At 39.5% G+C, this 1,153,433-nt stretch overlaps 18 protein-coding genes, 9 long non-coding RNA genes, 228 other non-coding genes and 2 pseudogenes across 268 annotated transcripts; 75 read left to right on the top strand and 182 right to left on the bottom strand.

Annotated features, from left to right (window-relative positions):
• Positions 1-79,822: 79,822 nt before the first annotated feature.
• LOC141369546 (uncharacterized) lies at positions 79,823-82,114 on the bottom strand. The gene is made up of 3 exons (XR_012373343.1): positions 80,771-82,114; positions 80,494-80,657; positions 79,823-80,099 (listed from the first exon to the last, which is right to left on the bottom strand). It is a non-coding gene; the product is annotated as an uncharacterized lncRNA (long non-coding RNA).
• Positions 82,115-189,976: 107,862 nt separating this feature from the next.
• Positions 189,977-191,362, top strand: LOC141369545 (uncharacterized). Its single transcript, XR_012373342.1, has 3 exons — positions 189,977-190,059; positions 190,772-190,878; positions 190,957-191,362. It is a non-coding gene; the product is annotated as an uncharacterized lncRNA (long non-coding RNA).
• Positions 191,363-209,253: 17,891 nt separating this feature from the next.
• On the bottom strand, positions 209,254-324,828 carry ttll7 (tubulin tyrosine ligase-like family, member 7). The gene is made up of 21 exons (XM_055183322.2): positions 324,275-324,828; positions 308,973-309,201; positions 307,988-308,122; positions 302,494-302,615; positions 299,986-300,053; positions 299,719-299,877; positions 294,135-294,351; positions 290,458-290,622; positions 289,054-289,212; positions 272,746-272,840; positions 261,735-261,882; positions 258,027-258,100; positions 253,554-253,689; positions 247,535-247,621; positions 240,860-241,022; positions 232,770-233,092; positions 228,871-228,996; positions 224,981-225,061; positions 220,815-220,975; positions 216,733-216,909; positions 209,254-209,805 (listed from the first exon to the last, which is right to left on the bottom strand). The coding sequence occupies exons 2-21, from the start codon at positions 308,995-308,997 to the stop codon at positions 209,688-209,690; spliced, it is 2,739 nt and encodes a 912-aa protein (XP_055039297.1). The 5' UTR covers positions 308,998-309,201; positions 324,275-324,828; the 3' UTR covers positions 209,254-209,687.
• A 1,333-nt stretch (positions 324,829-326,161) lies between these two features.
• On the top strand, positions 326,162-332,631 carry prkacba (protein kinase, cAMP-dependent, catalytic, beta a). Its single transcript, XM_055183323.2, has 10 exons — positions 326,162-326,477; positions 327,164-327,225; positions 327,306-327,434; positions 329,905-330,003; positions 330,100-330,182; positions 330,288-330,414; positions 330,496-330,591; positions 331,111-331,233; positions 331,651-331,815; positions 331,913-332,631. The coding sequence occupies exons 1-10, from the start codon at positions 326,300-326,302 to the stop codon at positions 332,036-332,038; spliced, it is 1,188 nt and encodes a 395-aa protein (XP_055039298.2). The 5' UTR covers positions 326,162-326,299; the 3' UTR covers positions 332,039-332,631.
• Positions 332,632-333,219: 588 nt separating this feature from the next.
• On the top strand, positions 333,220-339,492 carry samd13 (sterile alpha motif domain containing 13). Of its 3 annotated transcripts, none has more exons than XM_055183330.2 (5): positions 333,220-333,374; positions 334,187-334,342; positions 334,596-334,635; positions 338,238-338,349; positions 338,627-339,492. In XM_055183330.2, the coding sequence occupies exons 3-5, from the start codon at positions 334,598-334,600 to the stop codon at positions 338,768-338,770; spliced, it is 294 nt and encodes a 97-aa protein (XP_055039305.1). In that variant the 5' UTR covers positions 333,220-333,374; positions 334,187-334,342; positions 334,596-334,597; the 3' UTR covers positions 338,771-339,492. The 3 variants fall into 3 exon arrangements, with proteins under 3 accessions (XP_055039305.1, XP_055039303.1, XP_055039304.1); XM_055183328.2 differs by having other exon boundaries at positions 334,593-334,635; XM_055183329.2 differs by having other exon boundaries at positions 333,243-333,392; positions 334,593-334,635.
• A 4,268-nt stretch (positions 339,493-343,760) lies between these two features.
• On the bottom strand, positions 343,761-350,004 carry uox (urate oxidase). The gene is made up of 8 exons (XM_055183327.2): positions 349,843-350,004; positions 349,557-349,769; positions 348,162-348,278; positions 347,992-348,070; positions 346,576-346,759; positions 346,364-346,487; positions 346,141-346,224; positions 343,761-344,017 (listed from the first exon to the last, which is right to left on the bottom strand). The coding sequence occupies exons 1-8, from the start codon at positions 349,861-349,863 to the stop codon at positions 343,943-343,945; spliced, it is 897 nt and encodes a 298-aa protein (XP_055039302.2). The 5' UTR covers positions 349,864-350,004; the 3' UTR covers positions 343,761-343,942.
• Positions 350,005-350,614: 610 nt separating this feature from the next.
• Positions 350,615-358,709, top strand: dnase2b (deoxyribonuclease II beta). Of its 2 annotated transcripts, XM_055183325.2 has the most exons (7): positions 350,636-350,661; positions 350,765-350,851; positions 350,963-351,131; positions 351,256-351,334; positions 353,684-353,845; positions 353,997-354,194; positions 357,501-358,709. In XM_055183325.2, the coding sequence occupies exons 1-7, from the start codon at positions 350,651-350,653 to the stop codon at positions 357,833-357,835; spliced, it is 1,041 nt and encodes a 346-aa protein (XP_055039300.1). In that variant the 5' UTR covers positions 350,636-350,650; the 3' UTR covers positions 357,836-358,709. The 2 variants fall into 2 exon arrangements, with proteins under 2 accessions (XP_055039299.2, XP_055039300.1); XM_055183324.2 differs by having other exon boundaries at positions 350,615-350,851.
• Positions 358,710-359,448: 739 nt separating this feature from the next.
• rpf1 (ribosome production factor 1 homolog) lies at positions 359,449-365,991 on the bottom strand. Its single transcript, XM_055184647.2, has 9 exons — positions 365,684-365,991; positions 363,652-363,708; positions 363,464-363,544; positions 363,269-363,364; positions 363,008-363,161; positions 362,802-362,884; positions 362,541-362,722; positions 359,714-359,840; positions 359,449-359,588 (listed from the first exon to the last, which is right to left on the bottom strand). Exons 1-9 carry the CDS (start codon positions 365,924-365,926, stop codon positions 359,547-359,549), a joined length of 1,065 nt encoding a protein of 354 aa, XP_055040622.2. The 5' UTR covers positions 365,927-365,991; the 3' UTR covers positions 359,449-359,546.
• Positions 365,992-367,947: 1,956 nt separating this feature from the next.
• On the bottom strand, positions 367,948-391,953 carry serinc3 (serine incorporator 3). Of its 2 annotated transcripts, none has more exons than XM_073875808.1 (10): positions 391,699-391,953; positions 386,703-386,864; positions 385,632-385,825; positions 379,478-379,557; positions 375,533-375,670; positions 375,270-375,439; positions 374,689-374,775; positions 373,703-373,908; positions 370,973-371,200; positions 367,948-369,886 (listed from the first exon to the last, which is right to left on the bottom strand). In XM_073875808.1, exons 1-10 carry the CDS (start codon positions 391,720-391,722, stop codon positions 369,748-369,750), a joined length of 1,428 nt encoding a protein of 475 aa, XP_073731909.1. In that variant the 5' UTR covers positions 391,723-391,953; the 3' UTR covers positions 367,948-369,747. The 2 variants fall into 2 exon arrangements, with proteins under 2 accessions (XP_073731909.1, XP_073731910.1); XM_073875809.1 differs by having other exon boundaries at positions 385,746-385,825.
• Positions 391,954-411,303: 19,350 nt separating this feature from the next.
• On the bottom strand, positions 411,304-411,374 carry trnac-gca (transfer RNA cysteine (anticodon GCA)). The gene has a single exon. It is a non-coding gene; the product is annotated as a tRNA-Cys (tRNA).
• Positions 411,375-412,699: 1,325 nt separating this feature from the next.
• On the top strand, positions 412,700-412,781 carry trnas-uga (transfer RNA serine (anticodon UGA)). The gene has a single exon. It is a non-coding gene; the product is annotated as a tRNA-Ser (tRNA).
• Positions 412,782-413,650: 869 nt separating this feature from the next.
• Positions 413,651-413,791, top strand: LOC141369648 (U4 spliceosomal RNA). The gene has a single exon (XR_012373443.1). It is a non-coding gene; the product is annotated as a U4 spliceosomal RNA (small nuclear RNA).
• Positions 413,792-414,397: 606 nt separating this feature from the next.
• trnak-uuu (transfer RNA lysine (anticodon UUU)) lies at positions 414,398-414,470 on the top strand. The gene has a single exon. It is a non-coding gene; the product is annotated as a tRNA-Lys (tRNA).
• Positions 414,471-417,625: 3,155 nt separating this feature from the next.
• Positions 417,626-417,766, top strand: LOC141369638 (U4 spliceosomal RNA). Its single transcript, XR_012373433.1, has one exon. It is a non-coding gene; the product is annotated as a U4 spliceosomal RNA (small nuclear RNA).
• Positions 417,767-418,387: 621 nt separating this feature from the next.
• On the top strand, positions 418,388-418,460 carry trnak-uuu (transfer RNA lysine (anticodon UUU)). Its single transcript has one exon. It is a non-coding gene; the product is annotated as a tRNA-Lys (tRNA).
• Positions 418,461-419,098: 638 nt separating this feature from the next.
• trnas-uga (transfer RNA serine (anticodon UGA)) lies at positions 419,099-419,180 on the top strand. The gene has a single exon. It is a non-coding gene; the product is annotated as a tRNA-Ser (tRNA).
• Positions 419,181-420,049: 869 nt separating this feature from the next.
• LOC141369660 (U4 spliceosomal RNA) lies at positions 420,050-420,187 on the top strand. Its single transcript, XR_012373455.1, has one exon. It is a non-coding gene; the product is annotated as a U4 spliceosomal RNA (small nuclear RNA).
• Positions 420,188-430,902: 10,715 nt separating this feature from the next.
• Positions 430,903-430,978, top strand: trnak-uuu (transfer RNA lysine (anticodon UUU)). Its single transcript has one exon. It is a non-coding gene; the product is annotated as a tRNA-Lys (tRNA).
• Positions 430,979-431,429: 451 nt separating this feature from the next.
• Positions 431,430-431,501, top strand: trnah-gug (transfer RNA histidin (anticodon GUG)). Its single transcript has one exon. It is a non-coding gene; the product is annotated as a tRNA-His (tRNA).
• Positions 431,502-431,614: 113 nt separating this feature from the next.
• On the top strand, positions 431,615-431,696 carry trnas-uga (transfer RNA serine (anticodon UGA)). The gene has a single exon. It is a non-coding gene; the product is annotated as a tRNA-Ser (tRNA).
• An 870-nt stretch (positions 431,697-432,566) lies between these two features.
• On the top strand, positions 432,567-432,707 carry LOC129428281 (U4 spliceosomal RNA). The gene has a single exon (XR_008638922.2). It is a non-coding gene; the product is annotated as a U4 spliceosomal RNA (small nuclear RNA).
• A 607-nt stretch (positions 432,708-433,314) lies between these two features.
• On the top strand, positions 433,315-433,387 carry trnak-uuu (transfer RNA lysine (anticodon UUU)). The gene has a single exon. It is a non-coding gene; the product is annotated as a tRNA-Lys (tRNA).
• A 454-nt stretch (positions 433,388-433,841) lies between these two features.
• On the top strand, positions 433,842-433,913 carry trnah-gug (transfer RNA histidin (anticodon GUG)). The gene has a single exon. It is a non-coding gene; the product is annotated as a tRNA-His (tRNA).
• An 11,031-nt stretch (positions 433,914-444,944) lies between these two features.
• Positions 444,945-804,282, bottom strand: prr13 (proline rich 13). Of its 2 annotated transcripts, none has more exons than XM_073875806.1 (4): positions 804,277-804,282; positions 452,045-452,081; positions 451,432-451,805; positions 444,945-445,802 (listed from the first exon to the last, which is right to left on the bottom strand). In XM_073875806.1, the coding sequence occupies exons 2-4, from the start codon at positions 452,058-452,060 to the stop codon at positions 445,761-445,763; spliced, it is 432 nt and encodes a 143-aa protein (XP_073731907.1). In that variant the 5' UTR covers positions 452,061-452,081; positions 804,277-804,282; the 3' UTR covers positions 444,945-445,760. The 2 variants fall into 2 exon arrangements, with proteins under 2 accessions (XP_073731907.1, XP_055039568.2); XM_055183593.2 differs by lacking the exon at positions 804,277-804,282 and adding an exon at positions 456,644-456,763 and having other exon boundaries at positions 452,045-452,080.
• On the bottom strand, positions 473,737-477,963 carry LOC129447678 (uncharacterized). Its single transcript, XR_012373137.1, has 4 exons — positions 477,900-477,963; positions 477,554-477,623; positions 475,302-475,472; positions 473,737-474,825 (listed from the first exon to the last, which is right to left on the bottom strand). It is a non-coding gene; the product is annotated as an uncharacterized lncRNA (long non-coding RNA).
• sp1 (sp1 transcription factor) lies at positions 484,003-515,535 on the top strand. 3 transcript variants are annotated; one of them, XM_055183595.2, is made up of 6 exons: positions 484,003-484,152; positions 484,707-484,789; positions 499,789-501,025; positions 507,215-507,350; positions 510,284-510,474; positions 514,373-515,535. In XM_055183595.2, the coding sequence occupies exons 1-6, from the start codon at positions 484,101-484,103 to the stop codon at positions 514,675-514,677; spliced, it is 2,004 nt and encodes a 667-aa protein (XP_055039570.2). In that variant the 5' UTR covers positions 484,003-484,100; the 3' UTR covers positions 514,678-515,535. The 3 variants fall into 3 exon arrangements, with proteins under 3 accessions (XP_055039570.2, XP_055039569.2, XP_055039571.2); XM_055183594.2 differs by having other exon boundaries at positions 484,004-484,152; positions 510,281-510,474; XM_055183596.2 differs by lacking the exon at positions 484,003-484,152 and adding an exon at positions 484,334-484,544 and having other exon boundaries at positions 510,281-510,474.
• Positions 518,258-584,993, bottom strand: LOC129428031 (mannose-binding protein A-like). Of its 3 annotated transcripts, none has more exons than XM_055184892.2 (4): positions 584,814-584,993; positions 520,025-520,220; positions 519,846-519,914; positions 518,258-519,486 (listed from the first exon to the last, which is right to left on the bottom strand). In XM_055184892.2, the coding sequence occupies exons 1-4, from the start codon at positions 584,814-584,816 to the stop codon at positions 519,014-519,016; spliced, it is 741 nt and encodes a 246-aa protein (XP_055040867.2). In that variant the 5' UTR covers positions 584,817-584,993; the 3' UTR covers positions 518,258-519,013. The 3 variants fall into 3 exon arrangements, with proteins under 3 accessions (XP_055040867.2, XP_055040865.2, XP_055040866.2); XM_055184890.2 differs by having other exon boundaries at positions 519,837-519,914; positions 584,814-584,989; XM_055184891.2 differs by having other exon boundaries at positions 519,837-519,914; positions 520,025-520,217; positions 584,814-584,989.
• Positions 543,314-546,517, top strand: LOC141369544 (uncharacterized). The gene is made up of 2 exons (XR_012373341.1): positions 543,314-543,930; positions 546,337-546,517. It is a non-coding gene; the product is annotated as an uncharacterized lncRNA (long non-coding RNA).
• Positions 589,913-589,984, bottom strand: trnah-gug (transfer RNA histidin (anticodon GUG)). The gene has a single exon. It is a non-coding gene; the product is annotated as a tRNA-His (tRNA).
• On the bottom strand, positions 590,441-590,513 carry trnak-uuu (transfer RNA lysine (anticodon UUU)). The gene has a single exon. It is a non-coding gene; the product is annotated as a tRNA-Lys (tRNA).
• LOC141369647 (U4 spliceosomal RNA) lies at positions 591,121-591,261 on the bottom strand. Its single transcript, XR_012373442.1, has one exon. It is a non-coding gene; the product is annotated as a U4 spliceosomal RNA (small nuclear RNA).
• On the bottom strand, positions 592,121-592,202 carry trnas-uga (transfer RNA serine (anticodon UGA)). Its single transcript has one exon. It is a non-coding gene; the product is annotated as a tRNA-Ser (tRNA).
• On the bottom strand, positions 592,842-592,914 carry trnak-uuu (transfer RNA lysine (anticodon UUU)). Its single transcript has one exon. It is a non-coding gene; the product is annotated as a tRNA-Lys (tRNA).
• LOC141369658 (U4 spliceosomal RNA) lies at positions 593,522-593,662 on the bottom strand. Its single transcript, XR_012373453.1, has one exon. It is a non-coding gene; the product is annotated as a U4 spliceosomal RNA (small nuclear RNA).
• On the bottom strand, positions 594,528-594,609 carry trnas-uga (transfer RNA serine (anticodon UGA)). Its single transcript has one exon. It is a non-coding gene; the product is annotated as a tRNA-Ser (tRNA).
• On the bottom strand, positions 595,204-595,276 carry trnak-uuu (transfer RNA lysine (anticodon UUU)). Its single transcript has one exon. It is a non-coding gene; the product is annotated as a tRNA-Lys (tRNA).
• LOC129428289 (U4 spliceosomal RNA) lies at positions 595,884-596,024 on the bottom strand. The gene has a single exon (XR_008638930.2). It is a non-coding gene; the product is annotated as a U4 spliceosomal RNA (small nuclear RNA).
• trnah-gug (transfer RNA histidin (anticodon GUG)) lies at positions 606,668-606,739 on the bottom strand. The gene has a single exon. It is a non-coding gene; the product is annotated as a tRNA-His (tRNA).
• On the bottom strand, positions 607,193-607,265 carry trnak-uuu (transfer RNA lysine (anticodon UUU)). Its single transcript has one exon. It is a non-coding gene; the product is annotated as a tRNA-Lys (tRNA).
• On the bottom strand, positions 607,874-608,014 carry LOC129428267 (U4 spliceosomal RNA). The gene has a single exon (XR_008638909.2). It is a non-coding gene; the product is annotated as a U4 spliceosomal RNA (small nuclear RNA).
• trnak-uuu (transfer RNA lysine (anticodon UUU)) lies at positions 610,351-610,423 on the bottom strand. Its single transcript has one exon. It is a non-coding gene; the product is annotated as a tRNA-Lys (tRNA).
• LOC141369649 (U4 spliceosomal RNA) lies at positions 611,031-611,171 on the bottom strand. Its single transcript, XR_012373444.1, has one exon. It is a non-coding gene; the product is annotated as a U4 spliceosomal RNA (small nuclear RNA).
• trnas-uga (transfer RNA serine (anticodon UGA)) lies at positions 612,031-612,112 on the bottom strand. The gene has a single exon. It is a non-coding gene; the product is annotated as a tRNA-Ser (tRNA).
• Positions 612,227-612,298, bottom strand: trnah-gug (transfer RNA histidin (anticodon GUG)). The gene has a single exon. It is a non-coding gene; the product is annotated as a tRNA-His (tRNA).
• On the bottom strand, positions 612,752-612,824 carry trnak-uuu (transfer RNA lysine (anticodon UUU)). The gene has a single exon. It is a non-coding gene; the product is annotated as a tRNA-Lys (tRNA).
• Positions 613,432-613,572, bottom strand: LOC141369635 (U4 spliceosomal RNA). Its single transcript, XR_012373430.1, has one exon. It is a non-coding gene; the product is annotated as a U4 spliceosomal RNA (small nuclear RNA).
• trnas-uga (transfer RNA serine (anticodon UGA)) lies at positions 614,432-614,513 on the bottom strand. The gene has a single exon. It is a non-coding gene; the product is annotated as a tRNA-Ser (tRNA).
• Positions 614,628-614,699, bottom strand: trnah-gug (transfer RNA histidin (anticodon GUG)). The gene has a single exon. It is a non-coding gene; the product is annotated as a tRNA-His (tRNA).
• Positions 615,153-615,225, bottom strand: trnak-uuu (transfer RNA lysine (anticodon UUU)). Its single transcript has one exon. It is a non-coding gene; the product is annotated as a tRNA-Lys (tRNA).
• Positions 615,833-615,973, bottom strand: LOC141369634 (U4 spliceosomal RNA). The gene has a single exon (XR_012373429.1). It is a non-coding gene; the product is annotated as a U4 spliceosomal RNA (small nuclear RNA).
• trnas-uga (transfer RNA serine (anticodon UGA)) lies at positions 616,833-616,914 on the bottom strand. Its single transcript has one exon. It is a non-coding gene; the product is annotated as a tRNA-Ser (tRNA).
• Positions 617,026-617,097, bottom strand: trnah-gug (transfer RNA histidin (anticodon GUG)). The gene has a single exon. It is a non-coding gene; the product is annotated as a tRNA-His (tRNA).
• trnak-uuu (transfer RNA lysine (anticodon UUU)) lies at positions 617,551-617,623 on the bottom strand. Its single transcript has one exon. It is a non-coding gene; the product is annotated as a tRNA-Lys (tRNA).
• Positions 618,231-618,371, bottom strand: LOC129428279 (U4 spliceosomal RNA). The gene has a single exon (XR_008638920.1). It is a non-coding gene; the product is annotated as a U4 spliceosomal RNA (small nuclear RNA).
• On the bottom strand, positions 619,231-619,312 carry trnas-uga (transfer RNA serine (anticodon UGA)). Its single transcript has one exon. It is a non-coding gene; the product is annotated as a tRNA-Ser (tRNA).
• trnak-uuu (transfer RNA lysine (anticodon UUU)) lies at positions 619,952-620,024 on the bottom strand. The gene has a single exon. It is a non-coding gene; the product is annotated as a tRNA-Lys (tRNA).
• LOC141369633 (U4 spliceosomal RNA) lies at positions 620,632-620,772 on the bottom strand. The gene has a single exon (XR_012373428.1). It is a non-coding gene; the product is annotated as a U4 spliceosomal RNA (small nuclear RNA).
• Positions 621,261-621,401, bottom strand: LOC141369632 (U4 spliceosomal RNA). Its single transcript, XR_012373427.1, has one exon. It is a non-coding gene; the product is annotated as a U4 spliceosomal RNA (small nuclear RNA).
• Positions 622,261-622,342, bottom strand: trnas-uga (transfer RNA serine (anticodon UGA)). The gene has a single exon. It is a non-coding gene; the product is annotated as a tRNA-Ser (tRNA).
• On the bottom strand, positions 622,982-623,054 carry trnak-uuu (transfer RNA lysine (anticodon UUU)). Its single transcript has one exon. It is a non-coding gene; the product is annotated as a tRNA-Lys (tRNA).
• LOC141369631 (U4 spliceosomal RNA) lies at positions 623,662-623,802 on the bottom strand. The gene has a single exon (XR_012373426.1). It is a non-coding gene; the product is annotated as a U4 spliceosomal RNA (small nuclear RNA).
• On the bottom strand, positions 624,291-624,431 carry LOC141369653 (U4 spliceosomal RNA). Its single transcript, XR_012373448.1, has one exon. It is a non-coding gene; the product is annotated as a U4 spliceosomal RNA (small nuclear RNA).
• Positions 625,291-625,372, bottom strand: trnas-uga (transfer RNA serine (anticodon UGA)). The gene has a single exon. It is a non-coding gene; the product is annotated as a tRNA-Ser (tRNA).
• trnah-gug (transfer RNA histidin (anticodon GUG)) lies at positions 625,487-625,558 on the bottom strand. The gene has a single exon. It is a non-coding gene; the product is annotated as a tRNA-His (tRNA).
• Positions 626,012-626,084, bottom strand: trnak-uuu (transfer RNA lysine (anticodon UUU)). Its single transcript has one exon. It is a non-coding gene; the product is annotated as a tRNA-Lys (tRNA).
• LOC141369630 (U4 spliceosomal RNA) lies at positions 626,692-626,832 on the bottom strand. The gene has a single exon (XR_012373425.1). It is a non-coding gene; the product is annotated as a U4 spliceosomal RNA (small nuclear RNA).
• Positions 627,692-627,773, bottom strand: trnas-uga (transfer RNA serine (anticodon UGA)). Its single transcript has one exon. It is a non-coding gene; the product is annotated as a tRNA-Ser (tRNA).
• Positions 628,413-628,485, bottom strand: trnak-uuu (transfer RNA lysine (anticodon UUU)). The gene has a single exon. It is a non-coding gene; the product is annotated as a tRNA-Lys (tRNA).
• LOC141369629 (U4 spliceosomal RNA) lies at positions 629,093-629,233 on the bottom strand. Its single transcript, XR_012373424.1, has one exon. It is a non-coding gene; the product is annotated as a U4 spliceosomal RNA (small nuclear RNA).
• Positions 630,093-630,174, bottom strand: trnas-uga (transfer RNA serine (anticodon UGA)). The gene has a single exon. It is a non-coding gene; the product is annotated as a tRNA-Ser (tRNA).
• Positions 630,289-630,360, bottom strand: trnah-gug (transfer RNA histidin (anticodon GUG)). The gene has a single exon. It is a non-coding gene; the product is annotated as a tRNA-His (tRNA).
• On the bottom strand, positions 630,814-630,886 carry trnak-uuu (transfer RNA lysine (anticodon UUU)). The gene has a single exon. It is a non-coding gene; the product is annotated as a tRNA-Lys (tRNA).
• LOC141369646 (U4 spliceosomal RNA) lies at positions 631,494-631,634 on the bottom strand. Its single transcript, XR_012373441.1, has one exon. It is a non-coding gene; the product is annotated as a U4 spliceosomal RNA (small nuclear RNA).
• On the bottom strand, positions 632,494-632,575 carry trnas-uga (transfer RNA serine (anticodon UGA)). Its single transcript has one exon. It is a non-coding gene; the product is annotated as a tRNA-Ser (tRNA).
• On the bottom strand, positions 632,690-632,761 carry trnah-gug (transfer RNA histidin (anticodon GUG)). Its single transcript has one exon. It is a non-coding gene; the product is annotated as a tRNA-His (tRNA).
• Positions 633,215-633,287, bottom strand: trnak-uuu (transfer RNA lysine (anticodon UUU)). Its single transcript has one exon. It is a non-coding gene; the product is annotated as a tRNA-Lys (tRNA).
• trnak-uuu (transfer RNA lysine (anticodon UUU)) lies at positions 634,575-634,647 on the bottom strand. The gene has a single exon. It is a non-coding gene; the product is annotated as a tRNA-Lys (tRNA).
• LOC141369652 (U4 spliceosomal RNA) lies at positions 635,244-635,384 on the bottom strand. Its single transcript, XR_012373447.1, has one exon. It is a non-coding gene; the product is annotated as a U4 spliceosomal RNA (small nuclear RNA).
• Positions 636,244-636,325, bottom strand: trnas-uga (transfer RNA serine (anticodon UGA)). The gene has a single exon. It is a non-coding gene; the product is annotated as a tRNA-Ser (tRNA).
• trnak-uuu (transfer RNA lysine (anticodon UUU)) lies at positions 636,965-637,037 on the bottom strand. Its single transcript has one exon. It is a non-coding gene; the product is annotated as a tRNA-Lys (tRNA).
• On the bottom strand, positions 637,645-637,785 carry LOC141369628 (U4 spliceosomal RNA). Its single transcript, XR_012373423.1, has one exon. It is a non-coding gene; the product is annotated as a U4 spliceosomal RNA (small nuclear RNA).
• On the bottom strand, positions 638,645-638,726 carry trnas-uga (transfer RNA serine (anticodon UGA)). Its single transcript has one exon. It is a non-coding gene; the product is annotated as a tRNA-Ser (tRNA).
• trnah-gug (transfer RNA histidin (anticodon GUG)) lies at positions 638,841-638,912 on the bottom strand. Its single transcript has one exon. It is a non-coding gene; the product is annotated as a tRNA-His (tRNA).
• trnak-uuu (transfer RNA lysine (anticodon UUU)) lies at positions 639,366-639,438 on the bottom strand. The gene has a single exon. It is a non-coding gene; the product is annotated as a tRNA-Lys (tRNA).
• On the bottom strand, positions 640,046-640,186 carry LOC141369651 (U4 spliceosomal RNA). Its single transcript, XR_012373446.1, has one exon. It is a non-coding gene; the product is annotated as a U4 spliceosomal RNA (small nuclear RNA).
• trnas-uga (transfer RNA serine (anticodon UGA)) lies at positions 641,046-641,127 on the bottom strand. Its single transcript has one exon. It is a non-coding gene; the product is annotated as a tRNA-Ser (tRNA).
• trnah-gug (transfer RNA histidin (anticodon GUG)) lies at positions 641,242-641,313 on the bottom strand. Its single transcript has one exon. It is a non-coding gene; the product is annotated as a tRNA-His (tRNA).
• trnak-uuu (transfer RNA lysine (anticodon UUU)) lies at positions 641,767-641,839 on the bottom strand. Its single transcript has one exon. It is a non-coding gene; the product is annotated as a tRNA-Lys (tRNA).
• On the bottom strand, positions 642,238-642,378 carry LOC141369644 (U4 spliceosomal RNA). The gene has a single exon (XR_012373439.1). It is a non-coding gene; the product is annotated as a U4 spliceosomal RNA (small nuclear RNA).
• Positions 643,238-643,319, bottom strand: trnas-uga (transfer RNA serine (anticodon UGA)). The gene has a single exon. It is a non-coding gene; the product is annotated as a tRNA-Ser (tRNA).
• Positions 643,957-644,029, bottom strand: trnak-uuu (transfer RNA lysine (anticodon UUU)). Its single transcript has one exon. It is a non-coding gene; the product is annotated as a tRNA-Lys (tRNA).
• On the bottom strand, positions 644,637-644,777 carry LOC129428286 (U4 spliceosomal RNA). Its single transcript, XR_008638927.2, has one exon. It is a non-coding gene; the product is annotated as a U4 spliceosomal RNA (small nuclear RNA).
• Positions 645,637-645,718, bottom strand: trnas-uga (transfer RNA serine (anticodon UGA)). Its single transcript has one exon. It is a non-coding gene; the product is annotated as a tRNA-Ser (tRNA).
• Positions 645,833-645,904, bottom strand: trnah-gug (transfer RNA histidin (anticodon GUG)). Its single transcript has one exon. It is a non-coding gene; the product is annotated as a tRNA-His (tRNA).
• Positions 646,358-646,430, bottom strand: trnak-uuu (transfer RNA lysine (anticodon UUU)). The gene has a single exon. It is a non-coding gene; the product is annotated as a tRNA-Lys (tRNA).
• On the bottom strand, positions 647,038-647,178 carry LOC141369627 (U4 spliceosomal RNA). The gene has a single exon (XR_012373422.1). It is a non-coding gene; the product is annotated as a U4 spliceosomal RNA (small nuclear RNA).
• Positions 648,038-648,119, bottom strand: trnas-uga (transfer RNA serine (anticodon UGA)). Its single transcript has one exon. It is a non-coding gene; the product is annotated as a tRNA-Ser (tRNA).
• On the bottom strand, positions 648,759-648,831 carry trnak-uuu (transfer RNA lysine (anticodon UUU)). The gene has a single exon. It is a non-coding gene; the product is annotated as a tRNA-Lys (tRNA).
• LOC141369626 (U4 spliceosomal RNA) lies at positions 649,439-649,579 on the bottom strand. The gene has a single exon (XR_012373421.1). It is a non-coding gene; the product is annotated as a U4 spliceosomal RNA (small nuclear RNA).
• trnas-uga (transfer RNA serine (anticodon UGA)) lies at positions 650,439-650,520 on the bottom strand. Its single transcript has one exon. It is a non-coding gene; the product is annotated as a tRNA-Ser (tRNA).
• Positions 651,160-651,232, bottom strand: trnak-uuu (transfer RNA lysine (anticodon UUU)). Its single transcript has one exon. It is a non-coding gene; the product is annotated as a tRNA-Lys (tRNA).
• Positions 651,631-651,771, bottom strand: LOC141369643 (U4 spliceosomal RNA). The gene has a single exon (XR_012373438.1). It is a non-coding gene; the product is annotated as a U4 spliceosomal RNA (small nuclear RNA).
• On the bottom strand, positions 652,631-652,712 carry trnas-uga (transfer RNA serine (anticodon UGA)). Its single transcript has one exon. It is a non-coding gene; the product is annotated as a tRNA-Ser (tRNA).
• Positions 653,352-653,424, bottom strand: trnak-uuu (transfer RNA lysine (anticodon UUU)). The gene has a single exon. It is a non-coding gene; the product is annotated as a tRNA-Lys (tRNA).
• Positions 654,032-654,172, bottom strand: LOC141369639 (U4 spliceosomal RNA). Its single transcript, XR_012373434.1, has one exon. It is a non-coding gene; the product is annotated as a U4 spliceosomal RNA (small nuclear RNA).
• On the bottom strand, positions 655,032-655,113 carry trnas-uga (transfer RNA serine (anticodon UGA)). Its single transcript has one exon. It is a non-coding gene; the product is annotated as a tRNA-Ser (tRNA).
• On the bottom strand, positions 655,228-655,299 carry trnah-gug (transfer RNA histidin (anticodon GUG)). Its single transcript has one exon. It is a non-coding gene; the product is annotated as a tRNA-His (tRNA).
• On the bottom strand, positions 655,753-655,825 carry trnak-uuu (transfer RNA lysine (anticodon UUU)). The gene has a single exon. It is a non-coding gene; the product is annotated as a tRNA-Lys (tRNA).
• On the bottom strand, positions 657,113-657,185 carry trnak-uuu (transfer RNA lysine (anticodon UUU)). Its single transcript has one exon. It is a non-coding gene; the product is annotated as a tRNA-Lys (tRNA).
• Positions 657,782-657,922, bottom strand: LOC141369625 (U4 spliceosomal RNA). The gene has a single exon (XR_012373420.1). It is a non-coding gene; the product is annotated as a U4 spliceosomal RNA (small nuclear RNA).
• Positions 658,994-659,066, bottom strand: trnak-uuu (transfer RNA lysine (anticodon UUU)). Its single transcript has one exon. It is a non-coding gene; the product is annotated as a tRNA-Lys (tRNA).
• On the bottom strand, positions 659,663-659,803 carry LOC141369650 (U4 spliceosomal RNA). Its single transcript, XR_012373445.1, has one exon. It is a non-coding gene; the product is annotated as a U4 spliceosomal RNA (small nuclear RNA).
• On the bottom strand, positions 660,663-660,744 carry trnas-uga (transfer RNA serine (anticodon UGA)). Its single transcript has one exon. It is a non-coding gene; the product is annotated as a tRNA-Ser (tRNA).
• Positions 660,859-660,930, bottom strand: trnah-gug (transfer RNA histidin (anticodon GUG)). The gene has a single exon. It is a non-coding gene; the product is annotated as a tRNA-His (tRNA).
• Positions 663,752-667,719, bottom strand: LOC129435900 (uncharacterized). The gene is made up of 6 exons (XM_073875804.1): positions 666,085-667,719; positions 665,763-665,966; positions 665,232-665,618; positions 665,036-665,100; positions 664,647-664,900; positions 663,752-663,876 (listed from the first exon to the last, which is right to left on the bottom strand). Exons 1-6 carry the CDS (start codon positions 667,457-667,459, stop codon positions 663,762-663,764), a joined length of 2,400 nt encoding a protein of 799 aa, XP_073731905.1. The 5' UTR covers positions 667,460-667,719; the 3' UTR covers positions 663,752-663,761.
• On the bottom strand, positions 672,857-676,479 carry LOC141369573 (uncharacterized). Its single transcript, XM_073876470.1, has 5 exons — positions 675,965-676,479; positions 674,444-675,110; positions 674,127-674,348; positions 673,202-673,450; positions 672,857-673,050 (listed from the first exon to the last, which is right to left on the bottom strand). The coding sequence occupies exons 2-5, from the start codon at positions 675,108-675,110 to the stop codon at positions 672,857-672,859; spliced, it is 1,332 nt and encodes a 443-aa protein (XP_073732571.1). The 5' UTR covers positions 675,965-676,479.
• trnas-uga (transfer RNA serine (anticodon UGA)) lies at positions 677,791-677,872 on the bottom strand. Its single transcript has one exon. It is a non-coding gene; the product is annotated as a tRNA-Ser (tRNA).
• Positions 678,512-678,584, bottom strand: trnak-uuu (transfer RNA lysine (anticodon UUU)). Its single transcript has one exon. It is a non-coding gene; the product is annotated as a tRNA-Lys (tRNA).
• Positions 679,192-679,332, bottom strand: LOC129428292 (U4 spliceosomal RNA). The gene has a single exon (XR_008638933.2). It is a non-coding gene; the product is annotated as a U4 spliceosomal RNA (small nuclear RNA).
• trnak-uuu (transfer RNA lysine (anticodon UUU)) lies at positions 680,676-680,748 on the bottom strand. Its single transcript has one exon. It is a non-coding gene; the product is annotated as a tRNA-Lys (tRNA).
• Positions 681,345-681,485, bottom strand: LOC129428297 (U4 spliceosomal RNA). Its single transcript, XR_008638937.2, has one exon. It is a non-coding gene; the product is annotated as a U4 spliceosomal RNA (small nuclear RNA).
• trnas-uga (transfer RNA serine (anticodon UGA)) lies at positions 682,345-682,426 on the bottom strand. The gene has a single exon. It is a non-coding gene; the product is annotated as a tRNA-Ser (tRNA).
• LOC141369543 (uncharacterized) lies at positions 688,963-690,366 on the bottom strand. The gene is made up of 2 exons (XM_073876449.1): positions 689,444-690,366; positions 688,963-689,324 (listed from the first exon to the last, which is right to left on the bottom strand). Exons 1-2 carry the CDS (start codon positions 690,006-690,008, stop codon positions 689,113-689,115), a joined length of 777 nt encoding a protein of 258 aa, XP_073732550.1. The 5' UTR covers positions 690,009-690,366; the 3' UTR covers positions 688,963-689,112.
• trnas-uga (transfer RNA serine (anticodon UGA)) lies at positions 697,422-697,503 on the bottom strand. The gene has a single exon. It is a non-coding gene; the product is annotated as a tRNA-Ser (tRNA).
• trnak-uuu (transfer RNA lysine (anticodon UUU)) lies at positions 698,142-698,214 on the bottom strand. The gene has a single exon. It is a non-coding gene; the product is annotated as a tRNA-Lys (tRNA).
• On the bottom strand, positions 698,822-698,962 carry LOC129428291 (U4 spliceosomal RNA). Its single transcript, XR_008638932.2, has one exon. It is a non-coding gene; the product is annotated as a U4 spliceosomal RNA (small nuclear RNA).
• trnas-uga (transfer RNA serine (anticodon UGA)) lies at positions 699,819-699,900 on the bottom strand. Its single transcript has one exon. It is a non-coding gene; the product is annotated as a tRNA-Ser (tRNA).
• trnah-gug (transfer RNA histidin (anticodon GUG)) lies at positions 700,015-700,086 on the bottom strand. The gene has a single exon. It is a non-coding gene; the product is annotated as a tRNA-His (tRNA).
• trnak-uuu (transfer RNA lysine (anticodon UUU)) lies at positions 700,539-700,611 on the bottom strand. Its single transcript has one exon. It is a non-coding gene; the product is annotated as a tRNA-Lys (tRNA).
• On the bottom strand, positions 701,219-701,359 carry LOC141369624 (U4 spliceosomal RNA). Its single transcript, XR_012373419.1, has one exon. It is a non-coding gene; the product is annotated as a U4 spliceosomal RNA (small nuclear RNA).
• trnas-uga (transfer RNA serine (anticodon UGA)) lies at positions 702,216-702,297 on the bottom strand. Its single transcript has one exon. It is a non-coding gene; the product is annotated as a tRNA-Ser (tRNA).
• Positions 702,412-702,483, bottom strand: trnah-gug (transfer RNA histidin (anticodon GUG)). The gene has a single exon. It is a non-coding gene; the product is annotated as a tRNA-His (tRNA).
• Positions 702,924-702,996, bottom strand: trnak-uuu (transfer RNA lysine (anticodon UUU)). The gene has a single exon. It is a non-coding gene; the product is annotated as a tRNA-Lys (tRNA).
• Positions 703,604-703,744, bottom strand: LOC141369623 (U4 spliceosomal RNA). Its single transcript, XR_012373418.1, has one exon. It is a non-coding gene; the product is annotated as a U4 spliceosomal RNA (small nuclear RNA).
• On the bottom strand, positions 712,927-713,011 carry trnas-gcu (transfer RNA serine (anticodon GCU)). The gene has a single exon. It is a non-coding gene; the product is annotated as a tRNA-Ser (tRNA).
• On the bottom strand, positions 715,201-735,124 carry LOC141369443 (uncharacterized). The gene is made up of 9 exons (XM_073875803.1): positions 733,970-735,124; positions 733,661-733,874; positions 732,580-733,164; positions 732,261-732,473; positions 732,008-732,171; positions 719,237-719,608; positions 718,885-719,147; positions 716,789-717,046; positions 715,201-716,672 (listed from the first exon to the last, which is right to left on the bottom strand). Exons 1-9 carry the CDS (start codon positions 735,062-735,064, stop codon positions 715,301-715,303), a joined length of 4,536 nt encoding a protein of 1,511 aa, XP_073731904.1. The 5' UTR covers positions 735,065-735,124; the 3' UTR covers positions 715,201-715,300.
• Positions 735,152-738,534, bottom strand: LOC141369442 (uncharacterized). The gene is made up of 3 exons (XR_012373136.1): positions 738,273-738,534; positions 735,537-735,758; positions 735,152-735,466 (listed from the first exon to the last, which is right to left on the bottom strand). It is a non-coding gene; the product is annotated as an uncharacterized lncRNA (long non-coding RNA).
• Positions 739,644-739,715, bottom strand: trnah-gug (transfer RNA histidin (anticodon GUG)). The gene has a single exon. It is a non-coding gene; the product is annotated as a tRNA-His (tRNA).
• On the bottom strand, positions 740,169-740,241 carry trnak-uuu (transfer RNA lysine (anticodon UUU)). The gene has a single exon. It is a non-coding gene; the product is annotated as a tRNA-Lys (tRNA).
• On the bottom strand, positions 740,849-740,989 carry LOC129428293 (U4 spliceosomal RNA). Its single transcript, XR_008638934.2, has one exon. It is a non-coding gene; the product is annotated as a U4 spliceosomal RNA (small nuclear RNA).
• trnas-uga (transfer RNA serine (anticodon UGA)) lies at positions 741,849-741,930 on the bottom strand. The gene has a single exon. It is a non-coding gene; the product is annotated as a tRNA-Ser (tRNA).
• On the bottom strand, positions 742,045-742,116 carry trnah-gug (transfer RNA histidin (anticodon GUG)). The gene has a single exon. It is a non-coding gene; the product is annotated as a tRNA-His (tRNA).
• On the bottom strand, positions 742,570-742,642 carry trnak-uuu (transfer RNA lysine (anticodon UUU)). The gene has a single exon. It is a non-coding gene; the product is annotated as a tRNA-Lys (tRNA).
• LOC141369657 (U4 spliceosomal RNA) lies at positions 743,250-743,390 on the bottom strand. Its single transcript, XR_012373452.1, has one exon. It is a non-coding gene; the product is annotated as a U4 spliceosomal RNA (small nuclear RNA).
• On the bottom strand, positions 744,250-744,331 carry trnas-uga (transfer RNA serine (anticodon UGA)). Its single transcript has one exon. It is a non-coding gene; the product is annotated as a tRNA-Ser (tRNA).
• Positions 744,446-744,517, bottom strand: trnah-gug (transfer RNA histidin (anticodon GUG)). Its single transcript has one exon. It is a non-coding gene; the product is annotated as a tRNA-His (tRNA).
• trnak-uuu (transfer RNA lysine (anticodon UUU)) lies at positions 744,964-745,036 on the bottom strand. The gene has a single exon. It is a non-coding gene; the product is annotated as a tRNA-Lys (tRNA).
• On the bottom strand, positions 745,644-745,784 carry LOC141369656 (U4 spliceosomal RNA). The gene has a single exon (XR_012373451.1). It is a non-coding gene; the product is annotated as a U4 spliceosomal RNA (small nuclear RNA).
• trnas-uga (transfer RNA serine (anticodon UGA)) lies at positions 746,638-746,719 on the bottom strand. The gene has a single exon. It is a non-coding gene; the product is annotated as a tRNA-Ser (tRNA).
• trnah-gug (transfer RNA histidin (anticodon GUG)) lies at positions 746,834-746,905 on the bottom strand. The gene has a single exon. It is a non-coding gene; the product is annotated as a tRNA-His (tRNA).
• Positions 747,359-747,431, bottom strand: trnak-uuu (transfer RNA lysine (anticodon UUU)). Its single transcript has one exon. It is a non-coding gene; the product is annotated as a tRNA-Lys (tRNA).
• LOC141369637 (U4 spliceosomal RNA) lies at positions 748,039-748,179 on the bottom strand. Its single transcript, XR_012373432.1, has one exon. It is a non-coding gene; the product is annotated as a U4 spliceosomal RNA (small nuclear RNA).
• Positions 749,039-749,120, bottom strand: trnas-uga (transfer RNA serine (anticodon UGA)). Its single transcript has one exon. It is a non-coding gene; the product is annotated as a tRNA-Ser (tRNA).
• Positions 749,235-749,306, bottom strand: trnah-gug (transfer RNA histidin (anticodon GUG)). The gene has a single exon. It is a non-coding gene; the product is annotated as a tRNA-His (tRNA).
• Positions 749,760-749,832, bottom strand: trnak-uuu (transfer RNA lysine (anticodon UUU)). The gene has a single exon. It is a non-coding gene; the product is annotated as a tRNA-Lys (tRNA).
• Positions 750,440-750,580, bottom strand: LOC141369655 (U4 spliceosomal RNA). Its single transcript, XR_012373450.1, has one exon. It is a non-coding gene; the product is annotated as a U4 spliceosomal RNA (small nuclear RNA).
• trnas-uga (transfer RNA serine (anticodon UGA)) lies at positions 751,440-751,521 on the bottom strand. The gene has a single exon. It is a non-coding gene; the product is annotated as a tRNA-Ser (tRNA).
• trnah-gug (transfer RNA histidin (anticodon GUG)) lies at positions 751,636-751,707 on the bottom strand. The gene has a single exon. It is a non-coding gene; the product is annotated as a tRNA-His (tRNA).
• Positions 752,161-752,233, bottom strand: trnak-uuu (transfer RNA lysine (anticodon UUU)). The gene has a single exon. It is a non-coding gene; the product is annotated as a tRNA-Lys (tRNA).
• Positions 752,841-752,981, bottom strand: LOC141369654 (U4 spliceosomal RNA). The gene has a single exon (XR_012373449.1). It is a non-coding gene; the product is annotated as a U4 spliceosomal RNA (small nuclear RNA).
• Positions 753,841-753,922, bottom strand: trnas-uga (transfer RNA serine (anticodon UGA)). The gene has a single exon. It is a non-coding gene; the product is annotated as a tRNA-Ser (tRNA).
• Positions 754,037-754,108, bottom strand: trnah-gug (transfer RNA histidin (anticodon GUG)). The gene has a single exon. It is a non-coding gene; the product is annotated as a tRNA-His (tRNA).
• On the bottom strand, positions 754,555-754,627 carry trnak-uuu (transfer RNA lysine (anticodon UUU)). Its single transcript has one exon. It is a non-coding gene; the product is annotated as a tRNA-Lys (tRNA).
• Positions 755,235-755,374, bottom strand: LOC141369659 (U4 spliceosomal RNA). Its single transcript, XR_012373454.1, has one exon. It is a non-coding gene; the product is annotated as a U4 spliceosomal RNA (small nuclear RNA).
• On the bottom strand, positions 756,234-756,315 carry trnas-uga (transfer RNA serine (anticodon UGA)). Its single transcript has one exon. It is a non-coding gene; the product is annotated as a tRNA-Ser (tRNA).
• On the bottom strand, positions 756,430-756,501 carry trnah-gug (transfer RNA histidin (anticodon GUG)). The gene has a single exon. It is a non-coding gene; the product is annotated as a tRNA-His (tRNA).
• trnak-uuu (transfer RNA lysine (anticodon UUU)) lies at positions 756,950-757,022 on the bottom strand. The gene has a single exon. It is a non-coding gene; the product is annotated as a tRNA-Lys (tRNA).
• On the bottom strand, positions 757,630-757,770 carry LOC141369642 (U4 spliceosomal RNA). The gene has a single exon (XR_012373437.1). It is a non-coding gene; the product is annotated as a U4 spliceosomal RNA (small nuclear RNA).
• Positions 758,624-758,705, bottom strand: trnas-uga (transfer RNA serine (anticodon UGA)). The gene has a single exon. It is a non-coding gene; the product is annotated as a tRNA-Ser (tRNA).
• trnah-gug (transfer RNA histidin (anticodon GUG)) lies at positions 758,820-758,891 on the bottom strand. Its single transcript has one exon. It is a non-coding gene; the product is annotated as a tRNA-His (tRNA).
• On the bottom strand, positions 759,345-759,417 carry trnak-uuu (transfer RNA lysine (anticodon UUU)). Its single transcript has one exon. It is a non-coding gene; the product is annotated as a tRNA-Lys (tRNA).
• Positions 760,025-760,165, bottom strand: LOC141369636 (U4 spliceosomal RNA). Its single transcript, XR_012373431.1, has one exon. It is a non-coding gene; the product is annotated as a U4 spliceosomal RNA (small nuclear RNA).
• trnas-uga (transfer RNA serine (anticodon UGA)) lies at positions 761,025-761,109 on the bottom strand. The gene has a single exon. It is a non-coding gene; the product is annotated as a tRNA-Ser (tRNA).
• LOC129455859 (uncharacterized) lies at positions 763,360-786,874 on the bottom strand. The gene is made up of 11 exons (XM_055220648.2): positions 786,649-786,874; positions 783,894-784,115; positions 782,327-783,694; positions 782,018-782,231; positions 780,937-781,521; positions 780,618-780,830; positions 780,365-780,528; positions 767,248-767,619; positions 766,896-767,158; positions 764,806-765,063; positions 763,360-764,689 (listed from the first exon to the last, which is right to left on the bottom strand). The coding sequence occupies exons 2-11, from the start codon at positions 784,113-784,115 to the stop codon at positions 763,360-763,362; spliced, it is 4,989 nt and encodes a 1,662-aa protein (XP_055076623.2). The 5' UTR covers positions 786,649-786,874.
• trnah-gug (transfer RNA histidin (anticodon GUG)) lies at positions 788,050-788,121 on the bottom strand. The gene has a single exon. It is a non-coding gene; the product is annotated as a tRNA-His (tRNA).
• trnak-uuu (transfer RNA lysine (anticodon UUU)) lies at positions 788,570-788,642 on the bottom strand. The gene has a single exon. It is a non-coding gene; the product is annotated as a tRNA-Lys (tRNA).
• On the bottom strand, positions 789,250-789,390 carry LOC141369645 (U4 spliceosomal RNA). The gene has a single exon (XR_012373440.1). It is a non-coding gene; the product is annotated as a U4 spliceosomal RNA (small nuclear RNA).
• Positions 790,244-790,325, bottom strand: trnas-uga (transfer RNA serine (anticodon UGA)). Its single transcript has one exon. It is a non-coding gene; the product is annotated as a tRNA-Ser (tRNA).
• trnah-gug (transfer RNA histidin (anticodon GUG)) lies at positions 790,440-790,511 on the bottom strand. The gene has a single exon. It is a non-coding gene; the product is annotated as a tRNA-His (tRNA).
• Positions 790,965-791,037, bottom strand: trnak-uuu (transfer RNA lysine (anticodon UUU)). Its single transcript has one exon. It is a non-coding gene; the product is annotated as a tRNA-Lys (tRNA).
• On the bottom strand, positions 791,645-791,785 carry LOC141369641 (U4 spliceosomal RNA). Its single transcript, XR_012373436.1, has one exon. It is a non-coding gene; the product is annotated as a U4 spliceosomal RNA (small nuclear RNA).
• Positions 792,645-792,726, bottom strand: trnas-uga (transfer RNA serine (anticodon UGA)). Its single transcript has one exon. It is a non-coding gene; the product is annotated as a tRNA-Ser (tRNA).
• Positions 792,841-792,912, bottom strand: trnah-gug (transfer RNA histidin (anticodon GUG)). Its single transcript has one exon. It is a non-coding gene; the product is annotated as a tRNA-His (tRNA).
• trnak-uuu (transfer RNA lysine (anticodon UUU)) lies at positions 793,366-793,438 on the bottom strand. The gene has a single exon. It is a non-coding gene; the product is annotated as a tRNA-Lys (tRNA).
• On the bottom strand, positions 794,046-794,186 carry LOC141369640 (U4 spliceosomal RNA). The gene has a single exon (XR_012373435.1). It is a non-coding gene; the product is annotated as a U4 spliceosomal RNA (small nuclear RNA).
• On the bottom strand, positions 795,046-795,127 carry trnas-uga (transfer RNA serine (anticodon UGA)). The gene has a single exon. It is a non-coding gene; the product is annotated as a tRNA-Ser (tRNA).
• Positions 795,242-795,313, bottom strand: trnah-gug (transfer RNA histidin (anticodon GUG)). The gene has a single exon. It is a non-coding gene; the product is annotated as a tRNA-His (tRNA).
• Positions 795,767-795,839, bottom strand: trnak-uuu (transfer RNA lysine (anticodon UUU)). Its single transcript has one exon. It is a non-coding gene; the product is annotated as a tRNA-Lys (tRNA).
• On the bottom strand, positions 796,447-796,587 carry LOC129428285 (U4 spliceosomal RNA). Its single transcript, XR_008638926.2, has one exon. It is a non-coding gene; the product is annotated as a U4 spliceosomal RNA (small nuclear RNA).
• Positions 797,447-797,528, bottom strand: trnas-uga (transfer RNA serine (anticodon UGA)). Its single transcript has one exon. It is a non-coding gene; the product is annotated as a tRNA-Ser (tRNA).
• On the bottom strand, positions 797,643-797,714 carry trnah-gug (transfer RNA histidin (anticodon GUG)). Its single transcript has one exon. It is a non-coding gene; the product is annotated as a tRNA-His (tRNA).
• On the bottom strand, positions 798,168-798,240 carry trnak-uuu (transfer RNA lysine (anticodon UUU)). Its single transcript has one exon. It is a non-coding gene; the product is annotated as a tRNA-Lys (tRNA).
• LOC129428282 (U4 spliceosomal RNA) lies at positions 798,848-798,988 on the bottom strand. The gene has a single exon (XR_008638923.1). It is a non-coding gene; the product is annotated as a U4 spliceosomal RNA (small nuclear RNA).
• On the bottom strand, positions 799,848-799,929 carry trnas-uga (transfer RNA serine (anticodon UGA)). Its single transcript has one exon. It is a non-coding gene; the product is annotated as a tRNA-Ser (tRNA).
• trnah-gug (transfer RNA histidin (anticodon GUG)) lies at positions 800,044-800,115 on the bottom strand. The gene has a single exon. It is a non-coding gene; the product is annotated as a tRNA-His (tRNA).
• Positions 800,569-800,641, bottom strand: trnak-uuu (transfer RNA lysine (anticodon UUU)). Its single transcript has one exon. It is a non-coding gene; the product is annotated as a tRNA-Lys (tRNA).
• LOC129428283 (U4 spliceosomal RNA) lies at positions 800,936-801,076 on the bottom strand. Its single transcript, XR_008638924.1, has one exon. It is a non-coding gene; the product is annotated as a U4 spliceosomal RNA (small nuclear RNA).
• trnah-gug (transfer RNA histidin (anticodon GUG)) lies at positions 801,330-801,401 on the top strand. The gene has a single exon. It is a non-coding gene; the product is annotated as a tRNA-His (tRNA).
• Positions 804,283-808,193: 3,911 nt separating the features above from the next.
• Positions 808,194-824,468, bottom strand: myg1 (myg1 exonuclease). Of its 3 annotated transcripts, none has more exons than XM_055184732.2 (8): positions 824,380-824,468; positions 824,121-824,310; positions 822,294-822,406; positions 820,819-820,978; positions 820,531-820,680; positions 811,297-811,419; positions 810,149-810,330; positions 808,194-808,495 (listed from the first exon to the last, which is right to left on the bottom strand). In XM_055184732.2, the coding sequence occupies exons 2-8, from the start codon at positions 824,301-824,303 to the stop codon at positions 808,321-808,323; spliced, it is 1,086 nt and encodes a 361-aa protein (XP_055040707.1). In that variant the 5' UTR covers positions 824,304-824,310; positions 824,380-824,468; the 3' UTR covers positions 808,194-808,320. The 3 variants fall into 3 exon arrangements, with proteins under 3 accessions (XP_055040707.1, XP_055040708.1, XP_055040706.1); XM_055184733.2 differs by having other exon boundaries at positions 824,121-824,286; positions 824,380-824,465; XM_055184731.2 differs by lacking the exon at positions 824,380-824,468 and having other exon boundaries at positions 824,121-824,373.
• A 5,036-nt stretch (positions 824,469-829,504) lies between these two features.
• Positions 829,505-888,385, bottom strand: col2a1b (collagen, type II, alpha 1b). Its single transcript, XM_073875802.1, has 54 exons — positions 888,129-888,385; positions 885,663-885,865; positions 884,519-884,536; positions 884,217-884,249; positions 883,935-883,967; positions 883,783-883,836; positions 883,420-883,521; positions 879,454-879,528; positions 878,571-878,615; positions 878,136-878,189; positions 874,274-874,327; positions 873,799-873,852; positions 873,570-873,618; positions 870,697-870,755; positions 870,539-870,583; positions 866,275-866,328; positions 865,725-865,769; positions 865,544-865,624; positions 865,308-865,406; positions 863,382-863,426; positions 863,146-863,244; positions 859,769-859,822; positions 856,996-857,103; positions 856,846-856,899; positions 856,529-856,627; positions 856,386-856,439; positions 855,509-855,602; positions 855,267-855,325; positions 850,980-851,033; positions 850,846-850,899; positions 850,602-850,655; positions 850,475-850,519; positions 850,284-850,382; positions 848,265-848,372; positions 847,702-847,755; positions 847,481-847,534; positions 847,317-847,370; positions 847,156-847,209; positions 845,329-845,436; positions 844,700-844,753; positions 844,572-844,625; positions 843,363-843,524; positions 842,761-842,868; positions 842,382-842,489; positions 840,503-840,556; positions 839,838-839,945; positions 836,636-836,689; positions 836,373-836,480; positions 836,234-836,287; positions 836,039-836,146; positions 835,664-835,952; positions 835,254-835,441; positions 834,931-835,173; positions 829,505-830,711 (listed from the first exon to the last, which is right to left on the bottom strand). The coding sequence occupies exons 1-54, from the start codon at positions 888,223-888,225 to the stop codon at positions 830,565-830,567; spliced, it is 4,497 nt and encodes a 1,498-aa protein (XP_073731903.1). The 5' UTR covers positions 888,226-888,385; the 3' UTR covers positions 829,505-830,564.
• On the top strand, positions 871,106-872,576 carry LOC141369441 (uncharacterized). Its single transcript, XR_012373135.1, has 2 exons — positions 871,106-871,374; positions 871,834-872,576. It is a non-coding gene; the product is annotated as an uncharacterized lncRNA (long non-coding RNA).
• Positions 888,386-900,411: 12,026 nt separating the features above from the next.
• Positions 900,412-902,236, bottom strand: LOC141369440 (uncharacterized). The gene is made up of 3 exons (XR_012373134.1): positions 901,567-902,236; positions 901,365-901,471; positions 900,412-900,561 (listed from the first exon to the last, which is right to left on the bottom strand). It is a non-coding gene; the product is annotated as an uncharacterized lncRNA (long non-coding RNA).
• Positions 902,237-913,664: 11,428 nt separating this feature from the next.
• Positions 913,665-913,878, top strand: LOC141369618 (small nucleolar RNA U3). The gene has a single exon (XR_012373414.1). It is a non-coding gene; the product is annotated as a small nucleolar RNA U3 (small nucleolar RNA).
• Positions 913,879-920,926: 7,048 nt separating this feature from the next.
• Positions 920,927-921,140, top strand: LOC141369612 (small nucleolar RNA U3). Its single transcript, XR_012373408.1, has one exon. It is a non-coding gene; the product is annotated as a small nucleolar RNA U3 (small nucleolar RNA).
• Positions 921,141-922,487: 1,347 nt separating this feature from the next.
• On the top strand, positions 922,488-922,698 carry LOC129428256 (small nucleolar RNA U3). Its single transcript, XR_008638899.2, has one exon. It is a non-coding gene; the product is annotated as a small nucleolar RNA U3 (small nucleolar RNA).
• A 507-nt stretch (positions 922,699-923,205) lies between these two features.
• LOC129445083 (uncharacterized) lies at positions 923,206-925,263 on the top strand. The gene is made up of 4 exons (XR_012373133.1): positions 923,206-923,791; positions 924,328-924,421; positions 924,519-924,650; positions 924,733-925,263. It is a non-coding gene; the product is annotated as an uncharacterized lncRNA (long non-coding RNA).
• Positions 925,264-939,906: 14,643 nt separating this feature from the next.
• On the top strand, positions 939,907-940,120 carry LOC141369583 (small nucleolar RNA U3). The gene has a single exon (XR_012373380.1). It is a non-coding gene; the product is annotated as a small nucleolar RNA U3 (small nucleolar RNA).
• A 1,693-nt stretch (positions 940,121-941,813) lies between these two features.
• On the top strand, positions 941,814-942,027 carry LOC141369603 (small nucleolar RNA U3). Its single transcript, XR_012373400.1, has one exon. It is a non-coding gene; the product is annotated as a small nucleolar RNA U3 (small nucleolar RNA).
• A 2,831-nt stretch (positions 942,028-944,858) lies between these two features.
• LOC141369619 (small nucleolar RNA U3) lies at positions 944,859-945,059 on the top strand (annotated as a pseudogene).
• A 2,882-nt stretch (positions 945,060-947,941) lies between these two features.
• LOC141369589 (small nucleolar RNA U3) lies at positions 947,942-948,155 on the top strand. The gene has a single exon (XR_012373386.1). It is a non-coding gene; the product is annotated as a small nucleolar RNA U3 (small nucleolar RNA).
• A 1,702-nt stretch (positions 948,156-949,857) lies between these two features.
• On the top strand, positions 949,858-950,071 carry LOC141369602 (small nucleolar RNA U3). The gene has a single exon (XR_012373399.1). It is a non-coding gene; the product is annotated as a small nucleolar RNA U3 (small nucleolar RNA).
• An 871-nt stretch (positions 950,072-950,942) lies between these two features.
• On the top strand, positions 950,943-951,156 carry LOC141369599 (small nucleolar RNA U3). Its single transcript, XR_012373396.1, has one exon. It is a non-coding gene; the product is annotated as a small nucleolar RNA U3 (small nucleolar RNA).
• A 12,338-nt stretch (positions 951,157-963,494) lies between these two features.
• LOC141369592 (small nucleolar RNA U3) lies at positions 963,495-963,708 on the top strand. The gene has a single exon (XR_012373389.1). It is a non-coding gene; the product is annotated as a small nucleolar RNA U3 (small nucleolar RNA).
• An 881-nt stretch (positions 963,709-964,589) lies between these two features.
• On the top strand, positions 964,590-964,803 carry LOC141369595 (small nucleolar RNA U3). Its single transcript, XR_012373392.1, has one exon. It is a non-coding gene; the product is annotated as a small nucleolar RNA U3 (small nucleolar RNA).
• Positions 964,804-972,254: 7,451 nt separating this feature from the next.
• Positions 972,255-972,468, top strand: LOC141369614 (small nucleolar RNA U3). The gene has a single exon (XR_012373410.1). It is a non-coding gene; the product is annotated as a small nucleolar RNA U3 (small nucleolar RNA).
• A 1,312-nt stretch (positions 972,469-973,780) lies between these two features.
• LOC141369620 (small nucleolar RNA U3) lies at positions 973,781-973,991 on the top strand. The gene has a single exon (XR_012373415.1). It is a non-coding gene; the product is annotated as a small nucleolar RNA U3 (small nucleolar RNA).
• Positions 973,992-979,845: 5,854 nt separating this feature from the next.
• Positions 979,846-980,059, top strand: LOC129428262 (small nucleolar RNA U3). Its single transcript, XR_008638904.2, has one exon. It is a non-coding gene; the product is annotated as a small nucleolar RNA U3 (small nucleolar RNA).
• An 842-nt stretch (positions 980,060-980,901) lies between these two features.
• Positions 980,902-981,115, top strand: LOC141369591 (small nucleolar RNA U3). The gene has a single exon (XR_012373388.1). It is a non-coding gene; the product is annotated as a small nucleolar RNA U3 (small nucleolar RNA).
• Positions 981,116-982,816: 1,701 nt separating this feature from the next.
• On the top strand, positions 982,817-983,029 carry LOC141369606 (small nucleolar RNA U3). Its single transcript, XR_012373402.1, has one exon. It is a non-coding gene; the product is annotated as a small nucleolar RNA U3 (small nucleolar RNA).
• Positions 983,030-984,729: 1,700 nt separating this feature from the next.
• LOC141369608 (small nucleolar RNA U3) lies at positions 984,730-984,943 on the top strand. Its single transcript, XR_012373404.1, has one exon. It is a non-coding gene; the product is annotated as a small nucleolar RNA U3 (small nucleolar RNA).
• Positions 984,944-985,816: 873 nt separating this feature from the next.
• On the top strand, positions 985,817-986,030 carry LOC129428257 (small nucleolar RNA U3). The gene has a single exon (XR_008638900.2). It is a non-coding gene; the product is annotated as a small nucleolar RNA U3 (small nucleolar RNA).
• Positions 986,031-988,606: 2,576 nt separating this feature from the next.
• Positions 988,607-988,820, top strand: LOC141369585 (small nucleolar RNA U3). The gene has a single exon (XR_012373382.1). It is a non-coding gene; the product is annotated as a small nucleolar RNA U3 (small nucleolar RNA).
• Positions 988,821-990,520: 1,700 nt separating this feature from the next.
• Positions 990,521-990,734, top strand: LOC129428258 (small nucleolar RNA U3). The gene has a single exon (XR_008638901.2). It is a non-coding gene; the product is annotated as a small nucleolar RNA U3 (small nucleolar RNA).
• Positions 990,735-991,576: 842 nt separating this feature from the next.
• Positions 991,577-991,790, top strand: LOC129428263 (small nucleolar RNA U3). The gene has a single exon (XR_008638905.2). It is a non-coding gene; the product is annotated as a small nucleolar RNA U3 (small nucleolar RNA).
• Positions 991,791-992,632: 842 nt separating this feature from the next.
• LOC129428252 (small nucleolar RNA U3) lies at positions 992,633-992,846 on the top strand. Its single transcript, XR_008638895.2, has one exon. It is a non-coding gene; the product is annotated as a small nucleolar RNA U3 (small nucleolar RNA).
• An 877-nt stretch (positions 992,847-993,723) lies between these two features.
• Positions 993,724-993,937, top strand: LOC141369613 (small nucleolar RNA U3). The gene has a single exon (XR_012373409.1). It is a non-coding gene; the product is annotated as a small nucleolar RNA U3 (small nucleolar RNA).
• A 1,353-nt stretch (positions 993,938-995,290) lies between these two features.
• Positions 995,291-995,501, top strand: LOC141369622 (small nucleolar RNA U3). Its single transcript, XR_012373417.1, has one exon. It is a non-coding gene; the product is annotated as a small nucleolar RNA U3 (small nucleolar RNA).
• A 5,759-nt stretch (positions 995,502-1,001,260) lies between these two features.
• LOC141369617 (small nucleolar RNA U3) lies at positions 1,001,261-1,001,474 on the top strand. The gene has a single exon (XR_012373413.1). It is a non-coding gene; the product is annotated as a small nucleolar RNA U3 (small nucleolar RNA).
• An 842-nt stretch (positions 1,001,475-1,002,316) lies between these two features.
• Positions 1,002,317-1,002,530, top strand: LOC141369580 (small nucleolar RNA U3). The gene has a single exon (XR_012373377.1). It is a non-coding gene; the product is annotated as a small nucleolar RNA U3 (small nucleolar RNA).
• Positions 1,002,531-1,004,230: 1,700 nt separating this feature from the next.
• On the top strand, positions 1,004,231-1,004,444 carry LOC141369607 (small nucleolar RNA U3). Its single transcript, XR_012373403.1, has one exon. It is a non-coding gene; the product is annotated as a small nucleolar RNA U3 (small nucleolar RNA).
• A 1,666-nt stretch (positions 1,004,445-1,006,110) lies between these two features.
• LOC141369588 (small nucleolar RNA U3) lies at positions 1,006,111-1,006,324 on the top strand. Its single transcript, XR_012373385.1, has one exon. It is a non-coding gene; the product is annotated as a small nucleolar RNA U3 (small nucleolar RNA).
• Positions 1,006,325-1,009,872: 3,548 nt separating this feature from the next.
• On the top strand, positions 1,009,873-1,010,086 carry LOC141369587 (small nucleolar RNA U3). The gene has a single exon (XR_012373384.1). It is a non-coding gene; the product is annotated as a small nucleolar RNA U3 (small nucleolar RNA).
• An 877-nt stretch (positions 1,010,087-1,010,963) lies between these two features.
• Positions 1,010,964-1,011,177, top strand: LOC141369610 (small nucleolar RNA U3). Its single transcript, XR_012373406.1, has one exon. It is a non-coding gene; the product is annotated as a small nucleolar RNA U3 (small nucleolar RNA).
• An 813-nt stretch (positions 1,011,178-1,011,990) lies between these two features.
• LOC141369615 (small nucleolar RNA U3) lies at positions 1,011,991-1,012,204 on the top strand. The gene has a single exon (XR_012373411.1). It is a non-coding gene; the product is annotated as a small nucleolar RNA U3 (small nucleolar RNA).
• An 873-nt stretch (positions 1,012,205-1,013,077) lies between these two features.
• LOC141369581 (small nucleolar RNA U3) lies at positions 1,013,078-1,013,291 on the top strand. The gene has a single exon (XR_012373378.1). It is a non-coding gene; the product is annotated as a small nucleolar RNA U3 (small nucleolar RNA).
• Positions 1,013,292-1,025,682: 12,391 nt separating this feature from the next.
• Positions 1,025,683-1,025,896, top strand: LOC141369579 (small nucleolar RNA U3). Its single transcript, XR_012373376.1, has one exon. It is a non-coding gene; the product is annotated as a small nucleolar RNA U3 (small nucleolar RNA).
• Positions 1,025,897-1,027,595: 1,699 nt separating this feature from the next.
• Positions 1,027,596-1,027,809, top strand: LOC141369601 (small nucleolar RNA U3). Its single transcript, XR_012373398.1, has one exon. It is a non-coding gene; the product is annotated as a small nucleolar RNA U3 (small nucleolar RNA).
• Positions 1,027,810-1,029,745: 1,936 nt separating this feature from the next.
• Positions 1,029,746-1,029,959, top strand: LOC141369597 (small nucleolar RNA U3). The gene has a single exon (XR_012373394.1). It is a non-coding gene; the product is annotated as a small nucleolar RNA U3 (small nucleolar RNA).
• Positions 1,029,960-1,032,539: 2,580 nt separating this feature from the next.
• LOC141369590 (small nucleolar RNA U3) lies at positions 1,032,540-1,032,753 on the top strand. Its single transcript, XR_012373387.1, has one exon. It is a non-coding gene; the product is annotated as a small nucleolar RNA U3 (small nucleolar RNA).
• A 1,701-nt stretch (positions 1,032,754-1,034,454) lies between these two features.
• LOC129428385 (small nucleolar RNA U3) lies at positions 1,034,455-1,034,668 on the top strand. The gene has a single exon (XR_008639023.2). It is a non-coding gene; the product is annotated as a small nucleolar RNA U3 (small nucleolar RNA).
• An 872-nt stretch (positions 1,034,669-1,035,540) lies between these two features.
• Positions 1,035,541-1,035,754, top strand: LOC141369598 (small nucleolar RNA U3). The gene has a single exon (XR_012373395.1). It is a non-coding gene; the product is annotated as a small nucleolar RNA U3 (small nucleolar RNA).
• A 12,319-nt stretch (positions 1,035,755-1,048,073) lies between these two features.
• Positions 1,048,074-1,048,287, top strand: LOC141369594 (small nucleolar RNA U3). The gene has a single exon (XR_012373391.1). It is a non-coding gene; the product is annotated as a small nucleolar RNA U3 (small nucleolar RNA).
• An 875-nt stretch (positions 1,048,288-1,049,162) lies between these two features.
• On the top strand, positions 1,049,163-1,049,376 carry LOC141369611 (small nucleolar RNA U3). Its single transcript, XR_012373407.1, has one exon. It is a non-coding gene; the product is annotated as a small nucleolar RNA U3 (small nucleolar RNA).
• Positions 1,049,377-1,050,728: 1,352 nt separating this feature from the next.
• LOC141369621 (small nucleolar RNA U3) lies at positions 1,050,729-1,050,939 on the top strand. Its single transcript, XR_012373416.1, has one exon. It is a non-coding gene; the product is annotated as a small nucleolar RNA U3 (small nucleolar RNA).
• A 6,698-nt stretch (positions 1,050,940-1,057,637) lies between these two features.
• Positions 1,057,638-1,057,851, top strand: LOC141369593 (small nucleolar RNA U3). Its single transcript, XR_012373390.1, has one exon. It is a non-coding gene; the product is annotated as a small nucleolar RNA U3 (small nucleolar RNA).
• Positions 1,057,852-1,060,570: 2,719 nt separating this feature from the next.
• On the top strand, positions 1,060,571-1,060,784 carry LOC141369582 (small nucleolar RNA U3). Its single transcript, XR_012373379.1, has one exon. It is a non-coding gene; the product is annotated as a small nucleolar RNA U3 (small nucleolar RNA).
• A 1,700-nt stretch (positions 1,060,785-1,062,484) lies between these two features.
• On the top strand, positions 1,062,485-1,062,698 carry LOC141369605 (small nucleolar RNA U3). Its single transcript, XR_012373401.1, has one exon. It is a non-coding gene; the product is annotated as a small nucleolar RNA U3 (small nucleolar RNA).
• Positions 1,062,699-1,063,570: 872 nt separating this feature from the next.
• Positions 1,063,571-1,063,784, top strand: LOC141369596 (small nucleolar RNA U3). The gene has a single exon (XR_012373393.1). It is a non-coding gene; the product is annotated as a small nucleolar RNA U3 (small nucleolar RNA).
• A 2,730-nt stretch (positions 1,063,785-1,066,514) lies between these two features.
• On the top strand, positions 1,066,515-1,066,728 carry LOC141369586 (small nucleolar RNA U3). The gene has a single exon (XR_012373383.1). It is a non-coding gene; the product is annotated as a small nucleolar RNA U3 (small nucleolar RNA).
• An 877-nt stretch (positions 1,066,729-1,067,605) lies between these two features.
• On the top strand, positions 1,067,606-1,067,819 carry LOC141369609 (small nucleolar RNA U3). Its single transcript, XR_012373405.1, has one exon. It is a non-coding gene; the product is annotated as a small nucleolar RNA U3 (small nucleolar RNA).
• An 847-nt stretch (positions 1,067,820-1,068,666) lies between these two features.
• On the top strand, positions 1,068,667-1,068,880 carry LOC141369616 (small nucleolar RNA U3). Its single transcript, XR_012373412.1, has one exon. It is a non-coding gene; the product is annotated as a small nucleolar RNA U3 (small nucleolar RNA).
• An 871-nt stretch (positions 1,068,881-1,069,751) lies between these two features.
• On the top strand, positions 1,069,752-1,069,956 carry LOC141369604 (small nucleolar RNA U3; annotated as a pseudogene).
• A 13,130-nt stretch (positions 1,069,957-1,083,086) lies between these two features.
• LOC141369578 (small nucleolar RNA U3) lies at positions 1,083,087-1,083,300 on the top strand. The gene has a single exon (XR_012373375.1). It is a non-coding gene; the product is annotated as a small nucleolar RNA U3 (small nucleolar RNA).
• A 1,651-nt stretch (positions 1,083,301-1,084,951) lies between these two features.
• Positions 1,084,952-1,085,165, top strand: LOC141369600 (small nucleolar RNA U3). Its single transcript, XR_012373397.1, has one exon. It is a non-coding gene; the product is annotated as a small nucleolar RNA U3 (small nucleolar RNA).
• Positions 1,085,166-1,087,008: 1,843 nt separating this feature from the next.
• LOC141369584 (small nucleolar RNA U3) lies at positions 1,087,009-1,087,222 on the top strand. The gene has a single exon (XR_012373381.1). It is a non-coding gene; the product is annotated as a small nucleolar RNA U3 (small nucleolar RNA).
• A 2,569-nt stretch (positions 1,087,223-1,089,791) lies between these two features.
• Positions 1,089,792-1,152,286, bottom strand: itga7 (integrin, alpha 7). 3 transcript variants are annotated; one of them, XM_073875797.1, is made up of 25 exons: positions 1,151,916-1,152,286; positions 1,129,955-1,130,075; positions 1,129,627-1,129,707; positions 1,124,717-1,124,972; positions 1,122,978-1,123,079; positions 1,119,552-1,119,759; positions 1,119,272-1,119,465; positions 1,119,017-1,119,105; positions 1,115,961-1,116,088; positions 1,115,679-1,115,774; positions 1,114,756-1,114,817; positions 1,114,503-1,114,672; positions 1,110,559-1,110,708; positions 1,108,407-1,108,522; positions 1,108,134-1,108,311; positions 1,107,980-1,108,054; positions 1,107,818-1,107,897; positions 1,107,075-1,107,152; positions 1,103,524-1,103,626; positions 1,097,730-1,098,050; positions 1,097,482-1,097,595; positions 1,097,100-1,097,198; positions 1,095,012-1,095,137; positions 1,094,496-1,094,641; positions 1,090,014-1,090,155 (listed from the first exon to the last, which is right to left on the bottom strand). In XM_073875797.1, exons 1-24 carry the CDS (start codon positions 1,152,095-1,152,097, stop codon positions 1,094,525-1,094,527), a joined length of 3,246 nt encoding a protein of 1,081 aa, XP_073731898.1. In that variant the 5' UTR covers positions 1,152,098-1,152,286; the 3' UTR covers positions 1,090,014-1,090,155; positions 1,094,496-1,094,524. The 3 variants fall into 3 exon arrangements, with proteins under 3 accessions (XP_073731897.1, XP_073731898.1, XP_073731899.1); XM_073875798.1 differs by having other exon boundaries at positions 1,090,020-1,090,155; positions 1,094,480-1,094,641; XM_073875796.1 differs by lacking the exon at positions 1,094,496-1,094,641 and having other exon boundaries at positions 1,089,792-1,090,155.
• LOC129440519 (uncharacterized) lies at positions 1,140,052-1,142,159 on the top strand. Its single transcript, XR_012373132.1, has 3 exons — positions 1,140,052-1,140,364; positions 1,140,962-1,141,039; positions 1,141,449-1,142,159. It is a non-coding gene; the product is annotated as an uncharacterized lncRNA (long non-coding RNA).
• Positions 1,152,287-1,153,433: the final 1,147 nt, after the last annotated feature.

The raw sequence follows: 1,153,433 nt of genomic DNA, 5'->3' as shown, positions 1-1,153,433 counted from the left end.
CTCATTGGATAGTTCATACTATCGCCCTAGCTTACAATTTGCAGGGCATTCCTTGCCCTTTAATTTGAGAGCGCATTCCACACGGAGTGTTGCCTCATCTTGGGCATTAGCTCGTGGTTCCTCGCTGACAGACATTTGTAGAGCTGCGGGTTGGGCGACACCTAATACGTTCATTAGATTCTACAATGTTCGTATCGAGCCTGTATCCTCTCGTGTTCTTTCCTCACCAGGGAGGGCACGGAGAGCAGACTCGCAGGTCGGCTTGCAGCCTCCGACTGAGGCTCCAAATTGAGTTTTCAGTATGGAAGGCTAACAGAGCAAAAATGCGTAATGGTTTGATTTGCTCTCTCCACTGCCTTGACAACCTTTGTTGCGGAGCATTGGTTGTCAGCCTTTCACTAGCTGTATTCTTACGAACTACGTGTTTGGCCAGGGCCCCACATTGTGTCCCAACGGGTTCCTTTGTGAGTATTATTCCGTGGGGTTAATTCTACTAGCCAACGTTTCCCTCAGCAGAGCACTGCTTTGCTTACACAGCCACGGCTGTCTTTTTACCTCAACTACGGTTGACTTTCGCCCACCAATAGCCCTTAACGGGGCGGTGGTTTCCGCAGCGTTCCTATACCGCTCTGGTAGGGCGCTTCCCAGTCACTGGCACAACTGTGGGGTTAAAGGAACATCTAGTGCCCGGCCTTCTGCCTTAAAACCTAATTCTCCTTCTCCTTAAGTGGAACCGGAGGGCTTTACGCAGACACTGGAAGAGGTCAGCCCCTAGTGGCATTTTGGTAGGGATTCTCAATTTATTGGTCACGACGTGACGTCGTAGTGACCGACTGAAAGGGAACGTCTCGGTTACGGATGTAACCCTCGTTCCCTGAAGGAGGGAACGGAGACGTCACGTCCCGTCGCCACAGGTGCTGCCACCTGCTGTTTAGGCCGGTCACCTTCCGGCTTTCTCAGCGAACAGAAGCTGATTTCCTTATTTGCACGTGCGCCTTATATACGCACCTGGCGGGGCGGCGCCAGCATTATGCAAATATCTCAATGCCAAGTTCATTGGCGTTTTTTGTAGTATTCGAAGCAGATTGGTCTCTCTAAGCGAGTTCCCAATTCGTCGGTCACGACGTGACGTCTCCGTTCCCTCCTTCAGGGAACGAGGGTTACATCCGTAACCGAGACGTTACTTTTCCTGAAAAAAAAAATGCACAAAGATGACAATATATAGTATCACACAAACAAAATAAACACACATGTAAGACAATTTGCAATAGTGTGTATTATATTTTAAGTGTTTTGTAGGTAAACGTAATTCCCCAACAGGCTATCTCCCCGGCGAGGCACAAACAAACCCCGGAAGTGACAGTGCAAACAAGACTGGCCCTGGCACACACTGGCACACTCGTTTGTGGCCTGGTAGTGCAAACACGGCTAATGTATACATATTTCAACCTTTTTAAAGGGTACTGCCCAAGTGATAGCTTGGGACCATTTTTTCTGACAGTGTGAGCTGCAAGCTGTGCCAGGGTGTTACCAGTGACATCACATTTAAATATGTTCATTAACTCAAATATTTTTAAAGATTACAAAATCAACAACTAAAATGTCATAGTTAAAAGTAAAAAAACTGTAGCAGCAATGGCCTACCCAGTCTCACAAAGTTTCGTGATATAGTCACGTATTTTTTATTCTTTTTTCGTGCTATTATCACGAAATTTCGTGTTTTTTCGTGATCGTATAACGAATTCCTGTTTTCGTGTGATTATCACGTATTGGTTACTCGACTGCTTTTTCATATTTTTAAACCATTGTCGCTTCGGTTTAGGGTTAGATTTGGTGCTTGCATTAGAATGCCACTTTATATATTGATCTATACAATTTTTTCTGATTTATTTTTTTATATGTCGCCTGGCGTTAGGGTTTGAGTTGGGTTTGGTTAGGGATGTCATTTTATGTAAATCTAACCCTAAACCGAAGCGACAATGGTAAAAAAATAGGACAAAACAGTCGAGTAACCAATAAGTGATAATCACACGAAAACAGGAATTCGTTATACGATCACGAAAAAACACGAAATTTTGTGATAATAGCACAAAAAAAGAATAAAAAAAATACGTGACTATATATCGAAATTTCGTGAGACTGGGCTGCAATGGCACATTTACAGCAGTACACGTATAGCTGGCCTAACCTCAAAGGAATTTGTGACTATTTTTTAAAGAAAAAAATAAACAAAATTGAAAGATTATTAGGAAAAAGCAATAATTAAGCCCAACATCACTAGAGCAAAAGCAGATCTTACCTCAAAAAATAGTTAAAAATTGATTTTGTTGACATTGTCTGAAGTATTAAAGTTTGACCCTTTGATGATTAAGCATCATTTTGTCATGTTTTATGAACATACAGAATTTGTGGTGTTTAATCTGAAAAAATTAATTAAATAAAAATATTTATGCACTATACCAATAACAAAAACGAAATAAATAAATAAATAAATAAACAAAAGGAAAGGAAAGAATTTCATTTCTTTTAAGTCTTATTTGTATCCTCACTTTTGTAAGTCGCTTTGGATTAAATTTTTTCCTAAATTCCTAAGGGGTGGTTTCCCGGACAGGGATTAGCATAAAACAGGACTAGCCCTTAGTTTAATTAGGAAAATAACTAGTTTAACAAACATACCTTATTAAAAACATTACTTCTGTGCATGTTCAGGCAAAACAAAGGCAACTGATGTTTGATGTATAGATATGTCAGTGCAAAATATTTTCAATTTGGACACCTCTTTCACTTGTTTTAGTCTAGAACTACCCTTACGAAAATGAACCATGGTTTTATTGTGGTAAAAGTGTAGTAACCATGTTTTTTTGTGTGTGTGTATTGATTACTTTCAGCAAATCCATGGTTTTACTACATTGGTTTAACTATGGTTTTTGAAAACCATGGTTGTCAAAACCATGGTTATTTTGTGGTTACCATGGTTTTTGCTACATTTTTTTGTTCGTTTTAGCCGTAGTAAAACCATGGTTCATTTTCGTCAGGGTAGTCTAATTCCTGTCCGGAAAACCACCTTTAAATGACTAAAACTAAAGACTAAAATGAAAGAAAAACGAAAACTTGTGAAATGCTTTGTTCACAACCAGCAGAGGAAGCCACATGTGAGTTTTGTTGAGAAGTAAGAAGTCAAGTGTCTGATCTGCTGTGTTTTAGTGCCAGGGCCCAACAGTATTGGCTTATTAACACTTCCTGCCTGTGAGCCCACTGAGTTATGGAACAGCTACTATGGGAAGCATTTGTGTCCAAATATCTGCAGACAGAGGAAGTCAGACGGCTGTATGGACAGAGATTGCAAGTCCTCGGGTGAGGATTAAAGTGTTTGCAGTGTGAACTGGATTTGGAAAATGCCACAAGTATTTTTGTTGGTAAATGAAGAGAGTCAGAGAGACACTGGTAATGTTTTCCCAAGATATGCTGGAGAAATGTCAACATAAGCAGCCTTTCCATCACCCCTAACCCTCTTCGCTAATAGTAATAAAATGCAACTGACTGAAGAACAACATTACAGAAAATGATCTGACAAGGATTAAAATGCTGTTGGTGTTTAATTATATAATAGTTAATTGAATCTAAGGGTATAATTTATTATAATATGCTTTTATTTTGTTTTTTTAAGATATTGTCTACAATATCCTACACTTTCAGAAAAAGGTACAAATGCTTTGTTTGTACCTACAGGGTGCATAATAGTGCCTCAAAGATATACGTATATTGGTGCCTCAAAAGTACATGTCGGGGGTACACAGACCGGATTTAGATGGAGAAAAAACAACAGTGAGTTCCCTTTCTGTCGTTCACTTTGCTCTTAAAAGCCAATTTACTGTGAAATGTATGTAAAACGGCAATGAAATTGTGCGAATGGAACTTGCATGCCATTCTCTGCCCCTATACGGGTATCCCAGCTAACAGAAAAAAGTTCTAAGAACGTTCCCTGAAAGTTCTTTACGTTCCCAAAAACGTTCTGCCAACGTTAAAAGTGTCCAGTTTTCTTGACGTTCTAAGAACGTTTTTGTGTTGTCTGAACGTTAGAGGAATGTTACATTTTACCATTTTTAAACGTTATGACAATGTCATGTTTTAATGTTCACACAATTTAAAACACAGTTTAAAACAACAACTGTTTATTATATTGACTTGTTTAATTGTTATGTAAATGATAGAGAAACATTGCATTTTATTTAGGGCTGTCAAAATTAACGCGTTAATAACGCGTTAACGCAAATTCATTTTAACGCCACTAATTTTTTTAACGGAGATTAACGCAACGCGCAATTTCTGTTTGACCCTTGGTCCAGCCCATAGTTGAATGAACAGAAACGCAGACAACTGTGACTCTCTCTAAATGAGTAAAAGGTTTTCATAGAAATAAGAACATTAAGCAAATCGCCTACCAAATCCAATGCTCTAAATGCTCGTTGGACATCTGATATGATCTTTATTTATACGTCTGAGAGGTCTAACGTTACCGTCCTCCTAATGCTTAATCTAATACAAAAATGCGTCTCAATTCATTTTTGGTTTCGCTTTTATGCATGGCTTAGAAAATAGACTGCAGGACTTGCTTGATGTTAAAAGAGTCATTAAGAGAGATAAAGTTCGGTACCTGATTAATGTTAAGAGTTATTAAGAGCGAAAAGACTCAAAAGCGATCTTTCACGCTGACTGACGCGCGTGCACACAGACGCGCGAGTGCGCGACCCGGATATATAGACATCTACACAAAATTACAGTTTTACAAATATCTGTTTTGATAAGAATTCACGCAGGTAGGCTCTATAATCTGTTATGTTTTAAGTAAATGTTTGGTTAACTGTTGGGTAAAACTATCTGATGTGTAACATTATATTAGATCACTTAGATTTTAAGCAGTCTGTCTCAATGTCAATCAAACAAAAGGAAAAAAAGTTGAACATACATTGATGATGTTTTTGCTTTGTGTGTGCTAAATCTATTAGTTTTACCAGTGATTTTAAGGTATTGATGTGGTAATATAATGTATGGATGTGGAAATTTTTGTGGTAATTTGACTCTTTCAACTTCAAACACGTGTAGTTCTGTCATATTTTGTTATATTTCAACAAATCATGCATTGTTCTATGTTTTAATAGAGAATGTCAAAATATGAACAACTATTTTTTAAAAATTTGCTAATTCCGACTCAACTTGCCTGCACAGGTCACAAATGATGCAGCAGCAAACAAAAATGGAGAAAGAAAAATCTTCCGAAAGGAAAATTTATATACAAAACAATGGCTGGTGATTCTGTTAAATTGTAAACAGGCTGTTGTTAACATACATTTGCATAACGCATCTATATATGTATATATGATTAGAATATTAAAAACCTGAAAAGTGTTAAATTAGGGTAAATTTAGAATGGATAAAAATGTGCGATTAATTTGCGATTAATCGCAGTTAACTCATGAAATCATGCGATTAATCTAGATTAATTTTTTTAATCTATTGACAGCCCTAATTTTATTATATTTATTTTTTATATTTATATTATTTTATTATATTTATTATATATTATATATTTATTATATATTATATATCTATTATATATAAGTTTAGATGTTGATGTTTTGTTTCATTTTAAGTCACCATTATTGTGATTAGTGTTCGTTTTAGTTGGGCTCTTGAGCCTTGTCTTTTGCTTGCTAGTTTTTTCCCTGGTTGTACCAACCTTTTGTTAATACACCACATTTGTTCTGGTTGTATTAACTTTTTGCCAATACACCACACTTGTTCTGGTTGTATTAACTTTTTGTTAATACACCACATTTCTTATGAACATGTTAAGTCATTAGTGTAATTCTGTGGTGTGGTGGTTGGTACATAAAGGAAAAAAATCATCCCCAACTAATTAAAGTTTATTTTCTGTCAACAATGCAAATGAGATCCAGCACTTTCACAGCAGTTTGTCATTAAGGAGTTTAAGAAACTTTGGACAAAAAATATCTGCTGTATAATTGGGATGCACAAACATCAAGAATCAGACCACGAATCTCAACCATGGTGACAAAGAAAATTGGAAAAAAATAATTATTTATCCATGCTGCAGGGCATGCTGGGAGTCCTGAATGAGATTTGTAATTTGTTAATACCCAGCATGCATTGCAGCATGAAGTTTTTCATTTGGTTGTCGCCATGGTTGAGATTCGTGGTCTGGTTCTTGGTGTTTGTGCATCCCAGTTATACGGCAGATGTTTTTTGTCCAAAGTTTCTGGAGCTCCTCAATGACAAACTGCTGTGAAAGCACTGGATCTCATTTACACCATTGACAGAAAACAAACTTTTGATTACTAAATTAATTAGGGATGATTTTTTACCACCATGTACCAACCACCACACCACAGAACCACACTACCAACTCAACATGTTCATAACAAATGCGGTGTATTAACAAAAAGTCAATACAACCAGAACAAATGTGGTGCATTAACAAAAAGTTAATACAACCAGGGAAAAAACTAGCAAGCCAAAGACAAGGCTCAAGAGCCCAACCAAAACGAACACCAACCACAACAATGGTGACCCAAAATGAAACAAAACATCAACATCTAAACTTATATATAATAGATATATAATATATAATAAATATATAATATATAATAAATATAATAAAATAATATAAATATAAAAAATATATATAATAAAATGCAATGTTTCTCTATCATTTACATAACAATTAAACAAGTCAATATAATAAACAGTTGTTGTTTTAAACATTGTGTGAACATTAAAACATGACATTGTCATAACGTTTAAAAATGGTAAAATGTAACATTCCTCTAACGTTGAGACAACACAAAAACGTTCTTAGAACGTCAAGAAAACTGGACACTTTTAACGTTGGCAGAACGTTTTTGGGAACGTAAAGAACTTTCAGGGAACGTTCTTAGAACTTGTTTCTGTTAGCTGGGATTAACCCTCTGAGGTCCTTGGGTGAATTTTGACCTGCACTGAAATTTGTGCTTTTTTTAGTTGCTTAAAAATATAATAAATGGCAAAAGTTTTTTAACACTGTGTTCAGCAAAAACTGGGCTACAATATGATGTGAGCAACATTGGTTTTTGAAAAAGCAACATTAAGTCACTGATTTAAGTCCACAAAACCCATATTGAACATGTTTTCACAAGACTTTACAAAACAGGATCTAGTAGTTTAGTGTTTTGTCTTTAAAATGATATGAAAATCATTCTGCCCACTCATTTACATAAAATAAATACATTGATTTATAATTTCTAAGACACTTCTTACAAAGTCCATATGAGATGAGGTCTGAAAGCTCCTAAATAATCTATGATTGACCCCTGAGAAAACAAAGACTTGAGCCACATAATGAGCCTTTTAAGCAGGAATGTGAGAGGAAACTACTTTTTTTGTAGTAAAACCATGGTTTCAATAAGGTATACTTGTGAGATTATAACAAAATATTTCAATAGAATATTTAAGCAATATCGCTCGAGTAGGAGTGTGATATAGCTCTATATCATCACGGCTGTGATTAGGCCAGAGGCACGAGGCCGTAGGCCGAGTGCCGGACAGTTATACAACAGTTCGACGGCACACGTTTGAAAAACGAAAACTAGAAAACAACTACGGAGTAATTTTAAAAGCCTCTTTGTTTGAGAACTACTTCTTCTGCCACGGATTTGAGGGCGGCCAGAATGACAGGTAACACTTTCGGCTGCTTTGAATCTCATATTAACTCAATGGACGGATTCGCCGTTTTTTAAATATTACAATTTCTTGGTCACAAAGTGTAGTTTTAAGATTAGTTCAGTCGAGAATATATATGTATTATATTTAAATCTACAGTCGATTAGTAAAGATAGCGCCTGTTTGAACGTTTGCTTAGTGAGATTCGGTACGTATGAGAACCAAAGCATGAGCGGACGTCAGTGTTCACTCGCCCCGCTGACCACCGCCCTCTCTGGGCTACATCTCTGACAGGGATTCCCTGGCTCTCATGTTGGCCTGATGGTCAAAAATTAAATCAAATCAGCAGTATTTGGTGTCATGATGAAACTATTACTTGTTTTCTTATTCATATTTAGTGTCTTTTTTGTTGTTATTGTTGTGGCGTGAGGTAAAAGTTAATAAAACTATACTTCTATAATGTTCCTATTGGTTTACCATTTCATCTTAACGCGATACGAACACTCGGTTATTATTAGACTTCGTTCTTGTCAGTACAAACAGGTAAAACTGTTTTTTTATAAGTATCAGAGAGATGTTTTTGCATTCTGCTTATAAATATACCAGTGGCGATATCTCATAACATGTTTTAATAGTCATGTCGCGATTAAATAAATGATCAATGTCCACATTTAAAAGCTGCGGTGCTTACCTGCAGTTCCACGGTGTTTTCGCGTTCTGATAAGAGATATAGCTCCAGAAAAAATTATTTTACATTGTTTACATTCCTCTTTCCAAGTGTTAATCGTCCACACGATGTGACAAGACATTTCTCCCATTAACTTTAACGTAACATCCAAGAGCGCTAATCTTTGACGGAATAATAACTTCCGATTGGGGATTCACAGACTGATTTATGAGCTAGTGAACTAATGATTCAAAACAGCGCGGTTGTGTGTGTCTGCAGTTTTTCCATTCAGAGATGAGCCTGTTTAGAGGACCTCCATTCACTAGGTGGCGGAATGATACGAAAGGTGAAGCGGTTACTGTGCCGTTATCAGTAGAATATTGCACGCCTCTTAGCCAATCAGATTCGAGAACCAGAAAGAACTGTTGTATAAAAATAAATATATACAGTGGTGTCAAAAAGTGTTGGCCCCCTTCAGATTTCTTATGTTTTTGCATATTTGTCACACTTTATATTTAAATTTGTTTGGTGATCTAAATTATTAGTCAAAGATATACCACAATTGAACACACCACGCGTTTTTAAATAAAGGTTTTTAATATTAAGGGAAAACAAAATCCAAACTACATGGCCCTGTGTGAAAAAGTGTTTGCCCCCTAAACCTAATAAATGGTTGGGCCAAACCATGGCAGTACAATTGCAATCAAACATTTGTGATAACTTGCAGTGATTCTCTTACAATTTTGGTCCATTAATCTTTGCAAAATTGTTCCATTTCAGCCACATTGGAAGGTTTTCGAGCATGAACCGCCTTTTAAGGTCATGCCACAGTATCTCAATAGAACTGCATTCAGGAATTGGGACTAGGCCACTCCAAAGTCTACATTTTGATTTTCTTCAGCCATTCAGAGGTGGACTTGTGGTGTGCTTTGGATCATTGTCCTGCTGCAAAACCCATGTTTGCTTTAGTTTGAGGTCACGAACAGATGGCCGGACATTGTCCTTCAGGATTTTTTGGTAGATAGCAGAATTCATGGTTCCATTAACCCTCTGGGGTCCGACCATTTTGGGACACTGTCAGAGGTTCTGACATGCTCTTACATTTGGTCTTTTTTCAGTTGCTTTAAAACATAATAATGGCAAGTGTCTCATACCACTGTGTTCAGCACAAACTGGGCTAAAATATTATATGAGCTACATGTATGTACATGTATTTTTGAGAGAAAAAGGTTTATGCGTGGTTTTTAAAAAAGCAAAATTTTAAGTCACTGATATAAGTCCACAAAACCCATACTAAACATGTTTTAACAAGACTTTCCTGAACAGAATCTAGTAGTCTAGAGTTTTTTCTTTAAAATGATGTGAAAATCATCCTGCCTACTCATTCACATAAACCAGTTTATTGATTTAGAAATTGTAAGACACTTTTTGTTTAGAGGGGCCGTATGCGAGAAGGATTGATTGACAGCTAGCAAACAAAGGCTCGCATAATGAGCTGCATAATGATCTGCATAATGAGGGAGGAGGGAACTACAGTAAAGAATGTGAGGACAAATGAACATGTTTGTTTGAGGTTTATTAAGAAGTTAACAATATAATCAAAATAGAAATGAAGGTCAGTAGGACCCTATTCAAAAACTTAACTTTTAGAAACTGATAAACAACAGAGCAGTAAACTTCATGTGGCTCATGTTACAATACAACTTTATGTCCAAAGAGTGTGAATATGTTTTTCCACTTCATAGTTTACTGATGACAGGGATGCAGACCTGTAAGAGAGTTATGAACAGCTGTTAGCATAAATTGTCCACAGAAATACCCTTACATACATAACTGATGGGTAAATGATAGCACTTGTAACGGTGGTCGCCTAAACACAATATACTCAATATATTTGATAAAAAAAAAACTTGAACTAGGCGGGTTTCGACCCCGGGTCTACCACGTGGCGGCCTAACGCACTACCACTGCGCCACCCTGTGGTCCCGTGATTGATGTCTTTCACACACCTAGGTAGACTGGCCAAGGTAAATTTATAATTAAAAAAAAAGGCGAGTCTCCGTGTAAACAACGCGGAGCTCATAATAAAACGGTGTCGCGTGTAAAGCGCAATGTATGGAATGCATTGCATGTAAACAATATCATATTACAGCAGACCCCCCCAGTGCATCATTACTCAAAGTTGCCTTGAAGGATACGAAAGTGTCTACTGTACAGAATGTAACAATGAAATCTGCCATTACGTGATCACGCGTACTCGTTTGTAAATAAGCATGTAAATGGAATCTTACAGCACACACTTAAAAGACACAGCAGTGCAGCATTACTCAAAGTTGCCATGAAGGATACGAAAGTGAATAACTGTGTCTAACACTGTACAGCAAACAATGAAATCCGCCATTACGTGATCACGCGTAAGTTACTCGTTTGTAAACAATGCGAACGTTTTTCAATCCGAAGCGTGCAGTCTGTTAAGGTTGCTTATGTAGGCTGAACTGCACAAGCCATAACATATTACATGATAGCAAATATAAATGAAGACAAATGACTTACAGTTTCTTCAGGAATATATCCGTCTCCATTGCGCCTTCCATTGTTCTTCTTCTTAGGTAACGTTAAAGATAAACGCTTCTCTTCCTCAATGTCCAGACATAAATGAAGATATTCCTCACGTGTGTGTATAAAGTTTATAATCCAAACATGCGCTAAAGTCTTTAAATCTTATCAAACATTACGCTTTGCTGGTTTGAACAGCTCGTCTCTTCATTACCATGTCAACAGCGTGTGGGCGTGACCGCATTATAGATAATGAGCTCAGCCAGGAAAAACGGTACTCTCTTTACTTCAATGCAGATTATATAAACAGGAAATATTTGTTTTTGATAATAATTAGCTTGTTTAAAAGTAGACATTTCAGGCTTTCTTTGGATATGTGTATTATGTTTGTGTGACGAGTATTCGCGGAGTTTCAACTAATTTTTGTAACGTGATTTGAGAGACAGCTGGCGGAGACAGAAATGTTTGAATGAGCACCCTGTTTATATTCTTTATTTGACAAAAACACAAAGATCTCTTGTTATTGTAAATGTACACTAATTAAAGAGGAACCTTCAGAGTTTCAAATGATGTCAAACACGTAAGTGTTTGATTATTAATGATGGAGTATTTTAAGTTGATTCTGCTATGATAAGGAGAAAACACGTCAAAACGCGTCCCCGCGTTTTTGGACCCCTGGGGGTTAATTACAGCAAGTCTTCCAAGTCCTGAAGTAACAAAACAGCCCCAGACCATTACACTACCACCTCCATATTTTATTGTTTTCACTTACATCATTTAAAAGTAGACATTCCAAGCATTATGTAGACATTTATCTTTTGTTTGTCTGAGAAGTATTCGTTAAGTTACAGTACATTTTTCTGACGCGTTTCTGAAATGACTTCATTGAGGTAGAGAGAATAGAACACACATGTTTATTTTCTTAATTTTGCAAAAAGCACAACATTCTGTTTTTACTGGGAGTGTACACAAAAAAACTAGACACTTTACCGTTTTAAATTATGTATAAATCATATCGAGTTAACTCATCAATTGCAGGGAAAGAGTTAAAGGAGATGATGTGACCATTTAGTAGCTTATGAGAGATGTCGCAGATGAGAGATGTCAAGAAAGTTTGTTTTCTTGATGCGTCCATCTTGCAAGGAGGAATGTTTGGCAACACTGTTCTCCATGGTAAAGAAGCAGGTGGAGGTCATAAAGCACATCTTTGATACTAGGGCTATGGGTTGGTTGATGTCCAAAATGTTTGTACAATTCTACAATCTTCGTGTGGACACAGTGTCGGCTCGTCTCCTCCAAGGTAACAACTTAAAACTCCGGGTGACTGGCTGGGCATCTCGCTTGCTTTGCCTCTTTTTAGGTGAGTTTAGGGCTATTAGACAAACTTTCCCCCCTTATGGGGTGAGCGGATTCATACCCCTCCCATTATTAAGCACCTACTGGTGAAAAGCTGAACGGAGCAGCTTCCACCAGGCTGGATTAGAGGGTCTCATAGGTGAGCCCCTATCTGTGCTGTGCTTCATCACAGTGACTTCTTCATGAAGTTCCGGATTGTTTACAATCACTTGTCGGTAACTGTGTTTCCCTCACCGGGTCTCCGCTTCCTCAGTGAGATTTCAGACAAACCTATAGCTATGTGTACTTCCCAGTGAGGCCAAAAGGCACTTTCCAGTGTTCCCTCAGTACACTGCAATGTCGAGGGAATGATAGAAAAGGAACGTCTCGGTTTTGACTTTCACCATGGTTCCATGATGGAAGGAATGAGACGTTGTGTCCTTCATGCCACAGCACTGCTCCGCCGCGCTGACGCGAGTTAATTATTGTTTCTCGAGCTCCTCATTACAAGCTACTGAATGGTGCAAATTCCAATTCACAATTTCATTGGCATTTTACATACATACTGTATCAGTAGATTGATTTAAAGAGTAGATTGGTTCTCAAGAGCAAACCCCTACTGTCGCCATCGACACAACATCTTTTTCCCTCCATCATGAAACCACGGTTGCAGTCATAACCGAGACCGTTACACAGGTGAGTAAAACAATGGTTAAGTTCATAGAGACATAAATGAAGTGTGGCTACTCACCTGTTCATCAACCTGGTAGTCTTCATTCATGTCTCCATGAACTTATCCAATGCTTTACTAACTATTGCTTTACTTTTTTTATAAGGAGAGATTCCTTTTATAGGGTGAGCTGAGTCAGCTGGTGGTGATCAGAATTCAGGTTAACATTGCGGGTGAGGAGGGGTGGAACCTGGCAATTTCGAGACAATATCGGTATCTAAATAGAACAGTTTTAAAGGGCACCATTCTAGTGAAAGTTTTTGTGCCTTTATCTGATTCAAAGCTATTACACCCCTCTATTTTGCTAACTGTGACTTTACAACAGTATACTGTATAGTAGCCTATATTGCAAAAATAACGCATTTAAAAAGCTTTGTTTAATATAAATTATTTAATTATACATTAATAATAAAAACTCTTAAGATTTCTCTACTGAATCTTTTGGAGATTCAGTCCTGCAGGTTAATTTCAAGATGCAATTCAGCCAGACAATAAAACCCTTCTCAACCCCAGCAAAAATCTGTGTGTCAAAGAAAGGACGATTTCATGGTCAAACCGTCGGAAAATGTATCTATGTAGCAACATCATCTACATAGAGATGCTGATGGCCTGTTGAAAGTGAAAACCACAGTCGTCAGCAGTGCACAATTATACATCTCAGATCGTCACAGGATACACACACACACACACACACACACACACACACACACACACACACACACACACACACACACACACACACACACACACACACACACACACACACACACACACACACACACACACATGCTAGATGGAAAGGTAAAATGCTCAATTAAGCATGCTATGGTAATGGTTGCTCTTCCAGGCTGTCAGGATGCTGGAGGTGTACATGTTTTCTGAGCAGACAGCTTGATACGTGAGCATGTGTTATTCTGCTGAGACTGGGTTCTGTCATCTCACAAATGTGATGTCCGACTATGAAACTTGAGAGGAAATATGCTGTGTTCTTAAGAGAAAGCTGTCATATATTTTTTTTAATGCAAACCTTTGCTTATAATTAATTCGCTGACTGAATGGGTAATACTGAGAGAGTGACTGAATAGTAAAATTTATAAGAATTGAAAATAAATATGCAATTTATTTGGGACAATGGTTCTGTAATTAAAACTTCAAAATGTATTTCACCAATCCACTGGTAAAGATTTATTAAGTAGAATCATCTAATAAAAATATCTAAATAAAACTATTTAGTATATAATGATTTGAAAAAAAAAAATTCTTACCCAAATTTAGTAAAGCTACAATTTTGTTTGTTCATTAGTAAATTTTGCATTATTTTAATGCCTATTAGTATAAGTAACAATCGTAAAAATTATCCTTCTGCCTTATATTTTTAAGTACAAATAAGTCATTTCAATTGCAGCCATTTCAGAATTTAAAAGAGTTTAAAAAAAGTTAAAATTTCTTGTAAATAGAATTTGATTTTAACTTAAAATTTTAAAACAGCAAAAAAATCTAGTTATGGCTGTCAAAAAAATCAAAGGTTCAAAACATTGTCCCAACTTTCTTTGTATGAGTTTTCTCACCCAGTTCTTAAATAAGAAAGAGTCATTTTTGCTCTAAAGGGTCATCTTGGTGAACCGGCCGGGTCTGACAGGTATAACGTTTCTTTGCGCTCTTCAGAAGAGATTCATCATAATGTCTGTGGATTATTCCCGCCAACTAATCACTAGCTTCACGGCCAGATGTAACCGAACTCAGTCCAGATCAGATTACAGCCACGCCTGACAGCCTTTCTCTCACAACTCATTACGATCTACTATTGAATGTGTTCAAAACAAGTGAGAGCATTATTTTAATTCACACTGATACAGTTTCACAGGGGTCTGTCGCCGTGGTAACGTTCGGTGTTCAGGGCTGCGCGCCTGTCATCCCACTGTTCACACTCTTTGACTGACAGCTCAGGCAGCCGGCACGAGCAGGAAATCGATAAAGCCGGACCCCCAACACCCCGCTGCTGGACACTCTGCCAATCACCAACCACGGCATGGGACTGTAAAGGATTATGTACAAAAAGAGCTCTAAAGCACAAACCAAACTTAAAAATAGTTAAATAATCATGTCTCTCTCTTGTCTGTATTTGGTAACATTATAGTTAATGCATTAACTTGTGCAATACTGGCACTTAATCTATTTGTCTTGCCTGCTTTTCATGCACTGTCCAGTTTGACTTTCTATACAAAAACATTTCCCAGACAGGCCCGGATTGGCCATAAGGAGGACCGGGAGAATTCTTTTTTTTTTTTTTTTTGGCCACAAGGGCCGGTGTTGTCATGCCACGGGATGGGTTGAAGATTGCTGCTGTCCCACAGCAGCCCCACTCACGTAATTTGCGGGTAAAAGATGTCCCCACCGCTTTATGCCAAAGTTGATTGTGTCCCAAGTCCCGACCACTTATTGGAAGAATTATAGCATTAGGCTTCATTAACATCTGCATGGAAAACGCACAACGAGCTGCGTCTAAGCGCTCACCTGTGAACACGAGTTTTATTTCAGACGCGTTTTATTTTTTGAGTGCGCTTGTCTAGATTTAAAATGAACTTGAGCGCGACTTCATACAAATGGCCTCTTAAAGGAAAATTATCTACAAATCATGAATTGTCTATTAATCTATTCATCCTCTATTGCAAGAATCAAAAATCTATTTTATGCTAAACTCATCTCAGTTTATTGGATAAAAGTAAGTTTTATACAAATATGATGTTTTTTCAAGTAAAACAAAATGTTGAAAATCCATATAGACGGTTTCATCGGACGCACGCGATACACGTCCCGATCCGAACTTTACTTCCGGTTTTCGTTTTTTTAATGGTCTGACTAGTTGCTAAACTGATCTCTTGAAGAAATGCCTCGTCGAAAATAACAAATTTGGTTTCCTAGATAATGTGTTGTTTTTTTGCTTGTTATATAAATAAACTACGTTTAAAGAACTTTGTTGTTATTTATTCTTAGCGGAGTTTACCGGAAGTTACGTGCGGACCGCAACAGCCGCTTGTTTATGTTGTTACTGCTGAAACGGCCTATATATTTTTTGACACAAGTTAGGCCTACCTTATACATTATTTGACAATGTACATTATCTAAGTACTAAAAAATTATGACAAAGAGAACAGTGCACTATTGCATACTTATATACTACTGAGGATTTAACTATATTACTTTAATATAGTCTGTCAACTAAAGTGGGCCGGCCTAAGGGATCAAACTCCAAGGTTGAAAATGAGTCTCACTCCGGCCCTGTTCCCAGACAGCAGCTGCTTTTATTCAGTGCAACTTACAAAGTGTGCATTCTTGGTATAAATTGTTTATCAGTATGTGTTTTCATGGGATTTGAACCCACAATCTTTGCACTTCTAACACAACCAGCTGAACGCTATTATCATTTAAAAATTAGGACTGATCATGTAAATTGGATTTTGGTGTTTATTTAGATCTGATCTAATATTTACATGGACATAACTAAATAAAAACTGAATTTATTTAAAAGTTTACACCCCCTTGTATTTTATAATGATCTGTAGGTTTTCCATGAGCAATGACTGTTGTGCGTTTTGTGATACAGTAGTTGTGCATCTATTTGTCCTGTGAAGTGAAGCTTTTCCAGCATCTTCTGCACATTTCAACTCCTCCCAACAGTGACTATATGATGTTGAGATTCAGCTTTTCATGGTGAGGACAACATTGAGACTCATACTCTGTGTTCGAAATGAGGGGGGGATGGGGTGGTCCCGGACCTCCTTTAAGCATTGAGGGACCCCTATAAAACACAAAAATATAAATTTTGGGGACCCTGGTTTTTATTCAATTTAAAATAAAACATTCATTTAAAATGATCATGCTGTGCCACAAAGTGATACTATCCATTATTTGTCCCAATTTTGCAATAAATTCATCCAAAAGATTGCACCTCACTTGGCATTGACAGACTGTTAAGCCGCCTTTCCACTGCACACGACAAAAGACGGCCGATAAACCGGAAGTCATTAATTTCCTATGGAGAGTCGCAAAGAGGCTGCATGAAGTGCCGACCCTCAGCGGATGCGTAATATTCGGATCCGTTTTGAGTGTTGGATCCGTTAAAAAAATTTGACTTGTGCGACTACATCACATACAATGTGCCGACCGGAAGTGGTGTCTTTTTTTAGTGTATTTCAATCAAAAACTGTGTGTGAGGTGAAAATTATTCATCCTTTTTGTTTACCTTTAGTAGCATTTGAATCCTTAAAAAAACTATTGATTACTGATAAGTAATATATTACTTATTTAATATGTATACGTTATTTTAATCTTGTCTCCATATTAAAAATATTGGCGGTCTTTGTTCATATATGCAGAGCTGTTTATTGTTTCATTGTATTTGAGGTCATCGCACTGGAATGAGCTTCTCTCCCATGTCTCTCCCATGTTAAACTGAAACGTTATTACGACTGCCACAAGGGGGAGAAGTCCAATAATCGTGTCGTCTTGTCGTGTGCGGTGGAAAAGCGGCTTTAGATTTAGGATTGGGTTAGGGGCTTTAAAAAAATCCTTAAATTATTATATCACACTAATTGGATGGGGTACAAATGGTTAGGGTTTGAGTTCAGGGTCATTTTTTATTAAAACGTTGATCCAGGATCACATCTTACTTTCTGAAATCACGGTGACCCTATAATAATGGGGGGGGGGGCTTGACCAGGAGGAGGGGCTTAGCTGGGGGACCCGCATAATCTTTGACATAATTCGAACACTGCTCATACTGTATGCAACTATTACCAAACCTGCAAACATTCACTGATTTTCCAAATCGCAACACATTACTTTGAACAATGAGATGCAAATATTTAATCTGAATGATCTGTGTTAATGGTTGAATATGGTAAAATATAACATTTTTGAAGTACAATAACTTTTAAGTAAAGTACAGTACAGAAATATATTTACCCTAGCTTGACTTTCACTGTTCACTATTTTGACCCCACAAGCCTTTGCTATTCCAGCACACACAGCACACACACACGTAAACACTTCTAAACACATCAACCCAACACATGCCTTGCATCAGGAAAAGTAATAAAGAAATGGTTTCAGGCAGATTTAAATCCAAGTGAACTTTAAGATGGTGGCAGAAATGAGAAGGTAGACGTCTATGTGAGATTTTTAAAAGCAGCTGCCGATAAATAGAGAGAACAAATCAGCGTCACTCTCGCACACGAACAAATGCACAACGCTCCTGCATCAATTTACAGTCAGCGACAGGCATCTCCTCTCGTTCTCTCTGTTCTCCTTTTCCTCGGAATTTCGAGCTTTCTCCTCTATCTCCAGATGAATATGTTATTCTGCCCTTTTGCTGCCAATTTTGTTTTTTTGGGGGTGTATCTTTGCGAAATGGAACGGTAAAGTGTCTTATAGTCTCGTTTCCTGTACTGTGCATCCCCCCTGCAGATTAGGACAGCCCAAAGAGGATATGAAATACTGCTGGAGACTTCTCCCAGAGGTCATTGCCTCCTGCGTTATAATATCTTCTGCCTGTGGGCCAATCACCTGGGTCTTAGGTGAGCTGTGCACATCAAGTAGAGGTGGAACATGGCAAGGGCATCGAGCGGAGATCACAAGGTGCTGATTCGCAATTTTCACAGCACCGAACAGCGGGCCGCCCTCATTGTGTTTCAATCAAAGGTGATTCGCTGGGGCTTTTTCTTTCCCTGTATAGAGATGTGATCGCTGTATCGCTATTTGAGCTCTATCAGGTGTGCTGTACACCTGTTTGGAACATCATTCACATACAGTACAGCCTGAAGACTGGATGTTCATCAAACCCATCTGCAGTCAGATCGCTTCTCTTCTCCAAATCTGGGGCATTTAGTTTTCTTTTTTTGGTTTTGTTATTTTAAATTCAGTTTCTTTTCAACTGGTAAAAAATGCTGGGTTGCTTCAACTCATGGGTCAAATGTGGACCTCTTATAAACCATTGGTTAGGTTGTCCACACTCTTAAAAATGGCTGGGTTATTTTTGACCTATAATGGGTAAATATTAGACAGAACCCTGCTGGGTTAAAATTGACCCAATGCTGGGCTGTTTTAACCCAACTGTTGGGTTATTATAATTCATGGTTGCATAACAACAACCCAACATTGGTTCTGTCCAATATTTACCCATTATGGGTCAAAAATAACCCAACCATTTTAGAGTACAACCCAACATTTTTTAAAGTGTAGAAATAATGATTTTACCAAGCATGGAGCGCTGGAGAGAAATGGGACATAAGTTAATTATAATTGTGATAATAATAAGGATCGTAATATAATTATGGTAGTGTTGTGTTGACTACTAGTAATTACTGTAGTAGCTGTAATCATACTATTACTGAATATACAATAATAACACTTTTACTGAATTAGTTTGTGTGTTTAACTAATTTGTCGATTACATGATGGAGGGAGAAAAACACTCTATTTACTTTCTGGTTTTATTGTGCATGATGTATTTGAACATCGTTCTTAAAAGTGTGTCTTCAAAATGTTTTATTAGATTAATCATTTTGCTTCACCCTGTAATACTCGAACAAGGTCAAAATGACACTATGACAATGCTGATTGGTTTTTAAACAAATGCCATCTAAAACCTCTATACTGAATATTCTGAGCTGTGACATCATGAAGGCAGCAGACGGAGGAAAGTATGTCTATTTCATGCTTTTAAGAGCCATTGAAAACAAATCACTCATTGGCAAAACATGCAGTGTTTTATAATGAAGCATATGTTGCTCATAAAAAAGGGCTAATTTTAAATAGCTGTTAATGGGGAAAGATGCATTTTGGCTGCAGAATGGTGTAGTTACGGCAAATCTGCCAACTTAACCCTGACCATTTGTGTAATGACTTTAATTTTAGTATGATGTTACCAAGCCTGATTATTTTTAAACTTCCCTTCCAACAAAATGTCACATACACGCTCTAATAAATTGACAAAAATGGACCCAAGCTGTCACTGGAACAGTGCCCTTAATTTAAAGGCTCCTATAGGGGAGAGTGGGGCAAAGTGAGCCAGTGGGTAAGTTGACCCACCCCCTGTATCTAGGCTACCATACAGATTTGTAGCCGTCTAACCACAAATCCAGGTAGCAACCATCATTTCTATTTGACTATGGTAAAGAGAAGCACAAGTTAAAGAGATAAGTATGATTTTTTTACAAAAAACTGTTTTTATCCCGTCAAAGTTAAATTTATACATGTCAAGTATAATGGCTGTTATGTTAAAGCAAATTTATCCAGGTCTAAATATTTCTACCATACATATTGGTGATAGGCTAATGTATAAAACCAGGTCAATGATTTAGCTAAAGATTAGCCTGAATTACTAAACTAGGCAGTTTTTCCCAAAATGGTGGGCGTGGGGCAAAGTGAACCAAATGCTGTGGGGTAAATTGAACCAGCGGTTCAATGTACCCCACCATGATGTTTAGTTAAAAAATTTTTAAATAGAGCAATCAAAATTATTATTATTATTACCCTTCCAAATAGGGCAAAAATAGACAATTTCATTAAAATGACAAATCCTAGGGTTGTAAATGGACATTTAAAAACGTTTCTGGATAATGTTTGCACTTAATAAAGTTACATGCCTTCTATGTAAATATCAAATAACAATTTAACACATTATTTCAATGCATTCTTTGGCACCCTTAAAATTAAATTTAAGAATGGTGTGAATTTTTTAACTATGTTCGGGTTTATACAAAAAAAGTCAGTGGGTCAGTTTACCCCTTCACATGGATCAACTTACCCCTCAGCTGGGGCAAGTTGAGCCACAAGAGCACTTTTTTTTGAGAAGCCACCTTTTCAAAGCCCTTTGTTATAACGGCATTCTTATCATTTCATTTGACAGGAGACATCCTTAAATAAAGGTTGATGGTTTTGTTTGACTTCTGTCTCATTTTTTCAGGCAGATATGGCAACATATGTAAAAATTGGCTCATCTTACCCCGCTCTCCCCTACATATAATTTAGGTACAGATATGTACTGTATACATTTGGTACCAATATGCGCCTCTAAAAAGCACTCTTTAGGTGCAAATGTGTATTTTTGAAAGGGTACGGCTTCAGTGACAGCTAGGAATTTTTAAAAATAAAAATAAATAATACGACAGTGTAAAGGTAGGGTTGCACCAGTGATTCGTAAGTTCTTACTTAAACTGGGACGTAAAGAGGCTAGTTTATAACTAACTCTGTACCTTATTCGGTTGCACCATTTGTTCTTAAGGCGTAGCTGGTTGTAAGCTCTCCATAAAGTAATGGGTTGTCACATAGAATGACGTCTTTTTTTCTTAACCCAATCACAAGCCTTCTAATAACAGGAAATTGTCTGAACAGCGCATAATTTCAAACTCATTATTGACTGACCTAAACTGAAAGACGTTAAAGCAAACATTATCGAACTCAAAACATTACACTTTTAATTGAAAATATCTATCCCACACATGGAGGAGAAAAAAAACAGGAAGAAAAATTTCAGTCATGAAGAAATTCTTATTTTAATTGATGGATAAAAAGAAAATAAAACAGTTCTTGATAACTTGTTGACAAACTTGCGTCCCTTCATAATCAATTATGAGCTCATTGATGTTATCTAATCTGGCTGACATCTTATTCCGATCGGTATTCATGGACAGAGGCTTCTGTAAATATTTAGTTACAACGTATTGTTATGTTTAAACTAAGTTTAATGGTCAATGCAAAAACATTTAAGGGGCCCTATCTTGCACCCAGCGCAATTAACTTTGTCAGTGACGCATGTATCATTCGTATTTTGCACTGGCGCACAGCGGGTTTTTCCCTCCACAGACGCATGTCGGCAAACTAGGGAATGAACTTGCGCTCCCTGGGCGGTTCAGCCCAAAAAAGGAGGCGTGTTCTGGCGCAAACCATCCCTGATGATATTTTGCAGTTTCAAAAAACAATTGCGCCACTGACCAGAAAAAACTAGTGTAAAGTCAGTGGCGCGTTGCGCGTGGTTCATTACGCTATTTTAAGGGCGCATGCTTGATAATGCACAACGCGCACACAGTTTGCTTATCTAATCTACACAGATGCAACAGTTATTTTTGCAAATTATAAATTGTTACAATAAAAAATATTAACACATGAGATAAGGGAAATCATTGTCGTGAGCATTGTTAATTGTGTGGCTGCGTTAAAAAATTATCATGCAAATAACGATTAAAATATTTCCATAAGTTTGTTGTGTGGCTGTATTACGTTTATTTTATGTAAATAATAATTAAAATGTTTTCATGAGAAACCTTAATGTATGTGAACTTGATTTGTAAGTGTACTTTGGGGTTGGATTGCTTGCGTTTCTTGGCTTTCAGGGGTGAGGGTGGACGCAGGGATGTCCTCTGCTGGCATCAGGTCATGTGTAGAGGCAGATCCACCTCCCGTTACACGGCGTGCCCGATTTATGCTGGCAAGCTTGGGATTCCCCCGTCTCCTAACATCATTGTAGCGCTTGCGGCGCAACGTCCTGGGGATGCCAGCTGATGAGACAATTGTGGCTATTTCCTCCCACGCCTTTTCAACCGACGTTGATTTGGGCGGGTTTCTCCCATCCCCATACAAAACAACTTCTCTGTCTTTAATGGCTCTTACAAGAACGTTGGTCTCCTCGGCTGTGAACCGCTCCTGGCGTGCGCCTGGTAAATACGTCATAATAATAGCAACCCGCCATGGAACTTGCGCACTGTTGGATGACGTTCTAATTGGTTTATTTGACGTTACGCCCAAACCACACCTATGAATAATGAACCTACTTCAGACCAACCCCTTATTGATTTGCGCCTGGCGCAAGACTTATTTCTCCCGCCGGGAAAATAGCAACAGAGCCAAGATCCGCCAACAAAGTCACTTGCGCTTTGCGCTTCGCACTTGCGTTTCAGATCGTTAAAATAGGGCCCATAGTGTGTAAGTTGTAACTAAGTGCCCATTTACGTAAACTAGGCTACATTGTAACTTACCCTGCACAATCCAGTCAATTTCAGAATATATTTTATGTTTTATTATTATTATTATTATTTTAAATATGTTTTATTGATTTTTCACATTTTCTTTTATACAAACACACAAAAAAGGAAACAAAAGCTTCAGCTCACATAAAAGGAAAAAGAAAATAAAAAATACATATTAGATTTCAATGTATATGTTTATATATACAAGTCAGTGAAAAATGATAATACATGTACAGACATTAAATAATACTGATAATACAATATATTTTATTGTTCAAGATCTGTCTCACACATACGGGAACGTAAAAAAAGATTGAGAAAACAATTTTGTGTTGAAATTACACTCAACTCAACAGCAAAGACGATGGATACAATCACTTTAGCTATGTTTAGTTACTAAATACAAGTTTGATCGTACTTGATAACAAAGATCATAAACTTTTTGTCTGTGTGCTTTTGTCTGACTTGTCACAGCGACAAACAGCAGTCCCCTCTTATTGTATTTCAATCAAATGTGATTCACCAGGGCTTTTTCCTTCCCTGTAAAGCCATCTGTCAGAGATATGGCCGCTATTTTAGATCTATCAGGTGTGCTGTACAACTGTTTGGAACATCATGTAGACCCTGAAGCTTGGATGTGCATCAAACTGATCTGGAGTCAGACCGCTTCTCTGTCGCACATCCTGGGCATTTAGTTCACTGTTGTGTTCTGTTCATTCAAATTCAGTTCAGTTTTCTGTGGTACCATATAAAAATCCCTTCACACAGTCACTTTTTCTGGTCTCCCTTATGAATACAGACCAAGGGCAACCATCTGATCTCTCTGATGAAGCCAATACGGAAATAATTTAAACTGCAATTCATCGACTGGCTCCAAAAGGGAGTCAATTCCCATAGACCCACATGTTAAAATGTCCAACTTTACAGTAGAAAATAATATGTTTACAGCCTGGTACAAAAAGTGTTTTTGGTTTGTATAGCTAATTTTGTCATTATAACTGTGAGGGGGGTGAATTTTTTTGTATCTCATCCATTTGAATTACAGTATTGTTCAAAATAATAGCAGTACAATGTGACTAACCAGAATAATCAAGGTTTTTAGTATATTTTTTATTGCTAAGTGGCAAACAAGTTACCAGTAGGTTCAGTAGATTCTCAGAAAACAAACAAGACCCAGCATTCATGATATGCACGCTCTTAAGGCTGTGCAATTGGGCAATTAGTTGAAAGGGGTGTGTTCAAAAAAAAGCAGTGTCTACCTTTGACTGTACAAACTCAAAACTATTTTGTACAAACATTTTTTTTTCTGGGATTTAGCAATCCTGTGAATCACTAAACTAATATTTAGTTGTATGACCACAGTTTTTTAAAACTGCTTGACATCTGTGTGGCATGGAGTCAACCAACTTGTGGCACCTCTCAGCTGTTATTCCACTCCATGATTCTTTAACAACATTCCACAATTCATTCACATTTCTTGGTTTTGCTTCAGAAACAGCATTTTCGATATCACCCCACAAGTTCTCAATTGGATTAAGGTCTGGAGATTGGGCTGGCCACTCCATAACATGAATTTTGTTGGTTTGGTACCAAGACTTTGCCCGTTTACTAGTGTGTTTTGGGTCAGTGTCTTGTTGAAACAACCATTTCAAGGGCATGTCCTCTTCAGCATAGGGCAACATGAACTCTTCAAGTATTTTAACATATGCAAACTGATCCATGATCCCTGGTATGCGATAAATAGGCCCAACACCATAGTAGGAGAAACATGCCCATATCATGATGCTTGCACCTCCATGCTTCACTGTCTTCACTGTGTACTGTGGTTTGAATTCAGAGTTTGGGGGTCGTCTCACAAACTGCCTGTGGCCCTTGGACCCAAAAAGAACAATTTTACTCTCATCAGTCCACAAAATGTTCCTCCATTTCTCTTTAGGCCAGTTGATGTGTTCTTTGGCCAATTGTAACCTCTTCTGCACATGCCTTTTTTTTAAGAGAGGGACTTTGCGGGGGATTCTTGAAAATAGATTAGCTTCACACAGACGTCTTCTAACTGTCACAGTACTTACAGGTAACTCCAGACTGTCTTTGATCATCCTGGAGGTGATCATTGGCTGAGCCTTTGCCATTCTGGTTATTCTTCTATCCATTTTGATGGTTGTCTTCCGTTTTCTTCCACGTCTCTCTGGTTTCGCTCTCCATTTTAAGGCATTGGAGATCATTTTAGCTGAACAGCCTATCATTTTTTGCACCTCTTTATAGGCTTTCCCCTCTCCAATCAACTTTTTAATCAAAGTACGCTGTTCTTCTGAACAATGTCTTGAACGACCCATTTTCCTCAGCTTTCAAATGCATGTTCAACAAGTGTTGGCTTCATCCTTAAATAGGGGCCACCTGATTCACACCTGTTTCTTCACAAAATTGATGACCTCAGTGATTGAATGCCACACTGCTATTTTTTTGAACACACCCCTTTCAACTAATTCAACTAGTTGCCCAATTGCACAGCCTTAAGAGCGTGCATATCATGAATGCTGGGTCTCATTTGTTTTCTGAGAATCTACTGAACCTACTGGTAACTTGTTTGCCACATAGCAATAAAAAATATACTAAAAACCTTGATTATTCTGGTTAGTCAAATTGTACTGCTATTATTTTGAACAATACTGTATATTAAGCCTTAAAGTTCTGTATGATTAAGGGCGTGGCCGCTTGAGTGACGGGTGAACTGCCACTGCTGCCAATAGAGTCGAGCTAGGCGGGCGTGGTTTCAGCAACCAGCCACCTCGGCTTCACCAACGTCCTGCCTCTTTACCCATTTTCGGATATCTGCGAGTATGCGGGGTGACGCGCGGCCAAGATGGCAACGGCATGCAGGCCTACTTTAAGCTTTAAAAACGATCTTCAGAAACCTATGGGTGACGTCACGGACACTACGTCCATCTTTTTTACAGTATATGATACAGACTTACCCAGATCTCCAAGAGTTACCTCCACCATCCCCATCTCCATACAAATTACCAGCTCTTTATACTCCCCTTACAAACTCTCCCCAAGTACCTGGTAAAAGGAGACCAATATTTTTACTGTCCACCATATTATTAAAGACTTCACGTTACAGTATAACAAAAACAAAAGACTAGATTTTAATTGGAGCCGGTGTTGTTCTAAAGTACATTTGTCTGTTTCTTCGCTTCCTGACGCATTAAGTATAGGATATGAGGATGCTGTTATACTTTATACAAATTCACATTTTAACCTGTTACTTAAAAATAATAAAATAATAATAATAATATTGCAGAAAAAACTTCCAATACTGACTCATGCTCCAGCTAGTGTTGTTTATCTGCATACGCTGTATGTGTTAATGGACCATTTTAACATTCAATTCATTTAAGCAATTATGTAAATCAAGTAAAGGGCCAAAAATCTGTGCTGGACACAATCAGCACACCACAGACACAATCTGGCGGGTCAGTTTTGAGTGTTGGGCTGTGAAAGGTTCAGCAGGTTCCTGTCATCCGCTACAGAATCACTTCACTGCAGCAATCACAGCGTCTGAATCAGCTCTTTAAAATGGAGAAAGTGCACTCAGCTACACAGCACATGATATATGCTCGGTTACAGCGCACTTCTCCATCGTTTGAGTATTATTCGATGTATTACTGCTCAATGGATCAATAGAAAATCTCGACTCTTTTGTCTGCTTTAAATGTGTGATAATCCCACAACATTAATGGCAGCAGGCAAAGAGTTGTGTCAGAAATCTTTCATAAACCAAATTTACGTAGAAAGGAAGCTTGATGATTACTTTATTTATATATTTAGTGCAATATCAGCACATTTAGATTTTGCTTAAAGTGGATTACAGATGATTAGTGAAGAACATGAGGGGTTTGGTGCTGAAATCCGTGTACAAGATGCACGTACATTTACCCTTCAGGGTTTATATGACAGAAATGAAGCCTTGCATAACAACACAGACATATTAGGACACCATTTAAATTCAAACCAAAAGATATGTTGAGCTGTTTACGAGGTAAGAATAAACATCTATAGATTAAAGTGCATTGATGTTAACCGGAGTCTAGATTGATTTGGCAAGCAGGACACATCAACAGTTTTCACATGACTTTTTAGATTCCATATGAAACACAAGCATGGGGGACCATTGTTGGCAAAAAATATACAGGATATTGTTTTGTTGCATTACTGTACCTGATGGAATAAAATTGCTGATGTTTTATGTTTTAGCTGCTTTCTCATGCTTTTGAAAAGAAGATTGACTATTAATGTAAAGCCCCTGAGGCCTGTGGGTGCCAAGGGCCTCCAAAGCCTCAGGCAGCACAGACAAAAGTGCAACACGAAGGCTGTCAGGCATATACAGGACAGTGCTAGCGCATCACTACAGGGCCTTAGGACCCTCAGCTCATACAGGGCATGTTGATTATTAAGAACATCGGCCCCCAGGTCCATCACTACACATGAAAGAAAACCTTTTCCTACAAAATAAAGATTGCTCTTTAATTTCCCATTTTATCGATAATGTTACCACCCTAACCCTACCCCAAACCTTACCCTTAACCCAAACCATTTTATACAAAAATTGTAAAAATGCGTAATGGACAGAAATATGTAGGAACATTTAAGTAACAATATAAAATATCTCATTAATGCTTTATTGTTAATAGTCTTACCCTTAAACCTACCAAAAACAGTTTATTAAAACCATGTACTAGTAGAAATAAAAAGCAATTGTAAGCACAATAATTTATTTTTTGTGAAATTTCAAAAGCAGTACCAAAAGTAGTTAAAATGATGATGTGCTGCAGCCGCAGTTCTCACTGGAGTTTATGAAGTATAGAAGTATTAAAGTTATTAATCCACAGGAACATTAATCCAGCTTCTCTCTGTCAAGGCACACATTTTGCAAATCTGTGAAGTAGCATGCAAGGACCAATGAGCGTTTGATATCAGTGCCGTAAGCAGTGTTGGGCAAGTTACTGAAAATTAGTAATTAGTTACAGTTACTAGTTACTTCTTTTAAAAGTAACTGAATTACTCTACCAGTTACTGTATAGCAAAAGTAATTAGTTACTTAGAAAAGTAACTTTTAAGTTACTTTTATGTAGGGATGCACCGAATCCAGATTTTTTAGGTTCGGCCGAATCCCGAATCCACCGTTTAAGATTCGGCCGAATCCGAAACCGAATACCGAATCCTACTCGCATCCTTATTCCAACACAGTAAAACACATTAATGAGTAAAAAACGTCAACAGCAGTGTATTTTTCATTTTATTTAATTTTAACTGTACATTATGCCAGGATGACAAGTTGGAAAAACTATTTTGACAATTACCATAAGCCTATGCATAATGAAAGCGAAGCGTTGCGACACTATATTTAACTTTGAGTGAGAAGCTCCGCTCGTCAATGTCAGTCTTCACACGGCCGTCCAATTACAGTGGAGGAGGGGCGGGACATTACCACAGCAACCAACCAGCTCACAGCTGAAGCATCACAGCTACCAAGCGCTCGGCTGAAAAACAGCTGGCATTTGGGGTCCTCAAGGCGTTTTCAGCTGTGTTTAAAAGTTTTGGTGTGTCCAGCTGACCGAAAGAAAAAGCTCATCTCCACGTCAGCACCCGATGTGTGTAATCAACGGCTGCGTGACGTCGACCAGCGTAGCGCAAGCCTAGGGTTCGGTTCGGTGAAAAAAAAATGTAGGATTCGGCCGAACCCGAACCCCGCCAAAAAGCCCAGTATTCGGCCGAATCCGAAACCGAATCCTGGATTCGGTGCATCCCTACTTTTATGTCTGCTTTTTAAATGTAAATATGAACACTGAACAGTCAAACAGTAAAATTATATGGATGGGCTATTTTACACGTAAGACTCTAATATATCACATACTGTAGGAGCCTATTTTGCTTTAGATTCAACCTTTGAATATTTTTGTTAGAAATTATCTTAATATGTAAACTTAGTTTATTTATGTATATCATTTAGACCATTTAGACAAATATTCTGCATGTTTACAAAAATATATAATGTGTTAAAATTGTGTAGTGTCTCTTTAAAAATTTGGAGACAATTGTGTCAACATGTCATATTTTCTAAAATAAATTATAATTTTTCTGATTTCATATTTATTTTAATAAGTTAGAAACGTCTCCGCTGTGTCCTGCTGACAGCCGCGATGCGCATGCAGCAGATGAGGCAAATTATGGGTCCTCCGAAGGTTAGACCGTCTCATTTCAGTTCTCTTCGCGAACTTCTGAGCGCCTTGAAAGGCCGAGTGCTCACCTTTTATCGCATGTTTAGTAGGGTGCAGCCCTTGAATTGGAACACAGCTTGTGAAGCTTGCCGCAGGGACTGCGCTCTTTGGTCATATATTGTTTGTTATCTGTTGGATTTAAATGATACACAGGATTAAAGGAAGATAGTTAATCAGAAAACGGAGTAGGCAACGTGGATTGTTTTGTCGGACGGACAGAGAGCGAGTGGATTGTTTTGTCAGACGGAAGCAGAGCGAGTGGATTGTTTGTTCAGATACGGAGAGACTGAAACTAAAACTAAAAGCGAGCTCACACATACGATGGAGTTTTAACACGGGTGTACAGCGCAGTGTGAAAATTTTAGTGGAAACAACAATTGCGGATCGTTCTCTTCCATGAAGCCGATGTAAACATCTAAGAATATATGAACATTTCTCAGATGTATTACCTTTGTGGACTACAAATGCAAGTTGATGTCATACTGCGATTGCTTGGTGAAGATAATTTACAAACATGAGAACGGATGGATTATGACTTGCGCACAATTTTTAAACAAAGGTATGTTGTCCCGTTCAGATTTTTCATGTTCATTCTATATGCACTGTCCGCTATGATGAAGTGTAATGAATCATTGCGCCGCCAACTACGGTCCTGCGACGTCAGATATGTCTTGTCTATTTTTTACAAAATAGAGTAACGTGAGTAACGAACTCATTTTAATTTCAGTAATTGTAATTGCGTTACTTGATTTAAAAAAATACTTCATGACATGCTCGTTACTGCTAAAAGTAGTGGAGTTACAGTAACGCGTTACTTTGTAACATGTTACTCCCATCACTGGCCGTAAGGCTGTCGCAAAACTCCTTGAGACGCAATATTTGAATTCAAATTCATTACGAATTTCGACATTTGTCGTTTACGGTCACTGCTGAGAACTGGGATCAAGATCGCAGGATAAAGGGCTGAATTTTTACAGTTTCTTGCAATCGTATGAATTTTAAAGAAGTGGATTACAGAGAATGAATAAAATAAAAAAAAATTTTAAATTTATGTTGTGGCCTCATTTATAAAATGCCGCGTAGAAACCATCCTACATTTGATCTTACGATCATTTATCAAAAATGCGACAAAAAATGAAATACCTGCCTTTGACTACACTGTAAAAAATGTCTGTAGAAATTACAGTATTAATGGGTATTACTGGCAACTAGCTGCCAGTAACTTACTGTAGATTTTACATTTATGTTATTTACTGGCAACATTTTGGTCAAAGTTAAATGAATATGAAACATTTTTTGACTTTATCTTCTACAGTAAGTTACTGGCAACCAGCTGCAAAATTACTGCAAATTTTTTAGAGTGTATCATAATGTTAAATTTGGGGTCTTTTTGGACAACCAAGACATTTAATTTTTGTGTAACAATGTGTTGATTGTAGCCAAATTTAATCTACACAAATGTAAATTTGTTAAAGTTTCACCTTGTTTTGAGGCATTTAAAAATGACTTTATAATTTTGTTTAATTCCATAAAACAACTAAAAATGAGGAGTGCCTTAAAACTCTCTAAATTACTGGCAAAATATATGGATTAACCCCCCCTGGAACTTAACTTTCTCAGTTATAATTAGCTTTTCATGTTTTATTTATTTATCTTATTTTGTATGTATATATATATATATATATATATATATATATATATATATATATATATATATATATATATCGTCGCTGCCCGATGAAACTCACGTATGTCCAAAACGGTTACTTTTCAGAAAGTGAAAAAAACACCGTATATCAAAAGCAGTTGAATGTAGCGTTGTCATACTTGGTACGGCATATTAACATGTAACCATATTCTTGCCAGTGTCATGATATAATCCACATTTCACCAAAATTGAGTTTAAATGGACATGCGTGCATATTTTACAGTAACTTTGATCGATACGCGTTCTTCCGATCATTAATTAGAATGGCCAAGTCGCGTTTCGTTTTGACAGATGAATACGTTCAGTTCATTAAAGTCTACGTCTTAGTTAAATACGCTTACTTTATTTAATATTAATTATACATTTATTAAATGTCTCTTGCAAACTAAGAAGGGACAATGAATCAATACACTGACATGGTAATGCTACACAGCAGGGGCGTCAGTTTGTGTTGAAAAGTGGTGGGGACAAAAGATCAGATAGGAAAAATATTGAATAACGGTGCATCAAAAATGGGCATAGCGTAGGCTAGTCAACAACAAGAAAATACTCAGCATAAAACCCTCAACAATGTCGACTGCACACATGTAACAGTCCCTGCAACACCAGCTCAACCGAACAGTGCCAAAGCACCATAGCGTAGAAAACAGCAGCGCGTTTAATAAATGATTACAATGAATTTCATTACATATGTACAAGAAAACACACCATAAGCATACAACACAACATATGTGACACTAGACCACAAAACCAGTCTCAAGCATCGCTTGATTTTTCAGAACATTTTAACCAATTGCTTTCAAAAAGTGGTGGGGACATCCCCAGCGTAAATAACACCAATGCTAGACAGATACTTTGTTTGCACAGTCCTACCGTAATTAAGCCACTCCTAGATGTTAGTCTGGCGTCCGGGGAAAACGTTTACCTCGATGAAGGAAAGTCATTGTCATGTTTATTCGGCTATATCCAGTGCTGAGCTTCGATGAAACCGAGACCGGCGAGATGCTTCACAGGCGGAAGATATGCGGCGTGATTGACAGCTTTGACACCAAATGGGTAGATGACATGATTTCACAAGTTTTCATTGGCCATTTAGGTATGTGACGCATACTGTATACGGAAATGAACCTGGACATTCAATCTGTCGAAAAATCTCAAAATCGGCAAAATGAACATACGTGATTTTCATCGGACAGCGATATATATGTAGTAATATTATTTACAATATGCTGCTTGGTATTTTGTTAAGGTCTATTATCGATAGTATGTTAATTCCTTTTTGTTATTCAAAATGATTAGGGGTGCACGATATATCGGCAGACATATCGTTATCGGCCGATAACTGCTTATTTTTAATATTATCGGTTATCGGTCTGATAGCAAAATTAGGCAGATAAATGAAAGCCGATAAATGATGGATTACTTTGGTTTGTTGAACCACTTCACTTGCTCATTGCTGGCCATGTGGAGTTTTGATTGGTGCTTTCTGTGACATAGCATGAAGATGACACATGTTGCGGGCTTAAGAAGAGTATGCTAGTCTAGCGCAAAGACAAGATGTCCGCGGTCTGGGAGTTTTTCATTGTGAAATTAATATGAATATTTATCAGCCTATATATATTGGTTATCGCCCCGAAATATAAAGAGTTATCTGTATCGGCCAAAATATCCATATCGGTGCATCCCTAAAAATGATTCAAGAAAAAAAAAAACTGCTGCTTATCCAGACGAAAAAAAATATCAAAAATGCGTAGATGTAATTTACAAACCGAACGTACGCACAGAAAACGCGAGTACCATTTCTGTCAGATGTGAAATCTATAAATCATAAATGATCTTACATTTGTGCGCGGCAGAGCAGTTTCAGATCTCTGCCTTTAAACGATGCCTAATTAATGTCATTGACATATAAAATAGCGCTTGTCAATGTTTAAATCATTTTCGAGCAGCAAGAATGGCTTATATTTCCAAAAACCTGCAGCAATCAGACAAGCAAAAGTGCGCACGTACACTGGCGTGGCGCTAAGCACTTTTCCACATCAAAGACAGTTTTTATAAATATGGACTTTTTTTGCGCACGCACACTTTATGATCAAATTTCTGCGTACGCATGCTTTATAAATGAGGCCCCTGGTTGTGTATAAATATTATTTATTATTGTAGCATAGGAGTCTTAAATAAGAAAATACGACTGAAAACATGTCATTAATATGAGTAAGAAACACCAATGGCCGCGATTTAATATTTATGAATTGGAATCCGTACAAATCTGTTCGTCTGTAAAGCTGCTGATACGTAAAAATGAACGTAGCCTATTAGTCTTGTCAAAACGTCATATTATAGGTTTCAGTGTGTATGATAACGTAAGTAAATGTATGTGTGGTACAGTACATCCACAATTTACGTAAAAATATACACATATTCTCATGGGATTACGTTGTGAGATCGTACAAATTAACTAAAAATTGTCACCTTGTAAAATAGTATACGCATTTGCATGAGATTTTGAAGGATATAGATTATTTAAACTCAGCCGACTTGCTGAACCTTCCTGATCCAATCTTGGCTCTAGACGGTTTCTCGGACGCACATAAGGTGACGCCATAAGCGTCTGGTCTGAACTTTACATCCGGTTTCATTTTTTTTAATGGTCTGACTAGTGGCTAAACTGAACTCTTGAACAAATACCTCTTCGAAAATAACAAATGTTTTGGTTTCCTGGGTAATCTACATGTTGTTCATTTTGCTTGTTATATAATTAATGTTTAAAGTATTTTGTTGTTATTTATTCTTAGAAGAGTTTACCGGAAATTACGTGTTGACCACGAAAGCCACTTGTTTGTGTTGTTACTAATGAAACCGTCTATGTACAGAGTCATGGTTTGGTTTGTAAACTCGTTTAGTGATTTGATTAAGCAGATACAGTGTCAGTTTATCTAAAATGTATTGTTATGGCATATTGTTAATGTCTGACGGCAGTGTTGTCTAAAACAAATGCAATGTTGTGATGAATGAGTTGAGAATTACATACTGTAGGTGGTCCAAAAAAAATAATTAATCATGACTGAACTATTATCCAAAACATTAAAGTAAGAAAAATGGTGTATGTTCTGAAGATACCTGATGAAGTAATTTTGTGCAAATGTGCAGAACTGAGGCTGTTTAAAGAGACAAAAACCTGAATCATTTAGATGTGACTAAAGGAGTCCAAATTATGTTATGTGGCATGAATGTTAAGTTAACCTGACAGATAGTAATAGATAAGAACACAAAAGGGACCAGTTGCTGATTTTTATCATGATGAATACAGCAGATTGACGCAGGAAGCCAAAAAGCACAATGATAGCTGAATGCATATATTGTAGCTTCAGAAATATTCATGTGCACAGATGTAAAGACTTTAAAGACTCTAACAGAGGTAAATGGCAATAAATATCAAACTTTACCATAACCTGCTTCAATGTTAAAATTGTATACATTGGGGTAATACTTTACAGGCTAGTATTTATGATGATTTCAGCAGCAATACAGGTGTGAATTATTTATAATTTAGTGTTAAGTGTCATTTACGGTATAGCTGATAGTTCAGCCCAGTATAAATAGCTATAAATAGCACGAAGTGTAAAACTCGTGCAATACATACGTCAAATTCCACTTTGGCGTGCATATGATACGCAAGTCCTTCCCATTCACTTAAACGGGGCATCTTTTTTTTGTCGTTTTACTTATTGGTTTCTCAATTTTTTTGCTATTTTTTACCATTTTCGCTTGGGTTTAGGGTTAGAACAGCTTTTTGTTATATAAAAATGACACCCTAACCCAAACCCCAACTCTAACCCCAACTCCAAGCGACCATGGCTTAAATATGGACAAAAACATTGATAAACCTGTATATTAAATAACCTCATTAAGCAAATCTAAAATCTAACCCTAAACCCAAGCGAAAATTGTTTAAAAAACAGAAAAAAATTGAGAAACCAATAAATAAAACGACAAAAAAAGATGCCCCGTTTGAGTGAATGGGAAGGACTTGCGTCTCATATGCGCGCCGGGGTGGAATTTGGCGTGTGTATTGCACGAGTTTTGCACTTCGTGCTATTTATACGCGACCTCAGGAGACTGGGTTAGATAGTTAGAGTGTTTTCACACTAGAGAGTTTGATGTGATACAGTTTCTTTCATTTGGTGTGAAAATTTTAAAACTCATTTGTGGACCAAAATAGATGTGTTTTACAGTTCAAAGATAGCAGACAGGGCCGGAGTGGGACTCATTTTCAGCCCTGGAGTTTCATGCCTTAGACCGGCCCACTTTAGTTCACGACTGACTATTAAAATAATATCTTTAAACCCTCAGTAGTATAAGTCTGCAGTAATGCACTGTTCTCTGCAGCCTTGCAATTCACTGTATTTTTCAAATATATAATTTCATATTCCGTGCAAATGCAGTAAACAATTATAATTTTTGCCATAATCATGCAGCCCTACCATAAGACCATAATATTACTAAAGTAAACTTATTCAAAAACTAAAGGAAACAAATGTGTTTGTGTTTTCCACTATATTTCTATTTCTTAAAAATGGTGAGTCTTGAGATTAACTGTTGGGTTGAAAAACCCCTGATATACAATACACAAGCAAGATTTATCAAGTATGCATTGGAAACAAATGGAAAAAATCTGTATTTTTTTTAGTACTTAGATCAAGTCTATTGCTAAATAACGTAGGCCTACATTGTGTTAAAAAAAAGAAAACATCATGGATACACTTTTGAAACTACTTTTTTCAAATAAACTAATGAGTTTTGCATCAAATAGATTTTTTGTTCCTCTTGCAATAAACGATGAATAATGACTATTCATAGAGACTTCATCTATGACTTGGATAAAAAAAATACGTTTTGTAAATTCTTTTCCTTTTAGAGGCAAGCCCGTTTGTATTAAGACGCGCTCAAGTTTATTTAAAATATAATAGACGCGCGGCCGGCAAGCGCACGCAAAGACGCGCTCAAGTTTATTGAAAATATAGACGCGCGGCCGGCAAGCGCACTCAAAAGACGCGCTCAAGTTTATTTAAAATATAATAGACGCGCGGCCGGCAAGCGCACTCAAAATACGCCCTCAAGTTTATTTAAAATATAATAGACGCGCGGCCGGCAAGCGCACGCAAAAGACGCGCTCAAGTTTATTAAAAATATAGACGCGCGGCCGGCAAGCGCACTCAAAAGACGCGCTCAAGTTTATTTAAAATATAATAGACGCGCGGCCGGCAAGCGCACTCAAAAGACGCGCTCAAGTTTATTTAAAATATAATAGACGCGCGGCCGGCAAGCGCACTCAAAATACGCCCTCAAGTTTATTTAAAATATAGACGCGCGGCCGGCAAGCGCACGCAAAGACGCGCTCAAGTTTATTGAAAATATAGACGCGCGGCCGGCAAGCGCACTCAAAAGACGCGCTCAAGTTTATTGAAAATATAGACGCGCGGCCGGCAAGCGCACTCAATATAGACGCGTCTGAAACAAAACTCGTGTTCAAGTAAGCGCTTTGAAAACCAGAAGACAGCGACACGTCCTGCGTTTCCCATGCGTTTTAGATGTCAATGAACCCTAATGCAAGAATTCTTCCAATAAGTGGTTGGGACTCGGGACACAATCAACTTGTGCATAAAGCTGCGGGGACATCTCACCCGCAAATACGCGTCATCCTGGTGGCATGACAACACCGGCCCTCGTGGCCAAAAAAAACAGACCGGCCCACCGGGAATCCTCCCGGTTCTCCCTATGGCCAATCCGGGCCTGATAGCAGATAAAGATCCTGTACAGACACAACATCAGAGTGACGTATAATGTCCACTTATGTGATCATTTGACTGATCCTGGCATTGTTACTAGGTCCTCATGCAAGGATTGATTCTAGGCAGGCAGTGGGGTACGGTGACTTCTTTTTCGAGTGTGCATGATGCAAAGCTCATGATGTTTGTAGTCCGTTATGTGTGTGGTTCGCCATTCAAAATATGTGTTCAGTGCGTCAAGTGAACATATGTGCATCACGTGTCTTAAATAGTCAAAATAAGTGACTGTTGCAGATGCATCTAAAGGGTTTATGATAAAAGAGACGCTTACGTTTGCCAGATACTCGCATAATCTCATGCGTAATCAAAGTTTACTGTTAAGGGAGTGTCTTGTGTGTATTTTGTGAATGTGACAGTCATCAAATGGTTGTGACGCGTGTGCAGCAGGCACTTATTTTGACAAGACACGTGATGCACATGGTTCACATGACGCAACAAACACATATTTTGAATTCATGCCCCTTAGAAGAGCTGTCACCAGCCGCCACTTATCCTAGGATCAATTAGGGATGTGTTTCAGTTCACACAGAGTAAAAAACGTTGAAGGAGCGAGGACACTTTCAGTGAAAGCTGAATTTTTCAGCGAGGACAAATTGTTGGATTTATTTTAAGAAACAAGGTTTGTATCAATGTTTTTAATCTATCATCCATTGTTGGTTACATAAACATTTGCTGTATAGGAAAGCCCGCATTACAATCCGTACAATAATATAACATTATTGTGTCAGTTATTATACTGCTATTTATAATTATTACATTATAAGTTGATAAACAGCTTATTAATAGACAAGTGTCGCATGTGAAAATGAACTTTGTTTTTAGTTATGTTTCAAGTTTTTTCCTCTGTTTTTTATAGGACTGAACATGTGCTTGTTAAGCCCCGTGATCACTGTAAGATTTCAGCCGCGATTTAGCTGTCTGAGACCAATTTTGAAATACTAAAAGATTCCTGGAATCCTAGGCTAAAATCTGCTGTCTTTGATCGCTAGTTTGACATGTTCACAGACAGCCGATTGATGACCGTTGCGATCAAAATAATCCTCGCATACAAATGTCGAAAAGAGCCAGGTGGACATAGGCGCTAGAAATACAAATGCTTCGTTTTTTCTTTTTTTATGCTTAAGACAATTCATGATTAAAATGAACGCTAGATGTTTAGGTTTCTAAGCCTTCGCTTCAGCGTGTGTTCGCCCAACCATCGCTGATTGATGACGTAAAACTACGTACGTGTTTGTTTGCGTGCATCCGATTTTAAAAAGTCTTTAAACTCGTACAGTCTGACATTGATGGAAACTGAGATCATTCAGTGTGACATGGACTTAACTACGATCTTGATGGCACAGTGTGGCAAGCAACAATCCTAAAGGACTATTAAAAAACACATAGTGTATACAGCAGTGTTGCTGGGGACCTCGGCTTGGCTCCATGCATGTGAACGCATAAAGTGTCCTGTAATGTTGTCGTACTGGGATGTTATCTTATTTTTCTGTACTAACAAATCTATTCATGTTATTGTAAAAGATTGCATTGAATTGCGTGTGTTGCTTGCGTTTCCAAATATAAGTTTGTTGCATCATGTGAACCCTGTGCATCACGTGTTTTGTCAAAATAAGTGCCTGCTGCGCACGCGTCAAAACCGTTTATGATAAAAGAGACGCTCACGTTCACAAAATACACACAAGACACTCACTTAACAGTAAACTCTGATTACACATGAGATTATGTGAGAATCTGCAAGCCTGTCTTTTATCATAAACCCTTTAGACGCGTCTGCAGCAGACACTTATTTTGACAAGACACGTGATGCACACAGGATCTCTCGATGCGCAGAATTTATAAAAAAACACTACAATTTTCCATAAAAAAAATTAGTTTTTAATTCCAATTTCATGGTGACTTTAAGTATGAAATCTCAATTTTTATGCTGCTTGTCAATGTAGTGCTAATAATATGAATAACTATGGTTCTATTCAAATGTAAGCAGCCTTGAAATTACACAAATGGCATTTTTATTGATCTAAAACATTACAATAAACATTTTAAATCAATGAATTTAAATATAACATACTGTATGAAGCCACTATTTAAATATTAAAGCCAACATTAGATATTTCTGCAGAATTTAAATTTAACAGAACAAAACAAATATTGCTGTGAATGTGGCATGTGCACAGGTTTAGGCTTTTTTCCAGTAGATTCCCCTGTGATATTCTAGGTTGATAATAGCAATCCAGAGACTTAATAAACTCCCAGAGATGCTGCAGCCTCATGGGTCTTGTGCTTAAACTCAACAACCATGTGCTCCACTGAGAAACTGTCTGAGGATTACAATCTTAAGATAACTGACTTTCACAAAACGCAGAGTCGTAAAACACACACATCTAAATGTTTCCTGTTCGCAATTTTCCTGCTCGGAAAAGAGCGAAATGTCAAAACGTTTAGAGAACAGTTGATGTCCAGATGGCCAGATCTACAGGGCTAAAAGCAATCTTTAATAGGACTGTTTATAGACTTTCCAGGAACAGCAAAAGGCGTGCGAGAAGTTTTATCTGGTGTCCTGTGGTCCACTGCACAGCGGTGCTCAAACAAACATGATCCGAATGCAAAGGCCATCAAAAGCAAATCTTACTCGCAATTTCCCTCACAAACCCAGCATCTGAAGTATACATCACAACAAGTGGATAATCCGGAAGCATATAGACCTTGTGCTTTGGTCTGATGAAGTCAAAATAGATGTCTTTGGCTCCAAACATCATATCACAAAAGGTATTTTATTAAAATAATGTCTTGGTTAAGCATATTGAGAAATACAGTTTGGCTCAGAATGCTCTGCGTGGACAGAAGGAAGAACAGATTTCACTTGTGCATGGCCAGATTTTGCATTCTCCACGGCATAATACAAGCATTTTAATGGTTTAAATGAGAAAATCTTTCATAAGAAGAAACAGTTTGAGGAAACCCAGTTGTGCACAGCTGTCGTCTAGCTAAAAAAAAGCAACGGTCTGACATTCTGTTTAACATCAGTCATTGACATTAATGAAAAGACACATGTCTGTTATCATACAGATGGTCACTGGGCTGCTGTAAGTAACACAGATGCGAGGTTAAACACATAAACTGTGAAAGCTTTTTTATTAAGACCTATACATCCTCATAATATGTTTTTATAGTGTGTAAGAATTCCCATTTATCTCAAAGGCAGTCGCTTGGCTGGTGCAAGACCACCCTAGAAATTTACAGCTTATGCTTTGCTATCAGTGCATGGGTTTTTTTGAGTCGATCACATGAGCTGTAAATGTTGTGTGACTCATCCCTCTGGAGATGATTGCCTGATTTTGCCACATGAATGCATACAGTTGTGTTTTGGCTTTTTAACTTTATTACAAATGATGAAGGCAGAAATAAAGTATGATGCAATCAGTTTTAAACCTGTACACTTATGATCGCTATCTTTATATGTTTGAAGCATATGTTGTATACCACTTTATAGCCACTGCTCTGAAGTGTCTGCTATTTTTCTTCAAAAATATATTTATTTTTAGCAAAAAGCTGAAATAATTACATTTCTGTAAAGGAACTTTGTTAGAGATTAGATTCATGATGATTATCAAAACATATACGTAGTTTAAAATTAAATATATACATTTTTATAAATTGGGGCATCTAGAGCAATGTTTCCCAACCTTTGTTCTGCCACGGCACAGTTTTGATAAGTAAAAAAAATCATACGGCACACCACTTTCACAATAAGCCTGTATTGCAATGCTTAAATGACTTGTTAAACTACAATATTATACTGTATTAAACATAGTTTTCACATTTAATGTGAATCTTGATCATGTTTTGATGAACACAAATGATATCCTGGCTGGAATTGATGACAGTGACACATGCAGCTGTGACCAACTCAGCAACCTGGTAGCTAGCTGTGAGTGCTTTTTTAACCACTGTGGCAGTGTTATTTTTCCACGGCACATTAGTGTGCCACTGGCCACGGCACAGTGGTTGGGAAACACTGATCTAGTGGATAATCGCGGTATTATAGATAACCATAAAAACTGTTCAGGCAAATGTTTTTTCCATGCAAATGTATTCTCTTATTTGACGAGATAACTTGTCAATTGCGGGGAAAGAGTTAAAGTCAAAACTGGGCTTTTTATATTTCTAGTAAACACATTTAGGGCCCTATTTTAACGATCTAAGCGCATTGTCTAAAGCGCACAGCGCAATGTTTAAATGGGCGTGTCCGAATCCACTTTTGCTAATTTAACGACGGGAAAAATGGTTTGTGCGCCGAACGCATGGTCGAAAAAGGTTGGTCCTATTGTAATGGGAGTATTTTGGGCGTAACGTGCAATAAACCAATGAGAGTCTCAGCTCTCATCCCCTTTAAAAGCCTGTTGCGCTGGCACTATGTGTAATCCCTATTTAGATGACGGACTTTGTAAGAAAGAAGAAAGAAAGATCCCCCAGTTTAAGATTAATGTTAAATAATTGTGTTGTTTTTCACTTGTATTGAAATTGTTATTTTTTTATTAAAACCTTTAAAAATCGTTTTCTTTTAGTCATGGAAGTAAAAAAGCAGTCTTTTAGTTGCTTTAAATGTATGGCTATCCAATATCATCAAAATATAATTTACAAGTATGTAAGAAAAGGTTTGTACTCTAAAAATACTTTATTTGTAACAAACAGGAGATAAAGAATTTACAAACGGCTCTCCTTTCAGCACATGGACAGCGTCACAAGATTTTTTAAGCATTACTTAAAAATGTTTCTCATCTCACCATATCCACAGGTACAGTTGTCATCATATACAATAAATCCGTGAGGTATCATTTTAAAAAACATTTAAAAAGAGATGCATTTGTTTAAAGCAAAGCATTTATTTACTTACAGCTACAGGTGAAAGCAGCTCTTTGCGCCTTCTAACGTCTCATAATTAGTCCTCATTTATGTCCAAGAGACTCAATAATAATCTTTTACATTCAATCATTTAATCTTTCATATTTAAAAGCATTTTTGTGCTGCTGCACATTCATGTACTATGTGATAAGCAAACCCGCGTTGTCCTCCCGTTTATAGGCGCATATTACTAATGCACTCTTTAAATAACAAAAAACATATTGCGCCATTGACTTTAGACCAGGTTTTTGTTGGTCAATGGCGTAGTCTATTTTAGTTGCCCCAAAATAGCAACGCGCCAACAATGCGCCTGAACACACCTCGTTTTCAGACCAGGACGCCCATGGACGCAGAAGGGGGCGCAAATGCATTTGCTATTTAAACAACGTGGCGCTAAATGTGAAAATTATAATTGCGCAGGGTGGAAACTATAGCGAAAGACACTTGCGTCGCGCATTGCGTTGCATTGCGCCGGGTGTAAGATAAAGCCCTTAGACTTTAAAATCTAAAAGTTGAGTAATCTGTGAAGATTAACTGCACCAGTTAAGGGGTTAATGATTTTTGGCATAAAATAAAAATGTATCATTTTGACCCATAAAATATATTTCTGGCTATTGCTACAAATATACCTATCTGCCTTAAGTTTGATTTTCTTGTTCCAGGGTCACATATAGACCCCTTCAATGTTTGTAAACATTAAATGACTCGGGTGTGCGCGCAGCACGGGGTCAAACTGTTCATACCATCCAGGATTATAGTTTAATCTAACAGGGCTGAAAAATGATGACTTACCTGAAATGAAGTGAGCACTACAAACACAAGCCTCTTTGATATTTGCATTGTTCCAGTCTGCACGTTTAATTGCTTGCAGGCACATATGTTGTATTTTTTGAGATTCTGCAGGAATCCCGAAAAACTTGTGAAGGGGTCTATAGGGACAGATTTATATTGCCAGTGCAAACAATCTTTTGAGATAAAACGATTTACTAAAAATGTTGGCTTTGAAAAGGCTGACCTCTATTGATTTAAACTGAACTTATTGCATATGCATTTGTAGGAGTTTCCCTTTCAGATGCAAAATTTATTGAAGGAGTGTTTTATGCAGCACAATTTATTAAGGTTTTTTTTGTCAGACAGTTTACTTATATTTGTGCCATTATTGAACGCCCAAAAAATAATTTCTTATTGTGTTGATCATTAAGAAAATTAAATGTTGCATCTGTGTTATTTAAAGTGCACCCTGTCAGTAAATCACCCACAGAAACCATCAGCACTTTTTTTGGAATTGCAATCTCACGCTAATCTTTTTGTAAATTTGGTCCATTGGGTTACAATTATTTGAATTGTGATATCAGTCATGATTAAATCTCAAGGTGGGTTATAGTTAGACACTCAAATATGAATACTGTAGATTTTTAAAAGCCCAGTGTGTCCTTTTCAATGTACACTGACTTATCATCGTCAGGACATTATTTTCTTGGTTTTCCAGAGGTTTCAATGGTAACTCTGGTTGTACCCGTATGATATGGCAATCAAAGTTAGAAACAATGATTGTTTAAAAATATCTGCTGTAAGTAAGCGGTGCTTGATTCCATTGAATATGTTTAATCACACAAATGTACATGAAGATTTTAATCACTTAACTGCACAGGCATCTGCGCCAGAGTTTTGCGATGGATACATGGATTAGCTTTCCTGATTCAACAAACTTGAAGAATTTTACTGTTCATTGATGCGCTCTTGAGCCATCTGTTACAGCGTGTATAAACACTTATTATCAAACACACACATACATACTGTATTGTTAACAACTGCACAACTATCAGCTTTGCCATTCAAATTTTTATAATGAGTTGTTCAATCATGTTTTACTAGAATAAATTTCACGCTGGTTAACACATCACAGATTAACAGCAGTAACTTCCTAAGCATCATGAACAAAAGTTCATACGGATTTGGATCGGTGTTCAATTGAACCACCTTCCCTCTGATTGGTTACAGCTTTTTAATAATGTATGACTTGTATGCTGATTGCCACAATACTATCTATACTTCAGCTTCCTGTGTGGATGACTGTAAAGTAACCTATACTGGGTTGCTTTAAATGAATGGATAGGTATGGTCCCTAAAATGACTCAGACGGTCCATTTTGCACCCTTGTGAAATCCAGTGGCGAACCGTGAGAATTACAGCTGGGCCTTCAAAATATGCAATGAAGTGCAAATGCCTCTCCATGCGCAATTACGCATGGCGCAATAAATGAAAGTCACAAATTTAATGGATAGGTTCTACTTACTACACCGCCTTAATTCTTAAAAACAGGAAAATGGAGACAAGTGAGCATGGGGGAAAAAACACCAAAATAAATTGAGAGTAGTTTGTTTTTCATAAATTTTTAAATTCAGAATATAATACTAGGCTATTCGTATTTCGTTAAATCATACAGTGAACGTGTAAAAATTCTGAGCACGCAAAGTTAAATTACAGAATAGGCATCGTTTGCCTTTAAATGCAGTTTTAAAGTTTAAAATTACTTTAATCTAACTGATAAACACAAATACAGACTCTGCTGCTCTGTAAATTTGCATTTAATTTTTGTTTTTTGTAAATATATATTTAGCTGTAGGATAGCTTGTTAGTCTTTTTTCATAAGGGGAAATATAGCACCCTGCGTTCTCAGTGCACCTCCTTGTGGCTTATAACTGTTATATTTTGCGGGCTCGCAAAATCCCTAGCCCGAGCCCCGGTGAATGTTTTTGCATTCTCTGAGATTTAGTTAGGTAATTATATTGTATGTAATTCGGCGTCGCCTGCAGTCATTACTATCCTCAAGTAAAACTGTCAGGAAGTGAAAGTATAATTAAACCCATTATTTTTCTCGTGTTCACGTCTGATATGCGCAGCGCAGCTGCACGCGCATCTCTCGGCTGTGCTCTTCACGAGTACCCGCTTAAGTAATTTCGTTTTTACCTCAGCCCTATCAAACTAGCCACAACGTCAATCACGTTTTCTGCCATTTACCTCAACCACTCTCACCGCAGAGATTCGGGCCATTAGACGGTCTATGATTAGGACTTCTTCTTCTTTGGTGTTTTACGGCAGCTCGCATCCAGCTTGTTGCATGATTAGGACTTCATGAAGGCTTACAATGCTTTGTTTTTTCCCCGCCCACTTGAAATCAAAGCGTGATTGGTCGATTTGCCCGTCACTCTCCACACCAAAACACATAGCTTGGCCTTCCTTGGGATTCTTGAAGTCCTAACCAATGAATGAGCCAGTTTACCGGGCCTTAATAGAGACAGACGATTCTGATTGGATATGAACCTGACAGTAAGCTTAACGTTAGAACATAGATGAGAGAAAATATATTACATGTATTAAATTAAATTAAATATAAATTTAAACATGTAAAAACATATTTTTATTGAATACTTTATTATTTATTAGTATTATTATAAAAAATATTTTTATTAATTTTTTTAGGCCTTCTCTGAAGGCGTAGAAGGCCCTGAAGGTTCCCCACTGGTGAAATCTCCTATGGCATTTAGTTTATACTATGCTCTACAATAACACGGCTCTTGATTTTTAAGTCTGAATCTGACACTTGTAAAGATATACATGTTGTAAACTGTAGTTACATTTACCAGCTTGGCTTTTAATAGACGCGTGCACTACTTTAATGGATGTGACAACCCCAAATCCATGAAAAATGTGTCTGTCTAATCAGGGATGTTGTCATGAGGGCCCCAAAAAGGGCTAATCAGCGGACCCTAAGGCGGACGTGTTTTTTGGGGGTGATGTCATTGTGGAATCAATGTACAATGTCTGTTTTCTTGAAACATGAGTGTTTGCAATAAGATCTTGTTCCATAGCTCCTAATGCCAACTAAACATGTTTCTCCTGATATAACAGCCATATGTCTCACACAACTCATTCATTTTAATACTTTGTTTAAAAATGTGCTTCTCTTTTTGGGATTTCAAAAGGATCATGCTGGTGTACGTGGGCTATAACTATACCATTCTGGGGGCAAAAAGTATCTTTGTCCATTTATAAAGTAGCCGTGCATTCTGACAAAATAACATTTTCTATAAGTAACCTATAAATTCACCATGTAGTGTTTCTGTAGCTCAGTGTGTTAGCAGTGCAAAGGTTGTGTGTGTAGGTTTGATTCTTATGAAACATGCATACATAAAATGTGTACTTTAAATGTAAACGTATCATTTCCTTTGGGTAAAATCGTCTGCCAAATGCATAAAAAGTACAAATAAATTATTATTTAGTGTAGTTTTTTATAATAATTATTTTCCCCCTAAAATCAAACTGTAAAATGTTCTTTCTACTACATTTTGCTGCAATCTGATGTCATTATTGAAAAGCTAGAGTATTTACAAATTCTGGTTGTGCTACATTTCAATTAACATGGTTTATCTTAATATTACATCTAATGCACGTCATAAATGTTAAAGGGATCAAATTCGGACTTTTCCATGATTAAGTGCTATAATTGGGTCCCCATTAGTGATGAGTCGTTCGCGAACGACAGCTCCGGTCAGCGAGGGAGACGAATCTGCAGCCGCTGGCAGGGGCGGGAGCTATTTGTATGTGGCACACAATGTGTCCAATCAAATGGAAAGACAGACTAGGATTATACCATTATGTGAAAGAAGAAAGCTTGATAGACGCTCCAAAAAGCCAGTGTAGTGGTACAGGACAGGCACACAAAGCAATAGAGAGAGGAGAGGGAGCTGGATTTAAATGTAAGCACGTTGGGAGAAAGTTGAGGCATTTACCAAAAAAACAAGAAAGTTAAGTTGTGAGTGAAAACCGAAAAAGACAAGTTTTGCCTTTATTTAATAGGTTTGTTCGCTGTGGTTTTGTGTTAATTGTTCAATTGTTTAATTAAAGTTTTATTATAATGTTAAATAATAGATTAACTGTGTATTTTTTCTAACAAAAACATAAAAAATAAGGCTTTTATAAAAACAATTGATACAAAAATTGCATACCAACACACAAACTATTCACTATTGCAAATTTGGGCTAAAAAAGTCTCCCAGTGATACTAAATGAAGAGCCAGAGCTGTAAGAGCCGAATCTTTGAAAAGAGCTGGACTGCCATCATTAGTCCTCATTGCTCTATCAACCTAGAAAACATAAACAAGAACCACTCAGTAACTTTGTTTTGGTAAACCATTTTCTGCAAGCATGTAAAAATTAGGTCATTCGTTATTTTTTTCATTCAGAAAGTGAATCTTATTATAATAATGCCGCCCCTTAATCTGCACTATCCAACCACAGTACTGCCATTTAGTGCAGAGATAAAGAGAGAGAAAAAAATTGACAGCACAGTCGAGTTTCGGCCCAACAAACCACCATCATGGTGATCAGTGTTTGCATTTCATCAGCTCATTTGCATTTAAAAGGACACACCCAAAAACTACAAATTTTTGCTCGCACCTACAAAGTGGCAATTTCAACATGCTAAAATAAATTATCTGTGGGGTATTTTGAGCAAAACTTCACATACGTATTCTGGGGACACAAAAGACTTAAAGGGATCGCACACCGGCCGCGCAGCTCAGCGCCGCGCCGCACCGTTCTAAAAAAATCTAAGACATTGTTTTCTATGAGCACACTGTCCGCGCTGCCCAGCTGTGACTCAGGAAGTTGCTCAAATCCCTATCGCGCCACACAGCGCCACTCACATAGTTTAACATTAAATAACATCATATTTGTCCCACATCATTAATGATTAACATTGGCTGCTAACGTATATTTTACATTTTGAAGTAGACGCTATCTGACGAAGCTTGCGCTATTTAATGTGCACTTCCGGTTTACAATACCTCCGAGTTCTCCTAGGTGTGACGCGACGTGGCGCTGCGCGGCCGGTGTGCGATCCCCTTTATTTTACATTTTAACTCTTTCCCAGCCATTGATGAGTTATCTGGTCAATTAAGAGAAAACATTTATTTGCCAATGACGCTTTCCAGACGGGTTCTGTAATTCTGCTATTATCCACTAGATTACCCATTTTATAAAAAACTGAAGCAAAAACTAATTTGACAAGTTTTAAACTCCATGTAAGTTTTGATAATCATTCGGAATCTGATTTCTAACAAATGTCCTTTACAAAAAAGCTAATTTTTCAGCTTTTTGCTCAAAATTTTGTATTTTTGAAGAAACCTGCCCATATTTAATGGCACTTTTCCATTGCATAGTACCCCATGGTTTAGTTTAGTTTGGGTCGGGTCAGCTCACCTCACCTCACCCTGGCGTGGTTAGCTTTTCCATCGAGTTTGGTATCACTTCGTAGTGGGAGGGATTATGTGCGTCGTTATATTTGCACTGCCTACTGCTGTGACATCATACAAGTGAGAGTGTTGTTGTATATTCCCATTTATTTCTCAGTCCGCCACAAAATTAAAATTGGCCACCACAAATAAATGTTTGCTGATCACGTTTATCACTAACATTACCTCTGTCTCACATGACAGTTTCTGTTCAAACACCCGTGGCGTCAGTAGTTGACGCACTCTGCTGAGCCTCATTAAAGTTGAGTTTAAGCATATATAATGCTGACGTGCTCGTCGCGAATGTTCCACAACAAACTCCAAGTTTGGAAAAAAATGGTATGTTGTCCCTGCTCCTCAACCTGTGGATGTTTTTCATCGCTAAAATGGAGTTTGGGAACTTATAGCAGAGCACAGATGACAAAACTTTTCCTCGAGACAGCGCAAGCTAGCACTAAATGTAAAGCTAATCTTTACATTATAGCAATGACGTGTAGTGACGATTCTCTCAGACCACTCAGTGATCTACATTGTTTTCGGGTCACGTTTGGTATCAGCTCGGGTCGCTTGGAACTCCAACCGAGTTGGTACTAAAAAAGTATCGGGTAATGGAAAAGGTCCCAAAAGTAAGCTGACCCGACCCAAACTAAACCAAACCGAGGGGTACTATGCAATGGAAAAGCGCCATAAGAGGTTATAAAAAGAAAACAAATGAAGGAAGGATAAAACGTCTGTTCTTGCCTTGATATATATTTGTATGTTTATATATTTATGGATTTTTTTTCCTGGAAGGCATTTTGTGAAACTTTTGTGAAAATCAAAAAAAAAAAATGCTGGCGGGGAATGAGTTAAAATGTCTCACAATATATCTCATATCTAAAAACGAAAACACTGCATCACTACTTGGATGACATTTTTCTGTGGCTCTGAAGTAATTGATGACTTTATATTCGTGTCTCAGGTGATGAGTATAGAACTGAGTACCAATGAGCAAAGATTGCAATAAGCAGGTCACGTTCCTTCGAAGAGTCTGGCAGTCGCCTAACAACTGGCACTGAGATAATAAGAATGCTAATATCTTTCTCCAGGTATCATAGAGCTCATTTTCCATTAAAGCCAATTTAACCGAATGTTACACTTATTGGGTTATAATTTGCACGTACGCCTAAATTCTGGTTCTTGTTAGTATTTGTTACGTGTCCAACAAACGTAATTGCAAAGAAAATGTTATACGATAAAGGGAATTCCCTATTTCCCAGTTTCACAGACAATAACAATTCATTTGTTTACAATTCCTGTCACTCCCTGTAACCGATGTGTCCCAGTTACAGTTCTTTTATCCTAGAAACGCCGCACACTCCGAAATGTCAATTGTGTATGTATATCTGTCTACCTCAGGCAATGATATGCAGGCCCTGAAGGTTCGGCCCTATATGTAACTTTATGCACTGTATCCGTATCAAGCCTTCTCATCCGATTCAACCGCAGAGGGTTCAGTTACTATATTCTCTGCCCTGCCAGGCTGTACGGCTTTTTGCTAAACCCGGGAAAACAAACGTAGGGGAATGTCTGCAAAGATGTGTGGAGAGGTGGGCTGGTGCTGACAGCCTCGCTCGCAGATGAAGGCCTTTAATGCATGGCTCAGGGGACATGCCATATACCAGGGAAGGAAAGAGAGTCGACGCTGATGTCGTTTCATGCGTTTTTGACCCGCTGAAGTTTTTACTCGCTGCTGGCCAATCTGATACTTGTGACAGAAGGCTGCTGTTGACTGTCGTTTCATTTGCCATGCGAACGACTCGTTTGCGCTTGTGAAACATTCGGGCGTGCATGTAAATGACACAGTGAGCAGATTATCCTTGCCGTCTTGACGTCATTGTAGAGAAAGGTAAAACTAACAGGTATTTGACAGGATACGCTTTTTACCTGCTGTGGACACGTCGCATAACAAAATCACCGAAAGGCTCGGGATGTCTTTCTAGAATACTGTATTTCTACAATCCTGTCTTGCACCATAAACTCTCTTCGGGAGCTCATGGGTGATCAAGATGTTGATAGCAGATGCCAAAATATTGACATTATTAAAGTTTAAAGTGATGTGTGTATTTCAATAAAGTTTCTTTGATCAAAGTTTGACAAAGTAAGCCATAGGTTTACTTCTTGAAAGGTAGAGTTATGTCGCTCTCAAAATGCTGATATGTTTGCATAAGTGACTCAACATTTACACTTTTTTTTGTGCTACGGGCTGGTTGCACCAGCTGGACGTTATAAAGTATACATCATTAAAAAGTGTTTTGATTTAAGATTTAGTTTTTGACCTTTATTTTAATCTGAGAATCCTAGTAACAGTAATTTCTTCATTTTTGTCAGACGTTATGAAAATGAAAAACGGTACATACCTTTAATTTGAAATATAACCCTCAGCCGCACTCATTGATAACAAGACTCCTCTGTGATCGTCATGAAAGCACTCGATAAAACAACATCCATCGGGGCTTTTAATTCAAAGTATGCATATTTGGAAAAATATTACTTCAATTTTATATGTTTACTTCAAATTTCTGCAGGGGGGGTAATATTTCACCCATTTTTATTCCAAAAATGGCGATATGAGGAAGTTTGAGTCTGCAGTCATTCACACTCAGTTTGTTTCATTCATACGTGAAGCCGGAGGGCGCTAAAGTATCAATATGAAACTTTCATAGAAAGAATAAGACGTCAGAGCTCAGCTCAGCAGCAGCTGTCAGTCAGACGTGAACTTGAACAGTGACCTGCAACGAGCGATTGCTGTTTTTATAATAACATGCAAATAAAGATGTTTTGATGTTTTAAACCATGGAGACAATAAACACGATTAAGATTATATATGGTTTGTCTGTATTTTTAACGCTATGTCTGGTATTTTCATAACAGTACTATATATTATAATGCTATGCTAAGCTAACAGCATAAATAGCATAAAACTGTTTATTTTCGGTCTTATTTTATGATCCAAAGCCACATCAGATCACGCATGATTGTTTTAGCACTCGACTTTTGATGTTATAAAGTGAGTTTTATTATAAATGCTTTTATTTGTCGTGTTTTGATGGTATGCTAAGCTAACGGACTAGCTGTTCTGTAAACATCTGCTGTCTGGAGATATGAGATATATGTTTCTAGGAATAATTTCGACTGGTAAAGCTTCTTTAAGGTAAGTTTCTTTTTGTAAGAAAGGAATTTAATAAAAAGAAAGTGAATTGAGACGAAAGGAGGAAATAAAACACTAAATAGAATGTATGAGTAATTATTAATAATAATAATAATATAAACATAAACATTTAGACAGCCATATCCAGGATTAAAAGTTGTTAATGACTCATTCGGATGCTTATTTAATGAGTCTGTTTAAAACCCGGAGCAATAGGACAATAAACTGAAAGGATGTTTTGAGATATAAATAAACAAACATTAGCTTAGCATTTTTGCTGTTTTCTCTAAATAAATTTACATGACATGGGTCTAAAAAACATTTAATAAAATACAGAGTTTTAGATGTATCATCTTCAGATTTAAAACAGAACATGGTCAGACCTGTGGCTTTATCTGCAGAGCATTTCTAGATTGCTCCAAGGCCATTTTTATTTAGTTTTTCATAACAATATTTCATAAATGTTTGGTGGAGTTAATAAACAAGTATAATTTAAGCTCTCTATAACAACTTTTTTCATTATGACAGTAACTAATGTTCACCTCTTAATAAACTTCCAAGTGTCTGCTTTCAAATGAGACCAAACTTATGCTTTTAGTGCAAAGACTTCATAAACTGTATCTATTTTAGTTTAGCTATGACATTTTTTGTGGGGGGGTTCAGAAAACAAAAAAAGGTTAACAGGTTAAAACAAAATTAAATGAAAGCTTTAAAAAAGTTCTCCACTGTGTCTTTGGTAAATATTTAGGTTTTTATGAAATAAAATATTTTATTGGTGCAATCTCTCACTCTGCCATGCATAAAAGCACAGTGCTCGCTTATCTTGTGCATTGGGGGTGGTTTCCCAGACAGAGATTAGCTTAAACCAGGACTAGGCCTTAGTTTAATTAGGAATATAGCTAATTTTAACAAACATGCCTTACTAAAAACATTACTGTGTGCATTTTGAAGCAAAACAAATGGCATTGATGTATGAAGTTGTTTTCAGTTTGGACAGCTCTTAAATAAATTTTAGTCTAGGACTTGTCTAATCCCTGTCCGGGAAACTGCCTCTAGACTCGCCAATGTCTCGTCGAATTTCGTCATTTTAAATTTTTGCCATAGAAACAAGTCAAGACTTTATACTTACACCTATCCTTGACTAGACCTAAGATTTAGTCTTATGCAGGTTTCACACCAGATGCGGTAGAGGCGGCAAGCGCAAGTGATTTACATGTTTAGTCAATGTAAAGACGCGAATAGGCATCTTGTGGCGCGATTGCCGCGGGAAACGCGCAAGCTGAAAAAATCAGAACTTTGGCGGATTTCTGCACCACGTTAACCAATCAGACCTTGCTGTAGTAGTGATGTGATTACAGTAAGCGTGCAGAGTCTCAGCGAAGTCGCAGAAGCCCCTCCCATAACGCGAATTTCCGCATGATTGTCTCGAATGACTAGAATTTCATCTGCGAGTAAACTCAAAATGTTCCAGCGTCCAACTACACGCGAAAAGCAAATTTTTGCCGCCTCTACCACGGCTGGTGCGAATGCACCATTAGACATGCGCTACGCCTAAATGGTGCAACAGGTGTAAATTCTATGTTGGACGTATAGCACATTTTACTTCCAGATTAATCTTACGACCAGGTTTATCCCTAGCTGTTGCAACCGGCCCTAGCGGGAAGGGGCAGTAGGAGTGTTAGCTGAACCTGTTTGAAAACAGTGAGTAATAGTGTTTGTTAAGGCAACCTAGGACCTAGGCCGTATCCATGGACCAGAATATCATAGAAACCTGAGGATGGGCTTTTGCTAATTAGCATGTACCTGAAGTAAACATTTACATTTTATTATTTACAAACGAGAAAAATAAGGGATGATTTTGTCAAAGAAGCCAACAATAATCATAGTCTACAAAGCTATGTTTACATGTAGGAATAGTTGTAACTAGAGAAAAACCTAGAAAACCCTTGGTACCCATCTAGCAACGCCCGAGCAACAACCCTTCAGCTTACAAGCAACCACAAGCAATGTCCTAGTAACTACCAACAATTCCCATAGTATCATGGCAGTTTTGCTATAGCAAGACATTCCTGATCTTATTGTAACAGGTTTGTCAATGTGTTATTCCCAAATAAGCTTGTTTTCTTAAACTCTTAGTCAAAATAAATAGCTCAGCCCCTAAAACAACCTTCCTGCTGATATCACTTAGGGCGCACTCACACTATCCAAACCAAACCGCGGTCGGGCGTGTTTGACCCCCAAAGCCTGGTTTGTTTGACTAGTGTGATCGCTCTGTTCCGCGCTCAGGCGCGGATTGGTTAATCGCGCCGTGGCCGGGTTGCAAACCAGGGGCCTCATTTATAAAAGTGCGACATAGGAACTGTCCTACATTTCATCTAAGACCATTTCTGAAATAATCGTAAGTGTGATTCAGAGAAAAGGAACTTACGCACAAAAAAACGTGCGTACGCCTCTTTTCCAGATGTGCGGTTTATAAATCACAAATGATCTTAAAATTGTGCGCAGCTGAATGCTTTTAGAACTCCGCCTTGTAAACGCCCCTAATTTAATTCATTAGCATATAACTATTACATTTTCAAAAGCCAAATTCTCTGACTGCTACAATGGCGCGTGGTAAGAAAACATATTTGTTGTGGTTTGCTTAAGTTTTTAATATTTCTAAATTCTAACATGGAAACTTTATTGACATCACTCAAGTTAAGGCGATTATTAGTGGATCTTTCAATTCACGGGTTTCATTTAAATATAGTTTTACACGGCTAAACATATATTATATATTCTAATTGTGTCTTTAAAGTTTTGTTTCAGTTTGCCATGCCTCCTGCACGGCGGTGTTAAAATAAGATATTTTCGACCTTAAAATTCAAAGATCGTATCTTAAACTGTCGGAATATATTCCATATGGATTCATTTGGATTTACAGATGTTTAACATTAAAGTCGATGCATGGGAATAATTTGTATACATTTTTGAAATACCCATCACTCTTAAATGTCGCATGTCCCTTGGATACATGAAGGCTTCACAATTTAGTTCCTTTCACGTCGTTTTACTCTCATTCAATAAAGCACATGTTCTGTTACATTTACATGTGCCTTAAACACTGCGAAACAATTTTGCTATATTTTTAAATATTTTTTGAAAAGATGACGAACTAGAAAATCGTTTTCTGAACCTATAGCTTGGGCGCCATCTTTTTGCATTAGAATAGGCCTACATTTTAAATTATCAAAATAGGCCAACATATTTTGTTTTAAAATATATTCTAGCCTAGTAGGCCTTCTCCACAGTTTGTTCATTTTCTGTGTGCATCATTGTTGCATGTTTTTACGTTTCTATTCTGAATAAACAAACAGCGCAGTTTACATGCTTCGTCCTTGTTGCATTAGCTCATTAAGATAATTCTAAACAGATTTCTGTAATTCAAAAAACTCTGAATTGTAGTTGAGAATGTCACGGCGCACTGTTAAAACATTGTCGGTAATGTGTCGGTCGGGCCGGGCTGGGAAACAACGTGCAGGAGCTTCGGTTATGTTTTTTTGTGCCCGATCTAAGCTCTAATACAGATGATGTTGACGCTGTAAAAGTTTCGAATATTTATTTATTTTTTATCAAACATATTCAACACTTTTTTTACATTAGCCAGGGGATGAAAGAGAAAAATAATTAAATTAAAACATGGAAATGCTGACATACATTAATACACTTAGCAGCTTTCTTGTTTATCAGATTATTAATAGATTTTAGGTAGCCTATTGCTTAACTTCTAATAGAAAAATACGGAATAATGGTTTATAATCACCATATTTACATTTATTTATAATAAACGTTGCAAACAAAAGTAACACATTAATCAAATAATATTTCTTATGTAATAAGTTATCATAAGAGAAAAAAACTAATTAAATATTTTCCAAAGTCTTCTAACAAAAGAGCACAAATCTAACCATTTTTTTTTTCTTTTTTGAATAAGGACAACTCCAAAACAAATGAAAAAATGTTTCTGCATGTTGACCACAAAAGGTACAAAACAAAAAGTTTCGAATATGCCTACCTGCAATACTGCAATATTGCCACAAGGAAACATGCGTACGTCAAGTCGGAACCTGACGTGGAGGTAAGTACTTTTCCACGTCAAAGACAAGTTTTATAAATCTGAGCGTTTGAGTGGATTTGAGCGTACGCACGATCTTAGATCAAATCTGTGCGTAAAAACGCTTTATAAATGAGGCCCCAGGCTTTGGGGGTCAAACGCGTCCGAGCAGGGTTTGGTTTGGATAGTGTGAGTGCGCCCTTAAAGATTGGATAATGTTTACCAACTAGTTCCGTCTTTACATGGTTTAACAATTTGGGTGTTTCACTAAATCATCACTCCAACGAACATTCACCAACTCGTGTGGTTGGAACTACAGCTTTGGAGTAGCTCTGTGTTATTATGACATATAAATTTAAACAGATCACTCTCTTAAGCAAAACAAGCTACGATATACAAATTCAAATATATGTCTTTTTAAGTTGTCAAGAGTATTAAAGCACTGGTTTTGAAAAGTGTACATGTGCGCATGCACTGCTACGTCGGGGAACCCTGAAGTGACGTAAGAGGGAACAGCGATTGAAAAAGCAAAGTAACAGAGAACAAAAATATAGTACATTTCTTCAGATGCCATGTTCTCTATTTACGTCAATAATCTGACATTAATTTGATCACAAACAGATTAATTTGTAGACGTTATAATTTAAAATCAAATAAATTATGCTTCAGTAAGTGTGCAGTTATACACAAAAAAATCCGTAAAAAAACGGACAAAGTACTGTGTAAATATGAAGGAATTTTCCGTATTTATGTTTTACAGGCATTTATCTGTTTTTTTTAATAACATGTTGCATTATGGGTGCAACAACTCCTGCTGCAATCTTTCACTTTTGCCTCTCTATCACCATCTCTGTTTGAAACCTAAAATTACAACTTGCTTGCAGAGTTATTTTCTAACATGGATGATGTTTAACTTCTAAACAAATGCTGTCAGAACAAGATACAAGTGTTAAACTATTCCAGCATCCACACATGTGATTTAGTAGACAAATCTTCTTTCTGACGTAAGTCAAATGGATATTTACCACAACATTTATCACATTAAATCTCCAGTTTGTGTTTGTTTTAGATTCCTTTGAAGTCACCACTATGGTGATTAGTTAGGCTTTTGTCCCTTGACCTTCACAGTACTGACTCTGCTCTTCTAGCATTGCAACAGTGTTTGTGCTTGTCGCAATTACAACTTGTTTGTTGCGTGAGGAAGCAGTATTGTCTATGATGTAATCAAAGCTTGGTTGTTTTTATGTTATGCTGCCTAACATTTAAATATGAAATGATAAAATAAGCATAATGAACTGAAATGTATAAGAGTGACACACTATGCTGATCTAAAAACACACTGTATTGAATAAGATTGCTGCAAATGTGTCAGTTGTGGTTTTTGCTTCAGAGATATCAACACTTTGGATACAAATCTCAACAATGGTGAGAGTAAATGTTAAGAGAGTTTTCTACAATCCTGGTACCCAGCATGCATTGCAGCATGAAGCTTTGTTGTTGATTGTCACCATTGTTGCGTTTCATAGGCAGATTGAAGTGTCCCTAAAGGCCACGGAAAATGTTCTGTAAATCTACGGACAGTGTTCTATAAATCTACAGAATGTTCCGTTTTTGAATAAACGGAAATTCTGTAAACGTAACGGAAAGAGTGCCGGTAATTTTCTGCCAGGACATTATCCGTTTTTTTACGGATTCTTTTTTTAGAGTGTATATTTTTCTTTATTTAGTTTGTTTCTTTAACTTTGCACCCAGAAAAGGTACAAGTTTGTTTTACTTTAGATGTTATAACTTTACCATCTATGTGATGTCATTAATATTGTTGTTGAACCAACATGGTTCAAACGACAGATGTGCGATAATGTTTCTAGCCTGATCTCACAAGAATTCGTACATATTTTATGAGCTGGTTAATTCGTAAGAATTCATACGAAGTTAAATGCGCAAAAACGTACGATTCTCATGAAAAAAAAACAACAACAAAACTCCGCCCCTAATCCCGCACCTAATCCCAACGTCACACGGGTCAAGGCAAATTGTACAAAAACTTAAGAATGTGGTCGTATAAACTTATACAAATAAGCCAACTCATAAAATATGTACGAATTTCGGCAAGATAGCGTTGAATGTTTCTATATTTTCTATAGTTTCTCCTATGATGCATTGTACTATAGTGGTTAAGCAAGTGACGTCATTGTACAGGAAATGCACCCCTGGTAGTAATGCCTACTTTTAAATTCATATTGATTCCCACTTTAAATTTGTTTAACCTGATTATGTGTCCAACTTAACTTGAAAATGTTGACTTTAATATTACAAAACGTATTGGATATTCAAGAACCTTAGAAACACAAGATCGCTCTTTTAAACATAATAAAATATTGCATGTTAACAAAAGCAGGCCTGTCTTAGAAAGCTGGCTAATGGAACACAGCAGGCGTCGCTGATGAAAGTGTGACAAGTAGGCCAATATAGTGAGATGAATTCTTCATCTGGTCAGTTTAATACCATACATACAGTATGTCAGAGCTCTCACCCTGCTGAAAAACATCTTTGCTTCTCAAGTATTCCACTTTATGTTTCCTGTTTGAGGAATTGTACGTGCGGCTGATGGGAAATGATGTGTGCTCTGCAGAGAAACAGAAACCGCTCTAGGCTGCCTGCTATCCATCATGGGTGTCACTCTGAACGCTGACTTTTTTCTATCGGCCCGTCTGTCTCCAGCGAGTTCGCTCTCCGCACCCTTGGAGCTCCTCTTTTCATTCGGTCGCTCTTGACTCAACCTTACTGTGGTAATGGAGCAAGTAGTCACAAAAATAAATAAATAAAAAAGTTCAACCGCTGTAGATGTAAGTGGTAATTTGTCATGCATTTGTAATATATAATGATTATACTGTAGCATCCCATCCCCTGCAGTTTGAAGGACTGCCAAACAGAGCTCACATACCTGTGTGGTAACTTAAATCACCTGCTTAAAATTTTTGGCCTTTAAGCTGCAATCCGTAACTTAGTTTGGTTAAAAATAAACAAAAATCTTACTAAGTACATAAAAGATTAGTGTTCAGTCTTCTTACCTTCCCTTGATTCACAACAGTAAGCTTCTAATGATATATATATATATATATACACTGTATTATAAGTTGAGCTGTTGCGTATGCATTCATGTGAAATGTCAGTTTGATGTAATTTTACTTTAAAGGCGCTCTAAGCAAATTGACGCGTTTTAGACCATAAAACATTTTTTGTTACATACAGCAAACATCTCCTCACTATCTGCTTGCTGCCTGTCCGCTGATCAAACTGTAAAAAACTGCGATCTCTGTAGACAGCTCAGGCTCGACAAACGGCAATATCAACATAGTGGCCAAACCTAGCACAACAAAACAAAACACAGTGTACCAGCCAATAAACCACAAGAAGGATTTGGGGGTGGGGGTTGGGCGCGTTCATGAAAGCACGGACGGGAGAGGGAGGGGGAGGCGTTAACTACGCTCCGTTTGTTTGAAAACAGTTCAAACATCAACAGGAAGTGACGTCGCACATTATTCGCTTAGAGAGCCTTTAACCCACGCAAGTTACAGCTTTAAAGTCAATAATATATTAAAGGGATAGCTTACCCATTAATGAAAACTTTGTCATTATTTACTCATTCTCATGCAGGACTTGACATTCACTTTTTTCCTCACCAGCCAAAGTGGCTAGTTGTTGTCCCAAGTTACATGCCACTCAGCATTTTCACTGGCCACAAACAGCAGTAAATTTTATATGCTTGATCGTGGTTTTAAAAGTGATTTAAGACTTTTAATGGCAAATGTCGAGAGGGCATTATTGTTGCACAAAGTAGCCTACATTAAAAAGATGCGCGGACCTCTCCACTGGTGGGTTTCCTTTGATTTTGGATAAAACTGAAATGTGTGCATTCAGGTATGTGCTATGAATTTCTCTGCTCTTGCCCGGAGAGTGTGCACGCACTTTAAATCTCTTCAATCACGTTCATGCAATTGTTTTATATTTTCTGAAGTGTGCGTGTATGGTACTGCGTCCCGTGCATTCGCAAATCAGCTCTCGCGCTCTCTCTGGTAAAAAGTTGCCGCTTTAGTCCGCAATGCGAGCCTCCGCTGATCGCGCGCATCTCAACAACGGTCTCAGTACATTGCGCTGGGTGCAGGGAGTGCTCATGGTAGTTTCATAGTGTAGCATTGTGCATTGTTTATAATTTCGCATAACTTTTAAGAAAACTACAATAAAAAATATATTCAACGTGCCAAAGTAGCTAGTGGGCTGCTAGTGGGCCCGCCACAGCCGAAATCTACCTGCATTTGGCGAGTGTTAATGTCAAGCCCAGTTCTCATGGCATGTAAACCCCCAAAGTCTTTCTTAGTTCTTCATAACCCAAATGCAGATTTAAAAAAATGGAGTAGAAAATGTCTTCATGACACTTCACAATATATGATACAAGTAGATTTTATTCATTTAAAACTTTTGTATCCTTTTGAAGCTTGAATGGTTTTCTGTTTACATAGGTGGTATTTGTAACAGGAAAACCCTAAACAACACTTTTAAAAAATATCTGCATTTGGATATTGAAGAACAGAGAAATAAATTAAACAGCAGCTATCGTCCGATTCACAATTTTACATTTCCTTTGGTGTGTAAATGTGTATTAGTACATGTTAACGATATGCAAAAGGTTCAAACCTCAAAGTAAACGATGACGCGAGTTATCGTTTCCAACGTAAATCTCTTTTCTTGGACTACAACAAACACACGGATTGTAGGCAACAGTTTACTTCCTGGGATTCATGATGTAGACAAGATCGACATTATCATAATTCCTCCCGCTTCGGTCTCACAGCCTGTAAGTTAACTCCTGTTAACATTGCATTGTGAGCGAATCTTTTAAACATGGTAAGGAGTGTCACATTTCCGGCTGACGTCAGAGGTATTCAGGCCAATCACAACGTACAGATTAGCTGGCCAATCAGGTACAAAGGTTGTACAGGTTGTACAAAATCAATGCGTTTGAGGAAGGCAGGATATCTGGAGCTACAAAAATGTACGCTAAATAATGTGTTTTTTTTACCATAAACCACACGAACACATTGCATTATACCAAATACACAAAATAAAGTTGTTTTTAGCAATGAAATAGGTGCTCTTTAAGCATTCAAATGACATAAGGGTTGAGTAAATGAAGAGTTTCGTTGCAAAACGAGATAAATCCATTTTTTAACATTTTTGTCAAAACATGTTTATTATTATGTTATCATGTTATTATTTTGTTTAATAAAACGGTTAGTTCCAGTCCTTGATTCTGATTGGTCAATAGGTGTGCTTTATTCACGATAAAACACTGCTATGACCGCTTCACCCAAGAGTTCTATTTAATATCACTGCGCCCTTAGCAACACCCTTAGCAACACATAAACATATAATTGAGAACAGTTTGTTGTTTTTATTTGAGCTTTCATGTTATTGTTCGCAGTCAGGGACTATTTTTTCTTGTGGAAGGAATGCTTTTATTGATTTTACTTCATGAAAGTTGCACTAATATTTTTTTTACTTTAATATTGTGTAGTAACCGTTTTATAAAAGCAATAAGGTACACGAGGCAAGTGCTGTATCGTGAATAAGTAACGGCTGAAGGGGCGTCAGCCGTTACTTATTCACGATACAGCACAGCCTCTCGTACCTTATTGCTTACTTATGGTGCTACTTAGCTGTATTTTTTAAGTTATGAAGGTTTAAATCAAAACAAACCAACTGCAGTTGAATTGAAATTAATTGGAATGCACAACCAAAAAATGAGATTTCTGAACAATTAAAAAAACGGTGGTTATCTCGTTTTGCAACGAAACTCTTCAAATAATGATAAAGTTTGAACTTTTGTTTTGTACAATTTTTGTACAATTTGTAACAGGTTTATCTAATAAAATATTAATTGAAGAATAATTAGTAATGCTTGTTTAATTCCCCAATTAGTCATTTTTTTATACATGTCATTAGCGAATAACATTATTAACATGCATTTAGTATGTAATTTTTCCTGGAGCAGTTTACACACTTTTACGGTTAGTCCAAATCTATTTATGTTAACATGCAATATGTGCAATATTGATAGTGTTGTATAAAATGCATCAAGCCAGTACTAGACATCATGTCCTGCGAGTTCTATAGAAACATCCAGAACATGGCCTGACAACTTTTACCCCAACCGCCAAGAAAAACTAAAACTCTGTCTGGATGTTTGGAATGAAGATGTGGGCCATAGATTAAGATTGATTCAGTTGTGGGGCCCTTATATCCTAAAAAAAATGATGAATTTGAACAAGGCAGCCACAGGCCATCAATGATGGGATTAATATTTATGTATTAGACCCTTGGGTGCAATAACTTGATGTACCTTTCGCATTTATAACATTCTTAAGGGAATATTTGCCTGCATCTTAATTACCCACCATTACAAATGCTGCTTTTATCAAGCTGCAGATTAAATGGAGTTGAAGATAGTTGTGCTTTTTCCCTGATGATGTAGGGCTGTTTTACTCCTATTAGGGTCTTTTTCCCATCTAACTGTGCGATTGATTGTTCACATGGAAAGTTCAGGCTCTCTGGCCGTGCTGGGATGCACTAGATCCCGCAGGAAAGGAGAAAAGATGGTCCTTTGTGCCATTGTTGAGAGCGAAGGGTTCAGGCTAATTTGCTCTGTGCTGCTTATGAGGTTGTTTCCCAGGAATTTCTAGGCAGCTTAAAGCCACTTGGAATTTGATGTATGAACCCGTACTGAAGTAGTCTTTCTGTAATGGATACTTTAGACTTCAAGTACAATAGAGAGAGCAGCATTGATACAACACAAAGAGCTATACACCAATACAGTAGCATAATGTAAAATGTACTGTACACACACAATGTGTGTATGTGCGTGCGTGTACAGGCTTTTATAATGTCCCCACAATGATGTACTTTCTACATTCTGGGATATGCTGAGCAGTCAACCGCAATTTAAATTGATTGTTAAACATACTTGTTGTTTATTTGAAAATGTAAAAGCAGAAAGTTTTCTGTGAGGGTTAGGTTTAAGGCTTAAGTTAGGGGAAAGAAAATACAGTATACAGTACAGTATAAAAGTCATTATGTCTACAAGGTATAGAAATAAATGCATGTATCTGAAGGTGTGTCTGCCACAACCATTTGAATACAGTTAAAGAAATATCAAAAACATCAGTATCAATATTGTTCTGCTTAAAGGAATAGTCTACCCTTTTGCCATATTAAACTATGTTATTACCTCAACTTAGACGAATTAATACATACCTATTTTTTTCAATGCATGCACTGTACAGCGCGTCGTGAATGTGTTAGCATTTAGCCTAGACCCATTCATTCCTATGGTACCAAACAGGGAAGCCACCAAACAGTTTCATGTTTTCCCTATTTAAAGACTGACTACATGAGGAGTTATTCCAGTAAGTATGGTGCCACAAAATAAAACTTTTTTTTGGTAAAAAAAAAAGATTGTGGGTGATTTAAGGGCTCGAAGGATACAGTTCATGCATCCTTCAAAAGTGGCTTAATGCAGGGCACAAAACAGGGGCTCCCTTCAAAGCATCCTTCAGATTAGGATGTCCTTTGACTATGCATATAATGACGTGGTAGCAGAGATATGTAGCCTTCCTAGGACGCATCCTCGCATTTGAAAAACACCCAACACCCTGGCCGTTTCTCAATGTCAAGGATAATTCCTTGGCAGGACTAGTCCTTACAAGTCACTTCCTTCAGAAGCTAGGCGAGGCGGCTTTTTAGCATTCGAAGAGCACGCAACAGAACAGGAACAGGCAAGCAAGTGCACGTAATTGCATCATTACGTCAATGAAAATGTGTGCTTTCGTCCTTGCGTGCATAGGATTGTGGGTGATTTCAGCGTGCGAACAGCGCGAAGGATACACATATGCATCCTTTCCTTTATATGGGATATTTCTCGAACGAAGGACTCAGACCTTGGTTGCAATTCCGAAGATCCTCGACATTGACATGACGTAGCATCCTCAAAATTCTGCCTTTCGAGGATCCTTCCTTGGCAGTTTGAAACGGCTCCTGACTGAGGGTGAGGTCTGTGCATATGTAGGAACTGTGATTATGAGGAGATGGAGTGTAGGTGTGCGTGATGTCTGACAGGTTGCAGGTGGAAGGCTGTGGAGGATTATGGGAAATGGAGTCCAGAAGGTGAACAGGCTGGGGCATAAGATAGGGGATCATGATTCAAACAGCACCATATTTGATTTAAGAACAGTTGATTTTGAACAAAAATGACTTATTTTAGTTTCAACTTTAGATTACAACATAGAATGTTATTGAATGTAACTTTGAAAGACTTTGAAAATAGACCACCAGTCATATGGTCAACTACAGTTGTGTTCAAAATTATTCAACCCCCAATGCTGTTAAGGGTTTTAGGGAATTTAGTGTACATTTGTAATTGTATTCAGAATGAAATCCTACAATGACTTCTTAAAGAACCATATGCAACTAAAATGACATCAATTGGTTTTGTAATATAGTAGTAAATGTTTCTTTTGTGAATTCTTCATTGACACAATTATTCAACCCCTTAAAGAACTACCACTCTGAAGAACAGAGGTTCATTGAAGTGTTTTCAATCAGGTATTGAAAACACCTATGGATGTCAGGGAACAGCAATAAAGCCTAATAAGCACCAATTAGGCAGCTTTAAAATGACTGTGATACTCAACTCCTTCTAAACATTTACTGGTGTGGTTACAAACATAGTGAAGTCAAAAGAATGGTCCAGGAAAACAAGAGAAGAAGTGATTAATCTTCACAGGAAGGGCAATGGCTATAAGAAGATTGCAAAGATGTTAAACATACCAAGAGACACCATAGGAAGCATCATTTGCAAATTCAAGGCAAAGGGCACTGTTGAAACGCTTCCTGGTCGTGGCAGAAAAAAGATGCTAACTGCGACTGCTGTGCGCTATCTGAAGCGTAGAGTGGAAAAAAGTCCCTGTGTGACTGCTGAGGAACTGAGAAAAGATTTGTCAGATGTGGGTACTGAAGTTTCTGCTCAGACAATACGGCGCACCCTGCGTACTGAAGGCCTCCATGCCAGAACTCCCAGGCGCACCCCCTTGCTGTCTCCAAAGAATAAGAAGAGTCGACTGCAGTATGCCAAAAGTCATGTGGACAAACCACAGAAGTTTTGGGATAGTGTTCTGTGGAAAATTAGAACTGTTTGGGCCCATGGATCAACGCTATGTTTGGAGGAGGAAAAACAAGGCCTATGAAGAAAATAACACCTTGCCTACTGTGAAGCATGGTGGGGGGTCAATCATGCTTTGGGGCTGTTTTGCTTCTGCAGGTACAGGGAAACTTCAGCGTGTGCAAGGTACCATGAATTCTCTTCAGTACCAGGAGATATTGGATGACAATGTGTTGCAGTCCGTCACAAACCTGAGGCTTGGGAGACGTTGGACCTGTCAACAGGACAATGATCCCAAGCATACCTCCAAATCCACTAGAGCATGGTTGCAGAAAAAAGGCTGGAACATTTTGAAGTGGCCATCGCAGTCACCAGACTTAAATCCGATTGAGAACCTCTGGTGGGACTTAAAGAAAGCAGTTGCAGTGCGCAAGCCTAAGAATGTGACTGAACTGGAGGCTTTTGCCCATGATAAATGGGCGAAGATACCCGTAGATCGCTGCAAGACACTTGTGTCAAGCTATGCTTCACGTTTAAAAGCTGTTTTAACTGTAAAAGGATGTTGTACTAAGTACTAAGATTGAATGTCACTTGGGGGTTGAATAAAACTGAAAATGATGTGAGCACAGAAAAGACATTTGTGGTTATTTCATTATAAATGTTATGTTATATTTGTCTGACCTACACATGCCTCCTTGATGTAATTGTAAGCAGGATGACTGAATGATCAAAATCAATGTCAAACCGGCCAAAACAATCAATTTCAGTTTGGGTTGAATAATTTTGAACACAACTGTATGTTGCTGTTATGCTGTTTTAATGTTCTAAGGTTTTTATTACTTAAACACTTGGTAAATGTAACAGTCCATTGTGGGCAAAAAGAAAAACATTCCTAAAGGAGGTTTGTGTGTTTAACAGTGCTAAAAAACACGTTAACACCTTAATCTACACTATACCATTGATGTTATGAATAGGCCGTAGGCTCCGCCCCTGAAGTTAGCAGTCTAGACGTGCACATATTTCATTCACAGCAGACACTGCCAATTAATACATAACAGCCCCAGTCCAAAAGCTTATAATTAAAATGAAGAACCCGAGGTAGACATTTGATTGAGAACCATGTCAAATTCTCTAAAAACAAAAAGTTTTCCTCAAGAATAGCCTGTTCAGATAACTCCGCAAGCAGTCACACACACAAAAAACTTCAACTCTTCAGTCACTGCTGCTTTACAATCATAACAGCAAGAATAACAATGCAACTTCACAGATACGACACGTCAACATAATGCGAATGGATCTTGTTGAGTCCAGAAACCGGGATCTCCTAAATGAGTAAAGCTGCAGATGGTTTTCAGCGTATGGTTATGTTTGTTGAATTCTTGGTTTGATGATTGATGTGCAGATGGTTCACAATAGATGGCGGGAATTTGCCATGAGAGTAATAAAACAGCTCTTTTTTGGATAAGGTCCATTATATTTAGTTGCTGCTATTGTAATATTTCTTCAGTCACAGGCATGAGTAACCATGGTGTTCTCAAAAACGTTAGTTTCTGACTGAATGCAGCCTTTCTCACAGTATTTGCTGCATGCACATTAGGCATAATCGTCTGTCTACCTCATACAGTGCGTTCCCGAGCAGATTTCCATAGATTACACACTAAATTGCATTTTGGAAAGGAGCCACCTAAGGGGATGTTGTTTTCATTGGCTCTGTCTCGCACCCTTAAAACCGGACAGCTCACCAGAGCAAACTACACACGACACTCATATGCGAAACATACGTTGAGGCTGTGGCCGTTTAGCAAAGCAAACAGGCAGACTGGATATGATCTCTGTTTTCATTCACATAGTCGAACAGGTCCAAAAACAGCTTTGATCTGAAAATAAAGGAATTAGTGAACTTTCATGAAATGTTAAAATCGTGCAGGTAATTTTCTTGGCAACTTTTAGAAGGCAGCAGTAATTTCATTTTAAGTAGGCAATTTACCTTCAAATAAGAAGTATAAAAATAAACATAAAACACTAAACTTATTCTTTTTTTTAAAACGATACGGTATAGTGGTATGTTACCAAATATGCAAATAAACAAATGGGCTTGTAAAAAGTTATAAATACGTTTACCAAGGCTGTACACCAATGGCATCATAATTTATTTGAGTTCAGCTCTTCAGACATACAGTATGTGATTATGTCGACCTTTACAATCATTTGCATAACTTTAACTAAAGGAATGTGTGTTATTATTTACATATTTACAACTTTTCACGTTTCATATTTTGATAATTTGTTCTCCTGTTTTTGTGTTTATTGTCAAAAGAAATGCGCAGTATTACAGTTGACAGTAGCCTAATGCGAGGTAAAATTAAATGCACAACCTTTTTTTAGCAATGTTAATGCTGTCTATTGAAACAATAAATCTAGTCAGGGATTAATTCTCCTCAGAGGCAAGAGTATTAGATATTAACCTGTCTATCAGGCATTATTTTATTGGTAGCATATTGGTAACACTTTGCAATAAAGATGTATTTGTTAACATTACTAAATGCATTGGCTAACATGAACTAACAATAAATAATATTGTTTGTGGGGGAATTATTACTCATGTTAAATTAATGCTGACACAATTATTCATGTTAAATCATTGTGGATTAACTAATATTTTAGGACAAGATCGGTATTTTACACTTAAAGCCCTGTTTTCAGATTGTTTATGATGAAATAGAACGGTATTGACTGAAATTTGGACATATGATGCTGGCCCGACAGTTTTTGGTTTCTGTTGTATCACCTCCCACCTCTATAATGGGTGTATAGGTGCACTGGAACAATCCTTCCTAAAATGCATTAAACTTTTGTTTACAAAGACATGAAACTCACCGAGTGGTCGGGGGTGTTCACTGATGTGCTCACACGGAGGGTCGCTGCAAGAGATGCTTTCCAACAGGTGTTTTAGCATTCGTTGTAAACTTGTGGACCCATTTTTCCAAACACCCGTATATTCTTCCGTTGAGAGCTTGAATAATAGACACTCCATCCCAGTTGGTGGCGATAATCCGCCTTTGCCAATTGCAAGAATAGAAACAACGTTCCCTGCGCGGAGTAATACCATACCTCACAGCACATCTAATACAAGTCAATGGAGTTGGACAAAAACTACGATAAAACCTGTTGAAATGCGTCTTTTGCAGCGATTTTTGTGTGAGCATATCAGTGAACACCCCTGACCACTCGGTAAGCCTCACGTCCCTGCAAACAAAAGTTCAATGCATTCCAGAAAGGATTGCTCCAGTGCACCTACGCAGCCATTGCAGAGGTGTGGGCTGATACAAGAAAACACCCGAAAATTCCCGGGCCAGCATCATATGTCCAAATTTCAGTCAAAACCATTCTATTTCATCATAAACAATCTGAAAACAGGGCTTAAAGTGTAAAATACTGAACTTGTCCTTTAACAATTACAACCTTTGATTTTAAAAATTTGTTAATAAATGCTGAAATTATCATGAACTAATATTACTAGAAGAAGTACTGTTTATTGTTAGTTCATGTTGGCTAATGCATTAACTATCGTTAACAATTAACCATATTGTAAAGTGGTACCAAAAATAGTTAAAGGTCACGTTCTTCCTGATACCATTTTTTAAACCCTAGTTAGTGTGTAATGTTGCTATAATAGCATAAATAATACCTGTAAAATGATAAAGCTCAAAGTTCACTGCAAGGTGATATATTTTCTTCAATAGAATTCCTTTTTAAAAGCCTACAACGAACGGTAGGTTTGGACTACAGCCCTCTATTTCCTGCTTTAATGACGTCAGTAAAACAGTTCGTTGACTAAACTCCGCCCACAGGAATACGTCAGTCACCAGCTTTGGCTCAAACGGCTCTGCTAAGCTAAGCTGCTATCGAATCACAGCACACTAAACAAACAACACAATCAGAACTTGTTACATATTTCTGAAGGAGGGACTTCACATAACAAGGAAGACATCAACCTGTTTTGAGGTCAGTGAAAACAGCGCTATACAGATAAGTAAATTGCGTGAAAAATACCGCGTTTTTTACACGTGAAACATGAACACATGTTATATTGCCCACTATAAACACAATCAAAGCTTCAAAATCACAGACAGAACGGGAGCTTTAACATATAGCATAACAAAATTAAGCAGCATGCTGTACTTCTAGCATGAACTACATCCAGTTTGGGTAAGATCATACTAACGGCTGGTGCAACCCAACCAAGATGGCAGCTGTTGATTTAACCATCAGTCAGAGCAGCTGTCTCCAACTTAAAGAAATTATATATGGGGAAAAACCCAGGAGAACCCTACTGCTGAAAGAGACACATAAACCCACCTGCACTTTACCAAAAACACACCTGGACCTGCCATAACCATCTGGGAGAATATCCTGTGGACAGATAAAAATAAATTGGCCATCGCTGAATATATAAGATGGTTAGTGTGTGTATAGGTCAATGTCAACCCTATGAAAACTTTTCCTACTGAAACAGAAGGTTAGGAGAGGCACAATAAAGAACCCACCCCCTTTTTAATTTATATAATGGGGTAAACCACAATATACAGACGCTAAAAGTTCATTTTGCCATTGATAAAGGACATCTGTGCTTCACTCCTGATAAACAGCAGGCTCTACTAATGTAGGTGTGTTTGTATGAGCTTCGCAATGCCATTTACATCCACTGACAACATTTAGCTCCTAAGCCTTTAAATATTGAGCTGATGGCAAATTCGCAGAGCGTTTCTGACATCCTGTCCTACACAATATTCCGTGCCCTAAAAAGCCAAGTAATTACTATTAAATGAATAAAAAACATCATATTGGATCATCTAGTTTTGTGGCAAATCATATGTACTTTTAACAGACTATGTACTTGGCTTTTAAATTATGTTTGAGTTTTATGGATTTTTTCCTGGACACACTCATTTGACACATTTATTTTCATTTTCTTTCTATCTTTATCTCTCTCTCTCTCTTGTTATCATGTGCGCCACCGAACTACTTTCCAAATGGGCTGTATTGACTGATTTTCCTAATGACGTTCCTAAGGGAGGACCCGCTTTGCTAAAGGGTGGACATGTGGCCATGAGCTCCTGGATTTTTTAGGGTCATTAAAATAACACGGGGTTTTCCTTTCATTGAAGAGAACGAAACTGCAATTTGTCAAAGTTTTAGCACCACTATGCTGTTCATTTACATATAGTCCAACTGTCCCTAATGATTAATGTGTTCCTCAAAACGCAAAGTAGAGCTTACAAATGATGTCATCCTTCAGAAAAGCTGAGGAAAAGTGTTTTCATAAAAGCTGGTATTATCACATGGATGATAAATGAAAGAAGACCTCGGGACTTAAAAGAGCATCTATAAATGATATTGTGTTTACATGCACTGATAAAATTAAGGGCATGTACTTGCGTCCTTGTACAACAATGTGTGTGCTACTTATATACACAAACAATCAACTAGTGCCTATTGAAATTCAGTGTAATTATTGCCAAAGGCAAGTACACTGCTGTAATATAAAGTGGCTTTTGAGACCACATTGGAAATTGGGATTTCTTTTCCATTTACAATTGAAATGAAACAGAACGGTTCCAGGATTTTGAAAAGTAATGAGAAGAAACATTTTGATGAAATGTTTAAGACTTCTAGGTCACTAATCAAATTTGTGCAATGGAAGCATATTTTTGAAAACCCTTCGTACAAAGGTCAGATTTTGTGGTTACCCAGGTTTTGAACAAACTTATGGAGTATAAGTGAGCTCAGATGTATGCTATCGTTTTAAACAAAAGTGAGACATAACTTCACAAAAAGATTACATTTGTTAACAATACTAAAACATTAGCCGATCTATCGAAAGTATTGTCTTGCTGCCCCCTCTTTGTTCTGTGCTTGGTTCCCTTTGCCGTTTATTGGGTGCTACGAATGTCTATCAAATGCGTCTGTACGTAGCTCATAGAAATCGGTGTGTGGCATAGACGTCATCATCGTCTTGCTGCCCCCTCTCCGTTCTGTAATTGGTTCCCTATGCCATTTATTGGGTGCTACAAATGTCTATCAAATGTGTCTGTACATAGCTCATAGCCAATCGATGTGTTGTATAGACGTCGTCATCGTCTTGCTGCCTCCTCCCCGTTCTGTGATAGGTTCCCTATGCCGTTTATTGGGTGCTACAAATGTCTATCGTCTGTACGTAGCTAATAGCCAATCGATGTGTCGCATAGACGTCGTCATTGTCTTGCTGCCCCCTCTTTGTTCTGTGCTTGGTTCCCTTTGCCATTTATTGGGTGCTATGAATGTCTATCAAATAAGTCTGTACTTAGCTCATAGCCAATCGGTGTGTTGCATAGACGTCGTCATCGTCTTGCTGCCCCCTCCCTGTTCTGTGATTGGTTCCCTTTGCCGTTTATTGGGTGCTACAAATGTCTATCGTCTGTACGTAGCTAATAGCCAATCGGTGTGTCGCATAGACATCGTCTTGCTGCCCCGTCCCCGTTCTGTGACTGGTTCCCTATGCCGTCTATTGGACGCTACGAATGTCTATCAAATGCATCTGTACGTAGCTCACAGCCAATCGGTGTGTCGCATTGACGTCGTCATTGTCTTGCTGCCTCCTCCCCGTTCTGTGGTTCCCTATGCCGTTTATTGGGTGGTACGAATGTGTATCGTCTGTACGTAGCTAATAGCCAATCGGTGTGTCGCATAGACGTCGTCATTGTCTTGCTGCCCCCTCTTTGTTCTGTGATTGGTTCCCTATGCTGTTTATTGGGTGCTACGAATGTGTATCGTCTGTACGTAGCTAATAGCCAATCGGTGTGTCGCATAGACGTTGTCATCTTCTTGCTGCCCCCTCTCCGTTCTGTAATTGGTTCCCTATGCCATTTATTGGGTGCTACAAATGTCTATCAAATGTGTCTGTACATAGCTCATAGCCAATCGATGTGTTGTATAGACGTCGTCATCGTCTTGCTGCCTCCTCCCCGTTCTGTGATAGGTTCCCTATGCCGTTTATTGGGTGCTACAAATGTGTATCGTCTGTACGTAGCTAATAGCCAATCGGTGTGTCGCATAGACGTCGTCATTGTCTTGCTGCCCCCTCTTTGTTCTGTGCTTGGTTCCCTTTGCCATTTATTGGGTGCTATGAATGTCTATCAAATAAGTCTGTACTTAGCTCATAGCCAATCGGTGTGTTGCATAGACGTCGTCATCGTCTTGCTGCCCCCTCCCTGTTCTGTGATTGGTTCCCTTTGCCGTTTATTGGGTGCTACAAATGTCTATCGTCTGTACGTAGCTAATAGCCAATCGGTGTGTCGCATAGACATCGTCTTGCTGCCCCGTCCCCGTTCTGTGATTGGTTCCCTATGCCGTTTATTGGGTTCTACGAATGTCTATCAAATGCATCTGTAAGTAGCTCATTGCCAATTGGTGTGTCGCATAGACGTCGTCATCGTCTTGCTGCCCCCTCCCCGTTCTGTGATTGGTTCCCTATGCCGTTTATTGGGCGCTACGAATGTCTATCAAATGCGTCTGTACGTAGCTCATAGCCAATCGGTGTGTCGCATAGACGTCGTCATCGTCATGCTGCCTCCTCCCCGTTCTGTGATAGGTTCCCTATGCCGTTTATTGGGTGCTACAAATGTGTATCGTCTGTACGTAGCTAATAGCCAATCGGTGTGTCGCATAGACGTCGTCATTGTCTTGCTGCCCCCTCTTTGTTCTGTGCTTGGTTCCCTTTGCCATTTATTGGCTGCTACGAATGTCTATCAAATAAGTCTGTACTTAGCTCATAGCCAATCATGTGTTGCATAGATGTTGTCATCGTCTTGCTGCCCCCTCCCTGTTCTGTGATTGGTTCCCTTTGCCGTTTATTGGGTGCTACAAATGTCTATCGTCTGTACGTAGCTAATAGCCAATCGGTGTGTTGCATAGACATCGTCTTGCTGCCCCGTCCCCGTTCTGTAATTGGTTCCCTATGCCATTTATTGGGTGCTACAAATGTCTATCAAATGTGTCTGTACATAGCTCATAGCCAATCGATTTGTTGCATAGACGTCGTCATCGTCTTGCTGCCCCCTCCCTGTTCTGTGCTTGGTTCCCTTTGCCATTTATTGGGTGCTACGAATGTCTATCAAATAAGTCTGTACTTAGCTCATAGCCAATCGGTGTGTTGCATAGACGTCGTCATCGTCTTGCTGCCCCCTCCCTGTTCTGTGATTGGTTCCCTTTGCCGTTTATTGGGTGCTACAAATGTCTATCGTCTGTACATAGCTAATAGCCAATCGGTGTGTCGCATAGACGTCGTCATTGTCTTGATGCCCCCTCTTTGTTCTGTGCTTGGTTCCCATTGCCGTTTATTGGGTGCTACCAATGTCTATGAAAAGCGTCTGTTCATACCTCATAGCCAAACGGTGTGTCGCATAGACGTTGTCATCTTCTTGCTGCCTCCTCCTCGTTCTGTGATTGGTTCCCTAAGCTGTTTATTGGGTGCTACGAATGTCTATCAAATGTGTCTGTACGTAGCTCATAGCCAATCGATGTGTTGCATAGACGTCGTCATCGTCATGCTGCCTCCTCCCCGTTCTGTGATAGGTTCCCTATGCCGTTTATTGGGTGCAACAAATGTCTATCGTCTGTACGTAGCTAATAGCCAATCGGTGTGTCGCATAGACGTCGTCATTGTCTTGCTGCCCCCTCTTTGTTCTGTGCTTGGTTCCCTTTGCCATTTATTGGGTGCTACGAATGTCTATCAAATAAGTCTGTACTTAGCTCATAGCCAATCGGTGTGTCGCATAGACATCGTCATCGTCTTGCTGCCCCCTCCCCGTTCTGTGATTGGTTCCCTATGCCGTTTATTAGGTGCTACGAATGTCTATCAAATGTGTCTGTACGTAGCTCATAACCAATTGGTGTGTTGCATAGACGTCGTCATCGTCTTGCTGCCCCCTCCCCATTCTGTGATAGGTTCCCTATCCCGTTTATTGGGTGCTACAAATGTCTATCGTCTGTACATAACTAATAGCCAATCGGTGTGTCGCATAGACGTCGTCATTGTCTTGATGCCCCCTCTTTGTTCTGTGCTTGGTTCCCATTGCCGTTTATTGGGTGCTACCAATGTCTATGAAAAGCGTCTGTTCATACCTCATAGCCAAACGGTGTGTCGCATAGACGTTGTCATCTTCTTGCTGCCTCCTCCTCGTTCTGTGATTGGTTCCCTATGCCGTTTATTGGGTGCTACGAATGTTTATCAAATGCGTCTGTACTTAGCTCATAGCCAATCGGTGTGTTGCATAAACGTCGTCATCGTCTTGCTGCCTCCTCCCCGTTTTGTGATTGGTTCCCTATTTCAGGGGCAAAATAGGTTCATAGTTTCCATGCTAGACTTGTAGCATGAATAAATTTGTGCGAAGGCAGCATGGGGAAACCCAGGCTAGGTCTCAGACCCAAATGTATATAAATATACTAATAAAAAACTATATGCTTTGTGTATGTTTTTATTAAAAAGCTGTGTGTGGCTATATAATTCTATTATTTTTTGATAAAATTCAATATGAAACATAATTTCCATAAGGCCCAACAAATAAAATAAGAGTATGGTGAGGTTACACTTCATCCCCACACATTATAAAAACACTTTCCCAGTGTATTCTCACATAAATTCTCAAGCGTAGATTGAGAAAGCACAGAGGCCTTTGTAAGAGTGATTGAAATTGAGCTGAACTCATAGAGAATTGAAGGCATGTGAGGATTGTATGTGAATTGTCAGTCTCTCATGAGTGGATGTCCACAGGTCCCTCTCATCTGCTCGCGAGTGAAGTGTGAAATATCACACAGTCCAGAAGTCTCATGAGACCTAAAGTCTGCTGTAGCACCTCCTTTAAGACCTGACATTTACAACAATACCATTCGAGATGGACAGATCTGCTGTCATCCAAAGAAACTACCGAAAGAGTGTTTTCTTACATTTTATTATCATTGTGTCAGCAGAGATTGTAACCATATGGACCTTTGGACTAAATTTTATATCATCGTGATTCAACACAAAACTTTATTTAGAGATAACACATGTGGACAGATGTGCCATAGATATGTTGAAGCATAGCTGTGCACTTGCTAAAGTGTTTTTATGTGTGTGTGTGTGGGGGGGGGGGGTCATAATACATGAATACTGTATAATGACATGGTTTATGGCTTTAAAAACATACTAAATGATACTTTTTCATAGATGAAAGACTGCCAACAGGTTTTTGTGATGTTAGGGACTGGGCAGACTGATCTCATGGAAAGTCGTGTTATAGACACGAAAAATGTGATTAATTTATTCGTGCCCATGGCACAAAATTCAGTTTTTTTCAAACCTTAAGCAGGATATCTTCTTCGTGTCACTCACACAAATTTCTAAATAGTTTTTTGTGTCTGTGGCACCACTTTTTTTTCATGCCATTTTATGTATTGTTTTCTCATCGTTTTTTTTATTTTCTTACCATTGTCGCTTGGGGTTAAAATCACTTTCTGGTACATTTTTAGACATCCTAACCCAAACCCCAACTCTAACCCCAACTCCAGGTAAGAATAGTTTTAAAAGCGGAAAAAAACATGTAGAAACCAATACTTAAAAGTACATCCTAACCCAAACCCCAAATCAAACCCCAAGCAACAATGATTTTTTTTAAAAAAAGAAGAGAAAACAAAAAATAAAATGACACAAAAACGGCGTGCCACGTACACGACAAACTATTTATTGAAATTTGTGCTGAAAAAGACAAAAGATGTCAGAGCCGATGGTGTAGTGGGCAGCACTTTGACATCTAGTGTTTTCACACTTTCGGCGACCCGAGTTCGATTCCCGGCTTGTGTGGACATCACAACGTTTCCCTTCGTTGCTGAGCAGTTCTGCTCCTGCTTTTGTTTGTAACTGAAAAAGTTCTGCAAGTGTTGGCATTAAGGCATTTTAGTGGTGCCTGTCGTTCACCTCTTTCAGAGTTTGACCATCACCACTTTCAGCCTCAACAACTAAAAAGCAAGTTTCTTCTAAAACAGCTGCACAGGGGTTTTTGCGTCATTTTAAAGACAACATTTCTCCTGTGTAGACAAGTGTGTTTGCATCTTTTTAAAGATGGCTGCCCACTGTGGGAACATGACCATCACAGTCTTAAGGTCGAGACTCACTACCTCAAGAGGGGTGGAGTTCCCATCCTGATGCCCTGGTCAAAGCTGCCCTCTAAGAGGTAAGCTGCGCTGGGCTCGGGGAGCCCTGGCCTGAGGGTAACAGTGAAGGCTTCTTGGCTAAGCAAAAACCCACCGAGAACCCTTACTCCTCAAGATCACAGCCAGTAGAGATGTTGGGGCAAGTGGCATGGCTTCACTCAGCAGGTTTTGGCCACACAAAAGCAGACTTAAGCCATTTAACACATGCTGCCCCGGCGGAAAGCTACTGCGCCCCACCAGCAGGGTCCTCCTACATCTGCTCCCATGCAGCAGCAGCCTCCATCCAAGCAGCGCCGTGAAGCCGGACGTGGAAGACCGCCCAGCCCGCAAAGCCTGGCGGTAACCTAGAGATGGAAGATACTGCTCTTCAGGAAGTGACGCACCACTCCCATCTTTAGAGGACGGCTGGGTGGAGAATCCTTTGTTGATTTTCCCTATTTCTAGGTCTAAAGAGGGCTCGAAGAGTGATAGACCATACAGACCTGTATCATCTTCATGTACACTGAACAGGGCACTCCACACAATGCCATTCAAAATGCTGACGCAGAAACGCATCATAATATGCATTCATTGCTTCGATTTGTTTGTAACTATTTACCTGAAGGATGCATTCATTCATGTCTTGAGTCTCCCCTGGCACAGGCTGTTTATGCACTCCAAGGGGCACGCATATCAGTACAAAGTTCTGTCCCGTCTCCCCACGATTTCACGAAGGTCCCATAAGAGAACACGGCATTCATATTCTAAACTTCTTTGACAACTGGCTCATTCTAGCCCCATCCCGAGAGTAGTTATGCGTTACCAGGGACCTGGTGCTCAGGCACTTTGCCCAATTGAGCCTTCGGGTCAAGTGGGAGAAGAGCAAACTTGCACCTGTGCAGCAAATCTCTTATCCTGGAATGGAACTGGACTCGGTCACACAGACAGCACGCCTTACACAGGAACATGTTTAGTGTTCAGGGCTTTTTAGCAGGTTCCCATCTCAAGAACTGGGGATGATTTTTGTAGCAGACCACACTTTCCTAGGACTAAATTAGCTCCTACTCCGGAGTAGGGTCTAACCAGCACAATGCAAACTATATGTGACATAAGTCTACGTTTATTTGCCAAAAGCATGATATCTAAGAGAAATAAATCAGATATTAAACTGGACCAGATCACAAGAGCTCATTTCCAAATGCCTATAATATTCTTCTGCTTACATATTGCATGGATCCCTCCTCCAAAGTAAATCTTTTGGTCTTTTTCACATTTATCTTCTGCTATAAATCCCATCACATAAGTCCAAAAGTAAATGGACATCTGTACTCAACAATCCACCGGGGAGCACTGGGATTTCTGATATCATTCATGCCTGTGGCACAAACACACAGGTTAAATTACGCAATTATGCTTCTTTAATGCCCAAGATTAAGCATCTTTCCTTCGAAAGTGCACCACCTGGATGCTGCCATATTTAGTTCATAAACACTGGCTTCAGAAAAACAGTTTGATTGCCAGTTGGCTCTTTATTTACAAGGTGTTGCTTCCTTTTTCATCGCCACCATGCTGAGCATGGCAACTTCTCACACTGAAATCTTCAATTAGATGCCTGCTACTCCTTATACAGGTATATATGGTTGTTCATGGTCAGAAGATCCACTGAGAGACAATCCACTTCATGTCAACCATCTTAAGATTTACCTGGAGGACAATGTAGAGTTTAAGGAGAAGTCTAAGAAGAACAAGCAATTACATTTCAAAAACGGAGAGTTAAGTGGCCCTGAAGCCTTAGGAGAATAATGACTCAGGAAGAAGCAAAGCCTTCGTTTATCACATGCAGTGGTGACGTTGGATCTCTAAACTGCGCTCTAACAGTTTCCACACAGAGGTCTTTGAACGTGGTGGTGGGCGAAAGAGGATTATCGCAGCGTTCAGATTGCCTGTTCAAAGAGAAGAACAAACAGCTACAGGGAACAAACAGATGCTGTACACTTAGAGTTAGCAAACATATCACTACAGCATCTCTCAAACACACCTGCAGAGAGACACTCAAACAGAAGAGCCCACACGCACATAACAAAACTGCTGTTAAAAATACCTATAATGATTACAGTATATTATTATTGTCACCATGACTTAGCAAACATCAGGACAGATAAATAAAATGCCAACCTCAAAGGCCAGACACATACATTTAGCATTATTAAGGTCCAAAATAAATAAGAGCAAATAAATACTCCAAATATTCTGCAATTTCTATTTCAATGACTACTCAGAGGATCCAAAAAAATTTCCTATTTAGTTTTAACAGCGATGCTTAAAGAAAAAATCACCAAGTTGCTATTGCCATGAAAACATTAGCATAAGTGTTTTTCTACCATTTTTCCCCAACATTAATTATAGTAAAGCAACAGTTTGAAGAAAGACTTATTAACTGAATTGAAGCGAGTTGAATTATTGTCTAGCAAGCACCCACTCCATATAAAAGAAAAATCATAAAGATCTATTTAATATCTAAATTATTTCTCATAGACATAAATTAGATTAAATAAAGAGCAAATCTTACAAATGACTCAGGGGCAGTTTCCCGGACAGGGTTTAGATTAATCCAGGACTTGGCCTTGGTTATATTAGGACATTGAAATAGTTTTTACAAACATACATTACAAATTAAAAACTGGTGTGGATCTTGAGGCAAAACAATGGCTGTGTCTCAATCAGCTCCCATGTTCAGTAAGGGTACTGATAAGGTAGTCAGCCATTTTAAGGGCTGTCTCAATTGCGAAATCCTTCAAGTACAAATTCCCACAACGCAACGCAAAACCATTGAGCATTGTGGTCCCTATGAAGCCTGGCGGGGCACTCCTACACTCTTAAAACAAATGTGTTAAAAACAACACAACATGTGTTATTTTTTACACATGTTTTGAGTGTGCGCAGGGACAACACATGTTGAGTTAAATTTAACACAGAATATGTGTTATAAAATGCAACACAAAAATGTGTTGCTTCAGTAAACACATTAATGTGTAACTTTCTATTAATCTAACACAACTGTGTGTTACCGAGTAATTGTTTAGTTTTAATATTAAAGAGAAAAAAAAACATATGATTTATAAACTTTAAATTATGAAATCAAGCAGACAACTATTGAATATTGTTCACAAACTATTTATTTGTAAAATAACAAATATTTGACAATTAATGCTTGCATGAAAATATGGTAGTACTCTATGTTGCTAGATGTATGCTAATTTAAATAAATGTAAGTGCAAGTATAATAACTTCAAACATACATTACATTGATACGTTTTAAAACACTATTTATAAAATAATTCATTGAATTTAAAAGCAACTGTGTTAAACATGTTGAATAGAACAATGTCTGAAATCGTTTCCAACATGCAAATTATCAAAAAATTTTAACTTGTCCTGAAACATTAACATGTTATCTTACATTTAGAAAAATACTTAAAATGAACTTGACAAGTGTATTCAAAGAAATTTCCGTCACAAAACATTTAGGGGCGGTTTCCCGGACAGTGGATTAGCTTAATCCAGGACTAGGTCTTAGTTTAATTAGGAAATATAACTGGTTTCAACAAAAAACATTACTGGTATGCATTTTGAGGCAAAACAAAGGACACTGATATATTTTAAGATATGTCAGTGCAAGTGGTTTTCAGTACCGCACAGGTCAGATTGTCAACATCAAGTGGAAAGGCAAAAGAATCGTTCATTGCAACAGTTACGTAGTGGCCTCCATGTCCTGAAGAACCGTTGGAAACCAACTGTGGCTGAGCTGATTTCAGACACCCTTTGATCATTTAGTAAGCAAAGACGTCACACTGCTACCAGCCTACACAAATGAAACAATGAACATCATTAGAAAATGTTGTTGCATGAAAATTACTTATTTTATATAAAGTTTAGAGTCACAAAGCCTACCGCCATCAACTCCCACAGGACTGACACAGCAGAATTCACACAGCAGAAGATGAACGAGTATCCTTAACATTGTATAACACAGCTCTCATATGGGTGTAGTAAACATGCAGGTCACATGCAAAATATAAATGAGAAAAAATTATTTAAAAAGGATTACTTTTATATCGTATTTTGAATGTTACATTTTAAACGTAATTTTCCAAATTAAACATTTGGAACAGAGATAGGAAATCATACCATTATGTTGACTGTCAGCTTTCTTCAATAAATGTCTGATGTCCATTTTCTTCTCTAAAGATGCTTTTTCCCTGAGTTTCTCAATAATTGTCACATTCCCATTTCTTCTTTCCCATCGGTAAGTCTGGAAAACTTGATGTCCCCCTTCAGTGAATTTAAAAAGAAATATTAATGTTGGAATTATGAAACACTTTGTGTAAAGTTATCTCCATTTAAATGCGGAGTGCACAATGTTTGAAAAACGCTTTGGAAAAGGAGACGGGCCGACTACCAAAACACATTTATAGCCAATCAGAAGTAAGGAGCGTGTCTACTAACCGACATCCTTGCCGGGTTGCTTATGTGTGGGGCGGGTCTTTTAAAAGAAGGTCCGGATTCTATTGGGGTAGGGGCGTGTTTGTTTAAGTGATTTCAAATATCAACATTGGCTTTCAAACATTGTGCACTCCGCCTTTAAGTATATTACAAACACTGGCATGTCCAGAAATTGGGGATATTCCTTAAAGATTTCACCAATAATTGGTGATTTTGTCATTACCTGTATCCATCTCCGTTGATGACTGAAGGTTTGGTCAATGGCATTCTTTATTGATGATGTCCTCTCACGTCAACTCCATTGAAGCTTCCGTCTGATGTTCTGTAGTCTCATTTTTATAAATCCACTGTGTGATGGCCCATCAAAAAAAAAAAAAAAAAATGCTCCTATCATGATCAATGCAAAAATAGCACTTAGTTAGAGTCAAGTACAGTTTTTATACACATTGTCAAGTAAGTAATTTCATACACATAAATGAAGTATGTAAAAGCATCCTTACGGTACATGTCCCTCTTTTTGACCAAATGAGACCATAATCCAAAAACACAATCTCCTTTGAGAGTGCCAGCTTTTCTTTTTCAGATGGATAGCTGAAAAAGATTACAAACAAACATTGACACAAGAATTGTGATTTACATCTAGTTAAGTATTACTGGGCAGTATTTATAACTCAATAGTGCAAAAACACTTTACAGCTAGTAGCACAAAACTACACTAATCTTATTCACGTAGCACTTTAGCCTTACTGCAGTGAAAGGTTCGTGAAGTTCGACTCTTACCATTAGACCACTACTCTCCCAGTAATTAATTGCGTCTTGTCTAACTTTATATTGAACGCGAGCGGCGCGACACGAAAATAAAAAACAGTATTATAAAATGTGGCTGTGCATCATCCAGAATGTACAGCATCACCGATTAATAATGAGTTTTACCGTCTTTTGTCTCGTCATGCCGCTCACAGGTGTACAGTACGTTAGGTACAGTGATGTGCATACTGTTCCACCGTGTGCTTAACCAAACGCGACGAGGCGTTGCGATAATCGAAAGGCATAATTTATAATGACCCGTCCTATAACGTAAGGACATAAACTGAAAAAAAAAAACCCGTTACCGCGTGTCACGTCTATTTAGGACACGGTGTTAACGATTTACTTTACAGTGCTGCAAGCAAGTGTCACACATATTACTAACACGTAGTCCAATGTGCCTTTCATTAAACAACAATGACTGTTAACATGAATCTCCAAACGTAACTTTGCAAAACGAGCGAGCATTTAACGTTACCATAATAAAGTTTAAATTAACAGTCTCCTGCACAATTAATACGAAAGTTTCTTACACTATATGAAAAATAGATATCATATTATAACTGTAATTTTTAATTTAATTTCTTACCTGATGCAGACAGGAACATTCGTCACGCCCTCTTGACTGGAAAGGCGGTTGGAAAAGAAAGTCACTGCGCAGGCGCAACACAATAAGCGTTGTGTGTTTGTTTTTTCAATAAAACAAATTCAAAACAGACTGCCAGCCAAGGCTCAATAATAATGACCATGATTTTCATAATAATTAAATAAAAATAACACACGCAAAAAATACAATTAAAAATACAATAATGCGTAGTTGTCTGTCCATGTGAAACGTCATCAGCAGATTCGTGTGAACTTATGACAGCCACCAATGGAAGAGAACGCCTGCATAATGTTTGAAATATTACTCTTATTGTGTCACAAAGTGTATGTTCAAAAGCTTTTTAGGCGAGAATGTATGAATAAAAAGTTCAAATTTGCGGTCGGTTTATAAAGAGAGCGTTTATTAAAAAATCTGCCCCGACTTTTTCGGAGTTCTGATCCAGACAACCAACAGGTACTTAGCGCTCATGTACTCCGCCCAACGCAGCTTGATCTCGGCAAGGCCCTGTGAAAATCACCGCTGGCCGCTGGGTGTTATGTGTTAGTAGTGGTTAACAGTGTTATATATATTTTATTTTCGGTACTGTCTTATGGACAATCTTTGGTCTCATAAATATATTATCTGTTCCTGGGCAAATCGTTTTGACTAAGGACAAAGTTGCATTGTAAAACTTTATATTTTTTATTTAACTTTGTGGTGAAGTGCAGACTTATTTGTGCTTTTGACCGAACTTGCTTGTATATTTCCTGTTGCACAAACATCTTATACTTGATAAAGGAATGTGTTATATATGATATTTGGTTTTTATAACAAACAAAAGTACAGGATAATCAGTGTCAGTGCACGCTGCCTAAATCACTTTTTTTATGAAAACGACAGGATATAGTGTTTTATATCACATTTTTTCGTGTTAATTCGTTTAAATATAAATCGTCATTAAACTACAATAATTATGCATTTCATTTTATTTTGTACTGGTTAACGTGTTTTACACATTCATTGTGTAAGCAGTAAAGCATAATATTTACACATTATGTGTCAGTTCCAACACAAAAATGTGTTAGAATCCTTTTACACATATTTTGTGTTAATTTTTAACACATCAATTTTAAGAGTGTACATACTTCCGCTAAATTTCATTTTCCGTCAGTACTACGTCTGGGCTTTCGGTCTATTTTTGTAGGACCAATCAGCGAACAGAGGGGAGTGGCTGAGAATGATGACGTTGAGGTCGTGCGTCAGTTTGAGTTGTAGTTCAGTAATGGCAGCGGAGAAAGACGTGAGAAAAGCTATTCGGTCTGTTGTTGCAAAACTGTCGAATATACAGAAGTTAAAGCCGGAGCAAGAACAATGTTTGCAAAGTTTTGTTGGTCTGATCATTCGGAGTTGTTGTTTCCATCCGGTTTCGGGCATGATATACATCAGGACCACACGTTAGCGATTGCCTATGGCAGATCCTGAGTGACTCTGGGCAGATTGAATAGTGTTGAACTTTAACAAAGAACCCGCTTACAAGGAAGTAAACGTTTCTCAATGGAGAGAGGCCAGACTCTCTGTACAAATGAAATGAATGAGAGTCTGGTAGAACCAGGCTAGTCCCTATATGTTCCCTTACTGGAAATCACGTGACTTTTTCTGAAGCTCTCCAACTCAATAAACATCATGAAATGCGACAGAATTTTTATAACGACAAACATTTTTTTTTAGTTTTAATATAAACACAGATTAGTCAGGAAGGGATCACAATCTACTTAATGGTAAAATGTAATATTCTTCCAAATTCATGCACGGATATGTAAGAGAATAATAAAAAGTGTTTTTATAATATACTTTATTACCTTAAGTGTTTACAAAATTAAGTCAGAGAGATGTTTATTTTGCTCGTTGTTGATGAATAACAGATGTGAAATATCAGAACGCGCTTAAGCAGCAAATGTGTCCCAATGTGAAGTGAGCTAGGGTCCTTTCCAATGCCCAAATTTGCGTACACGATATACCGATTCACCACCTTGTGAGCTAGGGAGCGGATTGAGAAACAGCCAATGGTACTGATATATTTTTAAGTGCACGATATGATCTCATGAGAATATGTGTGTATTTTAACGTAAAGTGTAGTTGTACCACACGTATATTTACTAACGTTTTTAATACACACTGAAACATATAATATCTACGTGTGGACAGGACTAATTCGCTAATTATTTACGTTTTACAGAAGTACAAATTTGTACGTATTCCTATTAAAAAACATTAAAATCGCAGGGACTGGCATTTTTTACTCATTAATGACGTTTCAGTCGTATTATCGATTTATTTATTTTTTATGACATTTATTTAATTAAATGACTTTTAGAGAATTACATCATATTAAACAAGACTACACTTTCAAACCTTAAAATAAATAAACATTTCTGTAATCATTTAACCATTTTGTAATATTCAGTTTGTTTGCCATGACACACAAAAAGGCATTTTCTCCTATGCAGTCTTCTCCTACGCAATAATAATTACACCAAAACACAACACAAATTCACAAAAGATGTTAATTTTTATTAATCCGCTGTAATCTACATTCTTAAAATACATACGATTGCATGGAACAGATCCAAATTCAGCCCTTTAGCTAGTGATCATATTCCCAGTTCTCAATAGGGCTGTAAATGTCAAATCTCACGTTTTTTTTATTTCAAATATTGAGCCTCAAGAAGCTTTACGACACTTGCTTCATGGGAGTGATATCAAACACTCATTGGCTCTTGCGTGCAACGTCACAGATTTGCGGCATTGTCGTCTTTCAGTCGATGTAACAATTTCTACACTTGTCTGTCTAACACGGTCTCAGACCCATGGCGTCAATATTTGACGACACTTGACCATGCGTCAATATGTTGACGCGGAGGGTATACCTTTCGCGTCATTTTTTGACGAACTGGGGACTTCAATACTACCAGGTACGCGAAATTAAACAGTTGTCGCCTGGCATTGGGGTTAGGGTTAGGTTTGGGTAGGGATGTCATTATGTAAATCTAACCCTAAACCGACGCGAAAATGGTAGAAAATAGTAAGAAAATAGGAAAGAGAATGCAACGGACTTAATAGTATTGAAGTCCCCAGCTCGTCAAAAAATGACGCGAAAGGTATACCCTCCGCGTCAACATATTGACGCATGGTCAAGTGTTGTCAAATATTGACGCCATGGGGTGAGACTGGGTTGGTCTGTCTGTTACGTTGCATAATAAAAAATATTACATTGCGTATTTTACTTTTTTTTTTAAAAAAGGGATTGGGTTTAGGGTAAGGTTTGGGGTAGGCTTATGGTGGTAGCATTATCAATAAAATGGTTAAAGAGAAATTAATCTTTATGGTATGAAAGATTTGTAAATGTTTTACATTTTGTAACTGTAAAAACGTAATGCAAATATGTCTACATTGTACGCTTCAGCATCTATTTATACATACAAAAAAGTAAGTTTTGTGTTTTTGAAAGTTACGTATCAAAGTTCAGTTAAAAATTATAAAAAATTTGGAAATGCTCCATAAACTGCTAGCCAGGCATTCAGGTAAAGCAGACAAGCTACCAAAACAGCACATGATGTGAGTCTCTGACCAGATGTCTCCTTTTCCAAAAACTAAAGTTTATTTCTTCACCACACAGGGCAAACACAAAAAAGCACAAAAATAATGAAAGGAAGCGGTTTTATAAACAGATTCAGCAAGCTCATCTTTTTTGGGACCAATGAGGCTCCCAGCAGGAGACATCAGTTAATCTACTCAGGCCGAACCCCAGTGCGACGCATTCCCACGTTCCTCAGGAAGCCCTTGGAGTACAGAAGCGTGGCGAGTAATGTAGTATTCTTTCCTGTGAACTGTGTTAAGTTTGACCTTTCATCCCAGTTGCTGACATATTATTAACTAGCACACATGTCTAGTACACCTCCACACTCCCTAGTCAGCATGGGTAATACATTCTCTTTGTCTTTTCCCGAGCGGGGTCTCCGGCTCCCTCCGCTGCAAACGCGACTGCATCCGTCACCTCCAAGACGCTAAGAAACCCCACGCAACCTTCAAACGGACACACCGGAAAATTACTGGTTTATTAAAGATACGGCAGGAGTTTTAATGGAGATTGCAGAAGATGGTTAGGATATCGAGAACCTGGCACGGCTCTTTTAGTTCATTTGAAGCAATTTGAAGTGCTAGAAATTGCAACACTTTGAAAATATTTGTTTTTGTGGACTTATATTTGTATTTGTGTGACGGATTAAAAATGGATTTGTTCTGTATGTGTGTGTCATACGGGATTGGGCTCTGTGAATTTGGGCTGTGAAGGACTTCAGTGTATCAGGTCTTTCAGAAAGCGAGTGTGAAGGGGAGTGTTTGCCAGTCAAAATAAACTTCGGCATTTGAAGGTTTGATGATTAAAATCGCAGCGGTTTACGGCTTAAAACTCTCACTTTCACAAACCTATTGTTGTGCAAACATTTGTATGAAGACATAAAACATGTTTGGAAATGCCAAAGCTATCTTTTAATTGTTTTGTGTGCGTGTTTGGAAATACATCTGCTGTATAAAGACTAAGGGCCAAGGGAAGGCCACAAATTAATTAAACTTGTCAGTCAAATGCAGGAAAACTTTAAGAAAGAAACAAAGACACGTTTAATGAAAATAAAAAATGGTATGGACTTCTAGGCAGAAAATCATGGCAGATAAATGGGTTCTTTGAATTTATTCATTTAAGATGCAGAAAATGTATTCTCAATTTATTATTAAAGCAAGAAGTCAGTGACACTTACAGTGATTTTATCACATCGTCGCTGTCCGATGAAAACCATGTATGTCCTTTATGCCGATTTTGAGACTTTTCGACGGATTGAATGTCCAGGTTTTTTTTCCGTATACAGTATGCTTCACATATCTAAATGGCCAATGAAAAGTTGTTAAATCATGTCATCTGATTTTCACGTATGTCCATTTGGTGTCAAAGCTGTCAATCACGCAGCGTATCTCCCACCCTGTGGAAGCATCTCGCCAGTCTCGTGAAGTTTCATCGAAGCTCAGCACTGGATAGACGAATAAACATAGCCTGGTGAGACAATGACTTTTCTTCATCGAGGTAAACGTTTCCCCCCGACGCCAGTTGTACGTCTAGGAGTTACAAAATTACGGTAGGACTGTGCAAACAAAGTATCTGTCTAGCATTACCATGTCAGTGTATTGATTCATTGTCCCATCATAGTATGCAAGAGACATTTAATTAATGTATAATTAATATTTAATAAACTAAACGTATTCATCTGTCAATATGAAACGCGACTTGGCCATTCTAATGAATGATCGGAAGAACGCGTATCGACCTCCGTTACTGTAAAATATGCACGTATGTCCATTTAAACTCAATTTTGGTAAAATGTGGATTATATCATTACAATGAAAGACACAAATAAATTATTAAATGCATTAATATTAATAATAATTATTCATCAGCCAAGTACTATAGTTAATGTGCCTAACTTTAGGTTGTTTATGGTGGCCAAGAAATTTGGCACATTAATTACAATGCTTGCAAGCCAGAACTGGTTAGGGGTTTGTACAAAAGTATTAAACTTATGCAGTTAATTCAGCCATTCACATAAAAAGTCAATTCGAACTTTAACAAATCTCAGCTTCAGGTGCAGCTATTTATACATTTTACATTTTGTAATCTTTGTTTCTCCTAATTTGGCCGAATGGTTGCTATTCACACTTTAATTCATTGAAGCATAACATTTGCATATTCAATTGTGATTCTTTTACATGTTTATGTAGCCTTAAAAACACCTTTATCCTGCAAAGCCAGTGTCTGTTGTGTTGCCAACAGAAAGCAAGTCATGTGCTGGGTGACATGCCATAGGCATAAGTGGCTCCGATGTGGCAATTTGCTCTGGCAAACCAAAGTCGAAAACATAAAACATTGACTATTTTTTTACTGTATTGCAAGCACTTCTGGCTGGAAATGCAAATCAAGTACTGATGTGGTCACGTGAGCCTATATTAGCATTCTGCAAAAGCAGCATCCAATCAGAGTTTAAACTAAAAAAACTTTATATCCTGTAAGATGTATTTGAATAATTTCAGTAACAGGGAAAATACTAAATAGAGTTAAGTCGCAAAAGTATAACAATGAAATACCGTACATATATACAGTGTGGTATACTGTATGCAGCTCAAGATAACATTTACATATGTACTTTATACACAGTGGACTACATTATCCTACATGACACATGTCAAAGTAATGAGATAAAACAAGTTGCACCAGTGACTTGGTCTGTACTCTGTGGATGTTGATCAGTAATGAAGTTTAAAAAAATGTTTTCGGTGTTCAAACTTCACCCTGCCCGTCGCAGTAATGAGAAGCGTCACAGATCATAACTGATGCCCTACTTATTATTATGACTGCCAGTCACGGTTATGATCATTAAAGTTACAGTAAACAGTTGCACACGTCTGTGTTTGTCACGCTGGCCTCCATCTCTCTCTCACTTGTTTTCTTGTGCTGTCGTTCGCTCCGGGAGCAGATGCCTGGGGTGTTCTGTAATGATTTGTGTGACTGCTGATACATGTGCTGGGAGAGAGGTTAGACAATGTAGCGCACGGCAACTTTCTCTCTCCTGCTCTCTCTCTCTCTCTCTCTCTCTCCGGCTCTCTATGTTTCGCCATTTCTCTTGTTCGCTTTCTCAAACACACGTGTCACACGGGGTCTTTACCTCACAGGCTGCTCTTTCTGTCTGTGAAAAAATTCTTTGTAAATATAGTAAAAACACAAAGTTAAGCTTTACAGAATTATTTGCCCAAAAATGTAAAATAAATATTTATTCGCACTATAGTGGTAATGTGCAATTTGGCTATGCAAGGTCATCAAAGCAGACAGTCGTGCCACTGCTAAATCATTTTTTTTTTATTTAGTTTTCAAAAAATACAGACTTTGTTCACCTTTATGTTGATTCAAACCAATATTATGCTGTGTCTGAGGAGCACAAAAGGAGAATTTTTAGGAATGATCACAAAGCTCTTATCATACATTATCAGTTTACAGTGACATTATCTGTAAAGCCTCAAAAGATATAAAAAATACGGTAGCCCATAAGACTTACAATAGCTTTTTGTAAAAAAACAGACAAAAATGTAAATAGTTATTCAAAGAACTTAATCTGCATATTCATAATTTAATTCAAGAAGAACAAAAACTATTAGACTAGACTATTTATTTTATGCAAAGCCTAAGTAAAACATAAACTTAATTTGCTCACATTAAATGTAACTCTTTCTGTAAATCCAGGCTAATGTCTCATTAACTATTGATGATATTTTAAGCATTAAAATTGATTCAACCATTGATTTCAGTCTTTGACATGACTTTACTCAATCAATATTACAGATATCACAATTATATCTTTTTTACAGAATGTTCTTTACATTACACTCTCTCAAAAGTACAAAAGTTGTCACTGGGGCAGTACCTTTTCAAAAAGTACACTTTTGTACCTAAAAGGTGCATATTGGTACCTTAACTCTTTCACTCCCATTGACGAGTTAACTTGTCAATTATGAGAAAACGCTTCCCTGCCAATGACGAGTATTTCCGTCTTTCCGCAATACCGCTATTATCCACCATGTGGCTCTCTTCTGCAACTTCTGCAACCCGGTAGTAACACCTCACGTTAAAGAGTAAGAACTCTATGGGCCCTATCTTGCACCCAGCGCAATTGACTTTGTCAGTGACGCATGTATCATTTCGTATTTTGCACTGGCGCACAGCGGGTTTTTCCCTCCACAGACGCACGTCGGCAAACTAGGGAATGAACTTGCGCTCCCTGGGCGGTTCAGCACAAAAAAAGAGGCGTGCTCCGGCGCAAACCATCTCTTATGCTATTTTGCAGTTTCAAAAAACAATTGCGCTACTAACAAAAAAAAAAACCAGTCTAAAGTCAGTGGCGCGTTGCGCGTGGTTCATTATGCTATTTTAAGGGCGCATGCTTGACCATAATGTATAGCGCGCACAACGCGCATTGCTTATCTAATCTTCACAGATGCAACAGTTATTTTTGCAAATCATAAATTGTTACAATAAAAAATATAAGATAAGGGAAATCATTAAATCATAAATTGTTACAATAAAAATATTAACAGATGAGATAAGGGAAATCATTGTGGTGAGCATTGTGGTGATAGTTTTTATTTATTTTGTGTGGCGGCGTTAAACAATTATCATGCAAATAACGATTAAAATATTTTCATAAGTTTGTTGTGTGGCTGTATTACGTTTATTTTATGTAAATAATAATTAAAATGTTTTCATAAGAAACCTTCATGTATGTGAACTTGATTTGTAAGTGTACTTTGGGGTTGAACCTTGCTTGCGTTTCTTGTGTCCGATTTCAAAGCCCCCAAACCCTTTCAGCGGTGAGCGTGGTCCTCCTGTGTGCCCGGCGTGCCCGATTTATGCTGGCAAGCTTGGGATCCCCCCGTCTCCTGACATCATTGTAGTGCTTGGCGCAGCTGATGAGACAATTGTGGCTATTTCCTCTCACGCTTGTTTAACCGACGCTGATTTGGGCGGGTTTCTCCCATCCCCATACAAAACAACTTCTCTGTCTTTGACTGCTCTTACAAGAACATGGGTCTCATCGGCTGTGAACCGCTCCTGGCGTGCGCCTGTCAAATCCGTCATAATAATAGCAACCCGCCATGGAACTTGCGCCCTTGCGTTTAAAGGGAATGTTGGATAGCGTTCTGATTGGTTTATTTGACGTTACGCCCAAACCACACCTATGAATAATGAACCTACTTCAGACCAACCCCTTATTGATTTGCGCCCGGCGCAAGACTTATTTCTCCCGCCGAGAAAATAGCAACATCGCCCAAGATCCGCCCACAAAGTCACTTGCGCTTTGCGCTTCGGACTTGCGTTTCAGATCGTTAAAATAGGGCCCTGTGTGTAAGTTTTTGAGGATCGCTGTGAATCTGATTTTGTGTGTAATGTTTAATGTTCATTTAACTTGAAACAAACCGTTGCCAATAAATAACATAAAATTAAATCTACAGTAAGTTACTGGCAAACACCTGCATAAATACAGGTGTTTGTATTTACAGTGTACAAACAGGTACCTTAAAGATACACATCTCCACTAAAATGGTACATATCAGGACATTTTTTAAAAGGTAACGTCCCAGTGACAATTATTTTCCCTTTAAGAGTGTATGAAGGATGTGTTTGTGAAGGAAATAGTTGGTAATTATTTGCACAGTTTAAATCTATATTGGCTACTACAGTACACGCAGTTGTTAACCACAAATTAGACAATCCAGCAGGCTCAGAATTTCTCTCATAGCCTTTCTTTCTTTCTCTCTCCCTTAACTCTCTCTATCACCCACATGTGTCACTCCTTGTCTTTACCTGACTGGTTGATGTTGCTAGAGAAAAGAATAGTTATATTGATCTCTGGCTGTTTTTTTTAAACGTGGTGAGAGTTTTGGGGGAGTTTGAGCCCAGGGATGGGTTAGAGGCAGGGAGAGGTTCTGCATTGTTGATCCAGAATGACGTTGATTGACAGTGGCGGTAAAAAAGCTGATAGCAATGTTTGGTGTACCGCTGGTTTAAAGGACAAACATAGCCGCTTATTTCAGGTTTGTGGAGCATGACTGCACTCTGAGGTGAGATAGTCTCTTAAAGGGCTAGTTCATCCAAAAATCTTAAAAAAACTTCTTGATTTACTCACTCCCATGGCATTTTTTTTTTATTTCTGCATGAAACAAATCTTAGGCTGAATTGTCAAGTTTGGTTTCCTACACATGAAACAGTCTGTGAGAGCCAAGCTACGCTAAAGTCTATTTTTTGTGATTTTCTTTTTTCTACATAAAATCATCCTACATAATGTAAAGGACATTCTGTAAAAATTTAACTTTGAAATGTTTATTATTGACTGAGTACGATCATTTCAAAAATTGAAATCAAACTTTGATGCTTCTCATAATTGGATTCTAAAAAGTTCAGCTGAATTTCACAGAAAGTGTAATTTATAGCAAAAGCTGTAACAAGCTAAAGTAATTCCAATAAAATAATTTTCCCGTAACAGTCATACTTGTAAAAAAAGCATTGCATCGTGTTAGTGATCATGTGACACACGAGAACCAATTGCAATTCGCATCGATGATCTCAAACCTCAAGCTGCGTGTCCAAAGACGTCACTTTTGAAACATGACACAAACATGATAATGTTTGAGAGCAACAGGCGGTAAATTGTTTTTGTAAATGATTAAATAAATCAAAGTCTATCTCTAACACACCGCTATTGGTTTTAAGACGACTAAAGTGCATGAATCATACAAATAAACACGTAAATGATTAGTTGTTATTTTTTGGAGCTCAAGCACTATCCAGTTGAACATTCTAAGATCTTTTTTTGTGTTTGTGAAGAAAGAAAAATAATACTGAGTTGAATCAACACAAGGTTGAATGAACGCCTTTTCATTGTTAGGTGAACTACTCCTGAACTCTCTTTCTGCATGTGTTTTTTCCTTCCACTTGTTTTTTACAGAGGGCTCTTATGTATTGTTTAAACCCTTTTCTCACTAATAGTCTGCTTTATCCACCGGGGCCACACTACACCACAGCACCCCGTCAATACTGATAGCAGGTGTGGAGCGCAGGTGCACGCTCCATATGGACACGAGTGACACGCTGTCAGCGATCAGCTGAAATTAGCAGCCCAGCCAGGAGCCGCTCAAGCCGGGCCCTATCTGCCCGTCCTCTGAGTTTACAACACAACAGCTGATGGACAGAACATGCAATTTAAGATTCCTCCCCTATCACCGCACTCTCCGCTGGGGGCTGTCGCTGGATTTTGCTTTCAAATGACTTTATATGCCATCCCAAGTGTGCTATGATCGGCTGATGCTGCTGCTTTTTGTTAAATGTGAAGTGCATTACATGACTGTCTCTAGTGGCAGCCAAACGAATAGCAGAAAATAACTAGATTTACATTTACTGAAGAAAATACCTGCCCGTGCAGAAGTCACTGCTGTGATGTTAAGGTGTTTTGGGTGGATGTATGCTGGCCTAATGGAAAAGCAGCACAAACTCTGATAATCTCATCCCAGAAATGTAGGTCTTTTCTTCAATTTCTTCAATCAAAATTTGTACACTTTAAAAATGCTGGGTTATAATTTATCTTATGCCTGGTTATTTAACCCAAAATGCTTTTAATCCATTGTTAAGTCAAATATTCAATTTTCTGCGTTAATTTATCCCAGTGGCTCGGTTCAACTCTTTAAGACCCAATGATGGGTTGAAAATAGTTGCAATGGAGGTTTGGTCAAATTTTGGTTAGTAATAGGGATGTTTACCTCGGTAATGACAATGCTTGATGACGTAAAGTTTTTTTGTCAGTCCTGCCCTAAAGTCAAAGCACTGGTTAACCTAATGTACCTGGATGAGTAGGGGAGGGGGGCACAAGCTGACGCTTTTTGGTTTTGGCTCAATCATTAAATTTTTTTTGAGTTTGATTAATTTTATTTTTACACAAGCAACACACACATCTCTGCTACAAATGAACATTTGAAGTTTGTTTCTAGTACTTACCATTCTTGGACAGTTACACCAAACATAACAGAAGTGCAAATGTTACAAGGCAGGGAGTAAGTTGTAACACTTGCTAAAAAATTTAGTTTGCAGACAAATATTTCAATACTATTTTGTCTATATACTTAAAGTGTGTATTGTTTGTGTTAAGTAAACATGTCTTTACCATTACATTATCGAATATATGTACACTGTAAAGACTTTCAGCTAGTTAAACGTAGAAACAAACGTTTAAGAATGTGAGTTAAATATACTTGAAGATATGCTTTGTTTCAACTCACAAATAGTTAAGACAATGTGTAACTTTACATTTAACGTTTTAGAAACTTACAAACATGAGTTTAATATATAAAACTTTCCATGATTATTTGAATTATATAGAAAGAGTAAGTACACATAACTTAATGAGGCTTTCATGTTTTACAGTGTAAAAAATAAAACTTAAATGATAAATCAGTGCGTTTAAAACATTTTGTGGTTTCACATGTAATCTAACTTATCTTGAACTTAATGAGATTTTTACTTGCAAGATGAATTATAGTCATTTATATAGTCATACGTATCTAAATTTCTGATTCATCAATTTCCCCCAGGCTTGGAATCTAAGCTTATTTTAAGTGAATGTCATATATCAAAACGTTTTAATACATTGTCAGAAATGTATAATTGTAGGATGCTTTTGTTATTTATACATAAGTTATTGGCAAAATTATGGATTGTGCTGGTAATGACTGTGCTGGTAATGACATTTTTGACAAAAAACTAGTCCTACCAGCTAAGATGATGACTTAGCAAGTGTAGCTAACCTTCTACATGTAATGTACACCATTTTAACTATTAAAGTGATAAAAATATTTCAAAAATGTTTAAAAATACAGAAATACAACACATATGGTAATGACACATAAGCCCAACACAAAGAATAAAGAGTAGATTTATTTACTTTTCTGGACATCAAGGCATCAGTCTTGCAACTTGAAAACCATGTGATCCACTATGTCATTAGGTTACCATGACTACCAAATAAACTTTTGATGAAAAAACAGTGGAAAAGTCCTTTTATGCAGAGCGTGTTGGTAATGACAGCTAAACCATGGGACAGATAGAAATTACGCAAAATAAAGTACAAAATGCATATATATATGCTTAATCTGCGCATGTAGTTTATTGGTTAAAGTAACATTTAATTCATATGCATATATTTTTTATTAATTTGTGATAAATAATGTTTGAGATATGGCACGACATGTGAAAACTCTGGTGAAGGACAACACCAAAACACTGATATTGTACCACAAAACACCAATAAAATGTGATAAAATTATTAGTAAGAGCAGCCATAAAAAGTCTAGGCTTGTTTTTGTTTATACTAATTAATGGTGCTCAAATTTATTCTATTTGATTAGTTTTTAATAGAATAACACCCTGGGGACATAAATAGGCCCGAATTCTGGGAAATCCCCTTATATATCTGTTTATAATAGACAGGTATCTACAATATTCATTGCTAATCTAACAATAGTTCAATTATAAATGGATACAAATGTCTAAATTTGTGAGAAAAAGCAGCGCAATTATGACAAAAAAAAATTATTTGTGACCCAGTCTGAAAAAAAACATACTAAAGTCTCAAAATCAAATTCTGAGATAATGAAAATCAAAGTCTGATTTTAGTCATTAATTTCATTAGGATTTTAATCCTTGACATGACCTTATTCAATCAAGATTAAAGATATGAACAAAAATACATTTTGACACGATTTTTGATAAGACAGGGACATTTATTTGCCAGCAATCATTAGTGTGTAGCCTATGTAAAACAACGACAAGAATTACGCTAACGTTAGCTGTTTGCATATCGTTAGTGCTGAGGGGTTAGTTGTAACACAACGTTACAATTAACCCTGCTAGGTGAAAATATTTTCAAGCCTACCAAAAACGTTGCTAAGAACTGCAGACATATTTCAAAATGATGCTATGTTTTAGTCAACCATGTGCAACAATGTAAACGGTCCATGTTACAACTAACCTCAAGTTAGTTTGTGCCCCGCATACCCCTACTCTACATTGTTGGACTTAACTGTAATTTCTACAGTTACTTACCACAAAATGCCCAGTAAAATACCATCATTTTCTTTACCAGTTCATTACTGTAATATGCATTGCATTATGGGTATTAACATTTAATTCACAGTGATTTACTGTATGTTTTGCATTTGCGGTAGACTGCTGTAAAAGAAAAGCAGTAGTGCTACTGTAGTTGAATAAAACAGTGTTATAAAAGCATATAAGATGGAAAAATAAAATATATCTATGAAATGAAATACATTTTATTTGTTATGCTTTTAGCAGTGAAGCAAATTTCAAAATGTGAATTGTTTTTCAGCAGTGTAAATAATTTATTAAGAATTCTAGATAGAAACAAGAAAGGGATTATGGATAAATGCTTGACCGTCAGATTTGAATTTGACCTCAAGACTTTAAAACACTAGTGACGCCAAGATTTTGCTCCTCAGAGTGTCGGGAGAGTGACAGAAGAGGCTACTTGGGGAATGTAGTGAGTAACTTTTATCAAGTGACTCTTTAGCACTGTGGTAGTGTCACGGACCTACGACACGGGCAACACGGGTTTGATTCCCCTTCAAGGTAATTTTTTTTTTAAAACTAGGTTACAGTAAGGGTATTATACTGTAAAATGGAACTGCTGTAAAGGCATCATATTGTAAAAAAACATGTACAGTTATGGTACTGTAATGGGGAAGTTGCCAGTAAGTTACCGCATATATACAATAAAAAGTCTAACAGTGTAAAAATGCTGGGTTATTTTAACAAATGAGTGGGTAAAAATAAACAAACCTAATCATTGAGTTCAGTTGTCCAAGAGTTGAATTTGTCCATATTATATCCAACCATAGGTTGAAACAACTGATGTGCTAAACTTGTTTGTCTATCTGTTTTATACCGATATTATTGAAAGTCTTAACATAACAACATACTTAAAAAGTATGGAAACTAAGTCTTTTCCGTAATGTTGATTGTGTTCATTTCTATTAGATCAAATTGGTAAGAAACAAAATCTGTACCAAAAAGCATTAGATCTCATTTCAGAATGATCCTAAATGTTTTCTATCAGCCATTTGGCTCTGTAGATTGCATCTGCTGGAATGTGTTAATAACCAAACCAAATCAGAAATGTCTCTACAGCTGTTAATGAGAGAGAGACACCGTGTTATGAAAATGGATCTCATCAAACAGAGTTTTAAACATGCAATAAGACCTCAGTCGAGCGCTCAAATCACAAATTACACGACCGGCGACGTTCTCTGCAACTTATTATCCTTTGTGCTGACAAACATTTAGTCAAGCATATTAATAAAAGTTTCTGATTTGTAACACTTTAACAGAGCGCATTTTAACTCCGTAATTGTTTCATCTTTCATTAGCAAGTGGACTAGCTTGTGCAAAACAGACGCCACAGGACGCGCAGTATCATACGCAGCCAGCACGGTCACTATTCAACCCACTTGGCTCGCGTTCATTAGCTGAATTATTCAGAGAAACTTCTCTTTGTCTGCTGAAATGATAATTGACTGTCTACCGAGGGCTTTGGGCTTTTATTGCGGCTGTTGTTGGTTTGTGTGGCAGTTTCTGAGGGACTGCATTTTCCTAGCAAATCCCATCACAATAGAGAATGATGCACTGGCCATGTAACACATTAATGAACACATGATCGTATATAGTTTAAAGGGGAACTTTCCCTACAGTAAATAAGTTTGAAGAAAAATATGCATTACACTACATGACGAACTGTGTTACGTTCAGGCGCTGAATACATGTGAAGTATTACTCTTTGTAAAATAATGATATATCTGCAGAGACCTAGTGTGGATTAATTAATTCACGAGTAATTGTCCCTGAAGGCTGCAATTAACGATAACTGTGTTAGACGTGTCAGTGCCCGAGAGCTCTGGAGTCTGTCCCACTACTGCGCCGGTTCTGTTTCAGCCCAACTGTCAGCTGAGATGTGTCAGAAACTAGAGCACCAACGTCTGGGTGCTTTTCAGTAGCGCTGACAAACAACACTGCAGAATGAACTTGTTTCATTCATTATGACTCCTATTTTCGATTCCAGTTGGAACGAAACAGCGTTTGCCTACTCTTGTCCAGCTGTGAAATATAAAATATCCGGCATCTGCGTGTAAATCAGACAGTAAATCATGCTGCGACTGCCTTTTGCTCTCCAGCTGTTATAGTAAAAGCTGTTTAACGGTTAGTTAAAATGTTCCATTGAATTTGCTGACTGTTCAGAGGAATTAGAACCAGACATGACAGTGAGAGGAGAGAGAGAAGGTGCAAAAGCTAAGTTGCCGAAAGAGAAATGCGAGCCACTCTTAAAATTAGGCACCATCCCTACATGAGTTCTTTAATTCATTTTCCATCATCCACTCTTTAATTGTTGGAAAGTAAAGCCGTTTATAGTCTAACGTGCACTTTGCACATTTTTAACAGCGTGTCAGTTCTACGCTTACCGTAAGCGCTGTGATTGGCCCACCAGAACCTCTCCCGTCAGGTAAAAAAACTGTGTTTGCAACCCAGTCTCACCCCATGGCGTCAATATGTTGACGCGGAGGGTATACCTTTCGCGTCATTTTTTGACGAACTGGGGACTTCAATACTATTACGTCCGTTGCATTCTCTTTCCTATTTTCTTACCATTTTCGCGTCGGTTTAGGGTTAGATTTACATAATGACATCCCTACCCAAACCTAACTCTAACCCCAACGCCAGGTGACAACTGTTTAATTTCGCGTACACTGTTTAATTTTGCGTAATCTAACCCTAAACCGACGCGAAAATGGTAAGAAAATAGGAAAGAGAATGCAACGGACGTAATAGTATTGAAGTCCCCAGTTCGTCAAAAAATGACGCGAAAGGTATACCCTCCGCGTCAACATATTGACGCATGGTCAAGTGTCGTCAAATATTGACGCCATGGGGTGAGACTGTGTAGGTGTTTGCGATGGTGAAAACAAAGATGAACCAAGCTGAGGAGCGATTTAACTCAAACTGCAACAAAAGTCGCTGTTTATTTACTTCCATCATTGCTCACAAATCATACACAACAAGATGCTATTTCTTTTTTCGTTTGTGCTACTGTGGTTACACTCGTGGATACTGCCTACCAACTGCGCGTGTGTTTTGCGTCGTTGTCCGCGTCGACGTGCAAATTATATATAAAAACCGACGTGGAACCTACGCTGATGCGGCTATCCCGTAGGACCTACGCACAACGAGCCCATAATGTAAGTAACAATGCTACTGACTGTTCAAAGCACACTACCACTGTTCAGAAAATGTGCTTTTACATGTTATTCTAAATCCCAGGTTTACTGAATCCTGGATTATCTGTTTCACACTGATCAAACTTAACCAGGGGTTAAGAGATAACCTTGGGTATTCATAATCTGACTTTTCACGTGCATTCCTTAACCCTGGGTTAATGTTTTTATTTGCACATTTGTAGTGTCAACAGTCATGATTGGATAAAATGATTTTTGAAAAACACTTGAAAAGGGAGTCGGGCAGACTTGTAGCCAATCAGCAGTAAGGGGCGTGTCTACTAAACAACATCGTTGCCTGGGTTGCGTATGTGTAGGGCGGGTCTATTAAAAGAAGGTCCAGATTTTATTGGGCGTGTTTGTTTAGGTGATTTCAAATATCAACATTGGCTTTTACAGATCATGCACCCCGCCTTTAAAGTAGTGTACTAGTGCACTTTAAATAACCGCTTGTCTCACACGTCCGCATCAGTGACAGAACAGGTCACAACACAAATCTTTCTTGGATGTTTTATGCCTCATGGGATGTCTTTTTACACCAATTCAGGTGTTTTCAGTACACCGAATGTGATATGAGGTTCATGGTCTTTGATTTCTGATTGGCTGTTATAAAATTCTAATCCTGCTTCGTTTCACACTGCACGCGTTTAACCCCGCAAAAGCGATGCTTAACTTGCTTGAGAGCAGGGTTTCTTAACCCTAGATTAATTTCAGGGATAGCCCTAGCTCCAATTTACAAGTGTAAAAAGCTCCAAGGTTTAAAGCGGGGTTTAGAAAGAATATAACCCTGGGATAAGTGCAGTGTGAAAAGCCTAACTTAAGTACCTACATATGTCAATTTTGTTCCGGACCAGCTCAGGCCCACACAACCAGATTTACCTCTGCCCACATACAATAAAGAATGACGGCCTAGTGGACCAGACCTGGATTACAGACAAGGGCCACAACTGGCCCAAGCCAGTTAACAGACCATAACCAGCCCAGACCTGTTATATTCGTATATTTAGGTGTCTGCATCTTAGCATTTTAACTAGATATTTCATTTCGCGGCTTCACAACAGCTAATTTTTTTGGTATAGGGAATTAGAGCGAATATGAGTTATAGAGCCGATACCAATGAATTCTTCAGATTTTGAGAAAAGTAATGAAGATGAAGTTTTTGTGACATATTAAAACCAAGAAATTTAGGTAATTTTCTTCATGCCAGGCATGCATTTCTCTGAATTGCAGCCAATAAGAGGCCTCTGCATGAAATACATAGACACATATAGTTTACATTGAGGAGTAGTTCAGGTAGTATGCAAAATTAATCAATTGTTAAATAATTTATGAAACTATTATTATCATTTTTTTTTGCAGGTGAATGAGAAAAAGCACAAATGAAGCCAATGAAGACATTCAAAAACTGCTCATTCTTAGTTAGGCCTACTTACATTTAGTTGGGTTATTTACATGTATTGTTACTAGTAAAACTGTTTAAAATGGATGAAAAAATATGTATGGCATGTTTTAGAGCAAGAGAGGAAGTCAGAATCAGATATTTTTATCTGCAAATAAAAAAAAATGATGATTTAGTCTATTTTTATACCTTAATATGGCAATGTATCCTGGGAGATACAACTCATAAAATCCTGAATATATCAAATATTTTAAAAATTCCAATGAATATCTTTTACAGAAGTCCAGATGATACAAAAAATGTCATGAAATGATTTTTTGCTCATCGTTTTGCACTCTTGACTGTTTAAGGGTTAATTAGAAACACTATGAGAACTTCATATGTGAAACAAACTCTACAGCCAGCTTTACACACAAATACAAGTTCCAGTTATAGTATTAGCATGAATCTAATTTAGGTCATTAAAAATCAATTAAATTATACAATTAATAAAAATAAAAATAAAACAAACAATTCAACACTATGAATACTGTGTGCGTGTATGAGAAAGTGTTCATATTCAGGATTGTCCCCAACAAGAAGTACTGCATCCCAGCGTCACTTTTCTTCTCAGCTACTTTTTCCAAAGACGTGAACATTACAGCAGCCCACTGTTAAATAAAAAAGAAAAGTTTATTGTTATGAAGCAGAGGCCATATAATAAAGCAATTAAAAGCATAAAGATATACTTCAAAACAGACAGCTAGACAGACAATTAGAAGATGAACCTTTTAGGGTGAACTGCTTCTTGTTTTCTTCCTCAAGTTGCTTTGGATGAAAGTGTAGACCTTGAAGACGTACTTTTCATTTAGGTAGCAGCATGCACTTAAAATATATTATATAAGGAATGTCGCCATTATTAACCAAGAAAAATAAGTCAAATCAATACAAAAGATAGAGAATGATTCAATCAATTGAATCATCAATCATCAATTTGTGAGAAGGACAATATATACCGTTTTTTCTAAGGTCTTCACAGTTGCTGTCATACTTTATCCACCTACAGAATGAGAAATTCAGCTTTGCAGATATAATTGTAAATATTTGTCAAGCATTAATTCTGGAGTTTGTCAAAATGAAATAACACACAAACACATGAAGTAAAAGCAAACAAATTAACATGTAATGATAATAAATTAAATGGTGTCCCTGATGTACTGTCCCCAACCTGAATGTCACCTCCCCCTGCCCTGTCAGCATCTTCTTGTCCCAACTTGTTACCTGAAGTAAACACAGCAAATGAGATTACCAGGAAAATTATTCCACAATATTCCATATTTGTATTTTTACCATTTTCCTTTGTATTCAATTAGAGTAACTAAAGTAATGCTAGGCTACGGTCAGTTCTCCTTATCAATGAAACCACTGTCCAACTCGCTGTATTTAATCAGCGTTGTGACTATTTAGCCATATAGAGTAGTCTTTTAATATATAAATACTAAGATGCTAATATGAGCCTCAACATTCAATTTATGTTTTGAGTTTCTATTGGAAAATACACCCCATGATTTGTCCCACTCCAGAGTCTTCATGTCTTGATGAGCATAGACCTGACATGAACATACTTTCAACAAAAAAGAAAATTAAATAAACTTTTAAACATAACAAAAAATACATTTTCAAATTATTAAAAAAAAAAAATTCTTAATTGAAAACAGCTCATTTAATGGTTTAATTGTCTCGTCACAAGGACAATAACGCATTACATAACATGAATCACATAAATGTTTGCATCCCTTTATGCTTTTGTTAGACATTTAAACTTTCAATCAAAAACATTTAAAAGTTGAAATATTTAAGTTTGGATACTTTTCCCGGTTACTTCTCGGTTCTTGTTGCACTGCAAAAGTAACGCGAAGGTATGATATTAATCTCTTTCAACACTTCAGCGTGCAAAAAAGCACAGTAAAACATACCGTTTATATCTACAGTACCTAAAATTTGATCATACACAATGATTACTTTACTTACTTGGATCAGTCGTTGAAGGGAAGTCAGAAATCTTCAGCAGGAATAAATTCCTGTTACCATGAAAACAGCACCAAAGCAGGTTTAAATAGAAACAATGCATGGTGTGTCTGAAAGCAACGTTATCAAAACTTTAAAATTCAGAAAGAAAAACGTCTGAAAGTTCAGGGTCACTACTAAATTATCTTGACAATGATCTGAAAGCATATGTTTGTTTCTGAAATTAGTTATCTAGACAAAAATATTGTCCAAATATATTAGCTTTTTTAATACAACACTAACATTTTATTTAATTAAATAAAACATTTTATTTACGATGACTTGAAATGAATTACTTTGAATAATGAAGAAACAGCAGCCACAGAGCCAAAAAAGGAAGGAACATCAAGAAGCTGCTAAATAAAATAAGTATGTATATTCACATTTAAGGCAAAGTGTGACATCACTGAATATGCTAAAATATAAGTGTCTTTAGTCACAACATAACTTATGGTCTTTCTCTTTTCTGTAAAGCTTAAAAATCCTTAAATTCTTATAATTATTTATTGTAAATCACAATATTTCAAATGTGGCTTACAATAACTAGACTGATCTGGCCCAAATGTTGTCTTCCATCATGGATCCAGTGTCATCATTGCCACACCTGGCCCATACTTGGCTGACATGTTGCATGCCAGTGCCCACCAGCAATGCCATCACAATGCCACATTTGAACCACCAGAGTAACAATGATTAACAGCATGTTCTGCAGAATTAGTGTTATAGTTTAGTCTTTGTGGTTTAGTTTTACCTCATGTTTCATTGGCTGCACCTGTCGGTTTTGGTTTCATTTTAAATTACTTTTTGTTGGTTGAGTCAAAAGTAACTGGCATTATTGTGCATAAAATGTAATTTGTTGTCTACTGAACTATTGCATGAAAGTATTATCACACTGGCAATTTCACAGTTGCGACACAGTTTGTGAAAAAAATGACCATATAAAGTTATTTTGGGGGGGATTTACTGTTTTGTACCAAAAAATCAGCCTTTACGTAAATGTGAAGATTGTTGTGTGAAAATATAACCTTGATATTGAGTCAGGTCATGTCAAAGATTGGAATTGATGTGAAATCAATGATTAAAATCAAACTTTGATGCTTCAAATCACATAATTAGACTTCAGTATGGAGTACTTTTTTAATTTCTGAGAATTATTGCTCTTGTTGTACAGTATTGCTTAACTGTAATGTGAATATGTAGATTTTAACTACTTTAAATTCAGAAGTAGATTATTTGACTGTTTTCTGAAAGATATCTTATCACTATTCTCATCTATTAATGTAGATTTCATGACATTTAACTGAATCCCACATCGTAGTAAACTCTCGTATCACCTTCCAAATGGCACGAATTGCAATCGCTGTGTGAATTGGGGCGAAACTGCTGGGGTGAGGATAAAAAGACAGCAGTGTAAGTAACTGACAGGCTTAGTTGCAGAGATGGCTGTTCCAGTTTCACGAAGATGTCCTTATTCACTCTGTCTGAAAATCCTCTCATTGCTTTCTTTGATCGACTGATTTCTGTTCTTCAGATGCAATCTCGCAGCCCTGCTGAAAAAAACAGCATAGACCAGCATCCATTCCATGCTGGTCCATGCTGGTTTGGTGCTGGTTTAGCTGGTAGTCACTATAGTATACCAGCACCAAGACACAACTGGTCTTGCTGGTATGACCAGCATGGGGGGCTGGTGCTGGTATGCTGATGACCACGAGCTAAACCAGCACCAAACCAGCATAAACCAGCATGGCAATTATGCTGGTCTATTCCGAAGATCCAACAGGTATATACACTTCTGGTTTGGTCTAATGGCAAGAAAACAAAAAGAGTTTCTTAAGTTTTTGTTTTAGACATGTGATAGTCCAGTCTAGCCATCTTCAGACTTTCAGCTCTTTATTTGGTAACTGTTGTTTGGTTATGTCTCGTTCTCTTTGTTTGTGGTAAGGTTTTCCATTAACCTGGTTTTCCAGAAATTTCCTTTTCACTGCTTTCTTTATATGCCATACAAGAAATCTGCTTTACATAACCCTACATGAACGCATGTGTCTACTAAGTTATAAATAAAAGCATTTTGGGAGTTTGGAAATTCACTTAGATGCCATAAAGCAAACTGATGGTCCTATCATAGGACACAGTGGTCTCATCTGATTCTCATATTATGTCTATTAGTACATTCCTTTCTTAACAAAGTCCTTGTATACTAGATGTAATGTTTCCTTACTGATAATTATTTTCTCACATTTTTTTTCTTAACACTACACTAAAGAAATTGTTTTATGTATTTGTCCTACTCACCCTCTAACCAACATGCACCCGGGCATACATCAGGTGGTAATGCTCAGATTGGTTAGCTGGCCCAGTGTGTTGTGATTTGTGAACCACCTACCGCACATTAAAAGGTCTTCTCAGAAAGAAAGACCCAATCTGAGACAAACCCGAGAAAATTAGACCCGAGTCTGACCCGAACCATCAGCAATTTTTTTTAACCCAATTGGACCCGAATGTAAACGGCATCGACGTGTGCGCACGCAGCAGTCAGACTGGTCTCGTAACCAATTTGGCCCGCTGCTCAATTTGTTTTACTTTGTTATTTGATGATGACACCAAAGTAACCGCTAAAATTTACATTTTAAAATTGACTGACGTATCTGTCTCAGCGAAAATGAACCTACCACCAGCCTCACAATGTCACAGGAGCTCTTGGCAAACAGAGGAGAGGTTGGAAATGGACATAGACACACACACGCGAGAGAGTTCGGGTCTTCGGGTCCGTTGGCACACCCCTACTCTTTTTCGAAGGACATCCTGGGATTTTTAATGACCACAGAGGTTCAGGACCTCGGTTTAACGCCTCATCCGCAGGACGGTGCTTTTTTGACAGTATAGTGTCCCCATCACTATACTGGGGTGTTAGGACCCACACAGACCACAGGGTGAGCACCCCCTGCTGGTCTTACTAACACCACTACCAGCAGCAACCTGGTTTTCCCAGGATGTCTCCCATCCAATTACTGACCAGGCTCAGTCCTGCTTAGCTTCAGTGGGCAAGCTGTCTTGGGCTACAGGGTGATATTATTATACCCAACCCGTGTCTGAGGCACACGTGAAACTTTTAGACCCGAACCCGATCGGGTCTCGGGTCGGACTTCGGGTTTTCAGATCTAAGTGGACCCGTGAAGACCTCTACCGCACATGTCCGGAATGCCACACCCCCTTACCATTACTGCATGTGCTCCGGTGTATTGTAAACATTGGTGTCAATATTGCCTTATCAGACCGAATCAGACCCAGGAAATATAGTGAAGAGGATCAAGCGGAAACTTTGCAAGCACGGATCTTACAGGACGTTGGTATGGTTTGTTTTTTGTTTGTAGTCTCATACTTCCTAGATACAATGTTATTTGTAATTATTATTTTATTAAAGATCACCGGATCTATAGTGATTGCCACTGACTGTATAGTACTGTTAGATTTGTCTTCATAGAACGAACAAAGTTTCTGCGGACTTTTAGTTTGTAGAGTTCCTGTTTCCTGTCTCGTGTCTGTAGTTCTTTTATAGTTCATTTGTTGATTGGTTCCTTTGTTAGTTATTGTTTAATGTCGTTCCATGTATGACTTGTCTGTCTCCACTGTGGTTGTGGTTCTTTGTTTTTATTAAACTTTTATTGCATTTAGATCCGCCGACTTCCTGTGTCTTCCTGCATCATTACATTTAACATGCCTGTAGATATGCATGTGAGTAAACACTAATTCAACAAAGTACCTATAAAAGCTCTAATCGAAGAATAATTTGCACTGATGATCACACAAAAGCCAACAAACACTAACATTCAAAGTTGGCTGGTGGGATTTAAAAAAAGTTTGCAGGTGTTTGTAGGTGTTTGTCAGAAGTATAAAGGGGCACTCACATTATCCAAACCAAACCGCGCTCAGGCTCATTTGACCCCCAAAGCCTGGTTCGTTTAAATAGTGCGATCGCTCGGCTTGCAGAGGTGGGCTGGAATGTGGTTCACTTGGGCTCAGGTGTGGAAGGCTATGGTGTGAGCTCAATCATGCCTGAGCGCGATTCAAATGGAGAGACGTCAATTGCGCAATCACTCACCTTCATGCAATATGATGGCATGTGAGAGGGCTGTGTGTCATCGCGCACCAAACGAGTCCGAATAAAAAAAAACACAGACTTAATTACGGTGGGTTCCAGTGTTAAGAGCGCTTAACTTCATGCTTTGTTCAAAACAATCGCATCCTAATGACCAAAGCGCACACGAGCTTGGATCGATAAAAGTACAGTGTGAGTAGTGCGTGCTTCTGGGGGAGTAAAAAGGGGGGACAATTGCCCTGGGGCATTTGAAAAAAGGGAGTGCGCCCTGAATTAGCATTTTGCTAACTGGCTAGTGAAGCCAAATAGCATTGTCTTTTGTTTACATCCTTGCGACAACACAAAAAGCAGCCCAACATGGCCTCACCCACTTTGTTGCATGTTTTTGGGGGCTGGGTTTGTGTACATTTTGGGGTTAGTGATGTCACTAAACCATGTGTCATGAGTCCTGTCTGTGTTTCCCCTGTTTTTAGTGTGCCTTCTTATCCTTGCTGTTCCTGTGTTGCTCCGCTCCCTTGTTCGTTAGCATGGACATTAATTATTTCCACACCCACCTATAGTTTCTAGGACAATTAATTGATTCTCCGCCTATCACCCTGTGTATTTATAGCCCTTGTGTTTCAGTCTTTTGTCAGTTGTTGGCTCATGTAATGTGGATGTTTCTGTTGTTTTGTTCGTGATTTCCTGTTTGTTGTCTTGTTCTTGTTAATAAATCTAAACTGAATGGATCCACTGCCTCATCTCTTACAACTAGGATAAAGCTGCAAATGTATCCAGTCGTTTGTAGTTTTAAATAAAAACATCAAGCTAAATCATTTTAATAAGCTAATAATTTTAGTATGAATAAATGGAAGCTAAGGTTGTCTATAATTGTTATACTTTTTAAAAGTTAGTTTTTAAATGTTAGTTTGACACTTTCAAACTATTTTCTGGATTATACTTTTAAATGCCACTATCAAATAAACAAATAATCAGAAGACAAACTTATTGGTTGTGCCACCTGATTTATTTATTTATTTTTAATTTTATTTAAAAAAAATGAAAATGGGGATATCAAAAATATCATAAAATATTAATATGTACTGAAATGTTGTTAAATAAACAATTTAATTTTAACAACAGGTGTTGGCCATAGTACCATACTACCATAGTACCAAATCTTTTAACTAGGCCATAGTTACAAGATTTAAAAAAAAATATGTTTTTAGGAGCTTTTTTTGTCATTGACCCATGTGTTATTTCATACCCTGTTTAGGTAATAAGGCATTCTTCTATTGAAGACCACTTTCATGAATTGATTCTTGCAGACACAATGTCCAGTAATGAGATTTCGACAAGTCCCATTAACCCTGATGAATAAATGACATTAACCAGGTTAAGCTGGTTTACTGGCTATTCTGCCAGCATGAACAGGGTAATCTTTTTGCTCGTTTCAATTGGATTTTGGACATATACTGTACGTCCACGGACCCCCAACAGTACCTTTATACACCCCTGATTAAGCACCTGCTTTTCATATGAATGCTATTGTCTGTTACGGTTTATATTTATTACAGCTTTCAATTCTAATGCTTTATGTCAGAGAGTATTTCTACCACAGTAGAGAGCTCATGGATAGATGAGGTTGGAAGCTCTTGGGTGAGCAGACGCAGAGTTGGTTCACCTCCAGCTCTGGGCATATATGCACTTCTGCAGTTTGAAACCAGCTGCACAGCTAGCTTCTAATGTGAACTCATTAGCGCTAGCACTAAGTGCCCTTCACAAATTAGAGCTCAATCTCATTTGCTCTTCCACAGCAACCCATTTGTGCCATTTCTGAGCAACAATGCCAAACGCTCAGTGCCGATCCTACACTTGAATTCGCTATGATGTCTGAATCAGTCTGTTACTGAGAACATGGCATGTGCATTTGTTAGAAAGATCATGATGAAAGGTTGTCTGTAGTTGGCAGTAAAATGCAAAAGCTTCTTTTGATTTTCAGATGAAATTTGTAGTCTTTTCAATGCGTACGGATGGAGTTTTGATGTGTATGAATGCATTTGTTACCGCTGTGCCTGGAAGCTCATGAGCGCATTCATTCTTTTGCTAAAAATCTGTCTTAAATTAGACAGTCGTGCATGACAGACTTCTAAAACAATAAGACTATTATTATTCACATGTTATTTGATGTTCACAGGGTTTCTAGGTTAAAGGCAAATAGAGTTAACCTTACCAACCTGCAAAATGCAGGTAGATTTCAGCATATATATTATAATTTTCAGATTTTTATGATAGTAAGAAATATGCAATGCTGAGCAGCCCAATCAGAGTATGACATCATAGTATTGCGAGAGCATTTCGAGGCCTAAACCGGTTCAAGCTCAAACCGGTGCACAATGTTTCACTACGGTTTCCTAATTGAACAACATGTTTCCTGGAAATGGTGTGCAACGGGTTTGAGATTGGTGGGTGTGTCAAAAATGTCAGCTCAATCAGCAGCAACATGTAAATAAACCACACTGTTTTAAAGAGACAGCTTGCACAAGGGGTCCAAGTTGGGACGATCTCTTTAATTCTGGACGGCAAGGGCAGTGACTGTAACATCAAGGTTATTTCGCAGTGTTAAACATTTGCCAGTGACCATAGCCCAGTGCTTACTAATCACAGCAGCACAGCATGGACTCAGACATCTATTGGCTAATCATTATGCACAATCGCCACTGGACAGTGGTTAAAATTACATTTACAAGTTACGGTTTACCTGGTGGTCACCAGCATACCAGTACCAAAACACAACATATGCTGGTCTTGCTGGTATGACCAGCATGAGATGCTGGTGCTGGTATGCTGATGACCACCAGGTAAACCAGCACCAAATTGGCATGGATAAAACACACCATATGCTGGTCTTGCTGGTATAATGGTTTTCCAGCAGGGTTTATGCCAATCATAAGTTTTTAAACAGATGACGTGTTTACCCTCGCACTGTTTACGGACGTTTTCAAAGATCAAAGTTGATCACACTTGAAGTAAACACAAATTTCTTCCCCAATTTCATCTTACCATACCGAATTGCCCATGTCCTTAGCACACCCTCTGTAAAGCCTAGAATGCATTGGCGGCACATGACTGCTCTTACGAGGGGCACAAAGTCAAAATATGTGTAAATGCACGCGCAGGCTATTTGATCACGTGGGCTGTAAAGGGTCTATAACCACCCACACACATACATTTACCGTATATTTACAGTATGCATTTTGTCTTCAAGTGTATTCTTTTGAAGTGTCATTTAGAAAACACTTTTTGATTTGTTCTGTTTTATTTCTGTTCTGTCAGTTAGTTTACCCTTCGTTTTTTCTGCCACCCCTCAGAGAAATCAGCTTTTAAATCTTTTGCCAAGAACAATCTTAACTTCCAGCTTTCAAAAACTCTTTCTAGTAACCTAAACATGGCAGTTATTAAAGACTGTAGATGATGAGCTGTCTGTACAGGACCTTTATTTGTGTGCTTTATTCCTGTCGAGGCGAATCTGCTGACCTTTTCAAATGCTTCATTTGATGCAGTCATGTACTGTATGAGGAGAGGTAAGGAAGAAAATATTCAAATATGTTCAATTCAAATCAATTTTAGACATTCTGGAATGTATTTAGGATTTCATTTACATTATAATTTCATTGTTAAAATCCCAATTTGACACTACAAAACAGAACAAGAGAGCTCTGTCAAAACCGAACCTGCAGGCGTCAGCACAAAAGTTCAAGCTTGCCTCCAACTTGTATTTAAAGTGATGTCTCTACAAATGGTTAGGTTCGCTGACAATGTCACTGGCTCATTCCCTAACTTTATTTTTCTATAATGTAATATACATTTACAGAAATATAAATTATAGAATATATAAGAAAAAAAGTATTTATTTTTAAATTCAAATAATTATATAGTTTTTATGTGTTTGTATCCCAGTAATTTATTTTAGGCACTGTTGAGTAAAAGTCTTACAGTAAACAATTGCTGTTGTTTTTTTAGGTATCAGCAGAGGATGGCAAACGAAACGTCATGCGTCACCGTCAACTTAACAACATCAGTTAAACGAATCATCCTTTCGTTTCCCTACCGCAAACACAGCCCGGCACGGCCGTCTCATAAGGCCAACGCCGGAGATCTCCGCCCACAAGACAAAGACCTGCACGCGACGGAGCTGCTTTCTAAAGACACAATAATCATGGGATGTGATTGCCTGTCCCTCAACCTCAATAATTGATGACTCCAATATTTACCCCATTACCTGCGTGTTGTAAACATTCATTACGGTAGCTTGTCTGAGAGAGGTGTGTGGCAGAGCACCAGGGAGTCTGGCCTGAGGGGAACTCCTGTCAGTTTGACTAATGACAGAAATGAAAAAATATCTCCTAATTACTTTAGAAAAAGGTACTGTACTGCGTTCCTTATCTGCGCAATATGCATTTTAAACTTTGTGCCGGTTTATTACATTTAGCTCTTTCGGCTTTAAAGACGGAGCAAGTTCTCAAATTTCAAATCAGATTGCAACCCTCTGCACACAGGGCTGTCTAATCCAATTGGCAACGTTATTGTATTTCTATTGACATTAGCGTTGTTGTTGTTTTTGGTAACGTGTAAATATCAGTCGCAGGGCAGAAAGTGCATGATTTTTGATATTCATTTTAAGTTAGGTTAAAATTTTGATGATTGATATAAATATCTCATTAATCCATTTAAGCCCGAGGGCAGCTCACGTCGCTTGAATCTCTGCCAATTTTTTCCAGCCGTGAATATTTTTGGGGTGATTACAGATTGTGAGCAGTCTGTACTGTATTTATTTTAGTTTTGACATGTTGCTGGATAATCTGTCATGTGAGTGCATTTAATTTATGCTTCATTTTCTAGATGTTTATTTAGAAATGCACCTGGTAAATTTAGTGTCTGGTGCATAGATGTCAATAGTAATTTCTATACAGAAATATAAGTTGCTAGATTTTATGTGCATGAAAAATTTGCTTATGAACTGCATAATGTTAATGTAAAAGGATTGTGAAAATAATGCAATACAAGCCATCTCTGGACATTAATGTGTTAATTAGATTTTATTTCACATGGGGGTTGAAGCCAAAATCACATTACAACTTCACTTCTGTTTCATCAGCCCGATTGAGTCAATCAGGTCAAAGTAACCAAAGGGTCTCTGTGTTACCGCGGACCCGCTTTTACAAAACCAGACCAAAAGTTACAGCATTTCTGCCATTCTCGAGCTTCACAACTATTCCACATGATTAGTGCAATCAGACCCCCGATGTCTCCTGCTCATTGAGTTTGCGGCTAGAAATATTATGGGATATTTGTGTTTTATAGAAGGAGACCGTTTATCACGGTCATTTTTCATGCTGTCAAGTTAATTACCAGAGAGCGGAATACGATTACACACACACACGCGCACGCACACACACACCGTCTCGCACACAATCGCACAAATACACCTAATCCCACCCCCACGGACACCCAAACTAAATTGTTAGCCTGAAGCGGTAAACTTGCCTCTGTCACTTTTAGAAGCAACTGAATATCTGTCCATCCTGCTTGGAATAACTATCCCAATCGCAAGGTCAGAGCAGTTTTAATGTATTTATTTCATTTCTCAGGGGTTCTTTGAAAGGCGGAAATGAATCATGGCTCTGGATGTTGATTTATCCGTTCTAAAGTTACATCACTTCACTGTCTGCTGGCGGATCAGACCGGAGCTTTGTCTCGGTTAATGGCTGCAGAAAACAACTTTTAACCGTTTAGATGAAATTAATATAGAGTGGTGATCGGATGCTGTCACTCTTAACTACGACTGGCTGCTTTTGGCTGCATTGTTATACAGTCGCTGAGGTCTTCTGAATAGGTGTTAGCACGGTTGCTGTGGTAGTGTCTGGTCGTCAGGGCCTTGCTAGGTGGTCGCTAGGGTATTTTAACATGATCTAACTATTTTAAGAGGTGCCGGATTAGTATAAATTAGTACTATCTCATTCTTATGACTGTTTCACATGGTACGTGGTAGCCGCGAGTGTTTAGTTCATTGTCAATAGAAGACATGCGGAAATTTGTCAAACGGGGGCGTTTACAGAAGTGAAGCGGAGTCGGTCCGCATGCCTTGCTTGTGCACCCAAAATCATGCCACTTCCGTGAACATGGCTCTTCATGGCAGGCGCCATTAAAGATAAACATATTTGCACTAAATGCTGCACAAAATGCTTCCACTACACGAGAAAAGCTGTAGCCGCGCTGCGATTTGGGCGCTTGCTGCGTACTGCGTGAAACGTCCATTACTTTTTTAACATTCTGCTTTCACTTCACTGGGTTTAGAGGTGGGGTTTAGGTCGGGCCTTCATTGTTGCATTTTTCTAATAATCGTAAAAAAAAATTATGATTCACATTGTACAAATTCAAATGCATCAACCAGTAAAATAGTTCCATTCATTCCACTCGATGACCAAAGAGCACAGGCCATGCATCCAGCCCAGTCTCACGACATTTTGTTACATAGTCACATAACTTTTTGAATCTTTTTTGTGATATTATCACGAATTTCCGCGTTTTTCCGTGATCGTATAATGAATTCCTCTTTTCATGCAATTATCACGTATTGGTTACTGAACTGTTTGGTCCTATTTTCTTACCATTGTCGCTTCGGTTTAGGGTTAGATTTACATAAAATGACATCCCTACCCAAACCCAACTCTAACACTAACGCCAGGCGACATATAAAAAATAAATCAGAAAAAATTTATAAACCAATATATAAAGTGACATTCTAATGAAAGCACCAAATCTAACCCTAAACCGAAGCGACAATGGTTTGAAAATACGAAAAAGCAGTTGAGTAGCCAATACGTGACAATCACACGAAAACAGGAATTTGTTATACGATCATGAAAAAACACGGAAATTTGTAATAATATCACGAAAAAAAAATAATTTACGTGAGTATATCACGAAACCTCGTGAGACTGGATAAGTGCGTCAGGGTTCAGGGGCCAAATCTGGCCTGTTTTCTAATTTTATGTGGCCCGTGAGATCTTAAAATATTATTTTATTTTGTGTAACTAGATTTTATTTCATTATTATTATAAATTAAATTTTTGCAGAGATTTTCCTGCATTGAAATTTTTTGCAAATAATTTAATGTTATTAATGAGTGATGTTCATGTTCATTAACCACCACCGAAAACCTATTTTGACCCAGAAAAAAACCTGTTTTGGTATCTTGGTACTAATTACTTTCTAAATCCTATTTAGTAAATGATACAAATATAGCCTTGAGACAGCTCGGATAAATCATATAAAAGTACATACATTATTCTAGTCACACTTTGTAAGGCCCAATTCTCACTATTCACTAACCATTAACTACTTTTGCCTCAATATAGTCTTAATTACTGCTTATTAAGACTTGGTAAAGTAGTTGTTAAGATTAAGTATTGGTAGGAATTGGGTAGGATTAACAATAAGGTTTCATACACAGTATTTAGTTCATTAGAAATAACTACACTGGAAAAAATACTTTGCTGCCTTAAAATTTTTTGTTAAATCAACTCAGATTTACAAGTCATGTCAACAGAGATGAGCTGTCACAACTTATAAAATATAGTTGAGAAAAGTCAACTTATTTCACTAAGTTATAACAACTCACCTGTAGTTTTAACAACTCATCTCTAGCCAAGATAAATAATGGTAAGTTGAAATGACTTGTAAATCCGAGTTGATTTAACAAATCATTTAAAGGCAGCAAAGTATTTTTTACAGTGTATAATTAAATTACTGGGAAACATAAAAGTCATTAAATTACAATAACTAATTACTTAGTAACTAGTTACACCCAACACTGATGCTCACATACAACATGATTTTGCTACAATTTTTGTATTATCTCTACAAAAGTTGTACACTTGAATACACTTTGACATTATTTGTCCTGGGCTTCTACTTTCAAAGCTAGATATGAATTGAGTTATTACCAAAACCAGGTAATAAGGTAATTATGCAATGTAATAAAAGAGCTGATACATTCATATAGTCTTACAAGTACACCCGGCACTTTGATGTGGCCCAGGGTGAAATTGAGTTTGACACCCCTGCCATAAATATTCGGGATGTTTTGGTTCCTATGATGTATGGTTACTGATACTTCATTTAAATCATATTTAGTTTTATTAAAAAATCAAAAGATTGATCACTTGGAAGAGCAAAAACATACCTTCTTCACAAATAACCGCACAATCTGAGATATCGATCAGGGTCAGAGGACAAATGCCGTGGGACAAATTAGATGGCAAAGTATGCAGTAATTTTGAGTCAGTTGGAAAGTAATAAAAATTAAATGGAGAGTAAAATAAATGTCTGTGATGAGAAATCACTTTTTTACTACAGTAGTCTATGTAGTGATTTTTTTTCTTTTGCATGTAAATTATGTCTTTCTAATCTATTTAAATAACATTTACAAGAGTTCAAACAGGAAGTGTTTGTCACCATAAAACAGCAACAACAGAGATATTGCCTTGTGAAAAGAACACCGGGGCGAGTTTCAGATCATGTCATGTTGCTGATAGAGATGAAGCTTCAAAACAGCTCAGTGCATGAGAGACAATCAATTTCTCTAGAGAGGACACCGAGTGTTCCTGTTGGTCTGAAAGGGTTCATCAATGTGCGCCTGTCTGGTGTGCACGCACGCGTGTGTTTTTAGACCCGGATACGGTAGAAGCAGGTTAAGACTTAACTAACACTCTCTATTCATCCACAGAGACTCAGATGGTTTTGGCAGCTTTGGGGTTTTTTCTTGGCTGTTGGTATGGAGCAGGAATATAAAAGGATGACTCTCATTTCTCCTAATTAAAAATGTACTTTGCACCTGCACTGAATTGAAACTTCTTCAGAATGATGAAGGATTGTGCTGGGTTTTCTCTCAAATGCTTAGAACCAGAAATTGAAATTTAGAAGCTCAGATGCAAAAGCCGCTAAATGCCACCTTTGTCAAAAATGAGATTATGATATTGCTGCATGTCCTCTAAAGTGCACTAAAGATGAATTGGATAAACGGCACCTTGTGGATCAAATTCAAACGTATGTCCCTTGTGATTACTTGGACCTAAATACAATCCGAATGTGGTAGTGATATGGATCACACCCCCTTATAATGGTTCAGTTTCTTTATTTTTACATTCTGACTTTCATTGTTTGCAGTGTTTCTAGTGCATCTTTAGTGATTTAGCCAAAATTGCTGGCATGCTCTAAGAGGGTTTTGCTGTGAAAAGACGGTGACATTACTAAAATCACATTTGTGTAAGGATTATTGACTAATAATGTCTCAGTTACTTGCGTAACCCTCTTTCCCTGAAGAATGGAACAGAGACTTTACGTTGGGGAACAAGCAGTGGTACAGCTACCGTGTCTTCAAGGAACGAGGGTTAAGCAAGTAATCGAGACATTATCTTTCACTCCATCAAGTTGGGGACCAACAAATTGGAAATCCCTACCAAAATGCCACATGTGCACTGGTCACTGTTGCTCCTGCACAACTCATTCATTGACACTTATATAACAATGGGAAGCGTACTCTTTCCAACAAAAAAGAAAACGCTTGCCCAATAGAGAACTTCTGGGGTAAATATGCTGACACATGAGCCGTGGCTCTCTGTGCTTCTATCCATTTAAGGTAAGAACACAGGGGGAAAACGACTCGCCACACAGGCTGTATAATCTAGCAAACATATTGGGTGTCGCCCAGCCTGCAGCTCTACAAACATCTCTCAATGAGGCGCTGCATGACAGTACCCAGGAGGATGCAATAGTCCTGTTAGAGTGAACTCGCAACCTGAGCGAGCAGGGCACGCCCTGAGCTTGGAAAGCCAAGGCGATAGCGTCCAGTGGGACATCCTCTGCTTTGAGATCTGCTTGCCGTCATAACAGGCAAAGAGCTGTTCTGAGGTTCTGAAGCTTTGAGTTTTGTCCATGTATAGCTGCAGGGTGCAGACGGGACTGAGCAAAGCCAAGGCTGGGTCTGCCTCCTCCAGGGGCGGTGCTTGCAGGTTCACCACTTGATCCCTGACACGAGTGTGGGAACCTTGGGTACATAGCCAGGCCAAGGTCTCAAAATGAGATGGGAGTCAGCCAGCCTGAACTCCAGGCATGAATCTTTGACTGCCAATGTAGCCAGGAACAACGTTTTTAGAGATCTGACTGATTGTAAAAGCTCAAACGGGGAAAGTTGTAGTGCTTTCAGCCCCGACGACAGGCCATAATTGATTTAGCCTCCGTGCCCCCCTAAGGAACCTGATGACCAGGTCATGAAAACCAACCAACTTACCTCCTATGGGGTCATGGTGGGCGGAAATTGCAGCAGTATAGACTTAAAGAGGGGAGTGAGACAGCCTTCACTCCAACCCATGCTGCAGAAAGGAGAGCACGGTGCCGATAGAGCATTTCCAGGGGTCTTCTCTATTAAAAGAACAACACTTAACAAACAGGTTCCATCTCAGTGGACACACAGGTGGAATGCATTGTTTATTTTTAGTTACACAAGAAACAGATTGGCCTCTCTGGCGAGATTCCCATTTTGACACAGGAGTGATTGACAGAAAGGTAATCTTTTTTATTGCCATTAAAGTGAAATTACTGAACCTAAACCTGAACCTAAAAGAGCCTGATAAAACAAATGCTCATTTACAAGAAAACATGTCAGACACACTTAGAAGGTTTTGCATCTGATGCATCTATGAACATGACGATCCTTCCAGTCTGTTATACTGTAGTTATTCATAGTTGTTCATAGTCATGTGGCAGGATCGTGGTGGTACCCATGTTTTGTGTGGCAGCACATGGCCTTTTGTTTGGGTAGTGTGATGCCGTGTCTTGTCTTGTCTCTGCTCCTGCCCCCTTGTCTCCTCATTAATTTATCATTGGTTAACTCCCCTCACCTGACCTTTCCTCATTATCTTGTTTAGTTTTCCCTATTAAAGGCCCCAGTGTGTTCTGTCCTGTGCTAAATCATTTTGTATGTCCTGAACCGTCGTTGTGTGCTTCATGTCACAACTCAAACAATCGAGTGAGTACTCTTGCCATGTGTATTGTCTTGTTAAACGTCTCGCCATTGTAGCCCGTTTATGTGGGTATTTTGTCCCCTCATATGTTTTTTGATTAAATCCTTTTTTGAGTTTACCAATACACTTGGGTCCCATTCTTCGTCAATCATGACACTGATCTCCTCAATTGCATTCTTAAAGAACTATGAATATTTGGTGTTAAAGATGATATGTCTGCACTCTCAGAAATAAAGGTACAAAGTCTGTCACTATGGAGTATATTTTAAAAGGTGCACCTTTGTACCCAAAGGGTGCATATTAATACCTCAAAGGTACATATTGGTACTTTAAAGATACATATTGGTGCCCGAAAGGTATGTACTGTAAATGGTACAGTTCATATTAGGACCTTTTTACAAAATATTTGCTGTAGTTATGGAGGTGTTTTAATAACTGATTGTAGATTTAAATGTGGGTTATTTACTGGCAATCGTTTGTTCAAAGTTAAATAAACAATAAAGATTAACAAATCTTTGTCTTTACATAATAAAACCATATAATAACAGCTTCATGCAAATTATTTTTTATGCACTGCGATGTTTAATGCATTTAACTTTGAAAAAACTGCTGCCAGTAAATAACATAAATTTAAATCTACAGTAAGTTACTGGCAAACAGCTAAGCCAGTAATACTGTCATTTCTACAGATATTTGTAACACTGTACAGTCCAGGTGACAGCGTTGTACCTATATTTCTAACAATGTGATAATAACACTTTACAATAAAGCTTCATTCATTATGGTAAATGCATTAGCTAACATGAACTAACATTGGCCAATATATTTTTACAGTATTTTTTATTTGTTTGCTAATTTTTAACGTTTAACGTGTTAATTATTGTATTAGTAATGGCAATGGATGTATAGGTGCACTAAAACAATCCTTCCTAAAATGCATTAAACTTTCGTTTACAGAGACGTGAAACTCACCGAGTGGTCAGGGGTGTTCGCTGATATGCTCGCACAGGGATCGCTGCAAAATACGCATTCCAACAGGTTTTATCGTAGTTTTTGTCCAACTCCATTGACTTGATGTGCTGTGAGGTACGGTATTACTCTGCCGCCGGGAACGGAAATGTTGTTTGTATTCTTGCAATTGGCAAAGGTGAATTATCGCCACCAACTGGGCTGGAGTGTCTATTATTCAAGCTCTAAGCGGAAGAATGTACGGGTGTGAGGCGTTTGGAAAAATAGGTCCACAAGTTTACAACGAATGCTAAAACAGCTGTTGGAGGGCATCTTTTGCGGCGATTTTTGTGTGGGCGTGTCGGTGGGCACCCCTGACCGCTCGCTGGGTTTCACGTCTTTGTAAACAAAAGTTTAATGCATTTTAGGAAGGATTGGTCCAGTGCACCTATGATGCCATTGTAGAGGTAGGGGCTGATATAACAGAAACCGAAAATTCTCGGGCCAGCATCATGTGTCCAAATTTCATTCAAAACCGTTCTATTTTATCATACACAATCTGAAAACAGGGCTTTAAGTGTAAAATACCGAACTTGTCCTTTAAGATTAACATTACATGTTACTTAGCATTGCTGTAGACATGATGTGTTGTTCATGGTAACACGTTTTATTTGTATTCTTAAAAGTACATAGTAATACTTAATGAGAACATTTATTAGCTTTCCTTTAATCTAGTAAAAATAGAAACATTTATTGATCTGAATTGGAATGAAATAAAATACTTGACCACAAAACAGCATGTATAGATGAAGCATTTACAATGCAGACAAAACAGTAAGCAAATACAATAATAACAACATTAACATTAATTTATTATTGTATTTCCTGTGTGATATTATGTACAGTCCCTTAAGTAACTGCACTATCCTGTCTAGTGTATAAAATCAATATGCACTGTCAGAAAAAAAATCTTGGATAACAAACAGGACATGGCAATAACAGCCAGTATGACCTGAACACAGAGGCGTTAAACATATACACAACTTAAGGTTTATTTGATTTAAGAAGGACCTTGACATTTTATCGTACATTCAAACATGAATACCAATGATATTCAGTGGCTGCGCTATACGACATCATATCACTAACGACACCAGTCATACATAATTCAAGAGTTTCTCAGTTTGTGACAACTCTAACCTTCACTTGGGTTAATTAAGTATCTCTTTCACATTCACGTTCTAACGCTGTAGGTGACATTTCCCGAATCTAAAGAAAAGGAGAAAAATTATAGTGTTGTTCATTCACTTAGCGCTAAATGTCGTCTGAAAACGAGCCACTGTTGTTGTTTTGTCACTTCACAAAAAAAATGTTGTAGCTGAAAGGTCAGAAGCGCCACGCTTTAGCTGAATCTGTGTCTCTGTAACATTTTATCCGTCAATTAAAGGCAGCTGTAACTCATTCTGTGATAGAGTCCAGAACTGGTGAAGTTTTTAAGCAAATGTCAAAGGTTTCTGTAGGTCAGAAGTAGCCTACATGAAGATTAAGGATACGAAGATTCGGTACACAACAAGTTTTTATGTGGTTTGGCAGTTTATTTACACAACGACTGCATTTTGGAGGTGTCCTGAAACTTGAAAACTGCAGAAACGTAAATCTCTGATATCGGTGATGTCATGTGCATGTGTTAATTCTATTAACACGTCTATAGGCATGCACGAGTGTAAACAAAACATCAATGGTGGTTTAAGATACTGAGTTTATTAACGCTTCTCTAACTAAGCTTCTCCAATGAAGCGTACACAATTTTGGGACTTTATAGTCTTGGGTCACTTGTAGTAATAAACCTCATGAAATTCTTTGCTTTTGGTTGCGCAAATGATGGGCCGTCTTTAAATTATTGTCCTATGTAGCTTCTGTGTGATTCTTTATATTGCTTGAGGATGTTTGTTTGTCGTTATTTGGGTACTACATTGTATAATGCTATAATGCACAAAATGCATTTGACCCTGTCAATGAATGTTCTTTCGCTGTACATTTCATTTAACATTAAGACGACAGCTGATACCACATTACATCATTGCGTGTATGTGTTGGGCTGTACATTATTATCACATCAGTTTAGCTCTGGTTGTAAAATCTTATGACAATCTCATATTTTATGAGGTGGCTAATTCATATGATTTTTCGGATAATAATACTTTTTTGAATGATCATGCCAATTCATATGAAATTGTAAAATAGGTAGCTTTTCCCATGACCATTATTTTTTAACCAATACCATTTAATTGTCAGATAATCGTTCATTTAAGGGGTTATGTCACAGTGTCTTTAAACTAATGTCTCTGACCCAACATGATCTCACGGAAAGTCTTGTTATAGACGGTTTCAGCAGTAACAACATAAACAAGCGGCTTTCGTGGTCAACGCGTAACTTCCGGTAAACTCCGCTAAGAATAAATGACCACAAAGTACTTTAAACATTGTTTATTTATATTAAAAGCAAAATAAACAACACATAGATTACATATAACTAAAACATTTGTTATTTTCGACGAGGTATTGTGCAAGAGTTCAGTTTAGCAACTAGTCAGACCATTAAAAAAACTGAAGCCGGAAGTAAAGTTCGGACCAGACGCGTATCGCGTCACCGCACGTGCGTCCAATGAAATTTATTGAAATGTATTCATTTATTTGTATCCATGAGATGAAATTCTGCTTTTTCCGTGCCTTGAGCACGAATGTCTTTTTCGTGTCACTCGCACAAATTTTTATAAATAGTTTTTCGTGGCCGTGGCACGACTTTCTTTTTTGTGTCATTTTATGTATTGTTTTCTCAGGTTTTTTTTCTATTTTTAAATCATTTTCGCTTTGGATTGAAGTTAGATTTGGGGTTTGGGTAAGGATGTACTTTTATGTAGTGATGGGAAGTCCGACTCTTTTTTGTGAATCAGTTCTTTCGGACAGTTTGTTTCAAAGAACTGGTTCAAAAAAACGATTCACCAGTTCTTTAACGTACTTTACGTAATGACGTCATTCGCATCTAATTCTATCATCCAGGAGGGTAAAATACATAAAAAAAAATCAAAAATTCCAACTAAAGCACATTCAAAAACTTTTAACAGAAATCATGATCAAGCTCATAACAACTTAAAATATAATCTGCACACCTAACAAATACATTTTAGTCAAAACGGTGTTTAATATAATTAGCTGATCCATACATATTTCCCGTAAGTTTTATGGTAAAATTAAATAAACCTACTTTATGTCTGTCAATCATCTTAGTTCATGTAGGCTATAGTATTAGCACAGCAACTCACTGATGTCCGTAACGTTTGGCTCACGCTAGCTCAGTATCCACAGTTCTTTGATTAGTTCTTTGGACGTGTCCGATAGAAACTGTTCTCAAATCAGTGAACTGGTGACTCCATAAATGCAGCAACCTGTTCCTGACTCGAGAGTCACTGTATCGTGCTTTTCAGTAACACATGCGCAGTATTAACGGCTCACCAAGTCGGACGCATCCGATAGAAACCGTTGATTCAGGTATTCATTTTATCGGTGACTCTGGAATACCAGTATGTTTCTTGCGCATGCTCAGTATCAACAAAATTCACCATGTCTCGGTTCAGTCAGTGATACTGTTGGGGAGAGCTTCTACGAGTTAAGATATGGATTACTCTCTATTAATTAGAATCGGAATGACTGTCGAGCACATCTGAAAGTGAGTAACTTGTGTATCATTGCTGTCTCGAGATACAAACTTTTTAAACGATTCAGTCCGATTAGGTGTACTGATTCGAGTCGTTCACTGAAAAGAACCAGTTCAAAAGAACGATTCATTCACGAGCTGGACATCACTACTTTTATGTATGAGTTTCTACTAGGGGTGGGACAGTACATGTATTCGTTTCGAACCGAATCGGTACGGGGGTCACGGTTCGGTGCATGAATTTAAACGGAGAACACACGGCATGAAAAAAAAACTTGCGTGCAAAATAATTAATGTAATGCGGAACTACTGTTAGATACCCGGGTTCTTTAGGGACAGCTAATCTGTAGCCCCGCTTTAGCTCTGAAGCTCTGATTGGCGCCAATGCAGCCGAGCTCCACCTATGTATGCGCTCTATCAGAGCCCGTCTACATTCTCTGGCACTCTGCAGTTTTTTGTCAGGTCGACGCCGGTCCAGTCAGTGAGTGAGCAGCGACAGCGAGTATGGCAAGTGGTGGTGTTCCACCAGAGTTAGGAGATCCGCCACCTTCTTTAAGATCGCAAGTTTGGCAAAGCTTCAGCTTTCCAGTCAGTTACAGTAGTACAGGCGAAAGAGTGGTGGAAAAGACGAAGACTGTGCGTCGGCGTTGTTCAGCAGTTGTTAGGTATGTGAGTGGAAATACATCTAATGAGGGCTCTCAAGTCTCACGCATTCACCTTGAGACACACGCATTTCAGTCAGTTTACACGCTCACACACCACACCTTGTATTTCTCACGCTGAGAAGTAGGAGATAAATTGTCCTGCTATATACAATAAATAGACGAAGCGCAGGCATGCACAGGGCAGTTCTGTTCAGCTGCTTTTTTAAAGTGTGCTCAACTTTACGCAGTGCCATCAGCAACAAAGTATCGCGAGAAATCTTGCGGAGGATGCTGATTTCAAATTGCTCTCGCGTTACTCTGATGTCATCCACTGTTGTTTCTTGCAGCGCCTCGTGAAGTTGTACACACCTATTAATTCATCCTACAAGCCTATTTTTTTGTTCTTTAGTACATTAATATGAAATAAGGCCAAAATGTAATTTTAAAATGTATTTAGGTAACACTTGTAATACATTTGAACCCATTTGTATGAAAGATGAGTACAAGATTATTTAAAGTGGTATACATTTTTGTAATACGAGATAGTATGTTAAATGAATTTCAGTTTATATTCATGACATCTCAAAATAACACTGATAATGACACCTATGTTTTTAAGATTATCTTAAGTACAAAAAAATTTGCCTTCATTTTTGTTTTGCTTTTCCCTCCATTGTACCGAAATTGGATCGAACCGTGATGCCTGAACCGAGGTACGAACCGAACCGGGACTTCTGTGTACTGTTCCACCCCTAGTTTCTACATGTTTTTCTTCTGCTTTTAAAACTATTCTCATCTGGGATTGGGGTTAGAGTTGGGGTTAGGATTTCTTAAAATGTAATAGAAAGTGATTCTAACCCCAACCCCAAGCAACAATGGTAAAATAGTAAAAAATCAATTCAATTTTATTTATATAGCGCTTTTCACAATTGGTAATTGTATCAAAGCAGCTTTACATTAATAGAAGCAGGGGAAAACACCGAAAATTCGACAGACAATATAAGTAGCAAAATACAGAGGCTATGAATAAACTTTACAAGCGAGCGTATCTCCCTTGGGTGGGTATGTGTGTGTGTGTGTGTGCGGGCGCGCGTGTGTGTGTGTGTAAATGGATGAGGAGATTAAACGGGTTCCGCCGGTGGTCGTTGGTCAGGCATTGGCTGGGCATCACGTTAAAGGACGGCCAGTAGATCAGATGCGTGTTGACCTCCACGGCAGCCGGAACTGGGTCTGTTTGTCTCAATGTCATTGGGTTCTTCGATGACAAGACAGGGAGAGAGAAATAAAATCCTATTAGCTTAGGGGCCGTTCGCATGTAAAGCAAGTGTCACACAGTGTTGTGTTTTAATATATGCTCGGTTCCAGACGGGCTAGCTATTGCGGCATTAGTAAATTACCCAGACGAGTTATGTGAATGTTTTGTTCCGTACAGGTTGACTATTACGAGATAAATATGTTTACTAGACTAATTTTATGAATGCTTTGTTAAAGAGAAAAGTCTTAAGTTTAGATTTAAAGTTATCGACTGTGTCTGACATAAAACATGGTAAAACTATTTGTAGAAATTTGTGCTTTAAATCACTTTTTGATTCTGGCAAGCTCTAATCTTGGTCGGCTTTATGCAGCTTCCAGGATTCAGTGTGCACAACGTTTTTAATGAGTCGGTGTTGTTTACAAAACCCCAGGTTGATAAAGAATTAAATAACCACTAGATTTGTTAAAGTATGCCCGGTTAGTGATTGTGGTGGTTGGCCAGATTGCCTCTTGCTCTCTGAATGAGTGGTTCCACCATAGTGGCAGGACAACACATATATAGAGGTAATTGCTTTAGAAAAAATGATTAAACCTTTCGATTTAATTCAAAACACCAAGATACAGTTTTACAAGGTGAACTGGACCAACTCTCAACAGTATGCCAGTGCATGACTAAATTATATGTTTAATAAAAAAGCCCATGAGAATTGAGTTAAACACACATAAGCAGAGCTGCAGGGCGCTGCCACGCTTGACGAACAGAGAACATGCATCATTTGAGTATACCCAGCCGTAAACCTGCTTCCAGTACACCACCATAAAAGCCCAATGACATGATGTCACTCTGCCATCCCAACATCTTTATTCTCTTTGCCATGATCTCTTGATGTTAAGACATTCTCACAGGCACATGATTAAGTCATCTGAGCTGGAAAAACACCAACGTAATTTAATCAGCCGTTTGTGTTGCTATTACACCTCACCTGCATCGCCGCACAGCCAGACACTATTAATTATCATCAATACTCGTTTTTTCTTGTTTTGTTTTTTTATTACGCAGAAGCAATTTGAGCCATTTCTACAGACCCGCATAAATCCACCTGCCACGGACATGTGGCGAGAAGTTGAGAGCGGAAGCTTTTCAATGGATCTCCAATGATACATTATTAACACGCGGTGCTTCACGGTGTCAGACGGACGCTGTCTATTTCCAGCCTTCCTCAGAGAATCAATTAGGAGATAAACAGCATTGTGTTTTAGCTTTGGGAGACTGTCCGTTCTGTTTCCTGGGGCAATGAAAATGGACAGAGAATTAGAGATGAGGACATTTATTTGTGTAGTTTAGTTGGTGGTGGAGGAAGGGAAATGAGTGCTGGTACTCTAGACGGAGGCATCACGCATGTCTATTGATAGGTTTCTATAACAGGCCGACCTCGATTAAGCTGCAGACTTTTCAGCATGCAAAATTCCTACGTAGACCCTTGCAGCAATCAGATATGATATCACAAAGTGTTGTTTTTTATTCCCACATCATGGATTGTGACATACTTGCTTTATTATTGTACCCAAAAGGGTATTGAGGTATAGTGATACTGGTAAGTTTTATTTAAAAGGTCACGCTGTGATGTATTTATGTGATGCAAATTCGCGGGTCAGAGTTCACCAAACTTGAACTTTGGGATGCAGTAAAGTGGGTTTCCAGTCTGATGCATTTGCATTCGTATGAATGGAAGTCAATGAAACGTAAAGTGTAATGTGACCACAACCTTTCAGTGATTTGTTTCTGCACTTTTCTGTAACGCAAACTAACGCTGTGTTTTTGAATAAACTGACATGCATCATGGTTGTGAATAGTGTACATGTTATAATCTACCGAGTCTCACAAAATTATGTACCTATAGTCACGTAATTTTTTTATTCTTTTACGTGATACTGGCACGAATTTCCGCGTTTTTTCGTGATCGTATCACAAATTTCTGTTTATGTGTCATTGTCGCGTTTTGGTTACTCAACTGCTTTATACTATGTTCAAACCATTTTCGCTTCGGTTTAGGGTTAGATTTGGTGTTTGCGTTAGGATGTCACTTGAAGTTTTGTTTTGTACAATTTTTTCTGATTTATTTTTTATATTTTTAAATTTTAAAACATTGTCGCCTGGCGATAGGGTTAGAGTTAGGTTTGGATGTCATTTTATGTAAATCTAACCCTAATCCGAAGTGAAAATGGTAAGAAATTAGGACAAAACAGTTGAGTAACCAATACGTGACAATGACACATAAACAGAAATTCGTGATACGATCACGAAAAAATATGGAAATGCGTGAAAGAATCAAAAATTACGACTATTGGTACGTAATTTTGTGTGACTGGGCTGGTTATAATACAGGTAAGTTTTGACTCTAAATGCTAATGGGGTGACCCATTATATAATGCATATCAATGCACACCTGTGATGTCTATATTAATGCTTCAAGTTGATGTGTTGCTTGGCAACTGTAAACAGCCTACAGGTGTATGAATTGTATATTTCGGTAAGGACTGGTGGGTGACTGAAAATATTTCTTATTTGATGAATAATTGTGGTCGCCACACAGGTCCTTTATATTTTTTATGGCAAAACCAGTTGAGATCCGCTTTATATTGCATAAAGAATGGCCTTCTATTATATCACATACGCAGCCCTTAAATAATTCAAATAAATACTCCATTACTTATTTTTTGACAAAGAAGCCGTTCGTGTTCCTGAATCATTCTTTTTGTTTTTAATGGAGAGCTTGCAATTTCATCTGAACACGAATCCTTTCATCCCCGTCCTCTCTTAATGACTCGAAGGCTGCTCGACAATCACTTTTGTTCAGCTCACTCATCGAGTCTCTGTCAAAGTTTTAATAGAGGAAAAATGAAATGGAGTCGGTGCGACTTTTAATGAGCATTGGCCTGTTATTCCCCTTGTTATCTGGTAATTAGCATATATTAACGTTCAGAGCCACGTATCCTGCTAAGTACGTATATATTTGATCAGAGCTTTATATAACTGCCAGTCAAATGTGTGGAAAAATTAGTCAAAAAAAAAGAAGAAAGACACATGAGAAACCACTTAATAACCACAGGAGAAAATCTCATTTACAATGGTAATAAGCATCTTCTCTTTAATCAAATGAATGGCTCTCTCAATAAACTGAAGTTATATGAGCAAAGGACGCAGCAGAAAGCGTCTGAACGCAGGTGGCTCTCCATAATCAGGATATCCATACAGATGTCAACTTATGAGGTCCATAAGCTCGGATGTCAATGGGATATAAAAAGAACGTCTTCTGATAATGACATTCCAATGAGATTACAAAAGAACGATACATGCTAGTCAACAGCTGTCAATACTTGGTCGGTTTCTAAAGATTTTTTATTTGTTTCATGATCATAAAAACCAATAATCTCTAACGTTTGTAGTCTTACCCCCCATTCAGACAGCCAGCGACCAGCAGAAGCAGAGCGACGCGATCTCATTCATTTCAATGGAAACCGCATCGCTGGCTGTCTGAATGCGGCGTTAGACATTTATTTGTTTTACCTTGTGCAGTTTTGTTTATGGTTTGTAAAGTAAAGTTTGTAAAGGTTTGGAAGTAATTTATACATCATTCAAAAGCTAAATAAATAAGCTTTCCATTGATGTACGGTTTATTAGGATACAACAATATTTGGCTGGGTTACAACGATTGGAAAATCTGGAACTTGAGAGTGCAAAAATATATATTTTGAAAACGTCTCAGGTTACTAGAGATGCGCTGTTGGCGGTTACAGCCGCGGACTCCGCGGATAAACCGCGGATCGGGTGGATGACGTGATGAAAAATATTTTTTTAATTAAATTCGGGCGGGTGGCGGATAGACTGCTTATTAGCTGTGTCCTTCTAAGCATGCAACCTTAAAAGGTGAGCACTCTGTCTTTCAGGGTGGCAGCCTCAGAAGTTCAAGAAGAGAACTGAAATGAGACGGTCTAGCCTTCTGAGGACCCATAATATGCGTCACCTGTTGCACGCGCCCCCAGTAGCGCCCACCGCGCCTGTCAGCAGAAAACAGCGGAGACATTTCTGACTTATTAAAATAAATATGTAATCAAAAATATTAATTTATTTTAGAAAATATGACACATTGATGTAGATTAAACTATTCAACAAATAATCAACCTTAGAAATATACGAAACATAAACAGAATAATATTAACACAAAACATAACTTGTAATACTAAAACAGTGACAAGAAAAAGTTTTCTAATACACTTTTATTTAATAAAGGTTTTAATTGTTTGGGATAGCCTCGACTGTTAAGGATTTATTCGTTCTATCATTATAACAGCACGGAGAAATGAGGACGCATTTTGACACAGCTCTTATCAACGCTGGCGAATAACTTACATGGCAAACTCAAAAAATGAGAATTAAAACAAAGGAAATAGAAGGTCAGAAAAGGGTTGCCTGGAATAAGTTTTACAAAGTGGTAAATCAGGATGACACCAGTGCAGACTATGTAATTTGTGCGTTTAATTTAGGCTATTTATTTATTTATTTTTGTCCCATGTGCGCTGATCGGAGACTGAGTTCACTGCTGATATTCTAGAGCTTTAGGCCCTGTTTATATTAGCGCATTTGCGTTTTAAAACGGCATATTAAAATGAAAACGATCCTCGTTTATACTGGCATTTTAAAAACAATCTTCATCCACACTATACACCACCATAAATGCATGAAACATGCCCAATCATGTAACTGGGCATGCGCATAAAAGTGTAAAATAACTTATTACTCTAATAATAGCTTACCTTTGCGCGTTTATGCAGCCTGGGGGTGTACGATATTGACAAAAATTCATACCTGGGTCCTTTGCTGGCAACTATAACAGACACTATTTTTGAACCTATAAAAATGTGTTTGGGAAAGTCTTATACTGTTCTAGCTCCCCCCTACAACATATTAATATGATTAATAGGTTAATTTTGATTTTATAACTAAACAGAAAGGTCTTTATGATTTAAAAAGAAAGCATTCAAGTGAACAGTACTAAACAGTAGCGAGCTTGAAGCAAAAATAAATTTCAGCAAATGCAAACTTCAATCAAGCATAGTAAGAGGTGAAGTATTGCTTTAGCCTACCAGAAATGCTTATTGCATTAATTTTTAAAAGTGTGCGAGGTCTGTGCACGTCCTCCGCTAGCAACACAGAAATAGCTAAAAGCGCAACGCCTAAACGAGCATTATATATTAATGACGATGAGTTTATTGTTTTTATTAATTTATATTCACAAAACATCGATTAAAATTAAGAGACAAATTATCTGAAACGAAATTCATTTTAAAGTAGCAAACAAAACTTACATTAAACTGGAAAATAATGTCTGACCCATTACAATTCTCCCTTCATATTGGCCTTTACAACGCCTATTTGGCGTTTAAAATTACAGTCTATCTTTCGTAAGCTAGCTAAATTTAAACAAAACATAAACACATTACAACAATATTCAAACCCAACAATACTCAAACATTAATATAAAACAGACATTATCTATAAGGATACATGTTAAAACAATCTGATATAGCGTTTATAATGGCTGTCATCAGCAGCGCCTTGCATCGCCCAGTCAGCGGATGGCGGGCGGGTGCGGTTTTGAAAACTGGTCATAAACGTTGGTGCGGATGGATGGCGGATGGATGATGAGTTTTGTGATGCGGTTGCGGATGAAATAATAGCCCATCCGCGCATCTCTACAGGTTACACATGTAACCATTGTTTCCTGAGAAGGGAACGAGACACTGCGTCACCAAAGTGACACTTTGCGAATGATTCTCTGTGATGCGTCTGATGTGCCTGGTGTAGTGGACAGTGTCCGACATATGGTGCAGACGCACTTCCAGCGACCCGAGTTTGATTTCCGGCTCGAGGTCCTTTGCTGATCCTATGCCCCTCTCTCCACCCTGTACTTTCCTGTCGTCTCTTGATTACTGTCTGTCAAATAAAGGCAAAATGACCCCCCCCCAAAAAAAAGTAATGACATTGCGATGCTGAACTGCCATCTCCTCCGACTGCTTAAATAAGCAAATCGTCCGAAAAATTGAGTATGCGTATGCCCTGGCTCGTCCAGCTTGCTCTGGGGACGGGCGGTTTTAAACCCATCGGGCCACTTAATATGCAGTTGCTCGACCGTACGAGTCACAACCTTCATAAGCTCATCATAAGAGGGAGAGGAAGGTGGCACCTCCTCCATATCAACGTTTTTAACATCCACCTCCTCAAAGCTGGACAGCTGCAGCGTTGAGCTCTTGCTCCGGGCAGGGGAAACTGCAGCACAGGCTCCCAAGGCCAGAGAGAGAGCACTGGAAGTAGTAGGTAGAGGTGGAGAAAGGACAGAATTTGTCTCCAACCCCTCCCCTAAGTCCAGAGGATGCCGCCCTGCCCCGGCAAGAGTGGAACCCAAGCCCCAGCGTTCACGAAGTCTGCTGCCCTTCTCAAAGAGTGACAGATGGGATCGGTGTGTGCGCAGCAGCAACCTCTCGCCGTCCCGACAGTCAGCTCCCTCAAGAGCCAACCTGGCTTGCTCCACACCCAAACAGCGGAAAGAGAAATCGTGAATATCCTTACCCATAGCAAAGCGAGAGTAAGGAAGGACACAGCGCTTATATTTCTCTGCCATAAGTACTTGAACTGAACTGACACACACATGCACAGAAGCTGAAGCCGGCTTGGCAAGACGCCCCTTTTATAGCTTCCTGGGTCCTACAGTACGTCATGCCACCTATGAAGTTCAGTCCTTCCACAAAAACTGCGGTTGGGGTTTGCAGCTTTTCAATGATGTTCATGTCGCGTAATTACGCCAGTTCATAACGCTCCCATAGCAACAGGGCACATTGCTGCACATGTGTGAAGTAAATGCAACATTTTTCAACTTTCTGCTAAGATATTTTTGCTTTTTGCTATGAAAATGAAATCATGCAAGCCCGGCATATTTTGCGCTCGGAAATCTGCAATTTATGCGGCACAGTGCGGGATATTTGAAAAATGCACCCCCCGCATAAATATGCAGACTTTGGCAGTTTAAGCATTGAATCATGCGATCGCATAATCACGTTTTTCTGGAGGAACTGGACGTTCGTCCGAACCATTTGACTGATTTTACGTTGTCCTGCAGACGCTTCACTAGAGCGTTACTTTGGCGACGCAGCATGAGGAAATCGCATTTAAAGTCCAAATACAGTCTTTACCACGCATATTAATAATGACAAGGTTTGTTTTAGCGCTCTCTACTGGCTTACCACTGTAATGAAGTTGTTGACTGAATGGGGAATGTGTAAACTGTTACATAAACCAAACTTGAATAGCAAATCCCCTAGGAGCGTGTAGCAAAGTTTTTATGCGAGTTCTTGCCAATTTTAATTGTAATTTTGTTGCATCCACTCACAAAAAAAGTTTCGATATATTTATGGTAGGAAATTTACAAAGTATCTACAAAACATGATATTTACATAATATACTAATGATTGCAATGTATTTGTACCTTTTTCTACAAATATATCTGTGGGACTTACAACTGGTTTTGTGGTCCAGGGTCACATATACAATTGTGAAAAGCGCTATATAGATAAAACAAAGTTGTATTGCATTTCTGGAACTCATAGATTCATATTATTTTTTTATAGAAAATTGCTTAAAGCGTAACTAAACCCCCGGTCAGAGCCTGACTCCGCCCACTGTTAATATTTGAAAAATGCAAGAAAAGTGGGCAGATCCCAACGGAGATAGAGGGGACGAACTAAGCTCGTACCAAGTGTGTGGTGAGATCGTAACAAGGGCGTGGTGAGCTTTAACCTGCTTACGTCATGAGTTATTTTTTGGACCCAACATCCAATAGGAAAATTCAACTGCAGTAGCCACCGTTCAACCTGAAGAGGGCAGCACTTAGATGTTTTTACACCATATAATGTAGTATTGAAACACTTTATATCCAAATGTCAAAAAACTTACTAAAATCAATGAACAGCACTAATAAAGCATAATTCTTACAGATCATTAACTAAAAAAAGTTGGTTTAAGGTTTAGTTACTCTTTAAAGGTTCACTGCATAGATTTTTAGTGGCATCTAAAAACTGTAAATTGTCTCAGACTGTAAATTGCAACCGCTACAGCTCATACCTTCCTTTCAAAACGCATAGTGAAGCTACAGGAAAAACATCTTATCGTCTGAGACAACATAGTGACAAAACGCGCTTTAAACAACAGTTTTGTCACGGCTAGTCCGTGTCATGTTTTGTTTGTGTCTCCGATTACGTCACCTGGACAATTCACGGACTGATTCCTCATCACACCTGTTCCTTGTTAAGTGTTGTGTATTTATACTGCTGTCTGTGTCACTCGAGTCGCCGGATGATTGTCATTGTAACCATGTCTGTTCCCAGTGTTACTCGTTCTGGATGTTACTGTGTTTTTGCTTACCTGTTCATCGTGTACTCCTCGTGTTTTTGTTCAAGTTTTATCATTAAATGTTACTTATTTTCGGAACTCAGCGTTTGCGTCCTGACTCACTTCCCGTGTCATGACAGAATCATCCGGCCATTATTGGACGCAGCGAGTTCGGGGAGGGCTGCTTCTCCAAATATTTCATTGAGGGGGAGTAGTGACATCGGGGCGTGCATGCTGCCAGCACCGATGTCTCTTGGGACTCACCTGGAGAGATCACTCGCTCCTGCAGGAAGGGGATCAGCCCAGGCGGTCTTCGCTCGGTTGAGTTTCCGTCTCTGGTCCCTCGGAGGTCCACCGCCGTGCCCGACTTGGGAGCCCGGAATGGAGACCACGCCCGATCGTTTCCCAGGGGTGGGCATCAACGTGAGGGAGCCCATTTCCCGCGTTGGTGGGACGTGACTTCCGGGGGCATCGGATCCCCGGCGATTCCCAGTTGGGGGTAATTTGTCTGCCTCGGTCCTCATGAGGGTCGCTCCAGTTCGGCCGGCTCACCGCATTGTTGGTTTCGTCCCGGCGGCTGCCGGTATCGTCAGGGTCTCCAAGCCCTCCATCCCTACCCTGGAACCACCCTACCAGACTTTTTTTTGTGTTTGTTCACGTTGTGAGTGTCTGGTAGCCACTCCTAGAGGGAGGGGTTATGTCACGGCTAGTCCGTGTCATGTTTTGTTTGTGTCTCCGATTACGTCACCTGGACAATTCACGGACTGATTCCTCATCACACCTGTTCCTTGTTAAGTGTTGTGTATTTATACTGCTGTCTGTGTCACTCGAGTCGCCGGATGATTGTCATTGCTAACCATGTCTGTTTCCTGTGTTACTTGTTCTGGATGTTACTGTGTTTTTGCTTACCTGTTCATCGTGTACTCCTCGTGTTTTTGTTCCAGTTTTATCATTAAATGTTATTTATTTTCTGAACTCAGCATTTGCGTCCTGACTCACTTCCCGTGTCATGACAAGTTTGTCCATTTAGGGCTTCTGTAGAAACATGAAGGCACGAAATGGCAACTTCCATGTAAGGGAACATACGTATATGTACATAAAAACCTCTCATTCTAATGTAAAAAACCAATACAGTTTATTTTCAAGGGTCTTTATACACCATTCATAATATAGTTATGTATAATTATATTGCATTTCTGTCAATGCACAATGCACCTTTAACACCATCACATGTATTTAATACGGTTTATACATCGACGTGAACTTACATTAAAAGGGTTTAATTCAGTTCTGTGTCATTTCTACAGAGATGTATTTTCTGAAAGTCCCTCTTTGAGATTGTGTGAGCGACAACTGAACCCATTCACCTGCAGCCTTGCCCACACAAACGTTTCGGCAATTTCAGCTGTCAGAGGATTTGTAAAGGTTTGTATAACCCATAAAAGGGTTTACATTTAGCATGCTGTCATTATGTTGATATTGTACAGTTCAATGTTTTTAACATTGCAATGTAAAAAAGCATAAATATAATCTTGAAATATCAACATTGAAATACAATAGCTACTTTGACATACATAGTCGGCATCTACCAATGCTGGCTAGCCTTCACCAACTGTGATATCAATTTTCTCCGAAATACTGTAGAATTTTATTGGATGCTCAAGCCTTTAATGCCAAAAACTAAATTTGCATTTGCATTCAGTATTGTTTTTTCTAGTTGTTTGAGAACAGACATGTAGGCATTTTTTTTTGGGGGGGGGGCAGTGATTAACTATTTTACAACCATCATGTAAGAATAACAAACATAGACACAGGATCCTCCTCCATGTGAGATATTCTTGATGCAGCTGTCTGGATGCATAGTTCGGTTACAAGCCCAAATGTTTCATGATTTGATGGGTGGTCACACCGCAGGATTTGCATGCCCTCGGCACCCTGGGCTCATTCTGTTCCCCCATCATTCTCGATTCTACGCCCAGCAGCCTCCAGCGGGGGCCCCGGGCTCGCCCTTTGTGCTGATGTCACTTACCGACGCTGTCTCTCAGCGTGGCTAAAGCTCGGCAGTGACGGAGAAATCAGACCCCATGAAGAGGGATTACTCCAGAGGCATTGTCCACGCCATAATGTTAGGAGATGGGTGTCTCTTATCTACACAATGGCTCCGTTCGGCCCTGACAGGGACGCCTGGGTTCCTTTCATTGTTTTCGGCTGTGGAACAGAACAAGGCTCCAGCTGAGAATGCAACAGCAGCGTATCCAAACAGGACGTGCCCTCTTTGAGCCGCTCTGCCTGATCTGGTGTCAGCGCTGTGACACCCACTGCTAGCTCGACACTTCTGTGTAACGGTGTAGCTAAGCTGAAGTGACTTTTTAGTGGCTGGTAAATGGAAATTCAATAGCCATTGAGTTAACCTCTACACTTGGCTCTAAATGACCAATTAAAACACTATTTAGATAAAGCAACACTGATGATAAGAGTTTATTAAACCATGAAAAGGATTTTAAGGTCATAGCGCCCTGTTCATCTGATGAAGATCATCATTGGTAGAACATTCCTCGGAATATGTGATTTTGAAAAGGTGATTTTTTTTTTGTACTTTCTGTACGATTTGTAACTTTTAATCAGACAGAACTTGTTTTAACGTTAGGAAATTGCATAGTGTCGTCTCAAGCTAAATGAATTGCTTTGAGAAGGATGACAGGATTAATGGAAACAATGTTTGGAAAACAAAGAGACTTCTACCCAGTCTCAAAGTTTATTTTGACATCATGAGACTTAATACAAAATTCTTATTTGAAAGAGAATTTGAAGTTGATGTCTCCACAAATATCCATTACATAAAAAATCATATCAGAATTACATATTGTAAGTTGTGCCCTGCTGCAAACAAAACATGAGATACTTCAATGAACATTTCGTTTCCTAAAAGCATAATGTCATAGTTTTTTTTTTGTTCATTATTCAAAATATGATAAATGCACATTATGCTTGAGGCATAACCTGAAGACACAAAACTATACATTTCTAAAAGTAAAAATGGTTCTTTGCAGCAATGCCATACACACTTATTTTTTATCTCTGTTGAGGAAATATTGGACAGAAGATGCTGATGGGTCAAAATTGACCCAATGCTGGGTTATTATAACCCATGATTGCATAACAACAACCCAAAATTAAGTCATTTTAACCCAGCATGGGGTAATTTGTATCCCAGCATGTGTTCTGTCCAATATTAACCCATTATGGATCATAAAAAACAGCCATTTTTAAAGTGTAGAATAACAGAAAGGTTCAGTGGATGTTAAAGGTACTTTATGGAACCATACAGAAAGACAAAGAACCCTTTAAAAACCTTTATAGATAAAAAAAAATCTGATACAATTTTTTTTAGGGTTTTATGAAAATGTGCGTATTTGCCAGTGTAGTACAGTATACACAATTCGGTGATGTGTTTGGAAAAGAATATTTTTTTGTCACATAGTAAAAGTTAATTTTGTTTGTCATTTTTACCAACCCAATCTCACAGAAAGTCGTGTTATAGTTATATCAAATTTTTTTTATTAATTTATTTGTGTTCAGGACACGAATTTTCACAGTTTTTTAAGCCTTGAGCATGAATGTATTTTTGTTTCACTCTTTAATAATTTTTTTTTTTATAAATAGTTTCTCGTGTCAGTGGCACGACTTTCTTTTTCGTGTCATTTTATGTATTGTTTTCTCATTGTTGTTTCCTATTTTTGTTACCATTGTCACTTGGGGTTGGGGTTAGAATCACTTTCTGTTACATTTTTAGACATCCTGACCCAAACCCCAACTCCAAGGGAGAATAGTTTTAAAAGCGGAAGAAAAGCATGTAGAAACCACCCTGCTGAAAAAACAATAAAACCATTACAGAAAATTCAAATGGTTTTGTTGGTGTTATTGGGAATTTTATTGGTTCTAATGGAATATGGCCCAAAACACTACAGTGTATTGTTTTTTTGTTGGTCTGTAATAGTATGTATTGGTTCTATGTATTGGTTCTACTGGAATTTGGCCTAAAACAATGGTAAAAGCTAATGGTTCCTATTGGTATTTTAATGGAAACCATTAGAATTTTCATGTAATGGTTTTATTGTTTTTTCAGCAGGGCAATTAGGGATGCGCAATAATTTGCATGGGATAGTCATTGAGCTTATCGTCAGTAAAGCCGGTTCTTTGATTAGTAGTAAATCGCCATCACTTAGGAGCCGCATTTACTACACAAAGCCGTAGTTCACGTACAAGCTGAGCATAGATTATCGCAGGGCCTATTATAAGTGAACTTTGACTTTGTGCAGTAAATGCAGTAAACAACGATTTAAAAATAGGAAAAAACTATGGGAAAACAATACATAAAATGACATGAAAAGAAAGATGTGCCACGGACACGAAACACTGTTTATAGAAATTTGTGCTGAGTGACACGAAAAAGACATTCATGCTCAGTAGCACGGAAAACAATCGAAGTTTGTGTCCTGAACACGAATAAATTAATAAAAATATTTAATGACGATAACACGACTTTCCGTTTTATATGTGTACTGTAATGAGGGACACCTTGACCCCGATCACACATGGTCAAGAGATTTTTCTACTGTATATCCGCAGTATGGGAATGTCTTAGTAACATCTGCAGTTCCCATCTTAATGGCGTGTCAGTGAGGTTCAGGGTGACCTTAAAGTAAAATTTGGCCACATACTATATATGTTACGTATTCTTGGTCAGTATTTAGAAGAATCACACTGACTGGTTTTGAATGATCCATGTTTACCGTATATTGTTTTATACTGAAAGCAAGCTGTGCTATTGTTGAATGGAAAGTGAGAAAGATCACAAAAAAATTTATTTATTACTAATTTATTACTAAGAAATTAAAAACACAATTGTAAAGACATAATCAATGCCTCAGCTGGGTGTTGGCTTTGTGTCTGCTACATTATGGGGACGAACCAACAGTCCCCATGAGAAAAAATACTTAATTAACATTTATATGAATGCAGAAAGCTTTGTACAAGGTTTAGGTTTAGGAGTATACTCTTAAAAATAAAGGTGATACACAATTCTGTCTGAATGGTTCTATAAAGAACCTTTAACATCTGCAGAACCTGTTTTCCCTGCATCACTGTGAAGAACCATTGGTAGCACCTTAATTTTAAAGAGTGCAAGGGAGGTCATATCTTCAGCACAATATTACTATAGTAATTTTTGATGTAAAAATCCCCATATTTAAACCCCAAAATTTTTTAGCTGTTGCCTTTGGATTGAAAGGCTGCTGCTGTTATATCTCGGCGCAATACCAACTAAACGATCGATCATCCTGCAAAAACATTAGGCATGTCAAAATAAAATGTTGGGCATATTGCCAAAACATAGGAACTATTAAACAGCGGTGAGCTGGGCGGCTGGAAAAGCACCTGGCATTTCACAGCATGCACACTATGATAGAAGAGTGCAGACTAACAAGACAAAAAAATCATACAAGCAAGAAAAATCCTTTTGCAGCTGTTGAAAGTGGTCAAGAACTTAAACAAACTCAACTCAATTACAGACAAAATACAGATGGGGTAAAAAACGGTTTAAGTTTCTCTCGTATGAGGTGTGGAATAATTAAGGAGTAATGTATTGCAGAAAAAAACACTTCACTTTCAGGTCCTGATCACACTGAAGGGGCTTACACACTATTTGGTTTAATAATTTGTAAATATAAGGCCATATATGTTATCAAAAGTCGTATTCATATTACATTTTTTGTGTAATATTAAACTGTACAAAATAATTTGCAGCATCTATGTTACCAACGCTATCTCATGGTAATTCATATGTAGTTACACAGATGTACATCCACATTCGTACATTTTTGCCTTGACCCCTGTTACGTTGCGGTTAGCGTTGGGTTTCGTTATTGTTTTTTTATAATAATCATTTGTTTTTGCATGATTAACTTCATATGAATTTATATGAATTAGCCAACTCATAAAATACGTCTGAATTCACATGAGATCAGGCTGGGGTTACCTTGTGTTATTAGTTTTCAACCCATTATCAAGAAATTACGTACCCATAGTCACGTAATTTTGTGAGTCTTTTCCGTGACACTGACACATTTTCCCGCCTTTTTGCGTGAACGTGTCACTGTCACGTATTTGTTACTCAACTGTTTTGTCCTATTTTCAAACCCATTATCGCTTCGGTTTAGGGTTAGATTTACATAAAATGACATCCTTACCCAACTCTGACCCTAATGCCAGGCGACAATGGTTTAAAAATCATAAAATATAAAAAATAAATCATGAAATAAAGGTTGAAACCAATATTTAAAGTGATATTCTAACGCAAACACCAAATCTAACCCTAAACCGAAGCTCAATAGTTTGAAAATAGGACAAAACAGTTGAGTAACAGATACGTGACAGTGACACGTAAACAGAAATACGTGACATGTTCATGCAAAAAGGCGGAAAATTACGTGACTATAGGTACATAATTTCGTGATACAGGATTGTAGTTTTTGTTGGTTGTTATCCGGCAATATTAAACCTGCAAATGTTGCGACTGGCTAATCATAATCAAGCATTACAGCGAGCTGTGAAATAAGTATAGATATTATCAAAAGAATCCCCGCCTTCCCATCAAAGAGCCAATCGTCAATCATTAGAGACTAATAATGCAGGAGTTCTTTACAGTGTGGTCTTTGCTTAGCTAGAATTACCTGAAAATTAGTTTTTAGCTAGTCAGGTTTAATTGTTGGTCTGAAATACATTTTAATATGACCTTATCAAGCGATAACAGAGATAGTCTTGCCCTTTTAAGTAGATAGGATTTGGTTTTGTATGATCTATATAGCTGCCTGGAGGCGTTGCAAACGTGCCCACCAAGTTTGTAGGCTTTCCTTAATGGGACTTTGGTTGAACAAAGAGTTGGCATGTCACATCTTTCCTTACATTAGTTGGATGTGAAAGTGGCATTTTAGCAGAAGCAAAGGGAATGATTTTTAATAAATAACAACCTAAGAAAAGCTGCCGTATGGCTTCAGAGCAGCTTTTGTAATTCTTTTTTTTTTGAGAGTCTGACAGCCAAGATCTTTGTATCTGTCATTTTTAAAGAAATCATGAAGATTCTTAAAAAAATGTCGCTCTGTGCCACAAAACATTATTCCTTATGGTTAATATAACTACTATGTGTAGTTATGCTTTAAGATTCAAAATACCTTCATTTTTTTCACGTTTATAACTTTCAAAATGACATACCTATCAGTTACTACTACTGATCAGCGCTGGACAGCTCAACAAAACTGCACTTTATCCGTAATCGGCATCAGGCCAGAGTCCATCTGATCCCTGTTAATGCCATCATTTTCCACCACCACTATAACCACACTCTCATCTCTTTTTCTCTCTTTCTCTCTCTCCTTTTCTCTCATCTAATCCCTCTCGCTCTTTCATTTCATCCCCGTCTCCTTCCCAGCGTGAGACTTTTCCCATCAATGCTTTTTCTTTGTCATTTTATCCCCACACGACCCTCGCCACTTGTGGCACTCATGCCCTTTTTTAAGTTAATGATGAAATAAGCAAGCGTAATTAAAAAACATATTGAAAACCATCCCAATGTTTCTCTAGGTGACGATGATAGAGGTTTAGTTATTATACTGTTTCCCTCCTGCAGTGCAGGGGGTAGGTATGGACACTTAAAACCAGCAAGACACGCCATATTTGTTGTTCTTCTGTTGGTTTTTTAATTCGCCTGCCTCTGATTTATTGTCCGCTGTAGGAGCTGAGCGTTTCTCTCTGTCTGAGACTGTTGGTCGGCTGCGGCAGTGCTTTATTGCATCCTCTCGTCGTGAAGTTCATGAGATTTCGTTTTGGCTTTCCAGATTGCGTGGGTCTCATGTGTTTCCACAATTCTTTTTCCGTTACTTTATTGCAGCTCTGTTTAAGTGGAATTAATGCACGCTGCTCAAATCATCTTGTCAGTGGTCTCCGCAGACCAGGCCTGTGTTATGAAAAAAGTTTTATGCCACTGGTAACGCTTAAAGGAATAGTTCATCCAAATATGAAAATTCTGTAATGCACTCACCCTCATTCCATCCCAGATGTACATAACTGTCTTTCTACAAAGAATTGAACGTTTAAAATGGCATCATATTATCTTCATATGGGATTCAACATGGCAAAGCTCCCAAAAGGTCACACCTGTACATCCATCATAAAAGTTATCCAAATGACTCCAGCGGGTAAATATGTCTTCTGAAGTAAAGCGATGAATATTTGAGATTATTTAGCGATCATGATCCATTTTCATGGACACATACAAAGCAGCATGGATATAACAAATATGGCAGCACATTAATAACATCGAGTCTCATTGATTCTTCTTGTCTAGTGACTAGTTGTCAATAGCCTCTTTCACACAGTAATTCTGGTAAATTACCATGAATTTACAAGAATGAATTTACCAGTAAAATGTGCTGTTCACACACGCAGTGGCGTTCCGTTATTTTACCAGTAAGACATCATTCACACATCAGTATCAAAATACCGGTAAATTCGTTGAGAAAGCGGAAGTACCTGTAGCACGCGGCAAGCTCAATGTTGTATTTGTAAAAAATCCACGTCGTTCATATCCACGGTCCGTATTTTGCTGTTTTCACGTCTGTGGTAAACAGTCGTGAAGTTGCTCATGACCAAACAACATTGAATGAGACGACGTCAAACCGAAAATGCGTTTTTAACAACAGTACTGTTTGCACGTTAGGCTTCACAGAGGGCGTGCTAAGGACGTCGGCAATTCGGCGTTAAGCTGTTTTAAACAACTTTGGTGAAGAAATGTTGACGTAAACTTCAGGTGTGCTCAACTTTCAAGCAGCATGTGTGTGGAAACGTCCGTAAACACTGCGGGGGTAAACGCGTCATCTGTATTAAAGCGCTATGATTGGCCCGAAGCTGTCAGCACGGTCTGACGTCGTCCATTCTAAATGCCGGTAATCCTATAATTTTCGTTCACACACAGTGCTTACCGGTAAATTACTGGTAATCTTACAACCTGTCTTACTGGTAAATTGGGAGCACTGATTCACCGGAAAGGTTCTGTTCACACATGACATGTTAACTGCAATTTACCAGTAAATTACCAGTAAAGACTGTATGTGTGAAAGGGACTAATGACATGGCATGCATATTTTTCTGTCCAGGGGCATTATGTACTATGATTCGATACATGTATGACGTGTTTAAATACATTTTCAGTTTTTCTTAATAGTAAATAAAAACAATTGTTTTATCTTAAACTTAGGCCAACTTTTAAAATGGTGTCTAAATTCTTAAAAATTAAAAAATAAGATAATTTAGCATTATTTTAAATTCAAAACCTTTTCTATAAACAACATTTCACTAATATCGGTAGTTGTTGGTATGTTATAATAATAGAAAAACTTTTGTCCAACAACTTGGATGTTCTCAAATGTCAAGGTAGTACAACTGCAGTCATGAGCCTTTTATTAAGAAGTTAGCAAGTATAAACAGTAAACAACATGATATCAAATCATCCAGTTGTAATGTAATGTAATGGGTAGGCAGGTATACTTCTTGTGTCAGGTGGAACAACCAATGTAACATTAAAAATGCTATTTAATTACACACATTTTAATTGTATTTAATCCAAGTAGAAGTCTATTAAATGTAAATTCATTGCAGAGGTCAGGTGGTGCAACAAGAAATTCAAAGGGTGCAACGGCTATGAATGCCCCTAAGAAAAAAAAAAGTTTTATTTTAATAAGCTAATAATTTAGCTAATCATTTTTAGTTAATTAATAAAAATGCAAGCTAAGGTTGTCTATAATTGTTATTATATATTTTTGTTATTCTTCTTAAAATTATTGTTCTTAAATTTAAAGTTCTCAAAGTATATAGTTCTTGTATTTATTTTAGTTTTATGGTAAAGTTAAAAAAAATATTTATATAAAAATCATTCAAATGTACTGAAATTTTGTTCAACAAACAAAACATTTTAAACACATCATTCTCTAAGCATGCATACGCACAAATTTGTGTGTGAGATGTGCGTACGGATATTTTCATGACAAATCATGATTCAACAAAAACGTTTGTATCAAAATGTCTTCTAAATGTACGCAAAAATTCAAGAAAACCTCTCGTTCGCAATAATATGCTATAATCAAATACTAGGCTATAAGTATAATGTGTATGATAATGTTGATATATAAAATTTACATGATTATATTTTATATTATAATCTTTCCTGTATTATATATTATTATACATGATCTATATTATAATTATATACATTATATTATACATTATTTTTTTCTACACATATAAAGATGAACGTATTGACAAATCTTCACGCTTTCCTTCCTCACTTTTTAAATCTCTACATGAAAGCGTCTACTTAATGCTTAATGTAAACATCATGTAAATGTAATAAGTAGTCCAAACGTCAATCACTTGATCTCCTGTCTGTTTTATTTTAGATACAGATGCGCGTCTCTGTCATATTCATTGATTGTTATATTTGTTAACACATCCAATACTTATTTAATGTCATTCTGGTCGGTTGACAGCACTGACTTCCTCCAGCGACAGCAAACCTCCCAAATAAAAACGTTTTCATGCGTAAGTGTGCGAATTAAAACGTACGCAATTATTAGTGAATGAGATCCTAAAGATTTTTTAAAAAGGTCTATTGTCATTGACCCTCAATGTGTGTTTTAATACGAGACAAGCAAGAACCAATGACACTATCGACATACATCACTACACAAGTGCTCTTTTTCAACCAAAATCTGCTTTGATTTGTAAAAAAAGGTTTATTTTATCTGAGACGAGAGATGATTGACGTTGTCTTACCTCAATGCTTTGGTTGACATTGTGTAGATATTTCTACACAAGAACACAGGATTTATATACTGTATATTTAATAATTCTGATTATTATTCCCCCCATGCACCAGTCTTGTACTTCCCAACACAACAGTGCCTGACCACATTATACCTTAAAAACTCAGACAGGTTACGCATGTCGGCCCGTCCTTAACCGCTCGTAAGATCTTTACAGGCGCCGTGAGCTCGCACACAAACACTCCAGCAGTGGATATCAACTCTAAGCAATTAGCCACAATCTATCTGATTAAGGAACGCGTGCTGTGAATAGGAGGAGTGTTGTATTTTAGATCTTGTCGTTCTAATTAGGTTTCTCAGCCCGTAATGGTCGTTTTGATAGAGGAGAAGTGAAATGTCCTACACCTCGATGTCAGAGTGGCAGCTGAAGTCAGGCTTTTATCTGAATTAGTGTAACAGTAGAGGCTATTGGCTCATCTAGACCTTCATTAGTGAGCCGACATGCAAATGCTCTCAATTAGCCTGGAAACGGGACGAAACGTGTCGCGCCAACAAAGCCGTCGGAGGAAGTTTGCGCCGTAGCCTCTGGGCTGATATTACTCTGGCGTAATTACGATCATTAGCCGCGTGTTTACTTTTTTCTGTTAATTTAGTTCCTTTTTGGTCATCAAACTTGTTTGTGCCGTTGCAGGCTGTACCGTTGCGAAAATTTGTTTGTATTTCTGGCAATGTTTTGCATTTCGAGCCACTCCTAATCTTTGGCCCTTGAAACAGTTGGAACGATTTCTAGTGCAAATGAAGCAACACTTATTTAAGCACTTTATTTAATTAAACAGTCATTTAGTGTGGTCGATTGTTCACATTATGCAGCAGTCATTCACCATAAAGGCTTTTAACAGTCTTTGTTTATTGTCTCTTTTATTGCCAAACATTACAAGGTGTAAGACTATATTGCAGCATAATCGAGCTGTAACTGCACAACTAAAGAGTAGCTACTGAGATACGCTGATGTAAAAGCACATATTAAAGTTTACAAGCTCATAACACGAGGCTGCGTATTTTAAATATCATAATAGCAAAATTAAAGCAGTCGTCTGTGTTCCGTTAATAACTGGATTTCATTTGGTCATCGTAAGTTGGGTTTGTAACATAAATTTTAGCTACAGCTTTGACATTCAGCAGAACTGATTCGTAATTTGTGACATTAAAGTAGCTATTAAAGTTGAAATGTAGGGATTATTTGTCCCACAAGGAATCTGTGGCTTTCTCATATTTTCTGTCCAAATCTGTGGAAAACTGTTGAGTGGATTTATCGTACAAAAACAGAGTTACTGTAAGACTATTTTGTAGCTGTATGCTCTTATAAATAATGGCCTTCCTAAAAGGAAAGGGTCTCTCAAAGCTATGCCATAAATGAACCATGTTTGGTTCCCCAAAGATCTAGGAAGTTAAGAGTCATTTCTTTCTTACCGTTGTATAGTATAGTTAAAAGGTGTTAAAAGATTCTTTCTGGAACCATATAGTACAACAAAGAACCTTTAAGAAATTTTTACTTTTAAGTGTGTCAAATTAACCAAATAACCAATTAAAGAAGGATTTCCACATACAGTGGCGTGTTTACCCACGGCGCAAACCACCCAATTGCGTTGGGGGGCCCCCTACTGGCCACAAGGTGTGCGAAAGTATGTTACATTTATTCAGACCCAAATCTAAGGTACCGATAAAGCACGCACAAGCGAAAGATGTGCGAGTATGCACTCAGAATAATATTTGCGTGCATCTTCGCGAGGGCACATATAGGCTACTTCATAAACGAAACTCTACGGGAAAGCGCACCTCTGCTCAGCGCACACAAGTGCAGCCACACAAGTGCTGAAATGAGCGCTAGCTGGACTCTCTCTGTGCTCTCGTAACTGCACAACATTCACTCGATGATCAAGTTTACTTTAAAGACTTTGGGCTTCACACCTGTGATTGGTGGTTTGGTTTTATCAGTGACACGCATCTTTTGTTTCACACTCGTACAGTTATAAACATGATAAAGACACCACGCAGGGGTTTAAATCATGTCGAAAATACATAAATCATATTCTGTGTCTCATCATTGTCATTAAAATCTCGTCTTTAGTGTATGTCTAGTCTGTATGCTTGTTGTATCTCACAGAGTTAGTAAGTTTGTTTTTGCAATATGAGAGTTATGTGATTCCCATCCATAAATTCAAGCAATAACCAACTTACAATGTTGTTTGTGGTGTTTGTTTAACACGGTCTCACACCCATGGCGTCAATATTTGACGACACTTGACCATGCGTCAATATGTTGACGCGGAGGGTATACCTTTCGCATCATTTTTTGACGAACTGGGGACTTCAATACTATTAGGTACGCGAAATTAAACAGTTGTCGCCTGGCATTGGGGTTAGGGAAAGGTTTGGGTAGGGATGTCATTCTGTAATTCTAACCCTAAACCGACGCGAAAATGGTAGAAAATGGTAAGAAAATAGGAAAGAGAATGCAACGGACTTAATGGTATTGCAGTCCCCAGTTCGTCGAGGAGTGGCGCGAGGGGTGTGCCCTCCGCGTCGGCGTGTTGGCGCGTGGTCAAGTGTCGTCAAGTATTGACGCCATGGGGTGAGACTGGGTTGATTTGTTGGTTCAGTTTGTTAGATCAGTCTGAATTATAATCGAATGCTTCCTCTTTTTCCTCATTTAGTTTTTTTAATAAGATGTCAGACACTGAAGTTGCAGTATTAATTACATTGTTTTAAATACATCCTATAAGACATTTGCAAGCAAAAGATATATCTAAGAGGGGCGTGATTTTTTTTTTAAACCAATAATTTTTGTCATACCAAACTGTAACAATTTAGTGTTATTTTAAGCAGTGTAAAACAAAATAAACCCGGTTTATATATATCTCACTTAATTCTATACACCGTAAAAAATAAAGGTACGAAGCTGTCACTGGGGCAGTACCCTTTAAAAAAGGTCGTAATATGTACCATTTAGGTACAAATATGTACCTTTAAAGGTACATTTTGGCAGTTCAAAGTACTAGTATGCACTCGTTGGGTACAAAGGTGTAGCTTTTTGAAAGGGTACTGTCCCAGTGACAACTTTTGTACCTTTATTTCTGAGAGTGTATACTGAATATTATTGTTGTGCAATTCAAATGAAAAACCTTAGGCAATGCTGGGGCATGGGGGGCCTCGGTTCTTGGACTTTGCTTAGGGCCCCCAAAATAGTAAACACGCCACTGTCCTCATAGAAATAAATAAAAAATGAAAATATCAAGTTTTATTTTTAGGCCAGGAAAACGTGGAAATTTAACATTTTTAAAAAGTCTTGACAATTTGCATATATCATTTTCAATAGGCTCAGGATAACAGCTACTTTGTTATTTTCATCTTTATAAACTAATCTTTAAAGAGCATTATCCTATTTATTATAATCCATAAAAGTCAATAAAAATCCATTGGTCAATAACTTTGGGAACCCTGGTGCAAAAGGCGGAGTTTAATGATTGACAGGCACATTCCTGAAGGTTTCTGTGGAATTCTTTGTTCACCTATAGATTTTCAAAGAATTTGTTGCATTAAACAGTAATATGACTTACAAATGAAATAAAAAATGGTTATTTATTGTGTTTGCTTTTACTATTGTTATTTTTAATTTGTATTTATCAAACTAAATTATTAACTAAATTAGCAAGCACTGGATGTAGGGCTAAGGTTAGCAAGCCCTTCTGGTGTTCTGGTGGCAGTTTTTTACTGTCTGTAATGACCATTTATGCAGTATTACCAGACCATTTACCTTAAAGTATTTTATTTTTATTTTTAAGATGTAAAATAAGACGTTGGTGTCCCCAGAGTGCGTATGTGAAGTATTAGCTCAAAATACCCCACACATAATTTATTATAGCATGTTAAAATTGCCACTTTGTAGGTGCGAGTAAAAATGTGCTGTTTTGGGGTGTGTCCTTAAAAATGCAAATGAGCTGATGAAATTCAAACACTGATTGCAATGTTGATTGTTTGTTGCAATTGAAACTCAATTGTGCTGTGAATTATTGCTAGGTTTTCTAGGTTGATAGAAGCACGGGGGTGCCAAATTGAAGCACTTAGACATGAAAAAAGTCAAATGTCCCCCATTTAAGTACAAGACAATGTGATAAATAGGTTAAATATTTATAAGCAGGATAAATATAGAAGCTTAGAGATTTTCTGGGTTTGTGGTTACATTGTTTACATTGCATTAGTTGATACAATATTAAACAATTATAAAATAAGAATAAGTCATTTTAGCAAATCAATAAATATCTCATGCTTTCCTAATGCCTTCTCCAATTTAAAAAATGAGTTTGGGGAATTTCTGGAGTTAATAATCAGAAAATAATTAAAATAATCACTTAGCAGGCTCTGAGCAGCTTGTGATTTGTTTATGTTGCTCTAAAAACCTCCTGCTTAGCTCTTTTGTTTTTACACATTTCTACATCACACTGAGTAAAAAATAAGGGTTTGACTCTAAAAGGGCCCAAATTTCTGTAACATTGGTACAGAATAGTGAAGTCATATCACAACAACAATATGTATCGCCCCCGTAGTGTAACTCTCGGGTGCAGTTTTACTGTTGACGTAGGTATTTCTGGCAACCTGACCCCCTTTACATCTCACAAATGAGAAAGAGATGTAGTCCCTCCCCAACTGTGAGTGAGTGGCTGTTGAAATGAGAAATGCTTCCGACCGCCTCTCGCAGACGGACACAGCGGGGCCACATGACATCACTTAACCAAAATGCATTGCCTGCCACAGCACAGAACAATTCAGTCACTGTTAGTTCCCCTGGCAAAACTGAAGAGATTTGCTTTGACATTTGTAATAGTATTTTCAATCACAGCAATGCTTGAGGTTTTAACGCGTGCTTTTCTTGTTGTTTTGCTAATATTGTTAGTGCCAGTTTTCAAATATATTTTCATTAGAAGAAACAGCAGCTTGTGTCATGTTCCAAAAAAGCTTTTTAATGCGTGCGTTACGTTTCAATAATTTGTTAAATTATACGATTTTAGATTCGTGTTTCATCAAAGAAATTGGATGGTAAATCATCTTAATAATGAAAGAACTCAAATAAAGTAATATTACATTATTATAAAACGGCAGTAAAAGCAATAATATGAACATCACAATTTTTTTTTTAATAAAAAGTGACATTTATTAAAACATGTAATTGTTTCGACAGGAATACATTTTTTATTCCAGTTTAATATACAGAGACGAGTAAACCATGTGACTCTCTGAAAACGTTTAAAATCCCAACCAGCCCAACATAGCAACAATGACTGACTTAACCAATAGCATGAGTTTGGGGCAGGACTAGTTTTTTTGGGGCGACCAATAGCAGACGAGGGAATATTTTGGAATTCTGTTTGGTAAACAGTCATTCATTCGGTGAAGTTAGTGCTGCATAAATGGCATACTTCAGCATTGATAATAATAATACAATTAAATATGTCTGCCAGTTGACTTTCTGACAATCCTCATACTGACATTTAAACGTTATAACATAAACCGTCCAGCGCTGTGGTTTCTGTAATTTTCAGATTTTTGTGAAAGGTGACCATTGAGAATGTGATCTCATTACCATTCTCATTTTCTCTTTATTTTGACGGAGGCCCGGTTAAGCGGGTTATAAATGGCGTGTCAGGGGTCGTGTTTGTGTGTGACCCAGAGATGTGTGTGTGTGCGCTCCTCGGGTTGAATATTCAGACTCCCACAGGTCTGTACGTATTGGAACGCCTCCACTATTTCTTCAAAGCACTTTCTCATTATTATCCTTCGTCTGTTTGATGTTACAGTGTCACGTCTATCACAGCAGCAGCAGCAGCAGCAGCTTTATATAAACATAAGTACCAGCCGTACCAGTGTATGTGTGTCATGAGCTGACAGGGGTGTAACCTGATCGGTGAGGTGCTCTTTCCGTGCATAAATGAAAGCAGGGAAGGTTTTTCTCCTAGGATTCGAGCTCGAACCCTCATCCTGTTTGGTATGTGCCAGGTTGTTTCCTCTCATAAGAACTACAAGGTCACTGCAATTTCCCATAGTCGGAGCTGAGGTCAACAATGCTCTGCCCTCTTATATCATTTTCAGATGGCAAGAAAAATAGACATGGGCTGTTGGGAAATTGTAGGGAGAGAAATATATGATAAACTACTTAATGGGTTCAGTAGTATTTATAGAAATGCGAAAGGTCTGCAAGGATTCAGTGCTGATCACACTATTAGCATTAAAATAGTCAAAAGCTATGCTATAGAACTAAATTGTTATTTACTGTCTAAAAAATTTATGTTTTTGGTTAATTTGTGGTGTTATTTCTGATTGGATGAACTACGTTTGAAGCCACTGTAAAATAGTTTACTATACAGTATGCACATCTGTATCTACATTCATTTAATCGCATGAAACATAATTTTATTGCAAATTTGAATAATTTTTATTAATAAAAATAATTGTCTGCCAATTACCACAGCCTTTATCACTATATCACTTAGTAATAATAATAATAATAATAATAATAATAGTAATACTACTACTAATAATAATAATAACAGTGATTAATAATAATAATAATAATAGTAGTAATAATAATAATAATAATAATAATATCAACAGTAATGATAATAATAATAATAATAATAACAATAATAATAATAATAATAATAATGATAGTAATAGTAATAATAATAATAATAATAATAATAATAGTAATAATAATACAACTACTACTACTAATAATAATAATAGTAATAGTAATAGTAATAATAATAGTAATAGTAATAGTAATAGTAATAGTAATAATAGTAATAGTAATAGTAATAATGATAAAGTAATAGTAATAGTGATAATGATGATAATGATAATAATAATAATAATAATAATAATAATAATAATAATAATAATAATAATAATAATAATAATAATAAATAATAATAATAATAATAATAATAATAATAATAATAATAAATAATAATAAAAGTAATAGTAATAATAGTAGTAATAATAATAGTAATAATAATATAATAATAATAATAATAATAATAATAATAATAATAATAATAATAATAGTCATATAATAATAGTAGTAATATAATAGTAATAGTAATAATAGTAATAATAGTAATAGTAATAATGATAAAGTAATAGTAATAGTGATAATGGTATAGTAATAGTAATAGTAATAGTGATAGTGATAGTGATAGTGATAGTGATAGTGATAGTAATAGTAATAATGGTAATGGTAATGGTAATAGTAATAATGGTAATAGTAATAGTAATAATAGTTATAGTAATAGTAGTAATAGTAGTAATAGTAATAATAATAGTAATAGTAATAGTAATAGTAATAGTAATAATAATAATAATTATAGTAGTAGTAGTAGTAGTAGTAGTAAAATTAGTAAAAATAATCATAATAATTGTTGTTGTTGTTGTCATTGTCATTGTCATTATAATAATAATAATAATAATAATAATAATAATCATAGTAATTATAATAATTGTTGTTGTGGTTGTCATTGTCATTATTATTATTGTTATTATTATTAATAATAATTTAGTAATGCATATACATTTATATTAAAACTATGTACAAATATTTATTGAAGATTAGTTTTATAGATAAGACCACAAGATTTCCTTGGTTAGAGGGGCCACAGCCTAACACAAATCTAAGCCATATTATAATTATTATACTATGCATTTTAAAACAATGCAGTCCAATACGACATGTACAATGATTCATTCCTGAAAGACATCACAGGTACCCTCCTGCTCTCTTGAATGGCACATCAGTGTTTGGCCATCATTTTAACTCAGAGTTTTCTGCTAAATCTCTGGCCTTAAAATCAGAATTGCGCTCGTGTGGAGAGATCGCTTAGATTTATGAACTGGGGATGTTGGTGTAAAGCTGCAGCCTGAAATGTCAGGAGGCTTCATTTAAAGGATTACGGCACTAATAAGGCGCCTGATCCTTGGGTTCTTATCTCAGCTCTGGAATGCAGAGTCCAGCTGGATCTCATGCGCTTGTGAAGAGCGGTAGATAATTAACCCGTTATGATGGCTGAGAAAACTCTTGCATCCTCTGTGTGAACCTGGAACGTGAAGACCATCAGGTGTTCAAACTTTGTGGTGAGATATGCTGGTCGCTTAAGGGAGATATTGTGAGATGTGCTGGTTTTTAGAGATACGGTTACCTGCGTATAGACTACAATTACAGCTAGATTTGTTTATTTCTTAAGTAAACCAATTGGGTCTTGTTTGTGGTATCATTGCATTGTGGTTGTTCTGGGTGGTTGCTTACTAGCCCGAGTCAAAAAACCCATCCCTAGGTCTCAACACAATATTTTGCTCAGGATGTGGCTTTTTTATCTTTCAATGCAATTCTGTGGGATTTTGTTTTCACATTTCGTTGCCTCTTAAAAATAGTAAATGTGATTGTTTAAAAAGTAGCCTCACTTTAACATGCCACAAATAGATACATAATTCATGCAAAATGCAGATAATTTATTTTAACATGTTAAAATTGCCACTTTGTGTGTCCTTTTAAATGCAAATGAGCTGATCTCTGCACTAAATGTCAGTGGTGTGGTTGGGTAGTGCAGATTAAGGGGCGATATTATCCCCTTCTGACATCACAGTGGGAGTCAAATCTCAATGATCTATTTTTTTACATTCTTGCAGAGAATGGATTACCAAAACTAAGTTACTGGGTTGTTCTTTTTTATGATTTCAAGGTTGATACAAGCACTGGGGACCCAATTATAGCACTTAAACATGGAAAAGGTATATTTTCATGATATGTCCCCTTTAAAGATGAACTAACTCACCGGCTGAAGTTTAATAAGGAGGGCACTTTAGTCACTTGTGGTAAGAAAACGTCTTCTAAGAGCATAATTGTCTGTATAAATTTCATTAATTTGAAGACAACCGTGAGGGGAATATGCATTAAACAGATATGTGACATAAGTCTATATTCAGATATTTTATAACTTTCAGAACGATAACTGTGATTCTGGGTGAGAAAGGTTTGGTCAGTTTTTCCAATAATATATGGTCAGATTAACATTTCAGCTTGAGGTAAATATATAGTTCAATGGTTTTAACATTTGAAACACCCTTTATATTGTAACAATGTTTAAGATGAACTTTCTTAATGTGGAAAAGATTGTTTTCAATGCCTTTGAGGTAATACAGTAGGTTTATTTTAGTGCAGTGCGAGACTTGAAATACAGTTCAAACAATAGCAATTTAAGGGAAGTAAATGTATTCTTTAAAGGTTCACCAATTATTTTTTGTCTACTACTAAGCAATAACACAATGGTGTTGGACTGCACGCTGAATGGAGCATGCCACATGATTTTATTATGACAGCACAGTTTTTTTAGTGTAATTCAGAAAATAAATTAACAAAAATGATTAATATTTGTCTGCTTATTTGATCACCACCCATGATTTTACTACAGATAAAATAAACAAAAAATCATGTTTACTACAGACGGTTTCATCGGATGCATGTGCGGTGACACGATTACACGTCTGGTCGGAACTTTACTTCCGGTTTCATTTTTTTTTAATGTTCAGGGCTGGGTTTCCCGAGAACGTTTAAACTTAGCACTTAAGAGCGCTTTCTACAAGCTACATACCAAACATTCGTTGTTCATTTACATGCGTTTCCCAAAGATGCACGTAAAACGATCGCTCGCAGCTGGGTTTTAAGTGCTACTTACAAATCGTTTGTCAAGTGCTGAAATGTCACCAATATATTGACTCGAATTTGTAGCAGAAGCTTGTTTAGGCTAATGATCTTCAGATGATGTCCACTAATATTTTGTATAATATTTTTCATTATTGTTCAATGACTTTTTAAATGGTTTAATAAATGAAATATTATTATCCGTATTTAGTTAGGACTCGTCCCACTCCGAAATGCCTTCTGCATTTTATATAGTTTAGATTATTACTATTATTATGTGTTGTTTATATCTGTTTATTTATTATTATAGCCTTGTACCGTAAATATTTATTTGGTTTCTTTAATCAGATGCCATTTCCCTTCAATAAATTTTTTACCGTAGATGAATTGTAGCAGCAATTGGTAAATTTATCAATTTGCTAGTACCAACTTTTACAAAAAATTGTACCAAATACGTTTTGCTTCTTTATTAATGATTCAAATTGATTTCTCATTTGAATTTTAAATATATTATATTAAAGTAATTTAAACAAATAAACAAAGAAGAACCCAATAAATAAATATAGATTTAAAACATTAAATTATCGTCATTGCAGAAGTGCAATTTGCTGATTGTCCTGCAGGTGACCTTGTAACTTTGTTGTATGATGCACTTATGAATGAACAATTACTCCAGAGCACTCGTAGATCTACGATGATTTTCAAGTGCTACTTAAGTTACGAAGTTTTTGGTAAACGGCCCATAAATCTAAGATGATTCGTACAATCGTTTTTACGATCTATTTAGGCTTACGATGCTTTTGGGGAAACCCGGCCCTGACTAGTTGCTTAACTGAACCCTTGAACAAATACTTAGTTGAACATAACAAATGTTTTGGTTTCCTATGTAATCTACGTGTTGTTTATTTTGCTTGTTATATAAATAAACTACTTTAAAATGACTTTGTTGTTATTTACTCTTAGCGGAGTTTACCGGAAGTTACGTGTTGACCATGAAAACCGCTTGTTTATGCTGTTACTGCTGAAACCATGTATAGTTAAACCATTGTTCTTACAAAATAACCATATTTTTGTTTAAAAACAAACATGGTAAAACCATGTTAAACCAGGTTACTGGTGTAAAATCATGGTTTTGCCAATGTTAATCAATGCACACACACACACACAAAAAAAAAAACATTCTATATTCTATGATCTACAGTAAAAAAATATGGTTAACATGGCTAACACGTCATCATAGGAAATATGGTGTTGTACATTTAAGTGGCTGTCATATAAAAATATTTCCTGTAGAATCACCAAAATTGACCAGAGGTACCAAAGAGACATGCACAATAATATTAAAACATATATTGTGTACTACAGCTTTGTTTATATTGGATGTATCTGTATGTATTTGCATATGTGTTTACTGTAAGGTGAAATGCGTCACAGTCTTACTCTCAACGATGGAGGTGGCAGATGGTTACGGTTCGGGCCAAGGTCATCTGGAGGTGTTACTGTTTGACCACTGGATTTCAAACCCAGCAGCTCTCTCTGTCTGTCTGTCTCTCTCTTTCTTTTTCTCTGTATCCCCCCCACACATTTCCAAACTTCTAAACTAGGTCAGATAAAACCAGGAACATGGACCTCCTATCTTCATTTTAATGCATACACTCACTCCCCAACCATTATTTTATTTCTGGCTGCTGCATTCCTCTCTCATTCAAACGCGCGCACACGCTCAACAAGCCTAAACGCTTTTGTTTTTTTGGAAATTGCCCTGGCAGAATCCAAGAGAGAGTGGGACCTGGTGTTAATGATCTTCCTCGGGCACGGAAATCCCAGGCAACACAGATGCCGCACACCGCCGGCTCATTGTTTTTACCTCTTCTGTTTCGCTCGTACTCAGAAAAGAAAAATATGATGTTTCATATCCGCTTCACAAACCTTCATCTTTGTAGTAAAACATCTGTGGTTTACGCTATCTCACCTAATCCTATCAAGTTGATTATTACTGAGACAAAAACGTCAGTATTGCTTTCCGCTGAGCCTCAATACGCATTTGCTTTTCTTAGAAACGTACCAGGAATATCTAATGACAGCACATCTCTGGAGACAAAACCTGACACTTTATTGCAGAAGATGCAGTGCTCTGTTCCTATAGGTTGTTGGAGGTGGATTTTTATGAAGAGTTCTCATACTATAAAACGTGATCTCTCCTCCTTAAAACATACCGAGAAACGATTTAACATCTGCATTTGAGTGAGACTGACGACCAAAATGTTTGAATCTGGCATCCAGAGGTCTTTAAATCATCCCACACACACACCGTTCAACTATCGTTCATACAAAAAATGCTTTTTTGGAGTTTCGCAACCTTGGCCGCACGGCTGCGATCTCCTGCTGCTTTCCTGATGTGCGCAGCAGAAGCACAAGCGCACCAGATAGTGACGTGAAGCTGCGTGTTTGGGTGCTGATGTTATCTCGCTTTAGTCTGAGGCTGTAAAGTCATGCGTGGAAAAATGTTCTTTTAAATCGAGCCATCTACAAATATCTTTTCTGAAAAGAAGCCATTCAAACAAAACCGCATTCATTTCCTGCAGCCGAAATATGCATGTGTCCAGAACACAGCGCATCTGGAAGTGGTTAAGAACGTACATACACATACACAGTGTTCGAAACGCTTCGTTCAGGTCATCGGGTGCTTTTTCCTTGTCTTGTGCTTTCCTTTGTTATCCTTGTACGAATAAATCATAGCTATGCTTCGGCAGAGTTTTAATTTTAAACGTTCATAGCTCGATCTATAGGCTCACCAATATGGCCGTTGTTACGCTCTTTCACAATTGGGGTATTTTATATGCAAACAAAAATCCCCTAACAGCCGTGAGCACCCAAAGCCTGTTGGCCAATACAGATAGAAAGTTCAGGCGTGTTGTAAAAAAACTGCATACATTTAGTTTAAGCGTGTCTTCATTTTCGAAAGCAGAGTGACATCTAAAGGCTGCGGCATTCCTCTTCTGCGCATTCTAGACTTTTGCAGGTCTTTTACCATTGACGTGTTGAAGGACACGCTGATTTTGGAGGGTGAAATAGTGATGAGTTTTAACTTTTCTGTATCTGAGAGCTCCGAGCACCGGTACGGGGCACCAAATTCCTCCCCCCTAATGACTCGCCTCGGGCGGGCTCGAGGTAAAGCGCTGGTTTCATCTCTTGGTTGCCACATCTGATTGGCCAGCGGGAATAGATTGCCTTGTGCGTGTTCCCCAGCCAGCGAGTTTGCCGCTGCGCAGACTATTGTGTCTGGATAGCAACACTTTTGGCAGTTTGTGTTAATTTGTGCTAATTCAGACTGACAGGGTAAATGCCTGTTTGAAACACTGTGCTATACTTTATAAACATACATAGACTGGGAATGAAGTGCCACATTTACTCATAGTGGCCGAAGGTTCGATGGTCAACGACAATGAGGTTCGTGTGAACTGTCAGCGGGTTTTAATTAGCTGGATTACAACCACACAGCATGCGAGATGGTGATTATTAGAACCAACATGTAGATACACATCGGCAGCCCCTGCTTTGAACATCTCCAGACCTTTGTGCTCCCGGCGGCATTTCATCACCTGCGAATATTCATCGGCGGACCAAAGAAAAGCTACTGTTAATTCTAACGGGAATGATGGCCTTTTATCATGACAGAGGTTAAACGTACCTCCACATTTCCGTCATTCCAGGGCATTCATTTGATAGGGATGCGGTTACCAGCAGGTGCTGATTTAGATTGGCAATGATTGCGCTGTTTAATGTCTGTTTGCAAAAAATATATATTTTTGGGGGGAAGTTGTTTTAATTTTTTCTGTTTTGTGAATTATTTAGTGTTTTGTAATTTTTTTTCTTCTTTGAAGGCCAAAATAGGCAACTTAAAATAAGGTCCAACTTTATTTTATCCAAAGTATACAACAACAAAAGAAGAAGAATCTTTTTGCACTTAAATTTTTAAGTTTAATCAACTTGGATTTAGTTATTTCTGTAACTCATAAATTAAATTAAATGAAACAAATTCAACTTTATTTAATAAGTTAAAACGACTCATAACTTGTTAAAATAGTTTAAATGACTTGTAAATCCTAGTTGATTAAAATGTAAGTGCAAAAATACAGTATACACTGTAAAAAAATCCTTGCTGCCTTAATTGTTTTGTTGAATCAACTCAGATTTACAAGTCATGTCAACTTATTATTATTTATCTTGACAAGAGTTGAGTTGCTACAACTTAAAAAATAAAGTTGACTTTTTTCAACTACATTTTATAAGGTATAACAACTCATTTATAGTCAAGATAAATAATAATAAGTTTAAATGACTTGTAAATCTGAGTTAATTCCACAAAATAATTTAAGGCAGTAAAATTTGTTTTACAGTGTAGATAGATAGATAGACTCAAAAAAATTACTCTTTGAATGAACATAAAAAAAATCATGGATAGGATTTCCACATGATTAACTTACATTGGGTCAACTTAATTTATTAAGGTTGATTCAACTTATTTACTATGGTTGGGCACAGCTTAATTTAATAGTGTCAGCCCAACTAAGTTGCAATGTTTTGGACCGACTAATTTACTTAATTTGCATTCAATATGCAATTTAAGTTAACCTAACAAAGGCCCTTAATGCTGAAAGAAAACCATTTAACCACGTGAAAATCCTTTCCATGATTTAATTACACTAATTCAAAGAATACAGTAGCTTTCGAGTGTTAATAAATTAAAACCTTTTAAACAAACTCATGGTCTGTTCAACAAGGAGAAAACAAGTTAATTCAAACAAAAAACAATTAGTTAAACCAACTGTCAGTTTCTATATCATACTAATTAGCATAAGCACATGTTAGCATGCTGCTGCTTATAATAATAATAACATATGATAGATTGGATGAGCATCTGAGAAAAGACTGATCTCCAGACAGTCATTAACACAGTAAGTGCGTCACATCCACAACTTAAAGCAACACTAAAGAGTTTTTGCTCTTTGCTCCCCCTACAGGTTGGAAGCGGAATTGTACATTACCACTCTCGTAAATACTGCAGCAAAGCTGGCTCTGATTGGATTGTAGGTCTGCCGTAAAGCAAGTTTTCTGAGTTTTCACTCGAACTACCGGAGTGCGACCCGACGGTTGGAAACGTCTTTAGTGCGGTTTTGGCCGATAGAGGGCTGCAAAGCTGATGTGAAAGTGCCGTTCCCCCTGTTTCAAGTGGATGAACGACTGAGACTTTTTGGAAACGTTATTTTAAGTTAAAAAAAACTCTTAAGTGTTGCTTTAACCACAACCACTCTTCTGCACGATGGTAACCAAACTCTTCTAAATCAATAAGGTAAAAAAAATCATTAAACACTATAAAGTCTTTCTCTTTACCTAAAAATGCATAAAATAACACTTACTTTTAAAAATAACTCTCCAAAGGCAGTTGTACGCAAAGCATGCTGGGAAATACAGATCCACGGCCCAGTTAGTAATATCAACAAAAATCATTCATGTGGTCCCAACATAAAATGTATAAAGTTAATGTATTTTTTATTAAGTGGATTGAACATGATAAAATTAAGTTGAGACAAAAATTGTACAAATTGTGTTGTATTAACTTAATTTCAGTAAATTGGACAAAATGCAAAAATATTTCTTTGAGATAGATAGATAGATAGATAGATAGATAGATAGATAGATAGATAGATAGATAGATAGATAGATAGATAGATAGATAGATAGATAGATAGATAGATAGATAGATAGATAGATAGATAGATAGATAGATAGGCATGCAGGCAGGCAGACAGACAGACAGACAATATATTATGGATGATGAGGACCATAAAAATGAATGGTTGTATCAGTTTTATTACTGTAAGTCTGTACAGTGTGATTTTAATATGAATATTATCCTTTGTCGAGTTCTCACATAGATTAATTTCAGCGGAAATGATCAGTGAAACACTACATTAATATCTCAGCTTGAATCCTGCAATCTGAGAAATTTACTGTCCTCTTTTTATCAGTGGAACTAATGGCTTCATATGGCGTCTTTGTGCCATTGTAATTGTTGCCATGAATATTTTGAGTTTTTCATCTAAAATATGACATGCTCTCAAAATGTGCAGATTACAAGCGTGAAAACAAATGGAGGCGTTTAACAAAGTTATAGCATTCCTTCAAAACTGTTAAATAAACATGTGACGGTCAGTTATCACAATGATGGCATTTTACTGTTTGATTTGCACATTGTTTGTCAGCTTTAATTTTGTGTTTTATTCATCCGTTGGTAGTCAAGATTTAGACGTGATGGAGGAGAAAGATAATGAAGTATCTCATCAGTGCCAGACTGAAGGGCTTTACACACAAAGCACAAAGTATTTGTGCACTGCAGTGCGTGTGTGTGCGTGCATAAAAACAAATATAAAGATTAAGATTTATAAGTAATAATCAAATTAATTTTTTAAATATTTTTTTCATACTTTTTTATGAATGCATTGCCAGTTTTATTTTACATGATCTTTATTGATGTTATAAAGAATTGTTATAAAATAAAAAATAAGATTTACACAAATGCCCACACACATGCTTACATGTGTGTGCTGGTGTGCAGTAGGTTATACTGGTGATGTTGATAGTGGATTATTATGTGTATCGGGCTTCCAGCTGAGCCAATTTATGACATAAAATCTACCAGCACATAATTGTGCATCTGCATATGGAGCTTATGATGCAAAATTCATTTCATTATTAGAAACATGTTTTGCCAGGTGTGCTCTGAGCCACACAAATAGACACACACACACACATACATTGGCTTTTCTTTTGTCTGTAAAGGCTCACACAATCCAAATTTTCCTCCATGACAGTCTGTCTATGACAAAATGCCCCATTTTACCCTGTCTCTGCTCTTGAAGTATTTTAGTGAAAAAAAATGACCTACTATTTAGTAAGTTTAATTAATATTACTCATGTTTATACATATTACACACAGGGAATAACTTGATTTTATCTACAAATTAAAAGCATAGATTATATAAGTACGTCATTGGGTTGCTTTACCTCCCAAAAGTGTGAATTATCAAAACATTATTCTCTTTAAGCCTCCTGACCTGCCCGACACAGCAACAATGGCTCAACCAATAGCATGAGTTTAGGGTGGGGCTTTCTTTTATCCAACCAATAAGGACAGGGGAGCGTTTGGGGATAGATGCTAATGGTGCAGAAATCACTCCACTTCAACATCAAAGACCTAAACAGCATTTTACACAACATTTACTGCAAAAAATATCTATTGAAAAATTGTCAATGGATAATAAAAAAAGTATGACTTGAGCTGGTGCAGTTTATTATTTGATAATCTCAAAATGGCCAAATACAGACAAACATATGGACAAAATATGGACAAACTGCATAATCAGACTAACAAGAAAACTGATCTTTTTTATCTAATCAGACAAAATCAAAAACAAGCAAGCTGCTTATGATAAATATGACAAAACATTTCTCTCTGCTGTTTTGTTTCTTTACTCAAGCGTTCAGTAAGCAGGTTTCATATGAATAAAAGCTCATCTGGTATGATTTTTGTTGTTTTTTTGTACAATCCTCTCCAACACATCAGTCAAATACAGTCACCATATGCCTCTAATTTATCCGAGACAAAGCTTCATGCAAGCCTTACAATCCTTACCAAACTTTCCCGGGGTAAAATGGATGTATTGATTCACATTCATGGCATCAGGCGTCATATTTTAAGGCACATTAAACATTTAAATGCATGTTTATTTCAGTTATCACGAGCGTGAGTATGTTTGGGGGAAGCAAAGGGAACAGAGTCTTTCAAGAACCCTCACTAGTCACCACTATGTCAGTGCTGGAGAAATGTGGAGGGGTGGAAGTATACATTATTAAATATGGCTTCATCGCATGCTCCTTCTTTCTCTGGGACTTATTACTCGCAGATTTTTTAATAAATTAGGAAGGATAGGATGCAGATTGCAAGGATGAAGTTTATATAATCCATTGTGAAGCACACCACCATCTGGTTAAAACTAGTAGTACATCATAACACTCTCTATGTGCCACCATACTGGTCACACATTGCTCAGTGGTTCAATGCACATTCAGGTCTGGGTGTACAGCTTAAGTCTGAATCATCATCAGCTATGTTTGGGCTTTAGGCATCCTGCAGCCATGCATTCACGTCATTTAGATCTATTTAAAACAGATTGCCATCAGACATCAGTGTGCAACTTATCAGTAAGATAAGGAATTCAGTGTTTGAAATTGGCCTAAGTGTAGTTTAGTCACATCATCTTATTTTCTTTAATCCGTTTCCTTCTGTAAGACCATCCAATTTTTTTTACACTAACTCTAGAGGCTGTTTTTAGATTTGAAATCAATCAAACACTCTTTTATGCTGTTTATGTTTCATCCTTATTTGGTTTCTTATTTATTATGGTTGTTATTTTGCTAGGATTAACGTTAAATTAAACATTGCTATTCCTTATGGATTTAAAAAATCTCCTAACACAAATTACTGAAATTATTCGCTTCACACTTTTTGAATTAATGATCCCTCAAACAGTACAATTCTTTTTGTTTTATTTTGCTTTAATTTGTTGATGACAAAATAAAATTAAAAAGGTTACAGAAACTCAGGCATTCTTTGAATAAGTTGGTGTGCTTTTTTGACCTGTGCCAGTGAGCAACCACTAAGCAACCACCCAAAAAACCTAAGCAACCCCAATGCAATACCCTGGCAAGCACCCAAAACCATAGCAACCCGACAGCAATACCCTGGCAACCACCCAGAACACCACAGCAACCCTGCAGCAATACGATTGCAACCACCCAGAACGCCATAGCAACCCCACATCAATACACTGGCAACCTCCCAAAACTCCATAGCAACCCTATAGCAATACCCTGGCAATCACGCAAAACACCATAGCAAAACCATGGCAACTAACCAAAACACCATTGCAACCACACTTCAATACACTGGCAACCACCCAGAATACCATAGCAACCGTACATCAATACAATGGCAACCACCAAAAACACTGTAGAAACCCCACATCAATACCCAGGCAAACACCCAAAACCGAGCAACCCGACAGCAATACCCTGGCAACCACCCAGAACACCACAGCAACCCCACAGCAACACGATGGCAACCACCCAGAACGCCATAGCAACCACACATTATTAGCCTGGCAACCTCCTGAAACTCCATAGCAACCATATAGCAATACCATGGCAACCACCCAGAACACCACAGCAACCCTGCAGCAACGATGGCAACTACCCAGAACGCCATAGCAACCACACATCAGTATCCTGGCAACCTCCCAAAACTCCATAGCAACCCTATAGCAATACCCTGGCAACCACCCAAAACTCCATAGCAACCCTATAGCAATTCCATGGCAACTAATCAAAACACCATTGCAACCACACATCAATACCCTGGCAACAACCCAGAACACGATAGCAACCCCACAGCATCACCCTGGCAACCACCTAAAACACGATAGCAATACCATGGCAACCACCTAAAACACCATATCAATCCCACATCAACACCCTGGCAACCACCCAAAACTCCATAGCAACCCTATAGCAATTCCATGGCAACCACCCAAAACTCCATAGCAACCCTATAGCCACCTAAAACATGCAACCACCCAATTGTATTGATGTGTGGTTGCAATGGTGTTTTGATTGGTTGCCATGGTTACCATTGATTGGTTGCAACCACACATCAATACCCTGGCAACAACCCAGAACACGATAGCAACCCTACAGCAATACCTTGGTAACCACCAAAAACACTGTAGCAACCCCACAGCATCACCCTGGCAACCACCTAAAACATGATAGCAATACCATGGCAACCACCTAAAACACCATATCAATCCCACATCAACACCCTGGTAACAACCCAGAACACCATAGCAACCCCACAGCAATACAATGAAAGCCACCAGAAACACTGTAGCGACCCCATAGCATTACCCTGGCAACCACCTAAAACACCATAGCAATACCATGGCAACCACCTAAAACACCAAAGCAACCACACCTTAATACCCTGGCAACCACCCAAAACACCGTAGCAACCCTACAGCAATACCATGGCAACCACCAAAAACACTGTAGCAGTACCCTGATAACCACCCAGAAAACCATAGCAACCCCACGGCAACCACCCAGAACAACATAGCAACCTTGGAGCAATACCATGGCAACCACCTAAAAACACCATATCAACCCCACATCAATACACTGGTAACTACCTAGAACACCATAGTAACCCCACAGTAATACAATGAAATCCACCAGAAACACTGTAGCAACACCACAGCATTACCCTGGCAACCAACCAAAATACCCTAGCAATACCATGGCAACAACTTAAAACACCACGGCAAACCCACAGCAATACACTTGGCAAACGCCTAGCATCTGTAAATACCTCACTGGCAAGCAACTCTCCTGTTTTAACAGAATTGTAGTTGTTAGTGAACATGTTGAAATTTTCTATCATTTTGTGATTTTGTACCAACTGACCAAAACAGCAAGAAACATCCAATGAGATTTTCAGTTAGATTTTGATGGGTGGAGTGGGGTGTACTGGGTGGTTATGGGTGGAGTTTGTTTTGGGGTTTTCATTAAATGGGGTGGGTGGATTGTGGGCTTTACTGTTACCTCATAGTCATTGAGCGTAATAACTGTCCACACCTGTTTCCTGTTATGTTCTGACATTGGAGATGAAATCAAACCGAATATTATCGCAGTGATTTTTAACCATCAGCCCAATAAAATTGTTCTGGGTGGGAAGTGGCATAAAATATGGTTTGGGTGGGTGTATAGCTCAGTGGTTTAAAATCTCAGGGAGGTTGTAGGTTGAAACCTCGTAAGGATTGATTTATCACCATTGTGCTCTTGAATAGAACATTTAACCTCAGGTTACTTCAGGTGGACTGTTAACACAGTGTATACTAAGTCATTTAAACTAAAAAAAATTTATATTGTACTCTGGGATATATATCGACCCATACTGCAGCTCATAGTGGAGAGCAGAGCTGTTACTTTTCTCTGTCCTGCTGTTTGCTTCGGGCCCAAAGTGAATACTCATTTACCTTTCAAAGTGTTTTTCACTGTTCTTCATTATTTGGCTCAGGTTCTGGGGTTTTGAAACCTTGCCGTTGCTCTTTATGGCCAGATGGCTCAAGACTGATCAGAGCATCTCAGCGCAGGTGAAGTTATGGCACAGACAGGAGACCACAGTGGAATGCCAGTGGCTTGAAATGTTTCCCTGCCGGCGGTCTGATGGTACAGGAACGCGACCGCTTACACAAAGGTTGCCTGTTCTATTGTAAGTGATCCATGAACCGGAGAGTTACTGAGATTACAGTCCTGCTCTATCACCAGTGTGCCCTTGAGCAAGACACACAGAGCCCTCGGGAACACACTGCCCCTGCGGATAATGGACTTTACATCTTACTGGACACAAAGCATATAGACATGACAACCTTGGTTTTATTTTGGGGTGGGTACTTCAACCACTGTTGTTTTCTTTTAAATGAATTTAAACTTTTTTGTTTTTGTTATGCATTTGAATTTTACTTTGCTAAAGTACAAATTTACACTCAAATTCAATTGGTTCATGTTCATTTCAACATTTACTAATACAGTTTTAAAATCAAAAGTTGTATCTGTTAACAATAGAACACATAAACAAACAATGAGCATTTATATTGCTATTAACTTACATCAACAATGAATAATAAATGTTGTAAAATTATATTTCTTGTTGTTAGTATAGGTTACCTAATCTATTCATAACTGATGTAACTAAAGTTTTACAAAAATATTAATATATTTATACTGTAAACTTATGATAACATAAACTAGGAATGAAATAAACAGTTTGTATATTTGTGTCTAAATTATTTATTTTTCTAACAAAAATAAGGACTATCCCACAGTTGTTCCAGTTCTTCTCACCCATCTGGTGGGCCGCGTAGGCAGTGGTAGACTACTGACAAATTATTTTTTATGAATCTTGTTATATTCGCGGTATATATATAGTGTGTGATACAGTGGCGGAGCCAGAGGGGTGTCCAGGGTTGACATGTCACTGGCCACCCCGTGTGCCACCCCAAATTTAATGCGCTACTTTCACTTAATCGCTATGTTTATTTTCGACGTGCGGCAGCGCAGCACATTGTTAAAAACAAACATTATGAATATTAACCCTCCCTGCGGTCGTGGCACAAACTATTTATTTTTCAATCACTGCGCAAAGAGACTTGGATTACTCTGCTGATTTTTAACATACGATTTATACATCATTTAAAACGTTCAAATGTCATTTTTGTGTGTCTATAAAACTGAATGTTGTGCTTTTCACAAAATTAAGAATGCGCGTTCTGTTATCTCTCCATCAGTGACGTCTTTTCAAAAACGCGTCAGAAAAATTACTGTAACTTAACGAATACTTTTCATACCATCAGAAGATAAATGTCATGTCTACATAATGCTTGGAATCTTTAAAATTATGTAAGTGAAGTCGTACATTTTGCTAATACTACATGATTTATTTTCACCGTATATGCTGGAAGTGTGGTAATTGTCTTGTGGACTGAATAAAGTCTAAGATTGCCATTTCTTTTTACAACAAAACCCAGCACCATGTTTTCATTCTTGATGTGATCTTTGTATGATTGTTAATTCGACTGCATTGTCACATTGAACTTGAAAGCGCGACGCGCATATCCGATAGTGCGCGTGCCCAGCCAGAGCTTAAACGACTTCATATTCGCGTCTTTTTGGCTTAAACGGACAAATGCTCATATGTCAAAATGGCTGTCTTGGTGATTTTCATACTAAACATTTGGTTACTGTACGTCTTAAACGAATAAACATTTTATTGCATTCGGTCTTAGCCTAACCTGTTGAAGTCTCTCTGTCATTAAAGTTAATTAAAAAAAAGAAAACTTTTGCATCTTCTGTATCTTCGTAAATAAAGATCAATCGAAACAGCCTTTGTGTTGAGCTCTGCTATATTTGAAGTAAGTTTAAGGATTATCATGGAGTTTAGATTTCCTGATCTTTTGCTTCATTAAAGGGATAGTTCACAAAATGAAAATTCTGTCATCATTTTTACATCCTTATGTTGTTCTAAACCTGTACGAATTTCTTTTTTCTTATGAACACAAAATAAGATATTTTGATAAATGATGGTATGCACACAGCTGTTAACCATTGACTTCCATAGTAGGAATAAAAACAACATAATGGAATTCAATGGATATACCATTAATTGTGTGCTTACCATCATTTATCAAAATATCTTTTGTGTTTATTAAAATAAAATACAGGTTTAGAACAACATAAGGGCGAGTAAATGATAACAGAATTTTCAATTTGGGTGAATCCATTTAACAGACAGTAAATCAGATGTAAGAAATACAGTAGAAAGATTTAAAATTCACCCTTATTATGTTTACATAATGCGATCAAAAGTTTCATTTGTGCTTTCTTGATACATGGTTACATGACATTTTCTTTTATGGACTATGGACCCCCTAAAGTAGCTTTGGCCACCCCCTGGCCACCCCATTAAAATAATTCTAGTTCCGCCACTGGTGTGATACCCTGAAAGAAAGCATAATCCTCCACCAGTTTTAAAAGAAAGTTTAAATTTTTTCTGCGGCTGTATATTTCACCTTTAAAGATGAAACTTCTCAAATGTGCTATAACTTTGAGTACTAATAAAGATAAAGTCTAAAGTCTAACCCTAAAAGTTCACCTTTACATCATCCACTTTGACCTCCTAAGACCTGGTCCACATACTTACTATACGTGGATATCATAATGAATACATCACTTCAGTTTTGCCTTTTATAATCATGTCTACATGTCGCCTATTGTTATCATTTCAGTTCAATGTCTGTTGACTTCCAACAGCGAACTTCAGGAGTGATATAAAGTCCCCCCAACACAACAGCAATGTACATGACTGAGAGCATGAAAGGACACTTAAAAGGTGGGATTAAAAATCAGGGTTATTCCATTAAATATTCACTTTCAATTGTTTCTAAAATAAATTCTGAAACATTAACATTTTGTTGTTTAAAATTTATTTGAACTTAAATCTGAGCCTTTTTTGTTATTTTGACAATTTATTTCCTATTTAAATTTTCAGTAAATAAATGCAAATAAAAACTTTATTTTTATTAGGAATATGTCAGAAATGTTTTTTTGGTAGTCAATAGAATGAATTTTTTTTTACTTAAACAAATACTATAAATAGTGCATTTAGAACTACTAAAAACAGTCTTGAAAGTGTTAAAAAGTTTTAAAAGAAAGTTTAAATTTTTTCTGCAGCTGTATATTTTACCTTTAAAGGCTCTCTAAGCGAATAATGTGCGAGTCACTTCCTGTTGATGTTTGAACTATTTTCAAACAAACGGAGCGTAGCTAACGCCTCCCCCTCCCTCTCCCGTCCGTGCTTTCATGAATGCGCCCAACCCCCACCCCCAAATCCTTCTTGTCGTTTATTGGCTGGAACACTTTGTTATGTTTTGTTGTGCTAGGTTTGGCCATTATGTTGATATTGCCGTTTGTCGAGCCTGAGCTGTCTACAGAGATCGCGTTTTTTTACAGTTTGATCAGCGGACAGGCAGCAAGCAGATAGTGAGGAGATGTTTGCTGTATGTAACAAAAAATGTTTTATGGTCTAAAACGCGTCAATTCGCTTAGAGCGCCTTTAAAGATGTAACTTCTCAAATGTGCTATAACCTTGAGTACTAATAAAGATAAAGTCTAAAGTCTAATCCTAAAAGTTCACCTTTACATCTTCAACTTTGACCTCCTAAGACCTGGTCCACATACTTACTATACATGGATATCATATTTTTTGTGTGCACCATAATACTTAATTCTTTGTAACTGGAACCTGTTGTACACAAATGTGGACTGCTTTATGTTCAAAGAAAAATATTTGGTTATTATAATTTTTGGGGTGGTCTTCCTAACCCCAAATAGCTGCTCTACAAAAAATTATTTTCAAGAAAAAAATTCTTAGTATTTTACTGTTTTTGTCTGTTTTCAGTAAAAATATCTAAAAATTCTTACATTAAGATGATTTTCTTAATGAGCAAAATGACCCAACAAAATAAGTCTAGTTTTTAGACCAAAAATATCAAATTTAAGTGATTTTGTGCATAAAACAAGCAAACAAAAATTTGCCAATAGGGTAAGCAAATTTTTCTTGATTTTTTCTTGAATTTAGTGTTTAAGAAAAAAATTTGAGATTTTTTGTTTACCCCATTGGCAGATTTTTTGCTTGTTTTATGCACAAAATCACTTACATTTGATATTTTTTGGTCTAAAAAATAGACTTGTTTTCTTGGGTCGTTTTGCTCATAAGGAAAAAGTATCTTAATTTAAGAAATTTTGGATGTTTTTGCTGAAAAAAAGACTTTTTTTGCAGTGTGGAAGAAATCTAAAATCTATCTAAAAATTTTTAAATGAGATGCATTGTCTTGATAAGGAGAATGACCTAAGAAAATAAGTCTAGTTTTAGACAAAAATATCAAATTTAAGTGAATTTGTGCTTAAAACAAGAAAAATAATCTGAATATGGGATAAGAAAAAAATCTTGAAATAAGTTTGCTTTTTTCTTAAACACTAAATTAAAAAAAAAATTCCCTCAATATTACCTCATTGGCAGATTTTTTTGCTTGTTTTAAGCACAAATTCACTTATATTTTTGTCTAAAAACTAGACTTATTTTCCTAGGTCACTTTGCTCATCAAGAAAATACATCTTCATTAAAAAAAATGTTGGATATTTTTACTAAAACAAGACAAAAATACTAAGTAAGAAAGTCATTTTTTTGCAGTGTGTTTCTAAGGACGTCTTACGAACTGTTACGGCAATGTTACTAGGTCCCCCGTGATCCCAGGTTCACACAGAAACCACATTTAATCGCAATTTTCTGGTAACAACACATGTCACTTTAGAGCAAAATATTTTTCTTCTGCATCATTTACATTATTCAAAAAGATTAACATTGTTTTGGACATAAAATGCTAGCTATGAAATCATCCTCACCAAAACAATATTCATATTTCAAAAGTCATTTCTACCAGATTGTTCTCAAACAGAATACATAATTTTAGATGAGGCAAAAATGACATTTTTAAAAAGGAGAGAATTCTCCTGTGATCTTTATCAGATGTAAGACACTGTTAGTCAACTAAATAAATAAATGCGAATGAAAAGTTTGAGTTTATTTCCTTGAGTTAATCACCTTTCATTAGTAACCAAACAAATCCAGGGACAAATAAAGAGGTAAGTATCAAGAAACCTGAGGAGTTTAAACTACTGACATGTTCTGTCATCTCACGGACGTTCCTGACACATGAATCCCGATTCCAGTTGCCTGCCGTCCCTTTGATTTCTTTGTTTTGTGGATCCCGCCAACTGCTCTCCAAACGTCTGGTGGGCTGCTGTGTCTGATCGCTGGATGACAGCTTAACTGTTTGCTCAGTTCGGGTGCTCCATTGGGAACGCTAAGGACCGTGAATGCTCCGTGATTTGGACGTGAACAAAAACTTTCCTTGTGTGCCTGGAAAATGTTTATCATCACAGTCAAAAGGTTTTGGCTCCCGCTCATGGCGTCCGGCCTCTGATGGAGAAAGCTGTTTGGTACGAGCGGACAGCTGTTAGGTCTCTGTTAAGAGAAGGCTGTTGCGGGTTACCTTACACCTGTAACATGTCACTCAAGGACTGTCTGCACAAATAACGCTCATTAATCATGTTTATAAAACCATTAATCTTACGGCTGGGTGGATAAAATGTGTGCTTTTTCTCTGGTAAGTCGAGTAGCTTGATCTGTGTTAATGCGTCTCCTAATGATTTTTTAAATTTGTCTCGGAAGCCCCGGATAATGGGATATTTCATTAATGTCAAATATGCGTGTGACATTTTATGCTTTATTTGGACCGAAATCTACGTCTTGATGTCCTGAAATGGAACACTGGAGTTTTCAAGCATTTTATCATCATATGTCATCGGTCGCTGACAGCTAAGTGGTAAACTTTACAGCTTATCAAGTGATTCCCCCAAAAGATTATTATTCAATATACAAGAACTGCATGCTTTACGATCTATAAGTGAAAAAAGGCATAACTCTGGAGTCGGAATAAAATAATAGCATCCAATCCTACGCCACGATAATGTTTTTTTTAACTGACTGAAGTCCGTGCTGCAATGTCCCTGCAGTGATTATATAATGCAATTTATGAAATATACACAGTTATATACGCGGTAGGCGGACAGAGGTGCGTGTATATCTGACTGCTTGATCTTAGGTTGGTTTTATCACCCGTGGCAACAAATGAGGTTAACTCCCACACTTCCACCAGATATTGTATCCCGCCTGTGCGAATGTGTGGCCGAATGACAGGGAAGAGTAATATTGCTGCGCTCGGATAAATATTTCCCTTCATAATTCAAACCTTATCTCCCAGAGACTTCTGTAAAACATCTGCTCGAAAAAGCGTCTTGTTTCTGGGCGAGTAAAAGCTCTGGGTGGTTTCCAACGTTTGTTGTTTATCCGTCAGGAACAAATTAACAATGCAATCCCTTAAACATCAACCGAAATGTTTAATTCCTTAATCGCTCATAAACATCTCCGCTTTTATCAGTTGCTAGGAATCGCCTGCCTCGTATTCGCAAGCTTTGGTGGCCCTGTCGAGCCAATTATGTAACTTTAAACTCCTATTGGACTTTGTAAATGTACATTTATCATTCACAACAAGATCTCGGTGGCCTATTCTCCACCAGAGGACTTTGCTGGAATAACAAATACGGCAGTACGACTCCATTCACATGCTGGCTCACGTTGACCCTTCCCAGGACCCAGGCATGCAGGCAGGAAGCCAGCTCAAAGCGAGCTGCCTTCGCTGCTCAGGTGACCAGGAAATAGCTGGTCAGTATTTTTGACCATCTGTCCACCGCAGTGGTAGTGAGAATCAGCAGGCAGCGGGGATATATAATGAGCGCAGTGTTCACATCATTTGGGTTGATGGTACTTGGCAGAAGAGACCTGGATACTATGGGAAAAGCTTTGTAATGGAACGTTTCAATCTAACAGAAGAGTAACAATGGACAGAAATGTAAAAAGGCATACAAAAAGGCAGTATGTATTGACTAATTTAATTATTAATATAACAAAAGTTGGTATTAGATCCATTCTTACTCCTTTGGTGTGCAGTAGCTTAAAACATACACGCACATATTAAATACAGACACATTGGCTCTGTTGTGTTACAGTTATTCAAGGTACACATCCTCAGGGACCTCCAGCAACTTACTATGCATTCGCGCTATGCATTCTCTCAGTATGAGCTATCCCTTGAATTGAACCCCTGTTTTTTTGCGCTGGTAACGTAATGCTCTACCAGTTGGAACAGGGGCGGACTGGGACAAAAAATCGGCCCTGGCATTTTTGACCAGACCGGCCCCTCATTTGATAACGCACATTTTCTGTCTTTTTGGTCTCTTAAATGTGTAAACAAACCATGATATAAAACAAGGTTAAACCTGAGGCTAAGACTCTCTGTTCTGTTGGTCAGATCTGAGGGTGAAGATTTATAAATCATTATTAATTTACTGAAAGCTACAAGAACAGCCAAAAAGTGTAACCAAAGGTGTGGACAGACTTTGTTAAAGGAAAAGTTGGGTATTTTACACTTAAAGCCCTGTTTTCGGATTGTTTGTGGTGAGGTGGAGCGGTTTTGACTGAAATTTCGACGTGTGCGGCTGCCCCGAGAATTTTTGGGTGATCGTTGTTTCACCTCCCACCTCTACAATGGGTGTATAGATGCACTGGAACAATCCTTCCTAAAATGCATTGGGCTTTCGTTTGCGGAGACGTGAGGCTCGCCGAGTGGTCAGGGGTGTTCACTGATGTGCTCACACAAAAATCGCTGCAAAAGATGTTTTCCAACAGCTGTTTTACCATCTGTTGTAAACTTGTGGACCTATTTTTCCAAACCCCTCACACCCGACATTCTTCCGCTGAGAGCTTGAATAATAGACACTCCAGCCCAGTTGGTGGCGATAATCTGCCTTTGCCAATTGCAAGAATACAAACAACGTTCCCGCCGGCTCACACAAAAATCCCTGCAAAAGACACTTTCCAACAGGTTTTATCGTAGTTTTTGTCCAACTCCATTGACTTGTATTAGATGTGCTGTGAGGTACGGTATTAATCCGCCGGTGGGAACGTTGTTTGCATTCTTGCAATTGGCAAAGGCAGATTATCGCCACCAACTGGGCTGGAGTGTCTATTATTCAAGCTCTCAACAGAAGAATATACGGGTGTGAGGCGTTTGGAAAAATAGGTCCACAAGTTTACAACGAATGCTAAAACACCTGTTGGAGTGCGTCTTTTGCTGCGATTTTTGTGTGGGCGTATCGGTGAAAACAGGGCTTTAAGTGTAAAATACCAAACTTATCCTTTAACATGAGAAGGAAACGCGGGTCAATTTATGGATACACTGTTTTTGGATATATGGTCCAAAATCAAAGCTAATTTTGTCTAAACAAAAGGGAACAAATAAAAAACATACTCACAAAATATCTTTAAAAAAAACCCGGTAGTAGCTTTAATAAGATTTTTAATTTTTAAAGATTTTTATCTCTAAAGTTAGCTTGCATCTCTGGATTTGCTAAGCCTCTGTATTTTTTAATATAAGGATGCATTTTCTGTAATGCAGCTTTGAAACAATATGCATTCATGTGTTAAGCACTATACAATGCTGAAACTTTGCTTAGCTCTGTAATGTGATTGGCTGGAGTTCACGTTCGTATTAACAAAAACTCAATTTCTTTCATTTGATTGGTTAAAAATCTTGTTCGGCCGTGTAATTCGAATGGTTGGGAGTCTTTTACGACAGCTTCTGTGAACAGAAACTCCCGCCTTCTTTCATTTTGATTTGTCAAAATTTGGACGCTGTAACTACGTCAGTGAATAAAATAGCCTTTGGGCCGCAGAGGGTGTGTCAAGGGCTGTTGGTTATTCTTGCGCAATTTTTTTTAAATGCATTACGCCGACAGGACCAAAGTGAAAGGGGTTGGTGCTTAATGTCAATCTGGGCACTGATCAAATATCTGGATTTATGGGCCGGTCAGAAACGTCTCGGTTACGTATGTAACCCTCGTTCCCTGAAGGAAGGGAACGGAGACGTCACGTCGTGACCGACGAATTGGGAACCGCTTCGGGGGTGACCTATCTACTTCGAGAACTATCAGAAACGCCAATGAACTTGGCATGCAGGTATTTGCATAATGCCGGCGCCGCCCCGCCAGGTGCGTATATAAGGCGCAGGTGCATAATACCAAATCAGCTATATTTTTGCTGAGAAGCCGAGCAACAGTGCCCGGCCTGAAAACAGCAATGGAACAGCAAACTGTGGCGACGGGACGTGACGTCTCCGTTCCCTTCCTTCAGGGAACGAGGGTTACATACGTAACCGAGACGTTGCCTTTCAGTCGGTCACTACGACGTCACGTCGTGACCGACGAATTGGGAATCCCTACCAAAACGCCACTGGAGCTGAACCCTTCCAGTGCCTGCAAAAGCCCTCCGCCCTCCACATAAAGGGGCGGAACCTAAGGCGAAATGCAGAAGGCCGGTCACTACCTGTTCCTTAACCCACGATAGTGAAGCAGCGAACTGGGGAAGCGTCTAAACTGAGCGGAGCTAGAACACTGCGGAAGCCATCCCCTAAGAAGGTTAATGGATGACATCAAATATATGAAACAACCGAAAGGTTGCTAAAAAGTCTCTGAACAATACATGGTATGCCGAGAATGCAGAGCAGGCTCTGCTAAGGAAAAACGTGGAGGATTAGAACCCCACGGACTATACACACAAATGAACCCCACATAGGGGACAAATGTGGACGCCTAGCCTACACAGGTTTACAGAAAATACATCAGTGATAGGTAGACAGCGGATGCTCCGCAACACCAGCTATCAGGGCGATGGAGGAGAGGCAAAAACAGTTTTTGAGACGTTTTGCCCCGATGGCCTTCCATATTGGTGCAAATGTACAGCACCAAAATAGAGGCTCCAAGCCGACACACGAGCCGACCCTCGGCATTCTTAACTAATTAGTAGAAAGAACCCGAGTGGAAACCGGTTCGACACGAACACTATAGAATCTTGTGAACGTATTAGGTGTCGCCCAGCCTGCAGCTCTACAAATATCTGATAGCGAGGAACCGCGAGCCAGTGCCCAAGATGATGCCACACTGCGTGTAGAGTGAGCACGTAAATTAAATGGACAAGGCACATTCTGCTTTTGATATGCAAGGGCTATAGTATCCACAATCCAATGGGACATCCTCTGCTTGGTGACAGCTTTTCCTTTCTGCTGACCACCGTAACAAACAAAGAGCTGGTCTGAGGTCCTAAAACTTTGCGTCCTGTCTATATACACACGTAGTGCACGAACAGGGCATAACAAAGCCATGGCTGGGTCTGCCTCCTCCAAAGGCAGGGCTTGTAGGTTCACCACTTGATCTCTGAAAGGAGTGGTGGAAACTTTGGGCACAAAGCCGGGCCGGGGTCTCTGTGTTACGCTGGATGCAGCCGGCCCGAACTGAAGGCACGATTCATCGACCGAAAATGCATGAATATCCCCTATCCTCTTAACAGAAGCCAAAGCAAGGAGAGTTAAAGTTTTCATAGTAAGAAATTTAACACTCACACTATGCAGAGGCTCAAATGGGGCTTCCTGGAGTGATTTCAGCACCAAGGACAGGTCCCAAGGAGGAATAGAGGGAGGACGCGAAGGATTCAGTCTTCGAGCGCCTCTGAGAAATCTAATGACCAGGTCGTGCTGACCCACTGTTCTACCGTTTACGGGTGAATGGTGAGCTGATATCGCAGCGATATCGACCTTAATAGTGGATGGTGACAGCCTATTCTCCAAACGACGCTGGAGATATAAAAGCACAACACTAATCGGGCATTCTCGGGGGTTTTCACTTTGGGAAGAACACCAGTCCACAAACAGGTTCCATTTAAGCCCGTAAGCCTGTCTCGTAGACGGCGCTCGCGCAGCAGCAATAGTGTTAGATACCTCTTGCGGTAAATCACTCATATCCTCCATGCCCCGTCCAGAGACCACACATGGAGGTTCCAAAGGTCGGGGCGCGGGTGCCATAATGTGCCCTCTTGTTGAGAAAGAAGGTCCTTCCTCAGGGGAATCTTCCACGGAGGGGCTGTCGCGAGGAGAGAGAGTTCTGGAAACCAACTCCTGGTTGTCCAATACGGTGCCACCAACAGCACGCTCTCCTCGTCCTCCCGGATTTTGCATAAGGTTTGCGCAATGAGGCTCACCGGAGGGAACGCGTATTTGCGCATGTTTCGCGGCCAGCTGTGTGCCAATGCATCCACGCCGAGCGAGTTGTCGGCTAGTGAATAGAACAGGCGACAATGGGTCGTCTCTGGGGAAGCAAACAGATCTATCTGCGCTTTGCCGAGACGTCTCCAAATCTGCTGAACCGCAATGGGGTGGAGCCGCCATTCGCCGGGACGCACAGCCCGAGAGAGCGCATCCGCCTCTACATTGAGCGTGCCCGGAATGTAAATGGCACGAAGAGACCTCAAATTCTTCTGACTCCAAGTGAGGAGGTGACGGGCGAGATGTGACAGGTGACGCGAGCGTAAACCGCCTTGACGATTGATGTACGCCACGGTCGCAGTGTTGTCTGTTCGAACTAATACATCTTTGCCCCGTAACTCGTTGCTGAAACGGACGAGCGCAAGATATACAGCCCACATTTCCCGGCAGTTTATGTGCCAATGCAGCTGGGGTGTCGTCCAGACCCCCGAAGCCGCAAGCCCATCGTACGTGGCCCCCCACCCCGTGTCTGAAGCATCTGTGCATACTATCGCATGCCTGGAGACCTGTCTCAGAGGCACACCGGCTCGGAGAAACGCACGGTCTAACCACGGAGTGAAAGTGCGACGACACGCAGGTGTAATGATAACACGGTGAATGCCGCGCAGCCACGCTCTCCTCGGGACTCGATCGTGAAGCCAATGCTGAAGCGGTCGCATATGAAGCAGTCCGAGCTGAGTTACAGCTGCGGCTGCTGCCATATGCCCCAAAAGCTTCTGAAATTGTTTCAGCGGGACCGCGCTCTTGCTCTTGAATGTATTCAGGCAAGTCAGAATCGACTGTACACGCGCTTCTGTTAGACGAGCTGTCAAATCGATCGAGTCCAGTCCCATCCCGAGAAAAGAGATTCTCTGCACGGGGCAAAGCTTGCTCTTCTCCCAGTTGACCCGAAGACCCAAACGAGCGAGGTGTTTTAAAGTTAAATCTCTGTGATCGCACAGCGTCTGATGTGTTTGAGCTATTATTAGCCAATCGTCCAGATACGCGAGAATGCGCACACCTTTCTCTCTCAGGGGTTTTAAAGCCCCCTCCACTACTTTGGTGAATACACGGGGCGACAGAGAGAGCCCGAATGGGAGGACTTTGTACTGGTATGCTCGCCCCTCTAACGCAAAGCGGAGAAACGGCCTGTGTCGGGGGAGAATCGATAAGTGGAAGTACGCGTCCTTCAGGTCGATAGATGCGAACCAATCGTTTGGACAAATGCATGGAAATATGTTTTTGGGCGTCAGCATTCTTAACGGCATTTTGTAAAGTGCACGGTTCAGCGTACACAGGTCCAGGATCGGTTGCAACCAGCTGCTTTTCTTGGGTACAATAAAGTAAGGGCTGTAAAACCCCGACCTCATCTCGGCTGGAGGGACCGGCTGGATCGCGTCTTTCGCCAATAAGACAGCGATCTCCGCACGGAGGACGTGCGCATCGGCAGCTCTCACCGCAGTGAAACGAACGCCGGAGAATTTTGGGGGCCCCCGGGCAAATTGGATCGCATAGCCGAGACGAATCGTGCGTAAAAGCCAACGCGACGGGCTGGGAAGCTGTTCCCACGCCCCCAGATACCGTGCGAGGGGGACTAAAGGCACGATCGGTGTACCCGGGCGGGCGCAACGGAGGTGATCGCCGGTGTGTGCGTAATGGCCGCACCGACAGCAGTGTTGTGTGTGATAACACTCACCTGAGTCTGTTGCTGGGTGGGTGAGTAAGGGAGGCTCTGAAGACACCTCACACCACTCGATGCACCCTCTGGCGAAGGAGGAGGAAGACGATGGGTTATGAGCCCATAGCTGTCTCCTACCGCCTGAGAAGTTGGAGAGCGCGGTGGGGTTATGAGCCCGTGCGTCGCTCTCGTTCTCCTCTGATGAGTCGGAGAACGAGGGGGGGTTATGAGCCCGCTCGTGTCTCCGGCGCTCATCTGAAGACCTAGAGATGGAAGTGGAATTCGCTCTTGTTGTGAAATTGTGGGTGCCGACTGAAAAGTCGACGGAACAGAAAAATGAAACAAAAGATTCCCCAACCGGCCCTCCTCCGGTGGGGGGAGTGGTGCCTTCACCATCTCCCGAAGAGCGATCCCCTCCATCTCTAGGTCGCCCGTCTCAGGGCCGCTTCGATCTTCTTTTTCCACCCTTTGAAGCGGGCTGAGCGGGCGGGGCGGGCTGCTGACGACCGGTTCCTCGCTTCTTAGAAGAGCCCCGGGAAGGAACGGAGGTGGCCGCCGCAGGACGCCCTCGGCGAGGAGCAGGCTGAGGCGCCGACGTGGACGGGGCAGGCGCAGGACGCTTCCGACGTGGCATGATCTGAGCGATGGCCTCAGTCTGCTTCTTGGCCGCGGAGAATTGCTGGGCAAACTCTTCGACCGTCTCGCCGAACAGGCCGGTCTGGGAAACCGGAGCATTCAGGAGCCGGGTTTTATCGGCATCCTTCATGTCCGCCAGACACAGCCAGAGATGGCGTTCCTGGACTACCAGGGTAGACATCGCACGCCCGACGGCGCGTGCGGTGACCTTGGTCGCACGAAGCGCCAGATCCGTAGCAGCACGCAGTTCGGAGAACTCCGCCGAGTCGTGACCTCCCGCGTGCAGGTCCCTCAGAGCCTTAGCCTGGTGAACCTGCAGCAATGCCATGGCATGCAGGGCAGAGGCTGCCTCCCCACAAGCCTTGTAAGCAGCACCGGTCAGCGCCGATGAATGCTTACATGCCTTTGAGGGGAGAGTAGGCTGGTCCCACCAGGAGGAAGCGACACCGGCCGGACACAACTGCATCGCGACCGGGCGCTCCACTGACGGGATACCAGTGTACCTCGAGAGAGGTGAGAGGTGAAGGCTGATACGGCCGGTTCCGGGCGGAAAACGGGGTTTTCCAAGACCGCGTCAGCTCTTCATGCACCTCAGGAAAGAAAGGCACCGGGGGCGAGGACTGAGAAGCCCTGGCACCCCCGAAGAACCAATCATCGAGGCGGGACGGTTCAGGTGGGGGAGGTTTAGTCCACTCCAAGCCGACCGCCTCCGCACTCGAGCGAGCATGGCTGCCATCTCGGGGTCGAACGCAGAACCCGCAACCTGGCCCGAAGGCGGGAGCGGATCCGGATCGACGTCCAAGGCTGACAACCCCCCCTCTGACGTTACGGTGGACATCGCGTCAGGTGGAGGCTCGACAGAGCATGAGGACACCGTAGAACACGGGCCACTCGTCTCCATAGGGACCTCCGCTGGCAACGGATCAGGGCGCTGAGAGCTACTGGACGAACCAGCAGACCGACTTAGCACCGTTATACGGAGGTCATCCTTCGCAAGCCTGGTGGCTGCGCCCTTAGGCGGGGGCCGTTGCCGGAGGAACCCGTCTCCGCAAAACCACCATAGACATGCCCTCGCAGACGGAGCATGAACTATCATGAAACGCTGCCTCTGCGTGCTGGAGCCCCAGACACAAAAGACAACGCTTGTGGCCATCCTGGGGGGCGATGAACACACCGCATCCAGAAACCGAGCACGGACAGAAATCCATCTTTAAAAAGACGACCCCGACCGTGACACGAATGAGTGGCTGTCTTTAAAAAGACACAAAGCTCAAACGTGCTGCTCTTTTAGGAAATCACTCTTTGTGCAAGCTGGTGAAACACACAGGGAGAGGCAACGCACTCACTCAAACTCAAGTCCTAAATTAAAGAGACAGAGAGAGAGAGAGAAAGGGTGGAGAAAAACACTGCGAGCCTCCGCTGAGGTGTCTTCGCCCAACCAACTTTGGCAAGCTGAGATCTCTTTTCCCACTAGAGACAGGATCTACGAAGATCAGTTTTCAAAAATAGCTTCTCGTGAGCAGATGTCTGCCGGCTTCGAAGCAATAAAGCTGATTTGGTATTATGCACCTGCGCCTTATATACGCACCTGGCGGGGCGGCGCCGGCATTATGCAAATATACCTGCATGCCAAGTTCATTGGCGTTTCTGATAGTTCTCGAAGTAGATAGGTCACCAGCGAAGCGGTTCCCAATTCGTCGGTCACGACGTGAGGTCGTAGTGACCGACTGAAAGGGAACAGCAATATATAGATTAAAAAAGTGTCGGACTCGGGACTGTCGGCCCAAATAGCTCCGTGGCCCACCGGGAAAGTGCCCGATGGCACAGCGAGTCAGCGATCATGTGTGTTTTGAAGGAGGCCAATCCAGCCATGAGTTGGGATACATGAACACGTTCAAAATTGTTGTCACATGGAATTGGAACTGAAGTACATGTATTTGTGGCAAAGTATGTAAAAACCCAACTAAAGTATTTTTTTGTGATTTAATGTAAAATGATTTACTGTAAGATAGAAATCAATTTGAAATCAAACTTTAATGTTCCTAAATACAAAATTATATTATGAGATTTTAGTCTGGATTTTACAGACAGGATCACAAATGCCAAACTAAATTTAATATTTTTCTGGACTAATCCACAAATTGTCACACTGTAAGTAAATATCAGCCGCACACCAGTACAAACAAATGTCCGCAGAATTCATGCGGCAAGTCTTGCGATGATTTATTGTGTTTGCCTTCAGTAATGCAGGGTCAGTTGCAGTACACTGATAGATCCTTAGCCTCCAATTTTCCCAACCCTCGTCCCAAACAATTCACTAAACCCTAAAAAAACAATCCCGTGTCCGTGGAGGTCAGATAGTGGACGTGAGGGCGAGTTGGGGGATTGTTTTTCATTTCACTTTAGCAAAGCATGAACTGGAGTGTTGAAATCGCACTTTCTCTCTCTCATGACCTATCAGCATCCCTTGTTCCCCCATCATCCCCAGGACATCTTGTGTTCAGCTTAGCTGACCGTATCTTCAAACAGGCTGTTTACAGGACAGTTTGTTTTCAAAGCTTGTAGGAGGCACAAATCAGTGATGGTCAAAGAACCCAGAGTGGGTTCAGCACTGAATATCAGTAAAGTTACTGTATACCGCTGGGTTATTATGAGGCTTTTCATAGATGCCTCTGTGGAGTATCAATTTCTTCTAACGTTTGCACTTGACAAGCGCTTATTTGAATGTGTGAAAACCAAGTCTTTTTTTGTGATTTACTATTTCATCCAAACAACATTTTGTGTTGATATCTTTAATACTGACTGAGATTGATGATTGAAATCAAATGATTGAAATCAAACTGTGATGCTCCTGATCTCATAATTATATCATGAGGCTTTGGTCTGGCCTGGATTTCATGGCACAAATCTTTGAAGTTTTATTCTAGCAGTTCTGCCTTCAGGACTCTTAAATAATAGTTTGTTCTCTCCACACAAACACCCTGTGGAATAAATACTGTAGACACCATTTCACCTCGCTCAACGCAATGGATACACACTGTACACAATCCGTAATATGTGTCTGGTAAAGAAATACACTATTATTTCTTACTCCTGGGGGTTGTGTTGGGTTCAAAACATATTTAATTAGTGTTACTCATTTTCAAGGCAGGAGTTTTACATTTCTTATGAGATGTTACTAGCCATCGTGGGGTGTTTAGAAAACAATGCACTTTCTCATGTACCGTATGAACAGCATGCTTACATTTCAAGGTTATGGGAAAACAGGCCCCGTTGTCAAAATGCTGACAAATCAGCTCAGGCAGAAAAATGGTTGTTTTGAAAAGTTATTTGTGCATGTACAAAAATAAAACACTCCAACTGAGCAATTCACAAGGCTTTTTTACTATTGTTTAGCTAGCGAACGTACACAAGATTGTGTGCACTGTGCATATAAAATATAATATATCAGTTGAAGTTGTTAAAAACTGGGAAAATTTCATTACAGAATGAAGCCCAGCAAAAAGTGAGTTGTGCTTGAATAGCTATTTAGCGATTGGTTAATATTATACAATATCCCGTGTAACATTAATGAAAAACTGGTTCTTTCAAAAGTTATTACATTTTGATTGCAAGTTATGAAGGCAAACTTTTTTTTCTTTGGACTTTGTCGTGTAATGGGTAGGAATACAAAATATCGTCGCTGCCCGATGAAACTCACGTATGTCCAAAACGGTTACTTTTCAGGAAGTGAAAAAAACACCGTATTTCAAAAGCAGTTGAATGTAGCGTTGTCATACTTGGTACGGCATCTTTACATGTAACCATATTCTTGCCAGTGTAATGAAATAATCCACATTTGACCAAAATTGTGTTCAAATTGACATACGTGCATATTTTACAGTAACTGTGGTCGATAAGCGTTCTTCCGATCATTAATTAGAATGGCCAAGTCGCGTTTCATATTGACAGATGAATACGCTCAGTTTATTAAATAGCCTACATCTTAGTTTATTAAATACGCTTAGTTTATTTAATATTAATTATACATTTATTAACTGTGTCTTGCAAACTATGAAGGGACAATGAATCAATACACTGACATGGTAATGCTAGACGGATACTTTGTTTGCACAATCCTACCGTAATGTTGTCACTCCTAGACGTATGTCTGGCGTCAGGGGGGTAACGTTTACCTCGATGAAGGAAAGTCAGTAGGTACGTTTACATGCAACCAAATAATCAGTTTGTAATCATATTGATGGGGGTGGTGTACTCCGATCTGTGATCCGATCTGCAGGGGAAAAGTACGCATGTAAACGCGTGAATCGTCTCACCAGGCTGTGTGTATTCGGCTGTATCCAGTGCTGAGCTTCGATGAAACTTCACGAGACCAGCGAAATGCTTCCACGGGGTGGGAGATACGCAGCGTGATTGACAGCTTTGACACCAAATGGATATATGTTAAAATCAGATGACGTGATTTCACAACTTTTCATTGGCCATTTAGATATGTGAAGCAACTGTATACGGAAATGAACCTGGACATTCAATCCGTTGAAAAATCTCAAAATCGGCAAAATGGACATACGTGGTTTTCATCGGACAGCGACGAAATGTAACAAATCATTGTTATTCTCTCTTGTATGAGGTCATTGTTAGATCTTAGGTGTATTTACACTACCGTACAAAAGTTTAGAAACACCTAACTAAAATGCTTCTTTGAATCTTTTTTATCCTGAGGTGTGTGTTTATATAGACTGTAAAAAAGATGGATGTAGTGTCCGTGACGTCACCCGTAGGTTTCTGAAGATTGTTTTTGAAGCCAATTGTAGGTGGTGTCTGTCGTCTCCATCTTGGCCGCTCCACCGCGCATCACTTGCAGATAACCGATAAAGAGACGGGATGTGGGTGAAGCTGAGGTGGCTGGTTGCTGAAACCATGCCCGCCTAGCTCGATTCTAGTGACAGCAGTGGCTGTTCACCTGTGGCCTCGCTCTTAATTATGCAGAACTTTAAAGCTTAATATAATTTATATGGATGAGTAACAAAAATATTCATTCCCTCACAGTTGTCATGAAGGGCAAAATTAGCTATATAGACCAAAAACACTTTTTTACCTGTAAACATATTATTTTCTGCTCTAAAGTTGGGCATTTTAACATGAGGGTCTATGGTAATTGATTCCCTTTTGGAGCCTCTAGTAGCCAGTCAATGAATTGCACTTCCATTTTGGCTTCATCAGAGAGGTTGGAAGGTTGCCCCTCAGTTTATATGTTTGAAATAACGTTTGTAGACCAAAAAATTTTTTATTTTGTCAACATAACTTGGACTGAATATTGAAGTAAAACCAATACAACAGAAGTCCAGAATAGCGTGATGTGAACTCCTTCAGCACCATTAACCTGCTAAGACCTGGATCACAATTTTGTTGTTGTTTGCACCATAATACTAAATTCTGTGTAACCGGAACCTGTTGTACACAAACGTGGAAAATTGCACTGCTTCATGTTCAAAGAAAAATATTTGGTTATTATATTTATTGGTTCCTCCTAACAACAAATAGCTGGAAGAAATCTTAAAAAAGACAAACCAAAGCTCGGGTCTTAGGAGGTTAAAAAGCATCTCAGGGTGAAACCTGAAGAAGTGTTTGTATAAAATGACACTACTATACTACACTACACTACATAACACTCTAAAAATGCTGGGGGGGGGGTAACAGCGTTGAGTACAAAAGAGACAAACCCAGCATTTGGATTGCAGTAAATTAACCAAGAAAAATTTATAATGGCTCAACAATGGGTTAAAACAACTCAAATGGTTAGATGAGTCCCTTTTTGACCCAGCGTTGGGTTGAAAATAACCCATTTGCTTTTACTTTTTTTTTAATCTTACAAATTTTGTACAAATTCTAGACAAAGGGTGACTACAATGAAGAGGATCAAATATAATATAATTTCGATTTATTTTGCATGTTTTTAGTCAAAACACAATGCCTATAGTTACGTTTGTTCAAAATGTGTACAAAATATAAATGAAGAGAAAGTTAAACTTTTTAAACTTGATGACCAAACATTATCTTGGACGCCTTCAAGGGATGTATGGCAGAAGCTGGTAGTCCAAGGAGTGAGATCCAGCTGAGAAATGACTAAAGCCTGAAGCTTTGTACAGTAGTTGAAAGAGGGTCTTATTTTCCTTATATTGTGGTTTACTTCTCAATATATGGTGAAATATAGTTTTATAAGTAGTGTAACATACTGGATTCATTTCCATAATATAACAATGTAACATAACTGTTACTTTAGGAATGGAACCAATATTTAACGCATTACTGCACTAAGCTCTGGTTTTGGTGCTTCATTTGAATTCCAGCTTCCCACCATTAAAGAGAAGAAATGGAGAAGTTTCTTCACACGGAGAGATCTGAAGGTAGCGGTGGGCTTCTGGCAGCTGCGTGCGTCAGAAACTGTCTATTCGAATTGAATTCTAGTAGATACTGGCAGCCAGGGAAGAGACCTGAGAAGAAGTGTAATGTGAGAACATTTCTGGAGGTTGAAAACAAGTATTTGGCAGCGGTATTTTGGACGCCCTCAAGGGGACGCATGGCAGATGCCGGTAGTCCGGTTCCAGTAGTCAAGCTGAGAAATGGCTGGAGCCTGAAGCTTGGTTGTAGCCGTTGAGGAAGGGTCTTATTTTCCTTATGCTGTGGGAAATTAAGTGGCAAGATCTGGCGGTTTCTGTAATGCGCTGGAAAAAAGAAATCTGGCTATTAAAAGATTGAGCTTGAAGCAGTGAAAGCATTTTACTCGATACCTGAGGTACTGAAACTAAAGACGGAGTCATTTAAACAGCACGATATGGTACCATATACAGTATACAGATGGTCAAAGTATTTCGGACACCTTTAGACACCTACGTCGCATTTAAAGTGTTAAAATATCAAATCAAGAGTCTACCAGGTGCAAACAAAATATGCTTTTGGGTCATTTTTCAATTGGGGTGGCAAATGAGAGGCAGAAATTGTAAAAAGCTTATTTGTTTTCATTTAATATGTATTGTTATGCATTTAAAATGACTTTAACATGCTATATCCATTAAAATTGATGCTTAATAACATTTTTAATTTTAAATAATTTTTAAAAATAAAAACATCCACTTATGTCTGTGGTGTTACCAATAATTAAATTAAAAAGACATTAACACCACAGAAAAATGATCCTTAATCCAGTCTTTTCTAAAACGGAGGCTGCCATCATGACGATTTACATTTAGGAAATATTAATAAGTATGTATTTATCAAAAATTTGATGTAAAATCTGCAAGTTATAAATATAACACCACAGACACTAATAAAGTGTGACACATGAAATTGTCAGAAACTTAGCTAACTTTAAGAAAATTAAGTGTTTTGAAATAAATGTTGTCTCAAAATAGAATAGTTGGATACACTTAGATGTTCTTAAGTTTATTTTAAAACTACTAATTACATTTAATTAAAAAATATATATATTTAATGTAATTACAGAGGTAATTTTAGTGGTTGTCATTTGATAGGTGTAGTTTATCACATTAACAACTGACATATTACACTAATATTTGACAACCAAAAAGTGCCCAAATATAATTTTCCTATCATTTATCATAATTGTAATCTTTAAAAATCTATATATTTTTAAATGTTTTGTTTAAAATATGTGCTGATAATATTGGGTCATTCTTTGCAGGGGCGATTCCAGGATTTTATAAATGGGGGGGCACAGGGGGGACCAAGAACCAGTCAGGGGGGGCCAATCAAAAAATTCAAATGAAAATAAATACTGGTTTAGAAAATATTAAGCATGGTTCCCAAAATCTTGTGCAATGCCACATGTTCTAGATGGTATTCATTTTTTTTTCATTAAACAACAGTTCTGTTCCAGAATAGTTAACTTTAAATAAATTGTCATAATTTACTCATCCTGGAGTTGTTTCAAACCTGTGTGGGTTTTTCTTCGGCTGAACACAAAATAAAATATTTTGAAGAATCTTAGTAGCCAGAAAGTTGATGAACCCCATTGACTGCATGTTATTTTGTACCTACATATGAAGTCAATGTGATCCATCAACTGATTTTGGTTACTGACATTCTTAACTCTTTTCTTTTTTGTGTTCAGCAGAAGAAAGAAACTCATACAGGTTTGAAACAAGTTTAGGTATATGACCATTTAAATTAAGTGAACTGTTCCTTTAAGTAGGCTATCTACATTGCGTGTAGCTGGTATTAGTTAACATTCTGACATATCAGGATTTTGGGAAAATATTAGCCTACTTAAAAATTTGTTTTTCTACTCTGTCTGATCTGACTTTCATTGTTTATTAGCCCATATTGTATTTTAACAGAATGCTATTTTTTACATATTATCTGATATGTTGTCAGACAACAAAAAAGAGTTTAAGCTAGTGACTAAACACGACCCAATAACACCTCGTGTTTAATCCAACCAGCTGTTACTTTATACTGCTAAAATCCTAATTTAAATGCGACATTGTCTGATACAATTTACATTGAAGAGCTGATACGAGGTGATTTCGGATTACCTGTGTGTCTCATGCAGGGTTGCTCTTCTCATCTGATTGTGTTTATGAGCGCTTTTAATTTTAAATGCGAGTGATAGTTTTATTGTAGATCGCGTATAGGGCAGACAATTCAGAGCAAATTCAAAAATATCAGATAATACTGTTAAGCGTGCGCGCGCATACCGCACCATAGGGAGGGAGAGAGAGAGCTCGTGCACAGAGAACTGGTGTGTGTGTGTGGGGAAACACTAACCTTTCGTTAAGTCATAATCCTCGATCAACCGTCAGTAACATCTGTTGACTGTTAACTTTAACGTGGAAAGACAACGGAGGAACCCAGGTGAAAAACACCGCCACCTTTTAACTCCTTCACTCAGTGTCAGAGAGGCACTGTCGAGGTTCCGCACGCAGCAGTGAGAAAGCGTGCACGCGAGAGAGAGAGAGAGAGAGAGAGAGAGAGAGAGAGAGAGAGAGAGGCGCTGCTGAGCGCTTGCAAAAGCACATGAAGCCGTTTTAAATAGTAAAATAAAATGTAAATGGTAATCATGGAAAATCTATTTGATTTGTGCCAGTGTTGAGTCTGTGGCGGGGCGCCCTCCTTCTTCTCGTTTGCACGAGTCTCAAATCAAACAGTGATTGACAACTGGTCCAGTTGTGCGGTGGGTGTCGTGGTGTCTCTTTCCTCCTGTTTTAAAAACGCGCAACTACTGTGCTCGCTTCGTCTTCGCGTTCGTGCGAGTCTCAAATCAAACAGTGATTGACAACTGGTCCAATGGTGTGGTGGGTGTCTGACAACTGGTCCAATGGTGTGGTGGGTGTCATGGTATCTCTTTCCTCCTGTTTTAAAGATGCGCAACTACTGTGCTCGCTTCGTCTTCGCGTTCGCGCGAGTCTCAAATCAAACAGTGATTGACAGCTCTCTGGTTCAATGGTGCGGTGGGAATTTTCAGGTTGACAGTAAATCTAGCTGGTCCAATGAGATTGGAGGGGGGGCACCAGGGGGGGCCAATCATATTCCAAGGGGGGCCGGTGCCACCCCATGCCCCCCCTCTAGACACGCCCCTGATTCTTTGTAGTGGCAAGTGGTGTCTTTCTACTTTAATAGCAGTTGAAATAAACTTTAAATACCAATAAATTATAAAATGTGTAAAATATTAAAATACATATTTAATTTAAAAGATTGTATTGGTAACAAAATATGCATGTGTGTGTGTGTGTGTGTGTGTGTGTGTGTGTGTGTGTGTACCTGGTAATTATCACGTTGTGGGGACCAATTGTCCCCACAAAGATAGGAATGCAGTGTTTTTTGTGACCTTGTGGGGACATTTTGATGGAAACAAGCTTATAAATCAAACAAAATGATGTTTCTTGAAAATGTGAAGTAGTAGAAGGGTTTCTGTGATGGTTGGGGTTAGGGAATGGGGTAGGTAAGGGGAATAGAATATACAGTTTGTACAGTATAAAATGCATTACGTCTATGAAATGTCCCCACAAAACATGGAAACCAGAATGCGTGTGTGTGTGTGTGTGTGTTTTCTAACTTTAATTCATTTTCCTAAAGTTAGCTAAATTTCTGACAATTTTCTTGTTAGTGTCAGTGGTGTTATGTTTATTACTTCCAGATTTTTTATATTTTAATCAAAGTTTTGATAGATACATACATATTAATATTTCCTAAATGTCACCTGATCATGAAATCATCATGATGGCTGCCTCAATTTTAGAAAAGACTGGATTTAGGCTAATTTGTCTGTTGTGTTACTGTTTTTATCATTCAAACATTGGCAACACCACAGACACAAGTGGACGCTTCACTAGTTTTTTTAAAAATGTAAAAAAATTAAACCAAAAATGTTATTAAGCTTCAATTTTAAAGGACATAGCATATTAAACTAATTTTAAATGCATATACATTTTATTAAAAGAAAACAAACAAGCATTTTTACAATTTCTGCCTCTCATTTGACACCCCAATTGAAAAATAACCCATTGATATGATTTGATATTTTGCCATTTAATCCAATGTCATTCATAATAGTTGTTTGGTATCATAAATAATTATTTGTTATACCACGGGTCTGTTGAATGCTGCATTCTGATTGGCTGAGAAATGTTCTATGGGTGTTGATTATTTTTCTGTAAACCGCACACCTAACTTGTCAAATGTCTTAATGGCACCAGAGCAATGTTTGTGGTAACTGTGGTATAAGCAGAATAATTGACTCTGGTCCTTTGAATTATTTGAAAATAATGCACACCTGCGGTTCGCGTCGTGCCGGATTACCACCTTGGTGTGCATTATTTTCTTATAATTCAATGGCTCGTCGTCAATTATTCCTTGTGTATTTGATTTCCATCAGTGATAAATATTTATTAGGTTGCAGAGAGAGGAAAATGTGTCTGTTAGTGCCATGAAAACATTCTGTCTTAAAATGCCTAAAGATGTACAGCAAGGATTTGAACTCTTGACATAAATCTGTTTAGTGCCACAGGAAATGCTTTTGTTTTGTTTTTCAATGCAGTCTATGTGTAGTAGTATAATAGAGTTCCCACTGTCATGAAAAACCTAAGCATTTTTAAAACTGTGACATTCAGGTTTAAAAAGTTGTTGAAATGAATTAAATGTGATAAATATATTAAAAACTCATATATTATTAAATATATATTTGATACAGATTAATTTACAATCTATAAAATATAACTTATAAAGCTATAAAATATTTAATTGGCTACAAATGAATCTTTTTTAAGCAGTAATGACAAGTATTTGGAAAGATTGTGAAAATTCGTTGGTCAACCAAATGCATGACCTTCTAAAAAGTTTTTAGATTTAAAATGAAACAAACAGATCCACAAAATCGAAAATCAATTATTTGTGGCAAGAAGTGACACATTCAAACCAATGTTTTGCTATGCTTCAACAATGAAATCTGTTTCAACAATGTAATGCAAAGTAAATCACTTATCTCCACAGTTGCTCGGTGAGGAATAAAGACCGGGGTGAGAAAGCAGAGAGAGATGAAGCCTGAAGTCTGACAGTTTTTGACAGGGAGCTGTTTGCATTCTCCTGCGGGCATCAACTCCCTCTTGAGTAAGTCCTATTAAATCCTTTGGCTTCCGACTCATCACATGCTAGAGAGATAACAGACAGCTTTATTTACTCTGCTGATTTCATGCTACATTACTAACACATCTCAACCTTGTCATCGAAAAAAATCTGGATCGTTTGGCTCACCACATCCAATTTTGGTGGGGGAAAATTGTTAGAATGTATCTATGCAAATTTTCAGCATTTTACGAGAGACAGGAACAGAATGTCATCATACCATCTTATATATATATATATATATATATATATATATATATATATATATATATATGCTTTTATTGCATCACCTAAGTAAGGCATTTACAAGCAAGACACATGAAATGATGCCAGAAGATTTTGGTTTGTTATTACACTCAGATTAGGCAAAAGTTCAAAACAAAAGTCTCCATCAGTCTGTGAGCTCAGATTAACCTGTATTTCTGCCTCCATGTGTAAAAGGAACAGATTAAATGTTTGGCATGAACTTTAAAGGAACCCTGCAGCTCAGATGAGCACACATTGAAGAACTAATTTCCTACAATCACAGATCAACATTAAAGGTACACTCTAAAAACCGTTGGGTTATTTGTTTTACCCAACAGGTGGGTTAAACATATTGGGTTGTTGTGTTGGGTTATTCGTAGCTTTTATTGGGTTATTTCTATAACAACCCAGACAGATGGGTTAAAATCGGGCTCACATCACGCATTTCGAATTTCAATGGTCAACAGGTGCCACTGCTGAGTGCGGACAGACACGAGAGGTACGTTTTAAAATATCTCTGTGTAATGTTTTATTTGCTACAAAGTGTCTTTAAGCTCTAACACACAGTAAACTATCAGCCACGTTTTCTACAAATACTTGTACAAAAACGCTGTTGTCTAGTTTTTGTCCTTTACACCTGTTCCATTAATTAACTGTTAGTGTTACCGATGCCAACACGCGTTTTTAAGCCATTATAAAGGTAGAAAAACATCGCAAATTATTTTAATACTAAACAGCACCAACAGCATGATCCCTTACGAAAATGAATAATGTCTTTTTTTAGTAGTATAACATTAGTTTCATGACGTATTGATTGCCATATTGCTTTAACCATGGCTTCTAACAGACAATGCTTTTTTGTTTAAAGTGTAGTAAAAACCGTTTTTAACTTTTGTAAAGGGATGCAACCGGCTGTTTTTTGCTCCAAATATTTTTTTAGCCGGTCTGTTATAGAAACAGAGCTGTAATATAAATGTGCTTCTGAATGGAAATGTATTAAGAAATGACTCGATGGCATTTTATTGTAGTTTTACCTCAGTATAATCCCCTGATAAAGCGCTGTTTAATCCTGCACGTCTATTACTGTTTACGGTTACCCCGGTAACGGTTGAATTTGCAATTTAGCGCCATCTACTGTCAAAGTAGAGTATTTATTCAGCGTGTCAGATGTGTTTGCTTTGAGATGTAATTATTATTTTCTTTAAATGTAGACATTCTTGGAGATGTTGCATTAAAAACCCTACAAAATGGCCAGCAAGATGGTTCAGCCTTCCTACAGTACCAAGAGCCAAAGCAAACATTTATTAATTTTCAACCTGTAAGTATCATTTATGACACTTGGTTTTTTAAACCTGTTTATGTGTGCATATTTACATTGTGAAAATTCTGTCTTAAGGTCAGAAAACAAACATAATTCAGTATTTGGAGGAGGAGGTATGACAAAGACCCCATGTCCTGCTATGGGATGAATTCGACTAATCACAAGTCTTTGTTATCGTGGGAGGCTTGGCCCAGGAGCAAGACCAGCAGTTGACACATGCTTTAATATTCCCAAGCCTTTCATTACTGTTAGGTAGTTTCTGTAACACACAATACATTTTGTACCAGGTAATGTTTCCTTAACACACTGTCACCTGCTTAAAGGGATAGTTCCCCCCAAAATAAAAATTATGTCATCATTTTCTTCCTCTCCTGTTGTTACAAACCTGTATACATTTCTTTGTTCTGATGACCACAAAGGAATGTTTGAAACCAAGCAGATCATGAGCCCCATTGACTGTCATAGTAGGAAAAAAGAATACTATGAAAGTGAATGGGGCTCATGATCAGTTTGATTTCAAACATTCTTTGAAATATCTTCCTTTGTAGTCATCAAATAAAGACTTTTATACAGGTAAGAGGATGAAAATGATGACAAATGTGTGAACTATCCTTTTAAGCAGTTTTTAGTTGGATAAGATGGAGTACATTTGTTCTGTTCTTATGTTTTTGTATATTTATGTATGTATATATGTATGTGTGTATGTATGTAATTATGCTTCTATACATGTATGTATTTATACATTTAAGTGCAGGTGCAAATGACTAAATGGAAATAAAGCATTATAAATGTATTTGTAAGTTTTGTATTATTTATTTATAAAGCAAATAATAGTCATAAATATTAAATAATAATAATAATAATAATGGGGTTAAAACAGCATTGCAAAAAATAACCCAACAAATTGGTTATTTCATAACCCAACTAATTGGGTAAAACTTTCTACCCAATGCATTGGGTTAAAATAACCCAACAATGGGTCGGTGCTATAGTAACCCACCATTGGGTTATTTATTGGGTTATTTTTAACCCAACTGTTTTTAGTGAGTATACAACGTATCAGCACAGCAGTCATTGGCCATAGGCGTGAGGTCATAGGTGATATTTGGTACAGCATGCTAACCTGTTGCCATTACTTTTATACTTTTGTTAAATCCAGAAATCTATCGCTTTATACATGCATAATGGTCTCTGCAGATCTAAGATGGATGCATTTACATCTATTTATTTATCAGACATTTTTATCTAAAGTGAGAGAGCATTTAACATTGTTACAGCGTTAACATAAAGTGCAGTTTACATAGCCATGTAGTAATAAGGGCTGTTGCTGTAGCGTGAACAATTTAGGGAAGTTAGGGGTTAGTCAGGTAAAAAGTTGGGTTTTTAGTTGTTTCCTGGTGTTGTGGACTCCACGGCTTGGGTGGAAACTAGCAGGTTTTTCCACCAGAGAGGAACGAAATGGGTACATGTTTTTGTGAGTGCCTCGTTTTAATGGAACAACTAGGCGACGCTCATTAACCGAGCGTAAATTGCGGAATGGCACGGGATGCAGATAAAGGAACGGCAGGCCCATGGCACAAACTGGGAAGTGAGCTAAGATGGCAGGCAACAAAAAAAACTGTCACTCCTCCAATCACAGACAAAGGGCCTCATTTAAAGCATCCCTGTGCACAAATTTGATCGTAGAGAGAGTGTGCGTACGCAAAAATCCACGGCAACGTTCATAATTACAGAATGGTCTTTGACATGATAAAGTGCTTAGCGCCTTGTCAGGGTCTGAGCAGACATACGCACTTTTGCTTGAGTGCTGCAATTTTTTTGGAAATATAAGCTATTCTTGCAGATAGTAATGGATTTGGATATTGATGGGTGCTCTTTTATGGCAATGACTTTAATTAGGCTTTGTTTTATCAAGGCGGAGATCTGTAAGATCTGAGACTGTTCACCTGTGCACTAATTTAAGATCTAATTTAATTTGAGATCTGCGATTTATAGATTGCGCTGAAAGTGAGGCATACACGCATTTTCTGTGCATACATTCGTTCTATGAATGACACAAACACACACTGAGAAATGATCGTAAAATCAAATTTAGGACGGTTTCTATGCAGAATTTTATAAATGAGTCCCTAGGGGAGAAATTTATGCAGCTGCCAGGACCCATACTCACCAAGACCAAAAACCTTGTTACAACCCTGTTTATTGTTCATTATTTTTAACTATATACATTAACACTGTCTGAACCTGACACTTTAGGTTTTAAAAAAATATATTTGTTTATATGTTGCTTAGGTTGAATATATATTATATACAGTGGTGTAATAAAGTGTTGGCCCCCCTCCAGATTTCTTATGTTTTTGCACATTTGCTTTAATGTTTCAGATAACCAAACAAATTTAATATTAGTCAAAGATAACAAAAGTGAACACAACATGCAGATTTTAAATATTTTTATTATTAAGGGAAAACAAAATCTAAAATACATGGCCCTGTGTGAAAAATGTTTGTCCCCTAAACCTAATAACTGGTTGGGTAACCATTAGCAGCTACAATCGAGTATTTGTGATAACTTGCAATGAGTCTGTTACAGCGCTGTGGAGGAATTTTGGCCAACTCATCTTTGCAGAATTATTGTAATTCAGCCACATTGGATGGTTTTTGAGCATCATGAGTCGCCTTTTAAAGGTCCAGTAACAGCATCTCAATAGGATTGGGGTCAGGACTTTGACTAGGCCACTCCAAAGTCTGCATTTTGTTTTTCTTTAGCCATTCAGCAGTGGACTTGCGGGTGTGTTTTGATTTAATATATTGAGAACATGTGTTCACTTAATGAACATACAGTGCAATAAATTATTTATTTGGTCAGTTTGTGTATGTTTTTTTACAGAATGAGTTTTGAATATTAAAGCATTTGTGGAAACAGGTGAATTGTCTTAACCATTATGGGAAATGTGTGTGTTTGGGAATGACATATAAGGGTATCATTTAAGCTACAGAAACCAGTTTTTGTGTTTAAGCAATTGAGTAAAACGCTATGGGTGGTTTCCCGGACAGGGTTTAGATTAATCCAGGGGCCTTATTTATAAAGCGTGCGTACGCACAGATTTGATCATAAAGTGTGCGTACGCAAAAATCCACTGCAAAGTCCATATTTATAAAAACTGTCTTTGACACGTAAAAGTGCTTAGCGTAATCTCAATGTCTGAGCAGACGTGTGCACTTTTGCTTGTCTGATTGCTGCAGTTTTTTAAATATAAGCCATTTGTGTTGTTTGAAATTAGGTTTAAACATTGACAAGCACTCTTTTATATGTCTATGACATTAATTAGGCATCATTTAAAGACGGAGATCTGAAACTGCTCGGCTGGGCGCACAAGTTCAAGTTAATTTGCGATTTATAGATTTGAAAGGGGTATCCAAGTTTTCTGTGCGTACCAGTCGCGTAGCTATGGGTGGGCCTGGGTGGGCCTTGGCCCACCCACCTGTCAGCTAGGCCCACCCCCCTGCCTATCCAGTAAAGCCTATTAGTTATCCTAATGAGTAAATTATGTTGCAATTATCACAATACTTGACCTATAAAATAAAAAAAATTAAACTCTTGTTTGCTATTATAATAAGGAATAAGTTAATTTTGTAAATAGTAGTGCAATAAGTAGCGCATTTCGAACAGCCTCCTCGCCCATCCTACACCCCAGATCATAGAAATGAACACCCGGTTTAAGGCTGACACGTATGGAATAATGAGAGCTGCGCTGCTTCATTGTCTTAGAATGAAGGTCACGAAGACCTTCGGTGAGAAGACTTTATTACAGCTTGATGGTGCACCCTTTAACATTACCGTTGAGGATTCTGAACATGAGGTGTTGATTCAGCAGCTAAAAAAAGAAAACTCTTTGCCGATAACATTTGCGCCCACTTTTGCGCCCATGAGCCTTCTGGTCTGAAAACGAGTTGTGTTCAGGCGCATTGTTGGTGAGTTGCTATTTTTAAGCAAATAAAATAGACTATGTCACTGACCAACTAAAACCTGCTCTTAAGTCAATGGAGCAATATTGCTTTTGTTATTTAATGAGCGCTTTAGTAATATGCGCCTACGGGACGAAAACGCGCATTTGCTTTTCACATGGATCATGCGCAGCAGCACACAAACGTTTAAAATATGAAAAAATCAAAGGATTAAAATGTTAAAATGTTTAAAAACATTATTATTGAGTGTCTTGACTTAATGAGGACCGAGTATGAGACGTTAGAAGGCGTATAAAGCTGCTTGTAGCCTGGTAAGTAATTAAATGTTTTGCTTTAAACAAATGCAAATATTGCATTTATTTAAAAAAAAATTAATGCTACCCCACATATTTATTATATATGATGACTTTGTACCTGTGAATATGATGAGATGAGAACCGTTTTTATGTAATGCTTAAATTTCAAAACACCCGGCGCTGTTCTAGTGCTGAAACGGCACGTTTGTAAATTATTGATCTCCTGTTCGTTACAAATAAACTATTTTTAAAGTACAAACCTTTTCTTGCATATTTGTAAATTATTCTTTGAGATTACACCGATCATGCTCTCCATACATTTACAACAATTAAAAGCCTGCTATTTTTACTTCCATGACTGAAAGAAAACGACTTTAAAAAGTTTAAATGAAGAAATTCGTAGCAAAACAATATAACTACGTTTTTAACATTTTTGTCAAATTATTATTATGTTATCAGGTTATTATTTTGTTTTATAGTGCTACTTAGCTGTAGTTTTTAAGTTATGAAGGTTTAAATCAAAATAAGCCAACTGCAGTTGAATTGATATTTATTGGAATGCACAACCAAAAAACGATTGCTGGAAAAAAAGCGGAATTATGTATTTTTGCAACGAAACTCTAAAAATACTTTAAATATAAGCCTAATTTGTTAGTATTTGAAAAGTACAAAGCTTTTCTTGCATATTTGTAAAATATTCTTTGAGATAAGACTGATCATCTGGGCTATCAATACATTTACAGCAATGAAAAGCCTGCTATTTTTACTTCCATGACTGAAAGAAAACGACTTTTAAAGGTTTTAATACCAAAAATTAACAATTTCATTACAAATACAAACAACTAAATTTTTTTATATCAATCTTAAACTGGTGGTCTTCTTCCTCCGCTTAGTTTTTTAGTTTACAAATTCTGCCAAAATATGGAATCGGGATGGCGCCACCAACTGGCTTTTAAAGGAGATGAGACTCTTATTGGTTTATTGCACATTGCGATTAGATTGTTAAAATAGGGCCCATACAGGCTTTTGTTCTTAATAAACGGTGATATATTGAAGCTGGTGTAGTTGTGTGTTTGTATATTTTGATAACAGATGCATTTTGGGTTAAGGCCCACCTGATTTTCTCTGGGCCCACCCACATTGTGAATCCTGGCTACGCTAGTGGTGCGTACGTTCGGTTTATGAATCACACGTATGCATTTTTGTTAAACGATCGTTAGATCAAATGTAGGATGGTTTTTACGCAGCATTTTATAAATGAGGCCACAGGATTAGGACTTAATCTGTTAAGATAAGTCAGTGCAAGATGTTTTCAAATTAAGAAACCTCAAACAAACATTTTATTCTGGGACTAGAATAAGCCTTTCTGGGAAACCACCCCTATACAATATATGTTACTGGTAGATGCCTATTTTTTATTGATTAGAAATCTTTGGATACCCTTGTGTCGATTTCAAATTAAGTCAATCAATGATGCATACGCAATTTACATTTCTGAGTGAATGTAGTACTTTTGCTTTAGTTGCAAGTTTGTGAAATGTATAATTATGAAATTTGTTAGCCACACTGTAAAAAAGAATATGCTGGATTTACTTAAAAAAATAGTTGCAAAAATGATGCACTATATTTTAAGTATTACATACAACCCCAAAACAGAAAAAGTTGGGACACTGTAGAAATTGTGAGTAAAAAAGGAATGGAATAATTTACAAATCTTATAAACTTATATTTTATTCACAGTAGAATATAGATAACATATCAAATGTTGAAAGTAAGATATTTTGAAATGTCATGCCAAATATTGGCTCATTTTGGATTTCATGAGAGCTACACATTCCAAAAAAAGTTGGGACAGGTAGCAATAAGGCTAAACATTGGTCCTCCTCCAGCTGTTCCTTATATGTACATTTAATTTTTCTGGCCTCTTATTGCTACCTGTCCCAACTTTTTTTGAAATGTGTAGCTCTCATGAAATCCAAAATGAGCCAATATTTGGCATGACATTTCAAAATGTATCACTTTCAACATTTGATTTGTTATCTATATTCTACTGTGAATAAAATATAAGTTTATGAGATTTGTAAATGATTCCATTTCTTTTTTACTCACAATTTCTACTGTGTCCCAACTTTTTCTGTTTTGGGGTTGTAGAATTTTAAGCAATTTATGCAATTGCTTATAATTTTAAGAAAACTTACTTAAAAAAGTGGTTGCAAAAATGATGCACTATATTTAAATTAGGGCTGTCAAAATTAACGCGTTAATAATGCGTTAACGCAAATTCATTTTAACGGCACTAATTTTATAAACGCGCGATTAACGCAACACGCAATTTCTGTTTGACCCACAGCTGGATGAATTGAGATGCAGCAAGTGACCCGCGCTGTTTAGATGAGTCGAAAGTTTTCATAAAAATAAGAACATTAAGCTCTCGTCTAGCGAATCCAATGCTGTAAATGGTCATTAAACATCTACAATTATCTTTATCTGCACGTACCGTCCCATATCCATAGAAGCGTCTTCTTTCGCTTTTTGTTTTTGTTTTTAAAGCATTCCGAACTTATAGAAAATAGACTGCAGGCCTTGCTTGATGTTAAAATAATTATTAAGAGAGATAAAGTTTGGGTTCTGATTAATGTTAAAAGAGTTATTAAGAGTGACAAGACTCAAAAGCGATGTCTGACGCAGACGTCTGAAGCGCATGCACACAAACGCGCGAGTGCGCGACCCAGATATATATATATATATATATATATAGACATCTTACACAAAATTACAGTTTTAAAAAAATATCTGTTTTGACAAGAATTCACGCAGGTATGACCTATAATCTGTTATATCTGAAGTGAATGTTTGGTTAACTGTTGAGGAAAAGTATCTGTTGTGTAACATTATATTAAACCCTTCCATATAAAGCAGTCTGTCTCGATGTCAAAATTAAACAATAAAAGAAAAACATATATTGGTATTGTTTTTGCTTTGCGTAAACAGGTGTAGTTCTGTCATGCTTTGTCAGATTCCAACAATTGTTCCAATTGTTTTGAAGTTTTTTAATAGAGAATGTTAAAATATAAATAACACATTTTTGAAAATGTGCTCATCCCAACTCAATTTGCCAGCACAGGTCACAAATGATGCAGCAGCAAACAGAAATTGAGAAAGAACAAGGTCTTCTAAAGGGAAAATCATACATAAAACTATGGTTGATGGTTCTGTTGAAATGTAAACAGGCTGTTGTAAACATATATTTGCATATATCATATATATATTGACCAAATCCATGCTGATTAGAGCATTAACAACTTGAAAAGTGTTACATTTAGGTAAATTTAGAACAGATAAAAATGTGCGATTAATTTGCGATTAATCACGAGTTAACTCATGAAATCATGCGATTAATCTATATTAGATATTTTAATCTATTGACAGCCCTAATTTAAATATATAAGTAAATCCAGCTTTTATTTTTTTCAGTGCATGAACGCAATGCATAATACATTATACATTTTATCAGTAGATGTGTTACCTGTATCAGTTAAAAAACAAGGTTTGAAGGGAACAAAATTACAGTTTATTTTGGGAGAACATCATTGATTGAAAAAGAGAAGAGTCTGTAATCCATGGAGTGTCTTTGTGGAAGTGTCACAGTTTGGGCAAAGTCCATGACTACAAGCATCTCTTCTCTCCCTGTGTGAGGCTGATAACATGTGAGCTTTATAAGACACTAAATAGCTAAGAGACCGATAAGTGTTAAATCAGTCAGTTTAAGCTTCAGTAGTCAATTCTGATCTTCTAAAAGACTTGATATAAAATCTGGTAAACTATTTTTTTTAATACCAAAAACAACTCCACTCATCTAAGTACTGTAGAAAATATGCATTTGTTTTTAAATTGCTTCTCACAAAAAATAATAATCGTTGCTCTCTCCTAAGAATTACAAAAATTCTTATAACCATTATAATTATAACCATTACTGTCAATCCGCACATGTTCAGAAGTGGAGAGTATATCATAAATCATGTTAAGCTGAAACATGAGAAGTCGATTGTTCAAAGCAAATCTTGTCTCATTTGGGACCATGCGGAGTGCATAAATATTCCAAGGATTGTTCAGGTCTTGGCATTCCAGTTCATGGAAACCTTAGAAGACATGCATAATAAGTCAAGGGCGCAGGGTGAATGTGAATGTTAGGTCACAAATAAACAACATTTGCTATGTTTACTAGAATTCAATTCAATTTTATTTATATAGCACAGCGACTAAGATTAAACCATACTAGTGAGCGGAGTAATAATGTAATGTGATGTACACAACAATCCAACAGGCTAAAAAGAACATCCTCAGTAATTGAGCATTGGAGCTCACACTAGCAGCTTGGCTTTAAGTTACTTGTTAGTGAGAACTGAGCCACCAGGGTGGCTGTTTATAATCTAAAATCAATACCTGCAAGTGAATGAAGAAACGGACAGGAGCTAGACTAAGAGAATAGGCCAATGAAGTGAAAAAATCCATTTTCATTTACCAAACTGTCCTTCATGATGACTCAGTGAGCCAGAGGTAATAGTATGAATCACTAGATAAACACACAAGAGTTCTCATTAGTCGAGTGATTTGAATAAAACTAATGCACTAGACATGAAAAAATAGCTGGCAACAAGACTATCAGACAGCTGTTGAATCCCTGAGCTTGAAAACTCAGGGCATGGGTCCTGTCTGTGAAACTGGCTGAAGTTGATGCATTCATAATCTCCTGGAGGATCACGGACGAACCCCCAGATAGCAGATGGGCTTTTCTTCCAGCACTCCATCACAGCTAAACAGTAGAAATGTCTATGCTGTGGTCAGAGTCAGTTTAGTGGTGGTCAGATGGAGGAAAGCAAACTTTACTATAAGTACTTTTAAATCCCAAAGTAGAGGCATTCAGAATCACAGTTTTCTTGTTGGCTATTCAAAGGTAATCTGAGGCTTTAAACTGGCACTTTACAGCACGCAAAGGTGTCTATGGCTATGATCCATTAAATAGGCACACAGAGGGCTCGAGAGACAGTATTTCAAACATGACTCTACAGTCGTTACTCTTGCACTGAAGTGAGGCACATTCATTGCACAAACCTACGCAGACCTTCACAAAATCCAGCGTTTAATGAAGAAAATAACTGTTTATTGAACATGAGTGTCTCCTGTTAAAGCAAATACAGAAAATAAAGAATGTGAACAGAAGATGTGGCCCTGAGAGCTATATTTGTGTTTAAATAAATGGTAAATGGCCATTACACGGTTTATTCTGGATGAGTGTGGTGTGTCATAATGCATCAATACTAGATCACTCAATTTTATTCAAAGTTATCTACACAAGTGGCTAAATACTAGTTATAACATGACTTTTTCGAATTGGTAAATGAGACATGGATACCTGAAAGTTGGTTTACAAAACTTATTTATATGAGTGGATTGCGCATAAATTTTTAGCATACTGTAGCGAGAGGTGAAGCCACCAGAAGTTTTCGAGTTGCCATATAGACCCCTTCACGGTTCACGTCACAGGCGGTTCCCACTGCGCATGTCGGGGTCAGAAAAGTCTTACAGCAGATTGAGTTGCGTATTATTCGGTATCGTGAAAAATGCCTACTTACGTCGCCGTGAAAATCGCACCAGGTCTTCCCGTTAAGTTTTTCGGGGATTCCTGCAGAATCTCAAAAACAAAAAATACAACATCTGTGGCTGCAAGCAATTAAACGTGCAGACTGGGACAATGCAAAGATCAAAGAGGCTTGTGTTTGTAATGCTCACTTCATTTCAGGGAAGTCATAATTTTTAATTAATCATAATTTTGGTATGCATAACCGACAGAGGCCATCTTAGATTTACATTCAGAATCATGATCTAAATTCACCCGATTTCACACAAAATTGGTTCCTTTTTAAGGGAACTTGCACTGCTTTGCTGATGCTATGCTACAGGAATGTTCTTTGCGTGATCATGTCTGAAGCACATATATAAAATCACTCCAATGGCATCCAGCATAGCCAGCCTCAGCAAGCGTGTGTGTTGTCATTGTCAAAAGGTTTGAGCGGATATATTGTCTAACAGAGCTTTAGAAAGTGTGCTCTTCTGTGTCCTTGTTTCATCTCAAGTGAGGACATTCATCATTTGTGTGTTGTGTGTCTCGGGGCACAGCATACACAGTCAGCTTTTGAGGGGGCTGACTGTGTGCAATGTGAACTATTACTGCTATTACCCTCACTCTTGAAGGAGGGGGACAAGCCATGTGTTCCTCACAGTTTCAGGCCCGTTACTTCCGAGGCACAGCAGAAGCTGGATACATGGGAATCAAAGATGGATCTCAAGGAGAGGTTTGAGATTGGTCTTCCCCTTTCTCAACCTTATGGAGGTGGTTATTAATGCCGTGGTACAACTAAAGCTTGACTGGCCGGCAGAGAAACAGAATGCTTGTCCCCAGAGTATGCTCCCCAGTCTTATCTTCGCAGCCTCTCTCACCACCATGTATTCAAACATTGTGGGGATGAGTGAGCATAGATATCTGGCGATGCCCAGGGTGCAACTATCTACGCTGCAAGCTCTCTTTCCCCCACCACGGCATCTTCCCTAAAGAGCTCATCTGGATATGGTTTGACCAGGCGGAGGTGGATCTGTTTTGCACATTGTCGGCTGTGGTTTTCCCTGGTTGGGGCTGGACGCTATGGTACAGCCATGGCCAAGGTTACGCCTGTATGCCTTTCCCCCAACCGCTCTGTTCTTGGGACTTCAGGAGAGGGTTTGTCACAACGGGGTTCACCTTTTGCTGGTGGCCACATTCTGGCCGAACCGGACATGGTTGGTGGACCTTCTCTCTCTAGTGAGTGGTGCAATTTTTCACCTCTGCCCAGAGTTATGGAGACTGACGCTGTGGAGACCAGCCTTTACTCAAGAGTTCCCTTCATGAGGAAGCTTTATGCCTTAAAGTGGAGTGTCTTCACTTCTTGGTGCAGTGTGCACCTGTATGACCCAGTTAACTGCTTAATTGGTAGACTTTTGGAGAAAAATCAACCGCAGGGTTATCTCCTTCTACACTAAAGGTTTATGTGGCACCTATATCTGCTTACCACACTCCTTTACCTGAGCAGTCACTGGGGGAGACCCACGGTAACTCGCTTTCTTCATGGGACTCAAGAGGTTGTTCAGGACGGTCTAACTATGGCCCCGTTTGAGCCCATAGAGACTGTTCCAGTCAAGTTTTTGGCACTTACTGTAAGACAATTTTTCTGTTGGTGATCACTTCTCTGAGGAGAGTGGGCGACCTTCAGGCCGTGTTGGTTTTCCCAAGGTGCCTGGAATTTGCACCTGGGATAGTTAAGGCCTGTATCCGAGGCCTGGTTATATGTCAGGCCTGGTTATATGTCAGCCTGGTTATAGGGCCTTGTGGCTAGGAACTTCAGTTTAGTATGTCTGTGATGCAGTAGGATAGTCCTTTCCATTGGTTCTATGAGTTAGATGTGGGCACTACACCTGGTGCTCAACTGAAACATGTTTCCCTGATGAGGAAATGAGACGCTGCCTCTCCCTAACATACTCCCTGCATCCCTGTCACCCCTTGCTTCAGCACATTTAAGCTGAACTTGACTTTGCCAGACTCACCTTATAGCTTCCTGATTCCTATGTCACCTGCCTATGACGTATCATCTTACCATTGGACTAATTCCACATACATGCTTTAGACGGGATCACAGAAGGGCGTTCCCATAGCATAGCTTTGGCGACGCAGGGCCTTATTCCCTTCTCAGGAAACCATGGTTACATGTGTAACCTGAGGCATTTTTAGGATATGTATATGCAAATTAATTCTTACTTCTGATGTTATTTGCATTCATGTTTATGTTTTACTTGAGCAGGATAAGGAATTTATAGAAAACGTTAAGTTGAGCGAGTCTGCTGCAGTCTGTTCTAATGACACAGGTGTAAATGCAAAGAAATAAAGTTTTATGATCTTATAAACATACACGGTCAGTGTTATTTCTCTAAATAAGTAGTAAAGAAGACTATACAAGACATATTTAATGGCTTTTTACAAGCATGACAGTTTTGGTTCAAAATTGAAGGTTGTTTTTATATTGTTGAATCAAGTGTTAGTTTAACCACTGTATAAAATATTATCTTAACTGTATCAGAATACATGCTATTAACATAGTTGAAGCATTTCTAGTGACTATATGAAAAAAAAAAACAATATTGTATAACATAAGATTTCATATGTAACAATTGCCAGTGAATTACTGAACAAGATAAAATGAGATGGATGCACATACAGTACTTAAAGCATACATCTTATAAATTATTTCAGAATGAGCACGCATGTCATTAACAATAATACATATGATGAGGTGTGTCATTTTTTCATTAATATTAAATTTAATGTACAGAACTCACTCACTTTTTAATATGCAGGAAGTAACTATGTATATGCTTTGGATGTTTGCATTGTTTAAATATCTGAAGTCTCCCTGCAGATTCTTACAAAACATACTTTCCAGTTTCTATCAACAAAATCTGATAACATCCTATTCATTTAATAGTATGGCGGCGCGGTGGCTTCAATATTGTAATGTCAAGTGCAATCCAACCATAGATCAGTGGTTTATACACAAGAAGGTTGTTTTTTGCATACTTTCTGTTGTCTATGAAACTTTTTCATTAAATCAGTATATAAACGCCTTTGCAACCATTCTGTTATGGTCATATTTGTTCAGAACATTGTGATTACCTGCAGCATAACCCCACCTGTCCTGTAGTGTTTCTGTAGTTCAATTAGTAAATTATTGAATTAGCAAAGGTTTTTGGTTTAATCCCCAGGGAACACATGTTGTGATAAAAAAATGCATAGATTTCTCTACCGTATTCATCATAGTTAAACCAAGTTGGCTAAAATTAGCCAAATACAGATGAAACATGTGCCTTTTGCAATATATCAAAAGCAAATCTAACCATATGGTTGATTCCTATGAAATGCAAGCTTAAGAGGTGTCTAGCATCAGATTTTTTTAAAAGCCATTGAAGACATTTTTTTGCACATATAAGACTAAGCTCTGAACTTACTATAACCATTATTTTTTAGAGGTTTTAAAAAATATTTCTTATAGAATTATTTACATTTTTTAGATTATCATTATAAAAAATTATCATTACCGCAACATGATATTACATTAAATATATGCATTTACCAACTCATGTTTCGGTAATGAGAACTAAAAAGTTGTCTAGGTACTATGACAAACTAAATTTCAACTTTTATCTGGAGAGAAAAAATAAGAACTGCTTACCTGGTAGCCATCTTGAGTGTCACAGTCAATTATGTCCCTTCCAACAATTGTTTTTGAAAATGTTAGTTCATTTTAACAATGATTGAGGGCTTAAAAAATAATTGAAAATTGTTGCGGAGGATGAGAAAATTGTTCTTGGAGACATTTATATTCCTTATTATTGTCTCTACATTTACCATTTTCGCTTCGGTTTAGGGTTAGATTTGGTGTTTGCGTTAGTATGTCACTTTAAATATTGGTTTATACTATTTTTCCTGATTTATTATTTTATATTTTCTAAACTTTAAACAATTGTTGCCTGGCATTGGGGTTAGAGTTGGGTTTGGGTAGGGATGTCATTTCATGTAAATCTAACCCTAAACCAAAGCGAAAATGGTAAGAAAATAGGACAAAACAGTTGAGTAACCAATCCGTCAGAATGCCACGGAAAAAGACAGTCCGTAGCAGGGCCACGGAAAAATGCGGAGATCCGTGAGAATGCCACGGAAAAATGAGCACAAAATTCTGTGACTATGCCACGGAAATTCGTGAGATCATGTTGGTTTGTATGATGTCATTTGAAATCATGTGCAAAATAGTACGTGAAGAGATAACTGTATGCTTCTTATTTTGATACTCTTACTTTGCATTTACTTTTTTTATCAAAATGTTTCATGACACCTCATAAGTCTAATTTCGTGAGAATCACCCAGATGTTTTGGTCAGGCTCTATACTAAGACAATTTTGCTTTCAAATTTCGAGATCTTAAATTCATCATTTAAATTAAGAATTCATGCTGACCCAATAATGGCTCTGTTTGTGTCCTAGGAGACAATTTTGCTTTCAATTTTCAAATAATAAAGATAAAGAACAAAAAAAATTAAGATAAAGAGAATGCCTTGGCTTTTGCAACATTGATAGCTAGAATCCAAATCACCCAATCCACCCAAAATTGTCATTATGGCTTAGTGATCTAATGATGTTTCTGAAAACTGAAAAGATTAAATATTTTCTTAGGGAATCAACCAGGGCCGGGTTTCCCAAAAGCATCGTAAGGCTAAGTTGATCGTAAAAACGATCGTACGAATCATCTTAAAATTACGGGCCATTTCCCAAAAGCTTCGAAGCTTAAGTAGCACTTGAAAATCATCGTAGATCTACGAGTGCTCTGGAGTAATCGTTCATTCATAAGTGCATCGTAAGACAACAAAGTTACAAGGTCACCTGCAGGACAACCAGCAAATTGCACTCCTGCAATGACGATAATGTAATGTTTTAAATGTATATTTATTTATTGGGTTCTTCTTTGTTTATTTGTTTAAATTACTTTAATATAATATATTTAAAATTAAAATAAGAAATTTAAAATATTAAACATAAATTAATAAAGAAGTAAAACATATTCGGTAAATTTTGGTAAAAGTTGGTACTAGCAAATTGATAAATGGTTCCTACAAATTGCTTCTATAATTAATTTACAGTAAAAATAATTGTTTTGAAGTGAAATGGCATCTGATTAAGGAAACCAAATAAATATGTACGGTACAATGCAATAATCCCTAATAATAAATAAACATAGATAATAAAAACAAATAATAATAATAATCTAAACTATTGCATAAAATCCAGAAGGCATTTCGCAGTGGGACAAGTCCTAACTACATACGGAAAATAATATTTCATTATGCACAAATTATTAAAACCTTTAAATAATTTTAAACAAATAATTGTTTAATGACTAAATTTTATAATATTTAGTCATTAAACAATAATGAAAAATATTATAAAAAAAACATTAGTGCACATCAGCTGAAGATAATTAGCCTAAACAAGCTTCTGCTACAAATTCGAGTCATTCTATTGGTGACATTTCAACACTTGACAAACGGATAGCGACTCGTAAGTAGCACTTAAAACCCAGCTGCGAGCGATGGTTTAACGTGCATCTTTGGGAAACGCACGTAAATGAACAACGAATGTTTGTTAAGTAGCTCGTAGAAAGCGCTCTTAAGATCTAAGTTCAATCGTTATCGGGAAACCCGGCCCAGAACATTTTACAAAACATGGGACCCTTTAATAAGCTATTTTGAGAAGAATCCTACCATTAAAGGAACCCCCCAGTTTTTTTTATATGTGTTATGTTATTTATAATTTATTTTTTCTAACATTTGGGTTTGTTGTTGTGAAATTTGTGGGTAGAAAACGTAAAAAAAGTGAGATTTTCACTGAACACTTTCTATGTACCTTGTTCTGATAAAAATGCATAGATTGAAATGCATTGCAAGTTGCTTTAGACACAATGTTAAATGCATAAATGTAAATGTCCCGATATACAGTATGCCCATAAGACACTTTTGCTATGTGATATTGCTGAAATATAACAAATACATTGCTATTAATTATTCACAAATAAATCTTCTAAATGTTATCAAACTTAATTTGTGATATAATATTTGTGTGCAAAAACAATACAGTAACTCATTTACACTCTTCAGAAATAACTTATATGTTGTCCATGTGAAAACTGCTATTTAGTTGGTTTAACATGTTAAAATCTGGCCTTGTCAATACAATGATTTTAAAATGGGAATTTTGATGATTTGCTATAAGTGTACCATAACACATCATAGCTGCATAGAGGTTATGACTACTGTAAAAATGTCTCAGACCTGAATATTGAAAGCCAGATTTGAAATGCATTGACTCGATCAATAATATGTACTAGCAGTGTCTTAACACTTTTGATTCAGAAATCATTTTAGTGTAAATGTTTGTGCTATTGCTTCAGCTGTTGCTTAGGAACGTCATCACATTCTTTCTCTGTTGTAAGAGACAAGGAAGGAACAAGAGTTTTTAAAGTGTAGATTTTAGTTCTAAGGAATGACCTCAGGTTAGATCAAAACATGACAAGGTTGCGCTCTGGAAACTCACAAAGGACCATGTGGAATGCATGTAGTGTCAGTTATATACAGGCTGTGGTTTATATCGGTACCTTATGTTAGGACGCCCTCAGGAGAAAAAAATATATGGAAGTCAAAAAGGTCAGACACTATCTCAGATACAAGTCTTGAGCCTATAAGGATGTTGTAAGCCATTTATTGCTATTAAACCCATTATCCTGAATGAAAATCTAGGCAAAAATGATATTTGGCATTGTGGCATAATGGTAACTTGGATGTAATGGCCCATTTAATGATCATTATAAGACGGACTTGAAAAGTTGGCTTTCAGAACACTGAATGTAATTTCCTTACTAACCAAAAGACAACCCAGCAGCCAAGAAATACCCATTTTAAAAAGGGATTTCCACGAACGTACTGAATCATAAATATTGCGGACCATCCTTCTCAATTGCCCTCCTAGTTAACACAAACTGCTGGTTGTGTGAGTAGTGTTGGCACAGCATGGTTTGAGCTGGCACATCCAAGTCACTTTTACTCAAACACTACATAAACATTTATCCTAATTACGTCCAAAGCAAAGCTCTGCAATTAGCGCCTATTACAGTACTTTCATAAAAGGTTATCTCATTCATAAAATCACTGATACAACGGTAATGCCATAGTTAAATCAGTTAACAAAACTTAAAACTTAAAAAAATTGTAAACGCAGACATTTTTAATAAAATAAATAGCATAAATTAATTCAAGTATTTTCAAGATGCAGCCATCCAAGTTTTCGAGCTCACGGACAGTTTGTTGTACACACTACCGAAAGCAGTACTGAAGGTCCCGTTCATAGTCTCCACAAGGACACACATCAGACAGGTCCGACGTTGAGGTTCATATTTGCATCTACACAATATGGCTCACATAGTTATGCAAAGGAGATTTACGTCCTTTAAGTTGAAAGGTGATCTCGGCTGTAAGTTAAAAACAGGCAACTAGTCTAGTTTAACAAAGCATTCATAAAGCATTCAAATAGTACGCATTTTTTTTTCTAACTCTATACTACCCACAACCCCCTAGGTTTAACCAAAACTTGGCTTATAGCATGAAACTTCTAACCTTGACCATTTCTGCACCATTCTTCGGCTTTCACACAGGAGGCGTTAAGGCGTCTGCTTGCGCCATTTTTTTATTGTTGGTCTCTGGACTCATTTGCTAACTAGTCCAGTAGAAGCACTGGTTTGTAATATTCATGAAACAAACTTAGGGGGCGTGCACAACAACGCTTTTACGCCCGCGGCCGGCGCATGTTTTTAATTGTTTCCAATGGAAGCGCGGCATTTTTCAAATAAGCCAGCAGCTAGCGGTTTTCTTCTGCGCTGAGCGCCGAGAGTTGAAAAATATTCAACTTTGGATGAAAGTTCGCTCGTCAATGTCAGTTCTCACACGGCCGTCCAATCACAGTGGAAGAAAGCAGGCACACACATTCGGCGTTGTCCAGGCGTTTTCAAAACGTGTTTAAAAGTTTTGGTGTGCACAACCCCTTACTGTATCGTTCATATGTGTACAATACAGTTTCACACTTTTATTGTAATATTACTTTTATTATTTAAATGTAATAAATTACTATTACACTGAAAAAAAAATTATTCATTGAATTTACTAAATTTTTTAAGGCAAATTGTGGCAATCAATTTATTTAAGCTAGATTAGTAAAGATTAGTAAAGTAAAATAAAATATAAAACTTGTTTAAATGTAGCTTAAATAAATTGATTGCAACCACCCACCCTAAAAAAATTATTTAATTCAATGAATCATTTTTTTCAGTGTACAATATATTTTTTTAGAGTTTATTTTTGCTGTTGGGGTGAAAAATATAATCTTTTGGAAACACTGTTTTAAGAACAATTAATAATAATAAAAAAAATTTAAACGCCAGAACGCGTCCTGTGTGAACTTTTGTGATTTTGACTTTGGGAAGAACTAAATTAAAATATCAAGCGAATATTAAAAAAGTGACATGTTGTGCATTAAATGATAAAATAATTTAGTAAAACAGCATTAATATAACATGATGGACTGAAAACATAAACATGACCTTTGTCAAATCGATAAGGCCGTAACATTCACTGTAATGCATAACTGTACAGTATCGAAATTAAATCCATAATGTTCATCATCTTTAAAAGCATCCGAAGGGAGACAGCAGTGCAGCAGATATTTTACAGCGAATGAGATCATCTGCATCCGACGCATAAACAACGCAGGCGAGGAGTTTGAAGAGGTCCCAGGCGTAATGCCTTTCTAAGAGAGGTCTAGATGTCTTCTACCCAGCATACTGTATGTGGAGTCCAGTTGGCATCAAAAATGTCCCATTCGCGTGGTAAAGACGCCTCGTGCACGTGACGAGGACGATGAGCGGCCAAAACTCGAAGACGGGCACTTGATGATAAACTGGGAGGTGACTGGCAGCAGGTACCTGCACAGACGGAGAGAAACAAAAGAGAAATGGAGGTTGCACAGCAGATTCAAAGGCAGGATCAGAGGCACAAAGATCACTTAAAGAGTTCACAGCTTCAAACCGACACTGTACATGTTGTTCCCTTTGCTGACCCGTGTGTCTAAACGGTTCCATTTGAACACAATGACTGACACAAGTGGCCGAATGTGATTTGTTTTAACTTGTTTAATATGCAGGATGTCCGAGATAGGATAACAGGTAAGATAATTACTCTCTGAAACAAGACAGGGAGGGTAACCATCGGAGACAGCTGACTACTCGCATTGTATGAAAAGAGAATGAACTAATTAGAATTTAGTTTGAAACAAGGCAATTTTAAGTTAATTAAATACATCACGTGACAATAGCAAACATGTTCCACTGAACATGCCGCACATTTGTTGATTTAAATTGCCAAATAATGTCTGAAATGCTGAATAGGAGCTTTAAAATTGTACTTTAAAATATGCTATATTGTAAGAAATTTAACTTTTATTTTCACATCATCATCATATGTTTGCTATTATCCCATTTTCAACATCAGTTAGATTAAATGAATCTAGAGGCTAATTCACATTGATCCGACATGTCAATGAACACTGCCAAACAGCAACACAATGGAATGTTAGTGTTTGCTGGTAACGCACAACAAAATCCAGGATAAAATGTATCATTTTGGTACAAATATTTAGTTAATTATAAAAATTTTATTATAAAGAGATATAAAAAAAATTGTTTAAAATTACTAAAACTTTTATTTTCAAGAAGGTCTTTTCATAATTACCTCCTTAAACCTCATTTCTTCCTATACCCCTCAGAAAATGTGCACAATAATTTTAATTCAGAAATTAAAAAAAAAAGTCAATATATTTATACAGTATATAGAGGGTATGCACATGACGTCACCGTCGGCGAGAGGGACTGCGTTACGCCCACTGAGTGGCAAAAGACAGAGCAGCAGCATTTGAGTACAGCGTGACATGGGCAAAAACAAGGTGAAAACGCGTCGAAATGGGAAAAAGATGTTGTGCGATAGACTGTACTAACAGATTATTAAGAATTCGGAGCTATCGTTTTACAGACTGCCAAAAAACACTGTGCTATTCATGTATTTGAAATTTATTATATAAATTATTATAAAGCATACATTCCAAAGCATATTATCATAATTTTTACTCTACACTCTAAAAAACAAACGGTGCCATACAGCACCAAAACAGCTGCCCCGGATCGCAACGACAGAAGAACCACCCCTAGTGCCACACAGCACCGGTGAAGAACCAGTGAAGCACCAGCGAAGCACCAGCAAAGCACCAGTGCAGAACCACATAGTGCCACGCAGAACCATATGTGGTGCTATATGGCCCCTATATGGTTCTACACTGGTGCTTCACGGGTGCCCCACTGGTGCTTCACTGGTTCTTCACCGGTGCTATATGGCACTAAAATGGTTCTTCTATCGTTACGATCCAAAGCAATTGTTTTGGTGCTATATAGCACCGTTTGTTTTTTTAGAGTGTATTACATTTCATAAATAATACGTTTTTGTTTTACATTAAATATTTTAAAACATTAACATACTTTTACTCAAGTAAAAGTACACAATTTAATGTAAAAAGGCATTAAATACATTTTAATATGCAATATAAAAGTATACACAGTATAATTCTATCCTTCAGAATGTAGTGAAGTAAAAATTTTCCCAATACAAACATCATAATAAAGCACAGATGCTTGGAAAATGTAACTAAGTATTGTCCACCTCTGCTATCAAGTCCGACTAAATTCTATTTAAGCTGATAATAGTCAATTTTACTGGCATTTTCGCAGCACTCGCTATGAAAACCAGCCATTTTGTTGCACGTTTTGCCACTCAACAGGGCAAGCTCTCGGGTGGTCACGTGGAAAAGTGACGTTAAAGCATACCCTCTATATAAGGGTGTCACGATTTCGATTTTAAATCGAAATCGATCGAAATTAAGTCACGACCTCGAACTTCGAATTAAAAAATGGGATCGTCGATGCCCCCATATCACGTCCGGTCGGCTTGCCAAGTGGGGGAAAACTCTCTGAGGTGCCTTTAAAAACATTGGTTCAGGGGAACGCGATTTATATTTTAAACACCAGGGATGTATTGCTACAACTCCTTGAAATGCATATCATAAACAGGATTACTACCTAGTGATCTGACTTCGGACAGAGCTCAGCTCTCTGCACATGCACGAGAGTGAGAGAGGCGCCAAGATGCAGCGGGTTATATTTTAAACAAAAGAAATAGTTTGCTTCAGCTTGCATGAAACGCATAAAACTGAACAAATACATAAGGATTACTACTTTAGTTTATGTTAAGACTTTGGACAGATGTGAGAGCGCGTGCACGTGAGACAGAGAGAAGCACAGCTGCCTATGACGAACTGGATTTATTTCAGATACTAGTCCAAGACGCGCGCATTAAGTCCATGTGGGTGCAAGGAGTCCTCTCTCTACAAGCTCTATCGCGTAGTGAATCCCACAAACCCCCATGCGAGAAAAATCATGCAATGTGCTGTTAACATGAAACTATAAAATAGTAATAAAAAATAATGGCATAGCATTTTTTGTCTTTAAAAAAAAAAATTAATCGAGAATCGAATTGAATCGTGACCTTAGGATCGAAAATGCAATCGAATCGAGGATTTTGAGAATCGTTACACCCCTATAAAGAGTTTGGTTCCAAAACACGATAAACGCCATTAAAAAAAATAAGTTACCACCAAAATCAGTATTGAATCTGGTCAGTATTAAAAAATAAATTCTTCATTTTACGCAAAATCCGATATCCGCCCTGTTATAACGTCATCTTTTCTATCTTTTTCCCAAAACGGCATAAACGCCAGTCCTCCTTTTCTGCAGAATACAATCACAACCAATCACAGCGCACCATTCCACGCATTGTAAGTGCAAAAATTGATCAACAATCAAGCTAAAACAAAATAGTAATTTTAATGGCATTGATAAACCTGTGATGGTTTTCTGTGAAGGGGAAGAAACGTAAGCCATCAACATCTAATAATTTACGTGAAAGGCACTCGGGCGAAAAAAAAATGTCGGCTGTTGTTTGTTCTCACACGACAGCATCAAGCTTCTGTCATGCTAACACACTGACCCCAGGGGATCTTATTAAAAAATTTACATTATTTTACACGAAGGCAACGTAAATCGAGCAGGACCAAAACATTTTACAGCTGATCGCTGTCAAAAAAGTTCAGCGACGACGTCCCAAGTATGACAGCAGCAATGACAGTGTTCATAATATGTACAAAAATAAGTGTTTTGGTTAAAGCCATTAATGTTTATTTTTTTAATCAGTGTATACCACTAGTCAACTTAATGAATATAACATGACAAAGATGAATGCACATTTATATATTAATTCAATAAATTTATAGCATTTTGAAAAAAAACCTTGTCATGGATTTATTGCATTTTGCAGAAATAATAATCAGTTTTTATAATAAATCTTTGAAAATCAAATTATGGATTTGAATTTTTTTATGTTTTTTAACCTAAAGATGCTATGTGAATGTTTGTGGTTTTCATCTTGTCACTTTCTTGGTATAGAAAACACGTTTTTACTCAAATTAGTCAAAATGGATTTATTGCATTTTGGAACCAAACTCTTCCTATGCATGTAAGTATATATATGAAAAGCTCAGATGCAAAACCCTCTAAACTCCACCTCCATCAAAAATAAGATAATGCTATCGGCACGCATGTCATCAAAAACTTTTCACATCAATTCACTTAATCCCGGCCACAGGTCATTCCGAAATACTCATTTGTTGGTTAATAATGCTTATGTTATTTACAAGAAAACATGTCAGTGTGTTTTGCATTTGAGTTCTTTATACCTATAGGACTGATGCTAATCTAACTAAAAAGATTTTTTTAAAGCCCTTCTGCAGAAAAGCAGACCCAAGATAAATGGGAAGAATCAAATTAAGTCTAAAGAAGAACGTCCTTGAATCTTCTTGAGTACACACTACAATACCACATAACGCCAGGCATGTTTCTGCAGTGCATTCACTACACTCGCCCGCATGATATAATTAAAGAGGACAGCTTGCTTCCTTTATTACCTAAGTGTTATGGATAATAAAAATCCCTGCATTCATGCAATGATGCATATCTTCGATCCATGATCCGGACAAACGTACCTTTCACATCATGCACGTGTGATCTTTTCTTGCATTCCTTTCATTAAAGCTTTAAAAACAAGGCCTGATTCTCAAATTCAATCCTCCAGACATGCAGGTGAGATCTCACGAATTGGTTTTGGGTTGGGGTTGTGCCTCATTACCATATTTTTCACTACAGACTGCTGAGTTTGGTCAACAAAAGGAAATGTCAAAGGAATATGAAATTCAAATATGAACGTATAAGAAGATGGGTCTTTCCGGCTCTAAAGAATTCCCAGTAAGGAAGTTTCATCCGTGAGAGAGAGCTCCATCACTCAGGGTCCAATCAGGCTGCAGGCAGTGTTTAATTGGACCTCTGTGAGGATTCCACCAGGTCTTTGGCTTTTGATCATTGAGCGGTTCTTGGAAAAACCTGCCAGTGCAAAGCCCCCGGAGAACCGCCAGCTGTCTAACCTTCGAAACTGTGTGTGCTTTACTAATTACACACAATCACTCTGAGATCTGCACATATCTCTTCTGTTTGCTTGTTTAAAGCCTTCACTTTATCATCCAACTGCCACGTCACACTTAAAACTTTGTGAGACGGAAAAGGAAACCAAATCCGTTCGCCAAATCTCGTATTACGTTTCTCAAGGGTCAGGTATTAGTTTTACGAAGTTTTCACAAGACAGAATAATTATGTTGGCAAAAACATTGTCCTCAACACATAACGTAACTTTATAATAAATAACAAAATATGTGTAGCATTATCATTCTGCAAAACGTTTTGCTCAAAAAAAATGTATTGTGTTTTTTAAGAGTAGCTTTTTATATTTCCTGTAAATATTTCCCAACACTATTCATGATGCAAGTCATATTTTTTCATAATCTGACATTTCCAGGCAAAACAGGATGTCTAATATCTATCCGGAAATGATTGGATTGCCAACTCTCATGACAGGTGGTTAGGGGGAGGAGTTTTAATGCAAGAGGGATTTGTGACATGAGCCGTAAAGAAAAGTCATTTCTGAGGTGAAGGAAATTGCTATAGTTGCAGGGATGCATTGTGACCATGTGTGTTAGGAAAGTAAATAAGGCCAAATCTGATTTCAGAATGACTAACATCTTTTCTAAAGTCATAAAGAAGTACGTCTGGGCTATTGTACAGAAGACAGTCACCTGACGGATCCAGACAAGGAGGATAGGAGGGGAAAGAGAAAGAAAGCCATATTGAGACATGCTCAGACATCATTTTCCTAACGAGGCGACGCAGATGCGGGCTCATTGAAAAATAACACATCCCCGAGGGCCGTTCCAGCATTGAGTCGGCAATGAGGCGTGTCCTTAGAGAACCCGAGCGATGGGAGAGAGCGGATGTTGGCGGGGACGGTGAGCGGAGAAGAGGCGGAAAAAACGACTGGCCGGTTTCTCTAAGGCCACACCCCCTCCAGGACACCGTGATCGGAAATGTGAATGAAAGCAGGTGCGCAAAGGTTGGTGGTCTCAGACTGGACATACTGCAGACGTGGGGGGCAAGAGTTTGATCCAAAATTTAGGGCAGTCTGAATGGTTCTGCATGATTCATAAACAATATAAGTGTTTAAATAAATGTAGAAATCTGTCATGTCTTTGATTATTTGGGTGATTCTCACGAAACCATTGAAACACCACGGCACTAATGATTTTAGCTTTAAAATGTGTAATATAGTAACATTAAAAAGCATCAGAATTAACACAATACTGTGTTGTACCTTGCACAATGTGTGATTTCATTATAAGAATTTATAATTGGAAATTTTATCTCATTTTCTGCTGAAATTCTCATTACCGCAATGTGTCCGGCTGTGTTTGAACATGCGGTATGTTGTAATTTAATCAAATGAACACAAAAATATTAAGAAAAAAAATAAATGGATGTTTTGCTAGACTACTTTAGATGACAGAATTTTTTTTACTGAATATTCATGTATAATAATACTGAAGAAAAATTAGGAAAATTATGTGTCCATGCCTGATGTTCTCATCCTCCGCAACACTTTTTGAGAACAGTTTAAGCACACATACAGAATTTTAATAAAGTTTGATTTTGAGTGACCAAGCACATGGACCAGTTACTTCAAGATGGCTACCAGGTAAGATCATTTTTTTACAGTTAATTTGAAATATTGTCTTGTCAGAATGCTTACACGACATTTTGATTATCATTACCGCAACAGATGCTTATTAAATGTTAATTTAATTAATAGAAGCATAATACTTTGATTTTAAATGCATGTGCAGAATCTCCAAATTATGTTCTTTCAGGTTTGTCATGTCATTTTGAAAATATGTCAGTGTTGATGTTTTCTGACTGTTGCGGTAATGAGAATTTTTTTAAATTATGCTACAAAAAGTGTTAAATGATAAGTAAAAGTTTTTAAATTAATGTTCCCATTTACTCCAGACTTTGTTTTTCAATGTCTGGTGGGAAAAAAAGTAAATTTAAGCAATTTTTACATTTTCATGCTTGACATTTTTAAAACCAAGTTTTCGTGAGAATCACCCATTTAGTTGCATTTACGTAATTTAGGAATTACCATAGCATTTAGTTCAAAGACTATAGGTGTTTAAAAACATCCACTCTTTAAAAACAATACACCTCTTTATTTTCTTTATTCTCTTTCAATGCATTACTAATATACATTTCTTTTAGCAACATCCTCCTTGACTGAAGCAATCAAGATGGAAAGTGGGATACTCAAAAGCGTACCTTGTGTCATCCCAGTCTGGACCGAGTCCGCTGAGAGAACTGCGGGAGTCGGCCACAAACTTGTAGACCACAAGCAGACAGTCTCTGCACAGCTGTACGACGCGCTGGCAGCACCTGAGCTCCAGAGTGGTCAGCACCTCACTGCTCTTATTGAACACGCTCTCCCACGATGACCTGCTGGGGGAACATACACACACCATAAATATTACAGCGTATTGTGTGGGCGACATAACCAAAATCAACAACAAACATTGATGTAATGCTGCTTTACACCAGCCGCGGTAGAGGCGTGAAGCGCAAGTGATTTTAATGTTAAGTCAATGTGAAGACGCGTTGACGCGCGTCTGGAGGTCTCACAGTGCGAATGAGGCGTTTGGGGCGCGCAGAAGAGGCCATTCCGCCTCATTCGTGTGTTTAGTTCGCGCGAATTGAGCGCCTGCCGCGGTACGCGCGAAATTGTGCTTTTTGTGCATTTTGCGTTTGACGGAATTTGCGGCTGACGCCAAAATAAAAAATTTGAACTTTGGCAGAATTTCCCGCAGCGTTAAGCAATCAGGAGCCTGCTTGCTGCTGTGTAATACACATTTCACTTTTGAGTCACGTGACGTTTACCGACCTGCGCCGTTTATTTTCCCCTTATAGTAAGGTTACCAAATACAAACCGGTAACTCTCTCGATAAATGCACCATCAACATCAGTCATCTTGCAAACAGACAACCGCATAGCACTTTCCCCTCCCACAAGAAGTCGATTTTGCCTCTGACGCACGTCAAATGCTTGCTTTTTCCGCACGTCTACTTCACTCTAGACGCGCAAATGCATTCAAACTGTTAAAGCGGCAAACTAGGCGCGGTTGGTGTAAACGTACCATTAGAGTAACTGCATGACCAAATATTTCAGAGTTGCGGTATATGTCATGGTTGTTTTTGCAAGAAATTTGCGGTAACAAGCTACAATATGTGACTTTTCCCTCTCTATCGCCAACTTTGTTTGAAACATTAAATCTTAGGTTGCTTATCTATACACAGGTTGACGTCAAACTGACAATTCTTGTGTAATCCTACCCTTATTATTATAAGCTTACCATTGCGAACTTGGGTATAGTAAGGAGACAGTTTTAACACATATTCCTGATTTTTTACATACTTGCTCACCCTACTGAAAAATCCAGCTAAGACCAGCATAAGATGGTAGCTGGTTTTAGTTGGTTTCCCGAGCCTGACAAAGCTGTTCAAGCTGATGGGTCAGCTGGTCGTCCAGCCTGAAAAGCCAAGTCCAGCTAGACAAGCTTAAAAAGTGACCAAAACACAGCTAGACCAGCTTGCTACGACAGGAAAACCAGCTAAAACCAAGCTGGGAGACCAGCTAAAACCAGCTCACCAACTTATGCTGGGCTTAGCTGGATTGTTCAGTAGGGCAAGAACTGATTTATGCTTATTTTCAACCAAACGTTACAGATTGCAGCTTTAAATAAGCATTTGCTATCCAGTAACTTTTTTACGTTACAGAGTTTCAACCATTTGAGATGACATATGTACAGTATGTACCAAAAGAGCAAAAATAAAGAAAAATCAGTAGGCAAACAGATAACCAGGACCCATCCAAAATAAAGGGAACAATTATTGACCCTAAGTGATAAAGTAAATAACTGTAAAAATATTTTAAAGAAAAATGTAAATATTAGGGCTGTTAATCGATTAAAATATTTAATCTATTTTAATCACAAGATTGTCATGAGTTAAAAAACTTTTATCAGTTTTAAATTTACCTTAATTTAACACTTTCAAGTTTTTAATACTCTAATCAACATGGGTGTGGACAAATATAGATGCTTTATACAAATGTATGTTTATTTTTAGTGAAAACATACTCATCACAGAGCATAAGGAACATAGACATGTTTCAAAGATAGTATATATGGTTTTTAAAGAACTTATTGTCTATTAAACACATGGAAAAAAGAAGATAAAAGTAATGGGAACTTGTATTTTATTTTTGTACAGAGCATTTAACTTATACCAGCCTGTTTACATTTTTGACAGAACCATCAGCCATTGTTTTGTTTTTTATATGAATTTTTCTTTCAGAACACCCTTTTCTTTCTCCATTTCTGTTTGCTGATGCATCATTTGTGACCTGTGCTGGCAAATTGAGTCGGAATGAGAACATTTTCAAAAATGAGTTATTTATAATTCGATATTCTCTATTAAAAACCCTCAAGACAATGCATGATTTGTTTGAATCTGACAAAACATGACAGAGTTAAACCTGTTTGAAGTTGATAGAGTCAGCAAAGTTAATTTTGAGAAAAATCCCAGATTTTTTAATGGTTCAAAAACAAAATTACCACATCCATTCCTTAAAATTACTGGTAAAACCAACAGATTTAGCACACACAGTCAAAAACAATATCAATATATGTTAAACTTTCTTTCTTTTATTTTTTGAGATTGACATTGAGACAGACAGCTTGAAGATCTACTGTAATACAAGGATCTAATATAATGTTAAACATCAGATATTTTTTCCCCAACAGTTTGTCAAAACCATAGACTGTAAAAAAATATGGACGTAGTGTCCGTGACATCACCTATTCGTTTGTGAAGATCGTTTTTGAAGCTTAAAGTAGGCGTTGCCTGCCGTCACCATCTTGGCCGCGTGTCACCGCGAATCACTCGCGGAAAAGCGAAAATGGGTAAAGAGGCGGGACGTGGGTGAAGCTGAGGTGTCTGTTTGCTGAAACCACGCCCGAAGAGGACTTAATGTCCTTTTTTTATGAAACCCTTTACTGGCTACGTCTCAATTTATCTAGATCAACAAAATTAGTGGCATTCAATTTTTTTTCGCGTAATGTGTTACGTACGCATTAATCTTGACAACCCTAAATATATTTAAAGCACAAGTTCATTTACTATAAATGTTGGGCCACACATTGGGGAGAATACAAAAATGAACTGTTTCCAATATGCAGAGAGTGTTGGTTTAGATATATGCAAGTAGGAAGCCCCAAGTTTTATAAAAAAAAATCTTTGATGAATCCCTCAATCTATTTTTCTCCAGTTTGGGGAAGTAAAAATGGAGTAAATAGGCGGTGCGGTTGATTACCAATGTGGTAAAATCCGGCGTCTGGCCAAGAGGGTCACAAAATAAAAGCTAAAAGTTTCAATGAAAGTTTTTCTGTACGTTTTAATCCAAACGTAGATGCAATTAAATTAGTCAGTGTACATATAACTGTTACACACATCAATCGAGTTAAACACTAACTCTAAACACCCCTTAATCGCAAGTTGACCTGTTTGGCATGTGCCCAGTTCTTTGCATTTATATGTAAATAACCTAAAACTGCACAGCATACAGTATACCATCAAACCACCTATCTCCGCTACAGCATAAAATGAAAATGTTCTACAAGCTTCTATTGTAATACATGCCGCCGCAACAAATCATCTGGAAAAGTAAAGGGGTTTGACTTTCGTTCATTTGACTGGCGTAGTGAGTCTCGTTTCTTCAAAGTCCTGGCGCAGCGAGGAGATTTGTTTGATTGTTGAGATGATGAAATGTAACGTCTGAGGATGTGAATTGTACATTACAGGCGGGGAGGCTCTGCAATGGTCTCCCCGCCGAGATCTCCTTCCCGTGCTAACGGCTCACGGGCCACCTTCACACATCAGACCCTGATTAAACAGAAGCAGCATGGGCCGCCGGCGCTGCCTCTAATCCCCCAGAGCTGCGTTCGTTCTCATCAACTCCAAATGGCCTGAACCTGGCTATATAACATCATTCACTCTCTGGCAATTACAAGAGTGAGTGGGCCATACAAAGTCCCTGAGAAGCCCCCGCGATGAGCAGAGGGAGAGGGGCGGTCGATAAAAAGGGGTCCCTGCTGTTTGCTCTCAGAGCTGATAAAATCACAGCATGTGCAAGTATACGTGTACAGTATCATAGCAGCGAGCTTGTTCATTTCTAAACGTGACTCTCAAAAGGAATGAAAGTCTATATCAAAGCTTCAAGTGAGCACAAAACTGAGGCCGTTTGTTCACGATCAAACTTCTGCTTTAGGGGCCAAACACGAACAAACTTACCCAGAGCTGGAGAGGCAGTTCCACAGACCCTGACCATGGCTCCAGAGTAGACGGCTGAAGACGCGGTTGAGAAGGCGATTAAGTCGAAGGCTGTCCACGTCCGGTTCGCTCCAGATCCTCTGCAGAACCTGCCGGATGTTGGTACGAACGATGTCCAAAACCTTCGTGTGAAAATCAAATGAACGTGGAACGATGTGAGTGATACTAAGCTTAGATTTTAATGTCAACACAAAATGACATTCAGAAATCATTTTACTGCAGTACTGTAAAAGATTCATATTAAAACAAAATGCTCCACAACAGATTTTTGTTTATCTTTAACAAAGAAAAAATGGATTGCAGCTTTAATGAGAACAAATTGTAGGGTGAGACTTCATTCTGTTCATCAGAAATGTATTGGATCCCAGTTATTGCAGTCGGGAATAGAGGTGAATGAATGGGAGTTTGCAGTGGATTATGGAGGACTGCTTCCCTCGTGAAACACTGCCAGCAGCCTCTTTTGAGAAGGTTTTTTACCTGAAACATGGAGGCTGAAGGTCAACCTCACCCATGAGAACATCCTTACTGGCAATACAGACTTGTAAGATATTTTGAGTGATTACACAGAAGCCAATGTTTTTGAAGCACCCAGAGGCTTTAAATGAAAAGGACACATTTTTTTGCAGTTTATGACAATGCAGGCAGCAAGAATTCGGTAATGGAGACATTTGTCTCTCATTTCCATCAATTCTTAGACATTTTCTCTTCTCACATACTCTTTATTAACATAATGATACACAATGCTAACATGCACAATGAGCTAAATAAGATCAGAAACGTATTAAACTAAACAGGGTTAATCTGAAGTTTACTTCAAATTATGTTGACCTTAAAGTAACTGTTTAACTTCAATGCTGATATATAACCTAATACACCAGTACACTTTAAAATAAGGTTTGTGTTTGTATTTGCAAATGCATTAGCTAACATGAACAATGATTGTCTGAATTGTCTTTGTTATGACAACTTGACATAAACCAATAAATCATAACTTGTCATAAATCTGTCATAAACATAACATAGCAGAATAATTATCAAACTTAAGAAACTATCTAGCTTTATGTCTTAACATTACATTAAATACCTTAACAAAATGCAACAGACAGGTCAAAACCAGGTTGCCCGCACAGAGTCTGTGAGTTGCCCATCAAAGCACTTAATTGTAAAAGTCTTAATTGTAATATTTATTTGTTGCATCTTTTTTATTTTAGCTTGGCTTCTTTTATGTATGTTAATATTTTAAACAATGATAAAACATATCAACATGTAAAATAAAATAAACAAGTAAAACAAAAACGTTTTGAGTAGATAAATATCAAAAAGTAGCCCTCCAGATTGTTTTTTTTCCATTGTGGTAGCCCTTGCTCACAAAAAGGTTGGAGACCTCTGGCTTAAACCATTATTGTTCTATTTTCATTTAATCTAAGGTAAATCGGTCTTCCAAAAACTATTTGACAGAGTATTAATAAGTAATGACATTTTAATGACAAATTATATTTGTAGCACTATAGTTGAGGTCAAGAAAAATATTAATGACGCTGTTTTAAAACTATTTGACAGAGTATTAACACTTAATGACATTTTAATGACAAATTATATTTGTAGCACTGTAGTTGAGGTCAAGAAAAATATTAATGATGCTGTTATAAAACTATTTGACAGAGTATTAACACTTAATAACATTTTAATGACAAATTATATTTGTATCACTGTAGTTGAGGTCAAGAAAAATATTCATGACGCTGTTTTAAAACTATTTGACAGAGAATTAACACTTAATGACATTTTAATGACAAATTATATTAGTATCACTGTAGTTGAGGTCAAGAAAAATATTCATGACGCTGTTTTAAAACTATTTGACAGAAAATTAACACTTAATGACATTTTAATGACAAATTATATTTGTAGCACTGTAGTTGAGGTCAAGAAAAATATTCATGACGCTGTTATAAAACTATTTGACAGAGTATTAACACTTAATGACATTTTAATGACAAATTATATTTGTACCACTGTAGTTGAGGTCAAGAAAAATATTTATAACGCTGTTACAAAACTATTTGACAGAGTATTAACACTTAATTACATTTTAATGACAAATTATATTTGTATCACTGTAGTTAAGGTCAAGAAAAATATTTATAACGCTGTTATAAAACTATTTGACAGAGTATTAACACTTAATGCAATTTTAATGACAAATTATATTTGTAGCACTGTAGTTGAGGTCAAGAAAAATATTCATGACGCTGTTATAAAACTATTTGACAGAGTATTAACACTTAATGACATTTTAATGACAAATTATATTTGTAGCACTGTAGTTGAGGTCAAGAAAAATATTCATAATGCTGTTATAAAACTATATGACAGAGTATTAACACTTAATGACATTTTAATAACAAATTATAGTTGTACCACTGTAGTTGAGGTCAAGAAAAATATTCATGATGCTGTTATAAAACTATTTGACAGAGTATTAACACTTAATGACATTTTAATGACAAATTATATTTGCACTGTAGTTGAGGTCAAGAAAAATATTCATGACGCTGTTATAAAACTATTTGACAGAGTATTAACACTTAATGACATTTTAATGACAAATTATATTTGTATCACTGTAGTTGAGGTCAAGAAAAATATTCATGACGCTGTTATAAAACTATTTGACGGAGTATTAACACTAAATGACATTTTAATGACAAATTATATTTGTATCACTGTAGTTGAGGTCAAGAAAAATATTCATGACGCTGTTATAAAACTATTTGACAGAGTATTAACACTTAATGACATTTTAATGACAAATTATATTTGTACCACTGTAGTTGAGGTCAAGAAAAATATTCATGACGCTGTTATAAAACTAGTTGACAGAGTATTAACACTTAATGACATTTTAATGACAAATTATATTTGTAGCACTGTAGTTGAGGTCAAGAAAAATATTCATGACGCTGTTATAAAACTATTTGACAGAATATTAACACTTAATGACATTTTAATGACAAATTATATTTGTAGCACTGTAGTTGAGGTCAAGAAAAATGTAGTTGAGGTCAACTAGTTATAAAACTATTTGACCGAGTATTAACACTTAATGACATTATAATGACAAATTAAATTTGTATCACTGGTAAAAAGTGGTCAGTTATGTTGTCTTGGTTATGTCAAGTTGTCATAACAAAGACATCTCAAACAATGTCATCTTTGCATTAAAAATGACATAATTGAATGACTGACACTTAATGACATAAAGTGACATAAACGTGCATAAAATCTCATCCATGTTCAAGGCACGTGTCATGTCATGATTATGAATGTGTCATGTCAGTCTTATGAACACCCCTTCAAGTAAAGTGTTACTAACACATCTAGTGGAGTTGCTGCTTTCTGTCTATTACTTACAGTACAGTGTAGGCAAATAAAGTAAATGTACACCTAATAAAACAGTGAGTGATCCTAATTTGTATAACCTCTTGTAAAATTTATTTTGCTACAAAAGAGCAAAATGTTATGGAGACAGCATTCGGTGATCCATTAACTAAACTAAACGCCCAACTGAACTGATTTACTAAAATAAATCAGACTTTCCAATGCAACTTGAAGGGTAAAGACTGCGAAGAGCGAAACTGCAAAGTAAGAACACCACAAGAGTAACGACATGAGCTCCCCTCCACCCTCCTTCTGCTGGTCGACATCTGTGATGTGACTTTCAACAATATGGCTGAATTAATGGGCGTCTGTGTGAGAGACGTTAACTCTATTCTGACTGATCCCTCGACTTCAGCTGATAATCAGCTTGAGGAACGAAACAATTCCTCATTATATCAGTCTGTCAAGCCCACCCTACCACACCCACCCTACTGTTATAAATCAAAATACCTGAAGCCTGCCGACATCACCTGTCGTTCACTACTGTAACAGTGCTGAAATTGAGTGGGTTAGTACGGTTTCAACTTCTTGCATCATGCGTTTTGTTAAAAGCCGAAACAAACGTCACTTACTTTTCTTATACTCTTTAAGATCAATAAGCATTTAAATATCCAACATACGCCTTTGTCACTCAAGACATGATCAAATGATAATTTGGCATTAAGGAACTTCATTTGTTAACTCACCTTTCTCTGTTTGGTGGCGTCTAACTTCACCAGCCAGTAAGACGCCACTTTTGGTTTATGGAACTTCCAGTTGTTCAGTATCTAAGGAAACAGATGTATTCATTTTGTCATTGTTAGGACAGTGTCAGACAAGGTAAATGAATATTGAGTAACATTTAATTTCTAATTGTTGACATGATATAATTCATGTTTATCTGTCCAACATTTGAAGGTCCCTTACTCACTATGTCTACTGGATGTGTACCCATTTGTTTATAAGATACTGGGGCAACCAGAATTAGGAACGCTTTCCAACAACCTCACCAAAAGAGACGGGGAACACACAGCGACAAAGTCAATGGCATTGTGTTTGCAACATAAGAAATATATGAAGAGTTTGGTTCCAAAACGCGATAAATCCATTTTGACTAATTTCGGTAAAAATGTGTTTTCTATACCAAGAAAGTGACAAGATGAAAACCATTATTTTCTGTTACAAACTTTCACATAGCATCTTTAGGTTATAATAACATTAAAAATTCAAATACATAATTTGATTTTCAAAGATTTATTATAAAAACATTTTTTTTTCACAAAATGCAGTAAATCTATTGAATCAATATATAAATGTGCATTCATCTTATATTCATTTAGTTGACTAGTGGTATACACTGATTAAAAAAATAAATATTAATGGCATTAACCAAAACACTTACTTTGTCATATTAAGAACACTGTCATTGCTGCGGTTATACATGGGATGTAGTCGCTTAACATTTTTCACAGCGATCAGCTGTAAAATGTTTTGGTCCTGCTCGATTTTCGTTGACTTTGCGTAAAATAATGGGACGTTTTTCATAAGATCCTCTGGGGCCAATGTGTTAGCATGACAGAAGCTAACAGGGAACAAGCAACCGGCATTTTTCTGTCTCCCGAGTGCCTCTCGCATAAATTATTATATGTTGATGGCTTACGTTTCTTTCCCGTCACAGAAAACCATCACGGGTTTATTAATGTTATTAAAGTATTATTTTGTTTTTGTTGACCACGAAGTACAAGATGAGGTAAACTAGGATTCTGTGTACTCAACGGGCTGCCATTGTTTGTTTACATTGTGTGAATGGTGCTCTGTAATTTGTGGAGCGGATTTATTGCATTCTGTGAAAAAAAGGAGGAGTGGCGTTTATTGTGTTTTGGGAAAAAAGGGAGAAAAGATGACAGAATAACATGGCGGATATTGGATTTTGCATAAAATTAAGAATTTACTTTTAAATACTGACCTGAAATAATACTGATTTTGGCAGTAACTCATTTTTTTAATGGCATTTATCACGCTTTGGAACCAAACTCTTCATATAGACATTTTTAGTTGTTTAGCCCAGTGGTTCCCAACTCCAGTCCTCAGGCCCCCCTTCCAGAACTTTTAGATGTCTCCATATATAAAACACCTGATTCAGTTTATCAGCTCGTTATTGTGTATATTAAAGGATTACACCACTTTAAAAAAATTCCCCCATGACATCCAAAATGTTGATGTCTTCCTTTGTTCAGTCAAGAAGAAAGTTTTTTTGAGGAAAACATTCCAGGATTTTTCTCACTTTAATGGACTTTATTGGACCCCAACAGTTTACAGTTTAACTGCAGTTTAAAGTTGCAGTTTCAACGCAGCTTCAAAGTGCTCTAAACAATCCCAAATAAGGCATAGGGGTCTTATCTAGCAAAACAATTGTCATCTTCGACAAGAAAAATAAAAAATATGCACTTTTAAACCCCAATTTCTTGTCTTGCACTAGCAGTGTGAAGTGCTAGCACGACCTCACATCGTACGTCATGACGTTGAAAGGTCACATGTTACATATGTGAAACAATAAACAATATATTAAACAATAAACCAGGATTCTCACACTTTAGTTAATTTCAAATTCAAGAACCTTTCAAGGACTAATACCCTCAAATTCAAGGACTAAATGTGGGGACACATTTCAAGTGAGAGCAAGGTTACATCGTGTTACCTTTTAAGATACATTGTTACAGTTCCCTTTGGAGGGAACTCGCGCTGCGTCACTGCATTGACACTTTGTGGACGCCTCCAGGGGTAAGTGCGTCTGAATGTGTATATTAAATTCAACCAATGGTGAGGCTTAACGACAAAGACAGGAAGTATATCAAGGGAGACGCAGTGTCTCATTCCCTTCTCAGGGAACAACAGTTACATAAGTAACCTGAGACGTTTTCATGTGTCAAACACAACTATGCAAAAAAGCATTTTGGTATGAATCAACATTCGCATACAGAAGATAAACATTTAAAGACAACAGTTTAGCAAGTGTGCTTAAAAAGTCTAGATTTTTTATGATATTATCCTACACTACACAGGGAATAATATGGATTTTTTTCCAAAAATCTTCTTGCATAAAATAGATTCAAGCACTTTCAATGACCTGTAACTATGTATGTATATTTTACCAAACTTCCCAGGACCTTGAATTTTCCCTCTCAGATTCACAAACATTCAAGGATTTCAAGGACCCGTGGAAACCCTGATAAACTAACACAAGGATATTAATTAATATCATTCCACATACAACAATTTCGGAACGCTCCTCTTTCTCCACATTTGTAAACACTGGGGTGACGCCGATATGATATATGACGTGAGGTCGCACTAGTTTAATTTCTTCTCGACTGAACAAAGAAAGACATCAACATTTTGGATGACATGGGGTGAGTAAATTATCTGGATTTCATTTTTAAGAAAGTGGAGTAATCCTTTAAGGAAACATTTCAAACATTTTGGAAGAAGCCTGATGAGTGGAATCAGGTGTTTAATATAAGGAGACATTCTGGGAGGGAGGGGGGCCTTGAGCACCGAGTTGGGAACCGCTGGTTTAGCCTATTTTAATGCTTGTTTGGTCTTGTATTAAATAATTTTAAGTCATCTTGAGGCCCCTTGGAAATTTGTTAAGGTCACCGGTTTAGAAACACTTTAATTAGACAATAATTTATCTGTCAAAAAATTGGCCTTAAGCAAAATCCACCCACCCAATTATGAATCTAAATTCAATCTGAAAGAAAACCTTTTAGAATAAAAAAACTATTCTGTGCTAGAATTTCTAGATACATTTAGAAAGCATCCGTCTGTCTGTCTATCCAGCTAATCTGTCTTCTTCATGCCTCTCTCCTTCATTCACATTCTGATGACAAAGACCTTGAATGATAACACAGCATTCACACATGCTGTCTCCCCACATTATACATTTTTAACACATTAAACAAGGATTTGAATCTTTGAACATCATTTTACATTATCAATAATATATTCTCACTCTTATTGTTGAGTCCTGTTGGTACCCGTGAATGCTGGTTCTGTTGAATACCTTCTGATACATGTCACTAAAATGTAAGTGGATGAACTATGGCCGTGTGAGTGTGTGATGATGGTCAATATGGTCATAAGCATTCATCTTTCTTGTATATATCATCATTAAATCATTTAGACTGTAAATGAGACGATGCATAATATTACAAGCTTTCACGGGCAACCGTGCCAAAATACAGTATTTCTCTCTATTTAAATTTCACCTGCACATGTTTATTTATGCTTCCCCCATTAAAAGTTGTGTTTATGTGTAAATGTATGCCAGATCCATTGGGCTGATCATGCTGGAGTAAATGAATACTGAGAAGTGTCTTAAACAGGTGCCGTCGGCCAGCTGTGTTTCTGCGCGGACAGCTAATGGCTCTCATTAACCATACAGGTGGACGGCTAATGAGTCTACATACAACAAGAGACTCTGAGAACGGCTCTGGATTCGATCGACTTCAAATGAGTTTAGGGAACGAGAGTAACAGAGCATTCGGTTTGCCCGCCCTGACCGAACGCTTTGCTTTGTCTCAGCGGCGCTTCTCACCTCGTCCAGCACGGCCTCTGCCTCCTCTTCGCTCTTCCCCGGGTAACGAATCCTCATCTCTCCGAGCGCCGCCAGGGTCTGCTGCATCAGCTCCGCTTCCCGCTCTTTACTCAGCGGGGTCTCCCCCTGCTCACGTACAGGGTACAATAAAGATGAATTAGAGAGCGGCGACTTTCTCCACAGTCATCAGCTTTGTTTCATCTCTGTGAGTCTTGCTGTGAGACTTTGCTCCCAGCAAGATGTCTCGTTTCTGAAATGAAGCTTCATTAAAGGAGCAAAATCTTTATAAATGCAGAATATATACGATTTAATCAGACTCCAACCATAACCATATTACCAAGTCTGTTCTCATTAAAATTTGTAAGAACATGTGTTGGTCAAATTTCACACCAAAAATGCAAAAAATGTCATAAAGACACCTTTATCTAAAGCAACTTACAGTGCATTACAAAGCATACAGTTTTATGTGTGTATGACCTTTTGTGCTGCTAATGCAATGCCCTACCAACTAAGCTAGAGGAACATCTTTGTGTCTTTTAATCTGTTTTACAACCAATAATGCAAAAAATATTAAATAACAAACAAATAAAAAAACTACTTATTATTCATATAAAATAAAAAATATCTTCATTCAAAGCAGAATTTCATTTTGGGGTGAGGTGATACGTGGACATTATGAGATTCACTTCATAAAGCGATGCCTAAACCAAGCACAAGGTTTATAAGACGAATAATGCCTATGCTTATTGGACCCCGAAATAAACACTTAGTCCTATTAATAGAACATTTTTGTTAAAAAAAGAGCACTGCGCCTTATTAAACAAAGCATCAGGTTTTTATTATAACTGGACTTTAAAGCAGGAAATTAGCACATAAATGTGATGATCACACCACCCTATTCAATCCAACTGAACGGAGCACGTATAGCTTTAGTAGTCTGTCTTGCTAAACTCGATCTAAAGTCTCATTAAAAAGCATAAAACATTGCAGTAGTTTGTATTGTTTTTTTTTCTGATTAATAATCCTTAATGAGAGTTTGAACAAAGAGGAACACCGGTATTTATAAGATGAATGTGCTCATAAATACAGGCCTAATTTTGCCTCATATTCTGAATTTTTTCAGCGCTATGACTGATTTCCCTCTCTGAGGTGTGCCGAAAGAGACTCAGACTACAAGAGCAGATATTATGGTGTTGAAAAGGAAAAGATTGCAATTGTGATAGCGTGTGTGTGCTAACTTTATTGTTTGATGGATTGAATTGACTGGGAAGAACGATGGGAAAATAAAAATGATATTTGTCATTTTTACAGGAGAAAGCTTTCCCAGATCTTCAGCATATCAGCCAATGTTGCTAAACATCTGTTCGGTCCTCTCTAGAGGACATCTTAAGTATAAAAAAGTAGATATGGATTTGTGAGGAAGACTATGGTAAGATTCGGATACTACTGTATGCCGTGTTGTGTATAATGCATACTACTGCATGATGTTTTAAAAAAAAATCTGATTGCTACCTGATCAAACCACATCTAATTAAAATGAGATGTTTGCAATTATGTTGCAGTTAAAGTGAAATCCTATAAAAAACCTATTAAAATATACGTGCTCTTTAACTCTTTCCCCGCCACTGATGAGTTATCTCGTCAAATAAGAGAAAACACTTCCCTGCCAATGACGAGTTTTTCCGGCAATCCATATTTCCACTATTATTCACTAAATTATCCACTTGATCAACACACTGACATGACTGGTTACACGCTTGTGACATAGGAAACAGGAGAGGTTTCAAATCATGTTTTTGAGACTTGATAGTCTTTGGTAAACAGCAGTTTTAAAGAAAAAAATTATGAATTTGCATATTAGAAAACACCACATGAACATATAAACAACATTAAGAACTTGATGTTCACCATAGGGGGACTTTAAGGGAAACGTCTCAGTTACGTATGTAACCCTCGTTCCCTGAAGGAAGGGAACGGAGACGTCACATCGTGACCGACAAATTGGGAACTCGCTTACTGCTTCGAGTACTACTAAAACGCCAATGAACTTGGCGTTGAGGTATTTGCATAATGCCGGCGCCGGCCCGCCAGGTGCGTATATAAGCCCCACGTGCAGAATACGAAATTAGCTTATTTTCGCTAAGAAAGCCGAGAATCAGTGTTCGGCCATAATCAGCGGGGAGCAGCACCTGTGGCGACGGGACGTGACGTCTCCGTTTCCTTCCTTCAGGGAACAGGGTTACATATGATAAGTTAACTCGTCAAATAAGAGAAAACGTTTCCCTGCCAATGACGAGATTTTCCGGCAATCCATATTTCCGCTATTATCCACTAGGGCTTAGTATCGATTCATATGTTCCAGATCGATTCGATTTAGATTCACAAGCTATCAAATCGATTCGATTTAGATTAAATTTTCGTTTCTGGTTATCGGGACGGTTTTTAAACTCGATTCTCGATTCAACTCAATGAATATAGAATTTATACAAATACTATATTGATAAAAAAAGAACAGTAAACAGCAGTTTACAAGTGGGTAATTAATAAAAATAAGTTAAAAGCCACAACACTATCGTTGTCGTCTTGCTTTCGAAATCTAAAATGCTTCCATACCTCTGACTTTTTATGTGAAGGTGGCATCAACGTCAATGAAGCACCTGAAACCACCATTTTAAGCACTGAATGAATGAATGACAGGCTGGCCTCTCGCTCCTTGGTAACATCGCACAAGGCAAAAAACGGGGTGACATCTAGTGAGAAGACTAGTAATTACATTAACGTTAATCTTACGTTTAATGTTTGCGGAAATAAATATGAAATTCTCTTTGAGAATCGATTTTGAATCGACCACGTAAAAAAACGATTAATCGGAAAATCTATTTTTTGCCCAGCCCTATTATCCACCAGGTGGCGCTCTTACCCAACTTATAAAACCCAGAAGTAAGCCCTTAAGGTAAACAGTTCAAACTCCATGTATGTTTTGTGGATAGCTCTGAATCTCTATCAAAAGTCCTTTACATAAATGCAATTATCTCCGATTTTTTTTATTACGCATATTGAGAGGTGATTAAAAGAGAATAAATAAAGATAGGATAAAACGTTTATTTTATTTTATTTTATTTTTTAAAGCGGATGGTGTGTACTTTAATTTTATATATTGTATGTTTATATATTTAAATAAGAACATTTTCTGGACTGCCTTGAAAATAATTAAAAAAAAAATGCTGGATGCTGGCAACTTTTTTTAAAACACTGGCAGGGAAAGAGTTAAAGTGCCCCTGTGGTTGATAATTTTATCCCTTAAAACTCATCATTTTAATAATCAAAATGAAATTTATACATGCTTCATGCAACTTAAAATACTTAAAATATCTGGAATGTAATTCTACACCCTTGTTTCATTCTGTATACGCAGATTCGTGAATATGCCAATTAGTCCCCGCCTCCACTCAGTCAAACCAGTTTGGACTAAATGATCCACTTGATCAACACACTGACATGATTGGTTACACGCTTGTGACATAGGAAACAGGAGAGGTTTCAAATCATGTTTTTGAGACTTGATAGTCTTTGGTAAAAAATAATTTGCATATTAAAAAACACCACATGAACATATAAACAACATTAAGAACTTGATGTTCACCATAGAGGGACTTTAAGGGAAACTGATTTTCTTATTTCTTTTGGGTCAAATATGACACAATAAGTTTTGAGTTTTACTCTGATATATCGTTTTGGTGTATTCTGCACACTGGAAATAAAATATTACATTAACCACACTACATTGTGTGCATAAGTCAATCTGTGTATGCCAAGCATGTAGACAGCTGCACAGTGCACATAGTACACATACTGCAAAAAAGTAGCATGCTAGTATGCCATATTAAAGAGACACTTGCCGTGTTGGGGTGAATGGCACCCAAACTGCTGCTATGTGGAACTCTGTTTGCAGAACTGTTGCGACTGAGCGACTGGGAACGAGACGCTGTGTGTGCTCTCAATGGGGTCATCGTCATAGTGGGTGCTGTTTGAGAGGCTGCAGTTGGGGCATTAGCCATCTGAGTAGCTGTTTTTGGCCGTCTGGTCTCGTTGGTGGGTGATTGCGCAGTAAGAGAGGATATGGAGCGCGGACAGGACATGGAACGGCGGATGAGTCCGGAAAGGTTGGGTGAGGAGGAAGGACCCCGCAGCGGTTTAGGGACGGGTTTCCAATGCACACGACCTGAAAACAGAAAACCAAGAGTTTAGCAAAACATTTGACCTAAAGATTTAAGACGCACGCTCACTTTATCCTGGGTCAGAACAGAAATTAAGTCTAGCGAGAGAAATGGCCAACATCAAACATCAACTGTGGCTGAAAGGCTTTGAATAATCACCAAATCACATAGTCATCTTGCAGGTCATGCTGCTGTCAGGTTTCCAACTCAGGATCAGGCCGGACAGCCCGTCCGAACACACATACATATGATTCAGTGATTTTGAATGACCTCCAGTTTGTGAGCTAGCCAGCAGCATTGCTGCTCCATTGGTGAATCTTAAGGGAGGGCGCTTGCCAAATGTGGTATTACAGAAGCTTAGCTCAGACTGCAGATGGCCTCTGGGCAGTGTGTGGCCGAGGGGGCAAAACAAAGTCACCCCAGAATGCCCTAACGCCCCCTCTCATGGTAACCCAATCACCGGCGACCCCTCGCATACCAAATAAACCTGTCAGCCTGCTTCTTTGTCCCTTTTTCAGTGGCTAATGGGAAAGTCATGGGTTCAATTGCGTCAGCTACAAAAAAATCGATGGGCTCCATTTTCTGTGGCAATTTCTGTGAATAGGGCAAAATGTATGCTCTAGAGTAGGAACAGCTAGTTATGTTAAGCAAACTATTATCTAACATAGTAATAAAATGCTTTCTATAAAGATTTATATACACCCCCTGTCTAAATTGTGATTTGGTTTACAGATATACAGTTTACTGTAGGAAAATGTTTTTTGACAACCTTAAAGGCGTTTGAAAAACGTTTTGGAAAAGGGAGTCAGGCCGACTACCAAAACACACTTATAGCCAATCAGCAGTAAGGGGCGTGTCTACTAACCGACATCCTTGCCGGGGTTGCGTGTGTGTGGGGCGGGTCTATCAAAAGAAAGTCCAGATTCTATTGGGGTAGGGGCGTATATGTTAAGGTGATTTCAAATATCAACATTGGCTTTCAAAAATTGTGCACTCTGCCTTTAAATCTTTTACCCCGTTAAAAGGTTTGCAAATCATTTTTTTTATTAATGTAAAATATACTTTTGTCAAAAGCTACTGAAGCTACACAAAATAAAGACATTTGGTCCCAAACTACACCCCACTGACAGACAGGGTTAAGGCATAATCTTTTGCTTTGCCATATTAGAAATGCTTTACCATTATTTCAAGATGACAACATGTGACGCTCAACTCGAAGCTGTTCCTGCCATCAGACTAGGAATTGTGGGTTTCTAAAGCAGCAGAGGGCCCTATTTTAATGATCTAAGCGCATGGTCTAATGTGCACAGTGCAAGTGCATTTAAGGCATGTCAAAATCCACTTTTGCTAGTTTAACGGCGGGGAAAATGGTCTATGCGCCTGGCACACAGTCTAAAAGGTCTCTTAAAGAGTGTGTTTTGGGCGTAACATGCAATAAACCAATGAGGGTCTCATCTCTCATACCCTTTAAAAGCCAGTTGCGCTTGCGCAAAGGCACAAAAATATTTACATGGCAGAGTTTGTAAGCGGAAAAATTTTAAGCAGAGAAAGAAGACCACCATTTTAAGATTGGTGTTAAAAAATTGCATTGTGTTTTGTTCATTATAATGGTTATTTGTGTAATTAAGGCTTTGGTTCGCTTTAAAAGCCATTATTTCAATCATGGAGTATTAAAGGAATAGTCTACTCATTTTCAATATTAAAATATGTTATTACCTTAACTTGCGATACAAGCCTATGATACAATACATTAACTCTTTCCCCGCCAGCGTTTTTTTTTTAAAGTTGCCAGCCAGCGCCAGCATTTTTTATGATTTTTACAAAAGTTTAATGCCTTCCAGAAAATGTTTTTCTTTAAATATACAAAGAAACAATATATCAAATGAAAGAACAGACCCTCTCCTTTCAAACAAAAAACACGTTTCATCCTACTTTCATCTGTTCTCTTTTATCACCTCTCAAATATGGGTAGGTTTCTTCAAAAACACCCAATGTTGAGCAAAAAGCTGAGATAATTGCATTTTTTTGAAGGACTTTTAATAGAGATCAGATGCAGAGGGATCTCTTTCACGTGAGGCGCTACTTCCAGGTTGTATAAGTTGCGGATGTTCACCTGGTGGATAATAGTGGTATTGCGGAAAGCCGGAAATTCTCGTCATTGGCAGGGAAGCGTTTTCTATTAATTGACGCGTTATCTCGTCAATGGCGGTGAAAGAGTTAAAAGATACATATGAAGCGACTACTGTTGCGATACAATGTGATTCACCCCATTACGATGCACTGCTATACAATTTAATATATAACTCCATTTTGTGTATTTACTACGTTCGCCAACTGTACTTCCACGACACAACAAGGTATGCAAAGGCTTTAGGCTATAAAAGCAATTGTTTAACTAAAAGGCACCACAATACAAGAAAATGGCATCTACTTCCAAGTAAATGCTTTGGACCCACCCACATTTTTTTGGATTTGTAATTACTTGAAGGAGGAAAGGTCTACCTCTGCCATGTTATGTGACTTTCATGACACGCCTCAGTTTCCGTAGTGTTGTGATACGCCAGCAGGTGATAAGTCCACAGGACATAGCAACAGTTTAGAGAGGCTAAAGCAATCTTAAAATATTGGTCACTTTCTAAATAATAAAAGTATAGCGCGTCTACCAATAATTATACATAAATAAATCTGTTTTTACCAGTGCAAAATATGTAAGAAACGATCCATCACAATGCAAATGCTAATTTATCCGATGCAGTTTTTAAACCGATGCATCACATTGTTAACTTTTTATGTCGATGTACTGAGTAAATCGGGGAATCTTCCCATCCCTAGCGCCCAGGGTGTTTTGAAAAGTATAACTTAAAAATCTTCTCATCTCACCACTTCCAGATGTACAAAGTCATCATATACAATAAATCTGTGTGGTAGAATTAAAAAGATCTAAATAAATGCAATATATAATTCAGTATAATCCCTGTGAACTGTCCTCATTTATGTCCAAGAGACTCATTAATAATATTTTACATTTTAATCCTTTAATTATTCATTTAAAAAAAAAGTTTGTATGCTGCTGCGCATCCATTGTGTGTAATAAGCAAACGCGCACAGTCATTCTTTATAGACGACTGCATCGGCCGCACGTGCGTTATCGCCGTTACACGTCTGTTCTGAACTTTATTTCCGGTTTCTGTTTGTTTAATGGTCTGACTAGTGGCAACATGAACTCTGGAACAAATACCTTGTCAAAAATAACAAATGTTTTGGTTTCCTAAAGACAAGGGGAGACGGTGATCATGAATCACCAAGGGAGGTTTGGCAGCCGGTTTGTAGTAAACATTGTATACATTATAGTACACATTTTACACTGCAACGCTAGCTCAATGTCGTTTTTATACACTTTAGCTATGAAATATGAACTAAGGTAATCTACTTGTTGTTTATTTTGCTTGTAATCAGAAATAAACTACTCTAAAAGGACTTTATTGTTATTGATTCTTATCGGAGTTTACCAGAAGTTACGTGTGTTCCACGCAAGCCTTTGTTTATGTTGTTACTGCTGAAACAGTCTATATAACAAAACAATATTGCGCCATTGACATTACACCGGGTTTTAGTTGGTCAATGGTGTTGTCTATTTTAGTTGCCTCCGAATAGCAACGCGCCAACAATGTGCCTAAACAAACCTAATTTTCAAGCCAGCAAATCCATGGGCGCACAAATATGTTACGTTGGACGTGAAAATGATAACTCCGCTGGGCTAAAACTGGCAAAAAACTTGCGCTGCACTGCCCGGGTGTATGATAGAGCCCAGAAAGTGCTTCTTGTGTGAGTTTGCAACAGTCACATGGTCCAAGTCATCTCAGAAAACTCTCGGCTTACAAGCTGTAATTACAAGCTCTATCAGGATGTGAACTTTTTTACATGTTGAAATCGTGTAATTATGATAATAAAGATATTGTGTGAAACATCTTTTAACCCTGTTACTCATTCTTGTGTATTTTTATGCTTTTTTTTTCATTTTTATTGCTAGAAAATCATAAAATTACACGAATCAGGGTTCAGACAGTCCCAAACTTTTGTAACAGTACCAAAAATCCCATAACCTCATATAAAAGAAATAAAACGAATAAAATTTAATTTGACCACCTGAGGTGAATGAACAACATTTACTGAAGGTTAAGAACCCACTTTTGCTGACTCATTATTTTTAAAGAGTTTCAAGGCCATATTATGTGCTCTATCTGTGGAAAGTGTCCTTCTTGAGCGATGCTAATAAAATGTCAAATGGCAAACTACCCTGGTCAATAAAATGAATCTTACTAAAATGTTTCAGCTCATAGACCCCAAGGAACACTATGCTTCTTAAACAACTCAAACCCTATCCGAGGCTTGTTTGGGCAATTTTCGCGAAACACCAAAACTGCTTCTCTGAACTTCTCCCCAACCTGTGTTTTCCCGGGTTCCCTTTAAACCGCTGGACAGAAAAGTTCAGAAAAGCTCATTAACGCTACGGTGCATGAGAGCCGAGGGAGCTCTCACCACATCACCTACTACAGCCAGCCACTCACATTAAAGGCAACCGCACCGGGCCAGCAAATACTGTGACCCTAATTAAAAAAGATGGATTTTCTCTGTTTCATGTATTAATTAGGTAAACAAATGCATTATTGTAGATTTACATCTGTAATTTAGCTCGGGCTCAGCAAACAGCCCTGTAGATTTAATATGTTTGGCCAGACAATAGGCTAGGAAAAGTAAAAAACAGGAAATGGCAGGAAGGATATCACATACTCTATAGAAGCAGTGCAGATGGAGAAAAGTTCAAGATCTACTCTGTGGTTTTGAGAATTAACTAAGTAGTGATGCTACTAACTTAACTAGGCCTACATTTTTAGAGGCATGACACTGGCTTGGATTTTTAAAACATAGTATTTTTTTTCCAACATTAAGCTACTCGTTTAAATGAGTGTGACAAAATGCTGTTTTCGTGTCATTGTTTTATAGGCAAATAAACCAAAGCATTAGTCAAAAGCACTCAGTCAGGATGTTCACTCTCACTTCTAAATAAAATTTTGGTAAATATGATTTGTTTTATGAATTTTATGAATGAATTCTACTGGTTAACAAACCTATTCACTGATTAAAGTCTTTGTGCAGATGGTAGTTTGGCATTTGTTGGCATATAAAAATATCAACAAATTACTGCAACAATTGTACAAAATAATGCAATTTGGTGAAATACATCTTAGAAATGCTTCAGTATGATTTGGGTATACAAATTATTTGGGGTGTAACGGATCACAAAACTCACGGTTCGGATCACATTACGGTTTTTGAGGCACGGATCGAATCATTTTTCGGATCAACAAAAAAGGGGTGGGCAAATCTAATAACAAATAAGGAAATTACAAACATTTATAAAAAAGAACAAAGTTGCACAATAAGTAAGGTCTAAAATTAGCATTAGCTACAGAAATTGATAAAATCAATCAAATTAGGATCACGATCAAATGAATAATAGCACGTCTTTATTGTATAAATTAAATATAATTATTATTTTTAGAGCTACAGAAGTGATTTTCTCTTTGTCTTGGGTTGTTTGATTAACATTAATGACACAGACTTAAGTAGGTTAATTGAGGTTACTGTCTCTTTAAGACTAAATAACCCAAGAGTGGTTTTTGACTCTAATCTATACATACACTTAAGACATAAAAAAAGTTTTTATTAGAAAAAGAATACTGTGGAGATCATTTTGTTTGTATGTGCCCTGTCAAGAACAGAAATATGTTATGTTCCCTTGCTTTTTGAAACGCGTCTCTCTGTGTGTGCACTTTTGAGTGCACTTAAACGCAGGCGTATGCAGAAACGGAGGGCAAATTCCAAATGGCGCAGCATAAACAGTCGCTCCACATAAAAACGTTACGTTGTTTTTCATTGCTCTATTTTCCAAATGTATGTTAATGGACTACAGTTTGAGACAGAGTAGCGCAACTCTCTCTAAAGTTTACACATCAAGAGTTCTGATCTTTAAAGGGCATAGGATGATCACGTCTGACTGAAGCTGGACCGGACACATTAAACCACATGTGTGTCTGTGCGTACAGAAACCTGCTCACTTTAGCGCCTTTTTTCGTTAAATTGTTTAAAATCACTTGAATATTAACATTCGCAAGCCTTTACCATATTCAAATTTGCATATTAATCAATGAATCGCATGTGAGCCGAAACGTGGGTCAAACGGATCGCGGATCAACTGCGATTCGTCACAGCACTACAAATTATGATGTTTAATTGGTTGCATCATCTGTAAATTATTTGCTGAATTTATGTTCAAATGCGTTTTAAAGCTGTCAATTTTTCAACAAGATTCTGTACTGGTGCCATAAATAGGTAAGAAATTATTGATGATGGGCCGTTGAATTATAAGAAAATAATGCACACCTGCGGTGTAACGTCACAACGCGTAGTGGAGTGTGCATTATTTTCTTATAATTCAAAGGACCGGAGTCAATTATTCCGCTTGTACCACGGTTACTAGGGCTGTAACGATAAATCGTGTTCCTATTAAAAATACCTGTCTAAAATGGATTATGCATCGCAAGGCTGCGATTCTGTGTTTCATGCGTGTACTATGGCGTTTTGGTCAGTAGGAAGTCCTTATCAATCTAAAATCATTATGAGTCGGAGTCGTTTATAACGTGCATTTAAAAAAGCAACACTCGTTAAATTAAATCACTCAAAATATTCTTTATTATCATGAAAATACCTGAAACTATTTGAAGAACGGCAATATAAATATCCTTCTAGACATTTCCTGGAATAGCGTCCGTAATGCTACTTCTTCTGTGGCACAATTGGAGTTTCTGCACGAGAGCGCCCTCTGGCTGTTGGATGTGGCGGCATTTCACCTTAATTCATTCTAATTCATTAACTGAGAAAACGCGCATTTGCACGATAAATCGTTACAGCCCTAACGGTTACCAAAAATATTGCTCTGGTGTCTATTTTAAAGACATTTTAAAGGTTAGGTGTGCGGTTATTGAAAAATAATCAACACCCATGGAACATTTCTAAACCAATCAGAATAAAGCATTCAACAGCCACGTGGTATAATGCAAGGTATATGTGATGGTTAAAATGTGTATTTAGAACAAATCGAATCCACTCAGTTGTTTTAACTACTATGTATTATTTGTAAGACAACAAATGTATATAATACAACTACTGTGTACACTCCAGTTGATAGAAAAGAAAGAAAAGGTTTTAGTGCACCTACTCAATAAATGATTTTTTTATTTTAACTAAAATATACAAACTGCAGCTTTACCTATAGTACCTTATTCTTTTCAATTACATGTAGCTTGTAGTTTCACAGTAGCTTTCCCAACACAGTTGGCCCATCCACCTTAGTCTCATTCCCAAACGGCACATCCACAGTCCATTCCATTCATTGACTTTAAAACTTACGTCACACAAAACTGGAAAATACTTTCTCAATTCTAGGAATGTGTTTTTATACAATCACAAAATTAAACAGCATTTTACACTGGTCTATTAATGTGTAAACTAATTCAGAGATACACTCGTCCCTAAACTGTGGTCACTGTATACTCTCTTTACATTCAGGCGGGCGGTTCATTGACCAGAACAGGCTGTATTGTGGACCACATCTTACACCATCCAAGTTTCGGCTACCCAAATCCACATCCACACTAACAGGCTTGGCCTACAAGTTACTAAAAGTTTCACGGACCACCAGAGGAACTTACTGGAGCGTTCGGAGCTGTTGAGTTTCTCCTGCGTAATGCTGCTGCTTTCATCTTCACCATCAGCATCAGAGCCAGAGCTGCTGTCGCTGCCGCTGCCCGTGGTATCCTCAGGGTCTCTGTGCCCTCTGGGTGACGGGCTGCTTTCAGGCATGGATGACAGGACCTACAGACAGACAATCAGACACCCACAGGAAAAGATAATGTGAGAAGACCGGAGAAAAATGTCAGTGTTGCAGCCTTCACCCTGAGTCCAATTAACGTTTGTCACCGGTGGCAGGGTGCACTGATGTACGCCCGACGTGCCGAGTCTTGATTAATGTCACTACAGGAACATGTTTATTCGCTCCGAAACACATGCATGCACGTCAAGGGAATAAATCTATTAAGTCCTTCAAGAAGTTATCGAACAATGAATTGAATAACAGCCCAACACTTCAGAAGCCTTGGGAACTCACTAATTTCACCGTTTCAACCACAAATTAGCCCAAACCTAAAGGAATGAAAAATCTATGATGAGGTCTTCTGAGATTAAATGAGAGGTAAATAAAGTTTATGAGTTCACACAAATATGAAAAGTCTCTTATACTTTAATTACCCTCAAGTACCCAAATGTACTGTACGTTTGGGCTTTTCCATCGGTGTACTCGGCACGGCACAGTGCGGCACGACTTGCTTTCTTTCGCTTTTCCACTACAGTTTAGTATTGCTTCAGAGTGGGTGGGATTATAGGACAAACATGTAAGCAGCAAGAGCATTGGAATGCAGTGTTTCCCATACATTCATTTATTTGTGTCAGTCTGCCACAAAATCAAAATTGACCGCCACAAATAGATTTTTGCACATCACGTTTTTTACTAGCTCTTTCACATGACAGTTTCTGTACAAACACCCGAGGCATCAGTCGCCGCACTCGCTGAACTCTCATTTAAGCCTTGACGCTCATACCTTTGGTCAGTCTTGCATGCGGAAGCGGGCATCCGAACCCCATTATTCACCCATACACCTGGTTGGATGTGCCACCATAAATAAACTGCAAGTCTGTGGAAAACACTGGAATGGTGTTCTTGATTCTTAGCCTGTGGGTGTTTTTCACCACTAAAAGGAAGTTGTTCAACCAGGCACAGATGACAACAACACTCGTTTTCTCGACAGCGTAAGGGTAAGCTAATCTTGTATTTAGCAACAACGCTAGTAGGTATGATTCTCTCTGACCAATCAGTGATCTACAGTGTCAAGAAAGGTGCATACCGGTCGCACAGCTCAGCATCGCGCCGAGTCGCGTCTAGGACAACTCGGAGGGATCGTAAACCAGAAATGCACCTTAAATAGTGCGAGCTTCGTCCGTTATCGTCTACTTCAAAATGCAAAATATGCGTTAGAAGCCAATGTTAATTGTTAATGATTTGGGACAAATATGATGTTATTTAATGTTAAACTATGTGAGTGGCGCTCTGTGGCGTGACAGGGATTTGAGTAACTTCCTGTGTCGTAGCTGGGCGGCGCGGACAGGCGTGTGTACACTCATAGAATACAATGTATGCAATGTCGTTCTGTGTGCGACCCCCTTTAAACATCACATTTTAGTAATGGTATGACTGGCTTGGAACCTCAACCGAGGTGGTACTAAAAAAAGCATCAGGTTCTACGTACTATACCCAGTGGACCCCCCTCAAAAGTGAGCTGCACCGTGCCGGACTATGCAATGGAAAAGTGCCGTATGACTTCCTTTTTTCAGTTCAACACAAACAAAGATTTTTACTTTATACTGTATACATATGCAAGTGCAAGCTTGTTAAAACTCCAAAGTCATATACGTCCACCATTAAAGTAACCCAAATGACTCCATTGGGTGAGTAGTAATTTAATGAAATTATGAAAGAATGAACTAAATGAACTATTTCTTTGAATGTCCTTGCTGAAGTGGAAAGTAAGTGATTCCAATAAAACTCAAACATTTACCTTGCAAGACCCAACTATCTGAACTATTTATTGTATATTTATCCTGTTACTGTGCATTGATTAAAGGACGCCTTTGTCTCTATTTTTATTTCTCCTAAGAAATTTAAGAAGCATCTATGATGAAGTTGATACTTAAATGAACCATAACTAAGTTCTCCATTAGATCTCCTGAGCCCCAGAAGAGCAATCTCCTAAAAATAAAATGGTCCTCTGGGACGATCTGCTTTTGATTACACCCACAGTGTTAATTTGGACAAAGCTTTAAATGAAATCACCCAGAACTGTGGAGACACAGGAATTCACTAAGAATGACTTGCTTTTAATAAAGGCATTGCACTAGAAATGTGCAGAACTACATATTTTTTAAATCTATTAGTTGCCGGGTTGTTTAAATGAGTAGTTGACTAGTCTGACTTAAGGAAGCTCTGTATAATTGTGGTCTATTAGACGTGTTCTCTGGTGTTTCTTATAAAACTACAAGGTCTACTTCAATGACCTGTAAAATCAATTTCATTCTTCCTACTGTTATTTCATTTTATCAATTTTTTATTTTTCAGTATTCTGTTTTTCCAATGTAATTTTTCAGGATTTTGTTAAATCCATTTTGATCAATTTACATAGAGAGGTCAATAACACCGTTATCATCACCATTTAGCACAGTTTTAGTTTGGCTGCTCAGGACTCTCTATGCATTCACTGCATGAACAGCTCATTGTCCCATCAAATAGATAACGTACTGTAGAGTATCCATTCCATGCATTTAATTTATAAACTAGTACCAAGTATGTAAAAAGTATGTATGAGTTAATAATTTTACAGTTGTAACATAATGGAAGTCTATGGCAGCCCACAGAACCATACTGTATATAGTGTTGGGGAAGCTACTTTGAAACTGTAGTTAGATAAGCAAGCTACTTATCAGTAAAAGTAGTTAAACTACAGCCAAGCTACCATCTGAAAAAGTTACTGTTGAAAAGTAGCTAGCTACACCGTAAAAAAATCCGTAGAAATGACAATGTTATTGCAGCTGGGTTGCCGGTAAATTACCGCAGATCCAAATGTACGCCACTCACTGGCAAGAGTTTGTTCAAAGTTGAATAAATTTTAAACATTAACAAGTCTTTACCTTTACAGAATAAAACCATACAATAACAGGCTCATGCAAAGCATTCTGGGAACCAGAAATCATCATCAAACTATTTTTGTTTTTTTGCTTCAGATTTTGTTTCCCAGAATGTTTAGCTTGATGCTGCTTTTTTTAGTTTTACTCTGTAAAGACAAAGACTTGTAAATGTTTAATGTTCATTTAACTTTGAACAAAATGTTGCCAGTAATAACGTAAATTTAAATCTACGGTAAGTTACCGGCAACCTAGCTGCAAATTTCTACGGAAAACTACTTTTTATATTGCAAGCAACTGAATAAATATTAGAATTGTATAAGAATGTTTTAAAATATGATTTGGGGTTCAAAACAACGTAATGTAATACAATTATGATTTCAGTGTTGTTTTAGTTTGTGAACTACACAATACAAAAATATTTATTTCAAACGGACAGTCTGCCAAATTGCCAATGAATAGGCATGAAAAAGAAACAACTTAAGTGACTTAGAAACAACAGCTTTTTATAATAATAATTATGAATAGTTATTAAGGGGGCGTGCACACCAAAGCTTTTACGCCCTTTTTACGCCCAATTGATTCCAATGGAAACTCAGTGTTTTTCAAATAAGCCAGCAGCTAGCGTTTTTCCGTGCTGAAAACCGACGCTGAGTGTCGAGAGTTGTGATGGAGCACGATCGCCAACCACGCTGAGCAGGCAACACTGGCGCACACACACACACATACATGCACATACACCACATACACCGCATACACTTACCTTAACTATACTCCGATTCGGGGGCGGGTGCACACGAAGCCGATTCACATGGACATTACAGTCATCAACATTTCCCCCAGTTAATCCTGTTATTTCATACACATGCACACACTTTGTTTTGTTTGTTTGTTTGGTTTGTTTGTTTAGCCAGCCTTCCGGGATGGGATGCTGCGCCGGCGAACCTGAGCGATTGAGCGGCACACGCTTATGACGTCACAGAGTGTGCCGCGCCGGCGCAGTATTCGCGAAGGTTGGCAGAGTCCATTATGTTTGTATATAGGGGGGTGTTGTTTTGTATGTCATTGTTAAAGGGGCTATGTGTTAAATTATGGTTTTAATATGTGTCAAATAGATGTTTTGTTATGTATATATAATGTCATGTTTATGTGTTTAAACTCACTGGATCTGAGTTTAATGGCAATTTAAAATACTTACCTGGATACTTACCTGGTTATGGGAACTCCCATTGAAGGGGAGGAGTCTGGCTCTATAAAGAGGGAGGCCAGACTCACAATCAGGACTTGTTTACCAAGTCGACCGGAGTGAGTGGTTTTGGAGAAGTTGCTATTTGATATATTGTGAATATTTACTTGTATATATTTTTCGTCATTGTTTTGTTTTATTTATTTTTGGTATTTTGGGTTTTGTTTTTTGCACTTGTAAATATAAATATATCACCTTAGTTTTTCTCCTGATTCACTGTAAAAAAACTTCACTTTGTACAAGAGTACAGTGGCGGTCTGAGCCATCATTTTTGTTTTGGGGATTTTTTCTTTATTTTTGGGACTTACCCACGTCAAAGGTGAACCGCTGGTGTTCACTTTGTCACATTTGGTGTCAGAAGTGGGATGGCTCCCCGCAAGAAGAAAGGCCAAGCCCGGCCTGAAGTGAAGGCAGTGAGGGAGGATGTAACCTGGGATGCTACTGAGCTGGCCGGCGAGGGGCTGGCTACCGGGCATTCAGGTGCATCACCAAAGAGCAGCTCTCCACTAGGCAAGGCCGCTACACCAGGTCTAGTGGCTGAAGAAGGGATGGTTGCCCTAAAGAGATTCAACTTTGAGTGAAAAGCCCCGCTCGTCAATGTCAGTTCTCACGCATCCACCAATCACAATGGAGGAGTGGCGGGACATTAACACAGCAACCAACCGGTCCAGCTCAAGTATCACAGCTACAAAAGTGCTCGGCTGAAAAACAGCTGGTATTCGGCGTCCTCAAGGCGTTTTTAGCCGCGTTTAAAAGTTTTGGTGTGTCCAGCCCCTAATAATCATTATCAGCAAACTAAGATGTGTAATTAAATAATTGCCTTTGTGCTTGAACTTCCAGTTATATCTGGATTTCGTTTTCTGTTTGATTGGCAGATGTTTCGCTAAAGCAGTGGAACAAACACACTGTCAGTGTTCATTTGTTACAAAACTGTGGCAGGACAGATTGGATTTTGGTGAACCACAATAGTCTAAGTCACTGGTCTCCAAAATGCAAAAGTCTGTGCATCGCTACTTATAATGAATTTCTCCACACAAATGTAATTTAGCACACAGATAGAGGTCAGTCTCAAGATTTACAACTTGCAACTTTTAGGTCTCTAACTCAAACCTTTTAGCGCCACCAACAGTTCAAAATCCCACTTATGTTCATGCTCATAACTCTTGATCCATAAGTCCTAGAAACAAAATCCTTGGCTCACGACGATTCAAATGCACTATGACGTCATTTTCCATCATGAAAATAAGTTTTTATTTGATTGGTATGAAATTTGGTATGTATCATCTGGAGACACTCTAGACAAAAATGTATTTAAAGCTTTATATAAATATACCCGTCCATTCCCGTATATCGTGGCAGTGATTTTGACAGCGAGCTCGCCAAAATGTATATGAGGCTGTATCTTTGCAAAACTTTTGTGTTTTGACATGAAACTGGTCAATGAAAATTGGTTCTTTTGTATTATATCTTATTAAAATAATGAGGTTTTTCCTTTGTTTTAAACTGCTTTCCCAAACCCTTTTATCCATTTGTGCCCATGTTTGGCTTGACCCCGTTATCACTGTTTGCAGTTATATTTACTTTGTTATTATACTTATTGTGTTTAAAACACGGCCATCTCAAATCTCAGTTGTTTCATTAACTACAACACAAACAGTTTCTTGTACAATACTTCTTCCATGTATTGTTTAGAAACACAAGCTTAGTGCCTTTGATGAAGCGTGCTTGCTTTTTGAGCCAACGCCTCTCATTCTTTGCAATGCGACACAGACGTAACTTTTCTAACATTACACCTGAAATGTTCCTTAACATTTCGGATGGTTTATTTGCTGATTAATGTAACCACAACCAAAAACTGGCATTTATAAATTAGTTATAATGGGTTTTAACAAATATTTGTCCCAAAATTCAGATTTAGAATTTCTGCCCTATAAACACTACATTACGATTTAATGCCTGGATTCTGCAATTTCAATTTCAGTGTTAAGTATTATAGCAATTAATCAATAAATATAATTTAAAGCATTACAATTATATTCATTTAAAACAATTTTGTCTATGAAACCTGATCTCTTATTTGTAAGTTTTAAGAGGTGGCCAATTTGTATAAATTCTTACGGAGTGAATCATACAAAAAAAGTGCAATTATTCAGAAAAAATATTAAGATACCCGACCCCTGAACCCTCCCCAACACAATGTCACTGGGACAAATGCAGAGTGTGCCAAAATGTGTGAATTTGTTAATACAAATTCATACAAATAAGCCACCTATTTAAATACCTATAAATTGCCATGTGTTGGTCTATGAGAGGTCCTAAAACAAAGGTGTGTGCGTGTATGTGTGTGTACCTTTGGTCCTTTCTGTTTGGAGGTTTTTCCCATCAGTTTCTCATCATCCAATTCACACTGTTCCAACAGGTCTAGGATATCTTCCTCCTGCAGAACAGAATAGAGTAAAAACCAAACCCGCAAACACAGATTTTCAATGCTCTCATAATACACAGTTAGCTGCATGTAGTGTTTGGTCTGTATTTTTACCAATTTTTTCCATATGAAATATTTGTGAGACCTACTTCAGTGATTTTGGGGAAATTGCTCAACTATAACAGCACAGGTTGCATGTCACCCAAATAATTTCTTGACATAAATCAAAGCCATTCATTTGGAATCCAAGGGAACCAATTTACTTTCTTTTTAAAAAACAATGCTAATACCCACCGGCAACATATTTTACAGTGTTTGCCTTCTCTTCTGCTCATCAGTGTCTGTCTAACCGTTTATGATGTCTGATTTCCTCCACATTGTTTTTGGCGTAGATTTACGCATGATCCTCTATGTGCTATGGCACTAAACCGGAGCACCTTGTATGTGTGTGCGTAGTAGCGGCTTGCTCGACACTTATGCAATACACTGAAAAAAATATTAATTCAATTTACTCAATTTTTTAAGGTAAGTGGTTGCAATCAATTTATTTAAGCTACATTTAAACAAAAGTTTTTTTTTGTTTAAATGTAGCTTAAATAAAGTGAATACGACCTCTTACCTTTAAAAAATTGAGTAAATTGAATGCATCATTTTTTTTCAGTGTAACAGACTATATATATATTAAGGAAAATGTATAATTTTAATGATACTTGGGGACTTTAAATACATATGTTTGGCATCAGGCAAAGTTAAAAATAGATTACACTATTGTATTAAAGGTTACAAAGACAAATATTTTGTTTTGTTATTTATTTTAATCTGTTTTATTTCAAAATGATAAACATTTTATTTTATGAAATATTATTTAAAAAATGTACCCTTTAAACATGCCGGAGGTCAGAAAGGGATAAACCCAACCATTGTGTTAAATTGACAAAAAAAAGTATATTTGGGTAACAATGGGTAAAACAACACAGCTTTTTTCATTTAAACAACCCAGCATAGGTTAAACTACAATCCAACGGGTTGGGTTCGTCCCTTTTTGACCTAACACTGGGTTATAAATGACACAGCATTTTTAAAAGTGTACCGTAATTAATTTAATTTCATATTAATTTAGAAGTAACAAATATTAATAGATTTACCTCCTGCTCCTCATGAATTTCCACCTGCATAAAATATTTCAGTAATTTAACAATATTCCAATGTTTATTAGACTTCTAATCCAAATCTAAATTCTGATCCAAAAAGGAATTAAGGTCCACTGGTTCATAAAAAATCAGCAGAAGTTCCATAAGCCGAAACAACACTGAAAGTTGACAAAGATATAAAGAAAAGAGCAGGCATTACAATGACAGCATCAAAAGGTTGTTTGGTTAAGATTGAGTCATCACATTCAACAGCCTGATCAATATCATTTTGAATCTGTGCTCCAACACGTTTTTTTTGTGCCTCACAGACTCTGATGTTTCTCGATTACAAATGTTGCATGCTTTTCAAGCAGAAACATTATCCTGGTTCTAACTCAATAAGCTGGCCATTGATCTGTTGTTCTGACTCAGATGGAGAGAGAGTTTAAGTGCATTAAAGCCAGGTTTTTTGCTCATCGCCGCCTTTCATTGTTCCTCAGACCCAGACTCTTTGTTCAAGCAGGCAGCTGAGGGAAATTGGGCCGCAATAAGCCCACATTCTGACTGCAGGTGATGAGTCAATATTTGCCAGTATTTGCTACTGTGAGATTGATGCAAAATTTGGTTTGTTTGCCCTTGGTCTGGGTGCAGTTTAACAAAGCCGACTTTTCATGATATTGCTTATGTTATTGAACAAGGTTTGAGGGTTTGTGGACACATTCATGCAGTCAACGACTTTCTATGATTCCTTTTTTCTTATTTTATATTGCTTCTCCTTGTGTCTCTTTAGCCTGTAGTACTAATATGTATTTACGGTACAGCTGCTTTGCAACAAAGCCAAATTATAAAAGATATGCAATTAATTTGAACTGAAAAATTAGCATTCTAAATTTGTGAAGGAAAATTATTCGTATTTTAAGCATATGTCACGTTTGAATGTAAGCATGTACTGTAGAGCAAAAATGATGGCACGCCGGCTCCAAGTTGGTACGTAAGACGTTCATGGTTCTCATGTGTCTCGTTACTGTGTGTTTCGTCACGACGCATACTGTATGACGACTAGTCAGATCATGACTCGTGAGAACCAATGATCGTCTTACGTACCAATAGATGAGCTTCATAAAACAGCTACTATTTAATACCGTCACAAAACTCAGAAGAGCCAGAATATTATTTAACATAACTCTTAAAGGTGCAGTGTGTTATTTTTAGACAAATCTTTTGACAGCAATGCAATATCATTTTGAAAACTATGTGGTGTATAAAAACCTTACAAAATTAACTGTATTGTTTTTAAAGGGGTCATAGCGTGAAAATTAGACTTTTTTCATGTTTAAATGCTATAATTGGGTCCCCAGTGCTTCTATCAACCTAGAAAATGTGATAAAGATCAACCAAATAACTTAATTTGAGTAATTTTCCATTTTCTGCGAGCATGTGAAAAATTAGGTCGTTCAGATTTCACCTGCTTTGTGAGGTGGCGAGCAAGGCGAATTACAATAATACCGCCCCCTTTATTTGCACTATTCAACCACAGCACTGCCATTTAGTTCAGAGAGAAAGAGGGAGAAAATAAGGACTTGACACAATTGAGTTTCAATTACAACAAACCACCATCATTGTGATCAGTGTTTGCATTTTATCCGCTCATTTGCATTTTAAATGACACCCAAAAACGGCCCACTTTTGCTCAGGCCTACAAATTTGCGATTTTAACATGCTATAATAAATTATCTATATGGTATTTTGAGCTAAAACTTCACATGCACACTCTGGGGACAGCAAAGATTTATTTTAAATCTTAAAAATATCTCATAATATGACCCCTTTAATACCTTATAATAATAAATTTGTATCTACATACACCCCGGGTCCCCTTACATGGAAGCTGCCATCATGTTTCTACGGTAGCCCTAAATGGACAAACTGCTCTACAAAGCGCATTTGTCACTATGTTGTCTCAGACAATGACATGTTTGTCCTGTGATGGCTACCGTAGCTTTTTATGTGCTTCGAAAGGGAGGGGTGCAATTCGCAATTTCACCACTAGATGCCGCTAAAATCTACACACTGCACCTTTAAGACTGTTCGGCTGAAGAAAAGAAGTCATATACACCTAGGATGGAATACATTTTTTTTAAAAATAAAAATTACCCCATGATTTACTCACCCTTTAGCCATCCGAGTTACATATGTCCACCTTTTTATATACAAACACATATTCAGATACGATACGATTTTGTAAGAGAAAAATCCATATTAAAAACTTTACAAATGAAAATAACTAGCTCAGTAACACAGCCATCTTAGACTCCTCTGCATTCAGGGAAAAGTATCAGTGTAGTGTACGCACTTTTTGTAGCGATGTATGACAAATGCAGAGGGGTGTTTTGCTCCCCGCTCTGTATCTCCGCCACACGTCACTACGAAAAGTGCGCATGGATCCCTTTAAGGTGTGTAAATTATTGAAGAATTTATATTACTCTGTGAACTATTCCTTTAAAAGTTGTGCCCCGAGCTTCTGACATCAGGAATTGAGCCGTTTTGGTTATTTTGCAGATAACTGGCACTAAATCAGTGGACAGGGTGGATATTTTAAGTTCTGAAGCTTACAATGGCTGGGTCCAAAATTTCTCAAATGCTGCCGAATGTTTACTTCCTGTTTCCGAGACACCTTAATCGTCTTGTCCCAAAATTCAGTTTGTGTGTGTGCGAAATGAATGTCATTGGTCGAGCCTGGTCGAGTTTGAAAAAATAAAATGGTGTCTGAAGTGGCTGGATCAAATTTAGTGTAAATAAAAGTTATATTTTCACTTTTTTCACATTTTGATTGCATTTCTAGGGAGAAATTAATATTGCAGTTTTTAAATATTTAATAAGTTATTACAAAGACGCTCTCTGTTTATTAGGGCTGAACGATAAATCGAATTTTGACCTATCACGTTTAGTCCTGAAGACATGTGCTGCGTCCGAAATCGCCTACTACCATACTATATAGTATGCAAAAAGCACTACATTGCCTACTATATAGTATGGAAGTAGGCGGTTTCGGACGCAGCGATGGTTCAGGGGAACCCCCAAGTCAGCTAGGCTACGCTCAGATTGATATGTGAGGTGTCAGTTGCGACGCTGTGCCTGTTAGCAAAAACTATGGCAGAGGAAGGAGAGAAGAGTGAGGAAAATGTGTTGTCAGACAAAGACCTTGTGGTGAAAATGAACAGCACTTCAGCTATATCATGGAATTATTTTGGATTTAGGAGAGATGACGCCGCAAACACAGGTACTGTGGAAGCGGTGATTCTCATATTGCGTCTATTGCGCGCTCAAGTTCATTATTTCAAATGTATGTGTGCTCTGGAAGCGCTGCGGTCGCGACACGCTTGTTTTTTCCAGGTATTTCAAAAAGATTTTAACTTTTCAGAATGCCACAAGCGCAGTGTGCAGGTCATGTGACAATAACCTACGTGTCTAGTGTTTTCCTCGTGTTTGTGAATGGCCCCTAAAACATGAAAAAAATATATTTATCGCAACTCACATCGTCATCGCAACATTAAACAATGTCATCGCACATCGCAACTTTTCCTCACATCGTTCAGCCCTACTGTTTATATTTCAAACTGAATTCCATTATGCCGCCTATGAAGTCTGTCCGAATGCGTTTCTCGGAACTGCCATCATGCCGTCAAAGCCATTGCCTCACGAGCAGCGAGGCAACAAGTCCGCTGGCTTAGGTTTTGGACACAGCCAATATGTTTTTAATGTACAACAAAAAAGTGAATTTCCCAGTGACTGCACAAAATGACAAATTAACATTTTTTTAGATTGCACACTACATGGCAATAGTAAAAACTCTCCAATAGTGCTCTTGGTCCAATCCCAAACAAGCTCCACAACTCACATGGTCCCCTGCCACATCAACAGACAATACAACCTGACTAATGACCATCTCGCCTAAACCAGAGAGATGTCACTCAGCAATTCAAACTTGTGTGAAGTCACATTTCAGATTCCGTCAATGCGTGCTATAAAGATGAAACACCTCCAACAATATGCCACATTCATATGCATGGATACACAGATCCGGCCTTGAATATCGCTGTAAAATGAACATTCAGAGGTTTCAGGAGAGGACGAACGGCACAATAATAAACTCCGGCTGAATACAGAATATCAGAACAGAGACCTTCATAACAAAATAAGCAAGAAGGAGCAGAAGCAGCAGGTCATTTTCTAAATAAGGCACATAAAGCAAAATATTGCCAGTATTGCAGTGATGCAGCTATACACTGTAAAAAATCATTTTTATGAAAAATATTGACTACACTTTAACATGTCAAATTAAATTAAGCAATTTCAACAATTTATAAACTTAATCTGAGGAGTTAAAATGTAGTCAACTTTAAAATAGCAAGATAAGAAATCATTTTAATGTCTAAAGCAAACTGGATAACACAAAAAATGAAGTTCCTACAGTATGTAGTTGCCACAAAATTAATTACTCGCCACATACAAAATAATGGTACACCCGTCCTCAACAGGCAGCAGGATTTTAACATTTTTGTCCACAAAGGGTGAGGGACATTACATCCTCGGGTTAAAACTTAGGAGCTAAGGATTTGGGCAAACTCTAACTACAAGCAACATTTGCAAACACCACTGATGAGAATCAGATGGTGAAAACACAATGAAATGCAAGGAGCACCACCATTCCCCAGTCATCCTGAATGTGTCTTCTTTTCTCAGCAGAGAAACAGTGGCAGGGGGAGGGATCTGAGGGAAAAAAGAGGTTGTTGAGTTTCGGCTCAGGTACGTGCCTTCATTCGTTTCAGCGGATTATTCATTTCCTTTTGAAGTGAAGCTGCTCGCCCGGCGAGAAATGTCTGAAAGGCAACCGAAAGAAGACTCTCATATTTCTCCAGGAGCAGCTTGTCATCAGGGGGGTAAATACGTCTGGAGAAAGAGAGAGAGAGAAAGAAAGAGAGATTTATCTGATTTAGCAGTCTGGTCTGCCTGCTTTTCCAATCAGCTAAACAAACTTGAATCATTCTTTTCACACATGCAAATGTCCATTAATACTGCATACTAATGATTAATGTGCTTGGCCATATTAGACGTTCAGACTAAACAATAGCCAGACGTAAACCACCCACTGTATCTAACAACGGATCTTGGAATCTGTGCCGTAGAGGGTCGTGTGCTGTATATAATTAAAGCCGGTGGTTTCGCTTCAGGGGCCAGAATTTACATTTGATTTCAGTTAGGGAACCAATACAAGACCACATTTATTTAATTAAAATCAAACATTTAGTAAAACTTGAATTGTACAGACCTAAATGACATAGGGGTGGCAATCGAAAATGTTGTCTCTGACCCTGGCAAAGCTTTCTCATTAGGCCTAAGGGGGCATAAATTTTAACTCAGACACCATGAAGCCCCGCTGGTTAAGAACCACCAATCAAAACAATTGTGGCGTGTTAATCAAAATAAACAATGAACGAGGAGTGACTGATATGTCCTGTTTCGGTCTAATAAACTGAAACATGACTGGGACATTTAAAGAGGCTCTTTCGGACTCTAGAGTAATGAAAAGCTCAAGTAATGTAAATGTTCAGATCAGAAGATAAATCCTCCCAAATCCATTAAGAGCTACAAGCATGATGGACAAACTTGTGTGGTTGCAGTAATCTAGTAAAAGGAAGTGGGCTTTAGTCTTGCGCGTATGGCGTATTTTAAAATCTGGATCTGACACACAAACCTCAAACCCTTTACTCCATGCTTCAGCATCTTTTGGGGTGTTTTTATTTAGAAAAACATAAAAGCACATGGGCGTAAAATGACCTATTTAGAAAGCGTCTTCTTTTTAAATTCTTCCTCTGAGGCTCTTGAAGTAGAAGCTGAGTGATTCTTCGGAGTGATTCATTACGATTACGAGTGATTTGATGTGTAATAAAAATGCTGTAGATGCTAAATGGCATTGCTTCGCTTTGAAGTAGATGCTCAAGTTTAACTCCACTACAAATAATCCAGAGTTAGTCGTGTAATGAGGTCAAGTTGATCAAGTGACTGGCATTTAAATACTGGTCCAATAAAATGCAGAACGCATTTGGCTTCTTTGCAAACCATCATTAAAGGGTGATTTGACATCAATTCACATTCTGAAGCATTCGTCTGCTTATCCGACAGGAATATATGAAATATTGATGACTTTTCTGCTAGAATTTTGTGTGTTTTAATCCCTAGTGAGCTATTCAGGGTCTACTACTGTATGTATATACAATAGACCGCTGCCCTTTAAGGCAACATCCTAAATGTCATGGACCCTCATAAGTGACCAATTTGGACGGCATGGCAAAGGCAATAGCTTAAAGGAATATTTGAAAACCACAACTTTTTGTCTTGCGCTAGCCGCGTGACGCGCTAGCGTGACCTTACGTATTACGTAATCATGTTGAAAGGTAACGCATGACGTATGTGAAACTACAGCTCCAGTGTTTACACGTGTGGAGAAAGAGGACCGTTCTGATGTTGTTGTATGTGTAATTAGGGGTGGGCGGTATGACCAAAAATCCATTTCACGGAAAGAGTAATTTTATTTTATGGTAGCGGTATATTTCCCAGTATACGTTTTTCGGTTTATTTTGTTTTTGGACTGTAAAAATGTGCAGATATTTGCCACTCTCTAGCTTTTCAAGGTGTAGCGGAGGATTTTATCAAATTTTAGAAAATAGGTGCCTTCTCCACTTTTTTAAAAAATGCAATTGCGCAACACTCCTGATTGACAACTAGCAGGACCAATAGTCTTGATGATCCACCCGGAAAAAGAAAATCCTCCACAATACCTTTAACTAAATGTTCACAGTTTTAATATATGGGCAAGTTAAAGTTAGTGTTAAAATGAAAATGCTCAGAAGATAACAACAGATTGATAGATCTGTCTTGATAGACAGAAAATTGTTATTAAAGTTCTTAATTTTATAGACTATTGAAGCTATAGTATGCCTTCATTGTATTTTGTATTTATGCATACTGTACATTAAAAATAGGCTATATGTAAAATTCACAGGTGTGAATATATACACAAACCTATATGCAGGATAAATACCTCTATATGAGAGTTCTAGATATAGATGTTATAAATATGACAGTTGTGATGACCATGGAGTCTTTTTTAAGGTCTTGAAGCCCTTTACTTTCTATTAGACTAAGCCTTTGCGTCTCCTTTTCATATTTCTGATCAAAAATGTTTGTACTATAAGCAAATGGCGCATCAAACTACATGGCTCCAGCAGCACAGGTGTCACCGATATACATGCGAGATTTGTCTTAACTATTAGCATTGAGAAGTGCTTTATTTGGCCAGACCTCACGCGAGAGACCTGCTGCTTAACATGGGGGAGTAACATGCAGGAGTGCAGAGTTAGCCACGCCCCCTTATTTACATTCCGCAGTATAGACGGAATAAAAAAATTACGTCTGACATTTTGTTTCACAGTAACGGAATTTACCGTCATACCGCCCAGCCCTATATGGAATGATACTAATTAATGTCTTTGTGTCACTTTATTGTTTAAAATGGTATGCAAGTGTGTGTTTCACATATGTAATGCGTCACACGGCCAGTGCAAGACGAGAAGTTGTGGTTTAAAAGTATTTTTTTTGCAAAAACGACGATCATTTTGCTAGATTAGACCCTTATGTCTTGGTTGGGATTGTTAAGAGCCCTGTGAAGCTGCATTGAAACTGTAAACTGTGGAGGTCCACAATATGGGGAAAAATCCTGGAATGTTTTCTTCAAAAAACTTAAAGGGAGAATGTGTAGTTTTTTAAAGTATTTTATTAGTCAAAATCAATGTCTTTATTCATAAATATGTCCTCATTGGTGTAAAATTACCTCTGCTGATGATCTGAATTTTCATTAGAATTTCTTCTCTTTATTTACATTGAACAGGTAAGTCCTAGAAGGCTTCCATGTCATTCCGCCATATTGAAAAACTATAACAGCAGATAGGGACAAAAAGCCCTAGCCTACCGCAACTCGTTTTCGTTCAGGACATGTGAACCAGCTGAAATGAACAGTAGTAGGAGATCAGTGAGTACATAACGGCTACCGTAGTTGCAACACGCATTTGGAAAAGCGAGGCGCTAGAGAGCACTATTCGTTTGAATGCAAAATACAATTTCACCACTAGATGGGGAAAAATCCTACTTACTGTCCCTTTAATTTCTTCTTGAATGAACAAAGAAAGACATAAACATCTTGGATGACATGGGATAAAATAATCAGGATTTTTTATGACAATGTAATATTCCTTTAAGGAAGGTTGACCCTTAAATGATTTCAATAGATGGACAAGCCATCCTGTAGTCCATACACTGTTGCAGTCCATTTTCCACTCCAAGTCAGATATTCAATTGAGGGCAAGATGTTCAAAGAATCACAGCTTTGATCTGATCTAACACTATATGGACAAAAGTTTTGGGACGCCCATTTGTAATGAACAGGTTTGACAACTTTAGTCATTTCAGTAAGCACAAATCTTAATGCTATAGCATATAACGACAATCAAGAGAATTGTGTGTTTCTATTTTATAGCAACAGTTTGGGCAGGAAGATCAGGTGTATATAGATTTTAGCCTACGGAAGAAAGCCATATACTGTAGTACCCAGAGTAAACCCATGCTGACACAAGGAGAACATGTAAACAACACAGAACGGCCTTATGAAAAAGCCATGGCTTGAACCAGGACCTTCTTGCTGTGAGGCATTAGTGCTCTGTTTGGGGCGGCCACTGTGCTGCCCCAAACATCTTTATTAGAAGATGCATCACAATACTTTTTGTCTATATAGTGTAGCAAATGATTGGACTTAGTGGCCTTTGAATTATTAATAGTGCTGAGTCACATAAACTACTGTCTTTGTCTGTTTTTCTAGCTTTGAATTATAAATCACCATCTACAAACTCTGACATTCAGCGTCACATCTTCTTTTGTGTTCAATAAAAGAAGGGAGATAAAGCGAGTTTGGATTGACACGGTGGCAAGTAGGCGACACATCAATACATTCTCAATTTTAGGTGATAAACAGCTCAAAAAGAGCATCTGCCACATGTGGGATGCAACAATATCAGGCCTGGACAATCGGTTCCGACTCCCTTATGTTCCCAACATATTGTACTCATCCCATCCTTGTTTAAGAGCCCGAAAAAGATAGTCGGGTGTCGCAAACTGATTTAAAAGAAACCTGCGAGCAGTCTTACAGGACAACAACACAGCAAGAGACCCCATACCTGTAGTTCCCCAGGTGTCGCTTTTCGTGCTCGTCCCTGGAGACCTGCTTGCGGACTTGAGCCAGTCTTTCTTTCTGAAAGCACAGTACAGGTGAATAAGTGTTAAAAACTGAGAAGAAAAGCAAAGAAATGAGGAAACAAAGTCGTGTTTCTGCTAGAGCTATCCCGGGGTGCAATTTAGACACCCAAAACGGATAACAATGTCGCCGAATGACTCCTTTCCCATATTACGAGGCACCTTAATGAAGTCTGTAAGTTAGCGGGTGAGAATAACAGCCTCCTCTCTACACTTGTTAATACAGGAGGCCCATTCATAATTCATATAGATTTAACTCCCACTGTACCATTTTAATACATCAAAAACTATAATTGTGGAAAGGTCAGCTGGTCATTTTGCAGCGGCGCAGCAGGGTGTCTCCTATTATAGTCACTGATCTCTGTTAAATGCTTGTACAGGCATATTCGCTCAGCCCCCGATCACCCATCCCACGGCTCTTCTTCAGGCAGCTTCGCCCTTTGAAAATACCACCTACCTGCAGTCATCTCACACTCATTCATCTCTTCATATAATAAAAGTTGATTGAAAGACCAATCAAAGACCGGACAAAAGCACATTCTACTGAACTGCCTTTCAAAATGTGCTTCATCCGGATGCCTTCATTTCGAAACATCATTAGGGATGAGCAAGACAACAAAAAGCTATAATATGAAAATACCTTATATCATCTCAGATGTGACTTCCTTTCTTTAGTTAAACACAAACGAGTCATTTAATATTAAAATGCCATCATGTTATCTTGTTATATGGGGTCAACATGACAAAGCTTCAAATAGCACATACATCCGTCTTTAAAGTAATCCAGATGACTCCACTGAGAGCGTAATATTTGGGTGAACTATTCCTTTAAGTGGCTAGTCTAAATGAGTTGTCGGCTAATAGGCGTTTGCGTGTTTAAAAATAGCAGTCTGTAACAAAACTCAAAAAAAGTTTGTAGATTTGTTTGAAGTCTTTTCGTTGATGGTTTCTAAAGCTAAAGCACAGCACTGGCTACAAATATTTTAATGAAAAATATAGCATTATATAAGAAAATTTTGATCTCATTAATCAACTAACTGATTGTTGGGTAATTTTTTATATTTATTTTATAGAGGAAATGATACTTCTCAGAGGTTGCTCTGTCATTGCTGATCAGATTTAATGGAGTTCTCAGTTGTGTTTCGTTCAAAGGTATAGTTTACCCCGAAATGATCATTAAACAATTTTTTAATTACCCTTTAAGTGATTGTGTATGACCTTCTTCTTTAAGCCTAACACAGTCACACTGAGTTTATATTAAACTACACATTAGCTCTTCTTAGCTTTAAAATGGCATTAAATAGGGCCTCATTGTTAAACAGGGTATATGCAGGAATCATAGAGATGAAATTACTACCTTTTTTACCACCTCCAAAATATTTTTTACTACCAACACGTTATATACATATACATACATACACAAATATATCACAGTTTATATATCAATTATAATTTGTATTTTATTTATTTATTTATTGTAAATCTTATTAATTTTAGCATTTTAATTTTTAAATCATATTCAAAACTTAACATAAGTTAATGCACCTCAATTCAACTAACATCAATTACTGTAATGACATACCGGTAAACAAGAATTAAATAACTGCTTCTATACTATATATATATATATATATTTATTTTTTTTCATAATGCATTTACTAATGTCAACTACTTCTTCTTTTTGTTTGTTCTGTTTACAGTCATAGCTCGAATACAGTATGAATATGAACCCTGAATAAGCAACGCGAATCAAACTCGTGTACAATTCGACGTACAAATCTTATTAAAGATAATAAAGTGATTTAGTTAAGACTCTTTAATTAACATGAGTGACAGACAGGAGCAAAATTAGGTAACTTCCCCTTTAAGACCAAAGTCTAGATCTAATAGACCTTTTGCGTGTTTGCAAACAGAGATGACGTGTTTTGTGGGCGGAGCCCAACTGGTGGCAGAAAGTGAATGCTTCTCAATAGAGGTGTGAGTTTTTTATCGTTAAACTGTGATTTTTATGGATCCGGTGTTCTGTACAAGTCTGTTTCCTCTATATTTCTCTTAAGTGTAATGTTTCTTATAACGTTTTCACCAAGTTACGTTTATTTTTTAAATAAATTAAAAGTTTAAATGGCTTGGCTACTGATATGTGTGCATGTATGTAATGTATATGTATTGTTCTTTATTGGTAAATCAATTATTTTTATGTATGAATCGCTAAAGTACTTAAGAGCAATACTATCATGTATTCTGTATAATATCATTTATTAAATATTTCATAATTTTCTGTTTTCAATTTCTTCCTTATATTTATAGCCTACGTGTTTGTTCAAAAACTATTATGTTTACATACAAATTAATATGTGTAGGCCTGTTTATATATTATTAACACTTTACATCATGTGTGTGTGTGTGTGTGTGTGTGTGTGTGTGTGTGTGTGTGTGTGTGTGTGTGTGTGTGTGTGTGTGTGTGCTATGTTTATATATTTATTAGTTAATTTTTTAGAACAAACAGGAAGAAGACATAGGCTAAGATAGAAGGTAAAAAGAAGTAATAGAAAACGAAAAAAATATGAAAACTTTAATAAATGGTAATATTATTGATATTATGAACTCATTCAAATCTTTAATCTTTCTAAATAAATTATAAACATAACGTGATGAAAACGCTATAAGAAACACATAGAGGGAACAGACTTCGACAGAACACCGGATATCTTCTCTAATTATTTTCTATTCTAATTATTAAAAGATTTTCAGATGATTTTATCACTCCAGTCTGTCCGGTTGAGGGCTTATTGCAACCATGAACACCTACGTTTATCTACAAATGGTGTCTTTGACGACGGTATACTATAAAAATGAAGGTAATCTATTTTGGCATTCATATTCTGACACTCAACAGCACAACAAGACATTTTCTAGTGAGTTATATTGTTCGTTTCACTCGTGTCTCATTCATTTCCACTGTTTATCTGCCATATTTGCCATACATTTTATGCATATAGGAAATAAAAATAGAATAATAGAAATAGAAACAAAATATTTTTTTTTTTGATGAAAAATGTGAGTTAAAAACTTTAATAATATTGACTTTTGATTGCGCAGTTTGTGATAATGCTGGGATCTCATCTGAAACAAATGAAGACATTTGTGAGATTTCTGTGACAAGGCGTGATCTTATCTGTGAAGTTTTCTTCCTTATGGGCAATTAAACAAAAAGTAGACAAAACACAGGCCAGATTTAAACTCCAATTTCTAAATTTGTGCCTTGGCTTAGTGTGTCATTAAAGGGATAGTTCACCCAAAAATGAAAATTCTGCCATCATTTACTCACCCTTATGGTGTTTCAAACCTGTACTAAGGTCTTTGCTTTGCTAAACACAAATGAAGATATGTTGAAAAATGTTTGTAACCAAGCAGATCAGGGGCACTATTGACTTCCATAGTGCTATGGAAGTCAATGGTGCCCAAGATCTGTTGCTTACAATATCTTTATTTGTGTTCAGCAGAACAAAGAAATGTATACAGGTTTGGAACCACTTGAGGGTGAGTAAATGATGACAAAATCCATTTGCAAAGTCATTTGTTAAATATGACCTATTAAGATTTCACATGATAAATGCTTAAATGGGTCGCACCAGTTCCTCTCTCCTGCGCTCCAGTATGTGACGTTGTTTCTCCCATTCAGATGATTCGGCCGTCAGTTTACGCATAGATCCCTGACCGTACAGCCGCCGTTGGGCTTCTGCCTTCTGCTGGGCCAGATTTCTGCGTTTATCACTCGCTCTGGGAGGAAAGAAAGAAATGCTCAAGTAATAGCACTGAAAATAGCCCAAACTCCCTGCCTGGATCCTGACAGACTCCAACACTCCATACATCACTTGACTTGACAGCTCTCAGCACTTCATGATTTCATTGGTCACTGGCCCTTTAAATTTGCTGTTGTAAATGGCAACTCAGGGTCAACGGGCTCCTGAATCGCTGGGGAACCCTCTTGTTTCTTCAATACGACTTTCAGACTTTGGGGTGCTTGGTGGTGACAAAAACACACCAAGTCATTGGTTTCTTGAAAATACGAAACACGAGTTGTCTTTTATATGTTGCTGGTTCAGTGGGGTACTATGTTGACAAATCTGAACTCTGACAACTTTAAAGTCTTGGATCAGCTGAGTCACAGTAAATGTCTGTAGAGACCAACAAATTCACTAAAAGAAAATACAGTAAGAGTCCAGAATAAAACCTCAAGAAGCTTTTTGATAAAATACCAAGAGTAGGGGAGAGCAGGGGCAAAAGTACAATTTTTCAGAAAAACTTATAGAAGAAGATAATGTTTTAGACGGAGATATATTTTTGCTGTCACTTTGAACATAAGTAGCGCATTGTTACTTTCAGCTCTGTCAGCTGGAACGAAAGTAACATAGAGGTGGGTCAAAAGTAAAACAACAAAACAAGATAAATGTTTGTGTTACACTTGTTTTTTAGTAAATATACATGACTATGACCTTGTAAATATGTAACTGCAAACATATGTGACCCGCTCTGGCGAAATGAGTCGGAAGTCGCAACGTTCTATTTTAAGATATGAGCCGATAATGTGGAAAAACACTGAAATTATCAAAAAATATATTTTTAGCTAATATCAAAGAACAGACATTAAAAAATAATCTCCCAAAGTTTCGTAGTCCAAATAATTGAGTAAAGGTTTTTAAATGACTATTAAAGTTGAAACAGTTTTACTAAATACGCTGGAAATTGCTTTTCTCAAATCCTCTCGTCACCTCCGAGCATCTCCCGGGGAATCCCCTGAAACGTCACTATCTCTCCAAATATGGTGTTACACGTTGTTTTAGAGCCAATCAGAAATCTTCATAAACGCTGATCATTTGTCAATGGGAAACCCCGGGGCACGCGATTGGTCCAGCCATCCTCCTGTCAGTATCGCAGCACTCTCCTCTCCTATTTAACTCCTTTTTGAATTGTTTACACTGTTATTGTCAACTAACCTACACAAAGATATGATTGCATAGGCAAGCAATATTTGTTTCCTTTTGCTTGTCTGTCTGCCTCTCTCAATTTCTCTCACACGCGCGGGCGCGTGCACACACACACATGCGAAAACGTACACGCGAACACGCGCGCGCACGCACAAACACACACACACACACACACACACACACACACATTCTGGTTTCCATGTTTTGTGGGGACATTCCATAGACGTCATGTTCTATTCCCTCCCCCTAACTCAAATCCCAACCATCACAGAAACCTTTCTGTTACTTTACATTTTCAATAAACATCATTCTGTTTGATTTATAAGCTTGTTTCTTGGTTTACTGTAATAGCATTTATATTAATGTCTTTGGTCAAATTAAGCTGTAAAATAAATCGTTTATCCCTTTAAAAATGCAATGGATTTCTACAAATATCTACAAAAAACGGGCAAAAAACTTTAAAGGCGTTTTTCTCAGGTTTTCAGTTGGAAAAAGAGGACAGACAACCTTAATTCAAATGTCTATATCTTTAAAACCATTCAAGGTATGACTTTGACTAGGATATCATTTGAAAGCTTATGATCTCCTCTTTCCATTGATATCAAAATCTCAATTTTGAAATTTGGGTCACTGTGACTCATTTTGCTGGATCAGGTCACATATGTTGTGTTTTATCTTTGCAAAAAAATAATGAAATTTAGTGCTGGGCATAGATTAATCTACATTAATCTCATACATACTCTATAAAAGTAATGTTTTGCATAATATATGAGTGTATATGGGTGATTCTCACGAAACCATTGAAACACCACGGCACTAATGATTTTAGCTTTAAAATGTGTAATATAGTAACATTAAAAAGCATCAGAATTAACACAATACTGTTTTCTACCTTGCACAATGTGTGATTTCAACATAAGAATTTATAATTGGAAATTTTATCTCATTTTCTGCTGAAATTCTCATTACCGCAATGTGTCCAGCTGTGTTTGAACATGCGTTATGTTGTAATTTAATCAAATTAACACAAAAATATTAAGAAAAAAATAAATGGATGTTTTGCTAGACTACTTTAGATGACAGAAAAAATATTTACTGAATATTCATCTATAATAATAATGTGGAAAATGATGTGTCCATGCCTGATGTTCTCATCCTCCGCAACACTTTTTGAGAACAGTTTAAGCACACATACAGAATTTTAATAAAGTTTGATTTTTTGAGTGACCAAGCACATGGACCAGTTACTTCAAGATGGCTACCAGGTAAGATCATTTTTTTACAGTTAATTTGAAATATTGTCTTGTCAGAATGCTTACACGACATTTTGATTATCATTACCGCAACAGATGCTTATTAAATGTTAATTTAATTAATAGAAGCATAATACTTTGATTTTAAATGCATGTGCAGAATCTCCAAATTATTTTCTTTCAGGTTTGTCATGTCATTTTAAAAATATGTCAGTGTTGATGTTTTCTGACTGTTGCGGTAATGAGATTTTTTTAGGACTAATTTTTTAAATTATGTTACAAAAAGTGTTAAATGATAAGTACACGTTTTTAAATTAATGTTCCCATTTACTCCAGACTTTATTTTTCAATGTCTGGTGGGAAAAAAAGTAAATTTAAGCAATTTTTAAATTTTCATGCTTGACATTTTTAAAACCAAGTTTTCGTGAGAATCACCCATATATAAACACACACACACACACACACATTCATGTATTTATTTAAGAAACATTTACATGTGTATATATATTTATTTATATTTTTTATATATTCTACATTCTATATATATATTTTTTAATGTATACATATGTGTTACTTGTCAGGAGTTCCTATCGGTAGAAATTTAAACCCGATATGCTTTTATTTTGAAAAACTCTAATGCATGGTTCACACCAGACGCGGTAAAGGCAGCAAGCGCGAATGATTTACATGTTAAGACAACGCAAAGACGCAAATTGGCATCCTGCGGCGTGATACGCGGGGGGCGTTCCGCGCAAATTGAACGTTGCTGCTTTGTTGACCAATCAGGACCTTGCTGTAGTAGTGACGTGATTACAGGAAGCGAGTGGAATCTCAGCGGAGTCGCAGAAGCCATTCCCATAACGTGAATTTCGCTTTGTTACTTTCGTCCCGGTTCTCCCCTACATTTTTATAAATTCTAGATAAACGGTGAATACACTGAAGATGATAACATTTTTATTTATTTAGGATGCTTTTAACTTAATAGGAACATATCATGAAAATCTGACTGTAATGCTATAATTTGGTCCCCAGTGCTTTTATCAACCTAGAAAATGTGTAAAAGATCAACCCAGTAACTTAGTGTTGGTAAACCATTCTCTGCAAGCATGTGAAAAAATAGGTAATTGAAATTTGGCTCCCCTTGTGATGTCAGATGGGGATAAATCGGTCCATTAGTCTGCACTATCCAACCACGGCACTGCCATTTAGTGCAGAGATCAACTCATTTGCCTTTTAAAGGACACACCCAAAAACGGCACATTTTTGCTCACACCTACAAAGTGGCAATTTTATCATGTTATAATAAATTATCTATATGGTATTTTGAGCTAAAATTTCACATATGTACTCTGGGGACACCAAAGATTTATTTGACATCTTAAAAAAATGTGAAATGTCCCCTTAAATTATAATTATGTTATGTCGTAGTTTTAATGAGTTTTATTTTTCTAAAATGTGGAACAAAATAAAAAAAGACTGAGCTAGACTTTGGTAGATTATATACCACATACAATATATGATCATACCGCACAGGCCTAGCAGCAATGCATCCTTGAAACCTGATCTGCTGCTGGACAAAGTTTGTCTTCTAGTAGCACTATTGTAAGACCACTTTGATATATTTAGTACAAAAGGTGAACCTGAGCTCTGAAGAGCAGGGCAACAATAATCAATCAGTGCTGACCCTGTGTGCTGACAAACACAAACACAAATGTACACAAGCAACACTCTCAATAAATACAAACTTGGAAAGGCCCAAGTGAAACAATAGAGGAGAGCGGTGTTGGCGATCACTAACGATTGATTTATATGTTCTCATTAGTGGTGAAAACATTTGTTATAGATTGTTTGCACTTGTTCTGGGTGTCTTTGACATGAATAAACACATAATGTGCTTAGAAAAAAGGGCATTTGAGCGGATGAAAGTTTGATCGAAATATACACAGCAGCCACCGCTTGTTCTTTGATCACCAGTTCACGTGCTTGCACATAACAAAACGCCTGCGGTCCTTTTCAATATTGTTCATTCATTTCAAAAAGCACATTTACAATGCGTTTTGGTCGATCAGATCACAAGTGGACAAGACAGACACAGTGTTTTAAATCTGTCTCTTTTGTCCACTTTTGAGCACTTCTGTCCTATTACTTCAAAGGGATGGTCTATGGGCGAGTCATTATAACCCGAGTGGAAGAAATGACAGGTTCAAATTGATGCGCACTAATATTAAGTCAGAGTACCACTGGTTGTGTTGTTAGTAAACATGCTGCACATACGTTTGTACATGCAAATCTAAGAGCTTTCTCATATATATAAAAGCAATTAAAAAAATAAGCTTTCATACCCTGCAAAATGAAACAAAAATGAAATGCGAAGAGCAGCAGCTTTAGTTTTATTAAAGCTCACGTAACACACACTGTTTCTGCATTTCTGATGTTAATCTGGAGTACCTACAGAGTAGTATGACATCCTTTATATCTCCGAAGAGTCTTTAGTTTTATAAAAGACTTTATTTAGATTTTATAGATTTTATTTATAGATTTTATTTAGATTTATAAAAAAAAGATTACAGGGTTTCTGCATCTTTCACCAAGTCTAATTTAAGACTTTTTAAGACCTTTTTAAGACCATAATGAATTAAATTTAAGACCTATATCACGACAATGAAGTCCAATTTTATAGTCCAGTGTGAATGCATCCATTTGTTTTTTAGAACCTTTTATTTATATTCACAAAAAACACTATTTTCTAGGGGTGTGACAAGACACTTGTTCTGCAAGATGAAACGAGACTGGTTCACAAGAATAAGATCAGACAAGAATTTTACACTTTGCTGATATTACAAGTTTTTCACCTAAAAAGTCATACGAAGTTTTAAGAAATCCCCAATGATAAAATATATGAAGAAAAATAGCATTATAATTAACTAAAATCACATAATTTTAAAATGTTTTAACCAATCTAGGGGTTTCACTAACAATTATTTTGGTAAGGATGTTGATCAAGTAATCTGATATTTTTTGGTAATAAAAATAGAGCTAAATGGGCCAAAGCATTTACGATGACAATAGTGATGAGACAATAATAATTGGTTCAAATAATGTATAATGTGCATAAAATAAACACATGGTTTTATGTAACAACAATGTTAAAATATTAGGTGTGGTTACCCAGATTAAACCTGGACTAGGTCTTATTTATATTAGTACATTTAAGGAGTTTTTTTTTTTAAATATAACTTACAAAATACATTACTGGTGTGCATCTTGAGACAAAACAATGGCAGTGAAATATTTTATGGCAAAAATAGAAATAATTAAATTGATGAGACCAGGAGTAAGGGAAAGAATGTAATAGATCCACCCTCCGGAGCAGAGGGGGCGCTAATGCACCTATAAGCTAGATGCCAACCGCCATTAAAAGAGAAAAAGAAGACAGGCTTCGTTTCGTTTTTGGACTTGGCAGTGGAGCCAAACGTTTATCGGATGTCTGATGGAGCACAAGCCGTGGTGCTTAAAACTGCTGATGCAGATGTTTAACATGCCGTGATGCTCTTTAGGGCTACTGCTGTAGGCACAACAGAACGGAGAAATGCCGGATGTTTTTATCAGGTCTCTGAACCGGCTTTATGTTTCTTACATTGCATGTGTGACACTAAAGCTTTGATGCCAATTGTTCTGAGTTTTAAAACTTTCTTGCAAAATGAACAATGGACCCCGTACGCTAACTTGTCTTTACCACGGAGCAAAATCAGGGTTAAGTAACCAGTTTTCATTAAATGTGCACTTCCCCATAGCTAAAACTCACACTTTTCTCCATTTGCTTATACCCGGTCCACGCACTTTAGAGAATTCCCCGCAAACTTGTGCTTTAGTAGATTCCACCTAATCAGTTTTTCCTGACACATGAGACGAACATGTATAAAACAGTTACAATTTTCTTGGCAGTGTTGGTTGGGCAACATTTTAAGACCTTTGATACCCGGATTTAAGACATTTTAATGCTTATTAAGGCCTTATTTTCATACTATGGAATTTAAGACTTTTTAAGGATCCGCGGACACCCTGGATTAGCTTTACCAAATCTTTCCGATAATGTACGAAAAAATGAAAAGGAGGAGTTACTACCGCGGGAGGAGCGAGTACGAGTCATGCAACACTATACAACACTGTTTAACTTATGATTCACTACATGTTTGTGTCATTTATATAATATGCACGCGCATTTTTACAACATAAGACAGAAGTCTTACCGCATGCAACTCGTTACCCGGTTGGGAAAATCCACCGCATCTAACACACACGCAAAACGCTGCTACCCCGGATAATACACTATATCTTTTCATAAGGCTGGATTTCTTCTCCTTACATCCAAAAACACACTTCTTCATTCGTGCCATTGTGGAGTTTTGAAATTAAACAAAGCTGTGCCGCGTGATAAGATGTTTGCAAGTGCTAGCATCTCCAGCTGATTGACGGGTGGGCGGGGTTTAAAGCGGGAAGTGCCCATATAAAGAAGTGATACGTATAGAAAACCCCTGAAACGTCAGTTGGACCTGTAATCGAAAAAACTTTCCGAAACTTGTACGAACCCTGGCGAAGTGCATTCGGCACAGAAATACTCTGTAACACGTCCAACTGCTTTTTTGACACTTTACCTACGTTTAACATGAGGAAACAACTCTATAACTGTGTTAATAAGTCAGAATGCTTGAAATACCATTGAACCCCCCCTTTAAAGGGCACCTATTACGCAAAATCCACTTTTTCAAGGTGTTTGGACATAATAGGCCCCATTTAAACAATCTAAGCGCATTGTCTAAAGTGCATTGCGCACGGTCTGAATGGGCGTGTCCGATGCCACTTTTGCTAATTTAACGACAGGAAAAATAGTTTATGCGCCAAGCGCACGGCTTAAAAGGGCTGTTCCTATTCTCGTAATGAGTAATGAGTGTGTTTCAGGCGTAATGTGCAATAAACCAATCAGAGTCACAGCTCTCATTCCCTTTAAAAGCCAGTTGCGCTTTTAAAGTGCCCATATTATGAAAAACTCACTTTTTCTGGGTTTTGGGGTGTTATTTTGTGTCTCTGATGCTCCCACACGCATACAAACTTGGAAAAAATCCATCCATGCTGTTTTGAGTGAGATACACGTTTCTGAATGTCCTCTGCCTTGAGTCTCAGATTGCGCGAGTTCAAACTCAGCTCCGTTGTGACGTCACAAACCGTTTCGTCACATTCAGTTTGAATTTTCCCGCCCACCACCCCACTCGCTGGTCCCCACCCACCAGGGAGCTAGAGAGAGCACAGAGCAGTCAGTCACTTCGCTCGCTGATACCCTGCTGTTATCATGTCTCACTGAAATAACAGCGCTATTTGAATATTATGGATTATACTCCCGCCTACTTTTAAAAACAAAGTTGTAACGCGTGGTTATTGGAACCCGGAGTATTCTTATATACAGTGTGTTACGACGCAAATAGTCATCAGATTGTAGGCGATAAGACCTTCATGCGAAATCTGATGTAAACAACAGACTATGTAGCTCCCACGGATTATACGCATTTGTGGACAAAAATGGATGTATTTTTTATTTGTATTGTATTTTACTGGACTTTCATGGATCATTCACACATCTGAAACAGACTGGATTCGATTTGCGATCTTTGTATCAAACACAAAAGGTAAGAAGTCACGTTATATTTTGCATGTTGTCATCTTCTATCACAAAATACTACATTTATGATGATAGAGCTAATTTTTTTTTGCCAAACTAACCGAGACCGGGCCTTACGCACCGGCTTTTCTGACGAGGCTAAGTTAACCCCCGAGCCTCTAATAACTGTACGGTCCGGAGCTCCCGCTAGCTTCTAGCAATTAGCACGCGGTCCACAAGCAGTATACATCCCCTACCGGGTCTTAATTTCTGTAATTTGCAAAAATAATGCGTTTGAAAATGTTTATAACAGGAATATGTTAGTATTGTCCAGAGAAAACGAGTGTATTGTTGAGACTGCTCATCACAATTTACGCTGGAATCTTTGTGTCATGATTAGTTTGACACACCGAGACCGGGCCTTACCGCCCCGGCTTTTCTGACGAGGCTAAGTTAACCCCCGAGCCTCTTATAACTTTACGGTCCGGACCTCCCGCTAGCTTCTAGCAATTAGCACGCGGTCCACAAGCAGTATACATCCCCCGCCGGGTCTTAATTTCTGTAATTTGCTAAAATAATGCGTTTGAAAATGTTTTATAACGGGAATATGTTAGTATTGTCCAGGGAAAACGAGTTTATTGTTGAGACTGCTAACGTTACATCACAATTTACTCTGGAATCATTTTGTGTCATGAGTTTCTTCTCCTGTAGTGTACTTATTAGTGATACTTTTCTGCATGATTTGTCTGTTGGCAACATAAACCGTTAATAATAATATATAAAATAATAACACAGTATGGTCTGTACTGCTCACGATACCACTGAGCATGCGCACGGGCACATGACGTTAGTAGTGGGGCGTGATCAAAGGAGCAGCAACTCATAAATATGTAATGACTGGCTCAAAACGGCACAATCTGAACTGCCTTGAAACAGAGGCTCCTAGAGATGGGTAACAATCTTTTCCTACAAGCTATTTCGAGCAAAAAATTTTTGAAACATGCTTTATGGAACTCATACACCTATATAACTTGTGGAAAAGCAGTCATAAGATGGGCACTTTAAGATTGACATTTAAAAATTGCGTCGTTTCTTTTTGTATTGAAATTGTACTTTTTTTGGTATTAAAACCTTCAAAAGTCGTTTTCTTTCAGTCATGAAGTAAAATTATCAGGCTTTAATTGCTGTTAATTTATGGATAGCCTAAATGATCTGTGTGATCTCAATAAATAATTTACAAATATGCAAGAAAAGGTTTGTACTCTAAAAATACTTTAGCACTCGGACAGCTCAATGATTTAAAAAGCATTCATTAAAATAGGTTCTCATCTCATCATATCCACAGTTACAAAGTCATCATATACAATAAATCCATAGGGTAGCATTTCAAAAAAAAAAAAAACATTTAAAAATATATGCAATATTTGCATTTGTTTAAAGCAAAACATTTAATAACTTACTAGGCTACAGGTGAAGCAGCTTTTGATGCCTTCTACCGCCTCATAATCGATCCTCATTTATGTCCAAGAGACTCAATAATATTAATGTTTTATATTTTAATCCTTTGATTTTTCATATTTTAAATTGTTTATGTGCTACTGCGCATCCATGTGATAAGCAAACGTGCATTGTCGTCCCGTTTATAGGAGCATAACATACCCATTAAATAACAAAAACAATATTGCGCAATTTAGTCTATTTTAGTTGCCACAAATAGCAACACGCCAACAATGCGCCTGAACACATCTCATTTTGAAACCAGAACGCCCATGGGCGCAAAATTGGGTGCAAATGCATATGCTATTTAAACAACGTGCCACTAGATATGAAAATGATCATTGCACCGGGTTGAAACTAGCAAAAGACACTTGCGCCGGGTATATGATAGAGCCCCATGTGTGTTGGCAGTGTGTGAATACAACCACCCTACAATGAAACAAATCCACCCGCTCCCTGTTTTATATTCCACATTAAACCAAAGCAGTCTCATTAGATATGTTGTTTTGATTCTCTTATCAATGTGAGGTCACACTGATCAAGCCCCGCCCACTTACAGTGCTGCATTACCATTGTTGCCACCCTCAGCGAGTTGTACTCTGTCCACTAAATATTATTGTCTCAGACCGTTTTAATCCGATATATTTGAACTGAAAGCGCTCACTGTCTGTTGGTAAGGAAGTGAGGAGCTGTAGCTCATTTGCATTTAAAGGTACAGACATTAAAACAGCGCGTTTTTGCTCCCACCCAAATAGGGTCATTTTGGACATGCTATAACAAATGATATGTGGGTTTTTTTGGGCTGAAACTTCACAGATACATTCTGGGCACACATGAGACTTATATTACATTTTGTAAAAAGGCCATAATAGGTGACCTTTAATGATGGCTTTGTGGCTGCTTAAGTCACATGAGCATCTACACCACAAAAGCAATCCAGTCGAATGCATTTTCGACTACCTCTGAATGTGATCGAAAGTGGACAAGCTCAAAATGTTTTACACCCCGTTTACTGTATGTAGTGTCGTCCACCTGTGATCCGATCGTTTTGTATTATATCAGTATTAATATATTAATTGAAATCTGTGACAACAATAAGAGTAGGTCTCAATAAGAGTTTCAGATGACTCTGGAGTTGAGATAAAGGAATCAATACTTTTTAAAACACCGAAGACAGTGAAGAGTGAGGTTTCTGATTAACCCTTTCACTTCTGTTGCTAATGAGACTCTGGAGAAAAGTGTTGGTTTATACCTGATGTTGAGCAGTTTCAGGGCGTTCTGCAAAACCCCCTTCTTCACATCGTAATCGATCTTTTGATCGGTCCCAAAACTTGGAGCACGGTTGATCTGTAAAGAGAAAAACAGAGAGAGATGTTTTTGCTCACATATTGTTTTCTTTTTCAAATTCTAAATTAAAACCCGAAGAAATCTGCCGTATTAAAGGGGCGCTGAGAACAGACATTGGAAACAGTTTCTGCATCACATTACTCCGCTTGGCATCAACTAGTTCTGGTTCAGTCTCAAAAACCACAGTTGCCGTTGATGTTGAAAACAGTGGGATGCGTGCAAATATTTAAGAGGAAAGACGCGTCCAGCTGACTTCATGAGAGATGCGATTCTTCCCACTCCCAAACAATCCTGTTTACAATTAAACCCCAGCAGTTTTCTGGCTTGCCATTGGTCAGCGCTATGCATGATCTCCTATATGACAAAAACATCTGCCGTGGTCTTTTAATTATGTCTGAATGGAACAAAGAAATCTCACAGCAATCAATCAGGCAACAAACCAAGCAGTCCATTACTGTATATTGAACTGCCAGTAGTGATGCTGATAGACGTCATAACTTGATGGGCGAGATTCTTTCTTATCTTGCGCAGGGAATCTATTAAACTCTGGAGGCATGACAGCAGGGTATGATAAGAATCACCAGTAACTTCACTAATACAGTGAGAGTACTTTCAAAAAGCAGCGCTTGTGCTTCGTATGCCTGCACTGTGACGTATCAGATCAGCATCTTTGATTGGTTGAGGCTGGTATAATAGCACAGCCTCAACACATGAAAACCAAATCTTTTGCATTGTGGTTTACATTGTTTGAATTCTATCATTTATAACCATTCAGAGTCATTTAAGCAGTTAATTAGATATAATTGAGCAATAGTACATCTTGCTGTGCATTAGTATAATCTGTCGCATTGCTGCCAACACCAGCTAATTCATCAGATGCCAGAGTCATTTTCTCAGTGGATCTAAAAAAAAACAGAGGAAATGAGTCCAGCCTGTTATATCTGCACAACCACTGTGATTTATGGTGATGTTCAGTCATATGGATATATGGTAAACTTCACTACTTAATGCTGCAAGATTTCTGAAGTTGACCAAAACTTTTGCATAGATTTTGCAGTTTATATGGGGTGGTATTATACTGTACCCTCTAAAAATGCTGGGTTGTGTCAATCTATAGGTCAAATATGGACAAACCCAACAGTTGGGTCAAATATGGACAAACCCAACAGTTGGGTCAAATATGGACAAACCCAACAGTTGGGTCAAATATGGACAAACCCAACAGTTGGGTCAAATATGGACAAACCCAACAGTTGGGTCAAATATGGACAAACCCAACAGTTGAGTCAAATATGGACAAACCCTACAGTTTGGTCAAATATGGACAAACCCAACAGTTGGGTCAAATATGGACAAACCCTACAGTTTGGTCAAATATGGACAAACCCAACAGTTGGGTCAAATATGGACAAACCCAACAGTTGGGTCAAATATGGACAAACCCAACAGTTGGGTCAAATATGGACAAACCCAACAGTTTGGTCAAATATGGACAAATCCAACAGTTGGGTCAAATATGGACAAACCCAACAGTTGAGTCAAATATGGACAAACCCTACAGTTTGGTCAAATATGGACAAACCCAAAAGTTGGGTCAAATATGGACAAACCCTACAGTTTGGTCAAATATGGACAAACCCAACAGTTGGGTCAAATATGGACAAACCCAACAGTTGGGTCAAATATGGACAAACCCAACAGTTGGGTCAAATATGGACAAACCCAACAGTTGGGTCAAATATGGACAAATCCAACAGTTGGGTCAAATATGGACAAACCCAACAGTTGAGTCAAATATGGACAAACCCTACAGTTTGGTCAAATATGGACAAACCCAACAGTTGGGTCAAATATGGACAAACCCTACAGTTTGGTCAAATATGGACAAACCCAACAGTTGGGTCAAATATGGACAAACCCAACAGTTGGGTCAAATATGGACAAACCCAACAGTTGGGTCAAATATGGACAAACCCAACAGTTGAGTCAAATATGGACAAACCCAACAGTTGGGTCAAATATGGACAAACCCAACAGTTGGGTCAAATATGGACAAACCCAACAGTTGGGTCAAATATGGACAAACCCAACAGTTGGGTCAAACATGGACAAACCCAACAGTTGGGTCAAACATGGACAAACCCAACAGTTGGGTCAAACATGGACAAACCCAACAGTTGGGTCAAATATGGACAAACCCAACAGTTGGGTCAAACATGGACAAACCCAACAGTTGAGTCAAATATGGACAAACCCAACTGTTGGGTCAAATATGGACAAACCCAACAGTTGGGTGTTTTAACCCATAGTTGGGTAACAGCTTATCTCGCGTAGCTAAATAAGTCATATTGAATGTCTAGGAACCAAGAGGCAATATGACCGACATGTTAAGCAACCAATCACGTTTCGCTTTGTGCCACGTCATGTTTAAGGGCAGTTTACGGAGGTTTCTCTGCTGCTGGTCTGTGCCCCCACCCTCCACATTTGTCAGACGTCACTAAGACAAGTGCGTGTGCACTACGCTGATACTCTCTCCTGAATACAGAGGAGTCTAAGATGGCGGCGTTATCAGAAGCTAGTAATTTTCGTTTATAAAGTTTTAAATATGGATATTTTTACAACAACACCGCGCAGATTACCCTCAGGAGACATTTGTTTATCATCCTGGAGCCGTTTGAATTTCTTTGGGGAAGGATATATGCACATTTTTTTGGACTTGAAGGAGCTGGACCCCATAACTTTATAGTTTAGCAGCAGGAAGATCTAAGACATTTTCTAAAATAACTGAAAATGTGTTCGTCTGAAAAATGACGGACATATGCATCACCCATCACCTGAGGGTAATGGATGATGTGGATGCTCATGCCAGACATGAGAACTGAAATAATACCTGCATAAGATATCCAAACCTGAAATATCAATTTCTAATGAATACGTCACACGAACTACATACATTACACAAACACTAACAGATAACTGCAGATTGCTGTCCAAAATCCGCTCCGCTGCAAACTTCCTGATAAGGGAGCTGTCAATCCAAATCTCACTAGCCAATGAGAGCAAAGCATGGTTAAGTCCTGCCCACACGAGAGGTTTGTGCCAGAATGGCGAGCGTAAACTTGTAAAGGGTAAACGAAACTCTGGCAGGGAATAAATAAAACAAAAAATGCTTTAAAACAGTTAAAAAAGAATGCAGTTAATTTGAAATCCATGTAAAATTTTTGCCATTGAGTTTATTATTTTCATTATCAGAGTGTTTTTCTTTATTTTCATTTCACATCTTCATTCGTTTCTTGAAAGTTTCCATAAAATTTTATTGGCACAAAAATAATCCCATAAAAAAGAAAGTTTCGAGCAGTGTAGAGTAACGCTTGTTGTTTTGACGATCACAAATGCAGACGTGGGTTGTGTTTTGGTATCCTTACCTTTCCAATCTGTTACATTCTGCTCAAGCCGCGATGGCAAAATTAATTGATCAGTTTGGTCATCAGCATTTTTCGGACAATATTATCTCCTGTTGGAAGCTGATCTGCAAATATGGTAGCATTTCCGAAACATGCTTGAGGTATTCGGCCAATCACAGCGCACTGGATAGCTAGTCAATCGGAGCACACCGCGTTTCGCCAGAACAATGAGATTTGTAGAAATCAACGTGTTTCAGGAAGCATAGAGGAGTCACAATAATGTACAGTTTGTGGAAAATGTGTTTTTTAACATTAACTCTTTCCCCGCCATTGACATTTTTTTCTGTCAATCCGTATTTCTGCCATTATCCACCAGGTGGCGCTCTTAAACAACTTATAAAGCCTGGAAGTATTCCCTTAGGGCAAACTGTTTAAACTCTGTGTATGTTTTAAAGATCGCTCTGAGTCTGATGTCTATCAAAAGTCCACAAAAAACGCAATCATCTCAGCTTTTTGCTAAAAATTTGGTATTTTTGAAGAAACCTAACCATATTTGAGAGTTGATAAAAAGAAAACGAATAAAGGTAGAATGAAACTTTTTTTTGTTCTGTTCTTTCATTTGATATATTGTATGTTTTTATATTTAAAGAAGAAAATTTTCTGGAAGGCATTAAACTTTTGTGAAAATCATAAAAAATGCTGGCTGGCAACTTTTTTTAAAAAACGCTGGCGGGGAAAGAGTTAAACCACGCAAACACATTAAATTACTGTTAGCGTTCTTTTTAGCAACATAATAGGGGCTCTTCAATATCCTCGTTGGAGCTTGTCGGCCCCTGGTCACGTCTACATTCTGCTAAATACATATCTAGTGGTATACCGAAAAAGCTAACCATTCCTTTAACACACTGACAACATTTATCAGCAAGTAAATATCCTGCTTATGTCTGCGCACTGAGAGATTTCACCTCAGACAATAATATGCTTTTTTGTATTCCAACCGTGACACTCAACAAATAAACACCAGAGGCATTCGCTCACTGCTGCCAGCTCCGATATGGCAAAAATTGGTTTCGGGTCTAGGTTTGCACATTACTGCGGGTAAGACACACAACATTAGTGTTTCTGTGTCAGCACGGCAAAACGGTTTGAGAAAGATGGCAACCGCGGAGAGAAATGACAGCAGCCGTAGCAGCCCCTCGCTGGGCTCTTAATAGAGCTGCCCCGCTCGGATGTTAATCTCTCTAAGAAAGGTGATCGCTTAGGAGAGGACCGTAAGATAATATTTACATCACAACTGAGCGTCGGAGGGAGGTGCGACAGGAGGGGTGACTGACGGTGAACTAAATCAATGAATTTACTGTACCAGTCGTAACCTTAGCAGCAGTAACCGTAGCAGCGGTAGCTGATCCGGCTCACGCTTTCTCAGCTCTCCGGGCCGGGCCACGTCACCCCTCGCTGGGCAGATGCCCCGCAGATGGCCCGTTGCACAAAGCAACAAAGACGCCTCATAAGAGATCTACCATGCAGGAGTCCTGCAGATTTAGGATATTAGATGTGTTTTGGATTTTATTCTTAATAATTCAGCCTCTTTTGAAAATAATCACTCTGACACAAGTGGATTTTACAAAAGCTCCTCACAGCTATCAAAAGTTGGTACACATTTTTTTACACACCTCCATTGTGTTTTTAGACTAGGGGTGCAGATGTGGTTGGGTCAAGCTACAGGAAGTCTAGTTGTGCAGAGATAAATGAATCTGCAGTCTGTTGGTTTTTCCAGTCCAGATCAGTTGGAATCAAAACCATCTACAAAATAATGTTTTTTTTTTATTAAAAGTAGTAAACTTTTGGTAAATGTACACATTTTGAATTTTATCAGATTTTAACATTGATGATTCATCTTATTCATGTGTGTCCTATAAAATGCTCCCTGGAGTAAGATAGTTCACTTCTCTTTTAGCGTGTTTTAAATAACGCAAAAAGGTTATTCACAGTAATGCCATAGAAGAACCATTTTTGGTTCCCCCAAAAAAACATTCAGCCCAAGACCATTTCTTTCATACCCTTTTATAATCTAAAGAAACTTTATTTACTACAAGAACATTTTTTTTAACCAAAAGTTTTTTTCGGATGTTAACCCCTTAGCATTCCTGCGACAAAAAAAGATACTAATTTTACCTGCTGTGTTGATTGTATCTTAACTCTTTCCTCGCCATTGACGAGTTATCTTGTCAATTAAGAGAAAACATTTGCATTTAATAAAAAAATTGTTCCTGATGAATTTTTATGTTAATCTGCAATACCGCGATTATCCACTAGATACTCAATTCATGAAAAAACTGAAGCCAAAACGTTATTTACTAATTTTAAACTCTGTGTATGTTTTGATAATCGTTCTGAATCTAATCTCTAACAAAATTCCTTCACAAAAATGCAATTATTTCAGCTTTTTGTAAACATTTTTTTTTTAAAGAAAAAAACCTTGTTTGTTTGAAAGCAGAGAGTCTGTTCTTTCATTTGATATATTTGTATGTTTATATTTATAGAAGAACATTTTCCTGGAAGGTATTTGGTGAAAATCACAAAAAAAAATGCCGGGGGGGGGGGGGGGTTTACTGTCGAGAAGAATTTATGTTTTTTGAGGAAAACATTTCAGGATTTTTCTCATTTTAATGGACTTTAATGGACCCCAACATGTAACAGTTTTAATGCAGTTTAAAATTGCAGTTTCAACGCAGCTTCAAAGGACTCTAAATGATCCCAAAAGAGGCATAAGGGTCTTATCTAGCGAAACGATTGTCATTTTTGAAAATAAAAATAAAAAATATGCACTTTTAACCACAACTTCTCGTCTATCTCTGGTCCTGAGACGCGCCAGCGTGACCTCACGTAATTGCATAATGCCGTGGAAAGGTCATGTGTTACATATATGAAACGCACATTTGCGGACCATTTCAAACAATAAACTGACACAAAGACATTAATTAGTATCATTCCACATACAACAACGTCTGAACGATCCTCTTGCTCCACACTTGTAAACACTGGGGCGTAGTTTTGCATTCGTCATCCGTGACCTCATGACGTCATGACATACTGCGTGAGGTCGCGCTGGCGCATCACAGGATCGGAGATAGACGAGAAGTTGTGGTTTAAAAGTGCATTTTTTTATTTTTCTTGTCAAAAATGACAATCGTTTCGCTAGAAAGACCCTTATGCCTCGTTTGGGATCATTTAGAGTCCTTTGAAACAACTGTTAAGTGTTGAGTAAAGTGTTGGTGTCTATTAAAGTCCATTAAAATGAGAAAAATCCTGGAATGTTTTCCATAAAAAAAAAACATAATTTTTTCTTGACTGAACAAAGAAGACATCAACATTTTGGATGACATGGTGGTGAGTAAATTATCTGAATTTTTTTTTTTAAAGAAAATTGAATAAATAAAACGGCTCTTTGATGGCATTGTGAAGCACCTTTACTTTTTAAAAAATATATCCCTGTCTGCAACTGGTCAAGCAGAGAGATAACCCCACGCAAAACCCATGTAATTGGCTGAGCCTATATAGCTGTATCAGGTTTTTAGGGACTCTATTACTATAAATGTCTCTGAATATAAAGATATGATTAGAAAAGTAACTTTTACCTCAAAGTTGTATTAATGGCAGAAATCCAAGACACGGTGAGAGAATTAAAATTTCCCTAAGCAATGCATATTATATATTTACTTTTACATTCATTTCAAACTGTTTGCCTTATTATAAATATTAAAATGTATAATCTTTATACTGTAGTTGCAAAGCTTTATCCTACAATACTGAATGTATCATCCCATGCATGCAGTACATCAACATCAGTATAAACAAAACAACACTTGGACAAATTCAATGGCCTGAACACTCAGGAACACTGATACGGGCTCTGCTAATGGGGCAGCTGCGGAAAGAGACATGCGGATCACATTTCACATCCTTATCAATCACTGTTTTGTTCTTTTGTCGCATTTGGAGAGGCCAAATCCAGCAGCGAAACCCAATCAGCGTTTCTGTGCCTGTTAAGGGCCGGTCGGCGACCTGACCCCCCTTAGCAGAGACTCCCGAAGCCACACACTGACTGACACAGTGCCGAAAATAAACAACCAGATGATTCAAAGATTTATTTCAGAGCATGCTGCAGCATTTTCTAAGAGATTCGACTTGGCTTTTTTACTGCAGTCTCATGGAAAAAAGCAACATAATTTAGTTTTGTTCAGATATAGACAGACAGATGAATACATCACGTTAATCATTTTTTAATAAACCTGAAAAAGGAGCTCACAGGGCAACACTGCCATCTAGAGTTTCTACAAACTGAAACGCAGCTTTTATGACTTCATTAAGGGCAGAAAAATCTAATTGAGAAGTGTGACGGCAAATGCACGCTGGGAAAATCAAATTAACCCAACAGAGAATGCGCTAGACATGTCTGAGACCAGTAGCGAAAATGCTTTCGCATATTTCTAATTTAATACAACTTTTCAGTGCAAATTATATTATCAGCATAACAATTTGTGTAAAGAGTTGAATTGAAAAATTAACATGAATTAACTCAAGCTGGCATGGATGCCACAGGTTTGTGCAATACCTGATGTCCAAAAGATCAGCTTGTGTGCGCCAATGGACTTAAGAAATCAGACTTTTTGTACAAATGAGCAACACACAGTAACATAAGTTAGTTAGTGTTAAATTAATTAGTAACATTAACTTAATTCTTTGGTTTCTTTGGTCCTTTCCAGGTTAAAACTAGCTATTGAATATCAGATTTTCAAGGTTGGCTCAGACTTTTGAAGCCCACGGAAAATATAAAGACACATATATGGTAAAGCAAACATCTGATATTATGATGCATGTGTTGCATAATTTATGATCATCCTATGAGAAATCTTAATGAAGTTGGGGGTTTAGAAAATTCTGTTTCATGCATAAATTCTTAATGTGCAAAACCAATTTCACATCGCTTAAAAAATTGAAGCCTTTAGTAAGTAAATGTAAAAATTTCAAAAAGGTGTTTATAGGGTTTTTAGTTTTTGATGACAAGAAAGTTTTTGACACGTATCTTTCTTAAGGTTTAATATTACCTTGTATAACTTAAATAGTTCTGCAGTCGTTGCAACAAAAAACCACATGGTGGTACAAATACCCAAACTAAACACCAGTCAGTGTATCGCAAACCGAATTCTCTTGCAATTTGATTTGTTTGAAGTGCACCTATTTCATTGCCAAAAACAATGTTATTTTGTGTATTTGGTATAATGTGTTTACATTGTTTATGGTTAAAAACTCATCGATTTGAAAAACTCTGTGTCCCTGATTGGCCAGCTAATCTGTACGTTGTGATTGGCCTGATTGGACGTCATCCAGAAATGTGACACTCTTTACCATATTTGAAAGATTCGCTTACAATGCAATGCTAACAGAAGTTAACTTACAGGCTGTGAGTCTGTGATAATGTTCACGTCATCTGACCCAGGAAGTAAACTGTTGCCTACAATACGTGCGTTTGTTCCAGTCCAAGAAAAGAGATTTACGTTGGAGACGATAACTTGCATCATTGTTTATTTTGGGGTATTTACCTCCTCATATTGTTAATGTGTACTAATACACTCTTACACAGGAAATGTAACATCGTGACTCGGACAATAGTTGCTCTTTAATAAATGTAAAGCAGTAATTCTCAAAGTGTGGTCCGCGGACCACTAGTGGTCCACCAAACCCCCCCAGTGGTCCGCCAAAAGATGACCTTAACTAGGCAAGTGTTTATACAATCGTCACTTATTTAAGTAGATTTTTAATGCACTTGCGAAACTGTGATATCAGTTCTTGCCATTCTGTTTTAATAACGTAAAAATTTATCGGTTGGCTAAACCAAAGAGGAGTCAAAAGAAAAGATCAAGCGTCAACTGAAAGCAGCTAAAATCCACAGATCTATTAGTTTTGTAATGTACTATTTTTTGTTTCATGTGTAAAATCCCTGTAATTTCAGTGATTTTGGACATTAAGGGGAACATTTTTTTCAGTATTATATTGTTACAATAGTTACAACCATAGACTTCATATACCCACCACCTCAGTTTTAAACTAATGGCTCTTTGTAATGACATTAAGTTGGACCTAGGCTGTTATAGTATGTTTAATTGCATTTTTTTCACATGTGCAGTTTGTTGTTCATATTAAGCTGTAACTCATTTCACATTTACTTGTTCAAATGAAATAAAATTCATATAATAACATAGCATTGCATTTGAGTTTAAAAAATTAGTTTTTGACTTGAAAGTTGCATATTAAACTTAAACTTAGCTTATCCTTCCTATTTTGTTGTTTTTTGGGGGAGTGTTAAAGTGAGATTCTGTTAGGTGGTCCTCAGAACAAAATTGGAAGATAAAGTGGTCCTTGGGCTGAAAAAGTTTGAGAAACACTGATGTAAAGTGTAACTATTAACAATCGCTGTTTTCAAACCCCTTGTTGTCATTGGCCAAGCAAACAGGTAGTCCCGATCCAAACTCCAATTTGGATCAACAAAATGTTCTGTTTCGAGCTGGTCATCGTGCTCAAAACAAACAAATCCAATTTTAAATTGCGCCAGAAAGCGCTCACACTTTTTGAGCCTATATGACTTGTAGTTGTCTAACATCCATATAGCTGCACATTTCATCTCAAAACTCAGGCCTGGCAGTAAAATGATGGACAGCTGCTAAAAGAAAAGACGTTTCCTAAAAATTGTGAATTAAAGAAAGACAGACGGATAGAAAATGAAGCAAGTGAATAGATGAGCAGATGAGCTCTTAAAGCTCTGCTTAACCTGTGCTTGACACACACGTGACAACTACAGTACTTCTTGTCTCTGGATGCTCGCTGCTTCCCAAACCAACAGTGTCAAGGACAAAACCTCCATTAGAGCTAAACGCAAAATAAAGTCAATTTGTTTTTTTCTTAAGTTGCCCTTATTGCAGGCGCAGTCCTGGCAATGAGCTTAAACCCACGAGACATTGGTTCAGATTACTTCTGGTCCATCTGTGTAAAAACAGATTTAGAATATAACCAGCTTCACTTCATTACAGCGTTTTACTGTACATTTACACCATTTTGTGTAAAAACCAGTCGTAAAGGGTCGATTTTTAAATCAATTAGAATCTGAGAGTGTAAAGAACAGTGCTTGAAGTGTGGGAAAAGTTTCTGTACTCTCTTGTGCAGTGCTGTAGTTTACGATGTCAACATTTGCTCTAAACTTTCTTTGAAGCCTAATGTCACCAAACACCTTCTTTCCAATGACTTGTCATATAGACAGATATAAAAACAAACAGTGACTTTGTTTATCTCAATAAAAATTCTGACCCTGTATAGTGTCCAAATCTTCCCAGCAGCACCCAGATGAACATGTTAATGATGCTCTCCGGTGAAGACGTGGACAATGGTGCCTCTACGCGTACGGCGGGAGAAGTGAGGCGAGCTAAAGAAAGTGAGGTTTCTCCGATTTCCATGTTTGTGTCCCTGCCTGTATCAATGGCTCGAATGTTTTGAATGCCAATGGAAGGGAAATAAAAACCCACAGAAGAGATAAGATCAGAACAAAAGCACCAGAACATTAGCTGTCCGACCAGAACTAAAGTGCTGCTATAGCCCTGTGTGTGTGTGTGTGTGTGTGTGTGTGTGTCTGTGTGTGTGTGTCTGTGTGTGTGTGTGTGTGTGTTCGACTGCATGCGTTAAGTGTTTATTTAGCCAAAGTGTGTTTTTAAATGTGCGTGTTAATGTGTTGGTGTTTCAATAATGAGCATCTGAGTGCGTGCCTGTGTGTTTTTATAGCAATGCACGTTTAAGCGCGTTTTAACAGTGGGCTTTTGTGTATTCAAATGTGTGCGTTAAGTGTTCATTTAGCCAGCATGTTGCCGTTTCAATATTGCACATTTGAGCGCGTGTTTGTTTAGGCTAAATGATTTCTTTAAGCATTCAGCAGGGTTCAAGTGTGTGCGTTAGTCATTTTAATGATGTGTGTATCAGGCATTGTTTTAACAACATGTAATGAGTCATTTTTGCTGCGTGTGTTTAAATGTGTTTGTTTGTGAATGTTTATATAGCTGATGTGTTTTTGCTGTGTGTTTGAATTTTAGAGTCAATTTAAATGTTGTGTTTTAGGTCTTACATAGATTTTTACATATCAGTGCTAAATTAAAAAATATAAAATATAATATAATATAAAAAAAAAACATTGACTTTTTGAAACATTGAACATTGAAACATTTAAAGTGGCCCTCAATATTGGAAAGGCCAGTGCTTTTCGTAAAATCTTTTAACATGAAACGAAGAAAAATTTGTGAATGAAATTGAATTTGTGAAATCAACGATTGGAATCAAACTTTGATGCTTTAGATTATGAGACTTTAGACTTGGATTTTACAAATAGGGTAACAAAAGATATCAAAATAGAAATGAAGCAGAGGATAAAGTGGAAGAAATACCGGGTGATTTTTAATATTTATCCACTAAAGAGCAGAACAGTCGGCTCTGAAACTTTCATGAGAGAACAGACAGCCGAAACTCACACCTCCTGCCTCTCTGTCAAACGCTGCAGTGTAGATATGTGTCTTGACTAATCACTTGAAATCGGAAATAAATGTTCGCTTCGTAAATGTAGCGTGAAAAAGAAACAGCTTTTTTCCCCCTCAGCGAGGAGCTTGTGCTATGTTAATTGATGGGAGCTTGTGGCGGGCTGCTAGTAGCACCGAGGGATCATTATCACCGAAGCCGAACGACTGCGTCTACCGCCACAGTTTGTGTTCTCCTCCTAAACCTGCAGAGAGACGTACATACAGCCCAGAACTGCCGTCACTCGATATCAGACGGTCATGAAACCCGACGTCAAACACCATAGTGCCTTGGTTTGAAACAATAAATAAACATATACAAAAATTTTGCCATATGCAGGTTCGAATCTGGCTTGCAACATTATCCCATTCCCAACATTATCTCCTCTCTATTGTCTGTACAAATAAAAGTGGCAAAAAGCCCGAAATAAAATTACATCTTGAGGTTTTAAAAAAAATATTCTGGGGATTTAACCAAGCAGCAAGAAAAATAATCATCCCGGAGTATTTTACATCCCAGAATCAGATGGTAAGTGGGAAGCGGCAGCCAGAAGTTTGGGTTAAAAGATTTAGGTCATGCTTTAACTGCTGCACAGACGTGCTGGTGATCTGGAAAACCTGACATGGAGATTTGTGGAAGGGCAAACGGGACTTTACTCAGAGTCCTCACGTACAAACGACTGCATCCAAACCATCTTAACCCTCGGTTGTGACCTACATTTCTGCAGCTTGTCTGTCAGATGACAGTGAGGAGAATGTCTGTTTTTACTCGGGCGAGTGGTGTAGGCGCACTTAGCCCATGTGTTGTGATTTACGTCTTTATATATGCTGTCGTACAGGAACCTTAAAATTCACAAGGTGGCCGTAATCTGTGAGCCAAAAACAACTATAAATTTGACATATTTAAGCCTAAAGAATGTTTTAAAAAGGGTATTCAGTTCAGAGAGGCTTAAATTCTACATTTCCAGTATGACTGTAGCCAAAATTGCTTTGGTGAGCACACAACCTATACTCTTAAAAATAAATATTTTCCTTAAAATGTTCTTTGTCGGGCCGTTTAGTTCCATGAAGAACAGTTAACATCCACCGCACCTTTCTGTTGCACAAAACCTTTTTTGTAGTTGAAAAATGGTCTGCAGATTATAAAAGATAAGCAAGAAATGGTCCTTTTTGTCTGAAAGGTTCTCTGAGAACCAAAAAGGGGTTCCTCTATGGTATCACAGCTGTAAAATATTAATATTTATTCCACATGCCTGTTGAATGTTTTTTTTTTTCTAATTGGTTGAGAAATGTTCTATGGGTGTCGATTATTTTTCTGTAAACCAAACACCTAACTTGTCAAATGTCTTAAAAATAGGCACCAGAGCAATGATTGTGGTAACAGTGGTATAAGAGGAATAATTGACTTTGGTCCTTTGAATTATTTGAAAAGAATGCTCAGCTTCGCGTCGTGCCGCATTACCAGCTTGGTTGTGCATTATTTTCTTATAATTCAACGGCCGGTCGTCAATTATTCCTTACATAATTTTTTTTCTGGATCGCCTAAGTCTGCCCAGCGACAACCAACCTCTTCTTGTAACTTTTAATTTAAATTTGTAAATTGTTTAATTCCCATAAAAATGTAATAGTATTTAAAGCTCCCGTTCTGTCTGTGATTTTGAAGCTTTGATTGTGTTTATAGTGGGCAATATAACATGTGTTCATGTTTCACGTGTAAAAAAGCGGTTTTTTTCACACAATTTACTTATCTATATACCGCTGTTTTTACTGTCCTCAAAACAGGCTGATGTCTTCCTTGTTATGTGAAGTCCCTGCTTTAGAAATACGTAACAAGTTCTGATTGTGTAGTTTGTTTAGTGTGCTGTGATTCGATAGCAGCTTAGCTTAGCAGAGCCGTTTGAGCCAAAGCTGGTGACTGACGTATTCATGTGGGCGGAGTTTAGTCAATGAACTGTTTTACTGACGTCATTAAAGCAGGAAATAGAGAGCTGTAGTCCAAAGGGTTTAAAAAATGGTATCAGGAAGAACGTGACCTTTAATATATAGTATATCTGCTATAGTATCAGCTAAGTCTGGCTCTCTCTCCAGGTTTTTTTTTCTTGGGAGTCAGCTGACATTAGCTTAACTTTTATTGGAACTTTTATCTATAGGTTACATTATTACTCCGCTCACTAGTAGGGTTTAATCTTAGCCGCTGTACTTTGCAACTTTTGTTGTTCTCTTATTTTTCTGTGTTCCGTGCTTTGGAACAATTAAACAAAGCGCTATATAAATAAAATTGAATTGAATAATTTAAAAAAAGACTGCACGAATGCTTAACTATTTCCCTGCAATTGACAAGTTTTTACGGCAATCCATATTTCTGCTATTATCCACTAGGTTAGCTCTCTTACACAACTTATAAAACCCGGAAGCATCCACTAATGCTGGATTCACACCCAATGCAGCAGAGGCGGCAAAAACGCGCTCGTAGCTGGACACTTCAACATTTTGATTTTATTCGCTTCATTCTCACGTGAAAGTCGCACGTTAAATTCTAGTCATTAGAGACATTCACACGGATATTTGCGTAATGAGAAGGGCTTCTGTGACTAGGCTCGCTTCTTGTAATCATGTCACTACTAGCGCAAGCTCCTGATTGGTTAACGCGGCGCGATTTTCTGCCAAAGTTCAGATTTTTCAACTTGCGTGTTTCCCACGGCAATGCTCAATTTACGTAATTCGGGAAAACTAGACACACGAATTAGGCGGATTCGCATCTACCGCGCTAAATGCCTCACTTGCGCTTGACGCCTCTACCGCGGCTGGTGTGAACGCAGCATAAGGCCAAACTGTAAAAAATCTGTATATGTTTTGATTATCACTCTAAATCGCTATTAAAGCATTTAAAAAAAGCAATTATCTCAGCTTTTTTACACAAAATGTGGTATTTTTTAAAAACCTACGTATATTTAAGAGGTGATAAAAGAGAACAAATGAAGGTAGGATGAAACGCTTTTTTTAAAGCGAAGGTTCTGTTTTTTCATTTGATATATTGTGTGTTTATATATTTAAAAAAAGAACATTTTCTGGAAGGCATTAAACTTTTGTGAAAACCATAAAAAATTCTGGTGCTGGCTGGCAACTTTTTTTTTAAATGCTGGCGGGGAAAGAGCTAAGAGTGTAGGAATGGCCTGACTGACCTATGAACTCAATAAAACAACCAGGTCCGATTCTAAATTCTGAATGGAAGGACCTCTTCTTCGAGGATTTAAAAAATATGCACCAAAATTATTTATGTTTTACATTTAATAAAAAATATACACTGCGGTCAATGAAATTTTCATGTTCGTTTAAAAAAAATTATTTTAGTTTAGTTTAGATCATTTTAAATGATATTGTTTTTATTTCAGTTAACGTAAAGAAGTTTCCATGAATAGTAACAAAACAGGCCCCGACCGGCTCACTTGGAAAAAAATCTTCAATATTGAGTCCTAGTTTAATTTCTGTATCATTTACCAACAATTGTGGTTTCCATAAGAGATGTTTTCAATTAAGTAATGACCATGAAAAACACACTTTTATGTTTGTCAAGTTAAAGGAACGACTTTGGGAACCACTGGAAAATGTTTAGATGACTGTCATCCAAAACTGCAAAACAGCACCGCAGAAGCAAATGAAAATGAGAAACAGAACAAAAGAAAAGCCAAATCCCAGTTTCTCAAGAACCAAGCGGTTTCAGACACACAAACAACTGCCTATTTAGATCAGCTTTCAGGGAGGCGCTCTTGATTAGCTGCTTTAAAAGAAACGTTATGGTGAAACTCAAATCACAAGACATCTTTAACGAAACCAAGTTGAATGTTTTCCATTCACCAAAAAATGACATTGTGCAACAAGTAAAGTTTCCACTAAACAACTCATGTATTTTATGCTTAAAAAGCAAATGTGTTGCATCATTAGCATAGCAACATGCTCACATCAATGCACTATTTGTGTGATGTTGTAAGTTTAACTCAACCATGCTAAAATGCATTACGTTCTGACCTGCTTATGAGCCTTAGAAAGTAGTTGTCTATGTCTGAGCAAGCCTCACTAGGTTTTGTAACAGAGCTGACATCCCATCCAGAATCAGCCATTTAAGATGGACCTTGTTTTCATAGTTTAACTTGAGTAATGAGATGAAATGTGTTTTTGAAAGGTTGATTGAGTAGAACAGACCTCCAGCAGCCACGGTTTCAGCTTGCGGTCAAGGATGATGTCAAAACCCAGCAACTCAAAGCAGACACTGGCGCTCCCTGGTGGCTGGCCGGGGCGGCACATGCGGTAGGCGTGGAGCACATGTGGCTCGGCCACTATCAGGGTCTTTACCACCAGTTCCTGCAAACAAATAAACACATTTTGGTTATATACTGTAGGAAAAGTACATAAGAAACACATTTTGTGGTTTGGGTATTCTTTGGTCTTTTGAACAAAATGTTCAGTATTTTTGTTATGTCAAAGTCATTGGAAGTTTAGTCCATTTTACCCTAAAATGGCTAAAATACATACAATTTTCTAAGATCCTGTAACATTAAATACTTTACTCTTTTGAAGTTACTAGGTTTTCTGTGAATTAGTTAAATTTTTTGCATCACATGTTTAATATTATGTTATTATGGCAATGCCACATTCCCATTGTGAGTTATATATTCTAATGTATCTTTAGTTCAGGATCACATGTACATTTGCTTTATTATCTATGCATGTATGTTGTGTATACACCACCTCATAAAGACCATCATTTTCTTGTCAAACATTTTTGCCTGCAATTTTGTTAACAAGAATAATGTCGCCCGAATGCTTCATTGAGTGAACTGCTAAACATCCCGCTAGGGTGTTAACATGCAAACAGCCCATATGAAGGACTCATTAACATCCCAACTCCCTAAAGAGACATGATAGGTCAAAGACTGACAGTCTGCCACGAAAAGTCAGGAACCCATCACAGGTCGACAGGAACAGACGGACTATATTAGCTGCCGTACTCTTATCACGGCTCTGGCAGGCCGCCGGTCTCCGTGCATGATTAAACAGAGACAGTGATGAAGTATAATAGGCAGATAACCGGCAGTCCCCTAATGTACAGTTAAGGAGAAAGAGGTTAGAAGAACCCAGCACGCGGCCTCCGGCGAGAACAGAAGGTATATGTGCGCCTGATCCGACACTTGAATAAGAATTTATAATACGTTATCAGGAGATGTGACCTGCTTTAATATCAGAGAAACGACTTGGGTAATAAGGAAAGTGTAATATCAACACCTGTAAGCCAATAAAGGGGCGACTGGATTACAAGGAAAGGCATGCTGGGTAAATTGCGACTCTTGTGCACGCATTTGGCAAAAACGTCAGCAAACACAGACATGAGGAGAGCGGATGAACTCTCAATTTACAAAGATGAAAAGTCAGGAGTGGGTGGTTGGCAGCGAGAATAAAGAGGTACCGCAAACAGAAAAAGGAGAAAGATAAGGGCATAGGTGTCACACTGACAAAAAAAAACGTTCGCTTCCAAAGAGAAAATATAATAAAATTGGTTAAACTGAAGTCAGTGAGTCTTACGAAAGGAAAGGCAATGATTCAACTCACCGATACGTCTCCCCAGAATTTGGCCACGTCATAATCGTTGGTTCGGAGGAATTCGGTGAACCAGCCGATGGACCTCTTACTGCCTTTGTCCACCGTTTCGTCCCGCTCAAAGTTTTCGTTGTGTTTGTTGACCGAGTAGTTGGTCAAGTGCATGTAGAGCTGGCTCTGAAAGAAAAACAACACAATCATCATATTTAGACGGTGAAACAGTAAGTTGCAATATTTTATTTGATGCAAAGGTAACACTAAAGGTAACACAATAAGGTTGTATTTGTTAATATTTGTAAATACATTAGCTAACATGAACTAATAATAAGCAATATAGTTTTTCAGCCTTTTATTAATTTTAATTTTATTAGTGCTGCACAATTAATCGCATCGCAATCGCGATGTCAGCCTGTGCGATTATATGACAGCAAAATGTTGCAATTATATTAAATAAATAAATGTGTGGACTTGTTAACACAAACTTTCTGATAACACTTTGATGATTTTCCTTGCTGTTTAAAAAAAAAGAAAAACGAACAAAAAAGGCAGTGCACGTGTGGCATGCACGTGTGTGGCGTGTGTCGTCACTTGTGTGTGCGCAACACGGAAATACCAGAGCAAAGATGGATGCAGAGGAGGTATACAGTGATCTGATAGATAAAAAAAACCTCTACGTCTGTTGTATGGCAGTATTTTGGATTTAGGATTACTGACACTGAGCAGTTGCTACATCACGTGGCAATACGAAAACATTTCTAGTTTTACAAATACACATTTTAGCATTATCACTAAACCGCACATCGCAATATTAGCATCAATAACCGCAATGGGAAAAATTACCCAAATCGTGCAGCCCTAAATTTTATTTATTTATTTATTTTTAATGGTAGTTAATGGCAATATAGTTGTTCATGTTCACGGTGCATACTAAATGTTAACAGTTACAGTTTTTCAATGTAATAATATATTAGTAAATGCTGAAAATAACATGAACTAAAATTAATAAATGCTGTAGAAGTATTGTTGTTTCTTGGTTTATGCTAAAGCATTTACTAATGTTAACAAATACAACCTTATTGTAAAGTGTTACAGATACAAACAAACAAACCCAAAAGTCTTTTTTGAACAAAATGTGTAAAATACATAAAAAATAAATTTTTGTCCACTTTAAATATCGTAAAAAGGCAAAGTGTTATAGCACTATGCCGTAATGGGTGTCATTCTTTAGGCACAAGTAGAACTAAGTTTACATTTTTCATTTAGCAATTTATTCAAAAATGTTTTTGTGAACAATACACATTACATTACATTTATATGAGTTTGACAAACACATTTATATGCGACTTTGGGTCGAACCCATGATTTTACGTTGCTAATTCAATGCTCTACCAAGTAAGCTATACACTGCAAGAAATGAATTTCTTAGTTATTTTGTCCTGTTTTCCGTACAAATATCTAAAAAAAATAATCTTAAAGGGACACTCCACTTTTTTTGAAAATAGGCTAACTTTCTAGCTACCCTAGAGTCCCCTAGCTCCCCTCTCATTGCGGCGTAATAATTAGGGACTTTGCTGCCGTAATATGGCTGCAGCAGGTATAGTGATATTACGCAGTTCCGGTAAATAATCCCTGCTATTGAAAGTTACCAAGGGGATTATTTTCGTGCGCTACGTAACATCATTTATATCGGTCTTAGTACACGATGTAAATACAGAAGAGTCAAGTTTTAAATAAGAAATATATAGAAACTCTTTGGTTATTTTTGAGCGCGATGGTAAAGGTCTAATCAGAGTCAATGGATTATGCTAAGCTATGCTACAATTGGTACCAACAGACCCAGAGATCAGCTGAATGGATTCCAAAACGGTAAAAATCAAATGTTTACCTCTAGGGTGTCCCTTTAAATTAAGATGCATTTTTTATGAGCAAAATGACCTAAGAATGAGTGGTGTTTTTAGACAAATATTCGATTGAAGTGAATTTGCGCTTAACTATTTCTCTGCTATTGACGAGTTATCTCGTCAATTAAGGGGCTGTTTACACTTGGTATTAAGACGTGTTTTCATTGATCGGTTCACAAGTGGACGAGAGAGACACATCACGTTTACACCTGGTATTTAAATCGATCTCTTTTGTCCACTTTCGACCGCTTCTGTCCTGAATACTGTGAGGGGGTGGTCTGTTAGACGGTGGGCGAGTCTCTCTGCTGTCATTCAAAGACGAGCGGGAGTAATTATGAGTTTATATGGACGCAAACTAAATATTATGTCGGAGTGCACTGCTTGTTTAGCAACTAAACATGCTGCACAGTGTTTTGTACATGAGTATGTAAGAGCTTTCTTTGAATTTTCAGCGCAATTGATGAAATAGGATCGCGCAACTTTCACACGCTTTCAAAACGAAACTACGGAGATCAGCCGCTTAGTTTTATCAATGAAAGGCTAAAAATAGCGCTGTTCACTGAATGTTCACGCCAGAAGTCAAAAAAGACGTAAAACTTGTGTTTATTACCTCAGATTAGATAAATGGGCGGAGAGAAGGCGGTCGCGTGATGCTGTTCGAACGCATTCAACCACATGTGCGTTCCGCAACTCCAAAGCGATCCGATCGAAAGTGGTTTCGACCACCTCTGAATGTGGTTGAAAGTGGTCGAAAGTGGACGAGCTCAAAACGTTTTGAACACCGTTTACACCTGGCATTAACGTCGTCCACTTGTGATCCGATCGACGAGGGCACATGTTTGTGCCAAGTGTAAACAGCCTCTATGAGAAAACGCGTCCCTGCCAATGACGAGTATTATCCACCTTTCCGCAATACCGCTATTATCCACCACTTCCGCAACTTAAAACCCAGAAGTATCGCCCTAGGGCAAGCAGCTGCATGTCCGTGTACGTTTTGATCATCGCTCTGAATCTGATCTCTAACAAAAGTCCTTCACAAATTTTTTGCTCAAGTTTTTGTGTGTTTTTGAAGAAACCTACCCATATTTGAGAGGTGATAAAAAGAGAACTAATGAAGCTAGGATGAAACTTTTAGGGTCTGTTCTTTCATTTGATATATTGCATGTTTATATATTTTAAGAAGAACATTTTCTGAAAAGCATTAAACTTTTGTGAAATTCATAAAAAATACTAGCGCTGGCTGGCAACTTTTAAAAAAAACGCTGGCGCAGTGTTACTTTTAGAAGGATCTAATAACAGAAATGCAATATTATATACATATCTATATTATCAGTGGTGTCTAAAGACCTTACATAATGAACTGTTATGTGTTTTTTCCTTAAGAATGATCAGTTTTTATCTCCATACACCTCGGGTCCCCCTATATGGAAGTCGCCATTTTGTGCCGCCATGTTTCTACAGTAACCCTTAAGGCATAAACGGCTATACAGGGCGCATTTTGACACTACTGTATTTTGTCTTAGACGACAACATGTTTGTCCTGTGGAGTTTACCGTAGCTTCTCTATGCGTTTCGATGAACTGTGGACTGAGCTGTTGGTTGCAATTCACAATCTCACTGCTAGATGCCGCTAAAATCTACACACTGCACCTTTAAATTGTATATTTTTATCTAAAAACAAGACAAAAATACTAAGTATGAAAGTCATTTTTTTGCAGTGTAGACAGTTAGGTAAGAATGGTTTCACACACAAATCAGCCTGAATTGATCCCAGCTCATCTGACTCACCAGGTTCGACTCATTGGGCGTGTGATACTTCTCCGTACCCATCCGTACCAGGCCGTCATTGTAAAGGAAGACACGCAGAGGGTCACAGGAAGTGACGAGAATGTAGAATCTCAAGTCAAACTTGTAGCCCTCCATGAGAAAGGGCTTGTCTAAATATTCCTGCACAATGAAGTGATCCTGCATCGGAAGCTTCTCGTAGTTCCGAATCAGAGATATCCTAGGACAGAAATTCATAAGGTTTTGTTAGTGAGCCAATCAAAACTGTGCTGCATACATATATTTTAGAATGTGTTACTGTGCAAGGCTTTGAAGCATAACAGCGGCTTTATTACAGTGCTGTCTATATCACTGGTTCCCAGAGCCTGACTAGGGCCAGGTTAATAGGACCAGACGTCTTGGTCTGTTTCAAGTCCTGCCACCATTTATTTCCTTTCATTTTGAGCTTGAGCAGGTCACCGGCACTTTGCTGTTATAGCATAGAGACGACGACGACATGCCAGCAAATGCCAAACATGTGAAAAAGTGAAGTTTGGATGTTTTACAAACAAAGGGGCCTTAGAAAAACCTGTTTGGAGAGTAAAATATACGGCCTTAGGTCTGCATTGACTTAATTAGTTACATGTTTCTCTTCCTCCTCTTTGCATGTGGCCTCAACGTTTACCTGAGACGCCAACTTTCCAAAGACCCCTGAGCTGCCGAAAGAGGGCACGGTCATCACAGCTCATTTGTTAGCCGTGTCAGCTGATAAATATTGCAATTGAATTTGTCGGTTTGTTCTTGGTGCAATTAGACGTGGAGGGTCGGCGCTAACCGAAACACAGCTGAATGCTTTTAGCAATCGTGTGGTTGGCTGTTTTTCAAATATTTGCACTTTTGGCCCTGATGACATTTGATTTTTTGTTTACTTAAAGTTTCCAAAAGTGGGTATAGATATTTTACAGGAGAAATGGCTATAAAATGCATAACACCATACATAATTATAGATGGAAAAAACTTTTTTCAGTTCAGAAGGATCTATCCTTGTTATTTCCATCTATAATATGTATTGTATTATTTTTTTTCTAGTTTTAACGAACTATAATGCTTGCATCAATCCTTTTGCCCCTCTACTTTTGTTATTATTTTGCGAGTATGTGCAAATGAATGTGCTGTCATTTCCTATCATTTTTTTAATGCATTTGCTATCTTTGACCTAGTGTTGCGTGATACCCCATAGTAAGATCGTCCTACCATCTGCCTGTGAGATTGCCAATGGCATCCAGGGGTGGGCCAATAGTTATTTATTTGTTTATTTTTTATAAAAAGCCACAGGATTGGTGGACCAAAAGAAGCTGATTTACTCTAAGGGCAGCTGGCAACACTGTCGCACCGCAACCTTCTTAAACCTGATGCCATTAATGGGCGTCATTGATGCGCGTATTACAAGCTCAGGTGCGAAGAAGAGTTCGAGTCGTGCGCATTACAAGTTCAGAAACTTTGATGATAGCATAATAATAATTTAAAACTATAAATGGACAAACATGCCAACAATTTTCATAAAGGACCACTATCGTGCATATGTCTGAGTATCGTCAATAGTATCGTCTATCGGCACAACCCTACTACCTGCACCTCTATGGTGTGATTTTTAATGCTTTAATTTTGTATTAGAACTACAAATGCAGCTTGACATCATCCAGTTGGACTGTTTTGTGCACAATTTTGCCTACAGGCAGAATTAACACTTTACTTTGCACCATAAGCTGTAAAAAAAGAAGGACGACGCGGCGTCGTTTCCTTCCATTGTAATGAATTGAAGGCAAAACTGTCCGACCATGGGCGCTGCTGTGTTATGTAAAAATGTCAGTTTGGAGTCAGGACATGCGCAGAAGGAGTCGTCCGTGGAGCCAGAGGAGGAGCCGCGATATTAAACATCTGCATAAACGCTTGTGCGCCCAATTCAAACACGCCCCTTGAACGTCTCGTTTGATGTTACAGTTATATACAACTCATTTTGTTGGTTTGAAATAACACAGAAATCAAAAATGAATAGTTAGTCTATTTTCAATATTCCCTCAAAGCTCCAAGAGTCCACTCAGAGAAACTGTCAATCACAAATGTTAATCATAAAGACACGCCCTGTTTCTATAACATCAAATTACTAGCTAAAATGAAACTTATCACAAAAATGAACAATTGAACATAAATCAACATAATAACAACTACCTAAAAAGACCAAAACCATCTTTCGGAAAATTTTATTGGAAGTGTAATTTTTTTATTTAGAGCCGGGTCCCCTTTGTTTGCATGGAAAGGGCGGGTTTATGACTTGTACTGCAGCTAGCCTCACTTTTCAAGATGTATGATTACATACAAATTACATACAAATACATATGAAGAGTTTGGTTCCAAAACGCGATAAATGCAATTAAAAAAAAAATGAGTTACCACCAAAATCAGTATTACATCATCAACATTTTTAATGTTATTAAAACTCAAGATGATATGTGAAAGTTTGTAACAGAAAATAATGGTTTTCATCTGGTCACTTTCTTGGTATAGAAAACACGTTTTAACTGAAATTAGTCAAAATGGATCCAAACTCTTCATATAATCTAAGGGGGTGTGGACACCAAAGCTATTAAACGCTGCTAAAATTGCTATGATACTTCTGCTTTGTTTATTAGTCGCTGAACGATGTGCCGGTTGGTTGTTGTGATGTCTATCCCGCCCCTCCTCCACTGTAATTGGACGGCCGAGTGAGAGTGACATTGACGAGCTGAGCTTTTCACCCAAAGTTGAATATTTTTCAACTCTCTACACTCAGTGTAGGAAAAAAACCCGAGCTGCTGGCTTTTTTAAAAAAGCACCGTGCTGCCATTGGAAACAATTGGAAACATGTCGGCATAAACGCTTTGGTGTGCAAGCCCGCTAATATACAAATTCCATCAGGTGCAATGACCCTGCACGTTAAGGGCACATGCTAATATATTTGTATATACTAACGTAAACATTGTTAGCAGATAAATAAACAAACAAATAACCCAACTTAAAATGTAAAATATTCTGAAGCAAAAAAATTTAATAATAAAAATTACTGGATTAAAATGTTAGACTCCTTTGTCTTACTGAGGTTTATTTCATAGCTAAATAAACAAAAAATATTTTCACAGGTTTTGCACATTTTCACAATATTGCGACTGGAACTGACACAAAAATATTTAGCTTATGCGAGTGATATTTATAAAAGTAACAGTAATTAATAAGAGTGCCCATAGTTGTAGAAAACACAGGAAATATTTTTTTATGGCCTCTGATTTTGTTTAAAACAAGAGCAAAATTGCAAAATAATGAACAAAACCAAGAACCAAATAAAGACCAGCGTAAAGTCAAGTCATTCAGTTTTCCCAATTAAAATGGTTAAAAATGATTTACTGTGAATGGCTCTCATTTCGGCTGGTGTAATAAGTGACTCCTAAGGGTTCTGCAGAATTTATTGCACTTCAACTGCATTCTGTTTTCAATAAGAAATGCCACATTTATCACCGCTTATCATTAAAAGCTGTTTTGTTTTATAAGTTATTCTATAATTAAAAATTAAATATTAATTGCTATTTGAATTTGGGTCTTAGTCAAGCGCAGGGTCTCTAGTCACCCTTTCTTATCTCGTCGGTAATGACGGCAGTCTCTGCTCCCACGCTTGGCTTAGGTGTATGTTTAGCATCCGGTAGCTTGTGTTGCGTTGCGTTATGTTGTACGGGATAATGGGGTTGTTTGAATTGCGTGACATGATTGATGAGGGCTTATGGCAGGTAATCAAAACCCACTTTGGCCGACTGTTTAATTTGGCAGTGCTGGGAATCTCGTCTTTGAGGCCTCCACACTTTTTAACAAGGCTCTGCTTAGACACAAACAATATTCATTTAGTTTTGGGCCTGAAAAATAAATTACGTAGGAAGATATAACTTAATTTCCTGCGTCACGCTACGCTTTTCAAATTTAATCTCCAATCTCGGCTCTGCCATACAGACGATCTTCTTTCGCTACTCAAATGTGCCACAATAACTCAATCTTTTGATGACTTCTCATTTTAATAAGTACCGGCTTTCTATAGCGTATAAACATAGGTACGTTTATACAGTACAGTACCTACAGGATAATAAAAAGCCATGAACACATCCACTGTGTTATACATTTACCGTAGCTTCAGTGTATGTTTGAATACGGCTTGGGTTATGAGTAATATTAAAGTGATTATAAGGACTGGGGTTGGGACCATGCACTTTAAGGGGGCGTGCACAGTGCACACCATGGCATTTACGCCAGCGGCCGGCATATGTTTTCAATTGTTTCCAATGTAAGCGCCGCTCTTTTCAAAAACGCCAGCAGCTGGTGGGGTTTTTCCGAGTTCAACCCTGAGCACCGATAGTTGAAAATTTTTATACTTTGTGCTCATCAATGTCACTTCTCACTCGTCCGTCCAATCACAGTGGAGGAGGGACAAATATTACAACAACCAACCAGCGCATCGTTCAACGACAACAAATCAGAAGTATCATAGCAATCAAAGCACTTTTAGTGTACTGAAAAAAGCAGCCAAGCGCCTATAGTTGGCCACGGGGGGCCCCAAGCAGCCGCTTAGTTCGCTTATGCCACGGGTCGGCCCTGCTGGCTGGTTAGTATGATCCAGGTAACTTCTGCCAGAAGATGAATAAACAGACAATTTGGGGCCAAAAGCATCTCTCCACTGACAAACCTTTCAAATGTAAGGTTTGTACTTCCAGATGACATTACAGAAGGGGTTAAACTAAAAGGGGTTTTCCCATTCTCCTACTGAGTAATGGGTGTGTTTTGGACGTAACATGCAATAAACCAAAGAGAGTCTTAGCTTTCATCCCCTTTATAAGTCAATAGCGCTGGCGTCATGTCAACGTTTGTGTGCTGCTGCGCATCCATGTGTGTGATAAGCAAACGTGCATTGTTGTCCTGTTTATAGGCACATATTACTAATGTGCTCATTAAATAACAAAAACAATATTGCGTCAATGACTTTAGACTTAGATCAGGTTTTAGTTAGTCTATGGCGTAGCAATGCGCCTGAACACACCTCGTTTTTAGACCAGAACGCCCATGCATTTGTGAGCAAATGCATTTGCTATTTAAACAACATGGTGCTAAACATGAAAATGCTAATTGCGCCGGGTTGAAACTAGCAAAAGACACTTGCATCGCGCATTGTGCTGTATGATAGGGCCCTTCATGTTACAGCTCATGATGGCCATTGGTGAAGGTGAATTTTGTGGTGTCTTCTTCAGCCAATCAGCATTTTTATTGGTTAGTCACGTGATTGGCTCAATAAAGCTCCAAAAAAGTTGCCCCTCCCCAACCTGTGTGTGGTTTAAATTTTGTGGATCAACTTGTGTATGGATTAACCAGATGCTTGAATGGTGGAAAGACTAAATGAAGAAGAAGAATATTTTGATGTTTTGCGAATACATTTCGTCAATTTAAAAAAAAAAATTGCCCTTCGATATTGTGAAACACTAATCCACCGATTTAACACTCAGTCATATAGAAATCAAAACGTTTGCTCTACTGAACCTACCCATGACCCATGGCTCCATTCGCAGGCTTTACGATAAATGTTTTCTGCTTTCGTTTCCGTTTCAACTCCTTGACGTAGTTTTGGAACTGAGTGCACTCAGCTGGGAAGATCCAGGTTTTGGGGATGAAGCTGTATTCCTGAGGCTGACTTTTAATCATTCTTAAAAACAGAACAGGACATTAAAATGAGTACAGGCAACATTCCCTGGCTTGGGGGGCAGCTGCGATCAGTCATGCATCTGGTACTGTATCATGTTTGCAAACTTACTTGGCCATGTTCCTCGCCAAACAGTCTTTCCGACAGATCTCACCCATTCCCGGGAAATGGTTTATCCTCTGAGGAAAATAATCATACTGTTAGAGGGCACTTGGTTATTCACCTCTGAGCGAAAAAAGCACAACATTACAGCCAAAGTCTTGAACTGAGACTATAATATTTTGACATTTATGTCCAATTACAGACTCAAAACAAAAGGTGGTTGTCAGACCTTTCTTAACCCCTATTTAGTTTCCCACATTGTTTTTAATTTAAAACTAAAAAAGACGATCAATTTCGACTCTAAGGGCCAAGGTAATTGGTTCTGCATCAGAGCTTGTGTAGTTGTATGTACTGACAGATGAATGAATTGCTTTGAATGCAAAGACGAAGGCAGAGGGAGGCGGGGGGTTGTTTTTCTGTATTCTTTCAGCAAATGAGGCTGAACGGGCCATTAATTTGACTCGTATGACCTGTAACTCGGCTGCCGAGCCAATCAAAGACAAGCAAGAGAGAAAATTTACAAACAACAAGCGTTTTAAGTGTGTAAGGTTTGACCAAAGAAAAACATAATAAGCATAATAGAAAACGTTTCATAAAGCGGAGCGTCAAAGCCAATTGTTTGGGGTATTTTTCTTTGGGGCTGTAATCCTGTGATATGTGACAGTGAATGCTCAACAGACGTACTGAACAGAGCCGCTTTATGAAAACAAGCTCTTAGCCACACTAAACAAAACACAATACAATAATGTTTAATATGGAGCTTTAATGGCATCACATACATTGAGTGTAAAAGACATTTGCTTGAAATTGGAAGATGGATTTGTGCAATACTTTCTAAAAAAGTGTTACGTTTATAGCCAAACCTTATTCTCACAAGTCGTTTTATTCGTGAAGAATTACATTATTAAAGAATGTATCATCCCCCTCCCCAAAAAATTGCCATCATTTTCTTATCCTCAGACATTTTTCTCAACAACACTATGCTTTAAAACACACTCTAATGCCAAGTCACAAAAAAATTTTTAAGATGCAAAAAAAAATCTTTGGTGTCACCAGAGTACATATGTGAAGTTTTAGCTCAAAATACCCCACATATAATTTGTTATGGTATGTTAAAACTTCCACTTTGTAGGTGCGAGTAAAAATGTACTGTTTTGGGTGTGTCCTTTAAAATGCAAATGAGCTGATGAAATGCTAACACTGATCACAATGATGGTGGTTTGTTGTAATTGAAATTCAATTGTGCTGTCAATTATTTTCTATCTTTCTCTCTGCACTAAATGGCAGTGTCGTGGTTGGATAGTGCAGATTAAGGGGCGGTATTATTATAATAAGATCCCCTTATGACATCACAAATGGAGCCACATTTCAATGAGCTACTTTTTCACATGCTTGCAGAAAATCGTTTACCAAAACTAAGTTACTGGGTTGATCTTTTTCACATTTCTAAGTGAATACAAGCACTCGGGACCCAATTATAGCGCTTAAACATTAAAAAAGTCAGATTTTCATGTATTTTTCAGATTTTAAAGCTGTACAATAGCTTTAATTGACTGATATTTAGGTCGCTATTTACTTCAAATCTCACAGCTTGGTGTCCTTTCCCAGTCCTGTTTTCCTCTCTCCACCCTGTACTTTCCTGTCATCTCTGTACTAAATGTGCAAAACTAAAAAGGATTTAAGAGCGACTTTGAAAGGAAAACTTTTTAGCAAATTGCACATTGTGGTCTGTTTAAAGCTTTTGTACGACAAATAACATTAATTTAGATTAACCTGACAAGTAGGAGACAAAAGTATTTGCTTATCATCTCTTTGCTGTCCATGAGAACCAATTGAAATGTATTGAAGAGATTTTTTCCTATGGGAGCACTGAATGCTCTACTACAGTAATTCCCTTGTAACCAATGGGATTTGAACATCAGGGGGTCTTTTAAAAGACTTTGATTTTGCTTTGTTACATCTACTTATGTAAACTTGTCAAAAGGTTAAAATAATTTTTTGCGTCCAATCTCATTATTTTTCTTCTGGTGGGCCATCTTCATGTAGGCTACATACCAATTTTACTCTGCAGGATTGAAGACCCCTGGCTTAAAACATTAAAATCTCCTTTATAAGAGGGAAATAACATTAAAATATTAGTTTCATATTTCAGTTAATGAGGGGTGCTTTATAGCCCTAATAAAGGAGAAGGGAACATTGTCAAAAAAATTGTCCCGAGCTGTCTTACGGGTATTACTCTTGAAAAAGGCTTAGAACGCGTTTCAACCAATTAGAATGAAGAACCAGAACTGTCCGTTTTATAATATACTGTAGACCATGATGGTTAGGCAAAGTAGATGAATATTGCTGATCAATCTGCAAATGTCTGGATTTTTGGAAAGTTCCTATAAGTTGTGCTGAAGGTCACCGTCTTAAGCAAACCAGGGAAAATAAAGGCAAACATCAGCAGCATATTGCATTATCAGTTCCATCAGATGTTATCATTATTAGCAGAAAAATTAAATTCAGTGGCGGTACCTGGTAGTTCCTGAGCTCAGCTATTTTCTCGTGCTGCACGGAGGAGTCGTTCCAGATTAGATTGGCCGTCTCATCATCGTCTCTGACTTTATGAAAAGTCACCTCGTCTATTACAATACGAACTGCAAACAAATCACATTAGATTCATTTGATATGCACTGACTTTGACAATCTCTTTCAAGTGCGCTCAGGTGCACAAATCTCATTTCCATAATGACCAACACAAGAGCAGCACAAATTAGCGTAGGGTTTAAGACATGGTTTATAATGCGTTAAATATTGCCACAAATATCAGTTTACTGATAAGCTCAAAACCTTAGTCACATTGGGTGCTGCATAAAAATACTCTCCTCCCATAAATTTTGCATCTGAAAAGGAAACTTCAAATTCATATGCAATAAGGTCAGTCGCAAAAACAACTGCGCCCATGTCTTTCCAGCGATATTTTTAGTAAATCCTGACAGTTTTTTTATAATGGCGAAAGAAGTGTTTGCGCTGGCGCAAGCTGTTAGTAAATCTGGCCCTTGACTGTTAAGTGGCAACAGTCATAATTACTGTAAAAGCATTTCAGTATAATAAAAAGCACACAGACAGTCCCACTGCGCAAAGTGACGTCGGAATGACGTCTTTTTCATGTAATTATTGGATGTCTGAATCTGGTCCATAAAAGGGGTTGTTTTGTAACGCCAGGCAACGTCTTTTTATCAACGTCTTCTGCACGTCTAAAAGTTGACATCCGTAGGACCTCCGTGTAAGAAAAAGCGAAAATAGAGGATTGTCTTTGCACTACACCCATCCATTGCAACACCGAAACACTTCAGCCATTTCCTGCCGGCTGTGGGATTCGCGCTACCGATCTCTGGGTTACAAGCAAGTCTCACTAACCACTCAGCCACACGTTGTATATAAGGCACACTTATTGCATTCATACCATGAACTCAACGTTATGAGAATATGTGTGAATATTTTCATGTTAAATTGTTAGTATGGTCATATACTTTAAATATAACGAACTACACATTTAATTACAGATTTTTAAGTGTACATTTAGATTAATTTGTTTAAAATTCAAGAAAGCAGAAAAAACAGTATTGTATAAATAATAAAGACTATTCGTAAGTATTAATCATGTTGGTACAATAATGCTGATATTTGTAAATAAACACATTTTTATAGGCCTAATCATGTAATATAGACATAGGCCTGTCATAGACGTCCAAATGACGTCCAAAGAATTACCCAGTTCAAACGTCAAATGTTGCCCATAAAAATGGCGTCCAAATGACGTCCAAAGAATTACCAAGTTCAAACGTCAAATGTTGCCCGTAAAAATGACGTCCAAAAAATTACCCAGTTCAAACGTCAAATGTTGCCCATAAAAATGACGTCCAAATGAAGTCCAAAGATTTACCCAGTTCAAACGTCAAATGTTGCCCGTAAAAATGACGTCCAAATGACGTCCAAAGAATTACCAAGTTCAAACGTCAAATGTTGCCCGTAAAAATGACGTCCAAATGACGTCCAAAGAATTACCAAGTTCAAACGTCAAATGTTGCCCGTAAAAATGACGTCCAAATGACGTCCAAAAAATGACCCAGTTCAAACGTCAAATGTTGCCATAAAAATGACGTCCAAAGAATTACCCAGTTCAAACGTCAAATGTTGCCCATAAAAATGGCGTCCAAATGACGTCCAAAGAATTACCAAGTTCAAACGTCAAATGTTGCCCGTAAAAATGACTTCCAAATGACGTCCAAAGAATTACCAAGTTCAAACGTCAAATGTTGCCCGTAAAAATGACGTCCAAATGACGTCCAAAAAATGACCCAGTTCAAACGTCAAATGTTGCCCATAAAAATGACGTCTAAAGAATTACCAAGTTCAAACGTCAAATGTTACCCGTAAAAATGACGTCCAAATGACGTCCAAAAAATTACCCAGTTCAAACGTCAAATGTTGCCCGTAAAAATGACGTCCAAAAAATTACCCAGTTCAAACGTCAAATGTTGCCCATAAAAATGACGTCTAAATGACGTCCAAAGAATTACCAAGTTCAAACGTCAAATGTTGCCCGTAAAAATGACGTCCAAATGACGTCCAAAAAATTACCCAGTTCAAACGTCAAATGTTGCCCGTAAAAATTACGTTCAAATGACGTCCAAAAAATTACCCAGCTCAAACGTCAAATGTTGCCCATATAAATGACGTCCAAATGACATCCAAAGAATTACCCAGTTCAAACGTCAAATGTTGCCCGTAAAAATGACGTCCAAATGACGTCCAAAAAATTACCCAGTTCAAACGTCAAATGTTGCCCGTAAATATGACGTCCAAGTAGGGTCATGGTTGGACGTCCAAGTAGTCGACCTAGTTTGGACGTCGAAAAGATGTCCAGAATTGGTCATGGAGCGACGGACCCAATATAGACATGATCTGCACGTCTATCCGACGTCCTGTGTTTAGTGGAGTGTAGTGTGCCAAAATTTCAAATTTAAGTAAAAAAACTACGAGTATAAAATAAAACTTGTCCCATTTAAGTAATTGTACTGTGAAATGTTTTAGTTTATGTAATCAATTATCTAGAATAGATTTTCACATCATGTAACTTTGATCCACTTATACTTGTTTAATCACAATATTCTCATTGTCATAATTCTATAAGCTGATAGACACACTAGATGTTAAAGGGACACTCCACTTTTTTGAAAAAGGCTTATTTTCAAGCTTCCGTAGAGTTACACAATTGAGTTTTACTGTTTTTGAATACATTCAGTTGATCTCAGAGTCTGGCAGTACCACTTTTAGCATAGCTTGAATCTGATTAGACCATTAGCATGGCGCTTAAAAATGATCAAAGAGTTTTGAAATTTTTCCTATTTAAAACTTGACTCTTCTGTAGGTACATCATGTACTAAGAGCGACAGAAAAGAGTCCCCTTGGTAACTTTCAATAGCAGGGGACTATTTTCGGGCACTGCGTAATATTATTGTGCCTGCTGCAGCCATGTTACGGCAGCAAATTCCTTGATTATTACTCCAGAATAAGAGTATAGTTCTTAGCCATATCTGCCTAGAAAATCCCAACTTTTTATTTCCGTTGGACTTAGTACATGATTTAAATACAGAAGAGTCAAGTTTTAAATAGGAAAAATATCAAAACTCTTTGGTTATTTATTTAGCGCGATGCTAATGGTCTAATCAGATTTAATAGATTATGCTAAGCTATGCTAAAAGTGGTACCGCCAGACCCGGAGATCGGCTGAAAGGATTCCAAAACAGTAAAAATCAAATGTTTAACTCTAGGGGAGCTGGAAAATAAGCATATTTTCAAATAAAGTGGAGAGTTCCTATTAAGCTCAATCCTCATACATGAGTTTATTGTATGACACAACAAAATTGATAACAAAATTTGAAACCATATACTTTAAAAATGTCTGGGTTATTTTTGATCCATAATGGGTAAATATTGGACAGAACACGCCGCTGGGTTTAAATTGACTCAATGCTTGGTTGTATTAACCCAACTGCTGGGTTATTATACCCCATGGTTGCATAACAACAACCCAACATTGGGTTTATTTGGGTCTGTTCTGTCCAATATTTCCCAGCCATTTTAGCGTGTAATGAATTGCTTTACTGGCTTTAGGTCTCTGGCTCTGTGTTGTGGTGAGTATAACAACATCCCTTTACATGAATGAATGAGCATAGCTGTGGCCAATTACATTTTACACTGTAATAGTTTTCATTAGCGGTTTTAAATAAAAGTTAAGTAAAATCCCCATGGCTTATATCTCAGTAAAGCCGGGTTCACACCACAAGATAATCGTGCTGAATTTGGGCCAATTTTCCCCCTTAAGACAATCCTAGGTAAAGTCCCGATCGTACATTCGTGGTTGCGGCGATTATCTTAATAGATTCTCCTGTGGTGCACGGTGTGTTAAGAGCGTCTGAATCTGCTAAGAAGCACGTTGGGGCAGATCCCATCGCAAATCGTAAATATTCAACATGTTCAACATTCAACATTGTTTGCGTTGTATGCGGCCGGTGACTTCTTTTTTCGAGGGCGCTGGTGCGAAGTTCGTCACAACATGTATGTAGCCCGTCAAGTATATGGTTCCTTATTTTAAATTATGTGTTCTGCGCATCGAGGGATCCTGTGTGCATCACGTGTCTTGTCAAAATAAGTGTCTGCTGCAGACGCATCTAAAGGATTTATGATAAAAGAGACGCTTGCGTTTGCCAGATACTCACATAATCTCATGCCTAATCCAAGTTTACTGTTAAGTGAGTGTATTTTGTGAACGTGAGCGTCTCTTTTATCATAACTGGTTTTGACACGTGTGCAGCAGGCACTTATTTGACAAAACACGTGATGCACATGGTTCACACATGACACAACAAACAAATGCAAGTAACACACATGACACTCTGATCACTTATTTTGAATTAACACCCCTCGGATGAGCAGTCACGAGCCGCCACTGGTTGTTTATGAAGTTAATCTGAAGGTGCGTGATGTGCTGTTATGACTACATAGCGGCAGTCTTCATACTATAGGAACAAACATGTTAAATCATCAATTTTTTTCATCATGTTTGTGGTCTCTCTCATTTTGAAAATCTGATAAAATTTTAACAAATATTTTGATGTGTACCCAGCATAAGTCAGACAAAAACACGCTTTTCAACAAGAGAAGAAAACATTTTAGAAATAATCTGAGTTAAAGTATCAAAGTAAAAAAAATCCTGAAATAAGAATATTAATAAAGTGCAAATATTTTAATACTCTATACCTCTGTTATCTATCTTGTGTAGTACTTCACAAAATGAGAATCCATTATTGTGTTTTAAAATAATGACATTATGTCTGTTCTGTTGTAGTTAAAAAAGCCTTTAAGGCAGTGCTTCTCAATTATTTTCTGTCACGCCTCCCCCAGGAAGAAGTAAACATTTTGCGCCCCCCCCCCAACTCTCCGCCGGGACTGTAAATAGTATAATTTGTTTATAAAATTACACATCTGCAAAACATTGTATCCTTATTAACATTAAAGAAAACACAAAAAAAGATATAAATCAACTACAACAAAGAATAACTTTATTAACATTGTTTTTTAGTCTGTAACTGAAAAGACTTAAAATGCATCAATTTGCCTGAAATAAAAAAATAAATCCTTATTTACAGCATATTTTTTGACCATTTGATACTGAAAAATTAAATTAAATATAATCAATAAATAATAATAAAAAACTCAAGCAGCTTATCAGCGTGTTTGGGGTGTAATGTCTTTAAGTGACGGTGCAAAAAAAAATCACTTCCTGAAAAGTTATTTTCCCCGGGGTCTCGCGCGCCCCCCCCTGGTGTCGCTTCGAGCCCCCCCTGGGGGTCCCGCCCCACTATTTGAGAAGCACTGCTTTAAGGAAAAAATTCATACACCAGAAAAACATTTCTTACATCCAGTTTGACATGCTGAATACTTGTGAAGTGGTTTGCTTTACCGATTTCATATTTAGTTCCCGCGACGTTAGCCGTGATAAAGCCCTTCTTCTTTTTCTTGGTGTGGACTTTCCTCTTCACGCCATTCTGATTGGACAGCACAGGTGCCATGTTCACGGGGGACGTTCCTTGGTCGTCTTTGGGAAATAACAGGTCATAAAAATGAAAAAAAGGACATCCGACATTAAACAATCAAATTATGACATTTTTCTATGGATATTTTTGTTCAACGTCAAGACTTTAAATTGAAAAGTATGTACACAGAAAATTATAATCCTGTTACTGCGGAACAATTCTTCACAAATGTTATATCTTTTGTAATTCACTTTAACAGTCCTGCTGTGTGACATATGGATCTTTGTAAGTACACATATTTCATGTGGTTTCTCAGTTAATATGAGACATTGCTGTGCAGTTGTTAATGTGATCTGAGTGGCTGCTAACTGCTGTGCAGTCGCCAGGTTGTTATGGGTGGCTGCTAACAGGTTCAGGCAGTCCCCCCTCTTTAATTTCAAATCAAGTTTTGGCATCTTAAACTGTTAGCCAGGCGAATATCATAAGCGCAAATACTAAGAGACACGTTACCGTACATGCCAAAGTTTAATACGTAAGATGGGGGTTTCTTACAGTAAATCAGTTTGGCAACTTTCTTAAATGTCCTCTTCTGAGGAAAAGGCTTTTGTTATTCCAGAGTCCTCAAAGTGAGCTCAAACATTTATCTAATTTTTCCCAAAATCTAGCTCATTTTATAGCTCTGTACTCCTACTGTTCGTTACAAATGGTTTCCATTGTCTATATCTATTTTGCTTTTTCAATTTTCGAAGAAACGTCAGGGACGAAATTGATAGTTGAACGAAAGTCAGATAAATTGCCTGGGCCATGAACCTTTGAGAAATAAAATGTTCTTCAGGGAGTCCCGTCAAACACCCTTTATAAGTTGGGTCGAGGCTCTGATGTACAGTTTCTGTACAGTTTCATCAAGCTTACCTCCATCATTGGGGGGTGAGGGCATATCTAACTAAAGATTTCTGAGGCACAGTTTGGCACCAATCTACTTCTTCCTCGCTGTCTTTGTGAAAACAGTCTCAGGAGGTGGCAAGATCATCTGTCCACCAAGATCACGAGGCAGAATATGGTACAAAGGGCGTCTGTAGACCGTAAATCTTGAAGGAAAGAGGTCAAGACTTCTCCGCAGAGCCACGGATGGACAAGGTGTCTGAAAAACATTAAGATTGGGATTGTCAGACACAGAGAAACACAGGAGGAAACTGCACAGCCTGGCCAAACGTTTGCAGTGTCACTCAAACATATATCAGCGGGCCTGACAGCGGGTTTCACCTCACTGATCAGCTCTCACAGCCTGACAAAGGCTACGGCGGACGAAATTCTGTCTGCTGTCTGTCAAAGGAAAGCAACATTAGCGTCGCTGGCTTATCAGCCCGTGAGATTTCTGCATGTTTAACATTCTAATGCTCGCCGTACATGCCTGCAATCTGTTATGCAGCCGAGCAAATGCAAAACACGCTTAGGAGAATTTTCTGTGCGTAATATCAGAAATGTATGTGTAAATAACAGCAAAGATGGAGGCCCATGCAAATCGTTTAACCAGTATGCAGGGGAGGCAGCATTCCTTGTGTAACTGGTGTAAATGGATGAACGAGTAAGCAAAGCACTGACCCACTCTCAGTCTATACACCACTTTCGGTCTCATGTAAACCTGAATGAACTTAATATGAGGATCTGTGAGTGAGTTTTTAGCAGTTAAATTGATGTTGCACCTTTGCGCAGGCGACCTTCATTACACCTACAGTGTTTACTGAGCATTGTTGACTAACAGACAGATAAAGCCTAATAATATTAATAGCCAAACAACAGCCTGAACCAACAAATAAAAGTAACCAATTACTGTTCATCACTGGCTTGTTGATTTTTGTAAGCACTGTTTAAAAGTCTACTTGATAAGATCAAGTTTTAATAAATGTCACAAGCATGCTATCATAATATTAATTATTACTAATATAACGGTTTTATTTTGTTGAATTATTGCACACATTTATGGACATTTATTTATAGCATCTATTTCTATATTCATGGCGAGAACCAATTAATCTACACACAACAAGTTAATCCACACAAGTTGGGGAGGGAAAATTCACCTAACCTGCATGTTTTTGGCCTGTGGAAGGAAACCGGAGTACCCGGAGTAAACCCACACTGAGAAACCTACACAATATGCAAACTCCACACAGAAAAATCTCTCGGCCCAGTCGCGGCTCAAAACTGGGAACCTTCTTGCAGTGAGGCAATTTAAACCTATTGTCTCACAATTGAAATCTTAAAGTATCCAAATAAAGATAGTTTAAACAGGTTTTCATGGTCGTAGAAATGGTTTGCAAATTAACTCTTATAAGCCCCGATTTTCCTGTTTACACTAAGGGACCTTGGGGGTCAAAATAACCCCAGAAATTGATAGTGATTACATAAAAATATATAGATTTCTAATGATACAATTATATATATTTTTGTTTACTTCCTATTTATACATTAATGCTGTGTTTTGTGAGATATAACATATTTTTGTACATGTTTACAATTAAATTCCTCAACTACACCATTAGTTTGCGTGTAAAATATAAAAAAAATAAAAATTCACATAAATTATTATCTAAATTTGATTTAAATTGTTTTTAGATACTGATCTAAATGTTATGTGTTGAATTCGGCCATCTGCTGGTTAGAAATAAAAGAATTACAATAGGAATAAATCATTTTGACCAACAGAAGTCCATAGAGACCTATTCATTTCACTGGATGTTGCCAACTGCTCAACCTCACTACTTTAATGATATATTTTGTGAATGTATGTGTACATAAACATTAGAAAGGACATTAAAAATACATATTATTTCAAATAGTAGATTTTTTTGTAGTTTTTAATCCATTTTGAAATGTCTGTTTTTACAAAATGCCACAGAAATTTGACTGAATGTAAGTGTGCGTGTCTCTCTCTCTCTCTCTCTCTCTGTGTGTGTATGTATGTGTGTGTGTGTGTGTGTGTGTGTGTGTGTGTGTGTGTGTGTGTGTGTGTGTGTGTGTGTGCGTGCGTGCGTGCGTGCGTGCGTGCGTGCGTGCGTGCGCGTGGGTGAAATTGAGCATGTCTTGTCTATATTGCATTTGTGGAAATTTTCAGAATTATTCTGAATGCATTGATTTTTCTGACAAATAAAAACAAAGGATTTTTTTTTTTTTTTTGCATTTCCCCTTTTTCAATCGGGGTCATTTTGACCCCCAAGGACCTCTTTTGTAAAAAAAATACACATCTTCAGAACGACCAAATCAAACCCATTTTTTTTATATGAATATTGACAAATAATGTAGAAAAGTGACAAACTCTAATTTTTTTATCTAAAGAAAAGTGGCTTGGGGATCATTTTGACCCCAAGGGATTTATATGGGTTAAATTAATGTCTTTGTTATTACAAATTATATACAAATGATATACTCCATGAAATTAAGAAAGTGTATTTAATTATTTCTATTTGAACATGGACCACAAAATCAGTCATAAGCGTAAATTATTGTTAAAATAGTTGAGATTAATACATCCTCTGAAAGCTAAATAAATAAGTTTTTAATTTATGTATTTTGTTAGGGCAGGGCAATATTTGGCCAAGATATGACAGTTTAAAAATCTGGTATATGAGAAAAAATAAAATTGATTAGAAAAGTTGTAAAGTTCTTAATAGCTACACATCTTAGTTATTTATTTACGGTAGGAAATTTTCAAAATATTTTCATGGAATATGATCTTTATTAATATCCTAATGATTTTTGACCCATATAATTTTTTTACTTATATCAAATGTCATGAATGTCACACTATGGCAACCCAGGATGCAAAACACAAAACAACACTGACCTCTAGTGGTGTGTTTATGAAAAGCATTTCCACACATGTAAAAGACAAGCAAACATTAATATTATACATTAAAATTATAATTATAATTACACATTTTTACCAATTTCAAACTATAAATTATAAGTTTATACAAATGAATATTTTTAACTTACATGAGAATAGAAGAACCACTTCATCTCATTCTCACAAAGGCTCTGTTTACAGCTGGTATTCACATCTGTTTCTGGTGATCCACTCACAAGTGGTCAACCGAGACAAATCGCTATTTACACCTGGCAGTAAAATTCATCCCAGCATTTAAGACCACCTGTTACAGGATTTCCCAGCTTCTTAAATACATTTCCAAATTTTCACCTTTAGCAATTTTGGATCGAATAAAAATAACTACACTGTGTTATAAACCAGCACCAAACATGTATTGGGATTTTAGAAGGATAAAAAGTTTTCAAATGTTTGATATAGCATCTCTATCAATTCACATTAACAAGTCATTATGAGATGATTTAGGGTGTTGGGGGCAGACCTTTTTAGGATCCATAAATCTAAAGCATTGCTTTATCTTTCATACATTCCTATAAACCTCCACATCAGACTTTGCTTCAGTTCTTCATCAAAGTCAAAGTAGGTTTATCCAGAAAGTTGGCACCCCACTGGTTTCTGAGCTCTAATTCAGACATCAAAGATTTGATCCCACTTAAGTTTCCATAAATCTGAGAGGACCCTGTTGACATTGCAATTATTGAAAGTCTCCTGTTTTAGTAACTATCACTTATTTTTCCAAATTGTAGAGTACTAATGCAATTAAAAGAGTCACTAAAAGAGACATTCAGACAATTTATGGAGCTGGAGTCAATCTGTTATAGCAGTACGCAGTAACACGCTGACAGGTGGCTGACAGTATATGATGAATGACTGCTTGAGTAATCAGTCGGTCTCATGTATCACCCTGACAGCTGTACCACAATCCTCTCTCTTTATTTCCTCTGAGACGTCGCATCACTTCCTGTTGACTTTCACAGCTATAGAGGGAGCCAGAGAGCAAAACACAATGACACACTGCTGCTTAAAAGGTTTTATAATACTTTTTGTTAGAAACCTCATGATAGTTACTTGGCTGGAAGTTACTGTTCTCATAAGTATTAAAAGGAAGGGTTTTAAACAAATTTTTTAACCAATAACCTAAGCCGCGTAAATGCTATGTGACTAATCCCTCCGAAGCTGATCGGCTGATTGTATCACAAGACTGCAAAAAAGCCCTTAATGGCCAATCACACTAGACTTTTCGTTCCATTGACTTCCATTCATAAGAATAGGTCAGACTGAAAACGCAAACTCGTGCAACGATATTTCACAGATTGCTGTGAAGCAAAGTTCAAGTTTGGGTGAACTCTGACCTGTGAATTCGTATCACATGGAGCGTTGTGCCCAAGCGTGCCGCCCAAGTCCTGAAAAGTGAATCCAAAACGTCTCGACCAGTGACTGGTCCCAGTATAGGTCATAAACCCCGCCTCCCCATGTTATTCAATAAGACTTGAGACCAACTAAACTATTTAATTACACTTCAATTATCTTTTTTTTCGAAGCTGGTTTCTGTCATTTACTGTAGTTTTTATCACGCTGATGTAAATTCAAGTGTTTGTTTTTAAAATAAGTTTGTTTGTAGTTTGTCATGATTGACAGCTGCGATATGCGCATTCTGCAAGAGCGAGGGCGGGGCCTTGATTTCACGGCTTTACTTCCTGCTCAGGACTGGTCCTGAAATCGCTACCCTGCCGACTCAAGACCCAAGATGTCAGCGCCGTATCAGGACACTGGCGGCTTCACTTTTCACCAATGGAAGAGAGCGAACAGGCGTCGTCCATCTTTTTTTACAGTCTATGGTTGTGACCAGTACAAAACCGATATGTCACAAATGGATGAAGCCAAAGATCATATTGATCAGCTGCTCCCCGCCCACTATACCCGCAGCAAAGTTCGACAAATACTTGGATGCTCAAAGTCTAGTGTGACCGGGCTTTAGGCTTGTTCGAGTTGAACTATACTAGCATGCCACTGACTGGCAAGACCTGCCGATTGCAGGCAGGGGAGGAGTAAAGACACAGCTGGACTTAAGACCTGTGGATCCTCAAGTCAAAATATGGGTTCTGTGCGTCATGTGAATTGTGAACCTATCTGCATTGCCAGTCATCAAAATAAGTGCCTGCTACAGACACTCCGGGAGGGTTTATGATAAAAGAGACGCTCTCGTTTGATAGATACTCGCTTAATCTCATGTGTAATCAGAGTTTAGTGTAAAGTGAGTGTCTTGCGAGGCGTCAGCATCTCTTTTATCATGAACCCTTTAGATGCATATGCAGCAGGCACGTATTTTGACATGACACGCGATGCACACGGTTCCCATGACGCACCAAACACATATTTTGCTTTTAACCGTGGTGGAGTCGGTCACTACTGGTTAAATGTAGTATTTGTTTGTCGGCTACTGATTAATATTGTATAAAGTAAAAAAAATGGTCTCATTACGATACTTTAATGTTAAACGTGATCGTGAGGCGGCTGCAGCGCCGATGAAAGTCAGACAAACTTTATAACCAAAATGCATTGCATTCATCAGTCAGCTTTTGTATAGCGGCACTGCATGAAGTCCAACACACCTCTTTAGACGATTTCATCAGATGCACGCACGCTGCTGCGGTTACGCATCTGGAATGACATTAACTTCCGGTCTGAAAGTTTAATTTTGTTTAATGGTCTGGTTAGTGGCTAAACTGACCTCGAAATAAAAATAAATGTTGGTTTCCTAAAGACGAGGGGGTATGGCGAATATGGATCACCGCTGAGCCGATCTATTTTTAATATTATATACATTAATTTAACACAGTAACATTAGCTCAGTCAGTGTAAAGCCTTAAATGCTTTAGCTATCATTTGAATTAAGGTACAGTTGAAAACAAAAAAATAGAGCAAAGAAAGTTGCATTGTTTCTCCTTTTTATATTTTATTTTAAAAATTCACAAAAATCCAATGTTTCATTGATGAAAAATATTTGAAAGTGAGGGGGAAATCAAATCATATTTTTTCCTCAAATACACATTGGTACATGTTGGCCTTGTATTTGGAGTCTTGTATTATAATGGGTTGAAGAATTCATGGCAGGTGATCTTAGATTATTCCTCCATACAGAATTTCTCCAGACCCTTCAAATGTTCATCTTCAGTTCACTCCCGTCATTTCCTGTATGGTTCAGGTCAGGGAACTGGGATGGCTGTGGCAGAACTTTAATTTAGTGACACATTTTTTGTTGATTTATGATGTTTGTTTTGAACCAATATCCTGATGAAAGATTTAACCACAACCTATTATAAGATTTCTAGCAGAGCAAGTCAGGTTTTGACTTCTTCCATCTGTTGGTATTTGATATTATCAATGAAGCCATCTATCCGAATAAGACATCCCTACTAAAAGTCTACGTATGCACAAAAGCCAAAAATGGCGTACATTCTCCCATCAAGTTTTTTATAGATCACAACCTTTGCGTGGGAAGTGGCGTGCGCATGTTTCAGTCCCGTTTTGTGCGTATGCACGCTTTATCAATGAAGCCCCAGGATATAATAATAATATAAAATATAAAAGAAGGTTTAAAACAATGAAGGTCCGGCGGTATATTTAACTGTAGACATGAAACACGTTTTAATTCCTGTGTGCACCAAAGCCATCTTGTGTCCTGGCTGCAGAACCCAGTCCTGTTTAAAGTTCCAGTACAGCAAATGAATATGCTGGATATTGTTGAACACATATTTTGAATTTGCGCTCCTCAGAAGAGAAGTCACCAGATTTCTTAAACTGTTTCCTGAACAACTTGTGGTGATAAAGGTGCTGTTTTCCTTTGTTTATTTATTTTTTAAAGCTTTTTGACCCCAAGATTCAACTGATTTCTGAAGTTCTCCATCTGTGATCCTTGCAGAGTCTCAACTCAAATGATTTTGCTTGCTGAGCATTAAGACAATATAGACACATGTCCTATTTCAGGCAGATTTGCAACATCTCCAATAAATGAAAACGTCTTCATTAGTTTAACTATTTTCTTAAAGCCACTTTCTATTTTATAGCTCAACAATCTCTTGCTGCACACCAGAACTATAGTCTTTGGTTTTACTCATTGTGATGAATGATTAAGGCGACTTGGGGTTTGTGTTACTTCATATTTATTTTCCTGTGAAACTGGAAGTTATGACTGGACAACATCATGTTTCTAGTCATCTTGGTGTGCTAAGAAAATTAAAATATCAATGGGAATATACTTCAGAGATATTTTACTCATAAAAATGTCTAGGGGGGCTAATAATTAATGTGTATTTCAGAAAAAAAGTATTTCCCCCCACATTCAATTGTTTTATTTCAATAAAACATCATATTTATGTTTTTAAATTAAAGCTCAAAATGAGAAGCATTGTGGATTTATTTTCACAGCTTTCTTTCCTCATTTTTACCAAGGGGGCTAATATTTTTGTCCACAACTGTAATTTACTTGTTACTTGTTTTGCTTGTTATCAGAAATAATCTACTCTAGAAGGATTCTGTTGTTATTGATTCTTTCAAGAAGTCTACCGGCAGTTAAGTTTGAGCCACACAAAAACAAGTTTATGTTGTTGGTTTTAAAAACCGTATAGCCAATATCCTGAGCTGTGATAATGAAGGCGACAGACAGTGTAAAATATAAGGGAATGTTTTTAAGACATTTTCAGATTGAATGCACCAAATATAGGGATGCTACGACTGATCGGCTGCAGATCGGTATCGGTCGATCATCGCATTAAATGACACGATCACTATACTCACTAAATTTGCAATGAACCGATCTTTCAATTTACTTTTGTCCTCATACCCTGTGTAAAAAAATGCATTTTTGTCAAATCAACATATATTTTTATGTTACTTTAACTTAAAAAATTAAGTTTACAAGTCGTTGCTCATGTGAGACTTGCGAATTTAGATTTCTCTCTCTGGACGCTTCAGTCCAAACATGCATCGCGACCTGTCTTCACATCCCCACATCACATCTTAAAGCTACAGTAACCTTATTCATCTCTCAATAATATTAAAGAGAAAATCCCTCTCTGCTTTTAAAGGAGGTGTGTGTAAATTTTAGCGGCATCTAGTGGTGAGATTGTGATATCGCAACCATCTGAGATAATGTAGGGACAAACTCGCGACTTCCATGTTAGGTGAATAAAAAAATACATTTGAAATATATCCTAAATTAGGGGTGTAACGTTACATGTATTCGTACTGGACTGTTTCGGTACAAGGCTTTCGGCACAGTGCACATGTGCACTGAATGGCCGAATGCAATCTTTTGTGTGGGGAACATAGGTCAATTTTCGTGTTTCCACACGAACATAAGTGCCGGAAGTCTCCGCGTTCAGGACATATAACATTCGGCCCGCAGAAAGATTTGTATTTACTTAGTTGTATATTTGTTTGATTATTGATGTAAACATTTACGGGGCCGCTTACGTGTCGCGTCTAAAAACGCGTGTCAACGGGCTGTTTTGTTCTTTCAAAAGTGCGTGAGAGGTTGCGCGTCTTTCGTTTCTACGCAATCATGAGACGCGCTTTCTGTGACAGCGAGAATAAGGAATGCGTGATCAGATTTTTCCTCTGCACCTCACGTCAATCATATCATTGTCACAATGCAATCAGCTGGTCGGGACAGAGAAGAGCTGTAACCCGGTTTTACTCAGCTGTTACTCAGCTGCGAAGGGGGTTCGTTAGTTTAAGTCACAGTTTACATTGACGACACAAGCAAAGATTAGGAGAAACGTGCAAAAGATAAAAGATGGCTATGTATGCAACTCACTCATCTCAATATGAGTAAGTATATCATCATGTTGCTTGCTATGCAGTTACACATAGAGCAGTAATATTATTTTTATACAGAGATGGTACATAACCAATATAATACTGTGACTTAAACAAATCCAAAATAAATCAAAACAGAAACATTTTTTGTGGCAAAAATGTAGGCTAATAGTTCATAAATGTATTCAGGAATTAAATTTGTTAGTTTAGTGCAAGGTTTTAGTAGAAAGCGTTTAAGAGAAGATTAAGAAAAATAATGTTAAAAGTATGTTATTTAGTGGAGAACTTTGCAGCAGTATTTTATGTATTATTCTTTTTTATTTTATAAAATTTTTTATTTATTATATTTTAATAAAAAGTGTTTAAAAAAACTGTAAACAAATGGTTAAAAAAGTTTATAGTAATAAACAACCTGCAGTTTAATGTTTGCATTTTCCCCCTTATTGTACCGAAAATGAACCGAACCGTGAACTCAAAACCGAGGTACGCACCAAACCGTACTGTTACACCACTATCCTAAATACATTTTGTAGAATGTTATGCTTAATTGAATATATTTTTGAATTTGGAAATATATTTAGTTTTACAACGTATATTTCAAAATGTATTTCAAGGGCAAGCAAATGTATTTCTAATGTTACATACATAATAAAAATATTTTAAATATATGCTAAATACAAGTACATTGTATAAAGTATATTTTTGAAGTTGAAAATATATTTAATTTTGTAACCTTTTTTGTATATTTTGAAATATATTTAAAAAAATATATATATATTTGCCATATGGGATTAGATAAAAACGGCTTATTCTGACTTAATAAAAACAGTCTATTATGTAAGGTATGTACACCACTGATAATATAGTTATGTATTGTACTTTATAAGAATCAGTGTATATTTAACTCAAACACTGAAGACTATGAAGTGTTTTACTTTCATTACTTTTAACAGGCATAATCCTTTATAAAAAGGCATATTCAATTGCTCTTTGTAGAAAAGATATTTCTTATTTATTTGATTTTCTATTAAAACAATATACCTAATTTCTGCAAATGATATTAAGGCGACATCTGTGGTATTACTTAAAAAAAAGGTTAACAGTTACAGTCATCAAAGAGCGCACATATCTTGAAGAATCAGTGTTGGGCATTGGTATCGGCTGATCATGATGACAAGATCAGTACTCAGTATTGCCTGCAAAAATCCCTAACCAAAAAGTCAGCCACATGCATAAATGTAAATGGGTTGTTATTGTAATTGCATAAGCAACAACATGCTGACGAAAATACCTTATAACTCTTTAACTCCAATCTTCAGATCTGTGTCAAAACAAAAGTTGTCCAGTTCAGATTTTTGAAGTTTTGTCTCACTGTCTAACCTGATTTCTGCCATATTTCATGACGTAAGAGCAGTGGCGGCCGGGGACTTCTCTTCTGTGGGGCGCAAATTCAAAATATGTGTTCGGACTCGGAGTGTCATGTGTGTTGCCCATAATTTCAAAATATGTCTTCGTTGTGTCATGTGAAGCATGTGCATCAAGCGTCTTGTCAAAATACGTGCCTGTATATTTTGACATAACGACGAGCCACACATATTAAGGGCTAAATGTTGTGACGTGCTTTGCATCGTACACCCTCAAAAAAGAAGTCACCGGCCGCCACTGCGTATCATCATTTACTCATCCTCATGTTGTCCTTATAGCAACACTATGTAGTTTTTTTTACCTTTAAATAATGTCTTTAAAATTATTTCAGTGATAGAACAACTATAAAACTGGACAAATTGTACTGTTGCTGCAACCTGAGCAGCCTCCTAGCTGCTACAAGCACACTCTGAAAGTGGCGGTGGAGGGTAGGAAACACAGCCCTGACCCTCCCCTCCCCCTGCCTGCAGAAGAGTGTCTGATACCAGGCAATGTTGCGCTTTTCAACCACATGGGGAAGCTGTAAGTCATTTTTACATGGAAACTACATAGTGTTGCTTTAATGTATGAGTTTCTTTATTCTGTTGAACACAAAAGAAGATATTTTAGATGATAAGCACAATCAACTCTATGGTTACCATCATTTAGCAAAATATCTTCTTTTGTGTTCAACAGAATAAAACACATACAACATGAGGGTGAGTAAATGATGACAGAGGTTTTATTTTTGGGTGAACTATTCCTTTAAATGTGTAATGAACAGCATATACAGTATGCCATAAGTCAGTAAGGAGAAAGACTTTCTGCATTGTAATTATTTACACAGCGCACATCAACCAAACTTTCTCTTAAAAGTTGTTTTTTTCTGTATCTTGAATGAGCATTGCACTAGCAATCGGTCTTAGAGAACACACATAAAATACCATGAATATAATACAAGTTGCTTGATAAAACCAACGGCCAAATTTAAAAAAAGTTATAAAATGCTGTTGTTACTCCCTTTCACAACTGAACTGTGTGAACAGAACCATATTCAACACTGACAACTAATCATACACTGCTGTATTCACATGACAGGTAAAGTGTTTTTGCTTTAAAAGTAAACCTTCAATTACAAATAAAAGTTTGGGAGTAAAACAATCAAATTTTGGTTTTAACTTTTCAGCAGCTGATAAATGTGCAAAAAGTTATTTTGAAAGAAAGAATATGAGTCTATTGATATGAGTATTGATTTGCTACTGTAAATACATTCATTATTTTAACACTTTTTTACCAAAAGCACTAAAGGTTAATGGAAGTGCTAATGCAAGTGGCACATATGGGATATACTGCAAGCAGGAGCATATGGACTGCATATTTTGACAATAATAATAATAGAATTTAAATACATTTTTCAAAAATGTATAGATATTTTTTACTTTCAACACTTTTTAAATTTAGATATTAATTATTTTTATTAACTTTAAACATTACATTTAAAACCTAAAAAGAAACTCAATAGCATTAATCCACTAATCACTTATAATAAGGACCTCACAAACTAAGATTTAAAGCACATTTGATGCAACATTAAAGTAATTGCAATGTTATTCTTAAACAGAATTGTGATAACTGTATGAAATTATCCACAGACTCTTGCCTTAACCTCCTAAGCCCCAGCTGTTTTGGGGTTAGGAAGAACCAATAAATATAATAACCAAATATTTTTCTTTCAAAGTAAGTTGCAGTGTAATTGTCCACGTTTGTGTACAACAGGTTAAAGTTACACAGAATTAAGTATTATGGTGCAAACAACAAAAAAATGTGATGTCCAAGTGTGTGGACATCGAGAACTTAGGAGATTAAATGCTAATTTAATGTCGTAATTTAATTTTTTTATCCTTTATATCTCCGAATTACAGTCTATCTATCTATCTATCTATCTATCTATCTATCTATCTATCTATCTATCTATCTATCTATCTATCTATCTATCTATCTATCTTAAACAGAATAGCAACTTGCCAACACCGGAAAGTATTAAGTCACATTAAGTATTAAGAAAAATAAATCACACTCAATGTCACTGCTTTTAGACTTTCTAAGACCTACACTGTAAAACATTTTTGTAGAAATTACAGTATTACTGACAGCTGGTTGCCAGTAACTTACTGTAGATTTTACATTTTTTTAGTATTTTATTAGTCCAAATCAATGTCTTTATTCATAAATATGTCCTCATTGGTGTCAAATGACCTCTGCCAATGATATGACTTTTCTTTGTAAGCTTAGAATTTTTTCTTTTTATTAACATTGAACGGGTAAGTCCAAAAAGGCTTTCATGTCTTTTCGCCATATTAAAATACTATAATAGCACAGAGAGACAAAAAGCACTAGCCTTCCGCAACACGTTTTCACAATTCGTTTTCGTTCAGTACACGTGATCCAGCTGAAACGGACAAGGAGATCAGTGATTACATAACGGCTACCGTAGTTGCAACACGCATTTGGAAAACCGAGGCGCTAGAGAGCACTATTCCTTTAAATGCAAAATACAATTTCACCACTAGAATGGGGAAAATCATACTAAGTGTCCCTTTAAATTACCTACAAATTCCCACCAAGATGCGTACAAATGACACGCAGTGTGATTATCGTGCAATAGATACGCCAAATTCCGATTTTGCGTGCATATGATACGCCAGTCCTTCCCATTCACTTATATGGCGAATCGTTTCGTGACGTTTTATTTATTGTTTTCTCATTCGTTTTTAAACCATTTTCGCTTGGGTTTTAGCAGGTTATTTAATATACAGGTTTCTCCATGTTTTTGTCTATATTTAAGCCATGGTCGCTTGGAGTTGGGGTTAGAGATGGTGTTTGCGTTAGGATGTCATTTTTATATAACAAAAAGTTGTTCTAACCGTAAACCCAAGCGAAAATGGTAAAAAAAACAGAAAACAAATGAGAAAACAATAAATAAAATGACACAAAACAATTCGCCATATAAGTGAATGGGAAGTTACTGGCAACCAGCTGCATAATTACAGCTAATTTTTACATTGTAGCCATTAGTCATTGTGGTAATGACATTTTCTAGGTGACAAGATGGTTTTTAGTGAACACAGGTGTCATAGCAGAGTTACCAGGTTAAATAAATGTCACTTATTTAAAAATGTGGTGATCTAATGATACATTATGTACTACCTACATATCCATTTTTATGTTATTCGGGTATCCAGACCACTGTATGTTTTACAAAATAATGATTGCAATATATATTAATAAAGTAAACGTATACTTCTGATGAATAAATCAATGAATTTAGATATTGTGTTGAAAACTGTTTTAGTAATTCTCATTGTTTTTATTTTATTTTACATTTGATGCATTGCAAAACATCAAAAAAAAAAAAAATTCAAACCTCTCTGATGCATCCATATGTGTGAAGTCACACAAAGCGTGGGGTGTTAAGTTTCGTGTGCTCTAAAATTAGGAACAGCTTTAAGCCATGTACAGTACGGTACAGTATGTTTCCTTGGTTACATTATAGTAACCACCAGTATTACTTTTACAACCAAACCTAAACCCACAGATAAATAACAACCACCAGAAAACTCAAAAGCTCCAACTTTTGAGGACAAAAACTGTTAAATGAAACGGCAACATTTGATCTCATCCTATAAACCATTATCTTTCATGAACAGAAGAATTCAGTGATGTAATTCGCAACTGGTCTTAAAGGGGCAGTGTGTAATTTTTAGAAGGATCTCTTGACAAAAATGCAAAATAATATACAAAACTAAATTATCAGCGGGTGTATAAAGACCTTTCATAATGAACCGTTATGTGTTTATTACCTTAGAATGAGATGTTTTTATCTACATACACAGAGGGTCCCCTTACATAGAAGTCGGCATTTTGTGCAGCCATTTTTCTACAGAAGCCCTTAACGGACAAACATTTTTACTAAGTTGTCTCCAACGATGACATGTTTGTCCGGTGGCGGCTACCGTAGCTTCTCTATGCGTTTTAAAAGCAAGAGGTGAGCAGTGGACTGAGCCGTTGGTTGCAATTCGCAACCTCACCACTAGATGCCGCTAAAATTTACACACTGCACCTTTAATTCACTGGTTTGTTATGGTTCAGATCTCATGGCACAGTCTGGGCAAAAATGCTATGTAAGGGCTACACAAATAAAAGCCACAGTAAAAGAGTTATCAAACTGTCTCTAAAGCACAAAATCATTTTAAGGCTTTGGTTTGGCTGATCTTTGCTTATGTAAGTAAGTAGAAAATAACTTAATAACAATTCATAGCTTAGCTTAATTCAAGGACATTGAACCTCTCATAATAAATCTGAATGTGTCAAGTTTACTTTGAAACAAATACATGGGAATTGATTTGTTGCATTGGGTAAAGTTAAAGAAGAGGGTTAGTACCTTACAGTAAAATTACACAAAGACAGAAAAACAGGCCGATACTAAATTGCTGTTTATGAAGCCACATTGTTTAGTATTTGCCCTGGTTTGCACTGATCTGGCTCATATGCCCTGTTTAATTCGTGATCTATGGTCTGCATGTAGGCCGCATGCAAAGATGCTCACGAGCAGATCTGCATCCATAGGCTACACTTGCTTTACCTATGTAACACGTTTACGGTACGATATTTTTAACATCCCACAGTTAATACTGCATGAACAACGTTATCGTGTCATTCTGATTTATTTGCAACTCAATTTAATACATGGTACACTGATGCACGAGGCCCAAAAAGTAATACATCTGCATTGGCAGGATTTTTGCTGGAGATCTGCACACGGGAGTGAAGCAAAATAAAACAACGTGCAAGGTAAAATGAAGGTTATCAATACACAGCAAATAAATGATCAGTAAAACACAAACAGCACATACAAGAAGAACGAGGGATGCAGGGATGCGCTCCGTTCATTCGCAGAATGCTGACATAGACGAGACATTTAGGGCGGATCAAACCTTTTGACTGGTTATATGCCAATCACTGTAAATGATGATTTAATATAAACAGTGTGACAGATGTAATAAGATGAATGAGTGATAAAAACGATAAGGTTTTGAGTGATTACCTAAACACAAGCTCCAATCTCTGTCGCGTGCTGGTCGCTGCCCTCGCTTTTTGGTGAATAAGCCTTATTGTTGACAATCGTGTGTTTTCCTTTAATTTTCACAAAGTAGATAAAGATTTGACTATGAATGAAGCACTGTATCTGTCCTGTATGTTGCACTGTTAATGCAAGTGTACGATGAAGTTGGACCGAACCATTCCTCGAATGGGGAATATATACTGTACATCTGACAATACTAATATTATAGTACAATTTAGCAACATCTCTTAAATGTCATATAGGTAACAGATGTTTCTACATTATTATTTATTTATAGTGTAGTCATGGCAACATGTTTTAGTCTTTTAGTTTTACTGGACGGATAATATATCCACCCCATTCTTAAATAAATAGACTCTTCCGGAGCGCACGGACTCTTAGCAACAAACCAATGTTTCCATCCGGGTTCCAATTCATATTATAATCATTATAATAATCTAAAAAATAAAAATAATTATTTAATTATCTAGAAAATAAATAATCTTATCTCCGTTTATGCCTGTTTTAGGACGTTTAATGTTTTTAAGCTAACATGCTAACATAATAATCTTTTTAAAGCAGTTTAAAGCCGAAAACTTAAAGTTAAAGTACACTACATGTACAGTTCATACTAATATATTGTGTATACAGTACATTTAGGCGTTTGTTTTTTCTTTAATTTATTTCTGTAAATAACATTTATAAAGTTTCATCAGCTGAGGTTAAGGGTAATTGTTGTATCTATTACATATTTCAAAAGTGTTTAATATCCGTTAAGATAAATTATTTTAATTAGGTATTTATTTTTAATGTAAAAACACTAATAATTAATGCATGTTAATACAGTACAGTGTTTCATCAGTGTTGTTTCGTTTGTTTTCCGCTTGATGGCGCCACCGGTCATGAATTATAACAGTGTCAATAATAAAACAATAAGGGCCAACTTTATATTAAGCCTGCAGTGTAACTACATTTAATAATGACTAAAACTAAATAGGAACAAGTATATAAGAATAATAGTTCAGCCTTCATCTGTGTACGCTTAATGCTATTTACTTTATTATTCTGTGACACTAAAATTAATTTAAATGTGACCATTTATTTATAGAAATGTGTTTTTCATAAATATACACTACATATATTCATAAATATACACTATAAATACTAGAAATAAATTGTTGTTGTGCTAGTTTATAACATAAATGGCAAAATGGTCACATCTATGTATGATGTAATTTCTACGCTCCTAAAAATAAAGATGCAATAAAAGATGTAAAGATGTCATTAAAGAACCAATTTTGGCTTAATGGTTCCAATAAAGAACCTTTAACACTCTCTTTACTTAAAAAAAGCTCTTTAGATTGTAAAAAAGCGATGAAAATTTTTTCTAGTTTGAGGAACCAAAATGTAAAAGACGTGTGGTAACTCTTTACAATAACAGTTTATTTGTTAACATCAGTTTACTTCAGTGGTTAAGTAATATACACTAGTTTGCATGACATTAATGATCAATACTTCTATCATTTATTCATTTTACTAAATGTTAATTTTAATATTTAAAAGTACATTTTCAAAACAAAATGATGTATTTGTTAACATAAGTTAATGCACAATGAACCAATATGAACAAACAGTGAAAGATTAATGACTATATTGCTCAATGCAAGTTCATGTTAGCTAATGCATGAACTAATATTAACAAATACAAGCTTGTTGTAAAGTTTAGTTTTTGCATTTTATCACTCAATGCAAATCAATGCATACCTGCTGACACATCATATTGCTTTATATGTTGAGCAAAGGTGACCCTTATTTACTCCTTCATTAACACAGAAAGCTCTATACAGGAAGTATACCAGGCTCTGCTGGTGGTAAGAGACAGAGTCGCTATATTAATCTAGCATGCATCTTAAACAGGAAATGACTATGACTCTGAGCTCGAGAGAAGTTAGTTGCAGAGCGTTTGTGGTTGGTTAAACAATTTGAAGTGTGTGAACGGTTTGTGTTATGGCCCAGGGAAAAGATCCAAACTTTGGGCAGGCAGCAGGCACTAACTCTGCCCTTCAAAGGCTAGACACTTTAGCCAGCCGATTTTTTTACAAATATCGCAAAGGGAACCAAGAGAGAGTGCCAGAAAATGAGGGGCCGCATGTGTCAGACTACACAGTCCTTTGGGACACAACAAGTAAGTCAAACTTTTTTGCACAATATATTTCATATACATTCGATTCTAGTGGTATTGTACTGAATTATTGTACTCTACACTGATGGACACATATGGATCCAACCCAATAAATGTTCATTGTCAAACTTTTTTGCATCCCCTACTATCCTAACCTCTTTACAATAAAGAATAATGTTTAAGACTGATTGTTAAGTGAAATTCTTAGGCGTTATGTACAATTTTTTGTTTTTGATTTCATTGTTGTCTAACTTTCTGTGGTTTTAGACAGGAAGAGACCGGTTTCCATCTCACAGCCTACAGACACTAAACCTACAGTTTTTGAGTTTCACATTAGCCTTTCATTGTTACATAATCTGAGTTGCTTAACTACGTAACAGAAAGCATGAGATGAGAAATGTTGCCAAAATAACTTCAGAGATGTACTGTATGATATTTCATCATGTAAGCAAAGTCAGCAGTAATTCCATGGTGTTTGGTTTCATTTATTTATTTATTGTTGTGGTATGGTTATACATCTGTTAAATTTTCACTGACAGCCCAAATTTTGTTTTGTTTAAGCCTAGATGGCTGGACTGCCCGTGTTTGGACAACTATTAGATGTCTTTTAAATCAAAATTGCTTGCTTTGATATAACTGCATTAAAAGTCCTTTGTTGATGTTAGTTTTGTTGTATATGTTCTGTACAGTGAAAGAAATCTTGGAAAAAGCCAAAGAGGATTTTATGAGGAAATGGGAGAGTCAACAACAGGTGACAGAGTGTCTTTATTGTAAATGTAGCAGTCAAATTGTCAGAAGCTTTATACAGACATTGATCTTTTTGTGTTGCAGAGCACATCACATCTGGATGAGTTTGACAGACTCAAAACTCTCGGCACCGGCTCTTTTGGAAGAGTGATGCTGGTCAAGCACAGACCGACAGGACAATTTTATGCTATGAAAATCCTGAACAAACAAAAAGTGAGCTCAATCATACATTTAATTATTTCTTTCTTTCATTAAGTTATTAAAAAAAATGTTGACAGGATAGAAAAAATTACAAATACACATATTTACTCTTGTTCTACGTTACAATGTTATGTGGTGTAAGTATCTGCGTGTTTTATGGTTCAAAAACACATTATTTTCTGAACCCAGTCTCACGGAGTTGCGTATAAATAGCACGAAGTGTAAAAACCGTGCAATACATATGCCAAATTCTACTTTGGCGTGCATATGATACGCCAGTCCTTCCCATTCACTTAAATGGTGCATCTTTGTTTGTCGTTTTATTTCGCTTAAAGGTATTGCGGAGGATTTTCTTTTTTCCGGGTGGATCATCAAGACTATTGGTCCTCCTAGTTGTCAATCAGCAGTGTTGCGCAATTGCATTTTTTAAAATGTGAAGAAGGCGGTTCTTTTCTAAAATTTGAGAAAATCCTCCGCTACACCTTTAAGTTTAGGGTTAATGTTAATGTAATTTACAGAGCATAGATAGAGGAAACAAACGTAGGCCTACTGTGGTAACTCTTAACAGTTTCAAACAGAGCACCATAATGTTTCCTCTGATAAGTTTCACATACTGTAAACCACATTCACACAGCACATGTCAGACTTAAAATTGTCAGAGAGGCTTCTGTGTGAACACAAACGCGTCCCGCAAAAACTGTTCTGGGATCGCTCCGGTAAAGAGGACCTAGTAACATTGCCGTAACATTCACGGAAAGCATTGGGTGAACTCTTTCCCCACCATTGACGAGTTATCTCGTCAATTAAGAGAAAACATTTGCATTAAAAAACCCCGTGTTTCTGAAGAATTTTTATGTTAATCTGCAATATCGCGATTATGGTGCACTTACACAATTTATAAAAAAAAGAAGCCATAACGTTATTTACTAATTTTAAACTCCATGTATGTTTTGATAATCATTCTAAATCTGATCTCTAACAAAATTCCTTAAAAAAAAAGCCTCATTGGAGTATAAGCCGTATCATTCAAAAATGCGTCATTAAGACGAAATAACATATATATGTTTATTTAGAAAATTATTTCACGAAATCCAAGCCGAAGAACAGACATTTAATCTGGAAAGGCAAGTTATTCAACTAAACAATAGCAGACAGAACAGCAGGCTGAATAGATGTCTGTACGTTAAAGTAATATTATCAGTTATTTAAACGATAAACCATAGCATACAGAACTTATCTGGAAGGCTGAATAGGCTAAATTAAAGGTGCAGTGTGTACATTTTAGTACATCTAGTGGTGAGGTTACAAATTGTAACAAACGTTTCAGTCCACCGTTCACCGAAATGCATAGAGAAGCTAGGGTAGCTGCCACCAGACAACCATGTCATCGTTGGAGACAACTTAGTAAAAAAAGTTTGTCCGTTAAGGGCTTTTGTAGAAACTAAATGGCGACTTCCATGTAAGGGGACCCTCTGTGTATGTAGATAAAAACGTCTCATTCTACGGTAATAAAAACATAACACTTCATTACGAAAGGTCTTTATACACCACTAGTTTTGTATTTTATATTGCATTTCTGTCAAGAGATTCTTATAAAAGTTACACACTACACCTTTAACCGAACAAGCCAAGTAGCGTGAAGTTCGCAGACTCGTTATTCTGCATCACTGAATCCATTGAATTACATAAATACAGGAGCAGCATATGGTGGACTCCTGTGGTCATAGATGGCAATTATGTCTCTTGCCTTATAAATGTCAAAATTAATTCATACTGACTTACAAGATGCACCTGCTATAAGACACAGCACCAGCCAAGTTATGAAAAAACGCGGCTTATGGTCCGAAAAATGCGGTATTTTTGCTAAAAAATATATTTTTAAAGAAAAAATATCCATAAGAGTTTATAAGCAGAGAAAAATATGTAGATAGGATGAAATGTTTTCTCGTTTTGTTTGTTTGTTGTTCTTTTGAAAGCAGAGAGTCTGTTCTTTCATTTGATATATGTGTATGTTTATATATTTTTGGAAGAAAATTTTCCTGGAAGGCATTTTGTGAAACTTTTGTGAAAATCACGTAAAAAATGCTGGCGGGCAACTTCTCAAAAAATGTCTGGTAGGGAATAAGTTAAGGGGCATGTCTTATGGAGGACGCGCGTGTCATCACAACCAGAAGTTATGGTTCAGCTCTTTGACACAGAGATTTAAATACAGATCAACATTCACGTACAGAAATGTTGGCAAACTGGACTGAAAGTCAAGCTGTTGTACAGTGCTGTGTAACTCATTTAACCTCTGAAACATTTTAAAGCCTTTGGATTCATGACTGTTTACAAGAAGTTGCAATGTTAAATGTTGAAATTAAATTAGTTCATGTTAGCTAATGCATTAACAAATGGTAACAAATACATCCTTATTGTACTGTTACCAAAAATGTAGTTGTTATCAATCATATTATCTATCGTTATGACTTCTATTTTTCAGGTTGTGAAGCTCAAACAGATAGAGCACACATTAAATGAGAAGAAAATATTACAGGCATTGTCTTTTCCTTTTCTAGTGAAACTGGAGTACACTTTTAAGGTAACATGAGAATTTATGCAAAATCTGTGCAAAAGTTACTTAAAAAAACTGTCCGTAACATAATGATTTTTAATTTTCACTTGTTTATCTTTACAGGATAATTCAAATTTATACATGGTCATGCAATATGTCCAAGGTGGTGAGATGTTCTCACATCTGAGACGAATTGGAAGATTCAGGTAAACGACTTCAATACTTCACCAAACTTCAGATTTATTCCTGCTCTTGTAAGTACCTTTGACACATCACTTTCGCACCTTTGACCGTGTTTTCTTTCCCCAAAGTGAGCCAAATGCTCGGTTTTATGCGGCTCAGATTATCCTCACATTCGAGTATCTTCATGCCCTGGACCTCATCTACAGGGACCTGAAACCTGAAAACCTGCTCATTGATCAGCAAGGATACATCCAGGTGTGGAACAGTGTTTTCTTAGGATATATTTTTATAATTTCCTAAAATTGGTTAAATCTGTAGCTAGTGTGTGGGATTTAGGTGACAGACTTTGGCTTTGCCAAAAGAGTTAAAGGCAGAACCTGGACGTTGTGTGGTACACCAGAGTACTTGGCACCGGAGATCATCCTCAGCAAGGTGAGAATACAGTCCAGTACACTCAAAAATCATTAAAGGAAGCCCTTTATTTTATAATACAACAAATTATTTAGTGTAAATAGTGTAAGTTAAATAAAATACAACTAGCCATGAATATTAATACTTATAAATGGATGTACAAAACTGTATACAAAACCAAGAGCTGTATACAAAATTATTTTACATTAAAAAATACAAAGAATGAACACTGAAGTCAAGCTAGTTAAAGTGACGCAGCAATAGCAACAGAATAATGAATCAGCAAGCAAAAAATGCCAATCCATAAATAATTCATGCTGCAGTCCATGCTGAGATCCTACTCTAGTCAATGCATTATTACAGTTAATGCATAAAAGTGATTTCTGTAATAATATAATATGCGTGGTGTGATATTGCAATAATTCTTGACCCTGAAGTCACAGTATACAATCATGCAATATCATTGTCGATCAACAACTGTAAAATAACTCTGAAAATAATGCAACTAGTAGCATAAAATGTTCTCTTTTGTTTCTTTAGGGCTACAATAAAGCCGTCGACTGGTGGGCATTGGGTGTTTTGATTTATGAAATGGCTGCTGGATATCCACCTTTCTTTGCCGATCAGCCTATTCAGATTTATGAGAAAATTGTGTCTGGAAAGGTCAGAAGAAGCATTTAAACGCTTTAAACACATCCCATCTATTAATTAAGCCTCCAAGATGTTTCCAACATTAGGCAACAACACAAATCAAATTTGCATATTTCCCCCCAAAACTATATAGGCTAAATAGCACCTACATATATTCAGTAAACTTATTCATGTTTAAATGCTAACAAATACTAACATGTTCTAATGCATTTCTCATCTATTTTATTGCAATGCATTCTGGGATTGTGTTCTCCATGAAAGATACATGCAATGCTGCTTTAAAATTTGTTGAGATCATTGTTAAGGTTAAAAATTGGTTTCCAGGTGGAATTAATAAAATAATGTAAAAAAATGTCTGAGTATGCTAAAGAGTGTTTGATGATCAATCATTATATGACCTTTATAAATGGGAATCTGATCAATTCACAGGTACGATTCCCATCCCATTTCAGCTCAGACCTGAAAGACCTTCTGCGTAATCTGCTACAGGTGGACCTCACAAAGCGCTTTGGCAATCTAAAGAACGGAGTCAATGACATCAAAAACCACAGATGGTTTGCTACAACAGACTGGATTGCAATCTATGAGAAGAAGGTGTGGCCTGTTTGCTCTAACACATTGTCTATATTTTAATTCTTTATTTAGCTATAATTTGGTTTATTTACTTATTTAATTTGTATTTATTTTACAGATTGATGCCCCAATTTTACCAAAGTGCAAAGGTCCTGGAGACACAAGTAACTTTGATGACTATGAAGAGGAAGATATCAGGGTGTCTGTCACAGAACAATGTTCAGAAGTATTCTTGGAGTTTTAGTTGCTTATGAAAGTCCTTTAAAGTTGAATATGAGAGCAACTCTTTTACATCCATTTAAAAAGATTAAGTACTGCGCTGCATACAAATTTTAGTTTCTGCATTAAAAGCACATGCTCATTTTTGTTTTCTGTTTGATACCGTATATTGTTACATGACTTTTTAAAGAAAATTTTGTTGTACATTTTTGTTGATTAAATTATACAAAAAAATATTTTATTTAACTTAGGATGCTACTGTGGCATTCCTGATTATTAGTTTTTATCTGTTAAATATTAAAGTACCAGTATTATACTAAAAGTGAAAAAAGTGAAGTGTGTGTCTGTTTGTGTGAGTGTGCGGCGTGCATGCATGTGTGTGTGTGTGTGTGCGTGCGTGTGTGTGGTGGATAGGGCTTGTGATTGCTCAATATCAAACAGATGCTATTGATCCTGATTAATCTGAAGTCAAATGTATTTTGAATTGCACAAAGAAATATTTCACATTTTCTAGTTGAGTTTATTTTTTTTACTCTAATACAGCATCTAATTATACTTTTATTACATTGATTTGTTTAGCAGAATTTTACTGTATCATTCAGAAGAAATAATACTGAATAAAGAATATAATTTGTATTTAATTGTAATGTTGTGATTAGAGTATAGTGCTCTCGTTCATTTTTTTTTACTTTTACAAAGTTTTGGCTTGTGGCTGATTTACTTTTGCACTTTTAATAAAACATCTTAAAAACACTTTGATATAAAACTAAAAGCATATTTATTAGAATACATGTGCAATGTAAACACTATGATCAAGGTTGCTATTTTTTCAGACACTTTCATTCAATGTGAGGTACAAATAGTACAGTAGGCCAATATAATAAAATTATTATTTTTATTTCTTAGATTCTTCCCTGCAAAATTATGTAAAATACTATTATCATACAGTACAAAAATCACCTTTCTGACATGTGCATGTAGTAAAGCGATGTGCTTTTGCATTTTTGTGTCCTGGGTACTGAAATAATAAGCTACCAGGCTTAATTTGTGGTCACAAGGTTTTACTACAAATAAAACAAAAATAATAGTCTACTGTAGTTAAACCATGGTTAATGTTTGTAACAATGTCAAAATCACAAATGAACAGAATGATTATAATGTCTAATTAGTGACCGAAATATTTTTAAACTACTGTACCTTGCTTATGATTGTAAACTACGTTTCCCGTCATTCTGAACTACATTACCCATGATGCAACGCGCCTGCATTTGTCGGATTGTGCTGGAAATAAAGCGTAATATTGTTCCAGTGATCAGGAATCAATAACCTTAAAACATCCACATAAAACGTCTGTATAATTGGTAAGATAAGGGCTACGCGTAAGTTTTTTTGTTAATTGTCTATTTATTTTCTTTGAAAAAACGATTAATGTCATAAATGTGAAGTTAATGTAGCTAGCTGGCTAATGAGTTCATATGTGTTATATTTAACGTTATCTTTAGACTGTTGAGTTTCCTTAAAACGTTCTTGCAAATGTGATCAAATGGTAAATACGTGTATTTCCCCCACAGATTCAGTTATACTGACACACATTCATTTCTTTTTGATAATCATATACTATATTGTTTTAACTAATAAAATCATAGATGCTTTAATTGCAGTAAATTTCCGCGTTCTTTATTTATAATTACACTTAAATTAAATATATTTCAAAGTAATGGTTGTATGTTTTTGATCATGTTTCTGTTCGTTGAAACGAAACCAAACCAGTTAAGATGCGAAGGTAGATAAACATTGTTTTAGTATAGTTTTGACTGTAATATTGGATCTAACTTACCGCACTAATGTGTTTTCGCATGTTTTTTTTTTTTTATAAGAATGTTTAACCGTGTTTGCAAACCAAAGTGCTAATTTAATAAAATATTTACACAAAACGTAGTGAGCAGTTTTGCACTGCCAAAAAATACGAGCTTTATTTTCAGTCACATTGCCGTAAGTTACCGTGTTGAAAATGTTTTTTTGCACTGTTTTTTTTTCTAGACATTGTGCCATTTCTTTACTCAATTTAAATATCATTGTGCTTTGAAATTGTTCTTAAACATTATATTCAACGAATGTTAAATGGTTTCTTTATAGCTAGTGACTGTATGTTTATTGTGTGGTTATTTTGCAGCATAAATTTCCTGAATAAGTGAAGATCTATTCAGAAACTTGAAGGTTTATGTAAGTTTATAGAAAATGTGGCAGCTTGGAAAAACTGGAGAGTAACACAATCCAATAAGCAGGTCATGAGGATCTAATAGAGCAGTTTTGTCTCTATGATAAGCAGGTAAGTAATAAATCAATTAATAAGAAATGTTTACTGTAGAAGAATATGTACATGATGATCCATATTAAAGGAGGGATCATCTCAATAGATGAATTAGAAGTTTTTATATTTGAAATGATTGTATTGATCTCTGATTGGAGCTGGTTATGATATGCTGTGAGTTTTATGTCCATTGAGAGTCTGTTGCTGTATCTCACTCTATACTAACAAATGCAAGATATATGCTAATGTATTATTTGCGTCTATTCAGCAGTTATGGAAACCAAGGAAAATGGTTCAGTTGATACCAAAAGGTAAGTATTTAAAGTGTTCAAATTACTTTGAATACACTTAATGCTAGTGATGGCCATGCATAGGGTGGCCACATTTATTTTTGTCACAATGCAGTTAGAGATCCAAGATATTACTGTAATAAATATCAAGCACAAGCAGCCAAAAATTATCTGAAAAACAAATCCTATGAGTTTATGCTTTATGTCTATCCAAGTTATTATTATGAGAATAGAATAGAATAGAATAGAATAGATGTTCATTGCTATGCAGATACATTTGACAGTGTTTGAAAGTGCACAGGTAATATATCTACGATATGTGAAACAATAGAAAATATAAATGAATATAGATGTTTCAGCAGTAACAACATAAACAAGCGTCTTTCGTGGTCAACACGTAACTTCCGGTAAACTCCGCTAAGAATAATAAACAACAAAGGTAAAGGTAAACGTAGTTTATTTATATAACAAGCAAAATAAACAATACGTAGATTACCTAGGAAACCAAAACTTTTGTTATTTTCAACGAGGTATTTGTTCAATAGAGGGTATGCATTGACGTCACTTTTCCACGTGACTACGCCGGAACTCGCCCCTGTTGAATGTCAAACATACAACAAAATGGCTGGTTTTCATAGCGGCTGCCTGCAAAAATGCCAGTAAAACTGACTATTATTAGCTTATATTAAATTTAGTTGGACTTGATACAGAGTTGGACAATACTTAGTTACATTAGTTACATTTCCCAAGCATCTGTGCTTTATTAGGATGTTTGTATTTGGAAAAATTTGACCTCACTACATTCTAAAGCATATAATCATACTGTGTATTCTTTAATATTGTATAATAAAATTTATTTAATACCTAATAACATTAAAATTGTGTACTTTTACTTGAGTAAAAGTATGTTAATGTACTTAAATATTAAATGTAAAACAAACATATATTGTATTTATGGAATGCATTTATGGAGTAAAAATTATGATAATATGCTTTGGAATGTATGTTTTCCAAAGAAAAACACGTATAAAATACAATAGCAAGTAAAACCTCTGCTTGATAGTGACCCTAGCAATTTATCAACCCACCTGTGGTCTGTGGACGTTGGCATGAACGATCAATTTACTTTTCCTTTCTGTGTTTTTTTGGCAGTCTGTAAAACGATAGCTCCGAATTCTTGTTAATCTGTTAGTACAGTCTATCGCACAACGGCGCTCACTGAGTGGGCGTAACCGCAGGCACTTTTCCGAAGGTGACGTCACGTGCATACCCTCTATAGTTCAGTTTAGCAACTAGTCAGACCATAGATATGTATAAAGGCTAGATGTGTTACGGTGGAGTCTCTAACGTCATCCCCTGGCGGCCATCTTACCACAGGCAGCTCGCTCACTCGTAGCATTGAGTTTTAATGGTGCAGGTACTTTTAAATGACCATAACTTGCTCAATTTTCTACCAATTTTCAAACCATTAAAACTCAATGCTACGAGTGAGCGAGCTGCCTGTGGTAAAGATGGTCGCCAAATGTGGACGTTCCACTCAATCGGCCAGCAGCGCAGGCGAGACATCTAGCCTTTATACATATCTATGAGTCAGACCATTAAAAAAAACTGAAACCGAAAGTAAATTATGGACCAGACGCGTATCGCGCCACCGCACGTGTGTCCTATGAAACCGTCTATACACTAAAAACAGTGTGCACTGATATACAGTGTTTAGCAAATTTATTAGACCGGCATCCATGGTAAGGTTTGTATCACAGCTGCCCTGAACTAACAGTATTGGTGATTTTTTTCTGTAATGGTTAATTCAGCAGGATGTGTAAACTCTTTAGTCAAAGTATTTCTAATGTTTGCTAAAATATAATTGTTGGTATCCATGAATTTTCAAATTTACTGTTTTACAAGTAGGGCAGTAAAAATAGTATAGCATTTAATCAATATTTTTATTCAGATGCCCAATTACATTTATTTACATTAATAGACAAATATTTTTTAATAGTTAAATGTTACCCTTGATATATTTCTGACTTCTGAGACAAGTTCAATTTTAGAAATCCACAAATTTGGGTATAAAAACACAACTCAATTTGACATTCATCACTCCTGTTCAAAATGGTGAAAATGTTAAGAACTTTTGAGATTGGTGGTCTAATCAATTTGTTAAGCACTGTACATATAATAAATATATTATGATGCTGTACAGATCACTCATTACTTTTTAACATTAGTTCTCTTACAGGTTCAATAAGAGACCATGTATATTTGAACAAAAGATCTTTTATAACCAGCTCACACACCAACAGAAACATCCAATGTTATTTCATTTTGGCAGCATGCAGTCAACTCACAGCACTCTGATAGATTAAACCACCATTGACTAAATAAAACAGTAAATCCTAAAGATAAAAGCATATGACAAATATATAAATGTAAATCTGATATCTTTGTGTGGCTTCTCCCTGAAGACTTTACTGATTCTGATTCTTCTAACTGTTTACTTACTGTGCGTTCACACCAGACGCGGAAGAGGCGGCAAAAAATGCGCTATTCGTGCATATTTGTACGCTTGAACATTTTGAGTTTACTCGCATCATTCACGTGTGAAATTCTAGTCATTCAAGACATTCACACGCAAGTTTGCGTCATGGGAGGGGCTTATATAGCTCAAATTGAGTAAACTTACCAGACTGTTCAACCTCCTTACTCACTTTCTTCCAAACAAGAACCGTTTAATTCCTGTAAAAGTACAAAGATGTCTCGTGTAGCAATGATGATTGTCCCACATTTTATAAGTTAAGATAATTAATATACTGTAAAAAATACTTTGCTGCCTTAAATTTTTTTGTTGAATGAGCTCGGATTTGCGAGTCATTTCAACTTACTATTATTTATCTTGACTAGAGATGAGTTGTTATAACTTATAAAATTAAGTTGCCTTTTCTCAACTATATTTTATAAGTTGTGACAACTCATCTCTGTTGATATGACTTGTATGTCTGAGTTGATTTAGCAGAAAATTTTAAGGCAGCAAAGTATTTTTTACAGTGTAGGAAGTTAAAATGGGTTGTACATTTGTCTTAAAAGTTGAAGGCAGCAAAGAATTTTGGTGTTTCTTTTCTTCCTGAATTAATCTGACTTTTGAACAAATTGGCTGAATGAATGATTTAAAGGTGCAGTGTGTCATTTTTAGAAGGATCTCTTGACAGAAATGCAAAATAATAAATAAAACTATATTATCAGGGGTGTTTCATAATGAACCGTTTTGTGTTTATTACCTTAGAATGAGACGTTTTTATCTACATACACGGGGGGTCCCCTTACATGGAAGCCGCCATTTTGTGCCGCCATGTTCATACAGAAGCCCTTAATGGACAAACTTTTTTACTAAGTTGTCTCCAATGATGACATGTTTGTGAGGTGGCGGCTACCGTAGCTTCTCTATGTGTTTCAAAAGCGAGAGGTGAGCAGTGGACTTAGCTGTTGGTTGCAGTTCCCAACCTCACCACTAGATGCCACTAAAATTTACACACTGCACCTTTAAATGACTCACTCTCTCACATACCTGTTTTTATATTGAACATAATTTATTTTGTTTTGTTAAAACATCTTTCTCTCCCTGTCAGTTCTGTGGAGAATGGGCAGCTGCCAGATCCAGCCCACTGGGCCGTAGTAGATGTGGTCAATTATTTTAAAGCTACAGGGTTTGAGGAGCAAGCAAACGCTTTCCAGGATCAGGTATGGGTCTCCTACACCACCGCCACCACCAATTCTCTTGTGTCCAGAACCACAGTCTTAGGATATACAAGAAATTCAGACTGCAAACTGAAAATAAACCGTTTAGACATCTTTCTTCGTTTTCAAATGACCCAATACTAGGGCTGTGATGAGACACTTTTTCCCACAAGATGAGACATAAATTAGAATTAATCATCATTTTGAATTATAATAATTTTATGTTTCATGTTCAACTTCCTACTTTTTTCTAAATATACTCAACATCTGCCCCCTACAGGAAATCGATGGCAAGTCTCTTTTATTGATGACTCGCAATGATGTTCTGACCGGACTGTCTATTAAACTGGGTCCTGCACTTAAGATATACGAGTATCACGTGAAGCCTCTCCAAACCCAACACTTAAAAAGCAACGTGTCATAGCTGCTGCAACATGCTGAATGGACACATGCAAGACAATCACAGCAGGAGAATGTGAGGTTTACTACTGGCAGAACTAATACATCTTATGCATATTAACAAATAAACGAAAAAATATGAATTCATGGTAAATTTACTGCTTTTAGAGTCTCATTCTGCTGTACATGCAGGCACATATTTACGTTTTGTCTTATCAATGTTTACCGACGTTTAACGGGGTGTTCGTTTAAAAATAATTTGGTCATGGTTGTACATAAATCATTATTGCTTTTAACATGAAATGCTTGGTTTACAAAATGTGATTTGTAATGTAAAATGAAAAATGGCTTGAACTAAATTTTCTGGAAGATGTTTCTGTTTCGCATGAAGTGTGTTTGAACTGAGACAGAAACAAAGTGGTGCTTTTATTGGTTTGTTGTACTTTTTTTCCTATGTTTTTCCAGTTCCTTAAAGATAAAAATTGTGTGAAACAGTAACAGCACAAATGATGGCTCAGCGCATGAGAGGTTTGTTTGCAGGAGTCCTGTCTGAATGACTGCTCCATGCTGCTATAAATTCTGTTTATTTATTGTGATTTCTGTAACTAACAATGTGATTTTCACGGACAGACAGCACAACACTGTAATTCTGTGATGAGCTTGTGAAACAGGGTGCTTTTAAAAGGCTGAAGTGTGTAACACGGACGTGTAGCTTGCAATAAATGGTGCTTTACCGATTGCTGATAATGTCTACTGACTGTCTCATTACAGTAAAGTTTCACTTTTATGTGAATGTCTGATAGTTAAATAGAAATAAATAGCCTTAGAATAAATTTTGTTCAGTTTTATATGTTTATAGTGGTCAATATCAAAATATAGGAAGTGTTGGGGCTGCTTTTAGGGTGCTGTTATGGCTGAGCTAATTCATTTGACATTACCCCTTTTTACAAACTTTTTAGAAAGTAATATACCCTTAAACATAAAGCTAATAATAAAAAGAATTACCCTTATAGTCTGAAAAACTTTTAAACACTATCTTGTGAAGCAGAAGGGTTCAGTGGATGTTAAAGATTCATTATCAGACAGTCAACAAATCTTTTAGAAACTTTTATTTCATGTGTAATTAACATTTAACTGTTGTCTTTTTGTGTTTGATGACAAATGCACCTTGCAAGGGGTTAATTTTTAAATGAACCACTTTTTCTGCTCTTTACATGGCTGTTGTGGTCGTAGTCTGGTTTCCTCCATAATACAAAGACATGCAGGTCAGTGTTCGAATGGAGGGGGGCTAAGTGGTCAGACCCCCTACAGTATAAGCATTGAGGGTTATTAAAATACTAATTGAATTTAACATTTTTGTGCTGTGTTGGGCTGCCACAAAGCGATACTGTCCATTGTTTGTCCTAATTTCACAGTAAACTAATCCAAAAGATTTCTGTCTGAAAAAAATGTGAACTCTCAAGTGCGCCTCACGCTGTTTTCTGGAGGAATTGACAGATTGATCTGTATCGTGAATTAAAAAAGTGTTGTGGTTTACATCCTTGTTCCTGGAGGTCCTGAACACATTTTACATGTCTACCTTGTCTGATTTACAACACAATCATCACAATGCATAATTCCTTATGTGAGGTAAATAAAACAAAAAGGACATCATTATGCTAGATTTATAATATTAATAATAATTTGTTACATTTATATAGCGCTTTTCTGCAATTTTCTGGGGTGTATAGGCAAAAAAAGAGAATAGGAAAAATTTATTTCTATTGCATATATTAGTTATGGTGATATCATAGGGCTCTATCTTACACCCGGCGCAATGCAGCGCAATGCGCGACGCAAGAGTCTTTCGCTAGTTTCCACCCTAATTTTCACGTTTAGCGCTGCGTTGTTTAAATAGCAAATGCATTTGCGCCCCCTTTTGCGCCCATGGGCGTTCTGGTCTGAAAACGAGGCGTGTTCAGGCGCATTGTTGGCGCGTTGCTATTTTGAGGCAACTAAAATAGACTACGCCATTGACCAACAAAAACCTGGTCTAAAGTCTAAAGTCAATGGCGCAATATGTTTTATGTTATTTAAAGAGCGCATTAATATGCGCCTATAAACGGGAGGACAACGCGGGTTTGCTTATGACAAAGTACATGAATGCCCAGCAGCACAAAAATGCTTTTAAATATGAAAGATTAAAGGATTGAATGTAAAAGATTATTATTGAGTCTCTTGGACATAATTGAGGACTTATTATGAGACGTTAGAAGGCGCAAAGAGCAGCTTCACCTGCAGCCTGGTAAGTAAATAAAAGCTTTGCTTTAAACAAATGCATCTGTTTTTAAATGTTTTTTTTTAATGCTACCTCACGGATTTATTGTATATGATGACTCTGTACCAGAGATGGGGACTCGAGTTTGAGAATCGGACTCAAGTGCGACTAAAGTCGCACACACAGTGACTTGAGACTCGACTTCAGACTCGACTCGGACTCGAGCCGCGCGACTCGTGAACAATGTTTATTTTTAGGAAACGTCTGATGAGCTCGCTTCATAGCTCCCTCCGTTACCTACAACCTGCCCACGACGTAACACGTGACGTATTTGCTCCGCGCGCGCGGCCGCGAACATACATGTCAACTGTACCTGCAGGCAGCTGCTGCTGTGGCATTCATCTGAAGCTATGGGTAGTGCTGTGACGGATCCGCGGTTGAGCTCGCATGCGATTTGCGGATTAATATGCAATTTAAATAGGGTAAGTTTATCATTAACGTGTTTCTAAGGCTTGCAATTGTTTAAATGGTTAAACAATTTAACCGCAAAAAGGGGCTCAAGTGAGCAGATTTCTGTACGCACATGCGGTTAAGTGTATCCGGTCCGGCTCCAGTCAGGTCCAGAGTTGCGCTACTTTGTGTCATACTGTACCTGCCGAACTGCGCGATCCGATCGGCGTATGAAATCAAATTAATACTATAGCGGATCTAGAGTGACTGGGGAGCAGACTGCTGTGGCGCTACAAGAACCCACAGGCGAGTGACAACAAAGTACCGCGAGAGCGATTTCAGTTATTACATGGAGAAATCTGCTTTGAATCGCTCTCGCGGTACTTTGACATCACCAAGAGGTTTGCTTAGCGCCAAATGAACTCGAACCTGCAGTGTAGCTGCTCACGCGACACTGTAAACAAACAGGAATTGTCCATATGGAGAAGTGAACGAGTGGAGCAGTGCTTCAACATGAAATCCGAGAGTTAACAACGCACATGTGAGTAAACAACATTTAATTCATCAGTCCAGTTTAATAGATAAGGTTTCAAGTCCAATAAAATAAGCCCGTGATTATATCCTGATGGTTTTTAGCTGCCTTCAGCATGTTTGCTTGTGCTTTACAGTGTTAAACTTCCCTTCTCTGTGTTCATTTATATATCTACGTTCAAGATGTATGTGATCTTAAACTTCTGTGAGGAAATTCATGTCTGCGTTGATGTTCAGTTCAGACTTGCAAATTAAAGATAATTTTCTTCACTTTGGTTTTGGTGTCTAATATTAGGCTACATGATGGTCTTGTAATAATAAAAGTAAAAGCCTATTTTCATTTTTAGACAATGCTTGTATTATATGCAAAAAATACGCTTTTTATATCAATGACTATGCAAATTAGAGTTAATTCATGGTCATCTTAAATGTGTATTAATTAAAAACATTTACACCATTAAATTACACATGGTAATGTTATCAATAGTTGTCAGATTAGTTATTGAAAGAGTGGATATTTTTCTTCTTCAATGCATGTGTTAGCCACGGATTGAAGATTGTAAACAGTTTATTTAATTTTAATTAACAGTTGAGTAAGTTTTGGCCCCGAGTTAGATGTTGATTAACACTAAACCAGTCTAAAAATCAGTCCAGTTTCCCCAGCTGTAAACCCATTGGCTGTTAAACTCTTTTTTCTTATAATAAACTGACATGTTGATAACACATTCAGTTTATGTGTTTATGAGTACACTTTCAGAATGCTCTGTTACATGAAGATCCATACTGTATGCATCTGTGAGTGTGGTGGTGCGTTGCGCTGGGACGAGTGAGCATAAGGGTGAGAGGGAAAAATCACAGTATACTCACTACAAAAATCTAGACTACACCACTGACCTTACTTAATGTGCAACTTTGTTTTTTTATAAATGTTTATAATTTCTTTTTGTTATTAGAGTTTTATTTGTTACAACGAGACTTGAGACTTGACTTGGACTCGAGCCCAGAGACTTCAGACTTGACTTGGACTCAAGCTCAAAGACTTCAGACTTGACTTGGACTCGAGGTCAAAGACTTCAGACTTGACTCGGACTCGAGCTCAGAGACTTGTGAACATCTCTGCTCTGTACCTGTGTATATGGTGAGATGAAAAACATTTTAAGTAATGCTTAAAAAAAACTCTTTGCTAAAAAAAACGCTGTCCAACGTGCTGAAACGTGCGGAGAGCCGTTTGTAAATTCTTTATCTCCTGTTTGTTACAAATAAAGTATTTTTAGAGTACAAACCTTATCTTAGATACTTGTAAATTATGTTTTGATGATATTGGATAGCCATACATTTAAAGCAATTAAAAGCCTGCTTTTTACTTCCATGACTAAAAGAAAACGGGTTTTAAAGGTTTTAATAAAAAAATAACAATTTCAATACAAGTGGAAAAACAACACAATTATTTAACATTAATCTTCAACTGGGGATCTCTACCTCCGCTTAGTTTTTCAGTTTACAAAGTCCGTCGTCTAAATAGGGATTAGACATAGCGCCAGCGCAACTTGCTTTTAAAGGGGATGAGAGCTGAGTCTCTCATTGGTTTACTGCACGTTACGCCCAAAATACTCCCATTACAATAGGACCTACCCTTTTCGACCATGCGTTCAGCGCAAAAACCATTTTTCCCGTCGTTAAATTAGCAAAAGTGGATTCGGACACGCCCATTTAGACGTTGCGTTGTGCGCTTTAGACAATGCGCTTAGATCGTTAAAATAGGGCCCATAAAGTTTGTTGTCACAGTCATCGCCAACACTTGCAACACCAAGTTTCTTTAGTTTTATACATTTAAAATTTATTCAGTAACTTTTCAGTTTATTTCATTATTTTCATTTTAAAGGACAGCTAATTCCATTATACTTTTAGTAAACTTCCTTGTTTTGAGGTCTTTAGTATGAAAATGTTTTTCGTCTGTCTTCAGAGTTTGGCTCGTGGCTTTCTGCGCACCGTTCCCGTGATGTTTCCTGACGGATTATCAAGAGGAAGATAAACCTAAAATAAAAGCACAACAGCGACATGTAAAGTTATATACAATTACATACAAAGCAACCCTCTATAACTCCATCATACTTTTATGATTTATAAATTGGAAAAAAAGAACTAAAATGGTTTTAAAATGTAAATTTATGAAGATTAGGAGTGAATAACGACCTCATGCCAGACTGTTTATCAGACAAGTCTATTCTATTGTAACATTAATGCACATGGATCTTATTGAGTACTTTTATCATATTTAAATGTATTATTGTTTATTTATAATATATAAAATTAGAGGTTCAGTCTCTGTTTATTTAAAGTGCATGAAGACAAGCATATTATTAACCCTTATGGGTTGTTCAAATTCACTACCCTTTCAGGGCCGGCCCGAGACATAAGCGAACTAAGCAGCCGCTTGGGGCCCCATGGCCACCAAGGGGGCCCCCAATCGTTTTTTTTACAATTAAATAACTTAAACAAGTAATATAAATGAATGAATATGTATGAATGAATGAATACAAATGAATAAATGAAAAACTCAAGACAAAAAAAATCTGATTTGCAGACAACTAGCTAGCGTTTGAGACTCATGTGCAATATAGACACCTCGCGTGCATTGACAATTCGCGCCGGTGTGCAAGTGCGCGTAACTGTAATAAATGATAAGCCATGTCACAGAAAAATATGTATCCCTCTGGTGCCGAAAAGAGAAAGAAGAAAAGGACATTGCGGATTAATATGCAAATTTAAATAGGGAAAGTTTATCATTTCACGTGTTTAAAGGGCTTGCAAATGTTAACATTTCAAGTGATTTTAAACCATTTAACCCGCAAAAAGGCACTAAAGTAAGAAGCTTTCTGGACACACATGCGTTTGTATGTTATGATTAATTTAATTTGATTTCTGTACTTAATGCTAATTTTAGCCCTTACTTAATGTGCAACTTTGTTCTTTTAATAAATGTTTGTAATTTCTTTATTTTTTAATAAAGAAATTGGTGATGGGGCCCCCAAACAAATTCTGCTTAGGGCCCCTAAGATGCTCGGACCGGCACTGCCTTTCGGGTTGTTCGTGTACAAAAAAAAGCCACGGGCAACTAATAGGGAGAAAAAAAATTCAAACTAAGCTGCACAAAATGCATCAAAGCCAATGTTTTACCAATCTTTGACAAGCCTGAAAAAGGTAAAAAAAATCCAGTCCACAATCACCTTTTATATTGAAAATCTTTAATTTTGTGTGGTTTTGTCATCAAATCAGTGACACCACTTATAAACCTGGCAATTAAAGAGTTAAAATCATGGACATTTTGTAAGCATTTGGTAGTTTTGATCAGTACTGAGACTGATTAACAGATTTATGAAAAAAATAGGAAAAAAATTAATCTGATACATTTTTACAACCGTTTAATTTAGTGGCATTTTTGTACACAAAACCCGAAAGGGTAAATTTGCCCACGGTGTAGTTGAGTTTTTGAAAAATTTCAAAGAATTTTCTGAAAAATATCTGTCAAAATAAGATTTGTCACCAAAAATCATTCAATTTAGAGAAAGTTGTGGCCAAATTAAAGGTGCAGTGTGTAATTTTTAGAAGGATCTCTTGACAAAAATGCAAAATAATATACAAAACTATATTATCAGTGGTGTATAAAGACCTTTTTATAATGAATCGTTATGTTTTTATTACCTTAGAATGACACATTTATATCTACATACACTGAGGGTCCCCTTACGTGGAAGTCGCCATTTTGTGACACCATGTTACTACAGAAGCCCTTAACGGACAAACTTTTTTACTAAGTTGTCTCCGACGATGACATGTTTTTTCCGGTGGCGGCTACCGTAGCTTCTCTATGTGTTTCAAAAGCAAGGGGTGAGCAGTGGACTGAACCGTCGGTTGCAATTCGCAACCTCACCACTAGATGCTGCTAAAATTTACACACTGCACCTTTAAGGCATAAAAATGGCCTCAACAACCCATAAGGGTTAAGCATATTATTTGAAGAGATCCTGACTTTTTTAAATGCTTTGAACTACTTTGTACTTTGTGTCAACAAAGTCAATTCAGAGCTACAGTATTTGAACAGATAACCGGTGTTTGAAAACTATTTGCAAAATTCCTGATAGATATCTGTCACTCACCTCATCCCTATTCGAGAGTCCCAATTTTGTCATGTCAATAATGAAATAATGCTGGTTGGGCATAATTATCTCAATTTCCTCCACCTCAGGATGAGATTCAAAAAATGACAATACATAACTGAGAGAACATTGTGAAAGAGTTCTTCTGTACCTATATGTACTGAGTAACCAATAATAAAACAGTAAAAAGTAAATGAAAATCACACAAATGGATTTGACATACCTCAGGAACTCTGTCAAGCACCAGGACTTGTGTATCATACAGTGTCTTCTGCACAGAAGGAGAATATTCTCCACGATCATAGGGTCCAGCAAACTTCTGAATAATGGTGTCCTTTACAGCTTTCCTACAAGAAAATTATCATTGCTGGTCTTTATGTTGCATTATGTAGTTTAAATGACACATAATGGATACAAGTTTTGGATTTCCAGTACCATGCAGCATCAAATGCCACATTGACGGTGTTGTAACGCCATTTCGAATAAACGGAGGTGCAGAAGAATCTGTCCCTTGCTTCTGTGAGAGTGGTGAACCGGTCCCGCAGGAAACCTTCGAAACCAGATTGAGTGGTCTTTAGTACCTTCATGTCTTTCAGACCACTGTGAACCACTGGAGTCACTGGGATAGAGACATAAACAGTTAAAAAATTGTATGCAAACGTATTTGTGGTTTATCCTCGTGTTTCCATGCAGGGTAGTTTATGCTCACCAAATTAACAATGGCGATATATATACATATATGAAAAATTTGGTTCCAAAACGAGATTTTTGAAAAATTAAAAATCATTTTTTTACAGTATAATACAAAAAATTAGGCAATATTTATGGCAATAAGTGTTTTTTACATTTCCTCAGTTCACTACCATTGACAAGTGTGCCAGTTACAATTAAAGAGTTCGGTTCCAAAACTTTTTGTCAAAACATGTTTATTATCATGTTTTTATTGTGTTTTATTGTGCTACTTAGCTGTATTTTATTAGTTATGAGGACTTAAACAAAAACAAATCGGTTGCACTTTATTTTACAGTACGTGTACTTACCTTGTACATATATGGTAAATAAGTTGTACTTACCGACAAATGTGTGGTACTTACATTTAGATATCCACATGGCAATCAATTGGCATCATTACTGTACTTACCAGTAGTACATACTAGTTATTATGTAACTCTAGGTAAGTACTGGGTAATAACATATACATACTTATAGTGTAGGTACACTGTAACCAAAGAGAAACACCACTGCACTTACAAATAAATGTACAATACAAGTATCCAGCATTTACAGGCAATTTAGGGCAAATGACAGGTATTTATAGTGTACATATATGACAACCAACATCAAACACCACTGCACTTACAAATTGTATATACATGATAAGTGTGTGCTACCTGTAGGCCAGTGTAAGTTAAAGGAATAGTCTACTCATTTTCAATATTAAAATATGTTATTACCTTAACTAAGAATTGTTGATACATCCCTCTATCATCTGTGTGCGTGCACGTAAGCGCTGGAGCGCGCTGCGACGCTTCGATAGCATTTAGCTTAGCCCCATTCATTCAATGGTACCAATCAGAGATAAAGTTAGAAGTGACCAAACACATCAACGTTTTTCCTATTTAAGACGAGTAGTTATACGAGCAAGTTTGGTGGTACAAAATAAAACGTAGCGCTTTTCTAAGCGGATTTAAAAGAGGAACTATATTTTATGGCGTAATAGCACTTTGTGAGTACTTCGACTCGGCGCAGTAACACCCTCCCTCTCCCATTATGAGAGGGAGAAGGGGAGGGGACTTTTCAGGCGAGTCGAAGTACTCACAAAAGTGCTATTAAGTCTTGTGTAGTACTTACTATTGAGGTATTGTTCAGCCTCACAGAAGTGTTGGGCTTCAGGGCAGTGGATAAAAGCATGTTCATGCTCGATTCCATTCTGTTAAACACACATAAATATTCTTGCTTTTAAAAACTACAACGATTTGACATGCTTTTCTACCCGTGTAGTATAAGTTCTCTTTTGGCACCTTTTCCAGTCGTTTCCAGGGAACTTCCTCAATGATCACCTTCACTCGTGTGACATGTTTGAACGATGTGAGGAAATGTTCGCAAATATCCAAGGCAAAGTCCTCAATGGTCTTAATCTGCAAGAAAACAATTGAAACTGATCTGCATTTTTTTTAACTCACTTTGCATCTGAACTTGGATTCGCACATGGTTTGGACAAACAAGTACATAGACTTAATTTACTAGAGGTCATAAAGTTTTATGAACTTTAACTTTTTTATAAAAGGCACAATTCATTTGGTCCAAATACAAACGCACTTCTCATCTCACTCACTACACATTTGTGTAGGACTTGCTATAAACTTCATTAAACATGAATGAAGCCAACTTAAATGCAAAAAAATTATATTTCTAAGAACTTGGTACATGTTTCTTCTTTAAAGAGGACATATTATGAAAATCTGTTCCATGTTTAAGAGCTATAATTTGGTCCCCAATAATAGTTTTTTTGTGATTTACTATTTTCTACATAAATCATAATGCACTGAAAAAATTATTCATTCAATTTACTCAATTTTTTAAGTCAAGTGGTTGCAATCAATTTATTTAAGCTACATTTAAACAAAAAAGATTAGTAAAGTAAAATAAAATAAAAAACATTTGTTTAAATGTAGCTTAAATATATTGATTGCAACAACTTTCCTTAAAAAAAATGTAAATTGAATGAATAATTTTTTTCAGTGTGTAAAGAGCATTCTGTGAAAATATAAAGTTGATATCTTCAATACTTACTGAATTAGATCATGTCAACGATTAAAATTAACGTGATATTATCATATGTTGATGCTCCTACAGTAATTTTCCGTGTTATAGTCACGGAATATTTTGCCCATCTATCCATGCATTGCCACAGATCTCCGCATTTCTCCGCGTCCGCACCACGGACTCTCATTCCCGTGTCAGCTCCACGCACTGGCCACTCATCTGTTTTTCCCACTTTTAAACCATTGTCACTTGGGTTTAGGGTTAGATTTGGGGTTTGGGTTAGGATGTCACTTTAACTATTGGTTTATACTATTTTTTTCCGGATTTTTAAACAGTTGTCGCCTGACGTTAGGGTTAGAGTTGGGTTTGGGTTAGGATGTCATTTTATGTAACGGAAAGTCGTTCTAACCCCAAACCCAAGCGACAATGGTAAGAAAATAGGAACAACAACTGAGCAACCAATACTTCAAACTGACACGGAAAAGAAAGTCTGTGGTACGGACACGGAAAAATGCAGAGATCCGTGACAATGACACGGATAAATGAGCAAAATATTCTGTGACTATAACACAGAAATTCGTGAGATCAGGCTGGTAATCTCATAAGGGGACTTTAGCCTTGATGTCACACACTGGATCACGAATACTTACTCCCTTCAGTTTGGCGAGAGCGTGGACAGTGTTTTTGATAGTGTCGGTGGGGATGATGTCAGAGTTGTCTCCTGTCAGGTAATCTTTGACGGTCTTCAGCGTTAACTGAACATCTGCGACCAGCTCAATGATGTGATGATGAGTCCCTTCACGTCGAATGTGAAAAACCTTCACTGTGTTTTTCCCATATCCGGTCCTCACAAACTCAACACTCTACAGGAGAAACATTATTAAAAGATAAAGCTGGGATGACACCTCTATGTACGCACAAAGTCAAAGTTGTTACCTGATTTGAGGTATTGGCCATGATTGTAACTGCTGCACCAGGACTTCAGATGGTTTTGTCAGGGTGCAGAGGGTTTTGTTAGGTAGGTTGGGTCATCTATCAGTTTTTGTTTTGCAATACGTCCAAGTGGTCAATGATCTTCCCCACCTCCATGATAGAGAGATTGTGATTTGCTAATGGCCAGCTAAAACAAGCCACCTCTCGCCCGTACCTCTGTCCTGCCGGGTTCACATGATGACCACAGTCACGTCCTTTAACGCTCACACACTACTTACTTCATTTGGCCCACTGTCCTCCTCAACACACCACACTTCTCTGTCCATGAACGGTGGTTTGCGGAACATGACATTGTATCTAAACTGGTGTTTTCTGTCACATCGCAGTGTCAACAGAAAGTTTTAGGAACTGTACATTTGCACATTTGGTTAATCAAATGAAATAGACAGACGGAGACAAGTAGACACACAGATATATAGGCAGGCAGACAGATTTTTTCACTAAACTAACATTTATTTTTAATTGCATGTTTATAGTAAACGCCAGCATACTTTATTATGTGTAAAAAAGCAATGAAAGATGCATCTTTTAGAGATGGCCCAGAGTATGCAGAGCTGTAAGAAAATAAAATCTAAGATAGTATTGATTTGTTAAACTTATTTTGTTTGCTGGCTCGGTTTTGTGATGATTCCAATTTTTTTTTTTTTTTGCAGCTCTGTGTTAAAGACATAAAGCATGTTTAGATCACAGCTGTCATAATGTCTGTCATAAGACTCACTTCCTCTTTCTCACAGAGTAGTTGCATCGAAACATGATTTTACAGTTCAGTGTATCACACAACACCACTTTCTCGGTTTTATCCGAACGCCAAACTCGAGCATTTCATTTGTGGTGAATAACAGACTGACATGCTTTTCTTCTTCAGGCTCTTCGTGAGTGTCTTGTTGTTTTTGGTTTGTTTATCGGAGGCGGTCATATCGTGTTTAAATGAGGATGGTCGGCCTGTGGACTGGTAGGCTATAATCTTTGCTCTTTGGTTTAACCTAAATTCATGACTGCATGTTTTATGTTAGACATAAAAGTCATACAATGTTACTGCATTCTGATTCAATTCTTTTCAAAGGTTCATTATTTACAAACTACCCATTTACAAGATGGAGGTTAAGGGAAGTGGACTGGAATACATGTATCTGGATTCAACAGTCATGAACTGGCAGATGAGTAAACAAACAGTGAACAGCAGTCAAGGAGCATTAGGCCGAACATTAACACAACTCTACCGTAGATATACAGTAAGAAACTTTAAATAGTCCTTGGCTGTTTTAACATGTATTTGTAAAACTGGAAATATTAATGTTACTAAATGAGTTTAACTTTGTTATTCAATTTCATACACAAATAACTCCAAATGTCCAGTCGAACAGTTCAGTGTATATGGTTTACAATGACGCTCCACCAGAACTGAAGTACCCAAGCAATAATGGACATACAAAAGGTAAATTTGCGTATTTATCTATAATTTACTCAATAGAAAAAATATTTTCTTTCTGTTCAAGGGCTGATAAGTTTCCAAAACCAGCAAGTAAAGTAAACTCTGTTTGTTACAATGAACCCCACCTATGGGATAATTTGTAAGTTCGCACTCCTGTCACAAGTGTAATTGTACGATAACAGTAGGTCCCACAAACAAACTTTAAGTGTTCATTTGTAGAAAAGATTTGTGTGTTAATTGTGTAAAACAATATTAATCTAACTTAAATATTTTTGAATGATAGAGCCAAAGCAAAAAGGCGTTAGTTTGTGCCCTACACAGTAAAAAAACTTTTTTTTTTATCATTTTAGTATTACTTTCTCCAGAAAACGAAAATAAAAACTTAGAGACAGGAACAATTCTAAAATTAAGTTGATTTGACACGGAATGAACAGCAGGTCATTATGTCTTAATCATCACTTCATTATCTCATTAAATTTAACACTGCTTTAGTGTTAAAGGAATAGTCTACTCATTTTCAATATTAAAATATGTTATTACCTTAACTAAGAATTGTTGATATATCCCTCTATCATCTGTGTGCGTGCACGTAAGCGCTGGAGCGCGCTGCGACGCTTCGATAGCATTTAGCTTAGCCCCATTCATTCAATGCTACCATTTAGAGATAAAGTTAGAAGTGACCAAACACATCAACATTTTTCCTATTTAAGACGAGTAGTTATACGAGCAAGTTTGGTGGTACAAAATAAAATGTAGTGCTTTTCTAAGCGGATTTAAAAGAGGAGCTACATTTTATGGCGTAATAGCACTTATGGGAGTACTTCGACTCGCCTGAAAAGTCGCTCCCCTTCTCACTAAAAGAGGGAGGGTGTTACTGCGCCGAGTCGAAGTACTCCCAAAAGTGCTATTACGCCATAAAATATAGTTCCTCTTTTAAATCCGCTTAGAAAAGCACTACATTTTATTTTGTACCACCAAACTTGCTCGTATAACTACTCGTTTTAAATAGGAAAAACGTTGATGTGTTTGGTCACTTCTAACTTTATCTCTAAATGGTACCATTGAATGAATGGGGCTAAGCTAAATGCTATCGAAGCGTCGCAGCGCGCTCCAGCGCTTACGTGCACGCACACAGATGATAGAGGGATGTATCAACAATTCTTAGTTAAGGTAATAACATATTTTAATATTGAAAATGAGTAGACTATTCCTTTAATTTAACCGTTGGGACCATATAAACTCCCAGCAGTGTTAATTTACCACTGGGAGTTTTACTGTGTACTCTCCCCTACCCCCTAAAAAGGCAATAGGCTACCTGTACTATGCACCAGGTACATAAATGTTACATTAGGTACTAATATGTACCTCTGAGGTACTAATTTAAAAGATACTGCAGGGCTCAACGCAAATAATTTTTTATACTGGCCCGGGCAGGCCAGTGGTTCAGGTTTTCATTTGCTCTGCCAAAATTTTCACTGGCCCCAGTAAAACTGAGTCACAAAAAATTTCACATATTTAAAAATAATAATTTAAAAAATCAAATATAATTGTATACATATACAACAGACATGTTTCAAGGAAAAAAGGCTCCCAACTTTTCTGCTTTACTTGTAAACTGACAGCAAACTGTGCAAAATATTGCATCATTTCTTTCGTCGTGTTTTACATAAGTAAACGTCTGCTTCCAAGATGTTAAATAATATACATTGATAAAATATATATTTTAGTGACTGTGACTGAGGGTGAAGCACTGGCCCGATCGGGCAAGTGACAATACTTTTTACTGGCCCGGACGTCTCTCACGCTTGCCCTGGACCACTGGGCAGTCCTTTATGTTGAGCCCTGTACCGAATATAACAAGATGAGCACTGCTATGCAACGCTAAGTTTGGCCTTTAGTTAAAAGAACCAATCATCAATCAATAAAGATGAAAGATTCTCTAGGGATGGGCTCTACAATGTCACATGAGATTAATCTGTGCACGTGTTCAGTAGCTGAAACGACCTAGAAAAGGTATTTATTTGTGCAATTTGAGCTTGAGAAACAAAAGTTATGGTACGATTGCCGTTAGGCTTAATTGTTGGTCAGAAATGTGTTTAATTGTGATTTTAGAGATGTATTTAAATAGGTGATAACAAATATAAGCATTGCGTGCACTGGACTCTCAGACCACTGAAAGCATCATCAAGCTGAAAAAAAGTCCAATCAGATTCACATATGCAGAATTAAATCCAGATTTATCCTCACTTTAATGATTTTGGTTATTCTGTTGTCTGTGAAGGTGGATTTAAGATTAAATTGTACATTTGTTGTAGGAGTAATTGTATTGTGTATGTATTATGTATATTGCAGGAGTAATATTGTTTGATCAGTCTCAGGGATTCTGGCTCACACACAGCGTTCCTCACTTTCCTCCATTTCCAGAGAGAGGATACGATTATCCATCTTCAGGAAAATACTACGGCCAGACTCTGCACTGTGTTACATACAACTATACACAGATTCATAAAATATGTGAGCACAATTTTCATTCTACATACTAAATGTGCTTATTATCATATAGGCATGATTAGTTTCAATCTAGGCCTAGTACAATATATATACATATTATAAAACTATAACATTTTTTGCACATCCACCTGATGATGTTCTTGTCTTTTAACAGCACATCAGTTAGGATATCTTAATCCACGTGTTTACAACTGCTCCGTCCCTCTGGCATTTCACCCAGATATCACAGTCATGGCACAAATCTGTGATGCAAAGACACCGTTCATAAAAACCACAAGGAGTTTGGAGATGCTGGTCTCGGGACAAGGACAAACTTTTTTCAGTTTTGCTAAATCACCCAACTATGTGGATGGTGAGAGCTTTGACATTTAAAACATCTGCAATGTCCTTTAGGTTGATACAACTATTTGTTGACATTACATTATGTCAAAGTACAACATGGTGCTTGGGCAACTATTTGCATTGATTATGTAACCAAGTTCAACGTTTCATGTTTTTCACATATGAATTGGGTCATATGTAAAACAATACATGCTGAAATATTAGATACATTTGCGATAGCCTTTTGATCAATTATAGACCATTTCAAAAGATGTAAACAACACTGGTCCAAAAGCACTTCCTGTTTCAGTTTTTTAACACTAGATAAACATTGGGATGAAATACATCCAACAGAACATATAGAACTGAATCAAAAAGTTAAACATCTTAAAGATAATGATATATGTGAAAAGAATTAAAAACAGTTACAAACTGAAACAGGAAGTGTTTCTGGACCAGTGTTGTTTACATCTTTTGAAATGGTCTATACCTACTCAAAACACTTGCATTATATTTATTCAGTAAGCACAATTTTTGCATATGCACAAAGCTGTCAAAATAATTTTTATAACCTAAAGAAACCCAACACAAACGTTTTAAATATTTTTTGTCTTAAAAGTAATCTGTAATTGGCTAAACCATAAAAAAAACTAACTTTGACGTTAAACAAGAAACTACGCCCCTGCTATCGTAAATATAACTATAGACCCCTTCAAGGTTTGTAAACATTGAATGACTATCGGGTGTGCGCGCAGCATGGGGTCAAACTGTTTATACCATTTAGGCTTTCTGGTTTAAAGGCGGAGTCCACGATGTTTGAAAAACGCTTTGGAAAAGGAGACGGGCCGACTACCAAAACACACTTATAGCCAATCAGCAGTAAGGAGCGTGTCTACTAACCGACATCCTTGCCGGGTTGCGTATGTGTGGGGCGGGTCTATCAACAGAAGGTCCAGATTCTATTGGGGTAGGGGCGTGTTTGTTTAGGTGATTTCAAATATCAACATTGGCTTTCAAACATCGTGGACTCCGCCTTCAATCTAACAGGGCTGAAAAATGATGACTTACCTGAAATGAAGTGAGCACTACAAACACAAGCCTCTTTGATCTTTACATTGTCCCAGTCTGCACATTTAATTGCTTGCAGCCACAGATGCTGGGTTGTTTGTTTTTGAGATTCTGCAGGAATCCCGAAAAACTTAACGGCAGACCTGGTGTGATTCTCAAAGCCCACGACACAAGTAGGCATTTTTGACGATACCAAATAACACGCAACTCAATCTGCTGTAATGACTTTTCTGACCCCGACATGCGCAGTGGGAACCGCCTGTGACGTGAACCGTGAAGGGGTCTATAGAATATTTCAATATATTACACATTCTTAAAAATAAAGGTAAAAGAACCATTTTGGCTAAACAATATGGTTATCTATAACTAACCTTTAACATCCAAATAACCTTTCTGGTTGACAAAATGTTTTTTTTTCTTTATAAACAGTTAAGGTAAGAAAAAATGTTATTTTAAGAACCTTTGATTGATGTTAATTGGGGAACCAAAAATGGTTATGGCATTTTGTATCACCTTTATTTGTAAGGGTGCATACTGTATAATTAGTTTCAATATATATTGCCAAAAGTTTAGGGACAGCTGCCTATATTACACATGACCTGAATGATATCCCATTCTTAATCCATAGGGCTTAATATGGAGTTGGCCCACCCTTTGCATCTATTACAGCTTCACCTCTTCTTTGAAGTCTATCTACAAGGTTTAGGAGTGTGTTAATGGGAATTTTTGACCATTCTTCTAAAAGCTCATTTGTAAGGTCTGATACTGATGTTGGATGAGAAGGCCTCGCTCGGAAGGGGTCATCCCCAAACTGTTTCCACAAAGTTGGGAGCATGAAATTGTCCAAAATGTATTGGTATGATGAAGTATTTAGAGTACCTTTTACTGGAAGTGATTGGAACACCTGAATTCAATGATTTGGAGGGGTGTCCCAAAACTTTTGGCAATATACTGTAGTGCAGTAGTCTCCAACATGGTGCCCGCAGAGGGTCTGTGAGGTGCCCGCCAAAGCACATTCTATTAAAAGTCTCAATTGCAATATTTATTTATTACATAGATTTTATATTAGCTTGGCTTCTTTTATGTATGTTAAAGGGACACTCCACTTTTTATGGGAAAAAAAGCTAATTTTCCAGATCCCCTAAAGTTAAACATTTCGATTTTTACAGTTTTGGAATCCATTTAGCTGATCTCCGGGTCTGGCGCTAACACTTTTAGCATAACTTAGCATAATCCATTGAATCTGATTAGACCATTAGCATCGCGCTAAAAAATAACCAAGTTTGGATATTTTTCCTATTTAAAACTTGAGTCCTCTGTATTACATCGTGTACTAAGACGAAAATTAAAAGTTGCGATTTTCTAGGCCGATATGACTAGGAACTATACTCTCATTCTGGCGTAATAATCAAGGACTTTGCTGCTGTAACATGGCTGCAGGAGGCGCAATGATATTACGCAGCAGCCAGTAGGGTGGGCAACTCCTGGTCCTGAGGGCCAGTGTCCCTGCAGAGTTTAGCTCCAACCCTAATCAAACACAGCTGAAAAATCTAATTGAAGTCTTCAGGACTGTTTGGAAGTGACATTCAGGTGTGTTCGATTAAGGTTGAAGCTAAACTCTGCAGGACTGTGGCCCTCGATGCCCATCCCGCTTAGTAACTTTCAATGGCAGGGGACTATTTTCGGGCAGTGCGTAAGTATCACTATGTCTGCTGCAGCCAAATCGCAACTTTTAATTTTCCGTCAGTCTTAGTACACGATGTATAAGAGAAACGTTTTAAATAAGAAATATATCGAAACTCTTTGGTTATTTTGTAGCGTGATGCTGGTGGTCTGGTCAGATTCGGTGGATTGTGCTGAGCTGTGCTGGGGGTGGTTGCGCCGGACTCGGAGATCGGCTGAATGGATCCCAGGACAGTAGAGATCAAATGTTTAACTATGGGGGAAAATAAGTATATTTTCAAAAAAGTGGAGTGTCCCTTTAACATTTTAAACAATGATAAAAAATATCAACAAGAAAAAAATAAAATCAAACAAAAACGCTTTGAGTAGATAAATATCAAAAAGTAGCCCTTTATCCATTGTGGTAGCCCTTGCTCACAAAAAGGTTGGAGACTCTTGCTGTAGTGTATTTGTACCACACTTTAAAATCAGTTATGGTAGTTCTTTGTAGGCTATTGCACTATGCCTACAGTCCTGTAAAAGTATGCTATGGTTTGATTTAAGAAAACACTATATTATAGGATAATAAGATGTATTTTCCCTACAGACATCTACATGGGTTGGGTGGCTCAAACATTAGGGACAGATCTGCTGGTGGAATCATGGATGCACCAGAAACATCAGCTTCCCTCCAACTGCTCTCTTCCTCACCACGTGATGAACATTGAAAGAGTTTGCCTGCCAGGACCTCAGATGTTCAGCTCATATGAAGATCATTCTAAGTGGTGTGTGTCATATGCATATAAAGACCAGTGGACGTGTTTGGGGGACTTGAACAGAGACAGCGGTCAGTTTGGCAGAGGCGGTGGGCTGATATGTTCACAAAATCCAATCATTTATAAAGCCTTTCGTAATGCAATGGCTGGTTTTAAACCCTGCTGAAACATCTTTATCAGACTGAACCACCTCTTGACCAGACAAAACCTCGACACACATGCTGTACATTAAAGAGGTTTTAATTTTATTCACAATTCAAATTTTAGAGTTGATACATTGTCAGTAAACTACGAACAAGCACCAATACTACAAGCTAGTACAAACAAAACAATGTTGATGTACCCAAAATCAAAGATATCATAAAATGTATTTAATGTACAGATGATGTCATCATGATTTGGAATGAAAAGCTCCGAGTCATAATTTTTTTCATGATTTTCATCATACTGATTCTGGTATAACCCCTGTTTAAAATACCTTTATGCAATATAGTAGTAACTACATGAAATTATTATTATGATCCCATTAAGTCTACACATATTTCTACTATCATTTTTTTATTGGTTAACCCCATTAAAACAAACTGTAAACGCATTTAAAATGTTGTCCCAGGGTCAACATAATCAACCACTTGGAGAGCTCATAAAATTTGTAACACATCAAGCAAGAACATTTTATTTACATATATACACCGTGAGCTACAATGGATTCTATACCGAAACATTTCACACAACACCAGCCATATTTTATGACTGCAATGGTATAGTTTACTGTATATTTTATACACTGTATTATCCCTGCAGTTACTATTGTTGCCATCAACATGTTTATTTATTCATTCCATGACCACACTTAACAAAACTGAATAATTATGAATTCATATAGAAATACTAGACACCTTAAAGATAATGTGTATACAAATCTTATCTTGGTTAACATGCTGTAATAACATTTTGTTTTTGTGTTTTAATGCAGCCATCTTACTGCACTGATCAAGTGACACTTTTCACTAACCACGTGACACTGCACGTATTTAATAGGCTTTATGCCCAGCTGCACCACCTCCTGAACTCCAGCCAGCTCCCCGTTCCCTGTCCGCCACCACTGGACAAACTGATTAATCCAGGTGTGCCTGACCTCAGTAGTCACAACAACAATAATCAGACACACCTGGATTAATCAGTCCGTCCAACAATGGCAGACAGGAAACAAGGAGCTGGCCGAAGCCCAGGAAGCAGTGCAGCTGGGCATGAAGCCCATTGAGAACCTTTATTATTTCCATATTTGCAGGAAACTGACTTTCAGTAACATTTTTAGAGCTTTATAAATGTGACCAGGTTGCGTTCAAAGCACTGTTAGCTGTCATTTTGTGTATTATCATAATAAAGAGCCCGCCCAAAAATTTGATAATCATTGAACCTTGTTGTGCAGGTTGGTGGTGACGTAAGACTTTTGCACATTACTGTACATAATAACAAATTTACAATAATACCATAAAACATAGATAACGTGTACATTTAACGTCAATGATTAAGAAAAAAATGTAAAGTGACTACAAGGTTGTAGCCGCTGTAGCCCCCCAATTATATTTAAAAGCCCAGTTTAGACAAATTTCATTCAATTCAATTGTTTTTGTATAGCAATTTTCACAATTGGTCATCATTCGTATACATTATATTTTAGTAGAAAAACATTGAAATTGAACTCATGAGAACCAAATGCTTTACCACAGAGCTTATAATATTCTTATGCATGAAGTAAAAGAAAACATAACACACTTTACTGACAGACTTCGCATTTTATTAAAACGTTCCATAAACAAGTTATATTTATGAAACAATATTTCTCATTTGTGTTTTTTTTTTCAGTCCGTTCCTTAAAGATGGAATTTTCTTCGACTGGAGTCCATCTCATGTCGCTAAAACGGATCAAGAAACATTTAATGAATAACTTACAGACAAAATAAACCACTGAGACTTAATATAGTCTTTACATATAATAGCGCATTTACATATAGCCAACATATTTAAAATAGAAACCAACCTTATGAACCCATTCATATTCCCCAAACTTGGAGTCAAAAGTTCCTTTCTGTAAAGAACGTAGTTTAAGAGTGAAGCGGGGTCCTAGTTCCTGGATTCCTACTCGCTTTTCATTCTTGAAGATATACCTGTCACACATAATCAGTTTGTTTAGCTCATATACAATGTGTCTTATTCATAACAAAATCCATAATACAAATGTAACTGTCAAAAAAAAAAAAAAAAAACTTTAATGGCTCACTCTTTTACTTTTACTTGAGTATATTTTTTTATAGAAAATTTCAAATTTTACTTTGTTACACGGTGCTGCGTTTCTTCGTTACTGTATTTTAATTTATTACGAAATGTGTTAATTATTTTAAAAGTGTCGTCTCGTATTTCTGGCGCATTTGCGAATTAATGACAGGTTTGAGTCAATTCTTTACAAAGTATTGCAAAATAATGAGTCTTTTGAGTTGATTCTTTACAAAGCAAACGAGCCAAACGTTTTTAATTGGTTCGCAAATCAGTTTGAATGAATTATTAAATTTGCTGCAAGAAACACGCAGAACATAAAGATGATGTGATTATGAATCTACCATATCGATTTACTAAAACCAAAAAAACTTCACACATGTACCCACGACCTGATCGTCATCAGACACAGTTAAACGTATGCAACCTCCACAAACACTATAGGGGTGAGCGGGGCACAAACTAACGCGGGGTTAATTGTAACGCAGTTACTTTACATATTTATACAGGGCCAAGCAATCTGTGCTTTTGGTCTTTTTCGCTTACTGTCAAAAAATGATCTGTGAATTTGTGAAAAGTTTTGATGCGTTTTCATTAAGATATTGAACAAAAAGTGTTTTGGAGGCATGGACATAATTTTCTTCATCTTGTGTTTTTTTCCCGATTTCTGAGTTGGGTGTGTAAGTCACCAAATCGAACCTTATTTTAATCACTGTCTTGTTACCCAAAACATATCAACATTTTGAAACATGTCAGCAACTCCTAGTAACTTATAGCTGGGATTGAAAAAAATGTTACACAGCGGGGTTAGTTGTAAAACAATAGACAATGTGTGTCTATTCACTTGCATTTTGGTTTAAAGAACGACAAGATTTGAAAATTATCTTCCTTCTGACTGACAAATCCGAAACACGCAAGTCAAACCAAGTGCGCGACCCCAATTTATAAACAAACACAGAATTTAGAACAGAATTAAGTTATGTCCTAACTGAATTTCTGGTTAACTGTTGGGGAATATATCTGACATGTAACATTATATTAGACCCTTGCATTATACAGTATATTTTAAAGCGGTCTGTGTCAATGTCAATCAAACAATAAAAGAAAGAAAAACATTTAACATATATTTTTCCTATGGATATTGTTTTTGACTTTGTGTGTGCCAAAGCTATTAGTTTTACAGTGATTTTAACATATGAAGAGTTTCGTTTTGGAAACTTCAAAAATCTTCAAATTGATTTCTTAAAACGGACTCGGAACTGACTTGGTAAATTTAAACAGGTGTAGCTCTGTCATTTTTGTGTCAAAAACTGGTTGCAAGATTAAACAAACTGTACAAATTGCTGGCACAAGTGCCAACCCCTATAATTTAGTTTGGAGCCCTGTAATATTGGATCTGTGCTTTACATGTAGGTCTCAGGATTCCCACACCTTATTTAACTTCAAATTCAAAGACTTTCCAGGTCCAATACCCTCAAATTCAAAGACCAAATGTGGGGACACATTTCAAGTGAGAGCAAGGTTACATTGTGTTACCTTTTAAGATACATTGTTACAGATACATTGTTATCAAATTCAACCAATAGCGAGGCTTAACGACAAAGTCAGGGTGACACGGGAGCCAGGAAGTATATCGCTTTCTGAAATATTGCCAAAAACGCCGTCACAGGGATGCAGGAAGTATATCAAGGGAGACGCAGCGTCTCGTTCTTTTCTCAGGGAACAACAGTTACATACGTAACCCGAGATGTAACTACCGTATGCAAAAAAGCATTTTGGTATGAATCAACAATTACATACAGACAATATAAGCATTTAAAACGAACAGTTTAGCACGTGTGCTTAAAAAAATCTAGAATCTTTATGATATTATCCTACACTATACAGGGAATATGGATTTTTTTTCCAGAAAACTTCTTGCATAAAATAGATTTAAGCACATTCACTGAACTGTATCTATGTATGTATATTTTTAAAAACTTCTCAGGGCCTTGCATTTTTCCCCCAGATTCACAAACGTTCAAGGATTTCAAGGACCCGTGGGAACCCTGAGGTCTTAAAGTAACAGCAACCCAAATAAATTTCATGTCTGCTAAATTAAATTTTATGAAATACTGATGACTAATCAAAATTGGACTGAATTAGGGCTGTGGCAAAAAAAAAAAAAACGCCTGCGATTCTTATGTGTGTTTCATCAGTAAAGCCATTTCCTTGATTAGTAGTAAATCGCCATCAGCTGCTTTCAGATGGAGCAGCATTTACTACGCAGAGCCGTAGTTTACCGAGAAGCTAGACAAAATCGCATAGATTATTGGAGTTGATTTTCCTCGATTATGAACGCTACCTAGCCCTATGTTTTACTGTTTACAAAAATTCTAAAAGAGAATGCTGAAAGATGCTGAATAGAGATGTTTGTCCTGTTACAACCCTATCATCAAGTCATAAACAAGAAATTATATTTATTCATTTGTAATACATTTATGCATTAAACACATTTGGATGTAGTTTCAGTGTTTCTTTCTTTCTTTCTAGTCCCATTGCTACCACTCTGAAATTTTAGTCTGAGACAATAATTCAAAAGAGAAAACGGTTACCTGTGAAATCTGAAAAAGATGAAGTCTCTCTGATTGTGAAATGTGGCAACCTGACGGCCAACAAACTGTGGATCATGGGGAAACAGAGCAGCGAACAGCCGGCCGATACTGTGACCCAGTCTAGTAGTGAAGTTATTGAGAATGACTTCTGGAGTGTGTTCGGTTGGGGCCTTTCCTTTTCTCTGGTAAAGATAATCATGACAGAATAAGGACAGTGAAAAAAATACCACTTTTCATTACTGGAAAAAAACCTTTACAAACCTTCATCTCCTTGCGAAGCCGAACACTACTGAGCTTGAAATGTGCAGTCGGCCCATCAGGAAGGTGACACACAACCAAGCCATCTGTGATGTGTTAAGTGAAGGAAAGTCTTTTGTGTAGTTAGTAGGATACTGTAAACTTATCATACTTAGCAGATAACAAAAGACAGAGACACTATTAAAAAGTAAAAACATACTAAAGGATACTTGGCACTTTTCTGTCCTCATTGACCACTAACAAGTAAGTGAAACCCCGTGATACACACTGAGGAATGACTCTCTTCAAAGCCAGACCTCTTCTGTAGTACACATGAGCATGCGGGACCACCGTCGCCAACTGCTCACAAAACCTTACAGTTCTCTGAAAACAGTAAGAGGTGAATACATTACATACATACCATACATTAAAAAAAATCTGTATACATATATTGTTTGCTTTTATATACTGCAAAATGACGGCAAACATACCCCTCTTGGTCTGTCTGATGTGGTGATAAGGACTTTGGGATTTGTCAATCGATTAAAATAAGCAGAAAATTCATCGGTTCCTTCATCAAACGCTACCTGGATTCAAACAAATTAGCTCAAGGTTAGTACAGTAGGTAGTAAGTCTGACATAAAAACAGCCTGGAGACAAAGCAGGATTCACAAATCACACATTACCTCCTCATCCTCTGGGTTAACTGTAGTTTCGTCATATATTCTCTGGTTTTCTATGGTCTTGGGAACTTCTTTAGGTGGTGCCTAAAAATTAAAAATTATTTGGAAAGACGCTTGATTTTAAAAACAAAGTCACTTGTGTTGAATGCGAGTCTAAATGATATCTCAGAAACGCAGTTCACCAAACATACCTTGTCACCAAGAGCTGCTCTCTCTTTTTTCCTTTTCTTTTTCAGTTCTAGCTTTTGCTGAAAGAGACATAAATGAAACATTTAACACAAAACCTATAACATTTAAAGAATTGCATTTCTAAAAAGTCTTCTGGGCAGTGCACAACAATGAAACATTGAAGTTTGTGTGTCAAACACTCTAAAAATGCTGTAGTTTTAATATACTGTACTAGGGCTGCACGATAAATCGCATGTGTTTGTCACGCGCATCACGTCAGTAATGCCGGTTCCTTGATTAGTATTAAATTGCCATAAGCTGCTTTCAGATGGCGCGACATTAACTGCACAGAGCCCTAGTTCCCTGAGAAGCGGGGCCATATCGCATACATATCACAGGCGATACGTCCGCGATAATTCATGCGAAATTGCCCCGATTGTCAGTGAACTACGGCTCTGTGTAGTTAAAGCTGCTCCATCTGAAAACAGCTGATGGCGATTTAATACTAATCAAGGAACCGGCAATACTGACGTGATGCGCTTGACAAACACATGCGATTTATCGTGCCGTGCAGCCCTAAAACATATAACATATGAGAAATATAGATTTTTCTCCATTGTTTCCGTTGGATTTTGTATAAAAAAAAATCCTCGGTCAATATTGTTTTTCAATGCGCACATAGCACGATGTCTTCTTTACTCCACAGTAGTGTCTTTCTGATCCACATTCGCTATTTGCAAACATTGTTGATGTACCTACATTATTGCATAAGTATTCTGAATGTATATTTTGAGGACAAAAGCTTATTATTAGTATCAGATTGCTTTCTGGATGCTTTCCGCTTTTGTTTTCTTGTAACAAATAGTTTAATCTAATTTAGGAGGTCTAGTTCGTTGTCATTTTTGTTCTTTTTTCTCTCTCTTGGATGACTGTTTATAATTTTGTGAAATTAGACTTTATTTCTCTCAATGTCAGAGGTTTTAAGGAATATTTATTAATGGAAAATGCACTTTTTCTTTTCATTAAAAACAGAGAAGCTTAAATTATTTTATTCCAAGAAACACATTCCTCAACATTTTTCAAATTAAAAATGTTCTTTGTGACCTTAATTATTTAATTATGACACTAACAAAGACTAACAATCAAAAAATTGTCAAATTTGTGAATTTGTATAAAAATTTGATAAACGTTACATTACTACCTCTGTATTTTTTTCTCCATTGCTTTTTTGTTTTAAATGGTTGCCTTTCTTCCCTACTCTACTTATTGTATTTATGCATCCATGAGTGCTTGAAACGGTTTTAATATTCTTGTTTATAAGTGCAAATAAATAAATAAACTGGTCAAAGCGCTTAATCCTTTCAAAGTGCGCTCCCATGATGTCTTTCGTAGCTAAGCAACCATGAATCGCACTCTCAGGGACAGCGAGGAATAAGGAACGCCTGATCGGATTTAAATCGCTCATCTGTACCTCAAGTAAAACCACCTCCATCTTATGTCATTAAATACTAGTTTTATGGTCACTTTCACTTAGACTGTTTATTGTTTTTTTTTCCACATATTAATACTAATAGCAAATTGATCAAAACTATGCAATTCAATAGTGGTGACTAAAAGAAATTAGTTTGAGAGCCCTGCATTACAGCATTTATCCGTTGAGGTGGCAACTTATTCATATTACAGGTTAAATTCTTATGTTTATTTGACAGTGAGTTTACATTTAATTTTATATGATTTTTCGTATTATATTGTTTTATAAGAGGAGACTTCATAGACTTGGCAAATTCATTTGATTAAATGTTTGTAGGTAACTTACAAGACATTCGTTGTGGCCATTTATCCCAATGCTTTTTATTTATACCGTTTCGACAGAAATTTAAGAAGTTTAACGTTAACGGCAACAGAAATTTTGGACACATCGTCCGGCCCTAACTTACAATTCACATTTATAACTTTGCAATCCACTAGAATTCCTGTGACGCTTCTATAATTTGTTTACGACAGATGACAAAAAAAAAAAAGAGTAAACTTGTGTGCATGTGTGAGAGATTTCACCTTTCTTTTCTCCTGCTTTAGTTTGAGGAACATCACATGTCTGCGCTGTTTGTTTTTGATCTCAGACACGCTGAATGTGGGAGGAAAACTCGCTCCTGACGATGAGTTATTTTCATTCACTTCACTTTCCGTTCGATCCATCTCTTCTGATGGCTCATTGTCTGATTTAATTTTTCTCTTAGGTTGCTTCGTCTTCTTCTTCTTAGAAACACTTTCTGAAGTCGATAACTCTGTAGAATCCATTTCTGTCGCTGCTGTCTACATTCACGTGTGTGAAAGTATCTACTTCCGGTTCATATGGCACTGGCAGTTCCTGTCTGCTGTCACGTGTGTTTGTCGCCCTCTAGCGAATAGATCTGTGGAAATCTAGATAAGAATAAATATAGTTTTTTATTTGCAATACAACAACAGTACAACGAGAAACATGCAATTAAACAAAAGTATACAAGTATTATACAATCAACAAGCCAGAGTTAAAATAAACAAATTAACAAACAGAGAAAGAGAGAGAGGAAAAAAGAAATAAAAGGTTTCATTTAACTTGCAGAGTCATATTTGCTTGTAATCTTGTGAGCTCTATCTGATTTTTTTACTGTTACAGTTCTTTAGCATAGTACAGAAATTATTGAGCTCATTTTTTAAGTGAGCAAAGTTTGGTTTGGAGTCAGACCATTTTACTCTATGAATATGAAATTTCCCCAGTAAAATCAGCATTTGAATAAGATATTCCTTTTCTTCATCAAGTGTTTGATCATTGAAGTATATTAATATGTCCAGTCCAGTTAGCTGTAAAACAATGTTCAGTTTTTTCATAATAAATCTTTCCAATTCAACCCAAAACATCTTTGGAAAAAAAAAATGGTTTCCTTTTCACCTTGACAAAAACAACATAAGTAATCAATATTCAATTTAAACCTTTCCAACAAATATTTAACCGTGTATATCCTATGCATGATTTTAAAGGAGACTTATTTTATTTTATTATTATTAATACATTTGTCCACCGTTCGCCAAGCTTTCCTCCAAATCACTTTCCCAAAAACAGAAAAAAAAACGAGCTGGAGGGAGGATAAACCATTCTATTGAATTTGTTTCTAATATTGTGACTCTGTTTTGCAATATATTTATATCTCCAATAAATATTTTGCTCTTTATGTCAATAAGGTTTGGATCTCCATCCTGCGATGTATTTCTAAAAAGAGTCAATACCTTTTTGGGAACCGCATCACAACAGCAAATTCCTTGGGTTTAATTGTTATTTTAAATCTATCAAAAAATTCCTTATACATTATTAAATTACCATCTTTATTTAGAAACTGACTAACTAGTACAATATTATTTTCGTATAAAAAAGTGTTTTATTTTTATACAGCATATCTTTGTTGTTCCAAATGCAAAATCTCATAGGGGAAAAGTTGAAGTTGTATTCAAAGGCCAGAGTCCAAGCTAAGAGAGCTTGTTTATGAAAATTAGCATGTTTTACTGGTATTTTTTCAAATGAATAATTACATTTGAACAAAAATGCAAGGTCACCCATTTGCTTAAACAAATAGTTTGGAAATAAAGGCCATATACTATCTTTATTCTTTAGATATTGAATAATCCAATTAATTTTAAATACCTTGTTTAATATGTCATAACTCAGTACTTCTAAGCCACCATGATCTTTGGAATTACTTAAGATTTATTTTTTCAGAGGAACATGCTGTATACACTGACCTAGAAACCCCTTCAGCTTTTGACAATAATACCCTTCCCTGAATTGACAAGTCGCATCCAAATATTAAACCTCTTACTAATTTTATCAATAATTGGGTTAAGATTTAAATTTTTTCGAAAATATTTACAAATCACCACTCCAAGATACACTACTTGATTGTCAATTGGAATATAAAACTGATTTATTCACATTCATTCTTAGCCCAGATACAGTGGAGAATTATTTTATACAATTCACTGCCTTAAAGATTTCATTTTTGTCTTTTAAAAACAAAGTGGTGTCATCTGCAAACTGGCACAACCGAAATTCTTTCCCTAAAGTTGTTTCCCCCAAAAACTGCTCTATAGTGTCAAATGCCATCTAGATAAGAATAACGGAAGTAACTTTTTTTTTACACTTTTGGCACTTACCAGCAGTGTTGCCAGATGTATGATAACTATCGTTTTTGTAACATAATTTTTACCTCTGTACGATCAATAATGAAGAAAAAATCCTACAATGTACGATTATTTCCACATTTTGTGACACTTTAATTGGTTGGTGCAATAGGGCTTCTATACTTGTTGATATAGCGTTATCTGTTGATTCTGGGTCTACCATCATAATTGTGAGGAGAAGGCATGCGTATAACGCATGTATTCTATCTCTTGGTTTTGGGATACATCTATGGCCTAAATCGCATGATGTAGGGTTTAAAGTTAGGTTTGGGGGTATAGGATTAGGATGGTCCTGATGAAATACAGCTATGGCATAAATCTACAGCCAGTCATCGTTGAGAATGACTCTAACCGTCAATTTCTTTTTCCAAGGTACACTTAATAATTTATCTACTGGGAAAATCTACAGGCTATCAAAAGTTGTTTACCTAACGTTAGATAAAATAGCTGTATGTGCCCATTTGACTTGTGTACGATACTTTTCTTCCAAATACCATTATTTTGAGGTTATGGTACGATACTTGGACATTTCCAATCTGGCAACACTGCTTACCAGTTTTTTTTGCTCCTCAGAGTTTCCATTCAGACGTCTTTTCGAACTGGATTGTGGCTAGAATGTATACAGCTACGGCCAAAATCTCGCCTGATGAGTGTGTTTTGTATCCTAATCCTACCCCCAAACCTTACCCTAAACCACACATTTCACAGGATTTGGCCGTAGCTGTATCCCAGCCAGAACCATCGAACTGTTTAAGGGTTTTAAATAGGCCATTGCGTTACATGTTGCAGAAGAAGAAGGCCAGATCGTAAGTGCTCGGATCATATGCAGCACACTACAACAATTCGGCTTAAATGGCCGTTGTCCATAAGGAATTCTCTTCTGAAGCTGGCTAACAAAGCAAAAAAAAAAAAAAACAGTTTGCTGAAGACAACCTGTCCAAGAGCATGAATTACTGGAACCATGTCCTGTGGTCTGATGAGACAAAGCTTAAACAAAATTGTTTGGCTCACATGGTGTCCAGCATGTGTGGTGACGGCCATGCAATCCGAATTGTTGCAGTGTGCGGTGTATGGTGTGAGCACTGACAATCTGGTGAATCCCTTCGTGCCCTCCCCCCCAAAGAAATTGTATGACATAAAACATTCTAAAACGTATTTTTTTCACAACATATTAAATGATACAACAGACAGATATAATGCATTGCTAGCATTGAAAGATAAGTTTTTCCACTATATTGTTAGATCAGGTCTCCATGCCAGACAATATTTAGGATTCACCCCCGGATGCCAGATCCTGCCAGAAAATATCAGTTAGCCTACTCAGCAGAGCTGTTAATACCAAAATTAGCATTTAACAGTCTTCTGTCAGTCAAGAGGTTGATCCATTAAAGCTAGAGAAGAGCAGAAGCAAGAGACGAAGTTTAGGATGGTAAAAAGAACAGAGTTTATTGAACAATCTCTCAGTTGCATATGTCTCAATGTTCAAACTTCTTCTCCCAGCATAAATTTAACATGCATTGTTATACCCCATAAACCTTGGGCTTACTGTATATAAACATTCCCCTTATCTAAATCTATTTATACAGACAAAACAGCTCATGAAACCCCACAAACATGAAATTGAATGACAATGAAAATGCATAAGCAAGGAAAAATTTATAAGAAATACAAAATATATAAATATGATAAATGAATGAATAAACAATAATAGAATTATAAAAATAATCAAATAATGAAATTGATAATAATAATAATAAATAATCAATCATATGGATAACTAATGAATGATTATAAAATGATTATGTAAATAAATGATTAGAAATAAGCTGAAGAACACAAAAATAAAAACATTTTACACATGAGGATCTAAGGAAGGATCAATCAATATAAACAAATAAAATAAACAACTAGGTGAAGTCTCTGTTGGTGAGTATCATAGGAGCAACTAGAGACCAGGTGTACAACATGAGACAGACCCAACTGGATGAGATTTTTACCCAAACCACCGGCCACTTGCTTGTTACTGCATTGGAGTCTGCATCAGGGCTGAGTGAACAATAAATAAACATAGTAAATCCAAACGCAGAAAAGGATAAAACTGTAAAATATATAGAATGTTTAATTAAAAAATGAAATGGTGAAAATTGAAATTTCAGTTACATTATTTACATTTGCCATTTCCTTAACTTGATTTAATATGTAACTTCAATACATGCTTAAATGCTTAAAAAGTAAAAATAAATACTCCAATTGATTATAGTACTGGCCAACACATCCATGTTAACTTTTGGTCTCTACTAACAGAAAAACTGTAAAAAAAATTCAATCCTGAGGGATGTTCCATAAAACATGCTTGGAAAAACTAGGATTAAAATTCAAAACCTGACTTGAATTAAGAAAATATACCAGTCACACTTAAACCAGTTTCATAACTGTTAGTTGAGGTTTATGCAGATGTGGTCAAGATAGCACGAACATGATATTCTTGAGAAGCCCTATAGAAAATCGAGCGTGGATCTAATCAATCAAAGTTAAATTTGTGATAGAAATGTATGAACAATTTACTACTGACTAAAAATGATACTAAACTTCCCAACTTCACACTGTTGTTCACAATGACATCTGAACAATTGCATATTTGGACATCAATTAGTTCCACCTTAGCCATCTGTTCTAAACATTTCACAAGTGACTGCTTTATCAATGGCACAGTTCAATGCTGATTTCTCAAAGAATATATTAATCAAAACCATAAGTAAATGCATTTTAAGTAGGGCTGCACGATAAACTGCACGCAATTGTCACACGCATCTACATCTGTGATACTCGCATAATCTCATGCGTAATCAGAGTTTACTGTTAAGGGAGTGTTTTGCATGTATTTTGTGACTGTGAGCGTCTCTTTTATCATAAACGGTTTTAACGCCTGTGCAGCAGGCACTTATTTTGACAAACACGTGATGCACATGGTTCACATAAAGCAACAAACACATATTTTGAAAACACGAGCAACACACGACACTCCGAACACATATTTTGAATTTGCGCCCCTCGGATAAGCAGTCACGAGCCGCCACTGGAAAATACTCTTTATAATTACAAATAATTACAATGCTGCAGCCAGCCACTGACCTGTACCAGTTTGTTAGAGTCATCATGATGTAGAGTGACGCCAGGAACAGCATGAAGTGAAAGAAGGCGTAACTGTATTGATGTTTGTCTCTTTTATTGTCCTCCACATGCTTTTCTGTCAAGACTACTTCTGCTCTCTCAGGACTTGTGGAGCTTTCTTCTAGGATGGTGGTGTCTTTAGCAGCTAAGGTTAGTTTATTAACTTGACTGGTGTTGGAAGAGCGTATACTGTGAAGATAAAGAATACAAACACAACCAGACAAAAGTTTATTGAAATGTTAACTATGATCTTAAAATCATTAAATCTGAAGGTGTATGGTTAAATGCCTGAAATTACTTTTGTAGACAAAATATAGCTGTGCCAAAGAAGATTAATTTTGGTTATTAGATTCAAGAAGCTTCTGGATAAAATGATGGTTAAGTATGGTTTTGCAATTTCTAAGCAAAGGGTGACTGCAATTCAGATGATAAGATATTACAGAGTTTAAATTTATTTCGGATGCTTTTAGTCACCAACATAATTCCCAACGTTACACTTGTGCTATGCCATATCGTTTGGACAAGTTTATTATTATTTTGTAATGTGGAAAAATATAAATAAAGAACGAGTAAGTGTTTCTAAACCTTTGGCCAGTAGTGTGTGTGTATAAAGAAAATACAGTGGCAAGAAAAAGTATGTGAACCCCTAATGAACTGGTTTTCTACAGTGATTTGCCATAAAATGTTATCTGATCTTCATCTAGGTCACAACAATAAACAAACACGATGTGCATAAGCTCAAAAGACATAAATAATTCCAGTTTCTTGTGTCTTTTTTGGAAACACCCATTAAACATTCACAGTGCTGGAGGAAAATGTAAGTGAGCCCATGGACTAATTACTTTATTGAAAGCTTTTTTTGTCAGAAGTTGGCAAACTGTAGTCCAATTAATAAAATGAGTTTAAATGTGTGGTTTAGTGCAACTTTGATTGATATTAAGACACTCACACATTTTAAGATTGCTGTCCTTAAGAAGCATCAGCTCTTCTGAACCATGCTCTTATAAAGATATCTGATCAAGAGATGTTGCAGTCCACAAGGCTGAAAAGGGATACAAAACAATCTCAGAAAGTTTAGACCTCCATCAGTCTACACTTAGACAAACTGTCTATAAATGGAGACAGTTTAATACTGTAGCTACCCTTCCCAGAAGTGGGCGCACAGTCAAGATGACTCCTAAGACACCATGCAGAATACTCAATGAAGTAAAGAAGAACCCACAAGTAACAGCTAAAGGCTTGAAGACATCATTGGAACGGGCACACAGCTCTGTTCCTGAGTCTACCATATGCAAGTCTTTGGACAGGCACGGTGTCTCTGACAGTACACAACGGAGGAAGCCGCTGCTCTCCCGAAAAAACATTGCTGTGAGCCTGAAGTTTGCAAAAGAGCACCTTGGCAACTCCTGTGCTACTGGGAAAATATTTTATTGATTGATGAAACAAAAGTTGAATTTTTTGGGAAAAATGTTATGGCGCAAAATGGGCACAGCTTACCAACATCAAAACATCATCCCAACAGTGAAGTATGGTGGAGGGAACATCATGATTTGGATTTGTTTTGCTGCCTCATGGCCTGGACCACTTGCCATCATCGAGGGTAAAATGAATTATTAAGTTTAAAAAAATCCTACAAGATAATGTCAGGGTGGCTGTCCACCAGTTGAAGCTCAGTAGAAGTTAGTTGATGCAATAGGACAATGACCTTAAGCATTGTAGTAAATCCACTACAGACTGGCTTAAGAAAAACAAAATGCACCATTTGGATTGGCCTAGTCAAAGCCCAGACCTTAACCTGTGGAATGACCTCAAGAGAGCGGTTCACACCAGACATCCTACAAATGTGTCTGAGTTAAAGCGGTTTTGTAAAGGGGAATGAGCAAAAATTGCTTTTGAACGATGCGCAGGTCTGATTCAGAACTACTGAAAGTGCTTGCTTGAAGTATTTGCTGCCAAATGAGGCTCAACAAGCTGTTAAATCCAAGGGTTCACTTAAACTAAAGTTTTCCCAAACTTGCGATCTTAAAGAGGCCGGCAGATCCTCACCACCATTTGCCATACTCGCTGTCGCTGCTTTCTGACTGACTCACTCACTCACTCGACCGTCAACCTGACAAAAAACTGCAGAGTGCCAGAGAATGTAGGCAGGCTCTGATAGAGCGCATACACAGGCGGGGCTCGGCTGCATCGGCGCCAATCATTGCTTTAGCCCTCAGAGCTAAAGCGGGGCTACAGATAAGCTATCCCTAAAGAACCCGCATATCTAACATTAGTTCCGCATTACATTAATTATTTTGCACGCAAGTTTTTTTTTCATACCGTGTATTCTCCGTTTAAATTCGTGCACCGAACCGTGACCCCCGTACCGAATCGGTTCGAAACGAATACATGTACCGTTCCAACCCTACCGTCCACCCAGCGGAAAACACTCGGGCTGCTCCATATGAGACTGCTTTAGCACTGCTTCATACTTGTCACTATTTAATATTTCAGATCACCAAACAAATTAAAATATTAGTCAAAGATAGCACAAGTGAACACAACATGCAGTCTTAAAATCTGCAGGGTGGCCAACACTTTTTCACACCACTGTATGTCTTTTAAAACTTAAAGGCGATCAGTTTCCTTAATAATTTCAGTTAATTTATCAGTTTTTCCAGTGTAGAATATTAATTGGAGTTTATATCATACCTGGAATACAAAATGCAGAGAATAAAAATAGCCAGTCCTACGATGCTTTGAGCATCCCACCACTTCAGGTAAGGGGCTGACTGCACAGTTTCCTCTGTGTCTACAATGATTACAACAGTCTGGTTCTCAATCTCTGCTGAGGAAACCGTAAAGGAGGTGCTCTGCTTGAAGATGCTGAACAGATTTGGGTTGCATGCATGTTCAGGGAGATAAAATATTGGCACAAATAAACTTACAATACATGACAAATCTTTGATTTTAAGTATAATCACCATTGTAAAAGATCAAAAATATATGCAAGCGAAAGGGGTTCTATTATGCATTCTCTCTTTTTTGGCTGTAGTTAGTGTAAAATGTTAAGCAATAAAAGGTCTACTACAACATTAAAAGCTGCAAAGTTCACTAAAATGAGTGGTCTTTTTCAGCCCTCATTGTGTAGAGCCTATGCTTCGGTGGAGGATAAACATTGCATTAAGTTATGAAGAGCTAGACGTTGTTAGTTTGGAGGTTCAAAGTGAAGATCAACTTTGAAGATCAAAATTTATAAAATAGGCCCAATAAACCTTCAAGATTTAAAGACCATTTGTGTGGAAGAATGAGCCAGAATAACAAATGATTAGTCTCTCCATACAAGTGGCGTCTAGAAGCTGTAATCACCAAAAAAGGCTTTTCTACAAAGTATTAAATAAAGTGTGTTCAATACTTATTCCCTGTGTCATTTATTATGACTCAACTTGTATACTTAAATGTTCTCATTTCTTTGTATGAATTCAATATTTGGCTTGATGGCTGCATCTGGTGGAAATTTTGTGTCAATAGCCCACTTAGAAATCCCCTCACTGATAAAAATGCTGATGTGTCAAATACTTATTTTCCCCCCTGTATCAAATGATCGAAAACGAAAGAAGTAAAACAAGAGAAATTAGACTACTCATATAACGAAATGTAATTAATTTATTAGTTAAAAACCTCAGCTGCTTACCAGGCTCACTGGTCATGGCTGACCAGGTAAGGTACATGGTGTACAAAGTCATGATGGATGACTGAAGAAGACCAGATCTAGGCTGGTATTCCTACAAAATCAAACAAAAATAAACATTCTATTTTATTGGACAAAAATGCTCATTTCAGGTATTTTGAAAAATATATTAAATAAAGAGAAACAAATATGACTCACTGTCTAAAATAAAGAGCTTGATACTCAGCCTGAGCTTTAGTTACCCCCTGGGCTTTGTTAAAATCAACTTTAGTAACTAGATATAGTGGTTAGGTCGAAGATGCTAAAACAACTATTGCAAGAGTGAGATAAGCAGCAGTTTATACATGCTTTGTGATTAAATGAGCTTGCACATAAAATATTTAAAACTCCATTAAAACTGTGAATAGAAAAATTAAGGGAAAAGTAATTACACTTATTGATTACATCGGCATTCTCAAGCAGTAGGTAAAAAATGCCAAATGTTTAAATCTGATGTCGCAATGGATATACGTCTTAGACAGCAGATTCATATGCTCACTTGATCTGTATACCATTTCCACTAAAATTCAGACACTACATTTAAATTACCTGCACTTTGGGCAGTACTGACAGAGCAGAAGCCATAACACATAATAACAAGTTGAAGGTAATGATGAATTTGTTGAGAACACATCCCTCAGCCTGCGTGTAGATGCAATAGAAAAGAACAGCAGCCGTACATGACAGTGTGTAGTTGAGGACCATAACTGATAACAAAGCTAGAAAAGCAAGAAAACATAGTCAACACAATAAGAACAATAAAAATACAGATTTAATTTAGATATAGTTAATTGTAGTTTAACATAACCTACCTATATACCAATATTTTGTATTTTCTTTTTCCATTTTATCAACCCAGGACTCATTCCATGAGTGGGCAAAGTCAATGAGAAGAACCAGCTGGATTAGAATAAAGCAAAAGGCCCCGCAAGTTCCAACAATAAACCACACTTAGAAAAGAGACAGAAATGTATGTTGTCATATGTGCGCTAAAACATATACAGTGGATGTCATAAATTTACATACACCTTGCAGAATCTGAATTACTGAAATTGATTTAATATCCATTTAGCCAAGACTCATTTATGCGACCGAATGTACATGAAACAGTTTTAACAAATCAGATAGCTATACGATCAAAGAAGTGACCCGATGTAAAAAGGCCCTATAATGTATGTTGGAATGTTAAAAAAAATGTCATTGTTAAATAATGTGAAATAAATATAGTAAAAAGGACATTCTGAAAGTGACCCGATGTAAAAAGGCCCTATAATGTCTGTTGGAATGTAAAAAAAAAATTCATTGTTAAATAATGTGAAATAAATATAGTAAAAAGGACATTCTGAAAATGTAACTAATGCAATAGTGAGAAAATTGTCAAAATAATTAGGAAAATAAAAAAAACATGTTCCGTTGTTCTATATTCGACCTTCAGCTGAGTGTTTAATTTTTTTTCTGCTTTTTAGCAATTACACTATTCATTATTCTGTCTTTACTTTTAATGATTAAGCCGGGAGTGTAGTCTATTTTTTAAGTATATGCAAATGTACGCGCACGGTAGAACGCACAGCCTATACGCCCTACAAAGCTTTAGATATGCCATTGTGTCTGTAGATTTTTCACTGGTGTTATTGTCACTGGTGTTACTGTTGCTATATTTAAAACAATTCCACTGGCCGTATTTGATGTTTGCTACATTCACCTCCGGTAAAGCAGGCGGCAGTATATACGTAACATATCACTCAAAGACACTCGCCAATGAAATAAGAAGAAAAGCTTCCAGAGGATGGAAGGAGGATGATGAGCCACGCGCATTTAGTGCACACGTCCGCCTGCCAGCATACACAAACTCACACGTTTGGAAGTGCCGACTAATGCGTGTAGTCGGGTATGCGACCCCAAAAAAACTAGCGTTTAACGACACAAAAGTGGAAATAGGCAACTTTTCATAGTACTATAATTAGTAGTACTGCACCCACTAGAGGGAAACGTAGAGGGAATTGGCGATCCACTTTTTCTCCTTAAAGGCTGGGTTTTATGGCTCGACAGCTTATAAAAACTTATTTCTGTGTTTTTGCTTGTTAGCTGTGCACCTTGTCACAAAGCAGCTCTTAGGCATTATTCTGTTTTTTTTTTGTTATAAGCCAGAAATGACAAGGAGGCGGCCACTTGCAATAATACTTGGATTTATACTGACACGTAAGATTAGCTTTGTCACATTAGATTAAGCTAAAGTCCATTAAGTACACAGGTACAGATGCAGAAATATAGACTATAAGGGTCATTCACAGTCACACAGACAACTTTTTAAAAATGTAATTCTTTTTTTATACCAAAACTTGTAGTCAGATAGTAGTTTACCTCTTAACATTATAAATCAACTTAAATGACAGCTTAATGTATTTTTATATTTTTACTATATTACATAAAAAAATGCTTGTACTGCTTTTTTTGTCACTGATGTTACCTATATTTTAGATGACAATTCAGGCTTCCCAGAGTGTATTTTGACTATTTAATTTGCATACATAATCAAAGAAAGAAAAAGTTAATATTAAGAAATTGTCTTGATTAGTAATAATTTACTTTAAACAGGCATGCGTAAAGTTCTATAGTGTGACCTTTTTCTATTTCTACCATTGTGTTTTTTGTTGTAACATTAGAAATAATTGAGGCTGAGTGATCAAAATTGAATGATGATATCCTTAAAATGCTTACTTATGAAAGCAGCAACAGTAACACCAGCGACGATAAAACCAGTGACAAATCTGCAGACACAATGGCATATCTAAGATTGCGACCACAGTAGCTCAAACCACACTTCTTAAATTGTAAATAAATCACTTAGTCATGCAATTTGAAAAATTATATTAATACAATTTCCTTTCCCCTTACTATAAACTGAACACCAGTGACACATCTTAAGTCCTCGCATGAAATTATCAAATTATTTATCAAATTGCTAAAAGATGAGGAGAGCGTGCACATTCACTATGTGCTTTTCAAAACAGCCATGCCTTCAATGAATGTTTGACGCAGGAAGAAGTTGGCAAGGATGTTGATTTTTTTCAAAGTGGTGTTTTTTATAAATTGTAACACCAGTGACATGAAATTGAGGGACAGGTATTCCCTGTAAATTATGTATAATATTTAGTTGAAATTTTAGTTTTTTAAGTAGTCCACTAAATAACTGTACTACTTCCCTTTGTATTATGACATTTAAAGGGGGAGAATAATATATTTTTTAACTCAAAATATGTCACTAAACCACGACTGCTGACCCGAGGGACAAGCCAATTTCATGGTACTGACCGTGTTCTACAATATATAGAAAAAAATGGTTTGCAATATAACTGTCTTACATATGTCTTATTAATAATAAAACACTTCAATAAAAAAAAAAACATATATTTTGTGTCATTATCTGACAATTTCAAGTCTTTTTCCCGGTGGTTGGGCCCGGGACAGGAAAGCCACCATTTTCATAGAATGACCCATAATATATAATTGCATATTTGTATAATTTGTTTCTGTTAAAATACAATTATAAATGATAACAATAGTTTTTTAAATAAACTTTTATTTTCACACATACTGTTTGGGGTATTTTTTTAACTGAAGAGGACACCTTGGGGCACCTATTTGGCCAGCAACGGCCCTGCTCTGAAGTTTGACTTTTTACACCATTACAATACTTATAGGCAACTAGTCATTATATCTTCTGCTCCATGAAACACATGTTAATGCTCAGTAGTACACATATGGTTCTATAATATATTTGCATTGTACTAATGTGTTAATTTTTAATGGACATATATGTAGCTGAAACAGGTAGCCTAGTGCATCCCAAATTTTTTAACATTAACATTTTAATATAACTCTATACCAGTAGTCATGATTTAAAACTTTTTTTTTTTTTTTGAGAAGGTAGGGTAGTGCACAATAGACCCCTGTGGTGCGGCCTAAGCTTTTGTCCTTAATGGCTTTTTTCCTTGCATTACTTTTATACTTTAAGTAGTTCCCTGCTGAAAGAAACAGCATCAAACCAGCATGGGAATTATGCTGGTCTATGCTGGTTTAGCTGGTGGTCATATGCTGGTCTTGCTGGTATGACCAGCATGGGATACTGGTGCTAGTACTGGTTTAGCTGGTGCTGATGCTGGTTTGGTGCTGGTTTAGCTGGTGTTCACTAGCAAATCAGCCCCAAAACACAACATATGCTGGTCTTGCTGGTAAGCTGGTTTTTCCAGCAAGGTTTTAAAACAAGTAGTTTTACATTTTTACTCGAGTAAAAAGTTGATACTTCAACTTCCACAGAAGTCTTTTAAACCTTAGTATCTAAACTTCTACTTGAGTAATGAATATGAATACTTTTGACACCACTGTACACACGAAATGGTAGTTCCACCCCAAACTCAAGTCATTTGCACAGACACCTCACAGTTTTATGATTGGCTAACAGATTCTGTTTTGCCTGTTTATAATAAAACCTTTGTGTGATTCCTATTATGCTGCAATTCTGTTTCAGGGATCTACACAGCAAAATCACCAGTGTTAAATTTACAGTACTCATCTACACACCAGCAGTGAACATGTAACACTGGTGGTTTTGCTGTTTAGGGACAAATTTGTGTGTTGTAAAAAAAAGAGCCTACAGTGTTAATGTATAGTATGGATTTACATATATTGTCTATTTTGCAATGTGGCTCATCAAATTAGAATTATTAGCAAGAACATTCAATTTATAAAATTCCTACTTCGGGTGAAAGGCTCCTCTGGAATGTAGAAGGCACCAACAATTACTGCAACCATGGTTCCAATTTTAAAACACCAAAAGCTGATGAAAAGATAGAGATGAGATAAATTAAAATATTTCTGAAGAAAGACAGATAAAACAAGTTTCATAACCTGTGAAATAATTGGAGCACAGATGGCAACAGGTTTGCTCGAAACAGCGCAAGCTAGCACTAAAGGTAAAGCTAATCTTTTACATTATAGCGATGACGCAAGTAGTGACGATTCTCTCAGACCAATCAGTGATCTACTGTGTTTTCGCGTCACGTTTGGTATCAGCTCAGGTTGCTTGGAACTCAAACCAGGGTGGTACGAAAAAAAGTATCGGGTACTACGCACTGCACCCAATGGAAAAGTTCCCAAAAGTAAGCTGACCCGACCCAAACTAAACCAAACCAAACCGTGGGGTACTATGCAATGGAAAAGCGCTAATAATACATTCAACTGGCACTTTATAGGTACACCTTGCTGTTTAACGCAAAAATATATTCAGCATGTCATCCGGCAGGAACAAGTAAGGAAATGGTCCAAAACAAATGTCCAGCTAGCATTAGTGGGCACCAATTCAACTTTGTCCATGTCCTATCACTTCACTAGGGTTGGGCATTGTTCAAAAATCTTTGATACAGATTCCGATACCGATACCTTTAATTCGATACCAGTTCCTGAACGATACTTTATTTGATACCAATTAAATGATATACGTTATAACAAAAGTACATTACTCATGACCTCAAACTTTTTAGGTTTATTTTGTTTACTTTTTTACATAGGGGAGAACTCGGGCAAAAGTAACAAATCTATTTCCTCAGAGCCCAGCATTTGACAGCATTTTTTAGCATGCAACTCTTTACAGAGCTAACAAATATTGCGTTAAATAATCATCATTTCCCATGTGTAGGTCTGGAAAGCTGTTTTCGACCACGGCAAGTACATTCCTAAAGTGGCAATTATTTTCTTATATATAATGCATTGTGTTTCTCATTTCATGTAGTGATCAATCTACAGATCCTTTAGTGCTCTAACACATCCCGAAGTTTGCCTTCTCAGAGTTTTTCAGAATTAAAGTAAATCGGGTTTAGATGTCAGGAGTTCCTGTTGGGACGAAACTGAAATTTAAAATGAAAATCTTTTTTTACAAAGATACATGACAAACTTTGTTTGCAGTTACATATTAACAAGGTCATAGTCATGTTTATTTACTAAAGACAAGTGTAGCACAAAAATCTATCTTGTTCTGTTGTGTTACCTTTGTGTCACTTTTGTCCTAACTGTAGGGGTCCAAAGTAAAAATGCGCTACTTATGTTCAAAATGAAATTATACCAAAGTCGTTTTACATTTGTTCAAAATTCTACCTGGTATTGATAGACCACACTTGTGCTATGGGTTATTGACCACAGCAAAAATATGTCCTGTCTAAAAAATTATACGTTTGTAGGTTGTTGAATGATGTGCCGGTTGGTTGTTGTGATATTTGTACCACCCCTCCTCCATTGTGATAGGACCGCCAAGTAAGAAGTGACATTGATGAGCATTTCACCCAAAGTTGAACATATTTCAACTCTGGGAGCTCAGCACTGAATGTGAAAAGCACTCAGTCAGCTTGTTATGACAACTGTCACAGCTCCCAAACCCACTTATGTTAACCTGTTAAGGTGAACGAGGCCGTGAATGGTCCTGATGCATAATTGTTTACAAACTATTAAGTTTACAAAGTATTATATTGATGAAGAAGGGTATTAAACTTGTCGTGCCATATATCATTACAAAGGTTGAAGGGTTTAGATGTCATTTCTAAGTACTGTTTCATTAAATAAATATTAATATACATTGTATGCAACAAGGTCATATCTTAATGTGTTTATTCACAAAAGGACGTCATACGCAAATTATGAAATAGCGTGTTCGTCATAACTCCAGACGAGCTCTGGCTGCTAATTCTTCATGCTAAGTGTTCATAATATAACATCCATTTGCAGTATTAGTCCACAAACGTATTACATGTGAGACACATTGATACATTCTCCATTGCTTTCACCGGATTTTGTATAAAATAATCCTCCGTCAATATTGTATTTTAATAATTGCACACGCACACGATTCTACTATAAAAATGGCATATGCGATCAGGTCAGTTAGAGTTTCATGTGTAAAATAAGATGATTAAAATTATGATTAAAATTTCACAAACGCCTAATAAGTTTAGTTGTTTACAGCCTTGGGCTGTTGTTTTCATGTCATGTTCTCCTGCTCCTGTCGGCCCCTTACAGTTCTTGTATATTTTTGCATCTATTTGATTAGATATAAAATTTCAAAATATAACAAAATATGTTTTTGTTTCATTTTGTAATTGTTAATAAAATATTAGGACATTTCTATAGTATTGGGCCAGTTTAGGGATTCAGCCATGTTTGATATACAGGTTCTGGGTCGCTAAACACCAAAACATGTTGGCCTATACACTGTAAAAAAAAATCCGTAGTTTTTACGGTGAAATACTGGCAGCTGTGGTTACCAGAACAATTCTGTAAAAAATACAACTTAAAACCGTAAAAACAACAACACCACCGTTGTATGCATTACAGCGAACTTTTGTAAATTTTACAAATCTTACCTGTATATAGAATTTCTTTATTAACTGTTTAGATCTCTTATTTTTTAATGGTAAAATGCAGATGAGATTGCCAGACAACCACCTTAAAAATTATGAACATGTAAACAACTTTTTGTATTTCATTAACTAATATAATTTTATTCATTTTAATCCAGGTGATGGAAAAGACTAGTGATGGTCGTTTTCGAAGCACTGCTTCATGAGGCTTCGAAACATTTACGAATCTTTTGTTTCGAATCAGTGGTTCGGAGCTTGTTTCAAACTGGCCCAAGTCACGTGATTTTAGCAAACGTGGCTTCATTACGTCATAACTGTTTCGAAACGTTTCGAAAATCCGATGGTTCACCACTAGGGGGAGTTGATCACATGACCAGTGTTTAATATGTTTCGGTGAACTCGGGTCAGTTTTATTATAAAAGTTCATAAAACATTTGTCCTTCTGACTAATAACACTGCCATTTTGTCTACTTTTTGTTTATAGACAGATTTAATGACAAAAATGTGCATAATTAAAAGGGTAGTTAGTTTTAATAATTTGTTTGCCCTTAATAAAACTAAAAACACATAATACACTTTTAACTATGTCTTAATTAATTTAAATAATTTTTTTAACATATTTTAATAAAAATCTTGCTATTATTTTGTAAACAAAAAAGTGTAAAATGTTTGGACACATCTGCTTTTACACTTTTGACCAGCAGTGGTCGCCAGCGTGTGTGGGTTTCGAACTGCTTCGAAAAACTGAATCAATTTTCAAAGCAATTGGTTCAATTGATTCGAAGCTTCGAAAAGCTTCGTTTCTCCCATCACTAGAAAAGACAGCTGCACAAAGAAACAAGTTTGTTGTGAAATTATTACAAATTGTTTTCTAATTATCTGCCAACAACTTGAAAAGAGACAGTACACAAAGATTGTATCATACAAACAAATACAAAACAACATCAGGGTAAGTTTTCAATGGCTCAGTGTCTACATGAGTCCATTTTACAGAGTTAAAAAGTGACACTTAAAGGGGACATATTATGAGATTTTTTTTAAGATGTAAACTAAGTCTAAAATAGGTCTGAGCAAAAGTGTGCCGTTTTGGGTGTGTCATTTAAAATGCAAATGAGCGGATGAAGTGCAACCACTGATCCCAATGATGGTGGTTTGTTGCAATTGAAACTCTATTGTGCTGTCAAATATTTTATCTCTCTCTCTTTCTCTCCATACTACATGGTTGTGCTGTGGTTGGATAGCGCAGATAAAGGGGGCGGTATTACCTTATTCTGACATCACAATAAGGGCCAAATTACAATGACCTATTTTTTCACATGCTTGCAGAAAATGGTTTACCAAAACTAAGTTATTGGGTCGATCTTTTTAACATTTTCTAGGTTGATAGAAGCACTGGGGACACAATTATAGCACTTAAACATGGAAAAAGTCAGATTTTCATAATATGTCCCCTTTAAATAATGACATGATGAATGAACATTAATGATGAAATAGAGAGCATTCAAAACACAACTACAACTGAACTACAGACAAAATCTTAGATGAACATTAACTGTATAAATATAACATATAAACACATGCAATCGCTCAAGATCTCACCAGATGAGAATTAAACACAAACACCATTAACATCCTCACTCACTACAAACCAGCTTGACTTTATTTGGTTTGTTTGAAGTCACCATTATGGTGATCATTGTTTCCTTAAATGGGGCACTTGGCTCGTAGGTCTTTGGGTTAAGCTTTCTCTGACTGTTAGAGTAATGTGTCAATACACATAAGCTATGGTCTAAGAAGCTGAAATAAGTAAAATCAAGTGATGTTGGTAGATTTTTAATGATGGTCTAGTCATCTTAAAGTTTACCAAGCAAGTGTTCTAAAAAAAACTTTAAACGTGAACATTAATTTTTTTCTGTTCCCCATACAAATGTTCTTGTGGGACGATGTTACAGAGTGGCAATGAATTTAGACAATTAGACTTAAAACCAGTAAAAAATAATGTCAGGCGATTCTGTGACTAAACAAAATCAGTCTAGACATCAAGAATCAGCATACAAATCACAACAACGGTGACCCAAAACATGAAAGCTGCATGCCGCAATGCATGCTGGGTATTACCATAGTACAAACTTATCTGGCATGCATTGCACTTAATCTGAATGAGTTTTTTGATGGTCACCACTATTGAGGTGGGTAGGTTGAATCTTGATATGAATATGAAGTGTCAAAAAACCTTTTTAAACAGTCCCAAAACCATTACTTTACAAAACTCTTTCTAGCCCAACAGCTATATTTGCAGAAGACCGCACAAACACCAGACATTAAACCAATTTCTCTCTTACTATAACTATCAGTCAATCACAACTTTCATGTGGATAAATCAAACCACTTAACAGTAAAGAAATGTTGGAGACTTGTTTTTACAACCCCTTTCATCATCAACAAGTGCTCTGTGTAACCCACTAACACAATTGACAAAAAGAAAAAGGAATTAAGTAACCACTGAGGCTCAAGACCCCAACTAAAACAACCACTGATCACCATAATGGTGACTTAAAACACAACATTTTTGATAAATCATCATCTAACTCTCTGTTAATTCTCAATAAGAGATTATGTAAATGTATGACAGAAATAAGTCAAACTGGTTTGTAATAAGTTAATGATGTTTGTGTTTAATTCTCCTATGGGGAGATCTTGTCTCATTTTGCCTGTAGTTCAGTTGTACTTGTGTTTTGACTGCTTTCTATTTCATCATTAATGTTCATTCATCATGTCATTATTTAAGTGTCACTTTTTAACTCTGTAAAATGGACTCATGTAGACACTGAGCCATTGAAAACTTACCCTGATGTTGTTTTGTATTTGTTTGTATGATACAATCTTTGTGTATGTCCACTGTCTCTTTTCAAGTTGTTGGCAAATAATTAGAAAACAATTTGTAATAATTTCACAACAAACTTTGTTTCTTTGTGCAGCTGTCTTTTCCATAACCTGGATTATAGTGGTTTTCTGTATATATTAAAATATGAATAAAAGTATATTAATTAATGAAATACAAAAAGTTGTTTACATGTTCATATATTTTTAAGGCGGTTTTCTGGCAATCACATCTGCATTTTACCATTAATAAAGAAGAGTTTCTAAACAGTAAATAAATCAAAGAAATTCTGTATACAGGTAAGATTTGTAAAATTTACAAAAGTTCGCTGTTATGCATACAACGGTGGTGTTGTTGTTTTTACGGTTTTAAGTTGTATTTTTTACAGAATTGTTCTGGTAACCACAGCTGCCGGTATTTCACTGTAAAAACTACGGATTTTTTTACAGTGTAATAATGATTTGCAAAACATTTATGCATTTAGGGGTTGCATATAAAAAAATAAACTAATTAGAAAATAAATAGATCAAACCATGAAAGGAAAATGTAGTATATTTCAAATAAGCAACAGTTGCACTTTCTCATTTTTAAAAATATAAGTCAATGCTTTAATATTTGTCTAACCCATTGTGTATTGTAGCTCTGAAATCTTCGTCGTTTCTCACGTTGAACATTAGCAGAGAGAAAGTGAAGAAAAACAAGCTCATGCCACAACAAATGCGATACACAGCCTTATACCCAATGAAAATCTCACACTGGACAGTAGCCTCCATTCCGGGGATAATGGACCCTGATCCTCCATTACAAAATCCAGGTATCTGAGGAAAAATATATTTTTTATACTTTTTTTAGCATATGCTATTTCACATAATAACCCATTTCAAAATTGTACAACATCAAAATACAGTATATTATTGTTATTATTTTGTCTTTTGTACTACTGTATATGTAAACATCTGTTATGTTAAATAACTTATTTTGGAGAGGACTAGATAACAAGATGCCCTTTTAATGATTTTTACTTTTAAGTAAAATCCAGCATATTTTGCAAGGGGGTGTGGGTAGGGTTGCACCAGCAATGCATAAGTTCTCGCTTAAACTGGAATGTAAAGTCCACACTAGTGGCTTAGTAATTAAAAGCTAGTTTTTAACTTATTCTGTACTTAATTTGTGTACACCACTTATTAAAAGGAATATTCCACTTTCTTAAAAAAAAATCATCCAATGTCATCCAAAATGTTAACGTCTTCATTTTGTTCAATCGAGAAGAAATTAAGTCTATTTCCTCAATTGAATAGACTTTAGTGGACCTTAACAGTTCAACGCAGCTTCAAAGGGCTCTAAACGATTCCAAACAAGGTATAGGGGTCTTATCTAGCAAAACGATTGTCAGTTTTCGGCAAGAAAAATAAAAAAATATGTACGTACGGATTACGTAAAGTCGTGCTGGCACATCAAACGACTGGTGCAAGATGAGAAGTTGTAGTTTAAAAGTACATATTTTTTATTTTTCTTGCAGAAAATGACAATCGTTTGGCTAGATAAGATCCTTATTCCTCATTTGGGATTGGTTAGACCGTGTAGGGATTGTTTATAGGTTGTAACTTGGTGTCCCTTTCATTGCAACTACGCTAAGTTGTAACTTACGCCAGAGCTGGTGCAACTGGCCTCTGATTATGCTAAAAATTCACTTACTCTTTTAAGTTGCTGCTCAAACCCAGGTGACAACATAACACAAGCAATGATGGTGCCAAGCAGTAAGAGGAAGGCATACATAATTCGGGTTACAATGGAGTTCCTGATCTGCGGGGAGCATCTGCACATAAGACATGTTGCGGTCTTGCAAAGGCAAGAAACCTTTCAATAGAATCAATAAATAAGGTCAAGTCAGCCATGTTCACAAGTACAAGCTTAGTGTATAATATACATTGGCCCAGTTTCACAGACAGGGCTTGAATTAACTTGTGACGTGACAACATTTTTCTAGTATATCGATGACATGTCTGTGTCTCATAATTATTCATGAGGCTGCATATTCTAATCCATTGAGAAGAAATTTTGCTTAATTATTCATAACAGCACATGGTGTGTGGTCCCTGCAGGCCAGCGGGAAAGTCAGGGGGTCGAAGCAATCACACTCGGATATGGTTCTGTATAGTAAAGTAAAATGTAAGTGCGACCTGACACTACACACTTTAAGAACACATAGTAGTTAAGAGAGGCATTCATGGGTTGCAAGTGTGGTGGAACAGTGTAAATATGTGGACGATTTTAGTACATACTTTTAGGGCATAGCATCATAGGCAAAGTGTGATGCACGCTCGGTTTGGCTGTGTGAGTCTGGTTTTCCATCAACTACTATTTGTCTTGGGAAAGCTTTGAGAGGCAGGTGAACTTTGACCTTGCTCATCAAGACAGTTTGCATCTAGGCAAAGATGGAGTACCATGTCCTGAGGACCTTTCCTTATCTTCAAATATGGTATTATCATATTTCACTTTACTGAAATATTAAATATTTATTATATTTAGTTTAATTATTTCTGTAATACCACTATTCTTAGTAAATATTACTATTTGTTAACTAGATCAGAGGTAAGCAATGTCAGTCCTCAAGTGCCACAGTCCTGCAGAGTTAGCTCCAGCTCTAACCAAGCACACCTGATCAGGCTAGTCACTGGGTCACCAGAAAAATACAGGTGGATAAGGTCTAATCAGGGTTGGAAATAGAGTCTGTTTCTCAATATGCATTCTTATTCTTATTCTTAGATCTGGCCAATGCCTATGGCTCTATGTCCCACAAACTGGTCCTTGAAACTTTTGAAAAGCACCATATCCCGGCCTTAGTAAGAGAACTCATCCTGGACTACTACAGCAACTTCAGCCTGAGAGCCTCCTCAGGATCAATAACATCAGACTGGCACATATTTTGGAGGGGGATTTATCACAGGCTTTACCACCTCAGTGATCCTGTTTGCGATTGCAATGAAAATGTTGGTAAAAGTGGCTGAACCAAAATGTTGGGATCCGCCAGCGACCAATTTGTGCCTACATGGACGATCTGACAGTGACCACTGGAGTGCCTGGAGGCAGGTGGGTTCTGGCGAGGCTAGAGAGGGTGATGGGATGGGCTAGAGTGAAGGGCAGAGTGGTGGACAAGTCTGCGAGAAGCCCATCAAGAGCTTGGGGAAGTTCTTTGACAGCAGCCTCAGGGACATAACCTCCATTAATAATATTTGTGAGGAGATGGAAGGACGGCTTAAGGATGTTGACAAGTCAGGCCTTCCAGATAAATTAAAGGTGTGGAGCAACAGGGGATTCTGCCTAGGATACTGTGGCCATTGCCCCTTTATAAGTTTCTAATCATGACAATTGCAGAGCTGGAAAGAAGAGTTAGTGGCTAGCTTAAGAGATGGTTAGGACTGCCAAAAAGCTTAAGCAGTTTCGCCTCATATGGGAACTCTGGCAAGCTTACACTCCACTTAAAATCCATTCAGGAGGAGCTTAAAGTCTTATATGTAAGAGAGGTGCTACAACTCCGTGAGTCATCAGACCTCAAGGTCGCTGGAGCAGGGGTAGCACTCAGGATCGGCAGGAAGTGGAGAGCAGAAGATGCAGTGGATCAAGTAGAATCACTGCTACATCATAGTTTCCTGGTTGAATCATTGGCTAGAGGAAGGGCTGGACTAGGAATTTAGCTATCCCCCTGTTTACACAAGGCTCGGGGGAAAGAGTGGAAGCAACTGGTCCAGCACGAGGTGAGAGCATCCATGGAGAAGGAGAGGACAAACAGATAAGTGCAAATGAGACAGCAAGGTCCCTGGACAAGATGGGAGCAAGTTGTAGAGAGTAAAATCACGTGGACTGAGCTCTGGCGGGCAGAGCCACATCGTATTAAGGTCCTAGTCCAGGCAGTCTATGATTTTCTTCCTAGCCCATCTTATCTACACTGCTGGGGCTTGGTCGACGTTACTGTTTATGTGTCACAAAATGTAGTCGTGTCTGATGGTCAGTTGTGTCTGATGATGTAAAATTCTTTTACAGTAAATCTAATAAGCACTCTTTGGTCTCATGAATGTATTATTTGTGTTGATTATTCACATTTAATATGTTATTTGTACACCACAAATAATCTTACAGCATTTGCAACAGGCCTTGGCAAGGCAAGGCAAGGCAAGAAAATAATGGATGAATTTAATTAAAATATGTTGAGAAGGTCAGGTAACCAAGAGCAAGATCACAGCAGTTCTCTGTCCTCGTGTCCTTCCGAGTTCGCTCTTCCAAGGTTGCCTGGCAAGACCATTCCCCCAGAAAACACAAGTCTGTTCTTTGCGTTCTTGGAATTGAGAAAAAGCCAAAATCTGGACTGCAGGACTCCAGGACCAACATTGCCTACCCCTGCACTAGTAAATATCCTGTGCCCCCCACCTCGTCGTTCCTCTCACAGCATCCATGGCCATTTAATTAGCTTTTTTTTAAAGAAAGCGACGTAGTCTGGAGCCGAAAGAAGGGGGATTTCATAACCCTTTTCAGGCTATTGAATTATTTATATTGTATATGAAATGTATAAATTTTCATTTATACTTTGGAATACTATTAATTAACATATTCACAAATATCAATACTGTAAAATAATAGCATGTAGTACTTTCATCAGTCAGTATAATCAGTATGAAGTGATGATGTTGTAGTTTATGAACATATATTATGAAACATTTCAAATTTTCAAGCCACAGCCTCCAAACTTTGCACAAATCTGCAAACTGGTTTGCTGTTTGTTGCTAGAATTTTTTCAAGGGATCGGACTTATTGTTCTCCTTAACCAGCCGATCAAACATCCCAAAAATACAATTGACTTACATTCATAAAATGTTTAGGCTGAATGTTTGTTAGATTCCATAAACCCCTCTCTTTCTTTCTCTCTTTCTCTCTCTCTATTTCTCTCTCTCTCTCTCTCTCTCTCTCTCTCTCTCTCTCTCTCACATACACACACATGCACAAACTGTATATTCTATTCCCCTTACCTACCCCATTCCCTAACCCGAACCACCACAGAAAACTTTCTGCTACTTCACATTTTCAAGAAACATCATTTTGTTTTATTTATAACCTCGTTTCCTCATGGGGACATCAAATTGTCCCCACAAGGTCAACAAAATACTGGTATTCCTATCTTTGTGGGGACAATTGGTCCCCACAATGTGATAATTACCAGGTACACACACACACACACACACACACACACACACACACACACACACAATAGGTTTCTACACGTTAGTGGACTTTCCATAGACCTTTATACTGCACAAACTGTATTCTATCCCCCAGCCCTCTCCATACCCATAAACCTAACCCTCACACAAACCTTTCTGCATTTCATCGAACTTTATACTGTTTTTGGACTTTTAGACTAGGCTTTCTTAAGTCAATATAAAGTTTGTTACCAAACATTTACTTTATCTAGTTGGTATTAGTCAGGGCTGTTACCACAATAGACATTGTGGGGGACATGCCCCCTCCCAATAATCAGAAATGCCCATTGTTTAAGCTGTGGTTATGGCCTTGATATTAGTGTTAGTCATACTTCTAACCTCAACATTAGTTAATGTGATTTACTCATTTTGTGTTTATGCACACTTGTGTAAAAAGGAAAAAAGCATAATTTATGTTAACTGTGTGACCATATTGCTCAACAACAGAAGGTGGCATGTTAATGAATCACTAAGAACTAAAGCTGCTGACACATAAGGCAAGTCTTCTGTTGTAAACAACTTAATGCTGTTGTCTTGTTATAATGTCATGTGCACAACATAGCGCCTGACATGGATGTGCTTGATGTTTTGGGTACACCAGTGCTTGAAAATATTGAAACTATTCTCTACAATACAAAAAAGTATTAAAAATACACTGTAAACAAATTTGGCTTAAATTAAATGTACAAATCATTTTAACTTTTAATTATTTAAAATCTCGACTAGAGAAGAGTTGCTTAAATGTTGAAATTGCTTAACTTGTTAGATAAAAATTAATTACACAAAAACATGTTGCCATGGCATATTGATCACATTATTTTTACAGTGTACTTGTGTTTTGAAACATTTATATTTGTGTTGTTTATTATTAGTCTACAGAAACCACGCTTGTTAATAATAATGTTTCTTCAATATATAACATTGTTGTATCAAGGAAATGCTTTAGGAAATAAACCATTATTAAAGTAGTTGGCGGATTGATTACCATATCAACAGTTTATAATTAATTATCATGGTTAAAATGACCACTACTGTAGCAAAACCGTGGTTTTCGTGGTTTAACTACACATTACATAAAACAGTTAACTTACTAGTTAATCTCAGCTCAGACTTCCCAACAGATTAAATGGATAAAACCACATGACCTTACAAAATAATCATCACAAATTCCCAATAAGAAAACACATAGGCCTATGCAAACACACACAAAACCTTTTCGATATATGCCTTGTACACACATAGTTTTGGCCTGTCACGTGGCTAAATGTTCCATAAGAATATTAAACACAAGCGTTAAATAACCATAACCCATTTACACCTGTCCAGTGTAGAGATTTAAGAATAAATTCCTTTCGATTAATGCACAGGTTTTCAAAATTCTTGCACTCTGCCGAAACAGCACATTGTCTCTTTACGTCTTTGAAAACAAATGAACTTACCCAACTAGTCAGCCGAGCTCCCATCGTATGCAATAAAATGACAAAACTCCTACAAAGACGTATGCTGATCGCTTCTTGAACTCTTAAATTTTGTGAAGGGTCAAACTAATTCCTAAACAAAATACAAAACAAGAAAGATTCTTCATAAAATAACATTCCTAAAAAACTCTGTATGTGTCATTATCCTGCCCCATATAGATTTATGGGCTCAATTCTATTTCCCCTTCTGGTCTGTCTGGAGCACACAAGGTCATGTGATCCAACATCAAATGCGCTTAGCTACTGAATGTTAATCAGGCTTTGGTGTCAGCAATTATTTTCCCAGAGTCATGTTTTTGAAATAACCATTTAAACAAGGTGGAACAGATTAATTTAAAATAATTGGTTTGCATAGCAAATGTAAATTAGCATTTCATAATTGTTATTTGTTGAGCCAAAATAATTATTATTTCATGTGTGTGCTATCAAAATTAATTATAAAAATAAACAAACAGGTAAAATCGGTTAAGATGCCCAACTGTATTTAAGCGGCAATATTTACGGTTAATAATTACTTAATTTTGTCTGCTTAATAAAAGGAACACGCCGACTTTTTGGGACTTTAGCATATTTACCGTATGCCCCAGAGTTAAGTCCATACATACCCTTTTCATATCCGTGCATCCCGTAACTCTGTCTGACGCACCCACCGCTAGCCTGGCTTCGCACAAAAACTGGAAGTAAATGGCTACAGCTAGCATACTGCTCCCAATAAGTGACAAAATAACGTCAACATTTTCATATTTATATGTTTTGATTTTATATAGTCACAGCGTGTTTTATTTTTTATTTGACCTTTATTTAACCAGGAAAATCTCTCTGAGATTAAAAATCTCTTTCACAGGAGAGTCCTAACCAAGAGTGGACAGCAGTTACAGTCACAGTGTACAAATAACAAGGTCATACGAGACACAGCCATCTTTTAACCATATACAAACTGGGAACTATATTCTCAGCACTGCTACCAGGGCCGGATTATCCATAGGGGAGAAAGGACGAGATGTTTTCAACACATGGATCCTAACAGATGACGACGCAAAGAAACTGCAAACATATTATGATAAGTACACTGCATATCTCACACCAAAGTCTAACCCAATTTACGCAAGATATTGTTTCCATGAGAAATTGCAAGGAAATGGGTAAACTTTTGAACATTTTGTCATGGAGCTAAAGCTGCTAGTTAAGGAGTGTGGGTACCCCAAAAGCGACGAGATGGTGCAAGACCACATCGTGTTTGCTACAAACTCACTGCGGGTGCGGGAGAAGTTACTTAGCTACGGCACGGAGCTAACGCTAGACCAAGCCATCAACATCACGTGCTCTTATGAGCTAGCTCAAGCCCAGCTCAAAATGTTTGAAGGGAGAGACTACAACACTGATGCTGTACACGCCATAAGTTGAAAACTGGAACACAGACAAACACATATGAGCTACACTTTGTGAAAGTCTGCAAATCAAAGCAACACACAAACACCCATACAAGAAAGGTGATACAGGTAGATGATGAGCAGGTAGAACTTTTTAGTGATGGACTTACAACTGAAAACACAGGTAAATGATTGCATTTACCTGTGTTTTCAGTTGTAAGTCTGAAAACGTAAGTCTGTTTAAGCGGAACTCAGAAAGTTCAATTTAAAATTGACACTGGGGCACAGACCAATGCAATTCCTGTAAACATATTTTTAAGACTGTTTAGACACTGTCATAAAACAAGCCACTCAAAAGATCTCCGGCTATGGTGGTAAGTTCCTGAAAGTGATTGGCACCTGTCGTCTGAAGTGCAAATACAAGAACACCTCCACTGTGCTTGAATTTTACATGGTAGACACCAAAGCACCGCCCATTCTAGGAATGAGAGCTAGTCTAGACCTTAAGCTAAACAAGCTGATACTGGCCGAGAAAGAAGAGAAGCCAGTACAGCCTTCTTAGAGAATACAAAGGTGTCTTTCATGGCATAGGAAAGTTCCCAGGAAAGTGCAAGCTCCATGTCGACCCGTACGCCACACCGGTAGTATACAGCCATGATGGGTACCAATCACTTTGTGAGACAGACTGAAAAAGGAGCTCGACAAGATGGAAGAGAGTAACGTGATCTGCAAAGTGACAGAGCCATCTGGCCATAAAACTGAGTACAGAGGCATCCCTGTTAACAACATTTAACAACCCCTTTGGCAAATACAGGTTCCTGAGGCTCCTGAAGTGAGTTCCTATATTGGAAAAAAAACCACGACAAAGCATTTGCGCAGACGAAAAAATTATAACACATCATCCAGTGCTTGAGTACTTCAACCCCCAGAAAGAACTAAGACTCCAAATAGAATCCTCAAAATGTGGCCTTGGTGCTGTCATGCTCCAGGATGAAAAACCCATTGCCTATGTGTCCAAGTCACTCAACAGCACCGAAGTGAATTATGCTCAGATAGAAATGGAACTGTATGCAGTTTTATTCAGATGTAAGTGCTTCCACGAATACATGTATGGCTGGAAAGTGATTGTAGAATCAGACTACAAACCTCTAGAAGCAATCCTTCAAAAAATGCTGGCTGTGGCACCACCGCGGCTATAGAGGATGATATTACAGCAACACAAGTACAACATCCACATCATCCACTTCCTCGGAAAGGACATACCAGTGGCAGACACCTTGTCCCGAAAGCCCATCGAGCACAAAGACAGCAGCCTTATGGATAGCATGGAAGCACAGGTACACACACTCATTAGTACTGTTCCAGAGAGTGACAGCAAGCTACTGGAGATCAAAGACATGACGGCACAAGATATACAGCCCACTAATCTTAGAAGAGCCAAACAGAACAGATGGCCTGACAAAAGGAGAAAATGCCCACCCAGCATGCAGGAATATTGGAATCACCCAGACGAGATTTCCGAAATAGAAGAAATACTATTCAAAGGCGATAAAATCATAGTCCCCCAGAGCCTTCAAGGAGACATGATTCAACGCATACACACAGGCCACATGGACGTGGAGAAGGCAAGCATAGAGCGCAAGACCTCGTGTTCTGGCACTCGTTGGTGTTTTAAGCCCTCAACGGGGCCTTCAAGGCAGCATTGGTCAGGTGAGTAGCGCAGGTATGGTAAGATAGAAATGTGACTGTATTTGAATTCAGCTCGAAATGTTTTGAGCGTGTAAGTGACGTGTTTCCGTGTTTTCACGTTTTCGTGCCAGTTTCATGTATTGGTTACTCAATTGTTTTTCCTATTTTCTTACAATTGTCGCTTGGGATTTGGGTTAGAACGACTTTCTGTTACATAAAATGACATTCTAATTAAACTCTAACCCTAACCCCAAGCGAAAACAGTTTAAAAATCTGAAGAAAAAACGTATAAACCGATGCTTAAAATAACATCTTAACCCAAACCAAACTTAATCCTCGCGCAAAAAGGGTTTAAAAATCAGACGAAAAAAACGTATAAACCAATGACATCCTAACCCAAACCACAAATCTAACCCCAATCCCAAGCGACAATGGTTTGAAAATAGTAAAAACAATTGAGTAACCAATACACGAAAATGAAAGTCGTGACACGGACACATGAAAACGAGGAAACACATAACTTAAACACTCGAAACATTTCAAGCTAAATTCAAATACAATCACATTCCTATCTTACCATATCTGCACTACTCACCTGACCAACGGTGAGCTCAAACTGCTTCACTGCAGACGCTGGCGAAAGGCTCGATATCTAGTGCCAGTGCTGTGATTGGATGAAACACTTGGGGGTGGGAAGTGCCTTCCAGGCAGTGCTGCCTTGAAGACCCTGTTGAGGGCTTAAAACACCAACAACCACAACAGACCATGCTACAGCTCTGAGGAGTTCCGCCGCTACGTAAATGTGTGGCACTTCACCCACACCACCACAAGTCCATGTTACCACAAAGCAACGGCCTCAATGAAAAGACTGTCCAGACAGTGAAGCATATCCTGGACAAGGCAAAAGCTGGAAACACAGATGCCTACCTCGCTTTTCTGGAATACAGAAACACTCCAGTGGACAACCACCAGTCACCTGCCCAACTTCTGATGAGCCGACGACTACCCTCCATACTTCCAGCGACCAGCAGGCATCTGCAGCCACAGTAGTACCCCAGAAAAATTTTCAGGATAGGCAAAAGGCATGCCAACACCCCAACAAACCTACTTCAACAGAGGCACAAAGGCACTGCCTCACCTACCTGTGGGCACACATATTCGGTTCCATCAGGAGGATAGCTAATGGAGACCTGCAAAGGGTAACACAACACACACACACACACACACACACACACACACACACACACACACACACACACACACACACACAGGAGTTACCACATCCAAGCAGGAGATGGACAGACTCTCCGACACAACCGCTGGCACCTCCATGAAAGCAGTGACGCCCAAGGCACCAAAGATCGAAAACACCGTGAAATCATTTTGACTGCCTGTCATGTCATTTAACTAATGCTTGTTCCCTCTTACATTACAGCGATGACACTAATAACTGCAGAATGTATTTTTCAGACTCTCTATCGTGCATCAAGCACAAGTGTTCTGTTCAAGAAGTTTATGTTATGTGTTTAGCTAATGCCATTTTTCTTTTAAGAAAGGAGATGTAACATCCTGACTGTATGTCTTCAAAGGGACACTGCATCCCTCGGGCAAGATCCCTGGTACTCTTGCGAGACTGGGATGGCAAGATTGCGGAATAAACAACCAGTTCAGAATGTCTTATGTGCACTCCAGTTATTGAATATTAGTTAGATTAGCCAGTGTGCAAATGAGTAAGCATTACAGTTTTAACATCCAAACGTGAGTGCCACCATATGAGCAATATTAAATGAAGAAGTAAACCTAAAAACATAAATTCTGTTATATTTTGTATACCATCATTTACCAAAATTAGTCAAAATGCATTTATTGTCACGGTCAGTTTACACACCGAATAAGGAAACTAAAGAAGAACCCAAACGCAGACACGAACTACAAAAATAAACTATGATTTTATTAGAACAGAACATAAAAACCCACGAGGGGGTAAAACAGAATATAAACTAAACACAGGTAAGACACGTAGCAATAACTGGAACAAACTGGAACTTGTAACAGAGCACACGAAGGACATGAAACTCTGACATACAACAACGCACGCACACCACACAGACAAACACGAGGGCATTATATAGACAGCACATCAATGGGGAACAGGTGAACATAATTAATCACTTAAGACACGAGTACATAAGGGAGTAGGGTAAAAGTGACAAGACACTGGGAACACGTGTCACACATACATGATGTGAAAACACACGTGTTCCCACATAAACACAATGCTGCTATGGTCTTGCCCTCTAACATCCAACCTGGATCATAACCAAGGTCAGGCAAGACCATGACAGACACAACACACTGGGAACATGTGGAAGCCACACAACTATATGCCTCCACATGCTCCCACACAGAACATAGTACTGTCATGGTCTTGCCAGATACACTCAGACCTGAGTCTATTACAAAAGCTCTGGCAAGCCCATGACATTTATTGCATTTTGGAATTTTGGAACCAAACTCTTCATAAATATATAAAATATTAATTTAATAATTATAAGCTAGTACATATCAGATACTATAGCAATAAACAAACATACGTCTGTAGCATAGTAAAGTGTACTACTCACCATTAAATAGACGGCAGGTCGTAGAGTAAAATCACCTAAGAACTTAATATTTCCACTCTTAATATTATAGAACTTAAAGGAATTCTTCAGCCAATTTAAATTTGAATATATTATTAAATTGGGTCACCTATGTAGTAGAAGTGTAAAGTTATTTTAAAAATTTTAGTTTAGTTTAGTTTATTGGTTTTGTTTGACAGGGACCATGCATAAAATAGCTTCTATACCAGGGTTAGCTAAATAGCTAATTTGCACCTGTAGTCCCTGGGCAAGATGTTCATGCAAAATTGGTGCCTTCTAGGCCGAGAAAAGCCAGAAAATGTGTTTTTTGGCTCATGTGGATGAAAAACACCAAATCCCAGAATGCACCGCTTCGCTGCTCTACGAGGCCACTCCCTAGTTACGCCTACCGGTTCGAGAGGGCAGGAGGGAGGGAGATTCAACTAGGCTAAATACAACTTTTACAGATACCAGTAAACGTCTCTGTGATGATTTAGTTGATATATTATTATAAATGCTACCTTTTCCACATCGAAATGGTGATAAGTTGTGTCGTATGTTCGGGATGTTCCAAAACTGGGAAAGGACAAGCATTAAGTTTTCATCATTTGCCGCGGTGTAAACAATGGCTGCGGGCTATCAACCACCCAAAGTTTCGAGAAGACACCGATGCGGTAAAATTGAAAAACCTGAGGGTTTGCAGTCTCCATTTCAAGCATTAAGACATCGAACCCAATGTACTCGGAATGAAGCGAAACACGCGAAAGGACAATGCAATTCCATACCTCCCCAGATGACGAACAGCCGGGGCCATCTGGTATCAAACGCATTCATCTACGTTAGAGGTAAGAGTCTTGCAAATATTCGTTTCTGATCACATAGTAGCCTAGTGATACAGTTGTAAGCAGTAAAGTTAGCAAAGTAACATTAGATAGACAATGACATATAAGTTGACTGTTCTCAAAATAAAACAACTGTTAGCTACCGAGCTACTTCTGAAGTTACGTAAGCACGAAAGCCTGTTGCTGTAAAGTTATTTGATGGTTGACCCTGCAAGTAAGCCTACAATGGCCCTGCATGGGCATAGTCTAAGGGCCCCACGCAGGTTTGCTCACTGGCGAAACGTTGGCCCCTTAGCGCTGGGTGTATATATTGTCCCATCTTACAGAGCTAAAAAGTAACAATGAAGCAGAATTAAAAACTCTGTTATCCTCTCTCTCACCATCTCTGTCTGAAATCTAAAATTGCATTTTACATCTTACATGTAGAGTCATTTTTTTACTTTATGTTTAGAATTAGTTTTATTTGAAGTTACCATTATTGTGATCAGTGTTTGATTTAGTCGAACTTGCCTCTTGACTCTTACCTTGTTCATTCTTTTGATTGCTATAACTTTGTGTGTTTAAGACATGTTTGTTATGGCAGAGTGTGATCCTTTGGTGGTGGTCAATACAGTAAACAAAGTTTAACACTCTGGGGTCGCTGCAAACTCTTTATTTTTCGATCACTCCGCAAAGAGACTTAGATAACTCTGCTGATTTTGGACATACAGATATGATTTATACATCATTTAAAACGTTAAAGTGTCTAGTTTTTTTCTGTCCACTCCCAATAAAAACAGAATGTTGTGCTTTTCGCAAAATTAAGAAAATAAACATGATGCGTTTTGTTCTCTCTCCCTCAGTGAAGTCATTTTAGAAACCCGTCAGAAAATTAACTGTAACTTCACGAATACATGTCATAGAAACAAAAGATACATGTCTACATAATGCTTGGAATGTCAGCTTTTAAATGATGTAAGTGAGATCGAAAACAGATATTGTCATTCGGTGTAAACTGTATGAGAAGTAGGAGAGGGACCGTCTCTCTAATGCAGGGGTGGGCAACTCCTGGTCCTGAGGGCCAGTGTCCCTGCAGAGTTTAGCTCCAACCTTAATCAAACACAGCTGAAAAATCTAATTGAAGTCTTCAGGACTGTTTGGAAATGACATTCAGGTGTGTTTGATTAAGGTTGAAGCTAAACTCTGCAGGACTGTGGCCCTCGATGCCCACCCCTGCTCTAATGTTACCTGATTATCTGGAATGAGATGAGATCGCCACACCCCCGCGCCTTTGAAGTGAATGAGCAGAAACATCCATATGCATAACTCGTGCCTCCTGCAGTCAATGGATATGCAACCCACAACCCAGTCTCTCCATTCCTTCTTGTTTCTTGTCCGATTGCACCAAAACATGACATCTAAATCCTTATTTACTTGCGTATGTGTGTCAGTATCTCCAGACGCGAGTGTTTTCTTTGTCTTCCGTCAAACAGTTCACGCGAAGGGAAACACACATACACAAACACATGTTTCAGGAAATCGACGCGGTTTTTGGTATTCTTATAAAATACGCGATTGCAAACAGTACAATCCTTATTTAGTTGCGTCTAAGCGTATATCTCCGCACAGCGCGTTTATTAAACACAGGATCACTCGCATGAGCACACATTCACTGCTTTCATGATCAACACGTGAGGTAATGGTGGCGGCTGTAAATAAACATTGATAAGTTTATCACGCTTGTCCCTTGTTGTGTTTCTACTATAATGATTACAAAAACACAAATAAGAGTACAAACAACGATAGGCAGCCGTTCTTTTGAGCTTTTTACTGCACAAAAGTAAACCTCTCACTGGCCAACCAAACACAAACCCTGTGTTCACTTTACGATGGCCAAACAGTACCTTTACCATGATTAGGCTACTATGGTTTTTAAAAGGTAACTTATACTTGTAACTTATATATATATATATAATGTGTGTGTGTGTGTGTGTGTATTAACATTATATTGAAAAGTAAACCTTATCATGGTTTTACTACAGAGAAAGTTACATTCCTGTTGAACATTCCTACAAGGCTCATTATGTGGCTCATTATGTGGCTCATTATTCAACTCTTTTGTTCCTCAGCTGTCACTGATTATTCAGGAGCTTTCCCGCCTCCACGCATACAGCCTTTCCCAAGCAAAAGTGTCTTAGAAATTGTAAATCAATATCTTGCTTTATGTGAATGAGTAGGCCAAATGATTTTCACATCATTTTGAAGAAAAAAACTCTAGACTACTAGATCCTGTTTTGAAAAGTCTTGGGAAAACATGTTAAGAATTAGTTTTGTGGACTTAGATCAGTGACTTAAAAATGTTGCTTTTTCAAAAACCACGCATAAACATTTTTCTTTCAAAAATACAAACATGTACATGTTGTCGATTATATGATATTGTAGCCCAGTTTGTGATTAACACAGTGTTATGAGACTTTTGCCATTAATATGTTTTTAAGCAACTGAAAAAAGCACAAATGTCAGTGCATGTCAAAACTTCCCCAGGGCCCTAAAACCCCCTTAGATCCAAGAGGGTTAAACATCATCATATCAAAACTTACGTATTAACTTAATGTTTGAACACTTATCAGAAGCATCTTTCTCTAACAATGTGATACTATAGTATGAGATCCAGCTCTCTCATAGCCGTTTGTCTTTCAGAAGAATTTTAAAACACTGACACTCAAAATTAACCACTGTATAATGTAGACACACAAATATCAAGAATCAGAGTATGAATCACAACAATGGTGACAATAAAATGAAAAGCTTCATGCTGTAATGCATGCTGGGTATCAACAAATTACAAATCTCATCCAGAACTCCCAGAATGCACTGTGGCATGAATAAATAATGAACTTTTTTACCATTTTCTTTGTCACCATTGTTGAGATTCATACTCTGATTCTTGATGTCTGTGCATCAACGTTGTGCAGTGGTTAATGTTTATGTGCACACTATCAAAATCCTTCAGAATGATTAACTGCTATGAGAGTTCTGGACCTTACACTGTAGTATTTCATTATTAACGGAAAAGGATGCTTCTGATGAGGGGGAAAACTATATTAATAAATCAGTTCACTAAATGATTATGTTTGACATTATGTATCAACCATCAATATTCAATTAGAGAGTTGACTTTTCCTTTGTTATAACATGTGTTTTAAACACACTTAGATATAGTAGCTAGAAAACACTAACAAGCTAACACTCAAGGGTCAAAGTCTAACTAAAACAACCACTGATCACAATAATGGTGACTTTAAATGAAACAGCCAACATCTAAACCTAACCCTGCAATTAAGCCTATGATGGCCCTTTATGGGCCCACTTAGGGCTAGTCTAAGGGCCCCGCGCAGATTTGGTCATTGGCAAAACGTTGGCCCTTTAGCGCTAGCCCTGCGCGGGCAGCCCTCACTTAGCCCCCAGGAAGCCCTCATACAGAAAAATCGCCAGAGTTAAATTAGGTGATGATTTTTTACCATTATGTACCAACAACCACAGAATTACACTATTAACTTTACATGTTCATAACAAATGTGGTGCATTAACACAAAGTTAACACAACCAGGGAAATAATGTGCAAGCAAAAAGTCAAGTGTCAAGAGTCCAACTAATCACAATAATGGTGACTTAAAATGAAACAAAACATCAACATCTAAACCTAATAAGTGAATTGTGTTTTCTACAGCAATATATTAACTGAACATTCAGAAATAATGTTTTATAAAATAATAAAATGCAATGTTTCTCTATCATTTACATAACAATTAAACAAGTCAATATAATAAACAGTTGTTGTTTTAAACATTGTGTGAACATTAAAACATGACATTGTCATAACGTTTAAAAATGGTAAAATGTAACATATCTCTAACGTTAAGACAACCCAGAAACGTTCTTAGAACTTAAAGAAAACTGGACACTTTTAACGTTGGCAGAATGTTTTTGGGAACCTTGGAAACTTTCAGGAAACGTTCTTAGAACTTTTTTTCTGCTAGCTGGGATGTAACATGTAAGGGATCTCAGGTTTCGGAAGGAGAACAAAACTGCAATCGTTCCCGGGTTTCGGACACAATATGTCTGAGAGCGTTGCTAGAGTATGAATATATTGTATTGCAATATGGAGCGTTTAAGTATTAACCTTAAATCAAAACTAAACAACAGATTTTTAAATGAAAAGGTTTAATTTCAGTACTGACTTAAAGTTACAGTTGAAATTGTTACACTATAAATGCATGAAATGGTAAATAATACAAACAATTGACTGTTTCCATTGTATGTAAGATATTACCTGATAAGATAGAGAACAGAGAAAGAAGGTTTAGAAGAAAGAGATTCACACTTGAAAACTGAAATCTAGGCCTAATGGCCCGAACCCCAGAACTTAGGTGAAGAAAGAAAGGAAAGGGGAAAAGGCAAATGCAAAGGCAAAAGCTAAAATGCAAAGGCCCAGAGCTCATAAAAACATTGACCTTTATCTCTTGACCATGTGACTAAGCCTAACTTGATACATTCAAATTGACCAATCAGAAGATCACCTTTAACCCCCACTGTACTTGACCAAACCCAACATAATACATTCAAACTGACCAATCAGAAGACCACCTTTAACCCCCACTGTAACGGCTGTGACAATAGTCTTTGATCACTATCAGCACAGGGGGTTTTGACAAGTTGTGACCAAGTAATACATTCCTATATTTTTAATCTTACAAACATTAATCAGCAATATATAGATGTGTGCTTTTAATGGTAACTTGACTGACCTGCTCCCTTCTTGGCGAATATTTCTGTGATTTTGCAACATCTCGCTGCGTCTGTCTCTCTCTGCTTCTCCTTTGCACTGTGTATTTGTTAGATAAAGCCAAAAAGGCAGTGGGTTACCGCCGTAGGTCATGTGGTGGCATTTTCGCACCGCGATTGACTGACTCGTGGATTTTAAGAGGTCCGTCATTCATTCATGTCATATTATTTCACATGTCAACCTGAGCTGACTGCAGGCACGTGCACAGATAGGGCTCAACCTCTGCAGAACACATGCCCTTTTTGTCCTTACACTCCGAAGTGCCCTTTTTTGGAGGTGTTTTATTTTATTTTATTAAATATAAAAATTAATGCTATTGGTAACCATTTACGTATGTCTGTCTGTTTTACAAGTATATTTATCAAATAAAATGTATAAAAAAACTGTCAGTCAAACCTCTTAACTCCACCCGCTGAGTGCAGCGAGCTGAAGTTCTACAGCAGTCAGAGCAGCTACGTCTTGCAACGGTAAATAAATATCTTGTTGTTTGAGTACAATGCTGTCTCATTACCAAAGTAACGCTAGTATGTCTATAATGGCGCATGTTTTATTAATTTGAGCAGAGCCGAATTATCCATAGACGGGATTGGGCGAGTGGGCAATCAGGGGGCACCAAGGGCTCCAAACTCCAAGTATATATCGCTGCAGCCCGGAGACTGCAGGTGGGAGGACCTTATGCCGCAAGTGGGAGGAGCTTATGCCGCAAGTAGGAGGGATTTCAGAAATGTGAAGTAGGAGGAGTTTACGCTTCAAATGGGACGGTGGTGAATCCTCTGGAAGTTTGTACAGCCCATTTGCGGCTAAAGCTCCACCCACTTGCTGCTAACCCACCCATTTGCAGGTGGCTGCATCCTCCGTTTATACCATTTTCCCAAACTGTGACCAAATAGAGTTTTTGACACAGCGTGTGCAGTTTTTTAACAAGTGTTCACGCATGTGAAGGGCACCCGTGACAACAATACTGAATGCAGGGTCGGGTTTTTACCGCTTTTTTTGCATGACTCGTCTCAATCGTTTAAGACGTTAAACTACGCAGCCCGGGTAGTCAACACATCTCATTCAGTCTCAAACCCGTGGGTTTAAATTTAGACATTGCAGAGATGAGAGATAGAGAAAACTTCTAGCCTACATTAACACCAAAACATTACAGATTAGAAAGGTCTTATATCAGATGCCCATAAGGAAAACTGAATAGAATACGAGAAACGTGTAAAGGATACAAGTATGCATATTGCCCTGTCACTCATCTCATTACAATATGCTATCTGGATATAACTTATTGTATATGTATGTATCTTATGCCTTGAATTAGTCAAGGAGGTTGTATGATTATTTGGTTCATAACTTTTTATTCTGAAATCAACTGCATAGAGTTAAGTCTATTTAGTATTTAGTATATTTTTTAGTTATGCATTTATTTGCACCTTCTAAAGACCAAGGTTTTGCCAGGTAGGCAGATACATGTTGGATATGCTAATGGTATGGCTAGTGTAATCTCCTATTTTGATCTTAATCTCCTATTTTCCCCTCTTCTCAATAGCATACATAAACATGTTAACGAAATAATAAATATTAGCTTATAAAACCAAACAGAATAGCTTTTTTTTCTTCAAACATATTTTTATTAAACTTTATCTATGTAAACAGAGGAAAAAATTAAAATTAATATATTCTACAATTAAATAAGAGTGAGTACACGAGCGGTTCACAAACACATGACTACAAATAGGCCTAATACAGACAACCACCCAGGAGGTAAATTGTTAAAGCCAACTTACAAGGCCAGACATCCTTTGTTTGCACTGTATAATGCAAAGATATGATAAAATGTAATTTTTCATTAATTAATAGTGATTTTTTTCAATCATTAATAGGGAATAAATATAAAGCTTTTAAGACGATTATTATGTGATATTTATTTGGAGGGGGTGCCCTTTTTCAGTTTCAGCACACGCCCCTCTAAAGGTCTGTGCACGGCCCTGGCTGACTGCACGGCGGGTCAGAACAGCGCCAGGCCAAAATGGCCAGTCTGCCCTGCACACACCTTGTACTACTGATGTTCGCTCTGCTCGGCCCCCCTGCGGATTTAAAAACGCGCTAAATCAGGGGAGGAGCCGAAACTTCACTGGGCACCAATTAGGTAGTATGCCATACATGCCATAAAAATTAAGTCCAACAATTTCAACTTGATTTTATTCTATTCTAGAATAATTGTAAACCTGTCAAAACCATGAAATAACACAATTGAGAAAGTGAAGCTATATGTCTATGGAACTCCAAAGCTGACAAAATTATAAATAAATAAATGCATAAATAAATGTGGAAATGGAAAAATTTTTAATAAATTTGTATTTATACCGTTATTTCCTTAATTATAATATAACTATAATTGTATTTTTTTCCAAATGTATTTATTTATGTTTTTATTCATTTATACTTTTATTTATTTCCTTTTTTATTTATTTTCACATTTATTTATGTATATATGTATTTATTTCTACATTTATATTTTTTCACATTTATTTATGTCTATATTTATTTTCACATTTATTTATTTATTTATTCATTTCTTCATCTGTAGGCTATAATGAGGGGGGCGTGTTTTACCTCAGACATAGCAATCAATCTCTGAGTGCCAGTGCTGAAGCATTGATGCCACAGTGACACCATGTGGTGTGACCAAGTGAACAAAGTTGCACAGGGATTGAATAACTTAGAGATGTGCAATATCCAAATCTTATTTCACATTTTAAGTCATTTTATATCACCCTAACTGTATATATGTGGTCACTACACATAGCATACATACTGTACTCAGTCAGTACACTGCCATAAACCGCCATCCGGTCGTGATTTCTAAAATGTCTTGGCACACATCAATGTAAAATGTGTGTCATCAACAGATCTGATAATAGACCATTGAAAGCGCATGATATTATGCACAATTAATTACATTTAACATAAATGCGGCGGAAAGGGGCTGATGAGAGCTTGAGGCTCACCCACGCATTTTACTAAAGTGTACGCAAGTGTAGGGGAGAGCGGGGTAAGTTGTCACACGGGTAAGTTGTCACACTGTTCATAACTGCAACACTAGAGGCTCTATGTCAAAAATCAAATAGCCACTTTATGTGACTTCTTCTTCTATAGTCAACTTCCTGTTCACATGTGGTCAAGATCACTGTAATCTGAGGTTAGCACAATTTTCTTATTTTTCTGCTTAAAAAGTAAAAAAAAATCACTTTACATTTTATGCAATACAACTTTGTTAGGTGTGAATGTTTAAAATGATTATTTTGCACAAAATAGAGGAGACCGTAAAGTGTCTTTTGATACTTTAGCTAAAGTGATATGATGAGCTAAACTTGAGATTTAGACAACATTAGCACACAAGTAAGTATGGGGCAAGTTGTCTCAATGACTTTGGGGCAAGTCGTCACATCTGACAACTTGCCCCTGTACAAACAAACACATCGAACATGCTCAGAAAACATGATATAGAAAAGAATAAGCCTCAATCTAGCAAAAAGCTGTTTCAAAAGAAAGGGAAGCAGAAATCTGGACCTATGAAAAACAAGGCAGCTAAAAGAAGAAAAATCATGCAAGAGTCATCATCAGATGATGAAGAGTGCTTCTGCCTCGTCTGTGTAGAGCCATTTTCAAAGAGTCGTCCAAAGGAGACCTGGGTAAAATGTGTAAAATGCAACAATTGGGCCCATGATGCTTGCACCTCAGGCCAGGCAATTTATGTGTGTCAGAATTGTGATTCTGGAGATGAGTCCTATTAGTCATACAGGGCATCTGTTTTGTTCAGAGGTTAAACATGTTAAGTTAAGCAAGTTATCTGCAGCGTTCCATTCAGTTATCTGGTTTTATGTGAAAGCCATAGAACATTTGAACCAAAGTTCAAAGTAAAGTGGTCTTGCCACTTAATTGAAATGTGCATTATTTGGATTGAAATAATTGTTTTTCCAGATTCTCCAGGCACGGATGTTTATATTTCCAGTTTGGTTTGAGTTTAAAAATTAAAATCAATATTCACAATTAAGTAGTTGTGTTCTTATTTTTAGATAATCTAGTGTGACAACTTACCCGCCCTAGTGTGACAACTTACCCTCCGATGGGGCAAATTGTCACAAGTGCACAGTCACTATTCAACAGTCTACAACTCTGTAATGAGATAAGATATAAAGATGTTATGAATACAACATATGTGCCCAAGACTTCCTTCTTTCATTTGGTATGAGATTTATACCATTTTGATGTATGGTGCTCAGTAAATGTTAGACAGTGTGAAAAGTGTGACAACATACCCCGCTCTCCCCTACCCATTGAAAACGCGGCTGCAAAACACTTAATATTCGCGTTTCCTAATTTTGTAATACCATAACATGACAATTCCAATGCTTAATGCTCTTCTTAATCAAAAGGCATTAAGTGGAATCAGCTGATCAGGATTAAATCTAACAAAAGGTGATCATGCAAATGCAGCGAGACACGCATCTTACACCATGTCGGTGATCCGAATCATGGCAGGGTGACACGACGCGTGAATTGAGCTCCTTACCCAGCCAACATTCCTTTGTGGGGCCAATGTAGGCCCCATATGGGCTTGCAATATGGGCCCCAAGTTGGTTTGTCCGCGGGTTCCATGCTGGCCCCATCTGACTTAGCCCACATGAACCTTCTGTAGAAACTAAAGCCAATGTGGACTAAACCAACCCCAATTATGGGTGTGGTTGGGTTGAAGAAGTGATGAAGTTAATTAGATAATTAAGAGATGAATAAAGTGATGATGGACCATTAATGATAAACACCTGCTGTTAATAAACAGAATCACTAAAGAAAGATGAACAAGAAGAGAATAAAGAGAAAAGACCAGCAGAACCACAACTACAAATATTCTATAAAAATTATTGGTGGAGCCAATGTAGACAACAAAATCCCCAGAGTTAAAGGAACACGCCCACATTTTGGGAATTTAGCTTATTCACCGTATCCCCCAGAGTTAGATAAGTCCATACATACCTCTCTCATCTCCGTGCGTGCTGTAACTCTGTCTGACGCAGCCCCCGCTAGCTTAGCTTAGCACAAAGACTGGAAGTGGGTGGCTTTAGCTAGCATACTGCTCCCAATAAGTGACAAAATAACGCGATCATTTTCCTATTTATGTGTTGTGATTTGTATAGTCAAACCGTGTACAAATAACAAGGTGATATGAGACACAGCGATCTTTTAACAGTATACATACTGAGAACTATATTCTCTGAAGACGAAGCACTGCCGCATGGGCGGAGTGATCTGCTCGCAGCACACGAGAAGCCCCTGGTGAGGAGCAGAGAGTTCGGTCAGAATTGTGCAAATCACTCCGCCCATGCGGCAGTGCTTCGTCTTCAGAGAATATAGTTCTCAGTATGTATACTGTTAAAAGATCGCTGTGTCTCATATCATATCACACTGATGTTTGTGTGTAAAAAATTACACCATGGTTAATTTTTAAGTACACATTGTTTCAAAATCTTCTGAAAGACAAACCGTTTTGAGAGTGCCAGATATCATACTGTAGTATCACATTACTGAGACAGAGAAAACGATACATCTGCTAAATGAGCAAACACTAAATTAATAAAAAACATTTTCTAGATGATAATGTTCAATATTACGTATCAACCACCATAACAGAATTACAACATGGTCTTTTCATGAGTTTTTTATGCTGCAGTGCATGATGGGAGTTCTGGATAAGATTTGTAATTTGTTGATACCCAGAATGCATTGCAGCATAAAGGTTTTCATTTTGTCGTCACCATTATTGAGATCCATACTCTGGTTCTTTATGTTTGGGTGTCTAAATTAAACAACAGTTAATTTTGAACTGTACAGTGTTTCAACTTTCTTTAAAATGATAAACTGATATGAGAGTGCCAGATTTCATACTTCAGTATCACATTATTGACATAAAAAATATTTTTAGTAAACAAACACTGTTTTTTCCATGATAATATTTGACACTATATCCTAACCACCACCATAGACTCACACTTGACATTTTCATCTCTTTCGTTGCTATAACAAACATGTTTTAAACACAAAAAGTTATAGCAACCAGAAAATAACAAATACTTTAAAAAACAGAGTGGGGAGTCCAACTAAAACAAACACTGATCACAATAATGGTGACTTTAAATGAAACAGCCAACATCTAAACCTAAGTTAATAATTAACTCTACCAGTAAGATGTAAAATGCTTCAATGTTACTTTTTTAACACTCTGTAGTGTGGATCTATATAAACACTGAGCAGCATTCATTTAACTCTGGGGATTTTGCTGTCTACACTGGCTCCACCAAGAAATATATATATTTTTTTTTTATAGTTGTTGTGGTTCTGCTGGTATTTTCTCTTTATTCTCTTCTTGTTCATCTTTCTTTAGTGATTCTGTTTATTAACAGCAGGTGTTTATCATTAATGGTCAATCATCACTTTATTCATCTCTGTATTATCTAATTAACTTCATCACTTCTTCAACAGCACCACACCCATAATTGGGGTTGGTTCAGTCCACATTGACTTTGGTTTCTACAGAAGGTTCATGTGGGCTAAGTCAGATGGGGCCAGCATGGAAAGAGCAAACCAACTTGGGGCCCATATTGCAAGCCCATATGGGGCCTACATTGGCACCACCAAGCAATGTTGGCTGGGTAGGCCTAGTCCACACGGACAAGGGTACATTTATAACCAGAGTTTTCCCTAAAAAAAAATCCCGTCCACACATGCTCGGTTTAAATTAAATATCCATCCACACGATAAAGCAAAAGCACGCTATCAAGCGCTGTTAAGAGCATGCCACACCAGCAGGCGGGGATATAACCCAAATCGTGTTCCGCAATATAGTGAGATAACTGAGCATCTATCTGTATACATGTTAGAACCCCTGTTGGCACAGTTATTATTAGCAAGATATGTCCGCCATTGCACAGAATCATCAACAAAGCAGTCACGACGCACAATCTTGACGTCAAACACAGTGGATAACGGCGCACACTCTGACGTCGCAAGGCAAAACCCCCAGTTTTACTCTCTACACAACACCACTGTAACCGGGGTTTCTTAAACAGCTCACCCTGGCCGGGGTTTTCAAATATGCTCGGTTTCAGTGTCCTGATACTGCGGTTTCGTGTGGACGAACGGCCGAACCACGTGAAAAAACTCACGGTTATAAAAATACCCGTGTCCGTGTGGACTAGGACTTAGAGAGGCAGATGATAGACTTAAAGAAATGCGTAAGATAGTAGGTGAAGACTACAGGACATTTTTCTGACCCGTTTCTGAAAGGAGTTCAATGAGGGAGAGAGAACTGAACGTGCATCATGTTTATTTTCTTAATTTTGTGAGTGGAAAACAAAAAAACGAGACACTTTAACATTTTATATGATGAATCATATCTGTATGCCAAAAATTTGCAGTAATCTAAGTCTCTTTGTGGAGAGATTGAAAAATAAAGGGTTTGCGGCGCCTGTGCCGACCGCGACCCCAGAGAGTTAAGGAGATGGACTTGAAATCCATTGTGGTCTCCTCGTGCAGGTTCAAACCCTGCCAACTAAAGCGTCTAGTCCCTAGCTTCAGAGCTTCACTTATTGGTCGTTCCAGCTCATGAAGTGCTGTATTTCTTCTGCTCACGTTGTTACCATTGGATTTGCTGAGGGAAAACTTATCACCCTTTAAAGGAACCGCACATACTGTATGAGAAAGGCGACGCATTTGCTGGGAATGCATATGTTTTTTCTGAAACAGGCAAACAGCCACGCACTTCTGTGTTTGGGTGTCTTGCGTGTTTATTTCAGACGTGAAGTGTGAGCAGTCAAGTTGCTTGCCGATCTGACCCTTTAGTGAACATACAATTTGTGAACTTTTGGTGGACATGGCATGGGATTTACTCATTCAGTGTACGTTGGCAACGTCGGTCCTGTAATGCTGCAGTCCTGCAGGTTTTATTTTCAACCCTGATAAAACCCAGTTTTATAGTTTTCAGCCGACCCTTTAGACCTTAATTAGCCACAGAGCTACAATAAGGGCTGGAAATAAATTCTGCAGGAATGCGGCACTCCAGGAATGATGCTGCCTACACCTGCGTTAGAAGGTTCCAGGACGAACTTTGCGTCAGAAATATTTGCACTCCGAACTACCGCAAGAAGCTGCAAACATGTGGGTTTTTTCTAAGGGGGCACCTGGATTTGAACCGGGACCTCTTGATCTGCAGTCAAATGCTCTACCACTGAGCTATACCCCCGCGAAACCGACACCACGCTGAAGAATTAAAAAAGCATCACGTGTTATACGTCACAGCAATTAAAGCCATCGTGAGAATGTCCAAGTGAACGTGGGGCGACTCTATCTGCTGTTAAATGCTCTATCACTGACCTATACAAATTGTGGTAGAGACAACGTATGCTTTCAACCATTCCGCTTATGTTTCCAGTTGTTATGATTCCTGTACTGTACTGTTCCACTTACACTGAACATCAACAAAGGCAACCCCTCAACCCAGTCTTTACCACTTTCTAGACAGTAGGCACGTACGACTTTAGAGTCTGAAAACACTCATGTGCCCCTCTGAGAATCTGGATTCATAATGCACAGTGCTAACAGTAACATCCTTGAAGTTATTAGTATCTTGCCACTGCTTGCCGTATTATGTCATGCAGTAAACTGGAGGAGTTATTTGAGAAAGTCTGATGCTCTTGCTTTCTAGTGAGCCCTTTACTGTTGCCACATCTCAGAAGCAACATCACATTTGAACTCAGATTGTTACATTCAAAGGCCAAAGCGCTTACAATTACACCATGAAAACCACTACAAGACGTTTTGCCATAAAGTTCATAGTTCTAACAGAAACACCATGGAAACAAAGCATTTTATGTGAACAAAGCATTCACATAAAATGTCCAGTAAATGGACTTTTCCCGCAGTAGTTATTTTGTCTAGAACAAAGCACTCACATACCTCATATGGGTAATATACTATTGCCACAATAGTTAGCCTGTCTGGAACCAAGCTGACTTAAACCACTATAATGTATGACACTTGCATTACATGCGAACGGCCACTCGTTAATAGAACTCTGTTTTTGTCTCCCTGTCTCATCCTCGACCCCGAGAACAATGAGACAAACAGACCCAGTTCCTGTTGCTGTAAAGGCCATCGCACCACTGATCTACTGGCTGTCCTTCAACGGGTTGCCCAGCCGATGCCAGACCAACGACCACCGGCTGAACCAGTTTAATCCGCTTACCCGCCTCCTATCCCTACCGTATCTATCTATATATATAAATATATATTAATTTCTCCCAAGGGTTTTTGTCCTTCTAGGAGTTTTTCCCAATGGGTTTTCTCCTAGGGTTTTTTTTTCGTCCCAGGGAGAGTCAGCCAACTTTGGCTTAACTTAGCACTTTACTGTATACGTTACATTATTAATACACTCGCTTGTACAGTTTAACCTTAGCTGTTATATTCTACTTCTTATATTATCTATTGATTTTCTGTGTTCTCCTCTACATCTACTCATGTTCTTTTCAGCACACACCAAGCCCAGAGAGTTCGCAACGTAGACTTGTTGTAGTCGTGGCCGAGTGGTTAAGGCGATGGACTTGATATCCATTGGGGTCTCCCCGTGCAGGTTCAAACCCTGCCGACTACGTGCGTCTGCTCCCTGGCTTCAAAGCTTCACTTGTTGGTCGTTCCAGCTCACAAAGTGCTGTATTTCTGCTGCTCAAGTTGTTACCATTGGATTTGCGGATAGAAAACTAAGCAGCCTTTTGTAGTTTCTCCTGTGTGTGTTCAACAAGCAGCCCTGTTGTCAAGTGACGCAGCTTCCGTTGTCATATTGTCCATATACAGCACGCACAACATGACACCAAAAAAGAGCTGGAACAGGTTTTTGTTTAGAAATGATGTGCATTGTGGCTAATCGAGTTGATCCTAACCTGAGCCATGTTCTAAGAAGTTAAGGATTAAGGCCCCACCCTTTTGTTTTCACAATTACCATAATTCCCTGCCCCGGATTGTTGTCCTTAATTCATTTTAAAATGTTTTGCACTCATGTTTTCCTAATAGACAGCGAATAATGAGTAAACCTCTGGTGAAGATCTCTTACACGCCGAAAAGGCAAAACATACAGCAAAGCCATACCTTCTTCTTCTTCTTCGTTTAATGGCAAGTAGCACTGACTTTAAGGTGCATTATCGCCACCTTCTGTGTTGGAGTGTGAACCAGAGTTTGTCCCCACAAAAAAGAACCTAGATTCTCTTAATCAATCCTGTTATCTTTAAATAATGAAATGATCTCTTCAAGCCGTAACCGATTGTATTCTAAGGGTTCAAGTCAACAATTCCCACTTCCCTATTTTCCCTCTGCAATGTTTACCCTTTCCTCAATATACTTTCGTCAAAAACAAACAACATGCTCTAAAAGCAGCATCTGAAGTCTAATCTCAGTTTAAAGCTTGATTACCACCATGTCGTCCAGCGTCCAGGTATGTGCACAGGAAAGGTGGTGACCTTTGCCGTCATTCTTTCGCAGAGGCAATATCGTAGCCTATGAGGTTTATCCGAGGCGTGATCATTACTGGTTGAAAACTTTACCCAATACCCCGCCAGGATGACTTGAAATACAGTCAGCTTTGGCAATTTTTGCCAGTCTCCTAAGAGACTTAGAAGGTCGTTGTAAATGAAAGATGTCTGCTGGTGTTGTTCGTAGTGAGATTAGGGGAATCAAAGTTCCAACCCAATCGTTGGTGTCACATTCATTTCAATCTTTAATGTGGGAGTCAACGTTAAAGATATCAAGGTTGTGTTTTACAGAGTGTTCTCTGCGTCATATGTGATGATTTTGCGGAGGAAAGAGCAAACCATGAAAATGATTTAGCTGGCTTTTTACAGGCAGGGTCATGTTTTTGTCACACGTGCTTTATGTCGTGCACCTCAATAGTCAGTTCATCGTGTTACCCAGACACACCTACACTTCCTTCAGCTTAGTAACGCTGCCTCTCTGGTGACGTTTTGGAGGACGACTGCTTTTTCCTCAAGAGAAGAGTGTCTCAAGCTGAAGCAAGACTTCTCCCCTTAAAGGGCTCTTACGTACTCTGTTAGAAGACTGAAGCAGGTGCCGGCTCATTCTGTCATTCTAGTAACATTTACTCTGTCCACAGACCAATGAGTAATGAACAGGTCATGATAAAGAAATCCCAATCCTTGTCTGCCAACATTATCAGACCATAGAAGGCATGAGAGGTCATGCCCTGGTACTGAGGCGTGAGCCCGGATAGCTCAGTCGGTAGAGCATCAGACTTTTAATCTGAGGGTCCAGGGTTCAAGTACCTGTTCGGGCGATGATTGCAGGCTTGTATCCTGCCGACTACGTCTGCGAGCATCTCCCCTTGGCGTTTGGGTCGGCATCGAGGACGTGTTGGATTTTGAGGGGCGGTTTCCCGGACTGGGATTAGACTTGTCCTCGACTAAAAAAAATGTAAGAGCTGTCCAAACTGAAAAGAACTTGCACTGACACCATTGCCCTCTGCTTTGCTGTGAAATGCACACAAGTAATGTTTTTAATAAGGCATGATTGTTAAAACTAGTTGTATTTCCTAATTAAACTGAGGCCTAGTCCTGTTTTAAACTAATCCCTGTGCGGGAAACCACCCCTGAGAGGCATTTTGCTTAAGGTTTGCCGATGAAAGTAAACAAAAAATTGATTGAGACCTCAAAAAATGAATGCCAAGCGCCTTCCGGCCGACGCACTCAGGCAAACCTGCAGGCCAGCTCTGCCGGAGCCTGGTGGCACGCCGTTATCGTATAGTGGTTAGTACTCTGCGTTGTGGCCGCAGCAAGCCCGGTTCGAATCCGGGTCACGGCAGTCCACCCAGGGATGTGGCTGGATCATCCCACTGCTGCCCCATTTGCACCTACCTGACCGACAAGTTATTTTCAGCACACACGAAGGCCAGAGGGTTCGCAAGGTAGACTCGTTGTAGTCGTGGCCGAGGCAATGGACTTGAAATCCATTGGGGTCTCCCCGCGCAGATTCAAACCCTGCCGACTACGTGCGTCTGCTCCCTGGCTTTAAAGCTTCACTTGTTGGTCGTTCCAGCTCACGAAGTGCTGTATTTCTGCTGCTCAAGTTGTTACCATTGGATTTGCGGATGGAAAACTAAGCAGCCTTTCGTAGTTTCTCCTGTGTGTGTTCAACAAGCAGCCCTGTTGTCAAGTGACGCAGCTTCCGTTGTCATATTGTCCATATACAGCACGCACAACATGAAATCAAAAAAGAGCTGGAACAGGTTTTTGTTTAGAAATTATGTGCATTGTGGCTAATCGAGTTGATCCTAACCTGAGCCATGTTCTAAGATGTTAAGGATTAAGGCCCCACCCTTTTGTTTTCACAATTACCATAATTCCCTGCCCTGGATTGTTGTCCTTAATTCATTTTAAAATGTTTTGCACTCATGTTTTCCTAATACAGTGATTCCCAACCGGGGGTACGCGTACCCCAGGGGGTACGTGAAGAGTTTCCAGGGGGTACGCGAAAAGATTTACATTTTGCTTTGATCATTTACTTTTAATAAAAATGTCTTTCGTTTGTCCAGTCATTTACCTAAGATTGATTTTTGTGAGGAAAGCATTGTAAAAAGGACAACTTTGTAGTTTTAATCTTATCATTAATATAATTTGTTGTCAAGACTCAAGAGTAAATGCGCTGCATGATCCCAAACGCAATAGCGATGTCCAGCTCAAGAACGATCTGACTATTTTCAGTGAACTTGAATAGTTTCTAAAGACACAAAGTTTATTAACTATAAATAATGTTCAAATAATGTTATAATATTCATTCCCGCTGCCATTGCATTTTCAAATTATGCAAAATAACTTTTGCATTGTTTTTGGCTAACATATTTTGTCCCGTATGATGTCTTTTGTATTAATAGAGAATGTCTTAACACATTTTGTTTCTCTTTATATTTTAACAGAATAATTTAAATTATTTGCACACTTTAATTATCAGTAACTTAAATTGAGATTTTAGTAAATTTAGGGCATTTACTAAAAAGGACGTGAGAGCTCAATTCCAAATAAGCGCCGGAGTGGAAAATTTGCGTGTGATTTACTACAAAGGCGCAAATAAAATACACAGGCACAATAATGAAATAAGCACATTTCTCTAATGACCACTGCAATCTATAAGAGCAGCGCAAATTAGTACAGGGTCGCAAATAAGAGACCTCGGCAGGACATCGCAATGAAAATGCGGACTGCGGAGTGTGAAATTCCAGCTAAGTAAAAGTAAGAACCGGAGGACGAAAGATGACGGGTAAAAGAGGTTTTGAAATACCTGATTTGACTTCTCCTCGTGACTTCTCCTCTTTTCTCCAGCAAATTAAACATAGCAGGGCTTGGCAAACTATATATATATATTTTTTTAAAGTATGTAATGTTCCTCTGGCAAAATTTAATACTCTCCTCGCATTAATGTTAATGTAGGAAAACTTCCACAAGTGCATATGCAATAAGGTCGCAAAAATAACACATTTTCAGAGCTAAATATCTATTGCGTGTCTTTAGTAAGTTCAGTCGTTATTTAACGCCAAAATGATGGCTTGCGCAAGCTGTTAGTATCTGGCCCTTAAAGGGGTCATATGATGAAATTTTTTAATTTGTAAAATAAGTCTTTGGCGTTCCCACAGTCCATATGTGAAGTTTTACCTCAAAACACCCTACAGATAATTAATTATAGCATGTCAAAATTCATTTTGTAGGCTTGAGCAAAATGTGCCATTTTTTGGGTGTGTCTTTTAAAATGCAAATGAGCTGATAAAATGCAAACACTGATCGCAATGATAGTGGTTTGTTGAAATAAACATGCTTCATCAGTCAGTGCTTTTTACTTTAATGTTTAAAATCAATTAATTAATATTACTAATTATTTGTCTTTAAAAAACAACTTTGGTTTAGTTTCGATGAAGGGGTACTTGAGCCTTACTGATAGGGCTGTGGGGGTACTTGGGGCTAAAAAGGTTGGGAACCACTGTCCTAATAGACAGCGAATAATGAGTAAACCTCTGGTGAAGATCTCTTACCTGTCGAAAAGGCAAAACATACAGCAAAGCCATACCTTCTTCTTCTTCTTCGTTTAATGGCAAGTAGCACCGACTTTAAGGTGCATTATCGCCACCTTCTGTGTTGGAGTGTGAACCAGAGTTTGTCCCCACAAAAAAGAACCTAGATTCTCTTAATCAATCCTGTTATCTTTAAATAATGAAATGATCTCTTCAAGCCGTAACCGATTGTATTCTAAGGGTTCAAGTCAACAATTCCCACTTGCCTATTTTCCCTCTGCAATGTTTACCCTTTCCTCAATATACTTTCGTCAAAAACAAACAACATGCTCTAAAAGCAGCATCTGAAGTCTAATCTCAGTTTAAAGCTTGATTACCACCATGTCGTCCAGCGTCCAGGTATGTGCACAGGAAAGGTGGTGACCTTTGCCGTCATTCTTTCGCAGAGGCAATATCGTAGCCTATGAGGTTTATCCGAGGCGTGATCATTGCTGGTTGAAAACTTTACCCAATACCCCGCCAGGATGACTTGAAATACAGTCAGCTTTGGCAATTTTTGCCAGTCTCCTAAGAGACTTAGAAGGTCGTTGTAAATGAAAGATGTCTGCTGGTGTTGTTCGTAGTGAGATTAGGGGAATCAAAGTTCCAACCCAATCTTTGGTGTCACATTCATTTCAATCTTTAATGTGGGAGTCAACGTTAAAGATATCAAGGTTGTGTTTTTACAGAGTGTTCTCTGCGTCATATGTGATGATTTTGCGGAGGAAAGAGCAAACCATGAAAATGATTTAGCTGGCTTTTCACAGGCAGGGTCACGTTTTTGTCACACGTGCTTTATGTCGTGCACCTCAATAGTCAGTTCATCGTGTTACCCAGACACACCTACACTTCCTTCAGCTTAGTAACGCCGCCTCTCTGGTGACGTTTTGGAGGACGACTGCTTTTTCCTCAAGAGAAGAGTGTCTCAAGCTGAAGCAAGACTTCTCCCCTTAAAGGGCTCTTACGTACTCTGTTAGAAGACTGAAGCAGGTGCCGGCTCATTCTGGCATTCTAGTAACATTTACTCTGTCCACAGACCAATGTCCACAGACCAATGAGTAATGAACAGGTCATGATAAAGAAATCCCAATCCTTGTCTGCCAACATTGTCAGACCATAGGAGGCATGAGAGGTCATGCCCTGGTACTGAGGCGTGAGCCCGGATAGCTCAGTCGGTAGAGCATCAGACTTTTAATCTGAGGGTCCAGGGTTCAAGTCCCTGTTCGAGCGATGAGTGCAGGCTTGTATCCTGCCGACTACGTCTGCGAGCGTCTCCCCTTGGCATTTGGGTCGGCATTGAGGACGTGTTCGATTTTGAGGGGCGGTTTCCCGGACTGGGATTAGACTTGTCCTCGACTAAAAAAAATGTAAGAGCTGTCCAAACTGAAAAGAACTTGCACTGACACCATTGCCCTTTGCTTTGCTGTGAAATGCACACAAGTAATGTTTTTAATAAGGCATGATTGTTAAAACTAGTTGTATTTCCTAATTAAACTGAGGCCTAGTCCTGTTTTAAACTAATCCCTGTGCGGGAAACCAACCCTGAGAGGCATTTTGCTTAAGGTTTGCCGATGAAAGTAAACAAAAAATTGATTGAGACCTCAAAAAATGAATGCCAAGCGCCTTCCGGCCGACGCACTCAGGCAAACCTGCAGGCCAGCTCTGCCGGAGCCTGGTGGCACGCCGTTATCGTATAGTGGTTAGTACTCTGCGTTGTGGCCGCAGCAAGTCCGGTTCGAATCCGGGTCACGGCAGTCCACCCAGGGATGTGGCTGGATCATCCCACTGCTGCCCCATTTGCACCTACCTGACCGACAAGTTATTTTCAGCACACACGAAGGCCAGAGGGTTCGCAAGGTAGACTCGTTGTAGTCGTGGCCGAGTGGTTAAGGCGATGGACTTGAAATCCATTGGGGTCTCCCCGCGCAGGTTCAAACCCTGCCGACTACGTGCGTCTGCTCCCTGTCTTCAAAGCTTCACTTGTTGGTCGTTCCAGCTCACGAAGTGCAGTTTTTCTGCTGCTCAAGTTGTTACCATTGGATTTGCGGATGGAAAACTAAGCAGCCTTTCGTAGTTTCTCCTGTGTGTTCTCAACAAGCAGCCCTGTTGTCAAGTGACGCAGCTTCCGTTGTCATATTGTCCATATACAGCACGCACGACATGAAATCAAAAAAGAGCTGGAACAGGTTTTTGTTTAAAAATGATGTGCATTGTGGCTAATCGAGTTGATCCCAACCTGAGCCATGTTCTAAGATGTTAAAGATTAAGGCCCCACCCTTTTGTTTTCACAATTACCATAATTCCCTGCCCCGGATTGTTGTCCTTAATTCATTTTAAAATGTTTTGCACTCATGTTTTCCTAATAGACAGCGAATAATGAGTAAACCTCTGGTGAAGATCTCTTACCTGTCGAAAAGGCAAAACATACAGCAAAGCCATACCTTCTTCTTCTTCTTCGTTTAATGGCAAGTAGCACCGACTTTAAGGTGCATTATCGCCACCTTCTGTGTTGGAGTGTGAACCAGAGTTTGTCCCCACAAAAAAGAACCTAGATTCTCTTAATCAATCCTGTTATCTTTAAATAATGAAATGATCTCTTCAAGCCGTAACCGATTGTATTCTAAGGGTTCAAGTCAACAATTCCCACTTGCCTATTTTCCCTCTGCAATGTTTACCCTTTCCTCAATATACTTTCGTCAAAAACAAACAACATGCTCTAAAAGCAGCATCTGAAGTCTAATCTCAGTTTAAAGCTTGATTACCACCATGTCGTCCAGCGTCCAGGTATGTGCACAGGAAAGGTGGTGACCTTTGCCGTCATTCTTTCGCAGAGGCAATATCGTAGCCTGTGAGGTTTATCCGAGGCGTGATCATTGCTGGTTGAAAACTTTACCCACATTCATTTCGATCTTTAACGTGGGAGTCAACGTTAAAGATATCAAGGTTGTGTTTTTACAGAGTGTTCTCTGCGTCATATGTGATGATTTTGCGGAGGAAAGAGCAAACCATGAAAATGATTTAGCTGGCTTTTCACAGGCAGGGTCACGTTTTTGTCACACCTCAATAGTCAGTTCATCGTGTTACCCAGACACACCTACACTTCCTTCAGTTTAGTAACGCTGCCTCTCTGGTGACGTTTTGGAGGACGACTGCTTTTTCCTCAAGAGAAGAGTGTCTCAAGCTGAAGCAAGTCTTCTCCCCTTAAAGGGCTCTTACGTACTCTGTTAGAAGACTGAAGCAGGTGCCGGCTCATTCTGGCATTCTAGTAACATTTACTCTGTCCACAGACCAATGAGTAATGAACAGGTCATGATAAAGAAATCCCAATCCTTGTCTGCCAACATTATCAGACCATAGGAGGCATGAGAGGTCATGCCCTGGTACTGAGGCGTGAGCCCGGATAGCGGTACGTACCGGGAGAACGAGAGACTGTCTATTGCCATCCAATCACATATCACTGTTAGCATCTTTTCAACTTTGTCACAGCCAATCAATAAAGCCTAATCCCATCATTGCCTCTGTTGACAGCCAGTCACCATCATCCATTTTCAACTTTTTTATTCGTATATGCATCAATCACGTATCAGTATGTGTATCTTTACCTCACAGTTTACAGCCAATCAATAAAGTCAATTTCCGAAATCGTCGTCTCCTTGCCTTTGTTGACAACCAATCACTACATTGTTTCCATCTACCTGGCGGAGCATCGCCAGCGGTTTCCAGCGGTTTAGAAAGAAAGTTGTCCCGGATTTACTTTGAATTTCACGTTTCTACCTAGAGGTAAGAAGCCAATAATGGTGTTATATTTAGTTTTTTTGTGTGTTATATTTAGTTAATTGGCTAATTAGCTAATGTATTACGTGTAAGTTACACAGAAAAAAGTCTTATTTATGTAACTTATAGATCAAATAGCGGCCAGTTTCATTACTTTTACAGTTTTACATGTTTATATCGATATAATTACTATCGTGCATAATTCACGTTATTACGTTGATATGCGTACATTAAGTTGGCTAAAAATAGCTGACGTTTTATAACGTAATATTATGGGGCTTGTTTACTGGGCTAATCGATAGTAAACATTATGTAAGTTAGGCTAATTGTTCCTTATGAAAATTAACCTAACGTTAGGTTTTATTGTGGTAAAAGTGTAGTAACCATGTTTACTTTTGTGTGTATTGATTACTATCAGCAAAACCATGGTTTTGGAAAACCATGATTGTGAAAACCATGGTTATTTGTGGTTACCATGGTTTTACTACAGTAACAATGGCTTCTTGGTTTTAGCTGTAGTAAAACCATGGATAATTTTCGTAAGGGGTGTGAAAATTAACCATGGTTTTATTGTGGTGAAAGTGTAGTAATCATGTTTTTTTTTGGTGTATTTATTACAATCAGCAAAACCATGGTTTTATTACACTAACCATGGTTTAAGTATGGTTTTGGAAAACCATGATTGTCAAAACCATGGTTATTTTGTGGTTACCATGGTTTTAACTGTAGTTAAACCATGGTTAATTTTCATAAGGGTAAGCCTATGTAATTGAAATGGTATGCAATAATCAGGATTTTTTGAGTTATGGCATATTTTACCCACACACCACCACATTATCCCTTCCTCCCAAATATATCAAACTATAACCTTGTAATAAAACACTGAGATTTAATATGCTATTTGAAAAAAAAATTATGAAATTGATTAACTACTCAGTTTTATTGAATAGTCATAAACTTTGTATTTTGCCACACGCTATCTTTTATTGGAAGATGGCTTCCAAGCACAAGAAGCACAGGGCTATGAGTGAGGGTGAATGGATGGCCCGCCTGCGCAGATTTGCCACCCAGGGGGTCTGGCCTTCTGAGGCGGGAAACAGACCGGCACCACGGCAGAAGAAATGGCATGACCTGTATCAAAAGGTAAAGTTGGACATGTATAAACACAAGAAAGAATGTCATATTTAGAGGGAAGAGGTAGTTATGATTCATTGTTATATGTTACAGATTGAGAAGTGTCCACTGCAACACAGGGGGCAAATGTCTCTGTTTGGGGGGACACAGACATGTGACTGTGGTTTCCATACAAAAAAGGTATAAGAAGTGTTTCATAAAACTGTGATGTGTTGATGGTGTTTTGTTTATTTTTGAATTTAATTTCCTTTTCTGTGAAACTGTAGCCTTCCAGTTTGGCCCCTGTGTCATCCACACCATCCACGTCACAACCTGTAACACCAGGGCAGTCAGAAACAACATCTGTTAAGGCACCTTTAAAGCCTACTTTAACTTTGGCATCGGTAAATGCATGCCTTTGCAGATATTTATGTTATCATATGTTAAAGCATTTTATCACTGTGTATGCTTCACATAATGTTACTAATTTCTTTTTGTCAGTTTACAAAGCCACGGTTTGGTGGTGTCCATGGTGCAGCTTTAAAGCCAAATCTAGGTGTTGCAAGGACGCATGCAACCAAGGTATAGTAAAAAAAAGACATTTCATTCCATAAAGATATGCAGAGTTTATCTAATCATCGTTTCTGCAATACCTGATAATGATAGATTATTTCATTCAAAATTGTAAACTGCCATCTCTTAATCTTGCAGCCTATTAGCACTTCTGCATTGCCCAGCCCTGCACCTAGGACACCATCTCCTGCTCGCAGTCCCAGGCTGTATATTCAGACCGTCTCCCCCCTGTCTCTTCCTCCTTCTTCTGTGTGTGAAGCAACCTCTTCTTCCAGTGGTCCAGGAGCTGCTTCCAGAGTTGTGAGAAACTCTTTAATTTAATCGTTTTCTTCACACTAAAATTATTGGATCACATAAATATGCTACATTCCTCATAAGTGGCTTGTAATCATGTCTATGTGTTTGTCTTTTTTTATTACAATAGGAAGTGTCAGCCGCTTCCTCTTCTGGGACGTCCTCTGATCCTCTCACCCCTGTGATCAGCTCCACCTGTGTTTCCTCTGCTGCTCCATCTGTGGCTGGATCCTCTGTCCAACCTGCCGAGGATAGGGTGACCGCTCCAGGTTCAGAGTCTGGATGGCTTCCCACAAAGTTGATGAAAACCATACCACTACAGGATCAGAAGTGGATTTCAGCAGCTTTGTGGAAGCAACATCGGCTTCGTACCGACCTGAAGCTGTGGTATGATCCACCAGAGCCAGCTCCAGAGCGTTTCTTTACACACAATCTTCTACTCTGGATGCCATACAACCTCTGGAAGGTCAGGATGTCCTGTCCTGTGTGTGGGAGACAGCTCGCAGGCTATGGGGCACACAAGAGAGCCCGCCAGGTTCTGGATGTGGACCGCTTTTATCTACACTCTAAAAAAATAATCCGTAAAAAAACGGATAAATTCCTGGCAGAAAATTACCGGCACTTTTTCCGTTATGTTTACAGACACTTCCGTTTATTCAAAAACTGAACATTCTGTAGATTTATAGAACACTGTCCGTAGATTTACAGAACATTTTCCGTAACCTTTAGGGAGACTTCAATCTGCCTATGAAACGCAACAATGGTGACAATCAACAACAAAGCTTCATGCCGCAATGCATGCTGGGTACCAGGATTGTAGAAAACTCTCCTAACATTTACTCTCACCATTGTTGAGATTTGTATCCAAAGTATTGATGTCTCTGAAGCAAAAACCACAGCTGACACATTTTCAGCCATCTTATTCAATACATTGTGTTTTTAGATCAGCATACAGTCTCACTCTTATACATTTCAGTTCATTATTCTTATTTTATCATTTCATAGTTAAATGTTAGACAGCATAACATAAAAACAACTAAGCTTACATGACATCATAGAAAATTCTCCTTCCTCAAGCAACAAACAAGTTGTAATTGCTACAAGCAAAACCACTGTTGCAATGCCAAAAGAGCAGAGTCAGTTCTGGATGGTTAAGAGACAAAAGCCTAACTAAAGGGAACACTAATCACCATAGTGGTGACTTCAAATGAATCTAAAACAAACACAAACTGGAGATTTAATGTGATACATTTTGTGGTAAATATCCATTTGACTTACACGTCACGTCAGAAAGAAGATTTGTCTACTAAATCACATGTGTCGATGCTGGAATAGTTTAACACTTGTATCTTGTTCTGACAGCATTTGTTTAGAGGTTGGACATCATCCATGTTAGAGGATAGCTCTGCAAGCAAGTTGTAATTTTGGGTTTCGGACAGAGATGGTGATAGAGAGGCAAAAGTGAAAGATTGCAGCAGGAGTTATTGTACCCATAATGCAACATGTTATTAAAAAAACGGATAAATGCCTGTAAAACATAAATACGGAAAATTTCTTCATATTTACACAGTACTTTGTCCGTTTTTCTACAGATTTTTTTTAGAGTGTAATGATCACAGAGACTCTTGGACCAGCTGGACTTAGCTCACAGATTGGAATTTAGGCTGATCCTAACTCGAAAGTGAGTATACTGAGATTATTTAGCTTGTGTAAAAAATGTTTGTCATTTAAAACACAATTGAGATGAGCTGGTTTTAATGTTTGTGTCTTTCTGTCTCTCTTTCACTTTGTTTCATTCAGGTATGCCTGTAACATGCGGGTCATAAGGTTCCTCAGGGAGAGGGCCCTGGGCAACAGCCCTTCTCACTTAGTGAGGCAGCTGCGGGAGAACCACAGCGAAGAGTGGCTGAAGCGTCTTTGCCGATACCTTGGCGCCTGCTCAGACTTCACCTCCCAGCCAAGCCTGCTCCCTGTGAGATTTCAGGAGCCACCTGAGCCTGAAACTATCCCCTCCCACAGGTGGATGCTGGCTGTCTATGGGCGAGATATCTTGTGCAGGATTGACCACATTAAAGCCAGCATAACGTCCACATATGGATGCATCCTGAAAATGGACTCCACCAAAAAGGTAACTACTTTTTACATTTCAATAAAAAGAATTGCAAATACACCATTAGTAGTAGCACTGACCTAAAATACGTAAGTAATGTTCCATAAAATATTATGTACAAAAAAATAGCAGTGCAACATCAGTAACCTGATAAACCACTGTTATTCGTTATTCGTAGTACTATTTCTGCATTGGAAATTATTTTGTTCCCGCAAATGTTTCACCCATTGTTATAAAATACATCTGCTGCTGAATTTCGAAGTAAACTTGACCATTCCATCCTTGCGTAATGCGTATAATGAAATGCATCAAAGTTATGATGCAAAGTTTGCAATAAGCTCTTGTAAAATATCAGTGTTAAAATAAAGACATCTGCAGAATCACATCAGCCCTGGCCCAAAGAAAAATAGCGTAACATTTTGTGGCCTGATGACAGTACAATTGTTATTTTGGGGTCTAGTGGTAATTGACAGAACCTCAGGGGTCCCCCGTGTACTGAATTCAAGCAACAGTACACAGTAAAGGCAGTATTGGTTATTTTGACACAGATGTGCAGCAGTTATCAACAACAGTGGTTATGCAACTAAATATTTGTAATTCATTAGCTTAAAGTGAAGTTTAATCTTAAGAAATTTCTTCAGTTTATAAATGTTGACACTTCTATTTTTTTGAACAGCTTAATATTCATTTTCTTTGCTTCCCTTTAAAAGAACAAGACAGACTTGTACATTTTGTTAATATTTTGATTTGGAATTTAATGTGTAATGTTTTCAATACATTTGAAATAAGGAAATAAAATCTATTTATAACATTTCTGCACTTTATTTACTTATATTTCACATTATTTTTGCTATTATTTTCCGCATAACTGTATAAATAATTGAGAGCGAGTGAATAAAGAATCCCTCACTGTCTTTTCTGTTTGATTACAGATCACAAAGAAGCTGTCAGGGTTTGCAAAGGGGACAGCATTGTGGCTAACATCTGTCAGCAATGAGGTGGGCCAAATCCTCATTAGTGTTCTGACAGCTCAGGAGGGTCCAGCCCTGGACCGAATGGCAGCTGACCTCATCCGGAGGTACACTGATGCAGGTGTGGCTCCGCCTCAGCTCCTTTATGTGGACTGCGACTGCTGTCGGGAGGGCACTGGGCAGACCAAGCTCAAGCAGCGATTTGGTGGGTGGCCAGACTTGGTGGTGAAGCTGGACATCTACCACTTCATGCGGCGACTGGCAGCTGGGTGCACTAAGGATGCACATCCTCTTTACCCCATTTTAATGGCACGCATGTCTTCCTGTATTTTTGAATGGGACAGTGGGGATGTGTCTCTGCTGAGGCAGGCCAAGAGGGAGCAGCTGAGACATAAAGGTATCCCTAACATCACCGACAATATGGTGGATCAACGGATCACCAAGGAGGAATTGGCCCTGCACTGCCGAAGGCGGACAAGAGGAGAGAAGCAGACCATCTTGATGATTGAGCACCTCCTCAGTGAGCTGATGGGGGTAAAGGGTCGAGACCTTCTTGGTGTCCCTCTTTTGGACCAGCAGAGGATGCAGAACATCTGGCAACTCCAGAAGAAGCACGTAAAGTGCATTCAGGACGAACCAGGTGTGCTGCTCTACACACAGACCGGCACCACCACCAAAAATGGTATTGTGCTGCCAAATTACAGATGTGCAAGGGGCTCCACATCACGGGAGTCCTTTCATCTCCATCTGAACAGGTTCATTCCAGGTCAGTATAAATCATTATTCATCAGAAATATTAAGGGTGACACAATGAATGGCTTTCAATAGCATAGCACAAAAAAGTAATGTAAAGTTATTGATCTTGTCTAAAGGAACAAGTGCCAACAGCTTGAATTTCCAGCTGTACCTCCTGGAAGGCCTGAACAGATGGAATCAAGACCGTAAAATGGCATCTCTGGCAGGCAAACCTCCATCCATGTTAAGCTACTCCGGGGACCTGATGCACTGTGTCAACACCCAAAGTGTTAAGGTACTTGGAAGAGAGCTTGCACCATCTTTTCAGCCACCATCTGTCTATACTGGTGAGTTTCAACTTTAAATTGCTTTTTATATTGCATAAAAATATATAATATCTATATATATATATTTTTTTATTTCCTTCTAACTGTGTTCTCCTGTCTGTCCCAGGTGAACTCATAGGTATAGATTACCTGTACCGTCAAACAGGGCAGGCCTTACAGGATTTGGATCCTGACTCTGAGGTGACAGATCAGATGTTGGAGGATGTGGGCACAGAGGAGGAGTTGGAGGATGAGGGCTTCGGAGATATCAGTTTGGACCTCAACCTGGATCCCACTATTGAGGCGCTGGACCTGTCCTCTGGCTCATCACCCGCCACGACCAGCGTTGCCAGCACTCCTGCCTCTGTCCAGACTGGGTCTGCTAACACCACTACAGCAGCACCTAATCAACAACTGGTAACTATTCTTAATAATAACAGTTCAAGTAGTATTATTTGTATAGCACTATTAAAGGAATAGTTCACTTTAAAACGAAAATTCTGTCATCATTTACTCATCCTCATGTTGTTCTTAACCTGTATGAATTTATTTTTTCTAATGAACACAAAAGAAGATATTTTGAGAAATGATATTAACCACACAGCAGTAAGCGACCATAGACTTCCATATTAGGAATAAAAAAATGATGGTATGTAATGGGTATCGTCAACCGTGTGCTTACCATCATTTATCAAAATATTTTCTTAGTCATTTATCACAATACTTCCAAAATATTTTTTTCCTACTATGGAAGTCTATGGTCACTTACTTCTGTGTGTTTACCATAATTTATCAAAATATCTTCTTTTGTGTTTAGAACAACATGAGGATGAGTAAATGATGACAAAATTTTCATTTTAAAGTGAACTATCCCTTTAACTTTATTTGTATAGCCTAATAAAAAGAAAAATAGAAACAAACAAAATACCATTAATACAATCTAAAGAGTAAATAGATTCATAAAAAGCAAAGTAAACAAGATAGATTAAATTCCATAAACATGTTTTTCCCCTTTTTTCAGTTTTACGCCGCCTCTGGTTCATCCTCCACGACCACCTACACCACCTCTGGGCCATCGTCCATGACCACCTATGCCACGTCTGGTCCATCCGCCATGATGACCTACACCACCTCTGCGCCATCCTCCACAACCACCTACACCACCTTTGGTGCATCCTCCACGACCACCTACACCACCTCTGGTCCATCCTCCACGACCACCTACACCACCTCTGCGCCATCCTCCACAACCACCTACACCACCTCTGGTCCATCCTCCACGACCACCTACACCACCTCTGCGCCATCCTCCACAACCACCTACACCACCTCTGGTGCATCCTCCACGACCACCTCTGGTCCATCCTCCATGACCACCTATGCCACGTCTGGTCCATCCGCCATAATGGCCTACGCCACCTCTGCGCCATCCTTCACAAGCACCTACGCCGCCTCTGATCCATCCTCCACGACCACCTACACCACCTATGGTCCATCCTCCATGACCACCTACGCCACGTCTGGTCCATCCGACATAATGACCTACGCCACCTCTGCGCCATCCTCCACAAGCACCTACGCCACCTTTGGTCTATCCTCCACGACCACCTACACCACCTCTGGTCCATCCTTCACGACCACCTACATCACGTCTGGTCCATCCGCCATGATGACCTACGCCACCTCTGCTCCATCCACCACAACCACCTACGCCTCCGTCCTTCCTCTCCCGACCACCCTCACTGTCTCTGTAGCCACTGCTCCCCCAGCAGTGCAATCAGTCCCTGAGAAACCACTGGTAAGAATTTTTGTGACAAGTACATTGTGCTAGCTGTGCTGTTGTTCTGCCTGTGATATTGTATCTTTTTAACATTGATTCACTCTTATATTTTACCAGGCTGTGGATGAACGCAGTGTACCAGGGATAGATAGAGTGGACAACCTTGCAAGCTACTTGGTGGGGCTTAGGATGGAATCTGGTCAAACTCTGAGCCACCAGCAGGCCAGTACCATCATTGCCCTATGGCAAAGCCTGCTTCCATATGACCAGCAGAGAGTGGCGTATGCTGCCCGGCACCAGGTGAATCTTACAACAGGACGCTTCAGGTGCTCAAAAACCAAGCCTGAATTCACACCTGGTGTGGATAGCATGACCCGTTGCGTCCTTGGGTCAACAGGATCCCCTGCCCAGTGGCCAGACTGTTGCCGCCTGGTAGAGTCTATCTTTGTTAAACTGTGTGATATTCACAGGAGCCCCAAAAAAATAGGAAATCATGCTGTAACAAGATGGACTCTAATTCTGAGGGACTACAGCAAGATCCGGCAGCTGGTCCTGGGCAATGGGACTGTGATGGAGAATACCACCCTGCAATTGTTTCAGGTGAATCAAACCACTTTAAATCAATGGCACAAGAAGCGGCTAAAGAGGCAAGAACGTGCCATCCTGCTTCAGGGTGTGAACTTGCCAGCCCCCATTCCTATTGCTGCTAGGCCTCTCCCGCCTGGACAGACTCGCCCCACTACAGCCCCCCCACAGCCTGGTCCCCAACACCGCTACCACCTGCCTGCAAGCACAGTGGGAAAGGCAGTGGACAAGCGAAAGTCTGCAGTTCCAGCCCCGCACCCCCCTCCTCCAAAGGTTTTCCGACCAAGGCGGTTGTTCCCTGCTGATTCTGCTCCATTACCTGTTGTTCCCAACCCCAGTCCTGCATTTGCCCCGTTTGTGTTTTTATGTTCAGTTCCTGTCATCCGGCAGATTGCTCCAGCTGGCCCCATTCCCTCCCCACCACCTGCTCGGAGGCCCTACGTCCGCACTGTGGACAAAAACAAGTGCAGTCTGTGCCACCAGCCCCGGAACAAAGATAATGGCCACAGCCAGTATTATGGCCACATTTACTGTCCCCTGACTGCTGTTATGCCACTTGACCAATGGAGGGAGGAGATGAAGAAGAAGAGGGCAGATAAAAAATAATAATTTGTTCATTTAAAATGCTATGTGTGTGTGCTTGCTTGCGTACACCCCTGTTAGGGTCATTTGTTCACCCTCTGAAAAGCTAATTTGTTCATTTGCTTTTCACATTTGATCATTTAACCCATATAAATAAGCTTAAAGCTTTTTTGATAAAGTTGTGTTTATGTGAGAGAGAAGGTGTTTGTTATAAAAATAAAAAAAGAACTTTATTTCTACAACAGTATCCTTTGGCTTTTTTCTATCATACCTATCTGGAAAACCTTTTACAAACTCACACAGATATTAAAATTACAAGAAAGGGACATGATCATATTCCAGACAGATTCACAGGGTGTGTCAAAAACATTTCTTTGATATAAAGGTTTATTATTATTATAAGCAGTAGTAGTATCAAATTTTTATTATTTTTATTGCAACAAAGCATTAAAATTACAAGAAAAAGGGACAGATTTGTATAGCAGACATGTCCACAGGGTGGGAGAAGTGATTGTCAGAAACATTTCTTAGATATAAAGGTTTATTATTATTATTATTATTATTATTATAAGCAGTAGAAGTAGTAGTATCATATTCTTATTTTTATTACTGTTAAGCAAACAAAGCATTCTTATTCTTACCAATTATATTTGTATCCGTTTTTAAACTATATTTGATTCATAGCCATTGAAATAGTTTGCATTAATTCATGTATGCTTTGCATGTTCCAGTCGGGGATCGAACCGGCGATTTTCTCATTTTTCTTCCCCCCTTCTTCCCCTTCTTCCCCTTCTTTTCTCCATCTCCCCCCCTCCCTCCAGACTATTGTTCCCCAGCTTTAGCTCAGTCGGTAGAGCATCAGACTTTTAATCTGAGGGTCCAGGGTTCAAGTCCCTGTTCGGGCGATGAGTGCAGGCTTGTATCCTGCCGACTACGTCTGCGAGCGTCTCCCCTTGGCGTTTGGGTCGGCATCGAGGACGTGTTGGATTTTGAGGGGCGGTTTCCCAGACTGGGATTAGACTTGTCCTTGACTAAAAAAATGTAAGAGCTGTCCAAACTGAAAAGAAATTGCACTGACACCATTGCCCTTTGCTTTGCTGTGAAATGCACACAAGTAATGTTTTTAATAAGGCATGATTGTTAAAACTAGTTGTATTTCCTAATTAAACTGAGGCCTAGTCCTGTTTTAAACTAATCCCTGTGCGGGAAACCAACCCTGTGAGGCATTTTGCTTAAGGTTTGCCGATGAAAGTAAACAAAAAATTGATTGAGACCTCAAAAAATGAATGCCAAGCGCCTTCCGGCCGACGCACTCAGGCAAACCTGCAGGCCAGCTCTGCCGGAGCCTGGTGGCACGCCGTGATCGTATAGTGGTTAGTACTCTGCGTTGTGGCCGCAGCAACCCTGGTTCGAATCCGGGTCACGGCAGTCCACCCAGGGATGTGGCTGTATCATCCCACTGCTGCCCCTTTTGTACCTACCTGACCGACAAGTTCTTTTCAGCACACACCAAGCCCAGAGGTTCGCGAAGTAGACTCGTTGTAGTCGTGGCCGAGTGGTTAAGGCGATGGACTTGAAATCCATTGGGGTCTCCCCGCGCAGGTTCAAACCCTGCCGACTACGTGCGTCTGCTCCCTGGCTTCAAAGCTTCACTTGTTGGTCGTTCCAGCTCACGAAGTGCTGTATATCTGCTGCTCAAGTTGTTACCATTGGATTTGCGGATGGAAAACTTAGCAGCCTTTCGTAGTTTCTCCTGTGTGTGTTCAACAAGCAGCCCTGTTGTCAAGTGACGCAGCTTCCGTTGTCATATTGTCCATATACAGCACGCACAACATGAAACCAAAAAAGAGCTAGAACAGGTTTTTGTTTAGAAATTATGTGCATTGTGGCTAATCGAGTTTATCCTAACCTGAGCCATGTTCTAAGATGTTAAGGATTAAGGCCCCACCCTTTTGTTTTCACAATTACCATAATTCCCTGCCCCGGATTGTTGTCCTTAATTCATTTTAAAATATTTTGCACTCATGCTTTTCCTAATAGACAGCGAATAATGAGTAAACCTCTGGTGAAGATCTCTTACCTGTCGAAAAGGCAAAACATACAGCAAAGCCATACCTTCTTCTTCTTCTTCGTTTAATGGCAAGTAGCACCGACTTTAAGGTGCATTATCGCCACCTTCTGTGTTGGAGTGTGAACCAGAGTTTGTCCCCACAAAAAAGAACCTAGATTCTCTTAATCAATCCTGTTATCTTTAAATAATGAAATGATCTCTTCAAGCCGTAACCGATTGTATTCTAAGGGTTCAAGTCAACAATTCCCACTTGCCTATTTTCCCTCTGCAATGTTTACCCTTTCCTCAATATACTTTCGTCAAAAACAAACAACATGCTCTAAAAGCAGCATCTGAAGTCTAATCTCAGTTTAAAGCTTGATTACCACCATGTCGTCCAGCGTCCAGGTATGTGCACAGGAAAGGTGGTGACCTTGGCCGTCATTCTTTCGCAGAGGCAATATTGTAGCCTATGAGGTTTGTCCGAGGCGTGATCATTGCTGGTTGAAAACTTTACCCAATACCCCGCCAGGATGACTTGAAATACAGTCAGCTTTGGCAATTTTTGCCAGTCTCCTAAGAGACTTAGAAGGTCGTTGTAAATGAAAGATGTCTGCTGGTGTTGTTCGTAGTGAGATTAGGGAAATCAAAGTTCCAACCCAATCGTTGGTGTCACATTCATTTCAATCTTTAATGTGAGAGTCAATGTTTAAGATATCAAGGTTGTGTTTTTACAGAGTGTTCTCTGCGTGATATGTGATGATTTTGCGGAGGAAAGAGCAAACCATGAAAATGATTTAGCTGGCTTTTCACAGGCAGGGTCACGTTTTTGTCACACGTGCTTTATGTCGTGCACCTCAATAGTCAGTTCATCGTGTTACCCAGACACACCTACACTTCCTTCAGCTTAGTAACGCTGCCTCTCTGGTGACGTTTTGGAGGACGACTGCTTTTTCCTCAAGAGAAGAGTGTCTCAAGCTGAAGCAAGACTTCTCCCCTTAAAGGGCTCTTACGTACTCTGTTAGAAGACTGAAGCAGGTGCCGGCTCATTCTGGCATTCTAGTAACATTTACTCTGTCCACAGACCAATGAGTAATGAACAGGTCATGATAAAGAAATCCCAATCCTTGTCTGCCAACATTATCAGACCATAGGAGGCATGAGAGGTCATACCCTGGTACTGAGGTGTGAGCCCGGATAGCTCAGTCGGTAGAGCATCAGACTTTTAATCTGAGGGTCCAGGGTTCAAGTCCCTGTTCGGGCGATGAGTGCAGGCTTGTATCTTGCCGACTACGTCTGCGAGCGTCTCCCCTTGGCGTTTGGGTCGGCATCGAGGACGTGTTGGATTTTGAGGGGCGGTTTCCCGGACTGGGATTAGACTTGTCCTCGACTAAAAAAAATGTAAGAGCTGTCCAAACTGAAAAGAACTTGCACTGACACCATTGCCCTTTGCTTTGCTGTGAAATGCACACAAGTAATGTTTTTAATAAGGCATGATTGTTAAAACTAGTTGTATTTCCTAATTAAACTGAGGCCTAGTCCTGTTTTAAACTAATCCCTGTGCGGGAAACCACCCCTGAGAGGCATTTTGCTTAAGGTTTGCCGATGAAAGTAAACAAAAAATTGATTGAGCCCTCAAAAAATGAATGCCAAAGCGCCTTCCGGCCGACGCACTCAGGCAAACCTGCAGGCGCAGTTCTGCCGGAGACTGGTGGCACGCCGTGATCGTATAGTGGTTAGTACTCTGCGTTGTGGCCGCAGCAACCCCGGTTCGAATCCGGGTCACGGCAGTCAACCCAGGGATGTGGCTGGATCATCCCACTGCTGCCCCTTTTGTACCTACCTGACCGACAAGTTCTTTTCAGCACACACCAAGCCCAGAGGGTTCGCTAGGTAGACTCTTTGTAGTCGTGGCCGTACCCGCCAGTGTCTGGACTGCCTCCGAGGTCCTAACATCCGAACGAGGTCTGATTCCAGCTCCTAACCAGGTCCGAACAGTGACAGGGGGAGGCGTGGTTATCGCTTTAGCGTGGTGGCCATTTTATTTCACCTCATTCAATACAATTCATTTCAATTTAATTTATATAGCACTTTTCACAATTTATATGTGTTTAAGCAGCTTTACATATATATTAGTGATGCAACAATACACTTAGCTCACGGTTCAATACATATTTCGGTTCTTGTCCGCGGTTTTTGGTTCGGTTTCGGTTCTGATGTCTTGGCCCATTAAAGTGTTTTTAATTATTCTATGCTTAGATAACAGGAACAGTGAGATGTTAAGAAGAATTTTAAGAGTTTAGGGTTTTAATTGTAGTTGTCTTTATTTTATGTAAATGCAAAAATCATCTTACATATTTCTAGTGTATTGATACAATAATATAAGATATAATTAAATAAAGACATATAAAAATGATATCTTATTCAAACTGGCGAACATGTGAATTCATTACATTACATAAATTGGCCATTTTATATACCTGTACTTAGTAAATTAAACTTTACATTGTAAATGAAGGCTATACCTTACTGTACTACTGTTAAGTCCAACATCATGCTGTCTGTGTAGAAACCAAAAATGCATCAGGCGCATTCTCTTCTTGAGTTGAACCTTTTCAACTTGCGTGGAAGACGTGTTTGAGGCAAATAACGCTCATTTGCATCAATAACAAGCCCAATTTGCATAATTCGCATTGATGTTGTATGTAATCTACACGCGCAAATAATTAATCCACACCTCCGATTTAAAAGACAGTCGTGCTGCTTCTTTTTGTTGTCGTACTTCTGTGTGTGCACGCGAATGAAATCTGACACCAGTATTGCAAGCAGAGTTCAAGCAGAGTTAACGCAGCTAGCGCACAGTGACTGGATATCTACTCGCTGTGGCGTTTAAGCGTGTAAATCACGTGGGCGTGCACATTAACAAAAGTGCAGGGAATATAAAACTGACAGATTGGATAAACTGAAAAACCGCAATTCACATGCGCGTATTGGACCATGGGGGTCGAACCGAACAGTTCAATAATGTATTGAGAATTGTGGCATCCCTAATATTTATATATATATACAGTCTTGTTCAAAATAATAGCAGTACAATGTGACTAACCAGAATAATCAAGGTTTTTAGTATATTTTTATTGCTACGTGGCAAACAAGTTACCAGTAGGTTCAGTAGATTCTCAGAAAACAAACAAGACCCAGCATTCATGATATGCACGCTCTTAAGGCTGTGCAATTGGGCAATTAGTTGAAAGGGGTGTGTTAGTAGTGTCTACCTTTGACTGTACAAACTCAAAACTATTTTGTACAAACATTTTTTTTTCTGGGATTTAGCAATCCTGTGAATCACTAAACTAATATTTAGTTGTATGACCACAGTTTTTTAAAACTGCTTGACATCTGTGTGGCATGGAGTCAACCAACTTGTGGCACCTCTCAGCTGTTATTCCACTCCATGATTCTTTAACAACACTCCACAATTCATTCACATTTCTTGGTTTTGCTTCAGAAACAGCATTTTTGATATCACCCCACAAGTTCTCAATTGGATTAAGGTCTGGAGATTGGGCTGGCCACTCCATAACATTAATTTTGTTGGTTTGGAACCAAGACTTTGACGGTTTACTAGTGTGTTTTGGGTCATTGTCTTGTTGAAACAACCATTTCAAGGGCATGTCCTCTTCAGCATATGGCAACATGACCTCTTCAAGTATTTTAACATATGCAAACTGATCCATGATCCCTGGTATGCGATAAATAGGCCCAACACCATAGTAGGAGAAACATGCCCATATCATGATGCTTGTACCTCCATGCTTCACTGTCTTCACTGTGTACTGTGGCTTGAATTCAGAGTTTGGGGGTCGTCTCACAAACTGCCTGTGGCCCTTGGACCCAAAAAGAACAATTTTACTCTCATCAGTCCACAAAATGTTCCTCCATTTATCTTTAGGCCAGTTGATGTGTTCTTTGGCAAATTGTAACCTCTTCTGCACATGCCTTTTTTTTAACAGAGGGACTTTGCGGGGGATTCTTGAAAATAGATTAGCTTCACACAGACGTCTTCTAACTGTCACAGTACTTACAGGTAACTCCAGACTGTCTTTGATCATCCTGGAGGTGATCATTGGCTGAGCCTTTGCCATTCTGGTTATTCTTGTATCCATTTTGATGGTTCTCTTCCGTTTTCTTCCACGTCTCTCTGGTTTTGCTCTCCATTTTAAGGCATTGGAGATCATTTTAGCTGAACAGCCTATCATTTTTTGCACCTCTTTATAGGTTTTCCCCTCTCCAATCAACTTTTTAATCAAAGTACGCTGTTCTTCTGAACAATGTTTTGAACGACCCATTTTCCTCAGCTTTCAAATGCATGTTCAACAAGTGTTGGCTTCATCCTTAAATAGGGGTCACCTGATTCACACCTGTTTCTTTACAAAATTGATGACCTCAGTGATTGAATGCCACACTGCTATTTTTTTGAACACACCCCTTTCAACTAATTCAACTAATTGCCCAATTGCACAGCCTTAAGAGTGTGCATATCATGAATGCTGGGTCTCATTTGTTTTCTGAGAATCTACTGAACCTACTGGTAACTTGTTTGCCACATAGCAATAAAAAATATACTAAAAACCTTGATTATTCTGGTTAGTCAAATTGTACTGCTATTATTTTGAACAAGACTGTATATATATATATATATATATATATATATATATATATATATATATATATATATATATATATATATATATATATATATGAAGAGTTTGGTTCCAAAATGCAATAAATCCATTTTGACAAATTTCGGTAAAAACGTGTTTTCAATACCAAGAAAGTGATGAGATGAAAACCACTATTTTCTGTTACAAACTTTCACATAGCATCGTTAGGTTATAAAAACATAAAAAATTCAAATCCATAACTTGATTTTCAAAGATTTATTATAAAAACGAATTCTTTTTTCCACAAAATGCAATAACTCCATGACAGTTTTTTATTTCAAAATGCTATAAATCTATTAGATCAATGTATAAATGTGCATTCATCTTTACCATTTTATATTTATTTAGTTGACTAGTGGTATACAATGATTAAAAAATAAACATTAATGGCATTAACCAAAACACTTACTTTGTAAGAACACAATGTTTTAGCATGAGAAGCTTGATGCTGTCTGGAGAACAAGCAACCGAGTGCCTCTCGTGGAAATTATTAGCCGTTGATGGCTTACGTTTCTTTCCCGTCACAGAAAACCATCACAGGTTTGGAAATGCTATTAAAGTATTATTTTGTTTTGTTTGTTGATCACGAAGTACAAAGTAGATGAGGAAAACTAGGACTCCGTGTACTCAGCGTGCCGCCATGTTTGTTTACATTGCGTGAATGGTCCGCTGTAATATCAGAAATGGATTTATTGCATTCTGTAAAAAAGCAGGAGTGGCGTTTGTCGCAATTTGGGAAAAAAGGGAGAAAAGATGACAGAATATCACGCGGGTATTGGATTTTGCGTAAAATTAATTATTTACTTTTAACTACTGACCTGATATAATACTGATTTTGGCAGTAACTAATTTTTTTCAAAAATGGCGTTTATCGCGTTTTGGAACCAAACTCTTCATATATATATATATATATATATATATATATATATATATATATATATATATATATATATATATATATATATATATATATATACATACACACACACATGTAAATGGATAAGGAGATTAAGCGTGTTCTGCCGGGGATCATTGGTCAGGCATCAGCTGGGTATCACATTGAAGAACGGCCAGTAGATCAGGGGTGTGCCGACCTTCACATTTACCGGAACTGGGTTTGTTTGTCTCATTGTCCTCGGGGTCGAGGACAAGACAGGGAGAGAGAAACAAAATCCTATTAGGGGCCGTTGGCATGTAAGGCAAGTGTCACACAGTGATGTGGTTTAAATCAGCTTGGGTCCAGACAGGCTAACTATTGCGGCATAAGTATGTTACCCACAGTTGAGGATTTAGCATATTGGGGGCCCAAGGCGAAGGTATCTATGGTATCTATGGGTCCCCATCCAATCTTTAAAAGAAAATTAAACCTGCCAACCCGTTTGACTAAGACCAGAAGCCCCACTGTCGTCGTTAATGCAGGTTCAGTGGCAAACGGGTCTGTATGGCATACGATTCACAAGACCACAAGAAAACGCCAAAATTGCAACCCGACCATACGTGCCAACCCATTTGACTAAGGCCAGAGGCCCCACTGTTGTTGTTAATGCAGGTTCAGTGGCAAACGGTGGCAAACTATTTACCGCAATTCATTTTGAAGCGTTCATGCTGATAAGGTTTTTTATTTATTTATTTATTAGGTTGGTCTAATAAATAAGTGCTTTGTTCCATAAAAAATAACTATTGCGTGATAAGTACCTTTACTAGAAACTTGAATGCGTTATTTAACACTTGTATGCATTATTTAACTGGTAGCCAGTGTAAAGATGCCAGAATTGGGCTTATGTGGTCATACTTCTTGGATCGAGTAAGCACCCTTGCAGAAGCGTTTTGAACTAGCTGAAGCTTGTTTACCTGATTTGCATGGCATCCCCCAAGTAACGAGTTACAATAGTCTATTCTAGAGGTCATAAAAGCGTGAATAAGCTTCGCTGCATTTGATGCAGACAGCATATGGCGTATTTTTGAGATATTTCTAAGATGGAAAAATGCTGTGCGGCAGACATTGGTGATATGACTATCGAAGGATAAATTGCTGTCGAACATCACACCTAAGTTCTTAACCATGGAAGATGGCACCACAGTGCAGCCATCTATGTGCAACTTGTAATCTGACATATTATGTTTGTAGCGATTCGGTTCAATAATAAGTATCTCTGTCTTATTGCAGTTGAGCTTAAGAAAGTTATGTGCCAGTCACTAACATCGTTAATGCAGTCTGTTAGCTTAGAAAACGGGTGTGTTTCGCTGGGATGTGAGGAGATGTAAAGCTGGGTATCATCCGCATATCAGTGAAAACTTATGTTATGTTTCCTAGAGGCTTATGATAATGTCTCCTAGAGGTAACATGTATAACGAGAACAGGATAGGACCTAAAACTGATCCCTGCGGTACACCATATTTAACCAGGGAGTGATATGACTCTTCCTCATTTACATAAACAAAGTGATAGTGATTGGTTAGATACAACCTAAACCAGGCTAACGCCTGACCACTGATACCAAGATAGTTTTCTAGTCTATTGAGTAAGATTGTGTGATCTATCGTGTCAAAGGCTGCACTAAGGTCTAGTAATATAAGGATTGAGATTCCACCACAATCGGATTTTAAAAGGAGGTAATTTGTAACTCTAAGCAGCGCTATCTCTGTGCTATGGTGGGGCCTGAATCCTGATTGGAACTTTTCATATGTACTATTATTTGTTAAGAATGTGCGTAGCTGGCTTGCCACTACTTTTTCTAATATTTTAGAAAGAAATGGGAGATTAGAGATTGGTCTAAAGTTATTAAGCTCTCCCTGATCAAGGTGTGGTTTTTTAATGAGCGGTTTAATAACTGCTAGTTTGAAAGCTGTTGGAACGTATCCTATTTCTAGCGATGAGTTAAAGATATTTAGAACCGGGGTTGACACTACAGGGAATACCTTTTTAAGTAAATTTGTGGGAACGGGGTCTAATATACAGGACGATGATTTGGATGATATTACTAATTTAGAGAGCTCATCTATTGTAGTAGCTTTAAATGAATCAAGATGTTTGTATGGTAATCTAGTGTTAAATGAACTAATGGGTAGAGTGGTGGCTGCTTGCATAGCTACAATGTTTTCCCTAATAGCCGTAATTTTGTTAGTAAAGAATTTCATGAAATCATTACTATTGTGTTGGAGTTTAGTATTGGTTTCTGTTTGTTCTTTGTTTCTAGTCAGTTTCGCAACTGGTTAAAGAGGAAACAAGGGTTATTATGATTCTCTTTTATAAGCTTGCTGAGGTAGGTAGATCTGGTGGTTTTTATAGCCTGTCTGTAGTGTTGAACACTCTCTTTCCATGCTGCATACCATAACTCTAACTTTATGCTTCTATAATTTCTTTCCATTTTCTAGCTACCTTTTTAAGGGCTGCGGTGTGATGGTCATACATGGAGCTGGCAGTTTTTCTTTGATTCTATTTTTTCGAATGGGAGCAACGGCATCCAATGTGTTAGGACAGACATTGTTCAGGTTTTCTATTACAATATCTAGATCTTCACGGTTATCTGCTACATGTTTCATTTGGGACAGGTCTGGAAGAGTGCTAATAAAGCTATCTTTAGTGGTGGAAATTATTTTTCTTGCTAGTTGGTAGCATGTTGTGGTCAGTTTACCGTGTATGAGACAAGGCAATGGTCAGAAACTGCATCGCTCTGAGGTGATATTTCAATGTCATTAATGTTGAGCCAGAGTGACAGAATTAAGTCTAATGTGTCTTTACGGGTACGCTTGGGCTCTGACACATTTTGTCTAATACCGAGAGAATTTAAAACATCCATAAACGCTAATCCTTATGTATCTTTTGGGTTATCAACGTGGATATTAAAGTCACCAACGATAAGAGCTTTATCTACAGTGACTACAAGCTCAGACAGGAAATCTGCTATTTCTTTTAGAAAATCTGCATGGTGACCCGGAGGTCTATTTGTTGTTACGATCAGTTATTTCCATATTTAACAACATTATTTCAAATGATTTAAATTTTAGTTCAGATTTATGGTTTACTTTAAATATCTTGTTGTATATTGTAGCTACACCACCCCCTCTCCCCTTTAATCGAGGTTCGTGTTTATAATAGTAGTCTTGTCGTCAGCTTTAAGTCAGGTTTCTGTTAAACAGAGTGCATCTAAGTTTTGGTCAGTAATTAAACACAACAACACAAAACATGGGATATAGGTTCATCAACAGAAAAAATGGGATATAGATTTGGAAATTAATTCATACTCATAAAAGCAATACCATAAAAAACAAATCAATAAACGATTTCATTTCCTGTCCCGTTAGCATGATATTTAAACTTGTATTTCAACGTTCTTGTTACATGGCCACTTGCTTACACTTTTTAATAACCATCATTAATAAACAATGTTGAGAAAATAAGAGAGTAGATAAAAATGTATATAGTCAGGGCCGCATTAATGCATGGGCTTACCTGGGCTTAAGCCCAGGGCCTCGGGCTGGGAAGGGCCCCGAGATGCCGGAAAAAAATAACAACCGCATTTTATAAAAAGTTGATACTCCCTTTAAAATTATGCTTAATCGCTTTGCTTTGAATGTCCGTGCGTGAATGCAGTTCCTGCGCAAGAAAATCTCTCACTTACTGTAGGCTACCCTGCAATCATTAGTGAGCTTTTTAAAATTTCTGTCTGAAATATCCATTATTGCATTTCTGAAGGCAACACAAAGACAGCTTTCTGATAAAGTGACCACAAGTGCCTTTCAAGTGATGAACAAAGACGACACTGAGGACCCGTTTTTATCTTAATATGAAAGACAACGTGTATATAAACATTCATTAAATGACTCCTCATAACATTTTAAAGCCAATATGTACAGAACAGCACACAAAGATATTACACAAAACATTTTTGATAACTAAATCTAATAAATAACAAATTAGATTCTGTCTCGGAAGCCTATAAGTTCAGCGATCTTATTTCATTTTGAGATTTAGCGGGCAGGGAAATAAAAGACGAGAAATTACATATAATTTGTTACTGTAAATTATAAAAAAACAAGCTTTATATACAATTCCTTAAACGGTTCATTTATAACCAAAAAACACTGAAATTAATGATTTTATAGACACTATATATGCTTTATTATTTTGCACAGAAATATCAGATTGCTTTGATCATCTCTGTATTCACTTGAAACACCTGACGACTCTTATAACATTTGTTTCAGGAATCTCTTTTCTATCATTTGAAAGTTAACACCGACCATAATATTAAATCACAAGAGAGACCAACCCGGAGAGACAATTGTGTCAGATTCAGTAGAGATGTTTTTGGTGTCATCACCAAAACAAAAAAAACTGCTTACCTGTTTTGTAGCTCAACCTTTGACAAGTTAAGCAACCTTTTTAAAAACATTTTAAAACTTATACTTGCCGAAAAAATCCGTTTGTTGATGTTTAGTTTGATAAACCCCTAAATACGATCACGCAGAGCACCTAGCACGTTCGGCTAAATTTAATGTGACAGCATGCAACAGCGCAACATCGACACAACGGAAAGCAATCCATAACTTACAGAACTTAAATTAGATCAGAATTTACCTTTACATTTAATAAAAAATAAAAACAAAATGAAGTCAGAATCAATAAGGTACAGAACATGGGTGCAAAATGCCTAAATGCGCAGGGGAATAAAACACAAGCCACAAATAGTTTAATCAGATAACACTAAATAATCTATCAATTAAATAAAAACAAGGAAATATTAAAATTAATTTTAAAATAACGAAAGTATAGAATTGCCTGTTGAGTGACATTTTCTATGCGTCCCTTATTTAGAGACGCAAGCTGTTTTGGAATTAATTTAAAATCTTAAAAACGCTGCTAATATCAAACTTCTTTAAACCCAGATGTAAAAAATACCCTTTTAGTTTTTTTTTTATTTAATTACACAAGACCAAAAAAAACTTGATAAAATGTTGCACTCTGATAATAAAATATTCATGAATATCTCCGTGTGACTCCGGTAGATGATCTTTTAATTACTTCTAGTCGAAGCAAGCTTTATGGTCAATCTAGGTGAATATAAAATAAATAAGTAAATAGATAAAAATATGAAAATGTAACATTTTAAAAGCTAAATTTAAACTGAAGATTACTATGAAATGAATTGAAATTAAAATAAAGTAAGCAAATAACAACTGAAACATTGGATTAAATCTTTCTAATTACCTTATTGTTTAAAATCATGTTGCTTGTTTTGAAGTAAGTCAAAACTGATTTTTAAATAATAGAGAATACTGTAATTTTAAACGAATATCTGATTATTTATTTATTTAGGTGAAGATATTGTAAACGAATATCTGATTATTTATTTATTTAGGTGAAGATTAATGAGAGAGTTTTTTTATTAAACAATTCGATATGTTGGCACAAACGCTGTATGGACATAGATAATAATGAGCTCAGCAAGTTTGTTGTAATGCTTAATATGCTTTTGTAAATTCTTGTCAAAACAGGTGTTTTTGCGTTTCGGATCTATAAGTCAGCGTGAGTCTTGTTGATCTTAATAACTTTTTTTACATAAATCAGTTCCCGAACTTTATCTCCCTTAATATCTCTGTAAACATCAAGCAAGTCCTGCATTTTATTTTCAAATTCCTGCATGTTTTAAACCGAAACCAAGATGTCAGACATGTGGATGTATGAGTAGTATTAGGTTATATTTCACTCTCAGACAACTTACAAATAACGATCATTTTAGATGTTTAATTAGTATATTTATATCGCTAGACGAGGGATTAATGTAGGCTACTTATTTTTTTCTGAAAACATCCCACTCATTAAGACAGAATGGGTCTCATGATGGAACTGTGCTGACAGACACAATAAACGTTTAAAGGTGATGTAGCCTACAGTTTTGTCAATGTGCTTTCAAGTTTGTTATTTTAATGCTACAATAGAATGATGCATAGGCACAAGCTGTATGAGGCTTTAAAAATGAGATGTTTGCTTTCCATGCATAATAGTAACGAGAATCAAGTTTTTGTCTATTTGATTAAAATTTTGTATTATTATTTTTATTAAATGTTTACAGTTATTTAAGTTATAATTATAATAAAAAGCTAAAATGCATTTAAAATGACATTTTCATGTAATATGACAAACTTCCGGGTTAAGACCCGCCCACTTCCGGTTCCATCAGAATACAAATTCAGATACAAATAATTTTAAGACTGTTACAGATACAAATACTGACTCCGCTGCACACCCCTAGAATGTAGGCTGCAATTCTGGCGGACGAAGGGCCACACAAAATGGTAAAGCCCAGGGGCCCCTTATAGTGTTAATGCGGCCCTGTATATAGTGTATGTTTTCCTCCTCTTTTCTCCATTTCTTTTTATCTCTTTCCACCTCATTCCCCACATTTTTTTTTGTCAGAGTGGTTAAGGCAATCATCGTCCGTTGTTGTGATGTGGAACTTTCTTTAAAACGCAACATTGCTGAACGTTGGGTTGTTTTTCACAGCTTCAGGGGTATCCAGTAAAGCAATGTTTTATTTGCAACAGTTTTTAAATGCAATCCAGAGTCCTGGTGGGATAATGTTCAGACTCTAAAGTAGAAATGGGTTTTATAAATACTGCTTTGAATGAAAAGTTTTATTTATGATTGTGCCTGACTAGTGGTGGGCGTCTTATCATACATTAGTAGTGAAACATGCTTGTATTACTGCTGCTTAAAATCCTATTTTATTGATATAGGATTTTAATGTTAAGTCATGTTTGTTGTGCCTTGTTTAATGTAGAGCACTGCAAATAACACATAAATAAATCTCTATAAATAAATTGAACATTCAAAACAATAAATAGGTCACCGAGCACAAAATGAAAGTTCTGCCACATCCCAGTTCCCTGACCTGAACCAAACAGCAAATAACTGAAGATGAGAGATCAGCAACATATAAGTGTCTGAAGAAAAATCCAAGATCACTTGACATGAATTCTTCAACCTCATCAGACAATATAATAATATATAATACAATATTTAATACAAGACTCTGAGATGTTATTCTTGTAATTGAAGGAAACAAAGAAGATAAAATGAAGAGGGGCCAATAATTGTGTTCAACGTTTATTTGAGAAAAAAATTATGTGATCTCCCCCCAATTTTCCAATATTTTTCATCAATGAAAAATCTGATTTTTTTTTTCATTTTTAAAATAAAAGATATGAAGGACAAACAATGCAGATTTATTTTCACAGCTTTCTTTGCTTATATTTACCAAGGGTGCCAATATGTTGTCCATGACTGTAGATACTGTAGCACATTTAACTTAAGCTGAAATGTTTTAGGCCTAACAGATCTTTCAAATAACTACAGTCTCAACTAATTCATAATGATACATTTTACCTTCAAAAAGAAACAAAAAAAAGAGCTTCTCCATAAATTTGAGAACATTTGATCAGCGGTTTTTAACATTAGTGTCATTTCTTAGTATATTTCATACCCACAATCAACAAAAGGGAGTTTAAATTCAAACACATTCCGGCAAAATATACTTTTGGCTAAAGTATTACCAAAAAAAACCCTAACTTTAGAAAATAAAACACAATTTTCCAAAAAAAAGCAAATGCTTAGGATTGTTCCTCATAAATATTTTCAGTAATGGCTATTATTAAACACACTGCTTCAGATCATACTGCAGTTTATTAGTTTCACATTGCTGTAGCTGGTAATGCATTGTGCTAGTGACTATGAGTGATTTCAACAGTACAGTAGTCAATGCTTACATGACAGTAAAAAGCACAAATAATCCTCTGGATTTGATTCTTAGTTTTATTGCTGTTATTTGCCCTGACATGTAGAAATTAGGAAAATGTATAATTGCAGGAAAGCAGGAGCTGCTGAGTTATGTAGGGCAGATCATGTGATGGTCAGTCAGAATCACTGCTGCTGCTGCTGGAGGAGGACGAATGCTGCAACACAACACAACAAATAGAGATGTAATATCACCACAACTTAATGTTAGCAAGTTTCAGAAAGCTGGTAATAATCACACTACATCATTGTCAGCTATTTCCTCAGGGACTACACTTTACACAGAAGGGCCAAGAATATGTCCACATTTCTTTATTCAGTTAGCTTTGTATACTTTGCAGAAGTCATAGCATATTCAACGTTGCCTCTACAGGTGAGAACAAGAAGATCATCCAAATGATTTGAATATGTTCTGTAAATTGTTAAGCCACTTAACTTTATTTGGCTGTGTTTTATTAATGGCAATTGTAGGTAACAGTTAGGCTACATAAAAACTTCCAACCCTAATGCACAGATTCAATGTATTTTAATACATACAGACTATGACTACTTGGAAAGATGGGCATTTACATTTTTAAAGGGGACATTTCACAAAATGTTTTTAAGATGTATGATTTATGGTGTCCCCAGAGTATGTATTTAAAGTTCTGGCTCAAATTATCATACAGATAATTTATTATAGCATGTTAGGATTGTGCCATTTTTGGGTGTGTCCTTAAAATGCAAATGAGCTGATCTCTGCACAAAATGGCAGTGCCGTGGTTGGATAGGTTGGCAGATTAAGGGGTGGTATTAGCCCCTTCTGACATCACAAGGGGAGCAAAATTTCAATGACCTTTCCTTTTTACATGTTTGCATAGAATGGTTTACCAAAACTAATTTACTGGGTTGATCTTTTTCACATTTTCTAGGTTGATAGAAGCACTGTGGACCCAATTATAGCACTTAGACATGAAAAAAGTCAGATTTTCATGATATGTCCCCTTTAACACAGAAATCACACAGCCGCCTGTCAGTCAGACCGTACGCACCAGTACTAAACTGAGGTATTGGAAAATGCTAACTTACCTGCCAAAGTGGCTGGTAAGAGTGACAAAGACGTAAGTCAGGGGTTCTCCGGTCCAGATCCACTTAATATTTCAAGTGCATTAAGTTCTGTGATAGATTAAACGTGTGCACTTGCTACTTTAAAATGCATATTCAACTTGTAAACCATTTGTTTAGGGTTTTTTTTCAGATTTAATTAAGAGTATTCCCGGTCCGATAATAAAACAAGTTATTAAAAAATTGCCTGTGTGATGCTGTAGCCATGACACAGTAAGTCTGTGATGTACTGACGTTTGACGCAAGCAGAATGCCAGCGTCACTTCACCGTGGTGTGAGCGCTCGGATGGTTGAGGATGCTAGTTTCTTAAAAAGTTGACGAAGAAAATAAAGATGATTGGACAGAGAAGTATGCATTTATTTTGCCACAGTTCAGCACAAAGCCGTTCTGTTTGATTTGCAGCGAGACAGCGACCTATCAGTGTGAAGCTGCATTCTCAGCAATGAATGTTGTAAAAAACTCATACCACAGTATACTTGACTAATGAACATTTAGGACAGTGTCTCCGTCTAGCAAACACATCTTTTTTTGCCGTGGTATAGTTATCTGATGGAAGACAAACAGTGCAATTTCTCTCATTAGGCTGCTTTGTATTTTGCACCTTGTTACTTTTGGCATACTTCTCGTGTTTCATGTTTATAAAAAAAATGCTGTTTTGCACTTGTTGTTTTGAATGTACTTTAAATGCAAAATACACTTGTTTTGAATTTACTTGATTTGTGATTTACATAAATGATTTACATAAAGTTATTCCCAAGCTTAACAGTTTTTGTAACAACCAGTTGTTTTGGACTCATGAAAATGATGAGAATTCAGAATTGGACCTTTGAATGTTAACTTTGAGAACCCCTGATGTAAGCCATTAGTCACATTTAGTATAAGTATGAGTGTTTATAATTGAGAACCACCGCTCTGGTTTCAGTGGCAGGCTCTTTACTTTCAGAGACTCATCACAGGTCAACAGCCAAGGTGAGAAACTCATCATCGAGTTCAACACAGAGTTTCATTACTGGAATCTTGTGTTTCATGTATCATGCTCTCGGTTTGGTCAAAGCTAGAACTGTAACCAGATGCCACAACAACTGAAGATTTAAATCTCTAAATGCAAACTTGTATGATTTCGTCTAGCGGGTCATCGCTTCACAACATTTTCATTCAGTTTTCCATAGCGGGTTCAGATAGCAACACAGAAGGTCTTCCATAAACAGCTTTCAAACACTTCAGTGTTTATGATGTTTCCTTAAATGACTACCACAACAGAGTAAAAAAGATAAATGCTGGCAAATGATAGCGATGGCGTTTAGCAATTTTAAAACATCCCCAGACCTCAGTGTCAGTACTCAGGCATCAGAAAAAACGGCATAGCGCCTCAGACTTAAAGGAATCAGTTCTCAAAAAGCATGGTCAAGAATAAAGTCTTGCACATCGGACATCAGGCAAAACAGCTTCAGACTAAAAGACACCAGGTGAAACAGCTTCAGACTAAAAGACACCAGGTGAAACAGACAGGATTAGTTTTACAGGGGTAGATGGAGTAATGGAATTTTACAACAGGACGTCTGTAATATTGATGGTCAATTTGGACAGGATTCGAAATCTTAGTAAAACATTCAGAAGTGGAAGGAGTAACTCGATTACGCAGCGTGTCACCTCCCTCGCCGTCATGTGCACATTACCTTGCTTCCTGATATCACATGTGCAAACACGCAACATGACGCGAACAGGAAAAACTCGAAATCGGACCAAGGAGGAAACACTGTATTTAATTTCGGTTTGGGCAGAAGTGCCTCTGAGAAGTGCTTTGACCTTTGTTTTTAAAGTCTGTGTAGTTGTATCCAGAAACTGACTTTCCACTGACTTGTTCCACCATCTAAACCGCAAGTAGATGCTTGTTTAAGCACTTCTTTATTTGGGAAAAACAATTAAAATGATTAAATTTTCGTGTACATTTACAGGTTGTCTATTCGCACGGGATAAGTACCTGAGGTAATTCCTCCGGACCTTTTTTACAGAAGGAAAAGTCGTAGTAATTTACTGACATTGTACGTAATGATTACTGACATAGAGCATTCGGACGGGACTAAACCTACTGAAACCCTATTCACGCAGACCTTTGGTCCCAAGCTTCTTTGTGAACGCAAACACGTCCCGTAAATCTTCTGGGATCGTTGCCGGAAAGAGGACCTTGTAAGATACACGGAAAACCCTCTGTGTGAACAAGAACAAAGTTATGGTTCAGCTCTTTAAAACGAGAGATTTACATGCAGATCACCATTCACGACGATAAATGTCGCAAACTATATTAAAGCAGTTATCAGGAAATGAGAAATGAGACGCATAAAAAATGCTGTAAGGTGCGTGCCTTAATTAGGACGCGTGTGTCATGGCAACATGAAGTTGGTTCAACTCTTTAAAACGAGAGATTTACATGCAGATCAACATTCACAGCCATATTACCCTGTAGCCCAAGACAGCTTGCCCATTTAAGCTAAGTAGGGTTGAGCCTGGTCAGTAATTGGATGGGAGACATCCTGGGAAAACCAGGTTGCTGCTGGTAGTGGTGTTAGTGAGACCAGCAGGGGGTGCTCACCCTGTGGTCTGTGTGGGCCCTAACACCCCAGTCTAGTGATGGGGACACTATACTGTCAAAAAAGCACCGTCTTTCGGATAAGACGTTAAACCAAGGTCCTGACTCTCTGAGGTTGTTAAAAATCCCAGGATGTCATTTGAAAAAGAGTAGGGGCGTACCCTGGCATCCTGGCCAAACTTGCCCATTGGCCTACTAATCATCTCTATATATACTAATTGGCTATACCACTCGGTCTCCTCTCCACTAATAAGCTGGTGTGTGATGGGTTTTCTGGCACAATATGGCTGCCGTCGCATCATCCAGGTGGATGCTGCACATTGGTGGTGGTTGAGGAGATTCCCCCATTTATATGTAAAGCCCTTTGAGGTCTGCAGAAAAAGCGCTATATAAATGTAACAAATTATTATTATTATTTTATTATTATTGTTCACGATGAGAACTGTCAACAAACTGGACTGAAGCAGATATCAGGTAAGTTAGCTCGTCACTTACTGCGCTCATTCAGCAGCATAAAAGAATATCGTGTCACATGCTCATTTGAGCTTATAATAAACAAAAATCATCCCAACAAGATATATCGTTCGGCTCCTCAAAACGGGGGTTTAAAAAGCATATTAACAATCACGATGAGAAATGTCTGAAAACTGTATTAAAGCAGAGATCAGGGAGCTCGTCAAATATCCACTCTGAAGCTGAAATCATTCACCAGCGTAGAACAGCGCGTCACGCACTCCTTTATTGTCTTATCATAAACAAAAAATGCACGCCAGTGGTTTTTGGAGAGAAAAATAATAAATAATAAGCAAACTTCACACACTGCGCAGAAGATAGTGCAGGACTTTAAACATGTCACGTGTCTTTCTGGGACCTTGCAGATGTTGGCAAATCATTGGCAGTGTGAATGAACAAAAAAAAACATATCGGAATGTCTGTGTGAAAATGGCTTGAGAAGCTCTGATAAAAATTGCTTTACCCCACTTCCATAATGTAAAACTAATCAAATAGTACTTAAAAGGAATCAGGTCTCACTCAATCAGACATTGGGTATAAAGGCCTCGGACTAAACAGTATCATATGAAACGGCATCAGGTCTCGCACAACAAGGCATCGGACAAAATGGCCTCAGACAAAAAAGCATCAGGTGATTTCTTTTACACATGACCCCACCCCTTCGCATGACGTCACTATTGCAAACTTAAAGAAGATCAATAAAGACTTATGAGGGCACTTTTGTTTCTTTAACTGTGTATTTAATTGTAGCCCTGACATAAATTGCTGTCGTTTCTTTTCTCACTCATATACCTCTGTATAATATGATGTAAGCTGTAATTTTGAGAACGAGGGAGGAAGAGAAAGAGAAAAAAATGAAAATAAATAATTTACGTATGCTAACTGCATTTAATTCAGCGTTATAAATGAATCATCATGCGACATGTTATACAGTTAAGGAACTGTAGAGATTAATAAAGAAACAGTTTGTGATCGTGACCTCATGCTAATGAGCGTGATCATGTGTAAAATCGCCTGAGGCCGTTTTGTCCAATGCTTTGTTTTGCGAGGGCTGATGGCTGATGCCTTTCAGTGTGATGCCATTTTGTTCCGATGTCTGATTAAGTGAGACATGATGTGTTTTAGTCTGAGGCTGTTTTGCCCGATGTCTGATGTGCGAGACTTTAGTCCTGACCATGTTTTTCTGAGAACTGATGCTTTTAAGTCTGAGGTGCCATGCCGTTTTATCTGATGCTTGAGTACAGACGCTGAGGTCTGAGGATGTCTTTCTGCATTTCACCCATCCAGTGAGTCATGAACACATTTACTGCAGCGCCTGTGGACTCTCTAACCATTACTGTATACCACAACTAACCCTATTGACCAGGTCAATATATTTACAATGTTTTTTTAAATACTGATCAATAATTAAGACAAAATCTGGACAATGCGGGGTTTTTTTTCATTATTAAGAGAAGTAAACAAACACCTGAACATGAGAATGAAGATTTTTGCACATTTTAAGCAAGTGTGTTTGATTAGGGTTGAAACTTAAATCTGCAGAACAGTTGAATAGCCATTTAACATACACTAAACAACTTACCTTGCCATGTTTCATATGCTTATGTTCCTTGGAAACTTTATGAGCTTTCTTTCCCTTCTTCATCTTTTTCATCTTCTTGTGCTTCTTATGACCAGTTACCGGGTCCATTCCTGGCTGGTGGCATCCATGCTGCGGGACGGGGCATGGATGCCCTGCTCCAGGGAAGGGTGCACATGGGCCAGGCGCAACCGGAGGAAAAGGATGTTGATTTGGTGTCATGTATGGGATGGTTGTGGGATGATCCATGCCAGGTGGATAGACAGGATTTTGACCAGGTGGGCACTGTGGGATGGGCATGGCTGGATAGGCAGGGTTGGGCATGGCTGGATAGGCAGGGTTTGCATATGGAGGACAGGTGGGATTAGGCGGAGGTCCTGCAAGCGGAAAAAGAAATCTTATGAATTTATGAAACAAATGGTGGGTTTTCAGAAAGAATGGATCATATTAAATGTACTGCCATCTATAATGTTGTTACATTACATGGATTATCAAGAAACACTAAGCCAAATGTATTTTGTAGCTTAAAATATATGTACTATTTAATTATAAAGTTTATTTTATACTTTTTATACTTTTATATTTAATGAAGAATAGGTAAGTAACCAAGAATCACCTTGATTTGGCCACATTTTTGTCTCTCCCAACAAATCTGGAAAAAAAAGAATTATATCACTTACAGTATAAAAAGTGAGTAAAAACTATCCGCTTATTAAGTCTGAAGTCACACACTGCTTTCGGGACCAACCGCTCACAGATCCCAGGGAAAAAAAAAAAAAAAAAAGATAATATACACACATATAGTATTGTATCATAATTTAAAACTAGCAAAAACGCAAGAACCTAATGTGTAACTCCATAAAAAAATATGAGTTGACCACACATGGAAATTCATTTTTTATGAATTATAAATATATTGCTGTCAGTGACTCTGTGATCCTGGAGACCGCAGTGTACACTGAGAGTTTATAACATTTCTGCTTAAATGTTTGATATGAATTTTTTCTTCTATATATTTGATAGGACAGTACATACTACAGTATATTATACTACAGTTTAGACAAACGTTTGGACACAAATGGGAAGTGTGTCTAAGCCTTTGACTGGTACTGAATATATAATACAGTACATGCATAAACAGCATATGAAGAGTTTGGTTCCAAAACGCGATAAACGCCATTTTTGAAAAAAAAAATGAGTTACTGCCAAAATCAGTATTATATCAGGTCAGAGTTCAAAAGTCAATTCTTAATTTTATGCAAAATCCAATATCCGCAGTGTTATTCTGCACTGTAAAAAATACTTTGCTGCCTTTTTTTCGACTAGAGATGAGTTGTTAGAACTACAGGTGAGTTGTTATAACTTATAAAATTAAGTTGACTTTTTTAAGTTGTCATTCTGTCATCTTTTCTCCCTTTTTCCCAAAACGCGATAAACACCTCCTTTTCTGCAGAATGCAATAAATCTGCTCCACAAATTACAGCGCACCATTTAACGCAATGTAAACAATGGCGGCGCATTGAGCACACAGAATCTTAAGTTTTCATCATCTACTTTGTACTTCGTGATCACCAAACAAACACAAACAAAATAATAGCTTGATGGCATTAATAAACCTGTGATTGTTTTCTGTGACGGGAAAGAAACGTAAGCCATCAAAATCTAATAATTTACGCGAGAGGCACTCGGGAGACGGTCGCTTGTTCCCCCGAAAGCATGAAGATTCTGTCATGCTAACACATTGACCCCAGAGGATCTTATTAAAACTTTACATTATTTTACTCAAAGTCAACAAAAATTGAGCAGGACCAAAACATTTTACAGCTGATCGCTGTGAAAAACGTTAAGCGATGACGTCAAGTATAACCGCACAGCAATGACAGTGTTCTTAATATGACAAAGTAACGTTAAGTGTTTTGATTAATGGCATTAATTTTTATTTTTTTAATCAGTGTGTACAACTGTTCAACTAAATGAATATAACATGGCAAAGATGAATGCACATTAATACACTGATTGAATAGATTTAAAATTTTGAAAAAAAAAACTTGTCATGGTTTATTGCATTTTGTGGAAAAAATAATTTTATTATATTATATTTATTATAATTTTTTATAATACATTTTTGAAAATCAAGTTTTCAAAATCAAGGATTTTAATTTTTTTATGTTTTTATAACCTAAAGATGCTATGTGAAAGTTTGTAACAGAAAATTGTGTTTTTCATCTTGTCACTTTCTTGGTATAGAAAACACGTTTTTACCAAAATTTGTCAAAATGGATTTATTGCGTTTTGGAACCAAACTCTTCATATACTGTAAATGTGGTCATTACATGTGGACATAACTTCACTTATTAAAAATACCTTTAAATGCCAATAGAACAAAATATATTTCATTTGCATTATTGGCAGTTTTAAGGAACTGGGAATACATTATATTGGACTTGTAGGCCTGTTAAAAGGGATTTTTTTTGTTGTTGTTTATTAACTTTACAGTAGGTTATGTATTTCAAAAAAATTGTTACCGTTAAGAAAATGCTTGACTGTGACAACATATCTAATGTGTAATGTACGAGCACAACGTTTTTATAGTCCTGACTTCTGAGGCGAACCCACTCTGGTGTATTGTTTGGACTTTAGACTTTCATTGATAAAACTAAAGTTTCTGCTCTCTATCATTCTTGTTTTATTTTTCAAGGGTGTGAAAGTTGTTTGTGCTTATTACATCAATTGCTCTGAAATTTCTGAGAAAAACCCTTTTGCATGTACAAACATAAGAGCATGTTTAGTAATAACAGAAGCAGCATAATATTAGTGCGTATCTGTATAAACATGCCATTTCTCCTGCTAGGGATTTAGCAACTCACCCATGACAGGGGCAGAAGCGGTTAAAACAAGTGGACAAAAGAGATGAATTAAAGCGAGAACGTGTCTCTCTCGTCCACTTATGATCCGATCGACCAAAACGTGTCTAAATAACAGATGTAAACATTTTGTAAAGACATCAAGACCCAGTGACCTGGGTCGCTCTCTGCAGGACAAACAAGTACTTACATAATTTACAAGCATTTTATCTCTGTTATATGTTCTGAAAAACAATCATATTGGCGCTTATACACCGACAGAGATATATCTGCGTCAGGCTTATATCGGCCGATAAAGTTGGCAAAACGATAAATCGTGTTTTATTACATTTTATACAATATTGCAAAACACACTAGATGAGGTCTATTCTATACTCTGTAAAATACACAGACAAAAAAATTAAGAAAAACACCAAAATCACATTTTCTCTTATCCTTTTTAAACAAAATTCTTCATCTGTGGTTACATTTTATTCAAATCAGATTTTTTTTAAACATGCTTTACAAGTTCAAAGTTACTGCTGAATAAGTGTTTATTTGGCCCTTAGATCCTCTTTTACAGGGGTGGGCATTCTTGGGCTGCGTTCCACTCCAGTTTTAGACACGCACTCGCAAACTTCCCTAAACACTTCCACTCGGGGGAATCCCTGTCGCCATTTTGAAGTGCGTTCCACTTCGTCAAGTGAATGAGGGAAGTTTATATGAACAGACCCTCGCTCCCTTGATTGATACTTCATATGTACACTTCAGCCAGCTTCATATACCACAATGCAACACGATTGTGACATCACTTTAGCAGCTTGCACTTTGCACAGTTCAAATGATGGAGGGGGCGATCTCCACTTTCCATGTGATCAAGGGCTTAGGGCAATCCATTTGGACCCACTTCAAGTGTTCCACTAGTAGTGGGTACTCGTACAACGTTAACAATGACGTACATCCGAGTGAACGAGACTGAGGGAAGTTAGCAAGGGAAGGTCATAAAAAACGAACTGGAATGCAGGGCTGGTCCTGGAGGGCAACTGTCCTGCAAAGTTTAGCTAACCTTATCAAACACACCTGAAAATCCTAATCAAATGCTGCAGGATTAGTTGGAAATGATGTTCAGGTGTGTTTGATTAGGGTTGAAGCTAAACTTTGCAGGACAGTATGGCCCTTCAGGACCATGAATGCCCACCCCTGCTCTTTCAGATGGATGTTAAATACATCTTGTTAATAGGATCCCCCTTTGCTGTACTTTAAAGACCAAGATTTTAGGCTTCCAGACCAAAACATGCCAAAGTTTTATGCACTTGAAGGTGCACATTAACTTTTTACCCACACTAAAATGGGTGGGGATGACAGTTAAGGTTAAAAAAAATTGTGGGCAAATGAGAATCTTAATTATTCATCATTTATATTTTACTGTTATTTTGTGTTGTACTTAATGTATAATGAATATGAGTAAATATGCTTTTTGTGTACTTTTTAGGGTTTGAAAACTTATTTTGCTTACATTAGATATTAATATGATTGGTTTCGAAACTTTTTGACATGTTTTCAAATAACTTTTTTTAAATGTAGTTCTTCATTATGCAATCACATTGACTACACACAGACACACAATGCTCATGGTTTGTGTGAATCAATTTAAAATGTAACAGCATGATGCTTAAACTTTTTTATTCAATTATTATATTGTCTGTTTGTTTAAAAATGAGTCATTAATTAAAATGAATTAATTCCAAAATTGTTTTACTAAATACTATTTTACATAAAATAATGGTTTAACGCAAGGTAAATTGTCATTGTATTCTTTATTGTAATCTGCATTCAAAGTTCCTCATATTGAGACTGGATGTGCTCAAAATAGGAAAACGCCCTGGATAAACACTAGCCTTCTACATACTGTTTTATCTGTCAATATATAACTCAACAGCTATCTATACTGATTTATATGTCAGTCAATATATAACTTAACAGCTATTCATACTGACAAAAACCTAAACACGACAAGTGAACACACACATTTTAATGTGATCACCTGTAGAAAACAGGTAACTTTTATTATAAGTTAAGAGGGAAAGAGCTGAAAAACGCATTTAAACCATATAAACGCGTTTACTATTAAAATAAAAATAGCTTATAAATAAAAGCTTAAATATTTGCTATTAAAATATTAATATGCTTAGGACGTGCAAATGACATTAAACAAGCAAGCAAACAAAGCAACACACAAACAGTTCACTAAATAAACACGATAACAATATAACAAATCATACTTAAAACACTAAATGTCTTCAAGAAACAAATACACAAATAAATAAATTAACATCAAAAGTGGCGATAATATGAATTAGGTTGAGACATACCGTGTCTACCCGTGAGAGATCCTCAAGACACTGACTGGCGCGCGCTTCCGCATCGCGCAAAGACAGCGGACACCACGGTGACGTCATCTCACCCGGTTTGCCGGAGCCCCTCCTGTTTCCACTTTTTGCTGATAAGCCAAGCACATAACATTAAGCATCAAAAAACATCGCCAGATTGGAATCCTGCATTTAGACATTACCTTAACCCAAGAATTTTTTTTTGTAAATTACCTATATAGATTACACTGTTCTATTACTAACAAAATTGAATCCATCTCATAATATAGCTTAGATGGAGTATTACATTATGTAATACTATGTATAAGAAATAACTCCATATAACTTCAAATACTACTCCATCCTAAACTACATTTAGGCTAAACCCAGCAAACATACAGAACGTTTCCCTAACGTTAGTTTTTCCAATTTTGGTTATTTTTTGAGAACCAAATAAAAATGTTCTGCGAACGGTTTTTTATAACATTTAGCATCAAAAAAACATCGCCAGATTGGAATCCTGCATTTAGACATTACCTTAACCCAATAACTTTTTTAAGCAAATTACCTATATAGATTACAGTGTTCTATTACAAAAAAATTGAATCCATCTCATAATATAGCTTAGATACATTATGTAATACTATGTATAAGAAATAATTCCATATAACTTCAAATACTACTCTATCCTAAACTACATTTAGGCTAAACCCAGCAAACACACAGAACGTTTCCCTAACGTTAGTTTTTTCCTTTTTGGTTATTTTTTGAGAACCAAATAAAAATGTTCTGCGAACGGTTTTTTTATGGGTTTTATTTTTTGTAACCATGAAGTTTTCTTGATGTTTCGGGGTGGTAATTTAAAAAGAATCTACATTATGTTCTCTAATAGTACTTACTTGGTTATTTTTGGGACCAAAACGTTGCAGGATATAACAAATAAAACTGAAAATTAATGAACCGCATTATTCTTTTAGTGCGCACGCTCCTCTGCGCTTCAGGTTCGCTTTTAACCAGTAGACGCTTTCAACTGAGCTTAGAAAAAAAAGCCGCGAACTCACCTCATTTAAAAATTAGCTGTCATTTCGTTAAACCAGAGACAGACTTTAGGCTATTTACGTGATTAATGGCATTTGTCGCATGCTTTGAGAATAGGCCTACGTGCTAATTATCCCTGCTAAAAAAAACAATAGACACCATTACAGAAATTCTACTGGATTTATTGGTTTTAATGGGAATTTTATTTGTTGTATTGGAACTATAATGGTCTTTATAGGTCTTTGTTGGTCTCTACTGGTGTTGGGTTCTACTGGTGGGGCCATTAAATCCTAATGGAATATGTCCCAAAACAAACTACAAAAAGGAATTTTGTAGTGGTTTTAATGGTAAAAGCTAATTGTTCCTATTGGTATTTTAATGGAAACCATAAGGAATTTCTGTAATGATTTTATTGTTTTTTTTCAGCAGGGCTATGTCCAATATGTATGTATGTACTATACAGTAGGTGTGATCATAACTTACATGCTTAACATTTGACCGTTATGTGAGCAATATTTCTGATTATGTTCAGCTCATTTAAAGCGACAGCATGTAATTTTTCAACCTTCATAATAAATTTTCAAGACCCTTGTGATAGTACATCGACTTTAAATAGGTTGAATGACATGTCTACCATAGCCTCACAGGGTCTGTATCGCTTTTACTCATACTTTAAAACTTAGGGTTTCTGGTAGTAACCAGGGGCCTCATTTATAAAACTTTGCGTAGGATTTGCGTCAGAAGTGGCGTACGGATGAAACATAGGACGGGCGTACGCACAGAAATATTCGGATTTATAAAACCGTGCGCACGCACATCCTACGCATTTTTCCCTTAATAAATCACAATCAATTCTAAATTTAGCGCATCTTTTGCGGCTTCATGACACGCCCATAGTTGCCCATAAATAGTCCGTGAAACGCCCACAAGTTAATATGCATTGATTCCGAAATCATGGCAAACACATAGAGGAAATAAAAAAAACGTAAATTCACTCAATGTGAAGTATAGAAGTTATCGTTTGGCGAGGGGGAAAAGAGGAGAAAAACGTTGTTTGGAGGGCACAGTGTGGGAATTACGCATTGTGATGGGGCATTTTATTTCCATTCATTTAATTGCATCTGACAAGCTACAGATGTCGGTAATAATCGACGTGGAAATGGGACATTGTTCAGCGCAAATGTAATTTCTTGTTGCTTCCTGAATGGTTGAGACATACGCCATACATTGTTTTATCAAAAATAAAACACACTAAAGGCATATGCATGAATACCATAATTCCGTAGATTATGAAGATATGGTTTACTATGAAAACAACTTTCCCCAGTGGACAATTAATACATCTATCTATTTATTTATCTATCTATCTAACTATATATCTCCTTAATTATCTATCTGTCTATGTAATTGCATCTGCTCCGCCAGACGGACACATTGACGAGAATATCAGTTTTGTACATTATTTCGTTCTGTTAACTATATTCTTTATGAGGATGAATTGCACAACATGCCAATATTATAGAACATATTTCACTTTTCTTTTAGCAAATATGTGTTCATTTGAATTTTTGTTGTAATTTTCGATTTATTTATTTATTTATTTTGTTTCACTGCTGATCGATCAAACGGGTGTTCGTGTAGGCTGTTAATTGTAAGACTTGCTTTGTGAAGTCTTCATGTTATTTATGAGAGTTAGTGTTGTCATTTTTACTTTCACGTGTTTCTTCCATCTGCCGTCGGTGTCGCCATTTCTCATTTCACCCGTTTTTGTGCGTACGCCTGGGTCAGAGCTTGCGTGACGGACAGCACATTTTCCCGTCAAGTTTGCTTTTTATAAATAACAACTATTGCGTAGAGTGTGGCGTACGCCTTCTTTTGTGCGTACGCAACGTTTATAAATGAGGCCCCAGAGCACAAAAAAAAAACTACAAAATTCGTCTGCTTTACGGCATACGTCACTTCCTCCACACAATTTGTTTTTAACGTGAATTTTGCCGGAGGTTACTTAAGGAGTGTAGAGAGCAACTTCTATTATGTGATTTTGTGGCACCGTGTTAGTGTCACAGACCCATGACACAGGCGATCCGGGTTTGATTCCCCTTTAAGGCAATTTTTTATATAAACTCACGATCTTGATTCATACATAAATGACGGCGATTATCTTGCATATAGTTCCCTGTATTCAGATGCTGCATTCACGTGTTCACGTTTTTACCTTTCTTTTATTGTCTGTATTTACATTACAATCCAGGATGCTATAGCAGTCAAACTTGCTCAAACTCACACAGTGTAAAACCAAACCCTATTCATTCACCAATCAGATCCGAGCGTTTCTCTCTTCTCTCTTCCTCATTTGCTGCGTTCCGCTGTCACTCGCGTGACGTATTACAAAGCGGCAGACCTAAACACATCGGTTTACTTGGATTTGGAGCGACAATTTTCACACAAAAGAGAGGAAAAACGAGCGCCATTGCGAAAAATCCTGGTGGCGAGGGAGAGAGAGAGACGATGCAACAATATTTGTTTTGAAAAAGGCAAGGAAATACTTCTGGTCGTTTCTCAATTGGAAGCCTGCAGCCTCCGGAGGTCAAATATGCAGGCTGCATACGTCATCAAGCCTGGTTTATTAAGGTAAACTGAGCATTACATTTGCAAGTCATAAGCATACTGCAACAATTTACGATTAACTAAGTATAATAGCCAACTTTATAATTGTTAATATTCTGAAATCTTGATGACGTATGCAGCTTAGAAAGAATACATCCTGAGGCTGCAACCTTCAGATTGAGAAATGGCTTCTTCCACGAGTTCCTCATCAGATAGTTGTAACATGACTGCGTTTCTCCCTGATGCCTCAAAATGTTGATCGTTTATCGTTTTAAAGGTTAAGTTTTTAGTTTAGTTTTAAGGTTGGCCAGTTCTTTTCCTTTGCGACAGTGCTGCGGCGTTTGTGGCCTCTAGGGGCGCTAGGCATGAAAAATACATGTCTAGCACCCCTTAGTGGCCAAAAAGTTCTGCGGTGTGCCTTTAAATTACTTTAGAAATAAGTTTTGGTTTTCAATGTTTTACCGTTTCCGACCAATAGGTGGTAGTATTGCATAATAATGTATGCTAATTCCTTTAGTATTCTTATTTAGACTAGAGAACTTCTTTCTGGAGATTTACAACTGTTATGGAAATAATGTTTGTGCAATAATCATAGACTGTAAAAAAAGATGGACGACGCAATGTCGCCTCCCACCATTGTAATGCATTTTTTTTAATATGATTCAAAAATAGAATATACAGCAATAATTATCTGTACATCAATACAGTCTATAAATAATTCACAAATAAGACAGGGAGGTTAGGGGTTATAAATAATAAAAAAACAGAAAAGATTAAATATCTTGTAAAGCTTACAGAGGTCATATGATCTAACAGCTTTTTTGTTTTTACACTCAGAAATTGATAGAACATAGTGCCTAATATAAGCAGCAAGCTCCAGAAAGCTTGGTTTCTTTTTTTAGGAATTTTGACTTGTGCAAATAAAATTTGGTTAATATATGCAAATTTATCACATAATACTCTGAACTTAAATTATCATCAAATTGAGTGAAACCAAACAAAACATTTTCCCACCGCAAAAGCAAATTGAGGGTAAATATGGATAACAATAAATTGAGCCACTTTGCCCCAAAGTTTCTTGGTATGTGGGCAAGACCAAAATAAATGCACCAATGTTTCATTTTGCTCTTCACAGAAAGTACAGCTGATATCCAAGTCTTTTTTCAGGTAATAGTTAGTGGGGTAAGACCTATAAAGCATTTTGAATGATATCTCTTTGACTTTGTTTGTTAAAAAAACTTGTGTGGCAAAAGCCAAACTTTTTCCCAGCAAATCTCTCCAACAAATGAAGACCAATAAAACACAACAGCGGGTGTACTCCTAATGTCCTCTTGAAAAAATTCACGAACTGCCTTGTTCTTACTTTTAGGTTGCAGAGCAAAACAGATACTCCCAACAGTTGTTTCCTTTACATCCACCAAAGTATGTGTGAGGTTTCTCCAAAAGGAGAGAGGGAGAGAACCCAGGCGCAGGCGTAGATGAACTCAAAGACTTTATTTTAGACAAGACACACAAAACAAAAGACCCACGAGGGGGTAAAACAAGACAATGACTAAAATAAACAAGACTTTACTAAACAAAAACTGGAACTAGACTTGGATATTACAATAGAAATAGAACCACAAACTTGACAAATACTCTTGACTTCAAATCACATAGGTGAGTACAGGTTTGAACGAAATGAATCAGCACAAGACAGCAAACACAAGGGCATTAAATAGGGGAGCAAATCAAGAGGGGAACAGGTGACATGAATCAAACAATAATGTGATAATAAACGAGGAAACAAGGGGGAGGGGGTCAGGAGACGAGACAGAAAGCACATGGCTTGAATAAACAAAGCCAGTGCTTTCACACAAAACATGGGCCTGTCATGATCCTGCATCAAGACTAATAATAATATAAAGACAAGAGGGCAGAATCATGACAGAACCCCCCCCCCCTTAAGGAACGCATCCAGGCGTTCCTCAGGGGAACACTAGATACGCGACACGACAGACTGACAAACAGACACAAATTAACAAAACATGACAAATAACAATAACGGCAAACAAGAACTGACAATGACAGGGTTGGGATGACAACAAAAACAACAAACAAGGGAGGGGTGGCGAGGGAACAAAAAAGTTCATGGGAGGAGGTCCAGGTAGGGTGGAGCTGGGTAGGTCAGGAGACTTTGAGCGGGACGGTGCAGGACATGATTGAGGGCGAGGAGTCCGGGCAGGTTTAATAGGGGATGTGGGACTGACAGGCTTTGCAGCAGACACACGAGGAGCAGTTCCAGGGGGGCAAACTGAGGTAGGACAGGTCCGGGCACAACAGGGGAAACAAACCAGGGCTACTAAGGGAGGAGACAGAGTCCAGGGATGACAAGGAGACAGAGGCAGAGGACCGGGCAGATGAACAGGGTGACGAGGGTACATAGGAGGCAGCGACAGACAAAACTGGCGAGACAGGTAACACTGCGGCAGGCAGCGGTGGCAAGACAAGAGCTGGGACAGGGGGCGCTGCTGCTGGCTGAGGCGTAGAGGCAAGAGGCGCTGCAGCAGACTGTGGTGCAGAAGCAGGGGGTTCAGCAGCGGGCTGAGGTGCAAAGGCAGGGGGTTCAGCAGTGGGCTGAGGTGCAAAGGCAGGTGGTTCAACAGCGGGCTGGGGGTCTGACGCGTACCAGGAAGAGACTGAGGAGTACAGGAAGTTTTCTTCTTCCTCTTTCTCTTTGGGCGAGGAGCTGAGGCCGTGGCAGGTGAGGTGGGCACCACGGTGGTAGCGGCGGCTATGTGGAGGACCCCTCAGGTGTAGACTCCCAAGATGCCCTTCGCCCTCGCTTCTGAGGAAGGCAGACAGGTGGGATAGGGCTCTCGGAAGCGGATTTGGAGAGAGCTGGGTCCTTCAGGGCCACCATAGCCACAACACGGTGCTCCGGGATGGGAGGAAGCCAAGCGGGCTGGTCAGCTTTGGTTGGGCCTCTGGGATCGCGGTTCATCAAATAATTAACCATGTCAGGAAAACCCAGGGGCCTCAGCATCCTCTGCTCAGAGGAGTCGAGGGGCTCATCGAGGCAGCTGTTGAATATCAGCTTAAGCTCAGGCTTGCCAAAGCCGGAGCCCTTAGCTGACCTCAAAAGGTCCATGGCAAAGTCTTTGATGTCAGCCCCCTTCTGGTGGAGGCCGAACAATACATGAGCCTGGTGGGCTCTGCGGGCAGTCAGGGCTGTGTCCATCCTGGCCTGCTGGATTCTTAGTTGGCTGATTCGTTCTGTGAGGATTCTCCAAAAGGTGAGAGGGAGAGAACCCAGGCGCAGGCGTAGATGAACTCAAAGACTTTATTTTAGACAAGACACACCAAACAAAAGACCCACGAGGGGGTAAAACAAGACTATACTAAAATAAACAAGACTTTACTAAACAAAAACTGGAACTAGACTTGGATATTACAATAGAAATAGAACCATAAACTTGACAAATACTCTTGACTTCAAATCACACAGGTAAGTACAGGTTTGAACAAAACGAATCAGCACAAGATAGCAAACACAAGGGCATTAAATAGGGGAGCAAATCAAGAGAGAAACAGGTGACATGAATCAAACAAAAATGGCATAATAAAAGAGGAAACAAGGGGGCGGGGTCAGGAGACGAGACAGAAAGCACTTGAATAAACAAAGCCAGTGCTTTCACACAAAACATGGGCCTGTCATGATCCATTCCTGCCTCATGACTAATACTAAAACAAGGACAAGAGGGCAGAATCATGACAGTAGGGGGATCAGCAAGTCTATTAACACCTTTAAAAATTAGATGACAGCTGGAGGTATTGCATCAAAGACGATAGAGAAGTCCTTTGGTGAAATAGGAATACCAAAGTGATGAAGAAATTCACTGTAGTTAAAGAGTTGACCATGTTGATTGAATAATTGATTTACAAGTAAAATATTATTGTCATACCACTTTTAAAAGAACAAGGATTTGTTTTTGTACAAAATATACCTGTTGTTTCAAATGTAAAATCTATGAGGAGTGAAGTTGTGCTTGTAAATTAGCATTTGTTTATGGAACAGAGATAGTTTAAGAGGAATTTTTTCAATATTATAAGTGCAAACCAACAAAAACTGGAGCCCACCAACTGAAGAAAAGATATAATGGGGAATAAAATTCCATAGATCGGTTGGGCACTCTAAATACCGCTTAATCCACTTAATCTTGAAAGTGTAATTCAAAGTAAAGTCAAGAAAACTAAGGCCACCTTTACTGTACTCATTCATTAAAACAGACTTTTTTAGATAACGATTACAATTTTTCCATACAAAGTCATAAAGGATTTTATCTATGTTTTTACACATTGGTTGATCTATGTCCAAAGACAGAGCAGCGTAAGTTACCCTTGATATACCTTCTGCCTTCGATAGCAAAGTCCTGCCTTTCAGAGATAAATCACGTAATAGCCACATGTTAAATTTCTTCTTTATTTTTTCGACAATGGGAGTGAGATTATTCTCGCTTCTTTGGGGTTCATTTTTATCAATCACAATACCCAAGTAATTAATTGAGCTTTTCACAGAAATATTAGCAATAAACTCAGCATCACAGTCTTTAAGAGCCAATAATTCACATTTTTTAAGGTTTAAGCGGAGACCAGAGGCTTTACTGAAGGCTTCTATTATATCAATAGCAATAGGAACCTGGGAGCTGTCTTTTAAAAAAAAGTGTTGTATCCTATGCCAGCTGACTGTTTTATCAGCAATAGAGATGCCCAGCAAATTACTATTTTTAATATGATCGCACAAAAGTTGGGCTGCAAGTAAAAAAAGATAGGGAGAAATGGGACATCCCTGACGAATTCCACGTCTTATTTCAAATCTGGGTGAGGACCCATTTTTAAGCTTAATTGAGGCATTAGCATTACTATATAAAGTTTTGATCGCATCACAAAAGAAATGCCCAAAGCCAAACTTCTCGAGTGAATGAAAAAGAAAATTATGTTCAACAGTATCAAAAGCTTTAAAAAGTCTAAGAAAAATATAAAGCTGTCATCTGAAATTAAATATGAATAGTCAATTAAGTCTAAGACTAATCTAATGTTGTTGGAGATATGCCTCTTGGGCATAAAACCAGATTGTGTTACATCAATTATAGAATCTAATACTTTTTTAATATAACGGCTAAAACTTTGTAATCATTATTTAAAAGGCTAATTGGGCGCCAATTATCAATATACAGCAGATCTTTGCGTGGTTTAGGGAGTAAAGTAATCAGACCTTGAGTCATACTCCATGGTAAGGTTTTGGTTATTATACTTTCATTAAAAACCTGCAGTAAGAAGGGCGCCATCTGCTGGGAAAACATTTTATAGAACTCAGAGGATAGGCCGTCTGTCCCAGGTGATTTGTTGTCTTTTAACAGTTCTATACACTGAGTGACTTCTACGAGAGATAACGGGAGGTCACAAAAATCTCTTTCAGCGTTGTCGAGCTTAGGGGTATTATGCAGGGAATTAAGGAATATCGAAGAATCATCGTCAGCATATTCTGAAGTACATAACTTTTTATAAAATGAGGAACAAAACTCAGAGATTATATGTTGATCATCACTTATAACGTCGCCAATTTTCAACTCATTAATAGTATTCATTTTTGTGCGATACTTTTCCAGTTTAAAAAAGTATGCAGAATTTTGTTCCCCTTCTTCTAACCACCGTTTACGAGATCGTATAAAAGCTCCTTCTGCCTTCTTTTTATATATATTATCCAGGCTCTCTTGTAAATTAAGCATTTCTATTTTTTCATCCTCTGTTAAGACGTCTGGTGAAATTTGAGACATTACCGAAATACCTGTGATAACTTTCTGTTCCTCCAGTTTTCTAATTTTAGCAAGATTACTACCAAGCTTCCTAAAATATTTTGCTGATTCATATTTAAATAACTCCCAGTTAAGACAAAAAGAATTTTCCGCCACAGCTTTGTTGAAAAAATGTTTAACCAACTCCGGGATTTTCTCTTTTACCTCCTCCACATTAAGCAGAGAATTATTAAGTTTCCAATAATTGGCTTTGCAATCATTATCTGAAAAAAATTTAATAGAAATGAATACTGCTTTATGATCACTTAAGGGACAGGGAAGAATGTTAACACAGACATCCTGCTCTTTAATACTTTTTGAAACTAACCAGAAGTCTATGCGAGAAAGTCTAGTGTTGTCTTTGTTGCTCCAGGTGAATGAAACATCATCTGGGAATTTAACTCTCCATATGTCAACTAAATCATACCTGTCCATAAAAAGCTGAAGATATGCATTTTTATTATTATTACGTGTAGGTGGCCATCTGCCAATCTCAGAATTTAGAGTAACATTAAAGTCTCCTCCAAGTAAAATGTGTGAGTTTGGAAATTTTGTAAGCCAGTACTTGAGTCTATTTTCTATGTTAGCAAATAATTGGATGTTTTCTAAATTAGAATTGTACCCATAAATATGTGTACAAAAACAATCTTGTTATAGCCAACCACTTGGCAGATAAAATGCCCTTTTGGGTCTGTTTCTGTGTGTAAAATGTCACCATTATATTTGTGCTTCAATGTTAAGACTGCCGCTGACCTTTCTGAACAGTGAGAAAACCATAATTCGTTCCCCCATTGAGATCTCCAAAAATTTTCGTCATTTGAGTTAGAGTGAGATTCCTGACAAAATGAAATGTCTGTGTTCAGCTGTTTAACAAATAAAAATAAAGCTTTACGTTTAGTTACATTTCTTAACCCCCTGGCATTTAAAGAAACTATAGACAATGAAATGTCTGAAAAAGAAAAGGCTTATAAAGTGACTTAAGTACAATAGAACAGTTTACAAACGTTATACTGAGCACCACTTGCACCTTAACATAAAAAGAAGAGCTTTATGGTGGAAACTTTATACCATACTTTTGTGTCCCGGAAAAAAGACCAACGAGTTTATAAAAAAATAAAAAAAGAGTCTTTAAAGTTGCTGGTCAGTAAGTATGATCTTTCGGGGCACCTTTTAAGCTGCATCCCATATTAAACAAACCTTAGAAATTAAAACTATGGGTCAGGCTTCAGAACAAGATATTAAACAAAACAAGAACATTATTACGTAGATATCGAGCCAACGTCAGCTCAGGTCTTCAAGTGATTTCCTTCCCATCGACAAAAGCCTGTGCTACAACAAAATACGCCGATTTACCTTCACTACGTGCCTTATTCACCGATGGCCACAACTTTAGCCTGGCCTCCTTTACAGGTTGCGGGAGATCTTCAACAAAGCGGAGTTTGTTATCATGCATGATCGGCCATAGATCTTCAAGTTTCACCTTCTAGAGTAAGTCTCCAGTTCACACACGCGAGTTAAAAGCGCAAACACTTTATTTCTTCCTCTTTAAGGCGGCCATCAACATTTTTAACTCTCTGCTGGGTTTCTTTAACTTCACTGCATATAAAGTCCACAGTTTTCTTAAGCCCTTCAATTTTCAGTGCATTGCCATCAATTTTTTTGGAGTTTTCACTCACCAGAATTTTTATGGAATCAGGCTGCTCCTTAATGAGCTGGGAAAGGGTAGTAATGACGACGTTGTCTTGGGATGCGGGCTCGTGTTTTGCATTATAAAGAGCCTTCTTTGCCGCTGGGGAATCACATGGAGTCACAGGTAGCGCGGGAAAGTTACCCTCCGACATAGAGACCTCAATTGTCGACATAGAGTTAGAATAATCGTGACACGAGGCTATCAGAGCGTTATTTGGCTGAGTATCGGGTATAACGTTCTTCTTGTTCTTGTGCATTCTTTTCCTCTCAGGTGGTGACATCAGGTTGTTCTCAAAGTCATAAGAAAAGGTCCGATAACAAAGGAATGCAGTTTTTCTTAACCAAACCACCAACTTAAAACTTTTGTGCGGGAGCTCAGCAGTAACAGACTTACTCGGTCGCCATCTTGGCACGCCCCCCCCAAATTGAAGCCAAAAATGTCCGACCACGGTCGCCGCCATGTTACGTAAAAACGTCAGTTTGGAGCCAAGGCATGCGCAGAAGGAATCGTCCGTGGAGCCAGAGGCGGAGCCGCGGTATCAAACTTCCGCCCAAACGTTCGCCCGACCAATTCAACCACGCCAATCATAACGACACGCTCCGTTTCTATAGCATCAAATTACAAGCTAAAATGAAACTTACCACAATAATGAACACTTGAACATATATCAGTGTGATAACAACTACTTGAAAGGACCAAAACCATCTTTCGGAAACTTTTAATGGAAGTGTAAATAATTTTTTTATTTAGAGCAGAGTCCCATTCATTTGAATGGAGAGGGCGGGGTTTATGACTTGTACTGCAGCCAGCCACCAGGGGGCGATCAAAGAGCCAGAGGCTTCACTTTTCAAGGCTTATGAGGCACACCCGGCAATAATACTCAACGCAAATTTGTTCATATATCTTTATTTATTTTCTTTGTAGACCACATAAACGCATGGAAACTCCTCTATACACAATTGTAACATCTAACTCTGTGCACTGCTGTGTTTCTGTAAAGAGTGTGCCAAAGGGTGTCAAATTAAACCCTATTGCATAAAACTAATGGAATTCAGTGTGTTGTTTTTTTATGGAAACAGACAATTACAATATTTACAGATGAGAAGTTAAATATTCCAAAAAAACAATTACTTCCAATGCCGTATTTCATATTAAAAAAGATGTGATGAAGTTGTGTAATGCCCTTATTTACTCATGTGCGTAAGTTAAGTGGCTTCTTGTTATCTATAAAATCTGTGTTTTTCCAGATTGGGGTGTATTTAGATGCAAGGGGGTGTTTGTTTGATTTGAATACATTTCCACCAGGCTGTCAGAGCTGCGGCTATTGTTGGTGTTTTAAAACATTGATGCTTTTTGATTGTCTGATTATAGAGGTCATTCCAGTGGCGGAGTGGCCATCGGGAGAGTCGGGACATTTCCCGGTGGGCCGGTAGTGTTTTGAGGCTGCAAGGGTCGGTCTGATAATAGTTATACATTACGAGTTATAGCAACCCCGTCTGGGGGCTTGATGTGCGGCCGCTTCCCACTGGTCAAACTGTGCAGCCTCTCTGCTCAACATAAAAGTGCTCAACCTGTTCGACAGGTCCCACCATGTTTAGGATTTTTTAAAAATATAGGGGGATCATTGAACGGCGCTCCCCAAATGGCATAGCCTGTCGGCCTTTGATGTAAAAAGCCGCGCCACCGAATGCCTGTTTATTGGAGTACATATGCGGTCGGATTGATCCATCAAGCAGAGACTATTTGATAGTAAGTGTGGATTAAGGATGTTTAAAATCTCTATCTTGTTGGTCAGTACATGAATGGATCAAATCAGCACATTTGCAAATGTTTGTCTCCATATGGCTATATTATAAATAAAAATAAGAAGGGTAACTTTGCAGTATCACATTATATATTTCCTACTATATGATTTTCATATTACATATAACAGCATAATGAAATGAATAATAAGACAAGGAAGTAGGATTGGCATGTAAATTGTATCATTATTACCGGAAAAACAGCAAAATAACTGAAATAAACTCTGAGGTAAATGCGCCAAACACGTTAAAATAAATGAGCAATAGCAGTGGAAAAACACATTATTATCTCTCAAAACTTTATATGACAAAAATGATATTTAAAGGAAAAATTCTTACAGTTTTTCAAAGATGTAAAGAAAGTATTCCACATTACTCGCGTTTATGAGCACGTTCATCTCTGGTCTCGCTCTGTTATGTAATAGCTGATTGACAGGTGCGCATCTCCGTCTTTCAAACAGGTATCATTTTGTATAGTTACTCATTTAGGAAAATTATCCATGATTTGATTATTTTATTATTATTATGAAAATGTTTTTTTTTTTGCAGATTGATTACGATTTGTATTACAGTAGTTTTACTACAAATACAAGACCTTTTTTTACCACGGATGGCCGGTGGTATACGAAATTTCCCGGTAGATTTTTTGGTCCCACTCCGCCCCTGGGTCATTCTGAAATGTTAATGTCCTTACAAATTGACTGACATCTAGCCATGTGCTTTCCGACGGGTTAGGATGAATCCATGTGTATAGAGGGTATGCATTGACTTTATTTTACCATGTGACCACGCCGGAGCACGCCCCGCTGAGTGGCAAACATTCAACAAAATGGCTGGTTTTCATAACGGCTGCTGCTACAAACACCAGTACAACTGACTATTATCAGCTTAAATAGAATTTAGTTGGCCTTAACAGTGACCCTAACAACTTGTCAAACAACTCAATTCCCAAACCATCCACTTTAATTATCCCCTTCCTCTGGTCTCAGCTGCGCTGGAGCAGCTACTAGGACCTGCATCTTCTCCGAACTGGACCTATGTAGTGCGTACAACCTAATCCGTATCCGCCAAGGCGATGAGTGGAAGACAGCATTTGTGACACTCTCAGGTCACTATGAATACCAGGTCATGACCTTCGGACTCTCAAACTCGCCAGTGGTGTTTCAGGGGGGCATGAACAAAGTGGTAATTTACAATGACATAATTTTCATCTACTCTTCCTCGCTCTCTGAACATCATCACCATGTCACTCTGTCCTTGGAAAAACTACGGGAACATTGGTTGTACCTAAAACTGGAGAAGTGCGAGTTCCATACCACAGAAGTACAATTTCTGGGCTATGTAATCAATCAGCATGGAGTACAGATAGACCAGAGGAAGGTGAAAACGATTCACAGCTGGTCCATACGCTCTACTGTGAAGGAACTCCAACGCTTCCTAGGATTTGCCAACTTTTACAGGAAGTTCATCCACAATTATAGTCAGTACACCCCTTACCTCTTCTCTGAAGGGTCGCCCAAAGTCCTTATCTTTATCCCCTAAAGCCATCACAGCCAAATTGTCAATTTGAAGTGATCACCAATCATCGTAACCTGGAATACCTGACAGAGGCCAAAAGATTGAACCCTCGCCAGGCCCATTGGGCCCCCTTCTTCACCCGCTTCATTTTTGTTGTAACCTACAGACCTGGTAGTAAGAATCTTAAGGCTGATACCCACTCTCGCCTACATAGTTCTTCGTCAGAGGATCACCTACCCAAATCCATCCTCCCTCCAGTCATGTTTGTCAGCCCTGTCATCTGGGACTTAGATGAACAGATTAATTAAGAGAATCTGCTACATCCCACTCTGCCGGAAACCCCGGAAGGCCATATGTTCGCACCTAAACAGTTTCACACCAAACTCCTGAACTCCGCTCAAGACTCTGGACATCCAGGTAGCAGATGCACCCTCTCGCTCCTCAGTCATTGGTACTGGTAGTCCTCTCTCACACAGGATGTCTCTTGCTTCATTCAGGGATGCTCAGTCTGTGCCATAACCAACACCCCCAGGAAGCTACCTATGGGTAAATTGGTACCACTTCCTATACCTCAGCGTCCGTGGTCCCACCTGGGTGTCAGTTTCATGACGGATCTATCCAAGTCCAATAACCATACTTGCATCCTCGTGGTTGTGGACCATTTCACTAAGGTCTGTAAATTCATCCCTCTGCCTAAACTCCCCACTGCCTTTGAAACCGCAGAAGCCCTGTTCAACAACATGTTCCGCAAATTTGGCATTCCAGAGGACATCATGTCGGACCGTGGACGCAATTCATCTCCAAGGTATGCCGACCCTTTTTCAAACTCCTTAGAGTAACAGTCAGTTTATAATTGGTTACCATCCTTAAACCAACGGCCAGACTAAGTGTAAGATCCAGGAGATCGGAAGCTACATACTGCCACCAGTACCAGGACAGCTGGAGCCGCTATCTCCCTTGGGCTGAGTACGCCCAGAATTCCCTTCCTTAATCCATTACTGGACTCACTTCTTTTCAATGTATTCTGGGTTATCAACCTCCTCTGTTCCCCTGGTCATGTGTGACTCCTTAAACCATATACTGATCCTTTCTCTCTTCTTTCCGCAGACACTGTAGAAGTCCCTCCTCCCGTTCCGGTAGAAGAAGAGCCCATCTACCAGGTCCACACTATCATGGACTCCCGGCGACGAGGTCCCCGACTGGAGAATCTGGTTGACTGGGAGGATTATGGCCCTGAGGAGCATTCCAGGGTACCTCGAGAAGACATCTTAGATCCATCCCTAATTACTCAGTTTCATACAGACCATCCAGATCGTCCAGCTGCTAGACCTCGAGGTAGACCTCGCCGCCATGTATAATTATAATAATGTATATATAATAGGTAAAAGTAAAAAATACATAAAAGGTAAAAATGGGTGTAAAAGTTAGTCCTGCATCATATTTACAATTTTAAAGAGCCACACAGATCCAAAATAGAAAATTACCTGTATTGCAGTGTGTCATGTAGCTGTCCATCAATGTAAACAATGTGCAAAAAGTGCACGATTAATAAAGTTAATGACTTCTAAAGTAGGGAGTCGACTCTGAATCGCTGAAACGAGTCGTCATATGGATTGAATCTCCTGCCTGTCTTTATTCACGTAAGACAAACACTTTGCATAATAATCTCCGCCTTCACCCTTGTCCAGGAGAAATGAAAACTGTGACCTGCCCACAGACACTTCAGAAAGTTAGTGTGTAAACATCATCACGCTGTGTTTTCAGTTTGTGTGGTTTTCACTACCAAAGGATGAAGATATGAAGAATCAGTTGTTAAAATTTCTTTTTCTAGGAGGGATTGACTTAACGTTTGGCTGTGAACAATCAGTGGTTAAAATTCCTTTTTCACGGAGGGATAAACATTTGGCAATGAAAGATGGTTGAGTGCCCACTAAGGGTGGGCAATACAGCCTCAAAATTATATCATGATATTTTAAGAATTTTTGCGGTAATTATATTTATGAGTTATGACGGTATAAAAACTTATGGAAAAGGAAGGACATTTTCCATCCAATGAGCTGTCACTGATGACAGACTACCTAATTCGAAGTTTAAATCCATTGTCATAAGGTGGCAGAAGCAGCATTAAAGTGCACTAGTACTGACCCAATCACACAGCGTGAGTTAAATGTAAACAAAGTACAAACTACACTGTAAAAAATTTCCTGTAGAATTTACAGTAACTTACTGGCAGCTGGTTGCCAGCAACTTACTGTAAATTAACTTACAGTAAAAATACTGTATACAATTTTACAGTATTATTTAAAATACTGTATACAGTTTTACAGTACTTTTTAAAATACTGTATACAAATTTACAGTACTATTTAAAAATACTGTATACATTTTACAGTATTGTTTAACATGCTGTAACTGTATTTACAGTATATTATATTTTCTACTGTAAAATATACAATAATTTTATACTACAATGTATATATTACAATGTGTATTTTACCGTAAAATTTCCTGTGATTCATTTTCCCATTTCTATTTACTACAAAACTGCACAAAATTTAAATGGAGGTGTTAAAACAGCTTTAAGTAAAAACAAAAATAAGCAATGACAACATGTTTTTAAAATTTCTTTTAGTTTTTCAAATACATGAAATCAGATTGAACTTTCAGCTTGCATCACAAACTGTTTTTCTCAAACCGGCAATAACATTTACTCATAGATATCATATTACAGAATTTTAAATCAAGTCATGCACTAACTCAGTCATAATAACAATGTTCAAATACAAAATACTTTTAGCAAATCTTTTATCCTGTAACACACAAAACATTTACACACACATATCACAGCATCAATTCATGAACAATACATTAAAATGCAGTCATAAGCAATGTCAAAAACTCATACATTCAAAATATTATTCTGAGTAAATTGTAATTTCTTGCAGCAACAGCTTTTTCAAAGCCAATGAACACATTTACTCACCGTTTCATTTCACAGTATTATCAAATAATCTTAGTACAAATTCAGTTAAAACTATAGACGGTTTCAGCAGTAACAACATAAACAAACGGCTGTCGCGGTCCGCATGAACTTCCGATAAACTCCGCTAAGAATAAAAAACAACAAAGTTCTTTAAACGCATTTTATTTATATAACAAGCAAAAAAAACAACACATAGATTAGCTCGGAAACCAAAACATTTGTTATTTTCGACGAGGCATTTGTTCAAGAGATCAGTTTAGCAACTAGTAAGACCATTAAAAAAGCAAAACCGGAAGTAAGGTTCGGATCCAGACGTGTATCACGTGCATCCGATGAAACCGTCTATAAGAATAAAAAAAATAACGTAACAAAACCTCTCCTGCGTAGACTTATTTTGCTTTTAGAAGCAACAGTAGTAACATGTATACACTGGAGTTTCATATTACAATATTATAAATCAGTGCATGGACAAATTAACTAAAAGAAACCTTTAAGATAAAAAAAGAACTTCACAAACCTCTGGTGAGTTGAGTAGAATGTATTTGCTTTAGTTGCTTAATAGTTTTGCTTAATTCATAAAGTCCTGAATAAAGGTGGATATATACATGATGGTTCAGGCCAGAGTTCTTCCTTTGCACCATCTTCCCACTTCTTTTGCTCACCTGGAACTTAGAGGAGCACTTGCTGTTGTCGGGGCTGATCCTCAAAATAAATCTTTACATAAAAAAATAATTCATTAGATCATTTGATGTGTAAGAGAGGGACACTCCACTTTTTAAAAAAATAGTGCAATTCCTAATCGTTGCTATACGATAATATCCTCATATTGCTCAGGACCACTGTAATTACCACAAAGGACCAGCAGTTGCTAATAGATGACAAAAGTTTGCCACTTCCTGAAATCTAAAATCATATATAAAAGCCCTTATGTCCTTCCTAACCTGTATGCACTTTCTTAAGGGGAAAACAAAAGAAGATATTTTGAAGAATGATTGTTACCAAACCACTTTTGTTGATGGGAGTCAACAAACCAACTAAACATGTTTGGTAAACAACATTTTTCAAAATATCTTCTTTTGTGTTCCTCTGAAGAGAGAGCATACAGGTTAGGAAGGACATAAAAGTAAGTAAATGATGAGTCTTTCTTCAATATTTACCAAATGTTATAGCATACTGAAAGATGTACTTACCTCTGAATAAACTCCAAAGTAGTGGCTGCTTCCACTTGGTACTCGATGTTGAGCACGTAGTAGCAACCAAAGTGAACAGCAAAAGCTGAAGAAATGGTGGGTCAATCGCAGGAAAGCGGACTTAGCCTTCAATCGGCAGCATCCATTTTTTGTTTTGTAGATCTGGATCCTCTGAAAATAATTAATTAATAATAGCGTTTGTTATTTGATTTTGGTGTAAGTAACAATATTTAGATGTTAGAGCTTTTCTCAATAATTTGAAATCTATCATTTTAAAGTGATAGTTCATATGTCCCCAAAATTCTTTCATCATTTACTTACCCTTGTATTGTTCTAAGCCTGTAGGAGTTGATTCTGTTGTATTTATTAGTACACAAAAGAAGATATTTTAATAATTGATGGTAAGCACGGTTGATGGTACCCACTGACTTCCATAGTAAGAAAAACAAATACTGTGGAGGTCAAGGGGTATTGTCAACTATTAGATAACCATCATTTATCAAAATATTATCTTCGCTCAAGAAATTTAACTCATGCAGGTTAAGAACAACACAAGAATAAGTAAATGAGTACAGAATACAATTTGGGGGGGGGGGTTACCTAAAAAGGCCAATCATCATTTCATTACTCTTGATATTCAAAACTCAAGAAGAATGCCAAAATTTAAGCATAATGCTTAACATTAACAAAGGATTAAAGGGATAGTTCGGCCAAAAAATGATATTAATCCCATGATTTACTTACCCCCAAGCTGTCCGAGATGCATATGTACATCGTTTTTCAGACAAACACATTTTCAGATGTTTTAGAACTTTCAGTTAATTAAATGTGAAGTTACGGGGTCCACGTTCTTCAAGTCCAAATGTGCGTCCATCCTTCACAAAATAAATCCAAGTGGCTCCAGGATGATAAACAAAGGTCTTCTGAGGGTAATTTGCACGGTGTTGTTGTAGAAATATCCATATTTAAAACTTTATTAACGAAAATAACTACCTTCCGGTAGCGCCGCCATCTTAGACTCCTCTGTATTCAGGAGAGAGTATTAGTGTAGTGTACGCACTTTTCTTAGTGACGTATGACAAATTCGGAGGGCGGGGGCACAGAGCAGCAGCAGAGTAATCTCTGTAAGTTGCGTGATCTTGAATGCGGACCCGACTAAGATGGCGGCGCTACCGGAAGGTAGAGTTGCCGCGGTGAGGTAATTTTCCCACCGGTTAATCAGCGCGTCACAAACTCGGTGATCCCGGTATCACCGAGTGGGAGGGGCTTATAAATGCGCATGCAGACGTGCACATTTTACTTTCACTTTTGAATTACGCAACTGTTTAAAGGCAGCGCTCGCGTAAGCTGCGTTAAATCGCCTATGAATTTGCGTGCAATGTGAGTGCAACAGCTGGTTTACTTAAGTGCTTGAGTCAATGTGCGCAGGTAATTCCTTACAGAACCCACCAGTCCCAAGCAGAGCAACCGGCTACTTCTCCATAAAAGCGCTGCTTGAATGATGGGTTTAATATTTTTCTTGATGAAAAACACAACAACAAAACGATCTCGCTTATATTAAACATCATATATGTATATTATAACAAAAACGAGCAAAGCACGCGGCTTCTGTCATCATCTGGTCAGTCAGCTCGCCTTGCAAACTCTGACAGAAATAAATGAAATCTGACACCTGCGGCTCTGTGACGTGACGCGCGTTCAGCCCCGCTGAATTCAGACAACAGACACATACAGTTGTAAGTGTTTGCTCTCTCTAACGAAACTAAATGATTTAATTACACGAAAATATCAAAACGACGATGAGAGACGGTGTCGAGGTGGGCAAGTGATATAACCGGTGAGAGGCTGAAGCACCGGTTATCACCGTTTCACCGACTATCGCGGCAAGCCTACCGGAAGGTAGTTATTTTCGTTAATAAAGTTTTAAATATGGATACTTCTACAACAACACCGCGCAGATTACCCTCAGAAGACCTTTGTTTATCATCCTTGAGCCGTTTGGATTATTTTGTGAAGGATGGACGCACTTTTTTTGGACTTCAAGGACGTGGACCCTGTAACTTCACATTTAATTAACTGAAAGATCTAAAACATTTTCTTAAATATCTGAAAATGTGTTTGTCTGGAAAATGATGGACATATGCATCTCGGATAGCTTGGGGGTGAGTAAATCATGGGTTTATCATCATTTTTGGCTGAACTATCCCTTTAATCTTTTTAATGTTCCCAAAGTATGTGTTAAAGAATCTTACCAAGCATGATCAGCCGTGGAGTGGAAGCAAGGGAAAGCGTGGTCTCTGCATCTGCCGTTGTTGTTGTGACCTGCACACACACACACACACACACACACACACACACACACACACACACACACACACACACAAACACACACACACAAACACACACACACACACAAACACACACACACAAACACACACACTTTTTCTTACTGGCAGTTATATCAATTTAATTCAACGACCCATCGTCAATTATTCCTTGTTAGATGTGCATGTTAGAGAGAAACTGAGAGACTGACTTCAAAATAGCGTTAAACACAAAAGCTCAGTTTGTCGCCTAGCATTTCATATGAACACTCACCTGTACCAAACGCAGTCAAACACGAAAAAGAGAACCGTTTATGTAGAAATGTCGATGGTGAAATTTGCTAAAAAGGGGAAGAAAATAAATAAATAAGATTATTTGCACAGAACGTTGCGTTTTGTTCAGTCTTAAACGAGTTTCTACCTCAAACCACTCTAACTATCTTTGTCACAACAGTCGTGTGAGGTAAATTATCGTCAACTGAGTGTTGTTAAGTGTTTAAAAAAAAGTGTTTCAAATTACTGAACTAAACCAAAAATATTAAATATGGTAAGAAATCACAAGATTACTTACCTTTGCAGATGGTGAAATGTTCTAAAAAGGAAAATAAATATATATGATAACGTGCACCGAAAGTGTTGTTGAGTCTTAAAAAGAGGTTTCACCACAAAGCGCTTTCCCTATCTAGTCACAACAGTCCTAACGTGTGAGGTAAATTACCGTTAACTGCGTGTTGTTTCAAATTATTTAACCAAATAAAAAATTAAATATGTTAAGAAATCACAGGATTACTCATTTTACTTACCAGCTGTTTAACTTGAAACCATTGTCCTGTGCTCTTTTTTTCTTCCGTGTCTTTCTGTAAAGTGTCAGGGTTTCGCGCTCATTTTTTTTTTACTGTATTTCGATTAAATGATGGCTGGTCATAGAGTGCAAAAGAGCCTGTACCGCCATATGCACACACAAATTTACAGCGTGTAAGGTCCGCGTTGAGTCATGACTCTTCTCAAAAAATAATGTGACATACAAAACTATAACATTGATTCATGATAACATTAAAAACGTTTACTATACGTGTAATAAATAACAGGATAATCTTTTGCAAGTGAGCTGCGGCGGGTTTGTGTACAGGCACATGATCAGCAAAGACGTGATTACATCCAGGGCTGTGTCTCAATTCGTTCCCTATAGCTCCCGAGGTGGGGAATCATTATATCGTGTAGTATGCGGGTTCGGCCACTGTCAAGGACCCTCACTTTATATTGGAACACTGTTTCGGCTTCCTGTGTCATGGCTGCTTACACGTGTTGAGAAAATCCACAGCTGGTATTCATCACTCATCAACAACCGGCAAAACCTATCTCTAATTTTTAAACACTTACATTTATAAATTAATTCGAATATACAAAATACTTTAATGAAGATGATTATATTGTGTTTTGATAAATAAATCAGCTCTACTTGCACTAATTTAGTTGTTTGATTGTTTTTAGGACTTTGTTTAAGTCTTCTGAATTTTACTTTACATTTTAAATCAATATATAAATACAATAATATTACATTATTTGTATAAGATAGCTTAATCAGAGAGTTAATCCCCAAAAAACAAATTAGCACCACCTGCTATTAAAATACAGTATTTTTAATTAACTGTAAATTTTACAGTAAATAGAAAATACAGTATGTTACTGGCACAAAGATTACATTTCCCACAATGCAACATCAAAATACAGCAACATACTGTATAACATGCCCTACGGTAAAATACAGTTCATATTACAGTAAAATACAGTGTAATTTACAGAAATCGTTAACAGTGTAGAGATGAAATGGTATAAAAACATTTCATCACTATACACTACCACAGATTTCAGTAATTTTCACAGATCCCAGTAACTTCGTCATTAGCTAACAATAAAAAATTTAAATGTGCACTTTTGTTCGCATAAACATCAAATAAATAACATTAACATTCATCATGGCACATTTGGGGTCGTGAGATAAATGTTAATCCAGTTCAGATAAAACACAAGTGAATAAATCAGATTTTCATATAAACACAGGAGAAATCATCTATGGTCTGTATGTGAGAAATGGGGGTACTTTAGGATCCAGGATGATGCGTTCGCGCCTCGCGGCACTCGCAGAAGAAACAAACAGGGTAGAACAGAGATTTAAACTCATCAAATCTCATAATTTAATGGAAAATGAAGAGAAAAGATGGATCTGTCAATTTAAATATTACGTAAACGTGCCTCAGTACAACTAGAATGTGAACATTTGTGAAACATTTTTGGATTTAAATTCAGTCAGTAAAGTAAGTTACTGTCATCACAGAGGTACGAGTTGGCAGTGTTTTCCCTATATAACACAACTCCTTAACACTTCAGTTTAACTAAAGTAATTTGCACAGCGATGCTCGGTTGAGTCATTAGTTTACTTTTTGGTCACCTGCTGCTCTCTCCCCCTCGCTGCTCTTGCTCTGTTGTTGCTGTATGCGTTAGGGAATGTAAATGTGACATAAGTCATTGCGTCACTATATCATTGATCATGATATGACATATTTTTATCATGTTAAAAATTATACCGGTATTATCGTGAACGATATGATATGGCACAGCCCTAGTGCCCACTTTTTTGGAACAACATGCGTCTCCTAACCACAACCTGTAAGTATGATTATTACATTGATTATTACATGCATTTAAACCTGTTGTCCGGGACTTATAAACAGTGATAGGACGCTTAAAATGTGCATCTTACTGGCTCTTTAAAATCTGTCCCTCAAGAGTAGTTGAAGATCCCTTACCTTTAATAGACTTTATAGTGACTCAAAAGGCATGTTACAATGCATCGTTTTAGGGCTGCATAATGACTAATCGTTTGCAGAATAAAAGTTTTTGTTTACTTTAAATATGTGTGAGTCCTGTGTATAATAATTATGTATATATAAATACACACACATACATGTAAATATATAAGAAATATTTACGTGTGTATATTATTTTTTATATTTATATATAATTTATTTTATATATAAATATAAATATTTAACATATAAATATATTTTCTCTTAAAATTCTACATAAATGTGTGTGTATCTATATATACATAACACATATACTGTACATATACTGTACATATACTGGACAGAAGTTGTTTATATAAAGAAAGGGGATCTTTTTTTATTTTGGAATAGAATAAGAATGATTAACCCTTTAACTGCCACACCAAGAAGAAGGCATGTGAAAAAATGTTGTTTGCGTCTCCTTATGTCACTAGTTAACACACTCAATGTATATTTTTTCAACACATCCCATCATTTTTTAAATCGTTTTTAAATGGTTGATATGTCACTTAAAGGAATTCAAACTCATACTATATAAATAAGAAAATATGAACTATAATACACTTTTTTTACAAACATAATCAAAATAAAATAGTTTTGTATATTAAATCTTCTTTATTTATTGAAGTATAAAATATTAAAATATTTCAGGTTTTTTAACACAAATGAAATGTTTTCATGTTTTTTGCAATAGAAATGACTAAAAGTATAAAAAATAAGGACTTTCTGCATTTAAAACCTAAAATAAAAGAAGGCCAAAGATAGTAATACAATGGCATTTTAGTCCTTTATGATTTAAAGCAACACTATGTAGGTTTTTTTTTACCTTTAAATAATGTCTCTAAAATTATTTCAGTGATAGAACAACTTTTAACTGTACAAATTCTACTGCTGCTGCAACCTGAGCAGCCTCCTAGCTGCTACAAGCACACTCTGAAAGTGGCGGTGGAGGGTAGGAAACACAGCCCCGCCCCGCCCCTCCCCCTGCCTGCAGAAGAGTGTCTGATACCAGGCACTGTTGCGCTTTTCAACCACATGGGGGATCTGTAAGTCATTTTTACATGGAAACTACATAGTGTTGCTTCAAGAAACACACTGTCAAGTGTGTTAGTGCAACAGATTTTTTTTGTCTTTTTTAGATAAATTAAAGGGGCCATGGCATGAAAATCTGACTTTTTCCATGTTTAAGTGCTATTATTGGTAGGGCTGTGTAAAAATATCGATTCATCAATGCATTGCAATTATTTGTTTCTCAATTCAATATCGATTCATCAAATTCTATGAATCGATTCAGCCCCCACGGCAAGTGGCGCCGTGTGGGCAACACTATAGTGAGAGCGTTCAGCGTTGTACAAGACGCGCTTTACCAAAACAGAAAGATCAAAGATGGCAAACCGCAGCACTTCTTTCAAGCCTTCACCATCAACGTGATCAAACATTAGTAATACTACACACATTATTTAAAAATATACTCAGGTACTTAATTGCTTGTGTATTTACTTATTATTGAATCGATATCGAAGCAAGTAAAGCAATATTGAATTGAATCGAATCGAAGCCTCAAGAATCGAAATTGAATCGAATTGTGAAATTCCTAACAATACCCAGCCCTAATGATTGGGCCCAAGTGCTTCTATCAACCTCGAAAATGTGAAAAATATCAACCCAGTAATTAGTTTTGGTAAACCATTTTCTGCAAGCATGTGAAAAAATAGGTAATTGAAATTTGGCTCCCCTTTTGATGTCAGAAACAGCTCTTATTATAATAATACCGCCCCTTAATCTGCACTATCCAACCACAGCACTGCCATTTATGTGCAGAGAGGGAAAGACAAAGAAAATAATTCACAGCACAACTAAGTTTCAATTTCAACAAACCACCATCATTGTGATCAGTGTTTGCACTTCATCCGCTCATTTGCATTTTAAAGGACACACCCAAAACGGCACATTTTGCTCACACCTACAAAGTGGCAATTTTAACAAGCTATAATAAATTATTTATATGGAATTTTGAGCTAAAACTTCACATATGTGCTCTGGGGACACCAAATATTTATTTGACATTTAAAAAAAGTCTTGTGACATGGCCCCTTCAACATTTCTTTGTAAACCAGCAATGCTGTGAAGAGTAAGCCAACATTACAATCTTTCAAACAATTTAAAACATCATTTAAGAAGTAATTTCTGGTAAAATAACAGTAATTATGATTTCCATACATACATTATATGAAATCATTATAGTTATTTCAAAAAATATCCAGAAGTGGCAAAAAATACATACATAAGAAATTATCTCAATATATTCAATAAGAAATAACAATAGCTGTGTCATATTCATAGCTGTGAATGATTTCATAGCAAATAGTACATTCTGACTGCAGAAATGGATGATCTGAAAACATTACCTTAGTTTTTCTACATTTACCATAAAGTAGCAAATCAACCGTTTGGTTGAGCATGTTTTTGAAAAATTATTAAAAACATACGAACGTTTTTTCATGGTACCACATAATATTGTAAAGTTAGGGCTCTTACCGTGTAATATGCCAAAAAAATATGCTTTCCTTGCAAAATTTTAACAAGAACAGTTCACATAGCAGGAGTGATTTTTTTTCTCTGACATCCATATAACAAGATGTGTTGTGACTAGTGCTGTTGATCGACACATTGACATCTAGTGGATTTTTTTGACATAACATATCTCAACCAAATAGTAGGGATGTCTCAATCAGCATGGGTTGTTAGGTACTCCTTTCAATAAAATATAGCGACTCAAAATGTGCTCAACCATTTGGTTGAGAAGGCCATTAAAGGGTTAATCCTTGGCATAAAGTTCTCTATTCTGTCTTTAAAAAAACATTAATAAGAAAGGCACAAGAATCACTTAATTGAGATTAATTTGCAAAGGGTTTAAAAAACATTAATGTGCTGTTTGGAACAATCTAGAAGTACACAAATCACCATAGAATGCAGCACATTTTAGATGACTTCAGTTGATAAATCCATCAATAAAGTAAATAATAAACTACCATTTAAAAAAATATACATCATGAACATTTAGACCGAACAATTAACAAATTTGATTAAACATTCTGGTTATGGTTAACTCAACCTGTGTTGATGTAAAAAAAAAAAAAACAAGTCTTTATAAAATCTAAAAGAGCCTTTGGGATAAAGTTCAAACAATTCTTGGTTGCAACAGGTTTTACAAGCTAATATAAATAAACTGTTGAAAACATTTCTATAATAATTAGAAACATTGAACATCCCCATTCTTCACTGTGTAATGATTACAAATGTTAAAATTGTATACATGATCAAATAAAACACCAGTAGAATTGTGTTCTACTGAACAGCTGTCCTCTGCGTCATAAAGATTAAAACATATTTCATATAATGAGAAACCAATAACAAATATTTGCAGAAATACTGCTGAGCGTCCGTCTTTCAGTTTCAGACACATGTAAACTGATAAAAAGTTTCTCTGACTCGTCATGGACGGTGTTAAACGAAAGACTCTTATTGGCTGAGGAGACAGCGAGTCATCTTCTGATTGGCCAAGCGCCGCATCCACCCCGAGTCCCTCCCTTCTGTTCGTCAAGTTTGGTTGAGTTGTGTAAGAGTTCATGCTAGACTACAGGACGCGTGAAAAACTCGCGCCTTCACACACTATGAGCGGTAAGTTCACTTCATAGTTCAGTTTTTATTCACTGTTGTCAGCTTTCAGTCACTATAAAAAGTAAGCACATTTATGCTCGCATGTATTTCATGGGTTTTATTACGTTATCTATCTAGTCAAACCATGACATCGTACACCCCCCTCCTTAGAACTCTTGCTAAGTTACTTCATGTGTGACGGTTAGTGATCATATATAACCTTCATCTTATCATCGTCCTCTGAATACTTTTATTAGAGTTGTTAAATCTCTGGATCGAGTAAATGTAATGTTGGGCTTGCTTTTTGAGTTGTGAAAGTTGAGTCAATCGATCCTCAGTACATCAAGTTATATAATGTCGATAAAGTGCGATTGAAACATCAGACAAATCAGCTGAATAATCGTACTCATGAAGTGAGTGTGAATATGAAACTTTTTTTAATGTGTGACTATGGCCACTGAACGAGTGTCAAGATCGGTGTTATTTAACTAATACGCTTAAATCCCATCATCCATTAAATGCATGCTACTGAGCTTATATTGAGTCGTGTTGTTTAGTTTGTGTTTGTGTGTCAGATCAACAGCATGATGAAATGGCCGCGCTGGTGGAAAACGACACGAGCTTCATTCAGAAGAGAAACTCCAGCAGTTCAGCATTAGTAAGTCAATTTACCTCGAAAAACATGTATTTTTCTTTATAAACTTTACCAGGATCAACTCTGTTACTAACACATTCCCTTGGTATTTTGGTCAAACTAACAACAACGTATTTGTTGTTTATGGACACATTTGATTGTGTGTCACTTCCTGCTTTGAGCAGGTTCACACAGGGACTGTGGGAGGGAAATGGGTGTGTAACATCTTCAGCTATTAAATACTCCACACAACTCGCACTTCAGTGTAAATAACTCGCACTTCTGTACTGTCACACCAGAGACGATGCATTGAACAACAATTAAACTTGATCAGGAGTACCCAAACTTTCTTAGACAGGCATAATCTATAATCTCAAACCTACCAAAATATTTATAAATGTATATTTGGGGGAAAAGCACACATTTTGTTCTCTTTTAGAAGATAGTATTTTAATTTAATTTTAAAGGGATCATATGATGGTTTGAAAGACATAGGTTATGTGTACATAATTTTCACATACTGTACATTATTGTAGCTCCTTTTTGCCCAGATTATTTCAAAGCTCATCATTCTAGAAAAGTGCAGGTTGCCCTGTTTTTCCAGATGACCCAGTGTGTTATGATTGGCTAAATACCTATAGCATCTAGCGTAAATGCCACTCCTCCTACCAAAATTCGGATAGCTATCGCAGGCATCCCAGCTTCACTAGACTGTGTAGAGCAGTGGTCACCAACCTTTTTACGCCCAAGATCCCCAACCTCAGCCTTGATGAAAGGCAAGATCTACCCATCAAAGGGCCCAGACTGAATTTGAGATGTTTTATTTGGGTAAACGTATTGCGTCTTTTCACAGTCAAAAGCACTATGCGTAAGAGATTAGTTTTCCAAACGACGTTTGAGTTTCAACGTGTCCCGCACGACGTCTGTGATTTTATGTACCGATTCAAACGGGATTAAATGCTCAGGCTATTCCAGAGATGGGAGTGTCTGTTTCATGCATTTCGCCATTGCAGAGGATCACGTGCTCTGGATACGCGTGTTTGTAATGTTTAATATTTTGCTTTAAATGTAAAATTATTACAGAACATGTTATTTATTAATTTAACTTTAACAAATCAATAAAACAAATCCTACAAAAGTAGCCCATGTACTTTAAATAACTGGTTGCTTATAATAAACCCAAAGAAATGAAGAAATAATGATTAATCACAATTTATTATCTTTTATTAATTAACATTAACATTCTGGAGTTGAACAAAATAAGGTTGAGTTTTGATATTACAGTGGCCAGTCTTAACAGTGTTTAATATTCAGCTCGTCTTGATTTAATTATTTTATTTAGCCGAATGGAAAAAACATCCATATCTGAATAAATGGGACTCAGGAAGTACAATATAAGCGCGTTAGTAAGACCTTACGGCAGATCACGTTGGCCAAAACACGACAAGAACCGCGTTTTTAAAAGATATTGCGGGCAAACGCAGACATTTGCATCTGGACGGGAATAAATTTCGCAGAGGACCTCTGAGTTCGGCGAAAAACAGTAGGTAAATTGCTCTGGAATTCTTACGGAGGTCGTCAGAGGAAAAACACATACATGGCAGATTCGGACAGGATTAAAAACACAGAGGACCTCTGAGAAGCACGATTTTCTCAGAGGTCCCTTTGTAAAACTAATCCCGTCCAAATAGGGCTAAACACATTAGGGCTATTTATTTCTATTGCTGAACAATCGATGCATCCCTAATCTTTTTCCTAGGTGTAGGCTATATACATATATACAACTTGTTGACTAGAGGGATTTATGAAATTCAGGGACTTGTCTTTGTGTCTTTAAAACAGGGGTGTCAAGCTCAATTTCATCCGGGGCCACATCAGCATATTACGGTTGGTCTCAAAGGGCCGGTTGTATTTGTAAGACTATATGAATGTATCAACTCTTTTATTACTGTACATTGCCTTATTTTCTCTGCATTTGATTACTATTGGTTTTGTTAACTCAATTAATACCTAGCTTTGAAAGTAGAAGCCCAGGCAAATAATGGAAAAGTTTATTTAAGTGTACAACTGTTCTACAGATTAAATGTGGTAACAAAAACACATGTTGTATGTGCGCTAGGGCTGGGTATTGGCAAGGACCTCCCGATACAATGTGTATCGCGATACATGGGTCATGATACGATACATGAGACATTGGCCATACCGTATATGGCAGACAACTGGACAGTGACAACTACAGTAGCGGCAGAGGAGGACATTTGATGCACACAGGGGGATCTGATGTTTTTTAAAATACCGATAGTAGAGATCGAAATATCGATACACTATGGATACTGCTTACTATCACGATAGGTAGCTGTATCAATATTTTTGCACAGCCCTAATGTGAGCACACTCAAAATTATCCTTCATTGTGCAGTTAATAAAATGAGAGGGATTTTCAGATACTAATCTGTTTTACAATCTCTACCACAATATTTATTAGACAACAGATACTCTCGCTGTCGTCATTTCTTGCCCTCTTTGCAAAAAGCATTTTTTATGATTTTTTTTACCTGGCTTTGAGTGTTTGATTGACTGATGTCTCATGAGTTCTGTGAGTATGTTTACATGCACAGAATAAGCAGATAACTATTCAAAATATGCTTATTATAAAAAACTTTTCATGCGTTTACATGCAAATCAATAAACTGGCTAAGCAGACAACTGCGTTTACATGGAACTTTGAGATTTGTCAGGTTTCTCGCAGGTAGTGACGTCATCCCCTATAGTACATAATAGTCGATCAAAAAGCCGACACCATATCTGTCTTAAGCTATATTGTTTTATCTCTTCGTGTCTCCAGAACCTGTAAATATAACATCAGTTTTTATTTCTGCAGTTTCTTTGCCAACTGCTTTAGTAGAGCAGAGACTTTTGTGCTTTACTTTGCACTTACTTCCGCGTCTGACGTTTATCTTTCACACGCAGAGACTTGCGCACATGGACAAAACCTTAAGAAAGCCGGTTAAGTTGTTTACATGCAATGCGAAATCGGCATAATGAGCAAAAACTACCTGTGCCGATCGTTTTTTGCTTACGCCGTTTATGGGCTTTCCCCGATTAAAGGAAACAGTTTTATGCGTTTAAATGACCCCACGTGTTAACCGTTTATTAAGCATAAGCGGCATAAGACTGTGCATGTAAATGCACTCACTGTTGTACAGATCAGTAGTTTCAATCGTTTATTAAAAGTAATTGGTTCAGATGAGGCATTATACGTTCAGGTATTTAGCGGAAATGGACACAATCCCAGCTTGACATCACAAAACGTTTCTGTAAATTAGACGGAAAACATTTCCTCGCTGGATAGGATTTGGTCTTCCGACCTTGTACCATTCTGTATCTGTTTTGATGAACACGCGAGAGAGGGAGAGAAAGAAAGAGCAGATGCTGGCCATTTCTCATCTAGGCTACAGCCTGCGGAGGTCGCATATACAGGGTGCATACGTCACAGTGTTTCCGCTATATACATTCTACCGTGGCGGCCCGCCACGCCTGTGGTTGTGGATAGAAGGGATACGGCAAACAAAATCTCGCCGGATGAGGACTAACAGGGCTCTAGAGTGCGACCAATTTGGTCGCACATGCGACCTAATTTCTCAATGGTGCGACTTAAAAAAATATCAGGTCGCACTGGTGCGACCAGGAGTTCGAGGGAAAAAGCCATGGTCCAGACCTACGTGTGTGTACGTTTAAAAATGCGTGTGCGCTCCAGTCAGAGAGAGAGAGAGGGGTGAGTCCGTCAGATAAACAGAGTGAATGTAGCCGCGGAAGAGAAGAGAAGAGGAAAAGAACGATTCACAACTTTTTCGTTAAGTTTAAATGTTAAGTTGCCTGATCCGTCCGAAGATCATAACCAATGCTCTGACATCAACCTCCCGTCACATCAGGTCCGAACCAGAAGACGGAATTAGGTAATGAGCCTCTTACAATCGAGTCAGAGCCAAAGCATTATTCTTTTGAATGTCAGGACCGCTGTTTTCTTCATAATCTTACTTCCAAATCTAATCCTATAAACTTTTCGGTGTTTGCTGTATCGCTATCACCGCCCTGCCAGACTGTCTTAAATAGAGAAATAAGTTAATTCCTTGATTTGCGTTGTTGATTCATTTATAAATAATTCCCCCAAGGGTTTAGTTTAAGCGCAAAAAGCATTAAAATGAATAGAACATGATGATTACATCTTTCTTTTGTGAAAAAATAATAAAATAAATAAGCCTACATGAAATGTGTTTAACTTAAATATTAGCAAATTAACAAAACGAATTCAAAAGTAGCATATAGCCTATATGAGTTTATTTATTGTGTGACACGCTCCAAATCCGATGCAGCACAAAAAACTTTTTTATGCAATCTCATTACGCGTTTCATGCCATCACCGGCGTGGGTTTACGTTAGGCAGCGAGACAAATACATTAAACTTTAAACATTTAACATTCTACTTCAGTTTTTTGGACATCTCTTTGGAATCACTGCAATCATATCATCAATTTAAAAGGTATAAATATAAGCGCAGCGCTTATGAGTGTTCAAACACTGCTGACCGCTCAGCTGTCAATCTGCCGACCCTCACAAAGTTTCACATTAAATTTTAATATATTTGTCCAGTCATGGTCCTGTGCTTATTTCTGTCAATGTTCTGCATGAAGATCTTTAAATGTTTCTACTTACTTCACGATTTGCGGAGCGGCCGGTCGCAGTCTTTATGTAAAACGGGCGGGTATGAAATAAATTGATGCTGATGTCGGATAACGGGTCAAGTGTTATTTTAATTGCGCTGATGCGGGTTATCAAACAGAACTGTGCATGACTCGTATAAGGAAAATTATAAAATAGCCTACATGTTTATATTTTGTATTAAACCACCATGGGCGCTAAACTTGCAGTGTTAAAGGGACAGTTCACCCAAAAATGACAATTCTGTCATCATTAACTCTCCCTCGTTTTGTTGCAAGCCTGTATACATTTCTTTGTTCTGATGGACACGAAGCAGGATATTTTGAGGAATGTTAATAACCAAACCAAGCATGAGCCCCATTCACTTATAGGAAAAAAAATACTATGGAAGTGAATGGGGCTCATGAATGGTTTGGTTTCAAACATTCCTCAAAATATTTTCATTCATGTCCACTAGAACAAAGACATTTATACAGGTTTGTAACAACATGAGAGTGAGTAAATTATGACAGAATTTTCATTTTTGGGTGAACTATAAATCCGATGCGGTCAAAAATTAGGGTGCACCTAACTTTTGTGCTGGTGCACCTAAGAAAAAATGTTAGGCGCACCAGTGCAACCAGTGCAAAAAGTTAGTCTAGAGCCCTGACTAATCCTTTACCCAAACCCAACTCTAAACACAAAATTTCACAGGATTGTAGGATGTATTTGTATATCATTTAGACAGAGCCCTGTTTTCATCCTAATAATCCTACCTCCAAATCTAATCCTAAACTTTTCGGCATTTGCTGTATACCTTCTAGACAAAACCCACGGCGGCAGCTCGCAAAATAAAGCTACCGAAATGTCCGGCTTGCCAGGCTGGCTGTCTTAAAGAAATAAATTCCTTTCTGGATTTGCTTTGTTCAATCATTTATAAATAAATCATCTAAAATATCATATCTTCCCCCATGGGTTTAGTTTCATGCACAAATATATTTAAATCAACAGATGATGATTAGGCTACGTCTCTGTTTAAAAAATAAATAAATAAGTAAATAAGCCTACATGAAATATGTTACACTTAAATAATTATCAGATTGACAAAACAAATAAAAGTATTTGAGTTTCTGTTCTTTTTTTTGTGACGCGCTCTAAAACCAAAGCAGCAGAAAGCACGTCATGTTTTTAATGATTTTAAATACGTTTTCTCATACGCGAGTTCACACAAATTAAAATACACAATTTACAGTTTCGAATGTTGTTTTACTTTTATCTGTATGACAATAAATGTAGGGTAATTTAATGTGCAAGGTCATCACGCGTATGCTGTTGACCTGTGCATATACACGGACGTAGCGCAGGGCTGCGAGAAATGACATGATTAAACTTTCGATTTAACATATTACGAGTTTTTGGACATTCTTTTGGAATCACTGTACTCATATTATTAAGTTATCAAGCCATTAGTTATTCAGAATATATGCTATAAGCGCAGCGCGCTGCTGACCGCTCAGCTGTCAATCTTCCGTTCTTCGGATTGACACTCACAAAGTTTCACATTAAATGATAAGATATTAGTTCAAAAACAAAAGGTTAAATACTGAATACTACTCATATGGGACTGCAAGACATTCGAATCTGTTTGGAAGGAAACTTACATTATTCCTGTGGGAAGAGAAGGACGTTGGTAATAAAAACTTGAGGCAGAAGGTGAAACTGTTTCATCTGTTTCAGACAGCAGGGTCGGGTGAACCGCATAATATTTGATGTAACGGGTATAATAATATTAACGTGTCATTTGCGTTATAGATGCAGGTCGGGACTCAATAGGCAAGAGTTAACTATAACATCCAAGACAAAATTCGACTCGATTCTGATAGGTAGCAGTTTTTAAATGGCCCTGTGCTTATTTGTGTTTAAGCTCTGTCTTGAAGACCGTTAAAGGTTTATATTTAACTGCGCGATTTGCGGTGTGACGGGGTCGGGGTCTTTATGTCAAACAGGCCGGGTGTGGAATAAAAATGCTGCTGATGTCGGATAACTGGTCGGGTGTTCTGTCAATCACAGCGGTGCGGATTATCAAACAGGACTGTGCATGACTTTTCACACTAGCACGAACTTGCACACTACATTAAAACTACAATTAAAGATCCGTACGAAGCTATAAAACTTATTTTTTAAGAAATTATGGTTTATATCAAACATAGAAAAGCAATATGCTATAAATATAAGGAAAAGTAAATGACAGCATGAAAATTATAAAAAAATACATGCTAGTTTACTGTAGCATATATTCTACATTTTAAAAAATAATGTACATTTATAATCACCATGGGCGCCCCCTGCCCCCACAGCTTGTAGAATATATGCTACAGTACTATGCTACAGTAAACTAGCATGTATTTTATAATTTTCATGCTGTCATTTACTTTTCCTTATATTTATAGCATATTGCTTTTCTATGTTTGATATAAACTGTATTTTCTTAAAAAATACGTAAGTCTTTAATTGTAGTTTTAATGTAGTGTGCAAGTTCGTGCTAGTGTTTAGCGTTACAGAGCTGTTGCAAAGTCATGCACAGTCCTGTTTGATAATCCGCACCGCTGTGATTGACAGAACACCCGACCAGTTATCCGACATCAGCAGCAATTTTATTCCACACCCGGCCCGTTTAACATAAAGACCCCGACCCTGTCACACTGCAAATCGCGCAGTTAAATATAAACCTTTAACGGACAGAGCTTAAACACAATGCTGTATGCAGGAAGATCCGGTTGCCTGCGCACACTGGCTCGGGGCTCGACATTAAGGCTTGTCCGGGACAAGTGGATTTTTTGTAGGACAAGTGTAAGAGAAAATTAGTTGTTCGACAGGACAAGTTAAATTTCAAACAGTGTTCCTAACGTTATGTGCCGTTAACGACAGAGCAGAACGCGCAGCGCAAACACCGAGCGGAATATTGAACAGAGAGCGCGGCATGCCGACACACACACACACGTTTACATGTTACTGTTATTGTTACTAAACAAGCTGCGCGCGCATTGAACCTGATCGCCGAACACGGAGGGGCGGGAGTCGCGGGACGGCGTGGAGTGGAGAGTGATGTTTCTTCAAGCTCCGGTGTGAATATAAATGACTTCACTGTGTGTCAAAAAAGCCGATTTAAGTCCGTGTTTTTTCTCTTCTAAAGTTTGGTAAAAACACATAATGGGCTTAAAAACTTGTTTAAGAATCTGTTTTATAATGAGAATCTCTCTTTTAGCACGCCTATATGTGTGTGCGCTGCGCGACAGCTGATTTGAATCTGACAGAGTTCGTCACTGTACATTCAAAATCCCACACAAACATTACAGCGTAAATGCTAGGATTAAGATTGATTTTATACATAACAGATAATCTAGATACATTTATCCTAATACGTTTTTTAAAACATGGTAATGTTTTAATATTTTGCTTTAGTGTTTTAAAGTCAGACAAGCATTGAAATGTGGGAAAAATGAAGAGAAAGGCAGCAGATATAGCATCCTTGTTCAGAAAGAGTAGCAAGAAGCAGCCAAATGAATCTTAGTAAAATACATTTCAGTGGCCTACAAAATTCACATGATTTTCTGGTCTCTCTAGTTTTTTCAGCAATGGGACATATAAATTCTGGTTTCAAAGTAAATTTCAAAAGTTTTATTTGATTAAATTGTTTAAAAAAACATTAGGTTGAATTATGACTGTAAATTGTATGTTGATCTCAATTCATTTTAATAAAAATTAAAGTATTGTAGCAATTGTACGTTTTACATTATTGTGATTAACACACCTATAATACTTAAAAGTAATTTAAGGTTGGATAATATAGATTTTATATGCCACCCCAGAGTAACTGCTGGTCCCTGCCTGGCCACCCCTATGAAAAATCCCTTGCTCCGCCACTGTAAGCAAAACACAAAAAATACATTATATTATAAATCTTTATCTGGACAAGTGACTTTTGTGCATGGACAAGTGAAACACAAATTTACCTGTCCGAAGGAAAAGTTCCTCAAAAAGTTAATGTCAAGCCCTGCTGGCTCAAGCACTTAATTAAAACAATTGTTGCCCTTGCGTTGCACGTGGACTCATAAGTGATTCAACACAGTGTACGCAAACGCTGCATTTAAACAATTGCCTCTAATTCAAAATTGAAAGTAAAATGTGGACGGCTGCATGCACATTTATTAGCCCCTCTCTCCCGGTGATACCGGTATCACCCGGTTTGTTATGCGCTGATTAACCAGTGGGATAATTCTGTAATTGCAACATCCCTACTGGCGACATCCACTGCTAAACGCTGTGTAGTAGTAAATGAAATGAGAATGATGCAGAAACTGATTTTACAAATCAATTGTTTTTACTACATATAATATTATAACAATTTTAAATAATAAAAAATAAGTTTATGTATAATTGGTAGGTTTTAGTAATATATCGTGTTTAGAGGCTTCTTAAATCATTAAGATTAGATACAGTGGCAAGAAAAAGTATATGAACCTTTTGGAATTTCATTGTTTTCTCAATAAATTTGTCATAAAATGTGATCTATTTTTCGTCTAAGTCAAGGGTATTGACAAACATTATGTGTCTAAAAATAATTACACACAACATTGATCTTTCATCTCTTTATTGAACACATTTATTCAACATTCAAAACAGCAGTGGAAAAAGTAAGCGAACCTTTAATATTAATACGTTGGTAATTAATAACTGGTTGACCACTCCCTTGGAAGCAATAACCAAGTGCTTCCTCTAGCTTTGGATCAGACCTGCACATCGTTAAGGAGGAATTTTAGCCCATTCTTCCTGGCAGAACTGCTTTAGCTCTGTCATATTCTTTGGACATCTCATGTCTATGGCTTTCTTCAAGTCAATCCATAGAATCTCTATTGGGTTTATGTCTGGGCTCTGGCTTGGCCAATCCAAAAGGCGGATTTTGTTTTTCTGAAGCCATTCTGTTGTGGACTTGCTCAGGTGTTTTGAGTCATTTTAGGGGTGTTAGGTTAAGCGGTTCAAATAATTCAGGGTTCGGTGCGTGTAACGGTTTCGGTGTATGTATGTTTATGTGGACAAAAAGGCTACTGTCAGATTAAAAAAAAATAAAATTATTTATTGGGTTACAAACACCTAACAATTTGGTCACAACAGGCTTCTTTACAAAAATAAAAACCTAAGCAGTTTTTAACCTCTACTTTTAAAATCAACATTTTCACTTAAGAGCACTTGTATTATTATACTACATGTACCAACATTACTGTGCACTTCAAATGAACATAAAATAGCTCAGAACACTGGGTTACTTTTTATATTCTATGTTTGTTTTTTGTTTTTTTTGCAAGAAGATCAGTTTGTTAACATTTAAACACAGAAGGCAATGTGTGCTGCTTTTGTCTCACCTGGTGTGTTATTAACACCACCCTGGTGATGACAGCGCAAGTGACTCGTCATATTAGATGTATTTCCTTGAGCATACGGCACTTGCAAATTTTAAAGTTTTTTTCCATGTTTTCTTGAGCTTCGCTGCTGCAGTAGACTTGAATCTGGCAGTTTTTATACATGAGGCCCCAGGGGTCTCATTTATAAAAATGTGCCTAGGATCCTTACTAAAAGTCTAAGTACGCACAAAAGCCAAAAATGGAATATGCCAAAAAATATTACGACTTATAAAACAAAGCAATGTTCCCTTAAAGGAATAGTCTACCCCATGGGTCTTCAACCGGGGTTCCGCAGGGGAACTGCAGGGGGTCCGCCAAATGATGTTTGACCACAAGCAATTTTTTGCTAAAAACGTATAATATATGTACAAAAAACGTTACATGTCCCTTTTAAGTTGTGCACGTGCGTGGCCGCGAAGGCACGCGTTCAGTTTAGCAAGCGGACCAACATAAAATATCTGAAGATTATAAATGTACACTCAGGAAGCAGCAGTAGCGACAGAAAAGGCATCATAAAACAGGTAAATCTTATAGGCATGTGTGTCTTTCTTTTAGAAAGTTATTTTAGAATCAGTGCGACATTGTCTCATCGAAGTTATATTTCTGAACTTGGACAGCTGTTTCACGCGGTTCCGATTTAAAGCGCTAACTCAACAGGCAAATGACACCACACCGCGTCTGCATTATAAACTTTGACAAAACTATCGCTCGCAATTAAAAATGTATGAAACGCGCACCGTGATGGTGCTTTGTGCAAGATTCATAGTCAGGTTGAAATACGCCTGTCAAAAAGTTGCCCCAAAGAGATGCGCGCGGACTCAATACATGTTTTCTCCTGAGTCTGATATATGAAGCTATGCAGAAAATAAACCTGCGTTACTCAAACTCGTGACAATGACGATACACAAGAAAGGCAACAAACCTCTGAATTATAAAGTAGCACAACCTCTATCCCCACCAGAATTTGGCCATGTGTAAATAATAAACACAATCATTAGCGAATAATCAGAAAATAAAAACTGCATGGAGTGAAGCGGTTACGGTAGTGTCATGTAAACATCTTACCGCTATTAAGTCCTTACTCTGATTACTGTCAATAATCGCATTATTGGTGTACATGCAGGGTCCGAAATTAACTTTTTGGCTCACCTGCCACAGGGACTGGTAGATGAAAAAATCCACCAGCCAAGCATATTTTTTACTGGCCAGAATAATAAACAGCCTTTTTTTGTCACAAGTACATTAATTTCATTTGCTGTATTCATGGCAGGGCTCGCAAAATTTCAAAATCCCTGGTAGCCCTTCGGGCAGGCACTCTTCAGTTTTTGGTAACCCGCATAAAAAATACATTACTTTTAATGTAGAATATTAAGACAAAACATCTATCAAAACATATATCAATTTTCAGTACATATCAATCATCAGTTAAAATTTTTCTTCTAACCGAAGTGAAATATCTATTTATCATATTCTGAATCTGAAATATTAACTGAAGTCACAGATAAGAAAATACCACTTGACTTTGTGGGCATAGCACAGGCTTATTTAATTAGTTTTACCACAGGCCAAATTTTGCCAATACAAAGCCAATAGGGCCTCTAATCACAATGTTTAATCTGCTATTCTTGTTGTTGTTTTGATGCTGTTGTTTTTTTTTAACAAACAAAAAGACTGGATTTCCATGTAAACCAACCTTTCCTGCTCATCCCCACACCAGATATACTCACCATTTAAAAGTGGTTTAGTGGGTCACAAAACTCACAGTTTGGATCATCCAGTTAGAGATAGGATCTTTTTTCGATCAGAAAAACAGGGGTTACTGTCGCTTTAAGAGCGATTGTGCACAGAGTCACTCTCTTCACTGCCCGTACAATCTATATCACTTTAAAGCTTGCTGCGAGAGATTTAATTTTCTTACGTGAGGATAGTAATGACTGATAGGACGAAGTTGAAGGATTTGCCCAACAAATCCATGACAAATCATGACGGATCGCTTCCTGTACTGCGTCTTTTCGCGCGATCGCGAAAGTGAAAGTAAAACTCGAGCGCGTGCTCAAACGTAATTTAAATACACAATGCTTGAATTTCATACACCATTATTACCCATCCAAATCTGTGAAAGAATGCATAAGCATTTAAATATATTTTTCCCCCCCTATAAGTCAAGATAGCCCGACGGGCAGGGCGGGGATGCATTTTGATAGCTAATATGCAGCAGATAGCATTAGCTGCAGACCGCAAGTTACCTGCAGTACTAGCTAGAAACAGACCGTCTCTAGTGCGAGACTTGGAGCGTAGAGACGTTCAGTGGCTAGCTCACCTCGTTCCCAGATTAGTTACTGGCAAACACATTATATTGCATTAATATTTTGGTATGAAAATCACCCGCCAGTGTGGCGGGGTAGCCTTTTGAATTTAGTCGCCAAACTGAAAATCTACCCGCATTTGGCGCTTGGCGGGTGTTAATTTCGGACCCTGTGTACATGTAAACGTAGTCACTGACGGAACAGCTTATCATTCAGTAGGCTGCTAAATGTGAAGAACGTGTTTCCGTTTCATGTTTTAATGTAGTTGAAGAAACATTTACATGCAGCCCACAAAGCAATGTTCTTATGTGCTTTTTTATTTTATATTTTGTGTATACAAAATACAGGATAAAGCATGTCATGGTGCTGTGCCGAAAAATTGTCAAATTATGACTCATCCATTCACCAATCCACACTATACGTGCTGCAGAGGCTAAACTAATTGATGATTTTTCGATTGAATGCCAAATTCGAAAAAATGTGACTTTGGTACATAAATGAAATAAAATAGCTGACTGACAGCAGGGCAAATTATTCACAAGGCTGCCAGGAATTGTTCCTGTGGTTCTGATGGTCCGGGTCTGAACCTACTTATTTTTTTCTCTTACTTGCGGGGACTAGAGGGGAAATCTCAAAAAATGGTGATCAACGGGTTGGTGGCCATCTCTCTGTCTGTCTGTCTGTCTCTGTCTGTCTGTCTGTCTGTGTCTGTCTCTTTCTGTCTGTGTTAACTTGCAGAACATTCATAAAAACTAAATTATGGGTGCTGTGTTTATATTATTTTACGTGTTTTTGTTAAGAAAAACAAGCTTATTTCCTTGATTGGATGAAGTAGGCTCTTTAAGCCCAAAATGTATGCGCCCCACCTGCATGACCTTATTTTCGTCATCAGGAGGCTTTGTTGTCGTCCACACGGTCTCAAAAATTGGGCTGCATGCGGACGTTCCGCGTACAACACATGCGGCAGAATACCTTAGAGAAAACCAAAAATTCATTATAACTCATTTTCAAATGCTGAGTGAATTGCTCGCACTGTTGAGCCCTGCCGATAGATCGATGAACCCTGATAGGTGGAAAGAAGATAGCTGCTTATTGACCTAAGGCCAGGTTTACTAGCAGCATGTGACAGTGCAAACGTCTCTTTTGCCCTTAAAAAATGACAGAAGACTCGCCATGAAAAAATAAGGCTCTAAGAAAGCGTTGACATTTTGTGACTGACCATATAGCATATGCATTTGTAGGAATTTTTCTCTTTAATATAATTAACACTTCTTATTGTATGAAATGTAAAATGGTCTTTAGCTTGGACTAACACTGTAACAGTATTTAAATAAGTGGGTTCATTATAGCTGCAACTTTAACAACAAGTTAAAATATTTAAATGGGTGACTGAGTTTTACTGGAAAGATTTGTATGCATGTTTGTTTTTTGTAAACAAAGAACTAATACTCAACTTCATAACTATCAAAATATTGAATAGCTACATTTGGGAATTGAATATAAAATCCAAATGCGTTCAATGTCATGTCATTTCATTCAAGTGGCTTTAGCAACCCAGTTAAATGGTATTTTAGTTTGTTTTAAATAAGGAGCCGGGCTTGTAAGCATTGTTGGGCGTGTGTGTGTAAAGTTTTAACGCATCATCCGTTTTGGGAGACGCGGACGTTAAGTCTTGCGATGCGGACTTGCGGAGACAGGCGGGAGTATTTAATAAGCATAGAGACACAGTCTGCGCATGTGCGTCAAGTTTAAACACCTTGTCTGTTGTGGAAGACGCGCGCGAAAACTCTTGTGATGCGGAACCAGGCGCGAGTATTTAACAAGCATTGAGAGAGACAGGCTGCGCGCATGCTTTAAATTGAAACCCCTCGTCAGTTTAGGAGAAGCGCTGTTTTGGTTGACGTGCCTCTCACGGAGAAAGCACACCCATACTTGCGCTCACTCAATTGGTTAGACTGTCACAAAGCCTCTCTGCATATTTCTGAAATCGCATCATATCGCATCCTTTCGCGATTTGCTAATCGCAACGTTTCACATCGCGATTGCGGTTCGATTTTGATTAATCGCCAGCCCTATCACGCAACACAATTTACTAAGGTTTGTGCCTCTATTTAGTGCCTAAAATGCTAAAATCTTAAACTCTGTTAATTTGCGCTGCTCTTTGTTGATTGCATTGGTCATTATGGAAATGAGATTTTTGCACCTGTGTCCTTTAACCTGCGCCCTGTCAGTAAATCATAGAGCAGAAATGTTCACTCCTATTGCCTTTTTCGAAATTGCGATCACACACTACTAATTGCCCTGTTTTGTAAATCTGGCCCATAGTCTCATGTATATTGGGGTTGGGAGTAAGCCCTAACACACACTACATGTAAAGGCAAACATAAATTTCACATGAAATGCCACTGTTTTGCAATAGGTGATGATCTGGTGTCTATAGAATAAGGGCTTGATTTCAGTGATAAATACATTTGTCCTACATTGTAAAGAATAGCATAGAAAAACTGTTATAGACAGAAAAACTGCTATCTGGAATCTTGAAAATGTTTTTTCTTTGTAGGACTCACAGCAGCCGTCTCCTTTAGCCCTGTTGGCAGCCACCTGCAGCCGGATTGATGAAAGCGATGCAGTAGAACAGCAGCAACAAATGGACCTCCAGCAGCCCCATCTATCTCAGACCAGTAATGGTTGGCACATCGTCCCGACCAGCACTCAGACTGTCATCAGCTCCAGTAGCACAACTCCACACACAGGAGATGATAAAGGTCGACAAACGACGTCCACAAGCACTGCAGTTCCGCAACAGCAGTATGTAATGGCATCCTCGCAAAACCTTCAAGGTCAGCAGTTGCTCACGACCCTCTCGGGGGTAATGCCAAATATTCAGTATCAGGTGATCCCACAGTTTCAGACTGTGGATGGACAACAGCTCCAGTTTACACAGACACCTCAGGATATGTCAGCCGCAACAGCGGGACAGTTTCAGCTTGTGTCCTCGCCCAATGGCAGTCAGCAGCTCATTGCTGCCTCCACCAACCGAGCCGCTGGTCCTGGTAACATATTAACTGTTCCAGGTCTGTTTCAACAAGCCATACCTCTGCAGAACATCAGTCTGGGTAATGCTGTGCTGCCCGGGCAGACGCAGTTTCTTACCAACATGCCCGTCCCGTTGAATGCTAACATCACTCTTCTCCCAGTTGGTTCTGGTACTTCTGCTGGTGCCGGAGTTGATGTGAGCTCCGGAGGAACGTTAGGAACTTCTCAGCTGTTTCAGAACGTATCGTCTTCGAGCCAGGTGGAGTACTGCCCTACTAGCAGCACACAGACAACCACATCATGTGGTGTTACGCTAACTCAGAGCAGTAAAGGTGAGATGGGGAAAAGCTTCCAGAATGATAACAGAGAAGGACAGAAGGCCAGTCAAACTCAGATTGTCATCCAACCGCAGCAGGTCCTGCAAGCTGTTCCGCAAAGTGCCGTCTCAGCCGGTGGTCAGGTGTTTGCAACGCAAACGCTGTCTCAGGATGGAGTGCAGAACGTTCAGATCCAGACCATTGCAAACGGTAGCCCCATTCTGATCCGTACCGTAGGTCCAAATGGTCAGATCAGCTGGCAGACCCTTCAGCTGCAAAGCCCTGCTAATGCACAGATCACGCTGGCGCCACTTCCGGCAGCTGGTACAGCAGGAACCATGCAGCTGTCCGGCCTTCAGACCATTAACCTGAACACTCTTGGCAACACAGGGCTGCAGATGCATCAGCTGCAGGGCGTTCCAATCACCATCACCAATAATACAGGTTTGTCTACGTTTTCTACTTTCACCTAGGGCTGCAACAACCAATCGATAAAATCAATAATGAAATTTGTTGTCAACGAATGACATTGCATGCTCCTGCACCACCCTAGGAGAATGCGCATCTGCTTTATACATCTGCTCATAGTTAAAGTCAGGCAGTTTTTCTTCATATAACGGACCTGCATGTTTATCAGTTGCTGCTTCTTCTCACAGCTCAACCAGCGTGTTTCATCCTGGGTTAGAGATGAAAAGATTTTGTTGATTAGTTGTTGGTATTTGGGCTGTGAAAGTCATTGGAATGCATTTGGACTAATTTTAAATGGTCACTGGGTAGGGATGGGCACGAGTAATTGATTGTTCAAGTACCAGAACACGAAAACGATACTTGTGTGGGTTTATTTATTTATTTTTTTATTTTTTTTGTGGTTACGATGGCAATTGAAAATCTGGTTAGCGTTACAAGTGCCTGTAGTGTTAAAGACTTGGGTGCGTGTCTGACATTGTGTTTGATGTCGAAGTAAGCTGCACAGACCGGCGTATGACATCAGTACCATTCAACTAGATAAGACAACTTCCTATGCACACTCCCGCCGCGGCAATCCCGCCGATCCATGCAACTCTGTACAGCCGAACATGCCTCATGTGCACGTTATGTAATACAGTAGAGTGGGTCATATAGAAAGCGCTGTTTAGTTTCACTTCATTACGCAGCTATTCCTGTTAAAGGTTTCTGTTAACAACCTTTAATTATTAATCTAGTATGTGTTCATTGTTCTGTCATAATTTCTTCAAAATTAAGTATTATTTGAGTGTTTTTAATAAAAATATTTTCATTTTCACCGTGACGCATATGCCCCGCCCCTTGATTTCCCCGCTCTCAGTTAATCGGGTACTCGTTTTTCAGACCAATGGATTAATCGAAATGAAAAAATGACATGCATGCACATCCCTACCACTGGGCTGGTTTTGTTATGCAGATCTAGCAACCCTGACAGGACAAAGCAAAAGTGAAAATGAACGCTGGTTAATAAAGGGTTCATTTCCTTTAATGTACGTTTGTATTTGTTTATTTGTTGTTGGGTTTTCATAGAAATAGTTATGAACCACAAGCTAAGAATCTGTTTTAAAGAAGCCTTTAATTCATAACATAAAGGCTTATTTATTTTGTTAATAACAAATAATTTTCATTCCTAAGGGTGCCACGATTTCGATTTTAAATCGATCGAAATTAAAGCAACACTAAAGAACTCTGGCTCTTTGCTCCCCCTACAGGTTAGAAGCGTAATTGTTCATTACCACTGTCATAAATACTGCAGCATGGCTGGCTCTGATTGGATTGTAGGTCTGCCGTAAAGCAAGTTTTTGTAGTTTTCACTCGAACTACAGGACCGCTACCCGACGGTTGGAAACTTCTTTAGTGCGGTTTTGGCCGATAGAGGGCTGCAAAGCGAATGTGAAAGTGCCGTTTACCCTGTTTTGAGTGGATGAACCACTGAAACTTTTTTGGAAACGTTATTTTAAGGTAAAAAAACCTCTTTGGTGTTGCTTTAAGTAACAACCTCGAACTTCAAATTAAAACATGGGATCGTCGATGCTGCCACGCCCCCATGTCACGTCTGGTTGGCTTGCCAAGCAGGCAAAAAATACCTCTCAGGCGTGCTTTTAAAATCATTGCTCCAGCGGAACCAATTTTAAACACAAGGTATTTTTTCGGTCTTTTCAGATTAAATGATTTTCGGGTTGGATTTTTTAAAATAATTTTCTAAATAAGCGCAATGTATAGTCCACTGTGACTTAAGTAATTTTTGTCTTAATGACGTTTTGAATGATGCGGCTTATGGTCCGGAAAGTACGGTACTGCTACAACTCCTTGAAATGCATATCATAAACAGGATTATTACTTGGTGATCTGACTTCAGACATGTGCGTGAGAGTAAGAGAGGCGCCAAGATGCAGCGGGTTATATTTTAAACAAAAGGGATAGTTTGCCTCAGCTCGAGGATAGTCTGAAAAAATATTTTGGAAGTATTGTGATAAATGACTAAGAAAATATTTTGATAAATGATGGCTAAGCACACTGTTGACGGTACTCAATAAATTCCATTAGGGCTGGGCGGTATGACGGTATATTCCGTAACCGCGTAATAAAATGTCAGACGTAATAGATTTTTCTATTCCGTCTATTCCGCGGAATGCAAATAAGTGGGCGTGGCTAACGCTGCCCTCACGCTTTTTAGACTTGGTGTGACGGAGAAACAAGTAAAATAATTCCCTCATAAAAAATAAACTAGTTATTTCTGTAATTTTTTGCAGCGAGACTCTCGCTCGCTCGCTCTTTTTCTCTCTCTCTCTCTCTCTCTCTCTCTCTCTCTCTCTCTCTCTCTGTCTGTGCTCATGCAGCAGCCGGCCGGTCTCTCGCGTGCAGAGGTCTGCACAAGCAAGGAGCTGCGACGCCTAATAAAAGGTTCTTCTCGAACATAATGCTAATAGTTGTAATGTTTTAACTTTAAGCAAGCTAAGACAAAACTCGCGTTTATATCAGTGACACGTGCACTGCTGGAGCGATGTAGTTTGACGCGCCATTTGATTATTCAAACATATATAGATCGGAAAGACGTGAAGGAGACGCAAATGTTAAGGTCTAATAGTAAGTAAAGGGCGTCAAGACCTTAAAACAGACTTCATGATCATCACATCAAAGCACCTGTCATATTTATAATATCTAGAGTTCGTCTATCATATAAGCTAGGTATTCATCCAGGTTTTTGCATGTTTATACCTGTTCATTATTGCCTATTTTTAATGTAATGTAGCCTATGCATAAATACAAAATACAATGAAGGCATACTATAGCTTCAATAGTCTACAAAATTAAAAACTCAATTATAAACGAGATTCTGTCTCATCAAGACTTAATCTGATGTTATCTTCTGGGTATTTTCACTTTTAACATTAAATTGCTCATAATTTAAAACTGCGGTGAGCATTTAGTTAAAAGCTAGAGTAAGTGGCAAATTTCTGTACATTTTTATAATAAAAAACAATATAAACTGAAAAACATGTATACCGTGAAATATACCGTTCCGTGAAATAAAATGATTCATTCCGTGGAATAGATTTTTGGTCATTCCGCCCACCCCTAAATTCCATCATATTTTTTATTCCTACTATGGAAGTCAATGGTCACTATCTGCTGTGTGTTTACCATCTTTTCTCAAAATATCTTCTTTTGTGTTTATCAGAAAAAAGAAATTCATACAGGTTTAAATAAACATGAGGATGAGTAAATTATGACAAAATTTTCATTTTAAAGTGAACTATCCCTTTAACTAAATCACTTATCTACCTTTAATAACAGGGTGTCCGCTGGGTTTTAAAAAGTATTAAAAAGTGATAAATCAAAATTGTCAAATTTAAGGCCATTAAAAGTGTTAAATGTGGTCTCAGAGGTATTATTTTTTTCCAAATTAGGTATTATTTTTACAGACTATCCAGTGTCCTATTCTGATTGAAATTCTATCTGCGTTCGGATTAGTTCGTTTAAATATGGGCTTTAGCATATCTGGGCACGTAATCAAAGATCTTTCGTCTCTGGTATGTGATCAAAGCCTGGAGTGGAGCCAAATCATGTTCCTCTCTCCACTGTAAGTGTTCTGTTATCCCTACGCACCGGATCCACTCTGGGTTTTCTGACTGTATCACGTTAAGCTGAGGTAAAACTTTATTTTAGCTAGCATGGTCAAACTTATAAAGCAGGAAGGCTCCGATGTTTTGAAGATTGATAAAGGTGTAAAAGACCAATGGAGATTGACTTGGCTTAGCGAAATGGTGAAGATTTGCAAGCCTTTCAGTTCGTGGGATAAGAAAACCAAACCAGGTAACGTGCCTGTCTTTGCACAGTATGACTAACGTTAGGGGTCCTGTATTTTGGGGGTAAATGATTTCTCTCGTACGTGATTACTTGTGTCCCGTTTTTGACTGCTATGCTCATCTAGCCAGTGGCTGATACAACGGGTTTGTTAAACTCGTGGGTAAGCTTCATGTGGCGCCACAAAAACCAAGAGGCAGATGACATCCAAATCCCGTGAGAGCGATTGACGAGGAATCATAAGAGGAGACTGCTTCAGAAATGCTCTTGCAGGACTTTGATGTCATCCACCTGTCGGTTCTTGCAGTTGCATTTGCATGTGGTCACAAAAAGTAACATTTGTACATATATTTAAGCACCGCAGTTTAAAAACAAGTGATTTTAAGCCATTCAAACACAAACAACAGTGCTAAATGCGTCCGCTGTTTCTGTGTCAGAGGAGCACGCAAGCCGCACATTCGTTTCTCATTGAGCTTGTGTTGTAAGTATTTTTTGCCGCTTTATTGGCCTTTTATAACACACATGCCTCAAAAATCCCGTCTTTGCAAATATTCTCATATAAACACAACCATTTAGGTCTTAGAAGAAAGTAAACAGCAGAAACATTGCGCATAAAATAGCACATCAGCGCTGCCTCTATTGTAACATAATATTTTGTTGATAAAGGTTCAGTCATTCAATTTACATCTGTCACTCACTATGGTTACAGACATCCTGTGCGAATTGTACACAAGTTTGACTCGAGTTACTCATTCAGGGTTTATATTCATACATAATGTTACTGTATTAGAGCTGTGACTGTAAGCTGTTGTGTGAACAGAACAGACCCTGGATTATTCGTTTATGTGTACTGAATAATATGATATGAAAAAGTTGTATTTGTTCACATTAGTAAATGCATTATGTAACATAAACAAACAATGAAAAATATAGAGTATATAAGCATTAATTCATTCTTGTTTATGTCATTACAGTAATTGATGGTAGTTCATGGTGCATTCACTAATGTTAACAGTTTCAACTTTGATTAAAAAAATTATTAGTTAATGCTAAAATAAATACATTTACAATTAATAAATAATTAATAAAAGATTCATTAAAGGTGATATTCATGTTTTCTTTTTATATAGTGAGTTATTTAGCTGTTTCGCCTTAATCTAAAATGCCCTGCAAACTACAGCTACCTATATATGCCACAGGAGACTTCAATATGGAATTTATGGCAAAAAAATCTCCCCTTGAAATGCTATTGGTCTCGCCTACATAAAGTGTTAGTTAAAGGAATATGACTTGGCCTGAAAAACATTTGTCAGAATAATTTTTTCACTTTAATCCATGTCTATTCTTTTTTGTATGTTATATATGTCACAATCTGTGTAAATAATAGAAAGGTCGCTGATTAACACTTGCAATTCAGTGTCGTGATGGTTTTAAAAATATTCTGAAGGTATTAAAAAGTAGTAAATTTAACTTGATTTGACCTGAATAAGATTTGTATGCGGAATTGTACACAAGTTTGATTTGATTTGCTCGTTCAGGGTTCATATACTGTATTAGAGCTATGACTGTGAACAGAACAAAGCCTGAATTATTATATGCAAGTTACTGAATAATATGAAATACAAATCTCAACACTTTACAAAAAGGTTGTATTTGTTCACATTAATAAATGAATTATGACCAAAAAATTTACAGTATATTGTATATAAGCATTTATTAATTCTTGTTAATGTCATTACAGTAAGTGATGTTAATTTGAAGTGCATTAACTAATGTTAACAGTTTCAAATTTGATTTATTTAATAAATAAATAAAATCCGAATTATAATTGATATATAAACTGTGATATGCGTGCGTGTGTGTGTGTGTGTGTGTGAACGCTTTGTTTATTCGTCACCTTTTTCACCTCCGAGTTTGCACCCCTGAATTTTGATGTCATGTGAGAGAGAGAAAGAGGTGCTTTTGAGGTGTTGTACACTATATGAGCGAAAGAGAGAGGTGCTGAGCACATGAAATTCTACAATTAGTTAACAGTAAGATATTAAATTAAAAATGTAAATGGGAATCATAAAAATCTATTTGTGACGGCCAGTGTTGATACTATGGTGGGCTGCCACAAATAAATATGCAGAGTTTAGCTCCAACCTTGATCAAACACACCTGAGCAAGCTTATCAATGTCTTCATGATCACTAGAAAATTACAGGTAGTTTGATCAGGGTTGATGCTAAACTCTGCAGGGCACCGGCTCTCCAGGGTAGAATTTGAGGAACCCTTTAGATTAAACGGGAATAGTCAATAATGATCATGTATGGTTGTGCAGGTGATGCAGGTGGAGATGCTCTGGAGGACAGCAGCAGTGTAATGGATGAGAATGTGGAGAGCAGTCCAACACCAGCCAGCAGACGCACACGAAGGGAAGCGTGCACCTGCCCCTACTGCAAAGATGGAGAGGGACGGTATGTTGAAACACACGTCATGTATCATGCAGATAAATTTCATTCCTGTGTATTAATGAAGCAGGCTTTTTTAATCATTAAATATGATTTGAAAGTGAATGTGACGTGCTTGTCAAGTAGGCAATGCATATTGGAAATGTGACCTCTGCATTTAACACATCCCAGTGAGTAGTGAACACAAACACACCCAGAGCAGTGGGCAGCTTTCCCATGGTCCGGGGAGCAGTGGGGGACAGGTATCTTGCTCAAAGCTTAAACCGTCCACTCCCGGGGTTAAAAGCTTGACTCTCTAACCACTAGGCTACAACTGCCCCCTGTGTATGACATTGGTAAATCCTTTATGGATTTCTTAAATCTGTTATCAACTACAGTGCTCAGCATAAATGAATACACCCCCTTTGAAAATCAAGATTTTTCTCCATTTGTTTGTAAATTTGAGACAGATTAAAACAGTTTAATTAAACATTTATTTTTATTAACGAAAGAGTTAAAGTCGCTGACCATCTTTAGGATACAAAAAATAACTAATTTAAATCAAATGAGGTGATGCAAAAATGTGTAAAATAAAGTGTAATTTTAAAAAAAGTGTAATTAACAGGAATTCACTAGGAAATGATGAATATAATGAATCGTCACACAGGTGGCCACAGGATAACTGGCAATTGAGAGTGGTATTTAAAAGAGAAAATCCACTCTCATGTAATGATGACAGGATAGCACCACATGGTAAAGAAATGTCTCAAGACATGAGAAATAAAATAATTTCTTTGCACAAAATGGTCAAGGTTTGAAGATAATTAGTTAAGCATTGCTAATTAGTTTGAATAATGTCACGAAATGGATCCAAAAAGGATGGACTTGTGGGAAGCTCTCTGTGATGTCCAGTACGTGAAGTTACCACCTCATCAAGAGCGTTTTGTGATGAGAGATGTTGAAAGCATGTAAGTTCAGCACAGTTGGCTTAATCATTAGAAAGTCAATCTGGGGTGTTTCTCATGACACCACACGACGGACGTACAGAGCAAAAGAGAGGCATGCATGGCTGTCATCCACTGAGAAATCCACAGGTAAAGCTAATGCACAAATAAACTTTTTTTAGAGCTCATATTGAGAAAGGTAAAAACAATTGGGTCTCTAACTGTCTATACTTTGGAGTAATGTAACAGAGATGAATCTTTGTGGCTCTGACGTGTTCCAAACTGTATGGTGTGGCAAAGGTGAGGAGTACAATGAAAAATGCATGGTACCACAGGACTCCAGACTAACTTTTTTCACTAGGAGCACAGTGGCCCCCAACTGAAATTTTAGGGGCGCAACCAGAAAATTTAGGGGCACATACCGTAAATCAACATGCTAACCAAATATTCACTTTTCTATTAAGTAATACACTGTATTACTAATAAATACTTTGATGATAGATGCAGAAAGTGCAATGTGCTGTTTTAAATATAGTGTCACAACACAAAAAAGGTCAAATTTGCGAACATGTGCGACCGGATGTAAAATTCAGTGGCACACTCTCAAATTTTGTGGCAGTCTGGAGCCCTGTATCAAAAGTAAAGCATGGTGGTGGCAGTGTTCTTCTGTGGGCTTGCATGAGTGCTGCAGGTGTCGAAGAGTTGATTTTTATAGACGGCATCATGAATACACAGATGTACTGTGAAATACTTAAAGAGAAGATGCTACCATCACTCTGTGCTGTTGGTCACCGGGCAATCTTTTAACATGATTGTGGCCCAAAACAGACATTTAAGGTCACTAATTCATATTAGAGGAAGCACAGGGTAAAAGTTGTTCAGACATATGGGGAGTTCTGAAAAGACAAGCAGAACATCATTCTCCATCCAGGATCTGAAAGAGGTTATTGTTTAAGAATGGAGAATAAAAGATGTAACTATGTTGTCAACTTGTTTATTCAATGTCTAGAAGAATTAGTGCTGTTTAAAAAAAAATTGGAGGCCATAAAAAATATTAGATTGTTTTTTTGTAGGGTGTACTCATTTTTGCATCACCTCATTTGATTTAAATGTTATTTTTCGTATCCTTAAGATAGTAAGCGACTTTCACTGTTTTGTTAAGAAACATTAATGTTTAATAAAACTGGTGTGTAAAAATACAGCAAATTGGTCTCATTTACTAACAAATGGAGAGGGGGGCTCTATATGTGAGTTATTATTTGTGGCTTTGTGAATAATAACCACTATTATTTAAGTGCACGGATCCAGTATATTGTTACACACATTTAATTTCTCAACTGCTTATATTCATTTAATGTGTAAAAGACTGTTTACGTTTTGAGATAATATTGTGTTAAAATGTCTGCTCAAGTGCAAGAAAACATGAACTCTGCTTGCTGTCTTACTATTTTCTTGTACTGGCGTGCTGTCTGAAGCCTTGAGATGTGGATCGGGCTCTTGCTTTACTCATGCTTTGTTTGAGAAGTGCTGATTGAGTGCACCTCTAAAGTATTGAGATCTGTTTTGTGTCTTTTTGTGCTTAAATATTTAAATTGGCCAATTGGGACAGTGACACATTTGTAATAATTATCTTACCAATGATGCACAGAGAAATCCCTTATGTTGCAGTAAATTAGGTAACTATGTAACAAAATTCCAGCAACGTTTGTACGCAAAATTGCCTTTTTAGAGCAGTGTCTGATGCACATTTTTTATTTAAATCGCGCATGCACACCTGCGTACCTGTTTTGTGCACCGCTGAACATAGTCACTGAATTGTATGTACTCTGTAGATATGTTTAGATTTAAACCATTTATATTGTGTCTACAAGTCAGCCTTAATTATAATCATCATAGGGTTTTTTTTCATAGTGTAAACAGAAAATATTTGTACATTCATGACCAATAGACGCCACACAACAGCTGAGCTGTACATTTATTTGAAAATGTGTCTCTTATCTGCTCTTATTTCAGCAGTGACCCAAGTAAGAAAAAGCAGCACATCTGCCATATTCCTGGATGTGGGAAGGTGTATGGGAAAACGTCCCATCTGCGGGCACACTTGCGCTGGCACACTGGGGAAAGACCCTTCGTTTGCTCCTGGTCCTTCTGTGGGAAACGCTTCACGCGATCCGATGAGCTGCAGCGACACAAGAGAACGCATACAGGTAATGCATGAAACATGACCGTAATTTCAACACTTCCTGCCAGGCATTACTACAGCTGCCTTTCTATGGAGGCAGTAATTAGGGCCCTATAAAATCCGTTTTATTTTTTCCCAAATTCCGTTTTATTTTTTCCCAAATTCCATTTTCTCCGTTTTAATTTTAGCAAATTCCGTTTTATCCGTTTTAATTTTTGCAAATTCCGTTTTATCCGTTTTAATTTTTGGCAATTATATTTTTTACCTTTTACTTTTATTTTAGTCATAAAAAGAGTGTGCCTTTAATGTTAATGATTAAAATGTAAATGATTTGGGGGGAAAACTGTATAACAGGATTACTTAATGACTATAAAAGATGCATTTACACACGCACATACACACGTGCACGTGAGAGAGGTACAGTGAGACAGACGTGGATGAGAGAGTGCATGTATCTTTGCGCTCACCGTGAACAAAACTTCCAAAATAACAGTTCTCCGGTCACATAAAAGTCATGTGAGACCTGCTCGGAACTAAGTGCTTAGTGTCGGATTTCTAAATTTTTTTGCTGACGAAAGCAGAGTCGTGGAAAGCCGCGTCGCCATGGTTTCAGTGTTTTGGAGGGGGTCTGAAACGACGGGAGGGGGCGTGTCGCCCAGATTTACTTCCCCCGGTCTGCATTTCCCCCAGACATACGTTCGTCTCCCACACAAAAACATAATTTTATTCAAAATATGTCAAATTCCGCAAAATTCCGCGTTAATACTAGATTCCGTGTTAATTAGCCAATTCCGCGATTCCGTCCGCGATTCCGTGATCGCGGAAATTATAGGGCCCTAAGTAATGAGCAGCTAGTATCTAGAAAGCTGGTGATCTAATCATGCTAACCAAGTGAGAACCATCCATGCATCTGTCCAGGTGTGAAAAAATTCCTAAACAGCCTAAGGCCAGTTGAGCGTCTGTGAGCTTCTGTGATTGAAGGTTCACACAGCCAACAAACACTGCTGCTTGTTATTTGGGTAGTGTAAATATGTACATCTCTACTAGAGCACTCAGTGTACTGATCACAGTGTCCCTTATTTACAACTAAGGATAAGGTTGTACTCTGCGCTTGGTGCTATGACAGAAGTGTCTGCAAGTAAGCGAGTTTATAAAACCAGTATAGTGCTAAGAAATAGTAGTTTGCTTAAACAACTCTTATCTCTTAGAAAAATTCACCGTAGTTTTACTATGGTATTTTTAGGAAAACCGTGTAACAATTGGTAAGCTTACTTAATTGCAGTATGATAGGTTAGATGCTTATTTTGTCACCCATTTAAGAAACTCTTGATTGTCATGAAGTCTCGTACGTGATCTTGCACTTATTTCAACTTCTAGTTCCGCTTTTCAAGCAGCCAAATAACACAAAGGTGGTTCAATTGACCTTGCAAGTTTCAATCTCCAGAGAGAAGTTCCTCTTCTTGGCAGGGATTACATTTCTCCATGCTGTAAACTCTAGAGGCAAGGTTTCTAAGGTGGTGTTTACATTACATTACCTTTAAAGCATTTGCTTTAAAAAAAGGCATTTTAAAATGAAAATGATCCTCGTCTATACTGGCATTTCAAAAAATTTCTTCGTCCACACTATACACGACCATAAACACATGAAACATGACCATTCACGCACACTGGGCATGCACATAAAAGTGCTTATTACTCTAATAATAGCTTACCTCTTGCAGATGTATGCAGCCTAGGGGTGTGCAAAATTGGCAAAAGTTCATATCTGGACAATTTTGCTGATAACAATAACAGACAATATTTTGAATCTTTCAAAACTGTGTTTGTGAAAGTCTTGTATTGTTCTAGCTCCCTCCTGCAACGTATAATTTATAGGTTAATGTTATAAACTAAAGAGAAAGGTCTTTATCATTTAAAAAATACACCCTACTTTATTAAAAATCAACTTAAACAGTCGGGTCGTCGAGTTCTGAGCTACCAACAGAACCCCACCGTCCCACCGCTCCATACATTTTTAATTTCTTCTCTCTAATCTGCTCTCTGCTCCCCCCTTCAGCTCTCTAGATAACAGCAGCGATTGGCGGACAGAAAGCAAGAAATTACTGTAATAAACCATATATTGCCAAAAAGTGCAATTTGTCATCTTTTAGGAACAATAAAAAATTTTGATAGCGCGAATGGTTGAGGAATTACGGTTAAATGAATAGTGCTTGGTAGAATCAGAGCCCTTTATGGCGCTTTTCCATTGCATAGTACCCCACGGTTTAGGCCAGGTCAGCTCACTTCACTTTGTCTTGGTTAGCTTTTCCATCGATTTTAGTAACACTTTGGAGTGGGAGGGATTATAGGCATGTCGTTATATTTGCGATGCATACTGCTTTGACATCTTACAAGTGAGAGTGTTGTTGGAATGCTATACCACCACAAATAGATGTTTGCACATTGCGTTTATCACTACCTCTCTCTCACATGACCTTTCTGTACCAACACTCATGGCGTCAGTCGACGCGCTCTGCTAAGTTGCAAAAATGCCGTGCATTCCTGATTCTCAGCCTGTTGATGTTTTTCACCGTTTAAAGGGAGTTTGGGAACTTGCAACAAAGCACAGGTTTGCTTGAGACAGGAAGGTAAAGCTAATCTTGCTAATGATGCTTGCAGTGATGATTCTCTCAGACCATCAGAGATCTACAGTGTTTTCACGTCATATTTTAGTATCAGCTCGCTTGGAACCTCAACCGAGGTGGTACTAAAAGAAGTATTGGGTACATACTGTACCTAGTGGAAAACACCTCCTCTCATATTGCCTCTCTTAGCAAAATGTGTCTTAAAATTATAAATCAATATATTGTTTTATGTGAATATGTAGGCAGATGATTTTTCAGTGTTTCCCACAGGATTTTGAGAGATTTGTGGCGGTGATGACGTCACACGCTAATTAGCATATATGTGACGTCATCACGTGTATGCTTTTGATCGAGTGTTGGCACCTGAAATATGTTTCACTTCTACTCTTTGATATGTCACGTTATATTGCATTTTAACACAACTGACAACTAATATTGATGGTCAATTCGGATGGGATTAGAAATCTCAGTAAAACATTCAGAAGTGGGAGGGGTAACTCGATTGCACAAGTAAATGCTGAAGCGCTTTTATATTTGAAAGAAACCCGCAAAATAACAGGAAATTACGAAATGTACGTGTATATTTACAGCTGGTCTATAAATCACCATACATTTACATTAAAGTCTTACTGCTGTTGCGATTCTCATCAAAGTCTTGTTATGAGCCCTTTTTTTATTTAAATGTGAGTTTTATTGTCGCGTACAATTGGGTGCAAATTCAGAAATATGAGAGAATACACAGTAACTGTTACACAAAGTTACTACAAAACACGTGCGCATGCATACCGAATCATAGAGAGGGAGAGAACGGGTGTGTGTGTGTGTGGGAAACACTAGTGCTAACCTTTCTTCAAGTCATCACCCGTCTTCTCTGTCAGTAAAATCTGTGACTGTTGACGTTTACGCAAAAAAGAAAGTATACGGAGGAACGGACATTGAAAACACTGCCACCTTTTCACTGTTATGTGAGAGAAAGGCATGCGCTGCATACGAGAAAGTAAAATATAAATGTAAATGGGGATCATGAAAATCTATTTGTGGCGGCCAGTGTTGATTCCGTGGCGGTGCGCCACGAGTAAATCAATGTATGGAAAACACTGATTTTGGTCAACACCGCCAAATCACCTTAGGACCCCAGAGGGTTAAACTAATTGCAATCAGCCAAAAACACGGTTGAAGTACTTTTACCGTGGTAAAACCATAGTTTATATAATACAGTTATATAGGTATATGTACGGATATGACTGTGTTCTGCAAATGTGCAACTGTGGTCACTGAAAATGTTGAACTGTTTTACAGGTGAAAAGAAGTTCTCGTGCCCAGAGTGTCCCAAGCGTTTCATGCGAAGTGACCACCTGTCCAAACACATCAAGACCCATTTGAATAAGAAAACTTCAGCTGGAGCTGTGAATAATAACGACAACACTCTTTCAACCGCAGCCAGCGCTGACGGCTGCGATACCAGCGACGTGTCGAGCCAGCAGCAAACTCTCTTAACCATGGACACGTCTTCAGATGGGTTTGGCCGTTTACCGCCCGGTAGCATCAATGTCATGCAGGTCACAGATCTTCACTCCATTAATCTGAATAGCAATGGCTATTAATGAACATTGGCTGGCTACATTGTATTGTGTATTCACTCACATGACCAGGAGGTGAATGCATTGTAAAGCCCATGACGCATGCTTTCACTGAGGTAGTTTGAGGTGTGATAGCATCTAAAAAGTGTTGCTTTACCTCATCTTCTTTTGTTTTGCATCCCTTCCTTGTATATTGTATAAAGTCCTTTGGGTTCTTTTTATTAATTCTCTAAGCTGAACTTGTAGGGTATTACTCGGCATCACTCAGTAATTCACTTGGTGTCCAGGAAAAGGATACAGTGGGTTAAAAGTAAACAACATAAGCACAGAAAGTTTGAAAGCTGTGGGAAACTGATATCATAGTTGTCTTTTTTTAGTCTTTATTAGTGTACTCACAAGCCATCATCTTTATGTGCATTAATCACAGAAAAAAACTACAGATTTGATACAGTTTGCTTTTTGTACATAAGTTATATTTTTTCTAAGCATAAAAACTGCAAATTCCGAAAATGATCTTTGTTTTGTGGATGTATGAATTGTGCAGTCTTAAGCGTTACCATTTTATAATATGTATATGGTCCATAACTTGCTTTGTTTCCTTTGTCTTTCTATACAATACACTTTTAAGTTACAGTAAATATTGATGTATGTGCCAGTTTTCTTGGTAGCTCTAGTCTTAAGCAGTCATTTTAATTTATCAGAATTTTTTTTCCAGTCAGTTAAAATTGGTTAAAGCCAAAAGCCTTAATATCTACATTAGAGGGGGATTTTCCATGAATCTAATGAGTAATAACCAAAGCTTTACACTTTTCATATGTGAACTCAGGTGAATGTTACTCTTGGTGTTAAGCACTCATCATGATTAAATTAAGATGAACTACATACAGACCCTCAATAGTTGTCATTTAATGTCTCTACTTTGGTTGAATGGTCTTTCCCTTTTTCTTTAACATACTGCAATGCTGTTTTAAAATAAAGTGACCACTACTTTTTGAGGTTGTCTCATCACACCATTAGCATTTATACACCAACAAACACTGAATGGCTGAGGTAAATGTAAAAAAAAATGTATTTGTTGTTTGGGTAGTGCTTTTACATAGACACACATCTGTTAAGGGGTCTTAGTAAAGTCTTTGGCGGAGTCATCCCTTTTTTTTAACAGTAGTACATTCATGGAATTCTTTTGTATTTACAGGGTCAACAAAAGTGCAAATGTTTGATACCAAGATAGTACAGAGCCATTGCAAAGCATTGAAATCAAATAATACATTAAAACTGCATGTGCTGTTATCTTTATGATTGTTAAAGTCTAAACTATCAAAACACCTTTTATTTTGTAGTTATTTCAATAGCGCTTTTTTACGATGTGTTTAGTTACAAAGCAGGTGTACAAAAAAAAAACATTTTAGCAGAGGGAAAATGGGAAGAATAAAACAATATAAAAAAATCATAAAATAGCCATATGCATTTAAACATGTGTATAGAACATCATACTGTACACCACACAGCAGCTACCGGACAAATCCGACATTAAAAACTTCTAGTTTGCAAAAATAACTGCAAAAAGTGAAGACGGGTCATTTCAACATGGTTGCTCCCAGAAAACTGTGCACGTGAAATTATGTGGGTAAGTATCAGTGAACTATTTTGTTGTTACTGACAGGTTTGGGAACTGAGGGTAAAATTAACCCCACCGATAGTCAAAATAGGGTGCTACAGAGCCCTTTTGCCACATATTTGTTGCTATTTTGACGGTTTTGCCCACACCAATTGGCCAACAACTTTGAACATGCTCAAAATGTCATGAAATTTGGCACAGACATCAGAGTCTTAAAGGTGGCTTAGAATAAAACAACTATTTACTTTGCAAAGATGAATAATAAGAGTTCTGTACATTAAGGTGACCAGATTTTTTAAATGAAAGCCGGGGATATTTCCTAGTTCAATGGTCAAAATATCATTAAAATCTCATTAGTTGTTATCTATGAAGAAAATGCATCTTGATTTAAGAATATATATTTGTACTGAAAACAAGACAAAAGTCAGTCATTTTTGCAGAAAATGTTTTGTCCCCATTTTATCTTATTTTGACTTAATATAAAATATTCTTTTAATTGTTAATGGTCTGTCATGGACCCCAGTAACACATATGAGATACTGTTTGAAAGCTTAGACTCGCTACTTTCTGCAGATATGCATCACTTTGAGATATCTTTTACTGTAAGAAAGTTATTTACACTTAATTTACATTATCACCCCCCCCCCCCCATAATTTTTTATATGATTTAATATTCACATATTTCATATTTTTCAAATATGACAAACATGGGCAAGTCTTATATCAAATGAAAGCTCTCGTTCTCAGGAATAAGGCTACCTATAATAAGGTAAAAAAATCGTCTTTTGTAAACGTATGTGAAACTTGAGCATGAACTGCCTCAGATAGCACAGATAGCCACAAATGATACACCATCTTTTATATTAGGTCCTACTCTAAAAAATGAGTCCATTCACAGCATTTTCTTTGGTTGTGTTCATTAATAATCCCTTGCTATTTATTATATGTGCAAAACAAAAAATTAATATTTATATGAAAAATGTATTTTCGCACCCTTCAGTAAAATGAGAATAACTTTTGAATGCGACATGCTAAAGAGATCATTTTTTTTGGGTGTTTACTGTCTGCTGCTGCTAACAAGCAGAACTGTCTGCAGTCTGCTAGAGCACCCAGAACCAGAGTTATACACTATCAAAGACTATTTACAACATAAAAAAAGAAAATTTGGTGTTTCATCATATGAAAAGCAACATAAATAACAATAGTTTTCACAAACAGCAGCTTTTTATGTAACTTCAAAGGGTTTTCTTTAAAATGATATAAAGAAATTGCATTTATTCCACTGTGGTTATGGGAGCACTTCAAATATTTTTAGGTGGAAATTAAATACAAAAAGGGTATTATTCCTCCCATCAGTTGTAGTAAAATAACTTTTGCATAGATTATGATAGAGAAAAATTCCTTTTTCCTCTGTAAGCTGGCAATTGCTGGAATCAAACAAAACTGTCTGCAGGGAGCTGAGGCACTCAGGGCCAGAGTTATACACTTTCAAATAAAAACTTTAGCAAAAAAAACATCAAAAAGCGCCTATTTATTTTTGTGTTTATTAGAGGACTGACATCACATACAACCATGTTTAGCACTTTCAACAGTGTTTTTTGTAATTTCAAATGGTTTCCTGTAAAATGATACCAAACATTTGTATGTTAACCTCTGCATGTGGGTATGGGAAGTTTTTGAAATTGGGTAGGCAAAATCCAGGCGAAAATAGCTTCAGGGTGTAAGAAGTTAATGAATATTTTTGTTTGTTTATAGGGACATGCATTGTAATCTCTTTGTAATACTTTTACTTGTAAAAATTAAGGGGCTTGTCGATGTTGTTTAAATTGATATTGTGAGAAACTGACCCACCTCAGATATACTGCCTGCACAACATGAACATGTGCAATGCACTTTCAACTTGACACCATCAAAAGATAATCCTAGAAAAATAATATGTTTATGACACAGCAAGTCCTAAAGAGGCAAGGCAAGGTAATTTATTTATAAAGCAGTTGACCAATGTGCTGTACATTTGAAACAACATAAAACTACTCACATAAAAGCCAGAGAAAAAAAGATGAGTCTTTAAAAGAGATTGTGGAGGTAGTCCTAAGCGGCAGACTATTCCAAAGCTTGGGGGCACAGACAGAGAAAGCACAATCTCCCCAAGATTTACCCCTAGACTTTGATCAGAAATTTCTTGTCCGAGGACCTAAAGGATCTCGAAGGCAAGTATAAGTGTACTAAATCAAAAAGATACGGTGGTACCATACCATGTAAAAATTTATTTAATGAAGTTTATTCAACTAAGCCGACCAATCAGTGCAAAGATGTGCCTATAAATAGCAGTCCCTCACCTATGTCCCGTGACAGATTTTTTGCAGCATCCCTCCTCCACCCCATCACCTCACTCTCATCTAGTTTCATTTATCACAGTTAAAGAGGGGGGAGTACTCTGGGTTTGGCTAAAATTCAGAGCTCGGAGCCCTCTCCTCGGACAGCACGCCAAATATGTTTTATCTCATTCCCTATCTATTACATGTTAATGCGAGCTTGTGAAAAAACAATTAAATTAATAACTAATGTAAAGAACACAAAATACGGGTAATATGGCCCCTCTTTCAAGACCCTGTTATTTCATTTTTTTATTATAAAATGTTATTTAATTGTGGAAATATTTGACAGTCAGATGAATATGTGTGAATATGTGTATAATCCTGCAGGTTTGTATAGTTACTTATATCCTGAATGAGGCACATTCTAGTTGATTTCTATTTCACATATGATATGATGTGGAACATTGCAACCAACATCATCCCAAAAACCGGAATCTATGAGAGCACCACAATCTTGTGCTCCCTTATAATCATCAGGTTGACCAGAATCCCATTTGGTAAAAGTCAAGGGTTTTCCATCAATGTCTACAAACTGTCCTTCTTTGTCTCTGTCTGTGACTCTAATATATGGCTTCTTACCACTTAATCCACTGGCTAGCGCTACTCTTAGCAACGCTCGGTTTTCTTCAGCATTTCTTGGCAAAGCAATTGTTCCACCAATTTCCTTGCACCATTTAATCCCATTATTAAAATTTTCTACAACACCATCATAAACAAAGTATTTCTGTCCAACCTTTCTGAATGTATCAAAACTTGCAAATTTCTCCATTATGGCAATCTTGGTGTTTAGATGCTGGATCTCAGATTTTAAAGATGTGATGTCATCTCCAGGATGCCCTGAAAATTAAACATTTACAAGATAGCTGATATGCATTATTAAAATTTTAAAATTAGCTGTGAAAAATCTGAACAAAATAACATATTATAACTTAAAGGGGCGGTTTCCCGGACAGGGATTAGACTAGTCCTAGACTAAAACATTTTTAAGAGCTGTCCAAACTGAAAACAACTTGCACTGCCATATCTTAAAATACATCAGGGCCCTTTGTTTTGCCACAAAATGCACACAGATAATGTTTTTAGTAAGGCATATTTGTTAAAACTAGTTATATTTCATAATTAAACTAAGGCCTAGTCCAGGATTAAGCTAATCCCTGTCCGGGAAACCGCCCCATAATGTTTGATACCTGGTAGACCTGGTGGCCCTGTTAGTCCTTGTGGTCCAGGTGGTCCTGCTTTACCTGCTGGTCCCTGCACATCCACTCCTGTGACAGAAAAGTAAAAAAGATAAATCTTTTTCATCTGTCTTCATCACGATTTCCTGTTAACCACAGACCCAATTACTGCACTCATGCACTTAAACTCTCACACAAACCTGGCTCTCCCTTCTCTCCTTTAGGTCCAATGACCCCATCTTTTCCATCTCTACCATCTCTTCCAGGCAGACCGTTGTGTCCAGGAGTGCCTGGTACTCCACCATAAGCAGGACAGTTTAGGTTTGGAGGTTCAGCTCCATGCAAGAGTCCAGACTGAAGCATCAGAAGAACAATGACGTACACTGGTGCCATCTGCTGGTGTAACGTAAGAAAACTTTGCTAAACTTTCCAGGACCTTAAACACAATGGCCCTCATTTATCAAAAGTGCGTACACCAAATTTCCAGCGTACACCTTGCGTACACCCAAAACCACGGTGACTTTGAGATTTATCAATATGGACGTTGGCGTACGGCACGCTCAAATCCTACGCCTGCTCAGGAGGTGGTGTACGCACGTTTTGAGTTAGGAAATGCACAGAAAAAAATTCCTAACACAACAAAACGCACTTACAAACTAAAATAGTATATGATATATTATGACCCACTGTAAAAAAAAACAACAACAATAGTATTTATAAACTTAAGTTTTTTTTTTTGCAACATGAACTTCAATGTTTAATTTGTGTGATTTTACCAAAGCATTTGATTTGTATGCATATGTATTCCTTAAGTTGCGAGCCATTTCAGGGCAGAGCACGTGAGCGGATCGGAGCGTTGAGCGGTGCAGTAATGCCATCAGAGCGCCTTTTTCCGAAAATTCCGCTCGCTGAACCCAGAACGCCCTTTGATAATTTGCTAGTTCGAGAATCTGTAAAAACGTCTAGCAATAAGTTATGGAATTCAAGCCTTATACATAAATGTAAAGTAAAAATCAAAGTTAAGATTGGACAGGAAGAAAACATTAAAAGGGAGTGTGGAGAGACTGTAAAAGCAAATATTCATCCTGGAATCTGAAGCGGCACATTGCAAGAAAGCACAAGGATGTGCTACGAAAACATGGTAATAATGCATCAAAAGGTAAGCTAGTTACATACCATTCGATGATAAATAAATACAGATGAGGTAAGGTAAAATGCTTGTGTTGAATGGAGCCATAAATCCGATCATGATGACATGCGGACAAAATCATGGCCACGAATTATCTTTTATGCAACATCCCAGCTAGATATAAAAAGTTCTAAGAACGTTCCCTGAAAGTTCCCGAATGTTCCCAAAAACATTCTGCCAGCGTTGAAAGCGGCTGGTTTTTTTTGGGTTCTGGGAGCGTTTCTGTTGTCTGAACGTTAGAGTAATGTTACATTTTACCATTTTAAACGTTATGACAATGTCATGTTTTAATGTTCAAACAATGTTTAAAACAACAACTGTTTATTATATTGACTTGTTTGATTGTTGTGTGAATGATGGAGAAACATTGCATTTTATTGTTTTATAGAACATTGTTTCTGGGTGTTTAGTGAATGTGTTGCTGTGGAGGGCTCAGTTCACTTATTGGGTTTGGATGTTGATGTTTGTTTCATTTTGGGTCACCATTATTGTGATTAGTGTTTGTTTTAGTTGGTCTCTTGACACTTGACTTTTTGCTTGCTAGTTTTTTCCTGGTTGTGTTAACTTTGTGTTAATGCACCACATTTGTTATGAACATGCCAAGTTAATAGTGTTATTCTGTGGTTGTTGGTGCATAATGGTGGGGATCATCACCTAATTCATTTACTAATCAAAACTTTATTTTCTGTCAAAAATGTAAATGAGATCCAGCACTTTCACAGCATTTTGTCATTAAGGAGTTTTAGAAACTTTGGACAAAAAATATCTGGTGTATAACTGGGATGCACAAACATCAAGAACCAGACCACGAATCCCAACCATGGCGACAATCAAATGAAAAACTTCATGCTGCAATGCATGCTGGGTATTAACAAATTACAAACCTCATTCAGGACTCCCAGCATGCACTGCAGCATGGATAAATAAGGATTTTTTTTAACAATTTTAATTGTCACCATGGTTGAGATTCATAGTCTGATTCTTGATGTTTGGGCATCCCAACTATACAGCGGATATTTTTTGTCCAAAGTTTCTAAAACTCCTTAATGACAAACTGCTGTGAAAGAGTTGGATCTAATATACAATATTGGCAGGAAATAAACTTTTGATTAGTAAATGAATTAGGTGATGATCTTTAGAGTTATACCAACTACCACAGAAATACATTAATAACTTTTCATAACAAATGTGGTGCATTAACACAAAGTTAACACAACCAGGAAAAAACTAGTAGGCAAAAAGTCAAGTGTCAAGAGACCAACTAAAACAAACACGAATCACAATAAGGGTGACTTGAAGTGAAACATCAACATCTAAACCTAGTAAGGGAATTGAGTTTTCTACAGCAATATATTTACTACATACAGAAATAATGTTTTATAAAATAATAAAATGCAATGTTTCTCTATCATTTACATAACAATTAAACAAGTCAATATAATAAACAGTTGTTGTTTTAAACATTGTGTGAGCATTGAAACATGACATTGTCATAACGTTTAAAAATGGTAAAATGTAACGTTACTCTAACGATCAGACAACAGAAACGTTCCTAGAACTTAAAAAAAACTGGCCGCTTTTAACGTTGGCAGAATGTTTTTGGGAACATTGGGAACTTTCAGGGAACGTTCTTAGAACTTTTTATTTCTAGCTGGGATTATGGACACTTCTTTTTCTTATTTAGTCTAAAGTATGGCCATAAATTTAGAATTTGTTCCCAATATTCAACAGTTTGTTCCTTGGAATTAATTATTATAATATTTCGTAATTACTATTACAATTATTATTACTTCAAATTATGAATTAGCTTAGTAAAACATGTAGATGTCGTGGAAACAAATTGTTAATTTGAATTATATCCGGAGCTCCGTATCAAACTGGATCTAAGATACAGCTAACAAACAACTGTATGTAAATACAGAACAACACACTACAAACGTTACTACATCATTTTAAAATATTATTTAAAAAAATTAACTGAACCATTAAGCAGACATAGAATTTAGATGTAGGCAACAGTAAATAATAATAATCATAATAAATAATTATTCTTCTAAATATCAATTAATAACAAAAATAATAAGAAGAATATTACAAATTGTCATCCAATTATTAATGTGTCTTTAATCCCACTCTTTAAACTCCCAAATAAAACAATTTTGTTTCTTTTCACTTCCCCGGATTCTCTTCTTTGCCGTCTTTCGTGTGTCAATGGCGTAAAATGAGGGCGTGGGGGGAGGCGGAGACTTGAATTTATATGGGCGTGTTATTCTAATGACGATCGTTTTCAGCCGCGGCATTTATGAAGGGCAGATATTGCGTACACCTGAATATCAACGGTACGCACAGTTTCATAAATCAGGCGGTGAGAGGAGTGTAAGCATAATCTTACGCCAACATATACGCCCGTTTCTACGCAAGAATGATAAATGAGGGCCAATCACTTTATAGTAAGAAGATATTCCAGTGATCTTACTGAAACTTAATTTAAATCCAGAACTTACTTTCATACAAATTAAAGAATAATCATTAAACTAGATAGAAAAGTTCGTCGGAACAAACTTTATGTTGGCTTGAGAAAGCCTAGTCTGAGAGTAGAGTTTGACAACTTAGCATGAAGCTATCATTATTTAAGATAAAGCTAGCATGATTTAACATGAAGCGAACATGATTTAGCATGAAGCTAGCATGATTTAGCATGAAGCTAGCATGATTTTAACATTAAGCTAGCATGATGCTTACACGATTTAGCATGAAGTTAGCATGAAGCTAGCATAATTTAACATGAGGCTAGCATGATGATAGCATGATTAGCATAAAGCTAGCATGATGCTAGCATGATTAGCATGAAGCAAGCATGATGCTAGCATGGTTAGCATGATGCTAACATCATTAGCATGAAGCTAGCATGATTAGCATGAAGCTAGCATGATTAGCATGAAGCTAGCATGATGTTTGCATGATTAGCATGAAGCTAGCATGAAGTTAGCATGATTAGCATGAAGCTAGCATGATGTTAGCATGATTAGCATGATGCTAGCATGATTAGCATGATGCGAACATGATTAGCATGAAGCTAGCATGATGTTAGCATGAAGCTAGCATGATGTTAGCATGAAGCTAGCATGATGTTAGCATGATTAGCATGAAGCTAGTATGATTAGCATGAAGCTAGCATGATATTAGCATGATTAGCATGAAGGGAGCATGAAGTTAGCATGATTAGCATGAAGCTAGCATGATTAGCATGATGCTAGCATGATTAGCATAAAGCTAGCATGATGACAGCATGATTAGCATGAAGCTAGCATGATGCTAGCATGATTAGCATAATGCTAACATGATTAGCATGAAGCAAGCATGATGGTAGCATGGTTAGCATGATGCTAACATGATTAGCATGAAGCTAGCATGATTAGCATGAAGCTAGCATGATTAGCATGAAGTTAGCATGATTAGCATGAAGTTAGCATGATGTTAGCATGAAGCTAGCATGATGTTAGCATGATTAGCATGAAGCTAGTATGATTAGCATGAAGCTAGCATGATACTAGCATGATAAGCATGAAGCTGGCATGAAGTTAGCATGATTAGCATGAAGCTAGCATAATGTTAGCATGAAGCTAGCATGATTAGCATGAAGCTAACATGATGCTAGCATGATTAGCATGAAGCTAGCATGAAGTTTGCATGATTAGCATGAAGTTAACATGATGCTAGCATGATTAACATGAAGCTAGCATGAAGCTAGCATGATTAGCATGAAGCTAGCATGAAGTTTGCATGATTAGCATGAAGTTAGCATGATGCTAGCATGATTAACATGAAGCTAGCATGAAGCTAGCATGAAGCTAGCATGATTAGCATGAAGCTAGCATGATATTAGCATGATTAGCATGAAGGGAGCATGAAGTTAGCATGATTAGCATGAAGCTAGCATGATTAGCATGATGCTAGCATGATTAGCATAAAGCTAGCATGATGACAGCATGATTAGCATGAAGCTAGCATGATGCTAGCATGATTAGCATAATGCTAACATGATTAGCATGAAGCAAGCATGATGGTAGCATGGTTAGCATGATGCTAACATGATTAGCATGAAGTTTGCATGATTAGCATGAAGTTAGCATGATGCTAGCATGATTAACATGAAGCTAGCATGAAGCTAGCATGAAGCTAGCATGATTAGCATGAAGCTAGCATGAAGCTAGCATGATTAGCATGAAGCTAGCATGATTAGCAGGAAGCTAGCATGAAGCTAACATTTATTGCGTTGCTAGGGTACTAAGTTTGGTTGCTAGGGAGAAAATTGGCATCCCATAATGATCACACTTCAAGCCAGAAGTAAAACGGTCCAACCCCCGTGTCTCTATGATGTTCTGAAGCGGAGATATAAGGCTTTGTTTATTCCGTTGCTAGGGTACTAAGTTTGGTTGCTAGGGAGAAAATTGGCATCCCATAATGATTACACTTTAAGCCACAAGTAAAACGGTCCAACCCCTGTGTCTCTACGATGTTCAGATCCAGAGATATAAGGCTTTGTTTATTATGTTGCTAGGGTCTTCATATTTTGTTGCTAGGGGCGTGGCTTAATACCTCAATAAGAATCCCAAGAGACTGATTGGATGCCTGAGTAAAATGAGCCCACCCCTATGTCTCTATGACACTCTAGTGCAAAGATATCCATCTGGGCTTTTTATAATGGTAGTCTATGGGAGATGTTGCTAGGGTACCCAAAATTGTTGCTAGGGGCGTGGCTTAATAGCTCTGGGGTGATCCTAAGAGACTGATTGGATGCTTGAGTAAAATTAGCCCACCCCCATGTCTCTAAGACACTCTAAAGTGAAGATATTCCATCTGGGACGCTTTTATTCCCTTTTATGGGCATGTTTCCTGCCCCATTATAAGTCAATGGGAAATTTTGGGGGCCCCTTACACCCCAGGGGTACAGCTTACACCCCATTGTGAGGTATGTTCTTACACAGCCTGTCAGCCTCCTTAAATGTGGTAAGCCACAAGTTTCTACAAGTTTCTCACTCGCAGCTATGACCCGTCAAAGTTTGTCTCAATGTTAAGTCAATGGAAATTTTGGGGTGTTTCAGCGCCCCGTTTAGGAATTCGGAAGGTCCCATCAGTTAAAAAAGATATAGCAACTCGAGTCAGATCAGACCGAAGGTATGTCCAAAGTTTGATGGCTGTAGCTTGAAAGCTCTAGGACGAGTTAGAGTTAGAAATTTTGTCTCAGAAAACACGGAAGAATAATAATAACTAGATAGGTACATTTCCTGAAGAAAATGTGAAGTGGTGCTTGCCGTGGCAAAATTCTGGGGGCAATGTATGATTATACTCCAAGTCACGAGTCAAACGGTCCAACCCCCGTGTCTCTACGATGTTCTGATGTGGAGATATAAGGCTTTGTTTATTGAAGGTAGTATGATTACCATGAAGCTAGCATGATGTTAGCATAAATAACGTGAAGGTAGTATGATGTTAACATGATTAACATGAAGCTAGCATAAAGCGAACATCATTAGCATGAAGCTAACATGATGTTAATATGATTAGCATGAAGTTAGCATGATGTTAGCATGATTATCAGGAAGTTGGCATGATGTTAGCATGATTAGCATGAAGTTAGCATGAAGTTAACATGAAGCTAGCATGATGTTAACATGATTAGCATGAAGCTAGCATGAAGCTAACAAGATTAGCATGAAGTTAGCATGAAGCTAACAAGATTAGCATGAAGTTAGCATGAAGCTAGCATTAAGCTAGCATGATTAGCATGAAGCTAGCATGAAGCTAACATGATTAGCATGAAGCTAGCATGATTAGCATGAAGCTAGCATGATTAGCATGATGTTAGCATGATTAGCATGATGTTAGCATGAAGCTAGCATGCAGCTAGCATAATTAGCATGAAGCTAGCATGATTAGCATGAAGCTAGCATGAAGCTAACATGATCAGCATGAAGCTAGCATGATTAGCATGAAGCTAGCATGATGTTAGCATGATGTTAGCATGATTAACATGATGTTAGCATGATTAGCATGAAGCTAGCATGAAGCTAGCATGAAGCTAACATGAAGCTAGCATGATTAGCATGAAGCTAGCATGAAGCTAACATGATTAGCATGAGGCTAGCATGATTAGCATGACGCTAGCATGATTAGCATCAAGCTAGCATGATGTTAGCTTGATGTTAGCATGATTAGCATGAAGCTAACATGATTAACATGAAGTTAGCATGAAGCTAGCATGATTAGCATGAAGCTAGCATGATTAGCATGAAGCTAGCATGATGTTAGCATGAAGCTAACATGATTAGCATGAAGCTAACATGATGTTAGCATGATTAGCATGATGTTAGCATGATTAGCATGATGATAGCATGAAGCTAGCATGATGTTAGCATGATGTTAGCATGATTAGCATGAAGTTAGCCTGATGTTAGCATGATTAGCATGATGTTAGCATGATTAGCATGAAGTTAGCATGATGTTAGAATAATTAGCATAAAGATAGCATGATGTTAGCATGATTAGCATGAAGCTAGCATGATGTTAGCATGATTAGCAAGAAGTTAACATGAAGTTAGCATGAAGCTAGCATGATTTAACGTGAAGTTAGCAAGATTTATTATGAAATTAGCATTAAGCTAGCATGAAACTAGCATGAAGCTAGTATGACATAGCATTAAGCTAGCATGAAGCTAACATGACCCAAAGACCCAACCCCCATGTCTCTATGATGTTCGGATCCAGAGATATAAGGCTTTGTTTATTATGTTGCTAGGGTGCTCATATTTGGTTGTTAGGGGCGTGGCTTGGGAGTGGCCAACAATGTGGCCAGTTATTACACTCTGAGTCACAAGTAAAATGGTCCAACCCCCGTTTCTCTACGATGTTCTGATGCGGAGATATAAGGCTTTGTTTATTCGGTTGCTAGGGTGCTCATATTTGGTTGCTAGGGGCGTGGCTTCGGAGTGGCCAATGATGTGGCCAGTTATTACACTCCGAGTCACAAGTAAAACGGTCCAACCCCCGTGTCTCTACGATGTTCTGATGCCGAGATATAACTGTTTGAGTTTTATGTTGCTAGGGTGCTCAAAAGTGGTTGCTAGGGGCGTGGCATACTAACTCTTTACGGATGCTGAGAGACTGATTGGATGCCTGAGTAAAATGAGCCCACCCCCATGTCTCTATGACACTGTGCTGCAAAGATATCCACCTGGGCATTTTATAATGGCAGTCTATGGGAGATGTTGCTAGGGTGCCCAAAACGGTTGCTAGGGTAACCTTACACCCCATTGTGGGGGACGTCCTGACAGAGTCTAGCACCCTCTTCAATTTTAGTAACCCACATGTTTCTATGACATCCTCACTCGGACCTATGACCCGTCAAATTTTTTTCGCAATGTTAGTCTATGGGATTTTCGCCCCATTGACTTTCCATTAGGGCACTTTTGGGGACCTCTTACACCCCAGGGGTACAACTTACACCCTAACGTGATGTATGTTCTTACAGAGCCTACCACCCTCTTCAAATGCTGTAACCCACATGTTTCTACAAAATCCTCGAGTGGAGCTATGACCTGCCAAAGTTCGACGCAATGTAAAGTCAATGGGACGTTTTCGGGAGGTTTTTCGCGCCCCTTTCAGAAATCCTGCACCCGATCGCTTATAAAAGTCATAGCACACCTCTCCTCAATAATCCGGTCGATTTGAGCCCTCTTTCATGGCACTATGGCAAACCGTGCGGGACGAGTTACGCGCCGAAAAAGTGTCCAGAAAAAGAAGAATAATAACTAGATAGGTACATTTCCTGAAGAAAATGTGAGTGGTGCTTGCCGTGGCAAAATTCTGGGGACAGTATATGATTATACTCCAAGCCAATAGTAAAAAGATCCAACTCCCGTGTCTCTACGATGTAGGCTGTGTTTATCCGGTTGCTAGGGTACTGTATTTGGTTGCTAGGGAAAAATTTGGCATCCACTAGTGATTACATCCCAAATCACCAGTCAAACGGTCCAACCCCCATGTCTGTACAATGTTCTGATGCGGAGATATAAGGCTTTGTTTACTCTGTTGCTAGGGTACTGTATTTGGTTGCTAGGAAAAAAATTGGCATCCACTTGTGATTACCCTCCGAGTCACGAGTCAAACGGTCCAACCCCCGTGTCTCTACGATGTTCTGATGCTGAGATATAAGGCTTTGTTTACTCTGTTGCTAGGGTACTGTATTTGGTTGCTAGGGAAAATATTGGCATCCCATAGTGATTACCCGCCGAGTCACAAGTCAAACGGTCCCACCCCCGTGTCTCTACGATGTTCTGATGCGGAGATATAAAGCTTTGTTTACTCTGTTGCTAGGGTACTGTATTTGGTTGCTAGGGAAATAATTGGCATCCCATAATGATTACACTCTGAGTCACGAGTCAAACGGTCCAACCCCCGTGTCTCTACGATGTTCGGATGCCGAGATATAAGGCTTTGTTTACTCTGTTGCTAGGGTACTGTATTTGGTTGCTAGGGAAAAAATTGGCATCCCATAATGATTACACTCTGAGTCACGAGTCAAACGGTCCAACCCCGTGTCTCTACGATGTTCTGATGCGGAGATATAAGGCATTGTTTACTCTGTTGCTAGGGTACTGTATTTGGTTGCTAGGGAAAAAATTGGCATCCCATAATGATTACACTCTGAGTCACAAGTCAAACGGTCCAACCCCCGTGTCTCTACGATGTTCTGATGCGGAGATATAAGGCTTTGTTTACTCTGTTGCTAGGGTACTGTATTTGGTTGCTAGGGAAAAACTGGCATCCCATAATGATTACACTCTGAGTCACGAGTCAAACGGTCCAACCCCCGTGTCTCTATGATGTTCTGATGCGGAGAGATAAGGCTTTGTTTACTCTGTTGCTAGGGTACTGTATTTGGTTGCTAGGGAAAAAATTGGCATCCCATAATGATTACACTCCGAGTCACGAGTCAAACGGTCCAACCCCCGCGTCTCTACGATGTTCGGATGCCGAGATATAACTGTTTGAATTTTATGTTGCTAGGGTGCTCAAAAGTGGTTGCTAGGGGCGTGGCTTAATACCTATGTAAGGATCCTGAGAGACTGATTGGATGCCTGAGTAAAATGAGCCCACCCCCATGTCTCTATGACACTGTGGTGCAAAGATATCCATCTGGGCATTTTATAATGGCAGTCTATGGGAGATGTTGCTAGGGTGCCCAAAATTGTTGCTAGGGGCGTGGCTTAATAGCTCTGGGATGATCCTGAGGGACTGATTGGATGCCCGAGTGAAATGAGCCCACCCACTTATCTCTATGACACTGTAAAGCAAAGATATCCCATCTGGAACTTTTTTATTCCCTTATATGGGCATGTTTCCTGCCCCATTATAAGTCAATGGGAAAATTCGGGTGCCTCTTACACCCCAGGGGTACAACTTACACCCCATTGTGATCCATGTTCTTACAGAGTCTACCACCCTCTTCAAATGTTGTAACCCACATGTTTCTATAAAATCCTCGAGCGGAGCTATGACTCGTCAAAGTTGGGCGCAATGTTAAGTCAATGGGATTTTTCGGGTGGTTTTTCGTCCCCCTTTCGGAAATCCTGCACCCAATCGCTTATAAAAGTCATAGCACACCTCTCCTCAATAAGCCGGTCGATTTGAGCCCTCTTTCATGGGTCTACGACAAACCGTGCGGGACGAGTTAGGTGCCGAAAAAACGTGCAGACATAAGAATAATAATTATAATAATAAGTATGCAAGATAGTAATAGTGATGCCTTGCATAAATGCAAGCACCACTAACTAGATAGGTACATTTCCTGAAGAAAATGTGAAGTGGTGCTTGCCGTGGCAAATTTCTGGGGACAGTATATGATTATACTTCCAGTTATGAGTAAAACGATCCAACCCCCATGTCTCTACGATGTTCTGATGCGGAGATATAAGGCTTTGTTTATTCAGTTGCTAGGGTATTGTATTTGGTTGCTAGGGAGAAAATTGCCATCCACTAGTGATTACACTCCGAGTCACAAGTCAAATGATCAAACCCCCATGTCTCTACGATGTTCTGATACGGAGATATAAGGCTTTGTTTATTTAGTTGCTAGGGTACAGTATTTGGTTGCTAGGGAAAAAATTGGCATCCCATAATGATTACACTCTGAGTCATTAGTCATACGGTCCAACCCCCGTGTCTCTACGACGTTCTGATGCGGAGATATAAGGCTTTGTTTACTCTGTTGCTAGGGTACTGTATTTGGTTGCTAGGGAAAAAATTGGCATCCCATAATGATTACACTCCGAGTCACGAGTCAAACGGTCCAACCCCCGTGTCTCTACGATGTTCTGATGCGGAGATATAAGGCTTTGTTTACTCTGTTGCTAGGGTACTGTATTTGGTTGCTAGGGAAAAAATTGGCATCCCATAATGATTACACTCTGAGTCATTAGTCATACGGTCCAACCCCCGTGTCTCTACGACGTTCTGATGGGGAGATATAAGGCTTTGTTTACTTTGTTGCTAGGGTACTGTATTTGGTTGCTAGGGAAAAAATTGGCATCCCATAATGATTACAGTCTGAGTCATTAGTCATATGGTCTAACCCCCGTGTCTCTACGACGTTCTGATGCGGAGATATAAGGCTTTGTTTACTCTGTTGCTAGGGTACTGTATTCGGTTGCTAGGGAAAAAATTGGCATCCCATAATGATTACACTCTGAGTCACGAGTCAAACGGTCCAACCCCCGTGTCTCTACGATGTTCTGATGCGGAGATGTAAGGCTTTGTTTACTCTGTTGCTAGGGTACTGTATTTGGTTGCTAGGGAAAAAAATGGCATCCACTAGTGATTACCCGCCGAGTCACAAGTCAAACGGTCCAACCCCCGTGTCTCTACAATGTTCTGATGCGGAGATATAAGGGTTTGTTTACTCTGTTGCTAGGGTACTGTATTTGGTTGCTAGGGAAAAAAATGGCATCCCATAATGATTACACTCCGAGTCACGAGTCAAACAGTCCAACCCCCGTGTCTCTACGATGTTCTGAGGCGGAGATATAAGGCTTTGTTTACTCTGTTGCTAGGGTACTGTATTTGGTTGCTAGGGAAAAAATTGGCATCCCATAATGATTACACTCTGAGTCAAGAGTCAAACGGTCCAACCCCCGTGTCTCTACGATGTTCTGATGCGGAGATATAACTGTTTGAATTTTATGTTGCTAGGGTGCTCAAAAGTGGTTGCTAGGGGCGTGGCTTAATACCTATGTAAGGATCCTGAGAGACTGATTGGATGCCTGAGTAAAATGAGCCCACCCCCATGTCTCTATGACACTGTGGTGCAAAGATATCCATCTGGGCATTTTATAATGGCAGTCTATGGGAGATGTTGCTAGGGTGCCCAAAATTGTTGCTAGGGGCGTGGCTTAATAGCTCTGGGATGATCCTGAGAGACTGATTGGATGCCCGATTGAAATGAGCCCACCCACTTATCTCTACGACACTGTAAAGCAAAGATATCCCATCTGGAACTGTTTTAATCCCTTATATGGGCATGTTTCCTGCCCCATTACAAGTCAATGGGAATTTTCGGGTGCCTCTTACACCCCAGGGGTACAACTTACACCCCAATGTCATGTATGTTCTTACATAGCCTACCACCCTCTTCAAATGTGGTAACCCACATGTTTCTATGAAATCCTCACTCGTACCTATGACCCGTCAAAATTTTTGCAATGTTAAGTCTATGGGATTTCCCCCCATTGACTTTTCATTGGGGCACTTTTGGGCGCCTCTTACACCCCAGGGGTACAACTTACACCCCAATGTGATGGATGTTCTTACAGAGCCTACCACCCTCTTCAAATGTTGTAACCCACATTTTTCTACAAAATCCTCGAGGGGAGCTATGACTCGCCAAAGTTGGGCGCAATGTTAAGTCAATGGGATTTTTCGGGTGGTTTTTCGCCCCCCTTTCGGAAATCCTGCACCCGATCGCTTATAAAAGTCATAGCACACCTCTCCTCAATAATCCGGTCGATTTGAGCCCTCTTTCATGGGTCTACGACAAAGCGTGCGGGACGAGTTACGCGCCGAAAAAAGTGTCCGGATGTAAGAAGAAGAAGAAGAAGAAGAAAAATATCCCTGAGGAATAGTAATAGTGATGCTTTGCATAAATGCAAGCACCACTAACTAGATAGGTACATTTCCTGAAGAAAATGTGAAGTGGTGCTTGCCGTGGCAAAATTCCGGGGACCATATATGATTATACTCCAAGCCAAAAGTAAAACCATCCAACTCCCGTGTCTCTACGATGTTCTGGTGCGGAGATATAAGGCTTTGTTTACTCTGTTGCTAGGGTACTGTATTTGGTTGCTAGGGAAAAAATTGCCATCCACTAGTGATTACCCTCCGAGTCACGACTCAAACTGTCCAACCCCCGTGTCTCTACGATGTTCTGATGCGGAGATATAAGGCTTTGTTTACTCTGTTGCTAGGGTACTGTATTTGGTTGCTAGGGAAAAAATTGGCATCCCCTAGTGATTACACGCCGAGTCACGAGTCAAACGGTCCAACCCCCGTGTCTCTACAATGTTCTGATGCGGAGATATAAGGCTTTGTTTACTCTGTTGCTAGGGTACTGCATTTAGTTGCTAGGGAAAAAATTGGCATCCCATAGTGATTACCCGCCGAGTCACAAGTCAAACGGTCCAACCCCCGTGTCTCTACGATGTTCTGATGCGGAGATATAAGGCTTTGTTTACTCTGTTGCTAGGGTATTGTATTTGGTTGCTAGGGGGAAAATTGGCATCCACTGGTGATTACACTCCAAGTCACAAGTCAAACGGTCCAACCCCCGTGTCTCTACGATGTTCTGATGCTGAGATATGAGGCTTTGTTTACTCTGTTGCTAGGGTACTGTATTTGGTTGCTAGGGACAAAATTGGCATCCCATAGTGATTACATTTTGAGTCACGAATCAAACGGTCCAACCCCCGTGTCTCTACGATGTTCTGATGCGGAGATATAAGGCTTTGTTTACTCTGTTGCTAGGGTACTGTATTTGGTTGCTATGGAAAAATTGGCATCTCATAGTGATTACACAGATCACGAGTCAAACGGTCCAACCCCCGTGTTTCTACGATGTTCTGATGCTGAGATATAAGGCTTTGTTTACTCTGTTGCTAGGGTACTGTATTTGGTTGCTAGGGAAAAAATTGGCATCCCATAGTGATTACACACTGAGTCACGAGTCAAACGGTCCAACCCCCGTGTCTCTACGATGTTCTGATGCTGAGATATGAGGCTTTGTTTACTCTGTTGCTAGGGTACTGTATTTGGTTGCTAGGGAAAAAAATGGCATCCCATAGTGATTACATTCTGAGTCACGAGTCAAACGGTCCAAGCCCCGTGTCTCTACGATGTTCTGATGCTGAGATATGAGGCTTTGTTTACTCTGTTGCTAGGGTACTGTATTTGGTTGCTAGGGAAAAAATTGGCATCCCATAGTGATTACACACTGAGTCACGAGTCAAACGGTCCAACCCCCGTGTCTCTACGATGTTCTGATGCTGAGATATGAGGCTTTGTTTACTCTGTTGCTAGGGTACTGTATTTGGTTGCTAGGGAAAAAATTGGCATCCCATAGTGATTACATTCTGAGTCACGAGTCAAACGGTCCAACCCCCGTATCTCTACGATGTTCTGATGCTGAGATATGAGGCTTTGTTTACTCTGTTGCTAGGGCACTGTATTTGGTTGCTAGGGAAAAAATTGGCATCCCATAGTGATTACATTCCGAGTCACGAGTCAAACGGTCCAACCCCCGTGTCTCTACGATGTTCGGATGCCGAGATATAACTGTTTGAATTTTATGTTGCTAGGGTGCTCAAAAGTGGTTGCTAGGGGCGTGGCCTAATACCTATGTAAGGATCCTGAGAGACTGATTGGATGCTTGAGTAAAATGAGCCCACCCCCATGTCTCTATGACACTGTGGTGCAAAGATATCCATCTGGGCATTTTATAATGGCAGTCTATGGGAGATGTTGCTAGGGTGCCCAAAATTGTTGCTAGGGGCGTGGCTTAATAGCTCTGGGATGATCCTGAGGGACTGATTGGATGCCCGAGTGAAATGAGCCCACCCACTTATCTCTACGACATTGTAAAGCAAAGATATCCCATCTGGAACTGTTTTATTCCCTTATATGGGCATGTTTCCTGCCCCATTATAAGTCAATGGGAATTTTCGGGTGCCTCTTACACCCCAGGGGTACAACTTACACCCCAATGTCATGTATGTTCTTACAGAGCCTACCACCCTCTTCAAATAATGTAACCCACATGTTTCTACAACATCCTCAAGCGGAGATATGACTCGTCAAAGTTGGGCGCAATGTTAAGTCAATGGGATTTTTCGGGTGGTTTTTCGCCCCCCTTTTGAAAATCCTGCACCCGATCCCTTATAAAAGTCATAGCAGACGTGTCCTCAATAAGCCGGTCATTTTGAGCCCTGTTTCATTGGTCTACGACAAACCGTGTGGGACGAGTTACGCGCCGAAAAAGTGTCCAGATATAAGAATAAATAAAGATATAAATAATAAGTATGAGCAATAGTAATAGTGATGCTTTGCATAAATGCAAGCACCACTAACTAGATAGGTACATTTCCTGAAGAAAATGTGAAGTGGTGCTTGCCGTGGCAAATTTCGGGGGACAGTATATGTTTATACTCCATACCACAAGTAAAACAATCCAACCCCCGTGTCTCTACGATGTTCTGATGCGGAGTTATAAGGCTTTGTTTACTCTGTTGCTAGGGTACTGTATTTGGTTGCTAGGGGAAAAAATGGCATCCACTAGTGATTACTCTCCGAGTCATAAGAAAAACGGTCCAACCCCCGTGTCTCTACGATGTTCTGATGCGGAGATATAAGGGTTTGTTTACTCTGTTGCTAGGGTACTGTATTTGGTTGCTAGGGAAAATATTGGCATCCACTAGTGACTACATGCCGAGTCACGAGTAAAACGGTCCAACCCCTGTGTCTCTACGATGTTCTGATGCGGAGATATAAGGCTTTGTTTACACTGTTGCTAGGGTACTGTATTTGGTTGCTAGGGAAAAAATTGGCATCCACTAGTGATTACACGCCGAGTCACGAGTAAAACGGTCCAACCCCCGTGTCTCTACGATGTTCTGATGTGGAGATATAAGGCTTTGTTTACACTGTTGCTAGGGTACTGTATTTGGTTGCTAGGGAAAAAATTGGCATCCACTAGTGATTACATGCCGAGTCACGAGTAAAACGGTCCAACCCACGTGTCTCTACGATGTTCTGATGCGGAGATATAAGGCTTTGTTAACTCTGTTGCTAGGGTACTGTATTTGGTTGCTAGGGAAAAAAATGACATCCCATAGTGATTACACTGAGTCACGAGTCAAACGGTCCAACCCCCGTGTCTCTACGATGTTCCGATGCGGAGATATAATGCTTTGTTTATTCCGTTGCTAGGGTACTGTATTTGGTTGCTAGGGAAAAATTTGGCATCCCGTAGTGATTCCACTCTGAGTCACGAGTCAAACGGTCCAACCCCCGTGTCTCTACGATGTTCTGATGCGGAGATATAATGCTTTGTTTAGTCGGTTGCTAGGGTACTGTATTTGGTTGCTAGGGAAATATTGACAACCCTTAGTGATTATACTCTGAGTTACGAGTCAAACGGTCCAACCCCCGTGTCTCTACGATGTTCTGATGCGGAGATATAAGGCTTTGTTTATTCGGTTGCTAGGGTGCTTTTATTTGGTTGCTAGGGGCGGGGCTTGGGAGTGGCCAATGATGTGACCAGTTGTTACACTCCGAGTCACAAGTAAAACGGTCCAACCCCCATGTCTCTACGATGTTCTGATGCCGAGGTATAACTGTTTGAATTTTATGTTGCTAGGGTGCTTAAAAGTGGTTGCTAGGGGCGTGGCTTAATAGCTCTGGGACTATTCTGATAAATTGATTGGATGTCTGAGTAAAATGAGCCCACCCACTTATCTCTATGACACTGTAAAGCAAAGATATCCCATCTGGAACGGTTTTATTCCCTTATATGGGCGTGTTCCCTGCCCCATTATAAGTCAATGGGAAATTTCGGGGGCCTCTTACACCCCAGGGGTACAACTTACACCCCAATGTCATGTATGTTCTTACAGAGCCTACCACCCTCTTCAAATGTTAAAACCCACATGTTTCTACAAAATCCTCGAGCAGAGCTATGAGTTGTCAAAGTTGGCCCCAATGTTAAGTCAATGGGATTTTTCGGGTGGTTTTTCGCCCCCCTTTCGGAAATCCTGCACCCGATCCCTTATAAAAGTCATAGCAGACGTGTCCTCAATAAGCCGGTCATTTTGAGCCCTGTTTCATTGGTCTACGACAAACCGCGTGGGACGAGTTACGTGCCGAAAAAGTGTCCAGATATAAGAATAAATAAAGATATAAATAATAAGTATGAGCAATAGTAATAGTGATGCCTTGCATAAATGCAAGCACCACTAACTAGATAGGTACATTTCCTGAAGAAAATGTGAAGTGGTGCTTGCCGTGGCAAATTTCGGGGAACAATATATGATTATACTCTAAGTCATGAGTCAAACGGTCCAACCCCCGTGTCTCTACAATGTTCTGATGCGGAGATATAAGGCTTTGTTTACTCTGTTGCTAGGGTACTGTATTAGGTTGCTAGGGAAAAAATTGGCATCCACTGGTGATTACACTAGGAGTAACGAGTAAAATGGTCCAACCCCCGTGTCTCTACGATGTTCTGATGCGGAGATATAAGGCTTTGTTTACTCTGTTGCTAGGGTACTGTATTTGGTTGCTAGGGGGAAAATTGGCATCCACTGGTGATTACACTCCAAGTCACAAGTCAAACGGTCCAGCCCCCGTGTCTCTACGATGTTCTGATGCAGAGATATAAGGCTTTGTTTACTCTGTTGCTAGGGTACTGTATTTGGTTGCTAGGGAAAAAATTGCCATCCACTAGTGATTACCCTCCGAGTCACGAGTCAAACGGTCCAACCCCTGTGTCTCTACGATGTTCTGATGCGGAGATATAAGGCTTTGTTTACTCTGTTGCTAGGGTACTGTATTTGGTTGCTAGGGAAAAAAATGGCAACCACTAGTGATTACCCTCCGAGTCATGAGTCAAACGGTCCAACCCCCGTGTCTCTACGATGTTCTGATGCGGAGATATAAGGCTTTGTTTACTCTGTTGCTAGGGTACTGTATTTGGTTGCTAGGGAAAAAATGGCATCCACTAGTGATTACCCTCCAAGTCACGAGTCAAACGGTCCAACCCCCGTGTTTCTACGATGTTCTGATGCGGAGATATAAGGCTTTGTTTACCCTGTTGCTAGGGTACTGTATTTGGTTGCTAGGGGAAAAAATGGCATCCACTAGTGATTACCCTCCGAGTCACAAGTCAAACGGTCCAACCCCCGTGTTTCTACGATGTTCTGATGCGGAGATATAAGGCTTTGTTTACCCTGTTGCTAGGGTACTGTTTTTGGTTGCTAGGGGAAAAAATGGCATCCCATAATGATTACACTCTGAGTCACTAGTCAAACGGTCCAACCCCCGTGTCTCTACGATGTTCTGATGCGGAGATATAAGGCTTTGTTTATTTGGTTGCTAGGGTGCTCAAATTTGGTTGCTAGGGGCGTGGCTTGGGAGTGGCCAATGATGTGCCCAATTGTTACACCCCTAGTCACAAGTAAAACGGTCCAACCCTCGTGACTCTACGATGTTCTGATGCGGAGATATAAGGCTTTGTTTATTCGGTTGCTAGGGTGCTCAAATTTGGTTGCTATGGGCGTGGCTTGGGAGTGGCCAATGATGTGCCCAATTGTTACACCCCTAGTCACAAGTAAAACGGTCCAACCCCCGTGTCTCTACGATGTTCTGATGCGGAGATATATGGCTTTGTTTATTCGGTTGCTAGGGTGCTCAAATTTGGTTGCTAGGGGCGTGGCTTGAGAGTGGCCAATTATGTGCCCAATTGTTACACCCCTAGTCACAAGTAAAACGGTCCAACCCCCGTGTCTCTACAATGTTCTGATGCCGAGATATAACTGTTTGAATTTTATGTTGCTAGGGTGCTCAAAAGTGGTTGCTAGGGGCGTGGCTTAATAAGTCTTTAAGGATCCTGAGAAACTGATTGGATGCCTGAGTAAAATGAGCCCACCCCCATGTCTCTATGACACTGTGGTGCAAAGATATCCATCTGGGCATTTTATAATGGCAGTCTATGGGAGATGTTGCTAGGGTGCCCAAAACGGTTGCTAGGGTAACCTTACACCCCATTGTGGGGGACGTCCTGACAGAGTCTAGCACCCTCTTCAATTTTAGTAACCCACATGTTTCTATGAAATCCTCACTTGGACCTGTGACCCGTCAAATTTTTTTCGCAATGTTAGTCTATGGGATTTTCGCCCCATTGACTTTCCATTAGGGCACTTTTGGGCACCTCTTACACCCCAGGGGTACAACTTACACCCCAATGTGATGTATGTTCTTACAGAGCCTACCACCCTCTTCAAATGCTGTAACTCACATGTTTCTACTAAATCCTCGAGTGGAGCTATGACCCGTTAAAGTTTGACGCAATGTAAAGTCAATGGGACGTTTTCGGGAGGTTTTTCGCGCCCCTTTCGGAAATCCTGCACCCAATCGCTTATAAAAGTCATAGCACACCTCTCCTCAAGAATCCGGTCGATTTGAGCCCTCTTTCATGGCACTACGGCAAACCGTGCGAGACGAGTTACGCGCCGAAAAAGTGTCCAGAAAAAGAAGAATAATAATAATATCTTTGAGCAATAATAATAGTGATGCTTTGCATAAATGCAAGCACCACTAACTAGATAGAAAAGTTTGAAGACAAACTTTATGTTGGCTTGACAAAGCCTGGCCTAAACGTTTAAAACAGTTTGAGAGAAACTTAAAACAAGTTTAGTTTAGTAGTCTAAATTTCCGTAAACATGATTTTACAAAAAGTTAGCATGTTAACATGAATTAGCATGAAGCTAACATGATGCTAACATGAATTGTCATTAGTTAGCATGATGCTAACATGAATTAGCATGAAGCTAACATGATGCTAACAAGAATTAGCATGAAGCTAATATGAAGCTAACATGAATTAGCATGAAACTAGCATGATGTTAACATGAATTAGCATGAAGCTAGCATGATGCTAACATGAATTAGCATGAAGCTAACATGAGGCTAACATGAATAAGCATGAAGCTAGCATGATGTTAACATGAATTAGCATGAAGCTAGCATGATGCTAACATGAATTAGCATGAAGTTAGCATGATGCTAACATGAATTAGCATGATGTTAACATGAATTAGCATGAAGCTAGCATGATGCTAACATGAATTAACATGAAGCTAGCATGATGCTAACATGAAAGCATGAAGCTAGCATGATGCTAACATGAATTAATATGAAGCTAGCATGATGCTAACATGAATTAGCATGAATCTAGCATGATGTTAACATGAATTAACATGAAGCTAGCATGATGCTAACATGAATTAGCATGAAGCTAGCATGATGTTAACATGAATTAGCATGAAGCTAGCATGATGCTAACATGAATTAGCATGAAGCTAACATGATGCTAACATGAATTAGCATGAAGCTAACATGATGCTAACATGAATTAGCATGATGCTAACATGAATTAGCATGAAGCTAGCATGATGCTAACATGAATTAGCATGAAGCTAACATGATGTTAACATGAATTAGCATGAAGCTAGCATGATGGTAATATGAATTAGCATGAAGCTAGCATGATGCTAACATGAATTAGCATGACGCTAGCATGATGCTAACATGAATTAGCATGAAGCTAGCATGATGCTAACATGAATTAACATGAATAAGCATGATGCTAACATGAATTAGCATGAAGCTAGCATGATGCTAACATGAATAAGCATGAAGCTAGCATGATTTATTATGAAATTAGCATAAAGCTAGCATGAAACTAGCATGAAGCTAGTATGACTTAGCATGAAGCTAGCATGAGGCTAACATGACCAAACGACCCAACCCCCATGTCTCTATGATGTTCGGATCCAGAGATATAAGGCTTTGTTTATTATGTTGCTAGGGTGCTCATATTTTGTTGCTAGGGGCGTGGCTTAATACCTCGATAAGAATCCTCAGAGACTGATTGGATGCCTGAGTAAAATGAGCCCACCCCCATGTCTCTGTGACACTGTGCTGCAAAGATATCCATCTGGGCATTTTATAATGGCAGTCTATGGGATATGTTGCTAGGGTGCCCAAAAATGGTTGCTAGAGGCGTGGCTTAATAGCTATGGGACGATCTTGAGAGACTGATTGGATGCCTGAGTAAAATGAGCCCACCCCCATGTCTCTACGACACTCTAAAATGAAGATATTCCATCTGGGACGCTTTTATTCCCTTATATGGGCATGTTTCCTGCCCCGTTATAAGTCAATGGGGAATTTTGGGTGGCTCTTACGCCCCAGGGGTGAAACTTACACCCCAATGTGAGGTATGTTCTCACAGTGCCTGCCAGCCTCTTCAAATGTGGTAACCCACAAGTTTCTACACATTTCTCGCTCTCAGCTATGACCCGTCAAATTTGGTCGTAATGTTAAGTCAATGGAAATTTTGGGGTGTTTGAGCGCCCCGTTTAGGAATTCGGTAGGTCCCATCAGTTAGAAAAGTCATAGCACGCTAAGTCAGACCAGTCTGAAGACTTTTGGCAAGTTTTGTGGGTGTAGCTTGAAAGCTCTAGGAGGAGTTACAGTCAGAAATTTTGGGGATCAGAAGAAAAATAATAATAATAACTAGATAGGTACATTTCCTGAAGAAAATGTGAGTGGTGCTTGCCGTGGCAAAATTCTGGGGAACATATATGATTATACTCCAAGCCAAAAGTAAAACGATCCAACTCCCGTGTCTCTACGATGTTCTGATGCGGAGATATAAGGCTATGTTTATCCGGTTGCTAGGGTGCTGTATTTGGTTGCTAGGGAAAAAAATTGGCATCCACTAGTGATTACCCTCCGAGTCACGAGTCAAACGGTCCAACCCCCGTGTCTGTACAATGTTCTGATGCGGAGATATAAGGCTTTGTTTACTCTGTTGCTAGGGTACTGTATTTGGTTGCTAGGGAAAAAATTGGCATCCACTAGTGATTACCCGCCGAGTCACAAGTCAAACGGTCCAACCCCCGTGTCTCTACAATGTTCTGATGCGGAGATATAAGGCTTTGTTTACTCTGTTGCTAGGGTACTGTATTTGGTTGCTAGGGAAAAAATTGGCATCCACTAGTGATTACCCGCCGAGTCACAAGTCAAACGGTCCAACCCCCGTGTCTCTACGATGTTCTGATGCGGAGATATAAGGCTTTGTTTACTCTGTTGCTAGGGTACTGTATTTGGTTGCTAGGGAAATAAATGGCATCCACTAGTGATTACCCTATGAGTCACAAGTCAAACGGTCCAACCCCTGTGTATCTACGATGTTCTGATGCGGAGATATAAGGCTTTGTTTACTCTGTTGCTAGGGTACTGTATTTGGTTGCTAGGGAAAAAATGGCATCCACTAGTGATTACCCCCCGAGTCACGAGTCAAACGGTCCAACCCCCGTGTCTCTACGATGTTCTGATGCGGAGATATAAGGCTTTGTTTACTCTGTTGCTAGGGTACTGTATTTGGTTGCTAGGGAAAAAAATGGCATCCACTAGTGATTACCCTCCAAGTCACGAGTCAAACGGTCCAACCCCCGTGTCTCTACGATGTTCTGATGCGGAGATATAAGGCTTTGTTTACTCTGTTGCTAGGGTACTGTATTTGGTTGCTAGGGAAAAAAATGGCATCCACTAGTGATTACCCTCCAAGTCACGAGTCAAACGGTCCAACCCCCGTGTCTCTACGATGTTCTGATGCGGAGATATAAGGCTTTGTTTATTCGGTTGCTAGGGTTCTCAAATTTGGTTGCTAGGGGCGTGGCTTGGGAGTGGCCATTTATGTGCCCAATTGTTACACCCCTAGTCACAAGTAAAACGGTCCAACCCCCGTGTCTCTACGATTTTCTGATGCCGAGATATAACTGTTTGAATTTTATGTTGCTAGGGTGCTCAAAAGTGGTTGCTAGGGGCGTGGCTTAGTAAGTATTTAAGGATCCTGAGAGAGTGATCGGATGCCTGAGTAAAATGAGCCCACCCCCATGTCTCTGTGACACTGTGGTGCAAAGATATCCATCTAGGCATTTTATAATGGCAGTCTATGGGATAGGTTGCTAGGGTGCCCAAAATGGTTGCTAGGGTAACCTTACACCCCATTGTGGGGGACGTCCTGACAGAGTCTAGCACCCTCTTCAAATTTAGTAACCCACATGTTTCTATGAAATCCTCGCTCGGACCTATGACCCGTCAAAGTATTTGCAATGTTAAGTCTATGGGATTTTCCCCCATTGACTTTTCATTGGGGCACTTTTGGGCGCCTCTTACACCCCAGGGGTACAACTTACACCCCAATGTGATATATGTTCTTACAGAGTCTACCACCCTCTCCAAATGTTGTAACCTACATGTTTCTACAAAATCCTCAAGCGGAGCTATGACTCGTCAAAGTTGGGCTCAATGTTAAGTCAATGGGATTTTTCGGGTGGTTTTTCGCCACCCTTTTGGAAATCCTGCACCCGATCGCTTATAAAAGTCATAGCAGTCGTGTCCTTAATAAGCCCGTTGATTTGAGCCCACTTTCATGGGTCTACGACAAACCGTGCGGGACTAGTTAGGTGCCGAAAAAGTGTGCAGATGTAAGAATAAAATATAATAATAATTATAACTAGATAGGTACATTTCCTGAAGAAAATGTGAGTGGTGCTTGCCGTGGCAAAATTCTGGGGACCATATATGATTATACTCCAAGCCAAAAGTAAAACGGTCCAACCCCCGGGTCTCTACGATGTTCTGATGCTGAGATATAAGGCTTTGTTTACTCTGTTACTAGGGTACTGTATTTGGTTGCTAGGGAAAAATGGCATCCACTAGTGATTACCCTCCGAGTCACGAGTCAAACGGTCCAACCCCCGTGTCTCTACGATGTTCTGATGCGGAGATATAAGGCTTTGTTTACTCTGTTGCTAGGGTACTGTATTTGGTTGCTAGGGAAAAAATTGGCATCCACTAGTGATTACATGCCAAGTCACAAGTAAAATGGTCCAACCCCCTTGTCTCTACTATGTTCTGATGCGGAGATATAAGGCTTTGTTTATTCCGTTGCTAGGGTACTGTATTTGGTTGCTAGGGGAAAAGATGGCATCCCATAATGATTACACTCTAAGTCACGAGTCAAATGGTCCAACCCCCGTGTCTCTACGATGTTCTGATGCAGAGATATAAGGCTTTGTTTATTCCGTTGCTAGGGTACTGTATTTGGTTGCTAGGGGAAAAAATGGCATCCCATAATGATTACACGCCGAGTCACGAGTCAAACCGTCCAACCCCCGTGTCTCTACGATGTTCTGATGCAGAGATATAAGGCTTTGTTTATTCCGTTGCTAGGTAACTGTATTTGGTTGCTAGGGAAAAAATTGGCATCCCATAATGATTACACGCCGAGTCACAAGTCAAACGGTCCAACCCCCGTGTCTCTACTATGTTCTGTTGCGGAGATATAAGGCTTTGTTTACTCTGTTGCTAGGGTACTGTATTTGGTTGCTAGGGAAAAAATTGGCATCCCATAATGATTACACACTGAGTCATGAGTCAAACGGTCCAAACCCCGTGTCTCTACGATGTTCTGATTCAGAGATATTAGGCTTTGTTTATTCGGTTGCTAGGGTACTGTATTTGGTTGCTAGGGAAAAAATTGGCATCCCATAGTGATTACACTCTGAGTCACAAGTCAAACGGTCCAACCCCCGTGTCTCTACTATGTTCTGTTGCGGAGATATAAGGCTTTGTTTACTCTGTTGCTAGGGTACTGTATTTGGTTGCTAGGGAAAAAATTGGCATCCCATAATGATTACACACTGAGTCACGAGTCAAACGGTCCAACCCCCGTGTCTCTACGATGTTCTGATGCAGAGATATTAGGCTTTGTTTATTCGGTTGCTAGGGTACTGTATTTGGTTGCTAGGGAAAAAATTGGCACCCCATAATGATTACACTCTCAGCCACGAGTCAAACGGTCCAACCCCCGTGTCTCTACTATGTTCTGATGCGGAGATATAAGGCTTTGTTTACTCTGTTGCTAGGGTACTGTATTTGGTTGCTAGGGAAAAAATTGGCATCCCATAATGATTACACTCCGAGTCACGAGTCAAACAGTCCAACCCCCGTGTCTCTACGATGTTCGGATGCCGAGATATAAGGCTTTGTTTACTCTGTTGCTAGGGTACTGTATTTGGTTGCTAGGGAAAAAATTGGCATCCCATAATGATTACACTCTGAGTCACGAGTCAAACGGTCCAACCCCCGTGTCTCTACGATGTTCGGATGCCGAGATATAACTGTTTGAATTTTATGTTGCTAGGGTGCTCAAAAGTGGTTGCTAGGGGCGTGGCTTACTACGTATGGAAGGATCCTGAGAGACTGATTGGATGCCTGAGTAAAATGAGCCCACCCCCATGTCTCTATGACACTGTGGTGCAGAGATATCCATCTGGGCATTTTATAATGGCAGTCTATGGGAGATGTTGCTAGGGTGCCCAAAATTGTTGCTAGGGGCGTAGCTTAATAGCTCTGGGATGATCCTGAGAGACTGATTGGATGCCCGAGTAAAATGAGCCCACCCACTTATCTCTACGACACTGTAAAGCAAAGATATCCCATCTGGAACTGTTTTATTCCCTTATATGGGCATGTTTCCTGCCCCATTATAAGTCAATGGGAATTTTCGGGTGCCTCTTACACCCCAGGGGTACAACTTACACCCCAATGTGATGTATGTTCTTACAGAGCCTACCACCCTCTTCAAATGTTGTAACCCACATGTTTCTACAAAATCCTAGAGCGGAGCTATGACCCGTCAAAGTTGGGCGCAATGTTAAGTCAATGGGATTTTTTGGGTGGTTTTTCGCCCCCCTTTCCGAAACCCTGCACCCGATCGCTTATAAAAGTCATAGCACACCTCTCCTCAATAATCCGGTCGATTTGAGCCCTCTTTCATGGGACTACGGCAAACCGTGCGGGACGAGTTACGCGCCGAAAAAGTGTCCAGACATAAGAATAATAATTATTATTATAACTAGATAGGTACATTTCCTGAAGAAAATGTGAAGTGGTGCTTGCCGTGGCAAATTTCGGGGAACAATATATGATTATACTCTAAGACACGAGTCAAACGGTCCAACCCCTGTGTCTCTACGATGTTCTGATGCGGAGATATAAGGCTTTGTTTACTCTGTTGCTAGGGTACTGTATTTGTTTGCTAGGGGGAAATTGGCATCCACTGGTGATTACACTACGAGTCACGAGTAAAATGGTCCAACCCCCGTGTCTCTACAATGTTCTGATGCGGAGATATAAGGCTTTGTTTACTCTGTTGCTAGGGTATTGTATTTGGTTGCTAGGGATAAATTGGGCATCCACTAGTGATTATACTCCGAGTCACAAGTCAAAAGGTCCAACCCCCATGTCTCTACGATGTTCTGATGCAGAGATATAAGGCTTTGTTTACTCTGTTGCTAGGGTACTGTATTTGGTTGCTAGGGAAAAAATTGGCATCCACTGGTGATTACATAATGAGTCACTTGTAAAATGGTCCAACCCCCGTGTCTCTACGATGTTCTGATGCGGAGATATAAGGCTTTGTTTACTCTGTTGCTAGGGTAATGTATTTGGTTGCTAGGGAGAAAATTGGCATCCACTAGTGATTACACTCCGAGTCACGAGTCTAACGGTCCAACCCCCGTGTCTCTACGTTGTTCTGATGCCGAGATATAACTGTTTGAATTTTATGTTGCTAGGGTGCTCATATTTGGTTGCTAGGGGCGTGGCTTGGGAGTGACCAATGATGTGGCCACTGATTACACTCCGAGACACAAGTAAAACGGTCCAACCCCTGTGTCTCTACGATGTTCTGATGCGGAGATATAAGGCTTTGTTTATTCTGTTGCTAGGGTGCTCATTTTGGTTGCTAGGGGCGTGGCTTGGAAGTGACCAATGATGTGGCCGCTCATTACAGTCCGAGACACAAGTAAAACGGTCCAACCCCCGTGTCTCTACGATGTTCTGATGCGGAGATTTAAGGCTTTGTTTATTATGTTGCTAGGGTGCTCACATTTGGTTGCTAGGGGCGTGGCTTGGGAGTGGCCAATGATGTGGCAAGTGATTACACTCCGAGTCACGAGTAAAACGGTCCAACCCCTGTGATTCTACGATGTTCTGATGCCGAGTTATAACTGTTTGAATTTTATGTTGCTAGGGTGCTTAAAAGTGGTTGCTAGGGGCGTGGCTTAATAGCTCTGGGACTATCCTGATAAATTGATTGGATGTCTGAGTAAAATGAGCCCACCCCCTTGTCTCTACGACATTGTAAAGTGAAGATATCCCTTCTGGAACTTTTTATTCCCTTATATGGGCATGTTTCCTGCCCCATTATAAGTCAATGGGAAATTTTTGGCGCCTCCTACACCCCAGGGGTACAACTTACACCCCAATGTGATGTATGTTCTTACAAAGTCTACCACCCTCTTCAAATGTTGTAACCCACATGTTTCTACAAAATCCTTGAGCGGAGCTATGACCCGTCAAAGTTCGGCGCAATGTTAAGTCAATGGGATTTTTCGGGTGGTTTTTTGCCCCCCTTTGGGAAATCATGCACCCGATCTCTTATAAAAGTCATAGCACACCATTCCTCAATAAACCGGTCGATTTGAGCCCTCATTCGTGGGTCTACAACAAACGGTGCGGGACGAGTTACGCGCCGAAATTTTGTCCAGAATATAAGAAAAATAACTAGATAGGTACATTTCCTGAAGAAAATGTGAAGTGGTGCTTGCCGTGGCAAAATTCTGGGGGCAATGTATGATTATACTCCGAGTCACGAGTCAAACGGTCCAACCCCCGTGTCTCTACGATGTTCTGATGTGGAGATATAAGGCTATGTTTATCCGGTTGCTAGGGTATTGTTTTTGGTTGCTAGGGGGAAAATTGGCATCCACTGGTGATTACACTCCAAGTCACAAGTCAAACGGTCCAACCCCCGTGTCTCTACGATGTTCTGATGCGGAGATATAAGGCTTTGTTTACTCTGTTGCTAGGGTACTGTATTTGGTTGCTAGGGAAAAAAATGGCATCCACTAGTGATTACCCTCCGAGTCACGAGTCAAACGGTCCAACCCCCGTGTCTCTACGATGTTCTGATGCGGAGATATAAGGCTTTGTTTACTCTGTTGCTAGGGTACTTTATTTGGTTGCTAGGGGAAAAAATGGCATCCACTAGTGATTACCCTCCAAGTCACAAGTCAAACGGTCCAACCCCCGTGTCTCTACGATGTTCTGATGCGGAGATATAAGGCTTTGTTTACTCTGTTGCTAGGGTACTGTATTTGGTTGCTAGGGAAAAAATGGCATCCACTAGTGATTACCCACCGAGTCACGAGTCAAACGGTCCAACCCCCGTGTCTCTACGATGTTCTGATGCGGAGATATAAGGCTTTGTTTACACTGTTGCTAGGGAACTGTATTTGGTTGCTAGGGGGAAAATTGGCATCCCATAATGATTACACGCTGAGTCACGAATCAAACGGTCCAACCCCCGTGTCTCTACGATGTTCGGATGCCGAGATATAAGGCTTTGTTTACTCTGTTGCTAGGGTACTGTATTTGGTTGCTAGGGAAAAAATTGGTATCCCATAATGATTACACTCTGAGTCACGAGTCAAACTGTCCAACCCCCGTGTCTCTACGATGTTCTGATGCGGAGATATAAGGCTTTGTTTACTCTGTTGCTAGGGTACTGTATTTGGTTGCTAAGGAAAAAATTGGCATCCCATAATGATTTCACTCCGAGTCACGAGTCAAACGGTCCAACCCGCGTGTCTCTACGATGTTCTGATGCGGAGATATAAGGCTTTGTTTACTCTGTTGCTAGGGTACTGTATTTGGTTGCTAGGGAAAAAAATTGGCATCCCATAATGATTACACTCCGAGTCACGAGTCAAACGGTCCAACCCCCGTGTCTCTACGATGTTCTGATGCGGAGATATAAGGCTTTGTTTACTCTGTTGCTAGGGTACTGTATTTGGTTGCTAGGGAAAAATTTGGCATCACATAATGATTACACTCCGAGTCACGAGTCAAACGGTCCAACCCCCGTGTCTCTACGATGTTCTGATGCGGAGATATAAGGCTTTGTTTACTCTGTTGCTAGGGTACTGTATTTGGTTGCTAGGGAAAAAATTGGCATCCCATAATGATTACACTTCGAGTCACGAGTCAAACGGTCCAACCCCCGTGTCTCTAAGATGTTCTGATGCGGAGATATAAGGCTTTGTTTACTCTGTTGCTAGGGTACTGTATTTGGTTGCCAGGGAAAAAAATTGGCATCCCATAATGATTACACTCTGAGTCACGAGTCAAACGGTCCAACCCCCGTGTCTCTACGATGTTCGGATGGCGAGATATAACTGTTTGAATTTTATGTTGCTAGGGTGCTCAAAAGTGGTTGCTAGGGGCGTGGCTTATACCTATGTAAGTACCCTGAGAGACTGATTGGATGCCTGAGTAAAATGAGCCCACCCCCATGTCTCTATGACACTGTGGTGCAAAGATATCCATCTGGGCATTTTATAATGGCAGTCTATGGGAGATGTTGCTAGGGTGGCCAAAATTGTTGCTAGGGGCGTGGCTTAATAGCTCTGGGATGATCCTGAGAGACTGATTGGATGCCCGAGTAAAATGAGCCCACCCACTTATCTCTACGACACTGTAAAGCAAAGATATCCCATCTGGAACGGTTTTATTCCCTTATATGGGCGTGTTCCCTGCCCCATTATAAGTCAATGGGGCACTTTTGGGTGCCTCTTACACCCCAGGGGTACAACTTACACCCCAATGTGATGTATGTTCTTACAGAGTCTACCACCCTCTTCAAATGTTGTAACCCACATGTTTCTACAAAATCCTTGAGCGGAGCTATGAGTTGTCAAAGTTGGGCCCAATGTTAAGTCAATGGGATTTTTTGGGTGGTTTTTCGCCCCCCTTTCGAAAATCCTGCACCCGATCGCTTATAAAAGTCATAGCACACCTCTCCTCAATAATCCGGTCAATTTGAGCCCTCTTTCATGGGACTACGGCAAACCGTGCGGGACGAGTTACGCGCCGAAATTTTGTCCAGAATATAAGAAAAATAATAATAATATCCCTGAGCAATAGTAATAGTGATGCCTTGCATAAATGCAAGCACCACTAATAAGTATGAGCAATAGTAATAGTGATGCCTTGCATAAATGCAAGCACCACTAATAATAATATCCCTGAGGAATAGTAATAGTGATGCCTTGCATAAATGCAAGCACCACTAATAAGCTTAGATACAATAACAGTATGTTGGCTTTGTCAAGCCAACATAATAACTAGATAGGTACATTTCCTGAAGAAAATGTGAGTGGTGCTTGCCGTGGCAAAATTCTGGGGAACATATATAATTATACTCCAAGCCTAAAGTAAAACGATCCAACTCCCGTGTCTCTACGATGTTGTGATGCGAAGATATAAGGCTTTGTTTACTCTGTTGCTAGGGTACTGTATTTGGTTGCTAGGGAAAAAATTGGCATCCCATAATGATTACACTCCGAGTCACAAGTCAAACGGTCCAACCCCCGTGTCTCTACGATGTTCTGATGCAGAGATATAAGGCTTTGTTTACTCTGTTGCTAGGGTACTGTATTTGGTTGCTAGGGAAAAAATTGGCATCCCATAATGATTACACTCCGAGTCACGAGTCAAATGGTCCAACCCCCGTGTCTCTACGATGTTCTGATGCGGAGATATAAGGCTTTGTTTACTCTGTTGCTAGGGTACTGTATTTGGTTGCTAGGGAAAAAATTGGCATCCCATAATGATTACACTTCGAGTCACGAGTCAAATGGTCCAACCCCCGTGTCTCTATGATGTTCTGATGCGGAGATATAAGGCTTTGTTTACTCTGTTGCTAGGGTACTGTATTTGGTTGCTAGGGAAAAAATTGACATCCCATAATGATTACACTCCGAGTCACGAGTCAAACGGTCCAACCCCCGTGTCTCTACGATGTTCTGATGCGGAGATATAAGGCTTTGTTTACTCTGTTGCTAGGGTACTGTATTTGGTTGCTAGGGAAAAAATTGGCATCCCATAATGATTACACTCTGAGTCACGAGTCAAACGGTCCAACCCCCGTGTCTCTACAATGTTCTGATGCAGAGATATAAGGCTTTGTTTATTCCGTTGCTAGGGAACTGTATTTGGTTGCTAGGGAAAAAATTGGCATCCCATAATGATTACACTCTGAGTCATGAGTCAAACGGTCAAAACCCCGTGTCTCTACGATGTTCTGATGCAGAGATATAAGGCTTTGTTTATTCGGTTGCTAGGGTACTGTATTTGGTTGCTAGGGAAAAAATTGGCATCCCATAATGATTACACTCTCAGCCACGAGTCAAACGGTCCAACCCCCGTGTCTCTATGATGTTCTGATGGGGAGATATAAGGCTTTGTTTATTCGGTTGCTAGGGTGCTCAAATTTAGTTGCTAGGGGCGTGGCTTGGGAGGGGCCAATGATGTGCCCAATTGTTACACCCCTAGTCACAAGTAAAACGGTCCAACCCCCGTGTCTCTATGATGTTCTGATGCCGAGATATAAGGCTTTGTTTATTCGGTTGCTAGGGTGCTCAAATTTGGTTGCTAGGGGCGTGGCTTGGGAGTGGCCAATGATGTGCCCAATTGTTACACCCCTAGTCACAAGTAAAACGGTCCAACCCCCGTGACTCTATGATGTTCTGATGCCGAGATATAACTGTTTGAATTTTATGTTGCTAGGGTGCTCAAAAGTGGTTGCTAGGGGCGTGGCTTAGTAAGTCTTTAAGGATCCTAAGAGACTGATTGGATGCCTGAGTAAAATGAGCCCACCCCCATGTCTCTGTGACACTGTGGTGCAAAGATATCCATCTGGGCATTTTATAATGGCAGTCTATGGGATAGGTTGCTAGGGTGCCCAAAATGGTTGCTAGGGTAACCTTACACCCCATTGTGGGGGACGTCCTGACAGAGTCTAGCACCCTCTTCAATTTTAGTAACCCACATGTTTCTATGAAATCCTCACTTGGAGCTGTGACCCGTCAAATTTTTTTCGCAATGTTAGTCTATGGGATTTTCCCCCCACTGACTTTCCATTAGGGCACTTTTGGGCACCTCTTACACCCCAGGGGTACAACTTACACCCCAATTTGATGTATGTTCTTACAGAGCCTACCACCCTCTTCAAATGCTGTAACCCACATGTTTCTACTAAATCCTCGAGTGGAGCTATGACCCGTCAAAGTTCGACGCAATGTAAAGTCAATGGGACGTTTTCGGGAGGTTTTTCGCGCCCCTTTCGGAAATCCTGCACCCGATCGCTTATAAAAGTCATAGCACACCTCTCCTCAATAATCCGGTCGATTTGAGCCCTCTTTCATGGCACTACGGCAAACCGTGCGAGACGAGTTACGCGCCGAAAAAGTGTCCAGAAAAAGAATAATAATAACTAGATAGAAAAGTTTGAAGACAAACTTTATGTTGGCTTGACAAAGCCTGGCCTAAAAGTTTAAAACCGTTTGAGAGAAACTTAAAACAAGTTTAGTTTAGTAGTCTAACTTTCCATAAACATGATTTAACAAAAAGTTAGCATGTTAACATGATTTAACATGAAGTTGGCATGATGCTAACATGAATTAGCATGAAGCTAACATGATGTTAACATGAATTCGCATGAGTTAGCATGATGCTAACATGAAGTAGCATGAAGCTAGCATGATGCTTATAAGAATTAGCATGAAGCTAACATGAATTAGCATGAAGCTAACATGAATTAGCATGAAGCTAGCATGATTCTAACATGAATTAGCATGAAGTTAGCATGATGCTAACATGAATTAGCATGAAGCTAGCATGATGCTAACATGAATTAGCATGAAGCTAGCATGATAGCATGAAGCTAGCATGATGCTAACATGAATTAGCATGAAGTTAGCATGATGCTAACATGAATTAGCATGAAGCTAGCATGATGCTAACACAAATTAGCATGAAGCTAGCATGATGCTAACACGAATTAGCATGAAGCTAGCATGAATCTAACACGAATTAGCATGAAGCTAGCATGAAGCTAACACGAATTAGCATGAAGCTAGCATGAAGCTAACACGAATTAGCATGAAGCTAGCATGATGTTAACACGAATTAGCATGAAGCTAGCATGATGTTAACACGAATTAGCATGAAGCTAACACGAATTAGCATGAAGCTAGCATGATGCTAACACGAATTAGCATGAAGCTAGCATGATGCTAACATGAATTAGCATGAAGCTAGCATGATGCTAACATGAATTAGCATGAAGCTAGCATGAAGCTAACATGAATTAACATGAAGCTAGCATGATGCTAACATGAATTAGCAAGTTAGCATAATGCTAACATGAATTAGCATGAAGCTAGCATGATGCTAACATGAATTAGCATGAAGCTAGCATGACGTTAGCATGATTTAGCATGAAGTTAGCAAGATTTGTTATGAAATTAGCATAAAAGCTAGCATGAAACTAGCATGAAGCTAGTATGACTTAGCATGAAGCTAGCATAAGGCTAACATGACCAAAAGATCCAACCCCCATGCCTCTATGATGTTCGGATACAGAGATATAAGGCTTTGTTTATTATGTTGCTAGGGTGCTCATATTTGGTTGCTAGGGGCGTGGCTTAATACCTCAAAAGAATCCTCAGAGACTGATTGGATGCCTGAGTAAAATGAGCCCACCCCCATGTCTCTGTGACACTCTGCTGCAATGATATCCATCTGGGCATTTTATAATGGCAGTCTATGGAAGATGTTGCTAGGGTGCCCAAAAATGGTTGCTAGGGGCGTGGCTTAATAGCTATGGGACGATCCTGAGAGACTGATTGGATGCCTGAGTAAAATGAGCCCACCCCCATGTCTCTACGACACTCTAAAGTGAAGATATTCCATCTGGGACGCTTTTATTCCCTTATATGGGCATGTTCCCTGCCCCATTATAAGTCAATGGGGAAATTTGGGTGCCTCTTACACCCCAGGGGTGAAACTTACATCCCAATATGATGTATGTTCTTACAGAGCCTGCCAGCCTCTTCAAAATTGGTAACCCACAAGTTTCTACAAATTCCTCGCTTGCAGCTATGACCCGTCAAAGTTGGTCGTAATGTTAAGTCAATGGAAAATTTGGGGTGTTTGAGCGCCCCGTTTAGGAATTCGGTAGGTCCCATCAATTAGAAAAGATATAGCATAAATCTACGTACCAGTCTTAAAAGTTTTGTAAAGTTTTGTGGGTGTAGCTTGAAAGCTCTAGGAGGAGTTACTGTTAGAAAAAAGTGTGAACAGAAGAATAATAATAATAATAATAAGCTTAGATCGAAGAACAGTATGTTGGCTTTGTCAAGCCAACATAACTAGATGAGGTTAAAGTTTGTGAACAAACTTTATGTTGGCTTGAGAAAGCCTAGTCTGAAAGTAATAGATGGAGCTGCAGTTGGGGCAGTTGAGTTAGTTGGGGCAAATGGGTTAGTTGTGGCAGAATTGGGCAGACGGGGCAGAATGGGGCATTTAGGGTAGTTTGGGCAGAATTGGGTAGTTGAGGCATTTAGGGCAGATGGGGCATTTAGGGCAGTTGGGGCATTTAGGGCAGTTGGGGCATTTAGGGCAGTTGGGGCAGATGAGGCATTTGGGGCATTTGGGGTAGTTGGGGCATTTGGGGCAGAATTGGGTAGTTGGGGCATTTAGGGCAGTTGGGGCATTTAGGGCAGTTGGGGGCAGTTGAGGCATTTGGGGTAGTTGGGGCATTTGGGGCAGAATTGGGTAGTTGGGGCATTTAGGGCAGTTGGGGCATTTAGGGCAGATGGGGCATTTAGGGCAGTTGGGGCATTTAGGGCAGTTGGGGCATTTAGGGCAGAAGGGGGCAGATGAGGCATTTGGGGTAGTTGCGGCATTTGGGTAGTTGGGGTAGTTGGGGCATTTAGGGCAGTTGGGGCATTTAGGACAGTTGGGGCATTTAGGGCAGTTGGGGCATTTAGGGCAGTGGGGGCAGATGAGGCATTTGGGGCAGTTGGGGCATTTGGGGCAGAATTGGGTAGTTGGGGCATTTGGGGCAGAATTGGGTAGTTGGGGCATTTAGGGCAGTTGGGGCAGAAGGGGGCAGATGAGGCATTTGGGGTAGTTGGGGCATTTGGGGTAGTTGGGGCATTTAGGGCAGTTGGGGCATTTAGGGTAGTTGGGGCATTTAGGGCAGTTGGGGCAGAAGGGGGCAGATGAGGCATTTGGGGCAGAATGGGGCATTTGGGGCAGAATTGGGTAGTTGGGGCATTTAGGGCAGATGGGGCATTTAGGGCAGTTGGGGCATAATTGGGCAGTTGCGTCAGACGGGGCAGATGGGACATTTGGGGCAGAATTGGGCAGATGGGACATTTGGGGCAGAATTGGGCAGATGGGGCATTTGGGGCAGATGGGGCAGTTAGGGCATTTGGGGAATTTATTTGTGTGTTTGTGTGAGTATGTTTGTGTGTGTAATAATGTGTTTGTAAGTGTAATATTGTATTTGTGTGTGTAGTTGTGTGTCTGTGTGTGTGTAATTGTGTGTCTGTGTAGTTGTGTGTCTGTGTGTAGTTGTGTGTGGTTCTGTGTCTGTGTGTGTGTGTAGTTGTGTTTGTCTGTGCTATTGAGTGAGTTTTGTGAGACAGAGATAGACTGAGAGAGGTTGAGAGATGATGTAATGTATTTGTATGAATGAGAGTTGACAGTTAGAATTTGAAAATAAACACTCAGCCTAAACATTCTATGAATGTAAGTCTATGGGACTTTTTTGGGATGTTTGATCGGACGGTTTAGGAGAACCGTAAGTCCGATCGCTTAGAAAAGATATAGCACACCTCCTCAGATCAGACTGAAGGTCTGTGCAAAGTTTGGTGGCTGTAGCTTAAAAGCTCTAGGAGGAGTTAGAGTTAGAAATTTTAGTCTCAGAAGAAAAGAAGAGGGAATAATAATAATAAGTTTAAGTGCAACAACAGTATGTTGGCTTTCTCAAGCCAACATAACTAGATAGGTACATTTCCTGAAGAAAATGTGAAGTGGTGCTTGCCGTGGCCAATTTTTGGCGACAGTATATGATTATACTCCAAATCACAAGTAAAAAGACCCAACTCCCGTGTCTCTACGATGTTCTGATGCAGAGATATAAGGCTTTGTTTATCCGGTTGCTAGGGTACTGTATTTGGTTGCTAGGGGGAAAATTGCATCCACTAGTGATTACCCTCCGAGTCACGAGTCAAACGGTCCAACCCCCATGTCTCTACGATGTTCTGATGCGGAGATATAAGGCTTTGTTTACTCTGTTGCTAGGGTACTGTATTTGGTTGCTAGGGAAAAAAATGGCATCCACTAGTGATTACCCTCAGAGTCACGAGTCAAACGGTCCAACCCCCATGTCTCTACGATGTTCTGATGCGGAGATATAAGGCTTTGTTTACTCTGTTGCTAGGGTACTGTATTTGGTTGCTAGGGTGAAAAATGGCATCCACTAGTGATTACCCTCCGAGTCACGAGTCAAACGGTCCAACCCCCGTGTCTCTACGATGTTCTGATGCAGAGATATAAGGCTTTGTTTACTCTGTTGCTAGGGTACTGTATTTGGTTGCTAGGGAAAAAATTGGCATCCACTAGTGATTACCCTCCAAGTCACGAGTCAAACGGTCCAACCCCCGTGTCTCTACGATGTTCTGATGCGGAGATATAAGGCTTTGTTTACTCTGTTGCTAGGGTACTGTATTTGGTTGCTAGGGAAAAAATTGGCATCCACTACTGATTACCCTCCGAGTCACGAGTCAAACGGTCCAACCCCCGTGTCTATACAATGTTCTGATGCGGAGATATAAGGCTTTGTTTACTCTGTTGCTAGGGTACTTTATTTGGTTGCTAGGGGGAAAATTGGCATCCACTCGTGATTACCCTCCAAGTCACTAGTCAAACGGTCCGACCCCCGTGTCTCTACGATGTTCTGATGCGGAGATTTAAGGCTTTCTTTACTCTGTTGCTAGGGTACTGTATTTGGTTGCTAGGGGAAAAACAGTATCAACTAGTGATTATCCTCCAAGTCACGAGTCAAACGGTCCAACCCCTGTGTCTCTACGATGTTCTGATGCGGAGATATAAGGCTTTGTTTACTCTGTTGCTAGGGTACTGTACTTGGTTGCTAGGGAAAAAATTGGCATCCACTAGTGATTACCCTCCGAGTCACGAGTCAAACGGTCCAACCCCCGTGTCTCTACGATGTTCCAATGCGGAGATATAAGGCTTTGTTTACTCTGTTGCTAGGGTACTGTTTTTGGTTGCTAGGGAAAAAATTGACATCCCATAATGATTACACTCCGAGTCACGAGTCAAACAGTCCAACCCCCGTGTCTCTACGATGGTCTGACGCGGAGATATAAGGCTTTGTTTACTCTGTTGCTAGGGTACTGTATTTGGTTGCTAGGGAAAAAATTGGCATCCACTACTGATTACACTCCGAGTCACGAGTCAAACGGTCCAACCCCAGTGTCTCTATGATGTTCTGATGCGGAGATATGAGGCTTTGTTTACTCTGTTGCTAGGGTACTGTATTTGGTTGCTAGGGAAAAAAACAGCATCCACTAGTGATTACCCTCCGAGTCACGAGTCAAACCGTCCAACACCCGTGTCTCTATGATGTTCTGATGCAGAGATATGAGGCTTTGTTTACTCTGTTGCTATGGTACTGTATTTGGTTGCTAGGGAAAAAATTGGCATCCACTAGTGATTACCCTCCGAGTCACGAGTCAAACGGTCCGACCCCCGTGTCTCTACGATGTTCTGATGCGGAGATTTAAGGCTTTGTTTACTCTGTTGCTAGGGTACTGTATTTGGTTGCTAGGGGAAAAAATGGCATCCACTAGTGATTACACTCCGAGTCACGAGTCAAACGGTCCAACCCCCGTGTCTCTACGATGTTCTGATGCGGAGATATAAGGATTTGTTTACTCTGTTGCTAGGGTACTGTATTTGGTTGCTAGGGAAAAAATTGGCATCCCATAGTGATTACACTCTGAGTCACGAGTCAAACGGTCCAACCCCCGTGTTTCTACGATGTTTGGATGCCGAGATATAACTGTTTGAATTTTATGTTGCTAGGGTGCTCAAAAGTGGTTGCTAGGGGCGTGGCTTAATACATATGTAAGGATCCTGAGAGACTGATTGGATGCCTGAGTAAAATGAGCCCACCCCCATGTCTCTATGACACTGTGGTGCAAAGATATCCATCTGGGAATTTTATAATGGCAGTCTATGGGAGATGTTGCTAGGGTGCCCAAAATTGTTGCTAGGGGCGTGGCTTAATAGCTCTGGGATGATCCTGAGAGACTGATTGGATGCCCAAGTAAAATGAGCCCACCCACTTATCTCTACGACACTGTAAAGCAGGGGTCTCAAACTCAAACTGGCTTGGGGCCATTTCTAAGACAGACCTTTCATCGGGGGGCCGCAAAGCTATTTTAACGTTAAAAAAGCACTATATTTCTGTAAATGTCATGTTTATTTTCTATTATTTAATGTATAATAATGCTTGAAAATATATAAGCAGTGGTTTTATCTTTTTAATACACATTATTTTATAAAAGTAAGTAAATCTTTTCTTAACCTTATATAACTAAGACCTATTAAAACCTTGCACTAAACTAACAAATTTAATTTCTGTATAGATTTATAAACTATTATTAAAAATTACCACCAGTAAGTGTTTCTGTTTTGATTTATTTTGGATTGTTTTCAGTCATAGTATTGACTTCATTGTGTTCTTTGTTATTTCAGTTTTAATGAATTTTTTTAACATATGTGGAAAAATATTAATAGGTGAAAGTGATCCTAAATCTTTTGAATGGGTAGTCAATGTTACATAGACTAGTTAGATAGAAAAAAATAATAATATTGCTCTATGTGTAATTGAATAGTAAGCTACATAATAATATATTATACTTTATTATAGCAGTATACATACTTTTATCTTTTTACATTTCTCCTCATCTTTTCTCTTTTTTTAACCTGGGCACTTTGATGGCTCTTTTCTTATCTGTAGTTTAAAATGTGTTGCAGTACACATACGGCTCTGCCTCCATATGCGGTGTCTCCATTAGAAGCTGTGACTTGATGTGAACTAACCCCACCGCAGCTCGATCTTCTCTGAGTAACAGCTGAGTATCCACCCGGAAGTAACAAATCTTCTCTGGACAAACACTACAAGGTCCCGATCAGATTAACTGATCGCATGTTGACAATGATATGATTGACGCGAGGTTCAGTTGAGGAATTAAAATCCGATCACGTTATCCTCGACATCACGGAGCGCACGCGGTTCATGGCTGCGTAGCAACGGGTGACGCGACCCACGCCACGGAGCGCAACTTCCGCTCCCGAGCACTTTGGAAAGTGGAAAATGCTTTGACTCGTTTTAACGCGTTGTTAGACGCGAAATGTGAACGAACATTTTTTAAATCAAAAATCAAATGAGTATAAAACAAAGGGAATAAAAATCTTTCTGCGGGCCAGATTATGTTATATTTTTGAAAGGTGACGCGGGCCGCACAGAGGGGGAGGGCGGGCCACAAATGGCCCGCGGGCCGGGAGTTTGAGACCCCTGCTGTAAAGCAAAGATATTCCATCTGGAACTGTTTTTTCCCTTATATGGGCATGTTTCCTGCCAATGGGAATTTTCGTGTGCCTCTAACACCCCAGGGGTACAACTTACACCCCAATGTCATGTATGTTCTTACATAGCCTACCACCCTCTTCAAATTTAGTAACCCACATGTTTCTAAGGAATCCTCACTCGTACCTATGACCCGTCAAAATTTTTGCAATGGTAAGTCTATGGGATTTTGCCCCATTGACTTTTCATTGGGCATTTTTGGGTGCCTCTTACACCCCAGGGGTACAACTTAAACCTCATTGTGATCCATGTTCTTACAGAGCTTACCACCCTCTTCAAATGTTGTAACCCACATGTTTCTATAAAATCCTCGAGCGGAGCTATGACCCGTCAAAGTTGGGCGCAATGTTAAGTCAATGGGATTTTTCGGGTGGTTTTTTGCCCCCCTTTCAGAAATCCTGCACCCGATCCCTTATAAAAGATATAGCCACCATCTCCTCAATAAGCCGGTTGATTTGAGCCCTCTTTCATGGGTCTACGACAAACCGTGCGGGACGAGTTACGCGCCGAAATTTTGTCCAGAAATAAGAATAAAAATAATAATAATAATATCCCTGAGCAATAGTAATAGTGATGCCTTGCATAAATGCAAGCACCACTAATAATAATATCTTTGAGCAATAGTAATAGTGATGCTTTGCATAAATGCAAGCACCACTAATAATAATAATATCCCTGAGCAATAGTAATAGTGATGCTTTGCATAAATGCAAGCACCACTAATAACTAGATAGGTACATTTCCTGAAGAAAATGTGAAGTGGTGCTTGCCGTGGCAAATTTCGGGCGACAGTATATGATTATACTCCAAATCAAAAGTAAAAAGATCCAACTCCCGTGTCTTTACGATGTTCTGATGCGGAGATATAAGGCTTTGTTTATCCGGTTGCTAGGGTACTGTATTTGGTTGCTAGGGGGGAAAGGGCATCCACTACTGATTACCCGCCGAGTCACGAGTCAAATGGTCAAACTCCCGTGTCTCTATGATGTTCTGAAGCGGAGATATAAGGCTTTGTTTACTCTGTTGCTAGGGTACTGTATTTGGTTGCTAGGGAAAAAATTGCCATCCACTAATGATTACATGCAGAGTCACAAGTGAAATGGTCCAACCCCTGTGTACCTACGATGTTCTGATGCGGAGATATAAGGCTTTGTTTACAATGTTGCTAGGGTACTGTATTTGGTTGCTAGGGAAAAAAATTGGCATCCACTAATGATTACATGCCGAGTCACGAGTAAAACGGTCCAACCCCCGTGTCTCTACGATGTTCTGATGCGGAGATATAAGGCTTTGTTTACACTGTTGCTAGGGTATTGTATTTGGTTGCTAGGGAAAAAATTGGCATCCACTAGTGATTACATGCCGAGTCACGAGTAAAACGGTCCAACCCCCGTGTCTCTACGATGTTCTGATGCAGAGATATAAGGCTATGTTTATCCGGTTGCTAGGGTACTGTATTAGGTTGCTTGGGAAAAAATTGGCATCCACTGGTGATTACACTACGAGTCACGAGTAAAATGGTCCAACCCCCGTGTCTCTACGATGTTCTGATGCAGAGATATAAGGCTTTGTTTACTCTGTTGCTAGGGTATTGTATTTGGTTGCTAGGGAGAAAATTGGCATCCAATGGTGATTACACTCCGAGTCACAACAAAAACGGTCCAACCCCCGTGTCTCTAAGTTGTTCTGATGCAGAGATATAAGGCTTTGTTTATTCCGTTGCTAGGGTACTGTATTTGGTTGCTAGGGAAAAAATTGCCATCCACTAGTGATTACCATCCGAGTCATAAGTCAAACGGTCCAACCCCCGTGTCTCTACGATTTTCTGATGCGGAGAAATAAGGCTTTGTTTACTCTGTTGCTAGGGTACTGTATTTGGTTGCTAGGGAAAAAATGGCATCCACTAGTGATTACACGCCGAGTCACGAGTCAAACGGTCCAACCCCCGTTTCTCTACGATGTTCTGATGCGGAGATATAAGGCTTTGTTTACTCTGTTGCTAGGGTACTGTATTTGGTTGCTAGGGAAAAAATTGGCATCCCATAGTGACTACACTCTGAGTCACGAGTCAAATGGTCCAACCCCCGTGTCTCTACGATGTTCTGATGCGGAGATATAAAGCTTTGTTTACTCTGTTGCTAGGGTACTGTATTTGGTTGCTAGGGAAAAAATTGGCATCCCATAGTGATTACACGCCGAGTCACGAGTAAAACGGTCCAACCCACGTGTCTCTACGATGTTCTGATGCCGAGATATAAGGCTTTGTTTACTCTGTTGCTAGGGTACTGTATTTGGTTGCTAGGGAAAAAATTGGCATCCCATAATGATTACCCTCCGAGTCACGAGTCAAACGGTCCAACCCCCGTGTCTCTACGATGTTCTGATGCGGAGATATAAGGCTTTGTTTACTCTGTTGCTAGGGTACTGTATTTGGTTGCTAGGGAAAAAATTGGCATCCCATAATGATTACACTCTGAGTCACGAGTCAAACGGTCCAACCCCCGTGTCTCTACGATGTTCGGATGCTCGGATGTTCGGAACTGTTTGAATTTTATGTTGCTAGGGTGCTCAAAAGTGGTTGCTAGGGGCGTGGCTTAATACCTATGTAAGGATCCTGAGAGACTGATTGGATGCCTGAGTAAAATGAGCCCACCCCCATGTCTCTATGACACTGTGGTGCAAAGATATCCATCTGGGCATTTTATAATGGCAGTCTATGGGAGATGTTGCTAGGGTGCTCAAAAGTGGTTGCTAGGGGCGTGGCTTAATAGCTCTGAGATGATCCTGAGACACTGATTGGATGCCCGAGTAAAATGAGCCCACCCACTTATCTCTACGACACTGTAAAGCAAAGATATCCCATCGGGAAAGATTTTATTCCCTTATATGGGCATGTTTCCTGCCCCATTATAAGTCAATGGGGAATTTTGGGTGCCTCTTACACCCCAGGGGTACAACTTACACCCCAATGTGATGTATGTTCTTACAGAGTTTACCACCCTCTTCAAATGTTGTAACCCACATGTTTTTACAAATTCCTCGAACGGAGATATGACCCGTCAAAGTTGGGCGCAATGTTAAGTCAATGGGATTTTTTGGGTGGTTTTTCGCCCCCCTTTCGAAAATCGTGCACCCGATCCCTTATAAAAGTCATAGCACACCTCTCCTCAATAAGCCGGTCAATTTGAGCCCTCTTTCATGGGACTACGGCAAACCGTGCGGGACGAGTTAGGTGCCGAAAAAGTGTCCAGATATAAGAAGAAGAATAACTAGATAGGTACATTTCCTGAAGAAAATGTGAGTGGTGCTTGCCGTGGCAAAATTCTGGGTAACATATATGGTTATACTCCAAGCCAAAAGTAAACGATCCAACTCCCGTGTCTCTACGATGTTCTGATGCGGAGATATAAGGCTATGTTTATCCGGTTGCTAGGGTACTGTATTTGGTTGCTAGGGAAAAAATTGCCATCCACTGGTGATTACACTCCAAGTCACAAGTCAAACGGTCCAACCCCCGTGTTTCGACGATGTTCTGATGCGGAGATATAAGGCTTTGTTTACTCTGTTGCTAGGGTACTGTATTTGGTTGCTAAGGAAAAATTTGCATCCACTAGTGATTACATGCCGAGTCACAAGTAAAATGGTCCAACCCCTGTGTCTGTACGATGTTCTGATGCGGAGATATAAGGCTTTGTTTACACTGTTGCTAGGGTACTTTATTTGGTTGCTAGGGGGAAAATTGGCATCCACTGGTGATTACCCTCTGAGTCACGAGTCAAACGGTCCAACCCCCGTGTCTCTACGATGTTCTGATGCGGAGATATAAGGCTTTGTTTACTCTGTTGCTAGGGTACTGTATTTGGTTGCTAGGGAGAAAATTGCCATCCCCTAGTGATTACACTCCGAGTCAAAAGTCAAACGGTCAAACCCCCATGTCTCTACGATGTTCTGATGGGGAGATATAAGGCTTTTTTTATTTGGTTGCTAAGGTACTGCATTTGGTTGCTAGGGAAAAATTTAACATCCAATAGTGATTACACTTCGGGTCACGAGTCAAACGGTCCAACCCCCATGTCTCTACGATGTTCTGGTGCGGAGATATAAGGCTTTGTTTACTCTGTTGCTAGGGTACTGTATTTGGTTGCTAGGGAAAAAAATTGGCATCCCATAATGCTTACACTCCGAGTCACGAGTCAAACGGTCCAACCCCAGTGTCTCTACGATGTTCTGATGCGGAGATATAAGGCTTTGTTTACTCTGTTGCTAGGGTACTGTATTTGGTTGCTAGGGAAAAAATTGACATCCCATAATGATTACATGCCGAGTCACGAGTCAAACGGTCCAACCCCCGTGTCTCTACGATGTTCTGATGCGGAGATATAAGGCTTTGTTTACTCTGTTGCTAGGGTACTGTATTTGGTTGCTAGGGAAAAAATTGGCATCCCATAATGATTACATTCTGAGTCACGAGTCAAACGGTCCAACCCCCGTGTCTCTACGATGTTCTGATGCGGAGATATAAGGCTTTGTTTTCTCTGTTGCTAGGGTACTGTATTTGGTTGCTAGGGAAAAAAATTGCATCCCATAATGATTTCACTCTGAGTCACGAGTCAAAAGGTCCAGCCCCCGTGTCTCTACGATGTTCTGATGGGGAGATATAAGGCTTTGTTTACTCTGTTGCTAGGGTACTGTATTTGGTTGCTAGGGAAAAAATTGGCATCCCATAATGATTACATGCCGAGTCACGAGTCAAACGGTCCAACCCCCGTGTCTCTACAATGTTCTGATGCGGAGATATAAGGCTTTGTTTACTCTGTTGCTAGGGTACTGTATTTGGTTGCTAGGGAAAAAATTGGCATCCCATAATGATTACACTCCGAGTCACGAGTCAAACGGTCCAACCCCCGTGTCTCTACGATGTTCTGATGCGGAGATATAAGGCTTTGTTTACTCTGTTGCTAGGGTACTGTATTTGGTTGCTAGGGAAAAATTTGGCATCCCATAATGATTACACTCCGAGTCACTAGTCAAACGGTCCAACCCCTGTGTCTCTACGATGTTCTGATGCGGAGATATAAGGCTTTGTTTACTCTGTTGCTAGGGTACTGTATTTGGTTGCTAGGGAAAAATTTGGCATCCCATAATGATTACACTCCGAGTCACTAGTCAAACGGTCCAACCCCTGTGTCTCTACGATGTTCTGATGCCGAGATATAACTGTTTGAATTTTATGTTGCTAGGGTGCTCAAAAGTGGTTGCTAGGGGCGTGGCTTAATACCTATGTAAGGATCCTGAGAGACTGATAGGATGCCTGAGTAAAATGAGCCCACCCCCATGTCTCTATGACACTGTGGTGCAAAGATATCCATCTGGGCATTTTATAATGGCAGTCTATGGGAGATGTTGCTAGGGTGCCCAAAATTGTTGCTAGGGGCGTGGCTTAATAGCTCTGGGATGATCATGAGAGACTGATTGGATGCCCGAGTAAAATGAGCCCACCCACTTATCTCTACGACACTGTAAAGCAAAGATATCCCATCTGGAACTGTTTTATTCCCTTATATGGGCATGTTTCCTGCCCCATTATAAGTCAATGGTAATTTTCGGGTGCCTCTTACACCCCAGGGGTACAACTTACACCCCAATGTCATGTATGTTCTTACAGAGTCTACCACCCTCTTCAAATTTAGTAACCCACATGTTTCTACAAAATCCTCGCTCGTACCTATGACCCGTCAAAGTTTTTGCAATGATAAGTCTATGGGATTTTGCCCCATTGACTTTTCATTAGGGCACTTTTGGGAGCCTCTTACACCCCAGGGGTACAGCTTACACCCCAATGTGATGTATGTTCTTACAAAGCCTACCACCCTCTTTAAATGCTGTAACCCACATGTTTCTACAAAATCCTTGAGAGGAGCTATGACCCGTCAAAGTTGGGCCCAATGTTAAGTCAATGGGATTTTTTGGGTGGTTTTACGCCCCCCTTTCGGAAATCCTGCACCCGATCCCTTATAAAAGTCATAGCACACCTCTCCTCAATAAACCGGTCGATTTGAGCCCTCTTTCATGGGTCTACAACAAACCGTGCGGGACGAGTTACGCGCCGAAAAAAGTGTCCGGATGTAAGAAGAAGAAGAAAAATATCCCCGCACAATAGTAATAGTGATGCTTTGCATAAATGCAAGCACCACTAACTAGATAGAAAAGTTTGTTGACAAACTTTATGTTGGCTTGACAAAGCCTGGCCTGAACGTTTAAAACGGTTTGACAGAAGTTTAGTTTAGTAGACCATCTGGCTGTTAGTATGTTTAAGTATGAAGCTAGTCTGATTTAACATGAAGCTAGCATGATTAGCCTGAAGCTAGCATGAAGCTAACATGATTAGCATGAAGCTAGCATCAAGTTAGCATGATTAGCATGAAGCTAGCATGATGCTAACATGAAATAGCATAAAGCTAGCATGATGCTAACATGAATTAGCATGAAGCTAGCATGATGCTAACATGAATTAGCATGAAGCTAGCATGAAGCTAACACGATTAGCATGAAGCTAACATCAAGTAAGCATGATTAGCATGAAGCTAGCATGATGCTAACATGAAATAACATGAAGCTAGCATTATGCTAACATGAATTAGCATGAAGCTAACATGATGCTAACATGAATTAGCATGAAGCTAGCATGATGCTAACATGAATTAGCATGGAGCTAGCATGATGCTAACATGAATTAGCATGAAGCTAGCATGATGCTAACATGAATTAGCATGAAACTAGCATGATGCTAACATGAATTAACATGAAGCTAGCATGATGCTAACATGAATGAGCATGAAGCTAGCATGATGCTAACATGAATTAACATGAAGCTAGCATGATGCTAACATGAATTAGCATGAAGCTAGCATGATGCTAACATTAATTAGCATGAAGTTAGCATGATGCTAACATGAATTAGAATGATGCTAATATGAATTAGCATGAAGCTACCATGATGCTAATATGAATTAGCATGATGCTAACATGAATTAGCATGAAGTTAGCATGATGCTAACATGAATTCGCATGAAGCTAGCATGATGCTAACATGAATTAGCATGATGCTAACATGAATTAGCATGAAGCTAGCATGATACTAAGATGAATTAGCATGAAGCTAGCATGATGCTAACATGAATTAGCATGAAGCTAGCATGATGCTAAAATGAATTTGCATGAAGCTAGCATGATGCTAAAATGAATTTGCATGAAGCTAGCATGATGCTAACATGAATTACCATGAAGCTAGCATGATGCTAACATGAATTAGCATGAAGCTAGCATGATGCTAACATGAATTAGCATGAAGCTAGCATGATGCTAACATGAATTAGCATGAAGCTAGCATGATGCTAACATGAATTAGCATGAAGCTAGCATGATGCTAACATGAATTAACATGAAGTTAGCATGATGCTAACATGAATTAGCATGAAGCTAGCATGATGCTAACATGAATTAGCATGAAGCTAGCATGATGCTAACATGATTTAGCATGAAGCTAGCATGATGCTAACATGAATTAGCATGAAACTAGCATGATGCTAACATGAATAAGCATGAAGTTAGCAAGATTTATTATGAAATTAGCATAAAGCTAGCATGAAACTAGCATAAAGCTAGTATGACTTAGCATGAAGCTAGCATGAAGCTAACATGACCAAAAGACCCAACCCCCATGTCTCTACGATGTTCGGATCCAGAGATATAAGGCTTTGTTTACTATGTTGCTAGGGTGCTCATATTTGGTTGCTAGGGGCGTGGCTTAATACCTCAATAAGAATCCTTAGAAACTGATTGGATGCCTGAGTAAAATGAGCCCACCCCCATGTCTCTGTGACACTGTGCTGCAAAGATATCCATCTGGGCATTTTATAATGGCAGTCTATGGGAGATGTTGCTAGGGTGCCCAAAATTGTTGCTAGGGGCGTGGCTTAATAGCTATGGGACGATCCAGAGAGACTGATTGGATGCCCGAGTAAAATGAGCCCACCCACTTATCTCTACGACACTGTAAAGCAAAGATATCCCATCTGGAACTGTTTTATTCCCTTATATGGGCATGTTTCCTGCCCCATTATAAGTCAATGGGAATTTTCGGGTGCCTCTTACACCCCAGGGGTACAACTTACACCCCATTGTGATCTATGTTCTTACAGAGCCTACCACCCTCTTCAAATGTTGTAACCCACATGTTTCTACAAAATCCTCGAGCGGAGCTATGACCCGCCAAAGTTGGGCGCAATGTTAAGTCAATGGGATTTTTCGGGTGGTTTTTCGCCCCCCTTTCAGAAATCCTGCACCCGATCCCTTATAAAAGTCATAGCACACCTCTCCTCAATAATCCGGTCGATTTGAGCCCTCTTTTGTGGGACTACGTTAAACCGTGCGGGACGAGTTACGCGCCGAAAAAGTGTCCAGAAAAAGAAGAATAATAATTATAAACTAGATAGGTACATTTCCTGAAGAATATGTGAGTGGTGCTTGCCGTGGCAAAATTCTGGGGACTATATATGATTATACTCCAAGCCAAAAGTAAAACGGTCCAACCCCCGTGTCTCTACGATGTTCTGATGCTGAGATATAAGGCTTTGTTTACTCTGTTACTAGGGTACTGTATTTGGTTGCTAGGGAAAAATGGCATCCACTAGTGATTACCCTCCGAGTCACGAGTCAAACGGTCCAACCCCCGTGTCTCTACGATGTTCTGATGCGGAGATATAAGGCTTTGTTTACTCTGTTGCTAGGGTACTGTATTTGGTTGCTAGGGAAAAAATTGGCATCCACTAGTGATTACATGCCGAGTCACAAGTAAAACGGTCCAACCCCAGTGTCTCTACGATGTTCTGATGCGGAGATATAAGGCTTTGTTTATTCCGTTGCTAGGGTACTGTATTTGGTTGCTAGGGGAAAAGATGGCATCCCATAATGATTACACTCTAAGTCACGAGTCAAATGGTCCAACCCCCGTGTCTCTACGATGTTCTGATGCAGAGATATAAGGCTTTGTTTATTCCGTTGCTAGGGTACTGTATTTGGTTGCTAGGGGAAAAAATGGCATCCCATAATGATTACACGCCGAGTCACGAGTCAAACCGTCCAACCCCCGTGTCTCTACGATGTTCTGATGCAGAGATATAAGGCTTTGTTTATTCCGTTGCTAGGTAACTGTATTTGGTTGCTAGGGAAAAAATTGGCATCCCATAATGATTACACGCCGAGTCACAAGTCAAACGGTCCAACCCCCGTGTCTCTACTATGTTCTGTTGCGGAGATATAAGGCTTTGTTTACTCTGTTGCTAGGGTACTGTATTTGGTTGCTAGGGAAAAAATTGGCATCCCATAATGATTACACACTGAGTCATGAGTCAAACGGTCCAAACCCCGTGTCTCTACGATGTTCTGATTCAGAGATATTAGGCTTTGTTTATTCGGTTGCTAGGGTACTGTATTTGGTTGCTAGGGAAAAAATTGGCATCCCATAGTGATTACACTCTGAGTCACAAGTCAAACGGTCCAACCCCCGTGTCTCTACTATGTTCTGTTGCGGAGATATAAGGCTTTGTTTACTCTGTTGCTAGGGTACTGTATTTGGTTGCTAGGGAAAAAATTGGCATCCCATAATGATTACACACTGAGTCACGAGTCAAACGGTCCAACCCCCGTGTCTCTACGATGTTCTGATGCAGAGATATTAGGCTTTGTTTATTCGGTTGCTAGGGTACTGTATTTGGTTGCTAGGGAAAAAATTGGCACCCCATAATGATTACACTCTCAGCCACGAGTCAAACGGTCCAACCCCCGTGTCTCTACTATGTTCTGATGCGGAGATATAAGGCTTTGTTTACTCTGTTGCTAGGGTACTGTATTTGGTTGCTAGGGAAAAAATTGGCATCCCATAATGATTACACTCCGAGTCACGAGTCAAACAGTCCAACCCCCGTGTCTCTACGATGTTCGGATGCCGAGATATAAGGCTTTGTTTACTCTGTTGCTAGGGTACTGTATTTGGTTGCTAGGGAAAAAATTGGCATCCCATAATGATTACACTCTGAGTCACGAGTCAAACGGTCCAACCCCCGTGTCTCTACGATGTTCGGATGCCGAGATATAACTGTTTGAATTTTATGTTGCTAGGGTGCTCAAAAGTGGTTGCTAGGGGCGTGGCTTACTACGTATGGAAGGATCCTGAGAGACTGATTGGATGCCTGAGTAAAATGAGCCCACCCCCATGTCTCTATGACACTGTGGTGCAGAGATATCCATCTGGGCATTTTATAATGGCAGTCTATGGGAGATGTTGCTAGGGTGCCCAAAATTGTTGCTAGGGGCGTACATTAATAGCTCTGGGATGATCCTAAGAGACTGATTGGATGCCCAAGTAAAATGAGCCCACCCACTTATCTCTACGACACTGTAAAGCAAAGATATCCCATCTGGAACTGTTTTATTCCCTTATATGGGCATGTTTCCTGCCCCATTATAAGTCAATGGGAATTTTCGGGTGCCTCTTACACCCCAGGGGTACAACTTACACCCCAATGTGATGTATGTTCTTACAGAGCCTACCACCCTCTTCAAATGTTGTAACTCACATGTTTCTACAAAATCCTAGAGCGGAGCTATGACCCGTCAAAGTTGGGCGCAATGTTAAGTCAATGGGATTTTTTGGGTGGTTTTTCGCCCCCCTTTCCGAAACCCTGCACCCGATCGCTTATAAAAGTCATAGCACACCTCTCCTCAATAATCCGGTCGATTTGAGCCCTCTTTCATGGGACTACGGCAAACCGTGCGGGACGAGTTACGCGCCGAAAAAGTGTCCAGACATAAGAATAATAATCATTATTATAATAAGTATGAGCAATAGTAATAGTGATGCCTTGCATAAATGCAAGCACCACTAATAAGTATGAGCAATAGTAATAGTGATGCCTTGCATAAATGCAAGCACCACTAACTAGATAGGTACATTTCCTGAAGAAAATGTGAGTGGTGCTTGCCGTGGCAAAATTCTGGGGACCATATATGATTATACTCCAAGCCAAAAGTAAAACGGTCCAACTCCCGTGTCTGTACGATGTTCTGATGCGGAGATATAAGGCTTTTGTTTACTCTGTTGCTAGGGTACTGTATTTGGTTGCTAGGGAAAAAATTGGCATCCAATAGTGATTACATGCCGAGTCACAAGTAAAACGGTCCAACCCCTGTGTCTCTACGATGGTCTGCTGCGGAGATATAAGGCTTTGTTTACTCTGTTGCTAGGGTACTGTATTTGGTTGCTAGGGAAAAAATTGGCATCCAATAGTGATTACATGCCGAGTCACAAGTAAAACGGTCCAACCCCTGTGTCTCTACGATGTTCTGCTGCGGAGATATAAGGCTTTGTTTACTCTGTTGCTAGGGTACTGTATTTGGTTGCTAGGGGAAAAAATGGCATCCCATAGTGATTACACTCTGAGTCACGAATCAAACGGTCCAAACCCCATGTCTCTACGATGTTCTGATGCGGAGATATAAGGCTTTATTTACTCTGTTGCTAGGGTACTGTATTTGGTTGCTAGGGAAAAAATTGGCATCCCATCATGATTACACTCCGAGTCACGAGTCAAACGGTCCAACCCCCGTGTCTCTACGATGTTTTGATGCGGAGATATAAGGCTTTGTTTACTCTGTTGCTAGGGTACTGTATTTGGTTGCTAGGGAAAAAATTGGCATCCCATAATGATTACACTCCGAGTCACGAGTCAAACGGTCCAACCCCCGTGTCTCTACGATGTTCTGATGCGGAGATATAAGGCTTTGTTTACTCTGTTGCTAGGGTACTGTATTTGGTTGCTAGGGAAAAAATGGCATCCCATAATGATTACACTCTGAGTCACGAGTCAAACGGTCCAACCCCCATGTCTCTACGATGTTCTGATGCCGAGATATAACTGTTTGAATTTTAAGTTGCTAGGGTGCTCAAAAGTGGTTGCTAGGGGCGTGGCTTAATACCTTTGTAAGGATCCTGAGAGACTGATTGGATGCCTGAGTAAAATGAGCCCACCCCCATGTCTCTATGACAGTGTGATGCAAAGATATCCATCTGGGCATTTTATAATGGCAGTCTATGGGAGATGTTGCTAGGGTGCCCAAAATTGTTGCTAGGGGCGTGGCTTAATAGCTCTGGGATGATCCTGAGAGACTGATTGGATGCCCGAGTGAAATGAGCCCACCCACTTATCTCTACGACACTGTAAAGCAAAGATATCCCATCTGGAACTGTTTTATTCCCTTATATGGGCATGTTTCCTGCCCCATTATAAGTCAATGGGAATTTTTGGGTGCCTCTTACACCCCAGGGGTACAACTTACACCCCATTGTGATTCATGTTCTTACAGAGCCTACCACCCTCTTCAAATGTTGTAACCCACATGTTTCTATAAAATCCTCGAGTGGAGCTATGACCTGTCAAAGTTGGGCGCAATGTTAAGTCAATGGGATTTTTCGGGTGGTTTTTCGCCCCCCTTTCAGAAATCCTGCACCCGATCCCTTATAAAAGTCATAGCAGACGTGTCCTTAATAAGCCGGTCATTTTGAGCCCTGTTTCATTGGTCTACGACAAACCGTGTGGGACGAGTTACGCGCCGAAAAAGTGTCCAGATATAAGAATAAATAAAGATATAAATAATAAGTATGAGCAATAGTAATAGTGATGCCTTGCATAAATGCAAGCACCACTAATAATTTTTGGAATAGTAATAGTGATGCCTTGCATAAATGCAAGCACCACTAATAATAAGTATGACGAATAGTAATAGTGATGCCTTGCATAAATGCAAGCACCACTAATAAGTTTAAATACAATATCAGTATGTTGGCTTTGTCAAGCCAACATAATAATAATAACTAGATAGGTACATTTCCTGAAGAAAATGTGAGTGGTGCTTGCCGTGGCAAAATTCTGGGGACCATATATGATTATACTCCAAGCCAAAAGTAAAACGATCCAACTCCCGTGTCTCTACGATGTTCTGATGCGGAGATATAAGGCTTTGTTTACTCTGTTGCTAGGGTACTGTATTTGGTTGCTAGGGAAAAAATTTGCATCCCATAGTGATTACACTCTGAGTCACAAGTCAAATGGTCCAACCCCCGTGTCTCTACGATGTTCTGATGCGGAGATATAAGGCTTTGTTTACTCTGTTGCTAGGGTACTGTATTTGGTTGCTAGGGAAAAAATTTGCATCCCATAGTGATTACACTCTGAGTCACGAGTCAAATGGTCCAACCCCCGTGTCTCTACGATGTTCTGATGCGGAGATATAAGGCTTTGTTTACTCTGTTGCTAGGGTACTGTATTTGGTTGCTAGGGAAAAAATTGGCATCCCATAGTGATTACACGCCGAGTCATGAGTCAAACGGTCCAACGCCCGTGTCTCTACGATGTTCTGATGCGGAGATATAAGGCTTTGTTTACTCTGTTGCTAGGGTACTGTATTTGGTTGCTAGGGGAAAAAATGGAACCCCATATTGATTACACTCTGAGTCACGAGTCAAATAGTCCAACACCCGTGTTTCTACGATGTTCTGATGCGGAGATATAAGGCTTTGTTTACTCTGTTGCTAGGGTACTGTATTTGGTTGCTAGGGGAAAAAATTGCATCCCATAGTGATTACACTCTGAGTCACAAGTCAAATGGTCCAACCCCCGTGTCTCTACGATGTTCTGATGCGGAGATATAAGGCTTTGTTTACTCTGTTGCTAGGGTACTGTATTTGGTTGCTAGGGAAAAAATTTGCATCCCATAGTGATTACACTCTGAGTCACGAGTCAAACGGTCCAACGCCCGTGTCTCTACGATGTTCTGATGCGGAGATATAAGGCTTTGTTTACTCTGTTGCTAGGGTACTGTATTTGGTTGCTAGGGGAAAAAATTGCATCCCATAGTGATTACACTCTGAGTCACAAGTCAAATGGTCCAACCCCCGTGTCTCTACGACGTTCTGATGCGGAGATATAAGGCTTTGTTTACTCTGTTGCTAGGGTACTGTATTTGGTTGCTAGGGAAAAATTTGCATCCCATAGTGATTACACTCTGAGTCACGAGTCAAATGGTCCAACCCCCGTGTCTCTACGATGTTCTGATGCGGAGATATAAGGCTTTGTTTACTCTGTTGCTAGGGTACTGTATTTGGTTGCTAGGGAAAAAATTGGCATCCCATAGTGATTACACGCCGAGTCATGAGTCAAACGGTCCAACGCCCGTGTCTCTACGATGTTCTGATGCGGAGATATAAGGCTTTGTTTACTCTGTTGCTAGGGTACTGTATTTGGTTGCTAGGGGAAAAAAATGGCACCCCATAGTGATTACACTCTGAGTCACGAGTCAAATGGTCCAACACCCGTGTTTCTACGATGTTCTGATGCGGAGATATAAGGCTTTGTTTACTCTGTTGCTAGGGTACTGTATTTGGTTGCTAGGGGAAAAAATTGCATCCCATAGTGATTACACTCTGAGTCACAAGTCAAATGGTCCAACCCCCGTGTCTCTACGATGTTCAGATGCCGAGATATAAGGCTTTGTTTACTCTGTTGCTAGGGTACTGTATTTGGTTGCTAGGGGAAAAATTTGCATCCCATAGTGATTACACTCTGAGTCACGAGTCAAATGGTCCAACCCCCGTGTCTCTACGATGTTCTGATGCGGAGATATAAGGCTTTGTTTACTCTGTTGCAAGGGTACTGTATTTGGTTGCTAGGGAAAAAATTGGCATCCCATAGTGATTACACGCCGAGTCATGAGTCAAACGGTCCAACCCCCGTGTCTCTACGATGTTCTGATGCCGAGATATAAGGCTTTGTTTACTCTGTTGCTAGGGTACTGTATTTGGTTGCTAGGGAAAAAATTGGCATCCCATAGTGATTACACTCTGAGTCACGAGTCAAATGGTCCAACACCCGTGTTTCTACGATGTTCTGATGCGGAGATATAAGGCTTTGTTTACTCTGTTGCTAGGGTACTGTATTTGGTTGCTAAGGAAAAAATTGGCATCCACTAGTGATTACATGCCGAGTCACAAGTAAAATGGTCCAACCCCCGTGTCTCTACGATGTTCTGATGCGGAGATATAAGGCTTTGTTTACTCTGTTGCTAGGGTACTGTATTTGGTTGCTAGGGAAAAAATTGGCAACCCATAATGATTACACTCCGAGTCACGAGTCAAACGGTCCAACCCCCGTGTCTCAACGATGTTCTGAGGCGCAGATATAAGGCTTTGTTTACTCTGTTGCTAGGGTACTGTATTTGGTTGCTAGGGGAAAAAATTGCATCCCATAGTGATTACACTCTGAGTCACAAGTCAAATGGTCCAACCCCCGTGTCTCTACGATGTTCAGATGCCGAGATATAACTGTTTGAATTTTGTGTTGCTAGGGTGCTCAAAAGTGGTTGCTAGGGGCGTGGCTTATACCTATGTAAGTATCCTGAGAGACTGATTGGATGTCTGAGTAAAATGAGTCCACCCCCATGTCTCTATGACACTGTGGTGCAAAGATATCCATCTGGGCATTTTATAATGGCAGTCTATGGGAGATGTTGCTAGGGTGCCCAAAATTGTTGCTAGGGGCGTGGCTTAATAGCTCTGGGATGATCCTGAGAGACTGATTGGATGCCCGAGTAAAATGAGCCCACCCACTTATCTCTACGACACTGTAAAGCAAAGATATCCATCTGGAACTGTTTTGTTCCCTTATATGGGCATGTTTCCTGCCCCATTATAAGTCAATGGGAATTTTCGGGTGCCTCTTACACCCCAGGGGTACAACTTACACCCCAATGTGATGTATGTTCTTACAGAGTCTACCACCCTCTTCAAATGTTATAACCCACATGTTTCTACAAAATCCTCGAGCGGAGCTATGACCCGTCAAAGTTGGGCGCAATGTTAAGTCAATGGGATTTTTCGGGTGGTTTTTCGCCCCCCTTTCGGAAATCCTGCACCCGATCGCTTATAAAAGTCATAGCAGACGTGTCCTCAACAAGCCGGTCGTTTTGAGCCCTGTTTCATTGGTCTACGACAAACCGTGCGGGACGAGTTACGCGCCGAAAAAGTGTCCAGATATAAGAATAAATAAATAAACTAGATAGAAAAGTTTGTTGACAAACTTTATGTTGGCTTGACAAAGCCTGGCCTGAACGTTTAAAACGGTTTGACAGAAGTTTAGTTTAGTAGACCATCTGGCTGTTAGTATGTTTAAGTATGAAGCTAGTCTGATTTAACATGAAGCTAGCATGATGAGCCTGAAGCTAGCATGAAGCTAACATGATTAGCATGAAGCTAGCATCAAGTTAGCATGATTAGCATGAAGCTAGCATGATGCTAACATGAAATAGCATAAAGCTAGCATGATGCTAACATAAATTAGCATGAAGCTAGCATGAAGCTAACACGATTAGCATGAAGCTAACATCAAGTAAGCATGATTAGCATAAAGCTAGCATGATGCTAACATGAAATAGCATGAAGCTAGCATTATGCTAACATGAATTAGCATGAAGCTAGCATGATGCTAACATGAATTAGCATGAAGCTAGCATGATGCTAACATGAATTAGCATGAAGCTAGCATGATGCTAACATGAATTAGCATGGAGCTAGCATGATGCTAACATGAATTAGCATGAAGCTAGCATGATGCTAACATGAATTAGCATGAAGGTAGCATGATGCTAACATGAATTAGCATGAAGCTAGCATGATGCTAACATGAATTAGCATGAAGCTAGCATGATGCTAACATGAATTAGCATGAAGCTAGCATGATGCTAACATGAATTAGCATGAAGCTAGCATGATGCTAACATGAATTAGCATGAAGCTAGCATGATGCTAACATGACCAAAAGACCCAACCCCCATGTCTCTATGATGTTCGGATCCAGAGATATAAGGCTTTGTTTACTATGTTGCTAGGGTGCTCATATTTGGTTGATAGGGGCGTGGCTTAATACCTCAATAAGAATCCTTAGAGACTGATTGGATGCCTGAGTAAAATGAGCCCACCCCCATGTCTCTGTGACACTGTGCTGCAAAGATATCCATCTGGGCATTTTATAATGGCAGTCTATGGGAGATGTTGCTAGGGTGCCCAAAAATGGTTGCTAGGGGCGTGGCTTAATAGCTATGGGACGATCCAGAGAGACTGATTGGATGCCTGAGTAAAATGAGCCCACCCCCATGTCTCTATGACACTGTAAAGCGAAGATATTCCATCTGGAACGTTTTATTCCCTTATATGGGCGTGTTTCCTGCCCCGTTATAAGTCAATGGGGAATTTTGGGGGCCTCTTACACCCCAGGGGTGAAACTTACACCCCAATGTGAGGTATGTTCTCACAGTGCCTGCCAGCCTCTTCAAATGTGGTAACCCACAAGTTTCTACAAAATTCTCGCTCGCAGCTAGAACCCGGCAAAGTTTGTCCAATGTTAAGTCAATGGGACTTTCGGAATTTTTATTTCCCGTTTTAGGAATTCTGTAAGTCGGATCCCTTCAAAAAGTCATAGCACACTTCTTCAGACCAGTTAGAATGTCCGTGGAAAATTTGGTGGATGTAGCTTGAAAGCTGTCGGACGAGTTAGCTGCAGAAATTTAGTCTCAGAAGAAAAATAATAATAATAATAATAATAATAATAAGTTTAACTACAATAACAGTATGTTGGCTTTGTCAAGCCAACATAATAATAATAAGTATGAGCAATAGTAATAGTGATGCTTTGCATAAATGCAAGCACCACTAATAACTAGATAGGTACATTTCCTGAAGAAAATGTGAAGTGGTGCTTGCCGTGGCAAAATTTGGGGACAGTATATGATTATACTTCCAGTCACGAGTAAAACGATCCAAACCCCGTGTCTCTCCAATGTTCTGATGCGGAGATATAAGGCTTTGTTTGCTCTGTCGCTAGGGTACTGTATTTGGTTGCTAGGGAAAAATTTGGCATCCCATAATGATTACACTCCGAGTCACGAGTCAAACGGTCCAACCCCCGTGTCTCTACGATGTTCTGATGCGGAGATATAAGGCTTTGTTTACTCTGTTGCTAGGGTACTGTATATGGTTGCTAGGGAAAAAATTGGCATCCCATAATGATTACACTCCGAGTCACGAGTCAAACGGTCCAACCCCCGTGTCTCTACGATGTTCTGCTGCGGAGATATAAGGCTTTGTTTACTCTGTTGCTAGGGTACTGTATTTGGTTGCTAGGGAAAAAATTGGCATCCCATAATGATTACACTACGAGTCACGAGTCAAACGGTCCAACCCCCGTGTCTCTACGATGTTCTGATGCGGAGATATAAGGCTTTGTTTACTCTGTTGCTAGGGTACTGTATTTGGTTGCTAGGGAAAAAAATGACATCCCATAATGATTACACTCCGAGTCACGAGTCAAACGGTCCAACCCCCATGTCTCTACGATGTTCTGATGCGGAGATATAAGGCTTTGTTTACTCTGTTGCTAGGGTACTGTATTTGGTTGCTAGGGAAAAAATTGGCATCCCATAATGATTACACTCCGAGTCACTAGTCAAACGGTCCAACCCCCGTGTCTCTACGATGTTCTGATGCAGAGATATAAGGTTTTGTTTACTCTGTTGCTAGGGTACTGTATTTGGTTGCTAGGGAAAAAAATGACATCCCATAATGATTACACTCCGAGTCACGAGTCAAACGGTCCAACCCCCATGTCTCTACGATGTTCTGATGCGGAGATATAAGGCTTTGTTTACTCTGTTGCTAGGGTACTGTATTTGGTTGCTAGGGAAAAAATTGGCATCCCATAATGATTACACTCCGAGTCACTAGTCAAACGGTCCAACCCCCGTGTCTCTACGATGTTCTGATGCGGAGATATAAGGCTTTGTTTACTCTGTTGCTAGGGTACTGTATTTGGTTGCTAGGGAAAAAATGGCATCCCATAATGATTACACTCCGAGTCACTAGTCAAACGGTCCAACCCCCGTGTCTCTACGATGTTCTGATGCGGAGATATAAGGCTTTGTTTACTCTGTTGCTAGGGTACTGTATTTGTTTGCTAGGGAAAAAATTGGCATCCCATAATGATTACACTGTGAGTCACGAGTCCAACGGTCCAACCCCCGTGTCTCTACGATGTTCGGATGCCGAGATATAACTGTTTGAATTTTATGTTGCTAGGGTGCTCAAAAGTGGTTGCTAGGGGCGTGGCTTAATACCTATGTAAGGATCCTGAGAGACTGATTGGATGCCTGAGTAAAATGAGCCCACCCCCATGTCTCTATGACACTGTGGCGCAAAGATATCCATCTGGGCATTTTATAATGGCAGTCTATGGGAGATGTTGCTAGGGTGCCCAAAAATGTTGCTAGGGGCGTGGCTTAATAGCTCTGGGATGATCCTGAGAGACTGATTGGATGCCCGAGTAAAATGAGCCCACCCACTTATCTCTACGACACTGTACAGCAAAGATATACCATCTGGAACTGTTTTATTCCCTTATATGGGCATGTTTCCTGCCCCATTATAAGTCAATGGGAATTTTCGGGTGCCTCTTACACCCCAGGGGTACAACTTACACCCCAATGTGATGTATGTTCTTACAGAGTCTACCACCCTCTTCAAATGTTGTAACCCACATGTTTTTACAAAATCCTCGAGCAGAGCTATGACCCGTCAAAGTTGGGCGCAATGTTAAGTCAATGGGATTTTTCGGGTGGTTTTTCGCCCCCCTTTCGAAAATCTTGCACCCGATCCCTTATAAAAGTCATAGCACACCTCTCCTCAATAAACCGGTCAATTTGAGCCCTCTTTCATGGGACTACTGCAAACCGTGCGGGACGAGTTAGGTGCCGAAAAAGTGTCCAGATATAAGAAGAATAATAACTAGATAGGTACATTTCCTGAAGAAAATGTGAGTGGTGCTTGCCATGGCAAAATTCTGGGGACCATATATGATTATACTCCAAGCCAAAAGTAAAACGATCCAACTCCTGTGTCTCTACAATGTTCTGATGCGGAGATATAAAGCTTTGTTTACTCTGTTGCTAGGGTACTGTATTTGGTTGCTAGGGAAAAAATTGGCATCCCATAATGATTACCCTCTCAGTCACGAGTCAAACGGTCCAACCCCTGTGTCTCTACGATGTTCTGATGCAGAGATATAAGGCATTGTTTATTCCGTTGCTAGGGTACTGTATTTGGTTGCTAGGGAAAAAATTGGCATCCCATAATGATTACACTCTGAGTCATGAGTCAAACGGTCCAACCCCTGTGTCTCTACGATGTTCTGATGCAGAGATATAAGGCTTTGTTTATTCGGTTGCTAGGGTACTGTATTTGGTTGCTAGGGAAAAAATTGGCATCCCATAATGATTACACTCTCAGTCACGAGTCAAACGGTCCAACCCCTGTGTCTCTAAGATGTTCTGATGCAGAGATATAAGGCTTTGTTTATTCCGTTGCTAGGGTACTGTATTTGGTTGCTAGGGAAAAAATTGGCATCCCATAATGATTACACTCTCAGTCACGAGTAAAACGGTCCAACCCCCGTGTCTCTACGATGTTCTGATGCGGAGATATAAGGCTTTGTTTATTCCGTTGCTAGGGTACTGTATTTGGTTGCTAGGGAAAAAATTGGCATCCCATAATGATTACACTCCGAGTCACGAGTCAAACGGTCCAACCCCCGTTTCTCTACGATGTTCTGATGCCGAGATATAAGGCTTTGTTTACTCTGTTGCTAGGGTACTGTATTTGGTTGCTAGGGAAAAAATTGGCATCCCATAATGATTACACTGTGAGTCACGAGTCAAACGGTCCAACCCCCGTGTCTCTACGATGTTCTGATGCCGAGATATAAGGCTTTGTTTACTCTGTTGCTAGGGTACTGTATTTGGTTGCTAGGGAAAAATTTGGCATCCCATAATGATTACACAGTGAGTCACGAGTCAAACGGTCCAACCCCCGTGTCTCTACGATGTTCGGATGCAGAGATATAACTGTTTGAATTTTATGTTGCTAGGGTTCTCAAAAGTGGTTGCTAGTGGCGTGGCTTAATACCTATGTAAGGATCCTGAGAGACTGATTGGATGCCTGAGTAAAATGAGCCCACCCCCATGTCTCTATGACACTGTGGTGCAAAGATATCCATCTGGGCATTTTATAATGGCAGTCTATGGAAGATGTTGCTAGGGTGTCCAAAAGTGGTTGCTAGGGGCGTGGCTTAATAGCTCTGGGATGATCCTGAGAGACTGATTGGATGCCTGAGTGAAATGAGCCCACCCACTTATCTCTACGACACTGTAAAGCAAAGATATCCCATCTGGAACTGTTTCATTCCCTTATATGGGCATGTTTCCTTAATGGGAATTTTCGGGTGCCTCTTACACCCCAGGGGTACAACTTAAACCCCAATGTCATGTATGTTCTTACATAGCCTACCACCCTCTTCAAATTTAGTAACCCACATGTTTCTACAAAATCCTCACTCGTACCTATGACCCGTCAAAATTTTTGCAATGTTAAGTCTATGGGATTTTCCCCCATTGACTTTTCATTGGGGCACTTTTGGGCGCCTCTTACACCCCAGGGGTACAACTTACACCCCAATGTGATGTATGTTCTTACAGAGCCTACCACCCTCTTCAAATGTTGTAACCCACATGTTTCTACAAAATCCTCGAGCGGAGCTATGACTCGTCAAAGTTGGGCGCAATGTTAAGTCAATGGGATTTTTCGGGTGGTTTTTCGCCCCCCTTTCGGAAATCCTACACCCGATCGCTTATAAAAGTCATAGCACAACAAAACAAAGCCATGTTGGCTTGACATGGCTTTGTCAAGCCAACATAATAACCGAAAGCAATAATAATAGTGATGCTTTGCATAAATGCAAGCACCACTAATAATAAGTTTAAATACAATATCAGTATGTTGGCTTTGTCAAGCCAACATAATAATAATAAGTTTAAATACAATATCAGTATGTTGGCTTTGACAAGCCAACATAATAATAATATCCCTGAGGAATAGTAATAGTGATGCCTTGCATAAATGCAAGCACCACTAATAATAATATCTTTGAGCAATAGTAATAGTGATGCTTTGCATAAATGCAAGCACCACTAATAATAATAATAAAAAGTTTATGTACAATAACAGTATGTTGGCTTTCTCAAGCCAACATAATTAATAGGTTTAAGTTTTAATCTAGCCGTATGTCAATATTGCCTTTAATTAGGTGTCATGAATATTAAAATGTATTAGGTGTACTGGGTCTTTCCATTTTTAACTACTTGTACTAATATTAAATTTTGTGTTCATAGCAAGCACATTGCTAATAAATAACTTTATGAGTCTCTTTCCATCTTTTAAACACAAAAACAGATGTAAAAGTTTTTGATGCTGTGTACTGTTAATGTCATTTTATGTGATGTAAAAAAATATTGGTGACACTTTACAATAAGGTTCATTAGTTAACATTAGTTAACTAGATTAATTAACATGAACTAATAATAAACTGCATTTATACAGGACTTATTACTCTTTGTTAATATTCATTTCAACAACTACTAATACTTTATTAAAATCTTGTAAACACTAGTTAATGCACTGTGAACTAACATGAACAAACAATTAAAAACTTTATTTCTATTAACTAACATTAACAAAGATTAATAAATACTGTAACAAATGTATTGCTCATGGTTTGTTTATGTTAGTTAATACATGTGGGCGATTAAACGCTATTTTTGAAGCTTGAACTGTGAGTGCTGTCCCTTTCTCACATTTTATGACATTATTCACATTGAGGGATTCAGCACCCAGTTTGATTTACCCCATTATCAGTAAGTGTGAGCGTGTTGTTGCACAGAAAGTTAATACATTAACTAATGTTAACTAATGAACCTTATTGTAAAGTGTTACCAAAATATTTTGTTTTCTGGGACAGAGAAATAAACATTGATAAACACACAAATACAGTTTTTTACAATCACTTTGCTACTATTTTCAGAACATTGATGTCATTTTTCACAACTCTAGACACAAAACTCACAACCAAAGATCAAAATGCACATTTTTCAAAACTCTTAACTCTTTTCTCAATTGCTTGGATACAATACACATAAAACTTGGATCATTTGTTCATTCAACCAAAATCACATGTTCAATATGACACAACTTAACATCAAAGTACTACTGTTTCAAAAGGCTATTCACACATCACATTTCAAATACGTGTCTATTCATTTTCTTACAGTGATCTAACTATCAATCAATACAACTGCCCAAAATGATAAGTAACTGTTGCATTATTCGTAATAGTTGTATGGAAACAGACAAAGAATCTTCCATGTTTACTGAAAATCATGAAAGTTTCAAGATAATGAGGTTCATTGTAACCAATAAGCATGGAGCATGAACCAATTATCACTGTACTGTATAGATGCAGGCCCTTGTAATTGCTTGTCCAATTCTGCCAACTTGTTACTGATGATTGAGTGCAGATTGTGAAATGATGTGACCTATGTTGTGATTGTACTGTAGTGTTTTCATCAATACATTACAAACTTTGTTCAATGATTCCAATGTGTCTGTCGTATTTTCTCTACTACTGCAGTACTTTTACAGATATGTATTTGCTCTACATGTACCATAATGAAATCTGTATCACCAATTTTGTTCTACAATATTTAATGATTGTACAAACAATGACTTAGTGAAACTATCAGTTGCTTGTGTGTGGGTGATCTATAGTTATGTTTCCATGGTATTTCACAGTAAATTTGTGTTTTGAAACAATGATTGTGCAAGTGCAAGATGTCTTTAAAGATGTGAATGCACAATGCAATGTTTTGAACACTAGACAGCCTGTGTTACAAGTGATTACCGTTTTGAGTTTTGTATCTAGAGTTGTGAAAAATGACATCAAGGTTCTGAAAATAGTAGCAAAGTGATTGTAAAAAACTGTAATAGTGTCTGCCAAAACCATACATGTTTACATGTGACACTACAATTTTCTCCTTAACCCTGTAAGACCCAAATATAGAAAAAAAAAAAACATTGAAAAAAGTTTAAACCTTTTATCTGTTAAGTTTTTATGGAAATGTTATAATATTACAACATTGGACCTTTTGGGTAGCAGAATTTCAGTGATTTCACTAACTGTCTGAACAAATGCAGTTAATTTGCAGGGTGCATGGGTGGCACTAGAGCTGGGCTAGCAGGGCTTGAGCCCTGGACCTATTTAGTAAAGCCCTGATTGTTGAAATTTCGCATTAAAATATTTTCTATTACAGCTAACTGTAAATCTCTCGTCAAGAACTGTCAACTTGTACGTCAACTTCACGTCTGCCAAGAACAGCCCACTAGGGTTCTAGAACTTACTGACATGTAAGCTGGACAAAACCTCATGTCTCATGACAATAAGAGATAAAAAATAACTTAATTCACTACATTATTCAATGCACATTCATTTAAATGCATCTCAGATAAGCTTCTCTTTTATATTTCAACATTACAGTAAATAAGTTTTGCAGCATACCGTATTCAAAAGTTGAAGGTGTTCAAAAGTAGAAATTGTGGTTCACTTTACTGGATAAGCTCTTATCATCATTCCTGTATTTATTAAATCTTAGATTGTTTGCATTTGTTTTAATTTATTTTAAAATAGCATTCATTACATACCATTTTTCTGCAGAAGAAGATCACAGCCAACGTTAGATGTCCAAGTCATCAAAATCACACAAATGACCAGACAGAGGAGGCTCTTGTTGTTTAAACTGATGTTGTGAGAAACTGACCCACGTCTCAGAAATACTGCCTGCACAATGCGCACATTGTGCAATACACATTCAGACTTGACACCATCACATGATAATACTAATAATGTCCTCATATCAAATCTTAAAGATGATGTGATCGTCATGGTCCGATCAGCCTTAGATGTTTTTGGGTTGAGAGTCTTGTGACAGAGCATGCTTTGGGTCTTATTGTTTGTCAAGTGGTTGAAACTGTGAGAAACTGGCAATGGAGTTGGGGTTAGGATCCATGTTGTCAGTATTTTAGTATTATTTAGTGTACTGCTGTAAAAAACAGTAACACTGTAAATTATACAAACAACAGCTTATTGCGAATAGTTTTAGTAAAATTTAAAGCAGTTGTTTACAGTGCAGCTTCCAAGTTTTACAGACAAAACAACACATTGTTACATGCTGTATTCTTGTGTTGATTACAGCACTCTTGTTCATTTTAAAATAAAGTATTTACAGTGAACTTATATCAAATAAATATTAAGAAACACATAACAAACCAAATTGCCACCCAAAGTAAATGTGTTTTTATTAATTTGTCACTCATCCCAGCTAACAGAAAAAGTTCTAAGAACGTTCCCTGAGAGTTCCCAACGTTCCCAAAAACGTTCTGCCAACGTAAAAAGTGTCTAGTTTTCTTGACGTTCTAAGAACATTTTTGTGTTGTCTGAATGTTAGAGGAATGTTACATTTTACCCAACCTGATCTCACGAATTTCCGTGGCATAGTCACGGATCTCCGCATTTTTCCGTGGCCCTGCTACGGACTGTCTTTTTCCGTGGCATTCTCACGGATTGGTTACTCAACTGTTTTGTCCTATTTTCTTACCATTTTCGCTTCGGTTTAGGGTTAGATTTACATGAAATGACATCCCTACCCAAACCCAAACAACGATTGTTTAAAGTTGCTTAGTACACTTTTACCACAATAAAACCATGGTTAATTTTCGTAAGGGATGCTACAGTGACTAGCATGACTTAAAGGAAAATTCCGGTATTTAGCACCCCGAGTCTCTCCTCTGGCCTGCCCCGGATGACCTAGAGTGGTTGGCAAAGAAACTTTGAAGATTGGTCCTGTCTCAACTTTTTCACTTTTTCGTTAATGTTCCAAAACAAGTAGCGTAGCGAAATACAGTTTCTGTGGTGTTTTTTATTTGGCATTGTCAAAATTTCGGTATCCACCACAGTTCATCCAAAACAAACCAGAAAAGAGACTCAAAGTGCTAAATACCGGGATTTTCCTTTAAACCTAGATTATGTTAATTCTTAGCAAAAACCCCATTTGTTCTTTCAAAAATATGTGCTCATTCATGTGTAATTACTTCCACCTACTAATCAAAGTATTCTCGTAAGTGTAGAATCTGCTATTCAGAATACATACGGGCGAGTCCCTCAAATGGCTGAATACATGTTGCGCCTCCATCTTTGAAATACATTCGCTTCGCCTTTCGTGCTTTTAGACTACACTCACACTGGACAAAGTCGTAGTACTGGAAGCCATGTTAACCTTGGCATGAAACGGCCACTGTAGGAGTTAAAACACGCTCGGAATTGGACGGAGAAAGTAATATTCAGTTGGTTGTTATATAGAATTTCACAGCTAGATGGCTCTGCAGGGGGCAAGCATCAATTCTCTCCAAGGCCTTTTTCCATTTCTTGGCCCCTGGCCGTTTGCCAGTTGAAAAGTGGTATTGGCCCCGAGCATATTTGAAGCAGATGTCCCTCCAGTAACTATCTGGCTTTCCTGTCTTAGTCATCTGCAAACATTAAATAAAAAATATGTTATGTAGGTAGGTAGGTATGTTTTGCATGACTGTTTTATAGTTGTTGTGAAGCAATTTGTAAATGTATGTTTTAAAAGGTACTATATACGTTATTTAAAAGGTACTATATAATAAATTAACACATCTGGGCACATCTGTTCGCTCTGCTCAAACACATAACCAGGCTCCATTACCGGAGGGGATAAAACTTGGCACAACTATTACACATCTTATGGCTTTTCCCGAGAAATCGACAGTTTATAGGGCAAATAAACAAATAAATGTATGTTTAAAAGTATGTTCCTCTGTCTCCTTCTGGTAAAATAATGTTTATAGATGATTTACAAAGTATTTATTAACCTATTTAACAAGGTATTATAGTCATCTGTTGCAACATTATAATAATAACCATCCAGATAATGTTTATAGACACATAACTTTACAAACCAACTACTAGTAACCCTTAACAAAGTGTTAGGAATATCTGGTCCACCTATGTAATGTTTATAGATGTTTTAAAAATGGTTTCTTGAAAGTTTACACACATTGTTAACCATTACCAGATAAGTTACCTTATACATTATATGACAAATATAACTGTAACTGTTAAACTGTTAATTTACAGCACTACTTATAATTAGTAAACATTATTAATTATAATTTCATTGTTTGTTTACAGTAAAAAGACTATTTGCTAACAGTTAAATGACAATTAGCGTTAATTAAAGATTAATTTACAATCAATTTACCATCTATTAATGATAAGCGGCCACGTAATAAGAACGTTGAAATACAAGTTGAATATCATGAAATCATGAATATCAAATGAAATCGTTTATTGATTTGTGTTTTATGAGTGTTGCTTTTATGAGTATTAATTAAGTTTCCAAACCTTTATCCGTGTGTTGAGTTGATGCGGTGAAAAAATGGCCTCCACGCTAAAGCGATAACCACGCCCCCTCCCGCATCACAATGACTACGTCACTGTCCGGACCTGTGTTAGGACCTCGTTTGAAACTCTTTGATCTCGTTAGGAATGTGTTCGGACCTGGGGCCTCATTTATAAAAGTGCGACGTAGGAACTGTCCTACATTTCATCTAAGACCATTTCTGAAATGATCGCAAGTGTGACCCAGAGAAAAGGAGCCCACGCACAAAAAAACGTGCGCACGCCTCTTTTCCAGATGTGCGGTGGATAAATCACAAATGATCTTAAAATTGTGCGCAGCTGAATGCCTTCAGAACTCCGCCCCGCAAACGCCCCCAATTCAATCCACCAGCACACAAATACTACATTTTCAAAGGCCAAATTCTCTGACCGCCACAATGGCGAGTGGCAAGAAAACATATTTGTTGTCGTTTGCTTAAGTTTTTAATATTTCTAAATTCTAACATGGAAACTTTATTGACATCACTCAAGTTAATGCGATTATTAGTGGATCTTTCAATTCACGGGTTTCATTTAAATATAGTTTTACACGTAGGCTAAACATATATTATATTTGTGTCTTTAAAGTTTTGTTTCAGTTTGCCATGCCTCCTGCGCGGCGGTGTTAAAATAAGATATTTTCGACTTTAAAATTCAAAGATCGTATCTTAAACTGTCGGAATATATTCCATATGGATTAGTTAGGATTTACAGATGTTTAACATTAAAATCAATGCATGGGAATAATTTGTATTAATTTTTGAAATACCCATCACTCTTAAATGTCGCATGTCCCTAGCTTGGATACATCGAGGCTTCACAATTTGGTTCCTTTCACGTCGTTTTAATCATTAAATTCGATCGGTTTTACTTTCATTCAATAAAGCACATGTTCTGTAACATTTACATGTGCCTTAAACACTGCGAAACAATTTTGCTATATTTTTAAATATTTTTTGAAAAGATGACGAACTAGAAAATCGTTTTCTGAACCTATAGCCTGGGCGCCATCTTTTTGCATTAGAATAGGCCTACATTTTAAAATATCAAAATAGGCCAACATATTTTGTTTTAAAATATATTCTAAAACCTGGTTAAATTATTTTGGAGTAGCCTAGAAGGCCTTCTCCACAGTTTGTTCATTTTCTGTGTGCATCATTGATGCATGTTTTTACGTTTCTATTCTGAATAAACAAACAGCGCAGTTTACATGCTTCGTCCTTGTTGCATTAGCGCATTAAGATAATTCTAAACAGATTTCTTTAATTCAAACAACTCTGAATTGTAGTTGAGAACGTCACGATGCACTATTAAAACGTTGTCGGTAATATGTCGGTCGGACTGGGCTCGGACACAACGTGCAGGGGCTTCGGTTATGGTTTTTTGTGCCCGATCTAAGCTCTAATACAGATGATGTTGACGCTGTAAAAGTTTGAATATTAATTTATTTTTTATCAAACATATTCAACACTTTTTTTACATTAGCCAGGGGATGAAAGAGAAAAATAATTAAATAAAAACATGGAAATGCTGACATACATTAATACATTTAGCAGCTTTCTTGTTTATCAGATTATTAATAGATTTTAGGTAGCCTATTGCTTAACTTCTAATAGAAAAATACGGAATAATGGTTTATAATCACCATATTTACATTTATTTATAATAAACGTTGCAAACAAAAGTAACACATTAATCAAATAATAATTCTTATGTAATAAGATATCATAAGAGAAAAAAACTAATTAAATATTTTCCAAAGTCTTAAGAAAAATATATGAATTCTAACGAAAGAGCGCAAATCTAACCATTTTTTTTCTTTTTTTGAATAACTCCAAAATAAATGAAAAAATGTTTCTGCATGTTGACCACAAAAGGTAAAAAACAAAAAGTTTCGAATATGCCTACCTGCAATACTGCAATATTGCCACAAGGAAAAGTGCGTACGTCAAGTCGGAACCTGACGTGGAGGTAAGTACTTTTCCACGTCAGAGACAAGTTTTATAAATCTGAGCGTTTGAGTGGATTTGAGCGTACGCACGGTCTTAGATCAAATCTGTGCGTAAATACGCTTTATAAATGAGGCCCCTGGTTAGGAGCTGGTTCAGACCTCGTTCGGATGTTAGGACTTCGGAGGCAGTCCAGACACTGGTGGGTACGGCCACGACTACAAGAGTCGACCTCGCGAACCCTCTGGGCTTGGTGTGTGCTAAAAAGAACTTGTCGGTCAGGTAGGTACAAAAGGGGCAGCAGTGGGATGATCCACCCACATCCCTGGAGGGACTGCCGTGACCCGGATTCGAACCGGGGTTGCTGCAGCCACAACGCAGAGTACTAACCACTATACGATCACGGCGTGCCACCAGGCTTCGGCAGAGCTGCGCCTGCAGGTTTGCCTGAGTGCGTCGGCCGGGAGGCGCTTGACATTCATTTTCTGAGGTCTCAATCAATTTTTTGTTTACTTTCATCGGCAAACCTTAAGCAAAATGCCTCTCAGGGGTGTTTTCCCGCACAGGGATTAATTTAAGACAGGACTAGGCCTCAGTTTAATTAGGAAATACAACTAGTTTTAACAATCATACCTTATTAAAAACATTGCTTATTAAAAACATTTCACAGCAAAGCAAAGGGCAATGGTGTCAGAGCAAGTTCTTTTCAGTTTGGACAGCTCTTGCATTTATTTTAGTCGAGGACAAGTCTAATCCCTGTCCGGGAAACCGCCCCTCAAAATCCAATACGTCCCCGAGGCCGACCCAAATGCCAAGGGGAGATGCTCGCTGACGTAGTCGGCAGGACACAAACCTGAGCTCATCGCCCGAACAGGGACTTGAACCCTGGACCCTCAGATTAAAAGTTTGATGCTCTACCGACTGAGCTATCCGGGCTCACTCCTCAGTACCAGGGCATGACCTCTCATCCCTTCTATGGTCTGATAATGTTGGCAGACAAGGTTGGGATTTCTTTATCATGACCTGTTCATTACTCATTGGTCTGTGGACAGAGTAAATGTTACTAGAATGCCAGAATGAGCTGGCACCTGCTTCAGTCTTCTAACAGAGTCCGCAAGAGCTCTTTAAGGGGAGAAGTCTTGCTTTAGCTTGAGACACTCTTCTCTTGAGGAAAAAGCAGTCGTCCTCCAAAACGTCACCAGAGAGGCAGCGTTACTAAGCTGAAGGAAGTGTAGGTGTGTCTGCGTAACATGATGAACTGACTATTAAGGGGGCCTAAGATAAAGCACGTGTGACAAAAACGTGACCCTGCCTGTGAAAAGCCAGCTAAATCATTTTTATGATTTGCTCTTTTCTCCGCAAAATCATCACATATGACGTAGAGAACACTCTGTAAAAACACAACCTTGATATCTTTAATGTTGACTCCCACATTAAAGATTGAAATGAATGTGACACCAACGATTGGGATGGAACTTTGATTCCCCTAATCTCACTACGAACAACATTAGCAGACATCTTTCATTTACAACGACCTTCTAAGTCTCTTAAGAGACTGGCAAAAATTGCCAAAGCTGACTGTATTTCAAGTCATCCTGGCGGGGTATTGGGTAAAGTTTTCAAACAGCAATGATCACGCCTCGGATAAACCTCATAGGCTACGATATTTCCTCTGCGAAAGAATGATGGCATAGGTCACCACCTTTCCTGTGCACATACCTGGACGCTGGACGACATGGTGGTAATCAAGCTTTAAACTGAGATTAGACTTCAGATGCTGCTTTTAGATCATGTTGTTTGTTTTTGACGAAAGTATATTGAGGAAAAGGTAAACATTGCAGAGGGAAAATAGGCAAGTGGGAATTGTTGACTTGTACCCTTAGAATACAATCGGTTACGGCTTGAAGAGATCATTTCATTGTTTAAAAATAACAGGATTGATTAAGGGAATCTAGGTTCTTTTTTGTGGGGTCAAACTCTGGTTCACACTCCAACACAGAAGGTGGCGATAATGCACCTTAAAGTTGGTGCTTCTTGCCATTAAACGAAGAAGAAGAAGAAGAAGGTATGGCTTTGCTGTATGTTTTGCCTTTTCGACAAGTAAGAGATCTTCACCAGAGGTTTACTCATTATTCGCTGTCTATTAGGAAAAGCATGAGTGCAAAACATTTTTAAATGAATTAAGGACAACAATCCAGGGCAGGGAATTGTGGTAATTGTGAAAACAAAAGGGTGGGGCCTTAATCCTTAACATCAGGTTAGGATCAACTCGATTAGCCACAATGCACATCATTTCTAAACAAAAACCTGTTCCAGCTCTTTTTTGGTTTCATGTTGTTCGTGCTGTATATGGATAATATGACAACGAAAGCTGCGTCACTTGACAACAGGGCTGCTTGTTTAACACACACAGGAGAAACTATGAAAGGCTGCTTAATTTTCCATCCGCAAATCCAATGGTAACAACTTGAGCAGCAGAAACACAGCACTCTGTGAGCTGGAACAACCAACAAGTGAATCTCTGAAGCCAAGGAGCAGACGCACGTAGTCGGCAGGGTTTGAACCTGCGCGGGGAGACCCCAATGGATTTCAAGTCCATCGCCTTAACCACTCGGCCACGACTACAACGAGTCGACCTCGCGAACCCTCTGGGCTTGGTGTGTGCTGAAAAGAACTTGTCGGTCAGGTAGGTACAAAAGGGGCATCAGTGGGATGATCCACCCACATCCCTGGATGGACTGCCGTGACCCGGATTCAAACCGGGGTTGCTGCGGCCACAACGCAGAGTACTAACCACTATACAATCACGGCGTGCCACCAGGCTTCGGCAGAGCTGCGCCTGCAGGTTTGCCTGAGTGCGTCGGCCGGAAGGCGCTTGGCATTCATTTTCTGAGGTCTCAATCAATTTTTTGTTTACTTTCACCGGCAAACCTTAAGCAAAATGCCTCTCAGGGGTGTTTTCCCGCACAGGGATTAGTTTAAGACAGGACTAGGCCTCAGTTTAATTAGGAAATACAACTAGTTTGAACAATCATGCCTTATTAAAAACATTGCTTGTATGCATTTCACAGCAAAGCAAAGGGCAATGGTGTCAGAGCAAGTTCTTTTCAGTTTGGACAGCTCTTGCATTTATTTTAGTCGAGGACAAGTCTAATCCCTGTCCGGGAAACCGCCCCTCAAAATCCAATACGTCCCCGAGGCCGACCCAAATGCCAAGAGGAGATGCTCGCTGACGTAGTCAACAGGACACAAACCTGAGCTCATCGCCCGAACAGGGACTTGAACCCTGGACCCTCAGATTAAAAGTCTGATGCTCTACCGACTGAGCTATCCGGGCTCACTCCTCAGTACCAGGGCATGACCTCTCATGCCTTCTATGGTCTGATAATGTTGGCAGACAAGGTTGGGATTTCTTTATCATGACCTGTTCATTACTCATTGGTCTGTGGACAGAGTAAATGTTACTAGAATGCCAGAATGAGCCGGCACCTGCTTCAGTCTTCTAACAGAGTCCGCAAGAGCTCTTTAAGGGGAGAAGTCTTGCTTTAGCTTGAGACACTCTTCTCTTGAGGAAAAAGCAGTCGTCCTCCAAAACGTCACCAGAGAGGCAGCGTTACTAAGCTGAAGGAAGTGTAGGTGTGTCTGCGTAACATGATGAACTGACTATTAAGGGGGCCCAAGATAAAGCACGTGTGACAAAAACGTGACCCTGCCTGTGAAAAGCCAGCTAAATCATTTTTATGATTTGCTCTTTTTTCCGCAAAATCATCACATATGACGTAGAGAACACTCTGTAAAAACACAACCTTGATATCTTTAATGTTGACTCCCACATTAAAGATTGAAATGAATGTGACACCAACGATTGGGATGGAATTTTGATTCCCCTAATCTCACTACGAACAACATTAGCAGACATCTTTCATTTACAACGACCTTCTAAGTCTCTTAAGAGACTGGCAAAATTTGCCAAGGCTGATTGTATTTCGGGTCGTCCTGGCGGGGTATTGGGTAAAGTTTTCAACCAGCAATGATCACGCCTCGGATAAACCTCATAGGCTACGATATTGCCTCTGCGAAAGAATGACGGAAAAGGTCACCACCTTTCCTGTGCACATACCTGGATGCTGGACGACATGGTGGTAATCAAGCTTTAAACTGAGATTAGACTTTAGATGCTGCTTTTAGATCATGTTGTTTGTTTTTGACGAAAGTATATTGAGGAAAAGGTAAACATTGCAGAGGGAAAATAGGCAAGTGGGAATTGTTGACTTGAACCCTTAGAATACAATCGGTTACGGCTTGAAGAGATCATTTCATTGTTTAAAGATAACAGGATTGATTTAGAGAATCTAGGTTCTTTTTTGTGGGGTCAAACTCTGGTTCACACTCCAACACAGAAGGTGGCGATAATGCACCTTAAAGTTGGTGCTTCTTGCCATTAAACGAAGAAGAAGAAGAAGAAGAAGAAGGTACGGCTTTGCTGTATGTTTTGCCTTTTCGACAGGTAAGAGATCTTCACCAGAGGTTTACTCATTATTCGCTGTCTATTAGGAAAAGTATGAGTGCAAAACATTTTTAAATGAATTAAGGACAACAATCCAGGGCAGGGAATTGTGGTAATTGTGAAAACAAAAGGGTGGGGCCTTAATCCTTAACATCAGGTTAGGATCAACTCGATTAGCCACAATGCACATCATTTCTAAACAAAAACCTGTTCCAGCTCTTTTTTGGTTTCATGTTGTGCGTGCTGTATATGGATAATATGACAACGAAAGCTGCGTCACTTGACAACCGGGCTGCTTGTTTAACACACACAGGAGAAACTATGAAAGGCTGCTTAATTTCCCATCCGCGAATCCAATGGTAACAACTTGAGCAGCAGAAACACAGCAGTCCGTGAGCTGGAACAACCAACAAATGAATCTCTGAAGCCAAGGAGCAAACCCACGTAGTCGGCAGGGTTTGAACCTGCGCGGGGAGACCCCAATGGATTTCAAGTCCATCGCCTTAACCACTCGGCCACGACTGCAACGAGTGGACCTGGCGAACCCTCTGGGCTTGGTGTTTGCTGAAAGGAACTTGTCGGTCAGGTGGGTACAAAAGGGGACCGGATTCGAACCGGGGTTGCTGCGGCCACAACGCAGAGTACTAACCACTATACGATCACGGCGTGCCACCGGGCTTCGGCAGAGCTGCGCCTGCAGGTTTGCCTGAGTGCGTCGGCCGGAAGGCGCTTGGCATTCATTTTCTGAGGTCTCAATCAATTTTTTGTTTACTTTCATCGGCAAACCTTAAGCAAAATGCCTCTCAGGGGTGTTTTCCCGCACAGGGATTAGTTTAAGACAGGACTAGGCCTCAGTTTAATTAGGAAATACAACTAGTTTTAACAATCATGCCTTATTAAATACATTTCTTGTGTGCATTTCACAGCAAAGCAAAGGGCAATGGTGTCAGAGCAAGTTCTTTTCAGTTTGGACAGCTCTTGCATTTATTTTAGTCGAGGACAAGTCTAATCCCTGTCCGGGAAACCGCCCCTCAAAATCCAATACGTCCTCAAGGCCGACCCAAATGCCAAGGGGAGATGCTCGCTGACGTAGTTGACACGACACAAACCTGAGCTCATCGCCCGAACAGGGACTTGAACCCTGGACCCTCAGATTAAAAGTCTGATGCTCTACCGACTGAGCTATCCGGGCTCAGTCCTCAGTGCCAGGGCATGACCTCTCATGCCTTCTATGGTCTGATAATGTTGGCAGACAAGGATTGGGATTTCTTTATCATGACCTGTTCATTACTCATTGGTCTGTGGACAGAGTAAATTTTACTAGAATGCCAGAATGAGCCGGCACCTGCTTCAGTCTTCTAACAGAGTCCGCAAGAGCTCTTTAAGGGGAGAAGTCTTGCTTCAGCTTGAGACACTCTTCTCTTGAGGAAAAAGCAGTCGTCCTCCAAAACGTCACCAGAGAGGCAGCGTTACTAAGCTGAAGGAAGTGTAGGTGTGTCTGCGTAACATGATGAACTGACTCTTGAGGTGCACAAGATAAAGCACGTGTGACAAAAACGTGACCCTGCCTGTGAAAAGCCAGCTAAATCATTTTTATGATTTGCTCTTTTCTCCGCAAAATCATCACATATGACGTAGAGAACACTCTGTAAAAACACAACCTTGATATCTTTAACGTTGACTCCCACATTAAAGATTGAAATGAATGTGATACCAACGATTGGGATGGAACTTTGATTCCCCTAATCTCACTACGAACAACATTAGCAGACATCTTTCACTTACAACGACCTTCTAAGTCTCTTAAGAGACAGGCAAAAATTGCCAAAGCTGACTGTATTTCAAGTCTTCCTGGCGGGGTATTGGGTAAAGTTTTCAACCAGCAATGATCACGCTTCGGATAAACCTCATAGGCTACGATATTGCCTCTGCAAAAGAATGACGGAAAAGGTCACCACCTTTCCTGTGCACATACCTGGATGCTGGACGACATGGTGGTAATCAAGCTTTAAACTGAGATTAGACTTTAGATGCTGCTTTTAGATCATGTTGTTTGTTTTTGACGAAAGTATATTGAGGAAAAGGTAAACATTGCAGAGGGAAAATAGGCAAGTGGGAATTGTTGACTTGAACCCTTAGAATACAATCGGTTACGGCTTGAAGAGATCATTTCATTGTTTAAAGATAACAGGATTGATTAAGAGAATCTAGGTTCTTTTTTGTGGGGTCAAACTCTGGTTCACACTCCAACACAGAAGGTGGCGATAATGCACCTTAAAGTTGGTGCTTCTTGCCATTAAACGAAGAAGAAGAAGAAGAAGAAGAAGGTACGGCTTTGCTGTATGTTTTGCCTTTTCGACAGGTAAGAGATCTTCACCAGAGGTTTACTCATTATTCGCTGTCTATTAGGAAAAGCATGAGTGCAAAACATTTTTAAATGACTTAAGGACAACAATCCAGGGCAGGGAATTGTGGTAATTGTGAAAACAAAAGGGTGGGGCCTTAATCCTTAACATCAGGTTAGGATCAACTCGATTAGCCACAATGCACATCATTTCTAAACAAAAACCTGTTCCAGCTCTTTTTTGGTTTCATGTTGTGCGTGCTGTATATGGATAATATGACAACGAAAGCTGCGTCACTATGCTATGAGGGGGAAAGAAAGGGAAAAGAGGGGGGAAAGGGGGGGGGGAGAAAAAGAAAGAAAAAAATAAAATAGCCATCTGGAACAATCACCTAGGAGGTTAGTAAATGGTTTTTGATTGATTTTTTACTATACAATTTATAAAAAACTGAAATACTCGTGTGACAAACCCACCACACACTCTTGCCAGGATTTGCACCTGGAATCTTTCACCCAAAGGATGAATGTGTTACTATTACACCACAAGAGGTGTGCATTTCTGTTTTACAAACATTGTTCACACAAAGCACTGCAAACAGCAACTAAAAAAAAATGTTCAAAACACACACACAGGAAACACTAAAACTTTTTAAAACTTAACTATAAAAACAACAATATAAAACCTAACTGTATATATACAAGTATAAACAAATGTAAAAAAAAATCAAAGACCTCCCTGAACATTTTCCCTCCACTGTGCAACAGAGAGGCCTGAGGCTGGACAATACCACTGGCCCTTCAGTTGAGTGTGGCCAGTTGTCTTATTTTTTGCCAGCCCACACTGCTTGCAGATATAGTGATATATATCCTTTGCTAGTCGTTTTAGTGGAGGTTCACCTCTAGCCTCTCGCTCCCTGTCTTCTTGGGCAGCTTTTTTCCTTCTCCATATGCGCTGCCTGGGCTGGGAAGAGGGACAAGTTTGTGGTGGCAGGTTATCAGGCGGCTGGCACTGTGGAGTGGGCTGGCACTGTGGAGTGGGCTGGCACTGTGGAGTGGGCTGGCACTGTGGAGTGGGCTGACACTGTGGAGTGGGCTGACACTGTGGAGTGGGCTGACACTGGTACTGGGAAGGGGGCTGATAGTGGTACGGGGGCTGGTACTGGTACGGGGGCTGGTACTGGTACGGGGGCTGGTACGGGGACTGGTACTGGGTGGACTGAGGCACTGGTAGACCTGGTGGGTAGCTGAGATAAGGTGGGTAGGACCCAGGGGGGAATGCAAAGTGTGGTGGGTATATAGGAAATGCAGAGTAACATCCAGGAGGTTGGGTGGGCAGTGGGCACCTGCTGGAGGTACGCTTGCGAATGAAGGCCTCTCCCTCCTGATTTGCTGGCTCCTCAAATTCCATAGCCTCATGCCCATGTTGTACAGGAGCAGCTGGAAGTTCTCGCACTTCAGCAAGTGACTCCTTTGCCAAATATAATTGTTTTGGCAGTGCAGTACCCTGCAGTAGCATGTCTTTGTTGACACGTTTCAGTCTTCTTTCTAGCCTGTGAGATTTTTGATATTAAATTAGCAATTTTAATGGATTAAAACCCATTGTCTTTACTTAGCATAATGTTTTTTAAAAGAAGCATGTGTAAGTACAATATTGATATACAATTGTTATTTGTATAAAAGTCTTGCATAAAAGAAAACTCACCATGAGGAGACAGTAGTGATGTTTATTGGGACCAAAACCAGGTTAGTCTTTCCTAAAACTGCTTTGCTGTCCTCCAGCAGCTGTTTTAAGTGGCTGTATACCACCACAATAGATTGTGGAATTGCCAGAGTTTTTCCTTTTGTGTCTTTGGGCCTATTACGTGCTTGCTGAAACTCTTTCAAAAGTTTTAGGCAAACACAATCACAGACCCTGTGGACTTCTGGATCCTGAGCCACTTGCCCATGAGTCATAAACAGTCTATGGAAAAGAAGGATGATTTAATCTGGACTGTATACTAGGTTATAAATTATTATTTTTGTGCTTTATTCTGATTGGCCAGCCACAACATTCCAAGGCTTGTTCTTTTCAGTTATACCACATATATATATGTATGGCCTGTTGAATACTTTATTTTGGGGTTGAGAAATGTTCCACAGGTGTTGATTATTTTTCTTAAAACCAAAAGTAAAAGTTATTATTACGGACGATCTGTAGTCATTAAAAATAAGCAAATAAATGATTTTAAATCAATATTTAAATGTTTCTTACCTAACTTATGAGGTAATGGCTATGTAATAAACGGGATGACCTGCTGCCTATACATTATATCTTACGTAAAAAGTCAAATTACCTCTCTGCTGCCTGCTGTCCTGGAGCAGAGCCACTCCGCTTTCTGGATGCTCTCCAAGGTCCTTGCAAAGTCTTCTTCTTAACCTTCTGTTTATATTTTAATGGTACCTTGTCCATAGCATGCAGAGCCATATACAGCTGGACTATGTTGGCCTCCTCTTGTGATGACAAGGCAGTGATTGTTCGGTTTAGCCCAACCAGGTAGGCTGCCAGGGCATCAACTGCCTCCCAGCCCAAGACACCTCTGGAATCACGCCGTGTATTCTAAAAATTTAGAAAAAAGCCAACCACAGTCCAATAAATGTATACAGTGTTGTAGTAATTATTTTGCAGTGTACATGCACATATAGACGTATTTGGTGGCAGAAAAACAGTGGAAATGAATTAGACACAAGTGAAACGAGCAAGATAGCCCACTCGAAAATGTCTTGTTGTGCTGTCGAGTGTCAGAATAGGAATGCCAATAAAGATGGCTTTCATTTTTATAGTATATCGTAAAAGAAACTATTTGAAGATAAACGTAGATGTTTATGTTTGCAATAAGCCCTTAAACGGACAGACTGAAGTGATGAAATCATCTAGAAATCTTTTAATAATTAGAATAGAAAATAATTAGAGAAGATATCCTGTGTTCCCTCGAAGTCTGTTTCCTCTATGTGTTTCTTATAGTGTTTTTATCACGTTACGTTTATAATTTATTTAGAAAGATTTTAGATTTTAATTGGTTATACTAAAAAAGCTATAATATCACCATTTATTAAATATTTCATATTTTTCCGTTTTCTAATATTTCATTTTACCTTATATCTTGTCTTCTACCACTTTGTTCTAAACTTATGATGTTTACATACTTAAAAAATATATAAATATAGCACACACACATATGATGTAAAGTGTTATTAATATATAAACAAGCCTATGCATATTAATTTGTTTGTAAACATAATAGTTTTATAATAGTTTTAGAGCAAATACGTAGGCTATAAATATAAGGAATAAATAATAGAAAACAGGAAAATTATTAAATATTTAATAAATGGTATTATATAAAATACTTGATAGTATTGCTTAGTTTTATATGTACTTTAGCGATTCATACTGTAAAATAATTGATTTACCAATAAAGAACAATACATATACATTACATACACAATACATATCAGTAGCCAAGCCATTTAAACTTTTAATTTATCTAAAAATATATATGTAACATGATGAAAACGCTGTAAGAAACATTTAACTAAAAAGTAACAGACGTCAACAGAACACCGGATCCAGTACAATCACGGTTTAATGCTAAATCACTTCACACCGCTACTGCCGAGCAGAGCTGTCACTTTCTGCCACCAGTTGGCCTCTGCCCACAATAAACGTCATCTCTGTTTGCAAACGCGCAAATGGTCTATTTTAACTTTATAAACAGTTGACAATAAGTGTTTTGCACTGCAACAGATACATTCTTTTGAAACTATGAGATAGAATAGGAGCAATATTACCTGGCCTGATGTGCTAGGACTTGCAGTGTCATCCTCCTCATCCTCAGTGACTCCTTTATCAGGGGATTTGGGTCCAGTGTCATCAACCTCACTGCTCACCTGGACCTCCATGACAGCTGCTGGAGGGTCAGAGTCATCAGCTGCTGGAGGGTCAGAGTCATCAGCTGCTGGAGGGTCAGAGTCATCAGCTGCTGGAGGGTCAGAGTCATCAGCTGCTGGAGGGTCAGAGTCATCAGCTGCTGGAGGGTCAGAGTCATCAGCTGCTGGAGGGTCAGAGTCATCAGCCCTAAGGTCAGCTGCATGGCACACAGTCGTGTCAACTTCACTAAAATCTTCAGGGTCCTCTGGGGGGACTTCGGGCATATCATTGTGGTGTGCCATCAACAGGTCGCCTCTATTGGACTGGGCCAACAAGTACTCCACTGCAATACGCTCCCCTGCAATAATTTTTAACACATTGTTAATGGGGAGAGGGCACTCACAGACACACATGAGAGAGAAAGTACTTAAATACTCAGCATTGCCCTGAGAAATATATTACCAGTGGGTTTTCCTGGAGGAGTGAATTCTGGCATCAAAGCACAACCAAGGATCCGTTGGCTCATTTTATTTAAATGAGACATTAAGCGGACATCAAATGTCCTGAGTGTTGAGGCCCCCACCAAAGATACACTTTCTTTTGCCCGGCTCATGTTCCACCTTGAGACCCCCTCTAACATGTACATTTGTGTGTGCATGGCATTGCATCTCCATCCTAAGAATGAAAATGCACTGATTCAGTCAACAATTTTAATCATACAAATTCAATGACACAATTATAGAACAGTAAAATGGAATAATGAGAAAAGTAGCTGGTATTCCATGAAAAGAAGACAAATCCAGTTAGTAACCATAGTTAACAATTTTAACTTAGAAATCGACAGAACATACTGCAATTTAACAATCAGAATTTACCAGGAATAAAGGCACTGGTGGCGATGAAAACTCTCCAGCGATGATGTCCCCCTGCCACACCTAAGCACCTTTAGGATTTTTCCACCCTTCTGGAGTGTCCCCGTCTTTGTATACAACTCTACATGTGGGGGGTCCTGGATGCACTCAAGGTGTTTTTGTTGCATCTCCCAGACATGGTGCATGCTGTCAGGGTTAACCAAGCGAAGTCCTGTAGTGTCTGTTATCTCCCAGACTGATTCCAGCAGCCCTGAAATCATGGCCCGGATCTCCTCAGCCTTGCGCGTCCGCCGCCTACAGTGCTTTGCCAGTTCACCTGGGCTGATGCTGGCCATGAGCTGTGCCTCAGTGGGAGCCTGTCCACCATGGCTGTTCTTCCAGTCCCCTGTCTTGGCCGCCTTAAGTTCTTTTACATCCTCCTGATCCCACTCAAAAATACAAGAGGAAAGTTTTGAACAAAAGGTACCATAGAGAGGGTGGTGCTCTGTAGTAAGGCCACAGTTGAATCTTCTCATGAAATGGAAGACATCTAGCCGTACAAGAGACTTCCATGGCCGAAAAAGATTTAGCACCGCAGGTGCACCTGTGGAGGATGAAAAAAGCATGCATTTTATTTTAGTTCATTAAACTTTATAACAATTACATTACACTGACACTAAAAATTATACTTATTACCATCACATCACAATAGGAAAAAGTGATTTTTTTTACACCACTAATAACTTTTGCAAAATATATTGCAATTGACATTTGAAAAATGTTGAAAAACAAAAAAGTCTTTGAAAATCCCACCTGACTTACTGCAGCAATCCCGGTCAACATAGATGACCTCAGGCTCTGGCTCGCCAGCATTCTGGTAGCGTCTCACAACACCCTGGCACAGCTCCTCCAGTCCTGCGCCTTCAGTTGTTGTTAGAACACTGTTCAGAACCTGGCCGAGCTCATTCCCAATGTTCGTCATCCATGCAGCCGTGCCCCCAATGCCACCAGCCAACTTTTTGGTGATCTGAAAAACAAACATAAGGACACATAAAGACATTGTGATGGGAATAATTATACATAAAAAATATTTTGGTGCATTACAATAGTATATAACACAAATGCACACTTATTCATAGTTATTATGAAATTATATCCATTCCAATTAATTAACATTTATAGCTAAAAATAAACCTCATTCTCAAAATGTTATTTTACCTTCTTAGTAGAATCCATTTTCAGGATTCGGCCATAGGTGGTTGTAATCACCCCCTTCATCTCATCCAGATGACTGAGGATGTCGTTGGAGTGGACAGTCTCAAACCACTGGGCAAGTGGAAGTGGCCTGAAGGGTGCAGGTGCAGAAAAGGCAGGTGTCGTTGCAGATTGGACCAGGGCAACCTTTCTCAAATGATGCTCACAGTCAGAGAGTTACTGGATGGTCTGCCGTGCCCACTCCTCACTGTGGACTTCCTCTACTGCTGACTGGAGGTAGGAGGAACTGTTGCTGCTGGTCCTTGGCCGGAGAAAGGTTACACATTTCCTGTCCAGGGCTAGCTGAGTGGTCAGCACGGCTGGAAACAGGGCCCTGTGTGCAACATCCAGTTGTGAAAGGATTTCCTGGCTCCATGGGCATACTGGCACCTTGCATGTACTGCAGCGCGGATAGTCTCCACCCACCAGGTAGTAGCGGCTGTCCATGTCGATCACCTCCCTGACCTTCGGGTAGATCCCTGAATGGTGCATCTTGCGGCCACACTGTGTGCATTTAAGAGGAATGCCCCACATCCTCATTGGTGCCCACAAGAACATTCTCTGACGGAAGTACCACTCGGGCTCAGGAGGAGATGGCTTGGGCTGAATCGGTGGATAAAACCAGTTCGCCTTGATCTGCTGCCTGAGCTGCCCTGTGGGCTCATAGAGGCATTTGGCAATCCACACCCAATCAGCTGGCTGGAGGACTCTCTTGAACTGACTGGGTAGAAAGCTTTCCCAATCAGTAACAGCCTGAGGCAGAGGTGGTGTGGGCTGCAGTGAGGGTGCTGGACATAAGGTGGAAGGAGGCTGCTGGGATGGAGATGCCCGCGGGAATGGCAGTGGAGAAGGAAAGTGCTGCTGTGGAGATGGTGAGAGGCACGGAGATGAATTAGGATTTTTTAAAGGGGATGGAGATGCCCGCGGTGATGGAGATGGCTGTGGGGTTGGCAGTGGAGATGGAAAGTGCTGCGGAATTGGTGGTAGCTGTGGAGATGGTGAGGGGCATGAAGATGACTTAGGATTTTTTAGAGGGGATGGAGATGCCCGTGGGGATGGAGATGGCCGTGGGGTTGGCAGTGGAGACCTAAAGTGCTGCAGAATTGGTGCCAGCTGTGGAGATGGTGAGGGGCACGAAGATGACTTCAGATTTTTTAAAGGGGATGGAGATGCCCGTGGGGATGGAGATGGCCGTGGGGTTGGCAGTGGAGACGTAAAGTGCTGCGGAATTGGTGCCAGCTGTGGAGATGGTGAGGGGCACGAAAATGACTTCAGATTTTTTAAAGGGGATGGAGATGCCCGTGGGGATGGAGATGGCCGTGGGGTTGGCAGTGGAGACCTAAAGTGCTGCAGAATTGGTGCCAGCTGTGGAGATGGTGAGGGGCACGAAGATGACTTCAGATTTTTTAAAGGGGATGGAGATGCCCGTGGGGATGGAGATGGCCGTGGGGTTGGCAGTGGAGACGTAAAGTGCTGCGGAATTGGTGCCAGCTGTGGAGATGGTGAGGGGCACGAAAATGACTTCAGATTTTTTAAAGGGGATGGAGATGCCCGTGGGGATGGAGATGGCCGTGGGGTTGGCAGTGGAGACCTAAAGTGCTGCAGAATTGGTGCCAGCTGTGGAGATGGTGAGGGGCACGAAGATGACTTCAGATTTTTTAAAGGGGATGGAGATGCCCGTGGGGATGGAGATGGCCGTGGGGTTGGCAGTGGAGACGTAAAGTGCTGCGGAATTGGTGCCAGCTGTGGAGATGGTGAGGGGCACGAAAATGACTTCAGATTTTTTAAAGGGGATGGAGATGCCCGTGGGGATGGAGATGGCCGTCGGGATGGCAGTGGAGACAGCAAATGCAGCGGAGTAGGTGGCACCTGTGGAGATGGTGAAGGGCACGGAGATGTTTTTTTATTTGTAGGGCTAACACGTGGAGCCAATAGGGCTCCATAATGGCCGGTTTCAATGTGTTGGAGGAGTCCAACAGCACCCTGGACCCTGGCCCCACAGCTGTCACACCTCTCTTCAGCATGGTAGTCAGAGAGGTGTTCAGAGAACTTCTCTGCCTCCACAACCAAACTACACAGAGAACACTTCACCCCCAGTTCTGCCTGTGATGTCCCTGCCTCCTCTGAGCTGCCGCCTGCTTCTACCTTAGGCTCTTCCTCAATTAAGGTCGTTCCTGTTGACTGGAGAAAAATAAAGATTAGGACAAAAACTACTCACCAAGGCCACAAAATATTACATGATACAGGGACTTTTCTTGCCTTTAATATATATTATATTATATACCTACCTTATGGAACCCACAAGTGCACACGATGTGCCTGCCAAACAGGTCCACCTTACTCCCCTTTTGCAGGGGACAGGCATCAATCCGCTCCAGGACCTCCTTCCATTTTTTGCTTCCAGGTCTTTTTCCTGTACTAAACTGGAAAGTGCCCTGGGCATACCTATGGCAAATGTCAGTCCAATAGGCAGAGGATTTCCCTGTTTTCGTCATATCTGAAAAATAATCTAAAACAAATCAATGTAGTTATGCATTTCTGTTGTTTATTTTCTTCTATCCAGCCATAGAAAGACATCAGACAGGAGAAAATATATGGAAAATGAAAAAGGATTTAAGCACAAAGACAATAAGTGTAATACAGCTTTAAACTGTCGTTGTTATTTCCAATAAAAAAAAAAGTGTTTCTGTTTAATTGATTTTTTGTTTTTGTCCTGAGCCAAAAATATATAGATCATATATTTTCCCCTAATCTACAGAAGACACTAAATAAAAGACTCATTAAATAAATTTGCCAATAGCGTAGGTTTTGCCCATTTGTCCGTAAGAATTTGAATTATTTAAAACACAATAACATTTAATATTCTTCCTTATTTTTTTAATATATATTTCAATATGTCAAAATAAGCATATTGTTTGAATTTTTTCATATATATATTGTAACATTGTTGAAAACAAATTGACTTTCCAAAAACGTATTTTAAACTTTAACAGTACACACTTTACTTACATTTAATGTGCTTTCTACACAAAATACTTTTGTAAATTTATTTTTATGTGTACATCTTAACGTAAATAAACCATGGTTTTAATACAGTTAAATCAATCAATCAAACAAACAAACAAACAAACAAACACATATAGTTACACCATGGCTACTGTAGTAAAACCATTGTTTTGCTAATAGTAATCAATACACCAAAAAACCAGGCTTACTACTACTTTTACCACAAAAACATGGTTAATTTTCGTAAGGGTTGACCCATGGTTTTAATACAGTTAAATCAAACAAACAAACAAACACATATAGTTACACCATGGCTACTGTAGTAAAACCATTGTTTTGCTAATAGTAATCAATACAACATGGTTACTATTACTTTTACCACAAAAACATGACTGTGCTTTGCTTTCTACATAAAATACTTTTGTAAAATAATTTTGATGTGTACATCTTAACGTAAATAAACCATGGTTTTAATACAGTTAAAACAAACAAACAAACAAACAAACAAACACATATAGTAACACCATGGTTACTGTAGTAAAACCATTGTTTTGCTAATAGTAATCAATACACCAAAAAAACATGGTTACTACTACTTTTACCACAAAAACATGGTTAATTTTCGTAAGGGCTGACCCATATGTATATGAAATACATACGCGTGTGTGTGTATTAACTATGGTTAGTTAGCGATAACTGATACACGTTAGCTGACTTGCTACGTAAGCGTGTACCAATCCAAATAAAATCATGAGTTAATGTTTGACCAAATCTGTTAACATTGGCTTTAATTTGATAATTTGATGTGTGATTTGAAAAGCTTACCTTCTACCTCCGGAGAATTAGATTGAATGTAATGTTAACTCATTTCTCCAATCAGCGGCGCGATTGGCATGTCAACTTGATTGCTGATTGGCTCTTTCAGTCTTGGTAGGAATTGATTGGCTCGTATATCGGATTTGCGTTAGGACCTGTTTGGATGTAGTTAGGAGCTGTTCGCAAATCGTTCGGACCTCAGTCGGAAGTGTTCCGACCTCGTTCGGAGGTATTCAAATGTTGTTAGGAATGGTTAGGCTGTCCGATCGCTAGCAGGTACGGCCACGACTACAACGAGTGGACCTGGCGAACCCTCTGGGCTTGGTGTTTGCTGAAAGGAACTTGTCGGTCAGGTAGGTACAAAAGGGGACCAGTGGGATGATCCACCCACATCCATGGACGAACTGCCGTGACCCGGATTCGAACCGGGGTTGCTGCGGCCACAACGCAGAGTACTAACCACTATACGATCACGGCGTGCCACCGGGCTTCGGCAGAGCTGCGCCTGCAGGTTTGCCTGAGTGCGTCGGCTGGAAGGCGCTTGGCATTCATTTTCTGAGGTCTCAATCAATTTTTTGTTTACTTTCATCGGCAAACCTTAAGCAAAATGCCTCTCAGGGGTGTTTTCCCGCACAGGGATTAGTTTAAGACAGGACTAGGCCTCAGTTTAATTAGGAAATACAACTAGTTTTAACAATCATGCCTTATTAAATACATTGCTTGTGTGCATTTCACAGCAAAGCAAAGGGCAATGGTGTCAGAGCAAGTTCTTTTCAGTTTGGACAGCTCTTGCATTTATTTTAGTCGAGGACAAGTCTAATCCCTGTCCGGGAAACCGCCCCTCAAAATCCAATACGTCCTCAAGGCCGACCCAAATGCCAAGGGGAGATGCTCGCTGACGTAGTTGACACGACACAAACCTGAGCTCATCGCCCGAACAGGGACTTGAACTCTGGACCCTCAGATTAAAAGTCTGATGCTCTACCGACTGAGCTATCCGGGCTCACTACTCAGTGCCAGGGCATGACCTCTCATGCCTTCTATGGTCTGATAATGTTGGCAGACAAGGATTGGGATTTCTTTATCATGACCTGTTCATTACTCATTGGTCTGTGGGCAGAGTAAATTTTACTAGAATGCCAGAATGAGCCGGCACCTGCTTCAGTCTTCTAACAGAGTCCGCAAGAGCTCTTTAAGGGGAGAAGTCTTGCTTCAGCTTGAGACACTCTTCTCTTGAGGAAAAAGCAGTCGTCCTCCAAAACGTCACCAGAGAGGCAGCGTTACTAAGCTGAAGGAAGTGTAGGTGTGTCTGCGTAACATGATGAACTGACTATTAAGGGGGCCCAAGATAAAGCACGTGTGACAAAAACGTGACCCTGCCTGTGAAAAGCCAGCTAAATCATTTTTATGATTTGCTCTTTTCTCCGCAAAATCATCACATATGACGTAGAGAACACTCTGTAAAAACACAACCTTGATATCTTTAATGTTGACTCCCACATTAAAGATTGAAATGAATGTGACACCAACGATTGGGATGGAACTTTGATTCCCCTTATCTCACTACGAACAACATTAGCAGACATCTTTCATTTACAACGACCTTCTAAGTCTCTTAAGAGACTGGCAAAAATTGCCAAAGCTGACTGTATTTCAAGTCATCCTGGCGGGGTATTGGGTAAAGTTTTCAACCAGCAATGATCACGCCTCGGATAAACCTCATAGGCTACGATATTGCCTCTGCAAAAGAATGATGGCAAAGGTCACCACCTTTCCTGTGCACATACCTGGACGCTGGACGACATGGTGGTAATCAAGCTTTAAACTGAGATTAGACTTCAGATGCTGCTTTTAGATCATGTTGTTTGTTTTTGACGAAAGTATATTGAGAAAAAGGTAAACATTGCAAAGGGAAAATAGGCAAGTGGGAATTGTTGACTTGAACCCTTAGAATACAATCGGTTACGGCTTGAAGAGATCATTTCATTGTTTAAAAATAACAGGATTGATTAAGGGAATCTAGGTTCTTTTTTGTGGGGTCAAACTCTGGTTCACACTCCAACACAGAAGGTGGCGATAATGCACCTTAAAGTTGGTGCTTCTTGCCATTAAACGAAGAAGAAGAAGAAGAAGAAGGTACGGCTTTGCTGTATGTTTTGCCTTTTCGACAGGTAAGAGATCTTCACCAGAGGTTTACTCATTATTCGCTGTCTATTAGGAAAAGCATGAGTGCAAAACATTTTTAAATGAATTAAGGACAACAATCCAGGGCAGGGAATTGTGGTAATTGTGAAAACAAAAGGGTGGGGCCTTAATCCTTAACATCAGGTTAGGATCAACTCGATTAGCCACAATGCACATCATTTCTAAACAAAAACCTGTTCCAGCTCTTTTTTGGTTTCATGTTGTGCGTGCTGTATATGGATAATATGACAACGAAAGCTGCTTCACTTGACAACCGGGCTGCTTGTTTAACACACACAGGAGAAACTATGAAAGGCTGCTTAATTTTCCATCCGCGAATCCAATGGTAACAACTTGAGCAGCAGAAACACAGCACTCTGTGAGCTGGAACAACCAACAAATGAATCTCTGAAGCCAAGGAGCAAACCCACGTAGTCTGCAGGGTTTGAACCTGCGCGGGGAGACCCCAATGGATTTCGGGCCAATCCCATTTCTCTGTCTTACCCCTTCCCCTTACCCCTTCCCCTTACCCCTTCCCCTTCCCCTTCCCCCTTCCCCTTCCCCCTTCCCCCTTCCCCCTTCCCCCTTCCCCCTTCCCCTTACCCCTACCCCTTAGTTTTGCACGTTCACGTGAGAGTAAGGGCTATCCCAATTCTCGTTTTGATCAAGGGGTAGGGCTAAGGGCAAGTGGTAGATACCCCTTAAAACCAAGAATTTCCGCGAGCTTATTTGAAACCGAGGGGTACCCAGAATACACTGCGCAACCGGCAAAAATGGCATCCAGAGCGTCCAGAGAGTCCCATAAATGTAAGTATTTTCGGCTTAATAATTAATTTAAAAATTACTAACGTCTTGTTTTGTGCTCTACACAGTCCTGTTCATATATATTTGAATTATGTTCTTAATTTAAATGTTTTAAAATTTCGCTAGTTTGCTACGCTAACGTTACGTTGCTGATTTGCACAACATTCCCGTATTTGCTGATTTGCACAACATTCCCGTATTTCTCTAACTAGCCATGAATGGACTGCATGCTTGTCTACAGTTTTAACTGGCAGCCAGCAAACGACGATGCATGATGACGTAACCATAACCAAGCGGTGTCTCATTTCATAGGGGTATGTTTTCACCCCTAGCGCTTAACACTTGGTTTTGAGGGACAAGGGCTAGGGGTAAGACGAAGTGGTAGGGGAAGGGGAAGGGGTAAGACAGAGAAATGGGATTGGCCCTTCAAGTCCATCGCCTTAACCACTCGGCCACGACTACAACGAGTGGACCTGGCGAACCCTCTGGGCTTGGTGTTTGCTGAAAGGAACTTGTCGGTCAGGTAGGTACAAAAGGGGACCAGTGGGATGATCCACCCACATCCATGGACGGACTGCCGTGACCCGGATTCGAACCGGCATTGCTGCGGCCACAACGCAGAGTACTAACCACTATACGATCACGGCGTGCCACCAGGCTTCGGCAGAGCTGCGCCTGCAGGTTTGCCTGAGTGCGTCGGCCGGAAGGCGCTTGGCATTCATTTTCTGAGGTCTCAATCAATTTTTTGTTTACTTTCACCGGCAAACCTTAAGCAAAATGCCTCTCAGGGGTGTTTTCCCGCACAGGGATTAGTTTAAGACAGGACTAGGCCTCAGTTTAATTAGGAAATACAACTAGTTTGAACAATCATGCCTTATTAAAAACATTGCTTGTGTGCATTTCACAGCAAAGCAAAGGGCAATGGTGTCAGAGCAAGTTCTTTTCAGTTTGGACAGCTCTTGCATTTATTTTAGTCGAGGACAAGTCTAATCCCTGTCCGGGAAACCGCCCCTCAAAATCCAATACGTCCCCGAGGCCGACCCAAATGCCAAGGGGAGATGCTCGCTGACGTAGTCGACAGGACACAAACCTGAGCTCATCGCCCGAACAGGGACTTGAACCCTGGACCCTCAGATTAAAAGTCTGATGCTCTACCGACTGAGCTATCCGGGCTCACTCCTCAGTACCAGGGCATGACCTCTCATGCCTTCTATGGTCTGATAATGTTGGCAGACAAGGTTGGGATTTCTTTATCATGACCTGTTCATTACTCATTGGTCTGTGGACAGAGTAAATGTTACTAGAATGCCAGAATGAGCCGGCACCTGCTTCAGTCTTCTAACAGAGTCCGCAAGAGCTTTTTAAGGGGAGAAGTCTTGCTTTAGCTTGAGACACTCTTCTCTTGAGGAAAAAGCAGTCGTCCTCCAAAACGTCACCAGAGAGGCAGCGTTACTAAGCTGAAGGAAGTGTAGGTGTGTCTGCATAACATGATGAACTGACTATTAAGGGGGCCCAAGATAAAGCACGTGTGACAAAAACGTGACCCTGCCTGTGAAAAGCCAGCTAAATCATTTTTATGATTTGCTCTTTTCTCCGCAAAATCATCACATATGACGTAGAGAACACTCTGTAAAAACACAACCTTGATATCTTTAATGTTGACTCCCACATTAAAGATTGAAATGAATGTGACACCAACGATTGGGATGGAACTTTGATTCCGCTAATCTCACTACGAACAACATTAGCAGACATCTTTCATTTACAACGACCTTCTAAGTCTCTTAAGACACTGGCAAAAATTGCCAAAGCTGACTGTATTTCAAGTCATCCTGGCGGGGTATTGGGTAAAGTTTTCAACCAGCAATGATCACGCCTCGGATAAACCTCATAGGCTACGATATTGCCTCTGCAAAAGAATGCTGGCAAAGGTCACCACCTTTCCTGTGCACATACCTGGACGCTGGACGACATGGTGGTAATCAAGCTTTAAACTGAGATTAGACTTCAGATGCTGCTTTTAGATCATGTTGTTTGTTTTTGACGAAAGTATATTGAGAAAAAGGTAAACATTGCAAAGGGAAAATAGGCAAGTGGGAATTGTTGACTTGAACCCTTAGAATACAATCGGTTACGGCTTGAAGAGATCATTTCATTGTTTAAAAATAACAGGATTGATTAAGGGAATCTAGGTTCTTTTTTGTGGGGTCAAACTCTGGTTCACACTCCAACACAGAAGGTGGCGATAATGCACCTTAAAGTTGGTGCTTCTTGCCATTAAACGAAGAAGAAGAAGAAGAAGGTATGGCTTTGCTGTATGTTTTGCCTTTTCGACAGGTAAGAGATCTTCACCAGAGGTTTACTCATTATTCGCTGTCTATTAGGAAAAGCATGAGTGCAAAACATTTTTAAATGAATTAAGGACAACAATCCAGGGCAGGGAATTGTGGTAATTGTGAAAACAAAAGGGTGGGGCCTTAATCCTTAACATCAGGTTAGGATCAACTCGATTAGCCACAATGCACATCATTTCTAAACAAAAACCTGTTTCAGCTCTTTTTTGGTTTCATGTTGTGCGTGCTGTATATGGATAATATGACAACGAAAGCTGCGTCACTTGACAACAGGGCTGCTTGTTTAACACACACAGGAGAAACTATGAAAGGCTGCTTAATGTTCCATCCGCAAATCCAATGGTAACAACTTGAGCAGCAGAAACACAGCACTCCGTGAGCTGGAACAACCAACAAGTGAATCTCTGAAGCCAAGGAGCAGACGCACGTAGTCGGCAGGGTTTGAACCTGCGCGGGGAGACCCCAATGGATTTCAAGTCCATCGCCTTAACCACTCGGCCACGACTACAACGAGTCGACCTCGCGAACCCTCTGGGCTTGGTGTGTGCTGAAAAGAACTTGGCGGTCAGGTAGGTACAAAAGGGGCAGCAGTGGGATGATCCACCCACATCCCTGGATGGACTGCCGTGACCCGGATTCGAACCGGGGTTGCTGCGGCCACAACGCAGAGTACTAACCACTATACGATCACGGCGTGCCACCAGGCTTCGGCAGAGCTGCGCCTGCAGGTTTGCCTGAGTGCGTCGGCCGGAAGGCGCTTGGCATTCATTTTCTGAGGTCTCAATCAATTTTTTGTTTACTTTCACCGGCAAACCTTAAGCAAAATGCCTCTCAGGGGTGTTTTCCCGCACAGGGATTAGTTTAAGACAGGACTAGGCCTCAGTTTAATTAGGAAATACAACTAGTTTGAACAATCATGCCTTATTAAAAACATTGCTTGTGTGCATTTCACAGCAAAGCAAAGGGTAATGGTGTCAGAGCAAGTTCTTTTCAGTTTGGACAGCTCTTGCATTTATTTTAGTCGAGGACAAGTCTAATCCCTGTCCGGGAAACCGCCCCTCAAAATCCAATACGTCCCCGAGGCCGACCCAAATGCCAAGGGGAGATGCTCGCTGACGTAGTCGACAGGACACAAACCTGAGCTCATCGCCCGAACAGGGACTTGAACCCTGGACCCTCAGATTAAAAGTCTGATGCTCTACCGACTGAGCTATCCGGGCTCACTCCTCAGTACCAGGACATGACCTCTCATGCCTTCTATGGTCTGATAATGTTGGCAGACAAGGTTGGGATTTCTTTATCATGACCTGTTCATTACTCATTGGTCTGTGGACAGAGTAAATGTTACTAGAATGCCAGAATGAGCCGGCACCTGCTTCAGTCTTCTAACAGAGTCCGCAAGAGCTCTTTAAGGGGAGAAGTCTTGCTTTAGCTTGAGACACTCTTCTCTTGAGGAAAAAGCAGTCGTCCTCCAAAACGTCACCAGAGAGGCAGCGTTACTAAGCTGAAGGAAGTGTAGGTGTGTCTGCGTAACATGATGAACTGACTATTAAGGGGGCCCAAGATAAAGCACGTGTGACAAAAACGTGACCCTGCCTGTGAAAAGCCAGCTAAATCATTTTTATGATTTGCTCTTTTCTCCGCAAAATCATCACATATGACGTAGAGAACACTCTGTAAAAACACAACCTTGATATCTTTAATGTTGACTCCCACATTAAACATTGAAATGAATGTGACACCAACGATTGGGATGGAACTTTGATTCCGCTAATCTCACTACGAACAACATTAGCAGACATCTTTCATTTACAACGACCTTCTAAGTCTCTTAAGAGACTGGCAAAAATTGCCAAAGCTGACTGTATTTCAAGTCATCCTGGCGGGGTATTGGGTAAAGTTTTCAACCAGCAATGATCACGCCTCGGATAAACCTCATAGGCTACGATATTGCCTCTGCAAAAGAATGCTGGCAAAGGTCACCACCTTTCCTGTGCACATACCTGGACGCTGGACGACATGGTGGTAATCAAGCTTTAAACTGAGATTAGACTTCAGATGCTGCTTTTAGATCATGTTGTTTGTTTTTGACGAAAGTATATTGAGAAAAAGGTAAACATTGCAGAGGGAAAATAGGCAAGTGGGAATTGTTGACTTGTACCCTTAGAATACAATCGGTTACGGCTTGAAGAGATCATTTCATTGTTTAAAAATAACAGGATTGATTAAGGGAATCTAGGTTCTTTTTTGTGGGGTCAAACTCTGGTTCACACTACAACACAGAAGGTGGCGATAATGCACCTTAAAGTTGGTGCTTCTTGCCATTAAACGAAGAAGAAGAAGAAGAAGGTATGGCTTTGCTGTATGTTTTGCCTTTTCGACAGGTAAGAGATCTTCACCAGAGGTTTACTCATTATTCGCTGTCTATTAGGAAAAGCATGAGTGCAAAACATTTTTAAATGAATTAAGGACAACAATCCAGGGCAGGGAATTGTGGTAATTGTGAAAACAAAAGGGTGGGGCCTTAATCCTTAACATCAGGTTAGGATCAACTCGATTAGCCACAATGCACATCATTTCGAAACAAAAACCTGTTCCAGCTCTTTTTTGGTTTCATGTTGTGCGTGCTGTATATGGATAATATGACAACGAAAGCTGCGTCACTTGACAACAGGGCTGCTTGTTTAACACACACAGGAGAAACTATGAAAGGCTGCTTAATTTTCCATCCGCAAATCCAATGGTAACAACTTGAGCAGCAGAAACACAGCACTCCGTGAGCTGGAACAACCAACAAGTGAATCTCTGAAGCCAAGGAGCAGACGCACATAGTCGGCAGGGTTTGAACCTGCGCGGGGAGACCCCAATGGATTTCAAGTCCATCGCCTTAACCACTCGGCCACGACTACAACGAGTCGACCTCGCGAACCCTCTGGGCTTGGTGTGTGCTGAAAAGAACTTGTCGGTCAGGTAGGTACAAAAGGGGCAGCAGTGGGATGATCCACCCACATCCCTGGATGGACTGCCGTGACCCGGATTCGAACCGGGGTTGCTGCGGCCACAACGCAGAGTACTAACCACTATACGATCACGGCGTGCCACCAGGCTTCGGCAGAGCTGCGCCTGCAGGTTTGCCTGAGTGCGTCGGCCGGAAGGCGCTTGGCATTCATTTTCTGAGGTCTCAATCAATTTTTTGTTTACTTTCACCGGCAAACCTTAAGCAAAATGCCTCTCAGGGGTGTTTTCCCGCACAGGGATTAGTTTAAGACAGGACTAGGCCTCAGTTTAATTAGGAAATACAACTAGTTTGAACAATCATGCCTTATTAAAAACATTGCTTGTGTGCATTTCACAGCAAAGCAAAGGGCAATGGTGTCAGAGCAAGTTCTTTTCAGTTTGGACAGCTCTTGCATTTATTTTAGTCGAGGACAAGTCTAATCCCTGTCCGGGAAACCGCCCCTCAAAATCCAATACGTCCCCGAGGCCGACCCAAATGCCAAGGGGAGATGCTCGCTGACGTAGTCGGCAGGACACAAACCTGAGCTCATCGCCCGAACAGGGACTTGAACCCTGGACCCTCAGATTAAAAGTCTGATGCTCTACCGACTGAGCTATCCGGGCTCACTCCTCAGTACCAGGGCATGACCTCTCATGCCTTCTATGGTCTGATAATGTTGGCAGACAAGGTTGGGATTTCTTTATCATGACCTGTTCATTACTCATTGGTCTGTGGACAGAGTAAATGTTACTAGAATGCCAGAATGAGCCGGCACCTGCTTCAGTCTTCTAACAGAGTCCGCAAGAGCTCTTTAAGGGGAGAAGTCTTGCTTTAGCTTGAGACACTCTTCTCTTGAGGAAAAAGCAGTCGTCCTCCAAAACGTCACCAGAGAGGCAGCGTTACTAAGCTGAAGGAAGTGTAGGTGTGTCTGCGTAACATGATGAACTGACTATTAAGGGGGCCCAAGATAAAGCACGTGTGACAAAAACGTGACCCTGCCTGTGAAAAGCCAGCTAAATCATTTTTATGATTTGCTCTTTTCTCCGCAAAATCATCACATATGACGTAGAGAACACTCTGTAAAAACACAACCTTGATATCTTTAATGTTGACTCCCATATTAAAGATTGAAATGAATGTGACACCAACGATTGGGATGGAACTTTGATTCCCCTAATCTCACTACGAACAACATTAGCAGACATCTTTCATTTACAACGACCTTCTAAGTCTCTTAAGAGACTGGCAAAAATTGCCAAAGCTGACTGTATTTCAAGTCATCCTGGCGGGGTATTGGGTAAAGTTTTCAACCAGCAATGATCACGCCTCGGATAAACCTCATAGGCTACGATATTGCCTCTGCGAAAGAATGATGGCAAAGGTCACCACCTTTCCTGTGCACATACCTGGACGCTGGACGACATGGTGGTAATCAAGCTTTAAACTGAGATTAGACTTCAGATGCTGCTTTTAGATCATGTTGTTTGTTTTTGACGAAAGTATATTGAGGAAAAGGTAAACATTGCAAAGGGAAAATAGGCAAGTGGGAATTGTTGACTTGTACCCTTAGAATACAATCGGTTACGGCTTGAAGAGATCATTTCATTGTTTAAAAATAACAGGATTGATTAAGGGAATCTAGGTTCTTTTTTGTGGGGTCAAACTCTGGTTCACACTCCAACACAGAAGGTGGCGATAATGCACCTTAAAGTTGGTGCTTCTTGCCATTAAACGAAGAAGAAGAAGAAGAAGGTATGGCTTTGCTGTATGTTTTGCCTTTTCGACAGGTAAGAGATCTTCACCAGAGGTTTACTCATTATTCGCTGTCTATTAGGAAAAGCATGAGTGCAAAACATTTTTAAATGAATTAAGGACAACAATCCAGGGCAGGGAATTGTGGTAATTGTGAAAACAAAAGGGTGGGGCCTTAATCCTTAACATCAGGTTAGGATCAACTCGATTAGCCACAATGCACATCATTTCTAAACAAAAACCTGTTCCAGCTCTTTTTTGGTTTCATGTTGTGCGTGCTGTATATGGATAATATGACAACGAAAGCTGCGTCACTTGACAACAGGGCTGCTTGTTTAACACACACAGGAGAAACTATGAAAGGCTGCTTAATTTTCCATCCGCAAATCCAATGGTAACAACTTGAGCAGCAGAAACACAGCACTCCGTGAGCTGGAACAACCAACAAGTGAATCTCTGAAGCCAAGGAGCAGACGCACGTAGTCGGCAGGGTTTGAACCTGCGCGGGGAGACCCCAATGGATTTCAAGTCCATCGCCTTAACCACTCGGCCACGACTACAACGAGTCGACCTAGCGAACCCTCTGGGCTTGGTGTGTGCTGAAAACTTGTCGGTCAGGTAGGTACAAAAGGGGCAGCAGTGGGATGATCCACCCACATCCCTGGATGGACTGCCGTGACCCGGATTCGAACCGGGGTTGCTGCGGCCACAACGCAGAGTACTAACCACTATACGATCACGGCGTGCCACCAGGCTTCGGCAGAGCTGCGCCTGCAGGTTTGCCTGAGTGCGTCGGCCGGAAGGCGCTTGGCATTCATTTTCTGAGGTCTCAATCAATTTTTTGTTTACTTTCACCGGCAAACCTTAAGCAAAATGCCTCTCAGGGGTGTTTTCCCGCACAGGGATTAGTTTAAGACAGGACTAGGCCTCAGTTTAATTAGGAAATACAACTAGTTTGAACAATCATGCCTTATTAAAAACATTGCTTGTGTGCATTTCACAGCAAAGCAAAGGGCAATGGTGTCAGAGCAAGTTCTTTTCAGTTTGGACAGCTCTTGCATTTATTTTAGTCGAGGACAAGTCTAATCCCTGTCCGGGAAACCGCCCCTCAAAATCCAATACGTCCCCGAGGCCGACCCAAATGCCAAGGGGAGATGCTCGCTGACGTAGTCGACAGGACACAAACCTGAGCTCATCGCCCGAACAGGGACTTGAACCCTGGACCCTCAGATTAAAAGTCTGATGCTCTACCGACTGAGCTATCCGGGCTCACTCCTCAGTACCAGGGCATGACCTCTCATGCCTTCTATGGTCTGATAATGTTGGCAGACAAGGTTGGGATTTCTTTATCATGACCTGTTCATTACTCATTGGTCTGTGGACAGAGTAAATGTTACTAGAATGCCAGAATGAGCCGGCACCTGCTTCAGTCTTCTAACAGAGTCCGCAAGAGCTCTTTAAGGGGAGAAGTCTTGCTTTAGCTTGAGACACTCTTCTCTTGAGGAAAAAGCAGTCGTCCTCCAAAACGTCACCAGAGAGGCAGCGTTACTAAGCTGAAGGAAGTGTAGGTGTGTCTGCGTAACATGATGAACTGACTATTAAGGGGGCCCAAGATAAAGCATGTGTGACAAAAACGTGACCCTGCCTGTGAAAAGCCAGCTAAATCATTTTTATGATTTGCTCTTTTCTCCGCAAAATCATCACATATGACGTAGAGAACACTCTGTAAAAACACAACCTTGATATCTTTAATGTTGACTCCCACATTAAAGATTGAAATGAATGTGACACCAACGATTGGGATGGAACTTTGATTCCCCTAATCTCACTACGAACAACATTAGCAGACATCTTTCATTTACAACGAACTTCTAAGTCTCTTAAGAGACTGGCAAAAATTGCCAAAGCTGACTGTATTTCAAGTCATCCTGGCGGGGTATTGGGTAAAGTTTTCAACCAGCAATGATCACGCCTCGGATAAACCTCATAGGCTACGATATTGCCTCTGCGAAAGAATGATGGCAAAGGTCACCACCTTTCCTGTGCACATACCTGGACGCTGGACGACATGGTGGTAATCAAGCTTTAAACTGAGATTAGACTTCAGATGCTGCTTTTAGATCATGTTGTTTGTTTTTGACAAAAGTATATTGAGGAAAAGGTAAACATTGCAAAGGGAAAATAGGCAAGTGGGAATTGTTGACTTGTACCCTTAGAATACAATCGGTTACGGCTTGAAGAGATCATTTCATTGTTTAAAAATAACAGGATTGATTAAGGGAATCTAGGTTCTTTTTTGTGGGGTCAAACTCTGGTTCACACTCCAACACAGAAGGTGGCGATAATGCACCTTAAAGTTGGTGCTTCTTGCCATTAAACGAAGAAGAAGAAGAAGAAGGTATGGCTTTGCTGTATGTTTTGCCTTTTCGACAGGTAAGAGATCTTCACCAGAGGTTTACTCATTATTCGCTGTCTATTAGGAAAAGCATGAGTGCAAAACATTTTTAAATGAATTAAGGACAACAATCCAGGGCAGGGAATTGTGGTAATTGTGAAAACAAAAGGGTGGGGCCTTAATCCTTAACATCAGGTTAGGATCAACTCGATTAGCCACAATGCACATCATTTCTAAACAAAAACCTGTTCCAGCTCTTTTTTGGTTTCATGTTGTGCGTGCTGTATATGGATAATATGACAACGAAAGCTGCGTCACTTGACAACAGGGCTGCTTGTTTAACACACACAGGAGAAACTATGAAAGGCTGCTTAATTTTCCATCCGCAAATCCAATGGTAACAACTTGAGCAGCAGAAACACAGCACTCCGGGAGCTGGAACAACCAACAAGTGAATCTCTGAAGCCAAGGAGCAGACGCACGTAGTCGGCAGGGTTTGAACCTGCGCGGAGAGACCCCAATGGATTTCAAGTCCATCGCCTTAACCACTCGGCCACGACTACAACAAGTCGACCTAGCGAACCCTCTGGGCTTGGTGTGTGCTGAAAAGAACTTGTCGGTCAGGTAGGTACAGAAGGGGCAGCAGTGGGATGACCCACCCACATCCCTGGATGGACTGCCGTGACCCGGATTCGAACCGGGGTTGCTGCGGCCACAACGTAGAGTACTAACCACTATACGATCACGGCGTGCCACCAGGCTTCGGCAGAGCTGCGCCTGCAGGTTTGCCTGAGTGCGTCGGCCGGAAGGCGCTTGGCATTCATTTTCTGAGGTCTCAATCAATTTTTTGTTTACTTTCACCGGCAAACCTTAAGCAAAATGCCTCTCAGGGGTGTTTTCCCGCACAGGGATTAGTTTAAGACAGGACTAGGCCTCAGTTTAATTAGGAAATACAACTAGTTTGAACAATCATGCCTTATTAAAAACATTGCTTGTGTGCATTTCACAGCAAAGCAAAGGGCAATGGTGTCAGAGCAAGTTCTTTTCAGTTTGGACAGCTCTTGCATTTATTTTAGTCGAGGACAAGTCTAATCCCTGTCCGGGAAACCGCCCCTCAAAATCCAATACGTCCCCGAGGCCGACCCAAATGCCAAGGGGAGATGCTCGCTGACGTAGTCGGCAGGACACAAACCTGAGCTCATCGCCCGAACAGGGACTTGAACCCTGGACCCTCAGATTAAAAGTCTGATGCTCTACCGACTGAGCTATCCGGGCTCACTCCTCAGTACCAGGGCATGACCTCTCATGCCTTCTGTGGTCTGATAATGTTGGCAGACAAGGTTGGGATTTCTTTATCATGACCTGTTCATTACTCATTGGTCTGTGGACAGAGTAAATGTTACTAGAATGCCAGAATGAGCCGGCACCTGCTTCAGTCTTCTAACAGAGTCCGCAAGAGCTCTTTAAGGGGAGAAGTCTTGCTTTAGCTTGAGACACTCTTCTCTTGAGGAAAAAGCAGTCGTCCTCCAAAACGTCACCAGAGAGGCAGCGTTACTAAGCTGAAGGAAGTGTAGGTGTGTCTGCGTAACATGATGAACTGACTATTAAGGGGGCCCAAGATAAAGCACGTGTGACAAAAACGTGACCCTGCCTGTGAAAAGCCGGCTAAATCATTTTTATGATTTGCTCTTTTCTTCGCAAAATCATCACATATGACGTAGAGAACACTCTGTAAAAACACAACCTTGATATCTTTAATGTTGACTCCCACATTAAAGATTGAAATGAATGTGACACCAACGATTGGGATGGAACTTTGATTCCCCTAATCTCACTACGAACAACATTAGCAGACATCTTTCATTTACAACGAACTTCTAAGTCTCTTAAGAGACTGGCAAAAATTGCCAAAGCTGACTGTATTTCAAGTCATCCTGGCGGGGTATTGGGTAAAGTTTTCAACCAGCAATGATCACGCCTCGGATAAACCTCATAGGCTACGATATTGCCTCTGCGAAAGAATGATGGCAAAGGTCACCACCTTTCCTGTGCACATACCTGGACGCTGGACGACATGGTGGTAATCAAGCTTTAAACTGAGATTAGACTTCAGATGCTGCTTTTAGATCATGTTGTTTGTTTTTGGTGACGTCCTCCAAAACGTCACCAGAGAGGCAGCGTTACTAAGCTGAAGGAAGTGTAGGTGTGTCTGCGTAACATGATGAACTGACTATTAAGGGGGCCCAAGATAAAGCACGTGTGACAAAAACGTGACCCTGCCTGTGAAAAGCCGGCTAAATCATTTTTATGATTTGCTCTTTTCTTCGCAAAATCATCACATATGACGTAGAGAACACTCTGTAAAAACACAACCTTGATATCTTTAATGTTGACTCCCACATTAAAGATTGAAATGAATGTGACACCAACGATTGGGATGGAACTTTGATTCCCCTAATCTCACTACGAACAACATTAGCAGACATCTTTCATTTACAACGAACTTCTAAGTCTCTTAAGAGACTGGCAAAAATTGCCAAAGCTGACTGTATTTCAAGTCATCCTGGCGGGGTATTGGGTAAAGTTTTCAACCAGCAATGATCACGCCTCGGATAAACCTCATAGGCTACGATATTGCCTCTGCGAAAGAATGATGGCAAAGGTCACCACCTTTCCTGTGCACATACCTGGACGCTGGACGACATGGTGGTAATCAAGCTTTAAACTGAGATTAGACTTCAGATGCTGCTTTTAGATCATGTTGTTTGTTTTTGACGAAAGTATATTGAGGAAAAGGTAAACATTGCAAAGGGAAAATAGGCAAGTGGGAATTGTTGACTTGTACCCTTAGAATACAATCGGTTACGGCTTGAAGAGATCATTTCATTGTTTAAAAATAACAGGATTGATTAAGGGAATCTAGGTTCTTTTTTGTGGGGTCAAACTCTGGTTCACACTCCAACACAGAAGGTGGCGATAATGCACCTTAAAGTTGGTGCTTCTTGCCATTAAACGAAGAAGAAGAAGAAGAAGGTATGGCTTTGCTGTATGTTTTGCCTTTTCGACAGGTAAGAGATCTTCACCAGAGGTTTACTCATTATTCGCTGTCTATTAGGAAAAGCATGAGTGCAAAACATTTTTAAATGAATTAAGGACAACAATCCAGGGCAGGGAATTGTGGTAATTGTGAAAACAAAAGGGTGGGGCCTTAATCCTTAACATCAGGTTAGGATCAACTCGATTAGCCACAATGCACATCATTTCTAAACAAAAACCTGTTCCAGCTCTTTTTTGGTTTCATGTTGTGCGTGCTGTATATGGATAATATGACAACGAAAGCTGCGTCACTTGACAACAGGGCTGCTTGTTTAACACACACAGGAGAAACTATGAAAGGCTGCTTAATTTTCCATCCGCAAATCCAATGGTAACAACTTGAGCAGCAGAAACACAGCACTCCGTGAGCTGGAACAACCAACAAGTGAATCTCTGAAGCCAAGGAGCAGACGCACGTAGTCGGCAGGGTTTGAAACTGCGCGGAGAGACCCCAATGGATTTCAAGTCCATCGCCTTAACCACTCGGCCACGACTACAACAAGTCGACCTAGCGAACCCTCTGGGCTTGGTGTGTGCTGAAAAGAACTTGTCGGTCAGGTAGGTACAGAAGGGGCAGCAGTGGGATGACCCACCCACATCCCTGGATGGACTGCCGTGACCCGGATTCGAACCGGGGTTGCTGCGGCCACAACGTAGAGTACTAACCACTATACGATCACGGCGTGCCACCAGGCTTCGGCAGAGCTGCGCCTGCAGGTTTGCCTGAGTGCGTCGGCCGGAAGGCGCTTGGCATTCATTTTCTGAGGTCTCAATCAATTTTTTGTTTACTTTCACCGGCAAACCTTAAGCAAAATGCCTCTCAGGGGTGTTTTCCCGCACAGGGATTAGTTTAAGACAGGACTAGGCCTCAGTTTAATTAGGAAATACAACTAGTTTGAACAATCATGCCTTATTAAAAACATTGCTTGTGTGCATTTCACAGCAAAGCAAAGGGCAATGGTGTCAGAGCAAGTTCTTTTCAGTTTGGACAGCTCTTGCATTTATTTTAGTCGAGGACAAGTCTAATCCCTGTCCGGGAAACCGCCCCTCAAAATCCAATACGTCCCCGAGGCCGACCCAAATGCCAAGGGGAGATGCTCGCTGACGTAGTCGGCAGGACACAAACCTGAGCTCATCGCCCGAACAGGGACTTGAACCCTGGACCCTCAGATTAAAAGTCTGATGCTCTACCGACTGAGCTATCCGGGCTCACTCCTCAGTACCAGGGCATGACCTCTCATGCCTTCTATGGTCTGATAATGTTGGCAGACAAGGTTGGGATTTCTTTATCATGACCTGTTCATTACTCATTGGTCTGTGGACAGAGTAAATGTTACTAGAATGCCAGAATGAGCCGGCACCTGCTTCAGTCTTCTAACAGAGTCCGCAAGAGCTCTTTAAGGGGAGAAGTCTTGCTTTAGCTTGAGACACTCTTCTCTTGAGGAAAAAGCAGTCGTCCTCCAAAACGTCACCAGAGAGGCAGCGTTACTAAGCTGAAGGAAGTGTAGGTGTGTCTGCGTAACATGATGAACTGACTATTAAGGGGGCCCAAGATAAAGCACGTGTGACAAAAACGTGACCCTGCCTGTGAAAAGCCGGCTAAATCATTTTTATGATTTGCTCTTTTCTTCGCAAAATCATCACATATGACGTAGAGAACACTCTGTAAAAACACAACCTTGATATCTTTAATGTTGACTCCCACATTAAAGATTGAAATGAATGTGACACCAACGATTGGGATGGAACTTTGATTCCCCTAATCTCACTACGAACAACATTAGCAGACATCTTTCATTTACAACGAACTTCTAAGTCTCTTAAGAGACTGGCAAAAATTGCCAAAGCTGACTGTATTTCAAGTCATCCTGGCGGGGTATTGGGTAAAGTTTTCAACCAGCAATGATCACGCCTCGGATAAACCTCATAGGCTACGATATTGCCTCTGCGAAAGAATGATGGCTAAGGTCACCACCTTTCCTGTGCACATACCTGGACGCTGGACGACATGGTGGTAATCAAGCTTTAAACTGAGATTAGACTTCAGATGCTGCTTTTAGATCATGTTGTTTGTTTTTGGTGACGTCCTCCAAAACGTCACCAGAGAGGCAGCGTTACTAAGCTGAAGGAAGTGTAGGTGTGTCTGCGTAACATGATGAACTGACTATTAAGGGGGCCCAAGATAAAGCACGTGTGACAAAAACGTGACCCTGCCTGTGAAAAGCCAGCTAAATCATTTTTATGATTTGCTCTTTTCTCCGCAAAATCATCACATATGACGTAGAGAACACTCTGTAAAAACACAACCTTGATATCTTTAATGTTGACTCCCACATTAAAGATTGAAATGAATGTGACACCAACGATTGGGATGGAACTTTGATTCCCGTAATCTCACTACGAACAACACTAGCAGACATCTTTCATTTACAACGACCTTCTAAGTCTCTTAAGAGACTGGCAAAAATTGCCAAAGCTGACTGTATTTCAAGTCATCCTGGCGGGGTATTGGGTAAAGTTTTCAACCAGCAATGATCACGCCTCGGATAAAACTCATAGGCTACGATATTGCCTCTGCGAAAGAATGATGGCAAAGGTCACCACCTTTCCTGTGCACATACCTGGACGCTGGACGACATGGTGGTAATCAAGCTTTAAACTGAGATTAGACTTCAGATGCTGCTTTTAGATCATGTTGTTTGTTTTTGACGAAAGTATATTGAGGAAAAGGTAAACATTGCAGAGGGAAAATAGGCAAGTGGGAATTGTTGACTTGAACCCTTAGAATACAATCGGTTACGGCTTGAAGAGATCATTTCATTGTTTAAAAATAACAGGATTGATTAAGGGAATCTAGGTTCTTTTTTGTGGGGTCAAACTCTGGTTCACACTCCAACACAGAAGGTGGCGATAATGCACCTTAAAGTTGGTGCTTCTTGCCATTAAACGAAGAAGAAGAAGAAGAAGGTATGGCTTTGCTGTATGTTTTGCCTTTTCGACAGGTAAGAGATCTTCACCAGAGGTTTACTCATTATTCGCTGTCTATTAGGAAAAGCATGAGTGCAAAACATTTTTAAATGAATTAAGGACAACAATCCAGGGCAGGGAATTGTGGTAATTGTGAAAACAAAAGGGTGGGGCCTTAATCCTTAACATCAGGTTAGGATCAACTCGATTAGCCACAATGCACATCATTTCTAAACAAAAACCTGTTCCAGCTCTTTTTTGGTTTCATGTTGTGCGTGCTGTATATGGATAATATGACAACGAAAGCTGCGTCACTTGACAACAGGGCTGCTTGTTTAACACACACAGGAGAAACTATGAAAGGCTGCTTAATTTTCCATCCGCAAATCCAATGGTAACAACTTGAGCAGCAGAAACACAGCACTCCGTGAGCTGGAACAACCAACAAGTGAATCTCTGAAGCCAAGAAGCAGACGCACGTAGTCGGCAGGGTTTGAACCTGCGCGGGGAGCCCCCAATGGATTTCAAGTCCATCGCCTTAACCACTCGGCCACGACTACAACGAGTCGACCTCGCGAACCCTCTGGGCTTGGTGTGTGCTGAAAAGAACTTGTCGGTCAGGTAGGTACAAAAGGGGCAGCAGTGGGATGATCCACCCACACCCCTGGATGGACTGCCGTGACCCGGATTCGAACCGGGGTTGCTGCGGCCACAACGCAGAGTACTAACCACTATACGATCACGGCGTGCCACCAGGCTTCGGCAGAGCTGTGCCTGCAGGTTTGCCTGAGTGCGTCGGCCGGAAGGCGCTTGGCATTCATTTTCTGAGGTCTCAATCAATTTTTTGTTTACTTTCACCGGCAAACCTTAAGTAAAATGCCTCTCAGGGGTGTTTTCCCGCACAGGGATTAGTTTAAGACAGGACTAGGCCTCAGTTTAATTAGGAAATACAACTAGTTTGAACAATCATGCCTTATTAAAAACATTGCTTGTGTGCATTTCACAGCAAAGCAAAGGGCAATGGTGTCAGAGCAAGTTCTTTTCAGTTTGGACAGCTCTTGCATTTATTTTAGTCGAGGACAAGTCTAATCCCTGTCCGGGAAACCGCCCCTCAAAATCCAATACGTCCCCGAGGCCGACCCAAATGCCAAGGGGAGATGCTCGCTGACGTAGTCGACAGGACACAAACCTGAGCTCATCGCCCGAACAGGGACTTGAACCCTGGACCCTCAGATTAAAAGTCTGATGCTCTACCGACTGAGCTATCCGGGCTCACTCCTCAGAACCAGGGCATGACCTCTCATGCCTTCTATGGTCTGATAATGTTGGCAGACAAGGTTGGGATTTCTTTATCATGACCTGTTCATTACTCATTGGTCTGTGGACAGAGTAAATGTTACTAGAATGCCAGAATGAGCCGGCACCTGCTTCAGTCTTCTAACAGAGTCCGCAAGAGCTCTTTAAGGGGAGAAGTCTTGCTTTAGCTTGAGACACTCTTCTCTTGAGGAAAAAGCAGTCGTCCTCCAAAACGTCACCAGAGAGGCAGCGTTACTAAGCTGAAGGAAGTGTAGGTGTGTCTGCGTAACATGATGAACTGACTATTAAGGGGGCCCAAGATAAAGCACGTGTGACAAAAACGTGACCCTGCCTGTGAAAAGCCAGCTAAATCATTTTTATGATTTGCTCTTTTCTCCGCAAAATCATCACATATGACGTAGAGAACACTCTGTAAAAACACAACCTTGATATCTTTAATGTTGACTCCCACATTAAAGATTGAAATGAATGTGACACCAACGATTGGGATGGAACTTTGATTCCCCTAATCTCACTACGAACAACATTAGCAGACATCTTTAATTTACAACGAACTTCTAAGTCTCTTAAGAGACTGGCAAAAATTGCCAAAGCTGACTGTATTTCAAGTCATCCTGGCGGGGTATTGGGTAAAGTTTTCAACCAGCAATGATCACGCCTCGGATAAACCTCATAGGCTACGATATTGCCTCTGCGAAAGAATGATGGCAAAGGTCACCACCTTTCCTGTGCACATACCTGGACGCTGGACGACATGGTGGTAATCAAGCTTTAAACTGAGATTAGACTTCAGATGCTGCTTTTAGATCATGTTGTTTGTTTTTGACGAAAGTATATTGAGGAAAAGGTAAACATTGCAAAGGGAAAATAGGCAAGTGGGAATTGTTGACTTGTACCCTTAGAATACAATCGGTTACGGCTTGAAGAGATCATTTCATTGTTTAAAAATAACAGGATTGATTAAGGGAATCTAGGTTCTTTTTTGTGGGGTCAAACTCTGGTTCACACTCCAACACAGAAGGTGGCGATAATGCACCTTAAAGTTGGTGCTTCTTGCCATTAAACGAAGAAGAAGAAGAAGAAGGTATGGCTTTGCTGTATGTTTTGCCTTTTCGACAGGTAAGAGATCTTCACCAGAGGTTTACTCATTATTCGCTGTCTATTAGGAAAAGCATGAGTGCAAAACATTTTTAAATGAATTAAGGACAACAATCCAGGGCAGGGAATTGTGGTAATTGTGAAAACAAAAGGGTGGGGCCTTAATCCTTAACATCAGGTTAGGATCAACTCGATTAGCCACAATGCACATCATTTCTAAACAAAAACCTGTTCCAGCTCTTTTTTGGTTTCATGTTGTGCGTGCTGTATATGGATAATATGACAACGAAAGCTGCATCACTTGACAACAGGGCTGCTTGTTTAACACACACAGGAGAAACTATGAAAGGCTGCTTAATTTTCCATCCGCAAATCCAATGGTAACAACTTGAGCAGCAGAAACACAGCACTCCGGGAGCTGGAACAACCAACAAGTGAATCTCTGAAGCCAAGGAGCAGACGCACGTAGTCGGCAGGGTTTGAACCTGCGCGGAGAGACCCCAATGGATTTCAAGTCCATCGCCTTAACCACTCGGCCACGACTACAACAAGTCGACCTAGCGAACCCTCTGGGCTTGGTGTGTGCTGAAAAGAACTTGTCGGTCAGGTAGGTACAGAAGGGGCAGCAGTGGGATGACCCACCCACATCCCTGGATGGACTGCCGTGACCTGGATTCGAACCGGGGTTGCTGCGGCCACAACGCAGAGTACTAACCACTATACGATCACTGCGTGCCACCAGGTTTCGGCAGAGCTGCGCCTGCAGGTTTGCCTGAGTGTGTCGGCCGGAAGGCGCTTGGCATTCATTTTCTGAGGTCTCAATCAATTTTTTGTTTACTTTCATCGGCAAACCTTAAGCAAAATGCCTCTCAGGGGTGTTTTCCCGCACAGGGATTAGTTTAAGACAGGACTAGGCCTCAGTTTAATTAGGAAATACAACTAGTTTGAACAATCATGCCTTATTAAAAACATTGCTTGTGTGCATTTCACAGCAAAGCAAAGGGCAATGGTGTCAGAGCAAGTTCTTTTCAGTTTGGACAGCTCTTGCATTTATTTTAGTCGAGGACAAGTCTAATCCCTGTCCTGGAAACCGCCCCTCAAAATCCAATACGTCCCCGAGGCCGACCCAAATGCCAAGGGGAGATGCTCGCTGACGTAGTCGGCAGGACACAAACCTGAGCTCATCGCCCGAACAGGGACTTGAACCCTGGACCCTCAGATTAAAAGTCTGATGCTCTACCGACTGAGCTATCCGGGCTTACTCCTCAGTACCAGGGCATGACCTCTCATGCCTTCTATGGTCTGATAATGTTGGCAGACAAGGTTGGGATTTCTTTATCATGACCTGTTCATTACTCATTGGTCTGTGGACAGAGTAAATGTTACTAGAATGCCAGAATGAGCCGGCACCTGCTTCAGTCTTCTAACAGAGTCCGCAAGAGCTCTTTAAGGGGAGAAGTCTTGCTTTAGCTTGAGACACTCTTCTCTTGAGGAAAAAGCAGTCGTCCTCCAAAACGTCACCAGAGAGGCAGCGTTACTAAGCTGAAGGAAGTGTAGGTGTGTCTGCGTAACATGATGAACTGACTATTAAGGGGGCCCAAGATAAAGCACGTGTGACAAAAACGTGACCCTGCCTGTGAAAAGCCAGCTAAATCATTTTTATGATTTGCTCTTTTCTCCGCAAAATCATCACATATGACGTAGAGAACACTCTGTAAAAACACAACCTTGATATCTTTAATGTTGACTCCCACATTAAAGATTGAAATGAATGTGACACCAACGATTGGGATGGAACTTTGATTCCCCTAATCTCACTACGAACAACATTAGCAGACATCTTTCATTTACAACGACCTTCTAAGTCTCTTAAGAGACTGGCAAAAATTGCCAAAGCTGACTGTATTTCAAGTCATCCTGGCGGGGTATTGGGTAAAGTTTTCAACCAGCAATGATCACGCCTCGGATAAACCTCATAGGCTACGATATTGCCTCTGCGAAAGAATGATGGCAAAGGTCACCACCTTTCCTGTGCACATACCTGGACGCTGGACGACATGGTGGTAATCAAGCTTTAAACTGAGATTAGACTTCAGATGCTGCTTTTAGATCATGTTGTTTGTTTTTGACGAAAGTATATTGAGGAAAAGGTAAACATTGCAGAGGGAAAATAGGCAAGTGGGAATTGTTGACTTGAACCCTTAGAATACAATCGGTTACGGCTTGAAGAGATCATTTCATTGTTTAAAAATAACAGGATTGATTAAGGGAATCTAGGTTCTTTTTTGTGGGGTCAAACTCTGGTTCACACTCCAACACAGAAGGTGGCGATAATGCACCTTAAAGTTGGTGCTTCTTGCCATTAAACGAAGAAGAAGAAGAAGAAGGTATGGCTTTGCTGTATGTTTTGCCTTTTCGACAGGTAAGAGATCTTCACCAGAGGTTTACTCATTATTCGCTGTCTATTAGGAAAAGCATGAGTGCAAAACATTTTTAAATGAATTAAGGACAACAATCCAGGGCAGGGAATTGTGGTAATTGTGAAAACAAAAGGGTGGGGCCTTAATCCTTAACATCAGGTTAGGATCAACTCGATTAGCCACAATGCACATCATTTCTAAACAAAAACCTGTTCCAGCTCTTTTTTGGTTTCATGTTGTGCGTGCTGTATATGGATAATATGACAACGAAAGCTGCGTCACTTGACAACAGGGCTGCTTGTTTAACACACACAGGAGAAACTATGAAAGGCTGCTTAATTTTCCATCCGCAAATCCAATGGTAACAACTTGAGCAGCAGAAACACAGCACTCCGTGAGCTGGAACAACCAACAAGTGAATCTCTGAAGCCAAGAAGCAGACGCACGTAGTCGGCAGGGTTTGAACCTGCGCGGGGAGCCCCCAATGGATTTCAAGTCCATCGCCTTAACCACTCGGCCACGACTACAACGAGTCGACCTCGCGAACCCTCTGGGCTTGGTGTGTGCTGAAAAGAACTTGTCGGTCAGGTAGGTACAAAAGGGGCAGCAGTGGGATGATCCACCCACACCCCTGGATGGACTGCCGTGACCCGGATTCGAACCGGGGTTGCTGCGGCCACAACGCAGAGTACTAACCACTATACGATCACGGCGTGCCACCAGGCTTCGGCAGAGCTGTGCCTGCAGGTTTGCCTGAGTGCGTCGGCCGGAAGGCGCTTGGCATTCATTTTCTGAGGTCTCAATCAATTTTTTGTTTACTTTCACCGGCAAACCTTAAGTAAAATGCCTCTCAGGGGTGTTTTCCCGCACAGGGATTAGTTTAAGACAGGACTAGGCCTCAGTTTAATTAGGAAATACAACTAGTTTGAACAATCATGCCTTATTAAAAACATTGCTTGTGTGCATTTCACAGCAAAGCAAAGGGCAATGGTGTCAGAGCAAGTTCTTTTCAGTTTGGACAGCTCTTGCATTTATTTTAGTCGAGGACAAGTCTAATCCCTGTCCGGGAAACCGCCCCTCAAAATCCAATACGTCCCCGAGGCCGACCCAAATGCCAAGGGGAGATGCTCGCTGACGTAGTCGACAGGACACAAACCTGAGCTCATCGCCCGAACAGGGACTTGAACCCTGGACCCTCAGATTAAAAGTCTGATGCTCTACCGACTGAGCTATCCGGGCTCACTCCTCAGAACCAGGGCATGACCTCTCATGCCTTCTATGGTCTGATAATGTTGGCAGACAAGGTTGGGATTTCTTTATCATGACCTGTTCATTACTCATTGGTCTGTGGACAGAGTAAATGTTACTAGAATGCCAGAATGAGCCGGCACCTGCTTCAGTCTTCTAACAGAGTCCGCAAGAGCTCTTTAAGGGGAGAAGTCTTGCTTTAGCTTGAGACACTCTTCTCTTGAGGAAAAAGCAGTCGTCCTCCAAAACGTCACCAGAGAGGCAGCGTTACTAAGCTGAAGGAAGTGTAGGTGTGTCTGCGTAACATGATGAACTGACTATTAAGGGGGCCCAAGATAAAGCACGTGTGACAAAAACGTGACCCTGCCTGTGAAAAGCCAGCTAAATCATTTTTATGATTTGCTCTTTTCTCCGCAAAATCATCACATATGACGTAGAGAACACTCTGTAAAAACACAACCTTGATATCTTTAATGTTGACTCCCACATTAAAGATTGAAATGAATGTGACACCAACGATTGGGATGGAACTTTGATTCCCCTAATCTCACTACGAACAACATTAGCAGACATCTTTAATTTACAACGAACTTCTAAGTCTCTTAAGAGACTGGCAAAAATTGCCAAAGCTGACTGTATTTCAAGTCATCCTGGTGGGGTATTGGGTAAAGTTTTCAACCAGCAATGATCACGCCTCGGATAAACCTCATAGGCTACGATATTGCCTCTGCGAAAGAATGATGGCAAAGGTCACCACCTTTCCTGTGCACATACCTGGACGCTGGACGACATGGTGGTAATCAAGCTTTAAACTGAGATTAGACTTCAGATGCTGCTTTTAGATCATGTTGTTTGTTTTTGACGAAAGTATATTGAGGAAAAGGTAAACATTGCAAAGGGAAAATAGGCAAGTGGGAATTGTTGACTTGTACCCTTAGAATACAATCGGTTACGGCTTGAAGAGATCATTTCATTGTTTAAAAATAACAGGATTGATTAAGGGAATCTAGGTTCTTTTTTGTGGGGTCAAACTCTGGTTCACACTCCAACACAGAAGGTGGCGATAATGCACCTTAAAGTTGGTGCTTCTTGCCATTAAACGAAGAAGAAGAAGAAGAAGGTATGGCTTTGCTGTATGTTTTGCCTTTTCGACAGGTAAGAGATCTTCACCAGAGGTTTACTCATTATTCGCTGTCTATTAGGAAAAGCATGAGTGCAAAACATTTTTAAATGAATTAAGGACAACAATCCAGGGCAGGGAATTGTGGTAATTGTGAAAACAAAAGGGTGGGGCCTTAATCCTTAACATCAGGTTAGGATCAACTCGATTAGCCACAATGCACATCATTTCTAAACAAAAACCTGTTCCAGCTCTTTTTTGGTTTCATGTTGTGCGTGCTGTATATGGATAATATGACAACGAAAGCTGCGTCACTTGACAACAGGGCTGCTTGTTTAACACACACAGGAGAAACTATGAAAGGCTGCTTAATTTTCCATCCGCAAATCCAATGGTAACAACTTGAGCAGCAGAAACACAGCACTCCGTGAGCTGGAACAACCAACAAGTGAATCTCTGAAGCCAAGGAGCAGACGCACGTAGTCGGCAGGGTTTGAACCTGCGCGGGGAGACCCCAATGGATTTCAAGTCCATCGCCTTAACCACTCGGCCACGACTACAACGAGTCGACCTCGCGAACCCTCTGGGCTTGGTGTGTGCTGAAAAGAACTTGTCGGTCAGGTAGGTATGAAAGGGGCAGCAGTGGGATGATCCACCCACATCCCTGGATGGACTGCCGTGACCCGGATTCGAACCGGGGTTGCTGCGGCCACAACGCAGAGTACTAACCACTATACGATCACGGCGTGCCACCAGGCTTCGGCAGAGCTGCGCCTGCAGGTTTGCCTGAGTCCGTCGGCCGGAAGGCGCTTGGCATTCATTTTCTGAGGTCTCAATCAATTTTTTGTTTACTTTCACCGGCAAACCTTAAGCAAAATGCCTCTCAGGGGTGTTTTCCCGCACAGGGATTAGTTTAAGACAGGACTAGGCCTCAGTTTAATTAGGAAATACAACTAGTTTGAACAATCATGCCTTATTAAAAACATTGCTTGTGTGCATTTCACAGCAAAGCAAAGGGCAATGGTGTCAGAGCAAGTTCTTTTCAGTTTGGACAGCTCTTGCATTTATTATAGTCGAGGACAAGTCTAATCCCTGTCCGGGAAACCGCCCCTCAAAATCCAATACGTCCCCGAGGCCGACCCAAATGCCAAGGGGAGATGCTCGCTGACGTAGTCGACAGGACACAAACCTGAGCTCATCGCCCGAACAGGGACTTGAACCCTGGACCCTCAGATTAAAAGTCTGATGCTCTACCGACTGAGCTATCCGGGCTCACTCCTCAGTACCAGGGCATGACCTCTCATGCCTTCTATGGTCTGATAATGTTGGCAGACAAGGTTGGGATTTCTTTATCATGACCTGTTCATTACTCATTGGTCTGTGGACAGAGTAAATGTTACTAGAATGCCAGAATGAGCCGGCACCTGCTTCAGTCTTCTAACAGAGTCCGCAAGAGCTCTTTAAGGGGAGAAGTCTTGCTTTAGCTTGAGACACTCTTCTCTTGAGGAAAAAGCAGTCGTCCTCCAAAACGTCACCAGAGAGGCAGCGTTACTAAGCTGAAGGAAGTGTAGGTGTGTCTGCGTAACATGATGAACTGACTATTAAGGGGGCCCAAGATAAAGCACGTGTGACAAAAACGTGACCCTGCCTGTGAAAAGCCAGCTAAATCATTTTTATGATTTGCTCTTTTCTCCGCAAAATCATCACATATGACGTAGAGAACACTCTGTAAAAACACAACCTTGATATCTTTAATGTTGACTCCCACATTAAAGATTGAAATGAATGTGACACCAACGATTGGGATGGAACTTTGATTCCCCTAATCTCACTACGAACAACATTAGCAGACATCTTTCATTTACAACGAACTTCTAAGTCTCTTAAGAGACTGGCAAAAATTGCCAAAGCTGACCCTGCCTGTGAAAAGCCAGCTAAATCATTTTTATGATTTGCTCTTTTCTCCGCAAAATCATCACATATGACGTAGAGAACACTCTGTAAAAACACAACCTTGATATCTTTAATGTTGACTCCCACATTAAAGATTCGAACCGGGGTTGCTGCGGCCACAACACAGAGTACTAACCACTATACGATCACTGCATGCCACCAGGCTTCGGCAGAGCTGCGCCTGCAGGTTTGCCTGAGTGCGTCGGCCGGAAGGCGCTTGGCATTCATTTTCTGAGGTCTCAATCAATTTTTTGTTTACTTTCATCGGCAAACCTTAAGCAAAATGCCTCTCAGGGGTGTTTTCCCGCACAGGGATTAGTTTAAGACAGGACTAGGCCTCAGTTTAATTAGGAAATACAACTAGTTTGAACAATCATGCCTTATTAAAAACATTGCTTGTGTGCATTTCACAGCAAAGCAAAGGGCAATGGTGTCAGAGCAAGTTCTTTTCAGTTTGGACAGCTCTTGCATTTATTTTAGTCGAGGACAAGTCTAATCCCTGTCCGGGAAACCGCCCCTCAAAATCCAATACGTCCCCGAGGCCGACCCAAATGCCAAGGGGAGATGCTCGCTGACGTAGTCGGCAGGACACAAACCTGAGCTCATCGCCCGAACAGGGACTTGAACCCTGGACCCTCAGATTAAAAGTCTGATGCTCTACCGACTGAGCTATCCTGGCTCCCTCCTCAGTACCTCTCATGCCTTCTATGGTCTGATAATGTTGGCAGACAAGGTTGGGATTTCTTTATCATGACCTGTTCATTACTCATTGGTCTGTGGACAGAGTAAATGTTACTAGAATGCCAGAATGAGCCGGCACCTGCTTCAGTCTTCTAACAGAGTCCGCAAGAGCTCTTTAAGGGGAGAAGTCTTGCTTTAGCTTGAGACACTCTTCTCTTGAGGAAAAAGCAGTCGTCCTCCAAAACGTCACCAGAGAGGCAGCGTTACTAAGCTGAAGGAAGTGTAGGTGTGTCTGCGTAACATGATGAACTGACTATTAAGGGGGCCCAAGATAAAGCACGTGTGACAAAAACGTGACCCTGCCTGTGAAAAGCCAGCTAAATCATTTTTATGATTTGCTCTTTTCTCCGCAAAATCATCACATATGACGTAGAGAACACTCTGTAAAAACACAACCTTGATATCTTTAATGTTGACTCCCACATTAAAGATTGAAATGAATGTGACACCAACGATTGGGATGGAACTTTGATTCCCCTAATCTCACTACGAACAACATTAGCAGACATCTTTCATTTACAACGACCTTCTAAGTCTCTTAAGAGACTGGCAAAAATTGCCAAAGCTGACTGTATTTCAAGTCATCCTGGCGGGGTATTGGGTAAAGTTTTCAACCAGCAATGATCACGCCTCGGATAAAACTCATAGGCTACGATATTGCCTCTGCGAAAGAATGATGGCAAAGGTCACCACCTTTCCTGTGCACATACCTGGACGCTGGACGACATGGTGGTAATCAAGCTTTAAACTGAGATTAGACTTCAGATGCTGCTTTTAGATCATGTTGTTTGTTTTTGACGAAAGTATATTGAGGAAAAGGTAAACATTGCAGAGGGAAAATAGGCAAGTGGGAATTGTTAACTTGTACCCTTAGAATACAATCGGTTACGGCTTGAAGAGATCATTTCATTGTTTAAAAATAACAGGATTGATTAAGGGAATCTAGGTTCTTTTTTGTGGGGTCAAACTCTGGTTCACACTCCAACACAGAAGGTGGCGATAATGCACCTTAAAGTTGGTGCTTCTTGCCATTAAACGAAGAAGAAGAAGAAGAAGGTATGGCTTTGCTGTATGTTTTGCCTTTTCGACAGGTAAGAGATCTTCACCAGAGGTTTACTCATTATTCGCTGTCTATTAGGAAAAGCATGAGTGCAAAACATTTTTAAATGAATTAAGGACAACAATCCAGGGCAGGGAATTGTGGTAATTGTGAAAACAAAAGGGTGGGGCCTTAATCCTTAACATCAGGTTAGGATCAACTCGATTAGCCACAATGCACATCATTTCTAAACAAAAACCTGTTCCAGCTCTTTTTTGGTTTCATGTTGTGCGTGCTGTATATGGATAATATGACAACGAAAGCTGCGTCACTTGACAACAGGGCTGCTTGTTTAACACACACAGGAGAAACTATGAAAGGCTGCTTAATTTTCCATCCGCAAATCCAATGGTAACAACTTGAGCAGCAGAAACACAGCACTCCGTGAGCTGGAACAACCAACAAGTGAATCTCTGAAGCCAAGGAGCAGACGCACGTAGTCGACAGGGTTTGAATCTGCGCGGGGAGACCCCAATGGATTTCAAGTCCATCGCCTTAACCACTCGGCCACGACTACAACGAGTCGACCTAGCGAACCCTCTGGGCTTGGTGTGTGCTGAAAAGAACTTGTCGGTCAGGTAGGTACAAAAGGGGCAGCAGTGGGATGACCCACCCACATTCCTGGATGGACTGCCGTGACCCGGATTCGAACCGGGGTTGCTGCGGCCACAACGCAGAGTACTAACCACTATACGATCACTGCGTGCCACCAGGCTTCGGCAGAGCTGCGCCTGCAGGTTTGCCTGAGTGCGTCGGCCGGAAGGCGCTTGGCATTCATTTTCTGAGGTCTCAATCAATTTTTTGTTTACTTTCATCGGCAAACCTTAAGCAAAATGCCTCTCAGGGGTGTTTTCCCGCACAGGGATTAGTTTAAGACAGGACTAGGCCTCAGTTTAATTAGGAAATACAACTAGTTTGAACAATCATGCCTTATTAAAAACATTGCTTGTGTGCATTTCACAGCAAAGCAAAGGGCAATGGTGTCAGAGCAAGTTCTTTTCAGTTTGGACAGCTCTTGCATTTATTTTAGTCGAGGACAAGTCTAATCCCTGTCCGGGAAACCGCCCCTCAAAATCCAATACGTCCCCGAGGCCGACCCAAATGCCAAGGGGAGATGCTCGCTGACGTAGTCGACAGGACACAAACCTGAGCTCATCGCCCGAACAGGGACTTGAACCCTGGACCCTCAGATTAAAAGTCTGATGCTCTACCGCCTGAGCTATCCGGGCTCACTCCTCAGTACCAGGGCATGACCTCTCATGCCTTCTATGGTCCGATAATGTTGGCAGACAAGGTTGGGATTTCTTTATCATGACCTGTTCATTACTCATTGGTCTATGGACAGAGTAAATGTTACTAGAATGCCAGAATGAGCCGGCACCTGCTTCAGTCTTCTAACAGAGTCCGCAAGAGCTCTTTAAGGGGAGAAGTCTTGCTTTAGCTTGAGACACTCTTCTCTTGAGGAAAAAGCAGTCGTCCTCCAAAACGTCACCAGAGAGGCAGCGTTACTAAGCTGAAGGAAGTGTAGGTGTGTCTGCGTAACATGATGAACTGACTATTAAGGGGGCCCAAGATAAAGCACGTGTGACAAAAACGTGACCCTGCCTGTGAAAAGCCAGCTAAATCATTTTTATGATTTGCTCTTTTCTCCGCAAAATCATCACATATGACGTAGAGAACACTCTGTAAAAACACAACCTTGATATCTTTAATGTTGACTCCCATATTAAAGATTGAAATGAATGTGACACCAACGATTGGGATGGAACTTTGATTCCCTTAATCTCACTACGAACAACATTAGCAGACATCTTTCATTTACAACGACCTTCTAAGTCTCTTAAGAGACTGGCAAAAATTGCCAAAGCTGACTGTATTTCAAGTCATCCTGGCGGGGTATTGGGTAAAGTTTTCAACCAGCAATGATCACGCCTCGGATAAACCTCATAGGCTACGATATTGCCTCTGCGAAAGAATGATGGCAAAGGTCACCACCTTTCCTGTGCACATACCTGGACGCTGGACGACATGGTGGTAATCAAGCTTTAAACTGAGATTAGACTTCAGATGCTGCTTTTAGATCATGTTGTTTGTTTTTGACGAAAGTATATTGAGGAAAAGGTAAACATTGCAGAGGGAAAATAGGCAAGTGGGAATTGTTGACTTGTACCCTTAGAATACAATCGGTTACGGCTTGAAGAGATCATTTCATTGTTTAAAAATAACAGGATTGATTAAGGGAATCTAGGTTCTTTTTTGTGGGGTCAAACTCTGGTTCACACTCCAACACAGAAGGTGGCGATAATGCACCTTAAAGTTGGTGCTTCTTGCCATTAAACGAAGAAGAAGAAGAAGAAGGTATGGCTTTGCTGTATGTTTTGCCTTTTCGACAGGTAAGAGATCTTCACCAGAGGTTTACTCATTATTCGCTGTCTATTAGGAAAAGCATGAGTGCAAAACATTTTTAAATGAATTAAGGACAACAATCCAGGGCAGGGAATTGTGGTAATTGTGAAAACAAAAGGGTGGGGCCTTAATCCTTAACATCAGGTTAGGATCAACTCGATTAGCCACAATGCACATCATTTCTAAACAAAAACCTGTTCCAGCTCTTTTTTGGTTTCATGTTGTGCGTGCTGTATATGGATAATATGACAACGAAAGCTGCGTCACTTGACAACAGGGCTGCTTGTTTAACACACACAGGAGAAACTATGAAAGGCTGCTTAATTTTCCATCCGCAAATCCAATGGTAACAACTTGAGCAGCAGAAACACAGCACTCCGTGAGCTGGAACAACCAACAAGTGAATCTCTGAAGCCAAGGAGCAGACGCACGTAGTCGGCAGGGTTTGAACCTGCGCGGGGAGACCCCAATGGATTTCAAGTCCATCGCCTTAACCACTCGGCCACGACTACAACGAGTCGACCTCGCGAACCCTCTGGGCTTGGTGTGTGCTGAAAAGAACTTGTCGGTCAGGTAGGTATGAAAGGGGCAGCAGTGGGATGATCCACCCACATCCCTGGATGGACTGCCGTGACCCGGATTCGAACCGGGGTTGCTGCGGCCACAACGCAGAGTACTAACCACTATACGATCACGGCGTGCCACCAGGCTTCGGCAGAGCTGCGCCTGCAGGTTTGCCTGAGTCCGTCGGCCGGAAGGCGCTTGGCATTCATTTTCTGAGGTCTCAATCAATTTTTTGTTTACTTTCACCGGCAAACCTTAAGCAAAATGCCTCTCAGGGGTGTTTTCCCGCACAGGGATTAGTTTAAGACAGGACTAGGCCTCAGTTTAATTAGGAAATACAACTAGTTTGAACAATCATGCCTTATTAAAAACATTGCTTGTGTGCATTTCACAGCAAAGCAAAGGGCAATGGTGTCAGAGCAAGTTCTTTTCAGTTTGGACAGCTCTTGCATTTATTATAGTCGAGGACAAGTCTAATCCCTGTCCGGGAAACCGCCCCTCAAAATCCAATACGTCCCCGAGGCCGACCCAAATGCCAAGGGGAGATGCTCGCTGACGTAGTCGACAGGACACAAACCTGAGCTCATCGCCCGAACAGGGACTTGAACCCTGGACCCTCAGATTAAAAGTCTGATGCTCTACCGACTGAGCTATCCGGGCTCACTCCTCAGTACCAGGGCATGACCTCTCATGCCTTCTATGGTCTGATAATGTTGGCAGACAAGGTTGGGATTTCTTTATCATGACCTGTTCATTACTCATTGGTCTGTGGACAGAGTAAATGTTACTAGAATGCCAGAATGAGCCGGCACCTGCTTCAGTCTTCTAACAGAGTCCGCAAGAGCTCTTTAAGGGGAGAAGTCTTGCTTTAGCTTGAGACACTCTTCTCTTGAGGAAAAAGCAGTCGTCCTCCAAAACGTCACCAGAGAGGCAGCGTTACTAAGCTGAAGGAAGTGTAGGTGTGTCTGCGTAACATGATGAACTGACTATTAAGGGGGCCCAAGATAAAGCACGTGTGACAAAAACGTGACCCTGCCTGTGAAAAGCCAGCTAAATCATTTTTATGATTTGCTCTTTTCTCCGCAAAATCATCACATATGACGTAGAGAACACTCTGTAAAAACACAACCTTGATATCTTTAATGTTGACTCCCACATTAAAGATTGAAATGAATGTGACACCAACGATTGGGATGGAACTTTGATTCCCCTAATCTCACTACGAACAACATTAGCAGACATCTTTCATTTACAACGACCTTCTAAGTCTCTTAAGAGACTGGCAAAAATTGCCAAAGCTGACTGTATTTCAAGTCATCCTGGCGGGGTATTGGGTAAAGTTTTCAACCAGCAATGATCACGCCTCGGATAAAACTCATAGGCTACGATATTGCCTCTGCGAAAGAATGATGGCAAAGGTCACCACCTTTCCTGTGCACATACCTGGACGCTGGACGACATGGTGGTAATCAAGCTTTAAACTGAGATTAGACTTCAGATGCTGCTTTTAGATCATGTTGTTTGTTTTTGACGAAAGTATATTGAGGAAAAGGTAAACATTGCAGAGGGAAAATAGGCAAGTGGGAATTGTTAACTTGTACCCTTAGAATACAATCGGTTACGGCTTGAAGAGATCATTTCATTGTTTAAAAATAACAGGATTGATTAAGGGAATCTAGGTTCTTTTTTGTGGGGTCAAACTCTGGTTCACACTCCAACACAGAAGGTGGCGATAATGCACCTTAAAGTTGGTGCTTCTTGCCATTAAACGAAGAAAAAGAAGAAGAAGGTATGGCTTTGCTGTATGTTTTGCCTTTTCGACAGGTAAGAGATCTTCACCAGAGGTTTACTCATTATTCGCTGTCTATTAGGAAAAGCATGAGTGCAAAACATTTTTAAATGAATTAGGGACAACAATCCAGGGCAGGGAATTGTGGTAATTGTGAAAACAAAAGGGTGGGGCCTTAATCCTTAACATCAGGTTAGGATCAACTCGATTAGCCACAATGCACATCATTTCTAAACAAAAACCTGTTCCAGCTCTTTTTTGGTTTCATGTTGTGCGTGCTGTATATGGATAATATGACAACGAAAGCTGCGTCACTTGACAACAGGGCTGCTTGTTTAACACACACAGGAGAAACTATGAAAGGCTGCTTAATTTTCCATCCGCAAATCCAATGGTAACAACTTGAGCAGCAGAAACACAGCACTCCGTGAGCTGGAACAACCAACAAGTGAATCTCTGAAGCCAAGGAGCAGATGCACGTAGTCGGCAGGGTTTGAACCTGCGCGGGGAGACCCCAATGGATTTCAAGTCCATCGCCTTAACCACTCGGCCACGACTACAACGAGTCGACCTCGCGAACCCTCTGGGCTTGGTGTGTGCTGAAAAGAACTTGTCGGTCAGGTAGGTACAAAAGGGGCAGCAGTGGGATGATCCACCCACATCCCTGGATGGACTGCCGTGACCCGGATTCGAACCGGGGTTGCTGCGGCCACAACGCAGAGTACTAACCACTATACGATCACGGCGTGCCACCAGGCTTCGGTAGAGCTGCGCCTGCAGGTTTGCGTGAGTGCGTCGGCCGGAAGGCGCTTGGCATTCATTTTCTGAGGTCTCAATCAATTTTTTGTTTACTTTCACCGGCAAACCTTAAGCAAAATGCCTCTCAGGGGTGTTTTCCCGCACAGGGATTAGTTTAAGACAGGACTAGGCCTCAGTTTAATTAGGAAATACAACTAGTTTGAACAATCATGCCTTATTAAAAACATTGCTTGTGTGCATTTCACAGCAAAGCAAAGGGCAATGGTGTCAGAGCAAGTTCTTTTCAGTTTGGACAGCTCTTGCATTTATTTTAGTCGAGGACAAGTCTAATCCCTGTCCGGGAAACCGCCCCTCAAAATCCAATACGTCCCCGAGGCCGACCCAAATGCCAAGGGGAGATGCTCGCTGACGTAGTCGACAGGACACAAACCTGAGCTCATCGCCCGAACAGGGACTTGAACCCTGGACCCTCAGATTAAAAGTCTGATGCTCTACCGACTGAGCTATCCGGGCTCACTCCTCAGAACCAGGGCATGACCTCTCATGCCTTCTATGGTCTGATAATGTTGGCAGACAAGGTTGGGATTTCTTTATCATGACCTGTTCATTACTCATTGGTCTGTGGACAGAGTAAATGTTACTAGAATGCCAGAATGAGCCGGCACCTGCTTCAGTCTTCTAACAGAGTCCGCAAGAGCTCTTTAAGGGGAGAAGTCTTGCTTTAGCTTGAGACACTCTTCTCTTGAGGAAAAAGCAGTCGTCCTCCAAAACGTCACTCTGGCAAAAATGTTGACTCCCACATTAAAGATTGAAATGAATGTGACACCAACGATTGGGATGGAACTTTGATTCCCCTAATCTCACTACGAACAACATTAGCAGAGATCTTTCATTTACAACGACCTTCTAAGTCTCTTAAGAGACTGGCAAAAATTGCCAAAGCTGACTGTATTTCAAGTCATTCTGGCGGGGTATTGGGTAAAGTTTTCAACCAGCAATGATCACGCCTCGGATAAACCTCATAGGCTACGATATTGCCTCTGCGAAAGAATGATGGCAAAGGTCACCACCTTTCCTGTGCACATACCTGGACGCTGGACGACATGGTGGTAATCAAGCTTTAAACTGAGATTAGACTTCAGATGCTGCTTTTAGATCATGTTGTTTGTTTTTGACGAAAGTATATTGAGGAAAAGGTAAACATTGCAGAGGGAAAATAGGCAAGTGGGAATTGTTGACTTGAACCCTTAGAATACAATCGGTTACGGCTTGAAGAGATCATTTCATTGTTTAAAAATAACAGGATTGATTAAGGGAATCTAGGTTCTTTTTTGTGGGGTCAAACTCTGGTTCACACTCCAACACAGAAGGTGGCGATAATGCACCTTAAAGTTGGTGCTTCTTGCCATTAAACGAAGAAGAAGAAGAAGAAGGTATGGCTTTGCTGTATGTTTTGCCTTTTCGACAGGTAAGAGATCTTCACCAGAGGTTTACTCATTATTCGCTGTCTATTAGGAAAAGCATGAGTGCAAAACATTTTTAAATGAATTAAGGACAACAATCCAGGGCAGGGAATTGTGGTAATTGTGAAAACAAAAGGGTGGGGCCTTAATCCTTAACATCAGGTTAGGATCAACTCGATTAGCCACAATGCACATCATTTCTAAACAAAAACCTGTTCCAGCTCTTTTTTGGTTTCATGTTGTGCGTGCTGTATATGGATAATATGACAACGAAAGCTGCGTCACTTGACAACAGGGCTGCTTGTTTAACACACACAGGAGAAACTATGAAAGGCTGCTTAATTTTCCATCCGCAAATCCAATGGTAACAACTTGAGCAGCAGAAACACAGCACTCCGTGAGCTGGAACAACCAACAAGTGAATCTCTGAAGCCAAGGAGCAGACGCACGTAGTCGACAGGGTTTGAATCTGCGCGGGGAGACCCCAATGGATTTCAAGTCCATCGCCTTAACCACTCGGCCACGACTACAACGAGTCGACCTCGCGAACCCTCTGGGCTTGGTGTGTGCTGAAAAGAACTTGTCGGTCAGGTAGGTACAAAAGGGGCAGCAGTGGGATGACCCACCCACATTCCTGGATGGACTGCCGTGACCCGGATTCGAACCGGGGTTGCTGCGGCCACAACGCAGAGTACTAACCACTATACGATCACTGCGTGCCACCAGGCTTTGGCAGAGCTGCGCCTGCAGGTTTGCCTGAGTGCGTCGGCCGGAAGGCGCTTGGCATTCATTTTCTGAGGTCTCAATCAATTTTTTGTTTACTTTCATCTGCAAACCTTAAGCAAAATGCCTCTCAGGGGTGTTTTCCCGCACAGGGATTAGTTTAAGACAGGACTAGGCCTCAGTTTAATTAGGAAATACAACTAGTTTTAACAATCATGCCTTATTAAAAACATTGCTTGTGTGCATTTCACAGCAAAGCAAAGGGCAATGGTGTCAGAGCAAGTTCTTTTCAGTTTGGACAGCTTGCATTTATTTTAGTCGAGGACAAGTCTAATCCCTGTCCGGGAAACCACCCCTCAAAATCCAATACGTCCTCGAGGCCGACCCAAATGCCAAGGGGAGATGCTCGCTAACGTAGTCGACAGGACACAAACCTGAGCTCATCGCCCGAACAGGGACTTGAACCCTGGACCCTCAGATTAAAAGTCTGATGCTCTACCGCCTGAGCTATCCGGGCTCACTCCTCAGTACCAGGGCATGACCTCTCATGCCTTCTATGGTCTGATAATGTTGGCAGACAAGGTTGGGATTTCTTTATCATGACCTGTTCATTACTCATTGGTCTATGGACAGAGTAAATGTTACTAGAATGCCAGAATGAGCCGGCACCTGCTTCAGTCTTCTAACAGAGTCCGCAAGAGCTCTTTAAGGGGAGAAGTCTTGCTTTAGCTTGAGACACTCTTCTCTTGAGGAAAAAGCAGTCGTCCTCCAAAACGTCACCAGAGAGGCAGCGTTACTAAGCTGAAGGAAGTGTAGGTGTGTCTGCGTAACATGATGAACTGACTATTAAGGGGGCCCAAGATAAAGCACGTGTGACAAAAACGTGACCCTGCCTGTGAAAAGCCAGCTAAATCATTTTTATGATTTGCTCTTTTCTCCGCAAAATCATCACATATGACGTAGAGAACACTCTGTAAAAACACAACCTTGATATCTTTAATGTTGACTCCCATATTAAAGATTGAAATGAATGTGACACCAACGATTGGGATGGAACTTTGATTCCCCTAATCTCACTACGAACAACATTAGCAGACATCTTTCATTTACAACGACCTTCTAAGTCTCTTAAGAGACTGGCAAAAATTGCCAAAGCTGACTGTATTTCAAGTCATCCTGGCGGGGTATTGGGTAAAGTTTTCAACCAGCAATGATCACGCCTCGGATAAACCTCATAGGCTACGATATTGCCTCTGCGAAAGAATGATGGCAAAGGTCACCACCTTTCCTGTGCACATACCTGGACGCTGGACGACATGGTGGTAATCAAGCTTTAAACTGAGATTAGACTTCAGATGCTGCTTTTAGATCATGTTGTTTGTTTTTGACGAAAGTATATTGAGGAAAAGGTAAACATTGCAGAGGGAAAATAGGCAAGTGGGAATTGTTGACTTGTACCCTTAGAATACAATCGGTTACGGCTTGAAGAGATCATTTCATTGTTTAAAAATAACAGGATTGATTAAGGGAATCTAGGTTCTTTTTTGTGGGGTCAAACTCTGGTTCACACTCCAACACAGAAGGTGGCGATAATGCACCTTAAAGTTGGTGCTTCTTGCCATTAAACGAAGAAGAAGAAGAAGAAGGTATGGCTTTGCTGTATGTTTTGCCTTTTCGACAGGTAAGAGATCTTCACCAGAGGTTTACTCATTATTCGCTGTCTATTAGGAAAAGCATGAGTGCAAAACATTTTTAAATGAATTAAGGACAACAATCCAGGGCAGGGAATTGTGGTAATTGTGAAAACAAAAGGGTGGGGCCTTAATCCTTAACATCAGGTTAGGATCAACTCGATTAGCCACAATGCACATCATTTCTAAACAAAAACCTGTTCCAGCTCTTTTTTGGTTTCATGTTGTGCGTGCTGTTTATGGATAATATGACAACGAAAGCTGCGTCACTTGACAACAGGGCTGCTTGTTTAACACACACAGGAGAAACTATGAAAGGCTGCTTAATTTTCCATCCGCAAATCCAATGGTAACAACTTGAGCAGCAGAAACACAGCACTCCGTGAGCTGGAACAACCAACAAGTGAATCTCTGAAGCCAAGGAGCAGACGCACGTAGTCGGCAGGGTTTGAACCTGCGCGGGGAGACCCCAATGGATTTCAAGTCCATCGCCTTAACCACTCGGCCACGACTACAACGAGTCGACCTCGCGAACCCTCTGGGCTTGGTGTGTGCTGAAAAGAACTTGTCGGTCAGGTAGGTATGAAAGGGGCAGCAGTGGGATGATCCACCCACATCCCTGGATGGACTGCCGTGACCCGGATTCGAACCGGGGTTGCTGCGGCCACAACGCAGAGTACTAACCACTATACGATCACGGCGTGCCACCAGGCTTCGGCAGAGCTGCGCCTGCAGGTTTGCCTGAGTCCGTCGGCCGGAAGGCGCTTGGCATTCATTTTCTGAGGTCTCAATCAATTTTTTGTTTACTTTCACCGGCAAACCTTAAGCAAAATGCCTCTCAGGGGTGTTTTCCCGCACAGGGATTAGTTTAAGACAGGACTAGGCCTCAGTTTAATTAGGAAATACAACTAGTTTGAACAATCATGCCTTATTAAAAACATTGCTTGTGTGCATTTCACAGCAAAGCAAAGGGCAATGGTGTCAGAGCAAGTTCTTTTCAGTTTGGACAGCTCTTGCATTTATTATAGTCGAGGACAAGTCTAATCCCTGTCCGGGAAACCGCCCCTCAAAATCCAATACGTCCCCGAGGCCGACCCAAATGCCAAGGGGAGATGCTCGCTGACGTAGTCGACAGGACACAAACCTGAGCTCATCGCCCGAACAGGGACTTGAACCCTGGACCCTCAGATTAAAAGTCTGATGCTCTACCGACTGAGCTATCCGGGCTCACTCCTCAGTACCAGGGCATGACCTCTCATGCCTTCTATGGTCTGATAATGTTGGCAGACAAGGTTGGGATTTCTTTATCATGACCTGTTCATTACTCATTGGTCTGTGGACAGAGTAAATGTTACTAGAATGCCAGAATGAGCCGGCACCTGCTTCAGTCTTCTAACAGAGTCCGCAAGAGCTCTTTAAGGGGAGAAGTCTTGCTTTAGCTTGAGACACTCTTCTCTTGAGGAAAAAGCAGTCGTCCTCCAAAACGTCACCAGAGAGGCAGCGTTACTAAGCTGAAGGAAGTGTAGGTGTGTCTGCGTAACATGATGAACTGACTATTAAGGGGGCCCAAGATAAAGCACGTGTGACAAAAACGTGACCCTGCCTGTGAAAAGCCAGCTAAATCATTTTTATGATTTGCTCTTTTCTCCGCAAAATCATCACATATGACGTAGAGAACACTCTGTAAAAACACAACCTTGATATCTTTAATGTTGACTCCCACATTAAAGATTGAAATGAATGTGACACCAACGATTGGGATGGAACTTTGATTCCCCTAATCTCACTACGAACAACATTAGCAGACATCTTTAATTTACAACGAACTTCTAAGTCTCTTAAGAGACTGGCAAAAATTGCCAAAGCTGACTGTATTTCAAGTCATCCTGGCGGGGTATTGGGTAAAGTTTTCAACCAGCAATGATCACGCCTCGGATAAACCTCATAGGCTACGATATTGCCTCTGCGAAAGAATGATGGCAAAGGTCACCACCTTTCCTGTGCACATACCTGGACGCTGGACGACATGGTGGTAATCAAGCTTTAAACTGAGATTAGACTTCAGATGCTGCTTTTAGATCATGTTGTTTGTTTTTGACGAAAGTATATTGAGGAAAAGGTAAACATTGCAGAGGGAAAATAGGCAAGTGGGAATTGTTGACTTGTACCCTTAGAATACAATCGGTTACGGCTTGAAGAGATCATTTCATTGTTTAAAAATAACAGGATTGATTAAGGGAATCTAGGTTCTTTTTTGTGGGGTCAAACTCTGGTTCACACTCCAACACAGAAGGTGGCGATAATGCACCTTAAAGTTGGTGCTTCTTGCCATTAAACGAAGAAGAAGAAGAAGAAGGTATGGCTTTGCTGTATGTTTTGCCTTTTCGACAGGTAAGAGATCTTCACCAGAGGTTTACTCATTATTCGCTGTCTATTAGGAAAAGCATGAGTGCAAAACATTTTTAAATGAATTAAGGACAACAATCCAGGGCAGGGAATTGTGGTAATTGTGAAAACAAAAGGGTGGGGCCTTAATCCTTAACATCAGGTTAGGATCAACTCGATTAGCCACAATGCACATCATTTCTAAACAAAAACCTGTTCCAGCTCTTTTTTGGTTTCATGTTGTGCGTGCTGTATATGGATAATATGACAACGAAAGCTGCGTCACTTGACAACAGGGCTGCTTGTTTAACACACACAGGAGAAACTATGAAAGGCTGCTTAATTTTCCATCCGCAAATCCAATGGTAACAACTTGAGCAGCAGAAACACAGCACTCCGGGAGCTGGAACAACCAACAAGTGAATCTCTGAAGCCAAGGAGCAGACGCACGTAGTCGGCAGGGTTTGAACCTGCGCGGAGAGACCCCAATGGATTTCAAGTCCATCGCCTTAACCACTCGGCCACGACTACAACGAGTCGACATCGCGAACCCTCTGGGCTTGGTGTGTGCTGAAAAGAACTTGTCGGTCAGGTAGGTACAGAAGGGGCAGCAGTGGGATGACCCACCCACATCCCTGGATGGACTGCCGTGACCTGGATTCGAACCGGGGTTGCTGCGGCCACAACGCAGAGTACTAACCACTATACGATCACTGCGTGCCACCAGGTTTCGGCAGAGCTGCGCCTGCAGGTTTGCCTGAGTGTGTCGGCCGGAAGGCGCTTGGCATTCATTTTCTGAGGTCTCAATCAATTTTTTGTTTACTTTCATCGGCAAACCTTAAGCAAAATGCCTCTCAGGGGTGTTTTCCCGCACAGGGATTAGTTTAAGACAGGACTAGGCCTCAGTTTAATTAGGAAATACAACTAGTTTGAACAATCATGCCTTATTAAAAACATTGCTTGTGTGCATTTCACAGCAAAGCAAAGGGCAATGGTGTCAGAGCAAGTTCTTTTCAGTTTGGACAGCTCTTGCATTTATTTTAGTCGAGGACAAGTCTAATCCCTGTCCGGGAAACCGCCCCTCAAAATCCAATACGTCCCCGAGGCCGACCCAAATGCCAAGGGGAGATGCTCGCTGACGTAGTCGGCAGGACAAAAACCTGAGCTCATCGCCCGAACAGGGACTTGAACCCTGGACCCTCAGATTAAAAGTCTGATGCTCTACCGACTGAGCTATCCGGGCTTACTCCTCAGTACCAGGGCATGACCTCTCATGCCTTCTATGGTCTGATAATGTTGGCAGACAAGGTTGGGATTTCTTTATCATGACCTGTTCATTACTCATTGGTCTGTGGACAGAGTAAATGTTACTAGAATGCCAGAATGAGCCGGCACCTGCTTCAGTCTTCTAACAGAGTCCGCAAGAGCTCTTTAAGGGGAGAAGTCTTGCTTTAGCTTGAGACACTCTTCTCTTGAGGAAAAAGCAGTCGTCCTCCAAAACGTCACCAGAGAGGCAGCGTTACTAAGCTGAAGGAAGTGTAGGTGTGTCTGCGTAACATGATGAACTGACTATTAAGGGGGCCCAAGATAAAGCACGTGTGACAAAAACGTGACCCTGCCTGTGAAAAGCCAGCTAAATCATTTTTATGATTTGCTCTTTTCTCCGCAAAATCATCACATATGACGTAGAGAACACTCTGTAAAAACACAACCTTGATATCTTTAATGTTGACTCCCACATTAAAGATTGAAATGAATGTGACACCAACGATTGGGATGGAACTTTGATTCCCCTAATCTCACTACGAACAACATTAGCAGACATCTTTCATTTACAACGACCTTCTAAGTCTCTTAAGAGACTGGCAAAAATTGCCAAAGCTGACTGTATTTCAAGTCATCCTGGCGGGGTATTGGGTAAAGTTTTCAACCAGCAATGATCACGCCTCGGATAAACCTCATAGGCTACGATATTGCCTCTGCGAAAGAATGATGGCAAAGGTCACCACCTTTCCTGTGCACATACCTGGACGCTGGACGACATGGTGGTAATCAAGCTTTAAACTGAGATTAGACTTCAGATGCTGCTTTTAGATCATGTTGTTTGTTTTTGACGAAAGTATATTGAGGAAAAGGTAAACATTGCAGAGGGAAAATAGGCAAGTGGGAATTGTTGACTTGAACCCTTAGAATACAATCGGTTACGGCTTGAAGAGATCATTTCATTGTTTAAAAATAACAGGATTGATTAAGGGAATCTAGGTTCTTTTTTGTGGGGTCAAACTCTGGTTCACACTCCAACACAGAAGGTGGCGATAATGCACCTTAAAGTTGGTGCTTCTTGCCATTAAACGAAGAAGAAGAAGAAGAAGGTATGGCTTTGCTGTATGTTTTGCCTTTTCGACAGGTAAGAGATCTTCACCAGAGGTTTACTCATTATTCGCTGTCTATTAGGAAAAGCATGAGTGCAAAACATTTTTAAATGAATTAAGGACAACAATCCAGGGCAGGGAATTGTGGTAATTGTGAAAACAAAAGGGTGGGGCCTTAATCCTTAACATCAGGTTAGGATCAACTCGATTAGCCACAATGCACATCATTTCTAAACAAAAACCTGTTCCAGCTCTTTTTTGGTTTCATGTTGTGCGTGCTGTATATGGATAATATGACAACGAAAGCTGCGTCACTTGACAACAGGGCTGCTTGTTTAACACACACAGGAGAAACTATGAAAGGCTGCTTAATTTTCCATCCGCAAATCCAATGGTAACAACTTGAGCAGCAGAAACACAGCACTCCGTGAGCTGGAACAACCAACAAGTGAATCTCTGAAGCCAAGGAGCAGACGCACGTAGTCGACAGGGTTTGAATCTGCGCGGGGAGACCCCAATGGATTTCAAGTCCATCGCCTTAACCACTCGGCCACGACTACAACGAGTCGACCTCGCGAACCCTCTGGGCTTGGTGTGTGCTGAAAAGAACTTGTCGGTCAGGTAGGTACAAAAGGGGCAGCAGTGGGATGACCCACCCACATTCCTGGATGGACTGCCGTGACCCGGATTCGAACCGGGGTTGCTGCGGCCACAACGCAGAGTACTAACCACTATACGATCACTGCGTGCCACCAGGCTTCGGCAGAGCTGCGCCTGCAGGTTTGCCTGAGTGCGTCGGCCGGAAGGCGCTTGGCATTCATTTTCTGAGGTCTCAATCAATTTTTTGTTTACTTTCATCGGCAAACCTTAAGCAAAATGCCTCTCAGGGGTGTTTTCCCGCACAGGGATTAGTTTAAGACAGGACTAGGCCTCAGTTTAATTAGGAAATACAACTAGTTTGAACAATCATGCCTTATTAAAAACATTGCTTGTGTGCATTTCACAGCAAAGCAAAGGGCAATGGTGTCAGAGCAAGTTCTTTTCAGTTTGGACAGCTCTTGCATTTATTTTAGTCGAGGACAAGTCTAATCCCTGTCCGGGAAACCGCCCCTCAAAATCCAATACGTCCCCGAGGCCGACCCAAATGCCAAGGGGAGATGCTCGCTGACGTAGTCGACAGGACACAAACCTGAGCTCATCGCCCGAACAGGGACTTGAACCCTGGACCCTCAGATTAAAAGTCTGATGCTCTACCGACTGAGCTATCCGGGCTCACTCCTCAGAACCAGGGCATGACCTCTCATGCCTTCTATGGTCTGATAATGTTGGCAGACAAGGTTGGGATTTCTTTATCATGACCTGTTCATTACTCATTGGTCTGTGGACAGAGTAAATGTTACTAGAATGCCAGAATGAGCCGGCACCTGCTTCAGTCTTCTAACAGAGTCCGCAAGAGCTCTTTAAGGGGAGAAGTCTTGCTTTAGCTTGAGACACTCTTCTCTTGAGGAAAAAGCAGTCGTCCTCCAAAACGTCACTCTGGCAAAAATGTTGACTCCCACATTAAAGATTGAAATGAATGTGACACCAACGATTGGGATGGAACTTTGATTCCCCTAATCTCACTACGAACAACATTAGCAGAGATCTTTCATTTACAACGACCTTCTAAGTCTCTTAAGAGACTGGCAAAAATTGCCAAAGCTGACTGTATTTCAAGTCATTCTGGCGGGGTATTGGGTAAAGTTTTCAACCAGCAATGATCACGCCTCGGATAAACCTCATAGGCTACGATATTGCCTCTGCGAAAGAATGATGGCAAAGGTCACCACCTTTCCTGTGCACATACCTGGACGCTGGACGACATGGTGGTAATCAAGCTTTAAACTGAGATTAGACTTCAGATGCTGCTTTTAGATCATGTTGTTTGTTTTTGACGAAAGTATATTGAGGAAAAGGTAAACATTGCAGAGGGAAAATAGGCAAGTGGGAATTGTTGACTTGAACCCTTAGAATACAATCGGTTACGGCTTGAAGAGATCATTTCATTGTTTAAAAATAACAGGATTGATTAAGGGAATCTAGGTTCTTTTTTGTGGGGTCAAACTCTGGTTCACACTCCAACACAGAAGGTGGCGATAATGCACCTTAAAGTTGGTGCTTCTTGCCATTAAACGAAGAAGAAGAAGAAGAAGGTATGGCTTTGCTGTATGTTTTGCCTTTTCGACAGGTAAGAGATCTTCACCAGAGGTTTACTCATTATTCGCTGTCTATTAGGAAAAGCATGAGTGCAAAACATTTTTAAATGAATTAAGGACAACAATCCAGGGCAGGGAATTGTGGTAATTGTGAAAACAAAAGGGTGGGGCCTTAATCCTTAACATCAGGTTAGGATCAACTCGATTAGCCACAATGCACATCATTTCTAAACAAAAACCTGTTCCAGCTCTTTTTTGGTTTCATGTTGTGCGTGCTGTATATGGATAATATGACAACGAAAGCTGCGTCACTTGACAACAGGGCTGCTTGTTTAACACACACAGGAGAAACTATGAAAGGCTGCTTAATTTTCCATCCGCAAATCCAATGGTAACAACTTGAGCAGCAGAAACACAGCACTCCGTGAGCTGGAACAACCAACAAGTGAATCTCTGAAGCCAAGGAGCAGACGCACGTAGTCGACAGGGTTTGAATCTGCGCGGGGAGACCCCAATGGATTTCAAGTCCATCGCCTTAACCACTCGGCCACGACTACAACGAGTCGACCTAGCGAACCCTCTGGGCTTGGTGTGTGCTGAAAAGAACTTGTCGGTCAGGTAGGTACAAAAGGGGCAGCAGTGGGATGACCCACCCACATTCCTGGATGGACTGCCGTGACCCGGATTCGAACCGGGGTTGCTGCGGCCACAACGCAGAGTACTAACCACTATACGATCACTGCGTGCCACCAGGCTTTGGCAGAGCTGCGCCTGCAGGTTTGCCTGAGTGCGTCGGCCGGAAGGCGCTTGGCATTCATTTTCTGAGGTCTCAATCAATTTTTTGTTTACTTTCATCGGCAAACCTTAAGCAAAATGCCTCTCAGGGGTGTTTTCCCGCACAGGGATTAGTTTAAGACAGGACTAGGCCTCAGTTTAATTAGGAAATACAACTAGTTTGAACAATCATGCCTTATTAAAAACATTGCTTGTGTGCATTTCACAGCAAAGCAAAGGGCAATGGTGTCAGAGCAAGTTCTTTTCAGTTTGGACAGCTCTTGCATTTATTTTAGTCGAGGACAAGTCTAATCCCTGTCCGGGAAACCGCCCCTCAAAATCCAATACGTCCCCGAGGCCGACCCAAATGCCAAGGGGAGATGCTCGCTGACGTAGTCGACAGGACACAAACCTGAGCTCATCGCCCGAACAGGGACTTGAACCCTGGACCCTCAGATTAAAAGTCTGATGCTCTACCGCCTGAGCTATCCGGGCTCACTCCTCAGTACCAGGGCATGACCTCTCATGCCTTCTATGGTCTGATAATGTTGGCAGACAGGGTTGGGATTTCTTTATCATGACCTGTTCATTACTCATTGGTCTATGGACAGAGTAAATGTTACTAGAATGCCAGAATGAGCCGGCACCTGCTTCAGTCTTCTAACAGAGTCCGCAAGAGCTCTTTAAGGGGAGAAGTCTTGCTTTAGCTTGAGACACTCTTCTCTTGAGGAAAAAGCAGTCGTCCTCCAAAACGTCACCAGAGAGGCAGCGTTACTAAGCTGAAGGAAGTGTAGGTGTGTCTGCGTAACATGATGAACTGACTATTAAGGGGGCCCAAGATAAAGCACGTGTGACAAAAACGTGACCCTGCCTGTGAAAAGCCAGCTAAATCATTTTTATGATTTGCTCTTTTCTCCGCAAAATCATCACATATGACGTAGAGAACACTCTGTAAAAACACAACCTTGATATCTTTAATGTTGACTCCCATATTAAAGATTGAAATGAATGTGACACCAACGATTGGGATGGAACTTTGATTCCCCTAATCTCACTACGAACAACATTAGCAGACATCTTTCATTTACAACGACCTTCTAAGTCTCTTAAGAGACTGGCAAAAATTGCCAAAGCTGACTGTATTTCAAGTCATCCTGGCGGGGTATTGGGTAAAGTTTTCAACCAGCAAAGATCACGCCTCGGATAAACCTCATAGGCTACGATATTGCCTCTGCGAAAGAATGATGGCAAAGGTCACCACCTTTCCTGTGCACATACCTGGACGCTGGACGACATGGTGGTAATCAAGCTTTAAACTGAGATTAGACTTCAGATGCTGCTTTTAGATCATGTTGTTTGTTTTTGACGAAAGTATATTGAGGAAAAGGTAAACATTGCAGAGGGAAAATAGGCAAGTGGGAATTGTTGACTTGTACCCTTAGAATACAATCGGTTACGGCTTGAAGAGATCATTTCATTGTTTAAAAATAACAGGATTGATTAAGGGAATCTAGGTTCTTTTTTGTGGGGTCAAACTCTGGTTCACACTCCAACACAGAAGGTGGCGATAATGCACCTTAAAGTTGGTGCTTCTTGCCATTAAACGAAGAAGAAGAAGAAGAAGGTATGGCTTTGCTGTATGTTTTGCCTTTTCGACAGGTAAGAGATCTTCACCAGAGGTTTACTCATTATTCGCTGTCTATTAGGAAAAGCATGAGTGCAAAACATTTTTAAATGAATTAAGGACAACAATCCAGGGCAGGGAATTGTGGTAATTGTGAAAACAAAAGGGTGGGGCCTTAATCCTTAACATCAGGTTAGGATCAACTCGATTAGCCACAATGCACATCATTTCTAAACAAAAACCTGTTCCAGCTCTTTTTTGGTTTCATGTTGTGCGTGCTGTATATGGATAATATGACAACGAAAGCTGCGTCACTTGACAACAGGGCTGCTTGTTTAACACACACAGGAGAAACTATGAAAGGCTGCTTAATTTTCCATCCGCAAATCCAATGGTAACAACTTGAGCAGCAGAAACACAGCACTCCGTGAGCTGGAACAACCAACAAGTGAATCTCTGAAGCCAAGGAGCAGACGCACGTAGTCGGCAGGGTTTGAACCTGCGCGGGGAGACCCCAATGGATTTCAAGTCCATCGCCTTAACCACTCGGCCACGACTACAACGAGTCGACCTCGCGAACCCTCTGGGCTTGGTGTGTGCTGAAAAGAACTTGTCGGTCAGGTAGGTATGAAAGGGGCAGCAGTGGGATGATCCACCCACATCCCTGGATGGACTGCCGTGACCCGGATTCGAACCGGGGTTGCTGCGGCCACAACGCAGAGTACTAACCACTATACGATCACGGCGTGCCACCAGGCTTCGGCAGAGCTGCGCCTGCAGGTTTGCCTGAGTCCGTCGGCCGGAAGGCGCTTGGCATTCATATTCTGAGGTCTCAATCAATTTTTTGTTTACTTTCACCGGCAAACCTTAAGCAAAATGCCTCTCAGGGGTGTTTTCCCGCACAGGGATTAGTTTAAGACAGGACTAGGCCTCAGTTTAATTAGGAAATACAACTAGTTTGAACAATCATGCCTTATTAAAAACATTGCTTGTGTGCATTTCACAGCAAAGCAAAGGGCAATGGTGTCAGAGCAAGTTCTTTTCAGTTTGGACAGCTCTTGCATTTATTATAGTCGAGGACAAGTCTAATCCCTGTCCGGGAAACCGCCCCTCAAAATCCAATACGTCCCCGAGGCCGACCCAAATGCCAAGGGGAGATGCTCGCTGACGTAGTCGACAGGACACAAACCTGAGCTCATCGCCCGAACAGGGACTTGAACCCTGGACCCTCAGATTAAAAGTCTGATGCTCTACCGACTGAGCTATCCGGGCTCACTCCTCAGTACCAGGGCATGACCTCTCATGCCTTCTATGGTCTGATAATGTTGGCAGACAAGGTTGGGATTTCTTTATCATGACCTGTTCATTACTCATTGGTCTGTGGACAGAGTAAATGTTACTAGAATGCCAGAATGAGCCGGCACCTGCTTCAGTCTTCTAACAGAGTCCGCAAGAGCTCTTTAAGGGGAGAAGTCTTGCTTTAGCTTGAGACACTCTTCTCTTGAGGAAAAAGCAGTCGTCCTCCAAAACGTCACCAGAGAGGCAGCGTTACTAAGCTGAAGGAAGTGTAGGTGTGTCTGCGTAACATGATGAACTGACTATTAAGGGGGCCCAAGATAAAGCACGTGTGACAAAAACGTGACCCTGCCTGTGAAAAGCCAGCTAAATCATTTTTATGATTTGCTCTTTTCTCCGCAAAATCATCACATATGACGTAGAGAACACTCTGTAAAAACACAACCTTGATATCTTTAATGTTGACTCCCACATTAAAGATTGAAATGAATGTGACACCAACGATTGGGATGGAACTTTGATTCCCCTAATCTCACTACGAACAACATTAGCAGACATCTTTCATTTACAACGAACTTCTAAGTCTCTTAAGAGACTGGCAAAAATTGCCAAAGCTGACCCTGCCTGTGAAAAGCCAGCTAAATCATTTTTATGATTTGCTCTTTTCTCCGCAAAATCATCACATATGACGTAGAGAACACTCTGTAAAAACACAACCTTGATATCTTTAATGTTGACTCCCACATTAAAGATTCGAACCGGGGTTGCTGCGGCCACAACACAGAGTACTAACCACTATACGATCACTGCATGCCACCAGGCTTCGGCAGAGCTGCGCCTGCAGGTTTGCCTGAGTGCGTCGGCCGGAAGGCGCTTGGCATTCATTTTCTGAGGTCTCAATCAATTTTTTGTTTACTTTCATCGGCAAACCTTAAGCAAAATGCCTCTCAGGGGTGTTTTCCCGCACAGGGATTAGTTTAAGACAGGACTAGGCCTCAGTTTAATTAGGAAATACAACTAGTTTGAACAATCATGCCTTATTAAAAACATTGCTTGTGTGCATTTCACAGCAAAGCAAAGGGCAATGGTGTCAGAGCAAGTTCTTTTCAGTTTGGACAGCTCTTGCATTTATTTTAGTCGAGGACAAGTCTAATCCCTGTCCGGGAAACCGCCCCTCAAAATCCAATACGTCCCCGAGGCCGACCCAAATGCCAAGGGGAGATGCTCGCTGACTTAGTCGGCAGGACACAAACCTGAGCTCATCGCCCGAACAGGGACTTGAACCCTGGACCCTCAGATTAAAAGTCTGATGCTCTACCGACTGAGCTATCCGGGCTCCCTCCTCAGTACCTCTCATGCCTTCTATGGTCTGATAATGTTGGCAGACAAGGTTGGGATTTCTTTATCATGACCTGTTCATTACTCATTGGTCTGTGGACAGAGTAAATGTTACTAGAATGCCAGAATGAGCCGGCACCTGCTTCAGTCTTCTAACAGAGTCCGCAAGAGCTCTTTAAGGGGAGAAGTCTTGCTTTAGCTTGAGACACTCTTCTCTTGAGGAAAAAGCAGTCGTCCTCCAAAACGTCACCAGAGAGGCAGCGTTACTAAGCTGAAGGAAGTGTAGGTGTGTCTGCGTAACATGATGAACTGACTATTAAGGGGGCCCAAGATAAAGCACGTGTGACAAAAACGTGACCCTGCCTGTGAAAAGCCAGCTAAATCATTTTTATGATTTGCTCTTTTCTCCGCAAAATCATCACATATGACGTAGAGAACACTCTGTAAAAACACAACCTTGATATCTTTAATGTTGACTCCCACATTAAAGATTGAAATGAATGTGACACCAACGATTGGGATGGAACTTTGATTCCCCTAATCTCACTACGAACAACATTAGCAGACATCTTTCATTTACAACGACCTTCTAAGTCTCTTAAGAGACTGGCAAAAATTGCCAAAGCTGACTGTATTTCAAGTCATCCTGGCGGGGTATTGGGTAAAGTTTTCAACCAGCAATGATCACGCCTCGGATAAACCTCATAGGCTACGATATTGCCTCTGCGAAAGAATGATGGCAAAGGTCACCACCTTTCCTGTGCACATACCTGGACGCTGGACGACATGGTGGTAATCAAGCTTTAAAAGCAGTACCTCTCATGCCTTCTATGGTCTGATAATGTTGGCAGACAAGGTTGGGATTTCTTTATCATGACCTGTTCATTACTCATTGGTCTGTGGACAGAGTAAATGTTACTAGAATGCCAGAATGAGCCGGCACCTGCTTCAGTCCTCTAACAGAGTCCGCAAGAGCTCTTTAAGGGGAGAAGTCTTGCTTTAGCTTGAGACACTCTTCTCTTGAGGAAAAAGCAGTCGTCCTCCAAAACGTCACCAGAGAGGCAGCGTTACTAAGCTGAAGGAAGTGTAGGTGTGTCTGCGTAACATGATGAACTGACTATTAAGGGGGCCCAAGATAAAGCACGTGTGACAAAAACGTGACCCTGCCTGTGAAAAGCCAGCTAAATCATTTTTATGATTTGCTCTTTTCTCCGCAAAATCATCACATATGACGTAGAGAACACTCTGTAAAAACACAACCTTGATATCTTTAATGTTGACTCCCACATTAAAGATTCGAACCGGGGTTGCTGCGGCCACAACACAGAGTACTAACCACTATACGATCACTGCATGCCACCAGGCTTCGGCAGAGCTGCGCCTGCAGGTTTGCCTGAGTGCGTCGGCCGGAAGGCGCTTGGCATTCATTTTCTGAGGTCTCAATCAATTTTTTGTTTACTTTCATCGGCAAACCTTAAGCAAAATGCCTCTCAGGGGTGTTTTCCTGCACAGGGATTAGTTTAAGACAGGACTAGGCCTCAGTTTAATTAGGAAATACAACTAGTTTGAACAATCATGCCTTATTAAAAACATTGCTTGTGTGCATTTCACAGCAAAGCAAAGGGCAATGGTGTCAGAGCAAGTTCTTTTCAGTTTGGACAGCTCTTGCATTTATTTTAGTCGAGGACAAGTCTAATCCCTGTCCGGGAAACCGCCCCTCAAAATCCAATACGTCCCCGAGGCCGAGCCAAATGCCAAGGGGAGATGCTCGCTGACGTAGTCGGCAGGACACAAACCTGAGCTCATCGCCCGAACAGGGACTTGAACCCTGGACCCTCAGATTAAAAGTCTGATGCTCTACCGACTGAGCTATCCGGGCTCCCTCCTCAGTACCTCTCATGCCTTCTATGGTCTGATAATGTTGGCAGACAAGGTTGGGATTTCTTTATCATGACCTGTTCATTACTCATTGGTCTGTGGACAGAGTAAATGTTACTAGAATGCCAGAATGAGCCGGCACCTGCTTCAGTCTTCTAACAGAGTCCGCAAGAGCTCTTTAAGGGGAGAAGTCTTGCTTTAGCTTGAGACACTCTTCTCTTGAGGAAAAAGCAGTCGTCCTCCAAAACGTCACCAGAGAGGCAGCGTTACTAAGCTGAAGGAAGTGTAGGTGTGTCTGCGTAACATGATGAACTGACTATTAAGGGGGCCCAAGATAAAGCACGTGTGACAAAAACGTGACCCTGCCTGTGAAAAGCCAGCTAAATCATTTTTATGATTTGCTCTTTTCTCCGCAAAATCATCACATATGACGTAGAGAACACTCTGTAAAAACACAACCTTGATATCTTTAATGTTGACTCCCACATTAAAGATTGAAATGAATGTGACACCAACGATTGGGATGGAACTTTGATTCCCCTAATCTCACTACGAACAACATTAGCAGACATCTTTCATTTACAACGACCTTCTAAGTCTCTTAAGAGACTGGCAAAAATTGCCAAAGCTGACTGTATTTCAAGTCATCCTGGCGGGGTATTGGGTAAAGTTTTCAACCAGCAATGATCACGCCTCGGATAAAACTCATAGGCTACGATATTGCCTCTGCGAAAGAATGATGGCAAAGGTCACCACCTTTCCTGTGCACATACCTGGACGCTGGACGACATGGTGGTAATCAAGCTTTAAACTGAGATTAGACTTCAGATGCTGCTTTTAGATCATGTTGTTTGTTTTTGACGAAAGTATATTGAGGAAAAGGTAAACATTGCAGAGGGAAAATAGGCAAGTGGGAATTGTTAACTTGTACCCTTAGAATACAATCGGTTACGGCTTGAAGAGATCATTTCATTGTTTAAAAATAACAGGATTGATTAAGGGAATCTAGGTTCTTTTTTGTGGGGTCAAACTCTGGTTCACACTCCAACACAGAAGGTGGCGATAATGCACCTTAAAGTTGGTGCTTCTTGCCATTAAACGAAGAAGAAGAAGAAGAAGGTATGGCTTTGCTGTATGTTTTGCCTTTTCGACAGGTAAGAGATCTTCACCAGAGGTTTACTCATTATTCGCTGTCTATTAGGAAAAGCATGAGTGCAAAACATTTTTAAATGAATTAGGGACAACAATCCAGGGCAGGGAATTGTGGTAATTGTGAAAACAAAAGGGTGGGGCCTTAATCCTTAACATCAGGTTAGGATCAACTCGATTAGCCACAATGCACATCATTTCTAAACAAAAACCTGTTCCAGCTCTTTTTTGGTTTCATGTTGTGCGTGCTGTATATGGATAATATGACAACGAAAGCTGCGTCACTTGACAACAGGGCTGCTTGTTTAACACACACAGGAGAAACTATGAAAGGCTGCTTAATTTTCCATCCGCAAATCCAATGGTAACAACTTGAGCAGCAGAAACACAGCACTCCGTGAGCTGGAACAACCAACAAGTGAATCTCTGAAGCCAAGGAGCAGACGCACGTAGTCGGCAGGGTTTGAACCTGCGCGGGGAGACCCCAATGGATTTCAAGTCCATCGCCTTAACCACTCGGCCACGACTACAACGAGTCGACCTCGCGAACCCTCTGGGCTTGGTGTGTGCTGAAAAGAACTTGTCGGTCAGGTAGGTACAAAAGGGGCAGCAGTGGGATGATCCACCCACATCCCTGGATGGACTGCCGTGACCCGGATTCGAACCGGGGTTGCTGCGGCCACAACGCAGAGTACTAACCACTATACGATCACGGCGTGCCACCAGGCTTCGGAAGAGCTGCGCCTGCAGGTTTGCCTGAGTGCGTCGGCCGGAAGGCGCTTGGCATTCATTTTCTGAGGTCTCAATCAATTTTTTGTTTACTTTCACCGGCAAACCTTAAGCAAAATGCCTCTCAGGGGTGTTTTCCCGCACAGGGATTAGTTTAAGACAGGACTAGGCCTCAGTTTAATTAGGAAATACAACTAGTTTGAACAATCATGCCTTATTAAAAACATTGCTTGTGTGCATTTCACAGCAAAGCAAAGGGCAATGGTGTCAGAGCAAGTTCTTTTCAGTTTGGACAGCTCTTGCATTTATTTTAGTCGAGGACAAGTCTAATCCCTGTCCGGGAAACCGCCCCTCAAAATCCAATACGTCCCCGAGGCCGACCCAAATGCCAAGGGGAGATGCTCGCTGACGTAGTCGACAGGACACAAACCTGAGCTCATCGCCCGAACAGGGACTTGAACCCTGGACCCTCAGATTAAAAGTCTGATGCTCTACCGACTGCGCCAAAGCCGGCGCGTGTTAGTCGAGGTAAAGCAACCAAAAGACGGCACAGCGACGCGAGTTCGTGCCTCGCTCAGACCAGTGGTGGAATTCGTGTGACGTGTCAGTTTGACGCTGCTTGTGCACGCATGTGTCATCATCGTTGTCTCCCGCACTTTAATCAATTGTAAATCAGCCCCCCAGCACTGTAATTGGACACCTTTAATAACGGAATAAAAACTATAAACAGGACTGTCCCTGTTCTTATGGTGTGTTTTATTGATTAAAGACTTGTTTTTGTGTTTACAGCTACAAAATATTGTTTATTCGTAAAGTATAGAGTAGCCAAATTAATAGATTATATAAATAGACACAGAAACAATGTGAGGGCAAGGATTAAACATTTATTATTTGCATAGATTTTTAAGGTAAATAAAAAACCAGAACAGCAATGTTATTAAAATAAAATAATAAATAGTAAACATTAATCAAATAAACATTCAACTTAGTAGTGCAATTCTGACGTATCAATGTTAATAATAATAATAATAATAATAATAATAATAATAATAACAAAAACAAAAACTTGCAGTGCACCTTTGACATGTCAGACTAAGAAAATAATATTAAATCAAAACAAACATTTATCACAGTAGTGCAACTTTGAAAGGTCATCCTAAACAATAACAATAAAAAACTTGACCATAAACAAGGTAAACTTAACATTATTTACAGTGTGTATAGCGTGTATATTATTTATAGTGTGTATATAAAATGTGAAATTTTTAAGGAGCTGGAGGATTGTCAACATAATAAATAAATAGTAAACATTAATAAAATAAACATTCAACATAGTAGTGCAATTCTGACGTATCAATGTTAATAATAATAATAACAAAAACAAAAATTTGCAGTGCACCTTTGACATGTCAGACTAAATTTTTTTTTTAAATCAAAACAAACATTTATCACAGTAGTGCAACTTTGAAAGGTCATCCTAAACAATAACAATTAAAAACTTGACCATAAACAAGGTAAACAACATTATTTACAGTGTGTATAGCGTGTGTATTATTTACAGTGTGTATATAAAATGTGAAATTTTTAAGGAGCTGGAGGATTGTCATTTCCTGTTTTTTTTTCCCCATAACCACGTCCCTCCAGCACAGCCCTCCATTCAGCATATGACTGAGTCTCAGTCTCTTTGCAGTACCAGTTGCCAAAGTACTGAAGATGTGATGGTGGCTTTCTCTCTTTGTTGCACTTTCTACAAAGAATAACATCTGTCTTCCTCACATATTTGCGTGTGACAGTTCCAGTGTCCTCCCTCATCTGTTTTCTCTTCCTGTACTGCTGAGTGGAGTAAGGTACAGCTTGACTGGATGTTTGTGTCTGAGCTGATGGTGGCATAGCAGAAGGTAAAGGTACATTAAAGAACACCACCTGTGAAGTTCCAGGCACTGAAGATGATGTATCTACAACTGTCGGAAGCTGCAGGGAGGGCAAAATGAAAGGCAGAGAGACGGGTATTGCTGGTGCAATGATAGGGAGTCTTTGATGTGATGGTGGTGCCTGGGAGATGGCTGGAGGTTGTGACCTCCTCTTGAGTTTTGCCTCCCCAGCAGTGTTTCTTGGCAGGACAAAAAGGTGAGGCTCAGCCAAGCTCCCTGGAAATAGGTTCGGCCCTTTCTGCAAGTGCCGCAGGAAGCTTCTCAGGTCCAGCCATGGGTGCATCTGGGAAATTGATACCCTGCTTTGTAACCCCCACATCCTGTGACTTGTCACGCTTGGAGAACCTGGAAAAACATAAAACAACCAGTATTAATAAACATTTAAACAAAAATAAAAAAGTGCTGTGATCATTTACTGTTTAATCACGACTATAATGCAACAGCATTACACAGCTGATATCATATAGCAATTGATCACACCCTAGTGTCATGTTGCTTTTGTAAAATGACTACTTTCATTGAAATTAACATTGGATTATGGATTCTTACAGTCTGTTAAAGACCACGTCGTAAGCAATAAATCATATCTTTCATAATAGAAAAGTAAACAGAAGTTGGACTCTTGTTGATTTGTCTCTAGACCCGTCAAAGCACCCACAGTTACATTCAGTCAACCGTGTCAATTACTTAAAGCAGCTGAGGGCTATACAGAGGGTTCATGTTTTGGTATAGCGGTAACAATGCTAATTTACTCACCAGTCTGAGATTGTTGAAGCGTTCATCTGTGGAAGCTGGATGGTGGTTTCTCTCATCACCCTATCATTGGTGTGGATGCACTCTCGGATATGTCTGTAGACCCGTGCAATCATTGTGAAGCGGGTGACCCTCTATCCATTAACACGCACCGCGTTTTGGTAGAGAGCACAGAGCCTTATGAAGATGCCCTCCACCACTCTGTTGCAGTCAGGCCTCTGTGCAGGACTATGAGGCCCAATGAAACACCTACAAATTACAGCAGAATACATATTATTAATGTAAGATTGTTTTCAGTGTGTGAACTTTTCTCTGTTGAAAATTTGTGACAAAAAACTGTTCTAAAACTCAACATTTTAAATAAAATAAAAAAACCATTAAATTGTACAAAAAAGTAATACTTTTGGTTAGTAGCCTTATTTTTTAGGTTTAATTACACAGAATTCATGATAAATAATGTATTCCCGTGTGCCCCGGCCCCCAGTTTGAAAACCACTGGTCTAGATGTTAATTTTTAATACCTGTGCAGAGTTATGTTGTCTTGTTTGTTTTCTGGGTCGATGTTGAAATATCATATCAATAAATTAGGTATCAACTGTTTTACTGTGTTGTGGCATTATCACAGCTTTGGACAAAAAGTGTCTTAAACTGTTGTTAAGACACTTTAAGACACAGTTAATCCAAAAGTCTATGAGAAAAATAAACTGGCTTTTTTGAGAGGGTCAGCCAACAAAAATATGTCATCCCTGTGACACTCTATAATGACCCCAGTCTGCGTTTTTTCAATGATGTATGGTTAGAACTGTGTCCATAGGAATGTAACTTACATAACATAAAATCAGCATTAAACGTAAATCACAACTAACAATTTTTGTTATATCTAAGCCAAGTATGAATTTAAGAGGCTGCAGGAAGATAAGCTAGTCATAATTCGTCAGGTTTTACTAAATATATATCTTTTTATAAAAATCAAAACCCTCAAACAAATCAAAACCCTGTATTTGCTAAATTTAGCATACCTTCTGGTGCTCTCCACACCTGGTGCCACATTCTTCTTACTGGCCCTGAATCGTCCCTGTTTTAGGTTGGTTTGGTGACGTGGCGAGTAAGTGGTCTTTTTCTTATCAAACTCCCCCAATGCCTGCCATAGGTTGATGATTTGATCAGACTCTTCTCCAGTTAAGGCCAGACGGTGTTCTCTAAGGTTGAACAAATACTCTGCCAAGTCCTGCACAGCTCCATAACCTTCAATATTATCGGGTCCAACACAATCCTAAAATGAAAGATCATTTAGCAACTTTTGAAAGCACCAATGAATACAAATATTCACATGAAAGCACAGCCAACATAACCCAGATTTTGTTTGCATACATGTATATGTACATTAAAAAAGAAACCGTGCCCTTACATCATGCGAAGGGTTCTCTTCAGATGTTGGAAGGTCAGTTTCTGTGGACCCTTGGTTACCTGGGGCTACATGAAAAAGGTAAATATTTAGTTTACATTTGTATTTATCTTTCAATATGACAAATATTCATTTAGAGTCATTTAGAGTTAGTGTGACAACAAACAACTCTCAATAAAAATACTTTGATAAAACTCACAGCTATGTGCGCCAGGAGATAGTGCTGTCTGAGTGTGCAGTGAGCTGGAAACAGAAGATGTGACTGGTATTGGAGGGACCACAGACAGTGATGACGTAGAGCTGGTGACAGGAGATCTCACTGGTGACACATACAGTGATGACTTGGGTCTGGTTGCCGGAGGGGTTGAAGATGATGCTGCAGACACTGATGCTTGTGAAGCAGCAGAAGGTATCCGCTCTGTGTCAAAGGTGGGGACGGTGATGTCTTGAAACTCCTCAAGTTCATCATAAGCTTCCTCCACCTCTATAGCAACCTCAGTGGTCTCAGACTCTTCAATGGCCAACCTGTAGTCCTGCAGAACTTTACCAGTTTGCTGGTAAAGATACTCTACTCCGATAAGTTCACCTTTAAAATATTAAAACAATGACAATTAGATAATATACCAGAATATTATATTATTACTCTTTATTATAACACTGTTTGTGTGTGTGTGTGTGTGTGTGTGTGTGTGTGTGTAATTGTCACCAAAAACAACAAACAGTTATCTACCAGTGTACTTTCTTGGCCCAACATAAGGGCTGATTTTCATGCCCATGACCTCCTCTGCAAGAATATTGGCAGCATGACGGAGAAGATGACTATAGGAATGTGGCTGCTGCTCATCAGTTGTTGCTGCCACAGCCCGGTCCTCATTCCACCTTGCAAGTCCATCCAAAAGATACGCCTGAAAAAAGGTGTCACTTGCCAGCGTGCCTGTACATTAAAAAAATCATATAAATACATAAATAACTGTTCTTGCTATTCTCATAATTATTTCAATATATAATTAAGTAAAATCTTATTAAAAATTTCTGTGACTAAAATTACTTACCTGGGATGAATCTGTTGAGGTGCAGATGAAAAGACTCCAGCGAAGTAGAACCTCTGGCACAGCGGTAAGTTGGCAGACGATGCCCTCCCTTCATTAAAGTGCCCGTCTGCATGTAGAGCTGCACACCTTGAGGATCCTGGATGCAGGCCACATGCTTTCGCTGGGACTTTATGATCTCACTCATCCGGGCTGAGTTTATTAAAGGGACTCCCAGAGTGTCACGACCAGCATCTCCTTCAAAGGCCTGAATGAGGCTCTCAATCATCGTCAGGGTCTCCTTGGTCCCACGAGTGGTTCTCCTGCAATGTAGGGCTAGCTCGCTACGGCTGATACGGCGCAGTACATCAGCTTCAGATGATGGTCTCCAGTCAGCTTCTAGCTCTGCACGCTTTGCCATCTTCAGGGCCGTCAGGTCGTCCTGGTCCCACATGAAAATACAGTGGCTGAGGCGACTCATAAATGTGGCATATAACGGGTGACAGTCGGTGGTGCAACCCACAGAAAATCTCCTCATAAAGTGCCATATATCCAACCGGATGGTCATTTGCTCCCACTCTTCAAACATCCTCCTCAGAAGAGTGTTGCCACAGCAGTCTCGGTCCACATACAGGACCTCGGGAGGAGCTACCCCAGCCACTCTGTATCTCCTAATGAGGCCTTCAATCATTGGCCCAAGACCAAAACCCTCACTTGCTGTGAGCACGGACATGATCACCTGTCCATGCTCATTTCCAACATTGGTTGCCCAGGCAGCGGTGCCATAGCTGGGTCCTGCTAGTTTTCTGGCTACTTTTTTTGTGGAATCCATTTTTAAGATCCGACCATATTGTGATGTTATAGCGGCCTTGATCTCATCCAGCCGTTGCAGGACATCCTGGGCATAGACCTGCATCAGCCACCGGTGCTTAGGGACAGAAGGCATTGGAGGAAGCGGTTCAAATGTCACAGGCAGTATCAAGCTTGATGTGACAGCACTGGCAATCCCCTTGCAATCTGTAAGATATTGGACTGTTTTTTGCAACCAGACCTCAGCATGACGCTCCTGCAGCTTGCGCTGGATCTGGCTGCTGCTGTTTCCCAGGCCTCGTTGACGCATCAAACATACTACCTGAAAGTCACATGCAAGTTTTGAGGTTAGAATGCAGGGGAACTGCACTCTGTGGCCAATGTCGAGTTGGGAGACGATATCATGGCTCCAGCTGATGACCTTTCTCTTACATCTTCGGCAGGCCAGGTACTCAGATGCCACAAAGTACACACTATTTAAAGCAATCACGACCCTGATCTTTTGATGCAGGCCAGCTGAGGTCAGAAGGTCTTTCTGACAGTCTGGATGTGGACAGGTCAGCTTCAATTGCCACAGCTTTCGTGGCATCCAGAGCAGCAGTGTTATGATTTCGGTCTTATTGGCTGCTTTGTCTTTGTTTCACTATGTGTTGTGTTTTTGTTTTGACAGCTCCACACGTGCGCGTCTTCCACCTGGTGATCTCATTACCTCTGACTTCTCTCACCTGCGACCCGCACCTGATTCTCATTATTGTCCAATCCGGTTTGATTTAAATTCCCCTCGTTTCCTTTGTTCATTGCAAGTTCGTCTTTGTATGTACCTGCCCGCTAGCTTGTCTAGTTCTAGTCTTGTGTAGTCTGTTTACCGTTTCTTGTTTTTGAATTATTCATCCGAGCTCTCTGCTGCCTTGTCTCCAGATTTCCCTATCCTGCCGTCAGTCTCTCCCGATTGGTGTGTCTCAATCATCCTGCTGAGATCTCTCTGTTTGTGGTCTCTTCGAGCGCTGCTTCACACCGTCCGCTGTCCAGCCGCAGTGCGCTTTCGGGCGCGTAATTCTGCGCATCCTTCGGACCTCTGCAGTGCGCTGTCCAGCACGGATTCTGCTGATATATTGACCGCCTCTCTCTCTCTCCCACCAGGAGTCTCTCTCTGTGCCCTGTGAGGATTTCAACAAGTGTCTATCAAGTGGATGTCCTTTAGTGTTTCCCACTCTGTGACTTTCGCATTTACACATACACATACACACTGTTACATGAAGACATCTATTGATTTATTATACATACCTACTGATTCAAAACATTAAAAACCTCTGCATTGGGATCCTTGAGTTGTGTCGTTCATAACAGGACGAACTTGCCAAGTTATGGATCCCGCGGAGGTCGATGCCCTCCGATCTGCTCTCGCCCAGCAGGGCTCATGGTTGGGTCAACACTCGGCCCGTCTCACCACCACGACACAGGAGGTCGAGGATTTATCCACTCGCATGTCCGACCTTTCCTCTCGCCTTGACCAAGTGCGGCAGAACACCTCGCAACCTAGTCAGCAGCATGAGACGGAGCCCCATGCCTCAGCCCCACCACCATATGATGGCGATCCTGCATCTTGTCGAGCGTTTCTGTCACAATGTTCCTTAGTCTTTGCCCTCCAGCCACGCCGTTATGCTTCTGAGCGCACCCGGGTTGCTTTTGTCATTACTCTGCTGACTGGCAAGGCTCGTGAGTGGGCTACAGCTGTGTGGGATGCCGGCGATCCTTGCTGCCGATCCTTTGATGAATTTCGCGAGGAGATGGAGAAACTTTTTGATCGCTCCGTTCGCGGGGATGCCGCTGCGGCTCGGTTGGCACATTTGGTCCAAGGAAAGCTCTCTGTCACCGAGTACGCCATCAAATTCAAGACCTTAGCGGCTGCCTGCCACTGGAATGAAGCTGCTCTTCGAGCGCAGTTTGTCGAGGGGTTGACAGACGGACTTCAAGATGAGATCGCTATTCACGATCTTCCCTCCACTCTGGATGCCATCATGGATCTTGCTCTTCGGATCGAAGCTCGGAGGTTGCTTCGCAGTCAGCGCCGTTCTCTGCGACAACGTGTGTTTGTGGATGAGACTTCCATTACTTCCTCGGCCCCTGTGTCACCCCCAGCCGAGTCGGAACCCATGCAATTGGGGCGCATGCGCCTGTCACAGAGGGAGAGAGAGAGGCGGTTACAGAATGCCCTCTGTCTCTATTGTGGAAAGCCCGGACATTTCGCCAAGACTTGCCCGTTAAAAGCCGCCGCCCATCAGTGAATACGGGAGTCCTGGTGGGCGCCACTTCTTCAAAACTCTCCCCTGTTTCCAGTACCCAACTCCCCGTCATTGTGTCCTTCGCTGGGCGTGATCATCCGTCCACTGCCCTTCTCGATTCTGGCGCGGAGGGCAACTTCATTGATGAAGCGCTGGTTCGCGCCTGGGGTATCCCGGTTGTCCCTCTCCAATCCCCTTTGGATGTCTGGTCCCTTAAGGGGCAGCAGATGGCGCGGATCACACACTGCACTTCTCCTGTGAGTCTCTCTGTGTCTGGTAATCATCGTGAGGAGATTGTGTTGCATATCCTTCATGCATCTCTATCTCCTATTGTTTTAGGGCATGGATGGTTAGTGCAACACAACCCTCACGTTGATTGGCAGCATAGTGTTATCTTGTCTTGGTCTCAGTCTTGTCATGTGTCATGTCTTGGTTCTGCTGTTTCTGGTTCTGTTCTTTCTCTTCCTCAGGTTCCGGCAGTCGATTTGACCGGGGTCCCGGCGGAGTATGCGGATATCGCTCAGGTGTTTAGTAAAGCCCGGGCCACCTCCCTTCCTCCTCACCGGCCATATGATTGCGCTATTGATCTCCTCCCCGGCACTTCTCCGCCTAAAGGTAGACTTTATTCATTGTCGAGTCCTGAGAGAGAGGCTATGGACCAGTATATTAATGATGCTCTGCGTGCCGGTCTCATCCGTCCCTCCACCTCGCCCGCAGGGGCGGGGTTTTTCTTTGTTGAAAAGAAGGACGGCTCCCTGCGTCCTTGTATTGACTATAGGGGATTAAATGACATTACTGTTAAGAATAGATACCCCCTTCCTTTAATGTCTACTGCGTTTGAGCTTTTGCAGGGAGCGCAGGTCTTTACTAAACTAGATCTACGCAATGCCTATCATCTGGTGCGTATAAGAGAGGGAGATGAGTGGAAGACAGCATTTAATACCCCTACTGGACACTTTGAGTACTGCGTTCTGCCTTTCGGGCTTTGTAACGCTCCCTCAGTCTTCCAAACTCTGGTGAATGATGTGCTGAGAGACATGATTAACAAATTTGTCTTTGTGTACATAGATGATATTCTCATCTTTTCCCCCTCTATGCAGGAACACACTCAGCATGTCCGCCGAGTCTTACGCCGGTTGTTAGAGAATAAGTTGTTCGTTAAGGCGGAGAAGTGCGAATTCCATCGTAAGTCAGTTTCGTTCTTGGGTTTTGTTGTTGCCCCAGGTGAGATCCGTCCCGACCCAGCCAAGATCAAAGCGGTTGCCGAATGGCCAGTCCCCGAGTCCCGTAAGGATTTATTAAGATTTCTGGGCTTTGCCAATTTTTACCGGCGATTTATCAGAAATTATGGTCAGGTTGCTCAGCCTCTTACTGCTCTCACTTCCACTAAAGAGAGGTTTGTCTGGAATTCTAGTGCTCAGGAGGCCTTTGATAATTTAAAGTCCCGGTTTATCTCTGCTCCTGTTCTCTCTATTCCAGATCCGGCTGCTCAATTTATTGTGGAGGTGGATGCTTCGGATGTCGGGGTAGGCGCCGTTTTGTCTCAGCGGTCTGCTAAGGATGGCAAGGTGCATCCCTGTGCCTTTTTCTCCCATCGGTTAAACCCAGCAGAGCGAAATTATGACATAGGTAATCGGGAGCTGCTGGCGGTCAGACTGGCTTTGGGTGAGTGGCGTCACTGGTTGGAGGGGACCTCGGAGCCCTTCCTGGTCTGGACGGATCATAAAAATCTCGAATACATCCGTTCAGCCAGGAGGTTATCTTCTCGTCAGGCTCGTTGGGCACTCTTCTTTGACAGATTTAACTTCACCCTCTCGTACCGGCCCGGTTCTAAGAATACCAAGCCCGACGCTCTCTCTCGTTTGTTCGAAAATCCCGGTTCTGATGGGGACGAAACCATCCTCCCTGAGGGGCGGGTGGTGGGTGCCCTGCGCTGGGGAATAGAACAACGGGTGAGACGGGCCGGCCGGGAGGGGGAAGTGCCAGAGGGGTGCCCAGCGGGTCGATTGTGGGTACCGAATGCGCTTCGCTCCGAGGTCATCCGGTGGGGTCACGAGTCCAAGTTTGTTTGCCATCCGGGGGTTCGGAGAACGTTGGCTACCGTACGTCAGCGTTTTTGGTGGCCCTCTATGGGTCCCGATGTCAGACAGTTTGTGTTAGCCTGTCAGGTTTGTGCCCGCAATAAGGCCTCTCATCAAGCCCCTATTGGTCTGCTTAAACCGTTACCCATCCCCTCTCGTCCTTGGTCACATATCGCCATTGATTTTGTAACCAATTTGCCTAGTTCTAAGGGAAACACTGTTGTTTTAACCATTGTGGACCGCTTCTCCAAGGCGGTTCATTTTGTCCCTTTGCCCAAATTACCCACTGCCAAGGAAACTGCCCAGGTAATGATCGAACACGTCTTTCGCTTACATGGTCTGCCCACAGACGTTGTTTCAGATAGGGGTCCTCAGTTTATTTCTCGTTTCTGGCAGGAATTTTGTAGACAAATAGGCTCCACAGCTAGCTTGTCTTCAGGGTATCATCCTCAGACCAACGGGCAATGTGAACGGGCTAACCAAGATTTAGGTAGAGCTCTCCGCTGTCTGACATCGCAATATCCGAGCTCCTGGTGCCAACAGTTACCCTGGGTTGAATACGCCCATAATTCTCTCCCTGTTTCTTCCCTTAACATGTCCCCTTTTGAGGCGTCCATGGGGTTTCAGCCCCCTTTATTCCCGTCACAAGAACCTGATGCGGTGGTTCCGTCTGCTCTTGCTTTTGTCCGTCGTTGCAAACGCACCTGGAGAAAAGCTAGATTTACATTACGTCAGGTTTCCAGACGAACCAAAGCCGCGGCCGATCGTCACCGTAGAACCGCGCCCCGCTTTATCTGTGGGCAGAAAGTATGGCTTTCGTCCAAGGATTTACCTCTCCGTGAGCCTTCTCGCAAGCTGGCTCCACGATTCCTTGGGCCATACAGCATTGTTAAGGTTATTAATCCCGTGACGGTCAGGCTCAGATTGCCCCCAGCACTCGGTCGGGTTCACCCAGTTTTTCATGTGTCTAAACTGAAGCCTGTGTATTTTTCCCACCTTAATCCTGTTCCCTCTGCCCCCACCCCTCCCACCCCTCGGCTTATAGATGGTGCCCCTGTGTATTCAGTTAAATCTTTACTGGATGTGCGTCGCCGGGGTAGGGGATTTCAATATCTCGTAGACTGGGAAGGATATGGTCCGGAGGAGAGGTGTTGGGTACCGGCCCGGGACATTCTGGACCCTGGGCTGATAGAGGATCTCCGTCGGCGACGGGGTGAGCCTCCTCATGGACCGCCCGGTGGCGGTCGTGGGGGGGGAGTCCTGTTATGATTTCGGTCTTATTGGCTGCTTTGTCTTTGTTTCACTATGTGTTGTGTTTTTGTTTTGACAGCTCCACACGTGCGCGTCTTCCACCTGGTGATCTCATTACCTCTGACTTCTCTCACCTGCGACCCGCACCTGATTCTCATTATTGTCCAATCCGGTTTGATTTAAAGTCCCCTCGTTTCCTTTGTTCATTGCAAGTTCGTCTTTGTATGTACCTGCCCGCTAGCTTGTCTAGTTCTAGTCTTGTGTAGTCTGTTTACCGTTTCTTGTTTTTGAATTATTCATCCGAGCTCTCTGCTGCCTTGTCTCCAGATTTCCCTATCCTGCCGTCAGTCTCTCCCGATTGGTGTGTCTCAATCATCCTGCTGAGATCTCTCTGTTTGTGGTCTCTTCGAGCGCTGCTTCACACCGTCCGCTGTCCAGCCGCAGTGCGCTTTCGGGCGCGTAATTCTGCGCATCCTTCGGACCTCTGCAGTGCGCTGTCCAGCACGGATTCTGCTGATATATTGACCGCCTCTCTCTCTCTCCCACCAGGAGTCTCTCTCTGTGCCCTGTGAGGATTTCAACAAGTGTCTATCAAGTGGATGTCCTTTAGTGTTTCCCACTCTGTGACTTTCGCATTTACACATACACATACACACTGTTACATGAAGACATCTATTGATTTATTATACATACCTACTGATTCAAAACATTAAAAACCTCTGCATTGGGATCCTTGAGTTGTGTCGTTCATAACAAGCAGAGGATGGCCAAAGTAATTCTCCAAGGAAGGAGCACTACTGGTCTTCAGTGGTACCGGTGGAGGATACCACCAAAGTTTGTCCACCCTGTTATAGATCAGCTCAGGACGGCCTGGTGCAGCCCACCTGAACAGGGCCTTGGATATCCACCTTTGGTCTACTTCAGGCAGGGTGTGTATCCATCCAGCTGGAAGACAGACTCGTTTTGCTGGAAAAAAACATAAACACTAATTCACATTGTTGCACCAACAAGGCTTCAATTAAGCCTAGAATTTGACAGACAGTTTAGAGCTAATCCAGGGTTTGTTGATCTTAGTTTAATTTTAATTTGACTTGTGTTGCACTACTTCAATTTAAACACAGATTAACAAATCTTAGATTAAAACCTTAACTACACCCTTCATCTGTGATTTATTTTGTCCGCCACGATGAATTTGCTGTAATTAAACAGCAACAATGTTGACGTTGTCATTCAAAAGAAAATAAACAGTTTATGCAGGCAAAGGTAAAGTCATTTTTGTATTATAAATCACTACCTACATGCATCGGAAATCTAAAGGGTTGATTCAAAATAATAACATTTGACAATCTATTAAAACAGTCTATTGTATTGATTAATGGAGCAATGTGGCAGGAAACAAGCTCAGATATTGTGATATAATGCTGTGCCAGCGCATTTGTCATGCATAATCTAGGTTTAATGTAAAATTTAAACCTGGATCAAAATGATAATTTAAATGTAACCCTGTTTATTTTTAAACAAGATTAAATGTTTGGGCCTAATCCTTGTCGGTGCAACCCACCCATTGTTTTACTTTACTTTATTATGCCTGTAAAGGAAACTTCAATATTTTGTTATATGTTTTAAATAAGTATAAACGTACATGCCACATGTGCCTCCTCAAACATAGTTGCCTCTGCCAGCAGTGTGCTGTCATCTATCTCAGTGGACACAGAGGGGTGGGTTAGGGTGGCGGAGGGCCCTGCGGTGGCTTCAATGGACACAGTCGGGTCGGTGAGGGTGGCTGTGGGCCCTGTGGCTCCCTCAATGGACACAGTTGGATGGGTGAGGGTGGCAGAGGGTCGTGCACGTGCCTGGGCCAAAGCTACAAAACAAAACAAGGGACAATTAAACATGACTCCTGAACAGCAACAAATACTAAAAACAAACCAAGTATTTTACACATAAATGTTTGCTTACAAGGTGTGGTTTTGATGGGGGAAACCATCCTTTTTATGGTCTTGGTCAGGGTTCTTTGGTCAGGCAACTTCCCAACCAAGAGGGAGCGTAGAGAGGCAGTGGAAGCATGGGTGGTGGCAGCGTGCTGGGTGGTTGCAGCATGCTGGGTAGGTGCAGCGTGCTGGGTGGGTGCAGCGTGCTGGGTGGGTGCAGCGTGCTGGGTGGGTGCAGCTTGCTGAGTAGGGGCATCGTGCTTGGAAGCTTTTGCATCATTTTGCTCTTCCTTCATAGCAATGGCAATTTTGCCAGAAGGAAAGAGCTCAATATACTCCCTGAAACTCCCCTTGTTGTGGGCATGTTCTTGAGAGTCTTTGCTGCCTCCTGTGGGGTCCCTCTTCATAGATGCAACCAGGTAAGCAGCATACCCTAGTGCATTTTCTGCAACCCACCTGAATGTTTGCCCACGAAAGATACCAAACTGGATTTCAAAGAAACCCAGCAGGTGCTTTCTGTTAGCTGGATCTCCATGGTGCTGACTTAAGCTTTTCTTGGCCTTGTCCAGCACAGCTTCCGGGGACAGGGGTCTTGTGTAAGGCTTTCCTTTGTTGGCTTCCTTCACCTTTGCTGCTTCCAGTGTGTCCGAAAGATTCAGGCTGCCATCAGCCCGTCTCCTGAAGCGAGGCTCCATCTGAATTAAAAAATGAAGATATAAATATTACAGAGAAAAAGAAAACACATTTGGTAATCCAGCTGTGTAAATTACATTACTATATGGGCAATTCCTTACAAATGCTAACCTTACCATGAAACATTTTTTACCAAAGATTTTCACTGCATTTATTGCTTAGATGTCAAAAATTGGTGGTTTTTATACCCGTGTGAGGTCTCTTTCTTAAAGATTTTAAAGAATTTTAAGTATGTCTTTTTCATAATCATATAAAAACCATTTCAGAACTGTCACATCCATAACAGTACATATTCCTCTTTAATGCACACATGAAAATTACATTTAAATGCATTGTTTTTGTTCTAAAAAAAGGGTCATCCCTTCTCCATTTGTTTTGTTTTTGGCTTCTGGTTTGTGCATAATAATTCACTGAAATCCTACAAATGTTTTCTCTCAAAAACGTGTGTCTTTTTTCACTTCCATAACATTCATAACAGTCCCTCATCTAAAATAGAAAACTTGTGAATAGATTGATATTATTTTGATGTCTGATAACAAACATATTGACTCTGACTATTTATATTTCATGTTTTGACAAAAAAATCACATTTATAACGCAGAAACTGCATATATTTACTCATGATCACCTTACAGTGTTGATTTTTATTATTCTATGTATATAAATATGTATATTTTTCCAACAGATTCAAAATGTTAACTAACATATCAGCATTATATTCCAGAGTAAGCTCTAATAACGTTAAAAGTAAAGCATTTAACGTTAAATCATGAATTTACAATTGATTTAGATAAAACAAGTAAGTTTAGCATCAAAATACACTTAAAGGTTCTAAAAATAGAAGCATGTAACTTACTGTGTACGAAGCTGTAGTAAAGCTGTAGTAACTTACAGTTATACTTTATTGCTCTGTGAATCTATAAAACATACAGATTAACTTACAGTATAACAATTATAACAACAACATATAAAATAACAATTGATGTTTAATTAAAAGTTTGTATTAATGACCTAAATTACAAAGCTAATGTTAGCCTGGCTAACGGTACAGGTGTTTCGTTTAAAACAATTAAAAATTTGCTACTGTACTAAAAATAGAAGCATGTAACTTACTGTGTACGAAGTTGTAGTAAAGATGTAGTAAACTGTAACGTTATACTTTATTTTGATTACTCGGCAAATCTATAAAACATATAAGTTTGATTACAGTAACGTTATAACGATTACAACAACACACACATATATATATATACATATATATAAAATAACAATTGACGTTTAATTATTAGTTTGGATTAATTACCTAAATTACAAAGCTAGTCTGTGCTAGAGGTTTTTCGTTTAAAACAATTTAAACTATTTGCTACTTTATTTTTGTTGACAAGTGACTTACCTGAAGATGTTTCTCCGGTCGTAATCCGCAAGCTCTGGGGGGCTCTTGACGTTGATTGGTCAATTCTTGGTTGTTACTAGCAGACAGGTTCATGATAGCGATACGAGCGCTGATTGGTCATTGCATGCGAATCTTGGTTTCAGCCAGGAGCGCTGATTGGCCGTTGCTTGCAAATCTTGGTTTCAGCCGGGAACGCTGATTGGCCGTTGCTTGCAAATCTTGGTTTCAGCCGGGAACGCTGATTGGCCGTTGCTTGCGAATCTTGGTTTCATCCGGGAACACTGATTAGCCGTTGCTTGCAAATCTTGGTTTCAGCGGGGAACGTGATTGGCTGTCATAACCAAGAATAACCACGACTTACAGGTGGCAGGGAGAGCTATCCGGGCTCACTCCTCAGTACCAGGGCATGACCTCTCATGCCTTCTATGGTCTGATAATGTTGGCAGTCAAGGTTGGGATTTCTTTATCATGACCTGTTCATTACTCATTGGTCTGTGGACAGAGTAAATGTTACTAGAATGCCAGAATGAGCCGGCACCTGCTTCAGTCTTCTAACAGAGTCCGCAAGAGCTCTTTAAGGGGAGAAGTCTTGCTTTAGCTTGAGACACTCTTCTCTTGAGGAAAAAGCAGTCGTCCTCCAAAACGTCACCAGAGAGGCAGCGTTACTAAGCTGAAGGAAGTGTAGGTGTGTCTGCGTAACATGATGAACTGACTATTAAGGGGGCCCAAGATAAAGCACGTGTGACAAAAACGTGACCCTGCCTGTGAAAAGCCAGCTAAATCATTTTTATGATTTGCTCTTTTCTCCGCAAAATCATCACATATGACGTAGAGAACACTCGACAGGTAAGAGATCTTCACCAGAGGTTTACTCATTATTCGCTGTCTATTAGGAAAAGCATGAGTGCAAAACATTTTTAAATGAATTAAGGACAACAATCCAGGGCAGGGAATTGTGGTAATTGTGAAAACAAAAGGGTGGGGCCTTAATCCTTAACATCAGGTTAGGATCAACTCGATTAGCCACAATGCACATCATTTCTAAACAAAAACCTGTTCCAGCTCTTTTTTGGTTTCATGTTGTGCGTGCTGTATATGGATAATATGACAACGAAAGCTGCGTCACTTGACAACAGGGCTGCTTGTTTAACACACACAGGAGAAACTATGAAAGGCTGCTTAATTTTCCATCCGCAAATCCAATGGTAACAACTTGAGCAGCAGAAACACAGCACTCCGTGAGCTGGAACAACCAACAAGTGAATCTCTGAAGCCAAGGAGCAGACGCACGTAGTCGGCAGGGTTTGAACCTGCGCGGGGAGACCCCAATGGATTTCAAGTCCATCGCCTTAACCACTCGGCCACGACTACAACGAGTCGACCTAGCGAACCCTCTGGGCTTGGTGTGTGCTGAAAAGAACTTGTCGGTCAGGTAGGTACAAAAGGGGCAGCAGTGGGATGACCCACCCACATCCCTGGATGGACTGCCGTGACCCCGATTCGAACCGGGGTTGCTGCGGCCACAACGCAGACTACTAACCACTATACGATCACTGCATGCCACCAGGCTTCGGCAGAGCTGCGCCTGCAGGTTTGCCTGAGTGCGTCGGCCGGAAGGCGCTTGGCATTCATTTTCTGAGGTCTCAATCAATTTTTTGTTTACTTTCATCGGCAAACCTTAAGCAAAATGCCTCTCAGGGGTGTTGTCCCGCACAGGGATTAGTTTAAGACAGGACTAGGCCTCAGTTTAATTAGGAAATACAACTAGTTTGAACAATCATGCCTTATTAAAAACATTGCTTGTGTGCATTTCACAGCAAAGCAAAGGGCAATGGTGTCAGAGCAAGTTCTTTTCAGTTTGGACAGCTCTTGCATTTATTTTAGTCGAGGACAAGTCTAATCCCTGTCCGGGAAACCGCCCCTCAAAATCCAATACGTCCCCGAGGCCGACCCAAATGCCAAGGGGAGATGCTCGCTGACGTAGTCGACAGGACACAAACCTGAGCTCATCGCCCGAACAGGGACTTGAACCCTGGACCCTCAGATTAAAAGTCTGATGCTCTACCGACTGAGCTATCCGGGCTCACTCCTCAGTACCAGGGCATGACCTCTCATGCCTTCTATGGTCTGATAATGTTGGCAGACAAGGTTGGGATTTCTTTATCATGACCTGTTCATTACTCATTGGTCTATGGACAGAGTAAATGTTACTAGAATGCCAGAATGAGCCGGCACCTGCTTCAGTCTTCTAACAGAGTCCGCAAGAGCTCTTTAAGGGGAGAAGTCTTGCTTTAGCTTGAGACACTCTTCTCTTGAGGAAAAAGCAGTCGTCCTCCAAAACGTCACCAGAGAGGCAGCGTTACTAAGCTGAAGGAAGTGTAGGTGTGTCTGCGTAACATGATGAACTGACTATTAAGGGGGCCCAAGATAAAGCACGTGTGACAAAAACGTGACCCTGCCTGTGAAAAGCCAGCTAAATCATTTTTATGATTTGCTCTTTTCTCCGCAAAATCATCACATATGACGTAGAGAACACTCTGTAAAAACACAACCTTGATATCTTTAATGTTGACTCCCACATTAAAGATTGAAATGAATGTGACACCAACGATTGGGATGGAACTTTGATTCCCCTAATCTCACTACGAACAACATTAGCAGACATCTTTCATTTACAACGACCTTCTAAGTCTCTTAAGAGACTGGCAAAAATTGCCAAAGCTGACTGTATTTCAAGTCATCCTGGCGGGGTATTGGGTAAAGTTTTCAACCAGCAATGATCACGCCTCGGATAAACCTCATAGGCTACGATATTGCCTCTGCGAAAGAATGATGGCAAAGGTCACCACCTTTCCTGTGCACATACCTGGACGCTGGACGACATGGTGGTAATCAAGCTTTAAAAGCAGTACCTCTCATGCCTTCTATGGTCTGATAATGTTGGCAGACAAGGTTGGGATTTCTTTATCATGACCTGTTCATTACTCATTGGTCTGTGGACAGAGTAAATGTTACTAGAATGCCAGAATGAGCCGGCACCTGCTTCAGTCCTCTAACAGAGTCCGCAAGAGCTCTTTAAGGGGAGAAGTCTTGCTTTAGCTTGAGACACTCTTCTCTTGAGGAAAAAGCAGTCGTCCTCCAAAACGTCACCAGAGAGGCAGCGTTACTAAGCTGAAGGAAGTGTAGGTGTGTCTGCGTAACATGATGAACTGACTATTAAGGGGGCCCAAGATAAAGCACGTGTGACAAAAACGTGACCCTGCCTGTGAAAAGCCAGCTAAATCATTTTTATGATTTGCTCTTTTCTCCGCAAAATCATCACATATGACGTAGAGAACACTCTGTAAAAACACAACCTTGATATCTTTAATGTTGACTCCCACATTAAAGATTGAAATGAATGTGACACCAACGATTGGGATGGAACTTTGATTCCCCTAATCTCACTACGAACAACATTAGCAGACATCTTTCATTTACAACGAACTTCTAAGTCTCTTAAGAGACTGGCAAAAATTGCCAAAGCTGACCCTGCCTGTGAAAAGCCAGCTAAATCATTTTTATGATTTGCTCTTTTCTCCGCAAAATCATCACATATGACGTAGAGAACACTCTGTAAAAACACAACCTTGATATCTTTAATGTTGACTCCCACATTAAAGATTCGAACCGGGGTTGCTGCGGCCACAACACAGAGTACTAACCACTATACGATCACTGCATGCCACCAGGCTTCGGCAGAGCTGCGCCTGCAGGTTTGCCTGAGTGCGTCGGCCGGAAGGCGCTTGGCATTCATTTTCTGAGGTCTCAATCAATTTTTTGTTTACTTTCATCGGCAAACCTTAAGCAAAATGCCTCTCAGGGGTGTTTTCCCGCACAGGGATTAGTTTAAGACAGGACTAGGCCTCAGTTTAATTAGGAAATACAACTAGTTTGAACAATCATGCCTTATTAAAAACATTGCTTGTGTGCATTTCACAGCAAAGCAAAGGGCAATGGTGTCAGAGCAAGTTCTTTTCAGTTTGGACAGCTCTTGCATTTATTTTAGTCGAGGACAAGTCTAATCCCTGTCCGGGAAACCGCCCCTCAAAATCCAATACGTCCCCGAGGCCGACCCAAATGCCAAGGGGAGATGCTCGCTGACGTAGTCGGCAGGACACAAACCTGAGCTCATCGCCCGAACAGGGACTTGAACCCTGGACCCTCAGATTAAAAGTCTGATGCTCTACCGACTGAGCTATCCGGGCTCCCTCCTCAGTACCTCTCATGCCTTCTATGGTCTGATAATGTTGGCAGACAAGGTTGGGATTTCTTTATCATGACCTGTTCATTACTCATTGGTCTGTGGACAGAGTAAATGTTACTAGAATGCCAGAATGAGCCGGCACCTGCTTCAGTCTTCTAACAGAGTCCGCAAGAGCTCTTTAAGGGGAGAAGTCTTGCTTTAGCTTGAGACACTCTTCTCTTGAGGAAAAAGCAGTCGTCCTCCAAAACGTCACCAGAGAGGCAGCGTTACTAAGCTGAAGGAAGTGTAGGTGTGTCTGCGTAACATGATGAACTGACTATTAAGGGGGCCCAAGATAAAGCACGTGTGACAAAAACGTGACCCTGCCTGTGAAAAGCCAGCTAAATCATTTTTATGATTTGCTCTTTTCTCCGCAAAATCATCACATATGACGTAGAGAACACTCTGTAAAAACACAACCTTGATATCTTTAATGTTGACTCCCACATTAAAGATTGAAATGAATGTGACACCAACGATTGGGATGGAACTTTGATTCCCCTAATCTCACTACGAACAACATTAGCAGACATCTTTCATTTACAACGACCTTCTAAGTCTCTTAAGAGACTGGCAAAAATTGCCAAAGCTGACTGTATTTCAAGTCATCCTGGCGGGGTATTGGGTAAAGTTTTCAACCAGCAATGATCACGCCTCGGATAAAACTCATAGGCTACGATATTGCCTCTGCGAAAGAATGATGGCAAAGGTCACCACCTTTCCTGTGCACATACCTGGACGCTGGACGACATGGTGGTAATCAAGCTTTAAACTGAGATTAGACTTCAGATGCTGCTTTTAGATCATGTTGTTTGTTTTTGACGAAAGTATATTGAGGAAAAGGTAAACATTGCAGAGGGAAAATAGGCAAGTGGGAATTGTTAACTTGTACCCTTAGAATACAATCGGTTACGGCTTGAAGAGATCATTTCATTGTTTAAAAATAACAGGATTGATTAAGGGAATCTAGGTTCTTTTTTGTGGGGTCAAACTCTGGTTCACACTCCAACACAGAAGGTGGCGATAATGCACCTTAAAGTTGGTGCTTCTTGCCATTAAACGAAGAAGAAGAAGAAGAAGGTATGGCTTTGCTGTATGTTTTGCCTTTTCGACAGGTAAGAGATCTTCACCAGAGGTTTACTCATTATTCGCTGTCTATTAGGAAAAGCATGAGTGCAAAACATTTTTAAATGAATTAGGGACAACAATCCAGGGCAGGGAATTGTGGTAATTGTGAAAACAAAAGGGTGGGGCCTTAATCCTTAACATCAGGTTAGGATCAACTCGATTAGCCACAATGCACATCATTTCTAAACAAAAACCTGTTCCAGCTCTTTTTTGGTTTCATGTTGTGCGTGCTGTATATGGATAATATGACAACGAAAGCTGCGTCACTTGACAACAGGGCTGCTTGTTTAACACACACAGGAGAAACTATGAAAGGCTGCTTAATTTTCCATCCGCAAATCCAATGGTAACAACTTGAGCAGCAGAAACACAGCACTCCGTGAGCTGGAACAACCAACAAGTGAATCTCTGAAGCCAAGGAGCAGACGCACGTAGTCGGCAGGGTTTGAACCTGCGCGGGGAGACCCCAATGGATTTCAAGTCCATCGCCTTAACCACTCGGCCACGACTACAACGAGTCGACCTCGCGAACCCTCTGGGCTTGGTGTGTGCTGAAAAGAACTTGTCGGTCAGGTAGGTACAAAAGGGGCAGCAGTGGGATGATCCACCCACATCCCTGGATGGACTGCCGTGACCCGGATTCGAACCGGGGTTGCTGCGGCCACAACGCAGAGTACTAACCACTATATGATCACGGCGTGCCACCAGGCTTCGGAAGAGCTGCGCCTGCAGGTTTGCCTGAGTGCGTCGGCCGGAAGGCGCTTGGCATTCATTTTCTGAGGTCTCAATCAATTTTTTGTTTACTTTCACCGGCAAACCTTAAGCAAAATGCCTCTCAGGGGTGTTTTCCCGCACAGGGATTAGTTTAAGACAGGACTAGGCCTCAGTTTAATTAGGAAATACAACTAGTTTGAACAATCATGCCTTATTAAAAACATTGCTTGTGTGCATTTCACAGCAAAGCAAAGGGCAATGGTGTCAGAGCAAGTTCTTTTCAGTTTGGACAGCTCTTGCATTTATTTTAGTCGAGGACAAGTCTAATCCCTGTCCGGGAAACCGCCCCTCAAAATCCAATACGTCCCCGAGGCCGACCCAAATGCCAAGGGGAGATGCTCGCTGACGTAGTCGACAGGACACAAACCTGAGCTCATCGCCCGAACAGGGACTTGAACCCTGGACCCTCAGATTAAAAGTCTGATGCTCTACCGACTGCGCCAAAGCCGGCGCGTGTTAGTCGAGGTAAAGCAACAAAAAGACGGCACAGCGACGCGAGTTCGTGCCTCGCTCAGACCAGTGGTGGAATTCGTGTGACGTGTCAGTTTGACGCTGCTTGTGCACGCATGTGTCATCATCGTTGTCTCCCGCACTTTAATCAATTGTAAATCAGCCCCCCAGCACTGTAATTGGACACCTTTAATAACGGAATAAAAACTATAAACAGGACTGTCCCTGTTCTTATGGTGTGTTTTATTGATTAAAGACTTGTTTTTGTGTTTACAGCTACAAAATATTGTTTATTCGTAAAGTATAGAGTAGCCAAATTAATAGATTATATAAATAGACACAGAAACAATGTGAGGGCAAGGATTAAACATTTATTATTTGCATAGATTTTTAAGGTAAATAAAAAACCAGAACAGCAATGTTATTAAAATAAAATAATAAATAGTAAACATTAATCAAATAAACATTCAACTTAGTAGTGCAATTCTGACGTATCAATGTTAATAATAATAATAATAATAATAATAATAATAATAATAATAACAAAAACAAAAACTTGCAGTGCACCTTTGACATGTCAGACTAAGAAAATAATATTAAATCAAAACAAACATTTATCACAGTAGTGCAACTTTGAAAGGTCATCCTAAACAATAACAATAAAAAACTTGACCATAAACAAGGTAAACTTAACATTATTTACAGTGTGTATAGCGTGTATATTATTTATAGTGTGTATATAAAATGTGAAATTTTTAAGGAGCTGGAGGATTGTCAACATAATAAATAAATAGTAAACATTAATAAAATAAACATTCAACATAGTAGTGCAATTCTGACGTATCAATGTTAATAATAATAATAACAAAAACAAAAATTTGCAGTGCACCTTTGACATGTCAGACTAAATTTTTTTTTTAAATCAAAACAAACATTTATCACAGTAGTGCAACTTTGAAAGGTCATCCTAAACAATAACAATTAAAAACTTGACCATAAACAAGGTAAACAACATTATTTACAGTGTGTATAGCGTGTGTATTATTTACAGTGTGTATATAAAATGTGAAATTTTTAAGGAGCTGGAGGATTGTCATTTCCTGTTTTTTTTTCCCCATAACCACGTCCCTCCAGCACAGCCCTCCATTCAGCATATGACTGAGTCTCAGTCTCTTTGCAGTACCAGTTGCCAAAGTACTGAAGATGTGATGGTGGCTTTCTCTCTTTGTTGCACTTTCTACAAAGAATAACATCTGTCTTCCTCACATATTTGCGTGTGACAGTTCCAGTGTCCTCCCTCATCTGTTTTCTCTTCCTGTACTGCTGAGTGGAGTAAGGTACAGCTTGACTGGATGTTTGTGTCTGAGCTGATGGTGGCATAGCAGAAGGTAAAGGTACATTAAAGAACACCACCTGTGAAGTTCCAGGCACTGAAGATGATGTATCTACAACTGTCGGAAGCTGCAGGGAGGGCAAAATGAAAGGCAGAGAGACGGGTATTGCTGGTGCAATGATAGGGAGTCTTTGATGTGATGGTGGTGCCTGGGAGATGGCTGGAGGTTGTGACCTCCTCTTGAGTTTTGCCTCCCCAGCAGTGTTTCTTGGCAGGACAAAAAGGTGAGGCTCAGCCAAGCTCCCTGGAAATAGGTTCGGCCCTTTCTGCAAGTGCCGCAGGAAGCTTCTCAGGTCCAGCCATGGGTGCATCTGGGAAATTGATACCCTGCTTTGTAACCCCCACATCCTGTGACTTGTCACGCTTGGAGAACCTGGAAAAACATAAAACAACCAGTATTAATAAACATTTAAACAAAAATAAAAAAGTGCTGTGATCATTTACTGTTTAATCACGACTATAATGCAACAGCATTACACAGCTGATATCATATAGCAATTGATCACACCCTAGTGTCATGTTGCTTTTGTAAAATGACTACTTTCATTGAAATTAACATTGGATTATGGATTCTTACAGTCTGTTAAAGACCACGTCGTAAGCAATAAATCATATCTTTCATAATAGAAAAGTAAACAGAAGTTGGACTCTTGTTGATTTGTCTCTAGACCCGTCAAAGCACCCACAGTTACATTCAGTCAACCGTGTCAATTACTTAAAGCAGCTGAGGGCTATACAGAGGGTTCATGTTTTGGTATAGCGGTAACAATGCTAATTTACTCACCAGTCTGAGATTGTTGAAGCGTTCATCTGTGGAAGCTGGATGGTGGTTTCTCTCATCACCCTATCATTGGTGTGGATGCACTCTCGGATATGTCTGTAGACCCGTGCAATCATTGTGAAGCGGGTGACCCTCTATCCATTAACACGCACCGCGTTTTGGTAGAGAGCACAGAGCCTTATGAAGATGCCCTCCACCACTCTGTTGCAGTCAGGCCTCTGTGCAGGACTATGAGGCCCAATGAAACACCTACAAATTACAGCAGAATACATATTATTAATGTAAGATTGTTTTCAGTGTGTGAACTTTTCTCTGTTGAGTTTATTGTTTTTTTTCTGTCAGATTTGCTATGTGTTGTCTAAATGTTAATTTTTAATACCTGTGCAGAGTTATGTTGTCTTGTTTGTTTTCTGGGTCGATGTTGAAATATCATATCAATAAATTAGGTATCAACTGTTTTACTGTGTTGTGGCATTATCACAGCTTTGGACAAAAAGTGTCTTAAACTGTTGTTAAGACACTTTAAGACACAGTTAATCCAAAAGTCTATGAGAAAAATAAACTGGCTTTTTTGAGAGGGTCAGCCAACAAAAATATGTCATCCCTGTGACACTCTATAATGACCCCAGTCTGCGTTTTTTCAATGATGTATGGTTAGAACTGTGTCCATAGGAATGTAACTTACATAACATAAAATCAGCATTAAACGTAAATCACAACTAACAATTTTTGTTATATCTAAGCCAAGTATGAATTTAAGAGGCTGCAGGAAGATAAGCTAGTCATAATTCGTCAGGTTTTACTAAATATATATCTTTTTATAAAAATCAAAACCCTCAAACAAATCAAAACCCTGTATTTGCTAAATTTAGCATACCTTCTGGTGCTCTCCACACCTGGTGCCACATTCTTCTTACTGGCCCTGAATCGTCCCTGTTTTAGGTTGGTTTGGTGACGTTGCGAGTAAGTGGTCTTTTTCTTATCAAACTCCCCCAATGCCTGCCATAGGTTGATGATTTGATCAGACTCTTCTCCAGTTAAGGCCAGACGGTGTTCTCTAAGGTTGAACAAATACTCTGCCAAGTCCTGCACAGCTCCATAACCTTCAATATTATCGGGTCCAACACAATCCTAAAATGAAAGATCATTTAGCAACTTTTGAAAGCACCAATGAATACAAATATTCACATGAAAGCACAGCCAACATAACCCAGATTTTGTTTGCATACATGTATACACAGCAAAATCCCCGGTGTTAAATAAACACTGTGGGAGTATATATAATCCACTCCCAGATGGGTGTGTATAAAGACTGGTGTTAAAATTTAACACTGAAGCAGTGTTGGAGTTGATGAGATAATGAAGTGATGATTAAGACATTAATGGTGAACACCTGCTGGTCATTCTGTGTCAAATTAACAAAATTTTCCTGGATTTTTTTTTGGAGAAAGTAATACTAAAATTATGAAGAAAGACAAAATGCAATAGATGAATACAGCGAAATCCCCAGTATTAAATGAACATTGTTGGGTGTATGACCCCAAAAGCTTCAATCTTTCACGTTTGCCTCTCTATCATCATCTCTGTTAAAAAAACTAAAATTAAAAACTCTATCTAAACAGCTGTCAGAACAAAATACAAGTGCTCAACTATTCCAGCATCCACACACGTGATTTAGTAGACAAATCTTCTTTCTGACGTGATGTAATCATAGAATGTATCACATTAAATCTTAAGTTTGTGTTTGTTATGGGTTCATTTGAAGTCACCATTATTGTGATTAATGTTTCCTTTAGTTAGGCATTCTTCCTTTAACCTTCATTAAACTTATTTTCCTCTTTTAGCAATTGTAACATTGTTTTATTAAGACTGTTTGTTCATTGCTTGATGTAGAGGGAAAACTTTTCATAGCATCTGAGATTGGTTATTTGTTTTATTCTTTACCAATCATTAAAACATTTGATCATAAATAAATGATAAAGACAACAATGCAAATACAAAAATGTTCAATTATAAACACTGTTCTGTAAGACTGCTGTAATGCTTTAGTTTTTTTTTCTTGCTTAAGAGAGACATCATAACTTCTGATACAAATCTCAACAAGGGTGACAGTAAATGGTAAGAAATTTGCACAATTTTGTCATGTCAAAATGCATGATGGGAGTTATGAATGAGTTTTATACAATCCTGGTACCCAGCATGCATTGCGGCATGAAGCTTTGTTGTTGATTGTCACCATGATTGTGTTTTATAGGCTGATTGTTGATGTCTCCGTGTGTCTGACTGACACCACAAATTAGATTTCGGTGAAAAATATTAACTCTTAAGGCTATATGGATTCCATGGGGTGGACCGAATATAAAATTATACACTTATATACAGTGATTATTTTCTTGTATGACATCATTGAATCACAACACTTATGTTTTCATAATAATTAAAATTGTAACAGTTCTAGACTTCATTTCTCTCATCTTTCTCTGCTCTAACAGAAGTGTTTAATAAACACACTGCCACAATGAACAGAAAAAACGAACAATAAACTTGAAGACCCAAGTACCCAACTAAAGGAAGCACTAATCGGCACAATGGTGACTAACTTAATTAACCAGAATTACAGCAGGGGCCTATACCATGAAGCCAGTTTAGTTGGTTAGCCAGGTTTGTTTAGGATTAGTTTGTGCAAATCCTGAGTTTTGGGTACCATAAAAATAGCTTGTACCAACAAGGGATGCACATTGGCTTGGTTTTGTCAACTTGAAACTAATCCTGTTACCCTGAGTTTGTTTAACCATTTTCATGGTACAGGCCCCAGTTGTATCGAAGTTAAACTTATCATCCATGTAACTCTGCAAGCAAGTTATAATTTTAGTTTTCAAACAGAGATGATGATAGTGTTTATTTAACTGGGGATTTCATCTATTACATTTAAATATTTTATCTTTCTGCATTATTTTAGTATGACTTTATCCAGATAAAGAGTTATCAAAATAAACAATTAAAGACAGGGAAAATTCTAAAATGAAGTTGATTTGACACAGAATGACCAGCAGGTGTTCACCATTAATGTCTTAATCATCACTTCATTATCTCATTAACTTTAACACTGCTTCAGTGTTAAATTTTAACACCAGTCTTTATACACACCCATCTGGGAGTGGATTATATATACACCCACAGTGTTTATTTAACACCGGGGATTTTGCTGTGTATGTGCGCCAGGAGATAGTGCTGGCTGAGTGTGCAGTGAGCTGGAAACAGAAGATGTGACTGGTATTGGAGGGACCACAGACAGTGATGACGTAGATCTGGTGACAGGAGATCTCACTGGTGACACATACAGTGATGACTTGGGTCTGGTTGCCGGAGGGGTTGAAGATGATGCTGCAGACACTGATGCTTGTGAAGCTCTGTGTCAAAGGTGGGGACAGTGATGTCTTGAAACTCCTCAAGTTCATCATAAGCTTCCTCCACCTCTATAGCAACCTCAGTGGTCTCAGACTCTTCAATGGCCAACCTGTAGTCCTGCAGAACTTTACCAGTTTGCTGGTAAAGATATTCTACTCCGATAAGTTCACCTTTAAAATATTAAAACAATGACAATTAGATAATATACCAGAATATTATATTATTACTCTTTATTATAACACTGTTTTTGTGTGTGTGTGTGTGTGTGTGTGTGTTTGTGTGTGTGTGTGTGTGTGTGTGTGTGTGTGTGTGTGTGTGTGTGTGTGTGTGTGTGTGTGTGTGTGTGTGTGTGTGTGTGTGTGTGTGTAATTGTCACCAAAAACAACAAACAGTTATCTACCAGTGTACTTTCTTGGCCCAACATAAGGGCTGATTTTCATGCCCATGACCTCCTCTGAAAGAATATTGGCAGCATGACGGCGAAGATGACTATAGGAATGTGGCTGCTGCTCATCAGTTGTTGCTGCCACAGCCCGGTCCTCATTCCACCTTGCAAGTCCATCCAAAAGATACGCCTGAAAAAAGGTGTCACTTGCCAGCGTGCCTGTACATTAAAAAAATCATATAAATACATAAATAACTGTTCTTGCTATTCTCATAATTATTTCAATATATAATTAAGTAAAATCTTATTAAAAAAATTCTGTGACTAAATTTACTTACCTGGGATGAATCTGTTGAGGTGCAGATGAAAAGACTCCAGCGAAGTAGAACCTCTGGCACAGCGGTAAGTTGGCAGACGATGCCCTCCCTTCATTAAAGTGCCCGTCTGCATGTAGAGCTGCACACCTTGAGGATCCTGGATGCAGGCCACATGCTTTCGCTGGGACTTTATGACCTCAGTCATCCGGGCTGAGTTTATTAAAGGGACTCCCAGAGTGTCACGACCAGCATCTCCTTCAAAGGCCTGAATGAGGCTCTCAATCATCGTCAGGGTCTCCTTGGTCCCACGAGTGGTTCTCCTGCAATGTAGGGCTAGCTCGCTACGGCTGATACGGCGCAGTACATCAGCTTCAGATGATGGTCTCCAGTCAGCTTCTAGCTCTGCACGCTTTGCCATCTTCAGGGCCGTCAGGTCGTCCTGGTCCCACATGAAAATACAGTGGCTGAGGCGACTCATAAATGTGGCATATAACGGGTGACAGTCGGTGGTGCAACCCACAGAAAATCTCCGCATAAAGTGCCATATATCCAACCGGATGGTCATTTGCTCCCACTCTTCAAACATCCTCCTCAGAAGAGTGTTGCCACAGCAGTCTCGTCCACATACAGTACCTCGGGAGGAGCTACCCCAGCCACTCTGTATCTCCTAATGAGGCCTTCAATCATTGGCCCAAGACCAAAACCCTCACTTGCTGTGAGCACGGACATGATCACCTGTCCATGCTCATTTCCAACATTGGTTGCCCAGGCAGCGGTGCCATAGCTGGGTCCTGCTAGTTTTCTGGCTACTTTTTTTGTGGAATCCATTTTTAAGATCCGACCATATTGTGATGTTATAGCGGCCTTGATCTCATCCAGCCGTTGCAGGACATCCTGGGCATAGACCTGCATCAGCCACCGGTGCTTAGGGACAGAAGGCATTGGAGGAAGTGGTTCAAATGTCACAGGCAGTATCAAGCTTGATGTGACAGCACTGGCAATCCCCTTGCAATCTGTAAGATATTGGACTGTTTTTTTCAACCAGACCTCAGCATGACGCTCCTGCAGCTTGCGCTGGATCTGGCTGCTGCTGTTTCCCAGGCCTCGTTGATGCATCAAACATACTACCTGAAAGTCACATGCAAGTTTTGAGGTTAGAATGCAGGGGAACTGCACTCTGTGGCCAATGTCGAGTTGGGAGACGATATAATGGCTCCAGCTGATGACCTTTCTCTTACATCTTCGGCAGGCCAGGTACTCAGATGCCACAAAGTACACACTATTTAAAGCAATCACTACCCTGATCTTTTGATGCAGGCCAGCTGAGGTCAGAAGGTCTTTCTGACAGTCTGGATGTGGACAGGTCAGCTTCAATTGCCACAGCTTTCGTGGCATCCAGAGCAGCAGAGGATGGCCAAAGTAATTCTCCAAGGAAGGAGCACTACTGGTCTTCAGTGGTACCGGTGGAGGATACCACCAAAGTTTGTCCACCCTGTTATAGATCAGCTCAGGACGGCCTGGTGCAGCCCACCTGAACAGGGCCTTGGATATCCACCTTTGGTCTACTTCAGGCAGGGTGTGTATCCATCCAGCTGGAAGACAGACTCGTTTTGCTGGAAAAAAAACATAAACACTAATTCACATTGTTGCACCAACAAGGCTTCAATTAAGCCTAGAGTTTGACAGACAGTTTAAAGCTAATCCAGGGTTTGTTGATCTTAGTTTAATTATAATTTGACTTGTGTTGCACTACTTCAATTTAAACACAGATTAACAAATCTTAGATTAAAACCTTAACTACACCCTTCATCTGTGATTTATTTTGTCCGCCACAATGAATTTGCTGTAATTAAACAGCAACAATGTTGACGTTGTCATTCAAAAGAAAATAAACAGTTTATGCAGGCAAAGGTAAAGTCATTTTTGTATTATAAATCACTACCTACATGCATCGGAAATCTAAAGGGTTGATTCAAAATAATAACATTTGACAATCTATTAAAACAGTCTATTGTATTGATTAATGGAGCAATGTGGCAGGAAACAAGCTCAGATATTGTGATATAATGCTGTGCCAGCGCATTTGTCATGCCGCCGTGTCTGTTCGTTCTCTGCCCTTCAGTTCCTGACTGACAGAGGAGATGGCAGTATGCATCGGTAACTGTCGTCGGTGCTATTAATATACTTTTTGAATGATCGACCTCTATCCTGTGTATTTAAAAAAAAAGTCTATGTATGTACTGTAGGATAGGGAGGGTATCCCGGACTTGATGCTTCAAAGCCAATAAAACATCTTAATGTGCCGCTAAATTTACTCTGAGACATTTTAAGAAACGCATCTTTGAATAGCACCACCACACTCGCAGTGTCTGTTTCTAATCATTTATCCACACATTTAATTGTAAAAAAAAATTTTAAACCTCCTATGCACGTTTAAAGTTAATCCCTAACTGAGATTTAAAACAGAGTTTAAAGTACTGGAGCAACAGATATTCTAGGTTTAATGTAAAATTTAAACCTGGATCAAAATGACAATTTAAATGTAACCCTGTTTATTTTTAAACAAGATTAAATGTTTGGGCCTAATCCTTGTCGGTGCAACCCACCCATTGTTTTACTTTACATTATTATGCCTGTAAAGGAAACTTGAATATTTTGTTATATGTTTTAAATAAGTATAAACGTACATGCCACATGTGCCTCCTCAAACATAGTTGCCTCTGCCAGCAGTGTGCTGTCATCTATCTCAGTGGACACAGAGGGCTGGGTTAGGGTGGCTGAGGGCCCTGCGGTGGCTTCAATGGACACAGTCGGGTCAGTGAGGGTGGCTGTGGGCCCTGTGGCTCCCTCAATGGACACAGTTGGATGGGTGAGGGTGGCAGAGGGTCGTGCACGTGCCTGGGCCAAAGCTACAAAACAAAACAAGGGACAATTAAACATGACTCTTGAACAGCAACAAATACTAAAAACAAACCAAGTATTTTACACATAAATGTTTGCTTACAAGGTGTGGTTTTGATGGGGGAAACCATCCTTTTTATGGTCTTGGTCAGGGTTCTTTGGTCAGGCAACTTCCCAACCAAGAGGGAGCGTAGAGAGGCAGTGGAAGCATGGGTGGTGGCAGCGTGCTGGGTGGGTGCAGCGTGCTGGGTAGGTGCAGTGTGCTGGGTGGGTGCAGCGTGCTGGGTGGGTGCAGCGTGCTGGGTGGGTGCAGCGTGCTGGGTGGGTGCAGCGTGGCGAGTAAGGGCATCGTGCTTGGAAGCTTTTGCATCATTTTGCTCTTCCTTCATAGCAATGGCAATTTTGCCAGAAGGAAAGAGCTCAATATACTCCCTGAAACTCCCCTTGTTGTGGGCATGTTCTTGAGAGTCTTTGCTGCCTCCTGTGGGGTCCCTCTTCATAGATGCAACCAGGTAAGCAGCATACCCTAGTGCATTTTCTGTAACCCACCTGAATGTTTGCCCACGAAAGATACCAAACTGGATTCAAAGAAACCCAGCAGGTGCTTTCTGTTAGCTCGATTTCCATGGTGCTGACTTAAGCTTTTCTTGGCCTTGTCCAGCACAGCCTCCGGGGACAGGGGTCTTGTGTAAGGCTTTCCTTTGTTGGCTTCCTTCACCTTTACTGCTTCCAGTGTGTCCGAAAGATTCAGGCTGCCATCAGCCCGTCTCCTGAAGCGAGGCTCCATCTGAATTAAAAAATGAAGATATAAATATTACAGAGAAAAAGAAAACGCATTTGGTAATCCAGCTGTGTAAATTACATTACTATATGGGCAAAGACTTTCACTGCATTTAGTGCTTAGATGTCAAAAATTGGTGGTTTTTATACCCGTGTGAGGTCTCTTTCTTAAAGATTTTAAAGCATTTTAAGTATGTCTTTTTCATAATCATATAAAAACCATTTCAGAACTGTCACATCCATAACAGTACATATTCCTCTTTAATGCACACATGAAAATTACATTTAAATGCATTGTTTTTGTTCTAAAAAAGGGTCATCCCTTCTCCATTTGTTTTGTTTTTGGCTTCTGGTTTGTGCATAATAATTCACTGAAATCCTACAAATGTTTTCTCTCAAAAACGTGTGTCTTTTTTTCACTTCCATAACATTCATAACAGTCCCTCATCTAAAATAGAAAACTTGTGCATAGATTGATATTATTTTGATGTCTGATAACAAACATATTGACTCTGACTATTTATATTTCATGTTTTGACAAAAAAAAAACACATTAATAACGCAGAAATTGCATATATTTACTCATGATCACCTTACAGTGTTGCTTTTTATTATTCTATGTATATAAATATGTATATTTTTCCAACAGATTCAAAATGTTAACTTACATATCACCATTATATTCCAGAGTAAGCTCTAATAACGTTAAAAGTAAAGCATTTAACGTTAAATCATGCATTTACAATTGATTTAGCTAAAACAAGTAAGTTAAGCATCAAAATACACTTAAAGGTTCTAAAAATAGAAGCATGTAACTTACTGTGTACGAAGCTGTGGTAAAGCTGTAGTAACTTACAGTTATACTTTATTGCTCTGTGAATCTATAAAACATACAGATTAACTTACAGTATAACAATTATAACAACAACATATAAAATAACAATTGATGTTTAATTAAAAGTTTGTATTAATGACCTAAATTACAAAGCTAATGTTAGCCTGGCTAACGGTACAGGTGTTTCGTTTAAAACAATTAAAAATTTGCTACTGTACTAAAAATAGAAGCATGTAACTTACTGTGTACGAAGTTGTAGTAAAGATGTAGTAAACTGTAACGTTATACTTTATTTTGATTACTCGGCAAATCTATAAAACATATAAGTTTGATTACAGTAACGTTATAACGATTACAACAACACACACACATATATATATATACATATATATAAAATAACAATTGACGTTTAATTATTAGTTTGGATTAATTACCTAAATTACAAAGCTAGTCTGTGCTAGAGGTTTTTCATTTAAAACAATGTAAAATATTTGCTACTTTATTTTTGTTGACAAGTGACTTACCTGAAGATGTTTCTCCGGTCGTAATCCGCAAGCTCTGGGGGGCTCTTGACGTTGATTGGTCAATTCTTGGTTGTTACTAGCAGACAGGTTCATGATAGCGATACGAGCGCTGATTGGTCATTGCTTGCGAATCTTGGTTTCAGCCAGGGGCGCTGATTGGCCATTGCTTGCAAATCTTGGTTTCAGCCGGGAACGCTGATTGGCCGTTGCTTGCAAATCTTGGTTTCAGCCGGGAACGCTGATTGGCCGTTGCTTGCGAATCTTGGTTTCATCCGGGAACGCTGATTGGCCGTTGCTTGCAAATCTTGGTTTCAGCGGGGAACGTGATGGGCTGTCATAACCAAGAATAACCACGACTTACAGGTGGCAGGGAGAGCTATCCGGGCTCACTCCTCAGTACCAAGGCATGACCTCTCATGCCTTCTATGGTCTGATAATGTTGGCAGACAAGGATTGGGATTTCTTTATCATGACCTGTTCATTACTCATTGGTCTGTGGACAGAGTAAATGCAGTGTTTCCTCTAGGATTTTTTTCAGCTGTGGCGGCAGGGGGCGCCCATGATGATTATAAATGTACTTTTTTTTTTTAAGTAGAATATAGGCTACAGTAAACAGTAAAGTATCATTTTCATGCTGTCATTTACTTTTCCTTATATTTATAGCATATTGCTTTTCTATGTTTGATCTAAAATGTATTTTCTTAAAAAACGTTACATAGCTACGTACGTATTTCGGATATTTCATTGTAGTTTTAATGTAGTGTGCATTGCAAGTTGTGCTCGTGTTTAGCGTTACAGAGCTGTTGCAAACTCACGCACAGTCCGTTTGATAATCCGCACAGCTGTTATTGACCGAACATCCATCAGCAGCAATTTTATTTCACACCCGGACCATTTGACATAAAGACCCCGAGCCGGTCACACCGCAAATCGCGCAGTTGAATAGAAACCTTTAACGGTCTTCAGACAGATCTTAAACACAAATAAGCACGGGCCATTTAAAAACGAGTCGAATTTTGGTCTTAGATGTTAGACTCGCATTTTACTCTTGTCTATTGAGTCCCGACCTGCATCTACAACGCAAATGACGCGCGAAAAGCCTATTATTACACCCGTTTCATCAAATATTATGCGGTTCACCCGCGGGTACCCCGACCCTGCTGTTTCGTCTGAAAACAGATAAAACAGTCTCACCGTCTGCCTCAAGTTTCTATTACCAACGTTCTTCTCTTCCACGGGAATAATGTAAGTTTCCTTACAAACAGATTCGACTATTAATGTCTTGCAGTCGCATATAAGTAGTATTCAGTATTTAGCCTTTTGTTTTTGGACAAATATCATATCATTTAATGTGAAACTTTGTGAGTGTCGATCTAAAGCACAGAAGATTGATTGACAGCTGAGCGGTCAGCAGCGCGCTACTGCGCTTATAGCCTATATTCTGAATAACTAATGACCAGATAAGTTGATAATATGACTACAGTGATTCCAAATTAATGTCCAAAAAACTCGTAATATGTCAAATCAAAAGTTTAATAATGTCTTTTCTCGCAGCCCTGCGCTGCGTCCGTGTATATGCGCCGGTGAACATCAAATGCGTGATGACCTTGCACCTTAAATTACCCTAAATTTATAGTCATAAAGATAAAAGTAAAACAATATTCGAAATTTCAAATGATGTATTTTTATTTGTGTAAACTCACAATAAGGAGAAAACTTTGTGCTTATTTAAAATCATTAAAAACATGACGTGCTTTCTGCTGCTTTGGTCAGTGCGTCACAAAAAAAAACAGAAACTCAAATACTTTTTTATTCGTTTTGTCAATTTAATTATTATTTAAGTGTAACATATTTCGTATAGGCTTATTTATTTTATTATTATTTCTCAAAACAGAGACGTAGCCTATAATCATCATCTGTTGATTTAAATCTATTTGTTCATTAAACTAAACCCATGGAAGAAATGATGATACTTTAGGAGATTTATTTATAAATGAGTTAACAACGCGAATCCAGAAAGGAATTTATTTCTAAGACAGCCAGTCTGGCAGGGCGGACATTTCTGTAGCTTTTTGCGAGTGGCCGCTGTGGGTTTTGTCTAGAAGGGATACAGTAAATGCCGAAAAGTTAAGGATTAAATTTGGAGGTAGGATTATTAGTATGAAAACAGCGGCTCTGGCTAAATGAGATACAAATACATCCTACATTCGTGTGAAATTTTGTGTTTAGATTTGGGTTTAGTTGAAGGATTAGGATAAAACAGTGCTCATCCAGCGAGATTTCGTTTGCTGTATCCCTTCTATCCACAACCGCAGGCGTGGCGGGGATGTTTTAGGCATGGCGGGCCGCCACGGTAGAATGTATATAGCGGAAACACTGAAATGTTGGGGTCAAACTCTGGTTCACACTCCAACACAGAAGGTGGCGATAATGCACCTTAAAGTTGGTGCTTCTTGCCATTAAACGAAGAAGAAGAAGAAGGTATGGCTTTGCTGTATGTTTTGCCTTTTCGACAGGTAAGAGATCTTCACCAGAGGTTTACTCATTATTCGCTGTCTATTAGGAAAAGCATGAGTGCAAAACATTTTTAAATGAATTAAGGACAACAATCCAGGGCAGGGAATTGTGGTAATTGTGAAAACAAAAGGGTGGGGCCTTAATCCTTAACATCAGGTTAGGATCAACTCGATTAGCCACAATGCACATCATTTCTAAACAAAAACCTGTTCCAGCTCTTTTTTGGTTTCATGTTGTGCGTGCTGTATATGGATAATATGACAACGAAAGCTGCGTCACTTGACAACAGGGCTGCTTGTTTAACACACACAGGAGAAACTATGAAAGGCTGCTTAATTTTCCATCCGCAAATCCAATGGTAACAACTTGAGCAGCAGAAACACAGCACTCCGTGAGCTGGAACAACCAACAAGTGAATCTCTGAAGCCAAGGAGCAGACGCACGTAGTCGGCAGGGTTTGAACCTGCGCGGGGAGACCCCAATGGATTTCAAGTCCATCGCCTTAACCACTCGGCCACGACTACAACGAGTCGACCTCGCGAACCCTCTGGGCTTGGTGTGTGCTGAAAAGAATTTGTCGGTCAGGTAGGTACAAAAGGGGCAGCAGTGGGATGATCCACCCACATCCCTGGATGGACTGCCGTGACCCGGATTCGAACCGGGGTTGCTGCGGCCACAACGCAGAGAACTAACCACTATACGATCACGGCGTGCCACCAGGCTTCGGCAGAGCTGCGCCTGCAGGTTTGCCTGAGTGCGTCGGCCGGAAGGCGCTTGGCATTCCTTTTCTGAGGTCTCAATCAATTTTTTGTTTACTTTCACCGGCAAACCTTAAGCAAAATGCCTCTCAGGGGTGTTTTCCCGCACAGGGATTAGTTTAAGACAGGACTAGGCCTCAGTTTAATTAGGAAATACAACTAGTTTGAACAATCATGCCTTATTAAAAACATTGCTTGTGTGCATTTCACAGCAAAGCAAAGGGCAATGGTGTCAGAGCAAGTTCTTTTCAGTTTGGACAGCTCTTGCATTTATTTTAGTCGGGACAAGTCTAATCCCTGTCCGGGAAACCGCCCCTCAAAATCCAATACGTCCCCGAGGCCGACCCAAATGCCAAGGGGAGATGCTCGCTGACGTAGTCGACAGGACACAAATCTGAGCTCATCGCCCGAACAGGGACTTGAACCCTGGACCCTCAGATTAAAAGTCTGATGGTCTACCGACTGAGCTATCCGGGCTCACTCCTCAGTACCAGGGCATGACCTCTCATGCCTTCTATGGTCTGATAATGTTGGCAGACAAGGTTGGGATTTCTTTATCATGACCTGTTCATTACTCATTGGTCTGTGGACAGAGTAAATGTTACTAGAATGCCAGAATGAGCCGGCACCTGCTTCAGTCTTCTAACAGAGTCCGCAAGAGCTCTTTAAGGGGAGAAGTCTTGCTTTAGCTTGAGACACTCTTCTCTTGAGGAAAAAGCAGTCGTCCTCCAAAACGTCACCAGAGAGGCAGCGTTACTAAGCTGAAGGAAGTGTAGGTGTGTCTGCGTAACATGATGAACTGACTATTAAGGGGGCCCAAGATAAAGCACGTGTGACAAAAACGTGACCCTGCCTGTGAAAAGCCAGCTAAATCATTTTTATGATTTGCTCTTTTCTCCACAAAATCATCACATATGACGTAGAGAACACTCTGTAAAAACACAACCTTGATATCTTTAATGTTGACTCCCACATTAAAGATTGAAATGAATGTGACACCAACGATTGGGATGGAACTTTGATTCCCCTAATCTCACTACGAACAACATTAGCAGACATCTTTCATTTACAACGACCTTCTAAGTCTCTTAAGAGACTGGCAAAAATTGCCAAAGCTGACTGTATTTCAAGTCATCCTGGCGGGGTATTGGGTAAAGTTTTCAACCAGCAATGATCACGCCTCGGATAAACCTCATAGGCTACGATATTGCCTCTGCGAAAGAATGATGGCAAAGGTCACCACCTTTCCTGTGCACATACCTGGACGCTGGACGACATGGTGGTAATCAAGCTTTAAACTGAGATTAGACTTCAGATGCTGCTTTTAGATCATGTTGTTTGTTTTTGACGAAAGTATATTGAGGAAAAGGTAAACATTGCAGAGGGAAAATAGGCAAGTGGGAATTGTTGACTTGTACCCTTAGAATACAATCGGTTACGGCTTGAAGAGATCATTTCATTGTTTAAAAATAACAGGATTGATTAAGGGAATCTAGGTTCTTTTTTGTGGGGTCAAACTCTGGTTCACACTCCAACACAGAAGGTGGCGATAATGCACCTTAAAGTTGGTGCTTCTTGCCATTAAACGAAGAAGAAGAAGAAGGTATGGCTTTGCTGTATGTTTTGCCTTTTCGACAGGTAAGAGATCTTCACCAGAGGTTTACTCATTATTCGCTGTCTATTAGGAAAAGCATGAGTGCAAAACATTTTTAAATGAATTAAGGACAACAATCCAGGGCAGGGAATTGTGGTAATTGTGAAAACAAAAGGGTGGGGCCTTAATCCTTAACATCAGGTTAGGATCAACTCGATTAGCCACAATGCACATCATTTCTAAACAAAAACCTGTTCCAGCTCTTTTTTGGTTTCATGTTGTGCGTGCTGTATATGGATAATATGACAACGAAAGCTGCGTCACTTGACAACAGGGCTGCTTGTTTAACACACACAGGAGAAACTATGAAAGGCTGCTTAATTTTCCATCCGCAAATCCAATGGTAACAACTTGAGCAGCAGAAACACAGCACTCCGTGAGCTGGAACAACCAACAAGTGAATCTCTGAAGCCAAGGAGCAGACGCACATAGTCGGCAGGGTTTGAACCTGCGCGGGGAGACCCCAATGGATTTCAAGTCCATCGCCTTAACCACTCGGCCACGACTACAACGAGTCGACCTCGCGAACCCTCTGGGCTTGGTGTGTGCTGAAAAGAACTTGTCGGTCAGGTAGGTACAAAAGGGGCAGCAGTGGGATGACCCACCCACATCCCTGGATGGACTGCCGTGACCCGGATTCGAACCGGGGTTGCTGCGGCCACAACGCAGAGTACTAACCACTATACGATCACGGCGTGCCACCAGGCTTCGGCAGAGCTGCGCCTGCAGGTTTGCCTGAGTGCGTCGGCCGGAAGGCGCTTGGCATTCCTTTTCTGAGGTCTCAATCAATTTTTTGTTTACTTTCACCGGCAAACCTTAAGCAAAATGCCTCTCAGGGGTGTTTTCCCGCACAGGGATTAGTTTAAGACAGGACTAGGCCTCAGTTTAATTAGGAAATACAACTAGTTTGAACAATCATGCCTTATTAAAAACATTGCTTGTGTGCATTTCACAGCAAAGCAAAGGGCAATGGTGTCAGAGCAAGTTCTTTTCAGTTTGGACAGCTCTTGCATTTATTTTAGTCGGGACAAGTCTAATCCCTGTCCGGGAAACCGCCCCTCAAAATCCAATACGTCCCCGAGGCCGACCCAAATGCCAAGGGGAGATGCTCGCTGACGTAGTCGACAGGACACAAATCTGAGCTCATCGCCCGAACAGGGACTTGAACCCTGGACCCTCAGATTAAAAGTCTGATGGTCTACCGACTGAGCTATCCGGGCTCACTCCTCAGTACCAGGGCATGACCTCTCATGCCTTCTATGGTCTGATAATGTTGGCAGACAAGGTTGGGATTTCTTTATCATGACCTGTTCATTACTCATTGGTCTGTGGACAGAGTAAATGTTACTAGAATGCCAGAATGAGCCGGCACCTGCTTCAGTCTTCTAACAGAGTCCGCAAGAGCTCTTTAAGGGGAGAAGTCTTGCTTTAGCTTGAGACACTCTTCTCTTGAGGAAAAAGCAGTCGTCCTCCAAAACGTCACCAGAGAGGCAGCGTTACTAAGCTGAAGGAAGTGTAGGTGTGTCTGCGTAACATGATGAACTGACTATTAAGGGGGCCCAAGATAAAGCACGTGTGACAAAAACGTGACCCTGCCTGTGAAAAGCCAGCTAAATCATTTTTATGATTTGCTCTTTTCTCCGCAAAATCATCACATATGACGTAGAGAACACTCTGTAAAAACACAACCTTGATATCTTTAATGTTGACTCCCACATTAAAGATTGAAATGAATGTGACACCAACGATTGGGATGGAACTTTGATTCCCCTAATCTCACTACGAACAACATTAGCAGACATCTTTCATTTACAACGACCTTCTAAGTCTCTTAAGAGACTGGCAAAAATTGCCAAAGCTGACTGTATTTCAAGTCATCCTGGCGGGGTATTGGGTAAAGTTTTCAACCAGCAATGATCACGCCTCGGATAAACCTCATAGGCTACGATATTGCCTCTGCGAAAGAATGATGGCAAAGGTCACCACCTTTCCTGTGCACATACCTGGACGCTGGACGACATGGTGGTAATCAAGCTTTAAACTGAGATTAGACTTCAGATGCTGCTTTTAGATCATGTTGTTTGTTTTTGACGAAAGTATATTGAGGAAAAGGTAAACATTGCAGAGGGAAAATAGGCAAGTGGGAATTGTTGACTTGTACCCTTAGAATACAATCGGTTACGGCTTGAAGAGATCATTTCATTGTTTAAAAATAACAGGATTGATTAAGGGAATCTAGGTTCTTTTTTGTGGGGTCAAACTCTGGTTCACACTCCAACACAGAAGGTGGCGATAATGCACCTTAAAGTTGGTGCTTCTTGCCATTAAACGAAGAAGAAGAAGAAGGTATGGCTTTGCTGTATGTTTTGCCTTTTCGACAGGTAAGAGATCTTCACCAGAGGTTTACTCATTATTCGCTGTCTATTAGGAAAAGCATGAGTGCAAAACATTTTTAAATGAATTAAGGACAACAATCCAGGTCAGGGAATTGTGGTAATTGTGAAAACAAAAGGGTGGGGCCTTAATCCTTAACATCAGGTTAGGATCAACTCGATTAGCCACAATGCACATCATTTCTAAACAAAAACCTGTTCCAGCTCTTTTTTGGTTTCATGTTGTGCGTGCTGTATATGGATAATATGACAACGAAAGCTGCGTCACTTGACAACAGGGCTGCTTGTTTAACACACACAGGAGAAACTATGAAAGGCTGCTTAATTTTCCATCCGCAAATCCAATGGTAACAACTTGAGCAGCAGAAACACAGCACTCCGTGAGCTGGAACAACCAACAAGTGAATCTCTGAAGCCAAGGAGCAGACGCACATAGTCGGCAGGGTTTGAACCTGCGCGGGGAGACCCCAATGGATTTCAAGTCCATCGCCTTAACCACTCGGCCACGACTACAACGAGTCGACCTCGCGAACCCTCTGGGCTTGGTGTGTGCTGAAAAGAACTTGTCGGTCAGGTAGGTACAAAAGGGGCAGCAGTGGGATGACCCACCCACATCCCTGGATGGACTGCCGTGACCCGGATTCGAACCGGGGTTGCTGCGGCCACAACGCAGAGTACTAACCACTATACGATCACGGCGTGCCACCAGGCTTCGGCAGAGCTGCGCCTGCAGGTTTGCCTGAGTGCGTCGGCCGGAAGGCGCTTGGCATTCCTTTTCTGAGGTCTCAATCAATTTTTTGTTTACTTTCACCGGCAAACCTTAAGCAAAATGCCTCTCAGGGGTGTTTTCCCGCACAGGGATTAGTTTAAGACAGGACTAGGCCTCAGTTTAATTAGGAAATACAACTAGTTTGAACAATCATGCCTTATTAAAAACATTGCTTGTGTGCATTTCACAGCAAAGCAAAGGGCAATGGTGTCAGAGCAAGTTCTTTTCAGTTTGGACAGCTCTTGCATTTATTTTAGTCGAGGACAAGTCTAATCCCTGTCCGGGAAACCGCCCCTCAAAATCCAATACGTCCCCAAGGCCGACCCAAATGCTCGCTGACGAAGTCGACAGGACACAAACCTGAGCTCATCACCCGAACAGGGACTTGAACCCTGGACCCTCAGATTAAAAGTCTGATGCTCTACCGACTGAGCTATCCGGGCTCACTCCTCAGTACCAGGGCATGACCTCTCATGCCTTCTATGGTCTGATAATGTTGGCAGACAAGGTTGGGATTTCTTTATCATGACCTGTTCATTACTCATTGGTCTGTGGACAGAGTAAATGTTACTAGAATGCCAGAATGAGCCGGCACCTGCTTCAGTCTTCTAACAGAGTCCGCAAGAGCTCTTTAAGGGGAGAAGTCTTGCTTTAGCTTGAGACACTCTTCTCTTGAGGAAAAAGCAGTCGTCCTCCAAAACGTCACCAGAGAGGCAGCGTTACTAAGCTGAAGGAAGTGTAGGTGTGTCTGCGTAACATGATGAACTGACTATTAAGGGGGCCCAAGATAAAGCACGTGTGACAAAAACGTGACCCTGCCTGTGAAAAGCCAGCTAAATCATTTTTATGATTTGCTCTTTTCTCCGCAAAATCATCACATATGACGTAGAGAACACTCTGTAAAAACACAACCTTGATATCTTTAATGTTGACTCCCACATTAAAGATTGAAATGAATGTGACACCAACGATTGGGATGGAACTTTGATTCCCCTAATCTCACTACGAACAACATTAGCAGACATCTTTCATTTACAACGACCTTTTAAGTCTCTTAAGAGACTGGCAAAAATTGCCAAAGCTGACTGTATTTCAAGTCATCCTGGCGGGGTATTGGGTAAAGTTTTCAACCAGCAATGATCACGCCTCGGATAAACCTCATAGGCTACGATATTGCCTCTGCGAAAGAATGATGGCAAAGGTCACCACCTTTCCTGTGCACATACCTGGACGCTGGACGACATGGTGGTAATCAAGCTTTAAACTGAGATTAGACTTCAGATGCTGCTTTTAGATCATGTTGTTTGTTTTTGACGAAAGTATATTGAGGAAAAGGTAAACATTGCAGAGGGAAAATAGGCAAGTGGGAATTGTTGATGTAGGACAGGTGGACAAGTTTTGGTTTTGGAGCTGGACCATAAAACAATAAAAAACACATTCTGTGTCTATTTTTGAGAGACGTGTTGTCTCTCTCCACAGGGGTCACGGATACACAGGAACTGATCTGTATTTCACCCCCTCTCTCTTCTCCTTTAAGGGTTTGGTTACTGGAAATATACTAAACACATGTAACATTGGATATATCATATGTTGTGATGCTACAAAGGTTTCATCTTCATGTTTGGTGTTGTTTTAAAGGTCATGGTGCGATGGTTAAAAAGGTCTAATTTCTATAATGCTAAGAGAAAGTATATCAAAGTTTAAAACTTAAGACATAATCTGTACTCCTGTGATGGGTGTCAACTCATGAGGAGATCTAGATTACAGATGGTTAACAGTCCCATTTGGTGCTCCTTCAGGTCACGAGAACCGACCAACCAAATCCTGTTTTGAGATTTTATTATTCTTTGTCTCATTCTGTGTATATAAGGTGGCTTGGCAAGAGACTCTGGGAAGTATTCTTTAGCAAGAATCTTCCCCACACTTTGTGTGTGTTTTCAGACATTATGGAAGTATTCTTTAGCAAGAATCTTCCCCACACTTTGGGTGTGTGTATTCAGACATTATGGAAGTATTCTTTAGCAAGAATCTTCCCCACACTTTGGGTGTGTGTATTCAGACATTATGGAAGTATTCTTTAGCAAGAATCTTCCCCACACTTTGGGTGTGTGTATTCAGACATTATGGAAGCATTCTTTAGCAAGAATCTTCCCCACACTTTGGGTGTGTGTATTCAAACAGAATGGAAGACATCTTTAACAAGAATCTTTCTGAACCATTTTGGGTATATTATATTCATAATGGAAGTACTCTGTAGCCAGAGTGTCTATTGCCAGGTATGACTTTGTAACTTTTGCAACTGTTGATCATTTTAATTAATTGGATTTGAATCAAATTCTGTATGATATTGTTTAATTTATGTTTGAAGCTGAAACCTGCCTGGTATAATAAATTGTTACATTTGATTCATCTGAATTATTCAGAAATTGTATTGATTTATTTGAATTCTTTCAGAAATTGTTATGATCAGTAGATTAGAAGGAGTCTGGTATTACCGCAAGATTATCGTGTCAGGATATTATCACACTGAGGTTTTGATGTTCGAATGGAGCATGGGGCACATTCATTAAAACTCTCAGATTTATGTTTATCACCTGCCTTAGCAAGTTGCATGAGTGCTAAACTAAAGTAACTATTTTTATGATCGGAGCAAGCATGGAGCGGCCAGACATAAAAATATTAGTTTACCCGGTAACCTCTGACTAAGATCAGACTGACAATTTTGTGTCCGTGAGATGTACGCAAACGGCCGACGTATGCTCTGTGCGATACCGGGTCCCTAATGAACGAATAACTAAGACTATGGGAATTAATAAATAATCAAACATCTAAATTATGATCAACAGATAATTGGAATAATGCACTAAATTCTTAGTATATTAAATTGGAGTCAGATTATAATTTAAACACAGAGATCAAAGAAATGAGTTTAATCATGATTATGGAATTATTCTTCTAGAAGCGCTGAGGAAGGAACGAACACGAGTCCCCTTCACCCACTCCACTTGTATCTGTCGTTGGGCTTGTGGGTGGTACCTTACAGCTTGGTGACCCCGACGTGATGACGTAGTACACGGGACGTGATGACGTAGTACACCCGAACAAGTGACGTGGTACTCCAGGAAGCTTTCCAGCGCGACATTTCAACCATAACAGAGTATTCCATTCATCGCAAAATAGGAGGTTTAAACGTCTACTTTTCTGTCTGCAGCTGTGTTGGTAAGTTGATTTTATTTGCCTATTAGAAATGTTGAGGGTAAGCATAAACGCACCCGTATGTTGTAGAATGGGACGTTAAACTCCCATTGAAAGTCCGGAGAAATCCGGGTAGGCATGAAAATTAGAATAACAACACAGCTGTCAGAGAAATAATAACATTGCGGATAGGGAAATAATATATTTCCTCGCGCTTCGAATCAAACATCATCTCCTGTGTTTACACTCAGTAGGAGTGAATGTTACATGGACTAATGACTAAATGTTATCGTGGTACATTACGCAAAGTCGTAAATTTAAGTCTAAAAGTGGAAACATCGCCGTGGCGATTATGTATTTGCGTTGTGGAACGATCTCGCAACTATATCTGAAACCTGTAAAGTAAGTTATTAGCGAATATCCGTGAATAATAAAAGTCCAGTCGGATGACAAAACTCCGTGCCCCAGTCAATGCGTCCATGTATGTAAACACACCAGCGCAAAACAGGCGATAATAACTCTGTTAATGGAAATACACAGCATGACAACAGCAGGGTAGATGAGGATAAATTCCATTTGTTAGCAGATTAAAGATCTTTTGTTTGTTAAAGCAATGAAAGATAAACTTAAAATGGAGTAACATCTTCCAAATTTTATTCTGGTTCTCAAATAAGGGTTAACATTGAATTAATACAGTAATAACTACATTTAAACTCCCTGTATGAGATTTTATGTTGTTCACAGTACATGTGCAACATTTAAAGGAACAAACTCCTTCAGAATAAGAATTAACTTAATTAAAGGGATGGTGTTTAAACTACAGTGTACGTTAAGGTGTTTGCATATGAGAAGTGAATTTCGGGTTTACATGATTGATATGACAAGAACAAATGTTTGTATTAATCTTTATAGGATCATTTAAATGCAGTAAACTACCGTTTACATACTATACATGATGAGTTAAGGAGATCATTGTAATTATGGAGAATGAATGAGAGATGGAAGTGTATAAATGATTGAAGGCAGCATTGTTGGGGTTAGAGGTTCAGTGCATGCAGAGTGGAACTAAATGTTGGATTAAGCAAATAGGGAGATAAGTGTAGATAGAATGGAACCAGGAAGTTTTGTTACAATTCCTTAATTAATGCAGGATTTCTCATGGTGGAAATAAGGTACATTGAGCTAAAGCTTTGACTGATGCACAGCAAGATAATGATGAAACTGCTAAAATGGTCAATAAAACACCTGTGATCTTATCTCACTGAGAAAGTTTCACCACTGAGACACTCTCAGAAAAGATCTGCTGTTTCTCCTTGTTTCAAGGGAAATATTTTAGCTTGGTTGTAACAAATAAAATACATTATTATTTTCTGTGAATCAATCAAAGTGATTTAAGGCCACAATTACCATCATTATATATAGTACAGTGTAGTCATCAGTGTTAAAAGTTCTAGGCTTAGTTTTTTCTCTATGAGATGGTGGAAATTGTTATTGAGCAATTTGTTGTCTAATAGTCTAAAGATTGTGAAAGTCATAAAAATAGATATTATAGCTGAGTCCTGATGTCACAGCAGGAATACAGAATTCCTGTTTAAATTGAATCAGTCAGAGCTAAAAGTCTTTTTACACTTCTGTATCTGTATGTCTTCAGGTTTAAAGTTTATGACTTTAAAATCTAAAGCAAAATGTGTGCCTTACGCTCTATTCATTGATTACTTTTCATATTCAAATAGAATCACATCTAAAGAAGACTTAATGAACCTCAGCTAAAAACATGCGAAAATTGTGCCCAATTCCAGAGGGTCACAAAAACCTCCAGCTGAGCAATGAGTTAAGCCCTGTACCCAGCATGTGCTGCGGTTTATTGCTTGCTAAAATAACAGAGCTGTTGCTGTTAGTGGACCTGTTAATGCAGCTGCTACTGCAGGGTCAATTCACAGAAATGTGTTCTCCATTTTGCGAATTTACTATCATTCTAGAAGCCCTTGAGACCAGTTATAACATTTATTTTAATTAAATATTATTTTTAATATAATGTAATTTATATTATAATCACATTATGATATAAATTATATATTATAATGGCCAGACAGGCCTAATATGGTGAAAAATGATGCATTACATGCATTTCAAACTTACATGATTAAGACCCACAAAAAGGCCCAGGGAATATTTAGATTCAGATTTATTTGGTCCACTATCTCGTGCCAAAACGGGGGTATGTGTATGTTTTTGCTTGTTCGTTTTGTTGTTTATTGTTGTTTGTTTGTTGTTGTTTATTGTTGTTTGTTTGTTGTTGTTTGGCTTTGTTTTTTGCTTTGCAGGAACACTGATAATATCATGGCACAAGATAGCAAACCAAACAACTCTTTTATAAATTTGAAACATCAATTTAAACTGAATCTGATGATCAGTCAATGTACTTTTATAGTTGGTTAAAAACTGTGGGAAATGTTAAATCATCAGAAATTACAGTCCTACAGGTCACAGAGATTGAAAAGTTTAATAGTGTGTACCATAAACAGACATCACAGCAGTTAAACATGTGAGCTGACGGTACTGAGAACAACTCAGAGTAAAGCCATTTAAGTTTAAGATTAAAAAGTTAATCCAAAAATTTCCCCAGCAAAACTGGGATTTCTTATGCTCACAGTTAAATGCAAGTGCAGTTTATGGTGCTATACACACTCAGACTATACTGAAACAACATAGTCAAATATAACAGAAAATTCCCAACTTAATCTGGCCTCTGAAATTAATTTGCAGAAAGTAATGATACAAATCTTCTTATCAAGAAGAATTTACACCCTAATGCATTGCTGTCATTGACAGCTGTGTGGTAGTGACATCATTTTAAACTAAAGATGATGCCATGTCTTAATGCAAATTGCCCAAAAATTTTAGAAATTAATGTTTCTTTGTTTGTTATCTTAACTTTTTTCCTTTCAGGTGGATTACTATGACTCCTTAAGAGTCCTGACACTAGAGACGTGTCTGAGCCCAAATACAGGCACAAACCTAAAATGCAGGAGGTGGGTGTGATAATGCTTTGAGGGGTCATACACATCTCACAGTAATAAACTACTATATTCATTATATGACCTCCCGATGTAGCATCGGAACTAAAATTTTGCAACACAGATTACTTTAGGTTAGAATCCACCCACTTCCAGGCATGAACATGTAATGCACATATTTTCACCATTGCAACAACATAACACTGCGACCTGGTATAAGTTTTAAAACTATCCAGGCTTAAACCATCACACATATGTATGATAAATGACTTAGAATCCAAACTCTAGAGTTTGTCATACATGCAAACCCATTTAGCATCTCACACATAGGAGAGAAAATTAAAGGTCAACTTATGATTTTAATTTCATGGTAAACTATTGGGTCAATTTTCTCTTGAACTACATGAAACATTTCAGTGTGCATGGAACATATGTATGGTTATAGTCACACATCAATTGTTTTGTCTCTGATTGTACAAATACAGGTAAAATAAGAACTATTAATTGATTACATAAGACCTATTTCAGATTAAAATAAGTAAGTGAAGAATGAAATGGCTAGCATGGCTGCAGACATGTCTAAAAATTTCAAACTTTACAAAATGGTTATATTTGAAGTGCTGGCACTTCTACTGATCAATCACATAAATCAGACACCTTACCATTGAATGTGACTAAACCAACATATATGTACAAAATTATTTGACAACATGCAAATAATTATTGACAATGGATAAATAAGAAATTCAGAAATTATTTGATTTAAGTTTAAGTTGTCTGGGTATGTTTTAAGTTACTTCATTGAAATCTTGATTTAAGTTTAAGTTGTCTAGGTATGTTTTAAGTACTTAATTGAATTCTTAGATATACATGGTTAACTTGCATTTCAAGGTTTTGAATAATTCTATTATTATTAAAATTATAAATATATCATATTATATATACTTTAGTATAAATATCTGTATTTTATATACATATAATTTACATTTATTTGTATTATATTTGAATGGTATTGTTATTATATGCTTTAATGATGTATACCACTGGTAAATATGCTAGTTAAAATAACCTTTGCCACTCTCCCTTTAAAATACACAGATTATATCAAAATTCCACTCTATGTTCAATATGCATAGTAGTGAAGAGTTTGGTAATGGGATCACCTTTTGGGACAAATTATTTTGAAAAAGGAAAGGAGACCTTATTTACCATTCGCACCAATATCATGAAACATCTAATAATGTCATGTGTTATTGTAATCATTCACAACTATTTCCTTCCAAGGAAAGTCAAGTTCATCAGTGTTCAGTCATTTCATGGTCATGTGTATTATATTCCAATTCCCTCTCATACAGTGGTGCATTCTCAGTGTGAGGAATTCCTTCACCTACGGAGGTCTGACTTTTCTATCAAAAAATACCTTCTGCCAATAGGTAACAGAGGACTGTGCAAAAGGTCAGGAAAATATCCAGGGGAGGACCCCATTAGAGACAGATGCTTCTAAATGTTGAGAGGAGACAGGTTCCATGAACAGAGCACATGCGTTTGGCTGACACAATGGACTTTGTACAACAAATTTCAACCAGATCCATTTGGGAGATTATCTAACTACGAGAACCACAGAGATTCTGTCCATCACAGACACCTGTTCAGCACAGTTAAGTTCCTGCTTTGATATCTGCAGGCATTGTTTAACATTACAGGTGTTCATCTTGAAAAGACTGTTACATTTACAAAGGACGTATGGAGACCCAAGAAGTCCACCCAAAATGACCCCTTGGGTACTCTGACAGTTTCCCAATGGTCAGGGGAGGAGATGTAGGACAGGTGGACAAGTTTTGGTTTTGGAGCTGGACCATAAAACAATAAAAAACACATTCTGTGTCTATTTTTGAGAGACGTGTTGTCTCTCTCCACAGGGGTCACGGATACACAGGAACTGATCTGTATTTCACCCCCTCTCTCTTCTCCTTTAAGGGTTTGGTTACTGGAAATATACTAAACACATGTAACATTGGATATATCATATGTTGTGATGCTACAAAGGTTTCATCTTCATGTTTGGTGTTGTTTTAAAGGTCATGGTGCGATGGTTAAAAAGGTCTAATTTCTATAATGCTAAGAGAAAGTATATCAAAGTTTAAAACTTAAGACATAATCTGTACTCCTGTGATGGGTGTCAACTCATGAGGAGATCTAGATTACAGATGGTTAACAGTCCCATTTGGTGCTCCTTCAGGTCACGAGAACCGACCAACCAAATCCTGTTTTGAGATTTTATTATTCTTTGTCTCATTCTGTGTATATAAGGTGGCTTGGCAAGAGACTCTGGGAAGTATTCTTTAGCAAGAATCTTCCCCACACTTTGGGTGTGTGTATTCAGACATTATGGAAGTATTCTTTAGCAAGAATCTTCCCCACACTTTGGGTGTGTGTATTCAGACATTATGGAAGTATTCTTTAGCAAGAATCTTCCCCACACTTTGGGTGTGTGTATTCAGACATTATGGAAGTATTCTTTAGCAAGAATCTTCCCCACACTTTGGGTGTGTGTATTCAGACATTATGGAAGCATTCTTTAGCAAGAATCTTCCCCACACTTTGGGTGTGTGTATTCAAACAGAATGGAAGACATCTTTAACAAGAATCTTTCTGAACCATTTTGGGTATATTATATTCATAATGGAAGTACTCTGTAGCCAGAGTGTCTATTGCCAGGTATGACTTTGTAACTTTTGCAACTGTTGATCATTTTAATTAATTGGATTTGAATCAAATTCTGTATGATATTGTTTAATTTATGTTTGAAGCTGAAACCTGCCTGGTATAATAAATTGTTACATTTGATTCATCTGAATTATTCAGAAATTGTATTGATTTATTTGAATTCTTTCAGAAATTGTTATGATCAGTAGATTAGAAGGAGTCTGGTATTACCGCAAGATTATCGTGTCAGGATATTATCACACTGAGGTTTTGATGTTCGAATGGAGCATGGGGCACATTCATTAAAACTCTCAGATTTATGTTTATCACCTGCCTTAGCAAGTTGCATGAGTGCTAAACTAAAGTAACTATTTTTATGATCGGAGCAAGCATGGAGCGGCCAGACATAAAAATATTAGTTTACCCGGTAACCTCTGACTAAGATCAGACTGACAATTTTGTGTCCGTGAGATGTACGCAAACGGCCGGCGTATGCTCTGTGCGATACCGGGTCCCTAATGAACGAATAACTAAGACTATGGGAATTAATAAATAATCAAACATCTAAATTATGATCAACAGATAATTGGAATAATGCACTAAATTCTTAGTATATTAAATTGGAGTCAGATTATAATTTAAACACAGAGATCAAAGAAATGAGTTTAATCATGATTATGGAATTATTCTTCTAGAAGCGCTGAGGAAGGAACGAACACGAGTCCCCTTCACCCACTCCACTTGTATCTGTCGTTGGGCTTGTGGGTGGTACCTTACATTGACTTGTACCCTTAGAATACAATCGGTTACGGCTTGAAGAGATCATTTCATTGTTTAAAAATAACAGGATTGATTAAGGGAATCTAGGTTCTTTTTTGTGGGGTCAAACTCTGGTTCACACTCCAACACAGAAGGTGGCGATAATGCACCTTAAAGTTGGTGCTTCTTGCCATTAAACGAAGAAGAAGAAGAAGAAGGTATGGCTTTGCTGTATGTTTTGCCTTTTCGACAGGTAAGAGATCTTCACCAGAGGTTTACTCATTATTCGCTGTCTATTAGGAAAAGCATGAGTGCAAAACATTTTTAAATGAATTAAGGACAACAATCCAGGGCAGGGAATTGTGGTAATTGTGAAAACAAAAGGGTGGGGCCTTAATCCTTAACATCAGGTTAGGATCAACTCGATTAGCCACAATGCACATCATTTCTAAACAAAAACCTGTTCCAGCTCTTTTTTGGTTTCATGTTGTGCGTGCTGTATATGGATAATATGACAACGAAAGCTGCGTCACTTGACAACAGGGCTGCTTGTTTAACACACACAGGAGAAACTATGAAAGGCTGCTTAATTTTCCATCCGCAAATCCAATGTTAACAACTTGAGCAGCAGAAACACAGCACTCCGTGAGCTGGAACAACCAACAAGTGAATCTCTGAAGCCAAGGAGCAGACGCACGTAGTCGGCAGGGTTTGAACCTGCGCGGGGAGACCCCAATGGATTTCAAGTCCATCGCCTTAACCACTCGGCCAAAAAAGGGGCAAAATGGACTGCTTGTGGGGGGGAAGAAAAGAAAAGAGAGAGGAAAGAGGGGGGAAAGAGAGGGGAGAAAAGGAGAAAAAATGAAGAAAAACGTACACTATATCAATTTTTTATCCACTCTTTTATCTTCTCAACATTGTTTACACATAATTCTCCACTTTTTGCAAGGTTTATCATCACTTTAATTTTCATGTCTCTTACGGGATTCGAACCTATGCCTCACTGCAGAACACGACATCCAGGGGGCGGGGTTGGATTCAGATCCAGGGGCGGAGCTGGATCTCTTCCCACTGCATTTTGATTGGTCGGCAGTTTTACCACAAGACACGTCATACACGTGTGGTTGCGTTACCATTTCCCCATTGAGTTGTAACTAAATTAAGTTATTCTTTTGACAGAAAAACAAACTTTACTTATGACTACAAAAAAAGTAGTGACTTTAAGATGAAATGTAAGTGTTTTTACTATGTTTTGAAGTAAAACATTTCGGGCACTACGAGTAATCTTACCACATGCAGTATAATACCTATGAATGTATACAGTATAAATTTGCAGAATTATTAACATATATATGGCATATAGTTATTTAGAAATTAATAAATTGAATGTTTATCTTGTAGGGACTTTAAATTTGTTTTAACGCGTTTTTGATTACAGGCATTAGGAAACGGGTTTCCTAAACATGGTTTACGTTTTTTTTAACGTGCTAATAAAATATATCAAATAAATGTGTGTTTTTATGTGTAATAAGTGGGATAATGTACAGCCAAGCGTGTCGAAAATATATCCCTTCAGTGATATCACCCGGTCGGGAACGTATCCCTTACCTCCCCTTACACTAACTGTGATCATTACTTAATAAATTATGATTAATTCTTGACTATATTATTAATCAAACGTACACTTAAACTGATAAGAGCAAACGTTGTTGCGGGCTGCAACAACGCAAATTTACTGGTTCATTTGGCGGAACAAAGTATATAAAGTGGGAGGAGTTGGATCTAGATCGAACCCCGCCCCCTGGATCTCTTGATCAGCAGCGAGGACCATCTCTCTTCGCTTGTTCTAGTCTCGTAGTGCATTCCGGAAGTACACATGCAATGCATTTTGGGTAATGTAGTACTTTTTTAACACAGGAACTATTTTCCATATGAAACACCACAGTAATAACCCTGTGATTATGCAATTATGCAATTATGCACATAAATGCATTTAAAGCTAATTCTTTTGTAAGTAAACATATTTTGTGATGTAAACAAATCATTATTCAAATATTTAACTCAAAATGTCACATGCTACATTTACAGCTAAAACAGTATTAACAGTGTATAGCTTTAAATGTAAATAAATCCCACATCATGTTTCCCCTCCTTTTTTTTAAAAAAACACAATTATATGAGAGACTACATCTGTGCAACACAAGTGAATAAAACATATTATAAATTGAGCATTGAGTGTTGGGTTTTGTGAATAAATGTAAAATGAATGAGTAATTCTGGCTATAGTTTTAACAATTACATTCAATGGATGACATTCACTGTCCTGGTATTCAAGAGGAAATTACATAAAAACGTCAAGGCTGTTCTTGGCTCCATAAAATTCCTAAACTTAATGGTAACAGACATACAAACGACATAGAGAGATACAAGTAATAGTGACAGCAACTATACACTCTTTCTCCAGACACCCAGGGTCAGTCCTGAGGCTGGACAGTACCACCACCCCTTCAGCTGGGTGTGTCCAGTCCTTTTATTTTTGTCCTGGCCACACACCTTACAGGTGTAGTTGTACTTTTCCTTTGTCAGCCTCTTCTGTGCCGGTTCCCCCACTGACACTAGCTCCTCATCAGAAATTGCTATGAATTGATTAAATATGGCTTAAAAACAGATACAAATAGGATTGGTATGAATAATAATGCTTTGTTATGATAATTATGAGTGCGGGTATATCTAGTAATAATTATGAGAAAAGGAGAAAATGCAGATTAAATGATGTCATAAATTATTTTTTAATTAAATACTGATTGGGCCAACAGTTGCACACTCTTGCCAGGATTTGCACCTGGAGTCTCCCACCCAAAGGATGGACGTGTTACTATTACACCACAAGAGTTGTGTTTTTTTTTTTTTTTTTTTTTGGAAATAGTTGCATTAGCAACTAATATTTTTTTCCATATTTTTTTTTTCCATTTGCAACAGCAAATGGTTTGAACAGTGATTGTGAAATATTAAAATAAATAAAAAATATTATTAATAAAAGTATAAATAAAAAAGAATGAATTTCTTATATTTACAAAGAGCTTCTCCACTCCTCAAGGGTCTGTCCAGATGCAGGGCAGTACCATTTGCCTCGTACCTGTGAGTGTCCAGTTTGCTTTGATTTAGGCTGACCACACAGCTTACACTCATAGTGATAGCTCTCTTTTCCCTTTCTGACCTTTGGGGGCTCACCTTTCCTCACTCTCTCCTGGTTTTCAAGTTCTGCCCTGCGTAACCGCCATTCACGCTGGCGATTAAAGGGATCTAGTGCTTGGTGAGGGAGCCTAGGTTGGTCAGGACAGTAGGAGGTGGATGACCAGCCCTGGGTGGATGCTGAGGGTGGTGGTTGGGTGGCAGGCCAGCCCTGGGAGGACGCTGAGGGTGGTGGTTGGGTGGCAGGCCAGCCCTGGGAGGACGCTGAGGGTGGTGGTTGGGTGGCAGGCCAGCGCTGGGAGGACGCTGAGGGTGGTGGTTGGGTGGCAGGCCAGCCCTGGGAGGATGCTGAGGGTGGTGGTTGGGTGGCAGGCCAGCCCTGGGAGGATGCTGAGGGTGGTGGTTGGGTGGCAGGCCAGCCCTGGGAGGATGCTGAGGGTGTTGGTTCGGTGGCAGGCCAGCCCTGGGAGAGTGCTGAGGGTGGTGGTTCGTTGGCAGGCCAGCCCTGGGTGGATGTTGAGGGTGGTGGGTGGGTTGCAGACCAGTCCTGGTTGGAGGACCAGCCCTGTGTGAATGCTGAGGGTGGTGGGTGGTTTGCAGACCAGCCCTGGTTGGAGGACCAGCCCTGGGTGGATGCTGAGGGTGGTGGGTAGGTTGCAGACCAGCCCTGGGAGGATGCTGATTGTGGTGGTTGGGTGGCAGGCCAGCCCTGGGAGGATGCTGAGGGTGGTGGGTTGGTGGTAGACCAGCCCTGGATGGATGATGAGGCTTGTGGGTGGGGGGCAGACCAGCCCTGGGTGGATGCTGAGGGTGGTGGTTGGGTGGCAGACCAGCCCTGGGAGGATGCTGAGGGTTGTGGGTGGGTGGAGGACCAAACATGAGAGTGTGCCAGGGGCGCCTGGTAGGAAGACCAGCTCTGGTACTGTGTTGGGGATGGCTGGTTGGCAGAGGACCAGCCCTCCGTACTGATGTTTTGAGAAGAAGCAGCATCGTGTTGGGCAATACTTGCTTCTTCCCCACCTGTGTGTGGAATAGCAGGTGTTCTGGAACTGTTCCGCCTGCGGATTTTTGCCTCACCCTCACGGTTTTCAGGCTCCTGGAACTCCAAAGGAGTGTGTCCATGCTGAACTGGCTGTGATGGTAGGTCACGAACCTCCAGGAGGGATTCTTTAGCCACGGCAATCTGCCGTGGAAGCCGCACGCCCTGAAGTAAAGAACCCTGTTCTGATGTCTTAGAGCATTCTTGCAGCCTGCAGAGACAGAAAACAAAACACACAAGAGTAAATTTTTCAGTGTGTTAATATTTAAAATTTTTGTTCAAATACGCAATTCAATCAATTTATGAAGATATTAAAGATTAACTCACCAGTCGGACACTGTGGTGTTGTTAATATTAACCAGTACGAGGTCAGTCCTGTTCATGATCTCTTTGCAGTACTCAACTAGCTGCTTGATGTGTGAGTAGGTCATTACAATGGACTGGGGTATGGCAAATCTCCTCCCTTTATTGTCCTTTGGCCTATTTCTGGGTTGCTTGTACTCTTTGTACAACTTGAGAGCAACACATTCAGAAATTCGGTTCTTGTCTGGTCTGTGAGCAGCCTGACCATGGACCATGAACAATCTGCAAATAGATGACCAGATCACATAGTGCTTATTATATATGCATGTTAACATATTGACATAACTATGAAGAGTTTGGTTTCAAAACGCGATAAACGCCATTTTAAAAATAAAATAAAAGTTACTGCCAAAAACAGTATTGTATCAGGTCAGTATTAAAAAGAAAATTCTTAATTTTACACACAATCCAATAACTGTCGTGTTATTCTGTCATCTTTTCTCCCTTTTTCCCAAAATGCGATAAACACCAGTCCCCCTTTTCTGCAGAATGCAATAAATCCGCTCAACAAATCACAGCGCACCATTCCACGCAGTGTAAAGAAACAATGGCGGTGCGTTGAATACACACATAATCCTAGTTTTTCTCATCTACTTTGAACTTCGTGATCAACAAACAAACAAAAACAATAATACTTTTGATGGCACTGATAAACCTGTGGTGGTTTTCTGAGACGGGGAAGAAACATAAGCCACTCGAATGGTCTGACTAGTTGCTAAACTGCTCTCTTGAACAAATGTCTCGTCGAAAATAACAAATGTTTTGGTTTCCTAGGTAATCTATGTGTTGCTTGTTATATAAATAAACTACATTTAAAGAACTTTGTTGTAATTTATTCTTAGCGGAGTTTACCGGAAGTTACGTGCGGACTAGGGCTGTTGAAACGAATTTCAGTAATCGAATATAATTCGAATATTAAAAAAAATAATACTTATCGAATGTTAGAACTACTATTCGAATGGGATTTAAAAAAAATTGATTTAAAAATATTTTTTATGTGTTCACTATCTAACGCATTTATGCTGTTAAATACCGCTAGCTACCTCGACCCGCATGTCCATCGGCTAATTCATTTGAAACAAGACCAGCAGCAGGAGGTACGTGAGAAAGAGAAAGCGGAGCTGATAGCGATTGCAGAGGAAGGTTATGAGGAAGACGAGAACGGAGCAGCCAAGGTGAAGAGGACAGTGTCAGGAGAAAACCGCTCTCAGTCCTATGGACGACCGTTTTGGGAATGTCTTTAATGCTAATTTGTTTGGATAAGTTTGTCTTTTCGACCAGTGACAAAATACTTGTTCAAGATCACACTTCCTCTAAGGTTTGTTTAAATGAAAAAAGAATAGTGAAATTGGAGGCCAGGGGATGTGTGTGCTGTGTGTAAGTATTGTATAACTAATGATGCGATCTACGCAGCCCTCATACGTGAACAAAGAGAACTGCGTTGATAATGAAATTTTTCATTAAAGTTGACAACTTTCTTAATTTTGTGTCTAAGCTTAGTCATTAATTAGCAAGAAAGATATCACCTGTTATCAAATAATTACATGTTTATTAGTAATACTGCAATGTTTTCTAGTGGACATAATTTAAAACAAGTCAACTATATGAGCTCATAGTGGCATTGGCAATGCATAAGCCCATTTTTACAACGTGTGTAGATAGGTATAGTAAATATTAATTAGTCAAATTTGAGCATTAAATAATCGATTATAAATCGAATATTAAAAAAAAATTATGAATGAAATTCGAATGGGATAATAGAGGAAGATTGACAGCCCTAGTGTGGACCACGACACCCGCTTGTTTATGTTGTTACTGCTGAAACCGTCTATAATAAATCTTTGAAAATCAAATTATGGATTTGAATTTTTTATATTATAAACTAAATATGCTATGTGAAAGTTTGTAACAGAAAATAGTGGTTTTCATCTTTTCACTTTCTTGGTATACAAAACATGTTTTAGTCAAATTAGTCAAAATGGATGTATTGCGTTTTGGAACCAAACTCTTTAAATATTGATATGAATACTAAGGAATACAGTTATATGAGATGTAGATACCTCTCAGCTGCTTGCTGGCCTGGAGCAGAGCCACTGCGTTTTCTTGAAGCCCTCCAAGGTCCTGACAAATTTTGTTTTTTGCTCTTGAGGGTGTAACTGGTGGGGGTCTTGTCAAAGGCACTTAGATGAGAGTATAACCTCAAAATCTCTGCCACTTCAGCATTGGAGAGTGCTGTTATGGTTCGGTTAAGCCCAACCAGGTAACCTGCCAAGGCATCAACTGCCTCCCATCCAGGAATCCCTCTGGCATCACACCTGGTGTCCTGTTACAAAATTAAACCAATAAACATCTGGTACAAGGGCAAATATAAAAAAGCCGACATTTCTAATGGTGAAACATTATCCACTTTACCGGAGCTGGAGTGACGAACCCACTTTCCTCATATGGGGTGAGGACAGTCCTGGTAGAGGCATCACTCTCAATTGGGGAGTGGACGGGACTTGCAGAGGCATCTCTCTCCTCAAATGGGGAGCAGACGGGCCCAGCAGAGGCATCACCCTCCTCCAATGGAGAGTAGACGGGCCCAGCAGAGGCATCGCCCTCATCCAATGGGGAGTAGACCTGCCCAGCAGAGGCATCCCCCTTCTCCAATGAGGAGTAGACAGGCCCAGCAGATGCACCACCCTCCTCCAGTGGGTAGTGGACGGGCCCAGCAGATGCATCACCCTCCTCCAGTGGGGATCTGGGATCTGGCCTGGGCCTTTGGCCACCGCTTCCAAATTGCTGAGGTGATTAATAAAAGTATACACAGAATTATTAATAAAGAATAAATCATCTTTTAAATGCTTCTTGTGTCTGTTCTACATTAAAAATGAAAAACTGGCTATTAGTTTTCCAATATTTTTTTGATGTCAGGGGTCCGTTCTTTGTACGTCGCCTAATACATCCGAGATCAAATGAGACATCAGAGATGTTCAGATCTGGCTAATTATGATCTTGCTTATTCAGTTCTTTGAACACCTCTGCTGTTGATGATTAGTATGGCAGGGTTGAATTATCTGAGATCATTGCACTTTCGTTCACTGCAAGAAAAGGCAATACAGGTCGATAGTAGAAACACTGATCAGCCATGCTGTGATTGCCCGATTGTTACTATGGCCAAGAACATGCCCTTTTATTGCCCCTTGCAGTGCGCAAGCTATTGATGAAGGGTTATTGTGAACTTTTTATGATGCTGAATTTGTGGACCCAGTCAAAGCTACTTTTGTACATAAAATCACCCTACATAAGTAAAATATTTTAAGTAAATATAATCTTGATATCTTTACTATTCATGTTAAAGACTGAAATTAATGATTGTAATCAAACTTTGATGCTCCTAAAGTACTTTAAGTCTCTTTTAAAAACAGTTAAATGCTGTTTTGTCTGTTTGTAACATCAACCTAAGTATCTTCATGAAATGTGCTAGCAGGAGTGATGTCTCTAAACTGATTGATTGTACAGATCATCTCTGGAGGCAGTTGCTCTTTCTTAAACCCACAGCCAATGCAACAATTTAATTTCTGATAAATAAACTTTGAATTGTAGTTTATTAAAATATGGTGTTTTCCCTCTTTTGTGCAGTTGTTGATAATACACCAACACTTTTAGCAGTTCCCAATAATGTGTTAAATGAAGTATGATGTGCAGTTAATGAATGTAAATGTTATTCTACATCAAAATATTATAAAATGCAACTGTATTTGATAACAATAGGGCTGCAGCTATCGTTTCTTTTTGTAATCGATTAATCTAGCACTGAATTGATCGATTAATCGAGTAATCGGATTTGTGTGTGTTTTTAAACAACCAAAACAAATAATGCATAACGAAAATGACTTGGCTTGTTCAATGTTCAAGCATTTGGCTTTTATTTCTGAAAAAACAGAGGTATTTGGCTCCAAAAAATAAGCCTATTTATTTCAATTTTTACCCATTTAGTGTTTATAAGTGCCAGTGCCAACAATTAAACACTTTAATTTATTAATATGCACAACAGGTTTCATGCTGTAATCTAGCCCTGACATCAAAGTAAATATCTGGTTTATGTACATTTCTACACCTGCCGCATTTACCATTAGGCTACTAATATATCATTTCTGGGGTGAGCCTATTTGCTATGGTAACAACCTGTGTGTGTGCGCGCACGTGCACCTGTGTTTGTGTGTGAGGAAGAGTGACACCCCAGTCAGACGTTCAGTTGCTTCATTGCATTTTGGTACGGCAGAAATACATGCATTCATTTTCAATAGAACGCTGCATTTGGTTTGCATCACTTACATTGCGGTGCATTTTAGGTTAAGAATCCGTTCGAAAAATCACAACATCACGTCCCGCTGTATACAGTGAATGCATGCTGAAATTATTGTTGCGTGGCTACATAAAAGTTTAAGCATATGTGATGCACTGCGCAATCGGTCTGACTCGCGTGAGAGAGAATATCCTTATCCTTATGCTAAACTCCAACTCCTACAAGACAGAGTTTATTATTATTGAACAAAATATGTCAGATTACAAGTTGCCCATATATGATTGCACTGTGGTGCCGTTTTTTGGTACACACACCTGTAAAGTGCATGCGTGTGTGTGAAGGGGTTCTTTTTTAAGCTATACTCTCCTGCAATTGAACGTGAATACGTTTACTACTTAAAAACATCAAAGCTAAACATCATATCTAGTCAAACCGCATAACAACATCGCTACAAATACAGTATGGGATTAAAATCAGCGGAAGCTACGTTACCTTGTTTCATCGACGCTTGGTGAAACAGCAGTGGATGTTTTCGGTTCAGATGCTGAATGTAATGATAATGTAATGATACCAAACTTTAGACATTCTCTCTCTGTCGTTTATGGACATATTTGCTCCGCCATCGCGCCAACTAAATTCAAAATGTACCACGTGCTATGATGTGCTTCCTGAACATTGAACAACGGTCCGTGTGAACAATGTACATGACAGCAAAGAAATGCTCTCAGATGAAATGGATTTAGAGAAACTATATGCAAGTGGTTAAATAAGTTTAATTAAATTGCGTTTTTCTTATATAACTGATTTCTGACTATATTAGCAGTAGCCACATTAACTGAAAGTCTTGCATCTCCTGAGTCTGCACAGAAATTTGTTGTAAAGAAGATAAAGATGTGTGAAAATATGTGCAAAAAAAAACTTATTTGGTTATTGGCATTTTTGTCACAGGAAACGGACAGGGTAACATCATTGTAGACAGAGTTTTAAAGATAGAATAGATAGAAATGACTAGGCAAACCCTTCATGCATGAGATTGTAAGCCTACTTGACAATCTAAAGACAAAGCTAAAATCAGAGATGAGTTTATTCAATGGAAACTTATTTCACATTGAGTAATATTCTTTATTGTACATAATGTTAACTCTATGTGGGAGGGGATATATTATCGCGAGAGTCTACGAGAAGTGAGACTGAGTTGCGAGAGTCAGTGAGGCTGGGGAGAGGAAGTTGTTCTCAGTTTGTAGAGTGTGAGTGCATGTGGGGGATTTGGGGCGTAAAACGGAATAATAAAATCTTTCTTTGGATCTACGTTGCATCTATAGTTATTTGCATGGTAGCAGAGGATGGTTTCCAACTACAGAGTACCGTCTAAGCTTGACGAAGCCTAACCATACGAGTGCTGGAAAAATGAAGTAAGTATTTGGAGACTTGTTACGGACTTGGACAAGAAGAAGCAGATACTCGCGGTGGTACTAGGGATCGAGGGGCGAGCCAGAGAGACCACTTTGGAAATACCTGCGAACAATCTGAACAAAGACGATGGTATGGAAACTATGGCAGCTAAGCTGGACGCAATATTCTTATGAAGCATACTCTAATTTCGTCTCGATTTAAAAAAAATGTGGTGTCCATGACGGACTACATCATAGACTTTGAGCAGAGATACAACTGCATGAAGAAGTACCTGACCATGCCTGACGCTGTGTTAGCGTTTAAACTTCTGGACACGGCTTGTCTGAGAAGAGTAGAAAGCTAGCACTTACAGCGTGCACGGATTTAACATTTGCATCCATGAAGTCAGCGTTGAAGCCGATTTCGGAGGAAAAACCAGTGTAGTAAGCGAACAAAATGCGTCATTTGTCAGACACGTACCATTGGCCAAAAGACTGTCCTCATCGCAGAAATGAAGTAAAGCTAGCAGAAGATGAAAATGTGGAAGAGTGTAACATTAAACTGTGTACCAAAGTCATGACAGACTCTGAGATCTTCCTAACTGAATCACTGGGATCAGCTATCATTGACACAGCATGCACACATACTGTTTGTGGTGAGAAATGGCTGGATAGTTATATAAAAGATCTGAGCCAAAGTCAAATAAACAAACTGTTGCAAACAGAATCTTCAAGCTGCAGACCGTTCAGATTTTGTGATGGTCAGGTGGTATACTCCCAACAAAAGGGTGAAGCTTCCCGCTAAGATCGGACCAACAAAATGTCACATTAAAACGGAAGTTGTTCCTGTTAATATTCCTTTACTGCTGAGTAAAATGTCTCTGAAGGAAGCAGGATCAGTTTTAGACATGGAGAATGACAGAGTTGTCATGTTCAAGCAACCAGTGCCTCTTGAGCTCATTAGTTCGGGAGATTATTGTGTTGACATTAGAGATGGTAATAATGAAGCGGACACCAATGAAAGTGAAGTTCTTGTTGTCACAATAAAAATGTCTACAAAAGAGGAGCGTAAAGTTCTCCTGAAGCATCATAAGCAGTTTGGCCACGCCTGCGCAGACCAACTGCAGAGACTCATCCACAGCTCTGGAAATACTGACAAGGACTGTCAGGGAACTACACTGCGACCATATGCCTCTGGTTTCTATGCCGATGGTTCTTGTTACACCCACGCGCTGCATTTTCTTTCTCACATTTTTTAAATAATCTTATTATTAATAAACCATATCTTTTCTAAAACCAATCATGTCACCGGGACAGCAACTAGACTTTTAAATCTGAAATAATGAGTGGATTAAGCTTTTTAAATTGGCAAGAGAGAAATAGAAAGATTGTTAATGGCAAAGAAAGTTTGGGGTGGTTAGATTAATGAAATATAATGTGAAATTAATATTAATTTTCAATAAATCAAAGTATTGTGTTGTGTCACACATTATTAGTTCTTCGTCACATGTATAGTAGACCATTATTTATCAGTGGGTAATGATTGCCCTTTTCACCAGCTACCACCACAAGTAAATTTCAGATCTGTGGGAAACACTGCAACGTTTAAGAAAACAAGAAGGCATGTGGTTTAAAAGATGGCAAGTAAAATAAAAAGCATATCTGTATGCAATACATTTCATTATTGTTCATTATTATCCAGAGCGCCTTAATATAATTTGAAAAAAATATGTGCGACCAAATCATATTTTGCGCCAGTAACTGAAAAAGTTGGTAGCGCAAGTGCCACCAGTGGAAAAGGTTAGTGTAGTTCCCTGACTGTCAAGTTATTCTGCAAGAGATCATCCGTGACTGTGAGGTATGTCAAAGATACAGCAAGACCAAGCCCAAGCCTGCTGTTGGTTTGCCTTTAGCCTCAGAGTATAATGAGACAGTGGCAATGGATCTATATGAGCTGGAATCTGGCGTATGGTACCTCCATATCATCGACCACTTTACACGCTTCAGCGCTGGAAACATTGTGAGAACAAAAAAAGCCTCGGAGATCGTCAACTCTTTCATTCACTCGTGGATAAGTGTTCATGGTGCCCCGAAAAGAATATACACCGACAACGTGGTGAGTTTAACAATGAGGAGTTAAGAGAGATGGCAGAAAAATGTAACACTGAGATAAAGACTACAGCGGGATACAGTCCTTGGAGCAACGTGCTGTTGGAGAGACACAACATGACACTGACTGAGATCCTCCTGAAGGTGAAAAAAGGAAACGGGTGTGGTTGGCAGACTTCTCTAGGCTGGGCTCTAATGGCAAAAATGGCATGGTTATAGTCCATATCAGCTTGTGTTTGGTTGCAGTCCTAATTTTCTCTCCGCTTTGGTGGATAAACTACCTGCTCTAGAAGGCACTTCTATTGGTACTAGAGTAGGACAGCACTTAGCAGCATTGCAAGCTTCCAGAAGAGCATTCACATAGGTGGAATTTTCAGAAAGGATAAGAAGAGCTTTACAAAAGAAGATCAGGCTGAAAAGTACGAGACAGGAGACAGGGTGTACTACAAACGTGCAGACAGTACAGAGTGGAAAGGTCCCTGCTGTAGTTATCGGTCAGGATGGCTCTGTAGCATTTTTCAGACATGGGGGATTCTTGTCAGAGAACATCAGTCCAGGGTGAATAAAGTTAATGAGGATGAGGATAAACTTGTACTACTCGATAATCCTGAAAATAGTAAAGAAAATGAAAGCGTAATACACACGGATGTGTCAGACAATTCAGATGATGAAATGAGTGTTAAGGGAGATGTTCAATTCCCTGACAACACATAAACAGATGATAGAGAAGACGTAGGACAAACTAATGAGACAGATAGTACTAATACATTGGGTTCTACTGGTGTCAAACTGAGAACAGGTCAGACAGTGACATTTACAAACAGAGATGATGGTACTAAGCACACTGACAGAGTTTTAGGCCGAACAGGAAAAGCAAAAGGGCAATATAAAAACTGGTACAATGTGTAGTATCTTAAAACAAATGGCAGTGGGGGGTCTAAAGGAAGCTTTAGACATGTCATATGTTGATGATCTTCTCAATGAATGTGAAAACACAGATGCTGATGTACTGATTACCAAAGACATCTCTTTTGATGCTGCTAAACAGGAAGAGACTGAAAACTGGCAAAATAATAATGTTTACGAAGAGGTTACAGACAAGTAGGGGTGTCAACAATAATCGATGCGGCAATGCATCGCAATGCGCGCATGCACAATTCAGCATCGATGCAGCAAAGTGCCATAATCGATTATGCCACTGTTTATTTTCTGGCCTCGACAATAAAATTGTGAAGTTTCAATTACCTTCGGGGGCATAACAACAACAATCAAGATGGCTGAGGTGGAGAGAGATGATCGTGATAGACGGGTAAATAAAAACGCACCCTTTTCCATGGAAAGTGGACATACGAGCACATTTCGGATTCTATGAAGTTAATGGGAAACTAGACAAGACTTACACTGTGTGTAAAATTCTCATCTCAGGTATATAATTGTCATTGTCTTAAAGCTGCTTAGCTTCCGTTTTTGTTGAGAATATTTGCACTTGACTTTACTACTTGACTGGTTAAAAATTTGCCTTGTTGTGTACAGTAGAATTAAATTCTGATGCATCGCAATGCATCGTAGAATCGAATTGAATCGTTACCTAGTGAATCGTAATTGAATCGAATTGTGAGGACAATGCCAATGCACACCCCTAAGGGTCAAAGATGGATTTCTACTAGATGGGTCTGTACGTTGAAGGAAACTTCTAATGGTTTTGATACAAAAGCTCGCCTTGTGGTGAGAGGTTTTGAAGAGGTCAATATCCATGAATTACAAAAAGATTCTCCCACATGTGCATCAGAGTCAGTCAGGCTGCTGTCAGTTGTTATTTGTCAGAACAAATGGAAAGTGAATTCTATGGATTTTAAGTCTGCTTTTTTACAGGGAATGGAACTCTCAAGAGACATTTACATTCGTCCCCCACCAGAAGCAGGTGTGGACAATGTATTGTGGAAACTAAAGAAATGTGTGTATGGACTTGCAGACGCCTCCCTCTACTGGTACAACAAGGTCAAAGAACTCATGCTGAACAGTGGGGGTAAAATGTCACGGGTTGATTCTGCAGTGTTTTATTGGCAGGATGAGCAGTCTGAGGTGACCAGCATACTGGCATGCCATGTGGATGATTTTTTTGGGGCAGGTTCAGAGGATTTTGTTACTAATGTCATACCTGTACTTAAATCTGTATTTCACGTGGGTCGTGAAGAGCATGAGAATTTTTCATATGTGGGTATGAATATTGCTACTGTGGGTGGTATAGTGCAGGTGCATCAGCACAGTTACATTGAAAACCTACAACCAGTTCACTTACAGGCAGCACGAGCTGTACAGAGAGAGGCTCCACTAAACGAGAAAGTAAAATAACAACTCCGGTCCAAATTGGACAGATTTTGTGAGTTGCTAAACAAACAAGACCAAATGTAATGTTTGACACATGTAGCCTAGCATCCAACATTAAGAATGATACTGTTCAGTCCATACATGAAATGAAAGTCACACTTAAGTTCCAACACTTGGGAAACAGTGAAGATATAAGTTTAGTGGCTTTCAGTGATGCCTCACTAGGCAATCTTCAGGATGGAGGTACACAGGAAGGGGCTTTAATTGTCCTCATGGAAAAAACAGTAAAGTGTTCCCCTTTGATTTGGCAATCTAAGAAAATCAAACGTGTGGTAAGAAGCACGCTGGCAGGAGAAACCCTTGCGATTGTAGCAGCACTACCCAGACGGGTTGAATGATAAGTGCTTTAATTAGAGACAGGTGTGCTATGGGTGTAGGTGTGCATAAAAGGAAGGTTTCCAGCATTGTTTGAGGCTGACGGGTGGTTGCTGCTGTGACTTTGGACGGTGAATGCCTAATGTTTTCTTAGTGGATTTTTTGAGCCGTTTGGGACCAGCATTTGATTGTGGACTTGCTGCATTTTGGGTATGTCACAGTGGATAAATAACTTGTTTTATTTAAGACGAGCTGTTGACTGTATGTGCTTTGTTCATTTGTCTTAGTATTCATTCCGGGCTGTATTTATCATGCTGTGCTTTGGCGTTAGCAAGGCTGACTCTATTAATCAAGTTTGTAGACTATCGTGAGTTATTTAATATAAAGGGAGCTGTTGTTTGTAAGCGCTCTATTTGTTTACATAGTATACATGCCACTGGATGTGTCAGCAGTGCCGACTCTCTAATAATCAGGTGGGTATGCTACTGATTTATTGCATGCTGATTATGAAAATTCCATCGTTAATGCTGTACTTTTTCTTTTATCAGCTTAAAGCACTCCGGAGGTATATGCCCATATGACACTGGGTAGCGGATTTGGATGGTGGCCCAGCTTCCCCTTCTTGGTGTTTTATTATTATTTTTCTAATTTTTTTGTTTAAGTATCTGCCTAGCGGCTTACTTCTGTGACACCTGGTCCACCCCTTCATTTGTGCCGTCCGCATTAAGTGGCCTGTTCCTGGGAATAACTGTGGGACAGGGTATTAGTTTTTCTCAGTCGCTTTGGTGCATTTCTCACATCACTATTTACATTCGCACAACAGTTAGTTCAACCTCCACAACATTTAGTCATTTGTGCACGTCATAGTAGCAGTTTCTCATTCCTTCGAACAAATTGCAAATGCTTTTGGACATGCATCAATTGCTTTCATACAATTCTCTGCTGTTTTATAACATTATCATTTGTTTGTCATGTCAGTCAAAATTAACTATACTTGTGAATGCTGAATAGTCATTCCATGTAAAACTAATAGTCCTTATTTCATTGCTTCAGTCATTACATACAAAAATTTTCAAGTTGTCAATTTTTTTAAAGTCTTTTTTTCTCCGAAAAGTCTCCTAAATTGAACAATTTTTGAGATGATGTGGCCAGACAGAGGAATGTCTGGATGTACAAGAATGATTACAGTACTATGTCTGTTGTATGTTCAGTTCCAATATGTACTGCAATGTTTTTTACAGTTGTGCACAGCCAAAGTTTGTTTGTTGTAAATAAGGATGTAATTTTTTTCTTTTGCACAATACTATGAACAGATTAGAATTGCAAATAGGGATGGGACGATTACCGGTTTCACGATTAACCATGATAAAATGTCCTGACGGTTAGTATTATCGTTTAAAATGTAATTATCATTATAACCGTGTTTGATTACCGTGATTTTGAAAACTCGCGGTAAATCCTGTCCAGCCAGAATCAGCTTGACGCAGGCGCTCGCATGCAACATTAGCTTTTGTGCGAGAAGGCGTGGCGGATGCAGTAACAGGTGCACTGTGTTTTAATGCGTTGCTTATGTGTGCATTTGTTTTTATTTAAGCTACTGTTCATTAAAACAGGTTCATACATTTCAGGGCTCCATGTTAATGTTCATTTAATGCAGGGGTGTCCAACACAACCAGTCGATCGCAAATGCAATGCGGGTAGATCGCCTATAAGTTAATAACTGTATGCTGCTACACGCCTCCACGAGCTTCGGAAAGCAAAGCGCCAAATTGGCATTATGGTCTTAGAAGTCTTTTTGAGTTGTTGCGCATTTCTTCTCAAGTGTGTTTTTATAAATCTTATGCCTGCCCGCTGCAGCGGAGTCGTCTAACTTCCGAAATTTGAATGACCATACATGCTGGAGTTGATCCACACGTACGGTGTATGTGCGCGCGATCGACCGAACGAGAGAGAAATGCTTCTGATAATGTTGTCAGTTTATTTCATCAAAACCGCATCTCTGCTATATGGTCTCACCATGTACTCAAGGATTTTTTTTAACTCCTCAAAAAGAATAGAGTAATGGTGACAACCCTAAATTCAACGTAGAGATAGTCCTCCTAACACACATTTAAAGTGTTATTAAAAAATGTAACTGTTTTGTTAAATGTTTTTTAGCAGGTAGGTTTTGTCAGCTTTATCATTTTAAAAGTAGATTCCCACACAAAAAAAGGCCGGACACCCCTGATTTAATGTTTATGCTTAAAAAAGTGCATATAGCTGCTAATTGTATTTGTTGTTTGCTGATTTTCAAAAATAAAACTTGTTAAAATTTTTCAGTGTGTGTATCAGTTCTTTTTGAACACTTCCATCTCAATTTAAGAAAACCATGATAATATTGATAACCGTGATAACTTTGGTCACTATAATCATGATATGAAATTTTCAAACCATCCCATCCCTAATTGCAAAGAGCATATGCAGTGAAAATGTGAAACATACATATTCAGTGTCTTGTACTCAGTTACCTCACTAAATACAGTAATGTGTAACTTTACTGTATTTTTCAAATAGCTGTGGAAAAGTGTATAGTCTTGAGTATTTTCAGGTAGTGTCACCAAGATTTTACTTTTTTGCATTGGAAAACATTTATAAAGTAAACTGTCATAATGAAAACATGACTAAGCCACTTGACTATCTTCTTCATAAACAATGGCGTCAGGACTTTTCATTTTGATGACACTGACACTTTCATTGACATGAATACTTGCTTTTGAGGAATGACCTATCCATTTTGAGCAAGTGACACACTTTTGCAGGTTATCAACTAGGTTTTGCAGTTTGTACTAATTGTTTTGAGAACTGCATTAACTGTTGTGCAAATGTAAATAGTGATGTGAGAAATGCACCAAAGCGACTGGGAAAAACTGTAAGTTGGGCATTCGCTACCCCGTATTGTTTCAACTGGAGGAGGTTTGCGTGGTTGTATGGTACATTTGTGGTCGTGTGCATGAGTTAAGTTAAGGTGTGTGTGACTTATAGCGTGTGTATAGTGTGAGAATGACACGTCGTTTAATGTGCGTGCATGAATTATAGAAGGTGTGCGTGTGGTAAATAGATTATGGTTTAAGTGAGGAATGAATGCTAGTTTGTTTACTTTTTGTATTTTGTTAAACTATGATGTGATTTTTGTTTTCTGTTTATTTTATTTAATATTGGTTTCACAAGTTGGTGTGTTTATTTGGTTATTTTGTGGAGCTGTGTTATTTTATTCAACTGTTAGATCGGTCAGGGAGGAGTGTTAACCTCAATTTATTTTTTTGTAATTGTTCACTGAGTAGTTTGTGTAACTTTGTTTCTTTGAAACACGTGTGGTGAAGTGAGCCCAAAGAAACTTGTATTTAAAGTGTGTTGTGAAGTGGAAATTTGCTTTTCTTTCTCCCTGTTATCCGATCTGAACTTTTGATGTCTGGAACCTAATCCAGTGTTTTTAAATGAAGCTAGCTTCACTAGTCTTGTGTTAAAGATTACATTAAATTGTGGTTTTACTTTCTGTATAAATAAAGTATTGTTGTTTTTGTATTCGTGTCTCCTCTGAATCTTTGTGGGAACTAACCTGTGTCCCATTTATATTTCCCTGGGTGTAATTCCCAGGGTGGCGTAGTCCGTTACAAAGACTTGGGTGTTTAGAAATCTTTTAAGAGGTTCCGAATAGTACCTTGTTAGAGGTAAATTGTGTGTAGAATAACACCTCTGGGTGCAACACTGTCAGATGGTATTGACACTGCTATGTTCTTGCTTACTACTGGTAAAGCTGATCTTAATGATCTTCCACTTATTTGTGTTACTGATAATCATTCCCTGTTTAACGCTCTTCAGTCTACAAAGCAGGTCACAGAGAAGAGATTAAGATTAGAAATAAAGTGGTGTCAAAGAGCTTCTACATGCTAATAAAATCGAAGTGCGTTGGTCAGAAGCCAAGTCACAACTTGCTGACTGTTTGATACAGAAAAGGTGCTTCCTCACTTGTGCTTCTTAAAGCACTGTATGAGGGTGTATGGAAACTGTATTATCGGGAGAGCCAGTGAGACTGGGGAGAGGAAGTTGTTCTCGGTTTGTAGGGTGTAACCAATGTGGCGAAATGGGCTTAAAACGGAATAACAATCTTTCCTTGGAACTATGTTGCATCTATAGTTATTTACACACAACACCTATTATTGCTAAAATAAATTTAAAATGAATGTGATCATAAGCATGTTTGTCTTGTCATTCGTTTAAGAATAAGTAAAACAGCTGCTCCACAAAAAAAGATGCACAAGTACATAAACATTTTTCTTTTATATATATTTTTTAAATAACATTGCTAAAAGATTCAATCTATCCTTTTTTATGTGTTGAATTTGAAATGCTTTTCATATTTATCGTACATCTTACGCAGATTGCCCTCGTATAATGAGAATGCATAACTTTGACAGATTTTACGTATCACATCCGCTTAAAAAGGTGCGATCTAATGTTGTTTACATGAAATAAGCCTGCTCCCGAGCTGGTTTAATCTTACGGACCGGTTGCTATGACAGCAACTCTAGGATGAGTTTCGAAGAACTAAATAATTCAAGATCAAGACAAATCGACAACAATCAAATCCAGCTGACTGATTAATCCACGTATGAAGAACAGACCCCAGATATACTGTTGACATAATATTACCTGCAATGTGAGGTCATGAGCCTGTGGTACGGTCACATCAGGACATTCATCCTCAAGGTCTTCATCCAAGATCTCAGGCAGGATGTCAGCATTACCAGTCTGCTGGCTCAGAAGATCTCCTCTGTTGGATTGTGCCAGAAGATATTCAACAGCAATTCGCTCTCCTGCAATAGATATTCATCAAGGGAAAAATTGTTTACTTGCGTACCATGTCACAGTATAGGTCTGATCATCAACAGCAGACTTTTCTTACCTGTAGGTTTCCCAGGGGGGATAAACTCTGGAAGAAGAGGTTTTCCCAAGACTTTGTTGCTGAGCGCATTTACATTGGACATCAAACGAATGTCATACAGCTTTGTCCTGGATGTCTCAGTCATTGAAAGTGCTTGTGCTGACCGGTTTAAATTCCACCTTGACACACCCTCAAGCATGTACATCTGAGTGTGCAATGCATTGCATCTCCACCCTACTCAGACAAAAAACAGGATCACTGATTACAACAAATTACAACAATATTATGTCAACATTCAATAGCAAAATATACCATGTGTGTGTGTGAGGTTTTAACATGCCTGGAATGAAAGCACACTGGTGCTTATGAAAGCTTTCCAAAGAGGAGGACCCTCTGGCGCATCTTAGAACATCCAGTGTCTTGTCTCCTTTCTCCAGCCCTGACCCAATGTTAGTATAAAGCTGCACTCCTGGTGGATCCTGGATGCAGGCAAGGTGTTTTTGCTGTACCTTCCACACTTCAGACATGCGCTCGTGGTTAATAAGGTGTAGCCCAGTGCCGTCCACAAGGTTCCACATGGAGTCAAGGAGACTTTTGATGAGGGCACGGGTCTCCTCCACTCCCCGGGTTTTCCTGCGGCAGTGCTTGGCTAGTTCTTTAGGGCTGATGCTCGCCAACACCTGGGCATCTGTTGGCTCATAGCCCTGATGCTTTTGCCTCAGCTCTGACCGCTTCGCCTCCTTCAGATTACTGATGTCCTGGTAATCCCACTCAAAAATGCAGCTCGACAATTTGGAGCAGAACGTACCATAGAGTGGATGGTGTTCCGTGATGAGACCTTTGGTGAATCGCCTCATAAAGTGGAACACATCCAACCGCACAGTGGACGTCCATGGCCGAAACCAATGGAGAACTGGGCTCACCCCTGTGTAAATTCACAAGATCATGAATAAAAAAAATTTCCTCACAACATGTATGCATTCGTCATGTGTGTGGTTTGTCATTTCAAAATATGTGTTCGGTGGGTCGAGTGAATGTGAATCTATGTGCATCACGTGTTTTGTCAAAATAAGTGCCTGCTGCAGGGTTTATGGGTTTATAAAAAAGACACTTGTGTTTGCCAGATACTCATATAATCTCAAGTTCACTGTAAGGGAGTGTCTTGTGTGTATTTTGTGAATGTGAGCGTCTCTTTTATCATGAACGGTTTTGACACGTGTGGAGCAGGCACTTATTTTGACAAAACACGTGATGCACATGGTTCACATTTTTTGAAACCACAAGCGACACACATGACACTCCAAACCCATATTTTGAATTTGTGCCCCTCAGAAGAGCAGTCACCAGCAGCCACTGGTTTCTAGTGTCATCAACTGCATTATTTGGCAAAAAAACATCAACCCAAATTACAGGTAACCCACCTCTGTCACTGCAACAGTCTCTATCCACATAGATGGCGGCTGGCTGTGGCTCACCAGCATCCCTGTACCGTTGGACGATCCCTTGGCACAGGTCATCCAGTCCAGCCCCCTCGCCGGTTGTGAGGACAGAGTTGAGGACCTGACCATACTCGTTCCCAACATTGGTCATCCATGTTGCCGTGTTCTCAATACCACCAGCCAGTTTTTTGGTCACCTGTTATAACAAAAGAATATACATCATTAGCACATGTATTCTTATTAAACCCTAAAAGAACAAATGAGCTCAAGCTTATACAGGTTTACTTTTACCTTCTTAGTGGAATCGAGCTTCAGAATTCTGCCAAACGTTGAAGTGATGACACCTTTGAGTTCATCAAGGTGGCCGACAACATCGTTGGCATGCACTGTCTCAAACCACTGGGCCAGGGGCAAGGGAATGAAGGGTGGTGGCGGGGAATAAACAGCCTGGGACTGCTTCAGGCAGGATCTTTTGTGAATTTCACAATCTGTGAAATAGTCACAGGATCTCCTGGCCCACTCCTCACTGTGTGCCTCTTGAAAGGCCTGCTGCAGGTAACTGGAGCTATTCCCTGCTGTTCTAGGACGCAAAAGTGTCACACATTTTCTGTCCAGTGCCAAATGTGTAGTCAACACAGCAGGGAATTTGTTGCGGTTAGAGGGGTCCAGTTGCTTTAAAATATCACTACTCCAAGGACAGACAGGTAGTTTGCACTGGCTGCACCTTGGGTAATCTCCCCCTATTAAATAGTACTTGCTGTCCACATCAATGACCTCTCTGACCTTGGTGTAAATGCCAGAGTGGTGCATCTTTCGGTTGCACTGATTACATTTCAAAGGTATGCCCCACATGCGCATTGGTGCCCACAGGAACATCCTCTGACGAAAGTAATCATGTGGGTTTGGAGGTGCCACAGATCTGATTGGGCTTGGGGGGTGGTGCCAATTTTCCCTGACATTCTGTTTCAGCTGCCCTCTTGCGTCATAGAGAATGTGGGCAATCCACTCCAAATCACCTGGCTTGATGACCCGGAGGAATGGCTTTGGTAAAAACCTGGCCCGGCTTACCTCTGGAAAGCGCAGAGGGACTGGTAGTCCTGGTGCTGCTGGAGGAGGAGCAGAAGCAGGAGAAGATGGAAGTGGTGTGCCACTCTGAGTCGCTGGTGCCATCTCAGATAGGGTTGGAGGGGTAGGAGCAGGAGCAACTTGGAGACAGATGGTTGGTGTCGTCTCCTGGGCTGTGAGGCAGACTGTAGCTGGAGCATCTCGGGGAGAGACGATTGGTGTCGGTGTCATCTCTTGGGCTGGGGTAGTGGAGGGATGGGCTGAAGGTGAGGTTAAGACATGACACTTCTCAAGGTGCTCTGATAACCTGACAGCACCCATGGCCTTTGTGCCACAGTGCTCACACTCCTCCTGGACATGGAAGTCTGACAGATGCTGTGTAAACTGGTCTGAGAGAACTTCCTGAGCACAAAGGGAGCATGTCATTGTATTACCACTGGTCCCTGTCTGCTGTGGACCTGCTGCGGTCCCTGTCTGCTGTGGACCTGCTGCGGTCCCTGTCTGCTGTGGACCTGCTGCGGTCCCTGTCTGCTGTGGACCTGCTGCGGTCCCTGTCTGCTGCGGACCTGCTGCGGTCCCTGTGTGCTGTCCTGACTGGGGGAAACAACATTTTGTATTTACTCTCTATATCCTCTTATTCTCTAAATCACACAAAACTCTGCATCAAAACAAGTCATTTGGAGAATCAAGCACATACAGCGAAGAACCAGCCATGGGGAACAGCTGTAAAGGAAGCATTTGTCAGCATCGTTGTCTCACATCATATGTTTAAGGATTCAATGACATTACTTACATCATGGTAGCCACATTTGCAGGGAATATTTTTCCCAAAAATATCTTTTTTTCTGACCGTTAGGCCATATGCAGGGGTCAGCGGACAATTCTTTATCCTCTCTAACACTGCCTTCCAACGTCTGCTCCCGGGTCTCTGGCCAGTGGAAAATTTATATTTCCCCTGGGCAAACAGCATCATGACGCCGGTCCAGAATGAATCTGGCTTTCCTTGCTTTGGCATCTATAGGGCAAGAGGCAGTCATTTAGGCTGAGTATGCAACATGTAGGCCTACATGCACAGACAGATAAACAGACAGACAGGTAGATAGATAGGAAATTAAGCAGCTACAATATAAGGTTGTATGTTTTTTACAGTCTTAACTTAATATTTTAGTCTTAAGTGTGTCAAAATTCTAAGAATAATGTCATTTTACTCTTATGCCTAGACTTAAGCATAAGTTTGATTTATAAAGCCTCCTAAGTGTTAAGACTAGGTCTCAGATCCTAAATTATTTAAGAAAGCTGGAGAGGTCTTATGCACTTAGCAACAAAGAATGTGTTAGAATTACTTTAATTCAAATGTATTTCTATGGATGGTTTTAGCAGTAACAACATAAACACGCAGCTTTCATGGTCATCACATAACTTCTGGTAAACTCTGCGTAGAATAATTAAAAACAAAGTCCTTTAAAAGTAGTTTATTTATATGTACAATGAGCAGAAAATAGACAGTAGATAGGAATTAATATAACATGAAATATAAAGAGTATAGGGTTTTTTATACAATGTATATTATATTACACTATATAATATACAGTATAAGATGTATATTAGTGAAACTTATTCAAGTGCTTGCACAGTACCGAGATTTTTTATGGGATTATCAAGACAGCATACTTAAAGGTATATAAATTTGCATAATATATACTGTAAAAAGTTAAAGTTGGATCAAATAATTGATATTGCCTAAAAATGTAATGTTTTTTCAACTTACATTTTCTGAGTTTAAGTGAAATAAATAAAGTTAAAATGTTTAATTATTAGGTGTTACTAATTGAAGTAAGTTTTTTTTAAGTAGAGACGCTTTTGGTTTTACAGTTTATGACAGGTAAATAAAACACCATAAAATGTAAATAACAACTACAATAGCATTATCAACCTAAAAAATTGTGAAGTATCTACAAGATTGCAGTGACATCATTACATGTAAAGTGATATTAATAGTGTCATGATTCTGCCCTCTTGTCATTGCTTTATTCTAGTCTTGAGGCAGAATCATGATAGACTCATGTTTTGTGTGCCTGTACGTGGCCTTTTTGTCTCGTCACTTTATCCCCGCTCCCTTGTCATCCTCTTGTCTTCATTGACTAATCCTTGTCACCTGTTCCCCTCATTATTTTACCCCTATTTAAGGTCCTTGTGCTCTGTGTTCTGTCTGGTATCGTTAGCTCTGTTCCTGATCCGTTCCTGTGTGAAGTGAAGTGAAGTGAAGTGAAGTGAAGTGAAGTAAGCCAAGTCTAGTAAGCCAAGTTCTTTGAATGTTGTTATTGTGTTGTCTAGTCAAGTTCAGTCTAGTTAATGTCAAAGTCTAGTCGAGTTTAGTGTTAGTCAGTACTAGTTATTGTTGCTTGTTTAATGTTTTGCTCCCACGTGGGCTCTGTTTACTTATTAATAAAGTCATCTTTGTTTTCCATCTGTCTGCGCTTGGGTTCGTTCTCATTCTAATCATGACAAATGGAGTATAAAACCCTGACCCCAAACATAATGTTACAATATTAGCAATGAGCAAGCCAAATGTGAAAGTGACAAGATGGCAAAAATTACAATTGTGTTTAAGTGGAGAAATCCAGCTTAACTTGATCATCTTGTTCAGGCTTGATCATCAAAGTATTTTTTATCTAAGTGTTTGCAAACTTTTGTATTTTCTTATATACACCTTGTCAGTGAAATGAAAATGATATGATTCATCATCTTAATTTTTTAAATAGCACTACGTTTGTCTATTTCATTAACATGTTATAATCTTAATCAAAATGGTGCAAAATCTTGTAAAATAAATGTATGTACTTATTTGTAATATTGTTAAACTTTTCTTGAAGCAAATTTAAATTAATATATTTAAATACTAATATAATTGTAATGTCTTCATGATTCATGAATGTATGGTGTCACATGCTGCTGTGAATGTACCGTTGCCGGCTTTCTATTGGCTGATTCAGAGGTTAAGGGCGGCCATTTTAGGATGAAATCATTGTAGTCTTCAGTTTGCAGCACTTAAGTCAGCATTTAAGAATGAGTCTTACACTTTACTAAAAATTGCTTTCAGCCTCTTAATAAATGTCTCCTATTCTCAGACTGCTCCTACTCCTTACTAAGAATTTTCTGACACTTAAGCCATAGCTTAAGACTATTCTTAAGAGCATTTCTGAGAAGTTTTATACATACGGGCCCAGGAATTTTTTAAGTCTTCAGTTTCTGAAACACTGTTTCATTTACATTGTTAAGATCACATTAGATGGCATGAACTCACCCTGACGGTTGTCGGTTATTAAAAAATGTAATCAAAACAGTTTAGTGATGAAAGAAATGGGGAAAATGATACTCTCTTACTCACGATCTATCTATTGTATGATAACTGAACTAAAATCACAACACAAGTCAATCCTGTTTCTTCATTGATGTTATGAAATGTTTTTTTTGATACAGAATATGATGAATGACATGAATATATATTAAACTATCCATTTCAGTTTACCTTGATGGCTATTTTCTGTTTCGATCTCTTGTCCTATTGCTGCAGACGTTATGGTCAAGTGGTGTAACCAGTGTTTTGTCTGAAAGACTAATATTATACAAAAAAGATCATATGAATAATAATGTAATACTCTACTACACTGTAATAATGGGTATTTCAACGATTTGTACTTAAATGGTCAAAGAATAGAACAAGATGTTTACAGCATATGGTCTTACTCAGTACAATGAAAAACGCATACAATTTAAATTTAGAAATAAATATAACAAAAAACATATTCTCATAGGATATTACTAATTAAAGTACTAATTTCATGAGAACTCATGAGGTGTAAAAGATTAGATATTAGTCATTTTTTGTGACTATCTATCTATTGACAACATATTTTGTTAAAAATAGTATACATGTCATATTAAATAATAATTAACCGCGTTATGGACCGTCTTATCAAACTTAACAGCGACATAAACACTCGACACAGACACAAAATTGAGCATCTCTGTTCTAGTTTAATTTGATGAACAAAAGACAGACACACAAAAGACACTTAAAAACGTCCAGTAAAAAAATAATTAATATAGCGATTAGCATTATCCCTTAAGGTTTTGTGACCGTCTTATCAAACTTAACAGCGACATAAACACTCGACACAGACACAAATTTGAGCATCTCTGTTCTAGTTTAATTTGATGAACCAAAGACAGACACACAAAAGACACTTAAAAACATCAAGTAAAGAAAATAATTAATATAGCGATTAGCATTATCCCTAAAGGTTTTGTGACCGTCTTATCAAACTTCACGAAAAACATCCAACGTTTATCAGAGCAGAATTATTTACAAAAACAACAAATACTTTTACGATTTCACTTCAGTGATTTATAATTATATTCAGATAATTTAGTAAGTTCTACTTACTTTTAGTGTCTAGAGATATTCGCCGACGGTAAATACAGTTACCTAAGGATGAACTGTAACATCGTCTCCGTCAGTAACCTATCAGAACACTGTTTGCACGGGGCACCTGTTTCGACGCATATAATTGGCTCTTTTGCCCCCCTTGGAGCGGCAATTTTTTTGAAGCATATGATTGGCTCTTTTGCCACGCTGTTGTTAGGACTCTGTTCGGATTTGTTAGGAACTGTTAGGACCTTGTTAGGACTTGTTAGGAACTGTTAGGACTTTGTTAGGACTTGGTTAGGACTTGTTAGGACTTCTTAAAGCAGTCCAATTAGTGGAGGGTACGGCCACGACTACAACGAGTCGACCTCGCGAACCCTCTGGGCTTGGTGTGTGCTGAAAAGAACTTGTCGGTCAGGTAGGTACAAAGGGGGCAGCAGTGGGATGATCCGCCCACATCCCTGGATGGACTGCCGTGACCCGGATTCGAACCGGGGTTGCTGCGGCCACAACGCAGAGTACTAACCACTATACGATCACGGCGTGCCACCAGGCTTCGGCAGGGCTGCGCCTGCAGGTTTGCCTGAGTGCGTCGGCCGGAAGGCGCTTGGCATTCGTTTTCTGAGGTCTCAATCAATTTTTTGTTTACTTTCACCGGCAAACCTTAAGCAAAATGCCTCTCAGGGGTGTTTTCCCGCACAGGGATTAGTTTAAGACAGGACTAGGCCTCAGTTTAATTAGGAAATACAACTAGTTTGAACAAACATGCCTTATTAAAAACATTGCTTGTGTGCATTTCACAGCAAAGCAAAGGGCAATGGTGTCAGAGCAAGTTCTTTTCAGTTTGGACAGCTCTTGCATTTATTTTAGTCGAGGACAAGTCTAATCCCTGTCCGGGAAACCGCCCCTCAAAATCCAATACGTCCCCGAGTCAGACCCAAATGCCAAGGGGAGATGCTCGCTGACGTAGTCGACAGGACACAAACCTGAGCTCATCGCCCGAACAGGGACTTGAACCCTGGACCCTCAGATTAAAAGTCTGATGCTCTACCGACTGAGCTATCCGGGCTCACTCCTCAGTACCAGGGCATGACCTCTCATGCCTTCTATGGTCTGATAATGTTGGCAGACAAGGTTGGGATTTCTTTATCATGACCTGTTCATTACTCATTGGTCTGTGGACAGAGTAAATGTTACTAGAATGCCAGAATGAGCCGGCACCTGCTTCAGTCTTCTAAAAGAGTCCGCAAGAGCTCTTTAAGGGGAGAAGTCTTGCTTTAGCTTGAGACACTCTTCTCTTGAGGAAAAAGCAGTCGTCCTCCAAAACGTCACCAGAGAGGCAGCGTTACTAAGCTGAAGGAAGTGTAGGTGTGTCTGCGTAACATGATGAACTGACTATTAAGGGGGCCCAAGATAAAGCACGTGTGACAAAAACGTGACCCTGCCTGTGAAAAGCCAGCTAAATCATTTTTATGATTTGCTCTTTTCTCCGCAAAATCATCACATATGACGTAGAGAACACTCTGTAAAAACACAACCTTGATATCTTTAATGTTGACTCCCACATTAAAGATTGAAATGAATGTGACACCAACGATTGGGATGGAACTTTGATTCCCCTAATCTCACTACGAACAACATTAGCAGACATCTTTCATTTACAACGACCTTCTAAGTCTCTTAAGAGACTGGCAAAAATTGCCAAAGCTGACTATATTTCAAGTCATCCTGGCGGGGTATTGGGTAAAGTTTTCAACCAGCAATGATCACGCCTCGGATAAACCTCATAGGCTACGAAATTGCCTCTGCGAAAGAATGATGGCAAAGGTCACCACCTTTCCTGTGCACATACCTGGACGCTGGACGACATGGTGGTAATCAAGCTTTAAACTGAGATTAGACTTCAGATGCTGCTTTTAGATCATGTTGTTTGTTTTTGACGAAAGTATATTGAGGAAAAGGTAAACATTGCAGAGGGAAAATAGGCAAGTGGGAATTGTTGACTTGTACCCTTAGAATACAATCGGTTACGGCTTGAAGAGATCATTTCATTGTTTAAAAATAACAGGATTGATTAAGGGAATCTAGGTTCTTTTTTGTGGGGTCAAACTCTGGTTCACACTCCAACACAGAAGGTGGCGATAATGCACCTTAAAGTTGGTGCTTCTTGCCATTAAACGAAGAAGAAGAAGAAGAAGGTATGGCTTTGCTGTATGTTTTGCCTTTTCGACAGGTAAGAGATCTTCACCAGAGGTTTACTCATTATTCGCTGTCTATTAGGAAAAGCATGAGTGCAAAACATTTTTAAATGAATTAAGGACAACAATCCAGGGCAGGGAATTGTGGTAATTGTGAAAACAAAAGGGTGGGGCCTTAATCCTTAACATCAGGTTAGGATCAACTCGATTAGCCACAATGCACATCATTTCTAAACAAAAACCTGTTCCAGCTCTTTTTTGGTTTCATGTTGTGCGTACTGTATATGGATAATATGACAACGAAAGCTGCGTCACTTGACAACAGGGCTGCTTGTTTAACACACACAGGAGAAACTATGAAAGGCTGCTTAATTTTCCATCCGCAAATCCAATGGTAACAACTTGAGCAGCAGAAACACAGCACTCCGTGAGCTGGAACAACCAACAAGTGAATCTCTGAAGCCAAGGAGCAGACGCACGTAGTCGGCAGGGTTTGAACCTGCGCGGGGAGACCCCAATGGATTTCAAGTCCATCGCCTTAACCACTCGGCCACGACTACAACCAGTCGCCCTCGCGAACCCTCTGGGCTTGGTGTGTGCTGAAAAGAACTTGTCGGTCAGGTAGGTACAAAGGGGGCAGCAGTGGGATGATCCGCCCACATCCCTGGATGGACTGCCGTGACCCGGATTCGAACCGGGGTTGCTCCGGCCACAACGCAGAGTACTAACCACTATACGATCACGGCGTGCCACCAGGCTTCGGCAGAGCTGCGCCTGCAGGTTTGCCTGAGTGCGTCGGCCGGAAGGCGCTTGGCATTTATTTTCTGAGGTCTCAATCAATTTTTTGTTTACTTTCACCGGCAAACCTTAAGCAAAATGCCTCTCAGGGGTGTTTTCCCGCACAGGGATTAGTTTAAGACAGGACTAGGCCTCAGTTTAATTAGGAAATACAACTAGTTTGAACAATCATGCCTTATTAAAAACATTGCTTGTGTGCATTTCACAGCAAAGCAAAGGGTAATGGTGTCAGAGCAAGTTCTTTTCAGTTTGGACAGCTCTTGCATTTATTTTAGTCGAGGACAAGTCTAATCCCTGTCCGGGAAACCGCCCCTCAAAATCCAATACGTCCCCGAGTCAGACCCAAATGCCAAGGGGAGATGCTCGCTGACGTAGTCGACAGGACACAAACCTGAGCTCATCGCCCGAACAGGGACTTGAACCCTGGACCCTCAGATTAAAAGTCTGATGCTCTACCGACTGAGCTATCCGGGCTCACTCCTCAGTACCAGGGCATGACCTCTCATGCCTTCTATGGTCTGATAATGTTGGCAGACAAGGTTGGGATTTCTTTATCATGACCTGTTCATTACTCATTGGTCTGTGGACAGAGTAAATGTTACTAGAATGCCAGAATGAGCCGGCACCTGCTTCAGTCTTCTAAAAGAGTCCGCAAGAGCTCTTTAAGGGGAGAAGTCTTGCTTTAGCTTGAGACACTCTTCTCTTGAGGAAAAAGCAGTCGTCCTCCAAAACGTCACCAGAGAGGCAGCGTTACTAAGCTGAAGGAAGTGTAGGTGTGTCTGCGTAACATGATGAACTGACTATTAAGGGGGCCCAAGATAAAGCACGTGTGACAAAAACGTGACCCTGCCTGTGAAAAGCCAGCTAAATCATTTTTATGATTTGCTCTTTTCTCCGCAAAATCATCACATATGACGTAGAGAACACTCTGTAAAAACACAACCTTGATATCTTTAATGTTGACTCCCACATTAAAGATTGAAATGAATGTGACACCAACGATTGGGATGGAACTTTGATTCCCCTAATCTCACTACGAACAACATTAGCAGACATCTTTCATTTACAACGACCTTCTAAGTTTCTTAAGAGACTGGCAAAAATTGCCAAAGCTGACTGTATTTCAAGTCATCCTGGCGGGGTATTGGGTAAAGTTTTCAACCAGCAATGATCACGCCTCGGATAAACCTCATAGGCTACGAAATTGCCTCTGCGAAAGAATGATGGCAAAGGTCACCACCTTTCCTGTGCACATACCTGGACGCTGGACGACATGGTGGTAATCAAGCTTTAAACTGAGATTAGACTTCAGATGCTGCTTTTAGATCATGTTGTTTGTTTTTGACGAAAGTATATTGAGGAAAAGGTAAACATTGCAGAGGGAAAATAGGCAAGTGGGAATTGTTGACTTGTACCCTTAGAATACAATCGGTTACGGCTTGAAGAGATCATTTCATTGTTTAAAAATAACAGGATTGATTAAGGGAATCTAGGTTCTTTTTTGTGGGGTCAAACTCTGGTTCACACTCCAACACAGAAGGTGGCGATAATGCACCTTAAAGTTGGTGCTTCTTGCCATTAAACGAAGAAGAAGAAGAAGAAGGTATGGCTTTGCTGTATGTTTTGCCTTTTCGACAGGTAAGAGATCTTCACCAGAGGTTTACTCATTATTCGCTGTCTATTAGGAAAAGCATGAGTGCAAAACATTTTTAAATGAATTAAGGACAACAATCCAGGGCAGGGAATTGTGGTAATTGTGAAAACAAAAGGGTGGGGCCTTAATCCTTAACATCAGGTTAGGATCAACTCGATTAGCCACAATGCACATCATTTCTAAACAAAAACCTGTTCCAGCTCTTTTTTGGTTTCATGTTGTGCGTACTGTATATGGATAATATGACAACGAAAGCTGCGTCACTTGACAACAGGGCTGCTTGTTTAACACACACAGGAGAAACTATGAAAGGCTGCTTAATTTTCCATCCGCAAATCCAATGGTAACAACTTGAGCAGCAGAAACACAGCACTCCGTGAGCTGGAACAACCAACATGTGAATCTCTGAAGCCAAGGAGCAGACGCACGTAGTCGGCAGGGTTTGAACCTGCGCGGGGAGACCCCAATGGATTTCAAGTCCATCGCCTTAACCACTCGGCCACGACTACAACGAGTCGACCTCGCGAACCCTCTGGGCTTGGTGTGTGCTGAAAAGAACTTGTCGGTCAGGTAGGTACAAAAGGGGCAGCAGTGGGATGATCCACCCACATCCCTGGATGGACTGCCGTGACCCGGATTCGAACCGGGGTTGCTGCGGCCACAACGCAGAGTACTAACCACTATACGATCACGGCGTGCCACCAGGCTCCGGCAGAGCTGCGCCTGCAGGTTTGCCTGAGTCCGTCGGCCGGAAGGTGCTTGGCATTCATTTTCTGAGGTCTCAATCAATTTTTTGTTTACTTTCATCGGCAAACCTTAAGCAAAATGCCTCTCAGGGGTGTTTTCCCGCACAGGGATTAGTTTAAGACAGGACTAGGCCTCAGTTTAATTAGGAAATACAACTAGTTTTAATAATCATGCCTTATTAAAAACATTGCTTGTGTGCATTTCACAGCAAAGCTGTGGTGTCAGAGCAAGTTCTTTTCAGTTTGGACAGCTCTTGCATTTATTTTAGTCGAGGACAAGTCTAATCCCTGTCCGGGAAACCGCCCCTCAAAATCCAATATGTCCCCGAGTCAGACCCAAATGCCAAGGGGAGATGCTCGCTGACGTAGTCGACAGGACACAAACCTGAGCTCATCGCCCGAACAGGGACTTGAACCCTGGACCCTCAGATTAAAAGTCTGATGCTCTACCGACTGAGCTATCCGGGCTCACTCCTCAGTACCAGGGCATGACCTCTCATGCCTTCTATGGTCTGATAATGTTGGCAGACAAGGTTGGGATTTCTTTATCATGACCTGTTCATTACTCATTGGTCTGTGGACAGAGTAAATGTTACTAGAATGCCAGAATGAGCCGGCACCTGCTTCAGTCTTCTAACAGAGTCCGCAAGAGCTCTTTAAGGGGAGAAGTCTTGCTTTAGCTTGAGACACTCTTCTCTTGAGGAAAAAGCAGTCGTCCTCCAAAACGTCACCAGAGAGGCAGCGTTACTAAGCTGAAGGAAGTGTAGGTGTGTCTGCGTAACATGATGAACTGACTATTAAGGGGGCCCAAGATAAAGCACGTGTGACAAAAACGTGACCCTGCCTGTGAAAAGCCAGCTAAATCATTTTTATGATTTGCTCTTTTCTCCGCAAAATCATCACATATGACGTAGAGAACACTCTGTAAAAACACAACCTTGATATCTTTAATGTTGACTCCCACATTAAAGATTGAAATGAATGTGACACCAACGATTGGGATGGAACTTTGATTCCCCTAATCTCACTACGAACAACATTAGCAGACATCTTTCATTTACAACGACCTTCTAAGTTTCTTAAGAGACTGGCAAAAATTGCCAAAGCTGACTGTATTTCAAGTCATCCTGGCGGGGTATTGGGTAAAGTTTTCAACCAGCAATGATCACGCCTCGGATAAACCTCATAGGCTACGAAATTGCCTCTGCGAAAGAATGATGGCAAAGGTCACCACCTTTCCTGTGCACATACCTGGACGCTGGACGACATGGTGGTAATCAAGCTTTAAACTGAGATTAGACTTCAGATGCTGCTTTTAGATCATGTTGTTTGTTTTTGACGAAAGTATATTGAGGAAAAGGTAAACATTGCAAAGGGAAAATAGGCAAGTGGGAATTGTTGACTTGAACCCTTAGAATACAATCGGTTACGGCTTGAAGAGATCATTTCATTGTTTAAAAATAACAGGATTGATTAAGGGAATCTAGGTTCTTTTTTGTGGGGTCAAACTCTGGTTCACACTCCAACACAGAAGGTGGCGATAATGCACCTTAAAGTTGGTGCTTCTTGCCATTAAACGAAGAAGAAGAAGGTATGGCTTTGCTGTATGTTTTGCCTTTTCGACAGGTAAGAGATCTTCACCAGAGGTTTACTCATTATTCGCTGTCTATTAGGAAAAGCATGAGTGCAAAACATTTTTAAATGAATTAAGGACAACAATCCAGGGCAGGGAATTGTGGTAATTGTGAAAACAAAAGGGTGGGGCCTTAATCCTTAACATCAGGTTAGGATCAACTCGATTAGCCACAATGCACATCATTTCTAAACAAAAACCTGTTCCAGCTCTTTTTTGGTTTCATGTTGTGCGTGCTGTATATGGATAATATGACAACGAAAGCTGCGTCACTTGACAACAGGGCTGCTTGTTTAACACACACAGGAGAAACTATGAAAGGCTGCTTAATTTTCCATCCGCAAATCCAATGGTAACAACTTGAGCAGCAGAAACACAGCACTCCATGAGCTGGAACAACCAACAAGTGAATCTCTGAAGCCAAGGAGCAGACGCACGTAGTCGGCAGGGTTTGAACCTGCGCGGGGAGACCCCAATGGATTTCAAGTCCATCGCCTTAACCACTCGGCCACGACTACAACGAGTCGACCTAGCGAACCCTCTGGGCTTGGTGTGTGCTGAAAAGAACTTGTCGGTCAGGTAGGTACAAAAGGGGCAGCAGTGGGATGACCCACCCACATCCCTGGATGGACTGCCGTGACCCGGATTCGAACCGGGGTTGCTGCGGCCACAACGCAGAGTACTAACCACTATACGATCACGGCGTGCCACCAGGCTTCGGCAGAGCTGCGCCTGCAGGTTTGCCTGAGTGCGTCGGCCGGAAGGCACTTGGCATTCATTTTCTGAGGTCTCAATAAATTTTTTGTTTACTTTCATCGGCAAACCTTAAGCAAAATGCCTCTCAGGGGTGTTTTCCCGCACAGGGATTAGTTTAAGACAGGACTAGGCCTCAGTTTAATTAGGAAATACAACTAGTTTGAACAATCATGCCTTATTAAAAACATTGCTTGTGTGCATTTCACAGCAAAGCAAAGGGCAATGGTGTCAGAGCAAGTTCTTTTCAGTTTGGACAGCTCTTGCATTTATTTTAGTCGAGGACAAGTCTAATCCCTGTCCGGGAAACCGCCCCTTAAAATCCAATACGTCCCCGAGTCAGACCCAAATGCCAAGGGGAGATGCTCGCTGACGTAGTCGACAGGACACAAACCTGAGCTCATCGCCCGAACAGGGACTTGAACCCTGGACCCTCAGATTAAAAGTCTGATGCTCTACCGACTGAGCTATCCGGGCTCACTCCTCAGTACCAGGGCATGACCTCTCATGCCTTCTATGGTCTGATAATGTTGGCAGACAAGGTTGGGATTTCTTTATCATGACCTGTTCATTACTCATTGGTCTGTGGACAGAGTAAATGTTACTAGAATGCCAGAATGAGCCGGCACCTGCTTCAGTCTTCTAACAGAGTCCGCAAGAGCTCTTTAAGGGGAGAAGTCTTGCTTTAGCTTGAGACACTCTTCTCTTGAGGAAAAAGCAGTCGTCCTCCAAAACGTCACCAGAGAGGCAGCGTTACTAAGCTGAAGGAAGTGTAGGTGTGTCTGCGTAACATGATGAACTGACTATTAAGGGGGCCCAAGATAAAGCACGTGTGACAAAAACGTGACCCTGCCTGTGAAAAGCCAGCTAAATCATTTTTATGATTTGCTCTTTTCTCCGCAAAATCATCACATATGACGTAGAGAACACTCTGTAAAAACACAACCTTGATATCTTTAATGTTGACTCCCACATTAAAGATTGAAATGAATGTGACACCAACGATTGGGATGGAACTTTGATTCCCCTAATCTCACTACGAACAACATTAGCAGACATCTTTCATTTACAACGACCTTCTAAGTCTCTTAAGAGACTGGCAAAAATTGCCAAAGCTGACTATATTTCAAGTCATCCTGGCGGGGTATTGGGTAAAGTTTTCAACCAGCAATAATCACGCCTCGGATAAACCTCATAGGCTACGAAATTGCCTCTGCGAAAGAATGATGGCAAAGGTCACCACCTTTCCTGTGCACATACCTGGACGCTGGACGACATGGTGGTAATCAAGCTTTAAACTGAGATTAGACTTCAGATGCTGCTTTTAGATCATGTTGTTTGTTTTTGACGAAAGTATATTGAGGAAAAGGTAAACATTGCAGAGGGAAAATAGGCAAGTGGGAATTGTTGACTTGTACCCTTAGAATACAATCGGTTACGGCTTGAAGAGATCATTTCATTGTTTAAAAATAACAGGATTGATTAAGGGAATCTAGGTTCTTTTTTGTGGGGTCAAACTCTGGTTCACACTCCAACACAGAAGGTGGCGATAATGCACCTTAAAGTTGGTGCTTCTTGCCATTAAACGAAGAAGAAGAAGAAGAAGGTATGGCTTTGCTGTATGTTTTGCCTTTTCGACAGGTAAGAGATCTTCACCAGAGGTTTACTCATTATTCGCTGTCTATTAGGAAAAGCATGAGTGCAAAACATTTTTAAATGAATTAAGGACAACAATCCAGGGCAGGGAATTGTGGTAATTGTGAAAACAAAAGGGTGGGGCCTTAATCCTTAACATCAGGTTAGGATCAACTCGATTAGCCACAATGCACATCATTTCTAAACAAAAACCTGTTCCAGCTCTTTTTTGGTTTCATGTTGTGCGTACTGTATATGGATAATATGACAACGAAAGCTGCGTCACTTGACAACAGGGCTGCTTGTTTAACACACACAGGAGAAACTATGAAAGGCTGCTTAATTTTCCATCCGCAAATCCAATGGTAACAACTTGAGCAGCAGAAACACAGCACTCCGTGAGCTGGAACAACCAACAAGTGAATCTCTGAAGCCAAGGAGCAGACGCACGTAGTCGGCAGGGTTTGAACCTGCGCGGGGAGTCCCCAATGGATTTCAAGTCCATCGCCTTAACCACTCGGCCACGACTACAACGAGTCGACCTCGCGAACCCTCTGGGCTTGGTGTGTGCTGAAAAGAACTTGTCGGTCAGGTAGGTACAAAAGGGGCAGCAGTGGGATGATCCACCCACATCCCTGGATGGACTGCCGTGACCCGGATTCAAACCGGGGTTGCTGCGGCCACAACGCAGAGTACTAACCACTATACGATCACGGCGTGCCACCAGGCTTCGGCAGAGCTGCGCCTGCAGGTTTGCCTGAGTGCGTCGGCCGGAAGGCGCTTGGCATTCATTTTCTGAGGTCTCAATCAATTTTTTGTTTACTTTCACCGGCAAACCTTAAGCAAAATGCCTCTCAGGGGTGTTTTCCCGCACAGGGATTAGTTTAAGACAGGACTAGGCCTCAGTTTAATTAGGAAATACAACTAGTTTGAACAATCATGCCTTATTAAAAACATTGCTTGTGTGCATTTCACAGCAAAGCAAAGGGCAATGGTGTCAGAGCAAGTTCTTTTCAGTTTGGACAGCTCTTGCATTTATTTTAGTCGAGGACAAGTCTAATCCCTGTCCGGGAAACCGCCCCTCAAAATCCAATACGTCCCCGAGTCAGACCCAAATGCCAAGGGGAGATGCTCGCTGACGTAGTCGACAGGACACAAACCTGAGCTCATCGCCCGAACAGGGACTTGAACCCTGGACCCTCAGATTAAAAGTCTGATGCTCTACCGACTGAGCTATCCGGGCTCACTCCTCAGTACCAGGGCATGACCTCTCATGCCTTCTATGGTCTGATAATGTTGGCAGACAAGGTTGGGATTTCTTTATCATGACCTGTTCATTACTCATTGGTCTGTGGACAGAGTAAATGTTACTAGAATGCCAGAATGAGCCGGCACCTGCTTCAGTCTTCTAACAGAGTCCGCAAGAGCTCTTTAAGGGGAGAAGTCTTGCTTTAGCTTGAGACACTCTTCTCTTGAGGAAAAAGCAGTCGTCCTCCAAAACGTCACCAGAGAGGCAGCGTTACTAAGCTGAAGGAAGTGTAGGTGTGTCTGCGTAACATGATGAACTGACTATTAAGGGGGCCCAAGATAAAGCACGTGTGACAAAAACGTGACCCTGCCTGTGAAAAGCCAGCTAAATCATTTTTATGATTTGCTCTTTTCTCCGCAAAATCATCACATATGACGTAGAGAACACTCTGTAAAAACACAACCTTGATATCTTTAATGTTGACTCCCACATTAAAGATTGAAATGAATGTGACACCAACGATTGGGATGGAACTTTGATTCCCCTAATCTCACTACGAACAACATTAGCAGACATCTTGCATTTACAACGACCTTCTAAGTTTCTTAAGAGACTGGCAAAAATTGCCAAAGCTGACTGTATTTCAAGTCATCCTGGCGGGGTATTGGGTAAAGTTTTCAACCAGCAATGATCACGCCTCGGATAAACCTCATAGGCTACGAAATTGCCTCTGCGAAAGAATGATGGCAAAGGTCACCACCTTTCCTGTGCACATACCTGGACGCTGGACGACATGGTGGTAATCAAGCTTTAAACTGAGATTAGACTTCAGATGCTGCTTTTAGATCATGTTGTTTGTTTTTGACGAAAGTATATTGAGGAAAAGGTAAACATTGCAGAGGGAAAATAGGCAAGTGGGAATTGTTGACTTGTACCCTTAGAATACAATCGGTTACGGCTTGAAGAGATCATTTCATTGTTTAAAAATAACAGGATTGATTAAGGGAATCTAGGTTCTTTTTTGTGGGGTCAAACTCTGGTTCACACTCCAACACAGAAGGTGGCGATAATGCACCTTAAAGTTGGTGCTTCTTGCCATTAAACGAAGAAGAAGAAGAAGAAGGTATGGCTTTGCTGTATGTTTTGCCTTTTCGACAGGTAAGAGATCTTCACCAGAGGTTTACTCATTATTCGCTGTCTATTAGGAAAAGCATGAGTGCAAAACATTTTTAAATGAATTAAGGACAACAATCCAGGGCAGGGAATTGTGGTAATTGTGAAAACAAAAGGGTGGGGCCTTAATCCTTAACATCAGGTTAGGATCAACTCGATTAGCCACAATGCACATCATTTCTAAACAAAAACCTGTTCCAGCTCTTTTTTGGTTTCATGTTGTGCGTACTGTATATGGATAATATGACAACGAAAGCTGCGTCACTTGACAACAGGGCTGCTTGTTTAACACACACAGGAGAAACTATGAAAGGCTGCTTAATTTTCCATCCGCAAATCCAATGGTAACAACTTGAGCAGCAGAAACACAGCACTCCGTGAGCTGGAACAACCAACATGTGAATCTCTGAAGCCAAGGAGCAGACGCACGTAGTCGGCAGGGTTTGAACCTGCGCGGGGAGACCCCAATGGATTTCAAGTCCATCGCCTTAACCACTCGGCCACGACTACAACCAGTCGCCCTCGCGAACCCTCTGGGCTTGGTGTGTGCTGAAAAGAACTTGTCGGTCAGGTAGGTACAAAGGGGGCAGCAGTGGGATGATCCGCCCACATCCCTGGATGGACTGCCGTGACCCGGATTCGAACCGGGGTTGCTCCGGCCACAACGCAGAGTACTAACCACTATACGATCACGGCGTGCCACCAGGCTTCGGCAGAGCTGCGCCTGCAGGTTTGCCTGAGTGCGTCGGCCGGAAGGCGCTTGGCATTCATTTTCTGAGGTCTCAATCAATTTTTTGTTTACTTTCACCGGCAAACCTTAAGCAAAATGCCTCTCAGGGGTGTTTTCCCGCACAGGGATTAGTTTAAGACAGGACTAGGCCTCAGTTTAATTAGGAAATACAACTAGTTTGAACAATCATGCCTTATTAAAAACATTGCTTGTGTGCATTTCACAGCAAAGCAAAGGGCAATGGTGTCAGAGCAAGTTCTTTTCAGTTTGGACAGCTCTTGCATTTATTTTAGTCGAGGACAAGTCTAATCCCTGTCCGGGAAACCGCCCCTCAAAATCCAATGCGTCCCCGAGTCAGACCCAAATGCCAAGGGGAGATGCTCGCTGACGTAGTCGACAGGACACAAACCTGAGCTCATCGCCCGAACAGGGACTTGAACCCTGGACCCTCAGATTAAAAGTCTGATGCTCTACCGACTGAGCTATCCGGGCTCACTCCTCAGTACCAGGGCATGACCTCTCATGCCTTCTATGGTCTGATAATGTTGGCAGACAAGGTTGGGATTTCTTTATCATGACCTGTTCATTACTCATTGGTCTGTGGACAGAGTAAATGTTACTAGAATGCCAGAATGAGCCGGCACCTGCTTCAGTCTTCTAACAGAGTCCGCAAGAGCTCTTTAAGGGGAGAAGTCTTGCTTTAGCTTGAGACACTCTTCTCTTGAGGAAAAAGCAGTCGTCCTCCAAAACGTCACCAGAGAGGCAGCGTTACTAAGCTGAAGGAAGTGTAGGTGTGTCTGCGTAACATGATGAACTGACTATTAAGGGGGCCCAAGATAAAGCACGTGTGACAAAAACGTGACCCTGCCTGTGAAAAGCCAGCTAAATCATTTTTATGATTTGCTCTTTTCTCCGCAAAATCATCACATATGACGTAGAGAACACTCTGTAAAAACACAACCTTGATATCTTTAATGTTGACTCCCACATTAAAGATTGAAATGAATGTGACACCAACGATTGGGATGGAACTTTGATTCCCCTAATCTCACTACGAACAACATTAGCAGACATCTTTCATTTACAACGACCTTCTAAGTTTCTTAAGAGACTGGCAAAAATTGCCAAAGCTGACTGTATTTCAAGTCATCCTGGCGGGGTATTGGGTAAAGTTTTCAACCAGCAATGATCACGCCTCGGATAAACCTCATAGGCTACGAAATTGCCTCTGCGAAAGAATGATGGCAAAGGTCACCACCTTTCCTGTGCACATACCTGGACGCTGGACGACATGGTGGTAATCAAGCTTTAAACTGAGATTAGACTTCAGATGCTGCTTTTAGATCATGTTGTTTGTTTTTGACGAAAGTATATTGAGGAAAAGGTAAACATTGCAGAGGGAAAATAGGCAAGTGGGAATTGTTGACTTGTACCCTTAGAATACAATCGGTTACGGCTTGAAGAGATCATTTCATTGTTTAAAAATAACAGGATTGATTAAGGGAATCTAGGTTCTTTTTTGTGGGGTCAAACTCTGGTTCACACTCCAACACAGAAGGTGGCGATAATGCACCTTAAAGTTGGTGCTTCTTGCCATTAAACGAAGAAGAAGAAGAAGAAGGTATGGCTTTGCTGTATGTTTTGCCTTTTCGACAGGTAAGAGATCTTCACCAGAGGTTTACTCATTATTCGCTGTCTATTAGGAAAAGCATGAGTGCAAAACATTTTTAAATGAATTAAGGACAACAATCCAGGGCAGGGAATTGTGGTAATTGTGAAAACAAAAGGGTGGGGCCTTAATCCTTAACATCAGGTTAGGATCAACTCGATTAGCCACAATGCACATCATTTCTAAACAAAAACCTGTTCCAGCTCTTTTTTGGTTTCATGTTGTGCGTACTGTATATGGATAATATGACAACGAAAGCTGCGTCACTTGACAACAGGGCTGCTTGTTTAACACACACAGGAGAAACTATGAAAGGCTGCTTAATTTTCCATCCGCAAATCCAATGGTAACAACTTGAGCAGCAGAAACACAGCACTCCGTGAGCTGGAACAACCAACATGTGAATCTCTGAAGCCAAGGAGCAGACGCACGTAGTCGGCAGGGTTTGAACCTGCGCGGGGAGACCCCAATGGATTTCAAGTCCATCGCCTTAACCACTCGGCCACGACTACAACGAGTCGACCTCGCGAACCCTCTGGGCTTGGTGTGTGCTGAAAAGAACTTGTCGGTCAGGTAGGTACAAAAGGGGCAGCAGTGGGATGATCCACCCACATCCCTGGATGGACTGCCGTGACCCGGATTCGAACCGGGGTTGCTGCGGCCACAACGCAGAGTACTAACCACTATACGATCACGGCGTGCCACCAGGCTTCGGCAGAGCTGCGCCTGCAGGTTTGCCTGAGTCCGTCGGCCGGAAGGTGCTTGGCATTCATTTTCTGAGGTCTCAATCAATTTTTTGTTTACTTTCATCGGCAAACCTTAAGCAAAATGCCTCTCAGGGGTGTTTTCCCGCACAGGGATTAGTTTAAGACAGGACTAGGCCTCAGTTTAATTAGGAAATACAACTAGTTTTAATAATCATGCCTTATTAAAAACATTGCTTGTGTGCATTTCACAGCAAAGCTGTGGTGTCAGAGCAAGTTCTTTTCAGTTTGGACAGCTCTTGCATTTATTTTAGTCGAGGACAAGTCTAATCCCTGTCCGGGAAACCGCCCCTCAAAATCCAATATGTCCCCGAGTCAGACCCAAATGCCAAGGGGAGATGCTCGCTGACGTAGTCGACAGGACACAAACCTGAGCTCATCGCCCGAACAGGGACTTGAACCCTGGACCCTCAGATTAAAAGTCTGATGCTCTACCGACTGAGCTATCCGGGCTCACTCCTCAGTACCAGGGCATGACCTCTCATGCCTTCTATGGTCTGATAATGTTGGCAGACAAGGTTGGGATTTCTTTATCATGACCTGTTCATTACTCATTGGTCTGTGGACAGAGTAAATGTTACTAGAATGCCAGAATGAGCCGGCACCTGCTTCAGTCTTCTAACAGAGTCCGCAAGAGCTCTTTAAGGGGAGAAGTCTTGCTTTAGCTTGAGACACTCTTCTCTTGAGGAAAAAGCAGTCGTCCTCCAAAACGTCACCAGAGAGGCAGCGTTACTAAGCTGAAGGAAGTGTAGGTGTGTCTGCGTAACATGATGAACTGACTATTAAGGGGGCCCAAGATAAAGCACGTGTGACAAAAACGTGACCCTGCCTGTGAAAAGCCAGCTAAATCATTTTTATGATTTGCTCTTTTCTCCGCAAAATCATCACATATGACGTAGAGAACACTCTGTAAAAACACAACCTTGATATCTTTAATGTTGACTCCCACATTAAAGATTGAAATGAATGTGACACCAACGATTGGGATGGAACTTTGATTCCCCTAATCTCACTACGAACAACATTAGCAGACATCTTTCATTTACAACGACCTTCTAAGTTTCTTAAGAGACTGGCAAAAATTGCCAAAGCTGACTGTATTTCAAGTCATCCTGGCGGGGTATTGGGTAAGTTTTCAACCAGCAATGATCACGCCTCGGATAAACCTCATAGGCTACGAAATTGCCTCTGCGAAAGAATGATGGCAAAGGTCACCACCTTTCCTGTGCACATACCTGGACGCTGGACGACATGGTGGTAATCAAGCTTTAAACTGAGATTAGACTTCAGATGCTGCTTTTAGATCATGTTGTTTGTTTTTGACGAAAGTATATTGAGGAAAAGGTAAACATTGCAGAGGGAAAATAGGCAAGTGGGAATTGTTGACTTGTACCCTTAGAATACAATCGGTTACGGCTTGAAGAGATCATTTCATTGTTTAAAAATAACAGGATTGATTAAGGGAATCTAGGTTCTTTTTTGTGGGGTCAAACTCTGGTTCACACTCCAACACAGAAGGTGGCGATAATGCACCTTAAAGTTGGTGCTTCTTGCCATTAAACGAAGAAGAAGAAGAAGAAGGTATGGCTTTGCTGTATGTTTTGCCTTTTCGACAGGTAAGAGATCTTCACCAGAGGTTTACTCATTATTCGCTGTCTATTAGGAAAAGCATGAGTGCAAAACATTTTTAAATGAATTAAGGACAACAATCCAGGGCAGGGAATTGTGGTAATTGTGAAAACAAAAGGGTGGGGCCTTAATCCTTAACATCAGGTTAGGATCAACTCGATTAGCCACAATGCACATCATTTCTAAACAAAAACCTGTTCCAGCTCTTTTTTGGTTTCATGTTGTGCGTACTGTATATGGATAATATGACAACGAAAGCTGCGTCACTTGACAACAGGGCTGCTTGTTTAACACACACAGGAGAAACTATGAAAGGCTGCTTAATTTTCCATCCGCAAATCCAATGGTAACAACTTGAGCAGCAGAAACACAGCACTCCGTGAGCTGGAACAACCAACAAGTGAATCTCTGAAGCCAAGGAGCAGACGCACGTAGTCGGCAGGGTTTGAACCTGCGCTGGGAGACCCCAATGGATTTCAAGTCCATCGCCTTAACCACTCGGCCACGACTACAACGAGTCAACCTCGCGAACCCTCTGGGCTTGGTGTGTGCTGAAAAGAACTTGTCGGTCAGGTAGGTACAAAAGGGGCAGCAGTGGGATGATCCACCCACATCCCTGGATGGACTGCCGTGACCCGGATTCGAACCGGGGTTGCTGCGGCCACAACGCAGAGTACTAACCACTATACGATCACGGCGTGCCACCAGGCTTCGGCAGAGCTGCGCCTGCAGGATTGCCTGAGTGCGTCGGCCGGAAGGCGCTTGGCATTCATTTTCTGAGGTCTCAATCAATTTTTTGTTTACTTTCACCGGCAAACCTTAAGCAAAATGCCTCTCAGGGGTGTTTTCCCGCACAGGGATTAGTTTAAGACAGGACTAGGCCTCAGTTTAATTAGGAAATACAACTAGTTTGAACAATCATGCCTTATTAAAAACATTGCTTGTGTGCATTTCAAAGCAAAGGGCAATGGTGTCAGAGCAAGTTCTTTTCAGTTTGGACAGCTCTTGCATTTATTTTAGTCGAGGACAAGTCTAATCCCTGTCCGGGAAACCGCCCCTCAAAATCCAATACGTCCCCGAGTCAGACCCAAATGCCAAGGGGAGATGCTCGCTGACGTAGTCGACAGGACACAAACCTGAGCTCATCGCCCGAACAGGGACTTGAACCCTGGACCCTCAGATTAAAAGTCTGATGCTCTACCGACTGAGCTATCCGGGCTCACTCCTCAGTACCAGGGCATGACCTCTCATGCCTTCTATGGTCTGATAATGTTGGCAGACAAGGTTGGGATTTCTTTATCATGACCTGTTCATTACTCATTGGTCTGTGGACAGAGTAAATGTTACTAGAATGCCAGAATGAGCCGGCACCTGCTTCAGTCTTCTAAAAGAGTCCGCAAGAGCTCTTTAAGGGGAGAAGTCTTGCTTTAGCTTGAGACACTCTTCTCTTGAGGAAAAAGCAGTCGTCCTCCAAAACGTCACCAGAGAGGCAGCGTTACTAAGCTGAAGGAAGTGTAGGTGTGTCTGCGTAACATGATGAACTGACTATTAAGGGGGCCCAAGATAAAGCACGTGTGACAAAAACGTGACCCTGCCTGTGAAAAGCCAGCTAAATCATTTTTATGATTTGCTCTTTTCTCCGCAAAATCATCACATATGACGTAGAGAACACTCTGTAAAAACACAACCTTGATATCTTTAATGTTGACTCCCACATTAAAGATTGAAATGAATGTGACACCAACGATTGGGATGGAACTTTGATTCCCCTAATCTCACTACGAACAACATTAGCAGACATCTTTCATTTACAACGACCTTCTAAGTCTCTTAAGAGACTGGCAAAAATTGCCAAAGCTGACTATATTTCAAGTCATCCTGGCGGGGTATTGGGTAAAGTTTTCAACCAGCAATGATCACGCCTCGGATAAACCTCATAGGCTACGAAATTGCCTCTGCGAAAGAATGATGGCAAAGGTCACCACCTTTCCTGTGCACATACCTGGACGCTGGACGACATGGTGGTAATCAAGCTTTAAACTGAGATTAGACTTCAGATGCTGCTTTTAGATCATGTTGTTTGTTTTTGACGAAAGTATATTGAGGAAAAGGTAAACATTGCAAAGGGAAAATAGGCAAGTGGGAATTGTTGACTTGAACCCTTAGAATACAATCGGTTACGGCTTGAAGAGATCATTTCATTGTTTAAAAATAACAGGATTGATTAAGGGAATCTAGGTTCTTTTTTGTGGGGTCAAACTCTGGTTCACACTCCAACACAGAAGGTGGCGATAATGCACCTTAAAGTTGGTGCTTCTTGCCATTAAACGAAGAAGAAGAAGGTATGGCTTTGCTGTATGTTTTGCCTTTTCGACAGGTAAGAGATCTTCACCAGAGGTTTACTCATTATTCGCTGTCTATTAGGAAAAGCATGAGTGCAAAACATTTTTAAATGAATTAAGGACAACAATCCAGGGCAGGGAATTGTGGTAATTGTGAAAACAAAAGGGTGGGGCCTTAATCCTTAACATCAGGTTAGGATCAACTCGATTAGCCACAATGCACATCATTTCTAAACAAAAACCTGTTCCAGCTCTTTTTTGGTTTCATGTTGTGCGTGCTGTATATGGATAATATGACAACGAAAGCTGCGTCACTTGACAACAGGGCTGCTTGTTTAACACACACAGGAGAAACTATGAAAGGCTGCTTAATTTTCCATCCGCAAATCCAATGGTAACAACTTGAGCAGCAGAAACACAGCACTCCATGAGCTGGAACAACCAACAAGTGAATCTCTGAAGCCAAGGAGCAGACGCACGTAGTCGGCAGGGTTTGAACCTGCGCGGGGAGACCCCAATGGATTTCAAGTCCATCGCCTTAACCACTCGGCCACGACTACAACGAGTCGACCTAGCGAACCCTCTGGGCTTGGTGTGTGCTGAAAAGAACTTGTCGGTCAGGTAGGTACAAAAGGGGCAGCAGTGGGATGACCCACCCACATCCCTGGATGGACTGCCGTGACCCGGATTCGAACCGGGGTTGCTGCGGCCACAACGCAGAGTACTAACCACTATACGATCACGGCGTGCCACCAGGCTTCGGCAGAGCTGCGCCTGCAGGTTTGCCTGAGTGCGTCGGCCGGAAGGCACTTGGCATTCATTTTCTGAGGTCTCAATAAATTTTTTGTTTACTTTCATCGGCAAACCTTAAGCAAAATGCCTCTCAGGGGTGTTTTCCCGCACAGGGATTAGTTTAAGACAGGACTAGGCCTCAGTTTAATTAGGAAATACAACTAGTTTGAACAATCATGCCTTATTAAAAACATTGCTTGTGTGCATTTCACAGCAAAGCAAAGGGCAATGGTGTCAGAGCAAGTTCTTTTCAGTTTGGACAGCTCTTGCATTTATTTTAGTCGAGGACAAGTCTAATCCCTGTCCGGGAAACCGCCCCTTAAAATCCAATACGTCCCCGAGTCAGACCCAAATGCCAAGGGGAGATGCTCGCTGACGTAGTCGACAGGACACAAACCTGAGCTCATCGCCCGAACAGGGACTTGAACCCTGGACCCTCAGATTAAAAGTCTGATGCTCTACCGACTGAGCTATCCGGGCTCACTCCTCAGTACCAGGGCATGACCTCTCATGCCTTCTATGGTCTGATAATGTTGGCAGACAAGGTTGGGATTTCTTTATCATGACCTGTTCATTACTCATTGGTCTGTGGACAGAGTAAATGTTACTAGAATGCCAGAATGAGCCGGCACCTGCTTCAGTCTTCTAACAGAGTCCGCAAGAGCTCTTTAAGGGGAGAAGTCTTGCTTTAGCTTGAGACACTCTTCTCTTGAGGAAAAAGCAGTCGTCCTCCAAAACGTCACCAGAGAGGCAGCGTTACTAAGCTGAAGGAAGTGTAGGTGTGTCTGCGTAACATGATGAACTGACTATTAAGGGGGCCCAAGATAAAGCACGTGTGACAAAAACGTGACCCTGCCTGTGAAAAGCCAGCTAAATCATTTTTATGATTTGCTCTTTTCTCCGCAAAATCATCACATATGACGTAGAGAACACTCTGTAAAAACACAACCTTGATATCTTTAATGTTGACTCCCACATTAAAGATTGAAATGAATGTGACACCAACGATTGGGATGGAACTTTGATTCCCCTAATCTCACTACGAACAACATTAGCAGACATCTTTCATTTACAACGACCTTCTAAGTCTCTTAAGAGACTGGCAAAAATTGCCAAAGCTGACTATATTTCAAGTCATCCTGGCGGGGTATTGGGTAAAGTTTTCAACCAGCAATAATCACGCCTCGGATAAACCTCATAGGCTACGAAATTGCCTCTGCGAAAGAATAATGGCAAAGGTCACCACCTTTCCTGTGCACATACCTGGACGCTGGACGACATGGTGGTAATCAAGCTTTAAACTGAGATTAGACTTCAGATGCTGCTTTTAGATCATGTTGTTTGTTTTTGACGAAAGTATATTGAGGAAAAGGTAAACATTGCAGAGGGAAAATAGGCAAGTGGGAATTGTTGACTTGTACCCTTAGAATACAATCGGTTACGGCTTGAAGAGATCATTTCATTGTTTAAAAATAACAGGATTGATTAAGGGAATCTAGGTTCTTTTTTGTGGGGTCAAACTCTGGTTCACACTCCAACACAGAAGGTGGCGATAATGCACCTTAAAGTTGGTGCTTCTTGCCATTAAACGAAGAAGAAGAAGAAGAAGGTATGGCTTTGCTGTATGTTTTGCCTTTTCGACAGGTAAGAGATCTTCACCAGAGGTTTACTCATTATTCGCTGTCTATTAGGAAAAGCATGAGTGCAAAACATTTTTAAATGAATTAAGGACAACAATCCAGGGCAGGGAATTGTGGTAATTGTGAAAACAAAAGGGTGGGGCCTTAATCCTTAACATCAGGTTAGGATCAACTCGATTAGCCACAATGCACATCATTTCTAAACAAAAACCTGTTCCAGCTCTTTTTTGGTTTCATGTTGTGCGTACTGTATATGGATAATATGACAACGAAAGCTGCGTCACTTGACAACAGGGCTGCTTGTTTAACACACACAGGAGAAACTATGAAAGGCTGCTTAATTTTCCATCCGCAAATCCAATGGTAACAACTTGAGCAGCAGAAACACAGCACTCCGTGAGCTGGAACAACCAACAAGTGAATCTCTGAAGCCAAGGAGCAGACGCACGTAGTCGGCAGGGTTTGAACCTGCGCGGGGAGACCCCAATGGATTTCAAGTCCATCGCCTTAACCACTCGGCCAAAAAAGGGGCAAAATGGACTGCTTGTGGGGGGGAAGAAAAGAAAAGAGAGAGGAAAGAGGGGGGAAAGAGAGGGGAGAAAAGGAGAAAAAATGAAGAAAAACGTACACTATATCAATCTTTTATCTTCTCAACATTGTTTACACATAATTCTCCACTTTTTGCAAGGTTTATCATCACTTTAATTTTCATGTCTCTTGCGGGATTCGAACCTATGCCTCACTGCAGAACACGACATCCAGGGGGCGGGGTTGGATTCAGATCCAGGGGCGGAGCTGGAGCTCTTCCCACTGCATTTTGATTGGTCGGCAGTTTTACCGCAAGACACGTCATACACGTGTGGTTGCGTTACCATTTCCCCATTGAGTTGTAACTAAATTAAGTTATTCTTTTGACAGAAAAACAAACTTTACTTATGACTACAAAAAAAGTAGTGACTTTAAGATGAAATGTAAGTGTTTTTACTATGTTTTGAAGTAAAACATTTCGGGCACTACGAGTAATCTTACCACATGCAGTATAATACCTATGAATGTATACAGTATAAATTTGCAGAATTATTAACATATATATGGCATATAGTTATTTAGAAATTAATAAATTGGATGTTTATCTTGTAGGGACTTTAAATTTGTTTTAACGCGTCTTTGATTACAGGCATTAGGAAACGGGTTTCCTAAACATGGTTTACGGTTTTTTTAACGTGCTAATAAAATATATCAAATAAATGTGTGTTTTTATGTGTAATAAGTGGGATAATGTACAGCCAAGCGGGTCGAAAATATATCCCTTCAGTGATATCACCCGGTCGGGAACGTATCCCTTACCTCCCCTTACACTAACTGTGATCATTACTTAATAAATTATGATTAATTCTTGACTATATTATTAATCAAACGTACACTTAAACTGATAAGAGCAAACGTTGTTGCGGGCTGCAACAACGCAAATTTACTGGTTCATTTGGCGGAACAAAGTATATAAAGTGGGAGGAGTTGGATCTAGATCGAACCCCGCCCCCTGGATCTCTTGTTCAGCAGCGAGGACCGAGGACCATCTCTCTTCGCTTGTAGTCTCGTAGTGCATTCCGGAAGTACACATGCAATGCATTTTGGGTAATGTAGTACTATTTTAACACAGGAACTATTTTCCATATGAAACACCACAGTAATAACCCTGTGATTATGCAATTATGCACATAAATGCATTTAAAGCTAATTCTTTTGTAAGTAAACATATTTTGTGATGTAAACAAATCATTATTCAAATATTTAACTCAAAATGTCACATGCTACATTTACAGCTAAAACAGTATTAACAGTGTATAGCTTTAAATGTAAATAAATCCCACATCATGTTTCCCCTCCTTTTTTTTGAAAACACAATTATATGAGAGACTACATCTGTGCAACACAAGTGAATAAAACATATTATAAATTGAGCATTGAGTGTTGGGTTTTGTGAATAAATGTAAAATGATTCTGCAAGTAATTCTGGCTATAGTTTTAACAATTACATTCAATGGATGACATTCACTGTCCTGGTATTCAAGAGGAAATTACATAAAAACGTCAAGGCTGTTCTTGGCTCCATAAAATTCCTAAACTTAATGGTAACAGACATACAAACGACATAGAGAGATACAAGTAATAGTGACAGCAACTATACACTCTTTCTCCAGACACCCAGGGTCAGTCCCCTTCAGCTGGGTGTGTCCAGTCCTTTTATTTTTTGTCCTGGCCACACACCTTACAGGTGTAGTTGTACTTTTCCTTTGTCAGCCTCTTCTGTGCCGGTTCCCCCACTGACACTAGCTCCTCATCAGAAATTGCTATGAATTGATTAAATATGGCTTAAAAACAGATACAAATAGGATTGGTATGAATAATAATGCTTTGTTATGATAATTATGAGTGCGGGTATATCTAGTAATAATTATGAGAAAAGTAGAAAATGCAGATTAAATGATGTCATAAATTATTTTTTAATTAAATACTGATTGGGCCAACAGTTGCACACTCTTGCCAGGATTTGCACCTGGAGTCTCCCACCCAAAGGATGGACGTGTTGCTATTACACCACAAGAGTTGTGTTTTTTTTTTTTTTTTTGGAAATAGTTGCATCAGCAACTAATATTTTTTTCCATAATTTTTTTTTTCCATTTGCAACAGCAAATGGTTTGAACAGTGATTGTGAAATATTAAAATAAATAAAAAATATGATTAATAAAAGTATAAATAAAAAAGAATGAATTTCTTATATTTACAAAGAGCTTCTCCACTCCTCAAGGGTCTGTCCAGATGCAGGGCAGTACCATTTGCCTCGTACCTGTGAGTGTCCAGTTTGCTTTGATTTAGGCTGACCACACAGCTTACACTCATAGTGATAGCTCTCTTTTGCCTTTCTGACCTTTGGGGGCTCACCTTTCCTCACTCTCTCCTGGTTTTCAAGTTCTGCCCTGCGTAACCGCCATTCACGCTGGCGATTAAAGGGATCTAGTGCTTGGTGAGGGAGCCTAGGTTGGTCAGGACAGAAAGAGGTGGATGACCAGCCCTGGGTGGATGCTGAAGGTGGTGGTTGGGTGGCAGGCCAGCCCTGGGAGGACGCTGAGGGTGGTGGTTGGGTGGCAGGCCAGCCCTGGGAGGACGCTGAGGGTGGAGGTTGGGTGGCAGGCCAGCCCTGGGAGGACGCTGAGGGTGGTGGTTGGGTGGCAGGCCAGCCCTGGGAGGATGCTGAGGGTGGTGGTTGGGTGGCAGGCCAGCCCTGGGAGGATGCTGAGGGTGGTGGTTCGGTGGCAGGCCAGCCCTGGGAGAGTGCTGAGGGTGGTGGTTCGTTGGCAGGCCAGCCCTGGGTGGATGTTGAGGGTGGTGGGTGGGTTGCAGACCAGTCCTGGTTGGAGGACCAGCCCTGTGTCAATGCTGAGGGTGGTGGGTGGGTTGCAGACAAGCCCTGGTTGGAGGACCAGCCCTGGGTGGATGCTGAGGGTGGTGGGTAGGTTGCAGACCAGCCCTGGGAGGATGCTGATTGTGGTGGTTGGGTGGCAGGCCAGCCCTGGGAGGATCCTGAGGGTGGTGGGTTGGTGGTAGACCAGCCCTGGATGGATGCTGAGGCTTGTGGGTGGGGGGCAGACCAGCCCTGGGTGGATGCTGAGGGTGGTGGTTGGGTGGCAGACCAGCCCTGGGAGGATGCTGAGGGTTGTGGGTGGGTGGAGGACCAAACATGAGAGTGTGCCAGGGGCGCCTGGTAGGAAGACCAGCTCTGGTACTGTGTTGGGGATGGGTGGTTGGCAGAGGACCAGCCCTCCGTACTGATGTTTTGAGAAGAAGCAGCATCGTGTTGGGCAATACTTGCTTCTTCCCCACCACTGTGTGGAATAGCAGGTGTTCTGGAACTGTTTCGCCTGCGGATTTTTGCCTCACCCTCACGGTTTTCAGGCTCCTGGAACTCCAAAGGAGTGTGTCCATGCTGAACTGGCTGTGATGGTAGGTCACGAACCTCCAGGAGGGATTCTTTAGCCACGGCAATCTGCCGTGGAAGCCGCACGCCCTGAAGTAAAGAACCCTGTTCTGATGTCTTAGAGCAATCTTGCAGCCTGCAGAGACAGAAAACAAAACACACAAGAGTAAATTTTTCAGTGTGTTTATATTTAAAATTTTTGTTCAAATACGCAATTTAATCAATTTATGAAGATATTAAAGATTAACTCACCAGTCGGACACTGTGGTGTTGTTAATATTAACCAGTACGAGGTCAGTCCTGTTCATGATCTCTTGGCAGTACTCAACTAGCTGCTTGATGTGTGAGTAGGTCATTACAATGGACTGGGGTATGGCAAATCTCCTCCCTTTATTGTCCTTTGGCCTATTTCTGGGTTGCTTGTACTCTTTGTACAACTTGAGAGCAACACATTCAGAAATTCGGTTCTTGTCTGGTCTGTGAGCAGCCTGACCATGGACCATGAACAATCTGCAAATAGATGACCAGATCACATAGTGCTTATTATATATGCATGTTAACATATTGACATAACTATGAAGAGTTTGGTTTCAAAACACGATAAACGCCATTTTAAAAATAAAATAAAAGTTACTGCCAAAAACAGTATTGTATCAGGTCAGTATTAAAAAGTAAATTCTTAATTTTACACACAATCCAATAACTGTCGTGTTATTCTGTCATCTTTTCTCCCTTTTTCCCAAAATGCGATAAACACCAGTCCCCCTTTTCTGCAGAATGCAATAAATCCGCTCAACAAATCACAGCGCACCATTCCACGCAGTGTAAAGAAACAATGGCGGTGCGTTGAATACACACATAATCCTAGTTTTCCTCATCTACTTTGTACTTCGTGATCAACAAACAAACAAAAACAAAATAATACTTTTGATGGCACTGATAAACCTGTGGTGGTTTTCTGAGACGGGGAAGAAACATAAGCCACTCGAATGGTCTGACTAGTTGCTAAACTGCTCTCTTGAACAAATGTCTCGTCGAAAATAACAAATGTTTTGGTTTCCTAGGTAATCTATGTGTTGCTTGTTATATAAATAAACTACATTTAAAGAACTTTGTTGTAATTTATTCTTAGCGGAGTTTACCGGAAGTTACGTGCGGACTAGGGCTGTTGAAACAAATTTCAGTAATCGAATATAATTCGAATATTAAAAAAAATAATACTAATCGAATGTTAAAACTACTATTCGAATGGGATTTAAAAAAAAATTTATTAAAAAATATTTTTTATGTGTTCACTATCTAACGCATTTATGCTGTTAAATACAGCTAGCTACCTCGACCCGCATTTCCATCAGCTAATTCATTTGAAACAAGACCAGCAGCAGGAGGTACGTGAGAAAGAGAAAGCGGAGCTGATAGCGGTTGCGGAGGAAGGTTATGAGGAAGACGAGAACGAAGCAGCCAAGGTGAAGAGGACAGTGTCAGGAGAAAACCGCTCTCAGTGCTATGGACGACCGTTTTGGGAATGTCTTTAATGCCAATTTGTTTGGATAAGTTTGTCTTTTCGACCAGTAACAAAATACTTGTTCAAGATCACACTTCCTCTAAGGTGTGTTTAAATGAAAAAAGAATAGTGAAATTGGAGGCCAGGGGATGTGTGTGCTGTGTGTAGGTATTGTATAACTAATGATGCGATCTACGCAGCCCTCATACGTGAACAAAGAGAACTGCGTTGATAATGACATTTTTCATTAAAGTTGACAACTTTGTTAATTTTGTGTCTAAGCTTAGTCATTAATTAGCAAGAAAGATATCACCTGTTATTAAATAATTACATGTTTATTAGTAATACTGCAATGGACATAATTTAAAACAAGTCAACTATACGAGCTCATAGTGGCATTGGCAATGCATAAGCCCATTTTTACAACGTGTGTAGATAGGTATAGTAAATATTAATTAGTCAAATTTGAGCATTAAATAATCGATTATAAATCGAATTTAAAAGAAAAAATTATGAATGAAATTCGAATGGGATAATAGAGGAAGATTGACAGCCCTAGTGTGGACCACGACACCCGCTTGTTTATGTTGTTACTGCTGAAACCGTCTACAATAAATCTTTGAAAATCAAATTATGGATTTGAATTTTTTATATTATAAACTAAATATGCTATGTGAAAGTTTGTAACAGAAAATAGTGGTTTTTATCTTTTCACTTTCTTGGTATACAAAACATGTTTTAGTCAAATTAGTCAAAATGGATGTATTGCGTTTTGGAACCAAACTCTTTAAATATTGATATGAATACTAAGGAATACAGTTATATGAGATGTAGATACCTCTCAGCTGCTTGCTGGCCTGGAGCAGAGCCACTGCGTTTTCTTGAAGCCCTCCAAGGTCCTGACAAATTTTGTTTTTTGCTCTTGAGGGAGTAACTGGTGGGGGTCTTGTCAAAGGCACTTAGATGAGAGTATAACCTCAAAATCTCTGCCACTTCAGCATTGGAGAGTGCTGTTATGGTTCGGTTAAGGCCAACCAGGTAACCTGCCAAGGCATCAACTGCCTCCCATCCAGGAATCCCTCTGGCATCACACCTGGTGTCCTGTTACAAAATTAAACCAATAAACATCTGGTACAAGGGCAAATATAAAAAAGCCCACATTTCTAATGGTGAAACATTATCCACTTTACCGGAGCTGGAGTGACGAACCCACTTTCCTCAAATGGGGCGAGGACAGTCCTGGTAGAGGCATCACTCTCAATTGGGGAGTGGACGGGACTTGCAGAGGCATCTCTCTCCTCAAATGGGGAGCAGACGGGCCCAGCAGAGGCATCACCCTCCTCCAATGGAGAGTAGACGGGCCCAGCAGAGGCATCGCCCTCATCCAATGGGGAGTAGACCTGCCCAGCAGAGGCATCCCCCTTCTCCAATGAGGAGTAGACAGGCCCAGCAGATGCACCACCCTCCTCCAGTGGGTAGTGGACGGGCCCAGCAGATGCATCACCCTCCTCCAGTGGGGATCTGGGATCTGGCCTGGGCCTTTGGCCACCGCTTCCAAATTGCTGAGGTGATTAATAAAAGTATACACAGAATTATTAATAAAGAATAAATAATATTTTAAATGCTTCTTGTGTCTGTTCTACATTAAAAATGAAAAACTGGCTATTAGTTTACAGGTCGATAGTAGAAACACTGATCAGCCATGCTGTGATTGCCCGATTGTTACTATGGCCAAGAACATGCCCTTTTATTGCCCCTTGCAGTGCGCAAGCTATTGATGAAGGGTTATTGTGAACTTTTTATGATGCTGAATTTGTGGACCCAGTCAAAGCTACTTTTGTACATAAAATCACCCTACATAAGTAAAATATTTTAAGTAAATATAATCTTGATATCTTTACTATTCATGTTAAAGACAGAAATTAATGATTGTAATCAAACTTTGATGCTCCTAAAGTACTTTAAGTCTCTTTTAAAAACAGTTAAATGCTGTTTTGTCTGTTTGTAACATCAACCTAAGTATCTTCATGAAATGTGCTAGCAGGAGTGATGTCTCTAAACTGATTGATTGTACAGATCATCTCTGGAGGCAGTTGCTCTTTCTTAAACCCACAGCCAATGCAACAATTTAATTTCTGATAAATAAACTTTGAATTGTAGTTTATTAAAATATGGTGTTTTCCCTCTTTTGTGCAGTTGTTGATAATACACCAACACTTTTAGCAGTTCCCAATAATGTGTTAAATGAAGTATGATGTGCAGTAAATGAATGTAAATGTTATTCTACATCAAAATATTATAAAATGCAACTGTATTTGATAACAATAGGGCTGCAGCTATCGTTTCTTTTTGTAATCGATTAATCTAGCACTGAATCGATCGATTAATCGAGTAATCGGATTTGTGTGTGTTTTTAAACAACCAAAACAAATAATGCATAACGAAAATGACTTGGCTTGTTCAATGTTCAAGCATTTGGCTTTTATTTCTGAAAAAACAGAGGTATTTGGCTCCAAAAAATAAGCCTATTTATTTCAATTTTTACCCATTTAGTGTTTATAAGTGCCAGTGCCGACAATTAAACACTTTAATTTATTAATATGCACAACAGGTTTCATGCTGTAATCTAGCCCTGACATCAAAGTAAATATCTGGTTTATGTACACTTCTACACCTGCAGCATTTACCATTAGGCTACTAACAAATAATATATCATTTCTGGGGTGAGCCTATTTGCTATGGTAACAAGCTGTGTGTGTGCGCGCATGTGCACCTGTGTTTGTGTGTGAGGAAGAGTGACACCCCAGTCAGACGTTCAGTTGCTTCATTGCATTTTGGTACGGCAGAAATACATACATTCATTTTCAATAGAACGCTGTATACAGTGAATGCATGCTGAAATTATTGTTGCGTGGCTACATAAAAGTTTAAGCATATGTGATGCACTGCGCGATCGGTCTGACTCGCGTGAGAGAGAATATCCTTATGCTAAACTCCAATAAGACAGAGTTTATTATTATTGAACAAAATATGTCAGATTACAAGTTGCCCATATATGATTGCACTGTGGTGCCGTTTTTTGGTACACACACCTGTAAAGTGCATGCGTGTGTGTGAAGGGGTTCTTTTTTAAGCTATACTCTCCTGCAATTGAACGTGAATACGTTTACTACTTAAAAACATCAAAGCTAAACATCATATCTAGTAGGGGTGGGCGATATACCAAAATCTTCTATCATGATAGGATTCATTTTATATCATGATAACGATATGTATCACGGTAGAGTTTTTTTTATGTTTTAATAAGGTTTAAATCTTTAATACCATAGAAATTTTCATAATTCTCACAAAAAACATATACAAGCATAGAAAGAAGATAAAAACAAACAAAACGCAAGCTCTCTGAAGATAAACAGTCAATGATATAAGAATGATAATAAATAATTATGCATGTATGTATAGGCCTATATATATTTTTATTTAAGGTAGAAAAGTGATTTAATCAGGAGGAGTAAGAGATTTTCTCTCAATGCTGTTTGATTAACACGAGTGACAGACAGGAGCAAAATTAGGTAACTTCCCCTTTAAGACCAAAGTCCGGATCCAATACACTGTTACACATGCACTTTCTCTTTTAGCTGTTTAACTTTCTCTTAAGACCTAACTGGTCGTGTTTATGAGGATGCTTGCAAAGACGGTAATTTTGACGCATATATGTATTTAAGGCCAATAAAGCGGGAAAAATGCTCACAAGCTTAATGAGCAGCGGTCACGCGACTTGCACGCTCCTCACAGACAGAAAGAGCAGCGGTTGCGCGACTTGTCCGCTCCTGACACACAGAAAGAACGCACGCATACAGGTCTGTTGTCTGTGTTTCAATGGCTTAAAACAACTTGTTTTAAAACTGCAGTGCTTAAATACGTGTACAAACGTTACGTTTTCGCAACCACGCGCACAGGAGCATGACGTGGGCACGTAACCTCGATAGAGACGATAGTCCAAAATCTCTACTGGTTGACAAATTTCTACCGGTTAATTATGTCTACCGGTTTATCGCCCACCCCTAATATCTAGTCAAACCGCATAACGACATCGCTACAAATACAGTATGGGATTAAAATCAGCGGAAGCTACGTTACCTTGTTTCATCGACGCTTGGTGAAACAGCAGTGGATGTTTTCGGTTCAGATGCTGAATGTAATGATAATGTAATGATACCAAACTTTAGACATTCTCTCTCTGTCGTTTATGGACATATTTGCTCCGCCATCGCGCCAACTAAATTCAAAATGTACCACGCGCTATGATGTGCTTCCTGAACATTGAACAACGGTCCGTGTGAACAATGTACATGACAGCAAAGAAATGCTCTCAGATGAAATGCATTTAGAGAAACTATATGCAAGTGGTTAAATAAGTTTAATTAAATTGCGTTTTTCTTATATAACTGATTTCTGACTATATTAGCAGTAGCCACATTAACTGAAAGTCTTGCATCTGCTGAGTCTGCACAGAAATTTGTTGTAAAGAAGATAAAGATGTGTGAAAATATGTGCAAAAAAAAACGTATATGGTTATTGGCATTTTTGTCACAGGAAAGGGACAGGGTAACATCATTGTAGACAGAGTTTTAAAGATAGAATAGATAAAAATGACTAGGCAAACCCTTCATGCATGAGATTGTAAGCCTACTTGACAATCTAAAGACAAAGCTAAAATCAGAGATGAGTTTATTCAATGGAAACTTATTTCACATTGAGTAATATTCTTTATTGTACATAATGTTAACTCTATGTGGGAGGGGATATATTATCGCGAGAGTCTACGAGAAGTGAGACTGAGTTGCGAGAGTCAGTGAGGCTGGGGAGAGGAAGTTGTTCTCAGTTTGTAGAGTGTGAGAGCATGTGGGGGATTTGGGGCGTAAAACGGAATAATAAAATCTTTCTTTGGATCTACATTGCATCTATAGTTATTTGCATGGTAGCAGAGGATGGTTTCCAACTACAGAGTACCGTCTAAGCTTGACGAAGCCCAACCATACGAGTGCTGGAAAAATGAAGTTAGTATTTGGAGACTTGTTACGGACTTGGACAAGAAGAAGCAGATACTCGCGGTGGTACTAGGGATTGAGGGGCGAGCCAGAGAGACCACTTTGGAAATACCTGCGAACAATCTGAACAAAGACGATGGTATGGAAACTATGGCAGCTAAGCTGGACGCAATATTCTTATGAAGCATACTCTAATTTCGTCTCGATTTAAAAAAAATGTGGTGTCCATGACGGACTACATCATAGACTTTGAGCAGAGATACAACTGCATGAAGAAGTACCTGACCATGCCTGACGCTGTGTTAGCGTTTAAACTTCTGGACACGGCTTGTCTGAGAAGAGTAGAAAGCTAGCACTTACAGCGTGCACGGATTTAACATTTGCATCCATGAAGTCAGCGTTGAAGCCGATTTCGGAGGAAAAACCAGTGTAGTAAGCGAACAAAATGCGTCATTTGTCAGACACGTACCATTGGCCAAAAGACTGTCCTCATCGCAGAAATGAAGTAAAGCTAGCAGAAGATGAAAATGTGGAAGAGTGTAACATTAAACTGTGTACCAAAGTCATGACAGACTCTGAGATCTTCCTAACTGAATCACTGGGATCAGCTATCATTGACACAGCATGCACACATACTGTTTGTGGTGAGAAATGGCTGGATAGTTATATAAAAGATCTGAGCCAAAGTCAAATAAACAAACTGTTGCAAACAGAATCTTCAAGCTGCAGACCGTTCAGATTTTGTGATGGTCAGGTGGTATACTCCCAACAAAAGGGTGAAGCTTCCCGCTAAGATCGGACCAACAAAATGTCACATTAAAACGGAAGTTGTTCCTGTTAATATTCCTTTACTGCTGAGTAAAATGTCTCTAAAGGAAGCAGGATCAGTTTTAGACATGGAGAATGACAGAGTTGTCATGTTCAAGCAACCAGTGCCTCTTGAGCTCATTAGTTCGGGAGATTATTGTGTTGACATTAGAGATGGTAATAATGAAGCGGACACCAATGAAAGTGAAGTTCTTGTTGTCACAATAAAGATGTCTACAAAAGAGGAGCGTAAAGTTCTCCTGAAGCATCATAAGCAGTTTGGCCACGCCTGCGCAGACCAACTGCAGAGACTCATCCACAGCTCTGGAAATACTGACAAGGACTGTCAGGGAACTACACTGCGACCATATGCCTCTGGTTTCTATGGCGATGGTTCTTGTTACACCCACGCGCTGCATTTTCTTTCTCACATTTTTTAAATAATCTTATTATTAATAAACCATATCTTTTCTAAAACCAATCATGTCACCGGGACAGCAACTAGACTTTTAAATCTGAAATAATGAGTGGATTAAGCTTTTTAAATTGGCAAGAGAGAAATAGAAAGATTGTTAATGGCAAAGAAAGTTTGGGGTGGTTAGATTAATGAAATATAATGTGAAATTAATATTAATTTTCAATAAATCAAAGTATTGTGTTGTGTCACACATTATTAGTTCTTCGTCACATGTATAGTAGACCATTATTTATCAGTGGGTAATGATTGCCCTTTTCACCAGCTACCACCACAAGTAAATTTCAGATCTGTGGGAAACACTGCAACGTTTAAGAAAACAAGAAGGCATGTGGTTTAAAAGATGGCAAGTAAAATAAAAAGCATATCTGTATGCAATACATTTCATTATTGTTCATTATTATCCAGAGCGCCTTAATATAATTTGAAAAAAATATGTGCGACCAAATCATATTTTGCGCCAGTAACTGAAAAAGTTGGTAGCGCAAGTGCCACCAGTGGAAAAGGTTAGTGTAGTTCCCTGACTGTCAAGTTATTCTGCAAGAGATCATCCGTGACTGTGAGGTATGTCAAAGATACAGCAAGACCAAGCCCAAGCCTGCTGTTGGTTTGCCTTTAGCCTCAGAGTATAATGAGACAGTGGCAATGGATCTATATGAGCTGGAACCTGGCGTATGGTACCTCCATATCATCGACCACTTTACACGCTTCAGCGCTGGAAACATTGTGAGAACAAAAAAAGCCTCGGAGATCGTCAACTCTTTCATTCACTCGTGGATAAGTGTTCATGGTGCCCCGAAAAGAATATACACCGACAACGTGGTGAGTTTAACAATGAGGAGTTAAGAGAGATGGCAGAAAAATTTAACACTGAGATAAAGACTACAGCGGGATACAGTCCTTGGAGCAACGTGCTGTTGGAGAGACACAACATGACACTGGCTGAGATCCTCCTGAAGGTGAAAAAAGGAAACGGGTGTGGTTGGCAGACTTCTCTAGGCTGGGCTCTAATGGCAAAAATGGCATGGTTATAGTCCATATCAGCTTGTGTTTGGTTGCAGTCCTAATCTTCTCTCCGCTTTGGTGGATAAACTACCTGCTCTAGAAGGCACTTCTATTGGTACTAGAGTAGGACAGCACTTAGCAGCATTGCAAGCTTCCAGAAGAGCATTCACATAGGTGGAATTTTCAGAAAGGATAAGAAGAGCTTTACAAAAGAAGATCAGGCTGAAAAGTACGAGACAGGAGACAGGGTGTACTACAAACGTGCAGACAGTACAGAGTGGAAAGGCCCTGCTGTAGTTATCGGTCAGGATGGCTCTGTAGCATTTGTCAGACATGGGGGATTCTTGTCAGAGAACATCAGTCCAGGGTGAATAAAGTTAATGAGGATGAGGATAAACTTGTACTACTCGATAATCCTGAAAATAGTAAAGAAAATGAAAGCGTAATACACACGGATGTGTCAGACAATTCAGATGATGAAATGAGTGTTAAGGGAGATGTTCAATTCCCTGACAACACATAAACAGATGATAGAGAAGACGTAGGACAAACTAATGAGACAGATAGTACTAATACATTGGGTTCTAACTGGTGTCAAACTGAGAACAGGTCAGACAGTGACATTTACAAACAGAGATGATGGTACTAAGCACACTGACAGAGTTTTAGGCCGAACAGGAAAAGCAAAAGGGCAATATAAAAACTGGTACAATGTGTAGTTTCTTAAAACAAATGGCAGTGGGGGGTCTAAAGGAAGCTTTAGACATGTCATATGTTGATGATCTTCTCAATGAATGTGAAAACACAGATGCTGATGTACTGATTACCAAAGACATCTCTTTTGATGCTGCTAAACAGGAAGAGACTGAAAACTGGCAAAATAATAATGTTTACGAAGAGGTTACAGACAAGTAGGGGTGTCAACAATAATCGATGCGGCAATGCATCGCAATGCGCGCATGCACAATTCAGCATCGATGCAGCAAAGTGCCATAATCGATTATGCCACTGTTTATTTTCTGGCCTCGACAATAAAATTGTGAAGTTTCAATTACCTTCGGGGGCATAACAACAACAATCAAGATGGCTGAGGTGGAGAGAGATGATCGTGATAGACGGGTAAATAAAAACGCACCCTTTTCCATGGAAAGTGGACATACGAGCAAATTTCGGATTCTATGAAGTTAATGGGAAACTAGACAAGACTTACACTGTGTGTAAAATTCTCATCTCAGGTATATAATTGTCATTGTCTTAAAGCTGCTTAGCTTCCGTTTTTGTTGAGAATATTTGCACTTGACTTTACTACTTGACTGGTTAAAAATTTGCCTTGTTGTGTACAGTAGAATTAAATTCTGATGCATCGCAATGCATCGTAGAATAGAATTGAATCGTTACCTAGTGAATCGTAATTGAATCGAATTGTGAGGACAATGCCAATGCACACCCCTAAGGGTCAAAGATGTATTTCTACTAGATGGGTCTGTACGTTGAAGGAAACTTCTAATGGTTTTGATACAAAAGCTCGCCTTGTGGTGAGAGGTTTTGAAGAGGTCAATATCCATGATTTACAAAAAGATTCTCCCACATGTGCATCAGAGTCACTCAGGCTGCTGTCAGTTGTTATTTGTCAGAACAAATGGAAAGTGAATTCTATGGATTTTAAGTCTGCTTTTTTACAGGGAATGGAACTCTCAAGAGACATTTACATTCGTCCCCCACCAGAAGCAGGTGTGGACAATGTATTGTGGAAACTAAAGAAATGTGTGTATGGACTTGCAGACGCCTCCCTCTACTGGTACAACAAGGTCAAAGAACTCATGCTGAACAGTGGGGGTAAAATGTCACGGGTTGATTCTGCAGTGTTTTATTGGCAGGATGAGCAGTCTGAGGTGACCGGCATACTGGCATGCCATGTGGATGATTTTTTTGGGGCAGGTTCAGAGGATTTTGTTACTAATGTCATACCTGTACTTAAATCTGTATTTCACGTGGGTCGTGAAGAGCATGAGAATTTTTCATATGTGGGTATGAATATTGCTACTGTGGGTGGTATAGTGCAGGTGCATCAGCACAGTTACATTGAAAACCTACAACCAGTTCACTTACAGGCAGCACGAGCTGTACAGAGTGAGGCTCCACTAAACGAGAAAGTAAAATAACAACTCCGGTCCAAATTGGACAGATTTTGTGAGTTGCTAAACAAACAAGACCAAATGTAATGTTTGACACATGTAGCCTAGCATCCAACATTAAGAATGATACTGTTCAGTCCATACATGAAATGAAAGTCACACTTAAGTTCCAACACTTGGGAAACAGTGATGATTTAAGTTTAGTGGCTTTCAGTGATGCCTCACTAGGCAATCTTCAGGATGGAGGTACACAGGAAGGGGCTTTAATTGTCCTCATGGAAAAAACAGTAAAGTGTTCCCCTTTGTTTTGGCAATCTAAGAAAATCAAACGTGTGGTAAGAAGCACGCTGGCAGGAGAAACCCTTGCGATTGTAGCAGCACTACCCAGACGGGTTGAATGATAAGTGCTTTAATTAGAGACAGGTGTGCTATGGGTGTAGGTGTGCATAAAAGGAAGGTTTCCAGCATTGTTTGAGGCTGACGGGTGGTTGCTGCTGTGACTTTGGACGGTGAATGCCTAATGTTTTCTTAGTGGATTTTTTGAGCCGTTTGGGACCAGCATTTGATTGTGGACTTGCTGCATTTTGGGTATGTCACAGTGGATAAATAACTTGTTTTATTTAAGACGAGCTGTTGACTGTATGTGCTTTGTTCATTTGTCTTAGTATTCATTCCGGGCTGTATTTATCATGCTGTGCTTTGGCGTTAGCAAGGCTGACTCTATTAATCAAGTTTGTAGACTATCGTGAGTTATTTAATATAAAGGGAGCTGTTGTTTGTAAGCGCTCTATTTGTTTACATAGTATACATGCCATGTGGAGTTTATTCATCACTGGATGTGTCAGCAGTGCCGACTCTCTAATAATCAGGTGGGTATGCTACTGATTTATTGCATGCTGATTATGAAAATTCCATCGTTAATGCTGTACTTTTTCTTTTATCAGCTTAAAGCACTCCGGAGGTATATGCCCATATGACACTGGGTAGCGGATTTGGATGGTGGCCCAGCTTCCCCTTCTTGGTGTTTTATTATTATTTTTCTAATTTTTTTGTTTAAGTATCTGCCTAGCGGCTTACTTCTGTGACACCTGGTCCACCCCTTCATTTGTGCCGTCCGCATTAAGTGGCCTGTTCCTGGGAATAACTGTGGGACAGGGTATTAGTTTTTCTCAGTCGCTTTGGTGCATTTCTCACATCACTATTTACATTCGCACAACAGTTAGTTCAACCTCCACAACATTTAGTCATTTGTGCACGTCATAGTAGCAGTTTCTCATTCCTTCGAACAAATTGCAAATGCTTTTGGACATGCATCAATTGCTTTCATACAATTCTCTGCTGTTTTATAACATTATCATTTGTTTGTCATGTCAGTCAAAATTAACTATACTTGTGAATGCTGAATAGTCATTCCATGTAAAACTAACAGTCCTTATTTCATTGCTTCAGTCATTACATACAAAAATTTTCAAGTTGTCAATTTTTTTAAAGTCTTTTTTTCTCCGAAAAGTCTCCTAAATTGAACACTTTTTGAAATGATGTGGCCAGACAGAGGAATGTCTGGATGTACAAGAATGATTACAGTACTATGTCTGTTGTATGTTCAGTTCCAATATGTACTGCAATGTTTTTTACAGTTGTGCACAGCCAAAGTGAGTATGTTTGTTGTAAATAAGGATGCATTTTTTTCTTTTGCACAATACTATGAACAGATTAGAATTGCAAATAGGGATGGGACGATTACCGGTTTCACGATTAACCATGATAAAATGTCCTGACGGTTAGTATTATCGTTTAAAATGTAATTATCATTATAACTGTGTTTGATTACCGTGATTTTGAAAACTCGCGGTAAATCCTGTCCAGCCAGAATCAGCTTGACGCAGGCGCTCGCATGCAACATTAGCTTTTGTGCGAGAAGGCGTGGCGGATGCAGTAACAGGTGCACTGTGTTTTAATGCGTTGCTTATGTGTGCATTTGATGTTCTTATTTAAGGTACTGTTCATTAAAACAGGTTCATACATCTCAGGGCTCCATGTTAATGTTCATTTAATGCAGGGGTGTCCAGTACAACCAGTCGATCGCAAATGCAATGCCGGTAGATCGCCTACAAGTTAATAACTGTCTCCACGAGCTTCGGAAAGCAAAGCGCCAAATTGGCATTATGGTCTTAGAAGTCTTTTTGAGTTGTTGCGCATTTCTTCTCAAGTGTGTTTTTATAAATCTTATGCCTGCCCGCTGCAGCGGAGTCGTCTAACTTCCGAAATTTGAATGCACATACATGCTGGAGTTGATCCACACCTACGGTGTATGTGCGCGCGATCGATCGACCGAATGAGAGAGAAATGCTTCTGATAATGTTGTCAGTTTATTTCATCAAAACCGCATCTCCGCTATATGGTCTCACCATGTACTCAATGATTTTTTTTAACTCCTCAAAAAGAATAGAGTAATGGTGACAACCCTAAATTCAACGTAGAGATAGTCCTCCTAACACACATTTAAAGTGTTATTAAAAAATGTAACTGTTTTGTTAAAAAATGTTTTTTAGCAGGTAGGTTTTGTCAGCTTTATCATTTTAAAAGTAGATTGCCACACAAAAAAAGGCCGGACACCTCTGGTTTAATGTTTATGCTTAAAGTGCATATAGCTGCTACTTGTATTTGTTGTTTGCTGATTTTCAAAAATAAAACTTGTTAAAATTTTTCAGTGTGTGTATCAGTTCTTTTTGAACACTTCCATCTCAATTTAAGAAAACCATGATAATATTGATAACCGTGAAAACTTTGGTCACTATAATCATAGATAATCACTATCTTGTTCATAAACAATGGTGTCAGGACTTTTCATTTTGATGACACTGACACTTTCATTGACATGAATACTTGCTTTTGAGGAATGTCCTATCCATTTTGAGCAAGTGACACACTTTTGCAGGTTATCAACTAGGTTTTGCAGTTTGTACTAATTGTTTTGAGAACTGCATTAACTGTTGTGCAAATGTAAATAGTGATGTGAGAAATGCACCAAAGCGACTGGGAAAAACTGTAAGTTGGGCATTCGCTACCCCGTATTGTTTCAACTGGAGGAGGTTTGCGTGGTTGTATGGTACATTTGTGGTCGTGTGCATGAGTTAAGTTAAGATGTGTGTGACTTATAGCGTGTGTATAGTGTGAGAATGACACGTCGTTTAATGTGCGTGCGTGAATTATAGAGGGTGTGCGTGTGGTAAATAGATTATGGTTTAAGTGAGGAATGAGTGCTAGTTTGTTTACTTTATTTTGTATTTGTTATAAACTATGATGTGATTTATTTAGTTTTCTTTGTTTATTTGATTTAATATTGGTTTCACAAGTGTGTTTATTTGGTTATTTTGTGGAGCTGTGGTATTTTATTCAACTGTTAGGTCGGTCAGGGAGGAGTGTTAACCTCAATTTATTTTTTTGTAATTGTTCACTGAGTAGTTTGTGTAACTTTGTTTCTTTGAAACACGTGTGGTGAAGTGAGCCCAAAGAAACTTATATTTAAAGTGTGTTGTGAAGTGGAAATTTGCTTTTCTTTCTCCCTGTTATCCGATCTGAACTTTTGATGTCTGGAACCTAATCCAGTGTTTTTAAATGAAGCTAGCTTCACTAGTCTTGTGTTAAAGATTACATTAAATTGTGGTTTTACTTTCTGTATAAATAAAGTATTGTTGTTTTTGCATTCGTGTCTCCTCTGAATCTTTGTGGGAACTAACTTGTGTCCCATTTATATTTCCCTGGGTGTAATTCCCAGGGTGGCGTAGTCCGTTACAAAGACTTGGGTGTTTAGAAATCTTTTAAGAGGTTCCGAATAGTACCTTGTTAGAGGTAAATTGTGTGTAGAATAACACCTCTGGGTGCAACACTGTCAGATGGTATTGACACTGCTATGTTCTTGCTTACTACTGGTAAAGCTGATCTTAATGATCTTCCACTTATTTGTGTTACTGATAATCATTCCCTGTTTAACGCTCTTCAGTCTACAAAGCAGGTCACAGAGAAGAGATTAAGATTAGAAATAAAGTGGTGTCAAAGAGCTTCTACATGCTAATAAAATCGAAGTGCGTTGGTCAGAAGCCAAGTCACAACTTGCTGACTGTTTGATACAGAAAAGGTGCTTCCTCACTTGTGCTTCTTAAAGCACTGTATGAGGGTGTATGGAAACTGTATTATCGGGAGAGCCAGTGAGACTGGGGAGAGGAAGTTGTTCTCGGTTTGTAGGGTGTAACCAATGTGGCGAAATGGGCTTAAAACGGAATAACAATCTTACCTTGGAACTATGTTGCATCTATAGTTATTTACACACAACACCTATTATTGCTAAAATAAACTTAAAATGAATGTGATCATAAGCATGTTTGTCTTGTCATTCGTTTAAGAATAAGTAAAACAGCTGCTCCACAAAAAAAGATGCACAAGTACATAAACATTTTTCTTTTATATATATTTTTTAAATAACATTGCTAAAAGATTCAATCTATCCTTTTTTATGTGTTGAATTTGAAATGCTTTTCATATTTATCGTACATCTTACGCAGATTGCCCTCGTATAATGAGAATGCATAACTCTGACAGATTTTACGTATCACATCCGCTTAAAAAGGTGCAATCTAATGTTGTTTACATGAAATAAGCCTGCTCCCGAGCTGGTTTAATCTTACGGACCGGTTGCTATGACAGCAACTCTAGGATGAGTTTCGAAGAACTAAATAATTCAAGATCAAGACAAATCGACAACAATCAAATCCAGCTGACTGATTAATCCACGTATGAAGAACAGACCCCAGATATACTGTTGACATAATATTACCTGCAATGTGAGGTCATGAGCCTGTGGTACGGTCACATCAGGACATTCATCCTCAAGGTCTTCATCCAAGATCTCAGGCAGGATGTCAGCATTACCAGTCTGCTGGCTCAGAAGATCTCCTCTGTTGGATTGTGCCAGAAGATATTCAACAGCAATTCGCTCTCCTGCAATAGATATTCATCAAGGGAAAAATTGTTTACTTGCGTACCATGTCACAGTATAGGTCTGATCATCAACAGCAGACTTTTCTTACCTGTAGGTTTCCCAGGGGGGATAAACTCTGGAAGAAGAGGTTTTCCCAAGACTTTGTTGCTGAGCGCATTTACATTGGACATCAAACGAATGTCATACAGCTTTGTCCTGGATGTCTCAGTCATTGAAAGTGCTTGTGCTGACCGGTTTAAATTCCACCTTGACACACCCTCAAGCATGTACATCTGAGTGTGCAATGCATTGCATCTCCACCCTACTCAGACAAAAAACAGGATCACTGATTACAACAAATTACAACAATATTATGTCAACATTCAGTAGCAAAATATACCATGTGTGTGTGTGAGGTTTTAACATGCCTGGAATGAAAGCACACTGGTGCTTATGAAAGCTTTCCAAAGAGGAGGACCCTCTGGCGCATCTTAGAACATCCAGTGTCTTGTCTCCTTTCTCCAGCCCTGACCCAATGTTAGTATAAAGCTGCACTCCTGGTGGATCCTGGATGCAGGCAAGGTGTTTTTGCTGTACCTTCCACACTTCAGACATGCGCTCGTGGTTAATAAGGTGTAGCCCAGTGCCGTCCACAAGGTTCCACATGGAGTCAAGGAGACTTTTGATGAGGGCACGGGTCTCCTCCACTCCCCGGGTTTTCCTGCGGCAGTGCTTGGCTAGTTCTTTAGGGCTGATGCTCGCCAACACCTGGGCATCTGTTGGCTCATAGCCCTGATGCTTTTGCCTCAGCTCTGACCGCTTCGCCTCCTTCAGATTACTGATGTCCTGGTAATCCCACTCAAAAATGCAGCTCGACAATTTGGAGCAGAACGTACCATAGAGTGGATGGTGTTCCGTGATGAGACCTTTGGTGAATCGCCTCATAAAGTGGAACACATCCAACCGCACAGTGGACGTCCATGGCCGAAACCAATGGAGAACTGGGCTCACCCCTGTGTAAATTCACAAGATCATGAATAAAAAAAATTTCCTCACAACATGTATGCATTCGTCATGTGTGTGGTTTGTCATTTCAAAATATGTGTTCGGTGGGTCGAGTGAATGTGAATCTATGTGCATCACGTGTTTTGTCAAAATAAGTGCCTGCTGCAGGGTTTATTGGTTTATAAAAAAGACACTTGTGTTTGCCAGATACTCATATAATCTCAAGTTCACTGTAAGGGAGTGTCTTGTGTGTATTTTGTGAATGTGAGCGTCTCTTTTATCATGAACGGTTTTGACACGTGTGGAGCAGGCACTTATTTTGACAAAACACGTGATGCACATGGTTCACATTTTTTGAAACCACAAGCGACACACATGACACTCCAAACCCATATTTTGAATTTGTGCCCCTCAGAAGAGCAGTCACCAGCAGCCACTGGTTTCTAGTGTCATCAACTGCATTATTTGGCAAAAAAACATCAACCCAAATTACAGGTAACCCACCTCTGTCACTGCAACAGTCTCTATCCACATAGATGGCGGCTGGCTGTGGCTCACCAGCATCCCTGTACCGTTGGACGATCCCTTGGCACAGGTCATCCAGTCCAGCCCCCTCGCCGGTTGTGAGGACAGAGTTGAGGACCTGACCATACTCGTTCCCAACATTGGTCATCCATGTTGCCGTGTTCTCAATACCACCAGCCAGTTTTTTGGTCACCTGTTATAACAAAAGAATATACATCATTAGCACATGTATTCTTATTAAACCCTAAAAGAACAAATGAGCTCAAGCTTATACAGGTTTACTTTTACCTTCTTAGTGGAATCGAGCTTCAGAATTCTGCCAAACGTTGAAGTGATGACACCTTTGAGTTCATCAAGGTGGCCGACAACATCGTTGGCATGCACTGTCTCAAACCACTGGGCCAGGGGCAAGGGAATGAAGGGTGGTGGCGGGGAATAAACAGCCTGGGACTGCTTCAGGCAGGATCTTTTGTGAATTTCACAATCTGTGAAATAGTCACAGGATCTCCTGGCCCACTCCTCACTGTGTGCCTCTTGAAAGGCCTGCTGCAGGTAACTGGAGCTATTCCCTGCTGTTCTAGGACGCAAAAGTGTCACACATTTTCTGTCCAGTGCCAAATGTGTAGTCAACACAGCAGGGAATTTGTTGCGGTTAGAGGGGTCCAGTTGCTTTAAAATATCACTACTCCAAGGACAGACAGGTAGTTTGCACTGGCTGCACCTTGGGTAATATCCCCCTATTAAATAGTACTTGCTGTCCACATCAATGACCTCTCTGACCTTGGTGTAAATGCCAGAGTGGTGCATCTTTCGGTTGCACTGATTACATTTCAAAGGTATGCCCCACATGCGCATTGGTGCCCACAGGAACATCCTCTGACGAAAGTAATCATGTGGGTTTGGAGGTGCCACAGATCTGATTGGGCTTGGGGGGTGGTGCCAATTTTCCCTGACATTCTGTTTCAGCTGCCCTCTTGCGTCATAGAGAATGTGGGCAATCCACTCCAAATCACCTGGCTTGATGACCCGGAGGAATGGCTTTGGTAAAAACCTGGCCCGGCTTACCTCTGGAAAGCGCAGAGGGACTGGTAGTCCTGGTGCTGCTGGAGGAGGAGCAGAAGCAGGAGAAGATGGAAGTGGTGTGCCACTCTGAGTCGCTGGTGCCATCTCAGATAGGGTTGGAGGGGTAGGAGCAGGAGCAACTTGGAGACAGATGGTTGGTGTCGTCTCCTGGGCTGTGAGGCAGACTGTAGCTGGAGCATCTCGGGGAGAGACGATTGGTGTCGGTGTCATCTCTTGGGCTGGGGTAGTGGAGGGATGGGCTGAAGGTGAGGTTAAGACATGACACTTCTCAAGGTGCTCTGATAACCTGACAGCACCCATGGCCTTTGTGCCACAGTGCTCACACTCCTCCTGGACATGGAAGTCTGACAGATGCTGTGTAAACTGGTCAGAGAGCACTTCCTGAGCACAAAGGGAGCATGTCATTGTATTACCACTGGTCCCTGTCTGCTGTGGACCTGCTGCGGTCCCTGTCTGCTGTGGACCTGCTGCGGTCCCTGTCTGCTGTGGACCTGCTGCGGTCCCTGTCTGCTGTGGACCTGCTGCGGTCCCTGTCTGCTGCGGACCTGCTGCGGTCCCTGTGTGCTGTCCTGACTGGGGGAAACAACATTTTGTATTTACTCTCTATATCCTCTTATTCTCTAAATCACACAAAACTCTGCATCAAAACAAGTCATTTGGAGAATCAAGCACATACAGCGAAGAACCAGCCATGGGGAACAGCTGTAAAGGAAGCATTTGTCAGCATCGTTGTCTCACATCATATGTTTAAGGATTCAATGACATTACTTACATCATGGTAGCCACATTTGCAGGGAATATTTTTCCCAAAAATATCTTTTTTTCTGACCGTTAGGCCATATGCAGGGGTCAGCGGACAATTCTTTATCCTCTCTAACACTGCCTTCCAACGTCTGCTCCCGGGTCTCTGGCCAGTGGAAAATTTATATTTCCCCTGGGCAAACAGCATCATGACGCCGGTCCAGAATGAATCTGGCTTTCCTTGCTTTGGCATCTATAGGGCAAGAGGCAGTCATTTAGGCTGAGTATGCAACATGTAGGCCTACATGCACAGACAGATAAACAGACAGACAGGTAGATAGATAGGAAATTAAGCAGCTACAATATAAGGTTGTATGTTTTTTACAGTCTTAACTTAATATTTTAGTCTTAAGTGTGTCAAAATTCTAAGAATAATGTCATTTTACTCTTATGCCTAGACTTAAGCATAAGTTTGATTTATAAAGCCTCCTAAGTGTTAAGACTAGGTCTCAGATCCTAAATTATTTAAGAAAGCTGGAGAGGTCTTATGCACTTAGCAACAAAGAATGTGTTAGAATTACTTTAATTCAAATGTATTTCTATGGATGGTTTTAGCAGTAACAACATAAACACGCAGCTTTCGTGGTCATCACATAACTTCTGGTAAACTCTGCGTAGAATAATTAAAAACAAAGTCCTTTAAAAGTAGTTTATTTATATGTACAATGAGCAGAAAATAGACAGTAGATAGGAATTAATATAACATGAAATATAAAGAGTATAGGGTTTTTTATACAATGTATATTATATTACACTATATAATATACAGTATAAGATGCATATTAGTGAAACTTATTCAAGTGCTTGCACAGTACCGAGATTTTTTATGGGATTATCAAGACAGCATACTTAAAGGTATATAAATTTGCATAATATATACTGTAAAAAGTTAAAGTTGGATCAAATAATTGATATTGCCTAAAAATGTAATGTTTTTTCAACTTACATTTTCTGAGTTTAAGTGAAATAAATAAAGTTAAAATGTTTAATTATTAGGTGTTACTAATTGAAGTAAGTTTTTTTTAAGTAGAGACGCTTTTGGTTTTACAGTTTATGACAGGTAAATAAAACACCATAAAATGTAAATAACAACTACAATAGCATTATCAACCTAAAAAATTGTGAAGTATCTACAAGATTGCAGTGACATCATTACATGTAAAGTGATATTAATAGTGTCATGATTCTGCCCTCTTGTCATTGCTTTATTCTAGTCTTGAGGCAGAATCATGATAGACTCATGTTTTGTGTGCCTGTACGTGGCCTTTTTGTCTCGTCACTTTATCCCCGCTCCCTTGTCATCCTCTTGTCTTCATTGACTAATCCTTGTCACCTGTTCCCCTCATTATTTTCCCCCTATTTAAGGTCCTTGTGCTCTGTGTTCTGTCTGGTATCGTTAGCTCTGTTCCTGATCCGTTCCTGTGTGAAGTGAAGTGAAGTGAAGTGAAGTGAAGTGAAGTGAAGTGAAGTAAGCCAAGTCTAGTAAGCCAAGTTCTTTGAATGTTGTTATTGTGTTGTCTAGTCAAGTTCAGTCTAGTTAATGTCAAAGTCTAGTCGAGTTTAGTGTTAGTCAGTACTAGTTATTGTTGCTTGTTTAATGTGTTTTGCTCCCACGTGGGCTCTGTTTATTTCTGTTTACTTATTAATAAAGTCATCTTTGTTTATCTGTCTGCGCTTGGCTTAGTTCTCACTCTAATCATGACAAATGGAGTATAAAACCCTGACCCCAAACATAATGTTACAATATTAGCAATGAGCAAGCCAAATGTGAAAGTGACAAGATGGCAAAAATTACAATTGTGTTTAAGTGGAGAAATCCAGCTTAACTTGATCATCTTGTTCAGGCTTGATCATCAAAGTATTTTTTATCTAAGTGTTTGCAAACTTTTGTATTTTCTTATATACACCTTGTCAGTGAAATGAAAATGATATGATTCATCATCTTAATTTTTTAAATAGCACTACGTTTGTCTATTTCATTAACATGTTATAATCTTAATCAAAATGGTGCAAAATCTTGTAAAATAAATGTATGTACTTATTTGTAATATTGTTAAACTTTTCTTGAAGCAAATTTAAATTAATATATTTAAATACTAATATAATTGTAATGTCTTCATGATTCATGAATGTATGGTGTCACATGCTGCTGTGAATGTACCGTTGCCGGCTTTCTATTGGCTGATTCAGAGGTTAAGGGCGGCCATTTTAGGTTGAAATCATTGTAGTCCTCAGTTTGCAGCACTTAAGTCAGCACTTAAGAATGAGTCTTACACTTTACTGAAAATTGCTTTCAGCCTCTTAATAAATGTCTCCTATTCTCAGACTGCTCCTACTCCTTACTAAGAATTTTCTGACACTTAAGCCATAGCTTAAGACTATTCTTAAGAGCATTTCTGAGAAGTTTTATACATACGGGCCCAGGAATTTTTTAAGTCTTCAGTTTCTGAAACACTGTTTCATTTACATTGTTAAGATCACATTAGATGGCATGAACTCACCCTGATGGTTGTCGGTTATTAAAAAATGTAATCAAAACAGTTTAGTGATGAAAGAAATGGGGAAAATGATACTCTCTTACTCACGATCTATCTATTGTATGATAACTGAACTAAAATCACAACACAAGTCAATCCTGTTTCTTCATTGATGTTATGAAATGTTTTTTTTGATACAGAATATGATGAATGACATGAATATATATTAAAATATCCATTTCAGTTTACCTTGATGGCTATTTTCTGTTTCGATCTCTTGTCCTATTGCTGCAGACGTTATGGTCAAGTGGTGTAACCAGTGTTTTGTCTGAAAGACTAATATTATACAAAAAAGATCATATGAATAATAATGTAATACTCTACTACACTGTAATAATGGGTATTTCAACGATTTGTACTTAAATGGTCAAAGAATAGAACAAGATGTTTACAGCATATGGTCTTACTCAGTACAATGAAAAACGCATACAATTTAAATTTAGAAATAAATATAACAAAAAACATATTCTCATAGGATATTACTAATTAAAGTACTAATTTCATGAGAACTCATGAGGTGTAAAAGATTAGATATTAGTCATTTTTTGTGACTATCTATCTATTGACAACATATTTTGTTAAAAATAGTAGACATGTCATATTAAATAATAATTAACCGCGTTATGGACCGTCTTATCAAACTTAACAGCGACATAAACACTCGACACAGACACAAAATTGAGCATCTCTGTTCTAGTTTAATTTGATGAACAAAAGACAGACACACAAAAGACACTTAAAAACGTCCAGTAAAAAAATAATTAATATAGCGATTAGCATTATCCCTTAAGGTTTTGTGACCGTCTTATCAAACTTAACAGCGACATAAACACTCGACACAGACACAAATTTGAGCATCTCTGTTCTAGTTTAATTTGATGAACCAAAGACAGACACACAAAAGACACTTAAAAACGTCAAGTAAAGAAAATAATTAATATAGCGATTAGCATTATCCCTAAAGGTTTTGTGACCGTCTTATCAAACTTCACGAAAAACATCCAACGTTTATCAGAGCAGAATTATTTACAAAAACAACAAATACTTTTACGATTTCACTTCAGTGATTTATAATTATATTCAGATAATTTAGTAAGTTCTACTTACTTTTAGTGTCTAGAGATATTCGCCGACGGTAAATACAGTTACCTGAGGATGAACTGTAACATCGTCTCCGTCAGTAACCTATCAGAACACTGTTTGCACGGGGCACCTGTTTCGACGCATATAATTGGCTCTTTTGCCCCCCTTGAAGCGGCAATTTTTTTGAAGCATATGATTGGCTCTTTTGCCACGCTGTTGTTAGGACTCTGTTCGGATTTGTTAGGAACTGTTAGGACCTTGTTAGGACTTGTTAGGACTTGTTAGGAACTGTTAGGACTTTGTTAGGAATTGTTAGGAATTGTTAGGACTTGGTTAGGACTTGTTAGGACTTCTTAAAGCAGTCCAATTAGTGGAGGGTACGGCCACGACTACAACGAGTCGACCTCGCGAACCCTCTGGGCTTGGTGTGTGCTGAAAAGAACTTGTCGGTCAGGTAGGTACAAAAGGGGCAGCAGTGGGATGATCCACCCACATCCCTGGATGGACTGCCGTGACCCGGATTCGAACCGGGGTTGCTGCGGCCACAACGCAGAGTACTAACCACTATACGATCACGGCGTGCCACCAGGCTTCGGCAGAGCTGCGCCTGCAGGTTTGCCTGAGTGCGTCGGCCGGAAGGCGCTTGGCATTCATTTTCTGAGGTCTCAATCAATTTTTTGTTTACTTTCACCGGCAAACCTTAAGCAAAATGCCTCTCAGGGGTGTTTTCCCGCACAGGGATTAGTTTAAGACAGGACTAGGCCTCAGTTTAATTAGGAAATACAACTAGTTTGAACAATCATGCCTTATTAAAAACATTGCTTGTGTGCATTTCAAAGCAAAGGGCAATGGTGTCAGAGCAAGTTCTTTTCAGTTTGGACAGCTCTTGCATTTATTTTAGTCGAGGACAAGTCTAATCCCTGTCCGGGAAACCGCCCCTCAAAATCCAATACGTCCCCGAGGCCGACCCAAATGCCAAGGGGAGATGCTCGCTGACGTAGTCGGCAGGACACAAACCTGAGCTCATCGCCCAAACAGGGACTTGAACCCTGGACCCTCAGATTAAAAGTCTGATGCTCTACCGACTGAGCTATCCGGGCTCACTCCTCAGTACCAGGGCATGACCTCTCATGCCTTCTATGGTCTGATAATGTTGGCAGACAAGGTTGGGATTTCTTTATCATGACCTGTTCATTACTCATTGGTCTGTGGACAGAGTAAATGTTACTAGAATGCCAGAATGAGCCGGCACCTGCTTCAGTCTTCTAACAGAGTCCGCAAGAGCTCTTTAAGGGGAGAAGTCTTGCTTTAGCTTGAGACACTCTTCTCTTGAGGAAAAAGCAGTCGTCCTCCAAAACGTCACCAGAGAGGCAGCGTTACTAAGCTGAAGGAAGTGTAGGTGTGTCTGCGTAACATGATGAACTGACTATTAAGGGGGCCCAAGATAAAGCACGTGTGACAAAAACGTGACCCTGCCTGTGAAAAGCCAGCTAAATCATTTTTATGATTTGCTCTTTTCTCCGCAAAATCATCACATATGACGTAGAGAACACTCTGTAAAAACACAACCTTGATATCTTTAATGTTGACTCCCACATTAAAGATTGAAATGAATGTGACACCAACGATTGGGATGGAACTTTGATTCCCCTAATCTCACTACGAACAACATTAGCAGACATCTTTCATTTACAACGACCTTCTAAGTCTTTTAAGAGACTGGCAAAAATTGCCAAAGCTGACTGTATTTCAAGTCATCCTGGCGGGGTATTGGGTAAAGTTTTCAACCAGCAATGATCACGCCTCGGATAAACCTCATAGGCTACGATATTGCCTCTGCGAAAGAATGATGGCAAAGGTCACCACCTTTCCTGTGAACATACCTGGACGCTGGACGACATGGTGGTAATCAAGCTTTAAACTGAGATTAGACTTCAGATGCTGCTTTTAGATCATGTTGTTTGTTTTTGACGAAAGTATATTGAGGAAAAGGTAAACATTGCAAAGGGAAAATAGGCAAGTGGGAATTGTTGACTTGAACCCTTAGAATACAATCGGTTACGGCTTGAAGAGATCATTTCATTGTTTAAAAATAACAGGATTGATTAAGGGAATCTAGGTTCTTTTTTGTGGGGTCAAACTCTGGTTCACACTCCAACACAGAAGGTGGCGATAATGCACCTTAAAGTTGGTGCTTCTTGCCATTAAACGAAGAAGAAGAAGGTATGGCTTTGCTGTATGTTTTGCCTTTTCGACAGGTAAGAGATCTTCACCAGAGGTTTACTCATTATTCGCTGTCTATTAGGAAAAGCATGAGTGCAAAACATTTTTAAATGAATTAAGGACAACAATCCAGGGCAGGGAATTGTGGTAATTGTGAAAACAAAAGGGTGGGGCCTTAATCCTTAACATCAGGTTAGGATCAACTCGATTAGCCACAATGCACATCATTTCTAAACAAAAACCTGTTCCAGCTCTTTTTTGGTTTCATGTTGTGCGTGCTGTATATGGATAATATGACAACGAAAGCTGCGTCACTTGACAACAGGGCTGCTTGTTTAACACACACAGGAGAAACTATGAAAGGCTGCTTAATTTTCCATCCGCAAATCCAATGGTAACAACTTGAGCAGCAGAAACACAGCACTCCATGAGCTGGAACAACCAACAAGTGAATCTCTGAAGCCAAGGAGCAGACGCACGTAGTCGGCAGGGTTTGAACCTGCGCGGGGAGACCCCAATGGATTTCAAGTCCATCGCCTTAACCACTCGGCCACGACTACAACGAGTCGACCTAGCGAACCCTCTGGGCTTGGTGTGTGCTGAAAAGAACTTGTCGGTCAGGTAGGTACAAAAGGGGCAGCAGTGGGATGACCCACCCACATCCCTGGATGGACTGCCGTGACCCGGATTCGAACCGGGGTTGCTGCGGCCACAACGCAGAGTACTAACCACTATACGATCACGGCGTGCCACCAGGCTTCGGCAGAGCTGCGCCTGCAGGTTTGCCTGAGTGCGTCGGCCGGAAGGCACTTGGCATTCATTTTCTGAGGTCTCAATAAATTTTTTGTTTACTTTCATCGGCAAACCTTAAGCAAAATGCCTCTCAGGGGTGTTTTCCCGCACAGGGATTAGTTTAAGACAGGACTAGGCCTCAGTTTAATTAGGAAATACAACTAGTTTGAACAATCATGCCTTATTAAAAACATTGCTTGTGTGCATTTCACAGCAAAGCAAAGGGCAATGGTGTCAGAGCAAGTTCTTTTCAGTTTGGACAGCTCTTGCATTTATTTTAGTCGAGGACAAGTCTAATCCCTGTCCGGGAAACCGCCCCTCAAAATCCAATACGTCCCCGAGTCAGACCCAAATGCCAAGGGGAGATGCTCGCTGACGTAGTCGACAGGACACAAACCTGAGCTCATCGACCGAACAGGGACTTGAACCCTGGACCCTCAGATTAAAAGTCTGATGCTCTACCGACTGAGCTATCCGGGCTCACTCCTCAGTACCAGGGCATGACCTCTCATGCCTTCTATGGTCTGATAATGTTGGCAGACAAGGTTGGGATTTCTTTATCATGACCTGTTCATTACTCATTGGTCTGTGGACAGAGTAAATGTTACTAGAATGCCAGAATGAGCCGGCACCTGCTTCAGTCTTCTAACAGAGTCCGCAAGAGCTCTTTAAGGGGAGAAGTCTTGCTTTAGCTTGAGACACTCTTCTCTTGAGGAAAAAGCAGTCGTCCTCCAAAACGTCACCAGAGAGGCAGCGTTACTAAGCTGAAGGAAGTGTAGGTGTGTCTGCGTAACATGATGAACTGACTATTAAGGGGGCCCAAGATAAAGCACGTGTGACAAAAACGTGACCCTGCCTGTGAAAAGCCAGCTAAATCATTTTTATGATTTGCTCTTTTCTCCGCAAAATCATCACATATGACGTAGAGAACACTCTGTAAAAACACAACCTTGATATCTTTAATGTTGACTCCCACATTAAAGATTGAAATGAATGTGACACCAACGATTGGGATGGAACTTTGATTCCCCTAATCTCACTACGAACAACATTAGCAGACATCTTTCATTTACAACGACCTTCTAAGTCTCTTAAGAGACTGGCAAAAATTGCCAAAGCTGACTATATTTCAAGTCATCCTGGCGGGGTATTGGGTAAAGTTTTCAACCAGCAATGATCACGCCTCGGATAAACCTCATAGGCTACGAAATTGCCTCTGCGAAAGAATGATGGCAAAGGTCACCACCTTTCCTGTGCACATACCTGGACGCTGGACGACATGGTGGTAATCAAGCTTTAAACTGAGATTAGACTTCAGATGCTGCTTTTAGATCATGTTGTTTGTTTTTGACGAAAGTATATTGAGGAAAAGGTAAACATTGCAGAGGGAAAATAGGCAAGTGGGAATTGTTGACTTGTACCCTTAGAATACAATCGGTTACGGCTTGAAGAGATCATTTCATTGTTTAAAAATAACAGGATTGATTAAGGGAATCTAGGTTCTTTTTTGTGGGGTCAAACTCTGGTTCACACTCCAACACAGAAGGTGGCGATAATGCACCTTAAAGTTGGTGCTTCTTGCCATTAAACGAAGAAGAAGAAGAAGAAGGTATGGCTTTGCTGTATGTTTTGCCTTTTCGACAGGTAAGAGATCTTCACCAGAGGTTTACTCATTATTCGCTGTCTATTAGGAAAAGCATGAGTGCAAAACATTTTTAAATGAATTAAGGACAACAATCCAGGGCAGGGAATTGTGGTAATTGTGAAAACAAAAGGGTGGGGCCTTAATCCTTAACATCAGGTTAGGATCAACTCGATTAGCCACAATGCACATCATTTCTAAACAAAAACCTGTTCCAGCTCTTTTTTGGTTTCATGTTGTGCGTACTGTATATGGATAATATGACAACGAAAGCTGCGTCACTTGACAACAGGGCTGCTTGTTTAACACACACAGGAGAAACTATGAAAGGCTGCTTAATTTTCCATCCGCAAATCCAATGGTAACAACTTGAGCAGCAGAAACACAGCACTCCGTGAGCTGGAACAACCAACAAGTGAATCTCTGAAGCCAAGGAGCAGACGCACGTAGTCGGCAGGGTTTGAACCTGCGCGGGGAGACCCCAATGGATTTCAAGTCCATCGCCTTAACCACTCGGCCACGACTACAACGAGTCGACCTCGCGAACCCTCTGGGCTTGGTGTGTGCTGAAAAGAACTTGTCGGTCAGGTAGGTACAAAAGGGGCAGCAGTGGGATGATCCACCCACATCCCTGGATGGACTGCCGTGACCCGGATTCGAACCGGGGTTGCTGCGGCCACAACGCAGAGTACTAACCACTATACGATCACGGCGTGCCACCAGGCTTCGGCAGAGCTGCGCCTGCAGGTTTGCCTGAGTGCGTCGGCCGGAAGGCGCTTGGCATTCATTTTCTGAGGTCTCAATCAATTTTTTGTTTACTTTCACCGGCAAACCTTAAGCAAAATGCCTCTCAGGGGTGTTTTCCCGCACAGGGATTAGTTTAAGACAGGACTAGGCCTCAGTTTAATTAGGAAATACAACTAGTTTGAACAATCATGCCTTATTAAAAACATTGCTTGTGTGCATTTCACAGCAAAGCAAAGGGCAATGGTGTCAGAGCAAGTTCTTTTCAGTTTGGACAGCTCTTGCATTTATTTTAGTCGAGGACAAGTCTAATCCCTGTCCGGGAAACCGCCCCTCAAAATCCAATACGTCCCCGAGGCCGACCCAAATGCCAAGGGGAGATGCTCGCTGACGTAGTCGGCAGGACACAAACCTGAGCTCATCGCCCGAACAGGGACTTGAACCCTGGACCCTCAGATTAAAAGTCTGATGCTCTACCGACTGAGCTATCCGGGCTCACTCCTCAGTACCAGGGCATGACCTCTCATGCCTTCTATGGTCTGATAATGTTGGCAGACAAGGTTGGGATTTCTTTATCATGACCTGTTCATTACTCATTGGTCTGTGGACAGAGTAAATGTTACTAGAATGCCAGAATGAGCCGGCACCTGCTTCAGTCTTCTAACAGAGTCCGCAAGAGCTCTTTAAGGGGAGAAGTCTTGCTTTAGCTTGAGACACTCTTCTCTTGAGGAAAAAGCAGTCGTCCTCCAAAACGTCACCAGAGAGGCAGCGTTACTAAGCTGAAGGAAGTGTAGGTGTGTCTGCGTAACATGATGAACTGACTATTAAGGGGGCCCAAGATAAAGCACGTGTGACAAAAACGTGACCCTGCCTGTGAAAAGCCAGCTAAATCATTTTTATGATTTGCTCTTTTCTCCGCAAAATCATCACATATGACGTAGAGAACACTCTGTAAAAACACAACCTTGATATCTTTAATGTTGACTCCCACATTAAAGATTGAAATGAATGTGACACCAACGATTGGGATGGAACTTTGATTCCCCTAATCTCACTACGAACAACATTAGCAGACATCTTTCATTTACAACGACCTTCTAAGTCTCTTAAGAGACTGGCAAAAATTGCCAAAGCTGACTGTATTTCAAGTCATCCCGGCGGGGTATTGGGTAAAGTTTTCAACCAGCAATGATCACGCCTCGGATAAACCTCATAGGCTACGATATTGCCTCTGCGAAAGAATGATGGCAAAGGTCACCACCTTTCCTGTGCACATACCTGGACGCTGGACGACATGGTGGTAATCAAGCTTTAAACTGAGATTAGACTTCAGATGCTGCTTTTAGATCATGTTGTTTGTTTTTGACGAAAGTATATTGAGGAAAAGGTAAACATTGCAGAGGGAAAATAGGCAAGTGGGAATTGTTGACTTGTACCCTTAGAATACAATCGGTTACGGCTTGAAGAGATAATTTCATTGTTTAAAAATAACAGGATTGATTAAGGGAATCTAGGTTCTTTTTTGTGGGGTCAAACTCTGGTTCACACTCCAACACAGAAGGTGGCGATAATGCACCTTAAAGTTGGTGCTTCTTGCCATTAAACAAAGAAGAAGAAGAAGAAGGTATGGCTTTGCTGTATGCTTTGCCTTTTCGACAGGTAAGAGATCTTCACCAGAGGTTTACTCATTATTCGCTGTCTATTAGGAAAAGCATGAGTGCAAAACATTTTTAAATGAATTAAGGACAACAATCCAGGGCAGGGAATTGTGGTAATTGTGAAAACAAAAGAGTGGGGCCTTAATCCTTAACATCAGGTTAGGATCAACTCGATTAGCCACAATGCACATCATTTCTAAACAAAAACCTGTTCCAGCTCTTTTTTGGTTTCATGTTGTGCGTGCTGTATATGGATAATATGACAACGAAAGCTGCGTCACTTGACAACAGGGCTGCTTGTTTAACACACACAGGAGAAACTATGAAAGGCTGCTTAATTTTCCATCCGCAAATCCAATGGTAACAACTTGAGCAGCAGAAACACAGCACTCCGTGAGCTGGAACAACCAACAAGTGAATCTCTGAAGCCAAGGAGCAGACGCACGTAGTCGGCAGGGTTTGAACCTGCGCGGGGAGACCCCAATGGATTTCAAGTCCATCGCCTTAACCACTCGGCCACGACTACAACGAGTCGACCTCGCGAACCCTCTGGGCTTGGTGTGTGCTGAAAAGAACTTGTCGGTCAGGTAGGTACAAAAGGGGCAGCAGTGGGATGATCCACCCACATCCCTGGATGGACTGCCGTGACCCGGATTCGAACCGGGGTTGCTGCGGCCACAACGCAGAGTACTAACCACTATACGATCACGGCGTGCCACCAGGCTTCGGCAGAGCTGCGCCTGCAGGTTTGCCTGAGTGCGTCGGCCGGAAGGCGCTTGGCATTCATTTTCTGAGGTCTCAATCAATTTTTTGTTTACTTTCACCGGCAAACCTTAAGCAAAATGCCTCTCAGGGGTGTTTTCCCGCACAGGGATTAGTTTAAGACAGGACTAGGCCTCAGTTTAATTAGGAAATACAACTAGTTTGAACAATCATGCCTTATTAAAAACATTGCTTGTGTGCATTTCACAGCAAAGCAAAGGGCAATGGTGTCAGAGCAAGTTCTTTTCAGTTTGGACAGCTCTTGCATTTATTTTAGTCGAGGACAAGTCTAATCCCTGTCCGGGAAACCGCCCCTCAAAATCAAATACGTCCCCGAGGCCGACCCAAATGCCAAGGGGAGATGCTCGCTGACGTAGTCGGCAGGACACAAACCTGAGCTCATCGCCCGAACAGGGACTTGAACCCTGGACCCTCAGATTAAAAGTCTGATGCTCTACCGACTGAGCTATCCGGGCTCACTCCTCAGTACCAGGGCATGACCTCTCATGCCTTCTATGGTCTGATAATGTTGGCAGACAAGGTTGGGATTTCTTTATCATGACCTGTTCATTACTCATTGGTCTGTGGACAGAGTAAATGTTACTAGAATGCCAGAATGAGCCGGCACCTGCTTCAGTCTTCTAACAGAGTCCGCAAGAGCTCTTTAAGGGGAGAAGTCTTGCTTTAGCTTGAGACACTCTTCTCTTGAGGAAAAAGCAGTCGTCCTCCAAAACGTCACCAGAGAGGCAGCGTTACTAAGCTGAAGGAAGTGTAGGTGTGTCTGCGTAACATGATGAACTGACTATTAAGGGGGCCCAAGATAAAGCACGTGTGACAAAAACGTGACCCTGCCTGTGAAAAGCCAGCTAAATCATTTTTATGATTTGCTCTTTTCTCCGCAAAATCATCACATATGACGTAGAGAACACTCTGTAAAAACACAACCTTGATATCTTTAATGTTGACTCCCACATTAAAGATTGAAATGAATGTGACACCAACGATTGGGATGGAACTTTGATTCCCCTAATCTCACTACGAACAACATTAGCAGACATCTTTCATTTACAACGACCTTCTAAGTCTCTTAAGAGACTGGCAAAAATTGCCAAAGCTGACTGTATTTCAAGTCATCCCGGCGGGGTATTGGGTAAAGTTTTCAACCAGCAATGATCACGCCTCGGATAAACCTCATAGGCTACGATATTGCCTCTGCGAAAGAATGATGGCAAAGGTCACCACCTTTCCTGTGCACATACCTGGACGCTGGACGACATGGTGGTAATCAAGCTTTAAACTGAGATTAGACTTCAGATGCTGCTTTTAGATCATGTTGTTTGTTTTTGACGAAAGTATATTGAGGAAAAGGTAAACATTGCAGAGGGAAAATAGGCAAGTGGGAATTGTTGACTTGTACCCTTAGAATACAATCGGTTACGGCTTGAAGAGATAATTTCATTGTTTAAAAATAACAGGATTGATTAAGGGAATCTAGGTTCTTTTTTGTGGGGTCAAACTCTGGTTCACACTCCAACACAGAAGGTGGCGATAATGCACCTTAAAGTTGGTGCTTCTTGCCATTAAACAAAGAAGAAGAAGAAGAAGGTATGGCTTTGCTGTATGCTTTGCCTTTTCGACAGGTAAGAGATCTTCACCAGAGGTTTACTCATTATTCGCTGTCTATTAGGAAAAGCATGAGTGCAAAACATTTTTAAATGAATTAAGGACAACAATCCAGGGCAGGGAATTGTGGTAATTGTGAAAACAAAAGGGTGGGGCCTTAATCCTTAACATCAGGTTAGGATCAACTCGATTAGCCACAATGCACATCATTTCTAAACAAAAACCTGTTCCAGCTCTTTTTTGGTTTCATGTTGTGCGTGCTGTATATGGATAATATGACAACGAAAGCTGCGTCACTTGACAACAGGGCTGCTTGTTTAACACACACAGGAGAAACTATGAAAGGCTGCTTAATTTTCCATCCGCAAATCCAATGGTAACAACTTGAGCAGCAGAAACACAGCACTCCGTGAGCTGGAACAACCAACAAGTGAATCTCTGAAGCCAAGGAGCAGACGCACGTAGTCGGCAGGGTTTGAACCTGCGCGGGGAGACCCCAATGGATTTCAAGTCCATCGCCTTAACCACTCGGCCACGACTACAACGAGTCGACCTCGCGAACCCTCTGGGCTTGGTGTGTGCTGAAAAGAACTTGTCGGTCAGGTAGGTACAAAAGAGGCAGCAGTGGGATGATCCACCCACATCCCTGGATGGACTGCCGTGACCCGGATTCGAACCGGGGTTGCTGCGGCCACAACGCAGAGTACTAACCACTATACGATCACGGCGTGCCACCAGGCTTCGGCAGAGCTGCGCCTGCAGGTTTGCCTGAGTGCGTCGGCCGGAAGGCACTTGGCATTCATTTTCTGAGGTCTCAACCAATTTTTTGTTTACTTTCATCGGCAAACCTTAAGCAAAATGCCTCTCAGGGGTGTTTTCCCGCACAGGGATTAGTTTAAGACAGGACTAGGCCTCAGTTTAATTAGGAAATACAACTAGTTTGAACAATCATGCCTTATTAAAAACATTGCTTGTGTGCATTTCACAGCAAAGCAAAGGGCAATGGTGTCAGAGCAAGTTCTTTTCAGTTTGGACAGCTCTTGCCTTTATTTTAGTCGAGGACAAGTCTAATCCCTGTCCGGGAAACCGCCCCTCAAAGTCCAATACGTCCCCGAGGCCGACCCAAATGCCAAGGGGAGATGCTCGCTGACGTAGTCGACAGGACACAAACCTGAGCTCATCGCCCGAACAGGGACTTGAACCCTGGACCCTCAGATTAAAAGTCTGATGCTCTACCAAGTGAGCTATCCGGGCTCACTCCTCAGTACCAGGGCATGACCTCTCATGCCTTCTATGGTCTGATAATGTTGGCAGACAAGGTTGGGATTTCTTTATCATGACCTGTTCATTACTCATTGGTCTGTGGACAGAGTAAATGTTACTAGAATGCCAGAATGAGCCGGCACCTGCTTCAGTCTTCTAACAGAGTCCGCAAGAGCTCTTTAAGGGGAGAAGTCTTGCTTTAGCTTGAGACACTCTTCTCTTGAGGAAAAAGCAGTCGTCCTCCAAAACGTCACCAGAGAGGCAGCGTTACTAAGCTGAAGGAAGTGTAGGTGTGTCTGCGTAACATGATGAACTGACTATTAAGGGGGCCCAAGATAAAGCACGTGTGACAAAAACGTGACCCTGCCTGTGAAAAGCCAGCTAAATCATTTTTATGATTTGCTCTTTTCTCCGCAAAATCATCACATATGACGTAGAGAACACTCTGTAAAAACACAACCTTGATATCTTTAATGTTGACTCCCACATTAAAGATTGAAATGAATGTGACACCAACGATTGGGATGGAACTTTGATTCCCCTAATCTCACTACGAACAACATTAGCAGACATCTTTCATTTACAACGACCTTCTAAGTCTCTTAAGAGACTGGCAAAAATTGCCAAAGCTGACTGTATTTCAAGTCATCCTGGCGGGGTATTGGGTAAAGTTTTCAACCAGCAATGATCACGCCTCGGATAAACCTCATAGGCTACGATATTGCCTCTGCGAAAGAATGATGGCAAAGGTCACCACCTTTCCTGTGCATATACCTGGACGCTGGACGACATGGTGGTAATCAAGCTTTAAACTGAGATTAGACTTCAGATGCTGCTTTTAGATCATGTTGTTTGTTTTTGACGAAAGTATATTGAGGAAAAGGTAAACATTGCAGAGGGAAAATAGGCAAGTGGGAATTGTTGACTTGTACCCTTAGAATACAATCGGTTACGGCTTGAAGAGATCATTTCATTGTTTAAAAATAACAGGATTGATTAAGGGAATCTAGGTTCTTTTTTGTGGGGTCAAACTCTGGTTCACACTCCAACACAGAAGGTGGCGATAATGCACCTTAAAGTTGGTGCTTCTTGCCATTAAACGAAGAAGAAGAAGAAGAAGGTATGGCTTTGCTGTATGTTTTGCCTTTTCGACAGGTAAGAGATCTTCACCAGAGGTTTACTCATTATTCGCTGTCTATTAGGAAAAGCATGAGTGCAAAACATTTTTAAATGAATTAAGGACAACAATCCAGGGCAGGGAATTGTGGTAATTGTGAAAACAAAAGGGTGGGGCCTTAATCCTTAACATCAGGTTAGGATCAACTCGATTAGCCACAATGCACATCATTTCTAAACAAAAACCTGTTCCAGCTCTTTTTTGGTTTCATATTGTGCGTGCTGTATATGGATAATATGACAACGAAAGCTGCGTCACTTGACAACAGGGCTGCTTGTTTAACACACACAGGAGAAACTATGAAAGGCTGCTTAATTTTCCATCCGCAAATCCAATGGTAACAACTTGAGCAGCAGAAACACAGCACTCCGTGAGCTGGAACAACCAACAAGTGAATCTCTGAAGCCAAGGAGCAGACGCACGTAGTCGGCAGGGTTTGAACCTGCGTGGGGAGACCCCAATGGATTTCAAGTCCATCGCCTTAACCACTCGGCCACGACTACAACGAGTCGACCTCGCGAACCATCTGGGCTTGGTGTGTGCTGAAAAGAACTTGTCGGTCAGGTAGGTACAAAAGGGGCAGCAGTGGGATGATCCACCCACATCCCTGGATGGACTGCCGTGACCCGGATTCGAACCGGGGTTGCTGCGGCCACAACGCAGAGTACTAACCACTATACGATCACGGCGTGCCACCAGGCTTCGGCAGAGCTGCGCCTGCAGGTTTGCCTGAGTGCGTCGGCCGGAAGGCGCTTGGCATTCATTTTCTGAGGTCTCAATCAATTTTTTGTTTACTTTCATCGGCAAACCTTAAGCAAAATGCCTCTCAGGGGTGTTTTCCCGCACAGGGATTAGTTTAAGACAGGACTAGGCCTCAGTTTAATTAGGAAATACAACTAGTTTGAACAATCATGCCTTATTAAAAACATTGCTTGTGTGCATTTCACAGCAAAGCAAAGGGCAATGGTGTCAGAGCAAGTTCTTTTCAGTTTGGACAGCTCTTGCATTTATTTTAGTCGAGGACAAGTCTAATCCCTGTCCGGGAAACCGCCCCTCAAAATCCAATACATCCCCGAGGCCGACCCAAATGCCAAGGGGAGATGCTCGCTGACGTAGTCGACAGGACACAAACCTGAGCTCATCGCCCGAACAGGGACTTGAACCCTGAACCCTCAGATTAAAAGTCTGATGCTCTACCGACTGAGCTATCCGGGCTCACTCCTCAGTACCAGGGCATGACCTCTCATGCCTTCTATGGTCTGATAATGTTGGCAGACAAGGTTGGGATTTCTTTATCATGACCTGTTCATTACTCATTGGTCTGTGGACAGAGTAAATGTTACTAGAATGCCAGAATGAGCCGGCACCTGCTTCAGTCTTCTAACAGAGTCCGCAAGAGCTCTTTAAGGGGAGAAGTCTTGCTTTAGCTTGAGACACTCTTCTCTTGAGGAAAAAATCTCACTACGAACAACATTAGCAGACATCTTTCATTTACAACGACCTTCTAAGTCTCTTAAGAGACTGGCAAAAATTGCCAAAGCTGACTGTATTTCAAGTCATCCTGGCGGGGTATTGGGTAAAGTTTTCAACCAGCAATGATCACGCCTCGGATAAACCTCATAGGCTACGATATTGCCTCTGCGAAAGAATGACGGCAAAGGTCACCACCTTTCCTGTGCACATACCTGGACGCTGGACGACATGGTGGTAATCAAGCTTTAAACTGAGATAAGACTTCAGATGCTGCTTTTAGATCATGTTGTTTGTTTTTGACGAAAGTATATTGAGGAAAAGGAAAACATTGCAGAGGGAAAATAGGCCTCAGAAAATGAATGCCAAGCGCCTTCTGGCCGACGCACTCAGGCAAACATGCAGGCGCAGCTCTGCCGAAGCCTGGTGGCACGCCGTGATCGTATAGTGGTTAGTACTCTGCGTTGTGGCCGCAGCAACCCCGGTTCGAATCCGGGTCACGGCAGTCCATCCAGGGATGTGGGTGGATCATCACACTGCTGCCCCTTTTGTACCTACCTGACCGACAAGTTCTTTTCAGCACACACCAAGCCCAGAGGGTTCGCGAGGTCAACTCGTTGTAGTCGTGGCCGAGTGGTTAAGGCGAGGTTCAAACCCTGCCGACTACGTGCGTCTGCTCCTTGGCTTCAGAGATTCACTTGTTGGTTGTTCCAGCTCACGGAGTGCTGTGTTTCTGCTGCTCAAGTTGTTACCATTGGATTCGCGGATGGAAAATTAAGCAGTCGTCTTCCAAAACGTCACCAGAGAGGCAGCGTTACTAAGCTGAAGGAAGTGTAGGTGTGTCTGCGTAACATGATGAACTGACTATTGAGGTGCACGAGATAAAGCACAGTTTATAATTAGCTAAATAATTTTTTGTGATTTGCTTTTTTCTCTAGGTAGCGCCGGCCTATGGGTTTGCAGGTGCTTTCAGAACATCGCGGATGAACCAGACCACGTTTCGCAGCGATACGCAATTGCATTTGGAAAATAATAGTCTTAATAGCAAAATTCAAAATGGCAGACACCCAAAATGGCTGACCCAAAGCCATTTAGTATTGTTTGACTCGGCATGCGTCTAACAAGACCACTCTCATGATTTAAGACTCAAGTTTGCAATAGTTAGCCATTTTTCATATCTGGACACCACTAGGTGATTCTGTGACTAAACGTTTCATGCACCCTCAGGTCATGACTGTTATGATATATACCAAGTTTCATGTCAATACACAAAAGTTTTGTGAAGATACAGGCTGTTTCTCAATGTCAAGGAAGGATCATCGGAAGCCAGAATTTTGAGGATGCTACGTCATCGACATATGTCGAAGGACTGTTCCAATGTCATGGATGCTCGGAATTGCAACCAAGGACTGAGTCCTTCGTTCAAAAAATATCACATATACTTTGCGCGCTCAAGTCACCCACAATCCTATGTGCGCAGCGCCGAAAGCACACATTTTTACTGTCGTAATGAAGCAATGACGTGCACTTGCTAGCCTGTTCCATTTACGTGTTCTCCAAATTCTAAAGAGGAGCCTCGCCTAGCCTCTGAAATAAGTGACTGGGTGATTCTCACGAAAACTTGGTTTTAAAAATGTCAAGCATGAAAATGTAAAAATTGCTTAAATTTACTTTTTTTTCCCACCAGACATTGAAAAACTAAGTCTGGAGTAAATGGGAACATTAATTTAAAAACGTTTACTTATCATTTAACACTTTTTGTAACATAATTTAAAAAATTAGTCCTAAAAAATCTCATTACCGCAACAGTCAGAAAACATCAACACTGACATATTTTCAAAATGACATGACAAACCTGAAAGAACATAATTTGGAGATTCTGCACATGCATTTAAAATCAAAGTATTATGCTTCTATTAATTAAATTAGCATTTAATAAGCATCTGTTGCGGTGATGATAATCAAAATGTCGTGTAAGCATTCTGACAAGACTATATTTCAAATTAACTGTAAAAAAATGATCTTACATGTGCTTGGTCACTCAAAATCAAACTTTATTAAAATTCTGTATGTGTGCTTAAACTGTTCTCAAAAAGTGCTGCGGAGGATGAGAACATCAGGCATGGACACATCATTTTCCTAATTTTTCTTCATTATTATTATAAATGAATATTCAGTAAATATTTTTTCTGTCATCTAAAGTAGTCTAGCAAAACATCCATTTATTTTTTTTCATAATATTTTTGTGTTAATTTGATTAAATTACAACATACCGCATGTTCAAACACAGCCGGACACATTGCGGTAATGAGAATTTCAGCAGAAAATGAGATAAAATTTCCAATTATAAATTCTTATGTTGAAATCACACATTGTGCAAGGTAGAACACAGTATTGTGTTAATTCTGATGCTTTTTAATGTTACTATATTACACATTTTAAAGCTAAAATCATTAGTGCCGTGGTGTTTCAATGGTTTCGTGAGAATCACCCGACTTGGAAAGACCAGTCCTGCCAAGTAGAGGTGTACACGGAAGACCCGAGACCCGACCCGGGACCAGTACGGGTTCGGGTCTATATTTTAAATGATCAGCCGGGTCTGGGTCGGTTCTCACTCTATTACTTCGGGTCCCGGGTCTGTTTAACATTGTGGGTAATATCCGAGGTCGATCGGACTCGAAGAAAACACACTCACATTTAAATAAAATATTTCAAAAACAGCAACAAAAACTTAGATGAACTGTCGCATACATTTTTTCTATGACGCTAAAATTGCGTTAAAAAGTTTATATTTGGTTGCTCCAACCAGGCAGCTAATGCGCATGTGCTCTTTTAATGTTTCTCTGGCTACCAGTCAGGAGCTTCTGCAATGAGACGCAATGACTTTACATTGACAATTGGCTCTTTTATTTAGAAGGCGGGACCTATTCCGCCATTTTGCACTGACTTCTCTAATTTTTATAATAATATTATAAACTGACCGTCTTGCAGTTATATCTAAAGTTTTCGCGACTCTGCTCAAAGAGCACAGAGATGATAGCAAAGAAGTAAAGCTAACGAAAGCAGCCATGGCACTGAACGAGCAATCGTTATTATAATCCAAATGGGCAAACATTATTAAGCAAGTTGACCTGATACACAACAAATGTAAAACTGCGTGACTGTAAAGTGGACTTTTAAAGCTGGAATAAGCATTAATATTTCAATCGTCAAGAGAGGTAAACATGAATGGAACTTTCTTGGAAATAAGGATTGTGCATCACACAGTCAGGTACAAGGAGGGAGAAGACTAACTACTATGGACAAAAAGTTTAATTTTCACTACTTGTTTATTGACTTATTAATAACATTTAGCTAAAGAATATTTGCCGGTCGGGTCTGTGTCTTCCCGGACGTGTAGGAATTTTTGGACCCATGTAGACCTCTACTGCCAAGGAAGTATCCATGACATTGAGAAACAGCCATAGACTCCCTTCTATTTTGGCATGCTCGCCGCTTGCTCTATCAAATAGCTTTTGATAACTTTTCATCTGCCATGTCTCTATATGCTCCTTACCAAAGGCCAGAAAATTGGACAAATACTCTAGGAGGAGTTAGATTTTTTTTAATTCAAAATGGCGGATTTTCATTCAAATCATCATGAGCCAAAAGAATTTTATATATATATATATATACCCATCTAAAGAATTATTAGGAACACTTGTTCAATTTCTCATTAATGCAATTATCTAAGCAACCAATCACATGGCAGTTGCTTCAGTGCATTTAGGGTTGTGGTCCTGGTCAAGACAATCTCCTGAACTCCAAACTGAATCTCAGAATGGGAAAGAAAGGTGATTTAAACAATTTTGAGCGTGGCAAGGGTGTTGGTGCCAGACGGGCCGGACTGAATATTTAACAATTTGCTCAGATACTGGGATTTTCACGCACAACCATTTCTAGTGTTTACAAAGAATGGTGTGAAAAGGGAAAAACATCCAGTATGGGGCAGTCCTGTGGGCGAAAATGCCTTGTTGATGCTAGAGGTCAGAGGAGAATGAGCCGACTGATTCAAGCTGATAGAAGAGCTACTTTGACTGAAATAACCACTCGTTACAACCGAGATATGCAGCAAAGCATTTGTGAAGCCACAACACGCACAAACTTGAGGCGGATGGGCTACAACAGCAGAAGACCCCACCGGGTACCACTACAAATCTCCACTACAAATAGGAAAAAGAGGCTAGAATTTGCACAAGCCCCCCAAAATTGGACTGTTAAAGACTGGAAAAATGTTGCCTGGTCTGATGAGTCTCGATTTTTGTTGAGACATTCAGATGGTAGAGTCAGAATTTGGCGTAAGCAGAATGAGAACATGGATCCATCATGCCTTGGTACCACTGTGCAGGCTGCTGGTGGTGGTGTAATAATGTGGGGGATGTTTTCTTGGCACACTTTAGGCCCCTTAGTGCCAATTAGGCATCGTTTAAATGCCACGGCCTACCAGAGCATTGTTTCTGACCATGTCCATCCCTTTATGACCATCATGTACCCATCCTCTGATGGCTACTTTCAGCAGGATAATGCACCATGTCACAAAGCTCGAATAATTTCAAATTGGTTTCTTGAAGATGACAATGAGTTCACTGTACTAAAATGGCCCCCACAGTCACCAGATCTCAACCCAATACAGCATCTTTGGGATGTGGTGGAACGGGAGCTTCGTGCCCTGGATATGCATCCCACATATCTCTATCAACTGCAAGATGCTATCCTATCAATATGGGCAAACATTTCTAAAGAATGCTTTCAGCACCTTGTTGAATCAATGCCACATAGAATTAAGGCAGTTCTGAAGGCGAATGGGGGTCAAACACTGTATTTGTATGGTGTTCCTAATAATCCTTTAGGTGAGTGTAAATATATGAGCATAAACATAAGTGGAATTCTGAACTGTTGGTGGTGCTATAGGGCTTTGAGTTAAGGTGTTTTCACACTTGAGTCCTCTTTAAGAGAACCAAACTCAGGCCCCTTAAAGTGGACAAAGATGTGAACATAGTCAAAAAGAAGAGAGAAGAGTTTTCTTTACGTTTACACGGTCTCTGTCCCTGAAAGAAGACTCTGATCCATTTTTGGTCCATTTAAGCAGTAATAGGGTCTAAGACCTCTTTATGTACGCACTTAAATCTTTACTTGCATTACAATTTTACTTGATTTGATGCATCTTGTCCTCTTCCGATATATAATTAATAATACAATCACATTAAACTTTTTCAGCCTTTTAATTTACCAGCTGTTTTCAAGCTAAAGAACTCAGGTCTTAGGAGGTTAATAAGTAGGAACAGTGCACATTTAAGAGTGCATTGTAAACAGGGTCTGAAATTATGGGGTCCTCCGTAAATGACTCTCATGGGGGATTTATTAACTTTGTGGGAGAATATGTAGAAAGTCTACAATGCTAACAGAAGATTGATAATGTGTACACTAGACAAATATGTATAAAGAATAAATATATGCATAAACATGTAATGCCTGTATGACCGATGGGTCTCCAGGGATTAGTGCTATGAAGTTATACGACATTAAAAATTAGTAGTAGTGAACTGCAGTATACTATAGTAATTATCCTTTTCATAATTCTTATAGAATACCAAAGTACACTATAGTATTTACTACAGTTTTCTATAGTATTTAATATAATAAGCTTTAAAAACACTATAGTAGCCCACTTACTACTGTAATTACTACAGTAATACAGTACTATAGTTCTTTGTAGCACGTTACAGATCAGTAATAACTGATAATTTAATTTTATTTTTAAACCACATACAAGTAATTACAGTGAAGTTACCAGAATAAAGGAAGAATAATATGGTAATAATTGTATTGTAGTGAATATATTCTTACTGAAATGATAAATGTTCAGGATTTACTTATTATAAAGTAATATTTCTGTAATTACACAGCCTGATGGTGTTATAAAGGAGTAAAATGTTGCTCCAAGTACATGGTTACTTTTAAGTGTTATAATGGCATAACATAGTGATCAAAGATACTAACAAAGTTATTGTAGTAGTTAGATGGTCAATTTTATCTGTTACTACCATGTAAGAAATGAAATAATTTCACATAAACGACATGGTATCAAGGCTGTAAAATGCAGTATTGCCTGTTCCTACTCAATTTCTCAGATATGACGCTTAGTGTTGTTGTTTTTTGTAATGACCTTGAAATAAATGAGGTATTTTTAAGAAAACTACAAAGTATTAAATTAATGAGGACATCAATAGTATTACATATTCTATTATATATATACACACACACACACACACACACACACACACACACACACACTATATATTTAATAATTTCACAGTGTTCCTGTGGTTTTTCTTTGCTAGTAAAGCTGCTTTGAAACAATGAAATAAAGTGCTATACAAATAAATGCGACTTGACTCGATTTTTAAATTAACAATTGACTTGAACAGATGCTGAAACACTTTGAGGTGGTTTCCCAGATAGGGATTATCTTAAACCAGGACTAGGCCTTAAGGAAATATAACTAGTTTTAACAAACACGCATGCCTTACTAAAACATCACTGGTGTTGAGGCAAAACAAAGGGAAAAAAATCAGTTCAGACAGGTCTTATATTTATTTTAGTCTAGGACTAGTCAAATCCCTGTACGGGAAACCGCCCCAGAATTACTCATTGTTAGTTTATGTCATCAGCTAATGTTAACAAAATACAACCTTATTGTAAAGTGTTTGCATTTGAATTAAGACTTCTTGTCAATAAACTCTCATATTCTATGTTTTAACAATTTTACGAATGCAGTGTCAAGTGACACAAACTTATGATTTTCTTTGTGTTTATGGATTGTGGATAGTGCTTACACTGCAAAAATTTGTTTAAAAGTCTAGTTTTCAGACAAAAAATGGGGTAAAACATTTTCTATTGAATTAAGTGATGAAAAAAGTAAACTTATTTTAAGATTTTTTTCTTACCCCTTTGGCAGATTTTTTGCTTGTTTTGTTTTAAGTACATTTTTTAAGTACTAGATTTTCTTAGGTCATTTTGCTCATCAATGCATTTTGATTTAATAATTTTAAGATATTAGTACTTGAAACCAAGACAAAAATACTAAGTAAGAAAATCTTTATTTTTGCAGCTTAAGATCATTGTCACACAATCTTTCTCATCTGTAAAGATTCTCAGTTAGGATTTTTCCTGTTTCCATCTTTTGTCTTTTTTTACTGATGTTGAAGTAAATCTAAATTACTAAACATATGGTACAGAAATGTAATGGCACACAAAATTACTGCAAAACGGTGTATTCGGCACATTTGTCACAGTTAATACAAACAGACAGAACAATATGTAAAGTTGTTTAGTTTTAATTCAGTGAGAATGATGTGAATGTGGCATTAAAGGTTTGTGTCAGTCTATAAAGGTTTGGGTGCCATTTGAAGCGTTCTCTTTGCCATCTCCAGAGCGCCTTCCTGAGTCTTGTTTCCTCCAATGAAGCCACCCGCATGGACAAAGATGCAGTCAGGAATCCCACTCAGCTTGGACAGCGCGTCATCCCGGATCCCTCGCCATTCCTCCAACAGACTCAATCTGCATGATCAATCATAACATAATCCACCTCCTCTTACATGGGGGTTTCAATTTTAAATGCGTGAAGCAGCCATAAAGCCGCAAAGTTTTTGGACTTCACATTCGATTCGTTTCAGTCAGATTTCAGTTTTTATGTCAGGCACCACAATAACAGTTACAAATAGGGGTGGGCGGTATGAGCAAAAATTCATATCAAGGTAGTTTCCACTCTTCAGCCGGTATAACGGTATTATGGTATGTTGCCATATGAGAGAAAACATTTTGGAGTCACACTGTAGTTAACCTTAGTTAAATTACTGGCAAAATTTGTATTTTTAACCTTATGTTACTAATAAGTGAGGGATTGGACATAGACATTTTTCCTTTAAAAGTGCCATTGTGTGGATGGGTGGACTCATCTTCTTATGCATATTGTCACTAATATGGGAAGTATGAAAGTATGGAAATTAGTATGGTCATTTGCTGGTAGGCTATGTGCCTTATTACAATGTTTTATGCTACATCCAACAACTTTAAAGCTGTGTGCTGTGTATATCTTGTGTCTGTTTGATTCATAAATATACAAAGAACAAGATTTTCTTTTTGTTGTTAATATGAACATCTGATGGGAGATGCCATCACTTTAAATTATTATTAATCCCTGAACGCATTAATAAATGCAGTTTATTAATACAAGTTAGTTATATTAATAAATGTATTTATTGCATTTAATTTAATTAACCAGCAGATTCACATTGCCAAAAACACTCCACTCATACTTTTTTATGCGTAAATATGCACTATGTATTTATTTAATAGCCTCTCTAATTAATAAATCTGCATTAAGAAAACGAAATTTACCATTAAAGGCTGTTTTTAATGTGTTTGGTATTTTTTTGCTTACGTTATCCGCTAAAGGACTCTGAAAAAGCTATTCATTTAACCGTAACTCCTCAACCATTTGCGCTATAAAAAAAAAAGGAATGGTTCCTAAAAGAAGATAAATTCCATTTTTTGGCAAATTATGGTTTATTACGGTAATTTCTTGCTTTCCGTCCTCCAATCGTGGGACTCGACAGCCCGACTGTTTAAGTTGATTTCAATAAAGCAGTGTTGATTTTGTTAGCTTCTGCGTCCTCTTATGTTTCAGAACCTGATAATGCTATAGGTAAGCCACGGGCTTGTTTCTCGCCAAACTCGCTGTATACAGATCACAACACATGAAATATAGTCTTTGGCAGGATTTGCGTGCACTATAAGGTGCATCCTCTTAAAAAAAAAGATGATTAAAATGGATTGAAGTGCGATCGGAGCTTTTCGTTTAGTGTTTCTGTGGACAGCGCATATCGGGAACGGAGGTATGACTTTTAAAACTTGGGTAAACTCCCGCGGGGTCTTCAGAAAGTTAAATTTAAGTCCTGGGATGAAGATCTGGGTGTTTTATAGATATCACTTTCTGAAGGTTAGTTTTTTTAACACCCCGCGGGAACCCTGATAAGTGCAAAAATAGAATTTAAAATATGTAACGCCGGTATCAACGGTTTTGCAAAATCCATATCATGGCGTGACACAATACCGGTAATTACTATCATACCGGTTTATCGCCCACCACTAGTTACAAATGTACTGTAATAAAAACAAAAAAAGTTCCTGATATAACAGTTATAGCCAGACCTGTTCTGAAAGGTGTTGGATCCAGCAGGGACACACTGGACTCGCCAGTGGCCATTCTGATCAGTGTACAGCACAAACTTGATTGGCACATCCACCTTCAGCTCCTTCTCCAAAGCAAACAGATGCTCTTTCCATGGACATCCACCCTGAGTCAGCAACACGATCTCACCGCTTGGGTCGACCTGCACAGTAAAACACGTCATTGACATGGCCTCTGCTTCCATTACAATGATAAGAGAGAATTGTTCACACTTTCTCTAACATCAATCATTTCTTCACTGCAGTGCTGTTTATTCAGTTCACTGCTGCATTGTCATGATGGATTGAAATGATAATTTTTTTTTCATTTCTTTAATATTGATTGAATAAGGTAATGTCAAAGATTTAAATCATAATGAAATGAATGGCTAAAATCAGACTTTGATTTTCATTATCTCAGAATTTGATTTTGAGACTTTAGTATGGTTTTTACAGACTGGGTCACAATTTTTTTTATAATTGTGCTGCTTTTCCTCACATATTTAGACATTTGTATCCATTTATAATTGAACGGATGAGGGATAAATAGTGTAAATACCTGTCTATTATAAACAGATATATAAACAATATCCACTTTAAGTATATAGACAAAACAGTATTGAAATATCTGCCTGCAAACAAAATTATTAGCAAGTGTTACAACTAACCCCCTGCATGTTACAATTAACCCCACCTATGGGGTAAGTTGTAACGTTTGCACTTCTGTCACATTCGGTGTAATTGTCCAAGAATGGTAAGCAATAGAAACAAACTTCAAATGGTCATTTGTAGCAGAGATGTGTGTGTTGCTTGTGTAAAAATGTAATAATTAAGCGGAAATATTTTTGAATGATTGAGCCAAAACCAAAAAGCGTTAGGTTGTGCCCCGCTCTCCCCTACTTTGACGTTGATTTGGGGGACAAATGTAATGTAATTTAATGTTAAACTATGTAAGTGTCGCTCTATGTCACAGTGAAACGCCAAGGACAGATGCCAAAATGATGCTGTGTGTGTGTACGCTTTCAATTTGTGGTGGTCAACATGGAGTATGTCCAGCTGTTGTTGGCATTTTTAATACTTTAATGCATCTTTTGAATGATACATTATGTCCATATGTTTTCGTTTATTACCTGATATCTGTTCTGTATAGCTTTCTGTACGAGTTCTCTCGCTGGAAGCCAGACATTCATGTAGTAATCCAAACGGTCCTGAAATTCTGCTCCTACAAGAGCCATGGCATTATGGAAAGTCTCCTATGAAACAAGACATTTTCCTTCAATTTTATACATGATTACAACTACAAAATTTCTGACAAGAAGATTAGGACATTTTGAAACCAAGTGTACAAAACTTAAGAAATGTTAATAGCTTAAAGGGGTATTTCAAAATGTGCAATTTATTTATTCACCTGTATATTATGCTGCTTATTTATCATTTATTTATTCATAAAGGAGATATTTTTTTGCAAAACAGCAGTGCTCTGTGATTCAAATCATGCAAGTAAATGGGAACCGGCACTTTTGAGAGTTAAAATGCAAAAATGTCCGACACAAAGTAATCCTCATGACTCCTGTTGATATATTGACGTCTTGTAAAGCAAATCAATCAGAGTTTTTCTTTGCAAGAAATTGAACGCTATCATCAGGGAGTCAGATATTATTCACACCATCAGCTGTGCCTATGATCGCTTTACAACAAAGTGAAGTATGTAAAATGTGTATATCTTCTGTATGTTAAAGACAACTGCAGTTAATTTTCCAACTCGCCCAAAAATTGCTTGATGGGGTTGAGGTCCAAACTTTGAGGGGGCAAGCAAGGAGAATGACCTAAATCTCATGTACTGGCCATCATTAGGAGATTTAGGTCATTTTCCGTACATTAAGAAGAGCCTTTGGCTGGAGTTACAGAATCATGGGATAACATTACTGATAAAGATCTGAGGAAATATATTAACACTATGCCAGAGAGATTTGCTGCTGTAAGTGATGCACAAGGTGGACATAACAAATATTCAAGTTAAAAATGGATAAAAACAGTAGGATTCACTTCATCTGATATTTGTTGTGCTCAGAGGAACCATCATTTTGGAGGCAAAACAAGGTTTCTGCAGGTTTCACCAAGTCAAATTTAAGACTTTTATGACCTTATTAAGACCATTATGAATCTGTATCACGACAATGAAGTCCAATTTTATAGTCCAGTGAGTATGCATCCATGTGATTTTTAAGAGCTTTTATCTTCAATGACAATAAACTAGATGTATTTCTAGGGGTATGACGAGACACTTACCTCACAAATTGAAATGAGACACGAGATTGGGTTCACGAGAATAAGACGAATACAAGATTTTAACACTGCTGATATTACAAGACAAGTTTTCACCTTGAGACTTCAATGACAAAGTTTTAAAAATACACAATGATGAAATATACAATAAACAATTTGGTTTTCAACAACAATTATTTTGATAAATGATGATGATTAAGTAATATAATAATTTTTGACAAGATTTTACTGTATGACTTGACGAATTCTGACGTAAGCATTTTCGCACCTGTGAGTGGCAGAATGTACAAAAAATAAAACAAGAAGAATAGTGCAAAGATATTGGCTTAAGTGCAGAAAACAGCCTGGAATTTCTGTTCTTTTGTATTTCTGTTTATGCATTCCAAAATTGCAATATAGGTCTAAAGCTGTGGAGGTGAAAGAATTTCTCTGGCAGTGATTTTTCATGCAAGCGCATATGCGGTTTTACTGCCTTAATATATCATGATTGTAGTGCCAAGTAAATCTATATTGCTATTATTAATGTTATATTGCTTTTTTATAAATATGACCGTTTAAAAAACAAATTCAGTGGGCCTCTTAATTTATTTGTAAATGCAGAATGAGGAGCAATGAGGTAAAACGCAAGGTAAGCTAACGTAACACGTCTTTCCCATTATGATTAAATTATTAAGACAATATATCGAAAGCCAAATATTACTTTGTAAAACGAAAATAATTTAATTTACTATAAAGCACATTGTCTAGGCTTGTTTGCATTGTCTAGTGCAAATGTACGGACCCTCGGTCAATGCGGTGTCTTGAAGTAAAAGTGAGCCCGCAGAATTTGTGCTCCTGTAACTGTACAAAATAAATGCCATACAGAAGGCATTGCATATTAATATATGGCATTTTCTTAGTAGGCCTATGTAAATTAATAGAGAGCAATACAAATATAGTATGAAAACAAATGAATCATTATTTAAATAAAGTTTCAGAGATAGCCTACATTTAGTCATTAAAATATTCTCATCATTTCAGAACAAGCTAAGGCTACCATAACAACTTACATTGGGCTATATCATGTGTTCCTTTGGTCGAAAATATGTAATATATATATATATATATATATTAGGGGTGGAACAATACATGTATTCGTTTCGAACCGAATCGGTACGGGGGTCACGGTTCGGTGCATGAATTTAAACGGAGAATACACGGTATGAAAATAAAAAAAACTAGCGTGCAAAATAATTAATGTAATGCGGAACTACTGTTAGATACGCGGGTTCTTTATGGACAGCTAATCTGTTGCCCCGCTTTAGCTCTGAAGCTCTGATTGGCGCCAATGCAGCCGAGCTCCGCCTATGTATGCGCTCTATCAGAGCCCGTTTACATTCTCTGGCACTCTGCATTTTTTTGTCACGTCGACGCCGGTCCAGTCAGTGAATGAGCAGCCGACAGCGAGTATGGCAAGTGGTGGTGTTCCCCAAGAGTTAGACGTTCCGCCAGCCATCGCAAGTTTGGCAAAACTTCAGTTTTCCAGTCAGTTACAATAGTACAGGCGAGAGAGTGGTGGAAAAGACGAGGACTTTGCATCGGCGTTGTTCAGCAATTGTTAGGTATGTGAGTGGAAATACATCAAATCAGGGCTCTCAAGTCTCACGCATTCACCTTGACAAACACGCATTTCAGTCAGTTCAAACGCCACACTTTGTATTTCTCACACTGAGAAGTAGGAGATAAATTGTCCTGCTATATACAACAGGCATACGCAGGGCAGTTCTGTCGAGTTCAGCTGCTTTCAGTTTTTTAAGCGTGCTCAACTTTACGCAGCGCCATCAGCGTCAGAGTACCGCGAGAAATCTTGTGGAGGAGGCTGATTTCAAATCGCTCTCGCGTTACTCTGACGTCATCCACTTGTCGTTTCTTGCAGCCCCTCGTGAAGTCGTACACACCTATTAATTCATCCTACAAGCCTATTTTTTTGTTCTTTAGTACATCAATATGAAATAAGGCCAAAATGTAATTTTAAAATGTATTTAGGTAACACTTGTAATACATTTGAACCCATATTTGTATGAAAGATGAGTACAAGATTACTTAAAGAGGTATACATTTTTGAAATACGAGATAGTATGTTAAATGCATTTCAGTTCATATTCATGACATCTGAAAATAACACTGATAAGGACACCTATGTTTTTAAGATTAGCTTAAGTACTAAAAAAAATGCCGCCTTCATTTTTGTTTTGCTTTTCCCTCCATTGTACCGAAAGTGAATCGAACCGTGGCGCCTGAACCGAGGTACGAACCGAACCGGGACTTCTGTGTACCGTTCCACCCCTAATATATATATATATATATATATATATATATATATATATATATATATATATATATATATATATATATATATATATATATATATATATATATATATATATATATATATATATATATATATATATATATATATATATATATATTTAAGCAATATCGCTCGAGTAGGAGTGTGAGTGCGGCCTCGTGCCTCTGGCCTAATCACAGCCGTGATGATATAGAGCTATATCAAACGACTCCGAGAGCGATATTGCTTTTATACAACAGTTCGACGGCACACGTTTGAAAAACGAAAACTAGAAAACAACAACGGAGTTATTTTAAAAGCCTCTTTGTTTGAGAACTACTTCTTCCGCCACAGATTTAAGGGCGGCCAGAATGACAGGTAAAACTTTCGGCTGCTTTGAAGCTCATAACAACTCAATGGACGGAAAAGCCGTTACTTTATATTACCGTTTCTTGGTCACAAAGTGTAGTTTTAAGATTAGTTCAGTCGAGAATGTATCTGTATTATATTTAAATCTGCAGTCGATTAGTAAAGATAGCGCCTGTTTGAACGTTTGCTTAGTGAGATTCGGTACGAATGAGAACCAAAGCATGAGCGGACATCAGTGTTCACTCGCCCCGCTGACCACCGCCCTCTCTGGGCTACATCTCTGACAGGGATTCCCTGGCTCTCATGTTGGCCTTGTTTGTTTATGATCGTCAAAATGAGATCAAATCAGCAGTATTTGGTGTCATGATCAAACTATTACTTGTTTTTTAATTCATATTTCGTGTCTTTTGTGTTGTTGTTATTGTTTTGGCGCAAGGTAAAAGTTAATAAAACTATACTTGTGTAACGTTACTATTGCTTTCTCATTTATTCTTAACGCGATACGAGCACTCGATTATTATTATTAAACTTTGTTCTTGTCAGTATTATACAAAACGGTTTTTTAGTGTCAGAGAGATGTTTTTGCATGCTGCTTATAAATATACCAGTGGCGATATCTCATAACATGTTTTAATAGTCACGTCACGATAAAGTAAATGATCAATGTACACATTTAAAAGCTGCGGGGCTTACCTGCAGTTCCACGGTGTTTTCGCGTTCTGATAAAAGATATAGCTCCAGAAAAAAACGAGTGTTTATATTCCTCTTTCCAAGTGTTAATCGTCCACACGATGTGACAAGACATTTCTCCCATTAACTTTAACGTAACATACAAGAGCGCTGATCTTTGACGGAATAATAACTTCCGATTGGGGATTCACAGACTGATTTATGAGCTAGTAAACTAATGAGACGCACGGAGAGTGATTCAAACAGCGCGTCTGTGTGGTTTTCCATTCAGAGATGAGCCTGCTTAGGACCTCCATTCACTAGGTGGCGGAATAATACGAAAGGTGAAGCGGTTACAGTGCCGTTATCAGTACAATATCGTATAGCTCTTAGCCAATCAGATTCGAGAACCAGAAAGAACTGTTGTATAAATATATATATATATATATATATATGGGTAAAAATACCGAACAAAAACGTTTAAGCTCACTTGTTAAAGCAGAAGCTCCATAATAATGTGGAAAACGTCGTCTCCGCGTATGATCATCATGTTTAATGTACTCTCGATCTTGTTCGTTGACAATTTATATTGCATTTATTATACGTGTATAAAGTGTAAACAATAAATGCATATCTTATAGCCTATTAAACATAGACATTCCATTGCTTTTTATTCTCTGTCGCGACAGCCCTTTTAATATCCATTCATTTATGAAACTGTACTACAGCGATTTTGGCACAGCTTGGATTTGATTACACAAAAATTGCGACATTCTTTGTCCATCTTGTACTGTTTAAACCAGTGGTCTCTGCACTGAGTCTAATCATTTTTATATTTATTTATTACATATTTTAGTTGGCTTATTTTATGTTTACATTGTAAATAATGATAAAACATATTAACAAGTAAAGAAAAGTCAACAAGTAAAACAAAAAAGTTTTAATATCAAAAACTAGCCCTCGTTTTATGCATTGTGGTAGCCTATGATCAGAACAGCAGTATAGCCTAAAACAACTGCACTCTCTCCTGTTTCCACACACATCCAAAGCTGTGACCGGACATCACAAAAACACGTATGACAGGTTTTCAGGCAAAGAAGCTGATCAACAGGTCATCACTGAAAGGACCTGTCATATTTGTCATGATGTCCGGTCACTAGGGGTGTGACGAGACACTTAATCCACGAGACGAGACGAGACACGAGATTGGGTTCACGAGAACGAGACGAGACGAGATTTTTAAACTTTTTAAGAAACCCTCGATGATAAAATAAATGAATAAGAAACTGAAATCATGTTATTTTTAAATGTTTTAACTAATCAAGGACTGGCCCCAACAATTATTTTACTAACTGATAATGAAGTAATTTGCTATTTTGGGTAATAAAAATAGACCCAAGTGAGCAGTAGCCTTTAAAATTACATAATAACAAAGTGCAATAATAATTGGTTCAAATAAAGCATTAAAACCAAGTTACATTAAACAACATTACATTAACAAACACATTACATTTGTGGTCTATAAATAAAAAGCATTATGTATGATAACAAATGCCTGCAGGGGGAGATAGTGGACTCGTCTCGCGGACGCTATCTTCACTTTAGATGGAGAAAAACGCTTATTTTTAGCCAAACAATGTTTAAATCCATTTTAATATTTAATATACGTCCATTTCTTTACAATAGAAATGAACATGCAGACATTAAATCATGTAAACTCTGTGATGGTTTAATCTGCTGAGACTTCACATCTGACACTGATCAACAGAACACGTCTCAGACTTCATACAAGCTAATATACATTATCGGAAACCCAAACAAAAAAGCAAATTCAGTAAAAGACAGAATATAATGCATGCACTGTAAGGGGCTGGACACACCAAAACTTTTAAACGCGTCTGAAAACCCCTTGAGGACGCCGAATGCCAGCTGTTTTTCAGCTGAGTGCCAGCTTTCTTCAGCTAAGCGCTTTGGTAGCTCTGATACGTCAGCTGTGAGAGGGTTGGTTGCTGTGATACTTGTCCCGCCCCACCTCCACTGTGATTGGACGCCGCGTGAGAACTGACATTGACGAGCGGAGCTTTTCTTCCAATCACAGTGGAGGAGGGGCGGGACATTACCACAGCAACCAACCGGCTCACAGCTGAAGTATCACAGCTACCAAAGCGCTCAGCTGAAGAAAGCTGGCACTCAGCTGAAAAACAGCTGGTATTCGGCGTCCTCAAGGCGTTTTCAGCCGCGTTTAAAAGTTTTGGTGTGTCCAGCCCCTAAGAGGCTATAATTACACCAACCGCGCTTTAAACACTTCGAAACGCAAGGCGCGACGCACTGCCTTTTTTAAAAAAGAGCAGTGCGAGTCGACGCGGCTTTTAATATTGCTAGGCAACCACGGAGTCAGCTGTCTTGTCAATCAAATATTGAAGCGTGAGCGCTCTTTTGCTGTTAACTGTCATATTAGCAGAAACTTTAAAAAGAGGGCGCTTGCTCTGACCTTGTTTGAGGGTGAGAGGTGCACAAACACGCAGGAGAGAGTGAGCGAGTGTAATCCGGTTCTTCAAAGCAACTGTAAACTTCCCTCACCACAACGTAAGGCCCGCATCTCCCCTCATTCGAGTGGACAATGGAAAGACGCGAATGACGTCGGGCGCTTCTCCGCTCTCAGCGTTCCTTCAAAGGTGCGTGCTGCGGCCGCCGGCAAAAACCGCAAGGCGCTCGGCGCACATAAACAGCGCGCAAACGCTCCCTGCCCATAGAATATCATTTAAAAAAGGCGCCTGCAACTGCCATAAACGCTTTTGGTGTAACTGGCCCCTAAAAGAGTCAAACAGAAAGCTGCATCCTCCAGAGGTCGCATATGCAGGCTGCATACGTCATCAAAGTTTATTTCAGATCATTAACTGAGCATTACATTCGCAAGTCGTGAGCATATTACAACAATTTGCGATTAAATAAAAAAATTAGTAGACTTTATAATTGTTAATAGTCTCTAATAAGACAGTCTTTATGAAGTAAATGCAGTTTAAAAATGCGACCTCCGAAGGATGCAGTCTTTAATTTGAGAAACGGCCAGAATTTCACCTACACAAGAAATCTCGCGAGACCCACTTAATCTCGCGAGATCTCGTCGCACGAGATCTCGTCACACCCCTACCGGTCACCGTGCGCGAAACATAGCCAGCTACAGAGTTGTCGTCCAGATTTGAGGTAGCAGTGCCACATTTGTCTTTCTTCTTCTGTGTTTTGTACATTCTGATTGGTCAACTTCAAGTGCTTTGCCAGATCGTCTCGTTCACCCGCACCAACACTATGAATTCACACCGACAGCTCCAAAACATTTTTGACATGTTTAAAAATTATCGGGAGGCTGTGAGGTGCTCGCAACCTGCTCGGCTTGTAATTCCTCTCACACGGTGCGAGCCGCAACCATACGAGCATGAACAATTCGCTCCCGAGAAAAAAAATCGCATGCGAGCCCATACGACAGCAAAAATCGCACTGTGTACGCCTGCCTTAAGACCGCCACCTAGTGGATAATAGCAGTAATATAGATTGCCCTAAAATCTCATCATTGGCAGGGAAGCGTTTTCTCTTAATTGACGGGACACTCCTCAATGGTGGGGAAGAAGTTAAACAACAAATGTTAAAACATACAGGGGTGGTTTCCCAGACAGGGTTTAGATTAATCCAGGACTAGGTCTTATTTATATAAGGACATTTAAGGAATTTCTTATACAGACATTACTGGTGTGCATCTTAAGACAAAACAATGGCACTGATATATTTTATGGCATAAATAGAAATAATTAAATTGACGAGACATTGGCGCATCTAATGCAAAGGATACGCGAGCAGTGGGCTTTCATGCATGACAGAGTGAGAGACCACACCAATAAACTCTTATATATCAGATAATACTTTGCAAAATTTTCCCTTTTGTGCAAACGGAAAAAGGCTTAGTTTAGTTAATGTGCAGGTTTGTGTTTGATGAATTTGCATCTTGAGGGAGAGCTCACTTGCAAACGTGTGAGAGGAGGGACAACTCTCATTTGTCATCTATTAGGTGGTGGCGGTAAATGTATGTTTATAATCATAGTAACACGAATGGCGTCTCTACTATCACTGCAGTTTAACGCATACACAGCAATTACGAAAGTATTAATAAAACCCATTCTAACACACTGAGAACATTTCAATCAGCATTAAAATTAGCATTACATGGACGTAGGAAATCTAAGACGCATTTAAAATTATTTAAGATATTTTTTAAGGTCTTTGATTTTGAAATGTAAGACTTTTTAAGACCCTGCAGAAACCCTTGACAGTAACAACCATGTATAATGCACAGTATCGGATTTGGATCGCTCCCTTTAGTCCGATAGCCGATCTAGCAAAAGAGGTCCAAATCACCACTGATCCCAGTTAACGGACTGGTGCATCCCTATGCATGTCTGTCATCGCACTCATTTTGGGTAGCAGAATGCTAGCTGTACAGTAGTGTGATTCATCTGCGATTATGAATGCAATATTTCCTTGCTTGTCAGTGAACTATGGCTCTGTGTAGTAAATGCCGCTCCATCTGAAAGCAGCTGATGGTGATTTATTACTAATCAAGGAACCGACTTTATTGACGAGATGCGCATTTGAATCAGATGCGATTAATCATGCAGCCCTACTGTACAGGTAAGATTCCCTGAGACTCTTTTACACTAACCTCTGTGTCCTGGTTTTCGCTGTTCCAGTGAGGATTGAGATGCCCGACGCGAGCACTAAGCGTGGTGGTGACGGCGTACCGTGCTTCTCCATCGAACTGGGAAATCCCATTATCCACTGCATCCACTTCCTCCACAAAGTTCTCATACATCTGAAACACAAGACTTTATGTGTCTGATACTAGTAGCTAGGATTACTCTCTAGCGAAATGAAGTGCTAGCCCTTATCCAACACTGGAGGAGAAGTGGAGACCCATACATTACGGCATCGGAATTTCAGGTAAACTGACCTTCTCATAAAGCACTTCCAGTTGTCTGTCATCCTTGTTCAGCTGCGTCAGATGAGCAAGGACACGTCTACCAAAATGAAGGTAAATCAAACCGGCCGAGCTCAACTTAGTCACCCATGGCTTCTCTGGACACAAGCTATTGAAACTGTCCACAAAAGATCTGTTGAATTTAATACAGAGACAATAAACAATATTGTACATATGATCTAGAAGGAATTTAAATTATTATAGGTCCTGACCTAGGAGAGACAAAACTTCAAATGACTAGGAGAGTGACGGATCACAAATCTCACGGTTCGGATTACATTACGTTTTTTAAGGCACAGATCACATAATTTTTCGGATTATCAAAAATAAAAGAGGTGGGAAAAAATTGCACACAGTCGGATGGCAAATTCCAAAATGATTTATCACCCACGCCTATGTGCAACTGATAAACTTTCCCCCATTTAAATGTGCGTATTAATCTGCGAATCGCATGCAAACCATACAGATAACAGATCAACACAGATCTAACACACCAATAATGACCCTATATCACGGCTGCGTTTCTCTTTTAATATTAACTCATTCGCCGCCAGCCTTTTTGAGAAAAGTTGCCCACCCGCATTTTAAGTTTCACAAAATTCCTTGCAGTAAAAATTATCTTCTATAAATATATAAACATACAAATATATCATGAAAGAACACACCCTCTGCTTTCAAACAAACAAACAAAATGGGGAAAAAAACTTTCATTATATATTTACTTTTTCCACTTAATTTAACCACTGAAATATGGACATTTCTCTTCAAAAAGACAACATTTTGAGCAAAAAGCTTAAAAAAATTTCGTTTTTGTAAAGGAATGTATGTTAGAGATCAGACTCATAATGACTATCAAACATAAAGGCAGTTAAAATAAATCATTAAATCTTTTTAACTTCCGTTTTTTGATAAATTCAGTTTGGTCTAGTGGATTAAAGCGGTATTACACTTTCACTTTGAAATTCGTCCAGAAAGGCATATTTATCAGTTAAATATTAACTCATAATTGGCGAGATAACTCGTCAATGGCGGCGAAAGAGTTAATGGAGTTTGATGCACCTCTAGACACTCCCTCATCTGGCGTTAGTATGGTTTTGGTCTCATTTGTCCAATCATCACCACTTTATGTAAATTAGGAAATATCTTCTAAATCTCAGGTCAAATATGAAAAGTTTAATGCCCTGTACTTTTATCATTAGTGCCCTTAAGATGCTAAAAAAAACTCTTACAAATTGCGATCATGGTTTTCTAACAATGCTTTTGGGAAAGGCACCCCTGGATGCCACTGCTAATAAAAAAAATAAACTAACAACACCAAACCTAACCAAGAAAATCATGTCAGTGCACAGCTCCTCATTCGTCTGGATAGGTGGAAATGTGAGGGGGTGTGGCTGGTTAGCAGTTCAGTTTGTGTGCAGTGAACAATCATAGAAACATCAGCACCGTACCTCTGATGATGATCATAACGCTGGTGTTTGGGATCATATTCTCCACCCACATCAACCACAACATCACATTCAGCCAGGACAGATGAATCTCTGCTGCGGATGATTTCTGCATCCTAATACAGAGGAAAACATACACATGTATTAAACACAGAACTACATAACAGGACATTTCAGATATAAATAACTGCTCAAACACACAAGCATAACATCTGATCGACTGCTTTATTTAAAGGGGTGGTTCAATGGTATTTCATGCATTCTGACTTATTAACACAGTTATAGAGTTGTTTCCTCATGCTAAACGTAGGCAAAGTGTCAAAAAAGCAGTTGGGCATGTTACAGAGTACTTCGCCAGTATTCGTACAAGTTTCGGAAAGTTTTTTCGATTACGGGTCCAGCTGACGTTTCAGGGGTTTTCTATACGGATCACTTCTTTTTATGGGCACTTCCCCCGGAAAACCCCGCCCTCCTATCAATCAGCGGGAGACGCTAGAACTTACAAACATCACATCAAGTGCATCAGAAGTGTGTTTTTGGATTTAAGGAGAAGAAAGCCAGTTTTATGGAAACAATTGATGTAGTTTGTTTATCCAGGGTAGCAGCTAAGTTTTGCGTGCGTGTTTGATGCGCTAGATTTCATTGAAAAGTCTCAACCGGGTCATGAGTTGCATGCGGTAAGAAAGAACTTCTGTCTTATGTTGAAAATAGTCGCGTGCATATTATATAAATGACACGAGCATGTAGTGAATCATAAGTTAAACAGTGTTGTATAGTGTTGCATGACTCGTACTCGCTCCTCCCGCGGTAGTAACTCCTCCTTCGCCAGTTTTTCGTCCGTTATCGGAAAGATTCGGTAAAGCTAATCTTTGTTTTATAAATCTTATTCAACTAAAGACTCTTCGGAGATATAAAGGATGTCATACTACTCTATAGGTACTCCAGATTAATATTAGAAATGTAGAAACAGCGTGTGTTACGTGAGCTTTAAAAACAACAACAATAACTGTATATCACTTCCATCTGCATTCTGAGTAGTTTTAAGATACTGAGAAGGGGTGGGCGGTATGACCAAAAATCCAAGAAGTACGTGCGAAGTAAAAACATTCTTGAAATTGTAATATACATTTAGTTTAATTGCTAAACTACAAGTGAACGAAATTTCAATCAATTTGAACAACGCGTACGGGCGTTTCTTCTACCCGCAAATTGAAAAACAATGGGACAATAAAGTGATGACTTTTGAGTTTTAAATGGCCAGTATTTTGTTATCTTGGACCCATAAACATGGTCTTGGTGTCATTTTAAAGGATTTTTCAAGCTCTTTCTATCTTAACAACTAATGTTAGCATTTAACCATGTTGAAAATTTTACTCACATACCTACATGCAGCCATGAAGAGTTTAGTGTTAAGTGTCTTGCAAGTATTTTGAGAACGTAAACTTTTTTTTATCATAAACACTTTTGACGTGTGTGCAGTAACGTTAGTATTTTGACAGACGCGTGATGCACCTCCGAACACATATTTTGAATTTGCGCCCCTCGGAGGAGGAGAAGTCACCGGCAGCCACTGAGTATGGTTACATTAGATGTCTATTTCAGTGCAATTTTATCAATAAACAAAGTTTCCAGTTCTTATGTATCTCAATAACTGTGATCAACACGACTGGGTTTTGCTTAGAGAGGCTATACGCAGCACAACAAAGTCACGTTACTAAAGCCCATGAATAAACAGTATTACTTGCCTTATACATGCATTTTTAACAGCTATACACTCATTTATTTACTGAACTATTAATATCCGTGTAAATTCAAAAGAAAGATATGTACCTTGTATTCTGGTAGTTGTCGCAGAAGGAAACACGCCAGCACTTCATCACAGTGAAACGTGCCGTTATGAGTTCCGATCCTCACGCGAGCTTTATGACCTGCTTCGCTCATCTTCATTAAATGATTTTTATTAATAGACACTTGACAGATTCTGCTCCTGACAACCCTGCAGATGATGTTCATGAACAAACTATTGAAACATTATTTAAACACACAGAGAGAGAAGAGAGACAGAAAAAGAGAGAGGCGATTCACTCACAACTGAATGAACTTGTGTTACTCTCTTCTTCACTTGAGCGTTTCCCGCCCTACCAAAACGCATTACTGACACCTGCTGCACGATATGCGAAATACAAACAATAATTACAGGAATATTTAAACAAAAAATAAAATTTGTCCACATTTGACTCACCGCATGGTGTCAATTGCTTTAACCGAATTATGGGCTTATTTTCATTTGGGTAAACTTATCCTTTAAAAACACTACATACAGTAAAGATTAACAATTCATTAAAAGTTTTACATCTGTAAGTAAGGATGACGTTTTAATATGTTTCCATTTGTCTCTGTATAAATATAAATATAAATATAAATATAAATAAAAAATATAAATATAAATATAAATATAAATATAAATATAAATATAAATATAAATATAAATATAAATATAAATATAAATATAAATGTATACTTTTGCTGTGGTCTACTCCTCAGGTCCCTTCTATCAATATGTGATTTACACTGGAGGTCTAATGATTTTTGCCATGTCTGGTCCCCTCTGGAATTTCCTTGAGAATGTAGGTTGATTGTCTTTTATTTTTATTATTCCTGTTTAATTTGGTGCTTTCACCCTTCATTCAGTCATTGAACTATACTATTGAGAGATTGCTGAAATGTTATTGTAAATCTTTTAGAAATTAAATAACAAACAAAAAAAAAGAATTTATAACCTAGTTCGTGAAAAACAGTATTATGAATTTAATACCAATGTCTGTCAGTTATGTCAAATGTAGGAAGCAAGGACTGCCACAAAATCATTACAACATTATGGCAACAAATGTACAGTTATCAACCGTTTAGAAAACTTTCAAAGTAGTACACTATTAAAATACTTCTCTTTGTGCATTCTCCTCACAACCTCCTCCTTTGACACATCAGTTGCTGTGTTTATAGAATTGGACATACAGTGCAAAGCGTAATCATTCTGATAATTTCTGTCTGTTTGGAGAAGCGCAATAATTTCAGTAGTGCTTTAAACTCATAAATATTCATCCTAAAGGTTTATCCTAAATCCTTTTCTGTTTATATTTCTTTCTTTCAAACAATAAAAAAGTAAAACAAACGCACACCTTTTTGAGGTGCAAAGTTAGGGGAGCACGTTAAAGCAACACTATGTAGTTTTTTTTACCTTTAAATAATGTCTCTAAAATGATTTCAGTGACTTTTAACTGGACAAATTGTTCTGTTGCTGCAACCCGAGCAACCTCCTAGCTGCTACAAGCACACTCTGAAAGTGGCGGTGGAGGGTAGAGCACACAGCCCCGCATCTCCCCCTGCCTGCAGAAGAGTGTTTGATACCAGGCACTGTTGCGCTTTTCAACCACATGGGGGAGCTGTAAGTCATTTTTACATGGAAACTACAAAGTGCTGCTTTAATGTCAAGCTTCTGTTCTGCATTTCTATCTTATTTTAATATTCTGTGTGTCATGGATTATATCAGTACTATTGTTTTTTTCTCAAAATGCAGATCAGTATTGTTTTTTGTAAGGTATGTTTGTAAAAATAATGTTAATAATAATGTTCTAAACCTACTAAGGCCTACCCTACTGAAAAATCCAGCTTAAACCAGCATAAGCTGGTAGCTGGTTTTAGCTGGTTTATGGTGGTTTACGCTGGTCCTTCCAGCCTGACAAAGCTGGTCTTGCTGGTGGGCCAGCTGGTATTCCAGCATGACCAGCTAAGTCCAGCTAGACCAGCTTAAAATGTGACCAAAACACAGCTAGACCAGCTTGCTACACCAGCAAAACCAGCTTCCTACACCAGCAAAACCAGCTAAAACCAAGCTGGGGACCAGCTAAAACCAGCTCACCAGCTTATGCTGGTCTTAGCTGGATTTTTCAGTAGGGTAGTCCTGGATTAATTGAAACCCTATCCGGGAATCTGCCCCACGGTGTCTGCGCTGTCTCAAGTAAGACAACATTTCTGTGCACTGCTTCATTAAAGCGGCCGTTTTTCGTGATCCCATTTTTCAAACTTTAGTTGGTGTGTAAGGTTGCTGTTAGAGAATAAATAGTGCCTACAAAGCGACATCTTTTCTTTAACAGAATTCACTTTTTAAGGACTTCAGAGAATGGCCGGTTTGGACTACAGCCCTCTACTTCCCGGATATATGACGTCAGTAAATAGGACCATACGTGCCACTCTTCCCAGACGCGTCCCGTCCAGGACCCCGGTACATCCTCCGGCAGTCGCATTTGTCGATCGCATATGCCATTCAATTAAAGACATAAGACATACAATCGTAGTTTCATTCTTACCTTAAAATGTAACGGTTGCTTTATTGTAATAATAATAATAATCCTCTATGACGCATGTTGTCGACAAATACGACCTCCGGAAGACGCACCGACATCCCGGACAGGACACGTCCGGGAAGAACGGCACGCATGGTCACCCTATCACAGTAAAAAAAAAACGTAGAAATTGCAGCTGGGTTGCCGGAACCCACCGTAGATTTAAATTTATGTTTTTTACTGGCAACATTGTTCAAAGTTAAATGAACATTAAACATGTTCAAGTCTTTGTCTTTACAGAGTAAAACTAAAAAACAGCATCAAGCAAAACATTCTGGGAAACAAAATCTGAAGCAAAAAACAGAAAAAGGTTGATGATGATTTCTGGTTCCCAGAATGCTTTGCATGAGGCTGTTATTGTATAGTTTTATTCTGTAAAGATAAAGACTTGTGAATATTTAAAATGTATTAAACTTTGAACAAACTCTTGCCAGTAAATAACATAAATTTAAATCTACGGTAAATTACCGCCAACCCAGCTGCAATAATGGATTTTTTACAGTGTACAATAACACAGTTTTTGACTAAACTCCGCCCACAGGAATACGTCAGTATCCACACTGTAAAAAAATCTGTAGAAATTACAGTATTACTGGGAATCACGGCAACAAGCTGCCAGTAACTTACTGTAAATTTTACATTTATGTTATTTACTGGCAACAGTTTGTGAACATGAAACATTTTCAGTCTTTATCTTTTAAGGAAGTTACTGGCAACCAGCTGCCAAATTTTGTGCAGCTAAGCTCAAACGGCTCTGGCTAAGTTACACACTAAACAAGCTACACAATCAGAACTCGTTACGCATTTCTAAAGGAGTGACTGCATAAAACAAGGAAGACATCAGCCCGTTTTTAGGACAATGAAAATAGCGGTATAGAGATAAGTAAATTCTGTGAAAAATACTGCATTTTTTACACGTGAAACATGAACACGCATTATATCGCACACCGCAAACACAATCAAAGCTTTGAAAACACTGGAAAAACTGGACCTTTAAGTCAGATGCTGATCAGCCTGCACAATGCTGCATTTGGTTAAACATATGAAATCCATTAGAACTGAGGAGAAGTTTGTGTTAAAGAGGAATGCTGAATAAATCATCTAATATCAGACGTGATGGGAGTGCACAGTGGTGTAGTGGTGCATAGAAGTGGTTATACTCTTAATTTATGCCCCCATTTTTCAGAGCACCCCAACTAAAGTTGAAGGCCTGTGTTATAATCAGTGACATGTAAGACTAGTTTTGCATATTCAGTTCACTCCAAAATGAACCCAGTATTGTCACTTAACAACTTCTGCTTGACTTTTCAGCATAAGGATCATTATAAAATTAATATTATTTAATTAATGTTTAGAATTTAGAATAGGCTATACCCCATGCCCTCTTATAAATAAGTAGGTATACTCTATATACCTGCGTATACCCTGCACTACACCACTAGTTGTGCATAAACATTTGCAAATTATGTTATTCTTCATCCAGTGTCTTTTTGCTGTTCAGCTGGCTCTCCAAAGAACTACACATGATCAAAAACGAAACACTTTTGTTATTGCCCCCATTTTTCATGAGCCGAACTCAAAGATCTAAGACTTTTTAATGTGGAGGTCCTGGGCTGGTGTGGTTACATGTGGTCTGCGGTTGTGAGGCCGGTTTGATGTACTGCCAAATTCTCTGAAATGCCTTTGGAGACAGCTTATGGTAGAGAAATGAACATTTAATTTACAGGCAACAGCAATGGTGGACATTCCTGCATTCAACATGCCAACTGCACGCTCCCAACATCTGTGGCATTGAGCTGTGTGATAAAACTGCACGTTTTAGATTTGCCTTTTATTGTGGCCAGCCTAAGGCACACCTGTGCAATAATAAAGCTGTCTAATCAGCATCTTGATCTGCCACACTTGTGAGGTGGATGGATTATCTCGTAAAGGAGAAGTGCACACTAACACAGATATAAACAGATTTGTGAACATTATCTGAGAGAAATAGGCCTTTTGTGTACATAGAAAACCAAAGGGGTTGCATTTATAATTTTGTTTAGTGTAGATGAGCAGGGTACAGTTTAAGGGTTTTCATTACAGCACATGCCTCTGTTTCTGATTTCTTTTGCTCTATTTCTGTTCACTTCTCAAACTCTCTGCTTCTTATACATTATTGCTGCTGGACTGTAGAAATTTTCATTTATGTTACCCTCATGGCTCTACTTTCTCAGTTCTGTTCTCAATACTGTTTTCCTAACAATCTTCTGCAGTAAAACTGTAACTGTTAGGGGAAAATATACTGAGGCATGCTATAAAACAACCATAAAAGAAAAAACAGCATTGTTTCATTTATTTTTTAGAAATCAATCTGTTAAAGTATCATTGGAGCACAAATGTACACGCTAGAGAGTACCTCAACATAAAAACACTAACCAGACCATGTGTAGGCTACACTATTCTGTACTTAACCATGTTTAAATTTTAGGGGTGGTTTCCCGCACAGAGATTAGCTTAAGCCAGGACTAGGCCTAAATTTAATTAGGAAATATAACTGGTTTTAACAAACATGCCTTACTAAAAACATTACCGGCGTGCATTTTGAGGCAAAACAAAGGGCACTGATGTATTTTACGATATGTCAGTGTAAGTTGTTTTCAGTTTGGACAACTCCTAAATTTATTTAAGTCTAGGACTAGTCTAATCCCTGTCCGGGAAACCGCCCCTTAATGTCCATCTTTAAGATGTGATACTGACTGTATGTTTTTTAGTTCTCTGAATAAAGACAAGACAGATCAACCCACCTCTGTTCCCCATACTATATGACGATCATAAATGTATTTTCCTTTTATTTTAGAAAAAAAATCACAAAACAGCACCACACAAAAGGACGATGGGTTGACGTGCAGGAGTTGCCGGCTCGTACTCTAGGAGTGCATCAGAAACGGAAAATGTAAAACGCTTAAAAGAGAAATTGTTGGGTCCTACATTTTGAAATGTTGCAAATAAATTTACATGAAGTAAAACCAGAGAAAAGACAAACAATTATACAAACTTTAGCTTTGCCACTATCACATTTAGCCAAGACCTTGTGAATTTAATTGTACCAGAATGGACCTCTAGATCTCACCAACAAAGATATTTTAAAGACTGGACATCAGAACGGTTGTTATGAATACATAACAGATCACGTTCTGCCTAATTACTATGGCCATTTTAGGTGAGGTAGCTTAAGAGTAAAATTCTTTCAAAAGTACACTAAATATATTAAAGGTTTAGGGAGTCAAAGACGAATATAACCTAAAGATAATGGACTCACAGAAATTATACATCAAGCATGAAGATGTTTTTATATATCCAGTTGTTGGGAAAGTAATGCCTGGTGTTTTATAAGATTAGCACCATTGATTAAGTTTTAATGCACAGCAATATACATACAGTACACTGTGGTGTTTGCACGTGATTGTCAATGTTCAGGGTTTTGTTAAATGCATGTGGACCATATAATGATAGATGAAGATAATCAAAACATTAAGTAGGGAAGTCACTGGTATACTTGATCCAAATGCACAGTGGGAATAGCACCTTAACAATAAATAAATAAACCCAAGATGCCCATTTACTTTTCCTGTCATGTTTACTGGCATATTCCCGTATGTATCATTTCCAGAAGGAAGAGGGTGCGTGGACAGAGAGAGGCTTCAGCTCCGGTTATTGATCAGTCACAGATGAGTTTTGCTGTATCAGTGCATACTTGAAACAAACACCTTCAGAAACTCTTATTCTACTCATCAATGTGTCCTGGTTCTTCACTTCCTCTCTCACTTAATCCCTCGCTCTGGAGTGTGTGCTGTCTCTCGTATCTACGCTGGTTTCATCTGTTCCTTTGTCTTTATAAGAAGCAGACTGCGCCCACATCCACTCCAAACTCCTGGTTTGCTCCTCCAATATCCATAGGTGCAATGTCCACAATGGGTAGACGTGAAGTCTTCTGTGACCTGTATTCAATAACTGTCTTTCCCCATTGTCCTGTGTGTTTCTGTAGAGACAAAGAAAACAGCTGTCAAGAGATATTCACTACAATACATTTATGAAAGTTGCATAATATTGACTTGTGCAAAGGTGTCATGCAAAGTTTGTATCAGACCAACAGATGCGCACAGGCTTCTTTTTTTGGCAAACCGTATATAACCGTTTTCATTTGTTAAGGGTAGGGTTATAAAAATCTAGTCAGTTGTTATTATGAAATTAACCCCCACTTGGTGACGAGGACTCTGGGCTGAAGCAGATGAAGTATTCCACAAAGAGCTGTGTGATAACATTAGTTAACTACATTAGTTAACAAGAACTAACAATAAACAATACTTCTACAGCATTAATTCTTCTCAGTAAAAGTTCTTTTTAGCATATAATAATACATTTTAAATCTTAAATGTTTAAAAAATAGCCCAGTCTCACGAAATTTCGTTATATAGTCACGTTATTCTTTTTTTGTGATATTATCACAAGTTTTTTCGTGATTGTATAACGAATTCCTGTTTTCGTGTGATTATCACGTATTGGTTACTCAACGGTTTTGTCCTATTTTCTTACCATTGTCGTTAGATTTACATAAAATTACATTCCTACCCAAACCCAACTCTAACCCTAACGCCAGGCGAAATATAAAAAAAATCAGAAGAAATAGTATAAACCAATACATTCTAAGACATTCTAATGCAAGCACCAAATCTAACCCTGAACCGAAGTGACAATGGTTTAAAAACAGGAAAAAAGCAGTTAATTAACCAATATGCGATAATCACACGAAAACAGGAATTTGTTATACGATCACGAAAAAACACGGAAATTTGTGATAATATAACAAAAAAATCATTAAAAGAAAAAAGAATATAGAGTCATTTCTGTTTCTGAATATCTCTTTGCAGTGAACTTTGAGCTTTGTATCTTTACAGACCTGTTTTGGGCTCAAACAGCACCATTACACACTAACTAAAGTTGAAAAAGTGAAACAGCAATTGGATCCTCTTAAAGTATAGAGGGATGCACCACATCCAATATCTGAACCCTGCAAGTTGGTTAAAGGGATAGTTCGGCCAAAAACGATATTAAACCCATTATTTACTCACCCCCAAGCTGTCCAAGTTGCTTATGTCCATCATTTTTCAGACAAACACATTTTCGGATATTTTAGAAAATATTTTAGATCTTTCTGTTGATTAAATGTAATGTTACGGGGTCCAGCAATAGTCCACGACCTTCAAGTCCAAAAAAAGTGCGTCCATCCTTCACAAATTAAATCCAAACGGCTCCAGGATGATAAACAAAGGTCTTCTGAGGGTAATCCGTGCGGTGTTGTTGTAGAAATATCCATATTTAAAATGTTATTAACGTTATTAACTACCTTCCGGTAGCGCCGCCATCTTAGACTCAGGAGAGAGTATTAGCGTAGTGTACGCACTTTTCTTAGTGACGTATGACAAATTCGGAGGCCGGGTACAGAGCAGCAACAGAGAAACCGCTGTATGCTGCGTAAGCGCTCATCCTGAATCATCCTGGAGCCGTTTGGATTTAATTTGTGAAGGATGGACGCACTTTTTTTGGACTTGAAGGTCGTGGACTATTGCTGGACCCCGTAACATTACATTTAATCAACATAAAGATCTAAAATATTTTCTAAAATATCCGAAAATGTGTTTGTCTGAAAAACGATGGACATATGCAACTCGGACAGCTTGGGGGTGAGTAAATCATGGGTTTAATATCGTTTTTGGCCGAACTATCCCTTTAACCCTACATGTTTGATAAATGTCACTGAATATGTGCTATCCCAGTAGGATAAATGTTAAGCAATAAAGTATAATATCTATAAAATAACAGGGCTCTCAAGTTTTGAAGACAGGCAAGAGTGACACCCCTCCAAATACCCCCCCCCCCACCACCCCAAATATTATTTAACTATTAGGTTGTATACTACTAACCTTATTGCAATCCACTATTCCATTGTATTCCCTGTGTGTCATAAATGGGACTAATTTTCATTTGGGAATGGAGATTTTTTTACAATGAAGACTTCCTGATTCATTATTCACTGTGTAAATACACGTACACATTTCCAGTACAAACACATCATTTTACTGTTTGCATTTCTATGCTCACATAGAAACCTTAGCCAAGGATTTTTTTTTTTGACAAAATAAACTTTTAACCAGAAAATAAGATAAATGTGTGTGTTCACATAAATGTAAACATAAACCGGATTTGCTAATCTTATAGGTTAATATTATTAGTTGATAGCCACTGTGTTAATCTGGAAATTATACAGATCTAAAATTTAGAAAAGGGGAATGACCAACAAGTGATCTACCTTAATACTGAGTTGTCAAGATGCAGTATGATTTGGTTTTCAGGACAGGGTTTAGATTAAGCCAGGACAGGGCCTTAGTTATATTAGGATGTTTATGTAGTTTTTACAAGCACAAAAATAGTACAGGTGTGCATCTTGAGACAAAACAACGTGACTGATGTATTTTAAGATATGTTAGTGCAAGCTACTTTTAGTTAAGAACTAAAACTCAAACAGGCATTTTAGTCTTGAACAAGACTTAAGCCCTGTTTGGGAAACAGCCCCTATGTCTATACTGTAGGTCAGGGGTCTCCAACCTTTTTATAAGCAAGGGCTACCACAATGGATAAAACAATCTGGATGGGTACTTACTACTTTCTGATATAGTTTAATCAAAACGTTTTTCTTTTACTTGTTGTTTTATTTTACTTTACTTGTTGATACGTTTTAGTATTGTTTAAAATGTTAAGATAGGTAAACCAAGCCAAGCTAATATTAAAAATACCATGTTGAACCCTCAAAAACTTACTAGGAATACACATTATACTACCATACCAAAGACAAATACACAGGTGCCTTACACTTTTTAAAAGGAAGGAGTTCAAATGTTAAAATATTAATATTTTAAATGAAATGAAACAAACATATTTAATAAGCTATAATTTAATTATATTATTAGATTTAAAAAAAGTTATTTTACTGCAAATATAAGGTGAAATGCCCATTAAAAGCTCAATTTGCACGTTTGATCCAGTTTTTCCACAAAAAAAAAACTAGTTTTATAAAAGGATACACTTCACAATCACCTGGTGTTTCGCTGCATGAAATGATCTGCCTGATGCGTTCAGTACAACAACTGTACATAATGCAATGCATCACGCCAGCACATGACTTTAAAACCTGTTACGTTAATAAGCAATATATAGACGCGTGCCTTTACTGGTGACTGACCTGCTCCCTTCCTGGAGAATATTTCTGTGATTGATTTTGCAGCATCTCGCTGCGTCTGTCTCTCTCTCTCTTTCACATGTCAACCTGAGATGACTGCACGGCGGGTCAGAACAGCCGCCAGGTCAACATGGCCAGTCTGCCCTTCACACACCTTGTACTACTGATGTTCGCTCTGCTCGGCCCCCTGCGGATTGATAAACGCGCTAAATCCATGCTGCTGACTCAGATCAGGGGAGGAGACGAAACTTGACGCAGCATGCCGCCTTTCATTGGTTGTTGCGTTAAATCTTACCCAGATACAATAGTGCTATTTTCTGATTGGCTATTGTTTAGCCTATTTCTTTTTTTTTTGATTGGCTGATAAGTGGCAGGCTCTATGGGATACGCGCTTGATTCCTGCCGGTTTCCATAGTGAGAACGGCGCGACCAGATAACTTTTGTGCGCTGCGGCATATATTAAATATATTATAAATAGTTTTTCTGCGTGAGAAATACAATGTGTGGCGGGAGTGCGTGACAAAAGACCGAAATGAGTGACTGTCACGCTCAATGCGTGACACTTGAGAGCCCTGAAAATAAAAAGCACCTGCAAGGCCAACACAACAACACTTCTGTTGTGGAAGAGAAGCTGATTGTGAGACACAAGATGTGAATTAATGTTACTTGTTGTATAAAAAGTAACTCTGACATAATATTGCAATATTGTAACATATTACATTACATTTCCCAAAAAAGTTGTGCATGTGCTCTCACTTAAAACTAGTTTTTGGGGGTGGGGCAATTAATTATTTTATTTTAAATAACAATATATTAACAAGAAAACTGTTTAATATGTCTTGTGAATTCAGAATAATTTGAAATCCAGATTTATAGATAAATTCTGTGTAAAATATTTCAGTACATGAGGCCGGTACTAGCTGCACTAGCACACAGGTCATAGTGTACTAAAGCGTTTTCTCACCTTGCAGCCATCCTCAAGAACAGTGTAAGTGAAACGGCTGTTGCCCTCTGCTTTGATTTCCACGTCGTTGGAGCCCTGTAGCAGCAGAGCCTTCTTCAGGTTGCCATTGGCTTCATCCATGTAGGCCACGCTGTTTTTGCAGTGGTACGTCAGGTTCTGCGAGGCCTCTGTGGACAGTAGTCTCAGGAAGGTCATCTGTATACTTGCTGTATTAGGTGCCAAATTTTCATCCCCATAGCTAAACTGTGGTAGTCATAAAAAGACAACTTTGGTTACACAGAGGTTATCTTGTTTTTGCAGAAAAGTGGTAAAGATTGACTTACGTGGAATCCACCATTCATTGCTTCTCCAAACCAAACATGCTTGCGTTCAGTACCCTTTGTGGTCCACCAGTTCTTGCGTGGTATATTCAAGGGTTTTGGATAGACACAGGTCTCACCAGTCTCCATGTTACAGAACACCTTGATAGCATCAACAGTGCAGCCCTGGTTAGGATCGATCCAGTACTCGCCTACAGAGAGAAACAATTAATTTGTCAATATTAATTATTTTATAGGTTTTACAGAAGGATTATCAAATATAAACTGCAACTTTTTGGGCTGTCAGTTTAGTACATCCACTTAGTGTTATTAATTATGGAAACAAATAATGTTTTTATTAAAATGTTGTCAAAAAATATATTTTTTTGATTTATATGTAAAAAATGAATCGCTTGGCCCTACACTAGACTCGCCACTCTTCCAATCTGGGTGGCAGAGTCGGAGATCTCTGCAGGTACGGGCAGGGTTCTTCTTAGTTCCATCAGGGCTGCGGATGTTCTCCATCTGATTGTTCAGGGTCTTCAGAGTGGCATCTACCTCTGTGTCATGCTGGCGAATTCCGTCTGCGGCTTGGTCTGCCCTCATGTACCTCAAGGGATCTGGACCCTTCTCAAGGTTAGAGAGACCAGCAAATGCAGACATGTCAATGCCAGGCCCTGGAGGTCCAGGAGGACCGGGGGGTCCGGGGTTTCCAGAGGGACCCTGAGGAGAAACATTTCATGAATCATCTACACTGCTTTACTGTTAGGTGTCTCAAGTTCTATAGGACTAATCTTTGTAGCACTCACGGCTGGCCCAGTCTCTCCAGAACGACCACGAGGTCCAGGGGGTCCGATGGGTCCAGGCATACCATTTGATCCCTCTTTTCCAGATGGACCAACAGGGCCTGGGGGTCCCTGGTAAGAGTTAGCAGGACAGAGTCTCAGCAGAAGTCAATAAATAGAACATTGTGCATTAATATTTGAAGAAGCCCTGATACATACTCTCGCTCCACCTGGTCCAGCGGGTCCAGTAGCACCCTGGTCACCAGGCTGCCCCTATGTTTGAATTGTGCAAAATGCTTTTCTGTTAACAAACAAAATGTTGACAAATTGCTTACAATTAACAAAAACAGCAACTTACAGGAGGCCCAGGCAGACCCTGAAGTCCGGTGAATCCTCTGTGTCCTTTCTGTCCTCTGTCACCTGTATCACCAGACTCTCCCTTATCTCCACGTGGTCCTTGTGGTCCCTGTGATTGTTGGACATAAGCATGGTGACTTCACATTATGTCTACAAGCTTGATTCAGATTAAGAAAATCAGTATGTACATGACAATTATTCAGACTTTCTGAGAATTGAGGAAAAGATCATGAGTTTTTAATGTGTGATTACAAAGGTACTCACAGGCATTCCCCGACCTCCAGCAGGGCCAGGAGGTCCAGCAGGTCCTTTTGGTCCCTACATATAAAGGTAATCAGTTATTAGTGTGTAGAGGAATATATTATGCCAAGAACTGACCTTTCCATTTCCTAGTACATTTTAAACAATACATGAAGAGGAGGCATGCATGCATAAGGTGCTGCTTTTGAGTAACTTCTTAGTTTTTTTAGGAGCATTGATTTGGGGAATGAGGACACCCAGACATCATCTTCCACCACATATAATGATTTATTAGAGGCTGTTATCCAGGCTGTAGCCCAATTAAAATTGACTGGCCTGAGGAGAAGCAGAGCGCTCATCCACAAAGTAAGCTTGACGAGTGCTTTTTAAAAAAAACAACAGCCTGAGCATTGAAGTTTGCTATTTTTCCTGGACCTGCACAGCGAGCTATCCAGGCTCTGGAATCATCCTTACTCTGCCTGTTATTTTCTCTGGCTGTTCGATAATGGTTATGTGGCGATGCCTAAAGGGTTGAACAGATGCTGGCTAGCTATTTGTCCCCTTTATCCTTTAAGGCTCCAGCGCTTCCCATCAAACTGTTCAGGGTGACATCAACTTTTTGTGGGCAAAGCTTATTCAGCAGCAGGTCAGTCTAGCCTCCACACCATGACACTTTTGCAAGCTTACCAGGCTGACCTGCTGAAGAGGCTGGATAGGGGTTTTAACCCTGATAAAAAATTTATCAGATATGAAGACAGCTGATAAGGCGGTTCTTTTGGATGCCCACTTTCCCTCCTGGGCCTCTTCGGCGACACCATTAATAACATTGTTGAGAGGTTTAAGGAGGCTAGAAAACTTGTAGAGTGGGCTGTCTTCTTCCACTCTAAAGGTCTATGTCGCAGCCATTTCCTTTTGGACAGTTGCTTGTTAAGGAGAAACCCATTAATCACTAACTTCCTCCATGGCACTTGGAGGCTGAGGCCTGCGGCTTGTTCCAGGGTCCCAGTCTGGGACCTGGCTGTTGTTCTGGGGGGCTATCTTTGGCACTGTAGTGAACAGGGGATATCAAGCAGTCAAGGACACATCCCCAAATGCCATGCTGGAAAAGAGTTTGCTACATTGGGACTGGATTTTGGTGGGTTAACATAACAAATGCCCAATTCCATCAGATAAGGCTGCTAGGACAAGGCTGCTAGATTACAATGAATCACACCACGTTCCCGAGCTTCTCATCCAGAAAGGCAACAGTTATCCTCTGAACCAAATATCCAAAACCACTAAGCCTATATCTGTAATGTTTTCAACTAGTTGTAAATTGTGAGAAAATTGCCATTCTAAACAGTGACATGGGGCAGTGCAGTCATCTGTCAATGACGTTAATATCCACATTACCCTTTGTTACCGCCTTTACTGATGTAGAAACCACCTGACAACAGTGTTGTGGACAAATGCGGAAGTAACATTAGTGTATAGTGTTGGTTGGGCTACTTGCTTGTTTATGGACCACAATTACTCTTTACCGTCTGCCGCTGGTTGTGCCAGCAGAGACAGCTCCCAAGCGTAAGCATACGGGCCAACCAAACGACCCAAGAAGAGTTTGTAACAAGAAGAGAGAAAGATCAATGATCAATATCAGTGTCGCATTATCTAGATAGAGAGAGCTTTGCGACAACCTTTAACTAGACAGAGATGCTGATCTTGACAGGTTTTGATTCGTAACCCTACAAAAATGTTATGCTATTATATCCATCACAAGAACAAGTTTGTAGACTGTAGTCTAGACAGTGAAAACAGTACGTCTTACTGCGGACGATATAGTGCACATTAAGTGGCATAGTACATAACGCAACATTCCATGGTGTCATGTCAAAATGGTCATGTTCCGACACTTACTAAATCCAGTATTGGAAAAAGTTTGTTACTGTAGCAGCTACAGTGTAGCTATCATAATTTTACATCATAAAAATCATTGTAGATTGTAAGTTTGGTGATCTGAACACTTAATTCTGTGCTGTTTTAACACACCATCGAATTTGACTAATACTGTAACATCTATGACTAACAATTTAGTTTTGAACATTACATGAAACCTTACATAATGAAATAAAACTATGTCATCAAATGCAATATTTCTAAAATTTGATTACTTTACCTTATTCTTTAACATGATTTCTGGTTCCCGTCTGCCCTCAACTTATGATTAACTAAATATAAATAGAATATAGCCTTATGACTAGGGTCCTCTCTGTTCTCCAGGAGATCAGCATCCCACATTGCTTCTTGTTCAAAGCTGTTAATCTGAACCTGACTTCTTCACCACTTCAACAAGGCACAGCCTGACCAGTGGAAGACGTTGCCACCATCTGACTATCCATTCGACCCATACAACGTGAATATCTCTAACCAAAGCTCTTTCCAGAGGGCTAATGTGCCTACACCTATTATCTTTAGGGCATTTTGTCCTCCTTCTTTCAAAACAGTGGACCAGCAAAGCTTCAATTTATTTTTCCAGTACGAACACTTAGGTTCACAGGTCTGCTCAGTGGAGGAAAACTGAGCAGTTGTTTGTATGCTTTGGCTTGCCCAAGAAAGGTGGCCCGTCGACCAAACAAACCAATAGCAAATGGATAGTCGGGGCTATCTCTTTGGCTAATGAGGAGGCACTCTCCTTGTCAGGGCTCATTCTACTAGGGTTATGGCAGCCTCTAAGGCTTTAATGTCTGGGGCCTTAGTTCAGGATGTTTGCAATGTGGCAGGATGATCCTTTCTTGTCTTAGTGTGGATTATTTTGACACACAAAGACAGAAATGTGTAATTAAGGCATAGTGGTCATTTCATTCCCATAATGTCACTACGGCGGTGCAATGTATGACTGTAAACCTTGTTCACTGCAAAGGGAACAAGACACTTATGATATGCTTTTTGAATGATATTTTATTCTCTCCCTATTGGATTAATTTCACATACGCACTTCAGACGCTATCAAGCAAATGCGTTCTCATAGCATCACTACGGCGATGCAGTGTCTCGTTCCCATCTTATTGATGTTAAAATCTGTAACTTAGCTAATCTGTTGTTATACAATATGAAATAAGACATGTTTTCATTGTCATTTTCGTAAGATTAAGAATTTGAGAAGCACTAAAGTCATACTGCCCTTATTGTAAATACGTTTTATCTAAAGAAATAATTCAGTTTGATTCTGTGCTGATTTTGCTTTACTTACGGCCTCTCCTCTGTCTCCCTGTTTACCGGTGGGTCCGACCGGACCAGGTGCACCAGGACCACCTGGAGCACCAGGAGATCCAAATGGACCAGTTTCACCTCTATCACCCTGAACAAAACATAATAGTCAGGAAAATGCAAAGTTTAGAACAATTTTCTACATGATCAGAACTGAACATTTAATATTACTCATTCATTTAACTTAAATAATCTTTGTAACACTTTACAATATGCTTGTATTTGTTAACATTAATAAAAACATTAGCTAACATGAACTTACAATATACTGTATGTTATGAATCATATAGAATTTATTAATAGAATATATAATTTATTTATCATTATCATTAACTTATGTTAACAGTTATAACTTTTGAGTATAACTGCAGATGTATTTTTCATTGTTAATTAATGTTGGCTAATCCATTAACTAAAGTTAACAAATACTGTGCAACCCTTTAATGTGTTATCATAAACTTCATATTCAGTTGAACTTAAATTCAGTTGTTGAATAAACCATACAGTATATCGAATATGAGTATATCAACAGTAATATTAAAGTTAGCAGTAGATGTATAAACAATACTGTATATGAAACTGCTACTGTATGCCATTAGAGATCACAAATATTCAGTTAACCCCCATACACTATACTATTTTCCCCACCTTGATTCCTGGAGCACCATCTCGACCAGGAGGACCATCAGATCCAGGATTTCCCTACAAAACAATACATAAAATCAATTTGAAAGGAACAGTATGTAGGATTGTGGCCAAAACAGGTATTGCAATCACAAAACTTGTGGCTAAAACTGGTACTGCAATCACACAACTGGTGGCCAATACACAAAATGACAACATAAACATCAGTTGAGGGCTGCAACTCCACTTTTTAAATGACAATATCCTGGCCAGACCACTGTTGTCAGTGATATAAGTATTTGAAATGAAAATATTTCTTAATGTCTAGTGACATATCAGGCCCATTTTATGATTAATTGATATAAATTTCTTACATACTGTTCCTTTAAGTAATGAAGCTTAAGTAGTATTACATAGTTTTAAAGTATTATTGCAGTCTCTTCATTTGACATTTTTATAAAGAATTAAATACAAATAGAATTAAATGGCAAAAGTTTTTCGCACTTATGGAAGACCAAGTTAAAGAAGCAACTGAAATGGGTACGTGCACGACGAGATGGATATAATTAGCGGTAGTTGCCAGCTTCTTTTTGGAAGCCCGGAATCGTGGCTGTTGAATAAGTGGAGGGACATGCTAGGCTCCATTATTTTTCATGCCAATGTAATGGGTCGATGTGGATGAAGTTCACATAATGTACAAATGGTAAGGGATCGTCTGACTGTATGACTTGGTAAATACTTAATGTTGTGATATAAATTAAATGTTGTAAACATAGTAGGTGTTGATGTACGTTCGCTAACTCAGACTAAGTATAATCACAATGTTAGTGTCATTGTAGCGAAATAACTAGCAGTTCGGTCAGGCTGCAAAAGACAACATACGTCACACACTCCGTTGCTCTGATTGGTCGTAGGTATCCAATTGAGTGCAGAGGCAATTTTCGGTTGAGACCCGCCCCATAATCATATCCCAATGGAGCGGTATCAGACCCAAATTCTGACTAGAATTGAGTATGACAACGTCAGGCTAGGCTTTCTATGCCATTTTGCACCTTGTTGTCTCTATGTGTTCAATACTTATTTCCTGTGTCATTTCACTTTATTTATTATGACTCAACTTGTAAACTTAAATGTTCTGATTTCTTTGTATAAATTCAATATTTGGCTTGATGGCTACATCTGGTGGAAATTTTGTGTCAATAGCCCACTTAGAAATACCCTTATTAATAAAAATGCTGATGTGTCAAATACTTATTTTCCCCGCTATATATATAGACCGTTTCATCGGGCACATGTGCGGTGACGCGACAAGCGTTTGGTTTGAACTTTACTTCCGGTTTCTGTTTGTTTAATGGTCTGACTAGTTGCTGAAACTGAACTCTTAAACAAATACCTCATCGAAAATAACAAATTTTTGGGTTCCTATGTAATCTATGTGTTGTCTATTTTGCTTGCTATTTAAATAAACTACTTTAAAAGGACTTTGTTGTTATTTATTCTTCACTGAGTTTACCGGAGGTTACATGAGGACCACGAAAATAAATAAATAAATCTTTTCACCTGTTGTAACATAATTTACAAACATAATGGATAAACATGTTTGTATTTTAATTCTACATGAATTGTTCACACATGAAAAGCAGGGATTGTGTAGTATCAGTTTGTTTTATTGCTTCTGCAGTCTGAGTCGAAAACACATTCGTCAGGATGAAAGGTTGTTGTTGTTTGTTGGTAAAGAATGTATGTGCTAAAACATAATTAAATGTTATGTCACATTCAATGTAAAATGTCACATTCTGTACTTCTTTCTCCACAGCAAACAGAGCAAACATTTTGTCTTTACTGTCCCAATACTTATGGAGGGCACTGTAAAGTTTATTTTGAATACATGTATGGAACTGACCTCTCGACCAGGTTCTCCAGCAGATCCTGTCAGTCCAGGAGCTCCTACAGGTCCTGGGGGTCCACGATCTCCAGGTCCACCAGCAGCCCCTTGTTTCCCAGGCTCCCCCTGTCAATGACATTAATATCATTCTTAGCTAATTTATGAGAATAGAAATACAGATGTGTCCATTTTATATATGTGTTTGTCATATAAGAAGTCTCTTGAATCTCAGAAGTAGAAGAACGTCAAGTTTTCTCTAAACAAAACTTTTAAGGAATTTCAAAAATGTATGACTGACTCTATTACCCTACTATGTTTTCTAACTAATCAGAATTTCTTTCTTTATATCGACCCACCCGCACCCTAAAGGTCTGCGTGTTCATCTGACAGAACTTACAGAAGGTCCAGGCAAGCCAGGAAAACCTCTTTCACCACGCTGTCCAGGAAGTCCAACAATACCACGCTGTCCAGCCAGACCCTGAGGACCTGATGGGCCATCCGGACCCTGGAAGATCACAGTAAAAACTACATTCAAATCAGAAATATTCAAAAATACAGTATATCTTCAAACCAGTCATTAAAATGACAATGACTATTCATTATAACTATAGCACATAATGTAGATTTGCTCTTTCTATTTTGAGAAAATCTCGTTATACTGTACGGAGCCAGAACCAAAAAGCTGAATATTTATTTACTGTAGCATTCAAGTGTTTTCATCTTTACAGGTCTGTTGGTTTAAGATGAGGCCAAAATCACAATGAAACTGTGTTATCTTTAAAAAAAATCTTAAGTTAGGTCACCCTTTGCCTAAAATTTGCAAAAATCTTGTCATTTTATCAAAGAGCTTGTTGAGGTCTCAACCTGAGATTATTTTTAGACAATATTAAGGAAGTATTCTGGACTCTTTCTACATTATTCAGTCCATGTCATCCATTTCAAAAACTTTTTCTGAATAAAATTTGAGTTTTCTAAGGGAAAATCAACAATGATACATACAGGAGGACCATCTTCACCAGGCTCTCCCTTCTCGCCCGAAGTACCGGCTGGCCCACGTAAGCCAGCATCACCCGGTCTTCCAGGAGGACCACCATCACCTCGTACACCCTTGGGACCATCTTTACCAGGAGGGCCAGCAGAACCAGCAGGACCAGGGTTGCCCTGAAAATGATCAACATATGAACACATAAAGAAACTGACCAGGAACTAACAACTGCTGTTGGGGTGTAACATATCTGCTCATAAATTGGATCCATGGATAAAATTCCAATTTAATCAGTTTGGAATGATTCATAATTACTTTACCAAATGTACTGAAGATAACAGTATGAACACTTGGAATGATGAGACTGAATGTAAAGTAGGTAAAGAAAACACTTATCTAAGAGGCTGTTTACACTTGGCATTAACATGCGTTTTCGTCGATCGGATCACAAGTGTACGACGTTAATGCCAGGTGTAAACGGTGTTCAAAACGTTTTGAACGCATCCACTTTCGACCACTTTCAACCACATTAAGAGGTAGTCGAAACCCCTTTCGATCGGATTGCTTTTGTAGTGTAAACGCACATGTGGTTGAATGTGTTCGAAAAGCCACACGCGACCGCCTTCTCTCTGCCCATTTATCTAATCTGAGATACTGAACACAATGTTTTACGTCTTTTCTGACTTCTGGCCCGAACACACGGTGAAAAGCGATATTTTTAGCGTTTTATTGATAAAACTAAAGCGTCTGATCTCCGCAGTTTTATTTTGCAAGCGTGTGAAAGTTGCGCGATACTATTTCATCAATTGCGCTGAAAATTCAGAGAAAGCTCTAACATATACATGTACAAAACACTGTATAGCATGTTTACTTACTAAACAAGCAGTGGACTCTGACATAATATTAGTTCGCGTCCATATAAACTCAGAATTACTCCCACTCGCATTTAAATGACAGCGGAGAGACTCGCCCGCCATTTTGACAGACCACCCCCTCACAGTATTCAGGACAGAAGCGGTCGAAAGAGACGGATTTAAATACCAGGTGTAAACGTGATGTGTCTGAGTCGTCCACTTGTGATCCGATCGACGAAAACACATCTTTAATACCAAGTGTAAACAGCCCCTTAAACTCCCTTTACTCTACAGCACGCAGCACAACCAAAGTTAAACCTGCTTTGTATTGTTAGTTAACAGGTCTGCTTTGATTACTTTGATACTTACATTAGGACCTGGCGGTCCAACTCGACCAGCAGCTCCAGGGAAACCTGTGGCACCCTACAAACAAAATCAAACAAACATTAGTTTGATATCTAGATTATAAATGAAATACTTTATGTATTTGTACTTACAGGAGGTCCTTGAGCACCACGAGCCCCCTTTGGTCCAGACACACCAGTTGGTCCCTATAACCCAAAAATAAACACTATGAAGAAAGGCAATAGGGAGGGACACACTATCAAACAACAGCAGTGTCATGTTTTCAATAAAGAATGAAACTAGGGTTAAACCTTAAGTATAGTTCAGCTTTTACGTGTACGTGAGGGTCTGCATACAGTGAGCGTGATGCAAATTCGAGAATAGTTCATGCGTACCGTACGCACTCCTCTGGATTGTTTAATCTAGGATTACTGAAATCACTTAAATATCTCACTAACACTACACTACTGCTACATGTCCTGTATCATTGTGTGTAGTTCTGTATATACTGTACCATATTGTATCATGTACATATGAACTGTATATTGTATATAGTGGGTTACTGTGTTTAGTGTATTTTTGTTGTAACTTCTTAACTGCGCAGCTGCCAGGACTATGTAGACGATGTAGTATGTAGGCAAGCAGTGGTATTGCAATTTGTCACAATGTGCATGCGGCAAACAACTGTGTACGTGTAGAAGGTTGAATGAACTATGCTTTGCAAGGCTTTGCATTCAACTGTGCGTGTAAAATAAAAAGCTATACTACAAGCTTTACTTACCTGAGGACCTGGAGCTCCCGAGGGTCCCTGAGGGCCGGGAGCACCAGCGTCACCTTTCTGTCCCCCTTCACCCTGTTCTCCTTTAACACCAGGCTGTCCATCTGCACCCTAGCAAAGAAGACGACACCACTTTATCATTAAATACAACAGTCAAGTCAAGGTTTCTTAATAGTATAGTAAACTTCATTCATTCTAACTGAACACCTCTACAGACACATCTAAGAAGCTGTTCAGAACTGTACCATTCTTTATTGCACGGATGTTTAAATACTTAATTTGTCAGTAGGGCAAGTATTTGGTTTTCGTTTATGTCAAATATTGCTTAGAATTTTGAGTGATATGACAAAATATATTTATTTTTTCTTTGTTACACTGAAAAAACAAACTTTTTGGTGTAGTAATATTTATTAGATTAACTCTCATAATTTCTACATAATAATATTAACATTTATTGAGAACTAGATTTTCCTAAGTAAAATGATGATAAATACACAATTAATTCATGTAAAAAATGAACTGTGTGGGAATAGTAAGTCTTATTAGATATTTTCTTGTATTATTTAACTGTTTTATAGTCACTGCACATAGTCCTAAAATAATTAAGTAAATTTTAATCAAAAACTTTAGCTTATCTTAGTTCATTTTACTTAAAAATATTAAATCCATTACACTAAAAAAATCTAAGTAAAATGTACTTACATTTATTTGCACATGTTGTAAGGAATACCCACAATTCTTTGCGCCTGAATATTTTTCTTTTTTAAGCTTTATCACAGAATAAGAACTGATAAGAACTTTAACTACTTAAATATTTGTTAGCAAAATGTCATAAAGGTTTAAGCTCTTATATTATTGATGTTGTTTTGTTGTAAATAATAATTTTGTGAAGTCACCGTTCAGGTGATCAGTGTTTCTTTACATGAACCCTGTTCAGAACAGTGTATTGTAATTCTTTCCACAGTGCTGATAATGCATGTCAGAAACACAGTTTCTGTGTGTTTCTGTTCCGAATAAAGTTTATTCAATGACTGACTTGTTGTCAGTCATGAATTGTGTGTTATAATGCCATTTATAACACTTAAAAGAACTATGTCCATATTAATATGTTAAAGAAAATAACAAACAGAAAATACGATTTATTTAATATTATTAGGACAGCAATGCTTCAATTTAAAAAAAAACAACTAATAGACTTTACCTAAACGATTAAAATAAATCTAACTTCTAAATAAAATAATTAAGTAACATTTAATTAATTATTTAACATATGTTTTATCATGCAATTTTAAGTAAATTTTATTTGATTTTAGTAGGTAAGTTTTACTTCTAAAAAAGCAGTAAATTTTACTTAAAAAAAGTTCGTGCAAATTGTTACGAGGATTTTTTTAAGTAAATTTTACTAGTTGTTTTTTTCAGTGTACATTTTGCATTTACCGACCCAAGTGTCACATCAAATCTCCTGCTTATTTTGTTAATGTTTCTTATGTACCAATGGGTGTCTTTTTTGGTGGCACTGAAGTCAATTTAAAATAATAAAAATAGCCTGGCCAGTCTGGGTCCTTGGCACAGTAAGCTGCAAGCCTGTGTGTTAATCCATGCTTGTGTCTAGGTATTTATTATGTCTATAAGGTCAAGGATCTTGTCACGTGTGGACTTTTAAAATGGATTGCGTAGTACATGCAATAACAAACAAAAGCACATATTGCTCAGAAGGATTACTTTGAAAAGCAGATGTTTACATTAAGACAGTTTAAACGAGCGTTACTTTGCCCGACTACCAGATTAATAATTGTGTATATTATATGAGAATGAACTCGCTGTACTTACTGGTGGACCAGCAAAACCAGCGGGACCAGGAGGACCGGTTTCTCCTCTGTCACCCTGTCAAACAGATAAATACATTATGAACACTGTACTATTACATATGTAGTATAATATGTACTGATAATCAGGAGCCTCGTGTGATGATGTTGTTGTGAGATACTTACAGGAACTCCACGGGTACCGGCAGGTCCAGAGGGCCCCGCAGGTCCAGATTCTCCCTGACCAATGAAAGAGCAACAACAGACTAAATATTATGAGCTAAAGTGATTGATATAATAAAGCCAGTATTGTATGAGCAGATGATAAACAATAAAGTTTAGTTTAGTACCTTCTCACCGTTGGGTCCAGAAGGACCAGTAGGACCAAGTGGACCTGTTAAACCCTTTAAAGACACAAAACAGCTTCCTTAAATCCTCCTGTTTTACAGTTTTTCTGAAACTTACAGAAACTTACAGAAGAAGTCTGATTCTCTGAACAGATATTGTTTTAACAGCAGGATAAAACACAAAGTGAATATTTGTGGTTCTGATATTCTGTAAATCGTCTTACTCTTGCACCATCTTTACCAGGAGCGCCTTCAGGTCCTTTCTCACCAATGTCACCCTGTGAGACAAAGACAGACACATCTCATATATTGATATTTATAATGTCTTCATCTATAAAGACTTTTTAAAAATTTAATTTTTATAGAAAATAAACTTTCTATTCATCAATAATTACATGAATTTCATTGACAATATTATTTTTAATGGTCTATTGATTTTGTGTCAGGATTTATTGATCTATGGTTCCAATAGATACATCTCATACAATAACATCCCTGCTGGAAACACCACCATACCAGCAAGACCAGCATATGTTGTGTTTTGGTTCTGGTTTGCTAGTGAACACCAGCTAAACCAGCATCAGGACCAGCTAAACCAGCACCAAACCAGCACTAGCACCAGCATCCCATGCTGGTCATACCAGCAAGACCAGCATATGTTGTGTATTGGTGCTGGTATGCTGGTGACCACCAGCTAAACCAGCATAGACCAGCATAATAGCCATGCTGGTCCAGGCTGGTTTGATGCTATTTTTTCAGCAGGGATGTTTGATTGTTATGTACTTACTCTATCACCCTTTGGTCCTGAAATTCCAGGCGTTCCTCTCTCACCAGGCATTCCCTGCAAACCTGGAGGGCCCTGAGCGCCAGAAAGACCAGCAGGCCCAACACCACCCTATAGATGACAGGAATTACGAATGAATGAATGAATGAATGATGACAGCCCAGTTATTGCTCAAGGACAATTTCTGTTGTGATTGTTCAGTTAAAGGGACAGTTCACCAAAACTTGAAAATAAGCTCATGGTTAACTCACACTGAAGCTATCCGAGATACATATAACCATCATCTTTCAGACAAACATTTTAACCAAGTTACATTAGAAAATGTCCTGGCTCTTCAGAGCTTTAAAATGGTAGTTACTGTAACAGCAATGGAGATTTACAAGCCCAAAAAACTTCACAGAAGTAATCCACACAGCTCCAATGGGTTAATAAAGGCTTTCTGAGGGTAGTTGATGTGATTTTGTAAGAAAAATATCCATATTTAAAACAATATAAACTATAATAACTAGCTTCCGGCAAGGACTAAGGCGCATTCACAGAGCTTTTACATTATTATATTTTTTATTCAATGGCGTGTAGCACCAACATTAAGGTCCATTATTGCCACTAGGGATGGGTATTTTATTTTATTTTCTTACAGGATACTGGTGCCAAATTGATGCTTTTAAAGGTGGTGTGGTAAATTTTAGTTGTGAGATTGTGATATTGGAACCAGCTCACCCCTCCATTTCAAAACACATATGGTAGCCGCCACAGAAAAATAATACCGTCTTCTGAGACAACATAGTGACAAATGTCTCATTCTAAAGTAATAAACGCATAACAGTTCATTATCTAAGGTCTTTATACACAACTGATAAAATAGTTATGTATATATATTGCATTTGTGTCAATAGATCATCCTAAAAGTTACACAATACACGGTACTGGTGCCTAAAATGTATCTAAACGGTACTGGCGTCTAAACTGATACTTTGATAAAAGAGTCACTAAAGATTCAGATTTATATTTCTGTATGAGATTTTTGATGTGTCATACTATAGCTCAGGGAATTAAATGACATTTCAAACCATGTTCACCTCAATCTCTTCAACACTCCACTTAAGGTCAGTGAAATGATTTGTTGTTAAACATCTGTCAATGATTGGTTAAAGCCTACGCAACTGTCGCTCAGAAAAAAAAGTCGAATTTCAGTCAAAAGTGATCATGTCTATGTCATATTCCCTTCTAAGATCTGAACTCTTGATGTATAAACTCTAGAGAAAGTTGGCAATATATACACTTGAAGAATAGAGCAATAAAGCACAACATAATTTTTTCATTATTTGGAGTGACTGTTTTATGTGACATCCTCTTCTGGAAGTGACCTTCAGGGGTGCAAAAAATCCGTTTGGAATGACGTCTAAAAATTAACTTGACACTCATGACTGCCATATCCCATCTGAAAGGCCATTAGGGAAAAATATTTCAGTCGACCGTGCAGCTATTTAAGAGTCACCGAAATGAGGCACCCAAATCTGCATTCTGATTCGGTCCAGTACATAATGGTCACATAGGTACCCAACCCTAATCGCCACAGAACCCACTTGAACACGGTATGTAATGTAACGTAAAGTTGGTGCTACCTACCATTAAATGAAGAAGAAGAAGAATGTAGAAGCTCAGCCAACGTGCCATAGTCCTTATCGGATGCTACGTAGTTATTATAGTTTATAAAGTTTTAAATATAGATATATTTCTTACAAAATCGCATCAGAGAGGATGAATGCATTTGGGCGGAGGGTCAAAATCTCAAGCCCTGTTTATCACCATTTTAAAGCTTGGAACAGGCAGTGCATCTTCTAATATAACTTTGACTTTATTCCTCTGAAAGAAGATGGTCATGTGTGTCTTGGATGGCTTGAGGAGTAGTAAATCAAAGGATAATTTTCATTTTTCAGTGAACTATCCTTTTAATGCATGTTTGTAATTGCATTTATGCTTAATAAAAATTCATTTGGATAATTAGATTGATCTTCTGACCTTCGGCCCATCGGTTCCTGGTGTTCCTGGAAGACCACGCGGCCCCTGAAGGCCAGCTGGTCCTGCACCTCCTCTCTCTCCTGGGAAACCACGCTCACCCTGAGAGGAAAAAGAATGTATGTGGGGCTTTAACATACAGGGACAAAATTGATGTTCACAAACCTAACGGAGTATAAAGATCTGCGACTCACTCGAGGTCCTGTGGCTCCAGCGGCTCCAGCTTCTCCTGGAACACCCTGAATGAGCAAACACATAGTGTTCGTCACTGTACAAATCATTCATCTGAGTAAAGATGTTTTTCATCTTCTTTAAACCCACCTGGTCACCAGGTTTACCTCCTTCACCAGGGGGGCCAGGGGGTCCGGGCAGACCCTAAGAAAATCCAATAAGACATGTTCACATTTCCTGCACATCTGCATCAGTGGTTGTTTTAAAATCACAACGATTCATAAAAGAGAACAATTTATCTACAGTACGAGACAAAGATTCAGGAATTGCTGTAATTGTGACTGTATTATTAAGAATATGCTGGGGTTTAATAGAAAATAACATAGCAACTCACCTGGAAACCTGAAGGACCGGGCTGACCCTGTTCACCTCTTTCACCTGCAACACCCTGAAATCATGAATCAAAGCTCCTTTAACCCCAATGTGTTAATGCAGGCAAATATCGCAAGTTCACTGAAAAACACTTACAGCTGGTCCTGGAGGTCCCGCCGCACCGGTCTCACCGTCTTTACCAGGCAGACCCTACAGAGGGTAATACATTTGATTCATTCTACAATAGCTCTGAATGGATTCTTAAGTCAAGATTTCTACCCATCCAAATCACTTTATCAGTTATGTCGAAATCTCCATCACTGGTTTACAACAATACATTTCCCTGGATGAGTGAATGTTTAAACCAGGAGTACAAATGTGAAGATTCATGCTTCAAAGAATAGAGGTTTTTTAAGCTTTTAAGTGTCTCTACACTTCATTAAGACTTTGACATATCCCTACAAAAAGACAGGTAAAATCATGTCTTCCTGCCTGTATATGCATCTTTCCATCAAATACAAACACATTTAATAAGATCAGTAGGTCCTACATATATCAGTGTCACCCTGCGCAATAAAAACTAAAAACCTTCAGATAGGAGGTTGCAGAAAACGAATTAAGCTTAACCAGAAGCAGAGGTCAGCTACAAGAGCTCTGAATAACTTAAACATCACAAAATATTTAAGAGTTTCACCCTTAAACTTTAAGACATGAAACCTACCCTGAACTATAAAGTTAATGTTCTGCAGCGTCAGAAGAGTAAAAGTTGGAATAACAGGCACATCTTAACCAGTAAACAAAGATGATTAGCACACACAACAAGCATGTTGCTGATCTCTGAATGCATGTTTAACAACAAGCATGTTGCCCACAACAGAGATGAGTCTTAAACAAGAATTGTGTTACTGAGCCAGAGTAAATCTTACCACAAACATGTTACATATACCCAGATGAGCATATGTAAACAACTTAGTGAGCTGCACAGAACAAAGTAAAGCATATATGCCGGTTTAATGCTCAGGGTACCCTTATGGGGTGGTTTTATGACATGCAGGGTACTTTGTTGCTTGATGGATTTATTTCTTTGCATTTGTAAAAGTACAAAATGACTTATAAGTTAAATATGTACAGTTTAAAAACGTTTTGGAGCACCTGACCCCTTCCCAAACCTGATTCTCAACAATATAAAATATAAGAGGTAAATAAAAGTACATTTAAACTAATTTAGTGCATAAACTGACCAAAAATGGTATAAAAGTATTACAAACGCCATACGATAACAAATAAGTGGAACTGAATGATTTAATCGCTGAAAATGATCCTGTTCAGTCAGTGAATGCGTACAGTCATATTTTCTTCAAAAATACACCTGAACCAACATGACACAACCAGTCAAAAGACACACGCCAGCCAATGGCATTTCACAATCAATGCTGATGTGATGACACAATTGAAGTTGGTTTTTTTTTTTTTATAAAGCAAATTTAAAACAACCATGGTTAAGTGCTTTAAAAAATCACCTAGGTATATAATATTAAATTGTATAAACATTCATAAATCCATAAAAGCACAGGATCTGTATTTTTTAAACTTCTTATAATGCTCTCAAAAAGCTCCCAATTTAGCTTAAAAACTTCTATACAGTAGGAGTCTTTCTGTGCTGAAATTGTTTGTGTGATCACTTTGTTTATAGATGTTTGTATCAAACCCAAATCTCTGCTAAATCTGTTAATGAAGTGGCATTTCTGCGCTGTGTCAGAGATGTTAGCATGTCTCGAATAATAGATTGGTCACAAACATGATCCCTGCACGATCTAATGTGTTATGCAACACTTTTTGCCTCCCTCCTTACGTTTTGTCCAATTTCACTGTTAAGCCTCCTAAAAGTCCTTGTCCGTACTCCTAACAATAGACCTCTTTTTTTAAGAATTTTCTTAGAATTTTGTCACAAGGAGCAACTCTTTGCGCTAAGATTTACAAATAAGTTTTCAAAAGGCTTTTAAACTCAGACACTGTGGTCGCTGTTATGAAAGATAATGGCAATTTGTTTCATAGCTTAGGGCAAGCTACTGCAAAGACTCTGTCAGCCCTGCATCTCTGTCTAATTCTATAGGTACCCGTAGTAGATGATTATTTTGTGATCTAAGTAAGGCCGGATTATCCATTAACAGAATTGGGCGAGGGCAACAGGCAATAGGGGGCACCACCAAGGGCTCCAGACTGCAACCAAATTTAATTTTTGACACAGCGCAAACAGTTTTTTTTACAAGTAATCACGCATGTGCAAGGCACCTGTGACAAAAATACGAAAATGCACGATCGTGTTTTTACCGCTCATTTGCGTGACCCGTCATTGTCCCCATATGCGCTCAGTTAAATCTCCCGATGGATCTACACAACCTAGATAAAGTCAACACATTTCACGCAATTAAATTAGCCATTGCAGAGATGAGAGCGCAGAAGAACATCAAGCCTACATTAATACCAAACACATTATAGATGAGAGTAAAGGTCTTAGACATCAGATGCCCAGTTATAAGACGAGCAACGTGTAAAGGATACAAGTATGTATATTTCCCTGTCACTTATCTCATTACAATATGCTATCGGGATATAACTTATATTTTAAGGGGCGGTTTCCCGGACAGGGATTTGACTAGTCCTAGACTAAAACAAATGTAAGAGCTGTCCAAACTGAAAACAACTTGGACTGACATATCGTAAAATACATCAGTGCCCTTTGTTTTGCCTCAAAATGCAAACAAATAATGTTTTAGTAAGGCATGTTGGTTAAAACTAGTCATGTCCCATAATTAAACTAAGGTCTAGTCCTGGCTTAAGCTAATACCTGTCCGGGAAACCACCCCTATATGTATGTATCTTATGCCTAGAATTAGTCAAGGGGGTTGTGTATGATTTTTTGGTTCATAACTTTCTATTCTGAGAGTTTTATCAATTCTGCATAATGTCCTGTGCATAAAGTTATGTCTCTTTAGTATTTTTAAGTAATGCAGTTATTTTGGGAAAAATTAGAATAATTTAAGAGGGGGAGGTGGGAAATAATTTACTTTTCTTTACTAATTTTTTTTTACTACATTCTAAAGCATAGAATCATACTGTGTATTCATTATATATTGCATATTAAAATTTATTTAATGCCTAATTACATAAAAATTGTGTACTTTTACTTTATTGAGTAAAAGTACGAAAAAAAATTTACTTAAGTAAAAGTACAAAAAATTACTAGATGTTTAATGTACTTTAATATTAAATATAAACCAAAAACTTGAAATTATGAAATGTAGTGGAGTAAAAATTATGATAATATGTTTTGAAATGTTTGTTTTCCAAAGAAAAACACTAATAAAATATGAAAAATTGAAAATGTACTTTTATGTAGAAAGTAAAAATACTTAAGTACTATACAACTCTGGTGTGATGTGATCCCATTTTGCTCCTATCTGTAAGCAAACGGGCAGCTGAATTTTGGACAATTTGAAGTCTATTGCTGCATCCGAAACCACCTACTTCCATACTATATAGTAAGCGAAAAGCAGTAGGCAGGCGAGTAGTGTGTCCGAATACATAGTATTCCAACAGCATGCGAAAAGTACCCAGATGACCTATTACTTCTTGTTACATTTTGAAGTGCACATATGACGGACACTTCACTATTCCATTATGCCAAGAATTATCTAATGAAGAAGACTAGGCGTCGTCATGTAAAAGTGGCGTTGCGGCTGTATTCGCGCAGGTATGACATGACGTGATGACAATTAATGTCCCGTGATGTATCAACATGGCGGATGTAGTATGTCCGAATCGCATTCATACTACCAGGATTCATACTGTACAGTACCTACTGTTTTAAGGGTCAGTAAGTAGGTACTTCATCTCATTCAGTACCTACTGTACAGTATGCGCTTTCAGACGCAGCCTATGAGTAAATGAAACAGGCAGCCCATAATTAAGTGAGTTGGAATAATCAAGCCTTTTTAAATTTAAGCATAAATTGCAATCTTAAAATAAGTTGGGCTAGGTGAAAAAAATGTCTAACTAGAGTAATGTAAATATGTTATTCTGCTGGCTGTTTGTATTAAAAATCATACTCCAAATACATATGACAAAATGGTAAAGATTCACCTGTGAACCTTTCCACTCACTCAGTTTACATTTATTATCTTTCATGTCTTTGTTAACTTCAGATCTTATCCTACATGTTAACATGGTTTTGTACACTACACAGTTTTGTTAGCTTATTGACAAACTGGCCAACATTAAACACCTGATGACTCAGACTCATGATCCAAACATAACATCAGAGGCTTTTGGGTAGCACTTTACTTTACTTAACTGGAATATTTCATGGTAATATTATTTTTAAACCACATATTACAAGTAATTACTGTGCATAACAATGTAAATTGTGTTGATTTAACTTACACGTAAACCAGGAGCTCCAGCGAGTCCTTTCTCTCCAGCTTTCCCAGCCTCACCACTGCAGCAAGAGTGAATTGTCCATCATTTACGTCCACATATAAATATATTTACTAAGTATATGTTTTTGTGTTTTCATTCATAGTAAATGTTTCCAAAAGCAGAAAGAGAGCATTACTAATATGCACATTGACATGTCTCTAATAGACACACATACACATGTATCTAAACAGAATTGCATACACTGCCACCCTTGGGTCCGGGGAATCCCATCACTCCAGGCTGACCGCGAGCACCCTGAGGGCCCGGTGGTCCTGGACGGCCATCTTCACCAGGAGCTCCCTACATTCTCAACAAAAACACCAAAGATAAACAGTACACAACTATTAGTCAATATCCAAATTCGGTACACTATTAATTCAGCATTTGTTTAAATTGTACTTTCAGCATAACATTTCAAAATCCCTTTATGTTGACTTTCGTGTTTAAATTTGATTGTTTATGAAGCCTTTTGAAAATAAACATTTTGTATTATCAATTGATGCAAGTAGCTTTCAGAAGCTTTTAGGAAATAACACTTCTGTAGGCAAAGTTACCCGATGACCAGATAACAGGGGCGTAGTCACGAGGGGGCCTGGGTGGGCCTTGGCCCCCTTAGATTTCCAGTTGCTTAAAATAAAATAAGATAAGAAAATGTTGATTTCTTAGTCTGATTGATAGATTGACCAATCAAAATGCTGCACTGTAAAATGTAGCTGTTTTCAAACTTGATTGGATTAGCTTATGTCATGTGTTGTGCGTAACTTATGCTGTCATCTTCGCATGAGAGTTCATTAATATTCGGTGACATTGGCAGCTGGCGCGCAAAGGCGCGTTAAGCCGTTTTATTTATAGGTTTTAAGCTATTGCCCCCTCATTTTAAGATGGGACCCCCCAAAAATAAATTTCTAGCTACGCCCCTGCCAGATAATCCACTGATTTGTCTAATTTCATATCAGCGTTAGTATCACGATTACAATATGTTTTCAAATTGCTCTAGGTTTGCAGGTTTATTACAAATCTGATTTTATGAAAACACTTTCAGGCCTGTAAATTACACTGTGAATATTTGTATTATATACTCACAGATGGACCAGCTTTGCCCTGTGGACCAGCATCACCCGGACGCCCGGTCAGACCCTACACAAGCAGATATGTGAATATGACAAACAGTACACATGAGGAGAAACTGTCTGAATAGCTACACTTGAGACAGATGATTCATTTACTCTTGCACCGGGCAGACCGGGTTCTCCAGGCCTTCCCGGATCACCGCCGGCTCCCTTAGGCCCTGATGATCCCGGAGATCCACGCTCCCCCGGAGCGCCCTGCAGCACAACGACACACCAACATACTGACATTGAGTTCAAGCACATAATTGAATTGAACCTGATTATTGATTCACATCCACATTTTTTAAAGGAAACCCTGAACAAGCTAAAGTCTTGTCTGATGGAGCAGTCTGATCAAATAAACCACAATTAGGCTACACAGCTTTATGCATCCAGACAGAGCTGGGTAATGTCATCTTCTAAAACCATCTCACCTTTGGACCAGCCAGACCATCTTGTCCAGGAAAACCTCGGTTACCAGGTGCACCCTTTAGAAAACAAGATTTAGCATAAAACCCAATTGAACCAACAGTAATCATTTACACACAGGTGTTAAGTAGAGGAGGTGAACAACAATTTCTTACCCTTTCTCCAGGTGGTCCGATGGGTCCAAGTGCACCAGGCTCTCCTCTGGGTCCTCGCTTACCTTCCTCTCCCGAAGGGCCAGGGGCCCCTTGAGGTCCAGCATTACCCTAAACAACCATTAACAATTAATCAGCACCCCAAAAACAAAAGCCTTTAAAAATAGTCATTTTAATCTATAGCCATTAGAGGAGATATACCTAACATTTCCCAAACATATCGTCGCTGCCCGATGAAACTCACGTATGTCCATTTTGCCGATTTTTAGATTTTTCGACAGATTGAATGTCCAGGTTCATTTCCGTATACAGTATGCGTCACATACCTAAATGGCCAATGAAAACTTGTGAAATCATGTCATCTGATTTTCACGTATACCCATTTGGTGTCAAAGCTGTCAATCACACCGCATATCTTCCGCCTGTGAAGCATCTCGCCGGTCTCGTAAAGTTTCATCGAAGCTCAGCGTATGTAAACAATATCCGAATAAACATGACAATGACTTTCCTTCATCGAGGTAAACGTTTCCCTCGGACGCCAGACGAACATCTAGGAGTGACTTAATTACGGTAGGACTGTGCAAACAAAGTATCTGTCTAGCATTGGCGTTATTTACGCTGGGGATGTCCCCACCACTTTTTGAAAGCATTTGGTTAAAATGTTCTGAAAAATCAAGCGATGCTTAAGACTGGTTTTGTGGTCCAGGGTCACATATGTTGCGTTGTATGCTTATGCCGTGTTTTCTTGTACATGTGTAATGAAATTCATTGTAATCATTGACTAAAAGCGCTGCTGTTTTCTACGCTATGGTGCTTTGGCACTGTTCGGTTGAGCTGGTGTTGCAGGGACTGTTACATGTGTGCAGTATTTTCTTGTTGTTGACTAGCCTACGCAATGCCCATTTTTGATGCACCGTTATTCAATATTTTTTCTGTCCTGCAGTAATGTTTTTATCTGATCTTTTGTCCCACCCACTTTTCAACACAAACTGACGCCCCTGTTGTGTAGCATTACCATGTCAGTGTATTGATTCATTGTCCCTTCATAGTTTGCAAGAGACATTTAATAAATGTATAATTAATATTAAATAAAGTAAGCGTATTTAACTAAGACGTAGGCGATTTAATGAACTGAGCGTATTCATCTGTCAATACGAAACGCGACTTGGCCATTCTAATTAATGATCGGAAGAACGCGTATCGATCACAGTTACTGTAAAATATGCACGCATGTCCATTTAAACTCAATTTTGGTCAAATGCGGATTATATCATTACACTGGCAAGAATATGGTTACATGTAAATATGCCGTACCAAGTATGACAACGCTACATTCAACTGCTTTTGATATACAGTGTTTTTTTCACTTTCTGAAAAGTAACCGTTTTGGACATACGTGAGTTTCATCGGGCAGCGACGATATGGTACCTGTAGTGGTTAACATAATGAGTCCCACATAAACTTCATCAGCTCTCTCCGGATGTCTTTTCTTTACTAATCTTCTGCTAACTAAATTTACATTGTGTTTGTGTAAAAACCTTCTTTTCTCCCTTAAAATATTCCAATTTTCCTCCTCTTCGTTTTTTTTTTAACTGTATATTAATGTGTTATCTAATTAAAAGCCAGCGTTAAAATTCAGTTTTAGTTTAAAAGCATAAACTGTCATGATCCCGTCTTCTTGTCACAGGTTTTTAGCTTTTAAAGACAGGATCATGACAGGCCCACGTGTTTTGTGTGGAAGCACATGGCCTTGGTTTGTTTACTTCAGGCCATGTGCTTCCCTGTCTCGTCTTCTGACCCCGCCCCCCTTATCTCCTCATTAATCATAAAAAGGGTATGCATGTGACGTCACCTTCGGCAAAAATGACTGACTTTTTTACCTTAAAATAAAGTTTCAGGTGAACAATCAGGGTGAACGGCACATTCACATTTGCTTTGCAGCTCTTTATCGGCCAGTACCGCACAAAAGAAGTTTACAACCGCCGGGTCGCGGTCCTGTAGTTCGAGTAAAAACTACAAAAACTTGCTTAAGGCAGACCTACAATCCAATCAGAGCCAGCTATGCTGCAGTATTTACGACAGTGGTAATGGACAATTACGCTTCTAGCCTGTAGGGGGAGCAAAGAGCAAAAACTTTACCAGGGCTGTCCAAGTTCCCCTTACAAAAATTAACCACTATTTCACTACGGTAACCTGTGGTAACCACAAAATAACCATGGTTTTGACAACCATGGCTTTTAAAACCCACAGTTAAACCATGGTTAGTGTAGTGTAGTTTTGCTGAATACTACACGTTTACCACAATAAAACCATGGTTAATTTTCGTAAGGGTCGGTCCTGTAGGGCCGGTGTCCTGCAGAGCCTAGGCTCCAACCCTAATCAAATACACCTGAAGCAGCTAATTAAGGTTTTACTAAGTAGACTAGAAACTTTCAGGCAGATGTGTTAAGGCATGCTTGAGCTAAACTCCGCAGGACATGGCCCTCCAGGACCGGGCTTGGGCCCCCGTTATATACAATGGATGAATAGTATGCTAAGTTTAAATTATTTTATTGGAATTAAACTTTTTTTGCCAGCGGGGGCATTTGTTGTTCATCATGAGGTAGATGGCCTGAGTGTAGAAACTGATGCCTGGCTGTTCTTGTGTTCAGTGCTGTATAATAAATTAATGCTGTGTGTATACACTCATGTTTAATTATTTCAGTGTTTTATGTTTGAAAAAATTTACCCAAAAGTTCTTGAACACCATAAAATATTATGATTTTGGAAAACTTACAATCTCTCCTTTGGGACCAGCTTCACCCTTGAACCCTGCCAGGCCAGCATCACCCTAAAGAAGACAAACACAGCAAAACTCTTAGTCCTACACTAAGAATAAGTCAATATATCCAAAGTTTATTAAGAATCAAAGAACTATAAATAAGTAACTTTCAGCAAGTGAAAGCCTTCTTCCTGCCTTTAACCACAGAATCAGCCAATCAAAGTTACGATATCTTACTGTCTCTAAAATAATTTAGGTTGAGGTGATATGTAAGGAATAATTGACTCCGGGCCATTGAATTAGAAGAAAATGATGCACACCCAAGGTGGTAATGCGGCACGACGCATAGCCGTTACACCGCGGGTGTGCATTATTTTCAAATAAAGTAAATTATTCCTCTTATACCACGGTTACCACAAACATGGCTCTGGTGCCTATTTTTAAGACATTTGAAAAGTAAGGTGTGCGATTATCGAAAATAATGCATACCCATGGAACATTTCTCAACCAATCAGAATACAACATTCAACAGACCCATGGTATAACAAGTATTAACACTTATAATAGACGTTCCCAAACTGCAGTTTATTTTTCAATTGCAGAAATAAGAGTAAAATGATGTTATCTTTACAGTAAAATTCTGACTTAAATTTGACTTTAAAAGCGGCTTTATACTTGTGGTCCATGATGTTTCCTAACAAGAATAAATTATCATGATTATAAGTATCTTAATTACAAACAGATCAATACATAGTTATGCTGAAATATAGACCTTTTGCGAGTCGACGTCACAGTTTCGTCACGCGCGCAATGTGGTGGCAGAAAAACAGTGGAAATAAATGAGACACGAGTGAAACGAACAATATAACTCACTAGAAAATGTCTTGTTGTGCTGTTGAGCGTCAGAATAGCAATGCCAAAATAGATGACCTTCATTTTATAGTATACCGTCGTCGAAGACACCATTTGAAGATAAACATAGGTGTTTATGGTTGCAATAAGCCCTCAACCGGACAGACTGAAGTGATGAAATCATCTGAAAATCTTTTAATAATTTGAATAGAAAATCATTAGAGAAGATATCTGGTGTTCTGTCGAAGTCTGATCCCTCTATGTGTCTCTTATAGCGTTTTTATCACGTTACGTTTATAATTTATTTAGAAAGATTAAAGATTTGAATTAGTTCATAATATCAATAATATTACCATTTATTGAAGTTTTCATATTTTTTTCGTTTTCTATTACTTCTTTTTACCTTATATCTTAGCCTATGTCCTCTTCCTGTTTGTTCTAAAATATGATGTTTACTAATAAATATATAAACATAGCACACACACCCATGATGTAAAGTGTTAATAATATATAAACAGGCCTATAAAAAATTAATTTGTATGTAAACATAATAGTTTTAGAACAAACATGTAGGCTATAAATATATGGAAGAAATTGAAAACAGGAAATGATGAAATATTTAATAAATTATATTATACAGAATACATGATAGTATTGCTCTTATAAGTAAGCGATTCATACTGTAAAAATAATTGATTTACCAATAAAGAACAATACATATACATTACACGCATGCACACATATCAGTAGCCAAGCCATTTAACTGAATAAAAAAAGCTGACAATTATTCTTAGTTAATTGTAAATTGATGTAATATGCCTATGACTTGCGAATGTAATGCTCAGTTAATTTAAATAAACCAGGCTTGATGACGTATGGAGCCTGCATATGCGACCTGCATAGACTGAATCCTTCGGATTCAACAACAGCTACACACCGTGATGATCCCGCGATTTAATGCTTTGATTTGAGGCAGATTTGAAAGCCTGTTGAAGACCTATTTTCGAGGACATTAAAACACGTCGCCAAGGAAGCGAAACGGGGATTTAAAACGACAACGTGACAGGAAAAACAAGAAGACCAAAGTCAATATTGGAGTAATGTTAGTTTTCCAAGATGGGGCTTAAGGGACACTGAATTTGCCTACTTTATATCTTCTCCACAGGTAATTCAGCATATTCGTTTACATCTATATACAGTCTATGTTGTAAACTTGAAGTTTTATAGTTGCTTGGCTAACTATAGCATGGTTATGCATAACACTTGTTAGTGTAAACACGCATGTGGTTGAATGTGTAATCTGAGGTACTGAGATAAATGTTTTTCATCTTTTCTGACCTCTATCACAAACACACGGTGACAGCCCTATTTTTAGCCTTTCATTGATAAAACTAACTCCGCTGATCTGCGCGTCTTTTGTTTCATTTTACAAGCGTGTGAAAGTTGCGCAATCTTTTTTCACCAATATCAGAGAAAGCTCTTACATATACACGGACATGTAACATGTTTACTTAAAACATAAGCATTGGACTCTGACATAATATTAGTTTGCGTCCATTTAAACCCGTCATTACTCCCACTCATGTTTAAATGACAGGAGAGGGACTCGTCCACAGACCATCCCCTCACTAATCTGGAGAGAAGCGGTAGAAAATGGACAAAAAGAGACGGATTTAAACACCAGGTGTAAACGTGATGTGTCTCTCTCGTCCACTTGTAATCCGATCGACGAAAACACATCTTAATACCAACAGCCCCTAGGATATTTTTCCTCGCGTCGATGAAAAAGGAGTGTCTAAGCTACATTTATGGTTGCTTTTTGTATGTGATTTTAAGCGGACATATCATGAAAATCAGACTTTTTCCATGTTTAACATAAATCTGTGTGCTTTAACGGATTACAGGCAAAGGAGATTGCAAATCTTTCCTTTTTTTATTGCTTTTGCTTTGTAGCTACTGGAAGCCATGTTAACCTTGGCATGACACAGCCACCGTACGAGTTAAAACGCGTTCCGAATGGGGGGGCTAGAAAGTAATATTCAGTTGGTTGTCATATTGAATTTCACCGCTAGATGGGAGTAGATCCTACACAGTGGAGCTTTAACGATAAAACACTTCACACCCCTATTGCGGAGCTGTCACTTTCTGCCACCAGTTGGGCTCCGCCCACAAAAACGTCATCTCTGTTTGCAAACACGCAAAAGGTCTATACTAAATGAAAAGATGCTAGCCTGTTTTTGGAGTGGCTAATGTACATGTTCAATGTTAATTTGTATAAAAAGAGCTCTGAAACATTTTTTACATTATATTTTTGGAATCTGGAATTCAGTTTACCGGAGACACGATTGGATTGCAATACGTCTGAGCAGTGCCCACAAAGCTATCGTCTCTGGTTTCAGTAATATGTTCGACAGTATTTATGCCACTGAAAGCATATTATTTTTTATATACATCTTCATTAATGAGATGACACAACAGATAAGAAAACTGTAGCATTGATTAGCTTTAGAGGAACACCGGGAATAACTACTGATACTCACAGACTGTCCCTTTGGTCCAAGAGGACCTGTTGCACCCTGAGGTCCAGGAGGGCCACGAGGACCCGGAAAACCAGGAGCACCGGCAATACCAGAAGCCCCCTACAGTATAAAGAGAGTTTGGCTGTGTACATTTACTGTAGTGATATGCTCAGATAAACTGCAGTTATATAAAGGATAAATGCATTTACAGCAGACAACAATGTCTTGTAGCTATGAAGAGATATGCATGTACTTACAACTGATCCTTTGGCTCCAGGGATTCCATCTGTGCCAGGGTTACCCTACAGATTCAGAGACAAAAAACCGTCAGCAGCTCATTTTGACTGCATATGGCCCTTTACTCCACTTATAGTGCTAAAGGAAAGATTTGCGATTGCATTGAAGACATTTAAAGTGTGCGCACACTCGCTGGGCGAGAGCAGGGAGAAATGCATAATGAGCTCAGGATGTCTGAAAATCACTTTGAACAGAAACCATGTTCAAGCTAATGAAATTAAATCTGCATAAACAAGTTGACAGTAAAATTCATGTAAGTGTCTTGAGCAGTGTTTACTGCTCTTCATAAAACTGCTGTTAATAAATTTAAAGTGTTTGTCTAGGATTTTTGTGTTTATCTTTTCAGTTAATCTTATACACCATGCACAGCTATTCTGTTTCTGCCTTACTAAACTGCATGTTTTTTCTGCAGCTAAATATATGATATGACCTGTAGTGATATTTCAGGTATTTTGTGAAAAGTGGTTCTCAAACGACGCAGCTCGAGTTCCTCGAAAGGGAACGTCTCAGGTTACGTATGTAACCCTGGTTCCCTGAGAAGGGAACGAGACGCTGCGTCGCCATAGCAACGCCTGAAGGTACCCCACTCCAAAGCATTGCTATGGCGACGCAGCTCGAGTTCCTCGAAAGGGAACACGTTATTTTCCACATACTATACATTTTTGTAGCACCTCTAAGGGGGCGTGCACACCAAAGCTTTTACGCCCGCGACTGGCACGTTTTTAATTGTGTCTAATAGAAGCTCTGCGTTTTTCAAAAAAGCTAGAAGCTAGCGGGTTTTTCTGCCCTGAAAACCGGCACTTGTCGTTTTTTCCGCACTCGGCACTGAGCATCGAGAGTTAAAAGAGATTCATCTTTGGGTGAAAAGCTCCTGGTGTCCTCCAGGCATTTTCAGACGCGTTTAAAAGTTTTGGTGTGTACAATCCCTAAGTCACGCTCATCTGTAACAGGTTGTTTTGTGCAAAGATCATCGTTGTCAGAAAGCGCTGTGTGAATGGATGTGAACCGATTGGCCAGCTATCCAGTGCGTTGTGATTGGCCGAATTACGTAAACGGAAATGTGACATTAATTACCATGTTTTGAAAGATGACCTCCCGAAGCAATAGTGAGAGCCAGGAGATACTATAGTATATACTACCTTATCAATATGAGGCTGAATCTGTAAAGTTGGAATCGCTTCACTTTTTAGACAAAGCCTTTGTGTACATCCAGCCTTGTAACTCTCCAGTCTTTAGAAAGTAGCTAGTCCTTTCATAATGTGACATTTAAGCTGTACTGTTCTGAAACAGTGTTGTAAATAAAACCTAACCACTGGCTTCTTAATATTTCCTCAATCGGAAGGCCGAACAAAGTTGTTTGCCTTCCCAGGGGAAAACACAGCGTCTCCAAGACATGGTGGCAGCAACGATACTACAGCATGATTGAAAGTTACATTCTCTATCTTTGCGTGTGTAGATTAGGGCGGTGTTATTCAAATGTTCAAACCAGTATGACGTCTAACTGCATGGGTGTGTTAAATGAGCCATTTTAGGTAGGCGTGGATGAAACATATTAAATTATAAAATGTAACCCTGTTGGTTGGTGGCCTTATGTTTCATAAGTCTGATTACACTTTACGTATGGTAAATGAATATATTTCATAGCATTTCACAAAACTGGGGCCACCCTGCTACCATCTGACTCCCAGTTTGAGAACCACTGATTTAAAATACACTTATCACATGGTCATCTCAATACGTGCTTTGCTCAAGGGTACAGCGGTGCTGGTAATCCAATAAGTTACCTTTCACTTACCAGCCCTAATCCTTTACAGATACTAGATTTAACATTTTGTGCAGTTTACACTGATAGAATGACATGCGAAAAAACATATACGGCAACTCACAGAGGCTCCAGAAGGCCCTGGAGCTCCAGGGACACCAGACTCTCCACGAGGTCCTTGTGCACCCTCAGGTCCACGGGCACCGGTAGGACCTGCTTCACCCTTAAAAAATGAAACAGAAAATGAACATGATACTAATTATTCCTCTTTTGACGTGACTTTTTACATGACTACTGTATTTATTCTCAAGGACAACAACACTGCTCATTTCAGCAATCCTGATACAAGAAATGATACACTTTAAGAATGTAGTAGGGAATGTCACCCTTAGCCCCCGGAGATCCCGGGAAACCAGGAGCTCCAATTATACCAACAGGACCCTATGAAGACAATAAACAAATGTACACAATGCTTACAATCCTCAAGTACATCACTTTACATTAGACATTTATACAGAATAACTATAAGAACAGACGCTACCGGAGGACCAGCAGGACCAGGTAAGCCATCATTTCCACGAGCACCCTGTACAAAAACAGCAACAACATACACTTTAAATGCCAAAAACATCTTTACAAAAACGATAACATTATTCTTAATAATTCTACTCTTGTAGACGCTAATTTATTCAGGAAAATAAGGCAGGAAAGGCAGGAAAATAAAAGTGTTTAAGACTCAGGCAAGTTCAGCTTTTATCATTAAATGTTATTGGTTAGCATTCTAACATAAGTCTACCTCAATATCGCCATCTCTGTTTTTAAACATAAAACTACAAATTACTTCTTGGGCTTGGGCTGAAGTAAAATGACGCCAAACTGACATTTAATTTATCATTTATCATTAATCGTTTATTAAATATAATTGTAAGCTTACCACTGTAAATCGTGGTAAGGTTAGGAGATTGTTTAACTATTTGCTCTATAACTGAATTCCATTAATTTCTAACAAAAAAGTTATGAAATGCTGCTTTGCTATAACATTTATTAAACAGATAGACAGACAGACAGATAGATGTAAGTGTGATTCTTACAGCAGTTCCAGAAGGTCCCGGCCGTCCACGTTCACCAGGTAAACCACGAGGACCCTGAGCAAAAATACAAACACTAAATCACTTAGATACAAAGGCCATTTTCTCTAGCTTAATAGACAACAGTGTCCTTCATTTCATTCAGGTATCAGATATGTCTTAGATGTTTCTTCTTTAGACAAACGTAAATATTTGACATACAGTAAGAGCACAGGACATTCATATTCAGTTTGTTCATTTCATACAGAGTTCATATTGAGAGATGATCAAACTCTTACTGAGAAATGTTCGATCTTATACTGAGAAATGTTCAAGCTTTTACTAGAAAATGGTCAAGCTTATATTGAGAAATGTTCGAGCTCTTATTGAAAAATGTTCTAGCTAATATTGAGAAACGTTTGAGCTTACAATAAGAATTGTTCAAGCTCTGAAAAATTAAGAGTTTTGTTCCAAAACGTGATAAACGCCCTTTTTTATTAGTTACCACCAAAATCAATATTGTATCAGGTCAGCATTAAAAAGTAAATTCTTCATTTTACGCAAAATCTGATATCTGCTGTGTTATTCTGTCATCTTTTCTCCCTTTTTTCCCAAAACGCAATAAACGCCACTCCTCCTTCTCTGCAGAATGCCATAAATCTGCTCAACAAGTCCCAGTGCACCATTCCACACATGGTAAACAATAATGGTGGGACGTTGAATACACACAGAATCCTAGTTTTCCTAATATACTTTGTACTTCGTGATCAACAAACAAACAAACAAAAAAATATATATATTTTTGATGGCATTGATAAACCTGTGGTGGTTTTCTGAGCCGGGGAAAAAACGTAAGCTACTCGGGCGACGGAAAAACGACAGCTGTTCTCACACAACGACTTCTGTCATGCTAACACATTGACCCCAGAGGATCTTATGAACAACTTTTATTATTTTCCTCAAAGTCAACGAAAATCGAGCAGGGCCAAAACACTCCACAGCCGATCGCTGTCAAAAAAGCTCAGCGACGACGTCCCAAGATGACATCAACAATGACAGTGTTATCAATTTGACAAAGCAAGTGTTTTGATTAATGCCATTAATGTTTATTTTTAATCAGTGTATACCACTAGTCAACTAAATGAAAATAACATGGCAAAGATGAATGCACATTTATTTTGTTTGAGCTCTTACTGAGAAATGTTCTAGCTTATATTGAGAAATGATCAAGCTCAAATAGAGAAATGTTCAAGCTCTTACTGAGAAATGTTTTATCTTATTTTGAGAAATGTTCGGGCTTATATATGAGATGTTCAAAATCTCACTGAGAAATTTTCAAGCTCTAACTGAGATATGTTCAAGCTCTTACTGAGAAATGTTCAAGCTTTAACTGAGATATGTTCAAGCTCTTACTGAGAAATGTTTGAGCTCTTAAGGGCTGGTTATACTCGCGCTTTGGTCCGCAACGCAAGCCTCCGCGGATCGCGCGCGCGTCTCACCAAACGGACGAGGCGTTTATAGTTAACGCGCTCGCCGTTGGACTATTTTTTTAACCACCAGGCGGCGACGCGAGCAATAAAGTCAAAAACAAACACAAAGAAGAAGATAGAAGAAGTCGTCCGCTGGAACAACCCTACTGCTTTTAACATTAGAGTTTGATATATATAAATATGAGAACATGAATAAAACAACAATCTTTTAAATATGTCTTTATTAAACATTATCATTTCTTTAACGTTTTTACTAAACAAACAGTACAGACATCTTAAGGTTTATATTTTATTCCTTATCCAGTGGTTCATTCAATACAAATATAAGCCAAACATTCTGAATCATGTAAAATAATTCTTGTTTTAAACTGCAAAGTTTCCATACTTTACTTCCAGAGTGTCAGATAAATATATACATTGTTTTGCTTGGATTTATCAAAGAGATACGTCACAGGCTTGCCTGCTCGGACAGAATCGCCTCGAGTTCGGTCATTTTCGGATGCGGAGCCGCGCGGAAAGTTACAAAAAATGCCGTGCACAGCGCCACGCGAAATGGGGTCTCGCGCACCCAACGCGCGTGACCGCCCACTCCGCGTTGACGTCATTTTTGCTGAGCGCACCAACGCGCTCTTGCGGACGCGGCGACCATAAACTAGGCTTTACTGAGAAATGTTCTAGCTAAAATTGAGAAATAATTGAGCTTATACTGAGAAATATTTGAGCTTATATTGAGACATGTTTGAGCTCTTACTGAGCTTTAAGTACATTAAAGGGCGGTTTCCCGGACAGGGATTAGACTAGTCCTAGGCTAAAATAATTGTAAAAGCTGTCCAAACTGAAAACAACTTGCACTGACATATCTTAAAATACATCATTGCCCTTTATTTTGCCTCAAAATGCACACAAGTAATGTTTTTAGTAAGGCATGTTTGTTTAAACTAGTTATATTTCCTAATTAAACTAAGGCCTAGTCCTGTCTTAAGCTAATCTCTGTCTGGGAAACCACCCATATGAGATAGTACTTTTAAACCTGGGCCATGTGAGGGCAACTTATTCCCACGATAAATAAACAAGTAAAAATAACATAAAATGAGCTTTTATCAATTAAGACTGAACATTATTTTAATAATATTTCTCAAAAGTGTTTTAAATTTGAATTTTCATAAGCTGAAAGGTTGATGTACCACATATCATTTTTATCATGAGAGGTGCCAGTGTTTCTTTTTGAAAATGGCTTGTTTTGATAAAACAAGATCTTATTTCATATTTCCCAAAATTAACACATTGTATATATTTTTAGGACTTTTACATTGGTGTATATAATGTGTCAGTTCTTTTCTGCCAATTTGTTTTTCTGATAATTGTAAAAAAATGTTTTAATTGTCTTTACAATCTCCCGTGTTTCTCTGTCTTGATTCTAAAATAAATCGGTAGCACTTTATTTTACAGTACGTATACTAACCTTGTACATATATGGTAAATATGTTGTACTTACAGACAAATATGTGGTACTTACTTTTGAGTATCTACATGGTAATTAAATATATCATTACCAGTGTTGGGGGTAACACATTACAAGTAACGTGCATTACGTAATAATATTACTTTTCTGAAGTAACAAGTAAAGTAACGCATTACTTCTTAAATGTACACATTAATACTTGAGTTACTTTTTAAAAAAACTTTTATTTAAAAAGTAACTTTCCCCAACACTGATCATTACTGTACTTACCAGTGGTACATACTTGGTAGTTCTTATGTAACTCTAGATAAGTACGGGGTAATACCAGATATACTTATAGTGTAGGTATACTGGAACTAACAAGAAACATTACTGTATATACGAATGAATGTACAATATAAGTTATAGACTACAATGCATCATATTTTATGATTTTACTAGTTAATATAACTCACAGTGGCATATGCATACTATGCTATATCTAAGGTGGTCCTATGTAATAACTGTGTAATATGCAGCACTTTATTTTAGTTTCCATGCAGTAACTATGGACCTATTAGTGAATGTACCCAGTAGGTAATGTGTACAATATTTAATGGATGGGGTTGCCTCACAGTGGTATATGTATACTATGCTATAACTTAAGTGGTAGGTCCTGTGTAGTTACTATGGACATACTAACTAGTGAATGTACCCAGTAGGTAATGCGTACGGTATTTAATGCTTGGGTTTAAAGAGTACAATAAAGGACAAAAATGGCACATCAGTAATGTTTGTTATTATTATCATATACGTACACTATAAGTACCTTTCATTTACTTACACTGACCTGTAAGTACTACACACTTACCAAGAATTTAGAATTTGTAGGTAAAGTAATGTTTCTTGTTAGTTCAGTATACATACACTATATGTGCTGTCATTAACGTACACTGGTCTGTATGTACTACACCCTTACCATGTACATACAAATTTGTAAGTACAGTAGTGTTTGTTATTAGTTATCATATGTACACTATAAGTACCTGTCATTAACCCACACTTACATGTAAGTACTATATATTTATATTGTATATTCATTTGTAAGTACAGTAGTGTTTCTTGTTAGTTACAGTATACTTACACTGTAAGTATGTATCTGGTATTACCCAGTACTTATCTAGAGTTAAATAATAACTACCAAGAATGGTACCCACACATTTATCTGCAAGTACAACATATTTATCATATATGTACAAGGTACACATACTGTAAAATTAAGTGCTACCAATAAGGAAAGCAATAACATTCATGTTTTAAATCTCTGCATTTGCTGCACAGCCGTGCAAACACGTACCATTGGTCCAGGAGCCCCACTTTCTCCGGTCGAGCCAGCCTCACCCTGAAAGACACAGACAGAGAGAGAAACTGAGAGACTCCTAACAACTAAAACAACCATGAATGTGAACTGGAAATGTGAAGATATTAAACGTATGTGATTTGTGGAGGTCGTACTTTAGATCCAACAGCTCCAGATTCTCCTTTAGCACCATCAGAACCTGGGTAACCTCTGTAAACACCACAAACACACACACACAAACATCAAAGATGAAGGTCAGTGCCTAAAATACGCGTCAACAATTTAAAATAATAAAGATCCAGACTGTCCTATGATGTTCGTATAGACCAGTTCAAATGATGTAAACAACACTGGTCCAGAAACACTTCCTGCTACAGTTTTTGACAGTTATTTTCTTATTTCACATATATCATTATCTTTAAAATGTTTGTTTAACTTCAGTTAATTCAGGTTTATATGTTCTGTTGGTTTATTTTATCCCAATGTTTATCAAGTGTTAAAAAAAACGGAAACAGGAAGTGCCTCTGGACCAGTGTTGCTTACATCCCTTGAAATGATCTATTCACCTTATTTTTCACGACAACAAGGGCGGCGCCATTGCGTTCATTTTGTCAACGTTCTTCCGGCCGCATAGATGATGAGCAGCTGAGGCAGTGACTGAAGGCGACGCGTTAAACTTAAAAAGCTCACTCAAGCGCCTTTATGTTTGTTTCTTACCAATTTTAACGGACGGGAAGCCGACTGAGGAACACCCTTATCCCAAGTAAAGGTTCGACTACGATGTTCCGGTAACTTTAAACCACGCCGGGTGTTGAAAAGGTGGCCAGTTTCAGGTAAGCTATCTTTGCTAACTGTGTTCGTTTGCCTAAAGTTAGACTTGTGAACTCCGTTCTACAAATACACTTAAGATCAGTAACGTTAGTTTATCAAATGCAACTATTTTGAATGATTTTAATTGTCCACATAAATTTTAATATTTACGATAGTACAACGAGATATTATAGTAGTACATACATTACAATTTTACAGTAGCCCACGTGATTCCTACAAGTTACTGAGATTTCAGATGGAAGAATGTCAGTTCATTTCTCATTCAGATATTGATAATGACCTATTAAACAACGTATTATTTAACACTTAAGTTAAAGGTTCTGTTACTGTCTCTTTTTAATGCATCTCTCTCTCTCACACTGTTGTTTAAGTACGGGTGCAATTTATATATTAATTCTCATGATGCAAGTTTATTTTAAATACTAACATAAAAAATGTTTATGGTTATATTATTTTCACAGATGCATTGATGTGTATTGAAGCAGAGGACAACTGTGAGGATGATACAATCAACAACATGTTCCTAAACTGTGATGCAGAAACACAATGGGAGGATCCATCCGTCGTCTCAGACCACAACTACACCTTAAAATCACAACTCAACCTGAAGCAACCTACATCTGATATGGGAAAACACTGGTGCAGTTTCCCTGACAGGGCTTATTCTGGTACCAGGCTAAAATGCATATTTGAGTTACAATAATTTAAAAACACCTTGTACTACTGACATACCTCAACATATGAGTGCCATTGTTTTGTCACAAGATGTGCACCAGTATTATTTTTTGTAGGGTTTGTTTGTAAAAACTAAAATGTCCTAATATAATTAAGGCCTAGTCCTGTAAACCCTGTCCGAGAAACTGCTCCAATGTGTTGAGCTGGCACAAATTTACAGAAACAACCATCCTTGTCAGCTTTACACGGGGTTGATATTGCATCCATTACACAGTCGCCAAGCACTTTACCAGTACATACACCAACAGCTTCCAGAATATATACGCTTGCGATCAGCTCCTGATGACTCTGATAAAGCTGTGTCTTAATTTATTGCAGGGTGGTCTTGCTGAAAAGTTAGCTGTTTCTTAGTCCATAGTTATTTTTATAAACCTTTACAATGTGACCTGATTTTACCTGTTGTAAAGTTACATTAAACCTTCATATGTGATCAGATGTCATGCAGTGATATTAAACATTTACAATGTGAGCTGTTGTGCATTTATATTAAACCTTTACTATGTGATCAGATGTTACCTGTCATGCAGTTATATAAACCTTTAGCCTACAATGTGATCAGATATTATCTGTAAGGAATTTCTTAAACCATATGTGAGCTTTGTAGATTCCACTTAAAAGGATTTAAGTCTCCTGATTTGAAGGAATAAGTGTTGGCAAGTTTGCAAATGAATTCTATCATGGTACATTACCACATAAAAACAAAATTGTTATTGGACTGGCTAAGGTGCACATTTGCTTTAAAAAAAGACGAAATCACTGTGTAAATATTAGTAGGCATAAGTACTTTAATAATTTCCAATGCTGATCCATCAACTCCTGACAGGACGAGGTAATATGTCCCATAGGTTACTTGCCGCGGCCGCTTCATATCGTCTAACCACGGGACGACTGATGAGACAAAATGAGACTATCCGAGCGTCGTATGAAGTTTTAACCGTGCTCCTAATTTAAAACATTTACAGCAGTAGCAATATTTGTCATTTCGCTAAAGTTATAGTGAACTACAAACAATCTTTTAACCACCAAACTAGCTACCGAATGCACTGTGCCATATTAGCAGCGGAAGTCGGTTGACAAAATGCGGAAGAGCGAAGAATTAAAAAGGGGCGTGGTGGAATAAGGTGAATAGTCACAGGAGATGTTTTACTCTTAGTTATAGTGTCTGAAACTTTGTCATCAGTGATCAAAACCACAATTTGGCATTTCTTTAACTAAACACTACATCATAAAATACACAAATATTTAGTGACAAAAGCTGCTGTAAGATATAGAAGACACATTTCATTGGAGGACCATCAAATTTTGCTGTGCAATGATCAGCTACTGTGTGAATGATGTGCAGTAATACTAATAATAGCTAGCTTGGTGAAAGGCCAAGAATAAAGCATAGTTATTGACCAACCAGCATCTCGCATTTAGACATTGATCCACATGAGAACAAAGTGAAATGTACTAACTCTGTGTCCCTTGATTCCAGGTAGACCTGGTGTTCCTGGAAATCCACGGGCTCCCTGTATTTAAAGACACAGAGAGAGAGAGAGAGAGAGAGAGAGAGAGGTATGAGGTGAATGTCTCTCCTTTCACTTTCTGGCCTGCATCCACAGCAGAGTCTCACATCTGGGCAAAAGCTTGAGCCGTGGAGTCACACAGCAAGAATTCAATTCAAAGATCAAACACTGAAAAAAATTCACCTGAGGTCCATTTGGTCCACGTTCACCACTATTACCAGGTTTTCCTGCTTCACCCTAAAAAATAATAAATAAATAAAGCAAACCGAAGTTAATAATAAAGCTGCAAGCAAACCAGGAGCAGTGCATGGCTCCTGAGACCTGATGCTACTCAGCTCCAATATCAGCAAATATAATGTGAAATCAACACACGGATGGAAAAATGAAAAACATTTAACTGTCTAAAAGCATTTCCTGCTGGCATAAAGACACAGTAGCTATTATGTGTTATGTCATGTGGACCGGAGGAACAGCTGGAGACACCATCACTGCTGTGAAGGTGAGGAATGCAGAGATCACACAGCTATCATGTGATACGCTGCACTACTCCCTATAGTATAAAGGTTACATAATCACAAAACAATGTGCCTCAGAAAGTCAGTGAAGGTCACAGAAAAGTGGATGGATGAACATTTAGATGAGAGGTGGGAATACTCACATCATCTCCAGGTTTGCCTGGGAGACCAGGTGGGCCACGGGGACCCATCGAGCCCTATAAAAATATTGGGGAAGAAGGGTGACATTACTGATTTTCATATGAAAAGCCTAATAGAGGAATGAGATTATTGTGAAGACAAACGAAAACTCCATAAATGTTACCCGGATTCTATATTCATACACTTATAATCATAAAATCACAGCTTTCGGCACTATTAATAGTCTTGAGAATGGCTTTCTTCATTTGGACAAGAACAACAGGGCCACAGTTTTGGAAAGGAGAGTGAGTTAGACAAATATGTGTTTTTTAAATACATACAGAAAAAACAACATTTATTAGCATGGATTCTTTATATTTCTGTTTGTCGCTATGCATATTACTTTATTGTAACAATCCAAAGCGTGAAAGTAAGTGGCGAACAAGCTCGCATCACGGATGTGGATACGTTTCACTGTCAGTTTATTTCGATGCAGCTTTGCGCTTTTGTTAATGTACCGCACTCACTCGCGGCAGCGCTGCTTGCTAAAACTTTCAGTGTTGATCTTCGCGCGCACATGCGGTAGTGCATGGAATGATCCACTCTAAACTATAATGGGGGGCGCATTCATAAAGATGTAATAATAAGGTTTACACTTTTTATGGGAATATACTGAAAAACACAAAAGATGATTAAATAGAATATCTAATTGAACAAAATTTAGATAGGCTTCTGGAAATCTTGATGATTATCAAGGGCATAAGTGTCAGCTCACTTAGTACACCCCTACAGTACATTTTGGAGCCCCTTGTTAGCTTGGGCCCAAGGCAGTTGCCGACCTTTGCCTAATGGGTAAGTCCGCCCCTAAAAATGAGAGTAGCGGAGAAGAGGTAGAGGAGAAAAACAGTAATAGGGAGGCGTAGCTGCGTGATGAAGTTATACTGCAGGGTTGTGTCTCAAAACTTCTGACACTGTCAGTAGGGGAGAGCGGGGTAAGTTGTCACACTGTTCATAACTCCAACACTAGAGGCACTATCCCAAAAATCAAATAGCCACTTTTTGTGACAAAAACTTCTATAGTCAACTTCGTGTTCACATGTGGTCAAGATCGCTTCACTGCAAAAAATGATTTTCAAGAAAACATTTTCTTAGTATTTTTGTCTTGTTTTCAGTAAAAATATCTAAAAACTCTTAAATTAAGATGCTTTTCTTGATGTCCAAAACGACCCAAGAAAATAAGTCTAGTTTTTAGGCCAAAAATATCAAATTTAAGTGATTTTGTGCATAAAACAAGCAAAAAAAAATCTGCCTATGGGGTGAGCAAATTTTTCTTGAAATTTCTTTGAATTAAGCGTTTAAGAAAAATGTTCAAGATTTTTTGCTTACCCCATTGGCAGATTTTTTTGCTTGTTTTATGCACAAAATCACTTCTAAAAACTAAACTTATTTTATTGGGTCGTTTTGTTCATCAAGAAAAAGCATCTTAATTTAAGAATTTTTTATATTTTTACTGAAAACAAGACAAAAATACTAAGAAAATGTTTTCCTAAAAAATAATTTCTTTCAGTGTTTAATCTGACGTTAGCATTTTTTTTGTCTTAAAAAGTAAAAAATTGCACTTTACATACTGTGTTAGGTATGAATGGTAAAAAGTATTATTTTGCACAAAATAGAGGAGACAATAATGTGTCTTTTGATACTCAGTGGTTCACAGACTTTTTCAGCGTGCGGCCCCCCCTGTAAGGTGCATTCCTTCGCGGCCCCCCAAAGAAAATTTGTGACAAAAAACTGTTCTAAAACTCAACATTTGAATCAAAAAAACATTAAATTATACAAAAAGTAGTGCTTTTTGGTTAGTAGCCTTATTTTTTTAGGTTTAATTACACAGAATTCATGATAAATTAATGTATTTCATAAAATGTCATAAAACTGGGGCCCCCTGGCACCATCTCCCGGCCCCCAGTTTGAAAACCACACATGTCAGTTTGGGGCAAGTTGTCTTAATGACTTTGGGGTCACATGTTTTTCACACTGGAAATAGTTAACCCCGGTTTATTCTAAACCCTGGTTTATATTAAACCCCAGGTTAATGGAATCCTGGGTTATCTGTTTCACATTTCACACTGTTCATACTTAACTAGGGATTAAGAGAAAACCCTGGTTATTTATAATCTGTCGTTTCACACTGTGCATTCCTAAACCCTAGGTCAGGTGTCTGAAACCCTGCTCCTACACACCTGTCTGTAATTATGAAGCAACCCTGAATACCTTGATCAGCTGTGTTTAATGTAATGAATTCAACAAATGTGCACAAGGCTTCCTTCTTTCATTTGGTATGAGATTTATACCATTGTGATGTATGATGCTCAGTAAATGTTAGACAGTGTGAAAAGTGTGACAACTTACCCCACTCTCCCCTATATTGTCAGAGGAAAAATGTTATTGCAGTGGTCATTAATTGGCTGTCGGTGAACATGTCAGACCAAAATCATCATTGTTTGCTAGTTTATGATCTTCAAAATCCTTTAGGATTTTTAAGGTTTTGAAATAAAATGTGTCCGAATTTACGCGGTCGTAATTTAATGTCATACGTCACTCGGTCTACGCCATTGCGGTTGGGGGAGGCTTTTACTTTTTTTTTCTAGTACGCAAATTCCGTCTGTTTGCGTTAGATCAGCGCTTATTGTACGCTTGATTTATTCTGTTAAAAGCAGCTGTGAAGCTGGAGTTGTTAAACAGTACAGTATCTGTCCTGGCCTGCAGGTGGCACTGTTGACAAAATACAGTCAGTCACTCAATTCAGTAACTGTTTTTCCAAATGACAACTTATTTCTTAATTGTCAAAAGCTTAAAAGATTGTTGGAGCCGATGGTGTAGTGGGCAAGTGCTCCCACATATGGTGCAGACGCACTTTTGGCAACCCGAGTTCGAATCCCTTTGCCGATCCTGTACCCCTCTCTCCACCCTATACTTTCCTGTCCTCTCCTACCATACTATGTATCTAATAAAGGCAAAAAACGGCCCAAAAACATTACTTTAAAAAAAAAGATTAATAATTTAACACAGCGTACAATGTCAATGTGTATGTGTGTAAACATGAAATAACTTGAATCAATAAAATGAATGCCTATGAGACAATCACAAGACAATAACGACGAGGACAGACAGATCAAACAAAAAATACGGACAACTAAAGAGAAGTTTTTTTCACGCAAATATTTGCAGTGTTTATGGGGTGATGATCTCAGGGGGCTAATTCTGACTCTAGCAGCGCCCCTGGTCTGCACAGCACTAAACTGGGTTTTTGGCACTCTATGATGCAAACAACCTCCAGCATTGCGGACCGCCTTTATGAGACATAAACTGTGTGTAGAAGTCTAGGAGCAGGTGGGTCATGTAATTAAAAATAACGGTAAGACTTTACAATAAGGTTCATTAGTTAACATTAGTTAATGTAATGTCAGTGACAATAAAGGTCATGATGAGAATATTGGGGGGTCCGGGTGTGGATATATAAATTAGAGAAAATCATAGGTTCATTTGGGTGTCTGATGGATGATTAATTATGACAGCGGGTTGAGGTGTCGTTAGAGTTAGGAGTGTAAAAAAATATAGTTTTAGAAATGATGTGTAAATTATGGAATAAAAGTGTAATTGTAATACACTCTAAAAAATGCTGTGACCCAATGTTGGGTCAGATCTAAACATTTGCTGAGTTAATGTAGCCCAGCGGCTGAGTTTGTCCCTCTTTGACCCAATGCAAAGCATTTTTTAGAGTGTAAACAAGCCTGCAGTTGTAAAGGATTTGATGGATTATTACAGCTCAGGTAAGCAGACGTTTCACAAAGGAAGATTGACTGTAATCATCTGTAACAGAGTACATACGGCTGATCCGGGCTCTCCGGCTTCTCCTGGGTTTCCTTGAAATCCTTGTGGGCCCTAAAGCATTAGAGAGAGAATTACCATCACAGCGTGTGTGTGTGTGTCAATGCCAGAAACAATGTTTATATGATCAGTATGTGTACAGTAAGAGGAAGCATGACTAGAACAAAAATCGTTTCATCTGCTTTCTTTGCTCAAATCTGAATCTTTTTCGCAGATTTTATGCTGAAAACAAAGTGGGAAAGACAAAGGAATGTGCTGAGATGAGTTGAGAAATGTCTTTGAGGAAAAGCCCTAAAGGTTTTAGTGAAGATTAAAGTTACCAGTGCAAACCTGTGTTTAAGCAAAGTATCATCTTACGCATGTTTTTTCCCTGAATCTTCAAAAAGCATACAGTATACACCGTATCAGATTTTCTCATTCATAAAAAAAACTCACAGGAGCTCCATTGGGGCCTGGTGGTCCTCGCGGCCCCATCGGTCCCTGAAAAAGAAAACACAATATATATTTGCATACATTCATCCTGAGTTTTTGTTTTTTGCATGGCACAAATTCATGAGAAATTTTAGCGGGCACTGCTTGTAGGGACATTAGGGCGACTCAATGGTGCGTAAACGCTTAGAAAATTCCAGACGTTCACTCGACCTTCATAAGCAGGAAATCAGCCTAAGTGCTCTGAACCTCTCTGACTTACCACCAATTAAAAGTTTTACAGCAGTGATAATATGAACAGAAATAACAACCTGTGCATGTCCCGACAGAACCCAAACCATTCAAACCATTTCAGCACAAGTTAAAATCACGGACATCTTTCATTGGAATTATTTTTTGCATGCCTATTCATTTAAAAATATACACTTAACAGCTGAATCAGATATTTGTATGATTTCTAAAAAAAATGTCTGGGTGGTGGCCAATGAAAACGTCTGGTAGTAAGGTAGTGTATCCTAAAACCACAGGAAAATACCAGGCACACACACACACACACACACACACACACACACACACACACACACAGTAAAGCGAGTCTAAGCTCCTGAATGCATCTCTGTGTTTTAAGAGATTGATATAGAAGTGAATGCAGTGGTTTTACAAAGATCCTACTTGTCTCATAATCATGCGCTGTAATGTATATTACATGAATCCAGAACTTGCATAACTACCCAATATATAAACAAGGAAACTAGGAGATGAAATATAACATAGTTATATAGTAGTTGGTGTTAAGTTTACTATTATTCCACAATGTGGCCAAAATATAAATAAAGAGTTAATGACCCTAAACGTTTTAAGACACAAACAGTCAGGTGTAATCTCTCACCATTGGTCCTTGCATCACACCCATTTGTGCGCTAGCTTTATCATCAAATCCACCGGCCATCTGAGCACCAAAGTTCTGGAAAAAGAAAAACATCACATGGAAAAATAAAGACTTTGGCCAACAATGATAGTGTTTGTTTCAATGCGTCTCATACTGTTCATGCCACATCATTTAAAGTTTCCACCTTACAAAAGCCAAATAATTTAAATATTCTGCTTTTATTGGATAGAAACTAACTGTTGATGTTTGATGTTTAAGTGAATTAGATCAGAATGAAACGTTACTCATCTGACTTATCTAAACACAATCATTCAACGGTTGGCATGCTTATGAAATGAATGAAAGCCATACACAGCTTAGACTTTGCAATGGAAGGAATTGGAAGATGTGCTTGACCTATAGACCCGTCTCTCAGTTATACCATTCATTCACTGGCTGAATCCACTAAAATGTATCAATGCTGTGTCTCTGTTTGTTTGCCTGACACTACAACATCGCCATAACCAACTGTATGAGTCGGACTTCATTGTTGGATGTGTCACTGCCATGTTTTTCAGTTCTGTAGCCTGTTTTATTTTCTCTTAAAACTCTTTAATTTCTCACTTGTTATTCATTAATTCCTTTTCATTTTAAATGTGTTTCTGTTGGTAAATACACATGGGACCGAATAAAATGTTTTTTATGGCTGTGTTTACTGCCGCTGCAGTCGTGTCAATGTGTTGTTGTGTTTGCTACTCTTTACTGCCTAATGATGTTCGTAGACTTTACTAGGCATTAAAGCTCATTGTATAAAGTGACAGAGGCTTTGTATCACTGCCGATGAGTTACAGCTGATGAATTCAGATGTAACAATAAGATAAGAAGCAATGTGAACAAGTGAACAAAATTTATATATTTACATTAGCATGTAATCTGTTCATTATATATCAGTCAATAGGTCGCATGTTAATCACATGTATTATTCTGTAAACACATTTTTTTTGTGAAAACATTTTAAGGATATGAATAGGCTACAGTTCAGTAATACATGGATGTAGGGTTTACACATAGGGGCAGTTTCCAGGACAGGGTATAGATTAATCCAGGCCTAGGCCTTAGTTATTTTAGGACATTTAGGCAAACATACCTTACAAAAAACAATACTGGTATCAAAACATAGGCAGTGATATATGTTCAGATGTCAGTGCAAGATGTTTTTAAATAAAGGCAGCTCATTGGTCTGGGACAAGGATAAGACCTATATACTGTATTATTATATTGAGCTATTAAGTGTTAGTCACAAAAATGGCAAAGCCCAACTCTAAAAGATGATTTAGCTTGATTTCCTTTATAGAAAACTAAAAGCCTTGTTGGATTGTCATGAGATCCCCACCACACTGTTGAAGAAGTAACCTTCAAATGTAAACACTAAGCTTTTTCTAATTCTCTGCTCCAAACTAAGGGGTTGTGCACACCAAAACTTTTAAACGCGTCTGAAAACGCCTGGACAATGCTGAATGCCAGCTTTCTTCAGCTAAGAGCTTTGGTAGCCGTGAGACGGCAGCTGTGAGACGGTTGGTTGCTGTGATACTTGTCCCGCCCCTACTCCACTGTGATTGGACGGCCACGTGAGAACTGACATTGATGAGCAGAGCTTTTCATCCAAAGTTGAATCTCTTTCAACTCTCGACGCTCAGCGGCGAGCGCAGAAAAAAAAACGCAGAGCAACGGTTTTCAACTCTAGGCGCTCAGCACGGAAATACCGCCGGGCGCCGGTTTTCAGCGCGGAAGAAAACTGCTAGCTGCAGGCTTATTTGAAAAACGCTGAGCTTCCATTGGAAACAATTGAGAACGTGCGCCGGCCGCAGGCGTAAAAGCTTTGGTGTGCGCGCCCCTGTAATGTTTTGTGATCACGATGAACATTCAGTATGAGTACAAGTATTTATTCATATACATGCTTAAGAAGATAACATAGATCATAAATGAAGTATTGTCTCTGCTGTAAACTGTATTCATTTAATTGTCTAGTTTATCTCTGACTGTCAGCGAGTGCTCATGAGCTCCATTGAGAAATTGTAGTGTTGTATGATCGGTGTGAACATGAATGAGATGCTGTCAAACAGATAAGATAGCCTATATCTAAGCAATGTTATTGAAAAAATGCCAGCTAGAGTACCCTAGGATGACCATACGTGCCATTTTACCCAGGACACTGATTTAGGGTGCGTCATCCGGACGTCGCATACATCAAAAATACAATACATGTTAATTTGATAATGTTTTTAACTGAAATTTGAGAACCTCTGTGATGTATGCGGTCGACAAATGCAAATGCGAAATCATGGCCAAGACGTGTCTGGGTAAAATGGCATGTTTGGTAACCCTAGAGTACCCTGACTGTTTACTATAAACAACATACAGAATGTATTTGATCATAGTGAATTTTATTGTCAATTACACAGCGCTCTGGAATGCTTGATTCTGATTGGTCAATTATTCCCACATAACAACCACCTGAAACTGATAACACACAGCCTCATCTGGGTGAGTCATCTCAACAGGTGCAGTTGAACTTTTCAATCGCTTGATTCTGATGACGTGCAAACTTCAGATGGAGGGCAAGAAGTAAAAATCAGAACGGATGAGATGAAGAAAAGTCCGTACTGTGCTTATTTAGACACTTTAACAATAAAGAGGTATTTAAACAAAAATCACAAAACATGTTGGATGTGATCTGGGACGTGACACAATTTTTTACTGATTTGAAACACTTGCCTGCCATTGAGGTGGTAGATATAAGAAACTACCTTCTACTGCAGAAAACAAATAAAAGCCTACAAACATATGGAGACATTACAACTGTTTTCAACATTACAACGTATGTAGTGCTTGCATCAACAATCTCACACTGTAAAACAAATTCTGTAGAAATTACAGTATTACTGGCAGCTGGTTGTAACATTTATGTTATTTACTGGGAAAGTTTGTTCGAAGTTAAATGAACATGAAACATTTTCAGTCTTTTTCTTCTACAGTAAGTTACTGGCAACCAGCTGCATATTTACAGCTAAATTTTACAGTGCATTACCAAAGTGCTTCACAGTTATTATTATTTGGTTTTCGTGAGATCATTTCTTTATTGGGGTGTGAATTAACCTAGCAACAAACATTTAATGCTGCTGAGCTTCTAGATGTTAGCATTACGCAGGTTTACGTCATTAGGTTAACCTCTCGAAGGTCCACAGAAACGTCACTAAAGGCAGGTATCATCACAAAATGCAGCTTATTGAAATTGAATGTTGGGGTAAGCTATTTATAGTATGTTCGCCTGTACTTTGTGTATCATGTGTTGTAAACAATCTATTGTTTTAAATATATCTTTGCAATAATATATTATTAATATATTAAGCTGACTTTACATTACCTATTAAACTAAACAATGAATCTTTACAAAAGCTTATTACGGTATAAAACATAAGGGGTGGCTTCCTGGACACGGTTTATCCTAATCCCAGACTAATATGCATGTTTAAACTGCCTTAATGTAAAACATCTTGCCCTGACATATCTTAAAATATATCGATGCCATTGTTTTGTCTCAAGATGCACACAAGTACTGTTTTTTTGTAAGGTATGTTTGTAAAAAATACAAAAATTGTCCTAATATAACGAAGGCTAGTTCTGGATTAATCTAAACTCTGACCCTTAAAGATTTACAACACAGACTGAAGACTGCAACTGAGCAATAACCAGATTAACCATCTAAATACATTAAAACTATTTGCATATACTTGATGAAAGTCTTTTATAAAACACATATTTTGACAAAGATTTTATTGTTATTTTACGTCTCTAAATTGAAATAGTTAAGACCTATCATTAAGAAGCTTTTAGTCAAATGATGTCAAGCACTGAATTCAGGTGTAAACAAAGCTTACGTGATCAGCACTGTCTCTTTAAGATGAAATGACACCTTTAAATACTTACTCCACCAAGGCCAGGGGGTCCATTTGGCCCCGGGGGTCCAGGGGGCCCAGGGTTTCCAGGGATACCGGGTTCACCATCTCTACCACGGGGGCCAGGATTTCCCTAAAGTCACAAAGAAACACCAAATGACTTCATAGTACTGACGAGGCGGATGCATTATGCAAACAGCTTGACTGTTTGTTTAAAAAAACCCTTTGTTTTGCCATCGATTTTTTTCTTTGCAGTGTGGCCAAATTTAGTCTTATTTAAAATACAGACTGGTTTTGTATTAATGCCTGTTATGTCCCTACGGCTTTAGACACCATCGCAGAGATTAAACTAGCTATTAAACCGAAAAGTCATATCCAGTGATCAAATGCAAACCTTCTCGCCCTTGTCTCCTCTCGCTCCCCGTGGTCCTTGTTCTCCTGGCGGTCCCTGTTTGGTAAAGGAGAGTGAGTTTATATCTAGTTTAGCAGCAACACTGCCGCTTAAGCAAGCCCAGAGAATTTAAGGAATTCCAGAAGTATTCCTACCGTAGGCCCCGCCGGTCCCCTCGGCCCCACAACCTGGGGAAGAATCAACAGAAAGTCACTGTTAATTATTACAAAAAGCTTAACGGTTTCAAACAAACACGAGAAGAAGATAAAGATCCTCAGAATCAACACACAGATCTGGCAGACTGAAAAGAAACTCTTACACGGTGAAATTCTGAAAACGGTGCCGGGTTAAAACTATGAAATATAAAAACTGTGACAGCAAAGATCCACTCAGACTAAATGTCTTAAACAGTCATCAACAGTAAAGCTTCAACTTACATCTGTTATGTCTCCTGGTTCCCCCTTTTGTCCCTGTTAAACCATAAATATGGCATTATTAGCCCTCATAAAATAAAGGTCGCTATTCACAAACAGTAAGGCTGTTTATTACTGTAATATAATCATTTGTCAATATTATAAGCATGCATGACATTAACTGTACAAACACTCACAGATGTGCATTCATAAACTAACATCACAGACAGTTAACACAACACTTCTAGACAGGATACACCACGAGAGACCTAATCATAGTTTATACACAGTCAGATCAGAAAAACAGATATTAAACCCAGACTCACCTTAGCACCTGGCAACCCTGTTATCATACATAAAGAAAGAAAACAGCATTAAAAGGACTCTTCGGTGACAAGATCAAAGCAGTTATTACAGTATATGCCTACTGCCAAAATAATTTGTGTGTTCTGATAAATGCGTGTGATCCGGCACACATGCGACTATAAAGAAAATATGAACAGATTATAAACTACATTTAGATTTTCGTTCATCACTTCTCTTCAATATCATTAACTTGATCATTAAGTTCTCTGTTTGCATCCGTATGCCATGTCCCTATCAATAACGTATAAAATAACGTAGTACATTATCTAGAATAATCTTTCATTTTCCGAATGGAGATGGTTAAAAGTAAATTTTAAATATGGCAATTTTTAAACAATAAACATAACGTGGCATAATCCACTTTATATCAACATGTAAATGTTACATATTTGTAAATTATCAATCAGGATAAGATTCATTCATCCAGCTGTGAATTAAGGTCAAACTACTGTACAAGCTGCCACCAATATGTGACCGATGCAGATTACAGTAGCAAACAATGAGACACTCATTCATTGATTAAAAGCAGATGTCAGTAACAGGACATCTATACAAATGACAGATTGTGTGTTTGTGACTGTTAACACGTCTAAAAGATAAAGGTGCTCATCTATCTTTTTGGTCTTTTGCACGTCACGTTAGTTTTGTCATTTGCTTTAATTTGCGATGAATGAAACAAACTTTTGTAAAGTTGATAATGACAAATATTTTTGAATCTACCTACCTACATATATATTTATGAACTGTTTTAAACTTTCTGGCTTGCACAACATTAAGACTTAAGGTTTGAAACTCTACACCACATCTGTTCAAGTGAGGTTCCCTCTAAATGATTCCCATATGCGTCCATCAGCACAGCAGCCTGCAGTGATAGGCACTCCAGACAAAGCCAATGCTGTCTTTCATTCGGCTTTAGGCTTTTCTCAGTTTTCAATGATTTTGGGTTTATTTTTAAAAGCAACCATAAATTTCACAAAGTTATGATTCAATGATAAAGCAAAGATCTGGCATTTATCAAGAATCGTATTTAAGGTGCTTTTCAAAAAAAAATCCCAAAAAGTGTAATTTATTTTTAGAGTTGAAAAAATAAATAAATTACAACCCGGGGGAAGGCGGGTCAGCAGCACAGACCGGGCAGCACTCCCCAAACGGGATCTCGGGTTTGGGACAGTCTTTCAGCTCCTCACAGACGATTTCATCACACAGGACCGTGCCAGTGTCACAAACACAAATGCGACACGGCTCCGGTTTCCACACATCCTTGTCGCTATAGAGCTGGCCGTCCTGAACGCAGCTGCCTGGATCCTCTGTGTGATCGTGAGTAGAAGAAGAGCCATGAGACGAGAAAAACAACTCTCATACACTGTTAGGAAGGATCAAATGAACAAACTATTGCCTTCTTTACAGCCAGAAAAAGATGCTTTAAATCTATGGCATATCATAGATTCATCCTTTAAATAAAGCATATAATAGTGGTGATACATAGTAAAAAACTTTTTCATCTCCACAGGAGCCAATTGAGATGAGTGGAGATGTTGTCATTGCAGGCCAACGATCATACTTTCACACTCTTTGAAGTGCATACCACTAGATGGCAGCACACAGCTGATTCCCTTAAACAATTAGACTACTGAATTCAAAGTTTGACATGCACATGAAAAAATACAACTATTGGCAAAAAAAGTTTTGATTCTGTAGTCCATTTACATGTTTTTATATATACAGTGTATATATATATATATGCTCAGATGCAAAAGCCGCTAAATGCAACCTCTGTCAAAAATGAAATAATGATATTAACCAAATGCTCTCGGCATGCTTACAAATACTTTTGCTTCAAATCCGCTAAATCCCACATTCAGAAAATACTGTTTTGTTGGGAGAATCTATTAAAAAAAACTAATTTACAAGAAAACATGTCAGATGCACTTTTACAAGGTTTTGCATCTGACCTCTTCATAAACAAAATATATATAACTGTATATATTATAAGTTGTAATGAATATGGACTTTCATAGTTTGATGTTTATTCATGAGGTCAGTCAGTAGCAGCTCATGAATGAGTCTGGCAGTTTTAGTAAAGCATGGCAGTAAAGAGAGATTGAGCGCATACAGTCTCCTTGTTTACCTTTGAGGCCTGTTTGTTTTCTTTAAATTCAAATAGAGCACATATGGCAATGAATGACGCCTTTCTGAAAAGTAAAGACTGAGCAATTCACAAGCTTTTGCAGAATCTAAACACCAAACATATGAAGTGTGGCTGTGAGTGAGCAGACGGATTAAATATGTCAAGAGTAAACTGATCTGATTCGTTCCTAAGGCCTCATTCAATACAATATCTTCATTCCATTAACAATCATTTTCATCACGTTTGCTTTGAAGACTATAGAAACAATACGTTTTTGTTTAAGAGGAAAACTGAGGAGAATTGGACACACATGAGGGGTAGTCTCTGCCTGCCGTGTCTCAGGATTCATGTGTAGGACATTATCCCCATTTACAATATAACAAATAATGTTATAATTGATGGTTTATGTTATTTGAGACCTGTTGACCTTTGACCTTTCTCTCTCCCCCCTCTCTCTCTCTCCATGAAGCTTTAAAGAAGTCACATATGTGACTATCTGCAACAATAACAAATGATAACTCATTTTTAGATTTTCTCATACTCTCTTTTCTAATGTTAATCATTCAAGTTTATACAGGAATATTTTTCCTTATTTTACCTGAATACTTTCCAGTTTCAAAACTAAGACAAAAGAATGTGGCTTGCTGCTTTTGTCTTTTTAATGTTTTTCCAATGACATTCGAGTGCCAGACGGTCTTTCTTTCATTCTTTCCTCAGACTATCAGAGTCGGCGGGTAATGCAGAAAACAGATGGAAACACTTTAACCGTATGGAACAGTAACTCTGCCCACCACAACTAACTTCAACTACTCATATATAGATTTCAACGTTTCACACCAGACGAGTGAAAAAAAACAGTGAGGAATGGGTCTTGACGAATCCCCCTGGTTGAAAAGTTTTTTTTCTATTGAAAATTGCTCAGAGCATCAGCATTGTGAGCAAGCCTGGATTCGCCCTGCCGGCCCCTGACAGCAGAGGAATGTGACCAGCTGAGCCTTCAGGCCACCAAGACTTCATCAGACAGAAATACTTCAAATAAATCATTATACAATAAGCAGTAATAAACAAATAAGCCAACTCTCGGTCTCTCTCTGCGTGTGTTTAATGCTGGTATTTCCTGCAGGGATAAATTAAATGCTGTGAATAACTTCAAACTGCATCTTCACTCCAGTCTAAACACATCCTCACTGTTTCTCAACATTCCCTAAAAAAGCCCTCATCTAAATTACAATGAAAAAGACCCCTGCAAAACTGAAAATATTCACTTGGTCCATTGTGTGTTTGTTTGCAGTATAGTTATTTAACACATATAGAGTAAGTATACTTTGAACTCAATCACGACTGTTAACAAAGCATCACATCACCTATTTACCTCTATGTTTATAGAAAAATACAAAGATATAACACAGAAACCTTTTAGAGACTTTTGAGGGCAAACTTACGGTCATCTCCGTCCTCCTGGCATCTGACAACGGCCACAAATGCGACTTGTGTTGCCACTAATAGCAGTAAAGTCCTTGGATGTAGCGACAGGATCATTATATTTAACCATGCGGGCAAATTCAGAAAAAAATAACAAAAAACAAAACAAAAAGACTGAAGTGTCCTACAGACGGACACTAAAACTCCTGCAAAAAGTCTCCAGGTGGCTGAACATCCAGAAATACAAACCAAACCCTTCACCCCACATGAAGCTGCTGAAACTTGAGAAGAATCTCCTCCTCCTCCTCTCTTACACCTCTCACTCTATACAGATACACCCCCACCTTTCAAGAGCAGAGCCCACCCAAAACTTTCAGTTATACACATGGCTGTAGCCATGGCTGGAAAATTAAACTCTGGATACACACTCTGTCTGTTTTTGGGGTGGAGATTTTTAAATTAGCCACTATTTATTAGATCACAATTAATACTTTAATAAGATTGACTAAGGGTTCATTATTTAGTTATTTTTCATGTAACAATTCTTACTATTGTGATCATTTTGAACAAGAACTTTACAAGATACTTACGAATAACTTTGCTTAGTGCTCTTATGAATGTTTTTAGCGTTTCTTACAGACATTATCATGATGATTAAGTTTGTCTTACCAAAGAGCCAATGAAAGAAAAAGTCACATCATCTCCATTCACTTTAATGGAAGAGTTTTTTTACAGCAATTGCAGATCATGGAGCCTCTCAAGAGTTCTCAAAAGTTACTGTCAGCAGAAAGGGTTGAATGTGATGAACTTGATGAAAGTTTTAATACAGAAGACGTTTAAAAAATAAGATTGTATATTAGCACTACATGTGAATCAAATGACTTTCTGCTTCAATGTGTTTGTAGTGGATTATTTCTCATTATAAAACCGCCCATTCTGGTTCATCATTCTGATTGGTTGAAACGCATTCTAAGCCGTTATAAAATCCCCCGGTAACCCCACGGCTAGCCATGCATTAAAGGACAAGTTCGGTAGTTTACACTTAAAGCCCTGTTTTCAGATTGTTTATGATGAAATAGAACGGTCTTGACTGAAATTTCGACATATGCGGCTGCCGCGAGAATTTTCGGGTGTTTGTGTTTCACCTCCCACTCCTACAATGGGTTTAATGGTGCACTGGAACAATCCTTCCTAAAATGCATTAAACTTTCGTTTACAAAGACGTGAAACTCACCGAGTGGTCGGGGGTGTTCACTGATGTGCTCACACGAGAATCGCTGCAAAAGATGCTTTCCAACAGGTGTTTTAGCATTCGTTGTTAACTTGTGGACCTATTTTTACAAACGCCTCACACCCGTACATTCTTCTTCCGTTGAGAGCTTGAATAATAGACACTCCAGCCCAGGTGGTGGCGATAATCCGCCTTTGCCAATTGCAAGAATACAAACAATGTTCCCGGCGCGGAGTAATACCTCACAGCACATCAGATACACGTCAATGGACTTAGTCAAAAACTACGATAAATCCTGTTGGAATGCGTAATTTGCAGCGATTTTTGTGTGAGCATATCAGTGAACACCCCCGACCACTCGGTGAGTTTCACGTCTTTGTAAACGAAAGTTTAAAGCATTTTAGGAAGGATTGTTCCAGTGCACCATTAAACCTATTGTAGGGGTGGGAGGTGAAACACAAACACCCGAAAATTCTCGGGGCAGCCGCATATGTCAAAATTTCAGTCAAAACCGTTCTATTTCATCATAAACAATCTGAAAACAGGGCTTTAAGTGTAAAATACCGATTTTGTCCTTTAAAGGATTTTAATGCACGATGTAGAGGCGAAATACCACCAGACGCGAAGCGGGATGTTAGTAGAAAAGAGTCAAGCTAGGATAGATTGAGGATATCATTAGCAACACATAACAAACCATCAATCAATTTTGTTTTCTTAATGCAGATTCATCCATTATTGTGTATAACAAAGGCTTGGGAATGCATATTTATGCAAAAACGTATGGATAGGTTGTTTTATAGGCACTGTAAATTATCTAAGTGTCAGGGTTTTGTCTTGTGTTTTGTTGTCAGGTCTTTTATTTTGAAATCTGGTCATGTCATGCTTCACATTACACATCCTGTTTGTCACTATAAAACCGGATCAATCTCACCATCACATTGCAAAGTATTGCCAGTGTAACACCTGCCTTACTGAGCGTTTCATAGTTATTGTTCATGTTTCCTGTTATCTTGTCATTGTCTTGTTTCATGGTTCTTGTTTTGAATTTTAAATTTGCAACAGCTACAACTCTAAGCGTGGATCTGATCTGATCTCTGTGTTATACCTTGCCTGGATTATTACTCTGACTGTTTGCTGCTGTTAGGGAACCCCACAGACCAGAAGGCGACACACACACACACACACACATATATATATATATATATATATATATATATATATATATATATATATATATATATATAAATAATAATAATACATTTAATATTATTAAAACATGCATATTGAAGCAGATGGGAACGATTTGACCGATGATGATAATGATGACGGTAACTCCACCCATACACAATGACAGTCAAAGATAAACAGATGAATAACTTTCCTTAATCCTTACAGGTGAACAGATGATGAGGACACAGATAAACACAAGAAGACAGAACAATCCAGGAAATTTAAACAGGTGAGTAGAGTCAGGTAGGTAGCAGGACATACATGGGATTGTGTTGTGTGAAACGAGACCAAAGAAATACTGAGAGGGAGAGTGGAGTGTTTATACAAATACACAAAATGGTTTCAAGAGGGGCTGATGCAAAACTCACAAGGGAGGAAATTAACAACTGGGAAGGACCTAAATGGTACATTAGCCATCTGGTTGCACCGAACCCTCACTCCTCCTCTACTCCTGTGAGAATCGTGTGGAATAGTAGCCAAGAGTTCCAACTAAACATTGCTGACATACTTACCAGAGGTGCGACTCCTGAGGAACTTAATGAAGAATCAAGGTGGCAGCAAGGCCCTGATTTCCTGAAATTACCCAAGATTGACTGGCCTATGAAGATGGCCAGTGAGATTATACCCTCTGCTGCTGAAGATGTGGGAAAACTTCAGCGGAAAGCCTTCTCAGCAGTGGTCACCAGAGCCCAGTCAAAGGGAAGAGGTGGCCCCAGTGGGCCTGACATCAAGGCGGACCTCAAGAAGGTGGACCTCAAGTATGATGGAGTTAACCAACCGACATTACCAGCTGTCCCGGGTGTAACACCAGCGGCACATAGACAGAGAAGGCCCTGGGCAATTAGACTGGTGTGCCTTGTAGAACCTCAACGCTTCAGTTCTCTGTCCAAACTGTGTGGTTCCATAGCCTGGACTCGTCGGGCTGCAGAAACCTGGTTGAGAAAACGCCCGGCATCAAACTCCTCAAAGTGGGAGGCAGACCCATCAAAGTGGGAGGCAAATCACTCTATCCTGTCTACTGAGGAGAGAGCGCAAGCCTTCAAAGACCTGGTCCTTGCAGCCCAAGATGGGAGTCAGTTCCTGGACTCAACACTAAACCGTTTGGTGGTCCACAAAGACGAGAGCACAGGAATCATTCTCTGTGGAGGACGAATCCAGTGCTGGAAAGAAGATGGAACAGCTGTTCCTTTATTTCCATTCCGTTCATGGCTTGCAACGCTACTGTCAAGAGAAGCTCATAACGAGAACCATGAAGGTGTTGCTGCCACGCTTCTGCGCACCAGGAGGAAAGCATGGATTGTGCAAGGCCGGAGAATAGTAAAGAAAGTTGTGAACGACTGTATTACATGTCGCAAACTGAAAGGAAAAATTTGCCAGCAGATGTTGAGTGATCTGCCACCAGAATGCTCACAGCGTGCTAACCCTTTTGAGTATACCACGCTTGACCTCTTTGGCCCCTTTGAAATCAAAGATGCTGTCAAGAAAAGAGCAGGAAAGAAAGTTTGGGGCATAGTATTCTGTTGCATGGCATCAAGAGCAGTTCATGTGGACCTTGTTGATGACCAATCATCTGAGAGCTTTCTCCAAACTTACTCTCGTTTTGTGGCATTGAGAGGCTATCCCAGAAAGTTGTGGTCAGATAGGGGAACTAATTTCATTGGAGCTAAACCAGCTCTACAAGACTTACATAGGTACTTAGCTACCTTACAGGAAACATCTATAGAGAACAAAGCTGCCAAGAATGGGACAGTGTGGGCATGGGACTTTCATCCGGCTGACGCACCTCATCGCAACGGGGCTGCAGAAGCTGCAGTCAAGCTTATAAAAAGGGCTCTCACTAGCCTTGGAGGGACAACAAACTCACTTACCTGGGGTGAACTCCAAACCCTTTTCTACCAGGCAGCTAACCTCACCAACGAAAGGCCAATTGACGCCAGGGCACAAGAACAAGAAGACTCTATAGAGTACTTGACCCCCAATACTCTACTTCTTGGGAGGACCAGGCAAGGAGGGGATACAGGAGGAATGGACTTATGCACTCATCCCTGGCGCCATCTCAGAGCCATACAGATTGGTGTGGATATGTTCTGGAAGAAGTGGAGTGAGCTTGCCGGACCTAACCTATTTGTTCGACCAAAGTGGCACCGGATTCAAAGGAATGTAGCAGTCGGTGACATTGTTTGGATTGCTGATCAAAACGCGCGGCGAGGGCAATTCCGGCTTGGATGGATCCAGGCCGTATATCCTGACAAGAAAGGACTTGTTAGAGACGCTGACGTTAAGACGTGTGCAGGCCCCCCTGCCTCTCTTATGACTGGGCAACATAGGAGGAACCCCCAGCAGCTGACGTCAGTTATCCTACGGAGAGACGTGAGAAGATTGATAGTCCTCATCCCTGTGGAAGATCAGTGACCTTAGACGGCGCTGCCTAAGCGCTTAGATCTTAATTCTGAAGGCATTACCTCAGGGTCTCTCTCTCTCTCTCTCTCTATCTCTATCTCTCTTTCCTCTCTCTTTATTTTTCTCCAGGGAAGGTGCCTGAACAGTGACAATGGTGTCCTATTGTTAATTAAAAAAAAAAAAAAAAAAAAAAAAAACCCCGTGTAATGTGGTGTAATGTAATGTTTGTTTTGACCGCCTTAGATCACATGATCAGGTGGTCAAGTGGGAGGTGTAGTGTTTATTACGTATTACGTCACGGGTGTTTAACAAATATGACGCAGGTAAATAAGTGGGAGGTTCACTTACCTGATTAAAGCACGAACCAGTCAAGAGTTGAAAGGTGAACCAGTAAAAATCCTATAACAAGGTGGTTTAATCCAGTACTGAATAAGCACGAGCTATAAGCGGGAGCGAGTATTGGTGTTTGACATGTTGTCTCGTCAGGAGAGATGCGCCACCGGTAAGCTGTTGTTTCCCTACATTGAACTGCGGTCTAAGTTTGTTTGTTACACTACTGCTGTACTGCCGCTATGTATATGCGCGGTTTGTATTCTCGATAAATGTTACGTTGGTCACGCTGATAAAACCTTATTTGCAGTCTGATGTTTAACACTGTCAGCTCGATAGAATCCGTGGTATATTCCAGTAGATGTTTGAAATTGGAGCGTTTCACTAACACGAGCAACTTCCTGGTTGCGGTGCTAGATGGGTAATGTAGTCAATCGATTTACATTGGTAATGGATTGCTATGCACAGCGTTGCTATTTAAAACTACACTCACTGTATTAACTTTAGATTAACTTACACCTTTGTGATTTTGGGCTATTAGTTTAATGTGTAACATTAACATTGATGTATATTTGATGTGGTTTACATTGATTTGCATTTCTGTGTTTAGAGATGTGCTTTATTCAGTTATTCAGTTTTAAACCAAGTATATTATAATATCTATAATACTAAATACTGATTTTCTATATTGACATTTATATTTTATTCATATTAGTATATTTACAATGTATTGTATATTATATATGTCAATATTGTTATTTATACTATAGCCTTTCTATTTCTACAGGTTTATAACCTGCTATTTGTGGACAAATTAGCTGTTTGTAAAATCATTCAGTTCAAATAAAAACCACAACGAGTCATAACAACGTGTCCTCTCCTGATCCCCCGTTCGGTGGGGAGATTCTTAAAGAACCGAACAGTGATAGCTGTTGATGAGGGACATGTGATGGTGATTAATAAACAGGTGATCGTGCTTGTTGAGGTGGAGTGCACTGTGAACCTGGTGAATCCATAACAGTACCCCCCCACAGTCCGTTCCTAAGGGCCATTGGGGCTTCTGACGCTGTGGTGGTCAACCCCCTGCCACGGGGAGCAGGTTTCTCTGGGTGGGTGTTAATAAAGTTGGTTAACAACTCGGGGTCCAAGATGTTTTTCTAGGGACCCAGGATCGTTCCTCTGGTCCAACCCTTCCCAATCAACCAGGTATTTGAGCAAACCACCTAGACATCTGGAGTCCAGGATTTCCCTAACAGTGTAGACTCAGGGTAAATCCGATAGTGCTGTGGGAGTGGCAGTTCAAAGGCTATCGGATTGATCTCTCTATGATTTTGAAAGGGCCGATGTATCTGGGACTCAGCTTTTTGCACGGGAGGCAGAGGCAAATGTTCTTAGTGGACAGCCACACCATCTGTCTCACTTAGGTGGGTATCCCCTCACGATAAGCATCCACGGTTCATTGTTGTCACCTCACAGCCCCCTGCAGATGTTTGTAAGCCAAGCCCCAGACCCTCTAATTTTCCTGAAACCAATGATGCACTGAGAGGACATCCTCGGTCCTAGGAAAGAGAGGTGGCTGGTTACCGAACACGCACTGAATCGGAGTGAAACCAGTTGTTTACAGATGGAGGGAGTTCTGTGCATACTCAGCCCAGGGGAGAAATTGGCTCCAGGAGTTCTGGTGGCTATGTCAAAAGGTTCGGAGGAATTTGCTAACTTCTTGGATCTTGTATTCTTTTTGTCCATTGGTTTGAGAATGATAGCCAGAGGAGAGGATTTCCAGACTTATGATATGAACTGAGGATCACAGTCTGAGACGATATCTTTAGGGATACCAAAGTATCTGAATATTAACCATATGGACTTGGAGAAACATTCGATGATGATGAAGATGCAGGTATATATTTGAGAAGATAGCAAATCTGTTGCAAAATCCACTCCTAGATGACCATGGACGATGAGGGATTGAAAGTGGATGGAGTTTGCCAGTGGGTAGTCTATGGGAAAATTTTGGAGATGGCACAGTTGGGGTGACCAGTGCCATCCAGTGCCAGTTAGATGGTACATACTTGTGGTTAGGTGGAAAACCCGGCAGAACATTGGTTGTTTCAGGGATGGTGTAATATTAATTTCCTCTTCAGGGGCATACAATCTGGAGAGAGCATCAACTTTGCAGTTTTTATTTCCTGGACGGGAGGTTATGGTGAAGTTGAATCTGATGAAGAATAGAATCCAGCGTGCTTGGCGGAGATTGAGTCTTTTCGCTTCATGTAAGTATTGCAGATTTTTGTGGTCTGTAAGTACTGTGAAGGTATACCTTGCACCTTCTAGCCAATGTCTCCATTTTTCTAAATCTAGTTTATGGCGAGTAACTCAAGGTACCCCATGTCATAGTTGACTTCCACCGGTATGAATTCATTTCAATAGAAGGCACATGAATATGAAAGGACAGCTCTGACACCTGTCAATGAAGTATCCTTTTACTGTAAATCTACTGTAAATAGTTTCATGGGATCTGGATGGACAAGGATAGGAGCATATGTGAAAGCAGTCTTGAGGGTTTAAAAGCCTTGGTCGGCTTCAGTGGTCCATGTGAGAGTTTTGAGTTTACCTTGGAGTAAGGTGGTTAATGGTTGGACTATTGAGCTGTTGATGAATGAAGCAGTTATAGAATATGGCAAATCCAAGGAATCTTTAAAGTTCTTTGATGGTAATAGGTGTTGGCCAGGATGTGATGGTTTCCACCTTCCTCTCATTCATACTCACTCCTTCCAATTAGACATTGTAAACAAGGAATAAGATAGCTGGTTGGTGAAACTCACATTTTTCCACTTTAAGATATAGCTGATATTGGCATAAGCATTGGAGGACTTCTTTCACATAGAGATCATCAATATGGATTAATACGTACTGGTTTAGAAGGTCTCGGAAGATGGAGTGCATAAAATCTTGGAACATGGAGGGGGCGATGACTAATCAATACGGAATTATCAAGAAGAAGAATGGTGATGCAGCAGGGGAAGTCGAAGGTCAGATGTTTCCTTGACTGAGGACTTCTTCGATGTATTTCTCCATGGCCTCCTGTTTCGGAGATGGTTAGTGGATATATTTTACCTTTTGGCACTGGTTCACCTGGCAGCAGATAAATCACACAGTCCCATGGCCTATGAGGTAACTGGTCTGGGAGGCACACAGGCAAAGGTGTGGGATGGTGATGACTTTTATGGAGGGAACCAGTTTCGCACCAACTTCCGGGGCTGTCCTACAAGAGTAGGTCATCCCTGCGGCACTCTAATTAATTACTGTCAGTATAGATGGTATTGCTGGTGCTGCACCCACGCCCTCGCAAATCTCCGCCAGCATCTCACAGCGGCTTCACTCAGTCTCTGTCATTTTGTACTAAACTATACAGTAAACTGTCCAAACTGAATTATATACTCAGATGCCATTATTCAGAGAACTTCAAATTTTATTTTTGAATATATAACAGAGGTCCAAACCTTGGTGACCTCATAGCTGCCTGTGGCCATGGTTATATTTAATTTATATATATATATATATATATATATATATATATATATATATATACATATATATATATATATATATACATATATATATATATATATATATATATATATACATATATATATATATATATATATATATATATATATATATATACATACATATATATATATATATATATATATATATATATATATACATACATATATATATATATATATATATATATATATATATATATATATATATATATATATATATATGACAACATGAACTGGATAATATAGAAAAGGAGTCCAGAAAAGATATGGTAGGCAAACAGGACTTTACATGGAGTTATTTAAATATATTTCTAATTTAAATAACCAAGTAACAAGTAGTACCCCATTAAAAACTACAGTGCCTTGCAAAAGTATTAATTCTCACTGTACTTTTCCACATTTTTTCCACATTACAACCACAAACAAAAATGTATGTTATTGGGACTTTATGTTGATAGACCAACACAATGTGGCACATAATTGTGAAGTGAATGGAAAATGATAATGTATCCATACATTTTTTTAGGCTTAGTCGGATTGGATGGTGAGTGTCTGTGAAAAGCCATTTTCAAGTCTCGCCACAGATTATCAATAAGATTAAGGTCTGGAATTTGAATGGGTCCTTGAACATGCTTGGATCTAAATAATTCCATTGTAGTTCTTGCTGTATGTTTAGGGTCGTTGTCCTGCTGGAAGGTGAACCTTCCCCTCAGTCTTAAGTCTTTTGGAGACTAACATGTTTCACCTAATATTGACCTGCATTTGGCTCTCTTCCCATCAACTTTAAACTTCCCTGTACCTGCTGAAGAAAACATCCACACAACACAATGCTGCCACCACCATCTTTTTAGTGATCAGGGTGATGTGCAGTGTTAGTTTTCCCACACACATAGCATTTTGTATCTAGGCTAAAATGTTAAATGTTGCTCTCATTTGACCAAAGCACCTTTTTTTCATATGCTTGTTGCAAACTAAAAACGAGATTTTTTGCTTTCTTTCAACATGGCTTTCTTCTTGCCACTCTTCCAGATTTGTGGATTGCACGACTAATAGTTTTCTTGTGGACAGATTTTCCCAACTGAGCTGTGGATCTCTGCAGCTCCTCCAGTGTTACCATGGCTGCTTCTCTGGCTAATGCTTTCCCTGCTCGGTCTGTCAGTTTAGTTGGACAGGTGTGCCATACTATTTCCATTTTCAGATGATGGATTGTACAGTGCTTTCCGAGATGTTCAATGCTTGGGATATTTTTTATAACCTAATACTGCTTTAAACTTCTCCCTGACCTGTCTGGTGTCCTTGATCTTCATGATGCTGTTTGTTTACTCATGTTCTCTAACAAACCTGTGAGGGCTTCAAAGAACAGCTGTATTTATACTGAGATTAAATTACACACAGGAGGACTTTTTTTACTAATTAGGTGACTTTTGAGGCCAGCTGGTCCAACTGGACTTTAGTTATGGATATAGGGGGCTAAAGTAATACAAATACATCCAACTCTTTTCGTAAAAATATTTTTTGTAAAAAATTACCATTTGTCATTTTCCTTCCACTTCACAATGATGTGCCACTAAGTGTTGTTCTATCATATAAAATCGCAATAAAATAAATTTTTGCTTGTGGTTGTACACTGTTAAGCTAAGTTCACACTACATGATTTTAAGCCAGATTTAAGCCCGATTTGCAAGTCGTTCGCTCGCCGACAGGTCGGGGTGTGATCGGGTGCAAATCGCGGGGGATTAGCGGGCGATCGACGTTCGCGAATCTGTTGGTATGAAAGAGCCAACAACGCATCAAAGACGCTCGCAGACGGCTCGCAGACGCGTCGCCGACACCAGAAAAATATCTAGCATGCTAGATATCTGGAGCTGTCGCGCGACTCAACCTCCTGTGATGTCACGAGCTACAGCCAATCCGACCAGGGGTTGAGGTCACACGGAAAGATGAGTAGCATGTCACAGTTATGAATGCCTGTATGACGTTACACATATATGTACAACAACTGCGCTGAGAAAAAGAAACGGTGGAGAGAAATAGCAAACGCTGTAAAACAGCCAGGTGAGCAAATGTTATTATCACATTATCTAAATGTTATAGGGTCAAATGTAAATTAATTGGTCATATTTCCATATACATGGATATTATTGTAATCCTATTTTTGGGATATGTCTGTAAAACATTATAAAGTGTATAATTATTTTTACTGTAATTATGTTTATTGTTATATATTGTGTATTAGAGGATATTCAGCGACATTACAATCTGCCTTTTGTACCAATTGAAAGAGCTTAAACCAAGGAATAAATTCTCATATTTAGTTTGAATAAACAAATAAAATAAATGAAAGTGTGAATGTAAATATTAACTGAATGCATTTCTTTATTGATTTTAGACTTTACTTTTGCACAAGTGGACTCACAAACAACTACATCAACTTCATTTGGGAACCATGGCTTTGGAATTGAGGGATATTGAAGACCCAGTTCTTTTATCACATCTCAAAAGAAGCATAATGGTGATGATATTCAATGCCCAGGAGACTGACAAAAGTGGATCAATGTTGTCACCTGAACAACCTACCTTATGCATATATCATACATGACATGTGCGGTCCCGATGTTTTTTTGTTTACAAACTATTGACTTTACTATGTATTACATTTATCAATAAGGTGATTAAACTTGTTAAAGGGTTTAGATTGAATTTCCCAGTGCTGTTTCATGAAATAAATGGTCTATCGAAAGTAATACATTTAATGCAACAAAGTATAAAAGTATTAAACACATTTAGTCATATTTTACAAAAACAGGCAATATGAATAGTGCTTTAGTGCAATGTAGTACATTAGAATGTATATTATGTGAACAGACAAAATATACATTGTTAGAACACATGCAGTGCGCCACATTAACACAATTAAACATTACAAAACTCCCTGTGTAGAGCTCCTTTAAGGGCTGGGGGATATATAAATATCGTAATATAATTGTGTGTGATTGGCTGTTAGATTAATCCACATTGAGTAAAAATGCCCAGAGCTTATCATCACAATCGCCATAAATTTTATCATGTTCTGATATGTTGATGTTTAATCGCCCTAGTATAGAAACATTGTTAATGTTCTGTGAATAATGAGTGTGGATCAAGAAATAAAGTTAGTATAAGGCACTTAATTGCAACATGCAGATTGCCTTTATTACATTCCTGCACCTTTTGATTTGTATGCAATTAAAATTTATTCAATAATAACACAACAATAAATAGAATACTTAAAATAATGAATAAGTGAACCACATGTGTGTTCTTTACAAATACAGGACTTTAGAACACACAAGAAAACGAATGTCCTAAACTGACAATAACTGGCTTTAATCTGCTGTTTGCAGGGATAACTCTACATCAGTTCCTTTTAAAATGTGATGAACTTGCCTATAAACACTACCCGCTGGTGAGGCAAAGTTGTCCCGCATCAGATTGCGTTGCACTTTTGCTATTGCCATACAATTGCGATGTGAGGTGTATTTCATCGGTTGAAAAGCACACATCCCGTGAATCTTCCACTGCCCATCATCCATGTTGTGGTCAGCAGTCTGCTACAGCTGGAGTGGTAGCAAGTACCCCAAAGCAATGTGGAAACTGCCACTTCCTTTCGAAGTCCATGGCTATTGTATGCCACTCTCCTTCCGTTGATGGTGTCTAAAACAATAGGACACACCAAATGTCACTGATTAAATTATTATATATTCAAGACTACAGTTTACAATGGATTTATTTGCATAGTTATTTTGTGAGTCAAACACCTTGGGTCTCATTTATAAAACTGTGCGTAGGATCCTTACTAAAAGTCTACGTATGCACAAAAGCCAAAAAGGCATATGCCAAAAATTATTAAGACAGACAAAGCAATGTTCCCTTTCTGCAAGTGTGCGTACATGAATTATCTTCAGATCCCACCATGCAAGCCCATTCTCCCATTAAGTTTTTTTTATAGATCACAACCTTTGCGTGGGAACTGGCGTACGCATGTTTTCAGACCTGTTTTGTGCGTACGCATGCTTTATAAATGAGACCCCCTCTTACTTAATCCATATAAATAAGTATAACGATAAACTAAACAACATGTAGAATAACAAATATTACAATATTAGGTTTAGAAGTAATTTTATATTTATTGTTGTGTTAGTTTCACAATTCATGTTTCTACACAAAATACTTTAAAATACACATAGTGTAAGCTCAGATAAAATTATGAAATTAATGTATACAGGTATGTATAGACATAAAAATAGAATTACTTATGCTTTTCAGAACTATATCCCTGTTTCTAAGAATACTTTTTACTAAAATACTTTTATCAAAGACAGTCAACTGCTGATGTCCACAATGTTATGGGTGTTCTTTTTTTAAAATGAAGTAGTAGATTTTATATATATATATATATATATATATATATATATATATATATATATATATATCTTTATATTTTGTAATAACCCTACCTTCAAGAAATCGTCCTTTATAACCTGAGCAGAACATCCAAAACTATTTGCGAGATGGTGCTGGTCTCCCATCCTGGACTTGAACCTGATGAACTTGAACGTGTCACCTATAAGACACAAAAAAGTTCAAAAACATACCCAGACAGAAAAAACGTTATGACAACATTCAGTTCATATTCGTTTGAAATGAAATCACACAAACCTGTTGCATAGAATCGCAGGGTCAAAGACAAACGCTCTCCAAATCATGTTTTGCGAAGCCTGTCCTATTCTATTTGAACGATAATTAAATCAAGAAACACAGCTTTTAAGCACAGTAGACAACACTTTGATATTTTAAATGTGATCATAGCCAAACATAAGCATGCAGCTATATTAAACAAGCTGTAACAGTTACTCGCCTCAAATCTTTAATCCCTGCTGTCCGCGTGTGGTTCTGATTCACCTCTCCACATCACATCTCTATAATTTTTTTCTTTTGCGGCTTTGCATCGCGCAAACGGTTTGCAGCACTAATTTCTGTCTGAAGTCTATATATACAAACAAAAGTTTTGCGCGTCTTGTTTCTTCTTCTGTTGGTTTTTACCGGCGCGCGTGTAGTTTCGCGTCATTTCCGGTTTGTTTTATCGCGTGATTTTTCGTGACAGAACGGGGTTTGTAGACAAGATAGAATCGTTGGATAATAGAGTTGTTCTCAACTCGTGTAGTGCGTTACCTCCTGTTGTGGGGCATTCACGTTGTGTCGTGTGGTGTGGTGTGAACTGCTCAACAACGTGAACACTCCTGATTTCACAGAGAGCAAGTCATGTAGTGTGAACCGCACAGTTCGGACCTACGTTTCAAAGTCATGTAGTCTGTACGAGCCTTTAGACTTAACTGTAATTTTTACAGTTACTTACCACAAAATGCCCAGTAAAATACCATCATTTTCTTTTCCCTTTCATTACTGTGATATGCATTGCATTATCGGTATTAACATTTAATTCACAGTGATTTACTGTATGTTTTGAATTTGCGGTAGACTGCTGTAAAACAACCGCCATAGTGCTACTGTAGTTGAATAAAACAAGGTCATAAAAGCATATTAAATGGAAAAATAAAATATATCTATGAAATGAAATACATTTTATTTGTTATGCTTTTAGCAGTGAAGCAAATTTCAAAATGTGAATTGTTTTTCAGCAGTGTAAATAATGTCTTGAGAATTGTAGATAGAAACAAGAAAGGGATTATGGATAAATGCTTGACCGTCAGATTTGAATTTGACCTCAAGACTTCAAAACACTAGTGACGCCAAGATTTTGCTCCTCGGAGTGACGGGAGAGTGCCAGAAGAGGCTACTTGGGGAGTGTAGCGAGTAACTTTTATTAAGTGACTCTGTGGCACTGTGGCAGTGTTATGGACCTATGACACAGGTGACCTGGGCTCAATTCCCCAAAGCAATATATTTTTTAAAACTAGGTTACAGTAAGGGTATTATACTGTAAAATGGAATTGCGGTAAAGGCATCATACTGTAAAAAAACATGTACTGGGGCAGTTACAGTAACTCACTGGCAGTTACCGCATATATACAATAAAAAGTCTAACAGTGTAATATGAAAAAAATGTGGAAAAGTTTATTGGGTATGAATACTTTTGCAAGGCATGGTAAATTATGAACAGTCTAGGATGAAGCACATGAAGGTATTCAATGTTGTTAGTATTAGAATAATTATACGCATACAATTCTAAACTACTAATATTAAAGTTATGTAAAGAAAGTCCTAAGTTATGCTAATGTCAGCAGTCTCTCAGTAAGGAAGTCAACATGATGACAGCGATCAAGTGGCCGGGAAAACTCATTTGAGGAGACAAGAAAAAACCTTGTGAGAAAACCATGCTCAGCCAGCAGGGCCAGTTCTCATCTGACACGTTATACAGAGCTGCAATCTGTAACAGAGAATAAAGAAACAGTGTTACTGATCGCAGCGACAGTTACAGTAATATTATGTACAATTTTGTTTATACTATACTGAATATATGCTATATAGAATAATATAAATAACCCTAACCCTAACCCTAACCTAACCCTAACCCTAACCTATATTATTGAATAACATTGCTGCAAATGATCAAAGAAGTGGTCAGAGTCTCCAAAAGTCTTGAACCACGCCGAATAGGTCCCTAGATTTGTCCTAGTCAATTAGTCTAGTCCTAGTCACTTTTGAAATAAAGTCTCTAATGACGTCTAGAAAGTTGCTAAATCTAGCAACAAAGTCACCAAGTTGGCAACACTGCTCTGACATTTGTTTTACACTATGCACTAATTAAGAGAATAGGGACAACAATTTTAGACCGCCAAACATTTTTTTACATTATAATCACATTATATATCACAGATATTACCACATTGAGACAGAACCTGAATATACATGCCAACTAGGATTGCCACTTTTGTCACTCTGAAATACGAAACAAAGGTTGGCCTGCTGGGTATGGTTCTGTGTGACTATACATTGTTTTAAGCCATTTGTCAAAACGGGTTAGGGTTAACCCTAAACCTAACCCTACGGTACAGTTGGCAACCCTAATACCAACAGTGTGCATTGTTCATAGCAAGTGCTTGCACATCAGCTTTCGTCACCTGAGCATTTTTGTCTGCATCTCACAACCAAACCACAAGAGGGCACCATCACAACAGAATGAACAGGTGCTGCTGAGTTCAGGAGAATTTACAATAAAACAAATTATTAACTCTGATACACTTGTGAAGGATGACTATAAAACCACAATAAATATTTCATGGTGAACTGCTGCAGATTCCTCTTTGAGCAGTTCAGTCATATAGGCTAATGTTATCTGTATTGTTTAGTTTATTTTGATTCCCATTAGCTTCCCCAAAGTGGTTGCTAATCTTTCTGGGGTCCACAATCTTTTATACAGAAAAATCATTCAAATAAGTAAAATAAGAAGCAAAATACAATTACACTTATTACATAACAAAACTATACCTATACATTTTAACAGCAGCACATCTACATATTTATAAGCATATCTTTACATTTATTTCGAAACACATATGTGCAATTACTCATTTGTTGGAACCATATTTCAAGCAACGGATGATAAAATGATATAAATACATGATAAAATACAGTATTTTTTGTGGACATGGTATAAAGAGTTGTATCTGTAGTTATCATGCTAGGTAATGATATCTGGCTGTAGAACATAGAACATGGTTTCCAAAATTTGTCAACAAATTTACATGCAGCCTACTGACCTGGGGTGTATTCCAGAAAGCAGGTTATGTGACTTACCCGGGTATGTTTAGGAGTAAGTAAGCGGATAACCTCTGCTTTCGGTTCCAAAAACGGAGGTAACTTTCGGGTTATGTAAGTAACCATAGCAACTGACTCTCTGAAGATAACCTACTCCGGAGCAGGTTATGTTGCAGGGTAAGTTCATTTTAGTTAATAAAACGAGGCTCCGGAGGATGTCTGCGCATGCGTGTACTTATGATGAGCGTGCAGCGTGGGCGTGGAAGCATATATTTTGCATAATATTACAAAAGCATTTATTTTATTACATTTACAGTCGCGAATATTTATTGTTGTCTTAAACATTTATGATATTTTCTTTAAAGAAACATTTTTTTTTAATAAGATGGATTGATATTTGTGATTGGACTAATTACTGTACATTTAATTATGTCCATTATTGATAAAAAATTATTGATATTTGTGTTCGGACTAAATTCTATACATTTAATTATGTTCATCATTAATATATCTCCAAATATCAGTGGATGTATGAAACACATTTCCATCAGTTAATTAATGTTAACAAGTACATTTCTATTTAAATTTGGTCAATTCATAAATAACCTCATCTTTCACTTACTAGATAATTTGAGATGAATCTAAAGTTCTAATAAATTGTGTGTGCAAATACATTGTCAATATTGAGCCAGAAATCTTAACATATTTTACTTAAGTGACAATGTGCCAATGTTACAGTAACAAATAGAAACACATGATGCCTATCAAAATAATAATTACTGAGGGACAGAAGTTACCCCTGCCTGCAGTCTCTGATAGGCATGTGCATTTAACACTGACCCACAGAGTGACACCCATGAAGCACAGACACTGACCCACAGAATGACACCCATGAAGCACAGGCTCGATTTAACACTGACCCACAGAGTGACACAGGTGAAGCACAGCCTTCATTTGGTGAAACACCATTTAATCACAGACATGGCATAGTGGTCAGAGATTTTCTATTATTAGTTAGATCATGTACACAATGAAATAAAATTATAAATATATATTCCATAGTATCATATTTATTTCTTAAAGTGATACCATGTAATTTTTCAACCTTCATAATACATTTTCAAGACCCTTGTGATAGTACATCGACTTTAAATAGGTTGAATGACATGTCTACCATAGCCTGACGGGGTCTGTATCACTTTTACTCGTATTTTAAAACTTAGGGTTTGTGGTAGTAACCAGAGCACAAAAAAAACTACAAAATTCGACTGCTTTACGGCATACGTCACTTCCTCCACACAATTTGTTTTTAACGTGAATTTTGCTGGAGGCTACTTAAGGAGTGTAGAGAGCAGTTTCTATTATGTGACTCTGTGGCGCAGTCTTTAGTGTCACGGACCTATAACACGGGCGACCCGGGTTCGATTCCCCTTTAAGGCAATTTTTTATATAAACTGTTGATTCATACATAAATGCGATGTTCTTTATAAATTACGGCGATTATATTGCATATAGTTCCCTGTATTCAGATGCTGTGTTCACGTATTTACCTTTCTTTTTACTGTGTCTATGATATTTACATTACAATCCAGGATGCTATAGCACTCAAACTTGCTCACGGTGTAAAACCAAACCCTATTCATTCACCAATCAGATCCGAGCGTTTCTCTCTTCTCTCTTCCTCATTTGCTGCGTTCCGCTGTCACTCGCGTGATGTATTACAAAGCGGCAGACCTAAACGCATCGGTTTACTTGGATTTGGAGCGATTTTCACACAAAAAAGAGGAATAACGAGCGCCATTGCGGAAAATTCTGGTGGCGAGGGAGAGAGAGAGGATGCAACAATATTTGTTTGGAAAAAGGCAAGGAAATACGTCTGGTCGTTTCTGAATTGGAAGGCTGCAGCCTCCGGAGGTCAAATATGCAGGCTGCACACGTCATCAAGCCTGCTTTATTAAGGTAAACTGAGCATTGCATTCGCAAGTCATAAGCATACTGCAACAATTTACGATTAACTAAGTATAATAGTCAACTTTGTAATTGTTAATATTGTGAAATAAGACAGTCTTGAATGACGTATTAGAAATACGACATCCGGAGGCTGCAACCTTCAGATTGAGAAATGGCTTCTGCCACGACGAGTTCCTCATCAGAAAGTTGTAACATGACTGCGTTTCTCCCTGTTGTCTCAAAATGTTGATCGTTTAGCATTTTAAATGTTTAGTTTTTAGTTTAGTTTTAAGGTTGGCCAGTTCCTTTCCTTTGCGACAGTGCTGCGGCGCTTGTGGGCTCTAGGGGCGCTAGAAGTGAAAAATACGTGTCTAGCACCCCCTAGTGGCCAAAAGTTTCATGGTGTCCCTTTAAACATGCACTTCAGATCTGTAGCCCCCTCTCTACATTTGATCTATAGTTGGTCTTTTTCTAAAATCACCTTTTTTTTCTTTAAAATGGGCCTTTTGTGCTTTCCTGAGCTATCATTTTTGAGCCAAAGGGAAATTGAGATATTTGGTTATATTAGATGATACAGGATATATTAGAACATGTTACTATTGACACTAATGTAACATTTCTATTCTCCACTTCTGTCACAGCAGATCCTAATTGTCCAATGCAAATGAATGATCATTTTTAGTGTAGTGTACTGAAAAGCATTACACAAAATTATTGAAAACCTGTAAGGACTGTAAGGAAGCTTTACAATTAAAAGAGGGTGCATTTATCAGATAAGTAAATGTTAAAAAAGATGGCGATATGTGTCATACAATGGAAAGTCCAAAAACTAAACAGGGTCATTGAAATAAGTAAATAGTAAATATAATCATAGTGCATTTTATGCATACACAATACAATTATATCTAAAAAAAACCTGTAAATAAGCCTTATTACAGATTTATGCACTTTATGTGCCACAGCCCTTACAAAAATTAACCATGGTTTTAAAGTTGTGGTAACCATGTTTTTTCTGTGCATTGATTCAGTAAAACTATGGTTTTACTACACTTACCATGGTTTTAACTATGGTTTTTGAAAACCTTAATATTGGTTTTACTGTAACCATGTTTTTTTGTTTTAACTGTAGTAAAGCCATTGTTCATTTTTGTAAGAGAAAAGATAATCTTATATATGTCAAAATATATCTAATTAGATATAATTAATATATTTAAAATCATATATAAAATCTATGATTATTTTTACAGGCTTTTAAATAATTGTTAAATAATATTATGTGTATTTTCGTTGAGACACATATAATATTGGACTTAAATGGGGTAAAATATGTTCGTATTAATTAATTAATTTTATCTGTTTTGTAATCACGCACTTATATAACGTTATAAAACGTTGATTTTGACAGAAAGTATTGGTTTATAATGTTATTTCTCATTTAAAAACTTTAAAGTTCTCTGATGTTTCCATGGTGACTCGTGAAATCTGTGATCCATTGACAATGCCTTTATGTTGTTACCGTGAGCGCGCATTAACTCTGGGTTACTTTCAGCGGGTTGATTGAACTAACTCTTAAACTGTGTTTTGGAACCAACATACCCAGAGTAAGCAAGTTTGGGGTTGATCAACCCAAAGTTCAGGGTTAATCTGATGGTAAGTTAACCCTGCTTTCTGGAATACACCCCTGGCCACGGCGAGGCAGTATTTACGACACTTATCAACCACATGGGGGAGCCATGAGCCAATCTTACATGGTGGCGCTTTACAGTTTTTTACAATTGCTTAAAAATAACATACAGTTAGTGAAACCTGACACATATCAAAACTTCAACTCAAATCTGCACAACTATGAGGAATATTCTTAGCCTCACACTTTTTGAAAACACTACACACATTGTTTTACAAAACACTAAACACGCTGCTTTACATTAGACACAAAAAACATGTCTTTGCTATTTTAAGAAGCTTTTCTAAATTCTTTAAATGTGAACCAATTGATCAAACAAGACCTTCAAGTAGAGGCGATTCTAAGGTTAGAGCTTTAGGGGTGCTGAGCACCCAATGAGCTCCGCTGCCACCACCCACTCTTTTTTCCTACAGAAACCAATAATATGTCTATTGTAAAATAACTATCATTTAACATTGGTTCAACTAACTCCAAAATCCAGATTTTTTTGGAGACCTTTCAGGCATGAAAACGTGTCAGGGGTGAAAAAGATGAGAAGAAAATTACCCCTCTAGGGTCTGGGAGCATGCTCCCCTCGTTTTAAGCCTTTGTCAAAATGACAAATCTCCTAATTTATAACTTTTATGCCTACAACATATGGTAGGTTTATTAATAGTTTGTCAATTTGCAGCTTTTCTTTAAACAGTCCTTTAATTGAACCATTACCTTTACTATATGTCTAAAACAAAACACTTGTGACTTCTGCACTAAGGGTTAAAAACGTTATCCCCTTTATATTAATCTACATGTGACAAACTAAAAAAATATTTATTGTCTAGTTTGATAGTCAGACAGTTAGTGATTTCACACATAACTTACCGGTACTGGTGGTATACAGTGATATGTAGTTTGTTTTCACTCTGTTCCAAACGCCATGTTTTCATGACGACTGACCAGAAAAGACGCACGTGACGTCATGTATACATGACTCCCGATTGTTAAAATAAGTCTCAAATTAACGATAAATCATACAATAAACTTTAACAACGGAGACACACGTAAGCAACTACCCACTGAGACGCACAAAACTGCATGCGTCTTGCGGAAGAACATTGTAACCGGTGCTACTTCTCTCCGTTTAAGTCTATGGACGAGTCACCCAGGTACTGTGCTACTCCGCAGCGCGCGGGTACCCGCCGGACTAAAATAATCCGAAAATAAACACTTATTATACGTGTACCATGGTGATTCAGTATAAGACAAAAACACGGCTTGAAAGATTGATTCGTGATGTACTCGCTCATTATAAACATAACGTAAACATTTTGTAAGATTTGAACAAAAAAGTTGCATCACAACACTTTTAACTGATTCTCACTCTGCGTGTGTTTCGCGCTGAATGACGGTCGGTCATCCTCTTCTTTTACTTCTCTGCACCTGCATCGCTTAGCCCAAGCGATGCAGGTGCAGAGAAGTAAAAGAAGAGGATGACACCATTTGCTAAGCGGGGAGGTTTTCATTTTTTACCTTAACATATACATTTTAAACCACAAACTACGGAGTATGTTTTGGACATTATTTAACCTTGTCAAAGACGAACGAACATTTTAGAATAAATAAATTTCTTGTTGTGGATAAACAAAGCGGGGACCAAATTTATCAGAGGACAAGTTCTGTATTTTACACTTAAAGCAGAGGGCTATTTCATAAAACTCGCTTGGAAAAGCGAGGATTAAAGTTACAAACTCGACTTGAATTAACCTAACAAATGAGGCGAGGCTAAAGCGGTTTCAAAAAAGGCAAATAAAGCTTACGCAATCCAACTAATATGATCCAGATTTCCCTAGTCAAGATAATTGCGCGTGCACGCTATTCTTGAGCAGCCCTAGAGGTCGAGCGTGGATCAAATCGATCAAAGTTAAAGAGAAAGCGGTAATTTTTGATAAAAATGTATGAAAAATGTACTACTGACTGAAAATTATAATACTGCTGCAATAAACAAACCCATAAAATAGTTGGAAAGTCCTTATGGATTAAATCCTTGCATGGAGAAACTAAATTTAAATATATTGTCTTATTTTAAATGATGGCCTAGTGGTTAGTGCTCTCAGCAGCGCATGCGGCGGTCTGTGTTCGATCCCCGTCAATGCTCATGTAGCTTTGCTTTGCTAATTTTTATATACTGTACTTTTTAAAAAATAACACAAATCTTAACTTTTAAAATACAATTTGTAGTTTACTAAGTAACCTATATAAGACATATTTAGCAGATGAATGATTTTAATACATTTACAGTTACTTTAAATGTAACTTAAATTTAAATTTTTTTTATTTGGGGGTACATTTCAAAAGCAGCAACTTGAGTAGACAATAAAGTAACAGGTGAAAATAAAACATAAATATATTGTTCATAAGAAGTGTATAGTTGATTTAAGCATAATCATAGAAGTGTCTAATCTCATAATGTTAGCTGCCAAAGATGTTGACTGGCAGTGAGGAGAGCACTGATATCTATCAGCAGCAAAGCTTTACAGATGAACTGTTCTTCAAAGAAAAAAATGGGGTCACTGAGAGCATGGTGGGTGAACAGCATATGCATTTCTGAATTTACAGTAGTACAAGAAATGATTGTGGAAAATCATTTATGTTACACATATTCTTGACCAATCATTATTACTTGACATGTTACTCAAAACATTTTTGATGGCAAATTATGTGTGCGTTATAGAGTCACAAGTCATCATGTTAAACCCTGGCTGGGAGGATGAGAGATTTTAAACCACTGGTTTATTATCACACTGTTAAAAAAATTAGCTGTAGTTATGCAGCTGTTTGCCAGTAACTTATGTAGATTTAAAGGTTTATTATTTACTTGCAATAGTTTCTTCAAAGTTAAATCAACATTAAACACTAACAAGTCTATGATTTTACAGCACAAAACCACAAAATAACAGCCTCATGCAAAGCATCTTGTGAACCAGAAATCCTCATTAACCTTTTTCTGTTGTTTCCTTCATATTTTGGTTCCCAGAATGCTTTGCATGAGGCTGTTATTTGATGGTTTTATTCTGTAAATAAAAAGACTTGTTCATGTTTATGTTCATTTAACTTTGAACAAACTGTTGTCAGTAAATAACATGCATATAAATCTACAGTAAGTTACTGGCAAACAGCTGACAGTAATACTGTAAGTTCTACATAATTCTTTAACAGTGTAGTGTTAGGTGTTGATAGATAAACAGAGTTTTATGAATGGTTACAGGGTGAGGATCAGTTGAAGAAAAGCCTGAGGTATAAGCACATTATACTGTAAGTCAGTACAAGCCTTGTGAGCTGAAAAATTATTGTATGCAGGACACTAACAATCTTCTCTGTGATAAAAAATAATTTTAACTCATTACAACAAAATGCCAAGAGCATACCATCACATAATTATATTGTATTCCTTCAGCCATGCAGACACCATATTTTTTTTTAAATTTCAAGAAAAATGTAACAACTAGAGAAAGATACAAATACTGTAGATCTTTAAAATAATGTTTATTTGTATGCACACCAAGCATAAAAAAAATGAAATGACTGTACTTGACTTTTGTGTGTTGTATATTTAAATTAAATTTCCTCTTTGTGTGACAGACAATCTGAATAAAATAAAAAAATAAATAAAATTAATTTCTTAAATTTGTTAATAAACTATTATCCTTATATTGAGGTAGTTAAGATTATCATTTATATTCAACATTTGATAGGCCTATATACCATATTATGAAACACATGTCTATATTTGATTAATTATTATTGTAACAAAATTTATCAAATTTAAGATATACGTTGATTTTCTTTAATTGTTAGATTAATAGTGGTTAATAAAGTCAAATAAAATGTCAAAAAGTCAGCTGTAATATAATTGCATTTACATTTCAGTGTTAGTGGAAGTCTAGTTAAGCAACAAATGAGGCTTAGCCTGACAGTTAGCCTGCTCCGGACCAGGCTAGTTTCCAAGCATAAGTTTCCATAGTAACCGGGGTTGAACTAGTTCAAGTTTGTTTTATGAAACGAAATCCACCGGTAATAAGCCAGACTTAACAAAATAAGCTTGGCTTATTCTGTAATCTAGTTTTATGAAACAGCCCTCTGTAAATGTAACATGAGCTGCTATTTTAACAGTTTCTCTGCCAACTGCTTTAGTCGAGCGGAGACTTTTATGCGTTACTTTGCGCTTACTTCCGCGTGTGATTTTTATCTTTCATACGCGGAGACATGCGCACATGGACAAAACCGTGAGAAAGCCGGTTAAGGTGTTTACATGCCACGCGAAATCAGCGTAATGAGCAAAAAACTACCTGTGCTGATCGGTTTTTGCTTACGCCGTTTATGGGGTTTCCCCGGTTAAAGAAAAACGATTTACGCGTTTACATGACCCCAGGTGTTATCAGTTTATTAAGCATAATCGGCGTAAGACTGTGCATGTAAACGCACTCATTGAGGTTCATCGTCTCTCTGACGGTCTGTTGGGTAAGCGCTATGAGATGTCAAGACTACAGTATGCTTTCAGGGATGATTTCTATAGTTGTAGAGTGTACTTTTGGTGTTAGTTATTGCAAGCTCACACTACAGGACTGGAAAACTACCTGATTAACTTTTCACGTTGTCGTCTTGGTTTAGCTGCATGCATGATACAACACACCACTGACGAGGTGCACATACCACAAAACACTTGATAAAGAGGCGTTCCCAACCATCAGCGAAAATACATTTTCTCACATAAATTCTGGCGAGAAGTTTCCACGATCAGACCATTACTTCATGAATGGAGATCAACCTGCCCTTTATTTGGTTGACCTTTCTCCGTTACTGCCATCTCCACTGGGATTGGCTGGATTACTTACAAGTTGTCATTGTGTTGCACACATTACGAGATCCTGTGGGGATACTATCAAACAGGTTTGAAAATATTGTGGCGTCTCTGATAGCTCGAGACAGGTTTGAATCACGTTACTGACATACTTATACTTAAGGACCTTTGTCGACCGCAACAAGCTCCGATTTGGTCGCTATCCAAGATTTTTGTCGCAGACCATGAAAATCTGTCTGTGACAGCAAAATCCCCCAAAACACAACCTGCAACCAGTCGCAACCCGCAGGCCGTGTGACTCAAACCTGCAACTCTCGGGTTACAAGCCAGACTCTCTTACAATTAGGCTATGACTGCCCATGCCACCGTTGTATCCCTAATACGATAAATAATGCATTGTTATTAAGAGATTTGCACAAATCCATTCATTAACCTCAGTCCATGCTGAAAGGCTTTATAGTTTTGTGTTTCTCCGCATTTTGTCCCTCTTAGAATCATAAAGCCACAACTTACCGCCATTGAGGTTCATCGTCTCTTTGAAGGTGTGTTGGGTAAGCGCCATGAGATGTCAAGACTATGCTTTCAGGAATCTTTTCTATAGTTTTAAACTAGGAAATGTGTTTTGAAAGAGTTGTGTCTCTTGAACCTTGATGAAGAGTGTTGATGTGTTTCTCTGAGCATGAACTGAGCAATAGTTGGTGATAGTCATCGTAGGTTATTGTTTTTGATGAATTTTCATTAATCCTGATACGTTTAAAGAAGAGGAATGCATGATCTGAGTGGGTTTATTATTTGAGATTAAACGAAAGAATTTAATGAAAATTGCTTCATTTTTGTAAATAAATTTTAAAGTGCCTGTGTTTTTTGTCGTGTGACAGAACTATAGTTTTTGCCTATTTCAACAAACATACTGATAGATTTTTGGTAGAGTACGCTATTGTTTTAAGTTATTTCAAACTCACACTACAGGATTGGAAAACTACCTGAATCGCTGCCTTGCTCAAACTGTGAAGTGAGGCTTCTTTTCACATTGTCGTCTTCGTTTAACAGCATGCATAATACAACACATTGCTGACGAGGTGCACATAGTACAAAACACTCAACAAAGAGATGTTCCCGACCATCACCAAAATTCAACCTGCAGGCTGTGAGACTCGAACCGGCAACTCTTGGGTTACAAGCCCGACTCTCTTATGACTAGGCTATGACCGCCCATGCCACCATTGTATCCTTAATACTATAAATAATGAATTGTTATTAACAGATTTGCGCATTTTGTCCCTCTCAGAATCAAAAAGCCACAACTTACCGCCATTGAGGTTCATCGTCTCTCTGAAGGTCTGTTGGGTAAGCGCCAGGAGATGTCAAGACTATGCTTTCAGGGATTATTTCTATAGTTGTAAACTAGGAAAAGTGTTTTGAAAGAATTTGGTTAGTTATTGCAAGCTCACACTACAGGACTGGAAAACTACCTGAATAACTTTTCACGTTGTCGTCCTGGTTTAGCTGCATGCATAATACAACACACCACTGATGAGGTGCACATACCACAAAACACTTGATAAAGAGGGGTTCCTGACCATCATTGAAAATACATTTTCTCACATAAATTCTGGTGAGAAATTTCTATGATCAGGCCAATACTTCATGAAGGGAGTTCGGAGGGTTATGTAGGTTACACAGGTTCTATGAATGAAGTCAACATGCCACAGTATGGGTCAGCCTTGCTAAGGACCAGCTTTCAGGACATGGTATTCCAAATTAACCACGCCCCACTCGTTAACATCATCTATATATACAGGTGCTAACTAGCTGCCTCTTTTTCTTTTCAGACTGGTGGCAAGAATTCCCCGAATGACTACACCGTGTGGCGTGTTGACTTCATTCATAGAACCTAGGTTACCTACGTAACCCTCCGTTCTATTTCATCTCAGTCAACACGCCCCAGTATGGATCAACAGTATACCAAATAAGGTCATGAGGGGAAAAATAGAAGTAGCTGGGCAATAAATGAGAAAACCACTTTCTGTCAGTGCAAACTTTTATTGTTTTTCACATAATACACAAATAAACCACCAGACAATGTAATACCTTGAATATTCCTAACATAAGTTATTCCTGTTCTGCCATCTGCAGAACCAAAGGTGTAACTGTAGAAGCAACGTACAGATTATAGAACTTGGCAAAAGTCAAAGAGGACTTCCAACTTGCTGCTGCACACTCCTCTAAAGAGGCACCCCTGAACAGTGCCCAGGAGGCAGCCACCCTTTTGGTAGAGTGTGCCACAACTCTTTCGGGAGGAGGTATTTCCATGTTTTGGTAGGCTAACTCTATCAGCCTTACCACCCATTTTGCCAGTTGCTGCTTGGACACCGGCTGGCCCTTAACAGAGTCCCCAAAGCAGACAAACAGCTGATCCACCTGTCTTATGTGCTGAGTGCTATTAATGTACCTCCTCAGTGCTCTAACTGGGCAGACCAGATGCATTCTGGCTCTTTCTTCAGAGGTGTGGGGAGGGGCGCAAACGGGTTTTAAGATCAGGGGTTTGGAGACAAAGGAACGTGGCAAATTTTTAGGCAGAAAAAAGGGATTTGGAAGAAGTGAAATAGATGAGCCTTCTTCCCCTAACCTCAGGCATGCTGGGTGTACAGACAAGGCATGTAGCTCACTGACTCTCCTAACTGAGGAAATGGCTGTCTTTAATGAGAAATGTTCCAATCCTAATTTGTCCAGTGGTTCAAAGAGGGAATTTGTCAGGGCCTTTAACACAACACTTAGATCCCATGAGGGGATCAATCGTGCTTGAGATGGGCACAATCTACAAGCCCCTTTCAGAAAACATTTGACCAGAGGATGAGAACCCACTGAGGAAACCCCATGGTTTGAATGGTAGTCAGAAATAGCTGCTACATACCCCCTCAAGGTTGACTCTGTTAGACCAGATTCCAACATGGATTGGAGAAATAACAAGATTGAGTCGATCTCACAAGGAACTGGGTCAGTGTTTTTCGACTGACACCATTTAGAGAACCTTTCCCAGCTTAAAGCATAAAGTCGCCTTGTAGATGGGGCTTTTGCTGCCTGCAAGGTTGTTAAAACTGCCTTTCCAAAAGCTCTGGAAGATTCCCATCTAGGGGCCAGATGTGGAGCTTGTACCTCCCTGGATCTGGATGCCATAGCTGGCCCTGTGCCTGAGACAACATGTCCTGCCTTACTGGGAGACACCATGGTGATCCTTCTAGCAGTGTCACCAGGTTCGGCATCCATGACTACTGGGGCCAGCCTGGAGAAATCAGCAGGACTTTGGCCTTCAAGATCTTCACTCTAGCCAGGACTGTTGGCAACAGTGGAAAAGGTGGAAATGCATACAGGAGCTTTGAGGGCCATGCATTTGCTATGGCATCCACCTTTAGAGGTCCCTTGGGCACCGTCATTGAAAACCACACGGGACAACGTGTGGTTTTTTGTGAGGCAAAGAGGTCCACCTGAGCCTCTCCGAAACGATTCCAGATGGTTTGCACTATTGTTGGGTGGAGGAGCCATTCTCATGGCCTAAGCTCCCCTCTGGACAGGAGATCTGCTGCAGTGTTTTCCTGCCCCGGTAGATGCAAAGCCCTCGGGGACACCCCCTGAACTTGTGCCCATAGCAGGAGATCTCAAGCTTTCCTGTGTAGGGATTGTGAGCGTGTCCCTCCTTGATAGTTTATGTAAAAAACCACTGTGGTACTGTCTGACCGGATCATTACATGCTTCTCTTGAAACCGAGGTAGAAAGTGTAGCAGAGCCCAGAAAACTGCTTCCAGTTCCAGGAGATTTATATGGCTTCCTCTCAATGAGGCCTCCCATTGTCCCTGTACTGGCTTTCCTCTCCAGACAGCCCCCCAAGCCTGTCTGTGAGGCATCTGTTGTTAATGTCTCTCTTGAACACTGATGGCCCAGGACAACTCCCTTCTTTAGGCCTGAAGTTGACAGCCACCACTGAATTGCTGAAAGACAATCGATAATCCTTTGAATTATTCAATGTCCATTTTCATATGGGCTTACTCTGTGTGCTCTCAAGCAGCGCTGTAGTGAGCGCGTTTAAAGTAGCCCCAGTGGCACCACCTGAGTGGCTTGGCCAATAGGCCAAACAGCCTCTTGCCAAACTTTACATTAATCTGTTCCCTCTTGTTTCAACACTGCCTGTCTCTGTGTAGTCAGAGAGGCTTTCATTGTCATAGGGGTGGTTTCCCAGACAGGGATTATCTTAAACCAGGACTAGGCCTATGTTTAATTAGGAAATATAACTAGTTTTAACAACCATGCCTTACTAAAAACATTACTCGCCTGCATTTTGAGGCAAAACAAAGGGCACTGATGTATTTTAAGATATGTCAGTGCAAGTTGTTTTGCGTTTGGACAGCTCTTACATTTATTTTAGTCTAGGACTAGTCTGATCCCTGTCTGGGAAACCACCTCATAGAGTTTAAATTCAGTCCTAGGTATGTTACTACCCTGGTAGGGTTGAGACAGCTCTTTTTGCAGTTCAAAGACAGCCCTAAGATCTGTAAGTGGGCCAGAACCAGCTCTGTCCAAGTATATATCGCTGCAGCCCGGAGACTGCAGGTGGGAGGACCTTATACCGCAAGTGGGAGGAGCTTATGCCGCAAGTAGGAGGGATTTCACAAATGTGTAAGTAGGAGGAGTTTACGCTTCAAATGGGACGGTGGTGAATCCTCTGGAAGTTTGTACAGCCCACTTGCGGCTAAAGCTCCACCCATTTGCAGCTGGCTCCGACCTCCGTTTATACCAGTTTCGCTCTTTGTTCTGCCTGGCCTGTTGTTCTGTAGGGGAGCAAATTAACCAGTTGTCTAGGTAATTGGCTATTCGTATGCCCTGGCACCGAAGAGGAATAAGGGCAGCATCCATACACTTGGTGAAGGTCTGGGGAGCTAATGACAGGCTGAAAGGGGGAACGTTGTATTTGAATGTGTTGCCCTGAAACTGGAACCTAAGGTACTTCCTGTGGCTCTTGTGAATTGGGATGTGCGCATAAAGCTTGATTTTTTTCCCCAAACCAGTTCAGATAGAAGTTTTACTTAAACATGAGCTCAGGGGCAGAAAGAAATTTGATTGGTTCACAAAAATGACCAACGAAAGTCCCCAACCGGAGCCCCCAAGGCAGCTTCTGCAGTGAAGCAGTTCAAGCTCACCGTTGGTCAGGTGAGTAGCGCAGATGGTTAGATAGGAATGTGACTGGTTTTGAATTCATCTCAAAATGTTTTGAGCGTTTTAGTTGTGTGTTTCCACGTTTTCACGTATCTCTGGCACGACTTTCTTTTTCATGGCAGTTTCACGTATTGGGTACTAATTTTTTTCCTTTTTTAGACCATTGTCGTTTGGAATTGGGGCTAGATTTGTGGGTTTTTTTATTTTTAAACTGTTTTCGCGTGATGATGAAGGTGGGTTTGGGTTAGAATGGCAGTGGTTTATTTGTCAGAAATTTAAACTGTTTTCACTTGATGTTGGGGTTAGAGTTGGGTTTGGATGTCATTTTATTTAACAGAGTCAACATGTTGTTCTAACCCCAATCCCAAGCGACAATGGTAAGAAAATAGGAAAAACAATTGAGTAACCAACACGTGAAATAGGCACGAAAAAGAAAGTCGTGCCACGGACACATGAAAACGTGGAAACACGTAACTTAAACGCACAAAACATTTAGAGCTGAATTCAAACCAGTCACATTCCTGTCTAACCATCTGCGCCACTCACCTGACCAACGGCGAGCCCGAACCGCCCCACCGCAGAAGCTGCCCCGAAGGCTCCGGTTGAGGACTTTCATTGGTCATTTTTGTGAACCAGTCAAATTTCTTTCTGCCCCTGAGCTCATGTTTAAGTAAAACTCCTATCTGAACTGGTTTGAGAAAAAAATCACACGGAAAGAAACATCCTGAAGGTCCACTGTTGTGAACCAATCCCCTTGTCTGACAAAGGTCAACAGGGTTGAAAGGGAAAGCATGTGAAAAGGCAGCCACTTCAGGTGACAATTGATCTTTTTTAGATTGAGAATGGGGCGAAGGCCCCCATCCTTCTTTGGGGTTAGGAAATAAGTGGAATAAAACCCCTGCCCTATCAATTTTCCCAAGGGCAGACGTGTTATTGCTCCCTTTCCTAAAAGAACTGACACCTCTGCTGCAAGAGACTTGCACAGTATTTCGTCTCCTAATACAGTTGGGACAATACCTTGAAAACTGGGTGGTCTGGACCTGAATTAGAGCCTGTATCCAAACCCTAAGGTGCTCAGCACCCACGGAAACTTTTTTTAACCCGGATCGTGAGGGATCTGCCTGACGTTTCCCCCGAAAGGACTTTCGAAGTCTTTGGCATGGTCCAAATGGTGGCCTTTGGGGAATAGCCTGGCGCTGACTTGTATAGGCCTGGTTGTATGAATATGACTGGGCCCAACCACTGCTGCCAGCTGAAGTGCGGGGTGCCCTATAGCCGGGGTTTGATCCAGAGAACGTGTCAGCTCCCTAGTTTTACGGGACTGCCCCAGTGCCACCTCTGAAGGGGCCCCAAAGACCTCCCCAGGTATTATTGGAGCTGCAGATACAGCCATGCAGTCTTGGTTTAAAATATTAGCCTGGGATATCCACTCTTGGTGGGGAACCTGAACCATACTAGCCATGGACTGACCTAGAGCCTGGGCATGTGCACTTGTCCTTTGTGTTACCATGTCCACCACACGCAAAACCTCTGGGGTCTCCTCACCTGCCAAAGTGAAAGGGATGTCTAGCAACAAATTTTCTAGATAGACTAAGAGGAGAGAATTAGTGCATGCAACCCTCATTGATAAGGCAGAGGCATGATAGGACTTTCTGAGCTGACTATTGATTAGCCTGCAATGCTTGCTAGGGTGTGTGGCATCCCTGCCAGCCCTTGCAGTTGGACCTGCCAGAACCTTACCATCAAACAGCTCAAACAATAGCCAGGAGGCAAAAAGAAAAAGAGGCAGCCGCCTGTATATATAGATGATGTTAACGAGCAGGGCGTGGTTAATTTGGAATACCATGGCTGCGTCCAAAACCGCATACTGTACAGTAGGTACTGAATAAGATGAAGTACCCATTTACTTGCCATTAAAACAGTAGGTACTGTATAGTATGAATCTTGGTAGTATGAATGAGATTCGGACGTACTACATCCACCATGTTGCTACATCACGTGACATACATCATCATCACGTCATGTCATTCCAGCGCGAAAACAGCCGCATGCCTCTTCTTCTTCTTTGGATAACTCCTCTCCCGGAGCATCATGGGATAGTGAAGTGTCCATCGTATGCACACTGCAAAATCTAACCGGAAGTAGTAGGTCATCCGGCTACTTTTCGCATACTGTTTTTCGAATACTATGTATTCTGACATACTACTCGCCTCGCCTACTGCTTTTCACGTTGCTGACATGCTTATACTTTCAGACCTTTGGCAACCGCAACAAGCTCCGATTTGGTCGCTATCTGAAGAGTTTGTTGCAGACCATGAAAATCTGTCTGCGACCGCAAAATCCAACCTGCAACCAGTCGAAACCTGCAGGCTGTGCCTGGCAACTCTTGGGTTACAAGCCCGACTCTCTTACAACTAGGCAGTGACTGCCCATGCCACTGTTGTGTCCCTAACACAATGAATAATGCATTGTTATTAACAGATTTGCACAAATCCATTTATTAACTACAGTCCATGCTAAAAGTTTTTTAGTTTTGTCCCTCTCAGAATCATAAAGCCACAACTTACCGCCATTGAGGTTCATCGTCTCTCTGAAGGTCTGTTGGGTAAGCGCCATGAGATGTCAAGACTATTCTTTCAGGGATCATTTCTATAGTTTTAAACTAGGAAATGTGTTTCGAAAGAACTGTGTCTTTTGAACCACGATGAAGAGTGTTGATGTGTCTCTTTTAGCATGAATCAAGGAATGGTTGGTGATAGTTATCACAGATCATTGCTATTGATGAATGTTCTTTAATCCTAATAAGCTTAAAGAAGAGAAATGCATGATGTGAGTGGGTTTGTTTGTTAAAATAAAAAAAATACACTATTATGAAAATTATTTCATTTTCTTAAAATTACTTTTGGGAGTACTTTGAAAAATCTGCTCCCCTTCTCGCTTTCATAATAAGAGATAGAGGGAGAGTTAGAGTTCTCAACGGGCCTGAAAATTACAACCCGACCCAGTCCGTGGCTTTTAAAGCCCGGACCCGATGTAACCCGACACATCAACGTGAATTATCTGTCCGACCCGCGGCCCGACGCCGCCGACCCCCCCCCCCCCCCCTGCCTTTTTTTCCCTCATACACGTAGGCTATTATCATGACCAGCAGAAGGGAATTCAAACCAAGCTTTAATGTTCACGCCTTTTAACAATACAAACAACTGAAACAATAAACTTTAAATATAGGCTATATAAATATGCCTAAAAATCACACAAAAATAAATAAAAAGAACTCAAACATGTACCCAGCCAGCGGCTTCTCCTCCTGTAGTAGCAAGCAACGGTGAATTCACCTGCGGCAAGTTTACTTTTCTCCATCTCTTCTTCTCCAGGCAACAGGCGTGCATGCAGTGATAGCAATAAGCTCTGGGGCGGATCCGCAACGGATACGCTCTGAAGCCAGCAGGTCCGGTCTGGATCCGTTGCTGATCCACCCCGGAGCTTATTGCTATCCCCCGCCCCTCTCTGTGATGCATGTTGCAGCAGCCAGACCAGACTTTCTTTACGGTGAACAGCAGTGATGATTAATAATTTTTTAACGGAGTGTAAAAGATAAAGCCCGTGGTCCGACCCGACTCAGTTGCTTATATTTTTGACCCAAACCCGGCCCGAATTCGCGGGTCCCGTCGGGTTTGCCGGGCCAGCCCAACCCGTTGAGAACTCTAGGGAGAGCGCCACAGTGCTTAAGTGCACGCACTAAGATTAATATGACAAAACGATGGAGTATCCCTTTAAGGACCTTTGGCGACTGCAACAAGCTCCGATATGATGTCCATCCAAGAGTTTTGTAGCAGACCATGAAAATCTGTATGTGACAGCAAAATGCCCCAAAATCCAATCTGCAACCAGTCGCAACCTGCAGGCCGTGAGACTCAAAACTGCAACTCTCGGTTTACAAGCCCAACTCTCTTACAACTAGGCTACGACTGCCCATGCCTCTGTTGTATCCCTAATACTATAAATAATGCATTGTTATTAACAGATTAACACAAATCCATTCATTAACTACAGTCCATGCTAAAAGGTTTTATAGTTTTGTGTTTTTGCGCATTTTATCCCTCTCAGAATCATAAAGCCACAACTTACCATCATTAAGGTTCATCGTCTCTATGAAGGTGTGTTCGGTAAGTGCCATGAGATGTTAAGACTATGCTTTCAGGGGTCATTTTTATAGTTTTAAACTAGGAAATGTGTTTTGAAAGAGTTGAGTCTCTTAAACCACGATGAAGAGTGTTGATGTGTTTCTCTGAGCATGAATCAAGGAATGGTTGGTGATCGTTATCACAGGTCGTTGTTATTGATGAATGTTCTTTAATCCTAATAAGCTTAAAGAAAAGAAATGCACACAAGAGCGTAAGTAAATTTAAAACAATTTAATTTAATTTAAAAGAAGGTAAGTAGGGGAGGGGAAAGGGAATCTAAAACCAAACTCTCGGGCCAGAGAGTATTGAGCCTGAAGTGCTCAGACTTCGTCACAGGGATTCTTCAGGTGAGTCTTCAGAAGAATTGCTCCTGTGTAAAAAATATTTACACACTCCAATGTTTTGTAACACAATATGCCATAGGAGAGTACCTTTCGAGAGCGGTCACTCAACATTATCCTGCCATAGCGTCTTTGGATGCAATGTCTCGTTCCCATCTCTCGGGGAGCCGAGGTTACGATAGTAACCGAGACGATTTTTATGTAGTTGAGAATAGAGTCGATTGTGATAAAAGAGAAATGCAACAAAGGCAAAACTAGTCCAGTTATGTATATTAAAGCTTTTCACCTTGCAACAGCTTTAAGAAATCAATGTAAATCTATGTCGTAATCTGCTATAGTTGTCCTTCATTTCATTTTAGAGTCCCGTTAATTAAAAAACTAATAATTTAAAGAGCACCTATTATGAGATACACGTTTTTAAACATCCTTTTGTGTGTAAGTGTGTATTAGTACATGCTAACGATATTCAAAAAGTACATACCTCAAAGAAAACGATGACGCGAGTTATCGTCTCTAACGTTCGAGGACTACAAAAAACACTCGGATTGTAGGCAACAGTTTACTTCCTGGGATTGGTGACGTAGAGAAGACCAACATTATCATAGTTCAGCCCTCTCTGCTTTGCTTGGGTACGCCCTCAAAGACGGGGGTGGAGAGCGCTGAGTCAGAAGAGAGCTAAAATGGCGGAGGTTGGGAGTCCCTGCTTTGACCCTGTTTGCAAACTCTTGTTTCATTGTTTAAGCGATTAAATCTCTCGAGTAGACGCTGTCTCTTTAGATGCAAGGGCAAAATAGCACTTTATGGACTTACACAGAGGACATCATGTTTAATACGGTTCCGGAAAAATCCAGTCAGAAGTTGTTCACAGAGTTTTCACAATAACTGCTTCTTATGAACCGAAGCTGGATTTGCGCGACGTTTCCTCCTGAAAGTTGGATTACCGTGCACTTCTGGATCACAGGCTGTAAGTATTCATGTTTATTATTTGCCTTTACTGTAAGTTATGTTACCGGTAACCGGAGCTTAACATTATGTGCTTGTACTAGAGCTCATATATAGATCTATGTGTAGAGCTAAGCTTGCAAGCTAATTGTTTTGTGTTGTAATAATGTATTTCATAAACAACGTACCATATTTACACACGTGTATGTTGAATTATGCAGACTATCGTTTTTATCGATGTTTATTTAGACGTGTTTACAAACTTGCTAAGCTGCTCCAGCTAAACTGTTACTGGTAAAGTTTGTTTTCATGATCAAACTCAAGAAACTCTAAGTACAGATGATTTGTTTAACATTATATGTATTTTACTGTTGTTTTTACTTGAAGCTTTCTTAGATTTTGAAACGAAGTAAACACGTAATGTGTTTTGCTAATGTTGGGCAATGTAATACATTAACGTTTTAATGAATAGTCTAACGATTTATAATCGTTGTACTCTATTGTTATAATATGTCTTTTTGACTGAATACATGTTTGTTTTATTTGTCTATTTTCTAGATTCGCAGCTGGACACATCCTTCTACACTGTATGCAAACATGCAACATCATTACACACAGTACAAGGAGTCAGACTGACATATGAGGAGCAAAGGTGTGTAACACATATGATGTATTTAGCTAGTGAAACCAATACCAGTCTTAAATGTATAACTGATGATGACAAAGTTTTTTTCTCTGCATAATCATAGGAACCCAGGCAGTAACATCGTTTCACAATGTTTCAATCACCATCATCAGTGGATGCCTTTGCCGTCCGTACCCTGAGATTTCAGATTTGCAGCAAAAAATGTGACTTTCCCATTTATTGGAATGCTGTGCAGGTATTTAAGTATTTTAGTAACTGTGTTAAATAAAGTGGTATTTACTTTTACAATAAATGTATTGCTTGTTTATATTTTACAGGTTGTACCTTGCAGCCATACATTACAATGTCACCAAGCCGTAACAAAAGCAGGAGAGGGAAAGTACAAGGCTATGTTCCCAAAACACACAAGTGACATACCGTAAGCAGTAATGTTTTATTTCAAATACATTCATAATTAAAAACTTGTGTTTGCTGAGGTATTTGAAGATAAGCTGAAGGAAACCCCGATTCCAATGAACCTGGCATCACAGTTTGAGAGACCTTCAAAGGAGGACGTGATTGCATGCCATCTTCAGTGCAGGGGTCGTCGGAAGCCAACATTCTGATCAGGAAGCTCCAAGCATATCTGGAGAACAACACACGACAGGATGATAACCCTAAAGTGTCATCTTAAATAGCACCACCTGACAAAGCTTTGATATGCCATTTATCTGAATAGATAGCTGTAAGAAGTGAATTGAACAATTTTTGAAAGAAGAGCACAATATGGTTACTAAAGTATGTTTATTTGTATATTGTTTAACATTTAAATATATATTTGTAATAAATAAACTTTTGACTGACTACTATATTTTCTTTAAAGTTACATCTTTTGTTCCTTTGGGTACTTTATTACTATAATAATACTTTAGTGTTATTGGTTTAAAAATGTAATAAAACTTACTCTAGTCCTGCGCCTCAAAGGCTTATAGTCGGTACAATAAATGTTCTGTGTGTAGGGATTTAGACAATTTGTGCAAAACCTGGATGATGAATCACGCAGGTAAGAGGCCCTGTGCCCGGTTGCATGAAAGTCCCCAAGCTAAGAAATCCCTTAAATATAAGGTTAAGGGTGCCCTTAATAAAAAATGGGTTGCAAGAAAAACCCTTAAGTGAACCTTAAGGCTGTCAATAAGTATTTACCCTTAAATGCTAAAGTATTACCTTAAGTTCTGCTATGCGTTGCAACAAAGTCCTTAAGTCCAATTTTCCCTTAAAAACTTAAGGGACTATAACAGGTCCCTTAACGTCACACGCGATGGCTGATTGTATGGTTATTTAAGAAAATGAAGTACCAACGCGCATTTCTGACGATCGAAATAATCCCTAGAGAAAAGTGATGCGTATTTATTAGGAGAATAGCGGTTTGATCGTCCGTCAATCTAAAGTGTTTCCAGTTTGAATTACTTTGAGGTTTTATACATGCGGCACTTTACAGTCTGTTATTTGCGATGTTTCATTGTACACAAATCCACCGTCTGTTGAGCTGCGTGCGTTGATTTGTTACCGCTGTGAGATTTTGTAACTACAGCAACCGCGTCTCCGCTGCCGTGTTTTGGCATAGACTGCCGTAAAATACTTAGTATAAACACTTAGGTAAGGGTGACAGTTAAGACCTTTGTTGCAACGCTCTTAAATAAATCCCTTACCTCAGGGATTTTTTCTCCCTCAGGGAAACCCTCACTTAAGGAGTTTCATGCAACCGGGCACTGGAACCTGTTGCATTCTCCTTAAAACCTAATAAGTAAAAACATAGCACTTATAAGTAAGCAGTCTTTCATAATAAAAATTACCATAGTAAAATAATGTAGAACTAACATTCATTGCAATTAATACTTTTTTGTGCTACATTTGGTGTTTCCATATAGTTTGCACAGTAAAATAGTATGTAAGTAGTCTTTTATAATAACGTTTACTATAGTAAAATAATGTAGAAATTACCAAGTGAAATCGTTTTATAATCATTTCAACAAACACTTTCTATGTGCTACATTTGGTGTTTCCATATTAGTCAGGAGGCCAAAACTGATATTAAAACTTTGTCGGACACTTTTTGGTACAAGCATACAACCTATCCAGTATTAATATTTAACCCCTCAACATGTGTTCTAGCCAGGTTGTCAGCTTAGTAAATGTTTTTTTGACCATTTTAACATTATATTCTTAAAAGTGGTAAAAGCGGATCCCCCCCAAAGTGCTTCCATTTTCTATGTCCTACTGTAATTTTGGGCAAATGTGCAATATAATCCAATTTATGTGCAAGCATGATTATTAAAAAATAATAATCAATAAATACCACAAGAGTACCACACCACATTGGGCACTGTTGTGTCAGCCTAGCTGTGATTTGCATGAGGCAGCAGATCCAGAGAAGATGATCACAGCAGAGTCAACAGTCTGAACCAAACTTTCTAATCATGATGGTAAATGGTAAATGGACTGCATTTATATAGCGCTTTTAACAGACCTATGGCCATCCAAAGCGCTTTACAATTAGCCTCACATTCACCCATTCACTCACACATTCATACACCGACGGCGGTGTCAGCCATGCAAGGCACCAGCCAGCTCGTCGGGAGCAGCTGGGGTTAGGTGTCTTGCTCAAGGACACCTCGACACTTGGTCCAGTGGAGCCGGGGATTGAACCACCAACCTTCCGGTTTGTAGACAACCTACATGAACCACTAGGCCACTGCCGCCCGATGATGATGAAAAAGTGGCAACGGCAGCTGGGATTGATGATTAATGTTGCCCACATACAGGCTGCACATGAAGAACAGTTTGTCTGCAAACCAGGGCTTTGAACAGGTTTTTTCCCAATTGGTTCGTTCCGAACAGAAGCAGTATTTTAATGTTTCCGGTTTTCGGTTCTACCCTAAAACTGACGTTCCTGAACCGGTTAGAGCAAAAGAAAAATGAAGTTCATGAACAGGTTAATAACGTTCCATGTCAGCTGTGGGACATACAAATAAGTATGCTGATCATTAGGACATTAACCCTCTGGGGTCCGACCATTTTGGGACACTGTCAGAGGTTCTGACATGCTCTTACATTTGGTCTGTTTTCAGTTGCTTTAAACATATTAATGGCAAGTGTCTCATACCACTGCGTTCAGCACAAACTGGGCTAAAATATTATATGAGCTACATGTATGTACTTGTTTGTATTTTTGAGAGAAAAATGTTTATGCGTGGTTTTTAAAAAAGCAAAATTTTTAAGTCACTGATATAAGTCCACAAAACCCATACTAAACATGTTTTAACAAGACTTTCCTAAACAGAATCTAATCGACAAGAGTTTTCTCATTAAAATGATGTGAAAATCATTTTGCTTACTCATTCACATAAACCAATATATTGATTTAGAAATTGTAAGACAGTTATTGTTTAGAGGGGCCGTATGCGAGAAAGGATTGATTTACAGCTAGCAAACAAAGGCTCGCATAATGAGGCAGGAATGTTGGGAACTACAGTAAAGAATGTGAGGACAAATGTATACATGTTTGTTTGAGGTTTATTAAGAAGTTAACAATATAATAAAAATAGAGATGAAGGTCAGTAGGACATTTTCAGTTTATTTAGAAACAAACTAAATTCAAAAACTTAACTTGTATAAGAAACTGATAAACAACAGAGCTGGTCATGTGGCTAATGTTACCATATAACTTTATGTCCAAAAAGTGTTTTTCCACTTCATAGTTTCTGTACTGATGAGAGGGATGCAGACCTGTAAGAGAGTTATGGACAGCTGTTAGCATAAATTGTCCACAGAAATACCCTTACATATATAACTGATGGGTAAATATCACTGATAGTACATTCATATAAACTATCATGTACACAAACTAAATTCAGAACATCTCAGATAAACATCTGCAGTGATTAGTTATATAAAAAGCTGTTTTCAGATGCCCATCCCCTTATCGTCTAACTTCTGTTTTAAACGCGTATGAACTTTAAAAACACATTGCATATGGCGGCCATGTGCGCGGGCTCGCGTCTCCGTGTAACTCATAAAAACGGTGTCGCGTGTAAAGCGCAATGTATGGAATTGCCTTGCATGTAAACAATATGGAATCATTTGACAGCAAATCCCGCAGTGCAGCATTACTCAAAGTTGCCATGAAGGATACGAAAGTGAATAACTGTGTCTAACACTGTACAACATGTAACAGATATCCGCCATTACGGGAGGTCACGCGTACTCGTTTGTAAATAAGCATGTAAACATGGAATCATATTACAGCACACACTTAAAAGATACAGCAGTGCAGGCTTACTGAAAGTTGCCATGAAGGATATAAGTGAATAACTGTGTTTAACATTGTACAGCATACAACAGTGAAATCCGCCATTACGTGAGATCGCGTCCTCGTTTGTAAATAAGCATGTAAACATGGAATCATATTACATCACACACTTAAAAGATACAGCAGTGCAGGCTTACTGAAAGTTGCCATGAAGGATATAAGTGAATAACTGTGTTTAACATTGTACAGCATACAACAGTGAAATCCGCCATTACGTGAGATCGCGTCCTCGTTTGTAAACAATGCAAAACTTTTTCAATCCGAAGCGTGCCGTCTGCTGATGCTTACTGTGCGTAGGCTGAACTGCACAAGCCATGAGCATATTACATGATAGCAAATATAAATAGTATAAATTAACTGTTACTTACTTCCAATATCCTCCTCCAGTGCGTCCTCCATTGTTCTTCTTAGGTAACGATAAAGATAAATGCTTCCTCAATGTCCAAACATAAATGAAGATCTTCCTCACGTGTGTATGTATAAAGTTTAAAATTCAGACATGCGGTAAAGTCTTTAAATCTGAACTTAAATCAAACTTTACTTTTTAATGTTCGAGCTGCTCTTCATTACCATGTATTACTACTAACTAGTTACTAACCCCTAACCCCAAAGAAGTGAGAGAGCAGTTATGTTAGGATAGAATTATTAACTATAGTGATATGTCAATTAAATATAGTATGTGTTACAACCTGGTTCATTAATGAAGTCAAATAGCACCATAGACCACCATCTACAGTTCTACATTTCAGCTTGACATTAAAGTTTTATAACTTGTGCATCATTGCACTGTCTCTCCCTACAAGCTTTAAACTTGGCTTGACTCATTCCCATAGATAGGGGTACTGATAGATAGAACTTTTGGGATACTATGTTATCTTTCCCCCCCTAGAAATTTTACGTTCCCATAACGTTCTCAGAACGACCCCGCTGGTGTTAAGGACGTTGCCCAGTAAAGTTCCCAGAACGTTATGAGACAGACGTGTTGTGGAGTTCCCTAAAGGTTTGGAGGACGTTATTAGGCAGACCTCCACGGAACATTCAGGACGTTCTGGAAATGTTAAGGGGACCATATTTTATGTACACTTTACGTTCCCATAATGTTCTTAGAACGACCCCGCTGGTGTTAAGGACGTTGCCCAGTAAAGTTCCCAGAACGTTATGAGACAGACGTGTTGTGGAGTTCCCTAAAGGGTTGGAGGACATTATTTGGCAGACCTCCACGGAACATTCAGGACGTTCTGGAAATGTTGAGGGGACTATATTTTATGTACACTTTACGTTCCCATAATGTTCTTAGAACGACCCCGCTGGTGTTAAGGACGTTGCCCAGTAAAGTTCCCAGAACGTTATGAGACGGACGTGTTGTGGAGTTCCCTAAAGGGTTGGAGGACGTTTTTTGGCAGACCTCCACGGAACATTCAGGACGTTCTGGAAATGTTAAGGGAACCATATTTTATGTACACTTTACGTTCCCATAATGTTCTTAGAATGACCCCACTGGTGTTAAGGACGTTGCCCAGTAAAGATTCCAGAACGTTCCAAGACTGACGTGATGTGGAGTTCTTTAAAAGGTTGAAGGACGTTATTTGGCAGACCTTCACGGAACATTCAGGACGTTCTGGAAATGTTAAGGGAACCATATTTTATGTAGAAATTTTATGTTCCCAGAACGACACCGCTGGTGTTAAGGACATTGCATAGTAAAGTTCCCAGAACATTTGAGACTCACCCACAACTTATCCAGAACCCCCAGAACATAGCCATAACTCAAACAATATATAATTATACTGTGAAATTGATACGGTTGGTTTGGTGGAGGATAAAGGATGAGATGGAGATCATGATGAATCCAAAATGATAATCTTTAATTAATATAAAACAAGGAACATGGAAACTGGTAAACAACAAAACACACAACACATCACTATAAACAAGAACTGACCTAGACAAAGGGAAAAGCAGGGTATTTAGACAATGGAGTGATGAGGGGGATGACTGTCAGGTGAGGATAATAACAAACACAGTTCAGGTGAGAGAGTGAAAAGGATTATGGGAAATGAAGTCCAAATGGATGATGAACGGGGAAGCAGGAACAAATTGGGACTGTGACAAAAATGTATCATTGAGAAACACAGAAAATAATTGAAGTGAGATTACAGGAAAAACAAATAGAAGGTCAAAATCTGGCAAATTAACAGAAGGATAATAAAAAACAAAAACAAATAAATAGCCAAAAAATACAAGAATAACATAAAAGCTAACAAAAACCCACATTAATTAAATTGTTTTAAACAATAAAGATGCAATTAAAACAAAACATTTACATTTGAAGTGCATTAAATGTAACATATTTCAATATACAACAACTGGTTAAATAAAAATATATATAATATATTTACATAAAATGCATAAGTAAGGGCAAAAACACATATTACAAAACATCACAAATCCAAGAACTAAGATTTTTAACATTCAAATCGAGATGTGAAAAAAATATGTAGGAAGATTTCAGACTTCCAGAAAGATTTTCAAATTACCAACTTAAAGAAAAAAGCAATTACAAACTACAAAAATGTTAAGCTCCAAAACTTCTTGGTCAAGTATTTTTTATTGCCTGCTTCATTATTTGCCATTATTCTTTACTATTTCAAACAATCCAAGCCCCAGTACCTGAAACATTTTTAAAACATGCTGTCACTTTTAAGCCAAAACACTTGTGCTTTTATATCTAATACTAATATTATGCAAATTAACCCATACAAGAAATTACCTCATACAAAATTTAACAAATTCAATACATTCAATATTGTAATTTAAATCAAATTACACAAAGATAAATAATGAACATGACTCTTATGTTTTTAAATAATGTGTGTTAAAGTTACACCTTCTTTACCCAGATTGCAGGAAGATACACTTTTTCAGGTTTGACAATGTGTGGTGCATGACTTCTGCAAACAAAGCACAATAATGATTACATTTTTTTTGTAAGACAAATGCTAATTTATGATTCTTAGGTATTAAATTCCTTTACAAAAGTATTTCCAAAAAGTGTTGATTTTTTGTTTTGTACACAAATCATTTGATCTTTGGTTGGCTTCTTTGTGGGCTGAGCATTAATTTATTTTGTAAAGATCGAACATCTTAAAGATTTTTTTATCATCCTCTTTATGAAAATTGTTTAGCTCACTGTAAGCCTGCATGTTTATCATTATACTTTAAATGGCAAATAAGAATATATAGCCTAACATAGAAATAAAAAACATCACAGAAAAGAATAGCAAATAAACAGAAAAAACATTTATGTAACTCGCTGTAGAACAACGAGTGAAATCTATTTAAAAAGAAAAGTATCTTAACTTACCTTACAGTATTATATAAAGACAAAACAAAGATCACGCGTCATCAAGTGTGGCAGTTTGAATTTCATGTGACTTCCGGGTCCTCTTGTAAGCTGTTGCATTATGGGAAAGGTAGTTCTTTTCATAAAGCGGATTGAACGCTGTTGCTGTTAACTGACTACTGTTTCCAAGATGCATTGCAATCTACATCATTATATTCAGAGAGTACAACATAATACATATTAGTATAGTATTATTTACTAGTATTTTTTGTGCTTGTTAACACAATGTAATGTAAAGTCTTATTTAATTACTATTTGTCTTTGTCTGATGTACGATAGCGCAGACTGAATCACTCATTTATTTTTCTTCATTCTGAAATCATTTATTTATTACTTTGTTTGTATGGTTCACTGCACATTGACACATCCTTTTTATTAACTGCCTATAAAAATAAAATTCTCTAAATGTAATTTCATATTTTGTCCTCCTAGTGAGATCAGGAACATTATTAAATGACCAACAGAGGACCATGTGAGAACATTCTATTAATGTTCCAAATGTCCTCTTTGTAACGTTGCCATGTGACCACAGGATAACTAATATGGGACGTCCCCCTAAAGTCATATCAGGAACAATATTATATGACCAACAGAGGACCATGTAGGATGGTTCTGTAAATGTTCCAAAAGTCCTTTCTGTAACGTTCTTATGTGACCACAGGATAACCAATATGGAACGTCATCCTACAGTCATATCAGGAACGTTATGATACGACCAAAATAGTACCATGTCGGAATGTTCTGTTAATGTTCCAAATGTCCTTTCTGTAACGTTCTTATGTGACCACAGGATAACCAATATGGAACGTCATCCTACAGTCATATCAGGAACGTTATGATACGACCAAAAAAGTACCATGTCGGAATGTTCTGTTAATGTTCCATATGTCCTTTCTGTAACGTTCTTATGTGACCACAGGATAACCAATATTGAACGTCATCATACAGTCATATCAGGAACGTTATGATATGACCAAAATAGTACCATGTGGGAATGTTCTGTTAATGTCTCAGGTGTCCTATCTGTAACGTTCTTATGTGACCACAGGATAACCAATATGGAACGTCATCCTACAGCCATATCAGGAACGTTATGATATGACCAAAATAGTACCATGTGGGAATGTTCTGTAAATGTCTCGGGCGTCCCCCTAAAGTCACATGAGGAACCTTGAACTGCAAGACTTTTATAACCAACAAAGGACGTTTTAGGAATGTACCTAATGTTCTCTAAAGGTTCAGGTCTTTTCATCCTCTTTAGAGAACTTTTAGGGAACGTTGCGAAAGGTCCCGAGAACGTCACCTTCTACGTGGGTCCAAGCTGATATTCACTTTGAAAACTGGTTCTCTTTAGGCGGAGATTGTTTTTTTCATGTTCTAGTTCTGTTTTCTCTTACATTGTACAATAAATGTTCATTCTGACACTTCAGCAGGAATCCTATGAGTGTTTGCTTTCATTTGATACCATTTTTATGTATATGGGCCTTGTGGTTGTGGAGATTTTAACATTTATTGTTGGATTGTCGAGTTGAGCTGTAAACCAAAAAAATTGTCCTGAAATCGCTTGCACAAGTAAAAAAAAATTATAATTCAGCTTGACAACCACCCTAATCTCTTACCTATAGGTGTCTTCTAACAAAAAAAATAGGGTGACAGCTTGTACCAAAACATGTCCGCAAAAGTCTTAACGGAAGCCCTTTTCAGAATTGGCCCCCTGACTATATAGTTTGCACAGTAATATAGTATGTAAGCAGTCTTTTATAATAAATTTTACTATAGTAAAATAATGTTAAGAAGTGAAATAGTTTTATAGTCATTTCAACAAATACTTTCTATGTGCTACATTTGTTGTTTCCATATAGTTATGTAGTACGTTATAATTACCTTTTGGATGTCTGTGCAACACATTTTCGTCTTCGTTTAGCATTCTGGCAGAGCTAAGGACACCTAAAAAAGTTAAATCCAATCGCATTCATTGACGGAGATCGTTTATATCGTAACGGCCTTCTGAACTCTCTGGATCGAGCTCGAAGTGGTAAGGCAGTACAGACACCATCGTTTATAGAGAAATATAACGCTTGTTTACTTTGCCTGTGACTCTCAGTCAGAACCGGAAAACCCACGCGTAGTCAGGGGCGTAACCTTTCAAACACACGCCGAACCCAGCTGACCAATAACAGTTAAGTAGTCATCTGACCAATCCGATTACACTAGACATTTTGGGAGGCGGAGACAGGAACTAAACCGAGCGTTTTCCAAACAGTGGGAAATCGGTGAGGTATGTAAGCAATTTATAAGACTCACAATGCATTAGTTCAAGTTTTAATAACATGTATGTACTATGGGATATTGCAATAACGTGCTAACGTGCCAATTTATTAGCATAATTGGTGCTCTTTAAGAGTAGGCTATAGCTGTTTTCTCGAGTTCACGGTTGCTTATACTGTAGCTGCTGGCAGGGGCGTCATGCACCAATTTTTTTAAGGGGGCACAGTGTCAACAGCTCACAGAAATTTGTGCATACACAGACATCAAACGAAATATTATAGAGCTTTCAGTCTTTTCCATGGCACTTACATTTCTATCTTAAAACCCCTGCTTTCATGGAAAAACCTCCAAAATAAAAGTGATGACTAACTTTCAAATCAAATACTATTCAATCGGAATAATGACATATTTGCATCATATTTACATCTGAAACGGCATGTTTTATTTATTTAAGTCTTAATGGCTTGTTTAATTGTGTCATTATGCATTTTGCACAACAACTGCCTCATATAAAATTAATGTAATTTTAAATCCATAAAGAACATAAAAAACGAAAATGACATAATCTATAGCTACGTGATTGATTTAAATTTTCAATAATGATTTAAAAAATATATGTTTAGATAAAATTATTAGAGGAACGGATTTTTGCATTAAATTTTACCTTATATATGGGCATGTGAGATTTTGCGTCGCGTGAACTCTGGCAAACTTTGGCGTTGTGCCAAGAAGATGAATCTCTACTAATATAACGTTGAGACGGTCACATTTAAAACCATACATTTTCTACACAGAGGAGGTTAACTGCACATTACCGTACTGGGGTTTGGAAATGTTGTGAGCGTTTCTAACACGTTTTAATTCCTCAGAATTATGCAGCAGCAAGCCAGCAACAGCAGAGAGAGCTCGTGAACGCGCCCAGACGCTGATGACGACTGCGACTGCCCTGACTGCAGCGCCAGCTGCAGCCAGAATAAAAGTAATGTAACATGATCAAAACGGCGAAAATCTCCGAAAAGTGACAAGGATGCAGCACAGAATGTATAATATTGTGCATATTAAACAGATTAAAAGTCAAATAACAGATTAATGGACGCTTATTTGATTTTGAGGTTGGATGCAAAATCCATTGGCTCAAAAAACCAAGGGGGCACATGCCCCCTCAGTTTGAATGGGCATGACGCCTCTGGCTGCTGGTGTGTGAAACCTGTTATTCACCTTACAAATAATGCTAATAATTATAATACAAGCTTTGGTCAAGCATTGTTGACCCAGTCTTATTTAAAGCATAAGGTAACTTTATAGAAAAGATGCATTGTTTTTGTCCCCCATTTTTAAATGTTACAATGTTATTGGTGGGTGTTTATCAGCTCAAGTATACAGTAGCCGCTTTTGCACTATCGGGCCTGTGCGAGCCAGGGCTTCAAATGGGCCTCACGGAGCCAATAGCCTCAGACCTCCAGCTGTGTAGCCAAAATCACGACGCGTTTGCATTGTCAAGCCAATAGCGCCGCAGTGCTTCACAAAACCCCGCCCTTAATACGCCTACCTGGATGTAACGTCACACAACTCCGCCTGTTTTACCGTGAGGAAGTCACTTCAATCTGACAGGAGACGGGAGTGAGATCGCATCATCATACAACAAACATAAGGAACATAACTGAGGCGGCTGTTTACACGGTGAAAGCCAAGATGAGAAGATAGAGATGTTTGCTCCATCTGCGGTGTTATTCTTGAAGTTTATGTTGGCTCCACGCGAGAGAACTCACGACGAGACAATATCAGATCAATAAGCAATAGTAAACTCTATGAAGTAGGATAATTACAAATAAAGCGTTCATCTACCTAATGTGCCATTAAACTATATACACAATATTTTAAAGAATATAACGAGTCCTAGTTTTACATTTATGTAAAATAATCTTATTTTAAAATATGCACGTGTGTCTAAATATGTAACGTTACGTTTGTAATTATAGTTCTATATCGATGTAAACATACTTACACATTATAAGAGGTGTGATATCTTTAATCATGAAAACGTTAGTTGAGCATCACATGAAACACAAGGTAACTGTCTAATAGCTATTTCAATAATGTGTCAATCAATAAATACTTTTGTCTATAAAGAACTGCCTCGAATAGCTGAATAGGACTGAAAATCACTTTACTTGCATCTCAAAAATCAAAACATTTGAGAAATCATTAGAAAATGTACTCGTTAAGAATCAACTCTGAATATACACAAGTATTTAAAAAGCTATGTTACAGTGGTTAAGTTAATGATGGTTATATTTACCATTTTGTTGCATCTTACCATTTCTGTGTTTCAGATGTGATCCTTATTAAGCAATCATTTTCAATAAACTGACAAGCAGCCGTAGTAATAGCACGGTACTTTATTTACATATGAAGTTTATATCAGTGCACAAACAGTGTATTTAAAGACATCTCCTCCGGACGGATTTCAACATCCATGGCTCCTGTCTCATCATCATCATCTTCGTTTCATCTCCTGCTCTTTCATCTGTTGCTGAGTCATCTCTCATATACAAAATAAAAACTCCTGGATGACAAACTGAAAGCTTTACGTTGGCATTTTTTCTGTAAAACGGACACAAAAGAATAAAGCAGCACATGTGATGTTTTGTATAAAGGGTTTGTAAATACACATACAGTATACCGACATATAAAGTTTGCTACATTCATATAAGAGTTAAATTAATCTCCAAAATACCAGAAAGCATGGCTATGACTAATATAATAAAACCATGGTTACTTTTTCTAAGGGCTGAGTAAAAAATTCAACAGAGATGACAATATAACACAATAAACACCCATGTAAGACACTTATGCAATGGTTATTTGTATTGTATTTTAAGTGTTTTGTATGCAAACGTTATGTAGCATGTTAACTCACCGACTGTAGATACCATCGTGACTCGAGTGATCGCTTCTTTAATACATGGACAATGAAATGATGATCCAACACACATCTTTAATTTCTCAGCACTGTTGCACTTTAAACACTTTGTTCTGTGCCCGAAACTTTATAACCTTCTCCCGAACCGGTAGCGGTGTGCGCCGGATCCTTAGCGTGGCGAGTTCGGCGTTGTAACGCGTCTTTGTTTTTTACATATGCAGATCATTTTCTTCAGTCCGAAGTACAAACATAGCAGGCATCTTCCATTAAACAGTAAATTACTGGTGATCCCGATTATTTTTAAAGTTTTAAATCTGCAGACAGATGGATGCGCATCTTGCCAGAGACTCAGATAAACTCCGCCTTTGACCTTTACCACTCCCCTAGCCCCGAGAAGCCCGCTCTGGCCCAAGGAATTCGGCGGGCCAGAAAAGCCGGGCCTTAAGCCCCAACGAAGCACCAGTGAAGCACGATCATGCCCCGGAAGTGACAATGCAAACGCCACAGGCCTCGGCAGGCACTGGCACGCCCGCTTGAAGCCCGATAGTGCAAACACGGCTAATATGTCACTAAGACTGTCTCTGAAAATCAGACAAAAGTCTCAAATCGTATTGTGAGATAAAAAGCATCACAGTTTGATTTCAAGCATTAATTTCACTATGATGTCAATCGCTGACATTACATTACTCAGTCAATATTAAAGATATCAAGTTTATATTTTCACAAAATGTTCTTTACATTATGTAGGATGATTTTATGTGGAGAACCACAAATAAATACTTCAGCTGGGTTTTCACAGGCATGGTCACAATTATCTTTAATCTTTGTTTAGGAATGTTGCATTTTCTCTGATTATTTGATTACTGTACTGTATTTTTTATTAAATTTACATTGCACAATAAATCATCTTTTTGAATAGCCACAGTAGGTTGGATTGTATGTTTGGTGTGAAATGGGTGTGGTACAGTAGGGGGCCCGACCTCCTATTCTTTCATAGGGCCCAAAACTTCTAGAGGCGCCCCTGCATGCCATCATTCATGCCATGCATTGTTATTAACAGATTTGCACAAATCCATTTTTATAAACCAATATCGCAATGCATGTGTTTTTTGTCTTCTTGTCATGTGACAGTGCTATAGAACTTGCATATTTCAACAAACATACTGCTAGATTTTTTTGTGGAGTGAACTTTGTTGTTAGTTATTGCAAGCTCACACTACAGGATAACAGGAAAACTACCTGAATATACTATAGATACTATCAAACAGGTTTGAAAATATTGTGGCGTCTTTGATAGCTCGAGACAGGTTTGAATCATGTTGCTGATATGCGTGATTTTTTTTCCCAAACCAGTTGCTTGATTTTTTTTCCTAAACTAGTTCAGATAGGAGTTTTACTTAAACATGAGCTCAGGGGCAGAAAGAAATTTGATTGGTTCACAAAAATGACCAATGAAAGTCCTCAACCGGAGCCTTCAAGGCAGCTTCTACAGTGAAGCAGTTCGAGCTCACCGTTGGTCAGGTGAGTAGCGCAGATGGTTAGATAGGAATGTGACTGGTTTTGAATTCAGCTCGAAATGTTTCGAGTGTTTAAGTTATGTGTTTCCACGTTTTCAGGTGTCTGTGGCACGACTTTAATTTTCATGCCAGATTCACGTGTTGGTTACTCAATTTTTTTCCTTTTTTCAAACCATTGTCGATTGGGATTGGAAAGGGGTATAAACGGAGGTCAGCTGCAAATGGGCGGGTTAGCAGCAAGTGGGTGGAGCTTTAGCCGCAAGTGGGCTGTACAAACTTCCAGAGGATTCACCATCGTCCCATTTAAAGCGTAAACTCCTCCTACTTGCACATTTCTGAAATCCCTCCTACTAATAGTTTAACACTTGTATCTTGTTCTGACAGCATGTATTTAGAAGTTAAACATCATCCATGTTAGAAAATAACTCTGCAAGCAAGTTGTAATTTTAGGTTTCAAACAGTGATGGTGATAGAGAAGCAAAAGTAAAAGATTGCAGCAGGAGTTATTGCACCCATAATGCAACGTTTTTTTTTTATTAAAAAAACAGGTAAAACGCCTGTAAAACATAAATACGGAAAATTCCTTCATATTTACACAGTACTTTGTCTGTTTTTTACTGATTTTTTTTAGAATGTACAGTGTTCTGTAAATGTACAGAATGTTCAGTTTTTGAATAAACAGAAGTGTCTGTAAACATAACGGAAAAAGTACCGGTAATTTTCTGCCAGGACATTATCTGTTTTTTTACGGATTATTTTTTTATAGTGCAGCCCCTCCGATGACAAGAATTTACGTGTGAATGTTTCAAATGACTAGAATTTCAAGTGTGGCTTTCCCACGTGAATGAAGCGAGTAAACTCAAAATTATTAATAGTAAATTTTTGCCATCCTTTACCGCGTTTGTTGTGAATGCTGTTATAGTTTTGTGTTTCTGAGCATTTTGTCCCTCTCAGAATCAAAAAGCCACAACTTACCGCCATTGAGGTTCATCGTCTCTCTGAAGGTCTGTTGGGTAAGCGTCATGAGATGTCAAGACTATTCTTTCAGGGATCATTTCTATAGTTTTAAACTAGGAAATGTGTTTTGAAAGAGTTGAGTCTCTTGAACCACGATGAAGAGTGTTGATGTGTTTCTCTGAGCATGAATCAAGGAATGGTTGGTGATAGTTGTCACAGATCATTGCTATTGATGAATGTTCTTTAATCCTTATAAATTTAAAGAAGAGAAATGCATGATCTGAGTGGTTTTGTTATTTGAGATTGGAAAGAAAGAATGTGATAAAGATTTTTTCATTTCTATAAACAAAAATTAATATGCGTTTTTTTTTCTTGTCATCATGTGACAGTGCAGATACTTCAACAAACATACTGATAGATTTTTGGTGGAGTACACTATTGGTGTTAGTTTTTTCAAGCTCACACTACAGTAACGAGAAACATGAATCACTTTGTTGTTTAAACTGCACAATGAGGTTTTATTCACTTTGTTGTCTTGGTTTATCTGCATGCATACTACAACACACTGCTGACGAGGTGCAGATACTACAAAACACTCCATAAAGAGGCGTTCCCGAACATCAGTGAAAACATCTTTTCACATAAGTTCTGGAGAGAAATTTCATTGATCAGTGCGTTCACACTAGATGTGGAAGAGGCGGCAGTGCGAGTGATTTACATGTTAAGTCAATGCAAAGATGCGAATAGGCATGTAGGCATCCTGCGGCGCGGTACACACAAATGGCGCGGGAAACGCGCAAGTTGAAAAATCTGAACTTTGGCAGATATTTGTCCCTCGTTAACCAAACAAGAGCTTGATCTAGTAGTGATGTGATTACAGGAAGCAAGCGGAGTCACTACAGCCCCTCCAATGACACGAATTTCTGTGTGAATGTTTCGAATGACTAGAATTTAAAGTGCGGCTTTCACGTGTGAATGAAGCGAGTAAACTCAAAATTATTAATAGCACATTTTTGCCATCCTTTACCACGTTTGTTGTGAACGCAGTTATAGTTTTGTGTTTCTGAGCATTTTGTCCCTCTCAGAATCAGCTGTTCTCCCGTAGTAGATGGTTACAGTAGAACGTCGCAAAGTAGCAGTTAAATTCACGCATGTGCAATACAACACCAGAATTCCATTGCCGTTCCACCAGAGGCTGCTGCTTAAAGTCCCTAATGAGAGGTAGAGGGAGAGTGTTACTGCACCGAGTCGAAGTACTCCCAAAAGTGCTATTCCGCCATACATTATAGTTACCCTTTTTAACCTGCTTTTAAAAGCACCATGTTTTATTTTGTGCCACCATATTTGGTCGTATAACTACTCGTTTTAAATAAGGAAAACGTTGATGTGTTTGGTCATTTCTAACTTGATCTATGTTTGGTACCATTGAATGAACTGGGCTAAGCTAAGTGCTACCAAAGTCTCGTCGCGCGCCCCAGTGCTTAAGTGCACGCACTAAGATGATAGAGGTATGTATCAACTCTTCTTAGTTGAGGTAATAACATAGTTTAATATAACAAAACGATGGAGTATCCCTTTAAGGACCTTTGGCGACTGCAACAAGCTCCGATTTGATCGCCATCCAAGAGTTTTGTAGCAGACCATGAAAATCTGTATGTGACAGCAAAATGCCCCAAAATCCAATGTGCAATCAGTCGCAACCTGCAGGCCGTGAGACTCAAACCTGCAACTCTCGGGTTTCAAGCTCAACTCTCTTACAACTAGGCTACGACTGCCCCTGCCTCCGATGCATCCCTATAAATAATGCATTGTTATTAACAGATTAACACAAATCCATTCATTAACTACTGTCCATGCTAAAAGGATTTATAGTTTTGTGTTTTTGCGCATTTTATCCCTCTTAGAATCATTAAGCCACAACTTACCATCATTGAGGTTCATCGTCTCTATGAAGGGGTGTTTGGTAAGCGCCATGAGATGTTAAGATTATGCTTTCAGGGGTCATTTCTATAGTTTTAAACTAGGAAATGTGTTTTGAAAGAGTTGAGTCTCTTAAACCGTGATGAAGAGTGTTGATGTGTTTCTCTGAGCATGAATCAAGGAATGGTTGGTGATAGTTGTCACAGATCATTGCTATTGATGAATGTTCTTTAATCCTAATAAGCTTAAAGAAAAGAAATGCATGATCTGAGTGGTTTTGTTATTAGAGATTGGAAAGAAAGAATGTGATAAAGGGTATTTCATTTCTGTAAACAAACATTAATATGCATCTTTTTTTCTTGTTGTCATGTGACAGTGCACCTACTTTAACAAACTGACAGATTTTTGGTAGAGTACAATATTGGTGTTAATATTTTCAAGCTCGCACTACAGTAATGAAAAACCTGAATAACTTTGTTGCTCAAACTGCGCAATGAGGTTTTATTCACTTTGTTGTCTTGGTTTATCTGCATGCATAATACAACACACTGCTGACGAGGTGCACATACTACAAAACACTCCATAAAGAGGCGTTCCCGAAAATCAGTGAAAACACATATTTTCACATAAGTTCTGGAGAAAATTTTCATTGATCAGTGCGTTCACACCAGACGTGGAATAGGCGGCAGTGCGAGTGATTTACATGTTAAGACAATGCAAAGATGCGAATAGGCATGTAGGCATCCTACGGCGCGGTACACACGAATGGCGCGGAAAACGCGTGAGTTGAAAAAATCTGGGGCCTCATTTATCAAACGTGCGTACGCACAGAAGTGTGCGTAAAGTGTGCGTAGGAACAGTTTTACGCAAAGTGTGGAATTTATCAAATTGCTCTTATACGTAGAAATCTGTGTAAATATACGCACACCTCTGAGTATGCGTACGCAGAGCATCTAGTGGTAGAATAGCGATACTACATAGGACCCTGTTCCAGTGAGTATAAAGAAGTGTCTATTTTTTATCCACAAGCAGGTGTTAAAAATGATTAATGTCAGTATGGTAACAGCAAATAATTATAATGATTTATTTGTGATATGTATCTGTAACTGTGAAAGCTCTACATCTGATTTGTATAAATGAAGTTTACAACAAATGCTTGACACAGTGCAATGGCTTATCTTGCGTTATTGGAAGACTTGGCAAATAATCCATTCCGCCGGTAGCGCGTTTTCAAAGATCGCGCCAATGATGCTGGTTATATATGCTGCTGTGCAAGGTGGAAAGTTGTCTGTCCTCCTCCAGTTGCACTCGTTTCACGTCGGTGTGCTGTGACGCGTTTTTTTTTTTTTTTTGCTGATAATTTAATGTCAAACCACTTTTTTATTTCTGGAAGTGTTCTCTCCTCATAGTCAACGGAATTAAACTCACTGGTAACATGTTCCCATGTAGATTTGTTTTCTTTTGTTAGTCATTCCTCCCGCACTAAGTAAACCAAACAGGATGTGTTATTAGGATTTAACCTCATCCAGCAGTAACTCAATTTCTGTGTCTGTAAAATTCCTCTTTTACGCTCTCTTTGTCATTATTGCGATGAGGGAAAACGCACAACCACACGGGAGGTGTTGTCACCATGTATGGTTCATTGGAGGCGTTTCGAAATGCAAATGAACATGAACGTGCACGAGCATGGTGCTTAAGAACAAGTGGGATTTATCATCAAGGATTACTTACTGATGTGCGTACGAACCACGTGCGCACGTTTGATAAATCCCGATTTTTTTGTACTTAGGCACATTCTAAATTTCATTCGTAGGTACAAATATAGAACATTTTCTACGCAATGTTGATAAATGAGGCCCCTGAACTTTGGCAGATATTTGTCCCTCGTTAACCAAACAAGAGCTTGTTCTAGTAGTGACGTGATTACAGGAAGCGAGCGGAGTCACTACAGCCCCTCCAATGACACGAATTTCCACGTGAATGTTTCGAATGACTAGAATTTCAAGTGCGGCTTTGACGCGTGAATGAAACGAGTAAACTCAAAATTATTAATAGCACATTTTTGCCATCCTTTACCGCGTTTGTTGTGAACGCTGTTATAGTTTTGTGTTTCTGAGCATTTTGTCCCTCTCAGAATCATAAAGCCACAACTTACCGCCATTGAGGTTCATCGTCTCTCTGAAAGTCTGTTGGGTAAGCACCATGAGATATCAAGACTATTCTTTCAGGGATCATTTCTATAGTTTTCAACTAGGAAATGTGTTTCGAAAGAGTTGTGTCTCTTGAACCGCACGTAGGAGTTTTCCTTACTCAAACATGTTCTGAGGGCAGAAAGAATGTGATTGGTTCACAAAACGACCAATCAAAATGCTCGTTACTGGTTTAAGCCCTCAGCGGAGCCTCCAAGGCAGCTTCTGCAGTGAAGCAGTTTGAGCTCACCGTTGGTCAGATGAGTAGCGCAGATATGGTAAGATAGGAATGAGACTGTTTTTGAATTCAGCTCGAAACGTTTCGAGCATTTAAGTGACGCGTTTTCACGTGTCCGTGGCACAACTTTCTTTTTCGTGTCAGTTTCACGTATTGGTTACTCAATTGTTTTTCCTATTTTCTTACCATTGTCGCTTGGGATTGGGGTTAGAACAACTTTCTGTTACATAAAATGACATGCTCACCCTAACCCAACTCTAACCCCAACTCCAAGCAAGAACAATTTAATTTTCTGACAAATTAATGTATAAACAATGTCATTTTAACCCAAACCCAACTTTATCCTCGCGCGAGAACAGTTTAAAATGTGACGAAAACCACAAATCTAACCCCAATCCCAATCGACAATGGTTTGAAAAAAGGAAAAAAAATTGAGTAACCAATCCGTGAAACTGGCACGAAAAAGAAAGTCGTGCCACGGACACGTGAAAACGTGTCACTTAAACGCTCGAAACGTTTCGAGCTGAATTCAAAAACAGTCTCATTCCTATCTTACCATATCTGCGCTACTCATCTGATCAACGGTGAGCTTGAACTGCTTCACTGCAGAAGCTGCCTTGGAGGCTCCGCTGAGGGCTTAAACCAGTAACGAGCATTTTGATTGGTCGTTTTTGTGAACCAATCACATTCTTTCTGCCCTCAGAACATGTTTGAGTAAGGAAAACTCCTATCTACTCTTGAACCACGATGAAGAGTGTTGATGTGTTTCTCTTAGCATGAATCAAGGAATGGTTGGTGATAGTTGTCACAGATCATTGCTATTGATGAATGTTCTTTAATCCTAATAAGCTTAAAGAAGAGAAATGCATGATCTGAGTGGGTTTGTTTATCAAGATAAAGAGATACATTGTTATGAAAATTATTTCATTTTCTTAAACAAAATCCCAAAAATTACACGGAATCAATCACAGCTGTGTAAACAATGTGGCGAGTGTTGATTGGGTGAGTCATGCCAGGAAGAGTGGTATAAAAAGGAGAGTGAAGATACAGGAAGTGCGCTGTTGTATTGGGAAGAATGCCGCGAGTGCATGCTGGGTTATGATACGAGTGTGGGAAAAGGCACTGTTTGGAGTTGTCTCAGAGATCTGTTGAGAGAGAGAGAGAGAGAGTCAAAATCCAACAGAGGGTGAGAAAGGAACTTACTGAAGCAAGTCGATATATTCATTGTTGTCTGTGTTTACAAGAAGGTCTGGGCGAGTCACACTGGTGGAGTTGGATGCATTGTGGATTCCCTGGAGGAAAAGGAACAAGAGGACAGATCGATTAACGAGATAAAAGTCGTGAGTACCATTTAGCAACAAGCCTGTGATTTATTGACATAACCAAGGAAAAATGTTACCTGTTCATAGCGGCCCCACCGTGTATGTGACGGGTGGGTGAGGCGGAGTACGTGAACTGTACTGACGCTGTGTGGTGAAGCTGCTACAATTTGGTTCGAACATCGCTCGGCTTGGCGATTCAGATCCCCCCAGAGCCGGTCTAGCCAGGAGAGGAGTACGGACCCTAAATATTCACTGGAGTGTGTGCTGTGCAGCATGTGAGTGACTTATTTGATTTGAGTACACCTGAAGATTTTGCAGTGTTGTACCGTGTCCTTGTTGTCTGTACTCACCCCAGGAAGGATCAGGCCTCTGTGGAGACCAACGGGAGCTGCCGAGACGGTGGACGTCCAACCTAATAACTACGTGACACTACCCTAGCCAGCAGGAGTCCAACGGATCCATTAAGCGAGGTACTGTGGGGAACATTGTAGCCAAACTTGAACACGTAACGTCAGAAGAGGTGTTGGGAGTATTAAATCATCTTGGCGGCTGTGTATACTCTGTGTGCGTGGTGGTGTACGTCGAGCACTTAACTTATCTTCTAGATCTTCGCCTGTCCACAGGAGGAAGCGAAGAGGACGTGTTGGTCCGGGAAGACGGACGTGTGCTCACTGTGCCATTCTGAACCCCACCCCCGATGGGACGTTTGTCTTATCGGTCACAGTTGGACGCCGATAAAAGCCCCCCCTCTCTTTGCCCGTGCACGACGCTGGAGGTGACGTATGGTTCTTACTATTGTTGACCCCCGGTACCCAGCTAAAGCTAAATTTATCCCACGAAGGCTCCTAGACCCAGAGAAAACCTGTAGAGATAAATACTTACCCTGTATCGAGCTAAAGCTATACCCACTCTACACAGACTCGTAGACCCAGAGGAAACCTGTAGAGAGAAATACTCACCCTGTATTGAGCTAAAGCTATACCCACTCTACACAGACTCGTAGACCCAGAGAAAACCTGTAGAGAGAAATACTTACCCTGTATCGAGCTAAAGCTATACCCACTTTACACAGACTCGTAGACCCAGAGGAAACCTGTAGAGAGAAATACTCACCCTGTATCGAGCTAAAGCTATACCAACTCTACACAGACTCGTAGACCCAGAGAAAACCTGTAGAGAGAGATACTCACCCTGTATCGAGCTAAAGCTATACCCACTCTACACAGACTCGTAGACCCAGAGAAAACCTGTAGAGAGAGATACTCACCCTGTATCGAGCTAAAGCTATACCCACTCTACACAGACTCGTAGACCCAGAGAAAACCTGTAGAGAGAGATACTTACCCTGTATCGAGCTAAAGCTATACCCACTCTACACAGACTCGTAGACCCAGAGGAAACCTGTAGAGAGAAATACTCACCCTGTATCGAGCTAAAGCTATACCCACTCTACACAAACTCGTAGACCCAGAGAAAACCTGTAGAGAGAGATACTTACCTTGAACCAAGCTAAAGCTAAACCTACCCCACGCCGACTCGTAAGCCCAGAGGAAACCTGTAGGAGAGAAATACTTACCTTGAACCAAGCTAAAGCTAAACCTACCCCACGCCGACTCGTAAGCCCAGAGGAAACCTGTAGGAGAGAAATACTTACCTTGAACCAAGCTAAAGCTAAACCTACCCCACGCCGACTCGTAAGCCCAGAGGAAACCTGTAGGAGAGAAATACTTATTTTGAACCAAGTTAAAGCTAAACTCGCCCCACGAAGACTCGTAGCTCAGAGAGACCTCTTGGAAAAGTGTGATACCTACCTGTATTAAGCGTAGTTGAGTCCAACCCACGAAGACCCCGGAACACGGGAGCCTGGTCGTGAGGAAACAAAAAGGATTGGAGTTAGGTAGTTGTTCTCTGCCTTCCCTGATACTTACATTGTGTTTATTTTGCCCTCAGGAGGAGAGAGGAGTGCCACGAGGTCAACAGAAATGCAGGAGGTGAACCGTAGACGAAGGAGCTCCATCCGGTCCTTTCCCTGCTGTCCCTTGCCAGTGCTGGCCGGATTTCCCTTCGCCATCCCCCTCTGGCCCCCTAGCTCCCCCCTGAGGGAAAGAAGAAGCCTCATTTTAGATTTCCCTTCCCCAGTTCCCCCTTCATTTTAAATAATTTAAATAAAGATTATATTTTATTGTACTTATCTCTCGCTTGTTTGGTCATTGGGGTGCTTTTGGGACCTCCTCGAGGTGGAACTTAGGGAGGGGCGTGACACACAAAGTCTGTGGTCCGCTCCGAACTGTGACATATCAACTCTTCTTAGTTACAGTCCATGCTAAAAAGTTTTGTGTTTCTCCGCATTTTATCCCTCTCAGAATCATAAAGCCACAACTTACCATCATTAAGTCTCATCGTCTCTATGAAGGTGTGTTCAGTAAGCGCCATGAGATGTTAAGACTATGCTTTCAGGGGTCATTTCTATAGTTTTAAACTAGGAAATGTGTTTTGAAAGAGTTGAGTCTCTTAAACCATGATGAAGAGTGTTGATGTGTTTCTCTGAGCATGAATCAAGTAATGGTTGGTGATCGTTATCACAGATCATTGCTATTGATGAATGTTCTTTAATCCTAATAAGCTTAAAGAAAAGAAATGCATGATCTGAGTGGTTTTGTTATTTGAGATTGGAAAGAAAGAATGTGATAAAGATTTTTTCATTTCTATAAACAAACATTAATATGCGTCTTTTTTTTCTTGTCATCATGTGACAGTGCAGTTACTTCAACAAACATACTGATAGATTTTTGGTGAAGTACACTATTGGTGTTAGTTTTTTCAAGCTCACACTGCAGTAACGAAAAACATGAATCACTTTGTTGTTCAAACTGCACAATGAGGTTTTATTCACTTTGTTGTCTTGGTTTATCTGCATGCATACTACAACACACTGCTGACGAGGTGCAGATACTACAAAACACTCCATAAAGAGGCGTTCCCGAACATCAGTGAAAACATCTTTTCACATAAGTTCTGGAGAGAAATTTCATTGATCAGTGCGTTCACCCTAGATGTGGAAGAGGCGGCAGTGCGAGTGATTTACATGTTAAGTCAATGCAAAGATGCGAATAGGCATGTAGGCATCCTGCGGCGCGGTACACACAAATGGCGCGGGAAACGCGCAAGTTGAAAAATCTGAACTTTGGCAGATATTTGTCCCTCGTTAACCAAACAAGAGCTTGATCTAGTAGTGATGTGATTACAGGAAGCAAGCGGAGTCACTACAGCCCCTCCAATGACACGAATTTCTGTGTGAATGTTTCGAATGACTAGAATTTCAAGTGCGGCTTTCACGTGTGAATGAAGCGAGTAAACTCAAAATTATTAATAGCACATTTTTGCCATCCTTTACCACGTTTGTTGTGAACGCAGTTATAGTTTTGTGTTTCTGAGCATTTTGTCCCTCTCAGAATCAGCTGTTCTCCTGTAGTAGATGGTTACAGTAGAATGTCGCAAAGTAGCAGTTAAATTCACGCATGTGCAATACAACACCAGAATTCCATTGCCGTTCCACCAGAGGCTGCTGCTTAAAGTCCCTAATGAGAGGTAGAGGGAGAGTGTTACTGCGCCGAGTCGAAGTACTCCCAAAAGTGCTATTCCGCCATACATTATGGTTACCCTTTTTAACCCGCTTTTAAAAGCACCATGTTTTATTTTGTGCCACCATATTTGGTCGTATAACTACTCGTTTTAAATAAGGAAAACGTTGATGTGTTTGGTCATTTCTAATTTGATCTCTGTTTGGTACCATTGAATGAACTGGGCTAAGCTATAAGTGCTACCAAAGTCTCGTCGCGCGCCACAGTGCTTAAGTGCACGCACTAAGATGATAGAGGTATGTATCAACTCTTCTTAGTTGAGGTAATAACATAGTTTAATATAACAAAACGATGGAGTATCCCTTTAAGGACCTTTGGCGACTGCAACAAGCTCCGATTTGAACGCCATCCAAGAGTTTTGTAGCAGACCATGAAAATCTGTATGTGACAGCAAAATGCCCCAAAATCCAATGTGCAATCAGTCGCAACCTGCAGGCCGTGAGACTCAAACCTGCAACTCTTGGGTTACAAGCTCAACTCTCTTACAACTAGGCTACAACTGCCCTTGCCACTGTTGTATCCCTAATACTATAAATAATGCATTGTTATTAACAGATTAACACAAATCCATTCATTAACTACTGTCCATGCTAAAAGGATTTATAGATTTGTGTTTTTGCGCATTTTATCCCTCTTAGAATTATTAAGCCACAACTTACCATCATTAAGGTTCATCGTCTCTATGAAGGTGTGTTTGGTAAGCGCCATGAGATGTTAAGACTATGCTTTCAGGGGTCATTTCTATAGTTTTAAACTAGGAAATGTGTTTTGAAAGAGTTGAGTCTCTTAAACCATGATGAAGAGTGTTGATGTGTTTCTCTGAGCATGAATCAAGGAATGGTTGGTGATAGTTGTCACAGATCATTGCTATTGATGAATGTTCTTTAATCCTAATAAGCTTAAAGAAAAGAAATGCATGATCTGAGTGGTTTTGTTATTTGAGATTGGAAAGAAAGAATGTGATAAAGGTTTTTCATTTCTGTAAACAAACATTAATATGCATCTTTTTTTCTTGTTGTCATGTGACAGTGCACCTACTTTAACAAACTAACAGATTTTTGGTAGAGTACAATATTGGTGTTAATATTTTCAAGCTCGCACTACAGTAATGAGAAACCTGAATAACTTTGTTGCTCAAACTGCACAATGAGGTTTTATTCACTTTGTTGTCTTGGTTTATCTGCATGCATAATACAACACACTGCTGACGAGGTGCACATACTACAAAACACTCCATAAAGAGGCGTTCCCGAACATCAGTAAAAACACATATTTTCACATAAGTTCTGGAGAAATTTTTCATTGATCAGTGCCTTCACACCAGACGTGGAATAGGCGGCAGTCATGTGATTTACATGTTAAGACAATGCAAAGATGCGAATAGGCATGTAGGCATCCTGCGGCACGGTACACACGAATGGCGCGGAAAACGCTTGAGGTGAAAAAATCTGAACTTTGGCAGATATTTGTCCCTCGTTAACCAAACAAGAGCTTGTTCTAGTAGTGACGTGATTACAGGAAGCGAGCGGAGTCACTACAGCCCCTCCAATGACACGAATTTCCGTGTGAATGTTTCGAATGACTAGAATTTCAAGTGCGGCTTTGACGCGTGAATGAAGCGAGTAAACTCAAAATTATTAATAGCACATTTTTGCCATCCTTTACCGCGTTTGTTGTGAACGCTGTTATAGTTTTGTGTTTCTGAGCATTTTGTGCCTCTCAGAATCATAAAGCCACAACTTACCGCCATTGAGGTTCATTGTCTCTCTGGAGGTCTGTTGGGTAAGCACCATGAAATATCAAGACTATTCTTTCAGGGATCATTTCTATAGTTTTAAACTATGAAATGTGTTTCGAAAGAGTTGTGTCTCTTGAACCATGATGAAGAGTGTTGATGTGTTTCTCTGAGCATGAATCAAGGAATGGTTAGTGATAGTTGTCACAGATCATTGCTATTGATGAATGTTCTTTAATCCTAATAAGCTTAAAGAAGAGAAATGCATGATCTGAGTGGGTTTGTTTATCACAATTAAGAGATACATTGTTATGAAAATAATTTAACTTTCTTAGACAAAATTACTTTCGGGAGTACTTTGGCTTGTCTGAAAAATCTGCTCCTCTTCTGGTTTGCATAATGAGAGATAGAGGGAGAGTGTTACTGCACTTAGTCAAAGTACTCCCAAAAGTGCTATTCCGCCATACATTATAGTTCAGTCAGGACCACTTAAGAATACCAAAATTATATAATATATTTATATATTATAACAAATATCTGAATTTGGCCAAAGGCTGAGGAATCAAGGGGCTGGGTTGTCATACTGCACCTTTAAGATGCATCCTTTGCATGTATCCCCCAGCCTAGCATAACCAACATTTTAGTATGCTACATATGAAAATAATTAAAAGGGGTGCAATTGTCACAGAAGTGACGATCTTTTAGGCGGAACCAAAAATCGGGAAAGTTGGGTTCCGCCCGGATGTTTCCGCCCGGACCGGTAAGAGAAAACACCGGACATCCGGTAGCGTCGCGAACGCTGAAATCAGCCAAATTATACACAGCTGGCAGTTATTAAGAGGAGCGCCGGGTGATTGGACGAAAGCGACACCAGGAGAGTATTTTAGCACAACGTAAATCACAGTCTGCGTCGTTGTTTGTTACGGTGTGTTGTTGTGTATCGTAGCGCCGAGTTGGGCTCGCTGGATACGCTGTTTGGATCGCTGTATTGCTCTCTCTCTCTCTCGCTTGAATCATTAGATCTATACAAAGGAAGATATCGACGACCTTATAGGTGGAACATTAGACAGATACCGACGTTTGGATGAGAGAAACGGAGGAAGAGGAAAACTTACTGTTGTGAGTACACGCCTGTAGAAAGGTGGTGTTGGTGGCTGGAAAACGCCTCGTTTATGCATCTGGAGTCATTACAGCGTGAAGTCAACCTAGGACGAAGGGAGACCGAAGTTGTGAGTAAATACATCACTTGAAGTAGGTGTTTTATATGCAGTTGATTTATACAATCGTTTGGAGTGTTTTCAAGAGAGAACGAGTGGCCCTACCCCTGTACCAGCGTGGTGGGTGAGCCGAAGGGTTTTTGTGTAAGCAGCTACAGTGACGACAATAAACAAACACTAGGCCGTCTACCATCTCCCTATTCTCGCCCGGAGCAAAGTGGAAGAAGGCGGGTGTCATTGTGTGCACTGAGCGTGGTGGGTGAGTCTTTTGGATGTAGAACTTTTCACTTGAAGTGGTGCTGTGTAATGCTGTGTATTGCAGTGAGAGTGCTGTGTCTTGTCTGACGTAACCCTGCCTTCAGTCACTCGTCCCGGGACGACGAAGAGGAAAAACGGCGCTAGAGAACATCTGTAAGATTATGCTGTAGTGCGTTTCAGTCGAACAGTATTACAGAGTGGCGGTGAAGAATTGTGCGATTGGCGGTGTGCGTGAGTATTATCTCTACTGTTGTTACCTTATCTGTGTCTTTTTCATCACCACAGAGTAGAGGCGAACGAGATCCGCCGGCCCGAGGTCTCGACGAAAGGGCGCCCCGGTCCAGTTTCGATCGACCAAAGGGTCTCGAGGAAAGGGCAGCGCTCGACCCGGTGTGCCGGCGCGACGTTCTCGCCCCTCTGTCAACCAACGAGTTCGCAGAGTGGGTCTTGGTCCCCGGCGTCCCATTGCAAACCACTGTTTAATCGACGCATTGCATAGCCAGCCAGCGTTAAGCCCGCCACCAGCGGTCGGCTGTGGAGAGAAAGAGAGCCGGCGTGAACACTGAGATATTGAGCTGTGGAGAGAGCCATACCTACCTAGAAGCTGTAACCCGCACAGAGGTGAGAGAAAACCTAGAAATCGATTCACTGTGTCCTTGTATTCCAGCAGTCGTCTGTGGAGAGAAAGAGAGCCAGCGTGAACACTGAGATATTGAGCTGTGGAGAGAGCCATACCTACCTAGAAGCTGTAACCAGCGCGGAGGTGAGAGAAACCCTCGAAACCGATTCACTGTGTCTCCTTGTATCCCAGCAGTCGTCTGTGGAGAGAAAGAGAGCTAGCGTGAATGCTGAGATACTGAATTGTGAAGAGAGCCATACCTACCCAGAAGCTGTAGTCAGCGCCGAGGTGAGAGAAACCCTTGAAGATGATTCACTGTGTCCCTGTGTTCCAGCGGCCGTCTGTGGAGAGAAAGAGAGCTAGCGTGAATGCTGAGAAACCGAGCTGTGAAGAGAGCCTAGAGGGGCCGTTATTTTAAGTTCCCCTTTTTCCCTGCCCTATTTATTATTTTTAAATAAATTAAATAAAGTACATTTTAATTTATGCCTACCTTGTGTGTCTGGTCATTGGGGTGGCTTTGGGAATCTCCTCGAGGTGGAGAAAGGGGCGTGACCTTACTTACATCTGGGTCCACCCCGACTTGTGACAGATTTGGCGTAGTCGGCAGGGTTTCCACCTCGAGTTGAGTAACCAGACTAGCCCAATGACCGACAACGCGGGGCCCGCAGCCCAACCCCGTGCGGTGCCTGTCTTTATGTGCAGCCCTTGGGTCCAAAAGTATGGAGGGACAGAGTCGGGAGTACGACTAACGGAATGGAAGGCCCAGTTAGAGTATCTAGCCGACCTACAAGGCCTTAGTGTAGCCCAGCGGCTCCAGTTCGTGCTGAACTCCCTAGAGGGAGAAGCGCGGCGAGAAGTACAGGTCGCCCCTGAAGCTGTCCGAACCAATGCCCAAACTATATTCCAGTTTCTCACCGAGCAATATGGTGACCACACCCCCGTAGCCGTCCTCCGTTCCCAATTTTTTAATAGTAAACAAGGCCCCCGACAACCCATTAGAGCTTTTGCCCTGAGACTGCGCGAGCAGTTCACCCGGCTACAGACCCGCTGTGATCATGGGCTGGGAGACGGAGAGACTTTGCTGCGCGACCAATTCCTTCTGGGGATGAAAGAGGGCCCCGTGAGACAGAGTCTGAGGGTCCAGTTTCGGAGAGACCCCGACCTCACATTTGAAGATCTAAGGAAGGAGGCGCTAGCTCTGGAGGGCGATGAGGTTGAAGTGAGTGAGACCCCAGTATGCGCGGCCGTAAATGAAAACGTGCCAACACAACCAGAACGCACGGATTGGAAGCAGGCTCTGAAAGCAGAACTTTTGAAGGATGTCCGGGAGCAGATGTCAGAATTATCAAAAACTCTTCTGGGAGAGCTGCGCCAAGGTAGGGCGCGGGAGGAACCAAGGCCGGCACCCCGAGAGCGAGTATACTCGGAGAGGAGCCGAGAGCCACCTGGACGCCCAAATCGCTATAATCGGCCCCGTTTCGAATGGGATGACCAGGGGCGGCCGATTTGCAACCGTTGTGGTGAGCCAGGACATTATAGCCGTCAGTGTGGGCCCCGCATGGCATCGGAAGGGGGTTTTTAGGACGACCGGCCACAGTGGGTCATGTGGCCGGGACCCCTCGAGAAGACCCGGGAAGAAGGGACAGTTCAAGCAACAGATGATCGGGCATAGCCCGGTGGCAGAAGTAAAAGTGTGTGGCAAGTGGATTCAGTGCCTGGTAGATACGGGCTCACAGGTAACGATGTTTGCAGAAAGCCTCTCCAAGGAGATATTCGGACGAGGGGGAACACAAGGAGCGGAGGCCCCCTGGCTGACGTTGAAGGGCGCTAACGGCCTGGAAATCCCCTACATTGGCTATCGCCTGACGGATTTGGAAGTGCATGGAGTAGTTGTCCCCCAAAAAGGTGTGATCATTGTTGAAGATAAGTGTTTGGGCGCCCACAGGGCCCTGTTGGGCATGAATGTCCTCTCTGATTGTTGGGAGGAGATATTCCGGGCTAGGCCTGGTCCAAGGATCTCACCTACCGAGAGGCCCAAGTGGGAGCGCGTAATGGCCGACTGCCGCCGGGTCCAGATGAACCAGGTTCGTAGAGATCGGGAGGAAGTGGGAAGAGTAATGTGTCGTTTTGCTTTGTCTATTCCCCCTAGGAGTGAGGCTATCGTATGGGCAAGAGTGCCCCTTCGGGAAGCGAGCCCTGAGGAGTGGGTGTTGGTAGAGTCACACACAGATTGTCCACAAGTGGAGGTAGCACGAGGATTAGCTGCGGTCCACCGGGGGAGGATCCCTGTGAGGGTACGACACGAGCACCCCTATGCAGTACAAGTGTACCGACATCAACGACTGGCCCAGCTGACGATGGTCACGCCCCACCAGGTGAGAGAAGAGAGGGACGTCAGTTTCCGTCAGGTGTGCCCCACTGTGATCGAGGTGGCCCTGACTCAGATGGATGCCCCGGCGAGTAGCCAGGGGAGAGGTGTGCCAAGACATCTGGCGGGTGAGTCACTGCAAGGGGATGACCTGGGACAGGCACAGACACAGAAACTACAGACACTCCTTCGGAAGTGGCAACATGTGTTCGCGAGGCACGATGAGGACTATGGGTGCACCCGGGTAGTGGAACATCATATCCCCACTGGGGATGCAGGGCCCAGTAGGGAGAGGTACCGACCGATCCCACCTACCTTGTATGCAGAAGTGCGTACACTTCTGCAGGGCCTGTTGGGCCGGGGCATCGTCAGAGAGAGTAGTAGCCCCTGGGCAGCCCCCATCGTGCTCGTACAAAAGAAGACGGGAGCCTGGAGGTTCTGTGTGGACTATCGCAAGTTGAACCTGGTAACCAAGAAAGATGCTTTCCCTTTACCACGAATTGAAGACTCTCTCGCTGGCCTCACGCAGTCAGCCTGGTACTCCACCCTAGATCTGGCCAGTGGATATTGGCAGGTGCAAGTAGCCGAGGCAGACCGGGAGAAGACTGCCTTTACGACCCCGTTCGGACTATTTGAATGGGACTGGATGCCTTTCGGGCTTTGCAACGCTCCGGCCACCTTCCAACGCCTGATGCAACGCTGCCTTGGAGGTCAGTTGATGGAGTCAGTACTGGTATACTTGGATGATGTGATTGTGTATTCCCCAGATTTCGACTCTCACCTCCGGCACCTAGAGGAAGTCTTTCGAGCCATGGAGAGATACGGGCTGAAGCTGCAGCCAGACAAATGCCACCTGCTGCGGCGAGAGGTGAAATTTCTGGGCCATGTTGTCAGCGCAGCAGGGGTGGCCGTGGACCCCGAGAAAGTCTCTGCAGTGAAGGATTGGAATGCGCCTAAGACTGTGAGGCAAGTACGATCCTTTCTGGGGTTCGTGGGATATTACAGACGTTTTATTAAGGATTTCTCGAAGATTGCCAAGCCCCTTAACCAGTTGCTGGTTGGCACGGGACGAAGCCGGGGCCGTGGATCGCCCTCTATTAACTGGGGTAGTGAGTGCGAGATGGCCTTTCAGAGGCTGAAGCAGGAGTTGTTACAGGCCCCCATCTTGGCGTATGCTGATTTTTCTAAACCTTTTGTCTTATATACAGACGCGAGCAACCTGGGATTGGGGGCAGTATTGGCCCAACAACAAGAGGGAACCGAGCGGGTGATCGCTTATGCGAGCCGGAGCCTTCATCCGGCAGAGAGGAACGACGCAAATTACAGCTCCTTCAAGCTGGAACTGCTGGCCCTGAAGTGGGCCCTGAGCGAAAAGTTCAAGGACTACCTTTGGGGAGCTAAGGTAACAGTCATCACAGATAACAACCCCTTAGTACATTTACAGACGGCGAAGCTGGGGGCCGTGGAACAGCGATGGGTGGCTCAGCTGGCCAACTTTGATTACAAGTTGCAGTATCGGCCCGGACGAGAGCATACGAACGCAAACGTCCTCTCAAGACTGCCCGAGGTAAAGAGCCCCAGATACCAGGAGTATCGAAGGGAGGATAGCCAAGAGGAGGGCTACATGATAGGGGCTGTAGAGGCGCCAGGAGGCCAGCAGGAAGCCGCACCAGGGAACTGGGGGTGGGACCCCCGCCGTTGGATGGAAAGGCAGGCCCAGGACCGGGACATGCGTCAGGTGAAGACGTGGGTGGAGCAGGGCCAACGGCCCACGCCGGCGGAAAGGCTAGCCCAGACAGAGACTGGGAAGAAGTTGCTGGGACAGTGGGAGAAGCTGGAGCTACAGGAGGGGGTACTTTGCAGGAAGACCCGTGATCCGAAAGTGGGCGGAGAGGTGTGCCAGATCGTAGTGCCCGCCGACCAGGTAAACGCATTGGTCTCAGCCTATCATGACCAGTTGGGACATCAGGGACAGGAGAGGACTGTATCTCTACTGCGTAGATTCTTCTACTGGCCGGGACTGGAGGCGTCTGTGCACAACTTAATTCAAGCTTGCCCCCGGTGCATGTTGTTTAAATCTAGACGAGAGGCCCGAGCACCGATGGTACCCATTCACGCGAAAGCCCCCCTCCATATAATGGCAATGGACTTCCTGACGCTGGGTCGCCCTCGGGACCGTTATCAAAACATTCTGGTAATTACTGACCTATTTACCAAGTACGCCTGGGCAGTCCCGACGCTCGATCAGACAGCCAACACCACCGCCACAGCTCTATGGCGAAATGTGTTCCAGACATTTGGATGCCCCGAGTTTCTGCACTCCGACCAAGGGGCAAATTTTGAATCCAAGGTAATCCGTGAGTTATGCCAGCTGTATGGTTGTACCAAGACCCACACGACGTCGTATCATCCCCAGGGGAACGGAAGCTGTGAGAGGTTTAATCAGACCCTATTGGGGCTACTGGGGACTTTAGACCAACGACAGCAGAGCGATTGGGTGAGTGCTTTACCAAACCTTTTGCAAGCCTACAACAACAGTGTTCATAGCACGACGGGGTATGCCCCTACTTACCTGATGTTCGGCAGGCACGTACGGATGCCCACTGACCTGGTCTTGGGAGTAGCGGCAGACCGGGAAGAAGTGAGCGTGACAGAGTGGGTGGGGCGCCATCACCAGCGCTTACACTTTGCGTACGAACAGGTTTCAAGGAGAATACAGACGGCAGGAGAAAGGAACAAACGGTTGTATGACCGGACTGCCCGAGAGGCCCCCCTGTTACCAGGTGAGAGGGTCCTGGCGAGAGATAACCGGCGGCAAGGAAAGGGCAAGTTAAGCGACCGCTGGGAGGCTATCCCGTATGTCATCTGCAAGCAGCAGAGGCCGGGACAACCGGTGTACACCATCCGGCCGGAGGGAAAACCCGGCCCCGAACGTGTGGTGCATCGAAACATGCTTCGCCCCTGTCCGAACTACCCTGAGACCGTGATGGAGGGGCCCACCGAGCCAGTACCGGAGGCCCCCTGGATGGAAGGATGGGCTATGGTACCAGGTCGACCCGTGATAGTGCCACCCCCGGCCGCCCCGAGACAGCCAGAGATAGCAACCGAGCCAGCTGAGCCCCCTGTGGCCCAGATACAGCCTGAGCTGGCACCTGAGCCGGTTGAACCCCCTGTGGCCCAGATACAGCCTGAGCTGGCACCTGAGCCGGTTGAACCCCCGGCGGCCCAGATGCAACCAGAGGTAGTACCCGAGCCAGCCGAGCCCGATTCACCCGTGAGACGCTCCCAACGGGAGAGCCGAGGACGCCCCCCTGCCCGGTACGGTGAGTGGACAACGCCGAGGCATTCCAGGGACTAGAATGCATTGGCGGGGGAGGATGTCACAGAAGTGACGATCTTTTAGGCGGAACCAAAAATCGGGAAAGTTGGGTTCCGCCCGGATGTTTCCGCCCGGACCGGTAAGAGAAAACACCGGACATCCGGTAGCGTCGCGAACGCTGAAATCAGCCAAATTATACACAGCTGGCAGTTATTAAGAGGAGCGCCGGGTGATTGGACGAAAGCGACACCAGGAGAGTATTTTAGCACAACGTAAATCACAGTCTGCGTCGTTGTTTGTTACGGTGTGTTGTTGTGTATCGTAGCGCCGAGTTGGGCTCGCTGGATACGCTGTTTGGATCGCTGTATTGCTCTCTCTCTCTCTCGCTTGGATCATTAGATCTATACAAAGGAAGATATCGACGACCTTATAGGTGGAACATTAGACAGATACCGACGTTTGGATGAGAGAAACGGAGGAAGAGGAAAACTTACTGTTGTGAGTACACGCCTGTAGAAAGGTGGTGTTGGTGGCTGGAAAACGCCTCGTTTATGCATCTGGAGTCATTACAGCGTGAAGTCAACCTAGGACGAAGGGAGACCGAAGTTGTGAGTAAATACATCACTTGAAGTAGGTGTGTTATATGCAGTTGATTTATACAATCGTTTGGAGTGTTTTCAAGAGAGAACGAGTGGCCCTACCCCTGTACCAGCGTGGTGGGTGAGCCGAAGGGTTTTTGTGTAAGCAGCTACAGTGACGACAATAAACAAACACTAGGCCGTCTACCATCTCCCTATTCTCGCCCGGAGCAAAGTGGAAGAAGGCGGGTGTCATTGTGTGCACTGAGCGTGGTGGGTGAGTCTTTTGGATGTAGAAATTTTCACTTGAAGTGGTGCTGTGTAATGCTGTGTATTGCAGTGAGAAGGCTGTGTCTTGTCTGACGTAACCCTGCCTTCAGTCACTCGTCCCGGGACGACGAAGAGGAAAAACGGCGCTAGAGAACATCTGTAAGATTATGCTTTAGTGCGTTTCAGTCGAACAGTATTACAGAGTGGCGGTGAAGAATTGTGCGATTGGCGGTGAGAGTGAGTATTATCACTACTGTTGATACCTTACCTGTGACTAATTAATCACCACAGAGTAGAGGCGAACGAGATCCTCCGGCCCGAGGTCTCGACGAAAGGGCGCCCCGGTCCAGTTTCGATCGACCAACGCGTTTCGAGGAAAGGGCAGCGCTCGACCCGGTGTGCCGGCGCGACGTTCTCGCCCCTCTGTCAACCAACGATTTCGCCGTGTGGGTCTTGGTCTCCGGCGTCCCATTGCAAACCACTGTTTAATCGACGCATTGCATAGCCAGCCAGCGTTAAGCCCGCCACCAGCGGTCGGCTGTGGAGAGAAAGAGAGCCGGCGTGAACACTGAGATATTGAGCTGTGGAGAGAGCCATACCTACCTAGAAGCTGTAACCCGCACAGAGGTGAGAGAAAACCTAGAAATCGATTCACTGTGTCCTTGTATCCCAGCAGTCGTCTGTGGAGAGAAAGAGAGCCAACGTGAGCACTGAGATATTGAGCTGTGGAGAGAGCCATACCTACCTAGAAGCTGTAACCAGCACAGAGGTGAGAGAAAACCTAGAAATCGATTTACTGTGTCTCCTTGTATCCCAGCAGTCGTCTGTGGAGAGAAAAAGAGCTAGCGTGAACGCTGAGATACTGAATTGTGAAGAGAGCCATACCTACCCAGAAGCTGTAGTCAGCGCCGAGGTGAGAGAAACCCTTGAAGATGATTCACTGTGTCCCTGTGTTCCAGCGGCCGTCTGTGGAGAGAAAGAGAGCTAGCGTGAATGCTGAGAAACCGAGCTGTGAAGAGAGCCTAGAGGGGCCGTTATTTTAAGTTCCCCTTTTTCCCTGCCCTATTTATTATTTTTAAATAAATTAAATAAAGTACATTTTAATTTATGCCTACCTTGTGTGTCTGGTCATTGGGGTGGCTTTGGGAATCTCCTCGAGGTGGAGAAAGGGGCGTGACCTTACTTACATCTGGGTCCACCCCGACTTGTGACACAATGATTGTGAAAACTGAGAATTGGAGGTGAAGGGGAGGTGGTGGGTGAAATTGTCTGTGCGACAGAGTAGCTACAGAGCGTCTGATTGACTGCTTAAATACTGTTGATTAAAGCAGGTGAGAGTGATTAAGCAGCTGAGCGTCAGCTGGAGTAGTTAGCGATCAGTGATCTGCCTGAACTACGCTTGAATTCCATCTGGTCACTCAAGCTATATTTCAGTCAGGACCACTTAAGAATACCAAAATTATATAATATATTTATATATTATAACAAATATCTGAATTTGGCCAAAGGCTGAGGAATCAAGGGGCTCGGTTGTCATACTGCACCTTTAAGATGCATCCTTTGCATGTATCCCCCAAACACAACAACGAAGTTGAGTGCATAACTTCTAGAGACTGCTTGTCTCGGAGTCTCGGAGGTTCAGAGGAGAGAAATAAAATGAAGGACAGCTGAGGTTGACATTAGTTAATCATTAATTAACGGACCCCCAACACAAGATACGCGTGCAAGATGTTTCTTACATCTTGGCATTGTTGGAGACTTTGTACGTGACATTCACTCTTCTCAATGAGCAGCTACCGCTGCTTCTGTGGGCTCCACCCCCGACCCAAAGCATTCACAGGCGGTCTAGTCCTTGCGCAGCAGAGCAGAGTCTCTCCCAGTTGCAATCAGGGCAGAAGAAGTGGTTGTCTATCCGCGTCTAGACGGCATAATCGTGCATGCGGGAAACCGGAGCTGGCGGATCCCGCGATGGCTTACATTAATGGCAGATATAAATATAAAATGGTCTTTGAATAAAATGAATCACTGTACATAAAATAAATGTACTTGAGGGAGCTGAGCAGCAGCACATTTAGAACAGACAAACTGTACGGAGCTGACGCGTTAATGGCTATTTACCTACAAAACAACGTTTCCCATCATTTATCAGTGTATGTTTTGAAACTGGACTGTTTGGCCATATAAACATGAACATACACACATTTCGTTTTATGAGAACATGAGCAGATAAACAAACGAGAAAACATTTTCAAGCATTCATGTGTCTTAAAATAAAAATTTTTACAGTTCAGAGAGAAAGAGAAACGTGAAATAATGTAGTAAGCCCGTGTAGTAAGAATGCAAATGTGACGTGATGACGTCACTGTTATGCAAATGACGCAATCTAGCGACATTTAGCGACTTTCCAAGCAAGCTTTTGCTACTTTCCATTGAAAATAGTTGGCAACACTGGTTTCTTATGCTTTACATGCTTGTTGAAGATGTGTAGAGCGACTGCCTTCGGGACGTTAAATCAAGTGTAAGACACGAAATGCTGTAAAACTATAACTGTCGAATTTTGAGGCATCAATTAAAACAACATATATACACTGACACTGCAAGGTGACTGAACGATTTTATATCGGAATGGATTGGAACGAATGACGGACATACTCCTTGCTTGTAGTCACATTGGTCTAACGTTACTGGCCTACTGCTGTAAATACGTAAATGTAAATATGGTAAAACTGCTAAATATTGCATAAAATGCTGTTAATAGAACATCCTGCTATACTGTTGATAAGAAAGTTATTGTTTACAGTGACATAGCGATTTAGACTATTTGAGCGACAAAGATACTGAAGTGAACTGTTTCCAGTGCGCATACGTGCACAAACTCAAAGCTCACGCACTGAAAAGCGCGTTCAAAGATCACGGAACATAAGTTCTTTGGGCTTGACAGGAGATATACGCACAAATTATCTTGTAATACCTGTACGGAACGGATGTCTTCCGGCATTTCCACAGAGAGTATTGCAACATCTTCCGATTCCGAGCAAGCCATGGTGACGCCGAAAAGGGTAAGGAACAAAATTCTATCAATCACATGAGTACTGGCTCAATCTACAATCTGCTTTGCAAATGTCTGTGCGACGGACTCGGTGAAAATGTCTGTGCGACAGACTCGGTGAAATTGTCTGTGCGACAGAGTAGCTACAGAGCGTCTGATTGACTGCTTAAATACTGTTGATTAAAGCAGGTGAGAGTGATTAAGCAGCTGAGCGTCAGCTGGAGTAGTTAGCGATCAGTGATCTGCCTGAACTACGCATGAATTCCATCCGGTCACTCAAGCTATATTTACTCCTTTTAACCTGCTTTTAAAAGCACCACATTTTATTTTGTGCCACCATATTTGATCATATAACTACTTGTTTTAAATGAGGAAAACGTCGATGTGTTTGGTCATTTCTAACTTCCTCTCTGTTTGGTACCATTGGATGAACTGGGCTAAGCTAAGTGCTACCAAAGTCTCGTCGCGCGCCACAGTGCTTAAGTGCACGCACTAAGATATGATAATATGACAAAACGATGGAGTATCCCTTTAAGGACCTTTGGCGACTGCAACAAGCTCCGATATGATGTCCATCCAAGAATTTTGTAGCAGACCATGAAAATCTGTATGTGACAGCAAAATGCCCCAAAATCCAATCTGCAACCAGTCACAACCTGCAGGCCATGAGACTCAAACCTGCAACTCTCGGTTTACAAGCCCAACTCTCTTACAACTAGGCTACGACTGCCCCTGCCTTCGTTGTATCCCTAATACTATAAGTAATGCATTGTTATTAACAGATTAACACCCATTCATTAACTACAGTCCATGCTAAAAAGTTTTATAGTTATTGTGTTTTTGCGCATTTGATCCTTCTCAGAATCATAAAGCCACAACTTACCATCATTAAGATTCATCGTCTCTATGAAGGTGTGTTCAGTAAGCGCCATGAGATGTTAAGACTATGCTTTTAGGGGTCATTTCTATAGTTTTAAACTAGGAAATGTGTTTTGAAAGAGTTGAGTCTCTTAAACCACGATGAAGAGTGTTGATGTGTTTCTCTGAGCATGAATCAAGGAATGGTTGGTGATAGTTGTCACAGATCATTGCTATTGATGAATGTTCTTTAATCCTAATAAGCTTAAAGAAAAGAAATGCATGATCTGAGTGGTTTTGTTATTTGAGATTGGAAAGAAAGAATGTGATAAAGATTTTTTCATTTCTATAAACAAAAATTAATATGCATCTTTTTTTTCTTGTTGTCATGTGACAGTGCAGTTACTTCAACAAACATACTGATAGATTTTTGGTAGAGTACACTATTGGTGTCAGTTTTTTCACGCTCACACTACAGTAACGAAAAACATGAATCACTTTGTTGTTCAAACTGCGCAATGAGGTTTTATTCACTTTGTTGTCTTGGTTTATCTGTATGCATACTACAACACACTGCTGACGAGGTGCAGATACTACAAAACACTCCATAAAGAGGCGTTCCCGAACATCAGTGAAAACACATCTTTTGACATAAGTTCTGGAGAGAAATTTCATTGATCAGTGCATTCACACTAGATGTGGAAGAGGCGGCAGTGCGAGTGATTTACATGTTAAGTCAATGCAAAGATGCGAATAGGCATGTAGGCATCCTGCGGCGCGGTACACACGAATGGCGTGGGAAACGCGCAAGTTGAAAAATCTGAACTTTGGCAGATATTCGTCCCACGTTAACCAAACAAGAGCTTGTTCTAGTAGTGACGTGATTACAGGAAGCAAGCGAGAGGCGGCACTACAGCCCCTCCAAAGACAAGAATTTCTGTGTGAATGTTTCGAATGACTAGAATTTCAAGTGCGGCTTTCACGCGTGAATGAAGCGAGTAAACTCAAAATTATTAATAACACATTTTTGCCATCCTTTACCGCGTTTGTTGTGAACGCAGTTATAGTTTTGTGTTTCTGAGCATTTTGTCCCTCTCAGAATCATAAAGCCACAACTTACCGCCATTGAGGTTCATCGTCTCTATGAAGGTCTGTTGGGTAAGCACCATGAGATGTCAAGACTATTCTTTCAGGGATCATTTCTATAGTTTTAAACTAGGAAATGTGTTTCGAAAGAGTTGGGTCTCTTGAACCACGATGAAGAGTGTTGATGTGTTTCTCTTAGCATGAATCAAGGAATGGTTGGTGATAGTTGTCACAGGTCATTGCTATTGATGAATGTTCTTTAATCCTACTAAGCTTAAAGAAGAGAAATGCATGATCTGAGTGGGTTTGTTTATCAAGATTAAGAGATACATTGTTATGAAAATTATTTCATTTTCTTAAACAAAATCCCCAAAATTACACAGAATCGATCACAGCTGTGTAAACAATGTGGCGAGTGTTGATTGGGTGAGTCATACCAGGAAGAGTGGTATAAAAAGGAGAGTGAAGATACAGGAAGTACGTTGTTGTATTGGGAAGAACGCTGCAAGTGCATGCTGGGTTATGATACGAGTGTGGGAAAAGGCACTGTTTGGAGTTGTCTCAGAGATCTGTTGAGAGAGAGAGAGAGAGAGTCAAAATCCAACGGAGGGTGAGAAAGGAACTTACTGAAGCAAGTCGATATATTCATTGTTGTCTGTGTTTACAAGAAGGTCTGGGCGAGTCACATTGGTGGAGTTGGATGCATTGTGGATTCCCTAGAGGAAAAGGAACAAGAGGACAGATCGATTAATGATATAAAAGTCGTGAGTACCATTTAGCAACAAGCCTGTGATTTATTGACATAACCAAGGAAAAGTGTTACCTGTTCATAGCAGCCCCAACGTGTGTGTGTGTGTGTGTGTGTGTGTGACGGGTGGGTGAGCCGGAATACGTGAACTGTACTGACGCTGTGTGGTGAAGCTGCTACGATTTGGTTCGAACATCGCTCTTCGTAGCGATTCAGATCCCCCCCCCAGAGCCGGTCTAGCCAGGAGAGGAGTACGGACCCTAAATATTCACTGGAGTGTGTGCTGTGCAGCATGTGAGTGACTTATTTGATTTGAGTACAACTGAAGATTTTGCAGTGTTGTACCGTGTCCTTGTTGTCTGTACTCACCCCAGGAAGGATCAGGCCTCTGTGGAGACCAACGGGAGCTGCCGAGACGGTGGACGTCCAACCTAATAACTACGCGACACTACCCTAGCCAGCAGGAGTCCAACGGATCCATTAAGCGAGGTACTGTGGGGAACATTGTAACCAAACTTGAACACGTAACGTCAGAAGAGGTGTTGGGAGTATTAAATAATCTTGGCGGCTGTGTATACTCTGTGTGTGTGGTGGTGTACGTCGAGCACTTACCTTATTGCTAGATCTTCGCCTGTCCACAGGAGGAAGCGAAGAGGACGTGTTGGTCCGGGAAGACGGATGTGTGCTCACTGTGCCATTCTGAACCCCACCCCCGACGGGACGTTGTCTCATCGGTCACAGTTGGACGCCGATAAAAGCCCCCCCTCTCTTTGCCCGTGCACGACGCTGGAGGTGACGTATGGTTTTTACTAGGGATGTCCCGATCAGGTTTTTTTGCCCTCGAGTCCGAGTCATTTGATTTTGAGTATCTGCCGATACCGAGTCCCGATCCGATACTTCTATAATACATAAAAAAAGAATAAATACGAGCGAAAAAAACAGAACCAGGATGTTCCTTATGTCATGCCGCACGGATTGCTGTTTCTGTGTGGAGTCAAAAGAGTCTAACTCTGTGCCAGCGCATAACTACAGATGTGTTAAAAAATTATGAGAATATATATAGTATGGTTAAATTGGGATTTGTTTTGTGGGAATGCTCTGTTGGGAGAGAGGGTTCGAGGGGTAAAATGTTTAATCCTGATGACAGCAAAGCCACTGGTGTGTTTAGGATTTTATAAGTTTCAGTTTTAAAGCTGTGCCACATGTTGACCCAAACTTTAAAACCTGAACTTTAAATTATGCAAATCTATGAGTCTGACACCCTATATGCATTTGTTGCACATGTCATTATGCACAATTGATCAAACTTTGAATGAAGTTATAAGAATCAACCTCCTTGACTAATTCTAGGCATAAGATAGGCTACCCAGACTCAATTAACAAGAAAAACAACATACTGATTCAGCAATATATCTTATAAATTAGCCATAGAGATTCCATAGGCTGCTCAGCAGTTAATTATAAAATACCTATAGTTAGGTCGTAATTAATCTGTATAATCAAAATACATTATTTTATTAAACTATACAATCAGTTGTATCCAGTTATCAAGTTAACATATTGTAATGAGATGAGTGACATGGCTAGACATACTTTAATACTTTAATTCTAGACTTCTATTAAATTTTCTCGACGTGGGCACCATTCTTACCTCTCTCTCTATCTCTCATGTCATCTCTACAGTATCCTGCGTGAATGCGCGTTCTTGAGGTTCTGAGTGAGACGCGGAGCTGCGTCTGAGCACATTAGTGATGGGTCGTTCGCGAACGAGCGGCTCTAAGAGCTGATTCTTTGTAGCGAACGAGCAGAGCCGAATCTTCAGACGCAGGCAGGGAAGCCGGCTCTTCTAAGGGAGCCGAGCTAGAAGAGCCGAATCTATGAAAAGAGCCGGACTGCCATCACTAAAATGTAGAGCCAGCGCTTGAACCGAAAGAGCCGAATCAATGAAGAGAGCCGGACTGCCCATCACTAGAGCACATGGTGACAAAAACGATCAACGCGTCGTTTAAAGGGGACATATTATGAAAATCAGACTTTTTCCATGTTTAAGTGCTATAATTGTGTCCCCAGTGCTTCTATCAACCTAGAAAATGTTAAAAAGATCAACCCAATAACTTAGTTTTGGTAAACCATTTTCTGCAAGCATGTGAAAAATAGGTCATTGTAATTTGGCCCTTATTGTGATGTCAGAATAAGGTAATACCGCCCCCTTTATCTGCACTATCCAACCACAGCACAACCATTTAGTATGGAGAGAAAGAGAGAGATAAAATATTTCACAGCACAATTGAGTTTCACTTGCAACAAACCACCATCATTGTGATCAGTGGTTGCACTTCATCCGCTCATTTGCATTTTAAATGACACACCCAAAACGGCACACTTTTGCTCAGACCTATTTTAGACTTAGTTTTCATCTTTAAAAAAATCTCATAATATGTCCCCTTTAAATGAGCGGTAAAAACCCGGTTTTGTCGTGGGTTCCTTGCACGCACGAGTGTGAAGCCCATGAATGAATTTGAAAGCACGTCAATAGGCTTGTTCGAGTTCATGCGGCTCCGCAACAACCGACAGCCTGGTGACGTCAAACTACCGTGAGAGTGATCCGCGAAATCATACGGAGGAGTTTGCTTTTAAATCGCTCTCGCGGAACTTAGACGTCATCCGGCTGCTGGTTGTTGCGGCGCTGCATGAAGTCGAACAAGCCTATTCTCTTCTCATCAGTTCACACGCGTACGACCTGATTTTGCAGAGTTCGACGTGTCCCTGGGTCAACAAGGGAGGGGCTTCGAAAAAACCTTTCAACCAATCAGCATGTTCTGAGGGCAGAAAAAATATGATTGGTTAACAAAAATGACCAATCAATGTGCTCGTTACTGGTTTAAGCCCTCAACGTAGCCTTCAAGGCACCTTCTGCAGTGAAGCAGTTTGAGCTCACCGTTGGTCAGGTGAGTAGCGCAGATATGGTAAGATAGGAAAGAGACTGTTTTTGAATTCAGCTCGAAATGTTTCGAGCATTTAAGTAACGTGTTTACGCGTTCACACGTGTCCGTGGCACGACTTTCTTTTTTGTGCCAGTTTCACGTATTGGTTATTCAATTTTTTTTCCTTTTTTCAAACCATTGTTGCTTGGGATTGGGGTTAGATTTGTGGTTTTCATCAGATTTTTAAACTGTTATCGCGCGAGGATAAGGATGGGTTTGGGTTAGAATGTCATTTAAACACTGGTTTGTACATTTATCTGTCGTAAATTTTAACTGTTTTTGCTTGGAGTTGGGGTTAGAGTTGGGTTAGGGTGAGGATGTCATTGTATGTAACAGAAAGTTGTTCTAACCCCAATCCCAAGCAACAATGGTAAGAAAATAGGAAAAAAAATTGAATAACCAATACGTGAAACTGGCACGAAAAAGACAGTCGTGCCACAGACACGTGTGAACGCGTAAACACGTCACTTAAATGCTCGAAACATTTCGAGCTGAATTCAAAAACAGTCTCTTTCCTATCTTACCATATCTGCGCTACTCACCTGACCAACGGTGAGCTCAAACTGCTTCACTGCAGAAGCTGCCTTGAAGGCTACGTTGAGGGCTTAAACCAGTAACGAGCACATTGATTGGTAATTTTTGTGAACCAATCATATTTTTTCTGCCCTCAGAACATGCTGATTGGTTGAAAGGTTTTTTTCGAAGCCCCTCCCTTGTTGACCCAGGGACACGTCGAACTCTGCAAAATCAGGACGTGCTTCACACGCACCAGCGCAGCGCGTACACTGGCGCGGAGCAGGGCGAGACCTTAATGGATTTTAAACCCTGCATATGTATCCGAGTCCTGATCGGGAGGTAACGTCCGATTCCGATCGAGTCTGAAACCACGTGATCGGGGCCAATTTCCGATCACGTGATCGGATCGGGACATCCCTAGTTTTTACTATTGTTGACCCCCAGTACCCAGCTAAAGCTAAATTTATCCCACGAAGGCTCGTAGACCCAGAGAAAACCTGTAGAGATAAATCCTAGGGCAGTGAATCGATTAAAATTTTTAATCTAATTAATTACATACTCTGTGATTAATTAATCTAAATTAATCGCCTACATAATTTTTGCTGTGAAAGTATTAAATATTTCTTTTTAAATAAATCAGTGAATAATCAGCATTAGTGACATTGAAGCTCAAAAACTCTTTTATTATTACAGTATTTTCACTGTTCAAATAATGGCCATAACAATCAACAAAAATAACCTTAAGTAATATGCTAAGGAAATAGTGCTTCAGGAAGATTATTTACCAAAAGTTTAACAGTGCAATATCAATTGCAGGGCTTTTTTGTGCAATTGAACATAAACCTTAAAAAAAGAACCCGACAGGTGGATGACATCAAAGTACCGCGAGAGCATTTAGGAAGCAGTCTTCTGTTATGATTTCTCGAACTGCTCTCACAGGATTTGGATGTCATCTGCTTCTTGGTTCTTGTGGCGCCACATAAAGTGTACTCACTAGTTTAACAAACCCGTTTTATCAGCCACTGGTTAGATCAACGTAGCAGTCAAAAACGGGACGCGAGTAATCACGTACGAGAGAAATCATTTACCCACAAAATACAGGACACCTATACTGTGCTATATTTGGTTTTCTGATCCCAATCTTCATCATTCCGCTAAGCCAAGTCAATCTCCATTGGTCTTTTACACCTTTATCGATCTCCAAAACTTCGGAGCCTTCCTGCATAAGTATGTCCATGCTAGCTGAAATGAAGTTTTACCTCATCTTACGCGCTACAGCCAGAAAACCCGGAGTGGATCCGGTGCGTAGTGATTACAGAAAGCTTACAGTGGAGAGAGGAACGTGATTTTGCTCCAGTCCAGGCTTTGATCACATCCCACTTAAAAAGCTGAATACATGTCGTATTTATGAAAAGTTAATTTAATAATTTTGCAATTGACGGAAATCCGTGTAACGACGGAGAACTTTAATCCATGTGCTTTGTATGATGTGGTACTTTAGAGTGGACGAACTCTATGATATACAAATTCTTTGCTGCAGACGTTGCATACTTTATTTTTATCATCACTTCCATCAGGCCGTTTTTTATAAGTAAATGTTCCAGTCAATGATCCAGTCACCGCCAGCGCGTTCTCGTCTACCTCCTTTATTTTACAGTCAAATGGTGGCTAGAATGTATCCAGGTTCAATACGGAATAGATTAATCTGCGTTATTTTTTTTAACGCGTTATTTTTTCTCAGATTAATTAATCGAATTAATGCGTTATTTTCACAGCCCTAATAAATACTTACTCTGTATCGAGCTAAAGCTATACCCACTCTACACAGACTTGTAGACCCAGAGGAAACCTGTAGAGAGAAATACTTACCCTGTATCGAGCTAAAGCTATACCCACTCTACACAGACTCGTAGACCCAGAGGAAACCTGTAGAGAGAAATACTCACCCTGTATCAAGCTAAAGCTATACCCACTCTACACAGACTCGTAGACCCAGAGAAAACCTGTAGAGAGATACTCACCCTGTATCGAGCTAAAGCTATACCCACTCTACACAGACTCGTAGACCCAGAGAAAACCTGTAGAGAGAAATACTTACCCTGTATCGAGCTAAAGCTATACCCACTCTACACAGACTCGTAGACCCAGAGGAAACCTGTAGAGAGAAATACTCACCCTGTATCGAGCTAAAGCTATACCCACTCTACACAGACTCGTAGACCCAGAGAAAACCTGTAGAGAGAGATACTTACCTTGAACCAAGCTAAAGCTAAACCTACCCCAAGCCGACTCGTAAGCCCAGAGGAAACCTGTAGGAGAGAAATACTTACCTTGAACCAAGCTAAAGCTAAACCTACCCCACGCCGACTCGTAAGCCCAGAGGAAACCTGTAGGAGAGAAATACTTACCTTGAACCAAGCTAAAGCTAAACCTACCCCACGCCGACTCGTAAGCCCAGAGGAAACCTGTAGGAGAGAAATACTTATTTTGAACCAAGTTAAAGCTAAACTCGCCCCACGAAGACTCGTAGCTCAGAGAGACCTCTTGGAAAAGTGTGATACCTACCTGTATTAAGCGTAGTTGAGTCCAATCCACGAAGACCCCGGAACATGGGAAGGACTGGCGTATCATATGCACGCAAAATCGGAATTTGGCGTATCTATTGCACGATAATGACACTGCGTGTCATTTGTACGCTTTTTGGTGAGAATGGGCAAACTGAAACAAAACTTTAAAGACACAAATATTACGTTTAGCCTACGTGTAAAACTATATTTAAATGAAACCCGTGAATTGAAAGATCCACTAATAATCGCCTTAACTTGAGTGATGTCAATAAAGTTTCCATGATGTTAGAATTTAGAAATATTAAAAACTTAAGCAAATGACAACAAATATGTTTTCTTACCACTCGCCATTGTAGCAGTCAGAGAATTTGGCCTTTGAAAATTTAATATTTATATGCTAATGAATTAAATTAGGGGCGTTTAGAAGGCGGAGTTCTAAGAGCATTCAGCTGCGCACAATTTTAAGATCATTTGTGATTTATAAACCGCACATCTGGAAAAGAGGCGTACGCACGGTTTTTTGTGCGTAAGCTCATTTTCTCTGAATCACACTTACGATCATTTCAGAAATGGTCTTAGATGAAATGTAGGACAGTTCCTACGTCGCACTTTTATAAATAAGGCCCAAGAGCTTGATCTAGTAGTGATGTGATTACAGGAAGCAAGCGGAGTCACTACAGCCCCTCCAATGACACGAATTTCTGTGTGAATGTTTCGAATGACTAGAATTTCAAGTGCGGCTTTCACGCGTGAATGAAGCGAGTAAACTCAAAATTATTAATAGCACATTTTTGCCATCCTTTACCGCGCTTGTTGTGAACGCAGTTATAGTTTTGTGTTTCTAAGCATTTTGTCCCTCTCGGAATCATAACGCCACAACTTACCGCCATTGAGGTTCATCGTCTCTCTGAAGGTCTGTTGGGTAAGCGCCATGAGATGTCAAGACTATGCTTTCAGGGATCATTTCTATAGTTTTAAATTAGGAAATGTGTTTTGAAAGAGTTGTGTCTCTTGAACCACAATGAAGAGTGTTGATGTGTTTCATTTAGCATGAATCAAGGAATGGTTGGTGATAGTTGTCACAGATCATTGCTATTGATGAATGTTCTTTAATCCTAATAAGCTTAAAGAAGAGAAATGCATGATCTGAGTGGGTTTGTTTATTAAGATAAAGAGATACACTGTTATGAAAATTATTTCATTTTCTTAAACAAAATTACTTTTAGGAGTACTTTGAAAAATCTGCTCCCCTTCTCGCTTTCATAACGAGAGATAGAGGGAGAGTTATAGTTCTCAACGGGCCTGAAAATTACAACCCGACCCAGTCCGTGGCTTTTAAAGCCCGGACCCGATGTAATCCGACACATCAACGTGAATTATCTGTCCGAACCCGACCCGCGGCCCAACGCCGCCGACCCCCCCCTGCCTTTTTTTTCTCATACACGTAGGCTATTATCATGACCATCAGACGGAAATTCAAACCAAGCTTTAATGTTCACGCCTTTTAACAATACAAACAACTGAAGCAATAAACTTTAAATATAGGCTATATAAATATGCCTAAAAAATCACACAATAATAAATGAAAAGAACTCAAACATGTACCCAGCCAGCGGCTTCTCCTCCTGTAGCAGCAAGCAACGGTGAATTCACCTGCGGCAGGTTTACTTTTCTCCATCTCTTCTTCTCCAGGCAACAGGCGTGCACCCAGTGATAGCAATAAGCTCTGGGGCGGATCCGCTGCTGTTCCACCCCGGAGCTTATTGCTATCCCCCGCCCCTCTCTGTGATGCATGTTGCAGCAGTCAGACCAGACTTTCTTTACAGTGAACAGCAGTGATGATTAATAATTTTTTTCACGGAGCGTAAAAGATAAAGCCCGCGGTCCGACCCGACCCGACTCAGTTGCTTAAATTTTTGACCCGAACCCAGCCCGAATTCGCGGGTCCCGTCGGGTTTGCCGAGCCAGCCCAACCCGTTGAGAACTCTAGGGAGAGCGCCACAGTGCTTAAGTGCACGCACTAAGATTAATATGACAAAACGATGGAGTATCCCTTTAAGGACCTTTGGCGACTGCAACAAGCTCTGATATGATGTCCATCCAAGAGATTTGTAGCAGACCATGAAAATCTGTATGTGACAGCAGAATGCCCCAAAATCCAATCTGCAACCAGTCACAACCTGCAGGCCGTGAGACTCAAACCTGCAACTCTCGGTTTACAAGCCCAACTCTCTTACAACTAGGCTACGACTGCCCATGCCTCTGTTGTATCCCTAATACTATAAATAATGCATTGTTATTAACAGATTAACACAAATCCATTCATTAACTACAGTCCATGCTAAAAGGTTTTATAGTTTTGTGTTTTTGCGCATTTTATCCCTCTCAGAATCATAAAGCCACAACTTACCATCATTAAGGTTCATCGTCTCTATGAAGGTGTGTTCGGTAAGTGCCATGAGATGTTAAGACTATGCTTTCAGGGGTCATTTTTATAGTTTTAAACTAGGAAATGTGTTTTGAAAGAGTTGAGTATCTTAAACCACGATGAAGAGTGTTGATGTGTTTCTCTGAGCATGAATCAAGGAATGGTTGGTGATCGTTATCACAGGTCGTTGTTATTGATAAATGTTCTTTAATCCTAATAAGCTTAAAGAAAAGAAATGCACACAAGAGTGTAAGTAAATTTAAAACAATTTAATTTAATTTAAAAGAAGGTAAGTAGGGGAGGGGAAAGGGAATCTAAAACCAAACTCTCGGGCCAGAGAGTATTGAGCCTGAAGTGCTCAGACTTCGTCACGGGGATTCTTCAGGTGAGTCTTCAGAAGAATTGCTCCTGTGTAAAAAATATTTACACACTCCAATGTTTTGTAACACAATATGCCATAGGAGAGTACCTTTCGAGAGCGGTCACTCAACATTATCCTGCCATTGCGTCTTGCAATGTCTCGTTCCCATCTCTCGGGGAGCCGAGGTTACGATAGTAACCGAGACGATTTTTATGTAGTTGAGAATAGAGTCGATTGTGATAAAAGAGAAATGCAACAAAGGCAAAACTAGTCCAGTTATGTATATTAAAGCTTTTCACCTTGCAACAGCTTTAAGAAATCAATGTAAATCTATGTCGTAATCTGCTATAGTTGTCCTTCATTTCATTTTAGAGTCCCGTTAATTAAAAAACTAATAATTTAAGAGTAGGCTATAGCTGTTTTCTCGAGTTCACGGTTGCTTATACTGTAGCTGCTGGCAGGGGCGTCATGCACCAATTTTTTTAAGGGGGCACAGTGTCAACAGCTCACAGAAATTTGTGCATACACAGACATCAAACGAAATATTATAGAGCTTTCAGTCTTTTCCATGGCACTTACATTTCTATCTTAAAACCCCTGCTTTCATGGAAAAACCTCCAAAATAAAAGTGATGACTAACTTTCATATCAAATACTATTCAATCGGAATAATGACACATTTGCATCATATTTACATCTGAAACGGCATGTTTTATTTATTTAAGTCTTAATGGCTTGTTTAATTGTGTCATTATGCATTTTGCACAACAACTGCCTCATATAAAATTAATGTAATTTTAAATCCATAAAGAATATAAACAACGAAAATGACATAAGCTATAGCTACGTGATTGATTTTAATGTTCAATAATGATTTAAAAAAAATGTGTTTAGATAAAATTATTAGAGGAACGGATTTTTGCATTAAATTTTACCTCATATGTGGGCATGTGAGATTCTGCGTCGCGTGAACTCTGGCGAACTTTGGCGTTGTGCCAAGAAGATGAATCTCTACTAATATAACGTTGAGACGGTCACATTTAAAACCATACATTTTCTACACAGAGGAGGTTAACTGCACATTACCGTACTGGGGTTTGGAAGTGTTGTGAGCGTTTCTAACACGTTTTAATTCCTCAGAATTATGCAGCAGCAAGCCAGCAACAGCAGAGAGAGCTCGTGAGCGCGCCCAGACGCTGATGACGTCTGCGACTGCCCTGACTGCAGCGCCAGCTGCCGCCAGAATAAAAGTAATGTAACATGATAAAAACGGCGAAAATCTCCGAAAAGTGACAAGGATGCAGCACAGAATGTATAATATTGTGCATATTAAACAGATTAAAAGTCAAATAACAGATTAATGGACGCTTATTTGATTTTGATGTTGGATGCAAAATCCATTGGCTCAAAAAAACCAAGGGGGCACATGCCCCCTCAGTTTGAATGGGCATGACGCCTCTGGCTGCTGGTGTGTGAAACCTGTTATTCACCTTACAAATAATGCTAATAATTATAATACAAGCTTTGGTCAAGCATTGTTGACCCAGTCTTATTTAAAGCAAAAGGTAACTTTATAGAAAAGATGCATTGTTTTTGTCCCCCATTTTTAAATGTTACAATGTTATTGGTGTGTGTTTATCAGCTCAAGTATACAGTAGCCGCTTTTGCACTATCGGGCCTGTGCGAGCCAGGGCTTCAAACGGGCCTCACGGAGCCAATAGCCTCAGACCTCCAGCTGTGTAGCCAAAATCACGACGCGTTTGCATTGTCAAGCCAATAGCGCCGCAGTGCTTCAGAAAACCCCGCCCTTAATACGCCTACCTGGATGTAACATCACACAACTCCGCCTGTTTTACCGTGAGGAAGTCACTTCAATCTGACAGGAGACGGGAGTGAGATCGCATCATCATACAACAAACATAAGGAACATAACTGAGGCGGCTGTTTACACGGTGAAAGCCAAGATGAGAAGATAGAGATGTTTGCTCCATCCGCGGTGTTACTCTTGAAGTTTATGTTGGCTACACACGAGCGATCTCACAACGAGACAATATCAGATCAATAAGCAATAGTAAACTTTATGAAGTAGGATAATTACAAATAAAGCGTTCATCTACCTAATGTGCCATTATACACAATATTTTAAAGAATATAACGAGTCCTAGTTTTACATTTATGTAAAATAATCTTATTTTAAAATATGCACGTGTGTCTAAATATGTAACGTTAAGTTTGTAATTATAGTTCTATGGCGATGTAAACATACTTACACATTATAAGAGGTGTGATATCTTTAATCATGAAAACGTTAGTTGAGCATCACATGAAACACAAGGTAACTGTCTAATAGCTATTTCAATAATGTGTCAATCAATAAATACTTTTGTCTATAAAGAACTGCTTCGAATAGCTGAATAGGACTGAAAATCACTTTACTTGCATCTCAAAAATCAAAACATTTGAGAAATCATTAGAAAATTTACTCGTTAAGAATCAACTCTGAATATACACAAGTATTTAAAAAGCTATGTTACAGTGGTTAAGTTAATGATGGTTATATTTACCATTTTGTTGCATCTTACCATTTCTGTGTTTCAGATGTGATCCTTATTAAGCAATCATTTTCAATAAACTGACAAGCAGCCGTAGTAATAGCACGGTACTTTATTTACATATGAAGTTTATATCAGTGCACAAACAGTGTATTTAAAGACATCTCCTCTGGACGGATTTCAACATCCATGGCTCCTGTCGTCTCATCATCATCATCTTCGTTTCATCTCCTGCTCTTGCATGTGTTGCTGAGTCATCTCTCATATACAAAATAAAAACTCCTGGATGACAAACTGAAAGCTTTACGTTGGCATTTTTTCTGTAAAACGGACACAAAAGAATAAAGCAGCACATGTGATGTTTTGTATAAAGGGTTTGTAAATACACATACAGTATACCGACATATAAAGTTTGCTACATTCATATAAGAGTTAAATTAATCTCCAAAATACCAGAAAGCATGGCTATGACTAATATAATAAAACCATGGTTACTTTTTCTAAGGGCTGAGTAAAAAATTCAACAGAGATGACAATATAACACAATAAACACCCATGTAAGACACTTATGCAATGGTTATTTGTATTGTATTTTAAGTGTTTTGTATGCAAACGTTATGTAGCATGTTAACTCACCGACTGTAGATACCATCGTGACTCGAGTGATCGCTTCTTTAATACATGGACAATGAAATGATGATCCAACACACATCTTTAATTTCTCAGCACTGTTGCACTTTAAACACTTTGTTCTGTGCCCGAAACTTTATAAACTTCTCCCGAACCAGTAGCGGTGTGCGCCGGATCCTTAGCGTGGCGAGTTCGGCGTTGTAACGCGTCTTTGTTTTTTACATATGCAGATCATTTTCTTCAGTCCGAAGTACAAACATAGCAGGCATCTTCCATTAAACAGTAAATTACTGGTGATCCCAATTATTTTTAAAGTTTTAAATCTGCAGACAGATGGATGCGCATCTTGCCAGAGACTCAGATAAACCCCGCCTTTGACCTTTACCACTCCCCTAGCCCCGAGAAGCCCGCTCTGGCCCAAGGAATTCGGCGGGCCAGAAAAGCCGGGCCTTAAGCACCAACAAAGCACTAGTGAAGCACGATCATGCCCTGGAAGTGACAATGCAAACGTCACAGGCCTCGGCAGGCACTGGCACGCCCGCTTGAAGCCCGATAGTGCAAACACGGCTAATATGTCACTAAGACTGTCTCTGAAAATCAGACAAAAGTCTCAAATCGTATTGTGAGATAAAAAGCATCACAGTTTGATTTCAAGCATTAATTTCACTATGATGTCAATCGCTGACATTACATTACTCAGTCAATATTAAAGATATCAAGTTTATATTTTCACAAAATGTTCTTTACATTATGTAGGATGATTTTATGTGGAGAACCACAAATAAATACTTCAGCTGGGTTTTCACAGGCATGGTCACAATTATCTTTAATCTTTGTTTAGGAATGTTGCATTTTCTCTGATTATTTGATTACTGTACTGTATTTTTTATTACATTTACATTGCACAATAAATCATCTTTTTGAATAGCCACAGTAGGTTGGATTGTATGTTTGGTGTGAAATGGGTGTGGTACAGTAGGGGGCCCGACCTCCTATTCTTTCATAGGGCCCAAAACTTATAGAGGCGCCCCTGCATGCCATCATTCATGCCATGCATTGTTATTAACAGATTTGCACAAATCCATTTTTATAAACCAATATCGCAATGCATGTGTTTTTTGTCTTGTTGTCATGTGACAGTGCTATAGAACTTGTATATTTCAACAAACATACTGCTAGATTTTTTTGTGGAGTGAACTTTTATTGTTAGTTATTGCAAGCTCACACTACAGGATAACAGGAAAACTACCTGAATATACTATAGATACTATCAAACAGGTTTGAAAATATTGTGGCGTCTTTGATAGCTCGAGACAGGTTTGAATCATGTTGCTGATATGCGTGATTTTTTTTCCAAAACCAGTTGCTTGATTTTTTTTCCTAAACTAGTTCAGATAGGAGTTTTACTTAAACATGAGCTCAGGGGCAGAAAGAAATTTGATTGGTTCACAAAAATGACCAATGAAAGTCCTCAACCGGAGCCTTCAAGGCAGCTTCTACAGTGAAGCAGTTCGAGCTCACCGTTGGTCAGGTGAGTAGCGCAGATGGTTAGATAGGAATGTGACTGGTTTTGAATTCAGCTCGAAATGTTTCGAGTGTTTAAGTTATGTGTTTCCACGTTTTCAGGTGTCTGTGGCACGACTTTAATTTTCATGCCAGATTCACGTGTTGGTTACTCAATTTTTTTTCCTTTTTTCAAACCATTGTCGATTGGGATTGGAAAGGGGTATAAACGGAGGTCAGCTGCAAATGGGTGGGTTAGCGGCAAGTGGGTGGAGCTTTAGCCGCAAGTGGGCTGTACAAACTTCCAGAGGATTCACCATCGTCCCATTTAAAGCGTAAACTCCTCCTACTTGCACATTTCTGAAATCCCTCCTACTAATAGTTTAACACTTGTATCTTGTTCTGACAGCATGTATTTAGAAGTTAAACATCATCCATGTTAGAAAATAACTCTGCAAGCAAGTTGTAATTTTAGGTTTCAAACAGCGATGGTGATAGAGAAGCAAAAGTGAAAGATTGCAGCAGGAGTTATTGCACCCATAATGCAACGTTTTTTTTTTTTATTAAAAAAACAGGTAAAACGCCTGTAAAACATAAAAACGGAAAATTCCTACATATTTACACAGTTCTTTGTCTGTTTTTTACTGATTTTTTTTAGAATGTACAGTGTTCTGTAAATGTACAGAATGTTCAGTTTTTGAATAAACAGAAGTGTCTGTAAACATTACGGAAAAAGTACCGGTAATTTTCTGCCAGGACATTATCTGTTTTTTTACGGATTATTTTTTTATAGTGCAGCCCCACCGATGACAAGAATTTACGTGTGAATGTTTCAAATGACTAGAATTTCAAGTGTGGCTTTCCCACGTGAATGAAGCGAGTAAACTCAAAATTATTAATAGTACATTTTTGCCATCCTTTACCGCGTTTGTTGTGAACGCTGTTATAGTTTTGTGTTTCTGAGCATTTTGTCCCTCTCAGAATCATAAAGCCACAACTTACCGCCATTGAGGTTCATCGTCTCTGTGAAGGTCTGTTGGGTAAGCACCATGAGATATCAAGACTATTCTTTCAGGGATCATTTCTATAGTTTTAAACTAGGAAATGTGTTTCGAAAGAGTTGGTTCTCTTGAACCATGATGAAGAGTGTTGATGTGTTTCTCTGAGCATGAATCAAGGAATGGTTGGTGATAGTTGTCACAGATCGTTGATATTGATGAATGTTCTTTAACCCTTATAAGCTTAAAGAAGAGAAATGCATGATCTGAGTGGGTTTGTTTATCACGATTAAGCGATAGATTGTTATGAAAATAATTTAATTTTCTTAAACAAAATTACTTTTGGGAGTACTTTGGCTTGTCTGAAAAATCTGCTCCTTTTCTTGCTTGCATAATGAGAGATAGAGGGAGAGTGTTACTGCACTGAGTGAAAGGACTCCCAAAAGTGCTATTCCGCCATACATTATAGTTACCCTTTTTAACCTGCTTTTAAAAGCACCACATTTTATTTTGTGCCACCATATTTGATCATATAACTACTTGTTTTAAATGAGGAAAACGTTGATGTGTTTGGTCATTTCTAACTTCATCTCTGTTTGGTACCATTGGATGAACTGGGCTAAGCTAAGTGCTACCAAAGTCTCGTCGCGCGCCACAGTGCTTAAGTGCACGCACTAAGATTAATATGACAAAACGATGGAGTATCCCTTTAAGGACCTTTGGCGACTGCAACAAGCTCCGATATGAATGCCATCCAAGAGTTTTGTAGCAGACCATGAAAATCTGTATGTGACAGCAAAATGCCCCAAAATCCAATCTGCAACCAGTCACAACCTGCAGGCCATGAGACTCAAACCTGCAACTCTCGGTTTACAAGCCCAACTCTCTTACAACTAGGCTACGACTGCCCCTGCCTCCGTTGTATCCCTAATACTATAAGTAATGCATTGTTATTAACAGATTAACACCCATTCATTAACTACAGTCCATGCTAAAAAGTTTTATAGTTTTGTGTTTTTGCGCATTTTATCCTTTTTAGAATCATAAAGCCACAACTTACCATCATTAAGGTTCATCGTCTCTATGAAGGTGTGTTCAGTAAGCGCCATGAGATGTTAAGACTATGCTTTTAGGGGTCATTTCTATAGTTTTAAACTAGGAAATGTGTTTTGAAAGAGTTGAGTCTCTTAAACCACGATGAAGAGTGTTGATGTGTTTCTCTGAGCATGAATCAAGGAATGGTTGGTGATAGTTGTCACAGATCATTGCTATTGATGAATGTTCTTTAATCCTAATAAGCTTAAAGAAAAGAAATGCATGATCTGAGTGGTTTTGTTATTTGAGATTGGAAAGAAAGAATGTGATAAAGATTTTTTTCATTTCTATAAACAAAAATTAATATGCGTCTTTTTTTTCTTGTCATCATGTGACAGTGCAGATACTTCAACAAACATACTGATAGATTTTTGGTGGAGTACACTATTGGTGTTAGTTTTTTCAAGCTCACACTACAGTAACGAGAAACATGAATCACTTTGTTGTTCAAACTGCACAATGAGGTTTTATTCACTTTGTTGTCTTGGTTTATCTGCATGCATACTACAACACACTGCTGACGAGGTGCAGATACTACAAAACACTCCATAAAGAGGCGTTCCCTAACATCAGTGAAAACATCTTTTCACATAAGTTCTGGAGAGAAATTTCATTGATCAGTGGGTTCACACTAGATGTGGAAGAGGCGGCAGTGCGAGTGATTTACATGTTAAGTCAATGCAAAGATGCGAATAGGCATGTAGGCATGCTGCGGCGCGGTACACACAAATGGCGCGGGAAACGCGCAAGTTGAAAAATCTGAACTTTGGCAGATATTTGTCCCTCGTTAACCAAACAAGAGCTTGATCTAGTAGTGATGTGATTACAGGAAGCAAGCGGAGTCACTACAGCCCCTCCAATGACACGAATTTCTGTGTGAATGTTTCGAATGACTAGAATTTCAAGTGCGGCTTTCACGTGTGAATGAAACGAGTAAACTCAAAATTATTAATAGCACATTTTTGCCATCCTTTACCGCGTTTGTTGTGAACGCAGTTATAGTTTTGTGTTTCTGAGCATTTTGTCCCTCTCAGAATCAGCTGTTCTCCTGTAGTAGATGGTAACAGTAGAACGTCGCAAAGTAGCAGTTAAATTCACGCATGTGCAATACAACACCAGAATTCCATTGCCGTTCCACCAGAGGCTGCTGCTTAAAGTCCCTAATGAGAGGTAGAGGGAGAGTGTTACTGCGCCGAGTCAAAGTACTCCCAAAAGTGCTATTCCGCCATACATTATAGTTACTCTTTTTAACCTGCTTTTGAAAGCACCATGTTTTATTTTGTGCCACCATATTTGGTCGTATAACTACTCGTTTTAAATAAGGAAAACGTTAATGTGTTTGGTCATTTCTAACTTGATCTATGTTTGGTACCATTGAATGAACTGGGCTAAGCTAAGTGCTACCAAAGTCTCGTCGCGCGCCACAGTGCTTAGGTGCACGCACTAAGATGATAGAGGTATGTATCAACTCTTCTTAGTTGAGGTAATAACATAGTTTAATATAACAAAACGATGGAGTATCCCTTTAAGGACCTTTGGCGACTGCAACAAGCTCCGATTTGATCGCCATCCAAGAGTTTTGTAGCAGACCATGAAAATCTGTATGTGACAGCAAAATGCCCCAAAATCCAATGTGCAATCATTCGCAACCTGCAGGCCGTGAGACTCAAACCTGCAACTCCCGGGTTTCAAGCTCAACTCTCTTACAACTAGGCTACGACTGCCCCTGCCTCCGATGCATCCCTAATACTATAAGTAATGCATTGTTATTAACAGATTAACACAAATCCATTCATTAACTACTGTCCATGCTAAAAGGATTTATAGTTTTGTGTTTTTGCGCATTTTATCCCTCTTAGAATCATTAAGCCACAACTTACCATCATTGAGGTTCATCGTCTCTATGAAGGTGTGTTCAGTAAGCGCCATGAGATGTTAAGACTATGCTTTTAGGGGTCATTTCTATAGTTTTAAACTAGGAAATGTGTTTTGAAAGAGTTGAGTCTCTTAAACCACGATGAAGAGTGTTGATGTGTTTTCTGAGCATGAATCAAGGAATGGTTGGTGATAGTTGTCACAGATCATTGCTATTGATGAATGTTCTTTAATCCTAATAAGCTTAAAGAAAAGAAATGCATGATCTGAGTGGTTTTGTTATTTGAGATTGGAAAGAAAGAATGTGATAAAGATTTTTTCATTTCTATAAACAAAAATTAATATGCGTCTTTTTTTTCTTGTCATCATGTGACAGTGCAGATACTTCAACAAACATACTGATAGATTTTTGGTGGAGTACACTATTGGTGTTAGTTTTTTCAAGCTCACACTACAGTAACGAGAAACATGAATCACTTTGTTGTTCAAACTGCACAATGAGGTTTTATTCACTTTGTTGTCTTGGTTTATCTGCATGCATACTACAACACACTGCTGACGAGGTGCAGATACTACAAAACACTCCATAAAGAGGCGTTCCCTAACATCAGTGAAAACATCTTTTCACATAAGTTCTGGAGAGAAATTTCATTGATCAGTGGGTTCACACTAGATGTGGAAGAGGCGGCAGTGCGAGTGATTTACATGTTAAGTCAATGCAAAGATGCGAATAGGCATGTAGGCATGCTGCGGCGCGGTACACACAAATGGCGCGGGAAACGCGCAAGTTGAAAAATCTGAACTTTGGCAGATATTTGTCCCTCGTTAACCAAACAAGAGCTTGATCTAGTAGTGATGTGATTACAGGAAGCAAGCGGAGTCACTACAGCCCCTCCAATGACACGAATTTCTGTGTGAATGTTTCGAATGACTAGAATTTCAAGTGCGGCTTTCACGTGTGAATGAAACGAGTAAACTCAAAATTATTAATAGCACATTTTTGCCATCCTTTACCGCGTTTGTTGTGAACGCAGTTATAGTTTTGTGTTTCTGAGCATTTTGTCCCTCTCAGAATCAGCTGTTCTCCTGTAGTAGATGGTAACAGTAGAACGTCGCAAAGTAGCAGTTAAATTCACGCATGTGCAATACAACACCAGAATTCCATTGCCGTTCCACCAGAGGCTGCTGCTTAAAGTCCCTAATGAGAGGTAGAGGGAGAGTGTTACTGCGCCGAGTCAAAGTACTCCCAAAAGTGCTATTCCGCCATACATTATAGTTACTCTTTTTAACCTGCTTTTGAAAGCACCATGTTTTATTTTGTGCCACCATATTTGGTCGTATAACTACTCGTTTTAAATAAGGAAAACGTTAATGTGTTTGGTCATTTCTAACTTGATCTATGTTTGGTACCATTGAATGAACTGGGCTAAGCTAAGTGCTACCAAAGTCTCGTCGCGCGCCACAGTGCTTAGGTGCACGCACTAAGATGATAGAGGTATGTATCAACTCTTCTTAGTTGAGGTAATAACATAGTTTAATATAACAAAACGATGGAGTATCCCTTTAAGGACCTTTGGCGACTGCAACAAGCTCCGATTTGATCGCCATCCAAGAGTTTTGTAGCAGACCATGAAAATCTGTATGTGACAGCAAAATGCCCCAAAATCCAATGTGCAATCATTCGCAACCTGCAGGCCGTGAGACTCAAACCTGCAACTCCCGGGTTTCAAGCTCAACTCTCTTACAACTAGGCTACGACTGCCCCTGCCTCCGATGCATCCCTAATACTATAAGTAATGCATTGTTATTAACAGATTAACACAAATCCATTCATTAACTACTGTCCATGCTAAAAGGATTTATAGTTTTGTGTTTTTGCGCATTTTATCCCTCTTAGAATCATTAAGCCACAACTTACCATCATTGAGGTTCATCGTCTCTATGAAGGTGTGTTTGGTAAGCGCCATGAGATGTTAAGATTATGCTTTCAGGGATCATTTCTATAGTTTTAAACTAGGAAATGTGTTTTGAAAGAGTTGAGTCTCTTAACCCATGATGAAGAGTGTTGATGTGTTTCTCTGAGCATGAATCAAAGAATGGTTGGTGATAGTTGTCACAGATCATTGCTATTGATGAATGTTCTTTAATCCTAATAAGCTGAAAGAAAAGAAATGCATGATCTGAGTGGTTTTGTTATTTGAGATTGGAAAGAAAGAATGTGATAAAGGTTATTTCATTTCTGTAAACAAACATTAATATGCATCTCTTTTTCTTGTTGTTATGTGACAGTGCACCTACTTTAACAAACTGACAGATTTTTGGTAGAGTACAATGTTGGTGTTAATATTTTCAAGCTCACACTACAGTAATGAAAAACCTGAATAACTTTGTTGCTCAAACTGCGCAATGAGGTTTTATTCACTTTGTTGTCTTGGTTTATCTGCATGCAGAATACAACACACAGCTGACGAGGTGCACATACTACAAAACACTCCATAAAGAGGCGTTCCCGAAAATCAGTGAAAACACATATTTTCACATAAGTTCTGGAGAAAATTTTCATTGATCAGTGCGTTCACACCAGACGTGGAATAGGCGGCAGTGCGAGTGATTTACATGTTAAGACAATGCAAAGATGCGAATAGGCATGTAGGCATCCTACGGCGCGGTACACACGAATGGCGCGGAAAACGCGTGAGTTGAAAAAATCTGAACTTTGGCAGATATTTGTCCCTCGTTAACCAAACAAGAGCTTGTTCTAGTAGTGACGTGATTACAGGAAGAGAGCGGAGTCACTACAGCCCCTCCAATGACACGAATTTCCACGTGAATGTTTCGAATTACTAGAATTTCAAGTGCGGCTTTGACGCGTGAATGAAACGAGTAAACTCAAAATTATTAATGGCACATTTTTGCCATCCTTTACCGCGTTTGTTGTGAACGCTGTTATAGTTTTGTGTTTCTGAGCATTTTGTCCCTCTCAGAATCATAAAGCCACAACTTACCGCCATTGAGGTTCATCGTCTCTCTGAAAGTCTGTTGGGTAAGCACCATGAGATATCAAGACTGTTCTTTCAGGGATCATTTCTATAGTTTTCAACTAGGAAATGTGTTTCGAAAGAGTTGTGTCTCTTGAACCACGATGAAGAGTGTTGATGTGTTTCTCTTAGCATGAATCAAGGAATGGTTGGTGATAGTTGTCACAGATCATTGCTATTGATGAATGTTCTTTAATCCTAATAAGCTTAAAGAAGAGAAATGCATGATCTGAGTGGGTTTGTTTATCAAGATTAAGAGATACATTGTTATGAAAATTATTTCATTTTCTTAAACAAAATCCCAAAAATTACACGGAATCAATCAGAGCTGTGTAAACAATGTGGCGAGTGTTGATTGGGTGAGTCATGCCAGGAAGAGTGGTATTAAAAGGAGAGTGAAGATACAGGAAGTATGCTGTTGTATTGGGAAGAACGCCGCAAGTGCATGCTGGGTTATGATACGAGTGTGGGAAAAGGCACTGTTTGGAGTTGTCTCAGAGATCTGTTGAGAGAGAGAGAGAGAGAGTCAAAATCCAACGGAGGGTGAGAAAGGAACTTACTGAAGCAAGTCGATATATTCATTGTTGTCTGTGTTTACAAGAAGGTCTGGGCGAATCACACTGGTGGAGTTGGATGCATTGTGGATTCCCTGGAGGAAAAGGAACAAGAGGACAGATCGATTAACGATATAAAAGTCGTGAGTACCATTTAGCAACAAGCCGGTGATTTATTGACATAACCAAGGAAAAGTGTTACCTGTTCATAGCGGCCCCACCGTGTGTGTGTGACGGGTGGGTGAGCCGGAGTACGTGAACTGTACTGACGCTGTGTGGTGAAGCTGCTACAATTTGGTTCGAACATCGCTCGGCGTAGCGATTCAGATCCCCCCAGAGCCGGTCTAGCCAGGAGAGGAGTACGGACCCTAAATATTCACTGGAGTGTGTGCTGTGCAGCATGTGAGTGACTTATTTGATTTGAGTACACCTGAAGATTTTGCAGTGTTGTACCGTGTCCTTGTTGTCTGTACTCACCCCAGGAAGGATCAGGCCTCTGTGGAGACCAACGGGAGCTGCCGAGACGGTGGACGTCCAACCTAATAACTACGTGACACTACCCTAGCCAGCAGGAGTCCAACAGATCCATTAAGCGAGGTACTGTGGGGAACATTGTAGCCAAACTTGAACACGTAACGTCAGAAGAGGTGTTGGGAGTATTAAATCATCTTGGCGGCTGTGTATACTCTGTGTGCGTGGTGGTGTACGTCGAGCACTTACCTTATCTTCTAGATCTTCGCCTGTCCACAGGAGGAAGCGAAGAGGACGTGTTGGTCCGGGAAGATGGACGTGTGCTCACTGTGCCATTCTGAACCCCACCCCCGATGGGACGTTTGTCTTATCGGTCACAGTTGGACGCCGATAAAAGCCCCCCCTCTCTTTGCCCGTGCACGACGCTGGAGGTGACGTATGGTTCTTACTATTGTTGACCCCCGGTACCCAGCTAAAGCTAAATTTATCCCATGAAGGCTCCTAGACCCAGAGAAAACCTGTAGAGAGAAATACTCACCCTGTATTGAGCTAAAGCTATACCCACTCTACACAGACTCGTAGACCCAGAGAAAACCTGTAGAGAGAGATACTCACCCTGTATCGAGCTAAAGCTATACCCACTCTACACAGACTCGTAGACCCAGAGGAAACCTGTAGAGAGAAATACTCACCCTGTATTGAGCTAAAGCTATACCCACTCTACACAGACTCGTAGACCCAGAGAAAACCTGTAGAGAGAAATACTTACCCTGTATCGAGCTAAAGCTATACCCACTCTACACAGACTCATAGACCCAGAGGAAACCTGTAGAGAGAAATACTTACCCTGTTTCGAGCTAAAGCTATACCTACCCCACGCCGACTCGTAAGCCCAGAGTAAACCTGTAGTATAGAAATACTTACCTTGAACCAAGCTAAAGCTAAACCTACCCCACGCCGACTCGTAAGCCCATAGGAAACCTGTAGGAGAGAAATACTTACCTTGAACCGAGTTAAAGCTAAACCTACCCCACGCCAACTCGTAAGCCCAGAGGAAACCTGTAGGAGAGAAATACTTATTTTGAACCAAGTTAAAGCTAAACTCGCCCCACGAAGACTCGTAGCTCAGAGAGACCTCTTGGAAAAGTGTGATACCTACCTGTATTAAGCGTAGTTGAGTCCAACCCACGAAGACCCCGGAACACGGGAGCCTGGTCGTGAGGAAACAAAAAGGATTGGAGTTAGGTAGTTGTTCTCTGCCTTCCCTGATACTTACATTGTGTTTATTTTGCCCTCAGGAGGAGAGAGGAGTGCCACGAGGTCAACAGAAATGCAGGAGGTGGACCGTAGACAAAGGAGCTCCATCCGGTCCTTTCCCTGCTGTCCCTTGCCAGTGCTGGCCGGATTTCCTTTCGCCATCCCCCTCTGGCCCCCTAGCTCCCCCCTGAGGGAAAGAAGAAGCCTCATTTTAGATTTCCCTTCCCCAGTTCCCCCTTCATTTTAAATAATTTAAATAAAGATTATATTTTATTGTACTTATCTCTCGCTTGTTTGGTCATTGGGGTGCTTTTGGGACCTCCTCGAGGTGGAACTTAGGGAGGGGCGTGACACACAAAGTCTGTGGTCCGCTCCGAACTGTGACATATCAACTCTTCTTAGTTACAGTCCATGCTAAAAAGTTTTGTGTTTCTCCGCATTTTATCCCTCTCAGAATCATAAAGCCACAACTTACCATCATTAAGGTTCATCGTCTCTATGAAGGTGTGTTCAGTAAGCGCCATGAGATGTTAAGACTATGCTTTCAGGGGTCATTTCTATAGATTTAAACTAGGAAATGTGTTTTGAAAGAGTTGAGTCTCTTAAACCACGATGAAGAGTGTTGATGTGTTTCTCTGAGCATGAATCAAGTAATGGTTGGTGATCGTTATCACAGGTCATTGCTATTGATGAATGTTCTTTAATCCTAATAAGCTTAAAGAAAAGAAATGCATGTTCTGAGTGGTTTTGTTATTTGAGATTGGAAAGAAAGAATGTGATAAAGATTTTTTCATTTCTATAAACAAAAATTAATATGCGTCTTTTTTTTCTTGTCATCATGTGACAGTGCAGTTACTTCAACAAACATACTGATAGATTTTTGGTGGAGTACACTATTGGTGTTAGTTTTTTCAAGCTCACACTACAGTAACGAAAAACATGAATCATTTTGTTGTTCAAACTGCACAATGAGGTTTTATTCACTTTGTTGTCTTGGTTTATCTGCATGCATACTACAACACACTGCTGACGAGGTGCAGATACTACAAAACACTCCATAAAGAGGCGTTCCCGAACATCAGTGAAAACATCTTTTCACATAAGTTCTGGAGAGAAATTTCATTGATCAGTGCGTTCACACTAGATGTGGAAGAGGCGGCAGTGCGAGTGATTTACATGTTAAGTCAATGCAAAGATGCGAATAGGCATGTAGGCATCCTGCGGCGCGGTACACACAAATGGCGCGGGAAACGCGCAAGTTGAAAAATCTGAACTTTGGCAGATATTTGTCTCTCGTTAACCAAACAAGAGCTTGATCTAGTAGTGATGTGATTACAGGAAGCAAGCGGAGTCACTACAGCCCCTCCAATGACACGAATTTCTGTGTGAATGTTTCGAATGACTAGAATTTCAAGTGCGGCTTTCACGTGTGAATGAAGCGAGTAAACTCAAAATTATTAATAGCACATTTTTGCCATCCTTTACCGCGTTTGTTGTGAACGCAGTTATAGTTTTGTGTTTCTGAGCATTTTGTCCCTCTCAGAATCAGCTGTTCTCCTGTAGTAGATGGTTACAGTAGAACGTTGCAAAGTAGCAGTTAAATTCACGCATGTGCAATACAACACCAGAATTCCATTGCCGTTCCACCAGAGGCTGCTGCTTAAAGTCCCTAATGAGAGGTAGAGGGAGAGTGTTACTGCGCCGAGTCGAAGTACTCCCAAAAGTGCTATTCCGCCATACATTATGGTTACCCTTTTTAACCCGCTTTTAAAAGCACCATGTTTTATTTTGTGCCACCATATTTGGTCGTATAACTACTCGTTTTAAATAAGGAAAACGTTGATGTGTTTGGTCATTTCTAATTGGACCTCTGTTTGGTACCATTGAATGAACTGGGCTAAGCTAAGTGCTACCAAAGTCTCGTCGCGCGCCACAGTGCTTAAGTGCACGCACTAAGATGATAGAGGTATGTATCAACTCTTCTTAGTTGAGGTAATAACATAGTTTAATATAACAAAACGATGGAGTATCCCTTTAAGGACCTTTGGCGACTGCAACAAGCTCCGATTTGAACGCCATCCAAGAGTTTTGTAGCAGACCATGAAAATCTGTATGTGACAGCAAAATGCCCCAAAATCCAATGTGCAATCAGTCGCAACCTGCAGGCCGTGAGACTCAAACCTGCAACTCTCGGGTTACAAGCTCAACTCTCTTACAACTAGGCTACAACTGCCCTTGGCACTGTTGTATCCCTAATACTATAAATAATGCATTGTTATTAACAGATTAACACAAATCCATTCATTAACTACTGTCCATGCTAAAAGGATTTATAGATTTGTGTTTTTGCGCATTTTATCCCTCTTAGAATTATTAAGCCACAACTTACCATCATTAAGGTTCATCGTCTCTATGAAGGTGTGTTTGGTAAGTGCCATGAGATGTTAAGACTATGCTTTCAGGGATCATTTCTATAGTTTTCAACTAGGAAATGTGTTTCGAAAGAGTTGTGTCTCTTGAACCATGATGAAGAGTGTTGATGTGTTTCTCTGAGCATGAATCAAGGAGTGGTTGGTGATAGTTGTCACAGATCATTGCTATTGATGAATGTTCTTTAATCCTAATAAGCTTAAAGAAAAGAAATGCATGATCTGAGTGGGTTTGTTTATCACAATTAAGAGATACATTGTTATGAAAATAATTTAACTTTCTTAGACAAAATTACTTTCGGGAGTACTTTGGCTTGTCTGAAAAATCTGCTCCTCTTCTTGATTGCATAATGAGAGATAGAGGGAGAATGTTAATGCACTGAGTCAAAGTACTCCCAAAAGTGCTATTCCGCCATACATTATAGTTACTCTTTTTAACCTGCTTTTAAAAGCACCACATTTTATTTTGTGCCACCATATTTGATCATATAACTACTTGTTTTAAATGAGGAAAACGTTGATGTGTTTGGTCATTTCTAACTTCCTCTCTGTTTGGTACCATTGGATGAACTGGGCTAAGCTAAGTGCTACCAAAGTCTCGTCGCGCGCCACAGTGCTTAAGTGCACGCACTAAGATTAATATGACAAAACGATGGAGTATCCCTTTAAGGACCTTTGGCGACTGCAACAAGCTCCGATATGATGTCCATCCAAGAATTTTGTAGCAGACCATGAAAATCTGTATGTGACAGCAAAATGCCCCAAAATCCAATCTGCAACCAGTCACAACCTGCAGGCCATGAGACTCAAACCTGCAACTCTCGGTTTACAAGCCCAACCCTCTTACAACTAGGCTACGACTGCCCCTGCCTTCGTTGTATCCCTAATACTATAAGTAATGCATTGTTATTAACAGATTAACACCCATTCATTAACTACAGTCCATGCTAAAAAGTTTTATAGTTTTGTGTTTTTGCGCATTTGATCCTTCTCAGAATCATAAAGCCACAACTTACCATCATTAAGGTTCATCGTCTCTATGAAGGTGTGTTCAGTAAGCGCCATGAGATGTTAAGACTATGCTTTTAGGGGTCATTTCTATAGTTTTCAACTAGGAAATGTGTTTCGAAAGAGTTGTGTCTCTTGAACCATGATGAAGAGTGTTGATGTGTTTCTCTGAGCATGAATCAAGGAATGGTTGGTGATAGTTGTCACAGATCATTGCTATTGATGAATGTTCTTTAATCCTAATAAGCTTAAAGAAGAGAAATGCATGGTCTGAGTGGGTTTGTTTATCACAATTAAGAGATACATTGTTATGAAAATAATTTAACTTTCTTAGACAAAATTACTTTCGGGAGTACTTTGGCTTGTCTGAAAAATCTGCTCCTCTTCTTGTTTGCATAATGAGAGATAGAGGGAGAATGTTAATGCACTGAGTCAAAGTACTCCCAAAAGTGCTATTCCGCCATACATTATAGTTACTCTTTTTAACCTGCTTTTAAAAGCACCACATTTTATTTTGTGCCACCATATTTGATCATATAACTACTTGTTTTAAATGAGGAAAACGTTGATGTGTTTGGTCATTTCTAACTTCCTCTCTGTTTGGTACCATTGGATGAACTGGGCTAAGCTAAGTGCTACCAAAGTCTCGTCGCGCGCCACAGTGCTTAAGTGCACGCACTAAGATTAATATGACAAAACGATGGAGTATCCCTTTAAGGACCTTTGGCGACTGCAACAAGCTCCGATATGATGTCCATCCAAGAATTTTGTAGCAGACCATGAAAATCTGTATGTGACAGCAAAATGCCCCAAAATCCAATCTGCAACCAGTCACAACCTGCAGGCCATGAGACTCAAACCTGCAACTCTCGGTTTACAAGCTCAACCCTCTTACAACTAGGCTACGACTGCCCCTGCCTTCGTTGTATCCCTAATACTATAAGTAATGCATTGTTATTAACAGATTAACACCCATTCATTAACTACAGTCCATGCTAAAAAGTTTTATAGTTTTGTGTTTTTGCGCATTTGATCCTTCTCAGAATCATAAAGCCACAACTTACCATCATTAAGGTTCATCGTCTCTATGAAGGTGTGTTCAGTAAGCGCGATGAGATGTTAAGACTATGCTTTTAGGGGTCATTTCTATAGTTTTAAACTAGGAAATGTGTTTTGAAAGAGTTGAGTCTCTTAAACCACGATGAAGAGTGTTGATGTGTTTCTCTGAGCATGAATCAAGGAATGGTGGGTGATAGTTGTCACAGATCATTGCTATTGATGAATGTTCTTTAATCCTAATAAGCTTAAAGAAAAGAAATGTATGATCTGAGTGGTTTTGTTATTTGAGATTGGAAAGAAAGAATGTGATAAAGATTTTTTCATTTCTATAAACAAAAATGAATATGCATGTTTTTTTTCTTGTTGTCATGTGACAGTGCAGTTACTTCAACAAACATACTGATAGATTTTTGGTAGAGTACACTATTGGTGTTAGTTTTTTCAAGCTCACACTACAGTAACGAAAAACATGAATCACTTTGTTGTTCAAACTGCGCAATGAGGTTTTATTCACTTTGTTGTCTTGGTTTATCTGTATGCATACTACAACACACTGCTGACGAGGTGCAGATACTACAAAACACTCCATAAAGAGGCGTTCCCAAACATCAGTGAAAACACATCTTTTCACATAAGTTCTGGAGAGAAATTTTATTGATCAGTGCGTTCACACTAGATGTGGAAGAGGCGGTAGTGCGAGTGATTTACATGTTAAGTCAATGCAAAGATGCGAATAGGCATGTAGGCATCCTGCGGCGCGGTACACACGAATGGCGCGGGAAACGCGCAAGTTGAAAAATCTGAACTTTGGCAGATATTCGTCCCACGTTAACCAAACAAGAGCTTGTTCTAGTAGTGATGTGATTACAGCAAGCGAGAGGAGGCACTACAGCCCCTCCAAAGACAAGAATTTCTGTGTGAATGTTTCGAATGACTAGAATTTCAAGTGCGGCTTTGACGCGTGAATGAAGCGAGTAAACTCAAAATTATTAATAACACATTTTTGCCATCCTTTACCGCGTTTGTTGTGAACGCAGTTATAGTTTTGTGTTTCTGAGCATTTTGTCCCTCTCAGAATCATAAAGCCACAACTTACCGCCATTGAGGTTCATCGTCTCTATGAAGGTCTGTTGGGTAAGCACCATGAGATGTCAAGACTATTCTTTCAGGGATCATTTCTATAGTTTTAAATTAGGAAATGTGTTTTGAAAGAGTTGTGTCTCTTGAACCACGATGAAGAGTGTTGATGTGTTTCATTTAGCATGAATCAAGGAATGGTTGGTGATAGTTGTCACAGATCATTGCTATTGATGAATGTTCTTTAATCCTAATAAGCTTAAAGAAGAGAAATGCATGATCTGAGTGGGTTTGTTTATTAAGATAAAGAGATACACTGTTATGAAAATTATTTCATTTTCTTAAACAAAATTACTTTTGGGAGTACTTTGAAAAATCTGCTCCCCTTCTCGCTTTCATAACGAGAGATAGCGGGAGAGTTATAGTTCTCAACGGGCCTGAAAATTACAACCCGACCCAGTCCGTGGCTTTTAAAGCCCGGACCCGATGTAATCCGACACATCAACGTGAATTATCTGTCCGAACCCGACCCGCGGCCCAACGCCGCCGACCCCCCCTGCCTTTTTTTTCTCATACACGTAGGCTATTATCATGACCATCAGACGGAAATTCAAACCAAGCTTTAATGTTCACGCCTTTTAACAATACAAACAACTGAAACAATAAACTTTAAATATAGGCTATATAAATATGCCTAAAAAATCACACAATAATAAATGAAAAGAACTCAAACATGTACCCAGCCAGCGGCTTCTCCTCCTGTAGCAGCAAGCAACGGTGAATTCACCTGCGGCAGGTTTACTTTTCTCCATCTCTTCTTCTCCAGGCAACAGGCGTGCACCCAGTGATAGCAATAAGCTCTGGGGCGGATCCGCAACGGATCCGCTCTGAAGCCAGCAGCTCCGGTCTGGATCCGTTGCTGTTCCACCCCGGAGCTTATTGCTATCCCCCGCCCCTCTCTGTGATGCATGTTGCAGCAGCCAGACCAGACTTTCTTTACGGTGAACAGCAGTGATGATTAATATTTTTTTTCACGGAGCGTAAAAGATAAAGCCCGCGGTCCGACCCGACCCGACTCAGTTGCTTAAATTTTTGACCCGAACCCAGCCCGAATTCGCGGGTCCCGTCGGGTTTGCCGAGCCAGCCCAACCCGTTGAGAACTCTAGGGAGAGCGCCACAGTGCTTAAGTGCACGCACTAAGATTAATATGACAAAACGATGGAGTATCCCTTTAAGGACCTTTGGCGACTGCAACAAGCTCTGATATGATGTCCATCCAAGAGATTTGTAGCAGACCATGAAAATCTGTATGTGACAGCAGAATGCCCCAAAATCCAATCTGCAACCAGTCGCAACCTGCAGGCCGTGAGACTCAAACCTGCAACTCTCGGTTTACAAGCCCAACTCTCTTACAACTAGGCTACGACTGCCCATGCCTCTGTTGTATCCCTAATACTATAAATAATGCATTGTTATTAACAGATTAACACAAATCCATTCATTAACTACAGTCCATGCTAAAAGGTTTTATAGTTTTGTGTTTTTGCGCATTTTATCCCTCTCAGAATCATAAAGCCACAACTTACCATCATTAAGGTTCATCGTCTCTATGAAGGTGTGTTCGGTAAGTGCCATGAGATGTTAAGACTATGCTTTCAGGGGTCATTTTTATAGTTTTAAACTAGGAAATGTGTTTTGAAAGAGTTGAGTATCTTAAACCACGATGAAGAGTGTTGATGTGTTTCTCTGAGCATGAATCAAGGAATGGTTGGTGATCGTTATCACAGGTTGTTGTTATTGATAAATGTTCTTTAATCCTAATAAGCTTAAAGAAAAGAAATGCACACAAGAGTGTAAGTAAATTTAAAACAATTTAATTTAATTTAAAAGAAGGTAAGTAGGGGAGGGGAAAGGGAATCTAAAACCAAACTCTCGGGCCAGAGAGTATTGAGCCTGAAGTGCTCAGACTTCGTCACGGGGATTCTTCAGGTGAGTCTTCAGAAGAATTGCTCCTGTGTAAAAAATATTTACACACTCCAATGTTTTGTAACACAATATGCCATAGGAGAGTACCTTTCGAGAGCGGTCACTCAACATTATCCTGCCATTGCGTCTTGCAATGTCTCGTTCCCATCTCTCGGGGAGCCGAGGTTACGATAGTAACCGAGACGATTTTTATGTAGTTGAGAATAGAGTCGATTGTGATAAAAGAGAAATGCAACAAAGGCAAAACTAGTCCAGTTATGTATATTAAAGCTTTTCACCTTGCAACAGCTTTAAGAAATCAATGTAAATCTATGTCGTAATCTGCTATAGTTGTCCTTCATTTCATTTTAGAGTCCCGTTAATTAAAAAACTAATAATTTAAGAGTAGGCTATAGCTGTTTTCTCGAGTTCACGGTTGCTTATACTGTAGCTGCTGGCAGGGGCGTCATGCACCAATTTTTTTAAGGGGGCACAGTGTCAACAGCTCACAGAAATTTGTGCATACACAGACATCAAACGAAATATTATAGAGCTTTCAGTCTTTTCCATGGCACTTACATTTCTATCTTAAAACCCCTGCTTTCATGGAAAAACCTCCAAAATAAAAGTGATGACTAACTTTCATATCAAATACTATTCAATCGGAATAATGACACATTTGCATCATATTTACATCTGAAACGGCATGTTTTATTTATTTAAGTCTTAATGGCTTGTTTAATTGTGTCATTATGCATTTTGCACAACAACTGCCTCATATAAAATTAATGTAATTTTAAATCCATAAAGAATATAAACAACGAAAATGACATAAGCTATAGCTACGTGATTGATTTTAATGTTCAATAATGATTTAAAAAAAATGTGTTTAGATAAAATTATTAGAGGAACGGATTTTTGCATTAAATTTTACCTCATATGTGGGCATGTGAGATTCTGCGTCGCGTGAACTCTGGCGAACTTTGGCGTTGTGCCAAGAAGATGAATCTCTACTAATATAACGTTGAGACGGTCACATTTAAAACCATACATTTTCTACACAGAGGAGGTTAACTGCACATTACCGTACTGGGGTTTGGAAGTGTTGTGAGCGTTTCTAACACGTTTTAATTCCTCAGAATTATGCAGCAGCAAGCCAGCAACAGCAGAGAGAGCTCGTGAGCGCACCCAGGCGCTGATGACGTCTGCGACTGCCCTGACTGCAGCGCCAGCTGCCGCCAGAATAAAAGTAATGTAACATGATAAAAACGGCGAAAATCTCCGAAAAGTGACAAGGATGCAGCACAGAATGTATAATATTGTGCATATTAAATAGATTAAAAGTCAAATAACAGATTAATGGATGCCTTTTTGATTTTGAGGTTGGATGCAAAATCCATTGGCTCAAAAAAACCAAGGGGGCACATGCCCCCTCAGTTTGAATGGGCATGACGCCTCTGGCTGCTGGTGTGTGAAACCTGTTATTCACCTTACAAATAATGCTAATAATTATAATACAAGCTTTGGTCAAGCATTGTTGACCCAGTCTTATTTAAAGCATAAGGTAACTTTATAGAAAAGATGCATTGTTTTTGTCCCCCATTTTTAAATGTTACAATGTTATTGGTGTGTGTTTATCAGCTCAAGTATACAGTAGCCGCTTTTGCACTATCGGGCCTGTGCGAGCCAGGGCTTCAAACGGGCCTCACGGAGCCAATAGCCTCAGACCTCCAGCTGTGTAGCCAAAATCACGACGCGTTTGCATTGTCAAGCCAATAGCGCCGCAGTGCTTCAAAAAACCCAGCCCTTAATAGGCCTACCTGGATGTAACGTCACACAACTCCGCCTGTTTTACCGTGAGGAAGTCACTTCAATCTGACAGGAGACGGGAGTGAGATCGCATCATCATACAACAAACATAAGGAACATAACTGAGGCGGCTGTTTACATGGTGAAAGCCAAGATGAGAAGATAGAGATGTTTGCTCCATCCGCGGTGTTACTCTTGAAGTTTATGTTGGCTACACACGAGCGATCTCACAATGAGACAATATCAGATCAATAAGCAATAGTAAACTTTATGAAGTAGGATAATTACAAATAAAGTGTTCATCTACCTAATGTGCCATTATACTATATACACAATATTTTAAAGAATATAACGAGTCCTAGTTTTACATTTATGTAAAATAATCTTATTTTAAAATATGCACGTGTGTCTAAATATGTAACGTTAAGTTTGTAATTATAGTTCTATGGCGATGTAAACATACTTACACATTATAAGAGGTGTGATATCTTTAATCATGAAAACGTTAGTTTAGCATCACATGAAACACAAGGTAACTGTCTAATAGCTATTTCAATAATGTGTCAATCAATAAATACTTTTGTCTATAAAGAACTGCTTCGAATAGCTGAATAGGACTGAAAATCACTTTACTTGCATCTCAAAAATCAAAACATTTGAGAAATCATTAGAAAATGTACTCGTTAAGAATCAACTCTGAATATACACAAGTATTTAAAAAGCTATGTTACAGTGGTTAAGTTAATGATGGTTATATTTACCATTTTGTTGCATCTTACCATTTCTGTGTTTCAGATGTGATCCTTATTAAGCAATCATTTTCAATAAACTGACAAGCAGCCGTAGTAATAGCACGGTACTTTATTTACATATGAAGTTTATATCAGTGCACAAACAGTGTATTTAAAGACATCTCCTCTGGACGGATTTCAACATCCATGGCTCCTGTCTCATCATCATCATCTTCGTTTCATCTCCTGCTCTTGCATGTGTTGCTGAGTCATCTCTCATATACAAAATAAAAACTCCTGGATGACAAACTGAAAGCTTTACGTTGGCATTTTTTCTGTAAAACGGACACAAAAGAATAAAGCAGCACATGTGATGTTTTGTATAAAGGGTTTGTAAATACACATACAGTATACCGACATATAAAGTTTGCTACATTCATATAAGAGTTAAATTAATCTCCAAAATACCAGAAAGCATGGCTATGACTAATATAATAAAACCATGGTTACTTTTTCTAAGGGCTGAGTAAAAAATTCAACAGAGATGACAATATAACACAATAAACACCCATGTAAGACACTTATGCAATGGTTATTTGTATTGTATTTTAAGTGTTTTGTATGCAAACGTTATGTAGCATGTTAACTCACCGACTGTAGATACCATCGTGACTCGAGTGATCGCTTCTTTAATACATGGACAATGAAATGATGATCCAACACACATCTTTAATTTCTCAGCACTGTTGCACTTTAAACACTTTGTTCTGTGCCCGAAACTTTATAAACTTCTCCCGAACCGGTAGCGGTGTGCGCCGGATCCTTAGCGTGGCGAGTTCGGCGTTGTAACGCGTCTTTGTTTTTTACATATGCAGATCATTTTCAGATGCGCATCTTGCCAGAGATTCAGATAAACTCCGCCTTTGACCTTTACCACTCCCCTAGCCCCGAGAAGCCCGCTCTGGCCCAAGGAATTCGGCGGGCCAGAAAAGCCGGGCCTTAAGCCCCAACGAAGCACCAGTGAAGCACGATCATGCCCCGGAAGTGACAATGCAAACGCCACAGGCCTCGGCAGGCACTGGCACGCCCGCTTGAAGCCCGATAGTGCAAACACGGCTAATATGTCACTAAGACTGTCTCTGAAAATCAGACAAAAGTCTCAAATCGTATTGTGAGATAAAAAGCATCACAGTTTGATTTCAAGCATTAATTTCACTATGATGTCAATCGCTGACATTACATTACTCAGTCAATATTAAAGATATCAAGTTTATATTTTCACAAAATGTTCTTTACATTATGTAGGATGATTTTATGTGGAGAACCACAAATAAATACTTCAGCTGGGTTTTCACAGGCATGGTCACAATTATCTTTAATCTTTGTTTAGGAATGTTGCATTTTCTCTGATTATTTGATTACTGTACTGTATTTTTTATTAAATTTACATTGCACAATAAATCATCTTTTTGAATAGCCACAGTAGGTTGGATTGTATGTTTGGTGTGAAATGGGTGTGGTACAGTAGGGGGCCCGACCTCCTATTCTTTCATAGGGCCCAAAACTTCTAGAGGCGCCCCGGCATGCCATCGTTCATGCCATGCATTGTTATTAACAGATTTGCACAAATCCATTTTTATAAACCAATATCGCAATGCATGTGTTTTTTGTCTTGTTGTCATGTGACAGTGCTATAGAACTTGTATATTTCAACAAACATACTGCTAGATTTTTTTGTGGAGTGAACTTTTGTTGTTAGTTATTGCAAGCTCACACTACAGGATAACAGGAAAACTACCTGAATATACTATAGATACTATCAAACAGGTTTGAAAATATTGTGGCATCTTTGATAGCTCGAGACAGGTTTGAATCATGTTGCTGATATGCGTGATTTTTTTCCCAAACCAGTTGCTTGATTTTTTTTCCTAAACTAGTTCAGATAGAAGTTTTACTTAAACATGAGCTCAGGGGCAGAAAGAAATTTGATTGGTTCACAAAAATGACCAATGAAAGTCCTCAACCGGAGCCTTCAAGGCAGCTTCTACAGTGAAGCAGTTCGAGCTCACCGTTGGTCAGGTGAGTAGCGCAGATGGTTAGATAGGAATGTGACTGGTTTTGAATTCAGCTCGAAATGTTTCGAGTGTTTAAGTTATGTGTTTCCACGTTTTCAGGTGTCTGTGGCACGACTTTAATTTTCATGCCAAATTCACGTGTTGGTTACTCAATTTTTTTTCCTTTTTTCAAACCATTGTCGATTGGGATTGGAAAGGGGTATAAACGGAGGTCAGCTGCAAATGGGTGGGTTAGCAGCAAGTGGGTGGAGCTTTAGCCGCAAGTGGGCTGTACAAACTTCCAGAGGATTCACCATCGTCCCATTTGAAGCGTAAACTCCTCCTACTTGCACATTTCTGAAATCCCTCCTACTAATAGTTTAACACTTGTATCTTGTTCTGACAGCATGTATTTAGAAGTTAAACATCATCCATGTTAGAAAATAACTCTGCAAGCAAGTTGTAATTTTAGGTTTCAAACAGCGATGGTGATAGAGAAGCAAAAGTGAAAGATTGCAGCAGGAGTTATTGCACCCATAATGCAACGTTTTTTTTTTATTAAAAAAACAGGTAAAACGCCTGTAAAACATAAAAACGGAAAATTCCTTCATATTTACACAGTACTTTGTCTGTTTTTTACTGATTTTTTTTAGAATGTACAGTGTTCTGTAAATGTACAGAATGTTCAGTTTTTGAATAAACAGAAGTGTCTGTAAACATAACGGAAAAAGTACCGGTAATTTTCTGCCAGGACATTATCTGTTTTTTTACGGATTATTTTTTTATAGTGCAGCCCCTCCGATGACAAGAATTTACGTGTGAATGTTTCAAATGACTAGAATTTCAAGTGTGGCTTTCCCACGTGAATGAAGCGAGTAAACTCAAAATTATTAATAGTACATTTTTGCCATCCTTTACCGCGTTTGTTGTGAACGCTGTTATAGTTTTGTGTTTCTGAGCATTTTGTCCCTCTCAGAATCATAAAGCCACAACTTACCGCCATTGAGGTTCATCGTCTCTGTGAAGGTCTGTTGGGTAAGCACCATGAGATATCAAGACTATTCTTTCAGGGATCATTTCTATAGTTTTAAACTAGGAAATGTGTTTCAAAAGAGTTGGTTCTCTTGAACCATGATGAAGAGTGTTGATTTGTTTCTCTGAGAATGAATCAAGGAATGGTTGGTGATAGTTGTCACAGATCGTTGATATTGATGAATGTTCTTTAACCCTTATAAGCTTAAAGAAGAGAAATGCATGATCTGAGTGGGTTTGGTTATCATGATTAAGCGATAGATTGTTATGAAAATAATTTAATTTTCTTAAACAAAATTACTTTTGGGAGTACTTTGGCTTGTCTGAAAAATCTGCTCCTTTTCTTGCTTGCATAATGAGAGATAGAGGGAGAATGTTAATGCACTGAGTCAAAGTACTCCCAAAAGTGCTATTCCGCCATACATTATAGTTACCCTTTTTAACCTGCTTTTAAAAGCACCACATTTTATTTTGTGCCACCATATTTGATCATATAACTACTTGTTTTAAATGAGGAAAACGTTGATGTGTTTGGTCATTTCTAACTTCATCTCTGTTTGGTACCATTGGATGAACTGGGCTAAGCTAAGTGCTACCAAAGTCTCGTCGCGCGCCACAGTGCTTAAGTGCACGCACTAAGATTAATATGACAAAACGATGGAGTATCCCTTTAAGGACCTTTGGCGACTGCAACAAGCTCCGATATGAATGCCATCCAAGAGTTTTGTAGCAGACCATGAAAATCTGTATGTGACAGCAAAATGCCCCAAAATCCAATCTGCAACCAGTCACAACCTGCAGGCCATGAGACTCAAACCTGCAACTCTCGGTTTACAAGCCCAACTCTCTTACAACTAGGCTACGACTGCCCCTGCCTCCGTTGTATCCCTAATACTATAAGTAATGCATTGTTATTAACAGATTAACACCCATTCATTAACTACAGTCCATGCTAAAAAGTTTTATAGTTTTGTGTTTTTGCGCATTTTATCCTTCTCAGAATCATAAAGCCACAACTTACCATCATTAAGGTTCATCGTCTCTATGAAGGTGTGTTCAGTAAGCGCCATGAGACGTTAAGACTATGCTTTTAGGGGTCATTTCTATAGTTTTAAACTAGGAAATGTGTTTTGAAAGAGTTGAGTCTCTTAAACCACGATGAAGAGTGTTGATGTGTTTCTCTGAGCATGAATCAAGTAATGGTTGGTGATCGTTATCACAGATCATTGCTATTGATGAATGTTCTTTAATCCTAATAAGCTTAAAGAAAAGAAATGCATGATCTGAGTGGTTTTGTTATTTGAGATTGGAAAGAAAGAATGTGATAAAGATTTTTTCATTTCTATAAACAAAAATTAATATGCGTCTTTTTTTTCTTGTCATCATGTGACAGTGCAGATACTTCAACAAACATACTGATAGATTTTTGGTGGAGTACACTATTGGTGTTAGTTTTTTCAAGCTCACACTACAGTAACGAGAAACATGAATCACTTTGTTGTTCAAACTGCACAATGAGGTTTTATTCACTTTGTTGTCTTGGTTTATCTGCATGCATACTACAACACACTGCTGACGAGGTGCAGATACTACAAAACACTCCATAAAGAGGCGTTCCCGAACATCAGTGAAAACATCTTTTCACATAAGTTCTGGAGAGAAATTTCATTGATCAGTGCGTTCACACTAGATGTGGAAGAGGCGGCAGTGCGAGTGATTTACATGTTAAGTCAATGCAAAGATGCGAATAGGCATGTAGGCATCCTGCGGCGCGGTACACACGAATGGCGCGGAAAACGAGCGAGTTGAAAAATCTGAACTTTGGCAGATATTTGTCCCTCGTTAACCAAACAAGAGCTTGTTCTAGTAGTGATGTGATTACAGGAAGCAAGCGGAGTCACTACAGCCCCTCCAATGACACGAATTTCTGTGTGAATGTTTCGAATGACTAGAATTTCAAGTGCGGCTTTCACGTGTGAATGAAACGAGTAAACTCAAAATTATTAATAGCACATTTTTGCCATCCTTTACCGCGTTTGTTGTGAACACAGTTATAGTTTTGTGTTTCTGAGCATTTTGTCCCTCTCAGAATCAGCTGTTCTCCCGTAGTAGATGGTTACAGTAGAACGTCGCAAAGTAGCAGTTAAATTCACGCATGTGCAATACAACACCAGAATTCCATTGCCGTTCCACCAGAGGCTGCTGCTTAAAGTCCCTAATGAGAGGTAGAGGGAGAGTGTTACTGCGCCGAGTCAAAGTACTCCCAAAAGTGCTATTCCGCCATACATTATAGTTACCCTTTTTAACCCGCTTTTAAAAGCACCATGTTTTATTTTGTGCCACCATATTTGGTCGTATAACTACTCGTTTTAAATAAGGAAAACGTTGATGTGTTTGGTCATTTCTAACTTGATCTATGTTTGGTACCATTGAATGAACTGGGCTAAGCTAAGTGCTACCAAAGTCTCGTCGCGCGCCACAGTGCTTAAGTGCACGCACTAAGATGATAGAGGTATGTATCAACTCTTCTTAGTTGAGGTAATAACATAGTTTAATATAACAAAACGATGGAGTATCCCTTTAAGGACCTTTGGCGACTGCAACAAGCTCCGATTTGATCGCCATCCAAGAGTTTTGTAGCAAACCATGAAAATCTGTATGTGACAGCAAAATGCCCCAAAATCCAATGTGCAATCAGTCGCAACCTGCAGGCCCTGAGACTGAAACCTGCAACTCTCGAGTTTCAAGCTCAACTCTCTTACAACTAGGCTACGACTGCCCCTGCCTCCGATGCATCCCTAATACTATAAGTAATGCATTGTTATTAACAGATTAACACAAATCCATTCATTAACTACTGTCCATGCTAAAAGGATTTATAGTTTTGTGTTTTTGCGCATTTTATCCCTCTTAGAATCATTAAGCCACAACTTACCATCATTGAGGTTCATCGTCTCTATGAAGGTGTGTTTGGTAAGCGCCATGAGATGTTAAGATTATGCTTTCAGGGATCATTTCTATAGTTTTAAACTAGGAAATGTGTTTTGAAAGAGTTGAGTCTCTTAACCCATGATGAAGAGTGTTGATGTGTTTCTCTGAGCATGAATCAAAGAATGGTTGGTGATAGTTGTCACAGATCATTGCTATTGATGAATGTTCTTTAATCCTAATAAGCTGAAAGAAAAGAAATGCATGATCTGAGTGGTTTTGTTATTTGAGATTGGAAAGAAAGAATGTGATAAAGGTTATTTCATTTCTGTAAACAAACATTAATATGCATCTTTTTTTCTTGTTGTTATGTGACAGTGCACCTACTTTAACAAACTGACAGATTTTTGGTAGAGTACAATGTTGGTGTTAATATTTTCAAGCTCACACTACAGTAATGAAAAACCTGAATAACTTTGTTGCTCAAACTGCGCAATGAGGTTTTATTCACTTTGTTGTCTTGGTTTATCTGCATGCAGAATACAACACACAGCTGACGAGGTGCACATACTACAAAACACTCCATAAAGAGGCATTCCCGAAAATCAGTGAAAACACATATTTTCACATAAGTTCTGGAGAAAAGTTTCATTGATCAGTGCGTTCACACCAGACGTGGAATAGGCGGCAGTGCGAGTGATTTACATGTTAAGACAATGCAAAGATGCGAATAGGCATGTAGGCATCCTACGGCGCGGTACACACGAATGGCGCGGGAAACGAGTGAGTTGAAAAAATCTGAACTTTGGCAGATATTTGTCCCTCTTTAACCAAACAAGAGCTTGTTCTAGTAGTGATGTGATTACAGGAAGCAAGCGGAGTCACTACAGCCCCTACAATGACACGAATTTCCACGTGAATGTTTCGAATGACTAGAATTTCAAGTGCGGCTTTGACGCGTGAATGAAACGAGTAAACTCAAAATTATTAATAGCAAATTTTTGCCATCCTTTACCGCGTTTGTTGTGAACGCTGTTATAGTTTTGTGTTTCTGAGCATTTTGTCCCTCTCATGCAGGGTTTACACCAAACGCGTTTTGGGCGTCAAAATCGCGTCTACCGCGCCTAGTTTGCAGCTTGAACACTTTGAATGCATTCGCGCGTGTAGAGCGGAGTTGACGCGCGGAAAAGCAAGCATTTGACGGGCGTCCGAGGCAAAATCCGCTTCTTGTGGGAGGGGCAACTGCTGTGCGAGTGTCTGTTTGCAAGATGACTGATGTTGATTGTGCATTTCTCAAGAGAGTTACCAGTTTGTATTGGGTAACCTTACTATAGGGGGAAAATAAACGGCGCGGGTCGATAAACGTAACCTAACTCAAAAGTAAAGTGTGTATTACAACTAACCAGGTTGCCCAAAGTCCTTACTGACACTCTTCAAAGCGAGGTCCTTTTTATTCCTGTATCCTATAGAAATAAGAACTTGTGTCATACAGCTCCGAGTGACTGCTTGAATGAGTGACTCTGGGCGGGGCTGCCACCACAGCAGCAGGCAGGCTCCTGATTGGTTAACGCGGCGCGAAATTCCGCCAAAGTTCAAATTTTTCAACTCGGGCATCAGCCGCAAATTCGCGTGAACCGCAAAATGCACAAAAGCACATTCGCGCGTACCGCGCACAACGCTCAATTCGCGCATTTCGCGCGAGCTTCACGCGCGAAAGAGGCGGAAACGCGTCTTCCGCTCCGCGCCGAACGCCTCTTCCGCGCCGCGGGACCTCCTGACGCGCGTCAACGCGTCTCCACATTGACTTAACATTGAAATCACTCGCGCTTCACGCCTCTAGCGCGGTTGGTGTAAATGCACCATCAGAATCATAAAGCCACAACTTACCGCCATTGAGGTTCATCGTCTCTCTGAAGGTCTGTTGGGTAAGCACCATGAGATATCAAGACTATTCTTTCAGGGATCATTTCTATAGTTTTCAACTAGGAAATGTGTTTCGAAAGAGTTGTGTCTCTAGAACCACGATGAAGAGTGTTGATGTGTTTCTCTTAGCATGAATCAAGGAATGGTTGGTGATAGTTGTCACAGATCATTGCTATTGATGAATGTTCTTTAATCCTAATAAGCTTAAAGAAGAGAAATGCATGATCTGAGTGGGTTTGTTTATCAAGATTAAGAGATACATTGTTATGAAAATTATTTCATTTTCTTAAACAAAATCCCAAAAATTACACGGAATCAATCACAGCTGTGTAAACAATGTGGCGAGTGTTGATTGGGTGAGTCATACCAGGAAGAGTGGTATAAAAAGGAGAGTGAAGATACAGGAAGTACGCTGTTGTATTGGGAAGAACGCCACAAGTGCATGCTGGGTTATGATACGAGTGTGGGAAAAGGCACTGTTTGGAGTTGTCTCAGAGATCTGTTGAGAGAGAGAGAGAGAGAGTCAAAATCCAACGGAGGGTGAGAAAGGAACTTACTGAAGCAAGTCGATATATTCATTGTTGTCTGTGTTTACAAAAAGGTCTGGGCGAGTCACACTGGTGGAGTTGGATGCATTGTGGATTCCTTGGAGGAAAAGGAACAAGAGGACAGATCGATTAACGATATAAAAGTCGTGAGTACCATTTAGCAACAAGCCGGTGATTTATTGACATAACCAAGGAAAAGTGTTACCTGTTCATAGCGGCCCCACCGTGTGTGTGTGACGGGTGGGTGAGCCGGAGTACGTGAACTGTACTGACGCTGTGTGGTGAAGCTGCCACGATTTGGTTCGAACATCGCTCGGCGTAGCGATTCAGATCCCCCCAGAGCCGGTCTAGCCAGGAGAGGAGTACGGACCCTAAATATTCACTGGAGTGTGTGCTGTGCAGCATGTGAGTGACTTATTTGATTTGAGTACACCTGAAGATTTTGCAGTGTTGTACCGTGTCCTTGTTGTCTGTACTCACCCCAGGAAGGATCAGGCCTCTGTGGAGACCAACGGGAGCTGCCGAGACGGTGGACGTCCAACCTAATAACTACGTGACACTACCCTAGCCAGCAGGAGTCCAACGGATCCATTAAGCGAGGTACTGTGGGGAACATTGTAGCCAAACTTGAACACGTAACGTCAGAAGAGGTGTTGGGAGTATTAAATCATCTTGGCGGCTGTGTATACTCTGTGTGTGTGGTGGTGTACGTCGAGCACTTACCTTATCTTCTAGATCTTCGCCTGTCCACAGGAGGAAGCGAAGAGGACGTGTTGGTCCGGGAAGATGGACGTGTGCTCACTGTGCCATTCTGAACCCCACCCCCAATGGGACGTTTGTCTTATCGGTCACAGTTGGACGCCAATAAAAGCCCCCCCTCTCTTTGCCCGTGCACGACGCTGGAGGTGACGTATGGTTCTTACTATTGTTGACCCCCGGTACCCAGCTAAAGCTAAATTTATCCCACGAAGGCTCCTAGACCCAGAGAAAACCTGTAGAGATAAATACTTACCCTGTATCGAGCTAAAGCTATACCCACTCTACACAGACTCGTAGACCCAGAGGAAACCTGTAGAGAGAAATACTCACCCTGTATTGAGCTAAAGCTATACCCACTCTACACAGACTCGTAGACCCAGAGAAAACCTGTAGAGAGAAATACTTACCCTGTATCGAGCTAAAGCTATACCCACTCTACACAGACTCGTAGACCCAGAGGAAACCTGTAGAGAGAAATACTCACCCTGTATCGAGCTAAAGCTATACCAACTCTACACAGACTCGTAGACCCAGAGAAAACCTGTAGAGAGAAATACTCACCCTGTATCGAGCTAAAGCTATACCCACTCTACACAGACTCGTAGACCCAGAGGAAACCTGTAGAGAGAAATACTTACCCTGTATCGAGCTAAAGCTATACCCACTCTACACAGACTCGTAGACCCAGAGAAAACCTGTAGAGAGAAATACTTACCCTGTATCGAGCTAAAGCTATACCCACTCTACACAGACTCGTAGACCCAGAGGAAACCTGTAGAGAGAAATACTCACCCTGTATCGAGCTAAAGCTATACCAACTCTACACAGACTCGTAGACCCAGAGAAAACCTGTAGAGAGAAATACTCACCCTGTATCGAGCTAAAGCTATACCCACTCTACACAGACTCGTAGACCCAGAGGAAACCTGTAGAGAGAAATACTTACCCTGTATCGAGCTAAAGCTATACCCACTCTACACAGACTCGTAGACCCAGAGAAAACCTGTAGAGAGAAATACTGTAAATAGAAATGACCAAACACATCAACGTTTTCCTTATTTAAAACGAGTAGTTATACGACCAAATATGGTGGCACAAAATAAAACATGGTGCTTTTAAAAGCAGGTTAAAAAGGGTAACTATAATGTATGGCGGAATAGCACTTTTGGGAGTACTTTGACTCGGCGCAGTAACACTCTCCCTCTACCTCTCATTAGGGACTTTAAGCAGCAGCCTCTGGTGGAACGGCAATGGAATTCTGGTGTTGTATTGCACATGCGTGGATTTAACTGCTACTTTGCGACGTTCTACTGTAACCATCTACTACGGGAGAACAGCTGATTCTGATTCAGAGAAAACCTGTAGAGAGAAATACTTACCCTGTATCGAGCTAAAGCTATACCCACTCTACACAGACTCGTAGACCCAGAGGAAACCTGTAGAGAGAAATACTCACCCTGTATCGAGCTAAAGCTATACCCACTCTACACAGACTCGCAGACCCAGAGAAAACCTGTAGAGAGAGATACTTACCTTGAACCAAGCTAAAGCTAATCCTACCCCACGCCGACTCGTAAGCCCAGAGGAAACCTGTAGGAGAGAAATACTTACCTTGAACCAAGCTAAAGCTAAACCTACCCCATGCTGACTCGTAAGCCCAGAGGAAACCTGTAGGAGAGAAATACTTACCTTGAACCAAGCTAAAGCTAAACCTACCCCACGCCGACTCGTAAGCCCAGAGGAAACCTGTAGGAGAGAAATACTTATTTTGAACCAAGTTAAAGCTAACCTCGCCCCACGAAGACTCGTAGCTCAGAGAGACCTCTTGGAAAAGTGTGATACCTACCTGTATTAAGCATAGTTGAGTCCAACCCACGAAGACCCCGGAACACGGGAGCCTGGTCGTGAAGAAACAAAAAGGATTGGAGTTAGGTAGTTGTTCTCTGCCTTCCCTGATACTTACATTGTGTTTATTTTGCCCTCAGGAGGAGAGAGGAGTGCCACGAGGTCAACAGAAATGCAGGAGGTGGGCCGTAGACGAAGGAGCTCCATCCAGTTCTTTCCCTGCTGTCCCTTGCCAGTGCTGGCCGGATTTCCCTTCGCCATCCCCCTCTGGCCCCCTAGCTCCCCCCTGAGGGAAAGAAGAAGCCTCATTTTTGATTTCCCTTCCCCGCTTCCCCCTTCATTTTAAATAATTTAAATAAAGATTATATTTTATTGTACTTATCTCTCGCTTGTTTGGTCATTGGGGTGCTTTTGGGACCTCCTCGAGGTGGAACTTAGGGAGGGGCGTGACACACAAAGTCTGTGGTCCGCTCCGAACTGTGACATATCAACTCTTCTTAGTTACAGTCCATGCTAAAAAGTTTTGTGTTTCTCCGCATTTTATCCCTCTCAGAATCATAAAGCCACAACTTACCATCATTAAGGTTCATCGTCTCTATGAAGGTGTGTTCAGTAAGCGCCATGAGATGTTAAGACTATGCTTTCAGGGGTCATTTCTAAAGTTTTATACTAGGAAATGTGTTTTGAAAGAGTTGAGTCTCTTAAACCATGATGAAGAGTGTTGATGTGTTTCTCTGAGCATGAATCAAGTAATGGTTGGTGATCGTTATCACAGATCATTGCTATTGATGAATGTTCTTTAATCCTAATAAGATTAAAGAAAAGAAATGCATGATCTGAGTGGTTTTGTTATTTGAGATTGGAAAGAAAGGATGTGATAAAGATTTTTCCATTTCTATAAACAAAAATTAATATGTATCTTCTTTTTCTTGTCATCATGTGACAGTGCAGTTACTTCAACAAACATACTGATAGATTTTTGGTGGAGTACACTATTGGTGTTAGTTTTTTCAAGCTCACACTACAGTAACGAAAAACATGAATAACTTTGTTGCTCAAACTGCGCAATGAGGTTTTATTCACGTTGTTATCTTGGTTTATCTGCATGCATTCTACAACACACTGCTGACGAGGTGCAGATACTACAAAACACTCCATAAAGAGGTGTTCCCGAACATCAGTGAAAACACATCTTTTCACATAAGTTCTGGAGAGAAATTTCATTGATCAGTGCGTTCACACCAGACGTGGAATAGGTGGCAGTGCGAGTGATTTACATGTTAAGACAATGCAAAGATGCGAATAGGCATGTAGGCATCCTGCGGCGCGGTACACACGAATGGCGCGGAAAACGCGCGAGTTAAAAAATCTGAATTTTGGCAGATATTCGTCCCACGTTAACCAAACAAGAGCTTGTTCTAGTAGTGACGTGATTACAGGAAGCGAGCGGAGTCACTACAGCCCCTCCAATGACACGAATTTCCAGATGAATGTTTCGAATGACTAGAATTTCAAGTGCGGCTTTGACGCGTGAATGAAGCGAGTAAACTCAAAATTATTAATAGCACATTTTTGCCATGCTTTACCGCGTTTGTTGTGAATGCTGTTATAGTTTTGTGTTTCTGAGCATTTTGTCCCTCTCAGAATCAAAAAGCCACAACTTACCGCCATTGAGGTTCATCGTCTCTCTGAAGGTCTGTTGGGTAAGCGTCATGAGATGTCAAGACTATTCTTTCAGGGATCATTTCTGTAGTTTTAAACTAGGAAATGTGTTTCGAAAGAGTTGTGTCTCTTGAACCACGATGAAGAGTGTTGATGTGTTTCTCTGAGCATGAATCAAGGAATGGTTGGTGATAGTTGTCAAAGATTGTTGATATTGATGAATGTTCTTTAATCCTAATAAGCTTAAAGAAGAGAAATGCATGATCTGAGTGGGTTTGTTTATCACGATTAAGAGATAGATTGTTATGAAAATAATTTAATTTTCTTAAACAAAATTACTTTTGGGAGTACTTTGGCTTGTCTGAAAAATCTGCTTCTCTTCTTGCTTGCATAATGAGAGATAGAGGGAGAGTGTTACTGCACTGAGTCAAAGTACTCCCAAAAGTGCTATTCCGCCATACATTATAGTTACCCTTTTTAACCTGCTTTTAAAAGCACCACATTTTATTTTGTGCCACCATATTTGATCATATAACTACTTGTTTTCTAACTTCATCTCTGTTTGGTACCATTGGATGAACTGGGCTAAGCTAAGTGCTACCAAAGTCTCGTCGCACGCCACAGTGCTTAAGTGCACGCACTAAGATTAATATGACAAAACGATGGAGTATCCCTTTAAGGACCTTTGGCGACTGCAACAAGCTCCGATATGATGTCCATCCAAGAATTTTGTAGCAGACCATGAAAATCTGTATGTGACAGCAAACTCCCCCAAAATCCAATGTGCAATCAGTCGCAACCTGCAGGCCGTGAGACTCAAACCTGCAACTCCTGGGTTACAAGCTCAACTCTCTTACAACTAGGCTACGACTGCCCCTGCCTCCGATGTATCCCTAATACTATAAGTAATGCATTGTTATTAACAGATTAACACAAATCCATTCATTAACTACTGTCCATGCTAAAAGGATTTATAGTTTTGTGTTTTTGCGCATTTTATCCCTCTTAGAATCATTAAGCCACAACTTACCATCATTGAGGTTCATCGTCTCTATAAAGGTGTGTTTGGTAAGCGCCATGAGATGTTAAGATTATGCTTTCAGGGATAATTTTTATAGTTTTAAACTAGGAAATGTGTTTTGAAAGAGTTGAGTCTCTTAAGCCATGATGAAGAGTGTTGATGTGTTTCTCTAAGCATGAATCAAGGAATGGTTGGTGATAGTTGTCACAGATCATTGCTATTGATGAATGTTCTTAAATCCTAATAAGCTTAAAGAAAAGAAATGCATGATCTGAGTGGTTTTGTTATTTGAGATTAGAAGGAAAGAATGTGATAAAGGATATTTCATTTCTGTAAACAAACATTAATATGCATCTTCTTTTCTTGTTGTTATGTGACAGTGCACCTACTTTAACAAACTGACAGATTTTTGGTAGAGTACAATATTGGTGTTAATATTTTCAAGCTCACACTACAGTAATGAAAAACCTGAATAACTTTGTTGCTCAAACTGCGCAATGAGATTTTATTCACTTTGTTGTCTTGGTTTATCTGCATGCATACTACAACACACTGCTGACGAGGTGCACATACTACAAAACACTCCATAAAGAGGCGTTCTCGAAAATCAGTGAAAACACATATTTTCACATAAGTTCTGGAGAAAATTTTCATTGATCAGTGCGTTCACACCAGACGTGGAATAGGCGGCAGTGCGAGTGATTTACATGTTAAGACAATGCAAAGATGCGAATAGGCATGTAGGCATCCTACGGCGCGGTACACACGAATGGCGCGGAAAACGCGTGAGTTGAAAAAATCTGAACTTTGGCAGATATTTGTCCCTCGTTAACCAAACAAGAGCTTGTTCTAGTAGTGACGTGATTACAGGAAGCGAGCGGAGTCACTACAGCCCCTCTAATGACACGAATTTCCACGTGAATGTTTCGAATGACTAGAATTTCAAGTGCGGCTTTGACGCGTGAATGAAACGAGTAAACTCAAAATTATTAATAGCACATTTTTGCCATCCTTTACCGCGTTTGTTGTGAACGCTGTTATAGTTTTGTGTTTCTGAGCATTTTGTCCCTCTCAGAATCATAAAGCCACAACTTACCGCCATTGAGGTTCATCGTCTCTCTGAAGGTCTGTTGGGTAAGCACCATGAGATAGCAAGACTATTCTTTCAGGGATCATTTCTATAGTTTTCAACTAGGAAATGTGTTTCGAAAGAGTTGTGTCTCTTGAACCACGATGAAGAGTGTTGATGTGTTTCTCTGAGCATGAATCAAGGAATGGTTGGTGATAGTTGTCACAGATCATTGCTATTGATGAATGTTCTTTAATCCTTATAAATTTAAAGAAGAGAAATGCATGATCTGAGTGGGTTTGTTTATCAAGATTAAGAGATACATTGTTATGAAAATTATTTCATTTTCTTAAACAAAATCCCCAAAATTACACGGAATCAATCACAGCTGTGTAAACAATGTGGCGAGTGTTGATTGGGTGAGTCATGCCAGGAAGAGTGGTATAAAAAGGAGAGTGAAGATACAGGAAGTACGCTGTTGTGTTGGGACGAACGCCGCAAGTGCATGCTGGGTTATGATACGAGTGTGGGAAAAGGCACTGTTTGGAGTTGTCTCAGAGATCTGTTGAGAGAGAGAGAGAGAGAGAGTCAAAATCCAACGGAGGGTGAGAAAGGAACTTACTGAAGCAAGTCGATATATTCATTGTTGTCTGTGTTTACAAGAAGGTCTGGGCGAGTCACACTGGTGGAGTTGGATGCATTGTGGATTCCCTGGAGGAAAAGGAACAAGAGGACAGATCGATTAACGATATAAAAGTCGTGAGTACCATTTAGCAACAAGCCGGTGATTTATTGACATAACCAAGGAAAAGTGTTACCTGTTCATAGCGGCCCCACTGTGTGTGTGTGACGGGTGGGTGAGCCGGAGTACGTGAACTGTACTGACGCTGTGTGGTGAAGCTGCTACGATTTGGTTCGAACATCGCTCGGCGTAGCGATTCAGATCCCCCCAGAGCCGGTCTAGCCAGGAGAGGAGTACGGACCCTAAATATTCACTGGAGTGTGTGCTGTGCAGCATGTGAGTGACTTATTTGATTTGAGTACACCTGAAGATTTTGCAGTGTTGTACCATGTCCTTGTTGTCTGTACTCACCCCAGGAAGGATCAGGCCTCTGTGGAGACCAACGGGAGCTGCCGAGACGGTGGACGTCCAACCTAATACAGATGTGGCCTTTAAAAATGCACGTCTCTGAGACCAGAATGCCGCGAGCACTTCCGAAATTCTGCGAGATCCCGCAGAAGGGGGGTTCGGTGGGGGACGCAGGAAATACAAAAACCTGTAGATGGCAGTCGTGTTTCATGTAGGCCATACTGACGACAATTTGTGTGCTTGACTGCATGCTGAGCGTATACTGTATGATATTGAAGTAACATGACACGGAATTTCAGTGTTTAGGCATAGACTTTGATGTCATACAAATGCACGCTTTTTTGGCAAACATTTCGTTGGCGAAGTTTTCTTTGTCTGTTACATAAACAGTCACATATTCTTCATAACAATCCGACCCAAACGCGCATCATTTGTCTTATTTTTTTCCGTGTACTTACAGTACAAGAGACGTGATGTAGGATAACTGAGTCTTATAACAAAATATCTCGCGAAGACCTTTGAAGAGACCGAGCGCATTTACGCAATATCATTAACTAGTTTATCTAATTTTACATTTAGTTCATTTTTGCATCTGAACGTTTTAATAGCTTAACATGGTTGTGTTGCGCTTTTCTGCATTACCGAACAGTAGGAATATAAGTAGAAATATAAGAAAATATAAGGTAAGCGTGTTGTGTGTATTTCCTAATTATAAGCTTTTGGGAAATTGCTCCAAAACTAAACGTGCATAAAAACATAAAAAAGTCATTTAAATAAGCGAAAAATCTTTTTTATGAGCTCAAAATTTGGAATATAATGTGCTATTGCAAAAAATTGCCCATCTCTAATGAGAATATTCATCTTTAAAGTTGAAGAAACAAAAAAGTAATGTACTGATAAGCATTCGTCAAATATATATATATATATATATATATATATATATATATATATATATATATATATATATATATATATATATATTAGGGATGTGCCCGAAGCCGAATGCGTTATTCGGAAGGGCACGGATAATGGCTTTAAAACGAATAACGAATTCATTCGAATAACAGAAAAAATATTCGGCCAGACATAATCAAGTGTTTACAGCTAAATTTTAAAGCCCTTAAAGCACGCATAATATGTGTGTTAAGTGAATGAGTGTAATCTATAAAATTACATGAATGACATTTTCTGCGCGTCCCTTATTTAGAAACTCGAGATGTTTTGGAATTAGTTTTAAAACGCTCCTAATATCAAGCTTCTTTTAATCCAACTGTAAAAAATTACCATTTTAGTTTATTTGTTTTATTTAATTACACAAGACCAGAAAACCTTGATAAAATGCTGCACTCTGATAATAAAATATTCGTTAATAACTCAGTGTCTCCTTGACTTCGGTCACAGATGATCTTTTAACCAGTTCAAGTTAAAGCCAGCTTCATTGTCAATCTAGGTGAATATAAAATAAACAAATAAATAGATAAAAATATGAAAATGTAACATTTTAAAAGCAAAATGTATACTGAAGATTATTATGACATGAATTGCAATTAACATAAAAAAGTTAGTAAATAACAGCTGAAACATTTGAATTACATCTTTCTAATTACCTTGTTTAAAATAATTTGCTTGTTTTGAACTAAGTCAAAACTGACTTTTAAATAATAGAGCATACTGTTATTTGAAATTATAAACGAATATCTGATTATTTATTAATTTAGATGAAGATTTATGAGAAAGTTTTTTTAAACAATTCGTTCTGTTCGGGCAAATGCTGTAGGCTATGGACATATTTAATAATGAGCTTAACAAGTTTTTTGTAATGCTTAATATGCTTTCGTAAATTCTTGCCAAAACAGATTTTTTTTACTATTCTGTCAGTGCAGTTGCATGTCTGTGCGTTGCGTTTCGGATCTGTCAATCAGCGCGAGTCTTGTTGATCTTAATAACTTTTTAACATAAATCAGTCCCGAACTTTATCTCTCTTAATAACTTTTTAAACATCAAGCAAGTCCTGCATTTTATTTTCAAATTCCTGCATGTTTTTAAACCGAAACCAAGATGTCAGACATGACATGCATCTTAGTATTAATCATTTCACTCTCAGAAAACGTATTAGATGTTTAATTAATAGAGTATTTGAAAACATCCCACTCATTTAGACAGAATGGGTCACATATCTAATGTGCTGAAAGACACAATAAACGCTTAAAGGCCGGGATACACTGCACGATAATTGGCCGTCCCAGACGAAAGATTGCCATCGTGAAACTATCGTCGCGATTTCTGTGATCGTGGCTCTCCATCGGTGGTCCTATGTCGTACAGTGAGAGAGGTTCAAAGACGGCCGTTTTCCCGGTCTTGCGTCCAAAGATAGCCTACGATAGTTTTCTGGCAGTGTCAGAAATTCGGCATGATCACCGCACAGTGTGTTTGCTGCTACGACCTGCGCGCCGGTATTTGTTTACCACGAGCGCATGCTGGTGACATTGCGCAACGTGTGACGCAGCCGCCGAAGCTTCCGTGTCATCATCGTACAGTCTACACGCCTCTCGTACCCGAGTTTAAACGATACATGTCGCACAGTGTGATAAGGTAATGATCTTATAAGAGGACAAAAATCGTGCAGTGTATTCCGGGCTTAAAGCGCTCTCAAGTTCAACGCAAATAGGCACAAGCTGTATGAGGGTTTGAAAATTAGAAGTTTGTTTTCCATGCCTATTATTAATGAGAATAAAGTTATTTGTCTTTTTGATAAAAAATGTGTAATATTATTTTTAATAAATATTTACAGTTATTTAAGTTATAATTATAATAAAAGCAAAAATTCATTTAAAATTGTAAAACATATTTAATGCTAACTTTACTTACAAATTCAGAAAATATTTTTTACAGTGTATAAATAAAACGACATGAAGGAAGTTCATTCCAAAATGTAATGCGTCTAGTAGCAGCTACCAGTGACACAGAAAGTCAAGAAATTAAAAACCACCCACCCCCAGGTCTGCCAATTCTTTGCCAACCCCCAATTCTATTCGCCTCTCAGCGAGCGAATCAAAGGAAAACTGGTTTTTCAAGTTTTGACCAGCGTGTGGCGTTTTAATTCCCAACCTTGCAGTTCCTTTGTTTAAACGCAAATCTAGGCCTACTACGCTGTAAGTTATTTTAAATGAATGTTTATAACTAAAATTAAGTGGATATCGGGTAACTTAATTTGACATATGTTGACAACAAGTTTCTGTAATAAATCAGTAAATCAATCATAAAATGTTTTGACAGTGCCGAATAAAATTCTTGTCAATTCAAACAAAGCTGAAAGGTGTATAAAACCGCTTGAATTAACAATATCTGAACTGTGCTCTTTTGCATACCTCTACTTTTCTCATGTCTTTCTTTATACCACATTTATCTCTTTAAAATATTGCTACTTTTAGAAATAATTTGTTTGCATTTTTTTGTATACTGCACACTTTATACACTTTATATTTTACCAAACCCTGTTGCTGAAGGAGACGGACCGGAGCTCCGGCAAGGTGTGTTGTGGACCCGAGGAGGCGGAGCTGTGCTCCGGCCCAATTTAACCTATCTTTCTGGTACTTCGGTATCCGTCCTCCTTTGCTGTCTGCCTGGTATGATTTTATTGGTCATCTAGGAATAATTTTCACTGTATTTTACCTAATGGGGCGCAGCGCAAACCCGTTGGCCTGTGACATCACACTACCGCGAGATCTATTCAAAGCATACTGTAGGCCTACTGTCTCGCGGTGCTAAGACGTCACATGCCGTCCGATCGGTCTGCGTGGCGCCGCAAGATCGTCAAACAAGCGCTGAGCATTGAGTCAAATAAGACAAGCGTCAGAAAATTACCGAGGTCCGGACGGCCATGCAGGGCCGCATTAATGCATGGGCTTACCTGGTCTTAAGCCCAGGGCCTCGGGCTGGGAAGGGCCCCGAGTTGCCGGAAAAAAATAACTGCCGCATTTTATAAAAAGTTGATACTCCCTTTAAAATTATGCTTAATCGCTTTGCTTTGAATGTCCGTGCGTGAATGCAGTTCCTGCGCAAGAAAATCTCTCACTTACTGTAGGCTACCCTGCAATCATTAGTGAGCTTTTTAAAATTTCTGACTGAAATATCCATTATTGCATTTCTGAAGGCAACACAGACAGCTTTCTGATAAAGTGACCAAAAGTGCCTTTCAAGTGATGAACAAAGACTAAACTGAGGATGCGTTTTTTCTTAATATGAAAGACAACGTGTATATAAACATTCATTAAATGATTCCTCGTAACATTTTAAAGCCAAGATGTACAGAACAGCACACAAAGATATTACACAAAACATTTTTGATAACTAAATCTAATAAATAACAAATTAGATTCTGCCTCGGAAGCCACGGCTAAGTTCAGCGATCGTTTCATTTTGAGATTTAGCGTGGCAAGGAAATAAAAGACGAGAAATTACATATAATTTGTTACTGTAAATTATAAAAAACAAGCTTTATATACAATTACTTAAACGGTTCATTTATAACCAAAAAACACTGAAATTAAGGATTTTATAGACACTAGATATGCTTTATTATTTTGCACAGAAATATCTGATTGCTTACTTTCACTTTGATCATCTCTGTATTCACAAAAACGGCTTACCTGTTTTGTAGCTCAACTTTTGACAAGTTAAGCAACCTTTTTAAATACATTTTAAAACTTATACTTGTCGAAAAAATCAGTTTTTTGATGTTACGTTTATGGATGCATATCAATTAATCGCGATTAATCTATAGCAGAATAAATGTTTTTGTGTACATCATATATTTGTGTGTACTGTGCATAATAAATTTGTATAGATAAATACACACCCATGCATGTATATATTTAAGAGATTTTTACATGTGTATATACATGTGTATATTTATGTATAATTTATATTATATATAAATATAAATACTTAATATATAATTTTTTTTTTCTTAAAATTATACATACATGTGTGCATATTTATATATACATAATTATTATACACAGTTCACACACATATATGATGTAAACAAAAACTTTTATTCTGCTATAGATTAATCGCGATTAATTGATATGCATCCCTAGTTACGTTTGATGAATGCCTAAATATGATCACGCAGAGCACCTAGCACGTTCGGCTAAGTTGAATGTGACAGCATGCAACCGCGCAACATCGACACAACGAAAAGCAATCCAAAACTTTCAGAACTTAAATTAGATCAGAATTTACCTTTATAATAAATAAAAAATAAAAACAAAATAAAGTCAGAATCAATAGGTGCAGAACATGGGTGCAAAATGCCTAAATGCGCAGGGGAATAAAACCCACAAAAACACTAAATAATCTATAAATTAAATAAAAACAAGGAAATATTAAAATTAATTTTAAAATAACGAAAGTATAGAATTACTTGTTTTGTCTTTTTAATTGCAGAAACAAAGAGACTTTGCAATGGTTTCTGGATATGGACGTCTAGCCCTGTCACGGGATTTAGGCTATTAACAGACTTTAAAAATATTTATTGAAAGCTACTATATTATTTACTTAGTATTATCATAATAGGATGTATATTTTTTATATTGGGAGAAAGCTGGTAAATGTGAAATCAGATACTGTGCACTCTTATACAGCCAAAATTAAATGATCCTCAATTTTATAACACATCTGCGACAATTGACTGTGCAGTAGTCGAATCAGGCTTCTCCTGTCAAAGCATCGAAACTTAGACTATTCGGGTCACCTAGGACTATGTGCATATGTTATGCAGTGATATTTGTGTATATTGCGGGCATTCTGATATGGTTTTAATATTTTGTAATTCCATTTATTCCAGCAAAATAAAAGCCTGACAACTTGCACTTAGTGATTATAATAATTGTGTGAATGTATGCTGCAATTCTGGTGGATAAAGGGCCACACAAAATGATAAAGCCCAGGGGCCCCTTACAGTGTTAATGCGGCCCTGCGGCCATGCCCTTTGTTTTGCCCCAAAATGCAGACAAATAATGTTTTTAGTAAGGCATGTTTGTTAAAACAAATTTTATATTCTATTTAAACTAAGGCTTAAGGGCTCGTTATAGTCGTGCGTAGGTCCTACGGCGTAGCAGCGACGGCGTAGGTTCCGCGTCGGTTGTCATTTATACTTCTGCGTCGTCGTCCGCGTCGACGTGCAAACACACGCGCGACCGCTGGTAGGCAGTATCCACGCGTGTAACCACAGAAGCAGCACAAACGTGAAAGAAGAAGAAGCTTAGAAAGTTAACCCACAAACGAAGAAGAAACAGCAACTTGTTGTGTACAATTTGAGAAGACCAGCAATGATGGAAGTAAATAAACAGCGACTTTTGTTGCAGTTTGAGTTAAATCACTCCTCAACTTGGCTCATCTTTGTTTTCACCGTCACAAACGGAAATACCTATGACCCAGGTTTTTTTACCTGACGGGAGGGGTTCTGGTGGACCAATCACAGCGCTTGCGGTGCGCGTAGATCTGACGCGCTGTTAAATTTTTTGTGAGGTGCGCGTCAGGCTACGCAGAGCTACGCACAGGCTACGGATAGCCTACGCCGTAGCTACGGCGTAGAACCTACGCACGACTATAAATCGCCCTTTAGTCCTGGCTTACGCTTATAAAAAACCCTCCTACAGCTCCTGAGGGGGTGCTCTCACTATTCACATGTAAATAAAATGGTTAGAAACCGGTTTTTCTGTTTCTTATTGCAGGACTGTGCGGGGGGAGGGCATTCCGTTTTCATGTGGAGACACTTAACGAACACATTTGAAATACACCAAGTTCCAGATTACAACAAACACCAAAAACACATCACGTTTGGGAGCAGTGCATGTACGCCCTACTTATTTGAGTATAATGGTAGAGTATTGTGTTGGACACTATTTCAAATTGTCCTTTTCTCCACACAAATAAAACACTGATGTGCATGTCTATAGATCTTAGAGTCATTGCTATCATTTTCATTTTTGTGTTGGGTTTATTCCCTGACCAGACCTCGATCATTTTCTTACGCTCGTCTTATAATTTGACTCAACGCTCAGCGCTCGTGTGGCTTCTTGCTGCACCGCGCAGACCGATCGGCATGTAGCAGAGGTGGGACAAAGTCATTGTTATGCAAGTCACAAGTTTGCTCTAAGCAGACCTCTTGGTGATGTCAAAGTACCGCGAGAGCGATTCAAAGCGGATTTCTCCACGTGATAACTGGAATCGCTCTCGCGGTACTTTGCTGTCACTCGGCTGTGGGTTTTTGTAGCGCCACACCAGTCTGCTCCCCAGTCACTTTCGCGCCGCTGTAGTAATTTCATATGCCGATTGGATCGCACAGTTCGGCAGAAAGTCAAACACACCAAATATATAGCCTAATATGTATATGCATTTCAACCCGCTAAAGTAGCAAGTGTAGCATGCTAATGGAGCGGCGCGGCCGTGTGAATTTTTTGTGAAATGGGTCAGTTGCTGCTGATTCTTGCCATAGCTCCGTTGCCCAAATGCGCACGCATACGGTGTCATGTCATCATTGTGTACAAATAGTTAAAGGGTCTATTAAGTTTTAAGATAAAGTCAAAATGAAACCGAGATGACCAATAAAATCAAACCAGTCAGACAGAGGTGCAACACAGAGGTCAGATGCGCAGTTAGTGGTAGTGCAAGAAAGATGTAGCCTAAGTAATCAAACGCTGACTATTATATACAGCAGTTTAATGACGAGAAATGTGAAACCGCAGTGACTGTCAAGGTGACAGGACAAGAAACATTACTGCAGCTGAGCACATATGGGTGTCCAGATTTAATGCGCTGCTTTCACTCCCTCCAGTAATTCACTTTCCGTTATTCAGCGTGTTTATTAACAAAATTCAACGCCACCCTTTAATTCTTGAAGATATGTTTTTTTACTGCATAATGATAAGATTCACCCCACTAAACACAGGACGTCGAATAGACGTGCAGATCGTGTCTATATTGGGTCCGTCGGTCCATGACCAATTCTGGACATCTATTCGACGTCCAAACTAGGTCCACTATTTGGACGTCCAACCATGACCCTACTTGGACGTCATATTTACGGGCAACATTTGACGTTTAAACTGGGTAATTTTTTGGACGTCATTTGGACGTCATATTTACGGGCAACATTTGACGTTTGAACTGGGTAATTCTTTGGAGGTCATTTGGACGTCTATGACAGGCCTATGTCTGTATTACATGATTAGGCCTATAAAAAAAATTTTATTTACAAATATCAGCATTATTGTACCAACATGATTAATACTTACGAATAGTCTATATTATTTTATACAGTACTGTGTTTTCTGCTTTCTTTATTTATATACAAATTCATCTAAATGTACAATTAAAAATCTGTAATTAAATGCGTAGTTCGTTATATTACAATATATGATCATACTAACAATTTAACATGAAAAAATTCTCACCTGTTCTCATAATGTTGCGTTCGTGTTATGAATGCAATAAGTGTGCCTTATATACAAAATTGACATATGGCCTTGTGGCTGAGTGGTTAGCAAGATTGGCTTGTAATCCAGAGATCGGTGGTTCGAAACCCGTGGCCGGCAGGAAATGACTGAAGCGTTCGGTGTTGCAATGGATGGGTGAAGTGCAGAGACAATCATTTCTTTTCGCTTTTTTCATGTCTTTTTTTCTTACACGGAGGTCCTACAGATGTAAACATTTAGACGTGCAGAAGACGTCGCAAAAAAGACGTCGCCTGGCGTTACAAAACAACCCCTTTTATGTACCGAATTCGGACGTCCAAAAATTCCATGAAAAAGACGTCATTCTGACGTCACTTTGCGCAGTGGGTTCATAAACTCAATATTTCGGAGGTGTTTTTCGTCCGCAAAAGGTACAGTTTCTCTGTTCGCTATTTTATTAGATGTAGCCTACGTCTTAATAATAACATAAAAATATCTGTTCTGAGAAGAATTCCTCTTTCCATATGTAAAGCATTTTAGCGCAGTATAAATGTATCATATTGTTATTCTTAAAATATAAGAATACTACTATATTTTTACAACATTTTAAACTTTAAAACATGTCTTTTTTATACCACATTAATCTCTTTAAAATATTGATACTTTTTGAAAAACTGACAATTATAAATATTATGAACAAACAATGAAACGGTGTCAAAATTCGACAACACAAATAATTAAGATATTCATTGTAAATAGAGTCGCGTTTATTAGGCTCACACTAAATTATCTGTTGCACTTACTATAAATGTGCATTGCACGTACAGTCATCTTAATGGTTGTATGCGCTGTTATGCTGGCAAGAAGGGGTTGACATATCACTTTGCTGTTTTCAATGTAAAATATTCAGCAATGCCCTTATTAACTTCTGGAAACAACGGCAATGACAATGTTTTTATGCGCCACCTGGTGGATATTCTTTGAAGCGAAACACATTAAGGGAAAGGGAAAAGTAGCCCCCCCGAAAGCACTTGCAGAATGCTGCGAGACTCTGTGAGACGAATTGGCGAATGCCGCGGGAGAAAACGCGCGTTTTTAAAGGCCACATCTGTAACTACGCGACACTACCCTAGCCAGCAGGAGTCCAACGGATCCATTAAGCGAGGTACTGTGGGGAACATTGTAGCCAAACTTGAACACGTAACGTCAGAAGAGGTGTTGGGAGTATTAAATCATCTTGGCGGCTGTGTATACTCTGTGTGTGTGGTGGTGTACGTCGAGCACTTACCTTATCTTCTAGATCTTCGCCTGTCCACAGGAGGAAGCGAAGAGGACGTGTTGGTCCGGGAAGACGGACGTGTGCTCACTGTGCCATTCTGAACCCCACCCCCGATGGGACGTTTGTCTTATCGGTCACAGTTGGACGCCGATAAAAGCCCCCCCTCTCTTTGCCCGTGCACGAGGCTGGAGGTGACGTATGGTTCTTACTATTGTTGACCCCCGGTACCCAGCTAAAGCTAAATTTATCCCACGAAGGCTCCTAGACCCAGAGAAAACCTGTAGAGATAAATACTTACCCTGTATCGAGCTAAAGCTATACCCACTCTACACAGACTCGTAGACCCAGAGGAAACCTGTAGAGAGAAATACTCACCCTGTATTGAGCTAAAGCTATACCCACTCTACACAGACTCGTATACCCAGAGAAAACCTGTAGAGAGAAATACTTACCCTGTATCGAGCTAAAGCTATACCCACTCTACACAGACTCGTAGACCCAGAGGAAACCTGTAGAGAGAAATACTCACCCTGTATCGAGCTAAAGCTATACCAACTCTACACAGACTCGTAGACCCAGAGAAAACCTGTAGAGAGAGATACTCACCCTGTATCGAGCTAAAGCTATACCCACTCTACACAGACTCGTAGACCCAGAGAAAACCTGTAGAGAGAAATACTTACCCTGTATCGAGCTAAAGCTATACCCACTCTACACAGACTCGTAGACCCAGAGGAAACCTGTAGAGAGAAATACTCACCCTGTATCGAGCTAAAGCTATACCCACTCTACACAGACTCATAGACCCAGAGAAAACCTGTAGAGAGAGATACTTACCTTGAACCAAGCTAAAGCTAAACCTACCCCACGCCGACTCGTAAGCCCAGAGGAAACCTGTAGGAGAGAAATACTTACCTTGAACCAAGCTAAAGCTAAACCTACCCCACGCCGACTCGTAAGCCCAGAGGAAACCTGTAGGAGAGAAATACTTACCTTGAACCAAGCTAAAGCTAAACCTACCCCACGCCGACTCGTAAGCCCAGAGGAAACCTGTAGGAGAGAAATACTTACCTTGAACCAAGCTAAAGCTAAACCTACCCCACGCCAACTCGTAAGCCCAGAGGAAACCTGTAGGAGAGAAATACTTATTTTGAACCAAGTTAAAGCTAAACTCGCCCCACGAAGACTCGTAGCTCAGAGAGACCTCTTGGAAAAGTGTGATACCTAGCTGTATTAAGCGTAGTTGAGTCCAACCCACGAAGACCCCGGAACACGGGAGCCTGGTCGTGAGGAAACAAAAAGGATTGGAGTTAGGTAGTTGTTCTCTGCCTTCCCTGATACTTACATTGTGTTTATTTTGCCCTCAGGAGGAGAGAGGAGTGCCACGAGGTCAACAGAAATGCAGGAGGTGGACCGTAGACGAAGGAGCTCCATCCGGTCCTTTCCCTGCTGTCCCTTGCCAGTGCTGGCCGGATTTCCCTTCGCCATCCCCCTCTGGCCCCCTAGCTCCCCCCTGAGGGAAAGAAGAATCCTCATTTTAGATTTCCCTTCCCCACTTCCCCCTTCATTTTAAATAATTTAAATAAAGATTATATTTTATTGTACTTTTCTCTCGCTTGTTTGGTCATTGGGGTGCTTTTGGGACCTCCTCGAGGTGGAACTTAGGGAGGGGCGTGACACACAAAGTCTGTGGTCCGCTCCGAACTGTGACATATCAACTCTTCTTAGTTACAGTCCATGCTAAAAAGTTTTGTGTTTCTCCGCATTTTATCCCTCTCAGAATCATAAAGCCACAACTTACCATCATTAAGGTTCATCGTCTCTATGAAGGTGTGTTCAGTAAGCGCCATGAGATGTTAAGACTATGCTTTCAGGGGTCATTTCTATAGTTTTAAACTAGGAAATGTGTTTTGAAAGAGTTGAGTCTCTTAAACCACGATGAAGAGTGTTGATGTGTTTCTCTGAGCATGAATCAAGTAATGGTTGGTGATCGTTATCACAGGTCATTGCTATTGATGAATGTTCTTTAATCCTAATAAGCTTAAAGAAAAGAAATGCATGATCTGAGTGGTTTTGTTATTTGAGATTGGAAAGAAAGAATGTGATAAAGATTTTTTCATTTCTATAAACAAAAATTAATATGCGTCTTTTTTTCTTGTCATCATGTGACAGTGCAGTTACTTCAACAAACATACTGATAGATTTTTGGTGGAGTACACTATTGGTGTTAGTTTTTTCAAGCTCACACTACAGTAACGAAAAACATGAATCACTTTGTTGTTCAAACTGCACAATGAGGTTTTATTCACTTTGTTGTCTTGGTTTATCTGCATGCATACAACAACACACTGCTGACGAGGTGCAGATACTACAAAACACTCCATAAAGAGGCGTTCCCGAACATCAGTGAAAACATCTTTTCACATAAGTTCTGGAAAGAAATTTCATTGATCAGTGCGTTCACACTAGATGTGGAAGAGGCGGCAGTGCGAGTGATTTACATGTTAAGTCAATGCAAAGATGCGAATAGGCATGTAGGCATCCTGCGGCGCGGTACACACAAATGGCGCGGGAAACGCGCAAGTTGAAAAATCTGAACTTTGGCAGATATTTGTCCCTCGTTAACCAAACAAGAGCTTGATCTAGTAGTGATGTGATTACAGGAAGCAAGCGGAGTCACTACAGCCCCTCCAATGACACGAATTTCTGTGTGAATGTTTCGAATGACTAGAATTTCAAGTGCGGCTTTCACGTGTGAATGAAGCGAGTAAACTCAAAATTATTAATAGCACATTTTTGCCATCCTTTACCGCGCTTGTTGTGAACGCAGTTATAGTTTTGTGTTTCTGAGCATTTTGTCCCTCTCAGAATCAGCTGTTCTCCCGTAGTAGATGGTTACAGTAGAACGTCGCAAAGTAGCAGTTAAATTCACGCATGTGCAATACAACACCAGAATTCCATTGCCGTTCCACCAGAGGCTGCTGCTTAAAGTCCCTAATGAGAGGTAGAGGGAGAGTGTTACTGCGCCGAGTCGAAGTACTCCCAAAAGTGCTATTCCGCCATACATTATAGTTACCCTTTTTAACCCGCTTTTAAAAGCACCATGTTTTATTTTGTGCCACCATATTTGGTCGTATAACTACTCGTTTTAAATAAGGAAAACGTTGATGTGTTTGGTCATTTCTAACTTGATCTCTGTTTGGTACCATTGAATGAACTGGGCTAAGCTAAGTGCTACCAAAGTCTCGTCGCGCGCCACAGTGCTTAAGTGCACGCACTAAGATGATAGAGGTATGTATCAACTCTTCTTAGTTAAGGTAATAACATAGTTTAATATAACAAAACGATGGAGTATCCCTTTAAGGACCTTTGGCGACTGCAACAAGCTCCGATTTGAACGCCATCCAAGAGTTTTGTAGCAGACCATGAAAATCTGTATGTGACAGCAAAATGCCCCAAAATCCAATGTGCAATCAGTCGCAACCTGCAGGCCGTGAGACTCAAACCTGCAACTCTCGGGTTACAAGCTCAACTCTCTTACAACTAGGCTACGACTGCCCCTGCCTCCGATGTATCCCTAATACTATAAGTAATGCATTGTTATTAACAGATTAACACAAATCCATTCATTAACTACTGTCCATGCTAAAAGGATTTATAGTTTTGTGTTTTTGCGCATTTTATCCCTCTTAGAATCATTAAGCCACAACTTACCATCATTGAGGTTCATCGTCTCTATGAAGGGGTGTTTGGTAAGCGCCATGAGATGTTAAGATTATGCTTTCAGGGGTCATTTCTATAGTTTTAAACTAGGAAATGTGTTTTGAAAGAGTTGAGTCTCTTAAACCATGATGAAGAGTGTTGATGTGTTTCTCTGAGCATGAATCAAGGAATGGTTGGTGATAGTTGTCACAGATCATTGCTATTGATGAATGTTCTTTAATCCTAATAAGCTTAAAGAAAAGAAATGCATGATCTGAGTGGTTTTGTTATTTGAGATTGGAAAGAAAGAATGTGATAAAGGGTATTTCATTTCTGTAAACAAACATTAATATGCATCTTTTTTTCTTGTCATCATGTGACAGTGCACCTACTTTAACAAACTGACAGATTTTTGGTAGAGTACAATATTGGTGTTAATATTTTCAAGCTCGCACTACAGTAATGAAAAACCTGAATAACTTTGTTGCTCAAACTGCGCAATGAGGTTTTATTCACTTTGTTGTCTTGGTTTATCTGCATGCATAATACAACACACTGCTGACGAGGTGCACATACTACAAAACACTCCATAAAGAGGCGTTCCCGAAAATCAGTGAAAACACATATTTTCACATAAGTTCTGGAGAAAATTTTCATTGATCAGTGCGTTCACACCAGACGTGGAATAGGCAGCAGTGCGTGTGATTTACATGTTAAGACAATGCAAAGATGCGAATAGGCATGTAGGCATTCTACGGCGCGGTACACACGAATGGCGCGGAAAACGCGTGAGTTGAAAAAATCTGGGGCCTCATTTATCAAACGTGCGTACGCACAGAAGTGTGCGTAAAGTGTGCGTAGGAACAGTTTTACGCAAAGTGTGGAATTTATCAAATTGCTCTTATACGTAGAAATCTGTGTAAATATACGCACACCTCTGAGTATGCGTACGCAGAGCATCTAGTGGTAGAATAGCGATACTACATAGGACCCTGTTCCAGTGAGTATAAAGAAGTGTCTATTTTTTATCCACAAGCAGGTGTTAAAAATGATTAATGTCAGTATGGTAACAGCAAATAATTATAATGATTTATTTGTGATATGTATCTGTAACTGTGAAAGCTCTACATGTGATTTGTATAAATGAAGTCTCCAACAAATGCTTGACACAGTGCAATGGCTTATCTTGCGTTATTGGAAGACTTGGCAAATAATCCATTCCGCCGGTAGCGCGTTTTCAAAGATCGCGCCAATGATGCTGGTTATATATGCTGCTGTCCAAGGTGGAAAGTTGTCTGTCCTCCTCCAGTTGCACTCGTTTCACGTCGGTGTGCTGTGACGCGTTTTTTTTTTTTTTTTGCTGATAAATTAATGTCAAACCACTTTTTTATTTCTGGAAGTGTTCTCTCCTCATAGTCAACGGAATTAAACTCACTGGTAACATGTTCCCATGTAGATTTGTTTTCTTTTGTTAGTCATTCCTCCCGCACTAAGTAAACCTAACAGGATGTGTTATTAGGATTTAACCTCATCCAGCAGTAACTCAATTTCTGTGTCTGTAAAATTCCTCTTTTACGCTCTCTTTGTCATTATTGCGATGAGGGAAAACGCACAACCACACGGGAGGTGTTGTCACCATATATGGTTCATTGGAGGCGTTTCGAAATGCAAATGAACATGAACGTGCACGAGCATGGTGCTTAAGAACAAGTGGGATTTATCATCAAGGATTACTTACTGATGTGCGTACGAACCACGTGCGCACGTTTGATAAATCCCGATTTTTTTGTACTTAGGCACATTCTAAATTTCATTCGTAGGTACAAATATAGAACATTTTCTACGCAATGTTGATAAATGAGGCCCCTGAACTTTGGCAGATATTTGTCCCTCGTTAACCAAACAAGAGCTTGTTCTAGTAGTGACGTGATTACAGGAAGCGAGCGGAGTCACTACAGCCCCTCCAATGACACGAATTTCCACGTGAATGTTTCAAATGACTAGAATTTCAAGTGCGGCTTTGACGCGTGAATGAAACGAGTAAACTCAAAATTATTAATAGCACATTTTTGCCATCCTTTACCGCGTTTGTTGTGAACGCTGTTATAGTTTTGTGTTTCTGAGCATTTTGTCCCTCTCAGAATCATAAAGCCACAACTTACCGCCATTGAGGTTCATCGTCTCTCTGAAAGTCTGTTGGGTAAGCACCATGAGATATCAAGACTATTCTTTCAGGGATCATTTCTATAGTTTTCAACTAGGAAATGTGTTTCGAAAGAGTTGTGTCTCTTGAACCACGATGAAGAGTGTTGATGTGTTTCTCTTAGCATGAATCAAGGAATGGTTGGTGATAGTTGTCACAGAGCATTGCTATTGATGAATGTTCTTTAATCCTAATAAGCTTAAAGAAGAGAAATGCATGATCTGAGTGGGTTTGTTTATCAAGATAAAGAGATACATTGTTATGAAAATTATTTCATTTTCTTAAACAAAATCCCAAAAATTACACGGAATCAATCACAGCTGTGTAAACAATGTGGCGAGTGTTAATTGGGTGGGTCATGCCAGGAAGAGTGGTATAAAAAGGAGAGTGAAGATACAGGAAGTACGCTGTTGTATTGGGAAGAACGCCGCAAGTGCATGCTGGGTTTTGATACGAGTGTGGGAAAAGGCACTGTTTGGAGTTGTCTCAGAGATCTGTTGAGAGAGAGAGAGAGAGAGAGAGTCAAAATCCAACGGCGGGTGAGAAAGGAACTTATTGAAGCGAGTCGATATATTCATTGTTGTCTGTGTTTACAAGAAGGTCTGGGCGAGTCACACTGGTGGAGTTGGATGCATTGTGGATTCCCTGGAGGAAAAGGAACAAGAGGACAGATCGATTAACGATATAAAAGTCGTGAGTACCATTTAGCAACAAGCCGGTGATTTATTGACATAACCAAGGAAAAGTGTTACCTGTTCATAGCGGCCCCACCGTGTGTGTGTGACGGGTGGGTGAGCCGGAGTACGTGAACTGTACTGACGCTGTGTGGTGAAGCTGCTACAATTTGGTTCGAACATCCCTCGGCTTGGCGATTCAGATCCCCCCAGAGCCGGTCTAGCCAGGAGAGGAGTACGGACCCTAAATATTCACTGGAGTGTGTGCTGTGCAGCATGTGAGTGACTTATTTGATTTGAGTACACCTGAAGATTTTGCAGTGTTGTACCGTGTCCTTGTTGTCTGTACTCACCCCAGGAAGGATCAGGCCTCTGTGGAGACCAACGGGAGCTGCCGAGACGGTGGACGTCCAACCTAATAACTACGTGACACTACCCTAGCCAGCAGGAGTCCAACGGATCCATTAAGCGAGGTACTGTGGGGAACATTGTAGCCAAACTTGAACACGTAACGTCAGAAAAGGTGTTGGGAGTATTAAATCATCTTGGCGGCTGTGTATACTCTGTGTGCGTGGTGGTGTACGTCGAGCACTTACCTTATCTTCTAGATCTTCGCCTGTCCACAGGAGGAAGCGAAGAGGACGTGTTTGTCCGGGAAGACGGACGTGTGCTCACTGTGCCATTCTGAACCCCACCCCCGATGGGACGTTTGTCTTATCGGTCACAGTTGGACGCCGATAAAACCCCCCCCTCTCTTTGCCCGTGCACGACGCTGGAGGTGACGTATGGTTCTTACTATTGTTGACCCCCGGTACCCAGCTAAAGCTAAATTTATCCCACGAAGGCTCCTAGACCCAGAGAAAACCTGTAGAGAGAAATACTTACCCTGTATCGAGCTAAAGCTATACCCACTCTACACAGACTCGTAGACCCAGAGGAAACCTGTAGAGAGAAATACTCACCCTGTATTGAGCTAAAGCTATACCCACTCTACACAGACTCGTAGACCCAGAGAAAACCTGTAGAGAGAAATACTTACCCTGTATCGAGCTAAAGCTATACCCACTCTACACAGACTCGTAGACCCAGAGGAAACCTGTAGAGAGAAATACTCACCCTGTATCGAGCTAAAGCTATACCCACTCTACACAGACTCGTAGACCCAGAGAAAACCTGTAGAGAGAGATACTTACCTTGAACCAAGCTAAAGCTAAACCTACCCCACGCCGACTCGTAAGCCCAGAGGAAACCTGTAGGAGAGAAATACTTACCTTGAACCAAGCTAAAGCTAAACCTACCCCACGCCGACTCGTAAGCCCAGAGGAAACCTGTAGGAGAGAAATACTTACCTTGAACCAAGCTAAAGCTAAACCTACCCCACGCCGACTCGTAAGCCCAGAGGAAACCTGTAGGAGAGAAATACTTATTTTGAACCAAGTTAAAGCTAAACTCGCCCCACGAAGACTCGTAGCTCAGAGAGACCTCTTGGAAAAGTGTGATACCTACCTGTATTAAGCGTAGTTGAGTCCAACCCACGAAGACCCCGGAACACGGGAGCCTGGTCGTGAGGAAACAAAAAGGATTGGAGTTAGGTAGTTGTTCTCTGCCTTCCCTGATACTTACATTGTGTTTATTTTGCCCTCAGGAGGAGAGAGGAGTGCCACGAGGTCAACAGAAATGCAGGAGGTGGACCGTAGACGAAGGAGCTCCATCCGGTCCTTTCCCTGCTGTCCCTTGCCAGTGCTGGCCGGATTTCCCTTCGCCATCCCCCTCTGGCCCTCTAGCTCCCCCCTGAGGGAAAGAAGAAGCCTCATTTTAGATTTCCCTTCCCCAGTTCCCCCTTCATTTTAAATAATTTAAATAAAGATTATATTTTATTGTACTTATCTCTCGCTTGTTTGGTCATTGGGGTGCTTTTGGGACCTCCTCGAGGTGGAACTTAGGGAGGGGCGTGACACACAAAGTCTGTGGTCCGCTCCGAACTGTGACATATCAACTCTTCTTAGTTACAGTCCATGCTAAAAAGTTTTGTGTTTCTCCGCATTTTATCCCTCTCAGAATCAAAAAGCCACAACTTACCATCATTAAGGTTCATCGTCTCTATGAAGGTGTGTTCAGTAAGCGCCATGAGATGTTAAGACTATGCTTTCAGGGGTCATTTCTATAGTTTTAAACTAGGAAATGTGTTTTGAAAGAGTTGAGTCTCTTAAACCATGATGAAGAGTGTTGATGTGTTTCTCTGAGCATGAATCAAGTAATGGTTGGTGATCATTATCACAGATCATTGCTATTGATGAATGTTCTTTAATCCTAATAAGCTTAAAGAAAAGAAATGCATGATCTGAGTGGTTTTGTTATTTGAGATTGGAAAGAAAGAATGTGATAAAGATTTTTTCATTTCTATAAACAAACATTAATATGCGTCTTTTTTTCTTGTCATCATGTGACAGTGCAGTTACTTCAACAAACATACTGATAGATTTTTGGTGAAGTACACTATTGGTGTTAGTTTTTTCAAGCTCACACTACAGTAACGAAAAACATGAATCACTTTGTTGTTCAAACTGCACAATGAGGTTTTATTCACTTTGTTGTCTTGGTTTATCTGCATGCATACTACAACACACTGCTGACGAGGTGCAGATACTACAAAACACTCCATAAAGAGGCGTTCCCGAACATCAGTGAAAACATCTTTTCACATAAGTTCTGGAGAGAAATTTCATTGATCAGTGCGTTCACCCTAGATGTGGAAGAGGCGGCAGTGTGAGTGATTTACATGTTAAGTCAATGCAAAGATGCGAATAGGCATGTAGGCATCCTGCGGCACGGTACACACAAATGGCGCGGGAAACGCGCAAGTTGAAAAATCTGAACTTTGGCAGATATTTGTCCCTCGTTAACCAAACAAGAGCTTGATCTAGTAGTGATGTGATTACAGGAAGCAAGCGGAGTCACTACAGCCCCTCCAATGACACGAATTTCTGTGTGAATGTTTCGAATGACTAGAATTTCAAGTGCGGCTTTCACGTGTGAATGAAGCGAGTAAACTCAAAATTATTAATAGCACATTTTTGCCATCCTTTACCGCGTTTGTTGTGAACGCAGTTATAGTTTTGTGTTTCTGAGCATTTTGTCCCTCTCAGAATCAGCTGTTCTCCTGTAGTAGATGGTTACAGTAGAACGTCGCAAAGTAGCAGTTAAATTCACGCATGTGCAATACAACACCAGAATTCCATTGCCGTTCCACCAGAGGCTGCTGCTTAAAGTCCCTAATGAGAGGTAGAGGGAGAGTGTTACTGCGCCGAGTCGAAGTACTCCCAAAAGTGCTATTCCGCCATACATTATGGTTACCCTTTTTAACCCGCTTTTAAAAGCACCATGTTTTATTTTGTGCCACCATATTTGGTCGTATAACTACTCGTTTTAAATAAGGAAAACGTTGATGTGTTTGGTCATTTCTAATTTGATCTCTGTTTGGTACCATTGAATGAACTGGGCTAAGCTATAAGTGCTACCAAAGTCTCGTCGCGCGCCACAGTGCTTAAGTGCACGCACTAAGATGATAGAGGTATGTATCAACTCTTCTTAGTTGAGGTAATAACATAGTTTAATATAACAAAACGATGGAGTATCCCTTTAAGGACCTTTGGCGACTGCAACAAGCTCCGATTTGAACGCCATCCAAGAGTTTTGTAGCAGACCATGAAAATCTGTATGTGACAGCAAAATGCCCCAAAATCCAATGTGCAATCAGTCGCAACCTGCAGGCCGTGAGACTCAAACCTGCAACTCTTGGGTTACAAGCTCAACTCTCTTACAACTAGGCTACAACTGCCCTTGCCACTGTTGTATCCCTAATACTATAAATAATGCATTGTTATTAACAGATTAACACAAATCCATTCATTAACTACTGTCCATGCTAAAAGGATTTATAGATTTGTGTTTTTGCGCATTTTATCCCTCTTAGAATTATTAAGCCACAACTTACCATCATTAAGGTTCATCGTCTCTATGAAGGTGTGTTTGGTAAGCGCCATGAGATGTTAAGACTATGCTTTCAGGGGTCATTTCTATAGTTTTAAACTAGGAAATGTGTTTTGAAAGAGTTGAGTCTCTTAAACCATGATGAAGAGTGTTGATGTGTTTCTCTGAGCATGAATCAAGGAATGGTTGGTGATAGTTGTCACAGATCATTGCTATTGATGAATGTTCTTTAATCCTAATAAGCTTAAAGAAAAGAAATGCATGATCTGAGTGGTTTTGTTATTTGAGATTGGAAAGAAAGAATGTGATAAAGGGTATTTCATTTCTGTAAACAAACATTAATATGCATCTTTTTTTCTTGTTGTCATGTGACAGTGCACCTACTTTAACAAACTAACAGATTTTTGGTAGAGTACAATATTGGTGTTAATATTTTCAAGCTTGCACTACAGTAATGAGAAACCTGAATAACTTTGTTGCTCAAACTGCACAATGAGGTTTTATTCACTTTGTTGTCTTGGTTTATCTGCATGCATAATACAACACACTGCTGACGAGGTGCACATACTACAAAACACTCCATAAAGAGGCGTTCCCGAACATCAGTAAAAACACATATTTTCACATAAGTTCTGGAGAAATTTTTCATTGATCAGTGCCTTCACACCAGACGTGGAATAGGCGGCAGTCATGTGATTTACATGTTAAGACAATGCAAAGATGCGAATAGGCATGTAGGCATCCTGCGGCACGGTACACACGAATGGCGCGGAAAACGCTTGAGGTGAAAAAATCTGAACTTTGGCAGATATTTGTCCCTCGTTAACCAAACAAGAGCTTGTTCTAGTAGTGACGTGATTACAGGAAGCGAGCGGAGTCACTACAGCCCCTCCAATGACACGAATTTCCGTGTGAATGTTTCGAATGACTAGAATTTCAAGTGCGGCTTTGACGCGTGAATGAAGCGAGTAAACTCAAAATTATTAATAGCACATTTTTGCCATCCTTTACCGCGTTTGTTGTGAACGCTGTTATAGTTTTGTGTTTCTGAGCATTTTGTGCCTCTCAGAATCATAAAGCCACAACTTACCGCCATTGAGGTTCATCGTCTCTCTGAAGGTCTGTTGGGTAAGCACCATGAGATATCAAGACTATTCTTTCAGGGATCATTTCTATAGTTTTAAACTAGGAAATGTGTTTCGAAAGAGTTGTGTCTCTTGAACCATGATGAAGAGTGTTGATGTGTTTCTCTGAGCATGAATCAAGGAATGGTTAGTGATAGTTGTCACAGATCATTGCTATTGATGAATGTTCTTTAATCCTAATAAGCTTAAAGAAGAGAAATGCATGATCTGAGTGGGTTTGTTTATCACAATTAAGAGATACATTGTTATGAAAATAATTTAACTTTCTTAGACAAAATTACTTTCGGGAGTACTTTGGCTTGTCTGAAAAATCTGCTCCTCTTCTGGTTTGCATAATGAGAGATAGAGGGAGAGTGTTACTGCACTTAGTCAAAGTACTCCCAAAAGTGCTATTCCGCCATACATTATAGTTCAGTCAGGACCACTTAAGAATACCAAAATTATATAATATATTTATATATTATAACAAATATCTGAATTTGGCCAAAGGCTGAGGAATCAAGGGGCTGGGTTGTCATACTGCACCTTTAAGATGCATCCTTTGCATGTATCCCCCAGCCTAGCATAACCAACATTTTAGTATGCTACATATGAAAATAATTAAAAGGGGTGCAATTGTCACAGAAGTGACGATCTTTTAGGCGGAACCAAAAATCGGGAAAGTTGGGTTCCGCCCGGATGTTTCCGCCCGGACCGGTAAGAGAAAACACCGGACATCCGGTAGCGTCGCGAACGCTGAAATCAGCCAAATTATACACAGCTGGCAGTTATTAAGAGGAGCGCCGGGTGATTGGACGAAAGCGACACCAGGAGAGTATTTTAGCACAACGTAAATCACAGTCTGCGTCGTTGTTTGTTACGGTGTGTTGTTGTGTATCGTAGCGCCGAGTTGGGCTCGCTGGATACGCTGTTTGGATCGCTGTATTGCTCTCTCTCTCTCTCGCTTGAATCATTAGATCTATACAAAGGAAGATATTGACGACCTTATAGGTGGAACATTAGACAGATACCGACGTTTGGATGAGAGAAACGGAGGAAGAGGAAAACTTACTGTTGTGAGTACACGCCTGTAGAAAGGTGGTGTTGGTGGCTGGAAAACGCCTCGTTTATGCATCTGGAGTCATTACAGCGTGAAGTCAACCTAGGACGAAGGGAGACCGAAGTTGTGAGTAAATACATCACTTGAAGTAGGTGTTTTATATGCAGTTGATTTATACAATCGTTTGGAGTGTTTTCAAGAGAGAACGAGTGGCCCTACCCCTGGACCAGCGTGGTGGGTGAGCCGAAGTGTTTTTGTGTAAGCAGCTACAGTGACTACAATAAACAAAGACTAGGCCGTCTACCATCTCCCTATTCTCGCCCGGAGCAAAGTGGAAGAAGGCGGGTGTCATTGTGTGCACTGAGCGTGGTGGGTGAGTCTTTTGGATGTAGAACTTTTCACTTGAAGTGGTGCTGTGTAATGCTGTGTATTGCAGTGAGAGTGCTGTGTCTTGTCTGACGTAACCCTGCCTTCAGTCACTCGTCCCGGGACGACGAAGAGGAAAAACGGCGCTAGAGAACATCTGTAAGATTATGCTGTAGTGCGTTTCAGTCGAACAGTATAACAGAGTGGCGGTGAAGAATTGTGCGATTGGCGGTGTGCGTGAGTATTATCTCTACTGTTGTTACCTTATCTGTGTCTTTTTCATCACCACAGAGTAGAGGCGAACGAGATCCGCCGGCCCGAGGTCTCGACGAAAGGGCGCCCCGGTCCAGTTTCGATCGACCAACGGGTCTCGAGGAAAGGGCAGCGCTCGACCCGGTGTGCCGGCGCGACGTTCTCGCCCCTCTGTCAACCAACGAGTTCGCCGAGTGGGTCTTGGTCCCCGGCGTCCCATTGCAAACCACTGTTTAATCGACGCATTGCATAGCCAGCCAGCGTTAAGCCCGCCACCAGCGGTCGGCTGTGGAGAGAAAGAGAGCCGGCGTGAACACTGAGATATTGAGCTGTGGAGAGAGCCATACCTACCTAGAAGCTGTAACCCGCACAGAGGTGAGAGAAAACCTAGAAATCGATTCACTGTGTCCTTGTATCCCAGCAGTCGTCTGTGGAGAGAAAGAGAGCCAGCGTGAGCACTGAGATATTGAGCTGTGGAGAGAGCCATACCTACCTAGAAGCTGTAACCAGCACGGAGGTGAGAGAAAACCTAGAAATCGATTTACTGTGTCTCCTTGTATCCCAGCAGTCGTCTGTGGAGAGAAAGAGAGCTAGCGTGAACGCTGAGATACTGAATTGTGAAGAGAGCCATACCTACCCAGAAGCTGTAGTCAGCGCCGAGGTGAGAGAAACCCTTGAAGATGATTCACTGTGTCCCTGTGTTCCAGCGGCCGTCTGTGGAGAGAAAGAGAGCTAGCGTGAATGCTGAGAAACCGAGCTGTGAAGAGAGCCTAGAGGGGCCGTTATTTTAAGTTCCCCTTTTTCCCTGCCCTATTTATTATTTTTAAATAAATTAAATAAAGTACATTTTAATTTATGCCTACCTTGTGTGTCTGGTCATTGGGGTGGCTTTGGGAATCTCCTCGAGGTGGAGAAAGGGGCGTGACCTTACTTACATCTGGGTCCACCCCGACTTGTGACAGATTTGGCGTAGTCGGCAGGGTTTCCACCTCGAGTTGAGTAACCAGACTAGCCCAATGACCGACAACGCGGGGCCCGCAGCCCAACCCCGTGCGGTGCCTGTCTTTATGGGCAGCCCTTGGGTCCAAAAGTATGGAGGGACAGAGTCGGGAGTACGACTAACGGAATGGAAGGCCCAGTTAGAGTATCTAGCCGACCTACAAGGCCTTAGTGTAGCCCAGCGGCTCCAGTTCGTGCTGAACTCCCTAGAGGGAGAAGCGCGGCGAGAAGTACAGGCCGCCCCTGAAGCTGTCCGAACCAATGCCCAAACTATATTCCAGTTTCTCACCGAGCAATATGGTGACCACACCCCCGTAGCCGTCCTCCGTTCCCAATTTTTTAATAGTAAACAAGGCCCCCGACAACCCATTAGAGCTTTTGCCCTGAGACTGCGCGAGCAGTTCACCCGGCTACAGACCCGCTGTGATCATGGGCTGGGAGACGGAGAGACTTTGCTGCGCGACCAATTCCTTCTGGGGATGAAAGAGGGCCCCGTGAGACAGAGTCTGAGGGTCCAGTTTCGGAGAGACCCCGACCTCACATTTGAAGATCTAAGGAAGGAGGCGCTAGCTCTGGAGGGCGATGAGGTTGAAGTGAGTGAGACCCCAGTATGCGCGGCCGTAAATGAAAACGTGCCAACACAACCAGAACGCACGGATTGGAAGCAGGCTCTGAAAGCAGAACTTTTGAAGGATGTCCGGGAGCAGATGTCAGAATTATCAAAAACTCTTCTGGGAGAGCTGCGCCAAGGTAGGGCGCGGGAGGAACCAAGGCCGGCACCCCGAGAGCGAGTATACTCGGAGAGGAGCCGAGAGCCACCTGGACGCCCAAATCGCTATAATCGGCCCCGTTTCGAATGGGATGACCAGGGGCGGCCGATTTGCAACCGTTGTGGTGAGCCAGGACATTATAGCCGTCAGTGTGGGCCCCGCAGGGCATCGGAAGGGGGTTTTTAGGACGACCGGCCACAGTGGGTCGTGTGGCCGGGGCCCCTCGAGAAGACCCGGGAAGAAGGGACAGTTCAAGGCAACAGATGATCGGGCATAGCCCGGTGGCAGAAGTAAAAGTGTGTGGCAAGTGGATTCAGTGCCTGGTAGATACGGGCTCACAGGTAACGATGTTTGCAGAAAGCCTCTCCAAGGAGATATTCGGACGAGGGGGAACACAAGGAGCGGAGGCCCCCTGGCTGACGTTGAAGGGCGCTAACGGCCTGGAAATCCCCTACATTGGCTATCGCCTGACGGATTTGGAAGTGCATGGAGTAGTTGTCCCCCAAAAAGGTGTGATCATTGTTGAAGATAAGTGTTTGGGCGCCCACAGGGCCCTGTTGGGCATGAATGTCCTCTCTGATTGTTGGGAGGAGATATTCCGGGCTAGGCCTGGTCCAAGGATCTCACCTACCGAGAGGCCCAAGTGGGAGCGCGTAATGGCCGACTGCCGCCGGGTCCAGATGAACCAGGTTCGTAGAGATCGGGAGGAAGTGGGAAGAGTAATGTGTCGTTTTGCTTTGTCTATTCCCCCTAGGAGTGAGGCTATCGTATGGGCAAGAGTGCCCCTTCGGGAAGCGAGCCCTGAGGAGTGGGTGTTGGTAGAGTCACACACAGATTGTCCACAAGTGGAGGTAGCACGAGGATTAGCTGCGGTCCACCGGGGGAGGATCCCTGTGAGGGTACGAAACGAGCACCCCTATGCAGTACAATTGTACCGACATCAACGACTGGCCCCGCTGACGATGGTCACGCCCCACCAGGTGAGAGAAGAGAGGGACGTCAGTTTCCGTCAGGTGTGCCCCACTGTGATCGAGGTGGCCCTGACTCAGATGGATGCCCCGGCGAGTAGCCAGGGGAGAGGTGTGCCAAGACATCTGGCGGGTGAGTCACTGCAAGGGGATGACCTGGGACAGGCACAGACACAGAAACTACAGACACTCCTTCGGAAGTGGCAACATGTGTTCGCGAGGCACGATGAGGACTATGGGTGCACCCGGGTAGTGGAACATCATATCCCCACTGGGGATGCAGGGCCCAGTAGGGAGAGGTACCGACCGATCCCACCTACCTTGTATGCAGAAGTGCGTACACTTCTGCAGGGCCTGTTGGGCCGGGGCATCGTCAGAGAGAGTAGTAGCCCCTGGGCAGCCCCCATCGTGCTCGTACAAAAGAAGACGGGAGCCTGGAGGTTCTGTGTGGACTATCGCAAGTTGAACCTGGTAACCAAGAAAGATGCTTTCCCTTTACCACGAATTGAAGACTCCCTCGCTGGCCTCACGCAGTCAGCCTGGTACTCCACCCTAGATCTGGCCAGTGGATATTGGCAGGTGCAAGTAGCCGAGGCAGACCGGGAGAAGACTGCCTTTACGACCCCGTTCGGACTATTTGAATGGGACCGGATGCCTTTCGGGCTTTGCAACGCTCCGGCCACCTTCCAACGCCTGATGCAACGCTGCCTTGGAGGTCAGTTGATGGAGTCAGTACTGGTATACTTGGATGATGTGATTGTGTACTCCCCAGATTTCGACTCTCACCTCCGGCACCTAGAGGAAGTCTTTCGAGCCATGGAGAGATACGGGCTGAAGCTGCAGCCAGACAAATGCCACCTGCTGCGGCGAGAGTTGAAATTTCTGGGCCATGTTGTCAGCGCAGCAGGGGTGGCCGTGGACCCCGAGAAAGTCTCTGCAGTGAAGGATTGGAATGCGCCTAAGACTGTGAGGCAAGTACGATCCTTTCTGGGGTTCGTGGGATATTACAGACGTTTTATTAAGGATTTCTCGAAGATTGCCAAGCCCCTTAACCAGTTGCTGGTTGGCACGGGACGAAGCCGGGGCCGTGGATCGCCCTCTATTAACTGGGGTAGTGAGTGCGAGATGGCCTTTCAGAGGCTGAAGCAGGAGTTGTTACAGGCCCCCATCTTGGCGTATGCTGATTTTTCTAAACCTTTTGTCTTATATACAGACGCGAGCAACCTGGGATTGGGGGCAGTATTGGCCCAACGACAAGAGGGAACCGAGCGGGTGATCGCTTATGCGAGCCGGAGCCTTCATCCGGCAGAGAGGAACGACGCAAATTACAGCTCCTTCAAGCTGGAACTGCTGGCCCTGAAGTGGGCCCTGAGCGAAAAGTTCAAGGACTACCTTTGGGGAGCTAAGGTAACAGTCATCACAGATAACAACCCTTTAGTACATTTACAGACGGCGAAGCTGGGGGCCGTGGAACAGCGATGGGTGGCTCAGCTGGCCAACTTTGATTACAAGTTGCAGTATCGGCCCGGACGAGAGCATACGAACGCAGACGTCCTCTCAAGACTGCCCGAGGTAAAGAGCCCCAGATACCAGGAGTATCCAAGGGAGGATAGCCAAGAGGAGGGCTACATGATAGGGGCTGTAGAGGCGCCAGGAGGCCAGCAGGAAGCCGCACCAGGGAACTGGGGGTGGGACCCCCGCCGTTGGATGGAAAGGCAGGCCCAGGACCGGGACGTGCGTCAGGTGAAGACGTGGGTGGAGCAGGGCCAACGGCCCACGCCGGCGGAAAGGCTAGCCCAGACAGAGACTGGGAAGAAGTTGCTGGGACAGTGGGAGAAGCTGGAGCTACAGGAGGGGGTACTTTGCAGGAAGACCCGTGATCCGAAAGTGGGCGGAGAGGTGTGCCAGATCGTAGTGCCCGCCGACCAGGTAAACGCATTGGTCTCAGCCTATCATGACCAGTTGGGACATCATGGACAGGAGAGGACTGTATCTCTACTGCGTAGATTCTTCTACTGGCCGGGACTGGAGGCGTCTGTGCACAACTTAATTCAAGCTTGCCCCCGGTGCATGTTGTTTAAATCTAGACGAGAGGCCCGAGCACCGATGGTACCCATTCACGCGAAAGCCCCCCTCCATATAATGGCAATGGACTTCCTGACGCTGGGTCGCCCTCGGGACCGTTATCAAAACATTCTGGTAATTACTGACCTATTTACCAAGTACGCCTGGGCAGTCCCGACGCTCGATCAGACAGCCAACACCACCGCCACAGCTCTATGGCGAAATGTGTTCCAGACATTTGGATGCCCCGAGTTTCTGCACTCCGACCAAGGGGCAAATTTTTAATCCAAGGTAATCCGTGAGTTATGCCAGCTGTATGGTTGTACCAAGACCCACACGACGTCGTATCATCCCCAGGGGAACGGAAGCTGTGAGAGGTTTAATCAGACCCTATTGGGGCTACTGGGGACTTTAGACCAACGACAGCAGAGCGATTGGGTGAGTGCTTTACCAAACCTTTTGCAAGCCTACAACAACAGTGTTCATAGCACGACGGGGTATGCCCCTACTTACCTGATGTTCGACAGGCACGTACGGATGCCCACTGACCTGGTCTTGGGAGTAGCGGCAGACCGGGAAGAAGTGAGCGTGACAGAGTGGGTGGGGCGCCATCACCAGCGCTTACACTTTGCGTACGAACAGGTTTCAAGGAGAATACAGACGGCAGGAGAAAGGAACAAACGGTTGTATGACCGGACTGCCCGAGAGGCCCCCCTGTTACCAGGTGAGAGGGTCCTGGAGAGAGATAACCGGCGGCAAGGAAAGGGCAAGTTAAGCGACCGCTGGGAGGCTATCCCGTATGTCATCTGCAAGCAGCAGAGGCCGGGACAACCGGTGTACACCATCCGGCCGGAGGGAAAACCCGGCCCCGAACGTGTGGTGCATCGAAACATGCTTCGCCCCTGTCCGAACTACCCTGAGACCGTGATGGAGGGGCCCACCGAGCCAGTACCGGAGGCCCCCTGGATGGAAGGATGGGCTATGGTACCAGGTCGACCCGTGATAGCGCCACCCCCGGCCGCCCCGAGACAGCCAGAGATAGCAACCGAGCCAGCTGAGCCCCCTGTGGCCCAGATACAGCCTGAGCTGGCACCTGAGCCGGTTGAACCCCCTGTGGCCCAGATACAGCCTGAGCTGGCACCTGAGCCGGTTGAACCCCCGGCGGCCCAGATGCAACCAGAGGTAGTACCCGAGCCAGCCGAGCCCGATTCACCCGTGAGACGCTCCCAACGGGAGAGCCGAGGACGCCCCCCTGCCCGGTACGGTGAGTGGACAACGCCGAGGCATTCCAGGGACTAGAATGCATTGGCGGGGGAGGATGTCACAGAAGTGACGATCTTTTAGGCGGAACCAAAAATCGGGAAAGTTGGGTTCCGCCCGGATGTTTCCGCCCGGACCGGTAAGAGAAAACACCGGACATCCGGTAGCGTCGCAAATGCTGAAATCAGCCAAATTATACACAGCTGGCAGTTATTAAGAGGAGCGCCGGGTGATTGGACGAAAGCGACACCAGGAGAGTATTTTAGCACAACGTAAATCACAGTCTGCGTCGTTGTTTGTTACGGTGTGCTGTTGTGTATCGTAGCGCCGAGTTGGGCTCGCTGGATACGCTGTTTGGATCGCTGTATTGCTCTCTCTCTCTCTCGCTTGGATCATTAGATCTATACAAAGGAAGATATCGACGACCTTATAGGTGGAACATTAGACAGATACCGACGTTTGGATGAGAGAAACGGAGGAAGAGGAAAACTTACTGTTGTGAGTACACGCCTGTAGAAAGGTGGTGTTGGTGGCTGGAAAACGCCTCGTTTATGCATCTGGAGTCATTACAGCGTGAAGTCAACCTAGGACGAAGGGAGACCGAAGTTGTGAGTAAATACATCACTTGAAGTAGGTGTTTTATATGCAGTTGATTTATATAATCGTTTGGAGTGTTTTCAAGAGAGAACGAGTGGCCCTACCCCTGTACCAGCGTGGTGGGTGAGCCGAAGGGTTTTTGTGTAAGCAGCTACAGTGACGACAATAAACAAACACTAGGCCGTCTACCATCTCCCTATTCTCGCCCGGAGCAAAGTGGAAGAAGGCGGGTGTCATTGTGTGCACTGAGCGTGGTGGGTGAGTCTTTTGGATGTAGAACTTTTCACTTGAAGTGGTGCTGTGTAATGCTGTGTATTGCAGTGAGAGTGCTGTGTCTTGTCTGACGTAACCCTGCCTTCAGTCACTCGTCCCGGGACGACGAAGAGGAAAAACGGCGCTAGAGAACATCTGTAAGATTATGCTTTAGTGCGTTTCAGTCGAACAGTATTACAGAGTGGCGGTGAAGAATTGTGCGATTGGCGGTGTGCGTGAGTATTATCTCTACTGTTGTTACCTTATCTGTGTCTTTTTCATCACCACAGAGTAGAGGCGAACGAGATCCGCCGGCCCGAGGTCTCGACGAAAGGGCGCCCCGGTCCAGTTTCGATCGACCAACGGGTCTCGAGGAAAGGGCAGCGCTCGACCCGGTGTGCCGGCGCGACGTTCTCGCCCCTCTGTCAACCAACGAGTTCGCCGAGTGGGTCTTGGTCCCCGGCGTCCCATTGCAAACCACTGTTTAATCGACGCATTGCATAGCCAGCCAGCGTTAAGCCCGCCACCAGCGGTCGGCTGTGGAGAGAAAGAGAGCCGGCGTGAACACTGAGATATTGAGCTGTGGAGAGAGCCATACCTACCTAGAAGCTGTAACCCGCACAGAGGTGAGAGAAAACCTAGAAATCGATTCACTGTGTCCTTGTATCCCAGCAGTCGTCTGTGGAGAGAAAGAGAGCCAACGTGAGCACTGAGATATTGAGCTGTGGAGAGAGCCATACCTACCTAGAAGCTGTAACCAGCACGGAGGTGAGAGAAAACCTAGAAATCGATTTACTGTGTCTCCTTGTATCCCAGCAGTCGTCTGTGGAGAGAAAGAGAGCTAGCGTGAACGCTGAGATACTGAATTGTGAAGAGAGCCATACCTACCCAGAAGCTGTAGTCAGCGCCGAGGTGAGAGAAACCCTTGAAGATGATTCACTGTGTCCCTGTGTTCCAGCGGCCGTCTGTGGAGAGAAAGAGAGCTAGCGTGAATGCTGAGAAACCGAGCTGTGAAGAGAGCCTAGAGGGGCCGTTATTTTAAGTTCCCCTTTTTCCCTGCCCTATTAAATAAAGTACATTTTAATTTATGCCTACCTTGTGTGTCTGGTCATTGGGGTGGCTTTGGGAATCTCCTCGAGGTGGAGAAAGGGGCGTGACCTTACTTGCATCTGGGTCCACCCCGACTTGTGACACAATGATTGTGAAAACTGAGAATTGGAGGTGAAGGGGAGGTGGTGGGTGAAATTGTCTGTGCGACAGAGTAGCTACAGAGCGTCTGATTGACTGCTTAAATACTGTTGATTAAAGCAGGTGAGAGTGATTAAGCAGCTGAGCGTCAGCTGGAGTAGTTAGCGATCAGTGATCTGCCTGAACTACGCTTGAATTCCATCCGGTCACTCAAGCTATATTTCAGTCAGGACCACTTAAGAATACCAAAATTATATAATATATTTATATATTATAACAAATATCTGAATTTGGCCAAAGGCTGAGGAATCAAGGGGCTCGGTTGTCATACTGCACCTTTAAGATGCATCCTTTGCATGTATCCCCCAAACACAACAACGAAGTTGAGTGCATAACTTCTAGAGACTGCTTGTCTCGGAGTCTCGGAGGTTCAGAGGAGAGAAATAAAATGAAGGACAGCTGAGGTTGACATTAGTTAATCATTAATTAACGGACCCCCAACACAAGATACGCGTGCAAGATGTTTCTTACATCTTGGCATTGTTGGAGACTTTGTACGTGACATTCACTCTTCTCAATGAGCAGCTACCGCTGCTTCTGTGGGCTCCACCCCCGACCCAAAGCATTCACAGGCGGTCTAGTCCTTGCGCAGCAGAGCAGAGTCTCTCCCAGTTGCAATCAGGGCAGAAGAAGTGGTTGTCTATCTGCGTCTAGACGGCATAATCGTGCATGCGGGAAACCGGAGCTGGCGGATCACGCGATGGCTTACATTAATGGCAGATATAAATATAAAATGGTCTTTGAATAAAATGAATCACTGTACATAAAATAAATGTACTTGAGGGAGCTGAGCAGCAGCACATTTAGAACAGACAAACTGTACGGAGCTGACGCGTTAATGGCTATTTACCTACAAAACAACGTTTCCCATCATTTATCAGTGTATGTTTTGAAACTGGACTGTTTGGCCATATAAACATGAACATACACACATTTCGTTTTATGAGAACATGAGCAGATAAACAAACGAGAAAACATTTTCAAGCATTCATGTGTCTTAAAATAACATTTTTTACAGTTCAGAGAGAAAGAGAAACGTGAAATAATGTAGTAAGCCCGTGTAGTAAGAATGCAAATGTGACGTGATGACGTCACTGTTATGCAAATGACGCAATCTAGCGACATTTAGCGACATTCCAAGCAAGCTTTTGCTACTTTCCATTGAAAATAGTTGGCAACACTGGTTTCTTATGCTTTACATGCTTGTTGAAGATGCGTAGAGCGACTGCCTTCGGGACGTTAAATCAAGTGTAAGAAACGAAATGCTGTAAAACTATAACTGTCGAATTTTGAGGCATCAATTAAAACAACATATATACACTGACACTGCAAGGTGACTGAACGATTTTATATCGAAATGGATTGGAACGAATGACGGACATACTCCTTGCTTGTAGTCACATTGGTCTAACGTTACTGGCCTACTGCTGTAAATACGTTAATGTAAATATGGTAAAACTGCTAAATATTGCATAAAATGCTGTTAATAGAACATCCTGCTATACTGTTGATAAGAAAGTTATTGTTTACAGTGACATAGCGATTTAGACTATTTGAGCGACAAAGATACTAAAGTGAACTGTTTCCAGTGCGCATACGTGCACAAACTCAAAGCTCACGCACTGAAAAGCGCGTTCAAAGATCACGGAACATAAGTTCTTTGGGCTTGACAGGAGATATACTCACAAATTATTTTGTAATACCTGTACGGAACGGATGTCTTCCGGCATTTCCACAGAGAGTATTGCAACATCTTCCGATTCCGAGCAAGCCATGGTGACGCCGAAAAGGGTAAGGAACAAAATTCTATCAATCACATGAGTACTGGCTCAGTCTACAATCTGCTTTGCAAATGTCTGTGCGACAGACTCGGTGAAAATGTCTGTGCGACAGACTCGGTGAAATTGTCTGTGCGACAGAGTAGCTACAGAGCGTCTGATTGACTGCTTAAATACTGTTGATTAAAGCAGGTGAGAGTGATTAAGCAGCTGAGCGTCAGCTGGAGTAGTTAGCGATCAGTGATCTGCCTGAACTACGCATGAATTCCATCCGGTCACTCAAGCTATATTTACTCCTTTTAACCTGCTTTTAAAAGCACCACATTTTATTTTGTGCCACCATATTTGATCATATAACTACTTGTTTTAAATGAGGAAAACGTCGATGTGTTTGGTCATTTCTAACTTCCTCTCTGTTTGGTACCATTGGATGAACTGGGCTAAGCTAAGTGCTACCAAAGTCTCGTCGCGCGCCACAGTGCTTAAGTGCACGCACTAAGATATGATAATATGACAAAACGATGGAGTATCCCTTTAAGGACCTTTGGCGACTGCAACAAGCTCCGATATGATGTCCATCCAAGAATTTTGTAGCAGACCATGAAAATCTGTATGTGACAGCAAAATGCCCCAAAATCCAATCTGCAACCAGTCACAACCTGCAGGCCATGAGACTCAAACCTGCAACTCTCGGTTTACAAGCCCAACTCTCTTACAACTAGGCTACGACTGCCCCTGCCTTCGTTGTATCCCTAATACTATAAGTAATGCATTGTTATTAACAGATTAACACCCATTCATTAACTACAGTCCATGCTAAAAAGTTTTATAGTTTTGTGTTTTTGCGCATTTGATCCTTCTCAGAATCATAAAGCCACAACTTACCATCATTAAGATTCATCGTCTCTATGAAGGTGTGTTCAGTAAGCGCCATGAGATGTTAAGACTATGCTTTTAGGGGTCATTTCTATAGGTTTAAACTAGGAAATGTGTTTTGAAAGAGTTGAGTCTCTTAAACCACGATGAAGAGTGTTGATGTGTTTCTCTGAGCATGAATCAAGGAATGGTTGGTGATAGTTGTCACAGATCATTGCTATTGATGAATGTTCTTTAATCCTAATAAGCTTAAAGAAAAGAAATGCATGATCTGAGTGGTTTTGTTATTTGAGATTGGAAAGAAAGAATGTGATAAAGATTTTTTCCTTTCTATAAACAAAAATTAATATGCATCTTTTTTTTCTTGTTGTCATGTGACAGTGCAGTTACTTCAACAAACATACTGATAGATTTTTGGTAGAGTACACTATTGGTGTCAGTTTTTTCACGCTCACACTACAGTAACGAAAAACATGAATCACTTTGTTGTTCAAACTGCGCAATGAGGTTTTATTCACTTTGTTGTCTTGGTATATCTGCATGCATACTACAACACACTGCTGACGAGGTGAAGATACTACAAAACACTCCATAAAGAGCCGTTCCCGAACATCAGTGAAAACATCTTTTCACATAAGTTCTGGAGAGAAATTTCATTGATCAGTGCGTTCACACCAGATGTGGAAGAGGCGGCAGTGCGAGTGATTTACATGTTAAGTCAATGCAAAGATGCGAATAGGCATGTAGGCATCCTGCAGCGCGGTACACACAAATGGCGCGGGAAACGCGCAAGTTGAAAAATCTGAACTTTGGCAGATATTCGTCCCACGTTAACCAAACAAGAGCTTGATCTAGTAGTGATGTGATTACAGGAAGCAAGCGGAGTCACTACAGCCCCTCCAATGACACGAATTTCTGTGTGAATGTTTCGAATGACTAGAATTTCAAGTGCGGCTTTCACGCGTGAATGAAGCGAGTAAACTCAAAATTATTAATAGCACATTTTTGCCATCCTTTACCGCGCTTGTTGTGAACGCAGTTATAGTTTTGTGTTTCTAAGCATTTTGTCCCTCTCGGAATCATAACGCCACAACTTACCGCCATTGAGGTTCATCGTCTCTCTGAAGGTCTGTTGGGTAAGCGCCATGAGATGTCAAGACTATGCTTTCAGGGATCATTTCTATAGTTTTAAATTAGGAAATGTGTTTTGAAAGAGTTGTGTCTCTTGAACCACGATGAAGAGTGTTGATGTGTTTCATTTAGCATGAATCAAGGAATGGTTGGTGATAGTTGTCACAGATCATTGCTATTGATGAATGTTCTTTAATCCTAATAAGCTTAAAGAAGAGAAATGCATGATCTGAGTGGGTTTGTTTATTAAGATAAAGAGATACACTGTTATGAAAATTATTTCATTTTCTTAAACAAAATTACTTTTGGGAGTACTTTGAAAAATCTGCTCCCCTTCTCGCTTTCATAACGAGAGATAGAGGGAGAGTTATAGTTCTCAACGGGCCTGAAAATTACAACCCGACCCAGTCCGTGGCTTTTAAAGCCCGGACCCAATGTAATCCGACACATCAACGTGAATTATCTGTCCGAACCCGACCCGCGGCCCAACGCCGCCGACCCCCCCTGCCTTTTTTTCTCATACACGTAGGCTATTATCATGACCATCAGACGGAAATTCAAACCAAGCTTTAATGTTCACGCCTTTTAACAATACAAACAACTGAAACAATAAACTTTAAATATAGGCTATATAAATATGCCTAAAAAATCACACAATAATAAATGAAAAGAACTCAAACATGTACCCAGCCAGCGGCTTCTCCTCCTGTAGCAGCAAGCAACGGTGAATTCACCTGCGGCAGGTTTACTTTTCTCCATCTCTTCTTCTCCAGGCAACAGGCGTGCACCCAGTGATAGCAATAAGCTCTGGGGCGGATCCGCAACGGATCCGCTCTGAAGCCAGCAGCTCCGGTCTGGATCCGTTGCTGTTCCACCCCGGAGCTTATTGCTATCCCCCGCCCCTCTCTGTGATGCATGTTGCAGCAGCCAGACCAGACTTTCTTTACGGTGAACAGCAGTGATGATTAATAATTTTTTTCACGGAGCGTAAAAGATAAAGCCCGCGGTCCGACCCGACCCGACTCAGTTGCTTAAATTTTTGACCCGAACCCAGCCCGAATTCGCGGGTCCCGTCGGGTTTGCCGAGCCAGCCCAACCCGTTGAGAACTCTAGGGAGAGCGCCACAGTGCTTAAGTGCACGCACTAAGATTAATATGACAAAACGATGGAGTATCCCTTTAAGGACCTTTGGCGACTGCAACAAGCTCTGATATGATGTCCATCCAAGAGATTTGTAGCAGACCATGAAAATCTGTATGTGACAGCAGAATGCCCCAAAATCCAATCTGCAACCAGTCGCAACCTGCAGGCCGTGAGACTCAAACCTGCAACTCTCGGTTTACAAGCCCAACTCTCTTACAACTAGGCTACGACTGCCCATGCCTCTGTTGTATCCCTAATACTATAAATAATGCATTGTTATTAACAGATTAACACAAATCCATTCATTAACTACAGTCCATGCTAAAAGGTTTTATAGTTTTGTGTTTTTGCGCATTTTATCCCTCTCAGAATCATAAAGCCACAACTTACCATCATTAAGGTTCATCGTCTCTATGAAGGTGTGTTCGGTAAGTGCCATGAGATGTTAAGACTATGCTTTCAGGGGTCATTTTTATAGTTTTAAACTAGGAAATGTGTTTTGAAAGAGTTGAGTATCTTAAACCACGATGAAGAGTGTTGATGTGTTTCTCTGAGCATGAATCAAGGAATGGTTGGGGATCGTTATCACAGGTCGTTGTTATTGATAAATGTTCTTTAATCCTAATAAGCTTAAAGAAAAGAAATGCACACAAGAGTGTAAGTAAATTTAAAACAATTTAATTTAATTTAAAAGAAGGTAAGTAGGGGAGGGGAAAGGGAATCTAAAACCAAACTCTCGGGCCAGAGAGTATTGAGCCTGAAGTGCTCAGACTTCGTCACGGGGATTCTTCAGGTGAGTCTTCAGAAGAATTGCTCCTGTGTAAAAAATATTTACACACTCCAATGTTTTGTAACACAATATGCCATAGGAGAGTACCTTTCGAGAGCGGTCACTCAACATTATCCTGTCATTGCGTCTTGCAATGTCTCGTTCCCATCTCTCGGGGAGCCGAGGTTACGATAGTAACCGAGACGATTTTTATGTAGTTGAGAATAGAGTCGATTGTGATAAAAGAGAAATGCAACAAAGGCAAAACTAGTCCAGTTATGTATATTAAAGCTTTTCACCTTGCAACAGCTTTAAGAAATCAATGTAAATCTATGTCGTAATCTGCTATAGTTGTCCTTCATTTCATTTTAGAGTCCCGTTAATTAAAAAACTAATAATTTAAGAGTAGGCTATAGCTGTTTTCTCGAGTTCACGGTTGCTTATACTGTAGCTGCTGGCAGGGGCGTCATGCACCAATTTTTTTAAGGGGGCACAGTGTCAACAGCTCACAGAAATTTGTGCATATACAGACATCAAACGAAATATTATAGAGCTTTCAGTCTTTTCCATGGCACTTACATTTCTATCTTAAAACCCCTGCTTTCATGGAAAAACCTCCAAAATAAAAGTGATGACTAACTTTCATATCAAATACTATTCAATCGGAATAATGACACATTTGCATCATATTTACATCTGAAACGGCATGTTTTATTTATTTAAGTCTTAATGGCTTGTTTAATTGTGTCATTATGCATTTTGCACAACAACTGCCTCATATAAAATTAATGTAATTTTAAATCCATAAAGAATATAAACAACGGAAATGACATAAGCTATAGCTACGTGATTGATTTTAATGTTCAATAATGATTTAAAAAAAATATGTTTAGATAAAATTATTAGAGGAACGGATTTTTGCATTAAATTTTACCTCATATGTGGGCATGTGAGATTCTGCGTCGCGTGAACTCTGGCGAACTTTGGCGTTGTGCCAAGAAGATGAATCTCTACTAATATAACGTTGAGACGGTCACATTTAAAACCATACATTTTCTACACAGAGGAGGTTAACTGCACATTACCGTACTGGGGTTTGGAAATGTTGTGAGCGTTTCTAACACGTTTTAATTCCTCAGAATTATGCAGCAGCAAGCCAGCAACAGCAGAGAGAGCTCGTGAGCGCACCCAGGCGCTGATGACGTCTGCGACTGCCCTGACTGCAGCGCCAGCTGCCGCCAGAATAAAAGTAATGTAACATGATAAAAACGGCGAAAATCTCCGAAAAGTGACAAGGATGCAGCACAGAATGTATAATATTGTGCATATTAAACAGATTAAAAGTCAAATAACAGATTAATGGATGCTTATTTGATTTTGAGGTTGGATGCAAAATCCATTGGCTCAAAAAAACCAAGGGGGCACATGCCCCCTCAGTTTGAAGGGGCATGACGCCTCTGGCTGCTGGTGTGTGAAACCTGTTATTCACCTTACAAATAATGCTAATAATTATAATACAAGCTTTGGTCAAGCATTGTTGACCCAGTCTTATTTAAAGCACAGGTAACTTTATAGAAAAGATGCATTGTTTTTGTCCCCCATTTTTAAATGTTACAATGTTATTGGTGTGTGTTTATCAGCTCAAGTATACAGTAGCCGCTTTTGCACTATCGGGCCTGTGCGAGCCAGGGCTTCAAACGGGCCTCACGGAGCCAATAGCCTCAGACCTCCAGCTGTGTAGCCAAAATCACGACGCGTTTGCATTGTCAAGCCAATAGCGCCGCAGTGCTTCAAAAAACCCCGCCCTTAATAGGCCTACCTGGATGTAACGTCACACAACTCCGCCTGTTTTACCGTGAGGAAGTCACTTCAATCTGACAGGAGACGGGAGTGAGATCGCATCATCATACAACAAACATAAGGAACATAACTGAGGCGGCTGTTTACATGGTGAAAGCCAAGATGAGAAGATAGAGATGTTTGCTCCATCCGCGGTGTTACTCTTGAAGTTTATGTTGGCTACACACGAGCGATCTCACAATGAGACAATATCAGATCAATAAGCAATAGTAAACTTTATAAAGTAGGATAATTACAAATAAAGCGTTCATCTACCTAATGTGCCATTATACTATATACACAATATTTTAAAGAATATAACGAGTCCTAGTTTTTACATTTATGTAACATAATCTTATTTTAAAATATGCACGTGTCTAAATATGTAACGTTAAGTTTGTAATTATAGTTCTATGGCGATGTAAACATACTTACACATTATAAGAGGTGTGATATCTTTAATCATGAAAACGTTAGTTTAGCATCACATGAAACACAAGGTAACTGTCTAATAGCTATTTCAATAATGTGTCAATCAATAAATACTTTTGTCTATAAAGAACTGCCTCGAATAGCTGAATAGGACTGAAAATCACTTTACTTGCATCTCAAAAATCAAAACATTTGAGAAATCATTAGAAAATGTACTCGTTAAGAATCAACTCTGAATATACACAAGTATTTAAAAAGCTATGTTACAGTGGTTAAGTTAATGATGGTTATATTTACCATTTTGTTGCATCTTACCATTTCTGTGTTTCAGATGTGATCCTTATTAAGCAATCATTTTCAATAAACTGACAAGCAGCCGTAGTAATAGCACGGTACTTTATTTACATATGAAGTTTATATCAGTGCACAAACAGTGTATTTAAAGACATCTCCTCTGGACGGATTTCAACATCCATGGCTCCTGTCTCATCATCATCATCTTCGTTTCATCTCCTGCTCTTGCATGTGTTGCTGAGTCATCTCTCATATACAAAATAAAAACTCCTGGATGACAAACTGAAAGCTTTACGTTGGCATTTTTTCTGTAAAACGGACACAAAAGAATAAAGCAGCACATGTGATGTTTTGTATAAAGGGTTTGTAAATACACATACAGTATACCGACATATAAAGTTTGCTACATTCATATAAGAGTTAAATTAATCTCCAAAATACCAGAAAGCATGGCTATGACTAATATAATAAAACCATGGTTACTTTTTCTAAGGGCTGAGTAAAAAATTCAACAGAGATGACAATATAACACAATAAACACCCATGTAAGACACTTATGCAATGGTTATTTGTATTGTATTTTAAGTGTTTTGTATGCAAACGTTATGTAGCATGTTAACTCACCGACTGTAGATACCATCGTGACTCGAGTGATCGCTTCTTTAATACATGGACAATGAAATGATGATCCAACACACATCTTTAATTTCTCAGCACTGTTGCACTTTAAACACTTTGTTCTGTGCCCGAAACTTTATAAACTTCTCCCGAACCAGTAGCGGTGTGGCCGGATCCTTAGCGTGGCGAGTTCGGCGTTGTAACGCGTCTTTGTTTTTTACATATGCAGATCATTTTCTTCAGTCCGAAGTACAAACATAGCAGGCATCTTCCATTAAACAGTAAATTACTGGTGATCCCGATTATTTTTAAAGTTTTAAATCTGCAGACAGATGGATGCGCATCTTGCCAGAGACTCAGATAAACTCCGCCTTTGACCTTTACCACTCCCCTAGCCCCGAGAAGCCCGCTCTGGCCCAAGGAATTCGGCGGGCCAGAAAAGCCGGGCCTTAAGCCCCAACGAAGCACCAGTGAAGCACGATCATGCCCCGGAAGTGACAATGCAAACGCCACAGGCCTCGGCAGGCACTGGCACGCCCGCTTGAAGCCCGATAGTGCAAACACGGCTAATATGTCACTAAGACTGTCTCTGAAAATCACAAAAGTCTCAAATCGTATTGTGAGATAAAAAGCATCACAGTTTGATTTCAAGCATTAATTTCACTATGATGTCAATCGCTGACATTACATTACTCAGTCAATATTAAAGATATCAAGTTTATATTTTCACAAAATGTTCTTTACATTATGTAGGATGATTTTATGTGGAGAACCACAAATAAATACTTCAGCTGGGTTTTCACAGGCATGGTCACAATTATCTTTAATCTTTGTTTAGGAATGTTGCATTTTCTCTGATTATTTGATTACTGTACTGTATTTTTTATTAAATTTACATTGCACAATAAATCATCTTTTTGAATAGCCACAGTAGGTTGGATTGTATGTTTGGTGTGAAATGGGTGTGGTACAGTAGGGGGCCCGACCTCCTATTCTTTCATAGGGCCCAAAACTTCTAGAGGCGCCCCTGCATGCCATCATTCATGCCATGCATTGTTATTAACAGATTTGCACAAATCCATTTTTATAAACCAATATCGCAATGCATGTGTTTTTTGTCTTGTTGTCATGTGACAGTGCTATAGAACTTGCATATTTCAACAAACATACTGCTAGATTTTTTTGTGGAGTGAACTTTTGTTGTTAGTTATTGCAAGCTCACACTACAGGATAACAGGAAAACTACCTGAATATACTATAGATACTATCAAACAGGTTTGAAAATATTGTGGCGTCTTTGATAGCTCGAGACAGGTTTGAATCATGTTGCTGATATGCGTGATTTTTTTTCCCAAACCAGTTGCTTGATTTTTTTTCCTAAACTAGTTCAGATAGGAGTTTTACTTAAACATGAGCTCAGGGGCAGAAAGAAGTTTGATTGGTTCACAAAAATGACCAATGAAAGTCCTCAACCGGAGCCTTCAAGGCAGCTTCTACAGTGAAGCAGTTCGAGCTCACCGTTGGTCAGGTGAGTAGCGCAGATGGTTAGATAGGAATGTGACTGATTTTGAATGCAGCTCGAAATGTTTCGAGCGTTTAAGTTACGTGTTTCCACGTTTTAACGTGTCTGTGGCACGACTCTCATTTTTGTGCCAGATTCACGAGTTGGTTACTCAATTTTTTTCCTTTTTTCAAACCATTGTTGATTGGGATTGGAAAGGGGTATAAACGGAGGTCAGCTGCAAATGGGCGGGTTAGCAGCAAGTGGGTGGAGCTTTAGCCGCAAGTGGGCTGTACAAACTTCCAGAGGATTCACCATCGTCCCATTTAAAGCGTAAACTCCTCCTACTTGCACATTTCTGAAATCCCTCCTACTAATAGTTTAACACTTGTATCTTGTTCTGACAGCATGTATTTAGAAGTTAAACATCATCCATGTTAGAAAATAACTCTGCAAGCAAGTTGTAATTTTAGGTTTCAAACAGCGATGGTGATAGAGAAGCAAAAGTGAAAGATTGCAGCAGGAGTTATTGCACCCATAATGCAACGTTTTTTTTTTTTTTTATTAAAAAAACAGGTAAAACGCCTGTAAAACATAAAAACGGAAAATTCCTTCATATTTACACAGTACTTTGTCTGTTTTTTACTGATTTTTTTAGAATGTACAGTGTTCTGTAAATGTACAGAATGTTCAGTTTTTGAATAAACAGAAGTGTCTGTAAACATAACGGAAAAAGTACCGGTAATTTTCTGCCAGGACATTATCTGTTTTTTTACGGATTATTTTTTTATAGTGCAGCCCCTCCGATGACAAGAATTTACGTGTGAATGTTTCAAATGACTAGAATTTCAAGTGTGGCTTTCCCACGTGAATGAAGCGAGTAAACTCAAAATTATTAATAGTAAATTTTTGCCATCCTTTACCGCGTTTGTTGTGAACGCTGTTATAGTTTTGTGTTTCTGAGCATTTTGTCCCTCTCAGAATCATAAAGCCACAACTTACCGCCATTGAGGTTCATCGTCTCTGTGAAGGTCTGTTGGGTAAGCACCATGAGATATCAATTTGTTTATCATGATTAAGCGATAGATTGTTATGAAAATAATTTAATTTTCTTAAACAAAATTACTTTTGGGAGTACTTTGGCTTGTCTGAAAAATCTGCTCCTTTTCTTGCTTGCATAATGAGAGATAGAGGGAGAGTGTTACTGCACTGAGTCAAAGTACTCCCAAAAGTGCTATTCCGCCATACATTATAGTTACCCTTTTTAACCTGCTTTTAAAAGCACCACATTTTATTTTGTGCCACCATATTTGATCATATAACTACTTGTTTTAAATGAGGAAAACGTTGATGTGTTTGGTCATTTCTAACTTCATCTCTGTTTGGTACCATTGGATGAACTGGGCTAAGCTAAGTGCTACCAAAGTCTCGTCGCGCGCCACAGTGCTTAAGTGCACGCACTAAGATTAATATGACAAAACGATGGAGTATCCCTTTAAGGACCTTTGGCGACTGCAACAAGCTCCGATATGAATGCCATCCAAGAGTTTTGTAGCAGACCATGAAAATCTGTATGTGACAGCAAAATGCCCCAAAATCCAATCTGCAACCAGTCACAACCTGCAGGCCATGAGACTCAAACCTGCAACTCTCGGTTTACAAGCCCAACTCTCTTACAACTAGGCTACGACTGCCCCTGCCTCCGTTGTATCCCTAATACTATAAGTAATGCATTGTTATTAACAGATTAACACCCATTCATTAACTACAGTCCATGCTAAAAAGTTTTATAGTTTTGTGTTTTTGCGCATTTTATCCTTTTTAGAATCATAAAGCCACAATTTACCATCATTAAGGTTCATCATCTCTATGAAGGTGTGTTCAGTAAGCGCCATGAGATGTTAAGATTATGCTTTTAGGGGTCATTTCTATAGTTTTAAACTAGGAAATGTGTTTTGAAAGAGTTGAGTCTCTTAAACCACGATGAAGAGTGTTGATGTGTTTCTCTGAGCATGAATCAAGGAATGGTTGGTGATAGTTGTCACAAATCATTGCTATTGATGAATGTTCTTTAATCCTAATAAGCTTAAAGAAAAGAAATGCATGATCTGAGTGGTTTTGTTATTTGAGATTGGAAAGAAAGAATGTGATAAAGATTTTTTCATTTCTATAAACAAAAATTAATATGCGTCTTTTTTTTCTTGTCATCATGTGACAGTGCAGATACTTCAACAAACATACTGATAGATTTTTGGTGGAGTACACTATTGGTGTTAGTTTTTTCAAGCTCACACTACAGTAACGAGAAACATGAATCACTTTGTTGTTCAAACTGCACAATGAGGTTTTATTCACTTTGTTGTCTTGGTTTATCTGCATGCATACTACAACACACTGCTGACGAGGTGCAGATACTACAAAACACTCCATAAAGAGGCGTTCCCGAACATCAGTGAAAACATCTTTTCACATAAGTTCTGGAGAGAAATTTCATTGATCAGTGCGTTCACACTAGATGTGGAAGAGGCGGCAGTGCGAGTGATTTACATGTTAAGTCAATGCAAAGATGCGAATAGGCATGTAGGCATCCTGCGGCGCGGTACACACAAATGGCGCGGGAAACGCGCAAGTTGAAAAATCTGAACTTTGGCAGATATTTGTCCCTCGTTAACCAAACAAGAGCTTGATCTAGTAGTGATGTGATTACAGGAAGCAAGCGGAGTCACTACAGCCCCTCCAATGACACGAATTTCTGTGTGAATGTTTCGAATGACTAGAATTTCAAGTGCGGCTTTCACGTGTGAATGAAGCGAGTAAACTCAAAATTATTAATAGCACATTTTTGCCATCCTTTACCGCGTTTGTTGTGAACGCAGTTATAGTTTTGTGTTTCTGAGCATTTTGTCCCTCTCAGAATCAGCTGTTCTCCCGTAGTAGATGGTTACAGTAGAACGTCGCAAAGTAGCAGTTAAATTCACGCATGTGCAATACAACACCAGAATTCCATTGCCGTTCCACCAGAGGCTGCTGCTTAAAGTCCCTAATGAGAGGTAGAGGGAGAGTGTTACTGCGCCGAGTCGAAGTACTCCCAAAAGTGCTATTCCGCCATACATTATGGTTACCCTTTTTAACCCGCTTTTAAAAGCACCATGTTTTATTTTGTGCCACCATATTTGGTCGTATAACTACTCATTTTAAATAAGGAAAACGTTGATGTGTTTGGTCATTTCTAATTTGATCTCTGTTTGGTACCATTGAATGAACTGGGCTAAGCTATAAGTGCTACCAAAGTCTCGTCGCGCACCACAGTGCACGTCCTGATTTTGCAGAGTTCGACGTGTCCCTGGGTCAACAAGGGAGGGGCTTCGAAAAAAACCTTTCAACCAATCAGCATGTTCTGAGGGCAGAAAAAATATGATTGGTTCACAAAAATGACCAATCAATGTGCTCGTTACTGGTTTAAGCCCTCAACGTAGCCTTCAAGGCAGCTTCTGCAGTGAAACAGTTTGAGCTCACCGTTGGTCAGGTGAGTAGCGCAGATATGGTAAGACAGGAAAGAGACTGTTTTTTAATTCAGCTCGAAATGTTTCGAGCATTTAAGGGACGTGTTTACGCGTTCACACGTGTCCCTGGCACGACTTTCTTTTTCGTGCCAGTTTCACGTATTGGTTATTCAGTTTTTTTTCCTATTTTCTTACCATTGTTGCTTGGGATTGGGGTTAGAACAACTTTCTGTTACATACAATGAAATCCTCACCCTAACCCAACTCTAACCCCAACTCCAAGCAAAAACAGTTTAAATTTACGACAGACAAATGTACAAACCAGTATTTAAATGACATTCTAACCCAAACCCATCCTTATCCTCGTGCGATAACAGTTTAAAAATCTGCTGAAAACCACAAATCTAACCCCAATCCCAAGCAACAATGGTTTGAAAAAAGGAAAAAAACTGAATAACCAATATGTGAAACTGGCACGAAAAAGAAAGTCGTGCCACGGACACGTGTGAACGCGTAAACGCGTCACTTAAATGCTCGAAACATTTCGAGCTGAATTCCAAAACAGTCTCTTTCCTGTCTTACCATATCTGCGCTACTCACCTGACCAACGGTGAGCTCAAACTGCTTCACTGCAGAAGCTGCCTTGAAGGCAACGTTGAGGGCTTAAACCAGTAACGAGCACATTGATTGGTCATTTTTGTTAACCAATCATATTTTTTCTGCCCTCAGAACATGCTGATTGGTTGAAAGGTTTTTTCGAAGCCCCTCCCTTGTTGACCCAGGGACATGTCGAACTCTGCAAAATCAGGTCGTACCGCCACAGTGCTTAAGTGCACGCACTAAGATGATAGAGGTATGTATCAACTCTTCTTAGTTGAGGTAATAACATAGTTTAATATAACAAAACGATGGAGTATCCCTTTAAGGACCTTTGGCGACTGCAACAAGCTCCGATTTGAACGCCATCCAAGAGTTTTGTAGCAGACCATGAAAATCTGTATGTGACAGCAAAATGCCCCAAAATCCAATCTGCAACCAGTCACAACCTGCAGGCCATGAGACTCAAACCTGCAACTCTCGGTTTACAAGCCCAACTCTCTTACAACTAGGCTACGACTGCCCCTGCCTCCGTTGTATCCCTAATACTATAAATAATGCATTGTTATTAACAGATTAACACAAATCCATTCATTAACTACTGTCCATGCTAAAAAGTTTTATAGTTTTGTGTTTTTGCGCATTTTATCCTTCTCAGAATCATAAAGCCACAACTTACCATCATTAAGGTTCATCGTCTCTATGAAGGTGTGTTCAGTAAGCGCCATGAGATGTTAAGACTATGCTTTTAGGGGTCATTTCTATAGTTTTAAACTAGGAAATGTGTTTTGAAAGAGTTGAGTCTCTTAAACCACGATGAAGAGTGTTGATGTGTTTCTCTGAGCATGAATCAAGTAATGGTTGGTGATCGTTATCACAGGTCATTGCTATTGATGAATGTTCTTTAATCCTAATAAGCTTAAAGAAAAGAAATGCATGTTCTGAGTGGTTTTGTTATTTGAGATTGGAAAGAAAGAATGTGATAAAGATTTTTTCATTTCTATAAACAAAAATTAATATGCGTCTTTTTTTTCTTGTCATCATGTGACAGTGCAGTTACTTCAACAAACATACTGATAGATTTTTGGTGGAGTACACTATTGGTGTTAGTTTTTTCAAGCTCACACTACAGTAACGAAAAACATGAATCACTTTGTTGTTCAAACTGCACAATGAGGTTTTATTCACTTTGTTGTCTTGGTTTATCTGCATGCAAACTACAACACACTTCTGACGAGGTGCAGATACTACAAAACACTCCATAAAGAGGCGTTCCCGAACATCAGTGAAAACATCTTTTCACATAAGTTCTGGAGAGAAATTTCATTGATCAGTGCGTTCACACTAGATGTGGAAGAGGCGGCAGTGCGAGTGATTTACATGTTAAGTCAATGCAAAGATGCGAATAGGCATGTAGGCATCCTGCGGCGCGGTACACACAAATGGCGCGGGAAACGCGCAAGTTGAAAAATCTGAACTTTGGCAGATATTTGTCCCTCGTTAACCAAACAAGAGCTTGATCTAGTAGTGATGTGATTACAGGAAGCAAGCGGAGTCACTACAGCCCCTCCAATGACACGAATTTCTGTGTGAATGTTTCGAATGACTAGAATTTCAAGTGCGGCTTTCACGTGTGAATGAAGCGAGTAAACTCAAAACTATTAATAGCACATTTTTGCCATCCTTTACCGCGTTTGTTGTGAACGCAGTTATAGTTTTGTGTTTCTGAGCATTTTGTCCCTCTCAGAATCAACTGTTCTCCTGTAGTAGATGGTTACAGTAGAACGTTGCAAAGTAGCAGTTAAATTCACGCATGTGCAATACAACACCAGAATTCCATTGCCGTTCCACCAGAGGCTGCTGCTTAAAGTCCCTAATGAGAGGTAGAGGGAGAGTGTTACTGCGCCGAGTCGAAGTACTCCCAAAAGTGCTATTCTGCCATACATTATGGTTACCCTTTTTAACCCGCTTTTAAAAGCACCATGTTTTATTTTGTGCCACCATATTTGGTCGTATAACTACTCGTTTTAAATAAGGAAAACGTTGATGTGTTTGGTCATTTCTAATTGGATCTCTGTTTGGTACCATTGAATGAACTGGGCTAAGCTAAGTGCTACTAAAGTCTCGTCGCACGCCACAGTGCTTAAGTGCACGCACTAAGATGATAGAGGTATGTATCAACTCTTCTTAGTTGAGGTAATAACATAGTTTAATATAACAAAACGATGGAGTATCCCTTTAAGGACCTTTGGCGACTGCAACAAGCCCCGATTTGAACGCCATCCAAGAGTTTTGTAGCAGACCATGAAAATCTGTATGTGACAGCAAAATGCCCCAAAATCCAATGTGCAATCAGTCGCAACCTGCAGGCCGTGAGACTCAAACCTGCAACTCTTGGGTTACAAGCTCAACTCTCTTACAACTAGGCTACAACTGCCCCTGCCTCCGATGTATCCCTAATACTATAAGTAATGCATTGTTATTAACAGATTAACACAAATCCATTCATTAACTACAGTCCATGCTAAAAGGATTTACAGATTTGTGTTTTTGCGCATTTTATCCCTCTTAGAATTATTAAGCCACAACTTACCATCATTAAGGTTCATCGTCTCTATGAAGGTGTGTTTGGTAAGCGCCATGAGATGTTAAGATTATGCTTTCAGGGGTCATTTCTATAGTTTTAAACTAGGAAATGTGTTTTGAGAGAGTTGAGTCTCTTAAACCGTGATGAAGAGTGTTGATGTGTTTCTCTGAGCATGAATCAAAGAATGGTTGGTGATAGTTGTCACAGATCATTGCTATTGATGAATGTTCTTTAATCCTTATAAATTTAAAGAAGAGAAATGCATGATCTGAGTGGGTTTGTTATTTGAGATTGGAAGGAAAGAATGTGATAAAGGTTATTTCATTTCTGTAAACAAACATTAATATGCATCTTTTTTTCTTGTTGTCATGTGACAGTGCACCTACTTTAACAAACTGACAGATGTTTGGTAGAGTACAATATTGGTGTTAATATTTTCAAGCTCGCACTACAGTAATGAAAAACCTGAATAACTTTGTTGCTCAAACTGCGCAATGAGGTTTTATTCACTTTGTTGTCTTGGTTTATCTGTATGCATACTACAACACACTGCTGACGAGGTGCAGATACTACAAAACACTCCATAAAGAGGCGTTCCCGAACATCAGTGAAAACACATCTTTTCACATAAGTTCTGGAGAAATTTTTCATTGATCAGTGCCTTCACACTAGATGTGGAAGAAGCGGCAGTGCGAGTGATTTACATGTTAAGACAATGCAAAGATGCGAATAGGCATGTAGGCATCCTGCGGCGCGGTACACACGAATGGCGCGGGAAACGTGCAAGTTGAAAAATCTGAACTTTGGCAGATATTCGTCCCACGTTAACCAAACAAGAGCTTGTTCTAGTAGTGATGTGATTACAGGAAGCGAGAGGAGGCACTACAGCCCCTCCAAAGACAAGAATTTCTGTGTGAATGTTTCGAATGACTAGAATTTCAAGTGCGGCTTTCACGCGTGAATGAAGCGAGTAAACTCAAAATTATTAATAACACATTTTTGCCATCCTTTACCGCGTTTGTTGTGAACGCAGTTATAGTTTTGTGTTTCTGAGCATTTTGTCCCTCTCAGAATCATAAAGCCACAACTTACCGCCATTGAGGTTTATCGTCTCTATGAAGGTCTGTTGGGTAAGCACCATGAGACGTCAAGACTATTCTTTCAGGGATCATTTCTATAGTTTTAAACTAGGAAATGTGTTTCGAAAGAGTTGGGTCTCTTGAACCACGATGAAGAGTGTTGATGTGTTTCTCTTAGCATGAATCAAGGAATGGTTGGTGATAGTTGTCACAGATCATTGCTATTGATGAATGTTCTTTAATCCTAATAAGCTTAAAGAAGAGAAATGCATGATCTGAGTGGGTTTGTTTATCAAGATTAAGAGATACATTGTTATGAAAATTATTTCATTTTCTTAAACAAAATCCCCAAAATTACACAGAATCGATCACAGCTGTGTAAACAATGTGGCGATTGTTGATTGGGTGAGTCATACCAGGAAGAGTGGTATAAAAAGGAGAGTGAAGATACAGGAAGTACGTTGTTGTATTGGGATGAACGTTGCAAGTGCATGCTGGGTTATGATACGAGTGTGGGAAAAGGCACTGTTTGGAGTTGTCTCAGAGATCTGTTGAGAGAGAGAGAGTCAAAATCCAACGGAGGGTGAGAAAGGAACTTACTGAAGCAAGTCGATATATTCATTGTTGTCTGTGTTTACAAGAAGGTCTGGGCGAGTCACATTGGTGGAGTTGGATGCATTGTGGATTCCCTAGAGGAAAAGGAACAAGAGGACAGATCGATTAATGATAAAAAAGTCGTGAGTACCATTTAGCAACAAGCCTGTGATTTATTGACATAACCAAGGAAAAGTGTTACCTGTTCATAGCGGCCCCAACGTGTGTGTGTGTGTGTGACGGGTGGGTGAGCCGGAGTACGTGAACTGTACTGACGCTGTGTGGTGAAGCTGCTACGATTTGGTTCGAACATCGCTCGTCGTAGCGATTCAGATCCCCCCCAGAGCCGGTCTAGCCAGGAGAGGAGTACGGACCCTAAATATTCACTGGAGTGTGTGCTGTGCAGCATGTGAGTGACTTATTTGATTTGAGTACACCTGAAGATTTTGCAGTGTTGTACCGTGTCCTTGTTGTCTGTACTCACCCCAGGAAGGATCAGGCCTCTGTGGAGACCAACGGGAGCTGCCGAGACGGTGGACGTCCAACCTAATAACTACGCGACACTACCCTAGCCAGCAGGAGTCCAATGGATCCATTAAGCGAGGTACTGTGGGCAACATTGTAACCAAACTTGAACACGTAACGTCAGAAGAGGTGTTGGGAGTATTAAATAATCTTGGCGGCTGTGTATACTCTGTGTGTGTGGTGGTGTACGTCGAGCACTTACCTTATCGTCTAGATCTTCGTCTGTCCACAGGAGGAAGCGAAGAGGACGTGTTGGTCCGGGAAGACGGATGTGTGCTCACTGTGCCATTCTGAACCCCACCCCCGACGGGACGTTGTCTCATCGGTCACAGTTGGAGGCCGATAAAAGCCCCCCCTCTCTTTGCCCGTGCATGACGCTGGAGGTGACGTATGGTTCTTACTATTGTTGACCTCCAGTACCCAGCTAAAGCTAAATTTATCCCACGAAGGCTCGTAGACCCAGAGAAAACCTGTAGAGATAAATACTTACTCTGTATCGAGCTAAAGCTATACCCACTCTACACAGACTTGTAGACCCAGAGGAAACCTGTAGAGAGAAATACTCACCCTGTATTGAGCTAAAGCTATACCCACTCTACACAGACTCGTAGACCCAGAGAAAACCTGTAGAGAGAAATACTTACCCTGTATCGAGCTAAAGCTATACCCACTCTACACAGACTCGTAGACCCAGAGAAAACCTGTAGAGAGAGATACTCACCCTGTATCGAGCTAAAGCTATACCCACTCTACACAGACTCGTAGACCCAGAGAAAACCTGTAGAGAGAAATACTTACCCTGTATCGAGCTAAAGGTATACCCACTCTACACAGACTCGTAGACCCAGAGGAAACCTGTAGAGAGAAATACTCACCCTGTATCGAGCTAAAGCTATACCCACTCTACACAGACTCGCAGACCCAGAGAAAACCTGTAGAGAGAGATACTTACCTTGAACCAAGCTAAAGCTAATCCTACCCCACGCCGACTCGTAAGCCCAGAGGAAACCTGTAGGAGAGAAATACTTACCTTGAACCAAGCTAAAGCTAAACCTACCCCATGCTGACTCGTAAGCCCAGAGGAAACCTGTAGGAGAGAAATACTTACCTTGAACCAAGCTAAAGCTAAACCTACCCCACGCCGACTCGTAAGCCCAGAGGAAACCTGTAGGAGAGAAATACTTATTTTGAACCAAGTTAAAGCTAACCTCGCCCCACGAAGACTCGTAGCTCAGAGAGACCTCTTGGAAAAGTGTGATACCTACCTGTATTAAGCATAGTTGAGTCCAACCCACGAAGACCCCGGAACACGGGAGCCTGGTCGTGAAGAAACAAAAAGGATTGGAGTTAGGTAGTTGTTCTCTGCCTTCCCTGATACTTACATTGTGTTTATTTTGCCCTCAGGAGGAGAGAGGAGTGCCACGAGGTCAACAGAAATGCAGGAGGTGGGCCGTAGACGACGGAGCTCCATCCAGTTCTTTCCCTGCTGTCCCTTGCCAGTGCTGGCCGGATTTCCCTTCGCCATCCCCCTCTGGCCCCCTAGCTCCCCCCTGAGGGAAAGAAGAAGCCTCATTTTTGATTTCCCTTTCCCGCTTCCCCCTTCATTTTAAATAATTTAAATAAAGATTATATTTTATTGTACTTATCTCTCGCTTGTTTGGTCATTGGGGTGCTTTTGGGACCTCCTCGAGGTGGAACTTAGGGAGGGGCGTGACACACAAAGTCTGTGGTCCGCTCCGAACTGTGACATATCAACTCTTCTTAGTTACAGTCCATGCTAAAAAGTTTTGTGTTTCTCCGCATTTTATCCCTCTCAGAATCATAAAGCCACAACTTACCATCATTAAGGTTCATCGTCTCTATGAAGGTGTGTTCAGTAAGCGCCATGAGATGTTAAGACTATGCTTTCAGGGGTCATTTCTAAAGTTTTATACTAGGAAATGTGTTTTGAAAGAGTTGAGTCTCTTAAACCATGATGAAGAGTGTTGATGTGTTTCTCTGAGCATGAATCAAGTAATGGTTGGTGATCGTTATCACAGATCATTGCTATTGATGAATGTTCTTTAATCCTAATAAGATTAAAGAAAAGAAATGCATGATCTGAGTGGTTTTGTTATTTGAGATTGGAAAGAAAGGATGTGATAAAGATTTTTTCATTTCTATAAACAAAAATTAATATGTATCTTCTTTTTCTTGTCATCATGTGACAGTGCAGTTACTTCAACAAACATACTGATAGATTTTTGGTGGAGTACACTATTGGTGTTAGTTTTTTCAAGCTCACACTACAGTAATGAAAAACCTGAATAACTTTGTTGCTCAAACTGCGCAATGAGGTTTTATTCACGTTGTTATCTTGGTTTATCTGCATGCATTCTACAACACACTGCTGACGAGGTGCAGATACTACAAAACACTCCATAAAGAGGTGTTCCCGAACATCAGTGAAAACACATCTTTTCACATAAGTTCTGGAGAGAAATTTCATTGATCAGTGCGTTCACACCAGACGTGGAATAGGTGGCAGTGCGAGTGATTTACATGTTAAGACAATGCAAAGATGCGAATAGGCATGTAGGCATCCTGCGGCGCGGTACACACGAATGGCGCGGAAAACGCGCAAGTTAAAAAATCTGAATTTTGGCAGATATTCGTCCCACGTTAACCAAACAAGAGCTTGTTCTAGTAGTGACGTGATTACAGGAAGCGAGCGGAGTCACTACAGCCCCTCCAATGACACGAATTTCCAGATGAATGTTTCGAATGACTAGAATTTCAAGTGCGGCTTTGACGCGTGAATGAAGCGAGTAAACTCAAAATTATTAATAGCACATTTTTGCCATGCTTTACCGCGTTTGTTGTGAACGCTGTTATAGTTTTGTGTTTCTGAGCATTTTGTCCCTCTCAGAATCATAAAGCCACAACTTACCGCCATTGAGGTTCATCGTCTCTCTGAAGGTCTGTTGGGTAAGCGCCATGAGATATCAAGACTATTCTTTCAGGGATCATTTCTGTAGTTTTAAACTAGGAAATGTGTTTCGAAAGAGTTGTGTCTCTTGAACCACGATGAAGAGTGTTGATGTGTTTCTCTGAGCATGAATCAAGGAATGGTTGGTGATAGTTGTCAAAGATTGTTGATATTGATGAATGTTCTTTAATCCTAATAAGCTTAAAGAAGAGAAATGCATGATCTGAGTGGGTTTGTTTATCACGATTAAGAGATAGATTGTTATGAAAATAATTTAATTTTCTTAAACAAAATTACTTTTGGGAGTACTTTGGCTTGTCTGAAAAATCTGCTCCTCTTCTTGCTTGCATAATGAGAGATAGAGGGAGAGTGTAACTGCACTGAGTCGAAGTACTCCCAAAAGTGCTATTCCGCCATACATTATAGTTACCCTTTTTAACCTGCTTTTAAAAGCACCACATTTTATTTTGTGCCACCATATTTGATCATATAACTACTTGTTTTAAATGAGGAAAACGTTAATGTGTTTGGTCATTTCTAACTTCATCTCTGTTTGGTACCATTGGATGAACTGGGCTAAGCTAAGTGCTACCAAAGTCTCGTCGCACGCCACAGTGCTTAAGTGCACGCACTAAGATTAATATGACAAAACGATGGAGTATCCCTTTAAGGACCTTTGGCGACTGCAACAAGCTCCGATATGATGTCCATCCAAGAATTTTGTAGCAGACCATGAAAATCTGTATGTGACAGCAAAATCCCCCAAAATCCAATGTGCAATCAGTCGCAACCTGCAGGCCGTGAGACTCAAACCTGCAACTCCTGGGTTACAAGCTCAACTCTCTTACAACTAGGCTACGACTGCCCCTGCCTCCGATGTATCCCTAATACTATAAGTAATGCATTGTTATTAACAGATTAACACAAATCCATTCATTAACTACTGTCCATGCTTAAAAGGATTTATAGTTTTGTGTTTTTGCGCATTTTATCCCTCTTAGAATCATTAAGCCACAACTTACCATCACTGAGGTTCATCGTCTCTATAAAGGTGTGTTTGGTAAGCGCCATGAGATGTTAAGATTATGCTTTCAGGGATAATTTTTATAGTTTTAAACTAGGAAATGTGTTTTGAAAGAGTTGAGTCTCTTAAGCCATGATGAAGAGTGTTGATGTGTTTCTCTAAGCATGAATCAAGGAATGGTTGGTGGTAGTTGTCACAGATCATTGCTATTGATGAATGTTCTTAAATCCTAATAAGCTTAAAGAAAAGAAATGCATGATCTGAGTGGTTTTGTTATTTGAGATTAGAAGGAAAGAATGTGATAAAGATTATTTCGTTTCTGTAAACAAACATTAATATGCATCTTCTTTTCTTGTTGTTATGTGACAGTGCACCTACTTTAACAAACTGACAGATTTTTGGTAGAGTACAATATTGGTGTTAATATTTTCAAGCTCACACTACAGTAATGAAAAACCTGAATAACTTTGTTGCTCAAACTGCGCAATGAGGTTTTATTCAATTGTTGTCTTGGTTTATCTGCATGCATACTACAACACACTGCTGACGAGGTGCACATACTACAAAACACTCCATAAAGAGGCGTTCTCGAAAATCAGTGAAAACACATATTTTCACATAAGTTCTGGAGAAAATTTTCATTGATCAGTGCGTTCACACCAGACGTGGAATAGGCGGCAGTGCGAGTGATTTACATGTTAAGACAATGCAAAGATGCGAATAGGCATGTAGGCATCCTACGGCGCGGTACACACGAATGGCGCGGAAAACGAGCGAGTTGAAAAATCTGAACTTTGGCAGATATTTGTCCCTCGTTAACCAAACAAGAGCTTGTTCTAGTAGTGATGTGATTACAGGAAGCAAGCGGAGTCACTACAGCCCCTCTAATGACACGAATTTCCACGTGAATGTTTCGAATGACTAGAATTTCAAGTGCGGCTTTGACGCGTGAATGAAGCGAGTAAACTCAAAATTATTAATACCACATTTTTGCCATCCTTTACCGCGTTTGTTGTGAATGCTGTTATAGTTTTTTGTTTCTGAGCATTTTGTCCCTCTCATAATCAAAAAGCCACAACTTACCGCCATTGAGGTTCATCGTCTCTCTGAAGGTCTGTTGGGTAAGCACCATGAGATATCAAGACTATTCTTTCAGGGATCATTTCTATAGTTTTCAACTAGGAAATGTGTTTCGAAAGAGTTGTGTCTCTTGAACCATGATGAAGAGTGTTGATGTGTTTCTCTAAGCATGAATCAAGGAATGGTTGGTGATAGTTGTCACAGATCATTGCTATTGATGAATGTTCTTTAAGCTTAAAGAAGAGAAATGCATGATCTGAGTGGGTTTGTTTATCAAGATTAAGAGATACATTGTTATGAAAATTATTTCATTTTCTTAAACAAAATCCCCAAAATTACACGGAATCAATCACAGCTGTGTAAACAATGTGGCGAGTGTTGATTGGGTGAGTCATGCCAGGAAGAGTGGTATAAAAAGGAGAGTGAAGATACAGGAAGTACGCTGTTGTGTTGGGACGAACGCTGCAAGTGCATGCTGGGTTATGATACGAGTGTGGGAAAAGGCACTGTTTGGAGTTGTCTCAGAGATCTGTTGAGAGAGAGAGAGAGAGAGAGAGAGTCAAAATCCAACGGAGGGTGAGAAAGGAACTTACTGAAGCAAGTCGATATATTCATTGTTGTCTGTGTTTACAAGAAGGTCTGGGCGAGTCACATTGGTGGAGTTGGATGCATTGTGGATTCCCTGGAGGAAAAGGAACAAGAGGACAGATCGATTAACGATATAAAAGTCGTGAGTACCATTTAGCAACAAGCCGGTGATTTATTGACATAACCAAGGAAAAGTGTTACCTGTTCATAGCGGCCCCACCGTGTGTGTGTGACGGGTGGGTGAGCCGGAGTACGTGAACTGTACTGACGCTGTGTGGTGAAGCTGCTACGATTTGGTTCGAACATCGCTCGGCGTAGCGATTCAGATCCCCCCAGAGCCGGTCTAGCCAGGAGAGGAGTACGGACCCTAAATATTCACTGGAGTGTGTGCTGTGCAGCATGTGAGTGACTTATTTGATTTGAGTAAACCTGAAGATTTTGCAGTGTTGTACCGTGTCCTTGTTGTCTGTACTCACCCCAGGAAGGATCAGGCCTCTGTGGAGACCAACGGGAGCTGCCGAGACGGTGGACGTCCAACCTAATACAGATGTGGCCTTTAAAAATGCGCGTCTCTGAGACCAGAATGCCGCGAGCACTTCCGAAATTCTGCGAGATCCCGCAGAAGGGGGGTTCGGTGGGGGACGCAGGAAATACAAAAACCTGTAGAGGGCAGTCGTGTTTCATGTAGGCCATACTGACGACAATTTGTGTGCTTGACTGCATGCTGAGCGTATACTGTATGATATTGAAGTAACATGACACGGAATTTCAGTGTTTAGGCATAGACTTTGATGTCATACAAATGCACGCTTTTTTGGCAAACATTTCGTTGGCGAAGTTTTCTTTGTCTGTTACATAAACAGTCACATATTCTTCATAACAATCCGACCCAAACGCGCATCATTTGTCTTATTTTTTTCCGTGTACTTACAGTACAAGAGACGTGATGTAGGATAACTGAGTCTTATAACAAAATAACTCGCGAAGACCTTTGAAGAGACCGAGCGCATTTACGCAATATCATTAACTAGTTTATCTAATTTTACATTTAGTTCATTTTTGCATCTGAACGTTTTAATAGCTTAACATGGTTGTGTTGCGCTTTTCTGCATTACCGAACAGTAGGAATATAAGTAGAAATATAAGAAAATATAAGGTAAGCGTGTTGTGTGTATTTCCTAATTATAAGCTTTTGGGAAATTGCTCCAAAACTAAACGTGAATAAAAACATAAAAAAGTCATTTAAATAAGCGAAAAATCTTTTTTATGAGCTCAAAATTTGGAATATAATGTGCTATTGCAAAAAATTGCCCATCTCTAATGAGAATATTCATCTTTAAAGTTGAAGAAACAAAAAAGTAATGTACTGATAAGCATTCGTCAAATATATATATATATATATATATGTATATATATTAGGGGTGGAACGGTACACACAAGTCCCGGTTCGGTTCGTACCTCGGTTCAGGCTTCACGGTTCGATTCACTTTCGGTACAATGGAGGAAAAAAGCAAAACAAAAATGAAGAAGGCATTTTTTTTAAGCTAATCTTAAAAGCATAGGTGTCCTTATCAGTGTTATTTTCAGATGTCATGAATATGAACTGAAATGCATTTAACATACTATCTCGTATTTCAAAAATATATACCACTTTAAGTAATCTTGTACTCATCTTTCATACAAATAGGGGTTCAAAATGTATTACAAGTGTTACCTAAATACATTTTTAAATTACATTTTGGCCTTATTTTATATTAATGTACTAAAGAACAAAAAATAGGCTTGTAGGATGAATTAATAGGTGTGTACGACTTCACGAGGCGCTGCAAGAAACGACAAGTGGATGACGTCAGAGTAACGCGAGAGCGATTTGAAATCAGCCTCCTCCGCAAGATTTCTCGCGGTACTCTGACGCTGATGGCGCTGCGTAAAGTTTAGCACACTTAAAAAACTGAAAGCAGCTGAACTCGACAGAACTGCCCTGCGTATGCCTGTTGTATATAGCAGGACAATTTATCTCCTACTTCTCAGCATGAGAAATACAAAGTGTGGCATTTGAACTGACTGAAATGCGTGTTTGTCAAGGTGAATGCGTGAGACTTGAGAGCCCTGATTAGATGTATTTCCACTAACATACCTAACAACTGCTGAACAACGCCGATGCAAAGTCCTCGTCTTTTCCACCACTCTCTCGCCTGTACTATTGTAACTGACTGGAAAACTGAAGCTTTGCCAAACTTGCGATCTTAAAGGGGCCGGCGGATCCTCACCACCATTTGCCATACTCGCTGTCGCTGCTATTTCACTCACTGGACCGTGAACCTGACAAAAAACTGCAGAGTGCCAGAATGTAGACGGTCTCTGATAGAGCGCATACATAGGCGGAGCTCGGCTGCATTGGCGCCAATCAGAGCTTCAGAGCTTAAAGCGGGGCAACAGATTAGCTGTCCATAAAGAACCCGCCTATCTAACAGTAGTTCAGCATTACATTAATTATTTTGCACGCAAGTTTTTTTTATTTTCATACCGTGTATTCTCCGTTTAAATTCATGCACCGAACCGTGACCCCCGTACCGATTCGGTTCGAAACGAATACATGTATTGTTCCGCCCCTAATATATATATATATATATATATATATATATATATATATATATATATATTAGGGATGTGCCCGAAGCCGAATGCGTTATTCGGAAGGGCACGGATAATGGCTTTAAAACGAATAACGAATTCATCCGAATAGCAGAAAAAATATTCGGCCAGACATAATCAAGTGTTTACAGCTAAATTTTAAAGCCCTTAAACCACGCATAATATGTGTGTTAAGTGAATGAGTGTAATCTATAAAATTACATTAATGACATTTTCTGCGCGTCCCTTATTTAGAAACTCGAGATGTTTTGGAATTAGTTTTAAAACGCTCCTAATATCAAGCTTCTTTTAATCCAACTGTAAAAAATTACCATTTTAGTTTATTTGTTTTATTTAATTACACAAGACCAGAAAACCTTGATAAAATGCTGCACTCTGATAATAAAATATTCGTTAATAACTCCGTGTCTCCTTGAATTCGGTCACAGATGATCTTTTAATTACTTCAAGTTAAAGCCAGCTTCATTGTCAATCTAGGTGAATATAAAATAAACAAATAAATATATAAAAATATGAAAATGTAACATTTTAAAAGCAAAATGTATACTGAAGATTATTATGACATGAATTGCAATTAACATAAAACAGTTAGTAAATAACAGCTGAAACATTTGAATTACATCTTTCTAATTACCTTGTTTAAAATAATTTGCTTGTTTTGAACTAAGTCAAAACTGACTTTTAAATAATAGAGCATACTGTTATTTGAAATTATAAACGAATATCTGATTATTTATTAATTTAGATGAAGATTTATGAGAAAGTTTTTTTAAACAATTCGTTCTGTTCGGGCAAATGCTGTAGGCTATGGACATATTTAATAATGAGCTTAACAAGTTTTTTGTAATGCTTAATATGCTTTCGTAAATTCTTGCCAAAACAGATTTTTTTTACTATTCTGTCAGTGCAGTTGCATGTCTGTGCGTTGCGTTTCGGATCTGTCAATCAGCGCGAGTCTTGTTGATCTTAATAACTTTTTAACATAAATCAGTCCCGAACTTTATCTCTCTTAATAACTTTTTAAACATCAAGCAAGTCCTGCATTTTATTTTCAAATTCCTGCATGTTTTTAAACCGAAACCAAGATGTCAGACATGACATGCATCTTAGTATTAATCATTTCACTCTCAGAAAACGTATTAGATGTTTAATTAATAGAGTATTTGAAAACATCCCACTCATTTAGACAGAATGGGTCACATATCTAATGTGCTGAAAGACACAATAAACGCTTAAAGGCCGGGATACACTGCACGATAATTGGCCGTCCCAGACGAAAGATTGCCATCGTGAAACTATCGTCGCGATTTCTGTGATCGTGGCTCTCCATCGGTGGTCCTATGTTGTACAGTGAGAGAGGTTCAAAGACGGCCGTTTTCCCGGTCTTGCGTCCAAAGATAGCCTACGATAGTTTTCTGGCAGTGTCAGAAATTCGGCATGATCACCGCACAGTGTGTTTGCTGCTACGACCTGCGCGCCGGTATTTGTTTACCACGAGCGCATGCTGGTGACGTTGCGCAACGTGTGACGCAGCCGCCGAAGCTTCCGTGTCATCATCGTACAGTCTACACGCCTCTCGTACCCGAGTTTAAACGATACATGTCGCACAGTGTGATAAGGTAATGATCTTATAAGAGGACAAAAATCCTGCAGTGTATTCCGGGCTTAAAGCGCTCTCAAGTTCAACGCAAATAGGCACAAGCTGTATGAGGGTTTGAAAATTAGAAGTTTGTTTTCCATGCCTATTATTAATGAGAATAAAGTTATTTGTCTTTTTGATAAAAAATGTGTAATATTATTTTTAATAAATATTTACAGTTATTTAAGTTATAATTATAATAAAAGCAAAAATTCATTTAAAATTGTAAAACATATTTAATGCTAACTTTACTTACAAATTCAGAAAATATTTTTTACAGTGTATAAATAAAACGACATGAAGGAAGTTCATTCCAAAATGTAATGCGTCTAGTAGCAGCTACCAGTGACACAGAAAGTCAAGAAATTAAAAACCACCCACCCCCAGGTCTGCCAATTCTTTGCCAACCCCCAATTCTATTCGCCTCTCAGCGAGCGAATCAAAAGAAAACTGGTTTTTCAAGTTTTGACCAGCGTGTGGCGTTTTAATTCCCAACCTTGCAGTTCCTTTGTTTAAACGCAAATCTAGGCCTACTACGCTGTAAGTTATTTTAAATGAATGTTTATAACTAAAATTAAGTGGATATCGGGTAACTTAATTTGACATATGTTGACAACAAGTTTCTGTAATAAATCAGTAAATCAATCATAAAATGTTTTGACAGTGCCGAATAAAATTCTTGTCAATTCAAACAAAGCTGAAAGGTGTATAAAACCGCTTGAATTAACAATATCTGAACTGTGCTCTTTTGCATACCTCTACTTTTCTCATGTCTTTCTTTATACCACATTTATCTCTTTAAAATATTGCTACTTTTAGAAATAATTTGTTTGCATTTTTTTGTATACTGCACACTTTATACACTTTATATTTTACCAAACCCTGTTGCTGAAGGAGACGGACCGGAGCTCCGGCAAGGTGTGTTGTGGACCCGAGGAGGCGGAGCTGTGCTCCGGCCCAATTTAACCTATCTTTCTGGTACTTCGGTATCCGTCCTCCTTTGCTGTCTGCCTGGTATGATTTTATTGGTCATCTAGGAATAATTTTCACTGTATTTTAACTAATGGGGCGCAGCGCAAACCCGTTGGCCTGTGACATCACACTACCGCGAGATCTATTCAAAGCATACTGTAGGCCTACTGTCTCGCGGTGCTGAGACGTCACATGCCGTCCGATCGGTCTGCGTGGCGCCGCAAGATCGTCAAACAAGCGCTGAGCATTGAGTCAAATAAGACAAGCGTCAGAAAATTACCGAGGTCCGGACGGCCATGCAGGGCCGCATTAATGCATGGGCTTACCTGGTCTTAAGCCCAGGGCCTCGGGCTGGGAAGGGCCCCGAGTTGCCGGAAAAAAATAACTGCCGCATTTTATAAAAAGTTGATACTCCCTTTAAAATTATGCTTAATCGCTTTGCTTTGAATGTCCGTGCGTGAATGCAGTTCCTGCGCAAGAAAATCTCTCACTTACTGTAGGCTACCCTGCAATCATTAGTGAGCTTTTTAAAATTTCTGACTGAAATATCCATTATTGCATTTCTGAAGGCAACACAGACAGCTTTCTGATAAAGTGACCAAAAGTGCCTTTCAAGTGATGAACAAAGACTAAACTGAGGATGCGTTTTTTCTTAATATGAAAGACAACGTGTATATAAACATTCATTAAATGATTCCTCGTAACATTTTAAAGCCAAGATGTACAGAACAGCACGCAAAGATATTACACAAAACATTTTTGATAACTAAATCTAATAAATAACAAATTAGATTCTGCCTCGGAAGCCACGGCTAAGTTCAGCGATCGTTTCATTTTGAGATTTAGCGTGGCAAGGAAATAAAAGACGAGAAATTACATATAATTTGTTACTGTAAATTATAAAAAACAAGCTTTATATACAATTACTTAAACGGTTCATTTATAACCAAAAAACACTGAAATTAAGGATTTTATAGACACTAGATATGCTTTATTATTTTGCACAGAAATATCTGATTGCTTACTTTCACTTTGATCATCTCTGTATTCACAAAAACGGCTTACCTGTTTTGTAGCTCAACTTTTGACAAGTTAAGCAACCTTTTTAAATACATTTTAAAACTTATACTTGTCGAAAAAATCAGTTTTTTGATGTTACGTTTATGGATGCATATCAATTAATCGCGATTAATCTATAGCAGAATAAAAGTTTTTGTTTACATCATATATTTGTGTGTACTGTGTATAATAACTTTGTATAGTTAAATGCACACACATGCATGTATATATTTAAGCAATGTTTACATGTGTATATACATTTGTATATTTATGTATAATTTATATTATATATAAATATAAATACTTAATATATAATTTTTTTTTTCTTAAAATTATACATACATGTGTGCATATTTATATATACATAATTATTATACACAGTTCACACACATATATGATGTAAACAAAAACTTTTATTCTGCTATAGATTAATCGCGATTAATTGATATGCATCCCTAGTTACGTTTGATGAATGCCTAAATATGATCACGCAGAGCACCTAGCACGTTCGGCTAAGTTGAATGTGACAGCATGCAACCGCGCAACATCGACACAACGAAAAGCAATCCAAAACTTTCAGAACTTAAATTAGATCAGAATTTACCTTTATAATAAATAAAAAATAAAAACAAAATAAAGTCAGAATCAATAGGTGCAGAACATGGGTGCAAAATGCCTAAATGCGCAGGGGAATAAAACCCACAAAAACACTAAATAATCTATAAATTAAATAAAAACAAGGAAATATTAAAATTAATTTTAAAATAACGAAAGTATAGAATTACTTGTTTTGTCTTTTTAATTGCAGAAACAAAGAGACTTTGCAATGGTTTCTGGATATGGACGTCTAGCCCTGTCACGGGATTTAGGCTATTAACAGACTTTAAAAATATTTATTGAAAGCTACTATATTATTTACTTAGTATTATCATAATAGGATGTATATTTTTTATATTGGGAGAAAGCTGGTAAATGTGAAATCAGATACTGTGCACTCTTATACAGCCAAAATTAAATGATCCTCAATTTTATAACACATCTGCGACAATTGACTGTGCAGTAGTCGAATCAGGCTTCTCCTGTCAAAGCATCGAAACTTAGACTATTCGGGTCACCTAGGACTATGTGCATATGTTATGCAGTGATATTTGTGTATATTGCGGGCATTCTGATATGGTTTTAATATTTTGTAATTCCATTTATTCCAGCAAAATAAAAGCCTGACAACTTGCACTTAGTGATTATAATAATTGTGTGAATGTATGCTGCAATTCTGGTGGATAAAGGGCCACACAAAATGATAAAGCCCAGGGGCCCCTTACAGTGTTAATGCGGCCCTGCGGCCATGCCCTTTGTTTTGCCCCAAAATGCAGACAAATAATGTTTTTAGTAAGGCATGTTTGTTAAAACAAATTTTATATTCTATTTAAACTAAGGCTTAAGGGCTCGTTATAGTCGTGCGTAGGTCCTACGGCGTAGCAGCGACGGCGTAGGTTCCGCGTCGGTTGTCATTTATACTTCTGCGTCGTCGTCCGCGTCGACGTGCAAACACACGCGCGACCGCTGGTAGGCAGTATCCACGCGTGTAACCACAGAAGCAGCACAAACGTGAAAGAAGAAGAAGCTTAGAAAGTTAACCCACAAACGAAGAAGAAACAGCAACTTGTTGTGTACAATTTGAGAAGACCAGCAATGATGGAAGTAAATAAACAGCGACTTTTGTTGCAGTTTGAGTTAAATCACTCCTCAACTTGGCTCATCTTTGTTTTCACCGTCACAAACGGAAATACCTATGACCCAGGTTTTTTTACCTGACGGGAGGGGTTCTGGTAGACCAATCACAGCGCTTGCGGTCCGCGTAGATCTGACGTGCTGTTAAATTTTTTGTGAGGTGCGCGTCAGGCTACGCAGAGCTACGCACAGGCTACGGATAGCCTACGCCGTAGCTACGGCGTAGAACCTACGCACGACTATAAATCGCCCTTTAGTCCTGGCTTACGCTTATAAAAAACCCTCCTACAGCTCCTGAGGGGGTGCTCTCACTATTCACATGTAAATAAAATGGTTAGAAACCGGTTTTTCTGTTTCTTATTGCAGGACTGTGCGGGGGGAGGGCATTCCGTTTTCATGTGGAGACACTTAACGAACACATTTGAAATACACCAAGTTCCAGATTACAACAAACACCAAAAACACATCACGTTTGGGAGCAGTGCATGTAGGCCCTACTTATTTGAGTATAATGGTACAGTATTGTGTTGGACACTATTTCAAATTGTCCTTTTCTCCACACAAATAAAACACTGATGTGCATGTCTATAGATCTTAGAGTCATTGCTATCATTTTCATTTTTGTGTTGGGTTTATTCCCTGACCAGACCTCGATCATTTTCTTACGCTCGTCTTATAATTTGACTCAACGCTCAGCGCTCGTGTGGCTTCTTGCTGCACCGCGCAGACCGATCGGCATGTAGCAGAGGTGGGACAAAGTCATTGTTATGCAAGTCACAAGTTTGCTCTAAGCAGACCTCTTGGTGATGTCAAAGTACCACGAGAGCGATTCAAAGCGGATTTCTCCACGTGATAACTGGAATCGCTCTCGCGGTACTTTGCTGTCACTCAGCTGTGGGTTTTTGTAGCGCCACACCAGTCTGCTCCCCAGTCACTTTCGCGCCGCTATAGTAATTTCATATGCCGATTGGATCGCACAGTTCGGCAGAAAGTCAAACACACCAAATATATAGCCTAATATGTATATGCATTTCAACCCGCTAAAGTAGCAAGTGTAGCATGCTAATGGAGCGGCGCGGCCGTGTGAATGTTTTGTGAAATGGGTCAGTTGCTGCTGATTCTTGCCATAGCTCCGTTGCCCAAATGCGCACGCATACGGTGTCATGTCATCATTGTGTACAAATAGTTAAAGGGTCTATTAAGTTTTAAGATAAAGTCAAAATGAAACCGAGATGACCAATAAAATCAAACCAGTCAGACAGAGGTGCAACACAGAGGTCAGATGCGCAGTTAGTGGTAGTGCAAGAAAGATGTAGCCTAAGTAATCAAAAGCTGACTATTATATACAGCAGTTTAATGACGAGAAATGTGAAACCGCAGTGACTGTCAAGGTGACAGGACAAGAAACATTACTGCAGCTGAGCACATATGGGTGTCCAGATTTAATGCGCTGCTTTCACTCCCTCCAGTAATTCACTTTCCGTTATTCAGCGTGTTTATTAACAAAATTCAACGCCACCCTTTAATTCTTGAAGATATGTTTTTTTACTGCATAATGATTAGATTCACCCCACTAAACACAGGACGTCGAATAGACGTGCAGATCGTGTCTATATTGGGTCCGTCGGTCCATGACCAATTCTGGACATCTATTCGACGTCCAAACTAGGTCCACTATTTGGACGTCCAACCATGACCCTACTTGGACGTCATATTTACGGGCAACATTTGACGTTTAAACTGGGTAATTTTTTGGACGTCATTTGGACGTCATATTTACGGGCAACATTTGACGTTTACACTGGGTAATTTTTTGGACGTCATTTGGACGTCATATTTACGGGCAACATTTGACGTTTGAACTGGGTAATTCTTTGGAGGTCATTTGGACGTCTATGACAGGCCTATGTCTGTATTACATGATTAGGCCTATAAAAAAAATTTTATTTACAAATATCAGCATTATTGTACCAACATGATTAATACTTACGAATAGTCTATATTATTTTATACAGTACTGTGTTTTCTGCTTTCTTTATTTATATACAAATTCATCTAAATGTACAATTAAAAATCTGTAATTAAATGCGTAGTTCGTTATATTACAATATATGATCATACTAACAATTTAAAGGGGACATATTATGAAAATCTGACTTTTTCCATGTTTAAGTGCTATAATTGTGTCCCCAGTGCTTCTATCAACCTAGAAAATGTTAAAAAGATCAACCCAATAACTTAGTTTTGGTAAACCATTTTCTGCAAGCATGTGAAAAAATAGGTCATTGTAATTTGGCCCTTATTGTGATGTCAGAATAAGGTAATACCGCCCCCTTTATCTGCGCTATCCAACCACAGCACAACCATTTAGTATGGAGAGAAAGAGAGAGAGATAAAATATTTGACAGCACAATAGAGTTTCAATTGCAACAAACCACCATCATTGTGATCAGTGGTTGCACTTCATCCGCTCATTTGCATTTTAAATGACACACCTAAAACGGCACACTTTTGCTCAGACCTATTTTAGACTTAGTTTACATCTTAAAAAAAATCTCATAATATGTCCCCTTTAACATGAAAATATTCTCACCTGATCTCATAATGTTGCGTTCGTGTTATGAATGCAATAAGTGTGCCTTATATACAAAATTGACATATGGCCTTGTGGCTGAGTGGTTAGCGAGATTGGCTTGTAATCCAGAGATTGGTGGTTTGAAACCCGCGGCCGGCAGGAAATGACTGAAGCGTTCGGTGTTGCAATGGATGGGTGAAGTGCAGAGACAATCATTTCTTTTCGCTTTTTTCATGTCTTTTTTCCTTACACGGAGATCCTACGGATGTAAACATTTAGACGTGCAGAAGACGTCGCAAAAAAGACGTCGCCTGGCGTTACAAAACAACCCCTTTTATGGACCGAATTCGGACGTCCAAAAATTACATGAAAAAGACGTCATTCTGACGTCACTTTGCGCAGTGGGTTCATAAACTCAATATTTCGGAGGTGTTTTTCGTCCGCAAAAGGTACAGTTTCTTTGTTCGCTATTTTATTAGATGTAGCCTACGTCTTAATAATAACATAAAAATATCTGTTCTGAGAAGAATTCCTCTTTCCATATGTAAAGCATTTTAGCGCAGTATAAATGTATTATATTGTTATTCTTAAAATATAAGAATACTACTATATTTTTACAACATTTTAAACTTTAAAACATGTCTTTTTTATACCACATTAATCTCTTTAAAATATTGATACTTTTTGAAAAACTGACAATTATAAATATTATGAACAAACAATGAAACGGTGTCAAAATTCCACAACACAAATAATTAAGATATTCATTGTAAATAGAGTCGCGTTTATTAGGCTCACACTAAATTATCTGTTGCACTTACTATAAATGCGCATTGCACGTACAGTCATCTTAATAGTTGTATGCTCACGTGTGCTCACTGTGCCATTCTGAACCCCACCCCCGATGGGACGTTTGTCTTATCGGTCACAGTTGGACGCCGATAAAAGCCCCCCCTCTCTTTGCCCGTGCACGACGCTGGAGGTGACGTATGGTTCTTACTATTGTTGACCCCCGGTACCCAGCTAAAGCTAAATTTATCCCACGAAGGCTCCTAGACCCAGAGAAAACCTGTAGAGATAAATACTTACCCTGTATCGAGCTAAAGCTATACCCACTCTACACAGACTCGTAGACCCAGAGGAAACCTGTAGAGAGAAATACTCACCCTGTATCGAGCTAAAGCTATACCCACTCTACACAGACTCGTAGACCCAGAGAAAACCTGTAGAGAGAGATACTTACCTTGAACCAAGCTAAAGCTAAACCTACCCCACGCCGACTCGTAAGCCCAGAGGAAACCTGTAGGAGAGAAATACTTACCTTGAACCAAGCTAAAGCTAAACCTACCCCACGCCGACTCGTAAGCCCAGAGGAAACCTGTAGGAGAGAAATACTTACCTTGAACCAAGCTAAAGCTAAACCTACCCCACACCAACTCGTAAGCCCAGAGGAAACCTGTAGGAGAGAAATACTTATTTTGAACCAAGTTAAAGCTAAACTCGCCCCACGAAGACTCGTAGCTCAGAGAGACCTCTTGGAAAAGTGTGATACCTACCTGTATTAAGCGTAGTTGAGTCCAACCCACGAAGACCCCGGAACACGGGAGCCTGGTCGTGAGGAAACAAAAAGGATTGGAGTTAGGTAGTTGTTCTCTGCCTTCCCTGATACTTACATTGTGTTTATTTTGCCCTCAGGAGGAGAGAGGAGTGCCACGAGGTCAACAGAAATGCAGGAGGTGGACCGTAGACGAAGGAGCTCCATCCGGTCCTTTCCCTGCTGTCCCTTGCCAGTGCTGGCCGGATTTCCCTTCGCCATCCCCCTCTGGCCCCCTAGCTCCCCCCTGAGGGAAAGAAGAAGCCTCATTTTAGATTTCCCTTCCCCACTTCCCCCTTCATTTTAAATAATTTAAATAAAGATTATATTTTATTGTACTTATCTCTCGCTTTGGGGTGCTTTTGGGACCTCCTCGAGGTGGAACTTAGGGAGGGGCGTGACACACAAAGTCTGTGGTCCGCTCCGAACTGTGACATATCAACTCTTCTTAGTTACAGTCCATGCTAAAAAGTTTTGTGTTTCTCCGCATTTTATCCCTCTCAGAATCATAAAGCCACAACTTACCATCATTAAGGTTCATCGTCTCTATGAAGGTGTGTTCAGTAAGCGCCATGAGATGTTAAGACTATGCTTTCAGGGGTCATTTCTATAGTTTTAAACTAGGAAATGTGTTTTGAAAGAGTTGAGTCTCTTAAACCACGATGAAGAGTGTTGATGTGTTTCTCTGAGCATGAATCAAGTAATGGTTGGTGATCGTTATCACAGGTCATTGCTATTGATGAATGTTCTTTAATCCTAATAAGCTTAAAGAAAAGAAATGCATGATCTGAGTGGTTTTGTTATTTGAGATTGGAAAGAAAGAATGTGATAAAGGTTTTTCATTTCTATAAACAAAAATTAATATGCGTCTTTTTTTCTTGTCATCATGTGACAGTGCAGTTACTTCAACAAACATACTGATAGATTTTTGGTGGAGTACACTATTGGTGTTAGTTTTTTCAAGCTCACACTACAGTAACGAAAAACATGAATCACTTTGTTGTTCAAACTGCGCAATGAGGTTTTATTCACTTTGTTCTCTTGGTTTATCTGCATGCATACTACAACACACTGCTGACGAGGTGCAGATACTACAAAACACTCCATAAAGAGGCGTTCCCGAACATCAGTGAAAACATCTTTTCACATAAGTTCTGGAAAGAAATTTCATTGATCAGTGCGTTCACACTAGATGTGGAAGAGGCGGCAGTGCGAGTGATTTACATGTTAAGTCAATGCAAAGATGCGAATAGGCATGTAGGCATCCTGCGGCGCGGTACACACAAATGGCGCGGGAAACGCGCAAGTTGAAAAATCGGAACTTTGGCAGATATTCGTCCCACGTAAACCAAACAAGAGCTTGATCTAGTAGTGATGTGATTACAGGAAGCAAGCGTAGTCACTACAGCCCCTCCAATGACACGAATTTCTGTGTGAATGTTTCGAATGACTAGAATTTCAAGTGCGGCTTTCACGTGTGAATGAAGCGAGTAAACTCAAAATTATTAATAGCACATTTTTGCCATCCTTTACCGCGTTTGTTGTAACGCAGTTATAGTTTTGTGTTTCTGAGCATTTTGTCCCTCTCAGAATCAGCTGTTCTCCCGTAGTAGACTATTTCAGTAGAACGTCGCAAAGTAGCAGTTAAATTCACGCATGTGCAATACAACACCAGAATTCCATTGCCGTTCCACCAGAGGCTGCTGCTTAAAGTCCCTAATGAGAGGTAGAGGGAGAGTGTTACTGCGCCGAGTCGAAGTACTCCCAAAAGTGCTATTCCGCCATACATTATAGTTACCCTTTTTAACCCGCTTTTAAAAGCACCATGTTTTATTTTGTGCCACCATATTTGGTCGTATAACTACTCGTTTTAAATAAGGAAAACGTTGATGTGTTTGGTCATTTCTAACTTGATCTCTGTTTGGTACCATTGAATGAACTGGGCTAAGCTAAGTGCTACCAAAGTCTCGTCGCGCGCCACAGTGCTTAAGTGCACGCACTAAGATTAATATGACAAAACGATGGAGTATCCCTTTAAGGACCTTTGGCGACTGCAACAAGCTCTGATATAATGTCCATCCAAGAATTTTGTAGCAGACCATGAAAATCTGTATGTGACAGCAAAATGCCCCAAAATCCAACGTGCAATCAGTCGCAACCTGCAGGCCGTGAGACTCAAACCTGCAACTCTCGGGTTACAAGCTCAACTCTCTTACAACTAGGCTACGACTTCCCCTGCCTCCGATGTATCCCTAATACTATAAAGTAATGCATTGTTATTAACAGATTAACACAAATCCATTCATTAACTACAGTCCATGCTAAAAGGATTTATAGTTTTGTGTTTTTGCGCATTTTATCCCTCTTAGAATCATTAAGCCACAACTTACCATCATTAAGGTTCATCGTCTCTATGAAGGTGTGTTTGGTAAGCGCCATGAGATGTTAAGATTATGCTTTCAGGGGTCATTTCTATAGTTTTAAACTAGGAAATGTGTTTTGAAAGAGTTGAGTCTCTTAAACCATGATGAAGAGTGTTGATGTGTTTCTCTGAGCATGAATCAAGGAATGGTTGGTGATAGTTGTCACAGATCATTGCTATTGATGAATGTTCTTTAATCCTAATAAGCTTAAAGAAAAGAAATGCATGATCTGAGTGGTTTTGTTATTTGAGATTGGAAAGAAAGAATGTGATAAAGGTTATTTCATTTCTGTAAACAAACATTAATATGCATCTTTTTTTCTTGTTGTCATGTGACAGTGCACCTACCCACTAAACACAGGACGTCGAATAGACGTGCAGATCGTGTCTATATGGGGTCCGTCGGTCCATGACCAATTCTGGACATCTATTCGACGTCCAAACTAGGTCCACTATTTGGACGTCCAACCATGACCCTACTTGGACGTCATATTTACGGGCAACATTTGACGTTTAAACTGGGTAATTTTTTGGACGTCATTTGGACGTCATATTTACGGGCAACATTTGACGTTTAAACTGGGTAATTTTTTGGACGTCATTTGGACGTCATATTTACGGGCAACATTTGACGTTTAAACTGGGTAATTTTTTGGACGTCATTTGGACGTCTATGACAGGCCTATGTCTATATTACATGATTAGGCCTATAAAAAAAAATTTATTTACAAATATCAGCATTATTGTACCAACATGATTAATACTTACGAATAGTCTATATTATTTTATACAGTACTGTGTTTTCTGCTTTCTTTATTTATATACAAATTCATCTAAATGTACAATTAAAAATCTGTAATTAAATGCGTAGTTCGTTATATGAAAATATATGACCCCATACTAACAATTTAACATGAAAATATTGTCACATATTCTCATAATGTTGCGTTCGTGTTATGAATGCAATAAGTGTGCCTTATATACAAAATTAACATATGGCCATGTGGCTGAGTGGTTAGCGAGACTGGCTTGTAACCCAGAGATCGGTGGTTCGAAACCCACGGCCGACAGGAAATGACTGAAGCGTTCGGTGTTGCAGTGGACGGGTAAAGTGCAGAGACAATCATTTCTTTTCGCTTTTTTCATGTCTTTTTTCCTTACACGGAGGTCTTACGGATGTAAACATTTAGACGTGCAGAAGACGTCGCAAAAAAGACGTCGCCCGGCGTTACAAAACAACCCCTTTTATGGACCGAATTCGGACGTCCAAAAATTACATGAAAAAGACGTCATTCTGACGTCACTTTGCGCAGTGGGTACTTTAACAAACTGACAGATTTTTGGTAGAGTACAATATTGGTGTTAATATTTTCAAGCTCGCACTACAGTAATGAAAAACCTGAATAACTTTGTTGCTCAAACTGCGCAATGAGGTTTTATTCACTTTGTTGTCTTGGTTTATCTGCATGCATACTACAACACACTGCTGACGAGGTGCACATACTACAAAACACTCCATAAAGAGGCGTTCCCGAACATCAGTGAAAACACATATTTTCACATAAGTTCTGGAGAAAATTTTCATTGATCAGTGCGTTCACACCAGACGTGAAATAGGCGGCAGTGCGAGTGATTTACATGTTAAGACAATGCAAAGATGCGAATAGGCATGTAGGCATCCTGCGGCGCGGTACACACGAATGGCGCGGAAAACGCGTGAGTTGAAAAAATCTGAACTTTGGCAGATATTTGTCCCTCGTTAACCAAACAAGAGCTTGTTCTAGTAGTGACGTGATTACAGGAAGCGAGCGGAGTCACTACAGCCCCTCCAATGACACGAATTTCCGTGTGAATGTTTCGAATGACTAGAATTTCAAGTGCGGCTTTGACGCGTGAATGAAGCGAGTAAACTCAAAATTATTAATAGCACATTTTTGCCATCCTTTACCGCGTTTGTTGTGAACGCTGTTATAGTTGTGTTTCTGAGCATTTTGTCCCTCTCAGAATCATAAAGCCACAACTTACCGCCATTGAGGTTCATCGTCTCTCTGAAGGTCTGTTGGGTAAGCACCATGAGATGTCAAGACTATTCTTTCAGGGATCATTTCTATAGTTTTCAACTAGGAAATGTGTTTCGAAAGAGTTGTGTCTCTTGAACCACGATGAAGAGTGTTGATGTGTTTCTCTGAGCATGAATCAAGGGATGGTTGGTGATAGTTTTCACAGGTCATTGCTATTGATGAATGTTCTTTAATCCTAATAAGCTTAAAGAAGAGAAATGCATGATCTGAGTGGGTTTGTTTATCACGATTAAGAAATACATTGTTATGAAAATAATTTAACTTTCTTAGACAAAATTACTTTCGGGAGTACTTTGGCTTGTCTGAAAAATCTGCTCCTCTTCTTGCTTGCATAATGAGAGATAGAGGGAGAGTGTTACTGCACTGAGTCAAAGTACTCCCAAAAGTGCTATTCCGCCATACATTATAGTTACCCTTTTTAACCTGCTTTTAAAAGCACCACATTTTATTTTGTGCCACCATATTTGATCATATAACTACTTGTTTTAAATGAGGAAAACGTTGATGTGTTTGGTCATTTCTAACTTCATCTCTGTTTGGTACCATTGGATGAACTGGGCTAAGCTAAGTGCTACCAAAGTCTCGTCGCGCGCCACAGTGCTTAAGTGCACGCACTAAGATTAATATGACAAAACGATGGAGTATCCCTTTAAGGACCTTTGGCGACTGCAACAAGCTCCGATATGATGTCCATCCAAGAATTTTGTAGCAGACCATGAAAATCTGTATGTGACAGCAAAATGCCCCAAAATCCAATCTGCAACCAGTCACAACCTGCAGGCCATGAGACTCAAACCTGCAAGTTAAGTTTTTGTGTTGCTGGCTTCAAAAACAGATGCATGAGTGCCGCCACCATTGCTTTACAGCAGGGGTGCCCAACCCTGCTCCCGGAGGGCCACCATCCTGCCGACCCCAGCCCCAACGCAGCTCCCAAACACCTGTCTGTAATTATCAAGCAATCCTGAACACCTTGATAAGCTGCTTCAGCTGTGTTTGATTGGGGTTGGAGCTAAAATCTGCAGGATGGCAGCCCTCCAGGAACAGGGCCGGGCACCCCTGCTTTACAGGTTGCAGAAGCAGAAGTTCAGATTGTCAGTGCTCAGACCATATGCCGCACACTGCAACAATTCGGTTTGACATTTACAACTCTTCACTGGGCTGCATCCGACATGACAGCTGCAACAGCCAATGAGAGCATGCAAGCTTCAACAGGATGTTCAGTGCTTTTACAGCTAAAACAAGACACTCACAAACATGGCAAGAAAGAGAAGTATTGAAGAAAGAATATCGACTTATATAAAAACAGAATATAAGAATATAAAAACAGTGCTTTTATATTGTGTCATGCAAGAACAACCACAACATTTGTTTTTCTCAATTAACGTTGGATCTCACGTTTTTGTTGAAATCACACACGTGATGCCTGTAGTAATGGTCTAATGGTCTGTTCGAATAATCCAGTGTGTGCTTTCTGAGGATTATGTAGTTAAAAATTGTTTGACACAGTCCCTGTGGTCTCCCATGGATTTAAATTTGTTTAAGATGTCAAAGTCATCCAGTGTGTCCCAGACCTTACTTTCTTTGTCATTGGAGTGGTTTCCCGGACAGGGATTAGCTTAAACCAGGGGCCTCATTTATAAAATGCTGTGTAAAAACCATCCTACATTTGATCTTACGATCATTTAACAAAAATGCGTACATGTGATTTATAAACCGAACCAAATCTATAAATCGCAAATGAACTTGAACTTGTGCGCGCAGCCGAGCAGTTTCAGATCTCCGCCTTTAAACGATGCGTAATTAATGTAAGAAAAGAGTGCTTGTCAATGTTTAAACCCAATTTCAAACAGCAAGAACAGCTAATATTTCCAAAAACCTGCAGCAATCAGACAAGCAAAAGTGCGTACATCTGCTCAGACCTTGCCGTGGCGCTAAGCACTTTTCCACGTCAAAGACAGTTTTTATAAATATGGACTTTGCAGTGGATTTTTGCCTACGCACACTTTACGATCAAATATGTGCGTACGCACGCTTTATAAATGAGGCCCCAGGACTAGGCCTTAGTTTAATTATAAAATATAACTAGTTTTAACAAATATGCCTTCCTAAAAACACTACTTAGTCAGTGGAAGTTGTTTTCAGTTTGGACAGCTTTTTCATTTATTTTAGCCTAGGACTAGTCTAATCCCTGTCTGGGAAACCGCCCCATTATCAGTGAGTGGGTGTTTTTAAAATGCGAGGACGCGTCTTAGGAAGGCTGCATGTCTTGGCTGCCACGTCATCATGCATCATCATAGACATTTCAATTCGAAGGATGCTTCAAAGGCAGCATTTGTTTCTTGTCCTTCATTCGGCCTCTTTTAAAGAATGCACAAAGTATATCCTTCGTGGCCTTAAATCCCCCAGAATTTTTTGCACACATTCCAAAAACATCACAAGAATTGAGTTGTCACCCTGCCCAGTTTCATTCTGAAATACAAGCCAAAGCAAAATGGTAGCAAACGAGTTGGCACAGAGCTCATCTAATTTGTTATGACATTTGTTTTTAGAGAGGACATTAATGTTATCCTCTGTTTTGCTGTAAATTATTCACATAATGTTAAACTGCCCATGTTGTAAAGAACTGGGAGACAACAAGTGGTTGATACATGATTCTCATTCACTGTAGTGCATTAATGGAAATGACTTAATTCAGTATTAAACATTAAAAATATTGATCATACGTGGTGCGAAAATTTCCATTTTTATATTCTATGAATGGCTTCCATCTAGACACAGCTCCAATAGTTTTGTGCCGTTTATTACCAACATATCACAAAAACTGCACAGCACTGATGTAAAGGCAACTTATAAAATGCTTAATAAAACTGATTTTTAACAGTGTATGTTTTTCAACAGTGCAAGTCAAAGTCAGTGGCACTGCAGGTTTATCCACAGCTTTCTCTGTCCAGTGTCAAACATGAGTATGATTAGGCCAAAACAACACGCGTCACATTGTCCCATCACTCCAGTGGGTCACCCATTGCTTTTGAGGAAAATTAAAGTCTTGTCCAGACATTTCGAGAAATTGTTTTTCCTTGCGCAGGATCTTCACAGCATGATACCGGGCCACTTTATCTCTGTACTGAACTCTTTGGAAGAAACCACACTGTAAGAGAGAAAGAGGCAGAACATCAGTTTTTTTATCAGTTTAATACTTTACATCAGGGGTGCCCAACCCTGCTCCCGGAGGGCCACCATCCTGCAGACCCCAGCAACCCCAATCAAACACAGCTGAAGCAGCTAATCAAGGTGTTCAGGATTGCTTGATAATTACAGACAGGTGTGTTGGAGCTGGGTTGGAACCAAAGTCTGCAGAATGGCAGCCCTCCTGGGGTGCGTTCCACTCCAGTTTTAGACACACACTCGCAAACTTCCCTAAGCACTTCCCCTCGGGGGAATCCCTGTCGCCATTTTGAAGTGCTTTCCACTTCGTCAAGTGGAAGAGGGAAGTTTGTATGGACAGACCCTGCTTCATATGTACACTCCATGCAGCTTCATATCCCACAATGCAACACGATTGTGACGTCACTTCAGCAGCTCGCGCTTTGCACATGGAGGGGGCGGTATCCACTTTCCATGTGATCAAGGGCTTAGGGCGATCCATTTGAACCCACTTCAAGTGTTCCACCAGTAGTGGGCACTCAAACAACGTAAGTAATGGCGTACATCCGAGTGAAAAAGACTGAGGGAAGTTAGCGAGGGAAGTTAATAAAAAAACGAACTGGAACGCAGGGCAGGAGCAGGGTTGGGCACCCCTGCTTTACATCAATTTATGACATAGGGGCGGTTTCCCGGACAGGGATTAGTTTAATCCAGGACTAGGCCTTAGTTTAATTAGAAAATAAAACTAGTTTCAACAAACATGCCTTACTAAATCATTCCCTGTGTGCATTTTGAGGCAAAACAAAGGGCACTGGTATATTTTAAGATATGTCAGTACAAGTTGTTTTCAGTTTGGGCAGCTGTTAAATTTTTTTTAGTCTAGGACTAGTCTAATCCCTGTCCGGGAAACCGCCCCATATAGTTTTACCTTAAGCTCAGAATCCAAAATGAACACTTGCCACACATGATTTATAGGTGAAGTGTGTGATTTTATTGCAAGTAGCATCACCAGACATTACTCAGAGCAAAAGGAAAAATGAGACTACAATAATTTGATTTCCTAAAACATGCTCACAGTATTGAATGACTGGACATTTCACAAAGGCACTGATTGTGTATGAAAAATCACTAGCATTACATTTATTAACCAAAGGACAAATAATATATATGCTATCTAAAGACATATTGTTTCACCATTGGCACGTGTGGCAAGACACTCAATTTGGCTCCATTTATTTTAGATTCATTTAGCTTTGTTGTTTTTAGCTGATGCTGCTTTAGCTTTAACAACCCTGTCACTGCTCCTCAAACGTATCTCACATTCAGCTCTCCAGGGGCCTCATTTATAAAATGCTACATAGAAACCATCCTACATTTGATCTTACGATCATTTATCAAAAATGCGTACGTGTGATTCATAAACCGAACTTACGCACAGAAAACACAAGTACCCCTCTTCTTTTAGATGTGAAATTTATAAATCGCAAATGATCTTAAACTTGTGCGCAGTTGAGCAGTTTCAAACATCTGCCTTTAAACGATGCCTAATTAATGTCATTGACAAGCATTCTTTGTATGTCTATGTTTAAACCTAATTTTCGAGCAGAAAGAATGGCTTATATTTCCAAAAACCTGCGGGAATCAGACAACCAAACGTGTGCGTACGTCTGGTCAGACCCTGACATGCGTACTTTTCCACGACACTTTTCAAAGACAGTTTTTATAAATATGGACTTTGCCGTGGATTTTTGCATACGCATGCTTTATAAATGAGGCCCCAGATGTCTAAAGAGATCATTTCTTCTAATGCTAAAACCACAACTGGTGACTTGTATGTTATTTTTAAGGCAACGTCTTCCCAAAAACATTAAGTGTGTAGAACAGAAGAAAAACAGAAAATGGAAATGAAAACAAGACAGGTTTGAAAGGCTGAAGAGAATTTGTATGATTTCAGTCAGAATAGATTTGTGACTTTGTGAAATCCACACTAAAGTCTCATAATGTAATGGTGAGATTTGGGGCATCAAAGTTTGATTTCAGTCATTGATTTAAATCTTTGACATGATCTTACTCAGTCAATATTAAAGATATCAAGATGATTTTTTAAAGAATGTACTTTACATAACGTAGGATGAGTTTATGTAGAAAACATAAATTACACTGCTGGTTTTTCACATTTACAATAATGCCTATGACAAATAAATGTATTTTGTCTTGGTGGACAAGATCTGTTTCTTTGGTTGTTTTTGTTTAAATTAAACAGAACACCATTTATTTGAATGATTTTTTATATTTTGTCCTATTTAAGAATCCCTTTTAGCAAGAAAAAAAATATTTTGTTATATAGGAAGGGTCAATATATTGAAGAATTGTCACTATATTGGTAATTATACAGAATAATACATTATGATAATATATTACAGTATACTTAATAATACATAAGAAATTGCCGCTTTCCATATATTGGAACTGTATGTGTATCTGTATGTGTTAACATACTGTATTTACATTTATATGTAAATAAGTATGAGCAATATAAACATAAATTTTACCCTTTATATAATAAACCTGCACTTCTTTATTTAATCATTAGCGTACCTTCCCTTTTTCTTGCGTTCCAGCACTTCTCACAAATTGCCGGTACTGTGCCTCTCTGAGTCAAAGCGTCAGTGAATGGGTGATTAATAGTAATGACATGACACTACAGCGAGGGGGCACTAGTTGAATTATCTAATTTATCATCGACAAATCATGCAAATTAAAGACACCTATCTAACAGGTTTTTTTTATTTGAATACCTAGTGATAACTTTATTATCCTGGCCTCAGAAAGGGACCTAAAGGATCTGTGTGTCAAAACTACAACCGGATTACTCTAAAAATAAAGAGGTATTTTTACACCATGTTGGGTTACACCATTGGACAGAACACCCGCTGGATTAAAACTGACCCAATGCTGGGTTGTTTAACCCAAATGCTGGGTTATTATAGCCCATGGTTGCATAACAACAACCCAACATTGGGTCGTCTTTAACCCAGCATTACCCATTATGGGTTTTAAATAACCCAGCCATTTTTAGAGTGATAATGTAAACACTGTGCACAAACCTCAGACGGTGATGTTAACAATAACATAACTATGAGTGGCCAGTACCAGCTGATGCTTATACCTTCACGAGCTTGTTTCATGAGGTAAAGCTCTTTTAATCTTATAAATTCAGAACAGAGTTTAGTGAAATACAAGTGAAATAATTTACCATTAAAGGTGCCGTGTGTGATTTTTACAAGGATCTCTTGACAGAAATGCAAAATAATATAAAAAACTATATAATCAGGGGTGTATAAAGGACTTTTTATAATGAACCATTATGTTTTTATTACCTTAGAATGAGACGTTTTTATCTATATACATAGAGGGTCCCCTTACGTGGAGGTCGCCATTTTGTGCCGCCATGTTTCTACAGAAGCCCTTAACGAACAAACTTTTTTTACTAAGTTGTCTCTTACAATGACATGTTTTACCGGTGGCGGCTACTGTAGCTTCTCTATGCGTTTCAAAAGCGAGGGGTGAGCCGTGGACTGAGCCATTATTGGTTGCAATTCACAACCTCACGACTAGATGCTGCTAAAATTTACACACTGCACCTTTAAATGTGATAAATGTATCACCAAACTGCTAAGTAATCTTCTACTTCCTACATGCATGCACACTCGTACGCACGTGCATGCACACATACACACACATTTTTTAAAGAGCCCAAGGCATGAAAATGTTAGCATTGCCACTTTGTAGGTGTAAGCAAAAATGTGTCGTTTTGGTTGTGTCTTTTAAAATGCAAATGAGCATTATAATAAGATCTCCCTATGACATCATAAGGAGGGCCAAATTTCAATTACCTAATTTTTGCTCACACCTACAAAGTGGCAATGCTAACATTTTCATGCCATGACCACCTTAATATATTGCATATATCGCATTAAATTATCCAATATATTTACATATATTTTAACATTACATTTTTAGGATAAATGTAAACACATTATTATTGATTCTGTGTATCAAGACAGATAGCAATAGACCCGGGGGCAGATCAGCCACAGAGTTTATTGCTATCTGAGAAGGTACTAACGAAATTGATAGAAAGTAAAACGAGACCCGTTTCCTGTCTCCAGCTTCTGTTTCTATTTTTACTGTTCTAGTATTGTATTGTCTTGGTCATTATAAAGATAATAAACACGAATAACATGCAAAATGAGATGACAGTTATTTGAACATAACAATGATAATAGGACTTGTGATTCACACTTGATCTCTTCACGGTGCTTTACCTCATCATGGACGCACTAGAGGTAGATGAGGGTTTAAGGTTGATCTTATTGAAGATCTGTGGACTGTATCCTCTCGGCATCAGACGGCTGCATCTGCAGTTCAGCACGGTAATACTCTGTTTCATAGTGAGCCTTCTTCTCCGTACGTTTGAAAAAACCACACTGGTCCATCACACAAAACATTACACAACAGAAATCAACAAACAAATGTAGGTACAGAAAGAAGAAAAGAGTAAGAATTAGAAGTGGAAGAGTGTATATCAATCCAATTCCAGTCACGTATTCCCAGTGACAAGTTTTTAGTAAAGTAGTACCAGATGAGTCATCTTAAACCGGGTCTACACAGTGCAAATTCTGACCGCGAGTCTCTGCACATGCCATGACGACTTTGTTTCAACAATAGCTTGTGCTACCAAGTACAGTGGACAAATGATCCTAAGAAGCTCTTAAAAAGATCATTGATGTGCATGTGTTGTGGCAAAAACAAGTAGTAAAACAGATGGTTTCTAAATAGATTACATTGCACACCTACCTTCCACAGTATACACACAAGCAGTGCGAGAACAAGAATTCCTGCAAGAACGGCAATGAGAAAGATCCACCATGGGATGATGTACTTGTCGGACAGTCCGTGCTCTGGATAAACTGTTACTAACACCTGCACAAACAAGAACATTGTGTTGCTGTAACGCTAACAGTACAACAAAGCTACATTTGGTTGCAAAAAAAAAAAATATATATATATATATATATATATATATATATATATATATATATATATATATATATATATATATATATATATATATATATTGTAAGCAAACTTATTAAATGTGATAATCTTTCCAGGGCATCAGATTTTTTGCAGCAATTCTTTTACAATACTTCAACTGTTTTACATTTTACCTTTTATATATGTAATATATATTTTTATTTGTAATGTTTGTTTTATGTATGTGATGATGGAACAACCATTAAGGGGAGGTTTCCCATACAGGGCTTATCCTAGTCCCAGACTAAAATGCATGTTTGAGATGTCTTAATTAAAAAACAATTTGCACAACAAAAAACTTTCTAAGAACGTTCCCTGAAAGTTCCGAAAGCTATCAAAAACGTTCTGCCAATGTAAAAAGTGTCCAGTTTTCTTGACGTTCTAAGAACGTTGTTGTGTTGTCTGAACGTTAGAGGAATGTTACATTTTACTATTTTTAAACGTTATGACAATGTCATGTTTTAATGTTCACACAATGTTTAAAACAACAACTGTTTATTATATTGACTTGTTTGACTGTTATGTAAATGATAGAGAAACATTGCTTTTTATTATTTTATAAAACATTATTTCTGAATGTTCAGTAAAAATATTGCTGTAGAAAACACAATTCATTTATTAGGTTTAGATGTTGATGATTTGTTTATTTTAAGTCACCATTATGGTGATAGTGTTTGTTTTAGTTGGATTCTTGACCCTTGAAACAAAAAAAGAGACAGTCTATACAAAATTAGAGAAAGGAGAATTTTACCAAAGTAAAATAATGATTTGTTCCCCATAAAAAAAACAATATTTTAACTTTGTTTCAATATAGTTTTTTATCTTGGCCTTAAGAACTATTTTGATTGATATTGAATTAAAATTTTAAAGTTTCAACCAAACCAAAAATATAGTTTGGGGAAAACGAATAAATGTAGCTGTAACAAATTACAGCATTTTTTTTTAAGTGATCCAAAGTATCATTTTTACAACGCACACTCATCGCTTATATGATAGCTGACTACCTGTTGGGTTCAGGGCTTGGCTCCAAAATACTTTTTGTAGGTCTTGGGATAATACATTAACCTCCTAAGAGCTGGTGTGTCCACATACGTGTACATCACATTTTTTGGGTTGTTTGCACCATATTACTTTATTCTGTGTAACTTTTGTGTTAAGAGAGATTATTAAGAGATTATCAAATTTTGTACATGTATGTGAAATGTAATTCAATCTGTGCGTCTTTGAAATTTTTTCCATGCCTAATTCTGAAACCTATACCAGATGTAACTTTATGCCACTTGCTAGGCATGTGTAAAATGTATTATTATTTTGTGTGCATTAACATGCTTAAAAACTGAGTTCCCTTTCATAACCATAACTGTGGCAAATCAAACCAAATTTTAAGAGAAAAGAGTGTTAATGGAAATTATGTGAATAATTTAAAAATATCAGGATTTCTCTTTCTACAAATTTTATATTCTTTCTATTTTAGGTGGCGCCAGTTTGGGTATATCATGAATTACTAAATGAAAAGTAGTAATAATATTACAGTTGCTAAAAAGTCTGCATGCCGTGTAAACTGATTTGAATGCAAGCATCTGTAAAAGACATTCATTTAAAGTGAAGCAAGTCATACTTCAGTCTCTGCTGCCCATACTTTGAAATGATACAAAAAAAAGAACAAAGAGAAATGTATTCCAGATGATGTAAATAATTAAAGTGTTGCTAAAGAAAAACCCCAATGTAGCAAAATATTTTTTTTAAGAAAGGAACATTTGTGAGTTTTGCTTATAATTTTTCCACCCAATCAAATACATCTTTGTCTCAATGTGTCATCATACTGTGATAATATGTCTGTTGTCTGACCTGTGTTGAAGCATCTTTTAGCACTAGATGTTTGATGGTGGATTTAATGGTGATGTTGGCTCTGATCAGTATATCCACAGCACTGACAGATGAAAACTCCTATTCAAGACAAAGAGTGAAATGATAAAGACACATGACAGTATATTAAAGTAGGCTGCTGCCAACTGGGGAAGCTGGATTATAATATTATATAATACACAAAAAAATCCTTAAAAACAGACAGTACTTTTATTTATGTAAAACATGAAATATGACCTGGACATTTTTACCTAAAGAGGCTAATGAAATGTACCCAACTTTACTTATTTTTATGTCTATGTATTTCTGTAACATATGGCTTCTCATTGTTTTTTGTCTATACTGTGTTAGTGGGGAAAATTACCTCAATAAAAGTGCTGTTCCATACGTTTGCTCGGATTTTGAGACGGATTGAGCCAGAAAACGTGTGTAGAGGACACCTGAAGGTCAGACAGCGTGCAGAACCCAGCAAACAGTCCTGAAACATATAAGCTCATCTCATTTCGGTCACCCGCAAAAAAACCCAAAATAATGTACTGTGAGTAATATTTGACAAAAACTTATTTGTAAAAACATTCCTTCTTTTTACTTTAGGTATCAGATTTGACTCACCAGTGTGAGAGATTTCCTAGTCTCTGATGCAAGTACAGCTGGGGTGAACTCGCTTAGTGGGTTTTCGAGGACAACATCTTCTGATGTCTCCATGTGAGATCGCACCTTTCTGCTCTTGGCGTCCGCTGCATGTGGCGGTTCACCGAGGGCTAATCTGAGAGGATTTAGTGCTGACTGAGGTTCACACTGAGTGTCAGGCTGCCCTTCAAGTTGCAGAACACTGGGATACAACAACCACTTCCCATTGATCAACTCGTGCGGCCACAGAATATTCAGAGAGGCCGAGCCGAACGTCTGGAGAGACTGACCGGTGTTAGACACCTTCAAAAAAGAAAAAAATTGTTTAGAAGTTACTTGCTTTTCCTACTCAACATCCACAAAAAGGAAAAAAGCAGACACCAATGGACTGGAGTCGTGGAAATGCTTTTATGATGGATGCTGACAGGTTGAGTCCCAAATAAAAACATCAGCAACAACACAATTATATTAAATGAAAACACCACAGTTTTTCAATATTTTACTATGTTTTTAACTCAACTGAGACGTATGAATACATATATATATATTTATTCAATGCGGGCACTTAAAGGGGACATATCATGAAAATCTGACTTTTTCCATGTTTAAAGGAATAGTCTACTCATTTTCAATATTAAAATATGTTATTACCTTAACTAAGAATTGTTGATACATCCCTCTATCATCTGTGTGCGTGCACGTATGCTGCACCGCGCGCTGCGACGCTTCGATAGCATTTAGCTTAGCCCCATTCATTCAATTGTACCATTTAGAGATAAAGTTAGAAGTGACCAAACACATCAACGTTTTTCCTATTTAAGACGAGTAGTTATACGAGCAAGTTTGGTGGTACAAAATAAAACGTAGCGCTTTTCTAAGCAGATTTAAAAGAGGAACTATATTTTATGGCGTAATAGCACTTTTGGGAGTACTTCGACTCGCCTGAAAAGTCCGCTCCCCTTCTCCCTCTCATAATGGGAGAGGGAGGGTGTTACTGCGCCGAGTCGAAGTACTCCCATAAGTGCTATTACGCCATACAATATAGTTCCTCTTTTAAATCCGCTTAGAAAAGCGCTACGTTTTATTTTGTACCACCAAACTTGCTCGTATAACTACTCGAATGTGAAAATGTGAAAAAGATCAACCCAGTAACTTAGTTTTGGTAAACCATTATCTGCAAGCATGTGAAAAATTAGGTCATTGTAATTGTGATGTCAGAATAGGATAATAACGCCCCCTTTATCTGCACTATCCAACCACAGCACAGCCATTTAGTACAGAGAGAAAGAGAGAAAATAATTCACAGCACAATTGAGATTCAATTGCAACAAACCACCATCATTGTGATCAGTGTTTGCATTTCATCCGCTCATTTGCATTTTAAATGACACACCCAAAACGGCACACTTTTGCTCAGACCTAGATTTAGATTTAGTTTACATCTTAAAAAAATCTCATAATATATCCCCTTTAAAAAAATCTCATAATATGTCCCCTTTAATATTTGTACAGCGTGTCGTGAATGTGTTAGTATTTAGCCTAGCCCCATTCATTCCTTGTTGAAACACTTCCATGTTTTCCCTATTTAAAGACATGAGTAGTTACACGAGTAAGTACGGAGGCACAAAATAAAACGTGGCGATTTTTTAAGCGGAATAAAAATGAGAACTATATTGGCACTATATGGCAGAAGAGCACTTAGTTCGCAGCACTTCAACCTCAGCGCACAGTAACATCATCACTCCTGACTACTCCCCCTCTTGCTTACCATTGTTGCTTTGGATTGGGGTTAGAACAACTTTCTGTTACATAAAATGACACCCTAACCCAAACCCAACTCTAACCCCAACATCAAGCAAAAACAGTTTAAATTTCTGACAAATAAATGTATAAACCACTGCCATTCTAACCCAGACCCAACTTCATCCTCACGCAAAAACAGTTTAAAATAAAAAAAACACAAATCTAACCCCAAAACCAATCGACAAAGGTTTGAAAAAAGGAAAAAAAATTAGTAAACAACACGTGAATCTGGCACGAAAATGAAGTCGTGCCACGGACACGTGAAAACGTGGAAACACGTAACTTAAACTCTAGAAACATTTTGAGCTGAATTCAAAACCAGTCACATTCCTATCTAACCATCTGCGCTACTCACCTGACCAACGGTGAGCTCGAACTGCTTCACTGCAGAAGCTGCCTTGAAGGCTCCGGTTGAGGACTTTCATTGGTCATTTTTGTGAACCAATCAAATTTCTTTCTGCCCCTGAGCTCATGTTTAAGTAAAACTCCTATCTTAACTGGTTTGGGAAAAAAACTCAAGCCAGAAGGAAGCTGCCTTGAAGGCTCCGGTGCAAATATAGAAATCAGCTTCTTTTTCGCTGAGAAAGCCGGAAAGTGTGACCGGCCGATAAACAGCAGGGAGCAGCCCTGTGGTGACGGGACGTGACGTCTCCGTTCCCTCCTTCAGGGAACGAGGGTTACATACGTAACCGAGACGTTCCCTTTCAGTCGGTCACTACGACGTCACGTCGTGACCGACGAATTGGGAATCCCTACCAAAACGCCACTGAGGGCTGACCTCTTCCAGTGTCTGCGTAAAGCCCTCTGGTTCCACTTAAGGATAAGGAGAATTAGGTTTTAAGGCAGAAGGCCAGGCACTAGATGTTCCTTTAACCCCACAGTAGTGCCAGCGACTGGGAAGCGCCCTATCTGAGCGGTATAGGGACGCTGCGGAAGCCACCGCCCCGTTAAGGGCTATTGGTGGGCGAAAGTCAACCGTAGTTGAGGTATAAATGACAGCCGTGGCTGTGTAAGCAAAGCAGTGCTCTGCTGAGGGAAACGTGGGCTAGTAGGATTAACCCCACGGAAAAATACTCACAAAGGAACCCGGTGGGACGCAATGTGGATGCCCGAGCCAAACACAGGTTCGCGAGGATGCAGCTAGTGAGAGGCTGGCAGCGGATGCTCCGCAACATCAGGCTGCCAAGGCAGCGGAGGAAGGCAAAACTAATTATTACGCGTTTTTGCCTCGATGGCCTTCCATACTGAGCTCAGTTTGGAGCAGCAGTCGGAGGCTGCAAGCCGACCTGCGAGCCTGTTCTCTGTGTTTCCCCTAACGAGGAAAGAACACGAGAGGAGACAGGCTCGACACGAACACTGTAAAATCTAATGAACGTATTAGGTGTCGCCCAACCAGCAGCTCTGCAGATGTCTGTTAGCGAGGAACCACGAGCGAATGCCCAAAATGAGGCAACACTTCTAGTAGAGTGAGCTCTCAAATTAAATGGACAAGGAATACCCTGAAGATTATAAGCCAGGGCGATAGTATCAACTATCCAATGAGACATCCTCTGCTTAGTGACAGCTTTCCCTCTCTGCTGACCACCATAACAAACAAAGAGCTGATCTGAGGTCCTAAGGCTTTGTGTGCGATCCACGTAGATGCGTAACGCTCGTACGGGGCATAATAAAGCCATGGTTGGGTCTGCCCTCCTCCGGGGGGCAGCGCTTGCAAGCTCACCACCTTATCTCTGAAGGGAGTGGTGGGAACTTTGGGCACGTAGCCTGGTCTGGGTCTCAGTGAGACAGCAGGACCAAACTGAAGGCACGAAATGTCAACAGAGAATGCATGTAAATTCCATACTCTCTTCACGGAGACCAATGCTAGCAGGGTCAGAGTTTTCATTGACAAAAACTTCAGACTCGCAGACTGCAAAGGCTCGAACGCGGAACCTGTAGTAGGGCCATGGACAGGTCTCAGGAGGAATAGAGCGCCTCTTAAAATCTAATAACCAAATCATGCTGGCCAACTGATCTGCCGTTAATAAGTGAGTGATGAGCAGAATAGCGGCGATATCAACTTTAATGGTGGAGGGTGACAGCCTACCATCTAACCTATGTTGAAGATATATAAAAGCACAATGTTAAGCATTCTCTGGGGTGGCCGCCGCAGGACGCCGACGGCGAGAGGCAGACTGAGGAGCCGGCGTGGTGGACCAAGGGCAGCTCTCTTTCGCCGGGGCATGACCTAGGAGATCGCCTCAGTCCGCGAAGCGGAGCTGTACGACTCCACGGGCTCGCCGAATAGGCCGGTCTGTGAGACAGGAGCATTCAAGAAGTTGTTCTCGTCTGCGTCCGTCATGTAAGCCAGACATAGCCAAAGGTGGCGATCTTGAACACTGTGGTGGACATCGCACGACTGAAGGTCGCGGCTTCCCTCGTAAATCTCTAAAGCCTTTGCTTGGTGAACCTGCAGTAACGTTATTGCGTGCAGGCCTGAAGCCGCGTCTCCGCATGCCTGATGGGCAGCGCCCGTAACCGGACGACTGTCTATACAACCACGGGAGGGAAGGGTTGGGTGGTCCCTCCAGGAACGCAGCTGCATCGCAACCCCCCGCTCCACTGAAGGGATCCCCCCTTAGCGGCTCCGTTGGTGAGGGAGGTGAGGGGTGAAAGCTGAACGGCCGAGACGGCCGCAAATCACGTCAGCTCTTCGTGCCGTTGGGAAAGGCAGGCACAGGAGGTGAGGACCGTAGAGGCCCGGGCAGCTCAGAAGTACCAATCATGTGGGCGGAACGGTTCGGGCGGAGAGGGGTTAACCCCTCCAACTCTACCGTTTCCGCCGCTCGAGCGGGCACGGCCGCCATCTCCGGGATGACTCCGCCTCGGAGGGAAAAAACGGACACCCCTCTGATGCTGCAGAAGTGACGGGACCAGAAGGAGGTCCAATGGATTCGGCAGAAATCGCAGAACACGACTCTGCAGTCTCCACCGGAGCCTCAACGGCTGAGGATGAGAAGGCCGGTAGGTGAAGGACGCATCCTCCGTCCTACTCGGCGTAGTGATGCGAAGAGCGTCTGCGAGCGCTTGACAGCCGCACCATGACGGCGTTCAGCACTGCAAAGGCGCGGACGTCGTTCCCGTAGAAACGACAGTCGTCTCCGCAATCTAAGAGGGTTATGCTCTCACAGAGAGAACAAAAGCTCTCCACGAACGCAGCCTCGGAGTGCTCGATGCCCAAGCACGAAGACAGCGCTCGTGACCGTAACTGGAATCCCTGTACTTCTCGCATCCAAGATCGCACGGAGGAAAAGCTATCCTGAAAAGGACGCTGATCTCCGAATATACGAGAGAGTGGCTGTCTTTAAAAAGACACAGAGCTCTCACGTATCACTCTTTAGGGAAATCACTCTTTAGGTGCTCAGCTGATGATGCGCACAGGGAGAGGCAACGCACACACTAAACTCAAAACAAAAAATATGCAGAGCAGTGGAATACTGCGAGCGTCCGCGGTGTGAGTACTGCTTGTCAATCAACTTCAGCAACCGTTCCCAGAAGAGCAGAGAGTAGCTTCTCAGTAGCAGATAATGCCGGCTTTCAAAAGCTGATTTCTATATTTGCACCTGTGGCTTATATACCCACCTGGCGGGGCGGCGCCAGCATTATGCAACTACCTCAATGCCAAGTTCACTGGCGTTTTAGTAGTATTCGAAGCAGATTGGTCTCTCTAAGCGAGTTCCCAATTCGTCGGTCACGACGTGACGTCGTAGTGACCGACTGAAAGGGAACCATTCTTATCCACATTTAAAATATTAAAATGCAAGTTGTTTATTTCTCATAGGCCTATGTATTGCAGTTTCACATTATAGTTTGGTTTTCATTTATTTGGACCCATACGTTTTATTTTATCTTAATTAACAAAATTTTTTTAGTTTTCATTTTAGTTTTTGTTTAAAAATAATAACCATGCCTCTGAAAAACAACATTTACTTACAATAAATTCAAAGTCCACGGCAGTGCCCAGATCCTCCAGAGATGTCATAGCACTCTCTCCCATCACTGCTCCGCTGTAAAAGAGCTGACGGGGATGAGCCAACCTACAACATTAAAACAATGACATTTACAGGATACATTTAGTGACTACATTTCAAACCAATTTGTGCTTTATTCAAAATAAAAATGTGTGTTTCTATTGGCATGTCCTTTTTTTTTAATGAATCTTGTGTTATGTATTATTTCCTGTTTTAATCATGTCCATGTTTTTTGTAGTCTTTTAATGTTACCCTACCCTATTGTTTTGTGAGAAGCATGTCTTGTTACCCTTTATTATTCCTTACACTGCAATAAATGACTTTCTTACTTAGTATTTTTGTTTTGTTTTCAGTAAAAATATAAAAAAATCTTAAATTAAGATTTATTATCTTGATGAGCAAAATTACCTTGAAAAATAAGCTTTAAAGGTGCAGTGTGTAATTTTTAGAAGGATCTCTTGACAGAAATGCAAAATAATATACAAAACTATATTATCAGGGGTGTATAAAGACCTTTCATAATGAACCAAATGTGTTTATTAGCTTAGAAGAGACGTTTTTACTTACATACACCGAGGGTCTCCTTACATGGAAGTCGCCATTTTGTTTTGCCATTTTTCTACAGAAGCCCTTAAAGGACAATTTTTTTTACTAAGTTGTCTCCAACAATGACCTGTTTGTCCGGTGGTGGCTACCGTAGCTTCTCTATGTGTTTCCAAAGCGAGGGGTGAGCAGTGGACTAAGCCGTTGGTTGCAATTCGCAACCTCACCACTGATGCCGCTAAAATTTACACACTGCGGGCCTTATTTTAACGATCTGAAACGCAACTCCGAAGCGCAAAGCGCAAGTGACTTTGTGGGCGGATCTTGGGCGCTGTTGCTATTTTCCCGGCGGGAGAAATAAGTCTTGCGCCGGGCGCAAATCAATAAGGGGTTGGTCTGAAGTAGGTTCATTATTCATAGGTGTGGTTTGGGCGTAACGTCAAATAAACCAATCAGAACGCTATCCAACATTCCCTTTAAACGCAAGGGCGCAAGTTCCATGGCGGGTTGCTATTATTATGACGGATTTGACAGGCGCACGCCAGGAGCGGTTCACAGCTGAGGAGACCCACGTTCTTGTAAGAGCAGTCAAAGACAGAGAAGTTGTTTTGTATGGGGATGGGAGAAACCCGCCCAAATCAGCGTCGGTTAAACAGGCGTGAGAGGAATAGCCGCAATTGTCTCATCAGCTGCGCCAAGCACTACAATGTCAGGAGACGGGCGGATCCCAAGCTTGCCAGCATAAATCGGGCACGCCGGGCACACAGAAGGACATCGCTGCGTCCACCCTCACTGCTGAAAGGGTTTGGGGGCTTTGAAATCGGACACAAGAAACGCAAGCAAGGTCCAACCCCAAAGTATACTTACAAATCAAGTTCACATACATGAAGGTTTCTTATGAAAACATTTTAATTATTATTTAGATAAAATAAACGTAATACAGCCACACAACAAACTTATGAAAATATTTTAATCGTTATTTGCATGATAACGCTGCCACACAAAATAAATAAAAACTATCACCACAATGCTCACCACAATGATTTCCCTTATCTCATGTATTAATATTTTTTATTGTAACAATTTATGATTTCCCTTATCTCATGTATTAATATTTTTTATTGTAACAATTTTTGATTTGCAAAAATAACTGTTGCATCTGTGAAGATTAGATAAGCAATGCGCGTTGTGCACGCTATACATTATGGTCAAGCATGCGCCCTTAAAATAGCATAATGAACTACGCGCAACGCGCCACTGACTTTAGACTAGTTTTTTTTGGTTAGTAGCGCAATTGTTTTTTGAAACTGCAAAATAGCATAAGAGATGGTTTGCGCCGGAGCACGCCTCCTTTTTTGCGCTGAACCGCCCAGGGAGCGCAAGTTCATTCCCTAATTTGCCAACGTGCGTCTGTGGAGGGAAAAACCCGCTGTGCGCCAGTGCAAAATACGAAATGATACATGCGTCACTGACAAAGTCAATTGCGCTGGGTGCAAGATAGGGCCCTGCACCTTTAAGTAAAATGTAACTTTAAGTAAATTGCTTAAAACAAGCAAAAAAAATCTGCCAGTGGAATAAGAAAAAATGTCTTGAAATAAGTTTACTAGACTTTTATTCCTAGGTCATTTTGCTCATCAGGAAAATACATCTCAATTTAAGAATTCTTTGACATTTTTTACTGAAAACAAGAAAAAATACTAAATAAGAAAATATTTTTTTGCAGTGTATAGTATATACACCTGTGAGTTTTCCATTGTTCTTTTTGATTTTAACAGTAAATGCTTCTCTTGTGCTTTTTTGGCTGCTCTTGTGTTTTTTATGTTAATTGATTTTTGTTCACACATATACGCTCATGGATTGATCATAGATTCACATATGATGCTATTAAAGTTCTGGGTTGTTTGTGTTCACGAGCTGGTATGTTGTGTTTACAACGTCAGGTGCGTTCAAGTCACTTTTGTCGACCTTTTAATGAATTACATGAAAATACTGCAAGGTTTGTTAACTCTATACAGAAAAATAAATGTGTTTTGCTTTTTTATGTATTTCATTCATTTATAGAACCACTGTAAACTGTAACGCTATATATTAACTGTTATTATACCACGGGTCTGTTGAATGCTGTATTCTGATTGGCTGAGAAATGTTCCGTGGGTATGCATTAATGATAACCACACACCTAACTTGTCAAATGTCTTAAAAATCGGCACCAGAGCAATGTTTGTGGTAACCGTGGTATAAGAGGAATAATTGACTCCGGTCCTTTGAATTATTTGAAAATAATGCACACCCGCGGTGTAACGGCACCTTCGTGTCGTGCCGCATTGCACCTTGGATGTGCATTATTTTCAAATAATTCAATGGCCCGTCGTCAATTATTCCTTAATTATTATTGAAATGTTATATATATATATATATATATATATATTGTCACCTTCCTAAAAGTCATATTTCCAGGTTTCTCAGAAAACACAAATAAATGGAAGATAAGAATATAGATTTGTGTTCTTCTTGATGCAGCTGCTATTTAGTAAAGCTTGTAAAATTGCCTAAGTCTCAATGTCTTTTGACTTAGGCAAAATAAAACAGCCCAAGTCATGCTCTTGACTTAGGCCATTATACTACAGGGGTAGAATAGCATGATCTGTTCAAATGAGGATGTGGGCGATTTTACCAGACGTGGCCAGGATCATGAGGAGATGATTTATACAAAAAACATTTTGGTCAAAAAATTATTTTAGGAAGGTGATGATATCCACTTTTTTATATTTTATATATGATATCATATTTTGTACAGATTGCTTATTTTGCTGTTAAAGCCTTACAAACATCAACTACAGTGTCCCTTCTATTGGTTCCACCATGTTTCTTAAGGACACACAATCCCTGTACGATATATACGCCATGACTTGAACGCACCAATAGGCCCATGACATTGGACATGTGTATAAACTTGATGGTTTAAACAGACCCGCTGAGCACCAGAGGAAGCTCGATCACCACTCGTGCATACGCCATGATGGGATCCAAATCCGGCTGCTCGCTGATCCTGTATGTAATATAAATATATTATTTCATTATCATTATTGTTTGGTTGTGTTATTTTGAAAACAGTATATAGACTACTGGGTCATGTTTCACCCTGTTTAACTTTTCAAAAAGAAAAATAAGAACTTATACTGTGCATAAACAAAACAAAGCATGTTTGAAAGACATAAATTTTCATTATCAAAAATAGTGACATTATTTTTATAATAACTGGGCACAACTCAACCTCCCCTCATAAAACTTACTGGTACTGTAAATTATTGCCATCACCATAAATAAATGAAATCAAACACCTTGTAATAACAGTTGAAGTTGCTTATGTGATGGAATATCAGACATCTCACAAGTTATTTTGACAAAACTGAACAATTTGTAACCAACTTCAAGTGTATTTTGGCTAGAAGTGCAGGACTCATAGCTAGACTATATTGGATCTATAGTTAACTTAGAGAGTGAAATGATGGCTATTGCTTGCTGGGAATATAGGAAACTAACTAAAAATAGGTTTTAAAAAATTGTATTTTATTTTTGGCAAAAATATGACCTAAATATTTTTATGAGATTTATTAAACAAACATTTTCAGTGAATTTGCATAATGACTTTTGTTTTGCATACAAATATTTTTTTATTTTTTTTTGAAAAAACATGTCAAATGTGAAACTCACGTAGACATTTTGAGCTGAACAGACAGTGATGTGGTTTCAATTGTGATGGCTGATGTGCTCAGTATGAGATAAAATTTGACCTGTTGTAAAACAAGATATTTTAATCTCAACGTCTGGTAAAAGAGAATTGGTAAAGCGACGCATGTGATAGTGTTACCGTACCATGGCATCTCTTTTGACAGGATTACCAAGTTCACACAGCACTTGAGAGCCGTTCTGATTGGCTTCGCACAAAGCCTGCAGAACAGTAGCGGATGACAAAGATAAGTTTGACACAACATGCAAACCATGTCAAACATTAATGAAGAGCGTGTACCTGCTGAGCTGATGAGTACGAGAGGGTGTCCGGCAGAGACACATGCAGATGGGCATCATGGGCATCATCGCCATCTTCCTGTGGGTTGTCAGGGTTGGAGGGCGTGTTTGTCACTGTGACCTCCAGCATTATGGACCTCTGATCTGACAGAGAGAACACTGGCGTATCGGACTCGTCTCTGTACACAGAGCAGCGTTAGAACAATATGTAACAATAATCACAATGAAAATGAGTGAATCATTTATAATGGACTGAATATTTTTTGAGACGTACCGTAAAAGAGGAGTGAATGTGTTTGAAATAGGTGTTTTTGTGCCAAACTCAAAGGCCAGCTGAAGGTTGCTCTGGCAAATTTTATCCTCACCACAACCTTCCCTAAGAAAATTTACCTAGAAATTAAAGTAGAAGGAAAGAAACCAAGTTACAGTTAACTCTCCAATCAGAAGTTAAAGCTCCCCTCTTCCAGCTCCCATTAAGGACATAAATACTATTGAAATTTAACACTGCATTCTGTAACTTTTTCTGGTTCAAAATGATTTAAAGTCAATTTTTGAGCAAGCACATAACCAGCCAGTATGCAGTGTTCTGTATGTTCATCATGTGTGTGCTGTGCGCACGTAGGAGTTTTCCTTACTCAAACATGTTCTGAGGGCAGAAAGAATGTGATTGGTTCACAAAAACGACCAATCAAAATGCTCGTTACTGGTTTAAGCCCTCAGCGGAGCCTCCAAGGCAGCTTCTGCAGTGAAGCAGTTCGAGCTCACCGTTGGTCAGATGAGTAGCGCAGATATGGTAAGATAGGAATGAGACTGTTTTTGAATTCAGCTCGAAACGTTTCGAGCATTTAAGTGACGCATTTTCACGTGTCCGTGGCACGACTTTCTTTTTCGTGCCAGTTTCACGTATTGGTTACTCAATAGTTTTTCCTATTTTCTTACCATTGTCGCTTGGGATTGGGGTTAGAACAACTTTATGTTACATAAAATGACATCCTCACCCTAACCCAACTCTAACCCCAACTCCAAGCAAGAACAATTTAAATTTCTGACAAATAAATGTATAAACAATGCCATTTTAACCCAAACCCAACTTTATACTCGCGCGAGAATAGTTTAAAAATGTGACAAAAACCACAAATCTAACCCCAATCCCAATCGACAATGGTTTGAAAAAAGGAAAAAAAAATTTAGTAACCAATACGTGAAACTGGCACGAAAAAGAAAGTCGTGCCACGGACACGTGAAAACGAGTCACTTAAATGCTCGAAACATTTCGAGCTGAATTCAAAAACAGTCTCATTCCTATCTTACCATATCTGCGCTACTCATCTGACCAACGGTGAGCTCGAACTGCTTTACTGCAGAAGCTGCCTTGGAGGCTCCGCTGAGGGCTTAAACCAGTAACGAGCATTTTGATTGGTCGTTTTTGTGAACCAATCACATTCTTTCTGCCCTCAGAACATGTTTGAGTAAGGAAAACTCCTATCTACAAAAAGCTATTTGATTAATGGAAATGCAGTGAGCTCTAACTGAGAGCCCCATGCCCTATCATACACACGGCACAAGTGTTTTTTGCTAGTTTCAGCCCGAAGCAGTTATCACTTTTACGTCCATTCACATGCATTTTCGCTCATTTGTGCCCTCATGGGCATGCTGGTCTGAAAACGAGGTGTGTTCAGGTGCATTGTTGGTGCGTTGCTATTTTGAGGCAAATAAAATAGACTATGCCATTGACCAACTTGAACCTGGTCTAATGTCTAAAGTGCAGTATTTTTGTTATTTAAAGTGGACATTAGTAATATGCGCCTATAAACAGGTTGACAACGCACTTTGCTTAAAGGCACACAAGGCAAGTCTGAGTATTATTTCTCTACTAGCTCCCCCTAGTGTCTGGGAGTAAATGCTTTCTATATATGAGACTTTACGAGACTGAAGGACACCGGGTCGGATACAGCGAACTTGCAAGTGGGGTATTCTTCCTACAGACGGTAGGGGCGGGCGAGAGAGTCTTCATTCGTCATGTAATGAGTCATTTAACCATATACCGACTTACGAAGATAATTTATTAACATAAAAATGCTGCCTTCTGTCCCTTTAATACACACAAATGGAAGTGCAGCAGCACACAAACATTTTAAAATATATAAAAATAAACCCTTAGCCTGAATTACGCAAGGAGACCGGACCTCTGCCCAAAGTTTTCGGCATGCATTTAGTCATTTAAATGTAAAACTTTTTTTCCAAGCAGTCAATCATAGGTTAGTCATACAGCCTATGATACGATCCAGTTCTACTCCACTTAAATTAAGGAGCAGGCCAAACCTACAAACCGCAGCATTAATTTATATCAATATCAACAGTCGTAATGAAACAGACATTTTCTTAATTTTGTGTCCCTCATAAGACATATTTTTGTTTTTCAGTACCTCAGAGTAGAGCGTGTTTGAAGGGCTGGGGCTCAGCACAGGGTTCAGATGGTTATTGTGTTTGTGTCCAACATGGTGCTGATGTCTGGTTCTCCGTATGGTGTGCGTGATAGCCAGAGAGATGGGCCGCAGCTTATCTAAGATGTTTTCCTAGTAAAATAAGAACAGAAATGTGCAAAAACAACTCACATAGTATTACAGTTTTTTACAGATGCTAGGACACATTTCTCAATACTTAGGTCACTTTTGCAAAACTCTTCACACAGTTCTCCTAAACTACTTTCAGCATGGCAAAGCAGTTCATTTCACATTCAAAATGCACAACAACTACCAAAACATTTTATTCAGGTCTCAACTCAACTCATTCTTCCAAAACACTAGCAAAGGTTGACAGCCGACAAACACACTTTGTCACCCACAAAACAATTACCATAAAAACTTGCCTATAATTCACTGCAATATATTTTACTAAAATAAATCATAGATGTTGCAGAATTCATCAATATTTTATGTAGGTTTTTTTACACTGCATAATTCCAAAATGCAAGAATTTGTATACACACCATCCACTGATACAAATACAATAGTAATGCTTATCTACTCGGCTGTGGACAGCTGTGGCTGGTCCAATTGTCCAATTGTTTTTATAGCATTTAATTTTAAAATATATTTCATTAAAATATTACTGTTGAAATGTAGCAAATTGCTGTCTTATTCAGTTTTGTATTATGTTGATTTTTTGAACATAAGTTTAACAGTTTTGAAAACAGTATGTAAGCATTTGCAAATTGGCCTGTATGAATAAAGAGTTTTGGCAGTTGTTGTGTCTGAGTGAGACAAGAATTCATGAAACTTGAGAGATGTACCCAGCTAGCAGAAAAAAGTTCTAAGAACGTTCCCTGAAAGTTCCCAAGGTTCCCAAAAACGTTCTGCCAACGTTAAAAGTGTCCAGTTTTCTTTAAGTTCTAGGAACGTTTCTGTGTTCTCTGAACGTTAGAGGAATGTTACATTTTACCATTTTTAAATGTTATGACAATGTCATGTTTTGTTCACACAATGTTTAAAACAACAGCTGTTTATTATATTGACTTGTTTAATTGTTATGTAAATGATAGAGAAACATTGCATTTTATTATTTTAGAAAACATTATTTCTGAATGTTCAGTAAATATATTGCTGTAGAAAACACAATTCACTTATTAGGTTTAGATGTTGATGTTTTGTTTCATTTTAAGTCACCATTATTGTGATTAGTGTTTGTTTTAGTTGGACTCTTGACCCTTGACTTTTTGCTTGCTAGTTTTTTTCCTGGTTGTGTTAACTTTGTGTTAATACACCACATTTTTTATGGACATGTAAAGTTAATAGTGTAATTCTGTGGTGCTTGGTACATAATGGTAAACATCATCACCTAATTAATTTACTAATCAAAAGTTTATTTTTTGTCAAAAATGTAAATGAGATTCAGCACTTTCACAGCAGTTTGTCATTAAGGAGTTTAAGAAACTTTGGACAACAAATATCCGCTGTATAATTGGGACACACAAACATCAAGAATCAGAGTATGAATCTCAACCATGGTGACAATTAAATGAAAAACTTTATGCTGCAATGCATGCTGGGTATCAACAAATTACAAATCTCATTCAGGATTCCCAACATGCACTATTGCTTGGATAAATAAGGATTTTTTTTAACAATTTTATTTGTCACCATGGTTGATATTCATACTCTGATTATTGATGTTTGTGCGTCCCAATAATACATTGGAATTTTTTTGTCCAAAGTTTCTTACACTCCTTAACGACAAACTGCTGTGAAAGAGCTGGATCTAATATATGTTATTGACAGAAAATAAACTTTTGATTAGCAAATTAATTAGGTGATGATTTTTTACCATTATGTACCAACAACCACAGAATAACACTTTTAACTTTACATGTTCATAACAAATGTGGTGCATTAACACAAAGTAAACACAATCAGGGAAATAACTTGCAAGCAAAAAGTAAAGGGTCAAAAGTCCAACTAACACAAACACTAGTCACAATAATGGTGACTTAAAATGAAACAAAACATCAACATCTAACTCTAGTAAGTGAATTGTGTTTTCTACAGCAATTTATTTACTGAACATTCAGAAATAATGTTTTATAAAATAATAAAATGCAATGTTTCTCTATCATTTACATAACAATTATACAAGTCAATTTAATAAACAGTTGTTGTTTTAAACATTGTGTGAACATTAAAACATGACATTGTCATAACGTTTAAAAATGGTAAAATGTAACATTCCTCTAACGTTCAGACAACACAGAAACGTTCTTAGAACTTAAAGAAAACTGGAAACTTTTAATGTTGGCAGAATGTTTTTGGGAACCTTGGGAACTTTCAGGGAACGTTCTTAGAACTTTTTCTGCTAGCTGGGTAGTCAGTGCACTGCAAAATCCCGGGAGTTAAATTAACACTGCTCAGTGTTTATATAGGTCCACTCTCCAGAGTGTTAAAAAAGTAACACCGGAGAGAGTTAAAAGCTATAATCTGTGACTTTATTCTCTCTATCACCATCTCTGTTTGAAAACTGAAATTGCATTTTACATCTTACTTGTAGAGTTATTTTCTTAACTTAGGATTAGATGTTGGCTGTTTAATTTAAGGTCACCATTATTGTGATCAGTGGTTGTTTTAATTGGACTCTTGAGTCTTAGTCTTAGCTTTTCAATATTTTTTGGCTGTTATAGTTGCATGTGTTAAAACATGTTTTTTGTGGCCAAAGAAGAGACACTAGTGCATTTCTATGATTATAATGGTTGTTAGGACATATTTTCAAATAACACTCTTGAAAAATAATTTATTTAGTGATTTCTTACTAGAAGTACTTGTTTCTGTCAATAATATGATACTGTAGTATGAGATCCAGCTATCTCATAGCAGTTTTTCATTCTGAACCATTTTTAAACACTAACACTTACAGACTAACTGCAGTATAATGTAGACACTTAAACATCAAGAATCAGAGTATGAATCACAATGATGGTGACAATAAAATGAAAAGCTTCATGCTGCAATGCATGCTGGGTATTAACAAATCGCAAATCTCATCCAGAACTCCCAGAATGCACTGCGGCATGAATAAATAATGAACTTTTTTACCATATTCTTTGTCACCATTGTTGAGATTCATAGTCCGATTCTTGATGTCTTTGTATCTAGATTGTTCAGCGGTTAATGTTTTTGTGCACACTATCAAAATCCAGAATGTCAAACTGCTATGAGAGTTCTGGACCTTGAACTGTAGTAATTTATTATTAATAGAAAATGATGCTTCTGATGAGGGAGGAGAAACTCTATTAATAAATCTGTTCATTAAATGATTATGTTTGACATTTTGTTTTAACCATCAATATTCAATCACACGATAACATTTTCTTTGCTATAACAACGTGTGTTAAACACATTAAGATATAGCAGTTATAAAAAACTAACAAGCTAGCAGTCAAGAGTCAAGTCCAACCAAAACAACCACTGATCACAACAATGGTGACCCCAAATGAAACAGCCAACATCCAAACCCAAGTCAAGAAAACAACTCCACAAGCAAGATGCAAAATGCAACTCTAGGTTCCAAACAGAGATGGTGACAGAGAGGAGAAAGTCACAGATTGCTGCTTTTAACTCTCTCCGGTGTTACTTTTTTAACACTCTGGAGAGTGGACCTATATAAACACTGAGCAGTGTTAATTTAACTCCCGGGATTTTGCAGTGTGAATGCATTTTGTGCCAAAGCAATGATAATTGATCCTCAGTTTAGCCCACATAGACTTCTGTTGTGCTCACTGTGTGAAGAGTTTTGCAGGGGTGGCCTAAGTATTGAGAAATGTGTCCTAGCGTCTGGAAAAAACTGTAATACAGTCATTGATGTCCATCCCTGCCTGTCTTACCTGCACTGTGAATGTCACAGTTTTACAGTCAGGATGTTTTTGTCCACGCAGCTCGACTTCCACTGAGTGAGTGTAATCTGGCTCAGATCCGCTGCGCTCCAGGAAGCGAACTCTGTGAGGCAGACCCAACTTCCTGCGATCTGTGTCTGCCTCAAAATGTACACCAAGTGCTGCAGACGCGGGGAGCAATATATAGACAGTCATCTGTTTGTTTAATGCATATTGTTGTTTCATATATTATGGTATATCTTACTTATATGTGGTGAATACGAGTCTGGATAAGCAGTGTATGTGTAGCAGGCTTTCACATCCACACTAGATAAAGACAACATAGCGATTTCAAAAACACTGTCATGATACTTTAAATTTTATTTATGAAGGGAATGTGCCTAAGAAAATAGGTGAAGTCTTATATGTTTATGTCAGTTCATATTGCTTTGTAAGGGAGGGTCAATACAACACTGGATTTGCACAATAGTTTATTCTGAAAGATGGGTCCAGGATTAGGGTTATGCTGTGTACACACCAAACGCGGGGCATCCCGTTACTCACTCTAGATTACTTGTGGGATTTAACTTCGTGTCATACAAATTGTTTGCATAATTCGTATTGCCCTGCGCGAGGACGCGTCTCTTTGCATTGACTTTGTGTGTAATCTACTTGCGCAAATCGTTGAACTCGCATTTGGTGTGTATGCCCCATTAGGGTAACCCTAAATAGCACTGATCTATGCAATCTTCTTACAAATCATAAAAATGTGTTGAATTAACATGACACCATTGGAAACTGAGCTTGGTGTGTGATGAATTGTACAACAATAAATGCCAGTAATGCTGTACTAATGTCTGGGTTTTTTATAATTTATAGGGTTGGCTTTGTGAATCTGCAAAAATTGGAATTTTATAGGTTGTAATGGGAACTATAATGGTCTCTGTGGGACTCTACTGGTATATGTTAGGTTCTATTAGTGGGACCATTAAATCCTACTGGAATAATGCCCAAAACCTACAGAAAGTAATTTTAATGGTAAAAGCTAATGGTATTTTAAACAAAAAAATATCGTGATCATTTCTAGGGAAGCAGGCAAGATTTTTTTAAGAACTAAAACACAATATAATGCAAAATGACATTAGGTATTCAGATGCAGAAATAATGATGGTAACTAATGTAACTAACCAAACACCATTGTTCTCCAGACAGTTGCGCTGAGTAAGGTCAATATATTGAGGCTCTATGGAAATATCTCGGATCACATGAACCACTGGACGTGACCTAATGTATAAACAATCAATCAGTCAGTCAAAATGAGACAGTTTAAACCTGTTCAGATGTTTTCATCTCTGCATAAATATCACCATAAACATCATCTGACCTTTTAGTAAATTATACCTCATTTATTCATAGAGAAAAATAGCTTTCAGTGGCATAATAAGTATGTATTTCATTCATTTGTTTTACCTGTAAAGCACAACTTGATCGCTGAGAGTGCCGACAGCTAGATCCGGGTACAAATTTCCATCGACGTCCAACCCTCCTGATATAGAGTAACCAAGTCTCCTCACTCCTTCATTCTGCCCATCTAAAACCTTGAAAATGCTACTAATTAGAAATCAAATACTGGAAAGTAACTCCTGGTACAAAAGCACATTTCTGAATATGGATTCTCGCAGAAACCTCTCTGCATTTATTAAACAGCTCTGACACCTTGTGAGTTTTAGCCAGGCCGACAAGACAACATCCAAAGTCATTAGTCATACTAAATCAGCACATACTAATTCCTAACCTTTACCCAGTTTTAATGTTATTTTATTCAGCGCCAACTTTACATTTAAATGTACAGTAAGCAGTAAGCATAAATACAGTAATGTGCAGTTTTAAATGTACAGTAAGCTTAACAAATCCTGCATTATTTCCCATAATGTACTCTACCACTGTCCTGTTGCCTACAAGTGATGTTCTCTTCTGCTCCAGACCTGGTATACGCTCTTTGCCACACTATCTGTTCAGTGCTTCCCATACATTGGCTTTTTATTATTAGTATATTACCGCCCGCCAAAGTATATTTGGCATCATGTGTCCTTCTGTGATAAAGACACTATCTGCAATCAATTATATGATCAGAACTTTTGAGTTTTTTTTTCTTTACAAAGTAGTCTGGTGTGAGATTGCGTCCTCTCCATCTCTGTTCGTGGTACAAGGGCATAATTTCGCTCACGACGTCCGCACTATAAGCCATTTATGTTAAGACTATTGCTTCCATTTAAAGTAAAATATTGTGTTCTTGTGTAATATGATACTATTTTAACTTGATAACTTAAAAAGCTTAAAATCACAAGAACTTGTATTATTAAAAATCTGAAGACAAGATGGGAGTCTTGTAGCCTGACTACGTCACACTTCGTACTTCCGCTAAATTTCATTACGCTTCTGTACTCAGTCTGAGATACCTCCCATTCAAACCGTTTTCCTCCGGTCTCAAAACGGCCGTCCAATCAACGAACAGAGGGCGGGCTGAGAGCCGTGACGTAGACGCTAAACGCCGAATCACGGTTGTAGTTTGTTGTGGACATGGAGACACAGAAAGCTATTTGCTCTGTTGTGGAGAACCGGCACTTGCCAACTTAAACCCGAACAAGAAAAGTGTTTGTTAAACATTTGAATGGAGATTATGTTGTTGCCCTACTCCCGACAAGTTTTTGGAAAAGTTTAATTTATCAAGTTTACCGATCGTCAGCGAGAAACTGTGTGCAGCACAGCTTGACGTGCACAACGATCGAGAAATCATGGAAGGGAATTATATTGTTCACAGTTAATGGTGGAGGACGCGTGGGCAAGCATTCTTTGGTGACATTCCTGATTAACCAGAAAATAAGGTAGGAAGATTTAATTTACATATGGTTATGGTTGTCTGGCGGAAGAGTTTGAGAGGAGAGAGGGGCTTTCCTCCCGTTAGACGTGAGTGGAAAGTCACCGTAAGGATAGTGTTCAACTAGCTCTGGCCCGATTTACTTTACATAATCTGCAAAAGTCGTTCATAGCCATGTTAACTCTGGTATTTCGCTCGATGGGTTTGTTTTCACATCATACGTGTATTTTACAGCAGAGATTCGATGCGGCTGATCCGGCGCATAAAGCACATCATATCCAAATGTTATGTGTGATTGGCTTACGTTTAGACCAATGATTTTGAACTTCAGACAAGCCCCTCCCACGAGAAGGAAAACGATTGTCAATTATGCCCAGCCAGACTCTGTCTATGAAGCGAAGCAAAATAGCAGAGGATGGTATTACCAGGCTAGGAGTCTTGGAAAAAACCCAAAATGTTAAGGGCCAGATTTACTAAACGAGGCAAATAAGTGCGGGAGCGCAATTTCCAAAAAGCGCAGATGGGAGTGGTAATATCTGCAGGTTATTTACTTAAAAGGCGCAAATTAAATAACACAGACACAACAGCTGATTTCCATGGTGACCAGCGAAATGTACTAAGAGTAGCACAAAGTAGTTCTGGGTTGCAAATAAGCAGAGCTGATGCTCTTCAGGTGCAGGTGATCTACTAACACCTGATGTGCTTGAGTTCAGCACCACGGACATCACAGCTAATGACGTCATATTACACTGAATAGAACTGGAGGACAAAAAATGAAGGTTTACAAACCTTTAGTTTTAAAATAGTTTTAAGACATCTCTGTGATGCCTCTCCTAGCAACTACAATTGCATCCATTTCAATCGCAAAATGATTTAAGTCATGCTTTTTTCAGTGTTAAATAATGGTGCAAATATCAGTATTATCACACACACAAACATTAGTAAATCAAATTGTGTGATTCATTTAAAAAATCTCTTCCCATAAATGTTGTCTCTGAAAAGTAAACTCCTAGAAATGCATATGCAATAAGGTCAGTCGCAAAAATAACTAAAGCACACCTTTTCAGCGGTAATTATCCACTGCACGTCTTTAGTAAATCCCGACAGCCGTTATTTAATGCCAAACACCTTTTCCACTGTCAACTACCGTATATTTGATGGGAAACACGGCCATTCAAATCGGTTGCATCTGATTTAGTCCCTAACCTACTGCCAAACCACTTTTCAGATGATGCTAAAACAAAGAGTCACAAAATATGAAACTATTTGAAAACAAGATAAAGATTCTTTGAAGGCATTTGCACAGCAAGTAACTTGACAGAGTATTTAAATAATTTTGATGCTGATGTTAACTACAGAAATTATAAACCAGAGTACCATATTTTCCGGATTATAAGTCACACTTTTTAAAGTTTGGCAAGTACTGGAACTTAATGGAAGTCAGGTCCGACTTATATGTCAAAATGATTTCATATGTACGGACATCTATTCAGCCTGCTGTTCTATCTGCTATTGTTTAGTTGAATAACTTGCCTTTCAAGATTAAATGTCTGTTCTTCGGCTTGGATTTTGTGAAATAATTTTCTAAATAAGCGCGATGTATAGTCCACTGCGACACATACGTTTTTCTGTAACATAGAGAGCTTACTTGAGAGGGTTTGGTATCGATGCCAGACGAAGAGCCGCGGTAAATAAATACTTTCCCATCTCCATCAAATGGGGCTCCGACAGCAAAATCTGTAAGAACAAAGACATTTGGTGCAGAATAATTTTCTGGAAACAACTCAAATCGGCCATTTTTTAGGAAGTTCGCTTTTTTTAAGATTTGCTACCATAAACTAGACCACATACAAATATTCCACTTCAGTATTATGATAGAAAAAATGAGTGATGCTGTTTTTACCTTCGTAACCATCCCGGTCCAGATCTCCAATACTGGCAATAGTCATGCCAAACATCGAGTCGTATGTTCCGTTGAGTCTGATCGGCCGTGCCTTTTCCCAGTGACTTGCTGGATTCAGGAACACATACACCGCACCTCCAATCTCTGCTTTACGATCAAAGAAATTTGGTGCTCCCACTATAAGGTCTGTCCAGCTATAAATCAGCAGATAATGACATTATTCTGTCAGATCAGAACATCAAATTCGTAGCTTCACACAGCACCACGTAAAATGTCTTACCCATCCCTATTTAAATCAGCTACGGCCACAGAATAACCAAAAGATGAGGCGAGTTCTTCACCCCATAGGATAAAATCTGGCATCAGTCTGTAGACATTGTCTTTCTTAAGTAAAACCACAGCTCCTGTGTGATTGGCTCGAGGAGCTCCAGCAACAATTGTCAGCTCAGATTTACTCATCAGACTTTTGGCCGAGTCCACAGAGAAACCTGTGAAAAGTAAATGTGTTCAGCAGAGCTCATTCTTGTATATGCACAGTCACTGTATATGATCTTGCCTTTTTCTCTCTTGGACTGCACACTAAGATGCTTTGCTTTGCCTTGCTTTCCTTGTTTTCCCCACTAGATGGTGTCAAGTCATATTACTTTAGGCTTGTTCGACTTCATGCGGCGGCACAAGACCCAACAGGTGGATGACATCAATGTTTTGAAAGAGTGATTCAAGGAATCATACATAGAGTAATTTCAATTGGCTCTCGCTGTACTTTGACGTCATCTCCCTGTCAGTTCTTGCGGTGCCACATGAAGTCAAACACACCTTTTGCATTTGTCAAATAGTTAAGCATGCTCACTTGTATTGAATTATACCTAATGGACAACCTTATTCTTTGGTTTGCCCAAATGAAGTTATCTTTAAGTTTTTTTGAGTCTAAGAACTCACTGACTGCTGTTTCATATGCCTGTGTATTGCATGTTTTTTGCACCTTTTTATAGACTATTTACCTCCATGTATGAATGTTCAAGAAGAACAAGAGTATGCATCAAAGGCTGCTTCTGCCCATGAATCTGCTTGCTCTTGTCTTAGTGCTCAGTCCTGTGTTGGCTCAAGCCTTAAAGCTTCCTGCCACAACAAAGATAGCCACCCCTGTACTTCCTGCCACAGCCAAGATGGCCACCCCTGTACTTCCTGCCACAGCCAAGATGGCCACCCCTGTACTTCCTGCCACAGCCAAGATGGTGCTTCCTGTCAGGTTTTGTGGGAAATGTCATTTGTTTGAGAAACCTAAACATATAGTAAGTATATATAACCTGTCTTATTTTCAAACAGCGATGACAGTAGAAAAGCAAAAGTTATGGATTGCAGCTTTAATATGCATTACCCACCACAGATGACTTTCACTCACAGTTGGTGGGTGGGTAAACCCTAACTGTTAATGCCTTACTGTTTGCAATTGCTTCATTTACCCCCGGGTTTAACAGAGGTTTAAGGTTTAAGGCTAGTACTAGACTAAAATGCATGTCTCAACAGAAAATAACTTGCACTGACAGATCCTAAAATAAGCTAATGCCATTGATTTGTCTGAAGATACACACCAGTAACATCTTTTTCTAAGGCATGTGTTTTAAAGATGCTTAAACATCTTAATTTAACTAAATTGAACTATGTCTTTACTCCAAAGCTACTGTATTCACAAAAATGTGGAAAACAACTAAAGCCAGGCTTACATGATTTTCGGCCCAGTTTTACACTGATTGTTACCTCCTAACAATCTGATAAAAATCAGGTCTAGGACCTCAGTTGGTTCTATGTTTGGCTTAGATTATCTTATAATCGGCCTGGTATAATTATGATTTGTACCCGGTGTGTGCCGCTGTGCCATGCCCATCTCGAGACTCAGCCAAAAAGCCAGTGCTGAAGCGGTCTCATATGGAGCAGACCGAGCAGTGTTACAGCCACTGCAGCTGTCATATGTCCCAGGAGCCTCTGAAATAATTTCAAACAATTCAGTATTGACGGTACACATTCCTGTGCAAGGCGCGTAAGTTCAATAGAGTTCAACATCATACTGAAATAAGAGATCTTCTGCATGGAGCAGAGTTTGCTCTTCTCCCAGTTGACCCGAAGACCCAGTCAGGCGAGGTGCCTGAGCACCAGGTCCTTCTGATTGCATAACTGCTCTCAATAGGGGTCGAGGCAGTTTAGAATGTGAACACAGTGTTCTCTCAGGGGAACAAGGGTCACCTCCGTATCTTTCATGAGACGCGAAGAGAGGGACAACCCGAAGGGCAAGACTTGTACTGATATACTTGCCCCTCGAAAGCAAAGTGGAGAAATAGCCTGTGTCGGGCGAAAATAAAGACATGATAGTACGCATCCTTTAGGTCAATGGCTGCAAACCAATCTTGGGGACAGATACATTGAAAATGCATATCTGCGTCAACCTTTTAAACAAAATCTTGTAAAGTGCACGGTTCAATGAGCGCAGATCCAAGATCGGTTGTAACCCATCCCTTTTTTGGATTCTATGAAGGGGCTGTAAAACCCTGACCGCATATTGGCTGGAGGGACTGGCTCTATCACGCCCCTTGCCAGTAGGACTGTGATCTCCGCCCACCAGATGTGGGCACCTGTTATTTTCACCGTATGCCCTGTCCCAAATGGCACACTCCGGACTTGTGGTCCTCCTCAGAGTCCACACTTTGATGACATCACGTAGTCCAGACATTAGGGACCCTTGATGCGAGTCCACGTGGGTGCACCGGAGTCGTATTTTGGGACAGACTCGAGCATCACACCGGAAATAGGTAGAGAAGTTCCCCGTCAGTGTGAACTCCTCCCTTCCATCGTCTGATTGGTCTGATTGCCCTTTCGCAAGGACTTCTGGGTTGGTAAAGTGCGCGAAGCCTGCTGCAGTGCGGGCTTTGCTGAAGACCGCATCAAGGGGGCGCTGATGAGCATACTTCAAAGCATAAAAATGACAGATGGGACACCCTACGGACTCGTAGACTAAGCGAGAATGCGCAATTTAAGGCCACGAGACCGAAAGTCCACATGAAGTGCGCCATTTGGGACAGGGCCGTAGTGAAGTTGATGCCAAAGAACTTGGGGGGACGCCAGACGAACTGAATCGCATAGCCGAATCTAATGGTGCAAATGGGCCAACATGACGGGCTGGATAGCTCTAGCCAGGCTCTCAGAGATCATATGAGTAAAGGCTCTGGACGTCCGGTCGAGTCCACTGGCGACAGAGGAGAGGGAGGATGGGTCGGCTCTGAGCCACCCATAGCACCCGCGTCGGTGGTGGTTAGTATCCTGGTCTATTTTGGCAGTAAGAAGTGCCGTCATGACCTAGTTAACTCCTCATGCACTTACGGAAAAGCATCGGGGCAAGGCGCATGCAGGCTCTTTTAGAGAAAAGCTCTTTTGTGACACTGAAGCACGCAGGGGTGACTTGATAGGGGAACCACCACTGCAATGCCATAATGCCAATCTTGTCTCTTGGACAAGAGTTCTCTCTTTCTAGATCACACTTCTTGGTCAGAAATGTGTATGCCAATATTTATTGGCTCTGTCTAGATACACAAAGCATATTGGTCTCTCTAAGCGAGTTTCCAATTCGTTGGTCACCAACATGACGTCGGAGTGACCAAATGAAAGGGAACATGGATATTGCTGAGTTATAAGTAATGTTTTTTTGTGTACAAACCCAAGTAGCTGTTACGAGCTACATCCTCAGTTGAGCTTTTGGATGGTTCCAGAGTTTTGTAGACGAGAGAATCCTCTACAGGACTGGCCATGAACAACAGCCCTGAATTGTGAGACACAAACAGAAAGATAAAGGTCAAGACATTTTCAACTATATTTTTTATAGTTTTTAGTACTGCATATAGACACCCTGTATGTTTTTATTGTATTATAATACATTCAAAGGTGGCACGTTGATGCCAGGTTTATGTATTAAAACATTCTTACATACAGTTCTACCATTAACGTCGAGCAGATCTAATACAATACAAGTGATCCAATGACTTTATTTTGTAAAGTTAAAGGCAGTGTAGCTGATTTGATTCAGAAACATCTTTAGGCATGTTGTTTAAAAGTTTCCTTATATCCTGATAGCAACCATTATGTGAAGTTGTCTATGTATTTTTTGTAAAATGTATTTTTACTTAAAAAAAATATGTCCTCTGTGAAAGGTATAGGACCATAATATGTATTTTAATTAATATATTAATAATTAATATTTAATATAATTATTGTCCTTGGACCGAATGCAATAATTGGATGCATGCAATTTTTGCTCCTCTTCTGTAAATGTGTTTTGCATGCCACTGCGAACCCTGTTCACACAGACATTATACGTCCTCAGCACGTTCATGTCAGCTAGGTAAACAGAGAATGGCAGACAAACAAACTTTCCTGCTGAATTGACAAGTGGCACCTGTTATATCAAAAGAAATTTTTTGAAACAACAACGACAAAAACCGTCTGGATTAGCAAAGAGCAAAAACCTGAATTAATATCGGTAACTTTACTGCTTTTCTTCAAGATGGAAGGCAAAGGGTCTGAAAGGGATGTTGCGGTGTTTCTTTTGGAAAGGCAGGTACGCATTATGGTTTTATTTAGATGGATTCAGATCACTTTGATGAAACAATGTGTTGCTTATGTAGTGTTACTTTATGAATTAGCGTATATTTATGTTTTCAAAATTAACAGCAAACTACTACATCTACACAACCGAAAACATGCTGTATCTAATTTTGATTTAAAACAGTTGTTTATATTTGTTATTTTGGTAATGTTATTCATTTTGTACAGCAAAGTTTCTCACTGGTGAATGAGACATACAGTAAATGGGCTTTTGGAGGAGGCGTGACTTTGGATGCCGATTTGAATGGAGGGTGGGTTCGTCATTTCAGTGCTAGTAGGCTAAAGTTAGCATTTTTTAAAATCACGCACAGTGCCTTTAAATCTGCTGTAAATATGTATTTCCATTTTAATTCTATTTAAGCTCCATTAGGGGCGGGACACACCAAAGGTTTTAAATGCGCCTGAAAATGCCTGGAGGGCGCCGAATGCCAGCTGTTTTTTCAGCTGAGCGCCAACTTTCTTCAGCTGAGCGCGTTGGTAGCGTTGATACTTGAGCTGTGAGTTGTTGTGATATTTGTCCCGCCCCTCCTCCACTGTGATTGGACGACCGTGTGAGAACTGACACTGAAGAGCGGAGCTTTTCACCCAAAGTTTAATCACTTTCAGCCAGAAAAAAACTGCTAGCTGTGGGCTTTTTTAAAAACGCTGCGCTTCTATTGGAAACAATTAAAAACATGCGCTGGCCGCGAGCGTAAAAGCTTTGGTGTGCATGCCCCCTTACCCTTACAAGGGATGACTATTTATACCTGATTCAATTTAATTATTTCATTCAGTCATGATTTAATACCTTCATACCTTTCCAGTTGTAGGTACCCGGAGCTCCAAACAGGATGTAGTTGTTGTCAGGTGTAAAACTAACAGAAACTCCCTGCTGGCAAAATCCAAACTCATCATGTCCTTGTAGACGACCCTCGCAGAGCTTCCACTCTCCTCCATCCAGATCATCTCTCTCAGTTAGATCCTCACTCAGCACATAACATCGTCCAATGGGGTCACGTGTCTCAAACGTCTGGTTGACGTGTTGCCTGAGCTCATAGAGGTGAGCGCACGTCTGGATGATGACATCAGAACGCACATATCATGCTCTCATTCAGCCATTAAATATAGCATCTTATTACATGGCTCTCTGTAATGCTTGATTCTGATTGGTCAGTTGAGACATTTGCAGGTTCGTTCTTTTCAAATAATAATCGCTCCAAAGTAATAACGCATAGCCGGTACTACTTGTATGTTTTAAATCCCTCCGCGCCAACAAAGATTACTGTTTGGCGCCATCTTGTGACAAGCACTGGACAACCACAATTAAGAATGGAAAATTTTGACATTCATTTTAACATGTACGGACAAAACTAAACATTTAAACAGTGTATAGAAGAATGAAAAATGACAAGACACAGAGAGCTTACTGAGACTGAACTTGACAAAATAGAGCATGACAGCTACGAAGCCAACACATAAAAAAATACAGAATGGGCATTAAAACTTCTCAAAGACTGGCTAAAAGAGAAAAAAATGGAGACAGACAAGTATGAAGCAGAGGATCTTAATAAGGTATTACGATCATTTTATGCATCTGTGCAAAGTTTCGCTGAAGGATAAAAATGTTAATTTAAAACAAATATGCCAATAAAATGTTTCAAATTCATATTCATGTCCAGTTTTTTTTCTTATGTAGCAAGTAGCCGTGTAATAAGCGGCTGTCCTCAGGATGTGATCCCCACTAGCTTTCTTAGGCAAGTTTTTTCAACTATCGGCCCAGATTTGTTGACTGTCATTAACAAATGTCTTTCCGCTGGGGTTGTACCTGACAGCCTCAAACATGCCTCTGTTTCCCCTCTTCTGAAAAAATCTAATCTGAATCCTTCAATTTTGAGTAATTTTCGCCCAATTTCTAATTTACCTTTTATTTCAAAAATTTTAGAAAAAGTGGTTTTGAACCAACTTTTGCCTTTTTTAAATGCTAACAATATACATGAGAAATTTCAATCTGGTTTTAAAGCTCACCACAGCACAGAATCAGCTCTCTTAAGAGTTATGAACAACATTTTGCTCTCCACTGACACTGGGCAGTCTGTAGCTTTGGTCTTACTAGACCTCAGCTCAGCATTTGACCTGGTGGATCATAACATTTTATTAACGCGTCTTGAAGCATGTGTGGGTTTTCGGGGTATGGTCCTCCAGTGGTTTCGCTCTTATTTATCTAATAGAAGTTACTCGGTCTCCCTTGGGCACCATTCTTCTTCTGTTAAAAAGTTAAGCTCTGGTGTCCCACAGGGATCTATTCTCGGCCCGGTACTGTTCAATCTCTATATGTTACCTTTGGGTTCTATTCTATCTATACATGGAGTATCTTTTCATTTATATGCTGATGATACACAAATCTATTTGCCTATAAAGCGTGATGACAAACTTGCTTTTAAGTCTATACTAGAGTGTTTAGATGAACTGAAACTTTGGCTCGCTAGTAATTTCTTATGTCTTAATGAGAGCAAGTCTGAAATCATTTTGTTTGGTTCAAATGATCACAGCTCTCCTGATGTTGAACTTGACACTCTGTTACCTCAAAAAGCCAGTTGTGTGAGGAATCTGGGTTTTTTGCTTGATAACAGCCTTAAGCTTGATAAGCAGATAGGTGCTGTGGTAAAGTCTTGTTTCTATCATCTGCGCCTCATAGCAAAAGTTAAACCCTTTCTGACTGATAAGAACCTTGAAACTGTTATGCATGCATTTATATCGTCCCGTCTTGATTATTGCAACTCTCTGTACATTGGTGCCTCTCAGTCTTGCATTTCACGATTACAGCTTGTTCAAAATGCTGCCGCCCGGCTCCTAAAAGGAAAGCGTAAAAGCGAACACATAACACCAGTTTTAATTTCGCTTCATTGGTTACCTGTCAAGTACAGGATTGATTTTAAAGTTTTGCTTTTTGTTTATAAGTCTTTGAGGAACCAGGCACCACAGTACTTATCAGAACTTCTGCACCGGCCATCTCAGTCTAGAGCTCTTAGATCTGGACATTCTGATTTATTGTTTGTCCCTAGAACTAGGCTTAAAAACAGGGGTGATCGGTCTTTCGCGGTCATTGGTCCGAAGTTATGGAACAGTCTCCCGGCCCACATAAAAGCTGCTCAAACACTCTCTATTTTTAAATCTGCCCTGAAAACTTACTTTTTCTCGTTGGCATTTAATGTTATTTGATACTAGCTGTTGTGTTTTACCTTATTTTTCATTTTAAATTGTTTTATCTAATTTTGTTCTCGTCTCTGTAAAGCACTCTGGTCAATTTTAAATTGTTTTTAAATGTGCTATACAAATAAACTTGTATTGTATTGTATTGTATAATGTAGAGGCAGCCGGTAGTTATCGGCCATACTGTCGAGGCTTATTTCCTTTAACTACCGGCTGCCTCTACATTATCCCTTACCTGTCAGTCTTAGGTATTGCAAAAACAGAAATCAAATGCAGACATTGGTTTGAACACAACAACTTGATTGGAAAAAAAACTATTAGGGCTTATGTCACCTTGTTTACAAATTTGACAAATAAATGTTCAATAAAATAAGGTGTGTACAATTGCTTTGTTTATCATTGATAATTGATGGTCTAATATAAATTCAATTCACTTTAGTGCTGAATTTAATTTCTTTAGTTAAATAATATTCACAAAATATTATGCTGCTACATCTATTTTTGATTATATTTCCTTTTTTAATAGACTTCACTTAGGACTTCTATTGCATTGCTTATGATCTTTGATGATATACTGTACACTCTAAAAACAAACGGTGCTATATAGCACCAAAAGTGGTTCTTTGCTCGTAATCATAGAAGAACCGTTTTTAGTGCCATATAGCACCGGTGAAGCACCTGTGTAGAACCATATAGTGCTATGTAGAACCAAATGTGGTGCTATAGTGGTGCTATATGGCACCTATATGGTTCTACACAGGTGCTTCACCGGTTCTTCACCGGTGCTATATGGCACTAAAAACGGTTCTTCTATGGTTACGATTCAAATCAATAGTTTTGGTGCTATATAGCACCGTTTGTTTTTTTAGAGTGTATCTACATTTTTCAGTGGACTTCACCAATATTGACTTTTGCTTTGCTTTAGGATTTTTGATTACATCTACATAATTTAATTTGTGATAGGAAATAAATGTAATTATTAAAATCTACTAGATTTTACATCTTTCAAATGTACTAATTGTAAAAATGTTTCATTCTTAGGGAGAGAAAGGCAGACTTGTGGGCTGTGTGTGTCTCAGTTTTAACTGCTAGACTTTGAAATCATGTAGCATAATTACTGATAAATATAAATGAATAGATTTCATGTAGAACGCTAAAGTAACAGTAGGAGATAAAGCCACCAGAACCGTTTGAGCTCAAGTGACAGAGGGCGTCAGTAACATTCACAATCATGACCTTTTACAGTGAATCAGTCGCAGAAGATTCATTTTTAGGATACGTGTATGTAATTTGTTACTTCTGATGTTACATGCAATGTTTATGGTTAATCATTTAGGTAAGTGTGTCTGCTGCCTACTGTTGTAAATGCACAGGTGTATATACATGACAATAAAGTTTAATTAAATTTAAAACATACTGTATGCAGTCAGTATTTTTTCTCTAAATAAGTTGTAAAGGTTTTTTTTATTGACCAGCATCCACTAAAATGGGTTTTTACAAGCATAGCAGTTTGTATAGGAATTAAGTATATATTGTTGAATTCACATTCATTTGTATAGCGCTTTTCACAGTATACACCGTCGCAAAGCAGCTTTACTAAAAGACACAATGTATTTATACATGTTTACATTACGTATACACATAATACCCAGAAAATTAAAAATGAAAGATCAGCTTATAATCTAAATCAAATGTTATATCAACCAACATTAAAAACGATATTTTAACTGTTTCTAAATAGGTCTAAAGTGTTTATAAGTTACTGTAATAACAAAAACATAACATCATTGCATTACTGGTAAATTACTGTACAAGAAGAAATTTGTTGTATGAGTACTTAAAGAAATCTTACATTAGATTTAAGAACAAGCACATCTGATCTGATATGTTCGATAAATGTAACTCACTCACTGTTTAATATGCAGAGAAAATGTATACATTTAATAAAAAACAATTTACAAGCTTAGGACGTTTGTGTTGTGAGAACGCAGGAAGATTAAAGATGCTGAGACTAAAAATAAAGAGATTGGTAAGGCACTGTTTTAGATAAAAATTTGATAACTTGATATTAATTCAACAAAATGTTTGCGCAATCCATTTTCTTATTATAGATCAATGAGTGTGGAGGTGGCACAAGATGGAGACCTGAAAAATTTGAGCTCTGAAGCTCTCTTTGCTTTTTGATACATCTGTAGACCATGATTCATCATCAAATACATAAAAAAGTAGTCCTCTCTTAAAAAAAGCTGTCAGGAAGATGATCATAAAGTTTTGAATGCTGATGTACTTCATGCTGTCAATGCCCTCATTTATCGTTTCACATCGATGGAATAACAAAACTTTTGACACCTTAATTAAGGTGAAATATTTTACTATATTTCATATGAATAAAATTTACACAATACAAAATCTTCAAGTCTAGGGCTAAGTTAGTATGTAGCTACAGTATATATGTAGCTTAATTATTTCATTGGTGTTAACTGTTTACATATTTACATAAAGAGAAACATACTCACCACCACTTTTCCACCAATGCCCTGGCTTTTAACTGTGACACCCAACCACTGGTTGTGTTTGTTCTCTCGCTCCAGACTCACTTAAGAAAACACAATCCTGTAATTATGTTGTGCAAGTGTTGTGTACAGTTAATATCTAAACCTCTTTTTGCCTAAAATAATCACACAAACAGGAAAGTCGTCTCATCATTTATTCATTCAGTTATTGACTAAATTGACTTTACTAAATGGATTACTTTAATGATGTTTTGGCGTAATGGCAAACATCTGAGGATACATAAATGATGAGGGAATTTCTCTTTCTTTTATCCAGAATGGCCAATCTCACATTCCCGTCAATGTCCACTCGTTTACACTTCTCTTGTGTGACCGGGCAGCGATACAGGGCACCAGGGCGGCTCCCATGCAAAGGTCCTGTCCCTCGTGCCTGAGGTGCTCCCACTAATATCCTGAAAAAGAGAGATTAAAAGAGCTTCAGTTTAATCATGCTATCTGGCTTTTGACAGCCAACACCATTGCAGAGTACGTTATAGAAAATTGGAATTTTCCAAAGACAGTCAAATCGCCTCGGTTTCCTAAAGTACGTCACAAACATGTAACCAATCACATCATCACAGTTGAATGTGTGGATCAGCCTGAAACAGAAAATATAAAAACTAAATTCTTTATTATAAATGTAGTTCTAAACGTTATAGGAGGAGTCTAAACATTCAGGTCTGTCAATTTATCATTTAGAGCATATATAAGGCAACCTCCAGGTCTCTGGATTTGACTGCAATTCTTCTGGCACCCCTTCTCCTCCTTATCTCCTCCTTCAAAGTTCTCTTTCTTACTCTGTGCAGGTTGAACTTGGGCCTCAAAGCCTCAGGTTCAATCTTTCTGAAGGTTCAGGTTCAGAGATCCCTTCGAAAACAGCAAGCCAAGTTCGTTTACAATTAATCATCAAGATTGAATGCGCAGGCGAACTAGTGAAATTACAAAATTTTATAAAGGCCTAATCACCCACAGGGTCTCAAATCACACATCACGCAATAATATAATGCATAATAATAAAATAACAATGGGGAAGATCACGCGGTAACAGAGTAACACTCCCATTCGATTTTTTAGTGTCACTCAGCAATTAATCAACCAAAATTTAAGAACAATAGGTCAGTTTGTATGTGCCTACATGTACTTAAATAGTTACACAAAATGGTCTGGTGAAATAAAATCTTAATATGATTTTTAAGAAAGAAGGTGCTCGGAAATGGAGTTACAGAACTGTGTAAGCGGGACTTGATAAGAATGGCCTCTAAAGGAAAGTGATCTGCAAATCGTAATTTTTTTAAATCTAAATCATAGATGGAACAGTAACGTCCATTGCAAGATTAACAAAAATCTATTTGATGCAAAACTCATCAGTTTATTGAAAAAAGTATGAATATGATGTTTGTCAAGTAAAATAACATTTTAATAGTTCATTACATATTTGTTATTTTTTGACACAAGGTAGGCCTACCTTACAATGTACATCATCATACAAGAGTACAAGGATTTTTATTTTTCCATCTGTTTCCCCTGCATAGCCTACTTGATAAATCTTGCTTGTGTATTGTATATCAGTGGTTTCCAAACTTTTTCAACCCAACAGGTAATCTCAAGACCCATCATTTTTTAAAAATTGAAATATAGGGGACAAACATATTTGTTTCCTTTCAGTAGTTTTTGAATAAATTTATTTGAATAATATTAAAAACCTTATGGTAGGGCTGCACGATTATGGTAAAAATCATAATTGTTTAGGCGACTGTATTTGCACTGAATTGAAAAGGATATATTTGAGAAATACAATAAATTGCAAGGCTGCAAAGAACAGTTCACTACTGAAAATTGTGTAGGCTACTGAGGATTTAATTTTATTATTTTAAAGCAACACTATGTAGTTTCCATGTAAAAATGACTTACAGCTCCCCCATGTGGTTGAAAAGCACAACAGTGCCTGGTATCAGACACTCTTCTGCAGGCAGGGGGAGGGGTGGGGCTGTGTTTCCTACCCTCCACCGCCACTTTCAGAGTGTGCTTGTAGCAGCTAGGAGGCTGCTCAGGTTGCAGCAACAGTACAATTTGTCCAGTTAAAAGATGTTCTATCACTGAAATAATTTTAGAGACATTATTTAAAGGTAAAAAAACTACATAGTGTTGCTTTAATATAGTCAGTCGTAAACTAAAGTGGACCGGTCTAAGGTATGAAACTCCAGTGCTGAAAATGAGTCCCACTCCGGCCCTATCCATGAATGATGGTTGCACACAGTGTGTTATTGTGGAGACATCTCCATGGCTCTAAGGGCGCACTCACATTATCCAAACCAAACCAAACCATGCCCCAGCGCAATGTCACCCTACTCCCCCAGATGTACGCACTCACACTGTACTTTTATTGATCATAGCTCAGGCACGCTTTCGTCATTAAGATGCAATTGTTTTGAAAAAAGCAGGAAGTAAAATGATCTCTTAATACTGGAACCAATCGTAATGATAAGTCTGTGTTTTTTATTCAGAGTCGTTTGGTGCGCGATTACAGACACCCCTTTCACATATCATCATATTGCTTAGTTGATTCACGTAACCCTGCTGCGCGCATCAAAAGGTTTTTACGGAGGCCAATGAAGGTGAGTGGTCGCGAAATTAACGTCTTTACATTTTGAATTGCGCTCAGGCGCGATTGCACTCACACCACAGCCTTCCACACCTGAGCCCAAGTGAACCGCGCTTCAGTCCACCTCTTAGGGCGCACTCACATTATCCAAACCAAACCATGCCCCAGCGCAATGTCACCCCTCCCTACTCCCCCAGATGTACGCACTCACACTGTACTTTTATTGATCATAGCTCGGGCACGCTTTCGTCATTAACTCTTTCACCGCCAGCGTTTTTTTAAAAAGTTGCCAGCCAGTGCCAGCGTTTTTCATGATTTTCACCAAAGTTTAATGCCTTCCAGAAAATGTTCTTCTTTAAATATATAAACATACAATATACCAAATGAAAGAACAGACCCTCTGCTTTCAAACAAAAAAAACCGTTTCATCCTACCTGTAGTGTTTCTTTTGTAATCAGCTTTTAAATATGGGTAGGTTTCTGCAACTTTTCAAAGAGATCCCATTCAGAGCGATCTTTAAAACAGACACGGACATGCAGCCGCTTGCCATAGGGCAATACTTCCGGGTTTAAAAAGTTGCGGAAGGGCGCCACCTGGTGGATAATAGCGGTATTTCGGAAAGACAGAAAATCTCGTCATTGGCGGGGAAGCGTTTTCTCTTAATTGACGAGGTATCTCGTCAATGGCGCTGAAAGAGTTAAGATGCGATTGTTTTGAAAAAAGCAGGAAGTAAAATGATCTCTTAATACTGGAACCAATCGTAATGATAAGTCTGTGTTTTTTATTCAGAGTCGTTTGGTGCGCGATTACAGACAGCCCTCTCACATGTCATCATATTGCTTAGTTGATTCACGTAACCCTGCTGCTCAAAAGGTTTTTACGGAGGCCGATGAAGGTGAGTGGTCGTGCAACTGACGTCTTCACCTTTTGAAGCGCCCTCAGGTGCGATTGCGCTCACACCACAGACTTCCGCGCCTGAGCCCAAGTGAACCGCAATTCGGCCCACCTCTGCAACCTGGCTGCGGCGCGATTAACCAATCCGCGCGATCACACTAGTCAAACAAACCAGGCATTGGGGGTCAAACGTGCCCGAGCGCTGTTAAGTTTGGATAGTGTGAGTGCGCCCTTAACCAATCCGCGCCCGAGCGCAGTACAGAGCGATCACACTTGTCAAATGAACCAGGCTTTGGGGGTCAAACGCACCCGAGTGTGGTTTGGTTTGGATAGTGTGAGTACACCCTTAACATGACGCAGCACAAAGCAAAATGTTATTGGTTGCTTTAAGTCTCAGTGGGCGGTCCTTTGCTATTCAACCATGATTCCCAGGCCTTCAGTATGAAGGAGCCTACAATTTCATAGCTAAACAACCAAGAGGAAATAGTTACTCTATGCATCTAACCACAGCCACCAAACCCCATTCACACAGCACCTTCTTCCCTACAAATTTCCATACAATTGGCAGAAAGGCTTCTGTGTGAACACAATCAAGCTCTGTAAATGTTCTGAGATTGCTACCGTTAAGGGGACCAACTAACATTGCTGTAACATTTACGGACCGTGTCTGTGTCCCTAAAAGGCAGAAACAGTGACGTAAGGGGCGTACCATCACAACAAGAAGTTATTGTTCAACTCTTTGATGTGGGAAATGTGAATGCAGATAAACATTTATGATGAGAAATATCTACAAACTGGACCGAAGCATAAATGAGGGTCTTTAAATACGTCACATGTCTTTAGGGGATCATTACGGCATGTGTGTGAATGCATGCACAGATTCTGGAAAATCATTGGCAGTGCGACTCTTATTCAAATAACAAAACAAAAAGAGATGAGACCAATTAAAACAGCAGTGCAGTCACATCAGAAGGTTTTTGTTCTGCCTGTATAAAACAATTACAGAAACCCACGATTTCTGTAAAATCCCCCGGAAATCTACATATAAACTGTTGCTAGCACAACAATCCACAGCAGTCAGAAAATGAACTAACAAAACACTATCCTGACAGTAACAGATATGATAGTATTAGCATACTGCATTTTTAAACAAATTTAAAGTATGCAGCTACAACACCTACCGCTAATTCACAAAAAGCGATTCCACAAAAAGGGGTTGTACCACTGAATGACGCATCGCAGACACATAGCCATTCAAGTTCTTATATCCCCTATAATAAGCCCTTGATGGCACAAGAGTTGCAACTACGGTAGCTGAGCAGACCATTCTTCGGTTCTTTTTTAAATGTTTCTAGAGCCTGATGAAATCGTTACAAATATGTATTTAATACTGTAAAATGCACTTGATGTTACAGTCATTGCCCTTGCCATTCAGAATGAAAGCGAACATCCCAAATTAGACCCAATGTGCAAGCTGTCTCTTTAGTACCGCGTAGTTTATTTACATGTTGGTGCTGATTGGACTGCAGTTCTGGCACACCTACCAAAGAGAAAACATCTCAAACCCTGGTGCACGCCGTTTCCAGGAAACATGATTTTCAACCCAGAAACCATAGCAAAACATTACACACTGGTTTGAATTTGAACATGCCCCAGCCAATAAGCAAACGTGGTTATAAAGCACCAGCCAATGAGCAACCTGGATTATACATAACTCTGCTACACTTGTTAACTTGGAGACTGCTGACATCATCTTAATTTGGCAATTTGTAAAGCACATCTGATCTCTTTTGGAATTTGATTCATCTTAGAAATATCTCAATATACACCATATGCTGACTGCATCAGATGCTGAGAAGCTTATCAACGCATTTATGACCTCAAGAATAGACTACTTTAACTCATTACTCAGGGGTTGTCATGCAAATATAGTAAACAAGCTTCAGCTGGTTCAAACGCCGCTGCAAGAATGCTTACTTGATCTAAGAAGTATGATCACATAAGCGCAATTTTGGCATCTTTACACTGGCTACCAGTTGTAATGCATACATTTTAAAACTGCTAATCACCTACAAAAAATAAATGGCTCGACAACTCTGCCAGATGAGAGCAGAGCAGACAGAGAAGAGAATCATTTCCATGCTGCTTACTCCAATACTGTATGTGGCGGTATGCACCTGAATAGTCATGGTTGCCATAAAACTAACAAGGAAAACAAGACAGTACAGTGTAGTGACAGACAGAGTGACAAACAATGAAACGCAGCTACCCCCGCAGAGCTGAAAAAAGGAAGAAAAGGAATGTGGCTAATTTATATATATAAATGAATATAGCTATATATGCAAGTATAGAGTAGGAATGTAAAATAGAAAAAATATTAATATAAACTGTGTATATGATGTATATATATGCAAATGTACATTATTAATAGTATTAACAGTTAACCAGTACTAACAGTATTAACATATGTGCAAAAATGAGTGCAAATACAATAATATAGCTGCAAGCAGCAATTGAGGGGCCAAGCACCTTCAGGGCAATTAGCATCCAAAGCACAGTAAGTAACATACAACGCAGCAATCACCCAAGGGGCATTGAGCACCCCAGGTGCATCAAGCACACAAGGCGCAGCAATCACAGAGCAGAACCGCTGCAGTGCAGAGCAACAACAGCAAAACTGCAAAAATAGAACATATGTGAACTACAGACAGGTTGAGAAGAATTGGTGAGAAAGAACAAATCTTTAATAGAAGAACTAAATACATGCCCCTTGCGGGATTCCAAACCAAGAACTCAGAATCTAAAAGCATGTGATTTACTAGATGCGCCACTCAGTTGACACAGCTCAAGAGGGCAGCAGAAACAGCAGAGATATATGCCAATCACCAAAGATGCAGAACTAACAGAGCAGAAATAACAGAAATACATCTATATTGAGAATCAAAAAGCTCAAGTGAGATTGAAGACAAGAAGAACATTCTGTATAGTAATGCTATACAATGTAATATACAGTAACATTAATTTACAATGACAAATAGTCAACGTCACAGGCACGGTCAACTTTGGAGCGGTATTTCTAAGAAAGAGAACCGAATATCAAAAATCTGTTCAGTCATTTCTGTGCGGATTACTCCAAACATTATACGAGCAGAGCCTGGCATAAAATAAACAAAATTTGTAAAAGGAGTAGCGAAAAAATCATTTACCATATGCCTTACAATATCACATGAACAGAGTGTTGGAAAATGACAAACGAGGTATCGTTGCGATCGGCATAAACCAGTGAATCCAATTTCACAAAGAAAATGTATATCAGCCAAAGTATTCAGAAGTTATAAGCAGTTCTATAAGAAATGTTATAGTTTATAAACCCTTGGTGGCGCTGTACTCTGACTTCCCAGGTACCTTCAGGACGTCATGCCGAAGCTCCCTAACGATTTTTGTGTGGATATGTCAAATAGTTCAAAAGATATAACAATTTATGACAAATTTCAAAATTGCGGACAGGCGGGTGGTCAAACAATGCATACTACATATCGACAGATTCGGCATGAGACAAGGAATCTGTAGACACCAAGATCATCATTTTGACAACATTTCAGTAGTTATGGGCAAAAATAACCTTTTTCATATCTCATGACCCATAGGTGGCGCTGTCACCAAATTAAGCATGGACCCCCAGTTCATGGTCTACATGAAGTGTACCAAATGTCATTTCGATTGATCAAAGAATGACCGAGACACAGCTTCAGAACCATTTTTGTGTCAACCTCGTTAAGTCACGCATTTATTACTTTTAAACAAAGATAAAAAGCAAAATTCTGTTCAGTCAGTTCTGTGCGGTTCACTCCAAAGATTATCTGTGCCAAAATTCATAACAATTGAACCAAATTTGAAGGAGTAATAGCGAAAAAACTAAATACTGTACATTTCAAAATGGCCGCTACTGTAATGGGTGGAGTCTTACTGTATGGCATTAAAAATAATAAGCATGAGGAGAGCAACCATGTGTACTAAGTAGAATTTTCATAGATCAAATGGATCGCCAGTTATAACCATTTGAACATTGAATTTTTTAGCTGCTGGTGGTGCTATAGAGTTAGTGCTAGAGACCACATTTTTAGTCACATGACTTTTTAAGACCACCACTACAACTGTGCCAAATTTCAGCATTTTCCTACTTACGGTTCATAGGGCTGCCATAGACTCCCATGGGACGAGAATAATAATAATACTGACAATTCCAATAGGTGTCACAGCACCTTCGGTGGTTGACCCCTAATAACAAGAAATCAGAAATAACATTAACAGATGTGCAAAAATTGAGATGAGGTTACATGAGTAATATTAGCTGTTATGGACCCTGATGAGAATCACCTGGACTAAGCAGACCATACCATCCGAGTGGCAGAGCGCAATGGCAGTTGATATTCCCAAACAACAGAACGTCAAGACCATCGAGCAATTCAGAAGCATAACACTATTGAAAGTGGAGGGGAAAATCTTCTTCTTTGTGATGGCAAAAAGAATGACCACCTACCTCACAGATAACAACTACATAAATACTGGTTGTCAGAAAGCCAGGATTCCAGGTTTTCTGGCTTGTGTAGAGCATGCTTCCATGACATGGGAACATCTCCAGACCACTAAGGGGGAGAAGGAAGATCTGCAAGTCGTATGGCTAGATCTAGCTAACGCTTATGGGTCAGTGCCACACCTGCTTATAGCCTATGCTTTGGAATTCTTCTATATCCCAGACAACATCAGGACCATGATCATGAACTACTACCAGGAAATTCACATGTGCTTTGCACTGAAGAAATTCACCACTGACTGGCAACAACTGGAAGTAGGGATCACAATGGGATGCTCAATTTTTCCCCATCAACTTCATGGCAGCATTTGAGGTAATCCTGATCGAGGCAAGGCAGGTGATGGGTGGGGTCCGGGTGGTTGCAGGTCAGAGGCTCCTGCCCTTAAGGAGCTATATGGACACCATCCCCTGCCTGGTACGAACTGCCCCATGTACAGTCAGGCTGCTTAAAAAGCTGGATAAGCTGATCACCTGGGCCAGAATAAAGTTCAAGCCACAGAAATCAAGGAGTCTCTCACTGAGAAAGGGGACAGAAATGATAGAGTCACCTTCACCATCAGTGGGGAAGACATGCCCCGCATTGTGGATCAGGTCATCTGAAGCTTACACTCTAAAAACTCCTGGGTTATTTCTTCAACCCATATTCTGGGTTATTTGTGTTGGGTTAAAATTATGGGTTATTTTTTCAGAGAGTAATCATTTTCTGGGTTATAGGGCTAATATTTTGACCCAATTCCTGGGTTGTTTGGGTTTCTGGGTTATTTTTCATAAATTAACCCATGTTCTGGGTTAATGCCCCGCCCCTCGCTGTTGTTCTGGAATTTTCTCACAACAGTCGTTTGAAATAACTGTCACTTCACGGAGTTCGCGCTCGATCCGTGTTGGCTCGGTGCAACTTCGCTGTGTATTCAAGGTAAGCAATTATTTTAAGTGTCAATGTAATGTAAACTTTCTGTGTCCATGTCCCCGTTGCTTATCTAATTGTTATAATACCGGTAAAAATACGACAAGTACAGTGCAGCTAGTGATGACTTCGTACCGCGTTAAGGGGGTCGAACACCGGACGAGAAGCGTCTCGCTGTGCCGTGTATAGCATTATTCGAGGTATCCCGCGCACTTTTTCAGTTTATGGCCAGCAATATTGTTATGTTTAAGGACATTATGGAGTTAAGATATATCAGTACTGTGTTATGATTGTACTGTATAAGTTAATTAAATACAATCGTTGCTGAGTCTGCAGTCTGAACACTTTAACGTTACCTCAGAGCGTCCGTAAACTGAATGAATTTGAATATCACCTGAAAATCCAATAACATCAGCAAATTTCAATTTAAGTAGCTGATTTCTGTAAATGAATGTACATTTCAGCACATGGTGAAGTCCGTATGTACATTAACGACGATTTGAGACAAATAAGTGTAAATTTAAAACTATGTATATGGCGCTATACGCTGCAGACAGACGCGAAATGGCACCGCCGGTGTTGTGTCGAACTCAGTTCCCCCTATGTTTCCCTTTAGTGTAGTCGTGCTTTTATAGCGTTTTCATCACGTTACATTTAGAAAGATTAAAGATTTGAATTGGTTATACTAAAAAGGCATAATATCATGTATTTTATAATACAATTTATTAAATATTTCATACTTTGACAGTTTTCTATTAGGGTATTTCTTTTAAAATATAGCCTGTCTTTTTATTTTTTTTCCTTAACTGGTTGTTTTAAAAATGTAATGTTTGCATACATAATTAAATAAATATTATACATATAATATGATTCATACTGTAAAAATAATTGACTTACCATTAAGAACAATACAGATACATTACAGAAATGCACACATATACATCTCAGTAGCCATTAAAACTTTAAATATATAAATAATAAAACCTATAACGTGATAAAAACGCCATAAAAACACTACACTGAAGGGAAAAATAGGGGGAACATAGGGGGAACAGACTTCGACACAACACCGGTACACACACATACCCTGTGTCTCCAAAGGTCGTGAATCAGTATATAGTGTACACAAGTTCGGGCACTGGTAAGGACTTTAGCTCATTTGACATTGGGACACTGTTCACTTTATCCTGTGATGTGGCTGCTTAAAGGTGTTGTGATCACTCACAGCTGTTACGCATCAACAACCGGCAAAACCAACAGCTCTCTGACTAAATTTTTAAACAATACATTGTGAAAAACGCTGTCATTATCCTCTTATATATCCGTGCATAAAATTCGAGGAATATAATTACATTTTAAATATATATATTTTTAACAATTTTAAATAAATATTATTTATATCATGCGATTTTCGGTTGGAGATATTCGAAAAGGTCACGTGATTTGTGGTAAGGGAACATGGGGACCATCAATGCTCACTGGGTTTTGCGTTGCATTGAGTTAAGTTATGTTTACCAGCTGCGCCATGCTTATATTATACATTGTTCTACTGGCTGAAGTAGTGAGATTTAAACAAGCTGGTCAAGTCTTCAAATTGTTGCTAACCTCTATATTGCTATGTTTTCTCCAGGTCTTTTTAAATGGACAGCTTTGTTGCTGATAAGCTAACTGAGTGGTGGCTGTTTAAGCTGACAGAGACATTTTTGAGGTAAGCTTTTTACTCTTATTGCCCTCATATCATCTCTCTATACCTAAACATTTTTCTTTAAAGGAAAACTACATTGTTTTTCAATATTTCACTATGTTCTTACCTCAACTTAGACGAAATAATACACCCCTGTCTTTTTTTAATGTGTGCAGTACATCGTGTACAGCGTGTCGTGAAAGTGTTAGCATTTAGTCTAGCCCTATTCATTCCTTAGGATCCAAACAGGGATGAATTTAGAAGCCACCAAACACTTCCATGTTTTCCCTATTTAAAGACTGTTAAATGAGTAGTTACACCAGTAAGTATGGTGGCACAAAATAAAACGTGACAATATTTTAAGCGGATTAAAAAATGAGAACTATATTGTATGGTGGAAGAGCACTTAGTTTGCAGAACTTTGACCTCTGGTGCAGTAACATCACTCCTGTGAACTCCCCTATCTCTTTCAAAATCAGTGTGATGAGGATGTAAAAGACAGGGATGTATTATTTCGTCTAAGTTTAGGCAAGAACATAGTTAAACACTGAAAACCTTTTTCTTTACTAGGGCTTAAAGGGATAGTTCACCCAAAAATGAAAATTCTGTCATCATTTACAGGCCGTCTACAGTGTTGGGAAGAAGACAATCCGGCACTCCACTGAAGAGTCCTGGACAGCGTTCATGCACCAAATGTCTGTAAGTACAATGGACCAGTTTCTCAGCACCACTCTGAGAGAGAATATTCTTAATTCTATAACTATACTGTACATGTGAAAGAAGGGAATCCATGGGACATGTTACATGTGAAAGCAAAAGGGTGAATCCTGGTTTAAAAAAAAACCTTCATGCTCCTTGCAGTTGTATTTCAGTTTTGGGCGATGCCATCTAAGGTAGCAATCTGACTAGAAAGTGAAGTTAAAGATGTTAAGTTTTATTACTCATTTTCTTGGTCACATTCATGACCCACTCAAAATAAACACAACATTTTGCTTCCTTGTACAGTTAGTATAAGCATTATAACACAAACTGATAGTCTATTATCTTGCTTACAATTCACTTTCTACACAATATTCACTTTCTATCTCTCTGTCTCTGTCTGTTTTAGGTTGGAACAAATATGGTGGAATACAGTGGCGGCTCGTGACTGCTCATCCGAGGATGCGCTAATTCAAAATGAGTGTTCAGATTGTCACGTGTGTGGTTTCCTTTTCCAAAATATGTGTCCTGCGTGTCGAGAGATCAAAACTGTTTATGATAAAAGAGACACTCATGTTCACAAAATACACACTAGACAATTTCTTAACAGTAAACTCTGATTACGCATGAGATTATGCCAGTATCTGGCACGCGCAATCATCTCTTTTATCATAAACCCTTTAGACGCGTCTGCTGCAGGCACTTGTTTTGGCATGACACGTGATGCACACAGGATCTCTCAAAGCGCAGAACACATATTTGGAAATAACGAACCACACACATGACGGGCTACATACATGTTGTGACGAACTTCGCATCGAGCGCCCTCAAAAAATAAGTCACCGGCCCCCACTGGTGGAATACCTTCAGCAATCGATGCCATTCCCCTCTGGGAGATCTTAAGCTGCAGTAAAAGACACAACCAATGTTTGAAGACTTAAAGCCTCAAGTTCAATTTAGTTATTGAATGTTGTCAAATGTTTGAGAGAGAATGTTTGAGAGTTGTTTATTTTTCTATTTTTCCTTTCTAATGTTATTACAGTGTGACCTAAAATAAATAGGTCAAAGTGTGTGTTTTTTATATAGAATTTAATTGAATGCAATAAAAATGTAAAACTGATTGAAGTGTGTAAGTGCCTGGATTTTTCTTTTCTGAAATAAGGCATAGTGGCATAGTTACACAATTTAGGTTATCTATGACCTTTGGTTAAAAGGATCTACTAATTTCTGGGTTATTTCAACCCAGATATTGGGGTCTTTCTTTTGACCCAGAAGTTGGGTTATATTAACTACAATGTTGGGTTATTTTAACCCAGAAGTTGGGTCAGGTATTTAACCCAGAAGTTGGGTCAAAAAGAATAACCCATTTTTCTGGGTTGAAATAACCCAGAAATTAGTTGGTCCCTTTTTAACCCAGGAGTTGGGTCAAAAATAACCCATAATGGGTTGTTTTTGACCCAGGAGTTTTTAGTGTGTAGGAAGACTTCATACATCTGGTGCCTCATTTATAAAATGTTGCGTAGAAACCATCCTACATTTGATCTTATGATCTTTTATGAAAAATGCGTACATGTGATTTAAAGAATGAACATACGCACAGAAAACACACATACCCCTTTCTTTCACATGTAAAATCTATAAATCGCAAAAAATCTTGAACTTGTGCACAGCTGAGCAGTTTCAGATCTCCGGCTTTAAATGATGCATAATTAATGTTATTGACATATAAAAGAGTGTCTGTCAATGTTTAAATTCTTTACAAGCAGCAAGAATGGCTTATATTAAAAAAACCTGCAGCAATCGGACAAGCAAAAGTGTGAATGTCTGCTCAGACCCTGACGTGGTGCTAAGCGCTTTTCCATGTCAAAGACAGTTTTATGTAAATATGGACTATGCCGCACATTTTATAAATGAGGCTCCTGGTCTTTCAGATAAAAATATAGGAAATTCATCCTTCGGCAGTTGTTAGTAGGCCTGTTCCAAAATTGACGCTAGCCAGCCACCTGGAAATTACAAGGTGTGGTGTTATCACTTTACCTTGTACCCAAGGGTTATGTGGCCTCTGAAGCTGTGCGAAGTTACCTCAACAGCAGCAAGCTTGATGGAGGCAAAAGACAATTCCTTCGCAAATGGCTCGGCCTACCACGGTGCTTTTCCACTGCTGGTCTTTATGAATGGAATACACTCCAGCTACCCCTAAAATCCATTACCTTGGACTATAGACAGGAGAAGGCAAGGCTGGTGATGGAATTAAGGGACACATCCGAAAGGACAGTGGCTGATGCAAATGTCAGATTCGAGATTGGAAGGAAATTGAGGGCTAAGAAGGAGGTGTAGAAGGTGATGGGAAGATTGCAACATCAACAAATTGTGGGCATGGTCCAAACAGGGTGGGCAAGTAGGAAGGAGAGGAAGGACATAGTTGTAGCAGAGGTCACCAGGATTGAGCAGGAAGAGCTCAGAGTAAGATCCATAACACAGGGGCAACAGGGAGCGTTGGACAACTAGGGAAGGCATCGCAAGCCAAGCAATCAGCTGGGCAAAGTTCTGGAAGGCCACAGACTGCTCAGTTTTCTCATTAAGGCAACATACAACACCCTCCTGAGCCCAAAAACTGCAATGGCTTGGAACATAGCAATCAAAGTCCATTGGAGAGACAGTTCAGGATCCACTTCCCTGCAATGCATACCAGCAAGAGACCACCTAGAAGTAGATCTGGGAAAGCAACTCCAATTCCAACAGGAGATAATGCAGCACCACATTAAGACCAGGGGCCTCATTTATAAAATGCTGCGTAAAAACCATCCTAAATTTGATCTTACGATCATTTAACAAAAATGCGTACGTGTGATTCATAAACCAAACGTATGCGCAGAAAACGCGCGTACCCCTTTCAAATCTATAAATCGCAAATGAACTTAAACTTGTGCGCACAGCCGAGCAGTTTCAGATCTCCGCCTTTAAACGATGCGTAATTAATGTTAGATATATAAAAAAGCGCTTGTCAAGGTTTAAACCCAATTTCAAACAGCAAGAATGGCTTATATTTCCAAAAACCTGCAGCAATCAGACAAGCAAAATGCGTACGTCTGCTCAGACCCGGACGTGGCGCTAAGCACTTTTCCACGTCAAAGACGGTTTTTATAAATATGGACTTTGCCGTGGATTTTTGCCTACGCACACTTTACGATCAAATATGTGCGTACGCACGCTTTATAAATGAGGCCCCAGATCTGGTCTGTAGCTGTGAAGTCAGTGAAACTAATCGAGCTGACAGTGCTGTGAAAGGAGGGACTGGATGCTGCATATGAGTGAAAGTAGGCGGAGTATGCAGACTTGGAGTGTAGAGAAAGCGGATGGAGTGTGAGATCATTAACAGGCCTGCTTAAGGAGCTTGGACTATGGGGAGCCACACTTACCACATCCATCAAAGAGCTCTCTGAGGAAGTGGAAAAGGCAAGCCACTGGCTCTTGCTGAAATGACGAGACAAGGCTTGGGGAGTAGCAACTATATAGGTTTCCGGTAGGGGTTGTCAGGGAGATGTCCCTGTACACTGCTCCGCCACCAGAAGATGTTCTGGGATAAGGGGCGAAACGTTAATGGTCCCCAGCCGAAGACCCTGCAGCAAAGCCATGTGGTATGCGGTTAGGTTTAGGCCTGCCTCAGGGAAGAGGATGCCCCTGCCATGTATATGTAACCTTTGGTTAAAGGTATTAGGAATAAAAAAGGAACCAACTATGCCACCTGGGTTATTTATTTACCCAGGAAAATAGATTAAACCAAAAAAAGTTACAAAAGTATTAAGGACCCTGCTGGTTCGGATGGGATTAAAGACGAAGACTTGACTTTAAATAGTACACATGTATTTCACAGAAAATGCTTAAAAATATTTTTTTAAAAACCATTTACCGCTTACCAGTTATTTACCTACAATTGGAGAAACTAGATTAAATTTACTTTTTAACAGAAGGGACAAACCACACAGCAAATCAGTGCATAATTCTTAAAAGCAGTGATAAACCAAAAATAAACCAAAAACAAAACCAAAATACACAAATATAATCAATTCTTCTGTTTAAGTCTCAAAAATCACAGCTCAGATAAAAACATGTTGAAATAGTTATATAAATGGTACATATACTTATATACACACGTAAAGAAAGAAAAACACAGGACAGCAAAATACAGATAACTCCCGATTACTGATCAGCAACTAATAAAATAAAAAAAAACAGACGACTCACCAGGGGAAAGCAACAGGAAAGTATAAGCAAAAAGACCTTTTCTAGCTACACAGCCTAGGAAAGGAATCAAAGTGCCCCACTCAACTGTGCTTTTTGTAAAGCCACGAACACGCCGAAATAATTACGTGGCACAGGTGTGCTCAATGTCAAAGTGCAACTTCGCAGCAGCGAGTGTGTCTTCGGATTTAAAATTCACCTATTATTTATGCATGTCTATTTGTCTTTATTTTAAGGACATTCAACTGGTCACATAAGAAAATAAGCTCTGTGTTTAACAAAGGTTTATGACACCTTCACGTTTTACAATCTTCACAAATGAACACCACTTTATGAAGTTTTAAGTGTAAATGTGTTTACTAGAAAAACGTACGGAATAATTGTGGCGCGACGCGATGCAAATAATTGTGTGCATTATTTTCAAATAATTCAAAGGACCAGATTAAATTATTTTTCTTATACCACGGTCACCACAGACATTGCTCTCGTGGTTATTATAAGACATTTGATAGGTTAGGTGTGCGTTTTACAGAAAAATAATAAACACAACTTTTCTCAACCAATCAGAATACAGCATTCAAGAGCCCAGTGGAATAAAAAAATTATTTAGACTTCAAAATTCATAAAAGTTGTGTTAATCTTTGAAGATTAATTGGTTGGACGAAATCTGTAAGTTTCATAAAGTTTTGTTAAACACAGAGCTTATTTTTTGAGATAATCCAAAAGTCTATGGAAAAAATGAATGGCCTTCCTGGCAAGGAAACCAGTGTCAAACTAACTTCTGGGCTGGCCTACAAAAATACATCATCCCTGTGGGACTCTATTGTACGCATAGGTCGCGCACAGGAAAATGTAGTATGCAGCCCGGGAGATGCATTATATTTTGTAGCTATGTGCATGCGTCGAACGTCTGTTTAGAAGTACGAGTCAAATAAACTATACTTTACAAGGTTGTGCATTTGACCATGCACATACGTTCATGTACAGATAAAAAACAGACTACACACAGCAAGATCCCCAGTGTTAAATTGACACTGCTCGGTGTTTGTATGGTCCACACCAACATTGGTGTTGAAAAAACACTGGGTCAGTGTTGAAGTTGGTGGGATGATGAGGTGATTGAGTCATTGGTGGTGAACACCTGCTGGTCATTCCGTGTCAAATCAACTAAATTTTTGCATTTTTTTGTTGACTCTTTTTCTGGAGAAAGTAATACTAAAATTAGGAAGAAAGCCAAAATATTAAATGCAAAAGATGAAATCCCCATAGTTAAATGAACACTATCATCATCTCTTTTAGAAAAATAAAATTACAACTTGCTTGCAGAGTTACATGGATAAGTTTAACTTCTAAAGAACTGCTGTAAATCTGGTTAATAAAGTTAGTCACCATTGTGCCGATTAGTGTTTCCTTTAGTTGGGTACTTGGGTCTTAAAGTTTAGTGTTAGTCGTCTTCTGCTCATTGTGGCAGTGTGTTTATAAAACTATTAGAGCAGAGGAAGATGAGAGAAATGAAGTCTATAACTGTTACTATGTTAATTATTATGAAAACATAAGTGTTGTGATTCAATGATCTCATAAACAAGAAACGCTGTTCTACCAACCCTGTGAAGCTCCCATGAAATCCAACAGTGCTAATAAAATCCACAAACCCTGAAGAGTTAAATATTATTTACCCAAATCTAATCTGTGGTGTTACTCAGACACACTGAGACATCAACAATCAGCCTATAAAACACTATCATGGTGACAATCAACAACAAAGCTTCATGCCGCAATGCATGCTGGGTAACATGATTGTATAAAACTCATTCAGAATTCCCATCATGCATTGCAATATGACAAAAATTGTGCAACTTTCTTACCATTAAATGTGACAGAATGATTGAACGGAGTATTAATCCTTTTTCTGTGATGTGACATGTAGACAATTTTTTTTGTTTGGGTCTGTAATGCCTTCCTAAAAACCTCTCTCAGATTGCTCTATGAGGGTGGGGGATTTTAAACAAGTGGTTTTGCACCTATTTGGCTCCCCCTACTGGCTTAACTTGCAATCTCATTACTGATTGGCTGACTTTGCTGCCACTCAAAAAATGTAGCCAATTTTGGTTTTTCATTTTCTGTCCCCTTTAACTGTCACCATCATTGAGATTTGTATCAGAAGTCATGATGTATCTTTTAAGCAAAAAAAAATAAATAAATGAATAAAAACTAAAGCATTACGGCAGTCTTTTTCAATACAGTGTCATTTGCTTAGCGCTTTTTTATATTATCTTCATAATTAATATGTGATCAAATGTATTAATGATTTGTAGGGTAGAATAATAAAAGAACAATCATAGATGGTCTGGAAGGTTTTCCCTCTACATTAAGCAACAAACAATTGATCTTATTAAAACACTGATTGCTAAAAGAGGAGTGCTAGATCAGTGAAGGTCAAGGGAACTAAAGGAAACATTAATCACAATAATGGTGAACCCAAAACAAACACAAACTTAAGATTTAATGTGATACATTTGTGATAAGTGTCTATTTGACTGACTTAATTACGTGTGTAGATGCTGGAATACTTGAGTATTTTGTTCTGTCAGCAGTTTAGAAGTTAAACTTATCCATTTAGAACATAACTCTGCAAGTTATCATTTAATTTTTCAAACTGAGAGGCAAACGTGAAAGAGTGCAGCTTTTGGAGGCATACACCCAACAGTATTCATATTGCATTCTTTTTCTTTATCATTTTAGTATTATTTTCTCCAGAAAAGTCATCAAAATAAATATTTAGAGACAGGAAAATTCACAAAATGTGTTTGATTTGACACGGAATGACCAGCAGGTGTTCACCATTATTGTCTTAATCATCACTTCATTATGTTATTAACCTTAACACTGATTCAGTGTTATATTTTTAACACCAGCCTTTTTTAACACCGATCTTGGTGTGGATTATATAAACACCAAATAGTGTTGATTTTGCTGTGTACAGACTATACTATGCTTTATGGTAAGATCAAATGTTTTGTGAATATGTACCCTGATCTTTATCAAACTGGTTCTGGTGATGTCTCATGGGTAAAATTCATGACATCATGAGGCAAAAATCTGCATGCTGCCATATAGAAAAATGGTTTCTGTATATATGCTGATTATATGCTGATGGGTAGCAGTGCAAAAGAAAATGCAAGATGTTTAAACACAGAATGTGATGAAGCCAGTCTTGCCAATAGTTTTGTATGATGGCGCCTGGAGACGGTACAAGCCCTCTGAAAACTTCTGGGAACTCATTAGCATAATAAAGACTCAATGTGAACAGCATCTACATGAAGAACAATGAGCGTGTCCTCGCTCTGCTCCTTCTTTTCTATATATCATTCAACTGTACTCTTCTTATCATTTCATGCATTCTTGCTTTCATTTAGTAAAGGCTGCTGGGGAATAAAAAACCCATCATGCAGATGCATCGTAAAGTGTAAGCATTTTTCTCAGGCAAGAGGATTTTGTGATTTTGCTCACAGCTGTGGTTGTGTTATTGGAAGTCATAACATTGTTGATTTTTCTTGCACCAATGGTTTGACATTTATATTTATATATTTAACAGACACCTTTATCAGTTAACAATCTATAAGCAATAAAGGGGGTTTAAAGGGGGTCACCTGTTGCCCATGGGCATCATGTTGAGGTCTTAATGAGCCTATGCAAATAACGTAGCATTTAACATTTTGAAAGCCTTGAAAGCTGACAATAATCACAGGATTCACTGTTAAAAGTAGGAATAGTATTCCATGAAAGAGGAGAGTTTTATATTATTATTATCACAAGGGTTCTTAGGGAAGTGTGTCTGATGTAACAGCTGTGTTTATTTCCAGTTGTTGTTTCTTAAAGGTTGTGATGGCCTCTGCAGCTCAGGTGGATGCTGGCACTTCATTCTGTCAGAATTTAATTCAACTGGGGACACACAGAGACAACCTGTGGTGTCATTGCGGTTATTTTGCTGTGCTCCCAATCGTGTCGGAGCCTCCCTGATCCCAAATTGTAAACATTAGACATGTTTGATAGACGACGTGGTTGGGTTGGGTTTGTTTTAGACACAGACTATAACAGGCAGCAGATCTCAGATGAGTATAAATAGAGGACAGGCACAGTAACAGCACCACATGACTTCCTTATACAAACTCAATCAATTCTGTCCATAATGCATTCACACTAACAGAACGTGCACAAACCGCAGTCATTTCTACTCTATAGACACCTCTGTGATAAAAGAGATGAAGACCTTTTCAATGTTTCCCATCTGACTAACATACTTTGGTATTTCCTGTATAAGATCCAGTGGATCCTTTATCAAACACAACACTTTAGGCTTTACAACCTTTCAGTAATCTGAAACATTCAGAATTGAGAAAGCCATGAGTCATGGAGATTGGGTTTACGTCTGGCTCAACAACGACTTACATTTCACCTTTAGGGATCAGTACATCAGCTGAGAAATGTATAAAGTACTGCTGGTATTAATTCATCAGGTAAGCGTTTGGCATTGTGTACAATGGGTTGTTCCTCATTTGTATGAATCATATCATTCACAATGACGTCGGTCAGGCATCAAACGTGATGACTTTTAACAGTCAGTCTCTTGCTAAAAAGGCATCTCGTAACCTTATAGCTCCCTGACACAAACATACACAAGCTCTTTTTAGATGCTGGCGACAGACAGGCACCGCTTTACTGTAAGTCACTGTAATATAGCAGCAGATGAAGACGCTCGTATACACGTAAGGCTACAGTTAAGTGAGTATGAATGACCTGTTAGTCTTGATGAAGTCTTGTTTGGGTTCAGGGTCATGAGCAGTTGTGTTCTTGTGTTCATTAACAAATACTGTACATTTTTATGAGTCTTTGTTATGTTTGTACAGAGCGGAGAGTCACAAATAAAGTTATATTCACTCTCGGTTTATTTGAAACATACTAGTTGCTCTTAAACAAAAACGTTTGCTTCAACACGAGTCAGTACTATTGAGTCTACAGAAGCTTGATCTCTATGTGAATTTTATGATTTATTTTTGTTTATGAAGGCTGATGTGTTTGTCCACTAAGCAACTCCATAAAGGACAAATTAAAGCCAAACAATTTCATATACACTGCAAAAAATTATTTTCAAGAAAAAAATTCTTAGTATTTTTGTTTTGTTTTCAGTATAAATATCTAAAAATTATTAAATTAAAATGCTTTTTCTTTATGAGCAAAAAGACCCAAGAAAATAAGTCTAGTTTTTAGAGCAAAAATATCAAATTTAAGTGATTTTGTGCATAAACAAGCAAAAAAATCTACCAATGGGGTAAGCAAAAAAATCTTGTAAATTTTTCTTACACACTAAATTCAATAAAATTCAAGAATAATTTGCTTGATTTGAGAGATTTTTTTTTTTTTTTTTGCTTGTTTTATGCACAAAATCACTGGTTTAAAAACTAGACTTATTTTCTTGGGTCGTTTTGCTCATCAAGAAAAAGCATCTCAATTTAAGAATCTGTAGATATTTCCGCCGAAAACGCCACAAATACTAATAATTTTTTTTTTTCTTGAAAATCATTTTTTGCAGTGTAATGTACAACACTGCAAAAAATGACTTTCTTACTTAGTATTTTTGTCTTGTTTTCAGTACAAATATACAAAAATCAAGATGCATTTTCTTGATGAGCAAACTAACCTAAAAAAAAGTTTTAGGCAAAAAATCAAAGTTATGTGAATTTGTGCTTAAAACAAGCAAAAAAAAAAAAAATCTGCCAATGAGGTAAAAAAAATCTTGATTCTAGTGTTTAAGGAAAAGGTAAACTTATTTTTTCTTGTCCCACTGGCAGAATATTTTGCTTGTTTCAAGCACAAATTTACTTATATTAAAAAAATTGTCTAAAAACTAGACTTATATTCTTAGGTCTTTTTCTTCATAAAGACAATGCATTTTGATTTAAGAAATTTTAAATATTTGCACTTAAAACAAGAAAAAAATATTAAGTAAGAAATTACATTTTTTGCAGTGAAATCAATTACCATTATTGTTGATATTATCACATATTCACTCCCATACAACCCTCTCCATGGTCCGTTCTTAAATATTTATGTTCGTGCATCAGATGTTCAATGCAACTGCCACAATGCTACACAGTAGGTTGGTGTAGATGGTCACCAGGTTAGTGATGTGTGCTTGCTTATCTTCAGTTATACATTTTCAGTCCAATATGAACAAGCTACATAAACATACATTCATGTCTGTAGCATGAAGGTGTCAAATCAATAATAACTCTTTATTATTTCAATAGTAATAGTGACAATAGTGCTCACACCTTACACACGATCACTTCATACACAAACGTGTCTTTCAGAAGATAAAATTCCCTTTGATGTCTCAAACCTGCTGTGTCACTCGGTGAACATCATCCAGCACATGAACAGATTCCTGACATTGATTTAAGAGCCTTTGACCAAACACACACAGCTACACTACATTACAATTACTGTAAACCATCCACTCATTTATCAGATCTTATAGCAGATGACCGTTGATGTTCAGCCTCACAGTTTCATTCGCTGCCTTTTGTCCACTCTATGAGAGCCGCATGAATCATTCACATGTATTGATACTCACCAGCTGTGAGGTTCAGGTGTAAGCTGCTTGTGTAAAGCCAAAGAAAAGCCAAAGAAACTTCCATTCTCTCCCTCTTTGATAATGGGATCTGTGGTGTCCAGATTAAATGTTGAGATGTGAGAGAAGAGAGACAGCAGCAGGATCCAGCCCAGCGCACTCTTACCACAACACCACCGAGACATGACAAACTTCAGCTGTCCAACACAACAACACAGTCCTGGACCAAACAGTCCTACTAATAATCTCTTATTCAGTTTGTGTCTCTCACTCGCCTCCACTTAATGTTGCTCTGTATGAGAATGTGTGAGCGAGCCTGTCGAGAAAGATTCAAGACCACAAGTGCAATGCCACCCCTGTGACACACACACACACACACACACACACACACAGAGGAGCTGTGAATAGAGTTCCCTCGCCACCCCCCCCGCCCGTCCCGTCCTCAGCTGACTTCATCACTCATGCCACGCTGATCAGTAGGGTTAGAAATGTGATCTCCAGTCTGTAAAAACCCAGCTCAAGTCTTTTTTTATTATTCACTGTTTTATACATAAACTCATCCTATGTCATGTAAAGAATATTCTGTAAAAATATCATCTTGATATATTTTATATTGACTGAGTAAAAACATGAGAAAGATTGAAATCAATGAGTACAATTAAACTTTGATGTTCCTCATCTAATTATTACATTTTGAGATTTTAATCTGGATAACACAGACAACATCACAAATATTACTAAAAAGATAGACACATATCATTCATTGATCAATCAAAGCAAGCACAAACACATCATGAAGTTCACTTATACACTGCAAAAAATTATTTTAAGTGTAGTTTTTAGACCAAAAATATCAAATGTAAGTGATTTTGTGCATAAAAGATGCAAAACAAAATCTGCCAATGAAGCAAAAAAATCTCGAAAATTTTTCTTAAACACTATATTCAAGAAAAATTCAAGAAAAATTAGCTTACCCTATTGGCAATGGAAACAAACATTTTCATCAAATGGCCTTACTGATATGTAATTCAGACTGATATTTTATTCTTTAATAAAGCACAAACATAGAGAAGAATTTATAAGAAAGTTTATGTTACATTGACGGTTTTATACTGAATTGTGTGGCATTTTATAATGGACAAAGAGCAGCATAAAAGTCCATAGAAATAATTTTTAAGTCTGATAGCTTTTTGTGTAAACAGACCCAAATTTTAAGATTGAAAATATAACTAAATATAACTCAAAGCTCATGAAATAATAAAAGAACAAAGAGAGACGGTAAAGATACTTTGGCGTCATAAATATGTCTGAGCCGGTCGTCATTGTTGCAATATTTGGGCACAGCTGTTTTTAATGGACTCTCCGTGGCCTTATGCAACTGTCAGTCAACATCTTCAGCCAGCTTCCTGGCAAGGACCTGAGAAATGTTTCCACTTTATTTTTAGATTCTAGGCACGAGAATAGCATGCATTTGTTTAGTAGTGACACAAATAGATGTTTATTATTGCCCACAGCCCATTT

Source organism: Misgurnus anguillicaudatus, chromosome 14 (genome assembly GCF_027580225.2).
Source record: "Misgurnus anguillicaudatus chromosome 14, ASM2758022v2, whole genome shotgun sequence".
Classification (NCBI taxonomy): Eukaryota; Metazoa; Chordata; class Actinopteri; order Cypriniformes; family Cobitidae; genus Misgurnus; species Misgurnus anguillicaudatus.
Note: the sequence above shows the minus strand (reverse complement) of the source record. Positions and strands in the feature narration are given on the sequence as shown.

Excerpts from the sequence above, each read along its gene's own strand:
- ttll7 (XM_055183322.2), bottom strand. The coding sequence starts at position 308,997 with ATGCCCTCACCCCCCAATGATGGAG. Across the intron at positions 299,878-299,985 it reads TTGGCGAGGAACATGGCCAA|AATGATTAAAAGTCAGCCTC; the intron begins GTAAGTTTGCAA and ends TCTGTTTTTAAG. Across the intron at positions 241,023-247,534 it reads CCAAACAGAAAGGACCAAAG|GTCCTGTCATCCATGCCTGA; the intron begins GTACACACACAT and ends GTCTGTCTGTAG.
- prkacba (XM_055183323.2), top strand. The coding sequence starts at position 326,300 with ATGGCCCAGGGAAAAGATCCAAACTTTGGGCAGGCAGCAGGCACTAAC. Across the intron at positions 330,183-330,287 it reads AGACGAATTGGAAGATTCAG|TGAGCCAAATGCTCGGTTTT; the intron begins GTAAACGACTTC and ends CTTTCCCCAAAG. Across the intron at positions 330,592-331,110 it reads CGGAGATCATCCTCAGCAAG|GGCTACAATAAAGCCGTCGA; the intron begins GTGAGAATACAG and ends TTGTTTCTTTAG.
- samd13 (XM_055183330.2), top strand. The coding sequence starts at position 334,598 with ATGGAAACCAAGGAAAATGGTTCAGTTGATACCAAAAG. Across the intron at positions 334,636-338,237 it reads GGTTCAGTTGATACCAAAAG|TTCTGTGGAGAATGGGCAGC; the intron begins GTAAGTATTTAA and ends TCTCCCTGTCAG. Across the intron at positions 338,350-338,626 it reads CAAACGCTTTCCAGGATCAG|GAAATCGATGGCAAGTCTCT; the intron begins GTATGGGTCTCC and ends TGCCCCCTACAG.
- uox (XM_055183327.2), bottom strand. The coding sequence starts at position 349,863 with ATGGCCAATACCTCAAATCAG. Across the intron at positions 346,760-347,991 it reads GGCTGAACAATACCTCAATA|TGACTCCAGTGGTTCACAGT; the intron begins GTAAGTACTACA and ends TCTCTATCCCAG. Across the intron at positions 346,225-346,363 it reads TGCTTGACAGAGTTCCTGAG|GTGGAGGAAATTGAGATAAT; the intron begins GTATGTCAAATC and ends TCTCATCCTGAG.
- dnase2b (XM_055183324.2), top strand. The coding sequence starts at position 350,748 with ATGCTTTTCTTCTTCAGGCTCTTCGTGAGTGTCTTGTTGTTTTTGGTT. Across the intron at positions 350,852-350,962 it reads GATGGTCGGCCTGTGGACTG|GTTCATTATTTACAAACTAC; the intron begins GTAGGCTATAAT and ends TTCTTTTCAAAG. Across the intron at positions 353,846-353,996 it reads TACACAGATTCATAAAATAT|CACATCAGTTAGGATATCTT; the intron begins GTGAGCACAATT and ends GTCTTTTAACAG.
- rpf1 (XM_055184647.2), bottom strand. The coding sequence starts at position 365,926 with ATGGATTCTACAGAGTTATCGACTTCAGAAAGTGTTTCTAAGAAGAAG. Across the intron at positions 363,162-363,268 it reads CATCAGACAGACCAAGAGGG|AGAACTGTAAGGTTTTGTGA; the intron begins GTATGTTTGCCG and ends TACTGTTTTCAG. Across the intron at positions 359,589-359,713 it reads AATATGAATGGGTTCATAAG|CGACATGAGATGGACTCCAG; the intron begins GTTGGTTTCTAT and ends GATCCGTTTTAG.
- serinc3 (XM_073875808.1), bottom strand. The coding sequence starts at position 391,722 with ATGGGAGCTCGGCTGACTAGTTGG. Across the intron at positions 379,558-385,631 it reads AGAGCTACAATACACAATGG|CTTTTGGTGTTTTAAAATTG; the intron begins GTTAGACAAATA and ends TCTTTTCATCAG. Across the intron at positions 375,671-379,477 it reads AGAGGAGCCTTTCACCCGAA|TGTGGTTTATTGTTGGAACT; the intron begins GTAGGAATTTTA and ends CTCTTTTCTAAG.
- prr13 (XM_073875806.1), bottom strand. Across the intron at positions 445,803-451,431 it reads AGCATATGAAACATGGCAAG|CATTCGTCCTCCTCCAGCAG; the intron begins GTAAGTTGTTTA and ends GTTGTGTTGCAG.
- sp1 (XM_055183594.2), top strand. The coding sequence starts at position 484,101 with ATGCTAGACTACAGGACGCGTGAAAAACTCGCGCCTTCACACACTATG. Across the intron at positions 484,153-484,706 it reads GCCTTCACACACTATGAGCG|ATCAACAGCATGATGAAATG; the intron begins GTAAGTTCACTT and ends TTTGTGTGTCAG. Across the intron at positions 510,475-514,372 it reads ACACAAGAGAACGCATACAG|GTGAAAAGAAGTTCTCGTGC; the intron begins GTAATGCATGAA and ends ACTGTTTTACAG.
- LOC129428031 (XM_055184890.2), bottom strand. Across the intron at positions 519,915-520,024 it reads AGGAGAGAAGGGAGAGCCAG|GAGTGGATGTGCAGGGACCA; the intron begins GTTTGTGTGAGA and ends TTTCTGTCACAG. Across the intron at positions 519,487-519,836 it reads AGGGCCACCAGGTCTACCAG|GGCATCCTGGAGATGACATC; the intron begins GTATCAAACATT and ends TTTAATTTTCAG.
- LOC129435900 (XM_073875804.1), bottom strand. The coding sequence starts at position 667,459 with ATGCCACGAAAGCTGTGGCAATTGAAGCTGACCTGTCCACATCCAGAC. Across the intron at positions 665,619-665,762 it reads TGGGCCAAGAAAGTACACTG|GTGAACTTATCGGAGTAGAG; the intron begins GTAGATAACTGT and ends AATATTTTAAAG. Across the intron at positions 663,877-664,646 it reads GGTGTGGAGAGCACCAGAAG|GTGTTTCATTGGGCCTCATA; the intron begins GTATGCTAAATT and ends TGTAATTTGTAG.
- LOC141369573 (XM_073876470.1), bottom strand. The coding sequence starts at position 675,110 with ATGGAGCCTCGCTTCAGGAGACGGGCTGATGGCAGCCTGAATCTTTCG. Across the intron at positions 674,349-674,443 it reads CCCCATCAAAACCACACCTT|CTTTGGCCCAGGCACGTGCA; the intron begins GTAAGCAAACAT and ends TTTGTTTTGTAG. Across the intron at positions 673,451-674,126 it reads TGAGGAGGCACATGTGGCAT|CAAAACGAGTCTGTCTTCCA; the intron begins GTACGTTTATAC and ends GTTTTTTTCCAG.
- LOC141369543 (XM_073876449.1), bottom strand. The coding sequence starts at position 690,008 with ATGTTTGAAGAGTGGGAGCAAATGACCATCCGGTTGGATATATGGCAC. Across the intron at positions 689,325-689,443 it reads CCTCAACAGATTCATCCCAG|GCACGCTGGCAAGTGACACC; the intron begins GTAAGTAAATTT and ends TTTAATGTACAG.
- LOC141369443 (XM_073875803.1), bottom strand. The coding sequence starts at position 735,064 with ATGGGTGCTGTCAGGTTATCAGAGCACCTTGAGAAGTGTCATGTCTTA. Across the intron at positions 732,474-732,579 it reads CCAGTGTGCTTTCATTCCAG|GGTGGAGATGCAATGCATTG; the intron begins GCATGTTAAAAC and ends TTGTCTGAGTAG. Across the intron at positions 719,609-732,007 it reads CTCATGACCTCACATTGCAG|CAATTTGGAAGCGGTGGCCA; the intron begins GTAATATTATGT and ends TAATCACCTCAG.
- LOC129455859 (XM_055220648.2), bottom strand. The coding sequence starts at position 784,115 with ATGCCAAAGCAAGGAAAGCCAGATTCATTCTGGACCGGCGTCATGATG. Across the intron at positions 780,529-780,617 it reads CCCCCCTGGGAAACCTACAG|GAGAGCGAATTGCTGTTGAA; the intron begins GTAAGAAAAGTC and ends TATCTATTGCAG. Across the intron at positions 764,690-764,805 it reads AACACCACAGTGTCCGACTG|GCTGCAAGATTGCTCTAAGA; the intron begins GTGAGTTAATCT and ends CTGTCTCTGCAG.
- myg1 (XM_055184732.2), bottom strand. The coding sequence starts at position 824,303 with ATGAACATCATCTGCAGGGTTGTCAGGAGCAGAATCTGTCAAGTGTCT. Across the intron at positions 820,681-820,818 it reads TGGAAGTGCTTTATGAGAAG|ATGTATGAGAACTTTGTGGA; the intron begins GTCAGTTTACCT and ends CTTGTGTTTCAG. Across the intron at positions 811,420-820,530 it reads GCGAAAACCAGGACACAGAG|GAGACTTTCCATAATGCCAT; the intron begins GTTAGTGTAAAA and ends CTTGTTTCATAG.
- col2a1b (XM_073875802.1), bottom strand. The coding sequence starts at position 888,225 with ATGATCCTGTCGCTACATCCAAGGACTTTACTGCTATTAGTGGCAACA. Across the intron at positions 850,900-850,979 it reads CGGGACCTCCAGGACCAGCT|GGTGTTGCAGGTGAAAGAGG; the intron begins GTAAGTGTTTTT and ends TCATGATTTCAG. Across the intron at positions 840,557-842,381 it reads CTGGAGAACCTGGTCGAGAG|GGAAATCCTGGATCTGATGG; the intron begins GTCAGTTCCATA and ends ATTGTTTTGTAG.
- itga7 (XM_073875796.1), bottom strand. The coding sequence starts at position 1,152,097 with ATGTCTCGGTGGTGTTGTGGTAAGAGTGCGCTGGGCTGGATCCTGCTG. Across the intron at positions 1,107,153-1,107,817 it reads GTTCAGCTCAAAATGTCTAC|GATCAGCGAGCAGCCGGATT; the intron begins GTGAGTTTCACA and ends TATTACATACAG. Across the intron at positions 1,095,138-1,097,099 it reads TAAAAGATGCTTCAACACAG|GTGTTAGTAACAGTTTATCC; the intron begins GTCAGACAACAG and ends TTGTTTGTGCAG.